Here is a 1,051,251-nt window from a genome sequence, read left to right as displayed (position 1 = left end):
GTTAATTACTGTAAATAAAGTTGATATTTATATGAGGCAAACAACTGTATGATCACAATTTGCAGTGGGCACACTAAGATATGAGTACACTGGAGGTCAATGAAGTTTTGTTCAAGATTGAATTCCTACTTACCTTGTAAACTGACAGTGTCTGTGTTTTAATTTGTCAGTAAAGTAGACCCTGTAACTGCTCATCAAAAACTGTGGAAGTGATTCAATCAGGTGATTGTGTGAGTTCTGTATAGGGTTATAATATGTATTTGGATAAACACACAGATGTCATACACCTTTCCTCGCAGAATTGGACTGTTGTGTATCTATATAACAATATCATCATTGGTCTACATTTGCCTTTCATCCCTGTGTAATAAGTAATGATTTTGTCCCACCACACTACTACTGACCAGACAGGGATCATCTCGTGCATTAACACTTTTAAGCAAGAACCATTCAGTACATGGAGCAAACAGCTCTTTCACAAACTTTAAACACTGTTTGCTTTGGATGCTCTCAGCATGTCATTGCTCACAGTCTGTTGTTATTTTGGTCATTAGCCCCATGGTTGGTTTGATGACGGTTGCATATCAGAGAATTGTGTGTACAATGGAAAGATGATGTGGTAGTGTCTTGTCTTTCACATTTTAATACTGAAGCTGTTAAAAATTGTACAGATCACTCCTGCATGTAGCAACACAGTTGCCATAGCAGTCTCTTCCACTTCTGCTGACTGTGACTTCTGGAAGTTCTGCTGCCCTCTTCCAGGATGAAGCATGTTCACAGTCCAGTTCCCCTTAATCTCTTCACTGCAAGCAGCTTGTGAATACTATGCAGACTTAGTACTCACTGTTAGACACACCACAAACTGCACTGATCAGTCTATATATGTGTCAATTCTCAGACATCACAATCTACTGTAATAAATACGTCCTATTGTGGATGTGAACCCGAAGTTTCACAGTATGATGGAAAAATAACGACAAAACAAATGCTTATATTAAAAATCTGGCAGGGGGGGGGGGCAGTCAGAACCCTTAAGGCAGTGCTCCCCCTTTTCCTAACTGTGGCAAGAAAACTGGCTGAAACTTTCAGTTAAAAGGGCAGCTTGCAATTTAATGTGAAATTCAAACACATCTATCTGAAAGTTTAGCATCTTACATTGAAGAGTGTAACGAGACAGTGGCTGGCTGATATAGTTTCACAGATTTGGCTTCACCTACTTGAATGAGAGAGAACTTTTATCAGAATTTTACAAGTTACTGTGAAATTCAAAGTCAGCCTCAGGATTTTATACCATGCGAGTTTAGTGAATGACAGGAAGATGTATCATGTGAAACATTAAATAAATGGCAGTTGGATTCCGGCCTGGTACAAGTTCAGTCTTGCTGCTTGTTTACTCACATGGCTTCTCATCTGCAAAACTAGGTGTTGGTCACTGATAATTATGTTTAGGCTTGGTTTCCTTGGATCTGTAGCCATATCAGAGCTCACAGAGCAACATATGTGCTTTTAATGGAAGGTAACAATTTGAAGCTGTGGGACAGCATTGGTTTTAGAGCCTGATGATTGTTCATTGCCCCACTCAACAAGGGCTAGCTGACCATTTTTGTGAGTAACTAGAAAGTAGCCAGAACGGGCTAGCTGACCATTTTTGTGAGTAACTAGAAAGTAGCCAGAACTTATTACCTGTGATCTGTTGTTCGCTTGCTGACATCTAAACTACTGTCCTAAAAAATAACAGACTATTGTTTCAAGAAAAATGAAAAGGACATGCACTTCAATCTGCATTCAGGTGACAAAATTCTTCATTTGGATTAACAAGACAACTCCTCCTTGTCCTATGAACTATATACCGAATCGAAATTTCACAGATTTAGGCAAGTCATTTTACATATTTTTAAAGTTGGCAACTTGCTCCTCTTGGAAAAGAAAAGCTATGAAACTTCCTCAGTATCATACAATGAATTAAAATCTCCACAGGTAAATTCAAAATAAGCTTTCTTGCCAGAAAATGAAAAAATTCTAGTAAAATTCCAGTTGCTACATAGTATGTTATTCAGGTTGCACACAATAAACATGCAAAGTTCCCACAATCTAAGATGCAGTTACTTGAAATTCACTTTACAGTTCCATACCATTATTACTCTCAAAATTCCAGTTACTAAATCCTTTTGAGATAATAGAGGTTCTTCCCATGATACAACACATTACTCTTACAGTTATCCGAACGATACAGAATTGTGTACATACTGACAGTCGCGAACACAGACTGTTTCACTGAGACTCCCTAGTGGAGACTGATGTGCCTTCCTGCAGCCATCCTATAGATATGCCTGCAGGGTTCGTACATTTCTTAAAAGTGCTTAAAAGTACTTAATTTTTATACTGTGGTATAAAGATCTTTATAGGTGCTTATTTTATCTTTTTTAAATTGTGGTCCTAATAACTCCTTATTTTTGTCTTGGCAATTGTATTCAAATTTAAAAAATTGATTAACTTGTCAAAGTTAAAAACATGAAAAAAAGACTGCACGTGTAGGTTATGAGGGTTGCTCAGCTGCATGACATGTAGGGCAAGAGGGGTAAGGCTATCCCTCCCTCAGGCATGTAGAATAGTATAAGGAGGTTTGTTTGTACTGTTGCCCCGATGATGATTACACGAATATTTTGTCAGAATTTGTAAGCGGTGGGTCCTTGAGGTACGGCAATATGCAAACATGAGAAGTAAGTTTAAACAGGTTCATTAACAAAGGCTGATTGTAAAACACACTCACTACGTGTACCCATCATCACTGTGTCTGACATCCAAATTACAGTCATATCGAAAGGCTCCACGGTAAGCTAAGAAAAGAGACATATTTGTGCCCGAGGCCGCGCTAGTTAATACTGCAAGCTGCGGACGGCGGGCAGTGGCGTACTCTGCACCGCAGTGCAGCCAGACGCACGTCTGCTGACCAAGCAAATTGGCAGCATTCCAGATGGGTCGGCTGGCGAGCACATGTTACGTACAGTACGGTTGCACGCAATCCGTAGACCCGTACATCACTCTCCCCAGAGAAAAAGAGCAACCATAAATGGCTCAAAACGACCTCCTGGGTGTTATGAATCGATTTTGCCATTTGTGGCATCAGAAGGCACAGCAATTTCATCTTTCGTTTGTTTTTTTTTTTTTTTTTCCTACAGAAGTCATGAAGATACTGAGAAAACACGCTCATATATGCAAATAACAACGAATCACACACAAAAAATTTAACTTTCACGAATCACAGTCTCAGAATGTGTTACAAACACTAAGAGGATAAAAATTTATACCCATCAGGGCGTGAACTGACGACCTCTAGCATGGTAGTTCCTTGCCTTAGCCATTTGGCCACAACAAATGATGCATAACACGTGCTCTATTTCTGTTTAGTTTAATGCAGAGGGACGCAGGCTGACTTTGTTGCAGAATGATGTGAGCGTAAGCCATAACTGCATGAAATTCTGGAAGGTTTCCACTGTCAGGCTTCACAAAATACCTTACTTAAAAATTGTAAACGCGTTTCGATAATTAATAACTAAACCATCTACAGGAAAAAGTACGCAAAGTCACCAGTAATTTCAGCTAACATTTATGTAATAGACGTAAGCAGAGCTGATGTCTTGAAATTTAATGATTTTTAGACTCTTAATTTACATAAAAACAACAGGTTTTTTCTGAGAATATTGACCGAAAATGTTTTTTTGGATGTTATAATCATTCACAGTAACAATAATACAAACCGTATTTATAACAAATGAAAACGATTTATTATGAACTCATTTTACACTCGAGTGCAACCCAGTGTCTCTTCAGTAGAAAGTAGTCACTAAATCCAAAACTAAAACCACTCAACTGAACGAGTGGCCATACCGGAACCTAGCTACCTCTCGGTATAGTTTTAAATCCACAGGCAGACAGATTGGTAATAGGCCGCAGAAGCTTACAGAATGGCAGCTTTGACTAACGAACCAAAAACGACATCATTACCGAGGCTAACCTACTGCACCAAGTGGAATGGACGATACAGAATGGTGCTCCAGCATCGTGTCTCTGGGCTACCTCAGCCCACCGCACTCTGCATCCTGCGTCACAGCGCGGGCAACGGTAGGTGGACATACTGGAGAAACATATTGCGCATGTCACTAACTAGAGAAGGGTTCAAAGTTTTATGTTTGGGTGGACTCTGTACTATACACTCAACATGAGCACCATGCTTTCGAGAAACATCGAAACGCTAGTCCACCTCTGATTATTGAATTGACAGCTCCAACAATTTCATTTCTCAGCTCTTGAAGAGTAGCTGCCATAGGTTGGACAAAGACTCTGTCATCTATGTACACCCACAGAAAAAAAATCGCAAGGTGTGAGGTCTGATGACCTGCGACACCAAAAGCAATGAACATCTTATTGTACACCTCTTCCAGTGCAACATTTTGGGATGGTGGTGTTAAGATCACGCCACTCCTCGAGATTAAAGTTATATGGGGCACCGCCATGCATAAAAATGAAATCATTGGAATCTTCGTGAAGTTGAGGAAACAATCAGTTTTACAGCATGTCCAAGTATGACATTCCTGTCACAGTTTTCTCCACAAAAAAGAAAGTTCCATAAACTTATGAATAGGAACAGCACAAAACACACTCAGTTTCGGTGATTTTATTTCGTGGTCGACGACGATGCCACGAGTTTGTGACCCCCAGATTCTTACATCATGACGATTTACTTTACCAGACAGATGAAACGTCAGTTCGTCTGAAAAGATGAGCCGTTCGGAAAACGTGTCCTCTGCCATGGCCTGGAGAACTGAAATGCGAAATTCATATCTTCCGTTATGGTCGCCAGGACGCAATTGCTGTAGTAATGACGACTTGTAAGGTTCCATATACAGGTGCCATTTTAGAATATCGTTTCAGAAGACGCCATACCATTGTTTGAGGAAGTTAAAGTTCCTGGCATGCCCATCTTCCGAGGACTCCGTGTGAACGTACCTCGGTTACGCTCGACATTTTCATTAGACGGGCCTGTCTGATTAGTGCTCTTCCCTTTGCATGTACAAACAACTTCCTATGCGAGTCATAAACATGGTTGTGTAGAAGCGGCTTCTTGCTGAATCTGTGGCAGATATAAGCTGCAGTTAACAATGCATTGACTTCGCGCAAACTCCAATGCACGGAATGATTTCTCTTGTAGTGCAGTCACCAAGTTGCTACAAACAACCAACAGCGTACCTGTACCAAACATGCACAATGTGTTTCTATGTTTTATAGTTTATCTCTAATAAACAAGTGAAGTCTGTTCTTTCTTTTTGAGTTATATAGGGTGACAATTATTGAACTATATGAAAAAAACGTAAATTAGTTACAAACTACGGCGTGCACACGCTTTATTCAACATGTAAACGTTACTACAGATATTCAGATTTAGGTTATGACATGTACGATGTACCTGCTATCATTCGTGATGATGTGGCGCAGACGAATAGCGAAATTCTGCATGAGCTCTCGATGCCCTCCTGAATGGCTGCTTTCAACTCGGCAATGGTTTTGGGGTTATTGCTGTACACTTTGTCTTTAATATAACCTCACAAAAAGGAGTCGTATGCGTTCAGAGCCTGAGAATATGGCGGCCAATCGAGGCCCATGCCAGTGGCCTTTGGGTACCCCACAGCGAGAAAGCGGTCCTCAGAGTGTTCCTCCAGGACATCAAACACACTCCTGCTTCGATGTGGTCGAGATCCATCTTGCATGAACCACATCTTGTCCATCAGGATCACTCTGGATAATTGGGATGAAATCATCTTTCAAAACCTCCACGTACCGTTCGGTACTCACCATGCCATCAAGGAATATCGCACTGATTATTCCGTGACTGGACATCGCACATCACACAGTCACCTCAACGGGTGAAAAGGCTTCTCGATCGCGAAATGCGGATTCTCAGTCCCCTAAATGTGCCAACTTTGCTTATTGACGAACCCATCCAAATGAATGTGGGCCGACAACAACAACGCGTGTGCGCATGTGCATACTGTTCCCCATCATGCCTCGCGGCCAATCTTGCAGTTTGAACTTCCTAATGCAAACCGTTCAGAAGTTGTCACGATTTTATTTCATATAGTTCAATAATCATCACCCTACGTGTACGTATAAAAATAAGGAACAAATGGAAAGAAACACAAAATAAGAACAGCTTTCGCTTGGATACAATGAGGACGATAATTTTGTAACTTCTACATTTACAACAGACACCTTTACAAAAGAAGAGTAGCCTAGCAGAGAGACGTGCAGCACTGCCCCCCCCCCCTCCCCCCTGCCATCTCTCTCTCCCTAAATGGTTCAAATGGCTCTAAGCACTATGACACTTAACATCTGAGGTCATCAGTCCCCTAGACCTAGAACTACTTAAACCTAACAAACCTAAGGACATCACACACATCCATGCCCAAGGCAGCAGGATTCGAACCTGCGACCGTAGCAGCAGCGCGGTTCCGGACTGAAGTGCCTAGAACCGCTCGGTCACAGCGGCCGGTTCTCTCATATATACAGGGTGGTCCATTGATCGTGACCGGGCCAAGTATCTCACGAAATAAGCGTCAAACGAAAAAACTACAAAGAACGAAACTTGTCTAGCTTGAAGGGGGAAACCAGATGGCGATATGGTTTGCCCGCTAGATGGCGTTTTTTTAAAATAGGAACCCCATTTTTATTACATATTCGTGTAGTACAAAAAGAAATATAAATGTTTTAGTTGGACCACTTTTTTCGCTTTGTGATAGACGGCGCTGTAATAGTCACAAACATATGGCTCACAACGTTAGACGAACAGTTGGTAACAGGTAGGTTTTTTAAATTAAAATACAGAACGTAGGTACGTTTGAACATTTTATTTCGGTTGTTCCAGTGTGATACATGTACCTTTGTGAACTTATCATTTCTGAGAACACATGCTGTTACAGCGTGATTACCTGTGAATACCACATTAAAGCAATAATTGCTCAAAATGATGTCCGTCAACCTCAATGCATTTGGCAATACGTGTAACGACATTCCTCTCAACAGCGAGTAGTTCGCCTTCCGTAATGTTCGCACATGATTGACAATGCAATGACGCATGTTGTCAGGCGTTGTCGGTGGATCACGATAGCAAATATCCTTTTACTTTCCCCACAGAAAGAAATCCGGAGACGTCAGATCCGGTGAACGTGCGGGCCATGGTATGGTGCTTCGACGACCAATCCACCTGTCATGAAATATGCTATTCAATACCGCTTCAACCGCACGCGAGCTATGTGCCGTGCCGGACATCCATCATGTTGGAAGTACATCGCCATTCTGTCATGCACTGAAACATCTTGTAGTAACATCGGTAGAACATTACGTAGGAAATCAGCATACATTGCACCATTTAGATTGCCATCGATAAAATGAGGGCCAATTATCCTTCCTCCCATAATGCCGCGCCATACATTAACCCGCCAAGGTCGCTGATGTTCCACTTGTCGCAGCCATCGTGGATTTTCCGTTGCCCAATAGTGCATATTATGCCGGTCTACGTTACCGCTGTTGGTGAATGACGCTTCGTCGCTAAATAGAACGCGTGCAAAAAATCTGTCATCATCCCGTAATTTCTCTTGTGCCCAATGGCAGAACTGTACACGACGTTCAAAGTCGTTGCCATGCAATTCCTGGTGCATATTAAATATGGTACGGGCGCAATCGATGTTGATGTAGCATTCTCAACAATGACGTTTTTGAGATTCCCGATTCTCGCGCAGTTTGTCTGCTACTGATGTGCGGATTAGCCGCGACAGCAGCTAAAACACCTACTTGGGCATCATCGTTTGTTGCAGGTCGTGGTTGACGTTTCACATGTGACTGAACACTTCCGGTTCCCTTAAATAACGTAACTATCCGGCGAACGGTCCGGACACTTGGATGATGTCGTCCAGGATACCGAGCAGCATACATAGCACACGCTCGTTGGCCATTTTGATCACAATTGTCATACATCAACACGATATCGACTATTCCGCAATTAGTAATCGGTCCATTTTAACATGGGTAACGCATCACGAAGCAAATACTGTCCGCACTGGCGCAATGTTACGTGATAGCACCGCTTATACGTTTGACTATTACAGCGCCATCTATCACAAAGCGAAAAAAGTGGTCCAACTAAAACATTCATATTTCTTTACTTACTGCACAAATATGTAATAAAAATAGGGGTTCCTATTTAAAAAAAACCGCAATTGATATCCGTTTGACCTATGGCAGCGCCATCTATTGGGCCAATCACAGCGCCATCTGGTTTCCCTTTTCAATCTAGATGAGTTTGGTTCTTTGTAGTTTTTTTTCGTTTTATGCTTATTTCGTGAGATATTTGGCCCGGTCACTATCAATGGCCCACCCTGACATCATCAATTAAGAGTGCAGTGGGCACGAGACCATCAATGGAAACGAGTCGGCTCTTCGGATGAATCACATTTTTGCTACACTAAGTAGATGGCCGTCTCCACAAACGCAGTCATCGAGGTAAACGGCGGCTGGAAACGTGCAGCGCGCCACGGACGCAGGCTGGTGGGAGCAGGGGTATACGACTCGGACAACCGGGAGATCTGGGAAAAACCCGGGAATTTTTTAGAATTTCGGGAATTTTTCGTTGTTTTAGTTTTCAGTTAAATGTTTGTAATTTTGACTGGTAAGAACCGATACTCTAACAAAGGATAATACTGTATCCCGCTACTGCAGAATAATACTGCGGCATTAAAACATGAACGAGAGAAAAAAACGAAAATAAAACTCAAATTGCAATAGAAATGCGCCATATAAAATAACACAGTGCAAGCACAAGCGTCTGCCAACAGCAAAATGTGTCAAAGGCTTCATAACAACAAATTGCCTCCGATGAGCGTGACGTCACACCTGTTAACATTAGATTCATTTAAGCAGTTACGAGCGGGCTCATTCATGCGCTCAGTTGAGTCGCGTATGAGTAATACCTTCTCCCGCTTCTGGCTACAGAAATGTGGCTGTTGGCTGTTTAAGCAGCAACCAACCACATGGCGTACCCGGAAAAATGTTACTGGCGCGCCCAAGCTACTGGGTTCACACGTGCGTAGCAGGCTCGGATCTACTACGGGGTGGAGGGGGGGTGGAGGGGGGGGGGGCTGCAAACCGGGGTACCCGAAACGGGTGGCAGTTTCGGGAGGAGGGGACAAATTTATATTCTTGAGGATAAAAACCTTGTTTGACAAAGCACCTAGCATCCAGCGCAAGTCGGTCTATTGATTACTCATATGATTCTGAAACGCACACCTGCTGGTTTCTGGACACTTTTGAACACATTCTAAGTTGATTTCTGAATGAATTATAAGTTGATTTTTGAGTGCGTGCATAGTGTACGTGATGTCTCTGTCTGGGGAATCCTCGTCGCATCTAGAAATAAACTTTCCTGCAGGCAAAACGGGAAGGGGCTATACGAGCTGAGCAGAATAAGGCAGAACCGGTGAATGCCAACTGCTGCTTATTGGTTGAATCGGTTTGCAAATGTTCAGCGCTGTTATAATTACTTGCAAAATCCATAGATTCAGACTTCCAGAGTGGAAATAACGACTAACAGGAATAACAGGTAAGAAAGATTATGTATTATCTTCTTGGTGTAGGCCTCGTTCATGAGAAACTGGAGCGTATGAATGAAATGTGAAACTATTTCCTAACATAAAGCTTTTTGATTGTAGTAGGTCAAATAGGTATTTCGTATTGGTACTTCGTGAATTATATTGTCGTACTATAAAAATGATCATTGTTGCCAAAACAGTCTCACTTATTTTGTGTATGTTACAACTGCTGCAATATCAGAAAGGCCTAATTTTGTTTTATACAGCACACAGTGACAAAATAGACGTAATCAGATCGAGAAATAACTATTTTTCACGTAGTAAAACTTTTGACGAACTTTGATGAGGTAATAGTTCTTTCACAGAAAGAAAAGCACACCATGTAAAGCTGCAGCAAGATTAGAGAGAAAAATCGCCAGGATCTAAGGATTGAAGAAATGTGTACTGTCTTGCCTGCCTCTCGTCTTTAATGGTTTCAGGTATCGTATATTTAATTTTATGTCACACAGAAGAGCAAGTTTTTAGTTAATAGGCAATAAAAAGTCCAGATTTTCTGAAGAGTTCTTGTTCTCCCGGTTACAAATAATCCCATCCACTATTAATTACGTTTATTTTTATTTTTTTATGTTTTAGAGGGTCAGGATGTCAAACCGGCTGACTGGGAGCAGGGGAGGCACTACAGGACATTTTAATTTCCACTCTCCTGAATATAGTTTGATGGCATGCATTGCAAAATATACACGTTTGAGTTCCACAGAGCGAAATAGAGTGACGTGGGGTATAAGAATGTTGTTTGAAGAGGCGTAGCACTGCACTTCGGCACACTTAAAACCAAATGACATGTCTTACGTTTCCTCGAAGTATGTATCAGACTCTTCAGAAAGATGTGAGCTACAAAATGAATTTATTTTTGAAAAGTCTTTTTTTTTTCATTTTTGACGTGCGCAGAGCAGTGTGAGTGATAGTGGGGTGGGGGTGGGGGTAGTCTCCACGTGACCCGTGTTTATATTTAGTGGTTTTTCTGTTTCCTCTTCGTTTACTGCTCTCACGTCAAATGAAAAGAAGACGGATTTCTGTGGCTGGGAGCTATCAAGTGAATTAAAATACATTCACATAATTACGGAAGGCTAAAATATGTTAATAGTTTCAGATTTTATTTTATTTCCACCTTTCTGACAGCCAAGCATTAATCGCCTTGCAGAACAATAAAGTTATTTTCGTCGGTTTGCTAAAGAAATTTGGCCTTTATTAAGCTTTCCTGCTGAGGCAGTAAATTTATTTGAAACGAAGTGTTTAATTCCACACTATTGGCTAGTTTCAACTGTTCGCTACATTTCAAGTGCACATTTTCATCTTCTAGCACGCATGGCATTATGCCATAATAAAGAACAAAACATGAGATAATACAGTACTACTACTCCAAGAAAATTTACGTCTCGAAAACCATACCGAAAAGCTTAATATCAGGTAGAGGCCTACATCATTGGGAATCTGGACATACGAATGTGCGCTTTAAGGCGAACTATGCATTTTAGTATGGTTCACGAAATTCCGACGCTCTTGGAGTATCCTCTGATGTCTTGTTTCTCACTCGCATTCGGGAGGACGACGGTTCAATCCCGTCTCCGGCCATCCTGATTTAGGTTTTCCGTGATTTCCCTAAATCGCTTCAGGCAGATGCCGGGATGGATCCTTTGAAAGGGCACGGCCGATTTCCTTCCCCATCCTTCCCTAACCCGAACTTGCGCTCCGTCTCTAATGACCTCGTTGTCGACGGGACGTTAAACACTAAATCTCCTCCTCCTCTTGTTTCTCTTATGACATAATGTAAGTAAGATCTTTTAATGTTTTACACTTTCGAACATACTGGCTTCCTACGTCACCGTAGCTGCGCAAGCGCGCTGACGCCTCTTATCTGGCGCTGTCTGGCAACTGCTGAAATGAATATTTCTAACAGGTCGCGGGAAAATATTGCGAATTGTGGTTCGAAAAGCGTTATTTTCAAAGTAAATTTTCTTTTACGCAAGGTGAACTATGTGCGAGAATGTACGATGAATTTCTTAAATCTGAGATCGTTTGCTCTCATTTAAAAATCAACTCTTTGATGACGAGCCACTTAGAAGAATTTGGAGCCCAGAAGATCGGAGATTTATGTCGGTATTAAAAATTTTACTGTCGTATTTGTATGATGCATCTTAAAGTGTAACATGCGCTAAACAGATCAACATTATATGTGAAAGCTTAGCTTCTTTTGTAGCTAATTAATCTTAGAGACAAATATAATATGCGAAAACTTTGCTTTTCGCGTTGCAACACTATGTATAGTAACTTAAACCATTAACTTTTCCTCTTGGTGGAATTCGAATTTATACTTCCGTAATACTAAAATTTGCGGCGAACATGTTGCTGCATATCAAAGATCTTTCCAAAATGTGTTTTTTCCCCCTGAGTTTTGTTTTCTATAGTGCCGAGAAATTCTACGCTGCTGTATAAAACCATATCCATTCAAAGGATTGATAAGTTTTACAGTTCCGACTGAGAGTATAGTGTCGCTTAACACGCAAAAGTGTATTTTCACCCGGGAGAAAATTTATTTTTAACCGGGAGATCCGGGAAAAATCCGGGATTTTTTTTTTCGTTGTCCGCGTATACATCCTGTATTACGCTATGGGAGACATTCTTCTGCGCTTACATGGGACCTGTGGTAGTAACCGAAGATACGCTAACAGCTACGAACCACGTGCATCCCTTCATGCTTGATGTCTTTCCCGACGGCGACGTCATCTTTCAACAGTATAACTGTCCGTGTCTCGGATGCAGAACCGTGTAACAATGGTTTGAGAAGCACTGTAGTGTCCTCACAACTATCCGGCGAACGGTTCTGACACTTGGATGATGTCATCCAGGATACTGAGCAGCATACATAGCGCACTCCCGTTGGGCATTTTGAACACAAAAGCCATACATCAACACGATATCGACCTTGTCTGCAATTGGTAAACGGTCCATTTTAACACGGGTAATGTATCACGAAGCAAATACCGTCCGCACTGGCGAAATGTTACGTGATACCACGTACTTATACGTTTCTGACTATTACAGCGTCATCTATCACAATGCGAAAAAAGTGGTCCAACTAAAATATTCATATTTCTTTACGTACTACATGAATATGTAATAAAAAATGGGGGTTCCTATTTTAAAAAAAACGCAGTTGATATCCTTTGACCTATGGCAGCATCATCTAGCGGGCCAACCATAGCCCCATCTGGTTCCCCCCTTCAAGCTAGACGAGTTTCGTTCTTCGTAATTTTTTCGTTTGATGCTCATTTCGTGAGATATTTGGCCCGGTCACTATCAATGGACCACCCTGTATATTGTCACATAGAAGAAAGTGTAATGAGATGAATGACGAACACTAACTTCACTTAACGAAGGTTTATTTAGCACTTGCACATACAAGAGCGCGGAGTGAACTGCCTCTGGCCAAAACACATACGGTTTATATACAGTTACCGAACATTCCAGTACAATCATTCTTGACATTTGTGGATGCTTCTAGAATGTACTCGAACCGAATATAGAAATTAAAATTTTACAGATTAGGTGAGTTTATATATATATACAGGGCTATAACAAATGATTGAAGCGATTTCATAAATTCACTGTAGCTCCATTCATTGACAAATGGTCACGACACACTACAGATACGTAGAAAAACTCATAAAGTTTTGTTCGGCTGTAGCCGCACTTCAGGTTTCTGCCGTCAGAGCACTCGAGAGCGCAGTGAGACAAAATGGCGACAGGAGCCGAGAAAGCGTATGTCGTGCTTGAAATGCACTCACATCAGTCAGTCATAACAATGCAACGACACTTCAGAACGAAGTTCAACAAAGATCCACCAACTGCTAACTCCATTCGGCGATGGTATGCGCAGTTTAAAGCTTCTGGATGCCTCTGTAAGGGGAAATCAACGGGTCGGCCTGCAGTGAGCGAAGAAACGGTTGAACGCGTGCGGGCAAGTTTCACGCGTAGCCCGCGGAAAATTGGCTCATGCCACAACTGGAGACCGACAGCGCCGACTTCATCTTTCAACAGGATGGTGCTCCACCGCACTTCCATCATGATGTTCGGCATTTCTTAAACAGGAGATTGGAAAACCGATGGATCGGTCGTGGTGGAGATCATGATCAGCAATTCATGTCATGGTCTCCACGCTCTCCCGACTTAACCCCATGCGATTTCTTTCTGTGGGGTTATGTGAAAGATTCAGTGTTTAAACCTCCTCTACCAAGAAACGTGCCAGAACTGCGAGCTCGCATCAACGATGCTTTCGAACTCATTGATGGGGACATGCTGCGCCGAGTGTGGGAGGAAGTTGATTATCGGCTTGATGTCTGCCGAATCACTAAAGGGGCACATATCGAACATTTGTGAATGCCTAAAAAAACTTTTTGAGTTTTTGTATGTGTGTGCAAAGCATTATGAAAATATCTCAAATAATAAAGTTATTGTAGAGCTGTGAAATCGCTTCAATCATTTGTAATAACCCTGTATATCTCATTTTGTTCTATACTGTTCGTTGAATTTGTTCGTGGCGGACGTCAGATGACACTCGTTCAGGTTGCTCGTTGATTCGTTCATTCAGTTTTTTATTACAGAGGATAGCTAAACCCTCTGACCGAACACGCTGAGCTACCGTGCCGGCATTTTTGAACTCACGAGCCTCAACGTAACAGTCTAGTCTTATAGCCACTACACCACGCTTTCTGGGACATCGCTGTCACCTTAAGAGAACAGGGTCTGGGTGTTACGCCCTCCTAGTCCGGAAACGAGTTATCGGTCCTGCATACTCTGACTCCCGATGACTGATGTGTCCCCCGGCGGTGATGTTCTTAGAAACTTCCTTTGCCGCTACGCTCTTCGTCACCATTCCGCTTTTTACCTGTCACTGGAGCTTCGAATTTACCCTAGGTTGCAGGATCCTTATAGGGCTTCATTCGAAGGATGTGGACCGTTTCTCTGATCTTTCGTCGTCTTGTGTCAGGGGCGAAATCTTCAACTTCATCAGTAACATCAGACAATCGTCCTACAACCTTATAAGGTCCGAAGTAGCGCCTGAGGAGCTTCTCAGAGAGACCAACCTCCCGTACAGGAGTGAAGATCCAGTCGGGGTCACCATGCTGGTAGACAACAGGGCGGTGGCTCTCGTCATACCTACGGCGATCGTTTCCTTGAGCCTGCAGCATGCGGAGTCGAGCTAACTGCCGAGCTTCCTCAGCTCTGGTTAACACCTGGCCGATGTAGTCGTCGTCCACGTCATCAGAATGTAACTGAAACACAGTGTCCATCGTCGTAGTCGCCTCACGCCCAGGCACCAGGAAAAACGGTGTAAATCCTGTGGTGTCTTCTTTGGCGGTGTTGTAGGCAAACGTCACGAAAGGTAGCACCTCATCCCAGTTGCCCTGCTCAGCATTGACGAAAATTGATAGCATGTCGGCCAAAGTCTTATTAAGGCGTTCAGTAAACCCATTAGTTTGCGGATGGTAGGCAGTCGTCATGTGATAAATAATGTTACACCGACGGTTTATCTCTGTCACAAGATTCGACTGAAAAACTTTCTCTCGATCCTTAATTAACGACCTTGGGGCACCGTGTTTTAATACAATCTCTTCCACGATGAATTTGGCTACCTCGAATGCTTCGGCTGTTTTCGCGGATTTTGTAATGGCATAGCGTGTCAGATAATCAGTGCAAACAATAATCCATCTATTGCTATTGGCAGACGTGGGAAATAGTCCGAGGAGGTCAATCCCAACACGCCGGAAAGGCGTTTCGGCTGGTGGAATTGGTATGAGTCAGCCAGGTGGTTTCTGAGGTACTGCCTTTCTCCTCTGGCACTCTCAACAGTGCGACACATAGTGACAGACACTCTTAAATAAACCTGGCTAGAAAAATCTCTTGCGGATCCTATAGTATGTCTTAATAAATCCTAAATGTCCGGCCTCATGTGTGTCTTGGAATTTCTGTAGAACATCTAAGGGCACGTGTTTAGGAATCACTGGTAGCCACCTCCTTCCAAACGGATCAAAGTTTTTCTGGCAAAGTAATCCATTAACTACCTTAAATTATCCTTTCACATCTTCTGACCGATTTAAGGCAAGCATAATTTGAGATATCTTGGTGTCCTCCTCCTGCTCAGCAGAGAGATCCTGGAGTGCAGCGAGACAGTCACTATCTTCATCAGAGTCTTGATGGTCTTGCACAGGGTTTCTTGAGACACAGTCGGCATCTTGATGTTTTCTTCCACTTTTGTTCACTATGGTAATGTCATACTCTTGAAGACGTAGTGCCCACCTGGTGAGTTGTCCTGTTGGATCCTTACGACCTGTCAACCAACAAAGTGAATGGTGGTCTGTAACCACTGTGAATGACCTTCCATAGAGATACTGTCGAAATCTGCACATGGCTCAGATCATGGCGATTTCATAAATTCACTGTAGCCCCATTCATTGACATATGGTAATGACACACTACAGATACGTAGAAAAACTCATAAAGTTTTGTTCGGCTGAAGCCGCACTTCAGGTTTCTGCCGCCAGAGCGCTCGAGAGCGCAGTGAGACAAAATGGCGACAGGAGCCGAGAAAGCGTATGTCGTGCTTGAAATGCACTCACATCAGTCAGTCATAACAGTGCAACGACACTACAGGACGAAGTTCAACAAAGATCCACCAACTGCTAACTCCATTCGGAGATGGTATGCGCAGTTTAAAGCTTCTGGATGCCTCTGTAAGGGGAAATCAACGGGTCGGCCTGCAGTGAGCGAAGAAACGGTTGAATGCGTGCGGGCAAGTTTCACGCGTAGCCCGCGGAAGTCGACGAATAAAGCAAGCAGGGAGCTAAACGTACCACAGCCGACGGTTTGGAAAATCTTACGGAAAAGGCTAAAGCAGAAGCCTTACCGTTTACAATTGCTACAAGCCCTGACACCCGATGACAAAGTCAAACGCTTTGAATTTTCGGCGCGGTTGCAACAGCTCATGGAAGAGGATGCGTTCAGTGCGAAACTTGTTTTCAGTGATGAAGCAACATTTTTTCTTAATGGTGAAGTGAACAGACACAATGTGCGAATCTGGGCGGTAGAGAATCCTCACGCATTCGTGCAGCAAATTCGCAATTCACCAAAAGTTAATGTGTTTTGTGCAATCTCACGGTTTAAAGTTCACGGCCCCTTTTTCTTCTGCGAAAAAAACGTTACAGGACACGTGTATCTGGACATGCTGGAAAATTGGCTCATGCCACAACTGGAGACCGACAGCGCCGACTTCATCTTTCAACAGGATGGTGCTCCACCGCACTTCCATCATGATGTTCGGCGTTTCTTAAACAGGAGATTGGAAAACCGATGGATCGGTCGTGGTGGAGATCATGATCAGCAATTCATGTCATGGCCTCCACGCTCTTCCGACTTAACCCCATGCGATTTCTTTCTGTGGGGTTATGTGAAAGATTCAGTGTTTAAACCTCCTCTACCAAGAAACGTGCCAGAACTGCGAGCTCGCATCAACGATGCTTTCGAACTCATTGATGGAGACATGCTGCGCCGAGTGTGGGAGGAACTTGATTATCGGCTTGATGTCTGCCGAATCACTAAAGGGGCACATATCGAACATTTGTGAATGCCTAAAAATCTTTTTGAGTTTTTGTATGTGTGTGCAAAGCATTGTGAAAATATCTCAAATAATAAAGTTATTGTAGAGCTGTGAAATCGCTTCAGTCATTTGTAATAACCCTGTATTACATGACACTCAATAACTTTTTTTTGTGGAGGTTGGGAAATTACCCAGTTACTATATCCAAAAATTCATCTAATGAGTAGAAAGAGTTGCCATTAAGAAATTCTTTTAATTTCCTTTTAAATGCTATATGGCTATCTGTCAGACTTTTGATGCCATTAAGTAAGTGACCAAAGACTTTTGTGGCAGCATAATTTACCCCTTCTGAGCCAAAGTTAGATTTAACCTTGAGTAGTGAAGATCATTCTTTCTCCTAGTGTTGTAGCCATGTACACTGCTATTACTTCTGAATTCGTTTGTATTGTTAATAACAAATTTCATAAGTGAATATATATATTGTGAGGCTACAGTGAAGATTTATAGCTCTTTAAATAAGTGTCTGCAGGATGATCTTGGATGAGCTCCAGCTATTATTCTGATTACACGCTTTTGTGCAATAAACACTCTTTTACTCAAGGATGAGTTACCCCAGAATATGATGCCATACAAAAGCAGAGAATGAAAATAGGCGTGGTAAGCTAATTTACTCAGATGTATATCGCCAAAATTTGCAATGACCCTTGTGTTTTTCCAGTTCAACCCCTCATCAAGCATACACCTAGAAATTTTGAATATTCTACCTTAGCTACCGATTTCTGATCGAAGTCTATATTTATTAATGGGGTCATTCCATTTACTGTGTCGAACTGTATATACTGTGTGTTGCCAATGTTTAATGAGAGCCCATTTGCAGAGAACCACTTAATGATTTTCTGAAAAAATGGTTCAAATGGCCCTGAGCACTATGGGACTTAACTTCTGAGGTCATCAGTCCCCTAGAACTTAGATCTACTGAAACCTAACTAACCTAACGACATCACACACATCCATGCCCGAGGCAGGATTCGAACCTGCGACCGTAGCGGTCGCGCGGTTCCAGACTGAAACGCCTAGAGCCGCTCGGCCACACCGGCCGGCTTTTCTGAAAAACATCGTTTACAATTTCACCAGTTAATTCTTGTCTGTCGGGTGTGATAGCTATACTTGAATCATCGGCAAAAAGTACCAGCTTTTCATCTTCGTGAATATAGAATGGCAAGCCATTAATATATATTAAGAACAGCAGAGGACCCAAGACCGAACCTTGTGGCACCCCAGTCTTGATTGTTCCCCAGTTTGAGAAATCACCAGTTTTTTGCATATTATGTAAACTGTTTATTTCAACTTTCTGCACTCTTCCAGTTAGGTATGATTTAAACCATTTGAGCACTGTCCCATTCATACCACAGAACTTGAGCTTATCTAGAAGTATTCCATGATTTACACAATCAAAAGCCTTTGATAGATCACAAAGAATCCCAACGGGTGACTTCCGGTTACTCAGAGCATTTAATATTTCATTAGTGAAAGTATATATAGCATTTGCCGTTGAAAAACCCTTCTGGAAACCAAACTGACATTTTGTTAAAACTTTATTTTTACAAAAGTGTGAAGCTACTCTACAATACATTAGTTTTTAAAGAATTTTGGATAACGCAGTCAGAAGAGAGATTGGGCGGTATTTGTTGACATCAGACGTATCCCCTTCTTTATGCAGTAGTATAACAATGGCATAATTCAGACTATCTGGTAAAATACCCTGTTTCAGAGAGCTATTACATATGTGGCTAAGAATCCCACTTATTTCTTGGGAACAAGCTTTTATTATCCTGCTGGAAATGCCATCAATCCCATGTGAGCTTTTATTCTTGAGAGGGTTTATTATCTTCCCAATTTCAGATGGAGAGGTGGGTGGAATTTCAGTTGTATCAAATGGTGTGGGTAAGGCCTCTTCCATTAACTGCCTTGCTTCTTCTGATGAACATTTAGATCCTATTTTCTCTACAACATTTAAAAAATGATTATTCAAAATGTTTTCGACTTCCGGCTTGTTTATCAAGTTTCCATTCACTTTGATGGTGATACCGTCATCCTGTACTCTTGGTTGCCCTGTCTCCCTTGTAATAGTATTCCAAATTGTTTTGATTTTGTTATCATATCAGAGGTATTAATCTCAGACATGATGCACATGCTTCTGGACTTTTTAATAACCTTTCTTAATGTAGCACAGTAGTTTTTATAATATTTGGCTGTTTCTGGGTCATTGCTCTTTCTCGTTGTTAGATATAAGTGCGGGAGGGGGAGGGGAGGGGTTCAGGCGGCGACAGCCAGGGCGCTGGCTAGTGATTGGGACGGCGCGAGTTGGGGAGAGGCAGGGAGGTAACACCAGTGCCAGGTGTTTCAAGTGAGTCCACCGCCGCACGTGTGACTCTCGTTGACGGGTTCACCTGATTCTGACAGGTGGAGCGCACGTGTTTACAGCTTTGCGTTATCACTGAGAGGGCCGGCCAGTGTGGCCGAGCGGTTCTAGGCGCTTCAGTCTGGAACCGCGCGCGACCGCCACGGACGCAGGTTCGAATCCTGCCTCGAGCATGTATGTGTGTGATGTCCTTAGGTTAGTTAGGTTTAAGTAGTTCTCTAAGTTCTAGGAGACTGATGACCTCAGATGTTAAGTCCCATAGAACTCAGAGCCATTTGAACCATACCACCGAGAGACTGTACTTAACTCCTGAGTTAACCTGAAAAAGAACAGGTATTCGTGATGGACGGTGGAGGGAATTTAGAATGTCACTGTTGTGTATAGGCCGCGCATCCTTGGAAAAAGAATAATTATTGAGTTATCTAACATTGCTTTTGGGGTCAAAGCAACAAGTTATGTATCTTCATTAGGAGCAAATTAATAGTTACACACAGTTAGTACTGTGTGTTATTAATTATCACTTTGGGTGTTCAAACAGGAAAATTACTTATTGAAATATGGCGCCATTTCAGGGAGAAAGTCTTTGGAATGAAAAGGTAGAGACTTAATGCATTCATTACTTCATACAATATCCTGATACTGATCCATAACTTCTCCATATGATACTTTTATTTAGAATTAAATGTATTGGTATTGAAAATAGAGCTGTTGTCTGACCACTAGGCGTATCATGGGAGCATAATAAAAATACTGGTTAAAACTAGGGATGAACTAGGCTAGGCCAGCACTGCAGAACAGGCTGGACGGGTAAAGCTCTGATAACCTCTTTCAGAGAGGGAGGCTAGGGTGACATCTTAGTTATCATAGCATGGGAGCATAAAATACATATTGTATAGGTAGAATGTTCATTTGCAAATAAAGTAACAAGGTGGTTGCTTAAGCCTTGCTCCCCCTGTTTTTGTTGATATAACTGGGAATCTCCTAAGTAAGAAGCAGTACATTGGTGTTTAGTTCCTGGGTCTAAGGGCATATGGGTGTTTAGATCTCAGATCGTATCTAGGGCGAACTGGGGGTGGTAGAACTTCTCTTTCATTCCACTTCACAGGAGGGGCAGAACCTGCTAATGGTCCAGCGCTTGTCTCAGAAGGCGATGGGAGAGGTATAGTTCCTGAATAAGGTTTTAGTCTATCAAAATGGACGACCGCCTTGCAGTCAGGCAGTTGTAATTCTGCACTGACAGGGGAAGAGAGCCGAATGATTGAATATGATCCGTCATACAGAGGGGTAAGTTTCTTCACTCTTCCTTTTTTATACTAGGGTATTTTAGCAAAACCAAATCACCAGGTTTATAGGGGGCGGGGGAGGATGGCGTTTTTGTTACATCTATCCATTTGTTTCCTGGTTGCTTTGCGGTTGTTCCCTTGCACCTTCTTCCAAATGGCCTTAAGGTGTGTGATCGATTCCCAGAGGTAATTTATCGATCTCAAAGGGAGATTCCATAGGGCGGCCAAACACTATCTCATAAGGGGTATGTTCAGTGGCTTCGTGGAAGCGGCTATTGTACGCATTTGCCATGTACGGAATGTATCTTTGCCAGTCACTGTGGGCTGAGTTGATGTAATAGGAAAGCATTCTTTTCACAGTGCGATGGTCACGCTCAATGCAGCCATTTTCCTGTAGGTGAAAAGTGGTGGTGCTCCATTTTCTAATTCACAGCAATTTGCAATCTTGGACAAATAAGGATGACATAAAATTGGTTCCTTGATCTGTTATAATGGCTTCAGGGCTTCCGAAAGGTAGTACAAGATGATCCACAAAAGCTTGTGCTACTGTTTCAGCTGTGTCAGCGATGGGTACCAAAATAAGGTATCGGTAAAAGTGGTCAATAATGGATAGAATATGTTTACTTCCTTGTGTACTTACGGGAAGTGACCTGACTATGTCCAAAGCCACAAACTGAAAGGTTTTTGATTCGTGGGGGTGGTACTCTTTGGGCACATGTTAGGCAGTTTTTTTTATATACTTAGCAACATCTCGCTATCTTTTGTCCCACCAATATTTCGTGGCAATGCGGGCGTTTGTGGCTCTTTGTCCACTATGGCAGGCTTGAATGCTGTCATGGCACTGGGCAATAATTGTGGATTGTAGGTCTTTAGATATTACTATACGTTTACCCAGGAGGGTCTTGCGGTATAGAATTCCATCTTCTTAACAAAATCCGGATGGGAGCAATACTGGCAACATTTTGTGTCATTCTCCTGTGTGTCTTTTAATTCGTCAATCAACACATTGTCTGTCTGAGCTACTCTCACTTTTCTGCTATGGGCGTCAGCTTTCTGGTGCAATTTTCCAGCTTTGTGTTGCACTTGGTAATCATACTCACTCAACTTCTGGGCCCAGCAGGTGAGACGGCTGCTAGGATCCTTTAAACTTAATAGCCACTGAGTGCTGCATGATCTGTTACTACTGTAAACTTTCTCCCATAAAGATAGCATTTAAAATAGTTGACTCCAAACATTAATGCCAGTAATTCTTTCTCCGTAGTACTGTAATTAATTTCCGCCTGATTCTGTCTATGGGATGAGTAACGAATTGGTCTTTCCTCACCATAAATAATTTGACTCAGAATATTCCCAATGCAGAAGGGGAAACTAGTTAGAACATCTCTGATATGCTGCACAGCAGTTTCACACTCGGGGGGCCATTGATAGGGTGCATTTTTTTCAAGAGGTGGGAAGTGGTTTAGCTACCGTGGCATAGTCCTTTACAAAACGCATGTAATAATTGCTGAGTCCCATAAAGCTTTGCAATTCTTTTACATTTTTAGGGGAAGGGAATGTTCTATCTGCTTCATTTAGGTGGGATTTGGCTTTACTCCATCAGCACTAATAATATGCTCTAGATACTGTACTTGACTCTCAGCAAAGGAACATTTTTCTATTTTCAGGCTTAACTTGGTAACATGTTCATCTATGGTTCTGGAAAAGTCAGTGATATCATCTAGATAAACTAGGCACATTGTAGGTTTCAGTCCTCTTAAAAGTAAGTCAGCAAAGCGTTGGAAGATGGCTGGCGCATTGTGCATCCCGAATGGCATTCTCAAAAATTCATATAGACCAGGGGGAACTACAAACGGCTGTCCTGTGGTGCAATCGGTATTTGGTGGTACCCACTCTTCATATCAAGGGTATTTGCAATTTTCTAGCCTGTCCAGTGTTTCGTCAATACGTGGGAGAGGGTAAGTGTCAGGAGTGGTTACCTTATTTCTGTTCTCATATCGATGCAAAGACGGTAGGTCTTCTCTCCATTGATTGACTTCTTTGGGACGACGACGATTGGAGACGACCAGGGGCTGGCTGGCAGAGGGTTGTATTATCCCTGCCTCTAGCTGCTGTTGGATAGTTTCCCCCACAACAGGCTGGAGGTGATACGGTAGTCTATATGGTTTCTGCGCAATGGGCCTTGCATCTCCGGTGGGAATTTCATGGTAAACAAGGTCAGTAGCGGGCAAATAACGCCTTTCCTCGAATAACCAGGAGTGTTCATCCAAGACAGAGTACAATTTGTTTGGGTCAGCCACAGACAGATGAGTTAACTTATCTTTAAATTTGTCCCTGAGCACAGGAGCAATACAACATATGCTGCCTCCTGGAAACCGTTGTTTTCGGCTAGGTTTTAACTTTTCTTGTGCAGGGTGGTTTTCTTCAATCTCGTGGCCGCTAGCTATAATGGTGCCACTAGGAATTTCTACCTCTTTCGTTCCAAAATTGTCCAAACAGACAGGAACATAAAATTTCTTTCCCTGTACTTCTGCTGTCGCTAAGCGACGTTTAAAATGTACCTGTAATCTGTCGAGGACATCGTTTTGATGGAGAGGGTCCACCAATAGTTTTTCTCAGCAGTTCATGGGATTTGACCCCAAGCCAGAGAATGCGTCCCACGCCACCGCTGATTCTAACAGAGGTAGTTGTATGTAGAGGTAGTTCCACGATTGCGTGGAAGGAACTTGAAGCAGCCTTGTTTCACAAGCACCTTGCGGCGGAATGGTGTGGAGGCCGCCGAAACGGTGGGATTCCTCACCGAGACGTACAGTTTGCGTCCTTTAATCTACTACACACTGAGAGTGGTGGAGGAAATCATTCCCCAGGATGACGTAAAAATCTCGCCTTTGTTTTCGTATTACGTCCATGTTAAAAGGGTAGTGGCTGGCTCAGATTTTCAATTTAACTAGGTAATACACAGCGGGTGCGATTATTTCTTTGCTCAGACTGTTAATGTGGTAACGGGGTGGTTTTAACACTCGTCTATCCCCATGTCCTACGAGTAGTACGCTAGTTTGCGCTCCAGTGTCGATAAGCACTCTTACATTTTTTCCTCGAACTTTTCCATTGAGGGGGCTATTCGCTGCCTCATTTACGACACCGTGGCTAGAGTCCTGCATGACCGAGTAAGCGAGCACAAAATACGAGGTGGGGCGAGCACACCCTAACTGGATAGGCTACCCGCACTAGTTCTTGTGACCAAGCATAGAAGCCGTGACCGAATACGTAGCAAATAACTTCAAACACATTACACGTGTTATTATCCGTGTGAACCTGCAGCCAGTATGGGCTTCTTATTTGTGGTGTGTCTCTCTCTGTAATCATGCAGCGCGAGGAAGCCAGTGTAGTAAGACGTAAGATTGAAACCAATGTTTACACATTAAAGAAATGGGAAGGTCTAAAAAGCCAAGTATGGAGTACATTTCTGTTGGTTGTAGATGAAAACATTGCGTCTGCTGGGTATGTATCGTGCATAAACTGCTCCACTTTATTGTTTTTCCAGTCGGGAACCACTCATTTAAAGAAACACAGTTGCAAGAAACCTCACAAAGATCGTTTCTTTGGACGTCCTTCCGTTATCTTAATATGCTTGAAATAAGTGAAAAGCAGGAAATTCTTAACAATGTGCGACAAATGTGTGCTACGTACGCAGGTACAACATTCAATCATTAACATAATCGGTTTTGCACAGTTAGCGGAAAGTGTATTATTTAGAAACGGGAATGTTGTGACTCGTATAATATTTCATTAACGTAAAACATCTCGTTTTTATGGGAACGGGGGTCGGGTTGTTTGGGGGGAGAGACCAAACAGCGAGGTCATCGGTCTCTTACGGGAATGTTTCGATGATTTCCATATCAGTTCTGTATTACTTGTCTCTTATTATCATAGATCCTTCAAGTACTGTGTCATCACCACCCAGAAAGAGAGCTCGTTTCAAGGAATGGAGGAACAACAGATCATCCGCAGCAGATGAAGTAGATCTGTACCTTTTAATGCACCCCGGAGATGATGATAACATCTTAAAGTGGTGGAGCAGACATGAAACAGATCTGCCAGGTTTGGCTGCAGTTGCAAGACGTATTTTATGTATCCCAGCAACAAGCGCACCTAGTGAAAGGTGCTTTAGTAAAGCCGGCATGTTAGTAACAAATTGCCGCAGCCAATTAAATCCGGAACGCGTTAGTGATTTCCTGCTGATCAACAATAACTATAATTTTGTTTATGTTGCAAACAATTGAAACGTATGACAAGTTACGTCTGTAAATGTTTAACGTTCTTTGTATGCTTTCTTTATGAAGATGGTTGTCTTCTAGATTACAGGGAAAGCACTTATTTAATGTTTCCTATAAATGAAAGGAAAAATATCTCTTTTGTTTGGAAATGAGACTCGTCTTCTATCCGCGATGGTATTGAAATATCATTTTACTTTCCAGGTGCTTTATGAATTTAGCTGTGTCACGTACCCGTTCTTGGAAATGTTACTTTTGTATTAAAAGAGAGCGAGAGAGAGAGACAGAGAGAGAGAGAGAGAGAGAAAGAGAGGCGTTGAATTTGTACAGTAAAGTACAGAGCAGCGAGCCGGGGCGGGGCGAGGCGAGACGTCAGCGGTGACCGGTCATGCTCGGTTATCCGCGTGTCCGGAATCCGGACAACAGACATGGCGCGAGTACGTGACCGAGCCGAGTCGTATGGGGCCGGACATGAGCGGCTCGGTCCCCACGTCAACAGGCGAGCCGTGACCGGTCAAACATGGAGCGTTGCAGCACTCTAACCGTGGCGGACTGGGTGCGTGAATTTTCCAGGGGATCGCAGTCGGGTAGCGTGACTTGCCCTCGACCATTTCCCAACTGATTTTGATGTTGTGGTGAATTGTTGGTGACTTGTTCCCTCTGCTGATTGTGCGAGGGGCCCCTGTTTCCTGGGTTCTGCAGGCAGTTTCTACTCATATGTCCTATGGTTCCACACCAAGAACAATAAGGTGCACGGCACTGCGCGGCAGCATGGCCTGCCTTTCGGCAGCATTGGCATGCCTGCTCATGTTTAAAAACTGGACACGGTTGTTCATTTGGACGCACCGAACTGGCAATAAAATGCCCTCGCCTCATCGCGAGTCGTGTGGCATCATGTAATGAGGTGGGTGATGCTATTTTTACCTCTCCTCCAACGTACGGGTCGATTCCATGTATAAATACGTCAATCGAGCGGGCTTCCGCTTGCTCAATTAACACCTCATTATGGGCGGAATCTGAATGCAGCATGTAAGTGCGGCAAGCCACAATGCAGATTCAGTCAGCAAATGTCTCTACGTCCTCCTCTTGCTTCTGGTGGAAGGTGGACAACTTGTCCCTGTAATAGCTGCCGCCATGCCTGTCGGAATACCTCTCTTTCAACCCAGCCTCTAACGTGGCAAAAGAGGTTGCGTCCCTAAGGGTGTGAACTGATTCGATATATGTACGGGTGTCACCTGACAATTTAAGGTAGAGTAAATTTAATAGGAAATCGTTTGGCCAAGCGATAGCACAGCCTACACCTCGGACAGATTGTAGAAAGGGATTTATTTGTTCATTAGGTTTCCTGGAAAACGTCGGAATGAAATTGACTGCAGAGAAATTGTTAGCCAAAGTTATAATGGATGGCTGGGGTACTGTCCTACTCAAGGTGCTTGCAGCCGTCATTTGCGACGCAGCAGGGTGTGTTTCTGACGCACTTAGATCGGCAGACTGGGTTTGAGCCAATTTTTGGCTTTCTTCTATCAATTCTATCTTTCGCAACATTAACTTATCGACTTCTACTTGAAGGGCAGCTACTGGGTCTGGTTTTTCGGTAGGTGGGGAGTTCCCTTCGCCAGTAGCGGTACTACAGGTTTGAGGCACGGTTACAATATTAGGACACCTAGTGCTCGCTGAAAACTTTACAATAAGAACACAAAAAAGGGCCTACTCTCGACAAGATGACGGCATAGCTGGCAGGAAGGAGGCGGAGGCGAAGAAAAATTGATCGATGAACTTACAGAAGCTGTAGTTGGAGCAGTGGTGGGTCGTTGACAGCCGCATCCTATTGGATGACGGCGGCAGGAAACGCGAAGATGCTGTTGGCAGTGTCGATGGCATGCAGCGTGCCTCAGCTAGTCGGTCAGAACATGCTCGTTTCCTGCATGGTGGCACACGACCGGAACATGCCACCGTGCTGCATCGGAGCAGCGTGGAAGACGGCTACCTGTGGTGTGGCATACCATCGGACTGGCTGGGAATGGCAGCGGCGGTGGCTGGCTGTGTGGCGCGGGGCCACCGAGCGGCCTGGTGGCTGTTAGGAGAGAACGCCGAAACGATGGAAGGCGGCGTGGCGAACCACGAATGCATGCTCTTGTTATTGAGTGTTGCATCTGGCGCATCAAGTGCGAAGTACTACTGGCAGCTTCAGTGGTTATGGCAGTTCGAACTTCAAGTAGGTCAATAAGACAGGCCTAACAGTGAGCGATCCCACTTCTGACACCAGATGTTAATGTGTCAGGACTGGTGAGGAAGGGAAAGCAGTAGGCACCTGTTGAGGTGATGAAGTTGAACATTTTATGATAGACATGATGATTTATTTCAGTAAAAAGTGGTTGAAGGCAGGCCTAGAGAAGCCACTGAAACTGAATGGGCTGCTTCCCAAGAGAGCAAGAAAGACCGTCTGACCAGGTTGGAAGCTGCCAGCAGAAGAGAACGGACGGCGTGTCCACTCTTGGCGGCTGGCCGCGGCTCCACCGCCGTGTGAACACTTCCAAATTGAAGACGCGCAGTTCGGTAGCGTTACCTCATCAGTAACACGTGAATTTAGCTGCTGATGGTTCAACACGTCAGTTTCGATGTGGTTCTGTCCGGTATAATGTAACATGACTTACGAGCTGAAACTAGCCACCAGGCAGAAGGCACTGGCGAACATCAATTGAAATATAAAACATTATTTTTTTTTATAATATTACATCCATTTAGTAATGGCTCACACTGTACAACTGACATGAAGGTTCCTATATCTGAGTAACAGCGCTTCACACTTAGTGTGACGGGATCTATATAGTCAAACTTAAATTGAGTCACTTTACTAAAATGAATGGGATCTACATATACATCTACATTTATACTCCGCAAGCCACCCAACGGTGTGTGGCGGAGGGCACTTTACGTGCCACTGTCATTACCTCCCTTTCCTGTGCCAGTCGCGTATGGTTCGCGGGAAGAACGACTGTCTGAAAGCCTCCGTGCGCGCTCTAATCTCTCTAATTTTACATTCGTGATCTCCTCGGGAGGTATAAGTAGGGGGAAGCAATATATTCGATACCTCATCCAGAAACGCACCCTCTCGAAACCTGGCGAGCAAGCTACACCGCGATGCAGACCGCCTCTCTTGCAGAGTCTGCCACTTGAGTTTGTTAAACATCTCCGTAACGCTATCACGGTTACCAAATAACCCTGTGACGAAACGCGCCGCTCTTCTTTGGATCTTCTCTATCTCCTCCGTCAACCCGATCTGGTACGGATCCCACACTGATGAGCAATACTCAAGTATAGGTCGAACGAGTGTTTTGTAAGCCACCTCCTTTGTTGATGGACTACATTTTCTAAGGACTCTCCCAATGAATCTCAACCTGGTACCCGCCTTACCAACAATTAATTTTATATGATCATTCCACTTCAAATCGTTCCGCACGCATACTCCCAGATATTTTACAGAAGTAACTGCTACCAGTGTTTGTTCCGCTATCATATAATCATACAATCATACAATAAAGGATCCTTCTTTCTATGTATTCGCAATACATTACATTTGTCTATGTTAAGCGTCAGTTGCCACTCCCTGCACCAAGTGCCTATCCGCTGCAGATCTTCCTGCATTTCGCTACAATTTTCTAATGCTGAAACTTCTCTGTATACTACAGCATCATCCGCGAAAAGCCGCATGGAACTTCCGACACTATCTACTAGGTCATTTATATATATTGTGAAAAGCAATGGTCCCATAACACACCCCTGTGGCACGCCAGAGGTTACTTTAACGTCTGTAGACGTCTCTCCATTGATAACAACATACTGTGGTCTGTTTGCTAAAAACTCTTCAATCCAGCCACACAGCTGGTCTGATATTCCGTAGGCTCTTACTTTGTTTATCAGGCGACAGTGCGGAACTGTATCGAACGCCTTCCGGAAGTCAAGAAAAATAGCATCTACCTGGGAGCCTGTATCTAATATTTTCTGGGTCTCATGAACAAATAAAGCGAGTTGGGTCTCACACGATCGCTGTTTCCGGAATCCATGTTGATTCCTACATAGTAGATTCTGAGTTTCCAAAAACGACATGATACTCGAGCAAAAAACATGTTCTAAAATTCTACAACAGATCGACGTCAGAGATATAGGTCTATAGTTTTGCGCATCTGCTCGACGACCCTTCTTGAAGACTGGGACTACCAGTGCTCTTTTCCAATCATTTGGATCCTTCCGTTCCTCTAGAGACTTGCGGTACACGGCTGTTAGAAGGGGGGCAAGTTCTTTCGCGTACTCTGTGTAGAATCGAATTGGTATCCCGCCAGGTCCAGTGGACTTTCCTCTGTTGAGTGATTCCAGTTGCTTTTGTATTCCTTGGACACTTATTTCGATGTCAGCCATTTTTTCGTTTGTGCGAGGATTTAGAGAAGGAACTGCAGTGCGGTCTTCCTCTGTGAAACAGCTTTGGAAAAAGGTGTTTAGTATTTCAGCTTTACGCTTGTCATCCTCTGTTTCAATGCCATCATCATCCCAGAGTGTCTGGACATGCTGTTTCGAGCCACTTACTGATTTAACGTAAGACCAGAACTTCCTAGGATTTTCTGTCAAGTCGTTACCTAGTATTTTACTTTCGAATTCACTGAACGCTTCACGCATAGCCCTCCTTACGCTAACTTTGACATCGTTTAGCTTCTGTTTGCCTCAGAGGTTTTGGCTGCGTTTAAACTTGGAGTGAAGCTCTCTTTGCTTTCGCAGTAGTTTCCTAACTTTGTTGTTGTACCACGGTGGGTTTTCCCCTCCCTCACAGTTTTACTCGGCACGTACCTGTCTAAAACGCATTTTACGATTGCCTTGAACTTTTTCCATGAACACTCAACATTGTCAGTGTCGGGACAGAAATTTTCGTTTTGATCTGTTACGTAGTCTGAAATCTGCCGTCTATTACTCTTGCTAAACAGATAAACCTTCCTCCCTTTTTTTATATTCCTATTAACTTCCATATTCAGGGATGCTGCAACGGCCTTATGAACACTGATTCCCTGTTCTGCACTTACAGAGCCGAAAAGTTCGGGTCTGTTTGTTATCAGTAGGTCCAAGATGTTATCTCCACGAGTCGGTTCTCTGTTTAATTGCTCGAGGTAATTTTCGGATAGTGCACGCAGTATAATGTCACTCGATGCTCTGTCCCTACCACCCGTCCTAAACATCTGAGTGTCCCAGACTATATCTGGTAAATTGAAATCTCCACCTAAGACTATAACATGCTGAGAAAATTTATGTGAAATGTATTCCAAATTTTCTCTCAGTTGTTCTGCCACTAATGCTGTTGAGTCGGGGGTCGGTAAAAGGAGCCAATTATTAACCTAGCTCGGTTGTTGAGTGTAACCATAATAATTCACAGGAACTATCCACTTCTACTTCACTACAGGATAAACTACTACTAATAGCGACGAACACTCCACCACCGGTTGCATGCAATCTATCCTTTCTAAACACCGTCTGTACCTTTATAAAAATTTCGGCAGAATTTATCTCTGGCTTCAGCCAGCTTGCTGTACCTATAACGATTTCAGCTTCGGTGCTTTCTATCAGCGCTTGAAGTTCCGGTACTTTACCAACGCAGCTTCAACAGTTTACAGTTACAATACCGATTGCTGCTTGGTCCCCGAATGTCCTGACTTTGCCCCGCACCCGTTGAGGCTGTTGCCCTTTCTGTACTTGACCGAGGCCATCTAACCTAAAAAACCGCCCAGCCCACGCCACACAACCCCTGCTACCCGTGTAGCCGCTTGTTGCGTATAGTGGACTCCTGACCTATCCAGTGGAACCCGAAACCCCACCACCCTATGGCGCAAGTCGAGGAATCTGCAGCCCACGCGGTCGCAGAACCGTCTCAGCCTCTGATTCAGACCCTCCACTCGGCTCTGTACCAAAGGTCCGCAGTCAGTCCTGTCGACGATGCTGCAGATGGTGAGCTCTGCTCTCATCCCGCTAGCGAGACTGGCAGTCTTCACCAAATCAGATAGCCGCCGGAAGCCAGAGAGGATTTCCTCCAATCCATAGCGACACACATCATTGGTGCCGACATGAGCGACCACCTGCAGATGGGTGCACCCTGTACCCTTCATGGCATCCGGAAGGACCCTTTCCACATCTGGAATGACTCCCCCCGGTATTCACACGGTGTGCACTTTGGTTTTCTTCCCCTCCCTTGCTGCCATATCCCTAAGGGGCCCCATTACGCGCCTGACGTTGGAGCTCCCAACTACCAGTAAGCCCACCCTCTAATACCGCCCAGATCTTGCAGACTGAGGGGCAACCTCTGGAACAGGACAAGCAGCCATGTCAAGCCGAAGATCAGTATCAGCCTGAGACAGAGCCTGAAACCGGTTCGTCAGACAAACTGGAGAGGCCTTCCGTTCAGCCCTCCAGAATGTCTTTCGCCCCCTGCCACACCTTGAGACGACCTCCCACTCTACCACAGGTGAGGGATCAGCCTCAATGCGGGCAGTATCCCGGGCAACCACAGTCGTAGTCCGATCGGGGGATGCGTGGGACGAGCTGGCCGTCCCCGACAAACCCCCATCCGGACCCCCACAGTGATGCCCATTGGCCTCAAGCTGTGTGACCAAAGCCAACACTTCCTGAAGCTGGGAGCGAAGGGATGCCAACTCAGCCTGCATCCGAACACAGCAGTTGCAGTCCCTATCCATGCTAAAAACTGTTGTGCAAAGAACGTCTGAACTAATCTACAGAGAGCGCAAAGAAATCGACACAAAATTTAAACGGTTATTAAAATACAAGATTACCTAGTAAATGCAGTAATGCTGCCACTTGTGCGCTGCTGACACACTGCTCGGCGGCGGAAGAAGACTACGCGATTTTACACTATTCAGGTACTAAAACGCGATGCTACAACTCTCAAATACTATAATACGCCCGAAATTTATGAATTAAACAATGCAAGTACCAAAAACACGCAAAGAAATTAAGAATTAAACTATGTAACAAATGAATGAGCTAGGAGTATACGACTTGCTGCTGCAGCTGCTTATCCAACGGCGGCAGGGAGCACACTGACTGTGACCAACCGACACTGGCCGTTCAAAACAAAAACAGAAGACAGACGACTACGCGAATTTACACTATTCAGGTACTAAAACGCGATGCTACAACTCTCAAATACTATAATACGCCAGAAATTTATGAATTAAACAATGCAAGTACCAAAAACACGCAAAGAAATTAAGAATTAAACTATGTAACAAATGAGTGAGCTAGGAGTATACGACTTGTTGCTGCAGCTGCTTATCCAACGGCGGCAGGGAGCACCCTATCCAGATCTCCAGATCTGGATAGAGTAGGTATCGAGATTAATGGCTTCAGATCGCCCAAGATTCTGAAGTCTTGTCTGTGCATTTTTGTCACAATGAAATTTTTTGGACTAGCAGATTTCAATACTTCTGCCCATTCATCTGGCATGTATATTACTGGACGTCTGTTTCTCGCATAAATTTCAATGCAACCCAAATCGTGATTGCAAGGAAGTCTAGTATGACCTACCATGGGGAAATAATGCTGCACAGATTCAAATCTTTCAGTGGCAACGATAGTCCTTTCCAGGACAATAAGATACCAATTCTTTGCCTGGCCCTTACAGTTATCTGTGAATATGTGGAGATTTTTGGCTCGAGTGTTCGTTATCTACATGTATTTTAATAAACAGCTCCCAACTTCATCTAAACCTCTACCTCTGTCCTCATTCCACAGAAAAACGTATCCCTTATTTGACCTACAATCATGGATACCGTAGTTATACATCCACATTTTTCTCTTGTAGAATTCTGGGCCAATTTTTAGTTTTGGCGTGGGAAACGTTTGTTGCATATCCATTGCTATTATGTGGTGCTCTTCCACATTCTCTTTAGCCAGAGAAGTTAAAGACATGACCATATTTGGCATCACATGTTGAACAGGTGACGCTTTCAGTAGTTTGAAGCCTATCTTAAATTCGATCACAAAAAATGCCCTGAATTTGTTTTGTGATACAGTAGGGATACCCTTTTCCTTGGAGTATTCAGAGTTATTTGTCCCGAAATAAGGACTCAATTGTGAGATCACATCCAAAATATACTTTGTTGCGGTTCTGCTACCTGCTGCAGTGGCTGTTATATTTTGGTATAGCATTGAGGAAGTCTCTGACACGTTGCACTGCTTCAACTTGAAATTTATGTGGGTGACTGCCATGATTGCCTGAAAGAAAAGAGCACATGAGTTGATACATTACTTCATGTTATTATTATACTTCAACATTATTTTATTTGGTTAAAATGGATACATTATAGTAAAATGTAATATACAAACCTCTTCCATCTTCTTTTGGAACTGCGCAACCCAACTTCATTCTCTGTTGCAAATTTCTCACTCTTCTTGTGTGGTTCTGTAAACCAATAACGCTGAGGAAAGCTTGCTTGCAAATCATGACTTCCATTCCATTTACTTTCACATTGTATGAAAATGTCACAGCTCTAGATGAAATTTGCCGTGTAGTCTTTTTTGCATAGCTGTGAAAGAAAGAAATGTGAAGCAGAACAAGGTAAACTAAATTTGTGACAATTGGTCCATTCATGTTTTAAAAAAGTGGAACGAACCTTCGCTCTTTTGGTACCATTTTCATGCAACACATTAGGTACGTATTCTGTGCATTAAAGTTACATATGTACCAAAACGAGTGGAAAATATTTTCTTCTTCTCCGAGTAGTTTCGTATTGCACTTATTTGAACAACTACAGGAACTTCCCAAAGATGCTGCCTGAACAGTCTTGTTGGTTTTAGAAGACACATACTGCTGACCCGCGTTATGTCGACGTTTGGCCTTAATTTTTTTCCACTGATCAATACGTCGCTTTCTTTTTCTTGAAGAGGTTGTCTTCTGGGGTGATACTTCATTTGCTCTACTTACTTCAAGCTGTAATATGCATAGAAAAATAGTCACAGAACTTTCGTGAGATATAGTCACAAGCCACACAAATCATTATATGCTGCTGAAATGGCATTGATAATAAAAATATTCTTACAAGTTTGTGGCCATACAAACTATATTATTACCGCAATCAGCGGTCATTAAAATTAGGCTCTAAAAGTTTCTCATTAACACAAAACACGACGATCAGCGGTGACAGCGATGTTGCGAGAAACAAAATTACAAGCCATTGAACAATGATCACCAATGAAAAATATTTTTGTATACTTACTTTTGTATACATCTTCTGAGCTACTACTGTTGCTAGATGGACACCAAGACTCATCATCATCACTGTCAAAAGGAACAGAATTCTCATTTACGCTACTGTCGCTGCCATATACGCCTAGAATGTGCGAAGCACCTCCAGATGTACGCGAGTGTGGCTTGTAGCTACTTATTTTCTGAAAGAGACACCACATGGGAGAGTATAGAACTACACTACGTCATCACCTGCCACCCGCATATTCCAAAACAGCAGAAATGGTGAGCAAGAGAGAACCACCCACTGAAAACTGAATTTTTTAAAAATAAATAATATACCCTCTGTTATGTAATTGAATTTCCTGTCATGTGATCCTTCCTCTCTACTCAGAGTCGCCAGTTTCCAGGTAGGGGAGGGGGGTTGTGGGATTTGCCAGAGGGGAAGGGGTAAATTGATTGATCAATTTAATTAAGTCGTCAAAAAATTGATAAGAGTGAGAGGGGGCTATTAGAATAACTCAGGCCTGAAAGTGTACCTGTATCAGTGAGGGGGAGGGGGGAGGGTTGGAGGTTTCCTGAGGACTTGGGAGAATGAGTGGGGGGTGGGGGGTGGTTGGAGAGCAATAGATTAAGGACATGTTAATCAAAAGGATTGATTATCCCCAGGGGGTCATTACCCTTTCAATCAAAACAGAACAGTAGGTTTGCCCCCGAGTGCATACTTGCCCTGATGCAGGCAACCCACAGTAACATAACACGCTGATGTCCTCATTGCCATACTACTACCGTGAGAAGAAAAATTGGTTCTTCCATCATCATGATATTGATTCTTTCATTTTAAGCTATTTGTCCCTTCTCAGATAGCTCTTTGCATACAGGCAAATATTGGCTTCATACTAGTCCTAGCACTTTCAGCGGAGTATACCAGTGGGTATCATTGGATTTTTTCAGTGATCTATCAAGAGCATTAAGAAAACCACTTTTCTTTGCATAAGTGGCGAATTCTTTCGGCGCAGTCAAAAGACCATGAAGTTGTGGACAGTTGATGCACATATACTCTCCATTAAAAGCATTATGTAGCACTGTATTTAGGTAGGATTTGTTATAATAAAAAATAATGCATATGAATGGAAAAAAATTAATTTAAAGTATATTACATTTGCTCATAGGAATTTTGGTTAATCGGACTTCCTCTCTTACATTTCAATTGTAGATGCTGGCAGCAGACTTCAAGGACACCAGTGCACGTCAAAAATAAGAAAATGCTCCTTACTTGGTTCCACTTCACTTCAACAAAAAATACTTAATACTGATATCAAATCTTCTCTTATTTCGCAACATATATGATACAAAACACTCGTAGCCCGTCATACTCTGAGCCGCACATCTTAACAGAAATTTCTACATATGAGACACTGAAAAAACAAAATCATGTACAAGGAAAAATGAATGACGTTTCTTTTTTCAGTTGTCTGTGCCTTACCGCACATTCACAATTAATGTCTTTGCCAATGCTTATGGTCGATCAGTGTTTTATTTTTTGTTTTTGATAATTTAACCTTACGATATCCTGGGGCTCTGTCACCATGTACCTACACAAGGAACAACTCAATCTTAATAATAGACAGTCGGGGGGCAAAGTGGGCATCAGGGCATTTTGTGAGTGCAGTCAGGGGAAAACCTATAGTTCTCTTTTAATTGACAGGTCCTTAACCTACTGTTGTTCTGCTAAGTGGATTATGACCCCCTGGGATAATGTGTCCTTCTGAGAAATCTCCCCCACCTGTCCTCCTCCTTCTCCTCTTCCCAACTCCTCAGGACACCTCGAACCCTCCCCCTCCCCCTCACTGATACACATACACTTTCTGGCCTGAGTTATTCGAATAGCCCCCTCGTACTCTATCTGTTTGATTGACTACTTAATTAAATTGATCAATTGATTAACCCCTCCCCCTCTGGTAAATCCCCCATCACCCCCTTCCCTCCCTCCCCTGTCTGCCTGGAAGTTGACTGCTCTGTGTTGCAGAGGAAGGATCTCATGATAGGAAATTCAATTACATAGCACAGAATACCACCCGTGCAGACTGCCAGGAGTCAGGGTGCTCTTGGGGCCCCACAAAACAACGTGTTCGTCAGCAGCCATGCCATGCACCTGTGTCCAAGACGTGTCCACTCGGGCCCAACGACTGACTGACCAGATGTCACGTTAATCCCTGAACAGGAGCATCAGGTGGCAACAACCATTTGATAATTGGTACCCAAGAAATTCCAGTCAAAACACGTACTCTCTCTCTCTCTCGCTCTCTCTCTCTCTCTCTCTCTCTCTCTCTCTCTCTCTCTCTCACTCACTCACTCTCTCCCTCTCTCTCTATCTCTCTGTCTGTCTCGTCCGTAGTGCCCTACTGCCAGGCTTGCACAGACCACGGGTTTTGGTGGGACCGAACCATAAGCAGCATTAACTGGTAAACTCTTGCAGAATACTGACACATGCAAGAATTCCTTTCAAGGCAAATGCCTAACTCAGAATTGATCTAGAAATACAGCTGAAGTCAATAATAATTAATTTCTGGTCAGGTGATCGTGATGTAGGGGATATAAGGCGGACGGGAGAGCTCACCACCCCTAGTCGCATTCAGTCTCTGGAAGAAGAAGAACCACGAAGCATCACCAACAGTCGAGACTCTCATCTGTTTCTCGATTGCAGAAGAAGCGTAGAAGTAAGTGCTCATTACATGTCATTGCTGCTACTACTGCATGTAGCAGTTCCTTCTCCTCCTCCTCCTCCTCCTCCTCCTCCTCCCTTTCTTCTTCTTTGTCAAGTTTTCTTTCTTTGTTCAACTACATTTTTTTTCTGTGGATTCTTATTGTTTCTTCTTCTTCTTTGTTCGGCGGCCTCTGGGGTGTCCGAACCATCAGCAGCCACCATCAGCTCATTTATTTATTTATTTATCCTGTGAACTCTGACCTGTCAGGATCAGCAGCAGTAGCAGCACCATGGGATTCTGTGGCGCACCTGACCAGCATGCTGGAAAGGATAACGAGCTGCTATTATCCATCTCGCTCATTTATTTAGACACCCAGGAAGTCCCCGACTCTCAGAAGAACTGTGCTGGAGCCCTAAACCACACAGTGCGGGGCAGTACTGGTCTCCAACATATGCACCATCCAAGAACATTCTGGAGCTTCTGTTAGGACAGTGTGTTGATGTGGTGGATGGGAAGCTACCAGTCCCACCCAGTGCTCTACTGCTTTTCACTTCAACTTATAATTTATTAGCTAGTGGTTCAAAGCACTTAATTATCGATATAGAAGCATCAATGGCCATTGACTGGCGTGTTGTGATGTCGTCGTCGTCGTGGTCTTCAGTCCTGAGACTGGTTTGATGCAGCTCTCCATGCTACTCTATCCTGTGCAAGCTTCTTCATCTCCCAGTACTTACTGCAGCCTTCATCCTTCTGAATCTGCTTAGTGTATTCATCTCTTGGTCTCCCTCTACGATTTTTACCCTCCACGCTGCCGTCCAGTACTAAATTGGTGATCCCTTGATGCCTCGGAACATGTCCTACCAACCGATCCCTTCTTCTAGTCAAGTTGTGCCACAAACTCCTCTTCACCCCAAATTCTATTCAATGCCTCCTCATTAGTTATGTGATCTACCCATCTAATCTTCAGCATTCTTCTGTAGCACCACATCTCGAAAGCTTCTATTCTCTTCTTGTCTAAGCTATTTATCGTCCATGTTTCACTTCCATACATGGCTACACCCCATACAGATACTTTCAGAAATGACTTCCTGACACTTAAATTTATACTCGATGTTAGCAAATTTCTCTTCTTCAGAAACGCTTTCCTTGCCATTGCCAGTCTACATTTCATATCTTCTCTACGTCGACCATCATCAGTTATTTTGCTCCCCAAATAGCAAAACTCCCTTACTCCTTTAAGTGTCTCATTTCCTAATCTAATTCCCTCAGCATCACCCGACTTAATTCGACTACATTCCATTATCCTCGTTTTGCTTTTGTTGATGTTCATCTTATATCCTCCTTTCAAGACACTGTCCATTCCGTTCAACTGCTCTTCCAAGTCGAAACGTAGGTTTGCCTTTCCTTAATCTTCCTTCTAAGATAAGTCGTAAGGTGAGTATTGCCTCACGTGTTCCAACATTTCTACGGAATCCAAACTGATCTTCCATGAGGTCGGCTTCTACCTGTTTTTCCATTCGTCTGTAAATAATTCGCGTTAGTATTTTGCAGCTGTGACTTATTAAACTGATAGTTCGGTAATTTTCACATCTGTCAACACCTGCTTTCTTTGGGATTGGAATTATTATATTCTTCTTGAAGTCTGAGGGTATTTCGCCTGTCTCGTACATCTTGCTCACCAGATGGTAGAGTTTTGTCAGGACTGGCTCTCCCAATGGTGTCAGTAGTTCTAATGGAATGTTGTCTACTCCCGGGGCCTTGTTTCGACTCAGGTCTTTCAGTGCTCTGTCAAACTCTTCACGCAGTATCGTATCTCCCATTTCATCTTCATCTACATCCTCTTCCATTTCCATAATATTGTCCTCAAGTACATCGCCCTTGTATAGACCCTCTATATACTCCTTCCACCTTTCCGCTTTCCCCTCTTTGCTTAGAATTGGGTTTCCATCTGAAAACTTGATATTCATACAAGTGGCTCTCTTTTCTCCAAAGGTCTCTTTAATTTTCCTGTAGGCTGTATCTATCTTACCCCTAGTGAGATAAGCCTCTACATCCTTACATTTGTCCTCTAGCCATGCCTGCTTAGCCATTTTGCACTTCCTGTCGATCTCATTTTTGAGACGTTTGTATTCCTTTTTGCCTGCTTCATTTACTGCATTTTTATATTTTCTCCTTTCATAAATTAAATTCAATATTTCTTCTGTTATCCAAGGATTTCTCCTAGCCCTCGGCTTTTTACCTACTTGATCCTCTGCTGCCTTCACTACTTCATCCCTCAGAGCTACCCATTCTTTTTCTACTGTATTTCTTTCCCCCATTCCTGTCAATTGTTCCCTTATGCTCTCCCTGAAACTGTACAACCTCTGGTTCTTTCAGTTTATCCAGGTCCCATCTCCTTAAATTCCCACCTTTTTGCAATTTCTTCAGTTTTAATCTACAGTTCATAACCAATAGATTGTGGTCAGAGTCCAAAACTGCCCCTGGGAATGTCTTACAATTTAAAACCTGGTTCCTAAATCTCTGTCTTACCGTTATATAATCTATCTGAAACCTTCTAGTATCTCCAGGGTTCTTCCATGTATACAACCTTCTTTCCTGATTCTTGAACCAAGTGTCAGCTATGTTTAAGTTATGCTCTGTGCATAATTTTACCAGGCGGCTTCCTCTTTCATTTCTTAGCCCCAATCCATATTCACCTACTACGTTTCCTTCTCTTCCTTTTCCTACTGTCGAATTCCAGTCAGCCATGACTATTAAATTTTCGTCTCCCTTCATTACCTGACTAATTTCTTTTATCTCATCATACATTTCATCAATTTCTTCATCATCTACAGAGCTAGTTGGCATATAAACGTGTACTACTGTAGGACGCGTGGGCTTTGTGTCTATCTTGGCCACAATAATGCGTTCACTACGGTGTTTGTAGTAGCTTACCCGCACTCCTATTTTTTTATTCATTATGAAACCTACTCCTGCATTACCCCTATTTGATTTTGTATTGATAACCCTGTATTCTCCTGACCAAATGTCTTGTTCCTCCTGCCACCGAACTTCACTAATTCCCACTATATCTAACTTTAACCTATTCATTTCCCTTTTTAAATTTTCTAACCTACCTGCCAGATTAAGGGATCTGACATTCCACGCTCCGATCCGTAGAACGCCAGTTTTCTTTCTCCTGATAACGACATCCTCTTGAGTAGTCCCCGCCCGGAGATCCGAATGGGGGCCTATTTTACCTCCGAAATATTTTACCCAAGAGGACGCAATCATCATTTAATCATAGAGTAAAGCTGCATGTCCTCGGGAAAAATTGCGGCTGTAGTTTCCCCTTGCTTTCAGCCGTTCGCAGTACCACAACAGCAAGGCCGTTTTGGTTAGTGTTACAGGGCCAGATCAGTCAATCATCCAGACTGTTGTTCCTGCAACTACTGAAAAGGTTGCTGCCCCTCTTCAGGAACCACACGTTTGTCTGGCCTCTCAACAGATACCCCTCCGTTGTGGTTGCACCTACGGTACTGCTATCTGTGTCGTTGAGGCACGCAAGCCTCCCCACCAACGGCAAGGTCCAAGGTTCATGGGGGAAGCCTATGTGTCATTGCTTAAATGTAAATAAAATGGATATAATTGCAAATCTTTCTTGTTTTTCTTATTTAACTACCCCATCAGTATATACTGTAAGGTGTAGCCATTGTAGCTCACTCAGTAAGATGATTGTGCTCTAGTGGCTACACATATTATTATTATTACAACTGTTCATTTTTTTCTGTAAAAGCCCGTTGCACACCAAAACCTGATGTAGTCAGTATCATGGCTGGGTGGGTGAAGAGTCAGGACTTTGTTGTAAGTGACTGGTACTGTGATGGTGCAGAATAAGACTGGAAGAAAAAGAAGAAGAAGAAGAAAAATAGAATACTCCTCCCAGATAACGTAAGAGCATTTACTGTAGATCCATCCAACTGCAGCAAGACAAATGTTCTCATGTCACTACTAACACACTTGGATGAAGTCCGTTTTGAGCATGCCCGTGCATTTTCAGAAATTCTGTTTCAACCCAGGTTCCAGCTACTGCAAAAGATACTGCAGAGTGCCGATGGTGCGACGTACACAACGTTCAGTCAAAGCAGTCAAATTCCTTCACCAGAAAATGTAAAGCCAAACACAGTGTTCATATTTGATTATGTTGCTGTGGAAAACCAAGATCAAATTCTACGATATTTTTGTTTTGGCCATCATATGGGTATTGACGTATTTTATTTGAGTCAGACATATTCCAGAATCCTAAAACAGTTTGTGAGGAATAATGCAAATCTCATTATAGCCTTCAGACAAGACAATCTGAATCTAAAACACATTCGCCAGGCATATATAGAAACTGACATGTCATTCAGTAATTTTGTAAAGATGTGTGCAGATTGTGGCGAAACAAGTGCCGTATCGTTTGAGGGATGCAGAGGCGAGCGAGTGTGGTGGGACTCGCGCCAGTTCACTGCTAGTAGCGCCACGCCACCATAACGCGTCTGTGCGTAGCATGCAAGTATTTCACCATAATTAACAATGAAATTAAAAGTTTAAGTTGCTTTTTCAAATTTTGTCAACATATGCTTTAGTGTAATATTGTTTAAACTGTCAAGTATCAGATTGATTAGGTCAATGTTTTTACCTAAATACGTCGTTTCAAGAAAAAAAAGTGGTGCTAAATAATAACGCTAGGAAGCCATAAATTGGTCATAATATGCAGATGTATGCCAAAATTAACTGGTACAAGTCTCAATGTGATTAAAGCAATATTTTGATCAGAATCGACGTTCTTAAGAAAAATGGAAGGCGCTAAATATTAGACTTAGAAATGTGAAAATTTGTATGAAGCTTCAGCTCAACTTAAAAATAATAACTACGTGACCCCATTAAGCTACCTCTAATAGTTTTCGAGTAATTTAATGAAAACTAAATGTTGACCAAAAACTTCCTTACATGTAGTAAATTAATTATCTGTTATATTACTGTTAGAATGTTTTGGTTACAGCACGTGATGAACCATATTAAATAATACAGCTATAGCAAGTTTTAGGACACTGATGTTAATAACAGTAGTAGTAGTAATATCCGCTTTATTCATCTGTAGATCTCTTGTTACAAGGATATAGGACATGTCAAAGTATTTACAAATTTAGATCAATTTAAAATAAGCTAGTTCGCATACACATATATTTACAGACTTCTAGTTAGAGACAATTATTAGATTTACTCCTGGTATACAATACTTTTTTTACAAATAACTTATTAAATAATGTAATGCCACACTCACTGTTCACTCATATCTCACCATCAGTCACTGCACACACTATACACACATTGTTTCATAACGCTTCACTCACTACACACACACACAACACACACGCGCGCACACACACACACACACACACACACACACACACACACACACACATACACACACCGGAGATCTCTGGGCCATATCTGTGCCATCCTAAAAAACTGAGTCAGCATCCCTCCATAATGAGTGAGATGTTGAGTTCAGAAAGAGGAAGAGGTGTTAGTATTGTGCTATACATAGCTTGGGGGTAAGTATTTCTAGAAAGCAAAAAAGAATGAAAAAAACATAAAGTGAAGGTATTACACTACTGGCCATTAAAAGTGCTACACCAAGAAGAAATGCAGATGATAAACGGGTATTCATTGGACAAATATATTATACTAGAAATGACATGTGATTACATTTTCACGCAATTTGGGTGTAAAGATCCTGAGAAATCAGTACCCAGAACAACCATCTCTGGCCGTAATAACGGCCTTGATACGCCTGGGCATTGAGTCAAACAGAGCTTGGATGACGTGTATGGGTGCAGCTGCCCATGCAGCTTCAACACGATACCACAGTTCATCAAGAGTAGTGACTGGCGTATTGTGACGAGCCAGTTGCTCGGCCACCATTGACCAGTTGGTGAGAGATCTGGAGAATGTGCTGGCCAGGGCAATAGTCGAACATTTTCTATATCCAGAAAGGCCCGTACAGGACTTGCAACATGCGGTCGTGCATTATCCTGCTGAAATGTACGGTTTCGCAGGGATAGAATGAAGGGTAGAGCCACGGGTCGTAACACATCTGAAATGAAACGACCACTGTTCAAAGTGCCGTCAATGCGAACAAGAGGTGACCGACACGTGTAACCAATGGCACCCCATACTATCACGCTGGGTGATACGCCAGTATGGCGATGACGAATACACGCTTCCAATGTGCGTTCACCGCGATGTCGCCAAACACGGATGCGACCATCATGATGCTGTAAACGGAACCTGGATTCATCCGAAAAAATGACGTTTTTGCCATTCGTGCACCCAGGTTCGTCGTTGAGTACACCATCACAGGCGCTCCTGTCTGTGATGCAGCGTCAAGGATAACCGTAGCCGTGGTCTCCGAGCTGATAGTCCACGCTGCTGCAAACGTCGTCGAACTGTTCGTGCAGATGGATGCTATCTTGCAAACGTCCCCCTCTGTTGCCTCAAGGGTCGAGACGTGGCTGCACGATCCGTTACAGACATGCGAATAAGATGTCTGTCATTTCGACTGCTAGTGTTACGAGGCCGTTGGGATCCAGCACGGCGTTCCGTATTACCCTCCTGAACCTACTGATTCCATATTCTGCTAACAGTCATTGGATCTCGCCCAACGCGGGCAGCAATGTCACTATACGGTAAACCGCAATCGCGAAAAGCTACAATCCGACAATCCGACCTTTATCAAAGTCGGAAACGTGATGGTACGCATTTCTGCTCCTTGCACGAGGCATCACAACAACTTTTCACCAGGCAACGCCGGTCAACTGCTGTTTGTGTATGAGAAATCGGTTGGGAACTTTCCTCATGTCAGCACGTTGTAGGTGTCGCCACCGGCGCCAACCTTGTGTGAATGCTCTGAAAAGCTAATCATTTGCATATCACAGCATCTTCTTCCTGTCGGTTAAATTTCGCGTCTGTAGCACGTCACCTTCGTGGTGTAGCAATTTTAACGGACAGCAGTGTACTTTGAAAGGTAGCTTACTTTAAAAGCATGAGTCAATCAGCCTCTCATACAATTTTCTTGGTTATGCCTTAGTTAACAAGTTCGGCAGAGTATCTTTTCTCTGCCTACATTTGATAATATCTACCATTTTCATATTTTCCGTACCAGGCAGGAACATCACGCTGGGAACCTGAATTTTTGTGTATTTATTCTCACATTAATTAGAGCTGACTGTCAGTGCAACATACATCTATTACCACCTGTTCGAAACATGGATGCTCATTCATTTTGAATGAATGTGCGTATAACAACAACTGTATGCCACTAGACAAATTCAAGTGGAGGCTATAGGCTTAGCTTTGTAATAGCAGCTTGGGAACGCAGCTGAACATTGTTTTCCAGTAGCGTCAAGTCGTTGCGACTGCATCTCGCCAGACGCTGCCGCGCGTCCCGTAAGCTCCGTGCGCCACCGCCGCTGGCCCGAAAAGTTTCGAACGCAACATTCCTCCAGTACCTGTCTCTGGGCGTTGTCCTACAGCGTCTGCAATTTTCTCTCCGACACAGTATGGCGACAAATTTTAAGTTGACAAAACAACTACCTTGTATACCAAAGAAGAGATTGATTCTTTGTAACGAGACATTTCTGTGTGTCCCTAGTTCACAATACCACTCGTAACTGTCCTACTACTGCTGCTGGAAAATTTTTTTGGGAAAGTGAACTGACAAATACCCTACAGCTCTAGTGTTTCAAACACACACAGATCATGGTTCAGTACACTCCAGCACAACTAACGGAAAATGCCTCACTGCTCTAATTACGCACCAAAGTTGTAGTTAAAAAACCACCACTCGTAAACAACCGATCGTGATGAAACACACACACATCAGAATCACATATACATTTTGCAAATCAAGTAATTAAATTTCTTCCACGAATAGATCGTAGCGTTAAACGTATCCGTATCTTGTATGCACCGACATTTGAGAGCTGAAGCACCCTCCTCCACGCACTGTCCATAACCTTGCACCGCTGACATAAGCACTGGCTGTACGTTTCTGTTACTTCTCTATAAGAGCCGCCCAGAGTGCGTCACCTGGTCAGCCAGAAGCCCCAGGGCGGTAACTCCCTTTTATCTCACAGCCCAGCGACCGCGGACCAGAAGTAGATGTCCTTTGATATTCGATACCCACGAAACGACCTCTGCTCTCTCTCAAATGGCTGCTACCTATTGTTAACACGTGAACCACAAACCGGTAGACCACGGTGTTCCCCCCCAGCCCTCCCCTCCTCCACTTCCCCTCCCCTCCCCCACTTATGAACTGCCGGGGAAAAGACTCAGTCTGTGCTGAGCTACTGGAGAGGGAGGATGTAACGTATTTATTTACTTTATTTATTTTTGAGGGTGTTATCCTCCTGGATTCACTCCCGCTCAGGCTGCGGAGGTGAGCTGATCGCTACACGTTAAGCGCTGGCTCCCCAGGATGTATGGACGACGCGGAAAGGGAGGAAAAGCTGCCGCCCTGCTGCAATTGCTGGGCCTCGTGCTCGGCGCATCAGAAGGCGGGGGATGCAAGAAGACGGCGGAGAGGAAGGAGCAGTGCTATCGCTGCCAAAAACTTGGCCATGTTGCCAAGTATTGTCGGAATCCAGTGGCGTGCCTTCTGTGTGCGCAAACACACGATTCGCGCCACTACACGAAGAAGGACGCCACACGCTGCTGCGCCAATTGTGGCGGCCCTCAAGTGGGGAATTACCGCGACTGCCGCTACATCGAGAACTGGAGTCGCGGTGATAAAGCTAGACGGAGACACAAGACCACCACAGCCGAGGCCGTTGCGTCCTCGCCACCCCCCGCCTCTGGCGGATCCGTGGTGGCCGATGACGCGGCTGTCCCACCGGACGCAGTCAGCGAGGCGTGCGCCAGGGTCCGCGCCGCCGCCGACGAAGAAATTGCTGCCCTCAAAGCTGCAATGGCGAAATAGAGGGCAACACTCCGAGCCGAACTAGCCGAGGCTCAGCAGCTAGTGCACAGTCTCCTTGGTGCACTGGCCAGCCAGCCCCACCCAGCACAGAAGCAGGATGCTGACACGCAGACTGCCGCTCCCGTGGAATCTGTAGTAATACAGGAAGCCACGAGGGTGGAAACACAAGACGCAGCCGCACAGACAACCGTAGCAGCGGAGAACAAGGCAACCCAGGTCATCACGGAGGAGGCCCCTTGCCCCCTCTCCAAGACGCAGCTGCAGAAGATAGTGTCCATCCACTTGGACACTCTCAGGTCCCACAACGCCCGCCCTCCTCTCAAGCCGAGAACGCAATCAAAGAACAAGGGGCGAGGACCGCCGAAGCCGCCAGCTGGGAGGATGTGACAGATCCTGAAGTGTCACAAGCTGACACATACAAGAAGAAGAAGAAGAAGGACAAGAAGAAGCACCCAGACGCCAGGAGGACTTAGAAGACTCTCCTCCTTACCGCGCCCGGCATCCGTCATCATCACTGCCATCATCAACCACTCGCCCTGTCAGTCGCTGACTGGCAGTCCCAGGCGTCAACAGGGCCAGTCGAGTAAAGGCCCATAGCCGACGACGTGACCTACCGCCTGTCCCTGACCGGCAATCATTAGTACCTACTACGCACTACTGTCTCAGTTATTCCCAAACGTCCCAGCACACTTCAACCCATAATAAGTGGAGTAAATGTCTAACGACAACAGACTCCTTACCTTCCTCAAGAAGAGGAATTCAAGTGCGAAGCAGCAGCAGCAGCCTGCCGGATTGTCCTACAGCCGCCCCCACACTCTGCACCTCCTCGCCACCACTTTCCACTGCCCCTGCCCCCTACTTTTTCCGACTGCGCATGCTTGAGTATATGTTCACCTTCCTGTGCGCCTTAGTCTACAATTCCGCTCGAAATTGACAGGAAACCGTCTACAGCCACCTCCACTTTTTTCGATGACCGAGTCTGCAGCTGTGGCGGTTCTCAGACAGGTACGAGGGCAGTTCAATAAGTAATGCAACACATTTTTTTTCTGAAACAGGGGTTGTTTTATTCAGCATTGAAACACACCAGGTTATTCCCCAATATTTTAGCTACACAACACTATTTTTCAACGTAATCTCCATTCAATGCTACGGCCTTACGCCACCTTGAAATGAGGGCCTGTATGCCTGCACGGTACCATTCCACTGGTCGATGTCGGAGCCAACGTCGTACTGCATCAATAACTTCTTCATCATCCGCGTAGTGCCTCCCACGGATTGCGTCCTTCATTGGGCCAAACATATGGAAATCCGACGGTGTGAGATCGGGGCTGTAGGGTGCATGAGGAAGAACAGTCCACTGAAGTTTTGTGAGCTCCTCTCGGGTGCGAAGACTTGTGTGAGGTCTTGCGTTGTCATGAATAAGGAGAAGTTCGTTCAGATTTTTGTGCCTACGAACACGCTGAAGTCGTTTCTTCAATTTCTGAAGAGTAGCACGAGTGTGTTCGCACGCTCCGCCATTGCAGGAGTCACAGCTGTGCACGGCCGGCCCGCACGCGGCAGATCAGACAGTCTTGCTTGACCTTGCGGCGATGATGACACACCCTTTGCCCAACGGCTCACCGTGCTTTTGTCCACTGCCAGATCACCGTAGACATTCTGCAAGCGCCTATGAATATCTGAGATGCCCTGGTTTTCCGCCAAAAGAAACTCGATCACTGCCCGTTGTTTGCAACGCACATCCGTTACAGACGCCATTTTAACAGCTCCGTACAGCGCTGCCACCTGTCGGAAGTCAATGAAACTATACGAGACGAAGCGGGAATGTTTGAAAATATTCCACAAGAAATTTCCGGTTTTTTCAACCAAAATTGGCCGAGAAAAAAAAAGTGTTGCTTTACTTATTGAACTGCCCTCGTATGTGCTTGTAGGACAAAGATTCACAATGTGGGTGGTCCACTGCCGACATTTGATCGACGATAACGATGTATGGGAAGCTCACACAACACCTGATGCCCCTTCTGCAGCTTGCCCCAGAGTGCTCACCTTGGTGAATGGGGCTCAACTGACCTAGTTCGCAGAGGGCGTTCGGAATTCGTGGGAACGCAGCATTCCACATTCACTCACCTGTACTGACTGGTCTGCGAGCAGATCAGGTGGTCTCTTTATTTATTATCCTACAGCAGCCCCCTCCAGCATCTGACATACGTTCATCTTGCAAGTTTCTCGCTCACACATTTTGACGACAAACTTTAAGGTGATAAAATAACTACCTTGTACACCAAAGAAAACACTGATTCTTTGTAACACCACCAGGAAAGTGGCATTGCTTTATGCCCTACACAACAATACCACTCGACAAACACACAACTTTCGAGGGTGTTATCTTACAGCTGCCTTCACACACCACCGCCTGCACCCACGCCCACCCCCGTGCGCCACCTCTCCCGCCATACACGTGTTAACCTTCCACACACCTGTTGTCCTTGTCTATCGTGTGTGAAGCCGATAACACACAGAAAACTTCCACTATGCTGACATGACAACTACAGAATGTCATTTCGGGTCAAATTTTAAGCTCTGAAACATCTGTGTTATAAGCTGTTGTGTGACAGAAACTTTCAGTGTAACAGTCGCACCTAATGTCAACCTACCTCTTATACGCTATCGGCTTTATATAAAACAGAATCGTGATGATAATGAAGCAGTGATGGTTCCGCGAGAACAGATACAACGATTTCTGTCAGTCTGACGGACAAATTGACGTATTTTGAGAGCGTTCAAAATTAATGTCTGTGGAAGTATTGTCATGCATGTAGGTATTACATGCACATCAGACACATGACTCATCAATACGGAACAGTGTCTTTCGTGCATGTCGAAAAAGAGAAAAAACAAAAAAAAAGAACAGCCATTTTTACATTCGACAGTAAGCTAAAATGCATCTCACTCTCTCCTCGTTATTCTGTAACATCCAACAGAGTAAAACTATGAACTACATTAGCAGTAATCTGTCCTGTATTTCTTCGCTGAAACTATCTCCTAAGGATACTGAGAAAAATCCTAGACATTCTCTCTCCATGGCCATCCTTCCCTGCAATATTGTCTCTGATTTAATTTGGAAGTGACCAGAAGTAGGAGGGCTAACCGCTACATTCGACGTCTCGTGATTTAACAGAGTGAGCTGACTTCAACGTAATCAATATTTTGCGCTCGAAAAGAGCATAGCACGTGTTTTAAAACTTGCACAATCGACCGACGCTAGTGGTATAGACTGCTATTCTCATTTCAATACAGGAACTACTGTTCTGCAAAGACAGTTCCGTACTAGTCTCACTCACTGCACCCATCCAAGTACACACGATGTCTAGATGTGTGCACGCTGAGGAAGTTAGCAGTCCCTACTGGTATATGGTAGATATGAGACTGAGACATTTGAGAGCGTTGCGGTGATACAAAAGACGGTTAAGAAGGAGATGAAGAAGAAGAAACATATGATTTACGCATGGTGGAGCTCTAGACAGGAGTTTGAAAAAATGGTTCAAATGGCTCTGAGCACTATGGGACTTAACTTCTGAGGTCATCAGTCCCCTAGATGGTAGAACTACTTAACCCTAACTAACTTAAGGACATCACACACATCCATGCCCGAGACAGGATTCGAATCTGCGACCGTAGCGCCGGCCGAAGTGGCCGTGCGGTTAAAGGCGCTGCAGCTTGGAACCGCAAGACCGCTACGGTCGCAAGTTCGAATCCTGCCTCGGGCATGGATGTTTGTGATGTCCTTAGGTTAGTTAGGTTTAACTAGTTCTAAGTTCTAGGGGACTAATGACCTCAGCAGTTGAGTCCCATAGTGCTCAGAACCATTTGAACCATTTTTGCGACCGTAGCTGTCTCGCGGTTCCAGACTGTAGCGCCTAGAACCGCTCGGCCACCCCAGCCGACCAGGAGTTTGAAATATTTTACGTAAATCACTTGTGATATGAATCCTAAAGTATTGTTCTACTGTTTGTAATCCATACTAAGTAGAGAGGAATGATCATAGAACTTAAACACAGAACAAAATCCTACGCACCATGTTGCACTAACTCCATGAACAGAACACAGCCTGCTCCTCCACACACACACACACACACACACACACACACACACACACACACACACACACACACACACACACACACAACCCCCCCTCTCCCCCCCCCCCCCCACACACACATACACACACATACCGTCAAGGAAATGTACACAGTAGACTTGGCCACTGTTTCTATGTTTCGATACAGTGTATCGATACGTGGAACTGTTTCAGTGTTTCGGAACGGCTGTGATTCACTGTTTCCAAACAGTGGTGTTTCATTCCGCCCCTGTCTCGGATAACCGGACCAGATTCGATCTCGAGCCAGACACAGAATCTGTATCGTTGTTTCAAAATAAGGCTGTTTCAGTCCACCTGTGCTTGGAACGGACTAATTGTATCGAAACAGTGATGTTTCATTCCGCTCTGTGTCGGACGAGATTCGGGCTCGGCACAGGTACTGAAACACAACATACCACTTCGTGAAACACTTTCAAGAGCGTCGAAATCTTTTTGACAACCAATAGCATGAAGCTTAAGATATCCGAAAATAAAGCTTCGTTTCTAGCTGACTGTCCTATCCCGAAATGGCGTAACATCTGCTTTATAAACACTAACCAAACAATAAAACAACGCATACTATTCACATTCAAAATAATAAATATGTGAAAATCATTCAGTTAAATTACACTTTTTTATAACATACGCTTCTCTGTTCATGTACAGTAATCATATTAAGAAACGCAAGTAAGCCTACAACAATGTGAATAAAAAAAGGCATAGAGTGACACTTATTAGACATATATACAAATTTGTTGTAGGTATAATTGCAAGCAATCTGTTTGACATATCACTGATAGTGTAATGGTGAACGGAAAGGGCTGGGAAGCATGGTGAATTTATAATAACGGTTCGAAACACCTTGAAAGACAAAATTTTTTCTGTTATATTTTGTTATTTATTCGCATTATTTGGCATTATTTGTGAGACTATAGTCACTGTGCCTATTATCCACAATGATTCCCTTTGTGTGCATGGAAATTAGCAGGATGGGTATATTACCCATACTAACGGAATGTGGGAATCCCAGTAGCATATCCGTTGTTTCTGCAGTTTGCTCCCACCTCCAGTTCCGTTCGTGGTGGTTCTTCTGTCTTCAGCTATGGCTGTCCTCAGCCAATTGAAAAGTATGAAAGTCACACGACATGAAAGCAGCGCATTTGCTGCATGAAATACGAAACTGCCACGACGCCTAAGTGATAATTTCATACTTTCTGCGATACGATTAGCGTTCTCGAACCTCATTCGTGTTTATATGGATATACTTATACAGTAGACATTCAAGATGATAAAATGTGTAGGGTTATTAAATTACAAAACACAAACTGTGTCACTGTTTCGAAACAGTGTATCGAAACATTACATTGTACTGTTTCATTTGCTTCGAAACAGTTACGTGTTTCAGTTTGCCCATCTCTAGTACACAGGGTTTGCAGTACCTCCACAAACCCCTGTCACTGACTTATAATCACTGCATTATGAAACTGAAGACTCGATTCATGGACAGAGCACTTTGTAGATCAAACCATTCTGTAATTGTTATGCCTGAATGTCGGTGACGGCGGGAACACATTCGTGGCTCAACAGGACCCTCGCACACAGCGTGACCAGTTCGGGAGGCTCAGAGGCGGCCCGTTCTTAATCCGGAAGTATCCACTCATCTGCTAGGGCCCAAGTCCGCCGGCTGCACTACGCAACGCCACACCGCAAGTCGTGACCGACGAGCAGGAAACTTTACCTCGCTATATCGACTCTACTTTCTCTCTGTCATCATGTTTAATGCATGTGTCGATAACTATAATTCCACATTCGCCATCCATCGTTCCACGTTGACCGTCATTCAACCACCCGGACGTCACACTTTGAACGATTGTTCAGATCTCATATTATTATTACGATTCCAAATTCGCATACGATGTTCGATGCTATCAAAAAAATGGTTCAAATGGCTCGGAGCACTATGGGACTTAACTTCTGAGGTCATCAGTCCCCTAGAACTTAGAACTACTTAAACCTAACTAACCTAAGGACATCACACACATCCATGCCTGAGGCAGGATTCGAACCTGCGACCGGAGCGGTCGCGCGTTTCCAGACTGCAGCGCCTATAACCGCTCGGCCACCCCGGCCGGCTTCGATGCTATCAACACGTCTCATAATCTCAGTGGCTGATTCTAGCTGTAAGTCCAAACAAAAACCTGATGAACAGTATTACGTTTCTTATTGGCCGACGTAGTAGGAAGTGTCTCGCAAACTCAGTAACACAACAGTACCGCCTTTAACGTCGCGAAATGATCTGACAGGACAATATGGAACAAGTGTCAGTATAGTTCTATGTGAGAAATTAAATTTACACGTAAACCTCTATGAATATAAACCATTACCATTAAAACTATACTCAGAAGCTATGCATTTAATAGTCATCTAATCTTACATAAGGTATAGAGGCATGACACGAATATCTGTCTCGGCCTAACCACATCACCTTACGTGTGGTGGTATTACAATTTGGAGCGATATGTAAGTGCTGGGAGAGAGTACAAATAAGTATCAATAGAGGGTGAGTCAAAAAGCACTTTACAACTTTGGAATGATATAGAAATATATCGAGACAACTTACAGAATCGGTAGATGTGTCTTTTTGCGACAAAGAAGATCAAGTTTCACATTAAAGTGTCAAGTGTCATTACGGTTAGATGTGACTACCATTTGTGATGTGACAAACATCTCTCCCGTAGTCAATTTCTTCCCACACTCGTTGCAGCATATCGGGCGTAACTTCTGCGACGGCTGCGTAGATTCGATTTATGGTGTCGGCTACATTGTTTGGCAAGGGGAAGAATATAGACACGGTCTTTAATGCAGCCACAGGGAAAGAAATACAGCGCTGTCGAGTCTGGGGAGTGAGGTGGCTGTGCGATTAGTCAATCCACCGACCTGGGAAGCGATTATACAGGAAACGTCGAACTTCTGTGGGGAAATGGGATACTGATGCACTACGTGAATCAAACTTGAGGTTATTTGCTACAAAATGGCACATCTACTGATTCTGTAAGTTATCTCAATAAATTTCTATATCATTCAAAAGTTGTAAAGTCCTTCCGCGCGGTCTCCGCGCCTTGTCACGGTCCGCGCGGCTACCCCCGTCGGAGGTTCAAGTCCTCCTTCGGGCATGAGTGTGAGTGTTGCCCTGAGCGTAAGTTAGTTTAAGTTAGATTAAGTAGTGCGTAAGCTTAGGGGCCGATGACCTCAGCAGTTTGGTCCCATAAGACCATACCACAAATTTCCAATTTGTAAATCCTTTTTGACTCACCCTATACAATCCCTATAACGCGAGACCAAACCGCTCCATTACTGCGCTGTAAGAAGCCACAGGAGGCCACAAGTCACTGATATCAAACACACTCAAAAAACATACCTGAAAGGGCACGGCCGACTTCCTTCCCCATCCTTCCCTAATCCGACGGGGCCGATGACTTTCCCCAAATAAACCAACCAACATACCTTGTAAGTAGGCTGTTTAGGTTTTTATGTTGGCAACGCCATGTAGATGAAAAATCACTGACTGTGCTGTGTGCAGTCTGTGGCTGCTTTGCGTGGTTGGGATTTGCTATTGTAGTGTTGGGCAGTTGGTTGTTCACAGCGCGTAGCGTTGCGCAGTTGGAGGTGAGCCGCTAACAGTGGTGGATGTGGGGAGAGAGAAGGCGGAGTTTTGAGAGCGGATGATCTGGACGTGTGTCCATCAGAGAGAGTAAATTTGTAAGACTGGATATCATGAACTGATATATATATATATATATATATATATAAGAATCAGCACCATCACAGTGAAATCAGCCAATAAATCCTACACAATAATCAACGCACATGCACCAACTAATGACTACAACAGGAAAAACCCGGACGATATTGATGACTTCTGGACGACAATGGAAGAAACTATCAGAAAAATTCCTGCACATAGAGTCAAAATAATACTGGGAGACTTCAACGCCAAACTCGGAAAAGAAAAGATATACAGACATATCACAGGAAAACATACTCCACACAAGGACACCAACAAAAACGGAAAACATCTGATAGACTTTTGCAAAAGCCACGACCTCGCCATTATGTCAACAAAATTCAAGAAACCAACACGAAAACTTACCACATGGAAATTCCCCAGCGGAAAGCAAGTACTACAAATCGACCATGTAATAGTGCAGAAAGACTCACAAAAAGAAATTTTGAACATAGACACCCGTAAAGGCTACTTCGACTCAGACCACCACCTACTACAGATCAGGATTCGTCTTTTGCCCAAGAAAAAGCTCCAGAAGAACAAAATTGTTAGACCAGATCCAGAATACGTTACTTTAAACCAGACACAAATATTACACAAAATTAAAATGGAGAAAACGACAGACTGGACACAACTTTCACGAAGAATCCGAGAGGCCATGAAACTAGCACAAGCACCACGAACACGGAAACACCGTTGGTGGAACCACACATGTGACCAAGCTATTGACCAACGAATCAGTGCATGGAAAAAATTTAGTTGCCATAAATCCCAAGAGAATTGGATGAACTTCTTGAAAACACAGAAGCAATCAAGCAAAATCATTCGCAGTGAAAAACGACAGTATGACAAACGGCGACTGACAGAGATCGAATCGGACTTCATGAAGAACAATACAAGAAACTTCTACAGAACGTTCAGAGAAAATATGACTGGATATCAACCACCCAACTTGTGCTTCAGAAGACCGGATGGAACCCTAGAAACCAATACCAAAAACAATTGTGACATTCTGGCAAAGTACTTAGAAAAACTGCTCAACACGGACCCCCCCATGGAAGAAATGATGACAGAAACGAGCACATACAATCCAGATAGTGAACCTCCAACTCTAGAAGAAGTTAAAGAAATAATAAAGTCACTCAAGAATCGTAGAGCACCAGGAGAAGATGGCATCATCGCGGAAATCTGGAAGTTACAAGACCCAGAACTCACCAAAGACATCCACAGGATCTTGGAAGACATCTGGAAAACCATGAAAATTCCTGACGAATGGAAAACTGCCCTGATACACCCACTACACAAAAAAGGTGACAAGACTAACCCGAACAACTACAGAGGAATATCCCTACTACCGGTCACATACAAGATCCTCTCTAAAGATTTACTGAACAGACTAGAATGCCAAACCGACCACTTGATTGGGGAATACCAAGCAGGCTTCCGTAAAGGGCGGTCTTGTGCGGAACAAATTTGGAACCTGAAAATGATTTTACAACACAAACAGAACCTGATCATTACCTTTGTTGACTTCAAAAAGGCGTACGACTCTATCGACCGGAAAACTCTCTTCAAAATTCTAGCAGAATACAAAGTACACAACAAAACACGACCTATCATAGAGCAAACTTTAACCAACACGACCTCCAAAGTAAAGTTCTGTGGGGAACTATCAGAGCCCTTCGAAATTCGCACAGGTGTCCGACAAGGCGATGACCTCTCACCTCTCCTTTTCAATCTGGTGTTAGATAAGGTCATAAAAGAATGGGAAACATCACAACAGGGGATAACCTTAGGAAACCTACAGATTAAATGCCTGGCTTTTGCAGATGATTTGGCGATTGTCACGAAAGGTATAAAGGAAACAAAAGACGCTATTGAAAAACTGCACGAAATCGCGTCCAAAACTGGACTACAGATCTCTTACGAAAAGACACAGTTTATGAGCACAAAGAAACTCTCATCTCTGAACACAAAGTATGGCACGATTTACAAAACAGCAAACTTCAAATACCTCGGTGAGACACTACAAATGAGTGGACATAACAGAGACTCAAATGAAGAAAGATAGACTAAACTGGACAAGGCATACAAAGTAGTGTGGAATCATTACAACAAGAAATCTATCTCACAAAAAGCCAAATTACGCCATTACGACACGGTGGTGCTCCCCGAGGCACTATATGCAGCAGAGACCACACTAATCCGAGGGCCTACACGTATCAGACAATTAGAAAAAGTAGAACGGAAAATACTTAGGAAAATATTTGGCGCAACTAACAACAATGGAATATGGATCAAGAAACCTACAGAGGAACTGTACAAACATACGGAGACAATCACAGAAAAGATTAGAAAACGCAGATTACAATTCTATGGACACCTATACAGAATGCCATCACACAGGCTGACCAAACAGATCTTTGACTGGGTAACCACTAGAAACAACAAATGGGTGGCAGAGGTAGAAAACGACCTGAACCAGCTCAACATAACAGCAGACACAATAAACGACAGAATAAAGTTCAGAAACATCATTAAGAAAAGTAAACTACATGAGATACAATGCGACAAACGAACAGGCATAAAATGGACCGAAGAACGAAAGCAAGATCACAGCCAGAAGATGAAAGAAATATGGGCAACCAAAAAGGCAATCAAGATGAAGCCGAAGACACGAAGCCGACAAGAAGCATGGACAGAGGACCGGAAACAAACACAGCGAGCGAATGCGGGAAGTTTGAGCAGCAAGGAAGGCAGCAAAAGGAACTGGCCATGTAGTTTAGTCCAAATGCGCTCTTTAAGGGCAAAACACCAATAATATATATATATATATATATATATATATATATATATATATATATATATATATATATATATATATGATGACTTAGCAACATTATTAAGGTAAATACATTGTTTGTTCTCTATCAAAATCTTGCATTTGCTGGCTATGCAGTAGTTAGAATCTTTTATTTAGCTGGCAGTATTGGCGATCGCTGTATTGCAGTAGTTCGGGTAACGAAGACTTTTGTGAGGTAAGTGATTCATGAAAGTTATAGGTTATTGTTAGTCAGGGCCATTCTTTTGTAGGGATTTTTGAAAGTCAGATTGCGTCGCGCTAAAAATATTGTGTGTCAGTTTAAGCACAGTCATTTATAATTTTTCTAAGGAGACGTTTCAACCTGAACAGCCTCCGAAATATTATCGGTGGAGTTTTGGTTCACTATGTATAATCGAAGTTAAAAAGACTTCTTTACGGCCTCTAGATGCGCGATTTTCTCTCTAGCGGACATTGCACAGAATCATGTGAGAAAAACGAGCAGCGGCCGTTCTGTTGTCAGCTGCACAATGTCTAATCCATCACTTTTTGGTAAAATATTGTCATTCTTTTTTAAGAAGACCCAGACGGATCTTTACAAAAAGATTTTTCGTGTGTCCTTTAATGTAATAAACATACTCGAATCCGTCATTTTCGGCAAGTAATCCAAATTATAACCACCTACTAATATTAATAGTAAATGATTATTTCCTGTATTCCTCAGTTGAGCGTAGGCTTCTCCATACACTGCGTTTAAAGCAACATGTAAAGCTTGCTTGTACATCTGCAATAGCTTCTTCTTTTTCCAATTGCGGTTTTATACTCCTCCTTTATGGCAGTTGTTTTCACTAAATACTCAAGTTTTCGTTTCTTGACATCGATCTCATCCATTTCCTCTTTTCTTTTGCGTGCGCTTAAAGGGGAAGCAATTCGTTTAATGGAGAATGGTTTAAGTCCGCTCGACACATTGCTTCTTTTTCTGAAGAGTTTCGGTATAACACTGTTTGTGGGTGCTAGCCCTAATTCGGCAACATCTACATTAAACGGTATTGTGGAGAACAATGTCCTAGAATAAGAAAATATCTTTCTCCTGAAAGCAACGCTTATATCGTCTTTGTTGGAGCGAGTGTTAAGAATCTCCTAGTTGTTTACAGGTAAAAGGTTAAAACTGTGCGCAGACAGAACCAAGTTTATAAGCTTTTCTGACTGTGGTGATGATTTAACAAATTGCGCAGATATCATTACTTGTAACCACCGCATCTAGAAAGGGTAACTGCTGGCCCTCTACTATTTCCATAGCAAATTTTTAAGCAGGTGTCATAGGAGGTGGCGGAGTTGTTCGACACTATGAAAGTATCGCTTATAAAGCATCTCTAACGAAGTACTTTCTAAGACGGAAAGCTAACGTTCTGTCTCTTAGGAAATTGGTTGATTATATACGTCTTTTAATTCGGAAATGTACGCACTATCAGTTACATTTCCCGAGTCGATCGTGCTTAGTAATAGTAGTAGTAGTAGTAACGCTGGTTTCGACGAATCCCACCCTGATCCACTATTAAATAGAACAATGGAAAACGATAGTGCAATAACACTCATATTAGCGATCAGAGATCGGCTGGGAAGATATTAAAGCAGTTTGGCTACATTATAGATGAGTGGTAGCTGGGTGCAAGACCTCAGTACAAGTGTCCATCGGCTCTTTTTCTTTTCTTTTCACTTACTATACGCGGTAAACGATCTTGCTGGGTGGAGGATTTTGTCTGTTGGCTTCTGTCTCGAGTTTTTCGCCGACAAGGCTCACGACCGAGGCTAGTAGCTTGCCATTGCCACCAAGGGTTCATCCCCACCATCCCCGATACAAGCAGGAACTTAAACGTTGGCAAAATTTACAATAGCTCTTGTAGTGTTTTTCCAGACTATGTCAACCAATGACAGCGTCTTCTGAGGAGCGATGTTCCCCACTAGATTCAAATAGTCCAGTTGAATTGTAGTGGCTCCCAAACATGCAATGGAGGAGATACTGTAAGTCTCTCAGTAATTATTCACCTAATAACAATAGCAACACCTATACATACCTATATAGTTTGATGAAACTGACTGTGTTTCGTTATCTTCTTGTTCAGTACCGGTGCAAACCAACCATTATTTAATCATGTGGTGGTTTGGTTATGTGGGAGTTTGGTGAGTGGGGCACACCCTCTCAAATGCGGACACTGAGGAATTTCCATTCATCCATGGTATGTGTGGTATATTAATAGCAGCTTCCATTTATAGATATAATTGTAATTTTGAGGTTTATTGTAATATGGAGTTTCGCTATTATCTGCAAACTTTGAAGCAATTTTTGCATCTCTCTTCTGGCAAATATTATCCTCAAAATCCCTATCCCTCGCAAGAAGCACAAGCAAGCACTTGGGAAACCACACAGCATGTTCAGCCCATTGGCTATTCGTTTCGTCCGAATATTTCAACCCACCACCACGATAGAAACACACGATTTCATCTCCGTCACTGATATAAAAGAATCCAGCTTCACTTAGTTTGTCAGAACGCTGCTTAATAGCTAAAGACCAGCCTTTGACAGATACCAGCCTCGCATCGTATATTCTACATTTAGGGTGAGCTAACCAAATCTCCTGCACATCATACGTTGAACTGCATAACAATGCTGATTCTAGAGATGGATGTGTTAGTATCTCCATTCTTCAAATGTTACAAGTATTGTACAAAACAAACAGGTTGACCAATTGATATACCTTCCTAACACCCTCAGACATCCAATATGTTAAGAGAGACCTGCTTTCAAAGCTTACCTTATATATAGACTACTCTAAAGGTCCGAGATACTGACACTTCTGCTCACATGATGATGACGTCACTTTTGGTCACGTATTCGAAATTTGCTTTTAAATGTATTAGAGCTGTAAACACCTAGCACAACTACGCTATTCTTCTGTATGCGTGCCTATCGGTTTCATGTGGGGGGTCTCCAGATCCTACTCCAGACCTACCGTTGGTGAATCCACCTTCAGACGCCGTCTCGGATGTATCGTGGGTGGTTTAACCTTCGAAACGTACCTTGGCCCTAACGCGTGGTGTATTCACTTTCGAACCCTACCCCACTGTATCGTGTGGTGGCTCCACTTTTGAACCCTACCCCGGTCGTAATGCGTGGTAGATCCATCTCCAAACTCTATCCTGGATGTAACACGTGGTGGATCCACCTACGAGTTCTACTGAAATCCTGTACCAAACCCATGTTGTACTGTGCGTGCCACCGCACTTGAAACCGATAGACACATACAGAAAAATAACACAGTTGCGTTAGGTGTTCTCTCCATGGCGATCCGTATTGAGTTGACAGACCATGCAGGTTCGTGACACTTGGACGCTTTAAATATACACTTTGCGTCAGGTCTTGAGATGTTAACTTCACTGTATCACCCCCAAAACATGTCGACAATGGATACACTGTTGCTGCCGAACACATTGATGTCTCGAGGGAATGGACTGTTCTTGATTGTCATGCAGTCATCGATGCATTTGAGTTTGCTGCACAGATGATGCTACCAGGGCTGGATTGACTATGTCGGGACCCTAGACAATGCACGTTTCGAGGCCCCTGTACCTATTTCTAACTTACTAAAACATATTTTTCTACCGCAAAGCAGTTTTATTCATAACCACGCTGTTTTAGTATATTACGAAGGTATGCCAACACGCTATTCAATTAAAATATTAAACAAATTTAAGTAAAATATGCGAATTTTTTAGGAAATCGTTTCGTAAATTACAGTACTGTCAAACAGGGCGAGAATGAGCCTAGGTGCGTGTGAATGTGTCAATGACAGATTTGATTCTTGCGCGCCATGCAGCGGTTTTGCTGTAGAAGTAGGGGATTCAAAGTTCCTTAGTGCCGTCAATGGTGGTGTTGGACTAGCTGCCTTGTTTATCTCACTTCATCACTGCTATCAACCTATATTCAGATTTATGATTGTTTCATCAGTTTTATTAATAACTGGAGTACAGTCTTGTTTGTACACTGTAGTGTAATTTAAATCATGGGAAGTTAAGTTAGTACAGAATGACTATAATTAAACTTTCAAAACGCTGTAGAAATAACACCACTTGTCAGAATGATGGCCTATTGCAACGGAATGTTATGGGAGAAGGGGAAAACGTATGGCAGAAAAAAGTAGTGTGAAAATTGATCAACAGATGGCGCTGTATGTGTCAGAATACGTAAATGAATCACTTGTCATACGCACGACCCATTGAAGTTGACACGGGTACACGGCTTTTCCTGCTTTCGCGTCTGCGACGTTCACCATGACTGTCTTAATGCAGTATCGCGCTGCTTGTAAAGCTGTATTACAAGAATGATTATTGTGCGCACGTCGCTCTCCACAAGTTCCGGACACTGAAGTGTTTGAAAAAAGGCATTGGTCCTATGACTGCTGTGGGTCTGGAGAAAATGTTTCGGAAATTTGAAAAGATGGGTTCTTTTGTTGTGCAATTTGGTAGAGGAAGGAAACGAATTGATTCGACATCAGTGGAAGCAGTGGCCACAGCAGTGCAGGAGGAGATGAGTGGTGGTGTGCAAACGTGTAATGCACAGAGAATTGCCCGAACATTAGACATACCTGTGAGCACAGTGCGTAAAATCCTACGAAACATCCTTCTTTGCTATCCATTCAAAGTTACCCATGTACACGAGTTGCTTCCTGTTGACCTGCCAGCAAGAGAGACCTTTGCTTTAGAATTTCTTGCCCACACGGAAGTGGACAATGATTGGCCGTGGAAGATTTTGTGGATAGACGAAGCCTACTTCCATCGGACAGGATATGTCACTGCACAAAACTGTCGCTTATGGGCAACGGAAAATCAACTCGCAAATCAACCAGTACCACTTCATCCTGAAGAGGTCACTGCGTGGTGCGGGTTTACGGCATCATTTATCATAGGACCATATTTTTTCGAAGAGACAGGTGCTTCCGGTCCTGTTATCTGTACCGTCGTTGGTAAGCGCTATGAGTGTCTTCTACGCAATCACGTAATTCTGGCTCTCCAACAGCGTGGATGTGTGGTTGAGATCATTTTTCTGCAAGATGGCGCACCTCCGCACATTGCAAATCCAGTTAAGCAGCTGCTGAAGCGCCATTTCGGAAATGCTAGAATTATCAGCCGCCATTTCCCTACAGTCTGGCCATCACCTGATCTTAATCCGTGTGACTTCTGGCTGTGGGGCTATCTGAAAGATGTTGTGTACAGTGTTCCGATTGCAAACGTAGCTGCATTGAAGGCACGCATTGCGCAACACATTCTGAACATGACCCCAGAAACACTTCAATCCAGTTGTGGAACATGCTGTTTCTCGATTTCAACTTGTTGCAGAAAACGGTGGAAAGCATATTGAACATGTTTTGCTACAGTGACACGGAAATTAATAATCCGTTTGTTTTTGATTGATGCTTTTTATGCAGTTTTTGGCCTCAGGAAAATTAAAAACCGATGTGATTGATGCTTTTTATGTGGTTTTTAGCCTCAGGGCAATTAAAAACCGATTTTTCCCATCCGATGTGATATGACCTTGCCGAGGTGGATGGACTTACGTAACTAACAGTACCACACGTGTACACCCGTACACATAAAGCATACACTTTAGGTATTATTGTATGATTCATTTGTCATTTGTTGTCGACTACTATTAAATTACGATGCTTACAGCGCCATCTATTGCTACATTTTGTATCTATTTATTTTTCTTCTGCCACACGTTTCCCCCCTTCTCCAATAATATTCTGTTGCAATTTGACATCATTCTGACCAGCGGCGTTATTTCCACAGCGGTTTGAAAGTTTAACTTTAATTATAATCACCCTGTACATCAGTGCTACAACTATTGTGGAAGATAATTGGGTAGGGACGTTTCTATAAATTGAATATTTCTGCATAACACACGAAGTTCTGAGAAGTCAGCACTTATATGGGTGAGTGTGTGCCACAAATTTTTTGCCCATCGTTCCTTTGTTATTTATAGTTATGGGTCATACATATACGAAAAATGTCGGAGGACGGTGGTATCGTAGTTGGACATATAAACAGCTACGCCAAACTGTTCTGGCGTAACCACAAGCGCCAGAACGAAGATGCGGAACCCAAGAGCAGAGAAGGCGGTGAGGAAGCGGCGGCCAATGGTGCGCGGATCTGGACCGCACCACGCCTAGAGCGACATCTGGAAGAAGCGAATGTAAGCGACGATCCTGCAAGCCTCGGCCGCTCAGATCGCGGACGCTAGTTATGAGTGACGTGTGTCAACTTGCCTCAACAGCTCACATATCAAGGACTCTAAATTACATTGATTGTCGCCCGTTGTTGCGACTATTACTTTTAAATCTCCAAAGTACTGTCAATTTGCTTTCTAGAAATAAAACTGCTAATGTTATTTGTTTGAATTGTTGTATAGCATTCTGAGAACGCTGCATCCCTTAGGCATCCTATTAGCCACTAGTGGGCTAGACCCCACAACTGGCGACGAGTCATCAACCGAACTACGTGCCAATGGGCACGCCCATAATTTTGCAGGCGCCTTAATTCTCTCTTGCCTATTTCGCAGGGGCGCTCGCTTTGCTATAACAGTTTGTTGTCGTTTTTGCTAATCAGTGTTTTCAGGTGGGCGTTGCAGAACATTTCTTTGATTTTGTCGTTGTTTAGAATTCTTGCCTCGAATATTTTTTGCTTGGTGTCTTCCAGTATGATTCCCATCACCTGTCCCGCCTCCTGCTCAGGCGCCACAGCCGCAAGCGTTAGATACAACACAGCCAGTGCAGATGTTTAAGATGACCCAGATTTCTGCCCTTCTAAACACGGTGCAGCAGCTACTAACCAACGCTGCGCGCCCGACAGAACAAGCACCGCCTACCACAGCTGCTATGCCACCTTTTCGGCAATTTAGTGAATAAGACGAAGAATGGCTCAAGTGGGTAGAACAGTTGGAGGCACATTTGCTTGCCCACAATATTAACGCCACTCCGAGTTGAGGCGTAGCGCCGTATAACGATCCTGCCTTGGAGGCGATTAAGTGGGAGATGTGTCTCAGAGCTGAATAGTGACAGATGGTGACGCGAGACTGGACGCGCACGTAGTTTATGTATCAGTCGATCATCATCATCATCATCAGTTATCTGCTATATTAGCAGGTCCTTTACCTCTTCATTTTCTGCGATCCATTGCTTCCTTCTTAAGGCTGCTGTATGTTGCACCGTCCATCATGTCATCCAGTATCTGGAATCTCTTCCTTCCTCGCTTCCTTTTCCCTTCTACATAACCTTCTAAAACTGTTTTTATCAGTTCGTCATTCTTTCTTAATATATGCCCAATCCAATTTCTTTTTCTTCTCTTTATTACATCTAGTAACTGTCTTTTCTCTCCCACTCTTCTCAGTACCTCTTCATTTTTTACTCTGTCCATCCAACTTATTCTTTCCATCTTCCGCCATGTCCAGATCTCAAAAGCCTCCAGCCTTTCTCTGTCTTTTTTCCTCATAGTCCATGTTTCAGCGCCATATAGAAGAACACTCCATACAAGAGATTTTATGAGTCTCTTTCTGAGTTCTCTGTCCAGACCGCTGCAGAAGATTCTCCTTTTCTTATAAAACGCCTCTTTTGCCATTGCTATCCTTGTTTTAATTTCTGTGGTGCACTTCCAGTCGGTGTCTATCCTGCTTCCAAGATACTTAAAATTTTGCACCTGTTCTAGTGTTTCTCCATTCAGCACAATTTTTATTTCCTTATTTCCTCCTATTGCCAATACTTTTGTTTTATTTGTGTTAATTTTCATTCCATATTTTTTCCGTTCGTTGCAATGGTGTCCACCAAATCCTGTAATTCTTTTTCCCCTGTGGCTAGAAGGACCATGTCATCAGCAAATCTCAAGCACCCTACTCTTCTTCCTCCAATTTCTACTCCTTTGTCATCTAATGAGCATTGGTCAATCAGTCGATAGAGGACAATATTGGATAGGGGACTGATTTAGTTTAGATTGTGCCCACTACAGTGCTCTAAAGTAATAGAATGTTTCTCATAAACTGTTCTAGTATTTTCATAAAGTGTTACTATGTCTTTTTGTGTAGATAAAATGTTATAAATGTGTTTTAGCAGTATGAATGATGCGTGAGTGTGGTTTAAGGTTAATATGAAGATAATCAATTGTTTAATGAGTTATGTAGTGGGATTTAGTGTGGGAACATTTCGAAGAAGTATGGATATGGACAAATGGGATTTTTGTAGAATAGATTTGTAACGTAAGTTTATGGTAAAGGGAAAGTTAATTCAGGTATAAATAACAATAGTAAATAACTTTATGCAGAAGCAGAACTTCAGCATATTAGATAATTAAGTCGGTAAAAAGTGCAGTCGTTAGGTTTACTATTTTGCGATTGGTTATTGATGAAAAGCGCGGACTGACGCGGGAAAGTGTTGTTTTGCTATTGGTTGTTGAGTAAACTGACCAATGGTAAAGCAATATTCTTCGCGCGCTTTTCTCTGCTGGTAGAGAAGATTTAGAGTATTCTAGAGAAGTGTCGGAGCGTAGCCATGAAACAGTTCGGACGTGTGTAGTAGTAGTTCCGATAGAAACGATAAGTTGCCGGATCTAGCAGTGTTACATACATCAAAAGTGTGGTAAAGTGACGGCATAATTATTCCGATGGGCGTGTAGAAATTTCGGAATTTTTAAGTGAATTTTGTGACGAGAAAAGACATATATTTTGCGTGGCGTATTGAGCAGGTCGGTGGCTAAAAACTGTGACTGTATTTGGTACCGACAGACTTAATATTTGGTTAGCATTCTCAATCAAAAACAATCAGTATTTTTGTAGCTATTACGTTTTCGGGAAATGCAACACCATAAACTTGCTAACGTGAGTGAAAGGGATTGTGAGTGACAGTGTTAAGGCTAGCACAGGCTTGGCAGTGATACTTGTTCACCTAAGTTTCAGAATATATTAATTGAGGACTAAATTTCCAACCTTTCATTTCGTGAGAAAACTTTCTCCCGAAACGTAGATTAGTGACTTTGTAACGCCGGAAATGCATATCCTCCTATTTCCATCTATTGACCTGTAATTCTTTTCCTTGTTTTGTTACCTCAAGATATGACATTCTTTGTCTTTATAATATATTGTAATTGTTTTACTATTTGTATATATATATTTATGCATTTATGTCGATGTATAATTGATTGTTTAGTAAATATTATTTGTATTTTTACGCTGGGTCTTGCCTAGGGAAAACTATGCTATCGAACGAATTCATCGATAGGTCGTGTGGAGAACCTAAGTGTTTAGGATCTTTGGTAGTGTTAACTCTGCCGCATGGAGCGCCGGCTGAGCAGAGAGAGTCTGGCTGGGGTGGTGCAGTGGAGCAGGTGTGTTGTGTGAAGTTCCCGCGAGTTGCCGCGCTTTCGGGGTTTGGCAGAATGTAATTGCGCTCGACTTGCGATGATAGTTTCTGACATGGTGTCGTGGACGGTAAGCATTGGCTGGCGCACATCAAGAGCCCGTTTCGTCTGGTGACCATGTTGAGAAGAAGGCGCGCCAACATCCAGCTTCAGCAACAGCGACGGCCAACAATGAGTGACTGTCGCCACCTCCTCGATCGACGGCTTCAAACCTTCAATCAGCCAACAAGGAAGACTGGAAGCACGTAAAGTTTTAGAACTGTATGGCAAACCTCAGCTTTTCAAACTTTTAAAATTGTTGCATCACAAAATTACAGCAACTTAGCACGAACGTTTGTTGCTCATTGTCCCAATTGCATTACCAAGCAGGGTCCCTTCCTTTTCCGGAATGAACCCGAGTGTCGTTGAATTCAAACGCCAGCATCATTCGGTTTCACTGCTTTAATTTCAAAGTTCAGTTAAGGTATTCATAGCTGGCTACAATATTCAGATTACACAAGCACAAATTAAGAGTGCGAGTTTTGTTACCGTATTTTAGCTTACCTGTGACTGCAGCTCAGCTTGGTACGTACTAAATTTTACTACTGTTAATTGTTCAGAATCATTTGATTCAAGTTCAAAGCTGAATCCCTTATTCCTAAATTGCGTAGATTCAAGTAGCTTTTGAAATGATTGTTGAGGTAGTCCAAGACTAAACGTATTTTACTGAATTTCGATGTGCTTCAGAAAGAAAGCTCACTATTAACTTCAGTCACTAAATTAAATTTCGATTTTCCTGTTTTATTAATTCTTTTACTAAATTAAGTCAGAGTGTAGCGAAATTTATTACTTCTGACAAACTTTCAGTTTTCACACTGCACGTGTCAACCTTCAGTTGCCACGCTTCTAGTGCTAATTATATGTGTAATAACCTTTCTTTTTCAGTTACTATAGTAATTGTCCTTAGGACTGGCGACCGTAATTTCCCCCAAATCTCAAATATCTAATTACTGCTAGTTAATTGTTAATGTAACGGCTGCACATTTACTTTCTTTATTAACATTACCCCTTTTCAAAATTAAATTCCACCTATTTCATTAGCATTTTTCCTTTCGTTTAGATGTAACCCTTTCCTCCCTCTTTACCGACAGATTAACTTCGGTGACGATTGTTTTCCCAAATTTCCATTAGGTACACGCGGTTTAATTTTTCACTGTCATTAAGGTCGATAAGTGAGGGGGAGGTTACACGTGGCGACCTGGTGACAGACCAATCTTCAAATTTGAGGTTGTTCTGGACATGAATTTTGCATTGTGCAAATCTCGTAACAAAGTACTGGTTACGAAATGGTCGATACGTCAGCGAGAATATTAGTGTGAGGTATCCTAATTAGGTTTGAGATTTGGCATTTATATTGAAAATTATTAAAATGAGTGAAGGCAACAATTACCAAAATTTGGTAGACTTGGATAAGGAACAATCGGTCGAACAGTGGGAAACGCGCACCGCGGTACGCATTGTTGAGGGGCAGGCAGCTAGCATGAAAGACGCGACCGCCGAAACGCAACAAAGAGCAGAAATGGAATTCCAAACTTTAGAAAATGTTTCGGAATCGGAAGTGAAAATCAAATCTGAATCCCTTGATGACGAATACGGGGGGACAATTAAAGAGGAAGCCGCTACGGAAGTAAAACCGGTAGTTTCCGGGAATTTAACTGATTTATTCAATGTTTTGATTAATGAAATCAAGAGTCAATCGGCAGAAATTAAAGCTTAGGCTGCCAAGCAAGAGGCTCAGGCTGAAAAAATTGAACGGAAGCTAGACAATCAGAACAAAGCTATTAATGTTGTTAACAACAATGTTGGAGTTTTTAACACAAAAGTTGATCAAATCAAAGAAGATATTGTTGTGATTAATACCGAAATCGGTAATCTTAAACAGGAAATGATAAGCGTTCAGGCGGAAATTGCGAGCATAAATACTCGTTTTGATTCCGAAATTAGCAGAATCGAGAAAAGTGTAGGAGAAGCAGTTGCTCCGATCATCGAGAATAAGGTGACGGAACAAATTCAATTAATGAAAAAAGAGGATCAACAGAAGGTGGAAACTTTAAAGGCTTTAGTGTCCGAAGTAGATACTAAAGTGAGGAAGCAGGCTAATACCTGCGAAGAGAAAAAGAGGGAAGTGGAAACGCTTGCGACAACCACTTGCCAAGTAATTACGAGAGTGTCGGAATTAGAAAAGAAACTTTAAGAAAAACAGAGCTATGTGCTGATCTGTGCCCATAGTTCGGAATTGTTGACGAAAGAGGAACGGTTCGACCCCTTGAAAAAAGGCGGTATACACGCGACGGATTTCATTAAAAATTGTGAAAGAGTTTTACCCAGATCATGGACTAATGAGAGGAAAATTAATGCGCTTATTGACGTGTTGGCTGGTGATGCCAAGCGTTGGGGCTTAAACCTCAACATTACGAACCTGACTTTTGACGAGTTTAAAAATTTGTTTCTGGCTGAATACTGGTCAGAGCAAAAACAACAAAGTGTCTGGCGCGAATTTGTCGTATCGAGGCCTTTCGATGCGAATTCGCGTGGCTCGATGAAGGAGTTTTGTGAGGGCTGGATCCGCAAGTTGGAATATTTGCGTGATCGCCGCACGGAATCCGAAATAGTCTGGGAACTCTACAAGAAGCTTCCAGATGATACAAAACGATACATAGGAAGCAATTACAAGACAATCAATGATTTCCTGGAAAGAGTTGAGGACGAGGACAATTGGCGCAATAATTGCGACAGTGGTAGAGGCCGTGGTAACAACAACAGGTACCACAGCAACCACAACAACGATAACCATGGGAATAACGCATACCGCAACTTTGGCAGCAATAACAATAGTGGTTCGGACCGTAATAACAATCGGTACAATGCAAATAATAACAGGAATGACGGAAACCAGTATCATACTAACGTGATACGGGCTTCACAGTATAGTAATAACGCCAGAGGGTGCGATAAACCGCCTCAGCAGCATTCGGGGAGCAGATCTGCTGGGACGAGACAGGGAAACCATTAGCCGCGCCGGTGAGGGGCCGACCGGGCGTGGAGAAATTTTGGCGGCGCAATAACAGGAGAAAACCCAGGTGTCGACGTTATGAAAATTCCGTGTGGAATAATCAACGGCAGGAGAGTGTGCCACTATTAGGAGAAAGGAGTGCGCCCACAAGTAGTAGATCAGCTGTAGACACGGCAGTAGAAAATACATTCACTTTCAGTGAGAACAATGCAAGTAGTGTTCCGGAAATAGATTATAAAGTGGCAGCTGTAACACCCACAGCAGAACTGGAGATTGAGTTTAAGAATGATTCGCAATTGTTGAGTGAAGATCAGATGTCGGATAACACGTCCGTCATCGAGCGAGGGGATGCAGAGAGGGATGAGGTCTGGTTAAGGCAGTTCGGTCGCTTATACGACGAACTAAGAGATTATAGGGGCCTGTACGGGAGACGTGTTTATGGGGAGCGCGGGCAGGATTTGCCGCGTCTCGTCCCGCAGGAAGGCGGTGTTTGTGAGGTGATAGAAAGTTCTGGCCCTAACCGGCAAACTTTACCAGAAATAATTGATGTTAATGGGGAGCACGAGCCAGATTCGTCGTGTTTCGTCCCGCAAGAGTTGGATGTTGAAGTAGTAACGGAACGTTCTGGCCCTGACCGGCAGACTTTACCGAAAGTTATAGTGGGAGAAGTGGCCGACCCATCCGACGCAAAACTCCAGTTTAAACATTTCGAAAGTATTAAGGAGAAAGATTACGAGAATTTTAGTGGCAGCCGGACACGATTGGTAGAAAAGCACGTAGATTACAGCGTGTATGAGGTTAGGGCTGACGTTATACGGTCGGACGATAGCAGGTGTGGGTTGCGCAGATCCAGAGGAAGTAATTGCAGATACTACGCGGCACATTCCTCCAGGTAGATTGGCAGATGAGATGAATCTGGCCAAATATGAATCAACGAAGGTGACAATTAGTAAATTGATAGGAAAGCAACACTCACTAGTTGACGAGTTATAGGAAAAGGTTTCGGTATTGGAGGCGAAGCTACAGACTAAGCCTCAGCACAAACGTGTTGAAATTAAAACTGTATGTGAACAGAGGCTGAAAAAGCCGCCAGATAAGCCGGATTTAGGATCAAAGCCAGGTGGGTTTTTCTGGAGTGACCTGGATGTAGACGAGGATTTACTGTGGGAAAATAAAGAAACAGTCGAGGACAAGTGTAGACAGATAGTAGTGTCTGTTAATATGCACGACCTACAACTAAACATGTTGATTGACACCAATGCAGAATTGAGTGCTGTATCTGGGAAAATATTTGCGTTACTGAAAGACAGAGCTGGCAGCGTAGTTATGCCAGTAACAGGAGTGAAAATTATCGGTGCTACTGGGAAGGCCAGTAAACCGATCACAAAACAGATTTTTGTCAACTTCGAGATATGTGGGGCACGATTTGAACAAGAGTTTGTCGTCGTGCCAGACTTGACTACGGAAGTAATTATCGGGTTAGATTGGCTATTAAAGTACCGTGCAGTGATCAATTGCGAAAGCAAAACTTTGACATGTACGTCACAAGATAAAACAATAGTAGTTAGTTTTGACGAGGCAGGAGACGGTGTGCATAGGCAATACCAGCCTATACACATTGTTAACTGGCCGGATGCTATTGATGTAGGTATGAATTTGAACTACTGTAATGTGAGAAATCTCGGCATTGACAAAAGTGTAGAAAGTGAATTGGAAGAGATAATCAAATACCCTCCATGGATTGACATTAGTATTGGTGTGAAAAAAGATCGTTTGCGAGAAGTAATGAAGCTAAAAGCCGATGCTCGCATACGTCGTCATGATGCTAAAGCGCGTTTTGCTAAGTTTGCAATCGGAGACTTAGTACTTGTAAAAGCTCATGAGAAATCGAGCGAGATAGACAGTGAAATCTCTAAATTTAAGTTTGTTTATAATGGACCATATAAAGTCATTGGTATACCTCACACAAATGCTTATTGCTTAGAGTATCCAAGCTCTGGAAAACTATTAGGTATACGGAACATTGTAGACTTGAAATTGTACCAACCTAAGATTGATTAATACCACAGAATGGGTAATTTGTACAGTATGTAAATATAGAGTGTAAGATTTAGACGATTTGCTAGATTGCCATGCTTTTGCCTGACCAAGAGGACATTAAAGAAGTTGTAATTAATAAGTAATTAATTTTACTAAATGATTTAAGAGAGAGTGATTATTTGTTAGTAGAAAAATCCAAGCTGCTAGTTTAAGTTTTCAGCTGAGTCACAGTAGATGAAGCAATGTAAATATGATTTTGTAACTAGCTGTAAGATTTCATGAATGTGTGTTTCACTAGTCATTGCCGATGTACTTAGACGCTGTTTTAAGTTTCAGGCTTGTACATGTGTGATGATGGACAGTGTTGAGCTATCGACTGTGATAGTGTTAATGGACTCCTTGAGATTACTCGGGAGTGAGTTTTTCCGAAAGAATTCAGTGAAACGGACGTTCTGAAAATGCCGTTACACAGGCGAGTGAGATCAAACGTGCCGCACTGGCGGGCGCAACAATACTGGCGAGGCGGAGCCGCTGTCGGCTTATGTGCCGCTGTCGGCATTCTTTGCACTTGCGAGTACGGGAGGCAGAATTGTTTTTCTTCCCGGACAGCTGATGTGAAAGAATTCTGTTGTCAATATTTATGTTTTCGTCGATCTGCTGTATACTATTTTCCTGTTTACCGTTGAGTGGACTCTCACGATGAGAATATTAATTATGAACAGTATATAAAATACATATTCTATGTAATTAATTATTAATTTGCGTATTTTGATATACCTGTTTTTTATGACCATGTACTCTGATTAATTTTGTAAATAGTAGTACATTTCTTGATACTATTAAGAATTATGATTTTTTGAATGGCTAAACCATTTTCAATGTTTTCTATAAATTTTAATATGTTGTCAACCTGTTTTATTTTGTGCCAGCTGAGAGAGTGGAATAAGATTAGGAGTGTCTCCACTCAATTATTATGGTCTAAAAATTGATTTATGGTTAATTAGACGAATGCTAAATTTTGTTCATGTTTTGAGCATATGCATTTCCACTGTTTCTTTTTTGGGTGTTTTCTGAGTCTGTTTACGTTACACGAACATCCTCAGACAATGTGGGGCATGTGTAACGCCGGAAATGCATATCCTCCTATTTTCATCTATTGAACTGTAATTCTTTTCCTTGTTTTGTTACCTCAAGATATGACATTTCTTTGTCTTTATAATATATTGTAATTGTTTTACTATTTGTATATATATATTTATGCATTTATGTCGATGTATAATTGATTGTTTTGCCAATATTTGTATTTTTACACTGGGTCTTGCCTAGGGAAAACTATGCTATTGAACGAATACATCGATAGGTCGTGTGGAGAACCTAAGTGTTTAGGATCTTTGGTAGTGTTAACTCTGCCACGTGGAGTGCGGGCTGAGCAAGAGAGAGTCTGGCTGGGGTGGTGCAGTGGAGCAGGTGTGTTGTGTGAAGCTCCCGCGAGTTGCCGCGCTTTCGGGGTTTGGCAGAATGTAATTGCGCTTGACTTGCGATAATAGTTTCTGACATGGTGTCGCGGACGGGAAACATTGGCTGGCGCACATCAAGAGCTCGTTTTGTCTGGTGACCGTGTCGAGAAGAAGGCGCGCCAACATCCAGCTTCAGCAACAGCGACGGCCGACAATGAGTGACTGTCGCCACCTCCTCGATCGACGGCTTCAAACCTTCAATCAGCCAACAAGGAAGACTGGAAGCACGTAAAGTTTTAGAGCTGTATGGCAAACCTCAGCTTTTCAAACTTTTAAAATTGTTGCATCACAAAATTACAGCAACTTAGCACGAACGTTTGTTGCTCATTGTCCCAATTGCATTACCAAGCAGGGTCCCTTCCTTTTCCGGAATGAACCCGAGTGTCGTTGAATTCAAACGCCAGCATCATTCGGTTTCACTGCTTTAATTTCAAAGTTCAGTTAAGGTATTCATAGCTGGCTACAATATTCAGATTACACAAGCACAAATTAAGAGTGCGAGTTTTGTTACCGTATTTTAGCTTACCTGTGACTGCAGCTCAGCTTGGTACGTACTAAATTTTACTACTGTTAATTGTTCAGAATCATTTGATTCAAGTTCAAAGCTGAATCCCTTATTCCTAAACTGCGTAGATTCAAGTAGCTTTCGAAATGATTGTTGAGGTAGTCCAAGACTAACCGTATTTTACTGAATTTCGATGTGCTTCAGAAAGAAAGCTCACTATTAACTTCAGTCACTAAATTAAATTTCGATTTTCCTGTTTTATTAATTCTTTTACTAAATTAAGTCAGAGTGTAGCGAAATTTATTACTTCTGACAAACTTTCAGTTTTCACACTGCACGTGTCAACCTTCAGTTGCCACGCTTCTAGTGCTAATTATATGTGTAATAACCTTTCTTTTTCAGTTACTATAGTAATTGTTTCCCCCAAATCTCAAATATCTAATTACCGCTAGTTAATTGTTAATGTAACGGCCGCATATTTACTTTCTTTATAAACATTAGCCCTTTTCAAAATTAATTTCCACCTGTTTCATTAGCATTTTTCCTTTCGTTTAGATGTAACCCTTTCCTCCCTCTTTACCGACAGATTAACTTCGGTGACGATTGCTTTTCCCAAATTTCCATTAGGTACACGCGGTTTAATTTTTCGCTGTCATTAAGGTCGATAAGTGAGGGGGAGGTTACAACTTCAATTGCAGCCTGGTTCACGTCGAAGTACGGTATGTTTCGCTCGGTTGTCCTACTGATGATCTGCTTAGACAATGTTCACAGGTAGCGGCAGGTTCGTCGTAAAGGGACAGAAAGAACCGCACCGCCGCAGAGTGAACTGTCGTACGACCAAATAGTGACATCACTAACAAACTGTTATGCTCAACAGGTGAATGTGGTAGCAGCTAGGTAGCAATTCTTTAACTGCAAGAAACGGCCAGAACAAACTAATCGCGAGTGGGTAAGAGATTTGCAAGGTATGACAAGAAAATGCAAATTCAAAAGTACTTGCGGTGTTCTATATTCAGATGTAATGTTGCGTGATGCGATCGTGTACAATGCGCTGGATGTCAAAATCAGAGACAAATTTAGAAACAGTCCGATCCATCATTTCAGCAAGTAGTGCAAATTCTAGATCGATACGATTCCGGTGCCTTGTCGGCTCATACATTTGAGCAGCCAGCCATTGTCGCGTTGAGTCCCTTCGTTTTTATCGCTCCATTTCGCACCGGCGGCTTGCGCTAGCTAACCTTCAACGCTGCGTGCGCAGTTCGCTAACAGGCGAACAGAATTAAGTCTTGTCCTCGCTGCTATACACGGCACAAACGCCAAGACTGCCCCTCCCGAGAACGCTCAGTGTTACGCTTGTGGGAGGAAAGGACATGTGCAATCCGTATGTTTACAACGGAACAAAATAGGAATTCAGCCCACTCACAAAGCTCTCGTCGCAAGGCCCACGTCATTAATGCAGTATATCCAATACTGCCACTAGCAAGCGTGCCGTTTTGTCAGTGATACGTCAGTCAAACAAACTTTTTGTTCAGTTACTTATTTCTAGGAAACGTGTGAAATTTCAATTGGACACGGGTGCCTCTGTCACGTTGCTGTCGTCACGCCGGCCGTGGTGCCCAAGCGGTTCTAGGCGCTTCAGTCTGGAACCGGTCACGCTGTGTGCGAGGGTCCTGTTGACCCACGAATGTGTTCCCGCCGTCACCGACATTCAGACATAACAATTACAGAATGGTTTGATCTACAAAGTGCTCTGTCCATGAATCGAGTCTTCAGTTTCATAATGCAGTGATTATAAGTCAGTGACAGGGGTTTTTGAGGTACTGCAAACCCTGTGTACATATTTCCTTGACGGTATGTGTGTGTATGTGTGTGTGTGGGGGGGGGGGGGGGGTTGTGTGTGTGTGTGTGTGTGTGTGTGTGTGTGTGTGGAGGAGCAGCCTGTGTTCTGTTCATGGAGTTAGTGCAACATGGTGCGTAGGATTGTGTGTTTAAGTTCTATGATCATTCCTCTCTACTTAGTATGGACTCCAAACAGTAGAACAATACTTTAGGATTCATATCACAAGTGATTTACGTAAAATATTTCAAACTCCCGGCCGGCTGGGGTGGCCGAGCGGTTCCAGGCGCTACAGTCTGGAACCGCGAGACAGCTACGGTCGCAGGTTCGAATCCTGCCTCGGGCATGGATGTGTGTGATGTCCTTAGGTTAGTTAGGTTTAAGTAGTTCTAAGTTCTAGGGGACTGATGACCTCAGATGTTAAGTCCCATAGTGCTCAGAGCCATTTCAGTCGTCACACACATGAACTGTTAGGTTCCCCACACTTGTCTCAACTAGCACGCAACTGACGGCTTATAATGGACAAAACATTCCCGTTCTCGGAACATGTACTTTGCCTGCTATATATCGCTCACATACGCGAACAGTGACTTTTACAGTGCTACATTCACGTGAATGTGAGAACATATTTGGACTTGATTCTCTTGACTTGCTTGGTTTTAAGATTCAGGACAATGTGTTGTCAGTGTCTGCATTCAATGCAAAAGACAGTGTAGCTGGCTTGCTAAAAGAATTCCTGGAACTCTTTTCTGCAGGTCTGCGCAAAACTAACAATTTTGTTGCATATGTTACGCTGAAAAACAATGCCCAGCCGAAATTTTGCGGGCCAGACTCGTTCCCTTTGCGTTACGGGACAAAGTCGCTGCTGAACTTAAAGAAGTGCACGATAGCGGAGTTATTGCGCCCATACCAGCTAGTCAATGGGCAAGTCGCGCAATTACAAACACAATCTCGTCCGGTAGAGCGCCATCGAGAGCATCAGAGAAGCGAAGAAAAAGTTTTGCGACACTCCGAACCCCTGTATGAGGACACACACCCTGCACATGTGCGAATGCAGCAGGAATATGCTCGTGCCGCGGCGGAACGCGTAATAGAAAATGCTCCGACGGCAACACGCAGCATGTCAGAGACCGAGCCCAAAAACAATTGTACACGTCTACGGAGAACAGAAACGTTATTACGTGAATCTGACAACACGAGGGCACACCATAACAGTGCACGAGGATCGTTTGGGCACGGATACATGGAATCAAGCACTGCAGACGAGAGAGAAAATTCGTACAGTGGATACGTCGAACCTTTCGACCATAAACGTTTCTTGACCATCCAGAATTTTCAAGTCTAAGAGGAGGCAAATAACACATTACATCCAAAGACCGGGATGGCACAGTACGATCACGCGCTACCAGAATCTTGGCCACTGAAGTACAAGCTCCAGTTTATCTGTGGTTTCTTAGAAGGGTCGATTGCCGAACATATGCGCTGAGTTGCGGAGAGTTGTAGCTCCTACCAAGAATTGAAGAACGCATTCCTTAGCACATATTGGTCACAAGACACACAGGAGAGGATAAAACAGGAGATCATGTTAGGAAAGGACTCAGAAGCGTCAGGGCTCCGCAGTCCTGTCAAATTCTCCGAATCCCTGGTCAAGAAGAACCGATTCTTGGATCAACCGTACAGTCCCAAGGCAATTATAAGGCACTGCTACATTAAATTACCTTTACATCACCAGCAACTGCTCATCGGTAGATGCAGCGATTCAGTCGAAGCTTTCAAGAGTGCGCTGTGCGAACTCCAGTACAGGAATGAAATTCACAACTCGCTGTAAAGAAGTACAAAAAATGACCGTAACTGGCCAGATTTGCAAGAGAGGAATGACGATGGACGAAATGGGGGAAAAGACCGATCGAATCGAAACCAAAATTCAAACTTCAGTGGGAATAACTAGCCATCATGGGAAAATAAAAGACGACGAGGAAATTATAATCATAACAACAACAATTACCGACGAAACGGAAACTGGAGAGAACAACAGAATTCGAACCAGGATCAACAGGATTCTTGGTTCAAAAAATGGTTCAAATGGCTCTGAGCACTATGGGACGTAATTTCTGAGGTCATCAGTCGCCTATAACTTAGAACCACTTAAACCTAACTAACCTAAGGACATCACACACATCCATGCCCGAGGCAGGATTCGAACCTGCGACCGTAGCGGTCGCGAAGTTCCAGACTGTAGAGCCTAGAACCGCTCGGCCACCTCGGCCGGCCAGGATTCTAGGAACCAATAGAAAAGCAATAGCAGGACATACAACGTTCAAGGTCAATGCAATGACCAACGAAGCGAATATGTGGAATTGAGGCCGCCTAATCCATCGCAGGGGTCACGCAGAGAAAATTCAAGCAGGCATTGATACACACCTGCTGCGGCCTCGGCTCAAAACAATGCGGCAGAAACTATCGGAACGAGCGATATCAACCTATTAGAGTACTAAAATACAAGAGAACTGCAACGGGAAGAGAAGGTGCAGTATGTAAATAGTCTCCATGTATGAACTGTTTAACGTAATTTAATGTTGGTATTGCGTTTCTACATCTACATCTACATGATTACTCTGCAATTCACATTTAAGTGCTTGGCAGAGGGTTCATCGAACCACCATCATACTATCTCTCTACCATTCCACTCCCGAACAGCGCGCGGGAAAAACGAACACCTAAACCTTTCTGTTCGAGCTCTGATTTATCTTATTTTATTTTGATGATCATTCCTACCTATGTAGGTTGGGCTCAACAAAATATTTTCGCATTCGGAAGAGAAAGTTGGTGACTGAAATTTCGTAAATAGATCTCGCCGCGACGAAAAACATCTTTGCTTTAATGACTTCCATCCCAACTCACGTAATTTTCCATTTGTTCTATTTCGGTGTCACCTTGTTTGTTTGTCATTTCCATTAGTTTTCAGCATGAGTCCTTGTTGAACGTGGTCAAATGGATTGCGTATTTGTGACATCTTCACGCCAACATCCACTGGCAGGTGGCAGATTGAATTAAAATTCCGTTGCAAGTTATATGTCATCAACAATTGTCATTTTTTGTGGCATACCAAACCAGGCATCTTGCAACACTGAGTACTCCAAACAACTGAGTACTGCTATTATTTCTTTGGACCTCACAATTGTCCGATTTCCGCAATTGAGCATCATACTCTGTCATAGCGTCCTCGTAGAAGAGCCTTCACAATTATCACCATGGTCGATGAAATTGTTTCTGTTTACTTTTTCGAGGTTTCTTGTACACTGCCCAAGGGACGAATGTATGTCACTTTATGTTATTCATGGTGTCAAGACGGTAAATCGTGCCTTAGAGCATGTGCATCTCGACTTTCAGATGTGTTTCATATGGTGTTAGCGGTCCACGATTTGGGCGCGTGTCGACTGTAAGACTCAGTGAGTTATGAGCATGTGTGTCTCGATCTTCGGATGTGTTTCGTATGGTGTTAGCGGTCCACACTTTGGCGCGTGCTGACGCTAAGACTCGGTGTGATATGCCTGCCTTGTGGTGGAATTTTGCCAGTGCCATGCGAGCGCCGTCGGCGAAATATTGTGCATGGGGAATTAACACGGACAAGTGCTAGTCACGGTAGAGTGGCGAACCCAAGACTCCGAAATAGGAAGCAGAAACGAAATGATGGACCATGGACGAGACTTAAATTATAAATATATATATATATATAATGCATAATGCTTTTGTTTCATTTCTGCAGCAGCGATCCTGACAGAGGAGACAAGAGGCATCCTTGTACTATATAAAATTACGTGTACACAGTAATAAAATACCACTTCAAAGATTTCTGCTGGACATCGAAAAATAAAAGAGGAGTATACAAGGAATAAAATGCATGAAATTTCGCACCGGTAGTATTAGCAAAGGCATAGGGTAGTACAATAAGTTAGCATGTAGAATTGGGAGAAGTCTGCACGTTTGGTGGAGGTATAGAGGTAGTGCCAGCGTAAAATTAGAGTGCATGATAGGAGTAGAACTAACCAAAAATTAACAAAAAACACATGCACACACAAAGACACGTCACACCACATAATTTACGTCCATACAATGTTAACAGGGCCCTGCAATCATTAAATTTATTTTTAGATTTGCGTACTTAGTAATAAAATAAATATACAAATAAATATATTAAGTAAAAAAATTTTGTATTCATAATTATTTTATTTTCTGTAAATTGATTATATCAATGTAATGACATTGTGAGAGAAAATGGCACTTGACCACACTTCAGGATTGTACAGACTCCTTAACCAACATGGTAGACTGGACGTCACGACCCACGCCAGACAGCGAAAGGAGAACAGAGTGGGCAGCTTTAATGACTCAGCGGTAGCGGCCCAGGTGTGGGACCCCCTACCCCTGCCAGCTGACGTGCCTACGTCACTCAGCCCCAGTGGAGGCGACATGTCACAAGACAGCGCAGACAATGGGATGCCACCCTACGCCAGCAGCAACCCCCTAGTGGCCAGGCCGCAAATCAAGGGACAAGCAAGTCACGTGACACCACAGTCAATGTGCACACCGAGCCTAACTGACCCAGTCGGGTGCCAAGAGTGATGTGTCCCGTCAACAAAAGGCGAGCTAACCCAATGTCCCATGCTGGCTGACGCGCTTTCTGATGCAGAGGTGAATGAGAAGAGCAGGCCTGCCCCACCTTCCACTAATGGTGAATGGATTTCTACGCTGGGGGGAGTGGGGGGAGTCGCATGTCAAATGCAACACTGTCACCTGACTGTAGTCCTGAGCAGGAAGACACCAAGGGTCCAGCTGCAGTCCGTAAGCTGCCCAAGATGCTGGTTGCTGCCCAGACACCACAGGTGGTGTCTCGAGACAAGAGGGAATGCCAGAGATGTTTGCCGACACTTCTGCCACATCATGAGCTAAGTGAGAGGCCATTCCACTCTGGCACAAATTACTGTTCTTCAGTCCTACCCGTCACAGTTTGTGTGTGTGCATGAGTGCCATGTTTTTCATTCATGTGCCATTTTCGATTGTCTCCCCAGGAACCCTTGTGGAGGGAGCAATAGGATACCTCTCTGTAATATCATCATGTAATATCTTTTTGTGTTTTTGTATGTATCAATTGAACTGCTTTGATTCTGATATATGTTTTTTTTCTGCACACTTATTAACGCTATGATTATGTGCCTGTGTTCGTTTTCATGTCATAGAAAATAATACGCAAATTTACACAACTTAGGTAATAAGTGAAACCGATTATACATATAATTTCCTTGTTCACTGAGAATTTGAGAATGTATGTGTTTGATGATTGAGACCAAATGAGTGATAGAGCAGGGGTAAATCAATGAGCAGAGAACAGTTCATACTCCAGGACATCGTAAATGACTAGGGACATTAGACACCTCTGACCTCAGGATATGGTGTGAATGGGTATAATTATTAGCTGCAGGGCCTTCTGACTGCATATCAAATGTTTATTGGAAGTCTGTGTGTAGCAATGACCCCTTGGTCTAACAGAATTCATACTACTCACAGCAATGTTTTCATATACTCTTGTTGGCTTGCAGCTTCATGTGAGTGAATGATACCTGGAATGAATAAGGTCAAGCTAGGCTTTATTTAGCCATGGGGAATCCTGATTGGCAAAGTTACCTTTTTCACATACATATTTGTTATAAGGATGAGATTCTCCTACTGTTTTCCATTATTTCCTCTGGTTCGTATCACACTAAGCAATATTGATGTGAGACACTACCCATGCAGATCTCAATGGCAGATAGAGGGCAGTGAGACAGGACAAGCTACTCTCTCACCTATTTTTCATATACAGAAAATTGTATTTTTTTACAACCTTATGTACCTTGCGCGAGACTCTAGAAAGTTGACAGACTGAGCAGGTGTTGATGGAGCCTGTGAGGGTGCTAGAAGCATGAGGTATTTTTATGGTTCTTAGCTCGTAAAAACGGCATGTTGGGTGTTAAAAGCAATTAGCGGCGAGCCCATCCCTCAGTTAATCTTGCCAGACAGGCCCACAGCCATACAAGGCAGACAAGGCAGTCCCTCCTCGAGACAGGTCTCCAGCAGAACAATGCTGAGCTACCTGCAGTGGGGCAAGCAGAAGGCTGGGCTGGAGGCGACAGTCAGAAGGAACATGTCTAGACAGTGGAGTTGTAAACCAGGCATTGTGTGCAGAGCCACACATAACAAAAATTCACAAGTTTTCGTGTTCGCCGATACTGCAAATAGGTCTGTGAATCACTTCCATAGCTGTCTTGGTTTTTCTTTTCTTTTTAGTTACGTGTTCCATTGATCAATAACACAAAAAACCGTTATGATGTGGAATGTGTCAAATGCACAAGAAATGTGCACAGGAAACAAGCGTTTTTTTACTTTATAGTGTTATACCTAAATATTTCTATTATCTATCCCATTCCCTTAAATGGCACAAAATGCATATATTATATCTCCAGATTTATTTACTCATATTCAAGAATTCATCTATGGTATAGAAGGAGTTATCAAGGAAGTATGATTTCATTTTGTTTTTGTAACTATTACTGCTGTCTGTCAGACATTTTATTTCATCTGGTAATTTACGAAAAAGTTTTATAGCAGCATATTTTACCCCTTTCTGTGCCAAAGATAGGTTAAGTAAAGGAAAGTATAGGTCTTTCTTTTCTGGTATTGTAATCATAAATGCCGCTGTTGATTTTAAACTGGTCCATGTTGTTGAGAAAAAATTTCATTACTGAGTAAATGTACTGTGAAGCATTTGTAAGAATTCCTGGCCTTTTAGACAGATGCCTAGAAGATGTGTGACTATGAACCCCACACATTATTCTAGCTACTTTCTTTTGAGCAGTGAATACCTTTTGCCTAAGTGTTGAGTTGCCAAAGAATATTATTCTCTATGACATCAAATAGTCTAAGTATGCAAAGTATGTTAGCTTACTAATTTCTACAACCTCAAAATTGGCAATTATTCTGATTGCAAAAGTTGCTAAACCTAGTCGCTTTAGGTGATCCAAAATATGAATTTTTCGATTAAGATTCTCATCTATATGTACACTCAAAAACTTAGTATGCATTACCCTGGCTACTAACTTTTTTGATATGTTATGTTTATTGAAGGAATTATACTTTTTGGAGCTGAAAATTGGATGTACTGTGTTTTTTCAATGTTCAGAGCAATTCCATTTGCAGAACACCAATTAATAACTTTTCCAAAGACCTTATTTGTATCATTTTCTATCAGACTTTCTTTTACTGGATTAATAATTATGCTCATATCACCAGCAAACAGTGTCAGTTCAGCATCTTGTTTCACATAAGAAGGGAGGTCATTCACATATATCAAGAACAGGAGGGGACCCATGATCGAACCTTGTGGAACACCTAATGTAATTTCACCCCAATTAGATGAAGTGGCAAACTCCTTTCAATCACTTTAAGCATATAAAAAGACTTTTTCCTTCCTGTCCTGTAGATATGACTTAAACCACTCATATGCTGATCCATTTATACCATAGAGTTGTAATTTCTCTAACATAATGTCATGGTTCACACAATCAAATGCTTTGGATAAGTCACAGAATATTCCTACTGGTGACATTTTACTATTTAAAGACCCTATTATGTGGACAGTGAAATTGTATATTGCTGTCTCAGTGGAACAGCATTTCTGAAATCTAAACTGTGATTTACTAAGTATCCCATTACTGTTGAGATGGCTAACCACTCTTGAGTACATTACTTTCTCAAAGATTTTTGAAAATGATGTGAGCAAGGATACTGGCCAGCAATTATTGACATCTGTGGTTTCCCCCTTTTTGTAGAGAGGCTTGACAATGGCATAATTTAACCTGCCTGGAAAAATACCCTGAATCAGTGATGCATTACATATGTGACTCAAAACATCAGCTGTAATTGCTCCACATTGTTTTAATAACTTGTTAGAGATGTCATCTACTCCAACAGAACATTTATTTTTCAAAAATTTAATAATTTTCCTAATTTCACAAGAGGTTGGTAGATAAAACTTTTTCAAAACTGACACTTCCATGTACTGCCTGGCTTTTTCTTTTGAACTATTCTCACCAATTCGTTCTCCTACACTTAAGAAGTGATTGTTAAATACATTGGCTACCTGTGTAGTGCTGATTAAGATGGTCTCATTCTCCTTAACGTTAATACTACCTACCCCAGTGGTTACTTTTCCTGTCTCCCTTCTAACAACATTCTATACTGATTTTATTTTATTGCTGGAGTTGTTAATTTCTTCTCTAACATACATATTCCTTGATTTGCTTACAGCTTTTCTCAGTGTGTTACAATAATTTTTATAATGTAAAACTAGTCCTGGATCTTTACTAGTTCTTGCTGTCTCATACAGTTTTCTTTTACTTTCGGAAGACACTTTAATACCTGTAGTAAACCAAGGTTTGTCATGTTACATTTATTAATTTTTTTTTTTGGAAAACAGTGTTAAAAAGGGATATAAATTTATCTAGAAATATGCTGCATTTATCATTAGCATTTGGCTTGTTATATACATCTTCCCAGTTTACATTTCCTAAACATTCTCTGAAGTGATCTATAGATACCGGGTTGACCACCCTCACACTTTTACTTAATGGTTTCTGAAGTGTACACCCTGTGAGGTTTTGTAAGTTAATCAGTTGTCCATCATGGTCAGATAATTCATTTACCACAGGGAAAGCATGTGTTTGTTCTATATCCTCTTGCTGTACAAATACATTATCTGTTAGAGTACTACTGTCCTGAGCTATACGTGTAGGGAAATTGGTCACTGATTCTAAGTTATATATTGTTGACAACACTTCTAGTTCACTTTTCCTATCAGAATTGCTTATAAAGTTAACATTGAAATCACCACAGATTAATAACTTCTTCTTTTTGCCTGGCAGGAAGCATAATAGGGAGTCAAACTTTTTTATGAATAGCTCCCAATCTCCTAGTGGAAATCTGTACACTGTTGCTAATATCAACACAACATTATCTAGCTGAAGTTCACATACACATACCTCAAAGTGTTGATCAACTCAAAATTTGCTTACATCAACAGTTCTGTATTTATACCCTTGTTTTATGAAAATGGCAACTCCTCCTTTATCCATACTAGATCTACAAGTGTAAGATGCTAAATTATACCCATTTATACTGACATTTTCCATCTCCACAGTTACATGGTGCTCAGACAGGCAAAGTATGTCAATCTCATTCTTATTTTTGAGATCATCTATACACATTACCAACCCATCTACTTTATTTTTTATCCCCCTGATATTTTGGGGAAGTAAGTTGATACCACCATTAGCTTTATCCCTATTTGCTGTGCATGAAGTTTCTTTTCTTCTATTTTCCTTGGTTGTTGTCTGTCTGGAATTTGGTTTTAACCCAAAAAACCTGTCTGCCTGGTCCCAATTACCACAGGGATCACCCCTTGTGTGACTGTGGCCCCCCTTACAGTATCTAATAATAGAGAAGCTAACTTATCTTTCCCCTTCCTATTGAGGTGCAGGCCATGTGTAGTGTAACCCCACCTACCAATAGCATCAACTGGAACAACACTCATGTGAGACTTTTCCGGTGTCTGGAGCATCCCATTCAGCTCAGTGTTAACACGCCTTACAGCAGTGTTTATCCAGGGCTGATCATGGCGCTGAAAGACCTTCACAAACCCCACATTCGTGTGACCAGTTTCTGCTCCTATTTTATCCAGGTCACTCCTAATACTATATCTTAGATCCACAGCCAGGCTGTTTCCTGCTCCCCCAACTATAAATACCTGATCTTCCTTCTCAAAGTCCTTGCATAGCTGACCTAAGTTTACTGTCACTTGGCTAAGGCTAGCATTTGGTTTCACAAAACTTGTGACCTGGTACTGTGGCCCTAATTTCTCCTGAAGCTGTTGGCCACACCCCTCCCATGACTGCTACCTATAAGCAGAATTCTTCTTTTCCTATTCTGGTTTGATCCCGACCTGTCTTTTTTCTTTAAGCGAGTATTCTGCTTCAACCGACATTCAACTACATCTGAATGAGGCCCTTCCTCCACTACTTCAGATAGCAAGCCAAACTGATTTGCTAACTTAATTTCAGACGTTTTATCAATTGTTTCCCTTTTTCGCCCTTTTCTTTGTTACCTTTTCCCAGCCCCCAAGAGTCCTTTTCCTCCCTTAGCTTACATAATTCCAAATTCGCGATTTCTAATTCAGCCTTAAGGGTACAAAACTTTGCCTCCTGTTCCGCGATTTTTCTGTCCTTTCTACATAACCTACACTGCCATGGAAGAGCCTCATTATCTACCCTCATTTACTCTCCGCTGCACTTGTCCCAATGAAACCTCGACCTACAGTCTATACAGAACACCCCCTCTTTCAAATTTCTACGGCAACCACCACGCTTGTCACACATGGTTTGATAGTAAAACGTAACAAAAAAGCAGAAAATAATTTCAACAACACAATAGTTTCGTGACCTGTACTAATATGTAACTAAACATTAATTAAACAGACTTATAAACTTGCTTCAGAAACTTTTAATTAACCACACAAATTCTGGATGAGAGACACGAATTAATTTAACTTTGAAGCGCTAAGTGTAGTCAACAACAAATATCTACGCTCGTACGAAATTTACGCCTAAGTATGTAAACAAACTCGCGACTGCCGGCCTTTACGAAATACTTCCTTTTCGATGTAATTACGTTTAGAGAAGCGAAACCTTCAATAGATAGATTAGATAATAAGTAAATTCACTAGTCTAAAACGTAATATTAACTAAATTAGCTCTTATTTCAAAATTAATCGCTTAACTTAGTGAGAGTTTCCTACACTCGCGTCCGCCTGGCTGCAGGGCTGCCAACCGGTTGTATAAGAAACTCCGGCGAATGAGAAACGTTTAGAGAAAAAATCTTTATTACACTTCATAGCTAGGACTAACAAGCTCCAAGTCACAGGTGACTTAGATAAAGATCTTTAAGATTGTATCTGTTCACTCGTTGATGGGGGAAGCATCAAGAATCAAGAGTAAATCATCTTCCCCCTCCGTGAAAACATAAAAAAGCCAGTAATTGGTGGTTTCTTTTTTTTTTTACAGAGACGCAGGTTTCTTAACGCTTGCCCTGGTTCGACATGAGTTTATGCTGTTGTGTGGAAGGGGAGATTTAGGCCCTCCAGAGCCCTGTGATTGGTTCAAGACGGTGTGATGGCGGTGTCGTTTGTGCACTTTGCAGGTAAACGGATTTTTTTTTCTGGTGAGGTGCCAGGCACTTGGGTGCTGGACTTTGGTCTGGTAAGACACTTCTGGTCGATGCTCTGGCATATGTGGTTAGGTACTTGGAACCTGTCCTAAGACTGACTACACTTGCGAGTAGTTTAGACTGGGGAGCCTGTGGTCGAGTTCTTGCTGTACCGACATTGTAACTTCAAACATCTCGGACTAATCGTTTGCCTTGGGCACACTTATTCGTTTTTGGTTTACCAGTCCTGACGTTTGGTATTCTTGTGCGCTCTGTCGTATAGGTTGGTTGGTTGGTTTGGGGAAGGAGACCAGACAGCATGGTCATCGGTCTCATCGGATTAGGGAAGGATTGGCAAGGAAGTTGGCTGTGCCCTTTCAGAGGAACCATCCCAGCATTTGCCTGGAGTGATTTAGGAAAATCACGGAAAACCTAAATCAGGATGGCAGGACGCGGGATTGAGCCGTCGTCCTCCCGAATGCGAGTCCAGTGTCTAACCACTGCGCCACCCCGCTCAGTGCTCTGTCGTATAAGTGAGCCAAATTGGTCCTTGGTACGACCAGCGAATGGGTGTGTCACTCACTCAAAACTAATGTGATTCCAGGGTTCTGGTAGAAAGTAAATTGCGATCCGTCTGCCTGATCGCTAGACCGTGAGATTTTTCCATTTCTTTTGTGGCCGCGATAGAGTCACAGGTGCCGCCTCACATCTCGCCTCCTCCGCACACATCTCTCCAGCTACAAGTTACATCGGTGCACAAAGCAAACAGGGTAATGTACTGCTGCTCTGGCACTGTCAGGGTGTACAGATATCAATCGCCACTTGCTCTCAGCTGCACCTATATAGAGAAACTTCTGTATATTTTATCAATCAAAGATTGCTCAGCGTCAGATCAATTCAGAATGCGTTATCCACATTTTTAGGGCCAGAATACTTGATTCACTTCTGCTTCCCAGGATCCTTGTCCACTGTACGGTTAAACCACCTTTTACTTGTTTACGATATTCAGTCAGTAACTTTAGCATCATTTATATCTGTTTTTTCTTTTGAAAAGTAGATGTTATGATTACTAAAAAACTTCAGCCAACATTCTCAATCACTTAAACAGTCCCAACAGGGTTACCTTTCATAATCTGTTTTCAAATGCAGTATCAACTAGATAATCTCTAACTGTTCTTCTGTCTCTTGGTTATTATGGTTATCTTTATATGAAGGATTTTTGTAAGAGCAACCTAATTTTTTGTAATCTCTTGACAAGCTTTTCATTTCTCTGCGACTGTATCAGTTTTTTGTTTATCCTCATTTTCCATTGACAATAATATTTTCGAATGTTCTTCACTTGAAACTCATTGTAAATGATTTTTATAATAAAACTTAGAAATATTTTTTCCACATACACAAGGATTATTGCTGCAGTTTTTGTATGATATTGATTTACACATGACCGCACATTGTTCTGTATCCACGTTTTGTACATTATAGTGAATTAAAATTATCAGTTGACATCTTGTATTACAATACTTATAAAATTTGGATTTGACTGGTTACTGTACCTGCTCCATTTATATAGAAAGAAATTTATTAGATTTGTGAAAAAGTAAAATTCTCTATTTTTTTCTATTGTACCTTTGAATACATTTATTACATTGTGCAATAATGTTGTACATTTAATACCAAATAAAGGTAAATCAACTGTACGAGCTTCAAGTACTTGTTTTGTAAATTCATAATATTCATAAAAAGTATCATCCTTGAAAAAATATAACAACCCATAACGTATCTGAATGCAAAATTCATCCTAGTAGGTAACCTTGGAAATTCTGTAATTATAACTCCTCACGATTTATATGTAAAATTACGCTTATCTAATTCCATACAGAAAACTTAATTAACGTATAGAAATGTTCTACCTGAATAATTGTTGACTACCATATGTAATAAAATGTTTTTACGCAATCCTGTACTAGATATTGACTTTCGATGTCCCGGAATTAATTGTAATGTTTGTAAATTTGCCATATATATCATATTGTCAACAAGATAATACAACTTCACGACTTGGTCTTTGATATACTCCATCTTTTTTCTGTAAATCTTGAGGTAAGAATTTTAACCAATTATTTATTGACTGTGAATTCATAGCGTTACCTATCCATACCCGCTTCTGAAAAAAAATACAGAACTCATTAACAATTAATAAGTGATCAAATTTATTAATTTCACATAGTGTTTTAACTGATTCATTTAAATTAACTGTTGGTACAACTGGTATAGATATTAGTACAGTCATTTGTATATGTGCGGAAAGAGTCAAAGAATATTATAACAGACTCTAATACAAATATAGAAGTAAAATTTAAGTATTAACATAAGTAACTTACATCTGTTTTCATGAACAATACAATTTACTTCCCCATTGAGATTGTATAAAAATATTCACATTTTCATCAGTTAACTGATTTATGAATGTATAAACTACATCTTCATCAGGATAACATACAGATAGATAAAATTAAAGTGCTAACTTCCTCGTTCATACTGCTTGGTACATTTATACAGACAATTTTTTATACCTTCAAATTTAGGTAGTTGATGAAAATGCATAGAACAAAGGTCCTCGAACATGAAAATTACTTGTGTCTCAAGAAGAGTAAATTTAAAAAATTACATTAGTTTTATTTACCCAACTGTTGTATGAATTGTCAAATCCTAACCACTTAACGTGAACTTGGTCAACTTTCTTTCTCAAAACTTTTTCAACAAGATATACATCAGGATATTTACTTTTTTGTAGCTATTGTTCTTGAAATTATGTCCTTTTTCAAAAGTTCTTTGAGTTTACTGATTCTAACTTTATCTAGTCTTTGTCTAACTTTATCTCTTCAACAACATTTGGTTTATAATTGTTTTCATTAACCTCTGTTGGCTTAATTTTTAAAGTTGAATGTTTTGTGTTATTATACCTGTCAACAAATTTCGAAACTCGTTCAACCCATTTATAATTTCCTTGAAGAGCAAATTTTTTCCACATCTTTTCTTTAACTGTTATGTCCAATCATTAACCAACAGATTGTTGGATAATGATTAATATTATATTTTTGAAAATTTTTATTATAAAATCCTTTTCCATTATATGTTCGTAAATTTTTGGATTGTGGCATTCTCTAACTATTTTTTCAAAAGTTTCAACTACATTCTTAAGTGTTTTATCGATAACTCGAAGAGCCCAAACAGATTTTGAAAGAACATCATAACAATTAATATATATTTAAATCCCTTAATTATTTTTAAATTACCTCCAGATTACCTGTGTCCATTTCAGCTAAATCAGCTTGCCATAAATCATCTATGCCAAAAGAAATAACATTTTTCCTTTTTAATTTTTTATGTAAATAATTAGTAATTTCTTCACAAATACTTAATCCATAGCCAACAAAATTTTTAACGAATTTACTGTTTTTAGTTTTACAATGACTCTGAGCACTATGTGACTTAACTTCTGAGGTTATCAGTCGCCTAGAACTTAGAACTACTTAAACCTAACTATCCTAAGGACATCACACACATACATGCCCAAGGCAGGATTCGAACCTGCGACTGTAGTTAGTTTTACATACTCTACACAGAATAAGAACTACAAAAAAGAAATATTTTGTTTTTCTAGTATTTATCTAGGTGGAAGGGTTCAAGTACAGGGAACGAAAGGCTATTTACAAATTGTACTGAAACCAGATGGCAGTTATAAGCATCAAGGGGCATCAAAGGGAAGCAGTAGTTGGGAAGGGAGTTGAGACAGTTTTGTAGACTATACCTGATGTTATTCAGTCTGTATATTGAGCAAGCAGTAAAGGAAACAAAAGAAAAATTCAGAGTAGATATTAAAATCCATGGAGAAGAAATAAAAAGTGTGAGGTTCGCCGATGACATTGTAATTCTGTCAGAGACAGCAAGGATTTGGAAGAGCAATTGAATAGAATGGACAGCGTCTTGAAATGAGGATACAAGATGAACATCAAGAAAAACAAAACGACGTTAATGGAATGTAGTCTAATTAAATTGGGTGATGCTGAGGGAATTAGATTAGGAAATGAGACACTTAAAGTAGTAGATGAGGTTTCCTATTTGGGCAACAAAATGACTGATGATGGTCAAAGTAGAGTGGATATAAAATGTACACTCCTGGAATAAGGACACCGTGAATTCATTGTCCCAGGAAGGGGAAACTTTATTGACACATTCCTGGGGTCAGATACATCACATGATCACACTGACAGAACCACAGGCACATAGACACAGGCAACAGAGCATGCACAATGTCGGCAGTAGTACAGTGTATACCCACCTTTTGCAGCAATGCAGGCTGCTATTCTCCCATGGAGACGATCGTAGAGATGCTGGATGTAGTCCTGTGGAACGGCTTGCCATGCCATTTCCACCTGGCGCCTCAGTTGGACCAGCGTTCGTGCTGGACGTGCAGACCGCGTGAGACGACGCTTCATCCAGTCCCAAACATGCTCAATGGGGGACAGGTCCGGAGATCTTGATGGCCAGGGTAGTTGACTTACACCTTCTAGAGCACGTTGGGTAGCACGGGAGACATGCGGACGTGCATTGTCCTGTTGGAACAGCAAGTTCCCTTGCCGGTCTAGGAATGGTAGAACGATGGGTTCGATGACGGTTTGGATGTACCGCGCACTATTCAGTGTCCCCTCGACGATCACCAGTGGTGTACGGCCAGTGTAGGAGATCGCTCCCCACACCATGATGCCGGGTGTTGGCCCTGTGTGCCTCGGTCGTATGCAGTCCTGATTGTGGCGCTCACCTGCACGGCGCCAAACACGCATACGACCATCATTGGCACCAAGGCAGAAGCGACTCTCATCGCTGAAGACGACACGTCTCCATTCGTCCCTCCATTCACGCCTGTCGCGACACCACTGGAGGCGGGCTGCACGATTTTGGGGCGGGAGCGGAAGACGGCCTAACGGTGTGCGGGACCGTAGCCCAGCTTCATGGAGACGGTTGCGAATGGTCCTCGCCGATACCCCAGGAGCAACAATGTCCCTAATTTGCTGGGAAGTGGCGGTGCAGTCCCCTACGGCACTGCGTAGGATCCTACGGTCTTGGCGTGCATCCGTGCGTCGCTGCGGTCCGGTCCCAGGTCGAGGGGCACGTGCACCTTCCGCGGACCACTGGCGACCACATCGATGTACTGTGGAGACCTCACGCCCCACGTGTTGAGCAATTCGGCGGTACGTCCACCCGGCCTCCCGCATGCCCACTATACGCCCTCGCTCAAAGTCCGTCAACTGCACATACGGTTCACGTCCATGCTGTCGCGGCATGCTACCAGTGTTAAAGACTGCGATGGAGCTCCGTATGCCACGGAAAACTGGCTGACACTGACGGCGGCGGTGCACAAATGCTGCGCAGCTAGCGCCATTCGACGGCCAACACCGCGGTTCCTGGTGTGTCCGCTGTGCCATGCGTGTGATCATTGCTTGTACAGCCCTCTCGCAGTGTCCGGAGCAAGTATGGTGGGTCTGACACACCGGTGTCAATGTGTTCTTTTTTCCATTTCCAGGAGCGTATAATGGCACTGGCAAGGAAAGCGTTTCTGAAGAAGAGAAATTTGTTAACATCGACTACACACAGAATATAGATTTAAGTGTCAGGAAGTCTTTTCTGAAAGTATTTGTATGGAGTGTACCCATCCATGGAAGTGAAAAATGGACGATAAATTGTTTGGACAAGAACCAAACAGAAGCTTTCGAAATGTGCTACAGAAGAATGCTGAAGATTAGATGAATTGATTATGTAACTAATGTGGAGGTGCTGAATGGAATAGGGGAGAAGAGGAATTTGTGGCACAACTTGCCTAGGAGAAGTGATCGGTTGGTAGGACACAATTTGAGACATCATCAGACCATCAGTTTAGTATTGGAGGGAAGCTTGAAGGGTAAAAATCATAGAGGGAGGACAAGAGATGAATACACTAAGAAGATTCAGAAGGGTGTAGGATGCAGTAGGTTCTTTGAGATGAAGAAGCTTTCACAAGATGGGGTAGCATAGAGAACTGCATCAAACCAGTCTCTGGACTGAAAGCCGCAACGACAACAACATTATTTGTAACAGGATAATCTTCATGGATTTTCAAAACAATTTTTATTAGTTCCTCTCTAGTCAGATCATCTAACACAATTTTGTCAGTTATCTTCTTGTTTACTTCAGTTATGAGTTCTTGAGAAGTTTTTAATGGTTGTATTTGTTGAGGTGGCAATATATTGCTCAATAGTTTATATCTGACTTCATAATCATTTAGTTTTAGTTCATTCAACAACATGTCACTCTCTTCTATGAACAAAACTATCTAATTAATATTTTATGTCACCAAAGTACATGTTGCACAATTCTTTACCATCTTCTTTTCTATGTGCTATAGAAGCTGATTTAAACATTTCTTCAATAATATGATAATTTATGTATTCTCTTAAATAGTAGTATTCAGATTTATTATCTGCCTGTTCACCAGCAATGTATGTAGATAATATACTTCTTCCTCTTCTCCTCAGTGATCGCAGACACTGTAGACCACATGCTGCATCAACTGTCTGCTTCCACCACCTTCTATCTCTTGCAGCCTCTAGATTTTTTTAATTTGATTGTTCTTCCACTAACTTTATAGAAATGATCTATTTGTTACTGTTTTGTAGTCACTAGAGAGATTATATCATTCTTTACTGTTTTCAACATTTTTCTATTTATTTGTTTTAACTTAATATTTTTAGAAGGTTTTTTTGTTCTTCTTCTATTTTTAATTTAATTTTGAAATTTATAGCAAGTTGTTTAGGTTCATCTTTTTCAACAGACGCTGTACATGTTAGATAATCAAATAATAATGTTTCTAAAATCATATAATAGTGTCTCATCTCATTACCCACTTTAGTGTTTAAAGAAATTATTACCAACAGATAATAATATCCAGATTTTTTATGTAAATTGTTTGATGTTATATTTTTCGTTTCATTTTGAATATATTCATATTCTGAAGCAAGAGGATCGCTATTTTTAGTTTCATTTTTTTGAGATTTTAATCACTTAAAGATTTTTCCTAAATTTCATTTAATAATGGAGTAATTTTCAAACAATGTTACCACATTGGCTGCAATTCTATACTGAATAAATATATTGTTTGTAAAAAATGCATTTTTTGTTTCAAATAAAGAAAACCAAATACCTTTATTTTGTGTTAGCAGAAGAGCCAACACCGTGTTACGAGTGGAGGCCGAAATGCACGCGTTGTAGCTCATGCAGGCTGACGTGAGGAGGGAAGAACTATACTGATGTGAGGTCTGGAACATGACAAGGAATGAGAATTCAGAAAGTGGACGTAATTAGTTTGATACTTAACTTTAATCCATTAATGATGAACTTCACTCTTGACGGTGCATGATTCACAATATTATCTGTTCAGAATAGACTCTTGAAGATAGTAATTACAGTAACTGAATATGGCGCCTTGCTAGGTCATAGCAAATGCCATAGCTGAGAGCAACGCTAAACAGTAGTCTCTGCAAATGAGAGTGTATGTGGACAGTGAACCATCACTAGCACAGTCGGCTGTATAACTGGGGCGAGTGCTAGGGAGTCTCTCTAGACTAGACCTGCCATGTGGCGGTGCTCGATCTGCAATCACTGATAGTGGCGACACGCGGGTCCGACGTATACTAACGGACCGTGGCTGATTTAAAGGCTACCACCTAACAAGTGTGGTGTCTGGCGGTGACACCACACTTTAAACCAACTTCCTAAATTTAATTGATACTCTTTCTTTTGAATAAATTCAAATATCTACAACATAGAAGAACCTGAATTATAACTATTTGGAATAGCTGCCATTTATTAAATATAATTTTTATTAACTTTCGAATTTTTTCAATAAAATTATGCGTTTTAATATTCTTATTTCTGTGATCATCATGTTTCATCTCTAGTACATTAAAAATCATAATTTTTTAAAAATTGTATAAAATGAGTTTTTGAATCCTCTAATTTTCCAAAGAGTGGGACACCACATGCTGAAATTCCATAATGAATAAAGTTCGGAATATCATTTCTAATTAATACATTTTGTGTTACAGACTTAAAATATTATAAGATTAACGGATTCTAAAACATCATCATCATTATCAACATAAGGATCATCATTCAATATAACACCTTAATGATACTGATTTCTAATGTTTTAAAAACACCTCTCTGCATTGGACATTGAATTTGTTCTTTCAACCTTCCATATTTATACACTCTTTATGAAAAATTTAGTTACAGCTTGTTTTAATAAATTTACGATTTTCATTATTTAAGCATGTAGGACATTCATATTTTGTAGTTTTTTCCATCAGTATTTCATAAGGCTTAATTATAATTTCTAAAAATTCTTTCGATAGATTGTTAGTTCTCAAAATTATTTCCCACTTAACTTCTTCTTTAAATTATATAAAAATTCTTCAGAAAATATTTTTTCACCTGAATGCCAGCCAATTTATTTTACTTTGAAATGCTCTCATAAAGTTTTCAGATATTTCTTGTGCATATAATGAATTCTCAGACTGTAATTTATAATAAAATCCCATAAAATCTTCGTACAATACTTGTTCATTTGCTATATCATCCCAACTTACTTAATCCTGAAATTCTTTAATAATATTCTATGGCAATTTTTGATTTATGGATATATAATTTCAGTTCAATTTATATAGAAATTAACTAATAAATTATTCGTTTATGTTTAATCTTCAAATAATATAATAATATAGTATATGTAATATAATAAATATAATCAACAGCTACTGAATCTATATTTCATTTGTCACGTACAATTCATATAACTGTTGAAGATTCAATTTTATACACATACGATAATCGATCTGAATAAGTTATTGTTGTTTAGTTTTTAATTCACTCACTTCTTCATAGCACTGGCAAAAACTCACACTTGAATCATTAATATTACTATTCACTTCTGCATTAATAAGATCAATAAGTTGCTGTTTTCCTAATCCTTTTGCTCTAACCTCAGTTTGTTGACTTTCAGATTATTTAGACTCCCCGTTTATCAGCAATAATTTTTATTAGATTTGTAAAAAAATTAAAATACAAAAAGTGCAACTTTCCTTTCAAAAAATTAATCCATTCTCTTCACAAAGAACTGCGTTCATTTTCACTTTTCTGTATGGAATTCCAGAGGGGAAAAATTTCCTCACTGGAAATTTAAACAGAAGAACATTAATTATGGTTAATTTTTTTAAAAAAAGAGGTGTACCCCAGTTCGGTTCTCCCAAAAAAATTCTACTTTTTTAATAAAACTATGTTAGTCAGTTATTCACTGCCCTCACAAAAATTCAGCAATTTAATAAAAAATAAAAGGGGCATTTTTCGATATACACATAAAAATTCAACTGTTAATAAAAATTTATTAATGTAAATGGGCAATAATATAAGTGAATTAGCAGTAGTTACTACAAAACTTTTTATTAAATGGTGTAGTCAACACTTATTCAGGTAGAACATATTTATACACTAATGAATTTTTCTATGTGGAATTAGATCTGCATAATTTTACATACAGATCATGAGGAGTTATAACTATAGAATTTCCAAGGTAACCTATCAGAATGAATTTTGCATTCAGATGCATTGTGGATTGTTGTATTTTTTCTAGGATTATACTTTTTATGAATATTACGAATTAACAAAACAAGTACTTCGAGCTGGTACAGTTGATTTACCTTTATTTGGTATTAAATGTACATTATTGTTGCACAATGTAATAAATTTATCCAAAGGTACAATAGAAAAATTAGAGAATTTTACTTTTTCACAAATCTAATAAATTTCTTTCTATATAAATGAAGCAGGTACAGTAACCTGTCAAATCCAAATTTGTAATACTGAGAAGCCAACTGACAATTTTAGTCCATCGAAATGTACAAAACGTGGATGCAGAACGATGTTAGAGAACATGTAAATGAATTTCATGCAAAAAATTACAACAATATTTCTAAATATTATTATAAAAATCATTTACAATGAATTGTGAGTGAAGAACATTTGAAACTATTGCTGTGAACGGAAAATGAAGAAAAACAATAAACTGATACAGCGGCAAAGAAATGTAAAGCTTGTCAAGAGATAATAAAAATATTTAGATTGCTTTTACAAGAACCCTTCTCGTAAAAATAACTGTATTAATCAATGTAAAAAAATGTGATTTACAATATGTAAAAATAAGAGATGACAATCATTCCCTACTTAATTTTAAATGTCTATTATATAAGAATTCCCACTGATTGAATTTTGAAAAATTAATTTTTATAAATCTAATGAATTTTACTTACTATAAACAGTAAGGGCAAAAGGTGCAAATCACAGTTGTTCGACTTCTCGGTTATTGCAACAGTAAAATTTAGGAGGATGTATTCAATTAAATAAAGCCAATCTAGTACATGTATTAAAAGATATCAAGTCACAAATTTAAATTGGAAACAATCACATAATCGCAAAATTAAAAATGATGATCTTCTTTTCAACACTAAAGATGATAAAGAATTGGAAAAGTTATTTCCATTTTCTAACAATGTGTTGGCGAAACGAAAAACTAGAGCTAATAAAGAAACATTATTTCCCTTTTATTCTAATTTAGTTGAGAAACCAAGAGACAAACGAATAGTTAATACTGCATTTGAAAACGAATTACAAACTACAAATTTATAAAATATTGTAAACTCAATTGACCCTAATCATTTCTAACTGTGGGAAAACTGAAAATCATGAAAATTGTGAAAGGTATTCTAAGAATACATTGTGGGTTGAAAATAACTTTAGGACATTTTAGTGAGTACCAAATGAAGAAAAGCAGGAATGTCATGCAATTTCAGAGTCCTCAAAGATCAAAAATGAAAGAGAGATAATTAAAAAATTTAAAATTAGTAAACAAAATATTTGGTCAAGAATGGTTGATTTTAAAGGACGTGGAGCAGAATGGACATTAAACAGAATTATTGTTTTACAACTAGGAGTTAACAGATACATTCCATTGAGAGGATTATCATTAATCGAAATGCCAGATAAAATAAAAACTAAAGAAGCAGCTATTAATGTGAAGAATAAAGATCAAAAGTGTTTACTGTGGGCTATAAAATCTTCTATATATCCTGTAGATAAAAATTCAGAAATAGTTGCGACATAGAAGTTTTGGTCTTGATCTTGATCAGAAACTTGAAAATTTTTAATTTCCCATAGTGGTTAATCATATTCCAAAAACTGAAAATAAAAGTAATGTATGTATCAATGTTTAATCATCTGATGAAAACTATCGAGAGTATCCATTAAAATTGTGAAAAGTAAGAAAGAGGAACATGTAAATCGCTTTTATTTCAAGTAAGGAAATAGTTCACACTATTGTTGTATAAAAAATTACCTAGGCTTGTTTTGAGTCACATTAATAAAGACGAAGATGGGAAATTTATTTGTGATATGTGTTTACTCCATTTCACTAGTAAGGAAAAATTAGATAATCACACATCAAGCTCTTTAGTTAACAAACAATTAAAAGTAGATATGCCAGAGAAATGTTCCTATGTAAGTTTTAAAAATTATCAGCATACACATAAATTTCCATTTGTTATTTATGCTGATTTTGAAGTTTGGTATTGAAGATGGACAACTGTCAAACGAATCCAGAAAATTCTTATACCAAAAACATCAAACAAGTGGCCCTGTTATTATAATAAATATGTAAGTGGACCCTGTAAAGATGCTGTTATTTATTGAGGACCAAACTGTCATAAAAATTTATTGAATGTAAAAAAAGGAGTTGAGGAACTTGGAAGAATATATTCTTATGTTGCAGAAATGAGACGATCAACTACTGAAGAACAATGAAGATATGCAAGATCGAAGAAATGTACAGTGTGTTTCTGTCATTATTCACCAAAAGCATAAAAAGGTTCATCATCATGTTCACTTGACTGAAATATATGTAAATTCATTATGTAATAAATGTCATTTACAGTTAAGACATCTGAGTTTTGTACCACTTTATATACATCATTTACCAGGATATGATTCACATATGTTTGTGAAAGAACTTCATTATGATGGGAAGGAAAAAGATTTAATACCAAACAACGAAGATAGATGTATTAGTTTTGGTAAGATAACAGAATGTCTGAAAATGAGATTTATTGACACATTTAAATTTACGGCTATTTCACTTGATAAACTTTCATGAAATCCGAAGAAACATCGAATGAAGAACATTAGAAAATTTTTCCCATAAGAGTTATTTAACTTAGTGATCAGAAAAGTTATATATCCATATGTTTACATGGATTCTCTGAAAAAAATTGAACAAACACTATTACCAGCAAAAGAGGAATTCTATAATGGACTGTATGACTGTGAAATAATTGATGAAGATTATAAACTTGCAAAAATAGTTTGGAAAAAAATTTAATATTAAAAATCCAGGTGAATTTCATGATCAATATCTCAAAACTGATTTGTTGTTATTGTCCAATGCATTTGAAAATTTTAGAAAAACTTGTATAAAAGCATATGATTTAGACCCATCTTGGTATTTTACTGCATCAGGATTATCTTGGGATGCATTGAAAGTGACTAAACAGCCACTTAATTTATTATATGATTATAAACTCATTTTAATATTTGAAAAGTCAATAAGATGAGGAATATCATAGTGTTGTAAAAGATATGATAAAGCAACAATAAATATTTGAAAGATTTTGATAGTAAAAAGATATCAAATTATCTAGCTTATTTGGATACGAATAATTTATATGGACGTGCTATGAGTCAGTATTTATTTATGGAGAAGTTAATGGGATAATCCAGATTCGTAGTACAAAAACAAGTGGAATTTCAGATACTGATAAAACTGAATATATTTTTGAATTAGATTTAGAATATCCAAGAGAAGTAAATGATTTACATAAAGGTTTTTGGTTCTCTCTTAGAAATAAAATTGTACCAGGAACTAAAGAAAGCAAATTGTTCACTACTCTGAACAATAAAAATAAATATGTTGAACAGTATAGATAACTTAAGCCATATTTATCATTGAAAACGAAATTAACATAAACTCATGAAAGTTTTAAAATTTAAACAATTGAATGGGTTGAGAATTAATACTGATTTAAGTATGGAGATGAGAACCATACCCAAATATGATTTTGAAAAAGATTCCTATATACTTATGAATAATTCAGTCTCTGGCAAGACAATGGAAAATATTGGAAATAGAGTTGATATAAAATTAGTGTCAGATGGGTAAAAATGTTATAAATTTATAGAAAAGCCAAACTCTAAAGCCAGGACTATATTTAGCGAAAATCTTGCTGCTATTCACATGAATAAGACAAAAATGACATTTAATAAACACATCTATGTTGGAATGTGTATATTTCATTTATCTAAAGAACTGATGTATGATTTTCACTATAAAATAATGGAACGGGAATGTGGAGAAAATATTGAGTTGTTTTATCAAGATATGGACAGTTACATCCATAATTCACAAACGTAAGATTTTTATGGAGATATGAAATCGATGTTTGGTAAATTTGATACTAGTGACTACCCCAAAAATAGTATTTATGGCATTTCACAACTAAACAAGAAAGCTGGAGGAAAAATGAAAGATGAATGTAATGGAAAGATAATGGAAGAACGTTGTGGTTTGATAAATGTATTGTAAAAAATAGAAAAAGCTTAGAAGATTATAAAAATTCTTTGTTTATCATTGCACAACAGTACAGAAGAATTAATGTGATTCGAAGAGAAAAACAAAAACCATACACAGTTGAAATAAAGTAGAAAGCATTGAGTCATCACAATGAAAAAATATATTTTTGGATATTAAATAGATACATTTTGATATCGACATTACAAGTTATAAACAACATAATAAATAATTTTCTGTGTAAGTGGAGACTCTAATCAAGAAGCTCAAAAATGTAAGTGTCTTGAAAGGGATTAAAGAATTAAGTGAGTTATAGATAATTGTTTTACATAATGTTACTGGATGTGAATATTTAAATATTAGATATGGGGAAAATTGTATTGAGCTTAATAATGCGTTTAAGATCATTTTACCAGATAGATTTGCAGTTAATTTAAAATCAACTATTGGCAATTAAATAGAAACGAAAGAAGAAACTACACTGAAATTTAAGATAAATAAAATATATGACTGCTCAAGAACAAAGAATTAGGATAATTTTGGGCAAGGATTAGATATCTTACATTTACCATCATGCATTTTATTTATTTTATTACGTAAAAATATTAAATTGTATTTTCTTACATTCACCTAGACCTGAAAAGTGGAATATTGTAGGTGGAAAGTGTTGGTTTTTGTGAACTAACGAGTGAAACAAGTGAATGAGCTAAAAAATGGAAAATGAGCCACAACCTACACTTTTCATTTACTTGCAATCAATTCTGAAGGATTGTTCTGGTCTTTGATGTCCATACCAATTACATACGGGAATGAGAGAAATGATCATGGAATATAAACACAAGCATTCATAATGCTACATGATTCTGCGCTTAAAACACGCTATAATGCTAGAGTGGTGTGGCACTAGAGTAGTGTGGCTTCCGACCTATTAGTTTTGTGGAATGCAACACTGTTAATATTCCAATGTAAGAAAAATATCCCAAGCAATGACACACATTCTCCATGCAAGTTTATCTGTGATAAACCATGGTGACAAACTGAAAAGTGATAAAGTTACTACCTTGCACACCAAAGAAAACATCGATTCCTTGTAACACAAACTTTGCATAGGTTTCCAGAGGTGTATGACACGTGCTGTTTACGAAGCTGATGCCCCATTATGGTTTGCAAATTACGATATGTTCACAACAGCCCTATAAAATGGGCGTCAACAGTCGAAAATGCATAGAAAGAAACAGTGACAACTTACAAGGAAATAGGCTCAATAATCAGTAACCAGGGGAGATGTAACAGTCTTACCGCAGTTTACCACTGCCCTGGTAAACTTCCTCTTGCACACAGAAATCATGGTCTGATATCAGGCTGTATTGCTCATGTGCAGGATAATAATTGACGTCACATCTCTAGAATGTCTAATCTCTCCACTCTTAAGGTGGTGCTCTCCTCCTCCAAAACATTTCATTGATTTTGCTCAGTACTGTTTTCATGGTATTTGTCTATGAATTTGTGTATGATCTGTCAATTTCCGTAATTTTTCTAGGTTTTCGCCATTTTACATGCTTCATGGTATTTTCCTCAATTTTTACATATTTCAGATCAATTTTTTATTATACTAGGATTTCCTCGAATTTTACCGATTTTATGTCATCTTCCATATTTTTTCCAGAGCCGTGTTGCTGACATGCCCATGTACTGTTTGACTTTCTATGAGTATGTCTGCACTTCTTATACACCACCCTACTAAAATGTTCTAATACTTGCCCTTTCCCCGATGATCCACTTGTACACATTTAGGGTAAGACGAATATTAAAAGTATAGTAACAGTAGTTTCATACCTATATTAAACTAAAGACTTGATTTACGTCCAAAATTTGGCCGAGAAATGGGTTACCAAAACAGGTTTTCCGTCGATGGACATGTTTCAGCACACATGACTTGGAAGTTCTCTGATGACTGTGGTTTTTAGAGTGGTTTGCTGTTAATGATCGCATGTAGATAGAGCTCTAAGTCACATGCAGAGCACAATTGTATACAAGTCGATCGCAGGTTATACAATGCAATTGATGTACCCTGAGAGAACAACGGAAAGGAATGGTTAAACGAATTATAATTAACCAGCAGCTCCAGTTCCCTCTCTCCTTCTCAATCTGCCACTCCATTTACTTCCTGTCATCCTTTAGTGCAGATCCATGTAAGTTTAGAGGCAGATGGTTCTCTATTCCATGAAAACATCAAAGATAGTGGATGGTCTATGTTGGATTCCTTTCATGTTAATTTCTTAATTCTGTTGTCATTTACGGCATACATTCCACTTCTGAATTTACTGTGGTGTTTCTGACTCCATCTGGGAGGAGACTGAGCAGTGGAACGTGTTACTTTTACACATAATCAAGAACGATCTGTCACAGTGGTACACTTTAAAACACAGTTTATATCTAATTCATATCACACAGTCTCATATGGAACCTACATCTGCTTTCTTTTATATAGTGTATGTGATAAGATACTGTCATCCCCCTTCCCTTCTGTGTGAAAGGATGAATGAGCAAATGTATTTCTAGTTGCATGCTCGATGGTAGCAGACAAGCCGGTCTGCTAGAGAACAGTAGGACCAACGTCAGAACAGGTAGCTACGCTTCCTAAAAGCAAAGAGGTTTCTATTCTTAGTATGGTGTAATGTTGTTGCATTAATTTGTTATGAAAGCGGTGCTGATAGACAATAAAAGCGGGTTAAAAGCTGTGAGCTGTCTGGGGAAGTTAACCTTGCATTACTGAGCAACTGTTTCACCAGGTATCCAGTCTAGCTTACCAAATTCCCAACCAGACTAACATTAATTATAATCTTTTAATCATCATACGACAACCGGTGATATATATATGTATGTATATATATATATATATATATATATATATATATATATATATATATATATATATATATATATATATAAAAGGGAATTTAAATAAAAAGAAATAAATCAGTTTATATTTGGACATTTATTTCAACATTGATCAGTGTTCCGTTAAAATTTCAGCATATCAAACTTGATTCATAACTAAACTGGTGCCTTATTTAGGATTGTGTAAATGTGAGTTTGTAATCTTACGAAACACATAAAACAGGGAGCCAAGATTGGGAGACTACATACAACACTGCATTCATAAAATAACACACGAAGAACGTTGAAATATATACAAGAGGAAATTAACCACAACCAATCGATTCAATGTTCACCCAAAGAAATTACGTTCGTAGCGCAATCCTGTCCGTCATGAAATTACCATACACTGGTATAGTAAATTCATACTAACTCTCTGTGAAATCTTCCTGAAAGGAATAGCCGAGGGCTACATTGATGCTTATACCACAAGCTTCACGTGGTCAACTTGGTTTACACAAAGAGTGTAACTCCACAATAATTTTGATAATTAAAATAAATTACATCAAAATGCAATTTACAAAAGAGAAACCTCAAACTGGTTACTATCGTCTTACTATTAACCTGATGGATCAAACAATTGTATAAGCACGTGGTACTGGTCTCACAAAGTACAACTCCACGTGGGGTTGAACATAAAGAAAAGTTGCTATATTGAAAAATATTGTCAAGACGAGATGTTATAATCTCACGCACATTCGCATTTAAGATTGATGATCTTAGTTAGAGTTACTGATCAACACGTGGTTCCACTTTACTCACAAAGTAGTGACAAAGCAACTACTGGAAGATATTCTGAACTTCACACTCGAAATATACTGCATTGCAGTTTAAGATAACATTAAATATTTTAGATCTAAACCTGAAATAAAGGTGATTAAATTTTCAGTTAGGCTGAACTTAAGAAATCCATTGTCCTACGGATTTAGCAGACACGCGCTTAGCCGGAGATCTTACCACTTCAGATGCTCGCCGCGAACAGACTGACCTGCCTACCGAGCATGCTTCACAAATACAAACGGAAGTGACCAGAGAGGCAGCTCCCTATACCAACATCACAAGGGACGGACAGGACTATACTAAGAATAGAAACCTCTCTGCTTTTAGAAAGCATAGCTACCTGTTCCGACGTTGGTCCTACTGTTCTCTAGCAGACAGGCTTGTCTGCTACCCACAAGCATGCAACTAGAAATACATTTGCTCATTCATCCTCTCACACAGAAGGGAAGGGGGACGACAGTATCTTATCATATACAATATATAAAAATATACATGAATTACATATAAATACATATAAACTGTGTTTTAAAGTGTATTAGTGTGACAGATCGTTCTTGTTTATGTGTAAAAGTAACACGTTCCACTGCTCAGTCTCTTCCCAGATAGTCAGAAACACCACAGTAAATTTAGAAGAGGAATTTATGCCGTAAATGACAACAGATTTAAGAAATTAACATGAAAGGAATCCAACAGAGACCTTCCATAACCCAAACGCTCCGGGAAAATACTGTGCAGGGAATTTTCTGGCCATGCTAGGACATTCCCAAGGAGGCTTCTCACACCCAACTTAAACAAAAAATGTAAAGAAAAGGCAAAAGGTTACCAGCTACTTCCTAAAACACAATGATTTCAACACATCTTTAGAATCTACCAATTTCAAATAGAAAAAAATAATCTGTGACACCTATTTAAAAGATAGTGTAGACCTAATTCGGTCAGCAAGTAAAAACAATGGTTCCTGTGTCATTAATATGAAAACAATTTCTGGTTCTTACCCTTATGGAGTTCACCAGTATTTGCTCATTGCAAGAGTTAACTGATCACAGGAAAATTTATGACTGTTTGTTAACAAGTAAAATTTATGAAAATAGCAACGGTGCCACAGCAACTAAAAAAAACACGAAAATAACATCACTTTTATAAAGCAGAACATTACAAAGCACAATCCGCAAAGGCAAAAAAAAAGATAAGAGGAAAAACATGTTTTACAAAGTGGTTATCGCAAAAAAATTCTATATCTTATAAAACTAATAATTTGTGGAATTAAAATAACATTGTGGCATTAATTTAATCACTCTACTATATTTCAGATGATTAGCAAACAATGATCACTGTGTCATTATACTGAAACTACATTTAATTATGTGATTGTTGCCCTTAATGGGGTTCCTTGCTATAAATATGCCCCATGCAAAGGCTAATCGATCACAGTCCAATGAGAATGAATAGCTATCTGACTGATAAACGAAGCAATGTCATAGGAATGAATTTACGAAACAAAATATCACAAATCTAATACATCACACAAGAACAAACACTGATCAATAAAACAGCTCTGAAAGTACAATAGTCAACGTCTAAAAAGAACACCAATAAATAAAACACCTGCAAAATACAAGAGTCAAAGTCCAAAAAAAACAATGAATAGAACACGTGCAAAATACAAGAGTCAGTCTAATAAACACCAATAAATCGAACCCCTGCAAAACACACGAGTCAAAGTTTCTCTGACAGAAACACACGTATATGCATTGGACTAAGAACTGTATAATCACTGTTCACTGACACACTCAGTAGTTCCACTGTTCCGAGGCACAATATCCCGTCGTCTCTGCCCTCTCATGAAGTTTCTCTTGGTGGCCCATGTCACGTACATCTCGATTTGGTTCCATGTTTGTGTTGTTAAATTCATGCGGTATCCTCGTTTGACATGCCAGGTTGATATTCCTGGGCAAGGATGACACTTAATGGCTCTTCTTTGTGCCACCCTTAGCTACTAGAGAACATCGAACTATGATTTACTGTCGCTTGACAGTGGGCATCCATCAGGAAATGTTGATAGGCGTCGTCGAAGTCTGCCAGTTTCTCTGGACAGTATGTGTCAAAAGGCTCCACGCCCCTTGTGTTGTTACATTCTTGAGTTATACTCAATTGGCTCGCCGGTTTGATATTCCTGGCCAAGGATGACGCTTAATGGCTCTTCTTTGTGCCACCCTTAGCGACCAGAGAACATAGAACCATGATTTACTGTCGCTTGACAGTGGGCATCCGTCATGAAATGTTGATAGGCGTCGTTGAAGTCTGCCATTTTCTCTGGACAGTACCTGTCAAAATGCTCCACGCCCCTTTATCCCCTGTCTTCTGTCATTTCACCGCGCCCGTCTCGCCACGGCCGTGTGCGTGTGGTGCGTTTCCAGCAGATGGATTTCCGCGTGGTGGACCGCTCGCCCATCTCAGGTCATCGCCTCCACGAAGGGTCGCACTGGTGCGGCCGCCCATTAACTCCAGGTGCAAGGGAAAGTGTTTGCCACGTACCCTTCTTTTGTTGTCGACCGCACTCCCGAAGTGGCCTGGTTGACAGTGTGTCCTGCTGGGAAACCCGCCTGTTTACAACTAGTCCCCCTCCTCGCTGCTCCCGCTGTCTCGTAAGAGTTTAGCCGGTTCGCTTTCACGTTCTCAACTGCATTCACAGAAATTGTTCATCATAGTTATGTGATTACGAAATGTCATACATAATACCACTTAGTATTGTCTTTCACAATTTTAAGAACAAAAGTGAGACTTAATTTTTTTTAAATGAAAAAGTTAGATGAATCGACAATATAAAAATAAAAGTTAAATGACTTGACAATATAAAAAATAAAAGTGAAATGACTTGACAGTATAAAAATAAAAATTAAATGAACTGACAATATAATATCTAAATCCACATCACTAATGTGGTTCACTTGCGTTTTAATAAATCAAATGCTACTTATAATTCACTAAAATGAATAGGATTATGCCTTGTGCAAGTATAGGTCAGGACAGCATAAGGTTCACATGTTATTTACACACACACATGCACACCTGTTGTCTATACTACAAACTAACTACCCATAAACATGTATTACTCAAAATTCTACTTCAATCCACTACTAGTTAACCCAACAGGCTACTTCAATGCTACTTAAACACCGTGTTTATACCACTACAACATTGTTCTAATTCGGCCTCTTCTTGACGCTCGCGGCGTATGTCTTGTCACATGATAAATATGGAGAAACTTTCCTTAAACATACATAGTAAAAAGAACAATGGTTATTTACACGCCAAAACATTTATACCAGTTGACACACCTGATAAGAGACTCGCAATTATACATTTATCATACTCATATATTCACACATAAAACAGTAAGACAATTTCATCTAAAATTGCGTTATCACAAGAATTAATCACACAGATGACTCTGTGAAGGGTAAAAATATTTTCATTATACAGATTATACTACATTTTCTTACCCATTTTGCTCCAATTTCGTTCCTTCTTTAAGTTACCTTTCGCTTTCAAATAAGTTATTTCGCCTGTGGTGGTTAATCCGGATTCATTTCTCATGAATGGCAAAATTGTGGTCTCCTCTATTCTGTAAAACAGTTTCATCTTAACATATTTAACTTACAACACACACAAAAGATCCGAATCCTCCTGTAGTTTAAATGACAAATGTTTTGCTTCATCCTTATTACATTAAACCAAGCTTTCCTTCGGTCCCATAATCAAAATTATTTAATCTTCCTCTACCTTCAAGAGGGACATTTCTTCAGTTCAACTCATATACGCTGCAGTGCATCCCGCACCAGCGAAAACAGTAAGCTGTAATGCTCACAGCATCAGCAAAACACATAAACGTCAATTTTCTATGACAAGTATTAAAGCAGAATAAGTTTTCAGGCTCTGGCTCAACATCAGTCAAGACTACAAAAAGGATCCATATTTCCGTTCCATTCTCCATTTGCTGGAAAACTGCTCGTCATTTGACTGCCATAATACTATTCCAGGGCCACGTAAATTACACAAACCACAACTCTTCTATCACCTTGAAGGGAATCAATCTACTTATGAAATCCACAGACAGCACTTTATGTGCTCAGCTATAAAGAACAAAAAAGACATATATCATCAATATTAACGTACTAGCGTATACTGGGAAGCCATTGGTTAAACAATCGTATTATCGCATTTTGTTATCAAGATTCCAAACTTCCTCATTCCTTTCTCAGAGTTCTTCTATCTTAAAATATTCATACAGCACGCATACTATAGTAAGAGGTCCTCATTTATACTGACAGATATAGAATAGTAATAGATAGATAGTAGCACTGAAAGCAGAAAATCGGAAACAAGGCTACTAACAGCTGGGGACTTGGGTTTGCCAGACCCATAATACCCACAGATCGAATGTTCCCCTGAGTTTTGCATTAATTCAACACAGATCTTGCTTCTCTCAGGAGCAAATCTTTTCAATTTACACAAAAAAACCACAAACAGCATTTCACTTGTTCACAAAGAAACCTTTTATCTTCACATTTGGACCAACCTAAATCCTAATTGCACAAGGAAAGAAAAAAAAACAAGAACATCACTTCAATCAATCACGTAGAAACATCTTTATCATTATTTTTACCAACATATTATTCAAAATGCAGATGTCACAAATGTAAACTAATCAATTCTTTCTCCTCACCATCCTCTCTATATACCCTATGTACTCATTTGCCATGTCGCTCATTTGTTCCAACTGGGCGCCTTCTGCACTGATCGTTTGTCATTGCCGGTTTTGTTCATTTCCATTTGCTGGATTATGTCTAGGGTTAGCCGGCCGAATTTCAACATCATGTGGTGCTCCGCCTACAATCCTATTCCCACCATGTTCATCGTAGTACCGATTCTGGTTGCCGTACCTGTTGCGTTCACTATCTTGTCCACGTCCTCGATCATTTCAGTTGTTCCATCTGGGTTCGCGACTGTTACCCCAGTTTCTAAACGGCCGGTCCCAATTACTGTTCCGTTCGCGTCGAGACGACCAGTCACACCATTGATTAGTACTACGGCCACGACTGCGATCGAGCTGCTGTGCCCCGTAATAACTTTGTGCCTGATTAGGCGGGCATTCTCCTGTATTGTATTCCAACTCTTGGAGAATTTATGCTGTAAATGACAACAGACTTAAGAAATTAACATGAAAGGAATCCAACAGAGACCTTTCAATGGTCCTGTCCGTCCCTTGTCATGTTGGTGTAGGAAGCTGCCTCTCTGGTCACTTCAGTTTGTATCTGTGAAGCACCCTCGGTAGGAGCCCATGCCAGTCTGTCCGCGCCGAGCGTCTGAAGTGGTAAGATCTCCGGCTAAGCGCGTGTCTGCTAAGTCCATAGGACAATGGATTTCTTACGTTCAGCCTAACTGAAAATTTAATCACCTTTATTTCAGGTTTTGGTCTAAAATATCTTATGTTACCTTAAATTGCAACGCAGTGTAATTCGAGTGTAAAGTTCAGAATATCTTCCAGTAGTTCCTTTGTCACTACTTTGTGAGTAAAGTGGAACCACGTGTTGATCAGTAACTCTAACTAAGATCATCAATCTTAAATGCGAATGTGCGTGAGATTATAACATCTCGACTTGACAATATTTTTCAATATAGCAACTTTTCTTTATGTTCAACCCCACGTGGGTTGTACTTTGTGAGACCAGTACCACGTGCTTATACAATTGTTTGACCCATCAGGTTAATAGTAAGACGATAGTAACCAGTTTGAGGTTTTTCTTTCGTAAATTGCGTTTCAATGTAATTTATTTTAATTATCAAAATTATTGTGGAGTTACACTCTTTGTGTAAACCAAGCTGACCACGTGAAACATGTGGTGTAAGCATCAAAGTAGCCCTCAGCTATTCTTTTTGGGAAGATTTCACAGAGAGTTAGTATGAATTTACTATACCATTGTGTGATAATTTCATGACGGACAGGATTGCGCTACGAACGTAATTTCTTTGGGTGAAAATTGAATTGGTTGGTTGTGGTTAATTTCCTCTTGCATATGTTTCAACGATCTTCGTGTGTTATTTTATGAATGCTTTGCTGTATGCAGTCTCCCAATCTTGGCTCCATTTTTGATCTGTTCTGTAAGATTACAAACTCACATTTTCACAGTCCCAAATAAGGCACCTGTTTAGTTATGAATCAAGTTTAATATGTTGAAAGTTTTAACGGTACAATGATCTATGTTAAAATAAATCTCTGAATATAAACTGATTTATTTCTTTTCATTTAAATTCTATTTTTATATACAGGGTGTTACAAAAAGGTATGGCCAAACTTTCAGGAAACATTCCTCACACACGAAGAAAGAAAATATGATATGTGGAAATGTGTCCAGAAACGCTTACTTTCCATGTTAGAGCTCGTTTTATTACTTCTGATCAAATCACATTAATCATGGAATGGAAACACACAGCAACAGAACGTACCAGCGTGATTTCAAACACTTTGTTACAGTAAATGTTTAAAATGTCCTCCGTTAGCGAGGATACATGCATCCACCCTCCGTCGCATGGAATCCCTGATGCGCTTATGCAGCCCTGGAGAATGGTGTATTGTATCACAGCCGTTCACAATACGAGCATGAAGAGTCTCTACATTTGGTACCGGGGTTGCGTAGACAAGAGCTTTCAAATACCCCCATAAATGAAAGTCAAGAGGGTTGAGGTCAGGAGAGCGTGGACGCCATGGAATTGGCCTGCCTCTACCAATCCATTGGTCACCGAATCTGTTGTTGAGAAGCGTACGAACACTTCGACTGAAATGTGCAGGAGCTCCATCGTGCATGAACCACATGTTGTGTCATACTTGTAAAGGTACATGTTCTAGCAGCACAGGTAGAGTATCCCGTATGAAATCATGATAACGTGCTCCATTGAGCGTAGGTGGCAGAACATGGGGCCCAATCAAGACATCACCAACAATGCCTGCCCAAACGTTCACAGAAAATCTGTGTTGATGACGTGATTGCACAATTGCGTGCGGATTCTCGTCAGCCCACACATGTTGATTGTGAAAATTTACAATTTGATCACGTTGAAATGAAGCCTCATCCGTAAAGAGAACATTTGCACTGAAATGAGGATTGACACATTGTTGGATGAACCATTCGCAGAAGTGTACCCGTGGAGGCCAATCAGCTGCTAATAGTGCCTGCACACGCTGTACAAGGTATGGAAACAACTGGTTCTACCGTAGCACTCTCCATACAGTGACGTGGTCAACGTTACCTTGTACAGCAGTAACCTCTCTGACGCTGACATTAGGGTTATCGTCAACTGCTGAAGAATTGCCTCGTCCATTGCAGGTGTCCTCGTCGTTCTAGGTCTTCCCCAGTCGCGAGTCATAGGCTGGAATGTTCCGTGCTCCCTAAGGCGCCGATCAATTGCTTCGAACGTCTTCCTGTCGGGACGCCTTCGTTCTGGAAATCTGTCTCGGTACAAACGTACCGCGCCACGGCTATTGCCCCGTGCTAATCCATACATCAAATGGGCATCTGCCAACTTCGCATTTGTAAACATTGCACTGACTGCAAAACCACGTTCGTGATGAACACTAACTTGATGATGCTACGTAATGATGTGCTCGATGCTAGTACTGTAGAGCAATGAGTTGTATGTCAACACAAACACTGAAGTCAACATTACCTTCCTTCAATTGTGCCAACTGGCGGTGAATCGAGGAAGTACAGTACATACTGACGAAACTAAAATGAGCTCTAACATGGAAATTAAGCGTTTCCGGACACATGTCCACATAACATATTTTCTTAATTTGTGTGTGAGGAATGTTTCCTGAAAGTTTGGCCATACCTTTTTGTAACACCCTGTATATATATATATATATATATATATATATATATATATATATATATATATATATATATATATATATATATATATCACCGGTTGCCATATGATGACTATTAAAAAAATTAATGTTAATCTGGTTGGGAATTTGGTAAGCTAGACTGGATACGTGGTGAAACAGTTGCTCAGTAATGCAAGGTTAACTTCCCCAGATAGCTCACAGCTTTTAACCCGCTTTTATTGTCTTGAATATCAGCACCGCTTTCAGAACAACTTAATGTATCAACGTTACACATGGCGACCCTGTTCTGCGATTCAGCTAGACTCTGGAATCTCTGAAACGTTAGATTGCGAGCGTTGTATAATCTTATTGTAAACAATAGGCCACACTCAGTTCCTCATACCTGTATGTCTTATCCACATCATGTTCATATGCTGAGATAAGGCCAGTTCACACTGGCTATCATGTCACATCGTGTCTCGCACATTCTGCAGTATACACTCCTGGAAATTGAAATAAGAACACCGTGAATTCATTGTCCCAGGAAGGGGAAACTTTATTGACACATTCCTGGGGTCAGATACATCACATGATCACACTGACAGAACCACAGGCACATAGACACAGGCAACAGAGCATGCACAATCTCGGCACTAGTACAGTGTATATCCACCTTTCGCAGCAATGCAGGCTGCTATTCTCCCATGGAGACGATCGTAGAGATGCTGGATGTAGTCCTGTGGAACGGCTTGCCATGCCATTTCCACCTGGCGCCTCAGTTGGACCAGCGTTCGTGCTGGACGTGCAGACCGCGTGAGACGACGCTTCATCCAGACCCAAACATGCTCAATGGGGGACAGATCCGGAGATCTTGCTGGCCAGGGTAGTTGACTTACACCTTCTAGAGCACGTTGGGTGGCACGGGATAAATGCGGACGTGCATTGTCCTGTTGGAACAGCAAGTTCCCTTGCCGGTCTAGGAATGGTAGAACGATGGGTTCGATGACGGTTTGGATGTACCGTGCACTATTCAGTGTCCCCTCGACGATCACCAGTGGTGTACGGCCAGTGTAGGAGATCGCTCCCCACACCATGATGCCGGGTGTTGGCCCTGTGTGCCTCGGTCGTATGCAATCCTGATTGTGGCGCTCACCTGCACGGCGCCAAACACGCATACGACCATCATTGGCACCAAGGCAGAAGCGACTCGCATCGCTGAAGACGACACGTCTCCATTCGTCCCTCCATTCACGCCTGTCGCGACACCTCTGGAGGCGGGCTGCACGATGTTGGGGCGTGAGCGGAAGACGGCCTAACGGTGTGCGGGACCGTAGCCCAGCTTCATGGAGACGGTTGCGAATGGTCCTCGCCGATACCCCAGGAGCAACAGTGTCCCTAATTTGCTGGGAAGTGGCGGTGCGGTCCCCTACGGCACTGCGTAGGATCCTACGGTCTTGGCGTGCATCCGTGCGTCGCTGCGGTCCGGTCCCAGGTCGACGGGCACGTGCACCTTCCGCCGACCACTGGCGACAACATCGATGTACTGTGGAGACCTCACGCCCCACGTGTTGAGCAATTCGGCGGTACGTCCACCCGGCCTCCCGCATGCCCACTATACGCCCTCGCTCAAAGTCCGTCAACTGCACATACGGTTCACGTCCACGCTGTCGCGGCATGCTACCAGTGTTAAAGACTGCGATGGAGCTCCGTATGCCACGGCAAACTGGCTGACACTGACGGCGGCGGTGCCCAAATGCTGCGCAGCTAGCGCCATTCGACGGCCAACACCGCGGTTCCTGGTGTGTCCGCTGTGGCGTGCGTGTGATCATTGCTTGTACAGCCCTCTCGCAGTGTCCGGAGCAAGTATGGTGGGTCTGACACACCGGTGTCAATGTGTTCTTTTTTCCATTTCCAGGAGTGTATTTCAAATGATGGTATCCACATTGGCCATCTGATCCCATCATGTCATGTGATGGTACTGTCAAGGTTTCTTGGGAAGAAAGTTTTGGTGGTCGATGTCATCTGTCCATTATTAGTCACATGACCCCAAGCACATTTCTTGCCAACACATCGTCACGCGCACGTCTCAGTATTTCGTGGCGTCGTGGTTTTCATTGCTGAAATCAGTTGGCTAATGATTCTTTATTTGCTATAAATTGTTTCGTTTCGTTATTTCTTTCATTAAAATTTATAAGAAATGATGAAAGATTAGTTGAAACAGTCAGGTAGCACTCTGAACTGTACGACGTGAGCATACTAAATTACTTGCCCTCTGTTACATTTATAAATTGGATTTTTATACATACTGGTACCATATTTAATATTTTACACTGAAATAGATAGTAGTGTGGCTGGAACTTGAAGTGAAAAGAGTACTTTTTGTAGAATCAGACTGATTAACAGGTGGAATTTATTTTAACGTTGTCGTATATTTGTAGTGTTTCATGGAGAAATATACTGAAACCTTTAGACATTGCCTGTTTTTTGTTAAAATATGTGTTTGTGTCAGGATTATTTATTCTTAAGTAGCTCTCTGGATTGTGTGTGAAACAGTTTTGTAAGCATTAGTTGCCAATATTTCTGTGGTTTCACTAGCTAACCCCTGCACAAATAACACACTGGAACTATTAAAAAAACTAGATACAAGTGGTAAACAAAACCTTTAAATCTTGAAAGGAAGCTTTAAATCTTGAAGGGAAAGGTAATGCTAAGAAGCATCTAAGCTTAACTTTAAACAAACTGATTGCAGCTCGTAACTCTGGGTTCCTTTCAGTAATTCTGGGTGCAGTTTAATGTAGCAATTGAAAAAGCTGTTGCTTCGAAATTCTAAAATATAAAATGCACATTCCTCTTTCTTGAGCTCCTTGTATAGTGCGTAAAATTCCCTTTCTGTGCCATGTGGTTACGTTTTTCAGACCCACACTCTTTTTTACACTGTTTTGCGCTTCTATCTTCCTTCTCTAATACACAAGCTAGCTGTGCAACTTGCAAACCATTTGAGTCGAATAATATCATTTTCGTACAAATATGCACTCCACCATCCATGGGTATAAGCAACTGTGCTGCGTATATGCACTTTGCTTGTAAAAACAGTTGAAAATCGTCTTGCAAAGACCGCAATTCCAGCAAAAAGAAATAGTTGAGGAAAGCCATTAGAGCTGATATCACGTGACTCGAATTGACTTGAAGGGCCATAATGTAATGGACTGTGTGAATACACCCTCATGTGACGGTGCTGTGATGTGACAGTATCGTGACGGCCAGTGCGAATTGGCCTATATCATTTTCTGCTTCCATTTGTTTGCCATTTTTGGTTTGCTAGATTGACTGTTCATTTATCAAACGTTTATTGAGCTCACTGGGTTCATTTGAGCAGCTTACAGAAAGCTACTTTCAAGCACAAGAAAACAGGCGTTACTGCTCATGTAGAGTTTAGGAAAGCCTTGCTCAGTGTTTGGGCTGCTCAAGCACGTCTTGTGCCACTTCTGCTTGGAATTTCTTTGTTTGGTCGTCTGTGGCGCTAGTTGAAACCCCAATTTAATTTTTATGCCATGATGGATTCTATAATTTCAAAATCAAGATGCCATGTTTGACATTTTTTGTATGCAATTTGCATATTAAGAAAATGCTATACTTAAATACATTAATACTTTAAATATCTGTCTAAAGGACGTCGTTTTTTGTGTGACTTAAAGTATTTAAAATCAGGAAATGCGACGTTAGTGTATAATCGTATTACTTTCAATCTATGTTTGTTTACAGTTAAGAAACAAGCTACTTCTTTATCCTAGTACATCGTGGTTAACTTCATGATCTGAGGACACTGGTTGCAAATGCTACTCTGAGATGAAAAGGTCGGGCATGCTGTGTCTAACCAGCTAAAAGACTGATGACAAAAAAAATCATGAATCCTATGCTTCCACTTATATAATAGTCACCAAACACACCCTCAGAGTGTGGAAAAATGTTGCCTGTACTTTTTGTGTTGGCGAGTTTTATTACTGAATTCCTTGATGCAGCAGGAAACACAAATTAAGAAATAACATGAAGCCTAGAGAAGGTACCAGACAGGTGTCGAAACGCCTCTTGTGATCGAAAAACATTCTGTGTTACTGAAGGAAAATGACTGAAAGAAACCATTTATTTTGCTAAAGCTGTCAATATATTACAAACAAATTATTTTATTCCATAGACCATACTACTGACCAAATTCACCTGTTTAGTCATCTTAAAGCGAACTTTTAAGTATGTTTCTATGTTGGTATTAACCAGTCTTAACACTGTATCAAAGAAACAAGGCTTCAGAGAATACTAAAGGGACACTGGAATTTCGTAAACCACAGTAGAAAGTGTAATTTGGTTTAAGTGCATACACACATGTCTATATTCACGATGAAGTACATGATCTTAAGTCTTTCGGTTTGATTTTCAGGATGCCAGCTCTCTTGGAGTATTAGCTCATGTTGGTTTTTCATTATGACATAACATCTAATCTGTTACTGCTGTATACACACAGAAATGAAAATGAGCACCTGAAACTGAGTGAACAGTTGAAACTAGATAATAGCATTCAATAAAACAGTTCATTTTAGTTGATTAATAAAAGCCAAATTATAGCTACAGAAGAAAAACATTAACGATGTGCTAGCAGACGGCATTTCCCAATGTAATTGAGAAATCAAGCTAAAATCTTCGTAAGTACAAACTAAAGTATTATTAACGAACTGTTTTCCGATCTTAAAGAAAATCTAAATGAAAATAACTTAATTACAGACCACTGATGATGCTTTACCTCAATAAAGGAAAATGCGTCTAGTGAAAAAAAATAACATGCACTTTTGTAGTTGACAGAACAAAAAGACCTTCTTTATAAACGATATTGAAGTCAGTGAAAAGGTACTAATAACACTGGATGCTACTTCCTGGCAGATTAAAACTGTGTGCCCGAAAGAGACTCGAACTTAGGACCTTCGAGTCTCGGTCGGGCACACAGTTTTAATCTTCCAGGAAGTTTAATATCAGCGCACACTCCGCTGCAGAGTGAAAATCTCATTCTGAATACGGTATGCTGATGACATGACATTAGTAAATGTAGAAAAATATGTGGAAATAATTGAAAAAAGCACATTTATTTCAACAAATAAGACACTGCAGTGGTTCATACAGAATATTTTAATTATATGTCTTAAACCTCAATGCAGACAATATTCAGACAATATTTGCACCTTTCATATTAGGCCAACAAACAACTTCTGTGTACAGTGTAGTGTGAATTTTTAGGCATGCTTTCTTCATAGAATTGCTGTTTGTGGAAACTGCAGCAGAAATAATACAAAACGAATTTTTGTACTGTTAAAAAGGTCACTAGGACCATCCTAAATAAAACACAAATTGACTCATGCTGAACTGCCTTCCATATCTAACGATGTTGACATTTCCATCTATGTACATGGACAGAAAATTATTTCATCAATAAATGGCAATATATTATTAGAAAAATATGCAGATGTTATTGATACAACATAAGATAATAAGGCCAACTGTGAGATGTAGTAAAAGGTCCTTGATACACAGGTGTACAACCGCTAAAATATTTTCTTAAGAGTCTATTGGACACAGTGATAGGTCAGTAGAGTGAAAAGATATCCTAGAAACTTCTTAAGGATCATTTAGGGCAAAAGGTATTTTATTGTGTAGAAAAATGTGTATGTGAATACCGTGGAAAATATTGTTTACTTTAAAATATGTACTGAAATCACCTGTGTGAAAGAGTGTATGAAAGTAATATTAACCCTGCAGTTGTCGTATGTATTAAATATATAATCCACTTGCAGAAAAAGTTGTGCAGTGACTATGCTTCAAGCCTCTTTGTAATTTAAGACAGAATGTTGGACAGGCCTTTTAGTTTTATGTGGGCACTGGTTGTGCGTGGTGAGCCTCAGGTACTGCTCTTGTAGTCCACATGACCAATTATGTTAGTATTTTTGAAATACAGTTTCTTGTCTTTGTGCCTTTTTCCACTTTGTTTGCTAGAATGTGTTTATTATATTGACTAATCATTATTTTGTAATCCATAAATATGGGAATTAATTTGTAATTTCATTACATTTTAGCAATGCCAGGATCAGAAGTGAAAAACTTGAATTCTGGTACGATTGGAGAGAAGCTGAGAACAAAGAAGATATTCGTGACTCGAGTTCTAGCAAAGAAGATTATATTCTGGAAGAGCATTCTGACATTCCTATGATGGAAAGACAACCATCAAATTGCAAATGTCACAGGGGATTTCTCAGGGTCACTACTGTGACTATGGAAGAACACAAAATAGAATTGCTTGAAGACTGTGTAATAAATTCGTTTGCCTCAATCATTCCAAGGTCATCTGTATGTATTGCTCTGTAAACCATGACTAGAATAGTACTTATCATAATATATACATTTTTTAAAACTCAATCATATGAAAGGTGTCATTCTCGTTAAAATTATGACCTATTATTGAAAATTTGTTGCTCATTCAAATGTGAGGAAATGTGTTCACTTTCTACCTTTCCAAATTCAAACACTTTTTTATAGTTGGGAAAATGGCACCCATATGTAATCCATGCGACCGTTTGAAAAATATCAGACATAGTGTTATCATATTTACATTTTTTTAAATTGTAATATGTAGGCTAAATATTTTAAGACATCAGTTTAAACTGACTTGTCCTATGTTACATGTACACATTCTACACACAATGTAATTAAATTAGACCAAATAAAAATCAGTCAAGAAACTAGACAATGTTTAAATTGTGTCGAGATACCCAACAATTTACTGGTTTTCTGTTACAGTGTCTAACATTCCTAGGTGCACAGTTAGTGACTGTATGTGGAAGTAATGTCTCACCTAGAGATGGAAGTGTTATCTACAAAAGGAAATGCACTAAGCAAAATACTGAACACTTAAAACATATGCTAAGCGCCCACTCAGTGTAGAAAATCTATAACAGTTATAATATACAGGGTGACCCAGCTATCTTGTCCACCCAAATATCTCTGCAACAATAACAGCTATTGGAAAACGACTTTCACTGGTATCAGTGTAGGGCTGGGGACCATGAATGTACATATTTGTAAACATTCTGAAACGAAAGCATATGTGTATTTTAACACAAACTTATGTTTTTTTAAATGGACCTCCTATATTTTTTCTTCAGCAATCCATAGCATGACAAAGCACATACACAATGGCGTTGATTGCATCGCAATATTCCCATTACATCCCGAGATATTGAGACGCGAATTTGACGCTTGAAACATCCGACATGCGCTGCTAGCGCACGTCCTGAGGCTCAGGCGTGAATCCCATGCTGCCCGTAATCGCGATGTGATTGGCATGTGTAATCACACCTCCATACTTATCAAGAGGTCCGAAACGAATAATACGGTCTGCTGCCATCAACTCTCATAAGCACATAATGGTTTCCCTCTTGCACATTTTACGTATCTACGTACACAATATGAACCAGTACCGATCGGTGTACACCCACCAGGTTGTCTTATTTATCCTGCACACCCAAAATAAGGTTTATCTAATGCGTTATATGACCCATTGTGCCTGTCGCGCAGGCCCTGACTCTACCTAGTAAAGTGTCCAACGTAGTTCCCACTACTGCCACAGTTACCACTTCGCCTTGTTTATGATTTGCGACCCATGCAAACTCCTGCACTCCACCACCCTCCGAGCATCCCATTTGTTGTTGCTTTGGCGTGCAGTACACCGCTTGCCAGTGTAGTCACGCATCAGAGTAATCTAGTGACGGCACGGAGGTAGTACACATTGTGAATAAACGTTGTGTTGTGGAACTTATACTGTACAGTATAATGTACACACATGAAGATATGGTAGAAATGCTGCTGATCTATGGAGAATGTACGTTGACGGGAAATACGTTATGAGATTGCTTGTTTGTTGATAGTACTGTTAGCGAATATTATAATTATGAAGTTAATATGTCTGTTTTCTACCCTACTCTACATACCTGTACTGTACCCTGTTGTAGGTGGACGAAATGCTGTTCAGGCAGAACGACTGTACAGAAGACGATTCCCCGAAAAGCCATCGCCTTCACGCTGGATGTTTGGTCGTCTCACATCTCGTCTACGTGAAACAGGAAGCTTAAATCGAAGACCTCGACACCGTCCTAGAACACGCACAGATAAACGTGCTGAAGTTGCTGTGCTCGCTACCATAGCTGTGAATCCTCAAATCAGCACACGTAAAATTGAACGTGAAGTTGGTGTGTTGAAATCAAGTGCACAGCGTATTCTTAAACGTCATAAATTTCATCCTTACCATGTTCATTTACGCCAGGATCTTCATGGAAATGACTTCCGCAATAGGGTAACATTTTGTCGGTGGGCTCAGCAAAAACTTCTGACTAATCCAAATTTTTTTTGCAGATGTTCTCTGTACCGACGAGGCATCATTCTCCGACAAAGGAATTGTCAATATGAGGAATATGCATTATTGGTCCGCAGACAATCCAAAATGGCTCCGTCAGGTAGAGCATCAACGTCCGTGGAAAGTTAATGTTTGGTGTGGGATTATTGGAGATACCATTATCGGACCTTTTTTTATAAATGGCATCCAAAATTTCAGACAATACTCCAGATTTATACGACACAATCTTCCTGTTCTCTTGGACACCGTACCTCTGCACCGGAGAATGGTCATGTGGTATCAGCATGACGGATGCCCTGCACATAACGCCTTACGAGCACGACGACTTCTGAACCGTAAGTTCCCTGGTAAGTGGATTGGACGAGGTGGCCCAGTTAGGTGGCCTGCCCGATGTCCGAACCTTACGCCCCTTGATTATTTTCTTTGGGGATCAGTGAAGGATGCTGTTTACCAACATGAACCAACAATACCAGAGGACATGAAGCAACGCATTATTGATGCTTGTACAGCCATCAAAGAGGAAACAATAGCACGAAGTAGGGCATCCTTCATTCGCAGAGTGACCCTATGTATGCAAGCCAATAAGCATCACTTTGAGCATGAGATGTGAACGCTATGTTTAGTATGTAGTGCTGGTATCACAGTGGAAGTTTCTACAAAGGGCCATTTTACCCAGTGATGTTAAGAAACATTTGCCTGCAACAATTTGTCATTTAATGCATTAGATAAACATAACATTGATAATTATGTGATAATAAAACTAATTGGTTAAACATGTTTACATTCATCTTCTATGTCCTACCTGAACTTCCCAAATCAAAACATTTTTACCTAAACAACGGTAAAACTTTTAGTCCACTTCTCGTTTCACTAAAACCATCAACATGAATGTTACTATTACGAGTGAATGATTAACTGTCACTTGCGCTAGATCTACAGTAAAGTAAAGTTTTAACGTTGAACGGCATTACCTTTTTAGTAACGGATTAACGATAAGCGAAGTTAACTTTGTGACTAACGTTGCGGTACACAGATATGATACAGAACCGCATCACCCCTAGCCTATTGAATAAATACCTGCTGGAATGTACGACGTTAATGCAGGATGGCAGCAGACCGTATGATTCGTTTCGGACCTCTTGATAAGTATGGAAGTGTGATTACGCATGTCAATCACATCGCGATTACGGGCAGCATGGGGTTCACGCCTGAGCCTCAGGTCGTGCGCTAGCAGCGCATGTCAGGTGTTTCAAGTGTCAACTTCGCGTCTTAATATCTCGGGATGTAATAGGAATTTTGCGATGCAATCAACGGCATTGTGTATGTGCTTTGTGATGCTATGGATTGCTTAAGAAAAAATATAGGAGGTCCATTTAAAAAAAACATAAGTTTGTGTTAAAATACACATATGCTTTCGTTTTAGAATGTTTCCAAATATGTACGTTCATGGGCTCCAGCCCTACATTGATACCGGTGAAAGGCGTTTTCCAATAGCTGTTATTGTTCCAGAGATATTTGGGTGGACAAGATAGCTGGGACACCCTGTAGATAAAAAAACTGGATAACTTCCTGGAAATTTTCAGGCATTGTTTTGAAGTGACATTTTCAAAGAATAAAATAATTTTTAAGGGTTTCAGCAGATCCAAAACATGGATCACATCACGAATCAAAGTATCAATTAATAGAAAACGAAAACGTTATGCACAATCAAAACAGAGAGCAGCACTTAATTTGCTAATTACTTCAAAAAATACAAGTTAATTCTGAGTCATGTCATAAAGAAGGCAATATTAAGAGAAAACGACAAACTGAGTCGTCAAACAAAACTACAACTACATCGAACACAGTACAGAGACTTACTGGGAAAGTGACAACACACAAATATGAAACTTCCTGGCAGATTAAAACTGTGTGCCCGAGCGAGACTCGAACTCGGGACCTTTGCCGTTCACGGGCAAGCGCTCCACCATCTGAGCTACCGAAGCACGACTCACGCCCGGTCCTCACAGCTTTACTTCTGCCAGTATCTCGTCTCCTACCTTCCAAACTTTACAGAAGCTCTCCTGCGAACCTTGCGGAACTAGCACTCCTGAAAGAAAGGATATTGCGGAGACATGGCTTAGCCACAGCCTGGGGGATGTTTCCAGAATGAGATTTTCACTCTGCAGCGGAGTGTGCGCTGATATGAAACTTCCTGGCAGATTAAAACTGTGTGCCCGACCGAGACTCGAACTCGGGACCTTTGCCTTTCACGGGCAAGCGCTCCACCATCTGAGCTACCGAAGCACGGTCCTCACAGCTTTACTTCTGCCAGTATCTCATCTCCTACCTTCTAAACTTTACAGAAGCTCTCCTGCGAACCTTGCAGAACTAGCACTCCTGAAAGAAAGGATATTGCGGAGACATGGCTTAGCCACAGCCTGGGGGATGTTTCCAGAATGAGATTTTCACTCTGCAGCGGAGTGTGCGCTGATATGAAACTTCCTGGCAGATTTAAACTGTGTGCCCGACCGAGACTCGAACTCGGGACCTTTGCCTTTCACGGGCAAGCGCTCCACCATCTGAGCTACCGAAGCACGACTCACGCTCGGTCCTCACAGCTTTACTTCTGCCAGTATCTCGTCTCCTACCTTCCAAACTTTACAGAAGCTCTCCTGCGAACCTTGCAGAACTAGCACTCCTGAAAGAAAGGATATTGCGGAGACATGGCTTTCTTTCAGGAGTGCTAGTTCTGCAAGGTTCGCAGGAGAGCTTCTGTAAAGTTTGGAAGGTAGGAGACGAGATACTGGCAGAAGTAAAGCTGTGAGGACCGAGCGTGAGTCGTGCTTCGGTAGCTCAGATGGTGGAGCGCTTGCCCGTGAAAGGCAAAGGTCCCGAGTTCGAGTCTCGGTCGGGCACACAGTTTTAATCTGCCAGGAAGTTTCATATCAGCGCACACTCCGCTGCAGAGTGAAAATCTCATCCTGGAAACACAAATATATTGAACTGTTTCAGGCTGGCCAAGAGATCACTGATCCAAAATTAGTTGCTTACCATTTCAATACTTACTATGCTAAAATTGATGGTGAACTAGTGAAGGAACAAATGGGAGAAACATCAAACAAAATGTTAGAGGAACTTTCAGAAATAGGTGTAAAAAATGCACCTTGTTCCTTCTACCAGTAAGCAGGGAAGAACTGTTACACGCCATTAAATGACTAAAAAATAAATATTCAGCCAAGGTTGATGATGTACCACACTATATTATGAAGATATCGGCAGACAGATACTCATGCCCCTACTATATATCTCCAATCCTGCGCTGTCTAGTGGTATCTTCTTGCTGCAGCTGAAAATTTCGAAAGTTGTACCCCTTTACAAAAAGGGTGATCGGCAGCAAATGGCCTACTATAGACCTGTGTCACTCCTGTGAGACTTTTTGGAAAATCATCAAAAAATTACTTCTGTCGCAATTAACTGACTTTTTTAACAAAAACAATATTATCTCAGGACTTCAGCATGGCTGCAGGCTACAGCGCAGTACTGAAACAGCCACATTCACCCTCATAAATCGTATTTTAAATACAGTGGATAATCGCAGAAATGTTGCAGGGATTTTCCTAAATTTAACTAAAGCCTTTGATCTAATAGATCATGAAGTTCCTCGAAGAAAGAGTGCTATGGTGTAAGAAGACCTGCCAAGCGAGTGAAATCATACTTTGGAAACCTCTCTCAGACAACAGAGCTGAAACATGTGGAAAAAACGAACTCCAAGCTCATCACTCAACACCTTCCACATTAACCCATGTCCACCACAAGGCCGAATTTTAAGTTGCTTTCTCTTTTTAGTTTTCATAAATGACTTCCCAAACATGTTCAACTCTCCAAACCAGTCCCATTTGTAGACTACACCAGTGTATCGATTAAAGGTGAAAATGAAAAAGCTCTTGGTCTGTAAGCTAAAGTCCCAAATGATAAAATTTCAGAATGGTTTGTGAGGAATAAGCTACAAATAAACCCTCAAAAAACAGTCGCCATACACTTCCACACACAGCAAAACAGAAATCCATTAAAACCAAATATATTTATGGAAAATAAAAAAATTAACATTTTCACTGAAACAACTTTTGGGCCATTTGCTTACAATACAATCTTAAATGGAAGTCCCACAGCACATCCTTAAATTCTAAACTATCCTAAGTGACCTGTGCAATGACCATTATTTGGAACAACACAAGTAATGAAACAGTTGGCGCGATGTATTACGCTCACATACATTCGCTGTTGAGATGTGGCATCATATTCTGGGGAAATTACATCACAGAGTAACAGCTTTCTAGGAACAAATAAAATTGTGATGATAATGGAAAATGCAAACAGCTGAAAATCATGTAAACCATTCTTTAAAGACCCTATGATCCTACTTCTATCATGTATCTATATACATGGTATGTATGGAAAAAAAGAGCTTGCTGCAAAAGGAAAATGTATTTAATAAAAATAAAACTGTACATGAATACCATACATGGTCAGGTAGTGACATGCACAGAAATCATTGTTATACCACCCTGTGCAAGAAAGATATACATCACTCATGATCACAGTTGTTTAATAGGCTGTTAAGCCACTTAAAGGCCGTTAACAAAATACATATCTTTAAAGAAATCTGTAACTTTATATCTTCTAAAAGACTGTTTTTACTCAGTATCACAGTATCTTGGAAACTGAATTTGTAAATTTACTGCACATCTGATGCCAAGAAGCTCTCTCATGGAATATGTCTACATATAAGTATTGTAAAATGAGAGCGTGAAAGTGCCAAAGTGCATTAAGTATATTTATTGCATTGCATTGTATAATATGTTAAGCATATAATACTTAACAAAAGAAAATTATGTAAAATGCCCGTGTTAATAATTTCTGTTGTAAAATCTGTAACTCTATATCTTCTGGAAAACTGTTTTTACTCGGTATCACAGTATCTCGCAAAATAAATTATGCAAATATGTTGCACATCTGATGCCAAGAAGCTCTCTCCTGGGAATATGTATATACAAGCATTGTAAAAATGGGAGCAAAAGTGCCAAATTGCATTAAGTGTTTTGTATTGCATTGCATTGTATTAAACGTTCAATGTATCCCACTGAACCAAACAAAATTATGTATAATGCCCATGTAGATTTTTTTCTGTTGTAAAGTATGCTTGTGGAAACATCATAAAAATTACCCTAGCAAATTATATTCGATGTAACAATGTTTAAATTAATGAAAGTTTGTCCAACATCTAGGATATAATATATGTACTTCAAAGATTTCAAGACGTAAAATGAAAAAATAAATAAAAACGCCGCATATTAAGTACGGTAATTAAAAAAAAAATACTTTCTATAGCATGCATCATTGTCTTCGTGAAAACACTTAAAACAACTGCTGAAATTCGAAACCAATTTTGGAATTTTTATTTCCATCGGCAGTAAAAGTTTTGATCACAACTTTTTTTCCTTACACATATTTATGTGCTTTGCTGCAGCGATGCCGACTATATAACAGTAGTAGCGAGTGTGACATTGACATTGTATTGATTGGAGTTTTGTTTTGCATGGAGGTTGCGAGGAGGGAATTTACGAAACAGTTTGTGATACATCCACTAGTTTGACATTCATTTTACTAACACAGAAAGTATTATTACGGATAAAGTCGTAAGGGAGCCGTTATGGGAGACAACAACAAAGGCGCGAAAGGTATATGACATTTCATTCGATTTTAGTTTGTAGGGAGAGGAGAGCGTTGTTTACAGAAAAAAAATACCGAAGAAGTTTCTTAAACAGGAATTATAGTCTATTAAAAGGCCGTAGCGGTATCGTTCAAATAGCGATGGTAGCAACAGCGATCAATAAATGCAAATTATTTAATCGTTTCATGCAACAATATAACTACAATTTTCTGCACAATTATTTAGTTGTCAGCAGTATTCTAACATTTCTTTTTTGCAGCGTTCATACATTGTAAATATCACTTGACTTAAATTTTGCAGTTGACATACATTGTCAGCATATTGGCCATTTAGGAAATAAAATCATGCGTTTACGTATAAGAGAATAACTTTCTAGTGTCTTATGTCGGTTGTGTAAATCGGCAAGATAATCCAGTGAAACTAATTCATATTCTTTTTTATGTAATCAGCATGGTAGATTTTATCCTCTGTTTTGAATGAAACTGAAAGTATATTATTTATTTATTACCCCACGAATCATCTTGCTATGGTCGTCAAAATACAATGAAAATAAATAGCTCAAAATATACCGAATATGTAATTATGCTTTTAAGAGGGAATGAAAAGTGGTTAGCCTTGGACTTGACAAAGGACCTGCCCCAACAGTTAGCAAAAAATGTTAGGGAAATCTGAGTCAGAATGACCGGACAGAGCAAACTCCATTCTTCTGAGTATGACGCCAGTGTCTTAACGTCTGGACTGTCTTACTAATTTGGTCCCTATTGTACGATGTTCCTTTCTTTCATTTGTTTAGCATCCATGTATCTCATAAATATAAAATGATGTAGGATTTGTTGTAGATGATCTTTCCTAGATAATAGGACATGGAACAATTTACAGTTCTATCTTAGTTGATAAAATATTCTTATGCATAACATGAAACCGTACACGTCATAATATACAGAATTAGTTATAAATGAATATAACTTTTTTTTCTTCAAATGAGCGCTTCAGGCCACTATGATGAATAAAATAATCTGCACTGTTTTGCATGCTGATGATTAAAGTATTCCTTGACACTATAAAAACTCTTACTTATTAGCATTTATTTGCGTGGGTCTTTATTTTTTTCCCCTTAGTATGTGAAATTTTGATACTGTTTTAATTTCCTTTGGTAATTCACTAAAAATTTTTGGCTCATAAAGATCCCATTTTTGAGACATGGCTTTTGTGTAAATTAGACTGGTATTCCCCCAAAATATGATGCCATGTCTTAACATCCTGTGTATGAGTGCAAAGTACGGACTAGTGCTGTATCATTACTACAGGAATTTTTCAGCAGTATAAGAACATAACAATACTGACTCAATTTTTTGTTTAATCTTTCTGAGTTTTTCTCCCACATTACAGTTTCATCTAGCCTCACTCAATAAAGTTTAGTATGGGTGGTTTGCTCTATCTTAAACTCCCCAAACACTACTGTTCAGTTGGTTCCTAGTTTGTTTGATGTATGTCTTAAGTTTATTGAAACTGTTTTGTTATCCCTAAGTCATATTTTTGCTTTTTCTGCAGCTACTGTGACACACTCCTGTGGATCAGCTTCATTCATTGCTTTAACAAACATGCTAGTGTCATCAGCAAGCAGTACCGTATCTGCAGCTGATATATGGCTTGGCATGTCATGTATAAATATTAAGGACAGCAATGGTCTGTGGCACCCCATACCTCATTGTTTGGTCTGCTGATGAGTAAACTTTGCACAGGTGTATTTCTACAGTTTGATACCTGTTACATAGATAGGATCTGAACAAATTGTATGCTACTCCACAAATCCCATAGCATTATACACTATGTGACCAAAAGTATCCGGACACCCACAAAACATAAGTTTTTCATGTTAGGTGCATTATGCTGCCAGGTACGCCATATCAGTGACCTCAGTATTTATTAGAGACCGTGAGAGAGCAGAATGGGGCAGTCCGTGGAACTCGCAGATTTTGAACATGGTCAGATGATTGGGTGTCGCTTGTCATATGTCTGTACGTGAGATTTCCACACTCCTACACATCCCTTGGTCCACTGTTTCATGAAGGGACATGTACACCACAAAAGTGTAAAGGCAGACATCTGTCCAGACCATCACATAGGAAGTCCATACTGAATCAGGATCCACTGCAAGTACTATGACAGGCAGGAGGGGAGAAAACTTGGATTTCATGTTCGAGCAGCTGCACATAAGCCAAACAACGCCTCACTTGGTGCAAGGAGCATAAACGTTGGGCGATTGAACAGTGGAAAAACATTGTGTGGTGTGACGAATCACCGTTCACAATGTGGTGATCCGATGGTAGGGTGTGGGTGTGGCGAATGCTTGGTGAACGTCATATGCCAGCATGTGTAATGCCAACAGTAACTTTCAGAGGCAGTGGTGCTATGGTGTGGTCGTGTTTTTCATGGAAGAGGCTTGCACCGCTTGCTGTTTTTCGTGGCACTACCCCACCACAGGCCTACATTGATATTTTAAGCACCTTCTTGCTTCCCACTGTTGAAGAGCAATTCGGGGATGGCAATTGCATCTTTCAACATGATTGAGCACCTGTTCATAATGTACGGTCTGCGGTTGAGTGGTTACACGACAATAACATCCCAGTAATGGACTGGCCTGCACAGAGGCCTGACCTGAATCCCATAGAACACTGTTGGGATGTTTCGGAACGCCGACTTGTGCAAGGCCTCACCGACCGACATTGATCCCTCTCCTCAGTGCAGCACTCCATGAAGAATGGGCTGCCATTCCCCAAGAAACCTTCCAGCACCTGATTGAACATTTGCCTGTGAGAGTGGAAGCGGTCATCAAGGCTAAGGGTGGGCCAACACCATATTGAAATCCAGCAGTACTGATGGAGGGTGCCACTAACTTGTGCGTCATTTTCAGCCAGGTGTCTGGATACTTTTGATCACATAGTGTAGTTTCCCGAGTAATGAATTATAGTCAGTGACATCGACCACCTTAGATAGACCCAAAAACAGGCCACAGTTTAATCCATTTTTGTCTATGGAAGCTATGATCAGTTTTAAAGTTATAGATTGCTGTTTCAGTTGATCTCTTTTTCCTAAAACTGTTGTTTCCATTAAATAATATTAGATTTTTATTAAGGAAATGAGTCTTTCATGCATTACTCTTTCAATTACTTTTGAAAATACAGATAACAGTGACGTAGGTTGGTAATTGACAACACCAGACTGATCATCTTATTTGTATACTGGCTTGATCTATGTTTTAGTTTGTCTGGGAAGACGTCTGTGCTAATGGTATAGTAATGATGTCAGCAAGTTAGCAATCTGTGTATCTTGCACTGTGCTGTATTACTTTGTCTGGAATACCATCATGAAAATATAATTTTTAACATATTTATAGCGTTTCATACCTCTAATGTAGTAACAGGATATAGAATCATAGTTTCATCATTCATGTCGAGTAGACCTCTGAAGTTGACAATAAACAGCCCACTGTTCCCCACGAATGTCATCCTGTCCTCGTCTCACTCCACTGGAAAGAAAAGAAACTGAGTCAGGATTCTCCACCCCTCCCATGAGTAGTGAGATGTCAGACTCGGGAGAATGACAAGACATTATTATCGTGCACTATACACTGATATGCCACAACATTATTATCTGTGCCCACTGCAATGTTCAATGCTGCCTAGTGGTATTGCGAGCACATGACACGGTAACAAAAACATGTAAGCAGAGCAGACACAGATGGGAGATCACCCTAGTGAAGATATGGCTGCTAATGGGGAAATCCATTGAAATAAGTGACTTTGACAAAGGACAGATTATTATTACACAGAGCTTGTGAACAAATATCTTGAAAACAGTGAAGCTGGTCGAATGTTCACGTGCTACTGTTGTGAACATCTACGGAAAGAGGTAGGATAGTGAAACTACTACTAGGCATTACATGGTTGGATGTCCATCATGACTCTCCACAGAACATGGGGTTTGGAGGCTTATCTGGTCTTTAAAGGAGGATAGATAGTGATCTGTTGCTTTTCTGCCAAAAAGAGCACAATGGTGGTGCATGCACAAATGCTTTGGAGCACACTGTTCATCGTACATTGTTGAACATGAAGCTTCACAGTAGACCACCACTTACATGTTCACATGTTTACCCAGTGACATCAGTTAAGGTAGCAGTGGGCATGGGACCGTCAGGATTGGACTGTCAACCAAGGGAAATATGTCAGCTATGTGGGTGAATCACATTTTTACTACACTAGGCTGGTGATTGTCTCCACAAATGCCGTCATTGAGGTGAACAGGGACTCAAAATATGCAGCACGCCACAGGCACGGGCTGGTGGGAGCAGTTTATGCTGTGGGAGACATTCTCTTGTGCTTGTGTGAGACCTCTCATAGTAATCAAAGTCACCCCGACAGTTGCAAACCATCTGCAGCACTTCATGCTTGATGTCTTCACTGACGGACGTGTCATCTTTCATCAGTACAATTGTCTGTATCTCAGATCCAGAACTGTGCTACAGTGATTTGATGAGCATTGTAGTAAACTCATATCGATGTTCAGTGACCAAATTCGCCTGATGTAAATCCTATGGAACCCATCTTGGTCAATACCGGGCACCATCATACCGTGTACCCGAATCAGGAGCCTGCTATTTATGTGAATTACATGACCTATGCATAGAAATCTAATGCTACATACCTCCACAAAAATACTGCCAGATTCCTGATAAGCAGTGATGTATATCATTCCAAAAACAGACAAGTAAGCTATTAAGAAGGTGGTCATAATGTTTTGGCTGGTTAGTGTAGATCTTGGCATGAGTCATTCCATGTCAAATCAACACACTTTAAATAAAAATTTTACCTCACCCTCTTAGATTTTGCTGAAAGTTGGTATACTTATGGTGGGTGCTGAAACTAAGAAAAATACCAAATTTCAATGTTTTACCTCAAACCATTCCTGAAATATGGTCATGTAAACTTTTCAAAAACTGGCCAAAAATGTGTGAATGGACTTTTTTCAAATTGCCCTAGGAGCTGCCCTAATTGAGCTAGAGAACTGGGAAAGGTGTCATTTTGCAGAATTTTTCATGCTCTTTCCAGTGATAGACAAAAAAACATAGCTTATAATTAATAACCTTTTTCAAAATGGTAATTAATATTTTGATTTAATTTTTTTACAAAAAGCACATAATTGAAAATTTTCAAAATATTTCCATAAATACTACATACTGTTGTAAATCACATGGCAAAATATAAATGTGTGATGATGATGGGTTCATTGTTAAAAAAAAAACATTATTCCGGACTCTTGTTTTTTCACTAGCGGCCCTTGTTTGACCAAACTGACCTTTAAGGTAGCACGTCAGTAGAGGACCGTATACATAGGGCTTGATGTCAGTACAATAATTCAGAGACTGGAGCCATTGTTGAGATGATGTAGTCTGCATTGTTACCTGCTAAGGCTTTGTGTGCCTGCAGCATTATTGTGCACTGTGGTTTTAGTGCAAATCAATTGTTACCTCTGTGTTGACCAGTCTGTATCTATTATATTTATTAGTTCGTGTTCAAGTAAATCTATACATGGAAGGGCAGTTTAGAAGTGGTTTTTTTATAAATATGGAACCAAGTAAAAAGTGCAGTGCTGTAAGAGTTCAGTGTTGTAATCCATTGAAGAGGTCAAATCATTTTATTAGAGACAGAAAAAAAAACTGAGAAATGTCGCAACATGGATGCCAAATTATTTCCTCAAATACCAAGTGGTACCAAGATTTGTGATAAATGTAGGAAAGATGTAACCAAATTGAAAAATACACCAGAGCCCATCAGTGATGAAAGTGTTCAAGAAGAATCTTCTGGATCAGAGATAATCATCCGAGACCAAGACCCTGACTTCACGCCAACTTCAGTAGCTGTTAAAACATTTAACACAGCACTTCAAGAACTAGGTGAGTCCCCAACTGACAAGAGAAAACTAACATCTAGGCATTACACCAAATCAAAAGTGAAGAAAATCTCATCAATGACATGTAAACTTTTTGTTGTTCCTGAAACTTCTTCATCAGATACTGATAAATCCATTCTTGAAAATCGGAAAAGAAACTTTAAAAATTCTATAAGTAGAGCAAAAAAACTAATGATTCTTACAAGTTTACCTGAAAAGTGGAGTGTCAGGAAAATAATGAGGGAATTTAATGCACCTAATTACATTGTTCGGCAGTGCAAAAAAATTTTGAAAGAGAAAGGATTCATGGAAGGGCCAAACCCAAAACCAGGGAAGTGTTTCTGTTGGTAAACTGTCAAAACTGTACATTCATTTTATGAAAATGATGAAGTTAACAGGGCAATGCCAGGTATTAAAGATTGTGTGACAATTACAGAAACAAGTGGAAATAAAACAAAAATATCAAGAAGACTTATTTTGTGTGACCTTAAAGAAGCTTACAAGCATTTTAAAGACGAGTTTCCGAACATAAAAATAGGTTTCTTTAAATTTGCTGAGTTGAGACCAAAACGTTGTGTATTAGCTGGCCAGAGTGGCGCACACACACTGTCTGCGTGTGCACAACTCACCAAAAATGCCAAACTAAATACAGTAACAAACAGGAGCTTAAACAATTATAAGCAGTGCATTGCAAAAATGCTTTGCAACCCATCATCAGTTGATTGCAACATGGGAAACTGTGAATACTGCCCAGGAGAAACTGTCGTACGTAAAATTTTAAAAGACTCTTTTCACGAAAACTTAATTGAAAAAGTTCAGTTCCGACAGTGGATGTCAGTTGACCGATGTAATCTGGAAATTGTTCAGAAAACTTCTGAAGAATTCATAGATTTATTTTGTAGTAAGATGTAGACTTTAATTCGGCATGACTTCATTGCCAAGCAACAACGAACATTCCTTAACTCCACAAGAGAAAACCTTATGGAATCTGAATTTGTTGTCATATGTGATTTTTCAGAAAATTATAGTATAGTTCTACAGGATGAAGCTCAGAGTTTCCACTGGACAAGACAACAGTTTACCATTCATCCTTTTGTTATATATTACAAACAGGAAGACAAAATTGAGCATATGAGCTTTCATTGTTTTTGATTGCCTGGAGCACAATACAGCTGTGGTTTACACCTTTCAAAAGAAGCTAATATCATATCTAACAAATAAATTTAAAAAGATTCAAAAAAAGCTATACAATTATTCTGGCGGTTCTGCCGCTCAGTATAAAAATAAGGAAAGTTACCTGAACCTTTGCCTTCATGAGGAAGACTTCAACATAAAAGCTGAGTGGCACTTTTCAGCCACAGCACATGGGAAAGGGCCTTGTGATGGAGTAGGGGGTACAGTAAAGAGACTGGCAGCTCGTGCAAGTTTGCATGAGATCTGTTTGAGTGAGCAGTAGATAATATCACAAATATTGATTTTGCATATTCCACTCAAGAAGACTACACTGCTTCAGAAATATTCTTAAAAAGCCGACTTGAAGAGGCATTGACAATCAAAGGAACACAGCAATTTCACGCTTTCATTCCTAACACTACATCAAAATTAATAGTCAAATACTTCTCAGGTGATAGCAGAGTTTGGAGAGGGAAGTAACTACATCACCAAACAAACTGAAGTTACAAGGCGTATCAGGCTATGTCACCACTGTATATGGCATGATGAAGTGAAAATAACTTTTCTTCATCCATGTAGACCAGCTAAGTCATTCTCTTATCATGCACATGCAGATGTCCTGTGGGTGTCAGTTGTGGATGTTCTCACAAAAGTGAATCCATTTACTCAGACAGGGAGAACATACATTCTTAATAAAAGTGATGTAAACCAAACCCAGTCAGCTTTATTAAAATGTAATATGTGAAGTTCCAAGACAATTTATTGGGAAACTGCTTTCAACTCAAAACTTAATTTTTGTCTCAGGTTAGTGTTAATGTATATTTTATAGAAATTTGTTTCAAAATTATTGTTAGTACCTATTGTGTTAAATTTAGCTATGTACACATACCTGTTACTCAAAAAGAAGCATTAAGTATTTAATTTGTTTAATAGTTCCATTTCAAACATCATGGAGCAGAACTATTATGTAAATACTTGTACCTATTCATACTTTATTTCAGTTTGTAGTTAAATGCTCAATTTCTTGTTTTTGTTATATCAGTTAATAGTGAAGTTGTATGCAATTAAAATAAGCAATCAACTGAATTATAAAATATGCTGATTAGTTTTGGTTTAATAAGGTGATGTTTTGATATTTCTAATACTTTTTTTACTTACTTTTCAGTATATTTTAAAGAAATCCTGTTTGTTAAAGGTCAGTTTGGTTAAATAATTTTTTTTTAACAATGAACCCATCATCATCCCAGATTTATATTTTGCCATGTGATTTACAATAGTATGAAGTAGTTATGGAAATATTTTGAAAATTTTCAGTTATGTACTTTTTGTAAAAAAAAAATTAAAATTAAATCAAAATATTAATTAGTATTTTGAAAAAGGTTATTAATTAGAAGCTACGTTTTGTTGTATATCCCTGGAAAGAGCATGCAAAATGACACCTTTCCCAGTTCTCTAGCTCAATTAGGGCAGCTCCTAGGACAATTTAAAAAGAGCCCGTTCACACATTTTTGGCTGGTTTTTGAAAAGTTTACATAGCCATATTTCAGGAATGGTTAGAGATAAAAAATTGAAATTTGTTATTTTTCTTAGTCTCAGTGCCCACTATAAGTATACCAACTATCAGCAAAATATAAGAGGGTGAGGTAAAATAGGTGTGTTGATTTGACATGGAATGACTCGCATGTGATTTTTTGAAAGCATTGGAATTTGACATGGTGGTGTGGTTATCCCCTTTCATTTTTGACTACTACGCTAGAGTCTTCTAAGTAATATTTTATTATGTATTCTGCATTTCTTATGAATATTTTAGTAGCCTTTTTAAGAAAATGTATTTCTGTAATCATTTTCACCTCCGTGTGGAATTATAAAATTTTATTTCCAGATATAAAATGCTGTTTTGAGTTTTTTTGTTGGTACATATAAGTCCAAACTGGCTCGTGTCCCATGATTATGCACAGAACTATTGGTGAAATACTTACTAATGTTTTCCCTGATATGCACATTAAGTTGGTAGGTGTACTCACTTGCTGCAGCAAGACTACTAAGTTTTTAAAATAGTTCTTTATAGTGAGTGTTGATTATTACTTCTAGTTGATATACTTATGGCACTTTTCTGCACTTGAACAGTTGTACTCATGTTTTGTGCCTATGCTCCTCAGAAAAGAATACCATAGCTAACAACTGAGTATATGTATGAATAGTATGTTGCCTTGAAACATTGACTGTTACAAACTAATGGCAGAGCCCTAAGAACAAAGCTTGCTGATAACTTTTTGACAGCATCTTTTTGTGTTCATTCCTTGTTGATTGACAGTCAATATTCATAACTGAAAACTTTGTATTTTTTTCCACAATCTGTGCTTAATGTGACTTAGTTGTTTTCCCTCTTTATGATGAAGTACATACTGTTTATCTTTATTTTCAGTGTTAATTTATGGCAAGCTGCCCAGTCTCATCATTGAGAGTTTCATTTGCTTTCAGAACCATATTGGACCCAATACGCTACCCTGAAGAACACCTGATGTTATATGCTTCTTGAAAGACAGTTGTTTTATGTAAAATTTATCTTTGACAGATGTGTGAGCTATTTCTAACTTTTGCAGTGTTTTTCGCAAATAAGACTGAAACCACTTACTTGCTATTCCCATTACATTGGGTGCTTCTGGCTTGTTCAGTAGTATTTTATAGTCACCAGTGTCAATTGATATCACACTTCTCACACTTCAGAAACCAAATAGTGCTTCATGAAAAAGGTGGTACATATTCATGTAACTTGTTAGTCTGTCTTTCACCATTTACTCTACTATTTTTGAGAATGTATAGACAGTGGTGAAACTTGCCTGTAGTTTTCAGTACTCCCAGCATTACCTTTCTTTTAGTAATGGTGCAGCTTGTGTGTGCCGTAGGTACTCTCAAAAAATATCTGTACGAAAGGACTCCTTTTGTCATGTTTCTTAAAGGGCATTCCTACAGAGTAGAGACTGGAACTGCAGCCATGTGTGCCTCATTTCTTGTAGTTAAATTTCGGAATTTTCTTCCTGACTTCAATCTCTGTCATGGAGAAACATTGTCATTTTGCTTGCTTCGTAACTTGTTGTTCATGCTTTTTGCCTTTTTAGAAACATTTTGTTACAACTTCTTCATAAAACAAGTGACATGGTAATTTACAAAATTTGCCAATTCCTTAAGATTTTCAATTATTGTAATGCTTTCTAAGATTTGTATGTTAGACTTCTCTCTTACTTTTTTCAGTTTGTAGTTTTATGACTTCCCACACTGCGGTACCCTCCTCTATATTTTTTTTTATACCAGTGAATGTAATCCAGGAACTGTGGATTAGTGTAGTCGTATTTGTGAAAAAGAAAAAAAAAACTGGAAAAACTGAAAATTTTGTGCCTCTGGAAGGACTTTATAATATCTGCAGTTTTCCTTCCATTTTCCTTCACTGCTGATGCTATTGCAGATGCTGCTACTTTCGGAAATGTCTCCTCAAACATTAAACAGTGTGCATAATTGAGAGAACTTAGCATCTGCATTGTTTTCCATGTACACTTCATCTGCGGTTTGATTTGGCAATGCTGTAGAATAAAGAACATATTTTACCTTCAGAGAAGATACTTTTGATGGCCTACAATTTTTCTAGTTTTTACCAAGCATTTTACTAGCTTTATTTTCTGATAGTAATGATCAGAAATGCAGATCTCTTGTAAATACTTCACGGCATTCCCTGTTGATATCTGTATATACATAGTCTAAGATTGATGCCAAACTTTCTGACACCCTAATAGCAGTGTTTTAATGTTTGTGCCATATGAAAAGTGTGCAAAATGTTTAGGAAGTTTATTATTAATCTCACCCTCCAAACATGTATAAATATTCATGTCTTAACATATTAAGATGTTAGTTTGTAGGGACTGAGGCGCTTCTCTGGACTTCGGTTAATTTGTTGCACAAAGTGTTCACATTATCACTTGGTCATCAGCACTCACACAGAATGAATATCTTCTTATTGATTGCAATCTTTGTTATCTCAATGGCTGCCAGTTCACAATGTTTATCTACACTAATTGTGAGCAGTTTCCTCTAGCTTTAAAATTGTCACCTCTCATATAAATACATGATCTACCTTCCTTTTAAGGTAGTTCTCTTGCATAGTCATATGATGACAGCTCTGTATGCTGCATTTTATTCTGTCTACACCAGTGCTCTGTAATGCTTACTACCATGCTGTTCAAAGACTGTAATTCAACTTAATTTGATGTACTTTTATTTTTAATAGACTGTGCATTATGATGAAGAATAGATAATTCCAAGCAAATTTCTGTGGTGTTTGTGCACTCTGGTGTAGTATGTTCTACCTTGTGTGAACACATGGAAGAAATCTCGTAACTGGTTGAGATACTTTTAAAGTAGGAGAGCCTGTTGTCATGATTTATCCTAAAAAATGTGTAGTCCTCCTACCCATGACACCAAGTATTTGACTGTGTTTGGCCCCACACCCACATGGCTATAGTCTCACTAACTGCACCTGCCTCCCTTTCCCAGTCCTGTTGATGTACTGACCTTGCCTAGTGCAGTTCCATCTTCCAGTAGTTCTGACCAGTACCAGTGCATTGTGTCTGGTCAGTAATCAACGCCATCTCCAGCTCCACATTGACTCGCCATACAGCATTGTTAAGGCAAGGCAGTTTCACGCCACTGGAACAGCTCAGACATGCTCACATTGGTGCCATCTGTTAGGGAAACTCTTGCTCAGATCAACATATGCATTGTAGACTCTGTCCCTATCCAAGCTAGGGAAACTTGCTCAGATCACCATATGCGTCGTAGACTCTGTCTGTATCCAAGCTGTTTCTTGACTCCTGCCCTTATCCTTCCTATTCATGGGCAGACTCTGTTGCACATTTCCTACTCCTATACAACCATGAGTCTCCTAACCCCTCAACCCCCTGCGGGTCTGGGGGTTAGAATAGGCCTGAGGTATTCCTGCCTGTCGTAAGAGGCGACTAAAAGGAGTCTTACACATTTCGGCCTTTATATGACGGTCCCCTGTCAGATTTGACCTCCATCTTTCTAAATTTTCTTGAAGAGCGAGCCAATTGCGGAAGGCGTCTTACATGGTGCATTGTGTTTGTGGTGCATTGAGATCTTTAGCCCACTTTCTCATCGTTGCATTGCAGTCCTGCTCATTCTCCATCTCCTGGCCAATGACACCTTCCTGGGTGCATTTTCCACCATGCAATATGCAGTGTTGCTTTCTGCACCGACGATGGCCGTGGACTTCTTAGCGCCTCATATCCAGTGCAGTAGCCAGTCAGTTGTGGTGGGGCCACCATGTACCCTGTTGGTTTTAGCCCCCTGACAACACAGGGATCGCTCTGCTGATGACTGCTCCGTTAACTCTCAACGTATGCCACAGAGTAGATGCCGCACTGCTTGGGGCATCGGGACTCCCGGCAATGGCCATCCTGCCAGGTGGCCCTTGCTGAGGCTGGGTGGCGCCCTTGAGAAGGGCCCCTGATCAGAGAGTGTGGCATGAGGGCGTATGACACACCATGAAGCATAGTAGGTCATCTCTTGGTGGTGGTCACCGCCAGTAGTCTCTAAGTGGGCAAAGTATAACTTCAGTGTTAAGAAATATGACCCCAAATTGTTCCCCTCCTTGGCCCCACCATGAGAGGAATGCCAGGCTAAGGGTGGCAGTGAAGTTTATTTGCCCCGGTACATCATATGTACGAGAGTTGATGGGGAATCTTTCATGTCCATGAAGCCTTAGTTTTTTGTGGAGTATTTGGAGGACAAGTTTGGGGAGGTGGAGGGCTTGTCCAAAATGTGCTCTGGGTCATTCTTGATAAAAACAGCACCCTCTCCCCAGTCATGGGCAATACTCAGTTGTGACAAGTTGAGGGAGGTTTCTGTTACCATCATGCCCCATAAGAGCTTAAATATGGTCCAGTTCCACAGGGACCTTCTTTTGCAGTTTCACGATGAGCTGCACACCAATTTAGAATGACAAGGTGTTCATTTCCTCTGGCGCGTCCATCAGGTTCCAAGGGCTAATCAGATTGCCACTGGTGCCTTTATCTAGGCCTTCAAGGACGACACATTGCCCGAGAAGGTCAAGGTGATGGTCTACTGCTGTGACGTTAAGCCATATATCCCTCCCCCGATGCGGTGCTCTAAGTGCTGGAAGTACAGCCATATGTCTTCCTGCTGTACCTCCAGTGTCACATGTCGAGATTGTGGACATCCATCACATCCCAATGCTCCATGTGTCCCGCCTCCCACATGTGTCAACTGCAAAGAGCATCATTCACCTTGAAACTTCCTGGCAGATTAAAGATTGGGAGGTAGGAGATGAGGTACCGGCAGAAGTAAAGCTTTGAGGACGGGGCGTGAGTAGTGCTTGGATAGCTCAGATGGTAGAGCACTTGCCCGCAAAAGGCAAAGGTCCCGAGTTAGAGTCTCAGTCCAGCACACAGTTTTATTCTGCCAAGAAGTTTCATATCAGCGCACACTCCGTTGCAGAGTGGAAATGTCATTCTGGGATCATTCACCTTGTTCGCCAGGCTGCAGGATTTTACAGAAAGAGAGGAAAATCACAGAATATAAGACCCTGGACCGAATGACCTACACTGAGGCTACGAGGAAATTTGAGCACCTACATCCTGTGGCAAATACCTCCTCTTACGCCGCCGCTATGAGAACAGTTGTCGCCCTATCAGTTCCTCGCATTCCTGTCACCTCTCAGAACCGGAAAACTACACCTGCCCTTTGATGGTGGGGGGCACTTCCCTCCCCATTGCTCCCACACCACCTACTTCAGGAGCAACACCCGCACAACCATCAGGGATATCAGTCCCCACCTCTGACACGGAGGAGCATAAGTCTTATTCGGCTCCTCTCGCTAGGAAGGGGTCCCTTGGGTCCCTCCCTTCCCAGGTTTCTGCTAGTGGGAAAGAAGACACCGACCAGTGGCTGAAGAGCCCAAAAGCAGCTGGTTGTAGGGCTTCACGCTCATTCTCAGTCCCAGAGACTCAATCAGTGAAGTCCTCCCAGTCAGGGAAACCTATGGAGCAGTGAGAGAAATCCAAAAAGAAGGTCCCCAAGAGCCGGGGAATTGGGGTAGCACCCATAACACTGCTACCTACAAGCTCTGCATCTGCGGATGAGGTGGAGAGTGACCCTGAGGCGTAAACTGCCTCATTGAATATTCCACACCTTCTCAGTCTCGTGGTGATGTGGAATTGGGGCAGTTTTTTCAACCGCCTGTCTGAGCTACGGCAACTTGTTAAGCTTTACACCTGCTTTCTGCATTCCCTCCAGGAAACCTGGTTCCGAGCAATGCGGACCCCTGCCCTCCGCGGCTATAAGGGATACTACAGGAATTGTACAAACTATAATAAAGTGTCAGTTGGAGTTTGCGTTTATGTCCTAAACTCAGTCTGTAGTGAACCTGTGCCCCCTTCAAACCCCTCTTGAAGCTGTGGCTGTCAGAATAAGGATGACACAGGAAATAACTGCCTGCAGTGTATATGTTCCTCCAGATGGTGCAGTATCCACGAGTGTATTAACTGCACTGATTGACAAACTCCCTAAATCTTTCCTACATTTGGGAGATTTTAATGCCCATAACCCCTTGTGGGGTGACACCGTGCTTACTGGCAGAGGCAGAGATGTCGGAACTTTACTGTCTCAGTTTGACCTCTGCCTCTTAAGTCCTTGAGCCGCCACACATTTCAGTGTGGCTCAGTGTAATTGCTCGGCCATTGATTTATCAATATGCAGCCCAGGACTTCTCCCATCTGTCCACTGGAGAGCACATATGACGACCTGTGTGGCAGTGACCACTTCCCCATCTTCCTGTCACTACCACTTCCCCATCTTCCTGTCACTGCCTCGGCATCAGGCCCATGGATACCTGCCCAGATGGGCTTTAAACAAGGAGGACTGGGAAACTCTCACCTCTGATGTCACCGTTGACTCTTCCACACCTGGTAACATGGTGTGATGGTTGAGCAGGTGACTATTGCAATCATTTCTGTGGCAGAAAACGCGATCCCTCACTCATTAGGGTGCCCCCCTCCCCCTGTGAAACTGGTCCCTTGGTGGTCGCTGGAAGTCACTGAGGCAGTTACAGAGCGTCGGCGAGCTTTATAGTGACATAAGCGGCACCCTTCACTAGAGCATCTGATAGCATTTAAGCAGCTCTATGCCCGTGTATGCCAGCTTATAAAAAGATGGAAACAGGAGTGTTGGGAGAGGTATGTGTTCACCATTGGGTGCTGTACATCACCTTCCCAAGTCTAGATGAAGATTAGATGTCTCTTTGGGTACCAGACCCCAACAGCTGTCCCTGGCATTACCATCAATGGCGTGCTATGTACTGATGCATACGCAATTGCGGAGCACTTTGCTGAGCAGTATGCTACAGCCTCTGCGACGGAGAACTACCCCCCAGCCTTTTACACCCTCAAACAGCGGATGGAAAGGGAAGCCCTCTCGTTCACTACATGCCACAGTCAGCCCTATAACGCCCCATTTATGGAGTGGGAGTTCCTTAGCGCACTTGTACATTGCCCTGACACAGCTCCTATGCCGGATTGGATCCACAGTCAGATGATTAAACATCTCTCATCTAACTAAAACTGCCATCTCCTCGTCATCTTCAACCAGATCTGGTGTGATGGCATCTTCCCATCAGAGTGGTGGGAAAGCACCATCATTCTGGTGCTGAAACCCATTAAAACCCGCTTCATGCGGATAGCTATCTGCCCATCAGCCTCACCTACGTTCGTTATAAGTTGCTGGAACGTATGGTGTGTTGGTGGTTGGGTTGGGTCCTGGAGTCACGTGGCTTACTGGCTCCATGTCAGGGCGGCTTCTGACAGGGGCTCTCTACCACTGATAATCTTGTGTCCCTCGAGTCTGCCATCCGAACAGCTGTTTTCCAGATGCTAACAGTTGGTTGTCGTCTTTTTTGATGTACGCAAAGCGTATGACACCACCTGGCGACATCTTATCCTTGCCACATTATACAGGTGGGGTCTCAAAGGCCCGGTCCCAATTATTATCCAAAATTTCGTGTCACTCCACACTTTACGTGTTCAAGTTGGTGCCTCCCATAGTTCCCCCCCCCCATATCCAGGAGAATGGTTTCCTGCAGGGCTCTGTATTGAGTGTATCACTATTTTTAGTGGCCATTAATGGTCTGGCAGCAGCTGTGGGGCTGTCCGTCTCACCTTCTCTGTATGCAGACAACTTCTGCATTTTGTACTGCTCCATCAGTACTGGTGCTGCTGAATAGCGCCTATAATGAACCATCCAGTAGGCGCAGTCGTGGGCTCTAGCCCCCGGTTACCAGTTTTCGGCCACAAAGTCGTGTGTTATGCACTTCTGTCGGCTTTGTGCCATTCATCCAGAACCAGAACTTTACCGTAATGATGATCCACGCACTGTAGTGGAGACGTACTGATTCTTAGGACTGGTTTTTGACACCGTATTGACTTGGCTTCCCCACCTTCGTCTGCTTAAGCGGAAGTGCTGGCAGCACCTCAGTGCCCTCCGCAGCCTGGTCAACACCAACTGGGTCTACTCTGCTGCAGCTCTAGAGAGCCCTTGCTGAATCCCACTTGGACTGTGGGAGTCTGGTTTATAGTTCGGCAGTGCCCTCAGCGTTGCGATTACTCGACCCATTGCACGACTGTGGCATTCACCTAGCAACAAGAGCTTTTAGGACAAGTCCGGTGACCAGGGTCCTTGTGGAGGCCGGAGTCCCTCCATTGCAGGTTAGGTGTGCGCAACAGCTGGCCAGTTATGTTGCACACATTCATAGTTCTCCTGAGCACCCGAATCACCACCTCCTTTTCCCACCCATGGCAGTTCATCTCCCGCATCGGCAACTCAGATCAGGGCTTCAAATTGCAGTTCGTGTCCGATCCCTTTTTTCCGAACTGGAGTCCTTGCCTTTACCACCTATACTTGAGGTCCATTCATGTACGCCTCCATGTGTTACACATAAGCTGCAGCTTCATCTGGACCTTTCACATGGCCCTAAGGACTCAGTTAACCCTGCGGCTCTCCGCTGCTCCTTCTTCTTCATTCTTGACATGTACAGAGACCAAGAAGTGGTTTACACCAACAGCTCGATGGCTGGTGGTCACGCCGACTTCGTGTATGTCGATATAGGACATATTGAACAGCATTCCTTGCCCAATGGCTGCAGTGTTTTCACTGCCGAGCTGGTGGCTATATCTCGTGCTCTTGAGCACATCCATTTATGCCCTGGGGAGTCGTTTCTTCTGTGTACTGACTCCTTGAGCAGCCTACAAGCTATCGACCAATGCTACCCTCATCATCCTTTGGTAGCGACCATCCAGGAGTCCATCTTAACCCTGGAATGGTCCAGTTGTTCAGTGGTGTTTAACTGGACCCTAGGTCACATTGGAATCCCAGGCAATGAACTTGCCAACAGGCTGGCCAAACAGACTATGTGGAAACTGCTTATGGAGATCAGCTTCTCTACAACTGACCTGCATTCAGTGTTGTGCCACAAGGTTTTGCAGCTTTGGGGGACGAAATGGCATTACCTCCGCATGCCCAACAAACTGCTTGCCATTAAGGAGACTACGAATGTGTGACAGTCCTCCATGCGGGCCTCTCGCAGGGACTCTGTGGTTCTCTGCCAGCTCCGCATTGGCCACACTTGGGTGACACACGGCTACCTCCTGTGCTGTGATGACCCACCTGTGTGTGTGCGGCGCCCAGCTGACAGTGGCCAATATATTGGTGAGCTGCCCTCCTTTGGCTGCCCTGCGATGGACTGTTCAGTTACCGGGCTCGTTGCCATTAATTTTAGCTGACAATGCCTCATCAGCTAATTTAGTTTTAAGTTTTATCCATGGCAGTGGGTTTTATCATTCTATACAAGTTTTAGTGCATTTCCTTTGTCCCTGTGTGTTCACCATTATAATGCTTTTAGGGTGGATGTTTTAATGTGTTGCAGAGTGGCTGACTTTTCCTTTTTATTCTCGTGGTCAGCCAGTCATGGTCATCTGCTCTCTTGTTTTTACCCCTTCTACCTGTTTCTTGCTTCTCTCTGTGGTTTTCTTTTCCTGTTTTGTCCATAGTAGTGTTGGTTGTCCTGTCGTTCATATGGTTCTACCTTTCACCTGTTATTGTTCTACATCTCCTTTCTTTTCTTCTTTCCCTTGTGAAATTATTTTACCGGGAACAAGGGATAAGGGACCGATGACATTGCAATTTGTTTGGTCCCTTCTCACCCCCCCCCCCCCCTTTAAACCACCCAACTGGCCAACATAACCTCTCAACTGTGGCAGCTGGAACCTGTTGCTAAAAGGCAAACAAGGCTGTCAGACTATGTCCACTACCTGCTATCTTTCCTACCAACTGCCATTTCCCAACCATAGTCCTCATTACTGCCTTCCTTCACCTTCACTTGTGTAGTTATATCAAAGGCTGGTCCCAAACCACTCAATTTTTTTAAATTTTTGTTCTCCACATCTTGTGTGTTCTCTTGAAGTAATAGAAAATTTCCAGGAAACGAGCACTGGAGACTATGCAATATCCTTTACAATATGAAGGAAGAGCACTTTTATAAATTTGGTTGGGGGACATGTTGAGTATGATTCACCTTAGTGACTAGCTATGCAGAAATACCTTCAGGTAGTATTAGCAAAAGATGGCTGTTGAATTAACTTTAGTTTTATGTGCTGCAATACTGTTTAAATATGTAGCAGTGTATAATGTTAAGCTATGACCATTACTGGTAGTTAAGTCAGGTACTACAAGACTTTAGCAGAGGCTTCTGCTTGAAATTTTGAGGCACTGGCTTGGCAATGGGTAGGTGGTTATGTGTCTCCTTAATGATGGACGCATAGGATCCTGACGAAATACGTTTTGAATTCTGTGGTTCCATGTCGCAGTCCACTACAGTCCCCAATATTTTACATGTAATCATTTTTCCATTTTTCTATATATTATCGGAAACAAATCTGACTGCAGGAGTCTGTTGGTTTATAGATTCTGATATCTGTCAGTAATACGGAAGCAATCCTGATCTTAGCTTTATACCAGACACAAATAGTTGTAAACATTGTAAGCATTTGACTGCTGAATACCAGTGACCTTTGATACACCATTATACAAAATTTTGTGTCTGTGTGGTGTGACACATTATGTGGGTTAGTATCTTTGTAATATCTGAGGAATTTCTAGTTCTTATTGCACTGTATTGATTTATAATGTCTTATTACAAAGATGTTAAATGTAGGACTTGTCAATCCATTTACATAGATAATAGAATTTATATTTAGTCATTTCGCTGCACAACCTATAGATGTAACAGTATACTTATGATTAATCAAAATTTGAAAAATACAGTGGTAAAGGATTTTCCACTATTTTCATAATAGAAACAAAATTAACATAAAGCGTAAAAGATGCAAATGCATACAGCAAGTGAGAAATACTCACAGCTAAAATATAAATGACATATATAAAACATGCATGTTATACTTCTCATAACAGAAATAAATATTGTGTGACTGTAGTTATCAGGCTGCACTACAGACCAACCTGTTACACAATCTTTATTTCATATACACATTACCATCGTCAGTGTTTCACTCCAGTTACCTGGGTGTGGTTTTTGAGTGCCCCCCACTTCAGTCTGTCCTGGTGCCATTCTTCTTTCAGGACAGTATCTTAGCAGATTCCTCTTGTTTCTGTATCCTCCTCTACTTGGTCTAGCCACCTCTCCGTTGGTCATCCTACCACTCTTCTACCAATCACATTTGTGTGTAGCCACTGTTTTGCTATCCTTTCTGTGTAACTTTGTTTGACATGGCAAAACCATCTCAAATGGGCCCTTGTCAGGGATGTGCACATGCACACTCCTTCCCTTAATTTTTTTCATTTCTTAGCCTATTCTTCTTATTTTTCTGGACCATAGTTCATAAATATTTCTCTGGCTTGCAGTTTATTGTTGATCCGTATGTTTGCAGTGCGGCTTTCTAAGCTGTGCAATATTATGGTGATAAAGTATGACAAAAGAGAATCTGTTTTGTTCTCGAGGGGACTTGGTCATTCCAGAGTAGATTTCAAACTCAGATGGTTGAACTGAACTGTTTTCCATGTTTGGTTATTTATCTCGTGCTGTATCTTGTTATCACTTGAAGTGATGCACCCAAGATATTTGTACTTTTATCCTTTTTCCAGCTGTGTATGTTCCAGCCTTATTTATCCTTTCTTGTTCAGCCTGTTGATTGACATTGCAACCAATTTTGATTTATATATTGTTAATCCATGTGTTTTTAGTTGCCTATTATAGATGTGTGCCACCACCACCACCACACCCTCCTCGCCAGGACTTGTTTTGTTGTATTGCCGCAAATTACTATATCATCTGCAAATCCAGATGTGTTGATGTCCTTATTATTGTTCTGCTTTGTTCCTTTCATAAATTCCTCCCGGACAATAATAAAAGGTAGTGGGGAAGTTGTACTCCTTTAGTTTGAACCAATCAAATTTATCTGTATGCAACTGTAGCTGCCTTAGTAAAGCAATTTAACTTTCTGAATTAGCCTTGAGGGTACAGTTTTCTTTCTTAGGCTGTCCCAGATGCTCTTCCTTGGGTTATCAGATACTTTCTCAAGATCTAAAAATACAAGTGTTAAGTCTGTTTTCTTAGTGCTTTTCTAGTTACATTGTGAGTGCAGTTTATAAGGTCTGTAGTTGCACCGTACTTTCTGAAACTATATTGCTCTTCCTGTACTCATGTAGTAATGTGATTACTGTATAATTGCTTTCTTTCAGCTTCCATTTTTTAAGACAAAAAAATTTAAATGTGTTTTACAATTGTCTGGAATTTCCCCATTATTCCATATTGCACCTGGTACTCTATGAAGTGACTATATTCTTAGTGGGTCAGTTGCTTTGATCATGTCTACACTAACTCCATCAGATTCTGATGATTTTTCTTTGGATTTACTATAAGGGGAAGTCAAATGAAAATGAGATATTGCAAAAAGTAAGTAAACTGTGTATTATTTCAAAAGTAATCACCATAACTATTAATACATTTATACCACTCTAACCAAGACAGTCAAAACATTCATGGAAAAATGTTTACAATTGTCTATGGAACCGTGATAGCACCCAGCCATGCACTAATTTGTCCAAGGAAAATTGATGGCCACAGATGTCTTTCTGCAGGTCTTCAAAAGTATGGAAACCACATGGGAAGAGATTGGAACTGTATGGAGGATGTGCAATGGCTTTCCATCATACCATCTGCACTGTAATTGAAACAGCCTTGGCAATGTGTGGGTACAATCTTGGCTCCATAGGCAGTTACAAACTGTTTTCTGTGAAGGCATTGACTGTCTTGTCTTACAGTGAGGTAAATGTGTTAACAGGTATAGTGATTACTTTTGAAATAATAAACAGTTTACCTACATTTCCCCCATCTGTCTCATTTTCATTTGACTGCTCCTTATATTAAGGACTACATCAACTTCTTTAAATGTTGGTGGGTTCACTTGATAAAGCTCATCATTAGTTGAACTCTGCTATACTGCTTTGCCAACTGATAACCAAATTGTAACCTAGACATTGGCCCTCTATAGATCAGTCTGTCCCCACAACAAAGATTTTGGAGCATGGGCTGGAGGAGGAGGAGGAGGGGGGGGGGGGGGCGGCTGTGGAGTGTTAAAGTTTAACACACATATTGAGCCCAGAGGAATGGAAAGTATTAATAAAAACTGACAAAGCGCACAGAAGACAATTCTTTTTTTAGATAATTAATTTTTAAGCCAATGAATTTGTCAAGCATTTTTCCACTGAGTTGATTCTATCCCTGACATTAGACTGTGGAATCATAATCTCATAGTTAGGCTATAAACATTTTCGAACTACAAATTTCTGTAGGCATGGACATGTGTGGAAACCAGTGGGGTGCCAAATGGAGTGAATAGGCTTAGGAAACTTTGTAGAAAGATGCATAATTCTGATGAATGATTGTTTCTGTTTGCAGTCCATGCTGCTTCTCCTTTTTCATTATTCATTTACTTCACAGGACTTTCACAGTAATTACCAGTTTTTCTTTTACACTGTTCAGTGAAATCAATAATAAACACCTGTTTTATATCCTAGAAAACACTGCCCTTACCTTTTTGGAAATAAGGATGCTTCTCTTGCTGCAAGGCTATGGGCTTCCAACCACTGCTTTGACCTTTGATGTGGTTCTAGTCTCAATATTGTTTTTATCACACAGAATTTGATTCATTTGTTTTGAAATGGCGCACGCACACACATTGCTAGTGTTGTTAATACAGGGTTACACAGAGTAATGGGAATGTTTGAAATGAGTAGTGGCAGCCATGGGCAGGTGGCAGCACTGCAGGTCCATGACAGTTAGCAGGCAGTCAGTCAGTCATTTCAGTAATTGTGGATCAGTGGAACGAACAACACCACGCGATAGCCATAGAAATGTTTTATAAAAACTGATAGATTGGTAGCAGTGCAGAGGGAGTTTAGACATTTTTATAATTTAGGATGTCGTGATGCCGTACCGTCGAAACACACCATAACATGTTAGATTAATAACTTCGAAGAGACTGGATGTGCCTTCAAGAAGAAACCAACAGGACGACCAAGAAGTGCGTGTTCTTGTGCAAACTTTGATTTTGAAAGCGAGTCTGTATTATGGAACCGATGATGTTCAATTCGTAAGAAAGCAGCAATGGTTAGAATGTCCTGGGAGTGTTCGCAGAATTCTTCATCTTGATTTAAAATTTCATCCATACAAACTACAGTTGGTGCTACAATTGAAGGACAATGATTACCATTTATGATTAGGGTTCTGTCAACAAATGATAACAGAAACAAAAAATGATGATGAATTTGTAAAAAAAATTGTGGATGTCAGATGAGGCACATTTTCATCTCGCAGGTGAATAAACAAAACTACCATTACTGGGCAAACACAAATCCTAATGACTTTCATGAGCGCCCTTTACATGCTAGTAAAGTGACAGTATGGTGTGGTGTTTCATCACATCGGATTATCGGGCCGTATTTTTTTGCAAATGAGCAGGGAAATACAATAACTCTCAATGCTGATCATTACATGGAGATGTTACAAACTTTCATTACAGCTGCATTGAACAACTTTCCAAATGTTCAAGAAGCCTGGTTTCAGCAGGGCAGAGTGACATCACACTCTGCACAGCAGTCAGTTGCATATGTGTGAGAATTGTTTGCCAACCATGTGATATCACAATTCGGTAACATCCCCTGGCCCCCTAGATCACCCTAGATTATCTGTTAGTGATTTTAGTGATTTCCCCCCCCCCCTCCCCCCCCCCCCCCTCCTTGTGAGGGTACCTCAAGAGCAACTCAACCAAGAACCCTGGATGAGTTAAAACAGAGAATTTGGGGTGCAATTCACAGTATCCCAGCTGAGATGTTGCAGTGGTCAATGAGGAATCTCAACAGCAGATTTCACGAATGTATTTGTACAGGAGTTTATGCCCCCAATGTTTCATAAATGGCAAAGTTGTAAGGTTCCAATTACTATGAATGCAATTTCTTTCCTTCATCAATCCTAGTTTTATTGGATTCTGGAAATGTTCCCGTTTTTCTGTGTCACCCTGTATTTCGATAAATTCTTTTTCCATTAAATGATGATTAATTGAAATCCTCAGCTGCCGACAGGTGTTGTTGAGATACCTCGATGGCGACAGCTGAAAATATGTGCCCTGACCGTGACTCGAACCCGCAGATCTCCTGCTTACATGGCAGACGCTCTATCCATCTGAGCCACCGAGGACACAGATGAATAGTGCGACTGCAGGGACTTACCCCTTGCACGCTTCCTGTGAGACCCACATTCCCAACTGTCCACAATCTATATACGTGATGTACCTAATAGGTATTAGGATAAGTTCCTGCAGTCACACTATTCATTTGTGTCCTTGGTGGCTCAGATGTATAGAGCATCTGCCATGTAAGCAGGAGATCCCAGAATCTTTGCCAGGTCACACTGCATATTGTACCCAGGATCTCTGTCAATACTATTGCCCGGCCCACACAGAATAACCACGGTGTCTTCCTTGGTAAAATCTTTACAGAGTGAACCTAAATCTTCTGTCACCTGACTCAGACACAGGCCAGCACTTGGTTTAAAAAAATTCGTGACCTGGTATTCTGATCCTAACTGGTCCTGCAAAAGTTGGCCTACACCTCTGGCAAGTGAACTGCCTAACAACAAAACTTTCTTTCTCTTTGCTGACTTCCCTACATTCTTATTCAATTTTCTACTGAAAGTTTGTTGTGCCCTCTCTACACCTACCTCTGTCTGAGGCTCATCAGCTTCTAACTGAAGCAACAGGTCAAACTTATTCTTCACATTCACCACAAAGCTGTCTGGTGTACTTAAGTTGACAAAATAATTTTTTGTGCATGATGCCTTTGGTGTACCATCTTGATATTTACCATATTTATAGTAACATACTGGAGCAATTAAATATTTTTTTTTTTCAAAAAATTGAAGATGGGATGTTTTGAGTTATTCAAGGTCAAGGACCTTTAGTATGAAAATTCTTAGAAACCTGCCATGTGGCATATCAGTGTAAAGTTCTATTAGTCAGCTTTCCAGTGGTACCATTTTCATTGCTGTAACTGAATTAGAACCAGAATTACAGTAATTTATGTTGTGACATACACATCTAAATTTAGCACAAATTCCAAACTTTCCAGACCTGTAACTTTCTTCACAGGTGTAATACACATTTGCAATTTTTTTTTCTTTTTTTTTCTTTCTGGGTAATTGAATGCCCAAAATTTGAAAGAAATCAGAGGGCTCAGGTTGAGATGTGCATTGAATTGACATGGAATGACCCGATGGATACTTGACTACCAAGTAGTGTAATATATAGTGAACTGTCACTTCAGTGGTTTGAGTCCTGGAACTGTGATCTGGACCTGTTTTGAAGGAAATGTCGCGTGGAGAAATAAGAAAAGCTAGACTGATACTTCCAGTGAACAGATTTGAGGTTTTGACCTCTGCTAATAATGAGGTGAAGCCAGCGAGACAAACTTCTCATGCTTGAGCAGCAGATTCACCTTTCTTAAGTTTGAGACAGCTACAGAGAGAGGTGAGAAGGTTGCTGTTTGTTGGAGTTTCAATATTGGACACCTGTTTGCCCTCTTTGGAAATAGTGTCACTATGGGTGAGCTGGAATACAAGATGGCGATAGAGCATGGTGACCAGGGCATATTGGGACGGGCTCTGTGTCATCAGAAGCAGAGTTCTAGAATACTGGCACTGTGACATGAGAGACAAAGGATGTTTGTGTGGGGCCAGGCCTGTGTGATGACCTACTAGACTCGTTTTCCCCAGCTACTATTCTGTGGGGGCATATGGTCACTGCTTCTCCTGACCTCAAGTTAGAGTCTCTCCACATGCATCTTTAGTTAAACAAAAATTGGGAGGGACAGACCTTACAGACATGATCTCCCCCCTCTCCCCCCCACCCCACCCCACGACTTATCCCCAGTAACTTAAAGCCCAGACTGACACTGTTTAAGAAGAATACGAGTATTTATTTAAGCAAGTAACTTTTCAGGGTTAACTCTCTTTCCGCTGTTGAGAAGCCCATCTCCACCCCATCTGCAGAGAAGCCCACCTCCACCCCGTCTGCAGTATGCCCACTAAGAGAAAAGTCATCTGGGATTCGTGCTGTCGTGCACTGGTGACAGCTCCAATCTGAAGGGGGGGGGGGGGGACCCACATACATAATATCAATTCAATAACCTAATGCGAAATAGACTATAGAAGTTCAGATTCTCAACCTTAGTATGCTGTGTGACAAAACTGCAGGAACCACATTTGTACTTTAACCCGATTGACAACGAATCTAAATGCACAGAATTTTAAATAACCTATAACCCACACGTACATACGTTCTCATGGAATTAAAAAAAATCTAGAGATGCACCTTGTCCTCTTGGTGGTGGACACTGGTGCAGTGGTCCTGGAGCCAAAAACAATAATTTGAGGTACTATGTTTGTAGTGTGTGTGTGTGTGTGTGTGTGTGTGTGTGTGTGTGTGTGTGTGTGGCAGCAACATTTGAGAATGAAACATGTGTACGTTTGTAGCCATCAAAACATGGCAAATGCAAATGATGGGAAAGTAAGATACTTTCTATAGGAATAGAGTTGGAGCCTAAAATTCTGCACCACACTTAAAGCCAAAAAACTGATCTACTTCACACCAGAGTGCAAGACCAACTACTGACAGAAGACTGTAGCTATGCCAGTGAAACAGCGCAGACCCCTACCTCCCTCTGGTGAAAGGAAAATGAATGCTACACCATGAGAGTGCAAACAAAGACCTAACAGGGTATTGTGCAGCTATGTCTAGCACGGGACAAATCTGCATGAAGTGACACGTCACCATAAGTGCTTGATTCACACAGCTCGCAGATTACTGGGCTGCTGCAGTTCCACATGGAAACATTGACAGCTCACTGCCAACAACTCACATTGTACGCCAACAACAGCAGGCTGCGGTTACAGTACAGAACAGCACCCCACTTCACAACAGTTAGGAAGACATTAAAACAGAATTACAACCATCAAAAGTGTGGTAAATATAAATGTGGAAAAAAATACATGACACAAGAATAATGACCCAAACCCCTCTTATCTGCAGCATTTCAATACAAAAAAACTGTCACCAATAACATATGCTAGACCACAACACATCCTGTTGACATGATCCTGAGATTACAGGCGAATAGAACATTTACTCTTCCATGCAATGGTCAAGCATGACATTACAGGCATTGTGGTGCTACAAATTGTGAGGTACAGTGGGAATCGTGGACAATTGGTGTCCTTCGAAGTTGGCACTGCCGGGAGCACATGCACTAGCTCCTTATACGACTGCCAGCTAGCAGCAGTTTACAGTGTACTCCATATGACAGCAAGAAAGCATCTAGAAGACCCATGAACAAACACTGTAAGTTGGGGTTGGTCGACATTAAAATTGTTGGTCTTAATGGACAGTTGTCTGTAATATCTCAGTAATTCTTCAGTGTACAAGATCAGCTGTAAGTTTGTATTACCCATCGTCAATTCAACCATCTCACTCTTAAACTTACATTCCAATATGTTCTTCTACATGTTGTTTTATTACCATTCTTTTTCCCATAACCTATGCCTATTGTCTTAGAATTTCAAATATATCTTCACCACCTCATCAGAAATCTACCTTTCTGACAGCTGAATGTGTCACAGGCTCTTCCCACTGCTGTAGGAATGTGAAAAGAAGGTACATAATAATGGTCAAATGTTGGAAGAAACTGTGAGAAGCTGTACCATAAAATACAACTCTTAGACCTTTCAGGGTAAAAATCTCATATAATGTAAAATGTGCTGAGTCTCTTTGACATAGCAGCAGCAACTGGACTATAATATCTCTCTCTGACATAGCAGATGTATAAACTACTAAGGCCCTCTCTCCAACATCTGAAATATTAAGTCTGATGGATTGCGTGTATGATGAAATAGAACATTATGCAACTTGTAAAATTATTATATAATATATACAACTTTTATATGTTGTTAATATATGTTTTGTACTTTGTGAAGAGTGGAAAATAAATAAGCATGATTAAAAAACATAGTTTATTCTTTTTTTTTTTCTACATCAACCCTACTCGTTACTCTGCAACACTTTCCAAATAACAGTTTTTATATTATTTAAATGCAGCATGTTTTTACGCAAACAAACAGGAGCACTAATAGAATTAGAAAGACTGTCTGTGAACTCTGCTTGTATGGATTTTGTGTTTATAGGAGTAACACTACCAGACTTAGGTACAGTGCACATCTACACACACCTAGCTCCTCATTCTCATCGTGCACTTCATGTTATGATAGGGACTTGACTGTATCACCAAAGAACAGTTTAACGTACCTTCGCCATAGACTGAATCTCTCCCTGGATATCCACATGCTAGAAATAAATAGCAGACTCATTCTTGATCGGTAGTAAGCCTGGACCTTACAGGTGAGTGATCTTAGTTGTCCTATGTTTTATTGTCAAACCCTTATAATTTATCAGAATGACGAGGTACTGGCGGAAGCCAAGCTGTGAGGACAAGGAGTGAGTCGTGCTTGGGTAGTTCAGATGGTAGAGCACTTGCCTGTGAAAGGCAGAGGTCCTGAGTTTGAGTCTCAGTCTGGCACACAGTTTTAATCTGCCAGGAGGTTACTTATATTTTATGTGAGAAATCACTTAAAAGTGCAATGCCATCCTGGACATTAGATTACATTCTGTTTATAGGAAGGATGGTTTGAGTGTAACATTTTGTCTACATCGATGTTAAATTTCAATCGCACCGTGATGTCTCGACAACAAAAACAGTGTTAAGTTAAAAAGTTATACTGCCACCCATCAAAAGAATGTGAAAGTCACTGTGGTACAGCTTGCAGAAAGTCCTACAGTTTGTTGGGAACCCATTGCAATCTGATTTCGCCATGGAGCCTTCTGTTCAAATCTCTTGAATCAACTGCCAACACCACCACCACCACCATGACTACTGCTGCTGCTGCTGCTGCTGCCACCACCACCACCACCACCACTACTACTAATTGTTGAAACACAGCTAGGGTTCCTGATTTCTGGCCTGTGTTAAATACAGGGGGCACTGTCATCTAACATATGGCAGTGGTGACTCTTTTGTGTTGGAATGTCAGGGATAAGAAGGGAACAGATTAATTACTCTTGTAAGTCGTCTCTGTTTCAGCACATAAATTTACCATTGCTGACAATCATTTTGTATGGGATGATATGAACCAGGTGTGGGGTGCCCATAGTGTGTGTGTGTGTGTGTGTGTGTGTGTGTGTGTGTAGAGAGAAGAGATTTTTCACCATACTGTATATTACATCAGCACTGAAACTCTGCTCAGTTCGTGCGCACTCTTACATGTAGAAGCAAGTTAGTTTTGTGGTGGTTTTTTTTTTTTTTTTGTATTCTCCGGAGTTTATTCTTTCTGCTTGACGTTAATGTGGATGTGTGTGAGAACTATAATCAGAAGACTAAAGGGAGTAGTATTGCCTATCAGAAGTTTCCCAAAGGTCCTGAAATATGTGCCCGGTGGGTTCAGCTTTGTAGAAGTGATACTATTAACATTAAAAATGCTACTACCTGTAGTGTACATTTTAATGAAAATGATTCTTTGTGGGATCTCCAAGTAAAGTTAATGAAATTTCAGTCAAAGATCTTAGATGACTGCAGTTCTTACCTTTCATCTTACTGAAGCTGTTGCTGCTGCTTCATTTTCTATCCAACAAAGAAATGACTGAAGGAAAGATCATGAAACATGTAAACATGCAGTTAACTTCACTGGCACACCGAAGGAAAAAAGTGGATCAAAGTGCAGAAACAGAAAAACACCATATCGATGATGAAATGAAAAGAAAAAAAATCGGTGTTTAGTAGCTGAAAAAGTACACTGAGAACGAATAATAAATTTCTGGCTCGTGCATTAAGCAGACAAAGGAAGCAATGCCAAAGTCTTCAGTATCTACAAAGTGCTAAAGTGATGATGAAAGTAAAAGTTTTAGAAAAACTATTTGCACACACACAAAACTAAATGTCACATGTAACTGTAGAAGAGTACCCATTGAAGTCAGGAAGATATAAGCGAAGCCTCACTTCTGTGCGCTCTGTCCAGAAAAGCTTATGTCTATTTGAAAAACGTAATGAGTATCCCATTATTGGGATTTTCTACATAAAAAATGGATATCTAATTATTTTCTCTGTGTTCCTGGATTTTGACTGATGGGTTGTGATTGAGTCAGCAAGCAACAAGCTTAAGTGAAGCAGAGAGACTGTGTGTTAAGCTTTGCTGAAGTGAATGTGGACAGTTGCAAATGCTATGGCCAAGAAAGAGAGACCATATTTGGACCACATAGCCTAGTACAGGTTCTTCCACATGACTTATTTGGAACATGGAAGCAGCCTATATGTTATAGTTTTAATACCTCGATGAATTGGGATTTGTTGGTCAGTATCATCAAAGAGATTCAGAAAGTGGGATTTGTTGTTGTTAGTATTGTATCAGATTGGGGGGGGGGGGGGAGGGTAAAATGGGAAAATGTGGAAGGAATTGCACATGTGCTTCAACAACTCGGCGATGAAATGAAACATGTTTGGGTATTTGCGAAAGTACCTTAAATGGTGAAGCTTTTGATCCAGAATGAAATTTGCACCCTGCAGCAGTGTGTGCACTGTTATGAAACTTCCTGGCAGATATTAAAATTGTGTACCAGACTGATGCTCAAACTCAGGACCTTTGTCTTTCGCGGGCAGTAGAGCACTTGCCTCAATGTTTGAGTCTCGCTCCAGCACACAGTTTTAATCGCCCAGGAAGTTTCAGATCAGTGCACACACTGCTGCAGAGTGAAAATGTCAGTCTGGAAATATTCCCCAGTCTCCGCCGAAGCCATGCCTGTGCAATACCTTTTCTTCCACAGGTGCTAGTCCTGCAAGTTTGGTAGGAGAGCGTCTGTGAAGTTTGAAAGTAAAGATTTTGGATGATGGTTTTTCATTAAATGGCGAAAAGCAATGACTAAACACGCAGTAAAATGATGTTTGTTGAAAAATAATGGAGAAATAAACCTGCCCCTAAATGTATTGCTCATCATCTGAGAGTTTCCGGAAGAGATCAACAGCATGTTCATCTTGCTTGCCAACTCTTTTCTATTTTGTGTTTTGCTTAAAGGGTGTTTAGCTGTGGGAGTTTAGTAAACAGTTTGTGGTACATCCCTCTCTGACATTCATTTTAGTAACATGCAAAGTATTATTTCAATCGAAGTCATAAGTGAGCCATTATGGGAGACATCATCATAGATATGATAGGTATATAAGATTTCATTCGATTTTAGCTTGTAGAGAGAGGAGAGAATTGTATACAAAAATATTGAATAACTTCCTTAAATAGGAATTTTAATCTTTTGAGTGAGTGTAGTGTTATCATTCAAATAGGGATTCTAGCAACAGTGTTCAATAAATGATTAATATTTAATCGTTGCATGCAACTGTCTAATCAAACTTTTTTCACTATTGTTCACTTGTTGATAGTATTCTAACAGACTATTTTCCTTTTCAATTCTGTGTTTTTTTATTCACAAATAAATCAGTCAAATGAAAATGTGTCATTCATAACTTGCAGTGGTGTGAGATAGCTTAACGTTTACAGTCGACATACATTGTTAGTGTACTGGCCAGTTAAAAAAAAAACTGTTGTATCAGAGGCAATGTCTTTTGTAATGCCTGAAGAAAAAGACTGCAGAATTCTTAAAGTTGGTAAACAATATTTATTTTATTTACCCGTCAAGTTCCATAGGACCAAATTGATGAGCAAATCTCAAAGATCATGAAACGTGTCTGTACATGAAATTACGACATAAAAGTAATAACAGATAAAAATAAAATGTTTATGAACCTGAAGAAAGTCAATCTATAAGTTTAAGTAAACACAATCAACAACACAACTAGAATCAGCTTAATTTTTCAAGGAACTCCTCGATAAAATAGGAGTGACCCATGAGGAAACTCTTCAGTTTCGATTTCAAAGGGCGTGGATTACTGCTAAGATTTTTGAATTTGAGTGGTAGCTTATTGAAAATGAATACAGCAGTATACTGCACACCTTTCTGCACAAGAGTTAAGGAAGTCCGATCCAAAAGCAGGTTTGATTTCTGCTTAGTATTAACTGAGCAAAAGCTGCTTATTCTTGGAAATAAGCTAATTATCGTGTCAAATGATCACTCACTTCAAATACCATTCGAATAGTAAAAATGGCAACATTGAGTCTTTGAACAAGATCCTGAACATAGACTTTCCACGACAATTTACTATCTAACTGAACACCTAGAAATTTGAACTGTTCAGTTTCACTAATGATATGCCCATTCTGTGAAATTAAAACTTCAGGTTTTGTTGAATTGTGTGTTAGAAACTGAGTCATACTGTGATTTAGCGTTAGTTCATTTTCTACACGCCATGGACATGGGTCATGAACTGCACTATATATCACAGCCATTCTCAACATTGTGAATAATGACCTTATACTGTCTGTTACTAAAGTAAGAGGTGAACCAGTTGTGAGCTACTCCCTGTATTTTGTAATGGTCCAACTTCTGGAGCAGTATTTTAAGATCAACACAGTGAAACACCTTAGTTAAATCAAAAAATATGCCTAGCATTCAAAACCCTTTTTTCAACCCATCCAGTACCTCACAGAGAGAAGAGAATATAGCATTTTCAGTTGTTAAGACTTCTAAAGCCGAACTGTACATTTTATACCAAATCGTGTGACATAAAATGATAAATTATCCTTACATACACAGCATTTTCAATAACTTTAGCAAATACTGATGGCAGAGACATAAGTCTAAAAGTATCTACATTATCCCTTTCTCCCTTTTTATGAAGCAGCTTTACTACTGAATACTTTAATCATTCAGGAAACTGACTATTCCTAAAGGAAAAATTAGAGATATGGCTAAATACAGGGCTAACATGTGCAGCACAGTACTTTAATATTCTGCTAGGCACTCCATCATAACCATGAGAGTCTTCAGCGATTTAATTATTGACTCAATCTCCCCCTTGTCTGTATCACAGAGGAGTATTTCAGACATCAACCTCAGAAAGCCAAGAAAGTTATATGATTCTCTGTAGAAACTAAATTTTTATTTAATTCACCAGCAATGCTCTGAAAATGATTGTTAAATACTGTACATATATGTTCTTTATCAATAACAGAAATATTTTTACTGTGAACTGACTTTATATTGTCGACTTTGTGCTGTTGACCAGACACTTCCTTCATATCTGACCATATGATTTTAATTTTACCCTGTGAATTAGCTATTCTATTTGCATTCCACATACTCTGTCTTCCTAATAACATTTTTGAGTACCTTACAGTACTGTTTGTAATGGGCCACTGCAGCTTGATTGTGACTACTTCTGACATTTTGATATAATTCCCACTTTGTTCTACATGATATCCTTATCCCACTAGTCAGCTACCCAGGCTGCCTATTACTGCTAGTTTAGAACATTCTAATGCAAAGCAATTCTCTAAGAGCAGGAGAAATGCAGGAAAGCATTATATTTGTCATCTATGTCATCAGCACTATAAACATCCTGCCACTCTTGTTCCTTGACAAGGTTTAAAATACTCTCTATTGCTATTGGACTAACTTTCCTACATAGTTTGTTATTATATGTGACATTTGAGTACAAAAGCCTTTTAGTGTTAAAATTTGTGCATCATGGTCTGAAAGGCCATTCACCCTTTTACAAACAGAATGCCCATTTAGTAATGAAGAATGAATAAAAATATTGTCTATGGCTGTGCTGCTGTTTCCCTGCACCCTAGTTTTGATATTATGAATTCGAGAGTACCTGTTGGCAAACAACCAGTTTAAAGTGCTTTTGGATTGTGTATGGAGATAAGAGGAAGTTCTTTGCAGATTCTACTCAGTCTGCGAAAAAATGAGAGTAGGATGTCATAAAACTTTACTTCCTTTCCAAAAGGATTACTCACCTTGATGCAGTCACTAGTGGTTTTTTTTTTTATTTGAAAAATGCTTACAATTTGAAGTATGTATTAACCTCAAGGCTCAATTTAAACTGCCTTGAAAACCTACTTTCCCAGATAACAGCAACTGGCAAGGCCTATGAACATCCTTTACCAGTGGAATTCAAAAACTGTTTGCGTATCTTAGTTATGAACAAAAGTATTGCTGACTTTGTTATGCAGTTGTTCACCAGTCACAGCTGCACCTGATACAACCTATCTGACTTCCAGGTTTAAAGTATGGTGTGGGCTGTTGAGGAAGCGTTGTCACTGCTGGAAGGTGAGCAACAAATGAGGGGATATTACACTAGATAACTTGATTGTTTCACCTTTGATACAGGATTCAGTGTGTTCTCTGGAAGGTCTCTGCTACATAGCTGAATATATTGCTTCCGGATGTGCCTCCATAGTCACTTGGCAAGCCTAATGGTAAGATAATAGAAGTGTCAAAAATCGTACAAGTTCTGGCTGGACTGAGAAAGTGTCTCATGGTGGTTTAATCGTCCCATCAGAGGAGTGGTTTGAAGTTGTTAAGTAGTTAGAGGCGTTTTTTTTTTTTTTTTTTTTGTAAAATGTCATGGCAACAATTTGTGGTTCAAATGGCCCTGAGCACTATGGGACTTAACATCTGAGGTCATCAGCCCTCTAGAACTTAGAACTACTTAAACCTAACTAACCTAAGGACATCATACACATCCATGCCCGAGGCAGGATTCGAACCTGCGACTGTAGCGGTCGCGCGGTTCCAGACTGAAGCGCCTAGAACCGCTCAGTCACTACGGCCGGCGCAGCAATCTGTGTAAAGACGCCAGTGTGGTTAGAAACGTGATGACACACTTTAACTGGGGAGTTTCCAACTATTTCTCAAGAGATCATCACAATGTACGCTAAAACCAGAACCTTCACCTGGACAAGGCACTTCAACACATCAGCAAATGCACTGAATCAATGTGTTTAAATTATCAAATTTAAATTATTCTTAAAATTGTTGACAGTGAGGTGATTAAGCCTCTAGACATTGTATAATCATGTGTAGTAATTTTTCAAGTAACTGGACTTAAAGCGTCTCCTTGCTATTTAATACGCGCAGGAATAAGACATTACACGCTACTGCCGAGTGTGATGCACAAAATCTCTTTACTAAATCTAAAAGCTCTTGTGATTGTTGCTTTTCCAGTGCTGTTGAAAATTGTATAACATTTTACAACTGACTGAAAGATACCAGTTTGTGGCTTATGTATCAGAAAAAATTGAATAGTGCAATATAAATTCAGCTGGAGCCATAAATCTATAGTCTTATTTTTGCCAATAACAGAAAGAAAATATGAGTTTCCTAGTCGCAGTAACTGGTAGCATGAAGTCGCTGTACAGATAAGCTTCTATCGAACCGTTATATTTTCGTAAATTAAATGTTGGCTTATTAAGCGGAATAGTGCCATACGAAAAAGGTGAGAATACGTCTTGCGCAGCTAACGTTTCACGACAGTGACGTCACACAAAAGTGCCTTGATCGTTGCCGAACGCATTGGCCCAACCTACTTAGTAATCTTGAGTATGTACATACTATTAATTCCGAACCGTAATGTGACTTGGAATACTGGGACAGCCTCAATGACGTCTGAAACCGCAACATGGAAGTGTGCACCAGCAGAACTATGACATCAGAAACCAAGGATTCTGACGTGGAATGCAAGATGGCGATTGAATATGGTGACTGGAGCGTACTGGCACAACATTATGTTATCACAATTCAGCTCAGACCTGTCGGACTATTTTATGACAGTGTGGAAGTCTAGCATACTGGTCCACACTTAAGATACTAATGGTGTGGCTCTATTATGGCGTCACAACCCAAGATGGGTGAGCTGGATTACAAGATGGCGATCGAACATGGTGACCAGGGCATACTCGGATAGGCTCTCTGTCGTCAGAATCTGAGTTATGGAATACTGGCACTATGGCGTCAGAGACAAAAGATGTTTGTGTAGGGCCAGGCTTATCTGCTGACCTGCTCAACATGTTTCCACTAGCTGCTATTCGCTCAGAGACGTATGGTCACTGTTTCTCCTAATTATAAGCTTGAGTCTCTCCACCTGCATCTTTCACTAAGCAAACACCAGGAGGGCCAAACCTTCCAGACACGACTCGCTTCGACTTATTCCCCATACGTTAAAGGCCAAACTGTACACCATTTAGTAGGAACACTTAAGTCTATATTTAAGCAAGTAACTCTTCAGGGATAGCTCCCTTTCCTTGGTTAAGAAGTCCACCTCAACCCCGTCTGCGATATACCTGGCATGAGCCAAGTCGCCCTGGAGTCGTGCTGCCATGCACCAGTGACAGCACCATTCAGAGAGCAACCACACACATACTACTAATTCAATAACTTAACGTGAAATAGACTATAGAAGTTCTGATTCCTAATACGAGTATGCTGTTTGACAACACTGCAGCTGCATTTCTCGTGATGACATGTCAGGAAACACGAAAAATACAGAAACCATAGCTGTACTTTAAGCTGAATGACAGGATGTCAAAATGCACATAAGCTGAAATAATGTATAGCCCACTTATGCATACATTCTGCACGTAAATTAAAAAATCTAGAGATGCACATCCGTCGGCCTTGTGGTGGACACTTGTGCAGTGGTCCTGAACCCAAAGACAATAATTTGAGGTACAATGCTTGTAAAATTCATGACAAAAAATATGGGGGGAGGGGGGAATGGATTTTGGCTATTTACCAAAATGAACATAACCAGCCATCACACAACCGTCAAACATGCGAACTTATATGCACTACAGCAGCCGCCACGAAAATAGGCACCTCAAGGTCATCTCGCCAACTTATGCATTGCCAGCCAGTTGTAATTTCTAATGTTAGTAAAACTTCAGAAAAAACATTAGTACCTCTATTTTTAATATAGAATATGATGGAGTTCTTTTCAAACGAAAATTCTTTCCGACTGTTACGAAAAAAAGTAAAAACTAACAATACATGAAATTTTGAACAAAAATAAGTTTTTACTTCAACCTGTTGATAAAACATTACCGCTAGCATATTTGCACCGAAAGAGTACATGAAAATTGTAAAAGTTGATTGTTGCATGTGACATATTTTATGAGAGAAGCATAAAAGTATTCGGCAATAAAAGTAAACTACGCTAACATGTGAGATTGTTCCGTCTGAGTAATGAAAACTGTCATCGCTGGTAAATGTGTGTTCTGTTGGACCTTGAAAAAAACTTCCAGCCAGAAAGTTGCTAAGAACACTATAAAATTAATCATTATTGTACCGTGTCAATTTGAGCGCATTTTATTTGCGAGAGACTCCGCACGCTACAGCGCGAAGTACCAGTGTGCCGCAGCAAGTATTTTTTTGTTCCCACGACTCGCCTTATGAAGTCCGAGAATATTACCTGCATCTCCAAAAGTTTCTTTTTGCAGCTTTTACTCACCCTTCACCGCTGCACCCATCTCCCACAACGCCGTTATACGCTATACCAAAGTACCTGTAGGTAGTTTGAGGCCACTACTTCTGTTGAAGTCGAGAAGAACAGGTTTTGTGATACCCAAATTTTATCTAACAAGGGAACCTGCCCATCGCACCACCCTCAGATTTAGTTATAATTTGGCACAGTGGATAGGCCTTGAAAAACTGAACACAGATCAATCGAGAAAACAGGAAGAAGTTGTGTGGAACTATGAAAAAAATAAGCAAAATATACAAACTGAGTAGTCCATGTACAACATAGGCAACACCAATGGTAGTGTGAGCTCAGGAGCGCTGTGGTCTCGTGGTTAGCGTGAGCGGCTGCGGAACGAGTGGTCCTTGGTTCAAGTCTTCCCCCGAGTGAAAAGTTTACGTTCTTTATTTTCGCAAAGTTATGATCGGCCCGTTCGTTCATTGACGTCTCTGTTCACTGTAATAAGTTTAGTGTCTGTGTTTTGCGACCGCACCGCAAAACTGTGCGATTAGTAGACGAAAGGACGTGCCTCTCCAATGGGAACCGAAAAAAATTGATCGCAAGGTCATAGGTCAACCGATTCCTCCTCAGGAAAACACGTCTGATATATTCTATGACACTGGTGACTGCATGTGCGTCACGTGACAGGAATATGTTGTCGACCCACCTAACTTGTACACTTGGCAAATGGGTAAAAAGATTCTTCTACCTTGCCCGATTTAGGTTTTCTTGTGGATGTGTAATCACTCCCAAAAAGTGATGAAAACATAGGAGTTTGTCACATAAACTGCAATAAATGAATGCAACAGTTTCACAGTCGCACAGTTTTCCCTGTGCTCTGTCAAAACATATGTTTTTAACGTTTTCAAATTTTTCCGTGTGTAGACCGTCAAATCCTGCATATTTCCAAGCAAATCTGAACATGTCCTGGAATTTTGGTGAGCGAAGTTGATTATGTGTGAGTGCCTGGACTTTGATAATTGTCTGAAAATAAAAAATTAAACTTTTCACTCGAGGGAAGATTTGAACCAAGGACCTCTCGTTCCGCAGCTGCTCACGCTAACCACGGGACCACGGCGCTCCTGAGCTTATGTTATGTTTGATGTTGCATATCTTTCGCATGGACTGCTCAGTTTGTATATTTTGCTTATTTTTTCATAGTTCCACACAACTTCTTCCTGTTTTCTCGATTGATCTGTGTTCAGTTCTTCAAGGCCTATCCACTGTGCCAACTTATAACTAAATCTGAGGGGGTGCAATGGGGAGGTTCCCTTGTAAGTATACTACAAGACTATTGTCATCAGCACGCAATAAGTGCACTGTACACAAAATGGCGTTCTTGCTGCTGCAATGTTTCTGTATTCCATTGAAAAGTTCCGTCCAGCATTACACTTTCTGAATAAATACCAGGTGAGCGGAGTAGACAAAGAACGGAGATCTATGAGCCACAATAATTAATTTTTTCACTGGGATCACCCTGCATTTTTCGAGCCTTTGGATACTCTACTCTGTTGTACTATCTGAACACACTTCTACGCACTGACTTTCCGTAACATCGTCAGTTTCAGTAGATTTCAGTTTTCATTTACATTCCTTTCTTGGAGAATACAATAGATTCCGAAATGCCACAAGGTTTGTCGTTTTTATGAACTTATGCATAATTTATATTATTCTTGGTTTCTTCCGCGTTGGACAGGTAAAAAACTTTAGTAAATGTCTATACGATGATTCTATATTGTTTTCGAATGCCTTTTTCGCCCTTTACGCACAACGACTGGAGTAAGACTACACGTACGCCCTTGCTTCTGTATTCCGCTCACTATCAAACACATGTCAAAGCAACATCCCATGGAAGACTGGAACCGCACATGAACACACTAAACCGCATGGGAACAATGAACATTGAACATTCAGTTGGCGCCGACCTACTGTACTGTTCTAACGGTGGGGCAACGAAGTTATGAGGCGGGCGAATCACAGTGCTCTGCGCCTGTGGACTGCAAGCGGCGTGTGTGGCCTCGAGGTGTCTATTTTCGTGACCGCCACTCAAGGCATGTAGCAGCAATATTTCACAATGAAACATGCATGCACTTATTTACAAATCGAATCGTAGCCATCAGCATTATGCCAGGAACGTAAGTGTGACCGAAACCATACTTCTACACCACACTTCAAGACTAAAAACTGAACTACTTTCACAACAGAGTGCAGCGCCAACTGATGGCAGATGACTGTAGCTACGCCAACGACACAACACAGAAAGCTACCTCCCCTTGATGAAAGGTGGTTCGTTTGAGCAGTTGGCAGAAAGCGCCAGAACATAGGAGTTACTGTGCATGCACAGCTAAGATGACGCCGGAAGACCGTGCTTGTTGTCTGCTCTACTCCTACGCTTTTCTATTTGGAATTTCGTGCGTGGTGGGGCAACACGTGGCCATATGCAGCACTGCGGCATGTTGAGAGGACGCGTACGGAGTAGTACTTGGAGCAACTGTTTTGTAATATCCTACCCAGATAAGAACTGCGTATAAGAAAGCAGTCCTTGGCATAATATTCATTTCAAAACTAGACTCTACAGCTCAAAGTACCCTAACATTCTACTATGTGGTGGCTTTCACAGTTTTTTTTATTGATTTATTCGTACTCTGCAATATTGTTATGTTGCAGGTTTAAATCTACACAGTACTGCAAAAACCTACTACGAAGGAATACATTTTTCTTGTAAAAATAAAAAGTTTGTGTAGTTTACACCAGAACAACGGACAAATTATTCAATGACTATTTCAAACTGTATAAAAAATGAACAAGTTATCTGTGAGGCCAAGAAGCAGAACAACTGGCAGTTTATATTCTACTGTACGAATAAATATAAAGCCATGTGGAGAGTTAAAACGAGAAAACAGTGTGCTGTCAGTCTACAATTTACCATAGAATGGCATTTCATGAATTTACAATGTAAACAACACAAATTAACAAATAACGTCAAGCCTTGAGGGAGTACTAGACAAGTGTGTTATGATCGAATAACATTGTGTTTCACAGAAGGCAGATTTGTAAAATCCTGCTAAAGCTGTCAATATATTTGAAATACAATATTTAATTCGATACTACTGACCAAATTTGCCTGCTTCGTCAGATTCAAGTGAATATTTACATATTTTCATACGTATATAGGATTAAGAGATCTTACAATGTCGTAAAAGAAAAAAGCATCGGAATCTCGTAAACAATACTAAAATGCTTAATTCGGCTTCAAGTGCACATTCGTATGTCCAGATTCACACTGAACTACCTGGCACTCAGCTTTTCTGTGCTGTTTTCGGGATGCCAATTTTCTTGGAGTACCAGTGCTGTACTATCTCATGTTTGGTTCTTTATTATGGTGTAATGCCATACGTGCCAGAAAATGAAAATGAGCACTTGAAATTGAACGAACAGTTGAAACTAGCCAATAGTGTGGAATGAAACATTTCGTTTCAAATAAATAGACTGCCTCGGCCGACAAGATTAATAGAAGCAAAGTTCTCTAGCAAATCGACAAAAACAACTTCTTTAGTCTGCAAGATAATTAATGGTTGATCGCTAATAACGTGGAAATAATATAAAATCAGAAAACAAACTACTAACTTATTTTAGCCGTTGATTATGGGGATGTATATTAATTCACTTGATGGCTTCTGGTCACAGAAATTATTTTTTCATTTGTCGTGGGAGCTGTAAATGAAGAGTGAACAGCAATATCACGAAAGATATACATGGGTCACGTGGAGAATGATCGTCCGCTACAATTCACACTGCACTCCGCATGCGCGAATCTGGCAGCTTGGGCGCGCCAGAAAAATTTTTCCGGGTAGCATCTGGCTACTTGTTACTACTGCTCGTATGGCTAACAGCCACACTTCAAGTAGCCAGAAGTGGCAAAAGCACTGCTCATACGCGAATTCAACTCTGCGCGTGCACATGAGCCCGTTGGCAACTGCGCAAACGAACCTAGGAATATGAACGCTACACCCCGAGAGCGCTAACAGAGATCTAACTGGGTATCGCGCAGCTAAGTCCAGCATAGGAGAAACCGGCACGAAGCGACACGCCACCATAAACACGTGCGAGGCCAACGAAACACGTGATTCCCGGCGCTCAGCTGCAGTACCACCTGGACCGTTGACACTTCAGAAATCGCGTCCCAACCACACCAGACTGCGGTAACAATACAGAACAGTGCCCCACTTCACTCCAGTTAGGAAGACATCGAAACAATCATAATCGTCACTTACGAGAGTAATTGCCTTTACCCTTCTTATCTGCGGCATTTCAATACAAAAAACTGTTGCCAGTATCAGACGCAAGGCCGCATAATGGTTCAAATGGCTCTGAGCACAATGGGACTCAACTGCTGTGGTCATAAGTCCCCTAGAACTTAGAACTACTTAAACCTAACTAACCTAAGGACATCACACACATCCACGCCCGAGGCAGGATTCGAACCTGCGACCGTAGCGGTCGTGCGGTTCCAGACTGTAGCGCCTTTAACCGCTCGGCCACTTCGGCCGGCTCGCCGCATAATGTCCTCTCGAAATGGTGTAGAGACTAGAGGCCAATAAAACCCTCACTCATCTGTGTAACGGACGAACATGATGCTACTGGTATAGCTGTGAATCACGAGGTAGGGTATGGAGTGAGGCCGGTTGGTGCCCTTCGAAGTTTGTGCTGCCGGGAGATCGCGCGCGTGCTTCTTACGCAACTGCCAGTCAGCGGCAGTTTATGCACTGCATAAGGACTTGCAGAGTATAATGACATCAGACGTTCCCACAGGCTCTATAAGTCGGACGACGAAATACCGAGAGCTAAGTGGTATCGTTTGTATGTACCGGGTGATCAAAAAGTCAGTATAAATATGAAAACTGAATAAATCACGGAATAATGTAGATAGAGAGCTACAAATTGACACACATGCTTGGAATGACATGGGGTTTTATTAGAACAAAAAAAATTATACAAAAGTTAAAAAATAGTCCGACAGATGGCGCTTCATCTGATCAGAATAGCAATAATTAGCATAACAAAGTAAGACAAAGCAAAGATAATGTTCTTTACAGGAAATGCTCAATATGTCCACCATCATTCCTCAACAATAGCTGTAGTTGAGGAATAATGTTGTGAACAGCACTGTAAAGCATGTCCGGAGTTATGGTGAGGCATTGGCGTCGGCTGTTGTCTTTCAGCATCCCTAGAGATGTCGGTCGATCACGATACACTTGCGACTTCAGGTAACCCCAAAGCCAATAATCGCACGGACTGAGGCCTGGGGACCTGGGAGGCCAAGCATGACGAAAGTGGCGGCTGAGCACACGATCACCACCACCAACGACGCGCGCAAGAGATCTTTCACGCGTCTAGCAATACTTTTTTTCCCCCTAATAAAACCCCATGTCATTGCAAGCATGTGTGTCAATTTTTACCTCTCTATCTACATTATTCCGTGGTTTATTAAGTTTTCAAATTTATACTGACTTTTTGATCACCCGGTACATCAGAAAGTCATTGAATTTTCTCATCAGTTTCACAACACTGAATTTTGCTGTGTTTGTCCGCCTCTTTTCAGTGTCTCAGTTCCGTGTTACATGGATTTAACAAGCTCTTGATAGGATGAAAGGGAAGGCATACAAGTAGTAGTTTGTATATCAGACATCTCCACTGGATTTCTAAGTCGGATGTCGAAATATCGAGAGCAAAGCGGTATCGTTCCTACATAAATCACAAAACAGACGAGATTTACTGTCAGACATGACTATGACAGAGAGAGCACAGCGAGCACATCTACATCTACATCCATACTCCGCAAGCCACCTGACGGTGACACTGAAATAAAATTAATGCATTGATGAGGATGAAATCAGTGAAGATGAAGATGCTGTACCAACTGTTATGATGGGCTGAACCTGCCATTTAATAAGTATACATCATGATGATTGAAAGTTGTTTGTGTCCTCCTTTAAAAATTCTTCTCTTGAGCCAACCAGTTTCCCCCTTTTACTATTGAGATGTAGGCTATGACTTATAGACAACTGCTTTCAGTGGCATTGACAGGAACTAAAGCGGTTTGATCCAATTCATGATAGAAGTGGTTAATGGACTGCTTCAGAATTATTAAACTGGGGTCAGGTATAATGCCTCAATTAGTAACAGACTGAATAAGTATAGTGTTTTTGCAGAAGCTATATTTGCCACTTCTGTGCATGTTATTGTTGTTTCCTTCACTATGTATTCTCATATTATAACCCTCCTCTTAAAAGTCCTTGCACATAGATGCTAGGTCCTATACCACTTGGCTAACCCACGAATGTGCCTCGGAGAAGTTTGTTACCTGGTTTTAGTTACCTAATTCTTCCTATAACAGCTAACCTGCATCTCTTGTATTACAGATACCAAATATCTGGGCTTCTTCATCTTTGGTGTTTTCTCTGAAACAGTTGGTCTCCCACTGATAGCTAGTTGAGCCTTGGCTACGCATACATCTAACTGAGACACTTCAATATCTCAGTAGCAAAACTCTTTTTTTGTGTCACTGACAAAATGGGCCGGTATTGTTCTGTTTCTGTGGGTCCAATTATGTGCGTAGTGTTTTACTACTTTAAACTGTTGCCTCTCCCTTGATTTTTCCAGTTTTTTTACCTTACACTGTCCATATCAGCCATAACGTAACTAATTTTTACTTAATATTTACCTATTTCATTGTTTTATGCAGAGACCCTATAATTTCATGTAGTGTGTCACTTAATTCACAATTTGCCATGCCATTACATTCTGCATGATTAAACCGTGTTCCTAACCCATGTACCTAAACTGTAGTATAGCACAAAGCAAGTGAAAAAGTTCTTAAAGTATCTGTGTTCCCTATGTTCTACCTTTTGGACTCTTTCTGGCACCCTCGCACTAAACTTGGTTGTGATAGATGGTTTAAGTTTTGAGAATGTAGTGACATAGGAAATTGTCAATTATATGTCTCTCCTTTTGGTATTATATTACCTGTCCGTGATGCAGAGAAATAAACAAACAGTAAGGAGAAATTAGTGACTCACTAGTTGAGCTGAACAGGGCTGTGTAAAAACAAGAAAGATTAAGATGAGAGACAGTGGTATAGAAAAGTCAGAACTGGTTGCACATAACAGGGGCTACAGGAAAAGAAGAATATCTCAATTTTGTCAGTGACACAAAAAAGAGTTTCGCTAGTGAGATATGGAAGTGTCTCAGGTGTGTCCAAGGCTCAACTAGATATCAATAGGACACGAACTGTTTCAGAGAAAGCACCAAAGAGGAAGAAAGCCCAGGATGTTAAGTGACAGTTCTGGAAGAGGTGTAGGCTAGCTGTTGCAGGAAGAATTAGGTAACTAGTATCAGATCACAAATGACTTCCGCGATTTCGCCAAGTGGTTGAGAACCTACCATCTTTGTGTGAGGACTTCCTAAAAGTTATGTTGTGATAGCATGTGATGGAGGAAGCAGTACTGACAAACGTAGAAATTTCAAAGATAATTTTGGCAAGAAGAAATACAATTACTGAGTTTGTTTCTGTTTTAGGCATTACAATCAGCATCAGTTGAATGACTCTGAATCAGGTCAACGTAATTGATCAACTCCATATATCAGGTAGTGGACCAAACTGATTTAGTGTCTGTCAGTGCAATTAGCAAGAGGGATTTTATGAGATGTGGTCTACATTTTGACAGAAAGGGGAAAGCTGGCTGACTTGCAGGTTCAACATATGAGAACAGTTGGCCCTGATACAATACCATGTCACTACATCTTTACTGATTTTGTACTAATCAGTCAATTCATTTTATTTTGATGCATGTTTTATTTCAGTTTTGTGTGTATCCCTTGTGGCATTCTCCGCCTAGTCTGTCTCCCCATCGGGTTTTTTTTCCAAATAACAACACTGTCCACAGTGCTCGTTATTACTGGCACTCAATTGAAGAGTGGTGTTCAAACAATGCTGCATAATACAAAGTGCTATCAAGGTATTTAGGAGTTTAGAGGTGTTCCAGTGTTGTTCTTTCCTAAAATGGGTTCAAGTTGAGTTTAAGTTCCCCTGTGCTCCTCTTATTCCTAAGAGGGAACATACACATTTGTTTTTGCAGTGTGTTTGGTTTGTATTGGTTACTTTTATAGTATGTAGAGAGGATGTACAGGACTGTCAACATTGCTACTACCTCTACAGTCTCACATATCTCATATTGTTTGACATTAGCTGTCAGCATAGACAAAATTTAGAGTCCTGAGGCTGAGGTTCATACTTTGGATAGATATTTAACCCTCCAGAACTCTCAATCTGAAAATTACTTGGATACACGCAAAGATCCGACATGCCTTTTGTGCAGTTTATCCCATTGGAATATTTTATTGATATTTGGGGTTCAATAAAATTTGTGGAAATTACAGAATTTGAAGTGTCAGCTCTTCCCAATTATTGGCCACATATATTGTTCTTGCCGATTAGATCCTGTTGTAGCTTCATCAGGGCTCGGATTTACTTCTAGGTCACCTACATATTCTCTTATTATAGCCTCAGTATATTCTGTGGCTTGGTTTCTAGCGAATATATCTGCAAATTCTTTGGTTTTACAACTGGTCTTTGAGTTGCTTGGAGTACATTCAGCTGTAATTATTGGTGATGTCAATCTCTGCACCTTGACTTTGTTATTGTTTCATTTGCCATTTTTATAGAGAGACATCTTTTTTGGCTGAAGGGGAAAAGGAATACCCCTTCAATTCACTGCACGTCTATGTAGCTGATCTTTCACCAACTTCTCACCAAGTTTCTTAAAATAACATTGCCTTCTCTTAAGTTTTATGTTATTTCTAGTGAGAATGAGCTGTGCATTGACTCAAGCCATATTTAGCATAGAATAAAAAGCAACCATTGGCAGTCTTCTGGTACTCCTGTGAACACTAAATGTTTCACACTACTGGTCATTAGTGTCAACTCCACCTTTGTGTTTGTTGAAGTGTGTAATAATTTCGGGTTTTTTGTTTTCACCCATTCAGTATTAATAGCTTCATCATTATGCATGGTAGAAATGAGTACCACTTTTTTTCGATTTTCATGATATAAGAAACCAAAGCTTTAGTGCAAAAACCAAAAATGCTCGATTGTACATCGTGGTCTGTGAGTCTTGAAAGCTACAGGAATTTGTACTTTTTTTTTTTTCCCTCCTTCAGGTTTGCGACAGTACTGACATTTTTAAACACCATTTGTCCTGCCTATGTCTCAGCTGATGGGCCAATTGTTCATCATTATGATGTGACCTGTGATGTGCAGAGGCAAATAACATCTTCTGACAATGTCAGCAGGTGAGTTGCTGACATCAAATGGTGATCCTTCTGGTCGTTTGCCAGCATAGAAAATGGTCACTGTCAAACAATGCCTAAATTTTTATTCCATACTTCCAAGGTTTCAATGGTATACATTTCACAAAGGGACATCTTCCCTGGAAACCTTCTAGTTTTTCATCAATTGTTACGTCAGCTCCTGGAGAGTAACTTTTCTGACCGTTTCTGCTGAAATTTTGGAAACGTTCATGAATGCAGCAAACAGTTGTGTTTCTGTCAGTTCCCTCTTGTCAATCTGTAATCAAAACATAAACATGTGAGCAGAAACAGGAATCACTTCCTGCTCATCACCAAACTGAAAATTTCAGCACCATGGCGTTTGGTATCTCATAAATCTAATGTGTAATGTGTTGAGATGGTGTGCTTGAAGTCTTCCACTCAGATATAACAGCCCGATTAAAGCCTTGATCTCTGTCACCTTTGTAAAATGAGCATCTTTTTCTTGCTGGTATTTTGCCCATCAGTATTGTTCAGAGAACTGATGTGTGTATTTCACAATAACCTGCATCATTGAAACATCAAAAAATTGCTCCCACACCTGTAAAGGAATTCTTGCTTTATGAGCAGAGCCTGCGGCAGCCCGTATTGTACCACTCAATGTGTTTTGTTTTCCATTTTTCTGTCGCTGTGGGGTTTTCTGCCATTGCCACTTGTCAATAATTTTATCCCACTTTTTCTTGAAAGTGATGAAACAATTGTTGTCTCCACCATGTGGATGATTCAGCTTCAAATCCTCTTGACCATTTGAATCCTCAGTCTGGTCTGTTTCTAAATCTACTTCTCGTCCTCAATGATTTCTTCTCGACCTTCATCTTCATTACTCAGAATTAGATCAGGATCATCTTCTGTTTCCTCTAACAGAAGACGACAAACTTCTTCAACATGATTGGAATCTGTGAGTGCAGGCTTTCTTGGTGAATTTCATATATGAAGTCTTCACCGGCCGCTCCAGGCGCATCAGACGATCCCGCGGGCCGGTGGTGGGAAGTGGAGAGTGGTCCAGTAGAGATATCAGCCCGCGACCGATGATAGCCCGACACTTCGCCTGAAGATGATGGAGACGCATTCCGTCGAAACGTTGCTATGCAACGACGATGCTACTTGGCTGACAACCCATGAAGACTTCATATATGATTGGAATCATTCAAATTGTACAGTTTTCACTGTGCCATTTTTACCTGTAGAAGACATCACAGCTATGGAACTCACTTTGACCCCACAGAACTTGAAATTTTTTACATTATTATAAGTTTTGGTACCTCAAATGAACAGTCACTGAGGAAAAATATATTATCTCACACATGTATCACATCAGCTCTGACAGGAAAAGAGTATAGAGAGAAGAGATAGTAGTGGAATTACCTGGGAACCCGCTTCAGAGGTGAAAGGTCTTTGTGGCAGTGACCTGTCGATTAAGCACTGAATGCTGAAAGGACAGTCATTACACAACCTGCAGAAGATATCAGCAGACTTCTCCCCCTCCTGTGGCTTTTGTAGCAACAGACAACAATCGAAAAGAAACAAAGGAGACCTCACAGGCTGCACATTCCCATGGGTTAAATAGAAACATAGGTAGCTCTAATGTACTCTCTTGAGACCGCATTTTCGTGTTTCTCCCATCTGCTCCCTATCTTAAGAATTCCATGAAGAATCTACAGTTGTGAAAAATGTTTCTGACAGCAGTTGTCAAGAAATAATCTTTTTTGAAATTACAGGCTTTTGTTATAGATGATGGTGATTTACAGTATTGAAATGCGCTGTGAGATGTATTAAATCAACCATGGTAATCTGTTTTCTTTAATAATTGTTTTCAGTATAGTGGATCAGATTGAGTGGAGGTATGCCATTCTTCCCTAGCATAAAAATCAACTTGTTCTGGAATCACAAATGACTCAATCTTTTCCTTGACTATTTGTAAGATTTGTCTTCAAAAAGTGATGTTACATAGAAAATTTGGATTTTTTTGAATATTGCCAGCCTTGAATGCGGCTATAACCACAATTTTTTGCCAAATTTTTGGAAATTTAAGTGTTGTCTTTTGTGCAACTCAGTATTTAGTCATTAAGAAGTATTAACACCTTTTTTGTCATCTCCAGGTTCTCATACGAAACTGCAGTTGTTTGATTACAGGTTTTTACTCATTAAATTAATTGTTTTTATTTTTTATTTTTTGTTTATTTCAGAGAGAGTAGCAGAGGAATCTTCGGCTGACTTGAGAGGCATTAAGAGATGCATAGAATGGGAAGAGTATCAGGTGAGCATATGTATGATAACTGTGTTTAAGTAAACCGTGAGCAATGAAAATTTCATTTCCATGTTAGCAATGTATTATTTTGGATACCGAATAAAGGTTGACTGTGTCCATGAAGTGTCTGAAGTTTGGGTTTTCTAAAAGTGTTCCAGTAGTGGAAAGTAAAAGAACTGGAAATAGTAATATTCAAAAACTGTAACAGCATTGCTTACAGGATGTATGTTTGACAGCACAGAATTAACTGCTGGCTAAGGTACTGAGGAGCCAATGAAATTGCAAGATGTACAGTAATGCTTGTAAAAAGGTAACTAATTGATAATTGTGTGTTGATGTTTTTAACACTTTGCACAAAGTATTGAAACGATGAAAACTTACAAGAAAGTATTGGGTGTCTTATTCATGGGACTGTAGAACTGCAAAAGTTGCTTGTCAACATGCGGAGCACTTGAGTCGAGAAGAAGAAATATCAAGAGTTTGCTGTGCCAACTTGGTTAGTGAATAGGTCAAACTTTGAGTGAAAACAGCACCAGTATATTTAAATTACAATGTTTAAACTTTTCTTACTACTTGACAAATTTATATGTCCTGAAGGGAATTTGGAGTGTGAGACATCATACTTATTATTAAGATAACTTCAGGCCTAAAAATGGAAGTGCATGAGGTTTCTTCAGCACATAATAATTTGTTTACATTATGTTAGGAAGAGAATCTAGACTCTCAGTTAAAAACACTGTGGCAAATATTTTATCCATTGAGTAGACTCCATCTCTGATATTCAGTTCTCAAAGGTATGCAAAAATATCCATCTGTACCTTTGATAACCTCTTTATAAAACTCAAAACATTTGCCAAGCCACAATTTCTTTAAATACTGGAGTCCTTTGAAATTGGAACATAACAGTTAAAAGAAATGATAATTAAATCAAGACCCTACACTCTCGACAGGCGTCGATATACATCAACGGGGACAGTTAAAAATGTGTGCCTCATCCGGGACTCGAACCCGTGATTTCCTGCTTACATGGCAGATGCTCTATCCATCTGAGCCACCGAGGGCACAGAGGATAGTGCGACTGCTGGGATTTATCCCGTGCACGCTCCCCGTGAGGCCCACATTCTCAACTTAATGTCCACACACTACATTCGTAGTGCCCCTGTCCACTACACTCATTACTCATGGCAGACAATCTGACCAAGTCCCATAAGAGTTCAGGCAATGCGTGTGCATTCGCACAGAAGGAGGAGGTCAATGGCCGGTTGGTCTTAACTATATATGGAGGTGGTATTTGTTCTTTCGGACAAGTCCGAAAGAACAGATACTATCTCCATATATACCAGCTAAAATCTGTTTTATCATTTTCAGAAATAGGCTTGATGAGCAAGGATTATTCTATTGCAATCCAGGCTTGGGAGGTGGATGCACACAGAAGAAGACGAAACAACACAAAAAGGCCACTGGTGGTGCTGAGAGACTTAGACCATTTCCTGAAAGAAGTCAGTTTCCTCAATGAGGCTGTTTCTCATTTGAAATAAACATTTTTTACTTTTGCAATTAATTAATTAATTAATTAATTTCACAAATGAAATAGTGTTTTCAATAAGAAACTGACTTTTGCAGTAAAATGGTTTCTTCAAGAAATTTTTTACACTTGTAGGCTGAAGCCTGAAGGAAACTATTAACTCACACCGGTCAAACAATTTAATGATAGGACACTACAGACAATGGTGAAAATTAACGAAGTCCAGATATGGCACAAGACACAAAGGATATAGTTGCTTTGTAGCAGGTTATGAAAATTTAAATACACTGTACCTCCCAAAACACCTGACACAGCTGAAAAAGTCCAAATCACCAAGAATGACAGGGGATCTTTACATGTATTTGGTCTGTTGATCCTCATTTGCTGATAAAGTTCATTTATGAGTTTTAAGTTAAGTTTTTGAAACTCAGGGGTTGTCAACCTTTTTTACTTACCACCCACTTTTCTTCCTCTACTAGAAGTAAAATTTTCTAACCACCCACCGCTTCCACAATAATGGTGGTTAATAAAGTAGGGAAGTATCTTTACTTTGTAAATTTTATAAAGAAAGCATGTAGCAATAATTACTTACCATATTCTTTGTCAAAATTTTATGAAAACAAAATGAAAAGGTTTTTAAAACCCCTATCGCATATCGCCCAACATGAAAGCTGCAACACACACTAGCGGGCGGCAGAGACAAGGTTGACTAACAGTGGTGTAGTTGAAATGAATGCAATGTGTATTTTGCCTTACAAGCTTCATCTCAGTCATTAAGAACGTTTTTGTGGCATGAAATATACACATCAATTTCCATCTACGCAGTCTTGTATTGCATTATTTACCAAGACAAAGTGGTAATCCAGGTATAGCAGGAAATAACTTGGTCATGTGCCTAGTTACAGACGCATTCCAATTCAAAGTAGTGCACATTCTTAGTTCACAGTATGAGCATGAAAAGTGATGACAAAAGCTGTTGTGGAATATGCCTTCGTGGGAAGTCATGATAACTTTCTGTTAACGTAATTTTATTGATAATGGAATGAAGTCTTCCAATTTCGTAACAGTAAATGTTAATTTAACAGCAGATAAAATAAAACTGACCTCCAGGTCTTATGGTTAGCATTTTTGGCTAGTAATGCTGAGGTCATGAGTTCGATTCCTAACAATTGAAAAGCTACTGGAACATAAAAGCAGCAAAATTGAAGTACAAGTCATCAAAGAAGTGTTATGTTGAAAGGCTTTTACCAGGCAAGGTGACACACTGTTTACTTATTAGCAACAAAAGCATCAGCAGAGTGGAGCAAGATTGAAGTATCTGCCCCAAAACAGAACAAGTAAAATACACCCATTGAATATTACATTGATGATACAGATAAATGTATTGTTAGACCAAATTTCTGCAGTTTATACTCTCATGTAGAAATACAGAGGAAAAAATTAAAAACATGTAGAGACAAGGAAAGCCAAACTTCAGGCATTAATTATGGATCAACAACTTACTCCTCTTTATCCCACTGACAAAATTTTGCAAGAAAATGGTTCCCTGCCTACTTGAACCATACCATCTAAACCTAAATCCTATATAACTGGTCTGGAATCTTGCAAAGAACAAGCATCATGCTCGCTAACCTGAAAAAGTAAAGGCAGATGCTTTTGCTGCTAATAAATACATGTCGTGTGCCATGCTGCCTGATGCAAGCCTTTTGATATAATTCTACTTGAATGACTTGTGGGTCAGTTTGGCTGTTTTTATATTCAAGTATCTTTCCTGTTGCCCTCGTAAGGCTGAGTGAACTTCCTTCCAGACCTTTTCACCAAAATAAATTAGAAGTGGTTACCAGAAATTGAACTCGAGACCATTGCAGTACTACCTAAAAGTGCTAGCCACTTTGGTTGCTCTGCTTTTATTGTAACTTTTACTGTTGTGATGTTAGAAGACTAGAAAATTGTCTATTATCTGAAAAAAGTGTCTGGTGATTACTGCAGGGGAGATACTTTGACAGATGAGGAAACTGAAATTATAATCAAATCAATTAGTATAGATGAGAACATTATCATTCATGACAAATGGCAGACAACAAACTGATGTGGCTGTGAAAATAGCAACAACACCAGGGGAGGTAGTTTTATGGATTAGCAACAAAGTAGAAATATACTGTATGTGCTGTTTCCATTCTTATTCTAAATGTGCCCTTCATTCAGTGGCATGTAAAGACAAATATTGTGTGACAGTGATCCTCTTGTAAGAGTAGTGGAGTGTATGCTATTGCTACCTTCCCCTCCTTGCTTCTGGGGTGTAAACATGATGGAGTTCCCACCATGGCCACGTTACCAGTTTGTTTTGCCGAGTAGTACAGTTGGGGTACGAACGATTCTACTATTGTCTTCTTCTGACTTTATATTTGTTTTATTACTTACACTATGTGTAAGTAAGAAAGGAGGTGGAGAGGGAGGTTTGAAGGTAAGGTTGGCTGACAGTTGGAAGGAAGATGCAGCAAATGTACAGGGTAAGACTGTGGCACCGATGAGCTCATTCAGGTGCAGGAAGGGGGAATTGTATGCGGCACATAATGACATGGAAAAGGAATTACAGTTTATGGAGACAAAATTAAAACTTTGAGGTTTGCCAGTGAAAATGTAATTCTGTCAGAGACAGCAAAGGACTTTGCAGTTGAACAGAATGAACACTGTCTTGAAAGGAGGATATAAGATGAACACTAACAAAACATTAGTAATGGAATGTAGTTGAATTAAATCAGGTGAGACTGAGGGAATTAGATTAGGAAAAGCTTTAAAGGTGGTAGGTGAGTTTAGCTTCTTGGGCAACAAAAGAACTGATGGCTGAAGTAGAGTAGATATAAAATGTATACTGGTATTGGGAAGAAATGTGTTTCTGAAGAGGAGAAATTTGTTAACATCAGATATAGATTTAAGGGTTAGGAGCTCTTTTCTGAAGATACCCTTGTATGAGTGTTTGGACTGAAAACCATGACAGTGACAAAACGTCAGTACTTTCTGAGTGAGGTCAAGGTGTCACCATCTAAGTGTCTGTTCTAGATCTAAGATTTTCTCAGGTTTCAGCCTTCAGACTTTTTGGTACATGATTTTGTAAGTAGGTCACATGGTTCCTTAGAGTTCGTCAGTATGTTTTCTGTTCTGAAAGTGCAGTCTGCCAGTTTCTTGTGGCACAGGATAACACATAACAGAACATACTAACAATGTGGAAAAGTATGGATATTGTTTCTGTGTTGTGCTGACAAGTGTTTATAATGCTGGGAGCGAACTAACACCTTCACCAGCAGAAGAACAAGCAAGCACAAATTTAGTGGACGTGGAGGGGGAGGTAAAAAAGTAGTAGTGGGAGACTACAGAGAGGAGAGTGTGAACATACTCCATAGGCCTTTTTTCATTTTAGGTGTTTCAGTGTTCTGTGCTCGTCGAAGTTTTAACCAACCAGTGCTTACAATGGGGGACTGTATTTTACATTTTCAAGACACTATGCACTTTTTTGAGTTTATTATTTGACTCTAAACTAACATGGCTCCCACACCTGAAAGACCTATGAACAAAGGGCTTCTGGTCGTTGAACATTTTGAAATGCCTTGGCGGCAAAACATGGGGAGCGGACAGGTCCCACCTCCTGCAGTTTTATAGGGCATTTGTTTGATCACACTTAGACTATGGCTGCGTGGTCTATGGACTGGCCTGTCCTTCCTACCTCCAGATGTTAGATGCTGTCCACCATGAGGGCATTCGGATATCGACTGGATCCTTTCGGACCAGCCCAGTTCAGAGTCTGTGTGTAGAGGCTGGTGAACCACCACTCTGGATGCGGCGATGTATCCTTTTGGCTCGACAGGCACTGAAAATCTCTGTGTCACCTCAGTCATTGGTATTTAGTTCAGTGATCCAACTCACCTTCGAACGACTGTTCAGGAATTGCCACCAAGCCATTTGGTATGTGTGCTACAGACTTTCTCAAAGATCTGGATCTCTTGGGCATGAAAATACACACCCAGGGATGGAACGCACTGCCACCTTGGTGTCTTCAGAGGCCCAAAGTGATTTTAAGCTTGACACAGCACAAGAAAAGTTGTACTCCAGATTTGGTTTTTACGACTTTGTTTTCATCTATTTTAAGTACATACCATCGTTTTATCATTATTTATACAGATGGATCCCAGCAGGAGAATGCTCATGGTTGTTTTACTGTTTTCCCTTATAGGGTTTTTAAAGTTTGTCTTCCAGAACAATTTACAAATTATGATGCAGAGTTATAGGGAATTCTGATGCCACTGCAGAGGGTTCACAGACATCACCGTATGGGTTTTCTTGTCTGTTCCGACTCTCTTAGTGCACTGCAAGCACTTCGCCAAATGTATCCAGTAGACCGGCTGATTTGGCTCATCCATGACTCCTTACAGCGGCTCCAACACCGTGGCAAGGAGGCGATATTTTGCTGGGTACATGGCCACATGGGGATACAAGGTAATGACATGGCTGACAAAGCTGCTAAGGAAGCATGTTGGGATAGTGCAGTCCATCAATGTCCCATCCCGTTGCACGCCATTATCTCATTTTCTGATAGATGCATCATGCATCAGTGGGAGGCTCAATGGTTGCATGTGACAGACAACAAATTGCGGTCACTCAAACCAACCACAAAAGCTTGGTGGACTTTGTCAGCCACACCGCTGGTAGGAGGTTTTGCTTACCAGACTACACACCGGGCATAGCCCTTTCACACATGGCTTCCTCCTCTGGTGGGAGGATCTACCATTCTGTGAAGTTTGTGGTGTGCTGCTTCCAGTTAAGCATATTGTGGCTACATGTGTCCTGTATACTGATATTAGGGCAGCCCTTGGTCTTACTGGAGATCTGCCTGCCATCCTTGCAGATACCAATACGAGTGTTAAAAGAGAGGTGTAATTTTGTGAACTGTCAGGCCTCATCCCTAAATTGGTGGGGAAGGGCGGCAGATTTTAATACGTTATAAAGTGTTCTGCATGTGGGGACAGCCTTCGTCCCCACCCATTAGATTTGCATGTTGACTTTTTGTCAGGGCGCTGATGAACATGATGTTGAGTGCCTCCTCAACCATAATAATAATATCATCATCATCATCATCATTCCATCAAATTTTTCTCATAGTATCAGTTCTCATCTTCATCTATGCTCTCTTCATTTTCTGTATTATTGCCTTCAAGTTCATTTCCCTTGTATGGCACCTCTTTTTGCTGAAATGTTACACATGAACAAAATGCCTGTGAAGATATTATAGCAAAATGCAACCCAAAATACAGTAATGAATTGTTCATGGTGGAATATAAGTAATCAAAGGAGTAAAGAAAACAACTTGCTGTATAGTTGAGTCTTTGAGTTATCAACAGACACATAAATGAGACAGTGTGTCAGTCAGCTACAAGTGTGCACATGTGTGTGTGCGTGCCGCCCCCCCCCCCCCCCCCCCACACACACACACAAGTGACTTAATGACTGGATTGTCCAGTTGAGTACTGCAGCTTGGCTGAGGTGAAAGCATTATGTAGGGTTCTGGTGAGGGCAGAAAGGAGGTGGAGAGTGAGGGGAGGGTTGAAGGTACAGCTGGATGATAGTTGCTAGGGAGATGCAGCAAAAGTACAGGGTAAGACTGTGACACCGATGAATTCATTCTGGTGCAGGAAGGGGAATTGTGTTTGGCACATAATGACTTGGAGTTGTGGACTTGGAGAGGGAGATATAAAAGAATTAGTGGGATCCTGCAAAGAGGAGAGTGTGAACAGAGAATGAGTGAAGTGGTGATTATGGAGGCAGGAGTGAAGACTGGCGTGGGACAGGATCTAACAGAGGCTAAGGCCAGGAGAATTACAAGACTTGTACTTGTATTTTATTCATCTCATAACATACATATACAGATCATCCGATCATGCTGTACAGGAGACACATCAGTTTTAGCATTATGATATACATAAGACTGAAGAATGTTCGACGATGGATAGTTCCCATTGCATAACTTAGAGAAACTGGTGTTCAATGAAAGGATGTAGATTGCATGGGTTGTGGTACAGCCATTGAAGTAGAGAATGTTGTGCTCAGCAGCATGTGCCACCACTTGTAACCTCCACGTGACACAGTACTCGTTAAAGCCTGTGCTAAGGTAAGTAAGCGGGGTTTACCTTATAAAAAAGGATTTTCGTATAGATATCGACCGCGTGTACCTGAATGGTGGCAAATCAGACTTACATCCGCTCTGTAATAACAATGATACGTCAAGTAAGTTCGAAATGCAATTACACGTCAGGATGGACCGAAAGCAACTCTGAAGATGCTACCGATTTGTTAATAATACGCTCGCCAGCCTCATTAGGCATTAACTGAGTTTCTTCTCTGTACAAGTTGGTATATATTCATACAAAACAACAAGTAGTAACAATGCATAATATAGTAGAATTTTAGAACCAGAAAATCTATTGAACTGATAGTTTCACGTTCTGTACTGATATGGAAAAAACCATGAATACATAACACTACACTATAACATATACTACAAAACTTTATACTGTCTATTAATCTGATTAAAATTGGGCATAGGTTACCCTAGAAATATCACTTTCGTGCCACACACAAAATGTCAATTTTGATAAAGATAAAACACTGATAAATTTTGACTTTAACTTTTGCTGGTCAAACCAATTTAGAACACTTCAGAATTCAAATGGAAAAAAAGTGGGGGGGGGGGGGGGGGGGGGGACTCTGAAACTGTTATGATCACTGTATTAAAAAAAATGATTACTGAATTTATTATGCGTTCAAGATTTCCAGTATATAAGTTACTACTCTTTTCATCTTATTTACTGCTCATTTAAATACCTTTATATCTGTCTCGAAATAATTGAACTTCATTACTATATCAATATTAAAGTTATCTTTCAACTTCATTAGACTTTAATTATTCATTTACTGGTTCATTAACGAAACATTTCTTCAAACACCATTCTAACATAGCTAGGTCTGCAAATAATTATTATTAACACAAATTTTAGACTTTCATTTCGGGACACTGGGATTGCACAAGATTTGGAAAGGACCCTGTCTAGGTTAGTTGTGAGGATAATTAAATGATGGGAAAGTTCTGGTAAAATTTAGGTTATTATTGCACAGTTCACTTTCTGATCCATACGAATACAGTACCCAAAGTTTCAACCTGCTAGTATCGATGTGGTGGTTGGCGGGCGGCGAGATGGCGAGGCACAGAGCACACATATGATCGATCACAGCTATGGCGCTTGACGTATCGGCACTTTAATTCTTCTTAGCGTCACAATACTTTTCCATTTAGTGCCTATGGAATTTTGCCATACTGTGTGGGCATTGGAACGGCATACCCGGGCTCAGTGAAACTACGTCTTCCAGGAGAGCTTCCTCGCTCCAGAAGGTGTTGCTCAAACCAATGCCAAACTCCAACTACTACTGCTGAGCCCGTTGTGCCGTGCAGTGCGCGCGTGCATTTTCCCGCGCTCGCCTGCCATCCACCTTTTACTGCTCCCTGACAGGCCTGGTATTCACCTGAGGTTTTGCATTCTACGTATCCTAACACATTGCCTACGTATGGACCAGACACACAGTTACAATTTTAAACATCTTACAACAGTTTCAACATTTGTTAAGTTCAATTCTATTACAATATTGCTTGACATTTGGCATAAACATTAATATTCACATTGAAACTTATTTACAGTTTTCTTAACATAATGACATGAAACGAAAAAAAAATGAAATGAGAACATCAATTACACAAGTTTATCGAAAAATCAGAAGAAAAAATATTATATGTACAATAGGACAGAGTTGTTGTTGTTACACACTGGGTAGTCAACTCTGCTCTTGACTGATTTAGGAATGGCCATTTGTTTGGATGGACAGCTAGCTGGTGGCCAAGTCCTTACAAAATGCTGTGCAGTAGCTACAACAGAGATGGTGTATGGTATGACTGCTTTCAAACTTGGTCCTGCTGCTGATAAGATAGGATATGTGTTTGACATTAATAGAAAAGGACATCCTGGGTAAGTGCATCGAGCAGGTCTTGCATCTGTGGCATAAGAATGGACTACGATATTTCATAGATTGAGTACGTGGGAAGGTTAGTGAATAGGATGTTCCTCAGTTCTGGAAATGTTGGTAAGTAGTTCAAGCCCTGGCGAAGGACAGGAGTAAAATGTTTCAGTCCAGAATGATACTGTGCGATTAGGATGGCAGGGGGTGGAGGTGCCTTTTTGCAGCTCGTTCATTAGTGTGATCGAAGGAGTAGGCTTGTGTGGATATGGCAAGGGAAATATATTTGTGACCTAAGTTAGGGGGAATGCCTGTTTGTGAATGCCGCCGTAAGACCTCCAGCATGCTGGGCTAAGGATTGTTCTTCACTACAGATGCGCGTTCCAACATATGGCCAGACGTTATGCCAGAGACTTTTTACTGCTGGAGGGATGACAACTATCAAAATGCATGTTCTACTGTTTATTAGTGAACTTGGTATGGACAGAGATTTTTAAGTAGCCATCAGAAATCAGGAAGTCAACATCCAGGAAGGTGGCAAACTGGACTGAAAGAGGGTAGGTGGGAGAGAAGGTGTTGAGTCTATGGATGAATGAGGGTGTGTGTTGGCCCTGAGTCCATATCATGAAGATATCACAGAGAACCTGAACCATAAAGTGTGTTTTGCTAGACACCCAACATCATAAGTAAGGTTTGTTTGTATCCACATGATTCCACCCAGGGCCAAGAGACCCTAACCCTATCCTGACGACTACCTCAGCACCTTCTGGAGGGGGGGGGGGGGGGGGGGGGAGATGGAGTAATGTTTGCTGCACCATTGACATTCAGCAAACCACACCCTCCTGCCAAATGGTGAGCTCCTCAGTCTTTGATGGCTATGTTCGGTGAACCAGGGGTTTGTGAACTGTAGACTGTTGAGTGCTGTCAATTGTCTGTCTGTAACTGTAAGCCCTGTGCATGCATTAGTGACCACTATGTGGTGTGGTAGCGGAACTTCTTGAGAACCTACTGTGCCAGATTGTATAAGACTTGCCCAAGCAAGCAGGGTTTTGTCTGCATTAGCCATTACTTACCTGCCTACTTGCTGCTTGCTCCTGGGATGCCCATGGGGTGTATTACTTCTAAAAAAAAAACATTCCTAGTAGATTATACAGACCACTGATCAGTATTCATGCCCAACCATCAAGGAGAACTCGGGTAACTAGCCTGACAGAACATAGTGAGTTAAATTAAATATTTGAAGAGTAACAGATCACATTTGCTGCAAAATATACTTTTGGTAATAAAAAGAGAGGAAGGTACATTTGAGAAGCTGTCCTCATCTTACATTCAGAAAGCATTAGAGGCAGTAACAACAGACTCAGTCTTCTTGCAGACTCAGAAATGGCACTCACCTCATCAAAATGTCAACTTGCTGGTGGGCAATATGTTTTCTTAAGTATGAGAAGCTTGGGGAATATGCTGCTATTGTTGAAAAGCACACTGTGCAGAAATGTAGTGTCATTCCATGAAATGAAATGTCAACTGATGTAAGTGAACTACAAAAGGAATGGTGATAAAGCAGGAGTGGTGTTTACTAGGGTTAGGGACAAGCTGAAGTGGGTAAAATGCTGAGCTGGAAAAAATTTAAATATTTTTTTTTTTGTGATTTTGATTAACCATTGTGTGTGTGTGTGTGTGTGTGTGTGTGTGTGTGTGTGTGTGTAGGTGGGTTTCTTGTGTCTTAAAGTGTGGCCATTTATTCCAAATCCCATGTATGGCAATAAATATCAACACCATAGACATACGACCATGCTATGTAAAGGTGAAATAGTATGTGGTAGATGTGGTGCAGCAGCCAATCATGACTGAATCAAGTGCTCACTGCTCTGTATGTGTGAATTGCTCAGGAAATCATGCGGCCTGGAGCTGCAAAAGCTCCATGTTCCAGGAAGAAAAAAATGCGAGAAATGAAGGTAATAAAATGGATGGGCTATACAGAAGCAAAAAAGTATGCAAGATGCTTATGCCTTCCTTTTGCAAAATCCTTCACTTCAGGGTTAAAGAAAACAGCACCAAAAGTTGGCATCTCCATTCAAACTAAAACAAGTAATAGTAGTACCTATGCTGCTTGCAAGTATACCTGCAAAGCCACACTTACACAACAGCAAACAAATTTAAATATAATGGTCCAGTATATAGAAAGTACTAACATCCAACCTGAAAATTCAACAAAGATTGCTACTGGTATTACACCATGCCAACATCACAGTTGAGAGCCAAACAGAGAAGAAGAAAAAATCAAAAGTTTAGAAAGGTAGCTCCAATGCTGTCAGACTACTTCATACTCATTTTGCCAGAAGAGTCTGATGATGACTCACCTACTGAAGTGATGGAATTGGATGTCTGTCTGAGGGAATCAAAATGTATCTCGGTAACCTGCTGATTGTTCCAAATCTCCAGATGAAGTTAAAGGAAAACAGGGAGGTGTAGACAGACCTCACTGATGAAATGACTCCATTTTACAGTGACACACACACACACACACACACACACACACACACACACACACACACACACACACAGAAACTGAGAATGGTATCACAGGGAAATGCATGTCTTCAGGAAACCCATTCAAAACAGAACAATGTGCAGGCATGCACCCCTACAACAGTTTAAAAGGCCAACAGGCTGCAGAGAACTTTGTGGCCTTTCAGGTAGTGTGGGCGAAATGGCACTGAATAATTAAGGTGAACAAAAAGAGATCATAGCAAGAATTCCTTCATTCTGTAAATCAATCCACAAAGTCTACCTTAGTAGGGCAGACCACCAGGAGTATTTTTGAGAGTGGTGGGAGGTGGCTAATAACTGCTATAATGTGTAATGGTTTTCTCCTGACCATCCCTGAAAACAGCTCATGCAGTGTTGCAATACTTCGCAAAGTGATGGCTACAACCATCCAGGATCTGTTGTCATAGGATTATTTCTGAGAGAGATAAGTGGGACTTTCGACTGAGGAAGCTTACAACCGATGTTCTCCATGTACGAGCTGGGTGCACTATTGTTTGTGGCTCGTGACACAGCATTGGGTCACAATAAACTGCACAATGCCATGTTGCAACAACTCCCAGTGAATGCAAAATAAATCATCCTTGCACTCTTCAAATGCATGTGGGAAATGGGAGACTTCTCCAACTTGTGGAGCAATACATTGCTAATTCTCCTTCTGAAACTGGATATCTCACAAATTGCATAGGAAAGACATTGGAGTATGTGGTGAATCACCATCTTATCTCAGTTCTCGAATCTAAGTAGATCCTTAGTCACTTCCATTGTGAGTTCTTAACTTGTCAAAATCTTTCTTGATCTTTGGAAGGCCTGAAACACCACTTGGAAGCATTGTTAGACAGCTCCATCAAAGGTGCTTCAGGGGACAGCTACACATCTTCCTACAGTTCTTCCTTTTACAAGGGTATTTCACATCCTCAGTTCGAGAATTGGTATTGGACTAGTTTGAGCAGGGGAAGGATGTTTACAAGGATGTGTGCTGAGTCTCTGAAGGTGCCAGTGCAGTGCTCTTTATTAGTGAACAATGTTACTGTATTTTTCCAATCATCCAACCTAGTAACAGCAACATGTAAGTTGTCACTTACACTAAAGAGAATGGACTGGACTACTGGCACAAGTTTTGAGTTCTCAGCTGAGAATACAGTGTACGTGGACTTCCATTGTTCACAACGATTATGTAGCCATCCTGCATTGATAGTGAGGGATGCCATTGTGAGTGAGAGAGATTTGAAGATGTTTTTGGGCATTGTTTTTAATTAAAAAGAAATCTTAAAAAATCTCTTTCTACTGTACCTGAGAGACCTGAAAGTATGACCTCTCAACGTGCTTAATATTTTGAAGTGCCACAACCAAAGTATGCTCCTACCCCAGTTCTATACGTTTTTGTGTGATCTACACTGATGCTCGTAAATTAAGGATTATTGCAGAATGTGGTGCCACACACGTGGCACTAGACAAAACTGGCGCTAAAAGCATAGGCACATAGGGAACACACATGACACAGATCTGTAAGTCCATGGTATTGGTGATAAGTTGAGAAAACCGTCCCAAAACACACATGCTGCAAAATTTGTTGCGCATCTACCCCAACATCAACATGGGATATGATCACCATGCACACGTACACAGGCTGTACAGTGGGTTGGCATACTCTGAAACAGGTGGTCGAGCAGCTGCTGGGATATAGCCTCCCATTCTTCCACTAGTGCCTGTCTGAGCGCCTGAAGTGTTGTAGGGGTTTGAAGACTTGCAGCGATACATTGACTGAGAGCATCCCAGACATGCTCGATGGGGTTTAGCTCTGGAGAACAGGCAGGCCACTCCATTCACCTGATATCTTCTATTTCAAGGTACTCCTCCACGATGGCAGCAGGTGGGGCCATGCGTTATCATCCATCAGTAGGAAGGTGGGGCCCACTGCACCCATGAAAAGGCGGACATACTGGTGCAAAATGACGTCCCGATACACCTGACCTGTTACAGTTCCTCTGTCAAAGACATGCAGGGGTACGTGCACCAATCATAATCCCACCCAACACCATCAAACCACGACCTCCATACAGGTACCTTTCAAGTAAGGGGTTGGCATCTGGTTCCTGGTTCACGCCAGATGAAAACCCGGTGAGAATCACTGTTCAGACTATACCTGGACTTGTCCATGAACATAACCTGGGACCACTGTTCCAATGACCTTGTACTGTGTTCTTGACACCATGCTTTACAGGCTCTCCGGGGTCAGTAGAATGCGCCTTGCAGGTCTCTGGGTGAATAAACCATGTCTGTTTAGTCATCTGTAGAATGTGTGTCTGCAGACAACTGTTCCAGTGGCTGCAGTAAGATCCCAAGAAAGGCTACGTGCAGTACTCCATGGCTGTCTGTGGGTGCTGATGGCGAGATATCACTCTTCTTGTGGTGTTGTACACTATGGACGTCCCGTACTGTAGCACCTGAACATGTTTCCTGTCTACTGGAATCATTGCCATAATCTTGAGATCACACTTTGTGGCACACGGAGGGCCTGTGCTACGACCTGCTGTGTTTGACCAGCCTACAGTCACCCTAGTATTCTACCCCTCAAAACGTCATCAATATGTGTTCTTTGATCCATTTTCAACACACAGTCACCATTAGCACGTCTGAAAATGTCTGCACACTTACTCGCTGCACCATACTCTGACATGCACCAACACACCTCTGTGTATGTGGACTGCTGCCAACGCCACCTTGCGATGACTGCAGGTCAGATGGCCAACATGGTCATACCCCAAGGTGATTTAAACCAACAAACTGCCCATCAGAGTGTTGTTTCACCATGCATCAGCATTTCCTTTATTTATGAGCATGAGTGTAGTTTGGATTGTGGCTGCCAGTTGTATGGATCAGTGAGGCATTCGTGCTTAAAGGTCTTAGATGCCATCCCCTGTGAGGGGATAAAACTGGCCACAGATTCTTACAGACCACCCTGTGTACTGGAGCGACTGAGCTTGAATTATCCATCCAGCAGTAACTCCTCATGCATCATAAGGCATATAAGTTCTTGGCTGCTCTACAATCAGCAGTATTTTTCCTGGCCGAGTGACTGTCCATGCAACTGATTTTTGAAAATACATATGAGCAATGAAGCCATTTACAATCCAGGTGAAAACAGAGCTCACAACTGTTGATGGTGTTAGGACAGCAACCAGCCACAAATTTACTTTCAGTTCCTTTATTCAAAGGGCACCATTACCGGTTTCGAATCGTTGTGATTCATCCTCAGACGCTTCACCCGCTTTCTTTATGACATGTTGTGTGTTTTTTACAGATTAATTTCCTAAAATACAAATAATACATAATTATAAACACGCCACACACAGATGGTTGCGTTATAGATTTTCGTTGCATGTGACTTACGTGAAATGTCCGGTTTGGAGTGTTTGTTTCCATAACATTCATCCAACAGATGTAAATGCATTTCCACTGCATTCTTATTGTTGCACACACAAATTGTTCTCACTAAACACGTTAGATTTTTCACTGAGAAGATTTTTACCATGCACCACATGTTTTGATACATACAAAGAGCTTACAAACATATGAGTATCACAGATGCTATGATATATCGTAACATTTGACGATGATGTCCTATGTTTGCCTTTTACACTAGTACAGAGACATTGAATTTTTTAGTTGATATTTTTAAATTAATTATAAAGTTTTTTATATAGAACGGTATAGGTAAAATAGTATATTATTTAATTACATTTAGCATCATGAGAATTATAGTAACATATAAATTTGCTACTTGATCTACAGATAGGTGTACTAATATTATTTGCTTTTGAGGCTGGAAAGCAATTTTTGGAAATTTTTCAGGAAAGGGGTGTTAGCTAACTCTGTTTGTTTGTTAAGGATATAGTCTGGGGTACTGTTTTTGTGTGTGTGTATTTCTAATTTTTCTAATATATTCATAGAGGTTCCTTTTTGTGCTAGATGCAAAATTTTTAAGTTGTCCTCAATGCTTCCCACTGAATGGTTTTCTTCAGCAATATGAGCTGCAAATGCTGATTTGTTCAAGTTACCAAGTCTTAAAGCATCAATATGTTCTTTGTATCTAATTCCAAAACTTCTGCCTGTCTGTCCGATGTAGAATTTTGGGCATGTATCACATTTGAGTTTGTATATTCCTGATTTAACGTAGGGACTCTTGGAGGTATTTACATCATGGATTACTTTTTGTTGTAATTTATTGTTTGTGGAAAAGCTGATTGTGATATTTTTCTTCTTTTTAAATAAGTTTGCTATTTGGTATGAAAGTGGGCCTATGTATGGGCGAGTAGCATATTTAGGTTTGGCTTCAGTGGCACACTGATTTGGCTTGAAGTGACTGCTGTGAAGTGGATCTGTGGTTTTTGTCTACATTTTGTTGTGGAGTTTTTCTATCATTGTGGGTTTATATCCATTATTATGAGCAACTGTTTTAATTATATCGATTTCATTTTGTTGGTCTGTGTCACTCATTGGTACTTATTTTATTTGGTGTAGCATCGTTCTGAAATATGCCATTTTTTGTTGGCGGGGGTGGCAAGATGAGTTGCCAATACTGGAAAAGAACTTTATAATTAATTTAAAAATATCAACTCAAAAATTCAATGTCTCTGTACTAGTGTAAAAGGCATTACAGTTGCGTAAATGAATATATGATCATTTCCAAACATAGGGCATCATCGTCAAATGTTACGATATATCATAGCATCTGTGATACTCATATGTTTGTAAGCTCTTTGTATGTATCAAAACATGTGTTGCATGGTAGAAATCTTATCAGTGAAAAATCTAAAGTGTTTAGTGAGAACAATTTGTGTGTGCAACAATAAGAATGCAGTGGAAATGCATTTACATCTGTTGGACGAATGTTATGGAAACAAACACTCCAAACCGACATTTCAAGTAAGTCACATGCAACGAAAATGTATAACGCAACCACCTGTGTGTGGCGTGTTTATAATCATGTATTATTTATATTTTAGGAAATTAATCTGTAAAAAACACATAACATGTCATAAAGGAAGCGTGTAAACCATCTGAGGATGAATGACAACTATTCGAAACCGGTAACAGTGCCCTTTGAATAAAGGAACTGAAAGTAAATTTGTGGCTGGTTGCTGTCCTAACACCATCAACATTTGTCTTCAAACAACAGCCACGGTCTCCATCATGTCATCATATGACAAAATTACAAAGAGCTCACAACACTTGGGGGTAAGTGGAGTATCAGTCTTTCCCCAGGGTTGGAGTCATCACCCACTATGGCTGTCTTAGAGGCATTCATTCTTGCTTTGCTGAATAGTAGGATACAGCTGATATATATGTAGAAATATCAAAAACACCATCAGCTGTACATTCACCTCCAATTTTTTTATAGGCTACTGGTTTTGGCAATATAATACACCATCATCAAGCACTCTATACTAAATAGATGCTGGATGTTCCAATGACTCACATATGTGTATCATATGTGAATATAACAAGTATTTGCACCTGCCCATGTATATGTAACTTTAGCACACACCACCACCTTCAAACACATATCAGAGGCAACAGTCTGGATGATTGATTTGGCTATGTAGCATCAGTAAATTTGACCTAGCAGTGTTGGTACTGTGAATGCCTGAAATGAAGCAGAAACTAACTTCACTGTATTTCTAGAGAACATGGAGCTTTATGTGGTTTAATGGTGATGTGATGGTATCCTTGTGTATAAAGTATGTTGGTTCGAGGTGTTGTCATGTGCTAATGTCATGCATGTATAAGCTGGTACAAAGACTGGTTATTTTCAAATATGACATACATATATTTGTCATTGGAAAATGCAGCTACTGTCTAATGGAGAAGGCCGTATGAAAGTGTATTATACTGCTGAAGCTGTTAGCCTATAAGGTAAATTGGAGATGAACTTACAGCTGACAGCGTTTTTGATATTTTTTACACCCTGGCTGTTGTTGAGTCTCTGTATTATTTCACAATCAGCAGACTACAAGAGAGACAGACAATAATCCAGATTAAATTTTTAAAACTAAATTTTATAAAATTTTAAAACAGCAGTACAAATATAGGCTAGTGTACAATGATAGGTCTAAGGAGGAGGAAGATGTGGTCTGCTCTGTGTTTTACCCCATTTTGTCCTCAAGGTATGCTTACCAAATGAATTTATTGTGTACAATGCAACTGTACGAGCAATGTTGAAGGCATTAAAGTAGATGAGGCATACTCGAGCTACAAAATTTCACCTCTTCTCTGACTCCCTGAGTGCAGTGCCAGCTATCTAGTGCAGCCTGTTCCATTGCTGCCCTGTGGGGTGAGGGCACCCGTGCTGCCCCTCAGCACACAGATGGGCAGTGGCAGATAGTGTAGGCTACCTGCCAGATTGCCCAATTGAAAATTTTCCATGCATGCACAAGCTGCTTGGCCACCCCTGACCAAAGCATGTGGCCAGTGGAGTATGCTCATGTATGTTACAACACAGCTGCAGGACTGCCTACATGTTAGCCCCTTTCCCATCCCTGCCCAACTGTGCGCGTGCCTGCCCAACTGTGTGACCTGGAACAGCCTAATCCAGTGCACGTACCCAGTAAAGAAAGCACTTCAGCACATCAAAGATACCCTGCTTTCAACTAAAAAAGAAAGGAAGGAGGTGATATTCTACTGGTTACCAGGGCGTATGAGAATTCAGGGCATGAATTGTTGGATACAGCAGCCAAGAAGGCCTGCACAGTATTTGCAGCAGTTCAGTGCAGCACTACACACGGTGACCTTGCTGCTAAGGAAATGGATCCTGTATTGTGGGAAGAAAGGTGTCTCAAAGTGACAGATAATAATTTACCTTACTAAGGCTGTCACCTGCTTGTGGGTAGTTGGTACTGGTTTCCTGCTGAAGTATCCTTGAAAGTGATTTCTTGCTTAATGTTGGACATGACTGTGGTAAAGATATGATGGTATGCACTTTACAATGAAATTATAATTTTTGAAACTGATGGTGCTATAAAAAAAATCAAAGTAGCTGTTGGAATGGAAGAAGTTTCCAAATTTCAGCTGTGGACCCAACCCTCACCCTGTTGGAGATGGAGAAAAACAATCGCTTACCTTGTAAGTATGGGTCCATTGTAAAAATAACTAGGATTTGCCTGTCAGATCATGATTCGCAGTTATTAACACTGGAAGTAATAATTGCAGAATATATTCTAAGATGCCAAAAAAAAACATTCAGAGATAGAGGTTCTCTTATAATACAGACATTTAAAACCACTTTTGGGTAGTATACTTGATAATAACCCTGAATGCCTTCATAAATCTCCTTGATAGTCCTTCTTGTTTAAAAAATTCAGGGAGAAATGTAATACTAGTAGGCAGTCAATTTATGTATGTACTGATGTTAGGATATTATGTAGGATATAATGAGAGTTTTCTTACATTAGGTGACTAATACAAACAATCAATGCATATTGTGCTATGATTGGGTGACTTGCGTGTTTCAAAGATACAAGTAGCTGTACTGTAGGTGCAACCACATTAGAGTGTTGAAGGGGTATCAGCAGAGAGGCCAGACTAACTAATTATTCCTGGAGAGGGGTAACAGCCATTTCAGTGGTTGCAGGGACAACAGTCTGGATGATTTGGCCATGTACCACAAGTAAATTTAATCTAGTTATATTGGTAATGTAAATGCCTGAAATGAATCAGAAACTACCTCTGTTGTATTTCTTCAGAACGTGTAGCTCTGTATGGTTTGGTCATGATGGTACCTTTGTGGGTAAAATGTTCCAGATGTCAAATAACCCCCATTAGGATCTCTAGCTGGGAACTACTCAGGATGATTTATCAGGAAAACAAAACTGGCATTGTATGGGTCAAAATGTGGAATATTAGATCCCTTAATTGGGTAGGCAAGTTAGGTAATTTCGAACAAGAAGTGGATAGGGAGAAGTTACATGTAGTGGGAATTAGTGAAATGTGGTGGTCAGGCAAGTGTAGGGTTATCAGCACAAAATTAATCGGGGAGAACACAAAAGTTGCTCTAATAATGAATAAAAAATATGAGAATGCAGGTAAGCTGTTGAAAACAACATAGTAACCGGATTGCCATAGCCAAAACAAGCAAAAAGCTAATATATATCAAAGTAGTATAAATTTGTGTGTCTACTAATTCCACAAATACGAACAGTTTGAAAGAAATTATGATAAGCTAAAATAAATTATTCAGCTAGTTAAGGAACACAAAAATTAAATTGTGATGAGGAACTGGGATTTGATAGTAGATACAGGAGGATAGAGAAAAATAGTAGGAGAAAATGGTCTGGGGGAGTACTGCCAGGTAGAATTTTGCACAGAGCACAGTTTAATCATTGCCAACATTGGTTTTAGTAAGAATCATGAAAGAGGGCTATATATGTGGAAGAGACCTGAAGATACCATAAAGTTTCAGAAAGATTGCATAATGATAAGACAAAGATATCAGAAACTAGATTTCAAACTGAAAAACATTTTCAGGGGCAGTATCAAGTATGGTGCTACAGAAAATTTCATTTTAGATTTGGGGCTATCTGACCATTCAGTCCTTTTTGTCTCAGTGCCAAATTTAGATAAAAGCACACAGTGTAAAGAGTCAGGAACTTTAATCAACAAAATGTGAATATATTTGTCATGAAACTGAATGAAATTACTTGGTAATTCAGCAACCAGTGTTAACACTAACACTAACTATTATGCATTTGTATCAGAATTCATGATTATATTCAATGTATGTTTCCCCTTTATAATAGTATCTGACAAATCCAGTAATACACATTCATGGGTAGCTAAACACACCAAGTTTTCTAGCATTAGAAGGTGGAAACTGTGCTTGGAAGGAAATAACAACTGTGATTGGGAATTTCTCATGTATGTAAGCAAATGCCAATGAATATGTGGCAGTCGTTAAATGAAACAACTGGCAAACGGTAAATTCATCTCATATGCCATAAATAAATCAAAAAGTGTATGTAAGATAGTCAGTAGTGAAATAAGTTCTGAGAAAACTACTCACTTTAACCCTAAATTAGTTGGGGAAACCTTTAACATCTCCAAACAGATCTGTGAAGAATTCAACGGGTACTTTGTAACTTCAAATGAATTGAACGAGTTCTCTCATTGCCACATATATCCCAACATAATGCAGCACATATCTGGAGAATTTAAATTCATATGCTTCCTGTCACTGAGTGTCTAGCGTTATTAAATCCCTAAAAAATCTTAAATCTTTGGGCTGGAATGAGATTGCAACAAAAATAATTAAGGCAGGTTATCATGATATTCCACCCCAGTTCTGCCATGTAATAAATCATCCCCTGACATGCTGAAGTTAAATGAATCCATAAAAGGGGCAGACACGATGAGACAATAAATGTCTAACTGGTATCAATAGTAAGGATGTTTTTCAAAAATATAGGAGTCAACAGCCTGTAACAAATTAGGAAAGTGTAACATAATTCATAACATTATTTTGAATAACCAGTATTGGTTTAGGAATGGGTGAAGTACTGTGCACCATATTAATGAACAAATCACTAAAATAAGCAAATGCCTTGGTAACAAACTATGTGTACCCAGTATCTTTGTGACTTAACTAAAGCACTTGACACTGTAAACAATCAACTACTGCTTTACAAATTGGCTGCAAGTATACATCAGAAAGTTGAGAGCATCTGTTCCAGTAGGAAGGAGATAAAAGCAGGTGTAACCCGGGAAGCGATACTATGCTCATTGTTGTTCCTGTATTATGCAAATGACATGCCATCGAAGATAAAGTCAGAAACAGTTCTATACATAGTGATAATTTGCCATATAAAGAATGTAGAACTGGCATTGAATACCTTGTAAACTCTTCACGAATGTGGACAAATAATAACACTATGAAACTGAACCTTGCAAAAACACAGATAGTGCATTTCAGGATGAAATAAACTGCTGAATATATATTGTAGTTAAATTATGAGGCAAAGAGCTGATCACCGCATACTCTATTAAATTTCTTTGAGTTAACATGTCCAAAGACTTGTCATTGACAAATCATGTGGATTGTTTAGTTAACAATTAAATAGTTTTGTGTATGCAATGAAAGTTCTAAATAATGTAACTGGCTCAGCTGTTAAGAAAACTGTTGATCATGTGTATTTTATATCAGTTGTTAGATGTTGCATAACTTTTGTGATTGTGAAAAAGCAGACCACCTCAGTGTGTTCAAGCTACAGGAAACATTGCAACTTACCTCATGCAAGTCAACATTTGCAGTATTAGGAATGTATTATCAGCGTTGAAACATTTTTGTAAGATAAAAAAAAAAAAAAAAAAAAAAGTGATATATCGTGCATCTCAGAACAGTGTCTTACACAAAATGCAGTAGATTTTTTTCATTTTTAATGAGTACATTTTGGCATCTGTAATGTGGAGAAATGGGGGGAAAATGTGAGGGGGGTGCCTTGCAATATTTATTAAACAAAACATAAAATTTTCTAAAACAGATGTAGGCTCATGCTCCTCTGAGAATTAAATGGAGAATTTATTTATATAAGACTGATTGAACAGAATATCATAATTTTTAGTTTGTGTAGATCTCCAAATTGTGATGCTAATTTATGTTTTGAGAAATTTGAACAAATGATGAGAAAAATTGTAAAGCTCAATACTAATGTTGCAGTATGTGGTGATTTCAACAGTGAGTGTACTAACAATAGTCCAACACTTGGAATGCGTGTTTGGACATACTATAGTTAATTTCTCAAGAGACCTGTACACTGTTAGCATAGCAGATGAATATTTTGCAGCTCGTGATCCACTACTCATCACATACCACTCTGCACAGCCAGATAATGATAATGTGACTACAAATAAGTAGCCAAGTGTGACACGTGGTCAGAAAGAGGAATGTATTAAGTTATTCACAGACTGCCTTAGAGACACAATTTAGGACTTTGTTTATGAATGTGATGTACATAAATCAACTGTGAAAACTCTCTCTAATAATTTCTTGAAGACATATAGTGATTACTGTTACTCTAGCTCACTACCAAAAAGAAACAGTTCCAAACCAAACAAAAAGGGTAAAAAGCTTAAATTGTACACTGATGACGTGGTTAGTTTCAGGGGAAAAGTACTTTAACTGTACAAGATCTATAAAATTAATTGCAAACGTTGCACAGAGCAGTATGACATTTTTTAAAGTTTACCCGAAATGTAAGAAAAACATTCTAAAGCCGAAGTTAAACTTGCCAAACAAGTTGCCTATGAAAATGAAATAGGAGGAACTTCGAACGAATGTAAAGCTGCCTGGGATATAACACAAGAATCCACTTGTACACAAACTAAAGACATTCTGCTTGAACCAGTAGAGCTCATTAATTACTTTACTACTATCATAGAGGAATTAAGATCTAAAATTAACCAGTCAGACACATCAGCAATGGATGTACTTGCTGATGAGCTTCCTAGAGCACATGAATTCTATTGGGATCTTGTCACACCCATAGATACTGTTTCAAAATTTGCTAACTCGAAAAGCATGGACTGGTACTGGCTATCTAACTACACAACAAAAAGGGCAATACACCTTATTTGCAAACCACTTCCTTTTATTTGAATAAATGCCTTGAATTAGGAGTTATCTGTGACAAGCCCCAAATTTCAAAAGCTATACTTACATACCCCCCCTCCCCCCCAAGAACCATGGACCTTGCCGTTGGTGGGGAGGCTTGCGTGCCTCAACGATACAGATAGCCGTACCGTAGGTGCAACCACAACGGAGGGGTATCTGTTGAGAGGCCAGACAAACTTGTGGTTCCTGAAGAGGGGCAGCAGCCTTTTCAGTAGTTGCAGGGGCAACAGTCTGGATGATTGACTGATCTGACCTTGTAACACTAACCAAAACGGCCTTGCTGTTGTGGTACTGCGAATGGCTGAAAGCAAGGGGAAACTACAGCCGTAATTTTTCCCGAGAGCATGCAGCTTTACTGTATGGTTAAATGATGATGGCGTCCTCTTGGGTAAAATATTCCGGAGGTAAAATAGTCCCCCATTCGGATCTCCGGGCGGGGACTACTCAGGAGGACGTCGTTATCAGGAGAAAGAAAACTGGCATTCTACGGATCGGAGCGTGTAATGTCAGATCCCTTAATCGGGCAGGTAGGTTAGAAAATTTAAAAAGGGAAATGGACAGGTTAAAGTTAGATATAATGGGAATTAGTGAGGTTCGGTGGCAGGAGGAACAAGACTTCTGGTCAGGTGAATATAGGGTTATAAATACAAAATCAAATAGGGGTAATGCAGGAGTAGGTTTAATAATGAATAAAAAAATGGGAGTATGGGTAAGCTACTACAAACAGCATAGTGAACGTATTATAGTGGTCAAGATAGACACGAAGCCCATGCCTACTACAGTAGTACAAGTTTATATGCCAACTAGCTCTGCAGATGACGAAGAAATTGATGAAATGTATGATGAGATAAAAGAAATTATTCAGGTAGTGAAGGGAGACGAAAATTTAATAGTCATGGGTGACTGGAATTCGACAGTAGGAAAAGGGAGAGAAGGAAACATAGTAGGTGAATATGGATTGTAGCTAAGAAATGAAAGAGGAAGCAGTCTGATAGAATTTTGCACAGAGCACAACTTAATCATAGCTAACACTTGGTTCAAGAATCATAAAAGAAGGTTGTATACATGGAAGAATCCTGGAGATACTAAAAGGTATCAGGTAGATTATATAATGGTAAGACAGAGATTTAGGAACCAGGTTTTAAATTGTAGGACATTTACAGGGGCAGATGTGGACTCTGAACATAATCTATTGGTTATGAACTGTAGATTAAAACTGAAGAAATTGCAAAAAGGTGGGAATTTAAGGAGATGGGACCTGGATAAACTGAAAGAACCAGAGGTTGTACAGAGTTTCAGGGAGAGCATAAGGGAACAATTGACAGGAATGGGGGAAAGAAATACAGTAGAAGACGAGTAGGTAGCTTTGAGGGATGAAGTAGTGAAGGCAGCAGAGGATCAAGTAGGTAAAAAGACGAGGGCTAGTAGAAATCCTTGGGTAACAGAAGAAATATTGAATTTAATTTATGAAAGGAGAAAATATAAAAATGCAGTAAATGAAGCAGGCAAAAAGGAATACAAACGTCTCAAAAATGAGATCGACAGGAAGTGCAAAATGGTTAAGCAGGGATGGCTAGAGGACAAATGTAAGGATGTAGAGGATTATCTCACTAGGGGTAAGATAGATACAGCCTACAGGAAAATTAAAGAGACCTTTGGAGAAAAGAGAGCCACTTGTATGAATATCAAGAACTCAAATGGAAACCCAATTCTAAGCAAAGAGGGGAAAGCAGAAAGGTGGAAGGAGTATATAGAGGGTCTATACAAGGGCGATGTACTTGAGGACAATATTATGGAAATGGAAGAGGATGTAGATGAAGATAAAATGGGAGATACGATACTGCGTGAAGAGTTTGACAGAGCACTGAAAGACCTGAATCAAAACAAGGCCCCGGGAGTAGACAACATTCCATTAGAACTACTGACACCCTTGGGAGAGCCAGTCCTGACAAAACTACCACCTGGTGAGCAAGATGCACGAGACAGGCGAAATACCCTCAGACTTCAAGAAGAATATAATAATTCCAATCCCAAAGAAAGCAGGTGTTGACAGATGTGAAAATTACCGAACTATCAGTTTAATAAGTCACAGCTGCAAAATACTAACGCGAATTATTTACAGACGAATGGAAAAACTGGTAGAAGCCGACCTCAGGGAAGATCAGTTTGTATTCCGTAGAAATGTTGGAACACGTGAGGCAATACTGACCTTACGGCCTATCTTAGAAGGAAGATTAAGGAAAGGCAAACCTACATTTCTAGCATTTGTAGAATTAGAGAAAGCTTTTGACAATGTTGATTGGAATACTCTCTTTCAAATTCTGAAGGTGGCAGGGGTAAAATACAGGGAGCGAAAGGCTATTTACAACTTGTACAGAAACCAGATGGCAATTACAAGAGTCGAGGGACATGAAAGGGAAGCAGTGGTTGGGAAGGGAGTGAGACAAGGTTGTAGCCTTTCCCCGATGTTATTCAATCTGTATATTGAGCAAGCAGTAAAGGAAACAAAAGAAAAATTCAGAGTAGGTATTAAAATCCAAGGAGAAGAAATACACTCCTGGAAATTGAAATAAGAACACCGTGAATTCATTGTCCCAGGAAGGGGAAACTTTATTGACACATTCCTGGGGTCAGATACATCACATGATCACACTGACAGAACCACAGGCACATAGACACAGGCAACAGAGCATGCACAATGTCGGCACTAGTACAGTGTATATCCACCTTTCGCAGCAATGCAGGCTGCTATTCTCCCATGGAGACGATCGTAGAGATGCTGGATGTAGTCCTGTGGAACGGCTTGCCATGCCATTTCCACCTGGCGCCTCAGTTGGACCAGCGTTCGTGCTGGACGTGCAGACCGCGTGAGACGACGCTTCATCCAGTCCCAAACATGCTCAATGGGGGACAGATCTGGAGATCTTGCTGGCCAGGTTAGTTGACTTACACCTTCTAGAGCACGTTGGGTGGCACGGGATACATGCGGACATGCATTGTCCTGTTGGAACAGCAAGTTCCCTAGCCGGTCTAGGAATGGTAGAACGATGGGTTCGATGACGGTTTGGATGTACCGTGCACTATTCAGTGTCCCCTCGACGATCACCAGTGGTGTACGGCCAGTGTAGGAGATCGCTCCCCACACCATGATGCCGGGTGTTGGCCCTGTGTGCCTCGGTCGTATGCAGTCCTGATTGTGGCGCTCACCTGCACGGCGCCAAACACGCATACGACCATCATTGGCACCAAGGCAGAAGCGACTCTCATCGCTGAAGACGACACGTCTCCATTCGTCCCTCCATTCACGCCTGTCGTGACACCACTGGAGGCGGGCTGCACGATGTTGGGGCATGAGCGGAAGACAGCCTAACGGTGTGCGGGACCGTAGCCCAGCTTCATGGAGACGGTTGCGAATGGTCCTCGCCGATACCCCAGGAGCAACAGTGTCCCTAATTTGCTGGGAAGTGGCGGTGCGGTACCCTACGGCACTGCGTAGGATCCTACGGTCTTGGCGTGCATCCGTGCGTTGCTGCGGTCCGGTCCCAGGTCGACGGGCACGTGCACCTTCCGCCGACCACTGGCGACAACATCGATGTACTGTGGAGACCTCACGTCCCACGTGTTGAGCAATTCGGCGGTACGTCCACCCGGCCTCCCGCATGCCCACTATACGCCCTCGCTCAAAGTCCGTCAACTGCACATACGGTTCACGTCCACGCTGTCGCGGCATGCTACCAGTGTTAAAGACTGCGATGGAGCTCCGTATGCCACGGCAAACTGGCTGACACTGACGGCGGCGTTGCACAAATGCTGCGCAGCTAGCGCCATTCGACGGCCAACACCGCGGTTCCTGGTGTGTCCGCTGTGCCGTGCGTGTGATCATTGCTTGTACAGCCCTCTCGCAGTGTCCGGAGCAAGTATGGTGGGTCTGACACACCGGTGTCAATGTGTTCTTTTTTCCATTTCCAGGAGTGTAAAAACTTTGAGGTTCACCAATGACATTGTAATTCTGTCAGAGACAGCAAAGGACTTGGAAGAGCAGCTGAATGGAATGGACAGTGTCTGGAAAGGAGGGTATAAGATGAACATCAACAAAAGCAGAACAAGGATAATGGAATGTAGTCGAATTAAATCGGGTGATGCTGCGGGGATTAGATTATGAAAAGAGACACTTAAAGTAGTAAAGGAGATTTGCTATTTGGAGAGCAAAATAACTGATGCTCGAAGTAGAGAGGATATAAAATGTAGACTGGCAATGGCAAGGAAAGCGTTTCTGAAGAAGAGAAATTTGTTAACATCCAGTATAGATTTAAGTGTCAAGAAGTCGTTTCTGAAAGTATTAGTATGGAGTGTAGCCTTGTATGGAAGTGAAATATGGACGGTAAATAGTTTGGACAAGAAGAGAATAGAAGCTTTCGAAATGTGGTGCTACAGAAGAATGTTGAAGATTAGGTGGGTAGATCACGTAACTAATGAGGAGGTATTGAATAGGATTGGGGAGAAGAGAAGTTCGTGGCACTACTTGACTAGAAGAAGGGATCGGTTGGTAGGACATGTCCTGAGGCATCAAGGGATCACAAATTTAGCATTGGAGGGTAGTGTGGAGGGCAAAGATCATAGAGGGAGACCAAGAGATGAATACACTAAGCAGATTCAGAAGGATGTAGGTTGCAGTAGGTACTGGGAGATGAAGGAGCTTGCACAGGATAGATTAGCATGGAGAGCTGCATCAAACCAGTCTCAGGACTGAAGACCACAACAACAACATACTTACATACAAAAAAAGGGGAAAAGCGTTTCCCTGAGAACTACAGGCCAGTGTATTTACTACAATCTATTCCAAAATATTTGAAGCAACTTTTCACATACAGCTTGCTAACTACTTCCAAAAATAGAATCTTCTTTGTAGCAGTCAGCATAGTTTTCAGCGAGGAAAAAAATGACTTCTGCAGTCCTTGAAATTGTTTATCAGACATTAGCTGCTTTTGAAAATAAGAATATGGTCTCTTTGAGCTATGCAACTTCAGTAAAGCTGTTGACTGTGTCCTCTATGACATCTTACTAGCCAAACTACTGTATAATGGTATAAATAATACAGCACTAGAAATAACTAATTCTTATCTAAATAATAGGAGGCAATTTGTGTCAATTCTTCCCTGAAGAAAGTAACATCTGGTGTGCCTCAGGGTTCTGTCCTTGAACTGTTCTTCTTCATTGTTGCAATTAATGATCTGCCACATTATGTAGGGCTTCAGTCTGTTATCTGCTATGTGGATGACACAACTTTAATCACCACATATCGAGATAGGCTAAGATTGTGACGGAAATCACAGGACACACTCTCCTTAACACTAAACTAGTTCACATATAATAAACTACTGTGCAATTGAGAGAAAACTCAACACCTGCTGCTGGGACTAGGTAAAGACATAGAAGCAAAATCTGTAAAACTGCTTGGAATACATGTGGAGGCCAAACGAAACTGGCAACCCATGTTAATCATGTCAGTAGGAAGATATCGAGGATGTCCTATCTCAAATGGAAATTATCTGATATAGTGAGAAATGAACATCTTTAGATAGCTTACTTCAGACTTTTTCAATCTAACATATCCCATGGGCTGTTGTTATGGGATCATTCATGTCACGTCAATGGTGTATTATTGATTCAAAAAGAGGTGCTAAGAACAATGTGTAAGGTTGGTCCAAGGCAACACTGCCACCCTTTATTCACTAAGACCAAAATAATCACAGTGATAAAGCTTTATACGTATGCATCATTGATATGTGGAAAAGACAACATAGCAGAGTTTGACACCAGAAAGAATGTACACAGTCATGACACCAGAAATAAGATGGGTATTGACAATCCTAGACATAGTCTGACAAAAGCAGGCAACTCTCACAAAGTGAACTGTTTGAAATTTTTTAATAAATTTCTGTATTCTGCAATGAATACACTTTTCAATATATTTAAAAGTAAGTTGTATAAATGGTTAATAAACAATCCATTGTACAACTGATGAGAATTCTCTGATATTAGTAGTGTAGAAATTGAGTTTCAGGACTAGGATTACAGTTCTGTACAACAGGTTAATATAGAATAAATTATTTATACATGCAATGTGAACAGTAATTAATATAGTGATTGCTATTGTATATCAATGTATAGCCCACTTCACTAAATGTGGTGAGCAGCTAATAAAGAATCTGAATCTCAATGGTTCATATATAAAATACTAAACAGTGGAAAGACCATGTTGGAATATCAACAATTTTGAAAAGGACAGATTGTTACTCACCAAAAAGATGACACACTGAGTTGCATGCAGGCACAACAAAGAGACCGTTACATGCTAAGCTTTCAACCAAAGCCTTCTTTAGAAAAGAAAGGAAAACACACACACACACACACACACACACACACACACACACACACACACATATATATATATATTCACATTTATCATACAGGCAGCCACACCTCATGCACTCATGACTGCTGTCTCTGGCTGCTGTAGGTGGACTGCAACTGTTACGTTGAATGAAAGCAGCAATTGAGAGTGGGATAGGAAAAGCAGAGAGAGAGCAGAGTAGGGGTGGGGGGAGAAAAGAGCACTATCTGGCAGAATATGCAGGGACTGGAAAGTGGCAGGACAAGGTTGCCAGGGGCAGTGTCAGGATGCTGTGTGTGCATGTGAGGGGGAGGGGAGGGAGAGCAAATGGGAAGCGGAAACAGAAACGGAAAAGGAGAGGAGATGAGAGGGGAAAAGACTGGTAGGTGCGTTGGCAGAGACCATGTACAATGATGTGTACAGGGGACTTGAATTGGGAGGAGGTTATAGGACAGAGGGGGCAGAAAGTGTTGGCCGGAGGGTGTGGGGACAGTAGGTTTATCGTAGAATGAAGCCAGGATAATTTTGAGAGTGGAGGATATCTCCTGTCTGCACAGTTCAGAAAACCTAGTGGTGAAGGGGAGGATCCAGATGGTGTGGCTTGTGAAGCAGCCATTAAAATCAAGCATGTTATGTTCTGCTGCATGTTGGGCTACAGGGTGATCCAGTATGCTCTTGGCCATACACAGACACAAGCAGACATTTCTGTCTGTGTATATGCGGATGGATATGTGTGTGTGTGCGCGAGTGTATACCTGTCCTTTTTTCCCCCCTAAGGTAAGTCTTTCCGCTCCCGGGATTGGAATGACTCCTTACCCTCTCCCTTAAAACTCACATCCTTTCGTCTTTCCCTCTCCTTCCCTCTTTCCTGACGAAGCAACCGTTTGTTGCGAAAGCTTGAATTTTGTGTGTATATTTGTGTTTGTTTGTGTGTCTATCGACCTGCCAGCACTTTTGTTTGGTAAGTCTCATCTTCTAGCAGAGCTGGTATATGACATGCTGCTTTCACGGGAGACCAGGCCTCTGATGGGGTAGGAAATAGCCTCTTACAGGCCTGGAATAGGAAGAGCTGGGTGTGTGGATTGCACAGGTCTCGCAACTGGGGATTGTGAGTGTCATAAGGATGACTAGGATATTGTGGAGGTTGGGTGAGAGAGGCAACACCACTTTAGTAGGGATGGGAAGGATATTCGGTAAGATGTCCCTTATTTCAGGGCATGATGATAGATAACCAAAGCCCAGGTGAAGGATGTAGTTCAGTTGTTCCAGTCTGGGGTGGTACTGGATGACAAAGGGGGCGGGAGGGTTGGCGGTGTATAGGGATATGGCACAGGAAATCTATTTGCAGACTAGATCATGGGAATAGTGCCTGTTTGTGAAGTGTGAAAGATTTTAAGAAGAATATTTTTAGCACCAATTTAGATTTTTATGTTGTAATCTATCTCTCTCTCTCTCTCTCTCTCTCTCTCTCTCTCTCTCTCTCTCTCTCTCTCTCTGTGTGTGTGTGTGTGTGTGTGTGTGTGTGTGTGTGTGTACGCGGGCGCGCGTGCACATTCTTTTAATATATATGCTTCTTTTTGTATGTAGCTGTGTACAGCTGTGCTCTTTGGTAAATTACCAATGTTCTGATGAAATGATTATACCTGGCATTTCATGTGACAATGATGATTCTGTTTTATTCTATTCTAGTCTATTCTGTTGTATTCTGATGTCCACATAGTGCTTGGAAAAAACACTGGCTGAAGTTAGAACTGCATAACAATATTTTTTTTACAGTTTGGATTTTATATTGCAGATATGAACTGCACATCAGTGGCACAGGGGTGTCTATACCAGTAAATAATTCAGCAATATCTAATGGGGGTTTGAACAGATTCTGAATAGGAAATAATTTGGATGAAGTACTAAAGTTGGGTCAGACATGATAATTATTCTGTCCTACTCTGTGTAGGTAGAACACAATTTATCATCACTTACACTGGTGATTATTTTTTTATTTTATCTATCTTTCAGCATTAACATGCAATCGATGTCATCAGAAGAATTACAGCTATTTGTACATTATGTTTTACATAACAAAATATTACTTGGTAAAAATATAACAATGTTCTACCCTATTAGTGTATAACTGCCTCTATACCCATATCTATATATAGCAGTAAGCCTTAATTTATCAGCATTAACGTGCAATCGATGTTGTCAGAAGAATTACAGCTATTTGTACATTATGTTTCATATAACAAAATATTACATGGTAAATAATATAGCAGTGTTGTACCCTATTAGCTCTGCACCAATATCTATACATAACAGTAAGCCTTAATTTTTCAATATATTAGGTCATCTTTACAACGATTCTGAAATTCTTCTATACTATAGAAAGTATTTTCCGTTGTCCACACTTTGGTTTCAGTTTTGAAAATATCCAGTGAAACCATTTGAGCCTGTACGAGTAAAGTGTTGAATAATTTTATGCCTATGTATTCATTGCTAGACTGGGTTTTCTTCAGCTTGGTTGTGAGTATATAAATCATATTTTTTGTCAAGTATTGTGTTGATGAACAGATTTCCTTATAGTGTAGTGGTTTAAGTTTTCTTTTATGTTTTATAGGCAACAATATATGTAACGAGATGGGACTGTGAGAATTTTTAAGTCATTAAAATAAGGTCTACATGAAGTCTTGTTGTCAGTGATTCCATAAAGACATCTAATTGCTTTTTTCTCATCTAATTGCTTTTTTCTGCCAAGTGAAAACTTTTCTGGCTCCTCGGGAATTACCCCATAAAAAATGCCATATTGCAGATAGCAGTGAAAGAAGGCATAGTATGAATGAAGTAAAAATCTTGTGTAACACATGTGTGTAATTTGGCTAGTAGGTAGATAACTCGTGATAACTTTCAACATACTTAATCTGTATTTATGTCTCACATTAATTTCGAGTCAGTGTTTATTCCTAGTAGTTTAACAGATGATAACTCAGTGTTACTGTTTGAGAGACTGAAGATTATCTTGACAGTTTTTTCATGGTTCATAGTTAACTCATTAGCTTTAAACCAGATATTAGATATTTTGAGACACTCTTCACTTCCTCCTTCAATTTGTTTACATCCTTTCCGGAATTAGCTAATGTTGTGTCATCAGCGTAGAGGATAGATTTATAGGGTAAATTACTCGGAAAGTAATTTTCAAATAATATAAATAGTAGAGAGTCAACACTGAGCCCTGAGGAACACCTCGTTTTGTACTTACAGTCTGTGACTTTTGGCCATTATGCTTTACAATCGTTTTCTATTGCTGAGGTATGATTCAATTAATGAGAGTTCCAAGTGTTTGATTCCATAGCAACACAGTTTATCTAATAATAATTTGTGGTTAACTGAGTCAAAAGTGTTACTCAAGTCAATTTAAATGGATTCAGCAGATAATTCTGACTCAAATGAGCGTAGTACGAAAGAGATAAGGTTTTCAACTGCTTTGACTGTTGATAAGTTTGACCTAAATCCATACTGAGAATCATTTGATATATTATTGTCTGGTAGGTGTATGCATATTTGCTGCAGTATCCAATATTCCATTATTTTTGAGAGAATAGGCACAAGTGAAATTGGTCTATAATTATTGATGCAGGACTTTTCACCCTTTTCGTAAAATGGTATGACAACTGTATTTTTTGAGACATTCTGGCAAGTGTCCACTAGAGAGCATCCAGTTTATCAGTATGCACAGAGGATATGATATGAGATCTACAATTTTTTTAATTACAGAGTTTGACAAGTCATAAACATCTTCAGATCTGGAGTATCCTAATTTAGAGGTTACTTTAATTATATCAATTACTTGTACTTCTCTCCATTTACAAGCTGACACTATGTTTGTAATGTTTTGTTGAAAGTTTCTGCCAGATGTGGGGTGAGAAATAGGTGTATGTGTAGAATTGGAATTCTGGTTGCCCTGAGTTGAAGGGCTAAGTTTGGCAAAGTTGACAAAAAAATGACTGAAGTCATCAGCAATGATGTTAGCAGCATTTGTGTTGTCTTTATAGTTTATATCCATACCTAGCTCTGCTATTATTACTTTCCATGCAGCCTTACATTTATTATGTGATTTTTTTAAATGAAATCACGATTTGCCTTAAACTTGACTCTTTTAATTTCAGATCTGTATTTTCTTTCCCCCCCCCCCCCCCCCCCCCCCCCCATGAACCATGGACCTTGCCTTTGGTGGGGAGGCTTGCGTGCCTCAGCGATACAGATAGCCGTACCGTAGGTACAACCACAACGGAGGTGTATCTGTTGAGAGGCCAGACAAACGTGTGGTTCCTGAACAGGGGCAGCAGCCTTTTCAGTAGTTGCAAGGGCAACAGTCTGGATGATTGACTGATCTGGCCTTGTAACAATAACCAAAACGGCCTTGCTGTGCTGGTACTGCGAACGGCTGAAAGCAAGGGGAAACTACGGCCGTAATTTTTCCCGAGGGCATGCAGCTTTACTGTATGATTAAATGATGATGGCGCCCTCTTGGGTAAAATATTCCGGAGGTAAAATAGTCCCCCCATTCGGATCTCCGGGTGAGGACTACTCAAGAGGGTGTCGTTATCAGGAGAAAGAAAACTGGCGTTCTACGAATCGGAGCGTGGAATGTCAGATCCCTTAATCAGGCAGGTAGGTTAGAAAATTCAAAAAGGGAAATGGATAGGTTAAAGTTAGATATAGTGGGAATTAGTGACGTTCGGTGGCAGGAGGAACAAGACTTCTGGTCAGGCGAATACAGGGTTATAAATACAAACTCAAATAGGGGTAATGCAGGAGTAGGTTTAATAATGAATAGGAAAATAGGAATGTGGGTAAGCTACTACAAACAGAATAGTGAACACATTATTGTGGCCAAGATAGATACGAAGCCTACACCTACTACAGTAGTACAAGTTTATATGCCAACTAGCTCTGCAGATGACGAAGAAATTAAAGAAATGTATGATGAAATAAAAGAAATTATTCAGATAGTGAAGAGAGACGAAAATTTAATAGTCATGGGTGACTGGAATTCGAGTGTAGGAAAAGGGAGAGAAGGAAATGTAGTAGGTGAATATGGATTGGGGCTAAGAAATGAAATAGGAAGTCGCCTGGTAGAATTTTGCACAGAGCACAACTTAATCATAGCTAACACTTGGTTTAAGAATCATGATAGAAGGTTGTATACATGGAAGAACCCTGGAGATACTAAAAGGTATCAGATAGATTATATAATGGTAAGACAGAGATTTAGGAACCAGGTTTTAAATTGTAAGCCATTTCCAGGGGCAGATGTGGACTCTGACCACAATCTATTGGTTACGAGCTGTAGATTAAAACTCAAGAAACTGCAAAAAGGTGGGTATTTAATGAGATGGGACCTGGATAAACTGAAAGAACCAGAGGTTGTACAGAGTTTTAGGGAGAGCATAATGGAACAATTGACAGGAATGGGGGAAAGAAATACAGTAGAAGAAGAATGGGTAGCTTTGAGGGATGAAGTAGTGAAGGCAGCAGAGGATCAAGTAGGTAAAAAGACGAGGGCTAGTAGAAATCCTTGGGTAACAGAAGAAATATTGAATTTAATTGATGAAAGGAGAAAATATAAAAATGCAGTAAATGAAGCAGGCAAAAAGGAATACAAATGTCTCAAAAATGAGATCGACAGGAAGTGCAAAATGGCTAAGCAGGGATGGCTAGAGGACAAATGTAAGGATGTAGAGGATTATCTCACTAGGGGTAAGATAGATACTGCTTACAAGAAAATTAAAGAGACCTTTGGAGATAAGAGCCCACTTGTATGAACATCAAGAGCTCAGATGGAAAGCCAGTTCTAAGCAAAGAAGGGAAAGCAGAAAGGTGGAAGGAGTATATAGAGGGCCTATACAAGGGCGATGTACTTGAGGACAATATTATGGAAATGGAAGAGGATGTAGATGAAGATAAAATGGGAGATACGATACTGCGTGAAGAGTTTGACAGAGCACTGAAAGACCTGAGTCGAAACAAGGCCCCGGGAGTAGACAACATTCCATTGGAACTACTGACGGCCTTGGGAGAGCCAGTCCTGACAAAACTCTACCATCTGGTGAGCAAGATGTATGAAACAGGCGAAATACCCTCAGACTTCAAGAAGAATATAATAATTCCAATCCCAAAGAAAGCAGGTGCTGACAGATGTGAAAATTACCGAACAATCAGTTTAATAAGCCACAGCTGCAAAATACTAACACGAATTCTTTACAGACGAATGGAAAAACTAGTAGAAGCCAACCTCGGGGAAGATCAGTTTGGATTCCGTAGAAATACTGGAACACGTGAGGCAATACTGACCTTACGACTTATCTTAGAAGAAAGATTAAGGAAAGGAAAACCTATGTTTCTAGTATTTGTAGACTTAGAGAAAGCTTTTGACAATGTTGACTGGAATACTCTCTTTCAAATTCTAAAGGTGGCAGGGGTAAAATACAGGGAGCGAAAGGCTATTTATAATTTGTACAGAAACCAGGTGGCAGTTATAAGAGTCGAGGGACATGAAAGGGAAGCAGCGGTTGGGAAGGGTGTAAGACAGTGTTGTAGCCTATCCCCGATGTTATTCAATCTGTATATTGAACAAGCAGTAAAGGAAACAAAAGAAAAATTCAGAGTAGGTATTAAAATCCATGGAGAAGAAATAAAAACTTTGAGGTTCGCCGATGACATTGTAATTCTGTCAGAGACAGCAAAGGACTTGGAAGAGCAGTTGAATGGAATGGATGGTGTCTTGAAGGGAGGATATAAGATGAACATCAACAAAAGCAAAACGAGGATAATGGAATGTAGTCGAATTAAGTCGGGTGATGTTGAGGGTAATAGATTAGGAAATGAGACACTTAAAGTAGTAAAGGAGATTTGCTATTTGGGGAGCAAAATAACTGATGATAGTCGAAGTAGAGAGGATATAAAATGTAGACTGGCAATGGCAAGGAAAGCGTTTCTGAAGAAGAGGAATTTGTTAACATCGAGTATAGGTTTAAGTGTCAGGAAGTCATTTCTGAAAGTATTTGTATGGAGTGTAGCCATGTATGGAAGTGAAACCTGGACGGTAAATAGTTTGGACAAGAAGAGAATAGAAGCTTTCGAAATGTGGTGCTACAGAAGAATGCTGAAGATTAGATGTGTAGATCACATAACTAATGAGGAAGTATTGAATAGGATTGGGGAGAAGAGAAGTTTGTGGCACAACTTGACCAGAAGAAGGGATCAGTTGGTAGGACATGTTCTGAGGCATCAAGGGATCACCAATTTAGTATTGGAGGGCAGCGCGGAGGGTAAAAATCATAGGGGGAGACCAAGAGATGAATACACTAAGCAGATTCAGAAGGATGTAGGTTGCAGTAGGTACTGGGAGATGAAGATGCTTGCACAGGACAGAGTAGCATGGAGAGCTGCATCAAACCAGTCTCAGGACTTAAGACCACAACAACAACAACAACAACAACAACATTTTCTTTTCAGGTTTTTGTAAATTTCTTTATCTACTGCTCCCTTTTTGACCTTATCATGACAAGAAATTACCAATAGTCTCAGTTTTTGTAAATGAGGTGAAAACCACTTCTGTAAAATTGAGTGGCTAGGTTTCCTGACTTTTTTGTTTTTTAACCAGTGGACAGCATGTATGGAAGATTTCAGAAATGATTTTGAGGAATGTGCTGAAGGCTTCAACAATATTTCTGGAGGAATGTATAACAGTATTCCAATCTGTAGACTTACGGCAGAGACCTGTGGAACAAACAAGCAGTTCCTGAGTTTATTGACAGTGGAGTTCATGAAGTGAAATGGCTACCCAAAAACAAAGTTGAGAGCATAGCAAAGTCTTCGTCTGTGCACACAGTCAAGGGATCAATTTGAATCAAAACATAATACAGGCAAGGTCAAACCACTACTAATCAATGGCTCATATCTAAGGCTTCAATGAACTAACAAGTCTAACTGGAAAGTGTCTGGATGTGGTATTTCTAGGTACTTTTTGTCAGTGCATGACACCACATGACACACTTGGGGTTGTGGCAGCACCTCACAGGGGAACAAGCTGTGGCCGTAGTATGTAAATCATATTGATACTCGAGTGAGGCAGTAATCTGAATGACTGTCAGATACTGAACCCCTCCCCCCTTTTAACTGGCATGTAGGGCTTAACGGCTTGGTCTGTGCCAGCGTTGTTGGGGGAATGGGGAAAAAGATGCCAGAATTCCCGCCAAAGACTCCTGTGGTAGTTACTCGGTGCGATTGGCTTGTTGGATGCCAAAGCAAATAATAGGATTTCTGGCTGATTGATGGATTCTGGGGCACAGATGAGTCCTGCCTAAAGGGGAGTGGCTGCCAGCCACATTGGAGATATGAATAACAGGGAGAGGATTAGAGGGTGAAAGTGGTTCCACCTCCATTGGCTTCAGTCGTAAGTCATTGTCGACCCCCTGGCAACACCTAACATGAGGATGGAACTTGTAATGGGAGCAGCCAGGCTGTTGGCCAAGCTCGTCCTGGGAATTGCAAGTTTACACCTCAGGGCAAGGGGGGGGGGGGGGGGAGGGGGGTGTGTTTAGCTGCTGTGGTGGTGGTGGTGGTGGTGGTGGTGGTGGTGGTAACCGGATGTGCCATGTTTGGAAAGTTAGAGAGGGTGTCAACAACTAGCAACCACATTGCACCCCACAATGTTCTGGCAAAATCAACATGTACTCTTTGCCAGAGGGGATTAGGACCTAGTCAAGGGTTTGAACATTGTTGTTGATAATTCTTCCGGGTTATATGGTGTGGTCCATGGAATACTTCTATTCCTAATGTTTCGTCCAATACTACGTTGGACATCCTCAGAGGTATGGTTGGTCCTGTTGAGTCCTGCCGACTGACGAGTCGAACGTCGGAGAGTGGCCTAAATACAGAGGAAAGTGGGCGTGGTCTAGCTTGCACATAGTAGCAGAGAGAAAACTAGTCAAAGATAAAATGTAACTATCGATAATAGTTCGTCATTGATAAAAATGACTTATCGATTCTGTAACGCCACTGTTCGCTTAATTTCAAGGCCTCTTCTTTTCTATTAAAATTATCTTCATTTTTATAAATTTTGATAGGCTCCCTATACAGTCATGGATAATAGTTTGTGGTAGCACTTAAAACTGTAGTTTCAGAAAAATAGCCAAACTAGCCAAATTAATGGACAGTGGCCTTGCTTATGCCATGAGGTGTATTGGGAAGGGGAGAAAAGCATCCTATATATTCTGTGTTATGTTAAATCTCCCACTGCCACCTGTCAAATTTTAGATGTATTATAAATTTTTGCATAATGTTCTAATGGAAGTTGGTGAAATATCTATGCAGATATTGTTGCTGCATTGGACAGTTCCTAGCAGGAAAGAGCCCGTACATCACTGAATGGAGTTGTCACTGTTGCTTCTGTAGCTACAGGAAAGGTGCTGGACCAGAAATGTGAACAAAACACTGCCAAGGCTGTGCCAATGTAAATGAACACAAATGTGACAAAAACTTCAATGGTTTCAGTGGTGGTATGGAAAGCAAGGCAGCAGTCTAGTTTTAGTAGGTCAGTTGCTAGACATGGTGTGCAGTACACTCACCACCTTAGTGATGGTGACTCTAAAGGCTTCAATAGTGTTGTGGCTGCTAAATCATATGGTGAAACTGAAATTTAGAAAATCGAATCTATAGGACTGAGCAGAAGAGAATAGGGGCAAGACTTCGGAAACTTTGCAAGCTCATGACAGGAGAAAAAAAAAAAAAAAAAACTCTGTGATGACAAAGCAATTGGTGGACAACACACTCGCCAAATCAGAAATAGAAAACCTTACAGATATTATGGCTTAGCCATCAGGAGAAACCGTGAAAATATAAGTGAGATGAGAAAAACAATTTGGGCAGCTTTGTTTCACAGGGTATCCACTGATGAGCATCCACAGTATGGTCTGTACCCAAAAGGAAACATTTCATGGTGCAAGTGTAATAGGTATGAAGCAAATGGACAAGAACATATACATGCACACCCCATGTCAGAAAATGTTGTGGCAGAACTAGAGCCAAAATGTAGAGACCTTAGAGATTCTAAATGTATGGGAAAATTTTTACATGGCAAAACACGGAATCTGAATGAAAGCTTCAGTATTTGCAATTGGGAACACTCATCAAAAACTGTTTTTGTTGGCTTGTCAGCTTCTCAGGTTGGTGTGATTGATGCCATAACATGTTTTACTAGTGGAGTGGCAAGCAGATTCAAACAACGAGCAGACTAGGTATAAAAACTGGAGACAACATGAAAAGAGGGTTGCTACAAGTGGAGAGACAATGAGTTGCTGCAGCCGAAAAAGCTGCTGAAAGCATGACTAAGGAGACCAGGCTAACAAAGAAAAGAAAAAATCTACAGAAGATGAAAAAGACACTCAGAATCAACAAGATTATGGAGCTGGAATGTTTTTACATGTTATCATTAAGAAGAAAATGACATGCAAATCTTAATTTTCAGTTTCCCGTAATAAATTTTTTTGCATACATAAGAATCATTATCTCATCCACTATGAAAGCTACAAAAACAAAATTGTGCATGAATAGTAATATAGTGCTTGCTTACTCAGTGAACCACATTATTCAACAATGGATTTAATGTTTTAAGCTGGAGCACATCATACATACTTAAATTATTAGGAGAAAAAAAATTAACTTCTAAAAAACAAGAAATTGGTAAATATTCCTGGTTTACTGTTTCAACAAGTTAATAATTTAAAGAATAAAATTTGTTTGTACCTAAAATAAATCTCCCTGCAGGTTCAGGGGCTAGAAAACCCCAACCTATTCCTGCCTGTCATAAGAGGTGACTAAAAGAAGTTTCCTACTCCTCAGCCTACTAAGTGATGGTCCCCTTCCAGTGTTTGACCCCCACATTCAAAATTTTTCAGAAGTGCAAACCATTTGGGGAAGGGTACCTTATGTGGTGGATCACATATCCATTGTGTGCTGAGACCTTCTGCACTTACTACTGTCATGGCTCTGCAATTCCACCATAATCCAGGGATTTGGGATGGGCGCGTTATGGAGTGCATCATCTACATCCATTGCCCGTTGCCCTCTTTCACCCTGTGACAATACAGGACTGCTTTGCACCCAATATCCAACACAGTAGCCTGTCCGTTGTGGAGGGGCCATCATACACCCACTCGTTTGCAACCTCCTAACAACACATAGATCACACTGCTGATGTCTGAGCTGATAACTGCCCACACATGCCAAGGAGTTGATGTCCGTCTACCTGGGGCATCAGAACTCCTGGCAATGGCCATCCTGCCATGTGGCTTTTGCTGAGGCTGGGTGGCACCTATCGGGAGAGTCCCTAGTCAGAGCAGGTGGCATCAGGACAGATGACTCACAATGAAGCATACAAAATCGTCTTTTGCTGGTAACTGAATGGCCCCAACAGTGTCTAGAAAGGGAAAGGTGGACTACAATGCAGAGATGTATGATCCCAAGTTGTTTCCTTACTTAGCTACACCATGGGAGGAACAGGACTATGGAAAAAGAGTGCTATTTGCTTTGGTATTTTATCTGCAGCAGAACAGATGGAGACCCCTTTATGGTTACAAAGCCTCTATTTTATGGTGAAAACCTGGAGGACAAGTTTTGGGAACTGGCTGCACTGTCCGAAATGAGAAATGGGTCAGTTCTGATTCAGACAGCATTCCCAGCCCAGTCATGGACATTACTCGGCTGTTACAAGCTGGGCCATATTTCCTTTTGTGGGCTTTGATATTATAAAATGAAATGTGATGTAGTGGCCCACAACTACGTACCCTCCAACTCAGAGTTGAAATATTAAAAGTTTTGGCTGGTTTCCTTGTCTAGGGGCTGGGATACATAGTTGCTGCATTACAAGCCAAATACTGCTGAATCTATAGCATACAATATGAATATGCATATAAATCGAGTGGTCGAAGGTTCCTATCACTCGGCAATTGTGAATTTAACATTTATAAATGAAAGATTATAATTAAATTAAATCTGCAGGTACTATTTTTAACGACTTTAAATGATGAGTACGATAACAGAAGTACCTTTAAGAATGCTGTTTATTACTGCAAACACTTATTGGTATTGATGGTCCAGCAATTAAATAAATATAAGTTGAATAACAGGGAAACAATACATTCCTACTTCACATAATTAATTATGAACAACAACATAGCTTGTAAGATATTCACTTCCAAACGTATACTACGTCTTCACTGCAGAAGCGACGGAAATCACACAAGAGCACAAGTCGGCACTCAGAAATATTTCTATCTCCCATGACCACGCGCAGACTGCTCCACTGTCCAAGTCTTTCCTGCGTCCGTTGTGCCGTACTGTCCAGGACTCTGCTGTCCTCTCACGTACTGTCCAGAACTCCCCTGTCCTCTCTCGAAACAATCGCTGTGATTGGCTAGAGCACTCCCGCCCTGTCTCCAAGCCAACGCACGCTCACAAACATAGTGAAGCACATTCAAAATACTGGATTCACATTTAAATAACTTGAAATCAAATAAATATTCCTACGGCTGGACCATAAACACGCTCTAACACACATTATTAAATACATAAACAAATTAAACATATATCAAAGGAATAGAACAGAGGTAAGCTAGTAGCCTAATGTCTCTGTGCTTTCTAAAACACAGTAATTTCTTCATGAATAGTATATATAAGATATAAACAAATACATAGATGAATAAATATATTTATAAGCATGCTGCTATCGTTTTTTCGTGCAACTGTGGAGTACTTATGGCCTGACGCGATCGACAGTAATAGGCCACTTTGACCTTCAATAACACATGTACTATTCAAGTTACATTCCTGTAATTTATACCAGTTTAGGTTTACACTAATAGCTCTCTAAAGACATGTCGATCGACAAAATCAGCTGAACCGTTTAGATTTTGGAAATTCATTGCTGGGTATTACCTGTGTAATTTATTGTCAGATACCAAACTTTAAACTAATAAAGATATTGAAAATCCGATTACACCATCAGAATCATCGGGCAAATAACGGTAATGTACATGTTTCTTTTTGAAGTATCATAATTCATCTGGCTACTATTAATTTCTATACGAACTGTGAAATGTCTGCCATTAAGGTTTCATGAAGTCCGCCGTCTTTGGCACTCCCGGCATGTCTCCTTCATTGACACAGCATCACCATGGAATTTCCAGCCATGCGGTCGGCCTGGACCCCAGCTAACATTCGGCACCGCGCGGCCGCCGAAAAGCCACCGCCCACCGTGAGGCCCCAGCCAACTCTGAACCTAGAATATTTTCAGGGCGCCACAACTCGCCCATTGCCTCACACTTTTCAGTCACCCTCTATAAAACCCTCAACGTGGTACAGGGCATTATTCTCCATCAAGACCTGTTGCAGTCCGACGATGAGCTATGTGCCAACTTTGTGAGTGATAGTGTGTTCATTTCATCCAGCACATCTATATAGAGGACCAAAAGATAATATAGTTGACATCTGTGCCTTTGTCTTGGCCTTTGCAGGTGATTCGTTACCTGAAAAGATCAAGGTGATGGTCTACCGATGTGATGTAAAACCATACATCCCTCCCTCTATGTGGTGATATAAGTGCTGGAAATTCGGGCACATGTATTCCCAGCGCAATTCCAGCGCCACATGTAGAGACAGCGAACGTCTACTGCATGTGAATACTCTATGTGCCCTCCACCTACCTGTATCAGCTGTGGAGAACACCACTCCCCCAGCTCACTGGACTACGCGGTACTCCAAAAGGAGAGGAAAATTATGGGTTACAAGACCCTGGACAGGAAAACTTACCAAGAGGATAAACAGAAATATTGCCGCAGAGGAAGCTGAGTAGCACAGTCGCCTTAGTATAGTGGTTATGATACTAACAAGGGAACCTCCCCATCGCACCCCCCTCAGATTTAGTTATAAGTTGGCACATTCGATAGGCCTTGAAAAACTAAACACAGATCAATCGAGAAAGCAGGAAGAAATTGTGTGGAACTATGAAAAAATAAGCAAAATATACAAACTGAGTAGTCCATGTGTAACATAGGCAACATCAAGGACAATCTAAGCCCAAGAGCGCCGTGGTCTCGTGGTTAGCGTGAGCAGCTGCGGAAGGAAAGGTCCATGGTTCAAGTCCTCCCTCGTGTAAACATTTTACTTTCTTTATTTTCGCAAAGTTATGATCTGTCCGTTCGTTCATTCACGTCTCTGTTCACTGTAATAAGTTTAGTATCTGTGTTTTGCGACCGCACCGCAAAACCGTGTGATTAGTAGACGAAAGGACGTGCCTCTCCAATGGGAACCGAAAACATTTGATCGCAAGGTCATAGGTCAACCGATTCCTCCACAGGAAAACACGTCTGATATATTCTATACGACACTGGTGACGGCATGTGCGTCACATGACAGGAATATGTTGTCGACTCACCTAACTTGTACATTTGGCGAATGGGTAAGAAGGTTCTTCTACCTTGCCCGATTTAGGTTTTTCTTGTGGATGTAACAATCACTCCTAAAAAAGTGATGAAAACATAAGCGTATGTCACATAAACTGAAAATAAAATGTTAAAACTTTCACCCAAGGGAAGGCTTGAACCATGGACCTCTGGTTCCGCAACTGCGCACGCTAACCACGGGACCACGGCTACCATGTGCATACTGATTCCTTGTTGTTGCCTATCTCCCCCATGGACTACTCAGTTTGTATATTTTGCTTATTTTTTTCACAGTTCCACACAACTTCTTCCTGTTTTCTCGATTGATCTGTGTTCAGTTTTTCAAGGCCTATCCACTATGCCAACTTATAACTAAATCTGAAGGGGGTGCGATGGGGAGGTTCCCTTGTAAGCTGTTGCATGGAGGGTCGTGAGTTCAAAACTCACGTGAACTGTGAAATTTTAATTTCTATATTCGATTCGAGTACATTCTAGAAGTATCCAAAAATGACAAGAATCATTGTACTGGAATGTTCTGTAGCTATATATTTACCGTATGTGTTCTGACCGGAGGCAGTTCGCTCCGCGGTCTTGTATGTGCAATGCTGAATAAACCTTCGTTAAGTGAAGTTTGTGTTCGTCATTCATCTAATTACACTGCCTTCTATGTGACATTATTCTGGTGGAGACGCTGGGTATTGGAACTTGTGATAGCGCGCATTATTGACGAGACAGTGGCTCCCATCAGGCCACGACAGAGCCGCCGTTTACGTGGCAAGAAACCCGAGTTCGAGCCGAATTCAACAGATCCCAACCTATCGGAGACAGAAGAAGATGAGGATGTTACGATGACAGCAACTGTGTGCCACCTCATGAGACATCCTTCCGGGTTCTCTGGTGACGATGGCCAAGATCCAAAAAAGTGGCTGAAGGCATATTAGCGTATAGCCAAATTTAACAAATGGGATGAAACTGTGTGTTTGGCTAACGTATTTTTCTACTTGGAGTGCACTGCCAAGCAATGGTATGAGAACAACAAGGAGTAGTTCACATGCTGGGAATGATTCCAGTTCAGGGCACAGCATCCAGGAGAAACGACAGCATCCTACATTCAAGACGTTCTGGAGCTGTGTAAAATAGTCGATCCAAGAATGAAGGAGGAAGATACAGTTGCACATCTCATGATGGGTGTTGCTGAGGACATGTATCAAGCCCTAATCCTGAAGGAGGTTTCGACAGCAGATGACTTTATTAAAATGGTGCCAGTATATCGAGACAATGCATCAAAAAAGAATTACATGCAATAGGTTTGAATGGCTTCCAAACATTGTATCGAAGTCTGTGTTGGAGGAAGAAACTGATTCCACAAGTGTTCGTCAGATAGTGAGAGGGGAAGATCGGAAGGCACTTGGATTGCAAGGCGAGCAAGAAACTGAGACGCTTCAAGAGGTTATAAGGGAGGAAGTGGAACAAACATTGAACCCAATCTCTCGTTCTTCATTTCCCTTTAAAATGGTAAAAAATTCGAGACCCAATGCTGCATGAGGAACCTGTTTGGGCACCAAGGAAGACTGACGTCTGGAGGATCCAGGATAACCAACCAGTACATTTCCACTGCGGACGACCAGGACATGTGGTGCACTATTGTTGAGAAAGGCGGCGGATATTTGATGACCATGCCAGAAGACAACAGACCGATCTTTGGCTACACCAACTCCAGGATGAGGAAGATGAAAAAGAATATTTGGGTGCAGGATGACGTAGGTCACCGTCGCCGCAAGCTAGCCGCTGGAGAGAACACTCCCCAACATACCGATCAAGGTCTCCATCGCCGTTTAGAAGGTCCAGCCGATCACCTAGCCGCCGCAACCTGGAAAACTAAAGGGTGTGACCTTCCTTGGAGATGAGGCCACCGAAGAGAAAAATCCTCCGCCATCGATCACTACAAAAATGATAGGAAACTACGTTGATATCCTCATGGATGGCCGACCAGCCCAAGCTCTTGTGGACTCAGGAGCATAATATTCAGTAATTTCGGAGAAGTACCGTCGCCGGTTGCAGAAAACCGTATTTGTCAACAACAAAACATGTCTGCTGAAGGTGGCTAATGGGAAATATGTAAAACCTACAGGAAGATGTGCCAATCATGTGGGTATAAGTAGCCATACACAGCCCTTAGAATTCATTGTCGTACAAGAGTGTAGTCTTGACGTTATTCTCGGATGGGACTATCTGAAAGCTTCTCAGGCAATTATAGATTGCGGTCGCTTGAAGATTATGCTAGAGGAGATGACATACTGTGGCCAGGAAGATGCGCATCTGAGTGTGTGGAAACTGTGTGTGCCGGATGAAGTGATCATTCCTGCTGTCAGCACTAGAAAGGTAACTGTCACGTGTCATGCCATACATCAACCCATGGATCTTGTAGTGGAATGTAAGAGAAGCATACCATTGAAGAATAAGTTGGTCATCACAGGCTCTATCGTCTTGTTTAAGAACGGATTCGGTGAATTTTGGATAGTTAACTGTCGCCGATAACCGCAGATCTTTCCTAGACACGTGTGCGTAGCAAACACTGAGCCGTTAATTGCCGAACAGCTGAGCGTCATAGAAACCTTCCATGCAGATTCTGTGGGCGAAATTAGCGCTACCACTATGAGACAAAATCTTCTAGCTCGACTATCACCAGATCTCACTAAGGAACAACAGAAGAAGCTACTTGCCATTCTTCAAGAGTTCTCTGAATGCTTCAGTGCACAGGTGAAGAGCAAATTAGATAAATCGACGGCGAAGAACAGGATTAGCACTGGAGACCATCAATCAATAAGCCAGAGAGCATACCGTGTGTCAGCAACGGAAAGTCGACTAATTCGCGATGAGATAGAGAAAATGATGAAGAATGACATCATTCAGCCTTTGCAGAGCCCATGATCGTCACCTGTGGTTCTCGTCAGAAAGAAGGATTGCAGTTGGCGCTTTTGTGTTGATTACAGGAAGCTTAAGATAACTAAAAAAGACGTTTACAAATTGGCGATACACTAATTGTCGGAAGGGGGCTAAGTTTTTCTCAACCATGGACATGTACTCGGGGTACTGGCAAATCGAAGTAGATGAGGCTGATCGTGAGAAAACTGCATTCATCGCCCCCTGAGGGCCTGTGTGAGTTTAAGGTAATGCCGTTTGGTATGTGTAATGCACCAGAAACTTTTGAACGGATGATGGATAATCTTCTAATTCACCTGAAGTGGACGATGTGTCTTTGTTATTTAGATGACATTATAGTGTTTCCAGAGACATTTGATGAACATATAAAAAGACTGAGGACTGTCCTTAACTGTCTCCAACATGGCGGACAGAGAGTTAATCCAAGAAAGTGTCTCTATGGAGTAAAATACTAGGGCACCTTGTGTCAAACGAAGGTGTGCGGCCAGACACATAAAAGGTGAGATCTATAACGGAATTTCCTATTCCTAAGAGTATTAGAGATGCGAGGAGCTTCCTCGGATTGTGTTCTTATTACTGTCGTTTTATCAAAGACTTTTGTATCAAAGCCAGGCCACTCCAAGAGTTGTTAAAAGCCGATGCTAAATTTACCTGGGGTGGTGCTCAGAAAGATTCTTTCGATGTGATGCAAAAAGCTCTGAGGACTGACCCTGTACTTGGTCTGTATGATGAGAGAGCACCTACAACTACACACAGATGCCAGTGGGTATGGGATTGGTGCTGTTCTGGTGCAAATTTCGTATGGAAAAGATAAGGTTATAGCGTATGCTTCTAGGCCCCTTACAGAACCCGCGAGAAACTACTCAACTACAGAAAGAGAATGTCTTGCTGTGATTTGGACCATGTGCAGATTTCGACAGTATCTCTATGGAAGGCCGGCAACTCACAGTTGTTACAGACCATCATTCACTTTGTTGGTTGACAGGTCTTAAGGATCCAACAGGACGACTCGCCAGGTGGGCACTACGTCTTCAAGAGTATGACTTTACCATAGTGTACAAAAGTGGAAGAAAACACCTAGATGCCGACTGTCTCTCAACAAATCCTGTACAAGACCATCAAGACTTTGATGAAGATAGTGACTGTCTCACTGCACTCCAGGATCTCTCTGCTGAGCAGGAGGGGAACGCCAAGATATCTCAAGTTATGCTTGCCTTAAATTAGTCAGAGGATGTGAAAGGACAATTTAAGGTAGTTAATGGATTACTTTGCAAGAAAAACTTTGGAAAGAGCTGGCTACCAGTGATTCCTAAACACATGCGCTTAGACGTTCTACAGAAATTCCATGACACACCTGAGGCTGGACATTTAGGATTTATTAAGACATATGATAGGATCCGCTAGAGATTTTTCTGGCCCGGTTTATTTAGGAGTGTCTGTCACTATGTGTCGCACTGTTGAGAGTGCCAGAGGAGAAAGGCACTTCCTCAGAAACCATCTGGCCAACTCATACCAATTCCAACAGCTGAAACGCCTTTCCAGCAAGTTGGGATTGACCTCCTCAGACGGTTTCCAACATCTGCTTGTGGCAATAGATGGATTATTGTTTGCACTGATTATCTGGCATGCTACACCATTACAAAAGCCGTGAAAACAGCGGAAGCATTCGAGGTAGCCAAATTCATCGTAGAAGACATTGAATTAAAACATGGTGCCCCAAGGTCATTAATTACAGTTTAAGGGAAAGTTTTTCAATCGAATCTTATGACAGAGAGAAACCGTCAGTGCAACATTACTCAACACATGATGACTGCCTATCATCCGCAAACTAATGGGCGTACTGAACGCCATAATAAGACCTTGGCCGACATGCTATCAATGTTCGTCAATGTTCAGCAGAGCAACCGGGATGAGGTGCTACCTTTCGTGACGTTTGACTACAACACCGCCAAACAAGACACCACAGTATTTACACCACTTTTCATGGGGCATGAGGTGACGACGATGATGGACATTGTGTCTTTGTTACATCCTGATGATGTGGACGACGACTACATAGGCCACGTGTTAACCAGAGCTGAGGAAGCTCGGCAGTTAGCTCGACTCCGCATGCTGCAGGCTGAAGAAAATGATCGCCAAAGGTATGACGCAAGCCACCGTCCTGTTGTCTACCAGTATGGTGACCTCGTCTGGATCTTCCCCCCTGTTCAGAAGATTGGTCTCTCTGAGAAGCTCCTCTGGCGCAACTTTGGACCTTATAAGGTTGTAAGACAGTTGTCTGATGTTACTTATGAAGTTGAAGATTTTGACCCCAAGACAAGACGATGAAAGATCAGAGATACAGTCCACATCCTTCGAATGCAGCCCTATAAGGATCCTGCAACCCAGGGTAAATTCGAAGCTCCAGCGATAGGCAACAAGCGGAAAGGTGATGAAGAGCGTAGCGGCAAAGGAAGTTCTAAGAAGATCACCACCAGGGCGAACATAATTCATCGGGAGTCGGAGTATGCAGGACCAATGACTCTTTCCCGACTAGGATGACGTAACACCAAGACGCTATTCTCTTAAGGAGGGAGCAATGTCACAGAAGAAGCTGAGTAGCACAGTCACCGTAGTGTACTGATTATGATACTAGATTGTTGCATGGAGGGTCGTGAGTTCAAAACTCACCTGAACTGTGAAATTTTAATTTCTATACTCACTTTGAGTACATTCTAGAAGTATCCACAAATGGCAAGAATCATTTTACTGGAATGTTCTCTAGCTGTATATATACCGTATGTGTTTTGGCCGGAGGCAGTTCGCTCCGCTCTCTTGTATGTGCAAGTGCTGAATAAACCTTCATAAAGTGAATTTGGTGTTCATCATTCATCTACTCACACCTTCTTCTACGTGACAATATGAAATGTTGAACCCTGTTCGGATGGTTTCATCTTACGCTGCAATTACAACGATGTCACCCTTACTGGCGACAGTAGTCCCATTAGCTAAGCCTTCTACAGTAGCAACTTAGGGCTGCCTGACTACACCCCCCCCCTCCCCCCTCTCCTCTTTGGTGGTTGGGAGCACCTGATCTTCCATTGCTCCCAAAACATCTACTTTGGGAGCAATACCCCACAAAAGCCGGGGACATCAGTCCCCTCCCCCCAGCTGTAGAAGCAACAACCTTCTCTAACTCCTCTCGCATGGAAGGGGTTCCTTGAGACTCTATCTTCCAAGGTCTCCCCCCTCCCTTCCCCCCCCCCCCCCTTCCCCATGCGAAAGTTGACACCAGCCTGTGATTGAAAGAGCCACAAGCTTTGTGCTCTTCATCTGTGCCTGAAGCTACTTCAGCAAGTCATTAAAGTCATTAAAGAGCAGTGAGAGGGCAGACAGTCCAATAATAAGACCGTTAAGAAACGTGAGATGCTGGGGCCCCCACACCACCACTGCCTGCCAGATCCATGTCTGAGGATGAGGTGATAATTTTAGTATCCCCAAGGACCTTGATCTTACCGATGACTCAGCCACAATGGAAATAGATACAAGTATTCACCCAGTGGTAGCAGGTGACCCTGAGATGTTAACTGCCTCCTTGATCCTTTTGTGCCTTCCCAGACCACAGAAAGTGTTATCCTCCACACCAGCTTTCTGCGTTGCCCTTCATGAAATCTGGTTTCCAGAAATGTGGGTCATCACCTTTCATGGCTATTGGGAGTCTTACAAAAATTTTAATGACTATAACAGGGTGTCAGTTGGAGTATGTATGTATATCCTTACCTCTGTATATTTCAAACCTGTGCCCCTTCAAACACCATTAGAAACTGTGGCTGTCAGGATGAGGACAACGCAGGAAATTACCATCTGTAATGTCTGCCTTCCTCCAGATGGTGACCACAAACAACATGTACTGGTTGCACTAATTTCTCAACTCCCCCCACCATTCCTGCTTTTGGGTGGTCTCATTGCCCATAACCCTTTGTGGTGTGGAACCAAGATTACTGGGCGTGGTAATTTTGCCGAGAATCCACTAACTCATCTCAACCTGTGCCTCCTAAATACAGGTGCTCCCACTCATTTCACTGTGGCACATGGCACATACTCAGCCATTGATCTCTCCATTTGCAGTTCTGGCCTTCTACCTTCTATCCACTGGACAGCTCACTATGACTTGTGTAGTAGTAACCACTTCCCACTCTTCCTATCCCTCTCCTGGCGTCACTTGCCCCGGACACTTGCCCTGGATGGGCTCTTACCAATGCTGACTGGGACGCTTTCACCTTTCATATGGCAACATTGCTGTGGGGATTCACAATATTACTACTACCATTGTTTCTGCTGCTGACTTAGCTGTCCCTTGTTCCTCAGGATGCCCCCGGCAGGAGACATTGTCTTGGTGGTTTGCTGGAAATTACAGCGGCCATTAGAGACTGTAGACAGGCCTTCTGACGTCATAAGCAGCACTCACCCATGGAGCACCTCATTGCCTTCAAATGACTCCATGCCCAGGTCCATCAATTAATCAAACTACAGAAGGAGGAATGTTGGTAATGATATGTCTCCACCACTGGAACATAAACCTCTCCTTTCCAGGTCTGGACTAAGATCAGGCATCTTTATGGATATCAGATCTGTGCAGGTATACCTGGGAGTTCCACAAATGGACGCAATCACTGAGCATTTTGCTGGGCATTATTCTTGAACATCTGCATCTACATCTACATCCATACTCCGCAAGCCACCTGATGGGGTGTGGCATCTGTGAATTATCACCATGTGTTTCGTACCCGAAAACAGTGGGTAGAACGACACATATGCTTTACTGCATGCCACCCTGAGCCATATAATGCTCCATTCAGTGAGTGGAAATTTCTCAGTGCCCTGAACCAGACCGCATCCGTCCCCAAATGCTTAAACATCTATCACTGGATTACCAGAACCACGTCCTTGCCGTCTTAACCGCATCTGGAGTGATGGCAAATTTCTGTCACAATGGCGAGAAAGTATCTCATTCCAGTTCTAAAACCTGGCAAGTATCTGTTTGATATGGATAGGTATCATCCTATTAGCCTCACAAACATTTTGTTCAAGCTGCTCAACACATGGTGAGCTGGCAGTTACATTGGCTTCTTGAGTCTTGGGGCCTTCAGGCTCCATCCCAGGATGGCTTTTGCCAAGGTTGCTCCACCAAGGGCAACTTGGTACACCCGGTATCTGCCATCCAAATGGCTCTCTTTTCCCCACTGCCATCAGCTTATTGCCATCTTTTTTGATCTGATGAAAGCCTGTCACACCACTTGGCGACATCACATCCTCACTACATGACACAAGTGGGGTCTCGAGGGCCCATTCCCAATTTTTATACAGAACTTCATTCCACACCGTCAGAGTTAGTCAGTGCTTCACACAGTTCCCCCCATATCCAGGAGAATGGGGTCCCGCAGGGCTTTGTGCTGAGCATTCCACTCTTTTTAATGGCCATTAATGGTATCACAGCAGCTGTGGGGTCCTCAGTATCACCCTTCTTATGTGCTGATGACTTTTGCATTTCCTTTTGCTGATGTACTATTGATGTGGTTGAATATCAACTGTAGGGAATCATACAAAATGGGCAGTCATGGGCCCTCACACATGGCTTTCAGCTTTTAGTTGCCAAGATTTGTGTCATACACTTCTTTCGTCATTGTACAGTTCACCAACATGCACAATTTCCTGATAACCATCCCCTTTATGTAGTGGACTCTTATCACTTTGTAGGACTTTACACTGGGCTCAAAGAAACCACATTAGCCAAGGCAAGAATGCAGACCATGAGCTTGGAAGTGTGCAGGCATCATCTGTAGATCGTGCATGTGCTGCCCCTATGTGACACAAGTTATTAACAAGTCATATAAATAAGTGACACAGCTAGGAATACCTTTGATTAGTTGCCCGAGGTATCTCTGAAATATCACAGGAGTGCTTGTGACCCCAAATGGCAATCTATTAAAATGATGCATGCCAGATGGCATATTAATCATTAAAACTGTTTCTTCTGATCAGCTACAGACAACTGAAAGTAGACATTAGAGAGAAATGTCTTTTGAAAAGTAATAGCCCCCAGACAATTTTGCCAACAATTCCTCTGGCCTATGAATTGGATACAGATGGAAATTTGCATGAGCGTTAATGGTAGATGTAGTCACCACAAATCGTAAGTGATCATTTTGACTTCTTAACTATGACCATGGGTGTTGCTCAATGGCTAGACAATACTGGATATATTACTCCCATACTTTCCAATCTAGCTAGTTCTGCTTTAACTTGATCAGTCATGGCAAAAGATACTGGACATGCTCTATGAAACTTGGGTACTGTTAACTGCTTTAAATATAGGTGGGCTTCACTACCTGTAGCACAAACAGGTGCAAACCGTTGCTTAAACATGATGACCACCTAACTGCTTAAAAACTTGTTTGTCCTTCTTTGGAATGAAATACATCACTGATTCTGCATATCAAGGATCTGGTAGTTTGTTGCTAGGTTTGTGGAGGCATGTGGCATTAGATAGCTACGCACAGGTCATGTAATCTGCATAAATAACAGGCTGCTGATTTGCGTATTCGGTGATGACACCTAATAGTGACGCAGGTGGATTCCATAGGGTTTACATCAGGTGAATGTGTTCACCGAGACATCAACATGAGTTTTCTATAATGCTCCACAATCCACTGTAGTATGGTTCTGGCTCCAAGACTTCGAAAATTACACTGCTGAAAGGTATCGCCATCGGGGAAGACATCAAACATGAAGGGATCCAGTTGGTTCGCAGCTGTCAACATGTCTTCAATTATTAGCACAGGTCCCATGCAAGTGCAGGAGAATGTCTTCCACAGCATAACACTGCTCCCACTAGCCTGTGTCTATGGCATGCTGCATGTTTCGAGCCACCATTCACCTCAACAACAGCGTTTATGGAGATGACCAGCAGCATAGTGTAGCAGAAGTGTAATTCACCCAAAGAGCCAACACATTTCCATTGACTGACAGTTGAATCCTGATGGTCCTGTGCCCATTGCAGCCATAATTGATGATGTTGTTGGGTCAACATGTGAACACATTGGGGTGGTCTGTTGCGGAACTCCATGTTCAAAAATCCCCCCAGGGGTCCACAACTCTTTTGTGGATACGTGCTTAGCGAGCACGGGACCCCGAGCTAATGTGGCCCTCCTTCCTTTCCGAGCTGCATACCTTCCTTTTCCGCATCCTTCCCTATCCCCCATCTTCGCCCCCCCCCCTCCCCTCACCTCTGTCTCTTTCCTTCCCTTTCTTCCCCTCTGGGAGTATGGTTTGTGCCTACGTCCGGAGACGGACGCTCGTAAATGTAAGCCATTCTTCGCCTTCTCTGCTTGCATGTCTTCATCCTTCCTTTGTCCTTCTCTTTTCCTTACCTCTTCTCTTTACCCTTTTCTCCGCTGCGGCGTTTGAGACATCTCTTCTCTCCTTTTCCTTTCTTTGTTTTTCCCGTTCCCTTTCTCTTTCTTCCTCCCTGTGCGTGTCTGAAGGCCGACCCACGGATTTCCATGCGTAGCCGGTGACGGGGTAACGCGTAATTCCCCGCCCAGGGTAGGCAGGTAGGACACGTACGTACCCCCTGGTAATGGCCAGGCCCAGGGAGGGGTGATTACCCGAGCTGATACCTTCCGAAAGTGCCGATTGGTCCCTCCGTCCGTTTCTTGGGAGGTGTGACCTGAGGTGTGAACAATAACCTAAGGCGGGAGTGCCCTCAGAGAGGGCCCCCACAAGGGAGGAGCGCGCCATTGGAGACGCCGGTAATCATGGAGAATTCTTCCGCAATGGTTTCCTCATCTTCCACTATGTCTGCTCACAAGCATAAGTTCACTGAGTCTCAGCCACAGACAGTTCTTCCATCGTTGCCACAGTTCCTTGTTGTTTCTCGGTCTGACGAAGGTCATGACTTCTCCACAGTCAACCCTTTCATTATTCAGAAAGGTGTTGACGCAATTGCAGGTCCTGTAAAGTCTTGTTCCAGATTACGGAATGGCACCTTGTTGTTAGAAACAGTCAGTGCCCTCCAGGCACAAAAATTGCTGCGTACTTCACTGCTCCACACCTTCCCTGTCCAGGTGGAAGCGCACCACACCTTAAAATTCCTCACGTGGAGTCGTTTATACTCGTTCCCTCGACGGATTGTCCGACGAGGAAATTCAACACTACCTGTCTGACCAGGGCGTAACGGCTGTTCATAGAGTCATGAAAAGGGTTGACACAAACATCATTCCAACCCGTACTGTCTTCTTGACATTTGACAAAGTTCAACTCCCATCGAAAATCAAAGCGGGCTATGAGATAATTTCCGTTCGCCCTTACGTCCCAAACCCTACGCGTTGCTATCAGTGTCAGCGGTTCAATCACACCAGCCAGTCCTGTTCCAATCCGGCCAAATGTGTTACGTGTGGCAAGGGTGCCCATGAGGATGCTTGTCCACCTCCATCCCCTCGTTGCATCAACTGTATGGGTGACCACGCTGCTTCCTCTCGAGATTGCCCCATTTTTAAAGACGAAAAGCTCATTCAGGAAATCAGAGTGAAGGAAAAGGTGTCGACCTTTGCTTCTCGAAAATTATTCGCCAGTCGAAAACCCACTGTGCCTCAGACAGGAAAATACAGCACTGTCCTTGCCTCTCCTCGGCCAACAAAGGAGGCGGCCATGCAGACTTGTGATCTCACCTTTAGTGACACGGTCGTCAGATCAGCCAGCACAGAGATCGCCCGTTCAACCTCCCCACTTTTGCCTGCACCATCTATGGCTCACTCTTCATCGGGTTCTGCTAAATCTCGATCCCAAAAATCAGACATCCGGACTTCCAAAAAGGAGCATACACGTGAAGATTTTTTACGTACCCCAACTTCACAACCATCTGTTCCTCCTTCATCTGAACATCATGTTTCCAAGAAGGCTAATAAGAAACCCAGTTCCTCTCCTTCTCCACCTCGGCGTGTCTCATCTACAGCACCACCTGGCGGTAACTGCCCTCGGCTATCTTCTGTGTCGCCGAGGCGCACTGCTGGCGGCCGATCAACCGGCCGATCGCTGGTGGCCAGAGCTGCTCCTGAACAACCTATGGATCAGGATCTTCTGCCTTCGGCTGAGTGCCGTTCCACACTGTCGGTCGCAAGCTCTGAGCAGTCGTTGAGTTGACGGCAACCTTGGTCACATTCTTCCATTTTCTGTCCACCCTATGTCCATTATCCATTGGAGTATCCGCGGAATTCGAGCCATTCGGGATGAATTGACGATCCTCTTACGATCCTACTCGCCGGTCATCTTCTGTCTTCAGGAAACAAAGCTGCGTCCCCACAACTGCTTTGTCTTCCCCCATTTTCAGTCAGTCCGATTTGATCTCCCCTCTGTTGAAGGTTCATGGAGGACTCATGATTCTTCTCCATAATACTCTCCATTATCACCCAATCCCCTTAAACACTTCCTTCCAAGCAGTCGCTGTCAGTCTTTCCCTTTCTGGATACACCTTCTCTCTTTGTACTGTATACATTCCATCGTCCACATCAATGGCACCAGCTGATCTCCTTCATCTTCTTGGTCATCTTCCACCCCCCTATTTGCTGGTTGGGGACTTCAATGCTCACCACCCGCTTTGGGGATCTCCACATCCTTGTCCGCGTGGCTCACTATTGCTAGACGTCTTCCACCAAGCGGATCTTGTTTGCCTCAACACTGGGGACCCTACATTTTGGTCTGCCTCCACGACAAATTTCTCACATTTGGACCTTTCGGTCGGTACTGTTCCGCTAGCTCGGCGCTTCGAATGGTTCGCCCTAGCTGATACACACTGGAGTGACCACTTTCCACGTGTCCTTCGATTGCAGCCACAACTGCCATATATGCGCCCGAGACGCTGGAAGTTTGCCCAAGCCGATTGGACACTTTTTTCGTCTCTAGCGACATTCGATGACCGTCACTTTCCTAGCGTCGACGATGAGGTCACTCATATTACAGACGTTATTCTTACAGCTGCGGAACGTTCAATACCTCGCACCTCCGAATTGCCCAGGCGCCCCCCAGTTCCTTGCTGGAACATGGCATGCCGTGACGCAATACGCGAGCGGCGACGTGCTCTTCGCGTTTTCAGACACCATCCTACATTGGCCAACTGTATCCGCTATACGCAGTTCCGTGCGCGGTGTCGTCGCGTCATCCGCGATAGCAAGAAGGCAAGCTGGGACTTCTTTACTGGCTTATTTAACACCTTCACTCCCTCCTCGGAAGTTTGGAGTCGGATTCGACGGTTATCAGGCGCGCCTAGTTTCTCCCCGGTCTCTGGGCTCACTGTCGCGCATGATACATTAGTGGACCCCGTCGCAATTTCTAACGCATTGGGTCAACACTTTGCTGAGATTTCGAGCTCTTCAAATTACCCGCCAGCGTTTCTCCCGAACAAACGTGCAGGGGAAGTGCGACCTCTTGCTTTCTCCTCTCAAAATCGCGAAAGCTACAATACTGTTTTCTCCATGCGGGAACCCCAACATGCACTCTCCTCTTCTCGCTCCTCCGCCCCAAGACCGGATGGTATCCACATCCAAATGTTGCTGCAGTTATCATACCATAGTCTGCGTTACCTCCTTCGCCTTTATAATCGAATTTGGATCGACAGTACTTTTCCCAGACGATGGCGGGAAGCTATCGTCGTTCCTGTTCCGAAACCTGGCAAGGACAAACATCTCCCCTCTAGCTATCGCCCCATTTCTCTCACGAGTAGTGTATATAAGGTTTTGGAGCGTATGGTGAATTGCCATTTAGCTTGGTGGCTGGAGTCCCGCAGTGTTTTAGCACCTGCCCAATGCGGTTTCCGAAAGCATCGTTCTGCAGTTGAACATCTTGTTGCTCTCTCCACTTATATCATGAACAATTTTCTCCGGAAACGCCAAACAGTAACAATATTTTTTGATCTGGAGAGAGCATACGATACCTGTTGGAGGATATGCATCCTCTGCACACTGTTCTCTTGGGGCTTTCGCGGTCGGTTGCCCCTTTTTCTTCGCGAATTTATGGCAGAGCGCACATTTAAGGTGCGGGTGAACACTACTCTCTCCCGTACTTTCTCCCAAGAAAACGGGGTACCCCAGGGCTCCGTGCTAAGTGTTGTACTGTTTGCCATTGCCATAAATCCAATTATGGATTGTCTCCTTCCTGATGTCTCGGGCTCCTTCTTTGTGGACGATTTTGCGATCTACTACAGCTCTCAACGGACCAGCCTTCTTGAACGACGTCTTCAAGGCCGTCTCGATCGCCTCCAACTCTTGGAGCATCGCAACAGGCTTCCGCTTTTCTCCCAGTAAGACCGTTTGTGTTAATTTTTGGCGTCGCACGGAGTTTCTTCCACCTTCCTTACATCTAGGACCTGTCAATCTTCCGTTTTCGGACGTCGCTAAATTCTTGGGTCTTATGTTTGACAGAAAACTGTGCTGGTCCTCCCACGTTTCCTATCTTTCGGCTCGCTGTCTGCGATCCCTCAACACCCTCCGTGTCCTGAATGGTACCTCCTGGGGAGCGGACCGAGTGGTCCTTCTTCGCCTCTATCGCGCCTTAGTGCGCTCGAAATTGGACTATGGAAGCATAGTTTACTCCTCTATTCTTCGGCGTCTCGACTCTATCCACCACCGTGGATTACGTTTAGTGTCTGGAGCTTTTTACACCAGCCCTGTGGAAAGCCTTTATGCTGAGACTGCTTAACCTCCGCTGTCCTAAGTCGTTATGCTAGCCATTTGTCTTCCATGCCTGCTAATCCGGCCCATGACATTTTTTTCGTCGCCTCCTTGGATTTAGGATATGCAGGCCGCACTTCCTCCCTACTACCACCGGGAGTCCGCTTCCGTCGACTGCTTCACTCTCTTTCCTTCCGCTTTCCTAAAACTTTCTGGACAACTTAGGGTACAGCACCGCCTTGGCTCCGTCCCCAGACCTGCCTGCTCCGTGACCCTTGTCAGTTTCCCAAGGATGGTACCCCTTCACTTGTTTATCGTCGGGCATTTTCTGCTCTATGTGCACAAATGAAGGAAACCACATTTATTTACACTGATGGCTCAAAAACATCGTTTGGTGTAGGGAGTGCCTATATTGTTGGCGACACCCCAAATCGATTTCGGCTTCCCGACCAGTGTTCAGTTTATACTGCGGAGCTTTACGCTGTTCTCCAGGCTGTCCAATACTTCCGTCGCCATCAGCGGATACAGTATGTTATCGTTTCAGATTCTCTCAGCTCTCTCCTCAGTCTCCAAGCTCTCTACCCTGTCCACCCCCTTGTCCATCGGATTCAGGACTGCCTCCACTTGCTCCACTTGGGGGGCGTCTCGGTGACGTTCCTCTGGATCCCAGGACACGTTGGTATCTGTGGAAATGAGGCGGCCGATATAGCGGCCAAGGCTGCAGTCTCTCTTCTTCAGCCAACTATTCGCACGATTCCCTTCGCCGATCTACGGAGTGTTTTATGTCTTCGTGTTGTTCTTTTATGGCATACACATTGGTCGACACTTCCCCATAATATATTGCGGGACGTGAAAGCTCTTCCCTGTGCTTGGACCTCTTCCTCCCGAACGCGTCGTCGGGAGGAGGTAATTTTAACTAGACTCCGGATAGGGCACTGTCTTTTTAGCCATCGACATCTTTTCGGCGGCGATCCTCCCCCACTCTGTCCCCACTGCTCTCAGCTGTGGACGGTAAGACACCTTTTACTTGAGTGCCCCTATCTTACTCCGTTACGCGCCTGTCTACAGCTGTCGCCTGAAATATCGTCCATTTTAGCAGATGACACGCGCTCAGCCGATCGCCTTCTCGAGTTTATCAGTGCCAGTGAGATGACGTCAGTCATTTGAAGCTCTTTTTGGGGACAACCAACCCCTTTCTGTAGTGGTTTTTTAAGCTTTCCATCTGCTTTTAGTTTCTCCAATTTTTTGAGTTTCGTTCCCATTGCTGCTGGTTTCCATTTTCGTTTTTTACGTTTTCATAAGTCACAGACCAGGCGCTAATGACCATAGCAGTTTTGTGCCCTAAAACAAGAAAAAAGTTCAAAAATGTCCAATGAACAGTGTGCTCTGATACTCTTTCAACATTTTCCACAGATTACCTCACAGAACAGACAAACCTCTGAACCCCATGTTCTGTGAAGAGTGATGAATGTCCAACCATTTAGTGCCTATTGGTAGTTTCACTGTTCTCCTACCTCTTTCCAGAGATGCTCGTGACAGTAGGATGTGAACATTTGACCAGCTTCACTGTTTTTGAGATGCTCATTCACAGGCTCTGCATAATAATAAACTGCCCTTTGTCAAAGTCATGTATCTCGGTGGTTTCCCCATTTACAGCCCACACCGTCACTAGGGTGATTCGCCGTCTTTGCCTGCTCCACTTACATACTTTCGTTACCATTCACATGCCCGCAATGCCAGCAGGTGGCATCCAACATCGCAGTGGGTGGTGGTCATGTTTTGACTGATCAGTGTATTGCACACATAAAAAAGAAAGGTATCAAGTTCTGTGAGTAATATCGTAGTTGAAACTAGATTCACTTGGTCTTGAAGTTGGAAACCAAAAATCACACAATTGTCTAAGCCAGAAATGTTAATTTTCACCAAAAAGTGGACTGCTAGCAGGATTAGCTGCCAAGCTACACATTTTTATACATTGCTTGGACTGTAATCTGACCACGCAATGGGATCAACTGGTCATTGTATCTTACCATTCTGTGCTGAGGATACTGCAGCTGTAGGGAGCCAATGTCATGGTATGTGTCCACATTAAACATAGACATGGCCACTTCTATGTCAAAATTGAGCCCTGCCACTGCTCCATTAATTTCCAGTTACATGAGCTTCTGCATCCTGTCTGATGTTCCTATGGGCACTGGCAAGATAGCATGCAGCGTGCTGGCAGGTGCTGTTGTTTTTGTACACTAGCTGTAACAGACATCGGTAGATGCCTTCGTTTGTGGCATGCAAAACAGGTGATGTCATGGAAAGGACAGTGATACTGTTAATGCCATGGGCTGCAATCTGAACCTGTTTTGATGGCATGAACTTTTCTGGGACCCTTTGATGATGATGGGAAAAAAACTGCTGCATGAACCTCTGCTCACTTTGGGACATGCCACTTGCAAACAAAGCAGTTACATTTTTGTGCATCTATCAACAGTAAGGGTGCGGGTTCACTGCCTACCATGCTAATTACTGATTCCCGTGTCTCCAGTCTACTGTAAACTGGATGATTGACAGGATGTTATCAGCTGATCATAGAACACAATTGCAGCTTCTACTACTATGATTACTAAGAAAGTCAAATTGAGAAGTATTGTCAAACATTGTTTGTGCTGATGCCATTCCTTCATCAGGTGTGGCAAATTTTAGCACATTACCCTGTGTTGGATTAGGTGACTCTAAAGCCTTCACACTAACTTCTGTAGTAGGAGTGAGATGTATAACAGCATCATGAATTAATGATTCCACATATGACGTGCCATGCTATTTACAGGCAAAATCACTCCTGCATGCTAAGCCTTGCAAGTCTGCAGCCCATCCTGCATAAGATTGCTTATGTTACTTAATACATTGATTAAATTTGAGCCTAGTTACAACTATGTGAATTTTGTGACAGTAATAGTTGGTCAGCAGACCACAAACACCAGCAAATCTTAAATACTCAGGTCAGAGAGCAGGCATATCTTTCCCACCACTTTGTACAGTTCACTGCTAGAAGACAGTAAGAGTACATTCTAACATTTTGGGTCAGTTATTTGACTTGCCTTCTAGTGAAAAACTAAAGAAATTAAAGAGACCTCCCAACTCCCGTTTGCCTCATCAAAACGAAGGAATGGCTGAGGGGACAGCTGCAGACTTGTTGGTTTTGCAGACGTTGTAACAGCAATTTCTGCTGTTGCTGGTAGAATTACCACCACTATTTATGCTGCTGCTGTTTGAATACTCACTGCTTTTTCTTACTGTTGATGCAGTTGTTGTTTCTGTTACAATTACAACTACTACTGCTACAACTTTAAAAACTCTGGATTTGTGCTTCACTGGAATAGTTACACAGTGAGAAGGTCCTCACCACCACTATACTGCCATACTCTGTGTACGCCGAAGACTGTTTACAACTTCTCGCACTGTTGATAACACTGAGACCAGTGGAACAAGAGTACTGTTCCTGATATTGATGGCGGCAAGTTCATGAACTGAAATGGCTAGCCCAAAACAAGGTTGAGAGTGTAGCAAAGTCATTGTAAGTATGCACATACAGTTGAGAGAGCAGTGTGAATCAGAATTTAATACAATCAAGGTTAAAACACTCTCCTAATGAATGGTGCATATGAGACTTCAGTGAACTACCAAGACTGACTGGAAAGCGTGTGGCCACAGTATTTACAGGTAGTCTCACATCAGCGCATAGCACCAGTGTTACGCATGCAGCTGCAGTGGCACCTCATACAGGAGCAAGCATGTGGCTGGAGTATGTAGTCTAAGCATCTTTGGCCTGTATTCCATATCTCCATATCGATACATGGGCTGGGCGGGAAACGTGAATCACTGTTGGATACTGAAGTAATCAGTTTCTTTTATACACTCCCTGACTTAGGGGATGTAGTGACAGAACATTTCAAGGAATATTTATACAGGTCACATGTAAATTTCCTAATCCTGCAGTAGTACTAGAGGGGAGATTTCGGTATACCAGCTATGGAATAGTAGATAGAAATGATTAAGGCAGGTGGTAAGGAAGGAGGTACCTTTACTCAGCAAGATTAGAAACACAATTCAGATTACCGGGCAATCGACGTTTTTCTTAGACCTCAAACATTGAGTACAAATAAGCACAATTTAAGGTTAATGTGCAGTATGCCTTGGCCAAGTGTGTGTTGATCAGAGTTATGAGGGATGACAAAGACCCACTGTAGTTCAACAGTCGTGGTAGGCTGTAGCTACGAAAGCAGAGACACATTCACTACATATAGGTGGTGTTTAAAAGAAAAGGTACGAAACAACACTGTGGGTATAATTCAAGTCTTTATTCAAAAGTAATCACCAGAGGCTTGAGCACAACTATCCGACTTTTTCATAAACCAAAGAATTCCCTGTTTTCAGAATTCCTGTGGCTGTGGCAGCAGCCAGACCTCCACTATGTCCTTCAGTTCATCATCTGAGTTGAAATGCTTCTCTTTGAGATGTTTTTCTAGCAGATTGAATACATGGAAGTCACAGAGTGACAAGCCTGGGCTGCAGGGCTGTTGCTCAAGCTCTTCTCACTTGAACTTGGCCATTACACTTCGTGTGGCCTTGGAGACATGTGGACATGCATTATTGTGGAGCAAAATCACTCTCCTCCCCACGAGGCTCACCACACTTTGGCAACTTCGTGCTTGGCTACCATGGGGCCCCAGCCTTTGCAGCATCTTTTCCCTTCCATGCTGCATGTCTATCCTCTTGCTATTATTTTTCCACTCCCTTGGCGAATATGTCTGGGATATTTTTGGTAACGTGTTCTGCATTTTCAGTAGCCTGACATCAGAACACTCCCTCCACTGTCTTTTTGTTCCTTGTTTCTTTCTTCATTCCCCTTCTTCTATCCTTCCTCTGCTTTGGCATTTAAGGTTCCTCTCTTTCTTCCTCCTCCCAGTGCACTCCTGAAGGCCAGCACACACATCTGACATGTAACATGTGTTTGGGTAACGCGTAATTCGTAGCCCTGGTTTGACGGGTGGGGTTCGCATGTACCCCTGGTACAGGCCAGGCCCAGAGAGGGGTGATTGCTTGAGCTGTTGCTAATTGCTAATTGGTCCCTCTGTCAGAAGTGTGGGAGGTGTAACCTGAGATGTTGAACAGTCACTTAAAGTGGGTGAGTCCCCCTCTGAGGGGGGGCTCCCAGCTGGAAGGAGTGCACCATGGGAGATGCTGGCACTCATGAAGATTTTCTCGTAATGAGCCAAACATCCTCTTCACAGATTATGCCTACTAAACGTTAATGGAATGAGGCTAACGATTCAAAGACCCTCCTAGTTGCACTTTGGTTCCTCATGGTTTCACATACTAAAGACGATCAGTCCTTTGCTGCAGTTAATCTATTTATTATTCAGAAATGTGTTGGTGCAATTCCAGGCCCTGTGAAGTCGTGCTTTCATTCACACAATGGCACTTTGCTTTTGGAGACTACTTGTGAATCTCAAGCACAACAACTGCTTACAGCTTCCCTCCTCCATGGCTATCCTGTTCACGTTGAGGCACATTGGACAATTCTACATGTGCTGTTATTTACACCAGGCTGCTCAATAGCCTGACTGAGGCAGAAATCGAAAGTTACCTCTCTGATCAGGGTGTCATTGCAGTTCAGCAGGTGATGAAAAAGGTAGATGGATCCTCAGTGCCTGCATGCGCTCTTTTTCTCACAGTTGATAGAGTAGTGCTTCCATAAAAGATTAAACAAGCTATGAAGTGATCAAAGGCTGATTATACGTTCTGAACATCATGCATTGGTACCAGTGTTATCATTACAACCACATTCGAATGTCCTATCGACACCCAGCCAAAAGTGTAATGTGTGGTAGGGATGCTCATGACGGCGATTGTCCACCTCCTCCCGGATGTATCAATTGCAATGGCAACCATGTAGCCTCCTCCCGAGATTGTCCCATGTACCTCAATGAGTGGACCATCTAGGAGATCTGGGTGAAGGGACAAGTACCTTACCATGCCACTCAGAATTTGTTGGCTGTTTGGAAACCCTGCATTTTACCATCTGGCACTTACAGTACAATTCTTGCTACATCTCGCTCCACAAGGGACGTGGTCATGCAGACATGCGACCTCAAATTCAGCACTGCAGTTGTAAAATCATGCAGTGTCATGGTAGAATCCCCGTCTCCATCTCCTCCTCCAGATCTGCAACAAGCCACCAAATTTTTGCCTTATGCGGTGAAATCACCTGACGCACAACCAGAGGCCATAAAGGACAGAAGGAATACTCCCACAAAGACTTTCTACATCCCTCCAGCCAGCAAACATCTGAATTGTCCTCTGCCAACGACAAAGACTCCAAGAAACCCAACAGAGGCAAACAGTGTCAGGGCGTATACGACCCGGGACAACTGGGAGATCCTGGAAAAATATGATTGTTTTAGTCTCCAGTTAAATTTTTGTAATTTTGACTGGTAAGAACCGATACTCTAACAAAGGATATTACTGTGTCCAGCTACTGCAGAATAGTACTGCAGCATTAAAACATGAACGAGAGAAAAAAAACGAAAATAAAACTTAAATTGCAAAGGAAATGCGCCATATAAAAAATGCAGTGCTCGTACAAGCGTCTGCGAACAGAAAAATGTGTCAAAGGCTTTCGGAAGGCTATGCAATGCTTGATAACAACAAATTGCCTCCGATGAGCGTGACGTCACAACTGTTTACATTAGACTCATTTAATCAGTTACGAGTGGGCTCATGCAGACGCGCACTTCAGTTGCGTATGAGTAGTTCCTTCTCCTGCTTCTGGCTACAGAAATGTGGCTGTTGACTGTGTAAGCAGCAGTAGCAGCAACCAGCCACACGCTACTCGGAAAAATTTTACTGGCGCGCCCAAGTTGCCAGATTCACGCGAGCGCAGCAGGACCGGATCAAGTGGGGGGTGGGGGCAAACTGGGGTATCTGACCCAGGTGGCAATTTCGGGTGTATCCAAGAAAGTGAAAGTTCGAAAGAAAATTTTTGGCCAGATCGCTACACTAGACAGGGCCTATTGTAGTCCCTGGCTGGCAGCCGCTTAAGGTCCATTCTGGGAGTAGCACGGAAAACGCATTGTATGAACACGTAATAACGGCTAACCGGAGAATAATCGCTGGATAACTAAACCGGTGATTGTGGCAGGGTTACTAAAGTTAACCAGAGAATGAGTTTTGACAGATGTAGGAATAGTTACAGAATTAGTGATGACAAGACTGTTTGTTAGAACAAGGAAGGAGAAGAAACGGGGACATAACACAAATTATGGAAGAATATGACGATTCCAAATTTATACAAAAATTTAGTTCTTCTACTTTTCGGTATCATCCATGAGAAACTGGAGCATATGAATGGAATGTGAAACTATTTCCTAACGTAAAGCTTTCTGCTTGTAGTAGGCCAAATAGGTATTTCGTATTGGTACTTCGTGAATTATATTCTGTCGTATTAAAACAATTATCATTATTGCCAAAAGAGTCTCACTTATTTGGTGTGTGTTACAGTGGCTACAGTATTAGAAAGGCCTAATTTGTTTTATCCAGCACACAGTGACAAAATAGACGTAATCAGATCGAGAAACCACACCAGTCTGGGTACTATTTGTATTAACAGCTTTTTCAGTATTAGACAACGACATTTGAATTTTTCATGTAGCAAAACGTTTGACGAACTTTGATAAGATAATAGTTCTTTCGCAGAAAGGAAAGCACGCCATGTAAAGCTGTAGTAAGTTTAGAGAGAAAAAAAATGCTAGGAGCTAAGGTTTGAAGAAATGTGTACTGTCTTGCCCGTCTCTTGTCTTTACTGGTTTCAGGTATCCTATACTTAATTTTATGTTACACAGAAGATCAAGTTTTTAGCTAATAGGCAATAAAGAGTCCAGATTTTCTGAGGAGTTCTTGTTCTGGTTACAAATAATCTTATCCAGTATTAATTGCGAGGTTCTTTTTTTTAATAAAAAAAGAAGAGGCAGGATGCCAAACCTGCACACTGGGAGCAAGAGAGGCACTACAGGACATTTTACTTTCTACTGTACTGAAATAGTTTGATGGCATCAATTACAAAATATACACGTTTGCAGAGGCGCCGACTTGAAATTTTTTTTTTTTTTTGGGGGGGGGGGGGGGAGAGTCAAGAATCATTTTATTAGGTACTACATTTGACAGATAACTTTGCGTTTCCGTCTACAGGGTGGCGCACGAAATGTGTTACCAATTGTTTCTTTCACAATTTACGACGTATATTAGATATCCCCCTGGGGTCTCTACAGCAGTACCAGCAGAGCTTGTAAAAACAAATGAGTTACGAAATGGCGTGTAATTCACGATACTGCCGCTAGGAGACTAAAGTGCGCGTCATTTATGTTGGCGGCCGAGTTTAGGTTCGTTCTGCGCATCTGACGTCACAAAACACAGTCAGCCAATGAACAGAGAACGACGTTGACACATCTCGACTGCAGTGCAGAGCATCGACGAGTGTCTTCAGTTTTAGAAACGTTCAGTCATAAATAAAGTAATAGAACAAAAGCAATGTCTTGATGGCAGACATTCTTTTATAGAAAGTTTGGAAAAAGCATTCTTTATACCAATTGCTTCATATTCTGTTAATTAATTAAACCAAACAAGCTATAAGTCTCCTAATTCAGGCGATAGCAAGGAAAGGTGTTTGTATCACTCTCACGAACCGCTTTTTCGCAATAAAGAACAGCGGTAATTGTTTATTTCCTATTGTACTTCGACGAAGCGTGAGTAATTCATAGTCATACCAACAGTGTTTGTCAGTATTTTGCGTGACGTGTTATAGGCCTCATGGCGTCGTGTAGTCAGACGAGGTGTGTTAGCGTAACGGTAAAGGTGTTGGGTTGCTACGTGTAAGGTTATGAGTTCAAACCTTGTGCGGTGCTTAATATTTTCATTATTTAAAAACAATATCGAAGTGCCTTACCTCACGAATTATATTCGTTTGAATGCAATTTTTTGAAATTTCTAGTGCTTTGTCTCTTCATTAACCCTTTCGCTGCTGCAGACACGTGCTCCCTGCATTCCGCGCTGTGCGCGATTTTGTCATCACTGCACTGCTCAACTGTGCAGACACATGGTGTTCCCACTGCTTTGACACACTTATCATTCGATTTCACAAAAACTATTTGGCCCAAAAATTTGATTTTTACACGCCTTCTTGACTGATACCTTCCCCTCATAAATGACTTAATTTTGTTTCGATGTTCAACGCAGTTATTATGCAGCATTAAATGTAGTAAACCATTGCACGAAATTTTGAAGAGTTTGCAGAGGTAGAAGTCCATAGCATATACTTTCCGTATGGTCGATTTTAGTTGCCACAATGTTGAGAATGAAATGTGGACAAGATACCTAAATTTCATATAAAATTTACTGTATAACAATATCTCATTTAATTTAAGTACGACATAGGTGTCGTATGTAATATTGAGAAATATTCCATCTTTCGCGACAGTAATAAAAGTATTATTTACACCGGACGCGTTTGGCTTTATTTTAAAGCACTTCAATCAAGGAAAGGTATGGCACATACGCAATGGTACACATCTTCTCTTTCTTGTTTTTGTTCCGCAGTCGCAGTTTTACCAATGGTACTGAAATACATTCCTCTTCTGCAACTGTAATAAGGGACTTATTTAGACCAGACACGTCTCTCTCTTTTGAAGCATTTTCAGTGGACAGTATTTTGTCTCCTCCATTGCCAAGTCACCTTTCGTAGTTTTGTGTTGCGGTAACACAATATTCAACGTTTGTGTTGGCAGATCAGTGTTTTAGCAAATAAATGATGTGTGCGTGTGCCACACACAAAAATTATATTTGACATAGCTCAGAGCACTTCACTGATAGACGGTATATTCAAGTCCTAATATTTTTGTAAGTCCACAGTTTTGTTTAATGTATTTTGTGTACTTCCTTTTGATTGATTGAAGTGCTTTAAAATAAAGCCAAACGTGCTCAGTGTAAATAAAACTTTTGTTACAGTCGCGAAAGACGGAATATTTCTCAATATTACATACGACACCTATGTGGTACTTAAATGAGCTATTGTTATACAGTAAATTTTATATGAAATTTAGGTATCTTGTCCGCATTTCATTCTCAACATTGTGGCAACTAAAATCGACCATACGGAAAGTATACTCTATGGACTTTTACCTCTGCAAACTCTTCAAAATTTCGTGCAATGGTTTACTATATTTAATGCTGCATAATAACTGCGTTGAACATCGAAACAAAATTAAGTCATTTATGGGGGAAACTACGGCCGTAATTTTTCCCGAGGGCATGCAGCTTTACTGTATGGTTAAATGATGATGGCGTCCTCTTGGGTAAAATATTCCGGAGGTAAAATAGTCCCCCATTCGGATCTCCGGGCGGGGACTACTCAAGAGGATGTCGTTATCAGGAGAAAGAAAACTGGCGTTCTACGGATCGGAGCGTGGAATGTCAGATCCCTTAATCGAGCATGTAGGTTAGAAAATTTGAAAAGGGAAATGGATAGGTTAAAGTTAGATATAGTGGGAATTAGTGAAGTTCGGTGGCAGGAGGAACAAGACTTCTGGTCAGGTGACTACAGGGTTATAAACACAAAGTCAAATAGGGGTAATGCAGGAGTAGGTTTAATAATGAATAGGAAAATAGGAACGCGGGTAAGCTACTACAAACAGCATAGTGAACGCATTATTGTGGCCAAGATAGATACGAAGCCCACACGTACTACAGTAGTGCAAGTTTATATGCCAACTAGCTCTGCAGATGACGAAGAAATTGAAGAAATGTATGATGAAATAAAAGAAATTATTCAGATAGTGAAGGGAGACGAAAATTTAATAGTCATGGGTGACTGGAATTCGAGTGTAGGAAAAGGGAGAGAAGGAAACGTAGTAGGTGAATATGGATTGGGGCTAAGAAATGAAAGAGGAAGCCGCCAGGTAGAATTTTGCACAGAGCACAACTTAATCATAGCTAACACTTGGTTTAAGAATCATGATAGAAGGTTGTATACATGGAAGAACCCTGGAGATACTAAAAGGTATCAGATAGATTATATAATGGTAAGACAGAGATTTAGGAACCAGGTTTTAAATTGTAAGACATTTAAAGGGGCAGATGTGGACTCTGACCACAATATATTGGTTATGACCTGTAGATTAAAACTGAAGAAACTGCAAAAAGATGGGAATTTAAGGAGATGGGACCTAGATAAACTGAAAGAACCAGAGGTTGTACAGAGTTTCAGGGAGAGCATAAGGGAACAATTGACAGGAATGGGGGAAAGAAATACAGTAGAAGAAGAATGGGTAGCTTTGAGGGATGAAGTAGTGAAGGCAGCAGAGGATCAAGTAGGTAAAAAGACGAGGGCTAGTAGAAATCCTTGGGTAACAGAAGAAATACTGAATTTAATTGATGAAAGGAGAAAATACAAAAATGCAGTAAATGAAGCAGGCAAAAAGGAATACAAACGTCTCAAAAATGAGATCGACAGGAAGTGCAAAATGGCTAAACAGGGATGGCTAGAGGACAAATGTAAGGATGCAGAGGCTTATCTCACTAGGGGTAAGATAGATACTGCCTACAGGAAAATTAAAGAGACCTTTGGAGATAAGAGAACCACTTGTATGAACATCAAGAGCTCAGATGGAAACCCAGTTCTAAGCAAAGAAGGGAAAGCAGAAAGGTGGAAGGAGTATATAGAGGGTCTATACAAGGGCGATGTACTTGAGGACAATATTATGGAAATGGAAGAGGATGTAGATGAAGATGAAATGGGAGATACGATACTGTGTGAAGAGTTTGACAGAGCACTGAAAGACCTGAGTCGAAACAAGGCCCCCGGAGTAGACAACATTCCATTGGAACTACTGACGGCCTTGGGAGAGCCAGTCCTGACAAAACTCTACCATCTGGTGAGCAAGATGTATGAGACAGGCGAAATACCCTCAGACTTCAAGAAGAATATAATAATTCCAATCCCAAAGAAGGCAGGTGTTGACAGATGTGAGAATTACCGAACAATCAGTTTAATAAGCCACAGCTGCAAAATACTAACACGAATTCTTTACAGACGAATGGAAAAACTAGTAGAAGCCGCCCTCGGGGAACATCAGTTTGGATTCCGTAGAAATACTGGAACACGTGAGGCAATACTGACCTTACGACTTATCTTAGAAGAAAGATTAAGGAAAGGCAAACCTACGTTTCTAGCATTTGTAGACTTAGAGAAAGCTTTTGACAATGTTGACTGGAATACTCTCTTTCAAATTCTAAAGGTAGCAGGGGTAAAATACAGGGAGCGAAAGGCTATTTACAATTTGTACAGAAAGCAGATGGCAGTTATAAGAGTCGAGGGACATGAAAGGGAAGCAGTGGTTGGGAAGGGAGTAAGACAGGGTTGTAGCCTCTCCCCGATGTTATTCAATCTGTATATTGAGCAAGCAGTAAAGGAAACAAAAGAAAAATTCGGAGTAGGTATTAAAATCCATGGAGAAGAAATAAAAACTTTGAGGTTCGCCGATGACATTGTAATTCTGTCAGAGACAGCAAACGACTTGGAAGAGCAGTTGAACGGAATGGATGGTGTCTTGAAAGGAGGATATAAGATGAACATCAACAAAAGCAAAACGAGGATAATGGAATGTAGTCGAATTAAGTCGGGTGATGTTGAGGGTATTAGATTAGGAAATGAGACACTTAAAGGAGTAAGGGAGTTTTGCTATTTGGGGAGCAAAATAACTGATGATGGTCGAAGTAGAGAGGATATAAAATGTAGACTGGCAAAGGCAAGGAAAGCGTTTCTGAAGAAGAGAAATTTGTTAACATCGAGTATAGATTTAAGTGTCAGGAAGTCATTTCTGAAAGTATTTGTATGGAGTGTATCTATGTATGAAATAGGATTGGGGAGAAGAGGAGTTTGTGGCACAACTTGACCAGAAGAAGGGATCGTTTGGTAGGACATGTTCTGAGACATCAAGGGATCACCAATTTAGTATTGGAGGGCAGCGTGGAGGGTAAAAATCGTAGGGGGAGACCAAGAGATGAATACACTAAGCAGATTCAGAAGGATGTAGGTTGCAGTAGGTACTGGGAGATGAAGAAGCTTGCACAGGATAGAGTAGCATGGAGAGCTGCATCAAACCAGTCTCAGGACTTGAAGACCACAACAACAACAACAACATGGGGGAAAGGTATCAGTCAAGAAGATGTGTAAAAATCTAAGTTTTGGGCCAAATAGTTTTTGTGGAATCGAATGATAAGAGTGTCAAAGCAGTCGGAACACGATGTGTCTGCACAGGCGAGCAGTGCAGTGACAAAATCGCGCACAGCACGGAATGCAGGGAGCACGTCTTTGTAGCAGCGAGTGCAGCTGGCAACGCAGCAATCTGCCGCGTCTGGGCGGGCATGTGCGAGCCGCCAAGATAAAAGAATTGAACTATAGTAAGCAGCAATGGCTGACAATGAAGACTGACGACACAGCAACGATCGGCAATTGTGTTACTGTTTCATGAAACGAAAAGTAGGCCATCCACAGGTTGTACGATAAATTTGTACAGGAAGGAACAGTATTGGAAGCGACGCGACCTCGGCCTAAGCCTATTTGTTCGCCGGAGAATATTGAAGCGGTCCGAGTTCAAAAATGGTTCAAATGGCTCTGAGCACTATGGGACTCAACTGCTGTGGTCATAAGTCCCCTAGAACTTAGAACTACTTAAACCTAACTAACCTAAGGACATCACACACATCCATGCCCGAGGCAGGATTCGAACCTGCGACCGTAGCGGTCGTGCGTTTCCAGACTGTAGCGCCTTTAACCGCTCGGTCACTCCGGCCGGCTGCGGTACGAGTTGCTGTACATAGAAGTCCCGGGAAATCGTGTAGAAAGGCAGCAGGGCAACTGGGAATATCCAGACGCTCCGTTCAACTCATTCTTAAAAGTGACCTCTATATGTACCCATACAAATGACCTGTGCACAGCTCACTGAAGAACACAAGCAGCAGAGACTACTGTTTGCTCAGTGGGCGGAGGATAGGGAAGAAACTCTCAACAACGTTTGGTTTTCAGACGAGGCGCATTTTCATTTAGACGGTGTGGTGAACAAACAAAATGTACACTTTTGAGCCACTGAAAACCCACAAGTGCTTCATGAACGACAACATTATGCTCCGAGGATTACAGCGTGGGCAGCAATTTCCAGTCACGGACTTATTTGACCATTTTTCTTTGAAGAAACTGTGAACAGCGAGCGTTATTTGAGCATGATTCGCAATAGCTTCATTCCACAGCTTCTTGCTACTGCCTTGCCCTTCAACACACATTGGTTCATGCAAGATGAAGCAAGGCCACATACTGCAAACACTGTGTTGGAGTTTTTACACGAGCATTTCGACATGCGGATCACTTCACTCAGCTTTCCAGGTCACTTCAACGACGGACAAAATTGGCCCCCCAATAGTCCAGACCTCAATCCATGTGACTTTCTTCTTTGGGGGTACCTAAAGGAAAAAAATTTCCCGAAACGTCCACGTTATTTAATGGAGCTCAGAAGAGTTATTCTTCAAGCTTGCAGTGAACTTAGGGAAGACATGTGCCGTAGGGTAATAACTAACTTCAGTGTTCGTTTGAAGGAAGTTAGGAAACGAAATGGTGGACATATTGAGCATGTGCTGAGTTAGAACAAATCTCCCTGGAAGCCTCTTCATTGTAGTATATGTTCCTTTCAGATTGTATTGACAATAAAGTTTATATTCAAAAATAAAATGGTAACACATTTCGTGCGCCACCCTGTACGTGTTCGACACTCCAAACCAGTCCTATTTCCAGATGGCACCAGTTTATTGATTGAAAGTGGAAATAGAAAGTCTCTTAGGCTGTATGCTGAAGTCACAAATGAAAAGATTTCAGAGTGGTTTGTGAGGAATAAGCTACTGATTAACCATTAAAAAAAGAAAAAAGAAAAAGAAAAAAATCCGCCACTGTACAATTCCACACACAGCAAAATTAAAAATCCATTAAAACCAAATATTTCTTTGGGAAGCCAAAAAATTGTCACTGAAACAAAATTGCTTTGTTTATTTACAAGACAATCTGAAATGGAATTCCCACATAACATTCTTAAATTCTAAGCTGTCTAAAATGACCTATGCAATGAGAATTATATGGAACAACACAAGTGCTGAAGGAGAGAGGTGTATTATGCACACAAACTTTCCCTTTTGAGTTATGACATCATATTCTTGGGAAATTCCCCTCACAGCATAACAACTTTCAAAACACAAAAAAGATTGTGAGGATAATGAAAAATGCAAACAGCTGAAAATCATGCAAACTTCGATTGGCTGGCGACTAGCCCCCACCCCTCGACTCGCTGAAACGTCAATCAGAATGTCATTTCAGTCGGAGTATAGATCAGTAGTGGTACAAAACAAATACATAAATAAAGTTGAAGAAACATACCTTAACTTTTGATGGCAAATGTACTCCTCCTCAGATCATTCCTGCATATGAACTCGTCATATATGGCGTCAAGGTCGAGTTTCATCGATTCATTTCTATGGGCGTTGAGAAGGGCGATGGCATTAAGACGATCCTGCATCATTATAGAGCGAAGATACGTTTTCACCCTCCGCAGACAAGAAAACGATCGCTCAGCAATGCAGGACGTTACCGGAATCGTCAGCACTACACGTATGAATTTCACTAGTTCAGGCAAGAGGTCAAACAGGTGGTTTTCCTGTTTTAGGTATTTCACTATGTCATCCATCGAACTAATATTCGCAGAATCACTACTTTGGATAATCTCATGAAACATGCTCCGGTGGAGAAGGAAGCGTTGTTCGTCTATATCTAATTCGTAGAAAGATAAAATATCGAATGAGTGTTATCACCAAGAAAAAATTGTCTAATTTGATTTACAAACATGAATGATTGAGTTTTGAACCGTGATTCCAGTAAGTTGATTCATGTATTTATTGTTTCATAATACAATCTTCTATATTTGTCACATACTGCAGTGAATGTGTCTACGCATGAATTGATGGAGTCATCGTATTTCTTAGGGACTTTTCTTCTGCGGGGTAATTTTGGGGAATCAACATCCATATCTTGACATTTTGAAGTTACTTCAACCCAGAATGATTCAAAATTGTTTCTCATAAATTTAATAGAAGTTACAAGAGTGTAAATCATCTTATTGGCCTCCTCTAAGTGTAGGGATTTCCTCTGTAGTGCTATGTCTAGGGTATCAATGTGACCAATCAGTTTTACTAAAAGTGGTAACATGAGAAAGAAATCATATGTCTGCATATTAGTCAAAAAGCCGTTTGCTTTTGCTCCAATGTCTGAATTGTCATTTCTTGAAACATTTACAAAAAAATTCCTTAAGTTCTGTATAGTTGGCCAATACTGAAGACATTGCCAAGTATCTTACGGCCCACCTTGTGGGACAGAGTGGTTTTATATTTGTAGAGGCATCTGCCTTCAGGTGACCAAAAAGATCTAATCTCTTAGGTGAATATCTCACAAAATGTATTAAGTCCTTCATAACATTCAATGCATTTCGACATTCTGGAACTGCTTTCACAGTGTCCTGTAGTGGTACATTTAAACAGTGTGCAAGGCAGTGCACAAACATAGCTATCTTCTCCATTTCCATAAACTTTGCCTTGACACCATTATATAATCCGGCCTGTTAGCTGAACCGTCAAAGCATTGGCCCCTACAATTAGATGTAGGCAAATCAAATCGTCTTAAAATGTCGATAATACTATCAAACAGAGCCTTAGCTGTGGTACTTTGTATTGAGTATAGCCGTAAAAAATATTCTTATATCTCTAGCGAAGCATCTATAAATCTTATACAGATACTAAATTGCTCTTTGGTGGCTATGTCTCTTGTTTCGTCTGATATTATTGCAAAATACTCTGCGCTCTTGATATCCTCCAATAATTTTCTGAGAAGTGTATGACATAAAATGGACAAAATTTCGTTTTGCACATCATGGGATGTCCATTTGTAAGTTTCGTGCTGTAGCCATATTAAAAGTAGCTCGTTATCTTCACATCGAAGGCGTAATAAAGTATCAAAGTTACTTGTTTCATCAGTATGCCCACGTGTTGCATGCCCGTGCACTGCTAAATAACGGAGGGAAGACATGATTCTTAGTAAACAAGCTAGGTTTTCTTTCATTTGTGTCAGTTTTTGTTTGGAAATCTGTCTAAATACATTGACATTCGATTTTAAGGATTTGAATTTCAGTACAGTTTCTCTGTGGCAGCCCGATGCTTCATGCGAGAGGGGGTGGGAGGGGCGAACCGTGCCATCGCTCGGGGCGGAAGATTTTTGGGGGCGGCAAATCCATCTTGCGTAAATGAACAGGGTGTATACGATCCGGGAAAACCCGGGCATTTTTTCATCCGGGAGAAAACCAGGAAAACCCGTTATAGTTTTAGAATTCCGGGAATTTTTCATTGTTTTAGTTTTCAGTTAAATTTTTTAAATTCTGACTGGTAAGAACCGATACTCTAAAAAAAGATATTACTGTATCCCGCTACTTCAACAATAAAGCATAAACGAGAGGGAAAAAAACGAAAATAACTTAAATTGCGAAGGAAATGCGTCGTATACAACAACGACACACACTGCTCATGCAAGCGTCTGCCAATTGAAAATGTGTCAAAGGAAGACTATGCAGTGCTTCATAACAACAAATTGCCTCCAATGTGCGTGAAGTCGCAACTGTTTACATTCGATTTCTTTTAGCAGTTACGCGCGGGCTCAGGCCTATGTGCAGTTGGGTCACGTTTGAGTAGTAAAAATGGTTCAAATGGCTCTGAGCACTGTGGGACTTAACATCTTAGGTCATCTGTCCCCTAGAACTTAGAACTACTTAAACCTAACTAACCTAAGGACATTACACACATCCATGCCCGAGGCAGGATTGGAACCTGCGACCGTAGCAGTGGCGCGGTTCCGGACTGCAGCGCCTAGAACCGCACGGCCTCCGAAGGCCGGCTTTTGCGTAGTAGATTCTCCCGCTTCTGGCTACAGGAATGTGGCTGTTGGCTGTGGAAGCAGTCGCAGCAAGCAGTTAGATGCTACCGGGAAAAGGGGGCGCCAAATTCATATTCTTGAGGGAAAAAAGCTTGTTTCACAAAGCGCCTAGCATCCAGCGCACGTTTGTCTATCGATTATTCAGATGATTTTGAAACCCTTCCCAGTTGGTTTTGGAACATTTTTGAATACATTTAAAGTTGATTTCTGAATGAATCATAAGTTGACTTTTGAATGCACGCATAGTGTACGTGATGTCTCTGTCAGGAGAATACTCGTCGCATCTAGAAATAAACTTTACGCAGACAAAAGAGGACGGGGCTATACGAGCTGAGGGAGTAAAGCCGAACGGATGAATGCCAATCACTGTCTGATTATGTGGTTGATTGGGTTTGCGAATGATCAGCATTGTTATAATTACTAGCGAAATCCATAGATTCAGAATATCAGAATGGAAATAAACGACTGACAGGAATAACAGGTAAGAAATATTACGTATTATCTTCTCGGTGTATCCAAGAAACTGAAATTTTGACGGAAAATTTTTGGCCAGATTGCTACACTAGTAATCAGCAGTAGTACAGTCCCGGTCTAGCAGCCGCGTAAGTTCTATTCTGGGAGTAACGCGGAAAACGTGTTGTTCGAACACGTAAATAACGCCTAACCGGAAAATAATCGTGGGATAACTAAGCCTGTGATTCTGGCAGGACTAGTGAAGTTAATCGGCGAACAGATTTTGACAGTGGCAGGAATAGCTACAGAATTGGTGATGACAAGATTGATTGTTAGAACGGGGAAGGAGAAGAAATGGGGACTTCACACAAATTATGGAAGAATAAGACGTCTCCAAATTTATATAAAAATTTCGGAATACTACTTTTCGATCTCATGCTTGAGAAGCTGGTGCGTATGAATGAAATGTGAAACTATTTCCTAACATAAATCTTTTTGCTTGTATGTAGAGGGCCTAATAGGCATTTGATATTGGTACTTCGTGGATTATATTCTGTCGTGTTATAAAAATGGCCATATGTGCCAAAAGTCTCGTTTATTTGGTGTGTTACAAAATTGCTGTCATATTAGAAAGGCCTATTTTGTTTTATCTAGCAGACAGTGACAAAATAGACGTAATCAGATCGAGAAACCACACAGTCTTGGGTATTATTGTATTAACAGCTTTTTGAGTATTAGATAGCGACATTTAGATTTTTCATGTAGCAAAACGTTTGACTAACATTGATCAGGTAATAGATTCTTTCGCAGAAAGGGAAGCACACCATGTAAAGCTGTAGCAAGATTAGTGAGAAAAAAATGCTAGGAGCTAAGGTTTGAAGAAATGTGTAATTTCTTGCTTATCTCTTGTCAGTATTGGTTTTATATATCCTATATTTAATTTTATGTCACACAGAACAGCAAGTTATTAACTAATAGGCAATAAAGAGTTCAGATTTTCTGAAGAGTTCTTGTTCTTTCGATTACAAATAATCCCATCCGCTGTTAAATGCGAGATTTTTTTTTTAAGGGGCAGGCTGTCAAACCGGCCGATGGGAGCAGGAGAGGCACCACAGGACATTTCAATTTCCACTCTCCTGAATATAGTTTGGTCGTGCGGCAGAAAAATGCTTTATGAAGAGGCGTGGCACTGCACTTTGACATACTTAGACCAAATAATATGTCTTACATTTCCTCGATTACATATGTTTTATGTTTCAGACTTTTCATCTACATCCATACTCCGCAAGCCACCTGACGGTGTGTGGCGGAGGGTACCTTGAGTACCTCTATCGGTTCTCCCTTCTACTCCAGTCTCGTATTGTTCGTGGGAAGAAGGATTGTAGGTATGCCTCTGTGTGGGCTCTAATCTCTCTGATTTTATCCTCATGGTCTCTTCGCGAGATATACGTAGGAGGGAGCAATATACTGCTTGACTCTTCGGTGAAGGTATGTTCTCGAAACTTTGACAAAAGCCCGTACCGAGCTACTGAGCGTCTCTCCTGCAGAGTCTTCCACTGGAGTTTATCTATCATCTCCGTAACGCTTTCGCGATTACTAAATGATCCTGTAACTAAGCGCGCTGCTCTCCGTTGGATCTTCTCTATATCTTCTATCTACCCTATCTGGTACGGATCCCACACTGCTGAGCAGTATTCAAGCAATGGGCGAACAAGCGTACTGTAACCTACTTCCTTTGTTTTCGGATTGCATTTCCTTAGGATTCTTCCAATGAATCTCAGTCTGGCATCTGCTTTACCGACGATCAACATTATATGATCATTCCATTTTAAATCACTCCTAATGCGTACTCCCAGATAATTTATGGTATTAACTGCTTCCAGTTGCTGACCTGCTATTTTGTAGCTAAATGATAAAGGATCTATCTTTCTGTGTATTCGCAGCACATTACACTTGTCTACATTGAGATTCAATTGCCATTCCCTGCACCATGCGTCCATTCGCTGCAGATCCTCCTGCATTTCAGTACAATTTTCCATTGTTACAACCTCTCGATACACCACAGCATCATCTGCAAAAAGCCTCAGTGAACTTCCGATGTCATCCACCAGGTCATTTCAGAAAGATGTGCGCTACAAGATGAACATATTTTGAAAATTCCATTTTTTTTTTTTTTTTTTTTGTATTGACCCGGTTCGCAAATGTCGTAGATCCGGGGCTGATGCGCAGAGCAGTCTGAGTTATAGTGGGTAGTCTCCATGTGACCCGTGTTCACATTTAGTGATTTTGCTGTTTCCCCTTCGTTTACTCTCACGTCAAATGAAAACAAAACGGATATCTGTGGCCGGGAGCTATCAAGTCAATTAAAACACATTCACATAATTACAGAAGGCTGAAATATGTCATTAGTTTCAGAATTGATTTTATTTCCACCTTTCTGACCGTCAAGCATTAATCGCCTTGCGGAACAATGAAGTTATTCTTGTCTGTTTGCTAAAGAAATTTGACTTGTATTAACCTTTTCCGCAGAGGCAGTCAATGTATTTGAAACGAAATGTTTAATTCCACAGTACTGGCTAGTTTCAACTGTTCGGTGCATTTCAAGTGCACGTTTTCATTTTCTAGCAAGTATTGCATTTTGCCTTAATAAAGAACCAAACATGATATACTACAGCACTGATGCTCCAAGAAAATTTACACCCCGAAAACCACACTGAAAAACTTAATATCAGGCCGAGGTCTAATTCATTGGGAATATGGACATACGAATGTGGCCTTTAAGTATGCACTTTAAATGTGCACATTTTAGTATGGTTCACAAAATTCCGTTGCTCTTGCAGTATCCTCTGATGTCTTGTTTCTTTTATGACATAATGTATGATCTTTCAATATTTTACACGTACGTACATACGGGCTCCCTACGTCATGATAGCTACCCAAGCGTGGTGTCGCCTGTTATCTGCGCTCTCTGGGAACTGCTGAAACGAACCTATTTGTAACAGTTCGCGGGAAAATATTGTGAATAGTGGTTTGAAAAGCGTTACTTTCAAAGTAAATATCCTTTTACGTAGGTTGAACTTTGTGAAAGAATGTACCATGAATTTATTAAATCACAGAGCGTTTGACTCTCATTTAAAAATCAACTCTTTGATAACGAGCCATTTAGATTTAAAAATCAACACTTTGATGACGAGCCATTTAGAAGAATTTCGAGCCCTGAAGATCAGACATTTATGTCATTATTAAAAATTTTACTGGCACGTTTGTGTGATAATATCTTCAAGTGTAACAAGCGCAAAAAAGATCAACAGTATATACGAAAGCTTAGCTTCTCTTGCAGCTTGAGACCAATATTATATGTGAAAGCTTTGCTTTTCTTGTAGCGACACTATGTATATTAATTTAAACTGTTAACTTTTCCTGTTTGTGTGTTCGTGCTACTTAACAGTGATGTTGCTGTTGGCTGACTACATCACGTGTCTTATGCTCTTAATATCTGCTGTCATCGGCTGGCGAGATCATGTGACATGAGCTACGAACGGCTTACAAAAGCGCGTCGAAATCTCGATTTTAATTATTCGGAAAGTAACATGCGGTGTTGTGGTGGAATTCCAGTGTATATTTTCGCAATACGAAAATACGCAGCGTACATGTTGCTGCACATCAAAGATATTTCCAAAACGTGTCTTTTTCCCTGAGTTTCGTTTTCTAAAGTGCCGGGAAATTGTACGCCCGTGTATAAAACCATAACCATTCAAAGGATTGATAAGGGAAAGTATACTGTCAGCCGGGAGAAAAAGTATTTTTAACCGGGAAATCCGGGAAAAGTCAGGGAATTTTTTTCCTTGTCCACGTATACCCCCTGATGAAGGAATGTGAGAATAAATTGGAAATACAAATTATTCATAAAATCAAGGGTTTTATTGAAAATTGTCTATGGTACAGAAACAGGGTGCTCCGATTTACGAAAGAGACGAATGACTGTGATATGTGAAAATAAGGTGTCATGTATGAAATATATTATGGGGAAAGCTGACTATGTCGAAAAAGGGGGTGGGGCGGGGGGGGGGGGGGCACTTGACATGTTCGCACCGGGCGGCAAAATCCCGAGGCTTAAGTCATTGGGAATCTGGACATACGAATGTGCACCGTAAGGCGAACTATGCATTTTAATATGGTTCACGAAATTCCGACGCTTTTGGAGTATCCTCTCATGTCTTGTTTCTTTTATGACATAATGTAAGATCTTTTAATGTTTTACACTTACGAACATACGGGCTTCCTACGTCACCGTAGCTGCCCAAGAGCGGTGACGCCTCTTATCTGGCGCTCTCTGGCAACTGCTGAAATGAATCTATTTCTAACAAGTCGCGGAAAATATTGTGAACTGATGTCCGAAAAGAGTTATTTTCAAAGTAAATTTCCTTTTACACCAGATTAACTATGTGGGAGAATGTACGATGAATTTCTTAAATCACAGAGCGTTTGCTCTCCTTTTAAAAATCAATTCTTTGATGACGAGCCATTTAGAAGAATTTCGAGCCCAGAAGATCTGAGATTTATGTCGGTATTAAAAATTTTTGTAGCGTATTTGTATGATGTATCTTAAAGTGTAACATGCGCTAAACAGATCAACATTATATGTGAAAGTTTAGCTTCTCTTGTAGCTTATGAGACAAATATTATATGCGAAAGCTTTGCTTTTCTTCAAGCAGCACTGTGCATATTAATTTAAACCATTAACTTTTACTGTTGGTGGAATTCGAATTTATACTTTCGTAGTACGAAAGTATGCAGCATATATCAAAGATCTTTCCAAAACGTGTTTTTTCCCCACTGAGTTTCGTTTCTAAGGTGCCGGGAAGCTCTACACTGCTGTATAAAACCATACCAAAGGATAATTTTTCCAGTTCCGAGGGACAGTATACTGTCACTTGACACGGAAAAAGTGTATTTTCACCCGGGAGATCCGGGAAAAATACGGGAATTTTTTTTTTTTCTCTCTTCCGCGTATACACCCTGAGTGAGTGTTCTCCGTCACCGACTTAGAGATCCTCTTCAATGGTGTCGCCACTTGATACCCTCAATCGGCCGACCTCCGTGTTACCAGTGCACCCCGCCAACCATTTTTCTGCCCTGGACTCTGCAGACCAACTGAGAGAGAATGCCGACACCTCTGTGGATCTCATGGAGCAGAATCCTCCAGGCTCTGCGCCCTGTAGCAGTGTGTCTTTGAAGGCTGGCACTTGGCAGCAGCTGATGTGACATCCCTCCCATTTTCCCATCCTTCCCTTTTCCTGTTATGACTCTCCACCAACGGAATGTTCGCAGCATTAGTTCCAACAAGGAGGCATTACGGCTGCTCTTGGAATCACAGCATCCATTTGGCCTCTGCCTCCAGGAAACAAAAATCATATCCTAACAACCACTTTGACTTCTCGCATTTCTTTCCGGTCTGCTTTGACCTTCGCCCTGAGGATGGCATTCCATCTCATGGGGGAGATGTTCATAGTCAAACCATCTCCCTGAACAGCTGACTGCGAGCTGTTGCCATCCGCATTTTCCTTCCTCTGTTCACCTTTTCCCTTTGTACTGTTTACATCCTCCGTCATTCGGTGTCACCAGGGCAGACTTCCTCCAGCTTTTGGGTAACTCTCGCACTCCTTTTTCCTGCTCGGTAACTCTAATGTGCACCAGCCCCTTTGGTGCCCTCTTGGCCGACCTTCTCAATCAACCAACGTTGTCTGCCTTAACTCTGGTGCACCCAAGTTCCTTTCAGACTCCATGCACACCTATTCCCATTTGGACCTCTCGTTCTGCACTGCCCAGCTTTCCTGTCATCTCGAGTGGTCCGTTTTATCTGACATGTACTCAAGCGACCATATTCTGTGTGCTACCCGTTGCTGACTCCTATGCCACCTATGTGCAAACCCAAATGGCAGTTTACTCAAGCTGACTGGTGGCTTTAGTCTATCCTGGCAACCTTCAACGAACAACTTCTTTCAAGTTGTGATTGACCATGTGGAATACCTTAAAAACATTACCCTTACTGCTGCAGAATGTTCCATTTCTTGACCTGTGCCACTCTATGCCCAATTCCCTTGGTGAACTGAGGCATGCCTCGACGCAATTTGCGTGCGGAGACATGCTTTCCGCAGTTTTAACCATAATCCTAAGATGGCAAACTGTATTCGTTATCAATAGTTGCATGCACATTGTCGTTGCATTCTTCAAGATAGCTGAAAAGCTAACTAGATTTCATCTACTACTCCTTTAAATAGTTCCACACCCTCTTCCATCATGTGGGCCAAACTCTGACAGCTTTCTGGGACCAAGGCCAATTCCCCAATTTCTGGCCTGACTGTAGCAGATGATGTCATAGTGGACCCTATTGCAATTTCAAACACCTTGTGCCACCATTTGGTGGAAATTTTGAGCTCGTCCCACTATCACCCCGACTTCCTCCATCAGAAATGAGTGGAGTAGGTTCAGGTGTCGGGTGCGCCTTCGTCATTGGCACCGACGCTTACCATAACGGCTTCCGGAACGTTGCCCAGTATTTACAGTGGAGCTCTTCGTGCTGTATCGGGCCATGCAATACATCTGGTGCCACAGTCTTTTCAATTGTGACATTTACTCCTGCTGTCTCAGCGTGCTCAGAGCCTCTGTGTGCTGTACACGATCCATCATTTAGTGCAATGGGTCCAGGAAAACTTTCACTTGCTCACTCTTGATGAAACCACTGTGATGTTTATGTGGATCCCTGGTCATGTCGGTTTGACAGGAGACAAGTCTCATGCCACTGCTGACAAGGCTACAGTCCCCATACCTCAGCCCAGTAACTCTTCCGTCCCCTCCAATGATCTCTGTTTTGCCATCTGTCAGCAGATGGTGTCACTTTGGCATCACCACTGGTCTTTCCTTCAATAGAACAAGCTCTGGCGAATTAAACATCTCCCAGTGGCTTGGCCAATCTCCTCTCAGATATCTCACTGTGAGGAGATAATTTTACCTGGCTTGTGTATTGGGCACTGTCATTTTAGTGATTGCCACTAGTTAAGTGGTGATGCCCCACCACCACTTTGTTCTCATTGCCATCAACATTTGACAGTTCTGCATTTCTTGATAGAATACCCTTTTTTTAAAACCAAGTGCGATCTAATTTAGATTTGCTGCGTGAGTTATCAGCTGTTTTAGCAAACGACTCTCTTCCTGTCAACTGCGTTTTACTTTTTGTGAGTTGTAGCCATATGATGGACATTTAATCCTTAGTTCAGGACATCTGTTGTCTCTATGGTGTATTTTATGGACCTTTCTCCAAGAGAAAGTCCCTGTTTTTGGCTGTTTTTCTTTCAGTCAATTGGGCTTAACATGTAGTCGCTTTTGACTCCTTTTTTGTCTTCGTATTCTATGCTTCTGACGTGTGCGCATTTGACGTTGGTTGTTTTTGTACCCTAAAACAAAACAGAATCATTCTCTCTGTGGGCAGTCCAGGCCGTTTGCTCATGATGGACTTGCATAGACTGTGAAGTGTCTCACAGTACATGTCATCGTTAATTGTTTTTCTATGGTCAAGGGATTCGATAAGTATCAGACATTGGACATTGAAAAAGATGGTGAGCGTCACATTGTCTGGTGAGGGCACAGCTTTGAGTTTTTTAGGGTGAGATGACTACACTACATTCACATCCCTAGATGTCTCACCACATTTCCCAAAGAGGAATAAGCAAATTTCAACCAGTTTGGTTGGTACAACATTTCATACCTTTTCGTTTGAACACTCCTTATATTTTAGAGTAGACAAAGCCATGATGACAAGCAAAAGCTGAAAAAAGCTAAAATAAGCACTAGGAAAGCCTTGTGTGAACTGTTCAACAAGTTCGAAAGTGAAACTATCTATCAGTTATGACAAAAAAGTCTAAGAAATTTTGTTCTTGTACGTATGAAAGCCACATATACGCTAACTCAGTGACCGTACTAGCATAGAAATAAACAGTGGCAGAGAGAAGTCTAAAATACTAAATTCCTTTTTCCAAAATCAGCTCACACAGGAAGATTGTCCTGGAGTCCCTTATTTCATTTGTCACATAAATACCAAAAGGACATATCAAGATAAGTAACCTCAGGATAGAATCACTCAACTAAACAAAGGTGGCTTGATCTGATGAGATATCTATAAGGAACTTGCTCTTCTTCTAGCTACAGTCATATATATCATAGGTTGTTGCAGGATTAGACCATTCCAAATGACTGGAAAAGTTCGGAGGTCATGCATACAACTATAGTATTATATTGATGACGATAGTCTGTTGTAGAATTTTGCAAGAGATTTTATGCTTAAATATCACGATATTGCTTTTGACCGATAATCATCTCTTCTTTAGGAATCAACATGAATTCTGTAAACAATGCTCTTTATGAAACCCAGCTTGTTCTAATAAAATCTTCTTGGGCTTGTTCTGTTCATCCACAAGACCCAGGAATCACTTGCTACCAATGCCCAGACTGATGGATTTCCAGAAGGTATTCAGTACATTTTTGTACTGTCGTCTAATGAACATCAATCTGCATTTGACACTTAAGTGCATGGCAGAGGGTTCATCAAACCAGTTTCACACTATTTCTGTACCATTCGACTCTCGAACATTGTACAGGAAAAATGAACACTTAAATATTTCCATCCAATGATTTCTCTTATTTTATTACGAATATTATTTCTCTGCGTGTACGTGATCACCAACAAAATATTTTCGTATTCAGAGGAGAAAGTTGGTGATTGAAATGTCTTGAAAAGATCTCACCACAATGAAGAAAACCTTTGTTTTAATAAGTAACCCCAACTCACATATAATATCCACGATACTCTTTCCCCTGCTTCACAATAATACAAACTGGGCTGCCCGTCTTTGAACTTTTTAAAAAGTCCTCCGTCAATCTTGTATGGTAAGGATCCCATGCTGCGCAACAGTACTTGTAGGCAGTCTCTTTCTTGCATCTTCTAAGTGTTCTTCTAGTGAAACACAGTCTCTTGTTTGTTTTCCCCAGAAGATTAGTTACGTGAGTGTTCCAGATTTAGTTGTTCATAATTGTGATCCTAAGGTATTTAGTTGAATTGACAGCCTTGTGTGATTTATTCTGTCACTGAAACTTAACAGATTCCTTTTAGTACCCATGCTCACACCTGTCCTAAAATATGAGCATATGGAATGTCTGACCAGCTTTGTGAGTGGTTTGCGGAATTATAGCAAATAAAACACATCATGTGTTAGATTACATAATTGGTGAACAATCCCTGATAAAGTTCACATCCATTAAATATCTGGTAGTGTGCATATGGTGAGATTTAAAGTGAAATGATCACATAAACTAACTGTAGGAGAGGCAGATGCAGACAGATTCATTGGAAGAGTCCCCAGGAAGAGTTGTCCACCCATGACTGTGGTAGTTTTCCTACGGTACTAGAGTACCACTCTTCGGTCAGGGACCCTTACGAGGTAGGACTGATGGTGGAAACAGACGATCAAAAGTAAAACAGCATGTTTCATCATAGGTTGTGCGAAACCGAGGAGTGCTCATTCAACTGTAGTGGCAAATGCTAAACGTGGAAGATGTTGTGCATGACTATGTGGTTTATTGTTAAAATTTGGAGGGGATCTTCGTAGAAGAAGAATAAACTAGCATATTACTTCCTCCTGCATACATTTTGTAGAAAGACCAGAAGGTAAAATTACAGAGATTTGAAATCACACAGAGGCTTATCAAAAATCATTCTTCCTTCACACCACTTGTTACTGGCACAGGAAAGGGTGAAGCGACAGTACCTCCACCATGCCCATAAGGTGGCTTGTGGCAAATAGGCATATATGTTCCTGATTTTTTGCTGTAGTTTTTAATGACCAAATTCCAGTAGGACATACCAGTGGGATTAGAGATACAATAAAAAGAAAATACATTTTTCTAGCATGACATTGCAAGCATACTGGAGAAGAGTCTTGAAGTAGTAGTACCAGAGAGCCTTCAAGATTCTGAAAGAACATTCATGAAAGAAGCAGAAAAACATTCTCAACTACATTTTCCTTACACACAATTTTATCAGCAACCTCATTGCTTCATCATGAAAACTGTGATTGTGGGTTAATGTAATATGAGTGTTATAACGTCAAGTTGAACACATATATTTCAAAACGACACAACACATGCAAGTCACCGAGCAAGTTGACAAAGCAAGCCATGTGAACACGTTAACATTCAAATGAGCACTGAGTCCAAGTCTAGCGGCCGCTGGCTGGCTGGCTGGCTGGCGAGAGGGCTGCGTTGTGAGTAATGAGAGATGCCAAGATCCCGAGTGTCAGGTAGAGCCGAAGGTGGTGTAGCGGCATTCGGAACAGGCGTTGCCGGCACACGAGACCGAAGCTGGTCCGAATGACGCACTGCAACACCCGTGTCCGTCTGGATTTCATACAGGATTCGGCCACGGTGTCGTAAGATGCGTCCTGGACTCCATTTTGGCCGCCTGCCATATCCCCGTACCCATACGAGGTGGTCGGCGGTGAACCGGCCAAGCGAAGGCACCCGCGGCCGTAAGGTGGAAGGCCGCAGAAGATGAAGTAGCGTGCGGGGCTGTCGGCCATGTAAGAGCACAGCCGGGCTGTGGTCGCCCATGGGGGGTGACACGGTAAGAAGCCAGAAATTGGAGAAGCGCATCATCAGCAGCAGGAGGAGTTTCCTCATCTGAGCCTTAAATGTGCGGACCAGTCGTTCGCCTCACCGTTTGATTCTGAATAGAACGGAGGGGCCGTGACATGCATGACGCCGATGATGATGATGATGTTTGGTTTGTGGGGCACTCAACTGCGTGGTTATCAGCGCCCGTACAATTATCCAATCTTTGCTCAGTCCAATTTCGCCACTTTCCTGGATGATGATGAAATGATGAGGACAACACAAACACCCAGTCATCTCGAGGCAGGTGAAAATCCCTGATCCCGCCGGGAATCGAACCCGGGACCCCGTGCTCGGGAAGCGAGAACGCTACCGCGAGACCACGAGCGGCGGACATGTATGACGCCGTGACGAGCACAAAAATCCGCAAATTCGGAAGAGGCAAATTGCGGACCATTAATTATCAGTAACAAGAGTAGAGGGAAGGCCTTCAAAAGAAAAAATGCGGGCGAGAGCATTTGTGGTTGCCGCGGTGGTAGGCGACGTGCAACGGACAATGAAAGGAAAGTTAGAGTAGGCGTCAATAACGAGAAGCCAATAAGTACCTAAAAAAGGTCCCGCGAAGTCAGCATGAATGCGCTCCCAGGGCGTCTCAGGCGAAGGCCACGGTGACAAAGATGACTTCGGGGCGGCGGCCTGTGACGCACAAGGGCCGCAGGCAGCGACCATGTGTGCGATTTCAGAGTCGAGACACCCCAGTGCCCTTGGTGAAGGAGGCGCAAGACCGAAGCACGCAAAGACGCAGGTACCACAACACGCGGCGAAGCATTGTCGGTGGAAAGGAGGATAACACCATCCCTAGCCGTGAGGCGGTAGCGCAAAGCGTAGTAGTTCCGCAACGGATGAGAAGTCTTAGCGGACGGACGATCTGGCCAACCCTTCTGAATACAGCGTAAAACCCGGGAGAGGGTAGGGTCAGAACCCGTACCAGCCGCCAGCCGGTCTCCGGTGATGGGGAAGCCGTCCACAACCCGCTGCTCGGCAACATCCAGGTGGAAACACAAAAGTTCGTCCCTATCGAATGCCAGATCAGGACCCATGGGAAGGCGAGACAGTGCATCAGCATTCGCATGTTGAGCCGTCGGCCGGAAATGAATCTCATAATTGAAACGAGACAAGTAAAGATCCCAACGCTGTAGGTGGTGTGCAGCCTCGTCGGGAAGTGACGATGGATGAAACAAGGAAACAAATGGTTTGTGATCCGTAACAAGATGAAATTTGGATCCATAGAGAAAAATACCAAACTTATGAAGGGCATAAATAATGGCCAGAGCTTGTTTTTCAATTTCAATTTGAGAATACTTTTGTTGGGCATCCGTGAGCGTTTTGGAGGCATAAGCAATGGGTTGTTCACAACCGTCACAAAAACGGTGCGCAAGGACTGCACCGACCCCATATTGAGAGGCGTCCGTTGCAAGAACAAGATGTTGGTCAGGTCGATAAGTAGCCAGGCAAGGGGCCTGTTTCAGCATAGTCTTCAATTTCTGGAAAGCCGCATCGCATGACGCGGACCAGTGAAAAGGCACGTTTTTATGCAACAGGCGATGCAACGGCTGAGCCACCGAAGCAGCAGACGGTAAATAGTATGCTATTTTCCCCAAGAAGGCCTGCAGCTCCTTAACAGATGTAGGGCGAGGAAGGGCATCGATCGCAGCGACAGTTTGCTGAAGCGGACGAATACCATCCCGAGAGATTTAAAACCACAAGTACGTGATAGATGCCTGAAAAAAATGTGATTTCTGAAGATTACACTTAAGACCGGCAGTCTGTAAGACATGAAAAAGTGTGCGGAGGTTCTGAAGATGTTCTTTAGTGGTGGAGTCAGTGACAACAATGTCGTCCATGTAATTGATACACCCAGAGTCAGGGAGCAATAATTGTTCCAAGAATCGCAGAAAGAGAGCAGGGGCGCTGGCAACCCCGAATGGCAGTCGTTGGTATTGATAGAGACCGAAGGGCGTGTTAAGGACCAGAAACTGCCGGAAAGCAGCGTCGAGAGGAAGTTGATAAGCTTCTGACAGGTCAATTTTAGAAAAATACTGGCCACCCGCAAATTTAGTGAACACTTCTTCAGGTCGGGGCATAGGGTAAGTGTCGATGAGGCACTGTGCATTTACAGTGGCTTTAAAATCGCCACAGATACGAATAGCACCATTGGGCTTAGCAACAACAACGACAGGGGAGGACCACTCACTGGAAGTGACAGGAAGCAAGACCCCTGAAGTAGTGAGACGATCCAGCTCCCGTTTTACCCGATCACGAAGGGCCACAGGAATGGGCCGAGCCCGTAAAAAACTTAGGCCGAGCAGTGGGTTTGAGCGTGATATGAGCTTCAAAGTCGTTTGCACGGCCTAACCCAGGAGAAAAAAGGGACGAAAATTTCGTCGACAAGGAATCCAATTGAGCATAAGGAATAGCATCAGAGAGAGGATATTGACAGAGTCATCTACGGAGAACCCAAAAACGCGAAAGGCATCGAAACCAAAAAGATTTTCTGCGTTACTCTGGTCGACCACGAATATGGGAACAGTGCGAACGACGGATTTGTAAGATACCTCAGGATTAAATTGTTCCAAGAGATAAATCTTCTATTTATTGTACGTCCGTAATTGCCGAGTGACAGGTGATAGGAGTGGAGAACCCAACTGAAGATACGTCTGAGAATTAATTATAGTGGCAGCAGAACCAGTATCCACCAGCATGCGAACATTCCGACCAAGGATTTGGACTGTGAGGAATAACTTCCCTGAAAGGGAAGAAGTACAATTGACAGACAACGCAGAAGCAGAATCAGCGTCACGGTCGTGAACATCATGTATGCGGTCGGATTTGCAAACGGAAGACACATTACCCTTCTTTTTGCAATTGTGACACACTGCCCATCGTTGGGGACAATCTTCGCGTGAATGTTTCGTAAAACACCGCGGACATGAAGAAAGTTGCCGGGGGTTTTGCTGCAGTTTCTGAGAGGGTTGTTTACGGTTAGGCCGAGGCTGCGCGTGGGAGCGTACGGCGGCCACGTCGGCCGGCGAGGACACGCCGCACGCGTCGTCAACAGCGCACAGAGGTTGTGTGTCCCCGACGTCACCCCACGCCTCTATTTGCGCTCCAGCGGCGCGAGAAATTTCAAAAGACTGCGCGATGGAGAGGACTTCATCTAGAGTCGGATTTGCCAACTGAAGGGCACGTTGACTCACTTCTTTGTCGGGCGCCGACCGGATAATAGCATCCCGTACCATGGAATCTGAGTAGGATTCTTTGTGAACGTCAGTAACAAATTGACGCTTTCGACTGAGGCCGTGAAGCACAGCCGTCCAAGCGCGATAGGATTGATTCGGTTGTTTTTTACAACGATAAAAGGCAGCACGAGAGGCTACCACATGCGTTTGCTTATGAAAATATACTGACAGAAGTGAGCACATTTCAGCAAAGGACAAAGACGCAGGATCTTTCAAAGGAGCCAATTGCGACAACAATCGATACATTTTAGGTGAAATCCATGAAAGGAACAGAGACTTACATGTTTGTTCATCCGCGACATGAAATGCCAAGAAGTGCTGTCGAAGACGTTTTTCGTAATCAGACCAGTCTACTGCTGTCTCGTCGTAAGAATGAAAAGGAGGTATAGACAACGACGAGAAACGGCCCGCATTGGATGCCGCGACGAAATCGCGAATTGCCGTTTGCTGTTCAATGAGACCTTGCAATAGTTGCTCTAAAGTAGCCATGGAAACCTGTGGGTCAACGATGAAAAGGAAAAATCCCATCCTCGTAGCCAATTGTTATAACGTCAAGTTGAACACATATATTTCAAAACGACACAACACATGTAAGTCACCGAGCAAGTTGACAAAGCAAGACATGTGAACACGTTAACATTCAAATGAGCACTGAGTCGAAGTATAGCGGCCGCTGGCTGGCTGGCCGCTTAGGTAGCGCGGTTGCTGCATGACTGGCAGACAGCGCCACATGTAGAGGACGCGCGTAATTACGCGGCGGCAGTTTGAATGATCGGCGAGTCACAACAATGAGTTAAATCAAAAATTTATACAACATGTTAAAATTTTGTCGAAGTAATAAATCTGAAGACATGTATGTAAAGTTATTTCCTTTTTCTATTTCACAGACTTATTAAGTACCTTACTACAATTAATAATTTGAAGCAAACGTGACCCAGCAGGACTGCAGACATGAGATTAGTCTAATTATAGTTGACAGACATATATTTAAGTAATAATTATTCCCTTGCTCTATAAGAGAATGGAATGGGAAGGAGTAAGTGGTACATTAAGAACCATCATTTGTCAGCTACCAAACAGTGTTCTCCAGACTATATATGTAGATGTAGATATTGTGTTTCTAGCTTAATTTTTAGGTTAGGGCTCAACCGCACTTGGGGTTACTTTCAGTTATTTTGTCATATTATGAGTAATCTGTGGTTTTATGTTACAGCAACAAACAAAATTTCTTGATAATGATTTTTTGATATGTTTGTTCTCCAAAATGTACAGTTCACAGTATTCAAGTATCTTCACTGGAAGCAGTGTAGTCACATATCCTTCTGTTAACGTTTTATGTTAACATATCTTTAATTTTTTTACTGAAGTCTCTTTTTTTGCTCTTAAGAGATGATGCACACAGTGTAACTGTTTCTCGCCCGTGCTGTGGACCAATTGGGCACCATAGTACTGAAAGTGAGCGAGAGAGAGAGAGAGAGAGAGAGAGAGAGAGAGAGAATTTTCGACTGCTGTGACTTACTTTGTCATTTTTCACTTTTTAACACTGTTTTATTGTGTCACTTGATCATTTATTTCCACAGGCTCATTCAAAGAAGCTCAGGACTGATACACATGTTAAAGGAGAAAAAATTTATACAAATGAAAGGGTGTTCAAAAAACGTGAAGAAGAAATATCTGTAAAGAAAAATGGGTCAGCTGAGTGCAGTTCATCAATCCAGTATATTAGAAATGAGATTGCCATTAAGAGAGTGTATAAGGAACCTAGCAGCGAGAGCAGAAGCACAGAGAGTACTGAGACGGAAGAATGTGATCTACAGCCTGCTCCATCAGTTGGTCGTAGACTGAAGTCTTTGGTAAATATGATGAAATACACCTAATTGTGGAACTTCATTATATTCTGTTTGTCTATGCTCCACTTTTATTTTGAATTCACTTTTTTAATGTTTAAAATTATGATATGAAAGTTCACTATACAGAACTAATTAAAAATCTGTATGTTCTATAACAAACATACGGGGTGGAATCCAAAATTTTCGGGACTGGCGCTGCCATCTGGAAAGTAGGAGTAGTATATATTTGCACTGCTAGGTGGCGAGAGCTGCATATCTGATGAGTCAGTGTGCGGAGTGGCATTCAGCTGGGAGGATGTGTTGTGTGTCCACAGTGATTTCCGTAATACTCTGTGTTTGATGTGTGGCAATTTTAGGATGGATCCACGAACAGAACAACGCGTGTGTATCAAATTCTTTGTGAATCTCTGGAAAAGTACTACGGAGACCCTTGCAATGATTCAACAAGAGTTTGTGGGACAGAGCATGAGCCGTATGCGTGTGTCTGAGTGGCATGCTTGGTTCAGGGCCGGCCGTACAGATGTTGAAGATGATGCTCACACTGGAAGGCCCGTTAGCCACACAACGCCAGACATTGTTGCCAAACTTCAACAATTGGTTCGTGTGGATTGATGTTGAACCGTTCAAGACCTTGCGGATGAAGTAGGTACTGGTTATGGGACATGTCAACGAATGTTGCCTGATGAATTGAGTGTGCATCGTGTCACTGCAAAATTTGTGCCAAGGATCAAGACTGCCGATCAGAAGGCACAGCATGTTGAAGTGTGCACAGACCTTCATCAGACCGCATCTGATGATCCGACCTTCTTGTCGTGGGTTATCACTGGCGACGAGAGCTGGATTTACGCTTATGACCGAGAGACAAAGCAACAATAGTCCCAGTGGAAGAGCTCGGGCTCTCCCAGACCCAAAAAAGTGAGACAGGTGAAGAGCAAAGTGAAAAGCATGATCATCATTTTATTTGATACCGAGGGAATTGTGCACAAAGAATTCGTCCCACCCAACCGAACAATGAATTCCGTGTACTACTGTGACATTTTGTGACGGCTCCGTGAAATCATGTGGTGACGATGGCCCGTACTTTGGCTTCAAGGGAACTGGCTGCTGCACCATGACAACGTGCCCTGTCACACATTCTTGCTCACCAGGAAATTTTTGGCAAAAAACAACATGGTGGTTGTAACCCACACACCGTACTTGCCAGATTTGGCACCTTGCGACTTCGTGCTATTCCCAAAACTGAAACTCAAGTTGAAAGGCTGTCGGTTTGACACTCTAGAGAGGGTTGAAGAAGCATTACTGGTGGTGATAAACACCCTCAAAGAACATGACTCCCAGAAAATGTTTGAGCAGTGGCAGAAGTGCTGGGACCGGTGCGTACGTGCGGATGGGAACTACTTTGAGTGTGATGGTGAACATTAGTCCAAAGGTAAAGTTTTCAACAGATGGCAGCACCAGTCCCGAAAATTTTGGATGGCACCTCTTACAGATTAACATAGATTTAGACTTAGTAAGCAATTGAAATAGATGAAATTCAAATTGTTCATGTACACTGGACTTTTAAAGAGGAGGATACACGAAATGAGTACACTCCAGTAAAGACAGGAAAATACTTGTACTTCCCAGCATAACAGATGTAGACATGAACATGTGGAGCCAGATTTGGGAACTAGAGTCAATGTTTCATCTAGATGACACACTAAGCACAATGTGATACGAGGGATTAAGTAATAAAATTATCAGTGAGCTTGACTCAAATAAGATGCAATAAGATAGGATGAGAAAGTAACTTACAAGGGAAGTAACAGCAACAGATGATATTTAAAACATGAAGTTAGAAGAGTTAGGTGGGGTGGGGGAAAGTTCAAGGACAAGGGAAAGATACACTGAAAATCAGGTCAAAGATGAGACAAAGAAAGGCAGTTGTAGAAAAGAAAGTTGATGTTTTAGTGGAGAAGAACTCAAAGGAAAAAGGAGACAGCAAGAAAAGTTGCAAAATATAAAAGGGCAAATAACCAAAGGTGTTCACACTTAATATGGTTTAGAAAGTTCTGGTAGAATGTAAATAATTTAAGAGTAAAAGTAACAACTCATTGAATAGTGGAAGCATTGAGTCCGTGACAGCACACACACACAAAACAGACAAACGAACTTTGATAGCTTTTGGATTAACCATTTTTTGAGATAGAATACACATATGCATGCGTAACCCACCCCCAACCCTCCACACACACACACACACACACACACACACACACACACACACACACACACACTTAAAACTACATTGTGCTGGTTAAATACACCATTCTGGGACTACAGTTCAGTAGGTAACTGACATGAAGGGTTGTGCCAGGTGGAGTGGATGAGGGAGAAAAGAGGCTGATAGTGAGAGGAAGGGTTGGGGAGGGAGTCTGACGATCTGGAGGGAGGCAGCATGTGTGCAACATAGTATGGAAGTGAGAGGCAGCAGGTTGATTAGATAGAAATGCAACACAAGGGCACCAGATCTACTGAGTTCACGCAGTGCATGATGACTGACTGATTGATTGATTGATTGATTGATTGATGATAAAAGTGGGTTGGGAGGGGGTGACAGATCAGAGGAGGGAGACTGTGGGGAAGAGGGAGTAGGTGCAAAGGGTTAGTGAAGATAGAGGCCGGGATGATTACAGAAATGAAAACTGTGTTGGAATAATAACTCCCTTCTATGTAGTTCAGAAAAGCTGGGGCTGGGGGAAAGATCTAGATGGTGTAGGTTTTGAAGTAGCCATTCAGGTCAAGCATGCTGTGCTTAGCAGCATGTTCTGTTACCGGGTGGTCAACTTTGCTTTTGGATACAGTTTGGCAGTGGCCATTAATTCACATTGACAGGTGGTTGGTGATTATGCTCACATAAAATGCTGTACAGAAATCACAGCTGGTATATGATATGACTGATTTCACACCTGCTCCTACAGAAACAAACATCCATGGCATAGGCATCCCTGGACCACCCCTACTCCCTACACAACATGCTGTTACTATGCAGGCCTAATCATCTACACCATATCTCCCAAATCAAAACCCATACTCTCCAAGATCTGGAAGAGCACTCCAGACACCACCTCCAAAAATTATGAAATTTATTGATATCCTAATCTCTACAGGGAGCACCATTACTCGTCAACGCCTATTCTACCCCCAGTGAACCCCCTGTCAATCCCTCATAGCATCCAGACCCTGCCTTTCTAACCTTTTCCATATGTAACATCCTTCAAAACTCCCTCCAGACATAGCCAATCATACACCAACTAAACAAACCAAAAATACTGTTGAAACTTCCTGGCAGATTAAAACTGTGTGCCGGACCGAGACTCGAACTCGGGACCTTTGCCTTTCGCGGGCAAGTGCTCTACCAACTGAGCTATCCAAGCACGACTCACGTCCCATCCTCACAGCTTCACTTCTGCCAGTATCTCATCTCCTACCTTCAAAACTTTATAGACGCTCTCCTGCGAACCCTGCAGAACTAGCACTCCTGAAAGAAAGGATATTGCGGAGACATGGCTTAGCCACAGCCTGGGGGATGTTTCCAGAATGAGATTTTCACTCTACAGTGGATAGTGATGAATCCTGACAGAAGGCATCTACCAACTATCTGACTCCTGCTCCTACAAGACCTGCTGTAGGGATCCCAACCCGGAAGTCCAGCATAACCTCCAATACCTACTCAAATCCTTAAACTGTCATCACATGTGATGAGAAAGTGTTCATGAGCAAGGAGCTGGTCAAGCATTCCATAGTGTGAAAGACTGAATAAGAAGACAGATTCTTCATGGAGAGGAATGCAGCCAACGAAATGGAAGACTGCATTCTACACCACAAGCAGAACGTGGGAGATACCATATTGTATTTTTTCATTATCAGTTGAATTCCATATATGGTGTGTTATATATTATAACTTAGTTGTAAGAAAATGTGCTGTTTCAAAGCACCAGTACATTGAGGACCTCTTTAAAACAAGTCATTACTGGTACAGTTTTTTGGAAGAAAATGACAGAAAATATCATACTGGTGATGAAATAATTTTCACATTTGGTTGTTTTTGTATTATAACTTGCATTTTGTGAAAGTATGGCATTAACACCTGGGTGCTTACTCATCACTGTTGATGCCACCTCCCTCTACATCACCCCATGCCTGTGGATTTGTTACTATCAAACACTTCCTATCCCAATGTCTTTCAGACTCCAAACTTACCACCTTAACTCCCTGTACATCTAACCAATTACATCCTCACACACACTTACTTCTCCTTTGAGGGAAAGAGAGACAAACAAATCTGTAGCACAGCCATGAACACCCGTATAGCACTCCTGGTCCTTTGGTGGACTGAGATGTGTTTGCAACACAATTCGTGAATGGAGACGTGCTCTCTGCATTTTTAACTGTCATCCTATGATGGCAAACTGCATTCATTATAAACAGGTGCATGCCCATTGTCCTTGCTTTCTTTGGGATAGCAAAAAGCTAGCTGGATTTCATTCGCTAATTCTTGTAACATTCCTCTCCCTCTTCCGTCGTGTGGGCCAGCTTACAACAGCTCTCTGGGACCAAGAACTATTTCCCAGTTTCCGGCCTGACAGTAGCAGATGATGTCATTGTGGACCCTATTGCTATCTCCAACACCTTGGGCCACCATTTTGTGGAAATTTCAAGCTCCTTCCACTATCACTCTGCCTTTCTCCTTTGTAAACAAGCAGGAGAGTCTCCGGCAATACTCTACTCTTCTCAGAATTGTGAATGTTACAATGTCACCTCACTTCGTGCCAATCCTCTGCCCCGGGGCCAGAAGCTGTTAACATTCAGATGTTGCAGCACCTTTCTCTTACGGGCAAGCACTTTCTGCTTAATGTGTACAACCGCATCTGGGCAGAGGGCACATTTCACAGAAGCTGGTGTGAAGCCACTGTCATACCCATACCTAAGCCAGGTAAGGACCAATACCTTCCTTCTAGCCACTGCCCCATCTCTCTCACCATCTGTGTTTGCGAGGTGATTCATGCCCGGCTGGTATGGTGGCTTGAGTCTCGCAGTTGACTAACCACTGCACAGTGTGGATTCCTGACGCACTATTCTGCAATTAACCATCTCGTCACTTTGTCCACCCATGTCAAATAATTTTCTGCAGAAATCCCATATTGTAGCCATGTTTTTTGATTTGGAGAAAGCCTATGACACCGGCTGGAAGACTGGTATCCTCCGTACTCTCTGCACATGGTGCTTCCATGGCAACATGCACTGTTTTCTTCAGGAATTTTTTGAAAGACAGAGTTTTCAAGGTACATATGGGTTCTGCCTTGTCAGACACCTTTATCTGCGAAAATGGTGTGCCTCAGGGTTCCCTCCTGAGCTACTGCCATTAACCCAGTCTCCCATTGGACATCTCTGGCTCTCTTTTTGTTGACAATTTCTGCATCTATTGCAGCTCTCCACAGACCTGTCTCATTGAGTGGCATTCTCAGCAATGTCTCGATCATCTTTATTCATGGAGCATCGGCATTGGCTTTCATTTTTCCACTGAGAAAACCGTTTGAATGAATTTCTGGTAGCACAAGTGGTTTCTCCTAACATCTTTACATCTTGGGCCTTTTTCTCTTCTGTTTATGCAAACTACGAAATTCCTGGGGCTCATGATCTATAGGAAACTTGCATGGTCCTCCCATGTCTCTTACCTGGCAGCCCACTGCACGCAGTCACTCAGTGTCCTAGGTGTTCTCAATGGCACTTCCTGGGGTGCAGATAGAACCACCCTCCTTCGGTTGTACCAGTCCCTTGTCCATTCAAAATTAGACTATGGGTGTTACGTATATGCATCTGCACATCCATTCCTCTTGCACTGTCTCAATACTATCCACCATCATGGCACCCATTTGGCCAGTGGCACCTTTTACATTAATGCAGTTGAGAGTCTGTATGCAGAAGCTGCCGAACCACTGCTGTCCTACTGCCATGACTTTTTCCTCAGCAGATATGCATGCCATTTGTGTGCCATGTGTGGCCACCTCCTTTGATGACTCCTTTGATTGCCAGTATGAGGCACATCCCTCTTTCCTCTTACCTCCTGGAGTTCGCTTTCGACTCATGCTCCGAAAGATTAACTTAATGCTCCTTGCATCTTTCCCAGTGGCTGTGAATCCTTCACCACCTTGGCTTCGTGTGGCAGCCCATGTTCAACTTGACCTTCATTCGCTTACTGAGGACAATACACCAGCCTTGCTCTATCCCCTTCACATGGAACTTTGTGATAGTACTTTTGTGTACACTGATGGCTCTTGGACTGACCTTGATGTTGGGTGTGCCTTCATCGCTGGTGCCAACATTTTTCAGCATCGGCTTCTGGCACACTGCTCATTATTTACAGCATAGCTCTTCGCCCTATATCAGACCACGGAGTACATTCGTTGACACAGGCTTTCCAATTTTGTCATCCGCTTAGACTCTCTCAGCACCCTTCAAAGCCTCTGTGTGCTGTACACCGTCCATCCCTTAGTGCAACAAGTCCAGGAAAACTGTCACTTGCTCACTCTTTATGGAGCCACTGTGATGTTTATGTGGGTTCCTGGTCATGTCAGTCTGACAGGGAATGAGGCTGCTGGTGCTGCTGCCAAGGCTGCAGTCCTCGTACCTCAGCCCACTAGTTCGTATATTCCGTCTGATGGTCTCTGTGTAGCCATCTGTCTGGAAAGGGTCTCACTTTGCCATCGCTGCTGGTCCTCCCTTCATGAGAATAAGCTCAGGGTTATTAAGCCTCTCCCAGTGGCTTGGACAAACTTGTCTTGCCCCCCCCCCCCCCTCCTCCTGCCACGAGGTGGGCATTTTAACTAGGTTGTGTATTGGGCACTGCGTTTTTGCCATTACTATTTGTTAAGTGGTGCTCCCCCACCACTTTGTGCACATTGTGCCCAACTTTTAACTGTTTGCCATTTCCTGATGGAATGCTTGTTTTTTAACCGTTTACATTCCTGTTTGGCTTTGCTGTCTGAGTTTTCGGCCATTTTAGTGAACGATGCATAGGCTGTCAACCACATTTTACATTTTATCTGTTGTAGCAATATGGCAAAGACAATTTAATTTTTAGTTCTGGACCTCCGTTTCTCTGTGGCGTATTTTATGGTCCTTCCTCCACATCCCTATTTTTAGCTGTCCTATCTTTCATTGATTGGGATTGACTTATAGTCAATTTTAACTCCTCTCTTTGTCATTGTGTTTCACAGTTCTGCTGTGGGTGCATATGACACTAGTTGTTTTTGCGCCCTAAAACAAAACAAAATGCATGGCACTCTCTTATGCCTATCTGATTATGAGTCATCCAGAGGAAACCTTACTAGTCTCTCAAAACCCCAAATCCCTTGTCTAGTTCAGGTTCATTGATGATAGCTTCACAGTCTGGACTGAGGGACCAAGACATCCTATCCTCATTCCTCCACAGCCTTAACACCTTCTCCCCCATGTGGAGGTGTGGCAGCAGCATGTGCTCATGTGCTGTTATATGGGTGCTCTAGCCTGAAAAAGGATTCATCCGAAAGCTAGCAAATGTTATATTCTTTTTTGTGAGCTTGTTAACTTCTGAATGCCTCCACTATTCAGTAACTTGTTATTTTCACTCTTAAATTATGAACACTGTGTACAGAATTGTATGATGAAATACATCCATTCACTGTCTGTGGCAGCTTTTTACTATACACATGCGTAGACATTCTTTTGATTTCTTTAACAACTCATTTTTACGTGTTTGTTTGATAGCCTTGTCAGTACTCTTTCAGAAATTTTTAGTAAGGAGTTGTTTCACAAACAACATAGATTTAGTCCTGTATGAACAAATTAAAAACCACAAATAGATACTGCCCAAATGTGGTGTGCGTACTGTAAGACCTTCGGTACACACACCATCAGATTATTTGACTTGTTGCTCTAATGAAGTAGGCGAGTGTCAGCAATATGTCTCGTGGTCTTATCGTGGTGTGTTTATCTTCTGCCGTTAGGTCAGACGATAGAAATGCCACTTGCACGCTTAGAGTAGCAGATTGACGGTGACCAACTTGAAACAGAACTTGATTAATTTTCACACACATTTATTAAAATAGTAACAAGCATAAACCTTACGTAACTTGATTCTGGATGCTATTTACAATTGACAATCTGAAGTTCCTTTGGTCTTGGTACGTTAATCTTATTCTCACATATCTCTGATACTTGACAAAAGTGTCTATACATTTATCTTCATGGCTATGTACAGGAATATGGTAATCTTATTAGGCGCAGACTGAAACTTGACTATAGACTGGTACAGACAAATGCAGACTGGTACAGACTAGTGCAGACAAATGCAGACTTGTACAGACTGGTGCAGACTAATGCAGACTGACTAATCGGAGGTCTGTACACTCGTTATAATACCTCGCACATTCAGGTATTACTGCATGAGTGTGATCCGCGAGGAGAAAAGGTTCTCCGTTAGCAGCAATCTCTTTGGCTGCATTATATATTAATACATGGATCGGCGGAAGCAGAATTTGGTCTGTATCTAAGACAGCGCCATCTCGTAGTGCGGAGATGGACGAGTGCTGCTCCTACGCTGTTGTGCTTAGTGGGGCGTGCTCTAGTGGGAAAGTTGTGTACGCGCTGACTATGCGGAACTATGTACACAACATCCTTCCCTTCCAGGGGAAGAAAAAAAGCTTTTGAAGTTTGCTTGAAAAGCCTTTTTTTTCTGATTCTGTGCTTTCCGGCGTGCGTATGTCTGTGGGTGCACACATGTTGCTCCCCGTGGCACTCGCCCACGGTCCGCTAGAAAAACCCACTCAAAACCTACAGAACAGGGAACCGGAGAAGCAAAAATTTTGTTACATAATTGCATTTCAACGTCGGTACATTGGTCATAGCTTAACTCTTAATTTTTCTTCGATGTCCATCTTCTTTGCGGATGTCGGCTGTGGACGGCTGGTGTAGTTGGCTGCCCCTGAAGGTGTGGCGTCGGTGGCAGTGTCTGCATTGGCTGCGGCAGCGGCGGTGGCAGCGGCTGCTGGTGACGGCGTCTGGAATTCTGCAAGCTGCTCGGGGTTGACCTCCGCTTCTGGGTCTGCAAAATGAAACAGCTTAGGAGTTCTGCCTATATGTGACTGCTGTCTTTGCTGCCGTAATTGATTAGTATGGCGAATAACTATGCCGCTTTGCATTCTTATTCTATACATGACATTTCCAATGCGTTGTACAATGATTCCTTGTGACCAAGTACATTTTCCTCGACTGTAGACAGTTACGAGGACTTTGTCGTTTACGTGGAATCGTCGTCCTTTCGACATTCGTTGATCATTTCCTGGATGCATTGTAGGTTTTAGGAGAGACATCAAAGCCCTGTGTTGTCGCCCATGCAGTTTTTCTGCTGGTGACTGTGCCTCGTGCGGAGTAGCTCTGTATTGTGACAGAAAAATTAAAAGGAATTCTCTTTGTTGTACTGTTGCACCAACTTTGTCATGTGTGCCTTGAATGTTCATACGAATCGTTCGGCGAGTCCATTAGCTTCAGGGTGAAATGGTGCCGTCCTGTAATGTGCAATTCTGTTCATCTGACAGAATGTCTGGAATTCTTGCGACGTAAATTGTATGCCGTTATCAGTCACTATGGTTTGAGGCAATCCTTCAATGGAAAAGATCTTTGACAACGCTTGAATTGTTGTCGCTGAAGAAGTTGTATGCATTTTTAGTACAAAAGGGAATTTGGAAAATGCATCAATGACAATTAACCAAGAAGTTCCAAGAAAAGGACCTGCATAATCAATATGCAATCTTGACCAAGGTTCTGTTACTTGTGGCCACAGAAAATATTGTCTTGGTGGAGCTGATTGATGTGTCTGACATAATTTACAGTTAGAAAGAATTGTTTCAATATCTTTATCAATGTTCTTCCAATAGCAATGTTCTCTGGCCATGTGTTTCGTGCGTACTATGCCCCAATGACATTGGTGTAACATTGTTAGCACTTTAGTCCTGAGAGCTTTGGGTATAACTACTCTTGTTTTTCCCGTTTCATTGTGAACTAATATGACGCCTTTGTGCACTGTGAGAGCATGTCTCATGTTCTAATAAGATTTCACGTCTGGCTGAGCTAACAGGTTCTTATCAGTTGGCCATTCCGTAAGAATATACTGCTTTATCTTTGATAACACTGGATCTTTGGTCACTAACTTAGCTATTAAGGTGGCATTGATGGGGAAATTTTTCACTACGTCCTCACTGATTACGTCTATCCAAAAACATACGTCCTCTGATTGGTCAAAATGTTCATCTTGACCCGCCGGTAGACGTGAAAGTAATCGACGTTGGCATGTTGTGCCGTTGATCTATATAAGATGTCGTAGTTGTAATTAGACAGTAGCAATGCCCAATGTCGTAAACGCTGTGCTGTCTTAGTGGATACACTATTATGTGGCCCGAATATTGTCACCAATGGCTTATGGTCTGTGAGCAGAATAAATTTTCTTCCGTATATGTAGTCATGAAACTTCTTCACGGCAAAGATAATTGCTAGTGCCTCTTTTTCTACTTGGTTATAGTTTCGTTGACTTGAGTTTAAAGTTTTTGACGCGTATGCAATCGGTCGTTTAATTCCTTGATGTTTATGGGACATGACTGCACCGATCCCTTAATCTGATGAGTCCACTGCAATAGTGATCAACTTTTACGGGTCATATGTCGTAAGACATTTTGCACCTACTAAACTTTGTTTCAGTTTGTCGAATGCGTGCTGGCATTCTTGGGACCAATTCCACGCGACTCCTTTGCAAAGCAATCTGTGCAATGGTTCAGGAATTTCAGCTGCTTTCGGTATGAATTTCCGGTAATAATTAATTTGGCCTAATAAAGCTCTTAGCTGCTTTAAGTCTTTTGCAGCTGGCAATTTCTGTATTGCTTCTATATGCTGTGGTGTTGGACTGATTCTGTTATTTGACAATATATGTCCTAAATACTGAATTTTCTTGACAAAAACTATACATTTGTCCTTGTTGCTTTCTGAGAACGTTGAACAGTTCTTCCAGGTTATCTAGTAAATCTTGTGGAGATTTTCCTGAGACGATTATGTCATCGAGATAGTTAACTGCGTTAGGACAGTTTCTAATTAATTGTTCCAAGCAACATTGAAAGAGGCGTGGTGCGCTAGCGATACCAAATGGTAAGCGCTTGTATCTGTACAATCCAAATGGAGTACTTATGACCATAAACTTTTGTGTATCTTTGTCTAAAGGGATCTGCAGATATGCTTCCTTTAAATCCAGTTTGGCGAAATACACACCCCCTGCTAGTTGATACATCAGTTCTTCCGGTTTCAGAATCGGGTATGTATCTATAATGCACTGTGAATTGACAGTAGTCTTGAAATCTCCACAGATACATAATGATCCATTTGGCTTTTCTATTACAACGATTGGTGTTGCCCAGGCGCTACATGTGACTGGTTCGATAATACCATTGCCTTCTAAACGGTCAAGTTCTTGTTTTACGCATTCTTTCATTGCGCAAAGGACAGTTCTAGCTTTGCAAAACTTCGGCACTGCATTCGGTGTCAGTGTAATGTGTGCCTGGTAATCAGTTACACTGCCTGTCGTAGAGGAAAAAATATCTTCGTACTTCTGCAACATTGTTTGTAATTTTCCTTTTGGAACTTCATGTGTGACCTGTTTTGCTTCATGGATTGTGAAGCCTAATTCATTAGAGAGATCCAGACCCAGCAAATTTGATGCCTTATGGGTGTTAGCTACTGCTAAAGTAGCTGTCTTGGTAAACTGTTTGTAAGTTACTTCCGTCGTCAGTGCACCTTTGACTGGAATTTGTTCATTACTGTAGCTGTACAATGAGCTGTCAAAATGCTGCAATTTAGGAGAACCTAGTCATTTATGCGTGTGCAGATTTATGATAGAGATTGACGATCCTGTGTCAATCTGGAATTTGATAGGTATTTTGTTCATCAGTAATGTGACATACAAAGACTTGTTCCTGTTTTGTACAATAGCATTAACTTTATGTTTAACTTTTGAAACCTGAGTATAGTCTTGCCTATTCATATCGTCACATGCATTGGAGGTATACTTCTTAAAATGAAGCACTTTCTTATTGCTAAACTTATTTCTAGACTGTACACTTTTCTTACTACACACTTCTGATTTGTGCCCTTTAGATTTGCAAAAGTCACAATGTGCATTACGATAGTAACAATTGTCCCTGTGATGATTGATTTCACATTTAAGACATGATTTCAACTTTAGTCATTGAGTTTGGGTGTGTGATCTGTTCTTAGATCGCGTGAGCCTAGCCTTGCTGTTCTGTTTACGGCCTGGGGTACATGGGCCACGTTGCCCTGTGGCGCTTGCCTGTGTCACGAACACGTCACAGCTGTCGTCTTGTGCCACACTCACAGAAGCTTGGCTTTGTTCGTGTGCTTGAATGATTGGCAAACAATCTTGCAAGGATGCATTGATTAAACTAAGGAGCTCTTTCCTTAATTTCTCGTCTGGTGAATGCATTAGGAGCATATCACGTATTAAAGAATCTGCATAGGATTTTTTACACTTTTCATTTTTGCAAATAAATTTGCAGTTCCTAGTTAATCCTTGCAACTGTGTAATCCATTCCGTGTACGTCTACTGTGCCTTTTTCTTGCATAAGTAAAATTTATGCCTTGCAGCAGCGACATGCGTTTGCTTGTCGAAGTATTTTTTGAGCAAGTCTTTAATAGCTGGGAATGACAAATTTGTCGGTTCACAAGTCGGACTCAGTTTTAAGAGAAGGTTGTAGATAGCTGCGCCGCAATTTGCCAAAAAATAAGATCTTTTTTCTACATCACCTGATATCTGGTGTGTAAGGAAGTGCTGTTCCAGGCATGCTGCATAGTCCGGTCATGCTTCTTCCTTGCTGTTGTAAACTGCGAAAGGTGGTGGCGGAAGTTTAATTTGTAGCGGAGACATTACGGCAGGCTGCGACTCCAAACGTTCCACTCTTGTAAGCATTACCTGTTGTGTCTGTTGTATTTGTGCCATGAGATTGATGATCTGTGCCGTGAGGTCCATGGTTATCTGAAAAATCCAAGTGCGACTAGATTACTGCAATAATGATATTTTAGCTGCAAGAGAGCGGGTTAGCAGTCAAGTATGTATCTTCCAGAAGTACACTGTAATTCCATCTTATTTTAAGCTCACACGTGGTCATCCGTAATTGTGCTGAAATAATCTGGTTCCTTAGTACCTCGTCGCCAATGTGGTGTGCGTACTGTAAGACCTTCGGTACACACACCATCAGATTATTTGACTTGTCGCTCTAACGAAGTAGGCGAGTGTCAGCAATATGTCTCGTGTTCTTATCGTGGCGTGTTTATCTTCTGCCGTTAGGCCAGACGATAGAAATGCTACTTGCATGCTTAGAGTAGCAGATTGACGGTGACCAACTTTAAACAGAACTTGATTAATTTTCACACGCATTTATTAAAATAATAACAAGCATAAACCTTACATAACTTGATTCTGGATGCTATTTACAATTGACAATCTGAAGTTCCTTTGGTCTTAGTACGTTAATCTTATTCTCACATATCTCTGATACTTGACAAAAGTGTCTATACATTTATCTTCATGGCTATGTACAGGAATATGGTAATCTTATTAGGCGCAGACTGAAACTTGACTATAGACTGGTACAGACAAATGCAGACTTGTACAGACTGGTGCAGACTAATGCTGACTGACTAATCGGAGGTCTGTACACTCGTTATAATACCTCGCGCGTTCAGGTATTATTGCACGAGTGTGATCCATGAGGAGAAAAGGTTCTCCGTTAGCAGCAATCTCATTGGCTGCGTTACATATTAATACGCGGATTGGCGGAAGCAGAATTTGGTCCGTCTCTAAGGCAGCGCCATCTCGTAGTGCGGAGACGGACGAGCGCTGCGCCTGCACTGTTGTGCTTAGCGGGGTGCGCTCTAGTGGGAAAGTTGTGTACGCGCTGACTATGCGGAACTATGTACACAACGCCAAAAATATTTCCAGTTGCTGTGCTGTTAATTGCAAAGATAAGAACAGTTTGGTTTACTTTTTCATGATATACTACTTTTCTGTATTACTCGTCATAGGTAGAATACAGTTTATAATCACTCACACTAGTTGCTATGTGTGTGGAGATGTCTTCTCCCTGAGTCCAATTAAATGCGAAGAAATCTGAACAAATCTTGAACAGCTGGTCCTTTGATGATGCTTTGAAATTCTGCTTCAATGCCTCCTATGCTTCATGAGCCGTTTATTTGTCCCTGATCTTCTGATACACAGTGTCTGTAACTGCACTTGTAATCATCAACTTGGCATAACTGTATCCTTTATGATAAAAATCTGACTTGGTTTTATGATACTTTATTGCTGCATCATTAGCATCTTCAGACAGTGGCTCAGGTTTTACTGACTTGCCATCAATTACATCTAAAGCTTCTTCATGATAGTCAATTAGATCTCGTATTTTTCTCTTCCACATTGGCCAATCAGTTTCACTATTCAACAGCTTGATATGTTTTACCAGTTCCATTTCAACTCTAAAACCAAAAACACACTCTCAAATACGAGTTCAAAGAAAACTGTATCTGTCACTTTTTGCACAAGGAAAAAAAACTTATGTATTCTCAATAAAGATCAGGTGCCGACAAAAAGTGGTGACTTTGGTTTCCAAATACTTAAATTTATTTCTGAATCTTAAGGCACTGTTTACACAAGAAGTCACTTGACCAAGAAGCTTCTAAAAACACCTATGAGTAAAAGTTCGAGTGTTGTGACTCAAAATAAAAAAAAACAGAGATAAACAAATCATTATGCTCATATATGATGTTGATTAATAATTTAACACAAAACTTCTTTTTAAATACATTAATAAAAATAATTTACTTTAACACAAATAATACATGTCATGTGGGCTCCAGTATCGTACTTGAAATATTCCAGTGAGTGACTGCTCATGGAATTTCAATGAAGTTCACCATCTGCACCATTGTCCCCAGAACTGTTCATGGCCATATGGTTCTGTGTTGATTCTGTGTTGCATGGAAGGCGTGAACTTGGAGATTTTGATTCTGTGATAAACTAGGCTGTGACTTCTTAGACTTACGCCACAGGGTGGAGAAATACAGAATACCCCTAAATGGTTCAGGGGTGTAATACACATAAGAGAAGAATGTCCAGGTACTTGACAGTATGTTGGGTGCACACAAGGGTATATAAGATTAGTTGCCTCTCCATCTGCTTCAGATAATGATATCTATTTATAGCTGTTTTACATGTAAAAACTGAAGCAGATGGGCAGTTTTTTTTTTGTTGTGTATAATTATTGTTACTCTCTAGTTTCATTTGGTAATTATTTTAAAGTGAGAATAATTTTCCATTACTTCATTAATTACTAAGATCATGGCACTAATGAACTAAATTTGTTAACATAGTGAATACTTACTTATTACTAATTAAGATCTTGGTCCTTCCATAACTGCATTCACTTCAGTGACAGATACTGTCAGGTTTATGGCCTCCAGCACTAGCAACAGTGTTTCTGGGCCCCCAAAGGTCATGCATGACCAGGCCGAATAGTTTAAATCCAGCAACTTCTACAGCTCTTAAAAGTTTCCACTGAAATGTGTTCCACCTCGTGCTGCTATTGACTTCATATGTTCTCTGGCTCTGAATTTGCCTCCATGACTACACTAAGGTCAATCTTCTGGCTTATTTGGTCACTGTACAGCTGCATGCCATGGATGCTTGCTATGGAGTGCATAGAAGTAACTCTGGGCGCTCCCCACATGTATCACCATGCCACATCATAATCTTCTCTTATATTTACTACTTTTGTGTTATTCCTATCTTGTCTTTGAAGATTAATCCCCAGCTCTCTCCTGGATACCTTTTTGGCTATTTTGTTTAACTTAATTCATCCTGTATGATGATATGTACTGTTTCATTCCATTTCAGCTCTTTTGTACTGGGCAATTTCTCTAAAATGGCTACAGTACTGAACAGGATGGTCTGGTGTTCGAATTTCTCCAGTCACAATCACCATTAAGTTGACATCCTATTGTGTTCAGATATGTTGGGTAAGACCCTTGTCCTGCAAGAAAATTTATCATACCCCTTTAACATAGAAGGTTCTTCATTTGAATAGTTTGGAAAAAATCTCATAGCTATGTCATCCAGTTGTTCCTACCTCCCAGTCTTTCAACCATTCTTGTGTTGTGCTCAAAGTGATATCCTGCTTAGTGTTTGCTCATTAAACCTACATCCCTGCCATTTTTTCTCTGATGTATCTTTATAACCAGTATTGGGTTCTGTTCTTGCTGATTACTAGGCCCAAAGAGCAAATTCTTAATATTATCAGAAGGGATTCCATAGAAATTGTCCTGTAAATCTCAGTAATATGCTCCTCTCCACTCTACATAGAGCTAGTTTAGATTAGCTTGTCTTGTCTTACACACACACACACACACACACACACACACACAGTTGCAGTGTAACCCACAATAGAAGCAAGTTTATCTTTGTGATACACTCTGGTGATGTCTAGAGGTAGACAGAACTTGTGTGGCCAATCATAAGGAAACATCACCAACTTGTCCCCATATTGTAAGGAGAGTAAAAAGCACACTTGCAAGATATGAGCTCTAGCTATTGATCCCATATGAAAATATGGGCTATATTTCTGATAGTATCCAGTTATGACCTTCTAAAAAACAGCGTTTAAACTTTTTCATGCACCAGTTGTTTGTCATAAGCTCCACCCCACTGCAGCTTTGCCACCTAATGCCCAAATGCGAAGTACTGTACAACAGAGTGACTACTGGAGTCCTCCTGTTTGCAAGGTGCTGAATGCAAAAGAAGGTGAGGGGGGAGGTGGACACGTCTCCCCAACATTTTGAAACGTTGTTTGAGACACATAATTCAGTGCAAAAAATAGTAAGTAATATCAGTGTGTAACATGTCAGTCTCACACATACATACACTCAGAATTAATTTAACAATATTCTCATATCCATACACTGCAGCAATATATATACCTCAAAATCAAAATGAGAATATCTAAGCACCTGAAGAATTATTATGAAATTTGTTTTACAAAATCATGCTAGTCACATTGAAGATAATCAAACAGCGTTACACTATTTCTTGAACCCCTTAACATATTGATCTTTTTTTTTTTTCAAATTATGTTTCAAAAATATTTTTTTACTAGTGAAAAACATTCCACAACAAATGACATTATATATATAATAGAGGGAAACATTCCACGTGGGAAAAATATATCTAAAAACAAAGATGATGTGACTTACCAAACTAAAGTGCTGGCAGGTCGATAGACACACAAACAAACACAAACATACACACAAAATTCTGCTTTCGCAACCAATGATTGCTTCATCAGGAAAGAGGGAAGGAGAGGGAAAGACGAAGGATGTGGGTTTTAAGGGAGAGGGTAAGGAGTCATTCCAATCCCGGGAGCGGAAAGACTTACCTTAGGGGGAAAAAAGGACAGGTATACATTCGCACACACACCCATATCCAACTGCACATACACGGACACAAGCAGACATTTTGTGTGTATGTTTGTGTTTGTTTGTGTGTCTATCGACCTGCCATATATATATATAGTTATAATAGAAGGAAACATTCCACGAAGGAAAAATATACCTAAAAACAAAGATGATGTGACTTACCAAATGAAAGTGCTGGCAGGTCGACAGACACACAAACGAACACAAACATACACACAAAATTCAAGCTTTCACAACAAACTGTTGCCTCATCAGGAAAGAGGGACGGAGAGGGAAAGACGAAAGGATGTGGGTTTTAAGGGAGAGGGTAAGAAGTCATTCCAGTCCCAGGAGCGGAAAGACTTACCTTAGGGGGAAAAAAGGATGGGTATACACTCGCGCACACACACACACACACACACACACACACACACACACACACACACATATCCATCCACACATATACAGACACAAGCTTGTGTCTGTATATGTGTGGATGGATATGTGTATGTGTGCGAGTGTATACCCGTCCTTTTTTCCCCCTAAGGTAAGTCTTTCCACTCCCGGGACTGGAATGACTCCTTACCCTCTCCCTTAAAACCCACATCCTTTCGTCTTTCCCTCTCCTTCCCTCTTTCCTGATGAGGCAACAGTTTGTTGCGACAGCTTGAATTTTGTGTGTATGTTTGTGTTCGTTTGTGTGTCTGTCGACCTGCCAGCACTTTCATTTGGTAAGTCACATCATCTTTGTTTTTAGGTATATATATATATATATATATATATATATATATATATATATAAAAAGATGTTGAGACTTACCAAACAAAAGCGCTGGCAGGTCGATAGACACACAAACAAACACAAACATGCACACAAAATTCTAGCTTTCGCAACCAACGGTTGCCTCGTCAGGAAAGAGGGAAGGAGAAGGAAAGACAAAAGGATATGGGTTTTAAGGGAGAGGATGGATATGTGTGTGTGTGCAAGTGTATACCTGTCCTTTTTTGCCCCTAAGGTAAGTCTTTCCGCTCCCGGGATTGGAATGACTCCTTACCCTCTCCCTCTCGATTCCAAGTATACTCATGTACTGGACTTTGACTAAAATATCCTGACAGTTGAAATCCTTTTTTAGTTTCTGTGTAACTATGTAATACAATCATGTACAGGGCGATTATAATTAAACTTTCAACATGCTGTAGAAATAACACCACTGGTCAGGATGACATCAAATTCCTGTGGAATATTATCAGAGAAGAGGGAAAACATATAGCATAAGAAAAAAATAGTGTGAAAATTGATCAATAGATGGCGCTGTATGTGTCAAAATATGTAAACAAAAACACCTGTCATGTGCACGACCCATTGAAGTTGGTATAAACATGCCGGGTACACGGCTTTTCCTCCTTTCGTGTCTGCTCCATTCGCCATAGCTGTCTCAATGCAGGATCATGTTCTGCTTGTAAAGCTGTATTAAGAGAATGATGACTGTGCACACATCACTCTGCAGAAGTTCCAGACACTGAAGGATTTGAAAAACAGGTGTTGGTCCGGTGACTGCCATTGGGCTGGAGAAAATGATTCGGGAATTCGAAAAGGTGGGTTCTTTTTGTGTGCAACGTGGTAGAGGGAGGAAACAAATTGTTTCAACTCAGTGGAAACAGTGGCCACAGCAAAGTAGGAGGAGATGATTGGTGGTGTGCAAACATGTAGTGCACGGAGAATTGCCCGAACATTGGACATACCCATGAGCATGGTGCGTAAAATCCTACGAAATGTCCTTCTGTGCTATACATTCAAAATTACCCATGTGCACGAGTTGCTAGCTGTTGACCTGACAGCAAGAGAGGCCTTTGCTTTAGAATTTCTTGCTCACGTGGAAGTGGACAATGATTGGCCATGGAAGATTTTGTGGACAGACAAAGTCCACTTCCGTCTGGCAGGATATGTCAATACACAGAATTGTTGAACATAGGCTATGGAAAACACACACATAAGTCAACCAGTACCTCCTCATCCTGAAAAGGTCACAGTGTGGTGCAGATTTACCCCATCATTTATCATAAGGCTATATTTTTTCGAAGAGACAGGTGCTTCCAGTCCTGTTCCGTGCACCATCACTGGTAAGCGCTATAAGTGTCTTTTGCACAACCACGTCATTCTAGCTCTCCAACAGCGTGGATTAAAAACCGATGTGATTGATGCTCTTTATGCAGTTTTTGGCCTCAGGACAATTAAAAACTGATGTGTGTGATGCTTTATATATGGTTTTCGGCCTCAGTACAATTAAAAACCAATTTTTCCCATCCAATGTGTTATTACCTTGTCGTGGTGTTTGGGCTTACGTAACCAACAGTGTCACAGCTGTACACTCATGTGTACTGAGTAGTACAGTTTGTTTAATGTCAAATGTACACCTTAGGCATTGTTGTATGATTCATTTGTCATTTGTAGTCAACCACTATTAAATTATGATGCATACAGCACCATCTATTGATACATTTTGTAACTATTTATTTTTCTTCTGCCGTATGATTTTCCCCTTCTCCGATAATATTCTGTTGCAATTTGATGCCATTTTGACCAGTGGTGTTATTTCTAAGCAGTTTGAAAGTTTAACTTGAATTATAATCACCCTGTATTTCGCAACGGTTTCCTGTGCACATAAATCTTGGAGGAGCTGGGTGGAGCACAGTGGATGTATTTATCTTGTACCTCTGGCGAGCACACATCGCTCAGCTGACTAACTACTGTCATTTTCAGTCTCTAGTAGCAGTAGTTGTAGTAGTATTAGTAGTAGTAGTAGCAGCTTTATTCATCCGTAGATCTCTTTTCACAAGGATATAGGGCATGTCAAAGTATTTACAAATTTAGATCAATTTAAAATAAGCTAATTCGTATACATATTTATTTACAGACTTCTAGCTACAGACAATCATTAGATTTACTCCTGGTATACAATACTTTTTTTTTTACAAATAACTTATTTAATAATGTAATGCCACACTGTTCACTCATATCTCACTAGCAGTCACTGCACACACTATACACACAGTGTTTCATAACACTTCACTCACTAAACACACACACACACACACACACACACACACACACACACACACACACACTGGTGATTGCTGGGCCATTTCCTGTACTGCAACATCTCATTTGCTATCCTGAAGCACTGAGTCAGCAACCCTCAATAATGAGTGAGATGTTGAACTCAGAAAGAGGAAGAGGTGTTAGTATTGTGCTACGCATAGCTTGGGGGTAAGTATTTCTAGAAAGGAGAAAAAGGAGGGAAAAAAACATTAAGTGAAGGTGTTATGTGAACTGTTGGATATTTTATAATCATTATTATTTATTTGTATAACATTTTTTTATCAAACCCCTTCTCTGTTTTCGCTAAGTAATCCTTCAATGTGTAAAATGTATTGCATAACAGGTACTTTTTAGCTGTATTTTTGCAATTTCTTTGATCTCTTTTAGTAATTTATTGTACAGTTTTATTCCTTGGTAGAAAATGCTGTTTTGAGTTTTATGTTTTTTTTTTTTTTTGGTAAATGTAAGTTGAGTCTATCTCTTGTTGCATGGTCAGGGACAGAGCTGTTTGTGCAGTAATTACCAATGTTATTTTTGATGTGTACAACTGACTGATAAATGTGTTCACATGAAGCAGTTAAAATCTCCAGTGTTTTGAACAGATCTTTACAATGAGCTCGACTAGTCCTGAGTTCGAGTCTCGGTCGGGCACACAGTTTTAATCTGCCAGGAAGTTTCGTATCAGCGCACACTATGCTGCAGAGTGAAAATCTCATTCTGGAAACATCCCCCAGGCTGTGGCTAAGCCATGTCTCCGCAGTATCCTTTCTTTCAGGAGTTCTAGTTCTGCAAGGTTCGCAGGAGAGCTTCTGTAAAGTTTGGAAGGTAGGAGACGAGATAGTGGCAGAAGTAAAGCTGTGAGGACCGGGTGTGAGTCGTGCTTTGGTAGCTCAGATGGTAGAGCGCTTGCCCGCGAAAGGCAAAGGTCCCGAGTTTGAGTCTTGGTCGGGCACACAGTTTTAATCTGCCAGGAAGTTTCAGTATTTTTGGTTAGTATTCTTATGGATCTTTTCTGGAGTTTGAAAATTGTGTTCATATTTTGTGTGTTTGTTCCCCAGAAAAGAATGCCATAGCTAAGAATTGAGTGTCCATATGAATAATATGTAAATAAAAGACACTGCATGTTACACACTGATGATAGGATTCTAAGGTCACAACATGCTAATGACATTCCATTTGCAAATACCTTTTTGTGTTCACACCACTTCAACTGAGAATCAATATTCATTCCTAGAAATTTTGTATTTGTTACACAGTCTATAGACATGCCATCTACATTTAATTTAACATTCATCCTCTTCAAACTGAAATTTGTGGGTTAGTTTTCTTTATGTTCAATGTCACTTTATTGCTTATTGACCAATCATAAACTTCCTTGAGACTTTCATTTGCTTTCCCGGCAAGGAGTTCTCTTGTTTTCTCAGTGACTATAATATTGTTGTCATTAGTGAAGAGAATTTTTTCACCATGAGTAACACTACTGGGAAAGTCATCGGTGTATATCAGGAACAGTATTGGTCCTAATATGCTACCTTGCAGTACCCCTATATTAATTTATTTTGATTCTGATAAGAGTTTTACTAAATGTTTAGATCTATTTGAAGTATGTGTTATCTCTACTCTTTGTACCCTATCTGTTAGGTATGACCGAAACCAGTCATTAGCTACCACTCTTATTCCTAATGCTTCTAATTTATTTAATAGAATCTTGTGGTTGACTGTATCAAATGCCTTAGAAAGATCCAAAAAATATGCCTGTGACACACTCATCTTTATCAAGAGCATCAAGTACAACTTTTGTGAATTCTACTATGGCTGAATCCGTATTTTTGCCACTTTGGAAAACAACCTCTGATTCGCTTAAAAGATTGTATTTATTCAGGTAATTCATTAATCTGTCTTTCATAATTGCTTCTATTATTTTTGAGAATGCTGCCAGCAGGGAAATGGACTGGTAATTTTCTATGTCTTCTGCACTACCTTTCTTAAGCAAAGGTACAACTGTTACCTGTTTTAACTGCTATGGAAATGTCCCTGATGTGAAGGATTCATTTATTATATTTGTTAAGGGACCTTGTATAGTCTCTATGCGTTGTTTCAGTACACACATTGGTACTTCATCTAAGCCTACTGACTTTTTATTTTTTAGCTTTTGAATTGTTTTACTGACTTCATTATCTGTGGTTCGAAGTAACATCATTGTATTTAGTGCAACTTTATTTACTGGTGTTATATTTGTTTTGGGGAATTTTTGCTGTAACTTCTCTGCAATACTTGAAAAATACTGGTTTATATAATTTTCTAAGTGATGTGGATCATTTATTACCTTATCCCCCTCCCTTAGCAGTATGTTATTCTGTGATTGTTTGCCTCTCCCCATTTCCCTTTTTGTAACATCCCAGACAGCTTTGATTTTATTCTCTGTATTACATACTATTTTGTCATTAAATGACATTTTTGCAGCAATCAGCACCTTCCTATAGATCTTTTTGTATCTATGATAGATATTTAAGAATTTTGGATCATTGCAAGTCTTCTTCGTGGAACTGAGGTGTTTAAGTGTTTCGGAGGACTTCTTAATACCTGCTGTTATCCACCTGTTTTTGTGAGATGTTGATACAGACATGCATACTTTGGAAATGCCTTTTCAATGTTTAATCTAAACAATGTGGAAAATTTAGAGAATTTCATATTCACAATGGTTTCCTTATACACTTTATCCCAGCTTTGTTTTTCAAGTTCATTTGAAAAATCTTTTATTTTGATTTCTGATAGATGTCGTTTGTAGGCTTGTAGTTTAGGGAATGATTCGATGCCTGACTTCACTGTTGTTATTTGACAGAGATGGTCTGATAGTCTCAAATATTTTACAGCTACATCACATTTTTCCCTGTCCATATTTGTGGCCACATGGTCAATTACTGATGAAGTCGTTGTGGTAACCCTTGTTGAGCTATTGACCAATAGGGACATGCCAAAAGTTTGAAGGATGTTTATGAAGGCGCTGCTGCATTCATTTATGATGTTTGTGTTGATGCTAATGTCCCCATGCAGAATTATGTTGACCTTTATACTTGAGAATTTATCTAGAACTTCTGTTAACTTATTGAAAAAAGTGTCCGCACTACGACTGGGAGATCTATACACACACACAAAATGATTAATTTTTTGGTGATATCAAGCCCTGTTAATTAAATAGCTGATATTTCATAGTGTTTCTCTTCAGTTATGGTACTGGGGTCATGTCTTGATTTGAACTGTGTTCCTTTTCTGATATAAATGCATGAACCTCCACCCCTTGAAGTAGTTCTACAGTAAGAGTTTGCCTTTTCATACAATGATAATACTACATGTTGGATTTCTGTGTCTCTACACCAGTGCTCAGTAATACAAACTACTGTGCAGTTTAAAGATTGGAGCTCAACTTCTAATAGTTGTATTTTATTTTTTATTGATTGCATGTTTTGATGGATGATTTTAAAGTCTGTGAAATGCCACATGTTACTCTTTCCAATGATTTGTTTTAGTTTGTGACATCTGGTATATGCGATATTTGAGGTGTTAAAAATCTGTGATTGTTTCAGTATTTTTTAAAGTGCTGGAGATACTCTTTAGGCAGGGGAACCTGTTGTGTGGATTCATTCTAAAATAGACCTATTTTTCCTACCTATGACAACAGGTATTTGACCATGTGTGGCCTGAGATCCACCCCTGTACTTTCATGAATCAGCTTTCATGAAGTAACATGACAGTTTCTTCACTGTCTGATCCTCCAATTCAGTGTCGAAGTCAGAAGATGCTGAACACAGGTGTTTTTTAGTATCCAAAGCTGCACACAGTAAAGACGATGTCTAGGTCCAACTACCCCAACCAAAACACTACAGCCAGGCTACAAATGTAGGGGCAGATGCTTTCTGGTGACAGAATATATGACTATCACTGTTGAAGTGGATATAAGTGGGGTTTTATTTTTCGAAGGTCTGTTCTTATTGTACCTGAGTATACTCAGGATTTTAAGGGGACCACACCTTCGTTCAGGTCGAAAAAAATTGAGTTTCAGTTTTCATCATATTTCGATAGATTAAGGTTTTATTGAAGTACTCTGAAAAGGATTTTGCTGAAATTTTTTTTTGTCCATTTAAAGAGCATTCTCCTACCACGTGTGTTTATGTGCCACGCCCACTTTTCTGTCACCCACTTTTCTGCATATATTTTAGATCTTTATATCCCCTACATTGCACGTTACGGATATTTATTTATTTATTTATTTATTTTTTTTTACTCCCGAGTGTGTTGGCTATCCTTGGAATGCAATGGTCAGTATTCTTTTGTTTCTGCTGTTTGTAAACAACACTCTTTCAAACATGTGGTTAGTTTGTGTGATTGCAAGTAGTTGTTATACTTAAGTTTGTAGTGCTTGTTTACATGTGTTTTGTTGTGTTTATTGAAGATGACGAAATGTAAAGGCATTTTCAAGAAATGACAATTTAGAGGAAACAAGTTTAGAAAGCTTTGTGTACAAGAGGTTATGTCGCCTGGCAACGATGTTTCTAATTGTAATTCTTCAACAAGTACATCATCAAAGAAGCTCTCACCATTTCAAGAGAGTTAACAATGAATTTACTGTAAGTGATAAGGGGTGCAGTAACATTATTATAAATTTGAGAATATTATCAGATGTAAATTCTAAATTTGTACAATGTAGACAGTGTGGTGAGTCACAGTGTGTGAAAATTTGTGAGTATGCCAGTGGGAGAAAAGGCCTGGCAATTGCTGTGGATTTAATTTGCACTGAATGCTCAGCTGTTATTTCATTTATGAGTTCTTCAAAACCAGATGCAAGTGGCCCTTATAAAATCAATACTAGATTAGTTTATGCCTTACAATCCATTGGCAAGGGCATGGCTGCATGGAGAACATTTTGTTCAGTGATGAACGTACATCAACCACCAAATAAATTTGAAAAACTGACTGCAATATTAGAGAAAGCTGTATATGAGGTCAGCAAGGAAAGCATGAAACTAGCTGCTAGGGAAGCAGTGGAAGAAAATGATGGATGTTCGGATATTACAGTTGCACTTGATGGAAGCTGGAATAAAAGAGGACATACTTCTCTGAATGGAGTAGTGACTGCCACAAGTGTAGACACCGGTAAAGTGTTAGATGTGGAGATAATGTCTAAATATTGCAAATGTTGTAAAGTCAATGAACATAAAGAACACAACTGTGCGGCTAATTTTAGAGAAACAAGTGGTGGTATGGAAGGTCATGGAGTGCAACAAATATTTCATCGCTCTGTAGAAACAAGAGGCGTACGGTACACGAAATATTTGGGTGATGGTGACAGTAAGGCATACAACAATGTGGTGAACTCTAAGCCATATGGAGATGCCATTGTTAGCAAAATAGAATTTGTAGGTCATGTTCAAAAACATTTGGAAACAAGGCTGAGAAAACTAACTGTTGATATGAGAGGAAAAAATTAGAAGATGGAAAATTGTTGACCGGACAAGGTTGGTTAACTAAAACTGAAATAGAAAATTTGCAGGTATACTATGGGCAGGCAATTAGGAAAAATAAAGAAAATCTGGAGGCAATAAAGAGAGATGTTTGGATCATATTCTTCCATAAGTCCTCTACTGATGATAAGCCATGTCATGGATTGTGTCCATCAGGAAAAAATTAGTGGTGCAAATACAATAGGGCTCAGGCAACTGGAGAATCTTATTCTCACTAGCATTCTCTTCCTGCAGCTGTTATTACAGCAATTAAACCTATTTTCAGAGACTTGGCTCATCCTGACATTCTAAGCAAATGTCTGCATGGGCAGACACAGAACCCAAATGAATGTTTCAACAGCATATTTTGGAACCGCCCTCCTAAAGCTGTATTTTTAGGCATGCATACAATGAAACTAGGAGTTCATGATGCTGTTATTACATTCAGTTGTGGTAATATTGGAAAGTGTTGGGTACTGAAAAAGTTGGGAATTAATCGTGGTGAAAATATCATCTCTGGGCTGCAACATTGCAATAAAATGAGGATAGCCGATGCAGACGGGTCTGCATCTAATATGGCCAAGAAAGCAAGACAAACATCCAGGAAGGTGAAAAAGAAACTGGAAGACCTGCTAGAGGCCAAAGAAGGGCCATCATATGCAGCAGGACAGTTTTAATTAACTGTAAGTAACAAATTTCAAAAGTTTTTTCTTTAAAGCCAATTTCCCACAAACTAAAATTTTCAGTACATATGTCCCATTATATCAGAAACTATCATAGATAAATGAATGAAATTTTCAGAGACTCTGAATTACATAAAAAGCCACCTCTGGTGCTACATTCATTAATATTCCCTCACTAGGGGGAAGTATTTCTTAAAAACTATAAAATGGATAAAGTAGATTTTAGTACAATTGACTCTATTAGCATCATGTAACATACAGTAAAAATATTAAGGTCCTGCATCAAATAGTTTTTTCGGAAATGGGTCACATACTTGCCTAAATTAACATGGGTTAGATAGGCATGGTGTGGTCCCCTTAAGTCTGAGGCAAAATAATAAAAATGAGATAATTCGGGTCATACAATGTAAGCTTTCATGGCTGGTATTGTCTTCACTTAAAACTTCCGGGCTGATAGGCCGTGGTTGAAGTATAAAACTCTCTCCTGATGTTTCGTCTCCGACTGCAGGAGACATCCTCAGAGGTAAAGTGGCGAACTGCGAAGAGAACTCAAGGAAGCGCTGATTATATAGGCAGTACAGAGGGCGCCACTGTTGACCACGTGGCGTCGGCTATGAGATTGTCTCTGGTAATGCCAACATTCTCGATTGAAAGTAATCAATCGTCACGCGGTGCAATGCTGACATCCAATTTTTATCCAGTTTAACGCCTTCTTCTTTCCTGTTAAAATTATTACTATGTTTATCAATCTCGATAGCCTCTCTATACAAGCGTGCATAATAATGCGAGGGATTTGATATAATGCTCGTCTCGCTGAATTTTATTTCATGATCACCTTCCTGGTCAACATGTTCCACTATGGCCAATTTATCCGTGTGACCCAGGCGGCAATTCCTCTTATGTTCAACAAGACGGGTGTTCACACTTCTCTTTGTGGTACTGATGTAAACCTGTCCACAACTACAAGGAATTTTATATACCCCCAGTGTAACCAAAGGGTGTCGTGCATCTTTTGCTGACCTTAAAAATTCTTTTATTTTCCTAGTGGGTCTGAAAATAGTTTCCACCCCATATTTGCCTAAAACTTTCCCAATGCGATCTGTGACCTTACTAACGAACGGAAGAAAAACTTTGCACTTGGGCGACTGTTGTTTGTCGTTAGTCCTGATTCTCTGCCTAGAGCGAAGTGCTCGATCTATATCCTTGCTAGAATAGCCATTCTTCAGGAAAGTTGACCGTACATGTTCAATTTCATCTTTTAAATAAACAGGTTCACAAAATTTGTATGCCCTGTCTACCAAAGTTTTCATTACACCTCTTTTTTGTCTAGGTTGGTGGTTTGAATCTTTATGTAGATAACGATCAGTATGTGTGGGCTTTCTATACACATTATGGCCCAACATTCCGTCCAGTCATTTAATCACAGACACATCCAGGAAATTCAATTGCCCATTCCTTTCCGTCTCCATAGTGAATTGGATTTTTGGATTAATGCTGTTTAAATGTGTCAGGAAGGCATCCAACTCCTCTGCTCCATGTGTTCATACTACGAACGTGTCATCGACATAGCGATACCATCTGGCTGGTCTCTTACTGGCAGTCTGCAATGCCCATTGTTCAAAAGTCTCCATAAATAAGTTAGCCACAGCAGGACTGAGAGGACTGCCCATAGCCATCCCGTCAATCTGTTCATAAAAGTTATTATCGTATTGAAAGTAGGTTCTGGTGAGGCAGTGTCAGAATAATGCCACAATATTGGTAGGAAAAATATCCGCCATGCATAAGATAGCTTCGTTTACCGGAATCCTGCTAAATAACGACACAACATCAAAACTGACAAGGCTATCATCCGGGCCCATGCTCATTTCCTTTAACTTGTCAATGAAATGAGCTGAATTTTTAATATGACTATCCATCCTACCAACATAAGGCTGCAACATTGAGGCAAGTTAAAGGGGGGAGGCACTGTCATGAGTGATGAAATACTAGTGGTTATAGGGTTCAGTAAAGACCCTTTTTTAGGGTAGGGAGGACAGAAAGAAACCAAATTCTAAGCGAGGTTAGGACTGAGACAAACCTTCACTTTGAGAAAGAAATCAGAGAACATAATTCCAGCTTATTGCATCAGCATAAACAGTTATTGGTTAAGAATTTTCAACAATCAGCAGGTATTTCAACTCTACTCGATGTGAAATGTCAGCTATCTTTATTGCATCAAAAAATTCGAGGACTGAGAAATAAAATTAATGAATTTATTATCTGCATAGATGAATTAGAGTCCTCAAACCCAGCTGATATAATCTGCCTCTCTGAACATCATGTGACAAGAAAATCCCAACCCCGTGGGGCATTGGGACTCCGGAAATGGCCATCCTGCCAAGTGTCCTTTGCTGCGGCTGGGCGGTGCCCGTGTGGAGGGCCCCCTGGTGAGAGTGGGTGGCATCAGGGTGGATGACACGCCGTGAAGTGTAGTCCATCATCTCTTGCTGGTGGTGAAACACCAGCAGACTAAGGGATCACGAGCGCAATTCAACGCACAGAAGCACGACCCCAAATCATTCCCCTCCCTGGCCACACCATGGGAGGAATGTCAGGCTAAGGATGGCAGCAGAACTTATTTGCCCCGATACCTTCTATGTTCGAGAGCTGATGGGGAATCTTTCATGACGATGAAGCCTCAGTTTCTTGTTGAGCATATACAGGACAAGTTCAGGGAGGTGGAGGGCTTGTCCAAAAGATATCTTCATCAGTCTTAATCAAAACAGCATCCTCTGCCCAGTCACAGGTGTTAGTCACTTGTGACAAGCTGGGGGATGTTTCTGTAACCATTACGCCCCATAAGAGCTTAAATATGGTCCAGGGTATCATATTTCACAGAGACCTTCTTTTGCAGTCCGACGATAAGCTGCGCGCCAATTTAGAGCAGCAAGGTGTACATTTCATCTGACGTGTCCAACGGGGTCTTAAGGATAATCAGGTTGCCACCGGTGCCTTCATCTTGGCCTTTGAGGGTGATGGTCTACCGGTGTGATGTAAAGCCCTATATCCCTCCCCCGATGCGGTGCCTTAAGTGCTATAAGTTTGGCCATATGTATACCTGCTGTATGTCACATGCTGTGATTGTGGATGCCCATCACATCCCAATACTCCATGTGCCCCGCCTCCCATCTGTGTCAACTGTGGAGAGCACCATTCGCCTTGCTCGCCTGATTGCAGGATTCTCCAGAAAGAAAGGAAAATCATGGTGTGCAATACCCTGGACAGGCTGATCTACACTGAAGCTAAGAGAAAATTTGAACAATGTGAACACCTACTTCCTGTGCATATGACATCGTCTTACGCCGCCACTACAACAGTTCTGGCACCATCAGCTCCGCCAACCCAGATCACTTCTCAGAGCCGGAAGATTACACCTGCCCCCTTGATGGTGGGGGAATTTCCCTCCCTGTTGCTCCTGCACCACCTACTTCAGGAGAAACACCCCTTAAAACCATCGGGGACATCAGTCCCCACCTCTAAGCCAGAGAAGCGTAAGTCTTCTTCGGCTTCTCTCGCTAGGAAGGGATCACTTGGGTCACTCCCTTCCCTGGTTTCTTCTAGTGGGAAAGAAGACATCCGCCAGTGGCTGAAGAGCCCCAAAACAGTTTGTCGTACAGCTTCATGCTCATCCCCAGTCCCGGAGACTGAGCCAGTGAAGTCCTCCCAGCTAGGGAAACCCAAAGAGCAGCGAGAGAAATCCAAAAGGAAAACCCCTAAGACCAAGGAAATTGCGGTGGCACCCACACCACCGCTACCTACAAGCCTGCGGCTGAGGATGGGGTGGAGATTTTGGTGTCTGTTGGGGACCTAGATCTCGCCAGACCCTCAGACACAATGGATGTAGACTGCTCAGGCAATAAATCGGTGGCTGCAGGTGACTCTGAGGTGTTAACATCCTCTTTGAATGTTCCATGCCTTCCCAGTCTCACGATGTCATTCTCCAGTGGAATTGCGTCAGTTTTTTCCACCGCCTGGCTGAGCTACAGCAACTGTTAAGCTTTACACCTACTATCTGCATTGCCCTCCAGGAAACCTGGTTCCCAGAAATGCGGAACCCTGCCCTCGGTGGCTATAAGGGATATTACAAGAACTGTAGTGACTATAGTCGAGTGTCAGGTGGAGTTTGCGTTTATGTCCTAAAGTCGGTCGGTAGTGAACATGTGCCACTTCGAACCCATCTTGAAGCGGTGCATGTCAGAATAAGGACGACGCAGGAAATAACGTTCTTCAATGTATATCTTCCTCCAGATGGTGCAGTACCCTGAATGTATTAGCTGCACTGATTGGTCAACTCCATAAACCTTTGCTACTTCTGGGAGATTTTATTGCCCATAACCCCTTGTTGGATGGTACCATGCTTACTGTCTGAGCCGGAGATGTCAAAACTTTACTGACACAATTCGACCTCTGCCTCTTAAATACTGGGGCCACCACACATTTGATTGTGGCTCATGGTAGTTACTCGGCCATTGATTTATCAATTTGCAGCCCAGGACTTCTCCCATCTATCCACTGGAGAGCACATGACGACCTATGTGGTGGTGACCACTTCCCCATCTTCCTGTCACTGACACAGCGTCAGGCACACAGACACCTGCCCAGATATGCTTTGAACAAGGCAGACTGGGGAACATGCACGTCTGCTGTCACCGCTGAATCTCCCCCACACGGTAACATCGATGTGATGGCTGAGCAGGTGACTAGCACAATTGTTTCTGTGACAGAAGACAGGATCCCTCGCTCTTTAGGGTGCCCAAGGCATAAGGCAGTCCCTTGGTGGTCGCTGGAAGTCGCTGAAGCAATTAAGGAGCGTCGGTGAGCTCTGCAGCGGCATAAGTGGCACCCTTCCCTGGAGCACCTCATAGTTTTTAAACGGCTCTGTGCCGTGTTCACTATCTTATCAAACAACAGAAGAAGGAGTGTTGGGAGAGAGACATCTCCACCATTGGGTGCCATATGTCACCTACCCAAGTCTGGGCAAGGTCAAACATCTTTTCAGGTATCAGGCCCCGACAGCTGTCCCCGGTGTTACTATAAATGGCAAGTTATGTACTGATGCCGACGTGACTGCTGAGCACTTTGCTCGAGCCTGTGTGTCGGCGAATTACCCCCCAGCTTTTAGCACACTCAAACGGCAGCTGGAATGGAACATCCTCTCATTCACTACATGCTGCAGTGAATCCTATAATGCCCCATTTACAGAGTGGATGCTCCTCAGTGCCCTTGCACATTGCCCCAACACAGCTCCTGGGTCTGATCGCTTCCACAGCCAGATGATTAAACATCTCTCATCTTACTACAAGCGACGTCTTCTCATCATATTCCACCAGATCTGGTGTGATGGCATCTTTCCATCGAAATGGCGGGAGAGCACCATCAATCCGGTGCTCAAACCCAGTAAAAACCCACTTAATGTGGATAGCTATCGGCCCATCAGCCTCACCAACGTTCTTTGTAAGCTGCTGGAACATATGGTATGTTGGTGGTTGGGTTGGGTCCTGGAGTCACGTGGTTTGCTGGATTCATGTTAGGGCGGCTTCCACCAGGGTCGCTCTACCACTCATAATCTTGTGTCCATCGAGTCTGCCATCCAAACAGCCTTTTCCAGATGGCGAAACCTGATTGCTGTCTTTTTTGACTTACATATAGCATACAACACGACTTGGCTACATCATATCCTTGCCACATTGTATGAGTGGGGTCTCCAGGGTCCACTCCTGATTTTTATCCAAAACTTCCTGTCTCTCTGTACTTTCCGTGTCCAAGTTGGTGACTCCCATAGTTCCATCCATACCTAGGAGAATGGAGTCCTGCAGGGCTCTGTATTTAGTGCCCATTAATGGTCTAGCAGTGGCTGTCGGGCTCTCCTTCTCACCTTCTCTGTATGCAGATGACTTATGCCAGTTGGCTGCAGTGTTTTCACTGCAGAGCTGGCGGCGGCCATATCTCATACTCTTGAGTACATCCGCTCTTGCCCTGGCGAGTCATTTCTCCTTTGTACTGACTCATTGAGCAACCTACAAGCTATCGAGCAGTGCTATCCTCGCCACCCTCTGGTAGGATACATTCAAGAGTCCATCTATGCCCTGGAACAGTCCCGCCTTTCCGCGGCATTTGTGTGGACCCCAGGACACGTCAGAATCCCCAGCAACGAACCTGCCGACAGGCTGGCCAAACCGGCGACGTGGAAACCGCTTCTGGAGATAGGCATCTCTGAAGCTGGCTGTCTTACACCGCTTTGGGAGATGGAATGGCATAACAGCAGGCACAACAAACTGCATGTCATTAAGGAGACTATGAATGTGTGGAAGTCTTCCATGCAGGCCTCTTGCTGGGAATCAGTTGTCCTCTGCCAGTTCCGCATTGGCCATACGTGGCTAATGCTTGGTTACTTACTCCGTCACAAGGACCCACCTCACTGTCGCTGTGGCTCCCAAATGACAGTCGTCCACATCTTGCTGGACTACCCACTTTTAGCCACTCTGTGGCAGACTTTTAACTTTCCAAGCACCCTGCCTTCTTTGTTGGGCAACAATGCATCCACAGCAACTTTAGTTTTACGTTTTATCTGTGAGAGTGGGTCTTATACTTCTATGTAGGTTTTAGCGCATGTCCTTTGTCCCTCTGTGTCCTCCACCTACTGCTTTTAGGGTGGAGGTTTTAATGTGTTGTAGAGTGGCTTGGTTTCTCTTTTTATTCTTCTGGTTGGCCAGCCACTGCAAACTGCTTTCATGTTTTACTCCTTCCTGTTTCTAGCATCTCTCTGTTGTTTTCTTGTCCTCTTTTGTTCCTTTTAGTATTTGTTGCCTTCCCTTCATTCTTGTGGCTTTTGGCCGCTGGTGGCCGAGCGTTTCTAGGTGCTACAGTCTGGAACCACGCGACCGCTACGGTCGCAGGTTCAAATCCTGCTTCGGGCATGGATGTGTGTGTTGTCCTTAGGTTAGTTGGGTTTGGGTAGTTCTAAGTTCTAGGGGACTTATGACCTGAGCAGTTGAGTCCCATAGTGCTCAGAGCCATTTGAACCATCTTGTGGCTTTTCCTTTCTTTATGTTTTGTGTTATATGTTTCGTCCATTTTATTCTCACCCTTGTGGCATTGTTTTATTAGGAACAAGGGACTGATGACCTCATAGTTTGGTCCCTTCTCTCTCTTTAAACCAACCAACAATAGGGTGGTGGGCTTTTGGGTTCCACTAAATGGGTCAGGTGTCCACTACACACAGGAGGCACCTAGACAGGTAGCAGGGGCTGTGTGGCATGGACTGGGCGGTTTTTTAGGTTAGACAGTCTTGGGAAAGATCAAAATGGGCTCCAGTCTCAAAAGGTACAGGGCAAAGAAACGATGAGAATCGACCAAGCGACAGTCATTATTGTAGTTGTAAATTGTCATAGCTGTTTTGGAAAAGTACCAGAGCTTCAAGTGCTGATAGAAAGCACTGAAGCTGAAATCATTATAGGAAGAGAAAGCTGGCTAAAGCCGGAGATAAATTCTGCCGAAATTTTTACAGAGATGCAAACCCTGTTCAGAAAGCATAGATTAAATAAAGTAGGTGGTGGTGTGTTTGTGTCTGTTGGTAGTAGTTTAACTTGTAGTGAAGTTGAAATAGATAGTTCCTGCGAACTACTATGGGTAGAGGCTATACTCAACAGCCGTACTAAAATAATAATTGGCTCCTTCTACTGACCCCCCAACTCAGATGATATAATAACTGAACGCTTCAAATAAAACTTGAATCTCATTACAAATAAGTCCCCCACTCATACAGTTATAATTGATGGAGACTTCAGTCAACCCCCATTTTTTTGGCGAAAATACATGTTCAAAGCTGGTAGTAAACAGAAAATATCTTCCAAAATTGTACTAAATGCATTTTCTGAGAATTACTTTGAATAATTAATTCATGAGCCCACACAAATTGTAAATAGTTGCAAAAACACACTTGACCTCTTAGCCACAAATAATCCTGATCTAATAGAGAGCGTCATGATGGATACAGGGATTAGTGAACACAAGGCCATTGTAGAGAGGCTCAAAACCATATCAACCAATACCATTAAATATAAATGCAAAATATATCTTTTTAAAACAGCAGATAAATATTCGCTTGATGCCTTCCTAAGAGAGAGTCTCCATTCCTTCCAAGCTAATTATGTAAGTGTAGACCAGATATGGCTGAAATTCAAAGATACAGTATCGACAGCAATAGATAGAGTCATACCACATAAGTTAATAAGAGACGGGACTGATCCACCATGGTACACAAAACACGTCAGAACACTGTTGCACAAGCAATGAAAAAAGCATGTAAATTCAGAAGAATGCAAAATCCCCAAGACTGGCTAAGTTTCACAGAAGCTCAAAATTTAGTGCAGACGTCAATGCGAGATGCTTTTAATAGTTTTCACAATGAAATATTGTCTCAAAATATGGTAGAAAACCCAAGGAGATTCTGGTTGTATGTAAAGTACACCAGTGGCAAAAAAACAGTCAATGCCGTCACTGCGGGATAGCCATGGAAATGTTACCAATGATGGTGCCACTTAAGCGGAGTTACTAAATACAGTTTTCCGTAATTCCTTCATGAAAGAAGACGAACTAAATATTCCAGAATTTGAAACCAGAAGAGCTGTTAGCATGAGTGACATAAAAGCAGATATCTTCGGTATTGCGAAACAACTCAAATCACTTAAGAAAGGCAAGTCTTCCAGTCTAGATGGTATACCAATCAGGTTCCTTTCAGAGTATGCAGACACAATAGTGCCTTCATTAGCAATCATATACATCCGCTCACTTGACGAAAGGTCTGTTCCTAAAGACTGGAAAGTAGCACAGGTCACAGCAATATTCAAGAAAGAAAATAGGAGTAACCCACTGAATTACAGACCCATATCACTGAGCTCAATTTGCAGTAGGATTTTGAAGCATATACTGTACTCGAACATTATGAATCACTTGAAGAAAATGACTTACTGGTCTATAACCAACACAGATTCCCATGAAGTAATGAGTGCTGTCGACAAGAGATCTCAGATTGATTCCATATTCCTAGATTTCCAGAAGGTTTTTGATATCGTTCCTCACAAGCAACTACTAATCAAATTCCGTTAATATGGAGTATCGTCTCAGTTGCGTGACTGGATTCGTGATTTCCTCTCAGAGAGATCACAGTTCGTAGTGATAGATGGTAAATCATTGAGTTGAACAGAAGTGATATCTGGCGCTCTGCAAGGTAGTGTCTAGGCCCTCTGCTGTTCCTGATTTATATAAATGATCTAGGTGATAATCTGAGCAGCCCCCTTAGTTTGTTCGCAGATGGCGCTGAATTTACTGCCTAGTAAAATCATCAGATGATCAATTCCAATTACAAAATGATCTAGAGAGAATTTCTGTATGGTGCGAAAAATGGCAATTAGTACTAAACAAAGAAAAATGCAAGGTCATCCACGTGGGTACTAAAAGAAATCCGATAAATTTTGGGTATGTGATAAATGACACAAATCTAAGGGCTGTCAATTTGACTAAATACCTAGGAATTACAATTATGAGCAACTTAAATTGGAAAGTCCACATAGATAATATTGTGGGGAAGGCAAAACAAAGACTGCGCTTTGTCGGCAGAACACTTAGAAGATGCGACAAACCCACTAGAGAGACAGCCTACATTACGCTTGTCTGTCCTCTGCTGGAATATTGCTATGTGGTGTGGGATTCTTACCAGGTAGGATTGATGGAGGACATCAAAAAAGTGCAAATAAGTGCAGCTCGTTTTGTGTTATCACACAATAGGGGTGAGAGTGTTATTGATATGATACGCGAGTTGGGGTGGCAGTCACTGAAACAAAGGCGGTCTTCTTTGCGGCAAGATATATTTACGAAATTTCAATCATCAACTTTCTCTTCCGAATGGGAAAATATTTTGTTGACACCCACCTACGTAGGGAGAAATGATCATCATAATAAAATAAGAGAAATCGGAGCTCGAACAGAAAGATTTAGGTGTTCCTTTTTCCCACGCACCATTTGAGAGTCGAATGGTAGAGAAGTAGTATGAAAATGGTTCGATGAACCCTCTGCCAGGCACTTAAGTGTGAATTGCAGAGTAACCATGTAGATGTAGATGTAGATGTAGACCCTTCTTACCTTGTTAGCTAGTGGAGTACATTATCAAAAAAAATATCTCTACTGCAGGGGACAGGCTCCCTAACCCTTAAGACTCTAACATGTTTCATTGTTTTATTATTTCATTATTATCATTAACTAATAAATAAACACCTGCTCTACTTATCCAATGCAAAATTGATTCAACTGAAGAAATATTCTACAGTAATAGATCCTTATGCTAAGGCACACTTAACTCTCCTCAGTGATCAGACAAAATTATCACTTAGAAAAACTATTATTTCACTGTGTTCCATTAAATTGCTTGAGATTCTAGCCTGAAGGGTGATATAGATACAGATTTTGCTTATTCTTTCCACACGTTACTCCAGTCACCTATGGTTAAAGTTGTAATTCCTTGATGTTATAAAAGGCTGTACCATGACACAGTTATATAGGTAGATAGTTATCTCCATATACTGATGGAATTGGACACAAACACTTCTATTATACCACAATTAATATTGATACCTAATAGTCAAGATGGTTTTTACTGCATATTGCCTCTGCTGTTATACTCATGAGCTGATTACATCAGATGTTTACTATCCCCCACATATGTGGACACCTTTCATTTTCTGTTTACCTTTCCTTATTGGTTGACATAAATTCTTTAACCATGGTACCAGTTTACTTTCTTCCATCCTCTTACTCCCTTACTTATAACTAACACAATATTATGTATATAACACTAGAGAAACCTAGTTGGTGTGGCTGTGAAATATCGCTTGATCTCAACAATCAAGTCTGCAATCATTGTGGTCTTTTTCGAAGATCACTGCAACTAAACTCAACTTGAAGTGATCATGATGGAACAAAAGGAAATGAATCCACTACCCCAGGCCCTAGTCAATGCACTGGATTTTCCTGGTCATCAGATTCTGGGGGGACCAGGAACATCATGAGGAAAAGAATCAGAGCTTTTCAAGATCTCTTTGCAAACACTACATTGGCACTCTCAAGACAAACACACTCTTCAAACTTGGAAAACTAAAACAACTCACAGACATACTAGAAAATTTTCATATCCAAATTCTCACCATTCAAGAGACGCGCTTCAGAGATGAAAACCATTTCAAAACAGAAAATTACAGGATCTACAAAGGGAAACCTGCTGTCAGAACAGACATGTCATCATTGTTTAGTACAGGATTTGCTGTACATAAATCAGTCATGGATAACATCATAGGCTTCAGTTACATATCAGAATATATTTCCACACTCTGCTTCAAATCAGGTAATAAAGCATACACAGTTATCAATGCTCATGCACCAACAAATGACCATAATAGAAAAAAGCCACAAGAAGTTGAAAACTTCTGGGAAGACATGGAAGAAGTAACCAAGAACATTCCAGAAAGACATGAGAAAATTTAATGGGGGATTTCAATGCGCAATTAGGTAAAGAAAGAAAGTACAAACAAATCACAGGTCCGCACTCGGCACACATTCGTACAAACAAAAATGGAGAACACCTCATAAAATATTGTCAAAATTTCAACCTCAAAGTTATGTCAACGCAATTTCAAAAGCCAAGATGAAAACTTACAACGTGTAAAGCACCCAACACCATGTGGGGAGACTTCCAGATTGATCATGTGGCCATTTCCACCAAATGTACGCGGGAAATTCTAAATGTCAGAAGACGTAAGGGATTTTTCGAGTCTGATCATTATTTATGACAAGTTGAGATAATCCCAAGAGAGAGAAAAACAGCATGAAACAAAATAGTCAAACCTGATCCGGAATACTTGAAGATAAACAGGGACAAAGTTGTTGAAGAGATTAATAGGCATTCAACAGACACTTGGACAGACTTTGCGAAAACAGTTCAGAAGGCAGTGTGATGAAGGTAACCTCCTAGGAAATGAAAACATAGATGGTGGAATGCGAATTGTGATCTAGCCATTGAAAGAAGAACACAGACATGGAAGAAATTCAGCAGTAACAGAACATCAGAAACATGGAAGGAATTTCACGAGATTCAGAAACAATCAACAAAGGAAATCAGAATAGAAAAACGGGCATATGACAACAACAGGTTGAAAGAAATTGACAAAGATTTCAAGAGAAATAACACTAGAAGTTTTTATAGAACATTCAAAGAAAACATGAAGGGTTATCAACCTCCTAGCCTCTGCTTCCGAAGAACAGATGGCTCCCTCGAAACAAACACGAAAAAAAATTGCAAAATCCTCAAACAATAATTTGATGAACTTCAGAATTTGCAAGAAACCCATAGAAAAATTAACCTTCCAAAAGGCCCAGCCAACTCAGATTCTAATCCACCCACAATAGAAGAGATATAGAGAATCATCAAACAAATCAAAAATAACAGAGCAGCAGGAGAAGATGGCATTATTGCCGAGATCTTGAAGCTCCAAGATGAAAACATCACCAGGCAAATTTCTAAGATTGTCTCAGAAATTTGGGTCACAGAGAAGTTGCCAGAGGAATGGAAATGTGCTTTGATCCATCCCCTACACAAAAAGAGTGATAAGTCAGATCCAAATAATTACAGAGGTATTTCTCTAGTACCAGTCACATACAAAATTCTCTCAAAGGTGTTATTAAACAGCCTAGAACCACAAGCAGATCCACAAATAACAGAATAGCAGGCAGGCTTCAGCAGAGGGAGATCAGCCACAGAATATATCTGGAACTTGAGAACACTTTTGAAAGTCAGATAGACAAGAAACACTGTAGTTCCCTTTGTTGACTTTAAAAAACCATACGACTCCATAGACCGACAAATGCTCTTTGACATACTGTGAGAATATGGCTTTGACAGAAAAACCAGAGAAATTATACAATAGATGCTCACAGACACCACCTCAAAGATTAAGTTCATGGGAGAAATTTCGGAACCCTTCCAGATACACACAGGTGTCCGACAAGGAGATGGGTTTTCACCACTCTTGTTTAACTAGTCTTAGACAAAATTGTCAAACAATGGGAAGAACAAGTTAAAGGAATACAGCTAGGAAGAACACATGAAACAAGAACAATCATAAAATGTCTGTCATTTGCTGATGACATAGCCATACTTAGTAATAACACACAGGAGGCAAAGGAAGCACTGGGACACCTACATGAAATAGCTGCCAAAACAGGTCTACAGATATCGTATGAGAAGACTCAATACATGGAATGACAAAATGCAAAAAATGTATGGATCCGTAAAAAGAGTCGAAAAATTTAAATATTTAGGGGAATACATACAAATAGGAGGATCAAACAAGGCATCCAACATAGAACAAACAGAAATACTCCAGAAAGCATACAAACTCACATGGTTACATTATGATAAGAAAAGTATATCAAGACAGGCCAAAATTAGACACTACAAAACAGTTGTATTATCGGAAGCACTATATGCATCAGAAACAACCACAATTGGAGCATCAGGCATTATAGAGACAGAAAAAATTGAACACAAAATTCTCAGGAAAATATTCAGACCAATACACAAAGGTGGAATATGGATGAAAAAACCTACCAATGAGTTATACCAACACACTGATAGACTCACAGACATGATCAGAAAACGCAGACTAAATTTATACAGACACATACAGAGAATGGACAACAGCAGACGTACAAAGAGAATCTTTGATGTAGTAAAACATTCAAGCCCTAAAACAAATTGGTATCGTGAAATAGAGGAAGACATAAGGCAGCTGGGGATCAACAAACATATGAGAAAAGACAGAAAGGAATTCAGGAACAAAATTAGGAACATAAAATTTATGGTAAATGAGAAGAGGAAGATGGGAGCATTATGGATGGAACAAAGGAAACAAGAGCACAGTCAAAGGATGAAGAGAATTTGGGAAGAGAAAAGGAAGAGAGAAAAGAAGTGAAAATTGTGTCATCATGAGATATTTGAGTTCAAACACTGCCCATAAGGGCAAAAATGATAATGAATGAATGAATGAATGAAAATGGAAATGGAAATGAGCGTTTGGCATCATTGGCTGGGAGGCCCCTTGTGGGGCAGGCCCGGCTGCCTCGGTACAGGTCTTATTGCATTTGACGCCACATTGGGTGGCCTACATACAAAATGGGAATAAAATGATGATGAAGACAACACAACTCCCAGTCCCTGAGTGGAGAAAACCCCGACCCAGCCGGGAATCGAACCCGGGCCCCTTAGGACGGCAGCCCATCACGCTGACCATTCAGCTATGGGGGCGGACTATGAATGAATGAAAACACTAGAGAAATCTTTTCTAAAATATTGCTATACTAAAGTATGCTGCTATACCAAATCACGTGACAGTCAAAGAAGGAATGTTTCTGATTCACTTATAAACTACAGATAGGATAAGAGAAGAGTTTGACTGCCTCAGGAAACACGAAAAATGAGACAGACAGCTGGGGTAAGCATTATCGCCACATAATGAATCCAACACAGAATGTTGAAACCCCTACTTGCTTGTAGGTCTTATTTCTGGTTCAATGCACACTCCATTTTCCTAACAAAATCAATACTACTCAAGCTCAGAAACGTTTTAAACTGTCGTGGATCGATATTCATACATCTAATTAGTGATACATATGGTTTCAGGTCAATAATATTCTTTAATACAAAACTCCTGTTAGTCTTTGTGTAAACCAATTCATAAGAGTTGTCACATGCAATGTGTACTACTCTGAAAGAACCATGATACACATGCAAAAATTTCTTTATCTCATCATTTACTTTGCTAGATTTTTCTTCGAGTTTTAACGAGGACAAGGTCACATATTCTGAAACTAGTTGGCTTCACTCCTTTGTCATGCCTTCTCTTCCTTCCTGCTACTTTCTTTTTCATCACCTTTTTTGCCAATCTGACATTTTCATCCTGGGCTACTTCACCTACCTGAGGGAAATCCACTTCTTTTCTGATGATGTTCCCCCCTGCGGGTCCGGGGGTAAGAATAGGCATGCGGCATTCCTGCCTGTCATAAGAGGCGACTAAAAGGAGTCTCAAATGTTTCGGTCTTATGTGATGGTCCCCTCTTGGGTTTGACCTCCATCTTTCTAAATTCATCTGAAGAGTGAGCCAATTGGGGAAGGGCGCCTTACATAGTGCACTGTATCCGTCGTGCAATGAGACCTTTAGCCGGCTTTCTCGCTGTCGCAATGCTGTCCCACTCATTTTCCAGCTCTTGGGGGAGGATACGTTCCTGGGTGCGATTACAACTATGCACTGTGCAGTGTTGCTTTTTGCTGAGACGGCAACCTTGGACATTCTAGCACCTAAGATCCAACACAGTAGCCAGTCTATTGTGGTTGGGCCGCCATGTACTCTGTTGATTGTAGCCCCCTGACAACACAGGGATCGATCTGCTGATGCCTGCACCGTTAACTCCCCACGTATGCGAAGGAGTAGATGCCTATCCTCCTGGGGTATTGGGACTCCCGGCAATGGCTATCCTACCAGGTGGCCCTTGCTGAGGCTGGGTGGCGCCCGTGGGGAGGGCCCTTGGTCAGAGTAGGTGGCATCAGGGCGGATGACCCGCAATGAAGCATGGTACATCATCTCTTGCTGGTGGACAGCCGCCAGGAGTCTCTAAGCGTTCTCGGGCTCAATTTAATGCTCAGAAGTACGATCCAAAAACGTTCCCTTCCCTGGCCACATCGTGGGAGGAGCATAAGTCTCAGGATGGCAGTAACAGTTATTTGCCCCTATTCTTAGTTTGTACGAGAGCTGATGGGGAGTCTTTTATATCCACAAAGCCTCAGTTCTTTGTCGAGCATTTAGAGGACAAGTTTAGGGAGGTGGAGGGCTTGTCCAAAATGCGCTCTGGGTCAGTACTGATACAAACGGCATCTTCTGCCCAGTCACTATGGTTACTTGCTTGTGACAAGTTGGGGATGTTGCCATTATGATCACACCCCATAAGAGTTTAAATATGGTCCAGGGAGTTATTTACCATAGGGACCTTCTTTTGCAGTCTGATGACGAGCTGCATGCCAATTTAGAGCGCCGAGGTGTACATTTCATCTGGCGCGTTCATTGGGGTCCGAAGGATAATCAGATTGCTACTGGTGCCTTCATCTTGACCTTCGAAGGTGATACATTACCGGAGAAGGTCAAGGTGATGGTCTACCGATGTGACGTCAAGCCCTATATCCCTCCCCCGATGCGGTGCTTTAAGTGCTGGAAGTTCTGCCATATGTCTTCACGCTGCACTTCCAGCCTCACATGTCAAGATTGGGGACGCCCATCACATCCTGATACTCCATGTGCCCCGCCTCCCATCTGTGTCAACTGCGGAGAGCATTATTCACCTTGCTCGCCAGACTGCAGGATCTTCCAGAAAGAGTGCAAAATCATGGAATATAAGACCCTGGACCGACTGACATGTACTGAGGCCAAAAGGAAATATGACCAACTACATGCTGTGAGAATGACCTCTTCCTACGCCGCTGCTGCAACAACTGTGCTAGCCCCATCAGTTCCGAAGTGCGTGTAGCCCAAGGTTCAGCGAGGGAAGTTCAAGAGAAAGGCCTCTAAAGCCAAAGAACTTGCGGTGGCACCGACCCCACCGCATCCTTTGAGCTATGCGTCTGAGGATGAGGTTGAGATCCTGGCATCCTCTGAGGACCTTGATCTCGCCGGTCCCTCAGACACCATGGATAGCACTTGCACAGGTACTCAATCGGTGGCAGCAGGTGACCCAGCGGCGTAATCTGCCTCCCCTGTCCCTTCACGCCTTTGTCAGCCATGGCCAATATCATCCTCCAGTGGAACTGCAGTGGTTTCTTCAACCATCTTGCTGAGCTGTGACAACTTATCAGCCTTCACCCTTTCGTCTGTATTGCTCTACAAGAATCTTGGTTTTCGGCAATGCGAATCCCCGCCCTCTGTGGCTATCGGGGTTATTATAGGAACCGGGCAGCTTATGAAAGGGTATCTGGTGGCGTCTGCATCTATGTCCTTCACTCCCTTCACAGCGAGTCAGTCCCTCTGCAAACACCTTCAGAGGCTGTCACTGTTCGGGTGTGGACGCCACTGGCTGTTACCGTCAGCAGTCTTTATATTCCACTGGATGGTGATGTCCCACAGCATGTCCTGGCTGCGCCGATAGCCCAATTGCCACCACCTTTCCTGTTATTAGGCGACTTCAACACCCATAACCCTCTGTGGGGTGGGTCAGTGGCAACAGGTCGAGGCACCACCATTGAGAATGTATTGACACAGCTCGACCTTCCCATTTTAAATGATGGTGCCTTCACACGTTTCAGTGTGGCTCACGGCACATACTCCACCATTGACCTTCGATCTGCAGCCCTAGCCTCTTACCGTCTGTCCAATGGAGTGTGCATGACAACCTGTGTGGTAGTGATCACTTTCCGATCTTTCTGTCACTGCCACAGCGTCACTCTTCTGGGCACCCTAGCAGATGGGCTATGGATAAGGCTGACTGGGACTTGTTCTCCTCCATTGCCGCTATTGAGCCTCTTTCTAATGATGCCACTGATGCGGTGGTTCACTCGGTCACCACTGGCATCGTTACTGCCGCAGAATATGCCATTCCCCGTTCTTCTGGGTCCCCTCGGTGGAGGACTGTGCCTTGGTGATCGCCTGAGATTGCTGAGGTGATTAAAGATTGCCGGTGGGCACTCCAGCGTCACAAGCGACATCCCTCCATAGAACACCTCATCGCCTTCAAACGGCTGCGTGCACGGGCCCACCACCTTATCCACCAAAGCAAGCAGGAGTGCTGGGAACGGTATGTTACCACCATTGGCCTCCATGTCTCTCCATCGCAGGTCTGGGCCAAGATTAGATGCCTCTATGGCTATCGGACCCCTGTCAGCGTCCCTGCGCTCTCACTGAATGGAGCAGTTTGTACTGACTCCGACGTAATTACAAACCGCTTGGCAGAGCATTTTGCTCTGAGTTCAGCTTCTGGCTTTCTGCTCCATTAAAGAGCAGATGGAACGTTGGAGCCTTTCATTTCACACCCCCCGTCCTGAATCCTACAATGTACCATTCAGTGAGTGGGAATTTCACAGTGCCCTAGCCGCTTGCCCTGGGCCAGATCGCATCCACTGTCAGATGCTGAAACATCTTTCAGTGGACTGCCAGCAATGCCTCCTTGACCTTTACAACTGTGTCTGGGTCAAGGGTGAGTTTCTGTCACAATGGTGGGAAAGTATTGTTATCCCTGTTTTGAAACCTGGCAAGAACCCACTGGAGGTGGACAGCTACCGCCCCATTAGCCATTAGCCTCACCAACATTCTGTGCAAGTTGCTCGAACGCATGGTGAGCCGGCGGTAGAGTTGGGTACTCGAGTCTCGGGGCCTTCTAGCTCCGTCTATTCTGTCTAGTTCCGTAAAGGCCGCTCTGCCGCCGACGATATGGTGAGCCTGGAGTCAGCCATCAGTACGGCCTTTGCCTGCCGTCGGCACCTCGTCGCTGTCTTTTTTGACATGCAGAAGGCGTATGATACGACATGGCACCAGCACATCCTCTCTATGCTTCATGGTTGGGGTCTTTGGGGTCCACTGCCGATTTTCATCCGAAATTTTCTGTCGCATCGAACCTTCCGCGTGCAAGTTGCGGCCTCCCATAGTTCCTCCGGTGTTCAGGAGAACGGGGTGCCACAGGGATCTGTTTTAAGTGTCTGCCTGTTTTTAATTGTAATTAATGGGCTTGCCGCGGTGGTGGGAACGTTTGTCTCAGCGTCCTTGTATGCTGACAATTTCTGCCTCTACTATAGCTCCATTGGCATTGCAGCTGCAGAACGTCAGCTGCAGGGCACTATCCGTGAGGTGCAGTCTTGGGCTGTCGGGCGTGGCTTCCAGTTTTTTGGCTGCCAAGACCTGCGTTATGCATTTCTGCTGGCGACAAACAGTTCACCCTGAGCCGCAGCTTTATCTTGCCGGCGAACTTCTTGCTGTGGTGAAGACACGTTGCTTTTTGGGTGTGGTTTTTGATGCCCGGTTGACTTGGCTCCCACATATTTGGCAGCTTAAGCAGATGTGTTGGCCGCATCTTAATGCTCTGCGATGTTTGAGCCACACTACTTGGGGCGCCGACCGCTCTACCCTCTTACAGCTCTACCAGGCATTAATCCAGTCCTGTCTGGATTATGGGAGCCTGACTTATGGTTCAGCATCCCCATCTGCGTTGCGTGTGCTGGACCCAATATTTCACAGCAGGATCTGACTTGCCACTGGTTCTTTCCGGACCAGCCCTGTGGACAGCATACTTGTGGAGGCAGGTGTCCCTCCACTGCGGCTACGGTGCCAACGTTTACTGGCTGCTTATGCTACGCATGTTTGTAGCTTGCCCGGGCATCCTAAGTATTGTCTTCTGTTCCCACAATCGGTCGTCCATCTCCCAGAACGTCGGCCCCGGTCAGGTTGTACGATCGCATTCCACGTCAGAGAGCTTCTCTCCGGGCTTGGGGTTTCTCCTCTTCCACCTCCTTTCTGGGCCCCTCTGCGTACACCCCCGTGGTGTGTGTCCCGCCATAGCCTTTGGCTCGAATTGGCACAGGGCCCGAAGGGCTCAGTCCCTCTGGAGGCCTTCCGCTGCTGCTTTTATTCCATCCTAGCCACGTATCAGGGCTCTGGCGTGTTTTACACTGATGGTTCGATGGTTGCTGGTCGTGTCGATTATGCTCTAACTCTAGGGGACCATTACAAACAATGCTCCTTGCCGGCTGGCTGCAGCGTTTTCACTGCTGAGCTGGTCGCCATCTTTCATGCCCTAGAGTATATCCGCTCCTGCTCAGGTGAGTCCTTCGTTATCTGTAGCGACTCCCTGAGCAGTTTACGGGCTATCGACCAGTGTTTCCTTCACTCTCGTCTGGTGATGGCTGTCCAGGACTCCCTCCATGTTCTTGCCCATTGCGGCCACTCTGTGGTATTTGTGTGGACCCCAGGCCATGTTGGGATACCCGACAATGAACATGTAGACCGCCTGGCGAAAGAGGCCACCAGTAAACCATCTCTGGACATTGGCCTCCCGGCGACTGATTTACGGGCAATCTTATGCCACAAAATTTTCGAACTACGGGATGCTGAATGGCGCGATCTGACCACACCCAATAAACTCCATGCTATCAAGGAGACGACAACTGTGTGGTGGTCATCCATACGGGTCTCTCGGAAGGACTCTGTTGTCCTCTGCCGGCTGCGCATTGGGCACACTCGGCTGACACACAGCCACTTATTGCACCGTGAGGACCCGCCTCTAAGTCGCTGCGGATCCGTTTTGTCTGTGGTCCACATTTTGTTGGAGTGTCGCCTTTTAGCTGTGCTTAGCCAGACGTTCGTGCTGCCTGACACGCTCCCTGCCCTTTTAACTGATGACTTTGCTATGGCAGGCTTGGTTTTGTGTTTTATTCAGGCAGGGGGCTTTTATCACTTAATCTAAGTGTTTGTTATGTCCTATTTGTTTTGAGTCTGGCCTTTGGCCTACAATTTTAGACTGTGTTTTAGTGTGTTTCTCGGTGGTTGGCTTTTCCTTTTTTATCTCTATGGTCGGCCAACCACTGTCACATTCTGTGTGATTTTAATTCGTTTTGTCTGATCTCTGTCTGTGTCTTTCTTGTCCTGTGTCGTATCTACATAGACCACGATTTCATTGGTTAATAACTTGCCTAGCACCTTGTCAGTAGCTCTGGTAAAAAAAAAAGAAAAAAAAATAACCCACACACACACACACACACACACACACACACACACACACACACACACAAGTTCAGACCAAATGGCACCACTCAGTATTGGTAATACTTACTTCAAGTATAAATGCTGTACATGGCCTAGATTCCTTGGCCAAACTGATACTCCAGTAGCGACAAGTCACATCAAAAGAAGTCAGAAATTTACATCCATGGAACTTTTGTAAAATTTCATCTGTGTTAGCTGGTCTGTCACTCTCCCCTATTACAATTTCATTCAACTTTCTGGCATCCAGAACCATCCTGACACCACCATTCTTCTTCTTTACAACCACAAGTGGGTTATTGTACCTGCTAGTTGACCTTTCAATAATCCCCTGTGAGACCATCTTTTGAATTTCTTTTCTCACTGCCTCCTGTTTTGAAAATGGAATAATATAAGGTTTCTTGAAATATGGTTGGTCATTCTTAAACTTTAATTTGCACTCAAAATCTTTTACCAAACCTGGCCTGTCTGAAAATGCCTTACAGTTGATCAGGAGAATACCTTTTAATTCTTCCCTTTGACTATTTGTAATACATTCAATATCCTCAACACTCTGTATTTCTTCCAGCCTTATTCTCTCCTCCTCTTCTTTCTCAGTAATCTCCTTAGTAATAAAAACTCTTAATGGCAAACCTAATTCAGTTTCCATACTTTCCAGGACTGATACTTCATTCCTACTTCTGTTGCACTTAAAACTAAACTTACCACTAGCAAAATCAATATTTACACACCATTTGCAGAAGAAATTAGTCCCAAATATTACATCAATGCTGAGATTTTGAATTACCAAGAAATTGCACTCCAACAGCTGTCCTGCCAATTTCACAGTTAGTAGTACCTCTTGTTTCACACTCTTTGATAGCTTACCAGTAGCACCAATAATTTTTATTCCAGAAACATGCATCACTACTATACCCTCTGTGTTCTTAATAGATTCAAAAAGTGCCTGTGAAATGCCATTCAAATTACTACCACTGTCCAGTAAACACTTAACATGTATCCCTTGTACACTTGCTGTTATTACAGGACGCCACACTTCCTTTTTACTTACCACGTGATCTTCTTGATACAACAAATCCTCATTAATCCTTTCCCTGGAAAAACTATCACCCTGCTTACCAAAATAATTATCAGACACAGTCAAATGACAGATAGCGTGGTCTTCTTCCTCATTACTACTCTCAAGCTCTAATTCTTCATTAGGCCTAATGTTATCTTCCTTTATTCTTTCTTTACTTAACACATTACCATCATTATCAATTATAAATTAAAATACTTCATCCTCATCACTACTGGATTCGTCACTGCTATCATAATTACCACTACTGCCAGAATTAGACCCACTGTCACTTTCAATGTCCTCAAATACTTGGCTAATTAGTTGATCCTTGTTTCCAGCATTAGACCACAAAGCAAAACACCTGAATTCCTTATGTTCTATTAAAAATTTACCATCCATTTTGACACTGTGGACATCCTGAACAACAACAACACACTTATTCAACATCTCACTAGAATTAGAAATTACACTCGTCTTAATACTATCATTTACATTACTCTTACCTGTGATTACAGCACATTTATATACACATTGCTCTTCATCACTACTTGCTGTAGCGTGAGCCAAACCTGGAGCATTATCTAGTTTAAATGGCTTGATCCAGAATCAAAATCATCTCCTCCATTTCTTTTACTTCAATTTCGCCTACCATTTCTGTGCCCATTCTGGCTAACCTCCACCCAACCATTCCTTGGATTTCTACTATAATTGGTCCTGTTCATCCCATTTACCTGAAATTCTCTCCCCATTGATTGTCATAAAAAATCCTCCTACGATCTTGCACTGATGGCTTCACCCTCTCCACTTTATCAACATAATTCAAGAACTCAGTAATATTACCCCTACGGGCAGGTACAAGCAATTCTCAAACTTTCTGAGACAACTTGGTTTCTAAACACAATTACTGGTTCACTGCCTAGCTCTTTGTCCAAATATTCCAGTTTGTTTACCCAGAGCTGACAGAAGCCTTTCACAGTACCCTTCCTAGAGTCAAATCTATCTCCTACTCAAAATTCACTCACCCTCTGCGGGTCCAGGTGTTAGAATTGGCCTGAGGTATTCCTGCCTATCATAAGAGGTGACTATAAGGAGTCTCACACGTTTCGGCCTTTACGTGACGGTCCCCTGTAGGGTTTGAGATCCATTCTTCTAAATTTTCCCGAAGAGTGCGCCAATTGGGGAAGGGCGGCTTACATGGTGCATCATGTGCTGAGACCTCTCACATTCTTTGTCGATGTGGATTTGCCCTTCCACTCATTTCCAGCTATTGGGTGAGGTCACCCTCCTGGGTGTGTTTCCCTCCATCCACTGTGCAGTATTGCTTTCTGCGCTGATGACGATAATGGACTTCTTTGCTTGTTTGCACCTGATGTCCAGCATGGTAAACAGTCCATTGTGGTGGGGCCACCATGTACCCTGTTGGTTGTAGCCCTCCGTCTACACATGGATTGCTCTGCTGATGCCTGCACCATTAACTCCCCATGTATGCCAAGGAGTAGATGTCTGTCACCTTGGGGCGTCCGGACTACCAGCAATAGCCATCCTGCCATGTGGCCTTTGCTGCGGCTGGGTGGTGCTCATGGGGAGGGCCCCTGGTCAGAGTGGGTGACATCAGGACAGATGACATGTCATGAAGCATAGTACGTCATCTCTTGCTGGTGGTCCACCACCAGCAGTCTGTAAGCAATTGAGGTCTAACTTAAGTGCAAAGAAATACGATCCCAAATCGTTCCCCTCCCTGGCCACACCATGGGAGGAATGCCAGTCTAAGGATGGCACTGAAGCTTATTCACCCTGGTACCTTGTATGTACAAGAGTTGATGGGGAATCTTTCATGTCCATGAAGCCTAAGTTTTTTGTGGAGCATTTAGAGGACAAGTTTTGGGTGGTTCAGGGCTTGTCCAAAATGTGCTGTGGGTCAGTCTTGATAAAAACAGCATCCTCTGCCCAGTCATGGGCATTACTCGCCTGTGAGAAGCTGGGGGATGTTTCTGTTTCCATCACACCCATAAGAGCTTAAATATGGTCCAGGGTATTATCGTCCACAGGGACCTTCTTTTACAGTCTGATGATGACTGGGCAATGAGGTGTTCATTTTGTCCAGTGCATTCCGAGGGATAATCATGCTGCCACTGGTGCCTTCATCTTGGCCTTTGAGGGTGACACATTACCCAAAAAGGTCACAGTGATGGTTTACCACTATGATGTGGTGCTTTAAGTGCTGGAAGTTCAGGCATATGTCCTCCCGCTATACTTCCAGCATCACTTGCTGAGATTGTGGACGTCCATCACATCCCACTACTCCATGTGCCCTGCCTCCCATCTGTGTCAATTGTGAAGAGCACTATTTGCCTTGCTCGCCAGACTGCAGGATTTTATGGAAGGAAAGGAAAATATTCGAATATGAGACCCTGGACTGACTGACCTTAACTGAGGCTAAGAGAAAATATGACACGCTACATCCTGTTCATATGACATCCACCTACACCACTGCTACAACAATGGTTCCAGCTCCTTCTGTTCTGCCTACTCCAGTCAGGTCTCAGAGCTGCAAGACAACACCTGCCCCCTTGATGGTGGGGGGCACTTTCCTCCCTGTTGCTCTTGCACCACCTACCTCGGGAGCACTGCCACTTCTCAGCTGGAGAAGCGCAAGTCTCCTTTGGCTCCTCTCACTACGAAGTAGTCCCTTGGGTCCCTCCCTTCCTAGTTTTCTACTAGTGGGAAAGATGATACCCGCCAGTGGCTGAAGTGCCCAAAAGGAGCTGGTCATATGGCTTCACGATCCACCTCAGTCCTGGAGACTGAATCAGTGAAGCCCTCCCAGCCAGCAAAACCCAAGTATCAGCAAGAGAAATTCAAAAAGAAGACCTCCAAGACCAAGGAAACTGCGGTGGCACCCACACCACCGCTACCTACAAGCTCTGCATCTGAGGATGATGTGGAGATTCTGGAGTCCAATGAGGACCTAGATCTTACCCGATCCTCAGACACAATGGATATAGACTGCTCAGGAACTAAGTCTGTGGCAGCAGGTGACCCTGAGGCATAAACTGCCTCACTGAATGTTCCATACCTTCCCAGCCTGATGATCATGTCCAGTGAAATTGCGGTGGCTTTTTCCACCACCTGGCTGAGCTATGGCAGCTGTTAAACATTACACCTGCTTTCTGCATTGTGCTCCAGGAAACCTGGTTCCTAGCAATGCAGATCCCTGCCCTCCACAGCTATAAGGGATATTAAAGGAACCATAGTGACTATAATCGAGTGTCAGGTGGAGTTTGTGCCTATGTCCTGAACTCAGTATGTGGTGAAACTGTGCCCCTCCAAACCCCTCTTGAAACTCTGGCTGTCAGGATAAGGATGACATAGGAAATAACTGTCTGCAATGTAGATCTTCATCCAGATGGTCAGTACCCCTGAACGTATTGGCTGCAATGATTGATCAACTCCCTAAACCTTTCCTACTTTTGGGAGATTTTAACGCTCATAACCTGTTGTGGGGTGGCACTGTGATTACTGGCCGAGGTAGAGATGTTGAAACTTAGCTGTCTCAATTCAACCTCTGCCTCTTAAATACTGGGGTCCTCACACATTTCATTGTGGCTCATGGTAGTTACTCAGCCATTGATTTATCACTTTGCAGCTCAGGCCTTCTCCCATCTGTCCACTAGAGAGCCCACAATGACTTATGTGGTAGTGACCACTTCCCCATCTTCCTGTCACTGCCCCAGCATCATGTCCACGGATGTCTACCCAGATGGGCTTTATACAAGGCTAACTGGGAAGCTTTCACCTTGGTGGTCACCGTTGAATCTCCGCCACACAGTAACATCAACCTGATGGTTGAGTGTGTCACCAGGACAATTGTTTCTGTAGCAGAAATTGTGATTCCTTGTTCCTTAGGATGTCCCTATTGGAAGACAGTACATTGGTGGTCGCCAGAAATTGGTGAGGCCATTAAAGAGTGTAGGCAGGCTCTATAGCGACATAAGTGGCACCCTTCTCTAGAGCACCTAATAGCCTTTAAACAGCACCATGCCTGTGTTTGCCAGCTTATAAAAAGACTGAAACAGGAGTGTTGGCAGAGGTACGTCCTATCCATTGGGTGCCAATGTCACCTTCCCAAGTCTGGATGAACATCAGACGTGTTTTTGGGTACCAGACCCCAACAGATGTCCCTGGCGTTAATGTTGATGGCGTGTTATCTACCGACACAAACACGATTGCCGAGGACTTTGCTGAGCGCTATGCTCGCACCTCTGTTTCGGAAAATTACCCCATAACCTTCCACACCCCGCAAATGGCGGAGGGAAGGGAAAGTCCTCTCTTTCGCCTTACACCAAAATGAATCCTATAACGCCCCATTTACAGAGTGGGAGCTCCTCAACGCCTTTGCACACTGCCCTGTCACAGCTCCTGGACCAGATTGAATCCACAGTCAGATGATTAAACATCTCTCGTCCGAATAAAAGCGACATCTCCTCATTACCTTCAACTGGATCTGGTACAGTGGCATCTTTCCATCGCAATGGCGGGAGAGTACCATTATTCCCGTGCTCAAACCAGGTAAAAACCCACTTGATGTGGATAGCTATCAGCCCATCAGCCTCACCAGTGTTCTTTGTAAGCTGCTAGAATGTATGGTGAGCTGACATTTGTGTTGGGTTCTGGAGTCACGTGGTCTACTGGCTCCATGCCAGGGCGGTTTCCACCAGGTTTGTTCTACCACTGATAATCTTGTGTCCCTTGAATCTGCCATCCAAACAGCCTTTTCCAGTCGCCAACAACTGGTAGCCAACTTTTTTGATCTACGAAAAGCTTATGACACGACCTGGCGACATCATATCCTTGCCACATTGTGTGAGTGGGGTCTCCAGGGCCCGCTCTCAATTTTTATCAAAAATTGCCTGTCACTCCATAATTTCTGTGTCCAAGTTGGTGCCTCCCATAGTTTACGGTCTAGAAGCAGCTGTAGGGCCGTCTGTCTCACCTCCTCTGTATGCAGATGACTTCTGCATTTTGTACTGCTCCTCCAGTACTGTTGTTGCTGAGCAGTGCCTACAGGGAGCCATCGACAAAGTGCAGTAATGGGCTCTAGCCCACAGCTTCCAGAAATCGTGAGTTGTGCACTTCTGTCAGCGTCATACTGTTCATACGTAACCAGAACTTCAGCTTTTACCTTAATGATGATCCACTCACTGTTGTGGATACATATTGATTCTTAAGACTGGTTTTTGATGCTCAATTGACTTGGCTTCCTCATCTTTGTCAGCTTAAGCGGAAGTGCTGGCAGCACCTCAATGCCCTCTGCTGCCTGAGCAATACCAACTGTGGTGCTGATCGCTTCATGCTGCTGCAGCTCTACAGAGCCCTTGTTCAATCCCGCCTTGACTATGGGAGTGTGATTTATGGTTTGGGGCACCCTCAGTGTTGCATTTACTCAACCCAGTGCTCCACTGCAGCATTAGACTAGTGACAGAAGCTCTTAGGACGAGTCTGGTGACCAGCGTACTGGTGGCGGCTGGAGTCCCTCAATTGAAGATCAGACATGCACAGCTGCTCACCAGTTATATTGCACACATTCATAGCTCTCCTGAGCATCCTGATTACCATCTCCTTGTCCCAACACTGGCAGTTCATCTCCTGCATCGACGGTCCTCCGGTTGCATTTGGTTCCTTTTGTCTGAACTGGAGTCCTTCCCTTTACCACCTCTACTTGAGGTCCATTCACGTACACCCTCCATTGTGTAACCCTATGCTGAAGCTTTGCCTTGGACTTTCAAATGCCCATAAGGACTCAGTTAACCCTGTGACTCCAGGCTGTCATTTCCTCTTGATTCTTGACATGTACTGGGGGCATGAAGTGGTTTACACTGATGGCTCGATGGCTGATGGTCACATTGGTTTGCATATGTTCACGGAGGCCATATTGAACAGTACTCCTTTCCAGATGGCTGCAGGAGGCCCTCTATGCTCTGGAATGCTTTAGTTGTTCAGTGGTGTTTGTCTGGACCTCAGGTCACATCGGAATTCCAAGAAATGAACATACTGACAGGCTGGCCAAACAGGTTACACGGCAACCGCTTCTGGAGGTTGGTGTCCTTATAACTGACCTGCGTTTGTTATTACGCCACAAGGTTTTTCAGCTTTGGGAGACAGAATCACATAGTCTCAGTACACACAACAAACTGTGTGTCATTAAGGAGACTAAGACTGTGTGGAAGTCCTCGATGAAGGCCTCTCGCAGGGAATCTGTGGTTCTCTGCTGGCTCTACATTGGCCGTGCTTGGGCAACCCACAGCTACCTCCTGCACCTTGAAGACCTGCCTCAGTGTCGGTGTGACACCTGCTTGGTAGTGGCCCATATCCTGGTACACTGTCCTACTTTGACTGCCCTGTGACGAAATCTTTGTTTACCGGACTTGTTGCCACTAATTGTATCTGACAATGCCTCATAAGCTGATTTAGTTTTATCTTTTATTCATGAAGGTGGGTTTTATCATTTGATCTAAGTTTAACGTATGTCTGTTGTCCCTCTGTGTCCTCCACCCTAGTGCTTTTAGATCGAGGTTTTAATGTGTTGCAAAGTGGCTGGTTTCTCCTTTTTATTCTCACAATCAGCCAGCGAGCGATGGTAAACTGCTTTCTCATTTTAATCTCTTCTACCTGTTTGTTGCGTCCCTCTGTGGTTTTCTTGTCCTCTTTTGTTCCTTGAAGTTTTTGTTGCCTTTCTGTCATTTTTCCTTTATTTTGGTATTGTGCTCTGTGTGTCGTTTGTTATATTATTTCCCTTGTATGATTGTTTTCACAGGAAGAAGGGACCGATGACCAAGCAGTTTGGTCCTCCCCCCTTCCCCCCCTCCTTTCCTTTTTAAACCAACCAATCAAAATTTACTCAAAATTCTCTGCTGCTTGTCTTTGGACCAATATTCATCTAAAAATGCTTTCTCAAAGCTTTGCCATGAAGTACAGCTGTCAGCTACCTGAGCTGCCCATCCGTGAGCATCCCCTTTCAAAAAAAAACTCTCAAAAATGACATTCTCTCTCTGTCATTCCATGTTTCAGGCAAATCATTAATTTTTCTAATGAAATCCGGTGGATGCACTTCCCCATATGGCACAAAATTATTAAATTTCTTAAACTAACAAATAAAAGAACTGTTTGGGACACTACATACTCTATGACTTTGATTTTGTACCACTTCCATCTTTTTCTCTACTTCAGCCAATTTTAATTTACTTTTACCAGATTTTCCTCTACCAGTACTGCACACTTTGTTTCTACCTCCTTTTTAAATCTTTTTAATCTGATCGATTTGGTTCTCAAGTTTAACCCTGTTTTCAGCACAAAATTTCCTGGCAGCTTTGACTTGATCTTTACACTGTTTTTTTGTAAGCCTCCACCCTCTACTCTAGTCATCACAAAGTTTCTTTCTCTCTTCTACACATTTACTGCTCATTATTGTTAATTTCTCATTAGTATTGTGTACTACTTTCCTTATCTTTTCATCACAATCTCTCCCTACTGCCTCAACCTTCTTATTTAATTCTGAAAGACTAGACCTACCTACCTTAATTTCCTTTATAATTTCTTTCTTTAGTTCATCTTTTAAGCTAGTCATGTCAGTTTCAATACTATTAATGTCTACTTTCATATCGCTAATGTCTTCTTTCGTACACATACTACTCGTAATTTGCCTTAACATTGCTTCCACATTTCCATCGGCCATAAACTTTTGCCTTTGCTGCCTTTCTCTACTTGATTTCTCCTCCTTAACCTTAACTATCTCATCCACTTATGTACTGTTTTCTTCCGTTTCGCTTACCTCAACGATACAATGTATATGATGCTTTTATCATTCCATCTACAATAAGACTTTCGTCCCCATAATTCAAAGTTACATTCATGTCTGATTTATAACTATTATCATCTATAGAACCAGTCCCCATTAAGTCTTTATGTTCATGTAAAAACTTAACCTCCACATCTTTGTTATCAAAAGTCACTTCCCTGTTGTCCATTGTCCTCCATCACCCTGCCTTGTTCATTAAGGCCACTCATTATGTATCACTTAATACAAAACAGCATTTGCTATTAAATTACCTTATTTTAAATCACTCGTCTCCTGCTGCTGCTGCTGTCATCTTGACTTGTCATCTGCACGGCTGTTGTAATTTGTAATTGTCTTGGCGAGGTGTCTTGTTTATCCCGGTCAGCTGTGTCCACCTGCTTGCTGCTTGGGTGCTCCTGTACTCAATGGCTGCTTCTATAGAACCTGCTCGCTGGTTTGCTGCTGTCTTACTGTGGCCATAAAACCGAAGTGCTGATTGGCTGTTGCACCACTGCACTGTAAACCGCTCTTGAGTTCACTGTTCAAAGTTCGCGAGTCCTAGTTTATTGTGCCCACATACAATAGTCCTCACCTGGGGCACCATATGTGATGTTCACCTGCCTTATTTCATCTACCATTGGCCTCAGTGTCGACATACTGCGTTGCTACACTGACTAAAAATTGGATGGTAGAAGTTCAACACTGACTACTTTAAATCATGTAGCCGACAGACGAACATTTGCATTTCACAGTTCTTTACTTTCACTGTTCACAACGCTCCAATAATACACAGTTATATGGCCAGTGCACTTTGGTTTAACTTTTGATAAGTCTCATTAATAGGTTGCAAGCAAATGTCAACATACTGCTACAATAGTTTACTGTTGAACATCTATGAGCAGTGAAAGACTAACCGCACATTTCACAGTCTTTCAGATAAATTGAACAGACACTGTCATTGTTTTAACACACGACCTAATTGTGTTACACTTATTTCACAGTTAAGTTGAATCATTGTTGTTGATCTAACCATTACAGGTTTCTCGTCTGAAACTTGGCCGTGGACTGACTGTCTTGGGACCAAAAATTGATTAGGGAAGTTTTTGCAGAATGTAAATACTTTTGGACTAAATTAGACAACTCACCAGAAAGCAGATGCATCGATCTATTGATAGGTACACATAAATGAAGGAAAGCTTTCAGAGTTATCCTTTGATGAGCTAGAGTTAAACCACACACACACACACACACACACACACACACACACACACACACACACACACACACAACCCTACCTGGAGTCAGCTAGACTGACAGTACTAATGCTGTTCTGCAGCAGGTGGACTGGTTGGGGGCAGGGGGGGGGGGTGCAGTGTCAGGTGGGGTGGGTAGTGGGACAGGGTGGTGGGAGGCAGGGAGATGGACTGGGGGTGGGTGGCTAGTAGTTCGGACGAGGTGGCTGGTTTACTGGCTAGGAACATGGGAGAGAGGGGTTGTGGGTATATGAACTGGTATGACTAGTGGCCTGTAGGAAGCAGCACACATTGAAGGTGACGTGAATTGGGAGAGGGTGACAGGACAGAGGAAGGGGAAACTGTTACGTGAAGGCTGTGGGAACAATGGGTTACGTGAGATTGGGGCCAGGCCAATTACATGAGCAGAGGATGTGTTGTAAGGATAACTCCCATCTGTGAAGTTGAGAGAAGCTGCTGGTGGAGGAAAGGATTCAGATGGCTCAGGTCATGAAGCAGCCACTGAAATTGAGCATGTTGTGTTCAGATACATGTTGTGCCATTGGGTGCTCAACTTTGTTCTTGACAACAGCTTATCAGTGGTCATTCATCCTGGTAGACAGCTGGTTGGTAGTCATACCAACATTAAAGGATGTACAGTGTTTGCAACAGAGTTAGTATATGACATGGGTGCTTCCACAGGTGGTCCATCCTCTGATGGGGTAAGATAAGCCTGTGACAGGATTGGAGTAGGAGTGCTGAGGAGTGGATAGGGCAGCTCTTCTTGCATCTTGGTCTGCCACAGGGATATATCCCTGTGGCAAGGAGTTGAGAGTTGGAGTGATATAGGAATGGACTAGGATGTTGTGTAGGTTGTGTGGGCAATGGAACATCATTTTAGAAAAGGTGGGTAGGATCTTGGGTAGGATGTCCCTCATTTCAGGACAGGATGAGAGGTGATCAGAATCTCCCACATTAAAGATGCTTACCACTTCCTTCATCAACTTTCCACCATCCTCACCCTTTTATCTCCTGGATCCCTATTCGTCACTGTTGATGCCGCCTGCCCATACACCAACATCCATTATGACAATGGCCTTGCTGTATCAAACACCTAACAATAAACACATTGGAGGGAACTGGCTATGACATCATTATTAGCATGATTTTAATCCTTTATTTAAAAATACTTATACTTATTACTCAGTTATGTAGTTTCCAGTTTCTTAGGCCATTGTCAGGTTACAGCTGAATGCTGCAAACACAGATACATTGACATGGGATGTACACAGAAATTACTCATACAGATATCTCTATGGGTAATATCCTTGTGAGCTACATGTCATTTTATCTGTATTTGTGATATTCAGTTTTAATATGACAGTTCCCTAAGAAGCTGAAAGCTGGATTATGACCACGTAAATAATAATTTACAGGCTATCAGGAAAGTGTTCCCTGTTTCATGTTCAGCTGAACACCGACAGATTGTTAGTTAATTTATTTCTCATTGTAGGTGTTGGCTCCTGTTCCAAGGGGAGATGGTTTACTTAACAAGCCAGAACAAGTTTCAACGCTTTGTGAGTATACTGTTTCACTAGATATTAAAAGTACCTCATATGTATGTATGCCTTTTCATTTTCAGTTGTATTATTTTTAAAAAAAACTAGCTTTATGTGACATGACAATTGTTTTAGTGAAAGACAGTTACATTACTTTCTCTATCACAGTTTGCTCTGTATCCACAACTGCCAGATAAAATGTAGTGACACGAAAAAATCAACAGAAAAGTGTGAGTTTTATGATTCAGTTTCTTAATTTGTTTGTGGAATATTGGGTTTTTATCTAAGTCAACATGCACAGTATACATTTAGCATGCCATCTGTGTATCCTCCCTAGTGTATAATGCATACATGAAATACTTGGTGCAGAGGGAGCAATGTTCACTGTACAGGGGGAACATTAATAAAACTGACAAACTGCAGTGATGAATTCCTGATTGTAAATGGAGGAAAAAAGGTCCTATGAACATGTGACAAATGACAGTGCCTCTAACCATGTGTCATGTGTACCTTGTGTGTTGCAGGCTATGTGCCTGACTCAGCATATGGTAAAGAGGACTAATGACAGAATCCCATAACTGTGATGGTCTGATGCAAAAACCATTGACAGAATCCTTCCCATAGAGGGAAATTCACTGCCGAGAGTCCTTGCCATCATTGCAGGTGATAGGGATAGTAGCAGTTGTCATGCAGGATGCACATAATAATACTTTGGCTTACACACTGTTGGCAGGCAACTTGCCTGGAGCTTGTACTAGGGTTCATTTCAAAGTCCTGTTGAACCCTGTCCTCCAAATCTGGCATACGCACAGTCAACTGCAACCCTGCATGTTTGTCTGTCTGAAAGGACCCATGATCACACAAACACCCAAAATGGGCTTAAAATGTTGTGTTATTTGGTTGGCGCTTGTGAGGGTACTTGTTTCAGAGTAGCCATGCTGCTTCTTGACTGTTTCCATCTGCTTGACCATACACAAACACCATCTTGGCGTGTTCTCAACATGAATACCAGAACGTTCTGCTGCTTACAATATGCTGTGTCAATTACACTGATTGCAATACATAAGAAACACACGGCATATCGTCAGAGGAACTGTCATCCGTCAGTGCCATCTAACGTGGCAACAATGTATTTTTGGACACATGTTCAAAGGACCTTTCTTCCTCCATTTCCAGTCAAGTATCCATTCCTACAGTTGGTCAATTTTATTAATGTTCATCCTTTTTATTTCAGGTTGTGAAATCTAGGGAAAAAAGGTGTCTCGACACCAACAAAGTCTCAGGTCTATATCCTTCATGTGCTTCTGAATTCTGAATCAGAGGTTCTTTACTACTTTTGGAAAAGTTAGGTAGACACACACATTTAGCTCTCAAATAATATTGTTCATTTCCACACTTTCTTCGCATGATGTCTAGGACAGGACTATACTTGGTTTTAACATGATGCCAACCTGTCTGTGTTGATTCAGCAGTGTGTGACTTCACCTTCTGAATCCCTTGCTATGCTCTGTGTCAAGTTTTCCAGATTCCACCCTTATGTATTTACATGAAAGTGATGATTATTTCATCAAATTAATTGCTGCTATCCTGCAAATACTTGGCAAAGAGATCTCCATTACTTCAGCTAATAAATTTAGTGTAAGTTTTGTATAAAGTATGATATTTTGCTGTAAAAATTAATAGATATCAGGCTTGAATTTGAAAGACAACGTTGGAGGACAGGCTTATGCCCAGGGTCAACCTATTAAAGTCTCTAACCATGTACTTACCTATACATTCCATATTGAAACTCTTACTATATCTGTGTCTAAAATTCCTCACCAAAAGACTAAAATAATGGAAAGGATTGCTTCAAATTGTAACACAGTTTAAATCAACTCTGAATTATTGTTTGTTAGGTTCAAGTAAAATGTTCCTACTTTCTCCAGTTACAATCTCACATATTTCACAGTTTCTTCTAAGTTGACCATTGATATTCAGTTTAGTACAGTCACCATCTATTAAATATCTTATCATTAAATATGAAATTAATCTCAGTAATTAATTAATTAATACACTTACCCTCTGCTAATTGTTTCCAAAATACAAGAAAAAATGAGGTTTTTTTGGGAAAAACAAGTGCCCATAATTTATGAAAACCCCAAAATTTTGATAAAAAAAGATTAAAAGTCCTACAATTCTGAAAGGAGGTCCCAGGAATTTTAAATAAAACGGAAATGACACCCTCTTAATTTAAATTAATACCCAGAAAATACTGATATTACAAAACACACTCACAGTGATGCATTCATTCTCTATGACAGAAAACTTACAATAATTATTATTACAGTTGTTTCATTATGACACAAAAATTATTTAAGAAGAAAAGATAACTTTCAAAAATTCACAAGTGTCAGTTAACTTTTTCAAATTAATCAGTCCTTAAAAAAACTAGCACGATACTGATAGAAAAGTCAGACATCAAAAGATTTATCAAAAATTAATATTAACAAACTTTCTATGAAGATTTTTCATATTATTTTTGTAATGTTATACAGAAATTTGTATTTGTGCCATATGCTATTGTGTCTGTTGCTTCAGAGGTAGCCTTATTACTTGATTCAACATATGTGTGAAAAAACAAACAATACAAGGTTCTGAAAACTCAGTCTGCTGTGGTACACTGTTGCAAGACTTACAAATTGAATGACTGCACTGGCCACCAGTGTCTGGTTCATGAAATGTCATAACTCATTTTTTCATATGATTTTGAAGGTAATTTGGATTGCATGATTAACTGTTATGTCATTATGTGGGACCCATAAAAGTAATTTCACTTTTTGAGCTGTGTAACATAATTTCCAACAACTTCATATTGAAGTACTCACTAATATTATGTCCATTCATAGGAATATGTATTGTCAGTTTGTTTGATTTCAATTAGGACTTTTCATGTACAAACAACCGAGTAACAAGAGAGATACCAAATATACTATAATTATGTTTGAAACCTGTAACAGTTCTGTTTATCATACTGTTAGCTTGCTGTGCTATTTGCCAACACAACATCTAACTACCTTGTAATTACTGTAATTCATAAAACAAAACCTTATTATCAATGTGAACAAAGATTTTATTTGGGCTGCTGTATTATATACTGAAATTCTGTTCACACTAAAAAATAATGTACTTGTATTTTAAACAGGAAACACGGTAGTAGCCCAGGATAAATGCAGTTTCAGTCTAATTGACATAAATGTAATTAGCATAATTTGTTCTTATCAGTTTACTTATTTTTCATGAAAACAAGAGATATGTAATTGTCTTTGTATAACATTCCATGCGTTTCAATTGTAATCACCAGATGATAACATTTTTTTTGTAATCGTCAACAACTTTCGTAATTATAATTAGCAAATTTACACACAACCAGGGTACATAAGCACTACAAGAAATCATGGGAGGCCCAGTATGATGTAAGATCGTAAGCAGCACTTTGTGACAGTAATAAACTGTATGCCTGAAACAGTAACTGACTTTTCATGTTTTTTGAGAACCGTTGTGTTCTCTGGCCCATTTCCACTTAAGAAACTTGCAGGAAACGTCAACTGCAGTGAAGAAATGAAATGACAATAAGTCCTGGTCAACATTTATTATTTTGAACAAGCTGAGTTACATCCACTTAATTTCAGGAACATTTATTTCAGCTACAATGTAAAAAAATCATATTTTATAAAGACCTTTACCTTGAATTACTTTTTGTTGACAACATTTATACCCAACAAGGTAGTTACACCATACTCACCACCTGCTGCCTCAACTGATTGGTGGTCATTTCTGATGGTTACCTATATAACAAATAAGTGTTAACATTTTATTCATCATGCTCCTCTGACAGTTGTAGCCCTTTTGCATAACATTTCTTTACATTCTCGCTATTGTATCGCCTTCAATATCAGTATACTTTCAGCTCATATTTGAATTCTTTATTTAATTCCACTATCTTAAATGGTTCTTTATATATGGTGAGACTTCTTGATCTCGTATCACCCTGCTTTCATTGCATATGTGATCTGACCAAGTCCCCTACCTTGTACACTATGGACTGGACAAGTCTGTCATACTGTCTCTTTCCTCTGCCTCTTCATGGGGTCAGGGATTTTCACTTGCCTTGAGATGACTGGGTGTCTGTGTTGTCCTCATCGTTTCATCATCATTCATGAAAGTGGCGAGGTTGGGCTGAGCACAGTTTGGGAATTTGTACGGGCACTGATAACCGCACAGTTGAGTGCCCCACAAACCAACCACATCATCATCATCATCATCATTATCATTATCATCATCATCATCATCATCCACCTCGTGAACTAACATTTGTCGTCCTTGCTCAGTCTTTTCATTCCATGTGATGTCATCTTTTAGTACTTTCTGCATTGTATCCCTGATCAGGCTGTCGAGTGTTCTTTGTAAAAATATTTACACTTGAGCATAACCTGTTGAGTCATGTTGAACATTGTTGATAATGTCTTCAAATGTACAAATTTACATACCCAATCTGCTGTGTCTTTTACGACAATATACTCAACGTAGTCTGGTTATTTATTTCATGACCTGTTCAGGACCATTATATGCAGGATGATGTTGGGAAACCTTCACAGGCTTCACACTTTATTTCTCCAACATCTCTATCCACTCTTTGCTTGTGAACGGAGTGTCACTATCGCTAATAGCACATTTAGGTGCACACACATTGATGAATTGTTCTTTTGCCATCTTCTCAGTGATCTTATCCCTGTAACAGATCTTATCCTTGTAACAGATACAAGCATCTGAAACAAAAGAAAAGTTTCTTAGTTACTAAGACTTGTCACACCTGCATGGGGTTTAGTATCACTCCTTGAAAAGCAACAGCCATTCTTTCTTTTCATTCTGTACATAATACTGTGTGCTTAAAACTTTATTCTTAACTTTTTTTCATGGCATACCCCACAGCTTTCAAGTAAATTCTTTATCTATATCGCCATTTTGAAAAACCAGCAACTGTGTTAGATTTTTTCTGTGTATTTCTTTGGGCTGAGATGTCCACAAGTAAGGTGTGTTTACCACACTAGCATCTCTACACCTGGATCTGGAATTTGCTCTCTCTACTCTGCTTAACTCAAATTTGTTGTGCAATATAAAACACCATTATCTAGAAGATAAAATTCTCAAATTTTCTCCTGGCTCATACAACTATATATTCATTTAATTACTACCAGTATGCTGCCCTTGTTTTGTTCTCTTCTTATGTTTCTTGCCATTCTTCTCATTGTTCTGCTAGGCAGCAGATTTGACAGTGCATCATGGTACCAGCTGTTGTATGCCTGACACATAGGGTACCTTGAAATCAAAGTCTTGCAATGCAAGTGTCCTCCTAGTCAATCCTCCATGACAGTTTACAAGTGAACATGAATGAAAGAGCCTTATGGTCTATTACAACAATTGATGTGTGTTCTGCAAGATAATATTGGAACTTTGCAAAGGAAACAGTGCAGTTAACAGCTTGTTTTGGTTACTGGATGTTTTTGTTCATACTATGTCAACATGCGACTACCAAAGGCTGCTGTTATGATTACTCCATGCTGGTCTTCTTTTTGGTACAGCTGATGATAATCCAGTGTTTCTCAGCCTAGATAAAATATTTTAGCCATATCAGGGTGCGACAGTATTGATGCAGTATACAATTTGTCTTTAATTCTTGTGATACCTTCCATAAATTTCACCATCAAAGGCCATGCATTGTTCTTTTTCAACAGTCTGTGTATGCCTTGCTGTTAAATATTTTATCACCCAGGCAAAGCAATGTTAGCATCCTCAGGGACCGAAGTATCTCTTCAACTGTTTCCTGTTTATCAGTACAGGGAATTTCCTTATTGCTTCCAGCCTGTCTGGATTATGTTTAAGTTCTTCTGGTTCAATAATATAAATATGCCCCAAAAAGTTTCTCTTTTGATGCCCAAATTCTGACATTTAGAAAACTAAGCATCACTCTGCCAAGTTCACAACTCTCTTTAAAAGTTTTTCCCAAGTTTCACTTGTTACAAGAATGTCATTTATGCTTAATGGGATCTCCTTCAACAAATTTTCACCGAATACTTGGTCAGGTATCCTGATGAAACCTGATGCATGCACATTCATTCTAAATGACAACATTCTATGCTGCTATCAGTGGCTTTTGTACAAAAACAAAAATGCAGTGTATTGTCTAGGTTCTAGACATAAATTTAAACAGTTGGGTCCTGTCACAGTCACCACTTGTAAGCCTTTCGCAGTTCTGTTTATATAAAGTTTGGTATTTTACTGTCGGAATTAATAGGCATTGGACTTGAATTCTGAGAATCTAACTGGAGGACAGGCTTATGCCCAAGGTACATACATCAGATTATTAAAGTTTCTAACCATGCATCTACTGACACATGCCCCATTGAAACTAAAATGAGGGAAAGTCTCTCTTCAAATTACACAAAGTTTAAATGAACATTGAATTTATTGCTCTTTAGGCTCAAGTAAACTGTCCCTATGTTTAATTAAAAAAATAAAAAATAAAAATAAATAAAAATAAAAAACACAAAAAATGAAAAAGTTGTTATATTAACTTAAGTATGTTGTTAAATTAACTTAATTTGACTCGTTACACATCATTACAAAATATCGTATTCATGATCCATGGAACTAGTATTAATCTAATCTAATCTAATCTAATCTAGTCACTATTCACACTGCAGTTACAATCTCAAATATTTCACAGTTCCGTCTGAGTGAGCCATTGCTGTTCAGTTTGATACGGTTGCCTGCCAGGCACTTTATTGTGAATAGCAGAGTAATCATGTAGATGTAGATGATGTAGATTATCATCAAATATGGAATTAAGCTCACTTTTTTAATTAATGCACTTCCATACACGATCACAGCCAGTGCATGCACCTGAGGCTTGGCGTGCAGAATTGCTTAAACTGAATTTCTCCCTTTCAGTCAGGATCTGAGATTAAAAATAGCATTAATTGCCATTTACTCTGTCAGTTAAAGCTTTCATGTGTGTCTGTTACATCTTTAAAATAAAGAAGCAGTTTGTTTCTCAAAACCAGTGGGCAAGATAAAAGCACAGAAGAGAATATTGTAATGATTACTCCCATAATTGTCCAAAATTGAAACTTGGTGGCCAGTAAAAAGTAATATTCAAATGTTTTGATGAAAGCAAAGAAATGAGTTTTCTAAATCTATTCTCAAAATTTATTTTACATTTTAGATTGCGTTTTAGCTTTTTCTATCTCTTTATTTTGATATCGTCACAACACGTGACTTGCCCTTGCAGCTTTACCTCCACCATTACCTCTCTCATACCTTTTACACATCAGGTTTCATTTTCAGTTTCATATGCTACACTTGTTTTAAATTGGTTTCCTATACTGATTTTCCCTGATAAGTTCTGTTCTTTATTAGGGCTGTTTACTTCACTCCAAGCCAAAACACTGCTGTGTTGTACTGTGTCATTCATTGTTGTTCACATGGACCAGTGTACAGGATGGCATCTTCATCTTACATTGATCACAGTGAAAGAGAAATTTCAATGGTAAATGAGTCATCGAATATAGAGACTATAAAGATCACAGTTTCAATGACATAAACAGTGATATAAATGATAGTGAAGCTTCCAGTACTTGTTCATTCTGATAATGTGTGCTTACATGATAATTTGTATTCATTTGTTCCACCCATTCCTGGAGGAAAATAAAATCAATAATCAATTGGCTCCAAAAAGAAGGAAGCACAAAAGATATTAGCGTTCAAAGTGGTATGTTAGTTTGTGTACTATTATTAGTTTTCAAAAGTAATCATACATTGAAGAAATTCTAAGTAATTGCTTTTTGTGAAACTGTTACAAGTAAATATATGAGATTTATATTTAGACAGCCATGAGTCTAAATGCTTATTTCTGACTTGAAGAGAGAAGAAGAAAAAAGAAAAAATCGACTGTTTGAATGTCTGTTTCTGTCACCATTTTCTCAATGCCACAATGAAAGGGTTAATGAAACTTCCAGTTTTACACACAGAAATCGGAGTAAAACAGCTGAATTCAACAGTTAATTCCTTGGCGAATAGTTAAACAGTATGGATGCTGACACTGGAAAATGGCAAAAAAGATAAGGCACAGTGAGAAATAGCCTGTTTGAAAATTTAGAATCCAGCAGAATTGTCTGGTGACTACTTTCACTATAATTAGACCTAGTTACTGAGTGGTTTGTCTTTCATACTTGCACCATTAACAGGACAGGTCAGTGACAAATTTTCTAAACATACCATAAATTATTAAAAAAAATAAAACATCAGCAAACATTAATTTTCCTTTGTATTTTACCACATTACCATGTGAACCACCAGCAAATTGGTACAGTTCTTCATATGAGCCAGTGTGCTCATCTGTTGTCTGTGATAGCACATTTCACAAACAGTCTTGCATACCATCACAATATGGTTTTCTATTGAAGTTTTGTGAGAAGAAACACCACCCATTTGTTCTATACAAGGTTACATCTTGATCAGTTCCTGATTCAGTCAAGTTGTTGTATGTGTTATTAACTGCATTATATTGCTATCTTTCCTTATCACCAGTTACTTCATCCAGTGATAAGCAGTATGTTCTCTTTGCATTCTCTGCAACACTTTACCCAAAACATTCCTGCTATCTCCCTGTTAGCTTATTCAGTTATTGATGTTTTCTTGTACTTCTATGTATGACTTAAATGCTGGTTCAAGAATTGTAGAAATCATAAAGGTGGCAGACATGCACATGCCTTTTATATACAAGTGTTTCAATTTACTTTGTACAACCCAATTTTTGGAAAAAAAAAGGGAGGGTGCAGTGGTCTTCAGTATTTAATGGCAATTGAATTTCGAAACTCCCTCCACCTGCCTGAACCAACTGGCAGCTCACATGTTCTGTCTTCTCTAAAGTGTTTGTGCAAGACTGATAGTGCATGCGTGCAATCATTGATTCATTCATCCATTCACAAATGATGTTCTGTAAATCCCCTCATGCAGGAGTGCCTTCAGGGATGTGAAACAGGTCAAGTTATACATTAGCAGGCAGAGGCAACCACTGCTGAGCGCAAACCGAATAATGTGCCCCAGCTACCAAGAAGTAAATGGACTTCATTTTATACTCAAACTGGGGAAGAAAAAAAAATGCTGCTTAATACCAATCCACCGATAGTCACTGACGTAGCACTAGGAGACTTCTTATGCAGGTGATGTTGGTGCATCCACATTGGTGGATAGCGGTAGAGCTTGAAGGTTGTCCAGGAGGGAGGTCCTGGTGAGGCAGAAGCTTGTGACCACTCAAGATGAACATCAATGCCTCAGACAGATGGCTCCCTCAGACGGACTGATGACACAGCAAGTGGATGAAGGAGTGACAGTGGGTTGCATGCAGACAGGCCATGGGTGCAGCTGATTGTGAGCCCAGTATAGAGGACTCTGAAGAGATGCAGAGCGATGGCTTGGACATAGTGTGGAATGGAGGCATCAGCAGCCAGTATAGAGATCAAGGCTCAGACCAAAGACATCAGCAGCCAATACGGGAAACTCGGACAGGACATTGAGTGAAGATAGCCTTTAAAGTCCCCCAACAAAAGAATACTTCCGTGATGATCAGCGAGCACATGCTCTGTGGAAGAGAACCAGTGACCGTGATTGCAACACAAATTTCAGTGACTCTAGCACCTTCAGTGGGGAGGCTGGTGGTTCTCAGAGATGGGGCTGACAACCAACATGGTTTGCTAATATTTGTGGTTATACAATTTACCCTGCATCTGTGTGGTGATGTTTCCAGTGACCTGGAGAGGTGGCTGTGTGCAGCAAGTCTGTGATCCATACAGGTGGATCACAGGTGGGTACTATATATACTAACAAAAAATTATGTCTATCCCTAATTACTCAAACTGATAATTATGGTAATTTTCTAGATTAATTTCTGTATGTATGTAAGAAGAAAAACAGCTACTTCAGATAAGTTCACTCCTTCCCTCCCCTCCCCCCCTCCTCCCCCCATACTACTAAGGACCTTTTACTATGTAATATTTCAAACAAAGCAGGTATATAACTTTACACAGCTGTCTGCATACTAGCAATATCAAGATCTCTCTGATACAGTTATTAGAGCTTTGAATTACATTCTTGAGTCCGAGTATTCTGTTAAGTTTTAGGTGTAGTGATTAATGTGGCATTCTTTTACTTCATTTGCACCAGAATACAAAACTTCATTTTGAACCTTTGAACCCTAGAAATGGATGACATAGTTTCCTTCAAGGTCATACAAGACAGAAAATGATTCAGGGAAGAAGTAGGCTGTACAGTCTTAGAATGTAGCTGAAAAACATTCAAATGTGAGAAGCATATGAATGATGATATATAGCTAGGAATTGCTGTCAAGGAGGCTTACTCACCTGTTGATGATTCCTCCAGTATGTATGTTGAGAACAAGGCACTGCAGAATTAAATGGTTGGACCTAGTATTTGTCAAAAGATGAGGAGGAAATGGACACAGGAAGGCTTCTAAGTAACAAAGCATCTATAACCTTCCCAACTTGTACACTATTTTATCTTCAGGAAAGCCACATATGCTCTGATGCATATTTGTAATTGTGATAATGCACTTGGCAGTACTTAACAGAATAGGAATGTTGTTGTTGTTGCTGTTTTTTATGATGATGGTGGTGATGATTTTAGGGTTCATAATCATAATGTACGTAAATTTCAACAGGTATTGTTCAGTTCTGCCATTCACAAAGGCTATGATATTTGTTTGTTTACAAAATTAAAAAAGAATGTTGTTGATAGTTGATAGCTGCATAGTTACATTGACCAATGTTGTTTTTTCTAACAGGTGAACCATGTGCTGAACCATCTAAACAGAAGGAATATGTTGAACCCGACAGGTGGCCCACAGATCACAGTGAATTGGGTACATATTCAGTACATCTATGTTGTAGTCATGATTTGCAATTAGTTTTTCACTTATGTGATTTTTTTCTCAAATTCAGTTACATATTATTTGTCTTTCTTAGTGGGATCATTTGATTCTTTTTTTAAAACTGTCAGGAAAAAAATGAATGTGAAATTTGGGAGCCAGCATTAATTCTATACATACAAAGTTTATGTTTGAAAGTCCCTTGTTATTTAGATGATTGTATTTCAAATTATCCAGATTTCCATGCAAATGAATGTTGCATGAATTTTTGTATATGTGGCCATTTGGAGTTTAAAGGCATATTTTGAAGATTACATGGATAGACATTTATAATGAATCTTTGAGAGCATTTCTCATGGAGAAAAACGGTTTTTCTTAGTTCTTTAAGATGAACTTAAACAGTCTCAACCACAAGAACCCTTTATTTTTGTGGCAAACAGTTTTGGTCAGTTATTGAGCATCTTCAGACTTCATACATCTGCTCTGTTTGCTGAAACTGCCTACCAACATGGTATGGTGTCTGAAGATGTTCAGTAACTAACCAAAACTATTAACCACAAAAATAAAGGTTTCTTGTTGTCGGGACTCTTTATGTTCATTAATGTTTATAATGCATATTACATTGCTTTTGTGGCCTTTGTTTATATTTTGCAATAACATATTGATAACCTGTTTCATTGATTTATTTGTATGAATTACACCTAAAGTGCAGAACATGAGTAATTTTGTGAATTTGTTACAATCTGTGAACTTAATAGTGAGCTCAAGTGCCATAGTTCAACACTGTAGACATTGGTAAAAGTCAGTGTACTTCATGCCAATAAATTTAAATCGAAAAAATATCCTGTTGTTGTTATACAATGCTGTTGCCCCATGTGTGACAGACACCAGGAAAGCATTTAAAATATTTTATCCTGGTCTAAACCACATTACATGTTTTGCCCATGTACTTCGTGTAGCTGAAATGATAGTCTAAAATTTGGCAGTGTGAATATGCTAATAAAAACAGGGTAAATGGGTGCACAAAATACAGACATTTGATACTACTGACAGCATTAATTAAGTAATATGCTGACTTTTTTTCCCAATTGAAGGTATTCTTAAAAGCACCTGTCCATGTTGCTGCATTTAGAAATATACTCCCAGGTTTAGCTTTGACACCAAACCTATTTTACATGATAATTTTGATTAATTTGTCAGTGAGAAACCATGAAGTGCCACAGATCTATGATACTGAAATCTCTATTGTATATTCCATTGAGAAACCATAAAGTTACTGCAACCTAGATCTTTTCTTTCCCTCTCCATTTTTTGGGTTGTAGATACTTTAGAATCCACCAGTGCAGCTTGTGTTAAAGATGCAGAACTAACATTTAAGAAAACAGGTTCAGAAATCAATATTTGTGCATTTTCTTTTGACAATAATGAAGTTGTAATCTGCAGGAGGAATCGCACACAGTTATGAAGAGGTTGAAAAATCTTTGCGGTCATACTGTGGAGAAGTGTGTGTTGCAGCTTTTAAGATAAACAAAGTTGTCACATCAAATTCTGGTTTTGATTTTATGAAGTTATAGGAAAATATTTTGTGGAAGAATTGTAAAAGACTGTCAACTTGATCTGATTTCATCCAAAATTTCTTCACTTAAGTATGCACTTCTCACTACTTATGACAAAGAAAGGCTATTTTCTGTGGACAAAAATGTACTGTGTGGTAAACACATGAGCCTAAGTGAAGAAAAGTGGGAGGATTGTTTATTGTGCACTAATTTAGAAGAAAGTAGAAATAAATGTAGAACTGAATACTGCATATTTTTATTTATTTTGTTGCCTTGTGCATTTTAATGATATGGTAGTGGATGAATGCAGGCATGCAATACAATTTAATAGTGCATGAAAAATTTGGTTCTAGTAATAACATTATGACTAATTTAAGGAGTAAAGGTATTAACCCACTAAACAGCAGAGGTGCTAGGTTGTTGATAGATACATAAAAAAAGACAGCGAACCTTGTTAGCTTTCCAACGAAGTCTGGCACACAGTTTAATCTACAAGTAAGTTTCAAAACCCCGTGCGCTCTCCTGCAGAGTGAATAACAGATTCTGAATGCAAAATTTAAAAATTGTGTTCCTTACTCTTAATTATATATATATTTACATATGTAGTTGAAGGTAAACCTAGCATTTAACTATTTCCCTGCTTCACCCATGTATATACGAGTGGCAATTGCTATGCATTGGGTGGTACACCTGTAAATCTTTGTTTCATGTGCTATAATTGTCTTAAAGTGGTTTCTGATATTGGCTTGCCCTTATAAGTACTGTTTGATGCTAGGTCTTTTTACTTCAATCTAAGGGGGGGGAAAATTGAAGAAGAAGAGAGAGAGAAAAGCAAAGAAAAAACTGCTTTGTTTTACTGTGTCGTTCATTGTTGTTCAAGTGATTCAGTGTACAGAATGCCTTCTTTGTCTTATGTTGGGCATATTGAAAGAGAAGTTCTGCATTAAATGAGTTACTTAACACACTAGAAAGTGAAGATGAAGATCATAGTTTCAATGATGTAGACAGTGGTATAAGTGCAAATGAAGTTTGAGCACTTTTTTGTTCTGATAATGCCTGTTTATATTCATCTGTTCCACCAATACCTAGTGGGAAATAAAAGCATCAAAGTATTGCTATGGGCTTTTTAATACTCAGTTGGTGCAAAAAAAGGGAAGAATACAAGATATTGGTCCTCAGAGTGCAATATCTGTTTTTGTGTATTATTAATTGTTTCCAAAAGCAATCATACATCCAAGAAATTGTAAGTAATTGTTTTGTAAAACTGAAAATAAATATGTGTGCGTGATATTCAGCTGCCCATGAATTTAATTGCTCATTTCTGAATTAAAGAGAGAAAAAGAAAAAATTGACTCTTAGAAAGTCTGTTTGCTTTCCCAGTGTTGGAGGGAAAGGATTAATGCAACTTCAAGTTTTAAATAAAGAAATTAGTGCAAAATGCCCGAATTCAACAGTTAATTCAGTGGTGATCAATGAAGCAATACAGATTTAAATGACCATGTTGAAAGAATGTTCTGATTATGGTTGCATTGACTATATTGTTTCATAGGCTATCACTGGACAAAGGCGCATAAGATTTTTAAATTCAGGACCCAGCAGAATTGTCTGGCAACCTTTTGCAGAAAAAGCAGTTGGGAGATATCAGACAGGCTTTAGATCAGGTAAATCAACTGTTGACCATTTACCCACCCTGAGGCAGATATTAGAAAGAACGAGGGAAAACAGTATAGAAACATATCATATATTTGTCGCTTTTAAAGCAACATATGACACCATTAAAAGAAATTAGCTTATTGAAGCCATGAATGAACTGAGCATACCACAACATTTTAGATGCCTAAGTTTGACTATGAAAAAAAAAATGTAAAGTATGGATGCAAGAAAGTTAACACCAAGTTGTGAAACTAACTCGACTGAGGCAAGGGGATTCACTCTCATGTATCGTTTTTAACAGAGCACTAGAGAAGGTAATAAGGACAGCTCAAATCAACACAATAGGCGCAATATACAATAGAGTGGTGCAGCCTCTGGCCTATTCAGATGATGTGAATAGTATTGCAAGATAGCTGATAAAGAAACATACATGGCATTGGTGGTAACAGCAATAGAAATGGGACTGGAAGTGAACATCAATAAAACCAAATACATGCAAATAAATAGAATCTGTTAGTGAATTTGTCTATCTGGGAACATTGGGAACATCACAGAATGATATTAGCATGAAAATAAAGTGGTGAATCCACCTAGCTATTATGGGATGGCCCCATGACGTAAGTCCAGAAATTTGTCCAGAAGAGCAAAGTGTTAGCTGTATAAGACTTTCATACGTCCATTATTAATATACAGCTCAGAAACCTGGACACAGACACAATAATGTGAAAAGCTAATGGCATATTTTGAACGAAAGGTGTTATGCAAAATCTATGGGGCAATTAATGAAGGTGGAGCATGGCACAGATGTTATAATTTTGTACTTTACAGATTATAGAAAGGTCTTGAAATCGTAAAGTTCATTAAAATAAACTGCCTGAAATGAATCAGTCTTGTTTTTCACATAGAACATGAGGATCCAACAAAAATAGCACTGCTTGCAAAACCCAGTGGGACGAAGAAGCAGGGAAGACAAAGACTTTGATGCTTGGATGACATAAAAGATGATTTAAAAATTGTCAGAGGATGGAGATGCAAGATGCTGGACAAGGAGGAGTGGAATTATGTCCTAGAGCAGGCCAAGGCCTATTAAGGGTTGTAGAGCCAGGAAAGAAAGGGTGGGGGGGGGGGGGGGGGGGGAAGCCGTCAGAATTATCTGGCAACTACTTTCAATATAGTTAGACCTAGTTACTGGTGCTTTCTGCACTATCAGGATAACAGGATGATGACAAATTTCCTAAATATACCATGAATTATAAAAAAAGCAAATTACCAACAAATATTAGTTTTCATTTGTATTTTACCACATTATCCTGTGAAGCACCAGCAAATTTCATTTGAACCAGTGTGCTCGTCTGCAGCTTGTGATAGTGTATTTCACAAATAGTCTTGTGTGCTATCACAGTATGCTTTTCGTTGGTTGTTTACTGAGAAGAAACACCACCCATTTGTTCTATACAAGGTTAAACCTTGACCAGTTTGTGCTTGAGTCCAGCTGATGTATCCTTTAATAACAGCATTATACTACTGTCTTCCTTTTTGCTAGTAAGTGCATCCAGTGGCAAGCCATACATTCTATACCTTGGGTTCTCCGCAACTCTCAATCCAAACTACTCTTGCTACCTTTCTGCTAGCTTCTTGAGTTATTGGCTCTTTCATATACTTTCAAGAATAACTGAAAGACATTATAGAAATCATAAAGACAACAGACATGCTAATTTCTTTTATATATAGTGCTTCAATTTACTTTGTACAACACCCATGTGGGTCTGGGGGTTAGAATAGGCCCAAGGTATTCCTACCCATTGTATGAGGTGACTGAAAGGAGTTTCACACATTTCAGCCTTTATGTGATGGTTCCCTGTAGGGTTTGACCTCCAGTCTTCAAAATTTTCCTGAAGAGCAAGCCAATTGGGGAAGGGTGCCTTACAAGGGACATCGTGTCCATCATCCACTGAGATCTTTATCCCACTTTCTCATCGTCGCATTGCAGTCCTGCCCATTCTCAATCTCTTGGATGAGGACACCTTCCTGGGTGCGTTTTCCACCATGCACTATGTAGTGTCAATTTCTGCGTTGACGATGACCGTGGACTTCTTTGCACTTGATATCTAGCACAGTAGCCAGTACGTTGTGGTGGGGTCGCCGTGCACCCTGTCGGTTGTAGCCCCCTGACCACACAGGGATTGCTCTGCTGATACCTGCGCCATTAACTCCCCACGTTTGCCAAGGGGTAGATGCCCATTTCTGTTAGGCATCGGGACTCCCGGAAACGGCCATCCTGCCAGGTGACCTTTGGTGCGGCTGGGTGGCGCCCATGGGGAGGGCTCCTGGTCGGCGTGGGTGGCATCAGGGCAGATAACACACAATGAAGCGTAGTCCAACATCTCTTGCTAGTGGTGAAACACCAGCAGTCTCTAAGCGAACATGAGCTCAATTCAACGCACACAAGTACGACCCCAAATTGTTCCCCTCCCTGGCCACATCATGGGAGAAATGTCAGGCTAAGGATGGCAGCGGATCTTATTTGCCCCAGTAACTTGTATTTTTGAGAGCTGATTCCGAATCTTTCATGATGATGAAGCCTCAGTTTTGTGTTGAGCATTTAGAGGACAAGGTAGGGAAGGTGGAGGGCTTGTCCAAAGTGAGATCTGGGTCAGTCTTAATCAAAACAGCATCCTCTGCCCAGTCTCAGACATTAGTCACTTCTGACAAGCTTGGGGATGTTTCTGTAACCATCATGCCCCATAAGAGCTTAAATATGGTCCAGGGTATCATATTTCTCAGAGACCTTCTTTTGCAGTCCGACAGTGAACTGCCCACCAATTTAGAGCAGTGAGGTGTACACCAGTGCCTTCATCTTGGCCTTTTAGGGTGATACATTGCCCGAGAAGGTCAACGTGATGGTCTACTGGTGTGATGTAATGCCCTATATCCCTCCCCCAATGTGGTGCTTTAAGTGCTGGAAGTTCAGCCATATGTCTTCCTGCTGCACTTCCAGCGCCACATGCCGAGATTGTGGACGTAAATCACATCCCAATACTCCATGTGCCCCACCTCCCATCTGTGTCAACTCTAGAGAGCACCATTTGCCTTGCTCACCTGACTGTAGGATTCTCAAGAAAGAAAGGAAAATCATGGAGTACAAGACCCAGGACAGACTGACCTACACTGAGGCTAAGAGAAAATTTGAACGCCTGCATCTTGTGCATATGACATCATCTTACGCCGCCGCTACAACAGTTCTGGCACCATTAGCTCCGCCAAACCAGGTCACCTCTCAGATCCGGAAGACTAGACCTGCCCCCTTGGTGGGGGGGCATTTTCCTCCCTGTTGCTCCTGCACCACCTACTTTGGGAGCAACACCCCACCCCACCCAACTGTCAGGGACATCCGTCCCCACTTCTAAGCTGAAGAAGTGTAAGTCTTCTTTGGCTTCTCTTGCTAGGAAGGGGTCCCTTGGGTTTGTTCTAGTGGGGAAGACGAGACCCGCCAGTGGCTGAAGAGCTCAAAAGCAGCTGGTCATAGGGCTTCACGCTCATCCTCAGTCCCAGAGACTGAGCCAGTGAAGTCCTCCCAGCCAGGGAAACCCAAGGACCAGCGAGAGAAATGGAAAAAGGAAACCCCTAAGACCAAAGAAAATGTGGTGGCACCCACACCACCGCTACCTACAAGCTCTGCGGCTGAGGATGGGGTGGATATTTTGGCATCCACTGAGGACCTAGATCTTGCCAGACCCTCAGACACAATGGATATAGACTGCTCAGGCAATAAATCAGTGTCAGCAGGTGATTCTGAGGTGTATACTGCCTCACTGAATGTTCCATGACTTCCCAGTCTCACGATGTCATCCTCCAGTGAAATTGCAGTGGTTTTTTCCACCGCCTGGCTGAGTTACAGCAACTGTTATGCTTTACTCCTGCTGTCTGCATTGCCCTCCAGGAAACCTGTTTCCCAGCAATGCATACCCCTGCCCTCCACGACTATAAGGAATATTACAAGAATCGTAGCGACTATAATCAAGTGTCAGGTGGAGTTTGCATTTATGTCCTAAAGTCGGTCTGTAGTGAACATGTGCCCCTTAAAACCCCTCTTGAAGCTGTGGATGTCAGAATAAGGATGACACCGGAAATAACTGTCTGCAATGTATATCTTCCTCCAGATGTTGGACTACCCCTGAATGTATTAGCTACACTGATTGATGAACTCCCTAATCCTTTCCTACTTCTGGGAGGTTTTAATGCCCATAACCACTTGTGGGATGGTACCATGATTACTGGCTGAGGCAGAGATGTCAAAACTCTACTGTCGCAATTCGGCCTCTGCCTCCTAAATACTGGGGCTGATGGTAGTTACCTGGCCATTGATTTATCAATTTGCTGCCCAGGACTTCTCCCATCTATCCACTGGAGAGCACATGACGACTTGTGTCGTAGTGACCACTACCCCATCTTCCTGTCACTGACCCAGCATCAATTACGTGGATGCCTGCACAGATATGATTCAAATAAGGCAGACTGGGGAACTTGCACCTCTGCTGTCACTGCTGAATCTCCCCCACATGGTAACATTGATGTGATGGTTGAGCAGGTGACTAGCACAATTGTTTCTGTGACAGAAAACGCGATCCCTCGCTCTTTAGGGTGCCCGAGGCATAAGGCAGTCCCTTGGTGGTCGCCGAAAGTTGCTGAAGCAATTAAGGAGCATCGGCGAGCTCTACAGTGGAATAATCGGCACCCTTCCCTGGAGCACCTCATAGCTTTTAAATGCCTCCTTGCTCATGTTTGCTACCTTATCAAACAACGGAAAAAGTAGTGTTGGGAGAGATACGTCTCCACCATTGGGTGTCACACCACATGTCACATTCCCAAGTCTGGGCAAAGTTCGAACGTCTTTTCAGGTACCAGGCCCCAACATCTGTCCCTGGTGTTACCGTAAATGCCGTATTATGTACCAACACAAACGCGATTGCTGACCACTTTGCTCGAGCCTGTGCATCGGAGAATTACGCCCCAGCCTTTAGCACACTCAAACGGCAGCTGGAAGGGAACGTCCTCTCATTCACTACATGCTGCAGTGAATCCTATAACACTCCATTTACAGAGTGGGGGCTCCTTAGTGCCCTTGCAAATTGTCCTGACACAACTCCTGGGCCTGATCACATCCACAGCCAGATGATTAAACATCTCTCATCTGACTACAAGCGACATCTTCTCGTCATCTTCAACTGGTGCAAAGGCGTCTTTCCATTGCAATGGCAGGAGAGCACCATCATTCCAATGCTCAAACCCAGTAAAAACCCACTTGATGTGGATAACTATCAGCCCATCAGCCTCACCAACGTTCTTTGTGAGCTGCTGGAATGTATAGTATGTCAGCTGCTGGATTGGGTCCTGGAGTCACACAACTTGCTGGTTCCATGTCAGGGCGGCTTCCGCAAGGGTCGTTCTACCACTGCTAATCTTGTGTCCATCAAGTCTGCCATCCGAGCCGCCTTTTCCAGATGGCAACATCTGATTACCATCTTTTTTGACTTATGTAAAGCATATGACATGACTTGGCAACTTCATATCCTTGCCACATTGTATGAGTGGGGTCTCTGGGGACCACTCCTGATTTTTAACCAAAACTTCCTGTCGCTCCATACTTTCCATGTCCAAGTTGGTGACTCCCATAGTTCCCTCCATATCCAGTAGAATGGAGTCCTGCATGGCTCTGTATTGAGTGTCTCTCTACTTTTAGTGGCCATTAATGGTCTAGCAGCAGCTGTCGGGCCCTCTGTCTCACCTTCACTGTATGCAGCCAACTTACGCATTTTGTACTGCTGCTCCAGTATTGTTGTTGCTGAGTGGTGCCTCCAGGGAGCCATCCACGAGGCGCAATCATGGGCTCTATCCCACGGCACCCAGGTTTCAGCCACAAAGTCATGTGTTGTGCACTTCTGTCGGCATCATACCATTCATCTGGAACCCACTCTGGGACCCACACTTTATCTTAATGACCATCCACTCACTATAGTGGAGACATATCAATTCCTAGAACTGGTTTTCGATGCTCGAGTGACTTGGCTCCCTCATCTTCGTGAGCTTAAGCAGTAGTGGTGGCAGCACCTCAATGCCCTCCATTGCTTGAGCAACACCAATTGGTGTGCAGATCACTGTACACTGCTGCAGCTCTACAGAGCCATTGTTCAATCCTGAATTGACTATGGGAATGCGGTTTATGTTTAGGCAGTGCTTTCAGCATTGCATTTACTCGACCCTGTGCATCATTGTGGGGTTCGATTAGCGACAGGAGCTTTTAGGACGAGTCCAGTGACCAGCGTACTGGGGGAGCCTGGTCTCCCTTCACTGCAGATTAGAAGTGCACAACTACACGCCAGTTACCCAGCACACATTCACAGTTCCCCTGGGCATCCAAATCACCATCTGCTTTTCCCGGCTGCGGCAGTCCATCTCCTGCATTGGCGGCCCAGATTGGGGCTAATGATTGCGGTTCATGTGTGGTCCCTTCTCTCCAAACTGGAGTCCTTCCCTTTACCACTTCTACTTGCGGTCCGTCCACATATGCCTCCATGATTTTGGCCTCGGCTGAAGCTTCGTCTGGACCTTTAGCATGGTCCTAAGGACTCCGTTAACCCTGCCACTCTCTGCTGTCACTTCCTCTCAATTATTGATGTGTTCCGGGGCTCTGAAGCACTTTACACCAACGGCTAAATGGCTGATGGTCATGTAGGTTTAGCACATGTTCATGGAGGACATATTGAGCAGCACTCCTTGCCAGTTGGCTGCAGTGTTTTTACTGCAGAGCTGCCAGCCATATCTCATGCTCTTGAGTACATCCGCTCATGCCCTGGTGAGACATTTCTCCTGTGTACTGACTCATTGATCAGCCTAGAAGCTATCGACCAGTGCTACCATCTATGCCCTGGAACAGTCCCGCCGTTGCGTGGTGTTTTTGTGGACTCCAGGAGACATCAGAATCTCTGGCAACGAATATGCCGACAGGCTGGTCAAACAGGCAATGTGGAAACTGCTTCTGGAGATAGGCAACTCTGAAGCTGACCTGCATTCTGTCTTACACCACAGGGTTTTCCAGCTTTGGCAGACGGAATGGCGTAACAGCATGCACAACAAACTGCATGTCATTAAGGAGACATTACATGTGTGGAAGTCTTCTATTCAGGCCTCTCGCTGGGAATCAGTTGTCCACTGCCGGCTCCGCATTGGCCATGCATGGCTAACACATGGTTACCTACTCCATTACAAGGACCCACCTCAGTGTTGCTGTGGCTCCCAAATGACAGTTGTCCACCTCTTGCTGGACTGCCCACTTTTAGCCACTCTGTGGCAGACTTTTAACTTTCCCAGCACCCTGCCTTCTTTGTTGGGCAACAATGCATCCACAGCAACTTTAGTTTTACGTTTTATCTGTGAGAGTGGGTCTTATACTTCTATGTAGGTTTTAGCGCATGTCCTTTGTCCCTCTGTGTCCTCCACGTACTGCTTTTAGGGTGGAGGTTTTAATGTGTTGTAGAGTGGCTGGGTTTCTCTTTTTATTCTTCTGGTTGGCCAGCCACTGTAATCTGCTTTCATGTTTTACTCTCTTCTGTTTCTAGCATCTCTCTGTTGTTTTCTTGTCCTCTTTTGTTCCTTTTAGTATTCATTGCCTTTCCTTCATTCTTGTGGCTTTTCCTTTCTTTCCGTTTTGTGTTATATCATTCGTTCATTTTATTCTCACACTTGTGGCATTGTTTTATTAGGAACAAGGGACCAATGACCTTGTAGTTTGGTCCCTTCTCCCACCTTTAAACCAACCAACTAACCTTACTTTGTACAATCCAGTTAAAAAAAGGAATCATCACTATTTAATGTCAACTAAATTTCAAAACGCCTGCAACTTGCCTCAACCAGTCAGCAGCTGGCACGTTCTGTCTTCCCTAAAGTGTTGATGCAGGTACGTGCATACAGAATAGGCTCCCGGATATGTGGCTGGCTCGAAGACTTCTTAAGTAATAGAACCCAGTATGTTGTCCTCGATGGCGAGTGTTTGTCAGAGATGGGGGTAATATCAGGAGTGCCCCAGGGAAGTGTGATAGGACCACTGATATATTATATATACATAAATTATCTGGCAGACAGGGTGTTCAGCAATCTGTAGTTGTTCTCTGATGATGCTGTGGTGTACAGAAAGGTGTCAAAGATAAGTGACTGTAGGTTGATGCAAGATGACGTAAACAAAATTTCGTGTGATGATTGGCAACTGGCTCATAATGTAGAAAAATGTAAGTTAGTGTGGATGAGTAGGAAAAACAATTGAAATTTTTGGATGCAGCATTAGTAGTGTCCTGCTTGACACAGTCACATCATTTAAATATCTGGGTGCAATGTTGCAAAGCGATATGAAATGGAATGAGCATGTGAGGACTGTGGTAGTGAAGGTGAATGGTCAACTTTGATTTATTGGGATTAGTTTAGGAAAGTGTAGTTCATCCTTGAAGGAGATTGCATATAGGACACCAATGTGACCTGTTCTTGAGTACTGCTCTAGTGTTTGGGATCAGCACCAAGTTGGATTGAAAGAAGACATTGAAGCAATTCAGAGGCGAGTTGCTAGATTTGTTACTAGTAGGTTCGATCAGCATGCAAGTGCTACAGATATGCTTCCAGAGCTCAAGTGGGAATCCCTGGAGGGAAGAAGACATTCATTTTGAAGAACACTTCAGAGAAAATTTAGAGAACCAGCATTTGAAGCTGACTGCGGAATAATCATACTGCTGCCTACATACATTTTACGTTGGGATGATGAAGATAAGATATGAGAAACTAGGGACCATACAGTGGCATATGGACAGTAGTTTTTTCCCTTGCTCTATCTGCAAGTGGAACAGGAAAGGAAACAACTAGTTGTGGAACAGGGTACCCTCCACCATGCACTGTACCCTGGCTTGCGGGGTATGTATGTAGGTGTAGATGGAGATGTAGATGCAAGCCTGACAGTGCATCTATTCAATCATTCATTCACATATCATGTTCTGTAAATCCCATCATGCAGGAGAGCCTTCAGGGATGTGAGAAGAATCAACTTATACATTAACAGGCACAAGCAACCACTGCTAACGACAAACCAAATAATGTGCCCCAGCTAGCAAGAAATAAAAATGAACTTTATTTTATACTCAAACTGAATATAACAAACAAAACAATCATTCAGACTTAAATACATGCTATTTGGTATCCACTCACAGTCACTTACTTTGTACTAACAAGGGAACCTCCCCATCGCACCCCTCTCGGATTTAGTTATAAGTTGGCACAGGGATAGGCCTTGAAAAACTGAACACTGATCAATCGAGAAAACAGGAAGAAGTTATGTGGAACTATGAAAAAAATAAGCAAAATATACAAACTGAGTAGTCCATGTGCAAGGTAAGCAACATCAAGGAAAATGTAAGCGTAGGAGCGCCGTGGTCCCGTGGTTAGCGTGAGCAGCTGCGGAACGAGAGGTCCTTGGTTCAAGTATTCTCTTGAGTGAAAATTTTAATTTTTTATTTTCAGACAATTATCAAAGTTCAGGCACTCACACATGATCAACTTCACTCTCCAAAATTCCAGGACATGTTCACATTTGCTTGGACATATGCAGGATTTGACGGTCTACACACGGAAACATTTGAAAACGTAAAAAACATATGTTCTGACAGAGCACAGGGAAAACTGTGCGACTGTGAAACTGTTGCATTCATTTGTTGCAGTTTATGTGAGAAACTATTACGTTTTCATCACTTTTTTGGGAGTGATTATCACATCCACAAGAAAACCTAAATCGGGGAAGGTAGAAGAATCTTTTTACCCATTCGCCAAGTGTACAAGTTAGGTGGGTCGACAACATATTCCTGTCATGCGACGCACATGCCGTCACCAGTGTCATGTAGAATATATCAGACGTGTCTTCCTGTGGAGGAATCGGTTGACCTATGACTTTGCGATAAAATGTTTTCGGTTCCTATTGGAGAGGCACGTCCTTTCATCTACTAATCGCACGGTTTTGGAGTGCGGTCGCAAAACACAGACACTAAACAGACACTAAACTTATCACAGTGAACAGACACATCAATGAATGAGCAGACAGATCGTAATGTTGCAAAAATAAAGAAAGTAAAATTTTCACTCGAGGGAAGACTCGAACCAAGGACCTCTCGTACCGCAGCTGTTCACTCTAACCACGAGACCACGGCGCTCGTCAGCTCAGATTGTCCTTAATGTTGCCTATCTTGTGCATGGACTACACAGTCTGTATATTTTGCTTATTTTTTCATAGTTCCACACAACTTCTTCCTGTTTTCTCGATTGATCTGTGTTCAGTTTTTCAAGGCCTATCCACTGTCTCAATTTATAACTAAATCTGAGGGGGTTGGTTGGTTTGGGGAAGGAGACCAGACAGCGTGGTCATCGGTCTCATCGGATTAGGGAATGATTGGGAAGGAAGTCGGCCGTGCCCTTTCAGAGGAACCATCCCGGCATTTGCCTGGAGTGATTTAGGGAAATCACGGAAAACCTAAATCAGGATGTCCGGACGCGGGATTGAACCGTCGTCCTCCCGAATGCGAGTCCAGTGTCTAACCACTGCGCCACCCCGCTCGGTAAAATCTGAGGGGGGTGCGATGGGGAGGTTCCCTTGTAAGAAACTTCTTACAAAGGTGACATTGATGCAGCCATATTGGTGGAGAGTAGTGAGATTGAAGAGGGTCCAGGAGGGGGCCCCAATGAGGTAGAAGCTCATAGCTGGTTGAAGGTAGATGTGGCTGTCTCAGAGACATGGCTCCCTGAAGTGGTAGGCGGGCCATAGGTGCATTTGGTGGAGGGCCAATTATGGTGAACTTGGACGAGATGCAGAGCGACAGCTAGGACAGGATGCAAAGTAAAGGTTTGGAGCAAAGACTTCAGCAACCAATATGGGGAACTCAGACAGGATATGGAGTGAAGATTCTTACATGAGTCCAAGTGTATGACAGCACTGGGCAGAGGGAGCACTGATTGAAGGACTGGAAATAACAGTTGGCTCTGTGACCTGGAATAACTCCCAGTGCAGACTGACTCTGGTGGCTGAGCAATGTCCTTAAAAGCTGCTCAGCTCAGCAGAAGAATACCTCCATGATGGTCAGCATGCAAGATCTGTAGAAGAGAACCAGTGCCCATGATTGCAGCACTAGATGCAGTGCCCCTCACGCCACTAGTGGCGAGGCTCTTGCCATATATTACTGTGGCAGATATCTGAGATGGGGCTGATGACAAACATGGTTTGCTTATATTTGATGTTGCCCTGCATATATGTGATTGTGTTGCCAGCAGCCTGGAGAGGTGGCAGCTTGCAGTACATGTCTGTTTTTTATGATAATGTATTTGGCAGTACTTATCAGAACAGCGTTGTTGTTGTTATTGTTGTTGTTGATGATGATGATTGTTATTATTATTGTTTTGATGATTTGGGTTTTATTATCCTAATTTACATAAGCTGCCCCTGATAATGTTCATTTCTGCAATTCACATGGCTATGATATTTCATTCTCTTCATTTCCTTTGTTTACAAAAGTAAAAGAATGTTTTTGATAATTGCATAGTTACATTGACCAGTGTTGTATTCTCTAACAGATGAACCACATGCAGAATCACCTAAGGAGAAGAAATTTTTTAAACCCAGCAGGTGGCCCATGGATCACAATGAATCAGGTATATATTCAATACACCTATGCTGTAATCATGGTTGCAGTTAGTTTTTCATGTATGTGATTTCTGTAAATATTGACAGGATAATGCTGTGGACTTTGCTTTGTATACCATGGAGCTAACATTTTTCTCAGATTCAGTGAAATATTATTTATCCTTGTTTGTAGGATCATTTGCATTTTTTTCCATAATGGAAATGTTTGGAAGAAATGAATGTAAAGTTTGTGAGCCAGCATAAATTAATTCTATAACTACAAAGTGCATGTTTGAAAGTCTCTTGTTATTTAGATGATTTTTCACCAGTATGTGTGAATTTTTCACTTTCTGAAGTGGGAATGTAATAACTAGAGTCTAGATTTCCATGCAAATCCATGTTGCATGAATATTTGCATGTTGTGGACTTTTGGGGGGTAAATGCATATTTTGAAGATAGTGTGAACTGAGACATTTACGCTGATCAGCCACCACACTATGACCACTGACCTACTATCGATATAAACCCATCCAGGCGATAGTATTGCCACTTGGCGAGGCATGAATATTAGTCAGACACATGCAAAGTGCATGCAGTATCAGTGAGCACGCTGTCTTGGTGTAGAATGGGGAAGGCATGCAGTGCAACTGAGTTTGACCAAGGGGAGAATGTGATGACCTGGAGGCTTGGCCCAAGCATTTTAGACACTGCATGCCTTGTCGGGTGTTCGAGGAGCCAAGGTGAAATCACTTTCAGACGTCTTGGGATTGGGCAGCCAGCCCTCATTACAGATGTAGGCTGGGCAGACCAGGTAAATCAGCACAGGCGGAGTACTGTGACTGAACTAACATCAGAGTTTAATGCTGGACAGAGTACAAGTGTGTCTGAATACACAGTGAACTGAACACTCCTAATGACAAGTTCCGAAACAGACAACTCACCATGTGCCAATGTTAACATCATGACATCAGCAACTATGACCAAAATGGGTACAAGACCTTTAGCACTGTACATTGGTGCAGTGGCAGAGCATGGCATGGTCTGATGAATCCCAATACCTTCTCCATCACACCAATGGGAGGGTGCGAATCCGTCTTCTTCCAAGGGACCAGCTGTTTGACACTTGTACTGTGGGACAGAGGCAAGCTGGCGGTGGCTCCATTATTCTCTGGGGAACGTAAGTCCAGTGGATCTTCTGCAAGGCACCAAGATGGCCAAGGAGTATCGTACACTGATTGCAGACCAAGTACACTCCTTCATGATGATCGTGTTTCATTATGGCAGTGACATTTTTTGACAAGATAATGCGCTGTGTCACAAGGCCAGGAGTGTAATAGAGTGGTTCTACGAATCCAGTGGCAAGTTCCAGTTGATGTGTTGGCCCCCCAACTCTACAGATCTGAGCCTGATTGAACATATCTGAGATGTGATTGAACATGACATCTGAGCTCATTGCCCCTTCCCCTGGAATTTATGGGAAGTAGGTGACTTGGGTGTGCAGATGTGGTGCCAATGCCCTTCAGGGACCTACCAAGGCCTCTTGCTTCCATGCCATGATGTGTAGCCACTGTTATCCATGAGAAAGGTGGACAAATTGGCTATTAAATAGGTGGTCAGTATATTTCTGGCTGATCAGTGTATAACATATATTGTATCGCTTTCATGGCCTGAGTGTATATTTTGCAATAACATGCATGACAGCATCTTTCATTGAATTTTTTTATATGAATTACACTAAAAGTGCAGAACATGAGTAACTTTGTGGATATGTTACAGTCTGTAAACTTCATAGTGAGTTCAAGTGCCCAAGTTCAACTCAGTAGATGTCAGTAAATGTCAGTATACTTTGTGCCAATAAATTTAAATAGAAAAAGGATCCTATTGTTGTTATGTGATGCTGCCCCATATGTGATGAAGCCCAGGAAAGCAATTAAAATATTTTGTCCTAACCTAAAGCACATTACATGTTTGGTCCATGTGCTACATTGTGTAGTTGAAATAGTAGCCTAAAATATGACAGTGTGGATACGCTGATATGCTCCACAAACAAAGTAAATGATGCACAAAATGCAAAGGTTTGATAATGCTGACAGCATTAACTCAGACATATGTTGACTTTTTTTCTGACTGAAGGTGTTCTTGAAAGCACCTGTCCATGTTGGTGCATTTAGATATGCAGGGTGGTCCATTCATAGTGACTGGGCCAAATATCTCACAAAATAAGCATCAAATGAAAAAACTTCAAAGAACGAAACTCATCTTGCTTGAAGGGGAAAACCAGATGGCGCTATGGTTGGCCCAATAGATGGTGCTGCCATAGGTCAAACGGATATGAACTGTGTTTTTTAAAATAGGAACCCCTATTTTTTATTACATATTCGTGTAGTATGTAAAGAAATATGAATGTTTTAGTTGGACCACTTTTTTCGCTTTGTGATAGTCGGTACTGTAATAGTCACAAACGTATAAGTACATGGTATCATGTAACATTCCGCCAGTGCAGACGGTATTTGTTTCATGATACATTACTCGTGTTAAAATGGACTGTTTACCAATTGCGGAAAAGGTTGTTATCATGTTGATGTATGGCTATTGTGATCAAAATGCCCAACGGGCGTATGCTATGTATGCTGCTCGGTATCCTGGACAACAGCATCCAAGTGTCCAGTGTTTAGCCACATGTGAAATGTCAACCACGACCTGCAACAAATGATGATGCTCAGGTAGGTGTTTCAGCTGCTGTCGCGGCTAGTCCGCACATCAGTAGCAGACAAATTGTGCGAAAATCGAGAATCTCAAAAACGTCGGTGTTGAGAATGATACATCAACATCGATTGCACCTGTACCATATTTCTATGCACCAGCAATTGCATGGCGACAACTTTGAACGTTGTGTACAGTTCTGCCACTGGGCACAAGAGAAATTACTGGATGATGACAGATTTTCTGCATGCATTCTATTTAGCAATGAAGCGTCATTCACCAACAGCGGTAACGTAAACTGGCATAATATGCACTATTGGGCAATGGAAAATCCACAGTGGCTGCGACAAGTGGAACATCAGCAACCTTGGTGGGTTAATGTATGGTGCGGCATTATGGGAGGAAGGATAATTGGCCCCCATTTTATCAATGGCAATCTAAATGGTGCAATGTATGCTGATTTCCTATGTAATGTTCTACCGATGTTACTACAAGTTGTTTCACTGCATGACAGAATGGCGATGTACTTCCAACATGATGGATGTCCAGCACATAGCTTGCGTGCAGTTGAAGTGGTATTGAATAGCATATTTCATGACAAGTGGATTGGTCGTCGAAGCACCATACCACAGCCCATGCGTTCACCGGATCTCACGTCCCTGGATTTGTTTCTGTGGGGAAAGTTGAAGGATATTTGCTATAGTGATCCATAAATAATGCCTGACAACATGCGTCAGCGCATTGTAAATGCATGTGTGAACATTATGGAAGGTGAACTACTCGCTGTTAAGAGGAATGTCGTTACACGTATTGTCAAATGCATTGAGATTGACGGACATCATTTTGAGCACTTATTGCATTAATGCGGTATTTACAGATAATCACACTGTAACAGCATGCATTCTCAGAAATGATAAGTTCACAAAGGTACATGTATCACATTGGAACAACTGAAATAAAATGTTCAAACGTACCTGTGTTCTGTATTTTAATTTAAGAAACCTACCTGTTACCAACTGTTCATCTAAAATTGTGAGCCATATGTTTGTGACTATTACAGCGCCATCTATCATAAAGCGCAAAAAGTGGTCCGACTAATGCATTCATATTTTTTTACATACTACACGAATATGTAATAAAAAATAGGGGTTCCTATTTAAAAAACATAGTTGATATCTGTTTGACCAATGGCAGTGCCATCTGGTTTCCCCCTTCAAGCTAGACAAGTTCCATTCTTTGTAGTTTTTTTGTTTGCCGCTTATTTCATGAGATATTTGGCATGGTCACGATCAATGGAACACCTGGTATAGTGCTAGATTTAACTTTGTCACAAAAACCTATTTTATCGAGATAGTGTACCTGGATAAATGCTGTCATCTTTTACTGTTGTAATTTTTATTAATTTGTCAGCAAGAGATCATGAATTCCCACAGATCTATTGAAGTTTACATCTCCTTGCTTCATTTGATTGAAAATTCTTAAGTTACTGCGACTTACGTCTTTTTTTTTATCATCCATTTTTGGGTTGTAGTCACTTTTGAAGCCACTAATGCAACTTGCATTAAAGACGCAGAAGTAGTATTCAAGAAAACAGATTAGAAGCAAGACCAGACTTACATCAAGCCAACTTTTGCATAGTTTCCTTCAGCAATAACAAAGTTGTAAGCTGCATGTGGAATCTTGGACAATTAATGAAGATGGAATTACATTTTCATTGAGACATATGAGTCTGAACTTATCTTCGAAAATGGTAGAAGCTGTAGAAATGAATTAAAATTTTTGCCATGGCTGCAACTCAAACTTTTTTAAAATTTCTTTGTATTTGTATTTTATGTTTTAGTTTTTTTTTAAATCATAAAACTTTATTCTTTTTAGTATATACATGCAAACAGCACACATTATTGAGAAATGTTACATAATATATTGTTTCAATTTTTCACAGTTTTTCCTTTTAAAACTTTCCTCTTACATACATATGCATGCTTTTGTGGTGATATCCATCAATAAAATGTTTTTGGGTTTCAAGCTGTGTCAAGTGGTTAACTGCCCACGAGCTTTCAGCAGAGACTTTCTCTGCCATTGAAAGTGGATGGCTGTCTTGTGAATGCTGCTGTTGTGCTTATATAGCTATGCCACTGCCAGTAACATCACTGGTGTCCAGTCTTGCACCATATATGGCAATGTTTTGGTTACGTGACTGTTGTGCCCTCATCTTCTCCCCAATCACAGGGTCTGAGGTCGTACTCAGCTGCAATCCATCATCTTTATTGAGGACATTGTCTGATATTTTGATCTCTATTGCTTCATTTATTACACTATCCCAGAAGCCATTGGTCTGTTTAATAACAGAAGAATCATCAAATGCAATTCAGTGTCTGTTTTCCAGTGCAGCTGATGCTTTGGGATGGCGTAGGTGGAAACACCTTTCATATTGTGTGTGGCACTGTTCAATAGTGTGGACAGTCTGGCCCACATAAAACTGCCCACATCCACCCAATATAACAGGGGAGATTAACTGGCTCCTGAAAAAGCATAAAACTGACACAGTCTTTAGGCTCCCGGCACCTCAGAACACCTGGAATATGCAAAATACCACGTGGGTGAGGGCAGTTTTATGTCAGTCAGGCTTTTTGTGCTATTGAACAGTGCTGCACAGAACATGAAAGGTGTTTCCACCTACGCTATCCCAAAAAATCTACTGTAGCAGAGCGTGCACTGGCAAATGGACACTGAATTGTGTTCGATGATATTTCTTTTACTAAAGAGACCAACGACTTCTGGGATAGTGTAATAAATGAAGCAATAGAGATCAAAATATCGGACAGTGTCCTCAATAAAGACAGTGGGTTGCAGCTGAGTACGGCCTTGAGACCCTGTGGTTGGGAAGTTAAAGGGGTGTGACAGCCACACAACCAAAACATTGCCATATATGGTGCAAGACTGGGCACAAGTGATGTCACTGGCAGTGGCACAGCTATATAAGTATAGCAGTGGCATTCACGAGACAGTCAACCACTTGACAATGGCAGACAACATCTGTGTTGAATGTTCATGTGCAGTTAACCACTTGACATGGCTTGAAATCCAAGAACATTTTATGAACTTTCCTCTTTTATTATATTTCTTTGAATATCTTTTCAGTGTTGAGAGTTCATTTTGGTTTTGGACTTAGGATATTTTTCCTTTTGTCTGTTTTTGGAATGGTTACAGTCTTTTTCTGAAGTTTTCCAGTTAGGGTAGTTGACTTCTCTCCTCAGTATGTACGAGTTTTTATGTGGTGATTACTGTCAACAAATCAATAATTTTATGTTCCTCGCGTACAACTTTTTATAGGATGCAAATTTATGAGAGTAGGTTGATGTCTGCACTGTTGCTGTTAGTTTGCAGTGGAGTTTAGGATATATTAATCTTTCACGGACATCACTTCATAGTTTGGGGGTCCATATTTTATGTGGAGAAGGTGACACGAACATTTACCATTGGGGCAATGCAAGTAAAAACACTTTATGGGCATAATATGGCTTACAATTTTAACGTTAAGAGTACCGTATTTACTCGAATCTAAGCCGCACTTTTTTTCCAGTTTTTGTAATCCAAAAAACCACCTGCGGCTTAGAATCAAGTGCAAACTAAGCGGAAGTTCTGAAAAATGTTGGTAGGTGCCCACCACAACTAACTTCAGCCTTCGAATATATGTAGCGCTACACAGGCATGCTTTGCAGACACAAAGATAAATATTGGCGCCAAAACCTCTGAGTCAGTAAATAAATTTAAAAAAAAAAAAAAATGGTGGAAGACGAACTTTTTTCTCTGCTCCGAGTTTCGACCACTGCATTTTCATACATTATTCAACGAATTAAATACAAATTCCGTATTGTTCATCTTCGAATGTAGCAGCATTTCGATGTACTATGAAAATCCGACTGGCAAGACTGTTTGGGATGTTTGTCAATATGCCCAACTCTACGTTCTGAATTTTTTCCTATCTGTGAGAAGAGATGGTTGCTAATAGGAACTTTTATGAATTGTGAATCACATGCAGTATTCTCTTCACCATAAGAATAATACAAATATAAACATTTTGCCATGTATTCTTTCGTGTTTGCTGCTATCTCATTTAAATCCTGTCTGCCTAATAAACTACGAAACTAGTGTGAGACAACAGCAAACGTGGAAGAATATACATATCATATCATGTTTATATTCATATTATTCTTATGCCTAATAGCGATACCATCAGAAATGAAGCACGGCAATTGACTAGATTTTTAAATCTAAGATGACTAATATCTGTGCCGAATGTAATGAACAAAAGAGGTGAATGCAAAGATTATCAAACGGCGACAAATTTTAGCTAAACTCTCGTTCAGAACATCTTCTATCATACGCAGTCTATTATTTGGTTCTTGTTGATCATTATCAAAGAAAGCAGCAGTGTAAGTAACAACAAATAGCAGTCTCTACCATTGTTTCACTAATGCGACAATTCCCCTCTCTTTTTATCGTAAGTGGTGGTAGCGCGCACAAAAGCAAGCCATGCCGCGAGGAGCGACAGGTCGTAAATCAGAATGTGACAAACAATGCATGACACAGTACAGTAATGCATTTTCAGCTTAGAGTGACATAAACACCTATAACAAATAGAATGGCACTTATCAGATCAAAGAAAAATAAGCAATCAATTTAAACCAGATGAAGCACATGAAAAAGGAAGGGTTCCTGTATAAATACAGATGGAGCGCCTGACGCATAGCAATGGCTACCTGGTAAAGCTTAACTGCTAAGCTTACATCTCAAACCAAACTACTGTAGCTGTATCATCATTCATTCAACCTAAATTGTGTCTCATATTACAATGGACCAACTTTGTTTCGATTTGGAGGTGCGGCCTAAAACTTTTCTCTCCCTTGAATTTCGAGCCTCAAATTTCAGGTGCAGCTTAGATTCGGGAAAATTTTTTTTCCCTTGATTTCGAATCTCATTTTTCAGGTGTGGCTTAGATTTGAGTGCGGCTTAGATTTGAGTAAATACGGTAGATAGGGAGACTATGAGGCATAGTAATACCTAAATAAAGGGAATGTTTAGCATGATTAGGCATGAGGTTTCTCAGTAGAATTTAGTTTTTTTGTATGGGTGCATTTTGAAATAGCAATATTTATTAACACAGTTTTCATTTATACATGTGGAAATTAATAAAGCACATAACTTTTCGGTGAAAATATGAGACTTTTTTGGCAGTGAGGGAATAGTAATTTCTCATTTTGTTTTCTCCCATCTCTGCTATTCACTATTCATTGGCACTGGCAACAACAATGGATGGCACTAACACAAAAACAAACTTCACGTTACACTGAATCACTGCATTCTAGACATTTTGTAGGAGAGGGCGCTGTGCAAGTGGGGCGTGGCTGGGGGCTGGCGTGACGGTGGCGGCCACGGGCTGCGACCTTCCTCTCTTCAGCTGGTCTCCCGTCTGCGAGTGGTTGGGGAGGCAGCAACGTCATGCAGGCTGAGTGGCTTTCTTGAAGGCTGCATCGAGGGCTATTTTCAGAAAGTTCATGAATTCTGATCTGTATCTTTTGGAGACCATGGCTTTTTTATTTTCCTCCCATAAGTATCACAGGTATTCTATGTTCACTGTGTGCTTTAATTCGATTATTGAATATACAGTCTGGCCTAAAAGCCATATAGTGCTTAGCTTTTTTTTTTGTTTGGGGAAAGATTTTGTCTGGTGCGGTTAGTAGCTCTAAGTTTACATTTGCTGGAGTGGTTCTGCTGATGAGCGCAATCATTTCTTTGCATGCGTGCCATATTATTGCTGTGTTCCTGCATTGGAAGGGATGTACTAAGGTCTCACTGGAGTCACAATTAATGCATTTTCAAGTTGGTCTAAGGTTGATTGCTGCCAGTTTTACATTTGTACTAATGCTGTTAGTTTTTTACCTTATACCAGGTGGCTTTTACTTTGGTATTTAAAGGCAATTTCATCCAAGTTTTGCCACACTTTTTTCCATTTAAAGTTTGGTTTTTTATTTCAGTTTTGTTGCATCATGCTACTCCTCTCAGATCTGCATACAGTAATACCTAAGTAAAGGGAATATGGGGAAACACAAATTGAAGGGTAGTTTAAATCAATCACTTCATGTTTAGCATGATGATAAGGCATGAGATTTTAGAGTAGAATTTAGTATTTTGTTCAGATGCATTTTAGCATAGTAATATTTTTAACACAGGTTTAATTTATTCGTGTATATTTGTTGTTCTTATGCATGTGTTATCATCTGTTTCTAGTATGTATCCCTTTAGAAAGTAAATTCCTTTAAGTATTTTAGTTTGAAGGGAATCTTTGTTAGGTTTACTGGCTCTTTCTCTGGCTCTGGCCAATATGCATTTAACAAAGCAGCTGTCAAGCAGTTTGAAATTTTTCTGCTGTGACACTCAAACAGTGGATCAGAAGCACTGCATATTTCCTTTGTAGGTCGATAAGGCCCACTCCTCCTTCACGTACATCCAGTGTGCATGTGGTGCGCTGCACTTGAAAGATTTCATGACACTATAGGAGGGAGTTATTGCCCTGTTAAAGTGTCAGGATTGGCGAGGAAGGGAAAGCAGAGGGCACCCATTGAGGTGAAGCAGTCAAACATGTTTTAAGAGCATGGTTAATTAATGCATTAAGAAAGAAAGGTAGGCCTAGAGAAGCCGCTGAAACCGAATGGGCGACTGCCCAAGAGAGCAGGAGAGAAGAGCGGCTGGTTGGGTCGGTAGCTGCCAGCAGAAGAGAGTGGACGGCGTGTCTGTTCTTGGCGGCTGGCTGCGGTTCCACTCCCACGTTACCACCTCCAACCCTCCCTATTGGACAGCCAAATTGTAGACGCGCAGTTCGGAAATGTTACTTTTGTCAGCAACACATGAGTTTAGCTGCTGATGGTTCAACAAGTGAGTTTCAAAGTGATTCTGCCTGGTTTTGTGCAACGTAACTGATACACTGCAACTAGCTGCCAGGCGGAAGGCACTGACAAACATCAAATGAAAAATAAAATCAAATTTTTATACTATTAAATCCATTCAGTAATGCCCCCCTCTGTACACCCTTCTCCCCTCCATAGGAGTGAACCATAGAGAGGGGGGAGGAGGGGGGGCAAATTGACAGTTACTATGGGGCTTCTGCGGAGGACACCCTTACATAATTTTGACACAACATATTTTATTTGTTTTAATTTGCATTGAAAGAATGACAATAATTTGGTAATGAGATCTTGCATGACACAATTTGGATGACAGCGGATGGTGCAGTGGTAGTGTGAGGCGCTGCGAATGGCAACGTGAGGTGTGGTGATCAACTGTTGGTGCTGGCAGTGGCAAAGATCACTGGCTGCAGCAGGCAGTGGTGTGCTGTGGCGTACTGCAACTTTCGCCGGAGTGTATAAGTTGGGGGTTCCTAGGGGGCGATGCACAGATCACAAGGGTGGAAGGGGGTTTCCTCAGGGACAGCAGGAACGGGTGACCAAAGTCATGCAAAAAGTCCTTTTCTAAAAGCTACCCATGGCCATAAACCAATGAGGATAATTAGTAAAGGAGTACATACAGAACTGGGAATAACTATACGAGTGAGTTACTGGTGGTTGTCCCAATCCATTATATGCGCAGTGGCACGGTCTAGCGTAATCTGCCCTGACTCTTTGTTTACCAGGTTGGTTAAAGATTGGACCAGCTGGGAATGTGAGTGATTGGGGGGAGATGGCCAATTGTCAGGCGACGGTAGTACCATCGGTTGCTCTCGTAAATACAACAGGAGAGGAGGAAGTCGCACATCATGGGTGTGAGACAAATATGCAAACACCTCTCGGTGTGGGGGTAGTGATATCACAGTGAGAGATATTAAATAGTAAACCACTACCATTGAGTAGCACATGGTAGGGCTGGATTGCTTGAAGGTACTCGTAACACACGTTAGTGGCTGTTACTGGGTGGGGTATGGTGTATAAAATACTGTTGCCTATAGCAACGAAATAATCTGGTTAGCTTCAGCTGGTAGTTATGTTAGGAAAGCAAAGTATTACAGTGGATGAAGAAGTAGTAAGTAATTACCTGAGGTTGTAATGGTGGGTGAAAAGTCAATGGTTGACAGACTCGTGGGCACTGTATCACTGGGCAATCTAAACTGGCAATTCCAAAGAACTGCGGGGGTATAAGTTAGTAGCAATGGGGTAGTGAGGGCAGGAGGGGGTATGGTCATGCTGAAAAGAGGCTTACTCGTCATCCTGATAAGCAGGAGCGCAAAAATGTGGGATTGCATTAATAAATGCCTGCAATTGACATGTAGGAAGAATTCGCGATAATTAGTGGTTTCGTAAGTGATTTGCTGAATCGGAAACTTTAGTAATGGATGTTGTGGCTTAGAAGGAAAAGGGATTTATCCAATGAGAAAATTATGTTGCGATCGCAATGCCAGGATAGCCTGACATATTGGCCATTTATGCCAAGCGACCCACTTGCGACGAACTGGAAAGGTGCTCATGTTAAAGAATAAGGAATTGGGTATAATCAGGAACAAGTTCAGGTAACAGGTTTCAGAATAAGATTGATTCAGTGGTGATACGAGGTGCATTTAAGTTCTAAGGCCTCCGATTTTTTTTCTCCGGACTGGAAAGAGATAGAAACATGCGCATTGTTTTAAAATGAGGCCGCATTCATTGTCAATACGTCCCAGAGATGGCAGCACCATACAGCAGATGGAATTTTACTGCCAGCGGCGAGAATGAGAACTGTTTTAAATACTTAAAATGGCGACGTTTTCCTTACTTGAACAGCGTGCAATCATTCGTTTTCTGAATTTGCGTGGTGTGAAACCAATGGAAATTCATCGACAGTTCAAGGAGACATGTGGTGATGGAGTTATGGATGTGTCGAAAGTGCGTTTGTGGGTGCAACAGTTTAATGAAGGCAGAACATCGTGTGACAACAAACCGAAACAACCTCGGGCTCACACAAGCCGGTCTGACGACATGATCGAGAAAGTGGAGAGAATTGTTTTGGGGGATCGCCGAATGACTGTTGAACAGATCGCCTCCAGAATTGGCATTTCTGTGGGTTATGTGCACACAATCCTGCATGACGACCTGAAAATGCGAAAAGTGTCATCCAGGTGGGTGCCACGAATGCTGACGGACGACCACATGGCTGCCCGTGTGGCATGTTGCCAAGCAATGTTGATGCACAATGACAGCATGAATGGGACTTTCTTTTCGTCGGTTGTGACAATGGGTGAGACGTGGATGCCATTTTTCAATCCAGAAACAAAGCGCCAGTCAGCTCAATGGAAGCACACAGATTCACCGCCACCAAAAAAATTTCGGGTATCTGCCAGTGCTGAAAAAATGATGGTGTCCATGTTCTGGGACAGCGAGGGCATAATCCTTACCCATTGCGTTCCAAAGGGCACTACGGTAACAGGTGCATCCTACAAAAATGTTTTGAAGAACAAATTCCTTCCTGCACTGCAACAAAAACGTCCGGGAAGGGCTGTGCGTGTGCTGTTTCACCAAGACAACGCACCCGCACATTGAGCTAACGTTACGCAACAGTTTCTTCATGATAACAACTTTGAAGTGATTCCTCATGCTCCCTACTCACCTGACCTGGCTCCTAGTGACTTTTGGCTTTTTCCAACAATGAAAGACACTCTCCATGGCTGCACATTCACCAGCCGTGCTGCTATTGCCTCAGCGATTTTCCAGTGGTCAAAACAGACTCCTAAAGAAGCCTTCGCCGCTGCCATGGAATCATGGCGTCAGCGTTGTGAAAAATGTGTACGTCTGCAGGGCAATTACGTCGAGAAGTAACACCAGTTTCATCAATTTCAGGTGAGTAGTTAATTAGAAAAAAAATTGGAGGCCTTAGAACTTGAATGCACCTCGTATATCCACTAGTCGCAGGGTTTTTTCATCCCCCTCCCACTGGGGGGAGGCAATATGTCTTGAGTAGCATTGGCTGCCGACCAGGGTGCAGACGAAGGTGAGCCTCGTTGTGATGTGTCAGTGATGCGTAGATGAAAAAGATAGGAAGGCGATCAATTTATGAAAGTGAAAAGTGGAAGAATAAACCGATCAGCTGGGCACTCTGCGGGTGCTAACCACAATGTGTGAGGTACACAGCCCTGGAGGAGGGAGGTACAAAGTAATGGTTGAGGTTGGAACGAATAGATGAGCGACCACTTCTGACACCAGTGTACTGTATATGGTCAGGGAAGGGGGGAAAAGGTTGTTACATATGCTTCGTGATGACAGTGTGCAGGAGTTCAAGCAGTCAGGACTTGAGAGTGGGCATCCAGGGCTGCCATTAAATGACAGAACAGGAAATTAAGTACAATAAGGAGAATATTTTTCAGTGCATGCCGTACAAGGGGCGCACCTAGGATTGGAAGTTACCAGGTTTAGGCCAGTCTAGGTGGTCGAACAATTAATTGTAATGGGCAACGGAAGGAGAAGCGGTTCATGTTAACTTATGTTGGTGGCCAGTCATTAAAAGCAGAACCAGAGGCTCTGCCTTCTGAAAAGATATCTGTTCTGCTCGAGGTCTGGGTTACAAGAGAGAGAGGGAACTGTGTTTTGCACTGCAGAACACTCCAGCGTAAATACACGTGACCTGTATCCCACCCACGCTGTTGACTAAAACCAATGGCATGAATTCACTAGCAGTTTCAGCAGAGGTCTCAGGGCATCTCTTGTCAGCAGCTTTAACTGGACAGAACTGCCTCAGTTTTGAAAGTCAGGCAAGTTGTGTCACATAGGCGCAGCATAAGTTGCTCTAGGAGTAAACTTGTAAAGATTTGACTGGGCCTTTGAAATAAATTTTTTTAAACCAATTCCCTACAATATTCCTTGTCTGGCTGCCACCATGTACATTCCTTACCCCTTCCAGAGAAGTAGTGACAAACATTGTCTACAAAATGGCGTCAGTCACTCCCCAGGAAGATGGTTTGCCCTTAATACTATGGGAGGGATCTATTACAATATTTCATTTGGTGTGTATGTAAGTGGGAGGGGACTTACATGCAGTCAAGTTTATCAAATTTCATGAGTTAAGAAAATAATAAAATATTAATTGTTTAAATTTTGTGCAGAAATACAATGTCTTCTGTAATAACTGTAATCATTAGTATAACAGAATACAATGGAAAATCCACGATTATAACAAAATATTTAATTCTATGGTAATAAAAGTATTTGAGTAAGAAATATCATAAATTGACTTACTGCAGAGCATTAACACCTGGCTTGGTTAGAATTGGATTAAGTACATTTGAAGAAGAGTAATAACCTTAGTAAAATCTTGCTATGTCATCTGACTATTTTTGAGGGTAGTAGTTGCACAAAGTTACTCAGGCTATGGAATATTAAACATTTCAGTAAAATGGAGGATTCACATACAAAGTCCAAGATATGGAGTACCATAAAACACATATGAAACAAGCCTTATCTATATTAACCCATATCAGCGCACACTCCGCTGCAGAGTGAAAATCTCATTCTGGATATATTAACCCATGTTAAAATGAAGAGTACAAAGCTTTTTCTTATACTGACAAAACACTCAAATTAAGAATGAAATCAGGAGATAGCGAAGGCTACACATTTAAATTACCTCATGGGATAATATTCCTTATGTACATCACTTAATTTGTCATGTAAATTAATTAGTTAAAAGTGGGGCAAATGAAAATTACCAAGGTTGAAATGTGACAAAGTTGTGGTCTGAATGGTTGAGAACTTGTCAGTCGTCATACAGTTTCAATATTTTTCCTAGTAGTATCACTCATCCACAATGTTTTACAAACCTGTTACAGTAATTATTAACAAACTGTTCTCTATAGTAAAATTACAACTAGAAAAACAGAAGAAAAGACCGGAACAGCCCTTGTTTGATGAAATGAGGACTGGTTACAACCTTATTTTTTCCTCTAAGACGGCGAAGTTCAAGAAAAATATATGTCCCATCAACTGTTCTTAGAGTTTACAGTTTTCAGATTATTAGGAAACTGTCATATGACATAAAATAAGCTTGTAAAAAACAGTTATAGGCATGGAGAAACACACAGGCAAAACTCTAGAAAAGATAATTAAAATGTGTGTCCACGGTGACAAAACAGCTAAAAATATCCTCGTCCTATTCATAAAACTTCAGATAAAAAAGGGAAAGAATGCAGTGAGTTTATAATCAGTTCATTAAGTATGAAAAGATTCACATCTAGAATGTGGTTCTGTGTGACAGAAGTGCATGCACTGTTTGTAAACAAACCTTGATTGATGGTAGAAGAGCAGATGGCTTGTCCAGTGGGGAAGGAGAGATATGCTTATGTGACATCAACGAACTTTAATGGAACTTCTCTCTAGTAGGGTGATGGAGGCGGTATTATCTATGGCGTAACGTACATCTTGCGGGAGGGGAAAGAGCGCAGAGGTGAGTGCAAGGGATGAGAAAGGGCGAGAGGGGCAAAGGGGAAGTGGCAGTGGCACTTTCAGCACTTGGCTCAGCACAGGTGTATGTGCTAAGGCAATCTTGAAGCAAACATGCTTCGAAGCTCAGCTGGCGGCGCGTACTGGTGGTATAATGCAAAGTATGCATAAAAACAGAGAAAGACAATGCTGGCTAACAGACGGTCAAACACCAGTAATGATCCACACAGAGCAACACCAAATTTGTACATGAAGAGATCCTAATGGTTATAGGGCAAAACCAATGCATTGGGGCATAGTAAATAATGTTTAAGAAGGCTCAGTTAAGATTGTTAGTACAATATGTTCATTAATTCTTAAACAGATATTGGACGACAGAGTGCATCTCTGTGTTGATTTTCAGCAAACTCAAAATTCATAAAACGCTGGCCATCTGTTTAGGAATTTGTTGTCTGCATAAAGACTTCAACAGAGTCACGTCAAGACGACAAAAATTCTGACTTGTAATGGTCAGAGCATATGACAGAGTACTGCAGGACTTAATATACCATGCACAAAACGTAGGTAACAAAAAAGTAAATGTTAATTTCATTGGACACAGGTCAGGAAAGTTTTGTAAAGAGAGACTGAAGGGAAACAATCAATTTGGCAGACATGAGAGTTAAACTCGCGTAATCATTTTTAACTCTTAGTGTCAGCTTGAAGGAAAAGAGGGAAATAATCACTTCTGAACCAAAAATGAACATCGTTCATCTGCAAAGCAGTGGAACATTAGTTCCAAAAGTTAGATGAAACTTTTAAGTATCAGAATCCATTGAACAATAAAAGACAAATAGAATAGACACTGCAAGTAGGAGCTCCACATTCTAGTTTTGACAACAAAACAAAACGTTCAACGACGTACGCTTGTAAAAAGTAGCATTGTAGAAAAACTTTAGTAAAGTAAATTTGATGCATTCTTTCAAACGGCAAAACAAAATCCTTGTCAATAAAATTAGATCTACAAGTGAAATATAGTACAAAACCAAAACACTGCAACAAAGCTGAATAATGCAAGTAGCTTAATTCACCACATCACAAAGACCTATACAGTAGTTGAGAGAGGGTATTTTTAAACACCACAAATTCTTCAAAATACCTGAACTTCCCACATAATACAAATACTGTAGATGTGCACCTGGCTCATCCTTCTCATACAAAATAGTAACTGTTACTTATAACCACTTAATATTTATACTCTATATAATACTCTCCGTACATTGTCACTCAAAACTTATACAATAAATGACTTATAAATCACATGAAAATTAGACTTAATTATGTCAAACAAGACGAAGCATAGGGAGAGAAGTGGTAGCATTTGGGGCCATGACTGGCTTATTGCAAGGCAACAGCTGTGCCAATCCAACATAACATGCAATTTAAACTACTCCAAAGCTTTGTATCAACTGGAAACTCGCTGCATGGTAAACTGAATCATGGCTAATAGTTCTGCTCTGACCTCTGGGGTGGTAGCATAAAACAGACCATTTAACATCACCTACAACAACACACACTGGAACTCTTGCCTGTACATAATCATCTTCAACCACATGACCACAGGACCTCATGCCTGCTCACAAATAACCTCAATAAAACAACGTATTACATATCTTCATATCAGCAAAACTTCGCTGCCCTTGGGGATAACAGCGGAAGTCATCTATCCTCTCTTATCAACTTACAGGGGTAGAACAGATCAATTCTCTTTCATCATTGTAACTCATATTACGGTACATCACATAATACATCATAGCTTTGTGCATTAAGTTAACCAATCAAGGAACTACCACTTATGAAAACCAGAAGGCATGAACAGAAAAAGAATAAATGGTTGGGAAAGAGGATGCAGAGAGACGAGAAAGAAAAGAAAGAGAAGGTAGGAAAAGTTCATTCCTTTAGTTTCGCAATCCGGCATGTCACACAACATCCTGTCAGTTTCGGCAACACAAGTGGTAATTGTGTAATTAAGACTGTGCATGCACTTGGGGCCTAAAGTCTCCTACTACCAGTAGTAAACAATGGACGCCACCAGTACTGTCAGAATCCAATGGTTTGTCACTTTTCTTACAAGGCGTAAATGGTGATCTTGCATCTGTGTCTGGTCTTGCAATAAAAACAAACCCCCATCGAGGTAAAAAGATTTAGTGCATCAATGATTTCGGAAACATTGCAGACGTGGTATGACGGCACATAGCCCTTAAAGCGCTCACATCTGTGGAGCAAGGAGAAGGAATCTACTTTCATCATAGGATGGAGAAATGATGCTTATAGGAAAGATGAAAGAAAAAAAAAGAGTTGGTTATGACACAAAAACAAAATGGAAGAAAATGCCAGGAACAGCTGGGGGACCCTGTGTTTGCCTAACACATTGTGCAAGCTGCACATCCCTGGAGATTAACCGAAAGCTCTCAAAACAAATTCTTAAAAAAACTTTTTAACTATCCAACCAACAAACAGGTGAAGTGCTTATCTATGAACAAATACACATTCAACATACCTCATAGTAATCAGACTCACAAAAAGTCAAAGTTCAAATCGTCCTAGGTAAAGACACCTCCAAAAACAGGCAATAACTGCATAAGATGTAAAATTTAGCTGTTTTCTATAATTTACCAATCTCTTCTCTGAAGAAATGGCCGTAAATGCCTCACTACATGCAACACTCACAGTACAGTCATTGCGTTGTGATGTGCAGAAGCGGCGGCGCTGGTGGGGTGGCAGCTAAGTATTGTATGCATGCGGTACCCACGTGGCAGCAGTGTGGGACAGCTGGTTTAATGGTGCTAAAAGCACGTACCTCGGGTGTTGAGGCCAGGACCCAAACACAGATGGTGGCAGGGAGCTGACCGGCAGCCAACGTGGGGTGGCAGGTGGGTGGCAGCAGCGGCAGGGAAGCTGTGCCGACCATGGAAAGTGTGCCCATGTGCTCATCGAGCCACAGCACCAGCGAGGACATATCGTGCGTTTTCCTTTTGTGCTTCCGCACCCAGCTCAGAGTTAGCTGGTGGTGACTGAGAAGCTGGGCCAGTTGGACCATCAACTGAGGCTGGAGTGCACAAACTAAGCACATGTGCTGTGAGGCACAGCTCGCTGTACTCAGTGCACATGTGTTGGTGCGGCGTAATGCAAGAGGCAGGCAGTAGACTTTGCCCTGGGTGCTGGGATGTGTGGATGCAGCATTTGGAGTGGCACCGTAGCTGATGCACTGCAACATCCAGGCTTCGCTCACAGTGGAATAACAGTGGCGAATACTGACCGATCACACAACGTCAAACATGAACCAAAAGTAAACTGCCACCCCATGGACCGAACGGTGGAACAAATTGTGATTCTGACATCAATTTTAAAGTGTCAGGATTGGTGAGGAAGGGAAAGCAATGGGCACCCATTGAAATAAAGAAGTCAAACATGTTTTAAGAGCATGGTTATTTAACGCATGAAGAAAGAAAGGCACGCCTAGAGAAGCCGCCGAAACTGAATGGGCAACTGCCCAAGAGAGCAGGAGAGGAGAGTGTCTGGTCGGGTCGGAAGGTGCCAGCAGAAGAGAGGGAGCAGCGTGTCCACTCCTGGCGGCTGGCCGCTTCTCCACCCCCACGTTACCACCTCCAACCCTCTCTATTGGACAGCCAATTGTAGATGCACAGTTCGGTAGCATTACTTTGTTGGTAACACGTGAGTTTAGCTGCTGATGGTTCAACATGTGAGTTTCAAAGTGGTTCTGTCCGGTATTGTGCAATGTGACTGATACACTGCAACTAGCTGCCAGGCAGAAGGCACTGACAAACATCAAGTGAAAAATAAAATAAAATTTTTATACTATTAAATCCATTCAGTAACAGCCCCCACTGTACAGCCCCTTCTATGGCTCTCACTATGTGTTTTGGCGGGCTTGACACTTGGGCCAGAAACCACACTTTTGATAGTAGTTGCTTGTTGATGAGACTTACTTTCTGTAATAAGTACAGCTCTCTAATTCCATTTGCTGTTGAATGTCCTCTTAATTTTTGTAGAACTGAATGCCAGTTTTGGGCTGTCATTTTCATTGGACTTGAGTATAGCTGTAGCCCCAAGCATGTGTGCGTTTCAACTATTGAGTACCACGTGCTACCTTCATTAATCTTCTCATTTCCAATGGGTATGAGTGCAGCCTTTTTCTGATTTATTTTTGCCACTGCTGCTTGTTCAGAATTTTGGAGGATTTCTTGTATTTTTTGGAGGTCTGCCTTGTCTTTTATGAAGAATCCTACATCATCAGTGTAGACTTTACATTTAACTGTAGTGCCATGCAGTATGATTGTGGAAATGGTACTGTTGATTTTCCACAGCAGGGGATCCAGAGCTATGGCAAAGAGTGCCATAGAGAGAAAACAGCCTTGTCTTTCCGCCCTTTGAACTGGTATCGGTTTTGTGTTACGGTGGTTTATTGATGCACTGGAGGTGGTGCTGTTCAGTATATTCGTTATTATTCAGATGAAAGTATCTGAGGCCAAGTTTTTCTAGAATCTTGTATAGATAGTCGTGACTCTCTCTGTCAAAGGCCTTATTGAAGTCCACCGACACGATGGCAGCCTCGGATTTATTCACTTCTGTAATGTCTATGAGTTTGCTACATTTGGCTATGACATCATAGATGGTCCTTCTGGGCATGGCATATGTCTTGTGAGGGCTTATAATTTTCTTCATTACTGTTTCTAGCTTGTCTGCCTTGCATCACACTGCTATTTTGTAGCAAGTGTTTACAATGTGATAGATCTGTAATCCTCTGTTTTTTGTGTTGTGCCTCTCTTGAGCATTAAGATTGTGTGTCCTTTTTTGATGGCTGATCATGTCATTCATGACTTCAGTGAAGGTGTCCCCAATAATATCCCAATACGTATGGTAGAATTCAGAGGGGATCCCATGTGATTTGGGTGATTATCCAGCTGTGCTGGATTTAATGATATCATGGACGTCTTCTTTTTCCATGCTTTCTTCCAGGTTTGATATGTCTTTGTTCATCATAAAATCAGGTGTTGAGGACATCTGTTGTGGTGTCATTCAATTTCTCACTCTTGAAAAGTATATATTCCTTATCCATTTGGCTGTCTTTTTACATTTCCATAGGCAGATGTGCTAACCATTACAGCACCATATCAGTATGGATAACACAGCTGCACAGGCTACAGTAGTAAATAATTGAAAATGTTGAAAAATGTTTGCAATCATCCTGTATAGAAGTGAATGTTGTAGCTTTTAAGGTAAAGAAAGTCATTAGGTCAAATCCTGATTTTATGTTTATGACATTGATAAAAAAAGATAGTTTGTGACAAAAGTGTAAAAAACTCTCAACTTCATTTGAACTCTGTCCTTCACTTAGTTATGCACATGTCACTTCTTGTGACATAGAAAGGTCATATTCTGTAAACAAAAATGTTCTGTCTGGTAAATGCATGAGCCTAAGTGAAGAAAAGTGGCAGAAATTGGTTCTTGTATACTGTTTTACAAGAAAGTAGAAATAAATATAGAACTGAATACTGCATATTTTTATTGTTTTACTGACTTACTTTGCATGTTTAATGATATAGTACTGCATGAATGTATGCATGTTTTATGGTTTGATGGTGCCTGAAAATCTAGGCTCTAGTAATAATGTTGTGAGGAATTTAATAAGTGAAGATGTAGTCGAGGTTCTGAGTCATAGATAGACACACAAAGACAGAGAACCCTGTCACCTTTCAGATGAAGTCTTGGCACACAGTTTAATCTTCTAGGAAGTTTTAAAACTGTGCACACACCCCTGAAAAATAGATTCTGAAGGCAAAATTTAATAATTGTGTAGGTGGCAATTTGTAAACTGATTTTCTACATTGCTTTGCCCTTACAAGTACTGTTCTCTCTTATGTATGTTTACTTCACTCAAATGTTATATTTAGACACTCATGGGTTTAATTGTTTCTTTCTGACTTAAAGAGAGAAAGAGAAAAAAGAAAAAAAATGACTGCAGGAAAGTCTGTTTCTGGCAAAAGTTCCTCAACACCGCAGTGAAAGGATTAATGCAACTTCAAGTTTTCAACAAAGAAATTGGTGTAAAACACATGAGTTCAGCAGTTAATTCCATGGTGGATTGTTAAACAGTATGGATTTAAATGACCATTCTACAAAAATGTTTGTATTTGGTTGCAGTGGCTGTGTTGCCTCATGTGCTATCACTGGATTAAAGCAAATAAGAATGGGGGCAGTGATAAACAGTTTTTTGTTTTAAATTGGGGATCCAACAGAATTGTCTGGCAACTACTTTTACTGTAATTAGACCTAGTCACTGAGTAGGTTGGTTTCATACTTGCACTGTTAGCATGACAGGTCAATGACAAATTTTCTAAGCAGATTGTATATTATAAAAACAAAACAACAACAAATATTAATTTGCATTTGTATTTTACCACATTAGTCTGTGAGTCAACAACCAATTGGTAATGTTCTTAATTTGAGCCAGTGTGCTCCTCTGCTGTCTGTGATAGTGCATTTCACAAATGGTCTTGCACACCATCGCATTATGGTTTCCTTTGGAAGTTTGCTGAGAAGAAACACCACCCATTTGTTCTATAAACGTTCTATCTCGTACAGTTCATGACTGAGTCCAGATGTTGTATCCTTTAATAACAGCATTATACTGCTGTTTTCCCTTTTCACTAGTAACTGTATCCAGTGACAAGTCATACGTATTGTAGCTTGGGGTCTCTGATGTTCTTGATCTGAATCACTCCTCCTACCTTCCTATTGGCTTACTCAGTTATTAGTGTTTTCATATACTTTCAAGTAAAAAGAGAGGCTGGTTCAAGACATTACAAAAACCATAAAGACGACAGACATGCAAGTTTCTGTTTATGTATAGTGTTTCAATTTACTTTCCAGGATTCAGTTAAAAGGTAAAAGAGCTGCCTTCAATATTAAATGTTGATTGAATTTCAAAACTCCCTTCACTTGCCTCGACCAGTCGTCAGCTAGTATGATCTGCCTTCTCTGAAGTATTGATGCCAGCGTGACAGCGCATACATTCATTCACACATCATTTTCTGTAAATTCCATCGTGCAGGAAAGCCATCAGGAATGTGAAACAAGTCTAGTTATATAATAACAGGCAGAAGCAACCACTGCTAATTACAAGCCAAATGACCTTAATTCATATACACTCTTAATACAACAAAACAACCTTTCGAATTTGAATACATGTTACTTTGTAGCAATCCACTGATATTCACTTATGTTGCACTAGGGGACTTCGTACAAAAGTGATGTTGATTCAGCCATTTCTGTGGAGATTGGTAGTGTTTGAAGATGGTCCATGAGAGTCCCTGGTGAGACATAAGCTTGTAGCTGGTTGGAGATAGAGATGACCACCTCTGAGAGATGCCCCCTCACACAGACCAATGACACATTCGACGAAGGAAGGGGTGATGGTAGATTGCCCACAGATGAGTCACAGGTGCAGCCAATGACAGGTCCAGTATGGAGACTTGGATGAGATGCAGAGTGACATCTCAGATGCAATGCAGACTGAAGGTATCAGCAACCAGTATGGAGAATGTGAGACACGACTTGGAGCAAAAATGCTGCCAGCCAATACAGCAAACTTGGATGGAACATGGAATGAAGTGTATGACTTGAAGCATATGACATGACTAGGCAATGAAAACTCCAATTTAGGGATGATAATCACAGTAGACTCTATGGCTGGAGCAACTTGCTGTGTGAACTGACTCTGGTAGGCTGGCCACTGTCCTTTATAGCTGCCCAACAAAGGAATACTTCCACGGTGATCAGTGAGAACTAGTGCATGCTATTGCATCACTAATTGTGGTGCCTTTTGCACTTCCAATGGTGCAACTGGCACCACTTATTAATGTGGAGGCTGTCAGAGATGCAGTTACCAACAAACACAGTTTCAATGTGTGTGGTTATACCGTTTACCCTGCATCTCTGCGGTGGTGTCACCAGTAGCCTGGAGAGGTGGCAGCCTGCAGTACCTTTCTGTGTTCCAAACCATTAGATCCCAGGGGTTACTATGTATACAACCACCAAATTATGACTATCCTTAGTCTACTCAAATTGTTAATTATGGTAATTACTTCTAGATTACTTTCTGTATATTCGTAAGGGGGAAAACAGCTACTTCAGAAAAGGCCACCACTACTGCTCCCCATACTACTAAGGGCCTGTTACTATGTAATACTTCAAACTAAGCATTTATGTAAATTTGCACAGATCATTGTTAGCTGTCTACATACAAAGTCAAGAGCTGTCTCATACAGTTGTTTGAACTATGCGGAATTACATTCCTGAGCCCGGGTATTCTGTTAAGTTGTAGGGGGAGTGGTTAATGCAGCCTTCTTTTACTTTGTTCTTAATTAACTGGGAATATCCAATTTCGTACCTTATATCTGCTGTCAACCAGTTACAGACATTTGCAACTGAACATGAAACTACATTCTGAATCTTTGAACCATAGAGATGGTTGGCATAGTTTCCTTCAAGGTCATACAAGACAGAAAATGGTTCAGAGGGAGAGAAACTGTACAAAATTTGAATGAAGCTGATAAACATTCAAAGGTGAGAGGCATCAATACTTCTAGTACGAGTATTGATCCACAGCTAGATCTTGCCATCAAGAAGGCTTACTCACATTTTGATGATTGTCCTGGTATGCACATTGAGAATGTGGCACTGTAGAATTAAAAGTTTGGTTGTATTATTTGTCAAAACATGAGGAGGAAATGGACATAGGGAGGCTTCTAAGTAACAAAGCATCTTTGATCTCTCCAAATTTTACACTGCTATATATTCAAGAATACCACAAACAGTGTTAGCTGTTCAGACACACATTTGTTATTGAGATAATGCTCTTGGTAGTACTTACCAAAATAGAACTGTTGTTGGTGTTGTTGTTGAAGGAGGAGGAGGAGGAGGAGGAGGTGGTGGTGGTGGTGGTGGTGAGTATTTTCATGATTTGAGGTTCATAATCCTAATGTATATAAAAATGAGCAGGTAATGCTCATTTCTGTCATTCACAAAATTGACATAAATTTCACCAGATATTGTTCATTTCTGCCTTTCACAGAGACTGTGATAGTTCATTCTGTGCACTTTCTTTGTTTACAAAAGTGAAAGAATGATTTTCATAGTTGCACAGTTATGTTGAACAATGTTTTTCTAACAAGTGAACCATATGCTTAATCATCTAAGAAGAATTTTTTGAAAACCAGCTGGTGGTCCACAGAGCACAGGGAATCAGGTATATATTTACTACACTTATACTGCAGTCATGGTTGCAATTAGTTTTTCACTTATATGATTTTTGTAAATATTGACAGGGTACTGCAGTGAACTTTGATTTTTATGGCAAATTCAGTTAAGTATTACTTACACTCCTTAGTGGGCTCATCTGATTTTTTTTCATAATGGAAATGTTAGGAAGATACAAATGTGAAGTTTGGGAGCCAGCATTAATTAATTGTTTAACTACAAAGTTCGTGTCTGGAAGCCCCTTGTTACTTAGATTATTTTATTTCAAATTACTACCAGTCTGAGAGATGTGTTCACTCTCTGGGTAGATATGTAATAACTACAGTGCAGATTTCCATGCAAATGAATTTTGCATAAATATTTACATGTTGTGACCATTTGGGATAAATGCATATTTCAAAGAGGTCATAAATTTAGACCTTTATAATGTATATTATATCACTTTTGTGGCATCGTTGTATATTTTACATACATGTTGTTGTCTTTTGTTGAGTGTTTCCATATGAAATGCATGAAAAGTGCAGAACACGAGTAAATTTAATAATTTGTTATTCTCTATAAACTTCATAGTGCGTTCAAGTGCCCTACTTCACTCGGCAGATGTTGGTAGGAGTCAGTACTCTTTGTTGTTATGCAGTGCTGCTCCATATGTAAAGAAGGCTGGGAAAGCAATCAAAATATTTAATCTTAACCTAAAGCGGACTAATGTTTGGCCAGTGCATTACATCGTGTGTCTGAAACACCAGTCTAAAACTTGACAAAGTTAAAAATGCTGATAGAAACAAGGTAAATGGGTGCAAAAAATACAAAGATTTGAGAATGCTAACTGTATTAATAAAGCCATATGTTCACTTTTTTCTGATTGAAGATATTCTTGAAAGCACCTGTCCATGTTGCTAAATTTAGAGATATTCTACCAGATTAGCTTTGCCGCCAAAACCTATTTTATCCTGATCAGTTACCTGGATAAATGCTGCCATATTTTACTGTGATAGTTTTGATTAATTTGTCGATAAGAGACCATGAATTTCCACACAAATTTATTGAAGTTAACATATCTTTGCTTCAATCTATTGTCCCCTCAGGGGGATTGCAGTTCTTTTGTGAGTTTGTGCATAGTACACATGGGGCGTGGAGCTAATGGTGTTCTTTCTTCCTTCCCAGGCTGTATTACTTTCCCCATGCCACTTCATCCCTGTCCTTGCTCCTTTGCTTCTGCCCCCTCGTTTCCTGCTCTTGGTGCCATTATATCCTGTTTTTTTCCTCCTGTATTTTGTTCCTCTGGCTTTTTCATTTCCCCTTCCCTTTTCAGCATTTTTACCCACTTTGGGGTTTGACTTTTCCTTCTATATGTTACCATTCTGTTTTGAGGTCCCAAACAACACAGGGATCACATTTATGATACTTGAGCTTATACCTCCCGCATATGCACGGCAGTGACTGCTTGTCAGTCTGGAGCATCGGAACTGCTGGCAATGACTGCCATGCTGGCTGGATCTAGCTGTGTCTGGGTGGCGTTGACAGGGAGAGCACTGATTGGAGGGGGTGGTATCAGGGCAGATGCTTTATGAATGAAATGCATTAAGCTTCAGGCTGGCTTTTCCTCTATGGCTGTCTCTTTAATTGGCAATGGATCTTTTAATATTGATTCTTATAGCCCTGTGACCTTCTCTTCCCTGTCTACACCCAGAATGGAGTGCCAGGCTCACTGACTTGAGGTGAAACCCATTCTCTGCTATCTGGTATGCACCAGGACTGATGGGGACACTTTCACCACCACCAAGCCTGTATTTTTCATGGAAACTATTGGAAACAAATTAGACAAAGTGACTCTTTGAGTGTAAGATGCAATTGGGTTGGCTGTCAGTCAAAACTTCCTCTGCCCCCAAGTTGTGGCTCTTCATGTCTGTGATCATCTTGGCGACATCCTGGTCTCCACTACTACTCACCAACCTTTGAATATGGTGCAGGAAGTTATTTTTCATAAGGACTTCATCCTTGAAACTGATGAGGAACTCCAGGCCAATCTGGAACGGCAGGGTGTTACTTTTGTTTGGCATGTGCAGAAAAGCCATAGTACTATTACACTGATTCCAGCACCTTTATTCAGGCATCTGAGGGGATACCATCTCAGAGATGGGCAAGGTTATGTGTTATCAGTGTGATGTGAAGCCATACACCTCACACACCACGAGGTGTTTTCATTGTTTCCATTTTGGGCACATGTGTTCCTGTTGTACAGCAGACACACTATATGGTGAATGTGGACGACCACTCCGTGAGGGGAGGCCATGTGTTCCATCATCTGTATGTATTAGTTATCATGGCTGGCACTCTTCGTGCTTACTGGACAGTTTAGTTTATAAGAAGAAAATGAAGGTACAGAAGTATAAGTCCCATGATTGCCTATCCTACAGTAAGACTCATCAGAAATATGACCATCTTCACCCTGTGTCCGTGACATCTAACTATGTCTGTGTTATGTCCTTTTCTCCTCCTCCTTACCCCAGTCCCATACCTCTCTCCTCTCCCACATCCCTTGTGGCCCCCACTCCCTGCTGTCCAGGTGCCACACCCCTGCCTGGCCAGAGTAGTGTCCCCATTCTTTTGTGCCTCCGAGTGATGGGTACCTCTCCCAGGTCCCCTCCCCTGACATTTCCCAGACCAAATTCATGTTACCACGAGTTGTTCACAGGACCCACAATCCATGTGCTCCAAGGTTGCCCACTCTCTCTCAGTTCCATATCTCACTGAAACCTGCCCTGCCTCTGGGCCCTGCCCTCCTCGACCAGTGAAAGACAAGAAGAAACATATGTTATGGGACAAGGCTCTCTGGTGCCCCTGGAGGAGCCTACTTCCCTCACAACCTCTGTCAGACCACTTTTTTATGAATGTCATCCCAGTTTGGTTCATGAGAGGGGATGACCCAGTGGCATGCCCAGTTTCAGTGTGTTCACCTCCCATGTAGATGCCCATTCCATGCTTATTCAACTGAATTGTAATGGATACTACTGTCACCTTATGAAGCTGCAATCCCTTATTTCATTTTACTCTGCAGCTTGTGTCATTTTCCAGGAATCTCATTTTACTGATGCTCACTCAATGACCCTTTGTGGGTTTTGTGCTTTGTTGGAACTGGTTGGGTCCTTTGAGGGCTTCTAGTGGTATCTGCACGTTGATCCATATGGACATTTTTAGTACACGGATCCCCGTTCGTACCAAATTGGAAGCCATTGCCGTCTGGGTCCATTTGGTCAATTTCTATCACCCTCCTGACAGGCTACCTACACGCACTGCCCTAACACCCCTCAATCAGAATCCATCCTCTCCCTCCCTCCTCCTTGGGGATTTTAATGGCCATCACCCCTTGTGGGCAATGCATCTTTGTCTAGTTGGGATCTCCTCATAGACCAGTTTCCTGCAGACCATGACCTGTGTCTTGTTAATGATGGTTCCCATACCTCTGTGATAGTGATCACTTTGTGTTGATTCTCTCATTCCCTCCACACCTCCAAATGGCCCGATAATTCATTGGGCTTTCCATCGTGCTGATTTGCTTCTATATACCTCCCAGGTTGTGTTTACTCCTTCTTTATGTGGTTGTGTTGATGAAGTTATCTGTGACATGCTCAATACAATTATTCGTGCTGCTTTCACTGCCATCCCCTGCTCAGTATGCCCCTCTCACTGCCAGCCAACCCTGTGGTGGAGCATAGCCATTGTTATTGCCATTGCCATCTGTGACCACTGTCACGCCTTGCAGTGCCTTAGCAGCACCCATCCTCTGAGGGTTTTATTACCTTTAAATGTCTTTGCACCAAACCCTGTTACTTAATCAAACAGCAAATGGTTGTGTTGGGAACACTTTGACGTCTTCTGTGATTCATCTGTCCCTTTGTCATGGGTGTGGACTATGCTCTACATCCTCCAAGGTAGCCAATGGCAGTCTTCCATCCCAGGCCTCACCCTTCTGGGCGGCCTTTATATGTATCCATCAGTTCTCACGGAACAGCTTGCGACACATTTCCTGACAGCATTGGCGTCAGCCTCCTATCCACTACCTTCCTCCTCCAGGAACAATTTTCTGAAGCTTCTCACTCATGTTTTGCACCATGTCAGGTGGAATCCTGCAGTGAACGTTTTACTGAATGGGAACATATTCTGGTCCTGTCCTCTTCCTGATTCAGCTCCTGGCCTTTATTTCATCCAACCCAATTTCTTCAACACCTCAATCCTCCACAACAATGCTACCTTCACTGGGTGCCCAACCCAGTTTGTTTTCAAGGTGATTTCTCCTCTCAGTGGAGCGATGTTATTGTGGTTCCAGTCCTTAATTTTTGAACCTTAGAGATGGGTGGTGTAGTTTCCTTCAAGGTCATACAAGGCAGAAAATGATTTGGGGGAGAAGTAGGCAGTACAGTCTCAGAATGTAACTGAAAAATATTCAAAAGTGAGAAGAATCAATACTTCTAATATGAATGATGACACACAGCTAGGAGTTGCTGTCAAGAATGCTTACTCACCTGTTGATGAATCCTCTAGTATGGACATTGAGAACGTGGCAGTGTAGAATTAAAAGGTTGGTTGTAGTATTTGTCAAAACATGAGGAGGAAGTGGACACAGGTGGGCTTCTAAGTAACAAAGCATCTATAACCTCCCCAACTTGTACACTACTATATTTTCAGAAAAACCACAAATAGTGTTAGCTGTGCAGGGGCATATTTGTAATTGAGATAATGCACTTGGTAGTACTTAACAAATTAGAACTGTTGTTGATGTTGTTTTTGTTTCTGTTGATGTCGATGCTGTTGTTGATGATGATTTTGATATTTGGGGTTATAATCCTTATTTACATAAATTTCATGAGGTGGTGTTCATTTCTGCTATGCACAGGCTGTGATTTTTCATTCTCTTCATTTCCTGTGTTTACATAAGTAAAATAATGTTGTTGATAGTTGCATAGTTACAGTGGCCAATGTTTTTCTAACAGGTGAACCATATACTAAATCATCTAAACAGAAGAAAATTTTTAGGCCCACAGAGTGCAATGAATCAGGTACATATTCGCTACACCTACGCTTTAGTAATGCTTGCAATTAGTTTTTTACTTATGTTGTGATTTCTGTAAATATTGGCAGGGTAATGCTGTGAACTTTGCTTTGTATAGCAAATTCAGTCAAATATTACTTGTACTTCTTAGTGGGATCATTTGATTTTTTCATAATGGAAATGTTAGGATGAAATGAAAGTGAAAGTTGGGAGACAGCATTAATTGATTGTATAACTACAAAGTTCATGTCTGGAAGTTCCTTGTTACTTACATGATTTTATTTGAAATTATCACCAGTCTGAGAGATGTATTCACTGTCTGGGTATTTCCATGCAAATGCATGTTGCATAAATATTTGTACGTTGTGGCCATTTGGGGGGTAAATGCATATTTTAAAGATGGCATGAATTGAGACATTTGTAACGCATATTACTTTGCTTTTACAGCCTTATTTTATATGTCACATTCATGATGTCTTCCTTTGTTGAGTTTTTTCATATGAAATACATGAAAAGTGCAGAATGTGAGTATTTTCCAAACTTGTTGCAGTCTGTAAACTTCGTAGTGAGCCTCAAGTGCCTTAGTTCTCTCGGTAAATGTTGATAGAAGTCAGTACACTTTGTGGTGATAAATTCAAAAATGAAAAGGATCCTATTGTTTGTATGCAATGCTTCTCCATGTGTAAAGAAGGCTGGGAAAGTGATCAAAATATTTTATCCTAAACTAAAGCGGGTTACGTATTTGGCCCAGCACTACATCGCGTAGTTGAAACTGAAATCTAAAATATGACAATGTTAAAAGGCTGATACAAACAAGGTAGATGGTTTTACAAAATACAAAGGTTTGATAATGCTGACATCATGAATTAAGTCATATGCTGACATTTTTTATGATTCAAGGTATTCTTGAAAGCACCTCTCCTTGTTGCTGGATTTAGAGACATACTGCCAGATTAGCTGTGCTACCAAAATCTATTTTAACCCAATCGTTTACCTGGATTAATGCTGCCATATTTTACTGGGATAATTTTGATTAAACTATCAGTAAGAGACAATGAATTCCCACATATTTATTGAAGTTGACATCTCTCTACTTCATTCTATTGACTCCTCAGGGGGATCACTGCTCTTTTGTGAGTCTGTGTGTGGCGCACGTGGGGCCCCGAGCTATTGTGACCCTTTCTTCCTTACCAGCCTGCATTCTCTTTCCCATACCACTTCCTTCCTGTCATTGCTCCTTTGCTTCTGCCCCCTCGTTTCCCTCTCTTGGTGCCATTGCTTATGTGGGCAGAGCTATCATCCTGCATTGGGATATTTCTTCTTGATTTTGTTCCTCTTGCACTTTCATTTCCCCTTTCCTTTTCCAGTTTTTTTACCAGTGTCCACTACTCCTCACCAGTCTCTGAATATGGTACAGGAGGTCATCCTGAAGGTGAACTCCTGGCCAGTCTTGAATGGTAGGGCATTTGTTTCGTTTGGCATGTGCAGAAAGGACATAGGGACAATTACATTGATACTGGCATCTGTACCTTTGAATTTGAGAGGGCTACCCTCCAGAGATGGTCAAGGTTATGTGTTATTGGTGCGGCATGAAACTGTAACCCCGCACACCATGAGGTGCTTTCAGCGTTTGCATTTCAGTCACATGATTTCCCATTGTACAGCGGATGCTCTATGTGGTGAATGTGGACAACCATTCCTTGAGGGGAGGCCATGTGTTCTGTCATCTGTGTGTATTAATTGTCATCACTGCCACTCATCATACTCACCAGACTGTTACTTCTATAAAAAGAAAACAAAGATACAGGAATATAAATCGTATGACTGTATATTCTACACTGAGGCTCATCAGAAATGTGACCATCTTCGCCCTCTGCCTGTGAAATCTAACTATGTCTCTGTTATGTCCTTCCTGCCTCTTGCCTTCTCCTTACCCCATTCCTGCTCCTCTCCCCTTTCGCTGTGTCTCCTACTCCCACCCTTCTGGGTGCCACTCCTCCTATATGGCCATAATAGTGTCCCCCTTCTTTGACACCTGCCAGTGATGGGGCCCCCTCCCAAGCCACCGCCCAGGTCCCCTCCCCTGGCATTCTCCAGACTGGATGCATGCTACCACTAGTCGGCCACAGGACCCACAGTCCATGTGCTCCAAGGTTGCCCACTCTCTCTTGGTTCCAGATACTGCAGTCTGGCCTCTCTCTGGGTCCTGCCATCCTCAATCTATGAAAGAGAAGAAGAAGGAACATAAGTGATGGAACAAGGCCCACCAGTGCCCCTCAGAACCTGTGTCAGACCTCTTTTTTTTTTATGGATCTCATGCCAGTCTTGTTGGTGAGGGATGGCGACACAGTGGCATGTATAGTTTTGGTGTGCTCACCTCCCATGTAGATGCCCATTCCATGTTATTCAATTGAATTGTAAATGATACTACTGCCACCTTCTGGAGCTGGAATACCTGATTTCCTTTTACTTCGCATCTTGTGTTATTTTCCAAGAATCTCATTTTACCGATGCTCACTCATTGACACTTTGTGGGTTCCATGCTTTGTCAGAACTGTTTGAGGGCTTCTGGTGTTGTCTGTATGTTGGTCTTTATGGAAGTTTTTAGTACATGGATCACCATTTCTACTGAATTGGGAGCTGTTGCCGGTGTGAGCCCATATGGTCCACTTCTATCAACCTCCTGACAGGCCACCTTCAGCCGCTGCCCTAATTTCCCTCATTCAGCAACTACCTCCTCCTTCCCTCCTTGGTGACTTTAATGCCCATCACCCCTTGTGGGCCAGTGCATCTTCATCTGTTGAAGGTCTCCTTATAGACCAGTTTCTTGCAGAACACGACCTGTGTATTCTTAATGATGGTTCCCATTTCAGTGCTGCTTATGGCACTTTCTCTGCCATAGTTATTTCACTCACTTCCCCTACCCTTCTCCCTTCATTGCTCTGGTCACCACATAATAACCTCTGCGGTAGGGCTGAATTCCTGTTGATTCTCTCATTCCTTTCCCACCTTCCGATGGACATATTACCTCGTAGGGCTTTCCATCACACTGATTTTGCTTCTATATATCTCCCAGGTCATGTTTATCCCTACTTTGTCAGGTTGTGTTCATGAATTCGTCCATGACATGCCGGATACAATTATTCTTGCTGCTGGCACTGCCATCCCCCACTCAGTAGGCCCCTTTGGCCACCGGCCAGTGCCATGATGGAGCACCATTGACATTGCCATCCGGAATCACTGTCAGGCCTTGCAACCCCTTAAGCAGCACCCATTCTCTGAGGGTCTTATTGCCTTTAAATCTCTTTGCACCAAACCCTGTTACTTAATCAAATAGCAAGTGAGTGTGTTGGGAACACTCTGACTTCTCCCATGATTCATCTGTCCCTTCTTAAAGGCTGTGGACTATGCTCTGCACCCTCCAAGGTTGCCAGTGTCAGTCTTCTGTCCCGAGACTTGGCCTTCCGGGTGGCCTTTATATGGGTTCATCGGTTCTCGCGGAATAACTTGTGACCCATTTTGTGACAGCATCAGCATTAGCCTCCTATCTAGCCACCTTCCTCCTCTAGAAACAGTGGGCTGAAGCTTCCCACTTATGTTTTACCTGTTGTCAGGCGGAATCTTACAATCAACGTTTTATTGAATGGGAACATCTTCGGGTCCTCTTCTCTTCCAATGATACAGCCCCTGGCCCTGATTCCATCCAGAACCAATTGCTTCATGACCTCAGTCCTCCACAACAGTATCTCCTCTGAGTGCCTAACCCTATTTGGCTCCATGGTGTTTTCACCTCTCAGTCAAGGGACAGTATTGTGTTTCCTGTCCTGAAGCCTGGTTAGAATTTGTCGTCCTTGGATAGTTATCAGCCGATCAGTATGATCAAAGTGCCCTGCAGGTTAATGGAACACAATGTGACTTGTTGGCTCAGTTAGGTCCTCCAATCTTGGGACTTTTCATCTTCTTACCAGTGTGGCTTTCAGGAGCGATGGTCTCCAGTCAATCGTATGCTTGAAATCGAAACCCTTTCTCAGTGCCATGATCTTTTTGCAGTTTTCTTTGATTTTCATAAGGCCTACGACATGACTTGGAGCCATCACATCTTACTTTCGTTGCATGAGTGGGGTCTTCGGGGAGGACCCCCTCTCAATTTTTATTCACCAGTGCCTGTCCCACCAGTCGTTCTGAGATTAGGTTTGACAATATTCTCAGCTCTCCATAGACCCAGGAGAATGGTGTTACACTGGGCTCCATATTATTAGGTGTCCTTCATTTTCTTATTGCTATTAACAGACTTGCAGCCTGAATCGGACCATTTGTCACCAATGCTCTGTATTTGAATAATTTCTGTATGTGGGCTAATTCCCACTCAGTGGCATCTGCAGAGTGACAGCTCCAGGGTACCATTCAGTGCACTTCTACATGCACACACGTAGACAGTTTTCAATTCTCCCCCTTTAAATCGTGGGTAGTGCATTTCTGTTGCCATACTGTGGTCCATCCTCATCAGGAGCTATATCTCGGTGCCCAATGCATGACTGTGTTCCTCAGTTCTGTTTCTTGGGTCTTCTTTTAACAACAAGCTTACTTCATTGCCCCATATCCACCATCTGAAGATTGGTTGTCTCCATAAACTTACTGTCCTTCACTTTCTTGTTGCCCCCTTTTGGGGCCAGTATCGTGCGACTCTTCTCCACCTTTATCTGGCCTTAGTTATGTCACATCTGGACTATGGCTGTCGAGTTTAAGGCTCAGCTGACCATTCCATGCTGCTCCTCTTGGACCTGATCCATAATTGTGGTATCTGTTTGGCCACTGGCGCCTTTTGCACTTGCCCTGTTGATAGTGTCCTAGTTGACATTGGGATAACCCCCCCCCCCCCCCCTCAAGTCCCTTTTGGTTTGTGGTCCCAGCTCCTGGTTTCCAAAGCCATCACTGTCTATTATTTCTCTGCTCACATCCTTCTATTCTATACTTTCCATGGCCTTGGGATGTTGGCCACCTGCTGGGTTTACCAGTTGGGCTCTTCTCTCCGCCACAATTTCCATCTTCCGTGTTTCTTCCGTTATCCAAATTCTCTTGCGAACACCATCTTTGTTTAGTTACTCAGCCCCTGCTATGGGTGGATCTCATCAGTCTCCGTCACTCTTGTGGTGTTTCATTGTTTGTTCCACCCGCTGTTGTGGGAATTCAGTTATACTATTGTTTTTTACATTGATGGCTCTAAATCTGCCCATCACATGGGCTATGACTTCATGTCTTCTGATGGCACAGAACACCATCTCTTGCCTGCCATGTGTGGGGAATTCACAGCAGAACTTATGGCCATCTATCAGGCACTCAGTTTTATTAAACGGTCATCTGTCAATTGTGTTTTGTTATGTAATAACTCAATGACTGGCCTTCAGGCTGTCACACTGTGTTTTTCCCACCACCCATTGGTGTCTGCCATCCATGACGTTGTTGCCGATATTGACCTTGCTGCCTGTTCGGTTTATTTCCTTTGGGTTCCCAGCTAGGGTAATAAGCTTGCCAGTCGTCTTGCTGGTTGGAGGAAGGGGGTCAGCGATCTATCACCATTCTCTGTGACTCCTGCAGGGATGAATTTGGGGCTTCACATTAAAATCCCTTTTTGCTCAGTGATGGGTTGACTCTTGTGCCCCTCCCCCCCCCCCCCCCCCTTCCCGCCGTCTAATAGACTACATGTGATCAAGTGTCTAGTGTCTCCCATCTCATGGAATTCTTCCTTTCGCCTCTCCCAGTGAAAATCTATCATCCTGTGCCATCTTTATATTGGCCATACCAGGTTGACACATGTTTTTTTTACTCTGTAGTGAGCCATAACCCTTCGCACATGGCATGCCCTCACACATTTCTTGTCCCAGTTGTTTGCAGATTACCCTCACATGACCATGTCCCTTCTCAGTTTTCATCATGAAAATGGTTTGTGCTTGTAGATTTGGGCACCTGAGTTTAATTTTGGAGTTGGAGTTCCTCAGTTGGCATTGATTTGGGAGACCTTTGGCCTTGCCTCCACACTGTCCAGGTTTTTCCCTACATTTTATCTGGTCTTTTGTGACTTTCTTTCCACCTTTCTTGTGTCTTCTTCCCTGATTTTGTCCCTGTTGTGTTGGGACCATGGTATGTGTGGTGATACGGATAGGTCGGCAGTGGTGCTGGTGCGCTGTCATGTGTAGTGCCCCTGAGGTGCCCTCTGCTCTCATTCTCCCACCCCTCCTCTAATCCCTCCTCTCATTCTTTACTCTTCCTGCCATCCCGATGTTCCTCTTGCCCTTTATTTGTCCATTTTCGTTTCCCATCAACTGGACTATGCTGTTTGTGTTGTGCCTCCCTTAGTTTCTGTTGCTTCAGATCATGTGTGTGGGACCAATGACCTCGCTGTTTTGTCCCCTCCCCCTCCACCATTCGATTGACCAACCAACCAACAAACCATCATTCTATTGAAAAACCATAAGCTGGTGCAACTTAGGTTTCCATTTCTCTCCAGTTTTGGGTTGTAGTCACTTTTGAGGCCACTATTGCAGCTTACATTAAAGATACAGATGTGGCATGCAAGAGAACAGATTTGAAGCAAGACCTGATTTACATACACTACTGGCCATTAAAATTGTTACACCAAGAAGAAATTCAGATGAAAAACGGGTATTCATTGGACAAATATGTTATACTAGAACTGACATGTGATTACATTTTCATGCAATTTGGGTGCATAGATCCTGAGAAATCAGTACCCAGAACAACCACCTCTGGCCATAATAACGGCCTTGATACACCTGGGCATTGAGTCAAACAGAGCTTGCATGGCGTGTTCAGGTACAGCTGCCCACGCAGCTTCAACACGATACCACAGTTCATCAGCAGTAGTGACTGGCGTATTGTGATGAGCCTGTTGCTCGGCCACCATTGACCAGATGTTTCCAATTGGTGAGAGATCTGGAGAAAGTGCTGGCCAGGGCAGCAGTCAAGCATTTTCTGTATCCAGAAAGGCCCGTGCAGGACCTGCATCATGTGGTCATGCATTATCCTGCTGAAATGTAGGGTTTCACAGGGATCGAATGAAGGTTAGAGCCACGGGTCATAACACATCTGAAATGTAACGTCCACTGTTCAAAATGCCGTCAGTGTGAACAAAAGGTGACAGAGACGTGTAACCAATGGCACCCCATACCATTACGCCGGGTGATATGCCAGTATGGTGATGACGAATACATGCTTCCAATGTGCAGTTACCACGATGTTGCCAAACATGGATGTGACCATCATGATCCTGTAAACAGAACCTGGATTCATCCGAAAAAATGACGTTTTGCCATTCGTGTACTCAGATTCGTCATTGAGTACACCATCGCAGGGGCTCCTGTCTGTGATGCAGCATCAAGGGTAACCGCAGCTGTGGTCTCCAAGCTGATAGTCCATTCTGCTGATGGTTGTTGTCTTGAAAATGTTCCCAACTGTTGACTCAGGGATCGAGATGTGGCTGCAAGATCTGTTACAGCCATGTGGATAAGATGCCTGTCATCTCGACTGCTAGTGATACGAGGCCATTGGGATCCAGCACAGCATTCCGTATTACCCTCCTGAACCCACCGATTCCATATTCTGCTAACAGTCATTGGATCTGGACCAATGCAAGCAGCAATGTCACGATACGATAAACTGCAATCGTGATAGGCTACAATCCGACCTTTATAAAAGTCGGAAATGTGATGGTACACATTTCTCCTCCTTACACGAGGCATCACAACAACGTTTCACCAGGCAATGCCGGTCAACTGCTTTTTGCCTATTAGAAATTGGTTGGAAACTTTCCTCATGTCAGCATGTTGTAGATATCGCCACCGGTGACAACCTTGTGTGAATGCTTTGAAACACTAATCATTTGCATATCACAGCATCTTCTTTCTGTCGGTTAAATTTCGCGTCTGTAGCACGTCATCTTCATCGTGTAGCAATTTTAATGGGCAGCAGTGTAAAATCAAATTTTATGCATTTTCCTTTAGCTAAAAGAAAGTTGCAAGCCACATGTACAATCCCTGACAGTTATTGAAGAGGTTGAAGGATCTTTGCAATCATCCTGTGTAGCAGGAGGTGTTACAGCTTTAGAGATAAACAAAGTTTTCACATCAAATCCTGATTTTGAATTTATGAAGTTGACAAAAAATATTTTTTAACAAAAGTGTAAAAGACTATTGACTTGATCTGACATCATCCAAAATTTCTTCACATAAGTATGCACCTGTCACTTCTTGTGATATAGAAAGGTCATTTTGTCATTTTCTGTGTACAAAAATGTTCTGTCTGGTAAACACGTGAGCCTAATTGAAGAAAAGTGGGAGAAACTGGTTATTGTGTACTGTTTTAGAAGAAAGTAGAAGTTAATATAGAACTGAATACCACATACTTTTACTTGTTTGCTGTCTTACTGTGCACGTTTAATGGTATGGTACTGTATGAATGCGTGCATGTTTTATGATTTGATAGTACATGAAAATCAGGCCACTAGTTATAACATTATGATTAATTTAGTGAGAAAAGTTATTAACTCACTAAATATTTGAAGTATTGAGTTTCTGATAGATACATAAAGAAGATAGAGAATTGTGATAGCTTTCATATGTATTCTGACATGTAAAGAGAGAAATAGAAACAGAAAAAAGGTTTCTCTACATCTACAATCACATCTACATCCATCCTCCACAAGACACCTGATGGTGTGTGGGGGAGAGTACTTTGAGTGCCTCTATCGATTCTCCCTTCTATTCCAGTCTCGTATTGTTCATGGAAAGAAAGATTGTCGGTATGCCTCTGTGTGGGCTATAATCTCTCTGATTTTATCCTCATAGTCTCTTTGCGAGATATACGTATGAGGGAGCAATATACTGCTTGACTCCTTGGTGAAGGTATGTTCTCGAAACTTCAATAAAAGCCCGTACAGAGCTACTGAGCATCTCTCTTGCAGAGTCTTCCACTGGAGTTTATCTATCATCTCCATAATGCTTTCGCGATTACTAAATGATCCTGTAACGAAGCGCCTGCTCTCCGTTGGATCTTCTCTATCTCTTCTATCAACGCTATCTGGTACGGATCCCACACCGGTGAGAAGTATTCAAGCAATGGCCGAACAAGTGTACTGTAACCTACTTCCTTTGTTTTCAGATTGTATTTCCTTAGGATTTTTCCAATGAATCTCACTTTGGCATCTGCTTTACCGACGATCAACATTATATGATCATTCCATTTTAAATCACTCCTAATGCGTACTCCCAGATAATTTATGGTATTAACTGCTTCCAGTTGCTGATCTGCTATATTGTACCTAAATGATAAAGGATCTTTCTTTCTATGTATTCGCAGCACATTACACTTGTCCACATTGAGATTCAATTGCCATTGCCTGCACTATGCGTCAGTTCGTTGCAGATCCTCCTGCATTTCAGTACAATTTTCCATTGTCACAACCTCTCGATATACTACAGCATCATCCACAAAAAGCCTCAGTGAACTTCCAATGTTATCCACAAGGTCATTTATATATATTGTGAATAGCAACGGTCCTACGACACTCCCCTGCGGCACACCTGAAATCACTCTTTCTTCAGAAGACTTCTCTCCATTGAGAATGACATGCTGCATTCTGTTATCTAGGAACTCTTCAATTCAGTCACACAATTGGTCTGATAGTCCGTATGCTCTTACTTTGTTCATTAAACGACTGTGGGGAACCGTATGAAATGTATTGCGGAAGTCAAGAAAGACAGCATCTACCTGTGAACCCATGTCTATGGCCCTCTGAGTCTTGTGGACGAATAGTGTGAGCTGGGTTTCACACGATCGTCTTTTTCGAAACCCATGCTGATTCCTACAGAGTAGATTTCTAGTCTCCAGAAAAGTCATTATACTCGAACATAATATGTGTTCCAAAATTCTACAACTGATCGACATTAGAGATATAGGTCTATAGTACTGCACATCTGTTCGACATCCCTTCTTGAAAACGGGGATGACCTGTGCCCTTTTCCAATCCTTTGGAACATTACGCTCTTCTAGAGACTGACGGTACACCACTGCAAGAAGGGGGGCAAGTTCCTTCGCGTACTCTGTGTAAAATCGAACTGGTATCCCATCAGGTCTAGCGGCCTTTCCCCTTTTGAGCATTTTTCGTTGTTTTTCTGTCCCTCTGTCATCTATTTCGATATCTACCATTTTGTCATCTGTGCGATAATCTAGAGAAGGAAGTACAATGCAGTCTTCCTCGGTGAAACAGCTTTGGAAAAAGACATTTCATATTTCGGCCTTTAGTCTGTCATCTTCTGTTTCAGTACCATTTTGGTCACAGAGTGTCTGGACATTTTGTTTTGATCCACCTACCGCTTTGACATAAGACCCAAATTTTTTAGGATTTTCTGCCAAGTAAATATATAGAACTTTACTTTCGAATTCATTGAATGCTTCTCACATAGCCCTTCTCACACTACATTTCACTTCGTGTAATTTTTATTTGACTGCAAAGCTTTGGCTATGTTTATGTTTGCTTCCATAGCAGTTTTCTAACTCAGTTGTTGTACCAAGGTGGCTCTTTTCCATCTCTTACGATCTTGCTTGGCACATAACTTATCTAATGCATATTGTACAATGGTTTTGAACTTTGTCCACTGATCCTCAACACTATCTGTACTTGAGACAAAACTTTAGTGTTGAGCCATCAAGTACTCTGAAATCTGCTTTTTGTCACTTTTGCTAAACAGAAAAATCTTCCTACCTTTTTTAATATTTCTATTTATGGCTGAAATCATTGATGCAGTAACCGCTTTATGATCTCTGATTCCCTGTTCTGCGTTAACTGTTTCAAATAGTTTGGGTCTGTTTGTCACCAGAAGGTCTAATATGTAATCGCCACGAGTCAGTTCTCTGTTTAACTGCTCAAGGTAGTTTTCAGATAATGCACTTAAAAAAATTTCACTGGATTCTTTGGCCCTGCCACCCATTATAAATGTTTGAGTCTCCCTGTCTGTATCTGGTAAATTAAAATCTCCACCCAGAACTATAACATGGTTGGGAAATCTACTCAAAATATTTTCCAAATTTTCCTTCAGGTGTTCTTCCACAACAGCTGCTGAGCCAGGGAGCCTATAGAGACATCCAATTACCATGTTTGAACCTGCTTTAACTGTGACCTTCACCCAAATTATTTCACATTTCGGATCTCCGTCAATTTCATTCGATACTATTGCACTTTTTATCACTATAAACACGCCTCCCCCTTCACTGTCCAACCTGTCTCTGCGGTATACATTCCAATCTGACTTTACAATTTCATTACTGTTTACATCTGGTTTCAGCCAACTTTCCATCCCTAGTACTATGTGGGCATGGTGACCGTTTATTAATGAGAGCAGCTCTGGGACCTTTGTATAGAAGCTCCTGCAGTTTACTATTACCACATTAATATTGTTACTCCCTGTTGTGTTTTGCCTGCTACTACCTTGTCGCGTCTGAGGAGGCGTCTTGTTGGGCCTAGGGAGGGAATTCTCTAACATAAAACACACATGTGCACTCCACATATACTCCGCTGCCCTTGTAGCCATTTCCTGCGTGTAGTGCTCGCCTGACCTATTCAGGTGGACCCTACATTTCTCCACCCGATAGCGGAGGTCGAGAAATTTGCACCCCAGATCTCTGCAGAATCGTCTGGGCCTCTGGTTTAAGGCTTCCACTCAGCTCCAAACCAGAGGACCACGATCGGTTCTGGGAACGATACTAAAAATAGTTAGCTCAGATTCCACCCCATGAGCAAGGCTTTCTGCCTTCACCAACTCCGCCAACTGCCTGTATGAACTGAGGATGACCTCTGAACCCAGATGGCAGGAGTCATTGGTGCTGACATGAGCAACAATTTGCAGTTGTGTGCACCCAGTGCTCTCTCTCACTGCTGGCAGGACCTTGTCAACATCTCGGTTGAGAACCCTCCCCCCCCCTCCCCCCTCGGCAAACAGACAGAGTGAACACTGGCCTTCTTCCCCAACCCTTCCACTGTTTCCCTAAGGGGCTCCATCACCCGCATAACATTGGAGCTCCCAATCACTAATAAACCCCTCCCCCCTTGTGCCTGCTCGGACCTTGCTGAAGGAGCGGCCACATGTCCACTCACAGGCTGAGCAGACGATGCCACACGGCTAGCCTCCACATTGACCCTCCGCCTCGTGCATCACGAATGCTGCTGAACCCACCACTCCCCTTGGGGAGAGGGTGGTCCAACCATGTCCAGTACCCGCGAAGATGGCTCGACAGCAGGGACCGTGGGTGAAGCATGTAACACCTGGGGTGTACCGTGCGACACACCAGACTCCTCACTGCAGCTACACTCCGAGGCAACAGCCTAAAGACAGCTGACCGCGGCCATCAGCATGTTCAGCTGTTCGCAAACAGTGGCCAGCTCCTCCTGTGTCCGTACACAGCAGTCACATGTCCTATCCATCCTAAGGAATCAACAATTTACTGTAGAGAGTTGATCAACTTTTAACTAGACTGCTAATTCACTAAAGGTGGCTGATAGCTGACTAAACTGTGGCCACTAGACACTTCTTGTTGAAAACAATGAAAATAAGCACTACCTGTCTCTGGACTGTATTCAAAACGAACACAAAATCTATGGAACACTATTACTAGTACTCGAAAATTAAAGCTTCCTAAAAGCTAAAACACACGGAAAAGGAAGTGACAAGTAAGAAAAACACAGTTAATACTTAAATTTACGTAACAAAGCACCTATGAGAACCTTAACCTGTGCACTATGTTATCTTCAGGAAAGGGACAAACAATGTTAGCTACACTGATGCATATTTTTAATTGTGGTAATGCACTTCATAGTACTTCACAGAATACAGCTGTTGTTGTTGGGTTTGGTGTTGTTGTTGTTGTTGATTATTATTATTATTATTATTATTATTATTATTATTATTATTATTTTGATGATTTTGGGTTCATAATCCTTATTTATGTAAATTTCACCAGGTAGTGTTCATTTCTGCCATTCACATGGCTATGGTACTTCATTCTCTCCATTTACGTTGTTTACAAAAGTAAACGAATGTGTTGGTAGTTGCGTAGTTACACTGACCAATGTTGCATTTTCTAACAGGTGAGCTGTATGCTAAATCATATAAACAGAAGAAATATTTTAAACCCAGCTGGTGGCCCATGGACCACGATGAATCAGGTATATATTCGCTACACCTTTGTTGTAGTCATGGTTGCAATAAGTTTTTCACTTACGTGATTTCTGTAAATATTGACCGGGTAATGCTGTGAACTCTGCTTTGTATAGCCTCCAGCTAACATTTTTTTCAAATTCAGTCAGATGTTACTTATACTTCTTAGTGGGATCATTTGACTTTTTTCATAAGGGGCTGTTAGCAAGAAATGAATGTGAAGTTTGGGAGCCAGCATTAATTGAGTCTTTAACTACAAAGTTCACATCTGAAAGTCCCTTATTATTTAAACAATGAAAACTCCAAGTAGGAATATCAACAATGTAGGAAAAGGCAAATTGCTACTTACCGTAAAGAATTCATGTCAAGTTGCAGATGGGCACAATTAAAAGATGCTCACATATAGCTTTTGTTCACAGTCTTCATCAGTAAAAGAAAGACACACACAAGCAAGCATACCTCATGCACACGTGATTGCCGCAGGTGCTGGAGTTGGCGGTTGTGTGTGAGTGAGGTGTGCTTGCTTGTGTGTGTGTGTGTGTGTGTGTGTGTGTGTGTGTGTGTGTGTGAGAGTGTGTGTTTCTTTTTCTTTTACTGATGAAGGCTGTGGATGTGAGTTTCTTTTAATTGTGCCTGTCTCCAACTTGATGAATCATCTTTACAGTGAGTAGCAGTCTGTCTTTTCTACATTGTTGATATTCCCTTGTTATTTAGATGATTTTATTTCAAATTATCACCAGTCTGCAAGCATTAATGACTTTTGGGGTAGATACATAATAACTAGAGTGGAGATTTCCATGCAAATGAATGTTGCATGAATATTTGCATGCTGTGACCTCTTTTTTTTTTTTTTTGGGGGGGGGGGGAGGTTAAATGCATATTTTAAAGACTGCACAAATTGAGACATTTATAATGCATATTATACCATTTGTGTGGCCTTATTGTATATATTACATGCATGATATCTTTTTTTTTATTGAGGTATTTCATATGAAATATGCGGAACATGAGTAATTATGCATTTTTATTATGTCTGTAAACTTGATAGTGAGTTCAAGTGCTGCAGTTCAGCTTGGTAGATGTCTGTATACATGTTTGGCCCATTCACTATGTTGTGTAGTTGAAATGGCAGTCTGCATTTTGATGGTGTGGATGCACTGATACAAACTAGGTAAATGGACACACAAAATACATTGGTTTGATAATGTTGACTGTGTTAATTAAGTCATATGTTGACTTTTTTCTGATTGAAAGTATTCTTGAAAGCTTCTGTCCATGTTGCTGCATTTAGAGGTATACTGCCAGATTAGCTTTGCACAAAAACCTATTTTAACCAAATGGGGCACCTGGATAAATATTGCCATATCTTACTGAGATAATTTTAATTAATTTGTGAATAAGGGATTACGAATTTCCTACATTTGTTGCAGTTGACATATCTTTGCTTCATTGTATTCACCCCTTAGGGGGATCATGGCTCTCTTTTGAGTCTGTACGTCATGCCCTGAGCTATTGTGGCCCTTTCTTCCTTCCCAGGCTGCATTCCCTTCCCCATGCCCTCCCTCCCTGCCCTTGCTCTTATCTCTCTGCCCCCTCTTCCCTTCTCTTTGCCATTGCTTGCTTCAGCCTGGCTGTCATCCTCATTTCTGGTATTACTTCTGGATTTTCTTCCTCCTGCTTTTTCATTTCCCCTTTTCTTCTAAGCATTTTTGATCCTCCTTTGTGGTTTGACCTGTGCTTCTAAATGTTGTCTCCATAGTGTGGGCCAAATGGTAGAGAACATCTTATTTAGCATCTTTGGTGTGTGACCTTATCACTTCCTCCATCTTTTCCTCCATGCCATTGTCCTTGAACTCTAGATAGCAAGCACATTGGTCAGTCCATCTGTTGGGGTCATTATGTACCCTTTTGGTTGAGCTCCCTGACAACACAGGGATCACACTTCTGATACCTGAGATAATACCTCCCCATGTGTGACTAGGAGAGGTTGCTTGTCAATTTGGAATATTGGAACTCCCAGCAATGGCGGCCATGCCTGATGAACCTTGCTGTGTCTGGGTGACGCCCACGGGGAAGCCTCTGATTAGAGTGGGCGGTATCAGGGCAGATGCTTTATGTATGAAATGCATTAGGCTTCAGGCTGGGTTTTCTGCTATGGTTGTCTCTTTAGTTGGTAATGGATCTTTTAATACTGCTTCTTATAACGCTCTGACCTTCCTTTCCCTGGCTGCACTGGCTTGAGTTGAAACCTGTTTCCTGCTACCTGGTCTGCACCAGGCACTAGGCACTTATTTTTCATTGTATCTATCAAAGACAAGTTTGGTGAAGTGTACTCACTGAGTAAGATGTGATTTTTGCACCCTTCATGCCTGTGACAATCTTGGCAACATCTCAGTGTCCACTACTCTTCGTCATTCTGTGAATATGGTTCAGGGAGTCATTTTTCATACAGACCTCATTCTCAAACTGATGAGGAATTCTTGGTCAATCTGGAACAGTGGGGTGTTCATTTTGTTTGGCATGTGCTGAAAGGCTGCAACGACAATTACATTGATACCGGCAACTTTATTCTGGCATTTGAGTTTGATACCCTCCCAGAGATGGTCAGATTATGTGTTATCAGTGTGACGTGATGCTGTCCACCCCACACCCCATAAGATGCTTTCGGTGTTTGCATTTTGGGTACATATCTTCCCATTGTACAGTGGACCCTCTTATGGCAAGTGAAAGGGAGAGAGATATAGATAGTGAGAGGGATTTATTTGTTTATGATAAATCGCATTGCTCAAAAATTTCCCTTCTTCATACCTCCCTTTGAACCACAGATGACATGTCACTGATCCCATTTGTACTAAGATTGCAGTACACGTGACGTGCCTGGTTGCTTCCATCACCGTAAGTGGAATGCCCAAGTTCTGAAGAATATTTGCCAATCTGCAGTCTTCTTTGGTTGTTGACTACTGCACAGAAAACAGTACATTGGTTGTGTATCCATTATCTTGAGGCTGTAATAAGCTGTTAGTGAGGAACTGTTATTGTATAAACAATTAAATATTGAACTGATTTATTTAAATGGAATGGCACTCACTTTTCATTAGCAGAATACGAGAAACTGCACAATTATTGTCCACTTTATGAATTACAAATAATTTCTATTCTTCATACTTTTATATAAAATTAAAAAAATGAACTGAGTAGTAGTGTAATTACTATCAAACTATTCACAGTTACGTGTCCAAATAATTGGAGATTGGTAATTAAGTTCTTAACTGATACCGACCAAGGTAGACAACATGTCTGTCCACCAAGACTGCTGAACCAGCTCTGAGCTTATAGCCAAACCACTTCATCCATCATCCAAATTAGGCATAATCCAAAGATCTCCAAAGTTCCTCATTTGCCTTTTTGTTTAGCTATTGTTTATTATTCTGTTGGTAATTAACACTTTTGAAGTAATAGAATGATAGCCTATTACTGAGAGATGGTTGTATATGAAATGCAAATAACTGCTTAGTTTTTCTAATATTAATAACGGAAGTTTATCAGTTTGGCATGCTACTTCTGAATGCAGCAGCCAGTCATAGAGGAGGACCACAATTTAGGTGGTCTTTCTCGTGATACCCATACCAAATCAACCATTTGTCACTGGTACCTCACACTACATTATGTCGTTTTCCCACTGCTGCCTTCTCTTCTGCTCTAAGAAGCTTCTTGTAGCTGAATATTACACATCCCCTTCCTTCTGAGATTTCCAAAAATTGAGATGTTCTTGCAGACAACAAACAATTTTGTATATAACCAAATTTTTACTCAGTTTTTTATAAATTTTTCAGTTATCTTTCAAGTGCCATACCATTCCACTATACTTGTAATTTGTTATTATTTTTCAAAACTTGAAGCTGCTTTTTATTTTTTCAGTCTGAATTTATTAATTAATTTATATAATCGTAGACTGAATAGTTTTGTGATTAGAAAAATCTAATTGTTACTGTCAATAAATTTATGTATAACATATCTAAAAAGAAAGATGATGAGACTTACCAAACAAAAGCGCTGGCAGGTCGATAGACACACAAAAAAACAAACATAAACACAAAATTCTAGCTTTCGCAACCAACGGTTGCCTCGTCAGGAAAGAGGGAAGGAAAGGGAAAGACAAAAGGATTTGGGTTTTAAGGGAGAGGGTAAGGAGTCATTCCAATCCCGGGAGCGGAAAGACTTACCTTAGGGGGAAAAAAGGACAGGTATACACTCGCACACACACACATATCTATCCGCATATACACAGACACAAGCAGACATTTGTAAAGGCAAAGAGTTTGGGCAAACTCCTTCGAAGACTGAGAGGCGGTCTCATAGAACAAAATAATTACGAAGAGGGTCCGAGGCCTGTCCTGGAGTACGGGACGACCACCCCTGCTGAACGAGGCGAACTACTTGCCGGAGAACCGGGTCAGCTGCCATTTCCCTGGTGACTCTAGAACTAGTGATCGGGAAGCCATAAACCACTTGGTGGGATGCCACATCCAAATGAAAAGGAAAGAGTGTTGGCGTTGGCATGCTGTCCGGCAGGGCAAAAATGAATGTCATAATGGTACTTAAAGAGGAACAGGGCCCAGCGCTGCAGTCTGTGGGCCGCCCTGTCCGGAATCTGAGAGGCGGGGCCAAATAATGATATTAATGGCTTATGGTCAGTGATTAACTGAAACTTTGTGCCATACAAGAAAGGGTGAAACTTGGTAACAGCATAGAGAATGGCCAAAGCCTCTTTTTCCACCTGGGAGTAATGGGCCTGCACGGGACTAAGAGTTTCAGACGCAAACGCCAGTGGCTGCTCATAGCCATCTGCATTGCAATGGGCCAGGACCGCCCCCACCCCATACTGCGAAGCATCTGTAGCCAGGACCAATGGCTTATTGGGGTCAAAAGTAACCAAACAAGGAGCTGACGTGAGGAGGCCCATCAACGAGGTGAACGCTTGCTTGAATGCAGGCGACCAATCAAAAGGAACACCCTTGCACAGAAGGCAGTACAGGGGGCGGGCTATGGTGGAAGCCCTGGGAATGAACCGGTGGTAATAGGCAATCTTGCCTAAAACAGCTTGTAGCTCCTTCAGCGAAGTGGGCCGTGGAAGGTCGACAATAGCTTGGACCAAACTTCCTAGCGGCTGGACGCCATGCTGAGAGATGGTGTAGCCCACATACTCAATGGACGGTTGGAAGAAGTTCGACTTACGCAGGTTGCAACGCAGGCCCATGGACCTGAATTTGGGAAAGAGGGTTCGAAGGTTGTGCAAGTGTCCCTGCGTGCTGTGGCCTGTGACAATTATGTCGCCCAGGTAATTAATACAATGAGGGATTGTCAACGTGATGTGCTCAAGATAACGCTGAAATATCGCCGGGGCACTCGATATTCCGAAGGCCAACCGCTGGTATTGGTAAAGACCAAACAGGGTGTTGACGACCACCAGCCTTTTGGAGTCCTCATCAAGTGGTATCTGATGATAAGCCTCCGAAAGATCGATTTTGGAAAAATTGTGGCCTCCTGCCACTGCCGAGAACAATTCATCAGAACGAGGCAAAAGATAGGTGTCCACCACCAATTGGGAATTAATGGTGGCCTTTAAATCGCCACAAAGACGTAATTTTCCTGAGGGTTTCCTGACAATAACGAGGGGCGAAGCCCACTCACTAGAAGAAATGGGAAGAACGACCCCGAGGGCTGTCAGCCGGTCTAGCTCTTCTTTTACCTGAAGGCGGAGAGCCAAGGGGATCTGCCTCACACGTAGAAAACGTGGTCGAGCCATGCCTTCAACGTTAAGTGAGCTTCAAAGTCTGAAACATGCTCCAGGCCCTCCTCAAAGATATCCTTAAAGTCAGAGATCAAAGATTTCAATGATTGATAGGGAACGTCTTCAGGGACCAACTGTATGGTGTCTGCGATTGAAATACTGAAAGCTGGAAAGGCATCCAATCCAAAAAGTTTAGCGGATCTCGCATCACTGACAACAATAAAAGTAAGAGGCCAAGTGACTGATTTTTAAGTAACGTCGGTAGTGAATTGATCCAGGAGGGGAGTGAACTGTTTACCATAACCGCGTAGACACTGGTAAACTGGTGCCAATGGGGGTGACCCAAGCTCGGAGTAAGTTTGTGCAGTCAACAAGGAAACTGCTGCGCCCGTATCTACTTGCAGTTGTAATCGGCGCGACCGAACCGACACCTCAATAAAGAGTTTGTGTGCTGATGTGTCAGGACCGTGGCCTGATGAAACTTCCTCAATGTCAACGTCCATGTCCATGTCCTCTGTACCTGCTTCCTTCGATCTTTTGAGGCTGGGAGGTAAACTTTAGTAATGTGTCCTTTTTTTCATTACATTTGCGACAAACGGCCCAACGCTGGGGACACTCTGACCGATCATGACGGATATAGTACGACGCACAGGACGGTAACAGGGGCCGGCGGCCGGAATCCTGTTTATGTGCTGTGCGGGAGCGGCCGTAACGGCCGGATTGTACCGCTCGCACATCACCCACCCCGGATGCAGTGGACACGGCCGTGCCCCCCTGAACCGCCGCGAAGTTGCACCACGCTTCCAACTGTTGACATGCGGCGTGAGAGACTTCATACGATTGAGCAATGGACAGGACTTCCTCAAGGGAAGGGTCTTCCAACTGCAGGGTCCGTTGCCAGACCTCCCTATTAGGGGCCGAACGAACAATGACATCGTGCACCATAATGTGGGCATAAGACTCTCGCGACTGCTCCGTGACAAAATGACACTTGCGACTAAGACCGTGCAGGGTAGCGGCCTATGCCCGGTAAGACTGATGGGGCTGTTTCTTGCATTGATAGAACTCAACGCGAACCGCCACAAGATCCATGCGGCAGTGATAATATGATGACAGCAATGAACATAATGCATCAAAAGACAAGGATGAGGGTTCCTGAAACAGCGCTAGCTGCCGCAAAACTTGATACAGCAATGGAGATATCCAAGACAAGAAAAGAGCATGACATACCTCAGCATCGGCAACATGAAACGCCTGGAAATGCTGCCGAAGGTGATGTTCATATGCGTCCCAATCCTCCACTATCTCGTCATACGGGGGAAAGAAAGGAGGGAATGGCGCTGGAGGAGACTGCGTGGAGAGCAACGCCGGAAGCACTTGTTTCATGGTTGCCGTGAGCTCCGTCTGCTGCTCAACCAAAACCCGCACTAAATCCTCCATACCGTGGATAAGCTGCGAAACCGGAACACTGATGCAACACGTGAAAGAACGACCCTACATGTTGCCAATTGTGTAATAACACGGTTCACGTTTTCCGTCGCACTTCACATAGCGTGGACCGGGAACTGTCTGCTAGGCATGCCCGATGTGAACTGACTGGGCACGGCCCGTGCTGCCTGAGTTGTTGTTGTTCTGCCGGCCAAGGGTGTGGCCGAATTCTCGTGTGCCCTCTGGTGGACGGGATTTTCCTTGCGGCAACTACTGTCTGTGACACGCCGTGCCGATGTGTGCCTCCCGCGATGTTTCTGGTGGCTACTGCACAGGCAGAAAATTTACACTACTTTTCTTCCTTGACATACTGTTGCTGATTCATTTCTCACAGCAGTTGGCTGCACCCCTAGCTGCAATTCCACTGTTGTTGTGTGCTGCAACAGACACTACAGATGTGCCCTATTTTGCTAACTGCACTCATCACTATCTGCTGTCACTGCACTTTTTGTCCATGGATGTCTCAATCTACTCTGCACGCTGCGCCATCCTGTAGCATGAAGAATCTTTAAGTGACGGTTTACAGTGTAATCCCATTGACCATGCACACAACGTTAACTTTTATTCTCGTAGCACTTCAGCACTTCCTATTCCTGATTTACACTAACATTACTTTCATAGCAACAAAAAATTTGATTTAGTTTCATCCGTTATTATAGTTCAACAAAAGCTCAAAAACAATTCAAACATAGTTTATAGCCTATTTATCACAGTTCTTATGCAGTTCTCTAGCCATTTACGTTTCACTTGTACATGGTCCCTCCTTAGCTCACTGATCGGTTACAGTTCACATTTCTTCTTAATAAAGTCTAGCCTCATCAATCCAAAGCACTTTGACTTCAAAGATATTTCCCGCAAGGGTTGCCATGTAGGTGGGGGTGTGGGTGGTGGTGGTGGGGGGGGGGGGGGGGGGGAGAGAGAGAGAGAGAGAGAGAGAGAGAGAGAGAGAGAGAGAGAGAGAGAATGAATTTACGTGTGCATGATAAATCCCTTTCCTCAAAAATTTCCTTCCTTTATACCTCCCTCCTCCTCTGTGTTACCACAGATGATGTCACTGATCTCATTTGTACTAAAATTGCAGTACACTCGAGGTGCCTAGTTTCTTCCACTGCCCTGTGTGGAATGCATAAGTTCTGAATAATGTCCACCAACCTGCAGTTTTCTGTAGTTGTTGTCCCTGCACAGAAAACAGCATGTGTGCCATGAGTCTGTTATCTTGAGGCTGTAATAAGCTGTTAGCAAGGAACTGGTATTGTATAAATAATTAAATTTTGAACTGGTTTCTCTAAACAGGATGCAAGAACAGATTTAAATCGCATCAAATTTTACACATATTCCTGTGCAATAACAATGTTGCAAGACATTGTGAACTCTTGGACAGTTATTGAAGAGGTTGAAAAATCTGTGTCATCATTCTGTGGAGAAGTGGGAGTGGCTGCTTTTAAGATTGACAAATTTATTAGATCAGATCTTGGTTTTGAGTTTATGAAGCTGACAAAAAAATATTTTGTGACAAAAGTGTAAAAAACTATCAACTTGACCAGGCTTCGCCCCAAGTTTCTTCATTTAAGTATGCCCCTGTTACTTCTTGTGACATAGAAAGTTCATTTTCTGTGTACAAAAATAATCTCTGTCTTGTAAATGCATGAATGTAAATGAAGAAAAGTGGGAGAAATTGGTTACTGTGTACTGTTTCAGAAGAAAGTAGAAATAAATATAGAACTGAATACCACATTTTTTCTGCCTTATTGTGCACATTTAATGATATGGTACTGCATGAATGCATGCATGTTTTACGATTTGATAGTGCATGAAAATATTGGCTCTAGTAATAACATTATGACTAATTTTATGAGTAAAGGTATTAACCCACTAAATAGTTGAGGTGCTGAGTCGTTGATAGATACATACATAAAAAATGCAGAGAACCTTGCTAGGTTTCCAACAAAGTCTTGCACACAGTTTAATCTGCTAGGAAGTTTGAAAACCATGCATACTTCCCTGGAGACTGAAAAACAGATTCTGAAGGCAAAATTTAATAATTGTGTTGATTGGTCTTGATGGCTACATTTTTTACATATGTAGTTGAAGGTAAACCATCCATTTAACCAATTCACTGCTACACTCATGTACAGGGCTATTACAAATGATTGAAGCAATTTCATAAATTCACTGCAGCTCCATTCATTGACATATGGTCACGACACATTACAGATACGTAGAAAAACTCATAAAGTTTTGTTCGGCTGAAGCCGCACTTCAGGTTTCTGCCGTCAGAGCGGTCGAGAGCGCAGTGAGACAAAATGGCGACAGGAGCCGAGAAAGCGTATGTCGTGCTTGATATGCACTCACATCAGTCAGTCATAACAGTGCAACGACACTTCAGGACGAAGTTCAACAAAGATCCACCAACTGCTAACTCCATTCGGCGATGGTATGCGCAGTTTAAAGCTTCTGGATGCCTCTGTAAGGGGAAATCAACGGGTCGGCCTGCAGTGAGCAAAGAAACGGTTGAACGCGTGCGGGCAAGTTTCACGCGTAGCCCGCGGAAAATTGGCTCATGCCACAACTGGAGACCGACAGTGCCGACTTCATCTTTCAACAGGATGGTGCTCCACCGCACTTCCATCATGATGTTCGGCATTTCTGAAACAGGAGATTGGAAAACCGATGGATCGCTCGTGGTGGAGATTATGATCAGCAATTCATGTCATGGCCTCCATGCTCTCCCGACTTAACCCCATGCGATTTGTTTCTGTGGGGTGATGTGAAAGATTCAGTGTTTAAACCTCCTCTACCAAGAAACGTGCCAGAACTGCGAGCTCCAATCAATGATGCTTTCGAACTCATTGATGTGGACATGCTGCGCCGAGTGTGGGAGGAACTTGATTATCGGCTTGATGTCTGCCGAATCACTAAAGGGGCACATATCGAACATTTGTGAATGCCTAAAAAAACTTTTTGAGTTTTTGTATGTGTGTGCAAAGCATTGTGAAAATATCTCAAATAATAAAGTTATTGTAGAGCTGTGAAATCGCTTCAATCATTTGTAATAACCCTATATATACAGGTGGCAGATGCTACCTGTCAGGTGATATGCCCATATATATACAGTTTCACTTTTCAGTTTTGTATGCTACACTTGTTTTAAACTGGTTTCTTATGTTGCTTAGCCCTGATAAGTACTGTTCTGTGTTAGGCCTGTTTACTTCACTCCAAGCCAAAAAACTACTTTGTACTATTGTGTTATTCATTCTTGTTCATGAGGTTCAGTGTACAGAATGGCATCTTCTTCTTACATTTTTCGCAGTAAAAGAGTTGTTTCAGCATTAAACTAATTATTTAGCACATTGAAAAGTGTAGATGAAGATCATAGTTTCCATGATGCCGACCGTGATATAACTTATAATAAAGCTTCAGTACTTTTCCATTCTGATAATGGGTGCTTAGATGACAATTCATATTAATTTGTTTCACCAGCACCTGGAGGAAAATAAATGCATCAAATATACTCATTTGGCTCCAAAACGAAGGAAGGATGCAATATATCAGTGTTAAAGTTGCAATGTCAGGTTTGTGTATTACTAATAGTTTCCAAAAGTAATCATACATAAAAAAATGTAAGTTATTGTTTTTGTAAAACTGCAAAAATAAATGTGTGTGAGCTGTATTTAGATGCCCAAGAGTTTAATTGTTTATTTTTGACATAAAGAGACACACAGAAAAAAGAAAAAAGTTGACTGCTGAAAGTCTGTTTCTGGCATGCTTTCGTGACACTGCAGTGACAGGGTTAATGTAACTTCAAGTTTTAAACAAAACAATTGGTGTAAAACATGAGTTCAGCAGTTAATTCCATGGTGAATAGTTGAACAGTACAGATTTAAATGACCATGCTACCAGAATGTCTGGATTTGGTTGTGCTGGCTATATTGCTTCATATGCTATCACTGGACAAAGGCAGATGAGATTGAGCACAGTAATAAACAGTTTTATCTTTTTATTTCAATTCAGGATCCAGCAGAATTATCTGGCAACTACTTTCACTATAATTAGATCTAGTTACTGAGTGGTTTTGGCTTTCATACTTGCACCATCAGCATAAAAGGTACATGACAAATTCTCTAAACCTATCATAAATTATAAAAAACAAAACATAGCCAGATATTAAATTTCATTTGTATTGCACCACATTAGCCTGTGAAGCACCAGGAAATTGGTACAGTTCTTCATTTGAGCCATTGTGCTTGTCTACTGTCTGTGATAATGCATTTCACAAATGGTATTCCATGGTATCACAGTATGGGTTTCTTTTGATGTTTCCTGAGAACAAAACACCACCCATTTGCTTTATGCAAGGTTACATTGTGACCGGTTCGTGACTGAATCAAGTTGTTCTAGCCTATAAGAACTGCATTGCATTGCTATCTTTCTTTTTGACAGTAACTGAATCCAGTGGGAAGCCATACATTCTGCACCCTGGTTTCTCTGAAACACTTAATCCAAAACACTCTTGCTACCTTTCTGCTGGCTTCTTGAGTTACTGGCTCTTTCATATGGTTTCAAGTATAACTGAAAGGTTGCTTCAAGACATTGTAGAAATAATAAAGACAGCAGACATGCTACTTTCTTTTATATATAGTATTTCAATTAACTTTGTACAATCTAATTTAAAAAATGGAATTGTCAGTATTAAATGTCAACCAAATTTCAAAACTCCCACCACTTGCCTCAACCAGTTGGCAGCTGGTTTGTTCTTTCTTCCCTAATGTGTTGACACATGAGTGATAGTGCGTTCATCCATTCATTCACCCATCATGTTCTGTAAATCCCAACATAAAATAGAGCCTTCAGGGATGTGAAATGGGCCTAGTTATACATTCGCAGGCAGCAGCAACAACTGCTGACTACAAGCCAAACAATGTGCTCCAGATAGGAAGAAAGAAATAAACTTTATTTATGTTCAAACTGAATACAACAAAACAGTCATTCAGGCTTGAATATACACTACTCGGTACCAGTCCACTGACAGTCACTTCCATTGCAGTAGAAGACTTTGTACAAAGGTGACATCGATGTGGTCCTATCGGTGGAGAGTGGTAGAGCTCGAAGATGGTCCAGAAGGGAGGTCCCATTAAGGCAGAAGCTCATAGCCAGTTGGAGATACACATGGCCACCTCCGAGAGATGTCTTCCTCACATGGGCAGATGACACAGCCAGAGGAGGGAGCAACAATAAGTTGCACACAGATGGGCTGCAGGTGTGGCTGATGATGGGGCCAGCATGGAGAACTGGGATGAAACATCGAGCAATGGCTAGGCTGCAATGCAATGTGAAGCCATTAGTGGACAGTATAGACAACTCAGCACACGGCTTGCAGCAAAGACATCGGCAGCCAAAATGGTGAACATGGACAGCACTAGGAGTGAGAACATGTACACAATTCTACATGTACGACAGCACTGGGCAGTGAGAGCCCTGATTAAAGGAGTGGCAATCACACTCAAAGCTATGGCCCGAAAAGCACTAATTGCACTGCCTCTTGCACCTCCAATGGCAAGACTGGTGCCACGTATGACTGTGGCAGCTGTCAGAAATGTGGTTGACAACAAATACAGTTTGATGATGTTTGTGTTTAAACAGTTTACCTTGCATATCTGCAAATTTGTTGCCAGCTGCCTGGAAAGGTGGCAGTCTGCAGTACACATCTGTGTTTCGTACCCGTGGATCCCATGCTGGTATCATGTATACTAACATGAAACTATGACTCAGCCTAATCTACTCAGATTTGTAGCTGTGGTAATTACTTCAGAAAAGTTCACCCTTGCTCCCCCCCCCCCCCTCCCCCCCTATCCTACTAAGGACCTGTTACTAGATAATACTTCAAACAAAGCATTTATCTAACTTCTCACAAACCCTTGTCAGCTTTCTATATACTGACAAAGTCAAGATCTGTCTTACACAATTATTTGAGTTATGCAGAATTACATTCTTGAGGGAAAGTATTTTGATAAGTAGTAAAAATAGTGGTTAATGTAGCGTTCTTTTACTTTGACCTGAATAACTTAGAATCATCAGTTTCCTGCCTGATATCCCCTGACAATGTTTTATAGACTTTTGCACCAAAATATGAAACTTTATTCTGAAACCTTGCACCCTAGAGACAGATGGCATAGTCCTTTTCAGGATTATACAAGACAGTCTTTGGTTGTAGCTGAAAAACATTCAAAAGTGAAAGGCATCCATACCTCTAGTATGAGTGATGCTCCACAGCCAGGTGTTGCTGTCAAGGAGGCTTAGTGAACTGTTGATGATTCCCCGAGTATGCATGTGGATAAGATGGCACTGTAGAATTAAATGGTTGGTTGTAATATTTGTCATAACATGAGGAGGAAATGGACAAAGGGAAGTTTCTAAATAACAAAGAATCTATAACCTCACCAACTTGTGTGCTATTTTATTTGTAGGAAAGCCACAAACAGTGTTGCCTACTCACCTGTGTATTTTTAATTGTGATGTTGAACTTGATAGTACTTAACTGAATACAACTGTAGTAGTAGTAGTAGTAGTAGTAGTAGTAGTAGGTGGTGGTGGTGGTGGTGGTGGTGGTGGTCATCATTTGATGTTCATAATCCTAATTTAGATAAATTGTACCAGGTAGTGTTCATTTCTGCGTCACATGGCTATGATGTTTCATTTTTTCCCTTTCCTTTGTTTATAAAAGTTACAGAATGTTCTTGATAGCTGCTTAGTTACATTGACCAGTGTTGTATTTTCTAACAGGTGAACCATATGCTGAATCACCTAGACAGAAGAAATATTTTAAACCCAGCTGGAGGCCCAGAGACCACAATGAATCAGGTATATATTCACTATATCTATGCTGTAGTCATGGTCACAATTAGTTTTTCACTTGTGTGATTTCTGTAAATATTGACAGGGTAACGCTGTGAACTGTGCTTTGTATAGTGTGCAGCTATCATTTTTCTCAAATTCAGTCAAATATTATTTATACCTCATGATGGGATTGTTTGATTTTTGTCATAATGGAATTGTTAGCAATGAGGGGAACCTATTGCGAGCTACTTCCCGTATTCCATAATGGTTCAACTTCTGGAGCAATATTTTGTGATCAACACAATCAAACCCCTTAGTTAAATAAAAAAAAGATGCCTAGATTTTGAAACTTTTTGTTTAGTCCATCCAGTACCTCACAGAGAAAAGAGAATATAGCATTTTCAATTGTGAATCAGTTATAAAGCCAAACTGTACATTTAATAGCAAATTATGTGATGTAAAATGATAAATTATCCTTACATACACAACCTTTTCAATAACCTAAGCAAACACTGATGGCATAGAAATAGGTTCAAAATTGTTTACATTATCCGTTTCTCCCTTTTTATAAAGCGACTTTACTACTGAAAACTGCAGTCATTCAGGAAACTGACCATTCTTAAAGGAAAAATTACAAATATGGGGAAGTACAGGGCTAACATGTGCAGCACAGTACTTTAATATTCTGCTAGGCATTCTATCATATCCATGAAAGTCCTTAGTCATTGGTGATTTAATTATTGACCTAATCTCCTCCTTGTCAGTATCACAGGACAGTATTTCAGACATAAGTCTCGGAAAGGCATTTTCTTCCCTGTAGATGTTATGTTTTTATTTAATTCACCAGCAGTGGTCAGAAAATTATTGCTAAACACTGTACATATATCTGACTTACCAGTAACAGAAATATTTTTACTATGAACTGACCTTATGCTGTCAACCTTGTGCTGCTGACCAGACACTTCCTTCACAACTGACCGTATGGTTTTAATTTTATCCTGTGAATTAGCTATTCTATTTGCATGCCACATACTCTTTGCCTTCCTAACATTTTAAGCACTTTACAGTACTGTTTGTAATAAGCTACTGTTGCTCGATTGTGACTATTTCTAACATTTTGATATAATTCCCACTTTATTCTACATGATATCCTTATCCCTCTAGTCAGCTATCCAGGCTGCTAATACCCCATTTAGAACACACTAATGGAAAGCAGCTCTCAAAGAGCACGCAAAATGAGTTAAGGAAAGTGTTACATATGTCATCTATGTTGCGGCATTACATCTACATCTGCATCTACATCTACATGGTTACTCTGCATCTCACATTTAAGTGCTTGGCAGAGGGTTCATCGAACCACAATCTCTCTACCATTCCACTCCCGAACAGTGCATGGGAAAAACGAACACCTAAACCTTTCTGTTCAAGCTCTGATTTCTCTTATTTTATTTTGATGATCATTCCTACCTATGTATGTTGGGCTCAATAAAATATTTTTGCATTCAGAAGAGAAAGTTGGTGACTGAAATTTCGTAAATAGATCTCGCCGCGACGAAAAACGTCTTTGCTTTAATGACTTCCATCCCAACTCACGTATCATATCTGCCACACTCTCTCCCCTATTACGTGATAATACAAAACATGCTGCCCTTTTCTGCACCCTTTCGATGTCCTCCGTCAATCCCACCTGGCAGGGATCTCACACCGCGCAGCAATATTCTAACAGAGGACGAATGAGTGTAGTGTAAGCTGTCTCTTTAGTAGACTTGTTGCATCTTTAAGTGTCCTGCCAGTGAAACGCAACCTTTGGCTCCCCTTCCCCACAATATTATTTATGTGGTCTTTCCGACTGAAGTTGTTCATAATTTTAACACCCAGGTACTTAGTTGAATTGACAGCCTTGAGAATTATACTATTTATCAAGTACTATTAGAAACACCCTGCCACTCTTGTTCCGTAACGAGGTTTGAAAAACACTCTTTTACCATTGGAGTATCTTTCCTACATAGTTTGTAATTATATGTAATGTTTGTTTGAATGCAAAAGCCTTTTAGTGTCATAATTTGTGCATCATGGTCTGAAAGGCCATTCACCCTTTTACTAACAGATTGCCGATCTAGTAAAGAAAAATGAATAAAAATATTGTGTATGGCTGTGCTACTGTTCCCCTGCATCCTGGTTGGGAAGACCACAGTCTTCATCATATCATATGAATTTATGAGATCTACCAACATCCTTTTTCTCGCACCATCATATACAAAATTAATATTGAAGTCACCACATATAACTAATTTTTGGTACTTTGTATAAAGTGAATCAAGAACCGTCTGTAGCTTGAGCACAAATTCTCAGAAGTCAGAGTTAGCAGACCTATAAACAACAACAATTACAAGTTACGTTTGTCTGAGTTTAACTGCCCCTGCACAAAATTCAAATACCTGTTCAGTGCAGTGCCCTGATACATCTACGGATTCAAATGGAATACTGTTTTATACGTACATAGCCACTCCCCCACCCCACAAGGAACTCCTTGAAAAACAGGCAGCGAATCTGTATCCTGGTAAAGGAAGCCTCAGATTTGTCAAATTATTTTAGTGGTGCTCCAACATACCAATAATTTCAGAGTCAACATATATAAGCAGTTCACTAACTTTAATACCTCTTATATTTTGATGAAAAATGCTAATTCTTCTCTACTTGGATACCTGAGATTCTCTGAAGGTGATTCCTTTGCTAGAGGGACTTCCTTTAGGCAGGTATACCTATGAGCTGACTTCAATCTAAAAAAGGTGCAGCTCTAACACCAACTACTACAGGAATTTTTCCATGAGTGATCCTGCCACCACCCACTACACTGTCACCTATAAGCTTTGCCAGCCTCCCCTTCCCATACCTATTGAGGTGCAGGTCATGTCTAGTGAAACCCGATCTGCTGTTAGACTCAATTGGTACCACTGCAAGGTGACAACCACTTAATATTTATACTCTATATAATACTCTCAGCACATTGTCACTGAAAAGCTATGCAGTTTGTTACTTATAAATCATAAGAAAATATGAAAATTAGACTTAATTATGACAGACAAGATGAAGAAGGGTGAGAAAAGTGGTAGCTTGCTGGGATGTGGCTGGCTTATCACAAGGTGACAGCTGTGGCAGTCCATGGGTTTGCACCATGTGGTCTCTGCTTTAGTAAGCCTTCACTGGTAACATAGCCTTCAATTTAAACAACTCCGAAAAGATTATCTCAACTGGAAGGTCACTGCATGGTAAAATGAATCATGGTTAACGGTTCTGCTCTGACCTGTAGGTGTGGCAGCATAAAATAGACAATTTAACATCACTGAATAATCTTCAGTCATACATTTAGCAACATAATTAGCATTTATTGTATCCTCCTCAGTTACCTCAACAAAACATTATCTGTACAACAGAAATAACATCACTTGAAACAGCTGGTAGAAGAACTCTTCCCTGTACATAATCGCCTTCAACCACATGAATGACAGGAAATCTTGTCTGCTCACAAGTAACCTAAATAAAACAATGTCTTACATCTCATCATATCAACAAAAATTCATTACCCTCTGGGAGATAACAGCCACAAGCTATCATATCCTTTCTTATCAACTTACAGGTGTACAACAGATCAATTCTTCATCATCATTCATTAGAACTCTTGTTACGATACATAACTTAATACAGTTTTGCTTCGTGCATTGAGTTAACCAGACAAGCAGCTACTACTTACGAAAAACAGAAGGCATGGACAGAAAAAGAATAAAAGGTCAGCAAAGAGAAAGTAGAGATGTATAAGAAATTTACTACAGTAAACAGGTTCAATGGAAGCAACAATCAAATGGGGCCGCCATGCTCACAGCATGTACTTGTGCAATGAGATGCATCTCAGTGTAGTCAGTGCGCACATGTTGGAGCAGTGCACTGCGACAAGGTGGAAGTAGACTTCGCCCCAGATGCTGGGATGTGCAGATGCAGTATCTGGTGTGGCATTGTATACGATGCACTGCAGCACCCAGATTCGGCTCACAGCAGAATAACAGCCATGAGTCCTGACTGACCACACAATATCGAACATTAAAAAAAAGTAAACTGCTGTCCTGTAGACTGATTGGTGGGAACTAATCATGTTTCTGATACCAATGTACATGGGGAGGGAGTGGGAAGAAGGCTGTTACATACAGTTTACGACTACAATGTGCAGCAGGTTGAATGATCAGGTCTTTCAAGTGGGCGTCCAGGGCTGCTGTTAAATGACAGAACAGGAAATTAGGTAACTAAATAGCATATATTCAAATGTATAGTATACAAAGAGCATGCCTAGGGAGGAGGTTACCAAGTGTAGGCCAGTCTAAGAGGACGAACAACCAAATAAATGGGCAACGGATGAGGAGGCGTTTAATGTTAAGTTATGTTGGTGGCCGGTTATGAAATGCAGAACCAGAGGATTGCCTGCCATGAGAGATGTGTGTTCTGCTCAAGGTCTGTATCACAACAGACTAAGGCAACTGATTTGTGCATGGCAGAATGCTTCAGCATCCATACACATGGCCTGTATCCCATGCATGCTATTGGCTAAAACTGATGGCGTGAATTCACTTGCAGTTTCAGCAGAGTGCTGAGGGTGTCTCTTGTCAGCAGCTTTAAGTGGACAGACTGCGTTTGATCTGAAAGGCAAGCAACTTGACACGTAGGCACAGCAGAAGTTGCTGTGGGAAAAACTTGTACAGATTTGACTGGGGACTTCTAAATAAGTTTTTTTAAATCAATTTCCTAAAATATTCCTTGACTGGCTGCCACTCTGTACAGATGTTTATTATGCTTGGATAATTTGTTTTTGCATTCAGTACAAATAAGTATTCTCGTCTTAACTATAATAGTGAAGAATGTTAAAGGGAACAGATATTGTTCTGAATGAAAGAAGGGGAAGAAATAACAGCAGGAAACAGTCAGTTAATTTGGACACCTGGTAACCATTAATTACGTAACAATACAAAGAATTTCATTGCCCACTGTGGTGTAGTAGTCATAATATTTTGTCATGTCATTGATTGATATTTCATGTAAAACTTTTTGTGGTGGTATCCCTGTGATGGAATGAGGTGCTTGATTCACAACTTTCTCAAAACCAACCACCTGATCTACCCCCATATGATGCTTCTTAGAGGTGAACTGATAACTTCGTCTCCCATGGCCGAATGCAGTATACTTTTGACCATTTTTTGCTAGCAGTCTCTGACAGAAAGTGACTATCATGTCTGTGTTTATTGGTATCTTGATGCCATTGAACTTCAGTATGGGATCTTAGTACTAGCAGTAGTAGAAGAAGTAGTAGCAGCAGTAGCTTTATTCATTTGTAGATCTCTACATAAAGTGATGTTTTATGTGAAATGCTGCATGTATTATTATTATTATTATTATTATTATTATTATTATTATTTATTTGTATAATTTTTTTTATGAAACCTCTACTGTTTTCTCTAAGTAAACCTTCAATGTATAAAATGTATTGCATAACAGGCACTTTTTAGCTGCCTTCTTAAATAAGTGAATTTTTTCAATTTCTTTAATCCCTTTTAATAATTTATTGTGTAGTTTTAATACTGTTTTGAGTTTTATGTTTATTTTTTCTTCTAAATGTAAGTTGAGTCTGTCTCTTGTTGCATGGTCATGGGCAGAGCTGTTTGTGCAGTAATTACCAATGTTATTTTTGATGTGTACAACTTACTGATAAATGTATTCATGTGTAACAGTTAAAATTCCCCATGGTTTTGAACAGATCTCTACAATGAGCTCAAGTAGTAGTTTTGGTTATTATCCCTATGGCTCATTTCTCGAGTTTGAAAATTTTGTTCATATTTTGTACATTTGTTCCCCAAAAACACAATGCCGTAGCTAAGAATTGAGTGTACATATGAATAATATGTAAGTAAAAGACACTGCATGTTACACACCGATTATAGGATTGTAAGGGCATAACACACTGATAACATTCTGTTTGCAAGTACCTTTGTGTGTTCACACCACTTCAACTGAGAATCAATATTCAATCGTAGAAATTTTGCATTTGTTACTCAGTCTATTGAGGTGCCATCTACATTTAATTTAACATTGTCATTTTTCCTCTTCAAACTGAAATTCATGGCATTAGTTTTCTTTATGTTCAATGACACTTTATTGCTTATTGACTAATCATAAACTTCCTTGAGAGTTTCATTTGCTTTCTCAGCAAGGAGTTCTCTTGTTTTCTCAGTGACTGTAATATTGCTGTCATTAGTGAAGAGAATTTGTTCAACATCAGTACCACTACTGGGAAAGTCATCGATGAATATCAGGAACAGTATTGATCCTAATATGCTACCTTGTGGAACCCCTAAATTAATGTATTTTGATTCTGATAAATGTTTTACCAAATATTTAGATCTATTTGAAGTGTTATCTCTACTCTTTGTACCCTGTCTGTTACGTATGACCTAAACCAGTCATTAGGTACCCCTCTTATTCCTATTGCTTCTAATTTATTTAATAGGATCTTGTGGTCGACTGTATCAAACACCTTAGAAAGATCCAAAAATATTCCTGTGACACACTCATCTTTATCAAGAGCATCAAGTACACCTTTTGTGAAAACAAACTGTGATTTGCTTAAAAGATTGTATTTATTCAGGTAATTTATTAATCTGTCTTTCATAATTGCTTCTATTATTTTTGAGAATGATGACAGCAGGGAAATGCGCTGGTAATTTTCTATGTATTCTGCATTACGTTTCTTAAGCAGAGGTACAACTCTTGCATGTTTTAACTGCTCTGGAAATGCCCCTGATGTAAAGAGATTCATTTATCATATTTGTTGAGGGATTTTGTTTAGTCACTATGCATTGTTTCAGTACACACATTGGTACTTCATCTAAGCCTACTGAGCTTTTTCTTTTTGTTGGACAGTTTTATTGACTTCATTATCTGTGGTTCAAAGTAACAACATTGTATTTAGTGCAACACTATTTACTGGTGTTATATTTGTTTTAGAGAATTTTTGCTGAAACCTACTTTTCTACCTGTGACAACAGGTATTTGACCATGTGTGGCCCGAGATCTACCCCCTATACTTTCATGAATCAGCTGTACCAATTATCCCTTCCCAGCCCTAGTACCTTACTCCTATTAATTTGTAGCATAATGACTTTTTCACCATGAAAGCTTTTTTCTGCAACTACATCACCTCTCACTCTGTTTCGTGTGCTGCAAGACCAGTGTTTATTCAATTACACTTCAACAAATTCTTTATATGATTTACATGTGTTGCTGACCCCTGTTCTCCATGATTTTGCTTCTCCTTCGAACCTACTCGTCACGAGTTTGATTTTTTATTGTTCTGCTGTGTTTTCATTCATGATGCCCTCAAGCTGTCTAATGAAGGCTACTGGGTGTATAGTTCCCTTACGAGAGAAATGATGCAATTTATATACATTGGGATGATTTTCTATGTCACATGCATGAGCAATATGTATTTTTATTTGTTGTTCACACCAAATTTGGACTTTTGTTTACTTTTGATTTCTGTTTTGTATTGCATCTCAGGAAGTGCTTTTTGCTCTATTTTTCTCAGTTTTCACTGAATCACACTTGTGTTGCCTTTACAAGAAGATTCTGCATGTGAAATATTACGACTAAGTATTTCATGGTCATTATTGATACTTTATAAATTATTACAGTATATTCTACATTTATCATTACATGCTTTGATAGTTTTGCTTTGCCCTTGCTTTATGTTATTAATGTCATTAATTGTTGTTTTATGTAACTCCATTTTGATTCTGCAAATCCTTGATTTCATTGTCAATCTACTTATTAATTTCTGACTTACAAACTTCTAATTTCTTACCCCATTCTTATTATTCATTCTCTAGTTTCTTGCAGCATCCTTCAGTTTTCACTTCAAGGTTTATAACTGTTTGTTCCAGTGCAACAAACTTAGTATTAAGTTGTGCTGTTCCCACATTAATTTCCTTTAATCCATTATTTGTTTTCTTTTGTGCTACTGTTTGTTCTTGCAAAATTAATTTTCGCATAGACGTCATATAGTGATCATCATACTGAATTGATGAGGCGTCAGCTGATGCTGTATGCTAACTTAATGTATGTAACTCATCTGTTTGCTCATTAGTAATGTTAAAGTCAGAGTCATTTTATCTGATATCGTCATTCCAATCAATCACTTCATTCTGACTGGGTACTACACATCCTGGGTTTACATTAGCATTGTTTGCCACTAAATCTACATTTTTACTGTCTTCAGTATTAATTAATTCTACATTACGATTGAAATCATTCGTGGCTACTTCAAAATTCTCAGTGAGATTATTGGTTTTTTAATTCTCTATTTCAGATTTAACACCAAAGTCTGAATGTATGTTTTTACTAAAATTATTTTTGACTGAATTTGACATAAAATTAAACCCCTATTTGATTTCACTACCATTTATTTGTATCTGACCCACCGTCTCGTCCCTACTGCTGTGTGACTGAATTCCTTTTCTACTGCCAAGAGCACATCTCAATTCTTTTTTCCAGACATTTTACTATTACTGATGTTCCAATTACAAATCTTAAGACTACTATGTGCAAGCATGAAACTTAATCTACTTTTCTTCCTTGACATATTAATTTCTGATTCTCAAATCCCATCAGCCATGCACACAACATTAACTTATATTCTCATAGCACATCAGCCCTTCCTATTCCTGGTTTACACTAACATCACTTTCATAGCAACAAAAAATTTGATTTAGTGTCATCGATTATTATAGTTTAACAGAAGCTCAACAACAATTCAAACACAGTTCATTATCAATTTATCACAGTTCTTTTGCAGTTCTCTAGCCATTTACAGTTCACATGTACACAGTCCTTCCACAGTTCGCTAATTGGGTACAGTTCACAGTTCTTGTTAATAAAAGCATAAAAGCTAGCCTCCTCATTTGAAAGCACTTCAACTTCAGCAATATTCCGCGCAAGAGTTGCCATGTATGGCGAGAGAGAGAAAAAAGAGAGAGAGAGAGATAGAGAGAGAGAGAGAGAGAGAGAGAGGGAAAAGGGGTGGGTTACATTTCTATGATAAATACCTTTCCTCAGAAATATCCGATCAGCAGCTACTGTGGTGAACACGGGCAGCACTCAGAGTGAAGACTAGTTCACAAGTACAGTTTTCTTATGGTTGTGGTTAAACAGTTTACCTTGCATATCTGTGATGTTGTTGCCAGCATCTTTGAAAGGTGGCAGCCTACAAGTTCACGTCTGTGTGTCATACTGGTGGATCCCATGCTGATAGTTATATATACTGACAGCAGACTATGACTAGACCTATCTATTCACATGTACAGTTATGGTAATTACTTCTAGATTTGTTCACACACTCCCACCCTCCCCCTTCCACCTCTACCCCTAGTACTACTAAGGACCCGTTACTATTTAATAAATCAAACAAAGCATGTATCTAACTTTACACAGACCCTTGTCAGCTTTCCTTATACTAACAACATCAAGATCTATCTAACGCAATTATTTGAGTTATACAGAATCACATTCTTGAGGCCAAGTGTTCTGGTAAGTTGTAGGAATAGTGGTTAACAAAGCATTCTTATACTTTGTTCATAAATAACTGAGAATGTTCAGTTTCCTGCCAGATATCCACTGACAATGTTTTATAGACTTTTTCACCAGGATATGAAACATTGTCCTGAATCCTCGTACCCTAGAGACAGATGGCATAGTGCGGAGAAGATGGCGCTGTTGAATTAAATGGTTGTTGTAGTATTTGTTGAAACGCACAGTAATGGACAAAGGGAAGTTTCTCAGAAACAAAGACTCTGTAGCCTCCTCAACTTGTGCACTACTTCATCTTTATGAAAAGCACAGTGTTACCTACTTCACTGGGTATTTGTAATTGTGATGATGCACTTGATCATACTTAACCGAATAGAACTGTAGTAGTAGTACAGGATTGTTGTAATTAAATTTAAACTTTCATACTGCTGCAGAAATGTTGCTACTGGTCAGAACGCCATCAAATTGCAACAGAATATTATTGAAGAGAGGGGAAAACATATGGCAGAAGAAAAATAAATAGTACAAAATGTAGCAATAGATGGCACTGTAAGCTTCATAATTTAATGATGCTCTACTACAAATGACAAATGAATCACACAACAATGCCTAAGATGTATGTTTGACATTGAACAAACTGTACTACTCAATGTGCATGGGCCTACAGGTGTGATACTCTTAGTTACGTAAGCCCATCCAACATGGCAAGGTCATATCACATCAGATGGGAAAAATCGGGTTTTAACTGTCCTGAGGCAAAAACTACATAGAAAGCATGAATCAAAATCAAATTGGATTATTAATTTCTGTGTGACTGGTACATATCATGTTCAAAATGCTGTCCACTGTTTTCTGCAACAAGTTGAAACTGAGAAACAGCATGTTCCACAACTGATGGAAGTGTTTCCAGTGTCACGTTCAGGATGTGTTCCACAAGGCATGCCTTCATTGCAGCTAAGTTGGCAATCGGAACACTGAACACAACATCTTTCAGATAGCCCACAGCCAAAAGTCATACAGATTAAAATCAGGTGATCGGGACGGCCAGGCTGTAGGGAAATGAAGGCTGATAATTCTAGCATTTCTGAAATAGCGCTTCAGCAGCTGGTTAACTGGATTTTCAATGTGTGGAGGGGTGCCATCTTGCATAAACATGATCCCATTCACACATCCACGCTGTTGGAGAGCTGGAATGACATCATTGCACAAAAGACACTCACAGCACTTACCAGTGATGGTACAGGGAACAGGACCTGATGCTCCTGTCACTTCGAAAAAATTTTCGCTATGGTAAATGAAATGATGCTGTAAACCCTCACCACACACACAGTGACCGTTTCAAGATGAAGTGGTACTGGTTGATTTGTGTGTGGATTTTCCGTTGCCCATATTTGACAATTCTGTGTATTCACATATCTTGTCAGATGGAAGTGGGTTTCATCTGTGCATAAAATCTTCCACAGCCAATCATTGTCCACTTCCATGTGAGCAAGAAATTCTAAAGCAAAGTTCTCTCTTTGTGGCAGGTCAACAGGAAGCAAGTTGTGGACGTGAATAATTTCCAATGGATAACAAAGAAGGATGTGTCATAAGATTTCACGCACCATGCTCATTTGTATGTCCAGTGTTTGGGGAATTCTCCATGCACTATACGTTTGTACACCACTAATTGTCTCCTCCTGCATTGCTGTGACCACTGCTTCCTCTGATGTCTAATCAATTCATTTCCGCCCTCTACCAAGTTGCACACCAAAAGAATCCTTCTTTTCTAATTTCTGAATCATTTTCGCCAGACCCACTGCAGTCATCAGATCAATGCCCTTTTTCAACCCCTTCAGGGTTTGGAACTTCTGCAGAGCGATGTGTGCACAGTCATCATTCATGTAATACAGTTATAGAAGCAGAGCGCAATCCTGCATTGAGACAGTCATGGCGAACGTTGCACATGCGAAAGGAGGAATTTCCATATACCCGTCGTGTTTATACCAACTTCAGTGGGTCGTGCACATGACAGTTGTTTTCATTGACGTATTGTGCCATTCAGCACCATCTATTGATCAATTTTCACACTATTTTTTTTCTTCTGCTATATGTTTTCCCTCTTCTCCGATAATATTCCATAGCAATTTGATGTCATTCTGACCAGTGGTGTAATTTCTACAGTGTTTTGAAAGCTTAACTTGTAGTAGATGATGATGATGATGATGGTGGTAATGATTTGGTGTTCATAATCTTAATTTATATAAATTGCACCAGGTAGTGTTCATTTATGCCAGTCACATGGCTATGATATTGCATTCTTTTCCTTTCCTTTGTTTACAAAAGTTACAAAATGTTCTTGATAGCTGCTTAGTTACATTGACCAGTGTTGTATTTTCTAACAGGTGAACCATATGCTGAATCACCTAGACAGAAGAAATATTTTACACCTAGCAGGTGGCACAGAGACCACAATGAATCAGGTATATATTCACTATACCTATGCTGTAGTCATGTTCACAATTAGTTTTTCACTTATGTGATTTCTATAAATATTGAGAGGGTAATGCTGTGAACTGTGCTTTGTATACTGTGCAGATATAATTTTTCTCAGGTCCAGTCAAAAATTAGTTATACTTCTCAATGGGATTGTTTGATATTTGTCATAATGGAATTGTTAGGAAGAAATGAATGTGAAGTTTGGGAGTCAGCATTAATTAATTCTATAACTATAAAGTATGCGCGTGAATGTTCCTGCTTATTCAGATGATTGTATTTCAAATTATTTTGAGTCTGTGAGAGTTATTCACTTTCCAAGCCAGGTGTATAATAACTAGAGTCGAGATTTCAGTGTAAACACAAGTTGCATGAATTTTTGCATGTGTGGCCATTTGCTGGTTAAATGTATATTTTGAAGATGGTATGATTTGGGACACTTGTAATGCATGTTATATCACATTTTTGACCTTTTTTTTGCAATAACGTGCATGGCACCATCTTTTATAGATTTATTCATATGAAGTATGCCAAGGTGCAGAACATAAGCAATTCTGTGAATTTGTTGCAGTTTGTAAACTTCATAGTGAGCTCAAGTGCCCTACTTCAACTCGGTAGAAGTCAATATTACTTTGGGCCAATAAAATTAAATTAAAAAAAGGGTATTATTATTGTTATTATTGTTGTTGCACAATGCTGCTCCATATGTGATGAATTTTGGGAAAGCTGTTAAAATTTTTTATCATAACTTCAAGTGTCAGACATGCGCTACATCATGTAACTGAAATGACACTCTAAAATTTGATTGTGTGAATACACTGTTACAAACAATGATACAAACAAGGAAAATTGAATCACAAAATACAGTGGTTTGAAACTGCTGACAGCATTAAGTCATATGCTGCCCTTTTTTCCAATTGAAGGTACTCTTAAAAGCACTTGTCCATATTGCTGGATTTGGAGATATTCTTCCAGATTTAGCTGTGCCCCCACAACCTTTTTTAACCAGGTGGGGTACCTGGATTAATGCTGTCATATTTTGCTGTGGTAATTTTGGTTACATTGTCAGTAAGAGACATTGAATTCCTACAGATCTACTGAAATTGACATCTGTTTCCTTCATTCCTCTGAAAAGCCTTAAGGTACTGCAATGTAGGATTTTTGCTTCATTTTTGAGCTTTGGGTTTTTGAGGTCACTAATACAATCTGCAGTAAAGACACGGTAGTGATATTCAAGGAAAAGATATGAAGCAAGACCATATTTACATCAAATCAAATTTTGTACATTTTCCTTTGGAAATACCAAAGTTGCAAATCACACGTGGAGTCCTGAACAGTTATTGTAAAGGTTAAAAATCTTTGCAATCATTCTGTGGAGAAGTGGGTGTTGCTGTTTTTAAGATAACAAAGTTATCAGATCACATCCTGATTCTGAGTTTTCAAAGGAGACAAAAAATATTTTGTTGCAAAAGTGTAAAAGAACTATCAACTTGATCATACTTTGTCCAAAATATCTTCACCTAAATATGCATCTGTCACTCCTTGTGACATAGAAACATCATTTTCTGCCACATATTGTAATTCTTTATCTGCCTTATTATGCGTATTTAATGATATTACTTTGCATGCATGTTTTACGATTTGACAGTGCATGAAAATCTGGGCTCTAGTAAGAACATTATGAGTAATTTAATAAGTAAAGACATTAACGCACCAAATAATTTAGGTGCTGAGTCACTGATAGACACATAAAGAACACACAAGATGCATGCTAGCTTACACATGAAGTCTGGCATGTTGTTTAATCAGCTAGGAAGTTTCAGTACTACACACACTCCTATGCGGAGTGAAAAATATGGTATATACTCGAGTATAAGACAACACTGAATATAAGATGAGCCTCCCCCCCCCCCCCCCCCCCCCTTTTATGAGTTGTTTCTTGGGAAAAACACACTATGACTAATCAAATTTACAAACTCTTATTCATGAAAGGGATATGTCTAAATAGTTAACATTATGCCTCTTCTGTATTTATGCAATTTATTTATTGTTGACGTTTTGATACGATATGGGGAAATTAAATAAACAAAAGGAAATTTTTGTAATTATACTCTGCATTCTCTTGCTGGTGTATCTGTAATCCTATACTTTGTATTTTCTTGCCTGTCCACATATGTTCCATCAAATGTCTGTTTTGTTTTTCACCTGTGCTCTGCAGATATGTACATGGGCAGGGGGAGGGGGAAAGGTTGTTACATATGGCTTATGATGACAACATGCAGCTGGTCATTTGGTCAGGGCTTGTAAGTGGACATGTATTGCTGCTGTTAAATAACAGAACAGGAAAATGGATAAAATGAAGAGAATATATTCAAATTTAGAGTATACAAGGAGCACGCCTAGGGTTGGAAGTTACCAGGTTTAGGCCAGTTTCAGAGATTGAGCTTCTAATTGAAATGGGCAGCAGAAGGGGAGGTGTTTCATGTTAACTTACGTTGATGGCCAATCATGAAACGTAGAACTGGTGGCTTTGCCTGCCATGAAAGATGTCAGTTCTGTTTGAGGTCTGGATCACAAGATAGTGAGGCAACTGTGTTCCGCACTGCAGAATACTCCAGCATACATACATGTGACCTGTATCCCACCCACGCTGTTTGCCAAAACCAATGGTGTGAATTTGCTAGCAGTTTCAGCAGAGGGGTGAGGGCATCTCTTGTCAGCAGCGTGAACTGGACGGAACTGCGTTGGTTCTGAAAGGCAGGCAACTTGTGTCATCTATGCACTACGGAATTTGCTTTGGGAGTAAACTTGTAAAGATTTGACTGGGGTCTTTTAAATAAAATTTCTTAAACCAGTTGCTTAAAATATCCCTTGACTTGCTGCCATCCTGTACATTGCATACCCCTTTCTTTCAGGAGTGATAGTTTTGCAAGGTCGCAGGAGAGCTTCTGTAAAGTTTGGAAGGTAGGAGATGAGATACTGGCAGAAGTAAAGCTGTGAGTAACGGGTTTGAGACCTGCTTTGGTAGCTCAGATGGTAGAGCACTTGCCCGTGAAAGGCAAAGGTCCTGAGTTCGAGTCTCGGTCAGGCACACAGTTTTAATCTGCCAGGAAGTTTCATATCAGCGCACACTCCACTGCAGAGTGAAAATCCCATTCTGGAAACATCCCCCAGGCTGTGGCTAAGCCATGTCACTGCAGTATCCTTTCTTTCAGTAGTGCTAGTTCTGCAAGGTCGCAGGAGAGCTTCTGTAAAGTTTGGAAGGTAGGAGACGAGATACTGGCAGAAGTAAAGCCGTGAGTACTGGACATAAGTCGTGCTTCGGTAGCTCAGATGGCAGAGCACTTGCCCGCGAAAGGCAAAGGCCCCGAGTTCGAGTCTCGGTCGGGCACACAGTTTTAATCTGCCAGGACTTTTCATATCAGTGCACACTCCGCTGCAGAGTGAAAATCTCATTCTGGAAACATCCCCCAGGCTGTGGCTAAGCCATGTCTCAGCAGTATACTTTCTTTCAAGAGTGCTAGTTCTGCAAAGTCACAGGAGAGCTTCTGTAAAGTTTGGAAGGTAGGAGACGAGATACTGGCAGAAGTAAAGCTGTGAGTAGCGGGCGTGAGTCGTGCTTCAGTAGCTCAGTTGGTAGAGCACTTGCCCATGAAAGGCAAAGGTCCCAAGTTCGAGACTCGGTCGGTCACACAGTTTTAATCTGCCAGGAAGTTTTTATTCCTTGACTTGCTGCCACCCTGTACATTGCTTACCCCTTCCAGAGGAGTGGTGACTCACATTTTTTGCAAAAGGATGTCAGTCACTGCTGGAAAGACGGTTTGCCCTAGTGGGAGCCTTAATGCTGTGGGAGGGTCCAGTTACAATTGTTTTCATTTAGTGTAAGTGGCAGGGGACTTAGATGTAGTCAAGTTTATCGAATTTCATGAGTTAAGAAAACAGTAAAATATTAACTGTTCAGATTTTGTGCGGCAAAGCAATAGCTCCTGTAATAACTGAAATCATCATCGTCCAGACTATCAGTTCTTAAAATATATGAAGTTAAAATCATTCCAGAAAGCTTCACAAAGGAGGAATGGACTATCATGGTTTCTGTTAGGTTGAGGAGAAAAATATCTATTATTAATTTAGTGTTTCAATAGTAAACTCATTGTCATAGAAAGCATATGCTGCCCAAACTGCATCAGTGCTGATCTTTTATTGGTTTACAGGCAACCCCCCCCCCCCCCCCCCCCTCAAAATGTGTAGTTGTTTGTATTGTCTGGAAAATATTAATCTGCTTTCTACATAGTTGATCTAATACCAAAATATTAAATGCAACAACAACATGACAGAATACTTAATTCTGTAATAATCAAAGTATTTGGGTAAAAAACATAATAAATCAGCTTACTGCAGAACATTAAAAGTATTGTGTGTTAGAACTGGACTAAGAGCATTTGAAAAAGGGTAATAACCTAAGTATAAACTTGCTATGTCGTCTGCCTATGTTTGCGGCTAGTAGTTGCACAAAGTTTCTCAGAGTACAAAATATTAACCATTTCAGTAAAATGGAGGTGTCACTTACTCAGTCGTAGAGGTGGGGTACCAGAAAGCTTGTATAACCCTAACCGTATCTATATTAACCCATGTTATAATAGAGAAGTACAAAGCCTTTTTCCATACTGACAGAATCCTGGAGTTATGGGTGAAATCTGTTATAACTTCAAGTTGAACAAATGTATTTCAAGGACGACGCAATACATGAAAGTCACAGATCAAGTAAACAGAGTTAGACGTGTGTCACTTTAACAGTCAAATCATATTTGAATCTGAGTCTAGCGGCCACTGGCTGGCTGGCCGCTGAGGTGACGCTGCTGCTGCTTGGCTGGCAGACAGCACCGCATGTAGAGGACGTGCATAACTGTGTGGCAGCACTTTGAAAGATCGGTGAGTCACAACACTTTTCCCCCCTTTGAAGTTTTTGTACAGGTCTTGATGGAGGTGGCCTGTAGATTGCTAATGTCCATAGGTGTTGTTTGACTGGCTGTAAAGTCTCGAGGAGGAGGCTTCCTGTACGGACGGAAGTGTCCCCGATGATGATGGATCGAAATGACAGGAGACGTGGGGGTCGAATCTGCTGGGGCCCCGTGCACCAATCTACCCATTGCGGCAAGTCCGGTTGTTATAATAGGAGACATGGGTGAAGTGTCCATGTCCGTAGGAGAAGGAGGCGAGTAGATTTACGCCGACAGATGATGGTCATCTGGTTCCTGCATGGGCACGTCTCCTGTTGGTGTTAGTGCTTGTGCTGGCACCGATATGATGGTGAGAGGCCTGCGTTGTGTATAATGAGAGATTCCAGGATCCTAAGTGTCAGGTAGAGCCGAAGGTGGTGTAGCGGCATCCGGAACAGGCGTTGCCAGCACACGAGGCTGAAGCTGGTCTGAATGAGGCACTGCAACACCCGTGTCCATATGGATTTCATACAGGTGTCAGCCATGGTGTCATAAGATGCGGCCAGGACTCCATTTTGGCTGCTTGCCATATCCCCGTACCCATACAAGGTTGCTGGTGGTGAACCGGCCAAGCGAAGGCACCCAGGGCCATGACGTGGGTGAAACGGTAAGAAGCCAGAAATTGGAGAAGAGCATCATCAGCAGCAGAAGAAGTCAGGAGTTTCCTCATCTGAGCCTTAAATGTGCGGACCAGTCGTTCAGCCTCACTGTTTGACTGTGGATGGAACGGAAGGGCCGTGATATGTATGACGCAAAATTGGAAGAGGCGAATTGTGGACCATTATCAGTGACAAGGGTAGAGGGAAGGCCTTCCAAAGAGAAAATGCGAGCTAGAGCATTGGTAGTTGCCGCGATGGTAGGCAACGTGCAATGGACAATGAAAGGAAAGTTAGAGTAGGCATCAATAACGAGAAGCCAATAAGTACCTAAAAAAGGTCCTGCGAATTCAGCATGAATACGCTCCCAGGGCTTCTCAGGCGAAGGCCACGGTGACAAAGATGACTTCGGGGTGGCGGCCTGTGACGCACAAGGGCCTCAGGCAGCGACCATGTGTGCGATTTCAGAGTCGATGCCGGGCCAGTACATATTACGGCATGCCAGAGATTTTGTGCTAGAGACACCCCAGTGCCCTAGGTGAAGGAGGCGCAAGACCGAAGCACGCAAAGACGCAGGTACCACAACATGTGGCAAAGCATTTTCGGTGGAAAGGAGGATAACACCATCCCTAGCCGTGAGGCTGTAATGCAAAGTGTAGTGGTTCCGCAGCGGATCAGAAGTCTTAGCGGATGGACAATTTGGCCAACCCTTCTGAATACAGCATAAAACCCGGGAGAGGGTAGGGTCAGAACCCGTAGCAGCCGCCAGCCTGTCCCCAGTGATGGGGAACCCGTCCACAACCCGCTGCTCGGCAACATCCAAGTGGAAACACAAAAGTTCGTCCCTATGGAATGCCTGATCAGGACCCATGGGGAGGCGAGACAGAGCATCAGCATTCGCATGTTGAGCCTTTGGCCGGAAATGAATCCTATAATTGAAACGAGACAAGTAAAGAGCCCAATGCTGGAGGCGGTGTGCAGCCTTGTCGGGAAGTGACGTTGATGGATGAAACAAGGAAACAAATGGTTTGTGATCTGTAACAAGATGAAATTTGGATCCATAGAGAAAAACACCAAACTTATGAAGAGCATAAATAATGGCCAAAGCTTCTTTTTCAATTTGAGAATACTTTTGTTGGGCATCCGTGAGCGTTTTGGAGGCATAAACAATGGGTTGTTCAGAACCGTCAGAAAAACAGTGCGCTCATGGCAAGAACAAGATGCTGGCCAGGTCAATAAGTAGCCTGGCACGGGGCCGATTTCAGCATAGTCTTCAATTTCTGGAAAGCCGCATCGCATGACGCGGACCAGTGAAAAGGCACGTTTTTATGCAACAGGCGATGCAACGACTGAGCTACCGAAGCAGCAGATGGTAAAAACTTGTGATAGTATGCTATTTTCCCCAAGAAGGCCTGCAGTTTCTTAACAGATGCAGGGCAAGGAAGGGCATCGATCACAGCCACAGTTTGCTGAAGCGGACGAATACCATCCTGAGAGAGTTGAAAACCCAAGTACGTGATAGATGCATGAAAAAATTTTGATTTCTGAAGATTACACTTAAGACCAGCAGTCTGTAAGACATGAAAAAGTGTGCAGAGTTTCTGAAGATGTTCTTCAGTGGTGCAGCCAGTGACAACAATGTCGTCCATGTAATTTATACACCCAGGGACAGTGAGCTATAATTGTTCCAAGAATCGCTGAAAGAGAGCAGGGGCGCTGGCAACACCGAATGGCAATCGTTGGTATTGATAGAGGCCGAAAGGCGTGTTAAGGATCAGAAACTGTGAGGAAGCAGCATCGAGAGGAAGTTGATGATAAGCTTCTGACAAGTCAAGTTTAGAAAAATATTGGCCTCCAGCAAGTTTAGTGAACAATTCTTCAGGTCGAGGCATAGGGAAGTGTCGATGAGTCATTGAGCTTTTATAGTGGCTTTGAAATCGCGACAGAGATGAATATCAACATTTGGCTTAGCAACGACAACGACAGGAGAGGACCACTCACTGGAAGTGACAGGAAGCAAGACCCCTGAAGCAGTGAGACGATCCAGCTCCCGTTTGACCTGATCACAAAGGGCCACAGGAATGGGCCCAGTCCGAAAAAACTTAGGCCGAGCAGTGGGTTTGAGCATGATATGAGCTTCAAAGTCATTTGCACGGCCTAACCCAGGAGAAAAAAGGGACGAAAATGTCATCAACAAGGAATCCAATTGAGCATAAGGAATAGCATCAGAGACGATATTGACAGAGTCATCTATGGAAAACCCAAAAACGCGAAAGGCATCGAAACCAAAAAGGTTCTTCGCGTTACTATGGTCGACCACAAATATGGGAACAGTGCGAACAACAGATTTGTAAGATACTTCAGCATCAAATTGTCCCAAGAGATAAATCTTCTGTTTATTGTAAGTCCATAATTGCCTAGTGACAAGTGACAGGATTGGAGAACCCAACTGAAGATACGTCTGGGAATTGATGATAGTGGCAGCAGAACCAGTATCCACCTGCATGTGAACATCCCGAGCAGGTATTTGGACAGTGAGGAATAACTTCCCTGAAAGGGAAGAAGTACAACTGACAGACAACACAGAATCAGAATCAGTGCCATGTTCATGAATATCATGTATGGGGTTGGAGTTGCAAACGGATGACATATGACCTTTTTTTTGCATTTGTGTCACACGGCCCAACGTTGTGGACAATCCTCTTGTGAATGTTTCGTAAAAAACCACGGACATGAAGGAAGTTGCCATGTGTTTTGCTGCAGTATTTTAGAGGATTGTTTACAGTTAGGCCGAGGCTGCACTTGGGTGCGTACTGCGGCCATGTCAGCCAGCGGGGACACACCACATGCTTCGTCAACAGCGCACAGAGGTTGTATTTCCTCGATGTCACCCCATGTTTCTATTTACGCTCCAGACGTGCGAGAAATTTCAAAATACTGAGCGATGGATAGGACTTCATCTAGAGTCGGATTTGCCAACTGAAGAGCACATTGCCTAACTTCTTTGTCGGGTGCCGACTGGATAATAGCATCCCGTACCATGGAATCGGCGTAGGATTCTTTGTGAACTTCAGTAACAAATTGACACTTTCTACTGAGGCCATGAAGATCAGCAGCCCAAGCGCAATAGGATTGACTCAGTTGTTTTTGACAATGATAAAAGGCAACACGAGAGGCTACCACATGCGTGTGCTTTTGAAAATAGATGGACAGAAGTGAGCACATTTCAGCAAAGGACAAAGATGCAGGATCTATCAAAGGAGCCAATTGCGACAACAACCGATACATTTGAGGTGAAATCCATGAAAGGAACAGAGACTTACATGTTTGGTCATCCGCGACATGAAATGTCGAGAACTGCTGTCAAAGACATTTTTCGTAATCAGACCATTCTTCCGCCATCTCATTGTAAGGAGGAGAAGGAGGTAGAGACTACGACGAGAGACGCCCCGCATTTGATGCCGCGATGAAATCACGAATTCCATTTGTGAGAAGCATTTGCTGTTCTATTAGACCTTCCAAGAGTTGCTCTAAAGTAGCCATGGAAACTCGTGGGTCAACGATGAAAAAGAAAAATTCATTACCTCGTTGCCAACTGTTATAACTACAAGTTGAACAAAGATACACTCCTGCAAATGGAAAAAAGAACACATTGACACCGGTGTGTCAGACCCACCATACTTGCTCCGGACACTGCAAGAGGGCTGTACAAGCAATGATCACACGCACGGCACAGCGGACACACCAGGAACCGCGGTGTTGGCCGTCGAATGGCGCTAGCTGCGCAGCATTTGTGCACCGCCGCTGTCAGTGTCAGCCAGTTTGCCATGGCATACGGAGCTCCATCGCAGTCTTTAACACTGGTAGCATGCCGCGACAGCGTGGACGTGAACCGTATGTGCAGTTGACGGACTTTGAGCGAGGGCGTATAGTGGGCATGCGGGAGGCCGGGTGGACGTACCGCCGAATTGCTCAACATGTGGGACGTGAGGTCTCCACAGTACATCGATGTTGTCGCCAGTGGTCGGCGGAAGGTGCACGTGCCCGTCGACCTGGGACCGGACCGCAGTGACGCACGGATGCACGCCAAGACCGTAGGATCCTTCGCAGTGCCGTAGGGGACCGCACCGCCACTTCCCAGCAAATTAGGGACACTGTTGCTCCTGGGGTATCGGCGAGGACCATTCGCAACCGTCTCCATGAAGCTGGGCTACGGTCCCGCACACCGTTATGCCGTCTTCCGCTCACGCCCCAACATCGTGCAGCCTGCCTCCAGTGGTGTCGCGACAGGCGTGAATGGAGGGATGAATGGAGACGTGTCATCTTCAGCAATGAGAGTCACTTCTGCCTTGGTGCCAATGATGGTCGTATGCGTGTTTGGCGCCGTGCAGGTGAGCGCCACAATCAGGACTGCATACGACTGAGGCACACAGGGCCAACACCCGGCATCATGGTGTGGGGAGCGATCTCCTACACTGGCCGTACACCACTGGTGATCGTCGAGGGGACACTGAATAGTGTACGGTACATCCAAACCGTCATCGAACCCATCATTCTACCATTCCTAGACCGGCAAGGGAACTTGCTGTTCCAACAGGACAATGCACGTCCGCATGTATCCCGTGCCACCCAATGTGCTCTAGAAGGTGTAAGTCAACTACCCTGGCCAGCAAGATCTCCGGATCTGTCCCCCATTGAGCATGTTTGGGACTGGATGAAGCGTTGTCTCACACGGTCTGCACGTCCAGCACGAACGCTGGTCCAACTGAGGCGCCAGGTGGAAATGGCATGGCAAGCCATTCCACAGGACTACATCCAGCACCTCTACGATCGTCTCCATGGGAGAATAGCAGCCTGCATTGCTGCGAAAGGTGGATATACACTGTACTAGTGCCGACATTGTGCATGCTCTGTTGCCTGTGTCTATGTGCCTGTGGTTCTGTCAGTGTGATCATGTGATGTATCTGACCCCAGGAATGTGTCAATAAAGTTTCCCCTTCCTGGGACAATGAATTCACGGTGTTCTTATTTCAATTTCCAGGAGTGTATTTCAATACATGAAAGTCACAGATCAAGTAAACAGAGTAAGACGTGTGTCACACTAACAGTCAAATCATAACTGAGTCCAAGTCTAGCGGCTGCTGGCTGGCTGACTGCTTAGGTGGCACTGCTGCTGAATGGCTGGCAGACAGCGCCACATGTAGAGGATGTGTGTAACTGTGCGGCGGCACTTTGGAAGGTCGGCGAGTCACAACAATATCAGGGGATAGCAAAAGCTGCACATCAAAACCCATGAATTTATAATATTAACATTCTACCTACTCAGTTTACATTACCTTATATCACCTCATAGAGTAACAGTCCTTCAAAACATAATGCACTATGGCATACTTAGGCATACAGAGAGAGAGAGAGAGAGAGAGAGAGAGATAGAAGTGTTACACCTAGATCAGAATTCCACAGTAGTTTCGGAGATAGACAGATAGATAGATAGAAGTGTTACACCTAGATTAGAATCCCACAGTAGTTTCGGCTGAAAAAAAAAAGTAGCATAAACTAGCCAGAGCATCTAATGAGTCACCACTACGTTAACATGTATACATCATTGGAAATGGCAAATGCAGCCACATCATAGTGAAAATTTTAGAAAAGCAAAAGGAAAGATATACCTATTCATTTAAAAATCATTCTAAATTACCTCATGGGATAGTAGTGTGTACGTATATTACCTAGTTTTACATGTAAATTAATTAGTTAAAACCGAGACAAATGATAGTTAACAAGGTTGAAATGTGACCAAGTAGTGGTCTGAAGGGTGACTTGTCTGACTAATAATAAAGGTCTCAAAATGGGTAGCTATAATTAATATTTCTCATAAGTTAGTGCTCAACATAGAACACAATATTGTCTAGCTGCCAAATGGGGATCTGGTATGACCTTAAATATTTGTGGGATGAGTGCACTTTATGTAAGGGTTTCGTAGTCATAACACAGTTTTGACTTACACTCATTAATTGTAGAAACCACATAGTGCTTTAAATGCTTATCTAATTAACAGAAGCACAAAATAAAATCATCAATTTGTGTCACATCAGTACATTACATTTATAAAAAGAACATAAGGCAAAAGTAGTGAGGGGCCAGATATGTGATAAATTGTTAATATCCATTAGAATTACATAAAAATACTGTTCATTTACTCATGAAAACCATGGTTTGACCCTAAATCCCTTTAGCAGCAAACCACAGGAAAAGTTTTTAATTGACATTAAGTTAAGGAGATAAAATATGAAAATTCACCAAGAAAGTACAAGATATAATGCTCAGAGCAAACATAGATTTAATATTTTTCCCATTAGTGTCACTCAACTGCAGTGTTTTACAAACAACAATTATCAACAAACTGTTCTCCATAATTAAAATTACACCTAGAGAAACTGAATTAAAAGACCAGAACAGCACTTGTTTGATTGTCAATTGAAAATGAGGATTGGTTACAACCATATTTTTCCTCTAAAATGACAAAGTTGTGGAAAAACTATCTGTCTTGTCCACTGATCTTAGAGTTTACTGTTTTCAAATTATCATGGGACTGTCACATGGCATAAAATAAGCTAGTAAAACAACTTTGTGGGCATGGAGAAACAAAAGGCAAACTCTAATAAAAATAATTTCCTATCCTCATCCATCTGAACACTTCACATGACGAAGGGAATGACTGCAGTGAGTTTATAATGAGTTAATAAAATATGAAAAGGTTCACTGCTAGAATGTGGTTCTGTGTGACAGAATCACACGCATTGTTCCTAAACAAACTTCTGACTGATAGGAGAGGAATATGTGGGTTATCCAGCAGGGGAGAGCTATGAGTGTGTGTGACTTTGACAAAATTTAATGGCACTTCTCTTTATTAGGGTGATGGAGTGTGGTATTATCTGCTGTGCAATGCATGTCTTGTGGGAGGGGAAACAGGAGAGAGGTAGACGGAAAAGAGGAGGAAGAGTGAAGGGTGAGGGGGAGATGGCGATCTAGAAGCAATCATTTTTTGAAGCACAGCTGGTGGTGTGTACCAGCAGTATAACACTAAGTATGCACAAAAATAGAGAAAGACAGTGCTGGCTAACAGACAATCAAACTCTGGTAATAATCCACACAGAGCGACACCAGATTTGTACTGAAGAGATTTTAATTTTTGTATGATGATAAATATAGCAGGTTAATTCAGATTATTAGTACAGTACTTGTTTTAAATTTAAATCAGCAATATGGGGCAGTGTGTGTCTCTGTGTTGAATTTCAGCAAACACAAAATTCAGGAGACACTGGCCAGTGGTTTTAGGAGTTAGTTGTCTGCATAAAATGTACAATAGAGTCACCTCAAGCGAACATAAATTTTGATACGTAGTTGTTGGAGCATGTGAAAGAGTACTGCAGGACTTTATATGCTGGGTAAAAAGCAAAAAGTAAATGTTGATTTGTGTGGACACAGGACAGGAAAGTTTTGTAAAGAGAGACTGAAGGAAAACAGTCAATTCAATGGATATAAGAATTAAAAAGTCTAATGATTTTCAGTTCTTAGTGACACTTTGAAAGAAAACAGGGAAATAGATGCTTTGAAACCGACAGTGGACTTAGCTCATCTGCAGAGCAATGGAATATCAGTTACACTAATCAGATGAAGATTTGAAGTATAATTGTCCTTTGAACAATAAAAAATAAGTATAATAGACACCGCAAAGAGGGGCCCCACATTCTAGATTTGACAACAAAACGTAACATTCAGTGAAGCAGACTTGTAATAAGTAGGATTTTGGAAAAATTTTAGTAAGGTAAACTTGATACATTCATTTGAAAGAAAAAACAAAAATCTTGTCAATAAAAGAGATCTACAAGTAAAATATAGTATAATAACAAAATTCTACAACAAAGCTGAACAACAAAAGTAGTTAAATTCATCACATGACAAAGATCTATACAGTAGATTTCAGACTACCTAACAGATCAAAACGAAAATTTCTGTTCCGACACTTACAATGTTGAGAGTTTATGGAAAAAGTTCAAGGCAATCGTAAAATGTGTTTTAGACAGGTATGTGCCGAGTAAAACTGTGAGGGGCGGGAAAAACCCACCATGGTACAACAACAAAGTTAGGAAACTACTGCGAAAGCAAAGACAGCTTCACTCCAAGTTTAAACGCAGCCAAAACCTCTCAGACAAACAGAAGCTAAATGATGTCAAAGTTAGCATAAGGAGGGCTATGCGTGAAGTGTTCAGTGAATTCGAAAGTAAAATTCTATGTACCGACTTGACAGAAAATCCTAGGAAGTTCTGGTCTTACGTTAAATCAGTAAGTGGCTCGAAACAGCATATCCAGACACTCCGGGATGATGAAGGCATTGAAACAGAGGATGACACGCGTAAAGCTGAAATACTAAACACCTTTTTCCAAAGCTGTTTCACAGAGGAAGACCGCACTGCAGTTCCTTCTCTAAATCCCCGCACAAACAAAAAAATGGCTGACATTGAAATAAGTGTCCAAGGAATAGAAAAGCAACTGGAATCACTCAACAGAGGAAACTCCACTGGACCTGACGGGATACCAATTCGATTCTACACAGAGTACGCGAAAGAACTTGCCCCCCTTCTAACAGCCGTGTACCGGAAGTCTCTAGAGGAACAGAAGGTTCCAAATGATTGGAAAAGAGCACAGGTAGTCCCAGTCTTCAAGAAGGGTCGTCGAGCAGATGCGCAAAACTATAGACCTATATCTCTGACGTCGATCTGTTGTAGAATTTTAGAACATGTTTTTTGCTCGAGTATCATGTCGTTTTTGGAAACCCAGAATCTACTATGTAGGAATCAACATGGATTCCAGAAACAGCGATCGTGTGAGACCCAACTCGCATTATTTGTTCATGAGACTCAAAAAAATATTAGATACAGGCACCCAGGTAGATGCTATTTTTCTTGACTTCCGGAAGGCGTTTGATACGGTTCCGCACTGTCGCCTGATAAACAAAGTAAGAGCCTACGGAATATCAGACCAGCTGTGTGGCTGGATTGAAGAGTTTTTAGCAAACAGAACACAGCATGTTGTTATCAATGGAGAGATGTCTACAGACGTTAAAGTAACCCCTGGCATGCCACAGGGGAGTGTTATGGGACCATTGTTTTTCAAAATATATATAAATGACCTAGCAGATAGTGTCGGAAGTTCAATGCGGCTTTTCGTGGATGATGCTGTAGTATACAGAGAAGTTGGAGCATTAGAAAATTGTAGCGAAATGCAGGAAGATCTGCAGCGGATAGGCACTTGGTGCAGGGAGTGGCAACTGACCCTTAACATAGACAAATGTAATGTATTGCGAATACATAGAAAGAAGGATCCTTAATTGTATGATTATATGATAGCGGAACAAACACTGGTAGCAGTTACTTCTGTAAAATATCTGGGAGTATGCATGCAGAACGATTTGAAGTGGAATGATCATATAAAATTAATTGTTGGTAAGGCGGGTACCAGGTTAAGATTCATTGGGAGAGTCCTTAGAAAATGTAGTCCATCAACAAAGGAGGTGGCTTACAAAACACTCGTTCGAGTATTGCTCATCAGTGTGGGATCCATACCAGATCGGGTTGACGGAGGAGATAGAGAAGATCCAAAGAAGAGCGGCGCGTTTCGTCACAGGGTTATTTGGTAACAGTGATAGCATTATGGAGATGTTTAACAAACTCAAGTGGCAGACTCTGCAAGAGAGGCGCTCTGTATCGCGGTGTAGCTTGCTCGCCAGGTTTCGAGAGGGTGCGTTTCTGGATGAGGTATCGAATATATTGCTTCCCCCTACTTATACCTCCCGAGGAGATCACGAATGTAAAATTAGAGAGATTAGAGCACGCACGGAGGCTTTCAGACAGTCGTTCTTCCCACGAACCATACACGACTGGAACAGGAAAGGGAGGTAATGACAGTGGCACATAAAGTGCCCTCCACCACACACCGTTGCGTGGCTTGCGGAGTGTAAATGTGGATGTAGATGTAGATGTAGATGATATAGGGCACCTTTAAACACCTCAAACTCTTCAGAAATACATAAACTTCCTACATAATACAAATAGGAGTGCACCTGGGACATCCTCAAAAATTATTAATGGTCACTTATTTATTTATTTACACATCTAGTTCTGTAGGACCAAATTGAGGAGCAAATCTCCAAGGTCATGTAATGTGTCAGTACATTAGATTACAACATAAAAGTAATAACAGATGAAATAAAATCTTTATGAAGCCAAAATGTCAAGTCATAAGTTTGAGTAAATGCAATCAGCAATTTAAAATAGGAACCAGTTTAATTTTTCAAGCAACTTCTTGACAGAATAGAAGGTGTGACCCATGACAAAACTCATCATTTTCGATTCGAATGGGTGTGGATTACTGCTAAGATTTTTGAATTCTTGTGGTAGCTTATTGAAAATGGATGCAGCAGTATCACAAAAGTTAAGGAAGTGCAATCCAAATGCAGATTGTATTTCTTCCTAGTATTAACTGAGTGAAAGCTGCTAATTCTTGGGAATAAGCTGACAGCAATAAAGCAAACTGTTTGGCTTTACGTATGTCTGCCTGTGTATGTATATGTGTGGATGGATATATGTGTGTGTGCGAGTGTATACCTGTCCCTTTTCCCCCTACGGTAAGTCTTTCCACTCCCGGGACTGGAATGACTCCTTACCCGCTCCCTTAAAACCCACATCCCTTTGTCTTTCCCTCTCCTTCCCTCTTTCCTGATGAAGCAACACTGGGTTGCGAAAGCTTGAAATTTGTGTGTGTTTGTCTATATAGGGATACATTCCACATGGGAAAAATATATCTAAAAACAAACATGATGTAACTTACCAAACGAAAGCTTTGGCATGTGTGGTGTGTGTACTGTAAGACCTTCGGTACACACACCATCAGATTATTTGACTTGTCGCTCTGACGAAGTAGGCGAGTGTCAGCAATATGTCGCGTGGTGTTATCATGGCGTGTTTATCTTCTGCCGTTAGGTCAGGTGATACAAATGCCACTTGCACGCATAGAGTAGCAGATTGACGGTGACCAAAATTGACAATCTGAAGATCGTTTGGTCTTGGTACATTAATCTTATTCTCACATATCTCTGATACTTGTCAATGTGTCTATACATTTCTCTTCATTGCTATGTACAGGAATATGATAATCTTAATAGGTGCAGACTGAAACTTAACTATAGACTGGTACAGACTAATGTAGACTGGTACAGACTGGTTCAGACAAAAGCAGATTGACTAATCGGAGGTCTGTACACTCGTTATAATACCTCACGCGTTCAGGTATCACTGCGCGAGTGTGATCCATGAGGAGAAAAGGTTCTACGTAAGCAGCAATCTCATTGGCTGCGTCACATATTAATATGCGGATTGGCGGAAGCAGAATTTGGTCCATCTCTAAGGCAGCGCCATCTCGTAGTACGGAGACGGAGGAGCGCTGCGCCTGCACTGTTGTGCTTAGCAGGGCGCGCTCTAGTGGGAAAGTTGTATACGTGCTGACTACGTGGAACTATGTACACAACAGTATGCTGATAGAGACACAAACAAACGCAAACACACACACAAAATTCAAGCTTTCGCAACCCACGGTTACTTCATCAGGAAAGAGAGAAGGAGAGGGAAAGACAAAAAGATGTGGGTTTTAAGGGAGAGTGTAAGGAGTCATTCAAATCCCGGGAACGGAAAGACTTACCTTAGGGAGAAAATAGGACAGGTATACACTCGCATATCCATCCGCACATATACAGACAAGCAGACATATGTAAAGGCCTTTACATATGTCTGCTTGTGTCTGTATATGTGTGGATGGATATGTGTGTGTGTGTGCGCGAGTGTATACCAGTCCTTTTTTCCCCCTAAGGTAAGTCTTTCCGCTCCCGGGATTGGAATGACTCCTTACCCTCTCCCTTAAAACTCACACCCTTTCGTTTTTCCATCTCCTTCTCTCTTTCCTGATGAAGCAACCATGTGTTGCGAAAGCTTGAATTTTGCCCAAACTATCCATTTCTGAGCCAAAAATATCCTTTGAGAATGGGAAGAGTTACCACAAAATATAATACCATATGACATCACTGAATGAAATTTTCATGTTGAATGATCCTTATTTGAGATATTCTTCAAACAGTAAAAATGGCAGAATCAATCAAGCCTTCAAAAAAGATCATGAACATGGGCTTTCCATAACTGTTTACTATGTATCTGAACACTTAGCAATTTGAACTGTTCAATTTCACTAATCATATGCCCATTATATGAAATTAAAACGTTAGCCTTTGTTGGATTGTGTGTTAGAAACTGTAAAAACTGAGTCTTACTGTGATTTAGGGTTACTTTATTTTCTACAAACCATGAACTGATGTCATGAACTGCACTATTTGAAATCGAGCCATTGTTGGACACAGAATCCTTTACTACGAAGCTAGTGACATCAGCAAACAGAAATATTTTAGAATTCCCTGTAATACTAAAGGGCATATTATTTGTGTAAATAAGGAACAGAAGTGGCCCCAACACTGCTCCCTGGGGCAACCACCATTTGACCATGCCCCACATCACAGCCATTCTCAACACTGTGAATAAAGACCTTTTGCTGTCTGTTGGTAAAGCAAGAGGTGAACCAATTGTGAGCTACTCGCCGTATTCTGTAATGGTCCAACTTCTGGAACAATATTTTGTGATCAACACAACCAAATGCCTTAGTTAAATAAAAAAAGATGCCTAGCTTTTGAAACCTTTTGTTTAATCCATCCAGTACCTCACAGAGAAAAGAGAATATAGCATTTTCTATTGTGAATCAGTTATAAAGCCAAACTGTACATTTAGTAGCAAATTATGTGATATAAAATGATAAATTATCCTTACATACACAACCTTTTCAATAACCTAAGCAAACACTGGTGGCATAGAAATAGGTCTAAAATTTTATACATTATCCCTTTCTACCTTTTTTTAAAGTGGCTTTACTACTGAGAACTGCAGTCATTCAGGAAACTGACCACTCTTAAAGGAAAAATTACAAATATGGGGAAGTACAGGGCTAACATGTGCAGCCCAGTACTTTAATATTCTGCTAGGCATTCCATCATATCCATGAAAGTCCTTAGTCTTTGGAGATTTAATTATTGACCTAATCTCCTCCTTGTCAGTATCACAGGACAGTATTTCAGACATTAGTATGGCATTAGAATGGCATTTTCCAAGAGAGTAATATGATTCCCTGTAGAAGTTAAGTTTTTATTTATTTCACCAGAAGTGGCCAGAAAATGATTGTTAAACATTTTACATATATCTGACTTACCAGTAACAGAAATATTTTTACTGCGAACTGACCTTATACTGTCAATCTTGTGCTGCTGACTAGACACTTCCTTCATAACTGACCATATGGTTTTAATTTTATCTTGCGAGTTAGCTATTCTATTTGCATACCACATAGTCTTTGCCTTCCTAGTAACATTTTAAGCACCTTGCAATACTGTTTGTAATGAGCTACTGTTGCTTGATTGTGACTACTTATATAATTCCCACTTTATTCTACATGAGATCCTTATCTCACTAGTCAGCTACCCAGGCTGCCTTTTACTTCTAATACGATGTTTAGAAAACACTACTTGAAAGCAGCTCTCAAAGAGCATGAGAAATGTGTTAAGGAAAGTATTACATTTGTCATCTATGTTATTGGCATTAGGAACACACCGCCACTCTTGTTCCTTAATGTGGTTTGAAAAACACTCTTTTACCATTGGAGTATCTTTCCTACATAGTTTGTAATTATATGTAACATTTGTTTGAGTGTAAAAGCCTTTTAGTCTCATAATTTGTGCATCATGGTCTGTAAGGCCATTCACCGTTTCACTAACAGAATGCCCATCTAGTAATGAAAAATGAATAAAAATACTGTGTATGGCTGTGGTACTGTTCCCCTGCAGCCTGGTTGGGAAAACCACAGTCTGCATCAGATCATATGTATTTATGAGATCTACCAACATCCGTTTTCTCACACCATCATATACAAAATTAATATTGAAGTCACCACATATAACTAATATCTGGTACTCCATATAAAGTGAATCAAGAACCGTCTGTAGCTTGACGAGAAATTCTCAGAATTCAGAGTTAGCAGACCTATAAACAACAACAATTAGAAGTTACGTTTTACTGAGTTCAACTGCCCCTGCACAACATTCAAATACCTGTCCAGTGCAGTGCCATTATACATCTACGAATTCGAATGGAATACTGTTTTTTACGTACATTGCCACTGCACCACCCCACAAGGAACTCCTTGAATAACAGCCAGCGAATCTGCATCCTGGTAAAGGATGCCTCAGAATTGTCAAATTATTCAAGTGGTGCTCCAACATATCAATAATTTCAGAGTAAACATGTATAAGCATTTCACTAACTTTATCTTTAATACCTCTTATATTTTGATGAAATATCGTAATTCTTCTCTACTTGGCTCCTGAGATTCTCTGAAGGTGATTCCTTTGCTAGAGGGACTTCCTTTAAGCAGGTATACCTATGAGCAGACCTAAATCTAAAAAAGGTGCAGCTCTAACACCAACTACTACAGGAATTTTTCCATAAGTGATCCTGCCACCACCCACTACACTGTCACCTATAAGCTTTGCCAGCCTCCCCTTCCCATACCTATTGAGGTGCAGGTCATGTCTAGTAAAACTCGATCTGCTGTTAGACTCAACTGGTACCATTCCAATGTGACAACCACTCAATGTTTATACTGTATATAGTAGTCTCAGTACATTGTCACTGAAAACCTATGCAGTTCGTTACTTATAAATTGTACAAAAATATGAAAATTAGACTTAATTATGACAGACAAGATGAAGAAGGGTGAGAAAAGTGGTAGTGTGCTGGGATGTGGCTGGCTTATCACAAGGCGACAGCAGTGGCAGTCCATGGGTTTGCACCAAGTGGTCTCTGCTTTAGTAAGCATTCACTGGTAACATAACCTGCAATTTAAATGACTCTGAATAAAGTATCTCAACTGGAAGGTCACTGCATGGTAAAATGAATCATGGTTAACGGTTCTGCTCTGACCTGTAGGTGTGGCAGCATAAAATAGACAATTTAACATCACTGAATCATCTTAAGTCATACATTTAGCAACATAATTAGCATTTATTGTATCCTCCTCAGCTTCCAGAACAAAACATTATCTGTACAACAGAAATAACATCACTTGAAACAGCTGGCAGAAGAACTCGTACCTCTACATAACTGCCTTCAACCACATGAATGACAGGACTTCTTGTCTGCTCACAAGTAACCTAAATAAAACAATGTCTTACATCTCCTCATATCAACAAAAGTTCATTACCCTCTGGGAGATAACAGTCACAAGTTATCATATCCTCTCTTATCAACTTACAGGAGTACAACAGATCAATTCTTCATCATCATTCATTAGCACTCTTGTTATGGTACATACTTTATACATTTTTGCTTCGTGCATTGAGTTAACCAGACAAGCAGCTACCACTTACGAAAAACAGAAGGCATGGATAGAAAAAGAATAAAAGATCAGCAAAGAGAAAGTAGAGAGATGCAGAAACAAGAGAAAGAGAAGACGGAAGAAGTTCATTCCTTTCGTTCTGGAATCCAACATGTCACACTGCATCCTGTCGGCTTTGGCAACACAAGTGCTCATTGTATAATTATGACTGTGTGTGCATTTGGGCCTCAAGTCGCCTAATACCAATAGTAAACTGATAGACAATACCAGGATCATTAGACTCTATGGTTTGTCACATTTCTTACAAAGCGTAGATGCTGATTTCACGTCTGTCCATGGTCTTTCAATAAAAACTAATCCTCATCAAGGTAAAAAGTTTCAGTGCGCCAACGATTTCAGAAACCTTGCAGGTGCAGTTTGGAGGCATAGGGTCTATAGAGCCCTTAAGGTCCTCGCATCTGCGGAGCAAGGAATAGGAGCCTACTTTCATCAGATAGCCCAGAAATGCGGCTACAGAACAGAAGGAGGGGGAGGGGGGGGGGGGGGAAGGAAAAAAAAAAAAGGTTCATGGTGTGAAAATGAAATGGAAAAAAGTGTCATGAACAGCTGTGGACTCTGTGGTTACCAAACACGATGTGTGATCTGCACATCCCAGGAGATTAATCGAAAACTCTCAAAAATATATCTTAAGAAACTTCTCATCACTAGAACTAAGCATGAAATACTTCAACAACAACAACGACACAGTTTAAAACACGTGTAAGAAATTTACTACAGTAAACAGGTTCAATGGAAGCTACAATCAAATGGGGCAGCCATACTCACAGCATGTACTTGTGCAATGAGAAGCAGCTCTGTTTAGTCTGTGCGCACATGTTGGAGCTGTGCGCTGCGACAAGGTGGAAGTAGACTTTGCCCCAGATGCTGGGATGTGCAGATGCAGTATCTGGTGTGACATTGTATCCGATGCACTGCAGCACCCAGACTCGGCTCACAGCAGAATAACAGCCATGAGTCCTGACTGACCACACAATATGAAACATTAAAAAAAAGTAAACTGCTGTCCTGTAGACCAATTGGTGGGAACTAATCATGTTTCTGATACCAATGTACATGGGGAGGGAGTGGGAAGAAGGCTGTTACATACAGCTTATGACTACAATGTGCAGCAGGTTGAATGATCAGGTCTTTCAAGTGGGAATCCTGGGCTGCTGTTAAATGACAGAATAGGAAATTAGGTAACTAAATAGAATATATTCAAATGTGTAGCATACAAAGAACATGCCTAGGGAGGAAGTTACCAGGTTTAGACCAGTCTAAGAGGACCAGCAACTAAATAAATGGGCAACGGATGTGGAGGCACTTAATGTTAAGTTATGTTGGTGGGCGGTTATGAAACGCAGAGCCAGAGGCTTGCCTACCAAGAAAGATTTCTGTTCTGTTCAAGGTCTGAATCTCAACAGACTGAGGCAACTGATTTCTGCACTGCAGAATGCCCCAGCATCCATACACATGGCCTGTATCCCATGCATGCTATTAGCTAAAACTGATGGAGTGAATTCACTAGCAGTTTCAGCAGAGTGCTGAGGGTGTCTCTTGTCAGCAGCTTTAAGTGGACAGACTGCCTTTGTTTTGAAAGCTAAGCAACTTGGCACGTAGGCACAGCAGAAGTTGCTGTGGGAGAAAACTTGTACAGATTTGACTGGGGACTTCTAAATAATATTTTTTAAATCCATTCCCTAAAATATTCCAGGACTGGCTGCCACACTGTACAGATGTTTAATCTTCTTGGATAATTTGTTTTTGCATTCAGTACAAAAAAATATTCTCATCTTAACCATAATAATGATGAATGGTAAAGAGGACAGATATAGTTCTGAATGAATGAAGGGGAAGAACTAACAGCAGGAAACAGTCAGTTAACTTGGATACCTTGTAACTATCAAAGACGTAACAATACAAAGAACTTCATTGCCCACTGAGGTGTAGTAGTCATAATATTTTGTCATGTCATTGATTGATATTTCATCTAAATTTTTTTGTGGTGGTATTCCTGTGATGGAATGAGGTGCTTCATTCACAACTTTTTCAAATGCAACCACCTAATCTACCCCCATTAGAAGTGAACTTATAACTTCGTCTCCCATAGCCGAATGCAGTATGCTTTTGACCATTTTTTGCTAGCGGTCTCTCACAGAAACTGACTATCACGTCTGTGTTTATTGATATCTTGATGCCATTGAACTTCAGTATGGGATCTTAGTAGTAGTAGTAGTAGTAGTAGTAGTAGTAGTAGCAGCAGCAGCAGCAGCAGCAGCAGTAACTTCATTCGTTTGTATATCTCTTATTACAAGGATATAGGACATGTCAAAGTATTTACAAGTTTAGATGAATTTAAAGTAAGCTAATTCATATACACATACATTTACAGACTTCTAGTAAGAGCCAATTATTGGATTTGTTCCTGGTATGCAATACACATTTTTTTAACAAATAACTTATTTAATAATGTAATGCCACATTGTTTACTCATATGTCACTATCAGTCACTGCACACACTATACACACATTGTTTCATAACACTGCACTCACAACACACACACACACACACACACACTGGTGATCTCTGGGCCATTTTCTGCACCACAACTTCCCATTTGCTATCCTGGAAAGCTGAGTCAGCATCCCTCCATAATGAGATGTTGAGTTCAGAAAAGGAAGAGGTGTTAGGATTGTGCTATGCGTAGCTTGGGGGTAAATATTTTTAGAAAGGAAAAAAGAAAAGAAAAAAAATAAAGTGAAGGTGTTATGTGGAATGTTGGATGTTTTATAATCATTGTTATTATTATTAATACTATTATTATTTATTTGTATAACATTTTTTAATAAAATCCTACTCTGCTTTATCTCAGTAAACCTTCAATGTATAAAATGTATTGCATAAAAGTTACTTTTTAGGTGAATATTTAAATAAGTGTATTTTTCCATTTTCTTTAATCCCTGTTAGTAATTTATTGTGTAGTATTATTCCTTGCTAGAAAATGCTGTTTTGAGTTTTATGTTTATTTTTTCTTCTAAATGTAAGTTTAGTCTGTCTCTTGTTGCATGGTCATGGGCAGAGCTGTTTGTGCAGTAATTACCAATGTTATTTTTGATGTGTACAACTGATTAATGTATTCACGTGTAACAGTTAAAATCCCCAGTGTTTTGAACAGATCTCTACATTGAGCTCAAGTAGTAGTTTTGGTTATTATCCTTATGGCTCATTTCTGAAGTTTGAAAATTTTGTTCATATTTTGTACATTTGTTCCCCAAAAACAGAATGCTGTAGCTAAGAATTGAGTGTACATATGAATAATAAGTAAGTAAAAGACACTGCATGTTACACACCGATTATAGGATAGTAAGGGCATAACACGCTGATAACATTCTGTTTGCAAGTACCTTTGTGTGTTCACACCACTTCAACTGAGAATCAGTATTCAATCCTAGAAATTTTGCATTAGTTACACAGTCTATAGAGGTGCCATCTACATTAAATTAACATTGTCATTTTTGCTCTTCAAACTGAAATTCGTGGCATTAGTTTTCTTTATGTTCAATGACACTTTATTGCTTATTGACTAATCATAAATTTCCTTGAGAGTTTCATTCTCTTTCTCGGCAAGGAGTTCTCTTGTTTTCTCAGTAACTGTAATATTGCTGTCGTTAGTGAAGAGAATTTTTTCAATATGAGTACCACTACTGGGAATCTCATTGATGTATATCAGGTACAGTATTGGTCCTAATATGCTACCTTGCGCAACCCCTATATTAATGTATTTTGATTCTGATAAGAGTTTTACTAAATGTTTAGATCTATTTGAAGTATGTGTTATCTCTACTCTTTGTACCCTATCTGTTAGGTATGACCGAAACCAGTCATTAGCTACCCCTCTTATTCCTAATGCTTTTAATTTATTTAATAGAATCTTGTGGTCAACTATATCAAACACCTTAGAAAGATCCAAAAATATGCCTCTGACACACTCATCTTTATCAAGAGCATCAAGTACAACTTTTGTAAATTCTACTATGGCTGAATCCGTATTTTTGTCACTTTGGAAACAAAACTGTGATTTGCTTAAAAGGTTGTATTTATTCAGGTAATTCATTTATCTGTCTTTCATAATTGCTTCTATTTTTTTGAGAATGCTGACAGCAGGGAAATGGGCTGGTAATTTTCTATGAATTCTGCATTACCTTTCTTAGGCAGAGGTACAACTCTTGCATGTTTTAACTGCTCTTGAAATGTCCCTTATGTAAAGGGATTCATTTATTATACACTACTGGCCAGTAAAATTGTTACACCAAGAAGAAATGCAGATGTTAAATGGGTATTCATTGGATCAATATATTATACTAGAACTGACATGTTTACATTTTCACATAGTTTGAGTGCATAGGTCCTGAGAAATAAGTACCTTGAACAACCTCCTCTGGGCATAACAACGGCCTTGATACGCCTGGGCATTGAGTCAACTCGGGTAACAGAGTACTTGTGGTGTGCACATGGGGATTTTTTAGGCTAGGCAGTAGTGCGAGGTGTCCTGAACACTCACCAGTCGACATGCAGGCAGGGAAATCAGGACACGCTCAGTGTAAAGACACTTCAGCTATCAAGATATTAGCATTAAATTTCAGAGTGTTCAGAATAAAGTTCCTGAATTTACTGCCCTCCAGGAAGCATGTGGCGTGCAAATTATTCTCGGGACTGAGACCTGGCTGAACCCTGAGATAGGAAGTTCTGAAATATTTAGTGAGGGTTGGAACGTGTATCGGAAAGACAGATTAGACACCGTGGGAGGTAGTGTCTTCATTGCAGTTGACAAAAATATTGTGTCTACTGAGGTCGAAGTAGAGTGTGATTGTGAAGTTATCTGGACACGTTTAACAGGGCTAGGAGAAATAAAGTTAATCATTGGGTGTTATTACCAGCCACCAGTTTCCACCGTGACAGTTCTAGAATCATTCAAAGGGAATCTACACTTTGTATTGCAGAAGTACCCGGGTCATGCTATATTAGTCGGAGGTGACTTCAACCTACCTAGTATAGACTGGGATGTCTATGGATTCATTACAGGTGGTACAGACAAGCCGTCATGTGAATTACTTTTTACACATTATCCGAAAACTGTCTTGAGCAGCTAAATCGACAGCCAACACGTAATGGAAATATTTTAGATCTGGTAGCCACAAACAGACCAGACCTCTTTGACAGTGTCAGTGTTGATACAGGGATTAGTGATCATGATGTTGTCATTATGACTATGGTTACATGGTTAAAAAGTCGGTGAAGAAGGCTAGGAGAGTATTCTTACTAGAAAGAGCAGATAATCAGTTGTTAGCATCCCAATTAGTAAATAATCGACTTCATTTACTTCCAGTACGATGGACATGGAAGAATTATGGGCAGATTTTAAACACATTGTAAATCACGCATTGGACAAGTATGTGCCGAAAAAGTGGGTTACGGATGGAAAAGACGCACCATGGTTCAACAGAGCTATTCGGAGAATGCTCAGGAAGCAAAGACAGTTGCACTCGCGGTACATGAAAGATCGGGAGAATGAGGACAGGCAAAGGTTAGTAGAAATTCATGCTACTGTAAAAACAACGATGTGTGAAGCATACAACCACTACTACCGTCATACCTTTGGAAAAGATCTTGCTGAAAACCGAAGAAAATTCTAGTCTTACATAAAATCGGTAAGCGGGTCAAAGTCCTCCATCCAGTCACTCACTGATGAGTCTGGCCTGGCAATGGAAGACAGCAAAACGAAAGCTGAAATTTTAAATTTAGCATTTGAGAAATCTTTCATGCAGGAGGATCATACAAACATACCACCGTTTGAGTCTAGTACAGATTCCCATATGGAGGACATAGTGATAGACATCCCTGGGGATGTGAAGCAGCTGCATGGGTTGAAAATAAAAAAAATCACCAGGTCCTGATGGGATTCCAATTCAGTTTTACAGAGAGTACTCTACTGCATTGGCTCCTTACTTAGCATGCATTTATCGCGATTCTCTTGCCCAACATAAAGTCCTGAGCAACTGGAAAAAAGCGCAGGTGATGCCTGTATATAAGAAGAGTAGAAGGATGGATTCTCAAAATTACAGACCAATATCCTTAACATTGGTTTGTTGCAGGATTCTAGAACATATTTTCAGTTTGAATATAATGAATTTCCTTGAGACAGAAAAACTGCTGTCCATGCCTCAGCATGGCTTCAGAAAGCATCGCTCCTGCGAAACGCAACTCGCCCTTTTTTTCACATGGTATCTTGCGAACCATGGATGAAGGGTATCAGACGGATGCCATATTCCTTGACTTCCGTAAAGCGTTTGACTCTGTGCCCCACTGCAAACTCCTAACTAAGGTACGAGCATATGGGATTGGTTCCCAAATATGTGAGTGGCTCGAAGACTTCTTAAGTAATAGAACCCAGTACATTGTTCTCGATGGTGAGTGTTCATCGGTGGTGAGGGTATCATCTGGAGTGCCCCAGGGAAGTGTGGTAGGTCCACTGTTGTTTTCTATCTACATAAATGATGATGTTTTGGATAGGGTGGATAGCAATGTGCGGCAGTTTGCTGATGATGTTGTGGTGTATGGGAAGGTGTCGTCATTGAGTGACTGTAGGAGGATACAAGATGACTTGGACAGGATTTGTGATTGGTGTAAAGAATGGCAGCTAACTCTAAATATAGATAAATGTAAATTACTGCAGATGAATAGGAAAAAGGATCCCATAATGTTTGAATACTCCACTAGTAGTGTAGCACTTGACACAGTCACGTCGCTTAAATATTTGGGCGTAACATTGCAGAGCGATATGAAATGGGACAAGCATGTAATGGCAGTTGTGGGGAAGGCAGATAGTCATCTTCGGTTCATTGGTAGAATTTTGGGAAGATGTGGTTCATCTGTAAAGGAGACTGCTTATAATACACTAATATGACCTATTCTTGAATACTGCTCGAGTGTTTGGGATCCCTATCAGGTCGGATTGAGGGAGGACATAGAAGCAATTCAGAGGCAGGCTGCTAGATTTGTTACTGGTAGGTTTGATCATCATGCGAGTGTTACAGAAATGCTTCAGGAACTCGAGTGGGAGGCTCTAGAGGAAAGGAGGCATTCTTTTCATGAATTGCTACTGAGGAAATTTAGAGAACCAGCATTTGAGGCTGACGCAATACAATTTTACTGCTGCCAACTTATATTTCACGGAAAGACCACAAAGATAAGATAAGAGAGATTAGGGCTCATACAGAGGCATATAGGCAGTCATTTTTCCCTCGTTCTGTTTGGGAGTGGAATAGGGAGAGAAGCTGCTAGTTGTGGTATGAGGAACCCTCCGCCACGCACCGTATGGTGGATTGCAGAGTATGTATGTAGATGTAGATGTAGAAACAGAGCTTGGATGGTGTGTACAGGTACAGCTGCCCATGCAGCTTCAACATGATATCACAGTTCATCAAGAGTAGTGACTGGCGTATTGTGACGAGCCAATTGCTCGGCCACCATTGACCAGACGTTTTTGATTGGTGAGAGATCTCGAGAATGTGCTGGCCAGGGCTACAGTCGAACATTTTCTGTATCCAGAAAGGCCTGTACAGGGACTGCAACATGCGATCGTGCATTAACCTGCTGAAATGAAGGGTTTCGCAGCAATCGAATGAAGGGTTGAACCACGGGTCGTAACACATATGAAATATTACGTACACTGATCAAAGTGCCGTCAATGCAAACAAGAGGTGACAGAGACGTGTAGCCAATGGCACCCCATACTATCAACCCGGTTGATACGCCAATATGGCGATGATGAAAATACACTTCGAATGTGCGTTCACCACGATGTTGCCAAACACAGATGCGACCATCGTGATGCTGTAAGCAGGACCTGGAGTCATCCGAAAAAATGATGTTTTGCCATTCGTGCATCCAGGTTTGTTGTTAAGTACACTATCACAGGCGCTCCTGTCTGTGATGCAGCATCAAGGGTAATCGCAGCCATGGTCTCCGAGTTGATAGTCGATGCTGCTGCAAACGTTGTCAAACTGTTCGTGCAGATGGTTATTGTCTTGCAAACGTCCCCACCTGTTGACTCAAGGATCGAGACATGGCTGCACGATCCGTTACAACCATGTGTATAAGATGCCTGTCATCTCGGCCGCTAGTGGTACAAGGCCGTTGGGATCCAGGTCGGTGTTCTGTATTACCCTCCTGAACCCATCGATTCCATATTCTGCTAATAGTCATTGGATGTTGAGCAACATGAGCAGCAATGCCGCCATACGATAAACCGCAATCGTGATAGGCTACAATCCGACCTTCATCAAAGTTGGAAACATGATGGTAGGCATTTCTCCTCCTTACACGAGGCATCACAACAACGTTTCACGAGGCAACGCCGGTCGACTGCTGTTTGTGTAAGAGAAATCGGTTGGAAACATTCCTCATGTCAGCACATTGTAGGTGTCGCCACCGGCGCCAACCTTGTGTGAAGGCTCTGAAAGGCTAATCATTTGCATATCACAGCATCTTCTTCCTGTTGGTTAAATTTTATGTCTGTAGCACGTCGTCTTCATGGTGTAGCAATTTTAATGTCCAGTAGTGTATTTGTTAAGGGGCCTTGTATAGTCCCTATGCATTGTTTCAGTACACACATTGGTACTTCATTTATGCCTAATGACTTATTATTTTTATTTTTGGAACAGATTTATTGACTTCATTATCTGTGGTTCGAAGTATCAACATTTAATTTAGTGCAACACTATTTACTGGTGTTATATTTGTTTAAGGTAATTTTTGCTGTAACTTCTCTGTAATACTTGAAAAATGCTCGTTTACATAACTTGCTAAGTGTTGTGGATCATTTATTATCTTATCCCCCTCCCTTAACAGTACATTATTCTACATCTACATCCATACTCCGCAAGCCACCTGACGGTGTGTGGCGGAGGTTACCTTGAGTACCTCTATCAATTCTCCCTTCTATTCCAGTCTCGTATTGTTCTTGGAAAGAAAGATTGTTGGTATGCTTCTGTGTGGGCTCTAATCTCTCTGATTTTATCCTCATGGTCTCTTCACGAGATATATGTAGGAGGGAGCAATATATTGCTTGACTCTTCGGTGAAGGTATGTTCTCGAAACTTCAACAAAAGCCCGTACCGAGCTACTGAGCATCTCTCCTGCAGAGTCTTCCACTGGAGTTTATCTATCAGCTCCATAACGCTTTTGCGATTACTAAATGATCCTGTAACGAAGTGCTGATCTCCGTTGGATCTTCTCTATCTCTTCTATCAACCCTATCTGGTACAGATCCCACACTGCTGAGCAGTATTCAAGCACTGGGCGAACAAGCGTACTGGAACCTACTTCCTTTGTTTTTGGATTGCATTTCCTTAGGATTCTTCCAATGAATCTCAGTCTGGCATCTGCTTTACCGATGATCAACTTTATATGATCATTCCATTTTAAATCACTCCTAATGCGTACTCCCAGATAATTTTTGGAATTAACTGCTTCCAGTTGCTGACCTGCTATTTTGTAGCTAAATGGTAAAGGATCTGTCTTTCTATGTATTTGCAGCACATTACACTTGTCTACATTGAGATTCAATTGCCATTCCCTGCATCATGCGTCAATTCGCTGCAGATCCTCCTGCATTTCAGTACAATTTTCCGTTGTTACAACCTCTCGATACACCACAGCATCATCTGCAAAAAGCCTCAGTGAACTTCTGATGTCATCCACTAGGTCATTTATGTATATTGTGAATAGCAACGGTCCTATGACACTCCCCTGCGGCACACCTGAAATCACTCTTACTTCCGAAGACTTCTCTCCATTGAGAATGACATGCTGCGTTCCATTATCTAGGAACTCTTCAATTCAATCACACAATTAGGCTGATAGTCCATATGCTCTTACTTTGTTCATTATACGACTGTGGGGAACTGTATCGAACGCCTTGCAGAAGTCAAGAAACACGGCATCTACCTGTGAACCCGTGTCTGTGGCCCTCTGAGTCTCGTGGACGAATAGTGCGAGCTGGGTTTCACACGACCGTCTTTTTTAAAACCCGTGCTGATTCCTACAGAGTAGATTTCTTGTCTCCAGAAAAGTCATTATACTCAAACATAATACGTGTTCCAAAATTCTACAACTGATCGACATTAGAGATATAGGTCTATAGTTCTGGACATCTGTTCAACGTCCCTTCTCTTGAAAATGGGGATGACCTGTGCCCTTTTCCAATCCTTTGGAATGCTACGCTACACTCTTCTGTGATTATTTGCTTCCCCCCGTTTCCTTTTTTATAACATCCCAGACTGGTTTGCTTTTATTCTCTGCATTGTATACTATTTTGTCATTAAATGACTTTTTTGCAGCAATCAGCACCTTCCTATAGATCTTTTTGTGTCTGTGATAGAAATTTAAGAATTCTGGAACATTGTGAATCTTTTTCATGGAACTGAAATGTTTAAGTGTTTGGGAGGACTTCTCAATACCTGCTTTTGTGAGATGTTGATACAGACATGCATAATTTTGGAAATGCATTTTCAAAATTCAATTTAAGCAATGTGGAGAATTTAGAGAATTTCATATCCACATTGGTTTCCTTATAAACTTCATCCCAGCTTTGTATTTCTAGTTCTTTTAAAAATCTTTTATTTTGATTTCTGATAAATGTTGTTTGTAAGCTTGTAGTTTGGGGAATGATTCAATGGCTGATTTTACTGTTATTATTTGACAGAGATGGTCTGATAGTCTGAAATATTTTACAGCTACATCACAATTTTCCCTGTCCATATTTGTGCCTACATGGTCAGTTACTGATGAAGCCATCATAGTAACCCTTGTTGCACTATTGACCAACAGGGACATGCCAAAATTTTGAAGGATGTTTAGGAAGGTGCAGCTGGATTCATTTATGGTATTAGTGTTGATGTTAATGTCCCGACATAGAATTAGGTTGACCTTTGTACTTGAGACTTTGTCTAGAACTTCTGTTAACTTATTGAAAAAAGTGTCCACACTATGACTGGGAGATCTATACACACACAAAATGATTAATTTTTTGGTGATATCAACTTCTAATAGTGTTATTTTATGTTTTATTGATTGCATGTTTTTATGGAGGATTGTTAAGTCTGTGAAATGCCCCATGTTACTCTTTCCTATGGTTTGTTTTTCTTTGTGACATCTTTTGTATGTGATATTGGAGGTGTTAAAATCTGTCTTGTGAGTGATAGTTTCAGAATTTTTTAAAGTGCTGGAGATACTTTATAGGCAGGGGAACCTGTTGTCTGGATTTATCCTACAAAAGACCTACTTTTGCTACCTATTACAACAGGTATTTGACCATGTGTGGCCGGAGATCCACCCCGTATACTTTCATGAATCAGCTGTACCAATTTTCCCTTCCCAGCCCTAGTACCTTAATCCTATTAATTTGTGGTATAATGACTTTTTCACCATGTAACCTTTTTTGTGCAACAACTTCACCTCTCACTCTGTTTTGTGTGCTGCAAGACCAGTATTTATTCAATAATGCTTCAACAAATTCTTTATATGATTTACATATGTTGCTGAATCCTGTTCCCCATGATTTTACTTCTCCTTTGAACCTACTCATCACAAGTTTGATTTTTTGTTGTTCTCCTGTGTTTTCAGGCAAGATGCCCTCAAACTGTCTAATGAAGGCTAGTGAGTGTGTAGTTCTCTTATGAGAGAAATGATGCAATTTATACACATTGGCATGATTTTCTATGTCACATACATGAACAATACGTTTTTTTTTTTATTTCTTGTTCAAACCAAATTTGGACTTTTGTTTCCCTTCATTTTCTGTTTTGTATTGCATCTCAGGAAGTGCTTTTTGCTCTATTTTACTCAGTTTTCACTGAATCACACTTGTGTTGCCTTTACAACAAGATTCTGCATGTGAAATATTATGACTAATTATTTCATGGTCATTATTGATACTTTATTATTAGAGTATAGTCTATGTTTCTCATTACATGCTTTGGTAGATTTGCTTTGCTTTTGCTTTATGTTACTATTGTCATTAATTGTTGTTTGTGTTACTCCTTTTTGATCATGCAAATATTTCATTTTGTAGTCAATCTACATATTAATTTCTGACTTAATTTCTTACCCCATTCTTGTTTTTCATAATCTAGTTTCTTGTAGCATCCTTCAGTTTTCACTTCAAGGTTTATAACCTTTTTGTTCAGTGCATCAAACTTAGTATTAAGTTGCGCTGTTCCCACATTAATTTCCTTTAATCTATTATCTGTTTTCTTTTGTACTCCTTTTTGTTCTTGAAAATTAATTTTTGCGTAGACATCATACACTGATCATCATACTGAATTGATGAGGTGTCAGCTGATGCTATATGCTAACTTAATGTATGTAACTCATCTGTTGGCTCATTAGTAATGTTAACATCAGAGTCATTTTCTCTGATATCATCATTCCAATCAATCACTTTATTCTGATGAGGTACTACACATCCTGGGTTTACATTATCATTTTTTGCTACTAAATCTACATTTTTATTGTCTTCAGTATTAATTAATTCTACATTACCATTGAAATCATTTGAGGCTGCTTCAAAATTCTCAGTGAGATCATTGGTTTTTTAATTCTCTATTTCAGATTTAACACCAATGTCTGAATCTATGTTTTTACTAAAATTATTTTTGACTGAATTTGACATAAAATTAAACCCATATCTGATTTCACTATCATTTATTTGTATCTGACCCACAGTCTCATCCCTACTGCTGTGCGACTGAATTGCTTTTCTACTGCCAAGAGCACATCTCAATTGTTTTATCCAGACATTTTACTATTACTGATGTTACAATTACAAATCTTAGACTGCTATGTGCAAGCATAAAACTTAATCTATTTTTCTTCCTTGACGTATTATTGCTGATTCTCACAGCTGTTGGCTGCACCCCTAGCTGCAATTCCGCTGTTGTTGTGTGCTGAAACAGACACATAAGATGTGCCCCATTCTGCTAACTGCACTCACCACTATGTGCTGTCACTGTACATGTTGTCCATGGATGTCTTGTGCTGCTATTGATGCTGCGCCATCTTGTAGCATGACGAATCTTTAAGTGATGATTTACAATGCAATGCGATAAGCCATGCACACAACATTAACTTTTATTCTCGTAACACTTCAGGACCTCCTATTCCTGATTTACACTAATATTTCTTTCATAGCAACAAAAAAATTGATTTAGTGTCATCAGTTATTATAGTTCAACAAAAGCTAAACAACAATTCAAACACAGTTCATAGCCTATTTATCACACTTCTTTTGCAGTTCTCTAGCCATTAAGTTCACATGTACACAGTCCTTCCTTCCACAGTTTGCAAATTGGGTACAGTTCACATTTCTTGTTAATAAAAGCATAAAAGCTAGCCTCCTCATTTGAAAGCACTTCAACTTCAGCAATAATTGAGAAACAGCATGCTCCAATACTGATGGAAGTGTGTCCGGTGTCACGTTCAGGATGTGTTCCAGAATGCGTGCATTCAATGCAGTGAAATTGGCAGTCGGAACACTGAACACAACATCTTTCAGATAGCCCCACCGCCAGAAGTCATACAGATTAAAATCAGGTGATCAGGACGGCCAGGCTGTAGGGAAATGGTTGCTGATAATTCTGGCATTTCTGTAATAGTGCTTCAGCTGCTGGTTAACTGGAGTTTCAGTGTGCGGAGGGGTGCCATCTTGCATAAACACGATCCCGTCCACACATCCACGCTGTTGGAGAGCTGGAATGACATCATTGCTCAAAAGACACTCACAGCGCTTACCAGTGATGGTACAGGGAACAGGACCTGAAGCTCCTGTCACTTCAAAAAACTTTGGCACTATGGTAAATGATGCTGTAACCCCTCACCACACAGTGAACGTTTCAGGATGAAAAGATACTGGTTGACTTGCATGAGGATTTTCCGTTGCTGATATTTGACAATTCTGTGTATTCATATATCTTGTGAAGTGGGCTTCATATGTCCATAAAATGTTCCTCTGCCAATCATTGTCCACTTCCATGTGAGCAAGAAATTCTAAAGCAAAAGTCTCTTGTGGTGATGGGTCAACAGGAAGCAACTTGTGGACAAGGATAATCTCTAATAGATAGCAAAGAAGGATTTTTCATAAGATTTTACGCACCATGCTCATTTGTATGTCCAGTTTTTGGGCAATTCTCCATGCACTACACATTTGTCCAGCACCAAATGTCTCCTCCTCCATTGCTGTGACCACTACTTCCACTGACGTTGAATCAATTCATTTCCTCCCTCTACCACGTTGCACACCAAAAGAATCCTTTTCGAATTTCTGAATCATTTTCACATGACTTACGGCAATCATCAGATGAATGCCTTTCTTCAAACCGTTCGGGGTCCGGAGCTTCTGCAGGATGATGTGTGCACAGTCATCATTCTTGTAATACAGATATAGAAGCAGAGCGCAATCCTGCATTGAGACAGTCATGGCAAACGTCGCACATGTGAAAGGAGGAAAAACCATGTACCTATCGTGTTTATACCAACTTCAGTGGGTCGTGCACATGACAGGTGTTTTCATTGATGTATTGCGACATACAGTGCCATCCATTGATCAATTTTCACACTTTTTTTTTCTACTGCTATATGTTTTCGCTCTTCTCTGATAATATTCCATTGCGATTTGATGTCATTCTGACCACTGTGGGAATTTCTACAGTGTTTTGAAAGCTTAACTCTAATTATAATCACCCTGTAGTAGATGATGATGATGATGATGGTCATGATTTGGTGTTCATAATCCTAATTTATATAAATTGTACCAGGTAGTGTTCGTTTCTGCCAGTCACATGGCTATGATATTGCGTTCTTTTCCTTTCCTTTGTTTACAAAAGTTACAAAATGTTCTTGATATCTGCTTAGTTACATTGACCAGTGTTGTATTTTCTAACAGGTGAACCATATGCTGAGTCAGCTAGACAGAAGAAATATTTTAAACCCAGCTGGTGGCACAGAGACCACAATGAATCAGGTATATATTCACTATACCTATGCTGTAGTCATGTTCGCAGTTAGTATTTCGTTTGTGTGATTTCTATAAATATTGACGGGGTAATGCCGTCAACTGTGCTTTGTATAGTGTGCAGATATAATTTTTCTGAGATCTAGTCAAAAATTGGTTATACTTCTCAATGGGATTGTTTGATATTTGTCATAATGGAATTGTTAGGAAGAAATGAATGTGAATTTTGTTAGTCAGCATTAATTAACTATAAAGTATGCATGTGAAAGTTCCTACTTGTTCAGATGATTTTACTTCAGATTATTATGAGTCTGTGAGAGTTATTCACTTTCCAAGGCAGGTGTATAATAACTAGAGTCCAGATTTCTGTGTAAACACAAATTGCATGAAGTTTTGCATGTGCGGCCATTTGCTGGATAAATGTATATTGAGAAGATGGTATGAATTGGGACACTTGTAATGCATGTTATATCACATTTTTGACCTTTTTTTGCAATAACGTGTGTGGCACCATCTTTTATTGAGTTATTCATATGAGCTACACCAAAGTGCAGAAACATAAGCAATTGTGCGAATTTGTTGTAGTTTGTGAACTTCATAGTGAGCTCAAGTGCCCTACTTCAGCTCGGTAGTTATCGGTAGAAGTCAATATACTTTGTGCCAATAAAACAAAATTAAAAAAGGGTATTATTATTATTGTTGCACAATGCTGCTCCATATGTCATGAAGGCTGGGAAAACTATTAAAATTTTTTTTCATAACTTGAAAGTGTCTATTATTGCTGGCACATGCACTACATCATGTAACTGAAATGGTAGTCTAGAATTTGAACATGTGAATACACTGTTACAAACAATGATACAAACAAGGAAAATTGAATCACAAAATTCAAAGGTATGAAGCTGCTGCCCTTTTTTTTCCAATTGAAGGTACTCTTAAAAACACTTGTCCATGTTGCTGGATTTAGAGATATTCTTCCAGATTTAGCTGTGCCCCCACAACCTTTTTTAACCAGGTGGTTGTACCTGGATTAATGCTGCCATATTTTACTGTGGTAATTTTGATTATGTTGTCAGAAAGAGACATTGAATTCCTACAGATCTTTAGAAGTTGTCATCTCTTTGCTTCATTCTACTGAAAGGCCTTAAGGTATTGCAGTGTAGGTTTTTTGCTTCATTTTTGGGCTGTAGGTTTTTGAGGTCACTAACGCAGTTTGCATTAAAGATGTGGTAGTGATATTCAAGGAAAAAGATATGAGGCAAGACCACATTTACGTCAAATCAAATTTTGTTAATTTTCTGTGGAAATACCAAAGTCACAAATCACACGTGGAGTCCCAGACAGTTGTTGTAAAGGTAAAAAATCTTTGCAATCATTCTGTGGAGAAGTGGGTTTTGTTGTTTTTAAGATAACAATGTTATCATATCATATCCTGATTTTGAGTTTTCAAAGAAGAGAAAAATATTTTGTAGCGAAAGTGTAAAACAACTATCAACTTGATCACACTTTGTCCAAAATAACTTCACTTAAATATGCATCTGTCACTCCTTGTGACATAGAAACATCATTTTCTGTCACATATTTTAATTATTTATCTGCCTTATTATTTGTATTTAATGATATGACATTGCATGGATGTATGCATGTTTTACGATTTGATAGTGCATGAAAATCTGGGCTCTAGTAAGAACATTATGAGTAATTTAATAAGTAAAGATATTAACTCACCAAATAATTTAGGTGCTGAGTCACTGATAGACACATAAAGAAGACAAGAGATGCCTGCTAGCTTTCAGATGAAGTCTGGCACATTGTTTAATAAGCTAAGAAGTTTCAATACTACACACACCCTCATGCAGAGTGAAAAATATGGTATATACTCGAGTATAATACAACCCTGAATATAAGATGAGCCTCCCCCCTTTTTATGAGTGGTTTCTTGGGAAAAACACACTTTGACTAATCAAATTTACAAACTCTTATTCATGATAGGCATATGTCTAAATAGTTAACATTATGCCTATTCTGTATTTATGCAATTTATTTATTGTTGACATTTTGATACGATATGGGGAAATTAAATAAACAAAAGGAAATTTTTGTAATTATACTCTGCATTCTCTTGCTGGTGTATATGTGATCTTATACTTTGTATTTTCTTGCCTGTCCACATATGTCCCATCAAATGTCTGTTTTTCAGCTGTGCTCTGCAGATATGTACATGGGCAGGGGGAGGGGAAAAGGTTGTTACATATGGCATAAGACGGCAACATACAGCTGGTCATTTGGTCAGGGCTTGTAAGTGGAAATCTATTGCTGCCGTTAAATAACAGAACAGGAAATTAGGTAAAATAAAGAGAATTTAGAGCGTACAAGGGGCACGCCTAGGGTTGGAAGTTACCAGGTTTAGGCCAGTTTAGGAGATTGAACTTCTAATTGAAATGGGCAGCAGAAGGGGAGGTGGTTCATGTTAACTTACGTTGGTGGCCAATCATGAAACGTAGAACTGGAGGCTTTGCCTGCTATTAAAGATGTCAGTTCTGTTTGAGGTCTGGATCACAAGAGAGTGAGGCAACTGTGTTCTGCACTGCAGAATGCTCCAACGTCGTCATATGTGACCTGTATCCCACCCACACCTTTCTGCACAAAAGTTACGGAAGTGCAGTACAAATGCAGATAGTATTTTTTCCTAGTATTAAATGAGTGAAGGCTGCTCTTTCATGGGAATAAGTTGACAACAACAAAGAATATACATATTGAGAGGCCTATGTCAGTATTGCCAGATTAGTGAACAGGGATCAACAAGTGGTTCACAAACTTACACCATTTATTGCCCGAGATACCTGTTTCTGAGCCAAAAATATCCTTTCAGAATGAGAAGAGTCACCACAAAATATAATACCATATGACATCACCGAATGAAAATAATCAAAGTAGACTAATTTCCATGTAGAATGATCCTTATTTCAGATACCGTTCAAAAAGTAAAAATGGCAGCATGTAGCCTTCCAACAATATCGTGAACATGAGTTTTCATGACAGTTTACTATCTATCTGAACACCTAGCAATTTGAACTGTTCAATTTCACTCATCGTATGCCCATCATGTGAAATTAAAACTTTATTTTTTTTGGATTGTGTGTTAGAAACTGTATAAACTGATTCTTACTGTGATTTAGGGTTAGTTTATTTTCTACAAGCCATGAACTTATGTCATGAACTGCACTATTTGAAATCGAGCCAGTGTTGGACACGGCATCCTTTACTACGAATCTAGTGTCCTCAGCAAACAGAAATATTTTAGAATTCCCTGTAATACTAAAGGGCATATTATTTATATAAATAAGGAACAGATATGGCCCCAACACTGATCTCTGGGGCACCCACCATTTGACCATGCCCCACACCACAGACATTCTCAACAATCTGAATAAAGGCCTTTTGCTGTCTGTTGCTAAAGCAAGAGGTGAACCAATTGTGAGCTACTCCCCTTATTCCGTAATGGTCCAACTTCTGGAGCAATATTTTGTGATCAACATGATCAAATGCCTTAGTTAAATCAAAAAAGATGCCTAGCTTTTGTAACCTTTTGTTTAATCCATCCAGTTCCTCACAGAGAAAAGATAATATAGCATTTTCAATTGTGAATCAGCTATGAAGCCAAACTGTACATTGAATAGCAAATTATGTAATATAAAATGATAAATTATCCTTACATACACAACCTTTTCAATAACCTAAGCAAACACTGATCGAATAGAAATAGGTCTAAAATTGTTTACATTATCCCTTTCTCCCTTTTTATAAAGTGACTATACTACTGAGAACTACAGTCATTCAGGAAACTGACCATTTTTAAAGGAAAAATTACAAATATGGGGAAGTACAGGGGTAACATGTGCAGCACAGTACTTTAATATTCTGCTAGGCATTCCATCATATCCATGAAAGTCCTTAGTCTTTGGAGATTTAATTATTGACCTAATCTCCTCCTTGTCAGTATCACAGGACAGTATTTCAGACATTAGTATGGCATTAGAATGGCATTTTCCAAGAGAGTAATATGATTCCCTGTAGAAGTTAAGTTTTTATTTATTTCACCAGAAGTGGCCAGAAAATGATTGTTAAACATTTTACATATATCTGACTTACCAGTAACAGAAATATTTTTACTGCGAACTGACCTTATACTGTCAATCTTGTGCTGCTGACTAGACACTTCCTTCATAACTGACCATATGGTTTTAATTTTATCTTGCGAGTTAGCTATTCTATTTGCATACCACATAGTCTTTGCCATCCTAATAGCATTTTAAGCACCTTAAAATACTGTTTGTAATGAACTACTGTTGCTTGATTGTGACTACTTCTAACATTTTGATATAAAACCCACTATGTTCTACATGATATCCTATGCTGCCTTTTACTTCTAATACCATGTTTAGAACACACTAATTGAAAGCAGCTCTCAAATAGCATGAGAGATGTGTTTAGGAAAGTGTTAGATTTGTCATCTATGTTATCGGCATTAGAAACACCCTGCCACTCTTGTTCCTTAACGAGATGTGAGAAACACTCTTTTACCATTGGAGTATCTTTCCTACATAGTTTGAAATTATATGTAACATTTGTTTAAGTGCAAAAGCGTTTTAGTGTCATAATTTGTGCATCATGGTCTGAAATGACATTCACCCTTATACTAACAGAATGCCCATCTAGTAAAGAAGAATGAATAAAAATAAATTGTATGGCTGTGCTACTGTTCCCCCTAATTTTTGGTACTTTGTATAAAGTGAATCAAGAACCGTCTGTAGCTTGAGCAAAAATTCTCAGAAGTCAGAGTTAGCAGACCTATAAACAACAACAATTACAAGTTACGTTTTACTGAGTTCAACTGCCCCTGCACAACATTCAAATACCTGTCCAGTGCAGTGCCGTTATACATCTACGAATTGAAATGGAATACTGTTTTTTATGTAAATAGCCACTGCCCCAACCCACAAGGAACTCCTTGAAAAACAGCCAGCAAATCTGTATCCTGGTAAAGGAAGCCTCAGATTTGTCAAATTATTTTAGTGGTGCTCCAACATACCAATAATTTCACAGTCAACATATGTAAGCAGTTCACTAACTTTAATACCTCTTATATTTTGATGAAATATGCTAATTCTTCTCTACTTGGATACATGAGATTCTCTGAAGGTGATTCCTTTGCTAGAGGGACTTCCTTTAGGCAGGTATACCTATGAGCTGACCTAAAACTAAAAGTGGTGCAGCTCAAACACCAACTACTACAGGAATTTTTCCATGAGTGATCCTGCCATCACCCACTACACTCTCACCTATAAGCTTTGCCAGCCTCCCCTTCCTTCACCTATTGAGGTGCAGGTCATGTCTAGTGAAACCCAATCTGCTGTTAGACTCAACTGGTACCACTGCAATGTGACAACCACTTAATATTTATACTCTATATAATACTCTCAGTACATTGTCACTGAAAAGCTATGCAGTTTGTTACTTATAAATCGTACAAAAATATGAAAATTAGAATTAATTATGACAGATAAGATGGAGAAGGGTAAGAAAAGTGGTAGCGCATGCTGTGATGTAGGTGGCTTATCACTAGGCGACAGCTTTGGCAGTCCATGGGTTTGCACCATGTGGTCTCTGCTTTAGTAAGCGTTCACTGGTAACATAACCTGCAATTTAAATGGCTCTGAAAACATTATCTCAACTGGAAGCTGACTGCATGGTAAAATGAATCATGGTTAACGGTTCAGCTCTGACCTGTAGGCGTGGCAGCATAAAATAGACAATTTAGCATCACTGAATCATCTTCTGTCATACAATTAGCAACATAATAATCATTTATTGTATCCTCCTCAGCTTCCAGAACAAAACATTATCTGTACAACAGAAAGAACATTGCATGAAACAACTGGGAGAAGAACTCTTCCCTGTACATAACTGCCTTCAACCGCATGAATGACAGGACCTCTTGTCTGGTCACAAGTACCCTAAATAAAACAATGTCTTACATCTCATCATATCAACAAAAGTTCATTACTCTCTGGGAGATAACAGCCACAAGTTATCATATCCTCTCTTATCAACTTACAGCAGTACAACAGATCAATTCTTGAATGAGATTTTCACTCTGCAGCATAGTGTGCGCTGATATGAAACTTCCTGGCAGATTAAAACTGTGTGCTGGACCGAGACTCGAAATCGGAACCTTTGCCTTTCACGGGCAAGTGCTCTACCAACTGAGCTAGCCAAGCACAACTCACACCCCATCCTCACAGCTTTACTTCTGCCAGTATCTTGTCTCCTACCTTCCAAACTTTATAGAAGCTCTCCTGTGAACCTTGCCGTACTAGCACTCCTGAAAGAAAGGATATTGTGGAGACATGGCTTAGCCACAGCCTGGGGGATGTTTCCAGAATGAGATTTTCTCTCTGCAGCTGAGTGTGCATTGATATGAAACTTCATGGCAGATTGAAACTGTGTGCCGGGCCAAGACTCGAACTTGGGACCTTTGCCTTTTGCAGGCAAGTGCTCCCGAGTTCGAGTCTCGGTCCGGCACTCAGTTTTAATCAGCTAGGAAGTTTCAGATCAATTCTTCATCATCATTCATTAGAACTCTTGTTACAGTACATAACTTAATACATTTTTGCTTCGTACATTGAGTTAACCACACAAGCAGCTACCGCTTACGAAAAACAGAAGGCATGGACAGAAAAAGAATAAAAGGTCAGCAAAGAGAAAGTAGAGAGATGCAGAAACAAGAGAAAGAGAAATCAGAAAAAGTTCATTCCTTTCGTTCTGCAACCCAGCATGTCACACTGCATCCTATCGGCTTTGGCAACATAAGTGCTCATTGTATAATTAAGACTGTGTGTGCATTTGGGTCTCAAGTCACCTAATACCAATAGTAAACTGATAGACAATACCAGGATTATTAGACTCTATGGTTTTTCACATTTCTTACAAGGCCTAGATGCTGATTTCACATCTGTCCCTGGTCTTTCAATAAAAACAAATCCCCATCAAGGTAAAAAGATTTAGTGTGCCAACGATTCCGGAAACCTTGCAGGTGCAGTTTGGAGGCATAGGGTCTATAGAGCCCTTAAGGTGCTCACATCTGTGGAGCAAGGAATAGGAGCCTACTTTCATCAGAGAGCACAGAAAAGATGCTAACATAATAGAAGAAGAAAAAAAAATAGAATAGATCATGACATGAAAATGAAATGGAAAAAAGTATCATGAACAGCTGGGGACTCTGTGGTTATCAAACACAATGTGCTATCTGCACATCCCTGGAGATTAATCGAAAACTCTCAAAAATATATCTTAAGAAACTTCTTATCACTGGAACTAAGCATGAAATACTTCAACAACAGCAACAACAAGAACAGCAACAACAGAATTTAAAACATGTATAAGAAATTTACTGCAGTAAACAGGTTCAATGGAAGTGACAGTCAAATAGGGCCGCCATGCTCACAGCATGTACTTGTGGAATGAGAAGCAGCTGAGTTTAGTAAGTGCGCACATGTTGGGGTGGTGCGCTGTGACAGGGCGGCAGTACACATTGCCCCAGACACTGGTATGTGCAGATGCAGTATCTGGTGTGGCATTGTATCCTATGCACTGTGCAGCACCCAGGCTCGGCCCACAGCAGAATAACAGCCGTAAGTTCTGACTGACCAAACATTATCAAAAGTGAACAAAAACTAAACAGCCGCCCTATAGACCAGATGGTGGGAACGAATGATGTTTCTTATACCAGTGTACATGGGGAGGGAGATGGAAGAAGGTTGTTACATACAGCTTATGACTACAATGTACAGCAGGTTGAATGATCTGATCTTTCAAGTAGGAATCCAGGGCTGCTGTTAAATGACAGAACAGGAAATTAGGTAACTAAATAGAATATATTCAAATGTGTAGTATACAAAGAGTATGCCTTGGGAGGAAGTTACCAGGTTTAGGCCAGTCTAAGTGGACCAACAACAAAATAAATGGGCAACAGATGAGGATGCGATTCATGATAAGTTATGTGGTGGCCGAGCAGAGCCAGAGGCTTGCCTACCAAGAAAGATGTCTGTTTTTCTCAAGATCTGGATCACAACAGACTGAGGCAACTGATTGCTGCACTGCAGAATGCTCCAGCATCCATACACATGGCATGTATCCCATGCATGCTATTAGCTAAAACTGATGGAGTGAATTCACTAGCAGTTTCAGCAGAGTGCTGAGGGTGTCTCTTGTCAGCAGCTTTAAGTGGACAGACTGCCTTTGTTCTGAAAGGCAAGCAACTTGGCACGTAGGCACAGCAGAAGTTGCTGTGGGAGACAACTTGTACAGATTTGACTCGGGACCTCTAAATAAAATTTTTTAAATCCAGTCCCTAAAATATTTCTGGACTGGCTGCCACACTGTACAGATGTTTAATCTTCTTGGATAATTTGTTTTCACATTCAGTACAAAAAAATATTCTCATCTTAACCAGGGCCTCGCTGCGATGGAGCACTTCCTTTCACGCCGATCACCTGCCACCCTACCTAAAACCTCTTTCCTCATTACCTTAGCCAGCTTCATCCTGACCCACAACTTCTTCACTTTTGAAGACCAGACATACCAACAATTAAAGGGAACAGCCATGGGTACCAGGATGGCCCCTTCGTACGCCAACCTATTCATGGGTCGCTTAGAGGAAGCCTTCTTGGTTACCCAGGCCTGCCAACCCAAAGTTTGGTACAGATTTATTGATGACATCTTCATGATCTGGACTCACAGTGAAGAAGAACTCCAGAATTTCCTCTCCAACCTCAACTCCTTTGGTTCCATCAGATTCACCTGGTCCTACTCCAAATCCCATGCCACTTTCCTTGATGTTGACCTTCACCTGTCCAATGGCCAGCTTCACACGTCCGTCCACATCAAACGCACCAACAAGCAACAGTACCTCCATTACGACAGCTGCCACCCATTCCACATAAAACGGTCCCTTCCCTACAGCCTAGGTCTTCGTGGCAAACGAATCTGCTCCAGTCCGGAATCCCTGAACCATTACACCAACAACCTGAAAACAGCTTTCGCATCCCGCTACTACCCTCCCGACCTGGTACAGAAGCAAATAACCAGAGCCACTTCCTCATCCCCTCAAACCCAGAACCTCCCACAGAAGAACCCCAAAAGTGCCCCACTTGTGACAGGATACTTTCTGGGACTGGATCAGACTCTGAATGTGCCTCTCCAGCAGGGATGAGACTTCCTCAAATATTGCCCTGAAATGAGATCCATCCTTCATGAAATCCTCCCCACTCCACCAAGAGTGTCTTTCCGCCGTCCACCTAACCTTTGTAAACTCTTAGTTCATCCCTATGAAATTCCCTAACCACCTTCCCTACCCTCTGGCTCCTACCCTTGTAACTGCCCCCAGTGTAAAACCTGTCCCATGCACCCTCCCACCACCACCTACTCCAGTCCTGTAACCCAGAAGGTGTACACGATCAAAGGCAGAGCCACGTGTGAAAGCACCCACGTGATCTACCAACTGACCTGCCTACACTGTGATGCATTCTATGTGGGAATGACCAGCAACAAACTGTCCATTTGCATGAATGGACACAGGCAGACAGTGTTTGTTGGTAATGAGGATCACCCTGTGGCTAAACATGCCTTGGTGCATGGCCAGCACATCTTGGTGCAGTTTTACACCGTCCGGGTTATCTGGATACTTCCCACCAACACCAACCTATCCGAACTCCGGAGATGGGAACTTGCTCTTCAATATATCCTCTCTTCCCGTTATCCACCAGGCCTCAATCTCCGCTAATTTCAAGTTGCCGCCACTCATACCTCACCTGTCATTCAACAACATCTTTGCCTCTGCACTTCTGCCTCGACTGACATCTCTGCCCAAACTCTTTGTCTTTAAATATGTCTGCTTGTGTCTGTATATGTGTGGATGGATATGTGTGTGTGTGCGAGTGTATACCCATCCCTTTTTCCCCCTAAGGTAAGTCTTTCCGCTCCCGGGACTGGAATGACTCCTTACCCTCTCCCTTAAAACCCACATCCTTTCGTCTTTCCCTCTCCTTCCCTCTTTCCTGATGAGGCAACAGTTTGTTGCGAAAGCTTGAATTTTGTGTGTATGTTTGTGTTCATTTGTGTGTCTGTCGACCTGCCCGCACTTTCATTTGGTAAGTCACATCATCTTGGTTTTTAGGTATATTTACAAGTTTAGATCAATTTAAAATAAGCTAATTCATATACACATATATTTACAGACTTCTAATTAGAGACAATCATTAGACTTTTTCCTGGTATACAATACTTTTTTTAAAAAAATAAGTTATTTAATAATGTAATGCCACACTGTTCACTCATATCTCACTATCAGTCACTGCACACACTGTACACGCATTGTTTCATAACAGTTAACTCACTAGACGCACACACACACACACACACACACACACACACACACACACACACACACACACACACACACTGGTGATCTCTAGGCCATTTGATGTACCACAACCTCCCATTTGCTATCCTGAAAAACTGGGTCAGCATCTGTCCATAATGAGTTTGATGTTGAGTTCAGAAAGAGGAAGAGTTGTTAGTATTTCGCTATGCATAGGTTGGGGGTAAGTATTTATAGAAAGGAAAAAGTTGGGAAAAAACATAAAGTGAAGGTTTTATGTGGAATGTTGCAAGTATTATTATTATTAATTTGTATAACCTCTTTTTTTGATAAGACCCTTACTCTGTTTTATCGAAGTAAACCTTCTATGTATAAAATGTATTGCATAACAGGTACATTTTAGCAGCCTTTTTTAAATAAGTGTGTGTTTGCAATTTCTTTATTCTCTTTTAGTAATTTATTGTACAGTTCTATTCCTTGGTAGAAAATTCTGTTTTGAGTTTTATGTTAATTTTTTTTTTTTTTTAGTAAAGGTAAGTTGAGTCTATCTCTTGTTGTGTGGTCATGGACAGACCTGTTTGTGTAGTTATTACCAATGTTATTTTTGACGTATATAACTGACTGGTAAACATAATCACATGGAGCAGTTAAAATGCCCAGTGTTTTCTACATATCATTACAATGAGCTCAACTAGTAGTTTTGGTTATTATCCTTATGGCTTGTTTCTGGATTTTGAAAATTGTGTTCATATTTTGTGCATTTGTTCCCAAAAAACAGAATGCCATAGCTAAGAATTGAGTGTACATATGAATAATAAGTAAGTAAAAGACACTGCATGTTATGCAGTGTCGATAGGATTCTAAGGGCATAACACGCTGATAACATTCTGTTTGCAAGTATCTTTGTGTGTTTACACCACTTCAACTGAGAATCAATATTCATTCCTAGAAATTTTGCGTTTATTAGACTGTCTATAGAGGTGCCATCTACATTTAATTTAACATTCTCATTTTTCCTCTTCAAACTGAAATTCATGGCATTAGTTTTCTTTATTTGCAATGCACTTTATTGCTTATTGACCAATCATAAACTTCCTTGCGACCTTCATTTGCTTTCTTGGCAAGGATTTCTCTTGTTTTCTCACTGACTATAATATTGCTGTCATTAGTGAAGAGAATTTTTTCAACATGAGTACCACTACTGGTAATGTCATTGATGTATATCAGGAACAGTATTGGTCCTGATATGCTACCTTGCGGAACCCCTATATTAATTTATTGTGATTCTGATAAATGTTTTACTAGCTGTTTAGGTCTATTTGAAGTATGTGTTATCTCTACTCTTTGTATCCTATGTGTTTGGCATGACCGAAACCAGTCATTAGCTACCCCTCTTATTACTAATGCTTGTAATTTATGTAATAGAATCTTGTGGTCGACTGTATCAAACACCTTAGAAAGATCCAAAAATATGCCTGTGACACACTCATGTTTATGAAGAGCATCAAGTACAACTTTTGTGTAAACAAACTATGATTTGCTTAAAAGATTGTATTTATTCAGGTAATTCATTAATCTGTCTTTCATAATTGCTTCTATTATTTTTGATAATGCTGACAGCAGGAAAATGGGCCGGCAGTTTTCTATGTATTCTGCGTTACCTTTCTTAAGCAGAGGTAAAACTCTTGCGTGTTTTAACTGCTCTGAAAATGTCCCTGATGTAAAGGCATTCATTTATTATATTTGTTATGGGGCCTTGTATAGTCCCTATGCATTGTTTCAGTACACACATTGGTACTTCATCTAAGCCTATTAGTTTTTATTTTTTATTTTTTGAACAGTTTTTTTGTCTTCATTATCTGTGGTTCGAAGTAATATCATTGTATGTAGTGCAACATTATTTACTCGTGTTATATTTGTTTTAGGCAATTTTTGCTGTAATCTACTTTTCCTACCTGTGACAGCAGGTATTTGACCATGTGTGGTCATAGATCCACCCCCTATACTCTGATGAATCAGCTGTACCAATTGTCCCTTCCCAGCCCTAGTGCCTTACTCCTATTAATTTGTGGTATAATGGCTTTTTCACCACATAACCTTTTTGTGCAACTACTTCACCTCTCACTCTGTTTTGTGTGCTGCAAGACCAGTATTTATTCATTTATGCTTCAACAAATTCTTTATATGATTTACATGTGTTGCTGACCACTGTTCCCCATGATTTTGCTTTTCCTTCGAACCTACTCGTCACGAGTTTGATTTTTGTTGTTCTGCTGTGTTTTCAGGTAAGATGCACTCAAACTGTCTAATGAAAGCTACTGGGTGTATAGTTCCCTTACAAGAGAAATGATGCAATTTATATACATTGGCGTGATTTTCTATGTCACTTACATGAACAATATGTTTTTTTATTTCTTGTTCAAACCAAATTTGGACTTTTGTTTACTTTTAATTTCTGTTTTGTATTGCATCTCAGGAAGTGCTTTTTGCTCTATTTTTCTCAGTTTTCCCTGAATTACACTTGTGGTGCCTTTACAAGAAGATTCTGCTTGTGAAATATTACGACTAAGTATTTCATGGTCATTGATACTTTATAAATTATTACAGTATATTCTACGTTTCTCATTACATGCTTTGGTAGATTTGCTCCAGTCTTATTTTTCATATTCTAGTTTTTTGCAGCATCCTTCAGTTTTCACTTCAAGGTTTATTATCTTTTGTTCCAGTGCATCAAACTTAGTATTAAGTTGTGCTGTCCCACATTAATTTCCTTTAATCCATTATCTGTTTTCTTTTGTGCTACTTTTTGTTGCTGCAATATTAATTTTTGCATGGACATCATATACTGATCATCATGCTGAATTGAAGAGGTGCCAGCTGATGCTGTATGATAACTTAATGTATGTAACTCATCTGTTGGCTCATTAGTAATGTTAACATCAGAGTCATTTTCTCTGATATCGTCATTCCTATCAATCACTTCATTTTACATCTACATCTACATCTACATCTACATACTCCGCAATCCACCATACAGTGTGTGGCGGAGGGTACCTTGTACCACAACTAGTATCTTCTCTCCCTGTTCCACTACCAAACAGAACAAGGGAAAAATGACTGCCTATATGCCTGTGTACAAGCCCTAATCTGTATTACCTTATCCTTGTGGTCTTTCTGCTAAATAAAAGTGGGCGGCTGTAAAATTGTACTGCAGTCAACCTCAAATGCTGGTTCTCTAAATTTCCTCAGTAGCAATTCATGAAAAGAATGCCTCCTTTCCTCCAGAGACTCCCACCTGAGTTCCTGAATCATTTCCGTAACACTCATGTGATGATCAAACAAACCAGTAACAAATCTAGCAGCCCGCCTCTTAGTTGCTTCTGTATCCTCCCTCAATCTGACCTGATAGGGATCCCAAACGCTCAAGCAATATTCAAGAATAGGACATATTAGTGTTTTATAAGTGGTCTCCATTACAGATGAACCACATCTTCCCAAAATTCTACCAATGAACTGAAGACGACTATCCGCCTTCCCCACAACTGCCATTACGTGCTTGTCCCACTTCATATCGCTCTGCAATGTTACGCCAAAATATTTAATCGACATGACTGTGACATGCACTACACTACTAGTGGAGTAATCAAACATTATGGGACTCTTTTCCCTATTCATCTGCATCAATTTACATTTATCTATATTTAGAGTTAGCTGCCATTCTTTACACCAATCACAAATCCTGTCCAAGTCATCTTGTATCCTCCTACAGTCACTCAATGTCGACACGTTCTCATACATCACAGCATCATCAGCAAACAGCTGCACATTGCTATCCACCCTATCCAAAAGATCATTTATGTAGATAGAAAACGACAGCGGACCTACCACACTTCCCTGGGGCACTCCAGGTGATACCCTCACCTCCGATGAACACTCACCATCGAGGACAATGTACTGGGTTCTATTACTTAAGAAGTCTTCGAGCCACTCACATATTTGGGAACCAATCCCATTTGCTCGTACCTTAGTTAGGAGTCTGCAGTGGGTCACCGAGTCAGACCCTTTCCGGAAGTCGAGGAATATGGCATCCGTCTGATACACTTCATCCATGGTTCACAAGATATCATGTGAAAAAAGTGTGAGTTGCATTTCACATTAGCGATGCTTTCTAAAGCCATGCTGATGCATGGACAGCAACTTCTCTGTCTCAAGGAAATTCATTACATTTGAACTGAGAATATGTTCGAGAATCCTGCAAGAAACCGACTAGGTACTACACATCCTGGGTTTACATTGTCATTGTTTGCCACTAAATGTACATTTTTATTGTCTTCAGTATTAATTAATTCTACATTACCACTGAAATTATTTGTGCCTGCTTCAAAATTCTCAGTGAGATCATTGGTTTTTTAATCTCTATTTCAGATTTAACACCAAAGTCTGGAACTATGATTTTACTAAAATGTTTTTGGGCTGAATGTGACAAAAAATTAAACCCATATCTGATTTCACTACCATTTATTTGTATCTGACCCACTGAATCGTCCCTACTGCTGTGCAACTGAATTCCTTTTCTACTGCCAAGAGCACATCTCAATTGTTTTATCCAGACATTTTACTATTACTGATGTTCCAATTACAAATCTTAAGACTGTTATGTGCAAGCATAAAACTTACTCTACTTTTCTTCCTTGACGTATTATTGCTGATTCTCACAGCTGTTGGCTGCACACCTAGCTGCAATTCCACTGTTGTTGTGTGCTGGAACAGACACTTCAGATGTACCCTATACTGCTAACTGCACTCACCACTATGTGCGGTCACTGTACATGTTGTCCAGAGGTGTCTCGTGCTGCTATGGACGCTGCGCCATCTTGTAGCATGACGAATCTCTGAGTGATGATTTGCAATGTAATCCCATCAGCCATGCACACAACATTAACTTATATTCTTTTAGCACATCAGCCCTTCCTATTCATGGTTTACACTAACATCACTTTGATAGCAACAAAAAATTTGATTTAGTGTCATCGATTATTATAGTTCTACAAAAGCGCAACAACAATTCAAACACAGTTCATAACCTATTTATCACACTTCTTTTGCAGTTCTCCAGCCATTTACAGTTCAAATGTACACAGTGCTTCCACAGTTCGCTAATTGGGTACAGTTCACAGTTCTTGCTAAAAAAAAAAGCATAAAAGCTAGCCTCCTCATTTGAAAGCACTTCAACTTCATTCAACTTCAGCAATATTCCCCGCAAAGTTCTTGTTAATAAAAGCCTGAAAGCTAGCCTCCTCATTTGAAAGCACTTCAACTTCAGCAATATTCCCCGCAAGGGTTGCCATGTATGCCAAGAATCCCTCAGAAATATTCCATCAGCAGCTACTGTGGTGAACACGGACAGCAGTCAGAGTGAAGACTTGTACACAAGTGTGTGTGTATGACAGCACTGGGCAATGAGAGCCATGATTGAGGGAGTGGCAATCACCCTCAGTGCTATGGCCCGAAGAGCAGTAATTGCAGTGCCTCTTGGTCCTCCAGTGGCAAGACTGGTGACATGTATGACTATGGCAGCTGTCAGAGATGTGATAGACAACAAATACAGTTTGCTAATTGTTGTAGTTAAACAGTTTACCTTGCATATCTGTGATTTTGTTGCCAGCAGACTGGAAAGGTGGCAGCCTAGAAGTACACATCTGTGTTTCATACTGGTGGGTTCCATGCTGATAGTTATATATACTGATAGCAAACTATGACTAGACCTAATCTATTCACATGTACAGTTATGGTATAGATTAGTTCACCCCCCACCCTCTCATCACCTGTCCATCTGTACTCCTAATAGTACTAAGGACCTGTTACTATTTAATAATTCAAACAAAGCATTTATCTAACTTTACACAGACACTTGTCAGCTTTCTTTATACTGTCAACATCAAGATCTGTCTAACGCAATTATTTGAGTTATACAGAATCACATTCTTGAGGCCAAGTGTTCTGGTAAGTTGTAGGAATAGTGGTTAACAAAGCATTCTTATACTTTGTTCATAAATAACTGAGAATGTTCAGTTTCCTGCCTGATATCCACTGACAATGTTTTATAGACTTTTTCACCAGGGTATGAAACATTGTCCTGAATCCTTGTACCCTAGAGACAGATGGCATAGTGCGGAGAAGATGGCACTGTACAATTAAATAGTTGTTGTAGTATTTGTTGAAACGTGCAGTAATGGACAAAGGGAAGTTTCTCACTAACAAAGAGTCTATAGCCTCACCAACTTGTGCACTACTTCATCTTTATGAAAACCACAGTGTTACGTACTTCACTGGGTATTTGTAATTGTGATGATGCATTAGATGACACTTAACTGAGTAGAAATGTAGTAGTAGTAGTACACGATTTTTCTAATTAAATTTAAACATTCAATCTGCTGCAGAAATAACACCACTTGTCAAAATGCCATCAAATTGCAACAGAATATTATTGGAGAGAGGAGAAACATATGGCAGAAGAAAAATAAACAGTTACAAAATGTAGCAATTGATGGCGCTTTAAGCATCAAAATTTAATGATCCTCTACTACAAATGACAAATGAATCATACAACAATGCCTAAGGTGTACGTTTGACATTAAAGAAACTGTACTACTCAGTGTGCATGGGCCTACAGGTGTGATACTGTTAGTTACATAAGCCCATCCAGCATGGCAAGGTCAGATCACGTCAGATGGGAAAAATTGGTTTTTAACTGTCCTGAGGCCAAAAACTTCATGGAAATCATCAATCAAAATCAAATTGTATTATTAATTTCTGTGTGTCTGGTACAAAACGTGTTCAAAATGCTGTCCACCGTTTTCTGCAACAAGTTGAAATTGAGAAACAGCATGGTCCACAACTGATAGAAGTGTTTCTGGTGTCACGTTCAGGGTGTGTTCCACAATGCGTGCCTTCATTGCAGCGAAGTTGGCAATCGGAACACTGAACATAACATCTTTCAGATAGCCACACAGCCAGAAGTCATACAGATTAAAATCAAGTGTTCAGGATGACCAGGCTGTAGGGAAATGGTGGCTGATAATTCTAGCATTTCTGTAATAGTCCCTCAGCTGCTGGTTAACTGGATTTGCAATGTGCGGAGGGGAGCCATCTAGCATAAACGTGATCCCATCCACACATCCACGCTGTTGGAGAGCTGTAATGACATCATTGCACAAAAGACACTCACAGCGCTTACGAGTGATGGTACAGGGAACAGGACCTGAAGCTCCTGTCACTTCAAAAAAATTTGGAGCTATGGTAAATGATGCTGCAAACCCTCACCACACAGTGAATGTATCAGGATGAAGTGGTACTGGTTGATTTGCATGTGGATTGTCCGTTGCTCATATTTGACAATTCTATGTATTCATATATCTTGTGAAGTGGGCTTCATCTGCCCATAAAATGTTCCTCTGCCAATCATCGTCCACTTCCATGTTAGCAAGAAATTCTAAAGCAAAGGTCTCTCTTGCTGGTGTGTTAACAGGAAGCAACTTGTGGACATGGATAATTTCTAATGGATAGCAAAGAAGGATTTTTCATAAGATTTTACGCACCATGCTCATTTTTATGTCCAGTTTTTGGGCAATTCTCCATGCACTGCATGTTTGTACACCACCAATTCTCTCTTCCTCCATTGCTGTGACCACTGCTTCCACGGACGTAGAATCAATTCATTTCCTCCCTCTATCACGTTGCACACAAAAAGGACCCATCTTTTCAAATTTCTGAATCATTTTTCCAGACCAACAGAACTCATCAGACCAATGCCTTTGTTCAAACTCTTCAGAGTCCGGAACTTCTGCGAAACAGTCATGGTGAACGTCGCACATGTGGAAGGAGGAAAAACCATGTACCCGTCGAGTTTATACCAACTCCAGAGGTTCGCACACATGACAGGTGTTTTTATTGATGTATTGTTACATACAGCACCATCTATTGATCAAGTTTCATACTATTTTTTCTTCTTCTGCTATATGTTTTCCCTCTTCTCTGATAATGTTCAATTGCAATTTGATGTTATTCTGACCAGTGGTGTATTTTCTACAGCGTTTTGCAAGCTTAACTCTAATTATAATCACCCTGTAGTAGATGATGATGATCCTGATTTTGTGTTCATAATCCTAATTTATAAAAATTGCACCAGGTAGTGTTCATTTCTGCCAGTCACATGGCTATGATATTGCATTCTTTTCCTTTCCTTTGTTTACAAAAGTTAGAAAATGTTCTTGATAGCTGCTTAGTTACATTGACCAGTGTTGTATTTTCTAACAGGTGAACCATATGCTGAGTCAGCTAGACAGAAGAAATATTTTAAACCCAGCTGGTGGCACAGAGACCACAATGAATCAGGTATATATTCACTATACCTATGCTGTAGTCGTGGTCGCAATTAGTTTTTCACTTAAGTGATTTCTATAAATATGGACAGGGTAACGCTGTGAACTGTGCTTTGTATAGTGTGCAGCTATAATTTTCATCAGATTTAGTCAAAAATTAGTTATACTTCTTAATGGGATTGTTTGATATTTGTCATAATGGAATTGTTAGGAAGAAATGAATGTGAAGTTTGGGAGTCAGCATTAATTAATTCTATAATTACAAAGCACGTGTGTGAAAGTTCCTGGTTATTGAGATGATTTTATTTGAAACTATTATGAGTCTGTGAGAGTTATTCACTTTCTGAGGCAGGTGTATAACTAGAGTCCAGATTACCGTGTAAACACAAGTTGCATGTATTTTAGCATGTGTGGCTATTTGCTGGGTAAATGTATATTTTGAAGATGGTATGATTTGGGACACTTGTATTGCATGTTATATTACATTTTTTGACCTTTGTGTATGTTTTGCAATAACGTTTATGACACCATCTTTTATAGATTTATTCATATGAACTACACCAAGGTGCAGAACATAAGCTATTCTGCGAATTTGTTGCAGTTTGTGAACTTCATAGTAAGCTCAAGTGCCCTACTTCAACTCGGTAGTTGTCGGTAGAAGTCAGTATACTTTGTGCTAATAAAATTAAATTAAATTTGGGTATTATTTTTGTTGTTTTTGTTGTTGTTGATGCTGCACAATGCTGCTCCATATTTGATGAAGGCTGGAAAAGCTATTAAATTTTTTTTATCTTAACTTGAAGTGTCAAACATTTCTGTCCCATGACTACATCATGTAACTGAAACGGTAGTCTAAAATTTGATTGTGTGAATACACTGTCACAAACAGTGATACAAACAAGGACAACTGATTCACAAAATACAAAGGTTTGAAACTGCTGACAGAAATAAGTCACACGCTGCCCCTTTTTTTCCAATTGAAGGTACTCTTAAAAGCACTTGTCCGTGTTGCTGGATTTAGAGATATTTTTCCAGATTTAGCTGTGCCCCAACAACCTTTTTTAAGCAGGTGGTTGTACCTGGATTAATGCTGCCATATTTTACTGTGGTGATTTTGATTACGTTGTCATTAAGAGGCATTGAATTCCTACAGATCTATTGAAGGTGACATCTCTTTGCTTCATTCTAGTGAAAAGCCTTAAGGTACTGCAGTGTAGGTTTTTTTGCTTCATTTTTGGGCTGTAGGTTTTTGAGAACAGTCTTGATGAATTTATGCATGTTTTACAATTTGATGGTGCATGAAAATCTGGGCTCTAGTAAGAACATTATGAGTAATTTAATAAGTAAAGATATTAACTCACCAAATAATTTAGGTGCTGAGTCACTGATAGACACATAAAGAAGACAAGAGATGCCTGCTAGCTTTCAGATGAAGTCTGGCACATTGTTTAATCAGCTAGGAAGTTTCAATACTACACACACTCCCATGCAGAGTGAAAAATATTGTATTTACTCGTGTATAAGACAACCCTGAATATAAGATGAGCCTCCCCCTTTTTATGAGTGGTTTCTTGGGAAAAACACACTCTGACTAATCAAATTTACAAACTCTTATTCATGATAGGCATATGTCTAAATAGTTAACATTATGCCTATTCTGTATTTATGCAATTTATTTATTGTTGACATTTTGATACGATATGGGGAAATTAGATAAACAAAAGGAAATTTTTGTAATTATAGTCTGCATTCTCTTGCTGGTGTATCTGTAATCCTGTACTTTGTATTTTCTTGCCTGTCCACATATGTCCCATCAAATGTCTGTTTTTCACCTGTGCTCTGCAGATATGGACATGGGCAGGGGGAGAGGAAAAGGTTGTTATATATGGCCTACGACGACAACATACAGCAGGTCATTTGGTCAGGGCTTGTAAGTGGACATCTATTGCTGCCGTTAAATGACAGAACAGGATATTAGGTAAAATAAAGAGAATATATTAAAATTTACAGTATACAAGGGGCACACCTAGCGTTGGAAGTTACCAGGTTTAGGCCAGTTTAGGAAATTGAACTTCTAATTGAAATGGGCAGCATAAGGGGAGGTGGTTCATGTTAACTTACGTTGATGGCCAATCATGAAACGTAGAACTGGAGGCTTTGCCTGCCGTGAAAGATGTCAGTTCTGTTTGAGGTCTGGATCACAAGAGAGTGAGGCAACTGTGTTCTGCACTGCAGAATGCTCCAGCATCCACACATGTGACCTGTATCCTACCAGCGCACAAAAGATGTCAGCTCTGTTTGAAGTCTGGATCACAAGAGAGTGAGGCAAATGTGTTCTGCACTGCAGAATGCTCCAGGATCCACACATGTTACTTGTATCCTACCTACGCTGTTTGCCAAAACCAATGGTCTGAATTCACTAGCAGTTTCAGCAGAGGGCTGAGGGCATCTCTTGTCAGTAGTGTGAACTGGACGGAACTGCATTGGTTCTGAAAGGCAGGCAACTTGTGTCATGTATGCACTATGGAAATTGCTCTGGGAGCAAACTTGAAAAGATTTGACTGGGGTCTTCTAAATAAAATGTTTTAAACCAGTTGCTTAAAATATACCTTGACTTGCTGCCTCCCTGTACATTGCTTACCCCTTCCAGAGGAGTGGTGACTCACATTGTTTACAAAAGGAAGTCAGTCACTGCTGGAAAGACGGTTTGCTCTAGTGGGAGCCTTAATGATGTGGGAGGGTCCTGTTACAATTGTTTTCATTTAGTGTAAGTGGCAGGGGACTTATATGTAGTCAAGTTTATCAAATTTCATGAGTTTAGAAGACAGTAAAATATTAACTGCTCAGATTTTGAGCCGCAATGAACAGTTCCTGTAATAAATGAAATCATCATCGTCCAGATTATCATTTCTTAAAATATACGAAGTTAAAACCATTAAAGAAAGCTTCACAAAGGAGGAATGAACTATTGTGGTTTCTGTTAGGTTGAGGAGAAAGAAATCTATTATTATTTTACTGTTTCAGTAGTAAACTCATAGTTATAGAAAGCAGATGCTGCCCAAACTGGATCGGCACAGATCTTTAAATGGTTTACAGCCCCCCCCCTCCCCCCCCCCCCCAAAAAATGTGTTGTTGTTTGTATTTTCTGGAAAATATTAATCCCATTTCTACATAGCTGAACTAATACCAAAATATTAAATGCAACAACAACATGACAGAATACTTCGTCCTGTAGTAATCAAAGTATTTGTGTAAAAAACAGAATAAATCAGCTTACTGCAGAACATCAACATGTGGTGTGGGTTAGAACTGGACCAGGTGCATTTGAAAAAGGGTAATAACCTAAGTAAAAACTTCTTAGGTCATCTGACTATTTTTGCAGCTAGTAGTTGCACAAAGTTGCTCAGGCTACAAAACATTAACACATTTCAGTAAATGGAGACATCACTTACTAAGTCATAGAGATAGTGTACCATAAAACATGTATAACCCAAACTTTATCTATATTAACTCATGTTAAAATAGGGAAGTACAAAGCCTTTTTTTATACTGACAAAATCCTGGAGTAATGGATGAAACTAAGGGATAGCAAAGGCTGTGCATCAAAACCAATAAATTTCTAATTTTAACATTCTACCTACTCAATTTACGTTACCTTACATCACTGCATAGAGTAACAGTCCTTCAAAATATTTTGCACTATGGCATACTTAGGTAGGGTGAGAGAGAGAGAGAGAGAGAGAGAGAGAGAGAGAGAGAGAGAGAAGTATTACACCCAGATTAGAATTCCACAGTAGTTTCGAGTGGAAAAAAATTGTAGCATAAACTAGCCAGACCATCTAATGAGTTATCACTGCCTTAACTTGGATACATCATTGGAAATGGCCAATGCAGCTGCATCACATTGAAAATCTCAGAAAAGCAAAAGGAAATATATACCTATTCATTTAAAAACCATTTTAAATTACCTCATGGGATACTAGTGTGTATGTATATCACTTAGTTTTACACGTGAATTCATTAGTAAAAACTGAGACAAATGATAATTAACAAGGTAGAAATGTGACCAAGTAGTGGTCTGAAGGGTGGCTTGTCTGACTAATAATATAGGTCTGAAAATGGGTGGCTATAATTAATAATTCTCATAAGTTAGTGCTCAACATAGAACACAATATTGTCCAGCTGCCAAATGAGGATCTGGTATGATCTTAAATATTTGTGGGGTGAGTGCACTTTGTGTAAGGTTTTCGTAGTCATAACACAGTTTTGACTTACACTCATTAATTGTTTGACTTACACTTATTAATTGTAAAACCCACATATTGCTTTAAATGCTTATCTAATTACCAGAAGCACAAAACAAAATCATCAATGTGTGTCAAATCATTACATCACATTTATAAAAAGAACATAAGGCAAAAGTACTTGAGGGACCAGATCTGTCATAAATTGTTAATATCCGTTAGAAGTACGTAAAAATACTGCTCATTAACTCATCAAAACCATGGTATGACCCTAAATCCCTTTAGCAGAGGAACACAGGAAAAGTTATTAATTGATGTTAATTTAAGGAGAAAAATATGAAAATACACCAAGAAAGTACTAGATCTAATGCTTGGAGTAACACATATTTAATATTTTTCCCAGTTGCGTCACTCAACTGCAGTGTTTTACAAACAACAATTATCAATAAACTGTTGTCTATAATTGAAATAAGACCAGAACAGCAATTGTTTGACTGTCAATTGAAAATGAGGATTGGTTACAACCGTATTTTTTCCTCTAAAATGACAAAGTTGTGGAAAAACTTACTGTCTTGTCCACTGATCTTAGAGTTTACTGTTTTCAGATTATCATGGGACTGTCACATGGCATAAAATAAGCTTGTAAAACAATGTTGTAGGCATGGAGGAACACAAGGCAAACTCTAATAAAAATAATTCCCTGTCCTCATCCATCCGTAACACTTCACATGAAGAAGGGAAAGACTGCAGTGAGTTTATAATCAGTTAGTAAAATATGAAAAGGTTCACAGCTAGAATATGTTTCTGTGTGACAGAATCACACGCATTGTTCCTAAACAAACGTCCGACTGATGGGAGAGGTATGTGTGGGTTATCTGGGAGGGGAGAGCTATGTGTGCGTGGCTTTGACAAAATTTAGTGGCACTTCTCTCTATTAGGGAGTTGGAGAGGGGTATGTCTTGTGGGAGGGGAAAGAGCAGAGAGGTAGGCGCAAAGGAGGAGGAAGAGTGAGAAGGGTGAGGGGTAGGTGGCGATCTAGAAGCAAACATTCTTTGAAGCACAGCTGGTGGTGTGTACCAGCAGTATAACACTAAGTATGCATAAAAATACAGGAAGACAATGCTGGCTAACAGACAATCAAACTCCGGTAATAATCCACACAGAGCGAGACCATATTTGTACTGAAAAGATTTTAATTTTTGTATGATGATAAATATAGCAGATTAATTCAGATTATTAGTAGGGTACTTGCTGTAAATTTAAAACAGAAATATGGGGACACAGTGAATCTCTGTATTGAATTTGAGTGAACACAAAATTCAGAAAATACAGGCCAGTTGTTTTAGGAATTAGTTGTCAGCATAAAGTGTGCAATAGAGTCAACTCAAGCTAACAGAAATTTTGATACGTAATTGTTGGAGCACGTGATAGAGTACTGCAGGACTTTATATGCTGGGTAAAACACGTAGGTAAGGAAAAAGTAAATGTAGATTTTTGTGGACACAGGACAGGAAAGTTTTGTAAAGAGAGACTGAAGGAAAACAGTCAATTCAATGGATACAAGAATTGAAAAGTGCAATTATTTTCAATTCTTAGTGACACCTTGAAAGAAAACAGGGAAAATGCATTTAAACTGACAGTGGACTTAGCTCATCTGCAGAGCAATGGAATATCAGTTGCAAAAATCAAATGAAGATTTGAAGTATAATTGTCCTTTGAACAATAAAAAATAACCGTGAAGAGGGGCTCCACATTCTAGATTTGACAACAAAACAAAACATTTAATGAAGCAGACTTGTAATAAGTAGCATTTTAGAAAAACTTTAGTAAGGTAAACTTGACACATTCATTTGAAAGAAAAAATAAAAATCGTGTTAATAAAAGAGAACTACAAGTGGAATATAGTTTAACACCAAAATTCTACAACAAAGGTGAACAACAAAAGTAGTTAAATTCATCACATGACAAAGATCTATACAGTAGATGATAGAGGTTACCTTTAAACACCTCAAACTCTTCAGAAATACATTAACTTCCTACATAATACAAATAGGAGTGCACCTGGGCCATCCTCAAAAATTATTAATGGTGATTTATTTATTTATACGTCTCCACACTGTTGGAGAGCTGGAATGACATTATTGCACAAAAGACGCTCATAACGCCTACCAGTGATGGTATGGGGAACAGGACCTGAAACTCCTGTCACTTCGAAAAAATTTGCCGCTATGGTAAATGATGCTGTAATCTATCACTACATAGTGACTGCTTCAGGCTGAAGAGGTACTGGTTGATTTGCATGTGGATTTTCCATTGCCCATATTCTATAATTCTGTATATTCACATATTAAGTGAAGTGGGCTTCATCTGTCTATAAAATCTTCCACAGCCAATCATTGTCCACATCCATGTGAACAAGAAATTCTAAAGCAAAGGTCTCCCTTGCTGGCAGGTCAACTGGAAGCAACTCGTGCACATGCGTTATTTCCAATGGATAGCAAAGAAGAATGTTTCATAAGATTTTACGTACCATGCTCAGTTGTATGTCCAGTGTTTGGGCAATTCTCCATGCAGTACACTTTTGTACACCACCAATTGTCTCCTCCTGCACTTCTGTGACCACTGCTTCCACGCACATCGAATCATTTCATTTCCAGCCTCTACCATGTTGCACACCATAAGAACCCGTCTTTTTGAATTTCTGAATTATTTTCTCCAGACCCATGACAGTCATCAGACCAATGCCTTTTTTCAAACCCTTCAGAGTCCGGATTGTCTGCAGAGCAATGTGTGCACAGTCATCATTCTTGTAATACAGCTATAGAAGCAGAGTGCAATCCTGCATTGAGACAGTCATGGCAAATGTTGTACATGTGAAAGGTGGAAAAACCATGTACCTGTCGTGTTTATACCAACTCCAGAGGTTCGCACACATGACAGGTGTTTTTATTGATGTATTGTTACATACAGCACCATCTATTGATCAAGTTTCATACTATTTCTTCTTCTTCTGCTATATGTTTTCCCTCTTCTCTGATAATGTTCAATTGCAATTTGATGTCATTCTGACCAGTGGTGTATTTTCTACAGCGTTTTGCAAGCTTAACTCTAATTATAATCACCCTGTAGTAGATGATGATGATCCTGATTTTGTGTTCATAATCCTAATTTATAAAAATTGCACCAGGTAGTGTTCATTTCTGCCAGTCACATGGCTATGATATTGCATTCATTTCCTTTCCTTTGTTTACAAAAGTTAGAAAATGTTCTTGATAGCTGCTTAGTTACATTGACCAGTGTTGTATTTTCTAACAGGTGAACCATATGCTGAGTCAGCTAGACAGAAGAAATATTTTAAACCCAGCTGGTGGCACAGAGACCACAATGAATCAGGTATATATTCATTATACCTATGCTGTAGTCATGGTCGCAGTTAGTTTTTCGCTTATGTGATTTCTATAAATATTGACAGGGTAATGCTGTCAACTGTGTTTTGTATAGTGTGAACCTATAATTTGTCTCAGATTCGGGAAAATATTAGTTATACTTCCTAATGAGATTGTTTGATATTTGTCATAATGGATTTGTTAGGAAGAAATGAATGTGAAGTTTGGGAGTCAGCCTTAATTAATTCTATAACCACAATGCATGCGTTTGAAAGTTCCTGGTTATTGAGATAATTTTATTTCAAATTATTATGAGTCTGTGAGAGTTATTCACTTTCCGAGGCAGGTGTATAATAACTAGAGTCCACATTTCTGTGTAAACACAAGTTGCATGAATTTTTGCATGTGTGGCCATTTGCTGGGTAAATGTATATTTTGAAGATGGTATGTATTGGGACACTTGTAATGCATGTTAAATCACATTTATGACCTTTTTTTTGCAATAAAGTTTGTGACACCATCTTTTATTGATTTATCCATATGAACTACACCAAGATGCAGAACATAAGCAATTGTGCGAATTTGTTGTAGTTTGTGAACTTCATAGTGAGCTCAGTTGCCCTAGTTCAGCTCTTTAGTTGTCGGTAGAAGTCAATATACTTCGCACCAGTAAAATTAAATTAAAAAAGGGTATTATTATTATTGTTGTTGTTGCACAATGCTGCTCCATATGTGATGGAGGCTGGGAAAGCTACTACATTTTTTTTTTTGTCATAACTTGAAGTGTCAAATATTCCTGGCCCATGCGCTACATCATGTAACTGAAATGGTTCAGAATGGTTCAGATGGCTCTGAGCACTATGGGACTTAACATCTGTGGTCATCAGTCCCCTAGAACGTAGAACTACTTAAACCTAACTAACCTAAGGACATCACACACATCCATGCCCGAGGCAGTATTTGAACCTGCGACCGTAGCGGTCACACGGTTCCAGACTGAAGCGCCTAGAACCGCACGGCCACACTGGCCGGCAAACTGAAATGGCACTCTAAAATTTGATTCTGTGAATGCTCTGTTACAATGATACAAACAAGGAAAATTGATTCACAAAATCCAAGGTATGAAACTGCTGACAACAATAAGTCATATGCTGGCTTTTTTTTTTTTTCAATTGAAGGTACTCTTAAAAGCACTTGTCCATGTTGTTGGATTTAGAGATATTCTTCCAGATTTAGGTGTGCCCCCACAACCTTTTTAACCAGGTGCAGTACCTGGATTAATGCTGCCGCTTTTTACTGTGGTAGTTCTGATTATGTTGTCAGTAAGAGACATTGAATTCCTACAGATCTATTGAAGATGACGTCTCTCTGCTTCATTCTTCTGAAAAGCCTTAAGGTACTGCAATGTAGTTTTTTGCTTCATTTTTCCACTGTAGGTTTTTGAGGTCACTAATGCAGTTTGCATTAAAGACATGGTAGTGATATTCAAGGAAACAGATATGAGGCAAGACAACATTTACATCATATCAAATTTTGTGCGTTTTCCTTTGGAAATACCAAAGTTGCGACCACAGCCAGAACTCCAGACACTTATTGAAAATGTTAAAAATCTTTGCACTCATCCTGTGGATAAGTGGGTGTTGCTGATTTTAAGATAACGAAGTTATCAGATCATATCCTGATTATGAGTTTACAAAGAAGACAAATAATATTTTCTAGCAAAAGTGTAAAAAAACTATCAACTTGACCATACTTTGTCAAACATTTCTTCACCTAAGTATGCATCTGTCACTTCTTGTGACATAGAAACATCATTTTCTGTCATATATTTTAATTCTTTATCTGCCCTTATTAATTGTGTTTAATGATATGACATTGCGTGAACATGTGCACTTTTTACGATTTGATAGTGCGTGAAAATCTGGCCTCTAGGAATAACATTATGAGTAATTTAATACGTAAAGATATTAGCTCAGCAAATAATTTAGGTGATGAGTCACTGATAGAGACATAAAGAAGACAAGATGTGCTTGCAAGCTTTCAGATAAAGTCTGGCACATTGTTTAATCAGCTAGGAAGTTTCAATACTACACACACTCCCATGCAGAGTGAAAAATATTGTATATATAGTCAAGTATAAGACAATAAGACAACCCTGAATTTAACATGAGCTCCCCCCCCCCCCCCCCCCCCCCCCCTTTTATGAGTGGTTTCTTGGGAAAAACGCACTCTGACTAATCAAATTTACAAACTCGTATTCATGAAAGGGATATGTCTAAATAGTTAACATTATGCCTATTCTGTATTTATCCAATTTATTTAATGTTGACATTTTGATACGATATGGGGAAATTAAATAAAGAAGAGGAATTTATTGTAATTATACTCTGCATTCTCTTGCTATTGTATCTGTAATCCTATACTTCGTGTTTTTCAGCAGGTCAGTTGGTCAGGTCTTGTAAGTGGGCATCCATTGCTGCAGTTAAATAGCAGAACAGGAAATTAGGTAAAATAAAGAGAATATATTCAAATTTACAGTATACAAGGGGCATGCCTAGGGTTGGAATTTATCAGGTTTAGGCCAGTTTAGGAGGTTGAACAACTAATTGAAATGGGCAGTAGAAGGGGACGTGGTTCATGTGAACTTAATTTACTTTTATGGCCAGTCATGAAACGTTGAACTTCAGGCTTTGCCTGCCATGAAAGATGTCAGTTTTGCTTGAGGTCTGGACCACAAGAGAGTGAGGCAACCATGTTCTGCAATGCACAATGCTCCAGCATCCACACATGTGACCTGTATCCCACGCACGCTGTTTGCCCAAACCAATGGTGTGAATTCACTAGCAGTTTCAGCAGAGGGCTGAGGGCATCTCTTGTCAGCAGTGTGAACTGGATGGAACTGCGTTGGTTCTGAAAGGCTGGCAATTTTTGTCATGTATGTACTATGGAAGTTGCTATGGGAGCAAACTTGTAAAGATTTGGCTGGGGTCTTCTAAATAAAATTTTTTAAACCAGTTGCTTAAAATATTGCTTGACTTGCTGCCCCTTCCCGAGGAATGGTGACTCACATTGTTTACAAAAGGATGTCAGTCACTGCCGGAAAGACGTTTTGCCCCAGTGGGAGCCTTAATGCTGTGGGAGGCTACTGTTACAATTTTATTCATTTAGTGTAAGTGGCAGGGGACTTAGATGTAGTCAAGTTTATCGTATTTCATGAATTAAGAAAACAGTAAAATATTAAATGTTAAGATTTTGTGCGGCAATGCAATAGCTTCTGTAATAAATGAAATCATCATCGTCCAGATTATCAGTTCTTAAAATATATGAAGTTCAAATCATTCCAGAAAGATTCGCAAAGGAGGAATGAACTATTGTGGTTTATGTTAGGTTGAGGAGAAAAAAATCTATTATTAATTTACTGTTTCAGTAGTAAACTCACTGTCATAGAAAGCAAATGCTGCCCAAACTGGATCAGCACTGATCTTTTAATGGTTTACAGGCCCCTCCTAAAATGTGTAGTTGTTTGTATTGTCTGGAAAATATTAATCTCCTTTCTACATAGTTGATCTAATACCAAAATATTAAATGCAACAACAGCATGACAGAATACTTAATTCTGTAACAATTAAAGTATTTCGGTAAAAAACATAATAAATCAGCTTACTGCAGAACATTAACACGTGGTGTGGGTTATAACTGGACTAAGTGCATTTGGAAAAGGGTATTAACCTAAGTAAAAACTTGCTATGTCATCTGACTATTTTTGCAGCTAGTAGCTGCACAAAGTTTCTCAGAGTACAAAATATTAACACAATTCAGTAAAATGGAGGTGTCACTTACTAAGTTGTAGAGATGGGGTACCATAAACCTCGTATAACCCAACCCTTATCTATATTAACTCAAGTTAAAATAGAGAAGTACAAAGCCCTTTTTTATACCGACAAATTCCTGCAGTTACGGGTGAAATCAGGGGATAGCAAAGGCTGCACATAAAAACCCATGGATTTATAATATTATCATTCTACCTACTCAATTTACATTATCTTATATCACATCATAGAGTAACAGTCCTTCAAAACATTGTCCACTATGGGATACTTAGGCATACAGAGAGAGAGAGAGAGAGAGAGAGAGAGAGAGAGAGAGAGAGAGAGAAGTATTACACCTAGATCGGAATTCCACAGTAGTTTCGACAGGAAAAAAATTGTAGCATGAACTAGCCAGACCAGCTAATGAGTTATCACTGCCTTAACTTGGATACATCATTGGAAATGGCCAATGCAGCTGCATCACAGTGAAAATCTCAGAAAAGCAAAAGGAAATATATACCTATTCATTTAAAAACCATTTTAAATTACCTCATGGGATACTAGTGTGTATGTATATCGCTTAGTTTTACACGTGAATTCATTAGTAAAAACTGAGACAAATGATAATTAACAAGGTAGAAATGTGACCAAGTAGTGGTCTGAAGGGTGACTTGTCTGACTAATAATAAAGGTCTCAAAATGGGTAGCTATAATTAATATTTCTCATAAGTTAGTGCTCAACATAGAACACAATATTGTCCAGCTGCCAAATGAGGATCTCGTATGACCTTAAATATTTGTGGGATGAGTGCACTTTGTGTAAGGGTTTTGTAGTCATAACACAGTTTTGACTTACACTCATTAATTGTGGAAACCACATAGTGCTTTAAATGCTTATCTAATTAACAGAAGCACAAAATAAAATCATCAGTTTGTGTCACATCAGTACATTACATTTATAAAAAGAACGTAAGGCAAAAGTACTTGAGGGGCCAGATATGTAATAAATTGTTAATATCTATTAGAATTACATAAAAATACTGTTCATTAACTCATGAAAACCATGGTTTGACCCTAAATCCCTTTAGCAGCAAACCACAGGAAAAGTTTTTAATTGACATTAATTTAAGGAGATAAAATATGAAAATTCACCAAGAAAGTACAAGATATAATGCTCAGAGCAAACATAGATTTAATATTTTTCCAATTAGTGTCACTCAACTGCAGTGTTTTACAAACAACAATTATCAACAAACTGTTCTCCATAATTAAAATTACAACCTGAAAAAATGAAGGAAAAGTCCAGAACAGCTCATGTTTGATTGTCAATCGAAAATGAGGATAGGTTACAACCATTTTTTTTCCTCTAAAATGACAAAGTTCTGGAGAAACTATCTCTCTTGTCCACTGATCTTAGAGTTTACTGTTTTCAGATTATCATAGGACTGTCACATGGCATAAAAGAAGCTTGTAAAACAACATTGTAGGCATGGAGAAACACAAGCCAAACTCTAATAAAAATAATTCCCTATCCTCATCCATCCGTAACACTTCACATGAGGAAAATCATGTTAATAAAAGAGATCTACAAGTGAAATATAGTATAACACCAAAATTCTACAGAGAAGCTGAACAACAAAAGGAGTTAAATTCATCACATGACAAAGATCTATACAGTAGATGATAGAGGGTACCTTTAAACACCTCAAACTCTTCAGAATACATAAATTCGTACATAATACAAATAGGAGTGCACCTGGGCCATCCTCAAAAATTATTAATGGTCACTTCTTTATTTATTTACACATCTAGTTCTGTAGGACCAAATTGAGGAGCAAATCTCCAAGATCATGTAATGTGTCAGTACATTAGATTTGTGGGTTTTTATGGCTATAGTGACGGTCCACACACCAAAAAATACCAACTTATTACGTTAAGGCACTTTTATTACGGTTCGTTTATTCCAGAGACACAAGAAAAACAATGCACAATTTCACTACATGTGTACACCCTCCAGACGCAGACAGGAATGACCCAAAGAACTTCAAGTCCCCAAAGATCTTTTACTCTGCTCTTCGCCGGTGAAGTTACTGGCAGTCGACTGTCGCCACAGAGCCCCCCCCCCCCCCCCCCCCCCCCCAGGAGTGCGGAGCACTGGTGGACGGACGTGGGTGTCTTCCTGTGTAGTGGCGTTGTGGGATGCGCTAAGTGTCCATACTGTCTGTGCAGGGTGGACTAGCGCTCGTGTAGTCCGCCATCCAGTGGGGGGGGTCGGACTGGTCGACCTGTGCGCGTGAACTGGACGGGCACAGGAGATGTTGTTGCAGTACCGGCGGAGAGAGGGATGCGAATCTTGAGCACCCCGTCGGTGCTGAACGTTGCGGTTATGGCAGCCGTATCCACCCCATTTGGGATAGGGACTGTGCGCAGGATGGTGATGTGTGACGTGGGTGTGGACCCACGTGAGGTGTCCCCTATGCGGAGGACGAAGATGGATCCCTCATGGAGCTGCAAGGAAAGCTCGTCGCGTTGGCACTCAGAGGCATTGATTGCGATGCAAATTTCGTCGGCAGTGGATGTAGGGTGCACTAGGGTGGGTGGGGGCGAAAAGTAATGTAGTTCAGGAGAAACCTTGGAACACTCTGTGGAGGTATTGGGTATCAACACTTGGGACGGTGTAATGTCACACGCAACATGAGGTTGAGCCTGAGGTTGTGGATTGTCACACGCATTGCCTGTTTGGAACGAGGGTAGCATATCATCGTACGCAACCGCTGAGTTGCCCTCGGGTGTAGGCTCGGTGCCATTACGATTGTGGTGGGACGCAGGGGGGTGAGTGGTCTGTGTGGGGTCGGGGTCGTCACCATCTGATGAAAGAACACTAGACTCGGGGGGAGGTGTTACAGATTCTTCGATCGTCCAGGCTGGTTTCACGCGTTGGAGGGAAACTGTCTGCTGGCGACCACTGACAAGAATGTCCATAGTATTGTCCCTGCGAGACACTACTCGATGTGGGCCAGAGTAGGGTGGTTGTAATGCCGGTTTGACCGTGTCATCCCGTAACATAACGAACTCACAAGAGTCCAGTGCCACATGCCTGAACACGCGAGGGCGGGTATGTGGCCGTGGAGGAGGCGTGCGGATCGCGGCTATGTGTGTCCGGACCCGTTCAACTAGCATGGGGAGGTCGGACAGGTCGGTGATTGCTTCGTCGTTGACGAACTCTGCAGGGAGGACTAGGGTCTCGCCATACAGTAACTCTGCGAGTGAAGCCTGGAGGTCTGTCTTGTAAGCCGTGCGTATTCCTAGCATAACCCAGGGAAGGGCATCGCACCACTCACCACCATGGCACATGAGTGCCGCTTTCAGCGTTCTGTGCCACCGCTCGACCAGTCCATTGCTCTGTGGGTGGTAAGCCATAGTGCGGAATCTATCCACCCCACAGAGGACACAGAGTTTGTTAAACAGCAGGGATTCAAACTGTCTTCCCTGGTCGGTGGTGATGGATGTAGGACAGCCAAATCGGGCTATCCAGGAGGATACAAATGCGCGTGCTACGGAATCTGCTGTGATGTCCTGCAGGGGGATTGCCTCCACCCAACGTGTAACGCGATCAATGCCGGACAGGATGTACCTGAAACCATCCGACATGGGTAATGGTCCCACGAGATCCACATGTACATGACGGAAGCGGCCTTTCGGGATGTCGAATTTACCTAGACTGGGTTGTGTGTGCCCGCCAACTTTGCTGCGCTGGCACTGTAAACAAGCACGGGCCCAAGTACGACAATCCCTCTTCACACCTGGCCACACAAAGCGTTCTGTAAACAGGCGCGTAGTAGCCTTAGCACCAGGGTGTGCCAGGTTATGTAAACTACTGAACACTTGGCGACGTAGCGCAGGGGAAACAATAGGCCGAGAGGTGCCCGTGGAAGTATCACACCACAGTGGCTTCGCCGAGCCCGGTAGGTTGCACGAAACGATCTGAAGGGAAGTATCTGGGTCCTGTCGGAGGTTGTGCAATTCGGTGTCACTGTCCTGTAAGTGGGCCAATTCATCGAAATTAATGGGGGATGAAATTGCAGTGATACGTGATAGGTAATCAGCCACCACATTTTCTGACCCTCGAATGTAACGGATGTCTGTTGTGTATTGGCAAATTAAGTCCATTTGCCGGAACCTACTTGGGGGAAGGTCAGTAGCGGGGTTACGGATAGCCTCCGCGAGGGGGCGGTGGTCCGTGAAGATTGTTATATTCCTTCCTTCAATGTCTGTGCAGAAATATTTTACAGCTTCGTAAACTGCGAGCAATTCTCTGTTGAATGCTGACCATTTACGTTGAGCTGTAGATAATTTTTTGGAAAAAAAACGGAGCAGTTGAGTCTTGTCATTGACATGCTGTTGTAGGACTGCACCGATTGCGAAATCACTTGCATCCGCTGTAATGGAGATGCAGGCATCTGGCAAACGATGGGCGAGAGTGACACCATGTGCTAACGCTGATTTAAGGTCTTCAAAAGCTCTCACCATGCTGTCAGACCACGGTACTCGGCGACTGCCTGAGGTTTGTTTTCCGGCCAATGCGTCAGTCAAAGGGGCTTGAATTGCTGCCGCCATCGGCAGGTTACGACGGTAGAAATTGACAGTTCCTAAAAACCGGCATAATTCGCGAAATGACACTGGGAGAGGTAGCTTACGAATGCAGTCAACCCGCTCCTGCGGAGGGCATATACCATCCGCGGAGACTGTGTACCCCAGAAAAGTGACAGCGGTGCAGCGGAGTTGTGGCTTGTCATTATTGATCTCGACTCCGTTACGTGTCAATAAGTCCTGTATTGTGGCCAGGTGGAGTTCATGTTCTCTGTCAGAGGGGGAGAAAATTAGTATGTCATCGAGGTATGCATAGCAATACGTGCAGTTAAAAAGAAGTGAGTCTATAAAACGCTGCCAAGTTTGGGCCGCGTTTTTGAGACCATAAGGCATGTAACAAAATTCGTACAGGCCAAAAGGTGTGATTACTGCTGTCTTTGGAATGTCACTCTGTTCCATTGGTATCTGTAAATATGCCTTGCGGCAGTCCAAGACACTGAAGATGCATGCTCCGCTAAGTACTTGTGCAAAGTCTTGTATGTGAGGTATCGGGTAATTGTCTAATACCGTCCGTGCGTTGAGGCGACGATAGTCGCCGCACAGGCGCACAGTGCCGTCCTTTTTGGGAACTAACTGTATGGGGGAGGACCAGTTACTGTCCGATGGGCGGACAATGCCTGTCCTTAGAAGTTCCTCCACTGCGGCTTTAGCAAGGCGTAGTTTATGTGGTGGCAGTCGGCGCGCTTTATGGCGTACTGGAGGCCCATCTGTCGTGACAATTTTGTGAGTCGTGCCATTCGTAATAGCGTTCAGCTTGGCTGGCAGACTCATTTGGGGGCCGTCATGAACGGGGATCGGTAGCACACGAGAGTCACTAACCTGATGTGCCAGGGAAGCAGTCTGCTTCGGTGTCGACAAGGTTCCACGAGGTGCATCTCCGGTGTCAGGTGGTGGCGGCGTTGGCAGGCGTTGTATGAGGCGTCGTGCCTCGGTGAGGGCTTGCGTAGCCGATGATCTGGCACGGTTCCGTTCGACGTTGTGAGGACGGAGATCGTCGACTGCAGGGCGTTCAGGTTGGGGATGGGCGGTAGAAATCGTGAGGCTGTCTGCCGATGAGGAGCACTTGATGGGAGCTGTGCCCAGGTCGTCGGGCAGCCGAGGGGGAGGGGGGGCCGAAGAGGCGACTGAACATGCAATTTGCGTGGACGAGGCGTGGTGCAATAATGCAGCTGACTGAAGATCTGGAGACAGTCCGAAGTGAAAAAGAAAGTCGATGTCTAATACTGGATCTTCGACATCAGCCACGTAGAAGGACCAAGTGAACTGTTTACCAGGTATGAGTTCAATAGGTAGCTTTGCCAGGCCCTCGACTCGAAGTGTCGACTTATTTGCTGCTTGAAGGGACAGTTTGGTTGATGTCATGTCCTTTACAGAAAATGTGGGAGATATGACACTAACGTCTGCTCCGGTATCGACGAGAAAATACCAGCGGGAACCTACATCCAAGGCGTACAACGTCCTCGTGGGGTGGGGGATCTGACAGAATGCAATGTCTGTGGGCGCCCCTGCCTGTATCCGCGGGCCGTAGCGCCTACAGCGGCCCGCGTGCGGCGTTTGGGAACGCGCAGGGCGGACGGCAGTTGCGAGCGGCGTCCCTGAAAGTGGTGTGAAACCAGCATATGCGTTATCTGCTAAACTTGTCCCGCCAGCCGAAGCGTCAGGTGGGGGGAAGGCAGGGCGGGCAGGCGCTAGCCCTGTTGGGGTGGGGAGCAGCTGTTGCCGACCCGCTGGCGGTTCCCGGTCTTGGCCGCTAGGTGACTGCTGTTCCGTGCGCTGTCCGCGATACGCACGCGCCCGGCCTCTACAGCCCGACGGTGGAAGTATACACACAGGGTTACCAACCTCGGCGGTGTTAGACACTGTGCTGTGTCGAATAATAGCGTATGCCTGATCCGCCAGCCGTAGTTTATCCTCGAGTGACGCTGCGGTATGTGGGAGCAAATGTAACTGTAGTTCTTGTGGTAGCTTCACCAACCACAATGCCCAGAGCGCTAAGTTCGGCAGAATCTCAGTACCGACCTGTGCACGCAAGCGTCGCCACAGCTGTGAGGGTGTTCTGTCGCCTAAAGTCTCGTCGTAAATTATATTGTGAATAGTATCGGCCGGCGGACGAGAGAGACGTTCGATAAGTAATGCGCGAGCAGAGGCATATTTGTTGCTCTTAGGAGGATTCAGCAATAAGTCACTGATGAGATCAGGGTGGTCGTGCAGATGGTTCACTAAACACACGAAACGTGTGCTGTCATCCGCAATACCGTGTATGTCCAACATATTGTCCACCAAGGTAAACCACGTCACTGGGTTGTCCGGTTGTAACGGCGGCAGCTTCGGAAAACGGCCGGGGGTCAGTGTTTGCGGGGCTGTAGGAGGGGCACGAAACGCACGGGGATTCTGCACGGTGTTCACTGTGTTGCGTTGAACGTCCGTTAACTGTGTAGGCGAGACGTGGTATCCAGTCCATGTAGGCACGGAATCTGTGCGCCCAAACGACAAGCACGGCACGGCAGGCGCGGGCGGAATCTCGAGCAGAGGCGCGAGATCGCGATTGAGCGCCGAGTGACGGGGCGGAACCACAGCAGGTGCGTCGCCCGAGGTGTGCGCGGGGCGGCTGGACGGGTAGGCGTATTAATGGTCCGGCGCGGTTGGCGCGAGTGTCCCTTCGACCGGCGCGAAGGGAGGCACGTTAAACGGCAGCCGTGCATGTGGACCCAGAAACTGGCCGGCCGCGTGGTCCATGCTGTGCGGTAGAAACTCGGGGTTTCCGTGGTCCTGTGCTGGTGGGGCATTCTGTTGAGCGTAGAATGCCGTAGAAGGTGTCTGCGACGATGTGGTATGCCGGCCGAGGTTAGAGTCGTCCGGCCAGGCGAGGCAAACACGGGAGATACGAACATTCCCGGTGTATTAGTGGCACACGGGGTGAAGCATTGCGCTTCACAGTCGAATGTCCATTCTGTGGTCGCGGCGTCGTGCACTGCCGTAAAAACTGAAGGCTGCGACATTGTCTATTGGCGCGAAACCGGTGATACACAGTGAGCGACTGCAACGTATTTTCGCGACTCAGGGTCACCAATGTGGGTTTTTATGGCTATAGTGACGGTCCACGCACCAAAAAATACCAACTTATTACGTTAAGGCACTTTTATTACGGTTCGTTTATTCCAGAAACACAAGAAAAACAATGCACAATTTCACTACATGTGTACACCCTCCAGACGCAGACAGGAATGACCCAAAGAACTTCGAGTCCCCAAAGACCTTTTACTCTGCGCTTCGCTGGTGAAGTTACTGGCAGTCGACTGTCGCCACAGATTACAACATAAGAGTAATAACAGATGAAATAAAATCTTTATGAAGCCAAAATGTCAAGTCATAAGTTTGAGTAAATGCAATCAGCAATTTAAAATAGGAACCAGTTTAATTTTTCAAGCAACTTCTTGACAGAATAGAAGGTGTGACCCATGACAAAACTCATCAGTTTCGATTTGAATGGGTGTGGATTACTGCTAAGATTTTTGAATTCTTGTGGTAGCTTATTGAAAATGGATGCAGCAGTATCACAAAAGTTAAGGAAGTGCAATCCAAATGCAGATTGTATTTATTCCTAGTATTAACTGAGTGAAAGCTGCTAATTCTTGGGAATAAGCTGACAACAGTAAAGAATATATATATTGAGACCCCAATGTCAGAATTGCCAGACTTGTGAACAGGGGTCAACACGAGATTCGCAAACTTACACCACTTATTGCCCAAAATATCCATTTCTGAGACAAAAATATCTTTTGAGAATGAGAAGAGTTACCACAAAATATAATATCATATGACATCAGCAAATGAAAATAATCAAAGTAGACTAATTTTCAGGTTGAATGATCCTTATTTCAGATACTGTTCAAAAAGTAAAAATGGCAACATTTAGCCTTCGAACAAGATCGTGAACATAGGCTTTCCACGACAGTTCAATATCTATCTGAACACCTAGAAATTTGAACTGTTCAATTTGACTAATCATATGCCCATTATGTGAAATTAAAACGTTAGTTTTTGTTGGACTGTGAGTTAGAAACTGTAAAAACTGAGTTTTACTGTAATTTAGGGTTAGTTTATTTTCTCATGGCTATGAACGTATGTCATGAACCGCACTATTTGAAATGAAGCCAGTGTTGCACACAGCATCCTTTACTACGAATCTAGTGTCATGAGCAAACAGAAATATTTTAGAATTCCCTGTAATACTAAAGGGCATATTATTTATATAAATAAGGAACAGAAGTGGCCCCAACACTGCTCCCTGGGGCACCCACTGTTTGACCATGCCCCACATCACAGCCATTCTCAACACTCTGAATAAAGGCCTTTTGCTGTCTGTTGCTAAAGCAAGAGGTGAACCAATTGTGAGCTACTCCCTGTATTCCGTAATAGTCCAACTTCTGGAGCAATATTTTGTGATAAACACAATCTCATGCTTTAGTTAAATCTATTTGATGCCTACCGTATTTACTCAAATCTAAGCCGCACTCTTTTTCCAATTTTTGTAATCTAAAAAACCGCCTGCAGCTAAGAATTGAGTGCAAAGTAAGCGGAAGTTCTGAAAAATGTTAGTAGGTGCTGCCACAGCTAACTTCTGCCGTCGAATATACGTAGCGCTACACAGGCATGTTTTGTAGGCACAATGAGAATACTGGTGCCAAAACCTCTGAGTCAATAAATAAATTAAAAAAAAAAAGGTGGAAGACGAGCTTTTTTCTCCGCCCCGAGTTTCGACCACTGCATTCTAAAGTGAGACAACAACAAACACGGAAGAATACACATATTGTGTCGTGTTTATATCTGTATTGATCTTATGCCTAATAGTGATACAGTCAGATATGAAGCACGGCAATTGACTAGAGTTTTAATTCTAAGATGACCCTAATTTATGTCCAGAATGTAATGTGCTAAAGAGGCGTCTACAAAGATTTTCAAACGGAGAAAAATTTTCGCTTAACTCTCGTTCAGAACATCTATCATACACAGTCTATTATTTAGCTCTTGTTGATCATTATCAAAGAAAGCAGCAGTGTAAGTAACAACAAATAGCAGTCTCTTGCCATTGTTTCACTAACGAGATGATTTCTCTCTCTCTCTCTCTCTCTCTTTTTTTTTTTTTTTTCTTTTTTTTAAAAAAAAAGCGGCAGTAGCGCGCACAAAAGCAAGTCATGCCGCAAGCGGCGACAGGTGATAAACACTCATTATCAGAATGTGACAAACAATGCATGACACAGCACAGTAATGCATTTTCAGCTTAGTAAACACCTGTAACAAAAAGAACGGCACTTATCAGGCAAAAAAAAAAAAAAAAAAAAAAAAAAAAAAAAAAAAAAAAAAAAAGGCAATCAATTCAAACCAGACATAGCTCGTGAAAAAGGAAGGGTACCCATATAAATACGATGGAGCACCTGACGCATAGCACTGGCTACCTGGTAAAGCTTAACTGCTAAGCTTATGACTCAAACCAAACTACTGTAGCTGTATCGTCATACATTCGACCTAAATTGTTTCTCATATTACAACGGACCAACTTTGTTTTGATTTGGAGGTGCGGCCTAAAACTTTTCTCTCCCCTTCAATTTCGAGTCTCAAATTTCAGGTGCGGCTTAGATTCGGAAATTTTTTTCCCTTGATTTCGAGTCTCATTTTTCATGTGCGGCTTAGATTCGAATGCGGCTTAAATTCGAGTAAATACGGTAGCTTTTTAAACCTTTTGTTTAATCTATCCAGTACCTCACAGTGAAAAGGGAATATAGCATTTTAAATTGTGAATCGGTTATAAAGCCAAACTGTACATTTAATAGCAAATTATGTGATGTAAAATGATAAATTATCTTTACATACACAACCTTTTCAATAACCTAAGCAAACACTGATGGCATAGAAATAGGTCTAAAATTGTTTACATTATCCCTTTCTCCCTTTTTATAATGTGGCTTTACTACTGAGAACTGCAGTCATTCAGGAAACTGACCATTCTTAAAGGAAAAATTACAAATATGCCTAAGTACAGGGCTAACATGTGCAGCTCAGTACTTTAATATTCTGCTAGGCATTCCATCATATCCATGAAAGTCCTTAGTCTTTGGAGATTTAATTATTGACCTAATCTTCTCCTTGTCAGTATCACAGGACAGTATTTCAGACATTAGTCTCAGAAAGGCATTTTCCAAGAGAGTAATATGATTCCCTGTAGATGTTATGTTTGTATTTAATTCACCATCAGTAGTCAGAAAATGATTGTTAAACACTGTACATATATCTGATTTACCAGTAACAGAAATATGTTTACTAAAAACTGAGTTTATACTGTCAGCCTTGTGCTGCTGACCAGACACTTCCTTCACAACTGACCATATGGTTTTAATTTTATCTTGCGAGTTAGCTATTCTATTTGCATACCACATAGTCTTTGCCTTCCTAGTAACATTTTAAGCACCTTGCAATACTGTTTGTAATGAGCTACTGTTGCTTGATTGTGACTACTTCTAACATTTTGATATAATTCCCACTTTGTTCTACATGATATCCTTATCCCGCTGGTCAGCTATCCAGGCTACCCACTGCTAATACCCCATTTAGAACACACTAATGGAAAGCAGCTCTCAAAGAGCATGCGAAATGAGTTAAGAAAAGCGTTACATATGTCATCTATGTTATCGGCATTAGAAACACCCTGTCACTCTTGTTCCTTAACGAGGTTTGAGAAACACTCTTTCACCACTGGAGTATCTTTCCTACATAGTTTGTAATTATATGTAATGTTTGTTTGAGTGCAAAAGCGTTTTAGTTTCATAATTTGTGCATCATGGTCTGTAAGGCCATTCACCCTTTTACTAACAGAATGCCCATCCAGTAATGAAGAATGAATAAAAATATTGTGTATGGCTGTGGTACTGTTCCCCTGCAGCCTGGTTGGGAAAACCACAGTCTACATCAGATCATATGAATTTATGAGATCTACCAACATCCTTTTTCCCGCACCATGATATACAAAATTAATGTTGAAGTCACCACATATAACTAATTTCTGGTACTTAGTATAAAGTGAATCAAGAATCATCTGTAGCTTGACCAAAAATTCTCAGAAGTCAGTGATAGCATACCTATAAACAAAAACAATTATAAGTTACGTTTTACTGAGTTCAACTCTCCTGCACAACATTCAAATACCTGTCCAGTGCAGTGCCGTTATACATCTACGAAATCAAATGGAATACTGTTTTTTACGTACATAGCCAATGCCCCACGACACAAGGAATTCTTTGAAAAACAGCCAGTGAATCTGTATCCAGATAAAGGAAGCCTCAGAATTGTCAAATTATTTAAGTGATGCTCCAACATACCAATAATTTCAGAGTCAACATTTATAAGCAGTTCACTAACTTTAATACCTCTTATATTTTGATGAAATATGCTAATTCTTCTCTACTTGGATACCTGAGATTCTCTGAAGGTGATTCCTTTGCTAGAGGGGCTTCCTTTAAGCAGTATAGCTATAAACTGACTTAAATCTAAAAAAGGTGCAGCTCTAACACCAACTACAACACGAATTTTTCCATGAGTGATCCTGCCACTACCCACTACACTGTCACCTATAAGCTTTGCCAGCCTCCCCTTCCCATACCTATTGAGGTGCAGGTCATGTCTAGTGAAACCCGATCTGCTGTTAGACTCAACTAGTACCACTGCAGTGTGACAACCACTTAATATTTATACTCTATATAATACCCTCAGTACATTGTCACTGTAAATCTTTGCAGTTCGTTACTTATAAATCATACAAAAATATGAAAATTAGACTTAATTATGACAGACAAGATGAATAAGGGTAAGAAAAGTGCTAGCGCGTGCTGGGATGTGGCTGGTTTATCGCTAGACGACAGCTGTGGCAGTCCATGGGTTTTCAGCATGTGGTCTCTGCGTTAGTAAGCTTTCACTGGTAACATAACCTGCAATTTAAGTGACTCCAAAAACATTATCTTAACTGGAAGCTGACTGCATGGTAAAATGAATCATGGTTAATGGTTCTGCTCTGACCTGTTGGTGTGGCAGCGTAAAATAGACAATTTAACATCACTGAATCATCTTCTGTCATAAATTTTGCAACATAATTATCATTTATTGTATCCTCCTCAGCTTCCACAACAAAACATTATCTGTACAACAGAAAGAACATCACTTGAAATAGCTGGCAGAAGAACTCTTCCCTGTACGTAATTGCCTTCAACAACATGAATGGCAGCACCTCTTGTCTGCTCACAAGTAACCTAAATAAAACAATGTCTTACATCTCATCATATCAACAAAAGTTCATTACCCTTTGGGAGATAACAGCCACAAGTTATCATATCCTCTCTTATCAACTTACAGGGGTACAACAGATCAATTCTTCAGCATCATTCATTAGAACTCTTGTTATGGTACATACTTAATACATATTTGCTTCATGCATTGAGTTAACCAGACAAAAACAGAAGGCATGGGCAGAAAAAGAAAAAAAATGTCAGCAAAGAGAAAGTAGAGAGATGCAGAAACAAGAGAAAGAGAAGGCGGAAAAAGTTCATTCCTTTCGTTCAGGAATCCAGCATGTCACACTGCATCCTATCGGCTTTGGCAAGACAAGTGCTCATTGTATAATTATGACTGTGTGTGAATTTGGAGCCTCGAGTCACCTAATACCAATAGTAAACTGATAGACAATACCAGGATCATTAGACTCTATGGTTTGTCACATTTCTTACAAGGTCTAGACACTGATTTCATGTCTGTGCCAAGTCTTTCAATAAAAACAAATCCCCATCAAAGTAAAAAGATTTAGTGTGCGAATGATTACGGATACCTTGCAGGTGCAGTTTGGAGGCATAGCATCTATAGAGCCCTTAAGGTGCTCACATCTGTGGAGCAAGGAATAGGAGCCTACTTTCATCAGAGAGCACAGAAATGATGCTCACAGAAAAGAAGAAGGAAAAAAAAAAAAAATAGAATGGATCATGACATGAAACTGAAATGGAAAAAAGTGTCATGAACAGCTGTGGACTCTGTGGTTACCAAACACAATGTGTTATCTGCACATCCCTGGAGATTAATAGAAAACAATATATCTTCTCATCACTAGAACCAAGTGTGAAATTCTTCAACAACACCACCAACAATAACAGAGTTTAAACAGGTTCAATGGAAGTGATGGTCAAATGGGGCTGCCATGCTCACAGCATGTACTTGTGCAATGAGAAGCAGCTGAGTTTAGTAAGTGCGCACATGTTGGGGCGGTGCGCTGTGACAGGGTGGCAGTAAACATTGCCCCAGATGCTGGTATGTGCAGATGCAGTATCTGGTGAGGCATTGTATCCGATGCACTGCAGCACGCAGACTCGGATCACAGCGGAATAACAGCCATGAGTTCTGACTGATCACACAATATCAAATGTGAACTAAAAGTAAACAGCTGCCCTATAGACCAGATGATGGGACCGAATCATGTTTCTGATACCAGTGTACATATGGATGGAGATGGAAGAAGGTTGTTATATACAGCTTATGAGTACAATGTACAACAGGTTAAATGATCAGGTCATTCAAGTGGGCATGCAGGGCTGCTGTTAAATGACAGAATAAGAAATTAGGTATCTTAATAGCATATATTCAAATGTATAGTATACCTAAGAGCATGCCTAGGGAGGAAGTTACCAAGTGTAGGCCAGTCTAAGAGGATGAACAACTAAATAAATGGGCAACGGATGAGGAGGCATTTAATGTTAAGTTATGTTGGTGGCCGGTTATGAAATGCAGAGCCAGAGGCTTGCCTGCCGTGAAAGATGTCTGTTCTGCTCAAGGTCTGGATCACAACAGACTGAGGCAACTGATTTATGCACTACAGAATGCTCCAGCATCCATACACATTGCCTGTATCCCATGCTTGCTAGTGGCTAACACTGATGGCGTGAATTCACTAGCAGTTTCAGCAGAGTGCTGAGGGTGTCTCTTGTCAGCAGCTTTAGGTGGACAGACTGCCTTTGTTCTGAAAGGCAGGCAACTTGGCACGTAGGCACAGGAGAAGTTGCTGTGGGAGAAAACTTGTACAGATTTGACTGGGGAATTCTAAATAAAAATTTTTAAATCAATTCCCTAAAATATTCCTTGACTGGCTGCCACCCTGTACAGATGTTTACTTTGCTTGGTTAATTTGTTTTCACATTCAGTACAAAGAAATATTCTCATCTTAACCATAATAGTGAAGAATGGTAAAGAGGACAGATATAGTTCCGAATGAATGAAGGGGAAGAACTAACAGCAGGAAACAGTCAGTTATCTTGGACACCTTGTAACCATCAATTACCTACCAATACAAACAACGTTATTGCCCCCTGAGGGTTAGTAGTCACAATATTTTGTCATGTCTTTGATTGATATTTCATCTGTGATGGAATGAGGTGCTTCATTCACAACTTTCTCAAAAGCAACCACCTAATCTACCTGTTAGAATTTCAAGTTTAACACATATATTTTGGAACGACACAACAACCCGTATAAGTCACAGAGTAAGTTGACAAGTAAGACATGTGTACATTTTAGCATTCGAATGAGCACTGAATCCCTGTCTAGCGGCCGCTGCTCGGCTGGCCACTTAGGTGGCGCAGCTGCTGCATGGCTGGCAGACAGCGCCGCACATAGAGGACGTGCGTTATTGCGCGGCGGCACTTTGAATGATTGGCGAGTCACAACACTTTTCCCCCATTTGAAATTGTTGCACTGGTCTTGATGGAGGTGTCCTGGAGATGGCTAACGTCCATAGGCATTGTTTGACTCGCCATAAAGTCTCGAGGAGGAGGCTTCCCATACGGACAGAAGTGTACCCGATGATAATGGGTTGAGATGACAGGAGATGTAGGGGTCGAATCTGCTGTGGCACCATGCACCAATCTGCCCAATGCGGCAAGTCCAGTTGATATGACAGGAGACATGGGTGATGTGTTGGCGTCCGTAGGAGGAGGAGGCGAGTAGACTTGCTCTGACAGAGGATGGTCCTCCGGTTCCTGCATGGGCACGTCTCCTGGTGGCGTCCGTTCTGGTGCTGGCATCACGATGACGGTGAGAGGGCTGCGTTATGAGTATTGAGAGATGCCAAGATCCCGAGCGTCAGGTAGAGCCAAAGGTGGTGTGGCAGCATTCGGAACAGGCGTTGCTGGCACCCGAGGCCGAAGCTTGTCCGAATGACGCATTGCAACACCCGTGTCCGTCTGGATTTCATACAGGTGTCTGCCACGGTGTCTTAAGATGCGGCCTGAGCTCCATTTTTGCCGCCTGCCATATCACCGTACCCAGACAAGGTCGTCGTCGGTGAACCAGCCAAGTGAAGGTACCCGCGGCCGTGAGGTGGGAGGCCGCAGAAGATGAAGTAGTGTGCGGGGCTGTCGGCCATGTAAGAGCTCAGCCAGGCTGTGGTCGCCCATGGGGGTGAAACAGTAAGACTGGAGAAGCGCATCATCAGCAGCAGAAGAAGTCAGAAGTTTCCGCATCTGACCCTTAAATGTGCGGACCAGTCGTTCAGCCTCACTGTTTGATTGTGGATGGAATGGTGGGGCCGTGACATGCGTAACGCCACAACGAGCACAAAAATCCACAAATTCGGAAGAGGCAAATTGCGGACCATTATCAGTAACAAGAGTAGAGGGGAGGCCTTCCAAAGAAAAAATGCGGGCGAGAGCACTGGTGGTTGCCGCGATGGTAGGTGACGTGCAACGGACAATGAAAGGAAAGTTAGAGTAGGTGTCAATTACAAGGAGCCAATAAGTACCTAAGAAGGGTCCCGCAAAGTCAGCATGAGTGCGCTCCCAGGGCTTCTCAGGCGAAGGTCTGTGACGCACAAGGGCCGCAGGCAGCGACCATGTGTGCGATTTCAGAGTCGATGCCAGGCCAGTACACATGACGGCGTGCCAGAGATTTTGTGCGAGACACACCCCAGTGCCCTTGGTGAAGGAGGTGCAAGATCAAAGCACGCAAAGACACAGATACCACAACACGCAGTGAAGCATTGTCAGTGGAGAGGAGGGTAACACCATCCCTAGCCGTGAGGCGGTAGCGCAAAGTGTAGTAGTTCCGCAACGGATCAGAAGTCTTAGCGGATGGGCGATCTGGCCAACCCTTCTGAATACAGCGTAAAACCCAGGAGAGGGTAGGGTCAGAACCCGTAGCAGCCGCCAGCCTGTCCCCAGTGATGGGGAACCCGTCCACAACTCGCTGCTCGGCAGCATCCAGGTAGAAACACAAAAGTTCGTCCCTATGGAATGCCTGATCAGGACCCATGGGGAGGCAAGACAGAGCATCAGCATTCGCATGTTGAGCCGTTGGCCGGAAATGAATCTCATAATTGAAACGGGACAACTAAAGAGCCCAACACTGGAGGCGGTGTGCAGCCTTGTCGGGAAGTATTGTTGCTGGATGAAACAAGGAAACAAGTGGTTTGTGAGCCGTAACAAGATGAAATTTTGAGCCATAGAGAAAAACACCAAACTTATGAAGAGCATAAATGATGGCCAAAGCTTCTTTCTCAATTTGAGAATACTTTTGTTGGGCATCCGTGAGCGTTTTGGAGGCATAAGCAATGGGTTGTTCCGAACCGTCAGAAAAACAGTGCGCAAGGACTGCACCAACCCCGTATTGAGAGGCGTCTGTGGCAAGAACAAGATGTTGGCCAGGTCGATTAGTAGCCAGGCACGGGGCCTGTTTCAGAATAGTCTTCAACTTCTGGAAAGCCGCTTCACATGATGCGGACCAGTGAAAAGGCACGTTTTTATGCAACAGGCGATGCAACGGCTGAGCCACTTAAGCCGCAGACGGTAAAAACTTGTGATAGTATGCTATTTTCCCCAAGAAGACCTGCAGTTCCTTAACAGATGTAGGGTGAGGAAGGGCATTGATCGCAGCAACAGTTTGTTGAAGCGGACGAATACCATCCCGAGAGAGTTGGAACCCAAAGTACATGATAGATGCCTGAAAAAATTGTGATTTCTGAAGATTACACTTAAGACCGGCAGTCTGTAAGACATGAAAAAGTGTGCGGAGATTTTGAAGATGTTCTTCAGTGGTGGAGCCAGTGACAACAATATCGTCCATGTAATTGATACACCCAGGGACAGGGAGCAATAATTGTTCCAAGAATCGCTGAAAGAGAGCGGGTCGCTAGCAACCCCGAATGGCAAGCGTTGGTATTGATAGAGACCGAAAGGCGTGTTAAGGACCAGAAACTGCCAGGAAGCAGCATCGAGAGGAAGTTGATGATAAGCTTCTGACAGGTCAATTTTAGAAAAATACTGGCCCACAGCAAGTTTAGTGAACAGTTCGTCAGGACGGGGCATAGGGTAAGTGTCGATGAGGCATTGAGCATTTACAGTGGCTTTGAAATCGCCACAGAGTCGAATATCACCATTTGGCTTAGCAACTACAATGACAGGAGAGGACCACTCACTGGAAGTGACAGGAAGCAAGACCCCTGAAGCAGTGAAACAATCCAACTCCCATTTTACCTGATCATGAAGGGCCACAGGAATGGGCCGAGCCCGAAAAAACTTAGGCCGAGCAGTGGGTTTGAGCATGATATGAGCTTCAAAGTCGTTTGCATGGCATAACCCAGGAGAAAAAAGGGACAAAAATGTCATCGACAAGGAATCCAGTTGAGCATAAGGAATAGCATCAGAGACAATATTGACAGGGTCATCTATGGAGAACCCAAAAACGCGAAAAGCATTGAAAGCAAAAAGATTTTCTGCATTGCTCTGGTCGACCACAAATATGGGAACAGTGCGAACGATGGATTTGTAAGATACCTCAGCATTAAACTGTCCCAAGAGAGAAATCTTCTGTTTATTGTACATCCGTAATTGCCGAGTGACAGGGGACAGGAGTGGAGAACCCAGCTGAAGATACATCTGAGCATTAATTATAGTGGCAGCAAAACCGGTATCCACTTGCATGCGAACATCTTGACCAAGGATTTGGACAGTGAGGAATAACTTCCCTGAAAGGGAAGAAGTGCAATTGACAGACAACACGGAATCAGAATCAGCATCATGTTCATGTACATCATGTATGCGGTCGGATTTGCAAACGGAAGACACACCTTTCTTTTTGCAGTTGTGACACACAGGCCAACGTTGGGGACAATCCTCGCGTGAATGTTTCATAAAACACTGTGGACATGAAGGAAGATGCCGGGGGTTTTGCTGCAGTTTCTTAGCGGGTTGTTTACGGCTAGGCCGAGGCTGCGTGTGGGAGCGCACTGCGGCCACGTCGGCCGGCGGGGACGCGCCACATGCGTCATCAACAGCGCACAGAGGTTGTATTTCCCCGACATCACCCCACGCCTCTATTTGCGCCCCAGCGGCGCAAGAAATTTCAAAAGACTGTGCAATGGAGAGAACTTCATCTAGAGTCGGATTCACCAACTGAAGGGCATGTTGCTGAACTTCTTTTTTGGGCGCCGACCGGATAATAGCATCCCATACCATGGAATCGGCATAGGATTCTTTGTGAACATCAGTAACAAATTGACACTTTCGACTGAGGCCATGAAGTTCAGCAGCCCAAGCGCGATAGGATTGATTTGGTTGTTTTTGACAACAATAAAAGGCAACACAAGACGCTACCACATGCGTTTGCTTTTGAAAATAGACAGACAGAAGTGAGCACATTTCAGCAAAGGACAAAGACGCAGGATCCTTCAAAGGAGCCAATTGCGACAACAACCGATACATTTGAGGTGAAATCCAGGAAAGGAACAGAGACATGGTTGTTCGTCCGTGACATGAAATGCCAAGAAGTGCTGTCGAAGATGTTTTTCATAATCAGACCAGTCTTATGCCATCTCGTCGTAAGGAGGAAAAGGAGTTATAGCCAACAACGAGAAACGCCTCGCATTTGACACCGCAACGAAATCGCGAATCGCCGCTGGTAGAAGCATTTGCTGTTCAAGGAGATTTTGCAATAGTTGCTCAACAGTAGCCATGGAACCCTGTGAGTCAACGGTGAAAAGGAAAAATCCCATCCTCATCGCCAATTGTTAGAACTTCAAGTTTAACACATATATTTCGGAACGACACAGCAACACATATACGTCACAGAGTAAGTTGACAAGTAAGACATGTGTACACATTAGCTTTCGAATGAGCACTGAATCCCAGTCTAGTGGCCGCTGCTCGGCTGGCCGCTTAGGTGGTGCAGCTGCTGCATGGCTGGCAGACAGCACCGCACGTAGAGGACGCGCGTAATTGCGCGGCGGCACTTTGAATGATTGGCGAGTCACAACACTACCCCCATAAGATGCTTCTTAGAAGTGAACAGATAACTTCATCTCCCATAGCCGAAAGCAGTATACTTTTGACCATTTATTGCTAGCAATCGCTCACAGAAACTGACTATCAAGTCTGTGTTTATTGATATCTTGATGCCATTGAACTTCAGTATGGGATCTTAGTAGTAGTAGTAGTAGTAGTAGTAGTAGTAGTATTAGTATCAGTATCAGCTTTATTCATCTGTAGATCTCTTGTTACAAGGATATAAGACATGTCAAAGTATTTACAAGTTTAGATCAATTTAAAATAAGCTAATACGTATATACATATATTTACAGACTTCTAATTAGAGACAATCATTAGATTTGCTCCTGGTATACAATATTTTTTTTTTACAAATAACATAAATAATGTAATGCCACACTGCTCACTCATATATCATTATCAGTCACTGCACACACTACACAAACATTGTTTCATAACACTTCACACACTACACACACACACACACACACACACACACACACACACACTGGTGATCTCTGGGCTATTTTCTGTACCACAACCTCCCATTTGCTATCCTGGAAAGTTTTCTCAGCATCCATCCATAATGAGTGAGATGATAAGTTCAGAAGGAGGAAGAGGTGTTAGTATTGTGCTATGCATAGTTTGGGGGTAAGTATTTTTAGAAAGGAAGAAGTTGGGGAAAAAAATATAAAGTGAAGGTTTTATGTGGAATGTTGCATGTATTATTATTATTATTATTATTATTATTATTATTATTACTTATTTATTTGTATAACAATTTTTTATAAGACTCCTACTCTGTTTTATTGAAGTAAACCCTCAATGTATAAAATGTATTGAGTAACAGGTAGTTTTTAGCTGTCCTTTTAAATAAGTGTGTTTTTGCAATTTCTTTAATCTCTTTTAGTTATTTATTAAACAGTTTTATTCCTTGGTAGAAAATTCTGTTTTGAGGTTTATGATAAATTTTTTTGTGTGAATGCTCTGAAAAGCTAATCATTTGCATATCACAGCATCTTCTTCCTGTCGGTTAAATTTCGCCTCTGTAGCACGTCATGTTCGTATTGTAGCAATTTTAATGACCAGTAGTGTATTAGTTAAGGAGCCTTGTATAGCCCATATGTGTTGTTTCAGTACACACATTGGTACTTTATCTACGTCTAATGACTTTTTATTTTTATTTTTTGAACAGTTTTATTGACTTCATTATCTGTGGTTCGAAGTAACAACATTTAATTTAGTGCAACATTATTTACTGGTGTTGTATTTGTTTTAGGTAATTTTGCTGTAACTTCTCTGCAATACTTCAAAAATGCTCATTTACATAATTTGCTAAGTATTGTGGATCATTTATTACCTTATCCCCCTCCCTTAACCGTAAATTACTCTGTGATTGTTTGCCTCTCTCCGTTTCCTTTTTTATAACATCCCAGACTGGTTTGCTTTTATTCTCTGCATTGTATACTATTTTGTCATTAAATGACTTTTTTGCAGCAATCAGCACCTTCCTATAGATCTTTTTGTATCTGTGATAGAAATTTAAGAATTCTGGATTATTGTGAACCTTTTTCATGGAACTGAAATGTTTAAGTGTTTAGGAGGACTTCCGAATACCTGCTTTTGTGAGATGTTGATACAGACATGCATAATTTTGGAAATGCATTTTCAAAATTCAATTTAAGCAATGTGGAGAATTTAGAGAATTTCATATTCACATTGGTTTCCTTATACACTTCACCCCAGCTTTGTTTTTCTAATTCTTTTAAAAATCCTTTATTTTGATTTCTGATAGGTGTCATTTGTATGTTTGTAGTTTGGTGAATGATTCGATGGCTGATTTTACTGTTGTTATTTGACAGAGATGGTCTGATAGTCTGAAATATTTTACAGCTACATCACATTTTTCCCTGTCCATATTTGTGCCCACATGGACATTTACTGATGAAGCCGTCATAGTAACCCTTGTTGCACTATTGACCAACAGGGACATGCCAAAAGTTTGAAGGATGTTTATGAAGGTGCTGCTGGATTCATTTATGGTATTAGTGTTGATATTAATGTCCCCACACAGAATTAAGTTGACCTTTGTACTTGCGATTTTGTCTAGAACTTCTGTTAACTTATTGAAAAAAGTGTCCACACTACCACCGGGACATCTATACACACACAAAATGTTTAATTTTTTTGTGATATCAACTTCTAATAGTTTTATTTTATGTTTTATTGATTGCATGTTTTGATGGAGGATTGTAAAGTTTCTGAAATGCTCCATGTTACTCTTTCCAATGGTTTGTTTTTCTTTGTGACATCTTTTGTATGTGATATTGGAGGTGTTAAAATCTGTATTGTGAGTGATAGTTTCAGCATTTTTTAGACAGGGGAACCTGTTTTCTGGATTTATCCTACAAAAGACCTACTTTTCCTACCTATTACAACACAATGTGTGACCGGAGATCCACCCCGTATACTTTCATGAATCAGCTGTACCAATTTTCCCTTCCCACTCCTAGTACCTTACTCCTATTACTTTGTCGTATAATGACTTTTTCACCATGTAACCTTTTTTGTGCAACTACTTCACCTCTCACTCTGTTTAGTGTGCAGGAAGACCAGTATTTATTCAGTAATGCTTCAACAAATTCTTTATATGATTTACATATCTTGCTGAATCCTGTTCCCCATGATTTTGCTTCTCCTTCGAACCTACTCATCACGAGTTTGATTTTTTGTTGTTCTGCTGTGTTTTCAGGCAAGATGCCCTCAAACTGTCTAATGAAAGCTACTGAGTGTACAGTTCTCTTATGAGAGAAATGATGCAATTTATACACATTGGTGTGATTTTCTATGTCACATACATGAACAATACTTTTTTTATTTCTTGTTCACACCAAATTTGGACTTTTTTTTCCCCTTCATTTTCTGTTCTGTATTGCATCTCAGGAAGTGCTTTTTGCTCAATTTTTCTCAGTTTTCCCTGAATCACACTTATGTTGCTTTTACAAGAAGATTCTGCATGTGAAATATTACGACTAAGTATTTCATGGTCATTATTGATACTTTATAAATTATTACAGTATATTCTATGTTTCTCATTACATGCTTTGGTAGATTTGCTTTGCTCTTGCTTTATGTTACTAATGTCATTAATTGTTTTTTATATTACTCCTTTTTGATCATGCAAATACTTGATTTCGTAGTCAATCTACATATTAATTTCTGACTTAATTTCTTACCCCATTCTTGTTTTTCATAATCTAGTTTCTTGCAGCATCCTTCAGTTTTTACTTCAATTTACTTTAATTTAAGTATTAACTGTATTTTTCTTACTTGTCACTTCTTCTTCCATGTGTTTTTGCTTTTAGGAAGCTTTAATTGTCGAGTGCTATTAATACACTCCTGGAAATTGAAATAAGAACACCGTGAATTCATTGTCCCAGGAAGGGGAAACTTTATTGACACATTCCTGGGGTCAGATACATCACATGATCACACTGACAGAACCACAGGCACATAGCCACAGGCAACAGAGCATGCACAATGTCGGCACTAGTACAGTGTATATCCACCTTTCGCAGCAATGCAGGCTGCTATTCTCCCATGGAGACGATCGTAGAGATGCTGGATGTAGTCCTGTGGAATGGCTTGCCATGTCATTTCCACCTGGCGCCTCAGTTGGACCAGCGTTCGTGCTGGACGTGCAGACCGCGTGAGACGACGCTTCATCCAGTCCCAAACATGCTCAATGGGGGACAGATCCGGAGATCTTGCTGGCCAGGGTAGTTGACTTACACCTTCTAGAGCACGTTGGGTGGCACGGGATACATGCGGACGTGCATTGTCCTGTTGGAACAGCAAGTTCCCTTGCCGGTCTAGGAATGGTAGAACGATGGGTTCGATGACGGTTTGGATGTACCGTGCGCTATTCAGTGTCCCCTCGACGATCACCAGTGGTGTACAGCCAGTGTAGGAGATCGCTCCCCACACCATGATGGCGGGTGTTGGCCCTGTGTGCCTCGGTCGTATGCAGTCCTGATTGTGGCGCTCACCTGCACGGCGCCAAACACGCATACGACCATCATTGGCACCAAGGCAGAATCGACTCTCATCGCTGAAGACGACACGTCTCCATTCGTCCCTCCATTCACGCCTGTCGCGACACCACTGGAGGCGGGCTGCACGATGTTGGGGCGTGAGCGGAAGATGGCCTAACGATGTGCGGGACCGTAGCCCAGCTTCATGGAGATGGTTGCGAATGGTCCTCGCCGATACCCCAGGAGCAACAGTGTCCCTAATTTGCTGGGAAGTGGCGGTGCGGTCCCCTACGGCACTGCGTAGGATCCTACGGTCTTGGCATGCATCCGTGCGTCGCTGCGGTCCGGTTCCAGGTCGACGGGCACGTGCACCTTCCGCCGACCACTGGCGACAACATCAATGTACTGTGGAGACCTCACGCCCCACGTGTTGAGCAATTCGGCGGTACGTCCACCCGGCCTCCCGCATGCCCACTATACGCCCTCGCTCAAAGTCCGTCAACTGCACATACGGTTCACGTCCACACTGTCGTGGCATGCTACCAGTGTTAAAGACTGCGATGTAGCTCCGTATGCCACGGCAAACTGGCTGACACTGACGGCGGCGGTGCACAAATGCTGCGCAGCTAGCGCCATTCGACGGCCAACACCGCGGTTCCTGGTGTGTCCGCTGTGCTGTGCGTGTGATCATTGCTTGTACAGCCCTCTCGCAGTGTCCGGAGGAAGTATGGTGGGTCTGACACACCGGTGTCAATGTGTTCTTTTTTCCATTTCCAGGAGTGTAGTTCCATATATTTCGTGTTTGTTTTGAATACAGTCAGAGTGAATCCCTTTAGTCAACCATAGTGCCAGTAGTGCTAGTGTTTGTTTTCAATACAGTCCAGAGACAGGTAGTGCTATTTTCATTGTTTTCTACAAGAAGTGGCTACCAACCACAGTTTAGTGAATAAACAGCCACCTTTAGTGAATTAGCAGTCTAGTTAAAGGTTGATTAACTCTCTTCAGTAAATTGATTCCTTAGGATGGATAGGATGTGTGACTGCTGTGTATGGACGCAGGAGGAGCTGGCCACTGTTCGCGAACAGCTGAGCGTGTTGATGGCCGCAGTCAGCCGTCTTCAGGCTGCTGCCTCGGAGTGTAGCGGCAGTGGGGAGTCTGGTGCATCGCAAGGTACACCCCAGGTGTTACATGCTTCACCCACTGTCCCTGCTGTCGAGACATCTTCGCGGGTACTGGGCGCAGTTGGGCCACCCTCTCCCCAAGGGGAGTGGTGGGTTCAGCGGCGTTCGCGGCGCACGAGGCGCACGAGGCGGAGGGTCAATGTGGAGGCTGGCCTTGTGGCATCGCCCGCTCTGCCTGTGAGTGGACATGTGGCTGCTCCTTCAGCAAGGTCCGAGCAGGCACAAGGGGGGAGGGGTTTATTAGTGATTGGGAGCTCCAATGTTATGCGGGTGATGGAGCCCCTTAGGGTTGGGGAAGAAGGCCAGTGTTCACTCTGTCTGTTTGCCTAGGGAGGGGGTGGGGGGGGTGGGGGTTCTCATCCGAGATCTTGACAAGGTCCTGCCGGCAGTGACAGAGAGCACTGGGTGCACACAACTGCAAATTGTTGCTCATGTCAGCACCAATGACTCCTGCCGTCTGGGTTCAGAGGTCATCCTCAGTTCATACAGGCAGTTGGCGGAGTTGGTGAAGGCAGAAAGCCTTGCTTGTGGGGTGGAATCTGAGCTAACTATTTTTAGTATCGTTCCCAGAACCGATCGTGGTCCTCTGGTTTGGAGGTGAGTGGAAGCCTTAAACCAGAGGCTCAGACAATTCTGCAGAGATCTGGGGTGCAAATTTCTCGACCTCCGCTATCGGGTGGAGAAATGTAGGGGGCACCTGAATAGGTCAGACGTGCACTACACGCAGGAAATGGCTACAAGGGCAGCGGAGTATGTGTGGAGTGCACATGTGTGTTTTATGTTAGAGAATTCCCTCCCTAGGCCCAACAAGACGCCTCCTCAGACGCGACAAGGTAGTAGCAGGCAAAACACAACAGGGAGTAACAATATTAATGTGGTAATAGTAAACTGCAGTAGCTTCTATAGAAAGGTCGCAGAACTGCTCTCATTAATAAACGGTCACAATGCCCACATAGTACTAGGGATGGAAAGTTGGCTGAACCAGATGTAAACAGTAATTAAATCCTAAACTCAGATTGGAATGTATACCGCAGAGACAGGTTGGACAGTGAAGGGGGAGGCGTGTTTATAGCGATAAAAAGTGCAATAGTATCGAAGGAAATTGACAGAGATCCGAAATGTGAAATAATTTGGGTGAAGGTCACAGTTAAAGCAGGTTCAAACATGGTAATTGGATGTCATTATAGGCTCCTTGGCTCAGCAGCTGTTGTGGAAGAACACCTGAAGGAAAATTTGGAAATTATTTCGAGTAGATTTCCCAACCATGTTATAGTTCTGGGTGGAGATTTTAATTTACCAGATATAGACAGGGAAACTCAAACATTTATAATGGGTGGCAGGGCCAAAGAATCCAGTGAAATTTTTTTAAGTGCATTATCTGAAAACTACCTTGAGCAGTTAAACAGAGAACTGACTTGTGGCGATTACATATTAGACCTTCTGGTGACAAACAGACCCGAACTATTTGAAACAGTTAACGCAGAACAGGGAATCAGAGATCATATAGCGGTTACTGCATCAATGATTTCAGCCATAAATAGGTATATTAAAAAAGGTAGGAAGATTTTTCTGTTTAGCAAAAGTGACAAAAAGCAGATTTCAGAGTACTTGATGGCTCAACACTAAAGTTTTGTCTCAAGTACAGATAGTGTTGAGGATCAGTGGACAAAGTTCAAAACCATTGTAAAATATGCGTTAGATAAGTTATGTGACAAGTAAGATCGTAAGAGATGGAAAAGAGCCACCGTGGTACAACAACTGAGTTAGAAAACTGCTATGGAAACAAACATAAACATAGCCAAAGCTTTGCAGTCAAATAAAAATTACACGAAGTGAAATGTAGTGTGAGGAGGGCTATGTGAGAAGCGTTCAATGAATTCGAAAGTAAAGTTCTATATATTGACTTGGCAGAAAATCCTAAAAAATTTAGGTCTTATGTCAAAGCGGTAGGTGGATCAAAACAAAATGTCCAGACACTCTGTGACCAAAATGGTACTGAAACAGAAGATGACAGACTAAAGGCCGAAATACGAAATGTCTTTTTCCAAAGCTCTTTCACCGAGGAAGACTGCATTGTACTTCCTTCTCTAGATTATCGCACAGATGACAAAATGGTAGATATCGAAATAGATGACAGAGGGACAGAAAAACAACAAAAAATGCTCAAAAGGGGAAAGGCCGCTAGACCTGATGGGATACCAGTTCGATTTTACACAGAGTATGTGAAGGAACTTGCCCCCCTTCTTGCAGCGGTGTACCGTCAGTCTCTAGAAGAGCGTAACGTTCCAAAGGATTGGAAAAGGGCACAGGTCATTCCCGTTTTCAAGAAGGGATGTCGAACAGATGTGCAGCACTATAGACCTATATCTCTATATTAGTTATTGGGAGCTCCAACGTTAGGCGGGTGATGGAGTCCCTTAGGCAAATAGCGGGAAGGTCGGGGAAGAAGGCCAGTGTTCACTCTGTCTGCTTGCCGGGGGGTCTCTTCCGAGATGTGGAGGTGGCCCTACCGGCGGTGATAGAGAGCACTGGGTGCACCCGACTGCAAATTGTTGCTCATGTCGGCACCAATGACTCCTGCCGTCTGGGTTCAGAGCTCATCCTCAGTTCGTACAGGCGGTTGGCGGAATTGGTGAAGGCAGAAAGCCTCGCTCGCAGGATGAAATCAGAGCTAACTATTTGTAGTATTGTTCCCAGAACCGATCGCGGTCCTCTGGTTTGGAGCCGAGTGGAAGGCTTAAACCAGAGGCTCAGATGATTCTGTGGAGATCTGGGGTGCAAATTTCTCGACCTCCGCTATCGGGTGGAGAAATGTAGGGTCCCCCTGAATAGGTCAGGCGTGCACTACACGCCGGAAGCGGCTACAAGGGTAGCGGAGTACGTGTGGAGTGCACATGGGGGTTTTTTAGGTTAGAGAATCCCCTCCCTAGGCCCAACAAGACGCCTCCTGGGACGCTGCAAGGTAGGAGCAGGCAAATTGCAACAGGGAATAACAATATTAATGTGCTAATAGTAAACTGCAGGAGCGTCTACAGAAAGGTCCCAGAACTGCTCTCATTAATAAACGGTCACAACGCCCATATAGTACTAGGGACAGAAAGTTGGCTGAAACCAGACGTAAACAGTAATGAAATCGTAAACTCAGATTGGAATGTATACCGCAGAGACAGGCTGGACAGTGAAGGGGGAGGCGTGTTTATAGTGATAAGAAGTGCAATAGTATCAAAGGAAATTGACGGAGATCCGAAATGTGAAATGATTTGGGTGAAGGTCACGGTTAAAGCAGGCTCAGACATGGTAATTGGATGTCTCTATAGGCCCCCTGGCTCAGCAGCTGTTGTGGCTGAGCACCTGAAGGATAATTTGAAAATATTTTGAGTAGATTTCCCCACCATGTTATAGTTCTGGGTGGAGATTTTAATTTGACGGATATAGACTGGGAGACTCAGACATTCATAACGGGTGGCAGGGACAAAGAATCCAGTGAAATTTTTTTAAGTGCTTTATCTGAAAACTACCTTGAGCAGTTAAACAGAGAACCGACTCGTGGCAATATCATATTAGACCTTCTGGTGACAAAAAGACCCGAACTATTTGGAAAAGTTAACGCAGAACAGGGAATGAGCGATCATAAAGCGGTTACGGCATCGATGATTTCAGCCGTAAATAGGTATATTAAAAAAGGTAGGAAGATTTTTATGTTTAGAAAAAGTGACAAAAAGCAGATTTCAGAGTACCTGTTGGCTCAACACAAAAGTTTTGTCTCAAGTACAGATAGTGTTGAGGATCAGTGGACAAAGTTCAAAACCGTCGTACATAATGCGTTAGATGAGTATGTGCCAAGCAAGATCGTAAGAGATGGAAAAGAGCCACCGTGGTACAACAACAGAGTTAGAAAACTGCTGCGGAAGCAAAGGGAACTTCACAGCAAACATAAACATAGATAAAACCCTGCAGACAAACAAAAATTACGCGAAGCGAAATGTAGTGTGAGGAGGGCTATGCGAGAGGCGTTCAATTAATTCGAAAGTAAAGTTCTATGTACTGACTTGGCAGAAAATCCTAAGAAATTTTGGTCTTATGTCAAAGTGTTAGGTGGATCAAAACAAAATGTCCAGACACTCTGTGACCAAAATGGTACTGAAACTGAGGATGACAGACTAAAGGCCGAAATACTAAATGTCGTTTTCCAAAATTGTTTCACAGAGGAAGATTGCACTGTAGTTCCTTCTCTAGATTGTCGCACAGATGACAAAATGGTAGATATCAAAATAGACGACAGAGGGATAGAGAAACAATTAAAATCGCTCAAAAGAGGAAAGGCCTCTGGACCTGATGGGATACCAGTACGATTTTACACAGAGTACGCGAAGGAACTTGCCCCCCTTCTTGCAGCGGTGTACCGTAGGTCTCTAGAAGAGCGTAGTGTTCCAAAGGATTGGAAAAGGGCACAGGTCATCCCCGTTTTCAAGAAGGGACGTCGAACAGATGTGCAGAACTATAGACCTATATCTCTAATGTCGATCAGTTGTAGAATTTTGGAACACGTATTGTGTTCGAGTATAATGACTTTTCTGGAGACTAGAAATCTACTCTGTAGGAATAAGCATGGGTTTCGAAAAAGACGGTCATGTGAAACCCAGCTCGCGCTATTCGTCCACGAGACTCAGAGGGCCATAGACACGGGTGCACAGGTAGATGCCGTGTTTCTTGACTTCCGCAAGGCGTTCGATACAGTTCCCCATAGTCGTTTAATGAACAAAGTAAGAGCATATGGACTATCAGACCAATTGTGTGATTGGATTGAGGGGTTCCTAGATAACAGGGCGCAGCATGTCATTCTCAATGGAGAGAAGTCCTCTGAAGTAAGAGTGATTTCAGGTGTGCCGCAGGGGAGTGTCATAGGACCGTTGCTATTCACAATATACATAAATGACCTGGTGGATGACATCGGAAGTTCACTGTGGCTTTTTGCAGATGATGCTGTGGTGTATCGAGAGGTTGTAACAATGGAAAATTATACTGAAATGCAGGAGGATCTGTAGCGAATTGACGCATGGTGCAGGGAATGGCAATTGAATCTCAATGTAGACAAGTGTAATGTGCTGCAAATACACAGAAAGATACATCCTTTATCATTTAGCTACAAAATAGCAGGTCAGCAACTGGAAGCAGTTAATACCATAAATTATCTGGGAGTACGCATTAGGAGTGATTTAAAATGGAATGATCATATAATGTTGATCGTCGGTAAAGCAGATGCCAGACTGAGATTCATTGGAAGAATCCTAAGGAAATGCAATCCGAAAACAAAGGAAGTAGGTTACAGTACGCTTGTTCGCCCACTGCTTGAATACTGCTCAGCAGTGTGGGATCCGTACCAGATAGGGTTGATAGAAGAGATAGAGAAGATCCAACGGTGAGCAGCGCGCTTCGTTACAGGATCATTTAGTAATTGCGAAAGTGTTACGGAGATGATAGATAAACTCCAGTGGAAGACTCTGCAGGAGAGACGCTCAGTAGCTCGGTATGGGCTTTTGTCAAAGTTTCGAGAACATACCTTCAACGAAGAGTCAAGCAGTTTATTGCTCCCTCATATGTATATCTCGCGAAGAGACCATGAGGATAAAATCAGAGAGATTAGAGCCCACACAGAGGCATACCGACAATACTTCTTTCCACGAACAATACGAGACTGGAATAGAAGGGCGAACCGATAGAGGTACTCAAGATACCCTCCGCTACACACCGTCAGGTGGCTTGCGGAGTATGGATGTAGATGTAGATGTAGATGTAGAACGTTCATAACCTTTTGTTCAGTGCATCAAACTTAGTATTAAGTTGTGCTGTTCCCACATTAATTTCCTTTAATCTATTATCTGTTTTCTTTTGTGCTACTTTTTGTTCTTGAAAATTAATTTTCACATAGACATCATATAGTGATCATCATACTGAATTGATGAGGCGTCAGCTGATGCTGTATGCTAACTTAATGTATGTAACTCATCTGTTTGCTCATTAGTGATGTTAAAGTCAGAGTCATTTTATCTGATATCGTCATTGCAATCAATCACTTCATTCTGACTAGGTACTACACATCCTGGGTTTACATTATCATTGTTTGCCACTAAATCTACATTTTTACTGTCTTCAGTATTAATTAATTCTACATTACCATTGAAATCATTTGTGGCTACTTCAAAATTCTCAGTGAGATCTGTGGTTTTTTAATTCTCTATTTCAGACTTAACACCAAAGTCTGAATCTATGATTTTACTAAAATTATTTTTGACTGAATTGGACATAAAATTAAACCCATATCTGATTTCACTACCATTTATTTATATCTGACCCACCGAATCATCCCTACTGCTGTGTGACTGAATTCGTTTTCTACTGCCAAGAGCACATCTCAATTCTTTTATCCAGACATTTTACTATTACTGATGTTCCATATGCAAATCTTAAGACTGCTATGTGCAAGCATAAAATTGTCTCTACTTTTCTTTCTTGACGTACTATTGTTGATTCTCACAGCTTTTGGTTGCACCCCTAGCTGCAATTCCGCTGTCGATGTATGCTGAAACAGACACATCAGTTGTGCCCTATTCTGCTAACTGCACTCACCACTATGTGCTCCCACTGCACATGTTGTCCATGGATGTCTCATGCTGCTATGGACACTGCACCATCTTGTAGCATGACAAATCTTTAAGTGATGATTTACAATGTAATCCCATCGGACCTGCACACAACATTAACTTTTATTCTCGTAGCACTTCAGCACTTCCTATTCCTGATTTACACTAATATTACTTTCATAGCAACAAAAAATTTGATTTAGTGTCATCAATTATTATAGTTAAACAAAAGCTCAACAACAATTCAAACACAGTTCTTAGCCTATTTATCACAGTTCTTTTGCAGTTGTCTAGCCATTTACAGTTCACATCTACACAGTCCTTCCTTCCGCAGTTTGCTAATTGGGTACAGTTCAGTTCTTGTTAATAAAAGCCTAAAATCTAGCCTCCTCATTTGAAAGCACTTCAACTTCAGCAATATTCCCCGCAAGGGTTGCCATGTATGCCACGAGAGAGAGAGAGAGAGAGAGAGAGAGAGAGAGAGAGAGAGAGAGAGAGAGTGAGAGAGTGAGAGAGTGAGAGAGAGAGAGAGAGGGGGGGGGGTTACATTTGTATGATAAATACCTTCCCTCAGAAATATCCCATCAGCAGCTACTATGGTGAACACAGACAGCAGTCAGAGTGAAGACTTGTACACAAGTCTGTGTGTATGACGGCACTGGGCAATGAGAGCCGTGATTGAGGGAGTGACAATCCCACTCAGCGCTTTGGCCCGAAGAGCACTAATTGCAGTGCCGCTTGTACCTCCAGTGGCAAGACTGATGACATGTATGACTATGGCAGCTGTCAGAGATGTGGTTGACGACAAATACAGTTTGCTAATGGTAGTGGTTAAACAGTTTACCTTGCATATCTGTGATTTTGTCGCCAGTAGCCTGGGAAGGTGGGTCTAACTGTACACATCTGTGTTTCATACTGGTGGAGCCCATGCTGATAGTGATATATACTGACATCAAACTATGATTAGACCTAATCTATTCACATGTACAGTTATGGTATAGATTAGTTCACCCCCCACCCCCTCATCACCCTTCCATCTCTACCCCTAATAACACTAAGGACCCGTTACTATTTAATAATTCAAACAAAGCATTAATCTAACTTTACACAGACCCTTGTCAGCTTTCTTTATACTGTCAACATGAAGATCTGTCTAACGCAATTATTTGAGTTATACAGAATCACATTCTTGAGGCCAAGTGTTCTGGTAAGTTGTAGGAATAGTGGTTAACAAAGCATTCTTATACTTTGTTCATAAATAACTGAGAATGTTCAGTTTCCTTCCTGATATCCACTGACAATGTTTTATAGACTTTTTCACCAGAATACAAAACATTGTCCTGAACCCTTGTACCCTAGAGACAGATGGCATAGTGCGGAGAAGATGGCGCTGTACAATTAAATAGTTGTTGTAGTATTTGTTGAATCGTGCAGTAATGGACAAAGGGAAGTTTCTCACTAACAAAGAGTCTATAGCCTCACCAACTTGTGCACTACTTCATCTTTATGAAAACCACAGTGTTACGTACTTCACTGGGTATTTGTAATTGTGATGATGCATTAGATCACACTTAACTGAGTAGAAATGTAGTAGTAGTAGTACACGATTTTTCTAATTAAATTTAAACATTCAATCTGCTGCAGAAATAACACCACTTGTCAGAATGCCATCAAATTGCAACAGAATATTATTGGAGAGAGGGGAAAACATATGGCAGAAGAAAAATAAACAGTTACAAAATATTGCAATAGATGGGACTGTAAGCTTCATAATTTAATGATTCTCTACTACAAATGAGAAATGAATCATACAACAACGCCTAAGGTGCACATTTGACGTTAAACAAACTGTACTACTCAATGTGCATGGCCCTACAGGTGTGATACTCTTAGTTACGTAAGCCCATCCACCATGGCAAGGTCATATCACATCAGATGGGAAAAATTGATTTTTTAACTGTCCTGAGGCAAAAACTGCATGGAAAGCATCAATCAAAATCAAATTGGATTATTAATTTCTGTGTGACTGGTACAAACCATGTTCAAATTGCTCTCCACCGTTTTATGCAACAAGTTGAAATTGAGAAACAGCATGTTCCACAACTGATGGAAGTGTTTCCGGTGTGACGTTCAGGATGTGTTCCACAATGTATGCCTTCATTGCAGCGAAGTTGGCAGTCGGAGCACTGAACACATTATCTTTCAGATAGCCTCACAGCCAGAAGTCATACAGATTAAAATCAGGTGATCGGGACGGCCAGGCTGTAGGGAAATGGTGGCTGATAATTCTAGTATTTCTGTAATAGTACTTCAGCTGCTGGTTAACTGGATTTGCAGTGTGCAGAGGGGTGCCATCTTGCATAAACATGATCTCATCTACACACCCACGCTGTTTGAGTGCTGGAATGACATGATTGCACAAAAGATACTCACAGCGCTTATCAGTGATGGTACAGGGAACAGGCCCTGAAGCTCCTGTCACTTCAAAAAAATATGTAGCTATGGTAAATGGTGCTGTAGACCCTCACCACACAGTGAACGTTTCAGGATGAGGTGGTACTGGTTGATTTGCATGTGGATTTTTCGTTGCCCAAATTTGACAATTCTGTGTATTCACATATCTTGTGAAGTGAGCTTCATCTGTCCATATAAAACTTGCACAACAAATCATTGTCCCCTTCCATGTGAGCAAGAAAATCTAAAGCAAAAGTCTCTCTTGGTGGCGGTTCAAGAGGAAGCAACTTGTGAACATGGATAATTTCCAATGAACAGCAAAGAAGGATGTTTCATAAGGATGCTCAAGTGTATGACCAGTGTTTGGGCAATTCCCCATACACTATACGTTTGTACACCACCAATTTTCTCCTCTTACATTGCGGTGACCACTGCTTCCACTGACGTTGAATCAATTCATTTCCTCCTTCTACCACGTTGCACATCAAAATCACCCGTCTTTTTGACTTTCTGAATCATTTTCTCCATTTCCACGGCAGTCATCAGACAAATGCCTTTTTTCAAACCCTTCAGGGCCGAAACTTCTGCAGAGCGATGTGTGCATAGTCATCATCATTCTTGTAATGCAGCTATACAAGCTGAGCACAATACTGCATTCAGAGAGTCATGGCGAACGTCGCACATGTGAAAGGAGGAAAAACCATGTACCCGTCGTGTTTATATCAACTTCAGTGGTTCATGCTCATGATAGGTGTTTTCATTGACGTATTGTGACATACAGTGCCATCTGTTGATCAATTTTCACACATTTTTTTTCCTCTGCTATACGTTTTCCCTCTTCTCCGATAGTATTCCATTGCGATTTGATGTGTTTCTGACCAGTGGTGTAATTTCTACAGTGTTTTGAAAGCTTAACTTATAGTAAATGATGATGATGATGATGATGATCATGATTTTGTGTTCATAATCCTAATTTATATAAATTGCACCAGATAGTGTTCATTTCTGCCAGTCACATGGTTATGATATTGCGTTCTTTTCCTTTCCTTTGTTTACAAAAGTTACAAATTGTTCTTGATATCTGCTTAGTTGCATTGACCAGTGTTGTATTTTCTAACAGGTGAACCATATGCTGAATCAGCTAGACAGAGGAAATATTTTAAACCTAGCTGGTGGCACAGAGACCACAATGAATCTGGTATATATTCACTATACTTATGCTGTAGTCATGTTCGCAATAAGTTTTTTGCTTATGTGATTTCTATAAATATTGACAGGGTAATGCTCTGAACTGTGCTTTGTGTACTTTGCAGATATAATTTTTCTCAGATCCAGTCAAATATAGTTATACTTCTCAGTGGGATTGTTTGATATTTGTGATAATGGAATTTTTAGGAAGAAATGAATGTGAAGTTTGGGAGTCAGCATTAATTAATTCTATAACTATAAAGTATGCGTGTGAAAGTTCCTGGTTATTCAGATGATTTTATTTCAAATTATTATGAGTCTGTGAGAGTTATTCACTTTCCGAGGCAGGTGTATAATAAATGGAGTCCAGATTTCTGTGTAAACACAAGTTGCATGAATTTTTGCATGTGTCGCCATTTGCTGGGTAAATGTATATTTTGAAGATGGTATGTATTGGGACACTTGTAATGCGTGTTATATCACATTTTTGACCTTTTTTTGCAATAATGTGTGTGACACCATCTTTTACTGATTTATTCATATGAACTGCGCCAAGATGCAGTACAGAAGTAATTCTGCAACTATGTTGTAGTTTGTGAACTTCATAGTGAGCTCAAGTGCTATACTTCAGCTCAGTAGTTGTCGGTAAATGTCAATATATTCTGTGGCAATAAATTAAATTAAAAAAGGGTATTATTATTGTTGTTGGTGTTGTTGTTGTTGTGCAATGCTGCTCCATATGTTATGAAGGCTGGGAAAGCTATTAAATATTTTTATCATAACTTGAAGTGTCTAGCATTGCTGGCCCATGCGCAACATCATGTAACTGTAAAGGTGCTCCAAAATTTATTTGTGTGAATACACTGTTACAAACAATGATACAAACAAGGAAAATTGATGCTCAAAATAGAAAGGTTTGAAACTGCTGATAGCAATATGTCATATGCTGCCCTTTTTTTCCAACTGAAGTTACTCTTAAAAACACTTGTCCATGTTGCTGGATTTAGAGATATTCTTCCAGATTTAGCTGTGCCCCTACAACCTTTTTTAACCAGGTGGGGTACCAGGATTAATGCTGCCATCTTTTACTGTGGTAATTTTGGTTACGTTGTCAGTAAGACACATTGAATTCCTACAGATCTTTTGAAGTTGGTATCTCTTTGCTTCATTCTACTGAAAAGCCTTAAGGTACTGCAGTGTAGGTTTTTTGCTTCATTTTTGGGCTGTAGGTTTTTGACATCACTAACGCAGTTTGCATTAAAGATGTGATAGTGATATTCAAGGAAACAGATATGAGGCAAGACCACATTTACTTCAAATCAAATTCTGTTCATTTCCTTTGAAAATACCAAAGTTGCAAGTAACAGGTGGAGTCCCGGACAGTTGTTGTAAAGGGTTAAAGATCTATGCAATCATTCTGTGGAGAAGTAGTTATTGTTGTTTTTAAGATAACAAAGTTATCATATCATATCCTGATTTTGAGTTTTCAAAGAAGCCAAAAATATTTTGTTTCAAAAGTGTGAAACAACTATCAACTTGATCAGTCTTTATCCAAAATTTCTTCACCGAAATATGTATGTGTCACTCCTTGTGACATAGAAACATCATTTTCTGTCACATATTTTAATTATTTATCTGCCTTATTATGCATATTTAATGATATGATGTTGTGTGGATGTGAGCATTGTTTACGATTTGATAGTGCATGAAAATCTGGGCTCTAGTAATAACATTATGAATAATTTAATAAGTAAAGGTAATAACTCACCAAATAATTTAGGTGCTGAGTCACTGATAGACACATAAAAAAGACAAGAGATGCCCGCTAGCTTTCAGATGAAGTCTGGCACATTGTTTAATCAGCTAGGAAGTTTCTATACTACACACACTCCCATGCAGAGTGGAAAATATGGTATATACTTGAGTATAAGACAACCCTGAATATAATATGAGACTCCCCCCTTTTTATGAGTAGTTCCTTGGGAAAAACACACTCTGACTAATCGAATTTACAAACTATTATTCATGAATGGGATATGTCTAAATGGTTAACATTATGCCTATTCTGTATTTATGCAATTTATTTGTTGTTGACATTTTGATACAATATGGGGAAATTAAATAAACAAAAGGAAATTTTTGTAATTACACTCTGCATTCTCTTGCTGGTGTACCTGTAATCCTATACTTTGTATTTTCTTGCGTGTCTGCATATGTTCCATCAAATGTCTGTTTTTCACCTGTGCTCTGCAGATATGTACATGGGCACTGGGAGTGGAAAAGGCTGTTACATATGGCTTACAACGACAACATACAGCAGGTCATTTGGTTAGGGCTTGTAAGTGGACATTCATTGCTGCCGTTAAATGACAGAACAGGATATTAGGTGAAATAAAGAGAATATATTCAAATTTAGAGTATACAAGGGGCACACCTAGGGTTGGAAGTTACCAGGTTTAGGCCAGTTTAGGAGATTGAACTTCTAATTGAAATGGGCAGCATAAGGGGAGGTGGTTCATGTTAACTTACGTTGGTGGCCAATCATGAAACGTAGAACTGGAGGCTTTGCCTGCTATTAAAGATGTCAGTTCTGTTTGAGGTCTGGATCACAAGAGAGTGAGGCAACTGTGTTCTGCACTGCAGAATGCTCCAGCCTCCTCACATGTGACCTGTATCCCACCCACGCTGTTTGCCAAAACCAGTGGTGTGAATTCGCTACCAGTTTCAGCAGAGGGCTGTGGGCATCTCTTGTCAGCAGCGTGAACTGGACGGAACTGCATTGGTTCTGAAAGGCAGGCAACTTGTGTCATGTATGCACTATGGAAGTTGCTCTGGCAGCAAACTTGTAAAGATTTGACTGGGGTCTTCTAAATAAAATTTTTTAAACCAGTTGCTTAAAATATACCTTGACTTGCTGCCTCCCTGTACATTGCTTACCCCTTCCAGAGGAGTTTTGACTCACATTGTTTACAAAAGGATGTCAGTCACTGCTGGAAAGATGGTTTGCCCTAGTGGGAGCCTTAATGGTGTGGGGGGGGTCCTGTTACAATTGTTTTCATTTAGTGTAGGTGGCAGGGGACTTAGATGTAGTCAAGTTTATCAAATTTCATGAGTTTAGAAAACAGTAAAATATTAAATATTAAGATTTTGTGCGGCAATGCAATAGCTCCTGTGATAACTGAAATCATCATCGTCCAGATTATCAGTTCCTAAAATATATGAAGTTAAAATCATTCCAGAAAGCTTCACAAAGGAGGAATGAACTATTGTGGTTTCTTTTAGGTTGGGGAGAAAAAAATCTATTATTAATTTACTGTTTCAGCAGTAAACTCATTGTCATAGAAAGCAGATGCTGCCGAAACTGGATCAGCACTGATCTTTAAATGGTTTACAGCCTGCCCCCCCCCCCCCCCCCCCCGCCCCCTAAAATGTGCAGTTGTTTGTATTTTCTGGAAAATATTAGTCTCGTTTTTACATAGTTGAACTAATACCAAACTGAGACAAATGTTAGTTAACAAGGTTGAAATGTGACCAAGTAGTGGTCTGTAGGGTGACTTGTCTGACTAATAATAAAGGTCTCAAAATGGGTAGCTATAATTAATATTTCTCATAAGTTAGTGCTCAACATAGAATACAATGTTATCCAGCTGCCAAATGAGGATCTGGTATGACCTTAAATATTTGTGGGATCAGTGCACTTTGTGTAAGGGTTTTGTAGTCATAACACAGTTTTGACTTACACTCATTAATTGTAGAAACCACATAGCGCTTTTAATGCTTGTCTAATTAACAGAAGCACAAAATAAAATCGTCAATGTGTGTCACATCATTACATCACATTTATAAAAAGAACATAAGGAAAAAGTACTTGAGGGACCAGATCTGTGATAAATCATTAATATCCATTAGAATTATGAAAAAATACTGCTCATTAACTCATTAAAACCATGGTACGACCCTAAATCCCTTTAGCAGAAAAACACAGGAAAAGTTATTAATTGACATTAATTTAAGGAGATAAAATATGAAAATACACCAAGAAAGTACAAGATATAATGCTTAGAGTAACACATAGATTTCATATTTTTCCCAGTAGTGTCACTCAACTGCAGTGTTTTACATACAACAATTATCAACAAACTGTTCTTTATAATTAAAATTACAACTAGAAAAATTGAAGGAAAAGACCAGAACAGCACTTGTTTGATTCTAAAATGAAAATGAGGATCGGTTACAATCGTACTTTTTCCTCTAAAATGACAAAGTTGTGGAAAAACTATCTGTCTTGTCCACTGATCTTAGAGTTTACTGTTTTCAGAATATCATGGGACTGTCTTGTGGCATAAAATAAGCATGTGAAACAAAGTTGTAGCATGGAGAAACACAAGGCAAACTGTAATAAAGGTATTTAAAATGTTTGTGCACAGTGATGTAACAGCTAACAGTATCCTCATCCATCTGTAACACTTCACATGAAGAAGGGAAAGACTGCAGTGAGTTTATAATCAGTTAAAAAAAGTTATGAAAAGATTCTCAGCTAGAATGTGGTTCTGTGTGACAGAAGCTAATGCATTGTTCCTAATCAAAATTCTGACTGATGGGAGAGGAATATGTGGGTTACCCGGCAGGGGAGAGCTATGTGTGTGTGTGGCTTTGACAAAATTTAATGGCACTTCTTGCTATTTGGGTGATGGAGTGGGGTATTATCTGCTGTGTAATGCACGTCTTGCAGGAGGGCAAAGAGCAGAGAGGTAGGTGCAAAGGACAAAGGAGGAGGAAGAGTGAGAAGGGTGAAGGGGAGGTGACGATCTAGAAGAAACGCTTTTTGAAGCACAGCTGGTGGTGAGTACCAGTGGTATAACACTAAATATGCAGAAAAATAGAGATACAAAATTCTGGCTAACAGACTATCAAACTCTGGTAATAATCCTTACAGAGAGACACCAGATTTGTACTGAAGAGATCTTAATTTTTTGTATGATGATAAATATAGCAGGTTAATTAAGATTATTAGTACAGTACTTGTTTTAAATTTAAATCAGCAGTATGAGGCAGTGTGTGTCTCTGTGTTGAATTTCAGAAAACACAAAATTCAGGAAACATTGGCCAGTGGTTTTAGGAGTTAGTTGTCTGCATAAAATGTACAATAGAGTCACCTCAAGCGAACATAAATTTTGATACGTAGTTGTTGGAGCATGTGAAAGAGTACTGCAGGACTTTATATGCTGGGTAAAACACATAGGTAAGCAAAAAGTAAATGTTGATTTGTGTGGACACAGGACAGGAAAGTTTTGTAAAGAGAGACTGAAGGAAAACAGTCAATTCAATGGATATAAGAATTAAAAAGTCTAATTATTTTCAGTTCTTAGTGACACTTTGAAAGAAAACAGGGAAATAGATGCTTTGAAACCGACAGTGGACTTAGCTCATCTGCAGAGCAATGGAATATCAGTTACACTAATCAGATGAAGATTTGAAGTATAATTGTCCTTTGAACAATAAAAAATAAGTGTAATAGACACTGCAAAGAGGGGCCCCACATTCTAGATTTGACAACAAAATGTAACATTCAATGAAGCAGACTTGAAATAAGTAGCATTTTGGAAAAATTTTAGTAAGGTAAACTTGATACATTCATTTGAAGGAAAAAACAAAAATCTTGTCAATAAAAGAGATCTACAAGTAAAATATAGTATAATAACAAAATTCTACAACAAAGCTGAACAACAAAAGTAGTTAAATTCATCACATGACAAAGATCTATACAGTAGATGATATAGGGTACCTTTAAACACCTCAAACTCTTCAGAAATACATAATCTTCCTACATAATACAAATAGGAGTGCACCTGGACCATCCTCAAAAATTATTAATGGTCATTTATTTATTTATTTACACATCTAGTTCTGTAGGACCAAATTGAGGAGCAAATCTCCAAGGTCATGTAATGTGTCAGTACATTAAATTACAACAGAAAAGTAATAACAGATGAAATAAAATACTTATGAACCCAAAAAGTCAAGCCATAAGTTCGAGTAAACGCAGTCAACAATTTAAAATTGGAACCAGTTTTATTTTTCAAGCAACTTCTTGACAGAATAGAGGGAGTGACCCATTACACAACTCATCAGTTTCAATTTGAAAGGGTGTGGAGTACTGCTAAGATTTTTGAATTCTTGTGGTAGCGTATTGAAAGTGGATGCAGCAGTATACTGCACACCTTTCTGCACAAAAGTTAAGGAAGTGCAATCCAAATGCAGATTGTATTTCTTCCTAGTATTAAATGAGTGAAGTTTGCTAATTCGGTGGAATATGGTCACAACAATAAAGAATATATATATTGAGAGGCCAATGTCAGAATTGCCAGACGAGCGAACAGGGGTCAACAAGAGATTCGTGAACTTACACCACTTATTTCCTGAGCTATCCATTCTGAGCCAAAAATATCCTTTGAGAATGAGAAGAGTTACCACATTGGAGGCATAAGGTCTATAGAGCCCTTAAGGTGCTCACATCTGTGGAGCAGGGAATAGTAGTCTACTTTCATCAGAAGGCACAGAAGTGGTGCTCACAGGAGAGAAGAAGGAAAATAGAATGGATCATGACATTACAATGAAATGAAAGAAAGTGTCATGATCATCTGGGGACTCTGTGGTTACCAATCACAATGTGCTATCTGCACATCCGTGGAGATTAATCGAAAACTCTCAAAAATATATCTTAAGAAACCTCTCATCACAACAACGAAGCATGAAATACTTCAACAACAACAACAGAGTTTAAAACATGTATAAGAAACTTACTACAGTAAATAGGTTCAATGGAAGTGACAGTCAAATGAGCCCCCTGTGCTCACAGCATGTACTTGTGCAATGAGATGCAGCTCAGTGTACTCAGCACTCACATGGTTGAGTGGTGAACTGCGACAGGTTGGCATTAGACCTTGCCCTGAGACTGGTATGTGCAGATGCAGTATCTGGTGTGGTATTGTATCCTATGCACTGTAGCACCCAGTCTCAGCTCACAGAGGAATAACAGCCATGAGTTCTGACTGACCACACAATGTAAAACATGAGCAAAAAGTAAACAGCTGTCCTATAGACCAGACGGTGGGAACAGATCATGTTTCTGATACCATTGTACATGGCGAGGGAGAGGGAAGAAGGTTGTTACATAAAACTTATGCAAACAATGTACAGCAGGTTGAAGTCTGTGTTTATTGATATCTTGATGCCATTGAACTTTAGTGTGGGATCTTAGTAGTAGTAGTAGCAGTAGTAGTAGTAGTAGTAGTAGTATTAGTATTAGCTTTATTCATCTGTAGATCTCTTGTTACAAAGATATAGGACATGTCAAAGTATTTACAAGTTTAGATCAATTTAAAATAAGCTAATTCGTATACACATATATTTACAGACTTCTAGTTAGAGACAATCATTAGGTTTGCTCCTGTTATAAAATACTTTTTTTACAAATAACTTATTTAATAATGTAATGCCACACTGTTCACTCATATCTCACTATCAGTCACTGCACACACTATACACGCGTTGTTTCATAACACTTAACTCACTACACACACACACACACACACACACACACACACACACACACACACGCGCGCGCGCACACTGGTGATCTCTGGGCCGTTTTCTGTACCACTACTTCCCATTTGCTACCCTGGAAAACTGATTCAGCGTCTCTCCATAATGAGTGAGATGTTGAGTTTAGAAAGAGGAAGAGTTGTTAGTATTTTGCTATGCGTAGCTTGGGGGTAAGTATTTCTAGAAAGGAAAAAGTTGGGAAAAAACATTAAGTTAAAGTTTTATGTGGAATGTTGCATATATTATTATTGTTATTATTATTTATTTCTATAACTTTTTTTATAAGGCCCCTACTCTGTCTTATAGAATTAAACCTTCAATTTATAAAATGTATTGCATAACAGGTACATTTTAGCTGCCTTTTTAAATAAGTGTGTTTTTGCAATTTCTTTAATCTCTTTTAGTAATTTATTGTACAGTTTTATTCCTTGGTAGAAAATTCTGTTTTGAGTTTTCTGTTATTTTTTTTTGGTAAATGTAAGTTGAGTCTATCTCGTGTTGCATGGTCATCTACAGAGCGGTTTGTGCAGTAATTACCAATGTTGTTTTTGACATGTACAACTGACTGATAAATGTATTCACATGGAGCAGTTAAAATTCCCAGTGTTTTGAACAGATCTTCACAATGAGGTCGAATAGTATTTTTGGTTATTATCCTTATGGCTCGTTTCTGGAGTTTGATAATTGTGTACTTATTTTGTGCATTTGTTCCCCAAAAAAAGAATGCCATAGCTAAGAATTGAGTGTACATATGGATAATATGTAAGTAAAAGACACTGCATGTTACACACCGATTATAGGATTGTGAGGGCATAACACGCTGATAACATTCTGTTTGCGAGTACCTTTGTGTTTTCACACCACTTCAACTGAGAATCAATATTCAATCCTAGACATTTTGCGTTTGTTACACAGTCTATAGAAGTGCCATCTACATTTAATTTAACATTGTCATTTTTCCTCTTCAAACTGAAATTCATGGCATTAGTTTTCTTTATGTTCATTGTCACTTTATTGCTTCTTGACCAATCATTTGCTCTATTTTTCTCAGTTTTTCCTGACTCACACTTGTGTTGCCTTAACAAGAAGATTCTGCATATGAAATATTATGACTAAGTACACTCCTGGAAATGGAAAAAAGAACACATTGACACCGGTGTGTCAGACCCACCATACTTGCTCCGGACACTGCGAGAGGGCTGTACAAGCAATGATCACACGCACGCCACAGCGGACACACCAGGAACCGCGGTGTTGGCCGTCGAATGGCGCTAGCTGCGCAGCATTTGTGCACCGCCGCCGTCAGTGTCAGCCAGTTTGCCGTGGCATACGGAGCTCCATCACAGTCTTTAACACTGGTAGCATGCCGCGACAGCATGGACGTGAACCGTATGTGCAGTTGACGGACTTTGAGCGAGGGCGTATAGTGGGCATGCGGGAGGCCGGGTGGACGTACCGCCAAATTGCTCAACACGTGGGGCGTGAGGTCTCCACAGTACATCGATGTTGTTGCCAGTGGTCGGCGGAAGGTGCATGTGCCCGTCGACCTGGGACCGGACCGAAGCGATGCACGGATGCACGCCAAGACCGTAGGATCCTACGCAGTGCCGTAGGGGACCGCACCGCCACTTCCCAGCAAATTAGGGACACTGTTGCTCCTGGGGTATCGGCGAGGACCATTCGCAACCATCTCCATGAAGCTGGGCTACGGTCCCGCACACCGTTAGGCCGTCTTCCGCTCACGCCCCAACATCGTGCAGCCCGCCTCCAGTGGTGTTGCGACAGGCGTGAATGGAGGGACGAATGGAGACGTGTCGTCTTCAGCGATGAGAGTCGCTTCTGCCTTGGTGCCAATGATGGTCGTATGCGTGTTTGGCGCCGTGCAGGTGAGCGCCACAATCAGGACTGCATACGACCGAGGCACACAGGGCCAACACCAGGCATCATGGTGTGGGGAGCGATCTCCTACACTGGCCGTACACCACTGGTGATCGTCGAGGGGACACTGAATAGTGCACGGTACATCCAAACCGTCATCGAACCCATCGTTCTACCATTCCTAGACCGGCAAGGGAACTTGCTGTTCCAACAGGACAATGCACGTCTGCATGTATCCCGTGCCACCCAACGTGCTCTAGAAGATGTAAGTCAACTACCCTGGCCAGCAAGATCTCCGGATCTGTCCCCCATTGAGCATGTTTGGGACTGGATGAAGCGTCGTCTCACGCGGTCTGCACGTCCAGCACGAACGCTGGTCCAACTGAGGTGCCAGGTGGAAATGGCATGGCAAGCCGTTCCACAGGACTACATCCAGCATCTCTACGATTGTCTCCATGGGAGAATAGCAGCCTGCATTGCTGCGAAAGGTGGATATACACTGTACTAGTGTCGACATTGTGCATGCTCTGTTGCCTGTGTCTATGTGCCTGTGGTTCTGTCAGTGTGATCATGTGATGTATCTGACCCCAGGAATGTGTCAATAAAGTTTCCCCTTCCTGGGACAATGAATTCACGGTGTTCTTATTTCCATTTCCAGGAGTGTATTTAGTGGTCATTATTGATTCTTTATAAATTATTCCAGTACATTCTATATTTCTCATTACATGCTCTGATAGATTTGCTTTGCTCTTGCTTTATGTTACTAATGTTCTTAATTGTTGCTTGTGTTACTCCATTTTGATCCTGAAAATCCATGATTTTATGGTCAGTGTAGTTATTAATTTCTGACTTACAAACTTCTAATTTCTTACCCCACTCTTGTGTTTCATAATCTAGTTTCTTGCAGCATCCTTCAGATTTCACTTCAACGTTTATAACCGTTTGTTCCAGTGCATCAAAATTAGTATTAAGTTGTGCTGTTCCCACATTAGTTTCCTTTCATCCATTATTTGTTTTCTTTTGTGCTACTTTTTGTTCTTGCAAAATTAATTTTATCATAGACCTCATATACTGATCATCATACTGAATTGATAAGCTGTCAGCTGATCCTGTATGATAACTTAATGTATGTAACTCATCTGTTGGCTCATTAGTAATGTTAACGTCAGAGTCATTTTCTCTGATATCACATTCCAATCAATCACTTCATTCTGACTAGATACTACACATCCTGGGTATACTTTATAATTGTTTGCCTCTAAATCTATATTTTAACTGTCTTTACTATTAATTAATTCATCATTATCATTGAAATCATTTGTGGCTACTTAAATTCTCAGTGAGATCATTGGTTTATTAATTCCGCTGTTGTTGTGTGCTGAAACAGTCACATTAGATGTGCCCTATGCTGCTAACTACACTACATTCCATGCAAGGGTTGCCATGTATGGCAAATGAGAGAGAGAGAGAGAGAGAGAGAGAGAGAGAGAGAGAAGGGGTGGGTTACATTTGTGTAATAAATACCTTCCCTCAGAAATATCCCATCAGCAGCTACTGTGGTGAACACGGGCAGCACTCAGAGTGAAGACTAGTTCACAAGTCTGTGTGTATGACAGCACTGGGCAATGAGAGCCGTGATTGAGGGAGTTGGAATCCCACTCAGCGCTTTGGCCCGAAGAGCCCTAATTGCAGTGCCGCTTGCACCTCCAGTGGCAAGACTGATTACATGTATGAATTCGGCAGCTGTCAGAGATGTGATTGACAGAAAATACAGTTTACTAATGTTTGTGGTTACACAGTTTACCTTGTATATCTGTGATTTTGTCAGCATCAGCCTGGAAGCGTTGCAGCCTACAAGTACACATCTGTGTTTCATACTGGTGGATCCCATGCTGATAGTTATATATACTGACAGCAAACAATGACTAGGCCTAATCTGTTCACATGTACAGTTACTGTTATTACTTCTAGATTAGATCACACCCCCCCCCCCCCTCCTTTTCCATTCCTACCCCCAATTGTACTAAGGACCCATTACTATTTAATAATTCAAACAAAGCATTTATCTAACTTTACACAACCCTTGTCAGATTTCTTTATACTGACAACTTCAAGATATATCTAACACAATTGTTTGAGTTATACAGAATCACATTTTTGGGGCCAAGTGTTCTGGCAAGTTGTAGGAATGGTGGTTAATCCAGTATTATTTTACTTTGTTCTGAAATAACTGAGAATGTTCAGTTTCTTGCCTGATATCCACTGACAATGTTTGATAGACTTTTTCACTAGAATACAAAACTTTGTCCTGAGACCTTGTACCCTAGAGACAGATGGCATAGTGCAGAGAAGATAGCATTGTAGAATTAAACGGTTGTTGTAAGATTTGTCGAAGCAAGCAGAAATGGACAAAGGGAAATTTCTCAGAAACAAAGAGTCTATAGCCTCATCAACTTGTGCACTACTTCACCTCTATGAAAACCACAGTGTAGGTAACTTCACTGGGTATTTGTAATTGTGATGATGCACTTGATCATACTTAACTGAATAGAACTGTAGTAGCAGTACAGGATTGTTGTAATTAAAGTTAAACGTTCAAACTGCTGCAGAAATACCACTACTGGTCAGAACGCCATCAAATTGCAACAGAATATTATTGGAGAGAGGGGAAAACATATGGCAGAAGAAAAATAAACAGTTACAAAATGTAGCAATAGATGGCACTGTAAGAATCATAATTTAATGATGCTCTACTACAAATGACAAATGAATAACACAACAATGCCTAAGGTGTATGTTTGACATAAAACAAACTGTACTACTCAGTGTGCATGGGCCTATGTAAGCCCATCCACCATGGCAAGGTCATATCACGTCAGATGAGAAGAATCGGTTTTTAACTGCTCTGAGGCAAAAACTGCAAAGAAAACATGAATTAAAATCAAATTGGATTATTAATTTATGTGTGACTGGTACAAAAATGTTCAAAATGCTGTCCACTGTCTTCTGCAAGAAGTTGAAATCGAGAAACAGCATATTCCGCAACTGATGAAAGTTTTCTGGTGTCACGTTCAGGATGTGTTCCACAATGCATGCTTTCAATGCAGCTAAGTTGGCAATCGGAACAATGAATACAATATCTTTCAGATAGCCCCACAGCCAGAAGTCATACAGATTATAATTAGTTGATAGGAATGGCCAGGCTGTAGGGAAATTATGACTCATAATTCTATCATTTCTAGCATCTCTACATCCGCGCTGTTGGAGAGATGGAATGACATCATTGCACAAAAGACACTCACAGTGCTTACCAGTGATGGTACAGGGTACAGGACCTGAAGCTCCTGTCGCTTCAAAAAAATATGTAGCTATGGTAAATGATGCTGTAGACCCTCACCACACAGTGACCGTTTCAGGATGAAGTGGTACTGGTTGATTTGCATGTGGATTTTCTGTTGCCCATATTCGACAATAGTGTGTATTCACATATCTTGTGAAGTGAGCTTCATCTGTCCATAAAATCTTCCACAGCCAATCATTGTCCACTTCCATGTGAGCAAGAAAATCTAAAGCAAAGGTCTCTCCTGGTGGTGGGTCGATAGGAAGCAACTTTTGAACATGGATAATTTCCAATGGATAGCAAAGAAGGATGTTTCATAAGATTTTACGCACCATGCTCATTTGTAGGTCCAGTGTTTGGGGAATTCTCCATGCACTACATGTTTGTACACCACCAATTGTCTCCTCCTGCATTGGAGTGACCACTGCTTCCACTGACGTTGAATCAATTCATTGCCTCCCTCTACCATGCTGCACACCAAAATAACCCATCTTTTTGAATTTCTGAATCATTTTCTCCATTTCCACAGCAGTCATCACACCAATTCTTTTTTTCAAACCCTTCAGTGTCCGGAACTTCTGCAGAGCGATGTGTGCACAGTCATCATTCTTATAATACAGCTATAGAAGCAGAGCGCGATCCTGCATTGAGACAGTTACGGTAAATGTCGCACATGTGAAAGGAGAAAAAACCATGTACCCATCATGTTTATACCAACTTCAGTGGGTTGTGCACATGACAGGTGTTTTCATTGCCGTATTGTGACATACAGCACCATCTATTGATCAATTTTCACACATTTTTCTTCTTCTGCTATACGTTTTCCCTCTTCTCCGATAATATTCCATTGCGATTTAATGTCATTCTGACCAGTGGTGTAATGTCTACAGCGTTTTGAAAGTTTAACTCTAATTATAATCACCCTGTAGTAGATGATGATGATGATGATGATGATAATGGTCATGATTTGGTGTTCATAATCCTAATTTATAGAAATTGCACCAGGTAGTGTTCATTTCTGCCAGTCACATGGCTATGATATTGCGTTCTTTTCCTTTCCTTTGTTTACAAAAGTTACAAAATGTTCTTGATAGCTGCTTGGTTACATTGACCAGTGTTGTATTTTCTCACAGGTGAACTATATGCTGAATCACCTAGACAGAAGAAATATTTTAAACCTAGCTGGTGGCACAGAGACCACAATGAATCAGGTATATATTCACTGCACCTATGCTGTAGTCATGTTCACAATTAGTTTTTCGCTTATGTGATTTCTATAAATATTGACAGGGTAATGCTGTGAACTGTGGTTTGTATACTGTGCAGATATAATTTTTCTCAGATCCAATCAAAAATTAGTTATACTTCATAATGGGATTGTTTGATATTTGTGATAATGGAATTGTTAGGAAGAAATGAATGTGACAGTAATTAAAACTTCCGGGCTAAGTGGCCGTGGTCCAATAGTAGAAATACTTCTCCCTGATGTTTCGTTGCCAGCTGAGGGCAACGAAACGTCAGGGAGAATTATTTCTACTATTGGACCACGGCCTTTTAGCCCGGAAGTTTTAATTACTGAAGACGCCGGCGTGAAAGTCTACACGCTATGAAAAGTATGTGCCGTTTGGGAGTTAGCATTAATTACTTCTATAACTACAAAGCACGCATGTGACAGTTGCTGGTTATTGAGATGATTTTATCTCAAATTAGTATGAGACTGTGAGAGTTATTCACTTTCCAAGGCAGGTGTATAATAATTACAGTCCAGATTTCCGTATAAACACAAGTTGCATGAATTTTTGCATTTAAGGTACTCTTAAAAGCACTTGTCCATGTTGCTTGATTTAGCTATATTCTTCCAGTTTTAGCCGTGCCCCCCCCCCCCCCCCCCCAATCCTTTTTTAACCTGGTGGGGTACCTGGATTAATGCTGTCATCTTTTACTGTGGTAATTATGATTACGTTGTCAGTAAGAGACACTGAATTCCTACAGATGTACAGAAGTTGACAGCTGTTTGCTTCATTCTACTGAAAGGCCTTAAGGTACTGCAATGTAAGATTTTTGCATCATGTTTGGACTGTAGGCTTTTGAGGTCATAATGCAATTTGCATTAAAGATGCAGTAGTGATATCGTAGGAAACAGATGTGAAGCAAGACCATATTTACATCAAAACAAATTGTGTGCATTTTCATTTGGAAATACCAAAGTTAGAAGCCACAGGTGGAGTCCCAGACAGTTATTGTACAGGTTAAAAATCTTTGCAGTCATTGTGTGGAGAATTGGGTGTTGCTGTTTTTAGGATAACAAAGTTATCAGATCATATTCTGATTTTGAGTTTACAATGAAGACCAAAAAATATGTTGCAGCAAAATTGTAACAAAAACTATCAAATTGATCAGACGTTGTCCAAAATATCTTCACCTACGTATGCATATGTCACTTATTGTGACATAGAAACATCATTTTCTGTAACATATTTCAATTCTATTTCTGCCTTATTATGCGTATATAAGGATGTGACATTACATGAATGGATGTGATTGATAGTGCATGAAAATCTGGGCTCTAGTAATAATATTATTAGTAATTTAATAAGTAAAGATATTAGCTCACCAAATAATTTAGGTGTTGTGTCACTAATAGACACACAAAGAGACAAGAGATGCCTGTGAGCTTTCAGATGAAGTCTGGCACATTGTTTAATCAGCTAGGAAGTTTCAGTACTACACACACTCCCATGCAGAGTGAAAAACATGGTATATACTCGAGTATAAGACAATCCTGAATATTAGATGAGCCACCCCCCCCCCTTCCCCCCCGCCCCTGCCCCCACCCACCTTTTATGAGTGGTTTCTTGGGAAAAGCACACTCTGACTAATCAAATTTAAAAACTATTATTCATGAAAGGGATATGTCTAAATGGTTAACATTATGCCTATTCTGTATTTATGCAATTTATTTATTGCTGACATTTTGATACGATATGGGGAAATTAAATAAACAAAAGGAAGTTTTTGTAATTATACTCTGCATTCTCTTCTTGGTGTATCTGTAATCCTATACTTTGTATTTTCTTGCCTGTCCACATATGTTCCATCAGATGTCTGTTTTGTTTTTCACCTGTGTTCTGCAGATATGTACATGGGCAGGGGGAGGGGAAAAGGTTGTTACATATGGCTTACGACGACAACATACAGCAGATCATTTGGTCAGTTCTTGTAAGTGGACATCCATTGCTGCAGTTAAATGACAGAACAGCATATTAGGTAAAATAAAGAGAATATATTCAAATTTACAGTATACAAGGGGCATGCCTAGGGTTGGGAGTTATCAGGTTTAGGCCAATTTAGGAGGGTGAACTACTAATTGAAATGGGCAGCAGAAGGGGAGCTGGTTCATGTTAACTTACATTGATGGCCAATCATGAAACGTAGAACTGGAGGCTTTGCCTGTCATGAAAGACGTTTGTTCTGCTTGAGGTCTGGTTCACAAGAGAGCGAGGCAACTGTGTTCTGCACTGCAATATGCTCCAGCATCCACACATGTGACGTGTATCCCATGCACACTGTTTGCCAAAACCAATGGTGTGAATTCATTAGCAGTTTCAGCAGAAGGCTAAGGGCATCTCTTGTCAGCAGCCTGAACTGGACGGAACTGCATTGGTTCTGAAACGCAGGCAACTTGTGTCATGTGTGCACTATGGAAGTTGCTCTGGGAGTACACTTGTAAAGATTCGGCTGGGGTTTCTAAATAAAATTTTTTAAACCAGTTCCTTAAAATATTCATGAACTTGCTGCCACCCTGTCTGTACATTGCTTACCCCTTCCAGAGGAGTGGTGACCCACATTGTTTACAAAAGGAAATATGGTTTGCCCTAGTGGGAGCCTTAATGCTGTGGGATACTCCTGTTACAGTTGTATTCATTTAGTGTAAGTGGCAGGGGACTTAGATGTAGTCAAGTTTACCAAATTTCATGAGTTAAAAAACAGTAAAATATTAACTGTTCAGATTCTGAGTGGCAATGCAATACCTCCTGTAATAACTGAGATCATCATTGTCCAGATTATCAGTTCTTAAAATATATTAAGTTAAAAATCATTCCAGAAAGCTTCACATAGGAGGATTGAACTATTGTGGTTGCTGTTAGGTTGAGGAGAAAAAAAAATCTATTATTAATTTAGTGTTTCAGTAGTAAACTAATTGTCATAGTAAGCAGATGCTGTCCAAACTGAATCAGCACTGCTCTTTTAATGGTTTACAGGCCCCCATCACATGTGTAGTTGCTTGTGCTGTCTGGAAAATATTAATCTCGTTTCCACATAGCTGAACTAAAATAAAGATATTAAATGCAACAACAACATGACAGAAGACTTAATTCTGTAATAATCAAAGTATTTGGTTTAAAAAACATAATAAATCAGCTTACTGCAGAACATTAACATGTGGTGTGGGTTAGAACTGGACTAAGTACCTTTGAAAAAGCATAATAACCTAAGTAAAAACTTGCTATGTCGTCTGACTATTTTTGTGGCTAGTAGTTGCACAAAGTTTTTCAGAGTACAAAATATTAACACATTTCAGTAAAATGGAGGTGTCACTTACTAAGTCGTAGAGATAGTGTACCATAAAACTTGTATAACCCAAACCTTATCTATATTAATTCATATTAATATATCTAAAAAGAAAGATGATGTGACTTACCAAACGAAAGCGCTGGCAGGTTGATAGACACACAAACAAACAGAAACATACACATAAAATTCAAGCTTTCGCAACCTGAGAGGGAAGGAGAGAGAAAGACAAAAGGATGTGGGTTTTAAGGGAGAGGGTAAGGAGTCATTCCAATCTGTTGTGGGTTGGCAGGAGAGCTAACACTGTGATATTAGAGGAAGCTGAAAGGCACGCGTTTTAGCTCACGCAGGCTGGCGTGAGGTCTGGAACAGGTCAAGGAAATTAGACTTTAGCAAAAAACGGACATAGCTGGTGGAATACTTAAGTTTAATCCATTAATGATGAGCATCGCTCTTGATGGTACATGATTACAGTATCAATAGTAACTGGTAATGGCGCCTTGCTAGGTCGTAGCAAATGACGTAGCTGAAGGCTATGCTAACTATCGTCACGGCAAATGAGAGCGTATTTTGTCAGTGAACCATCGCTAGCAAAGTCGGTTGTACAACTGGAGCGAGTGCTAGGAAGTCTCTCTAGACCTGCTGTGTGGCGGCGCTCAGTCTGCAATCACTGATAGTGGTGACATGCGGGTCCGATGTATACTAACGGACTGCGGCCGATTTAAAGGCTACCACCTAGTAAGTGTGGTGTCTGGTGGTCACACCACACAATCCCAGGAGCGGAAAGACTTACCTTAGGGGGGGAAAAGGACAGGTATACACTTGCACACACACGCATATCCATCTGCACATACACAGACACAAGCAGACATTTGTAAAGGCAAAGAGTTTGGGCAGAGATGTCAGTCGAGGCGGAAGTACAGAGGCAAAGATGTTGTTGAAAGACAGGTGAGGTATGAGCGGCGGCAACTTGAAATTAGCGGAGGTTGAGGCCTGGCGGATAACGAGAAGAGAGGATATACTGAAGGGAAAGTTCCCATCTCCGGAGTTCTGACAGGTTGGTGTTAGTGGGAAGTATCCAGATAACCCGGATGGTGTAACACTGTGCCAAGATGTGCTGGCCGTGCACCAAGGCATGTTTAGGCACAGGGTGATCCTCATTACCAACAAACACTGTCTGCCTGTGTCCATTCATGTGAATGGACAGTTTGTTGCTGGTCATTCCCACATAGAATGCATCACAGTGTAGGCAGGTCAGTTGGTAGATCACGTGGGTGCTTTCACACGTGGCTCTGCCTTTGATCGTGTACACCTTCTGGGTTACAGGACTGGAGTAGGTGGTGGTGGGAGGGTGCATGGGACAGGTTTTACACTGGGGGCAGTTACAAGGGTAGGAGCCAGAGGGTAGGGAAGGTGGTTAGGGAATTTCATAGGGATGAACTAAGAGTTTACAAAGGTTAGGTGGACGGCGGAAAGACACTCTTGGTGGAGTGGGGAGGATTTCATGAAGGATGGATCTCATTTCAGGGCAATATTTGAGGAAGTCTCATCCCTGCTGGAGAGGCACATTCAGAGTCTGATCCAGTCCCAGAAAGTATCCTGTCACAAGTGGGGCACTTTTGGGGTTCTTCTGTGGGAGGTTCTGGGTTTGAGGGGATGAGGAAGTGGCTCTGGTTATTTGCTTCTGTACCAGGTCGGGAGGGTAGTAGCGGGATGCGAAAGCTGTTTTCAGGTTGTTGGTGTAATGGTTCAGGGATTCCAGACTGGAGCAGATTCGTTTGCCACGAAGACCTAGGCTGTAGGGAAGGGACTGTTTGATATGGAATGGGTGGCAGCTGTCATAATGGAGGTACTGTTGCTTGTTGGTGGGTTTGATGTGGATGGATGTGTGAAGCTGGCCATTGGACAGATGGAGGTCAATGTCAAGGAAAGTGACTTGGGATCTGGAGTAGGATCAGGTGAATCTGATGGAACCAAAGAAGTTGAGGTTTGAGAGGAAATTCTGGAATTCTTCTTCACTGAGAGTCCAGATCATGAAGATGTCATCAATAAATCTGTACCAAACTTTGGGTTGGCAGGCCTGGGTAACCAAGAAGGCTTCCTCTAAGCAACCCATAAAAAGGTTGGCGTACGAGGGGGCCATCCTAGTACCCATGGCTGTTCCCTTTAATTGTTGGTATGTCTGGCCTTCGAAAGTGAAGAAGTTGTCAGGATGAAGCTGGCTAAGGTAATGAGGAATGAGGTTTTAGGTAGGGTGGCAGGTGATCGGCGTGAAAGAAAGTGCTCCATTGCAGCGAGGCCCTGGACGTGTGGAATATTTGTGTATAAGGAAGTGGCATCAATGGTTACAAGGATGGTTTCCAGGAGTAACAGATTGGGTAAGGATTCCAGACGTTCGAGAAAGTAGTTGGTGTCTTTGATGAAGGATGGGAGACTGCATGTAATGGGTTGAAGGTGTTGATCTACGTAGGCAGAGATACGTTCTGTGGGGGCGTGGTAACCAGCTACAATGGGGCGGCCAGGATGATTGAGTTTGTGAATTTTAGGAAGAAAGTAGAAGGTAGGGGTGCAGGCTGTCTGTGGGGTCAGGAGGTTGATGGAGTCAGGTGAAAGGTTTTGTAGGGGGCCTAAGGTTCTGAGGATTCCTTGAAGCTCCGGCTGGACATCAGGAATGGGATTATCTAGGCAAACTTTGTATGTAGTGTTGTCTGAAAGCTGACGCAGTCCCTCAGACACATACTCCCGACGATCAAGTACCACGGTCGTGGAACCCATGTCCGCCGGAAGAATGACGATCGATCAGTCAGCCTTCAGATCATGGATAGCCTGGGCTTCAGCAGTGGTGATGTTGGGAGTAGGATTAAAGTTTTTTAAGAAGGATTGAGAGGCAAGGCTGGAAGTCAGAAATTCCTGGAAGGTTTGGAGAGGGTGATTTTGAGGAAGAGAATTTGGGTCCCGCTGTGACGGAGGACGGAACTGTTCCAGGCAGGGTACAATTTGGATAGTGTCTTGAGAGTTGGATCATTAGGAGTAGGATTAGGATCATTTTTCTTCGTGGCAAACTGATATAAACTCATGTTAAAGTAGAGAAGTACAAAGCCTTTTTTGTACCGACAAAATCCTGGCATAAACTAGCCAGAGCACCTAATGAGTTATCACTGCCTTAAATTGGATACATAATTGGAAATGGCCAATGTAGCCACATCATATTGAAAATCTCAGAAAAGCAAAAGGAAAGATATACCTGTTCATTTAAAAACCATTTTAAATTACCTCATGGGATGGTAGTGTGTAAATATTTCACATAGTGTTACACATGAAGTAATTAGTTAAAACTGAGACAAATAATAATTAAAAAGGTTGAAGTGGGACCAAGTAGTCTTCTGAAGGGTGACATGTTTGTCTGACTAATAATATAGATCTCAAAATGGGTAGCTATAATTAATATTTCTCATAAGTAAGTGCTCAACATAGAACGCAATATTGTCCAGTGGACTTAGCTCATCTGCAGAGCAATGTAATATCAGTTACAAAAATCAGATGAAGGTTTGCAGTATAATTGTCCTTTGAACAATAAAAAATAAGTATAATAGACACTGCAAAGAGGGGCTCCACATTCTAGATTTGACAACAAAACAAAACATTCAATGAAGCAGACTTGTAATAAGTAGCATTTTGTAAAAACTTAAGTAAGGTAAACTTGATATATCCATTTGAAAGAAAAAACAAAAATATTGTCAATAAAAGAGATCTACAAGTGAAATATAGTATAATACCAAAATTCTACAACAAAGCTGAACAACAAAAGTAGTTAAAATCACCACATGACAAAGATATATACAGTAGATGATAGAGGGTACCTTTAAACACATCAAACTCTTCAGAAATACATAAACTTCCTACATAATACAAATAGGAGTGCACCTGGGTCATCCTCAAAAATTAATAATTGTCACTTATTTGTGTATTTAGACATTTAGCTCTGTAGGACCAAATTGAGGAGCAAATCTCCAAGGTCATGGAATGTGTCAGTACATTAAATTACAATACAAAAGTAATAACAGATAAAATAAAATATCTATGAACCCAAAAAGTCAAGGCATAAGTTTATGTAAACACAGTCATAAATAAAAAATAGGAAACAGTTTAATTTTTGAAGCAACTTCTTGACAGAATAGAAGGAGTGACCCATGACATAACTCATCAGTTTCAATTTGAAAGGGTGTGGATTACAGCAAAGATTTTTGAATTCTTGTGGTAGCTTATTGAAAATGGATGCAGTAGTATCACAAAAGTTAAGGAAGTGCAATGCAAATGCAGATTGTATTTCATCCTAGTATTAAATGAGAGAAAGCTGCTAATTCTTGGGAATAAGCTGATGACAATAAAGAATATATATATATATATATATATATATATATTGAGAGGCCAATGTCAGAATTGCCAGAGTAGTGAACAGGGGTCAATAAGAGATTCGCGAACTTACACCACTTATTGCCTGAACTATCCATTTCTGACCAGAAAATATCCTTTGAGAATGGGAAGAGTTACCACAAAATATAATACGATATGACATCAGTGAATGGAAATAACCAAAGTAGACTAATTTTCATGTTGAACAATCCTGATTTCAGATACCGTTCAAAAAGTAAAAATGGCTGCATTTAGCCTTCAAACGAGATCTTGAACATGGGCTTCCCATGACAGTTTACTACCCATCTGAACACCTAGATATTTGAACTGTTCAATTTCACTAATGATATGTACATTATGTGAAAATAAAACGTAAGTTTTTGTTGGTCTGTGTGTTAGAAACTGTAAAAACTGAGTCTTACTGTGATTTAGGGTTAGTTTATTTTCTAATGGCTATGAACTTGTGTCACGAACTCCACTATTTAAATCAAACCAGTGTTGCACACAGCATACTTTACTATGAAGCTAGTGTCATCAGCAAACAGAAATACACTCCTGGAAATTGAAATAAGAATGCCATGAATTCATTGTCCCAGGAAGGGGAAACTTTATTGACACATTCCTGGGGTCAGATACATCACATGTTCACACTGACAGAACCACAGGCACATAGACACAGGCAACAGAGCATGCACAATGTTGGCACTAGTACAGTGTATATCCACCTTTCGCAGCAATGCAGGCTGCTATTCTCCCATGGAGACGATCGTAGAGATGCTGGATGTAGTCCTGTGGAATGGCTTGCCATGCCATTTCCACCTGGCACCTCAGTTGGACCAGCGTTCGTGCTGGACGTGCAGACCGCGTGAGACGACGCTTCATCCAGTCCCAAACATGCTCAATGGGGGACATATCCGGAGATCTTGCTGGCCAGGGTAGTTGACTTACACCTTCTAGAGCACGTTGGGTGGCACGGGATACATGCGGACGTGCATTGTCCTGTTGGAACAGCAAGTTCCCTTGCCGGTCTAGGAATGGTAGAACGATGGGTTCGATGACAGTTTGGATGTACCGTGCACTATTCAGTGTCCCCTCGACGATCACCAGTGGTGTACGGCAAGTGTAGGAGATCGCTCCCCACACCATGATGCCGGGTGTTGGCCCTGTGTGCCTCGGTCGTATGCAGTCCTGATTGTGGCGCTCACCTGCACGGCGCCAAACATGCATCGACCATCATTGGCACCAAGGCAGAAGTGACTCTCATCGCTGAAGATGACACGTCTCCATTCGTCCCTCCATTCACGCCTGTCGCGACACCACTGGAGGCGGGCTGCACGATGTTGGGGCGTGAGCGGAAGATGGCCTAACGGTGTGCGGGACCGTAGCCCAGCTTCATGGAGACGGTTGCGAATGGTCCTCGCCGATACCCCAGGAGCAACAGTGTCCCTAATTTGCTGGGAAGTGGCGGTGCGGTCCCCTACGGCACTGCGTAGGATCCTACGGTCTTGGCGTGCATCCGTGCGTCGCTGCGGTCCGGTCCCAGGTCGACGGGCACGTGCACCTTCCGCCGACCACTGGCGACAACATCGATGTACTGTGGAGACCTCACGCCCCACGTGTTGAGCAATTTGGCGGTACGTCCACCCGGCCTCCCGCAAGCCCACTATACGCCCTCGCTCAAAGTCCGTCAACTGCACATACGGTTCACGTCCACGCTGTCGCGGCATGCTACCAGTGTTAAAGACTGCGATGGAGCTCCGTATACCATGGCAAACTGGCTGACACTGACGGCAGCGGTGCACAAATGCTGCGCAGCTATCGCCATTCGACAGCCAACACCGCGGTTCCTGGTGTGTCCGCTGTGCCGTGCGTGTGATAATTGCTTGTACAGCCCTCTCGCAGTGTCCGGAGCAAGTATGGTGGGTCTGACACACCGGTGTCAATGTGTTCTTTTTTCCATTTCCAGGAGTGTATTTTAGAATTGCCTGTAATACTAAAGGGCATATTATTTATATAAATAAGGAATAGAAGTGGCCCCAACACTGATCCCTGGGGCACCCACCATTTGACCATGCCCCACATCACAGCCATTCTCAACATTCTGAATAAAGGAATTTTACTGTCTGTTGCTAAAGCAAGAGGTGAACCAATTGTGACCTACTCCCCGTATTCCGTAATGGTCCAACTTCTGGAACAAGATTTTGTGATCAACACAATCAAATGCCTCGGTTAAATAAAAAAAGATGCCTAGCTTTTGAAACCTTTTGTTTAATCTATCCAGTACCTCGCAGTGAAGAGGAAATATAGCATTTTAAATTGTGAATCCCTTATAAAGCCAAACTGTACATTTAATAGCAAATTATGTGATATAAAATGATAAATTATCCTTACATACACAACCTTTTCAAAAACTTAAGCAAACACTGATGGCATAGAAATAGGTCTAAAATTGTTTACATTATCCCTTTCTCCCTTTTTTATAATGTGGCTTTACTACTGAGAACAGCAGTCATTCAGGAAACTGACCATTCTTAAAGGAAAAATTACAAATATGCGTAAGTACAGGGCTAACATGTGCAGCTCAGTACTTTAATATTCTGCTAGGCATTCCATCATATCATGAAAGTCCTTAGTCTTTGGAGATTTAATTATTGACCTAATCTCCTCCTTGTCAGTATCACAGGACAGTATTTCAGACATTAGTCTCAGAAAGGCATTTTCCAAGAGAATAATATGATTCCCTGTAGATGTTATGTTTTTATTTAATTCACCAGCAGTGGTCAGAAAATGATTGTTAAACACTGTACATATACCTGACTTACCAGTAACAAAAATATGTTTACTACAAACTGACTTTATACTGTCAACCTTGTGCTGCTGACCAGACACTTCCTTCACAACTGACCATATGGTTTTAATTTTATCCTGTGAATTAGCTATTATATTTGCATACCTAATACTCTTTGCACTCTTAATAACATTTTAAGCACCTTACAATACTGTTTGTAATGAGCTACTGTTACTTGATTGTGACTACTTCTGACATTTTGATATAATTCCCACTTTATTCTACATGATATCCTTATCCCACTAGTCAGCTACCCAGACTGCCTTTTACTGCTAATACCCTGCTTAGAGCACACTAATGGAAAGCAGCTCTCAAAGAGCATGAAAAATGTGTTAAGGAAAGCGTTACATTTGTCACCTATGTTATCGGCATAAGAAAAACCCTGCCACTCTTGTTCCTTAAGGAGGTTTGAGGAACAGTCTTTTACCATTGGAGTATCTTTCCAACATAGTGTGTAATTACATGTAACATTTGTTTGAATGGAAAAGCCTTTTAGTGTCATAATTCGTGCATCATGGTCTGAAAGGCCATTCTCCCTTTTACTAACAGAATTCCCATCTAGTAAAGAAAAATGAATAAAAATATTGTGTATGGCTGTGGTACTGTTCCCCTGCACCCTGATTGGGAAAACCTCAGTCTGCATCAGATCATAGGAATTTATGACATCTAACAACATCCTTTTCTCACACCCTCATATACAAAATTAATATTGAAGTCACCACATATAACTAATTTCTGGTACTTAGTATAAAGTGAATCAAGAACCGCCTGTAGCTTGAGCAGAAATTCTCAGAAGTCAGAGTTAGCATACCTATAAACAACAACTATTAGAAGTTATGTTTTACTTAGTTCAACTGCCCCTGCACAACATTCAAATACGTGTTCAGTGCACTGCCATGATAGGTCTATAATTTCAAATGGAATACTGTTTTTTATGTTCATAGCCTCTACCCCACCCCACAAGGAACTCTTTGAAAAACAGCCAGCTAATCTGTATCCTGGTAAAGGAAGCCTCAGAATTGTCAAATTATTTAAGTGGTGCTCCAACATACCAATAATTTCAGAGTCAACATTTATAAGCAGTTCACTAACTTTATCTGTAATACCTCCTATATTTTGACAGAATATGCTAATTCTTCTCTACTTGGATACCTGAGATTCTCTGAAGGTGATTCCTTTGTTAGAGAGACTTCCTTTTAGCTGGTGTACCTATGAGCTGACTTAAATCAGAAAAAGGTGCAGCTTTAACACCAACAACTACAGGAATTCTTCCATGAGTGATCCTGCCACCACCCACTACACTGTCACCTATAAGCTTTGCCAACTTCCCCTTCCCATAGCTGTTGAGGTGCAGGTCATGTCTACTGAAACCCAATCTGCTGTTAGACTCAACTGGTACCACTGCAACGTGACAACCTCTTAATATTTATACTCTATATAATACTCTCAGTACATTGTCACTGAGAAGCTATGCAGTTTGTTACTTATAAATCGTACCATAATATGAAAATTAGACTTAATTATGACAGACAAGATGAAGAAGGATAAGAAAAGTGGTAGCGTGCTGGGATGTAGCTGGCATATCACAAGGCGACAGCTGCGGCAGTCCATGTCTTTGATCCATGTGGTCTCTGCTTTAGTAAGCGTTCACTGGTAACATAGCCTGCAATTTAAATGACTCTGAAAACATTATCTCAATTGGAAGCTGACTGCATGGTAAAATGAATCATGGTTAACGGTTCTGCTTTGACCTGTTGGTGTGTTGGCAGAAAATAGACAATTTAACATCACTGAATCATGTTCTGTCTTACAATTAGCGACGTAATTAGCCTTTATTGTATCTCCTTAGCTTCCACAACAAAACATTATCTGTACAACAGAAATAAAATCACTTGAAATAGCTGTCAGAAGAACCTTCCCCTGTTCATAATTGCCTTTGATCACATGAATGACAAGACCTCTTGTCCGCTCACAAGTAACCTAAATAAAACAATGTCTTACATCTCATCATATCAACAATAGTTAGCTGCCCTCTGGGAGATAACAGCCAGAAGTCGTCATATCCTTCGTGCATTGGGTTAACCAGATCAACTACCACTTACGAAAAACAGAAGGCATGGACAGAAAAAGGAATAAAAGGTCAGTAAAGACAATGTAGAGAGATGCATAAAGAAGAGAAAGAGAAGGGAGAATAAGTTCACTTCTTTCATTCTGCAATCCAACATGTCACACTGCATCCTAGCGTGTCACACTGCATCCTAGCGGATTTGGCAACACAAGTGCTCATTGTATAATTATGACTGTGTGTGAATTTGGGGCCTCGAGTCAGCTAATACCAATAGTAAACTGATAGACAATACCAGGATCATTAGACTCTATGGTTTGTCACATTTCTTACAAGGCCTAGACACTGATTTCATGTCTGTGCCTGGTCTTTCAATAAAAAAATCCCCATCAAGGTAAAAAGATGTAGTGCGGCAACGATTACGGAAACCTTGCATGTGCAGTTTGGCAGCATAGGGTCTATAGAACCCTTAAGGTGCTCACATCTGCGGAGCAAGGAATAGGAGCCTACTTTCATCAGAGAGCACAGAATTGATGCTTACAGGAAAGAAGAAAGAAAATAGAATGGATCATGACATGAAAATGAAATGAAACAAAGTGTCATGAACAGCTTGGGATTCTGTGGTTACGAAACACAATGTGCGATCTACACATCCCTGGAGATCAATTGAAAACTCTCAAAAATATATCTTAAGAAACTTCTCATCACTACAACTAAACATGAAGTACTTGAAGAACAACAACAACGACAACAACAACAATAACAACATCAACAACAGAGTTTAAAACATGTATAAGAAATTTAATACAGTAAACAGGTTCAATGGAAGCGACAGTCAAATGGGGCCGCTATGCTCAAAGCATGTACTTGCACAATGAGACGCAGCTCATTGTACTCAGCATGCACATGGTTGAGTGGTGAGCTACGACAGGTTGGCAGCAGACTTTGCCCCAGACGCTGGTATGTGCAGATGCAGTATCTCCTGTGGCATTGTATCCTATGCACTGCAGCGCCCAGGCTCGGCTCACAGCGGAATAACAGCCGCAAGTTCTGACTGACCACACAATATCAAACGTGAACAAAAAGTAAACAACCGCCCTATAGACGAAGCAGTGGGAACGAATAAAGTTTCTGATACCATTGTACATGGAGTGGGGGAGGGAAGAAGGTAACTAAATAGAATATATTCAAATATTTATTATACAAAGAGTATGCCTTGGGAGGAAGTTACCAGGCTTAGGTCAGTCTAAGAGGATGAACAACTAAATAAATAAGCAACGGGTAAGGAGGTGGTTCATGTTACGTTACGTTGGTGGCCGGTCTTGAAATGCAGGGCCAGAGGCTCTGCCTGCCATGAAAGATGTCTGTTCAGCTCAAGGTCTGTATCATAACAGTCTGAGGCAACTGATTTCTGCACTGTAGAATGCTCCAGCATTGATACACGTGGCCTGTATCCCATGCATGCTAGTGGCTAACACTGATGGCGTGAATTCACTAGCAGTTTCAGCAGAGGGCTGAGGGTGTCTCTTGTTAGCAGCTTTAAGTGGACAGACTGCCTTTGTTCTGAAGGTTGGCAACTTGACACATAGGCACAGCAGAAGTTGCTGTGGGAGAAAACTTGTACAGATTTGACTGGGGACTTCTTAATAAAATTTTTAAAATCAATTCCCTAAAATATTCCCTGACTGGTTGCCACCCTGTACAGATGTTTATTTTGCTTGGTTAATTTGTTTTTGCATTCAGCACAAAGAAATATTCTCATCTTAACCATAATAGTGAAGAATGTTAAAGAGGACAGACATAGTTCTGAATGAAAGAAGGGGAAGAACTAACAGCAGGAAACAGTCAGTTAACTTGGACACCTGGTAACCATCAACTACGTAACAATACAAAGAACTTCATTGCCCCCTTAAGGTGTAGTAGCCATAATTTTTTTTTATGTCATTGATTGTTATTTCATCTAAAACTTTTTGTTGTGGTATTCCTGTGATGGAATGAGGTGCTTCATTCACAACTTTCTCAAAAGCAACCACATAATCTACCCCCATAAGATGCTTCTTAGAAGTGAACAGATAACTTCGTCTCCCATAGCCGAATGCAGTATACTTTTGACCATTTCTTGCTAGCAGTCTCTGAGAGAAAGTGACTATCAAGTCTGTGTTTATTGGTATCTTGATGATATTGAACATTAGTACAGGATCTTAGTAGTAGTAGAAGTAGAAGTAGTGGTAGTATTAGCTTTATTCCTCTGTAGATCTCTTTTTACAAGGATGTAGGACATGTCAAAATATTTAAAGTTTAGATCAATTTAAAATAAGCTAATTCGTATGCACATATATTTACAGACTTCTAGTTAGAGGCAATCATTAGATTTACTCCTGGTATACAATACAATATTGAATAATATAATGCCACACTGTTCACTCATATCTCAATATCAGTCCCTGCACACACTGTACACGCATTGTTTCATAACAGTTAAACCACTACACGCGCGCGTGCGCGCACACACACACACACACACACACACACACACACTGGTGATCTCTGGGCCATTTTCTTTACCACAACTTCCCATTTGCTATCCTGGAAAACTGAGTCAGCATCCCTCCATAATGAGTGGGATGTTGAGTTCAGTAAGAGGAAGAGGTGTTAGTATTGTGCTCTGCATAGGTTGGGGGTAAGTATTTCTAGAATGGAAAAAGTTGGGAAAAAACATAAAGTGAAGGTTTTATGTGGAATGTTGCATGTATTATTATTTATTTGTAAAACATTTTTTTTAAGACCCCTACTGTGTTTTATTGAAGTAAACCTTAAACGTATTGCATAACAGGTACTTTTTAGCTCCCTTTTTAAATAAGTGTGTTTTTGCAATTTATTTAATCTCTCTTAGTAATTTATTGTACAGTTTTATTCCTTGGTAGAAAATTCTGTTTTGAGTTTTATGATAATTTTTTTTGGTAAATGTAAGTTGAGTCTATCTCGTGTTGCATGGTCATCTACAGAGCGGTTTGTGCAGTAATTACCAATGTTGTTTTTGACATGTACAACTGACTGATAAATGTATTCACATGGAGCAGTTAAAATTCTCAGTGTTTGGAACAGATCTTTACAATGAGCTCGACTAGTACTTTTGGTTATTAACCCTTTGGCTTGTTTCTTGAGTTTGAAAAATGTGTACTTATTTTGTGCGTTTGTTCCCCAAAAACAGAATGCCATAGCTAAGAACTTAGTGTGCATGTGAATAATATGTATGTAAAAGACACTGCATGTTACACACTGATAACAGGATTCTAAGGGAATAACACTCTGATAACATTCTGTTTGCAAGTGCCTTTGTGTTTTCACACCACTTCAACTGAAAATCAATACTCAATCCTAAAAATTTTGCATTTGTTACACAGTCCATAGAGGTGCCATCTACATTTAATTTAACATTGTCATTTTTACCTGTCATCAGCGAAGAGAATTTTTTCACCATGAGTAACACTACTGGGAAAGTCATTGGTGTATATCAGGAACAGTATTGGTCCTGATATGCTACCTCTGGTACCCCTATATTAATTTATTTTGATTGTGATAAGTGTTTTACTACATGTTTACATCTATTTGAAGTATGTGTTACCTCTACTCTTTGTGCCCTATCTGTTAATTATGACTGAAACCAGCATTAGCTACCACTCTTATTACTAATGCTCATAATTTATTTAATAGAATCATGTGGTTGATTGTATCAAATGCCTTAGAAAGAACCAAAAATATGCCTGTGACACACTCATCTTTATCAAGACCATCAAGTACAACTTTTGTGAAAACAAACTACACTCCTGGAAATTGAAATAAGAACACCGTGAATTCATTGTCCCAGGAAGGGGAAACTTTATTGACACATTCCTGGGGTCAGATACATCACATGATCACACTGACAGAACCACAGGCACATAGACACAGGCAACAGAGCATGCACAATATTGGCACTAGTACAGTGTATATCCACCTTTCGCAGCAATGCAGTCTGCTATTCTCCCATGGAGACGATCGTAGAGATGCTGGATGTAGTCCTGTGGAATGGCTTGCCATGCCATTTCCACCTGGCGCCTCAGTTGGACCAGCATTCGTGCTGGACGTGCAGACTGAGTGAGACGACGCTTCATCCAGTCCCAAACATGCTCAATGGGGGACAGATCCGGAGATCTTGCTGGCCAGGGTAGTTGACTTACACCTTCTAGAGCACGTTGGGTGGCACGGGATACATGCGGACGTGCATTGTCCTGTTGGAACAGCAAGTTCCCTTGCCGATCTAGGAATGGTAGAACGATGGGTTCGATGACGGTTTGGATGTACCGTGCACTATTCAGTGTCCCCTCGACGATCACCAGTGGTGTACAGCCAGTGTAGGAGATCGCTCCCCACACCATGATGCCGGGTGTTGGCCTTGTGTGCCTCGGTCGTATGCAGTCCTGATTGTGGCGCTCACCTGCACGGCGCCAAACACGCATACGACCATCATTGGCACCAAGGCAGAAGCGACTCTCATCGCTGGAGATGACACGTCTCCATTCGTCCCTCCATTCACGCCTGTCGCGACACCGCTGGAGGCGGTCTGCACGATGTTGGGGCGTGAGCGGAAGACGGCCTAACAGTGTGCGGGACCGTAGCCCAGCTTCATGGAGACGGTTGCGAATGGTCCTCGCCGATACCCCAGGAGTAACAGTGTCCCTAATTTGCTGGGAAGTGGCGGTGCGGTCCCCCACGGCACTGCGTAGGATCCTACGGTCTTGGCGTGCATCCGTGCGTCGCTGCGGTCTGGTCCTAGGTCGACGGGCACGTGCACCTTCCGCGACCACTGGCGACAACATCGATGTACTGTGGAGACCTCACGCCCCACGTGTTGAGCAATTCGGCGGTACGTCCACCCGGCCTCCCGCATGCCCACTATACGCCCTCGCTCAAAGTCCGTCAACTGCACATACGGTTCACGTCCACGCTGTCGCGGCATGCTACCAGTGTTAAAGACTGCGATGGAGCTCCGTATGCCACGGCAAACTGGCTGACACTGACGGCGGCGGTGCACAAATGCTGCGCAGCTAGCGCCATTCGACGGCCAACACCGCGGTTCCTGGTGTGTCCGCTGTGGCGTGCGTGTGATCATTGCTTGTACAGCCCTCTCGCAGTGTCCGGAGCAAGTATGGTGGGTCTGACACACCGGTGTCAATGTGTTCTTTTTTCCATTTCCAGGAGTGTATGATTTGCTTAAAAGATTGTATTATTCATGTAATTAATTAATATGTCTTTCATAATTGCTTCTATTATTTTTGAGAATGATGAGAGCAGAGAAATGAGCTGGTAATTTTCTATGTATTCTGCATTACCTTTCTTAAGCAGAGGTACAGCTCTTGTGTGTTTTAACTGCTCTGACAATGCCCCTGATGTGAAGGATTCATTTATTATATTTGTTAAGGGGCCTTATATAGTCCCTATGCATTGTTTCAGTACACACATTGGTACTTCATCTAAGCCTACTGAGGGTGTTTTTTTTTTTTGCACTATTTTGTTGACATCATTATCTGTGGTTCGAAGTAACAACATAGTATTTAGTGCAATATTATTTACTGGTGCTATATTTGTTTTGGGGAATTTTTGCTGTAACTTCTCTGCAATACTTGAAAAATGCTTGTTTACATTATTTGCTAAGTGGATCATTTACTATCTTATCCCCCTCCCTTAACAGTACGTTATTCTGCGATTGTTTTCCTCCCCCCCCCCCCCCCCCCCCCCAGTTCCCTTTTTTATAACATCCCAGACTGGTTTGCTTTTATTCTCAGCATTGTATACTATTTTTACAGCAATCAGCACCTTCCTATACGTCTTTTTGTAAATGTGGTAGAAATTTAAGAATTCTAGATCATTGTGAATCTTTTTCATGGAACTGAGGTGTTTAAGTGTTTGGGAGGACTTCTTAATACCTGCTTTTGTGAGATGTTGATACTTATGCATACTTTTGGAACTACCTTGTCAAAGTCCAATTTAAACAATGTGTAGAATTTAGAGAATTTCATATTCACATTGGTTTCCTTATACACTTGGTCCCAGCTTTGATTTATAGTTCTTTTAAAAAATCTTCTAATTTGATTTCTGATGGATGTCATTGTAACCCTTGTTTCACTATTGACAATAGGGACATGCCAAAAGTTTGAAGGATGTTTATGAAGGTGCTGCTGGATTCATTTATGGTATTAGTGTTGATGTTAATGTCCCTACACAGAATTATATTAACCTTTGTACTTGAGACTTTATCTAGAACTTCTGTTAACTTATTGAAAAAAGTGTCCACACTACGACTTGGAGATCTATACACTCACAAAATGATTAATTTTTTGGTGATATCAACTTCTAATAGTTTTTATTTTATGTTTTATTGATTGCATGTTTTTATGGATGATTGTTAAGTCTTTGAAATGCCCCATGTTACTCATTCCAATGGTTTGTTTTTCTTTGTGACATCTTTTGTATATGATATTGGAGGTGTTAGAATCTGTCTTGTGTGTGATTGTTTAAGTATTTTTTGAAGTGCTGAAGATAGTCTGTAGCAGGGGAACCTGTTGTCTGGATTTATCCTAAAAAGACCTACTATTCGTACCTATGACAACAGGTATTTGACCATGTGTGGCCGGAGATCCACCCCGTATACTTTCATGAATCAGCTGTACCAATTTTCGGTTCCCAGCCCTAGTACCTTACTCCTATTAATTTGTGGTATAATGACTTTTTCACCACGTAACCTTTTTTGTGAAACTTCTTTACCTCTCACTCTGTTTTGTGTGCTGCAAGACCAGTATTTATTCAATAATGCCTCAACAAATTATTTATATGATTTACATGAGTTGCTGAATCCTGTTCCCCATGATTTTGCTTCTCCTTCGAACCTACTCATCACGAGTTTGATTTTTTGTTGTTCTGCTGTGTTTTCAGGCAAGATGCCCTCAAACTGTCTAATGAAAGCTACTGGGTGTATAGTTACCTTACGAGAGAAGTGATGCAATTTATACTCATTAGCGTGATTTTCTATGTCACATACATGAACTATACGTTTTTTTATTTCTTGTTCACACTAAATTTGGACTTTTGTTTCACTTCATTTTCTGTTTCATATTGCATCTCAGGAAGTGCTTTTTGCTCCATTTTTCTCAGTTTTTCATGAATCACACTTGTGTTGCCTTAACAAGAAGATTCTGCATGTGAAATATTACAACTAAGTATTTAATGGTCATTATTGATACTTTATAAATTATTACGGTATATTCTATGTTTCTCATTACATGCTTTGGTAGATTTGCTTTGCTCTTGCTTTATGTTACTAATGTCATTAATTGTTTTTTATATTACTCCATTTTGATCCTGCAAATCATTGATTTCATGGTCAATATACATATTAATTTCTGACTTACAAACTTCTAATTTCTTACCCCATTCTTGTTTTTCATACTCTAGTTTCTTGCAGCATCCTTCAGATTTCACTTCAAGGTTTATAACCTTTTGTTCCAGTGCATCAAACTTAGTATTAAGTTGTGCTGTTCCCACATTAATTTCCTTTAATCCATTATCTTTTTATCTTTTGTACTACTTTTTGTTCTTGCAAAATTAATTTTCGCATAGACATCATATACTGATGATCATATTTATTTATTTATTTGTTGTTCTGTGGGACCAATTGAAGGAAAAGTCTGCATGGTCTTGGAACGTGTCAGTACATGAAATTATAACACGATATTAGAAATGGATAAAATGAAACATATTCAGGTGACATGTCATAAGTTTAAATAAAGAAAATCAACAATGTAACACTGGGATTTGCTTAATTTTTCAGCTCTTCCTGGAGGTCCTCGACAAAATACTTTAGACTTAAAAGTGTTTGGGCTACTGCTAAGATTTTTGAGTTCTTGTGGTAACTTATTGAAAATGGATGCAGCAGAATACTGCACTTCATTCTGCACAAGAGTCAAGGAAGTGCATTCCACATGCAGATTTGATTTCTGCCTAGTATTAACTGATTGAAAGCTGCTAACTCTTGGGAATAAGCTAACATTGCTAACAACAAATGACATAAAAGAAAATATATACTGTGAGGGCTATGTCAGCATTCGCAGACTATTGAATAGGGGTCGACAAGAGGTTCTCGAACTTACACCACATATATCTTGAACAGCGTGTTTTTGAGTCAAAAATACCTTTTTTGAATCAGAAGAATTACCCCAAAAACTAATACCATATTACGTAAGCCTATGAAAATATCCAAAGTAGACTACTTTTCGTGTTGAACGGTCACTTATTTCAGATACTGTTCTAATGGTAAATAATGCAGCATTTAGTTTCTGAACAAGATCCTGAACATGGGCTTACTATCTATCCGAACGCCTAGGAACTTGAACTGTTCAGTCTCGCTTATAATATGCCCATTCTGTCTGATCAAAATATCGGTTCTTGTTGAATTGTGAGTTAGAAACTGTAAAAACTGAGTCTTACTGTGATTTAGCATCAAATTATTTTCCACAAGCCATGAACTTATTTCATGAACTACATTATTTGATACTGTTTCAATATTACTCACAAGATCCTTCACTACCAAGCTGGTGTCATCAGCAAACAGAAATATTTTTGAATCACCTGTAATACTAGAAGGCATATCATTTATATAAATAAGAAACAGCAGTGGCCCCAGCACTGACCCTTGGGAAACACCCCACTTAACAGTGCCCCATTGGGACTGAGCATCACTACCACTCTCAATATTGCAGAGAATTACCTTCTGCTTTCTGTTCTTAAGGTAGAGGCGAACCAATTGTAAGCTACTCCCCTTACTCCATAATGGTCCAACTTCTGCAGTAATAGTTTGTGGTCAACACAGTCAAAAGCCTTCATTAAATCAAAGAAAACACCTAGCGTTCACAACCTTTTGTTTAATCCATCCAACACCTCACAGAGAAAAGAGAATATAGCATTTTCAGTTGTTAAACCATTTCTAAAACCAAACTGTACATTTGACAGCAAATTATGTGAATTTAAATGCTCCAGTAACCTTGTATATACAACCTTCTCGATAACTTTAGCAAACACCGATAGGTCTAAAATTGTCACCATTATCCCTGTCTCCCTTTTTATAAAGTTGGTTCACTCCCAAGTACTTTAATCGGTCAGGAAACTGACCACTCCTAAAGGAAAAGTTACAGATATGGATAAGTACTGGGCTAACATACATAGAACAATACTTCAGTATTCCGCTAGATACCCCGTCATGTCCATGAGAGTTCTTGGTCTTTAGTGATTTAATTATTAACTCAATCTCCCTCTTGTCAGTATCATGGAGGAGCATTTCAGGTAACAGTCTTGGAACACTTTTTTCTAAGAGCGCTATATGATTCCCTGTTGCGACTATGTTTCTATTTAGTTCACCTGCTATATTCAGAAAGTGATTATTAAATACTGTACATATATGCGACTTATCAGTAACACGGACATTCCCACTATGCACTGATTCTATATCCTCAACCTGTCTCTGCAGACCAGCCACTTCCTTTACGACTGACCATATGGTTTTAATTTTATCTTGAGACTTAGCTATTATATCTGCATACCACATACTTTTTGCCTTCCTAATAACATTTTTAAGCACCTTATACAATACTCTTTGTAATGGGCTGCTGCATTTAGATTTTGACTGATTCTAACGTTTTAATACAATTTCCACTTTGTTCTACAAGATATTCTTATACCTCTAGTCAGCCACCCAGGCTGCCTGTTTGTGCTAGTACCCTGTTTTGAACGTTCTAACGGAAAGCAACTTTCAAAGAGCACAAGAAAAGTCTTGAGGAAAGCATTATATTTATTGTCTACTGTATCAGCACTGTAAACATCTTGCCACTCTTGTTCCTCGATAAGGTTTACAACTGGATCAGCTTTCCTAAACAGTTGATAACTACATTTAACATGTGTTGCAGCACAAAAATCTTTTAAAGTTAAAATTCGTGCATCATGATCTGAAACACCATTCCCCTTTTTGCTAACAGAATGCCCTTCTAGTAATGAGGAATGAACAAAAATGTTGTCTATGGTTGTTCTACTGTTCCCTTGCACTCTCGTTGGAAAGAATATGGTTTGCATAAGATTATATGAATTAAGGAGGTCTACCAGCATCCTTTTCCTTGCACAATCACTTATACAATTAATATTGAAATCACCACATATAATTAACTTTTTGTATTTCCTATAAAGTGAACCAAAAACCTCTTCTAGCTTTAGCAAAAATGTTGTGAAATCGGAGTCTGGGGATCTATAAATTAAAACAGTTAGAAGTTTAACTCCACTAAATTTAACCACACCTGCACAACATTCAAACACATTTTCAGTGCATTACTTTGAAACATCAATTGACTCAAATGGGAAGCCGTTTTTCACTTACATGGCTACTCCCCCGCACTGCAAAGAGCTCCTAGAAAAGCTGCCAGCCAACCTGTATCCTGGTAAAGGAAGCCTCTGAATTGTCTCCTTATTTAAGAAGTGTTCAGATATACCAATAATTTCAGAGTCAACATCTATAAGCAGTTCACTAACTTTATCTCTAATACCTTGTATATTTTGATGAAATATACTAATTCCCTCATTACTCACATACCTAAGCTTTGTTGAAAGTGGTTCCTTTGTTAGAGAGACTTCCCTTAAACAGGAATACCTATCAGCTGACTTCAATCTAAAAAAGGTGCAGCTCTAACACCCACTACTGCAGGAATTTTCCCATGAGTGATCCTACTGCCCCCACCTATGCTGTCACCTATAAGCTTTGCCACCTTCCCCTTCCCATACCTGTTGAGGTGCAGGCCATGTCTAGTGAAACCCTTCCTGTTGATAGACTCCACCGACACCACTGAAATGTGACCCATGCCTTCTGTCATCAGCGCACCCACAAGTCTGATGTTATTACGCCTGATAGCTGTATTAAGATGAGGCCGATCGTGACGCTGAAACAGTTCCACGAAATGCACATTCATGTTGCCAGTCTGAGTGGCTATCTTTTCCATGTCACCATCTATGTCATACTTCCCATCCCTATCAATACTATTACCAGCCCCACCCACAATCGCTACCTGATCCACTTTAGTAAAATCACTACATAACCCCCCTATGTTAACAGTCACCTGAGCCAATCCTGCACTAGGCTTCACAATGCTGGTGACCTGGTACTCACTCCCCAACACTTCCTGCAACTGCTGGCCTACACCTCTGCCATTAGAACTACCTAAAACAGAACCTTCTTCTTTCTCTTCGGCTTTGCAACTGTCCTAGCCACTGTAACTGCTGAGGTCTGCTGCATACTTCCTACATCTACAGCCACTAGAGATTGCTCTCCACTAGACTCTGACAGTTGGTCATATCTATTGCAAACACCAATAGTAAAACTACCTGTAAATCTCCTTCTCCTAGCAGATCTCTTGCCAACAGCCAGCTCCCATTCCCCAACCCCTTCTCCCTCCACATCCTATCTAGCTCCTCCTGTGCATTTTTCAACTGCACCTGAAGGGCACAGATCTTATGCTCCTGCTCCTCTATCAACTTACTCTTGATGCATACCCTGCAGTTCCAGGAGAGGATGTCACCAGAATGCCCACTGGCTTCCCCACTGCATTGCCCCCCAGTGAAAATACTTTGAACAAGTCTCACGCCACAATCCACTACTCATGAACCTATGGCAAAGCCCACACTTCTCGCTCATGGTAAAATTTTACCATTATTGCAACAAGAAAAGTACTTTATCTAAGTTCCGCTACTACAATAAGTAGATGTTAAAAAACTGACTGCAATAATCACAGACTTACACTACAAGGGAAGTAACTACTATTATTAACAGTATAATCAACAACAAATGGGAATATAATTGAGTAACACAGAAAGAAAATCAAACGTCTAATGACACAGTAACGAACCTGAAAACAGTTCTCAAAAAGTTCTTCTGAAATTATTTCACCAGAAAACACCAAGAACACCGGTTGAAGACTACTACAGTTCCTAGATAAACCACTATACACAAACAATTAATTAGTACTTAGCTTTCATTGTGCAGCTACAGCTGCAACTGGTCAGCACAGAATGTAAACACAGGTAAGAGGTTATGTTGCTCGATACGAAACACTCACAAATATCAGGTCACAACATAAGAAAGGCAGAGGTGAATGAAGAAACCACCAATAAGTCACTTATAAAGTAAATATTATCACAAAAACCGTTAAAATATGTATCTGAAACCTAAAAATATAAAAAAGCTTGGACAGCGAACTCACATGCAGTCATGCGCTTATGACGTCATACCGAAGAATCTCTACTGAATTGATAGGGTGTCACCTGATGCTGTGTGATAACTTAATGCATGTAACTCATCTGTTGGCTCATTAGTAATGTTGACGTACGAGTCATTTTCTCTGATATCGTCATTCCAAACAATCACTTCATTCTGACTAGGTACTACACATCCTGGGTTTCCATTATCATTGTTTGCCACTAAATCTACATTTTTACTGTCTTCAGAATTAATTAATTCTACATTACCATTGAAATCATTTGTGCCTGCTTCAAAATTCTCAGTGAGATCATTGGTTTTTTCAATTCTCTATTTCAGATTTAACACCAAAGTGTGAATCTATGTTTTTACTTGAATTACTTTTGACTCAATTTAACATAAAATTAAACCCATATCTGATTTCATTACCATTTATTTGTATCTGACCCACCGAATCGTCCCTAATGCTGAGCGACTGAATTCGTTTTCTACTGCCAAGAGCACATCTCAAATCTTTTACCCAGACATCTTACTATTACTGATGTTCCAATTACAAATCTTAAGACTGCTATGTGCAAGCATAAAATTTACTCTACTTTTCTTTCTTGACATATTATTGATGATTCTCACAGCTGTTGGCTGCACCCCTAGCTGCAATTCCGCTGTTATTGTGTGCTGAAATAGCCACATCAGATGTGCCCTATAATGCTCACTGCACTCACCACTATGTGCTGTGACTGCACATGTTGTCCACGATGCACATGTTGTCCACGAATGTCTCATGCTACTATGCACACTGCATCTTTTTTAGCATGGCGAATGTTTAAGTGATGATTTACAATATAATCCCATTGACCATGCACACAACATTAACTTTTATTCTCATAGCACTTCAGCACTTCCTATTTCTGATTTACACTAACATTACTTTCATAGCAACAAAAAATTTGATTTAGTGTCATCAATTATTATAGTTCAACAAAACCTCAAAAACAATTCAAACACAGTTCATTATCTATTTATCACAGTTCTTATGCAGTTCTCTAGCCATTTACAGTTCACGTGTACACAGTCCTTCCACAGTTTGCTAATTGGGTACAGTTCTTGTTAATAAAAGCATAAAAGTTAGCCTCCTCATTTGAAAGCACTTCAACTTCAGAAATATTCCCCGCAAGGGTTGCCATGTATGGCAAAAGAGAGAGAGAGAGAGAGAGAGAGAGAGAGAGAGAGAGAGAGAGAGAGAGAGAGAGAGAGAGATAGGGAAAGGGGGTGGGTTACATTTGTATGATAAATACATTCCCTCAAAAGTATCCCATCAGCAGAGACTGTGGTGAACACGGACAGCACTCAGAGTGAAGACTTGTACACAAGTCCGTGTGTATGACAGCACTGGGAAATGAGAGCCGTGATTGAGGGAATGGCAATCACCCTCAGTGCTATGGCCCGAAGAGCACTAATTGCAGTGTCTCTTGCACCCCCAGTGGCAAGACTGGTGACATGTATGACTGTGGCAGCTGTCAGAGATGTGGTTGACAACAAATACAGTTTGCTAATGGTTGTCATTAAACAGTTTACCTTGCATATCTGTGATTTTATCTCGCCAGCAGCCTGGGAAGGTGGCAGCCTACAAGTACACATCTCTGTTTCATACTGGTGGATCCCATGCTAATAGTTATACATCCTGACAGCAGACTATGACTAGACCTAATCTATTCACATGTACAGTTATGGTAATTACTTCTGGATTTGTTCACCGCCCCGCGACCTCGACCCCCTTCTGTCTCTACCCCTGATAGTACTAAGGACCCGTTACTATTTAATAATTCAAACAAAGCATTTATCTAACTTTACACAGACCCTTGTCAGCTTTCTTTATACTGACAACTTCAAGATATATCTAACACAATTGTTTGAGTTACACAGAATCACATTTTTGGGGCCAAGTGTTCTGGTAAGTTGTAGGAATGGTGGTTAATCCAGTAATCTTTTACTTTGTTCTCAAAAAACTGAGAATGTTCAGTTTCTTGCCTGATATCCACTGACAATGTTTTATAGACTTTTTCACTAGAATACAAAACTTTGTCCTGAGCCCTTGTACCCTAGAGACAGATGGCATAGTGCAGAGAAGATGAAGCTGTAGAATTAAATGGTTGTTGTAATATTTGTCGAAACATGCAGAAATGGACAAAGGGAAGTTTCTCAGAAACAAAGAGTCTATAGCCTCATCAACTTGTGCACTACTTCACCTCTATGAAAACCACAGTGTAGGTAACTTCACTGGGTATTTGTAATTGTGATGATGCACTTGATCATACTTAACTGAATAGAACTGTAGTAGTAGTACAGGATTGTTGTAATTAAACTTTCAAACTGCTGCAGAAATACCACTACTGGTCAGAACGCCATCAAATTGCAACAGAATATTATTGGAGAGAGGGGAAAACATATGGCAGAAGAAAATAAATGGTTACAAAATGTAGCAATAGATGGCACTGTAAGCATCAAAATTTAATGATGCTCTGCTCTACTACAAATGACAAATGAATTTTTTTTTAGAGAACTAGCACCTAAAATTACATGCAGGGCAATCAATACGAGGCCACACACCGACAGTGCTTCTATGACAGTATTACTAATTGTTTTAGAGGAAAGGATAGTTTATTCACCCCCTCGTTCTCGAGAACTAAATCATTTATCTTTTGGGAATGTTTATAGATAAGGTATAAGCAAAATATCACCAGACACTCAAATAGTTACAACGCAGAATTCGACCAGTCATTATCCAAATTTCGGTAGCAGTGTGTTTGGTAGAGGCTGCTCTAGCCGCGGAGGGACATAATTCTGAGAACGTGCTGTAAATAAAGGTAAGCTTAATGTAGTCAGATGAGATCACTATTCACGCTCTTAATTCAGGGCCAAATGCATGGGGTCGACAGTCAGCAAATGTATCATGCGAACTGCGAGCTTCCCTAGGTGTTATAAAAGCAGTTACGCTGTTTGAAAGCTTACATCCTCTTGACGTGGGCTCTGTGGCAACTTTTGCAAGTAAAATGATCATTGACAGATGACCTGACGTGATCTGATCATATTTGACAGTTCTGAGAATTGCTCCAAGTAAGATAATCATTTCTGTTTCCTCCCATGAAACCGTGTTTTTCCGTTTTACTCTGCTGTAGCGTACAGTAAGGTATCTGGCGATTCCTGATCTATGGTACATTCACATAAATGATGCCACCCACTTCCTGAGCTATTGTTATTTACTTTTTTCTCTCAATCTTAGGTTCCTTTCAGATTACGCTGATACAATAGCTCCCTACTTAGCACTCATATACAACCGCTCACTCACCAATAGATGTGTTCCTACAGATTGGAAAATTGCGCAGGTCGTACCAGTGTTTAAGAAGGGTAGTAGGAGTAATCCATCTAACTACAGACCTATATCATTGACGTCAGTTTGCAGTAGGGTTTTGGAGCATATACTGTATTCAAACATTATGAATCACCTTGAAGGGAATGATCTATTGATACGTAATCAGCATGGTTTCAGAAAACATCGTTCTTGTGCAACGCAGCTAGCTCTTTATTCGAACAAAGTAATGGCCGCTATCGACAGGGGATCTCAATTTGATTCCGTGTTTCTGGATATCCGGAAGGCTTTTGACACCGTTCCTCACAAGCGACTTCTAATCAAGCTGTGGGCCAATGGGGTATCATCTCAGTTGTGCGACTGGATTCGTGGTTTCTTGTCAGGAAGGTCGCAGTTCATAGTAATAGACGGCAAATCATTGAGTAAAACTGAAGTGATATCAGGTGTTCCCCAGGGAAGCGTCCTGGGACCTCTGCTGTTCCTGATCTATATAAATGACCTGGGTGGCAATCTGAGCAGTTCTCTTAGGTTGTTCGCAGATGATGCTGTAATTTACTGTCTAGTAAGGTCATCCGAAAACCAGTATCAGTTGCTAAGCGATTTAGAAAAGATTGCTGTATGGTGTGGCAGGTGGCAGTTCACGCTAAATAACGAAAAGTGTGAGGTGATCCACATGAGTTCCAAAAGAAATCCGTTGGAATTTGATTACTTGATAAATAGTACAATTCTCAAGGCTGTCAATTCAACTAAGTACCTGGGTGTTAAAATTACGAACAACTTCAGTTGGAAGGACCACATAGATAATATTGTGGGGAAGGCAAGCCAAAGGTTGCGTTTCATTGGCAGGACACTTAGAAGGTGCAACAAGTCCACTAAAGAGACAGCTTACACTACACTTGTTCGTCCTCTGTTAGAATATTGCTGCGCGGTGTGGGATCGTTACCAGGTGGGATTGACGGAGGACATCGAAAGGGTGCAAAAAAGGGCAGCTCGTTTTGTGTTGTCACGTAGTGGGGGAGAGAGTGTGTCAGATGTGATACGCGAATTGGGATGGAGGTCATTACAGCAAAGACGTTTTTTGTCGCGGCGAGGTCTGTTTACGAAGTTTCAGTCACCAACTTTCTCTTCCGAATGCGAAGGTGTTTTGTTGAGGCCAACCTACGTAGGTAGGAATGATCATCAAAATAAAATAAATCAGAGCTTGAACGGAAAGGTTTAGGTGTTCGTTTTTCCCGCACGCTGCTCGGGAGTGGAATGGTAGAAAGATAGTATGATTGTGGTTCGACGAACCCTCTGCCAAGCACTCGAATGTGAATTGCAGAGTAGTCATGTAGATGTAGATGTAGATGAAGCATCATAATTTAATGATGCTCTACTACAAATGGCAAATGAATCACACAACAATGCCTAAGGTGTACGTTTGACATGAAACAAAATGTACTACTCAGGGTGCATGGGCCTACGTAAGCCCATCCACCATGGCAAGGTCACATAAGATGAGAAGAATCGGTTTTTAACTGTTCTGAGGCAAAAACTGCAAAGAAAGCATGAATCAAAATCAAATTGGGTTATTAATTTCTGTGTCACTGGTACAAAACATGTTCAAAATGCTGTCCACCGTCTTCTGCAAGAAGTTTAAATTGAGAAACAGCATGTTCCACAATTGATGGAAGTTTTCCTGTGTCACATTCAGGATGTGTTCCACAATGCGTGCCTTCAATGCAGCTAAGTTTGCAATCAGAACACTGAACACAACATCTTTCTGATTCCCCCACAGCCAGAAGTCATACAGATTAAAAACAAGTGATTGGGACGGCCAGGCTGTTAGGAACTGGCGGCTGATAATTCTAGCATTTCTGAAATAGTGCTTCAGCAGCTGCTTAGCTGGATTTGCAATGTGCTGAGGTGTGCCATCTTGCATAAATATGATCCCATCCACACATCCACGCTGTTGGAGAGCTGGAATGACATCATTGCACAAAAGACACTCGCAGCGCTTACCAGTGATGGTACAGGGAACAGGACCTGAAGCTCCTGTCACTTCGAACAAATTTAGCGCTATTGTAAAAGATGCTGTAAACCCCTCACCACACAGTGACCGTTTCAGGATGAGGAGGTACTGGTTGATTTGCATGTGGATGTTCCGTTGCCCATATTCGACAATTCTGTGTATTCACGTATCTAGTCAGATGGAAGTGGGATTCGTCTGTCCATAAAATCTTCCACAGCCAATCATTGTCCACTTCCATGTGAGCAAGAAATTCTAAAGCAAAGGTCTTTCTTGCTGGCAGGTCAACAGGAAGAAACTCATGCACATGATCAATTTCTGATGGATAGCAAAGTAGGATGTTTCATAAGATTTTATGCACCGTGCTCATTTGTATGTCTAGTGTTTGGGCAATTCTCCGTGCACTACATGTTTGTACACCACCAATCATCTACTTCTGCATTGCTGTTACCACTGCTTCCACTGACATTGAATCAGTTCATTGCATTGAGACAGTCATGGTGAACATCACACATAGAAAAGGAGGAAAAACCATGTACCCGTCATCTTCATAGAAACTTCACTGGGTCGTGCAGCCAGGTGTGGCCGAGCAGTTTTAGGCACTTCAGTTTGGAACTGCGCAACCACTACAGTCACAGGTTCGAATCCTGCCTCGTGCATGGATGTGAGTGATGTCCTTAGGTTAGTTTGTTTCAGTAGTTCTAAGTCTAGGGGACTGATGGCCTCAGATGCTAAGTCCCATAGTGGTCAGACCCATTTAAACCATCAGAGGGTCGTGCACATGACAGGTGTTTTCATTGACGTATTCTGACATACGGTGCTATCTATTGATAAGTTTACACACTATTTTTTTCTTCTGCTATATGTTTTCCCTCTTCTCCGATAATATTCCATTGCAATTTGACATCATTCTGACCAGTGGTGTAATTTCTACAGTGTTTTTAAACCTTAAATTGTAGTAGATGATGATGATGATGATGATAATGGTCATGATTTGGTATTCATAGTCCTAATTTATATAAATTAAACAAGGTAGTGTTCATTTCTGCCAGTCACATGGCTATGATATTGCATTATTTTCCTTTCCTTTGTTTACAAAAGTTACAAAATGTTCTTGATAGTTGCTTAGTTACATTGACCAGTGTTGTATTTTCTAACAGGTGAACCATATGGTGAATCAGCTAGACAGAAGAAATATTTTAAACCCAGCTGGTGGCACAGAGACCACAATGAATCAGGTATATTCACTATACCTATGCTGTAGTCATGGTTGCAATTAGTTTTTCCTTTATGTGTTTTCTGTGAATATTGACAGGGTAATGTTTTGAACTGTGCTTTGTATAGTGTGCAGCTATAATTTTTCTGAGATCCAGTCAAATATTAGTTATACTTCTTAATGGGATTGTTTGACTGTCCTGTTACAATTGTTTTCATTTAGTGTAAGTGGCAGGGGACTTAGATGTAGTTAAGTTTATCAAATTTCATGAGTTAAGTAAACAGTAAAATATTAACAGTTTAGATTTTGTGCGGCAATGCAATAGCTCCTGTAATAAGTGAAATCATCATCGTCCAAATCATCAGTTCTTAAAATATACAAAGTTAAAATCATTCTAGAAAGCTTTACCAAAGAGGAATGAACTATCATGGTTTCTGTCAGGCTGAGGAGAAAAAAATCTATTACTAATTTACTCTTTTCAGTAGTAAACTCATTGTTACAGAAAGCAGATGCTGCCCAAACTGGATCAGCACTGATCTTTTAATGGTTTACAGGCCCCCCTAAAATGTGTAATTGTTTGTATTGTCTGGAAAATATTAATCTCGTTTCCACATAACTGAACTAAATCCAGAATATTAAATGCAACAACAACATGACAGAATACTTAATTCTGTTATAATCAAAGTATTTGGTTAAAAAAAAAAAAAACATAATAAATCAGCTTACTGCAGAACATTAACATGTGGTGTGGGTTATAACTGGACTAGTGCATTTGAAAAAGGTTAATAACCTAAGTAAAAGCTTGCTATGTCGTCTGACTATTTTTGCGGCTAGTAGTTGCACAAAGTTTCTCAGAGTACAAAATATTAACCATTTCATTAAAATGGAGGTGTCACTTACTAAGTCATAGAGGTGGGGTACAATAAAGCTTGTATAACCCAAACTTTATCTATATTAACTCATGTTAAAATAGAGAAGTACAAAGCCTTTTTCTATACTGACGAAATCCTGGAATTGTGGGTGAAATCAGGGGATAGCAAAAGCTGCACATCAATACCCCTGAATTTCTAATATTAACATTCTACCTACTCAATTTAAATTATCTTGTATCACCTCATAGAGTAACAGTCTTTCAAAACTTTGTGAGTAGTGTCGACTGGAAAAAAATTGTAGCATAAACTAGCCAGAGCATCTAATGAGTTATCACTGCCTTAACTTGGATACATCATTGGAAATGGCCAATGCAGCCACATCATAGTGAAAATATCAGAAAAGCAAAATGAAAGATATACCTATTCATTTAAAAACGATTTTAAATTACCTCATGCGATAGTAGTGTGTACGTATATCACTTAGTTTTACATGTGAATTAATTAGTTAAAACTGAGACAAATGATAATTAACCAGGTTGAAATGTGACCAAGTAGTGGTCTGAAGGGTGACTTGTTTGTCTGAGGGATAATATAGGTCTCAAAATGGGTAGCTATAATCAAAATTTCTCATAAGTTAGTGCTCAACATAGAACAAAATATTGTCCAGCTGCCAAATGAGGATCTGGTATGACCTTAAATATTTGTGGGGTGAGTGCACTTTGTGTAAGGGTTTCATAGTCATAACACAGTTTTGACTTACACTCATTAATTGTGGAAACCACATAGTGCTTTAAATGCTAATATAATTAGCAGAAGCACAAAATAAAATCACCAATGTGTGTCACATCATTACATCACATTTATAAAAAGAACATAAGGCAAAAGTACTTGAGGGACCAGATCTGTGATAAATCATTAATATCCATTAGAATTACTTAAAAATACTGCTCAATAACTCATGAAAACCATGGTATGACCCTAAATCCCTTTAGCAGAGGAACACAGGGAAAGCTATTAATTGATGTCAATTTAAGGAGAAAAATATGAAAATACACCAAGAAAGTACTAGATCTAATGCTTGGAGTAACACATAGATTTAATGTTTTTCCCAGTAGCATCACTCAACTGCATTGTTTTACAAACAACAATTATCAACAAACTGTTCTGTATAATTAAAATACAACCAGAAAAACTGAAGGAATAGACCAGAACAGAACTTGTTTGATTGTCATTCGAAAATGAGGATCGGTTACAACTTCAATTTTTCCTCTAAAATGACAAAGTTGTGGAAAAACTATCTGTCTTGTCCACTGATCTTAGAGTTTACTGTTTTCAGAATATCATGGGACTGTCATGTGGCATAAAATAAACATGTAAAACAAAGTTCTAGGCATGGAGAAACACAAGGCAAACTACAATAGAGATAATTATAATGTTTGTGCACAGTAATGAAACAGCTAACAGTATCCTCATACATCCATAACACTTCACATGAAGACTGCAGTGAGTTTATAATCAGTTAATAAAGTATGAAAAGATTCTCAGCTAGAATGTAGCTCTGTTTGACAGAAGCACACGTATTGTTTGTAAACAAACTTCTGACTAATGGGAGAAGAGCATGTGGGTTATCCGGCAGGGAAGGAGAGCTATGTGTGTGTGGCATTCACAAAATTTAATAGTACTTCTCTCTATTAGGGTGATGGAGTGGAATATTATCTGCTGTGTAACGTATGTCTTATGGGAGGGGAAACAGCAGAGAGGAAGGTGCAAAGGAGGAGGATGAGTGAGAAGGGTGAGGGGGATGTGACGCTCTAGAAGCAAACGCTTTTTGAAGCACAGCTGGTGGTGTGTACCAGTGGTATAACACTAAGTATGCATAAAAATAGAGAAAGAAAATGCTGGCTAACAGACACTCTAACTCCGGTAATAATCCACACAGAGCGACAACAGATTTGTACTGAAGAGATCTTAATTTTTGTATGATGATAAATATAGCGGGTTAATTCAGATTATTAGTACAGTACTTGTTATAAATTTAAATCAGCAATATGGGGCAGAGCGCATCTCTGTGTTGAATTTCAGCAAACACAAAATTCAGGAAACATTGGCCAGTGGTTTTAGGAGTTAGTTGTCTGCATAAAATGTACAACAGAGTCACCTCAAGCGAACAGAAATTTTGATACGTAATTGTTGGAGCATGTGATAGAGTACTGCAGGCTTAATATGCTGGGAAAAACACATAGGTAAGGAAAAAGTAACGGTTGATTTCTGTCGACACAGGACAACAAAGATTTGTAAAGAGAGACTGAAGGAAAACAGTCAATTCAATGGATATAAGAATTAAAAAGTGCAATTATTTTCAGTTTTTAGTGACACCTTGAAAGAAAACAGGGAAATAAATGCTTTTGAACCGACAGTGGACTTAGCTCATCTGCAGAGCAATGGAAATCAGTTGCAAAAATCAGATGAAGATTTGAAGTACAATTGTCCACTGAACAATAAAAAATAATCGTGAAGAGGGGCTCCACATTCTAGATTTGACAACAAAACAAAACATTTAATGAAGCAGACTTGTAATAAGTAGCATTTTAGAAAAAATTTAGTAAGGTAAAATTGATACTTTCATTTGAAAGAAAAAACTAAAATCTTGTCAATAAAAGAGATCTACAAGTGAAATATAGTATAACACCAAAATTCTACAACAAAGGTGAACAACAAAAGTAGTTAAATTCACCACATGACAAAGATCTATACAGTAGATGATAGAGGGTACCTTTAAACACCTCAAACTCTTCAGAAATACATAAACTTCCTATATAATACAAATAGAAGTGCACCTGGGCCATCCTCAAAAAAATATTAATGGCCACTTATTTATTTATTTGTCTAGCAAATCTCCAAGGTCATGGAATGTGTCAGTACATTAAATTACAACAGAAAAGTAATAACAGATGAAATAAAATACTTATGAACCCAAAAAGTCAAGCCATAAGTTTGAGTAAACGCAGTCAACAATTTAAAATAGGAACCAGTTTTATTTTTCAAGCAACTTCTTGACAGAATAGAGGGAGTGACCCATTACAAAACTCATCAGTTTTAATTTGAAAGGGTGTGGAGTACTGCTAAGATTTTTGAATTCTTGTGGTAGCTTATTGAAAGTGGATGCAGCAGTATACTGCACACCTTTCTGCACAAAAGTTAAGGAAGTGCAATCCAAATGCAGATTGTATTTCTTCCTAGTATTAACTGAGTGAAAGCTGCTATTTCTTATGAATAAACTGACAGCAGTAAAGAATATATATATTGAGACACCAATGTCAGAATTGCCAGACTAGTGAACAGGGGTCAACAAGAGATTCACGAACTTGCCCCACTTATTGCCCAAACTATCCATTTCTGAGACAAAAATATCCTTCGAGAATGGCATGAGTTACCACAAAATATAATATCATATGACATCAGCGAATGAAAATAATCAAAGTAGACTAATTTTCAGGTTGAATTATCCTTATTTCAAATTCTGTTCAAAAAGCAAAATTCGCAGCATTTAGCCTTTGAACAAGATTGTGAACATGGGCTTTCCATGACAGTTCACTATCTGTCTGAACACCTAGATATTTGAACTGTTAATCATATGCCCAATATGTGAAATTAAAACATTAGTTTTTGTTGGACTGTGTGTTAGAAACTGTAAAAACTGAGTCTTACCGTGATTTAGGGTTAGTTTATTTTCTAATGGCTATGAACTTATGTCATGAACTGCACTATTTGAAGTCAAGCCAGTGTTGCACACAGCATCCTTTAGTACAAAGCTAGTGTCATCAGCAAACCGAATAATTTTAGAATTCCCTGTAATAATAAAGGGCATATTATTTATATAAATAGGGAACAGAAGTGGCCCGCAACACTGATCCCTGGGGCACCCACCATTTGCGCATGCCGCACATCACAGCCATTCTCAACACTCTGAATAAAGGCCTTTTGCTGTCTGTTGCTAAAGCAAGAGGTGAACCAATTGTGACCTACTCCCCGTATTCTGTAATGGTCCAACTTCTGCAGCAATATTTTGTGATCAACACAATCAAATGCCTTAGTTAAATCAAAAAAGATGCCTAGCTTTTGAAACCTTTTGTTTAATCTATCCAGTACCTTGCAGCTAAAAGGGAATATAGAATTTTCAATTGTGAATCTCTTATAAAGCCAAACTGTACGTTTAATAGCAAATTATGTGATATAAAATGATAAATTATCCTTCCATATACAACCTTTTCAATAACCTAAGCAAACACTGATGGCATAGAAATAGGTCTAAAATTGTGTACATGATCCCTTTCTCCCTTTTTATAAAGCGGCTTTACTACCGAGAACTGCAGTCATTCAGGAAACTGACCATTCTAAAAGGAAAAATTACAAATATGGCTAAGTGCAGAGCTAACATGTGCAGCAGAGCACTTTAATATTCTGATAGGCATTCCATCATATCCATGAATGTCCTTAGTCTTTGGTGATTTAATTATTGACCTAATCTCCTCCTTGTCAAAATCACAGAACAGTATTTCAGACATTAGTCTCAGAAAGGCATTTTCTGAGAGTGTAATATGATTCCCTGTAGATGTTATGTTTTTTTTTAAATTCACCAGCAGTGGTCAGAAAATGATTATTAAACACTGTACATATATCTGACTTACCAGTAACAAAAATATGTTTACTAAAAACTGAGCAACCTTGTGCTGCTGACCAGACACTTCCTTCACAACTGACGATATGCTTTTAATTTTATCCTGTGAATTAGCTATTCTATTTGCATACCACATAGTCTTTGCCTTTCTAATAACATTTTAAGCACCTACATTACTGTTTGTAATGAGCTACTGTTGCTTGATTATGACTACTTCTAACATTTTGATATAATTCCCACTTTGTTCTACATGATATCGTTATCCCGCTAGTCAGCTATCCAGGCTACCTTTTATGGCTAATACGCCATTTAGAACACACTAATGGTAAGCAGGTCTCAAGGAGCATGTGAAATGAGTTAAGAAAAGCATTACATTTGTCATCTATGTTATCGGCATTAGAAACACCCTGCCACTCTTGTTTCTTAACGAGGTTTGAGAAACACACACACACACACATATATATATATATATAAAAAACCACCAAACAAAAGCGCTGGCAGGTCGATAGACACACAAACACACACACAAAACTCTAGCCCTAGCCCTCGCAACCAATGGCTGCCTTGTCAGGAAAGAGGGAAGGAGAAGGAAAGACAAAAGGATTTGGGTTTTAAGGGAGAGGGTAAGGAGTCATTCCAATCCCGGGAGCGGATTTCTTTTTAGATATATTTTTCCCACGTGGAATGTATCCCTCTATTATATTCATATATATATATATATATATATATAATTTCTGGTACTTCATATAAAGTGAATCAGGAACCAACTGTAGCTTGACCAGAAATTCTCAGAAGTCCGAGTTAGCAGACATATGAACATATAATTAGAAGTTACGTTTTACTGTGTTCAACTGCCTGTGCACAACATTCATATACCTGTTCAGTGCAGTGCCATGATACATCTACGAATTCAAATGGAATACTGTTTTTTACGTACATAGCCACTGCCTCACCCCACAAGGAACTCCTTGAAAAACAGCCAGCGAATCTGTAACCTGGTAAAGGAAGCCTCAGAATTGTCAAATTATTTATGTGGTGCTCCAACATACCAATAATTTCAGGGTCAACATATATAAGCAGTTCACTAACTTTGTCTTTAATACATCTTATATTTTGATGTAATACCCTAATTCTTCTCTACTTGGCTACCTGAGATTCTCTGAAGGTGATTCCTTTGCTAGAGGGACTTCCTTTAAGCAGGTATACCTATGAGCTGACTTAAATCTAAAAAAGGTGCAGCTCCAACACCAAATACTACAGGAATTTTTCTATGAGTGATCCTGCCACCACCCACTACACTGTCACCTATAAGCTTTGCTAGCCTCCCCTTCCCATACCTATTGAGGTGCAGGTCATGTCTAGTGAAACCTGATCTGCTGTTAGACTCAACTGGTACCACTGCAATGTGATAACCACTTAACATTTATACTCTATATAGTACTCTCAGTACATTGTCATAGAACACCTATGCAGTTCGTTACTTACAAATCGTACAAAAATATGAAAATTAGACTTAATTATGACAGACAATATGAAGAAGGGTAAGAAATGTGGTAGCGCATGGTGGGATGTGGCTGGCTTATCGCTAGGTGACAGCTGTGCCCATCTGTGGGTTTGCACCATGTGGTCTCTGCTTTAGTAAGCGTTCACTGGTTACATAACCTGCAATTTAATGCTCTGAAAACATTATCTCACCTGGAAGCTGACTGCATGGTAAAATGAATCGTGGATAATGGTTCTGCTCTGATCTGTTGGTGTGGCAGTGTAAAATAAACAATTTAACATCACTGAATCATCTTCTGTCATACATTTAGCAACATAATTAGCATTTATTTTATCCTCCTCAGCTTCCACAACAAAACATTATCTGTACAACAGAAATAACATCACTTGAAACAGCTGTCAGAAGAACTCTTCTCTGTACATAATTGCCTTCAACCACATGAATGACAGGACCTTTTGACTGCTCACAAGTAACCTAAATAAAACAATGTCTTACATGTCATCACATCAACAAAAATTCATTACCCTCTAGGAGATAACAGCCACAAGTTATCATATCCTCTCTTATCAACTTACAGGGGTAAAACAGATCAATTCTTCATTATCATTCATTAGAACTCTTGTTACGGTACATACTTATTACATTTTTGCTTCATGCATTGAGATAACCAGACAAGCAGCTACCACTTATGAAAAACAGAAGGTATGGACAGAGAAGGAATAAAAGTTCAGCAAAGAGAAAGTAGAGAGATGCAATAACAAGAGAAAGAGAAGGCGGAAAAAGTTCATTCCTTTCGTTCTGCAATCCAGCATGACACACTGCATCCTATCGGCTATGGCAACACAAGTGCTCATTGTATAATTAAGACTGTGTGTGCATTTGGAGACTCAAGTCGCCTAATACCAATAGTAAACTGATAGACAGTACAAGGATCATTAGACTCTATGGTTTGTCACATTTCTTACAAGCCCTAGACACTGATTTCATCTCTGTGCCAAGTCTTTCAATGAAAAAAAATCCCCATCAAAGTAAAAAGATTTAGTGCGCCAACGATTTCGGACATCTTGCAGGTGCAGTTTGGAGGCATAGGGTCTATAGAGCCCTCACAGTGCTCACATCTGTGGAGCAAGGAGTAGGAGCCTACTTTCATCAGAGAGCACAGGAATGATGCTCACAGAAAAGAAGAACAAGAAAAAAAAATAGAATTGATAATGACATGAAAATGAAATGGAAAAAAGTGTCATGAACAGTTGGGGACTCTGTGGTTACCAATCTCAGTGTACTATCTGCACATCCCTCAATATTAATAGAAAACTCTCAAAAATATATCTTAAGAAACTTCTTATAACTAGAACTAAGTGTGAAATACTTCAACAACAACAACAACAACGGAGTTTAAAACATGTATAAGAAATTTACTACAGTAAACAGGTTCAATGGAAGTGAAAGACAAATGGGGCGGTCATGCTCACAGCATGTACTTGTGCAATGAGACGCAGCTCAGTGCAGTCAGTGCGCACATTTTGGAGCGGTGTGCTGTGACAGGGTGGCAGTACACATTGCTCCAGACGCTGGTATGTGCAGATGCAGTATTTGGTGTGGCATTGTATCTGATGCACTGCAGCACACAGGCTCAGCTCAAAGCAGAATAACTGCCATGAGTTCTGACTGACCACACAGTATCAAATATGAACAAAAACCACGCAATATCTAACATGAACAAAAAGAAAACAGCTGACCTATGGATAGATTGGTGGGAACGAATCGTGTTTCTGATACCAAAGTACATGAGGAGGGAGAGGGAAGTAATTTGTTACATACAGCTTATGACTATGATGTACAGCAGGTTGAATGATCAGGTCTTTCAAGTGGACATCCAGGGCTGCTGTTAAATGACAGAATAGGAAATTAGGTAACTAAATAGAATATATTCAAATGTATAGTATACAAAGGGCATGCCTAGGGAGGAGGTTACCAGGTTTAGGCCAGTCTAAGAAGATGAACAACTAAATAAATTGGCAACAGATGAGGAGGCGGTTCATGTTAAGTTATGATGGTGGCCGGTTATGAAACGCAGAGCCAGAGGCTTGCCTACCAAGAAAGATGTCGGTTTTGCTCACGAACTGGGTCACAACAGACTGAGACAACTGATTTCTGCACTGCAGAATGCTCCAGCATCCATACACTTGGCCTGTATCCTATGCTTGCTATTGGCTAAATTTGATGGCGTGAATTCACTAGCAGTTTCAGCAGAGTGTGAGGATGCCTCTTGTTAGCAGCTTTTAGTGGACAGACTGCCTTTGTTCTGAAAGGCAGGAAACATGGCACATAGGCACAGCAGAAGTTGCTGTGAGACAAAACTTGTACAGATTTGACTGGGGACTTCTAAATAAAATTTTTAAAATCAATTCCCTAAAATATTCCTTGACTGGCTGCCACCCTGTACAGATGTTTACTCTGCTTGGTTAATTTGTTTTCGCATTCAGTACAAAGAAATATTCTCATCTTAGCCATAATATTGAAGAATGTTAAAGAGGACAAATATAGTTCTGAATGAAGGAAGGGGAAGAACTAACAGCAGGAAACAGTCAGTTAACTTGGACACCTGGTAACCATCAATTACCTATCAATACAAAGAACTTTATTGCCCCATGAGGGTTAGTAGTCATAATATTTTGCATATCATTGATTGATATTTCATCTAAAAATTTTTGTTGTGGTATTCCTGTGATGGAATGAGGTGCTTCATTCACAACTTTCTCAAAAGCAACCGCCTAATCTAAGCCCATAAGATGCTTCTTAGAAGTGAACAGATAACTTCATCTCCCATAGCCGAATGCAGTATACTTTGACCATTTCTTGCTAGCGGTCTCTGAGAGAAAGTGACTATCAAGTCTGTGTTTATTGGTATCGTGATGATATTGAACATTAGTACAGGATCTTAGTAGTAGTAGAAGTAGAAGTAGTGGTAGTATCAGCTTTATTCCTCTGTAGATCTCTTTTTACAAGGATGTAGGACATGTCAAAGTATTTAAAGTTTAGATCAATTTAAAATAAGCTAATTCGTATGCACATATATTTACAGACTTCTAGTTAGAGGCAATCATTAGATTTACTCCTGGTATACAATACAATATTTAATAATGTAATGCCACACTGTTCACTCATATCTCACTATCAGTCACTGCCCACACTATACACACATTATTTCATAACACTTCACTCACTTCACACACACACACACACACACACACACATATGTGATCTCTGGGCCATTTTCTGTACCACAACTTCCCATTTGCTATCCTGGAAAACTGAGTCAGCATTCCTCCATAATGAGTGGGATGTTGAGTTCAGAAAGAGGAAGAGGTGTTAGTATTGTGCTCTGCATAGGTTGGGGGTAAGTATTTCTAGAAAGGAAAAAGATGGGAAAAAGTCATAAAGTGAAGGTTTTATGTGGAATGTTGCATGTATTATTATTATTATTATTATTATTATTATTACTACTACTTATTTATTTGTATAACAATTTTTGGTAAGATCCCTACCCTGGTCTTTTGAAGTAAACCTTTAATGTATAAAATGTATTGCATAACAGGTACTTTTTAGCTGCCTTTTTAAATAAGTGTGTTTTTGCAGTTTCTTTAATCTCTTTTAGTAATTTATTGTACAGTTTTATTCCTTGGTAGAAAATTCTGTTTTGAGTTTTTTTTTTAAATGTAAGTTGAGTGTATCTCTTGGTGCATGGTCATCGACAGACCTGTTTATGCAGTAATTACCAATGTTATTTTTGACTTATAGAACTGACTGATAAATATATTCACATGCAGCAGTTAAAATACCCAGTGTTTTGAACAGATCTTTACAGTGAGCTCAACTAGTAGTTTTGGTTATTGTCCTTATGGCTCATTTCTGGAGTTTGAAAATTGTGTTCATATTTTGTGCATTTGTTCCCCAAAAACAGAATACCGTAGCTAATAATTGGGTGTACATATGAATAATATTTAAGTTAAAGACACTGCATGTTACACACTGATGATGGCGTTCTAAGGGCATAACACGCTGATAAAATTCAGTTTGCAAGTTCCTTTGTGTGTTCACACCGTTTCAACTGAGAATCAATATTCAATCCTAGAACTTTTGGGTTTGTTACACAGTCTATAGAGGTGCCATCTACATTGAATTTAACATTGTCTTTTATCTGTGGTTCATGGTGTGGGTTTCTGTAGTCATGTCCTAGTTCATGAACCACGGGCAACGTATGAGTGGCCAAGTAAGTGGTCCCAACAGTCGGGATACCAGTTACTTTGGAATAAGGCTGGGCATCTTGGACATATTCTGAGTCGTGGTCACCTTTGTGCTCATACAGCAAAGACTACCAAATCCACTGGTTAGTCCCTCAACCTTTAGGGGTAAAACCCAATGGGACTCGGGGCAAGTAAGGCTAGCAACCTGCTTCCCTGGTACTTTAAATATAATGCTGGCAACAATCATAGCAAAATGCCTCGGACCTTTGGAGGTGACGGAGTCCCACCTATAACTGACAAACCAGGGACTCCTAAGATACGACGTGGCAAACAAATGGTAATGAGATGGGGAGCTATTAATATCAATGGGGGCTACTCTGGGAATAAGGTAGAGCTGGCAGAGGCTGCAAGTAAGATGGGGCTGGACGTTTTAGCTGTTAGTGACATTCGGGTAAGGCGTGAGAAAGAAGAGGAAGTGGGAGAATACAATGTCTACCTGTCAGGAGTCAAAGCAGGAATAGCACAATGGGGTGTAGGGCTTTACATCAGGAAAGAAATGGAACCCAGCGCAGTTGCAATAAGGTATGTAAACGAACGACTGATGTGGATAGATTTGACAGTGTCTAGCAAGAAAATTAGGATTGTGTCAGTATATTTGCATTGTGAAGGGACAGATCAAGATAAGATGGATAGTTTTTATGAGGCACTCAGTGATGTAGTTGTTAGAGTAAAGGACAAGGACAGTGTTCTGCTCATGGGTGATTTTAACGCCAGGATTGGAAATCAATCAGAAGGGTATGAAAAGGTTATGGGTAAATTTGGAGAGGATATGGAGGCCAACAGGAATGGGAAACAACTCTTGGATTTCTGTGCCAGTATGGGCTTAGTAATCACAAACTCCTTTTTTAAATGTAAGAACATTCACCGGTATACTTGGGAAGGCAGGGGAACCAGATCTGTCATTGACTATATAATAATAGATCAGGAATTCAGGAAGGTTGTGAGGGACACATGTGTGTTCAGGGGATTCTTTGATGACACTGATCATTATTTAATCTGCAGTGAAATTGGGATTGTGAGGCCGAATGTGCAGGAGGTCAGGTCCATATGTGGGAGGATAAGAGTGGAGAAACTTCAGGATAAGGAAATCAGGCACAAGTACATAACAGCGATCTCAGAAAGCTACCAGTTAGTTGAATGTAGTCAATTACAATCATTGGAAAAGGAATGGACAAGGTACAGGGACACAGTACTAGAAGTGGCTAAAGAATGTCTTGGAACAGTAGTGTGTAAAAGTAGGATGAAGCAAACAGCTTGGTGGAATGATACAGTCAAGGCAGCCTGTAAAAGGAAAAAGAAGGCGTATCAAAAATGGCTACATACCAGAACCCAGGTAGACAGAGAAAGTTATGTTGAAGAAAGAAACAAAGCCAAACAGATAATTGCAGCATCCAAGAAGAAATTGTGGGAAGACTTTGGAAACAGGTTGGAGACTATGGGTCAAGCTGCTGGAAAACCATTCTGGAGTGTAATTAGCAGTCTTCGAAAGGGAGGTAGGAAGGAAATGACAAGTATTTTGGACAGGTCAGGAAAACAGCTGATGAATCCTGTGGATGCCTTGGGCAGATGGAGGAAATATTTTGAAGAGTTGCTCAATGTAGGTGAAAATACGAACAGTAATGTTTCAGATTTCGAGGTAGAATGGGATAGGAATGATGATGGAAATAGGATCACATTTGAGGAAGTGGAGAAAATGGTCAATAGATTGCAGTGCAGTGCAGTGCAATCAGAGTTGTGGGTAAAATCTTCTCAGGTATTGTTGAAAGGAAAGTGCGAGTATTAGTTGAGGACCAATTGGATGAAAATCAGTGTGGTTTTAGGCCTCTTAGAGATTGTCAGGACCAGATCTTTAGCTTACGGCAAATAATGGAGAAGTGTTACGAGTGGAACAGGGAATTGTACTATGCTTTATAGATCTAGAAAAGGCATATGACCAGGTTCCTAGGAGGAAGTTATTGTCTGTTCTATGAGATTATGGAATAAGAGGCAAACTTTTGCAAGCAATTAAAGCTCTTTACATGGATAGTCAGGCAGCAGTTAGAGTTGACAGTAAGTTGAGTTCATGGTTTAGAGTAGTTTCAGGGGTAAGACAAGGCTGCAACCTGTCTCCACTGTTGTTCATATTATTTATGGATCATATGTTGAAAACAATAGACTGGCTGGGTGAGATTAAGATATGTGAACTTAAAATAAGCAGTCTTGCATATGCGGCTGACTTAGTTGTGATGGCAGATTTGATTGAAAGTTTGCAAAGTAATATTTCAGAGCTAGATCAGAAATGTAAGGACTATGGTATGAAGATTAGCATCTCCAAAACGAAAGTAATGTCAGTGGGAAAGAAATATAAACGGATTGAGTGCCAAATAGGAGGAACAAAGTTAGAACAGGTGTACGGTTTCAAGTACTTAGGATGCATATTCTCACAGGATGGCAACATAATGAAAGAACTGGAAGTGAGGTGTAGCAAAGCTAATGCAGTGAGCGCTCAGCTACGATCTACTCTCTTCTGCAAGAAGGAAGTCAGTACCAAGACTAAGTTATCTGTGCACCGTTCAATCTTTCGACCAACTTTGTTGTATGGGAGCGAAAGCTGGGTGGATTCAGGTTACCTTATCAACAAGGTTGAGGTTATGGATATGAAAGTAGCTAGGATGATTGCAGGTACTAGTAGATGAGAACAATGGCAGGAGGGTGTCCACAATGAGGAAATCAAAGAAAAACTGGGAATGAACTCCATAGATGTAGCAGTCAGGGCGAACAGGCTTAGATGGTGGGGTCATGTTACACACATGGGAGAAGCAAGGTTACCCAAGAGACTCATGGTTTCAGCAGTAGAGGGTAGGAGGAGTCGGAGCAGACCAAGGAGAAGGTACCTGGATTCAGTTAAGAATGATTTTGAAGTAATAGGTTTAACATCAGAAGAGGCACCAATGTTAGCACTTAATAGGGGATCATGGAGGGATTTTATAAGGGGGCTATGCTCCAGACTGAACGCTGAAAGGCATAATCAGACTTAAATGATGATGATGATGATGATTTTATCCTCTTCAAACTAAATTTCATGGCATTATTTCTCTTAATGTTCAATGTCACTTTATTGCTTATTGACCAATCATAAACTTCCTTGAGAGTTTCATTTGCTTTCTCGGCAAGGAGTTCTCTTGTTTTCTCAGTGACTACAATATTTCTGTCATTAGTGAAGAGAATTTTTTCAAGATGAGTGCCACTACTGGGAATGTCATTGATGTATATCAGGAACAGTATTGGTCCTAATATGCTACCTTGCGGAACCTCTATATTAATGTATTTTGATTCTGATAAGTGTTTTATAAATGTTTCGATCCATTTGAAGTATGTGTTATCTCTACTCTTTGTAGCCTATCTGTTAGTTATGACCGAAACCAGCATTAGCTACCACTCTTATTCCTAATGATTCTAATTTATTTAATAGAGTCTTGTGATTGACTGTATCAAATGCCTTAGAAAGGTTCAAAATTATGCCTGTGACACACTCATCTTTATCAAGAGCATCAAGTACAACTTTTGTTGTTATGGCTGAATTCGTATTTTTGTCACTTTGGAAAACAAATTGTGATTTGCTTAAAAGGTTGTATTTATTTAGCTAATTTATTAATCTGTCTTTCGTAATTGCTTCTATTATTTTAGAGAACGCTGACAACAGGGAAATGGGCCAGTAATTTTCTATGAATTCTGCAGTACCTTTCTTAAGCAGAGGTACAACTCTTGCATGTTATAACTGCTCTGGAAATGTCCCTGATGTGAAGGGATTCATTTATTAAACACTACTGTCCATTAAAATTGCTACACCAAGAAGAAATGCAGATGATAAACGGGTACTCATTGGACAAATATATTATACTAGAGCTGACATGTGATTACATTTTCACGCAATTTGGGTGCATAGATCCTGAGAAATCAGTACCTTGAACAACCTCCTCTGGCCATAATAACGGCCTTGAAACGCCTGGGCATTGAGTCAACTCGGGTAGCAGAGTACTTGTGGCATGCACATGGTTTTTTTTTAGGCTAGGCAGTAGTGCAAGGTGTCCTGATGAACACTCACCAGTCGACGTGCAGGCAGGGAAATCAGGATGCGCTCAGTGTAAAGACACTTCAGCTATCAAGGTATTAGCAGTAAATTTCAGAGTGTTCAGAATAAAGTTCCTGAATCTACTGCCCTCCAGGAAGCTGTGGCATGCAAATTATTCTCGGGGCTGAGACCTTGCTGAACCCTGAGATAGGAAGTTCTGAAATATTTAGTGAGGGTTGGGACATGTAACAGGGATAGGAGAAATAAAGTTAATCGTTGGATGTTATTACTGGCCAACAGTTTCCACCGTGACAGTTCTAGAATCATTCAAAGGGAGTCTACACTTTGTATTGCAGAAGTACCCGGAACATGCTATATTAGTCGGAGGTGACTTCAACCTACCTAGTATAGACTGGAATGTCTATGGATTCATTACAGGTGGCACAGACAAGCCGTCGTGTGAATTACTTTTTACACATTATCCGAAAACTGTCTTGAGCAGCTAAATCGACAGCCAACGCGTAATGGAAATATTTTAGATCTGGTAGCCACAAACACACCAGACCTCATCGACGGTGTCAGTGTTGAGACAGGGATTATTGATCATGATGTTTTCATTACGACTATGGTTACAAAAGTTAAAAAGTCGATCAAGAAGGCAAGGTGAGTATTCCTACTAGAAAGAGAAGGTAATCAGTTGTTAGCATCCCATTTAGTAAATGAGTCGACTTCATTTGCTTCCAGTACTATGGACGTGGAAGAATTATGGGCAAATTTTAAACACATTGTAAATCACGCATTGGACAAGTACGTGCCGAAAAAGTGGGTTATGGAAGGAAAAGACCCACCATGGTTCAACAGAGCAATTCGGAGAATGCTCAGGAAGCAAAGACAGTTGCACTCGCGGTACATGAGAGATTGGGAGAATGAGGACAGGCAAAAAGTAGTAGAGATTCGTGCTACTGTAAAAACAGCAATGTGTGAAGCATACAACCACTACCACCATCATACCTTAGTTAAAGGTCTTGCTGAAAACCCAAGAAAATTCTGGTCTTACATAAAATCGGTAAGCGGGTCGAAGGCCTCCATCCAGTCACTCAGTGATCAGTCTGGCTTAGCAATGGAAGACAGCAAAACGAAAGCTGAAATTTTAAATTTAGCATTTGAGTAATCTTTCACGCAGGAGGACCATACAAACATACCACCGTTTGAGTCTCATACAGATTCCCGTATGGAGGACATAGTGATAGCCATCCCTGGGGTTGTGAAGCAGCTGAATGGGTTGAAAATAAATAAATCACCAGGTCCTGATGGGATTCCAATTCGGTTTTACAGAGAGTAATCTACTGCATTGGCTTGTTACTTACCTTGCACTTATCGCGAATCTCTTGCCCAACAAAAAGTCCTGAGCAACTGGAAAACAGTGCAGGTGACGCCTGTATATAAGAAGGGTAGCAGGACGGATCCTCAAAATTACAGACCAATATCCTTAACGTTGGTTTGTTGCAGGATTCTAGAACATATTCTCCGTTCGAATTTAATGAATTTCCGTGAGACAGAAAAGTTGTTGTCCATGCATCAGCATTGCTTTAGAAAGCATCGCTCCTCCAAAATGCAACTCGCCCTTTTTTTCACACGATATCTTGCGAACCATGGAGGAAGGGTGTCGGACGGATGCCATATATCTTGACTTCCAGAAAGTGTTGGACTCGGTGCCCCACTGCAGACTCCTAACTAAGGTATGAGCATATGGGATTGGTTCCCAAATATGTGAGTGGCTCGAAGACTTCTTAAGTAATAGAACCCAATACATTGTCCTCGATGGTGAGTGTTCATCGGAGGTGAGGGTATCATCTGGAGTGCCCCAGGGAAGTGTGGTAGGTCCGCTGTTGTTTTCTATCTACATAAATGATCTTTTGGATAGAGTGGATAGCAATGTGTGGCTGTTTGCTGATGATGCTGTGGTGTACGGGAAGGTATGGTCTTTGGGTGACTGTAGGAGGATACAAGATGACTTGGACAGGATTTGTGAGTGGTGTGAAGAATGGCAGCTAACTCTAAATATAGATAAATGTAAATTAAAGCAGATGAATAGGAAAAAGAATCCCATAATGTTTGAATACTCCACTAGTAGTGTAGCACTTGACACAGTCACGTCGCTTAAATATTTGGGCGTAACATTGCAGAGCGATATGAAATGGGCAAGCATGTAATGGCAGTTGTGGGGAAGGCGGATAGTCGTCTTCGGTTCATTGGTAGAATTTTGGGAAGATGTGGTTCATCTGTAAAGGAGACCGCTTATAATACACTAATACGACCTATTCTTGAGTACTGCTTGAGTGTTTGGGATCCCTATCAGCTCAGATTGAGGGAGGACATAGAAGCAGTTCAGATTTGTTACTGGTAGGTTTGATCATCATGTGAGTGTTACGGAAATGATTCAGGAACTCGAGTGGGAGGCTCTAGAGGAAAGGAGGCGTTCTTTTTGTGAATCACTACTGAGGAAATTTAGAGAACCAGCATTTGAGGCTGACACAGTACAATTTTACTGCCGCCAACTTATATTTTGCGGAAAGACCACAAGGATAAGATAAGAGAGATTAGGGCTCATACAGAGGCATCTAGACCGTCATTTTTCTCTCGTTCTGTTTGGGAGTTGAATAGGGAGAGAAGATGCTAGTTGTGGTACAAGGTACCTTCCGCCACGCACCTTATAGTGGATTGTGGAGTATGTATGTAGATGTAGATGTAGAAACAGAGCTTGGATGGCACGTACAGGTAGAGCTGCCCATGCAGCTTCAACACGATACCACAGTTCATCAAGAGTAGTGACTGGCTTATTGTGACGAGCCAATTGCCCGGCCACCATTTACCAGACGTTTTCAATTGGTGAGAGATCTGGAGAATGTGCTGGCCAGGGCAGCAGTTGAACATTTTCTGTATCCAGAAAGGCCCGTACAGAACCTGCAACATGCGGTCATGCATTAACCTGCTGAAATGTAGGGTTTCACAGCAATCAAATGATGGGTAGAGCCACAGGTTGTAACACATTTGAAATATATCATACACTGTTCAAAGTGCTGTCAATGCGAACAAGAGGTTACAGAGACGTGTAACCAATGTCACCCCATACCATCACACCGGGTAATACGCCAGTAAGGCGATGACGAATACACGCTTCCAGTGTGCGTTTAGCACGATGTCGCCAACAAGAATGCAACCATCATTATGCTGTAAACAGAACCTGGATTCATCCGAAAGAATGATGTTTTGCATTTGTGCACTGCGGTTTGGCATTGAGTACACCATCTCAGGCGCTCCTTTCTGTGATGCAGCATCAAGGCTAATCACAGCCATGGCCTCTGAGCAGATAGTCGATGCTGCTGCATCGTCGTCGAACTGTTCGTGCAGATGTTTATTGTCTTGTAAACATCCCCATCTGTTGACTCAAGGATCGAAATGTGGCACGAACCATTACAACCATTTGGATAAGATACCTGTCATCTCGGCTGGTAGTGATACGAGGCCATTGGGATCCAGCACAGCGTTCCATATTACCCTCCTGAACCCATTGATTCCATATTCTGCTAATAGTCATTGGATCTCAACCAACCCGAGCAGCAATATCGCAATACGATAAACCGCAATCACGATAGGCTACAATCCGACCTTCATCATAGTCGGAAACATGATGTTAGGAATTTCTCCTCCTTACACGAGGCATGTCAACAATGTTTCACCAGGCAAACGTGGTCAACAGCTGTTTGTGTATGAGAAATCGGTTGGAAACATTCCTCACGTCAGCTCGTTGTAGATGTTGCCACCGGCTGCAAAGCTAATCATTTGCATATCACAGCATCTTCTTCCTGTCGGTTAAATTTCGCCTCTGTAGCACGTCATCTTCATGGTGTAGCAATTTTATTGGCCAGTAGTGTATTTGTTAAGGAGCGTTGTATAGCCCCTATGCATTGTTTCAGTACACACATTGGTACTTCGTCTATGCCTAATGACTTTTTATTTTTATTTTTTGAACAGTTTCATTGACTTCATTATCTGTGGTTCGAAGTAACAACATTTAATTTAGTGCAAGATTATTTACTGGTGTTATATTTGTTTAAGGTAATTTTTGCTGTAACTTCTCTGCAATACTTGAAAAATGCTTGTTTACATAATTTTCCAAGTGTTGTGGATCATTTATTACCTTATCCCCCTCCCTTAACAGTACATTATTCTGTGATTGTTTGCCTCTCGCCGTTTCCTTTTTTATAACATCCCAGACCGGTTTGATTTTATTCTCTGCATTGTGTACTATTTTGTCTTTAAATGACTTTTTTGCAGCAATCTGCACCTTCCTATAGATCTTTTTGTATCTGTGATAGAAATTTAAGAATTCTGGGTCATTGTGAATCTTTTTCATGGAACTGAGGTGTTTAAGTGTTTAAGTGTTTGGGAGAACTTCTTAATACCTGCTTTTGTGAGATGTCGATACAGACATGCATAATTTTGGAAATGCATTTTCAAAATTAAATTTAAACAATGTGGAGAATTTAAAGAATTTCATATTCACATTGGTTTCCTTATACACTTCACCCCAGCTTTGTTTTTCTAATTCTTTTAAAAATCCTTATTTTGATTTCTGATAGGTGTCGTTTGTAAGCTTGTAATTTGGGGAATGATTCGATGGCTGATTTTACTGTTGTTATTTGACAGAGATGGTCTGATAGTCTGAAATATTTTACAGTTACATCACATTTTTCCCTGTCCATATTTGTGCCCACATGGTCAGTTACTGATGAAGCCGTCATAGTAACCCTTGTTGCACTATTGACCAACAGGGACATGCCAAAAGTTTGAAGGATGTTTAGGAAGGTACTGCTGGATTCATTTATGGTGTTAGTGTTGATATTAATGTCCCCACATAGAATTAAGTTGACCTTTGTACTTGAGACTTTGTCTAGAACTTCTGTTAACTTATTGAAAAAAGTGTCCACACTACCACCGGAAGATCTATACACACACAAAATGATTAAGTTTTTGGTGATATCAACTTCTGATAGTTTTATTTTATGTTTTATTGATTGCATGTTTTGATGGGAGATTGTAAAGTCTGTGAAATGCCCCATGTTACTCTTTCCAATGGTTTGTTTTTCTTTGTGACATCTTTTGTATGTGATATTGGAGGTGTTAAAACCTGTCTTGTGAGTGATAGTTTCAGCATTTTTTAAAGTGCTGGAGATACTTTTTAGAAAGGGGAACCTGTTGTCTGGATTTATCCTACAAAACACCTACATTTCCTACCAGTTTCAACAGGTATTTGACCGTGTCACCAGAGATCCACCCCCTATACTTTCATGAATCAGCTGTACCAATTTTCCCTTACCAGCCCTAGTACCTTACTCCTATTAATTTGTAGTATAATGACTTTTTCACCATGTAACCATTTTTGTGCAACTTCTTCAGCTCTCACTCTGTTTAGTGTGCTGCAAGACTAGAATTTATTCAATAATGCTTCAACGAATTCTTTATATGATTTACATATGTTGCTGAATTCTGTTCCCCATGATATTGCTTCTCCTTCGAACCTACTCAACACGAGTTTGATTTTTTGTTGTTCTGCTGTGTTTTTAGGCAAGATGTCCTCAAACTGTCCAATGAAGGCTAGTTCTCTTATGAGAGAAATGATGCAATTTATACACATTGGCATGATTTTCTATGTCACATACATGAACTATACGTTTTTTTATTTCTTGTTCAAACAAAATTTGGACTTTTGTTTACCTTCATTTTCTGTTTTGTATTGCATCTCTGGAAATGCTTTTTGCTCTATTTTTCTCAGTATTCACTGAATCACACTTGTGTTGCCTTTACAAGAAGATTCTGTATGTGAAATATTATGACTAATTGTTTCATGGTCATTATTGATACTTTATTATTATGTTTTATTATATATATTATATATATATTTATTATTATGTTTCTCATTACATGCTTTGGTAGATTTGCTTTGCTCTTGCTTTATGTTACTAATGTCATTAATTGTTGTTTGTGTTATCCCATTTTGATCCTGCAAATCCTTGATTTCATGGTCAGTGTACTTATTAATTTATGACTTATAAACTTCTAATTTCTTACCCCATTCTTGTTTTTCATAATCTAGTTTCTTGCAGCATCATTCAGTTTTCACTTCAAGGTTTATAACCTTTTGTTCCAGTGCATCAAACTTAGTATTAAGTTGTGCTGTTCCCACATTAATTTCCTTTAATCCATTATGGTTTTTTTCTTTTGTGCTACATTTTGTTCTTGCAAAATTAATTTTCACATAGACATTATATACTGATCATCATACTGCATTGATTTTGTATGCTAACTTAATGTATGTAACTCAGCTGTTGGTTCATTAACAATGTTGACAACAGAGTCATTTTATCTGATATTGTCATTCCAATCAATCACCTCATTCTGACTAGGTACTACACATCCTGGGTTTACATTATCATTCTTTGCCACTAAATCTACATTTTTACTGTTTTCAGTATTAATTAATTCTACATTACCATTTAAATCATTTATGGCTACTTCAAAATTCTCAGTGAGATCATTGGTTTTTTAATTCTCTATTTCAGATTTAATCTGTGAATCTGTTTTTACATGAATTATTTTTGACTGAATTGGACATAAAATTAAACCCATATCTGATTTCACTCCCATTTATTTGTATCTGAACCACTGAATCGTCTCTACTGCTGTGCAACTGAATTCGTTTTCTACTTCCAAGAGCACATCTCAATTCTTTTATCCAGACATTTTACTATTACTGATGCTCCAATTACAAATCTTAAGACTGCTATGTGCAAGCATAAAATTTACTCTACTTTTCTTCCTTGAAGTATTATTGTTGATTTTCACAGCTGTTGTCTGCACCCCTAGCTGCAATTCCGCTGTCGTCGTGTGCTGAAACAGACACATGAGATGTGCCCTATTCTGCTAACTGCACTCCCCACTATGTGCTGCCACTGCATATGTTGTCCATGGATGTCTCATGCTGCTATTTACACTGCGCCTTCTTGTAGCATGACAAATGTTTAAGGAATGGTTTACAATGTAATCCCATCAGCCATGTACACAACATTAACTTTTATTCTCGTAGCACTTCAGCACTTCCTATTCCTAATTTACACTAATATTACTTTCATAGCAACGAAAAATTTGATTTAGTGTCATCAATTATTATAGTCCAACAAAAGTTCAAGAACAATTCAAACACAGTTCATAGCCTATTTATCATAGTTCTTTTGCAGTTCTCCAGCCATTTACAGTTCACATGTACACAGTCCTTCCACAGTTCGCTAATTGGGTACAGTTCACAGTTCTTGTTAATAAAAGCATAAAATTTAGCCTCTTCATTTGAAAGCACTTCAACTTCAGAAATATTCCCCGCAAGGGTTGCCATGTATGGCAAGAGAGAGAAGAGAGAGAGAGAGAGAGAGAGAGAGAGAAAGGGGGTGGGTTACATTTGTATGATAAATACCTTCCCTCAGAAATATTCCATCAGCAACTACTGTGGTGATCACGGACAGCACTCAGAGTGAAGACTTGTACACAAGTCTGTGTGTATGACAGCACTGGGCAATGAGAGCCGTGATTGAGGGAGTGGCAATCACCCTCAGTGCTATGGCCCGAAGAGCACTAATTGCAGTGCCTCTTGGTCCTCCAGTGGCAAGACTAGTGATATACACTCCTGGAAATGGAAAAAAGAACACATTGACACCGGTGTGTCAGACCCACCATACTTGCTCCGGACACTGCGAGAGGGCTGTACAAGCAATGATCACACGCACGGCACAGCGGACACACCAGGAACCGCGGTGTTGGCCGTCGAATGGCGCTAGCTGCGCAGCATTTGTGCACCGCCGCCGTCAGTGTCAGCCAGTTTGCCGTGGCATACGGAGCTCCATCGCAGTCTTTAACACTGATAGCATGCCGCGACAGCGTGGACGTGAACCGTATGTGCAGTTGACGGACTTTGAGCGAGGGCGTATACTGGGCATGCGGGAGGCCGGGTGGACGTACCGCCGAATTGCTCAACACGTGGGGCGTGAGGTCTCCACAGTACATCGATGTTGTCGCCAGTGGTCGGCGGAAGGTGCACGTGCCCGTCGACCTGGGACCAGACTGCAGCGACGCACGGATGCACGCCAAGATCGTAGGATCCTACGCAGTGCCGTAGGGGACCGCACCGCCACTTCCCAGCAAATTAGGGACACTGTTGCTCCTGGGGTATCGGCGAGGACCATTCGCAACCGTCTCCGTGAAGCTGGGCTACGGTCCCGCACACCGTTAGGCCGTCTTCCGCTCACGCCCCAACATCGTGCAGCCCGCCTCCAGTGGTGTCGCGACAGGCGTGAATGGAGGGACGAATGGAGACGTGTCGTCTTCAGCGATGAGAGTCGCTTCTGCCTTGGTGCCAATGATGGTCGTATGCGTGTTTGGCGCCGTGCAGGTGAGCGCCACAATCAGGACTGCATACGACCGAGGCACACAGGGCCAACACCCGGCATCATGGTGTGGGGAGCGATCTCCTACACTGGCCGTACACCACTGGTGATCGTCGAGGGGACACTGAATAGTGCACGGTACATCCAAACCGTCATCGAACCCATCGTTCTACCATTCCTAGACCGGCAAGGGAACTTGCTGTTCCAACAGGACAATGCACGTCCGCATGTATCCCGTGCCACCCAACGTGCTCTAGAAGGTGTAAGGCAACTACCCTGGCCAGCAAGATCTCCGGATCTGTCCCCCATTGAGCATGCTTGGGACTGGATGAAGCGTCGTCTCACGCGGTCTGCACGTCCAGCACGAACGCTGGTCCAACTGAGGCGCCAGGTGGAAATGGCATGGCAAGCCGTTCCACAGGACTACATCCAGCATCTCTACGATCGTCTCCATGAGAGAATAGCAGCCTGCATTGCTGCGAAAGGTGGATATACACTGTACTAGAGCCGACATTGTGCATGCTCTGTTGCCTGTGTCCATGTGCCTGTGGTTCTGTCAGTGTGATCATGTGATGTATCTGACCCCAGGAATGTGTCAATAAAGTTTCCCCTTCCTGGGACAATGAATTCACGGTGTTCTTATTTCAATTTCCAGGAGTGTATATGACTATGGCAGCTGCCAGAGATGTGGTTGACAACAAATACAGTTTGCTAATGGTTGTGGTTAAACAGTTTACCTTGCATATCTGTGATTTTGTCGCTAGCAGTCTGGAAAGGTGGCAGCCTACAAGTACACATGTGTGTTTCATACTGATGGATCCAATGCTGGTAGTTACATATACTGACAGCAAACTATGACTAGACCTAATCTATTCACATGTACAGTTAGCGTAATTACTTCTAGATTAGTTCACCACCACCCTCCCCCCTCCCTCGTCACCCTTCTGTCTCTACCCCTAATAGTACTAAGGACCTGTTACTATTTAATAATTCAAACAAAGCATTTATCTAACTTTACACAGACCCTTTTCAGCTTTCTTTATACTGTCAACATCAAGATCTGTCTAACGCAATTATTTGAGTTATACAGAATCACATTCTTGAAGCCAAGTGTTCTGTTAAGTTGTAGGAATAGTGGTTAACAAAGCATTCTTATACTTTGTTCGTAAATAACTGAGAATGTTCAGTTTCCTTCCTGATATCCACTGACAATGTTTTATAGACTTTTTCACCAGAATACGAAACATTGTCCTAAACCCTTGTACCCTAGAGGCAGATGGCATAGTGCAGAGAAGATGGCGCTGTACAATTAAATAGTTGTTGTAGTATTTGTTGAATCGTGCAGTAATGGACAAAGGGAAGTTTCTCACTAACAAAGAGTCTATAGCCTCACCAACTTGTGCACTACTTCATCTTTATGAAAACCACAGTGTTACGTACTTCACTGGGTATTTGTAATTGTGATGATGCATTAGATCACACTTAACTGAGTAGAAATGTAGTAGTAGTAGTACACGATTTTTCTAATTAAATTTAAACATTCAATCTGCTGCAGAAATAACACCACTTGTCAGAATGCCATCAAATTGCAACAGAATATTATTGGAGAGAGGGGAAAACATATGGCAGAAGAAAAATAAACAGTTACAAAATGCTGCAATAGATGGGACTGTAAGCTTCATAATTTAATGATTCTCTACTACAAATGAGAAATGAATCATACAGCAATGCCTAAGGTGCACGTTTGACGTTAAACAAACTGTACTACTCAATGTGCATGGCCCTACAGGTGTGATACTCTTAGTTACGTAAGCCCATCCACCATGGCAAGGTCATATCACATCAGATGGGAAAAATTGATTTTTTAACTGTCCTGAGGCAAAAACTGCATAGAAAGCATGAATCAAAATCAAATTGGATTATTAATTTCTGTGTGACTGGTATAAAATATGTTCAAAATGCTGTCCACCATTTTCTGCAAGAATTGACAAACAGCATTTTCCACAACTGATGGAACTCTTTCCGGTGTCATGTTCAGGATGTGTTCTACAATGTGTGCCTTCAGTGCAGCGAAGTTGGCAGTCGGAACACTGTACATGTCATGTTTCTGATAGCCCCACAGCCAGAAGTCATACACATTAAAATCAGGTGATTGGGACGGCCAGGGTGTAGGGAAATGGTGACTGATAATTCTAGTATTTCTGTAATAGTGCTTCAGCTGCTGGTTAGCTGGATTTGCAGTGTGCAGAGGGGTGCCATGTTGCATAAACATGATCCCATCCACACATCCACGCTGTTGGAGAGCTGGAATGACATCCTTGCACAAAAGACACTTGCAGCGCTTACTAGTGATGGTGCAGGGTACAGGACCTGAAGCTCCTGTAATTTCGAACAAATTTGGCGCTATGGTAAATGATGCTGTAAACCCCTCACTACACAGTGACCGTTTCAGGATGAGGTGGTACTGGTTGACTTGCATGTGGATTTTCCGTTGCCCATTTTTGACCATTCTGTGTATTCACATATCTTGTCATATGGAAGTGGGATTCATCCGTCCATAAAATCTTCCACAGCCAATCATTGTCCACTTCCATGTGAGCAAGAAATTCTAAAGCAAAACTCTCTTGTTGGCGGGTCAACAAGAAGCAACTTGTGGACATGGATAATTACCAATGGATAGCAAAGAAGGATGTTTCATAAGATTTTACGCTCCATTCTCATTTGTATGTCCAGTTTTTGGGCAATTCTCCATGCACTACATGTTTGTACACCACCAATTGTCTCCTCCTGCATTGCTGTGACCGCTGCTTCCACTGACGTCGAATCAATTCATTTCCTCCCTCTACCATGTTGCACACAAAAAGAACCCATCTTTCCGAATTTCTGAATCATTTTCACCAGACTCACGATAATCATCAGACCAATGCCTTTTTTCAAACCCTTCACAGTCTGAAACTTCTACAGAGCTATGTGTGCACAGTCATCATTCTTGTAATGCAGCTATAGAAGCTGAGCACAATCCTGCATTGAGACAGTCATGGTGGACGTCGCACATGTGAAAGGAGGAATAACCATGTACCCGTCGCGTTTATACCAACTACAGTGGGTTGTGCACATGACAGATGTTTTCATTGACGTATTGTGACATACAGCGCTATCCACTGATCAATTTTCACACTTTTTTTTCTTCTGCTATACGTTTTCCCTCTTCTCCGATAATATTCCATTGCAATTTAATGTCATTCTGACCAGTGGTGTAATTTCTACAGTGCTTTGAAAGCTTAACTCTAATTATAATCACCCTGTAGTAGATGATGATGATGATGATGATGATGATGATGGTCATGATTTGGTGTTCATAATCCTAATTTATATAAATTGCACCAGGTAGTGTTCATTTCTGCCAGTCACATGTCTATGATATTGCATTCTTTTCCTTTCCTTTGTTTACAAAATATACAAAATGTTCTTGATAGCTGCTTAGTTTCATTGACCAATATTGTAATTTCTAACAGGTGAACCATATGCTGAATCAGCTAGACAGAAGAAATATTTTAAACCTAGCTGGTGGCACAGAGACCACAATGAATCAGGTATATATTCACTATACTTATCCTGTAGTCATGTCCGCAATTAGTTTTTTGCTTATGTGATTTCTATAAAATTGACAGGGTAATGCTGTGAACTGTGCTTTGTATAGTGTGCAGCTATAATTTTTCTGAGATCCAGTCAAATATTAGTTATACTTCTCAGTGGGATTGTTTGATGTTTGTGATAATGGAATTGTTAGGAAGAAATGAATGTGAAGTTTGGGAGTCACATTAATTAATTCTACAACTATAAAGTATGTGTGTGAAAGTTCCTGGTTATTCAGATGATTTTATTTCAACTTATTATGAGTCTGTAAGAGTTATTCACTTTCTGAGGCAGGTGTATAATAACTAGAGTCCAGAGTTCTGTGTAAACCCAGGTTGCATGAATTTTTGCATGTGTGGCCATTTGCTGGGTAAATGTATATTTTGAAGATGGTATGAATTGGGACACTTGTAATGCATGTTATATCACATTTTCGACCTTTTTCTTCGCAATAACGTGTGTGACACCATCTTTTATTGAATTATTTATATGAACTGCGCCAAGATGCAGTACATAAGCAATTCTGCAAATATGTTGTAGATTGTGAACTTCATAGTGAACTCAAGTGCCCTACTTCAGCTCGGTAGTTGTCGGTAGAAGTCAATATACTTTGTGCCAATAAAATTAAATTAAAAACAGTATTATTATTATTATTATTATTATTGTTGTTGTTTCTGCGCAATGCTGCTCCATATGTGATGAAGGCTGGGAAAGCTATTAAATTTTTTTACCATAACTTGAAGTGTCTAACATGGCTGACCCATGCGCTACATCATGTAACTGAAATGGTAGTCTAAAATTTGATTGTGTCAATACACTGTTACAAACAATGATACGAACATGGGAAATTGATTCACAAAATACTAATGTTTGAAACTGCTGACATCAATAAGTCATATGCTGCCCTTTTTTCCCAATTGAAGGTACTCTTCAAAGCACTTGTCCATGTTGCTGGATTTAGAGATATTCTTCCAGATTTAGCTGTGCACCTACAACCTTTTTCAACCAGGTGGGGTACGTGGATTAAAGCTTCCATCTTTTACTGTGGTAATTTTGATTACGTTGTCAGTAAGACATATTGAATTCCTACAGATCTTTTGAAGTTGGCATCTCTTTGCTTCATTGTACTGAAAAGCCTTAAGTTACTGCAGTGTACGTTTTTTGCTTCATTTTTGGACTGTTGGTTTTTGAGGTCACTAACACAGTTTGCATTAAAGACGTGATAGTGAAATTCAAGGAAACAGATATGAGGCAAGACCGCGTTTACATCAAATCAAATTTTGTTCATTTTCTTTGAAAATACCGAAGTTGCAAGTCACACGTGGAGTCCCGGGCAGTTATTGTAAAGGTAAAAGATCTTTGCAATCATTCTGTGGAGAAGTAGGTGTTGTTGTTTTTAAGATAACAAAGTTATCTTATCAAATTCTGATTTTGAGTTTTCAAAGAAGAGACAAATATTTTCTAGCAAAAGTGTAAAACAACTATCAACTTGATCAGTCTTTGTCCAAATTTTCTTCACCGGAATATGCATCTGTCACTTCTTGTGACATAGAAACATAATTTTCTGTGACATATTTTAATTAATAATAATAAATGAAAAGCACCAGTTTGATTTTGTTCTACAATATTATTTTTATTGCTAACCGGTTTTCGGCGTACAAGGCCATCTTCAGACATTTACTGAGTACTATCACCAATTTTAGCAATAAAAATAATATTGTAGAACAAAAGCGAACTGGTGCATTTCATTTATTATTATAATGTTGTTCTACCAAGAACCGATGGAAGATTCTGTTAATATCATATTTTAATTCTTTATCTGCCTTATTACGTGTATTTAATGATATGACATTGCATGAATGTGTGCATGTTTTTCGATTTGATAGTGCCTGAAAATCTGGCTCTAGTAATAACATTATGAGTAATTTAATAAGTAAAGGAATTAACTCACCAAATAATTTAGGTGCTGAGTCACCGATAGGCACATAAAGAAGACAAGAGATGCCTGCTAGCTTTCAGACGAAGTCTGGCACATTGTTTAATCAGCTAGGAAGTTTTAATACTACACACACTCCCATGCAGAGTGAAAAATATGGTATTTACTCGTGAATAAGACAAGCCTGAATATAAGAAGTGCTCCCCCCCCCCCTTTTTATGAGTGGTTTCTTGGGTTAAACACACTCTGACTAGTCAAATTTACAAACTCTTATTCATGAAAGGGATATGTCTAAATAGTTAACATTATGCCTCTTCTGTATTTATGCAATTTAGTTATTGTTGACATTATGATACAATATGGGGAAAATAATAAGCAAAAGGAAATTTTTGTAATTATACTCTGCATTATCTTGCTGGTGTATCTGTAATCCTATACTTTGTATTTTCTTGCGTGTCCACATGTGTTCCATCAAATGTCTGTTTTTCACCTGTGCTCTGCAGGTATGTACATGGGCAGGGGGAGGGGAAAAGGTTGTTACATATGGCTTACGTCGACAACATACAGCAGATCATTTGGTCAGGTCTTGTAAGTAGACATCCATTGCTGCCATTAAATGACAGAACAGGATATTAGGTAAAATAAAGAGAATATATTAAAATTTACAGTATACAAGGGGTACGCGTAGGGTTGGAAGTTACCAGGTTTAGGCCAGTTTAGGAGATTCTAATTGAAATGGGCAGCAGAAGGGGAGGTGGTTCATGTTAACTTACGTTGATGGCCAATCATGAAACGTAGAACTGGAGGCTTTGCCTGCCATGAAAGACATATGTTCTGCTTGAGGTCTGGATCACAAGAGAGTGAGGCAACTGTGTTCTCCGTTGCAGAATGCTTCAGCATCCACACATGTCACCTGTATCCCACCCACGCTGTTTGATAAAACCAATGATGTGAATTCGCTAGCAGTTTCAGCAGAGGGCTGAGGGCATCTCTTGTCAGCAGTGTGAACTTTACGGAACTGCATTGGTTCTGAAACGCAGGCAACTTGTGTCATGTGTGCACTATGGAAGTTGCTCTGGGAGCAAACTTGTAAGGATTTGACTGGGGTCTTCTAAATAAAATTTTTTAAACCAGTTGCTTAAAATATTCCTTGACTTGCTGCCACCCTGTACATTGCTTAGCCCTTCCAGAGGAGTGGTGACTCACATTGTTTACAAAAGGATGTTAGTCACTGCTGGAAAGACGGTTTGCCCTAGTGGGAGCCTTAATGGTGTGGGAGGGACCTGTTACAATTGTTTTCATTTAGTGTAAGTGGCAGGGGACTTAGATGTAGTCAAGTTTATCGAATTTCATGAGTTAAGAAAACTGTAAAATATTAAATGTTAAGATTTCGTGCAGCAATGCAATAGCTCCTGTAATAACTGAAATCAGCATTGTCCAGATTATCAGTTCTTAAAATATATGAAATATATAAAATATATGAAGTTAAAAGCTTCACAAAGGAGGAATGAACTATTGTGGTTTCTGTTAGCTTGAGGAGAAAAAAATCTATTATTAATTTACTGTTTCAGTAAACTCATTGTCATAGAAAGCAGAAGCTGTCCAAACTGGATCAGCACTGATCTTTTAATGGTTTACAGCCTCCCCCTCCCTCCCCCCCTGCTAAAATGTGTAGTTGTTTGTATTGCCTTTAAAATATTAATTCCGTTTCTACATAGTTGAACTAATACCAAAATATTAAATGCAACAACAACATGACAGAATATTTAATTCTGTTATAATCAAAGTATTTGGGTAAAGAACATAATAAATCAACTTACTGCAGAACATTAACATGTGGTGTGGGTTGGAACTGGTCTAATTGCATTTGAAAAATTTGAACTTAATTCAATCTTGCTATGTCGTCAAACTATTTTTGCGGCTAGGAGTTGCACAAAGTTGCTCAGGCTACGAAACATTAACATATTTCAGTAAAATGTAGGTGTCACTTACTAAGGCATAGAGATATAGTACCATTAAACTTGTATAACCCAAACCTTATCTATATTAACTCATGTTAAAATAGAGAAGAACAAAGCCTTTTTCTATACTGACGAAATCCTGGAATTATGGGTGAAATCAGGGAAACCCATGAATTTCTAATATTAACATTCTACCTACTCAATTTACATTACCTTGTATCACATCATAGAGTAACATTCCTTCAAAAGATTGTCCGCTATGGCGTACTTAGGCATAGAGAGAGAGAGAGAGAGAGAGAGAGAGAGAGAGAGAGAGAGAGAGAGAGAGAGACAGAGACAGAGAGAGATAAGTATTACACCCAGATCAGAATTCTGGAGTAGTTTTGACTGGAAAAAAAATTATAGCATAAACTAGCCAGAGCATCTAATGAGTTATCACTGCCTTAACTTGGATACATCATTGGAAATGGCCAATGCAGCCACATCATAGTGAAAATCTCAGAAGAGCAAAACAAAAGATATACCTATTCATTTAAAAACCATTTTAAATTAACTCATGGGATAGTAGTGTGTACGTATATCACTTAGTTTTACATGTGAATTAATTAGTTAAAACTGAGACAAATGATAACTAACCAGGTTGAAATGTGACCAAGTAGTGGTCTGAAAGGTGACTTGTTTGTCTGAGTGATAATATAGGTCTCAAAATGGGTAGCTATAATCAAAATTTCTCGTAAGTTAGTGCTCAACATAGAACAAAATATTGTCCAGCTGCCAGATGAGGATCTGGTATGACCTTAAATATTTAAAGATGTGGTTAAATCATTAATATTCATTAGAATTATGTAAAAATACTGCTCATTAACTCATCAAAACCATGGTACAGCCCTAAATCCCTTTAGCAGAAAAACACAGGAAAAGTTATTAATTGACATTAATTTAACGAGATTAAATATGAAAATATACCAAGAAAGTGCAAGATCTAATGCTTAGAGTAACACATAGATTTAATATTTTTACCAGTAGCGTCACTTAACTGCAGTTTTTTACAAAGAACAATTATCAACAAACTGTTCTCTATAATTAAAATTACAACTAGAAAAACTGAAGGAAAAGACCAGCACAGCACTTGTTTGATTGTCAATTGAAAATGAGGATTCATTACAACCTTATTTTTTCCTCTAAAGTGGCCAAGTAAGTGGTCCCGACAGTCGGGATACCAGTTACTTTGGAATAAGGCTGGGCATCTTGGACATATTCTGAGTCATGGTCACCTTTGTGCTCATACGGCAAGGACTACCAAATCCACTGGTTAGTCCCTCAGCCGTTAGGGGTAAAACCCAATGGGACTCGGGGCAAGTAAGGCTAGCAACCTGCTTCCCTGGTACTTTAAGTATGATGCTGGCAACAATCAGAGCAAAATGCCTCAGACCTTTGGAGGTGACTGAGTCCCACCTCTAACTGACAAACCAGGGACTCCTAAGATAAGACTTGGCAAACAAATGGTAATGAGATGGGCAGCTATTAATATCAATGGGGGCTACTCTGGGAAGAAGGTAGAGCTGGCAGAGGCTGCAAGTAAGATGGGGCTGGACGTTTTAGCTGTTAGTGACATTCGGGTAAGGGGTGAGAAAGAAGAGGAAGTGGGAGAATACAAGGTCTACCTGTCAGGAGGCAAAGCAGGAATAGCACAATGGGGTGTAGGGCTTTACATCAGGAAAGAAATGGAACCCAGCGTAGTTGCAATAAGGTATGTAAACGAACGACTGATGTGGATAGATTTGTCAGTGTCTAGCAAGAAAATTAGGATTGTGTCAGTATATTTGCATTGTGAAGGGACAGATCAAGATAAGATGGATAGTTTTTATGAGGCACTCAGTGATGTAGTTGTTAGAGTAAAGGACAAGGACAGTGTTCTGCTCATGGGTGATTTTAATGCCAGGATTGGAAATCGAACAGAAGGGTATGAAAAGGTTATGGGTAAATTTGGAGAGGATATGGAGGCCAACAGGAACGGGAAACAACTCTTGGATTTCTGTGCCAGTATGGGCTTAGTAATCACAAACTCCTTTTTTAAATGTAAGAACATTCACCGGTATACTTGGGAAGGCAGGGGAACCAGATTTGTCATTGACTATATAATAATAGATCAGGAATTCAGGAAGGCTGTGAGGGACACACGTGTATTCAGGGGATTCTTTGATGACACTGATCATTATTTAATCTGCAGTGAAATTGGGATTGTGAGGCCGAAAGTGCAGGAGGTCAGGTCCATATGTGGGAGGATAAGAGTGGAGAAACTTCAGGATATGGAAATCAGGCACAAGTACATAACAGCGATCTCAGAAAGCTACCAGTTAGTTGAATGTAGTCAATTACAATCATTGGAAAAGGAATGGACAAGGTACAGGGACACAGTACTAGAAGTGGCTAAAGAATGTCTTGGAACAGTAGTGTGTAAAAGTAGGATGAAGCAAACAGCTTGGTGGAATGATACAGTCAAGGCAGCCTGTAAAAGGAAAAAGAAGGCGTATCAAAAATGGCTACATACCAGAACCCAGGTAGACAGAGAAAGTTATGTTGAAGAAAGAAACAAAGCCAAACAGATAATTGCAGCATCCAAGAAGAAATTGTGGGAAGACTTTGGAAACAGGTTGGAGACTATGGGTCAAGCTGCTGGAAAACCATTCTGGAGTGTAATTAGCAGTCTTCGAAAGGGAGGTAGGAAGGAAATGACAAGTATTTTGGACAGGTCAGGAAAACAGCTGATGAATCCTGTGGATGCCTTGGGCAGATGGAGGAAATATTTTGAAGAGTTGCTCAATGTAGGTGAAAATACGAACAGTAATGTTTCAGATTTCGAGGTAGAATGGGATAGGAATGATGATGGAAATAGGATCACATTTGAGGAAGTGGAGAAAATGGTCAATAGATTGCAGTGCAATAAAGTGGCTGGGGTGGATGAAATTAAGTCGGAACTCATCAAATACAGTGGAATGCCAGGTCTTAAATGGCTACACAGGATAATTGAAATGGCCTGGGAGTTGGGACAGGTTCCATCAGACTGGACAAAAGCAGTAATCACACCAATCTTTAAACATGGAAACAGAAAAGATTGTAACAACTACAGAGGTATCTCTTTAATCAGTGTTGTGGGTAAAATCTTCTCAGGTATTGTTGAAAGGAAAGTGCGAGTATTAGTTGAGGACCAACTGGATGAAAATCAGTGTGGGTTTAAGCCTCTTAGAGGTTGTCAGGACGAGATCTTTAGCTTACGGCAAATAATGGAGAAGTGTTATGAGTGGAACAGGGAATTGTATCTATGCTTTATAGATCTAGAAAAGGCATATGACCAGGTTCCTAGGAGGAAGTTATTGTCTGTTCTACAAGATTATGGAATAGGAGGCAAACTTTTGCAAGCAATTAAAGCTCTTTACATGGATAGTCAGGCAGCAGTTAGAGTTGATGGTAAATTGAGTTCATGGTTCAGATTAGTTTCAGGGGTAAGACAAGGCTACAACCTGTCTCCACTGTTGTTCATATTATTTATGGATCATATGCTGAAAACAATAGACTGGCTGGGTGAGATTAAGATATGTGAACACAAAATAAGCAGTCTTGCATATGCGGATGACTTAGTTGTGATGGCAGATTCGATTGAAAGTTTGCAAAGTAATATTTCAGAGCTAGATCAGAAATGTAAGGACTATGGTATGAAGATTAGCATCTCCAAAACGATAGTAATGTCAGTGGGAAAGAAATATAAACGGATTGAGTGCCAAATAGGAGGAACAAAGTTAGAACAGGTGGACAGTTTCAAGTACTTAGGATGCATATTCTCACAGGATGGCAACATAGTGAAAGAACTGGAAGCGAGATGTAGCAAAGCTAATGCAGTGAGCACTCAGCTACGATCTACTCTCTTCTTCAAGAAGGAAGTCAGTACCAAGACTAAGTTATCTATGCACCGTTCAATCTTTCGACCAACTTTGTTGTATGGGAGCGAAAGCTGGGTGGATTCAGGTTACCTTATCAACAAGGTTGAGGTTACGGATATGAAAGTAGCTAGGATGATTGCAGGTACTAGTAGATGGGAACAATCGCAGGAGGGTGTCCACAATGAGGAAATCAAAGAAAAACTGGGAATGAACTCTATAGATGTAGCAGTCAGGGCGAACAGGCTTAGATGGTGGGGTCATGTTACACACATGGGAGAAGCAAGGTTACCCAAGAGACTCATGGATTCAGCAGTAGAGGGTAGGAGGAGTCGGGGCAGACCGAGGAGAAGGTACCTGGATTCGGTTAAGAATGATTTTGAAGTAATAGGTTTAACATCAGAAGAGGCACCAATGTTAGCACTGAATAGGGGATCATGGAGGAACTGTATAAGGGGGGCTGTGCTCCAGACTGAACGCTGAAAGGCATAATCAGTCTTAAATGATGATGATGATGATGATGATGATGACAAAGTTGTGGAAAAACTATCTGTCTTCTCCACTGATCTTAGAGTTTACTGTTATCAGAATATCATGGGACTGTCATGTGGCATAAAATAAGCATGTAAAACAAAGTTCTAGGCATGGAGAAACACAAGGCAAACTACAATAGAGATAATTATAATGTTTGTGCACAGTGATGAAACAGCTAACAGTATCCTCATACATCCGTAACACTTCACATGAAGACTGCAGTGAGTTTATAATCAGTTAATAAAGTATGAAAAGATTCTCAGCTAGAATGTGGTTCTGTGTGACAGAAACACATGCATTGTTCCTAAACAAACTTCCGACTGATGGGAGAAGAGCATGTGGGTTATCAGGCAGGGAAGGAGAGCTATACGTGTGTGGCATTGACAAAATTTAATGGCACTTCTCTCTATTAGGGTGATGGAGTGGGGTATTATCTGCTGTGTAACGCATGTCTTGCAGGAGGGGAAACAGCAGAGAGGTAGGCGCAAAGGAGGAGGATGAGTGAGAAGGGTGAAGGGAAGGTGATGATCTAGAAGCAAACGCTTTTTGAAGCACAGCTGGTGGTGTGTACCATTGGTATAACACTAAGTATGCATAAAAATAGAGAAAGAAAATGCTGGCTAACAGACAATCAAACTCTGGTAATAATCCTTACAGAGCGACAACAGATTTGTAATGAAGAGATCTTAATTTGTGTATGATGTTAAATATAGTGGGTTAATTCAGATTATTAGTACAGTACTTGTTTTAAATTTAAATCAGCAGTATGGGGCAAAGTGCATCTCTGTGTTGAATTTCAGCAAACACAAAATTCAGGAAACACTGGCCAGTGGTTTTGGGAGTTAGTTGTCTGCATAAATGTACAATAGAGTCACCTCAAGCGAACAGAAATTTTGATACGTAATTGCTGGAGCATGTGATAGAGTACTGCAGGACTTTATATGCTGGGTAAAACACATAGGTAAGGAAAAAGTAAATGTTGACTTCTGTGGACACAGGACAGGAAAGATCTGGAAAAAAAAAAAGATCTACAAGTGAAATGTAGTATATCACTGAAATTCTACAACAAAGGTGAATGACAAAAGTAGTTAAATTCACCACATGACAAAGATCTATACAGTAGATGATAGAAGGTACTTTTCAACACCTAAAACTCTACACAAATACATAAAGTTCCTACATAATACAAATAGGAGTGCACCTGGGCCATCCTCAAAAAATATTAATGGTCACTTATTTATTTATTTACACATCTAGTTCTGTAGGACCAAATTGAGGAGCAAATCTCCAAGGTCATGTAATGTGTCAGTACATTAAATTACAACAGAAAAGTAATAAAAGATAAAATGAAATATTTATGAACCAAAAAGACAAGCCATAAGTTTGAGTAAACACAGTCAATAATTTAAAATAGGAAACATTTTAATTTTGCAAGCAACTTCTTGACAGAATAGGAGGAGTGACCCATGACAAACCTCATCAATTTCGATTTGAAAGGGTGTGGTTTACTGCTAAGAATTTTGAATTCTTGTTGTAGCTTATTGAAAATGGATGTAGCAATATACTGCACACCTTTCTGCATGAAAGTGCAATCAAAATGCAGATTGTATTTCTTCCTAGTATTAAATGAGTGAAGGCTGCTATGTCTTGGGAATAAGCTGACAACAACAAAGAATATATACATTGAGAGGCTAATGTCAGTAATCCCAGACTAGTGAACAGGGGTCAACAAGAGGTTCACAAACTTACATCATTTATTGCCTGAAATACCCATTTCTGAGCCAAAAATATCCCTCGAGAATGAGAAGAGTTATCACAAAATGTTATACCACATCACATCACCGAATGAAAATAAGCAAAGTAGACTGATTTTCATGTTGAATGATCCTTATTTCAGATACCATTCAAAAAGTAAAAATGGCAGCATTTAGCCTTCGAATAAGATCATGTAAATGGGCTTTCCACGACAGTTTACTATCTATCTGAACACCTAGCAATTTGAACTGCTCAACTTCACTAGTAGTATGCCCATTATGTGAAATTAAAACTTTCGTTTTTGTTGGATTGTGTGTTAGAAACTGTAAAACCTGAGTCTTACTGTGATTTAGGGTTTATTTTCTACAAGCCATGAACATATGTCATGAACTGCACTATTTGATATCAAGCCAGGGTTGGACACAGCATCCTTTACTACAAAGCTAGTGTCATGAGCAAACGGAAATATTTTAGAATTCCCTAAAGGGCATATTATTTGTGTAAATAAGGATCAAAAGTGGCCCCAACACTGATCCCTGGGGCACCCACCGTTTGACCATGCCCCACATCACAGCCATTCTCAACACTGTGAATAAAGACATTTTGCTGTCTGTTGCTAAAGCAAGAGGTGAACCAATTGTGAGCTGCTCCCCGTATTCCGTAATGGTCAAACTTCGGGAGCAATATTTTGTGATCAACACAATCAAATACCTTAGTTAAATCAAAAAAGATGCCTAGCTTTTGATCCATCCATTACCTCACAGACAAAAGAGAATATAGCATTTTCAATTGTGAATCAGTTATAAAGCCAAACTGTACATTTAATAGCAAATTATGTGATATAAAATGATAAATTATCATTACATACACAACCTTTTTAAGAACCTAAGCAAACACTGATGGCATAGAAATAGGTCCAAAATTGTTTACCTTATCCCTTTCTCCCTTTTTATAAAGTGACTATACTACTGAGAACTGCAGTTATTGAGGAAACTGATCATTCTTAAAGGAAAAATTACAAATATGGCTAAGTACAGGGCTAACATTTACTACAAACTGACTTCATACTGTCAACCTTGTGCTGCTGACCAGACACTTCCTTCACAACTGACCGTATGGTTTTAATTTTATCCTGTGAATTAGCTATTCTATTTGCATACCACATAGTCTTTGCCTTCTTAATAACATTTTAAGCATCTTACAATACTGTTTGTAATGAGCTACTGTTGCTTGATTGTGACTACTACTAACATTTTGGTAAAAACCCACTTTGTTCTACATGATATCCTTATCCAACTAGTCAGCTACCCAGGCTGTCTTTTACTTCCTTCTAATACCATGTTTAGAACACACTAATTGAAAGCAATTCTCAAATAGCATGAGAAATGTGTTAAGGAAAGTGTTACGGTTGTCATCTATGTAATCGGCATTAGAAACACTCTGCCACTCTTGTTCCTTAACGAGGTTTGAGAAACACTCTTTTACCGTTGGAGTATCTTTCCTACTTAGTTTGTAATTATATCTAATGTTTGTTTGAGTGCAAAAGCCTTTTAGTGTCATAATTTGTGCATCATGGTCTGAAAGGCCATTCACCCTTTTACTAGCAGAATGCCCATCTAGTAAAGAAAAATGAATAAAAATTTTGTGTATGGCTGTGCTACTATTCCCCTGCACCCTGGTTGAGAAAACCACAGTCTGCATCAGATCATATGAATTTATGAGATCTACCAACATCCTTTTTCTCGCAACATTACATACAAAATTCATGTTGAAGTCACCACATATAACTAATTTCTGGTACGTAGTATAAAGTGAATCAAGAACCGTCTGTAGCTTGACCAGAAATTTTCAGAATTCAGAGTTAGCAGACCTATAAACAACAAGAATTAGAAGTTTCCTTTTTTGAGTTTAACTGCCCTTGCACGACATTCATATACCTGTTCAGTGCAGTGCCATGATACATCTACGAATTTAAATGGAATACTGTTTTTTACGTACATAGCCTTTGCCCCACCCCACAAGGAACTCCTTGAAAAACAGCCAGCGAATCTGTACCCTGGTAAAGGAAGCCTCAGAATTGTCAAATTATATAAGTGGTGCTCCAACATACCAATAATTTCACAGTCAACATATATAAGCAGTTCACTAACTTTATCTTTAATACCTCTTATGTTTTGATGAAATATGCTAATTCTTCTCTACTTGGATATCTGAGATTCTCTGAAGATGATTCCTTTGCTAGAGGGACTTCCTTTAAGCAGGTATACCTATGAGCTGACTTCAATCTAAAAAAGCTGTAGCTCTAACACCAAATACTACAGGAATTTTTCCATGAGTGATCCTACCACCACCCACTACACTGTCACCTATAAGCTATGCCAGCCTCCCGTTCCCATATCTATTTAGGTGCAGGTCATGTCTAGTGTAACCCGATCTGCTGTTAGACTCAACTGGTACCACTGCAGTGTGACAACCACATAATATTTAGACTCTATATAATACTCTCAGTACATTGTCACTGAAAACCTAGTCAGTTCATTACTTATGAATTGTACAAAAATATGAAAATTAGACTTAATTATGACAGACAAGATGAAGAGGGGTGAGAAAAGTGGTAGCGTGCTGGGATGTGGCTTGCTTATCACAAAGCGACAGCTGTGGCAGTCCATGGGTTTGCACCATGTGGTCTCTGTTTAGTAAGCATTCACTGGTAACATAACCTGCAATTTAAATGACTCCGAAAACATTATCTCAACCGGAAGCTGATTGCATGGTAAAATGAATCATGGTTAACGGTACTGCTCTGACCTGTTGGTGTGGCAGCATAAAATAAACAATTTAACATCACTGAATCATCTTCTGTCATACAATTAGCAACATAATTAGCATTTATTTTATCCTCCTCAGCTTCCACAACAAAACATTATCTGTACAACAGAAATAACATCACTTGAAACAGCTGGCAGAAGAACTCTTCCCTGTACATAATTGCCTTCAACAACATGAATGACAGGACCTCTTGACTGCTCACAAGTCACCTAAATAAAACAATGTTTTACATCTCATCATATCAACAAAAGTTCATTACCCTCTGGAAGATAACAGCCACAACTTATCATCTCCTCTCTTATCAACTTACAGCGGTAAAACAGATCAATTCTTCATCATCAATTATTAGAACTCTCGTTACGGTACATAACTGGATACATTTTTGCTTCGTGCATTGAGTTAACCAGACAAGCAGCTACCACATACGAAAAACAGAAGGTATGGACAGAAAAAGAATAAAAGGTCAGCAAAGAGAAAGTAGTGAAATGCAGAAACAAGGGAAAAAGAAGGCAGAAAAAGTTCATTCCTTTCATTCCACAATCCAGCATGTCACACTGTATCCTATCGGCTTTGGCAACACAAGTGCTCATTGTATAATTATGACTATGTGTGCATTTGGGGTCTCAAGTCACTTAATACCAATAGTAAAGTGATAGACAATACTAGGATCATGAGACACTATGGTTTGTCACATTTCTTACAGGGCGTAGATACTGATTTCACATCTGTCCCTGGTCTTTCAATAAAAATAAATCCCCAGCAAGGTAAAAAAGATTTAGTAAGCCAACGATTTCGGAAACCTTGCAGGTGCAGATTGGAGGCACAGGGTCTATAGAGGCCTTAAGGTGCTCACATCCGTGGAGCAAGGAATAGGAGCCTACTTTCATCAGAAAGCACAGAAATGATGCTCACAGAAAAGAAGAAGAAGAAAAAAAAATAGAATTGATCATGAAAAATAGAATTGATCATGACATGAAAATGAAATGGAAAAAAGTGTGATGAACAGCTGGGGACTCTGTGGTTACCAAACACAATGTGCTATCTGCAGATCCCTGGAGATTAATAGAAAACTCTCAAAAATATATCTTAAGAAACTTCTCATCACTAGACCTAAGTATGAAATACTTCAACAACCACAACAACAACAGCAACAACAACAACAACAGAGTTTAAAACATGTATAAGAAATTTACTACAGTAAACAGGTTCAATGGAAGTGAAATACAAATGGGGCCACCATGCTCACAGCATGTACTTGTGCAATGAGATGCAGGTCAGTGTAGTCAGTGCACACATGTTAGAGCAGTGCGCTGCTACAGGTTGGCAGTACACATTGCCCCAGATGCTGGTATGTGCAGATGCAGTATCTGGTGTGGCATTGTATCCGATGCACTGCAGTGCCCAGGCTTGACTCACAGCAGAATAACAGCCGTGAGTTCTGACTGACCACACACTATCTAACATGAAGAAAAAGTAAACAGCTGCCCTATAGACCAGACGGTGGGAATGAATCATATTTCTGATACCAGTGTACATGGTGAGGGAGAGGGAAGAAGGTTATTACATACAGCTTATGTCTACAAAGTGCAGCAGGTTGAATGATCTGGTCTTTCAAGTGGGCATCCAGGACTGCTGTTAAATGACAGAACAGGAAATTAGGTAACTAAATAGAATATATTCTAATGGATAGTATACAAAGAGCATGCCTAGGGAGGAAGTTACCGGGTTTAGGCCAGTCTAAGAGGACGAACAACGAAATAAATGGGCAAAAGATGAGGAGGCGGTTCATGTAAAGTTATGTTGGTGGCCGTTTATGAAACGCAGAGCCAGAGGCTTGCCTACCGAGAAAGAGGTCTGTTTTGCTGAATATCTGGATCACAACAGACTGAGACAACTGATTTCTGCACTGCAGAATGCTCCAGCATCCATACACATGGCCTGTATCCCATGCATGCTATTGGCTAAAACTAATGGTGTGAATTCACCAGCAGTTTCAGCAGAGTGTGAGGATGCCTATTATCAGCAGCTTTAAGTGGACAGACTGCTTTTGTTCTGGAAGGCAGGCAACTTGGCACGTAGGCACAGCAGAAGTTGCTGTGGGAGACAACTTGTACAGATTTGACTGGGGACTTCTAAATAAATTTTTTTATATCAATTCCCTAAAATATTCCTTGACTGGCTGCCACTCTGTACAGATGTTTACTCTGCTTGGATAATTTGTTTTCACACTCAGTGCAAAGAAATATTCTCATCTTAACCATAATAGTGAAGAATGTTAAAGTGGACAGATATAGTTCTGAATGAAAGAAGGGGAAGAACTAACAGCAGGAAACAGTCAGTTAACTTGGACACCTGGTAATCCATCAATTATGTAACAAAACAAAGAACTTTATTACCCCCTGAGGTGTAGTAGTCATAATAATTTGTCATGTCATTGATTGATATTTCATCTAAAACTTTTTGTTGTGGTATTCCTGTGATGGAATGAGGTGCTTCATTCACAACTTTCTCAAAAGCAGCCACCTAATCTAACCCCATATGATACTTATTAGAAGTGAAGTGATAACTTCGTCTCCCATAGCTGAATGCAGTATGCTTTTTACCATTTTTTGCTAGCAGACTCTCACAGTAACTGACTATGAAGTCTGTGTTTATTGATATCTTGGTGGCATTGAACTTCAGTATGGGATCTTAGTACTAGTAGTAGTAGTAGTAGTAGTAGCAGCAGCAGCAGCAGCTTTATTCATCTGTATATCTCTTATTACAAGGATATAGGACATGTCAAAGTATTTACAAGTTTAGATCAATTTAAAATAAGCTAATTCATGTACACATATATTTTCAGACTTCTAGTTAGAGACAATCATTAGATTTGGTCGTGATATGCAATACTTTTTTTACAAATAACTTATTTAATAATGCAATGCCACACTGTTCACTCATATCTCACTATCAGTCGCTGCACACACTATACACGCATTGTTTCATAACACTTCACTCACTACACACACACACACACACACACACACACACACACACACTGGTGATCTCTGGGCCATTTTCTGTATCACAACCTCCCATTTGCTGTCTTGGAAAACTGGGTCAGCATCCTTCCATAATAAGTGAGATGATGATGTTCAGAAAGAGGAAGAGTTGTTAGTAGTATGCTATGCATAGCTTGGGGTAAGTATTTCTAGAAAGGAAAAAGTTTGGAAAAAAACAGAAAGTGATGGTTTTATGTGGAATGTTGCATGTATTATTATTATTATTATTATTTATTTGTATAACATTTTTTTTAAACCCCTACTCTGTTTTATCGAAGTAAACCTTCAATGTGTAAAATGTATTGCATAACAGGTACATTTTAGCTGCCTTTTTAAATAAGTGTGTTTTTGCAATTTCTTTAATCTCTTTTAGGAATTTATTGCACAGTTTTATTCCTTGGTAGAAAATTCTGTTTTGAGTTTTATGTTAATTTTTTTTTTTTTTGGTGAAGGTGAGTTGAGTCTATCTGTTGTTGCGTGGTCATGGACAGACCTGTATCTGCAGTTATTACCAATGTTATTTTTGTCGTATACAACTGACTGATAAATATATTCACATGGAGAAGTTAAAATCCCCATTGTTTTGAACAGATGTTTACAATGAGCTCACCTAGTAGTTTTGGTTATTGTCCTTATGGCTCATTTCTGGAGTTTGAAAATTGTGTTCATATTTTGTGCATTTGTTCCCCAAAAAACAGAATGCCATAGCTAAGAATTGAGTGTACATATGAATAATATGTAAGTAAAAGACACTGCATGTTACACACTGATGATGGGATTTTAAGTACATAACACGCTGATCCCCCCCCATGAACCATGGACCTTGCCGTTGGTGGGGAGGCTTGCGTGCCTCAGCGATACAGATAGCCGTACCGTAGGTACAACCACAACGGAGGGGTATCTGTTGAGAGGCCAGACAAACGTGTGGTTCCTGAAGAGGGGCAGCAGCCTTTTCAGTAGTTTCAAGGGCAACAGTCTGGATGATTGACTGATCTGGCCTTGCAACAATAACCAAAACGGCCTTGCTGTGCTGGTACTGTGAACGGCTGAAAGCAAGGGGAAACTACGGCCGTAATTTTTCCCGAGGGCATGCAGCTTTACTGTATGATTAAATGATGATGGCGTCCTCTTGGGTAAAATATTCCGGAGGTAAAATAGTCCCCCATTCGGATCTCCGGGCGGGGACTACTCAAGAGGATGTCGTTATCAGGAGAAAGAAAACTGGCGTTCTACGGATCGGAGCGTGGAATGTCAGATCCCTTAATCGGGCAGGTAGGTTAGAAAATTTAAAAAGGGAAATGGATAGGTTAAAGTTAGATATAGTGGGAATTAGTGAAGTTCGGTGGCAGGAGGAACAAGACTTCTGGTCAGGTGACTACAGGGTTATAAACACAAAGTCAAATAGGGGTAATGCAGGAGTAGGTTTAATAATGAATAGGAAAATAGGAATGCGGGTAAGCTACTACAAACAGCATAGTGAACGCATTATTGTGGCCAAGATAGATACGAAGCCCACACCTACTACAGTAGTACAAGTTTATATGCCAACTAGCTCTGCAGATGACGAAGAAATTGAAGAAATATATGATGATATAAAAGAAATTATTCAGATAGTGAAGGGAGACGAAAATTTAATAGTCATGGGTGACTGGAATTCGAGTGTAGGAAAAGGGAGAGAAGGAAACGTAGTAGGTGAATATGGATTGGGGCTAAGAAATGAAAGAGGAAGCCGCCTGGTAGAATTTTGCACAGAGCACAACTTAATCATAGCTAACACTTGGTTTAAGAATTATGATAGAAGGTTGTATACATGGAAGAACCCTGGAGATACTAAAAGGTATCAGATAGATTATATAATGGTAACACAGAGATTTAGGAACCAGGTTTTAAATTGTAAGACATTTCCAGGGGCAGATGTGGACTCTGACCACAATCTATTGGTTATGACCTGTAGATTAAAACTGAAGAAACTGCAAAAAGGTGGGAATTTAAGGAGATGGGACCTGGATAAACTGAAAGAACCAGAGGTTGTAGAGAGTTTCAGGGAGAGCATAAGTGAACAATTGACAGGAATGGGGGAAAGAAATACAGTAGAAGAAGAATGGGTAGCTTTGAGGGATGAAGTAGTGAAGGCAGCAGAGGATCAAGTAGGTAAAAAGACGAGGGCTAGTAGAAATCCTTGGGTAACAGAAGAAATATTGAATTTAATTGATGAAAGGAGAAAATATAAAAATGCAGTAAATGAAGCAGACAAAAAGGAATACAAACGTCTCAAAAATGATATCGACAGGAAGTGCAGATTGGCTAAGCAGGGATGGCTAGAGGACAAATGTAAGGATGTAGAGGCTTATCTCACTAGGGGTAAGATAGATACTGCCTACAGGAAAATTAAAGAGACCTTTGGAGATAAGAGAACCACTTGTATGAACATCAAGAGCTCAGATGGAAATCCAGTTCTAAGCAAAGAAGGGAAAGCAGAAAGGTGGAAGGAGTATATAGAGGGTCTATACAAGGGCGATGTACTTGAGGACAATATTATGGAAATGGAAGAGGATGTAGATGAAGATGAAATGGGAGATACGATACTGCGTGAAGAGTTTGACAGAGCACTGAAAGACCTGAGTCGAAACAAGGCCCCCGGAGTAGACAACATTCCAGTAGAACTACTGACGGCCTTGGGAGAGCCAGTCCTGACAAAACTCTACCATCTGGTGAGCAAGATGTATGAGACTGGCGAAGTACCCTCAGACTTCAAGAAGAATATAATAATTCCAATCCCAAAGAAAGCAGGTGTTGACAGATGTGAAAATTACCGAACTATCAGTTTAATAAGTCACAGCTGCAAAATACTAACGCGAATTCTTTACAGACGAATGGAAAAACTGGTAGAAGCCGACCTCGGGGAAGATCAGTTTGGATTCCATAGAAATGTTGGAACACGTGAGGCAATACTGACCTTACGACTTATCTTAGAAGAAAGATTAAGAAAAGGCAAACCTACGTTTCTAGCATTTGTAGACTTAGAGAAAGCTTTTGACAATGTTAACTGGAATACTCTCTTTCAAATTCTGAAGGTGGCAGGGGTAAAATACAGGGAGCAAAAGGCTATTTACAATTTGTACAGAAACCAGATGGCAGTTATAAGAGTCGAGGGGTATGAAAGGGAAGCAGTGGTTGGGAAGGGAGTAAGACAGGGTTGTAGCCTCTCCCCGATGTTATTCAATCTCTATATTGAGCAAGCAGTAAAGGAAACAAAAGAAAAATTCGGAGTAGGTATTAAAATTCATGGAGAAGAAGTAAAAACTTTGAGGTTCGCCGATGACATTGTAATTCTGTCAGAGACAGCAAATGACTTGGAAGAGCAGTTGAACGGAATGGACAGTGTCTTGAAAGGAGGATATAAGATGAACATCAACAAAAGTAAAACGAGGATAATGGAATGTAGTCAAATTAATTCGGGTGATGCTGAGGGAATTAGATTAGGAAATGAGACACTTAAAGTAGTAAAGGAGTTTTGCTATTTAGGGAGTAAAATAACCGATGATGGTCGAAGTAGAGAGGATATAAAATGTAGACTGGCAATGGCAAGGAAAGCGTTTCTCAAGAAGAGGAATTTGTTAACATCGAGTATAGATTTAAGTGTCAGGAAGTCGTTTGTGAAAGTATTTGTATGGAGTGTAGCCATGTATGGAAGTGAAACATGGACGATAACTAGTTTGGACAAGAAGAGAATAGAAGCATTCGAAATGTGGTGCTACAGAAGAATGCTGAAGATAAGGTGGGTAGATCACGTAACTAATGAGGAGGTATTGAATAGGATTGGGGAGAAGAGAAGTTTATGGCACAACTTGACTAGAAGAAGGGATCGGTTGGTAGGACATGTTTTGAGGCATCAAGGGATCACAAATTTAGCACTGGAGGGCAGTGTGGAGGGTAAAAATCGTAGAGGGAGGCCAAGAGATGAATACACTAAGCAGATTCAGAAGGATGTAGGTTGCAGTAGTTACTGGGAGATGAAGAAGCTTGCACAGGATAGAGTATCATGGAGAGCTGCATCAAACCAGTCTCAAGACTGAAGACCACAACAACAACAACACGCTGATAACATTATGTTTGCAAGTACCTTTCTGTGTTCACACCCCTTCAACTGAGAATCAATATTCAATCCTAGAAATTTTGCGTTTCTTACACAGCCTATGGAGGTGCCATCTACATTTAATTTAACGTTGTCATTTTTCCTCTTCAAACTGAAGTTCATGGCATTAGTTTTCTTTATGTTCAATGTCACTTAATATCTTCTTGACCAATCACAAACTTCCTTGGGAGTTTCATTTTCTTTCTCGGCAAGGAGTTCTCTTGTTTTCTCTGTGACTGTAATATTGCTGTAATTAGTGAATGAGTACCACTACTGGAAATGTCATTGATGTACACTACTGGCCATTAAAATTGCTACACCATGAAGATGGCGTGCTAAAGAAGTGAAATTTAACCGACAGCAAGGAGATGCTGTGATTTGCAAATGATTAGCTTTTCAGAGCATTCACATAAGGCTGGCGCCAGTGGCGACACCTACAACGTGCTGACATGAGGAAAGTTTCCAACTGATTTCTCATACACAAACAGCAGTTGACAGGCGTTGCCTGGTGAAACATTGTCATGCCTTGTGTGAGGAGGAGAAAAGCATACCATCATGTTTCCAACTTTGACACCGGTCGGATTGTAGCCTATCGCGATTGCGGTTTATCGTATCGCGACATTGCTGCTTGCGTTGGTCGAGATCCCATGCCTTTTAGCATAACATGGAATCGGTGGGTTCAGGAGGGTAATACAGAACACCGTGCTGGATCCCAACGGCCTCGTATCACTAGAAGCCGAGATGACAGGTGTCTTACCTGCATGGCTGTAATGGATCGAGCAGCCACGTCTCGATCCCCGAGTAAACAGATGGGGACGTTTGCAAGACAATAACCATCTGCACGAACAGTTCAACGACGTTTGCAGCAGCATGGACCATCAGCTCAGAGACCATGGCTGCGGTTACCCTTGACGTTGCATCACAGACAGGAGCGCCTGCGGTGGTGTACTCAACGACGAACCTGGGTGCACAAATGGCAAAACGTCTTTTTTTCGGATGAATCCAGGTTCTGTTTACAGCATCACGATGGTCGCATCCGTGTTTGGCAACACTGCGGTGAACGCACAATGGGAGCGTGTATTCGTCATCGTCATACTGGCGTATCACCCGGCGTGATGGTATGGGGTGCCACTGGTTACACGTCTCGGTCACCTCTTGTTTGCATTAACAGCACTTTGAAAAGTGGATGTTACATTTCAGATGTACCCTTCATTCGATCCCTGCGAAACCCTACATTTCAGCAGGATAATCCACGACTGCAAGTTGTAGGTCCTGTACGGGCCTTTCTGGATAAAGAAAGTGTTCGACTGCTACCATGGCCAGTACATTCTCCAGATATCTTACCAACTGAAAACGTCTGGTCAATGGTGGCCGAGCAACTGGCTCATCACAATACGCCAGTCACTACTCTTGATGAACTCTGGTATCGTGTTGTAGCTGCATGGGCATCTGTTCTTGAAAACGCCATCCAAGCTCTGTTTGACTCAATGCCCAGTCGTATCAATGCCATTATTACGGCAAGAGGTGGGTGTTCTGGGTACTGATTTCTCAGGATCTATGCACCCAAATTGCGTGAAAATGTACTCACATGTCAGTTCTAGTATAATATATTTGTCCATTGAATACCCGTTTATCGTCTGCATTTCTTCTTGGTGTAGCAATTTTAATGGCCAGTAGTGTATATCATAAACAGTATTGGTCCTGATATGCTACCTTGTGGAACCCCTATATTAATGTATTTTGATTCCTGTAAGAGTTTTACTAACTGTTTAGATCTATTTGAAGTATGAGTTATCTATACTCTTTGTATCCTATCTGGTAGGTATAACCGAAACCAGTAATTTTTCATTAGCTACCCCTCTTATTCCTAATGCTTCTAATTTATATAATAGAATCTTGTGGCCGACTGTATCAAATGCCTTAGAAAGATCCAAAAATATACCTGTGACACACTCATCTTTATCAAGAGCATCAAGTACACCTTTTGTGAAAACAAACTGTGATTTGCTTAAAAGATTGTATTTATTCAGGTAATTTATTAATCTGTCTTTCATAATTGCTTCTATTATTTTTGAAAATGATGACAGCAGGGAAATGCGCTGGTAATTTTCTATGTATTCTGCATTACCTTTCTTAAGCAGAGGTACAACTCTTGCATTTTTTAACTGCTCTGGAAATTCCCCTGATGTAAAGAGATTCGTTTATTATATTTGTTGAGGGATTTTGTTTAGTCACTATGCATTGTTTCAGTACACACATTGGTACTTCATCTAAGCCTGCTGAGTTTTTATTTTATATTTTTTGAACAGTTTTTTTGACTTCATTATCTGTGGTTCGAAGTAATAACATTGTATGTAGTGCAACATTATATACTGATGTTACATTTGTTTTAGGGAATTTTTGCTGTAACCTACTTTTCCTACCTGTGACAACAGCTATTTGACCATGTGTGGCCGGAGATCCACCCTCTATACTTTCATGAATCAACTGTACCAATTTTCCCTTCCCAGCCTTAGTACCTTACTCATATTAATTTGTGGTATAATGACTTTTTCACCACGTAACCCTTTTTGCGCAACTACTTCACCTCTCACTCTGTTTTGTGTGCTGCAAAACCAGTATTTATTCAATAATGCTTCAACAAATACCTTATATGATTTACATGTGTTGCTGACCCCTGTTCCCCATGATTTTGCTTCTCCTGCAAACCTACTTGTCACAAGTTTCATTTTTGTTGTTCTGCTGTGTTTTCAGGTAAGATGCACTCAAACTGTCTAATGAAAGCTACTGGGTGTATAGTTCCCTTACAAGAGAAATGATGCAATTTATATACATTGGTGTGATTTTCTATGTCACATACATGAACAATATGTTTTTTTATTTCTTGTTCATACCAAATGTGGACTTTCGTTTACCTTCATTTTCTGTTTTGTATTGCATCTCAGGAAGTGCTGTTTGCTCTATTTTTCTCAGTTTTCCCTGAATCACACTTGTGTTGCCTTTACAAGAAGATTCTGCATGTGAAATATTACGACTAATTATTTCATGGTCATTGTTGATACTTTATTATTACCATATATTCTATGTTTCTCATTACATGCTTTGATGGATTCGCTTTGCTCTTGCTTTATGTTACTAATGTCATTAATTGTTGTTTGTGTTACTCCATTTCGATCCTGCAAATCCTTGATTTCATGGTCAATCTACATATTAATTTCTGACTTACAAACTTCTAATTTCTTACCCCGTTCTTGTGTTTCATAATCTAGTTTTTTGCAGCATCCTTCAGTTTTCACATCAAGGTTTCTAACCTTTTGTTCCACTGCATCAGACTTAGAATTAAGTTGTGCTGTTCCCAAATTAATTTCCTTTAATCCACTATCAGTTTTCTTTTGTTCTACTTTTTGTTCTTGCAAAATTAATTTTAGTGTAGACTTCGTATACTGATAATCATACTGAACTGATAAGGTGTCAGCTGATGCTGTATGATAACTTAATGTATGTAACTCATCTGTTGGCTCAGTAGTAATGTTGACGTCAGAGTCATTTTCTCTTATATCGTCATTCCAATCAATCACTTCATATTACATCTACATCTACATCTACATACATATTCCGCAATCCAACATACAGTGCGTGGCGGAGGGTGCCTCACACCACAACTAGCATCTTCTCTCCGCGCTCCACTCCCAAACAGAATGAGGGAAAAATGACTCCATATATGCCTCTGTATGAGCCCTAATCTCTCTTATCTTATCTTTGTGGTCTTTCCGCTAAATATAAGTTGGCAGCAGCAGAATTGTACTGAAATCAACCTTAAATGCTGGTTCTCTAAATTTCCTCTGTAGTGATTTAGATAAAGAATGCCTCCTTTCCTCCAGAGACTCCCACCCGAGTTTCTGAATCATTTCCATAACACTCGTGTGATGATCAAACCCACCAGTAGCAAATCTAGCAGCCCGCCTCTGAATTGCTTCTATATCCTCCCTCAATCCAACCTGATAGCGATCCCAAATGCTCAAGTAGTACTCAAGAATAGGTTGTATTAGTGTTTTATAAGCGGTCTCCTTTACAGATGAACCACATCTTCCCAAAATTCTACCAATTAACCGAAGACGACTATCCTCCTTCCCCACAACTGCCATTACATGCTTGTCCCACTTCATATCGCTCTGCAATGTTACGCCCAAATATTTAATCAACGTGACTGTGTCAAGTGCTAGACTACCAGTGGAGTATTCAAACATCACGGGATTCTTTTTCCTATTCATCTGCTTTAATTTACATTTATCTATATTTAGAGTTAGCTGCCATTCTTCACACCACTCACAAATCCTGTCCAAGTAATCTTGTATCCTCCTACAGTCACTCAAAGACGACACCTTCCCGTACACTACAGCATCATCAGCAAACAGCCGCACATTGCTATCCACCCTATCCAAAAGATCATTTATGTAGATAGAAAATAACAGCGGACCTACCACACTTCCCTGGGGCACTCCAGATGATACCCTCACCTCCAATGAACACTCACCATCGAGGACAATGTACTGGGTTCTATTACTTAAGAAGTCTTCAAGCCACTCATATATTTGGGAACCAATCCCATATGCTCCTACCTTAGTTAGGAGTCTGCAGTGGGGCACCGAGTCAAACGCTTTCTGAAAGTCAAGGAATATGGCATCCGTCTGACACCCTTCCTCCATGGTTTGTAAGATATCATGTGAAAAAATGGTGAGTTGCATTTCGCAGTAGCGATGCTTTCTAAAGCAATGCTGATGCATGGACAGCAACTTCTCTGTCTCAAGGAAATTCATTATATTTGAACTGAGAGTATGTTTGAGAATCCTGCAACAAACCGACTAGGTACTACACATTCTGAGTTTAAATTATCATTGTTTGCCACCAACTCTAAATTTTTATTGTCTTCTGTATTAATTAATTCTACATTACCATTGAAATCATTCGTGGCTACTACAAAATTCTCGGTGAGATCATTGGTTTTTTAATTCTCTATTTCATATTTAACAGCAAAGGCTGAATCTATGCATTTACTAAAATTATTTTTGACTGAGACATAAAATTAAACCCATATCTTATTTCACCACCATTTATTTGTATCTGACACACCGAATCATCCCTACTGCTGTGTGACTGAATTCCTTTTCTACTGCCAGAAGCACGTCTCAATTCTTTTATCCAGACATTTTACTATTACTGATGTTCCAATTACAAATCTTAGACTGCTATGTGCAAGCATAAAACTTACTCTACTTTTCTTCCTTGACGTATTATTGCTGATTCTCACAGCTGTTGGCTGCACGCCTAGCTGCAATTCCACTGTTGTTGTGTGCTGAAACAGACACTTCAGATGTACCCTATACTGCTAACTGCACTCACCACTATGTGCTGTCACTGTACATGTTGTCCATGGATGTCGCATGCCGCTATGGATGCTGTGCCATCTTGTAGCATGACGAATGTTTAAGTGATGATTTACAATATAATCCCATTTACCATGCTTACAACACTAACTTTTATTGTCGTAGCACCTCAGGACTTCCTATTCATGGTTTACACTAACATCACTTTCATAGCAACAAAAAATTTGATTTAGTGTCATAAATTATTATAGCTCAATAACAATTCAAACACAGTTCATAGCCTATTTATCACAGTTCTTATGCAGTTCTCTGGCCATTTACAGGTCACGTGTACACAGTCCTTCAATCCACAGTTCGCTAATTGGGTACAGTTATTGTTAAAAAAAGCATAAAATGTAGCCTCCTCATTTGATAGCACTTCAACTTCAGCAATATTCCCCGAAAAGGTTGCCATGTATGACAAGAGAGAGAGAGAGAGAGAGAGAGAGAGAGAGAGAGAGAGAGAGAGAGGTAAGGCTAGGGAAAAGGGGTGGGTTACAGTTGTATGATAAATACCTTCCCTCAAAAGTATCCCATCAGCAGAGACTGTGGTGAACACGGGCAGTACTCAGAGTGAAGACTTGTACACAAGTGTGTGTGTATGACAGCACTGGGCAATGAGAGCCGTGATTGAAGGAGTGGCAATCACTCTCAGCACTATGGCCCAAAGAGCACTAATTGCAGTGCCTCTTGCACCTCCATTGGCAAGACTGGTGACATTTATGACTATGGCAGCTGTCAGAGATGGGGTTGACAACAAATACAGTTTGCTAATGGTTGTGGTTAAACAGTTTACCTTGCATATCTCCGATTTTGTTGCCCGGAGCCTGGAAAGGTGGCAGCCTACAACTACACATCTCTGTTTCATGCTGGTGGATCCCATGCTGATAAGTTATATATATACTGATAGCAAATTATGACTAGACCTAATCTATTCACATGTACAGTTATGGTAATTACTTCTAGATTAGTTCACAGCCCCCACCCCCCGCCCTCGTCCCCCTTCCATCTCTACCCCTACCCGTTACTATTTAATAATTGAAACACGGCCCTTGTCAGCTTTCTTTATACTGACAACATCAAGATCTATCTAATGCAATTATTTGAGTTGTACAGTATCACATTCTTGAGGCAAAAGTGTTCCGGTAAGTTGTAGGAATAGTGGTTAATCAAGCATTCTTTTACTTTGTTCTGAAATAATTGAGAATGTTCAGTTTCCTGCCTGATATCCACTGACAATGTTTTATAGACTTTTTCACAAGAATACAAAACTTTGTCCTGAACCCTTATACCCTAGAGACACATGGCATAGTGCGGAGAAGATGGCGCTGTACAATTAAACGGTGGTTGTAGTATTTGTTGAAACATGCAGTAATGGACAAAGGGAAGTTTCTCAGTAACAAAAGAGTCTATAGCCTCACCAACTTGTGCAATACTTCATCTTTAGGAAAGCCACAGTGTAGGTAACTTCACTGGGTATTTGCAATTGTGATGATGCACTAGACCACACTTAACTGAATAGAAATGTAGTAGTAGTACAGGATTGTTCTAATTTAATTTAAACTTTCAAACTGCTGCAGAAATAACACCAGTGGTCAGAATGCCATCAAATTCTAACAGAATGTTATTGGAGAAGCAGGAAAACATATGGCAGAAGAAAAATAAATAGTACAAAATGTAGCAATAGATGGCACTGTAAGCTTCATAATTTAATGATTCTCTACTACAAATGACAAATGAATCACACAACAATGCCTAAGGTGTACGTTTGACATAAAACAAACTGTACTACTCCGTGTGCATGGGCCTACGTAAGCCCGTCCATCATGGCAAGGTCATATCACATCAGATGGGAAATATCGGTTTTTAACTGTCCTGAGGCAAACAACTGCATGGAAAGCATCAATCAAAATCAAATTGGATTATTAACTTCTGTGTGTCTGGTACAAAATATGTTCAAAATGCTGTCCACCGTTTTCTGCAAGAAGCTGAAATTGAGAAACAGCATGTTCCACAACTAATGGAAGTGTTTCTGGTGTCACGTTCATAATGTGTTCCACAATGCCTGCCATCAATGCAGCAAAGTTGGCAGTCAGAACACTGAACACAACATCTAGCAGATAGCCCCACAGCCAGAAGTCATACAGATTAAAATCAAGTGATTGGGACGGCCAGGCTGTAGGGAAATTTTTGTGATGGCTCCCAAACCCAAGTTTCTCGGTGGTAGTTTTGGGGCAGCCATCACAAATTGTATAAAGCGTGGGTAGTGACGGGGATGTAGCTATGTCTGTTGGCCGAAAAATATTTAATGACAAGAATTGCGCCAACTAGAATGAAGAGATAACTTGTCTTTATTTCTGACAAAACGTGTACCAGCAATACAAGTCCAAGTAATATCCAAGAGTAATCTGTGTCCTGAGCCTTTTCAAATACAATAGCAAATATCACACTGCAGTGGCTCCGCTATAAACTCCACGAAAGGCTAGCATTAGACAATCGACAATAGACTGTCCGTCTCGGGGCCAGTGCTCCTCCTTATATGCAAAAGGCAGAGGGTGCTGTGGACCCCAGCTCAGCCATGGCGCAACCTCTTCCATCGGCGGTAATGCCCTGAGCCACCGACGTCCGTGACAGGAACTGTGGCCAGCTATGTCACGGTCAGGGCACGTGTGTGTGAGTTGGTTGGTTGGGTGGTTGGTTCTGTGGATACAACAGAAATAGTGGCTGATAATTCAAGCATTTCTGTAATAGTGCTTTAGCAACTGGTTAACTGGATTTGCAATGTGCAGAGGTTTGCCATCTAGCATAAACGTGATCCCATCCACACAGCCACGCTGTTGGAGAGCTGGAATGACATCATTGCACAAAAGACACTCACAGCGCTTACCAGTGATGGTACAGGGAATGGGACCTGAAGCTCCTGTCACTTCACAAAAAATGTGGCACTATGGTAAATGATGCTGTAAACCCTAACCACACAGTGACCGTTTCAGGATGAAGTGGTACTGGTTTATTTGCGTGTGTATTTTCCGTTGCCCATATTGGACAATTCTGTGTATTCACATATTTTGTAAAGTGGGCTTCATCTTTCCATAAAATATTGCTCTGCAAATCATTGTCCACTTCCATGTGAGCAAGAAATTCTAAAGCAAAGGTCTCTCTTGCTGGTGGGTCAACAGGAAGCAACTTGTGAACATGGATAATTACCAATGGATAGCAAAGAAGGATGTTTCATAAGAATTTGATTACTCGATAAATAGTACAATTCTCAAGGTTGTCAATTCAACTAAGTACCTGGGTGTTAAAATTACGAACAACTTCAGTTGGAAAGACCACATAGATAATATTGTGGGGAAGGCGAGCCAAAGGTTGCGTTTCATTGGCAGGACACTTAGAAGATGCAACAAGTCCACTAAAGAGACAGCTTACACTACACTCATTCATCCTCTGTTAGAATAATGCTGCACGGTGTGGGATCCTTACCAGGTGGGATTGACGGAGGACATCGAAAGGTTGCAAAAAAGGGCAGCTTGTTTTGTGTTATCACATAATAGGGGAGAGAGTGTGGCAGATATCATACACGAGTTGGAATGGAAGTCATTAAAGCAAAGATGTTTTTCGTCACGGCGAGATCTATTTACGAAATTTCAGTCACCAACTTTCTCTTCCGAATGCGAAAATATTTTGTTGAGCCCAACCTACATAGGTAGGAATGATCATCAAAATATAGTAAGAGAAATCAGAGCTCGAACAGAAAGGTTTAAGTGTTCGTTTTTCCCGCGTGCTGTTCGGGAATGGAATTGTAGAGAGATAGTATGATTGTGGTTTGATGAACCCTCTGCCAAGCTATTAAATGTGAATTGCAGAGTAGTCATGTAGATGTAGATGTAGATTTTACGCACCATGCTCATTTGTATGTCCAGTTTTTGGGCAATTCTCCATGCACTACATGTTTGTACACCACCAATTGTCTCCTCCTGCATTGCTGTGACCGTTGCTTCCACTGACGTCGAATCAATTCATTTCCTCCCTCTACCATATTGCACACAAAAAGAACCCGTCTTTTCGAATTTCTGAATCATTTTCTCCACACCCATGGCAGTCATCAGACCAATGCCTTTGTTCAAACCCTCCAGGGTCCGGAACTTCTGCAGAGCAATGTATGCACAGTCATCATTGTTGTAATGCAGCTATAGAAACAGAACGCGATCCTGCATTGAGACAGTCATGTTGAACGTCGCACATGTGAAAGGAGGAAAAACCACGTACCGTCATGTTCGTACCAACTTCAGTGGGTCATGCACATGACAGGTGTTTTCATTGACGTATTGTGACATACAGTGCCATCTATTGATCAATTTTCACACTATTTTTTTTTCTTCTGATATACGTTTTCCCTCTTCTCCGATAATATTCCATTGCAATTTGATTCATTCATACCAGTGGTGCAATTTCTACAGCGTTTTGCAAGCTTAACTCTAATTATAATCACCCTGTAGTAGATGATGATGATGATGATGATGATGGTCATGATTTGGTGTTCATAATCCTAATTTATATAAATTGCACCATGTAGTGTTCATTTATGCCAGTCACATGACTCTGATATTGCATTTTTTTCCTTTCGTTTGTTTACAAAAGTTACAAAATGTTCCTGATAGCTGCTTAGTTACATTGACCAGTGTTGTATTTTGTAACAGGTGAACCATATGCTGAATCAGCTAGACAGAAGAAATATTTTAAACCCAGCTGGTGGCACCGAGACCACAATGAATCAGGTATATAGTCACTATACCTATGCTGTAGTCATGGTCGCAGTTAGTTTTTCACTTAAGTGATTTCTATAAATATTGACAGGGTAATGATGTGAACTGTGCTTTGTATAGTGTGCAGCTATAATTTTTCTCAGATTCAGTCAAATATTAGTTATACTTCTTAATGGGATTGTTTGATTTTTGTCATAATGGAATTGTTAGGAAGAAATGAATGTGAAGTTCGGGAATCAGCATTAATTAATTCTATAACTACAAAGCACGCGTGTGACAGTTCCTGGTTATTGAAATGATTTTATTTCAAACTATTATGAGTCTGTGAGAGTTATTCACTTTCCGAGGCAGGTGTATAACTAGAGTCCAGATTACCGTGTAAACACAAGTTGCATAAATTTTTGCATGTGTGGCCATTTGCTGGGTAAATGTATATTTTGAAGGTGGTATGAATTGGGGCACTTGTAATGCATTTTTGACCTTTTTTTGAAATAATGTGCATGACACCATCTTTTATTGATTTATTCATATGAATTACACCAAGATGCAGAACATAGGCAATTCTGCAAATTTGTTGCAGTTTGTGAACTTCATAGGATTAATGCTGCCATCTTTTACTGTGCTAATTTTGATTACGTTGTTAGTGTGAGACATTGAATTCCTACAGATCTATTGAAGTTGACATCTCTTTGCTTCATTCTACTGAAAAGCCTTAAGGGGCTCCGGAAAGGCTCAAAATCATGAAAAGTTCAATTTTTACTTTTTTACTTTTTTGCGTTTTCTGAATCTGCAGACTATTACCTTTTAATAGATATATAATTTATTCAATTCCGAAGACTACAACTATTTTTAAATTTTTTTTGAAATGTGTTCTACATGGGCGTGACCCACTGTGGCGCTGTTAAACTGCTGTCAAATGGTGTTATTATTAACGTCCGTGTTCATCAAGTACATTTTAGTGATGTGAGATAAAGTATGTGTTGTGGCTAACCTGTGATGGTTCAATATATATCGCTGGTGTGATTGTCGATTGTTTCATGTTTATTTACTCTGTCGTTATCTCGAAAATATTCGTAATTAATTCTGTTTCTTGAGTCTCTGTTTTGATGAAGTATAATAATGAGTAAAAGTAAAGTTATTAGAAATCCTCTGAAGGCTTTTAAGAAAAGGAGAAATGTTGGAAAGCCAAAGGTATGTGTTATTACTGTAAATAATAACATTCTAACATGCTTGCTTTAGACAAGGAATGCCTTCTGGCTGCAGACAGGGCTGTAAAGAGTCTAGAAATACAAGCAAGAGTAAACAGGAGGAGGAACAAGAGGAAGCTGGAGGAGGAGTTTTCAGAGGATGAAGATAATCCATCCTATGGACCTGGAATGCACTAAAAAGTTAATCCAATCTTTGTCGCTCGATTCCCAAAACTTTTATTTTCTCATACTAATTACATGTTTTCTAAGGATCTTCCAAACATATTTGTTTCAAACTTTCAGTAAATGTTACACAGTACCTGCTGCATAATTTAACACAGCCTTTTTCCAAAAAACTGTATATTTTTGAATATATAAATAAAAAATTGCAAAAAAATGTTGTGAATTTTCATTACAATTGAAAAAAAATTATCTTTAATAACTGAACTAAAATTTTGTAAAATCCCTGTGTTAAGTTGTAGCCCATATTCCAATAAATAATCTGTAAAAAGTTCAACTTCCTACCTCAAATACTTTGTGAGGAAAGATGTAATTTATAAGCGTTATTTTAACATTGCAAGTATAGGGCGTTCCGGAGCCCCTTAAGGTACTGCAGTGTAGGTTTTTTGCTTCATTTTTGGGCTGTAGGTTTTTGAGGTCACTAACGCAGTATGCATTAGAGACACGATAGTGATATTCAAGGAAACAGATATGAGGCAAGACCACATATACATGAAATCAAATTTTGTGCATTTTCCTTTGGAAATACCAATGTTGCGAGCCAGAGGCGGAATCCGAGACCCTTGTTGAAAAGGTTAAAAATCTTTGCAATCATCCTGTGGATAAGTGCGTTTTGCTGATTTTAAGATTGCAAAGTTATCAGATCATATCCTGATTCTGAGTTTACAAAGAAGACAAATAATATTTTGTAGCAAAAGTGTAAAAAAAACTAACAACTTGATCAGACTTTGTCCAAAATATCTTCACCTAACTATGCATCTGTCACTCCTTGTGACTTAGAAACATTATTTTCTGTGACATATTTTAATTCTTTATCTTTATTATGCATATTTAATGATATGACATTGCATGAATGTATGCATGTTTTACGATTTGATAGTGCATGAAAATATGAGCTCTAGTAATAACATTATGAATAATTTAATAAGTAAAGGAATTAACTCACCAAATAATTTACGTGCTGAGTCACTGATAGGCACATAAAAAAGACAAGAGATGCCTGCTAGCTGTACATTGCTTACCCCTTCCAGAGGAGTGGTGACTCACATTGTTTACAAAAGGATGTCAGTCACTGCTGGAAAGACGGTTTGCTCTAGTGGGAGCCTTAATGCTGTGAGAGGGTCCTGTTACAATTGTTTTCATTTAGTGTAAGTGGCAGGGGAATTAGATGTAGTCAAGTTTATCGAATTTAGTGAATTAAGAAAACAGTAAAATATTAACTGTTCATATTTTGAGCAGCAATTCAATATCTCCTGTAAGAAATGAAATCATCATCGTCCAGATTATCAGTTCTTAAAATATACGAAGTTAAAATCATTCCAGAAAGCTTAACAAAGGAGGAATGAACTATCATGGTTTCTGTAAGGTTGAAGAGAAAAAAAATCTACTATTAATTTAGTGTTTCAGTAGTAAACTCATCATGATAGAAAGCAGATGCTGCCCAAACTGGATCAGCACTGATCTGTTAATGGTTCACAGTCCCCTCCCCCCCTCCAGATTGTGTAGTTGTTTGTATTGTCTGGAAAATATTAATCTCATCTCTACATAGTTGAACTAATTCCAAAATATTAAATGCAACAATAATATGACAGAATACTTAATTCTGTTATAATCAAAGTATTTGGGTAAAAAACATAATAAATCAGCTTACTGCAGAACATTAACATGTGGTATGGGTTAGAACTGGACTAAGTGCATCTGAAAAAGGGTAATAACCTAAGTAAAAACTTGTTATGTCGTCTGACTATTTTTATGGCTAGTAGTTGCACAAAGTTGCTCAGGCTACAAAACATTAACACATTTCAGTAAATGGAGGTGTCACTTACTAAGTCATAGAGATAGTGTACCATAAAACTTGTATAACCCAAACCATATCTATATTAACTCATGTTACAATAGAGAAGTACAAAGCCTTGTTTTATACCAACAAAATCCTGGAGATATGGGTGAAATTAGGTGATAGCAAAGGCTGCACATCAAAACGAATGAATTTCTAATAACATTCTACCTACTCAATTTACATTACCTTATATCACCTCATAGAGTAACAGTTCTTCAGAAGATTGTGAACTGTGGCATACTTAGGCATACAGGGAGAGAGAGAGAGAGAGAGAGAGAGAGAGAGAGAGAGAGAGAGAGAGAGAGAGATTTGAAAACTGAATAAATCATGGAATAATATAGATAGAGAGGTACAAATTGACACACATGCTTGGAATGACATGGGGGTTTTATTAGAAAAAAAAAAGTTCACAAAATGTCCCACAGATGGAAATGCGTTGAGTCTGGTTTTGTAACTGCTACCGTGACGAGTGAGGGGTATGCCGATATGTTACAGAATCGCATCATGTACAGTCTGGCTGATAAACACCTGCTGGAATGTACAATGTTTATGCAGGATGGCGCTCCACCCCATATTGCTAGACGCGTGAAAGATTTCTTGCGTGCATCATGTGGTGATGATCGTGTGCTTAGTCGACACTTTCGACATGCTTGGCCTCCCAGGTACCCAGACCTCAGTCTGTGGGATCATTGGCTTTGGGGTTACCTGAAGTTGCAAGTGTATGGAGATCGACCGACATCTCTAGGAATGCTGAAAGACAGCATCCGATGCCAATGCCTCACCATAACTGCGGACATGCTTTACAGTGCTGTTCACAACATTATTCCTTGACTGCAGCAATTGTTGAGGAATGATGGTGGACATATTGAGCATTTCCTGTAAGGAACATCATCTTTGCTTTGTCTTACTTTGTTATTCTAATTATTGCTATTGTGATCAGATGAAGCGCCGTCTGTCGGACATTTTTTGAACATGCATATTTTTTTGGTTCTAATAAAGCCCCATGTCATTCCAAGCATGTGTGTCAATTTGTACCTCTCTATCTACATTATTCTGTGATTTATTCAGTTTTCAAATTTATACTGACTTTTTGATCACCCAGTATTACACCTAGATTAGAATTCCACAGTAGTTTCGATTGGAAAAAATTGTAGCATAAACTACCCAGACCATCTAAGGAGTTATGACTGCCTTAACTTGGATACATGATAGGAAATGGCTAAAGCAGCCACATCATAGTGAAAATCTCAGAAAAGCAAAAGGAAATATATATACCTATTCATTTAAAAACCATTTAAAAGTACCTCATGGAATAGTAGTGTGTACGTATATCACTTAGTTTTACAATTGAATTAATTAGTTAAAACTGAGACAAATGATAATTAACAAGGTTGAAATGTGACCAAGTAGTCTTCTGAAGGGTGACTTGTTTGTCTGACTAATAATATAGGTCTCAAAATGGGTAGCTATAATAAAAATTTCTCATAAGTTAGTGCTCAACATAGAACACACTATTGTCCAGCTGCCAAATGAGGATCTGGTATGACCTTAAATATTTGTGGGGTGAGTGAACATTGTCTAAGGGTTTCGTAGTCATAACACAGTTTTGACTTACACTCATTAATTGTAGAAACCACATAGTGTTTTAAATACTTATCTAATTACAAGAAGCACAAAACAATATCATCAATGTGTGTCAAATCATTCATAACATTTATAAAAAGAACATACGGCAAAAGTACTTGAGGGACCAGATCTTTCATAAATCGTTAATATCCATTAGAAGTGCATAAAAATACAAAATACAAAGGAGAGTACAAGATATAATGCTCAGAGTAACACATAGGTTTAATATTTTTCCCAGTAGTGTCACTCAACTGCAGTGTTTTACAAACAACAATTATCAACAAACTGTTCTCTGTAATTAAAATTACAACTAGAAAAACTGAAGGAAAGGACCAGAACAGCACTTGTTTGATTGTCAGTAGAAAATGAGGATTGGTTACAACCATATTTTTTCCTCTGAAATGACAAAGTTGTGGAAAAACTATCTGTCTTGTCCACTGATCTTAGAGTTTACTGTTTTCAGATTATCATGGGACTGTCAGATGGCATAAAATAAGCTAGTAAAACAACTTTATGGGCATGGAGAAACAAAAGGCAAACTCTAATAAAAATAATTCCCTATCCTCATCCATCTGTAACACTTCACATGAGGAAGGGAATGACTGCAGTGAGTTTATAATCAGTTAATAAAATATGAAAAGGTTCACAGCTAGAATGTGGTTCTGTGTGACAGAATCACACGCATTGTTCCTAAACAAACTTCTGACTGATAGGAGAGGAATATGTTGGTTATCCGGCAGGTGAGAGCTATGTGTGTGTGTGTGTGTGTGTGTGTGGCTTTGACAAAATTTAATGGCACTTCTCTCTATTAGGGTGATGGAGTGGGGTATTGTCTGCTGTGCAACGCATGTCTTGTGGGAGGGGAAACAGCAGAGAGGAAGGTGCAAAGGAGCAGGAAGAGTGAGAAGGGTGAGGGGGAGGTGGCTATCTAGAAGCAAATGTTCTTTGAAGTATAGCTGGTGGTGTGTACCAGCAGTATAACACTAAGTATGCATAAAAATAGAGAAAGACAGTGCTCGCTAACAGAAAATCAAACTCCGGTAATAATCCACACAGAGAGACACCAGATTTGTACTGAAGTGATCTAAATGTTTGTATGATAAAAAATATAGCGGGTTATTTCAGATTATTAGTACTGTACTTGTTTTAAATTTAAAACAGAAATATGGGGCAGAGTGCATCTCTGTGTTGAATTTCAGCAAACACAAAATTCAGAAAACACTGGCCAGTGGTTTTAGGAATTAGTTGTCTGCATAAAATGTACAACAGAGTCACCTCAAGCCAACAGAAATTTTAATACGTAATTGTTGGAGATTGTGATAGAGTACTGCAGGACTTTATATGCTGGGTAAAACACATAGGTAAGGAAAAAGTAAATGTTGATTTCTGTGGACACAGGACAGGAAAGATTTGTAAAGAGAGACTGAAGGAAAACAGTCAGTTCAATGGATGTAAGAATTAAAAAGTGAAATTGTTTTCAATTCTTTGTGACATCTGGAAAGAACACAGGGAAATAAATGCTTTTGAACTGACAGTGGACTAAGGTCATCTGCAGAGCAATGGAATATCAGTTGAAGATTTGAAGTATAATTGTCCTTTGAACAATAAAAAATAAGTAAAATAGACACTGCAAAGAGGGTCTCCACATTCTAGATTTGATAACAAAACGAAACATTCAATGAAGCATACTTGTAATAAGTAGCATTTTAGAAAAACTGTAGTATGGTAAACTTGATACATTCATTTAAAAGAAAAAACAAAAATCTTGTCAATAAAAGAGATCTACAAGTGAAATATAGTATAATACCAAAATTCTACAACAAAGGTGAACAACAAAAGTAGTTAAATTCTCCACATGACAAAGATCTATACAGTAGATGATAGACAGTACCTTTAAACACCTAACACTCTTTAGAAATACATAAACTTCCTACATAATACAAATAGGAGTACACCTGGGCCATCCTCAAAAATTATTAATGGTCTCTTGTTTATTTATTTATACATCTAGTTCCATAGGACCAAATTGAGGAGCAAATCTCCAAGGTCATGGAATGTGTCAGTACATTAAATTACAACAGAAAAGTAATAACAGATGAAATAAAATACTTATGAACCCAAAAAGTCAAGCCATAAGTTTGAGTAAACGCAGTCAACAATTTAAAATAGGAACCAGTTTAATTTTTCAAGCAACTTCTTGACAGAATAGAAGGAGTGACCCATGGAAAAACTCATCAATTTCGATTTGAAAGGGTGTGGATTACTACCAAGATTTTTGAATTCTTGTGGTAGCTTATTGAAAATGGATGCAGCAGTATACTGCACACCTTTCTGCGCAAGCTAAGGAAGTGCAATCCAAATGCAGATTGTATTTCTTCCTAGTATTAAATGATTGAAAGCTGCTATTTCTTGGGAGTAACCTGACAGCAATCAGACGCCAATGTCAGAAGTGCCAGACTAGTGAACATGGGTCAACAAGAGTTTCGCGAACTTACACCACTTATTGACCAAACTATTCATTTCTGAGCCAAAAATATCCTTTGAGAATGGGAAGAGTTACCACAAAATATAATACCATATGACACCAACAAATGAAAATTATCAAACTAGACTAATTTTCATGTTGAATGATCCTTATTTCAGATACCGCTCAGAAAGTAAAAATGGCATCATTAAGCCTTGGAAAAAGATCGTGAAAATGGGATTTCCATGACAGTTTACTATGTATCTGAACACCTAGCAATCTGAACTGTTCAATTTCACTAATCATATGCCCAGTATGTGAAATTAAAACGTTAGTTTTTGTTGGATTGTGTGTTAGAAGCTGTAAAAATTGAGTCTTACTGTGATTTAGGGTTACTTTATTTTCTACAAACCATGAACTGATGTCATGAACTGCACTATTTGAAATCGAGCCATTGTTGGACACAGCATCCTTTACTACAAAGCTAGTGTCATCAGCAAACAGAAATATTTTAGAATTCCCTGTAATACTAAAGGGCATATTATTTGTGTAAATAAGGATCAGAAGTGGCCCCAACACTGATCCCTGGGGCACCCACCATTTTACTATGCCCCACATCACAGCCATTTTCAACACTGTGAATAAAGGCATTTTTCTCTCTGTTACTAAAGCAAGATGTGAACCAATTGTGAGCTACTCTCCGTATTCCGTAATGGTCCCACTTCTGGAGCAATATGTTGCAATCAACACAATCAACCGCCTTAGTTAAATAAAAAAATATGCCTAGCTTTTGAAATCTTTTGTTTAATCTGTCCAGTACCTCACAGAGAAAAGAGAATACAGCATTTTCAATTGTGAATCACTTATAAAGCCAAACTGTACATTTAATAGCAAATTATGTGGTATAAAATGATAAATTATAGTTACATACACAACCTTTTCAATAACCTAAGCAAACACTGATGGCATAGAAATAGGTCTAAAATTGTTTACATTATCCCTTTCTCCCTTTTTATAAAGCGGCTTTACTACCGAGAACTGCAGTCATTCAGGAAACTGACCATTCTTAAAGGAAAAATTACAAATATGGCTAAGTGCAGGGCTAACATGTGCAGCACAGCACTTTAATATTCTGCCAGGCATTCTATCATATCCATGAATGTCCTTAGTCTTTGGTGATTTAATTATTGACCTAATCTCCTCCTTATCAAAATCACAGAACAGTATTTCAGACATTAGTCTCAGAAAGGCATTTTCTGAGAGTGTAATATGATTCCCTGTAGATGTTTTTTTTTTTTTTTTTTTTAAATTCACCAGCAGTGGTCAGAAAATGATTGTTAAACACTGTACATATATCTGACTTACCAGTAACAAAAATATGTTTACAAAAAACTGAGTTTAAACTGTCAATCTTGTACTGCTGACCAGACACTTCCTTCCCAACTGACCATATGGTTTTAATTTTATCCTGTGAATTAGCCATTCTGTTTGCATACCACATAGTCTTTGTCTTCCTAATAACATTTTAAACACCTTACAATACTGTTTGTAATGAGCTACTGTTGCTTGATTGTGACTACTACTAACATTTTGGTAAAAACCCACTTTGTTCTACATGATATCCTTATCCAACTAGTCAGCTACCCAGGCTGTCTTTTACTTCCTTCTAATACCATGTTTAGAACACACTAATTGAAAGCAGCTCTTAAATAGCATGAGAAATGTGTTAAGGAAAGTGTTAAATTTGTCATCAATGTAATAGGCATTAGAAACACCCTGCCACTCTTGTTCCTCAACGAGGTTTGAGAAACACTCTTTTACCATTGGAGTATCTTTCCTTCATGGTTTGTAATTATATGTAATGTTTGCCCATGTAGTAAAGAAAAATGAATAAAAATAATGTGTATGCCTGTGGTACTGTTCCCCTGCACCCTGGTTGGGAAGACCACAGTCTGCATCAGATCATATGAATTTATGAGATCTACAGACATCCTTTTTCTTGCACCATCATATACAAAATTCATATTGAAGTCACCACATATAACTAATTTCTGGTACTTCATATAAAGTGAATCAAAAACCACCTGAAGCTTGACCAGAAATTCTCAGAAGTCAGAGTTATCAGACCTATAAAAAACAACAATTAGAAGTTACGTTTTACTGAGTTCAACTGCCCCTGCACAACATTCAAATACCTGTTCAGTGCAGTGCCATGATACATCTACGGATTCAAATGGAATACTGTTTTTTACGTACATAGTTACTGCCCCATCCCACAAGGAACTCCTTGAAGAACAGCCAGCGAATCTTTATCCTGGTAAAGGAAGCCTCAGAATTGTCAAATTATTTAAGTTTTGCTCCAACAAATCAATAATTTCAGAGTCAACATATATAAGCAGTTCACTAACTTTATCTTTAATACCTCTTATATTGTGATGAAATATGCTAATTCTTCTCTACTTGGATACCTGAGATTCTCTGAAGATGATTCCTTTGTTAGAGGGACTTCCTTTTAGCAGGTATACCTATGAGCTGACTTAAATCAGAAAAAGGTGCAGCTCTAACACCAACAACTACAGGCATTCTTCCATGAGTAATCCTGCCACCATCCACTACACTGTCACCTATAAGCTTTGCCAACTTCCCCTTTCCATAGCTCTTGAGGTGCAGGTCATGTCTAGTGAAACCCAATCTGTTGTTAGACTCAACTGGTACCACTGCTATGTGACAACCTATTAATATTTATACTCTATATAATACTCTCAGTACATTGTCACTCAAAAGCTATGCAGTTTGTTACTTATAAACCGTACCATAATATGAAAATTAGACTTAATTATGACAGACAAGATGAAGAAGGGTAAGAAAAGTGGTAGTGTGCTGGGACGTGGCTGGCTTATCACTAGGCGACAGCTGTGGCAGTCCATGGGTTTGCACCATGTGGTCTCTGTTTGGTAAGCCTTCACTGGTAACATAACCTGCAATTTAAACAACTCTGAAAACATTATCTCAACTGGAAGCTGACTGCATGGTAAAATGAATCATGGTTAGTGGTTCTGCTCTGAGCTGTTGGTGTGGCATCATAAAAGAGACAATTTAACATCACTGAATCATCTTCTGTCATAAAATTAGTAACATAATTAGCATTTATTTTATTCTCCTCTGCTTCCACAACAAAACATTATCTGTACAACAGAAATAACATCACTTGAAACAGCTGGCAGAAGAACTCTTCTCTATACATAATTGCCTTTGATCTCATGAATGACAGAACCCCTTGTCCACTCACAAGTAACCTAAATAAAACAATGTCTTACATCTCCTCATATCAACAAAAATTCATTACCCTCTGGGAGATAACAGCCACAAGTTATCATATCTTCTCTTATCAACTTACAGGGGTACAACAGATCAATTCTTCATCATCATTCATTAGAACTCTTGTTACGGTACATAACTTAATACATTTTTGCTCCATGCATTGAGTTAACCAGACAAGAAACTACCACTTATGAAAAACAGAAGGCATGGACAGAAAAGGAATAAAAGGTCAGCAAAGAGAAAGTAGAGAGATGCAGAAACAAGAGAAAGAGAAGGCAGAAAAAGTTCAATCCTTTCGTTCCGCAATTCAGCATGTCACACTGCATCCTATCAGCTTTGGCAACACAAGTGCTCATTGTATAATTGTGACTGTGTGTGCATTTGGGGTCTCAAGTCGCCTAATAGCAATAGTAAACTGATAGACAATACCAGGATCATTAGACGCTATGGTTTGTCACATTTTTTACGAGGTGTAGACGCTGATTTTACATCTGTGCCTGGTCTTTCAATAAAAACAAATGCCCATCAATGTAAAAAGATTTAGTGTGCCAACGATTTCAGAAACCTTGCAGGTGCAGTTTGGAGGCATAGGGTCTATAGAGCCCTTAAGGTGCTCACATCTGTGGAGCAAGGAATAGGAGCCTGCTTTCATCAGAGAGCACAGAAATGATGCTTACAGAGAGAGAGAGAGAGAGAGAGAGAGAGAAAGAATGGATCATGACATGAAAATGGAATGGAAAAAAGTGTCATGAACAGCTGGGGACTCTGTGGTTATCAAACACAATGTGCTATCTGCACATCCCTGGAGATTAATAGAAAACTCTCAAAAATATATCTTAAGAAACTTCTCATCACTTGAACGAAACATGAAATGCTTCAACAACAACAACAGAGTTTAAAATCATGTATAAGAAATTTACTACAGTAAACAAGTTCAATGGAAGCGACAGTCAAATGGGGCCGCCATTCTCACAACATGTACTTGTGCATCGAGACGCAGCTCAGTGTAGTCAGTGTGCACATTTTGGAGCGGTGTGCTGCGACAGGGTGGCAGTACACATTGCTCCAGACACTGGTATGTGCAGATGCAGTATCTGGTGTGGCATTGTATCCGATGCACTGCAGCACCCAGGCTCAGCTCACAGCAGAATAACAGCCATGAGTTCTGACTGACCACACAATATCAAATATGAACAAAGTCCACACAATATCTAACATGAACAAAAAGTAAACAGCTGACCTATGGACCGATTGGTGGGAACGAATCATGTTTCTGATACCAAAGTACATGAGGAGGGAGAGGGAAGTAATTTGTTACATACAGCTTATGACTATGATGTACAGGAGGTTGAATGATCAGGTCTTTCAAGTGGGCATCCAGGGCCACTGTTAAACGACAGAACAGGAATTTAGGTAACTAAATAGAATATATTCAAATGTGTAGTATACAAAGAGTATGCCTTGGGAGGAAGTTACCAGGTTTCGGCCAGTCTATGAAGACGAACAACTAAATAAATGGGCAGTGGATGAGGAGGCGGTTCATGTTAAGTTATGTTGGTGGCCGGTTATCAAACGCAGAGCCGGAGGCTTGCCTACCAAGAAAGATGTCGGTTTTTCTCACGAACTGGGTCACAACAGACTGAGACAACTGATTTCTGCACTGCAGAATGCTCCAGCATCCTTACACTTGGCCTGTATCCCATGCATGCTATTGGCTGAAACTGATGGTGTGAATTCACTAGCAGTTTCAGCAGAGTGTGAGGATGCCTCGTATCAGCAGCTTTTAGTGGACAGACTGTCTTTGTTCTGAAAAGCAGGCAACTTGGCACGTAGGCACAGCAGAAGTTGCTGTGGGAGAAAACTTGTACAGATTTGACTGGGGACTTCTAAATAAAATTTTTAAAATCAATTCCCTAAAATATTCCTTGACTGGTTGCCACCCTGTACAGATGTTTATTCTGCTTGGTTAATTTGTTTTCGCATTCAGTACAAAGAAATATTCTCATCTTAACCATAATAGTGAAGAATGAGGACAGATGTACACTCCTGGAAATGGAAAAAAGAACACATTGACACCGGTGTGTCAGACCCACCATACTTGCTCCGGACACTGCGAGAGGGCTGTACAAGCAATGATCACACGCACGGCACAGCGGACACACCAGGAACCGTGGTGTTGGCCGTCGAATGGCGCTAGCTGCGCAGCATTTGTGCACCGCCGCCGTCAGTGTCAGCCAGTTTGCCGTGGCATACGGAGCTCCATCGCAGTCTTTAACACTGGTAGCATGCCGCGACAGCGTGGACGTGAACCGTATGTGCAGTTGACGGACTTTGAGCGAGGGCGTATAGTGGGCATGCGGGAGGCCGGGTGGACGTACCGCCGAATTGCTCAACACGTGGGGCGTGAGGTCTCCACAGTACATCGATGTTGTCTCCAGTGGTCGGCGGAAGGTGCACGTGCCCGTCGACCTGGGACCGGACCGTAGCGACGCACGGATGCACGCCAAGACCGTAGGATCCTACGCAGTGCCGTAGGGGACTGCACCGCCACTTCCCAGCAAATTAGGGACACTGTTGCTCCTGGGGTATCGGCAAGGACCATTCGCAACCGTCTCCATGAAGCTGGGCTACGGTCCCGCACACCGTTAGGCCGTCTTCTGCTCACGCCCCAACATCGTGCAGCCCGCCTCCAGTGGTGTCGCGACAGGCGTGAATGGAGGGACGAATGGAGACGTGTCATCTTCAGCGATGAGAGTCGCTTCTGCCTTGGTGCCAATGATGGTCGTATGCGTGTTTGGCGCCGTGCAGGTGAGCGCCACAATCAGGACTGCATACGACCGAGGCACACAGGGCCAACACCCGGCATCATGGTGTGGGGAGCGATCTCCTACACTGGCCGTAAACCACTGGTGATCGTCGAGGGGACACTGAATAGTGTACGGTACATCCAAACCGTCATTGAACCCATCGTTCTACCATTCCTAGACCGGCAAGGGAACTTGCTGTTCCAACAGGACAATGCACGTCTGCATGTATCCCGTGCCACCCAACGTGCTCTAGAAGGTGTAAGTCAACTACCCTGGCCAGCAAGATCTCCGGATCTGTCCCCCATTGAGCATGTTTGGGACTGGATGAAGCGTCGTCTCACGCGGTCTGCACGTCCAGCACGAACGCTGGTCCAACTGAGGCGCCAGGTGGAAATGGCATGGCAAGCCGTTCCACAGGACTGCATCCAGCATCTCTACGATCGTCTCCATGGGAGAATAGCAGCCTGCATTGCTGCGAAAGGTGGATATACACTGTACTAGTGCCGACATTGTGCATGCTCTGTTGCCTGTGTCTATGTGCCTGTGGTTCTGTCAGTGTGATCATGTGATGTATCTGACCCCAGGAATGTGTCAATAAAGTTTCCCCTTCCTGGGACAATGAATTTATGGTGTTCTTATTTCAATTTCCAGGAGTGTAGTTCTGAATGAAAGAAGGGGAAGAACTAACAGCAGGAAAGAGACAGTTAACTTGGACACCTTGTAACCATCAATTACCTATCAATACAAAGAACTTTATTGCCCCCTTAGGGTTAGCAGTCATAATACACTCCTGGAAATGGAAAAAAGAACACATTGACACCAGTGTGTCAGACCCACCATACTTGCTCCGGACACTGCGAGAGGGCTGTACAAGCAATGATCACACGCACGGCACAGCGGACACACCAGGAACCGCGGGGTTGGCCGTCGAATGGCGCTAGCTGCGCAGCATTTGTGCACCGCCGCCGTCAGTGTCAGCCAGTTTGCCATGGCATACAGAGCTTCATCGCAGTCTTTAACACTGGTAGCATGCCGCGACAGCGTGGACGTGAACCGTATGTGCAGTTGACGGACTTTGAGCGAGGGCGTATAGTGGGCATGCGGGAGGCTGGGTGGACGTACCGCCGAATTGCTCAACACGTGGGTCGTGAGGTCTCCACAGTACATCGATGTTGTCGCCAGTGGTCGGCGGAAGGTGCACGTGCCCGTCGACCTGGGACCGGACCGCAGCGACGCACGGATGCACGCCAAGACCGTAGGATCCTACGCAGTGCCGTAGGGGACCGCACCGCCACTTCCCAGCAAATTAGGGACACTGTTGCTCCTGAGGTATCGGCGAGGACCATTCGCAACCGTCTCCATGAAGCTGGGCTACGGTCCCGCACACCGTTAGGCCATCTTCCGCTCACGCCCCAGCATCGTGCAGCCCGCCTCCAGTGGTGTCGCGACAGGCGTGAATGGAGGGACGAATGGAGACGTGTCATCTTCAGCGATGAGAGTCGCTTCTGCCTTGGTGCCAATGATGGTCGTATGCGTGTTTGGCGCCGTGCAGGTGAGCGCCACAATCAGGACTGCATACGACCGAGGCACACAGGGCCAACACCCGGCATCACGGTGTGGGGAGCGATCTCCTACACTGGCCGTACACCACTGGTGATCGTCGAGGGGACACTGAATAGTGCACGGTACAGCCAAACCGTCATCAAACCCATCGTTCTACCATTCCTAGACCGGCAAGGGAACTTGCTGTTCCAACAGGACAATGCACGTCCGCATGTATCCCGTGCCACCCGACATGCTCTAGAAGGTGTAAGTCAACTACCCTGGCCAGCAAGATCTCCGGAACTGTCCTCCATTGAGCATGTTTGGGACTGGATGAAGCGTCGTCTCACGCGGCCTGCACGTCCAGCACGAACGCTGGTCCAACTGAGGCGCCAGGTGGAAATGGCATGGCAAGCCGTTCCACAGGACTACATCCAGCATCTCTACGATCGTCTCCATGGGAGAATAGCAGCCTGCATTGCTGCGAAAGGTGGATATACACTGTACTAGTGCCGACATTGTGCATGCTCTGTTGCCTGTGTCTATGTGCCTGTGGTTCTGTCAGTGTGATCATGTGATGTATCTGACCCCAGGAATGTGTCAATAAAGTTTCCCCTTCCTGGGACAATGAATTCACGGTGTTCTTATTTCAATTTCCAGGAGTGTATTATGTCATGTCATTGATTGATATTTCATCTAAAAAATTTTGTGGTGGTTTTTCTGTGATGGAATGAGGTGCTTCATTCACAACTTTCTCAAAAGCAGCCACCTAATCTACCCCCATAAGATGCTTCTTAGAAGTGAACAGGTAACTTCGTCTCCCATAGCCGAATGCAGTATACTTTTGACCATTTCTTGATAGCAGTCTCTGAGAGAAAGTGACTATCAAGTCTGTGTTTATTGGTATCTTGATGATATTGAACATTAGTACGGGATCTTATTAGTAGTAGTAGTAGTAGTAGTAGTAGAAGTAGAAGTAGTGGTAGTATCAGTTTTATTCCTCTGTAGATCTCTTTTTACAAGGGTGTAGGACATGTCAAAGTATTTAAAGTTTAGATCAATTTAAAATAAGCTAATTCATATGCACATTTATTTACAGACTTCTAGTTAGAGGCAATCATTAGATTTACTTCTGGTATATAATACAATATTTAATAATGTAATGCCACACTGTTCACTCATATTTCACTATCAGTCACAGCACACACTATACACACATTGTTTCATAACACTTCACTCGCTACACACACACACACACACCGGGTGTCTCTGGGCCATTTTCTGTAGCACAACTTCCCATTTGCTATCCTGGATGTCTGATTCAACATCTCTCCATAATGAGTGAGATGTTGAGTTCAGACAGAGGAAGAGGTTTAAGGATTGTGCTATGCATAGCTTGGGGGTTAGGATTTGTAGAAAGGAAAAGGTTTGGAAAAAAACATAAAGTGAATGTGTTATGTGGAATGTTGCATGTTTTATAATCATTATACTACTACTACTGCTACTACTACTACTACTACTACTACTAATAATAATAATAATAATAATTATTATTATTATTAATTATTATTATTATTTGTATTGTTTATTTGTATAACTTTTTTTTATAAGACCCCTGCTCATTTTTATCTAAGTAAACCTTCAATATATAAAATGAATTGCATAACTGGTACTTTTTAGCTGCCTTTTTAAATAAGTGAATTTTTGCAATTTCTTTAATCTCTTTCAGTAATTTATTGTACAGTGTTGTTCCTTGGTATAAAATGCTGTTTTGAGTTTAATGTTTATTTTTTCTTCTAAATGTATGTTGAGTCTATCTCTTGTTGCAAGGCCATAGACAGAGCTGTTTATGCAGTAATTACCAATGTTATTTTTGATGTGTACAGCTGACTGATAAATTTATTGACATGGAGCACTTAAAATACCCAGTGTTTTGAAGAGATCTTTACAATGAGCTTGACAAGTAATTTTGGTTATTATCCTTATGGTTCGTTTCTGGAGTTGGAAAATTGTGTTCATATTTTGTGCATTTGTTCCTTAAAAAACAGAATGCCGTAGCTAAGAACTGAATGTACATATGTATATTATGTAAGTAAAAGACACTGCATGTTACACACTGATGATAGGATTCTAAGGGTATAAAAAGCTGATAACATTCTGTCTGCAAGTACCTTTGTGTGTTCACACCACTTCAACTGAGAATCAGTATGCATTGCTAGAAATTTTGCATTTGTTACACAGTCTATAGAGGTGCCATCTACATTTAATTTAACATTGTCATTTTTCCTCTTCAAACTGAAGTTCATGGCATTAGTTTTCTTTATGTTCAATGACACTTTATTGCTTCTTGACCAATCATAAACTTCCTTGAGAGTTTCATTTGCTTTCTCGGCAAGGAGTTCTCTTGTTTTCTCAGTGACTATAATATTGCTGTCATCAGTGAAGAGAATTTTTTCACCATGAGTAACACTACTGGAAAAGTCATTGATGTATATCAGGAACAGAATTGGTTCTAATATGCTACCTTTCGGAACCTCTGTATTAATGTATTTTGATTCTGATAAGAGTTTCAGTAACTGTTTAGATCTATTTGAAGTATGTGTTACCTCTACTCTTTGTACCCTATCTGTTAGGTATGACTGAAACCAGTCATTAGCTACCCCTCTTACTTCTAATGCTTCTAATTTATTTAATACAATCTTGTGGTCGACTGTATTAAACACATTAGAAAGATCCAAAAATATGCCTGTGACACACTCATCTTTATCAAGAGCATCAAGTACAACTTTTGTGAATTCCACTATGGCTGACTGTATTTTTGACACTTTGGAATCCAAACTGTGATTTGCTTAAAAGATTGTTTTTATTCAGGTAATTCATTTATCTGTCTTTCATAATTGCTTCTATTATTTTTGAGAATGCTGGCAGCAGGGAAATGGGCCAGTAATTAAGCAGAGGTACAACTCTTGCGTGTTTTAACGGCTCTGGAAATGTCGCTGATGTGAAGGGATTCATTTATTATTTTTGTTAAGGGGCCTTTTATAGTTCCAATGTATTGTTTCAGTACACACATTGGTACTTCATCTAAGACTACTGACTTTTCATTTTTTATTTTTTGAACAATTTTATTGACTTCATTATCTGTGGTTTAAAGTAACATCATTGTATATAGTGCAACATTATTTACTGGTGTTTTATTTGTTTTGGGGAAGTTTTGCTGTAACTTCTCTGCAATACTTGAACAATGCTTGTTTACATATTTTGCTAAGAGTTGTGGATCATTTATTACCTTACCCCCCTCCCTTAACAGTATGTTATTCTGCGATTGTTTGCCTCTCCCCGTTCACTTTTTTATAACATCCCAGACTGGTTTGCTTTTATTCTCTGCACTGTACATTATTTTGTCATTAAATGACTTTTTTACAGCAATCAGCATATTCCTATAGGTATTTTTGTATCTATGTTAGAAATTTAAGAATTCTGCATCATTGTGAATCTTTTTCATGGAACTGAGGTGCTTAAGTGTTTGGAAGGACTTCTTAATACCTGCTTTTGTGAGATGCTGATACAGACATGCATACTTTTGGAAATGCCTTTTCAAAGTTGAATTTGAATAATGTGGAGAATATAGAGAATTTCATCCCAGCTTTGTTTTTCTAGTTCTTTTGAAAGATCTTTTATTTTGATTTCTGATGGATGTCGTTTGTAGGTTTGTAGTTTAGGGAATGATTTGATGCCTGATTTTACTGTTGTTATTTGACTGAGATGATCTAATAGTCAGAGATCTTTTACAGCTACATCACATTTTTCCCTTTCCATATTTGTGGCCACATAGTCAATTACTGTTTAAGTTGTCGTCGTAACCCGTGTTGCACTATTGACCAATAGGGAGAAGCTAAAACTTTCAAGCATGTTTATGAAGGTGCTTTTGGATTCATTTATGGTATTAGTGTTGATGTTGATGTCCCCGCATAGAATTATGTTGACCTTTATACTTGAGAATTTATCTAGAACTTCTGTTAACTTATTGAAAAAAGTGTCCACACTACCACTGGGAGTTCTATATACACACAAAATGATCAATGTTTTGGTGATATCAAGCCCTGTTAATTCAATAGCTGATATTTCAAAGAGTTTGTCTTACACTACTGTACTGAGGTCATGTCTTGATTTGAACTGTGTTTCTTTACTGATAGAAATGCATCTCCTTCACCCCTTGAGATAGTTCTGCATTAAGAATTTGCCTTTTCATACAGTGATAATACTACATGTTGGATTTCTGTGTCTCTACACCAGTGCTCCACAATACAAATTACTGTGCAGTTTAGAGATTGGAGCTCAACTTCTACTAGTTGTATTTCATTTTTTATTGATTGCTTGTTTTGATGGAGGATTGTAAAGTCTGTGAAATGCCCCATGTTACTCTTTCCAATGGTTTGTTTTTCTTTGTGACATCTTTTGTATATGAAATTTGAGGTGTTAAAATCTGTCTTGTGAGTGATAGTTTCAGCATTTTTTTAAAGTCCTGGAGATACTTTACAGGCAGGGGAACCTGTTGTCTGGATTTATCCTACAAAAGACCTACTTTTCCTACCTATGACAACAGGTATTTGACCATGTGTGGCCTGAGATCCACCCCGTATACTTTGATGAATCAGCTGTACCAATTTTCCCTTCCCAGCCGAAGTACCTTACTCCTTTTTCACCACATAACCTTTTTTGTGCAACTACTTCACCCCTCACTCTGTTTAGTGTGCTGCAAGACCAGTATTTATTCAAGAATGCTTCAACAAATTCTTTATATGATTTACATATTGCTGACCCCTGTTCCCCATGATTTTGCTTCTCCTTCAAACCTACTCACCACAAGTTTGATTTTTTTGTTGCTCTGCTGTGTTTTCTGGCAAGGTACCCTCAAACTGTCTAATGAAGGCTACTGAGTGTATAGTTCTCTTACGAGAGAAATGATGCAATTTATACACACTGGCGTGATTTTCTATGTCACATACATGAACAATATGTTTTTTTTAATTTCTTGTTCACACCAAATTTGGACTTTTGTTTACCTTCATTTTCTGTTTTGTATTGCATCTCAGAAAGTGCTTTTTGCTGTATTATTCCCTGTTTTCCCTGAATCATACTTGTGTTGCCTTTACAAGAAGATTCTGCCTGTGAAATATTACAACTAAGTATTTCATGGTCAATTTTGATACTTTATAAATTATTACTGTATAGTCTATGTTTCTCACTACATGCTTTGATGGATTTGCTTTGCTCTTGCTTTATGTTACTAACGTCATTAATTGTTGTTTGTGTTACTCCATTTTGATCCTGCAAATCCTTGATTTCGTGGTCAATCTACATATTAATTTCTGACTAACAAACTTCTAATTTCTTACCCCATTTTTGTGTTTCATAATCTAGGTTCTTGCAGCATCCTACAGTTTTCACTTCAAGGTTTATAACTTTTTGTTCCAGTGAATCAAACTTAGTATTGAGTTGTGCTGTTCCCACATTAATTTCCTTTAATCCATTATCTGTTTTCTTTTGTTCTATTTTTTGTTCTTGCAAAATTAATTTTAGTGTAGACTTCATATACTGATAATCATACTGAACTGATAAGGTGTCAGCTGATGCTGTATGATAACTTAATGTGTGTAAATCATCTGTTGGCTCATTAGTAATGTTGATGTCAGAGTCATTTTCTCTGATACCCTCATTCCAATCAATCACCTCATTCTGACTAGGTACTACACATCCTGGGTTTACATTGTCATTGTTTGCCATTAAATCTACATTTTTATTGTCTTCAGGATTAATTAATTCTACATTACCATTGAAATTCTCAGTGAGATCATTGGTTTTTTTTAATTCTCTATTTTAGATTTAACACCAAAGTCTAAATCTATGTTTTTACTAAAATTATTTTTGACTGAATTTGACATAAAATTAAACCCATATCTGATTTCACTTCCATTTATTTGTATCTGACCCGCCAAATCGTCCATACTGCTGTGCGAATGAATTCTTTTTGTACTGCCAAGTTTACATTTCACTTCTTTTACCCAGATATTTTACTAATACTGGTGTTCCAATTACAAATCTTACAATGCTATGTGCAAGCATAAAATTTACTCTACTTTTCTTCCTTGACATATTATTGCTGATTCTCACAGCTGTTGGCTGCACCCCTAGCTGCAATTCCACCATTGTTGTGTGCTGAAACCCACATCAGATGTGCCCTATACTGTTAACTGCACTCACCACTATGTGTTGTCACTGCACATGTTGTCCATGGATGTCTCATGCTGCTATGCACGCTGCACCATTTTGTAGTATGATGAATCTTTAAGTGATGATTTACTATGTAATCCCATTGACCATGCACACAACATTAACTTTTATTCTCATAGCACTTCAGCACTTCCTATTCACGGTTTACACTAACATCACTTTCATAGCAACAAAAAATTTTATTTAGTGTCATCAATTATTATAGTTCAACAAAACCTCAATAACTATTCAAACACAGTTCGTTATCTATTTATCACAGTTCTCATGCAGCTCTCTAGCCATTTACAGTTCACATGTACACAGTCCTTCCACAGTTCGCTAATTGGGTATAGTTCACAGTTCTTGTTAATAAAAGCATAAAATTTAGCCTCTTCATTTGAAAGCACTTCAACTTCAGAAATATTCCTCGCAAGGGTTGCCATGTATGGCAAGAGAGAGAAGAGAGGGAGAGAGAGAGAGAGAGTGAGAGAGAGAGAGAGAAAGGGGGTTTGTTAAATACCTTCCCTCAGAAATATTCCATCAGCAGGTAGTGTGGTGAACACGGACAGCACTCAGAGTGAAGACTTGTACACAAGTCTGTGTGTATGACAGCACTGGGCAATGAGAGCCGTGATTGAGGGAGTGGCAATCACCCCCTGCACTATGGCCCGAAGAGCACTAATTGCAGTGCCTCTTGGTCCTCCAGTGGCAAGACTGGTGGCATGTATGACTGTGGCAGCTGTCATAGATGTGGTTGACAGCAAATACAGTTTGCTAATGGTTGTAGTTAAACAGTTTACCTTGCATATCTGTGATTTTGTCGCCAGCAGTCTGGAAAGGTGGCAGCCTACAAGTACACATGTGTGTTTCATACTGATGGATCCAATGCTGGTAGTTACATATACTGACAGCAGACTATGACTAGACCTAATCTATTCACATGTACAGTTATGGAGTTATGGTAATTACTTCTGGATTAGTTCACCCCCCATGCCCTCGTCCCCCTTCTTTCTCTACCCCTAACAGTACTAAGGACCCGTTACTATTTAATAATTCAAACAAAGCATTTATCTAATTTTACACAGACCCTTGTCCGCTTTCCTTATACTGACAACATCAAGATCAATCTAACACAATTATTTGAGTTGTACAGATCACATTCTTGAGGGCAAGTGTTATGATAAGTTGTAGTAATAGTGGTTAATCCAACATTCTTTTACTTTAGTTTCCTGCCTGATATCCACTGATAATGTTTTATAGACTTTTTCACCAGAATACGAAACTTTGTCCTGAACCCTTGTACCCTAGAGACAGATGGCATGGTGTGTAGAGGATGGCGCTGTAGAATTAAATGGTTGTTGTAGTCTTTGTCAGTGCATGAAGAAATGGACAAAAGGCAGTTTCTCACTAACAAGGAGTCTATAGCCTCATCAACCTGTGCACTACTTCATCTTAATGAATACCACAGTGTTACCTACTTCACTGGGTATTTGTAATTGTGATGATGCAGGATTATTATAATCAAACTGCTGCAGAAATAACACCACTGGTCAGAATGCCATCAAATTGCAACAGAATATTATTGGAGAAGGGGGAAAATATATGGCAGAAGAAAAATAAATAGTTACAAAATGTAGCAATAGATGGCACTGTAAGCATCATAATTTAATGATGCTCTACTACAAATGACAAATTAATCATACAAAAATGCCTAAGGTGTGTGTTTTATGTTAAACAAACTGTACTACTCAGTGTGCATGGGCTTACAGGTGTGATACTGTTAGTTATGTAAGACCATCAACCATGGCAAGGTCATATCATATAAGATGGGGAAAATCGGTTTTTAATTGTCCTGAGGCCAAAAACTGCATGGAAAGCATCAATCAAAATCAAATTGGATTATTAATTTCTGTGTGTCTGGTACAAAACATGTTCAAAATGCTGTCCACCGTTTCCTGCAACAAGTTCAAATTGAGAAACAGCATGTTCCACAACTGATGGAAGTGTTCCTGGGGATCACATTCCGGATGTAATCCACAATGCATGCCTTCAGTGTGGCTAAGTTTGCAATCAGAACACTGAACTCATCATCTTTCAGATAGCACCACAGCTAGATGTCACATGGATGAAAATCAGATGATCGGGATGGACAGGCTGTAGGGCAATGGTAACTGATAATTCTAGCATTTCTGTAATAGTGCTTCAGTTGCTGGTTAACTGGATTTGCAATATGCAGAGGTGTGCCATAAAGCACAAAAATGATCCCATCCACACATCAACACTTTTGGAGAGCTGGAATGGCATCATTGCACAATAGACACTCATAGCACTTACCAGTGATGGTTCAGGGAACAGGACACGAAGCTCTTGTCACTTCAAAAAAATATGACTCTATGGTAAATCATGCCATAAACCCTCACCACACAGTAACCTTTTCACAATGAAGTGGTACTAGTTGATTTGCGTGTGGATTTTCCGTTGCCCATATTTGACAATTCTGTGTATTCACATATCCTGTCGGATGGAAGTGGGCTTTGTCTGTCCATAAAATCGTCCACAGCCTATCATTGTCCATTTCCATGTGATCAAGAAATTCTACAGCAAAGGTCTCTCTTGCTGGCTGGTCAACAGGAAGCAACTCGTGCACATGGATAATTTCTAATGAATAGCACAGAAGGTTGTTTCATAAGATATTACGCACCGTGCTCATTTGTATGTCCAGTGTTTGGGCAATTCTCCTTTCACTGCACGTTTGTACACCACCAATCATCTCCACCTGCACTGCTGTAACTACTGCTTCCACTGACATCGAATCAATTCATTTCCTCCCTCTACCATGTTGGACTCCACCAGATCCACGGCAGTCATCGGACCAATGCATTTTTTCAAACCCTTCAGAATCTGGAACGTTTCCAGAGCAATGTGTGCCATGATCCTACATTGAGACAGTCAAGGCGAACATCGCACATGCGAAAGGAGGAAAAACCATGTACCCGTCGTGTTTGTACCAACTACCAACTTCAGTGGGCCATACATACGACAGGTGTTTTCATTGACGTATTGTAGCATACAGTGCCATCTATTGCTCAATTTTCACACTATTTTTTTCTTTTGCTATATGTTTTTCCTCTTCTCCAATAATATTCCATAGCAATTTGATGTCATTCTGACCAGTGGTGTAATTTCTGCAGCATTTTGAAAGCTTAACTTTAATTATAATCACCCTGTAGTAAACAATGATGATGATGATGATGATGATGATGATGATGGTCATGATTTGGTGTTCATAATTCTAATTTATTTAAATTGCACCAGGTACTGTTCATTTCTGCCAAACCATGGCTATGATATTGCATTGTTTTCCTTTCCTTTGTTTACACAAGTTACAAAATGTTGCTGATAGCTGCTTAGTTACATTGACCAGTGTTGTATTTTCTAACAGGTGAGCCATATGCTGAATCAGCTAGGCAGAAGAAATATTTTAAACCCAGGTGGTGGCACAGAGACCACAACGAATCAGGTATATATTCACTATACCTATGCTGTAGTCATGGTCGCAATCAGTTTTTCGCTTATGAGATTTCTGTAAATATTGACTAGGTAATGCTGTGAACTGTGCTTTGTATAGTGTGCAGCTATAATTTTTCTCAGATTCAGTCAAATATTAGTTATACTTCTTAATGGGATTGTTTGATTCTTGTAATAATGAAATTGTTAGGAAGAAATGAATGTGAAGTTTGGGAGTCAGCATTAATTAATTCTATAGCTACAAAGCATGCATGTGAAAGAGTTCCTGGTTATTCAGATGATTTTATTTCAAATTATTATGAGTCTGTGAGAGTTATTCACTTTCCAAGGCAGGTATATAATAACTAGAGTCCAGAGTTCTGTGTAAACACAAGTTGCATGAATTTTTGCATGTGTGGCCATTTGCTGGGTAAATGTATATTTTGAAGATGGTATGAATTGGGGCACTTGTAATGCATGTTATATCACATTTTTGACCTTTGTGTATGTTTTTAAGTAACGTGCATGACACCATCTTTTATAGATTTATTCATATGAACTACGCCAAGGTGTAGAACATAAGCAATTCTGCAGAATTGTTGCAGTTTGTGAACTTCATACTGAGCTCAAGTCCCCTACTTTAGCTCGGTAGTTGTCACTAGAAGTCGGTATACTTTGTGCCAATATAATGAAATAGGGTATTATTATTATTATTGTCATTGCACAATGCTGCTCCATATGTGATGAAGGCTGGGAAAGCTATTAAATATTTTTATCATAACTAGAAGTGTCTAACGTATCTGGCCCACGTGTGACATCATGTAGCTGAAATGGTAGTCTAAAATTTGATTGTGTGAACACACTATTACAAACAATGATACAAACAAGGAAAATTGATGCACAAAATACAATGGTTTGAAACTGCTGACAGCATTAAGTTATATGCTGCCCCTTTTTCCAATCGAAGGTACTCTAGAAAGCACTTGTCCACATTGCTGGTTTAGAGATCTTCTTCCAGATTTAACTGTGCCCCTACAACTTTTTTAACCAGGTGGGTTACCTGGATTAATGCTGCCATCTTTTACTGTGGTAATTTTGATTACATTGTCAGTAAGAGACATTGAATTCTTACATATCTATTGAAGTTGACATCTCTTTGCTTCATTCTACTGTAAAGCCTTAAGGTACTGCAGTGTAGGTTTTTTGCTTCATTTTTGGGCTGTAGACTTTTGAGGTGACTAATGCAGTTTGCATTAAAGACACGATAGTGATATTCAAGGAAACAGATATGAGGCAAGACCATATTTACATCAAATCAAATTGTGTGCATTTTAATTTGGAAATACCAAAGTGGCAAGCCACAGGTGGGGTCCCGGACAGTTATTGTAAACAGAATGAGATTTTCACTCTGCAGTGGAGTGTGCACTGATATGAAACTTCCTGGCAGATTAAAACTGTGTGTCGGCCCGAGACTCGAACTCGGGACCTTTGCTTTTCGCTGGCAACTGCTCTACCAACTGAGCTACCCAAGCACGACTCACGCCCTGTCCTCACAGCTTTACTTCTTCCAGTACCTCATCTGGAAGGTAGGAGATGAGGTTCAGTCGTGCTTGGGTAGCTCAGTTGGTAGAGCACTTGCCCGCGAAAGGCAAAGTTCCCGAGTTCGAGTCTCGGTCCGGCACACAGTTTTAATCTGCCAGGAAGTTTCAGCTATTGTAAAGGTTAAAAATATTTGCAGTTATCCTGTGGAGAAGTGGGTGTTGCTGTTTTTAGGATACAAAGTTATCAGATCTTATCCTGATTTCGAGTTTACAAAGAAGACAAAAAAATATTTTGCAGCAAAATTGTAACAAAACTATCAAATTGATCAGACATTGTCCAAAATTTCTTCACACTAGTATGCATCTGTCACTTCTTGTGATATAGAAACAGCATTTTCTGTCACATATTTTAATTCTTTATCTGCCTTATTATGCGTATTTAATGATGTGACATTGCATGAATGTATGCATGTTTTACCATTTGATAGTGCATGAAAATCTGGGCTCTAGTAATAACATTATGAGTAATTTAATAAGTAAAGATATTAACTCACCAAATAATTTAGGTGTTGAGTCACTGATAGATACATAAAGAATACAAGAGGTGCCTGTTAGCTTTCAGAGGAAATCTAGCACATTGTTTAATCAGCTAGGAAGTCTCAGTACTACACATACTCCCATGCAGAGTGAAAAATATGGTGTTTACTCGTGTATAAGACAACCCTGAATATAAGATGAGGCCCCCCCCCCTCCACCCTTATGAGTGGTTTCTTGGAAAAAATTTGCTTTTTAACTCACTCTGACTAATCAAATTTACAAACTCCTATTCATGAAAGGGATATGTCTAAAAAGTTAACATTATGCCTTTTCTGTATTTATCCAATTTATTTTTTCGTGACATTTTGATATGACATGTAGAAATTAAATAAACAAAAGTAAATTTTTGTAATTATACTCTGCATTCTCTTGCTGGTCTATCTGGAATCCTATACTTTGTATTTTCTTCCCTGTCCACATAAGTTCCGTCAAATGTCTGTTTTTCACGCGTGCTCTGCAGATGTGTACATGGTCAGGAGGGGGGGGGGGGGGGGGGGAGGCAGGTTGGTAAATATGGCTTACGATGACACCATACAGCAGGTCAATTGGTCAGGACTTGTAAGTGGACATCCAGGGCTGCTGTTACATGTAGAAACAGGAAATTAGGCAAAATAAAGAGAATATATTCAAATTTACAGTATATAAGTAGCACACCCACAGTCAGAAGTTATCAGGTTTAGGCCAGTGTAGGAGGTTCTTGCTTCATTTTTGGGCTGTAGACTTTTGAGGTGACTAATGCAGTTTGCATTAAAGACACAAAAGTGATATTAAAGAAAACAGATTTGGAGCAAGACGAAATTTACGTCAAATCAAATTTTGTGCATTTTCTATTGGCAATAACAAAGTTACAAACCATAGGCCGAATTCCGGACAGTTATTGAAAGGGTTAAAAATATTTGCAATCATCCTGTGTTGAAGTGGTTGTTGCCGTTTTTAAGATAACAAAGTTATCAGATCATATCCTGATTTTTAGTTCATGAAGTTGAAAAAAAAAAGAAGTGTAAAAAAGTATCAGCTTGATCTGACTTGTTCCAGAATTATTTCACCTAAATATGCATTTGTCACTTCTTGTGAAATGGAAATGTCATTTTCCGTGTCAAAAATGTTCTGTCTGGTAAATGCATGAAGGTAAGCAAGGAAAAGTGGGAGAAATTGGTTACTGTTTACTGTTTTAGAAGAAATAAGAAGTAAATATAGAAGTGAATACTGCATATTTTTGTTGTTTTGCTGCTGTATTGTGCATGTTTAATGATATATATTGTGTGAATACATGCATGTTTCACAGTTTGATGGGGTGTGAAAATCTGGGGTCTAGTAATAGAAATATGAGTAATTTAATAAGTAAAGTTATTAACTCATTAAATAATTGGGATGCTGTGTCATTGATAGGCACATAGAGAAGACAGAGAACCCTCCTTTCCTTCACTCAAAGTGTGGCACATGGTTTAATCTGATAGGCACTTTCAAAACCACACACACTCCTCTGCAGAGTGAAAAATATTGTATTTAGCTTAGTGTAAGACAACCCTGAACACATTCCAACTAACGAAGATTACAGACTTTTATTCTTTTATTCTGTGTAAAAAGTTAACAGTACACATATTCTATATTTATACCATTATTTATTGTTGATATTTTGATAACACATGTAGAAATAATAATAATAATAATAATAATAACACACTACACATACATTGATTACCAAAAAGCTTTTGATAGTGTACCCCACTCATGGTTACTACAAATATTGGAAATATACAAAGTAGATCGTAAATTGATACAGTTCCTAAACATAGTGATGAATAATTGGGAAACCACATTTAATATCCAAATAAATTCAAATAATATTACATCACAGCCAATACAGATTAAGCATGGAATATACCAAGGAGACTCATTAAGTCATTTCTGGTTCTGCCTTGCTCTGAACCCACTATCCAACATGCTAAATAATACAAATTATGGATGTAATATTAGTGGAACATACCAACACAAAATCACACATTTGCTATACATGGATGATCTAAAACTACTGGCACCAACAAATCAACAACTCAACCAATTACTAAAGATAACAGAAGTATTCAGCAATGATATAAATATGGCTTTTGGAACAGACAAATGCAAGAAAAATGGCATATTCAAGGGAAAACACACTAAACAAGAAGATTACAAAGTGGATAACCACAGCGACTGCATAGAAGTGATGGAAAAAACAGATGCCTATAAATATCTAGGATACAGACAAAAAATAGGAATAGATAATACAAATATTAAAGAAGAACTAAAAGAAAAATAGAGACAAAGACTAACAAAAATACTGAAAACAGAATTGACAGCAAGAAAGAAGACAAAAGCTATAAATACTTATACTATACCAATATTGACCTACTCATTTGGAATAGTGAAATGGAGTAACACAGACCTAGAAGCACTCAATACACTTACACGATCACAATGCCACAAATATTGAATACATCACATACGTTCAGCAACAGAAAGATTCACATTAAGCAGAATGGAAGGAGGAAGGGGATTTATTGACATAAAAAACCTACATTTTGGACAGGTAGACAATTTAAGAAAATTCTTTATAGAACGAGCAGAAACTAGCAAAATACACAAAGCAATCACTCATATAAATACATCAGCTACACCATTGCAATTTCATAACCACTTCTACAACCCTTTAGATCACATAAGATCAACAGATACAAAGAAAGTAAATTGGAAAAAGAAAACACTACATGGCAAGCACCCGTATCACCTAACACAGCTACATATCGATCAAGACGCATCCAACACATGGCTAAGAAAAGGCAATATATACAGTGAGACGGAAGGATTCATGATTGCAATACAGGATCAAACAATAAACACCAGATATTACAGCAAGCATATTATTAAAGATCCCAATACCACAACAGATGAATGCAGACTTTGCAAACAACAAATAGAAACAGTAGATCACATCACAAGCAGATGTACAATACTAGCAAATACAGAATACACCAGAAGACATGACAATGTAGCAAAAATAATACATCAACAACTTGCCATTCAACATAAACTAATAAAACAACACTTTCCCACATACAAGTATGCACCACAAAATGTACTGGAGAATGATGAATACAAATTATACTGGAACAGAACCATTATAACAGATAAAACAACACCACATAACAAACCTGACATCATACTCACCAATAAAAAAAAAAATTAACCCAACTAATCGAAATATCCATACCCAATACAACAAATATACAGAAGATAACAGGAGAAAAAATTGAAAAATACATCCAACTCGCTGAGGAAGTTAAGGACATGTGACATCACGATAAAGTTGACATTATAACAATTATACTATCAACTACAGGAGTCATACCACACAATATCCACCAGTACATCAACGCAATGAGAATAGAAGCTTTCGAAATGCGGTGCTACAGAAGAATGTTGAAGATTAGGTGGGTAGATCATGTAACTAATGAGGAGGTACTGAATAGGATTGGGGAGAAGAGAAGTTTGTGGCACAACTTGACTAGAAGAAGGGATCGATTGGTAGGACATGTCCTGAGGCATCAAGGGATCACAAATTTAGCATTGGAGGGCAGTGTGGAGGGTAAAAATTGTAGAGGGAGACCAAGAGATGAATACACTAAGCAGATTCAGAAGGATGTAGGTTGTAGTAGGAACTGGGAGATGAAGGAGTTTGCACAGGATAGATTAGCATGGAGAGCTGCATCAAACCAGTCTCAGGACTGAAGACCACAACAACAACAACAACAGCAACGCAATTCAGCTACATCCAAACGTATACATACAACTGCAGAAATCTGTAATTATTGATACATGTTCAATTACCCGAAAGTTCCTAAGTACAATGTAACATATACCGTACAGTTAAAAGGAAATCTTGCTTGATCAAGGTCCGCGTCCCTTTCCGTTTTTAACCAGACATAACGTCTGAGAAAGGAAAGAAATAATAATAATAATAATAATAATAACTGTCATCATCCTAACAGGACAGGTGTGAATCTTATATCTCCACTGTTACAAATATTTGGCTGTTTCTTCCAAATATGTTCTGATATCAGAGGTGGTGGTTACAGTGGGATTCTAGAACACAGCTTTTCTTTTTTTCCCTGAACACACATAGCATTTTGTTTCTATCCTGACACGAAAATGTTACAATGACACTTGCTTCCAAACGTATCATCTGCCCACCACTCTCTGATTGACTGTGTAGAATTGGCAGCTGACACACCCCCAATCATTCCCATCACACCTCATGGTGAGCATTGACAACATTGCTGCATGAAACACGTAAGTGTGTCACTGGTCCCCATCGAGACTTTTCATCTCCTGCAAAAATGTATGTTATCGTTGAGTATTTCTTCAGTTTTAAAGTCAATTCAGTTGCGAATGCAAATGGATTCAGGCAAGCTGCAGTTTATAAAAGTAGTAGATGTTTGCATGGCACAATTTCTGTCTCCTCAACACTCCTCTCTACACACTCATCATAGTCCTCAGGTGCGCCGTGTTCTGCTCATCCTCCAACTTTCCATATTGCTTTACTTGAGCAACAGATAAACATTGATGGAAATATCTTGTAGGATACAGATCATATGGAAAGTAGCAACTAATACACAAATAAAAGACTGTAATCACTAGTCAGTCCAATTGTAGAATTTTCACTCATCCTGCAATCTAGTGGTGTCTGTTCTTACTATCTCCACAGTCGGTCTTTTTGCTGTAATGTGTTCTCATGATAACAGTTAATGACTGTTTAATATGATTTATTTCATTTGTTAAACATTTCATTGTGAGTTAATTTTCCTTCTTGTTTCATGTGAATGTCATAATCTTGTTCATAACCTGATCAAAAAGCTGATGATGATTTTCTACTATAGTCTAATACGTGTACGGAGACCGAATTGCTCATTTTGCAACCACTTGGTAACTTTCTCATAGCTAAATAAAATATCAACTCAAGTTCAGGATCAAGTAACAGTTTTTGAGGGATAAGATTTTTGCCTTTGAATATTACCTCTACTTAAAAAACAGCATTAATGTGTGTGTTCCCGGTATCCATACATGTATGAGAACTTTTATTACACATATGTTCAAATACAACAAAAGTTTGTAAGTTGATTGAATTTAATGTTATTTCCTCCTGTGTTTCACAAAATTGCCAGTTTTTAAGCAGATCATTAGATTGTTGTAGTGGCTAGTTCATAATTCCTCACCTATCCCTTGCACCAGCACTGCGATTCAAACATCACATGATTCTTCAAGCTAGGTCGATACTGCATCAAGCGCAACAGTGTATAGGGAAATTTTGAGCCTATTCAAATGCAAGTATTGTCTGATATGCCCCACCCTTTGAGACTGCTCAAAATAAATTTTTACAAAACCTCAATAGCCAAATCTTTACCTGTAAATGTAAGATGAGTCCCATATAAATCTATTCAACAATGTAAAAATGTTGGCCTCAGCAGAAATAATTTAATCTCTGAATGTAATATGATGAATTGCAGAAAAACACCTTGTCTTATAATCAGGTAAATACGTAGAGTCTGAAAGTAAAATTTAGAAATTGTGTTACATTTTATACATTTATAGTTGAAGGTAAACAGGTCTGCTTACATCAATCCAAGCCAAAGAACTGCTTTGTACTACTGTGTTATTCATTGTTGTTCATGTCTTTCAGTTGTCCAGAATGGCATCTGTCTTATGTTGGCCATAGTGAAAGAGAAGTTTCCACATTAATCAAGTTATTTAGCTCACTGAAAAGTGAACATGAAGGTCATAGTTTCAATAATGTATGCAGAGATATAAGTGATAATGAGGCCCCAGTACTTTTTCATTCTGGTCATGAGTGCTAATATGACATTTCATATTAATTTGTTCCACCTATACCTAGAGGAAAATAAAAGCATCAAAGATATTGCTGCATGTGTTTCAATAAACCAGTTGGCTCCAAAATGAAGGAAAGATGCAAAATAATCAATGTTCAGAGTGCAATGTCAGTTTGTATATTTTAACTGTTTCCAAAAGCACCTGTACATAGACAAAATTATAAGTAATTGTTTTGGTCAAACTTTAAAAATAAATATGTGTGAGCTATATTCATATGGCCATGTGTTTAATTGCTTATTAACGACTTAAAGAGAGAAAAGGAAAAAAGAAAAAATTTGACCCTGAGAAAGTCTGTTTCTGGAACCACTTTCTCCACACCACAGTGAAAGGGTTAATGCAACCTCAAGTTTTAAACAAAGAAATTGGTGTAAAAAGCAAGAACTCAACAGTTAATTCCATGGTGAATAGTTGAAAAGTACAGATTTAACTGACCATGCTACCAGAATGTTTGGATTTGGTTGTGATGAATATGTTGCTATCACTGGACAAAGGCAAATAAGATTGGGCATAGTGATAAATATATATATTATTTCCCCCCCCCCCCCCCCTCTCTCTCCAGGATCCAGTGGAAATGACTGGAAACTGCTTTCACTATAATTATGTCTAATTACTGAGTGGTTTTGGCTTTCATAGTTGCACCATCAGCATAAGAGGTCAATGACAGATTCTCTAAACATATCATAAATTATAAAAAAACTAAACTCCAAAAAATATTAATTTCCATTTGTATTTCACTACATCAGCCTGTGTACCACCAGGAAATTGGTACAGTTCTTCATTTGAGTCAGTATGCTCGTATGCTGTCTGTGAAAGTGCACTTCACAAATAGTCTTGCATACCATCACAGTATTGTTTTCTTTTGATGTTTGCTGAGAAGAAACACCACTCATTTGTTCTATGCAAGGTTATGTCTTCACCAGTTCCTGATTGAGTCAAGCTGTTGTAACCTCTAATAACTGATTTTTACTGCTATCTTTCTTTTTGACATTAACTGCATCCAGTTGCAAGCCATACATTCTGTATCTTGGATTCTCTGAAGCTCTTGATCCAAAATACTTTTGCTACCTTTGTGCTGGCTTCTTCAGTTGCTGGCTCTTTCATATGCTTTCAAGTATAACTGAAAGGTTGCTTCAGGACATGACAGAGATCATAAAGACAGCAGACATACTAATTTCTTTCATACAAAGTGCTTCAATTTACTTTGTATAATCCAAGTTTTATTAAAAGCAGTCATTAGTATTTAATGTCAAATGAATTTCAAATCTCCCTCCACCTGCCTTGAGCAGTCAGCCAACAGCTGGCATGTCGTCTTTAAAGTGCTGATGATACATGAGTGACAGTTCATGCATTCATTCATTCACATATCATATTCTGTAAATCCCAACATGAAGGAGATACATCAGGGATGGGAAATGGGTCTAGTTATACATAAACAGGCAAAAGCAACCACTGGTGACTACAAACCAAATAATGTGTCCCAGTCAGCAAGAAATAAATGAACTTTATTTATACTCAAACTGAATAAAACAAAACAGTCATTTGGACTTTAATACACATTAATTTGTACCAGTTCACTGACATTGCAATGGGGGACTTCATATGATGGCGACGTTGATGTCGCGGTATTGGTGGACAGCAATAAAGCTTGAAGATGGTCCAGGAGGGATGTCCCATTGAGGCGAAGCTCATAGCTTGTTGCGGATAGACATAGCTACCTTGCAGAGCGGGCTCCCCCACATGACACAATAACGCAGCCAGCAGAGGAGTAAGTGATAGTGCGTTGTACACAGATGGGATGCAGTTGTGGGTGATAGTGGGCACAGTATGGAGAACTCGGATGAGACATGGGGCAATGCCTCATCACGATGCAGAGTAAAGAAATCGCTGTACAATATATAGAACTTGGGACATGGCTCAGGGCATATATGTCAGCAGCCACTGTGGTGAGCACTGACGGAACATGGAGTGAAGACTCATACACAAGTCTGTGTGTATGACAGAACTGGACAATGAGAACCCTTATTGAGGAACTCCCAGTCACTATCAGCCCTATGGCTAGTCCCGTAAACTATTTCCTCCATACTACTAAGGACCTGTTACTATGTAATGATTCAGTCAAAGCATTTATATAATTTTACACAGACCATTTGTCACCTGCATATAATCTGGCAAAGTCAAGATCTGTCTGATACAATTATTTGAGTTATGTGGCATTACGTTCATGAGTCTGAGTATTCTGATAAGGTGTAGGATTAGTCATTAATGTGGCACTCTTTTACTTTGTTCTTAAGTAACTGGGAATGTTTAATTACTTGCCCAATAACCACTGATAATGTTTATAGACTTTTTCATCAAACATGAAAATTGTTCTGAAGTCTCCTTCAAGATCATACAAGTCAGAAAATGAACCAGAGGGAGAGAGAGAGAGAGAGAGAGAGAGAGAGACTAGAATTTTGGATGCAGCTGAAAACCATTCAAAGTTGAAAGGCTTCAGTAACTCAAGTGTGAGAGGTGCTTCACAGCTAGAAGTTTCTGTAAAGAAGGCTTACTCACCTATTGATGATTCCCCCAGCATGCAAGTGGAGAATGTAGCACTGTAGAATTAATTGGTTGATTCTAGTATTTGTCAAAACATAGGGAGGAAATAAACACAGGGAGGCTTTTGCGTAACAAAACTTCTATAACCCATTGAACTTTTACACTATTTTATCTTAAGGAAAGCCACAAACAGTGTTACTACCCTGATGCATATTTGTAATTGTGATGATGCACTTGGAAATACATAACAGAATAGAACTGTTGTTGTTTTTTCTCCTTTATGATGATGATGGTGGTGGTGGTGGTGGTGGTGGTGGTGGTGGTAGTGGGTGGTGATGATTATGATGATGATGATTTGCCATTTATAATCCTTCTTTACATAAATTTCACAAGGTGATGTACATTTCTGCTATTCACATGGCTATGATACTTCATTTTATTCATGTCCTTTGTTCGCAAAAGGAAAAGAATGTTTTTGATAGTTGCATAGTTACATTGACTAATGTTGTATTTTCTAACAGGTGAACCATATCCTGAATCATCTAAACAGAAGAAATTTTTTAAACCCAGCAGGTGGCCCACAGACCACGATGTATCAGGTATTTATTCCCTACACCTATGCTGTAAACATGGTTGCAATTAGTTTTTTCAGTTATGCGATTTCTTTAAATATTGATGGGGTAATGATGTAAATCTTGCCTTGTATGACAAATTGAGATAAATCCTTCTTAGTGTGATCATTTGATTTTTTTTCATAATGGAAATGTTAGGAAGAAATGAGTGTGATGGTTGGGAGCCAGCATTAATTAATTCTATAGCTACAAAGCATATGTGTGAAAGTCCATTGTTATTTAGATGATTTCATTTGAAATTATCTCCAGTCTGTGAATGTTACTCACATTCTGGGGTAGATATGTAATAACTAATGTGCAAATTACCATGCAAATGAATGTTGCATGGAGATTTGCATGTTGTTGCCAATTGGGAGGTAAATGCATATTTTAAGATGGTATGAAAAGGCATATTGTATTGATTTTGTGGCTTTAGTGTATATTTTGCAATAATATGTGTGATAGCATCATTTATTGATATGTTTATGTGAATTATGCGAAAAGTGCGGAACACAAGTAATTTTGCAAATTTGTTCAGTCTGTGAACTTGATAGTTAGCTCAAGAGCCGTACTTCACCTCAGTAGATGTTGATAGAAGACAATATACTTTGTGGCAATAAATTTAAATTGAAAAAATATCCTATTGGTGTTATACGATGTTGCAGCATACGTGTTGAGGACTGGGAAAGCAATTAAAATATTTTATCCTACCCAAAGGGTGTTTTGCCCTTGCTTTACATTGTGTGTCTGAAAATATAGTATAAAACTTCACATTGTTAATATGCTGATACAAAGTATGGGCACAGTATGAGGAATTCAGATGAGACATGCAGTAACGGCTCAGTGCGATGAAGAGTGAACGCTTCAGTGGATAGTATGGAGAACTCGGAACATGGCTCAAGTCAAAGATGTCAGCAGCCAGTGTGGCAAACACAGACACGATATGATGTGAAGATTCCTAATTCAGGAACTTTCAATCACTATCAGCGCTATGCCTGGTCTCATAAACTAACATACGGCCAGAAAGCAGTGTACTGACCACATGCCCCTCCATATCCACATCCAGTAACATGTGTGTGCTGAGGGTGACATGTCAGTCGGTTGGTACCATTCGGCCTTCATGGCCTGTTAGGAGGAATTAAGTTTTATTATCACTATGCCCCGGAGCACTAGTTGCGGTACCTCTTGCACTTCCATTGGCAAGACTTGTGCCATGTATTACTGTGGCAGCTATCAGAGATGTGGTTGACAACAAATATGGTTTGATACAGTTTGTTTGCTACACAGTTTACCCTGCATATCTGCGATTGTGCTGCCAATGGCCAGGAGAGGCTGCAGCTTGCAGTACATATCTTTCTTCATACTGGTGGCTCCCAGGGGGATACTATATATGCTAACAACAAACTATGACTAGCCATAATCTACTGAAACTGATAATTATGGTAATTACTTCTACATTAGTTCCTATGTGTATGTTAGAGGGAAAACAGATACTTCAGAAAAGGCCACTGCAGCCCCCCCCCATACTATTAACGGCTTGTTACCATGTAATACTTCAGTCAAAGCGTTTGTATAACATTACACAGACCATTGTCAGCAGTCTATATACTGGCAAAGTCAAGACCTGTCTAATACAATTATTTGAGTTTTGCAGAATTACCTTCTTGAGTCTGAGTATTCTGATAAGTTGTAGGATTAGTGATTAATGCGGCATTCTTTTACTTTGGTCTTAAATAATTGGGAATGTTCAATTTCTTGCCGCATATCCACTGACAACCTTTTATACACTTTTGTACCAGAATATGAAACTTTGTTCTGTACCCTTGAAATGGATGGCATAGTTCCCTTCAAGGTCATACAAGACAGAAAATCATTCAGAGGTAGAGAGACCATACAATGGTTGAATGTCACTGAGAAACATTCAGAGGAGAAAGACATCAGTATCTCTAGCATCAGACATGCTCCACTGCTAGAAGTTGCTGTCAAGATGGCTTAATCACCTGTTGATGATTCCCCAGGGTGCATGTGGAGAACATGGTGCTGTAGAATGAAATTGTTGGTTGTAATATTTTTCAAAACATAAGGAGAAAATGGACAAAGAGAGGTTTCTATGTAGCAAAGCATCTGTAACTGCCCCAACTTGTGCACTTCCTTATCTTCAGAGAAGTCACAAACAGTGTTAGCTACTACAATGCGTGTTTGTAATAGTGATAATGCCTTTGGTAGTACTTAACTGAATAGAACTGTAGTAGTAGTAGTAGTAGTAGTAGTAGTTGTTGTTGTTATGATGATGATTGGCAAGACTTGGTGTTCGTAATCCTAATTGAAGCAAATTGCACCATGTGGTGTTCAATGCTGTCAATCGCATGGCTATGATATTTCATTCTTTCCATTTCCTTTGTTTGCAAAAGTAAAAGAATGTTTCTGATAGTTGCATAGTTACATTGACCAGAGATGTATTTTCTAACAGATGAACCGTATGCTGAATCATCTAAACAGAAGAAATTTTACAAATCCAGCTGGTGGCCCATGGATCACGATGAATCAGGTATATATTCACTACAGCTATGCTGTAGTCATGGTTACAATTAGTTTTTGGCTTATGTGATGTCTGTAAGTATTGACAGAGTAATGCTATGAACTTTGCTTTGTATAGCCTTCAGGTAACATTTTTCTCAGATTCAGTCAAATATTATTTATACATCTGAGTGGTATTTTTTGAATGTTTTCATAATGTACATGTTAGAAAGAAATGAATGTGTAACCTAAAAAGTGGCAACTATTTATTCACAACCGATACAAAAGAGTTACATGTTTGCACCTGTTACTGTCCTTCAAAGTAGTCACCAGCATTGTGTAGAACCCATTGCCAGCGATGTGGAAGGCATAGTATACCATTAGCAGAGCCTGTTCTGTTGATGGTGCGAATAGAGCAGTCTACTGCCTGTTGAATCTCTAGAACAGTTCTGAAGCAAATGCCACAAAGTGGTTCCTTCATCTTCAGAATCAAATCAGGGTCACAAGTACTTAAGTCTGGGGAGTATGGTGGATGGTACAGTACTTCCCAGTCCCATCGAACGAACAGAGCAGCCTCAGCTTGCGCTGTATGTACCCACACATTGTCGTGCAAAATGACGGGTGGGTTGCACAGAAAATGTTGCCACATCTTTTGCAAAGCTGGTCGAAGGTGATGCTCCAAAAATGAACAGTAATACTGTGCATTGATGGTCTGACATGGAGGAATGTAATGCGTTAGGATAACACCATCACAGTTGTACACGAGAATCACCATAACTTTAGACTGCTCCATTCATATCATCAACAGATTAGGCTCTGCTAGTGGTATACTATGCCTTCCACATAACTGGCAATGGGTTCTACACAATGCTGGTGACTACTATGAAGGATAGTAACAGGTGCAAACATGTAACTCCTTTGTATTGGTTGTGAATAAATAGTTGCCACTATTTAAGTTCCAACCCCCGTATAGGGAGTCTGGATTTGCATGCAAGTGCATGTTTCATGAGTTTCTGCATGTCTGGTGATTTGGGGAGGGGAGGGGGGTAAATGAATATTTTGAATATTGCATGAATTGAGACATTTATAATGTGTATTATATCACTTTTGTGACCTATGTGTATATTTGGCAGTATCATGCATGATAGCATCTTTGATTGTTTTATTCATATGAAGTATGTCAAAAGTGCAGAACTTGAGTACTCATGCAAATGTGTTACAGTCTGTTAGTTATAGTAAGCTTAAGTACACTACTTCAGCTCAGTAGATGATGGTAGAAGTCAATATACTTCATGCCAATAAATTTAGATTGAAAAAATCCTATTTTTGTAATACGATGCAGCCTTGTATGTAATGAAGCCCAGGAAAACAATTAAAATGTTTTATCCTAACCTAAAGTGCATTACATGTTAGCCCATGCACTACATCATGTAGCTGAAATGGTAGTCTGAAATTTGATAGTGTGAATACGCAGATACAAATAAGGTAAATAGATGTCCAAAATACACAAATTGGAAAATGCTGACATTATTAAGTCATAAGCTGTCTTTTTTTCCATTTGAAGGTATTGTTAAAGACACATGTTCATGTTGCTGGATTTAGAGATATGCTGCTAGATTTATCTTGGCCCCTGAAATCTATTTTAACCAGATGGGGTACCTGGATAAATGCTGCTATCTTTCAATGTGGTAATTTTGATTAAGTTGTCAGTAAGATACCATGATTCCTAGAGATATATTGAAGTTGATAAAGCCTTACTTTCTTCTGTTGAAAAGCCTTATGTTGCAGCCTATGTTTTTTCCTTCATTTTTGTTCTGTATATTTTTGAAGTCACTAATGAAGCTTGCATTAAAGATGGGAAAGCGATATTCAAGTAAACTGATTTGAAGCAAGACCAGATTTACGTCAAATGAAATTTTGTGCATTTGCCTTTGACAGTAACAAAGTTGCAAGCCACAGGTGGCATCTCGGACAGTTATTGAAGAGGTTAAAAATCCTGTGGACAAGTAGGTGTTGCGGCTTGTAAGATAACAAATTTATTAGATAAAATTCTAATTTTGGGTTTATGAAGCTGCCAAAAAATATTTTGTGGCAAAAGTGTAAAAAAGCGAAAAAAATTTCTTCATTTATGTACGCACCTGATACTTCTTGTGACATAGAAAGTTCTTTTTCTGTGTACTGAAATGTTCTTTCTGGTAAATGCATGAGTCTCAGGAAAATTTGGAGAAATTGGTTATTGTGTACTGTTTTAGAAAAAATTAGAAATAAATATAGAACTGAATACCACATATTTTTATTGTTTTGCTACCTTATTGTTCATGTTTAATGATATGATACTGCATGAATGCATGCATGTCTTATAACTTGATAGTTAATGGAAATCCGGGCTCTATTAATAACATTATAACTAACCTAATGAGTAAAGGTGGTATCTCACTAAATAGTTCAGGTGCTGAGTGATTGATAGATACATTAAGAAGATAGATAACCCTGGTAGCTTTCAGACAAAGTCTGCCACACATTTTAATCAACTAGGAAGTTTCAAACCTGTGCACGCTCCTCTTGAGAGTGAAAAATAGATTCTGAAAGCAAAATTTTTTAACTGTGTTCATTGGTCCTAATTGTTAATATTTTTATGTATGTAATTGAAGGCAAACCTAGCATTTAACCATTTCACTGCTACACCTGTGTATGTATGAGTGGCAACAGCTGCACGTCAGGTAGTATGCCCATATATATATATATGTGTGTGCGAGTGTATACCCGTCCTTTTTTCCCCCTAAGGTAAGTCTTTCCGCTCCCGGGACTGGAATGACTCCTTACCCTCTCCCTTAAAACCCACATCCTTTCGTCTTTCCCTCTCCTTCCCTCTTTCCTGATGAGGCAACAGTTTGTTGCGAAAGCTTGAATTTTGTGTGTATGTTTGTGTTCGTTTGTGTGTCTGTCGACCTGCCAGCACTTTCATTTGGTAAGTCACATCACCTTTGTTTTTAGGTATATTTTTCCTTCGTGGAATGTTTCCTTCTATTATATATATATATATTTTTTTCAGTTTCATATGCTACACTTGTTTCAAAGGTCATCCAAGACAGAAGTTGAATCAGAAGAAGAGAGCCAGTACAATTTAGAATGTAGCTGAAAAACATTTAAAGGTGAAAGCCATCAGTACTTCAAGTGTGAGATATGCTCCACAGCTAGAAGTTTCTTTCAAGAAGGCTCACTCACCTGTTAATGGTTTCTCCAATATGCATGTGGAGAACATGGCACTGTAGCATTAAATGGTTGGATACAGTATTGGTCAACACATAGGGAGTAAACAAACACAGGGAGGCTTCTGAGTAACAAAACATTTATAATCTCCAAACCGTTTACACTATTTTCTCTTCAGGAAAGTTGCAACAGTATTAGCTACTCCAATACTCATTTGTAATTGTGGTAATGCACTAGGTCAGGGGCGGGCAAACGTTGCACGCGGCTCATGAGTGCACAGCGTTGCACATGTGCTGCTCGCGTGCAGGAGTCGACTGGGGCTGTGGCGACAGCCGGCAGGTTGCGGCAATGTAGTGCCAGGCTAAGCTGCGGACGTTGATGCGAAGTGAGCATTATGTAGTGAACATTGTATTTCAAGAAACGGAGAAGTGGAGATTTGCTATCTTTTAAAAAGTAATGGGAGAATCATTTTTTCTTTGTGCAAAAACGTGAAAATTCGAAATGTTTAATATGTGGCAGTATTCTCGCTGGTCAACGGAAGTTTAGTATTGAAGGCCATTATAATAAATTTCACAAGGACGAGTACAATTTATTGTCAGATTCTGAGCGGATGGGGAATTGACTGAGCTTAAGAAGGGTGATCTGACGATACCAGATGAATCTGTCGTAGTTGGCCGGCCGGAGTGGCCGAGCGGTTCTAGGCACTACAGTCTGGAACCGCGTGACCGCTATGGTCGCAGGTTCGAATCCTGCCTTGGGCATGGATGTGTGTGATGTCCTTAGGTTAGTTAGGTTTAAGTAGTTCTAAGTTATAGGGTACTGATGACCACAGCAGTTAAGTCCCATAGTGCTCAGAGCCATTTGAATTTGTCGTAGTTGCTGTTGTCACGAGAGATCTGCGTCTTTCTCTCGTCATGTCTCTCATCTAACTGATTTAACATTTTACGGAGCGCTGTTTTCAAGTTTTCAGGACGACAACAATAATAGCCCAGCGGTATGTGCAAGTTATAAGACTGCGCTTAATATAGCGAGAGCTGGAAAACCATTTGCTGAATTAATAAGTCTCGGTTAAGAGCAAACATCAGTGATGAAAATTGACGTTAACTGTTTGTGTTTGTCTGTATGTAGAAATTTTGATCCAGATATTAAACTTATTGTAAACGCCACCTGTGATAATTAAATAAAACGTATCGTAGGTAATAGGTACTCTTTCAAACCATGATTTCTTTCAAGCACTCCTACTAACCTTATTCATTCACTCAATAAAGCAAGCTAGGAAACAAATCGCATTACAGAGGAAGGAGCGGATAGAAGGTATGGTGGGGATGGGAGATAAGCGGGTGGCCAGCTTGCCCCTGTGTGCACGCGGAACACCTGTTAACTGCACGCGTGCAAGTGCACCGCACACGTGCAGGATTCCTGCCCGCCCCTGCACTAGGTAGTACATAACTTAATAGAACTGTTGTTGTTGTTGTTGTTGATGATGATGATGATTATGATTTTGATGAAGATTTTGATGATTTGGCTTTTATAATCCTTAGTAACAAAAATTTCACCAGGTATATTCATTTCTGCAATTCACATGGCTATGATATTTCATTCTCCTGATTTCTTTTGTTTACAAAAATAAAAGAATGCTTTTGATAGCTGCATAATTACAATGACTAATGTTGTATTGTCTAACGCAGGTGATCCATATGCTAAATCATCTACGCAGAAGAAATTTTTTAAACCCAGCAGGTGGCCCATGGACTACAATGTATCAGGTATTTATTCACTACACCTATGCTGTAAACATGGTTGGAATTAATTTTTTGCTTATGTGATTTCTGTAAATATTGACAGAGTAATGCTGTGAACTTTACGTAGTATAGCCTGGAGTTATCATTTTTCTCAAATTCAGTCAAATATTATTTATACGTCTCAGAGGGATCTTTTTTTTTCATAATGGAAATGTTATGAATAAATGAATATGAAGTTTTGGAGCCAGCATTAATTAATTCTGTAACTACAAAGTCCTTGCGTGAAATTCCCTTGTTATGTAGATGATTTTATTTCAAATTATCACCAGTCTGTACTTATTATTCTCTTTTCGGGGTATATTCACAATAACTGGAGTGCAGATTTCCTTGCAAATGAATGTTTCATGAATATTGGAATGTTGTGCTCATTTGGGGGGTTATGCATATTTTAAAGATGGCATGAATTGAGACTCTTATACAGCATAATATATCACTTTTAGGCTTTAGTGTATATTTTGTGACAATGTGTATGGTAGCATCGTTTATTGATTTGTTCATATGACTTACACCAAAAGCACAAAACATGAGTAATTTTGTGAATGTTTTAGTCTGTAAACTTGATAGTGAGCTGACTAGTTCTACTTCAGCTTGGTAAATGTCAATAGAAGTCGATGTACTTTGTGCCAATAAATTTAAATTGAAACAGGATCCTGTTATTGATATACAATATTGCCGTGTATGTGATGAAGGCCAGAAAACAATTAAAATATTTTATCATAACCTAAAGTGCATTATGCGTTTGGTCCATGTGGTACATCCTGTACCTCCAGAATGTTTTGATTTGGTTGTGATGAATATATTGCTATCACTGGACAAAGGCAAATAAGATTGGGCATAGTGATAAACAGGTTTTTTTTTTTGTTCTAATAAAACCCCATGTCATTGCAAGCATGTGTGGCAATTTTTACCCCTCTATCTACATTATTCTGTGGTTTATTAAGTTTTCAAATTTATACTGACTTTTTGATCACCCAGTACATAAACACACTCAGTTGTGTTCATTTCTGAAACTCACATGGCTATGATAATTCATTCTCTTCATTTCCATTCTTTTACAAGAGTAAAAGATAGTTGCACAATTACATTGATCAATGTTGTATTTTGTAACAGGTGAACCATACGCTGAATCATTTAAACGCAAGAAATTTTTTAGACCTGGCAGGTGGCCCACGGATCACGAAGAATCTGGTATATGTTCAATACATCTATTCTGTAGTCTTGGTAGCAATTAGTTTTCCTTCTATAAATATTGACAGGGTAGTGCTTGAACTTTGCTTCATATAACCACCAGTTATCATTTTTCTCAAATTCAGTCAAATATTATCTATACTTCCTCGTGGGATCATTTGATTTCTTTTTGTAATAAATGTGAAGTTTGGTCACCAGCATTAATTCATTCTATCAATACAAATCATATGTTTGAAAGCCCATTTTTCTTTAGTTGATTTTATTTCAAATTGTCAGTTGTCTGTGAGACTTATTCACTTTCTGAGGCAGATCTATGATAACTAATAGTCCAGATTTGCATGCAAATGCATGTTGCATGTGTGGCAATTTGAGCAGTAAATGCATATTTTGAAGACTGCTTGAATTGAAACATTTATATTGCATATTATATCACTTTCATTACCTTTGTGTTTATTTTCCAGTAACATGCATGATAGCATCTTTTATTGATTTACTCATATGAACTAAGCCAAAAGTGCAGAACATGATTAATTGTGCAAATTTGTTACAGTATCTGTGAACTTCATAGTGAGCTTAAGTACCCTACTTCAGCTCAGTAGATGTTTGTAGAAGTCAGTATTCTTTGTGTCAATAAATTCAAATTGAAAAAGGACCTTATTATTGTTATACAGTATTTGTGCATATGTGATATATGGTGTAAAATCAATTAAAATACCAGGTGGCTATAATTAAACTTTCCCCACTGAACACATAACAAGGATACTAATTAGCATATGAGTACCAAACTTGGTAGCATTAATGTCAAGGACATGGGGAAGAGAAATAATGCAGAATCAATTCAGTTGAAACACTTTTGATGTGCTGCTATGGTACATCATACCATTACATTCCGGTACCATTACTGCTACAAAAGGGGCTCTATATGGCGTCCATCAGTGTCCAGAAGAGTCTGAAAGCACAGGATTGCATTATGCACAGCAGAACGAAACATGTCTGTAGGTATGCTCGCGACCTCTCCTGATATACTACGCTTCAGATTAGCATATGTGTGAATGTTCCTGTGGTAAACTCTGTCCTTCAGGTAGCCCCACAACCAGAAATCACAGAATGAGAGATCAAGTGATTGTGACAGCCGATCATTTGGAAACATTCGGTCAATAATTTGATCATTTCCAGATGTGTTTTGGAGAAGCAGGTGAACAACATGAGTGATGTGTGATGGGGCCCCATCTTGCATGAAAAGTGTTGAGTTCAATGCATCTCTCTCCTGTAGGGCAGGTATGACATGCTGGCAAAGCATCACAGTAACACTGACCTGTCACACTGCTTGTCTTTGGTCCTTGAGTGCCAACCTGTTCAAAAAAGAATGGGCCAATGATGAACGTAGCAATGAAGCCACACCATACGGTGACATATTCGCCATACAGAAAAACTTCATGCACAGCGACTGGAGGTGAAGATCCTAACACTCAGCAATTCTGTGTGTTCACCTCACCTGTTAGATAAAAATGAGCTTCATCTGTCCGTAGGATGGTCCAGGGCAAGCCCTCGTTAACGTCGAGAAAGGGGAGAGCGAAGTCAACATATTGTTCTGCTCCTGTGATGCAAGCTGCTGCATGATATGGATCTTGTACGGATACCATTTGAGAATGGTTCGAAGCACCTTCCATATAGTGGACCACAGAATGTTCAACATTCGAGACACAGCACACACACTGCCTGCCAATTGGGAATTGCACACAGTGTTGTCTGCCATAGGAACAGGATTTCATCAACCACATATAGTCCTCCCAGAGTTTTCGCCAATCTTCGGCGGGTTCGTGCTTGGCTACCACAGGGCCACAGCCTTTGCAGCATCTTTTCCCTTCCATGCTGCATCTCTATTCTCTTGCTAATCTTTTTCCCCTCCCTTGGGGAACACATCTGGGGTGTTACTGGGAATGTTCTGCTATCCCTGAGATAAGAACAGTCTCACCACTGTTTTTCATTCCCTTTTCATTTCTTTGTTTCCCTTCTCCTCTCGTTCCTCCACTTTGGCACTTGAGGTTCTTCTTCTTCTTCTTCTTCTTCTTCTTCTTCTTCTTCTTCTTCCCTGTGCACTCCTGATGGCTGGCCCATGCATTGTGACATGTAACAGATGACTTGGTAATGCGCAATTCCCAGCTCCGGGTCTACAGGTAGGGTTTGCACATACCCCCTATTACAGGCCAGGCCCAGGGAGGAGTGATTGCCTTAGCTGCTACATTCCCAAATTGCTGATTGGTCCCTCAGTCAGGTGTTTGGGAGGTGTGACCTGAGATGTGAATAATCACCTAAGGCAGGTGCGCCTTCTTGTGAAGGGTCCCCCAAATGGAAGGAGCACACTATCGTAGATGCTGGCAATTGTGGGGGATTTTCTCACAATGAGCCGATCATCTTCACAGTTGGTGTCTATGAAATGTAAACAGAATAAGGCTGATGATTCAAAGACCCTTCCAGTTGCACCACGGTTCTTTGTGGTTTCATGTACTGAAGATGGTCACTCATTCCGTTTTTTGTTAAGAAAGGTGTTGATGCCATTGCCAGCCCTGTGAAATCCTGTTCTCATTTATCAGATGGCACTTTGCTTTTGGAGACTGCTTCTAATTCTCAAGCACAACAACTGCTTGCCATCTCACTTCTCCACGACTATCCTGTTCATGTCAAGGCCCATAGAACTCTGAATTCTTCCCGTGCTGTTATGTGCACTAGGCTGCTCGATGGTCTGACCAAGGTTGAAATCCAATCTTACCTCTCTGACCAGGGTGTCGCTGCGTCCATTGGGTGATGAAAAAGGTAGATTCCTCCTTAGTGCCCACCTGCACTCTTCTTCTCACCTTTGATAGAGTCGTGATTCCATCCCCAGACCAAAGCAGGCTATGAAATTATCACAGTCCGACCGTACATTGCGAACCCGATGCACTGCTACCAGTGTCATCATTTCAACCACACTAGAACATCGACACCCAGCCAAATGTGTAACCTGTGGAAGGCCTGCCTCCTTCTCCCCACTGTATCAACTGCACTGGCGACCATGCCACCTCCTCTTGCGATTGTCCTGTGTATCTTGATGAGCAGGCTGTCCAGGAGATCCAGGTAAAGGAAAAAGTGCCTTACCAGTCACTCGTAAATTATTGGCTAGTCCCAAACCCTGCATCTCCCCATCTGGCACTTACAGTTCTGTTCTTGTTACCTCTCGCTCCATCAAGAACATGGACACACAGATATGTGACCTCAAATTCAGCTCTGAGGTTGTGAAGTTGCCCAGTGTCGAGGTAGCATCGCCATCCCCCCATTCAGCTGTGCAACAAGCCATCAAACTCTTCCCTCTAGGGGCAAAGCCACCAGCTACACAACCAGTAGGCTGGAAAGGACATTAGGGGTACTCCCATGAAGACTTCCTACGTCTATCGAGCCAAACAACACCTGAGTCAGCGTCTGCTAACTGCAAAGGCTCGAAGAAGTTGAACAAAGGAAAACGGTCTTCTTCTTCGCTGACTTGGAGATCCTTTTTGACAGTGTTGCCACGTGATATTTTTAGCCCGGCTCGCCTCCGTGTTGCCGGTGCACACCTCCAGCCATTTTTCAGTGCTGGACTCCACAGACCGACAGCATAAGCTGAGCAAGCCCATGCTTCTGTGGACTTCATGGAGCAGGAGCCTCCTGCTTCTATGCCCTGTAGCAGTGAGCCTTTGCAGGCTGTCACTCAGCAGTCACCAAGGTGACACCTGTTCATTTCTTCCTCATCATGACTCTTCTCCAATGGAATGTTCATGGTCTTCAGTCCCACAAAGAGGATTTATGGCTGTGTTTAGCCTTGCAGCATCCTTTTGTACTCTGCCTTCAGGAAACCAAATTGTGTCCTCATGACCACATTGAGCTTTCATGTTTCTTCCCAGTTCATTTTGACCTTCTCCCTGAGGATGGAATTCCATCTCTGGGGGTGTCATGCTGCTCATATGGGCTTATGTTCATAGTTAACCCATCTCCCTGACTACCCATCTTCAAGCTGTTGCAGTTCGCCTTTTCCTTCCTCACCTGACTTTCTCCCTCTGTACCATTTATGTCCCTTTGTCATTCAGTGTCACCAGGGCAGACTTCCTTCAGCTTATTGGGCAGCTACCTCTCCCATTTCTGCTACTCAGTAACTTTAATGCGCATCATCCCCTTTGGGGTTCTCCTAGAACCTGTCAGAGTGGTGCCCTCTTGACTGAGTTTCTTAATCAACTCAACCTCTTCTGCCTTAACAATGGAGCACACACTTGCTTCAACAGCTTAACTTCCACACTACCTGCAACTTTCCCAGTAGCTGTGAACCCTTCACCACCTTGGATTTATGCAATGTCCCATGTTCACCTAGGCCTTCATTTGCTTCCTGAGGACACTATTCCAGCCTCGCTCTATTGTCTTCAGTTTCATGACCTTCACATGGAACTTCATGATAGTACCTTTTTTGTACACTGATGGCTCTCACACTGACCTTGGTGTCAGGTGTGCCTTCGTCATTGGTGCCCACATCTTTCGATAATGACTCCTGGCACACTACTCAGTATTTACAGCTGAGCTCTTTGCCCTCTATCAGGCCACGTAGTACATCCTCTGCTCAGAAACTCTCAGCACCCTTCAAAGTTTGTGTGTGTTGTACATCACCCATCCCTTAGTGCTACAGGTCCAGGAAAACTGTCACTTGCTCACTCCTGATGGAGCCACTGTGATGTTTATGTGGGTTCCTGGTCACATCAGTCTGCTAGGAAATGAGGCTGCTGATGCTGCTGCCAAACCTGCAATCCTCGTACATCAGCCCACTGGTTCTTATATTCCCTCTGATAATACCTCAGTTGCCGTCTGTCAGGAGGAGGTGTCCCTTTCGCATTGCCATTGGTTCTCCCTTCATTGGAATAAGCTCCTGATAATTAACCTCTGCCAGTGGTTTGGATGACTTTCTCTCAACCCTCAGGAGGAGGTCATTTTAAACTAGGTTGCATATTGGGCACTGCCTTTTTAGCCATCATCATTTGATAAGTGGCACTCCGCCACCACTTTGTACACATTGCACCCAACTTTTAACTGTCTGCCACTTCCTGATGGAATGCCCATTTTTTAACTGTTTATGTTTCCGCTTGGGTTTGCTGTCTGAATTATCGGCCGTTTTAGCAAATGACATGCAGGCTGTCGACTTTGTCGTACTTTTTATCCATCAAAGCAATATGGTGAAGGCCATTTAATTTTTAGTTTTGGGCCTCCGTTTCTGTATGGTGTCTTTTGTAGCCCTTTCTCTTCATCCCTCTTTTTAGCTGTCTTCTTGTATGTCAATTGGGATTGACATATAGTCGTTTTTGAACTCTTCTTTATCTTCATGTTCTAAAGTTGGGTGTGTATGACCCCATTTGTTTTTACACCCTAAAACAAAACAAACAAACAAACAACTGTAGTGCAACCCATTGTTGGCCTCTTCCCAGAGCAACACCCAGTTCTCCAGTTGATTCAAACTACATCATCATAGCAGGTAGAGAAAGAGGACACTTCCATAATGCTTTCAGCGATATTCTCAAAGTACAGCTGTAGCATTACTGCTGTTTTGGTAATAGAGATTCACCAATAATTCCCTGCTCCATTTGTCAAAGCTCAAGTCAACAAGTGCACTGTGACTGGTTAGGTGTGTGAAACTATGAGACACGATTACTGATCACGGCACCAGTTGGCCATAGTTGGATCCGGATGGTGGCACTGTGACAAATGGAAGTTATGCACCCCACACTCTGGACATTAACGCTACCAAGTTTGGTACTCGTATGGTAATTAGCTTCCATTCTATAACATGTTAAACAGGGAAAATTTAATTATAACCTCCCGGTATTGCTGCCACCTTTTACTGTGATAATTTTGATTAAGCTTTCAGTAAGGGAGCATGAATTCCTACAGATAGTGTCGGAAGGTCCATGCGGCTTTTCGCGGATGATGCTGTAGTATACAGAGCAGTTGCAGCATTAGAAAATTGCAGTGAAATGGAGGAAGATCTGCAGCGGATAGGCACTTCGTGCAGGGAGTGGCAACTGACCCTTAACATAGACAAATGTAATGTATTGAGAATAGATAGAAATAAGGATGCTTTATTGTATGATTATATGATAGCAGAACAAACACTGGTAGCAGTTACTTCTGTAAAATATCTGGGAGTATGCGTACGGAATGATTTGAAGTGGAATAATCATATAAAATTAATTGTTGGTAAGGCGGGTGCCAGGTTGAGATTCATTGGGAGAGTCCTTAGAAAATGTGGTCCACCAACAAAGGAAGTGGCTTAGAAAACACTCATTCGACCTATACTTGAGTACTGCTCATCAGTGTGGCATCCGTACCAGGTCGAGTTGACGGAGGAGATAGAGAAGATCCAAACAAGAGCGGCATGTTTCATCACAGGGTTATTTGGTAACCGTGATAGCGTTACGGAGATGTTTAGCAAACTCAAGTGGCAGACTCTGCAAGAGAGGCACTCTGCATCGTGGTGTAGCTCTCTGTCTAGGTTTTGAGAGGGTGCATTTCTGTATGAGGTATCGAATATATTGCTTCCCCCTACTTATAACTCCCAAGGAGATCACGAATGTAAAATTAGAGAGATTCGAGCGTGCACGGAAGCTTTCTGGCAGTCGTTCTTCCCGCGAACCATACACGACTGGAACAGGAAAGGGAGGTAATGACAGTGGCACGTAAAGTGTCCTCCACCACACACCATTGGGTGGCTCGGGGAGTATAAATGTAGATGTAGATGTAGATCTATCGAAGTTGACATCTATCTGCTTCATTCTATTGAAAAGTCTTAAGTTACTGCGTCCTAGGTTTTTTCCTTCTTATTTGGACTGTAGACTTTTGAAGCCACTATTGCAGTTTGCATTAAAGACGTGGAAGGGGTATTCAGGAAAACAGATGTGAAGCAAGACAAGCTTTACATCAAATCAAATTTTATGCATTTCCCTTCAGCAATAACAAAGTTCTTAGCCACAGGAGGAATCTGCCATTATCCTGTGAAGAAGTGGGTGTTGCAGCTTTTAAGGCGACAAAGATCAAATCCTGATTTTGAGCTTTGAAGGTGACAAAAATAGTTTGTGGTAGAAATGTAAAAAAGCTCTCAAATTAATCATACTTCATTCATAATTTCTTCACTTAGGCATACACTTGTCACTTCTTGTAACACAGAAAGGTCATTTTATGTGTAACTAAATGTTCTGTTGATAAACACTTGAGTGTAAGAGAAGAAAAGTGGGAGAAATTGGTGATTGTGTACTGTTTCAGATGAAAGTAGAAATAAATATAGAACTTATACTGCATACTTTTATTGTTTGGCTGCATTATTATGCATGTTTAATGATATGATATTGTATGAATGCATACAAGTTTTATGATGTAATAGTGCATGAAAATCTGGTCTCTAGTAATAACGTTGTCAAAATGAATAACTAAAGGTATTAACTCACTAAATAGTTCAGGTGCTGAGTCATTGATAGATACATAAAGGAGGCAGGGAACCCTGCTAGGTTTCAGATGGAGTCTAACACACAGTTCAGTCTGCGAGGAAGTTTCAAAACTATGCACAATCACCTGCAGAGTGAAAAACAGATTCTGAAGGCAAAATTTAATAATGCTGTTGATTGATCTAAATTGTTGCAGTTTTTACATATTTTGCTGAAGCCTAACATAGTAGAATTTGCAAAAATGTAAGGAGGAAATGGACAAAGTTTCAAAGTAACACATCATCTATAACCTCCCTGAACGGTGAACTACTTTATCTTCAGAAAAGTAACAAACAGTTTTAGCTACTTCGATGCATATTTGCAATTGTGATAATGCACTTGGTAATACTTCACTGAGTAGAACTATTGTTGTTGTTGTTGTTGTTTTTTTATGATGATGATGGTGGTGTTGATGGTGGTAATTTTGACTTTGGGTTCATAATCCTGATTTACATAAAAATCACCAGGTAGTGCTTATTTCTGTAACTTGCATGGCTATGATATTTCATTGTCTTCATTTTCTTTGACTTCAAAAGAAAAGAATGTGTTCATAGTTGTGCAGTTACTCTGACCAATGTTGTGTTTTTTAACAGCTGAGCCATATGCTGAATCATCTAGACAGAAGAAATTTTTTAAAGCTAGTAGATGTCCCAGATATCACAATGAATCAGGTATGTGTTCACTACACCTATGCTTTAGTCATGGTTGCAATTAGTATTTCAGTAAGTGATTTCTGTAAATATTGACAGGGTATTGCTGTAAGCTTTAATTTGTCTACATTGTAGCTACAGTTTTGTTAAAATGCAGTGAAATACAGTAAAACCCCATATTAATGGATCTGCTTTTAAGGAAATCCCACTTTTAAGGAATACTTTTGTTGGTCCTGGCAATAATGCCATAAAAACAGTGTTCCTGAAATTCGGTTTTAATGAATTGCACTTTCTTTTAAATACTGCTTTTAAGGAATAAGTGTGTTACAATTCTCAAATTAAAATACGGTCTGCAGCTGCACTTCTTATTTTCGGACATTAAATCGTCACTTTAGGCTTTGATCATATGTATTCTTAAAATCAATGTCTGTGTTAGCGTTCAGATATTGGTCTCGTGTCAATAGTTGTGAAGTTATCGAGATTGGTGAATGTTAAACTGGTCATTTGAAAACACAATTCTTCCGCACTACCGCACTCCAGCTGTCATGTCTGACGCTATAAAGTGACACATTAAGTGTATACTGTAGTTGTGTAGTCTACTTACAATAGTGTTTTTGTACGTGTAATATGGCCAGCAAACGAAGAAAAGTTGATGGTGACAGTGGTGGTGACGATGATGGTGGTGATGATGATGATGTTGATGATGATGATGATGATGAAGATGATGTGGACTCACAAACACCAAGTTTTCCTGCAGCTGTGGGAGGACTTGGGACTGTTAGAAGGTATTTCTCATCCTTCGTTGTGGATGAGTCAGTTCTTAACAATATTAACCAGCTGGAACAACTTCTAGGAGTATGCTGTGCTGGAAGGAAGCAGCAGACTACTCTTCTAGATTTTTTTCAGAAATAAAGACAGTATAGCAGTTTTATTCATTATTGTGAAATCTAATTCATTGAGTGCCATTAGCTAAATAAAATTTTCTCCTTTTAAATCAAGATACTAGTTGATGACTTTTGATGTGACCTAACATCCAAAATATCTTGAAATTTAAAAAAAGGTATTATAAATATATCGAGTAGTTTTAAATTTGCCAAGAAACATTTTCATGTTCACTGTATTTTTGTATACAGCACAAGGTGAGTTTGTGATTATGGAGTATTTATATGGCCTAAATAGCCTAGGTTCCAATTTTGATTCTGGAACACTTATTTAGTGCATTTTGACCTAAACCCTTATTTAAGGAAAACTCTCTTTTAAGGAACAAATTTTTTGGTGCCCTGAGATTCGTTAAAAAGGGGTTTTACCGTATTATTTATACTTCTTACATGGGAACTTCATCAACTTGACACTATTTTCTTGAGTAAAAGTGCGTGAGCTGGGTACCTGCCCTAGCAGCTGATCTCGTGCGAAACTTTTGCCCATTTTGCAGATACTATGCAGGCACGGCCGTCTCAACATGCAGCTTTTAAACATTCATGTGCATAGGTTGTTTGTCATGCACCCAGCTTCACTGTGGTCATGTAATGCCCTAACGTGAGATACTGTGCACCTAGTTTAGGAAGATGTTTGTGTTCACCATCTTGGTGAACCTACGGGCTGTCATGCAACCCTTCTGAGCAGTATGGAATGACAACTAAACTGCAATGATTAAATGTCAAGGAACTAGAACTCTTGAAAGTCATGACCGGTAAGCATCAACATTTGTTGTTATTGGATGAAATGAGCACATGGTTCTTTCTTTATGCTTTTCCTTATATCTTGAAACGTTGTTGCAAATATCGTAGACAACTGCACAGATGAAGATGTGCTAGATATTCAAGAAAATATTGGATTGATGTGCAGTGGACGCATACAAGAGGATCACGATGGTGATAATAAAGCTTCCATTTCACCGCCGTCACATTTGTCGAACATTTTCATTGCCTGAACAGGGCTGCAGCATGCAATCAAGGACTTCAATTATGGTGGAGGCTGCTTTGGCAATGTAAAGTCATTGAATATCAGTTTCACCTTCTCCATAACAGAGGAATATATGTTACTTTTTGGAAAGGTGGAAATAAGGGGAATCCATCTTCCTAGACCATCAAGAAGAGTTTTAAATTATTAAAACAGAAAAGGAATCTGTTTGGAATAAATACATTGAAAACCATGGTACTCATCACTAGAAGCTTGCAAAAGTAAATACTACTTACAGCAGTAGGGTGTTCAAGACGCAGTGGAGATTGGTGTAAGTGATTCCAAGGCATCTCCTGCATAGGTTTTCACCCTCAAAAGAAATAGAATATTGTGTCATGAAAGGTAAACTATGTTACGATGACAAAAAGCTATGCAACAAGGCAGCCATAATAATTAGCTATGAAAAATGTGTCACTGACTCCAGATCTGTTGTGGAAGTGGTCAGTAAACAGAATGTTTACGATATGGATCAGAGTATATTTAATTTAGAAATGATGTCTGGTCAAACTCTTGCGAGAAAAGGAACAGAAGATGATGTCACAGCTGTGCAGTCTGCCAGTAACATGACTCGTAGCTACAAAATAATGCCAACTCATAGCTACACAATAATGCCAAAAATATCTGCAGATTGACCATTGCAGTCACCTCTGTTTATTGTTATAAGAGCGGACTGAATCCTCTGGACCACTTATCAAACAAAAGTTGTTTCACATGGACTATTTTGTCACTATTGCCTCATCTTTTAGGAAAGTGGACAAGGAACACTTACAGAAGTGGCAAGAAGAAGTGTTTTGTAAAATCATTTGAGAGGATAATGGATCCCTTTTAATAACGGATTCATTTTCTGGTCACAAGTGTTGGTCAGTGCTTGGAGTAGAAGATACTGCCATTTCTGTGTTGACAGTACCACCATTTGGCACGAGGTATTGCCAACTGCTAGACATACTTGGCTTCTGGGTGTTCCAGGGGTTTGTCTAGAGCTTTACCACCTCAGTACGACTTCTGGGTGCCGATGTAAACTTTTGTGAGGGGAACACCATCCTTTGAATGCAGCTGCATCTTCACAGGCAGTTATGCTCACCAGTGGTTAGGTCAATCTTCCAGTATGTGTAGTATCAAAGTGGTTACCCCAGTGACCATCAGAATACAGTGAACATCCACTGAAATACTTTTTCAAGCCTGGTCAAGTGCTACGTTCATTGTGTCAAAGTGTGCAATTTGTAACTTGTAGCCAGTGTCAAAGATCCCTTCGTTTTTAACCTTTTTATATAGTGATTTATAATTGCAGTGGAAACAAATGAGACAGTTTTTCAACATGTAGTGTAGCATAATTTAATTTTGAATATCATTGATGCATGTTACTTTATTTTATATGTAAAGCTGATAATATTAAAGTGGAATACACTTGTAAGAGTTACACTATATGGGTTGCATTTCATAGTATTATTCCCTCCTTCACTTCGCTTGCTATTCACATTTCACATTTTGGGGAACTTGGCATTGTCACTTCATTGTGCAGTACATTGCATTTTGGCATTACACAACCACAGTGAAGCGGGACGCATGACAAACAACGTGAGCACACAAATGTTTAAAAGCTGTACATTGAGAGGACCATACCTGCATAGTATCTGCATAATGGCTGAATTTACACATGAGTTTGATTGCTGGGGTTGATATCTAGCTCCTGTGTGTGTGTGTGTGTGTGTGTGTGTGTGTGTGTGTTTTTCCCCCCTCAAGAAAATATGAGCTAGAGTTGATGAAGTTCCTATGCTGGTAGGATCATTTTGATTTTTTGTCATGATGGTAATGTTAGGAAGAAATGAATGTGAAGCTTGGCAGGCAGCATTAATTAATTCTATAGCTACAAAGTTTGTGTTTGAAAGTCCCATGTTATTTAGATGATTTTATTTCAAATTATCACCAGCCTGTGACAGTATTTCAGTTTCCAGCATATATATGTAATTACTAGAGTCTAGTTTTCCATGCAGATACATGTTGCATGAATTTTTTCATGTTTAGCCATTTTGGGGAGGGTGTAAATGTATCCTTTGAAGGTTGCATGAATTGAGACACTATAATGCTTATTATATCCTATCATGGTTTTGCAATTACATACATGATATCTTCTTTTATTGTTTTTTTTTTTTAATATGAAAACCAAAAGTGCAGAACATCAAGGGATCACCAATTTAGTATTGGAGGGCAGCTTGGAGGGTAAAAATCGTAGGGGGAGTCCAAGAGATGAATATACTAAGCAGATTCAGAAGAATGTAGATTGCAGTAGGTACTGGGAGATGAAGAAGCTTGCACAGGATAGAGTAGCATGGAGAGCTGCATCAAACCAGTCTCAGGACTGAAGACCACAACAACTACAACATCTTATTTTATTGATTTTTATTCATATGAAAATCAAAAGTGTAGTATATGAGTAATTTTGCAAATTTGTTACAGTCTGTAAACTTCATAATGAGATCAGTTGCCCTAGTTATGCTTGGTAGATGTTGGCAGAAGTCAATATACTTTGTGGCAATAAATTTAAATTGAAAAAAGATCCTATTGTTGTTATATGTTGCTGCCCCCTGTGTGATGAATGATGGGAAAGCAATTAAAATATTTTGTCCTAACCTAAGGTGTGTTATATGCTTAGCCCATGCTCTACGTCTTATAGCTAAAATGGTAGTCTAAAATTTCACTGTGTGAATACAGTGATACAAACTGTGTAAATGGATGCCCAAAACACAGAGGGTCAATATTGCTGACAGCATTAATTAAGTCATATGCTCATTGTTTTTCCAATTAAAGGTATTCTGAAACACCTGTTCATGTTGCTGGATTTAGAGATATACTGCCAGATATAGCTTTGCCACCAAAACCTGTTTTAACCAGGTGGGGTACCTGGATAAATGCTGCAATATAGTATTGTGGTAATTTTGATTAAATTGTCAGTAAGAGACCAAGAATCCCTAAAGATCTATTGAAGTTGACATCTCCTTGTTTCATTGTATTGAAAAGCCTTAAGGGACTGCTTCCAAGGTGTTTTTCTTCATTTTCGGGCTGTACACTTTCGAAGCCCTTACTTCAGCTTGCATTAAAGATTTGCAAGTGGTGTTCAAGAAAAAAGCTTTGAAGCAAGACCAGATTTACATCAAGCCAAATTTAGAAGTTTTCCTTTGACAATAACAAAGTTGTAAGCTGTAGGTGGAGTCTCAGACAGTTACTGAGAAGGTTAAAAATCCGTGCAATCATTGTGTGGAGATGTCGGTGTTGCAGCTTTAAAGATAAAAAAGTTTTCAGACCAAATTCTGATTTTGAGTTTACGAAGCTGACAAAAAATATTTTGTGGCAAAAGTGTAAAAAACTATCACCTTGATCAGACTTTCTCCAAAATTTTTTCACATAAATATGCTCCTGTCATATCTTGTGACACAGAAAAGTCATTTTCTGTGTAAAAAAAATCTTCTGTCTGGTAAACACATGGAGGTAAGTGCAGAAAAGTGGGAGAAATTGGTTACTGTGTACTGTTTTAGAAGAAAGTAGAAATAAATATTGAATTGAATATTTTATTGTTTTGCTACCTTATTGTGCATGTTTAATGATATGATATTGTGTGAATACATGCATTTTTCACAGTTTGATAGGGCATGAAAATCTGGGGTCTAGTAATAACATTATGAGTAATTTAAAGAGTAAAGGTATTAACTCACTAAATAGTTCAGGTGTTGAGTAGTTGATAGACACATAAAGAAGATAGAGAAACCTTGTTGCTTATAGGCAGTGTGGCACACAGTTTAATTTGCTAGGAAGTTTCCAACCCATGCACACTTACCTGCAGAGTGAAAAATAGATTGCAGAGGCAAAATTTAATAATTGTATTGATTGATAGTGATGGTTACATTTTTTACATATGTAGTTGAAGGTAAATCATGCATTTAACCATTTCACTTCTACACTCTTGTATATACAGGTGGCAGTTGCTACACTTTTCAGTTTCATATGCTACACTTGTCTTACATTGGTTTCTTATATATCTTTGCCCTGATGAGTACTGTTCTGCATTAGGTGTGTTTATCTCACTCCATGCCAAAAACTGCTTTGTAGTACTGTGTTATTCATGGTTGTTCATGTGCTTCAGGGTACACATTGGCATCTTTGCCTTACATTGTTATTAGTGAAAGAGAGGTTTCAGCATTAAATGAGCTATCTAGCATATTGGGGAGTGAAGGTGAAGATCATATTTTTAACAATGTAGACAGTGATATAAGTAATAATGAAGCTCCAGTACTTTTTTATTCTGGTAATGCATGCATATATGAGAATTCATATTAATTTGTTCCATCCATACCTGGAGGAAAATAAAAGCATCAAAGATATTTCTGCATTTTTTTAAGAAACCAGTTGGCTTCAAAATGAAGGAAGGATGCAAGATATCAATTTTCAGAATGTAATGTCTCTTTATATATTTTAATTGTTTCCAGAAGTAGCCCTATGTAGATGAAACTATAAGTAACTGTTCTTGTAAAACATAAAAATAAATATGTGTGAGTTAGATTTATATGCCCATGAGTTTAATTGCTTATTCATGACCTAAACAGAGAATAAGGGAAAGGGGGGGGGGGGGGGGGAAGTCTGCGAGAAAGTCTGTTTCTGGCACTGCCTTCTTGGCGCTGTGTGAAAGGATTAAAGCAACTTCAAGCTTTAAACCTAGAAATTGGTGTACAAAGCATGAGTTCAGCAGTTAACACCATGGTGGATAGTGGAAATAGTTCAGCATTACAGATTTAAGTGATCTGATACAAGAATGTATGGATATTGTTGTGTCGGGTATATTGCTTCATACGCTATAACAGGACACAATGCACTGTAATAAACAGTGTGGAAAGTCCTGTGACAGAAGCTGTCTCTGAAACAATTCAAATTGGAGGTAGTACAGAAGCTCAGTGATGATGACAAAGACAAGCATTTTGAGTTTTGTTTGCAGTTGCAACAATTGAATGAGGATGGGTTTGGTATTGTTGATCACTTAATTTTTAGCAACAAAGCCACTTTACACACCAGTGGGAAAGTGAACAGGCATAATTTTCAAAATTTGGATACAAAGCATCCACAATACACACAAATGCACTGAATTTGAGTGTGATTCCCCAAAGGTAAATGTTTTTTGTGCCTTGTCACGTCGAAAACTACGGGCCATTCTTCTTCGCTGAGAGAACTGTCTCTGGATATTCCTACTTGGACATGTTGCTGGTATGGCTGATGCCTCAAATGCAATCAGACTCTCTGTCAATCTTTCAGCAGGATGGGGCTCCACCCATTTTTCATTGTGAAGTTCGTGGGTACCTGAAGACAGAGTTGCCGCATTGATGGATTGGCTGTTCTACAGAAGGGGACAGCTATTTTATGAAATGGCCTCCCCAATCACCAGATCTCACTCCGTGCGACTTTTTTCTGTGGGGACACATTAAAGATTGGGTGTATGTACTGTCTCTACCATGTAATGTAGCAGAGCTCCAGGAGAGAACATGGGAAGTGACTGCAACAGTCGACAATGCCATGCTGGGACAGGTATGGCAAGAATTTGATTACAGTATTGACGTCTGCCAGGTCACTCATGGTTCGCATATCAAATGTTGGTAAAAAAACTTTCAGAGTATCTCTTCAAAATGCAATATGTATGGCATCTGTACAATGTTTAGTTCTTGTGCAATAAATAATTGAAAGTGTTCCCGGACTTAATGTACACCCTGTAGTGCTTCAATTTACTTTGTACAATCCAGTTTTTAAAAAAAGCAATCATTAATACTTAATGTCAAATGAATTTCAAATCTCCCTCCACCTGCCTTGAGCAGTCAGCCAGCAGCTGGCACGTCATCTTTAAAGTGCTGATGATGCAAGAGTGACATATCATGTTCTGTAAATCCCAATATGGAGGAGAGCCTTCAGGGGTGTGAAATGGGTCTAGTTATACATTAACAGGCAAAAGCAACCTCTGATGACTACAAACCAAATAATGTGTCCCAGTCAACACGCAATAAATGAGCTTTATTTATACTCAAACTGAACACAACAAAATAGTCATTTGGACTTGAATACACACCACTTTGTTCCAATCCACTGACATTGCACTGGAGGACTTCATACAATGGTGATGTTGATGTGGCAGTATTGGTGGAGACTGTTGGAGACTGTTAGAGCTTGAAGATGGTCCAGGAGTGATGTCCCATTGAGGCAGAAGCTCATAGACAGTAGGAGATAGACATGTCTGTGTAGGTGAGATGGATCCCTTACATTGGCCAATAACACAGCCAGCAGAGTAGGGAGTGACAGTGAGTTGCACACCACAGATGGGCCGCAGGTGGGCACAGTATAGAGAACTGGGACGAGATGCCAAGTAATATCTTGGCTGCAGTGTGGAGTAAAGGCATCAGTGGCCATTATGGAGAATTCAGGGCATGGCTCAGAGCAAAGGCATCAGCAGCCAGTATTATGAACACTCACAGGACACAGAGTGAAGACCCATTCGCATGTCTGCACATATGACAGCACTGGGCAACAAGGGCCCTGATTGAGGGATGGGCAATAACAATTGGCACTATGGCCTGGAGAGCACTAATTGCGGTGTCCCTTGCACCTCCAGTGGTGAGACTTGCACCATGTATTACTGTGTCAGTTGTCAAAGATGTGGCTGACAACAAACACACTTTGATCATGTTTGGTATTATAGGGTTTACACTGCATATCTACGATTGTGTTGCCAGTGGTCTGGATAGATGGCAGCTTGCAGTACATGTCTGTTTTTCATTCTAGTGTATCCCAGGGGGATACTATATATACCAACTAACAAAGTATGACTAGCTGTAATCTACTCAAACTGACAATTATGGTAATTCTGTAAAATTAATTCCTATATTGATGTTAGAAGAGAAGCAGCTACTCAGAAAAGGTCACCACCCCATTCTAGTAGGGACCTGTTACTGTGTAATACATCAAACAAAGCATTTGTGTAACTTTACACTAAAGATTGTCAGCTGTCTGTATACTGGCAATGTGAAGATCTGTCTAATACAATTATTTGAGTTATGTAGAATTACATTCTTGAGTCCAAGTTTTCTGATAAATTGTTGGAATAGTCATTAATGCAGCATTCTTTTACTTTGTTCTTAAATAACTGGGAATGTTCAGTTTTTTGCCTGATAACAATTGACAACCTTTTCTACACTTTTGCATGAGAATATGAAACTTACTTCTGAAGACTTAAACCTTAGAATTGGATGGCATAGTCCCCTTTAAGGTCATACAAGACAGAAGGTCATTCAGAGGTAGAGAGACAGTACAGTCTTTAAATGTACTTAAAAACATTCAAAAACGAAAGGCATCGGTACCTCTAGTTAGAGAGATGCTCCACAGCTAGAAGTTTCTATCAAGGCACTATGGCCTGTTGATGATTCCCCCAGTATGCATGTGGAGAACATGGCACTGCAGAATAAAATGGTTGGTTATAATATTTGTCAAAACATAAGGAGAAAATTAACAAAGGGAGGTTTCTAAATAACAAAACATCCATAACCTTGTGCACTATTTTATCTTCATGAAACCCACAAACAGTGTTGGCTACTTTGATGCATATTTGTGATTGTGATAATGTGCTTGGAAGTTCTTAACAGGATACATCTGTTGTTGTTATTACTCTTGATTATTATTATTATTATTATTATTATTATTATTATTATTATTCTTTCTTTTCTCAGACATTATGTCTGGTCAAAAATGGAAAGTGATGCGGACCTTGATCAAGCATGACTTCCTTTTAACTGTACGGTATATGTTACATTGCATTTAGGAACTTTCGGGTAATTGAACATGTATCAATAATTACAGATTTCTGTAGTTGTATATATAAGTTTGGATGTAGCTGTATTGCGTTGATGTACTGGTAGATATTTTGTGGTATGACTCCTGTAGTTGATAGTATAATTGGTATGATGTCAACTTTATCCTGATGCCACATGTCCTTGACTTCCTCAGCCAGTTGGATATATTTTTCAATTTTTTCTCCTGTTTTATTCTGTATATTTGTTGTATAGGGTATGGATATTTCGATTAGTTGTGTTAATTTCTTCTTTTTATTGGTGCATATGATGTCCGGTTTGTTATTTGGTGTTGTTTTACCTGTTATAATGGTTCTGTTCCAGTATTATTATTATTATTATTATTATTATTATTATTATTATTATTATTACTACTACTACTATTTGGGGTCCATAATCCTAATTTACATAAATTGCTTCTGGTAGTGCTCATTTCTGCCATTCACATGGCTATGATATTTCATTTTATTCATTTGATTGTTTATAAAAGTAATAGAATGTTTTTGATATTTGCATAGTTACATTGACCAATATTGTATTTTGTAACAGGTGAACCATATGCTGAATCATCTAAACAGGAAAAATTTTTTAAACCTGGCAGGTGGCCCACAGAACACAATGCATCAGGTATATTTTCACTACATCTACGCTGTAGTCACGGTTGAAGTTAGTAAATACAGATGGAGTAATGCTGTGAACTTTGCTTTGTATAGCCTTCAGTCTACATTTTTCTCAAATTCAGTCAAATATTATTTGTACTTCATAGCTGCTTTATTTGCTTTTTTCATAATGAGAATATTACAAACAAAAGAATGTAAAGTTTGGTCACCATCATCAATTAATTCTTTAACTTCAAAGTCCATGTGTGAAAGTCCCTTGTTATTTAGATGATTTTATTTCAGATCATCCCCAATCTGTGAGAGTTATTCACTTTCGGAGGCAGATTTCTAATAACTAGAGTCCAGATTTACAAGCAAATGCGTGTTGTATGAATTTTTGCATGTGTGGCCATTTGGGAGATAAATGCATATCTTGAAGATTGCCATGAAATGAGACATTTATAATGTTTATTATATCACTTTTGTGAGCTTTGTGTATATTTTCTAATAACATGCATGATAGAATCTTTTATTGATTTATTCATATGTGGCAAAAGTGCAGAACATGAGTAATTGTGCGAGTATGTTACAGTCTGTGAACTTCACAGTCAGCTTAAGTGCCCTACTTCAGCTCGGTAGATGTTGGTAGAAGTCAGAGTACTCTGTGCCAATAAATTGAGAACAAATCCTGTATTTGTTATGTGATGCTGCCCCATATGTGATGAAGGCTGGGAAAGCAATGAAAATATTTTATCCTAACCTAAAGTACATTACGTGTTGGGTTCATGCACTACATAATGTAGCTGAAATGGTAGACTAAAATTTCACATTGTGAATATGCTGATACAAACAAGATAAATAGGTGCACAAATTAAAAAGGTTGGCATTGCTGACAGTATTAATTAAGGCATATCCTGCCTTATTTCCAATTGAAGGTATTCTTAAAATCACCTGTCCATGTTGCTGCATTTAGTGATGTGTTCTCAGATTTAGCTTTGCTATTGCAACCTACTTTAATGAGATAAGGTACCAGGATAAATGCTGCCATCTTTTAGTGTGGTAATTTTGATTAAGTTGGCAGTAAGAGACATTGAATTCCTACAGATCTATTGGAGTTGACATCTCTTTGCTTCATTCTGTTGAAAATCCTTAATTTACTGCAACCTAGGTTTTTTCCTTCTTATTTGGACTGTAGACTTTTGAAGCCACCCATTGCAGTTTGCATTAAAGACGTGGAAGGGGTATTCAGGAAAACAGATGTGAAGCAAGACAAGCTTTACATCAAATCAAATTTTATGCATTTCCCTTCAGCAATAACAAAGTTCTTAGCCACAGGTGGAATCTGCCATTATCCTATGAAGCAGTGGGTGTTGCAGCTTTTAAGAAGACACAAAGATATTAGATCAAATCCTGATTTTGAGCTTAGAAGATGACAAAAAATAGTTTGTGGCAGAAATGTAAAAAAGCTCTCAACTTAATCATACTTCATTCATAATTTCTTCCTGTCACTTCTTGTAACACAGAAAGGTCATTTTATGTGTAACTAAATGTTCTGTTGGTAAACACTTGAGTGTAAGAGAAGAATGGTGGGAGAAATTGGTGATTGTGTACTGTTTCAGAAGAAAGTAGAAATAAATATAGAACTGACACTGCATACTTTTATTGTTTTGCTGTGTTATTGTGCATGTTTACTAATATGGTATTTTATGAATGCATGTAAGTTTTATGATGTAATAGTGCATGAAAATCTGGGCCTTGGTAATAACATTGTCAGCAAATTAATAACTATAGGTATTAACTCACTAAATAGTTCAGGTGCTGAGTCATTGATAGACACACAAAGGAGGCAGGAAACCCTGCTAGCCTTCAGACGGAGTCTTACACACAGTTAAGTCTGCTAGGAAGTTTCAAAACTATGCACAATCACCTGCAGAGTGGAAAGTTTAAATAAGCTGTTTACATAATATGCAAAAAAACTGGTGATTTCTCAAACTGGGGAACAATCAAGAATGGGGTGCTGCAAGGTTCGGTCTTGGGTCCTCTGCTGTTCTTAATATACAGGGTGTTACAAAAAAGTATGGCCAAACTTTCAGGAAACATTCCTCACACACAAATAAAGAAAAGATGTTATGTGGACATGTGTCCGGAAACGCTTAATTTCCATGTTAGAGCTTATTTTAGTTTTGTCAGTACGTACTGTACTTCCTCGATTCACCACCAGTTGGCCCAATTGAAGGAAGGTAATGTTGACTTCAGTGCTTGTGTTGACATGCGACTCATTGCTCTACAGTACTAGCATCAAGCACATCAATACATAGCATCAACAGGTTAGTGTTCATCACGAACGTCGTTTTGCAGTCAGTGCAATGTTTACAAATGCGGAGTTGGCAGATGCCCATTTGATGTATGGATTAGCACGGGGCAATAGCTGTGGTGCGGTATGTTTATATCGAGACAGATTTCCAGAACGAAGGTGTCCCGACAGGAAGACATTCGAAGCAATTGATCGGCATCTTAGGGAGCGCGGAACACTCCAGGCAATGATACGCGACTGGGGAAGACCTAGAATGAAGAAGACACCTGCTATGGACGAGACAATTCTTCGTGCAATTGACAATAACCCTAATGTCAGTGTCAGAGAAGTTGCTGCTGTACAAGGTAACATTGACCACGTCACTGTATGTAGAGTGCTACGGAAGAACCAGTTGTTTCCGTACCATGTACAACGTGTGCAGGCACTATCAGCAGCTGATTGGCCTCCATGGGTACACTTCTGCGAATGATTCATCCAACAATGTGTCAATCCTCATTTCAGTGCAGATGTTCTCTTTATGGATGAGGCTTCATTCCAACATGATCAAATTGTAAATTTTCACAGTCAACATGTGTGGGCTGACGAGAATCCGCCCGCAATTGTGCAATCACGTCATCAACACAGATTTTCTGTGAACGATTGGGCAGGCATTTTTGTTGATGTCTTGATCGGGCCCCATGTTCTTCCACCTATGCTCAATGGAGCACGTTATCATGATTTCATACGGGATACTCTACCTGTGCTGCTAGAACATGTGCCTTTACAAGTACGACACAACATGTGGTTCATGCACGATGGAGCTCCTGTACATTTCAGTCGAAGTGTTCGTACGATTCTCAACAACACATTTGGTGACCGATGGATTGGTAGAGGCAGACCAATTCCATGGCCTCCACACTCTCCTGACCTCAACCCTCTTTACTTTCATTTATGGGGGCATTTGAAAGCTCTTGTCTACGCAAACTCGGTACCAAATATAGAGACTCTTCGTGCTCGTATTGTGGACAGCTGTGATACAATACATCATTCTCCAGGACTGCATCAGCGCATCAGGGATTCCATGCGACGGAGGGTGGATGCATGTATCCTCACTAACGGAGGTCATTTTGTACATTTCCTGTAACAAAGTGTTTGAAGTCACGCTGGTACATTCTGTTGCTGTGTGTTTCCATTCCATGATTAATGTGATTTGAAGAGAAGTAATAAAATGAGCTCTAACATGGAAAGTAAGCGTTTCCGGACACATGTCCACATAAAATATTTTCTTTCTTTCTGTGTGAGTAATGTTTCCTGAAAGTTTGGCCGTACCTTTTTGTAACACCCTGTATATTAATGACTTGCCATTCTATATTCATGAAGATGCAAAGCTGGTACTTTTTGCCGATGGTACAAGTATAGTTATCACACCCAACAGACAAGAATTAACTGGTGAAATTGTAAACAATGTTTTTCAGAAAATCATTTAGTGGTTCTCTGCAAATGGGCTCTCATTAAACTTTGACATAACACAGTAGATACAGTTCCATGCAGTAAATGGAATGACACCATTAATAAATATAGACTTCGATCAGAAATCTTTAGCTAAGGTAGAATATTCAAAAGTTCTAGGTGTATGCACTGATTAAGGGTTGAACTGGAAAAAACACACTGAAGATCTGCTGAAACGGTTGAGTTCAGCTACTTATGCTATTAGGGTCATTGCAAATTTTGGCGATATACATCTCAGCAAATTAGCTTACCACACCCATTTCAATTCTCTGCTTTCGTATGGCGTCATATTCTGGGGTAACTCATCATTGAGTAAAAGAGTGTTCATTGCACAAAAGCAAGTAATCAGAATAATTGCTGGAGCTCAGCCAAGATCATTCTGTAGACACTTATTTAAAGAACTAGAGGTCTGTAGCCTCACAAAATATATATATTCACTTATGAAATTTGTTATTAACAATCCAAACGAATTCAGAAGTAATAGCAGTGTACATGGCTACAACACTCAGAGAAAGGATGATCTTCACTACACAAGGCTAAAACTAACTTTGACTCAGAAGGGAGTAAATTATGCTGCGACAAAATTCTTTGGTCACTCACCTAATAGCATCAAAAGTCTGACAGATAGCCATATAGCATTTAAAAGGAAATTAAAAGAATTTCTTAATGGCAACTCCTTCTACTCATTAGATGAATTTTTTGATATAGTTAGTGGGTAATTTCCCCAACCCCCATAAAAAAAGTGTCATGTACTATATTGTGTAGTGTAATATATTGTATAGACATCTTTTATTAACCTGACATGTTCCACATCATTATGAAGTGTCGTATTTATGATCTATGGAACAAGCACTAATCTAATCTAATCTCTAATCTAAATGTGACCATACTATTTTGTTGGCTTGTTGAGTTACTGACTTTCAAGGTTAACTGAAAGTTGGTTTAACACTTTATAGAAATCATAAAGAGAGCAGACATACAAATTTCTTTTCTATATAGTGTTTCAATTTACTTTGTAAAACCCATTTCTTTTTTTTAAAAGAAGGGAATAGTCAGTATTCAATGTAAACTGGATTTCAAAACTCTCTTCATCTGCTTTGACCAGTTATCAGCTGGCATGCTCTGTCTTCCCTAAAGTGTTGTTGCAATAGTGACAGCACATTAATTCATTCATCATATTCTGTAAAACCCAACATGAAGGAGAGCCTTCAGGGATGTGAAGCAGGTCAAGTTATAAATTAACAGGCAGAAGCAACCACTGCTGACTACAATCCAAATATTGCAACCCTGCTACCAAAAAGTAAATGAACTTTAAATATAAATAAACTGAATGCAACACAATAGTCATTTGGACTTGAATACATGCTACATGCTACTTGGTACCAGTCCACTGATAGTCACTGACATTGCACTTAGAGACTTCTTACAAAGGTGATGCTGATGTAATCGCATCAGTGGAGAGTGGTAGAGCTGAAATAAGAGGTTGTGGAAAGAGGACCTGGTGAAGTAGAAACTCATAGCATGTTGGAGATAGACATGGCCATCTCACAGAAATGGCTCCATCAGACTGACTGATGACACGTAAGATGGGAAAGGGTGCGACATTGGGTTATGCATAGACAAGCCATGGTTGTAGCCAACAGTGGTCCCAGTATGCAGGACTCAGAAAAGTTGTGGAGTAATGGTTCAGACGTGAGGTGGAGTGAAGGAATTAGGAGCCAGTATGGAGAACTTAGAATGCAGCTTGGAGTAAAGAAGTCTGCAGTCAGTACGGCAAACTTGAACAGGACATGGAGTGAAGCCTCATACATTACTCCGAGCATATGACAGCACAGAGCACCGGAATATTTGATTCAGGGGCTGGTGATCATAGTCGGCACCATGGCTTGGAGCAACTCCCAGTGCTAACTAGTTCTGGTCAATTGGGTGGCACTCTTTATAGCCACCCAGCAGAAGCTTTCTTGATGAACAGTGAGTACATGATGTATGGAAGAGAATGAACACCCACAGTTGCAGCACTAATTGCGGTGCCTCTCACAATGCTGACAGTGAGACTGTGGCACCACATATTACTGTGGTAGTTGTCGGAGATGCAGTTGACAACAAACACGATTTGAATGTTTTTGATTATATAGTTTACCCGGCATCTCTTTCGTGGTGTCGCCAGTGGCCTGGAGAGGTAGCAGCCTGCAGTACCCATGTGTGTTTCATACCACTGGATCCCATGGGGATATTGTTGTGACTCGCCGATCATTCAAAGTGCCGCCGCGCAATTATGTGCATCCTCTACATGTGTCTCTGTCTGCCAGCCATGCAGCAGCTGCACCACCTAAGCGGCCAGCCAGCCAGCGGCCGCTAGACTTGGACTCGGTGTTCGTTCGAATGTTACAGTGCTCACATGTCTTGCTTTGTCAAATTGCTCAGCGAATTATATGTGTTGTGTCGTTTGAAATACATGTGTTCAACTTGACGTTATAACAATTGGCACGAGGTAGTGGATTTTTCCTTTTCATCGTTGACCCACAGGTTTCCATGGCTACTGTCGAGCAGCTATTGCAAGGTCTCATTGAACAGCAAACGCTTCTAACATCAGCGATTCGCGATTTCTTCGCGGCGTCAAATGCGGGGCGTTTCTCATCGTTGTCTATACCTCCTTTCCCTCCCTATGATGAGACGGCGGAAGACTGGTCTGATTATGAAAAACATCTTCAACAGCACTTCTTGGCATTTCATGTCACGGATGAACAAACATGTAAGTCTCTGTTCCTTTCCTGGATTTCACCTCAGATGTATCAGTTGTTGTCGCAATTGGCTCCTTTGAAAGATTCTGCATCTTTGTCCTTTGCTGAAATGTGCTCACTTCTGTCCGTCTATTTTCAAAAGCATACGCATATGGTAGCCTCTCGTGTTGCCTTTTATCGTTGTCAAAAACAACCGAATCAATCCTATCGCGGTTGGACTGCTGAACTTCACGGCCTCAGTTGGAAGTGTTAATTTGTTACTGACGTTCACAAAGAATCCTATGCTGATTCCATGGTATGGGATGCTATTATCCGGTCGGCACCCAACAAAGAAGTTTGGCAACGTGCACTTCAGTTGGCAAATCCGACTCTAGATGAAGTCCATCACGCAGTCTTTTGAAATTTCTCGCGCCGCTGGGGCACAAATAGAGGCATGGGGTGACGTCGGGGAAATACAACATCTGTGCGCTGTTGACAATGCGTGCGGTGCGTCACTGCCGGCCAACGTGGCGGCAGTACGCTCCCACGCGCAGCCTCGCCTAACTGTAAACAACCCTCTAAGAAACTGCAGCAAAACCCCCAGCAACTTCCTTCATGTCCGAGGTGTTTTACGAAACATTCATGCAAGGATTGTCCCTAACATTGGGTAGTGTGTCACAATTGCAAAAAGAAAGGTCATGTGTCTTCCATTTGCAAATCCGCTGCATACATGATGTTCATGAACATGACGCTGATTCTGATTCTGTGTTGTCTGTCAATTGCACTTCTTCCCTTTCAGGGAAGTTATTCCTCACTGTCCAAATCCTTGGTCAGGATGTTCGCATGCAGGTGGATACTGGTTCTGCTGCCACTATAATTAATTCTCAGACGTATCTTCAGTTGGGTTCTCCACTCCTATCACCTGTCACTCCGCAATTACATACATACAATAAATAGAAAATTTCTCTCTTGGGACAATTTAATGCTGAGGTATCTTACAAATCCATCGTTTGCATGGTTCCCATATTTGTGGTCAACCAGAGTAATGCAGAGAATCTTTTTGGTTTCGATGCCTTTCGCGTTTTTGGGTTCTCCATAGACGACCCTGTCAATATCGTCTCTGATCCTATTCCTTACGCTCAACTGGATTCCTTGTCGACGACATTTTCGTCCCTTTTCTCTGCTGGGTTAGGCCGTACAAACGACTTTGAAGCTCATATCACGCTAAAACCCACTGCTCGGCCTAAGTTTTTTCGGGCTTGGCCCATTCCTGTGGCCCTTCATGATAGGGTAAAACGGGAGCTGGATCATCTCACTACTTCAGGGGTCTTGCTTCCTGTCACTTCCAGTGAGTGGTTCTCTCCTGTCATTGTTGTTGCTAAGCCCAATGGTGACATTTGTCTCTGTGGCGATTTTAAAGCCACTGTAAATTCGCAATGCCCCATCGACACTTACCCTATGCCCCGACCTGAAGAATTGTTCACTAAACTTGTGGGAGGCCAATATTTTTCTAAAATTGACCCATCAGAAGCTTATCATCAACTTCCTCTCGCCGCTGCTTCCCAGCAGTTTCTGGTCCTTAACACGCCTTTCGGCCTCCATCGATATCAACACAACACAAAAGTTTTGTCTCAAGTACTGATAGGGTTGAGGATCAGTGGACAAAGTTCAAAACCATCGTACAATATGCGTTAGATGAGTATGTGCCAAGCAAGATCGTAAGAGATGGAAAAGAGCCACCGTGGTTCAACAACCGAGTTAGAAAACTGCTGCGGAAGCAAAGGGAACTTCACAGCAAACATAAACATAGCCAAAGCCTTGCAGACAAACAAAAATTACGCGAAGCGAAATGTAGTGTGAAGAGAGCTATGCGAGAGGCGTTCAATGAATTCGAAAGTAAAGTTCTATGTACTGACTTGGCAGAAAATCCTAAGAAATTTTGGTCTTATGTCAAAGCGGTAGGTGGATCAAAACAAAATGTCCAGACACTCTGTGACCAAAATGGTACTGAAACAGAGGATGACAGACTAAAGGCCGAAATACTAAATGTCTTTTTCCAAAGTTGTTTCACAGAGGAAGATTGCACTGTAGTTCCTTCTCTAGATTGTCGCACAGATGACAAAATGGTAGATATCGAAATAGACGACAGAGGGATAGAGAAACAATTAAAATCGCTCAAAAGAGGAAAGGCCTCTGGACCTGATGGGATACCAGTTCAATTTTACACAGAGTACGCGAGGGAACTTGCCCCCCTTCTTGCAGCGGTGTACCGTAGGTCTCTAGAAGAGTGTAGCGTTCCAAAGGATTGGAAAAGGGCACAGGTCATCCCCGTTTTCAAGAAGGGACGTCGAACAGATGTGCAGAACTATAGACCTATATCTCTAACGTCGATCAGTTGTAGAATTTTGGAACACGTATTGTGTTCGAGTATAATGACTTTTCTGGAGACTAGAAATCTACTCTGTAGGAATCAGCATGGGTTTCGAAAAAGACGGTCATGTGAAACCCAGCTCGCGCTATTCGTCCACGAGACTCAGAGGGCCATAGACACGGGTTCACAGGTAGATGCCGTGTTTCTTGACTTCCGCAAGGCGTTCGATACAGTTCCCCACAGTCGTTTATTGAACAAAGTAAGATCATATGGACTATCAGACCAATTGTGTGATTGGATTGAGGAGTTCCTAGATAACAGGACGCAGCATGTTATTCTCAATGGAGAGAAGTCTTCCGAAGTAAGAGTAATTTCAGGTGTGCCGCAGGGGAGTGTCATAGGACCGTTGCTATTCACAATATACATAAATGACCTGATGGATGACGTCGGAAGTTCACTGAGGCTTTTTGCAGATGATGCTGTGGTGTATCGAGAGGTTGTAACAATGGAAAATTGTACTGAAATGCAGGAGGATCTGCAGCGAATTGACGCATGGTGCAGGGAATGGCAACTGAATCTCAATGTAGACAAGTGTAATGTGCTGCGAATACACAGAAAGATAGATCCTTTATCATTTAGCTACAAAATAGCAGGTCAGCAACTGGAAGCAGTTAATACCATAAATTATCTGGGAGTACGCATTAGGAGTGATTTAAAATGGAATGATCATATAATGTTGATGGTCGGTAAAGCAGATGCCAGACTGAGATTCATTGGAAGAATCCTAAGGAAATGCAATCCGAAAACAAAGGAAGTAGGTACAGTACGCTTGTTCGCCCACTGCTTGAATACTGCTCAGCAGTGTGGGATCCGTACCAGATAGGGTTGATACAAGACATAGAGAAGATCCAACGGAGAGCAGCGCGCTTCATTACAGGATCATTTAGTAATCGCGAAAGCGTTACGGAGATGATAGATAAACTCCAGTGGAAGACTCTGCAGGAGAGACGTTCAGTAGCTCGGTACGGGCTTTTGTCAAAGTTTCGAGAACATACCTTCACCGAAGAGTCAAGCAGTATATTGCTCCCTCCTACGTATATCTCGCGATGAGACCATGAGGATAAAATCAGAGAGATTAGAGCCCACACAGAGGCATACCGACAATCCTTCTTTCCACGAACAATATGAGACTGGAATAGAAGGGAGAACCGATAGAGGTACTGAAGGTACCCTCCGCCACACACCGTCAGGTGGCTTGCGGAGTATGGATGTAGATGTAGATGTAGATTGCCATTCGGGATTGCCAGTGCCCCTGCTCTCTTTCAGCGATTCTTGTAACAATTATTGCTCCCTGTCCCTGGGTGTATCAATTACATGGACGACATTGTTGTCACTGGCTCAACCACTGAAGAACATCTTCAGAACCTCCACACACTTTTTCATGTCTTACAGACTGCTGGTCTTAAGTGTAATCTTCAGAAATCACAATTTTTTCAGGCATCTATCACGTACTTGGGGTTTCAACTCTCTCGGGATGGTATTCGTCCGCTTCAGCAAACTGTCGCTGCGATCGATGCCCTTCCTCGCCTTACATCTGTTAAGAAACTGCAGGCCTTCTTGGGGAAAATAGCATACTATCACAAGTTCTTACCGTCTGCTGCTTCGGTGGCTCAGCCGTTGCATCGCCTGTTGCATAAAAACGTGCCTTTTCACTGGTCCGCGTCGTGTGATGTGGCTTTCCAGAAATTGAAGACAATGCTGAATCAGGGCCCGTGCCTGGCTACTTATCGACCTGGCCAACATCTTGTTCTTGCCACGGACATCTCTCAATACAGGGTCGGTGCAGTCCTTGCGCACCGTTTTTCAGACAGCTCTGAACAACCCATTGCTTATGCCTCGAAAACGCTCACGGACGCCCAACAAAAGTATTCTCAAATTGAAAAAGAAGCTTTGGCCATTATTTATGCTCTTCATAAGTTTGGTGTTTTTCTCTATGGATCCAAATTTCATCTTGTTACGGATCACAAGCCACTTGTTTCCTTGTTTCATCCATCATCGTCACTTGCCGACAAGGCTGCACTCCACCTCCAGCATTGGGCTCTTTACTTGTCTCGTTTCAATTATGAGATTCATTTACAGTCGACGGCTCAACATGTGAATGCTGATGCACTGTCTTGCCTTCCCATGGGTACTGATCTGGCATTCGATAAGGACGAACTTTTGTGTTTCCATCTGGATGTTGCCGAGCAGCGGGTTGTGGACGGATTCCCTATCACAGGGGACCGGCTGGCGGCGGCTACAGGTTGTGATTCTACCCTCCCCCGGGTTTTACGCTGTATTCAGAAGGGTTGGCCAGATCGTCGGTCCGCTAAGACTTCTGACCCATTGCGGAACTACTAAGCTTTGCGCTACCGCCTCACAGCTAGGGATGGTGTTATCCTCCTTTCCACCGACAATGCTTCGCCGCGTGTTGTGGTACCTGCGTCTTTGCGTGCTTCGGTCTTGCACCTCCTTCACCAAGGGCACTGGGGTGTGTCTCGCACAAAATCTCTGGCGCACCGTCATGTGTACTGGCCTGGCATCGACTCTGAAATAGCACACATGGTCGCTGCCTGCCACCCTTGTGCGTTACAGGCCGCCGCCCCGAAGTCATCTTTGTCACCGTGGCCTTTGCCTGAGATGCCCTGGGAGCGCATTCATGCTGACTTCGCGGGACCTTTTTTAGGTACTTATTGGCTCCTCATAATTGATGCCTACTCTAACTTTCCCTTCTTTGTCCACTGAACATCGCCTACCACCACGGCAACCACAAGTGCTCTCGCTTGCATTTTTTCTTTGGAAGGTCTTCCCTCTACTCTTGTTACTGATAATGCCTCTTCCGAATTTGCACATTTTTGTGCTCGTCACGGCCCCTCTGTTCCATCCACAATCAAACAGTGAGGCTGAATGACTGGTCCGCACCTTTAAGGCTCAGATGCGGAAACTCCTGACTTCTTCTGCTGCTGATGATGTGCTTCTCCAGTTTCTGGCTTCTTACCGTTTCACCCCCATGGGCGACCACAGCCAGGCTGAGCTCCTACATGGCCGACAGCCCCGCACGCTACTTCATCTTCTGCGGCCTTCCACCTCACGGCCGTGGGTGCCTTCGCTGGGCCGGTTCGCTGCCGACGACCTTGTCTGGGTATGGGGATATGGTAGGCGGCCAAAATGGAGTCCGGGCCACATCTTACGACACCGTGGCCGATGCCTGTATGAAATCCAGATGGACACGGGTGTTGCAGTGCGTCATTCGGACCAGCTTCGGCCTCGTGTGCCGGCAATGCCTGTTCCGAATGCCGCTACACCACCTTCAGCTCTACCGGATGCTCAGGATTTTGGCATCTCTCATTACTCACAACGCAGCCCTCTCACCGTCATCTCGGTGCCAGTACAAGAACGGACGCCACCATGAGACGTGCCCATGCAGGAACTGGATGACCATCATCTGTCGGAGCAAATCTACTTACCTCCTCCTACGGACGCCGACACATCGCCCATGTCTCCTGTTATATCAACAGGACTTGCCGCATCGGGCAGATTGGCGCATGGGGCTTTAGCAGATTCGACCACTACGTCTCCTGTCATCTCGACCCGTTATCATCGGGGACACTTCCGTCACTACAGGAAGCCCCCCCTCCTTGAGGCGGCATTGTCTGCCAGCCATGTAGCAGCTGCGCCACCTAAGCAGCCAGCCTGCCAGCGGCCGCTAGACTTGGACTCAGTGCTCATTCGAATGTTACAGTGCTCACATGTCTTGCTTTGTCAAATTGCTCAGTGACTTATATGTGTTGTGTCGTTTGAAATATATGTGTTCAACTTGACGTTATAACAGATAATACATACACTAATAACAAATTATAGTGGCCGGCCGAAGTGGCCGTGCGGTTAAAGGCGCTGCAGTCTGGAACCGCAAGACCGCTATGGTCGCAAATTCGAATCCTGCCTCGGGCATGGATGTTTGTGATGTCCTTAGGTTAGTTAGGTTTAACTAGTTCTAAGTTCTAGGGGACTAATGACCTCAGAAGTTGAGTCCCATAGTGCTCAGAGCCATTTGAACAAATTATAGTTAACCCTAATCTACTCAAATTGATAATTATGGTAATTACTGCTAGATTAGTTTCTGTGGGTATGTCAGAAGAGAGACAGCTACTGCTCCTCTCTCTGTACTACTCAGCTGCTGTTAGTATGTAATACTTTAAACAAATCATTTATGTAACTTTACACAACCAATTGTCATGTGCCCATATACTGACAAAGTCAAGATCTGTGTAATACAATAATCTGAGTTATTCAGAATTACATTCTTGAGTCCGAGTATTCTGATAAGTTTTAGGAGGAGTGGTCAATGTAGCATTCTTTTACTTTGTTCTTAAATAACTGGGAATGTTTAATTTTTATGCCTAATACCTACTGACAGTCTTTTGTAGACTTTTGCACCAGAATAGGAAACTTCGTTCTGAACCCTTGAACCCTAGAACAGGGGTCATAGTATGCCTCAAGGTCATAAAAGACAGTAAATGAATCAGAGGGAGAGAGACAGTACAATTTTTGAATGCAACTGAAACACTTCAAAGTTGAGAGGCATCAGTACCTCTAGTATGATCATTCACAGGTAGGAGTTGCTGTCAATAAAGCTGGCCTGTGGAGAAGATGGCACTGTACAATTAAATGTTTGATTGTAGTATTTGTGAAAACATAAGGAGGAAATGAACACAGGGAGTAATAAAACATCTATAACCTCCAGAACATGTACAATATTTTATCTTCAGGAAAGCCACAAACAGTGTTAGCTACTCTGATGCATATTTGTAGTTGTGATAATGCACTTGGTAGTACTTAACAAAATAGAACTGTTGATGTTGTTGTCATGATGATGTTGATGATGATGATTTTGATTTTGGTGATTTGGGTTTCATAATCCTAATTTACATAAATTTTTCCAGGTAATGTTCATGTCTGCCATTCACATGGCTGTGACATTTCATTCTATCCATTTCCTTTGTTTACAAAAGTAAAAGAATGTTTTCGATAGGTGCATAGTTACATTGAAAAATATTGTATTTTCTAACAGGTGAACCATATGGTAAATCGTTTAAACAGAAGAAATTTCTTAAACCCAGCAGGTGGCCCACAGATCACCATGAATCAGGTACATTTTCACTACACCTATGCTGTAGCCATGGTTTGAAATTAGTATTTCACTTATGTGATTTCTGTAAATACTGACAGAATAATACATGAAATTGGGCTTGTATAGCCTACAGCTAACATTTTTCTCAAATTCAGTCAAATACAAGGTGGAATTCAAAATTTTCAGGACTGGCACTGCCATCTGGAAAGTAGGAGTAGTAGATCTTTGCACTGCTATAGTTCAATTCTTTTATCTTGGCGTCTCGCGCATGCCCGCCCAGACACGGGAGATTGCTGTGTTGCCAGTTGCACACGATGCACGCGCCAATAGAAGCAGCACCATAGTATAGCGTAGTTCGCAAGCTTACATTTAGGGGGGAGCACGCAGTTCATGAAGTAAAGCCACCATGGCCGCATTAACCCTTTCGCTGCTACAAAGACGTGCTCCCTGCATTCCGCGCTGTGCGTGATTTTGTCACTGCACTGCTCGCCTGTGCAGACACATTGTGTTCCGACTGCTTTGACATGCTTATCATTCGATTCCACAAAAACTATTTGGCCCAAAAATTAGATTTTTACATGTCTTCTTGACTGATACCTTCCCCCCATAAATGACTTACTTTGTTTCAATGTTCAACACAATTATTATGCAGCATTAAATATTGTAAACCATTGCACAAAATTTTGAAGAGTTTGCAGAGGTAAAAGTCCATAGAGTATACTTTCCGTATGGTCGATTTTAGTTGCCACAATGTTGAGAATGAAATGTGGACAAGATATAAAATTTACTGTATAACAATATCTCATTTAAGTACCACATAGGTGTCGTATGTAATATTGAGAAATATTCCGTCTTTCGCGACTGTAACAAAAGTTTTATTTACATTGAGCACGTTTGGCTTTATTTTAAAGCACTTCAATCAATCAAAAGGAAATAGACAAAATACATTAAACAAAACTGTGGACTTACAAAAACATTAGGACTTGAATATACCGTCTATCAGTGAAGTGCTCTGAGCTATGTCAAATATAATTTTTGTGTGTGGCACACACAAACATCATTTATTTGCTAAAACACTGATCAGCCAACACAAACGTTGAATATTGTGTTACCGCAGCACAAAGCTACGAAAGGTGACTTGGCAATAGAGGAGACAAAATACTGTCCACTGAAGATGCTTCAAAAGAGAGAAACGCGTCTGGTCTAAATAAGTTGCTTATTACAGTTGCAGAAGAGGAATATATTTCAGTACCATTGGTAAAACTGCGACTGTGGAACAAAAACAAGAAAGAGAATATGAGTACCATTGTGTATGTGCCATACCTTTCATTGATTGAAGTGCTTTAAAATAAAGCCAAACGCGTCCGGTGTAAATAAAACTTTTCTTACAGTCGCGAAAGATGGAATATTTCTCAATATTACATACGACACCTATGTGGTACTTAAATTACATGAGATATTGTTATACAGTAAATTTTATATGAAATTTAGGTATCTTGTCCACATTTCATTCTCAACATTGTGGCAACTAAAATCGACCATACGGAAAGTATACACTATGGACTTCTACCTCTGCAAACTCTTCAAAATTTCGTGCAATGGTTTACTACATTTAATGCTGCTTAATAACTGCGTTGAGCATCGAAACAAAATTAAGTCATTTATTGGGGGAAGGTACCAGTCAAAAAGACGTGTAAAAATCAAATTTGTGGGCCAAATAGTTTTTGTGAAATCGAATGATAAGCGTGTCAAAGCAGTCGGAACACCATGTGTCTGCACAGGCGAGCAGTGCAGTGATGACAAAATCGCGCACAGCGCGGAATGCAGGCAGCACGTGTCTGCAGCAGTGAAAGGGTTAATGAAGAGACAAAGCAGTAGAAATTTCAAAAAACTGCATTCAAACGAATATAATTCGTGAAGTAAGGCACTTTGATATTGTTTTTAAATAATGAAAATATTAAGCACCGCACATGGTTTGAACTCATAACCTCTGGCGTAGAAGCCCAACACCTTAACCATTACGCTAACGCAGCTCGTCTGCCTACAGAACGCCATGAGGACTCTAACACGTCATGCAAAATACCGACAAACACTGTTGGTATGACTATGAATTACTCACGCTTTGTCGAAGTACAATAGGAAATAAACAATTACCGCTGTTCTTTATTGTGAAAAAGCGGTTTGTGAGATTGATACAAACACCTTTCCTTGCTATCGCCTGAATTAGGAGTCTTATTGCTTGTTTGGTTTCATTAATTAATAGAATATGAAGCAATTGGTATAAAGAATGCTTTTTCCAAACTTTCTATAAAAGAAAGTCTGCTATCAAGACATTGCTTTTGTTCTATTACTTTATTTATGACTGAACGTTTCTAAAACTGAAGACACTCGTCCATTCTCTGCACTGCAGTCGTGATCTGGCAACGTCGTTCTCTGTTCATTGGCTGACTGTGTTTTGTGATGTCAGATGCGCAGAACGAACCTAAACTCGGCTACCAACATAAATGACATGCACTTTAGGTGGTGAGAGCTGTAGATCTGATGAGTCAGTGTGCGGAGTGACATTCAGCTGGGAGGATGTGTTGTGTGTCCACAGTGATTTCTGTAATACTCTGTGTTTGGTGCGTGGTGATTTTACGATGGATCCACAACACACAGAACAGCATGTATGTATCAAATTCTGTTTGAATCTCGGGAAAAGTGCTATGGAGATCCATGCAGTGATTCAACTGGATTTACAGTTGACCCAGAGAGAAAGCAACAATCGTCCCAGTGGAAGAGCCCGGGCTCTCCAAGACACAAAAGAAGCGATACAGGTGGAGAGCAAAGTGAAGAGCATGATCATCGTTTTCTTTTATACCAAAGAAATTGTCCACAAAGAATTCATCCCACCCAACCAAACAGTGAATTCCGCATACTACTGTGACGTTTTGCGATGACTCTGTCAAAACGTGCGGCAATGACGGCCCAAACTTTGGCATCAAGGGAACTGGCTGCTGCATCACGACAATGCGCCCTGTCACACATCCCTGCTCACCAGGACCTTTTTGGCAAAAAACAAAATGGCGGTTGTACCCCACCCACCGTACGCGCTATTCCCAAAACTGAAAGTCAAGTTGTAAGGCTATCGGTTTGACACTCTAGAGAGGTTTCAAGAAGCATCACTGGCAGTAATAAACACCCTCAAAGAACAGGACTTCTAGAAAATGTTTTACCAGTGGCAGAAGCGCTGGGACTGGTGTGTACGTGCGGATGCGCTGGGACCAGTGTGTATGTGCAGATGGGAACTACTTCAAGGGTGATGGTGACCATTTGTCCAAAGATGAGGTTTTCAACAGATGGCCCCACCAGTCTCGAAAATTTTGGATAGCACCTGATATTATTTATGCTTGTTAGTTGGATCATTTGATTCTTTTCGTAATGGAAATGTTAGGACAAAATAAATGTTAAACTTGGAAGCCTGCATTAATTAATTCTACAACTACAAAGTTCATGTGTGAAAGTCCCTTGTTATTTTGATGATTTTATTTCAAATTATCACCAGTCTGTGAGAGTTTCTCACTTTTTGAGATAAATATGTAATAACTAGTTTCCAGATTTCCATGCAAATACATGTTTGTGCAGATACTGTGAACTGCATGACCATGGCATTTTGCTGTATGCACTTTATTATTGAAACTCAGAAATAACATGATAGAAATAACTTTCTAAAGAAGGGCACTAAGTGTCTGAAGCCAGTAAAGAAATTAGATTTCTTATACGCAACTGGTTGTTTATTATTTCATTACATACAACTACAATTGCTGCAGATGGATAAAATACTAATCCTACAATTATTCTTCTTGTTTGTATCTTTTATGTAAAAATTGTTTACCCACAACTTTTTATGTTTATTAAGGTATTGTTTTATTGACAGAAACTTGCTGCACGCCAAAGACGCCAAAAAGACAGTATAAATCTCATAGCTGGTCTGATGAAGATGAAATATTTGGTAAATAGCACTCACCGTTTAAGCTGTCTTCTTTGCTTGTGATATATTTAATCAGCTAGTAAATAGATCAGAAACACTAATGGAAAATTATTACATGGTTCACAGGTGCAGAGTACACAAAACCAGTTCATCTGGAGCATGACCGTAGATCTCTTGGCTGGTTTGATGGTGATGAAATTTCAGGTAACTCCTTCTGTTAGATGATTGTAAGTAGTTCACAATTTAATCAGTGAGTGGAGAAACAGTACAGCACCGAAATTGTCAGTTTTTAATTGAGATAGCCAAAATCACATTCGGGTCTTCCTGGTGAGTTGAAGCAAAGTATAACTAATATATTGTGTGTGCATTTATGAGGCTGTATGTTATTGGATGGAAGAATGATACAACTCTGGGAGTTACAATTTTCTTCTACCCAATATCGTATGTTGTTCTTGCCACTAGAGTTTGGCATGCACAGACATACCTGTAAACCTGCAACCTTGTTGGAGGTTATCAGTGGTGTTTGTTCAGTTGAAAGAGGCAACGGTAGTTACCCTTAAAGCGTGTACCTGTATAATAATCAAATACCTACATAATGTCTAGTAGTAAGTGTTCAGATGATAGTGAAGATAAAGAGAGAAATGCAAATACATGAAAACATGAAATTATCCTGAAGCATGGGAGAAAACTGCAAGAAAGCAAACTCGCCTTCATGGAGAACAGTATGTCACTGAAAGGGGAAAGGTGGGAAGAAAGCTGCTGGGTCAGATTGAACTTAAGTTCTTTCTTTATATCATTAAATGATGTAAAATGTTAACAAAGAAAATTAGTAAGTTAAATGTCTATTTTTTCCTTTTTGTGCGGTGCAAGAAGAAGGGCATGTTCAATATAAATCGAGCAGAAAAGATATCAATTTTGACTAATTTGTGTCAAGGAGGTTCTAAAGACCAGCAAGATATGTTTTTGATTGGCCTAATGGAATGTTGCAAAGTAGCTAGACATCATCTAAAAGGAGAAGCCAAGCAAAAAAATAGGACCACAACATTCTCGTATTTTACACACTTCAACAAAAGTTTTGCATCACCTCAGTTCTGAGAGTTCCGGAACCAGTACAGAAAATTGGAATAGAGATAACATAAACATCCCCCCACTCCTGCAGGTCCAGGGGTTTGAATAGGCCCATGGTATTCCTGCCTGTCAGAAGAGGCAACTAAATGAAGTTTCACACATTTTGGCCGTTATGTGATGGTCCCCTGTAGGGTTTGACATCCATTCTTCAAAATTTTCCTGAAGAGTGAGCCAGTTGGGGAAGGGCGCCTTACATGGTGCATTGTATCCATTGTGCATAGAGACCTTTAGCCCACTTTCTCGCCGTCGCATCGCAGTCCCGACCATTTTCCATCTCTTGGGCGAGGACACCTTCCTGGGCGCGTTTTCTACCATGCACTATGCAGTGTCACTTTCTGCATCGATGGTGACCATGGACTTCTTTGCACCTGATAGTCAGCATGGTAGCCAGTCCCTTGTGGTGGGGCTGCGACGTACCGTGTCGGTTGTAGCCTCCCTGACCACACAGGGATAGCTCTGCTGATGCCTGCGCCATCAAATTCCCACGTATGCCAAGAAGAAGATGCCCATCCCCCTGGGGCATCAGGACTCCCAGCAATGGCCATACTGCCAGGTGGCCTTTGCTGCAGCTGGGTGGCACCTGTGGGGAGGGCCCCTGGTCGGAGTGGGTGGCATCAGGGTAGATGACATGCGATGAAGCGTAGTCCATCATCTCTTGCTGGTGGTGAAACACCAGCAGTATCTAAGCGTTCAGAAGCTCAATTCAACGCACAGAAGTATGACCCCAAATCATTCCCCTTCCTGGCCACACAATGGGAGGAACATCAGGCTAAGGATGGCAGCAGATCTTATTCACCCTGGTACCTTGTATGTTCGAGAGCTGATGGGGAATCTTTCATGACGATGAAGCCTCAGTTTTTTGTTGAGCATTTAGAGGACAAGTTTGGGGAGGTGGAGGGCTTGTCCAAAATGAGATCCGGGTCAGTCTTAATCAAGACAGCATCCTCTGCCCAGTCACATGCATTACTCGCCTGTGACAAAGTGGGGGACATTTCTGTAACCGTGACGCCCCATAAGAGCTAAAATATGGTCCAAGGTATCATATTTCACAGGGACCCTCTTTTGCTGTCTGACGATTAGTTGTGCATCTATTCAGAGTGACAAGGTAGACATTTTGTCTGGCGTGTCCACCAGGGTCCGAGGGATAATCAGGTTGTGGAACAATGCCTTCATCTTGTCCTTCAAGTGTGATACATTGCCCGAGAAGGTCAAGGTGATGGTCTGCCACTGTGATGTAAAGCCCTATGTCCATCCCCCAATGTGGTGCTTTAAGTGCTGGAAGTTTGGTCATATGTCTTCTCTCTGTACTTCCAGCATCACATGTCGAGATTGCAGACACCCATCACATCTCAATACTCCATTGCCCCACCTCCCATCTGTGTCAGCTGTGGAGAGCACCATTCGCCTTGCTCACCAGACTGCAGGATTCTCCAGAAAGAAAGAACAGTTATAGGGTAAAAGACGCTGGACCGACTGACCTACACTGAGGCTAAGAGAAAATTTGAACGCCTGCATCCTGTGCATATGACATCATCTTACGCCACCCCTGCAACAGTTCTGGCACCATCAGCTCTGCCAACTCCAGTCACCTCTCAGAGCTGGAAGACTACATCTGCCCCCTTGATGGTGGGGGGGCATTTCCCTCCCTGTTGCTCCTGCACCACATACTTCGGGAGCAACACCCCTCTAACCATCAGGTACGTCTGTCCCCATTTCTAAGCTAAAGAAGCGTAAGTCTTTTTTGGCTTCTCTCACTAGGAAGGGGTCCCTTGGGTCACTCCCTTCCCAGGTTTCTGCTAGTGGAAAAAATGACACCCACCAGTGGCTGAAGAGCCAAAAAGCAGCTGGTTGTAGGGCTTCATGCCCATCCTGAGTCCTGGAGACTGAGCCAGTGAAGTCCTCCCAGCTAGGGAAACCCAAGGAGCAGCGAGAGAAATCCAAAAAGAAAACCCCTAAGACCAAGGAAATTGTGGTGGCACCCACACCACCACTACCTACAAGCTCTGTGTCTTGAGGATGTGTTGGAGATTTTGCCGTCCGCTGAGGACCTAGATCTCGCCAGACCCTCAGACACAATGGTTATAGACTGCTCAGGCCATAAGTTGGTGGCTGCATGTTACTCTGAGGCATTAACTACCTCATTGAATGTTCCTTGCCTTCCCAGTCTCAAGGTGACGTCATCCTCCAGCGGAATTGCAGTGGTTTTTCCCACCACTGGCTGAGCTACAGCAACTGTTTAGCTTTACACTTGCTGTCTGCATTGCCCTCCAGGAAACCTGGTTCCCAGCAAGGGGGACCCCTGATCCCTGCAGATATAAGGTATATTACAGTAACTGTGGTGACTATAATCGAGTGTCAGGTGGAGTTTTCATTTATGTCCTAAGCTGCAGCTGTCAGAATAAGGACAATGCAGGAAATAACTGTCTGCAGTGTATATCTTCCTCCAGATGGTGCAGTACCCCTGAGTGTATTAGCTGCGCTGATTGATCAACTCGTTAAACCTTTCCTCATTTTGGGAGATTTTAATGCCCATAACCCCTTTTGGGGTGACACCGTGCTTACTGGTCGAGGCAGAGATGTCAAAACTTTACTGTCTCAGTTCGACCTCTGCCTCTTAAATACTGGGGCCGCCACACATTTCAGTGTGGCTCATGGTAGTTACTCGGCCATTGATTTATCAATTTGCAGCCCAGGACTTCTCCCATCTATCCACTAGAGAGCACATGACGACCTGTGTGGTAGTGACCACTTCCCCATCTTCCTGTCACAGCCTCAGTGTCTGGCACACGGATGCCTGCCCAGATGATCTTTGAACAAGGCGGACTGGGGAACTTTCACCTCTGCTGTCACCACTGAATTCCCCCACATGGTAACATCAGTGTGATGGTTGAACAGGTGACTAGCACAATTGTTTCTGCACCAGAAAACGTGATCCCTCACTCTTTAGGGTGCCCGAGGCGTAAGGCAGTCCGTAGGTGGTCGCTGGAAGTCGCTGAAGCTAATAAGGAGCATCAGTGAGCTCTACAGTGGCATAAGTGGCACCCTTCCCTGGAGCACCTCATAGCCTCTAAATGGCTCCATGCCTGCATTCGCCAACTTATCAAACGATGGAAGCAGGAGTGTTGAGAGAGATACGTCTTGACCATTGGATGCCATATGTCACCTTCCCAAGTCTGAGCAAAGATCAAATGTTTTTTCAGCTACCAGACCCCAACAGGTGTTACCATAAATGATGTGTTATCTACCAACGCAAACGCGATTGCTGAGCACTATGCTCAAGCCTCTGCATTGGAGAATTACCTCCCAGCCTTTTGCACTCTCAAACAGCGACTGAAAGGGAACGTCCTCTCATTCACTACATGCCACGGTGAATTCTATAACGCCCCAGAGTGGGAGCTCCTCAGTGCCCTTGCGCATTGCTCCCACACAGCTCCTGGGCCTGGTTGGATCCATAGCCAGATGATTAAACACCTTTCATCTGACTACAGGCAACATCTCCTCGTCATCTTCAACTGGAACTGGTGCAATGGCATCTTTCCATTGCAGTGGTGGGAGAGCACCATTATCCCGGTGGTCAAACCTGGTAAAAACCCGCTTTATGTGGATAGTATTGGCCCATCAGCCTCACCAACATTCTTTGTAGGTTGCTGGAATGTATGGTATGTTGGCGGTTGGGTTGGGTCCCTGGAGTCACGTGGCCTACTGGCTCCATGTCAGGGCAGCTTCCACCAGGAATGCTCTGCCAGTGATAATCTTGTGTCCCTCGATTCTGCCATCCAAACAGCCTTTTCCAGATGCCAACACCTGGTTGCTGTCTTTTTTGATTTACGAAAAGTGTATGACACGACCTGGCGACATCATATCCTTTCCACATTATATGAGTGGTGTCTCCGGGGCCTTCTCCTGATTTTTATCAAAAACTTCCTGTTGGCCGCACGGGATTAGCCGAGTGGTCTAAGGTGCTGCAGTCACGGAATGTGCGGCTGGTCTCGGCGGAGGTTCAAGTCCTCCTTCGGGCATGAGTGTGTGTGTTTGTCCTTAGGATAATTAAGGTGAAGTAGTGTGTAAGCTTAGGAACTGATGAACTTAGCAGTTAAGTCCCATAAGATTTCACACACACACACTTCCTGTTGCTCCATACTTTCCATGTCCAAGTTAGTGCCTCCCATAGTTCCATCCAAATCCAGGAGAATGGAGCATCACAGGGCTCTGTATTGAGTGTCTCTCTATTTTTAGTGGCCATTAATGATCTAGCAGCAGCAGTTGGGCCCTCCGTCTCACCTTCTCTGTATGCAGATGACTTCTGCTTTCTGTACTGCTGCTCCAGTACTGGTGTTGCTGATCGTCACCTACAGGGAGCCATTCACAAGGCACAGTCATGTGCTCTAGCCCACAGCTTCCAGTTTTCAGCCACAAAGTCGTGTGTCATGGACTTTTGTTGGCATCGTAACATTCATCCGCACCCAGAACTTTATGTTCATGATGGTCCACTCACTGTAGTGGAGACATATCGATTCTTAGGACTGGTTTTTGATGTTTGATTGACTTGCTTTCCTCATCTTTGTCAGCTTAAGCAGAAGTGCTGGCAGCACCTCAGTGCCCTCCGTTGCCTGAGCAACACTAATTGGGGTGCAGATCGTTCTACACTGCTGCGGCTCTACAGAGCCCTTGTCCAATCCTGAATTGACTATGGGAGTGTGGTTTATGGTTTGGCAGCACCCTCAGCATTGCATTTACTCGACCCTGTGTACCACTGTGGTGTTCAACTAGCAACAGGAGCTTTCAGGACGAGTCCGGTGACCAGCGACTGGTGGAGACTAGGGTCCCTCCATTGCAAATCAGACATGCACAACTGCTCACCATTTACATAGCACACATTCGTAGTTCTCCTGAGCAACCAAATTACCATCTCCTTTTCCTGCCCACAGCAGTCCATCTCCCATATCGGCGGCACAGGTTGGCGCTAACGATTGTGGTTTGTGTGCGATCGCTTCTGTCTGAACTGGAGTCCTTACCTGTACCACCTCTCCTCAAGGTCCATTCACGTACACCTCCATGGTGTACACCTCGGACGCAGCTTTGTCTATACCTTTCACATAGCCCTAAGGACTCTGTTAACCCTGCAGCTCTCTGCTGTCACTTCCTCTTGATTCTTGACGTGTTCCAGGGCTCTGAAGTGGTTTACTCTGATGGCTCGATGGCTGATGGTCACGTTGGCTTTGCCTACGTTCATGGTGGCCATATTGGACAGCATTCCTTACCCGATGGCTGCAGTGTATTCACTGCAGAGCTGGTGACCATTTCTCGTGCACTTCAATATCTCTGTTCATGCCCTGGGGAGTCTTTTCTTTTATGTACTGACTCCTCCTTTGGTAGTGTCCATCCAGGAGTCCATCTATGCTCTGGAATGGTCCAGTCATTCAGTGGTGTTTGTCTGGATCCCTGGTCATGTTGGAATCCCAGGAAATGAACTTGTTGACTGGCTGGCCAAACAGGCTACACGGAAACCACTTCTGTAGATGGGCATCCCCGCAACTGACCTGCATTCATTATTACGCCACAAGGTTTTTCAGCTTTGGGAGATGGAATTGCAAAATCTTAGTACGCACAACAAACTGCGAGCCATTAAGGGGTTCATGAATGTGTGGAAGACCACGATGAAGGCCTCTCACAGGGACTCCGTGGTTCTCTGCCAGCTCCACATTGGCCATACCTGGGCAACCCATTACAACGTTTTGCGCTGTGAAGATCCACCTCGATTTGGTGCCCTGTTGACAGTGGCCCATATTCTTCTGCTCTGTCCATCTTCAGCTGCCCTGCTACTTCATATACGGTTGCCAGACTCATTATCATTGATTTTAGTGGACAACGGCACATCAGCTGATTTGGTTTTACGTTTCATCCGTGAGGGTGAGTTTTATCATTTAATCTGAGTTTTAGTGTATGCCCTTTGTCCGTCTGTGTTCTCCACCCTAGTGCTTTTAGGGTGGAGGTTTTAATATGTTGCAGAGTGGCTGGCTTTCACTTTCGGCCAGCCACTGTAATATGCTTCCTTGTTTTACTCTCTTCTTATTGTTTCTTGCATCTCCCTGTTGTTCTCTTGTCCTCTTTTGTTCCTTTTAGTGTTAGTTGCCTTTCCTTTGTTCTTGTGGTCTTCCTTTCTTTGTGTTTAGTGTTATATGTCTCGTCTGTTTTATTCTCAGACTTGTGGCATTGTTTTATTAGGAATAAGGGACCTATTATCTCGTAATTTGTTCCCTTCCCTTCCCCCCTCTTTTAAACTAACCAACCAACATAAACATCATTTCCACACTTTTTATTGCTCATGTAAACCACACATTGCACATTGTATCATCATACAGTGAGACCTTCAGAGGTGGTGGTCCAGATTGCTGTACATACTGGTACCTCTAATACTCAGTAGCACATCCTCTTGCATTGATGCATGCCTGCATTTTTCATGGCATACTATCCACAGGTTCATTAAGGCCTGTTGGTCCAGATTGTCCCACTCCTCAATGGCAATTCAGCATAGATCTCTCAGAGTAGGTGGTGGGTCACATTGTCCATAAACAGCCCTTTTCAATCTATTCCAGGCATGTTTGATAGGTTTCATGTCTGGAGAACATGCTGGCCACTCTAGTTGAGAGATGTCATTATCCTGAAGGAAGTCATTCACAAGATGTGCATGAAGGGGGCGAGAATTGTCATCCATGAAGACAAATGCCTCGCCAATATGCTGCAGATATGGTTGCACTATTGGTCGGAGGATGGCATTCATGTATCGTACAGCCATTACCGCGTCTTCCATGACCACCAGTGGTGTATGTTGGCTGTACATATTGCCACCCCAAAACATCAGGAAACCTCCACCTTGCTGCACTCGCTGGACGTTATGTCTAAGGCATTCAACCTGACCAAGTTGCCTCCAAACACGTCTCCAACAATTGTCCAGTTGAAGGCATATGCAACACTCATCAGTGAAGAAAACGTGATGCCAGTCCTGAGTGGTCCATTTAGCATATTGTTGGGCCCATCTGTACCCCGCTGCATGGTGTCGTGGTTGCAAAGATGAACCTCACTATGGACATTGGGAGTGAAGTTGCACATCATGCAGCCTATTGCGCCCAGTTTGAGTCATAACATGACATCCTGTGGCTGCACAAAAAGCATTATTTAACATGGTGGCGTTGCTGTCAGGGTTCCTCTGAGCCATAATCCATAGGTAATAGTCATCCACTGCAGTAGTATCGCTTGGGCGGCCTGAGCGAGGCATGTCATCAATAATTCCTGTTTCTCTGTATCTCCTCCGTGTCTGAACAACATCACTTTGGTTCACTCCAAGATGACACTTCTCTTGTTGAGAGCCCTTTCTGGCACAAAGTAATAATGCAGGCATGATAGAAACACGGTATTGGCCATCTAGGCTTGGTTGAACTACAAACAACATGAGCTGTGTATCTCCTTCCTGGTGGAATGACTGGAACTGATCAGCTGTCGGACCCCCTCCATCTAATAGTTGCTGCTCATGCATGATTGTTTACATATTTGGGTGGGTTTAGTGACATCTCTGAACAGTCAAAGGGACTGTGTCTGTGATACAATATCTACAGGCAACATCTATCTTCAGGAGTTCTGGGAACCGGGGTGATGCAAAACTGTTTTTGATGTGTGTATATGAAATGGCTGAGAAGGACTTTCTGTTTGTAAGACTGATTTCTTAAATCTACATTTCAATAACTAATTCACATCTTCAGTGAATGAATCAATTATTGATTTCTGGACAGTATCCTTAATATCTGCATGCCAAGCATAGCAGTAGGTGACAATACATGTCACCTGACATAATTGCCAAAATAAAAAGTCACATAGAATTATTCCCCACAAAGAATTCTCATTATAGTTCCAAAGGAATATACTACCTTGATACCTCTCTAAATGTGAAGATTGTGTATCACCTTTTCACAAAGATATATGGAGAAGAAAGGAAGAAAGATAAGTATGAATTCTATTTGAAGTTTTTCAAAGAAAATTTTACTTTGAGTTTCAGCAGGCCACAGATTGATGTTGGAGGTGAATGCAAACAACTCAGTACAAAACTAAAGATCACAGTCTCAATGATAATGCAAAGTGAGTTGCTGCAGTAGAAATGATGATACACAAATGAAAAGCTTATAAGTTTTGTGCCAAACTCAAAAGAAATTAAAACTTTAAGCCTTATGCCAAGAAGAAGAAGAAGAAGAAGAAGAAGAAGCTGTTTGTGCGATAGTTTTTTATCACATTCAGAATATGCCACTTCTGGTGATACCTGAGCAGGAAATGTTTTACTACCAACAGTTATGGCTCTACAGATTTGAGACAGATGATGTGAAAAGTGATACTCGACATTTTTATGCATGTCATGAAGGACAAGCTTTGAAAGATCCTAATGAAGTTTGTTGCTTTATTTATAATTACATCAAAACAAGCCTCCTGAGATACAGGAACTTCATGTTTTTTTTCCGGATGGTTGTCTGGGGCAGAATCGTAGTCATACAGTTTTGAGAGTTCTCTTATGTCATTTACAAAGCAAGTGTTTTTGCACAATTTTTCAGTGTTTCTCTGTCCATGGATACTCCTTCGTATAATGGGACAGGGGATTTGGAAATGTCAAATGAGTCATAAGAAGACATGATTAAATTTATCTACCAGAAGATTATCAGCACCTGATTATAAGCAGTCACAAATTAAAGGCATTTACAATATCAGTAACCAAATATACAGTTGTGATGGACTTCAAAAGCTGGTGACAAAACTGTCATAAAGAAACTTGCCAATCAACTGTTCAAGGAAATAATGAGACAGTCTCAGTTTCAACCTATAATCAGTTAATCTATGACAGTTCTACACCAACTTATATTTCTGCTAGTTGTTTTGCTCAAGCCTCACATCACTCCAACTTTTCCAACTGAATCAGTCTACAAGATACCATCGAAAAGTGGGCTCACAACCCAAGCGTAGACATGAATCACGAGAGAAATGCTATCAGTACCCTAGTGGCAACCAATGCACCAGTGCCCACTGTAAGCTAGGCTGTCAAATTCTGTGGAGTTTGGCCTACCACGAAACATAGGGAGTGGGAGACCTGTGGCTAACGGAGACCTGTAGCTAACTTTTCACAAAAGTATAGATATGCATAGGAATGCTGAAAATCAGTATGCTAATCAGAGCAGGAAAGTACATTAATTAGGAAAGATGCTGCACAAGGAAAAAATTCTGATATTGAGAATCAAAGAATCCACATAACGGTTGACAACACTATAGACTTTGGTGCCTAGAGATTAATCAGGATCAAAACAGATAGGAAAACAGGCAAAGGATCTCTGCTCTTGGGAACGGTCTTTGCAGTCAACAAGGTGTACTCCAAATAATAACATCAGATTGATGACAGTGGGCCTCAAATTTGCTAATGAGTCTTACACAATAATCAGTGCATATGCACCAATAAACCAAGATAATGAGAGACAAAGGAGTAGTCGGTAAGCACTGGGATGAACTAGAGAAAACCCTGAGCAAAATTGCTAAAGGAGGTGTTAAAATTTTAGTGATTTATTTAAATTCTCAATTAGACAAAAGATAGAAAGAGGGATGATAGGACAATATCCAAGTCATACATTCACTAACAAGAATGGCCAGAGACTGGTTGAGTTATATTACAAACACAATATGAGGATAATGACAACTCACTTCAAGAAACAGATTCAAAACAAATGTCTGTTTGCGCAAACATTTTATGAATGAGACTTTAATTTCCATGTGTCTGGTCACACCTTATATACTCATGTGATTTAGTTACACTAAGCACATGCATTTGCTCTTGGTTAAAAAGAAAGAAAACACACACACACACACACACACACACACACACACACACACACACACACTTGCGTACATTATTATCACGATTCCTAGATACTGTAGTTATTGATTTATAATAAACCTTTTTTTAAATGACTTTGGATTTAAGAAATGTTTAACATTGACCTAAGAGAGATTGGATCACTATAAAGGCAGTAGTTGTATTCCAAAGTGTTTAACAGATGCGTGGTTGGTTGTTCCATTTCCCCACTCACAGACAAAGAGTACTTGTTACTTTACTCTATTCAGATCTGCTAAACTACAGTGCTTGAATTGAAAACTGGTATGTAATCAATAAAACCATACTATGTGCCCTTTTCAGCCGAAAGAAGCATAATACTGGCTAAATAATTTGAGCACATGTTCTGAAGGGTAAAATTGAAAACTGTTTTTGTATCTGCACTCAAAATAACTAACAGATTTTTTTCTTGAAAATTTTCAACTTGACTTTAGTGAGAAAATGCCACAAGCAAGCACAAATTCGTTTGTATAATGTTGCAACAAACATTAGTGAACTTATTCAAAGAAAAATGATATCAGTTCTTAATTTTGTCAATTTATGTTAATCTCACAAAATCTTAATACTTAAATTAACCATTGATTCCAGTAAATATATAAAACTGTGATTTATCTTTAAGCGCTAGAGTTTTTCAGTTACATTTCAGAATCCAGATAAGAGGAGGCTGCAATTATAGATTAAGTAATCACCTTTTTCTGTACACAAAATACATTTAATTAATAGGTTTGTTAAGTCACATTATCAATACTACATGAACATTTATACAGCATACAATAATTCTTAAATTAACAATATGACTCTGGAAAATTACCTGGGATAAAGAAAATAATATTCTTTCAAGTATGTCGTGACCTAACACAGGGTAGAGGTAAGACAAGGGGTTTGAGGTCCATCTGCAATTTTAAGTGGTGAGAAGCAAATGCAGAAAGATAAATTCCCAGTGAAGGCAGCTGATGACCCTGATCAGGGCCAAACAGTGTCACAGGGCACCTATGAGGGGTGCAGATTTTTGGACTTGATTGGATGCTTGCAACAGGAGACTTGTGGCACTCAGGGGTCTGACTAACGCTATTTGTTAGTGATCACACTAACTACTACACTAAAGGTTAATTCTAAACACTAGAAAAAAGCAAAGAAGGTTGTTTGGTTGGTTTAAAAGGGGGTGGGGGGTGGGGGTGGGAGTACCAAACTGCTTGATCATTAGTTCACAAAGAAGGCAAAAGTCAGTGTCTGAATCCACAGGGGTGAGCGCTAATAGAAATAGCAAACAGTAGCAGCATGCTACTTGGTAGCAACAGTATTCAGCTGAAAGCTAAACAGCACTGCCACTCCTATTATGGCCAGCAGCAACAGTGTTTTATGTCACTTGGCTCTGCCCTCACACCTTTTGTGAGTGGGGACTGCTGTAGTAGCACTCTAACATGTGTAATCCCTCTTATGTTGCAGTTCTCAGGAGCAATTATCAGGCTTGCTGCCTCTTCTAAGATGTGCCTTTTCATGGACATCTGCTACTGTGACACCTTAGAACAGCATCTAGGCAGTGGTGGAGTTACCAGTTAATTCTCTGAAGTGAAACTTCTGCCCTGGGACAGTTGCGCAGAGCCTCTGCAATTTGCACGGCTCTAGTGTTACTACTTAGCTCCAGTAAACTAAATGCCACCACTTCACTTTTGCCTGCTCTCTGCATTGTGTCTCTGATTTCCCATCTTGGAGCGCCCATGATGTCTCCCAACAGCCTTAAATGTAACCATGTATAAGTTATTATGTTGTCAATATACAACATGTCCCCTAACGGGAAAAATTTGTTGATAATTATTTGACCATAAATTTGTAATCTGGCTTCTGTTGTAGTTAAAAACAACTTAGCTTTAAAAATGACATTATAGACATTCTTGGTTAATGACTCTAGTTCTCTTTACATTTTGCATTTTGTAAAGTTTGTATTTCACTTCGATTTTCGACACACGTGAACCCCAACATGAAACACTGTTTCATTTTTCACTGCACTTGTATTCCCCTGGATACATACACATAGAAGAATCATGGTTAAAAGATCAGTTCATTTTTCATGAAGATATACACCACATAGAACATAAATTTAAATCATTGGGTAATTAACTTTTCCCTTTTTTACATTACAGATACAAATAAACAATAAAAACAAAATATTTTCTCTCTTTTTTTATGTTACATACACACATCCAAATTTATGTTTATTTTTCGTCACACCACTTATACATAAACATATCAATACATCACATTACATATTATCATTACAATAATAAATATGAAAGAGAACACACAATCTTACAAAATTGTTATTTACATTTTACTTAGGTGATTCACAACAGTAATTTCTTACTCACTAAGGGAGTTTTGCAGTGCCTTGCACTATCTTTGATCTCTGCATGGAGGTGGCATAGGTAATGTGGCTCTTTCCTCATTGCATTCAAATGTAACAGAGCCATCATTACTCTTCATTATTTCCTCTGCTTAACCAAAGAGGCCATTTACTATGAATGTGTGTCATTTTTGACACTTCACATGTGTTTACTATGGTCATCCTCCCACACACTCTGCCACAACAATCATCATCTGTGCCTTTCCTCGTGTACTTAAAGCAAGCAGTATGTGCACAAACAACATATAAACATAATACTAAGTACTACAACTCCTAGAAAATACCAGAACAAATAATGATACCAAGGTATTTCTGAGATGCTATGCAGCCTTTGGAATGTCTCTTCTTGCTTGATGCCCCATTCATACTTAACACCTTTTTTTCAACAACTTATGTGGTGGTTTTGCCACTTCACTAAAGTCACATAGGAAGAATCTGTAGTACCTGACTAACCCGCGGAAACTCTTTAATGCTTTTGTTGTACTGAGCAAAATACTGACATGAATTCTTTACAGAAGAATGGAAAAACTGGTAGAAGCAGGCCTCAGGGAAGATCAGCTTGGATTCTGGAGAAATGTAGGAAAATACGAGGCAATACTTACCCTATGACATCTTTTTGAGGATAGGCTAATGAAAAACAAACCTAAGTTTATTGCATTTGTTCACCTGGAGAAAGATTTTAACACTGTTGATGGTAATAGACACTCTGAAATTCTGGAGGTAGCAGGGGTAAAATACAGGTAGTGAAAGGCTATTTACAACTTGTACAGAAACCATACAGCAGTTATGAGGGTCAAGGGGTACGACAGAGAAGCAGCAGTTGCGAAGGGAGGATAGAGAAGCTTCTAGCCTATCCCTGATGTTGTTCAGTCTGTGCATTCAGCAAGCCATAAAGGGAATCAAAGAAAAATTTGGAGAAGGAATTAAAGGTCATGGAGATGAAATGAAAACTTTGAGGTTTGCCAATGACATTGTAATTCTTTCAGAGACAGCAAAGGATTTGGAAGAGCAGTTGAACAGAATGGACATAGTTTTGAAAGGGGGATATAAGATGAATGCTAACAAAAGCAAAACATGAGTAATGGAATGCCGTCGAATTAAATTAGATGATGCTGAGGGAATTAGACTAGGTAAAGGCACTAAAAATAGTAGATGAGTTTAGCTACCTGGGCAGCAAAAGAACTGATGGCAATGGAGACTGGCAATTGCTGCAAGAAAAGCGTTTTTGAAGAAAAGACATTTGTTAACATTGAATTTAGATTTAAGAGTTAGGAAGTTTTTTCTGAAAATATTTGTATAGTGTCTAACCATGTAGTACAAAAGAATGCTGAAGTTTGGATGGGGAGATCATGTGGCTAATGAGGAGATACTGAGTGGAGTTGGTGAGAAAACAAATTTGTGGCAGAACCTGACTAAAAGGAGGGACACATTCTGACAATTTACAGCTGGAGGGAAGTGTGGGGGTAAACATGATAGAGGGAGACCATGAGATGAGTACAGTAGGCAGATTCAGAAGAATGTAGGTTGCAGTAATTATTTGAAGGTGAAGAGGCTTACACATGATAGAATAGCATGGAGAGCTTCGGACTGAAGACCACAATAACAAACACAAATGTAGGAGGAAGTAATATGTTGTACAACTCTAACCAAAGAGTGCTCACTCAAAATTTCAATAATAAACCACTCCATGATGCACAACATCTCTCTTGTAACCTCTGCCAGTGAAGTTTGTCGAGCATTTCTGTAGTGCTCTTTTGTCGACTAATTGATCCAATGATGAAATACGCTGCTCTTCATTGGACCTTTCCTATATCTTCTATCATTCCTACCTAGTGAAGATCCCAGATAAATGAACATTGCTCAAGATTCAGTCTAACAAGTGCCATTTTCAATGTGGATCAATTATATTTCCATAAGATTCTTGCTATGAATCTGTGTGACATCTGCTTTTCCTACTATTTGCTTTACATGGTCATTCCACTTAAGGTCACTATGGGTAGTTATTCCTAGATATTTTTCAGTGGATACAGTTTCAAGTAATTTGTCATCAATAGTGTAGTTGTGCAGTAGTGAATTCCATTTACTATGTATGTTAATATGTTCCATTTATTTATATTCAGGGTCAACTGCTAAAGCTGCACCATTCATCACTCCTCTGCAGATCATTCTGCAAATTGGTACTGTCTTCTGGCATTGCTACTTTCTTATAGACAACCATATCATCAGCAAACAATCTTGAAGAGCTTCTGACCCTTTCTACTAGATCACTTGTGCACACTGTAAACAGGAATGGTCCTAAGGTTTATAATTTATAAAAAACAGCTACCAGCCACATGTATGGTTTAAAAAGGTTTATTATCTTCAGACCATGACCGGTTTCGGATTTTTCTTTACAAATCCATCTTCAGATGGCAGTTACAAGCATTCTAAGTTGGACCTAGTTTTGTTTGTTGTTATTCGTTTGCTGCACTGGGAAAGAAAAGAAATATTTTTGTTGTCATATCGGTAATGGTATTTATAAAAGATTTACTTCTTTTACAAAATCTAATTGCTCATGAGATAGTTTTCTGTTTTAAACTTAGTAAACGTGCAGGTTATTTTACTTACGAGCTATGTAGTTCTGCCTGACGAAATATTCGTGCGTTTATGTTTTCGAGCGCAAGCTTAATACACTTTTCAATATGCACTATGTGAGTGCAATTCCAGTCAATGGACGTCACTTTCAACCTCATCATCTTAATTACACATGCAGCACACACGAATAATGTTTACAAAACATGGCCCAGCTTCATATTACAAACGAGAACAATATTTGCAAAGAGCTTACATTCATAACGATGTTAACTTACAGTTGCTGTATAGTCGATATAGGTACAGTAAAATATCTCTTTGCTATTGTATGAGATTAATTTAAAACAGAATAAATAAAATTACATACAAATAAGATTACAAACATTATATGTAGTACAGAAATACTGTGTGATACTAATTAGTTGTTACAAGTTAGGAGATAAATTCTAATATATGACATGATAAGCAATGCACATGTTTACATTATGCAATGTTTCAATGACATATAAGCAGTTTTTGGGGGCCTATATACTGAATGTTTTTAATGGAATATTAGGCTTAAGTTATTTTAAAAAAGTGAAAGCTTCTTCAAAGTTGTTTAGGAAGGGGGTGTTAACTTGACTCTGTCTGTTCATTCAGAAAGAGATCAGGGAACCTGTTTTTATCTATATGAATCTCAATCTCCTCTAAGAGATTCAATGTGAAACCCTTGTCTTTGAGGTGTAATATCTGCAGGTTGTTTTCTATATTCTCGACTGTATGATTGTCTTCTGCAAGATGGGTGGCAAAAGCAGATTTGCTTAGGTTTTTCAGACGCAGGGCATCAAGGTGTTCCTTGAATCTTGTTTCAAAAGCTCTACCTGTTTGGCCAATGTAGAATTTAGGACAGTTGTTACACTTAAGTTTGTAAATTCCAGATCTTTTATGGGGTATGCTATTGTGTGGGAGTGAGTGTATGACTCTTTGTTGGAGTTTGTTATTGGTAGAGAAACTGATTTTAACATTCTTCTTCTTGAATAGGTTGGAATAGGAAGAATAGGAAGAAGAATGTCAAAATCAGTTTCTCTACCAATAACAAACTCCAACAAAGAGTCATGCATTGACTGCATACTCTTGGCTGATACTATTGCACCAGCTGTCCCAAAATCTCGTTATTATCCTGTGCTCCCCATTCTGCATAATATTTTCAAATTTCTTGTCCACCATGTGGAGCATGTTGATGCAGGTTTCACAACTGTAGTGTCAACTTTGAATAAAATGCCTGGTCATGGTTTTTAAAATAAAATTTAAAGTGCAGCTTGTGCTGCCATTTTATTCAAAATATTATTTTCAGTTACTGAATTAACTTCCAGTTTTTTTTCATTTACCACAATTTTCTGCTTGTGTTTCCCACTTTATAATTTAACAGGTCTTTCAAATTTTTATTGTTTTATAATTAACTACATTATTACAAGTTTGCACCAAGGGACCTATCACCAGATGAAATGTATAATACTCACTCTTCTGCAACACTATGTAAGCCATGCAAGCTGTTATTTTACTAAGTGTTTGACTGTGATTGTGTAACTAATCGTTAGTTTAGGCAGTCAGGCTCCAATTTAGTTATTCTCCTGTGAAACATAGTGTACTCATTGTACAAAAATGTGTATCAAATCATTTCTGTTAGGTCACACAAAACTGTAATTAAAAGTTGTATCAAGGCAAAATTATGGTTGCAGTCCAATTTGGACATACTTCTGGATGCGTAAAGAAATGGCAATCATTGAACTCAAAATTTCAATGACTAATTAACTGTGGGCATTAAATTTGATGAGAAAACTGTTGAACCATCTTTTACATGTAACACTGATTATATATTTTACTACAAGGCACTAATGAATCAGAAAATCAGCCTCTCACATTAACAGTTACAAAAATATTCTTATACAAACACAATATCAGAATTCTCAGCAACAAATTTTTATTCCCTCCACTTTCACATGAAAGGCTACACCAAGACACTGAATGAAGTAGGAATCAGTACAGTGTTCACTCTGTCTGCTTGCCGGGGGGTCTCATTCGAGATGTGGAGGAGGCCCTGCCATCGGCGATAGAGAGCACTGGGTGCACCCGACTGCAAATTGTTGCTCATGTCGGCACCAATGACTCCTGCCATCTGGGTTCAGAGATCATCCTCAGTTCGTACAGGCGGTTGGCGGAATTGGTGAAGGTGGAAAGCCTTGCTCGCGGGGTGGAATCAGAGCTAACTACTTGTAGTATCGTTCCCAGAACCGATCGTGGTCCTCTGGTTTGAAGCTGAGTGGAAGGCTTAAACAAGAGGCTCAGACGATTCTGCGGAGATCTGGGGTGCAAATTTCTTGACCTCCGCTATCGGGTGGAGAAATGTAGGGTCCCCCTGAATATGTCAGGCGTGCACTACATGCCGGAAGCAGCTACAAGGGTAGCGGAGTACGTGTGGAGTGCACATGGGGGTTTTTTAGGTTAGAGAATTCCCTCCCTAGGCCCGACAAGACGCCTCCTGAGACGCGGCAAAGTAGGAGTAGGCAAAATGCAACAGGGAATAAAAATATTAATGTGCTAATAGTAAACTGCAGGAGCGTCTATAGAAAGGTCCCAGAACTGCTCTCAATCTATAAACAATGCCCATATAGTTATAGGGACAGAAAGTTGGCTGAAACCAGATGTAAACAGTAATGAAATCCTAAACTCAGATTGGAATGTATACCGCAGAGACAGGCTGGACAGTGAAGGGGGAGGCGTGTTTATAGCGATAAGAAGTGCAATAGTATGGAAGGAAATTGACGGAGATCCGAAATGTGAAATAATTTGGGTGAAGGTCACGGTTAAAGCAGGCTCAGGCATGGTAATTGGATGTCTTTATAGGCCCCATGGCTCACCAGCTGTTGTGGCTGAGCACCTGAAGGATAATTTGGATAATATTTTGAGTAGATTTCCCCACCATGTTATAGTTCTGGGTGGAGATTTTAATTTGCTGGATATACACTCTTGGAAATGGAAAAAAGAACACATTGACACCGGTGTGTCAGACCCACCATACTTGCTCCGGACACTGTGAGAGGGCTGTACAAGCAATGATCACATGCACGGCACAGTGGACACACCAGGAACCGCGGTGTTGGCCGTCGAATGGCGCTAGCTGCGCAGCATTTGTGCACCGCCGCCGTCAGTGTCAGCCTGTTTGCCGTGGCATATGGAGCTCCATCGCAGTCTTTAACACTGGTAGCATGCCGCGACAGCGTGGACGTCAACCGTATGTGCAGTTGACGGACTTTGAGCGAGGGCGTATAGTGGGCATGCGGGAGGCCGGGTGGACGTACCGCCGAATTGCTCAACACGTGGGGCGTGAGGTCTCCACAGTACATCGATGTTGTCGCCAGTGGTCGGCGGAAGGTGCACATGCCCGTCGACCTGGGACCGGACCGCAGCGACGCACGGATGCACGCCAAGACCGTAGGATCCTACGCAGTGCCGTAGGGGACCGCACCGCCACTTCCCAGCAAATTAGGGACACTGTTGCTCCTGGGGTATCGGCGAGGACCATTCGCAACCATCTCCATGAAGCTGGGCTACGGTCCCGCACACCGTTAGGCCGTCTTCAGCTCACGCCCCAACATCGTGCAGCCCGCCTCCAGTGGTGTCGCGACAGGCGTGAATGGAGGGACGAATGGAGACGTGTCGTCTTCAGCGATGAGAGTTGCTTCTGCCTTGGTGCCAATGATGGTCGTATGCGTGTTTGGCGCCGTGCAGGTGAGCGCCACAATCAGGACTGCATACGACCGAGGCACACAGGGCCAACACCCGGCATCATGGTGTGGGGAGCGATCTCCTACACTGGCCGTACACCACTGGCGATCGTCGAGGGGACACTGAATAGTGCACGGTACATCCAAACCGTCATCGAACCCATCGTTCTACCATTCCTAGACCGGCAAGGGAACGTGCTGTTCCAACAGGACAATGCATGTCCGCATGTATCCCGTGCCACCCAACGTGCTCTAGAAGGTGTAAGTCAACTACCCTGGCCAGCAAGATCTCCGGATCTGTCCCCCATTGAGCATGTTTGGGACTGGATGAAGCGTCGTCTCACGCGGTCTGCACGTCCAGCACGAATGCTGGTCCAACTGAGGTGCCAGGTGGAAATGGCATGGCAAGCCGTTCCACAGGACTACATCCAGCATCTCTACGATCGTCTCCATGGGAGAATAGCAGCCTGCATTGCTGCGAAAGGTGGATATACACTGTACTAGTGCCGACATTGTGCATGCTCTGTTGCCTGTGTCTATGTGCCTGTGGTTCTGTCAGTGTGATCATGTGATGTATCTGACCCCAGGAATGTGTCAATAAAGTTTCCCCTTCCTGGGACAATGAATTCACGGTGTTCTTATTTCAATTTCCAGGAGTGTAGACTGGGAGACTCAAATGTTCATAACGGGTGGCAGGGACAAAGAATCCAGTGAAGTTTTTTTAAGTGCTTTATCTGAAAACTACCTTGAGCAGTTAAACAGAGAACTGACTCATGGCGATAACATATTAGACCTTCTGGTGACAAACAGACCTGAACTATTTGAAACATTTAACGCAGAACAGGGAATCAGCGATCGTAAAGCGGTTACTGCATCGATGATTTCAGCCGTTAATAGAAATATTAAAAAAGTTAGGAGGATTTTTCTGTTTAGCAAAAGTGACAAAAAGCAGATTACAGAGTACCTGATGGCTCAACACAAAAGTTTTGTCTCAAGTACAGATAGTGTTGAGGATCAGTGGACAAAGTTCAAAACCATCGTACAATATGCGTTAGATGAGTATGTGCCAAGCAAGATCGTAATAGATGGGAAAGAGCCACTGTGGTACAACAACCGAGTTAGGAAACTGCTGTGGAAGGAAAGGGAACTTCACAGCAAACACAAATATAGCCAAACCCTTCAGACAAACAAAAATTACGCGAAGCGAAATGTAGTGTGAGGAGGGCTATGCGAGAGGCATCCAATGAATTTGAAAGTAAAGTTCTATGTACTGACTTGGCAGAAAATCCTTAGAAATTTTGGTCTTATGTCAAAGCGGTAGGTGGATCAAAACAAAATGTCCAGACACACTGTGACCAAAATGGTACTAAAACAAAGGGTGACAGACTAAAGGCCGAAATACTAAATGTCTTTCTCCAAAGCTGTTTCACAGAGTAAGACTGCACTGTAGTTCCTTCTCTAGATTGTTGCACAGATGACAAAATGGTAGATATCGAAATAGACAACAGAGGGATAGAAAAACAATTAAAATCGCTCAAAAGAGGAAAGGCCACTGGACCTGATGGGACATCAGTTCGATTTTACACAGAGTACGTGAAGGAACTTGCCCCTCTCCTTGCAGCGGTGTACCATAGGTCTCTAGAAGAGCGTAGCGTTCCAAAGGATTGGAAAAGGGCACAGGTCATCCCCGTTTTCAAGAAGGGACATCAAACAGATGTGCAGAACTATAGACCTATATCTCTAACGTCAATCAGTTGTAAAATTTTGGAACACGTATTATGTTCGAATATAATGACTTTTCTGGAGACTAGAAATATACTCTGTAGGATTCAGCATGGGTTTAGAAAAAGACGGTCTTGTGAAACCCAGCTCGCGCTATTCGTCCACGAGACTCAGAGGGCCATAGACACGAGTTCACAGGTAGATGCCGTGTTTCTTGACTTCCGCAAGGCGTTCGATACAGTTCCCCACAGTCATTTAATGAACAAAGTAAGAGCATATGGACTATCAGACCAATTGTGTGATTGGATTGAAGAGCTTCTAGATAACAGAACGCAGCATGTCATTCTCAATGGAGAGAAGTCTTCCGAAGTAAGAGTGATTTCAGGTGTGCTGCAGGGGAGTGTCATAGGACTGTTGCTATTCACAATATACATAAATGACCTTGTGGATGACATCGGAAGTTCACTGACGCTTTTTGCAGATGATGCTGTGGTGTATCGAGAGGTTGTAACAATGGAAAATTGTACTGAAATTCAGGAGGATCTGCAGCAAATTGACGCATGGCGCAGGGAATGGCAATTTAATCTCAATGTAGACAAGTGTAATGTCCTGCGAATACATAGAAAGATAGTTCCCTTATCATTTAGCTACTATATAGCAGGTCAGCAACTGGAAGCAGTTAGTTCCATAAATTATCTGGGAGTATGCATTAGGAGTGATTTAAAATGGAATGATCATATAAAGTTGATTGTCCGTAAAGCAGATGCCAGACTGAGATTCATTGGAAGAATCCTAAGGAAATGCAATCCGAAAACAAAGGAAGTAGGTTACAGTACGCTTGTTCGCCCACTGCTTGAATACTGCTCAACAGTGTGGGATCCGTACCAGATAGGGTTGATAGAAGAGATAGAGAAGATCCATCGGAGAGCAGCGCACTTCGTTACAGGATCATTTAGTAATCGCGAAAGCGTTATGGAGATGATAGATAAACTCCAGTGGAAGACTCTGCAGGAGAGACGCTCAGTAGCTCGGTACGGGCTTTTATTAAAGTTTCGAGAACATACCTTCACCGAAGAGTCAAGCAGTATATTGCTCCCTCCTACGTATATCTCCCGAAGAGACCATGAGGATAAAATCAGAGACATTAGAGCCCACACAGAAGCATACCGACAATCCTTCTTTCCACAAACAATACGAGACTGAAATAGAAGGGAGAACTGATAGAGGTACTCAGGTACCCTCCGCCACACACCGTCAGGTGGCTTACAGAGTATGGATGTAGATGTAGACCATAGAATACATTAAGGCACAGTCTAATAATTGAGCATACAATCCTCATGTAAACATTAGTCTGTCCAAGGGCCCAACACTGGCTTATAGAGGGTGCTACAAAAAGGTACGGCCAAACTTTCAGGAAACATTCCTCACACACAAATAAAGAAAAGATGTTATGTGGACATGTGTCCTGAAACACTTAATTTCCATGTTAGAGCTCATTTTAGTTTTGTCAGTATGTACTGTACTTCCTCGATTCACCGCCAGTTGGCCCAATTGAAGGAAGGTAATGTTGACTTCAGTGCTTGTGTTGACGTGTGACTCATTGCTATACAGTACTAGCATCAAGCACATCAGTACGTAGCATCAACAGGTTAGTGTTCATCACAAACATGGTTTTGCAGTCAGTGCAATGTTTACAAATGCGGAGTTGGCAAATTCCCATTTGATGTATGGGTTAGCACGGGGCAATAGCTGTGCCGCAGTACGTTTGTATCGAGACAGATTTCCAGAACGAAGGTGTCCTGATAGGAAGACGTTCGAAGCCATTGATCGATGTCTTAGGGAGCACAGAACATTCCAGCCTATGACTCGCGACTGGGGAAGACCTAGAACGATGAGGACACCTGCAATGGATGAGGAAATTCTTCGTGCAGTTGACGATAACCCTAATGTCAGCGTCAGAGAAGTTGCTGCTGTAAAAGGTAACGCTGACCACGTCACTGTATGGAGACTGCTATGGGAGAACCAGCTGTTTCCGTACTATGTACAGCATGTGCAGGCACTATCAGCAGCTGATTGGCCTCCACGGGTACACTTCGCGAATGGTTCGACCAACAATGTGTCAATCCTCATTTCAGTGCAAATGTTCTCTTTACGGATGAGGCTTCATTCCAACATGATCAAATTGTAAATTTTCACAATCAACATGTGTGGGCTGACGAGAATCCGCACGCAATTGTGCAATCACGTCGTCAACACAGATTTTCTGTGAATGTTTGGGCAGTCATTGTTGGTGATGTCTTGATTGGGCCCCATGTTCTTCCACCTATGCTCAATGGAGCACGTTATCATGATTTCATATGGGATACTCTACCTGTGCTGCTAGAACATGTGCCTTTACAAGTACGACACAACATGTACTTCATGCACGATGGAGCTCCTACACATTTCAGTCGAAGTGTTCGTACGCTTCTCAACAACAGATTCGGTGATCGATGGATTGGTAGAGGCAGACCAATTCCATGGCCTCCACGCTCTCCTGACCTCAACCCTCTTTACTTTCATTTATGGGGGCATTTGAAAGCTCTTGTCTACGCAACCCCGGTACCAAATGAAGAGACTCTTCGTGCTCGTATTGTGGACGGCTGTGATACAATACGCCATTCTCCAGGGCTGCATCAGCGCATCAGGGATTCCATGCGACGGAGGGTGGATGCATGTATCCTCACTAACGGAGGACATTTTGAACATTTCCTGTAACAAAGTGTTTGAAGTCACACTGGTACATTCTGTTGCTGTGTGTTTCCATTCCATGATTAATGTGATTTGAAGAGAAGTAATAAAACGAGCTCTAACATGGAAAATAAGCGTTTCCGGACACATGTCCACATAACATATTTTCTTTCTTTGTGTGTGAGGAATGTTTCCTGAAAATTTGGCCATACCTTTTTGTATCACCCTGTATAAGGCTGTGTTACACAGGTTGCAGTGCTTGCCGTGCTCTCTGTGCCAATACAAGGTGACCTCTTTATACCGGCCATGGAGGCACGCGTTGTTTGATTACACTCTCTCAATCTCTAGCATCACAACACTCCTTCCCCCTTGGGGAAAAGTGTTCGCTGTGGAGATGCCTATGTCTTCATTGGAAGGGATGACCGCAGGAGCCTGGTGGGGCTGCACCCAGAACAAAGACAGTGCAGGAGCTGGAGGGGGTGTGGGCCAAGCCATGGGGACTGGCACACACAACGGTGGCGGGGGGAAGGGGGGGAGGGGGGAGAGGATGGCTCTCTGGCACGGGATCGGTCGCTCGTGGGTGGAGCTGATCATAGTGTCGTAACAACAAGGCATTGGAGGTGCGCACAACGCAGAGGCCTTGGCCTCATCAGTGATGAATGACATCTGGTATCCACTTAGTGTGATAGCCAAATACTCAGGCCCAGATAGCGGAGCTTGGATGGAATCACTATTTGGTGAGTGCCAGAAGGTGGCTGGGTGTCAGCCAGAGCAGATGGAACAGTGTACAGGGCTGGCAGCCATGAAACAGCTCTGCTGGGCTATGGTAGCTGTCTGGAGTGAATCAATATGAACTTAAGAACCTGTCAAGGGCTTCCTCATGAGATTGAGTGATATATTTCCTCATCTGGGGTTTGAATTTATGGGCCAGCAGCTTCTTGCCATTGAACTGAGGAAGAAAGGGTGGGGCCATAACATGCTGGATACCACTCTTTGTACAAAAATTTTCAAATTCTTTCCTTCCAAGAAAAAAATCTTTGAGAGTGCTGTGACCATAGCTGCTGTGTATGTGGACAGAGAATAAACCACATATGGAAATTTTAAGAATGCATCAATTACTAAAAACCAAAAGGAGTTAAGAATGGACCCGCAAAATCAGCATGAATATGCACCCATGGGTGGGGGGGGGGGGTCTACATGGGAAAAGAGATGCCAGTGGTGCCACTTGATGTGTGGCACACTGCATGCAGGCTGACACAACATGTGTGATCTCCTTGTCAACGTCCAGGCAAAACACATGGTGACAAGTCAGCAATTCTGTATGAGCAACACCCCAATGGTCCAGGCAGTGAAGGCAACTGTTGTCCCACTGCATTGTGGTCGGGATCACAACCCTGGACGCCAACTTCTCAGTAGCCAGCAGTAACACACCATCAAGTACTGAGAGGTGGTGGCAGAGAGCATAATATGTACACAAGGGATCTGCTGCTTGGCCTGGCGGTTTAGGTGGCCAATGTTGGTGGACAAGTTAAAAAACCTGACATTAAGACAAGATCGGCCATGAAAGCCACCAAAATCTGTATCTGCATTTGTGTGCTGTGCAGTGAGTCAGTGAGCCATTGTGGCTGCATCGGGAAGATATTTATGGTAGCACAGAATCTTTCCGAGAAAGGCCTGCAACTCTTTGACATTGGTAGGATGTGGCAAATCCTTAATGGCATCAACATGCTGGCATAAAGGGTTGACACCTGCATGCAAGACTTAAAATCCAAGATAGACAATAGTTGGCTGAAAAAATTGCGAATTGTACAAGTTACACTTTAACCCAGCGGTGTGCAGCATCATGAACAAAGCCCAAAGGTCCTGCAAGTGTTCATCTGTTGAGGAACCTGAGACGATAATATCATCCACCCATCATGCTCTTCAGCACGGAGGCCGTGAGTTCCAAAGTGACAGGAGTGTTAGTCATGCTGAATGGATACCAATGGTATCAGTATAACCTGAAGGGGTATTTACTAAAAGGGTACATTTGGGATCATTATTCAGAGGAAGTTACAGGTAGGCTTCTGACAAGCCTATTTTGAAAAGAATATTGGCCCACAGAAAACCCTACTAAGAGTTTTTCCTGCCAGACTATAGCATAGGTATCAACTAGAGAGTGTCAATTTACATACTTCCTAAAATCACTACAGAGCCAAAGGTTGCTGTTAGGTTTTACAGCAGTTACCAATGAAGTAGACCATTCACTAGAAGAGACAAATGTGGTAACACCCAAAGACTTCAGTCAATCTAGTTCTAATTTGACTTGCTCCCATAAAGCTATGGGATTTGGGGGGGAATGAAAAAAAATGGGAACATGCCATCAGTTTCAATGTGATGTGAACCCTGAAATCGGAAGCGCACCCTAAACCTTCTGAAAACAAGAAGAAATATTCCAGGCAGAGAGCATGCTGTTGTTGGTATGGAACTTGAACTGATAACACGTGCACTTCATCAATAATAGAGAATCCAAAAATTTTGAAGGCATCTAACCCAAATAACTTTTCAGTTTTGGCTTTATCGACTACTAGAAAGGTCAAAGGCCAAACTACTGCTTTATAAACTATGGGAGTAGAAAATTGTCCCAATGTGGGTATTTATTGTTTGTTGTTACTCACCAACTGATGAGAGACAGAGGACAACGCTGGTGATCCGAGATCCACCTAGGTTTGAGAATTTAACAAAGTCACTGCTGCACCTATGTCCACTTGCATTTTTAACGTCTTGTCCACAACACATACTTCTATATAGAGTTTGTTTGGGGCTACCATTATTTGGGAACCACTATTCACATCCATGTTGAAATCTGATGAAGGAGGTTGAGAGTTACACACAGATCCAATATGTACCCTTTTCTTCCAATGGTTGCACATCGCCCAGTGCTTCGGGCACGTGGCCCACTCATGTTGAATAAAACAATGAGGACACAGTGGGAGAGGAGCACATGGCCACTGCTGTGACACAGACTGCTATTGCTGCTTAGCATTGTGCTGCCCCATGCAGCACGGAGACCAAGGTTGCATGGCTGTGACATCATTTTCCCTGCATAAGCTAACTAATGGCAGTTGAGAAGGAGAAGAAGCAATGACAGCTGCTTCACACCAAACTTCTATCTGACTTCCTGCTGCCCTAGATACTTAGAGTATTGGGCAATGTTCAAAACCTCTGTGAGACAGGGATTTTCACATTTTAAAGCATGTTCACAAAGTTTCCCATCAGGGGCCAGGTGTAGTATTATAGCAACATGAACCACCGAATCAGCATATGAGTCCTGGTGAGTTTCAGTAACAAACTGACAGTGACTGCTAAGCCCATGAAGTTCCGCTGCCCAAGCTCTGTACAACTATTGTGGCCACTTTTGAGAATGGTAGAACTTAACTCGAACAACAATAGCATGAGTACATTTGCAGTGATATGAAGAGAGCAACTGACTCATTTCATCAAAAGAGAGACTGGCAGGTTCCTGGCAAGTAGCTAGATGAAACAAAAGGTGATAAAAATGGGGATAAGCATATGACAGAAAGAAATCTGTAGACATGTTGGGTTCAGCGATTCCACAATCTTAAAATGTTGCTCAAGGTGTATATCATATGCATCTCAGTCTTCTGCAGAATCATCATACGGAGAAAATGGTGGGGGTTGCATCAAAGGTGGTGAGCCCTGGTGCATCAACTATGTTGCCAAATTATATAGTGCCACAAAAAGAGTCCACTGCTGCTTGGTGAGAGCTCATTGCTGTTCAACAAGAGATTGAAGAATTTATTCCACTGACATATTGGCACACTCATTGCCAAAATATTCTAACGTTGTAGAAACACAGTTTCAGAATTCCCACCAACGAACTGTTATTCCACTTCCGTTTGAAAGGATACACAAATACACTGAATGCGACAGGAATCAGAACAATCACTATATAATACATTAAAGCACAGTCTAATAGTTGTGCATACAATAGCCATGTAAACATTAGTTTGGCTGAGGGCCCAGTGTGCCGGCTTATATAAGTCAGTTTTGTACATGGCACAGTGCTTGCTGCACCATCTGTGCCGATGTGAGGCGACTTTAGGCTGTCTGTGAAGGCACACTGTGTTTGATTATGTGTGCTCTATAAGATTTCAACACTATGGTGCTCAGCAGAGTAACGAAGGAAGTTAACCTCCAGCCATACTTTCTTTATATAGGTGCACCATAAACACAAGTACATAAAATGAAAACATATTTGCACACTTTGTAAACAATGAAATGCTAAAGAAAAAAATTAATAATTTACTTGAATGTTTGTTGAATAACACTGTCAGAATAAAGTTACTTTGATTATTGATTGAATTTTCATGAGGATCTGATTCTCTTAGTGTAGTATGAAACAGAAAAATTTAGATATCTTTTAACTTGAATAAATTAGTAAATGGTTTTTCAAGATAAAACTAATTTCTGGCAGTCTTTGTTAAGAAAATGAAACAGTTTTCTCTTTATAATTATTATGCTAAGATCATTTTTAGGGTTGAGACCAGGAACCTATACACTGTAAATTACAGGTGATGACTGAAAAGTAATGCCTCCACGTGGCTTTGTAACTCTTCAACAGTTCGCAGCATTGGTATGCGGCAGGTACTTGCCTGTTCTGTAGCCTCTTCTCTACAGATAGGTCAATGCGACTTAAGCAACATGCAGTCATTGAATTCTTGACAGCAGGTGTCGCCCCAAAGGAGATTCATCAGAGAGTGGAAGCAGTTTGTGGTGATTGTGTTGATGTAAGTACTTTGCGTCATTGGGCGAGTAAGTTTAAAAATGTTGAGATGGAAACATCTGACCTGTGTGACAAACAAAGAGGATGATCATCGTATCACTGAGAGAGAAACTGCAATCACAATCGGCATTTCACAAGAACATGTGGGTCACATTATTGCTTTGCTTGGCTATTGGAAGACGTGTGCATGATGGGTACCCCAGATGCTGACTCCTGAAATGAAAGCGCACAGACTTGAATTTTTCCAGGAACTCCCCTTGCGTTATGAGAATGAAGGTGACGCCTTCCTCCTTTCAGTTGTGGCAGGAGACAAAATGTGGGTGCACCATTACAACCCGGAGATGAAATGTCTGTCTACGGAATATCGACACAAAGACTCGCCCCAGAAGAAGAGATTGAAGACGCAGCCCTCAGCTGGAAAAATCATAGCCACAGTGTTCTGGGATGCTGATGGTGTTATCCATATCTATTTCCTTGATCGTGGAACAACAACAAATTCAGAGCATTACATCACAATGCTGTGAACTCTGAAACTACGGCTAACAAGGTTCCGAAAGGAAAAGGGAAATGTTTTCCTGCAGCATGGCAATGCCAAACCACACACTTCATGTGCCACCACAGCAGAACTTCAGAGACTGAATCTCACCACAGTACGGAATCTTCGATACAGTCCAGTTTTAGCACTGTCTGAGTTCCATCTGTTCCTGATAATGAAAGGTGATCTTCAGGGACATCATTATGCTTCTGACAAAGACATTGAGAGAACTGTGAGACTGTGGTTGTGGAAACAGAGTGTTGACTTCTTCTGTGGTGGTTTCAGAAAACTTGTTCATTGTTGGCAGAAATATATCCAGTTGGCTGGTGAGTATGTGGAAAAGTGAATACTGGTAACTAAGGATCACATTCTAAGGATTATTTCTGCATTTGATTTATTAAAATATTCCCATCCAAACCCAATTAATGCAGGTGGAGACATTACTTTTCATTCAACCCTCGTACCACATGAAATCTCTGTAAGACAACTAGTCCTCTATTCACTAAATAATATGTCCATTCTTATATGTTAAGTATCCTGTCTGTTACTAACATGGTGCATCTACACATAGTCATTGTTTACTTTAGGTAGCTGAGGTCTTTGCTTGCAGGAAAATGAATGATATCTTTGCTTAACAGATTATGTTTGGATTATAAACAGAAAAATTGTGTGTGAAGCACATGCAGCAACTGACCTGGATAAGTTCATGATGTGTTTCTGTGCCACAGTTATGTGGGTGGTATACATAGTGTAATTAAAAAAATGAAGCACCCAGAAGGGAAGAAGAAAATGAAATGAAACTTCAAAGGTTGAGAGAGTATGTGACATTATTGTAGTGATTACAAAATCAAGTCAAATTTAGAAAGAACTCAGCAGTATGAGCCCAGTTATCAAAATGATTTCACACCCCCTCTGGCCTGGATGAATGCAGTGATTCATTTGGTAACTGTGTCATAAAACCATTGTATCCTCTCCTGAGGATCAAATGCCCATAACTGTTTCATTATGCACTGACCATCCATAACATTATGAGCACTGACTTACTATTGATATAAACTCATCTAGGTGATAGCAGTGTCATCTGGCGAGGAATGACTGCTAGTGTCTCACACACACACACACACACACACACACACACACACACACACACACACACACACATGGTGTGTGTAATATCAGTGAGCATGCTATCTGTGTGTAGAATGGGGAAGGCATGCAGTCTATCTGAGTTTGACCGAGGGCAGATGGTGATGGCCCAGCACCACAGCATGAGCATTTCAGAAACTGCACGACTTGTTGGTTTTTTTAGGAGTGCTGTAGTGAGTGTCTTCAACACATAGCGAAACAGAGGCGACGCCTCATCCAGACATCGTGGGGTTGGGCGACCACCCCTCATTACAGATGTCAGACATTGTAGGCTGGGCAGACTGGTAAAACAGGACAGGCGGTGAGCTGTGCCGGAAATAACATCATACTTTAATGCTGGGCAGAGTACATGTGTGTCTGAACACACAGTGCACCGAACACTCCTAACGATGGGCCTCCACAGCCAGTGACCCATGCATGTGACAATGTTAACACCATGACATTGGATACTATGACGTAAATCGGAACATAACCGTCAACACTGGATGTTGGCACAGTGAAAATGTGTTGCATGGTCTAATGAATCCCAATACTGTCTTCATCATACTGATGGGAGGGTGCAAATCCATCATCCTCTAGGGGAACAGCTCCTTGACAGGATAGAGCCAAGGTAGCAGTGGCTCCATTATGCTTTGGGGAACAATGACATGGGCATCCATGGGTTCAGTGGAGCTCGTGCAATGCACCATGATGACCTAGGACTATCATACACTGGTTGCAGACCGTGTAGATCCTTTCATGATCATCATGTTTCTCGATGCCAGTGGTATTTTTCAGCAAAATAATGTGCCAAAGGCCAGGAGTGTTATGGAGTGATTTGAGGGACACAATGATGAGCTGCAATTGACGTGCTGCCCCCCCCCCCCCCCCAAACTTGCCACATCTGAACCCGATTGAACATTTCTGTGATGTAAATGAACATGGCATCAGAGCTCGTCGCCCCCTGCCTGGAATTTGTGGGAATTAGGTGGCTTGTGTGTGTGCAGATGTGGTGCCAACTCCCTCCAGTGACCTACCAAGGCCTCATTGCTTCCATGCCATGATGCATTGCCACTGTTATCTGTGCCAATGTTGATGATGATGTTTGGTTTGTGGGGCGCTCAACTGCGTGGTTATCAGCGCCCGTACAATTTCCCAACCTTTGCTCAGTCCAATTTCGCCACTTTCCTGGATGATGATGAAATGATGAGGACAACACAAACACCCAGTCATCTCGAGGCAGGTGAAAATCCCTGACCCCGCCGGGAATCGAACCCGGGACCCCGTGCTCGGGAAGCGAGAACGCTACCGCGAGACCACGAGCGGCGGACTGTGTGTGCCAATGTTGGACATACTGGCTATTATGTAGGTGATCATAATGTTCTGCCTGATCAGTGTAACTGGTCCTTGATATCCTGGATACTGGCACTGGAATGGAGTTGAGATCTGAGCTGATCCTCCTCGCGTTCTATAGAGATCAGATCTTGGGATCTTGCTGGCCACAAGAGTACCTCAACATCATGCAGACAAATGACACAGACATGTGCCATGTGTGGATGAGCATTGTTCAGTTGAAAAATGGCACCACAATACTGTTGCATGAGGGATAACATGTGAGGAAGCGGGATGACTGTGATGAACCACTGTGCTGTCAGTTCCATCAACCACTACCAGTCACGACCTGAAGCTGTACCTGATGGATTCCCACACCATGATGTCAGAAGTAACATAGTTGTCCCTCTCCAAAACATTGGAAAAATGCGAGCTCTCTCCGAGTAGCTGCCACACTCACCTTTCGTGGTCATCATGGGCAGTGCAGAACTCTGAGTCATCACTGAACACAATGCAATGCCTTTCATCTGTGCTTCCTGGTCACGGCACCAGTCCAGACACCACCATTTGTGTTTTGTGGTCTTGACAGCAACCTGCAGCTGTTAGGGGCATGAAAGTTAGTCTCCAGTGACTCATGGATGAGACTGGAACTGTTCAGAATAGCAAAGCAAAAGCAGAAATCCTTAAATCTGTTTTCAAATTTTTCTTTACAAAGGAAAACCCAGGAGTATTGCCCCAATTAAAGTCTGGCACCCCTGAAAAGGTGAGTGAAATAGTGTCAGTGGCACTGAGAAACAGCTGAAATTGTTAAAATTGAACAAAGCCCCAGGGCCCGGTGGAATCTCTATTAGATTCTGTACCCAATCCGCACCCAAGATAGCACCTCTGTTAACTATAATCTACTGTAGATATCTTTGTTGTAGAATCTTAAAACATATTCTGATCTCAAACATAATGAGGTCCATGCCAACCAGCACAGGTTTCAAAAACACAGATCACGTGAAATCCAACTCGCACTTTTCTCATGTGAGATTCTGAGAGCCATTGATCAGTGCAGTCAGGTACATGCAGTATTTCTTGATTTTTGAAAAGCATTTGACTCAGTACCACACCTGTGCTTATTATCAGTCACACATGCTATCATATGGGGTATCAGATGAAATTTGTGATGGGATTGAGGATTTCTTGGAAGGGAGGACACAACATGTTATCTTGGATGCAGAGTCTTCTACAGATGTAGAAGTAACTTCAGGTGTACTCCAGGGAAGTGTGTTGTGTCCCTTGCTGTTCATGTTGTATATTAATGATCTTGTGGACAATATTAATAATAATCTCAGAATTTCCACAAATTATGCACTTATCTACAATTAAGTACAGAGTGAGCAAAGCTGTACATATATTCAGTCAGATATTGGTAAGACTTCAAAATGGTGCAGTGATTGGCAGCTTGCTTTAAATTTCAAAAATGTAAAATTGTACACTTCACAAAATGAAAAAAAAGACACATAGTATCCTATGAATATAGTATTAGTGAGTCACAGTTGGAATCTGTAAACTCGTACAACATGAAGTGAAATGATCACATAGGCTCAGACGTGGGTAAAGCAGATCGCAGACTTCAGATTATTGGTAGAATACTAGGTAAATGCAATTAGTCTACAAAGGAGATTGCGTGCAAATTACTCATGCAGCCCATCCTAGTATATAGCTCAAGTGTTTGGGACACATACCAAATGACACTAGTGGGGATATTAAATGTATACAGAGAAGGGCAGCATGAATGGTCACAGGTTTGTTTGTCCCATGGTAAAGTGTCACTGTGATGCTGAAAAAAGTGAACTCACAAACTCTTGTCCTGAGAAAGTATGCTAACAAAGTTTTAAGTACCAGTTTTAAATGACGACTCTAGAAATGTACTACAATCCTCTGCATATTACTCCCAAAGGGGTCTTGAGGCCAGTATTAAATTAATTAAGAAATGCACAGAGACATTTAAACAATCATTTTTCTCATGCTCCATACATGAGTGGAATGGGAGAAATCCCTGGGACATACCCTCTGCAACGTACTTCACAGTGGTTTGCAGAATACAGATGTAGATGTTGACGTAATTCCCCAGTCCAAATATCATTAGTATCCAACCAATGCTGTGGGATGAGGGAGAATGTTACAGGGAGTCAATGGCAATCCTCCCTTGTGGTCATCAGATGTGGTTGAATAGACCTCTGACAATGAGTATACTTTCCATCACATTCCCATGCAGTCCAATCCACTGTCACATCTGAATGCCCCAAAAATCTGGATATTGCACAGTTCGACCAGCCAGCCGAATGGAGACTCACAATGAGGCTCCTTACAAGCACTGTCTAGTGCTGGAAATTTTGTCTCACATGAATATACAGGATCTCTGTATTTACACAGTGATCATTCAACATCCAATGCTGTTCATGCTCCATATCTAGAATGTCAGTCCTAGTAGCAACACTAAACCTTAACAACAGTAATACACTCTAGTAGATGTTCTACTTGTCACAGAGAACTGGAAACCTAATCATGTACATGCCTACTGATGGTGTGTACATGTACAAATCTACATTTAAATCTGACCATTTATATTGAGTGCTTCAGTTTTTGGTTAGCCAGTGAATATGTGAATCCTCCCAGGGATGCAAAAGAAGGAAAAGATTGACAAAATGATGATCAGCATAACAAATAGAAGTGTATACAACTCTTTCACTTTTTTATGTTATCAGTTGTTAAACATTAGAATATTTTTCTACAGTATTAAAGTCATCCACACAGTGTATAAAGTAGCACTAATTTCAGAAATATTCTTACATAGTTCAGGAGTGGAGGCATGCTACTGATGAATATAATACTATACTAAAACAAATGTAGCCATCTGATGATGGGCATGAGGGCCCAAAACTGGTAATGACCATAAAATAATACCTTTTTAAAAGTGTTTCTGGCTTCTAGGATTCTTCATCAATGACCACTCATCAAATAACAACCATAGAGTTCAACAAGTTCCATCATTGATAAAACAACAGTGCTTGATGCTATTTTTAATATCATAAAACTAATATGACACTGTTGTTATGTGATGATAATGTATGCCAGTGACTTCTGAATGAAGGAGCCATATTGTCAGTGCTTGTGGTCTAACCAGTATGATATTATTACATTATAATTTTTATTTCTGTGCTGTCAGTGAGTAATTAGTTGTAATTAATATTTCTTTCTTGTCCAGAAGATGAGTGGGCAGTTGAGAAAAGTAGGAGAAGCAACGCAGAGGAACATATTAACGTCACTGAAGACGACATATTGGAAGAGGAGTTTCAGGAGGAATTAAATAATAGTGACGAGTGTATTGAGGAAGACTTGAGTAATTATGAATTGAACTCTTCAAGCTCTGATGCAGAATCACACTCAAATTCAGGGAAGAGACCAGCAAAAAAGCACATCAAGGAATTGAGAGGTGCAAAACATGCAGGTTTGTATAATGAAATGGTTATTATATATGTTTGTATTGAAATTAGAGAACATTTGCAGCCGTCTTCCATATTTAATATACACATCTCTGAAAAAAATTACATTTGTTTTTATAATAGAGTGCATATCCATGTGAGAGTAAGTTGTCTGAGGTCAGTGCACCTATAATTTGTGGTAGATCACTTGAACATTTATCTTCATTTTTTCATGATTCTATGATCACTGTGCAACTTTTTTCCTCAGTTTCAAATAAAAACTTGGAAATTAGAAAACAGAGAAAGTGAAGACAGCAGCTCAATAAATGAGCAAAAGTTTCTGTGTTGTCATGTTTAAACATGTAGGTTATATGTTTTGAAGATAACAGAGCAAACCGAAGAAAGAAGACATTTTAGAAACTTAGTAAATATGCCAAAGAGTCTCTCAGGACCACAGGTTGAAAGAGATGTAATGAATTAGCATTAAATATACACTAAAACTTTATAATAACAGACTAGATTTGAAAGCCAGAGGTGCAGGAGCATTGCTGTGCTGAGACAGTAGGCACTGTATTACAGTTATGGGGAAGAGAAATTCTGAAAAGTAGTACCAGAAGAAGCAGTAATAGATACAGCACGGGTTATGGGTTCAGGTATTAAAAAACAAATGAAAATTAAATATGACACAAACAATGAAAAGTGATAAACATGAAAAGGTGGAAGAGATTACAGGGTAGACATCTGAAAAGTACTGTACAAAAGCTGTAGAAGAGTTGGTGGAAACAAGAAGAAGGAATTGAGAAAGTAGTTGGTGATAACTAGTAGATACCTCATCTGTTAATACTCTAAGGAAATATCACTTGCTCTGATGTGATTATCTTATTTCCTTCTGTTGATTGATTCTTCCATAACTTCATGTCAGAGAAACTTCTTAATTATTGTAATGTAATCGACCGTTGGAGATATGGTTTATCTGAAGTGAAAAGTACAATGCCAACAGTAAAGTGTAAGGTAATTTCATTATGTTGCCAGAAAACGTGTTTTATTTATTTAATTATGAATATGTTCTTTTATGATAAATAATGAACTTGTTTAAGATGTTAAATGCTAAAACACACACACGCGCGTGCGCGCGCGCGCACACACACACACACACACACACACACACACACACACACACACACACACCTCATCTTGTTTAAGATGTTAAATCTTAAACAAGTCCATTATTTATCATAAAAGAACATTTTCATAATTAAATAAATAAAACACATTTTCTGGCAACATAATGAAATTACCTTACTCTTTACTGTTGGCATCATACTTTTCGATTATTTTATTACATATTCGTGTAGTATATAAAGAATTATGAATGTTTTAGTTGGACCACTTTTACCGCTTTTTGATAGATGGCTCTATAATAGTCTCAAATGTATAAGTACGTGGTATCACATAACATTCCGCCAGTGCAGATGGTATTTGCTTCATGATACATTACCCATGTTAAAATAGACTGTTTACCAGTTGTGGAAAAGGTCGATATCATGTTGATGTATGGCTATTGTGATCAAAATGCTCAATGGGTGTGTGCTATTTATGCTGCTCGGTATCCTGGATGACATCATCCCAAGTGTCCGGACCGTTCGTCGGATAGTTCCGTTATTTTAGGAAACAGGAAGTGTTCAGCCACATGTGAAATGTCAACCATGACCTGCAATAGATGATGATGCCCAAGTGGGTGTTTTAGCTGCTGTTGCGCTTAGGTAATCCACACATCAGTAGCAGACAAATTGCAAGAGATTCGGGAATCTCAAAAATGTCGGTGTTGAGAATGCTACATCAACATCGATTGCACCCGTACCATATTTCTATACACCAGGAATTGCATGGCAATGACTTTGAATGTCGTGTACAGTTCTGCCACTGGGCACAAGGGAAATTGTGGGATGATGACAGATTTTTTTGCACGCATTCTATTTAGCGACGAAGCGTCATTCAACAGCGGTAATGTAAACCATCATAATATGCACTATTGGGCAATGGAAAATCCACCATGGCCTCGACAAGTGGATCATCAGCGACCTTGGCGTGTTAATGTATGGTGCAGCATTATGGGAGGAAGGATAATTGGCCCCCATTTTATCGATGGCAATCTAAATTGTGCAATGTATGCTGATTTCCTACGTAATTTTCTACAAATGTTACTACAAGATGTTTCACTGCATGACGGAATGATGATGTACTTCCAACATGATGGATGCCTGGCACATAGCTCACATGTGGTTGAAGTGGTATTGAATAGCATATTTCATGACAGGTGGATTGGTCGTCGAAGCACCATACCATGGCCCACACGTTCACCGGATCTGACATCCCCGAATTTCTTTCTTGGGGAAAGTTGAAGGATATTTGCTATCGTGATCCACCAACAACGCCTGACAACATGTGTCAGCGCATTGTCAATGCATGTGCGAACATTACGGAAGGTGAACTACTCGGTATTACACTATGGGAGACATTCTCCTGCACTTGCGTGGGACCTGTGGTAGTAATTGAAGATATGCTGATATCTGCGAGTCACTTGCATCGCTTCATGCTTGATGTCTTCCCTGACAACGATGTCAGCTTTCAGTGGTAAAATTTGCTTGATATAAATTGTATGGAACCCATATGTGTCACTATTGGGCACCATTACAGTATACCCTAATCAACAGTCCATTATTTACATGAATCTCGTGACCTGTACATAGACACCTAATGCTACATACCTCCACAAACCTACCAATAAACTGTTGGATTGCTGATACATGGGATCAGTGGTGTATTTCATTCCAAAGATGGACAAACAAACTATTAAGCAGGTGGTCATGATGTTTTGGCTCATCGGTGTATGTTCATGGATTTCCAGAAGGCATTTGACATGGTGCCCCACTGCAGATAGATAATGAAGGTCTAAACGTACACATGGGGTTCCCAAACATGTGAATGGCTTCTTAAGTAACAGAACTAGTACACTGTCCTTTATGGTCAGTGTTCATCATTGAAAAATTTATTGTCAGGAGTATCCAGGTAAGTGTGCTAGAGCCACTCTTATCCTCTATGTATCTAAATGTGGTGATGACCCTGTGGTGTACAGAATGATGATGTCATTGAGTGACTGCAGGAGGATACGAGGTGACTTGTACAAAATTTCTAGAGGAGGTTGGGGGGGGGGGGGGGGGGATGGCATCTTGCCCTCAATGTAGAAAAATTTAAGTTAATACAGATGAGTAGGAAAAACAATCTGATTATGTTTGAATGCAACGTTGGTAGTGTGCTGCTTGACAAATTCACATTTACTAAATATCAAGGTGTAACATTGCAAAGTGACATGAAATAGAATGAGCACTCGAGGGTGGTAGTAGGGAAGTCAATGGTTGACTTCGGTTCATTGGTAGAAGTTTAGGGAAGTGTGGCTCATCTGTAAAGGAGACTGCGTGTAGAACACTCACGTGACCCATACTTGAGTACTGCTCGAGTGTTTGGGATCTCCAGCAGGTTAGATTAAAGGAAGACACTGAAGCAATTCAGAGGAAACCTGCCAGACTTGTTACTGGCAGATTATATCAACACACAAGTATTACATAGATGCTTTGTGAACTCAAATTGGAATCCATAGAATGAAGACAATGTTTTTGTGAAACACTTTTGAGAAATATGAAATAAAGAAGTAAAAACTCCAACACGCAAGATTGCTGATTGTAATTTTATAAAAAAAAAAATAACAAAATTATAATTAGCAATCTTTGCTTTTAAAGTTGGTACTTCTGTATTTCATATTACTTTAGATCACCCCCATACTCGCATGATGTCGACCATATATGAACCATTTACTGCAGAAAGGCAACATGTACACATTTCCTACTTTTACAGTACAGACAAAACACTGAATAAAACCAGTTTGATTCAGATTGTCTCCTGGCATGTATTTCTTGTTTCTTGATGGGGATATACTTGCTTATTATATACATGTAAAAGCCAAGTATGACATAAGGCGAAAGAGGAGAATGACTTTGTTGGTGTTGGACAAATTCCCTTTCTGCAGTACATGGGATTTTAAAATTAATTTTAGGATTCAGTTAATTGTTTTAAAATAGAATTTACATAGCCAGACCCATGTTATTGTGCAAATAGATTTCCTTTTTGTGGTAAAAAATGCATTGAATTTCTCAGAACCAAAATCAAGAAAAAACAGAAATTTATAAATTTTGGATTAGTTATCTTTCTGCAGTAAGGATTCATATACTATTGAAAAAGATGAGAGAACCTGCTTTTGAAGCTGACTGCAGAACAATTCTACTGCCCCTGATGTATGTTCTGCCTAAGGGCCATGAAGATAACATAAGATAAATTAGGACTTATGTGGAGGCATACAGACATTCGTTATTTCCTCACACTGTTTGCAAGTGGAAAAGGAAAGGAAAGGACTAGTAGTGGTACAAGGTACAGTCCAACATGCACCATATGGTGACTTGTGAATTATTTATGTAGGTGTAGACAGATTCTTATTTCCCTCATTCCCTAGGAACTAACTCCAAGAAGTAATGAAAGTGCCTCAATTTCAGACATACGTCTGTGATGTGTAGTGGTCAGGCAGCTTGCAAGGAGTTGAATGGTTACTGTTTTCACAGCTCATCTGAGTATCAATATGAGCAAAGCAAGCAATATCAGTGTTGTGTTTTGAGGATAAGTAACACTTTCAATCTCAACACAACAATGAGTGAATTTTCCCTTGTGTTTAGCTCCATGGACAGTAGGAGATCGTTGGCAGAGTCATTGGAAAGTGGTGATAGTGAATGATTGTATGGGTTGGTCATAACAATTTGACTTTGAAAAGAAAGGAAGAAGAGATCTATGAGGTGGCAAGCAAAGAGGGTATAATGGAATTACATTAAAACTTGCATAATGGTGCTCTTGCTGAAGTAAAAAAGTGCACTGCCTCTTGACTTTGTGCTAACTGCTCTGGAAGACACTCGCTGTGGAGCAGGTAATGCTGTATCTTATTGGAAGAAGGAAAGAAGGATTAGGTTTAACCTCCCATTGACAATGATGTCATTAGAGACTGAGCACAATCTCAGATTAGGCAATCAAGGGGCAGGAAATTTGTTGTGCCCTTTCAAAGGAACCATCCTGGCATTTGCCTTAAGCGATTTAGAGAAATCATGGAAAACCTAAATCTGGATGGCTGCACAGTGATGTAGAGCATAGCCCTCCTGAATGCAAGTCCAATGTGCTAACCGCTGTGCCACTTTGCTTGATTAGTGGAAGAGAAGAAAATCCAGGAACTGAAGGTGACTAAATCTGTGCTGTACACTGAGTCAAAGCAGGCAGAAGTATCTTCAGCTCCTTATGTTTAGAGCATCTCTTGCAGTGGTACTCAAGAAAAACACAGAATTAACAACTGCACCATTTCAGACATAAACTGCACTGCAATTGCACTTGTGAAATAACAGATGTAAATGAGACTTTTACTGACACTGAAGCAGAAAAAAAGTGAATTTTTGAGGGTAGTGTAGGCGTTCCTCATATCATTTTTCGTAAATTCTCAATGTATTTATGTTATTGAATATGCTTATTTGGAAAGTTAAAAGATAATTTTTGGTGTTTGTTTGGTCTTCCTGAGCAGATTTTATTGACTTTTTGTTAAGTTTTTCAATGTTCTTTTATAGTGACAGTGTAGTTTTTTCATTCTCATTTACTAGGAGCAATGCATCATTTACATAACACATATAATATTTAGGAAAAGACTTCTGGCTCATAATATATACTTGCATAATGTAAATGATCTACTGAATAGGATGGTTGGTAATACCAGCATGTTTCTTCCAGAGAACAGATTAGTCCTTCCAGATTGAATTTTCACTCTGGAGCAGAATGTGTGCCAATTTGAAATTTTCTGGCAGGCTAAAACTGTTTGCAGGACTGGGGCATGACCCTGGGACCCATGCCTTGTGTGGGCAAGTGCTCTACCTACCAAGGTATCCAAGTGTGACTTGTGACCTGCCTTGACAGTTTTGCTTCCACTAGTACCTCTTCTCCTACCTTCCAAACTTCACAGAAGTTCTCCTGCATAGCTTGTAGGAAGGAAAGATACTGCAGAGAAATGGCATAGCTACAGCCTCGAGGAAACTTTTATTCTGGTAGGAAGTTTCAAATTGGTGCACACTTCACTGGAAACAGTTGTCTAGACTGTGATAAGCCATTTCCCTACAATATCCTTTCTTGCAGGAGTGCTACTCCCACAAATTAGACAGGAGAACTTCTGTGGAGTTTGGAAGGTAGGAAACAAGGTGTTGGCAGAAGTAAAGTTGTGAATGCAGGTTATGAATAATTCTTAGATAGCTCAGTCAGCAGAGCACTCGCCTGCAAAAGGCAAACTTCCTAGGTTTGCATCCTGGTCTTGCACGCAGTTTTATTCTACCAGGAAGTTTCAAATTACTGCTTAACTCCAACAACATGCTATGAATACATTTTCTGACATGGAACTCATATAAAAACAAATGTTTATTGTTGTAAGGTAGCTAGTCAGTGAATTTGACCATTTTAAATTCTTGGGACTACAGGTAAGCCAAAAGCTTTCCAGGAAGTATCACATTCAAGAACTTATGCCAAAACTGAGTTGCTCCGATCTTCACTATAAGAATGACCTCCACTGTCTCTGACTCTGAAATGTGAGGGCTCGTTTATTTTGCTTACTTTCACTGTATTACCTCATACGGTTTTATATTGTCACATCACTACCACAATCATGTCTAAATCTAAAAGCAGGGTCTTCAGTGAAGTAGAACACACAGCACTGAAAGCGTGTTTATTGTCAACACAAACATACAGACAGAATAGAACTGTCTTCTGGATGGAGAGTAGTGCTATTTATACATACATTGTATATTCCAGAATTTGCAAACATTACAAACATAAGAAATTTAGAGAATGTTTTAGAACTGATGTATAGTAAATAACAATTTTTTGTCAATGATCAGATACAAACTATTGCCACGCAACACATCAGCCAGCGATGCCAGCCACTATTCCACATTGCATGCAGCACAGATATCAGCACCTTTCCCTCTTCTCACTGTTTCAGACATTCTCCATGGAGCTGACTACAATCTCCTAGATCTACACTCCTGGAAATTGAAATAAGAACACCGTGAATTCATTGTCCCAAGAAGGGGAAACTTTATTGACACATTCCTGGGGTCAGATACATCACACTGACAGAACCACAGGCACATAGACACAGGCAACAGAGCATGCACAATGTCGGCACTAGTACAGTGTATATCCACCTTTCGCAGCAATGCAGGCTGCTATTCTCCCATGGAGACGATCGTAGAGATGCTGGATGTAGTCCTGTGGAATGGCTTGCCATGCCATTTCCACCTGGCGCCTCAGTTGGACCAGCGTTCGTGCTGGACGTGCAGACCGCGTGAGACGACGCTTCATCCAGTCCCAAACATGCTCAATGGGGGACAGATCCGGAGATCTTGCTGGCCAGGGTAGTTGACTTACACCTTCTAGAGCACGTTGGGTGGCACGGGATACATGCGGACGTGCATTGTCCTGTTGGAACAGCAAGTTCCCTTGCAATGGTAGAACGATGGGTTCGATGACGGTTTGGATGTACCGTGCACTATTCAGTGTCCCCTCGACGATCACCAGTGGTGTATGGCCATTGTAGGAGATCGCTCCCCACACCATGATGCCGGGTGTTGGCCCTGTGTGCCTCGGTCGTATGCAGTCCTGATTGTGGCGCTCACCTGCACGGCGCCAAACACGCATACGACCATCATTGGCACCAAGGCAGAAGCGACTCTCATCGCTGAAGACGACACGTCTCCATTCGTCCCTCCATTCACGCCTGTCGCGACACCACTGGAGGCAGGCTGCACGATGTTGGGGCGTGAGCGGAAGACGGCCTAACGGTGTGCAGGACCGTAGCCCAGCTTCATGGAGACGGTTGCGAATGGTCCTCGCCGATACCCCAGGAGCAACAGTGTCCCTAATTTGCTGGGAAGTGGCGGTGCGGTCCCCTACGGCACTGCGTAGGATCCTACGGTCTTGGCGTGCATCCGTGCGTCGCTGCGGTCCGGTCCCAGGTCGACGGGCACGTGCACCTTCCGCCGACCACTGGCGACAACATCGATGTACTGTGGAGACCTCACGCCCCACGTGTTGAGCAATTCGGCAGTACGTCCACCCGGCCTTCCGCATGCCCACTATACGCCCTCGCTCAAAGTCCGTCAACTGCACATACGGTTCACGTCCACGCTGTCGCGGCATGCTACCAGTGTTAAAGACTGCGATGGAGCTCCGTATGCCACGGCAAACTGGCTGACACTGACGGCGGCGGTGCACAAATGCTGCGCAGCTAGCGCCATTCGACGGCCAACAGCGCGGTTCCTGGTGTGTCCGCTGTGCCGTGCGTGTGATCATTGCTTGTACAGCCCTCTCGCAGTGTCCGGAGCAAGTATGGTGGGTCTGACACACCGGTGTCAATGTGTTCTTTTTTCCATTTCCAGGAGTGTAGATCTTGTCAGTAGTCCTCTGTATGGCAGTGTTGGGAGATCCTCACATTCAGATCATATTGTCACACCCTCTACACAATGGTAAGCATTGAAAGTAGCCTCTCATATCGAAGCATCAAGATCATCAAACAGTGTCTGTGGACTGTAGTACATCTATATTTACATCTACATCTAAATCTACATGACTACTCTGCACTTCGCATTTAAGTGTCTGGCAGAGTATTCATCAAACCACTTTTGCGCTATTTGTCTGCTGTTCCATCCTTGAACAGTCCATGGGAGAAACAAACAATTAAATCTTTCTGTGAGCTCTGATACTCTTATTTTATTTCAGTGATCGTTACTACTCCCTATGTAGCTCAACATTAACAGAATATTTTCACATGCAAAGGAGAAAGTTGATGATTGAACTCTTGTTAAAAGAGCTGACTATAATGAATAATGCCTTTTTTTAATGATTGCCACCCCAACTTGTGTATCATATCCATAACACTTGCTCCTCAATTTTGTGGTAATATAGAATGAGCTGGTCTTCTTTTGACTTTTCCGATTTCCTCCATCAATCCTATCTGGTAAGGACCCCATTCTGCCCAGCAACATGCTAGCAGAGGACAGACAAGTGTAATATGGGCACTCTCTTTAGTTGATGTTATACATCTTCTAAGTGTTTTGCCAATAAAATTCAGTCTTTGGCTTGCCTTACCCTCAGCATTATCTGTGTGATCATTACAATGCAAGTTGTTTGTAATTCTAATCTCCAGGTATTTGACAACCCTTAGGTTTGTGTGTGTCATAGTGTAACTGTCATGTAATGGAATCCTTTTACTACTCATGTTGATGACCTCACACTTTTCATTATTTGGGATCAACTGCCACTTTTCACACCATAAAGATATCTAGTCTAAAATATTTTGCAATTGTTTTGATCTTATGATGCCTTTAGTAGATGAAAACTGACAGTACCATCTGAAAAAAATCTAAGAGGGCTGCTAAGATGGCCTCCAAAATCATTTATGTGGCTGAGGAGCAGCAAAGGGGCTTTAACACTTCTTTGGGGAATGCTAGGTGTCCCTTCTGTTTTTCTCTAACTTTCCATCAGTTACTACCAACTTTGACATTTCTGATAGAAAATAATGAAACCAGTTGTACAGCTGAGATGATACTCCATAGGCCTGCAATTTGATTAGAAGCTGCTTGTAAGGGACAATATCAAAAGCCTTCAGAAAATCTAGAAATATGGAAAAAATTTCATTACGTGAAGCAGTTGGCAAAAGATAAGGAAGCATGGTGGTGGAATGAAGAGGTGCAGAAGGTTGTCAAGGAAAAGAAAGACACTAAGAGGAAGTGGGATATGTCTGGAAGTGCGGAGGATGGGCAATCATACAAAAGTGCAAAGAAGGAGGCAAAACAAGCCGTGGCTAAAGCTGAATCAGTAAGGGAGGCATACGAACAACTACAGAAAAATCAGGATATGAGACAACTGATACAGATAGGCAAATCAAGAGATAAAGCTTCTAAGGATGTAACAGCAATAAAACAAATGAAAGATGAAACAGGAATAATTCTGCATGACCATGGAAAAATAATCCAAAGGTGGTTGAATTATTTTGAGAAATTGCTGAATGAAGAAAATGTAAGAGTGTAAATAGAGGAAGGAGGGGCAAATGAAGGATTAATGATGGATATAAGTAGAGATGAAGTCGAACGGGCAGTTAAAAAGATGAAAAATGGGAAGGCAGTTGGCCCAGACCAGATCCCCATTGAGGTATGGAAGTGTCTCGGTGAAAAGGGAATTGAGCTCCTTTGGGATTTAATGAAGATTTGGTGACAGGAGGAGATGCCAGATGAGTGGAGAACTAGTGTACTGATCCCAATATTTAAGGGGAAAGGTGATGTGCAGGACTGCAGTAACTATAGAGGTATTAAACTGATGGCACACACAATGAAAATTTGGGAAAGAGTTACAGAAGCAAGACTACGCAAGGAGACTGTGGTGTGTGAAGAACAGTTTGGGTTCGTGCCTGGAAGAGGAATGACTGATTCAATGCATGCTTTAAGGCGGATAGTGGAGAGACACGGGGAGCTACAAGCCGATCTACATATGGCTTTCATTGATTTGGAGAAAGCATATGACAGAGTCCCAAGGGACGAAATATGGAGAAGCATGAGAGAACAGTGCATGCCAGAGAAGTATGTGAGGTTAGTGATGGAAATGTACAGAGGAGCAGTGACACAGGTGAGAAGTAGTGTGGGCATGACAAAGGAGTTTCCAGTAAAAGTAGGTTTACATCAAGGGTCTGCACTTAGTCCATACCTCTTTGACCTGATTATGGATGTGCTGGTGAAAGATGTGTAGAAGGAAGCGCCGTGGAGTACGATTTTTGCAGACGATGCGGTTCTTTGTGAACAGAGCATTGACAGACTTGAGGAAAAGCTGGAGGATTGGAGGAAGGCACTAGAAGAAAGAGGGATGAAAATTTGCAGGACAAAGTCATAATATTTAGCACTGAAGGATGTGCAGATGAGGTCTTGCAAGATCCAGGATGATAAGCTGAAATCGGTCTGCAAATTTAAATACCTGGGGCTGTACATACAGAGGGACAGAGGACTAGAAAGCGAGATACAACTCTGAATAAATTGCGGTTGGAAAATGAGTGGAGTGTTGTGTGACAAGAAGGTGAGCATTGGGTTGAAAGGGACAGTGTACAAGTCGGTGGTAAGGCCTGCTATGATATATGGGTCAGAGACATGGCCAATCACAGTAGCCCAGGAAAGGAACATGGAAGTGGTGGAAATGAGGATGCTGAGGTGGATGTGTGGGGTAACAAGGAAGGAAAGGATTAGAAATGAATTTGTTAGAGGAGCTGTGAAAGTGGGACCCATGGGGAAAAATATACAAGAGGCATACTAAGGTGGTACGGACACGTACAGAGAAAAGGGGAAGAGTATATCGGAAACAGAGATGAACATATAAAGATTGAAGGAGCGAGAAGGAGAGGAAGGCTGAAGATGAGGTGGAAGGATAAGATATCCGAGGACCTAAGGGAGAAAGGATGGAAGAAGGAAGAGGTAATGGATAGAGTACTATGGAGGAGAAGGATCCAGAAGAGCAACGCCGACCCTACGTGACGTGGGACAAGGCGACGATGAAGAAGAAGAAGAAGAAGAAGAAGAAAAAGCAGAAGGGTTTCATATAGAGGACATGGACAACATCTCTCCACTTTTATCTTTTGGTGTAGGGACATAATCCTCAATTACATCTACATCTACATCTACATATATACTCTGCTAGCCACCAAGCGGTGTGTGGCGGAGGGCACAATTCACGCCAAAGTCATATATCCCCTATCTGTTCCACTCATGGACCACGCGAGGGAAAAACGACTGTCTGAACGCCTCAGTACGAGTTCTAATTTCCCTTATCTTTGAATGATGATCATTGCGCAATTTGAAAGTTGGTGGTAATAATATATTCTCTACATCCTCAGCAAAGATCGGGTTTTGGAATTTAGTGAGCAGCCCCTTCCGTTTAGTGCACCGTCTATCTGCAAGCGTGTCCCACTTCAAACTTTCTATGAGATTTGTAACGCTCTTGCAATGGACGTTCTCAATCTCTTGAATCATACCCAACTGGTAAGGGTCCCATACAGACGAACAATACACCAAGACTGGACAGACTACCATATTGTAAGCTATTTCCTTTGTTGAAGGACTGCATCACTTCAGGATTCTACCAATAAACTACAATCTAGAGTTTGCCATACCAGTAACTTGTGTAATCAGATCATTCCATTTGAGATCATTTTGAATGGTCACACCCAGATACTTGATGGATGTTACTGCATCCAAAGTCTGGGCATTTATTTTGTACTCTTACATTAATGGGGATTTTCGACTTGTTATACACAGTAGGTTACACTTACTAATATTGAGAGATAACTGCCAGTCATTACACAATGCCTTTATTTTCTGTAAATCCTCATTGATTTGTTCACAACTTTCATGTGATGCTACTTTCCTGTAGACTATAGCATCATTGGAAAACAATCTAATGCCAGTGTCAGTGCCATCAACCAGATTGTTTATGTAAATTGTAAAAAGCAGCAGACCTATTATGCTACCCTGGGGCACACCTGAAGTTACGCTTGCTACTGTTGAAGTCACCCTGTTCAGGATAACATACTGCTCCCTGTCTGTTAGAAAACTTTCTATCCAACTGCATACGTCATTGGATAGACCATAAGCGTGCACTTTTTGGAGCAAGCGACAGTGCAGAACTGAGTCGAACGCCTTTCGAAAGTCGAGAAATATGGCATCAACCTGGGAGCCAGTATCTGGAGACTGTTGTATATCATGCACAAAGAGGGCCAGCTGTGTCTCGCACGACCGCTGTTTCCTAAAACCATGCTGGTTTCTGCAGATGAGCTTCTCAGAGTCTAGAAAGGTCATTATGTCTGAACACAAAATATGTTCCATGATTCTACGACAAATCGATGTCAGTGAAATTGGCCGGTAATTATGCGCATCCAATTTTCTACCCTTTTTATAGATTGCTATGACCTGGGCCTTCTTACAGTCCCATGGAACTTTCCACTGTTCCAATGATCTCTGGTCGATGATGGATAAGAATGGTGCTATAATTGTAGCATAGTCAACATACAATCTTACGGGGATACCGCCTGGGCCAGATCTAAGGATCTTAACTGTTTTACAATCCCAGATACACTAAACACTATGTCAGCCAGACTTGCATTTGTCCGATAATTGAAAGGGGGATGGTGCTGCAGTCCTCTACCATAAATGAGTTTTTGAAAGCTAGATTTAGAATTTTGTCCTTCTGTTTATCATCATCCATTACATTACCCATACTGTCAGCAAAAGAAGGTATTGAATTATTTGTAGCTTTCATAGATTGCACGTATGACAATTTTTTTTTTTTTTTTTTTTTTTTTTTTTTTTAAATCTGCAGATAAAATATTGCTTTCAAATTCATTAAAAGAATCTCTCATTGTCCGTCTGACAGCTGCTTTCATTACACGTAATTTCTGTTTGTCAGTGGGGCACTGACTACATTTAAAACAACTGTGCAAAATTCTCTGCTTTCTCAGCAACTTTCTAATATGTTTGTTGTACCAAGGTGGATCCTTTCCCTCCCTTATATTTTTGCTAGGCACATACTTCTCTAGCACACAGTGGACAATACCTTTAAGTTCTGACCAAAGATGCTCAATATCTTTGTGTCCTGTGGTGAATGCTTGGAGCTGACTATGAAGATGTTCATTAATGACACTTTTATTTTCTCAAACAAGAAAACTCTACACTGTTTCTTCGACTTCCTCAAAAAGATCAGGTCTGTTTGTCGCCTAGATATCTAATATGTTCCCATCATGAGTTGGTTTTCTAACCAATTGCTCAAGGTTGTATGTTGAGAGCACTCCTAGAATAACTAGCCTCTGGTTTAGATTCTCCACTCGACTCCAAACCAGAGGACCCCAGTCCACCCTGGGTACGATGCTACAGATCGTCAGCTTGGTTTCCACTCCTCGAGAGATGGAGGCCACCTTTGCCAGCTGTCGAAAGGACCCAAGGATTTCATCAGAACCCTGACAACAGGCATCGCTGGTGCCGACATGTGCAACAATCTGCAGCTGGCTGCACCCCGCACACTCAATAGCCACCAGAATAGCCTCTTCCACATCCTGGACAAGGCCCCCCGGCAAGCACACCGAGTGAACATTGGACTTCTTCCCTGCCCTAGGCACTATGTTCCTGAGGGGCTCCATGACCCACCTAACATTGGAGCTCCCAATAACTAACAAATTTCTACCCCCACATGCCTGTCTGGACCTTGCTGAAGGAGCAGCCACTATCCTGGCAGAAGGCACATTCTGAACTGGCTCAGCCTCCCCCCAGCATCAGATAGAACACTGAATAGCCCAAAGTAGTATTTGAGTAACTGTTCCAATACTCCCACTTTCCACCCAGGCATAAAAATCGGTACCATGTCTCCCATTCTATACCTCACTGGTATAGGCCCTCAATCATCCTGCTGGGCATCTGTATGCAAGCCAACTGTCTTGCTTCTTCAGTCCTGGGAATGAGGTGTTTTACATAATCATCCTGAGTATCATCCAGCATCCAGTTGAAACTAGAACAGTGTATCCATTGTTGTTTCAGCCTTGGGGTTGTGGAGCAGAAAGACCAGAGTGAAGCCTGTAGCATCTTGCTTCACTGTATTATGTGCAAATGTCATGGCAGGCAATGTTGTTTCCAAATCTCTCTTCTCAACAGCAGCGTACATTGAGAACATATTTGCCAATGTCTTATTAAAGTATTCAGTGACACCATTCACCTGTGTGTTGAAGGCAGTTTTCATCCTGTGGATGATGTTGCAATGTGAAGTTATCTCTGATGCTTGTCTCAATTAAAAACTTTTTTATGATTAAGAGATCATCATATGGTGTTCTCTGTGCTTCAAAATGTGGTGTTCTACAACAAACCTTTGCAATTTTTGGAGCTGCACAGCTTTGTTGACAGGATAGGGGTTGAGATAATCAGTGCAGATTAGTATCCATTGATTCCCATTTATCAACTTCAGAAACATAATTGAGTGAAATGGCACAGCTGCCAGGAGAATTGGTGTCAGATGCCCCAGAGCTCATTATACCACATGATCCCATCACTGGCATTCCTTACAGTGCCTCGCAAGTGTCTAAACAATCAATATGGACCTGACTAATGATACCTGCATTTCATTCTGTCCAGGGTCTTATTCAATCTCACATTTTTAGATGATGTAGTGTTGTGGAAATTTTTCAGGGTGGCTGGCTTTGTATGATGTAGTATGATGATCAACTCTTTCTGCCCCATTGGATCATAGTTTCTCTCACACATTGTTTCACCTGTTAATTAGAAGTTTCCTATTGTCGGTTTATTCTCCTTCAAGACTTTTATGGTATTCAGGAGTGCATTTAATGCAGTGATTGCTGAGGTTTCATCCACACTGTTGTATTCTGCTAAAGGATTTTTTGAAAGGCAGTTGGCATCCAGGTGTTCGTGTCCACTTATATATCCCACCATGACTTCATTCTAATGAAGTCTCACAGTCTATTTACCAGCCAACATGACGGATCCTTCTGGTTAGTCAGCCAACATAAAGAACAGTGGTCTTTCACAGTGTTGAATGGTTTGCCAAATAAGTATGGGCAAATCTTGTTAATGTCTTAAACAACTGCAAGGCACTACTTCTCAATTGTAGGGGAGTTCATCTCTAACTTAGAAAGTACCCGGGAAGCACGGGCTATATCACCTTTTCAGCACCTTCCTGAATTTGTAAGAACTGCACTTATCTCATAACTGCTCTCACTTGTGTGTTCTGTTTTTGCAATCTTGTCATACAATGCTTGGACTGGAGAATATATTTGTATCTTGTGTTGTTAACAGCCAGTTATTGACAAAATGTCCTCATATCATAGACATGGCTCTTTATATTCTGGTATGTACTGTTGTATAATTTTCTTAAAATATTTTGTATACACCATTAATGTTGAATGCAATTCCCGTCTTGTAACCTTCCATTTCAGTGTCTTTCAGATCTGAAGATGACTGGAAACTAGTTATTGATGTTCGCATATGCAGTCTTGGCTAATAAAGATTTTAAAAAAATTAACATTTATGTTTCACAATTTCTTTGCGGTTTCATAGTTAAATTCCAAAATTCCTTGTGTGTTTTGTGTTTAAGAGGTAAAAATGTTAATGAGCGATGGCTTCATTGGCCGGGAGTCCTCATCTGGGGAAGTTCTGCCATCAAGTGAAAGTCTTATTTCAGTCAATGCCACATTGGGCAACTTGCCTGCCAATGATGAGGATGAAATGATGATGAGGACAACACAACACCCAGTCCCTGAGCTGAGAAAATCTCCAACGTAGCCGGGAATTGAACCCGGGCCTGCTGGCATGGGAGCCTTACATTTTAGTAACTTCCGACTGTAGATTCGTGTAGCCCATTCTGCAGATGTCATTTGTTTGTTTTGAACAGACAGTGACTGTTAATGAGGTTAGATTAGATTACATGTACTCTTCATTCCAATGGAACCATAGTGAGGGGATCCTCCAGGATGTAGAATACAGGGTTATTCTAAAAGATGGAGCCGTTTTCAAAAATTTGCATGTATTCAAGTACAAATCCAAAATGAACAAGCTTTATACCAATGAAAAGAGGAAGTTTCAAAGTTTTTGGTAGGTGGTGGGTGGACAGTGATTGTTTCAGAAATGGCTGGTAGAGATTGCGCTTCAATATGGCCTTCGTTCCGTTCACTGTCAGTTGTGAGTGAGAGGGCAACTGTGGTCAACAAGGTTTTCTGCATTCTTGAGTTCATGAAAAGTGAGTTGCAAATTGCAAAGCAGTGGGCATTTTGTACCAAATTTGGTATTCAACCACCAACTCGCAAAAGCATTAGCCATTGGTTTAAGCAATTTAAACAAACTGGGAGTGTGTGCAAAGGAAAAAGCACAGGCCGACTGCATGTGTCAGAGGATGATGTCCGATGAATTTAAGAAAGTTTGGTGCACTGTCCCAGTAAGTTTACCAACAGAGCCAGTCGAGAACTTGGAATACCCCAACAAACTGTGTGTAAAGTTCTGAGATAGTGTTTACTGTACAAGCCCTAACAATTACAACTTGTACAGGCTCTCAACCTCAATGACAAAGAGAAGTGTCTTGCATTTTTTGATTATGTGCTAGCAAAGATGGAGGATGACGCATTTCTACAGTGTGCAATTTTTAGCAATGAAGCGACATTCCATCTTAGTGGAGAAGTCAACAGGCACAACATTCATATATAGGGTTTGAGAAATCCAAATTCACCAATGCAACACAGAAGAGGCTCACTGAGAATCAACGGTTTCTGTGTCGTATCCCATACAAAGGTTTATGGACCATTTTTCTTTGCTGAAAGAACAGTAACGCAAATCACGTACCAGGACATATTGAAACAATGGCTGTTCCAAAAGTTATGGAAGATTCCCAGGACTTCATTTTCCAACATGATGGCGCCCTGCACCTTGTTGTACAAGGCTTTTTGAGTGACTACCTTCCTCAGCACTGGATCGGCTGCAGGGGACTTGAGGACCTGGCTCTCCACTTCTGGCCGCCGAGATCTCCTGCTCTCACACCCACCAGCTATTTATTATGGGGTTATATGAAGGAAGCTGTTTATGTCCCACTTCAGCAAACCACTCTGAATGATCTGTGGAACCAGAACACCACTGCCGTGGACTCAGTAACAGCAGATATGGTTTCGCTTGTGTGGGATGAGTTTAGCTACCGCATCGATGTTTGCTATGCAACCAGTGGTGACCACATTGAACATTTATAAAATTTATCACATTTCTAATTATTAAATAATGTTTAAAAACTAATTAATTACAAATTATTAAATTGATATCAAACATTGTGAAAAAGCTTTGAAACTTCCTCTGTTCATTGGTATAAAGCTTGTTCATTTTGGATTTGTACTTGAATAAATACGAAGATTTGAAAATGGGTCCATGATTTAATAACCCTGTATATCAGAAAAACAAGAATACACAATAAATATTTACAAAGGAAATTGAATATGCTAATGTACTTCCCATAGATCTCAAATGAAATATACCTCATCGGTGTGGAATAAATTTTAAAAAATCTTAAACATAATTTCATTTAAAAGGTAATAAACAACTTGTCACAAAATGTTCTATACATAGAGGTGATTATGATAATTCTTAGGTTATTGTACCCATGCATCATCAAAATAAGAGAAAAATCATTTTACATCACTTGTCTGCAGTGATCACATTACTGCACTATATTTGTACAGAAGTCAGATTGTACTAATAGTTAAACTATTTATGGCAGTGGAAAGTTATTGAAAATGTGTGTTCCTGAATAATGGACACCCCCTTCTTGACCAAAGTAAGTAACTTTAAATCTCTGTGAAGATTATTCTTATTGCTAGTATTGACTCCATAAAATGGACTGTTGGTTAGAAAAAGAGACATATCTTATGCCAAATTTCATTACGGAATAAATATATCAGGAAGGAGTAGTAAGTATCCTTACCTGTCTAAACAGGCCTCAGCAGGGTGCTATTAAGTTCACACCACAAATAATTTATATTACACACTTTTAGACTCAAAACTACTTTTGCTTGCCTAGATGAGTCGGCCCAAAAAATGATCCTGTGTGACATTATTGGAAGAAAATAAGCAAAGTATGCTAGCTTTTTTGTTTTTATATCACACACCTCTGACAACAGCAACATTGCAAATACAGATTTGTTAAGGTGCTTCAGCAGTTCTGTGGTATGCTCCTCTCTTGAATTTAATATCAAGCTGTAATTGCAAAAATTTAAGACTGTCAACATCATATATCTGCTTGTCATCATGTTTTCTCCCACTGTGTGTGTGTGTGTGTGTGTGTGTGTGTGTGTGTGTGTGTGTGCTATTTATTGCAATGTTTGTATCATCTTCAAACAACACAAACTTGGCATTTGGTAATGTTACTAATGAAAGGTGATTGATATGCACAAGAAAAAGTAGGAGCCCTCACCTGTAATTTGTTTCCACTTGAATGATGCCTGATATCTTAATGCTGGACTCTTTTTTTTTCTATTGACGCACTTTGCTTCCTATCAGAGAAATATGATTTGAAGCAGTTTGCTTCATTTCCTGTTAATCTGTATTATTGCAGTTTAGTGGAAAGGATGTTGTGATTTACAGAGTCGAATGCCTTTGACAGATTGCAAATTATATCAATAGTCTGTAATTTATTGCCTAGTGAATTAAGTACATTCTTGCTGTATGTGTAGACAGCCTTCTCATTATCAGAACCCATTAGAAATCTGAACTGAGATTTTGATAATATATGTTTTGCTGTCAGATGATTAAGAAACTGATTGTTTATTACATTTTCCAGAATTTTCCAGGTTGCTGATAAGTTAGTACCTTACTAAACTGATTAATCAACTTTGTTGATATTTTATCATAACCACTAGAATTTTTTGATTGTAAACATTTTATGGAGGACATTACATCTACTGGTGTATTAAGGGTTATATTCATATTACTTAAGTTATTTGTAATGACTGTTCTGAGAGATATTCAGTGGTAGTATCTACTGAACCTGACAACCCCATCTTTTCAATAGCAGTTAAGAAATAACTCCGCTGCAGAGTGAAAATCTCATTCTGAGTATCTGTTAAACATGTTTGCTTGCAACACTGCTTGCATATCTGTTACAATGTATAATTTACTGTTAATGCCATCTACTCCTCTTCATGTCTGGTTCTACGAGTCTCCTCCATCACTGTATTCCAGATAGTATTATATTTTGTTATCTGATGTGATTACCACTTTCTCAAAATACTTTTCTTTTAGTCTTATGTTACTATCTGTAATATGATGCAGTAACTCTTATAATGAGCTATAACATCAACAACAGAATTGTTTCTGAATTATGGGTATAGTTTCCTCTTTGTTTTACAAGATACCTTTATTCCTTGAATAATCCATGGATTCTTGGACTAATATGGGTTAGCTTTGGTGGAAAAATGGTACTCAAATAAGGAAAGGATGTTATTAATAGTGTTACATCTTTCATTCATAGCATAACATTTCCACAATGTCATATGGTATTATTTTTGGGGTAACTCATCTAGCCAAGCTGAAATTTTCTGGGACCAGAAACATGTAATGAGAATTATTTATGGTATGGACTAAAGAGCATCCTTTAGAGGCCTGGTTAGTGAACTAAAGATAATAACTACTGCTTCCCAGTACATTTATTCATACATTAAATTTGTCATTAATAATATACATCTTTTCCAAACCAACAGCTCATTTCATGGAATCAATACTGGGATTTAGATTAGATTAGATTTACTTTCATTCCAACTGATCCGTAGGGAGGAGGTCCTCCAGGATGTAGAACATGTCAGAAGAACAATAATAGATCACAAATATTTCCAACTCTAACAAATAAGCTAATGTACCATTCCACAGGTCCCAAGTGGAATGATCGTCATTTTTTTAGTGAACACTATATGAAAGAATCATTTTACAAACACTGATGCACTGAATTTAAAATAAAGAAAAGTTTTTTTTCTATTTATAAGGTAATAAACATGCAATAGAACTACTATAATTACAATGAACACATTACTGCACTGATATATATATATATTAGAAAGAAACATTCCACATGGGAAAAATATATTTAAAAAACAAAGATTCTGTGACTTACCGATCGAGAAATCACTGGTAGATAGACACAATAAAAAACACACACACAAATTTCAAGCTTTCGCAACCCACAGTTGCTTCATCAGGAAAGAGGGAAGGAGAGGGAAAGACGAAAGGATGTGGGTTTTAAGAGAGAGGGTAAGGAGTCATTCCAATCCCGGGAGCGGAAAGACTTACCTTAGGGGGAAAAAGGGACAGGTATACACTGGCGCGCGCGCCACACACACACACACACACACACACACACACACACACACACACACAGATATATATCCATCCACACATATACAGACACAGGCAGACAGTCACATGACATGAGTATAAGATTGAGAACGTTTTAGATTGGTAGTCACCACGTGGACATTTTGCGGTGAGGTGGCAGTCACTCTGGGCTGTTAAGCTGCGTTAAATGCGTGTGTCATGTCGCACTAGGACCAATGCACCCTATACTACTCTGTCATCAACAGTAAATATAAATTATGTCCGGAGATGTCTCCCATATGGGGGATGCACCTTGGAGTTCTGTGATGTCAGTATAACAGTGGCTGTATACTCGAAAATAGATGCAACTTTCACCTGGGTCCGGCAGTAGCTCGTGACTGTGACAGTGCACACGTCCCTGCCCGATCACGTCAGCACTGGTGTCTAGGTGAACAGGTACTGCAATAGGTATTTCTCTGGTGTCTAGTACGATAGGTATGTCACCACCTCATGTCTGACGGCACCTGTGTGTAGTTTGATAGCTGACGCCTGCAGCGTGGACTGTGCTTGTACGTGTCTTTGTTGTAGTATTTTGCGATCAGGTCTGTAAGCTGCACTGTGCGTTTCTTGGACAGTTTACAAGTTGATTTCGTGTCTGCACATCTGTGTATTGCATTATTTAGGAGGAGTCTACATGTCTGTGCTGAAATTATTTCGGAAGATTAGGAGTTGTATGCATGTCTGCATTCTGTGTATTGTGACCCCAAGCACATCAGGATGAGTGTTTTGTGTCAGTGTGATAAATATACTACATCCTTAAATAAAATGTTCCAAAATAAATAGAGTGCACTCCTTCCTTACTCTCCCCAGCAACCCAGCGCAGCTTGAGTCATTTTCATGCCATTTTCATCCTACAGACCACCACTGGCATTAGGTCACAGAAGGGATGACAGTACCCTCTGGTAGCAGTAATGTGTACTAGGTCAGTTGGAATCTAGATTTCGTGGTGGAGACACTGCTTGCAAAATAAAAACTTATGTCCATCATAGGCAGAGTCGTATTTTCCCACTATTTCCGCTCAACATCTTTCATTACGTCATGCACTGTACAAATTGGTACACATTAGCCCAACAACATGGGCTGGTAAGGGGACGTGGCTGTTTGTTGAGGAACATGGTGGAGACTTTAACTATTTCCTTCCATGTTCAGGTGGGTGTGGCATTCGCGAAAATTCATTCCAAGTCCACAGTAGCACTCTCTGGTGTTGTCAATATGTACTAGGCCTCGTGGTGAACACAATGTATGTCGCCATCTTGAATAATGTTTGTCGCATCATCAGATGATGTCACAGACAACAGCGCCCTCTGGTGCCGGTGCTGTGTAATAAGTCAGTTGGAGTCTGGAGCTCTTGGTGAACATAGTGTATGCCGCCATCTTGGATTATGTCAGAGATGAGAGCGCCCTCTGGTGGTGGCGCTGTGTACTAAGACAGTTGAAGGCCAGACTTTGAACACACTGGATAGCTGTACTGCATGGAATTGTTTAAATAAAGACTTATGACCAAGTCCTTTTGCCACAAATCCTTAGGAGGAGGTGGTGGTTGGGTGACTGAGGTTAGTCCAAGTGTCCTTTCTTTCACTCCATTTTCTTAGTTTAGCAGAGATATGCGAATTGAAGTTTGTTTACCGCCAAATTCAAACGTGGTCCCAGTTCATAGGAAGAAGTGGCAGTCGGGTGACTTAGGTTAGTGGAGGTAGACCAAGTGAGCTATCTTCCCACGATTTTCTTAGCTTAGTAGACATAACAGTGGTGTGATGCAGTATCCTGTTGGAATTTGAACTTCCCACCATTTTTCTGGGGTAGTGGAGTAGAGGGGACATGGAACCTTCCCCCCAAAATTCAAACTTCCCGTCAAAATCCGCCATTTTGAATGACGTCATGACCATCATCCTGGATGACCTCATGCGCTGTTGCCAAGTCTACGCACCGCAATCTTGGATGACGTCATCGCCGCTATCTTGGATACATCTGGAAACAATGCAGAGTGCGGTGGTACATACTTTGTCCCAATACTACCCACATGACATAGGGCGAACTCGTGCACACACCAATGTCCTCTGCACACAGTATTGCTTGAAAGACAGAAACGTAGGTTTCAGAAGAAGAGGAAAGGGGTGTGGTTCATTTCCTGACAGCATAAAGAGTCTGAGAAACGGAAATTCACCGAAGAGTGGCACAAATGAATAAACAGTACTGAATATCTGTTACACTCCAATGTTCAGCCTGACCTCTGGGTTAGTGGCTGCCACCATAACTCGCTGCCATTCAATAGTAACTGCATTCACATTCTGGACAACGGTATCAGTAATGCAGCATTGCGTTCCAGATTGTGCATCATCGACCGATGTCATTCATACTGCTTTGAATCACTTATGCCACTCCTTGATCTTTGCAACGGACATGCAATGCATTTCGTACACTTGTGCCATTCTTCAATGAATTTCCATTCCCTGCATTCCTCCGCTAACTTTAAGGAAGCGGACTAAACTCCTTTGCTTTTCTTTTGAAGCCTCCATTTATCTGTTTTCAGCACTGAGTGCTGTGGATGGTCGAAGTGTGCACATCACGTGGGTGTGCGTCCATGATCCTCCAACGGCGAGTTTGGGACCTCAGCGCCTTGTAGGGATCACACATTCTCACGTAGGAAATGTCATTATGATCCCTTGAGCTGTTTTCACTATACAGCCCCTGACTTATTTGTTTCTGAATAACGTTAATATATATCTCATTTATCCTTCTTCTTCTTCTTCTTCTTCTTCTTCTTCTTCTAACTGTCGCTTGGGCCTTGGACACCATTCACGTTCTCTACAGTCATCTTCCAGTGGTATCTGTTCCTGGCTTTTGTAGTCCATTCTCCTTTGCTCAGGCCCATTGCCACAGCATCCTCGTCGATGTCACCCTTCCATCTGATTCGTGGCGTTCCTCGCTTCGTTCTGCCCCCTATGGATCCGGAATATGCTACTTTAGGTAGTTGTTCCCCCTCCATCCTAATTAGATGTCCACCCACATCACTCTCCTCCTCTTCATCCTTTGACCAATATCAGCCTGTTGATATAGCTCCTTCAGTCCATCGTTTTTAAGTAGTCTCCACTCCTGTATATCTGTGTCTCTCTTGGATCCAAAAATTTTCCTTAATATTTTCCTTTCAGAAAGTAATAATTTTTGTTCATCTGCTTTTCTAAATGTGAAGCTTTCTAGCCCATATACAGCTACTGCCAGAATTACAATCTAATATAGCCTAAGTTTGAAGCTTCTGGAAACAGCTCTATTGGATAACACATCTCGTAGGCCAAAATAAGCTTTATTCGCTGCTACTATCCTCGCTTTAATTTCAATTTTCATTTTATTCTGTTGATTGGATGATGCTTCCCAAATATTTGAAGGTGTCTACTCTTTTAAAAGCGAGGTCATCAACTGTCAGTGGACTACCATCATTGGGTACCTTGCTCACGACCATGTACTCTCATTAATTTCTAATCCTGCTTTCCTTGCAATGTTTCTGTAGGAACATGTCATGAATTGCAGTTCTTCTTTGTTTCCACTGATTAGGACAATATCGTCCGCATAAGCAAGATGATGTATTTTATTCCTACCCATCTTGACTCCTACTGGGTTTACTTTTTGGTGTTCTCTATCTGTCTTTTCTAAAACCAGATTGAAAAGTATTGGCGATAAAGCATGTCCTTGTCTAAGGCATGTTCTGACTTCAATCTCCTTTGACACTCCTGTGTTGGTCTTTACTTTGCAATAGGTTTTCTCCAAGCACATCTGTACTAGGCATATTAACTTTCCAGGAAATTTAAACTCTTTTAGAACCCTGGTTATTGTGCTCCTGTGTATGCTGTCGTAAGCTGTTTTGAAGTCAACAAATATATCTACATCCATTCTCCGCAAGCCACCTGACGGTGTGTGGCGGAGGGTACCGTGAGTACCTCCATCGGTTCTCCTTTCTGTTCCAGTCTCGTATTGTTCGTGGAAAGAAAGATTGTCGGTATGCTTCTGTGTGGGCTCTAATCTGTCTGATTTTATCCTCATGGTCTCTTCGCGAGATATACGTAGGAGGGAGCAATTTACTGCTTGACTCCTCGGTGAAGGTAAGTTCTCGAAACTTCAACAAAAGCCCGTACCGAGCTATTGAACGTCTCTCTTGCAGAGTCTTCCACTGGAGTTTATCTATCATCTCCGTGCCGCTTTCGTGATTACTAAATGATCCTGTAACGAAGTGTGCTGCTGTCCATTGGATCTTCTCTATCTCTTCTATCAACCCTATCTGGTATGGATCCCACACTGGTGAGCAGTATTCAAGCAGTGGGCGAACAAGTGTACTGTAACCTACTTCCTTTGTTTTCGGATTACTTTTCCTTAGGATTCTTCCAATGAATCTCAGTCTGGCATCTGCTTTACGTCCGCATCTCGTGGTCGTGCGGTAGCGTTCTCGCTTCCCACGCCCGGGTTCGATTCCCGGCGGGGTCAGGGATTTTCTCTGCCTCGTGATGACTGGGTGTTGTGTTCTGTCCTTAGGTTAGTTAGGTTTAAGTAGTTCTAAGTTCTAGGGGACTGATGACCGTAGATGTTAAGTCCCATAGTGCTCAGAGCCATTTTTTGCATCTACTTTACCGACGATTAATTTTATATGGTCATTCCATTTTAAATCACTCCTAATGCCTACTCCCAGATAATTTATAGAACTAACTGCTTCCAGTTGCTGACCTGCTATATTGTAGCTAAATGATAAGGGATCTTTCTTTCTATGTATTCGCAGCACATTACACTTGTCTACATTGAGATTCAGTTGCCATTCCCTGCACCATGCGTCAATTCGTTGCAGATCCTCCTGCATTGCAGTACAATTTTCCATTGTTACAACCTCTCGATATACTACAGCATCAGCGGTAAAAAGCCTCGGTGAACTTCCGATGTTATCCACAAGATCATTTATATATATTGTGAATAGCAATGGTCCTACGACACTCCCCTGCGGCACACCTGAAATCACTCTTACTTCGGAAAACTTCTCTCCATTGAGAATGACATGCTGCGTTCTGTTGTCTAGGAACTCTTCAATCTAGTCACACAATTGGTCTGATAGTCCATATGCTCTTACTTTGTTCATTAAATGACTGTGGGGAACTGTATCATACGCCTTGCGGAAGTCAAGAAACACGGCATCTACCTAGGAATCCGTGTCTGTGGCCCTCTGAGTTTCGAGGACGAACAGCGCGAGCTGGGTTTCACACGATCGTCTTTTTCGAAACCCATGCTGATTCCCACAGAGTAGATTTCTAGTCTCCAGAATGTCATTTTACTCGAACATAATACATGTTCCAAAATTCTACAACTGATCGACGTTAAAGATATAGGTCTATAGTTCTGCACATCTGTTCGACGTCCCTTCTTGAAAACGGCAATGACCTGTGTCCTTTTCCAATCTTTTGGAACGCTACGTTCTTCTAGAGACCTACAGTACACCGCTGCAAGAAGGGGGGCAAGTTCCTTCGCGTACTCTGTAAAATCGAGCTGGTATACCGTCAGGTCCAGCGGCCTTTCCTCTTTTGAGCGAATTTAATTGTTTTTATATCCCTCTGTCATCTGTTTCGATATCTACCATTTTGTCACCTGTTCGACAATCTAGAGAAGGAACTACAGTGCAGTCTTCCTCTGTGAAACAGCTTTGGAAAAAGACATTTAGTATTTCGGCCTTTAGTCTGTCAACCTCTGTTTCAGTACCATTTTGGTCACAGAGTGTCTGGACATTTTGTTTTGATCCACCTACCGCTTTGACATAAGACCAGAATTTCGTAGGATTTTCTGCCAGGTCAGTACATAGAACTTTACTTTCGAATTCATTGAACGCCTCTCACGCAGCCCTCCTCACACTACATTTCGCTTCGTGTAATTTTTGTTTGTCTGCAAGGGTTTGGCTATGTTTATGTTTGCTGTGAAGTTCCCTTTGCTTCTGTTGCAGGGTTCTAACTCGGTTATTGTACCACGGTGGGTCTTTTCCATCTCTTACGACCTTGCTCGGCACATACTCATCTAATGCATATTGTACGATGGTTTTGAACTTTGTCCACTGATCCTCAACACTATACTTGAAATAAAACTTTTGTGTTGAGCCGTCATGTGGATGTCAGCGTTATGTTCTCATGCTTTCTCAGTTATCTGTCGGAGTGTGAAGAGGTGATCACTAGTTGACCTGTCTCTCCTAAAACCACACTAATATTTTTCACTAACGCTTAATATTTATTGAACTTTACTTACAAGTTACAGAATTTCATAAATCTATGTAGAATAAATTGCAGAATGGTAGTTTTCTGCCCAATGCTTAGCCATAAAGGAGGACCACGCCTGGAAATCACTATCTTCCAGAATGCCTGTAAGTATGATAATCACCCCACGGCTGCTGCTCGAGCACTGCTGGTTTTGTCGATTTAATTCGCTTACCATATCCTTGGTTACAGATGGTCCATATAACTACTATAAGGATAAATAGAGTTCATGGAACAGATACGACACTGGGGATAACCACTCTTGCAGGTATGCTTGCGTATTCCACTGAGCGATGTGCGCGGTGGCACGATCAAGGATAATTTGGCCCAGATCCCAAGCTAACAACTTATCAGTGGATTGAAGAAGTTGAGCCTTCTGAGTTACTTGGTAGTATAGGCAAGCTGTCAGATTGTGGAAGCACGAAAGGTATTTCTACACCTACATCTTTATTTACATGATTACTCTGCAATTCACAATTAAGTGCCTGGCAGAGGTTTAGTCGAACCACCTTCAAACTGTTTCTCTACCGTTCCAATCTCTAATAGCGTGCAGGAAAAACGAACAGTTAAATATTTCAGTGCAAGCTCTGATTTCTCTTATTTTGTTACGATGATCATTCCGCCCTATGAAGGTGGGCGCCAACAAAATATTTTCACACTCAGAGGAGCAAGTTGGTGATTGAAATTTCATGAGAGGAACCTGCCGCAACGAAAAACGCCTTTGTTTGAATTATAGTAACCCAATTCATGTATCATATCCGTGGCGCTCTCTTCCCTATTTCGCAACAGTACAAAACTAACTGCTCTTTTTTGAACTTTCGCGATGTCCTCTGTTGATCCTATCTGATACAGATCCCACGCCGTACACAATACTCCAGAAGAGGACGTACAAGCGTAGTGCAGGCAGTCTCTTTAGTAGCCTTTTGCACTTTTGCATTTTTAAGTGTTCTGCCAATAAATCGTAGTCTTTGGTTTACTGTCCCCACAACATTATCATCCCAGCTTAAGTTATTCGTAATTGTAATCCCTAAGTATTTAGTTGAATTTACAGCCTTTATATTTGTGTGATTTATCGTGTAATTGAAATATAGCGGATTCCTTTTGGCACTCATGTCCATGATCTCACACTTTTCATTATTTAAAGACAATTGCCACTCTTGCCACCATAAAGACAGCTTACCTAAAACGTACTGCAATCTGTTTTGATCATCGGATGACTTTATAAGACGGTGAAAGACAGTACCATCTGTAAACAATATAAGAGTGCTACTCAGATTGTCTCCTAAATCGTTCATGTAGAACAGGAACAGCAGAGGGTCTCTAACACTTCAGTGGGGAACGCCAGATATTATTTCTGTTTTATTCGATGACTTGCCGTCAGTTAGTACAAACTATGATCTTTCTGACAGGAAACAACGAACCCAGTCGCACAACTGAGACGATAGTCCATATGTAAGCAATTTGATTGGAAGTCGCTTATGAGGTACGGTGTCAAAAGTCTTATGGAAATCTAAAATCAGTTTGACATCCTCTGTCAATAGCACTCATTACTTCATGAGTATAAAGAGCTAGTTGTGTATCACAAGAACGATATTTTCTGAATTCGTGTTGGCTGTTTGTCAAGAAATTTGTTTTCTTCGATATAACTCATAATATTCGATCACAGTACATGTTCCAAAATCCTACTGCAAATCAACGTTGGCAATATGAGTCTGTAATTTAGCGGATTACTTTTATTTCCTTTCTTGGGTATTGGTGTGACTTGTGCAACTTTCCAGCCTTTAGGTACGGATCTTTCAATGGGTGTATATGATTGCCAAATATGGAGCTATTGTATCAGCATACTGTGAGAGGAGCCTGACTGCTATTCAATGAGGACCGGAGGCCGTGCCTTTATTTAGTGATTTAAGCTGCTTTGTTGCACCGAGGGTATCTACTTTCAAGTTACTCATGTTGGCAGCTGTTCTTGGTTCGAATTCTGGAATATCTACTTCGTCTTCTTTGGTACAGGAATTACAGAAAACTGTATTTAGTACGTCTGCCATAGTAGCACTGTCATCAAAAGCATCACCATTCTTACAGCACAGTGGAGGTATTGGGTGTGTCTATCGGCTAGTATACTTTACATACGACCAGAATCTCTCTGAATTTCGCGTCAGATTTCGAGACAGAGTTTCGTTATGGAAAGTATTAAAAGCATCTCGCATTGAAGTTCGCGATACATTTAGAGCTTCTGTAAAACTTCACCAATCGTGAGGGTTTTGCGTTCTCTGGATTTTGACGTGCTTTCTTCGTTGCTTCTGCTAGAGTGTTGTTACCTGTTTAGTGCACCATGGGGGCTAAGTACCATCTCTTATTAATTTATTTGATATGTGTCTCTCAATAGCTGTCGATACTGTTTCTTAGAATTTAAACCAAATCTGGTCTACGCTTACATATTCAGGTGGGAAGGAATGGAGACTGTCTCTTAGGAAGGCCTCAAGCGAATTGTTACCTGCTTTTTTTAATAGATGTATTTTGCGTTTATTTTTGGTGGGTTTAGATGTAACATTATTCAGTCTCACTACAACAACCTTGTGGTCACTAATCCCTGTATCCGTCATCATGCTTCGTACCTGCTCAGGATTGTTTGCTGCTAAGAGGATTTAAAAATCAAGGTGAAGGGATATCAGTGGTTAGATTCGTTGATGCCATTGCTATCCTCAGTGAAAGTCCGCCGCATTAGCTGAACGGTCAGCGCGTTGGAATGCCACGCACGGGGGCTCGGATTCGATTCCCGGCTGGAATGGGAGATTTTCTCCCCTCAGGGACTGGGTGTTGCGCTGTCCTCATCATTTCATCCCCATTGTCGCCCAATATGGCGTCGCACTCAGTAAGACGCACTTGGCGGCCGAACCTCCCACCTGGGAACCTCCAGCAACTAACGCCATACGATCATTTTGTCAATCCTCAGTGAAAGTGAAGAATAATTATAGAGTCTGGTGGACGGAATGAATAGTCTAAAGAGCACAGAATATGGATTGGGAGTAAATCGAAGAAAGACGAAAGTAACGAGAAGTAGCAGAAATGAGAACAGCACGAAACTTAACATCGGCATTGGTGAGCACAAAGTAAATGAAGTTAAGGAATTCTGCTACATAGGCAGCAAAATAATCCTTGACAGAACATCAAGGAGGACACCAAAAGCAGATTAGCAGTGGCAGAAGGGCATTCCTGGCCAAGAGAAGTCTACTAGTATCAAACATAAGCTTTAATTTGAGGAGGAAATTTCTGAAAATGTACGTTTGGAGCACAGTATTGTGTGATAGTGAAATATGGACTATGGGAAAACCGGAACAGAAGAGAATGGAAGCATTTGATATGTGGTATTACAGAAGAACGTTGAAAATAAGGTGCATAGTGAAGGTAAGGAATGAGGGGGTTATCCGAAGAATTGTCGAGGAGAGGAATATATGGATAACACCGACCAGAAGAAGGGACAGGATTGTAGGACATGTGTTAAGATATCATGGAATAACTTCCATGGTACTGGAGGGAGAAATTGTAGAGGAAAACAGAAATTGGAATAAATCCAGCAAATAATTGAGGACGTAGATTGCAAGTGCTACTCCGAGATGAAGAGGTTGGCTCAGGAAAGGAATACATGGTGGGCCGCATCAGAACAGTCACAAGACTGATGACTCAAAAGAAAAATAACGGTCAAGTATGTTTTCGCAACCATTTGCATTCGAGTGGGCTCCTGAACTAATTGTTCAAAATCATTTTCTGAGAATGCATGCAGAAAAGTTTCGAACGACATTATATGCCCACCTCCAACTTTAAACATGTGTTTTCGATAACATATCAAGGGTAGATTGAAGTCACCATCTACTATAACTGTAAGAGTGGGGTACCTATTTGACATTAGACTCAAGTTTTCTTTGAACTGTTCAGCAACTGTATCATTTCAGTCGGAGGGTCAGTAAAAGAAGGCAGTTATTAATTTATTCCGGTTGTCAAGTATAACCTCCGCCGATATTAACTCATAGGAACATCTACTTCGATTTCACCACAAGGTGAACTACTTGCGACAGCAGTAAACACTCCACCACAAACTGTATTTAATCTATACTTTCTGAACACGGTTAGGTCCTTTGTAAAAATTCCGGTTGACCTTATTTCCAGCTTTAGCCAGGTTTTTGTACCCATAACGATTTGACCTTCAGTGCTTCCTATTAGCGCTTGGAGTTCTGGTTCTTTTCCAACACAGCTATAACAATTTACAACTATAATACCGTGTGAGACCTTAACTTTTCCCGGCGAATCGAATGTTCAAATAACTTACGGGTTTGCTGCCGGGTGACGTCGTCGGACACCGCCGATATTTCGACAGGAGCACACCCTGCCATTCTCAAGGCACAAATGCAAGGAAGAAAAAATGTGCAAGCAAATTTAATACCTCGGTTCATAGAGGAGAAACAAGGAAGAAACCACACACAGAACATGTCAACATAACCAAAGATATCCAACGTCAGAAATATCGGTGGTTACTATTAATCAACAGGTGAGGTAGCACTAATTTTGTCCCTCTGTTTTTTGAGGAGAGACAGAGCCGGATTCCAAGCAGCATTTAAACAAAATCCACCATCTCTGTTAATAAGGTTGCTTGATAGTCTGATTTCAACAGCTTCCTTAATAACACTATCCCAATAGTTTGACGTGCAAGCCAGAATCTCCGTGTTGTTGTATTCCATAGGATGACCGGTGTCAAGGCAATGTTCTGCAATAGCGGATTTGCTCGGCTGCTGTAAGCGTGTGTGACGCTTATGTTCAATACAGCGGTCTTCCACAGTCCTGATTGTCTGAGCAATATATGACTTGCCACAACTGCAAGGAATACGATAGACCCCAGCCTTACGCAAACCAAGATCATCTTTTACGGACGCCAACAGGGCCTTAATCTTGGAAGGTGGTCGAAAAACACATTTCACATCATATTTCTGTAAAATACGGCCACTCCTGTTGGAAATGCTTCCTGTGTAAGGCAAAAAGGCCGTAGACTTAGGTGCCACTTCGTTGCTATCGTCACTCACCCGTTGCACAGAAGGCTGATGGCGCAACGCACGTTTGATCTGCCTCTCACTATAACCATTCTGAATGTAATCGTGCTTGTTCAACAAAACGGTGGCGTTACCCTTGTCCGCAGGTAAAATAACAATATCAGGATCCAAAGCCAACACCGCGTGGAGCTGTGCACGAAGCGTCACCAACTCAGCTCATGTCTGAAGTCACAGTCTCTATCCATAGCAAAGACGGCTGAACTGTACACAATACAGTTATTAGAATGCTCTACTGTGCCTCGTAAGCACACAGCCATACAAGAAATTAAGAGAGTAAACTAGTATCCACACAGATAACTGAAAATAAGATGCTCCTGTCTGAAGCTGGTAAATATAATTCACAAACAAACGATATACTCGACTTATCCTCAGCAGCAACAGAAGGCGTACTTTCTCGCTGAAGGTCCAACCGAGACTGACTGACATGTTTCAGCCACATAGAGCAGAAAAGATTTAAGAGTACTTTTTGTGTGCAAGTTAAATGAGCAGATAATCTAACAGTGAGTGTGATTACACTGTTGAATAAAAGTCCACTGTACTGCAGTTAGCCAGGGTACTGAATACAGGAAGCTGTTCCTGACAGATGTGAACCATGGTTCGCGCATCACGACGCCAGTGCGAAAGCAGAGGGATGCCGCAGTTTCCTCTCAAACAATACAATTTCACAATCCACAGCACTAGTGCGTAGTGACGTAGTGGATCACATTGATTAGCTTATTTGAGTGCAAAACTGAGAGTCACCAGAATCTCCTTCAACTAAAATGTGTCTCGGACAGTATGGTAATATGATCCAGAAGAGGCATCTGATAGTAGATAAAACATGAAATTTAAGATTTTCCCGGCGAAAATGTTCGAAGAGATTTCGGGATTGCAGCTGGTCGTCGTAAACTTCATTCCAAGATATTTCACCTGGACACCTACCTTCGATGGCTCACCTGAAGATGATTGACAGGTGTCCAGTTGAAATATCGTGGAACAAAGTTAACGACGAGACGACTGCCTGCAATCCCGAAATCTCTTAGAACAGTAGATAAAATGTTGGTAGTTACCTGTGGGTTGTTGCGGCGAACAAGTAAAGTGATTCATGACAGTCTATTGAATTGGCTCCACACTCAAATAATCAACTGGATATTTACAGATCGAACAATGTCCGAAATATAATGAAGGAGAATGAAGTCAGTATACAAACAAGGACTGGATAGAGATATTATCTTGTCGTTTTTGCTTGCAAGTCACGGTAGTCAGCACCCAGGTGGAAGCGAGTGTAACAGAATACTGAGATTTTATTGAGTTGAGGTCGAACTGATCGATTAACAGAATATTGGCAGGAACTAATAATTCCTAACGTAAGCATTCTGTTCACACAGGTTCATAAGTTTGTTGTTCAGTTATGAAAAGGATGGCGACGATTAGTAATGAATACATTGTTTAAGTGTATGAAACATGTTACTACTAGATTCATATTGGAATATATAGAAGGGTGCATAAAGATATAATATAAGCTAGGAAGGTAATTGTGATCAGCTGTCCAAACTCATAACGTCCTAAGCAGACCAGCCCATTGTGCACCACACCGGGTAGCCCACTATGTGACAAACTGGATACAGGTTTTCACAATAGAGATGAGATGTGCGTCGTTATGATGGGTTAGTCACAGAATTTTTTTGAAAAGTAATCTAGTCTTGCAACTACTCGGGGACCTTATTAGTCCACGCCAGTACTAATTAAATCAGATGAAAAGAACAGCTGGCAAAACATGACAATATTAGTTCAAAAAATAGAAGTGCAAAAATAGAAAAAGGAGATGTAATGTATCGCAGTTACTATGTGGCGTATATTTAACCACACAGAGGAACAAAAGGGATCACATGAGCGTGTTTCGAGATGAATGTTACGTCTCTCATCATCTCATCATTGTATCAAGGCGTAATGAAGCCTAAAATGGTAAGAGTCCAAGTGGGTGTGTGGCTACAAGAAATTTTATCCAACAGTCGATTGCTCATCGATATACTGAAGCGTTCTGCTTGAAACTAACATTGACTCCTTGCTTAACTAATCACTTGAGGTGAAATTCATAATTCGCGATAAATCTTCAGAGGATAGTTAAAAGGGGATACAGTGCAATGGGAGGGGCAATACCTTGCGTAACTAATCACTTTAGATGAAGTTCATAATTCACGATAAATCTTCGGAGGATGGTTAAAAGGGGACACAGTGCAATGGGAGGTGCAATACCTCAGTAGTAATGGCTGGAAAAGTAACATAGAACTGGTACTGTTGCAGTGACGTAGTCGAGATTAGCCCAGACTAGTCTCCCCTCAAAAGAAGAAGAAAAACAGAATAGGTTCCATGACACAGTAGTAGAGTAAAAAATGACGGAGGGAGCTAAAAAAATAACTGCAACGACGTTCGACTACGATAGCACCGGGGTCACACTGGTAATACAGGCGACTGTATTTGGTTCCTTGTCAATTGCTTAAGAAACCATGTCATTGAGAAGTTGTCCCCGTTCGTCCCTGTTCCTTTGGGTAAGAACTACGCAAACTAGCTAGCCGGTAACCAGGTCAAAAGTGGCTAACGCAGTCCCCATTTTCACGTGCTAGCACCATAAGATGGCCTGACAGCAAAACGGTGCATCCATGGACCCACTCGTATGTTTATTCATAGCTCCGGGGTAGTATCAACATAATGGCTACTCAAACATTAGATTTTTTTTAAATATGAGTAACTACTGCCAGGCTTTGATCTGATTAGCATAACTACAGCTGAGAAAACAGGACAATGTTACTCGACCATAGTACATGTAGTCTAGTTCACGGTACCAAAACACGATGGAAAGATAACATGTATCATTTTAATACACAACATAAATTTTCCCAAGGGATATTAAATCACAGTCATCGGGTTATCCATAAAAGAAAGAACTAAAAGGAGTGTTAGAAAGAATATTAACACATCAAAGTATTTTAAGTGTAAATTCCCCGCTGTTACAATTAAACACATAAGAAATGGTGTACAGTGTTTATACATCATACCAGATAACTAGTCCTTAATCATCAATATGACTCTATATACAGTACTGGTCATTAAATTTGCTACACCACGAAGATGACGTGCTACAGACGCGAAATTTAACCGACAGGAAGAAGATGCTGTGATATGCAAATGATTAGCATTTCAGAGCATTCACACAAGGTACGCGAAGGTGGTGACATCTACAACGTGCTGACATGAGGAAAGTTTCCAACCGATTTCTCATACACAAACAGCAGTTGACCGGCGTTGCTGGGGGAACGTTGTTGTGATGCCTCGTGTAAGGAGGAGAAATGCGTACCATCACGTTTCCGACTTTGATAAAGGTCGGATTGTAGCCTATCGCGATTGCGGTTTATCGTATCGCGACATTGCTGCTCGCGTTGGTCGAGATCCAATGACTTTTGGCAGAATATGGAATCTGTGGGTTCAGGAGGGTAATGCGGAACGCCGTGCTGGATCCCAACGGCCTCGTATCACTAGCAGTCGAGATGATAGGCATCTTATCCGCATGGCTGTAACGGATCGTGCAGCCACGTCTCGATCCCTGAGTCAACAGATGGGGACGTTTGCAAGACAACAACCATCTGCACGAACAGTTCGACGACGTTTGCAGCAGCATGGACTATCAGCTCTGAGACCATGGCTGCGGTTACCCTTGACGCTGCATCACAGACAGGAGCGCCTGCGATGGTTTACTCAGCGACGAACCTGGGTGCACGAATGGCAAAACGTCATTTTTTCGGATGAATCCAGGTTCTGCTTACAGCATCATGATGGTCGCATCTGTGTTTGGCGACATCGCTGTGAACACACATTGGAAGCGTGTATTCATCATCGCCATACTGGCGTATCACCCGGCGTGATGGTATGGGTGCCATTGGTTACACGTCTCGGTCACCTCTTGTTCGCATTGACGTTACATTTCAAATGTGTTATGACCTATGGCTCTACCCTTCATTCGATCCCTACGAAACTCTACATTTCAGCAGGATAATGCACGACCGCATGTTGCAGGTCCTGTACGGGCCTTTCTGGATACAGAAAATGTTCGACTGCTGCCCTGGCCAGCACTTTCTCCAGATCTCTCACCAATTGGAAACGTCTGGTCAATGGTGGCCGAGCAACTGGCTTGTCACAATACGCCAGTCACTACTCTAGATGAACTGTGGTATCGTGTTGAAGCTGCATGAGCAGCTGTACCTGTACACGCCATCCAATCTCTGCTTGACTAAATTCCCAGGCGTATCAAGGCCGTTATTACGGCCAGAGGTGGTTGTTCTGGGTACTGATTTCTCAGGATCGATGCACCCAAATTGCGTGAAAATGTAATCACATGTCAGTTCTACGAGTAGTATAATATCTTTGTCCAATGAGTACCGGTTTATCATCTGCATTCCTTCTTGGTGTAGCAATTTAAATGACCAGTAGTGTAACACATACCAATACCATGAACTTCCTAACAGTATATGTAATAGTTTCTATAAACTCCAAACTTAAACGTAGAATTTCATTTAAAGTACTTTCGCAATATTCCTAGAGAACTAGTCTTGGCTAGCCTCAGTAGAAAGGGAGTCATAACCTTATTTCTATTGTGTGGCAAAATGTAGAATAATACAGTGATGAGCCAAAACATTATGACCACCCGCTGAATAGCTTGTTTGTCTGTCTTTGGAAAGAAATACACCACTGATTCTGCACATCAGGGACCTGGCAATTTGTTGGTAGGTTTGTGGAGGTATGTGGCATTAGTTATCTATGCACAGGTCATGTAATTTGCATAAATTACGGGCTGCTATTTGTATATGTGGTGACTGTTGTGGCGTAGCAAGACAGCCACGCCACTCGGAAGTAGCCGAAAGGCACGCGTTAAGCTCACGCAGATAGGCGTGAGGTCTGAAACAGGATACGTAATGAATGCTATAAAGAAAAGTACGTAGCTTCTGGAATACTTAACTTTAATCCATCATTTGTATACAGCATTCTTGATGATAAAAGTGAGACTCTCTCTAGAAATGGTTAATGGCGCCTTGCTAGGTCGTAGCCATGGACTTAGCTGAAGGCTATTCTAACTATCTCTCGGCAAATGAGAGAAAGGCTTCGTCAGTGTAGTCGCTAGCAAAGTCGTCGTACAACTGGGGACGAGTCCTGGTACGTCTCTCTAGACCTGCCGTGTGGTGGCGCTCGGTCTGCATTTACTAACAGTGGCGACACGCGGATCCGACATGTACTAATGGACCGCGGCCGATTTAAAGCTACCACCTAGCAAGTGTGGTGTCTGGCGGTGAAACCACAGTGACGTTGCCCAATAATGACCCAGATGGAATTACATCAGGCGAATTTTGGCGCCAGGACATCAACGTGAGTTCACTGTAATGCTCCTCAAACCACTGTAGCACCGTTCAGGTTCCGAGACATGGAGAATTATACTGCTGAAAGATGACATCGGCATCGGGGAAGACATCAAGCATAAAGGGATGCAGGTAGTTCGCAGTTGTCTGCGTGTCTTCGATTACTATCACAGGTCCCATGCAAGTGCAGACGAATGTCTCCCGTAGCATAGTACTGCTCCCATCAGCCTGCATCGATGGTGTGCTACACATTTTGAGCCACTGTTAGTAGGGGGACAAGGACGGTACCGTCCATATTGCGGGTTCCTATGTCAGGGGCAAGTATACATTCAGGGGTAAACCTGTTGTTCTCTTGATTGGCAAGTCCGTAATATATTGTTCGGTTAAGTGGTTTTCCATGTCACCTTTCCCCCTACCCTGCCAATCCTTCTCCTCCTCCTCCTCCTCCTCCTCCTCCTCCTCCTCCCACACCTTTCTGGGGACTCCCCTCGTCGTTACAAGCACACTTTTGATATCAGTTTGATTGAAAATGGTTCAAATGGCTCTGAGCACTATGGGACTCAACATCTTAGGTCATAAGTCCCCTAGAACTTAGAACTACTTAAACCTAACTAACCTAAGGACATCACACACACCCATGCCCGAGGCAGGATTCGAACCTGCGACCGTAGCAGTCCCGCGGTTCCGGACTGCAGCGCCAGAACCGCTAGACCACCGCGGCCGGCTCAGTTTGATTGACTAATTAATTAAATCCATTAATTAATTAACCCCTACCCCTCTGGGAAACCCCCACTATCCCCCTCCCCTCCCCCCCCCCCCCCGAGAAATTGGTGGGAAACAGACTCAGTTGATTGGAGATTTGGCGGGAAACCGATTGCAGCGTATGGAATATTGTTTATTTAAACAAAATATGGGATACAAGACTGGTTATGAAAATAGCTTGTTTAGTGAATGGAATATTGTTTAAGCAAGTCAGACAATGTGTCGAATATTGTTTATTTAAACAATAGGTGATATATGAAATATTTAAACAATGGCGACGGTTTTTCATTCCGATCATGTAAGGAAACGTGTTTACACTGTTACAGCTCCCTCTGTATTGCTGTGTGCGGGATAATATTGCTGTTTCGTGTTGACGTCGTGTCTCTTTCCACTATTAAGGTGTGTATATGTAGCATCAGTACCCTTCTCCTCCAGAGCACGCAGTTTTATTGATTTTTCGCAGTACTCTTTTCATGGTATTTGTCTCTATTCCGTAATTTTACTAGGTCTTCGCGATTTTACGTATTTCATGGACTTTACGTCAACTTTTACTTATCTCACATCAATTTTTCGTGATTATACCACGTTTTCGTCGAATTTTACCGATTTTATATCACCTTCTATATTTTTTCCACAGTTTTCCATATTTATATGGTCATGTTGCTGACACACCTAAGTGCTGTTTGATTTTCTGCGAGAATATCTGCGCTTCTTATACACCCATCTACCAGAAAGTCCTAAGACTTGCCCTCTCCCCAATGATTCACTTGAATGCATTTAGGATAGGACGAATAAGAGAAGTATAGGAACAGTTGTTTAGTACCTATATGAAACTGAAGACTCGATTTACGTCCAAGATGTGGCAGAGAAATGACCTACTTTGCGTATATCTTCGTTCGTCTCCAGGAGGGTACCGAAACAGGTTTCCCATCGATGGACATGTTTCATCACACACGAACTGGAAGTCCTCTGGTGATTTTGGTTTGTAGAGGTTTGCTGTTTACGATCACATGTAGATAGTGCTCTAAGTATCACACAGAACCAGCAGTTGTATACAAGTCTATCGCAGGTTATAACATACAACTGCTGCACACCGATAGAACAACGGAAAAAAATGGTTAAGTGCGTGATAAATGACATGCAGCAACATTTTTCTCTCTCCCTCTCAGTTGATCACTCCCTCTACTTCCTATCGTCCTTTAACAGAGATCCATTTAACGTTAGATGTAGATGGCTCTCTTTCCCAGGAAAGCACCAAAGACAGCAGTAATCTTGCATGTATGACGATTACCTCAATAGACATGCTATAGAATGTTGCCATTCAGCAACTGTTTGTTAGCTGACACCGCAAGGTTGTAACTGATAGAGGGTACAGAGAAGCACATTGTAAATACTGTTTGCCCGGGTTACAAACACCTAAACCGTCCTGTGCAGGATCAAACAAGCGACCCATTCTGTAGTTGTATACTGCAGTCACACCAGCAGGTAATACAACGCTCTGTAGCTAAGGACACTTTATAAAAATCTATAAGGTGTTCGCCAATAACTTTTGAGTAACATGTGGGCTTGTGATCCGATATCTGCAAATAAATTTTTTACTCTACATTTGGTGGTCATCCACGTTAAACATTCTATTCCAACCGTCTTGTAGCTGTCGACGAAAAATGACGTCGAAATTTGAAATTCCAACTATCATTTCATATAACACCACTTCCAATCGTGACGTCGGATAATAATAGGTTTGAATTATTTAATAAAATTTGTAGTCAAAAACATAACGCCGTTGTTTATGCATTCAAACTAATGTGCATCGTTGATATTTTTTCTTCCGAGTAATTTTAAACTGTGTGAAGCAAAGTATTTAACCGCTATATTAACGACTTAATTACTATTTCCCTTGGCATATCATCTGAAGCAACATTTGTGACATCTTCAAGATGTGATACTCAGCACCAGATTTAATAACTCCTGAAGCAGTCGTTTAATGCAGCATACGAAAGTGCGCCAGGAAGGCTGGGGCAGCTTAGAGCCCACGGTGGAATGAAATATCCCATGCTAGTTCCTAAGTCATCTGCAAGACAAACTACAGCTCTCTCTCTCTCTCTCTCTCTCTATGCAGCGATCTTTTTAAAAGTGTATTTCGAGTCAGCCTGCTACAAGCTTCATGACGTAGTCAATTTGTGTGTGTGAAGTAGCTACTGTATTCGCATTATATCCCCTACAATCAGAATCATGTGACTGGAAATTAATTATTAGCTTCAGCAGTATTTCAGGATCGATTCCCAACCAAGTATTTGATTTGGATGGAAGGCCTTTGCGCAAGTATCAGACAGGTTGGTTTATGCATACAGACCACTTGAGATGGTGCGGTCAGGTGCGGAGGGGGGCGGGCAGTGATGGCGTGTCAGGAGTTTCTCAGATAACAATAGCAAATGGTTACCGCCAGTGCCACCAGCGCGCGTGGCGAGATGCGAGAAGTTTCTCAGATACACTACTGGCCATTAAAATTACTACACCAAGAAGAAATGCATTAGACAAATATATTATACTAGAACTGACATGTGATTACATTTGGGTGCATCGATCCTGAGAAATCAGTACCCAGAACAACCACCTCTGGCCGTAATAACGGCCTTGATACGCCTGTGAATTGAGTAAAACAGAGCTCGGATGGCGTGTACAGGTACAGCTGCCCATGCAGCTTCAACACGACACCACAGTTCATCAAGAGTAGTTACTGGTGTATTGTGATGAGCCAGTTGTTCGGCCACCATTGGCCAGACGTTTTCAATTGGTGAGAGATCTGGAGAATGTGCTGCCCAGGGCAGCAGTTGAACATTTTCTGTATCCAGAAAGGCCCGTACAGGACCTGCAACATGCGGTCGTGCATTATCCTGCTGAAATGTAGGGTTTCGCAGGGATCGACTGAAGGATAGAGCCACGGGTCGTAACACATCTGAAATGTAACGTCCACTGTTCAAAGTGCCGTCAATGCGAACAAGAGGTGACCGAGACGTGTAACCAATGGCACCCATACCATCACGCCAGGTGGTACGCCAGTATGGCGATGATGAATACACGCTTGCAATGTGCATTTACCGCGTTGTCGCCAAACACAGATGCGACCATCATGATGCTGTAAACAGAACCTGGATTCATCCGAAGAAATGACGTTTTGCCATTCGTGCACCCAGGTTCGTCGTTGAGTACACCATCGCAGGCGCTCCTGTCTGTGATGCAGCGTCAAGGGTAACCGCAGCCATGGTCTCAGAGCTGATAGTCCATGCTGCTGCAATCGTCGTCGAACTGTTCGTGCAGATAGTTGCTGTCTCGCAAACGTCCCCATCTGTTGACTCAGGAATCGAGACGTGGCTGCACAATCCGTTACAGCTATGCGGATAAGATGCCCGTCATCTCGACTGCTAGTGATACGAGGCCGTTGGGATCCAGCACGGCGTTCCGTATTACCCTCCGAAGCCACCGAACCATATTCTGCTAACAGTCATTGGATATCGACCAACGCGAGCAGTAATGTCGCGATACGATAAACCGCAATCGCGATAGGCTACAATCCGACCTTTATCAAAGTCGGAAACGTGATGGTACGCATTTCTCCTCCTTACTCGAGGCATCACAACAACGTTTCACCAGGCAACGCCGGTCAACTGCTGTTTGTGTATGAGAAATCGGTTGGAAACTTTCCTCATGTCAGCACGTTGTAGGTGTCACCACCGGCGCGAACCTTGTGTGAATGCTCTGAAATGCTAATCATTTGCATATCACAGAATCTTCTTCCTGTCGGTTAAATTTCGCGTCCGTAGCACGTCATCTTCGTGGTGTAGCAATTTTAATGGCCAGTAGTGTATTTTTAAGTGGTCTGTGACAGTGGAAATATGTGTTTCCCTATGTAATCTGAATTACTGAATTAAAAAGCATATTGTTTACATAAACAATATTTTGTACATTGTGTAAAGTGGTTAAACAATATTCCATATGCTGAAATCGATTTCCCGCCAAATTCTTTATATAAATCTTCGTGGTGTAGCAATTTTAATGGCCAGTAGTGTATTTTTAAGTGGTCTGTGACAGTGGAAATATGTGTTTCCCTATGTAATCTGAATTACTGAATTAAAAAGCATCGCAGTTGTTTAAATATTCCATATATCACCTTCTATCCGTAAATTGTTTACATAAACAATATTTTGTACATTGTGTAAAGTGGTTAAACAATATTCCATATGCTGAAATCGATTTCCCGCCAAATTCTTTATATAAATAAATAAACTATATTCCATACACGGTCTCATATCCCATCAATTGTTTATTTAAACAATATTCCACACATTGCGTAAATTGTTTGAATACTATTCCATACACTGCAATTTGTTTCACATCAAATCATGACCCAACTGAGTCTTTTTTCCAGCAATCTCCAGTTGGGGGAGGGGAGGGGAGGGGAAGAGAAGACTGGGGTTTCCCAGAGTGGTGGGGTTAATTAATTGATCCATTTAATTAATTAGCCAATCAAAGTGATATCAAAAGTGGGAGAGGGCGACAGGGGGTTCCCAGAGAGATGTGCAAGGTGGTGGGGGAGAGGTGACTTGGAAAACCACTTAAGTGAACAATAGGTTAACGACCTGTGAATTAAAAGGACAGATTGTCCCCAGGGGGACATAAACCTTTAGTACAACAATAGGTTAAGGACCTGTCAATCTAAAGAGAACAATATGTTTGCCCCTGAATGTATACTTGTCCCTGATATAGGTGAGCTGCAATGTGGGGTGATGCCACCCTTGTCGCCCTACTGCCATTCACCTCGATGATGCCGCTTTTGGAGAAGACCAGCGACCTACTGTAGCAAAAATTTAATTCATCCGAAGAGCTGGAATGTTTCCATCGATCGACGATCGAATACTGATGGTCCCGTGCCTACTGCAATCGTAATTGACGCCGTCGTCGGGTCAGCATGTGAATACGTTAGGGTGGTCTGCTGCAGAGCTGCATGTTCACCATATACGATGAACTGTGTGCTCTGAAAGACTTGTACGTGCACTTTTGGCAGAGTTGCCAGATATCATCATCTATTCTACTTTACATAACAGACAAGCCTCTGCACCCCACGTTCTGTGAAGAGTCGTGAATGTCTAACCATTTAGCTCCTAGTGGTAGTTGCACTGTCCTTCTACCTCTTTCTGTAGATGCTTATGACAGTAGCACATGAACATTCGACCAGCTTCGCCACTTTCGAGATACTCGTTTCTCAGGCTCTGCATAATAATAACAATAATCTGCCCTTTGTCAAAGTCGCTTATCTCAATTGATTCCTCTTTTTCAGTCCACATCTCCGTTAGGGTGATGCTCTGTCCGCGTATGCTTTGCTTGCATACTTTTGTTAGCACATCACGTGTCCGCAACGGCACCAGGTAGCATCTAACATTGCGGTGGGCAGTGGTCATAATGTTTTGGCTCACCAGTGTAACTCAAAATAGTAAAGCAGAGGCTCATACCATTTTAAAATGACACAAATTAAATATATAAGCATATCACGCATTGCAAAGTAATCGGAGCAGGGACATGAGCAGTTAGCTCGTCATTGTACAATTACACTGTCCAGTCACATTAATATGACCATCTGTCAAAAGCCGAAATAAGCACCTTTTGCAGCGCAGACCGCTGCGAGATGTGTGGGAAAAGATTCAGTGAGATTCTGGAAGATACCGAGAGTGATGTGGAGCCATGCCAGCTCCAGTGCTGCGGCCAGATGCGCTAGATTTCTCGGCTGAAGATTCGTGGTGCAAACAGCCCAATGAGGTGGTTCCACAGATTCTCGATTGGGTTTTAAATCCGGAGAGTTTGGTGGCGAGGAGAGTACGTTAAACTCTTCCTGGTGCTGTTTGAGCTACGTGTGTACACTGTGAGCAATGTGACATATTGCATTATCGTGACGGTAGATGCCATCGTTCTGAGGAAAAACAAGCTGCATGTAAAGGTGGACATGGCCGCCAAGGATAGGTGCATACCTGCATTGATCCACTGTGCCTTCCAGAATGACGAGATCACCCAAGGAATGCCACGAAAACACTTCCCAGACCATAATGCTCACTCCTCCTGCCTGGACCCTTCCGCCTATTGTTGCAGTGTGTTTACCATCTGCCCGATGGAGCATAAAAGGGCATATCATAGCGTCTGGCTTCGCTGACATATGGATCTCTGCTATTTACTCCTGTCGTAAATGGCAGAAAACACCCTGAATCTAACGGAAATTGTCGAACATTTAGGGCCCTAACTGCAATTGGCAGTCATTTTCGCAACTAGAGTAAAGGAATCCACTGCCCATACTCTAGGCACACATTAGTTGATCTCAAATTGTTTATCGAAGTTTTAAATTTAGCAATGAGTTTTCTGTGTTGTACACAGAAAATGAGGATTGGTGACCACATTCAACGCTGAACAACCCAATGAAAAGCGAGCAAAGCAATCCCAACAACAGTAAATTTCTAATACAGATTACAGTGTTGATAATGACAGGGGGCTGTAGTATATCCAGGGGTTTATTCTAGGATAATTAGTTTTACAGGGTAGCTCACAGTTCGAGCGAGTCTCATTTTGTGTCATCTCGGTAATGGATTACTATTGATCTTCATTCCTCGGCAGTCGGAAGCGACACGTGGGTTTGGCAGTGGACGGAGCTAGCGGTAGCACACGCTATCTCCAGCTGATATCTTGTGACTGGCTAAGGTGGCCAGTGGCCACGCCCTGCCAGAATTGTTGTGGGGCGGGCCACGTGAGACGCCGAGGGCTGTCAGCACGGGTCACAGCTGTTTGTTTGTCAAAGGCCTTTAGTCACAACTCGCAATTTCCCATAAAACTTCCAATTAATTGTTATGCTGCCATTATACAACAGAATAACACTAATGTCCTGTACATGTGACCCCAGGTGTGTTACTTGTTGAGTAGCTCGTTTCAGTAGGTGAATCTTATGAAACACGGTACTCTACGCCTCATATCATGAAGACCAGACTTACCTTTTGTGGTATTCTCTTTTGCGTACAGAAAGCAGAATTATCTAACGAGCACAGTTGTTGGCAAACCATAACGGTTGCTGCATCTTATATGTGTGTCTGCTTGACTACTACCAAATTGTTTTAGTGTGAGTTGTTCATTGTTTACAAAAGTTTAACACAACTCCCAGATACTGTTGTTCTATAAATTATCATTTTCCACTGGTGTATACTACGAAAATCTTGGGCAACTTCAAATAATTGTGAATTGTAGATGCTGTGGGAATGTGGCAAGTATGTGATCTCTATGTATTACACATTGTATGAATTAGTTTTAGGGTTCCATACCTCAATCAATAAAAAACGGAACACTTTTAGGCTCACTTTGTTGTCCGTCTGTCCGACTACTAAAAACCCATTTTCTGGGGAACGGGTATACATAGCCAGGATTTTGTAAAAACGGGGGGGGAGGGGGGATCCGATTTATTAAAGAGGACCTTAGAACGGCTCATGTTCTTCATTTATTCTCAAAACACATTTATTTACTTTTTTTTCATTTTGTGTGTATATCTTGCTTTCAGGTGATCTTCACACAAATAGCATTTCGTCTATAAAATTAAGGGCCGCGCGGGATTAGCCGAGCGGTCTTAGGCGCTGCAGTCATGGACTGTGCGGCTGGTCCCGGCGGAGGTTCGAGTCCTCTCTCTGGCATGGGTGTGTGTGTTTGTCCTTAGGATAAGTTAGGTTAAGTAGTGTGTAAGCTTAGGGACTTACGACCTTAGCAGTTAAGTGCCATAAATTTCACACACATTTGAACATTTTTTTTTTTATAAAATTAAGAAAGAAAAGCTTTTCTTCAAAAGTATATATGAGAAATTTCCAAAGGCACAGTTAAGTATTTCTTTATTTGGCAATATCGTAACTTCACTTTATTTCCAAATGAATTAAAATTCTAATATAATGAACCTCTTGCCTAACAAAACACAGCTCACTCTTTTAATATGATGATCGCTATCGCAGAGCAGAAGAATCTTATTGTTGGACTGAATAACTTATAAAGTTAAACGGGAGTAGTAGGGAGTTGGTGGCACAGGTGCAATTTTGATATCAGATTGATAACCAAATAAATTAAATTGATCAACTATATACTCCCGCACCCGACCACCCCCGCCCCTACCACGCCCAACCCAACCCCCGGATGACATCACGTGTTTTCCTCAGCCTGCACGTAGGCCCCAGCCACCTACCCCCCTCCACACCCTCCTCATCCCTCAATCTACCATTGTTGTTGTTGTTGTTATTGTTGTGGTCTTCAGTCCAGAGACTGGTTTGATGCAGCTCCCCATGCTACTCCATCCTGTGCAAGCTTCTTCATTCCCAGTACCTACTACAACCTACATCCTTCTGAACCTGTTTAGTGTATTAATCTCTTGGCCCCCCTCTACGATTTTTACTCTCCACGCTGCCCTCCAATACTAAATTGGGGATCCCTTGATGCCTCAGAATATGCCCTACCAATCGATCCCTTCCTCTAGTCAAGTTGTGCCACAAATTTCTCTTCCCCCAATTCTGTTCAATACCACCTCATTAGTTATGTGATCTACCCATCTAATCTTCAGCATTCTTCTGTAGCACCACATTTCGAAAGCTATTCTCTTCTTGTCTAAACTATTTATCGTCCACGTTTCACTTCCATACGTGGCTACACTCCATACAAATACTTGCAGAAACGACTTCCTGACACTTAAATCTATACTCGATGTTAACAAATTTCTCTTCTTCAGAAACGCTTTCCTTGCCATTGCCAGTCTACATTTATATCCTCCCTACTTCGACCATCATCAGTTATTTTATAACAAAACTCCTTTACTACTCTAGGTGTCTCATTTCCTAATCTAATTCCCGCAGCATCACCCGATTTAATTCGACTACATTCCATTATCCTCGTTTTGATTTTGTTGATGTTCATATTATATTCTTCTTTCTAGACACTGTTCATCCCGTTCAACTGTTCTTCCAGGTCCTTTGCTGTCTCTGACAGAATTACGATGTCATCAGCGAACCTCAAAGTTTTTATTTCTTCTCCATGGATTTTAATTCCAACTCCGAATTTTTATATTCGGGGTTAGGCTACAACCCTGTCTCACTCCCTCCCAACCACTGCTGCCCTTTCATGCCCCTCGACTCTTATAACTGCCATCCGATTTCTGTACAAATTGTAAATAGCCTTTCACTCCCTTTATTTCACCCCTGCCACCTTCAGAATTTGAAAGAGAGTATTGGCTCTGAGCACTATGCGACTTAACTTCTATGGGCATCAGTCCCCTAGAACTTAGAACTACTTAAACCTAACTAACATAAAGACGTCTCACACATCCATGCCCGAGGCAGGATTCGAACCTGCGACCATAGCAGTCGGGCGGTTCCAGACTGTAGCGCCTAGAACCGCTCGGCCACTTCGGCCGGCAAAGAGAGTATTCCAGTCAATATTGTGAAAAGCTTTTCTAAGTCTATAAATGCTAGAAACGTAGGTATACCGTTCTGTAATCTATTTTCTAAGATAAGTCGTTGGGTCAATCAACCTGCCATATCGATGGGAATTTTGGCGGGAATTTCTTTGGCCCAGGGTTGTGTTGATGTCCCAACCTACCCGGCAATTGACGGGAAATTAAAATTGGCCGTGTCCTTACAGAGACTTGATCCTTGATCCGCCTAGGTGGAAAGCCCAAGTGCATCCCCAACACACTGAAACTGTCCAGATACAGGAGAGGAAGGTTAGGTTAGTGTACATTATTTATTTTAGTCGGGAAACTCAAGTAAAGATTGGTCCTAATTATGTAATTAATCATAAATTGACGATACCATACAACTGGTGTTATCCTGCTGGGACAAAATTTCGCAATACCATTCGAAACTAACGACAGACATACTCAAACTTTGCCCTACACCTACAAGCTGGTGGGAAAAAAGACTGGGATGTAAGGTACTATAAGAATTTTTAGCATATTGCAGCCCCGTCAGCAACTGTGATAGACTAATATATTGAAAAATCCTCCTCAGTTGCGAAAATTTTCTGGTCTTTACCTATGTTTCGGCTAGAATAATATAGCCTTCTTCAGAAGCATAAAATTACTATTATATGCCAGAGTAAGGCACAGTCAACATTAAAAATTAAAACCTGTAGTGCCGCGGTACCATGTCGAATTAAAGCTATTTAACTGAAGTCCAGTCCCAGTATCACTTCACCATGCGGTCGATTGGCAACGAAAAAAAAAGAAAAGAAAAATAAACCCTTGTCAAGAATCATTCCGTGGCGCCCTAACCTGAGAGTCAATGTGCATGGCGAGTATTTTCTTTTCTTTTTTTTCAGTAGTCGGATTACACTCGCCAACTACGACAGCTGGAAATCCATCGAGGGAACACGATGTTCTTTTAAGGGAACACTATTACTAACGGGCTCAAACCTCTTTTGACAATTAGCTATCATTCTCCAACTACAAACTTGCATTTAAATTTTCGACCTATCTGAAACCAAGTCACAATTCTTTCAGCACATGAAAGCATCCTAAGTTCCTCAATTCAGTCTCTGATTTTATCAAAGTATCTTTAATATCCTTAAAATTCTTCAGTTTCCTTAATTGATCAGGCACTTTTATAAAAATGATCATTTTAAATGATTATTTCAACAGTCAGCTTGAACTTATGGTAACCAACTGGCGATCAGACCCTGAAGAACACGCGATAGTCGACCGACAGCAGTGTCATTCGCAGTCGTTCATCATCGGATGCGGAATGCACGGGCATGGGGTGAGCACACCACACTCCTGGCCGTTGTCACCGTTCCGATCTTGGAGGCGCTACCTCTCAGTCGGGTAGCTCAATTGTGAAATAGCAAAATATTGCAATCCATAAGTTCTACCAGTCCCCAGATAACAACTTTAGTGCTAAAATTACACTGCTGTATATAGGGAAATAGGCCGTTCACACTGAGGTGACAAAAGTAATGGGCTACCTCTTAATATAATGTCGGGCCTCTTTTTCCCAGCATAGTGGAGCAACTCGGCATAGCATGGACTCAGTAAGTCGATGGAAGTCCCCTTCTGAAATGTGGAGCCATAACTGTGAAAGAGTCACCAGTGCAGGATGTTGTGCACGAACTGACCTCTCTATGATGTCCCATAAATGTTCGAGTGGGATACTTGTCGGACGATCTGAGTGGCCTAATCATTCCCTCGAATTATCCAGAATGTCTTTCAAGCTGACCGCAAACGACTGTGGCCCAGTGACACAGCACACTGTTACCCTTGAAAATTCCATCCTTGATCCTTGTTTGGGAACATGAAGTCCATGAATTGCTGCAGATTGTCCCCAAAACACGGAACATAACTATTTACAGTCAGTGATCGGTTCAGTTGGACCAGAGGATCCAGTCTATTCCATGTGAACACAGCCTAAACCTTTATCGAGCCACCACCACCACCTTGCACAGTGCCTTGTTGACAACCTGGATCCATAGCTTCGTGGTGTCTTTGTCACACTGGAATCCCAGCTTCTCCTCTTACCAATTGAAATCGGAGTTCATCTGGCCAGGCCACGGTTTTCCAATCGTTTAGGTTCCAACAGATATGGTCATGAGCCCAAGAGAGGCACTGCAGATGTTGTGTTGCTGTTAGCAAAGGCACTCATATCGGTTGTCTGCTGCCATAGCCATTAAGGCAAAATTTCGCAGTACTGCCCTAACAATACATTTGGTGTACATCCTACACTGATGTCTGTGGTTATTTCACACTGTGTTGTTTATCTCTTAGCAATGACAACTCTAAGCAAATGCCATTGCTCTTGGTTGTTAAGCCAAGGCTGTCAAGCACTGCATTGTCCATGGTCAGAGTTATGCCTGAAATTTGGTATTCTCAGCACACTCTTGACACTGTGAATCTTGTAATATTGAATTCCCTAACGTTTTCCGGCATGGAATGTCCCATGCGTCTAGGTCCAACTAAAATACCACTTTCAAAGTCTATTAATTCCCGTCGTGCGCAAATAACCACGTCGGAAACCTTTTCACGTGCATCAAAAGATGGCTCTGGCAGTGCACCACCCTTTTATACCTTGTGACGCAAAACTGTCACTATCTGTATACGTGTATATCAGTATCGGAACAGCCTGCATACCACCCCACCAAGGACCATTATCCGAGATGGCGGCGATGACGTCATCCAAGATGGCGGCGATGATGTCATCTAAGATGGCGCCTGTGATGTCATTCAAGATGGCGGATCTTGGCGGGAACTTTGAATTTTCGCGGGAAAGTGAACGACCCCCTCGCCCAGAAAAATGGCGGGAAGTTCAAATTCCAACAGAATAATGCGTCACACCAAGAAAATGACGGGAAAAATGGACCTGTCTTTATTATTTAACCAATTTCAAGCATGTGTTCTCCACGAGCTCTAGAGCCCAACTGGCCTAGTTGATATTGTCGCCACCAGAGAGGGCCACCGTGATGTCATCCAAGATGGCAACTGTGACGTCAATCAAGATGGGTCGCCCAGTGTATCCAGCATGTGGTGTAAGATTGGACACTTGGTCTACGTCCACTAACCTAACCCCCTCCCCAATAAAAATCGCGCTAAGTTCAAATTCCAACATGATAATGCGGCACAACTACGATAATGGCGGTAAAAACGGACTTGTCTTTATTATTTAACCAATTTCAAGCAGATGTGTTCTCCACTGGGTCTGGACTCCAACTGGCTTAGTTCATATCGGTGCTGCCAGAGGGAGCTCTCCTCACATCAGATAATGACTCAAGTACCGTTATTCAAGATGGGTGCACTTGATGCATCCAACACGAGCTCCAGAGATCTAATGGCTTAGTTCATATCATGACACCAGAGGACGCTACCATGACGTCGCGTGATGACACAAGATCTTCTGCTCTCTCTCGTGCGCGCTTTATAACCGGACACGCGCCGTGCCACCGTCTCGCTGGCGTCTGACTGCCTACGTCACACACCCTCGGCTGCCCCTCCATACACGCGCTGGACATAGTCTTCTGTAAATATGCTAACACTCACATTGTGCATCTAACCTATCAAGTAGCTAACTAATTAATTGAATTACAATTTTAATCACATTCAATAATTCAATTTACAATTTCAATCTTCAATGATGAAATTAAATGTTCCACATTTTCCCACTATCAGCGCGGCGTTCAGTCATGACCTAGCACTCCAGCGGCCGGAGTGGCCGAGTGGTTCTAGGCGCTACAGTCTGGAACCGAGCGACCGCTACAGTTGCAGGTTCGAATCCTGCCTCGGGCATGGATGTGTATGATGTCCTTAGGTTAGTTAGGTTTAATTAGTTCTGAGTTCTAGGTGACTGATGACCTCAGAAGTTAAATCGCATAATGCTCAGACGCATTTGAACCTAGCACTCCCCCAGCCCTAGAATGCTGCAGCAGTACTCATGTGACTCTGCGTAAGAAACTTGTGGGAAAGAAAGGACACTTGTACTAGCCTCAGTCACCCAACCACCACCTCCTTCTAGGAACTGGTGCCAAGTTTGAATTCTGGTAGTAAAGAAAGGTCACTTGTGCTTTCACTACCAACATAAGAAAATTGTTGCAAACGAAGCTCACCACCACCACTAACCTAAATCACCAGGCCGCCACCTCTTCCTAGGGTCAGGTGGAGAAGGACTCAGCCTCCACTAGGCCGATGGAGAGAGGAAGGAGTGTACTTTATTTACTTGGGAGCAATTTATTTACAGATGGATTGTATCTATCAACGAACACAAGCTCTGACATGCCCCACATCATACAGATATGCAAACTACTCCTACATAACACACTCTTGCTAATTGTAAACTATACATTTACATCCAGATAGCCAAACAACTCCTAAATTGTCATAGCTAAGGAAATGGGTTCATTACGATTTCAATTACCTAGTTTCAACTACTTTTCAAGGACCAGACCGCCACCTCTTCCTAGGAACCGGCGCCGAGTTTGAATTCTGGCACTAAAGAAAGGTCACTTGCACTTTCGCTACCAACATAAGAAAATTTTTGCAAACGAGGCTCACCACCATCACTAACCTAAGTCACCAGGCCGCCACCTCTTCCTAGGGGTGGGTGGAAAAGGACTCAGCCCACACTAGGCTGATAGAGAGATGGGAGTGTACTTTATTTACTTGGGAGCAATTACTTTAGGTATGGATTATATCTATCACAGAATACACGCTCTGACATGCCCCACAGCATACAGACCTACAAACTGCTCCTACACACACTCTTGCTAATTGTAAACCGTCAAAAATAACAGAATGCATAGCCTACAGACATGCAAACCACTTCTAAGCAATGCAGGGCATCTATGGACAGATAGACAAACAACTCCTAAATTGTCAAAATAATAATCCATGTAAAAGACTCTGCTTGCTAATCTTCAACTGTCGAAATCATACACCAGCCTTTATTTAAACAATTAGAGGCAGCACCACCACCAAGTGTATTCGCCACTGAGTCCATAACCCAAGTGAATTATTTCATATCGATGCCACTAGTGGACGCTGTAGTGACGCAAGTACCGTAATCTAAGGTGGTGCCACGTAGTGGGTTCACCACAAGCTCCAGACCCCAAGTGACTTAGTACATTTCCTCGCCGTCACAGGACGCCACAGTGACACCAACTGATGCGCAAGTACAGTTATTCATGATGGCGGCAAACAGTGTGCTCTCCACGACGTCTAATAGTACCACCAGCAGGGGAAGCTGTCGTCCATTTCCTGATGGAAACCAAGATGGTGAGGGAAAACGACTCAGCCTGCCCTGTGCTGCTGGGGAGAGCAACGAATGACTGCACTCTATTTATTTTCGAACAACTATAGTTAACTGGGGTCATGTTGCACAGCCCACAGACGCGCAAACAACTCCTAATTTCAGTACACTACAGCAAACTGCTCCTAAATAATGCAGTACACATATCTGCAAACACGCTCAGTACACGTAAACTGTCCAAATAACGCATAGAACAGACTAAAGGGCCGATCGCAAAATAACGCAACAGACGCGCGCAAGCACCCTCCACCACACCCTGTCCCACGCGAAGTCAGCTGTCAAACCGCGCACAGGTCCCTGCTCGGCTTCCGTAAACAGGAGGTGGCGACAGCCGCATTCATACTTCACGCCCGTGACATTCCTATCCAAATACGTGTTCACCTAGACGCCTACGATGATGCGAGTGAAGCTGGTATGCGCGAGCCCCAGACCTCGCGAAGTGAGGCGGCCGTAGCTCGGGCCCTGGGTCGCCATCGTCGAACACCGGTGAAAAATGCATTCCAAGCAGCGCTCTCGCCATTCTCATATGCCAGGCATCTCCAGGTGCCACTTGTCTCTGCCATTGAAGGCAGGGCGTGTTGACACACACACGTTTAACCATAATTAACTACCCAGCACGGCTCTCGCCTCGCCGCGAAATGTCTGGTGTCTGCGTGACGACACACCATCTAAAACGTTCTCAACCTTATTCTTACGTCACATGGCACTGTAAAAAAATAACACACAAGTCAACCTCTCTGAAATTGTATATTGTCCCAGAAATAGTTAACGCTCGCTTTCTAGATGTCTCAGGTTGTGTGCACGGAAATTCTTCCCATAACAGAACCTGTTTACGAAAATAACATCGAATCCACTCTTCCCAATGCTCCTAATGTGGTACCCTTCCAGCTCTCAACATACACAAACGTTCCCTCCTATAACCCACCACAATCAATTGAGCATTCTGATTCGCTCTTATAGAATTTACCCGCAAAATTAGTGATGCTGCCAGTATCGAAGCACGATCCACTTTTTCTTTCTGAGGGTTTCTGTTTTATTTTGTACAGATTGCTAAATTGCACTGACAGTTAAATACTCAAAACTGCCTACACATTATCAAATACATACCAGATTAACAAGAATGTTGGAAGAGAGGAAGACAATTACCAGTGTAACTAAAATTAAATATTACCATTTCTTCTACATTCTGACACCGGACAATGTACAGTTAATGTCTCCGCTTGACGACTGCGCCTCACTAACTATAGCGCATATAATTTCCCAAGTAAAAAATCGCTCACTGTTATCCATGTACTCAGTCTATATGACCCTCACGATAGGACACACAGTCATTCTCTCTCTAGTCATCCCATAACATAAACAATAGTAACTTTACAATGCAATATATGCACAGTTCACATAGTGTAAGCCACACTAACTTTAAAATACAATATATGCACATTCTACACAAACAGCGCAGTTATCTTTTATATCTTTACAGCACGCGAAAAATTTATCTTATGCCCACACTCAGACTGCCTATATGTCACAATGCTCCCCCAGTCCTAGGGAAGCACTGTCATTCTGTTCTTCCTTTCTACAGACGCTACACTCAACAGTAATAAACTATTTTACACGTTTTGCACTGACAACTAAACATCGCAATGTTGTCTACAGGTCATCAAATGCATACCAGACTCGTAGGAATATTGGAACGTCAAACCGATCTCCAACCAAGGAATATATCACCGAGTATTGTCTCGATCTAGTAAACATGCAGTTCATATCCCTCACCATACCAAATCATCCCCTTTACGTCAGCGAACCGAAGTCACTCTCAGAACTGATGTGCAGGGAGAGGGGCGTCTCCCTGTGGCACAAACGCGTTACGGTTTCCAGTTTCTTGCTCGCATTTCTACAGACATCTCCAGACTCGTCGATTACAAGAACACTCATAATTTTGCTATAATATTATACCATTTTAGCTGTTCTTCTCGATATCGAGCACCAGGCAGCATCCTACCGATCACTAATGCAACACAATTCTGAGCATATATACTGGGAATTTTTCTTTACAAACACGAAACTTTAGCTAAGTGGAGCCTGCTCGAGACAGCTCAATAACTAGAAACAAACAGGCAATCCAACCTCACGATAAAATCGGTCAATTTTCAAAGTCATTAAGATAAGGAATGCGGTATGTGACCAGTATTTGCAACTCCCTCACACCGCTAGATATTTATCCAGTAACTGTAAGGTATTGTGTCTAGATACCATGCCAGAGGCTCCATTATATATCCACTGAGTTAAAGGCGATGACTTATTGACAAGGATCACAAACAGTAGTTGCTTGGAATGCAACTTTCACCGGTGTTCGACGATGGCCACTCAGGGGCAAAGCTGCGACCACCTCACTTCGTGATGGTTGGGGCGCACGCATACCAGCTTCGCTCGCGTCATCGTAGGCGTCTAGGTGAACTCGTATTTGGATAGGAATGTCACGGGCGTGGAGTATGAATGCAGCTGTCGCCACCTCATGTTTGTGGAAACCGAGCAGGGACCTGTGCGCGGTTTGACAGCTGACTTCGCGGAGAACAGGTGTGGTGGAGGGTGTTTGTACTCGTCTGTTGTGTTATTTTGCGATTGGCCCTGTAGTCTGTCCTATGAATTATTTGGACAGTTTACGTGTACTGAGCGTGTTTGCAGTTATGTGTACTGCATTATTTAGGAGCAGTTTGCTGTAGTGTACTCAAATTAGGAGGTGTTTGCGTGTCTGTGGCCTGTGCAACATGACCCCAGGCACATCTGGATGGGTGTTTTGTGATAAATATAATCCACGCTTCAATAAATTGTTCTACAATAAATAGAGTGCAGTCATTCGTTGCTCTCCCCAGCAGCACAGGGCAGGCTGAGTCGTTTTCCCTCACCATCTTGGTTTACATCAGGAAATGGATGACAGCGTCCTCTGCTGGTGGTACTATCAGACCTCAAGGAGAACACACTGTTTGCTGTCATCATGAATAACTGTACTTGTGTCATCAGTTGGTGTCACTGTGGCGTCCTCTGATGGCGAGGAAGTGTACTAATTCACTTTGGACCTGGAGCTTGTGGTGAACCCACTAGGTGACGCCATCTTTGATTATGGTACTTGCTTCACTACAGCGCCCCCTAGTGGTATCGATATGAAATAATTCACTTGGGTTATGGACTCAGTGGCGAATACACTTGGTGGTGGTGCTGCCTCTAATTCTTTAAATAAAGGCTGGTGTATGATTTCGACAACTGAGGATTAACAAGCAGAGTCTTTTACATGGATATTATTTTGACAATTTAGTAGTTGTTTGTCTATCTGTCCATAGATGCTCTGCATTGCTTATGAGTGGTTTGCATGTCTGTAGGCTGTGCAATGTGTTATTTTTGACGGTTTACAATTAGCAAGAGTGTGTGTAGGAGCAGTTTGTAGGTCTGTACGCTGTGGGGCATGTCAAAGCGTGTGTTCTGTGATACATATACTCTATCCGTAAATAAATTGCTCCCAAATAAATAACGTAGATTCCTTCCTCTCTCCATCAGCCTAGTGCAAGTGACCTTTCTTTAGTGCCAGAATTCAAACTCGGCGCTGGTTCCTAGGAAGAGGTGGCGGTCTGGTCCTCGAAAAGTAGTTGAAACTAGGTAGTTGAAAGCGTAGCGAACCCATTTTCTTAGCTATATGACTATATGACAATTTAGGAGTTGTTTGGCTATCTGGACATAAATGTATTGCATTGTTTATGAGTGGTTCACGTGTCTGTACGTTGTGCAATGTGTTATTTTTGACGTTTTAAATGGCTCTGAGCACTATGCGATTTAACTTCTGAGGTCATCAGTCACCTAGAACTTAGAACTAATTAAACCTAACTAACCTAAGGACATCACACACGTCCATGCCCGAGGCAAGATTCGAACCTGCGACCGGAGCGGTCGCTCGGTTCCAGACTGTAGTGCCTAGAACCGCACGGCCACTCCGGCCAGCTTTGACGGTTTACAATTATCAAGAGTGTGCTATGTAGGAGTAGTTTGCATATCTGTATGATGTGGGGCATGTCAGAGCATGTGTTCGTTGATAGATATAATCCGTCTGTAAATAAATTGCTCCCAAGTAAATAAAGTACACTCCTTCCTCTCTCCATCAGCCTAGTGCGGGCTGAGTCCTTTTACCCCCCCCCCCCAGGTGGATGTGGCAGCCTGGTGACTTAGGTTAGTGGTGGTGGTGAGCTTCGTTTGCAACAATTTTCTTATGTTGGTAGTGAAAGTACAAGTGACCTTTCTTTACTACCAGAATTCAAACTCGGCACCGGTTCCTAGGAGGAGGTGGTGGTTGGGCGACTGAGGTTAGTACAAGTGTCCTTTCTTTCCCACAAGTTTCTTACGCAGAGTCACATGACTACTGGTGCAGCATTCTAGGACTGGGGGAGTGCTAGGTTCAAATGGGTCTGAGCATTGTGCGACTTAACTTCTGAGGTCATCGATCGCCTAGAACTCAGAACTAATTAAACCTAAGGACATCATACACATCCATGCCCGAGGCAGGATTCGAACCTGCGACCGTAGCGGTCGCTCGGTTCCAGACTGTAGCGCCTAGAACCACACGGCCACTCCGGCCGGTGGAGTGCTAGGTCATGACTGAATGCCGCGCTGATAGTGGGAAAATGTGGAACATTTAATTTCATCATTGAAGATGGCTTTATCTAAAATTCTTGAAATAGTAATGTATTCAAGAATAGCATCACAAATTTGTAAAAATGAATTACTAACAAAATGTCAATTTGGTTTTCAGAAAGGCTTTTCAACAGAAAATGCTATATATGCTTTCACTGATCAAGTATTAAATATAATGAATAACTGAACATCACCCATTGGGATATTTTGTGATCTCTCAAAGGGTTTTGATTGTGTGAATCATGAAATTATTCTAGATAAGCTTAAGTATTGTGGTATGAGTGGGACAGTGCACAAAAGGTTTAATTCATACTTAACTGGAAGAATGTAGAAGGTTGAAATTAACAGTACAGATAGTCTACAAAAACGAGCAGAGTCCTCTAACTGGGGAGGTATCGAGAATGGTGTCCCATAGGGTTCAGTCTTGCGTCCCTTATTGTTCTTAATATATATTAACGACTTGCAACTCCGTATTCATGAAGATGCAAAGTTAGTTCTTTTAGCTGATGATACAAGTATAGTAATCACACCCAAGAAGTAAGAATCAGCTGAGGAAATTGCAAATAATGAATGTCAGAAAATTATTAAGTGGTTCTCTGTAAATGGACTGTCACTAAATTTTGAGAAAACAGTTTATACAATTCTGTACTGTAAATGGCATAACACCATTGATAAAAATAGACTATGAACGGAAGTCTGTTGCTAAGGTAGAATACTCAAAATTTCTGGGTGTGTGCATTGATGAGAAATTAAATTGGAAGAAACACATCGATGATCTGCTGAAACGATTAGGTTCAGCTACTTATGCTGTTAGAGTTATTGCAAATTTTGGTGATAAACTGTATCAGTAAATTAGCCTACTATGCCCATTTTCATTCACTGCTTTCATATGGCGTCATATTTTGGGGCAATCCGTCCTTAAGAGAGAAAGTATTCATTACACAAATGCGTGTAATCAGAATAATAGCTGGAGCCCACCCAAGATCACCTTGCAGAAATTTATTTAAGGAACTCGGGATATTCACAGTACCTTCGCAATACATATATTCACTTATGTAATTTGTCATTAATAACCCATCCCAGTTCAAAAATAACAGCGAAGTGCATAGCAACAACACTAGAAGAAAGGATGATATTCACTATTCTGGATTAAATCTCACTTTGGCACAGAAAGCGGTGAATTATGCTGCCACAAAAATCTTTGGTCATTTGCCAAATAGTATTAAAGGCTGACAGATAGCCAACCAACATTTGAAAGCAAATTAAAAGAATTTCTGAATGACAACTCCTTCTGTTCAATAGATGAATTCTTAGATATGAAGTAGTTAAAAAAAATTAATTAATTATTTTCTGTAAAGAAAACTTATGTTAAAGTGACACGTTCCACATCATTACGAAGTGTTGTATTCATGATCTATGGAACAAGGATTAATGTGTATGTATGTATGCTGCGGGACAAGCCCGCCGCCGACAAACGAGCGGCCGTGGGCACGCGGCGCGTTTTATGCACGGCTCACATTGTTGGCCGCTCACGCTTTTAGCGCTCCAGAACACCGGCAAGTGGCGAGTTAAATGAAAGTGGTGGATGGTTTTCAGTTACCTAATTACTTCCCCGACTTTAATCACAATTCTACGCAGTTTCCGTAAACAAAACACCGCTACGCCAGACAAGTAGATAACTAATGCTACCCGTGCGAAGCTGAGGAGGGTCACGGGCCGCACGAAAACATTATTTATTTTTATTTATTTATTGAGTCCTTCAATCATATGTAGTACAGTGTACAGGATGATATTGGACTTATTTCTAAGTTCAAAGTGATACATATTTAAATAATCATTTTTCAACATGCTACCAATTTCAATAGTTGTAGCTCTTACAATGATACAGTGTTACAAATTACAGTAGCTTTAGTTCTTAACAGTTATTCTGGTCCAAGTATTCCTTTACTGAGTAGAAACAGTGGTACTGTAGATATTCTCTGACAGATCTTTCAAAAGCATTAACATTTTGTAAGCATTTTATACTATTTGATAGTCTATTATAGAGTTTAATACCCAGATAGCATGTACCTTTCTGATACAAACTGGTACTGGCTGGGGGTACATGCAAGTTATATTTTATTCGAGTATTATAATCATGTATATTTTTAGTATTATGATCATTTCCAATCATATACTTTTTTACATACATTAGTGTGTCATTATGATCATTTCCAATCATATACTTTTTTACATACATTAGTGTGTCAACAATATACTACCTCTACCGTGTATGTTTATTCAGTGCTTTAAATATTTGTTTGCATGACTGTTGAGCACCACTCTGTGTCATAATCCTAACGGCTCTTTTTTGTATTCTGAAAGTCCCTTGAGCTGCTGGGGAATTTAATATGAGTCCATACTTGAGATGTGCATTGACGTACGCATAATAGGCACACAATAGTGCCTGTTCATTTATGCATCGTTTGAGAACCCTAAGAAGATAACAGCCCGTGCTCAGCCTGGCATTAATTTGGTCTATGTGTTTGTCCCATTTTAAGTCTCTTTTTATCCAGATGCCGAGAAATTTTGTAGCCTCATCATTTGCAATAGGGTGTTGATTGATTTTTATTTCTGGATATATCAATGTGGTGTTTTGGTGGTTATGGAAATTTAAGGTTACTGTTTTGTTGTAGTTTATTATCAGCTGATTTTCTGCTGTCCAATTACTTAGCTGTTTTGTAACTGTGTTTACTTCTTCTAGCATATCTTCATTTTTTGCTGCTTTTACCAGTATTGTTGTGTCGTCAGCAAACAGTATTACTTTGTGGGAATCAATATGTATATCCAAATCATTGATATATAACAAGAAAAGTAGGGGTCCTATTACCGACCCTTGCGGTACCCCGTAAGTGATTGGGCTTTCTGATGATACATATTCTGTGATTAATCGTGCTTTATCATCTATATGTCTGATGGATACTTTTTGTTTACAGTCGCTGAGAAATGAACTAATCCAATCATTTGCCAACCCCCTAATTCCACAGTGCTCTAGCTTCTTCAATAGGGTTTTGTGGTTTACCATATCAAAGGCTTTGGTTAGGTCCAAAAATATACCCGTTGTTTGTTTTTCATCTATTGTTTTTAATACAGTGGATATGCATTCATAGATTGCAGTCTCCATTGATTTCTTGCTTCTAAAGCCATGTTGAATATTAGATAGCACACTATTTTTGTTTACAAACTTTAACAACTTACTACACATAATTTTTTCTATTACTTTTGAGAAACAGGATGATAATGTAATGGGGCGATTGTTTATTACTTCATATTTGTCACCAACTTTGAAAATAGGGATGACTTTTGATGTTTTTAGTTGATCTGGAAAGATGCCTGACTCTAAGGAACAGTTGTATAAGTGAGTAAGGGGGTCAATTATATTTTGGATACAGAGTTTTAAGATTCTGTTCGGTATACCATCAATTCCTGCTGAGTATGTTGTCTTTAGTTCTCTGACAGCCTTCAATGTCTCCTCCCTACTTACTTGGCCCACAAACATTGAAAATTTATTACTGTTGCACTTGTTTACCACTTGATGCTGAGTTGAACTAAAGTTAGTTTTTATTAAATTTTCAGCTATCCCAGTGAAGTATTTGTTGAATATGTTTGCTGTTTCTCTAGGCTGTAAAATCTTTTTATTGTTGTGTATCAAGACACAGTTTAACAACCACTGACCTAGAACGATGACATTTGGAAAGAAGCAGGGTTTCAGAAACAAGCAAAGGAAAAAATCCGAAAATTGTTAGTTTGTAGTTATATCACACGAAAAAAGTATTTTGTATCATCTGTCATCTGACTGTCTGTCTGGGCATCAGTTAAGACCCCTTTTTCTCTGGAATGGGTAGACGTATATCTTGCCTGTATCGATATCAATAACAGGTAAAAAACGAGATTCGCGGTTCCCGGTATGGATCTACCTTTAATTAAGTTTATACGAAACCCTCTTTGCACGAGTCCTACTCACACGCGTCCGAATTTTTTTTTGTGTTAACAGCAAATATATGATCTAATGTCTCACTGGTTGTCGGAAATTTGGTTCTCGACCATTAAATGAACGAGTTCAGTTATAGGTCATACAGAGCAGTGAAATAGGTAGGCCCTAACAGCAGAACTTCATCAAGCAGCATTGTTGTTGTTGTTGTTGTTGCGGTCTTCAGTCCTGAGACTTGGTGATGCCTCGATGTCTCAGAACATGTCCTACCAACCAATACCTTCTTCTAGTCAAGTTGTGCCACAAGCTCCTCTTCTCCCCAATTCTATTCAATACCTCCTCATTAGTTACATGATCTTCCCATCTAATCTTCAGCATTCTTCTGTAGCAACACATTTCGAAAGCTTCTATTCTCTTCTTGTCTAAACTATTTATCGTCCACATTTCACTTCCATAAATGGCTACACTCCATACAAATACTTTCAGAAACAACTTCCTGACATTTAAATCTATACTCGATGATAACAAATTTTTCTTCTTCAGAAACGCTTTCCTTGCCATTGCCAGTCTACATTTTATATCCTCTCTACTTCGACCATCATCAGTATTTTGCCCCCAAATAGCAAAACTCCTTTACTACTTTAAGTGCCTCATTTCCTAATCTAATTCCCTCAGCATCACCCGACTTAATTCGACTACATTCCATTATCTTTGTTTTGCTTTTGTTGATGTTCATCTTATACCCTCCTTTCAAGACACTGTCCATTCCATTCAGCTGCTCTTCCAAGTCCTTTGCTGTCTCCGACAGAATTACAATGTCATCGGCGAACCTCAAAGTTTTTATTTCTTCTCCATGGATTTTAATACCTACTCCGAACTTTTCTTTTGTTTCCTTTATTGCTTTCTCAATATACAGATTGAACAACATCGGGGATAGGCTACAACCCTGTCTCACTCCCTTCTCAACCACTGCTTCCCTTTCATGCCCCTCGACTCTTATAACTGCCATCTGCTTTCTGTACAAATTGTAAATAGCCTTTCGCTCCCTGTATTTTACCCCTGCCACCTTCAGAATTTGAAAGAGAGTATTCCAATCAACATTGTCAAAAGCTTTCTCTAAGTCTACAAATGCTAGAAACGTAGGTTTGCCTTTCCTTAATCTTTCTTCTAAGATAAGTCGTTAGGTCAGTATTGCCTCGCGTGTTCCAACATTTCTACGGAATCCAAACTGATCTTCTCCGAGGTCGGCTTCTATCAGTTTTTCCATTCGTCTGTAAAGAATTCGTGTTAGTATTTTGCAGCTGTGACTTATTAAAGTGATAGTTCAGTAATTTTCACATCTGTCAACACCTGCTTTCTTTGGGATTGGATTTATTATATTCTTCTTGAAGTCTGAGGGTATTTCGCCTGTCTCATACATCTTGCTCACTAGAAGGTAGAGTTTTGTCAGGACTGGCTCTCCCAAGGCTGTCAGTAGTTCTAATGGAATGTTGTCTACTCCGGGGTCCTTATTTTGACTCAGGTCTTTCAGTGCTCTGTCAAGCTCTTTACGCAGTATCATATCTCCCATTTCATCTTCATCTATATCCTCTTCCATTTCTATAATATTGTCCTCAAGTACTTCGCCCTTGTATAGACCCTCTATATACTCCTTCCACCTTTCAGCTTTCCCTTCTTTGCTTAGAACTGGGTTTCCATCTGAGCTCTTTATATTCATACAAGTGGTTCTCCTTTCTCCAAAGGTCTCTTTAATTTTCCTGTAAGCAGTATCTATTTTACCCCTAGTGAGATAAGCCTCTACATCCTTCCTTTTGTCCTCTAGCCATCCCTGCTTAGCCATTTTTCACTTCCTGTCGATCTCATTTTTGAGACGTTTGTATTCCTTTTTGCCTGCTTCATTTACTGCATTTTTATATTTTCTCCTTTCATCAATTAAATTCAATATTTCTTCTGTTACCCAAGGGTTTCTACTAGCCCTAGTCTTTTTACCTATTTGATCCTCTGCTGCCTTCACTATTTCATCCCTCAAAGCTACCCATTCTTCTTCTACTGTATTTCTTTCCCCCATTTCTGTCAATTGTTCCCTTATGCTCTCCCTGAAACTCTGTACAACCTCTGGTTCTTTCAATTTATCCAGGTCCCATCTCCTTAAATTCCCACCTTTTTGCAGTTTCTTCAGTTTTAATCTACAGTTCATAACCAATAGATTGTGGTCAGAGTCCACATCTGCCCCTGGAAATGTCTTACAATTTAAAACCTGATTCCTAAATCTCTGTCTTACCATTATATAGTCTATCTGATACCTTTTAGTATCTCCAGGGTTCTTCCATGTATACAACCTTCTTTCATGATTCTTGAACCAAGTGTTAGCTATGATTAAGTTATGCTCTGCGCAAAATTCTACCAGACGGCTTCCTCTTTCATTTCTTAGCCCCAGTCCGTATTCACCTACTATGTTTCCTTCTCTCCCTTTTCCTACTGATGAATTCCAGTCACCCATGACTATTATTAAATTTTTGTCTCCCTTCACTACCTGAATAATTTTTTTTATCTCATCATACATTTCATCAATTTCTTCGTCACCTGCAGAGCTAGTTGGCATATAAACTTGTACTACTGTAGTAGGCGTGGGCTTTGTATCTATCTTGGCCACAATAATGTGTTCACTATGCTGTTTGTAGTAGCTTACCCGCACTGCTATTTTTTTATTCATTATTAAACCTACTCCTGCATTACCCCTATTTGCTTTTGTATTTATAACCCTGTATTCACCTGACCAAAACTCTTGTTCCTCCTGCCACCGAACTTCACTAATTCCCACTATATCTAACTTTAACCTATCCATTTCCCTTTTTAAATTTTCTAACCTACCTGCACGATTAAGGGATCTGACATTCCACGCTCCGATCCATAGAACACCAGTTTTCTTTCTCCTGATAACGACGTCCTCTTGAGTAGTCCCCGCCCGGAGATCCGAATGGGGGACTATTTTACCTCTGGAATATTTTACCCAAGAGGATGCCATCATCATTTATCCATATAGTAAAGCTGCATGCCCTCGGGAAAATTACGGCCGTAGTTCCCCCTTGCTTTCAGCCGTTCGTAGTACCAGCCCAGCAAGGCCGTTTTTGTTAGTGTTACATGGCCATATCAGTCAATCATTCAGACTGTTGCCCCTGCAACTACTGAAAAGGCTGCTGCCCCTCTTCAGGAACCACACGTTTGTCTGGCCTCTCAACAGATACCCCTCCATTGTGGTTGCACCTACGGTACAGCTATCTCTATCGTTGAGGCATGCAAGCCTCCCCGCCAATGGCAAGGTCCATGGTTCTTGGGGGGAGGCAAGCAGCATTAGATTATTAGAATGTAAGTCTTACACTTGATTAAGTAAACCTGATTACTGGTAGCAGATGATTGAAACAGTGTGTTAGGTAACACCTTCATCACTGGGTGAGTGCTTAATAGGCATGAAATCTTAATCTCTTATCTCCAAAGTAGTTATGTATTTAAATAAGTACTTTGCTTGCTCATATATTCAATAACTTACTAGAACATATCAAAGGTCTTGTAAGTGATAAAGATCAGTTTCAGAGTGAATTAAAGATCTTCCTGTTTGCCAACTCCTTCTACTCCATCGATGAATATCTTCACAAGAATTATAGCTCATAACTCTGTCTACATTAGAATTGTACAATATCCATGTATCTGAGTAAAAAAAAAAAAAAACCAACCTTTGACTCTTTCCACATCCCAGAGACTCCTCTCCAAGGCATCCATGGAAAACGATAAATGTAATGCAATTGCAGACGAGAAAACAGTGAAATCTGACAGTAAAATTTGATAGTAAAATGATGTTTGATGGTCAGTTCAAATACAACTCTTATGGGTATGTATTTATCCAAATGAAGCTCGATCAAAGAAGATATTTAGTGATGTAAGAAAACTCTCATAACTGGTTGGTACCTGAAACACACCTTCTTACTTTAACTACGCCTACTGTCTGGTTAACATCAATATTGCATATGAATTGGTACAGTAAAAGTTCCTCTACCTCAAAACTTTAATTCTTATCTTCCAACAGCCAAGTTTTGATTAAATCTCGTTTGCTATTGTGTGAATGTGTTAATGAAAACTCCATCTAACATTGTGTAAAAATCTTCGCCGAATGAAACTCAAAATTAATTATTATTTTGTATACCACCACAGTGTTTTTCTCACTTCAAAGAACGTCCATATCAACATGTTAAAAAACTTGAGTTGGTGCTGAATAGTAGCACCCTCACATTCCTGTTAAGTGATATATTTTTACTATGAGACACTGAAATGATTTCACATTAACTGTTGTCCACTATATCAGCAATTACCTTCAGTAATCAATTTAAACATTTATATTCTCACTTTGTCACAGCTCTCGTCACTTTGCTCTTAATATACCATAACGTATAGTACAGCATTGTGCAATTCATGCAGCTTTCTACACAGCAAAACCACAAATGGAGAACCGCAACTTAACTTTAACTGAAAACTGGTGCTGACAACCTAGCACAGTTTCATCATACTAAAATTCAAAACACAAAATGACTGACCAAACCACAAAATTATTGTCCTTAACATCAATAAATCACTTTACCTTCTAAAATGAAATCCATTTCTACACAATAAAATACTGCATAAAATTCTTCGACAATACGTAAGGGTGCTTGTTTCTCAAGGCCTATCGAAGACTTCCTGGGGCAGGTTCAAATGGTTCAAATGGCTCTGAGTTCTATGTGACTTAACTTCTGAGGTAATCAGTCGCCTAGAACTTAGAACTAATTAAACCTAACTAACCTAAGGCCATCACACACATCCATGCCCGAGGCAGGATTCGAACCTGCGACCGTAGCGGTCACTCGGCTCCAGACTGTAGGGCCTAGAACCACACGGCCACTCCGGCCGGCCCTGGGGCAGGAACCTGTCCTTTTTCTTCCTTTCCCCATAACAGTAGCTCTGTGTTGCAGTGAACTATTTTGAGGTGGACTGGGTGACACTGCTGGGGGTGCCGGAGCTTCACTGTGATGTGGCTTTATCCGGTCAAAATGTACTACCACATTACAGTCAGAATTTCTGCGTTTACAGGATGGATTACTTGCCTGGTGGATAAGGGCCTTCATATTGAGACATGAATTTCTTGGTCCTTCGCTTCTTAACCACAGGGTTATGAAACTAGGTCTCTGGGTCCATATGGGGGAGCACAGCCCATCTGTTCATCTGTTACTTCATTGATTCTGTTTCTGAGGGGCTTACGAATTTTTTTGCTTTACCTAATTCGAGATAGCCATGAGACAGCGTGTCAGACCCATGCTAGGCAGAAATTTGTCAAGTTCGAATGGGAAGTTCATAGGCCATCCATATACCCAGCTTATTCATGTCTACAACTATTGTATGCAGAAGCTACGTCAACAATATACATGTACAAGTCACTGTGCGAGTGATTTACGCAGTAAGACAACATTCAAACTATTGTTCGGTGGGCTAATTCAATGCAACCATTTGCCCTAGAATGAAAAGGTGTTGGTCTCCATTTTTTGATTTACAACAATCTGCACATTTGCACAAACAGGGCGGACAAGAAATTAGTCCACTGATTGGCGAAAACAGCGTCAGAACTTCGGAAAGGTAAAACTAAATGTTTGACAAAAGCACAGCCACTGTTTCTGCAGTAATATCTGCAAGTGATGCTAGAATTATGTAGCTAGAAAAGTCATGTATGACCTAAAGAAACTGGTACACCTGTCTAATATCGTGTAGGTCCCTCGTGGGCACGAACTGCTGCAACATGACCTGACATGGACTTGACTAATGATTGAAGTAGTGCTGGAGGGAATTGACACCAAGAATCCTGCAGGACTGTCCATAAATCCATAAGAGTACAAGGGGGTGGAGATCTCTTCTGAACAGCACGCTGAATGGCATTCCAGATATGCGCAATAATTTTCACATCTAGGAAGTTTGGTGGCCAGCGGAAGTGTTTAAACTAGAAGAATGTTTCTGGAGCCACTCTCAACATTGGAATCTCGAGTAATTTGTGGAAGGGTTGCACTTCTCTCACATTGAATGATTCTCTTCAGTCGTCGTTGGCCCCGTTCTTGCAGGATCCTTTTTTCGGCCGCAACGATGTCGGCGATTTGATGTTTTACTGGATTCCTGATATTCACGGTACACTCGTGAAATTGTCATATGGGAAAATCCTCACATCATCGTTATCTTGGAGATGCTGTGTGCCATAGCACATGCGCCGACTGTAACACCACTCTCAGACTCACTTAAATCTTCATAACCTGCCATTGCAGCAGCAGTAACTGATCTAACAACTGCGCCGGACACTTGTTGGCTTATATAGGCGTTGCCGACCTCATCGCCGTATTCTGCCTGTTTACGTATCTCTGTATTTGAATCAGCATGCATACACCAGTTTCTTTGGCGCTTCAGTGTACTGCAAATTTAAAAAAAAAAAATGTTTTCCTGTGGGTACCATTACTTCTTCCTCTAATACACTAATGTTGTAGTGCGATGGCTTAAGCGTGCGATTATTACAATGAGAAACAAGTAATACACTAATTTGAGACCCTGTATCTACTAATAATTTGACAGTCCTTCCTCTGATTCTGCCTTCAAAAATTATATTAGCCACCTCATTTACATTTTCGCATTGGGCAGTTTTAATTACTCATGTTGGGGGTGAGGGTTGGTGAAGGAGCCTGCCCTATAACCTTTTCCCCACCCTGTATTCGTATTTTGTCTATTATTTTGCAGAGAATTCGCTGTTGAGAATTCTGTCTCCAATTTTGTGGGCAGCCATTAATTGCGTGTCGCATCATATGGCATTTGGTACAGCACAGTGTGCGACAGCACTTAGGGGTGTGATTTGGTGACGGAACGGAAGCTATTTGTGCAGCCTCCTCGCGTCACAGTTCTAATCTTACTATCTCACTTAGTAAAGAACATGAGGCCACCTTGACTTCACTACCTGCAATCAGATTTATTCTACATATGAAGACATCGACTGCTCTGGCTTCAGCTTCCTCAATTGACACGTCATTACATGTAGCATCCCGTCCTCACGTGTATGTGTGGCACGACACAGCTTGTATTCTATTGCCGAAAGCTTCGAAATCTTCATTCGGTTTTTGCTGTAGCGTGGATAAACGGTCTCCGTAGTAGATGATGCCTCTTTTGTCTGAATAGTGCTCTGATACTCTGTAAGCCAGGGCCTCAGATATTTCTGCGTCTTGTAACAAATCAGAGCAGATTCCACATACATATGTACATCACCTGTCAACTTTAGTCCTGCTATTTAGCAAAAATCCCTCTGGCCAGGCCCAAGTGTGCCCTATGTCATGTTTATTATGTAGAAAAGTGTTAAAATTTGCCTTTAGCTTTACCGAAAAAGTAGGTATAAAGCAGGAGTGCCCAAGATTTCGGTTCATGGGCCGTGCGTGGACGGGAGTGCGAAAGTGCTCAACCGCGATTCCCATTCTCCCCACCGCCATGCACACTGTCTGATCGTGAGGGAAAAGGGGAGAACTGGGAACGCGCTGCATTTAAATGAGTGTGTAGTCCCACTGCATTCTACTTGGTTTTATATTTAACATTTATCAACAACATAGGTCACAAACAAAACAAATTTTTAGTATTATTTAATTATTTTTGGCGCACTGAAAAAATAACATAATTTTAATCTGGCACAGTCTGTTGGCATATGGACAGATGCTGATAATTTCACAGAACTTTGCACTCAAGTTGCCATGTACTATGACAAAAAAAAGAGTGTCAGAATACGCCAGGGAAAATTAGGTGCTAGTTTTTTACATGAAAAGCAGCAGTGGTGATGACAAGCCATTAACAGTAGGGATGATGATGACGACGCTCGAAACTGTGGGTGCTCCACAGTAGGCAGTGTCGGCGCAGGCGGCAGCTCGAACTCTGATTGAATGTGGGTGTATCAGCGATGGCAATGAGTGGCCTTGAGCACCCATGGCGGTGTGGCAGCGGGTCGATCTAGAGAATGAGTACACACAGCAAAGGGTCCATCTGTGGTGGGAATGCAGTGGTCTTGTGCCATGCTCATTTTTCACACAGCTCGGCATATATGGACACATCCGAATGCCAAGAAATGTTACCTCACAGCACAGTCTGGCCCAGGTTTGCCACATATCTTAAGACAATGTAACAATGCTGTGGGCTAACACCATTCAGGCAACTCCCTATCATTGACTTAATAATGCGGAATCCATCCACAAAACACAGCATTTATATGCCAGACAAATCGGTGTGTTCTGCTCCTCCAGTTGACACCAGCTGTTAAAGACTGGACGAGGGCAAAGCAGCTGCGGGGTGTGTGCATCCCATCTGGGAGTGGATAAATTTCAGTGAATGTTAAAGTAGAACAACTGAATGAGTTTCAAAAACTGGCTGGTGTGCAAGGTTTATTCCAGAAGTCTACCTCTAAAGGATACAAGTGGCACCTGGGAGGCCGCCAACAGACTAAGTGGCATATTGCCCAAGAGGGGGATGCAGAAGGCACGTCTGATTGGGTTGAAAGCTGGCTGCCAAGAGAACATCAGCTCGGTTCTAGCGTGCTCTCGTCAGCCATCTGTGTGGTCCCCATACACCATTCACAGCCCTCTGATTGGTTGGTAGAGATACGTTCGAAGCATATCCTCATCAGCAACACTTGTCCTAAGTGTCATCTTGTCACCATTACTCACTGTGCGAATGGTATGCACATTAACAAGGTGTGTGTTGGCAATGCTATCCAGTGATAACCAGGCCTGAACCTGCCCATGCGAAGCCACAGCTCTGCAGTGAAACACAGTTCAGCAATATAAAGAATGAAACTCTGAAAAATTATACATTTTGATTAAAATAAAACTTTTCCCACTCAGTTTGTCAGTCCACCAGTCACACATCAGAACAAAGCAATCATAGTGCCTGCCCATGTTAAAGATAGGGGAAATATGCTTCATACCATTATTAAAATGTGGAACTATGCCTGATAAATACGTACACACATATGAAATTTAAGAGTTTAATCTAAAGAGCACACAGGGAACTCAAAATAAGTCACTTTCTATTAGAAGCAGCAGGGACAGAAGTTACCACTTGACTTGAATCCCAATGAAAATGTGTGGGCCAAAATGAAGTTTCACACAAACTTACATTGGCCTCCTAGATGGATACATGGGAGAGTTTTGCAGATGATGAGATGTATTTCCAGAGGCTGACTACCTCAATGCATCATTGTGTGTGATGATGATGTTTGGTTTGTGGGGCGCTCAACTGCGTGGTTATCAGCGCCCGTACAATTACCCAATCTTTGCTCAGTCCAATTTCGCCACTTTCCTGGATGATGATGAAATGATGAGGACAACACAAACACCCAGTCATCTCGAGGCAGGTGAAAATCCCTGACCCCGCCGGGAATCGAACCCGGGACCCCGTGCTCGGGAAGCGAGAACGCTACCGCGAGACCACGAGCGGCGGACAATGTGCATCATTGTGTGAGACAGGTAATAGATGCCAGTGGTTGGTGAACCTCATAGTAACCTCATCCCTGATGTGAAACATTCCTCAGCTCGCATTACTTCACATTATATTACAACATTTTTATAACTGTATGTTTGTTAATTTGAAACCTACATGAAAGAAGAATATAATAATTCCAATCCCAAAGAAAGCAGTTGTTGACAGATGTGAAAATTACCGAACTATCAGTTTAATAAGTCACAGCTGCAAAATACTAACGCGAATTCATTACAGACAAATGGAAAAACTGGTAGAAGCCGACCTCAGAGAAGATCAGTTTGGATTCCATAGAAATGTTGGAACACGTAATGCAATACTGACCTACGACTTATCTTAGAAAAAAGATTAAGGAAAGGCAAACCTACATTTCTAGCATTTGTAGATTTAGAGAAAGCTTTTGACAATGTTGACTGGAATACTCTCTTTCAAATTCTGAAGGTGGCAGTGGTAAAATACAGGGAGCGAAAGGCTATTTACAATTTTTACAATTTGTACAGAAAGCAGATCACAGTTATAAGAGTCGAGGGGCATGAAAGGGAAGCAATGGTTGGGAAGGGAGTTAGACAGGGTTGTAGCCTCTCCCTGATGCTATTCAATCTGTATATTGAGCAAGCAGTAAAGGAAACAAAAGAAAAATTCAGAGTAGGTATTAAAATCCATGGAGAAGAAATAAAAACTTTGTGGTTTGCCGATGACATTGTAATTCTGTCAGAGACAGCAAAGGACTTGGAGGAGCAGTTGAATGGAATGGACAGTGTCTTGAAAGGAGGGTATAAGATGAACATCAACAAAAGCAAAACAAGGATAATGGAATGTAGTCAAATTAAGTCAGGTGATGCTGAGGGAATTAGATTAGGAAATGAGACACTTAAAGTAGTAAAGGAGTTTTGCTATTTGGGGGCAAAATAACTGATGATGGTCGAAGTAGAGAGGATATAAAATGTAGACTGGCGATGGCAAGGAAAGCGTTTCTGAAAAATAGAAATTTGTTAACATTGAGTATTGATTTAAGTGTCAGGAAGTCATTTCTGAAAGTAATCGTATGGAGTTTGGCCATGTATGGAAGTGAAACATGGACGATAAATAGTTTATACAAGAAGAGAATGGAAGCCTTCAAAATGTGGTGCTACAGAAGAATGCTGAAGATTAGATGGGTAGATCACATAACTAATGAGGAGGTATTGAATAGAATTGGGGAGAAGAGGAGTTTGTGGCACAACTTGACCAGAAGAAGGGATTGGTTTGTAGGACATGTTCTGAGGCATCGAGGGATCACCAATTTAGTACTGGAGGGCAGCATGGAGGGTAAAAATCGTAGAGGGAGATCAAGAGATGAATACACTAAGCAGATTCAGAAGGATGTAGGCTGCAATAGGTACTGGGAGATGAAGAAGCTTGCACAGGATAGAGTAGCATGGAGAGCTGCATCAAACCAGTCTCAGGACTGAAGACCACAACAAAAACATGAAATCATTGCACTTCAAATTGTATTTATTGAATTCATGCTACCCAGCACATAATACATCCAAATTTGAAATAAGCTCAACAAGTCAATTTGAATAGCATTAGAAATGGTGTCCTAATGTCAGACAGTCAGAGAAAGCACTTAAATTGACCAGTATGAGAAGAGGTAAACTATAAGAGGGTAATATTCTCTTTCTTATTGCCTCCCCAACGTTTTCTGCATTTATTGTGCAAAAGAAATGCTGTTAGGGTGTACAAAAGCTGTTTTTCAAGACAACATTCTTTGGGAGACCAAGGATAGCATTCCATGGCCCTGTGCCTATTTGTCTATGTTAATATTCAGAGAAACAACCACAGCAGAATAGTGACTGAGTGTCTTCTTCTTCGGATTTTTCATCTGAAGCATTGTCCTCAATTAAATTTGTAGCCGACTACAAATGACTGGAAGACTGTTTCCTGCTTTTACCTCTTTTTCCTTGTCAAGAAGAAATCTTGCTTCTGCCTCCTATGATTCCTCTACAGGTCAGAATCTGCTCATTTTACTGGATAAGGTGGCTCCTTGAGGTAACTTCATTTTGGGAGCTGGCCAGATACCAGTTGGACTCACATTTACTCTATTGTTTGAATCTAGTATGTCCAGTTTTCCAGAAGTCATTTATAGCATTTTCCATTGTTTCTGCTTTCAAGTAGGGCACTTCAAGTAACTTCATAATAAAAGATGCGATGGATACTTGACTTGGGTTATTTGCCCACCAGGCTTCTATTTCTTGGAGATAATGTGTTTTAAATGCTCACATGAGTTCCACACAAGGGACTGTATTTTACATGTGGAATGGGGTAATAATCACACAATGTGAACAGTTTTCCCTTGATTTGTGTGTCACGAAGATGAGAAATGATTCCCATTGAGTATTAGCACAACAGGATCATCTTCAGATGGCTTCACAAAATTGTCAACTCATTTAGTGAAAGCATCAGTCTGAATCTAGCTATTAGGGTGGCAAGATGAAATTACCCTAATATGAGATAGAATGTACTAGGGTGGCAACATGAAATTATCCTAATATGAGATACAGTGTTAGTGTCACATATTAGGATACCCACGGTATCGCATGTTAGGAATAAGCCATCTTATGCTAGAAACCTAGCCACATTGTTATGCTGCTGGGTTTGAAGTACAGTTCATTATAGCGAATGAAAGAGTGCAGTGTGAAGAATGTAAACTTATGGATATTGTTGCAACAGCTACTCAACTTCAGACATTAAAATTCTACAAGTACACATACTCAAAACACTTGAGAAACACAACACTTTTAAAATCAAGGACTCTTTACAAAATCCTGCTCCATAATTGTCTTATTGTGACTGCTGTACATCTTGGACATTGTGAACACAAAGTTCTGATACCTCCCAACAGAGCTGAGTGCTTACTTTAGTCAGGTTCTAGCTTCATCACAATATTGAACCCTCCCATAATGAGCAACTTTCCTCTATATTCAAAGTCATTTTTAGTAATGATAGTATCTTGTGGGTAAATTAAAAATAATCTCAAACTGGAACATAAATGGTCATTTTCTCAAATTAAATTCTCATTGCAGTAAGGCAAAAAGCAGTGCATTGCATATATGGCATCTGTAGTTGCATTCTTTTCTCGTTTTTTCCTCATAGTGTAGTTCTTAAATTTCATATGTATTTTTCTGTTTAAGAGATATAAGCTTGCATGTTGTAAGTGTAAGTTCAGGCAGTCTGTCACACCGTTTTTATTTCTTATGAAAAGCCAGCTATATTGGTCATCAAGGCATATGCATCCATTGGTGACACATCAGGAGGGCAGCAAGTTGCATATCTAGGATTCTGTTTGCTTTTAAAGTTTCAGTTACTCTTGCTAGGATGGGTAGGATGTGTGCATACTGTGTGCAGATGCAGGAGAAACTGGCTGCAGTTCACGAACAGCTGAATGCACTTTTGGCTATGATCAGTCACCTCCAGTCTGCTACCTCAGGGTGTAGAAGTGTCAGGGAATCTGACACATTGCATGGGACACCTCATGTGTTGCTTGTCCTTTGGTTTGGAGCTGAGTGGAGGATCTCAGTCAAAGGATTTGTCAACTCTGTGGTGGTCTTGGCTGCAGATTTCTAGACCTGCATTATTGGTTGGGGATTTGTAGAACTCCCCTTGATAGGTCAGGGTGCACTACACACTCGGGTAGTGGAATGTTTCTGGAGTGCACAAGAGGATTCTTTAGGCTAGGTGGTAGTTTCAGATACTGTGATGAACACTCACCAGTCAATATGCAGCAAGGGAAGTCAGTCGATATTCAGAATAAAGACATTTAGAGTGCCAAAATTTTATCAGTAAATTGTCAAAGTATTCATTACTAAGTTCCTGAATTTACTGCCCTCCAGGAAAGTTTCCACACTCAAATTATTCTCTGGACCAAGAGCTGTCTCAAACCTGAAGTGGAAATGTCTTAGATATTTAGCGAGTCATTTAATGTATATTGGAAAGACAGCTCTGAGGCCATAGCAGCTGACAAAAATATTCTCTCCACTGATGTCAAAGTTGAGTGTGACAGTGAAGTTATCTGGTCATGTATAACAGATTTAGGTGAAACCAAGTTATTGGTTGGATGTTTTTACCAGCCACTCAATTCTGCTGTTACAATTCTGGTGTCATTTAAAGAAAGTCTATGGTCAGTAGCGATTAATACCCAGATCATGCAATACTACTTGGAGACGACTTAAACCTACTAGGCATAGACTGGGATGTCTATGGACTCATTGCAGGGGATATAGACGGATGGCCATGTGAAGTACCTTTGGACATGTTTTCTGAAAACTGTCTTGAGCAGCTAGTTCGGCAGCCCACACACAATGGAAATATCTTAGACCTTGTAGCTACGGACCTGGACCTTATCAATAACTTCAGTGTAGAAACAAGGATTAGTGGTCACGATGTCATTATAGCAACTATGATTATAAAAGTTAATAAATCAGTTAAGAAGGCTAGGAGAGTGGTTTTACTAAAAAGAGCAGGTAAGCGCTTATTAGCATCTCAGTTAGACACTCAACTGACACCACTTAGTTGCAGTGAGGTGGACATAGAGGAATTAGAGGCAAAATTTCAGCAGACTGTAAATCATGGTCTGGAGAATTATGTGCATAGTAAGTGGATTGAGGATGGGAAAGGCCTACCATGGTTTAATAATCAGATTAGGTTCAAAAATGGTACACATTGCTCTGAGCACTATGGGACTTAACTGCTGAGGTCATCAGTCCCCTAGAACTTAGAACTACTTAAACCCAACTAACCTAAGGACACCACACACATCCATGCCCGCGGCAGAATTCAAACTCGTGGCCGTAGTGGTCACGCGGTTCCAAACTGTAGCGCCTAGAACTGCTAGGCCACACCGGCCGGCATGAGATTAGGAAAATGTCGGGGAAGCAGAGGCTGTTAGACTCTCGGTTCATAAGAGAATGCACAAATGATGACAAGCAAAGGTTAGTAGAGATCTCTGCATCTGTGAAAAGATCTGCATGCAAAGCATACAGCTACTACCACTGTCATACCTTAGCAAAAGATCTGGCAGAGTACCTAAGAAAATTCAAGTCTTACGTAAAATTGCTAAGTCAGTCTAAGGCCTCCATCCATACACTTGTTGACCAGTATGGTGTGGCAGTTGAAGATAAGAAAACAAATGCTGAAGTTTTAAATTTCACGTTTAAGAAATTATTCATGCAGGAAAATCATACAAATAAACCAGACATTTGACCTTTGAACAGACTACCTTATGGACGGCCTAGTAATAAGCATCCTTGGTGTAGAGAAACAACTGAAAGAGTTGAAAACAAATAAGTCACTAGTACTGGATGGAATCTCAATTCAGTTTCTCAAAGAGTACTCTACAACAGCAGACACTTATCTAGCTTGCATTTATCATGAATCTCTCGCCCAGTGTAAAGTCCCAAGTGGATGCAAAAAAAGCACAAGTGACTCCTGCATATAAGAAGGGCAAAAGAATGGCCCCACAGAATTACAGACCACTATCACTAACATCTATTTGCTGCAGAATCCTTGAACACATTCTCAGTTTGAATATAAGAAATTTTCCTGAGACCAAGAATCTTATATCCGCAGATCAGCATGGTCTTAAACCATAACTCATGTGAAACTCAGCCTGCCCTTTTCTCGCATGATGTACTGCAAACTAAGGATGAAGGGCAACATGCAGATTCCATATTTCTTGATTTCTGGAAAGCATTTAAATGGTGCCCACTGCAGGCTATTAAAGAAAGTATGAGCATATGGAATAGGTTTACAGATATGTGAGTGGCTTGAATACTTCGTAAGTTATATAACCCGGTATTTTTGTTTTTGACAGGGAGTATTCGTCAAAGACAAGGATATCGCCAGGAGTGCTCCAGGGAAGTGTGATAGGTCTGCTATTATTCTCTACATACGTAAATGGTTTGTCAAACCAGGTGGGCAGCACCTTGTGGATCTTTGCTGATGAAACTGTAATGTATGGCAAGGTATCAGAGTTGAGAGACTGTAAGAGGATATAAGATGACTTAGAAAAACTTCTAGTTGGTGTGATGAATGGCAGCTTGCTCTAATGTAGGAAAATGTAAGTTAATGGAGATGAATAGGAAAAACAAACATGTAATGTTTGGAGACAGGAGTAGTGGTGTCTGCTTGACACAATTACATCATTCAAATATCTGTGTGTAACATTGCAAAGCAACATGAAATGGAACAAGCATGCGAGGATTGTGATAGGGAAGGTGAGTGGCTGACTTCGGTTTATTGGGAGATTTTTAGCAAAGTGCGGTTAATTTGTAAAGGAGACTGCATATAGGATGCTAGTGTGACCAATTAGTGAGTACTGCTTGAGTGTTTGGGATCTGCACCAGGTTGGGTTAAAGGGAGACACTGTAGCAGTTTGGGGACAGGCTGCTTGATTTGTTACCAGTACATGCGAACAATACATAAGTGTTATGGAGATGCTTTGGTAATTCAAATAGGAATCCCTGGATGGAAGGCAATATTTTTTTCAAGGAACACTATTGAGAAAATTTAGAGAACCAGCCTTTGAAGCTGACTACAGAATGATTTTTCTGCCACCTACACATATTTCGTGTACAGACCATGAAGATACAAGAAATTGGGGCTAGTACAGAGGCATATAGGTAACCATTTTCCTTCACTCTATTTGTGAGTGGAACAGGAAAGGAAATGACTAGTATTGGTACAGAGTACCCTCCGCAATGCGCCGTATGATAGACTGCGGAGTTTCTATGTAAATGTAGATGTAGATGTACCGGGTGATTATAATTAAAGTTAAACTTTCAAAACACTGTAGAAATAACACCACTGGCCAGAATGACATCAAATTGCAATGGAATACTATCGGAGAAGGGGGAAAACCTATTGCAGAAGAAAAAAAATAGTGTGAAAATTGATCAATAGATGGTGCCATATGTGTCAGAACATGTAAATGAAAACACCTGTCATGTGCACGCCCCATTGAAGTTGGTATAAACATGCTGCGTTCATGGCTTTTCCTCCTTTCGCATCTGCAACGTTCACCACGACTGTCTCAATGCAGGATCATGCTCTGCTTGTAAAGCTGTATTACAAGAATGATGACTGTGCACACGTCGCTCTGCAGAAATTTTGGACACTGAAGGGTTTGTAAAAAGGCATTGGTCTGATGACTGCCATGGGTCTGAAGAAAATGATTCAGAAATTCGAAAAGATCGGTTCTTTTGTTGTGCAACCTGGTAGAGGGAGGAAACAAATTGATTCGGGGTCAGTGCAAGCAGTGGCCACAGCAATGCAGGAGGAGACGAGTGGTGGTGTGTAAATGTGTAGTGCACAGAGATCTGCCCGAACATTGGACATACCCATGAGCATGGTGCGTAAAATCCTATGAAATATCCTTCTTTAGTATCCATTCAAAATTACCCATGTGCATGAGTTGCTTCCTGTTGACCTGCCAGCAAGAGAGACCTTTGCTATAGAAGTTCTTGCTCATATGGAAGTGGAAAATGATTGGCTGTGAAAGATTTTGTGGACAGACAAAGCCCACTTCAATCTGACAGGATGTGTTAGTACACAGGATTGTCAAATATGGGAAACAGAAAATCCACACACAAATCAGCCAGTGACACTCATCCTGAAAAGGTCACTGTGTGGTGCAGGCTTATGACATCATTTATCATAGGGCCATATTTTTTCCGAAGAGACAGGTGCTTCTGGTCCTGTTACCCTTACCATCACTGGTAAGTGCTATGAGTGTCTTCTGCGCAACCACGTCATTCCAGCTCTCCAACAACATGTATGTGTGACTGGTATCATTTTTATGGAAGATGGCGCTCCTCCACACATCGCAAATCCAGTTAAGCAGTTGCTGAAGCAGAAATGATGGAATTATCAATCACCATTTCCCTACCGCCTGGCCATCCCAATCATCTGATCTTAATCTATGTGACTTCTGGCTGTGGGGCTATCTGAAAGATGTTGTGTTCGGTGTTCCGATTGCAAACTTAGCTGCATTGAAGGCACCACTGCACAACACATTCTGAACATGACCCTCTAAACACTTTGATCAGTTGTGGAACATGCTGTTTCTCAATTTCAACTTTTTGCAGAAAATGGTGGACTGCATATTGAACATGTTTTGTGCCAGTCACATGGAAATTAGTAATCTGATTTGATTCGGAGTGATGCTTTTTATGCATTTTTTGGCCTCAGGACAGTTAAAAACTGATGTAACTGATGCTTCTTATGCAGTTTTTGGCTTCAGGACAATGAAAAACTGATGTTAGTGATGCTTTTTACGCAGTTTTTAGCCACAGGACAATTAAAAACCACAGTTTGTTTAGTGTGAAAAGTACACCTTAGGCATTGCTGTATGATTCATTTGTCATTTGTAGTTGACCACTATTAAATTATTATGCTTACAGCACCATCTATTGCTACATTTATTAACTATTTTGTAACTGCAATAGCTTTCTGTTACTGCAGTTATGTCACAGAATTAGATCTCTCTCTCTCTCTCTCTCTCTCTCTCTCTCTCTCTCTCTCTCTCTCCCTCCCCCCCCTCCTCCTCCCCCTCTCTCCCCTCCCCTCCCCTCCCTCTCTCCAGAATCATGTGGAAATAAAACATGTATTGTATTATGGAAAGTGCATGTTCAGAGTAGCTGGTGTCTTTGTTTCAAAGTGTGGAAAAAAGCACATAGTGGAAGTGAGGTCTGAGAGTTTATTGAATTACTTTTATTTCAGGCATTACAGCCATGAAGCCATATGTAGTCAACTGGATACAAGTATAATCTCCTTTATAAATTTTTATGGAATAATATTAACATAACAGAAACCTCAGACTGCATTCTGTGTTTCCTTGAATTCAAGCTGAACCTGAACTCCACCAACAAAATTTCTGAAGTTGTTCAAGGATATTATCTGAGTATTTTGTTATAAGGGACTGGTGGCTTCCAAGGCTCTTTGCAGAGTACTAAATTATTATACAAGATACTTATGATTTATTCATTTAGTTATCCCAATTACCTTTTTTTCTGTGAAAATCTGTTGACAGCAGAGAAATAGCTTGTAATATGCAATTTCCAAAATGTACAACAAAAAACACAGTAAAGTGCAACAACACTCAGACAGATACAAATGTACTATGAAGTAGTGGCTGTTGCTGAGGGAAGAGCTCAGCATAGTATTGTCATGCTGCTCTTTCACTGCATTCAGTGAACCCGTATACGAGGTGCATGTTGGCAAACTCTTCATCAGTAGATCTATTCATACTGCTGTGTATCAGAATTAATATGCAGCTAACACTGGTAGAAAAACACAGCTGAGGCAGAACTGATCAGTACTGAATTGAAGCTTGAGGGAAAAGGCTGAACTGGGTATTATTGTTGTCACAGTACTTTGAGTGATTGAAACACATTTGTGTCCAAACAAGACACACACTCTGTGCCACTGACATTTGCACTGTTGAATGGATGTCTTCAATGCAGCACAGATGGAAAGCTAAATGGGAATAACAAACAAAATTGCAATTAGTCTTTAATGAGCCATCAGAAATCACAGATTCCTCATACCAAATTATCCCTGACCAACCTCCAAAATTATTTTGATGGAGTTCCGGTTCACACTGTATAAGCATCTCTCTCTCTTAATATTCAAATATTGTGTAATAGTTACAGAATTGTTGGGACTTTTCTCTCATTCATTTGATTTATCTTATGATTTTAGACCCACAGTTCATGCATTCGAGATCAAGAAAGTCAAAATATTATGGTAAGTATGCATTCAGTTTTCAGTCTTAATACATGACCAGTTTTCAATTTTAATGCATGACTATCTCAGTCTGTTAACCTTTTAACCTTGTTGAAGAATGCAGTTACTGTGAACATTATGTCAATATTTCTACAGCTTACTGTGTTTGACTATATTCCATCTACAATGTTTGAAATGAAAGACATGAAACTAGTAAGTCACTGAATAAGTTGTCTATTAGTTGAAATTTTATACTTTTGGTGATGTTCATACTCTGTTGACTACTTGTGTATGCTGCATACTGTGTGCTGGACTATGAGTCAAATCTAGGCTCCTATCTTTCAAATTCCATTTGAGGCATCTGCCATTCTTCATTGACCAATTCACTGATTCAGCTTATCACTACTTCTTGAGATCTTTGTCAAGCGCATCTGCTTAATCTGTAAGGGTAGAGGTTACTTTGAAGAGGCTGACTCTTCAAAAGCCTCAGGGCTGTTAATATACTAAAATCTTATACTCCTGGCAAATTGTTAGATATTGTTAAACTTCCTTCTAATCTGAGAACCAAACAGTAGCTTCCCACGGAGGTGCTCTTCCATTTAAGTCACTTGGGCGCAACTGAAGAATAGATTCACAGCTTTGACCTGCAAGGATCTTTTTCTTTTCATTCTGAACTTCACTGCGGCCTTTCAGAATTAAAAGACGTGAATCTGTAAACAGCCCCAAAAATGTGTGTAATCTAGTATCTTCACAGAGGTACTTTAAATGCTGGCTTATCAACAGAATGTTTACAGTGTTTGGAAGTGAAGGATAGCTGTAGTGTCAAGTTAAGGAATGAGCCAGTAAGAGAGTTGCTCCCAGATGGCTTGATTGGAGATTCCCAACTGCTATCCATTTTAACCTACCATGACTACTTAATATATAGGCTTTGTTTAAAGGTCTGAGGATAACTATTTATGATATTTCAATGAAAAAATTACTGAGAAAAAATCTCATTTGACATACATGAAACCCCCCCTTTCCACACAAACATACATAGACATGTTCAATGGGGGACAGATCTGGAGATCTTGCTGGCCAGGGTAGTTGACTTACACCTTCTAGAGCACATTGGGTGGCACGGGATACATGCGGACGTGCATTGTCCTGTTGGAACAGCAAGTTCCCTTGCCGGTCTAGGAATGGTAGAACGATGGGTTCGATGACGGTTTGGATGTACCGTGCACTATTCAGTGTCCCCTCGACGATCACCAGTGGTGTACGGCCAGTGTAGGAGATCGCTCCCCACACCATGATGCCGGGTGTTGGCCCTGTGTGCCTCGGTCGTATGCAGTCCTGATTGTGGCGCTCACCTGCACAGCGCCAAACACGCATACGACCATCATTGGCACCAAGGCAGAAGCGACTCTCATCGCTGAAGACGACACGTCTCCATTCGTCCCTCCATTCACGCCTGTCGCGACACCACTGGAGGCGGGCTGCACGATGTTGGGGTGTGAGCAGAAGACGGCCTAACGGTGTGCGGGACCGTAGCCCAGCTTCATGGAGACGGTTGCGAATGGTCCTCGCCGATACCCCAAGAGCAACAGTGTGCCTAATATGCTCGGAAGTGGTGGTGCGGTCCCCTACGGCACTGCGTAGGATCCTACGGTCTTGGCGTGCATCCGGGCATCGCTGCGGTCCGGTCCCAGGTCGACGGGCACGTGCACCTTCCGCCGACCACTGGCGACAACATCGATGTACTGTGGAGACCTCACGCTCCACGTGTTGAGCAATTCGGCGGTACGTCCACCCGGCCTCCCGCATGCCCACTATACGCCCTCGCTCAAAGTCCGTCAACTGCACATACGGTTCATCGCGGCATGCTACCAGTGTTAAAGACTGTGATGGAGCTCCGTATGCCATGGCAAACTGGCTGACACTGACGGCAGCGGTGCAAAATGCTGCGCAGCTAGCGCCATTCGACGGCCAACACCGTGGTTCCTGGTGTGTCCGCTGTGCCGTGCGTGTGATCATTGCTTATACAGCCCTCTCGCAGTGTCCGGAGCAAGTATGGTGGGTCTGACACACCGGTGTCAATGTGTTCTTTTTTCCATTTCCAGGATGTATATATTGTGTTGATATTCTCATTTTCAGATTTTGAAAAAACAACTAATTAGTTTGTAAACTACAGTTGTCTAAGTTAGGACCTAAGGAAATCATACACTCTGGTAATGTGTTTGTAATGTGCACTTTTCAACTTTGATGTGAATCAAAATATTTGATCAAGTGCATATCCACAGCTGAGAAAGATATTTATAGAATAAAAAACTGCTGCAATTGCCAGTAATTTCTTAATTTTTTCCGTGATTGCCTTCTGCCTAGTCACTTCCATGTCATGCTGTCTAGGTGGGTGCAACAGTTTTTGAAAGAATTCCTTTCCTCAGCTGAGATTTTTTAATGATGGCAGTAGTTTTCTCGACAATTTTGATGCAATATCTGCTGTGTAACACATTTTAAAATAACAACTGAAGGATAGCTTGTTTATTTTGTAATTGCTATCTCTGTATTGTAATTAAGATAGTACCTTAGGTTATTTTTCTGTTCTAGATGACTACATGAGGAAATTGAATTACCTTTTACATGATGCAAGATTTTTTGTTATGAAGAGCAGCTGTGTTGAAAATATAACATTATCAAAAGCAAAGGGAGTGTGGTCAACTTTACCACAAAATGAAGTCAAATTGAATGAAGCCTTCCAGGAAAATTCTAATGTGTTTCTTATATTTTCAATTAAGGGGAGTGGAAGGTTTGCAGGTAATAATAAGTTCTATAGTTTTGTTTGTATTTTTGTTGCATTGAAGATGTTTGTCTTTTTAAATCCATGATATAAGTACATTCAGCTTTGATTGTTGGAATTTATTTGATGCCAGGATACTTTAAAATGAGAGATATTACATTTTTTTGCATGTATAGCTTTGGGCAATATCAAACTAAATGAAACTTGAAATGCTAAGGAAGTGACAGTGTGACTGGAACTAGTGCAAACTGATTGCAAGGAAATATGGCACCATTTTCAATCAAAGTTATTTGTTTAGCAGCTTAATCTTGTGTATTGGTATGTATGGATTTCTACAGGGTGATTGGAAATGGTCAGAAAAGCTTGCTAGGGTGTTACAAGATAGGTTGTTCTGAGAAATAACTGTTAAGAAAAAATTGTGATACATTGCATCATTTCTGAGTTGATTAGCATTGAAGATAGCCATTCAGCACATGTAAATTCAAGGAGCTCATCAAAGACAGTGTCAAATCGAAAGACTTGCACCCGGTGAATGGTCTACCCAACAGGAGGCCCTAGTCACATGACATTTTTTTTATCAGATCACCAAATGTGTTCTTTGTTTGGTTTCCCAAAACCAAATGAGAGTAATACAAAAATGGGACATGGGGTGGTAGTAAGGACTGAACCCAAGCTAAAGGCTGAGCAGTCTCCTGTGCTATCATCTATGCTATACGAACAACTGACACTAAATGTATCTGGCAGACCGCTTGAATTTGTGCACACAATGGCCTGATTGCCTAAATTCAATGCTAACTAACTCAGAAACTGTGAAATGTATCAATTTTTTTCTTAATGATTATTTCTCAGCACAACCTATCTTGCAACACCCTTACAAGGTTTTCAAACTGTTTCTGACCACCCTGTATACATAGGAATGTATCAAATGTAAATTTACACAAATTGCCCATCAAGATGTGAGACAGAGTTGTGATGCGCACTTAAGGTATGATTAAGACTGTATTCAGGGATTTGCAGTGGAGCAATATAATAAAGGAAAAACTTCTAAATTTCGGTACCAATTGGATTCTGTTCAAGGTGGCTTGTTAGTTAAGTTTCAGAGTACTCATTCAAAGGTAGACGGTTTGATCAAAAATGGTTCTTTTTGTGTCACATAACAACATCCATGTGTCACATTTAATTCATGCAAAGCAGAATGGGATATAAGTATTGCTGTAGAATCTCAGCTTATCTGTTTGATGGGTCACTTGTTAGATGAGTAAAGATCCCACTTTTCAAATGATTTACAAAACTACTAAGAAACACTATGTATGTGGTACACACCACCTTGTTTTTTACTTATATTGGCATGCATATGAGTTACTGGTTGCTTGTAGAGTTGCTGTCGCCTTCAGTTCTGGGGCTAGGACACTATGGTGGGTAGTGTCTCAAGGTCAGAAGGTCGGTGGTTGACCACCAAAGTACATAAACCACAGTGAATTTTTGGAGGGTGGATACCTGTCTGGTACACAAAGGCATTATGAAAGCAGTATAACAAGTTAAAGCATTTATTGTACTCAAAATATAGCAGTTGAGATATCAACTTTCACACAGCTTTCATGGAGAGGGCCGGTAGCAGCATTCCGCCATGGGATATGCCAATGAGCACTCAGCACACAGTTGGGTGGTGCATTGTCTCAGCTACCATGATATCACAAGGCTGGTGACCTCATTCGCTTTGGCATGCAGCTTTGTCCACACCAAGTGGGGCTGCACACAGTTTCCAGGAGATGATGGACAGGGCACCCATGACCCTGTCATAGACAGCACACAGGTTAGGTCTGTACCAGCTCTGCTCAGGGTACATGAGGTCACACAGAGAAGTGATTTTGCCTCCTGATAGGAGTGAGAATGGCAGTATCGAAGTCTGCCACAGGAATGAAGGCGGGCGGTAGCAGCAGCACACTCGTGCGATGACAGATGACAGTCTGCTCCAATACCCTGTTAGTTAGGCCTCCAGGAAGCTTTCCAGATAGTGGCAGCCACAGCTATCAGAACAGAAGTAATATTTATGCAGGACAGGCTGATGTGCTCTGCTACAGTGTGGTAGCAATGACATTATTTGTCCTGCTTTTCTCATCTGGTCAGCTCTTCAGCTCTCTTCTTTGCTTCACGATTTCACAACTTCACCTTTCAGACACTCTCTCTGCAATGTCAGTATACTAAATAGTTACTCTTGCATTTAACTAAGCTTTCTTGCAAGACTTTATGCAGTCATGATTATGAAAATATCTGTCTGCCCCTATGAGGTCATTTTGCTATGTTGCTGGCTTGAGTGCCCAGCTGATTCAGGGTGTCACAACAGCTTCTGTATTCACTGCTGTGTTGGCAGTCCTTTCTTGCTGGAATTCTGCATGGCTATTGATCCACTTTCCTCTGCTTCTTGGTTACAAAGGTAGGTCTTTGAAATATTTCTAGATGCACCAAGTATACTATTCTGCTGTGGAACATTCCACCAGCCTTTAAGAAGTCTGCCTCAGATTTCTCTCAGGAGCCTATGAAACAGTCGTGACATCCATGCACAGAGTACAATTTATACAATGTTACTGGTTTAGTTCCTCCCTCATTCTGTCTAGTTTGAACCACATGGTTCCTCAGTTATGCTCTTAATTCTGAAACCTTATTTTCTTAAACTCACTTCAGGGAACTCATATTCTTAAGAAAACACTTTTATCCAAAATTACCATTTATACACAAATACAATCATTTTTCACGTACCACACACAAACATACAATTCACAAACTCATGCACTCATCCCCATTTAACAAGTAATTCATGACTCTAATTATTTATTAACTACTTCAGTAAATCAGTCAACTTCTCTTGTTTCCACACATAGTTATTACTCTATTAAATAGTCATGTAAAGAACTAGCACAATAAAATTACAAAACTCTTTCTCCTCAGCAAATTTTTCCTTTAGAGGTTCCTTATGTTCAGCGTCTTCCTTCATCTGTCAGGTGATTGGTCAAACCACTATCTTGGTACATCATCTGGAACTTTGTCTTTGAAATAAAAGTTTTCCTTTGCTTTCTTAAAACAACCATCTTTAAAACTATGCTTAGACAAAAACTGCTTACAGCATTACCAGATAAAATACGCTGGTCAGTAGTTCCAACTATTTCCTTTACAACTAGTTACAGATTGTTGTACATTTCCTTCAACAGTAAACTTTCTTGTGCTCCTCGGCAATTTACCATCTGCACTGAATCTTAGTATTACCATACCCAGTTTATATGGTTCTGCTTTTGGGATAATAGATTCTTGTGAAAGTGTAAAACTTATGATTGTCTCCTTTGGCTAAAACAATTTCTCTCTGAGTTTGACTGTGCTTTTAAGAGTGAATACATGATGTTTCTTCTTACCCTCATTACCTATAATACTGCTCCCCAGGCAAACATTCATGATAGGATTCAGTCTTATGGGCTCGATCTTTTACCTTAGAAGCATTGTTCTCCTCCTCTTCCTCCCTCCCCCATTTAAAGAAGGCAGTGCCGCCACAAGTGGCAACAAATCTGTGACCTACAGAAATAAAAGTGTCTGTACTTTTTACTCATCTGCAACAGAACTGACATCATCAATAGCTTCCATTGCATTCTCCATAGTTCTCGTTGTTGTGGTCTTCAGTCCTGAGACTGGTTTGATGCAGCTCCCCATGCTACTCTATCCTGTGCAAGTTTCTTCATCTCCCAGTACCTACTGCAACCTACATCCTTCTGAATCTGCTGAGTGTATTCATCTCTTGGTCTCCTTCTACGATTTTTACCCTCCATGCTGCCCTCCAGTACTAAATTGGTGATCCCTCGATGCCTCAGAACATGTCCTACAAACCAATCCCTTCTTCTGGTCAAGTTGTACCACAAACTCCTCTTCTCCCCAATTCTATTCAATACCTCCTCATTAGTTATGTGATCTACCCATCTAATCTTCAGCATTCTTCTGTAGCACCATGTTTCGAAAGCTTCTATTCTCTTCTTGTCCAAACTACTTATCGTCCATGTTTCACTTCCATACATGGCTACACTCCATACAAATACTTTCAGAAACGACTTCCTGACACTTAAATCTATACTCGATGTTAACAAATTTCTCTTCTTCAGAAACGCTTTCCTTGCCACTGCCAGTCTACATTTTATATCCTCTCTACTTTGACCATCATCAGTTATTTTGCTCCCCCCAAATAGCAAAACTACTTTACTACTTTAAGTGTCTCATTTCCTAATCTAATTCCCTCAGCATCACCTGACTGAATTCGACTACATTCCATTATCCTTGTTTTCCTTTTGTTGATGTTCATCTTATATCCTCCTTTCAAGACACTGTCCATTCCGTGCTCCATTGTACGAGGGCTATCCACAAAGTACATTACGTTTTGGAATTAAAAATAAATAAAGTATTGGAATTTTTTTAAAATTATATACAGATGAAAGCCACACTTAAATACTACTTTTCTACATAGTTGCCATTTAAATTAAGGCACTTATCGTAGCGATGGACGAGCTTGGAAATTCCTTCGTCGTAAAATTCGGCTGCCTGGTGGATTTCCTGGAAAGAGGCACTACAATAAACTCTCAAAAGTATTGCCAAACTCTGCACAACCTCAGAAGAGCAATACAAAACAAGCGCAGGGGAAAGTTGGGCTCAAAGATCTTGCTGATTCAGGACAACGCCCGGGCCCACACGGCAAATGCCACACGTGAAGTTCTCGAATCTTTTAAGTGTGAGTTGTTTCCTCATCCGCCGTACAATCCCGACCTGGCACCAAGCGACTTCCACTTATTCCCAGCAATGAAGAAGTGGTTGGCTACGCAGTGTTTTGATGACGACGCACAGCTTCAAGAAGAGGTAACCACGTGGTTGAAGGCACAGGCAGCCGAATTTTACGATGAAGGAATTTCCAAGCTCGTCCGTCGCTACGATAAGTGCCTTAATTTAAATGGCAACTATGTAGAAAAGTAGTATTGAAGTGGGGCTTTCATCTGTATATAATAAAAAAATTTTCCAATACTTTATTTATTTTTAATTCCAAAACGTAATGTACTTTGTGGATAGCCCTCGTATCTACAATAAAATCACTGTCTGCAGCTTTCCTCTGCATGACACTAAAGTCAATGGCACATGTGCTTCCCTCTACATCTGCTCCAAGCTCCACGACCTCAAAACAATAACAATTATCACCCAGTGGTGTATAGACTACTACTGCATGTAAATCACTATCATGCTTGGTGCTAATCACACACTTATTTACTTCATTACAGCACACATTCACTCCATCTGGTAGTACAGCCACTTCAGACTCTACAGTTGCACAATATATTGAAACTGATACTTTTACATTACTTTCTGTAACTTCCACAATGCCAGTACTCTGTGTGTCAAGTAAACTTACTGAAACTTCCACAACTTTCGATTCCTGACACATGTTCGGACTGTCTACTCCCACAGAAGCACCTTTTAGCCATACTCCTCCTGCTTCTTAATAGTCCTAGCATTCTTTACTGCTGAACAGATATAATCAGTATTTTCCTCAAACCTAGCATTCAGATTTTTCCTCCTATCTCTTCTCCACTCCCTCTGGAATGGCAGAATGCCAATCTCACTTCCTCTCCTTTCCTACTCTAAAGCTGCTACGTCTGTATTCTTAGCCTGTACTTGCTTAAACATATTTGCATTGTTCACCTGTAAATTTGATACTTCAACTGATTAAATTGCAGTGTTTCCTTTTGGCTAGCCCCCTGTGGAATTGGCAGTGATACAGTTGATACTCTAACAGTCACTCAACAAAACAGAAAAAACCAAACCAACATTGCAGGCATTTAAATACTCTGTTATAAAATCTTATTACAGCCTAACATTCTGCCCAAATGGCTAGTCATGAACATCACTAATCCATACTGCAATACAATGAGCCCGATATTCAAACAAAAATGCTTCACCCGTTCCTCATGGTACAGATTGACACACACTATCTTTGAACAGCATCTGTGTCCATGTCCTTCATCTTGTGTGTACATGTGCAACTAGACATCTGGTGAAAAACCCATTGACCTATCATTACCCTTGTGGTCAAACAGAAACATGTGCATGCACCCCCACCCCTCCCCTCTGCCCAACACCCCCCCCCCCCCTCCCACACACACACACACACACACACACACACACACACACACACACACACTCACCAAACTGTAGTGCTGGACTGCTAGGCGATGCTGCAGTGGAAATCCTGGAGCTGAACACACCTCTGACATTTAATGCCATTGTATGCCAACAGTTCTGATGCCTGAAGGCATTATTGAAAGAGTATTACAACATAAAACATTTATTATCCCCAAAATGCAACAATTGAGATATCAACATTAAGGCACCAGTGCTGGTAGGACAAGTGGAGGTGTCCTGCTGTGCAGTATGCTGGTCAGCACAAGGCTTGCATGTCGATTCAACTATCATAACAGCTAGGAGCCAGTGACCTCACCTGATTTAGTGTGAAGTCGTGCCCACACCAAGTGAGGCTGCACACAGCTTCCAGGAGATGATGGACATGACATCCACTACCCTGTTGTACACAGCATGCAGAGTAAGTTTTTAGCAGCTCTGCTTGGAATACATGAAGTTGTGTAGAGAAGTGCTGTTTCCTTCCAATAAGAGTGAGATTAGCAGCATCGAGGTCTGCTACGGGAACAAAGATGGACAGCAGCAGGAGAACACTCTCGCGATGATGGATGATGAACTGCTCCCAGGCCCTACTAGTTATGCCTCCAGGAAACCTACCAACTGGTGATGGCAACAACTCCCCATCAGTCTGGACTTGGTAGTCAGTGCTGCAGGTCAAATCACCTAAGTCCTCCCAGATAGGTTTTGCTGCTTCATAGAAGATCAAAGGTGACTAGACGAGCAGAGGGCTGACCACCATTGGCTTCCCCTCTTTACAGGACAGCTGAAAACTGAATAGAACGGTGTGAGAACAGAAGTAATGTTTACACTGGACAGGCTTGTGCAGTTTCATATGTTGAGGCAACAACAACATCTTTTTGCGAATTATCAACATGAGTAAGGTATTCATAGTAGAATTTTCTGATCTGATGGGTTCATGTGAAAGTCTCCAGCCATAAGGCATGCTCACATGGCTCACTAGTGTTACATGGTTGTTTACTCAATGCCTGATCTGCCCCCTTTTGTTCCTTGTTAATGGTTACTCTCTCTCTCTCTCTCTCTCTCTCTCTCTCTATTTATTTATGTCAAGTTCCATAGGACCAAATTGAGGAGCAAATCTCCAAGGTCATGGAATGTGTCAGTACATGAAATTACAACATAAAAGTACTAACAGATAAAAATAAAATGTTTATGAACCCGAAAAAGGTCAATCAATAAGTTTCAGTAAACGCAATCAACAATGCAACAAGAATCAGCTTAATTTTTCAAAGAACTCCTCAACAAAATAGAAGGAGTGACCCATGAGGAAACTCCTCAGTTTTGATTTGAAAGCACGTGGATTACTGCCAATAAATAAATTTGAATGGTAGCTTATTGGAAATGGATATAGCAGTATACTGCACACCTTTCTCCACAAGAGTTAAGGATGTCTGATCCAAATGCGGGTTTGATTTCTGCCGAGTTTTAACTTAGTGAAAGCTGCTTATTCTTGGAAATAAGCTAATATTGTTAGCAAAAATGACAGTAAGGAATATATTATATATTGAGAGGCCAATGTCAAAATACCCAGACTCGTGAACAGGGGTTGACAAGAGGTTCATGAACTTACACCATTTATTGCCCAAACCGCCTGTTTCTGAGCCAAAAATATCTTTTAGAATGGGAAGTGTTACTACAAAATATATTACCATACATCATAAGTGAATGAAAATAAGCAAAGTAGACTAATTTTTGTGTCAAATGATCACTCACTTCAGATACCGTTCGAATAGTGAAAATGGCAGCATTACGTCTTTGAACAAAATCCTGAACGTGGGCTTTCCACGACAGTTCGCTGTGTATCTGAATACATAGAAATTTGAACTGTTCAGTTTTACTAATCATATGCCCATTCTGTGAAATTAAAATGTCGGGTTTTGTTGAATTGTGTTAGAAACTGTAAAAATTGAGTCTTACTGTGATTTAGCATTAGTTTATTTTTTACAAGCCATGAACTTAGTTCATAAACTGCACTATTTGAAACCGAGCCAGTGTTGCACACAACATTCTTTATTACCAAGCTAGTGTCATCAACAAACAGAAATATTTTTGAGCTACCTGTAATATTAGAGAGCATGTCATTTCTATAAATAAGGAACAGGAGTGGCCCCAGCACTGATCCCTGGGGCACCCCCACTTGACCATACCCCACTCAGACCCTACATCGCAGCTATTCTCAACATCTTGAATAATGACCTTTTGCTGTCTGTTGCTAAAGTAAGAGGTGAACCAATTGTGAGCTACTCCCTGCATTCCATAATGGTCCAACTTCTGGAGCAATATTTTGGGATCAACATAATCAAACACCTTAGTTAAATAATAAAAAAAAAAATGCCTAGTGTTCAAACCTTTTGTTTAACCCATCCAGTATCTCACGGAGAAAAGAGAATATAGCATTTTCAGTTGCGGAATGAATTCTATAGCCAAATTGTACATTTGAAAGCAAATCGTGTGATATTAAATGATCAATTATCCTTACAGACACAGCCTTTTCAATAACTTTAGCAAAAACTTATGGCATAGAAATAGGTCTAAAATTGTCTACATTATTCCTTTCTCACTTTGTATAAAGCAGCTTTACTGCTGAGTGCTTTAATCATTCAGGAAACTGACCATTCCTAAAGGAAAAATTACAAATATGGCTAAATACGGGGCTAACATGTGCAGCACAGCACTTTAATATTCTGCTAGGCACTCCATCATTACCATGAGAGTCCTTAGTCTTCAGTGATTTAATTATTGACTCAATCTCCCCTTGTCTCTATCACAGGGGCATATTTCAGACATCAATCTCAGAAAGGCATTTGCCAGGAAAGTTAGATGATTTCCTGCAGAAACTAAATTTTTATTTAATTCACCAGCAACGCTCAGAAATGGTTGTTAAATACTGTACATATATCTGATTTATCAGTAAAAGAAATGTTTTTACTATGAACTGACTTTATATCGTCGACCTCGTGCTGCTGATCAGACACTTCCTTCACAACTGACCATATGGTTTTAATTGTATCCTGTGGGTTAGCTATTATATTTGTATACCACGTACTCTTTGCCTTCCTAGAACCCATTTAGAAGGTTCTAATGGAAATAAACTCTCAAAGAGCACAAGAAATGTGTTAAGGAAAGCATTATATTTATCATCTCTGTTATCAGCACTGTAAATATCCTGCCACTCTTGTTCCTTGACAAGGTGTAAAACACTCTCTATTGCTATTGGATTAACTTTCCTACATAGTTTGCAATTGTATGTGACATTTGTTTGAGTACAAAAGCCTTTTAGTGTTAAAATTTGTGCATCATGGCCTGAAAGGCCATTTACCCTTTTACTAACAGAATGCCCATCTAGTAATGAAAAACGAATAAAAATATTGTCTATGGCTGTGTTACTGTTACCCTGCACCCTAGTTGGAAAAAACACAGTCTGCATCAGATCACATGAATTTAGGAGATCTACCAACCTCCTTTTTCTTGCACCATATATACAATATTGAAGTCACCACATACAAATAATTTCTGGTACTTCCTATAAAGTGAATCCAGAACACACTCTAGCTTGAGCAGAAATGCTATGAAGTCAGAGTTAGGGGACCTGTAAACAACAACAATTAGAAGTTTAGTTTCACTAATTTCAACTGATCCTGCACAACGTTCAAATATCTGTTCAGTGCAGTGCCATGATACATTTATGGACTCAAATGGAATACTGTTTTTGCGTACGTGGCCACTCCCCCACCCGACAAGGAACTCCTTGAAAAACATCCAGCCAATCTGTATCCTGGTAAAGGAAGCCTCTGAATAGTCAAATTATTTAAGTGGTGCTACGACATACCAATAATTTCAGAATCAACATCTATGAGCAGTTCACTAACTTTATCTCTAATACCTATTATATTTTGATGAAATATGCTAATTCATTGTCTGCGTGGAAACATGACATCCTCTGAAGGTGAGCCCTTAGTTAGAGGGACTTCCTTTAAGCAGGTACATGTATCAACTGACTTCAATCTAAAAAGGGTGCAACTCTAACACCAACGACTACAGGAATTTTTCCATGAGGGATCCCACCACCACCCACCACACTGTCACCTATAAGCTTTGCCAGCCTCCCCTTCCCATACCTACTGAGGTGCAGGCCATACCTAATGAAACGCGATCTACTGATAGACCCAACTGGCACCACTGAAACATGACCCATGCCCTCTGCCATCAGTGCCCTCTCCAGCCTCGTGTTAATGCTCCCAACAGTCATATCAAGATGAGGTTGATCATGACACTGAAACAGTTGCATGACATGCACATTAGTGCCGCCAGTTTGAGTAGCTATCTTTACCAGGTCACCACCTACATCATATTCCCCGTCCCTATAAGACTCTTCCCTGCTTCACCCACTGTCACTACCTGATACTCCATAAAATTCCTACATAACTCACCCAAACCAACCCTGCACTAGGCTTCACAATATTGGTGACCTGATGCTCACTCCCCAACACTTCCTGCAACTGCTGGCCCACACCTCTACTAACACTTCCTGCAAGTGCTGGCCCACACCTCTACTGTGCGAACTACCTAGCAGCAGAACCTTCTTTTTTCTGTTAGACTTTGCAACTGACCTAGGCCTCCTAACTACTAAGGACTGCTGCATGTTCCCTATATCTGCAGCTACAAGAGGCTCCTTTCCATTCAACTCTGACAGTGGTCAAATCTGTTGCATATACACAAAGTATAACTGTCTGAATACCTCCTCCTTCTTGCCAACTACTACAGGAATTTTTCCGTGAGTGATCCCACCACCACCACCCACTACACTGTCACCTATAAGCTTTGCCAGCCTCTCTCTCTCTCTCTCTCTGTCCCTCTTTCTCACTCTCCCTCTCTCCCTCCTCCCTCTCTCCCTACCCCCTCTCTCCCTCCCTCCTCTCTCCCTCTCTCCCTCTCCCTCTCCCTCTCCCTCTCCCTCTCCCTCTCCCTCTCCCTCTCCCTCTCCCTCTCCCTCTCCCTCTCCCTCTCCCTCTCCCTCTCCCTCTCCCTCTCCCTCTCCCTCTCCCTCTCCCTCTCCCTCTCCCTCTCCCTCTCCCTCTCCCTCGTTTCTCCTCCCTCTACCTCTCCCACTTCCTTTCTCCCCTCCCTTCTTTTGCTATATATCCCCACTTTCCCTTTTATTTATCCCCTCTCCCCTTTCCTTCAACCCCCCTCTCTAGGAAGGCTCATGACTTTCAATGAGTAAGTGCGTAAGTGTGCATGTACCAATGACACTTTCTACCCAGGCTCTTCTTTGGCTCTGTTATGTTACCCCTTATACCCCTTCTTGTTGCTCTTTACCCAGTTTCATATATTTCTTTGCCTTTTTCCGCACCAGTGCGTGAGCTTCATTTCCTTCAAAATCTTCTGAAGTGCTGGGAAGCCACACTGGTTTTGACAAATCACCCATTACATCTGGAGCCCAAACCACTAGCCAGTCAGTTATGAAGGGTGTCACCATGTGCTTTCACAATTGTAATCCTCTGATTACAAAGAGAGTGCACCAATGGCATCTGAGTTGAGTACTCTGTACATAAGCCATGGAATATGTGCTTTTCCTACTGGCGTCCCTGAAGTCCCACAGTCTCCTTGGATAGGCATGCTAATTATGACACTGACCATTGCAACACAATGGCATTCTTCCATTAGAGGAGGGACAGCATTGAAATAGAGTCTTCACAATACTTAGTATGTTCCAGAATGGAAGGCAATACCTTCCTAACAAGTAAACTGTAGTTCTTCATGGAACACATTAGGGACAGGATTGTAGAGATGGCTGCATTGGAAAAGAAGCAAAAGTGGCTCTCTCCTGAATTATGCAGTAGAGTCCATTCAGTGACATACTTAGTGCCCTATACCTCACTAGGTAGTAAGGTGGTATTCCAGTTATTACCCCCCCCCCCTTTTTATACACATACGCACAAAAGTCTTAACATGATTCTGGCTATTATTTTGCACCATGATTCTAACCTGCAATCAGGTGAGGAATTATGTACCAACCTTGAGTGGGAGGGAGGATGACACTGTTTGACTACCAATGCAGAAAGGGCCAAAAGTCACCCAAGTAGACACACAGACACAGGAGTTTACATCACAGAATTTTACGGAACCAAAGTCCTAGAGAAAGTGAACATTATGGTCTATCATTGTCATGTAAACCCTTATGTACCACTACCTATGCAGTGACTTACGTACTTTCACTGAGGCCGCATGTTGACTCAATACAATCGAGGACCCACCTGTGGCAAGTGTGATTGCCTCCTACACAATGCAGCACCATGTGAACGTACTATGAACTGTGTTAAATACTCCTTCTGCTAGCCTATGTGCTGTATTTATACAAAGGAGAGGAAAATACAGGAATATAAGACTCTTGATCAGTTACCGTACTCTTGTCCCTAAGAAGAAATGTGTATGCCATCACTAAGGAGCAGCAATGTCAACATCTACTTTTTATCTTCACACATACAATCCACAATCAAATGATTACACACATGGCTATTGATCATACACACTACATATTCCATAGTTTTTAATTGTATCTGGCATAGAAGACTTCCCTAAGAAGTGACAAGACTGTCCCATCTTCACAATTTCTAAGCCACACAAGAAACTACTTTCCTTTGACAGTTATAGATCAATCAGTTGCACTAACATACTATGGAGATTGCTCAAGAGCATGTTGGCCCATCATTTGTACTGTGCCATTGAAACACAAGACCTTCAGCCCACCTACACTACTGGCCATTAAAATTGCTACACCATGAAGATGATGTGCTATATATGCGAAATTTAACCGATAGGAAGAAGATGCTGTGATATGCAAATGATTAGCTTTTCAGAGCATTCACACAAGGTTGGCGCTGGTGGCGACACCTACAATGTGCAGACGTAAGGAAAGTTTCCAACCAATTTCTCATACACAAACAGCAGTTGACCGGCGTTGCCTGGTGAAATGTTGTTGTGATGCCTCGTGTAAGGAGGAGAAATGCGTACCATCACATTTCTGACTTTGATAAAGGTCGGATTGTAGCCTATCGTGATTGCGGTTTATCGTATCGCGACATTACTGCTCGCGTTGGTCGAGATCCAATGACTGTTAGCAGAATATGGTTCGGTGGCTTCGGAGGGTAATACGGAACGCCGTGCTGGATCCCAATGGCCTCGTATCACTAGCAGTCGAGATGACGGGCATCTTATCCGCATGGCTGTAACGGATTGTGCAATCACGTCTCGATCCCTGAGTCAACAGATGGGGACATTCACAAGACAACAACCATCTGCACAAACAGTTCAACGACATTTGCAGCAGCATGGACTATCAGCTCTGAGACCATGGCTGCAGTTACCCTTGACGCTGCATCACAGACAGGAGTGCCTGCGATAGTGTACTCAATGACGCACCTGGGTGCACGAATGGCAAAACATCAGTTTTTTGGATGAATTCAGGTTCTGTTTACAGCATTGTGATGGTTGCATCTGTGTTTGGCAACATCGCGGTGAACACACATTGGAAGCGTGTATTCGTCATCGCCATACTGGCATATCACCCGGTGTGATGGTATGCGGTGCCATTAGTTACACGTCTCGGCTACCTCTTGTTCGCATTGACGGCACTTTGAACAGTGGACATTACATTTCGGATGTGTTATGACCCGTGGCTCTACCCTACATTTGATCCCTGCGAAACCCTAGATTTCAGCAGGATAATGCATGACCGCATGTTGCAGGTCCTCTACGGGCCTTTCTGGATACAGTAAATGTTCGACTGCTGCCCTGGCCAGCACATTCTCCAGATCTCTCACCAACTGAAAATGTCTGGTCAATGGTGGCCGAGCAACTGGCTCATCACAATACGCCAGGCACTACTCTTGATGAACTGTGGTATCAAGTTGAAGCTGCATAGCGAGCTGTACCTGTACACGCCATCCAAGCTCTGTTTGACTCAATACCCAGGCGTATCAAGGCCGTAATTACGGCCAGAGGTGGTTGTTCTGGGTACTGATTTCTCAGGATCTATGCACCCAAGTTGTGTGAAAATGTAATCACATGTCAGTTCTAGTATAATATATTTGTCCAATGAATACCTGTTTATCATCTGCATTTCTTCTTGGTGTAGCCGTTTTAATGGCCAGTAGCGTATAACTGTGGCTTCTGAGAGGGATGGTCACTGCTCACCACCTGGTCTGATTGGAAACCACAATCTGGCAGCCTCTTACCAAGCACCAACACCTTATCACAGTTCATTTTAATTAGCATAAAACATACGATATTGCCTGGCTTTACACACATCTCTCATATCTTCACGGGTCCAAGATAAGTGTCACTCAGGGCCCAGTGTTGATCGTTACCCTTTTTCTTGTAGCCCTAGCCACCGTGCATTGTTGGAGGCTACAATAGAGCCACAGTAACTTCTGCCTGTCATAAGAGGCTTTCACATTGATGGCTCATCTGTCAGCAGGACAATGGTCAGTAGTAGCTTACATTATAACCTCTCTCTCAACCCTCTTTTCCTGATTAATAATGATCCCTTTTCAGGGTATGACCTCCACTTGTCTAAATTTTACAGAAGTGTGAGCCATGTGGGGAATGGCATATTGTGCATAATCTATCCACATACATTGTGATCCCGTGTGCCTACTATTAACTGGATTTATGTTTGAATTCAAAATCCAACATGGTAATGTGGTAGCCAATACATTCAAACACCCTCGCAGTTGTAGTCCCCTGACAATAGAGGAATTGCACTGCTGATGCCCAAGTTGAAAACTTCCCACATGTGCTTAGAGTAGGTGCCTGTCTGGTCTGCAGCACCAGGACTTCGAAGAACGGCTACTACACAAGGTATCCTCTTCTGTGGTGGGGTGGCACGCATGCGAAGGGCCAGCAATCTGAGTGATTGACCTTAGGTCAGAAGATCCACAATGAAATGGACCCATACATGGGTCTTTGCCAACACAGCCATCTCATCAGACAGGAAACAAGATTTCAATGCAGATACTTAAAACCCTAAGGCATTTGCATCTTTGGCCACACCATGGGATGAGACCAGGCAAGAAAACATGGGAGTCATTTTTGTTGTTGAAAATGTTAAGGATAGGTTTGGAGTAGTAGCTGCTATAGACAAAAAGAGAAGTGGATTTCTGTGTATCAAAACTTCAAATGCTAATCAATCACAGGCACTTCAGGTTTGTGACATGCTTGGGAATATACCAGTTACAATCCCACATCCTAACAAACTCAACAATATTCTGGGTTTCATCTTCTACTGGAAACAAATGTTACAAACAGACGAAAAACTGTGTGCTAAAGTAGAGTGACACAAGTGAATTTTATCATCATGTTTAGCAAATACCTACAGGTTGGTTTGATTTAAGCAGGGAAACAAAACAACAGTGGTTTTAGCCCCCCTGTTGACCACATCAAAATGAAGCTTATTGTACAGTTTCTCTCCCTGTTGTAGTAAAGTGAGCTCGTAGCCTTGAATAATAGTAGGAGACCATTCGCTAGGTCTTTGTTAGACACAATTATTTTGTCTCTTTTGGTCTACAATGCTTCACACTAGAAGATTAAATGTGATATAGTTTCATCCCCCCCACACCGTATGGTTTTCACTTAGGGCTTCTTTATGTAGATTCTCTGTGTGCAGATCTTTCCAGTCATTAGCCCTACCATTAGTATAAGAGGCAATCAAAAAGTTTTCGTTTGTGGGTGTTGTTGCAATGTATATGCAACCCATCAGGACTCCAGTGTGAGTGTATAAGCACCGACATGTAGGCAAGGGATTAGTGTGGCATTTGTGTCTTTCTGAAATGCATGTGGAAAATTTGTAAATGGGAACTATGGTGATGTTATTATCAAATGCATCCAAAAAGGACCAACATACTGTTATCCTTTTCTTGGTTGCAGAAGGGTAAACACTGGTAAATATCAATCAGAGAGTGAAGAATGTGAATGGGGCAGCATGTCTATTGAAAACCACTGTTGTGGAATGGTGCACTGATTTCCGTGCTGGTCACAATTTGACACAAGAAGCCAGTCAATTTGGGAGGCCAGTTTCATCCAATACAGACAGCAAGCAGGCGGTTGGTGATGCGATAAGGGCAGACTAGTGAACAACTATTTGTGCACTAGCAATGGATCTTGACATCAGCTTTGATAGTGTGCAACATGTTACCTGAAAGGAGTTTGGCTGCTGTAAATTTGCAGCCAGTGTATACCCACATGTTGAACAATGAACAAAAAGCAAATTGAATGGCTGTTTGCCTGAAGCATCTGATGCATTTTGATGTTGAAGGCAACACATTCCTTGAGCGCATTGTTGCAGGTGAAGAAAATTGGTGCCAGTAGTGGGAATTGGAGTTGAAAGCATTGACAGTGCAGTGACATTGTCCATTGTTTATTCATCCCAAGAAGTTTAAGAGCTAGTCATCTGCTGGGAAGGTGATACCATGATCTGTGTTTACCAGGGTCCATTGATTATTGATTTCAAGGAACCTAGGTCTCCTCTTTGGGGAATGGTATTGCACAATGCTAGAGAAAGTACAGTGTGCAATTAAGATGTAACATTGGGGAAAACTATGACAAGGAGTGCAGCTGCTTCATTATAACACACACCCCATATCACAAATGTCGTAATACAGAAGTTATGCCATCTCAAATGGGAGACACTCGAACATCTGCCATGTAGTCTTGATCTCTCCACATATGATTATCACACCCTTGTTCCCTTAGAAAAGACCTTGAAGGATCAATGATTCCTGTCAGACAAGGATGTGCAGTGGGCAGTTACAGACTTTTTCACGTAACAGGACATGGTGTCTTACCAAATGGGTATCTTCTACCTGGTGCATCAGTGGGATAATTTCCACAATAACCACACTGATTTTGTCTAATTGGCACACTGGTTCTGGACTGTATGACCTTCAACCAGAAACTTTTTGATCCCCCCAGATATAATCTGCCTTCTCTTCAAATTCAATATAGCACAACTACTTTTAAAGCATGGTTTAAGCATGATTAGCTTCCCATGATTTTGTTTGCGGATTTTATTCCAATATTTATTGTGCTGCCTCCTCATCTAGCTATGTAGTTTAGATTTTACCATCACCGTAGTGATGGTTAAGACAGATTATGATCCAAAAAATTGAGTCACCACCCCTGCAACAGCCAGCCTATCTGCTTATTCATTGATAATTATTCCTGAGTGACCAGGGACCCACAGGAGGTTGCTTTCCCATAGCCTCACAATGAATTCATGATATTTTGCAACAATTTTTGATCTCCTTGTAGGAGCTGACAGGGATTTCATAGCTGTTTAGATGTCTGAATGAATGAAGATCCTACAATTCTTGTAGGACCTAAGTAGTTCTATAGTCAGTCAGCATTTCCACAACTATTGCTATATTTACTGTATTCATTATATTAGCGTAGGGTTCCGGGTATGCTAAAGGTTTCCAGTTTTCAAACTGCATGTCTCTGCCACTGCCTCTATTGTAACTGAAAGATATGATGGATGCATCTCCAGCATTGTATCCATCTGAGCAGTTGATGTGCTTCTAATTATGCCTGTTATAGTTACGCAAACAAGTCTCTGCACCTTCCGAAGCTTCTCTGTGGTCAACTTGTATTTTCCTTTATTGTACTATAGTGTAACCCTGTAAATTGCCACATGTCTTATTACAGAGATTGTGCACATGAGAGCACCCTTTGCCTTTTAACATATATTCTTTATGTTAAGGGCCTGTGTTAGTTTTTCATCCACGGTTACCACTAGGTCTTTCACTACTCCCTCTATTGGTAGAATTTTGTGAAAGAGCTGCTGGGCGTGGCTGGCACTTGGATGGGTCACCATCCAGGCTGCCATGTGCTGTTGCCTGGATATACTTTCTCATGAACAATACCACAACAGTTTTCCTGCACACAGTTTTGCACAATGTTCAGAGCACATTGCGCCATTATTGTAAGGATACTTGCAAATTTGTCAAGTGTTACTATGACTAAGTCATCTTTGTATCCTTGGTAAAGGTAACCTCTAGCATTTAACTCCTTGATGAGCTCATTCATCACTAAATTTCACAGTAGTGGGGACTAAAACTGATCTTGTGGAGACAGAGAAGATTCCACCACAATGAAAAACACCTTTGTTTTAATGATGTCCACCCCAAATCCTGTATCATGTCAGTGACACTCTCTCCCCTATTTCCCGGTAGTACAAAACATGCTGCTCTTAGAATGAAATTTTCACCCTACAGCGGAGTGTGCACTGATATGAAACTTTCTGGCAGATTAAACCTGTGTGCCGGACCGAGACTCGAACTCGGGACCTTTGCCTTTCGCAGGCAAGTGCTCTACCGACTGAGCTACCCGAGCACGACTCATGCCCCGTCCTCACAGCTTTGGAAGGTAGGAGACGAGGTACTGGCAGAATTAAAGCTGTGAGGACAGGGCACGAGTCGTGCTTGGGTAGCTCAGTCGGTAGAGCACTTGCCCGCAATAGGCAAAGGTCCCGAGTTCGAGTCTCGTTCCGGCACACAGTTTTAATCTGCCAGGAAGTTTCATGCTGCTCTTCTTTGAACTGTCTCAATGCACTCTGTTAATTGTATCTGGTAAGGATCCCAGACTACACAGCAGTACTCCAAAAGAGGATGGACAAGCATAGTGTAGGCAGTCTCTTTAGTAGATCTGTTACATTTTCTAAGTGTTCTGCCAATGAAATGCAGTCTTCCCCAGAACATTTTCTATGCTTACGTTCCAATTTAAGTTGTTCATAAATGTAATTCCTAGGTATTTAGTTGAAATTGCATCCTTTAGATTTGGCTGATTTATCATTTAACTCAAGTTAAAAGGATTCCTTGTAGCACTTGTGTGGTTGATATCACACTTTTCATTATTTAGGGTCCATTGTCAATTTTTGCACCAGACATATATCTTTTCTAAATTGTTTTGCAATTTGTTTTGATCTTCTAATGATGAATTTACTAGATGATAAACGACAGCATCATCTGCAAAGAAATAAGATGGCTGCTCAGATTGTCTCCTGAATCATTTTTATAGATAAGGAACAGCAGAGGGCCTATAACACTACCTTGTGGAACACCAGAAAGCTTTCTGAAAATCTAGAAATATGAAATTAATTTTAAATCCCTTATCAATAGTACTCAGCACTTAGTACGATTAAAGAGCTAGCTGTATTCCTCAAGAACGATTTTTTTTCTAAATCCACGTTGACTGTGTGTCAGTAGACCATTCTTAACAAAAAGTCACATTCTAGGTGTTTTTAGATTTGTTGTGTAAATAAGTTTATCTCTACTTCCTCCGAGGCCCCATTGAATATAAATAGGGCTCCTGGATTAGGGCCATTTCCACCTCCTATCTTCTCAGAAGGTGACTTGATGTGGCAGTTGCCCCCTTAATGTTTTGCAAGATAATCTGGAACACTTCCATCCACCAGCTTGTCACTATGTTGCTTCTGATCCTTAATCACCTTGATAGTAAGATGCTTACAACTCTAAATACTACTCTATGTCCTACCTTGCATTGCCTTCAGGGATTTTTCATAGATTTCCACCACAAAGGTTTGGCCATTAGATACAATCTTCTGGTTATTTATCTTCCAATCACATGTTGAGACTTTCTGTTTCTGCATCCATACTTTCTCAAACAGGGTCCTTGGATAACACATTTAAGTAGCTTAGGTATCCGGATTGATATCTTCATGGTCTTGAAGAGTTCCTCTAGTGTATTGACCAGCAGCTTCACATCCTTCCATGGAGTTATCTTGTGGATGATCTCCTTCAGCCACTCTATTGTTGACATGCCCTCATAAACAAGAATTATACACCTCTATCCAGGTAGACTCTCTTGATTTTGGGGCTTGACTTGCTTGCATCTTCCCCAATCTTTTCAAAGAGGGCTATTTGAACTAGCTTCTCCTGCTATAAGGAGATGTTAACAAGCAAATATCCATGTTAGATTACAACCATCCTAAAAACTGAGACTGCAATACTATGAGTCTGTTTCTCTGTTTCCTGCCTTGACTTTTTCTGGGTCTGGCTATTCATGGAAAAGAGAATAACAGACTCCTCCCTCATTCTCTTATTCCCTGTCTTGAAATGGGAGAGATCTGTTTAGCCCCTTCACTCTGAGACACTCTTTTCTTGGAAGTCTTAAATATCTTTTAATTCTCTTAACTTGTCCTTAGGAAGCCATTCTTTCCCTTTCTTTTATCTTTCTTTTAGATGTTTCCACCTCCATGCCCCAGACAAGGGTCTGATCTTGATCTTGTCCAACTTCTCAGTGACTTTTTCCACCTCTTGGACTGGCCTGTATCCCGGTACATTTGCAGAAACATTTTCAGTCAGTTCCACACCCAATGTCTGACTATTTGAGGTATCATCAAGTTCCACAGTTTTTAAAATTTGTGTCTGTGTTCTCTGTTTTGGTCTCATTATATTTGTTGATAATCAGGTCAACACCAGCAGGGCCCTACACTAAGGCTAATTACTCTGGGAGGTCACCCAGTATCCCTTAGGCTCTGCTTATGACACATCTTCCTGTGTGTCACACATCCCTCATTGCAGATTTCATCACACCTCGGTTTGGGGAAAGGGCTATGGGAAGCAATGGATCAGTGTGGGACACGCTTCATCAGGTTCATCCAGTGAGACCTGTCCAGCTTGGGAGACCCCGCCAGTAGCTGCACTACCACCATCATAGCCCTCAGTTGAATAAGAACATGCAAACCACTCTGCATGCATGGTCCATGGTGCTATAAGGCAGTGTCCCTTGGGGAGGACCTATTTGTGATAGGAAGGACTTTAGAACCATTAGCCTAGCCAGCGATGGAAATGGTTTGCCCGAGAAAGTAAAGGTCATGGTTTATAGGTGTGATCTAAAAAGCTATTTTCTTCAGCCTAAGGGATACTTGTAGGTGCCTAAGATTTGGATCGGTATCTTCCCACTGAGGCAACGGCCTTGCCGCAGTGGATACACTGGTTCCCATGAGATCGCTGAAGTTAAGAGCTGTCGGGCGTGGCCGGCACTTGGATGGGTCACCATCCAGGCCGCCATGTGCTGTTGCCATTTTTCAGGGTGCATTCAGCCTCGTGATGGCAATTGAGAAGCTACTGTACCAAATAGTAGCGGCTTCAGTCAAGAATGCTATCATACAACTGGGAGGGCGGTGTGCTGACCCCACGCCCCTCCTATCTGCATCCTCCGCCGAGGATGACACGGCGGTCGGATGGACCCGGTAGGCCACTCGTGGCCTGAAGACCGAGTGTGATCTTTCCACTGAACTAATGAACCTATCTATGGGATGTGTGGAAAGACAACACATGAGGGCAGACTTTCTGAACAACCCCCTACATGCATAAACTTTATTCACCAAAATGTCCAGTTTTTAAGAGGGAGAAGAAATCAGTGAGTGTAAAACTCCTGACTGCCTGTCATAACAAGATGTTGTGAAAAAGTTTGAATGAATCCATCCATTCGATATGATGTCAAACTTTACAAACATTGTGACAAAAACCCCACCTAGAACAATTATGATGGGTCTCAAACACTAGTACCTGGTTCTAAACACATCCATTCGATATGATGTCAAACTTTACAAACATTGTGACAAAAACCCCACCTAGAACAATTATGATGGGTCTCAAACACTAGTACCTGGTTCTAAACACATGTAGAAAGCCATTTTTTCAGTTGAGGGAGAGGACATCAACTCCCTAGAGACCCCAAAAACCACAGCACCAATGGTAACCACAACATCTTATTTTCCTCCAGCACACCAGGGAAGAAGGCACCTTCCAAAGTGCCCTCACCCAGAACAAAATAGACAAACAGTCCAACCACAACCACTGACTGAAAGAGCCATAGGCTGCAGGTCATAGAAAAGAGCTATCACTTTCATCCCAGATGTTAATACTGGAAAATCCTTGCAGATTGAAAAAGGGAAAATCAAAAGTGCAACCAGTTTATGCTGTTCTGGACCATTGCACACCTCCCCTCCTAACACCCCCCTTCACCCACCCACCCTCCCTCGAGGTCGAGCCTATGAATACAGACGTAGAAACACACATTCAGGTGGAGCATGAATCAACAGCAAAGTAATCCGTACTCCCATTTCCCCTTTGCTGCCTTTCCAGATCCCAATCTGACGTATCTCCAATGAAACTGGAAGGAAGATTGGGTTTTATGTCCTGTTGACATCAAGGTCATTAGAGATGGAGCACAAGCTCAGGTTGTGTCAAGTATGGGGAAGGAAATTGGCCGTGCCCTTTCAAAGGAACTATCCCAGCATTTGCTTGGAGGGATTCAGGAAAATCACAGGAAACCTAAATCTGGTTGGCCAGATGCAGGTTTGGACCATCGCCCTCCCGAATGTGAGTCTAGTGAGCTAGCCAGTGCACCACTTTGCTCAGTCCTTCAATGAAGTTGTAATAGGTGCCTTTACTCCTCGCCAAACTCCATCACCTGTTGACTACTTACCCTGCAGTTATCATGGCAGTTACAGAGATATGGTTCCGAGAAACTCAACTCCCTAACATTAAAATTACAAATGCTACTCTAAAGAACATCACATTATTACTGAGAGGGCATCCAGAGGAGTGTGCACGCTCATATCTGTGGACAGTTTCAGTGAACACATGTCTCTTGACACTGCAGTAGAAACTGTGGCAGTCCATGTCCACTTGTGGGTTAGATATACACCAGTACCCCATACTAGTACCTCCGATAAAAAAACAAATCAGAACTGCAGATTTTGAGATGTGATATAAGAGAACATTTGCTGTGATTGAAGCAAAAACCATTGTATTCACACTTTTAAAATGCTCAGAAAACCATTAAAATAATGTTTTAAGATGTTTGTGGTATTGGAACCTTTTTACAATCAAACAATGAGTTAGGTTAACAGTATGTAATATCTGTCTACCCTAGACAGATACACACCATATCTTGAGCTGCTGGAGCTAGCGAAACTGCCACATCCACCCTCTCGCCTACAGGAGGGTTTTAATGCTCACAGTCCTCTTTGGGACAGCAAAAATCCCTCTAGCAGGTAGAAGTAACAGAACAGTTAATTTCAGGACTCAGAGTAAGCCTACTTAGCTCCATAACTGCAACACATTTCAGTATGACCCAGAGAATGGGCTCTCCATATTACATTCTGCAACCTGAGCATTTCACCCTTGATACAGTGGAATGTCAGTGGTGACTTCTGTGACAGTGACCACTTTCCTATCACTTTCTCTTTCTAAAACCACCAACCAGTGGAACAGAAACCACATTGGTCACTTTGGAAAGCCAGCTGGCAAGCTGTCACATCCAAAGCAACTTTTAAAGCCAATCAAGAGAAGAATATCAAAGTAGTAGTACAAGATACTGTTAATATGACTATACACATTGCAGAAGCAACAGTACCCTATTATTTGGGCCCTTCCTGACAGGAAACCGTGCCAAGGTGCTGAGAACAAAGAGCTGCAGCTATCAGAGAGTGTAGAAGTGCAGTTTAAAAAAAAACAAAAACCGTCCTTCTACAGAACATTTAATAGCATTTAAGAGACTTTGATTTAAGGCATAGGTTTTGATAACAAAGTAGGAGTGTTGGGAACAGTATGTGCCATCTGTGAGAGTCCACACCTGATTGTCTCAAGTATGGACTAAACCCTGCTGCATTTGTGTCCACCAACTGTCCATAGTAGTTCCTGGTAGATCACTGTATATGCATGGGGAAGATGAGTGAGCAGCAGTCATTCCCCATCACTAAATATTCATGCTGCACAGCTTCTCTTGCTTTCAGCAAGCAAGTACTTGCTGAGTGCGACCAAACAGGCATATGGCCCCTTCCATGTGGCTAAGTAAGCATGGTGGTTAGCTGTATCACAACACAGAAGAGTACTGAGCCTGCATAGACTGGAACTTTGCAGCCTACTAGCATCCATGTGTTATCTACATGCTATGCAAGCCATGCGAGCGGGTATGTCATTAGGACAGGTTGTGTCTGTTATCGTCATCAACTTCTGCCAAGCTGTGCAGAATGTATTTGCTGTCTTTCTTGCATGCTACAGCGAATTGAACTCCTCACAGCAAGGGCATGCACTTGTGGTATTCTAGTTCGTGGCATCTCTTTTAGTTTTTACTGATCCCTCAGTCATTACTGAATGTTTTGCACATTTTGACCAAGTGTACGCATGTAGTAACTACAATCCAAATTTCCTCACTGATAAATGCTTGATGGAGTGAAACTACTTACCCAGATGCCAGACCTCGAATCATAAACTGTGGCATTTATTGAATGGGATCTGTGTGGCACTATAGCAGAGTGTCGAGAAACAGCCCATGGACCCAATAAAGCCACAACAAAAAATGCTTAAAGTTTTAGCACTGACAGTGTAAAACAAATCCTCAGGTTCTTTAATCATATTTGCTGAGAAGGGGAATTTTCCTACTGATGGCAGATGAGTATTAACATTCATATCCTGAAACCAGGAAATACCCACAAATTTTGATTAATTAACAACTAATCTGTTTACTGAATGGATTGTGTAACTTTTTTGAGAGAGTGGTCTGTAGCCTGGAGGCCAGAGGACATTTATCACAATTTCAAAGTGGCATTCTGGCACTCTGATCTACTACAGACCATTTTGTACATCTGGACTCTGCAGTGCACAATGTTTTCACACATTGCCAAAGCCAGATCACCACCTTCTTTTACCTGCGGGGTTTGTACAACATCACCTGGCCCTATCACAGCCCATATTCACTGCACAAATTGTGTATCTAGGGTTGCTTACCCATTTATGTACAGAATTTCCTACTGATTCAATTGTTCTGGACCTAGATAGTTTCAGCCTTCAGCAACCAATATAACAAGAAAATGGAGTCCCTTTGGGATTAGTTTTGAGCATTACCCTCTTTGCCATTGCAATCAATGCTGTTGTGCCAATCAGAGTGGGTCCTGGCCAGGACAGAAGAAGATTTAGGCATCTGAAGGGAGTTCTTATAAATAAAATAATTAAATCTTAAACCAGATCAATATCTTATTTGATCCAGAATACATTTTGGCATGCTCGATGTCGTCTGTGAGGCTGTTAGTCAGTCAAGGTGGTCATGATAATACTTAGTTTTGCTGTCAGAACAAAGTCTGAAAAATAAGGAGAAAGAGGAGATGGTTCACTTCATAGCTAGCTGAAAGTGAGAACAAGAAAGAATGTCCTGTCGTAGTATGATGTTCTAGCAATGGCAGGTACCCAACACAATTTCACTTCCTCACTCTCTAGTGGCCATTGAAAGTGGTACATAACAGCTTGTTGCTCAGCAAGTTTTCTAGGAATGAACAACCTCTGCTGAAGTGGCGATACTGCCCGGCATGTAAGCCACAGTGAATTTTACTCAATTTACTTTATGTTACAGTATAAAATTTAAGTGAGAAAAATTTAGAAATAACAATAAAAATTCATAATATCCCCTAGACTAGCTAGGTGATCTGTGCATTCCTTCCCATTTCTGTAAGTCCAGGTGTAGTTGCAGGTGATGACCCATTTTGGGGGCTTGTAGCATGGGGTAACAAGCCTTATTAGGTAAATTTGCCAGCTAGGTTTGCTACAAAAATTGTTTCCAACAATATTTGTTTTTCTATTTGACTGACCTGAACAATGACCAGAGGATGCTCTGGTGGTTGCTGGACACATGAAGTAATGGGTGTCAGACATGCACAGCAGTTGAGTAACATGTGCAACAGGTACAGTTAGTCACCTGCAACAGTTGTGTAGTTACCATCAGAGAGAGTATTGGGGAAAACATTACAAATCAGTATGGACATTGGGTAATGAGGCAAAACTTAACAAGTAATATATTGTTTAAATTCTGTCAGTTAATTTTACTTATAAATTTAAACATTTAATGCCATACAAAAGAGAGTCAAGATACTAGCATAAAACTGCACTAACAGTGCCAATCAATTGCCTATATCATAAGTATTATGAAACATTATAACTACCATAACATAAACATTCAATTAAATGACTATAAAATGCAAAAAAGAAAATGTCAGTCTATTTACTCATAACCATAGCATAAAACGGAGCATTCAGATCAATGTGGTCAATTCCTAAAAACTCATTACAGCTAAATCCAGTATTAAGAATGAGGTTAACACAAGTGAGCACACTTACTATATAAAAGTTTAATGAAAATGATTTTATGATATAAAAATTCAGTGTGGAACAGTAAGCAGAAATTAAACTGATAAGTTGCAAGTAAAGATCTAATTGAGGTGGGAAAATCCTTTTTTAAAGTTATTAAAGCTTGAGTTACAGAAGACAGCCAATTAATCCCATTAGTTACTAAAAGTGTGATCATAGTGAGATCTAAGGCCTCTGTTGAACTGGTGCAAATTGTCTAAATGGCATGCGTATTAAGGACAATCAACAAGATTGTTTAAAAATAGCATGTTGAAATTACAAATTTAGGTTTAAATAAACATACACAACAAGATTTGGCTGGGAACCAACCAAAATTAAACTTTAACAAAGCTAAACTGAAGTTCCCTGAGGCAAAATAATCATAAAACATAAAAATGCAATGTAATTGGGGTTGGGAATCATAATTGCTTCAGAGTGAGTGTTCAAATTACACATAAATGTAACAGTATTATGAAAAGGATAGTTGCTACTCACCATATAGTGGAGGTGCTGAGGTGCAGATAGACAGTGAGCTTTCAGCCAACAAGGCCTTCATCAAAAATATCCAACACGCACACACATACACACACACACACACAAATGCAACTCACACACATATGACCACAGTCTCTGGTAACTGAAGCCAGACTGCGTGCAGAAGCACAAAATGCAACTCACACACACATGACCACAGTCTCTGGTAACTGAAGCCAGACTGCGTGCAGCAGCACATGATGGAAGAGGCAGCTGGGCGGTGGGGGTAAGGATCATGCTGGGGCAGGGAGTGGGAGGGATAGCAGGGTAGGGACGGGGGACAGTAAAGTACTGCTTGTGGGAACATACAGTTATGAGGTGGAGAGAGGGTAGGGCAGCTAGGTGCAATCGGGAGGTTAGAAGAAGAGGGAGAGGGGCAGAAAAAGGAGAGAAGTAAAAGGACTGAGGGTGCATTGGTGGAATAGAGAGCTGTGTGGTGCTGGAATGGGAACAGGGAAGGGGCTAGATGAGTAAGGACAATGAGTAATGAAGGTTGAGGCCTGGAGCATTACCGGAATTTAGGATATATTGCAGGGAGATTTCCCACCTGCACAACTCAGAAAAACTGGAAGGATCCAGAAGGCACAGTCTGTGAAGCAGTCATTGAAATAAAGAATGTCATGTTGGGCAGCGTGCCCAGCTATTGGCCGGCCCAGCTGTTTCTTGGCCACAGTTTGTCAGTGGCCATTCATGTGGGCAGACAGCTTGTTGGTCGTCATGCCCACATAGAATGCAGCATAGTAGTTGCAGCTTAGCTTGTAGGTCGCATGATTGGGTGCCCATAGCTGTACCCTGGATTTGTTTGCAGGTAATCCTTTGAAAGGAGAAGTTATTGTGGGTGCGGTTATGGTTGATCATGGTGACTATGGAGGAGGTTGTTGGTTTGGATTCCGTTGGGAGTTGGGAAAGGTAGTGTTCAGAAGTGGGAAGGCCATGGGCATTAATGATGGTAATATAAAAGGAGGTGGCGTCAAAAGTGACAAGCAGGGCACCATGTGGTAAAGGAACAGGAAATGTGGAGAGTTGGTGGAGGAAATGATTTGTATCTTTTATATAGAAGGGTAGGTTGCATGTAATAGGCTGAAGGTGTTGGTCTATGAGAGCAGAGAGTCTCACAGTGGGGGCACAGTAACTGGACACAGTGGGGTGTCCTGAGTGATAATATTGCAGTGCCTCTGTTGTTCAGAAGTACAATGAACTGTTCCTCCAGACATGCATACTTGCATGATTTTCTTTTAAAATGTCTTCCCTGTACCAGAATAAACACAATGAGTGTATGTTTGCAGGTTGTAGACACATGGTTGATGACATATGGGAGTTTGGGTTTGGATGTGAGTCATACTCGGATAACCTAATGGTAAGGTGTCTACTAGCGATAAGCAGGAAATTCGAGTTCGAATCCCAGTCCAGTACAAATTTTCATTGTCATCATTCCATTGCACAGTAGATGGGTGTCCATATTTGCAACTGCAGACACATTTAATGTATTTTATAATGGCTGTAGTCACCACTGTGCCTGTTCCTTCAGACATGTAGCAGTTAGCGTAGTGGACTCTGATTCATGAGGACAATGGTTCAAACCCATGTCTGACCATCCTGATTTAGGTTTTCCTTGATTTCTCGAAATTGCTTCAGGCAAATGCTGAGATGGTTCCTTTGAAAGGGCACGGCAAACTTCCTTCCCCATCCTTTGGTAATCCGATGGGACTGACGACCTTGCTGTTTGGTTCCCTCCCCCAAACCAACCAACCAATCCTTTGGATATGCATGCATCTCCAAAGGAATATTGCATCATACTTCTGAACAACACAGGCAGTGCAGTATGATATTGTCTTTAATTTTAGGTTCAGGTTAGCTATTTGTAAATACAACAGAATGATTTGTAACTATTTTACATGTTCCTTAATTGACCAAGAGAAGATGAATTGCTGGAAAGTATCAGGTGCATTTCTTAGTCCGGAAGGCATTCTGAGGGATTCGTATAGCCCAGAAGGGTCTCTTCTGAGGAGCGGTGGGTACTTGATGGTAACCTGACCGTGTATCTTGTGTGGTATAATGCTTGCAATTTCCCAAGTATTAGTGTTTCATTGACATGGGGTAGTGGACATGTGTCCAGTATCATGTGCATTTTACTGCTCATGTCTCAGTACAGAGTTGGTAATGTGAGACATCAGTTTCTTGCAGCATATGCAATGCTCCGGTAACTTGCAGAGTTGCAGGTAAGGGATGTTGTCAACATCCACCCCTGATATTTCAGCAGGAGCACACCCTGCCATTTTAAAGACAAAACTGCAGCAAGAAAGCACTGTGCAAAGTAATTTAAAACCTCAGTTTGCAGAGAATCTCCAGAAAGATAACACACAGGATTCCTGCTATTTCACTATCAATAACTCCTGACATCGGTCATCTTTTTTTTTGTAATGATACAAGTGTTTACAGAGAGAGGGGGAGAAAGAAAGAGAGAGAGGGGGAGGGGGATGGAGGGGAGAGAGAGAAAGAGAGAGAAAGAGAGAGAGAGAGAGAGAGAGAGAGAGAGAGAGAGAGAGAGAGAGAGTTTTTAAATTCTATCCACAGCACTTTCTCACTGCAGTTTTGCCTTGAAAATGGCTATTGAAATATCGGTGATTATCAATGATGTCACCTGGCTGCATTAATGTAAGTATTTTTCTCCAGTGATATTTTTCGTGGTTACTGTGACAATGGGCAGTGCCCACAGGCTAGAAGAATGTTGAATAATTCCCAGTCTGACTACTGTTGAATACTTTCTTTTATGACTTGACTGTAAATGATAGGGAATATGGTAAGGTTTATGAGCTATCAGTTGCTACACATCCCCAGGTGGAATTTCATGCTGTGTTATATCTGTGGCCAGCAAATACTGTCTTCCCTCAAACAACCATGCAAATTCTTACAACACCACATATGACAAGTTCCTGTCCATCTCTGGCAAATGCATTAACTTCGCTCTCAGTGTTTTTTTTTTTTTTTAAATAGTTGGAATGTTGTATACATCTTCTGTTCAGCAGCCTTTTCTGATTCTTCACAGACTGCTCTCTGTGTCTTCTAACACAATTGTGAGTCATTGAAATTTCCTGGATACTATTTCTTCCATCTGATACTGTTCATTAGTTACTGTTGCAATTTTTGTAGCCTGGCCAGTCCTGTATTTTTGGAATTATTACCTAAGGACATGAGAACACAAATTTCCTCTTTAACCTTCCAACTGCAGATGATTGTCCAATTTTTCTGTATAAAGTTATGGGCCAGGTATATTCAATAATTAGTATAGATATAAGAACTGCATTAAGATTCAATGGGAAAATAATGAACTCTCATGCCCAAATAGCCCAGAAATTATGTCCAACATCATTACAGTGTGCTATGTGAAATTGTATGGAAATAGCTGAATGCATACATGTGCATCACCCATTGCTGGAGGGTTAATACTTTTGGCTCAGCAAATTCTCTCTCTCTCTCTCTCTCTCTCTTTCTTGCCATGTACTTGGAGGTGATCTAGTAGTGAGCTGGTTGAACAGGGAGATCAGTTGTCATCCAGAGACCTCTCCCGGTTGCACCAAGGCTAATTTCAGAAGTGTATACTTCCTACACTAAGGTATGCAGTTTGGCATAAAATTCAGGAATAGGACTTTTTCTGAGGCCTACTTGTGCTTTTACTGTGTCGTCACTACCAAATCAGTACACTAATTACTGTGTTAGAAAGCTTGTGACTGAAAGTGTACAATTACCATAAAATGGTGCAGGAAATGAAATCCTGTTCTCTTTTTCAAAGTACTTCCATATCAAATTTATGCTTCCTTTCACTGATCACCATTTTGACATGGCATGACCCCAGTGGACTAATATAGTTTCTGTAACCAGTCAACTGATGCAACAGGAAGACAGCTGTAATACTTCCTTATTGCCAAAGGCTACTATTAAAATGTTTACTGGTTTTCATTCTATGTTGTCTTTGACAATCACATTTGCCACCTCAGTTAACTCTGGAGACTAACAGGATTAACAGACAGTGCTCCTCCTTCCCAGGAAGTTAGGAGACTGATAAACAACTGCTTGCAGCTAAATGAACAGCCCTGTTTGGCTGTGATGCCAGTGCCCACAACCTGGTGTGGGGAAGCAGCGACACCAACAGCATAGGTGAGTACCTACTTGAATACTTATTGGAGAGCAATATAGAGATACTGAATAGGGATAAGGAACCTACCTTCAGGAATAGAAGAAGGGAAGAAGTAGTTTACACAACTTTTGGGTCCATCTTAATGGGCAGTAATGCCAACAATAGCATGTGGCAATGGAGTCACCCTTATCCGACCACATGTATATTAAATTGGGGCTCAAATGGGTGCTAAACAGACCATGGTCTGCAGGAATCCTTGGCAAACAGACTAGGACTCATACAGGAAAGACCTAAACTCACACTTATAAGAAATTAAAACACTGCTAAGAAATCTAGCAGATTTAGAGGAAATGGCAGATGAAGTGACTTCTGCCATATAGGCCTCATGCTTAGAAAATTATCCAGTCACCAAGAAATGCACAAACAGGAGTATACCTCATTGTAACAATAATTTTTGAGTTGCAAAATAAGTAATCAAGAAGACTGTTCAACTCGGAAAGAACAATGGGTAAAAATATTAGGAGGCCCTTGTGAAATACAATTTTGCTATTAACACATTCCAGTCAGGCCACAGTGACTGCTGTAGTCCCCCAGCAGTTGTAAACTTTTTCAGCTTTTTTGTTTGGCTCCTGCTTTTAAGATGAAGGAGCAAAGGAGAGTACCATCTGTTTCAGAAAAACTGACATCGATTTCAAAACCATCATTGTCAATTTCAGAACCAGATTCTTCAAGCAGTTTCATCAGTAAAACTGTTCCCCATTTTATGACAAATTTTTGCGATCAAAACACCTATGGAAGAACACTGTGGCAACAATTGTGCGGGAACTGGTCACACCTGTAATATGTTTATCAAGTCCCATAGCACATGTTAAAGCAGAAAAATTCATCTAGCAGCTCTCCAAAGTTCTAAAAGAGCAAACGACTGACTTCAAGCTATCACTGTTCAGAAATAATGCATCGTGAGGTTACAATCTGAAAAGCCACACTCAGAGATACTTCAAACACTGACATTTAGGGCAATCACAATGTGCCCATAATTTTTATGGGCAGTGATCAGAATGTATTAAGTAAGTGAAAGGGCACTGATCAGAACATGTTGAGTGAGTGAAACAAGCATTGTGGTAGGTATTCTGTGAGGAGTGGATGGTACAGCTGTCAGGGCAAGACTTCACAAAATCCTCCCAAGAATACCATCAAATCCAGGAAGTATGCAAAGGAAGGAAGAAGGTGGATACACAAGGACAGCGCAAGAGACGGTGGCCCTGCTCCTCAAGTCTGACTTCCCTCAATGCACTCTGGCAGATGGTACAGACCAAGATTCAGTCCCTGTGAGGTATTGGTTTACAGGTAACCAATGGGAGAACTGTGAATCTGCCAGATCTTGACTCAAAGAAAATACATTGGCCAGTGGGAATGCTTTAACTGTTCAAGCAACCAGACCTAGAAGGAATTTTTGTGGCTGAAATGCATCAAGAAGGATAGAGATTAAATTCCTGGCTGAATTGCATCAAGAAGGATAGAGATTAATCATACTCCTGTGTGGTCTGTTTGGAGTTAGTCTAGCAACAGGAGTCATTCCTAAAGCATAGAGGTTAGCAAAGATTGTTCTCATTCTGAAACCATGAAGGACTGATAATATCGATGCTAAGGATATTAGAGCAGTTTGTCTGTTCTTCTTTCTTTTAAAGATCTTAGAAAAACTGGTTAATGTGCATGTTAGTGAAAGGAGGCTAACTGAGGTTCCTCTGCATGATTTAAGACAACTGTATGCAGGTGGTTTAAAGCTATTCTGAGCAGACAAAAGGTAGAAGCCACGATGATGGATATGTAAACTGTGATCAACAGTACCAGAGGGTGTTCGAAAGGAGCGGTTTTGTCTCCACTACTGTGTAACCTACCGGTTATGAGCTCATTAAGGAGTTAAATGCTAGAGATTACTATATCCAAGGGTACACAAATGTCATGATAATACTTAGAAAATTTGCAAGTTCTGCTAGAGAATAGCACAATGTGCTATGAACATTGAAATTCTACCAGTAGAGATGATAATGAAGTAACTAGGAGTAACCCTGGATGTGAAACTAACATGGATCCCTCACATAAAAAAGACAAGTTCCAAGGAAATGTGTTCTCATGGGCATTAGAAGGGCCCATAGCAAATACTGGGATCCAAGCTGCAGGAGCTATACTGTATGTACAACTCTGTAATAAGACCTATGATAATTTGTGCAGTTACAGTATGGTGGAATAAAGTAGAACAAACGGTGGCTGCTAAGAAAAGTGCAGAGATTAGCCTGACACACACAATGCTGGTCTGGAGACCATGGTGGACATGTCTCCAGTACACTGTTGGATTACAATGGAGGCTGTGGCAGTGTCATACAGGTTAAACATGGGAAAAAAACTGGAAACCTTTAGCACTCCAGACTCCCACACTAATATAATAAATGTGATCAATGTAGGAATGGTTGGAGTAATACCGGCTAACTGTACAAAATCTTCCAGCTGCTTCAACAAACCTTTCAAAGTAACTGTTGAAAGTAGGGAACAGTAGAAGACTGAACCACGATACCCTTCATGAGGACCTTGTTTACTGATGGGTAAAGAACAGACAAAGATGCTCAGGCTGGGGTATACTGCATACAGCACAGACTAGAGAGTGCAGTATGTGTAGGGAAGCTGGTTGCCATATTCCAGGAGGAGATATGCAATCTCAGAGTGTGCGCAGAGGAGAATCTATAGCAGTGCTATTAGGATAATAGGATCTGCATTCATTGAGACAGCCAGGTAGCTCTGAAATCTTTATCAGACCCAGCTACAAGATCAACTGTCAAAGTCTCTCAGGAACTGGTGGGAGTGAACAAGGAGATAGGCTGGCTGGGGACTGGAACCTGTCTTAACCATCACTAGGGCGATGGTAAAATGTCAACAACATAGCTGATGAGGAGGAAGCACATATAATATCAGACTAAAATCCAGAAACAAAAATATGGCAAGCTGATGGGATTGAAACTATGTTTTAAACAAGTTCTGCAATCTTGGGCTGGAACAAAAAGCAAATTAAACTCATTGTAGGTCTGATGACTGGCCATGGGTATTTCAGAAACACCTGCACACAGTGTGTTGTGGGGAATGAAACCATACCACATTTAACATTGTAATGCGATGAACTGAAGGCCACATGACACACAATATTTGGGTCACTAATTCCTCAAGAGACTGTGTCTAACAAAGACCTAGTAAAGGGTCTCATATTTCTCTTCAAGGGTACTGTCTGGCTTCACTAGAATGATATGGAGAGAAACTGCACAATAAACTTAGTTTGGTGTGGGCAACAGGAGGCTAAGGCCATTACTGTATTGTCTCCTTAATTAAATCAAATCAGATGGGATTAACAAATTTTAATGACAGCTTGGAGAGTGAGCTGTGCTAACTCCTTTCCCATATCTTGATCCAATCAAAATCCTCTGTGGCCTCTGTTTCCCCTATTCTGTAAGTGGTTGCAATTGGCACTTATGTGATCAGTCTCTCTATAGTGAAAACAGCAAGGAGTACACCAACTATTGACTGTGTGAGTGCAGTGATTACAATGCCTAAAACTGGTCTCTGCTTTCAGTACACAATGGGAATCATTATTGTGAGAGTAGTGCGTAGTGCACAGCATTTTGTAAAGACAAAAGTGACAATACTTTATTTCTCTACCAATTTGTGAATTTATCTCGTAAATGAACATGTCCACAGCTTTCCTCCTTCAATAAGCACATTATTACTCCTTTTGTCCAATTCCAGGACGTAAATATGACTGGATGTGTTTGGCTCAAAACCTTCTGTGGGCCACTGACAAACAGTGGGCAATTTGTCATGGCAAAATCTCATACCCTTTTTATTGACAAAATTGTCAGAAAACCTCTTGGTCAATGCATCTAAGCTACTGGAGTTCCATAGTGATTCTACTGATTCCACATAGGATATTGCATCTCCAGCCAACTTTAGACATGCAGTATTCAGCTGAAACGTATCAGGACAAGAACACAAGTGGCCAACATCACACACATTTTCCAAAAATGTGATTATATTTGTAGATGTCTTCCTCAAGAATGGAAGTATGAAATTAACAGTGAGAAAACTATTTATCACAACAGGTTGTGATACAAGGGAATGAGTTTCATCATGGGTAATGGACACGCCTAGATTTGCCTGAAGGCCTAAGTGTACTTTTTGATCAGATGTTGGTGGTTGTTTTGCTTGCAGCTGATCCCACAGTTCCATGAACTTAAGAGCAGAAGGGAAAAAAATGGGCATAGATGAAGATGAGACGGGAGATATGATACTGTGGGAGAAATTTGACAGACCTCTGAAAGATCTAAGTCAAAACAAGGACCCAGGAGTAGATGATATTCCATCAGAACTACTGATAGCCCTGGGAGAGCTAGCCATGATAAAACTCTTCCATCTGGTGTGTGAGATGTATGAGACAGGTGAAATACTGTCAGACTTCAAGAAGAATGTAATAATTCCAATTCCAAAGAAAGCTGTTGCTGACAAGTATGAAAATTAATAAGTCACGGTTGCAGAATATTAACATAAATTCTGTACAGAAGAATGCAAAAACTGGTAGAAGCTACCTCGGGGAAGATCAGTTTTGAGTCTGGAGAAATGTAGGAACATGCAAGGCAATACTGACCCTACAACTTATCTTAGAAGCGTTTTTAAAGAAAGACAATCCCACATTTATGCATTTGTAGATATAGAGAAAGCTGTTGAAAATGTTGACTGGAATACTGTCTTCAAAATTCTGAAGTAGCAGGGGTAAAAAGGCCATTTAGAACGTGCACAGAAACCAGACATTAGTTATAAGAGTCCAGGGGCATGAAAGGGAAGCAGTAGTTGGGAGTGAGACAGGGCTGTAGCCTGTGCCTGCTGTTATTCACTCTGTACATTGAACAAGCAGTAAATAAAACCAAAGAAAAATTTGGAGTAGGCATTAAAGTTCAGGGAAAAGAAATCAAAACTTTAAAGTTTGCCAATGATGTTGTAATTCTGTCGGATACAGCAAAGGACTTGGAAGAGTAATTGAAGAGAATGGTTATTGTCTTGAAAGGAAGATTTGACATGAACATCAACAAAAGCAAAACAAGAATAATGGAATGTAATCAAATTAAATCAGGTGATACTGAGGGAATTAGATTATGAAACGAGACACTTAAAGTAGTAGTAGCTATTTGAGCAGCAAAAATGGTGATGGCTGAAATAGAGAGGATATAAAATGTAGACTGGTGATGGTAAGGAAAACATTTCTGAAGAAGAGAAATTCAACATCGAATATAGATTTAAATATTAGGAAGTCTTTCCTGAAAGTATTAGTGTGAAGTGTAGCTATGTGTAGAAGTGAAAGATGGGTGATAAACAGTTTAGACAAGATGGGAATAGAAGCTTTTGAAATGTGGTGCTACAGAAGAATGTTGAAGATTAGATTGGCAGATCATGTAACTAATGAGGACGTACTGAACAGAATTGGGGAGACAAGAAATTTGTGGCACAACTTGACCAAAAGAAGGAATCAGTTGCTAGGTCACATTCTGAGGCATCGAGGGATCACCAGTTTAGCATTGGAGGGAAGTGTGGTGGGTCAAAGTTGTAGAGGGAGACCAAGAGATGAATACAGTAAGTGGATTCAGAAGAATGTAGGTTGCAATAGTTATTTGCAGATGAAGAGACTTGCACAGGATAGAGTAGTGTGGAGAGCTGCATCAAACCAGTCGTCACATTGAGGACAACAACAGCTGCAGCAGCAGCAGACAACATCACAATAGAAATACTGATATCCTTGGGAGAGTCATCTTTGCAAAACTATTCATCCTGGTATGAAATATATATGAGGAAGGGGAAATACCCTCAAAATTCAAGATAAACATAATAATTCCGGTTCCAGAGAAAGCAGGTGCTGACAGTTATATTACTGAACTATCAGTTTAATAAGATGCGATTCAAAATATTGACATGTAATTTTTACAGAAGACTGGAAAAATGGGCAGAAGCTGACCTTGGGAAAGATCAGTTTGGATTCTGGAGAAATGTGGGAACATGCAAGACAACAGTACTGATAGTACAACTTACTTTAGTCATAGGTTAAATGAAAGGCAAACCTATGTTTATAGCATTTGTAGACTTAAAACATTTTTACAATGTTGATTGGAATACACTCTTTGAAATTGTGAAGGTAGCAGGGGTAAAACACAAAGAGCAAAAGGTTATGCACTGAGGTGACAAACATCATGGGATAGAAATATGCACATATACTGATTGTGGTAATATGAAATACAATAGGTATAAAAGTGCTGTGTATTGGCAGAGCTGTCATGTCTACTCAAGTGATTCATATGAAAAGATTTCCAATGTGATTATGGCCACATGATGGGAATTAACAGACTTTGAATGCAGAATAATAGTTGGAGCTAGACATGTGGGACATTCCACTTTGGAAATTGTTAGGGAATTCAATATTCTGAAGTCCACTATGTCAAGAGTGTGCTGAGAATACCAAATTTTGGGTGTTTCCTCTCACCATGGGCAATACAATGGCCAACAACCACTTAATGACTGAGAGCAGTGTCATCTGCATAGTGTTATCAGTGCTGACAGATAAGCAAAACTGCTTGAAATAACCACAGAAATTAATGTGGAATGTACAGCAAACATGTACGGTAGGATAGTGCAGCGAAATTTAGCATTAGTGGGCTATGGCAGTGAACAGCTGATGTGAATGCCTTTGCTAACAGCATGATATTGCCTGCAGCACCTCTTGTGGGCTTGTGTCCATATTAGTTGGACCCTAGATGACTGGAAAACAATGGCTTGGTCAGGTGAGTCCCAATTTCAGTTGGTAAGAGTGATGGTAGGGTTCGAGTGTGGTGCAGATCCCATGAAATTATGGACACTAGCTGTCAAGGCACTGTGCAAGTTGATGGTGGCTACATAATGATCATTGACTGGAAGTGATCATATTCTGTTACTTGGAGACCGTTTTTAGCAATTTCGGGACTTCATGTTCCCAAACAATGATGGAATTTTTATGGATGACAGTGCACCATGTCACTGATCCACAATTGTTTGTGATTGGTTTGAAAAACATTCTTGACAATTTGAGTGAATGATTTGGCCAATGTGATCATCCAACATGAATCCCATTGAACACTTATGGGATATAATCAAGAGGTAGTTCATACACAAAATTCTGCACCAGTAACATGTAGAGGCAGCACGGCTCAATATTTCTGCAGTGGACTTCCAGTGACTTGTTGAGTCAATACCACATTGAGTTTCTGCACTATGCCAGGCAAAAGGAGGTCCAACACAATATTAGGGGTATACCATGACTTTTGCCACCTTGGTGTATATAAATTGTATAGAAACCAGATGCCAATTATGTGAGCTGAGGGGCATGAAAGGGAAGTAGAGATTGAGAAGGAGTGAGCCAGGATTGTAGCCTATCCCAGATGAAGAGGAAAGGAAACCAGAAAAAAACTTTGAAGAAAGAATTACAGAGAGAAGAAATAAAAACTTGTATGTTTACTGATGACATTTTAATTTTGGCAGAGGCAGAAAAGGATTTGGAAGAGCACTTGAGTGGAATGGATGGTGTTTTGAAAGGAGGATGTAAGATGAAGATCAATAAAAGTGAAAGAAGGGTAATGAGAAGTTCATGAACTAAATCGGAGTATTCTGAGGGAATTAGATTAGGAAATGAGACCTTAAAAGTAATAGATGATTTTTGCTATTTATGCAGTAAAAAAGTGGTGATTTCCAAAGTAGAGAGGATATAAAATGTAGACTGGGAAATGGAATGGAAAGAATTTCTGATGAGAAATTTGTCAACATCAAATATAGATTTAAGTGTTAGAAAGTCTCTTCTGAAGGTATTTTTCTGGAGTATAACCTTTTATCGAATTGAAACATGGATGATAAGCAGTTCAGACGAAAAGAGAACAGAAGCCTCGAGTGTGGCTCTGTAGAAGTAGGCCGAAGATTAAATGTGCGGATCATGTGACTAATCAGGAACTACTAAACAGAATTTAGGAGAAAAGAAATTTGTTGCATAACTTGATTAAAAGAAGGGATCAGTTGATAAGGCACATTCTGAGACATCAAAACGCATACAGGGATTAGTGAACACAGGGTTGTTTAGTGAGGCTGAATATTGTAACTCCCAAATCCTCCAAAAATAAATGAAAAATATACCTATTCAAAGAAGCAGTTAAATATGCACTTGATGTCTTCCTTAGAGACAATCTTAACTCCTTCCAAATTAACAATATAAGTGTAGACCAGATGTGGCTTGAATTCAAAGAGATAGTATCAGCAGCAATTAAGATATTTATACCAAATAAACTAACAAACGATGGAGCTAATCCTCCATGGCACACAAAATGGTTCAGAATACTGTTGTAGAAATAACGAAACAAACATGCCTAATTTAAACATACTCAAAATCCCCAAGATTGTCGACCTTTTACAGAAGCTCGAAATTTATCGTGGACTTCATTGTGAGATGCTTACAATAGTTTCCACAACGAAACTTTATCTCAAAACCAGGCAGAAAATCCAAAGATATTGTGGACATATGTAAAGTATGCTAGCGGCAAGACACAATGAATGCCTTCTCTGCATGATAGCAGTAGAGATATTATCAAATACAGTGCTGCCAAAGCAGAGTTACTAAACATAGCCTTCCAAAACACCTTCACAAAAGACGATGAAGAAAATATTCCAGAATTCAAATCAATAACAGCTGCCAACATGAGTAACGTTGAAGTAAATATCCTTGGAGTAGTGAAGCAAATTAAATAAGTTAATAAGAGACGGGACTGATCCACCATAGTACACAAAACACGTCGGAACACTGATGCAGAAGCAACAAAAAAAGCATGCCAAATTCAGAAGAGCACAAATTCCCTAAGAGTGGCTAAATTTCATGGAACCTCAAAATTTAGTGCAGACGTCAATGCAAAATGCTTTTAATAGTTTCCACAATGAAACATTATCTCAAAATATGGTAGAAAATCCAAAGAGATTCTGGTCGTATGTAAAGTACACCAGTGGCAAAACACAATCAATACTCTCACTGCGTGATAGCAATGGAAATGTTACCGATGATGGTGCCACTAAAGCAGAGTTACGAAATATAGTTTTCCGTAATTCCTTCACAAAAGAAGACAAAGTAAATATTCCAGAATTTGAAACCAGAACAGCTGTTAGCATGAGTGACATAAAATTAGATATCTTAGGTGTTGCAAAACAACTCAAATCACTTAAGAAAGGCAAGTCTTCTGGCCCAGATGGTATACCAATCAGGTTCCTTTCAGAGTATGCAGACACAATAGCGCCTTTCTTAGTAATCATATACAACTGCTCACTTGATGAAGGGTCTGTTCCTAAAGACTGAAAAGTAGCACAGGTCACACCAATATTCAAGAAAGGAAATAGGAGTAACCCATTGAATTACAGACCCATATCACTGATTTCAATTTGCAGTAGTAGGATTTTGGAGCATATTCTGTACTCGAACATTATGAATCACCTTGAAGAAAATGACTTATTGATACTTAACCAACATGGATTCAGAAAATATCATTCTTGTGCAACACAGCTAGCTCTTTATTCCCATGAAGTAATGAGTGTTGTTGACAAGGGATCTCAGATCGATTCCATATTCCTAGATTTCCAGAAGGCTTTTGATACCATTCCTCACAAGTGACTATTAATCAAATTGTGTGCATATGGAGTATCGTCTCAGTTGTGTGACTGGATTCGTGATTTCCTCTCAGAGAGGTCACAGTTCATAGTGATAGACGGTAAATCATCAAGTAGAACAGAAGTGATATCTGGTGTTCCGCAAGCTAGTGTCATAGGCCCTCTGCTGTTCCTGATTTACATAAATGATCTAAGTGATAATCTGAGCAGCCCCATTAGATTGTTTGCAGATGATGCTGTAATTTACTGACTAGTAAAATCATCAGATGATCAATTCCAATTACAAAATTATCTAGAGAAAATTTCTGTATGGTGTGAAAAGTGGTAATTGCCACTTAACAAAGAAAAGTGTGATGTCATCCACATGGGTACTAAAAGAAATCTGATAAATTTTGGGTATACGATAAATTACACAAATCTAATGGCTGTCAATTCGACTAAATACCTAGGAATTACAATTACGAGCAACTTAAATTGGAAAGACCACATAGATAATATTGTGGGGAAGGTAAAACAAAGGCTGCGCTTTGTTGGCTGAACACTTAGAAGATGCAACAAATCCAGTAAAGAGACAGCCTACATTACACTTGTCCATCCTCTGCTGGAATATTGCTGCATGGTGTGGGATCCTTACCAGGTAGGTAATGAGGGCAGCTCATCTCGTGTTATCGCACAATAGGGGTGAGAGTGTCACTGATATGGCATGCAAGTTGGGGTGGCAGTCACTGAAACAAAGGCGGTTTTCTTTGTGGCTAGGTCTATCTATGAAATTTCAATCACCAACTTTCTCTTCCAAATGCGAAAATATTTTGTTGACACGTATGGAGAAATTATCATCATAATGAAATAAGGTCTGCAGCTCGTGGTCTTGCAGTAGCGTTTTTGCTTCCTGCGCACGAGGTCCCAGGTTTGATTCCTTGTGTGGTCAGGGATTTTTCCTGCCTCGAGATGACTGGGTGTTGTTGTGTCATCTTCATCATCATCATCCATCATCATCATCATCATCATCCATCCCCATTATGGTCGGAGGAAGGCAATGGCAAACCACCTCCACTAGGACCTTGCCTAGTACGGCGCTGCAGATCTCCCGCATCGTCCACAATGCTTCTCGGAGTATGGGACATCATCAATAAAATAAGAGAAATCAGAGCTCAAATGGAAAGATTTAGGTGTTCGTTTTTCCCCACATGCCATTCGAGAGTGGAGTGGTAGAGAAGTAGTATGAAAATGGTTCGAAGAACCTTCTGCCAGGCACTTAGGTATGAATTGCAGAGTGACCATGTAGATGTAGATGTACATAAAAGCAAGTCTTGTGGTTCAGATGGTATACCAATTAGGTTCCTTTCAGAGTATGCTGATGCAATAGCTCCATACTTAACAATCATATACAACTGTTTGCTTGACGAAAGAGTCATACAAAAAGACTGGAAAATTGCACAGTTCACACCAATATTCCAGAAAGTCAGTAGGTTAAATCCAGTAAATTACAGGACCATATCATTAATGTCGGTCTGCAGCATGGTTTTGGAACATATATTGTGTTCAAACATTATGAATTACCTCGAACAAAATGGTCTATTGACACACTGTCAACATGGATTTAGAAAACATTGTTCTTGTGAAACACAACTAGCTCTTTACTCACATGAAGTGTTGAGTGCTATTGACAAGGGATTTCAGATTGTTTCCATATTTATGGATTTCTGAAGGTTTTTGACACTATACCACACAAGCAGCTTGTACTGAAATTGTGTGCTTATGGAATATCATCTCAATTATGTGACTGGATTCATGATTTCCTGTCAGAGAGGTCACAGTTCATAGTAACTGATAGAAAGTCATCAAGTAAAACAGAAGTGACTTCTGGTGTTCCCCAATGTAGTATTATAGGGCTTTTCCTATTCCTTATCTGTATAAATAATTTGGGAGACAATCTGAGCAGCCCTCTTAGGTTGTTTGCAGATGACACTGTCATTTATCGACTGATAAATTGCAAAACAATTTAGAAAAGATATCTGTATGCTGAAAAAATTGGCAGTTGGCTCTAAATAACAATAAGTGTGAGGTCATCCACATGAGTGCTAAAAGGAATCCGTTAAATTTCAGTTAGACGATAAATCAGTCAAATCTAAAGACCATAAATCAACTAAATACCTAGGAATTACAATTATGAACAATTTAAATTGGAAGGAACACACACAAAACGTTGTGGGGAAGGCTAACCAAAGACTGTGTTTTATTGGCAGGACACATAGAAAATGTAACAGATCTACTAAGAACATTACCTACAAACGCTCGTCTGTCCTCTTTTAGAATACTGCTGCATGGTGTAGGATCCATACCATATAGGATTGATGGAGTACGTCGAAAAATTTCAAAGAAGGGCAGCACATTTTGTATTATCGCGAAATAGGGGAGAAAGTGTCACTGAAATGATACAGGATTTGTGTTGAACATCATTAAAACAAAGGTACTAAAATGTAGACTTTCACAGCCAGAAATATCATGTCCATTATAATTATCTGGGCTGTTATGCCGTGGTCGGTTGATGAATTCTATGGTGATTCCCAACGTTTCGTCTCTGACTGTGGGAGACATCTTCAAGGGGATCCGTAGCTCGATGGAAGGTCCAACAAACACACTGGCTCGCTACTGACTGCCGCTAAATTCCGTGTCCGCGCGCCCCCGCGCCGCGGCGTGACGTCACGTGTTTTGAAAACGTCAGTGTAATTGGAAGAGCACAAGGGAAATTGTAGAAGAGGAGAAACAGAACGATCAGCTGTTGCGGAGCATGCTTTCCAGCCAGGGAACCACAATATTCGTTTCAAGGAGATGCAAGTACTAGCGGCCACGAGCGGATATTACGAAAGGCTCTACAGGGAGGCAATTGAAATTGCTAAACACCCAAATAATTTCAACCGAAAGGAGGAGGGCATCAAATTAAATGGTATATGGATGCCGGTGTTAAAGAAGATGTGTACCACTCGTCCACTACTGGGTGATGGCAACGGCGATCGACGGCGACGGACAGTGGCCAATTCAGTGCCAACTTCAGGCAGCCTGGTCCCTGAAGCATGGGTATCAGTTTTCTCCCCCAAAAACTCATGTCATACAGTTTTGTTGACTCAGGACTGTGTATACTCATACAGAACATAACCTAGGTAACTAGTTGCTTAAAGTTGATGAAAATTTCAAATTTTTGGTCCTTTTATTCAACAGTATGTTTTTTTTTTAATTGTTACCACAGTCATAGTAGCTAAAGGCAAATTACATGAGGAAACTTAGTACCCAAAGATATATGAGCAGTGCCTCCTGGAGAGCAGACCATACAGTTCTTCTGCATTTCTACAAAGCTTTGATCTTATCCCCCCCCCCCTCCCCCTGCCTCCCATGGACTATGGATGTGTTGCTGACAGACTGGCAGCACAGACAGTACTGAATTTGTTAGATTTTGCCCACCACAGTGTTGTATGTCTGGAAATTGGAGCCTACCATACAAGTGTCATAGACAGTTTCCTCATGGAACCTGGTATCCCAAAGCGAGAGAAAGACACCAGAAACTCTTGGTGTCCTTTATTGTCACAATTCGTCAGATGCCCACCCAGCCATGTTACTTCAGCCTGTTTCACAACCAGCAGTTCATATTGCTAGCAAATCACCCAAAAATTGGTAGCCAGATGGGGTACCATTGGAAGCTCTGTGCAAGGACGTCCAATTTTCCCCTCCTGTCTGTGTACAAGGAGGTTGCTTGTGGCACTCCCCGTGGGGTTTGCCCAGTCCTGTGATTGGGATGCACCTCTTCTGAGACCCCTGATGAAAATGAAGACTCAGCCATTCTTGTATACTTACACTGTTCAGTTCTCCACCACTACTCAAATTCAAGATGCATCTACATAGGTGAATTGAAAGTCAGTGACACAGTTGGTTAGGTCTGTGCTTACACAGGGTGGCACGAAAAGCATTCTCTGCTGAGTGCCTTCAGTATATTCACTGCAGAGTTGATAGCTAAATCTTGGGCTTTCCAATAGATTAAAACTCTCTCTACAAAGGACCACCTCACTTATAACAAATTCATCAGCTGCTTACAAGGAATATATCAGTGCTACCACACAGATGTTTTGGTCACTAACATCTGAGACATATTAATTGACCTCCACAGCTTAGGAATCACCCTAACATTCATATGGACACCTAGACATGTGGGCATACCTGGAATAGAACTCGCTGGCAAAACAGCTATATAAGTAACCACAGGAGAAAAAGCTGAACTTGGAGTACCAGTCACAGACCTACGATTGCAACTGAGACACAAAATTTTGAAAACCTTGGATATGGAATACCAGGCTACCACATCTGCAAACAAGCTGGGGTGGTTAAAGAGAGCACCAAGGCATGGCATACTTCTCTCCGAGTCTCCCAGGAAGATGGATTTTTGCTGTGCCAACCATGTATCAGCCACACAAGACCTACCCATGAGTTCCTAGTACACTGAGAGGACTCGCCCCAATGCAGCTGTCGTATCCTTTAACAATAGCCTATATTCTCACAATGTGTACTCTGCTGCCTATTCTGAGATGACCAATGAAGCTGTCTACCTCCCTACCCCAGATACTTGTGGAAGATGGGAAGGGAGCTTAGAAAGTCATACATTTCCAGAGAAAGCAGGTATCATAGGAAAATTTAATGCACTTCAATGTTTGACGTCTTGGGCAGATGTGGAGGGAGTGCCTATCACTGTGATGTGTACCCCGAGAGGCCTCCAGCTGCTATCTTCTCCTGCTTTGACATGCACCATTAAATATTTATATCGATATTGTATTTATCACCAGTGTCACCCAATAAGATCTGTAGTGCATACAAGTCTTCATTTTCTTGCTCCATTTTAGTCCCAGTGAATCTGATGGTCCATCTTGATGTACACTTTAGCAATGTCAGCATGGGATGGATACAGATGATGTATTTCCTGCCACAGATATCTGCCATGGGTAGCTTTTAAGGTGCTGCTTCTGCATGCAATCCCTGCACAAGGGTTGGAACTTTAATAGTGGCAACTGTTTATTAACAGCTCATACAAAATAGATACATATTTCAAAGTTTTACTGACCTTCAGAGTAGTCACCAGCATTGTGTATAACCTGTTGCCATTGATGTGGAAGTCATAGGATACTCTTATCAGAGCCAGTTGTGTTGACAGTTGGAGCAGTGCAGTCTATTGCCTGACAAATTTGCAGCAGTTCTGAAGCGAATGCCTTGAAGTGTTTCCTTCAGTTTAGAAATCAAGTTGAACTCATGAGGGCTTAAGTCAGGGGAGTGCAGTAGGTGGTATAGCACTTAGCAGCCCCATCAGTGATACAAATCAGTAACATCTTGCACTTTACATGCTTGAGCATTATCCTGCAAAATGATGGTCAGGTCCTGCAGAAAGTGTCATCACTTCTGTCTCTGTGCTGCTCGTTTTTGGAACACAACTTACGACCATAATGGAAACAGCTAGTTTTCCATAAAAGTCCGGGAATGTTTTAAATTTGATTGTTTGCATGCATGAAATTGAGGTATGGTATGAAATGTTAATAGATCTATGAATATCGTATTAAGACCTCTACAAATATCATATTAAGCCCCAGTCTGGCATACTTTTCTAAACTTGTAAATATTAAATTTTAATCATTTTTTCCTTTGGGTGTGTTATCAAAATGTTAACAAAGGAAACCATTTTCAATGAAGAGTAATTAGATTCTGAAACAAACCCTTAATTTATTAGTTAAGGAAAGGACCAACCAATATACAAGGTTACTGTGACAAAAGGAAAATATCTTTTGATTTATCCAACATGGAATGTGATTTGTAATATATCATACTAAAGGAGTAGCTCATATGATTTTCCTTAACAGAGGATCAACCTTCTGTTAAAAACTTTTTTCTGTAAATCTACAAATTTCCCAAGAGAAAGAGGAAATGTTACTAGTAACAGCAAACTAGAAATCCACCCACACAGTCAATTACAAGCAAGTACTGATGTTTCAAACAAACTGTAGATAGTCAGTGTGTTAATGACAAAAACCTGCCCAGCAGTCAGTTGAATCATGTTTTATGAGGGGTGATGTTACAAAAACTGAAGCAATATGGACTTTGAGATTTTCATGAAATTCGTGTTCAGATGTTGGCAAGGCATCCAAACTGATGTTTCCAAACAGTGTAGTTGCTATTGAATTCACAGTGGGTGCAACAAAGTGCAAATATATTGTAAACTATTGTCACACACTCAATTTCCCTGATGATCTTAAAAATAAGCTGTGTCATTGTGATTGTTTTATGGTTTGAAGAGCCATGAAGTTTCTTGATGTTAGTAGAAGCAGAGTTCATACAGAGTAGTTGAACAGTGTGGTTTTAGGTGGAGCTACTGCACAAGATTTACATTGAAGTTATATTGTATGAATCTGACCATTAGATAAGGAAAAAAATAATTATTCTGCTTTTTTTGGACTGACCTAATGTGAGTCTTAAGTCTTTTGAGTAGGTTAGAGGAGACCATGATGGAAGAGAATACTGATGGAAAAAAGCTCATTAACATTGGAGTTTGTGGGCTACATATTGTGAATGAAGCAAGAAAGTCTGGTCTGCAAACTGCAGAGTGGGATGGGGATGATTTTTTTCCAAAATGTGTATTGTATTGTAAGTGACTTTCCTACCTGCCACATGAAACATAATTAAATGGGAAAACAAGGTTTCTTTTAAAACACTGTACTACTTGATTGTTGGAAATTTGTCATTTGTTGATAGTTTTGCCAATTGTGAATGACATTATGTCATTGATTGATTCAAGAAAAAGTCTTTGTTACCAAACCATTAAGAAATATTTTACCACAAACATAAGAAATTTAGATTAAATGTAAACCATAATCTTCCAATACTATTCCTTAAGAACATGAATCAGTTTTAAGATAGTTTCAAACTTCTGACCCATGTGTTCCCTATTTATTTTCAGATTTACAAATTCTTCTTAAAAATAAACCAAAATACAAACTTACATGATGTAAAATATATAGATATTGATTTTCAAATGAAAAGGTTTCTTGAAGAAGTAAAGGGAAATTATTCTCATATTCAAATGAATGGAGTGTCAAAGCATCCTGAAAAGTTATTAGAAAAATACCCAATCAATTACAGATCTGCACAGTGTTTATCATTATTAAAGCCTAATAGAATTTTTAAACGAACAGACGAAAGATAATTGAGCATTAACATTGTACTAGAATGATTTTACGCAGCTAATAGAATCTGTGACAGCATTGTTGAAAAATCCAAAATCCAGAATAGTTGTGGAATTACAGTGAAGCCTATACTGGACTAAATTTGAAAACTTATTTGGGAAAATGCAAATTTGTCTTCAAGACTAGATGACTTTTATTCACGTTTCATGTGCTAAAAATACCAGGAGCTTTGGCAAGCTATGAAACTGAGTTTAGTCTTTTCACATGGGAATGCAAGAGTTGGGAGCTGTTTTTTTCTATAAATAAAAATGTAGTTGTTGAAAACTAACGTGAACAACATTTAGTTATCCATAGGACAGTAGGAAATGTAATAAGATTCCATCAGAGCATTCACAATATACATTACCCAAGCACTGTTGAGAATGTTTAGAGCTGCCCACAGAAGATATGGAGAAAACCTCCAAGAACCAAGAAAATCTGAAAAAGAAGAGGAAAAGAAAAAGTTATCATTAGAAGTAAAGAAACTACAGAAGATGAGGAAAGTGAACAAACTTAAAGCTTTAACAAAAGAAGAAAACATAAAATCAAAAATTAAAATTCTGGAGGAGAAAAATCAACAATAATGAATTTTTGTGGGTGCAGTAATGTTTGCATGTTTCAGTCTTGTTTGTTGTTAAAGATGCTGAAATTTATGTTATTACTGTTAGTAATTTAGTTCTATATATGTGATATAAAACTGATGTACTTCTTACTGTTAGTTCTGTGTTTGAGTTCTGTAGGCTACAGTTTCAAATAAACTATATGAAAAATGTAACTCCCCAAGAAATTATAGAAAGGAGGGTGTCAGATGGCTGTGGGGATTGTGGAGGCTGATAAATAAAAGTTTAAAAAAAAGTCCTTAGAAAATGACTGAATATGTGTGTATTGAGAGTTGAAGGTTAGGGAAAGTTTATTTATTTATTTATTTATTTAGTCATGAAAAGTCCAGGAAATCAATACCGAAATAAAAGTATGAACTATGTTAAGGCTGCTTTAAACAGTGTACCCCATCATAGCCTTTAAGTGTTTGATCTTCTTAGTAGAGGTACAAAAAGAAAATATTCTGTATGTTTGTTTCATCTGTTTTAATTCAGGATTTGCAAGACTCAAATGTGAATCTCAGTGGGATATTCTGCCTGTATCCTGGATGCTACCTCCACAAATACCAGCAGAATCACTTGGAGGTGTGTTCAAAATCGACTGGCTGTGCAGGTGAGTGATATACAATACTCCTAAATTTGTATATGCATTTGTCTGTGTGCATATGCGTGTGTGTGTGTGTGTGTGTGTGTGTGTGTGTGTGTGTGAGAGAGAGAGAGAGAGAGAGAGAGAAACAATGCCAACAGTCTGGTGCAAGTTTTTTAGTGAGATGCCAATTTGTTAATTTGTTTGTTCATGAGCCAGTGACATCTGGCATGCCCTGCCATCAAGTACGAATAAGGCACAATGTTGTTTAAATTAGGTGATTGGGTGAAAACCAGTGTTTCCAATTCAGCAAGACCATTGGCAGACAGAATGCCACATACACACATGTGCTGGCTTTGTCATTATTAGCTGTAGTGTCCCCCCCTCCCCCTCCCACACACACACACACACACACACACACACATTTATTTATTTTTCGTTTTTTAATGGTATTGCCTAACTCAATGAACTGCATCAGCCTCTAAGTGACTAGACTGTTGATGGTGTTGTAAATATTAAACCTTCTAAAACATATGGTAATTTGGCAGGTAGATATCATGAGTTCCAACAAACTAAATAAGTATTTTAATAAGAAGAACGTTACGTGGTTAAACAACACCAACTGGGGCAAAAGTGGTGACTAGAAGAAAAGAAGATAAATGTTTGATGTACAATCCATATCATGGAAAGCAGGTTCCTTCTTAATGAGATCCAAAACTTCCATGTTGGAGTCAAAAATTAAACGACTAGTGTTGTGGAATAAGTAATGTCTCTTTTGCCATGATGAATATGTAGCTCTGAGAGTTAGATTAAAATGGTGTGCATCAGAAAGGAGTGTATTTTACCCATCTAATTATGTACCTGCGTGTATCTGAAAAGTGATCTTTCAAAGCAGTTGTGACCAATATACACCACTTCCTTCTTCACTTCATTATTATATGTGCAGAAGTCTGTCTGTGATGTCCACAATGATTTTTTAGTACGATATATCATATATACAGGGTGGTCCATTGATCATTACCAGGCCAAATATCTCATGAAATAAGCATCAAATGAAAAAACTACAAAGAACGAAACTTGTCTAGCTTGAAGGGAGAAACCAGATGGCGCTATGGTTGGCCCGCTAGATGGCGCTGCCATAGGTCAAGTGCATATTAACTGCATTTTTTAAAATAGGAACCCCCATTTTTATTACATATTCATGTAGTACGTAAAGAAATATGAATGTTTTAGTTGGACCACTTTTTTCGCTTTGTGATAGATTGTGCTATAATAGTCACAAAAATATGGCTCACAATTTTAGACGAACAGTTGGTAACAGGTAGGTTTTTTATATTAAAATACAGAACATAGGTACATTTGAACATTTTATTTCAGTTGTTCCAATGTGATACATGTACTTTTTTCAACTTATCATATCTGAGAACGCATGCTGTTACAGTGTGATTACCTGTAAATACCACGTTAATGCAATAATGCTCAAAATGATGTCTGGCAACCTCAATGCATTTGGCAATACATATAATGACATTCCTCTCAACAGCGAGTAGTTCACCTTCCGTAATGTTCGCACATGCATTGACAATGCGCTGACGCATGTTGTCAGGCGTTGTTGGTGGGTCACGATAGCAAATATCTTTCAACTTTCCCCACTGAAAAAAATCCGGGGACGTCAGATCTGATGAACGTGCGGGCAATGGTATGGTGCTTCGACGACCAATCCACTTGTCATGAAATATGCTATTCAATACCGCTTCAACCTCATGTGAGCTATGTGCCGGACATCCATCATGTTGGAAGTACATCGCCATTCTGTCATGCAGCGAAACATCTTGTAGTAACATTGGTAGAACATTACATAGGAAATCAGCATACATTGCATCATTTAGATTGACATTGATAAAAAGGGAGCCAATTATCCTTCCTCCCATAATGCACACCATACATTAACCTGCCAAGGTCGCTGATGTTCCACTTGTCGCAGCCATCGTGGATTTTCCATTGCCCAATAGTGTATATTATGCCAGTTTACATTACCGCTGTTGGCGAATGACGCTTCGTTGCTAAATAGAACGTGTGCAAAGAATCTGTCATCGTCCCGTAATTTCCCTTGTGCCCAGTGGCAGAACTGTACACAACATTCAAAGTCGTCTCCATGCAATTCCTGCTGCATAGAAATATGGTACAGGTGCAATTGATGTTGCTGTAGCATTCTCAACACCGACGTTTTTGAGATTCCCTATTTTCACAGAATTTTGTCTGCTACTGATAAGCGAATTAGCCATGACAGCAGCTAAAACACCTACTTGGGCATCATCATTTGTTGCAGGTCATGGTTGACATTTCACATGTGGCTAAACACTTCCTGTTTCTTTAAATAATGTAACTATCCGGTGAACGGTCCGTACACTTGGATGATGTCATCCAGTATACTGAGCAGCATACATAGCACATGTCTGTTGGGCATTTTGGTCTCAATAGCCGTACATCAACACATTATCGGCCTTTTCCGCAATTGGTAAACAGTCCATTTTAACATGGGTAATGTATCATGAAGCAAATACCGTCCACACTGGCGGAGTGTTACGTGGTACCACATACTTATATGTTTGTGACTATTACAGCGCCATTTATCACAAAGCGAAAAAAGTGGTCCAACTAAAACATTCATATTTCTTTACATACTACACGAATATGTAATAAAAAATGGGTTTTCCTATTTTAAAAACGCAGTTGATATCCGTTTGACCTATGGCAGCACCATATAGTGGGCCAACCATAGCGCCATCTGGTTTCCCCCTTCAAGCTAGATGAGTTTCATTCTTTGAAGTTTTTTCATTTGATGCTTATTTTGTGAGATATTTGGCTCGGTCACTATCAATAGACCACCCTGTATGCTGGAAGAAAGATGTGTGTTAACAGCTAAATCATCAGAAAACTGTTAACATGGAAAATAAGTGAATTCTCTAGTAGTTCCTGAAATCATTCTATACAGAAATGGCAACCAACTAGTTTTCATCTGACACAAATAACTACTGCCAAACTGTCAATGAGTGTAAAACAACTTATTTAGTCGTAGTGTGTACATAGCCTGTTTTACATTTTCTGTATTCCTTTTTTAAGAGTTATTTCTTTATTAGCCTTGGTCCCATTTTGCTAGTACATTTAGCTGGTTTCTTCTTTTATAACCACACTTTTCATTCTGCATTATCATCATCATCATCATCATCATCATCATCATCATCATCATCCCCCCCTCCACTCTTTCTGCTTGTTATCTTTCCCTGCTCAGTCTAGACCATTGGTCACATCTGTTGTACTGCTTGTGTTCTAAAGAAGAATGGATGTCTGAAAGTTCAGCATTAATCTTCCACTAGGCTTCTAACCCAAAGGGTGCATGGTAGTCTTTCCACTCAGTCCTTACTCTGAATGAAGTCATATTCAGAATGAAATTGTTACTGTAAGGTGTCTAAAATTAGTGACAATAAAGACAGTTTGATGCCCAGTTATTGGTTTCCCCTCAATATGGACAGTATTGTGATTGTGCTTTTAAAAAAAATAGAAGTTCTATAGTACTGTTACTGTTCACTTGTTTTGGACGGCTTAGTGAAGCAACCTATGAAAAAACTGAAAAATTCTTTTTGAGAAATTGGCTTTTGGAATTAATTGCTGTTAAATCACTTATTATTTTAAAATTGTTATTTTACTGCCAGTTATGCCCTTCTTAAGTAGTGAAACGAGAATGTTCCCATTTACATTTGCTAATTAAAACTGTGGTATCAAATTATGTAAGAGACAAGGATATTGATCTTGAAATGTCAAAGATTAAAAGTAAAGCTTCCCTCAACCTTAATGCTGGTTTGAAAAACACTCTGCTTTATTAGGCATGGGCCTGTTGCACATAATATGCCCTTTCTTTGCTTGAACTGACATACTCAGCCAATTATAACACCTTTGAATGTTGTCTCCTGCAAGTCAAAGTACTATAAGTGACATTTTTTGTGAAAATCAGTTATGGCATATACGATGAATCACTGGATATTGAGCATTGATTGATAAAAGTTTCAACAGCCTAGATCTTGATTTTCCTACTACTACTGGTTTGAACTTGAACTGTCATCTCCACCATCATGTTAGATAAGAACTGTAAACACCCAGTAAAAATGTCATATGTGCCTTGACAGTAACGTGGAATATCATAACTAACTGAGCTACTATATCATAACCACCACAAATGTACCAGAAATATTGGATCATTGACAGTCTGAATTGAGGTGGCACTCTTGGTACTCTATTTTTGCCAAATTTAAATTTGTAAGTTGTTGGGATTGCGTAATAGTCAGTCAGTCAACATGTCTAGAGCATTAGAGATGTTAAAAAGGGGTGGTGTGAAAGTCAAGTAGACCCATCGTAAGTAGTGCAAAGTCTCTATTCCAAGTGAAGCCGAACCCAAGTGTGCTGGCCGTCTGCTCTTGAAGAACTGCCGAAAGTCGATAGGTGCTCGTAGAGCTCCACAGCATCGGCTAGAGGGCACTGTGGTCAGTGAAAATCTTCCACTCTCATCATGCCAACCTATGCTGTGGCATCAGAACTATCAATACCACATCCCTCCACCCCTGAAATGGCACACCGTCATGGAATAGGGCTTCCGATGGCGGGTGGAGGGACCCAGGTGAAGCACAACTGAGGGGGTGGACAGCAGATCTGCCGGGGCATGCTGCCCACCCGTATCCTCAAATTGCTTGCGAGGGGGCAAGGAAAACACCCAGTTGAAAACCTCCCAGGGATGCGCACCGCCACTGGGTATGGTCGAATGAGGAGGCGCAGCAACAACTTCCATGGGTGGCGGCGGCAGTGGCATGACTACAGCCTCAGTGTCCATCAGTACTGGCACCACGAAGGAACACGGCAATGGCGGTGGCTGGGTGTGGGGCCATGATGGTAGTGAGAGGCACTCGCCCAGCGCAGGAGACTGGTCCGACAGAGGCATGAGTGCTCGCGACAGCAGCAGGAGCACCCACGGCGGAGGCGCAAGCGGCGCGAGAGGCGGAGGCGCGAGCGGTGGTGGAGCTGTGGGCTGAGGCAGTGGAAGCTGCAAAGCCTCCAATTCTGCCGGAAAAGAACCAGTGGCAGAAAATGAGGGCGGCACAAACGGATCTGGTTCCACTGTCACTTGACAGTGCTGGAGGGACCAGAAATTAAAAACAAGGTGCGGCCAAGCTGGCGAAGAATGCACCCCTGCTCCCAGTGCTGCCTGGCAGAGAAAACGTGATAGAACACCAAATTTTCCGGCGCCAAGCCAGAACGAGGCAAAGCAGTGAAAGTGTGCAGCGGCGGGTGAAATAGCTGCAGGAGTGACCGATGGGCATGGCCATGTACCAATTCTGCTGGGGAAAGGGTGCTGCATGGCTGGGATTGATAGGAAGCAAGGAAAATCCATAGCACGTGCTAGTGAGAGTGCATGGGGTTCAACTTGCTCATCTGCAATGTAAGCGTTTGCACAAAGCATTCAACCTCACCATTCAACTGGGTGTGGAACGGGGCTGAGGTCAGATAGCGAATGCCATTAGCAGCACAGAATGCTTCAAACTCAGAGGACACAAATTGGGGGCCATTGTTGGAGATAATAACTTCAGGAAGTACCTCAATGTAAAAAAATAGACACCAAAGCCTCAATAGTATGGGCAGATGTAGTAGAAGACATAGGCACAACAAAACGTAAGTTGCTGTATGCATCAATAACTATGAACCAGCGGATGTCCCAGAAAGGACCCTCAAAATCAATATGAAAGTGCTGCCAAGGTGCAGTAGTAGTCGGCCGCACAAAGAAGCACTGGTGGGGAGCAGATTCGTGCTCCACACAAGAGCAACAATTAGCAAGCAAATTCTCAATCTGTTTATCGATGTCAACCCAAGTGCAGTGACGACACACTAATTGCATCATCCGCACTATACCCCAATGACCAGCGTGCAGTAATCAGACTGTTTCCGACTGCAACGAATGAGATACAACCACACGAGATTGATCATTGTCAGTTCATAACAAAATAACATCGTGGTGTATGGACAAGTTGTGACATTGTCCAAAGTAACGTTGAACAAGGGGAACCCTAATCTGCATTGCAGATGGAGGCAACTGAGTACGAATATACTGCAAAAGACTCTGCAAAGAAGCATCGGCAGCTGTCGCAGAAGCAATGCGACGAAAATCCACTGGAAAACCATCAGCTAATTCCTTATCTTGTGAGTCAATAAACATGCATGACAATTCGGAAGAATCAAACACTTTGTCAGGACCGGTAGGTAGACTAGGCAAAGCATCGGCATTACCAAAACTTCATAATTGTAGTTAAACAAAAACAAAGACAGACATTGCAACTTTTCAACTTTTGTGCTGTACGGGCTGGAACTAGCTTCGATGGGTGAAACAACGACATCAAAGTCTTATGGTCGGTGACCAAATAGAACTTGTGACTGTACAAAAAAATCATGAAACTTGGCCACTCCATAGACAATAGCTAAAGCTTCTTTCTCAATTTGAGAATAGTTTTGCAGGGTAGAATTGAGCAACTTAGATGCAAAAGCAATTGGGCAATTGATAGAATTAATGCGGTGCATGAGAATCGCCCCGATGCCATGAGAAGATGCATTGACAGCCAAAACAACTGGTTTGGAGGGATTGAAAGGAATCAAACAACAATCACTCAACAAAGCAGATTTGAGCTTGTGAAAAGCAGCGTCACATTCTGAAGACCAAACAAAAGGAACGTTCTTATGTCTAAGGCGATGCAAAGGTGCTGCAAGGTGTGCTGCATTTGGTATAAACTGAATATAACATGTAATTTTGCCCTACACAGACTGTAGTTCATTCAAGTTCCTGGGTGCTGGCAAGCCTCTAATCGCACTGAGATGTGGCGGCGAGGGGTGGATACCCTGTCTGTTAATCATATGTCCTAAATACTGAATCTCAGTTTGAAAAAATCTGCACTTGTCTCTGTCACACTTGAGTCCTGCCAGCAAAAGTACAGTAAATAAGGCACACAAATTCTGCAAATGTTTGTCAGGGGTGTGATCTGATACAACTATATTGTCCAGATGATTGGAACAACCAGGGACAGTGGCACACAATTGCTGCAAGTAAGACTGAAAAATAGCAGGAGCTGAAGTACAGCCAAACGGAAGGTGGCGAAACTTGAACAATCCAAGTTGGGTGTTGATCACAAAATAGTGCTGCGACTGTTTGTCGAGCGGAATTTGAAAGTATGCATCCTGCAAGTCAGTCATGGAAAAGAATTTTCCTACACCAACCATTTGGTTTTTTCACACACACTATAGGCGAAGCCCATTGTGAAGCAGAAACAGGTTCAATGACACCACTGTCTTGCAAATGCTTAAGTTCAGTTGCTATGGTGTCGCGTAGTGTGTGCGGTACTGGGCGTGTGCTCCGGAAAATAAGCATGGCATTGTCTTTAACTACAACATGTGCTGCAAAGTCTGTGGCATAACCCAGGCCATCAGAAAAGGGTTCAGCAAAATCATCGCATAGTGGGGCAACACTGTCGGCATGGTCACTAGCGTTGATGCAAAGTATATTGTCCTTAATTGCGAGGCCAAAAAGTCCAAATGTGTCCATGCCAAAAATGTTCATAGCATCACTAGAGTGGTGCACATGGAAAGACACTGTACATGTCAATGCACCATACGTGGCTTGCAAACTACACACGCCGAGCACAGAGATTTCCTGTCTAGTAAATGCAGTTAGTGTGGAATATGAACGACAAAGCAGGAGCAAACCAAGCAAGTCATATGTTGATCTGTTCAGTAAAGAAACAGACACACCAGTGCAAACAGAACGTCCAAAAATGTTCAAAGTCACAGAAAGTTTCCTCACATTGTGCTGAATGCGAGAGGAAGTGTCTGGCAAAACTTGTTTATTCACACGATGAGCTGTAGAAGCACATGAAGCCGAAGGCTTAGTATAAGTGGCATTAACGCACATAGGCTGATGTGAATCATGATCACAGTGGTTCCCCTTTGTGGTGACACCCACCCGAGTCACGCGAATGGGAGACAGGCTGGGAAGGAGAGTTTCTCTTGCTACACACAGCTTGCACATGTCCTTTCTTATTACAAAAATAACACTGCACTTGATGGGATGGGAAACTGTCCTGTGGGTGGGCACAAAAACAGTTCGGACATGATTTCAGTTTCTTAGTGGGTGCCAGGCTTGAAACTTGTTTACTTGCATGTGAGCGGCGTGGCGTGGCCTGCTGTGCCGGGCCAGGGCGGGAGGGCACGTGTTGCACCTCACTAACAGTACACACTCCCGGGGTCACGTCGAACACAGAAGTAGCCATGTCTAATGTATCTTGTCTGTCTAGCAAGTCCACTACTTTCTGCAAAGACGGGTTTTTAAACTGTAAGATTTGCTTGTGGATGCAGTGGTCTGCCACATTCTGCGCAATAGTGTCTCTAATAATGATATCCGCATATGAGCACCACAGGAACAATTAAAGTCGCAATTGGGTGTTAGTCCCTGAAGGTCACCTAACCATGATTTATTTGACTGAGTAGGACCACACTGGAGACGAAAGAATTTGTAGCATGCAGCTACCACATTTACACTGTCATGGAAGTGGGAGTTCAAAGCATCAATCACTTCTGTGTAAGTTTTAGTCTCTGGGCAGGTGGTGGGAAACAATTTTACGAGCACACGGTATAACACAACACCTGTGTTGGCAATGAAAAAGGCAAGCTGCTCTGTACCTGGTATGTTGTATGCTGTGAAGTGTGCCTTGAGCTGGGTGATGTATTCTGGCCGGCGCTCTACGTCAGGTTTGAAGGCACAAAATGGCGGCATTGGAGGCGTCATCGGCGATAGAGGCGGTGGCATCAGAGGTGCCATAGTAGCTGCAGTTTGTAGTGTAACCAATCCATTTACAGCAGCGAGCAGCTGCATCGTTTGCTGAGCCTGAAACCGTGCAAGATCAGACAGTGAAGCCTGTTCCTGTGGTGTAGCCATCATTGATACAACTAAAAGTCTTATAGTGAAAGGTGGAAACACACATACACACAGTCACACTGGGAAATGGACAAAGCTAAAGCAGTACTGAAGAGGTGGGGGGACAGATAAGACGTGAGAAAAAAATTTTTTTTGAATCCTCGTCAGCAATACTCATCACCAATATTTTTGTATCCCACCTGGAAGGGGGCACGTGGGTCTGAAATCTTAAAGGTTGGCCGAATGAAGGAGCAAGTAGGAGCAGGTAAGGTAAAACATGTCGGTACTGCAGGTAAAGTAGAAGAGTTTTTTTATATATAAAATAGAGGGAAACATTCCACGTGGGAAAAATGTATCTAAAAACAAAGATGATGTGACTTACCAAAAGAAAGCGATGGCTGGTCGATAGACACACAAACAAACACAAACATACACACAAAATTCTAGCTTTCGCAACCAACGGCTGCTTCATCAGGAAAGAAGGAAGGAGAGGGAAAGACGAAAGGATGTGGGTTTTAAGGGAGAGGGTAAGGAGTCATTCCAATCCTGGGAGCGGAAAGACTTGTGTCTGTATATGTGTGAATGGATTTGTGTGTGTGTGCGAGTGTATACCCGTCCTTTTTTCCCCCTAAGGTAAGTCTTTCCGCTCCCGGGATTGGAATGACTCCTTACCCTCTCCCTTAAAACCCACATCCTTTCGTCTTTCCCTCTCCTTCCCTCTTTCCTGATGAAGCAGCCGTTGGTTGCGAAAGCTAGAATTTTGTGTGTATGTTTGTGTTTGTTTGTGTGTCTATCGACGTGCCAGCACTATCTTTAGAGAGAGAGAGAGAGAGAGAGAGAGAGAGAGAGAGAGAGAGAGAGAGAGATAGATAACTTTGTACAGATGAGCATGAAGCTGTGAAGCCTTATACACGTCGTAAGTAGTGCAAAGTCTCTATTCCAAGCGAAGCTGAAGTGAAGTGTCCAGGCCGTCTGCACATGACGAACTGTCGAAAGTCGAGCGGAGCTTGTAGAGCTCCACAGTGTTGGCTAGAGGGCACTGTGGTTGGCGAAGATCTTCCACTCTCTTAGTGACAACCTACCCTGTGGCATCAGAACTAATGATACCACATTCTGAAAGTAAACCGTGTTCAGAGAGTAAGAATGCACATAATGAAAGTATTAGTGCAAGTGGAAACAGCTGTGATGATAAAAATTTAGAATAGAATGTATCTTTCATTTTGATGCCATATAATGAATTGCTGAATATTATATTAAGTACCATGGTTGTCAATGGGAAACCAGAAACAGTTGGTAGTTGAACACTGAAGCTGTCTAGTAGTGAGGGAAAAAAAGAAAACAATGGTGGTACTCAAATTACAACACTTGAGCCTTTGTGTAAGAAGTACAAGGCAATCAACACATTCCAGCTGTTGCATCAGTAATTTTGGGCAATAGAGAAGAAGATACAAGTGCTTCAGAGTATGGTATTGATGATCCTACCTGTAAACCATTGAGTGATGATGGAGAAGAAAACTGTGGCATACAAACAGTATTACAACCCAGCTATAAAGAAATACAGATTAGATTAGATTAGAGATTAGATTAGATTAGTACTTGTTCCATAGATCATGGATACGACACTTCGTAATGATGTGGAACGTGTCAGGTTAATAAAAGGTGTCTATACAAGATATTACATTACACAAAATATTACATGACACTTAATATTTTTAAATTTTTTTGGGTTGGGGGTTGGGGAAATTACCCACTTACTATATCCAAAAATTCATCTAATGAGTAGAAGGAGTTGCCATTAAGAAATTCTTTTAATTTCCTTTTAAATGCTATATGGCTATCTGTCAGACTTTTGATGCTGTTAGGTAAGTGATAGCTATACTTGTATAATCGGCAAAAAGTACCAGCTTTGCATCTTCGTGAATATAGAATGGCAAGTCATTAATATATATTAAGAACAGCAGTGGACCCAAGACCGAACCTTGCGGCACCTTAGTCTTGATTGTTCCCCAGTTTGAGAAATCACCAGTTTTTTGCATAGTATGTGAACTGCTTATTTCAACTTTCTGCACTCTTCCAGTTAGGTATGATTTAAACCATTTGAGCACTGTCCCATTCATACCACAGTACTTGAGATTATCTAGAAGTATTCAAAGATTTACACAATCAAAAGCCTTTGATAGATCACAAAAAATCCCAACAGGTGACTTCCAGTTACTCAGAGCATTTAATATTTCATTAGTGAAAGTATATATAGCATTTTCCATTGAAAAACCCTTCTGGAAACCAAACTGACATTTTGTTAAAACTTTATTTTTACAAAGGTGTGAAGCTACTCTACAATACATTACTTTTTCAAGAATTTTGGATAAGGCAGTCAGAAGAGAGATTGGGCGGTAGTTGTTGACATCAGACGTATCCCCTTTTTTATGCAGTGGTTTAACAATGGCATACTTCAGTCTATCTGGGAAAATACCCTGCTTCAGACAGCTATTACATATGTGGCTAAGAATCCCACTTATTTCTTGGAAAAAAGCTTTTATTATCCTGCTGGAAATGCCATAAATTCCATGTCAGCTTTTATTCTTGAGCAAGTTTATTATCTTCCTAATTTCAGAAGGAGAGGTGGGTGGAATTTCAATTGTATCAAATGGTGTGGGTAAGGCCTCTTCCATTAACTGCCTTGCTTCTCCTAATGAACATTTAGATCCTATTTTCTCTACAACATTTAAAAAATGATTATTCAAAATGTTTTCGGCTTCCGGATTGTTGTTTATCAAGTTTACTTGAGAATCAACATATCATAGTCTCTCCAGCAACAAATTTGTGAGAATGTGAAGAAGCGGAAGGTAGAGGTAAGCAAGACATTGTTAATAATATGGGTAAGTCCAAAATTAAAAAAAAAAGAATCTAAACAAAGGACAGGTAAAAAAAGAAACGTACAATGGGGAAAGGAAAACCAATGAAACCAGATCCTTGCTATGGAAAAAGATGTCAAAATGATTGCTTCTCAGTTAGTGATGATGAGCAATTATTGTTGTTTAGTGAGTACTATAAATTTAAATCTTATAAATTAAAGAAAAAATTGGCTGTTAAATTGCATGACATAGGGAAAAATTAGAAGATAGAGAACAAAAACTGCAGTGCCTTGAAGAAGTAATAGAATAGGATATGAAGTTAATAGTGCATGGGACAGAAGAAAGGGTGTGTCAGGAGTTTTTGTTGAAAACTTTAAACATTAAACAGATTACTTTAAGGCATACTTTTAAAAATGCTGTGAGTACTCACAACGTAAAACCAAAAATTTGGGGTTGGCATACATATAAAAATAAGATCCTGCAAGATATGCCACAAATTGAAACTATTTCTCTTTATTGTGACAACTGCACTGTTCAGAACTAAAACAAGCAGTTCCTTGTCATGTTAAAAGTATTTCTGAAAACATCTAAATATATAAAACAAATTGACCTAAAGTATCTCATTGTTGGTCATACGTACATGACTACAGATTCCATTCACTCTTCAGTTGATTCATTTATCTCTAAGAAGATAATTTAAGCACCATCTCAATGGCTAATGGATATCTTCCTGACAAGGTATGAACCTGAACCATACAAGGTCCCCTTTGTCTTACTTATTTTGATGACTGGGCTTCATCTGAAACAGAATCTAAATGTGTATCAAACTCCTCAGTACCTCTGCCTATAGAAGAAGATATGTCTGTTTCTGAACAAACAACTGTAATCGAAACCACGAAAGGAAAAGTCATTGCCTAAATGAAATTTAAATGTACTGGGACACCATTGCATATTTGAACCATTAATTCAACCTCAGTGAACAAAAGCTGTATATCAGTGTTTATGAAAAACAGTTACGTAAATGGTCAGTGGAATGTATTTTTGGATGGTGTAAAAGTAGTAAGAGTGAAGAAAAGTTACTCTTCAAGAATTCCAATTTCCCCTTGTCCCACGACATTTACATTTACAATGCTCCCTCTGATATTGATGAATGGACACTTAGGAAAAATAACATAGTGCCTTACGGTATTCATACTCCTCATTAGAAATCAGTTAGAATAAGTAATGACTCCATGACAAATATTTTTAAGAGTAGTTTACAAGAGATAACCCAGGATGAAATCTGTAATTAAACAAATGCTAACTTAAAATTTTATCTGTTATATGATAAATTCAGATCATTATATGAAAATAGCTTTCAGCGTAAGGTAATCGGAAAGGACATTAAACAACCATGTTTAAAAAAGAAAGAAGGATCACTGGAGGGATGAAAGTATCTTGTGAAATGAAATGAAAATATATCAGTTGGCAAGAACAAGTAGAGATTCTGCAGTAGTTGCACACTATAAAAATTACTCAAAATTACTAAGAAATGTTATTAAAAATCAAGGAACATGCACATAATTGAGAAATTCTGACAATACGCTTAAGGCTATATGGAATGTTGGAATGTAGTGAAATGAAAGACAGGATAAGCAGCCACAGAACAGGATAGCCACAGAACAGGATAACAAACAGAAGGGCTATAATGATGAGTCACAGGTAGCAAATATATTTGATAATCATTTCGTAATATGAAAAGTATAAGGAAAAACAGTTCAAGACAAAAATGGCAGGAGTGTGTTGAAACAGCAACTCTTATAAAATTCTGTCATATGGATGTATCACCAACTTCTCCTTCTGAAATTAAGAAAATTATATATTCTCTCAAGAATAAAAGCTCATCTGGATTTGATGGTGTTTCCAATATATTAATAAAGATTTGTTCCCACATAGTAAGACCCGCCTTGTCTGAAATATGTACTGCATCTCCAACTTAAGCCATTTTTCGAGGGAGAGTGAAATACACCACTGTCAGACCTTTCTTTAAGAAAGGTGATACGAGAGATGTCTATAACTACTGACATGTTTCATTACTGACTTCATTTTCTGAAATATCTGAGAAGGTGATGTATTGTAGAATAGTATCTCACCTTAGCAACAGTAACATCGTCAGCAAATGACAATTTTGCTTTCTGAGGCCATTTACATGTTCACTCATCAAATTTTACAAGCCGTAAATAATGAAATAGTGTCAGTTGGTACTTTCTGTGACCTATTTGAGGCATTTGAATGTTTAAATTACAACATTCTGCTAGATAAACTGACGTTTTATGAGAGTGACGGTATAGTTAACCAATGAATAATGACATATTTAACCAAAAGACTGCAGAAACCAATGTAGTCTGAGGACATTATTCTGACTGGGGAGAAATCACATATGAGATTCCCAAAGGCTCAATCATAGGTCCACCATTGTTTCTCATATATGCAAATGATCTTCTGTCTAACATACAAGAAGCTGAATTAATTCTTTTTTCAGGTGACACTAGTATTGTAATCAATCTAAGACTACACACAGTAACAGAAGAAATGGCAAACAAGGCTCTTAAAAGTGACATTGACTGGTTTTCTGCAAATGGACTCACCCTCAATTTTTAAAAGAGAGAACATATTCAGTTCTGCACATCTAGGGGTACTACACCAATTATAAGTGTAACACACAGTAAGAAATAATAAATGGGGTTGAAACTTCAAAATTCTTAGGTGTCCATACTAATGAGAATTTAAAATGGAAAAAACACATTTTGGAACTTCTAATAACTTAGTTTAGCCACATCTGCACTTAGAATCATTTAAAATCTTGGGAGACACAAATCAGTAAGTTGATATCTTTTGCATAATTTTCTTTCAGTAATGTCATTTGAAATTTATGTGGTGCTCTCTCACAATCATCTTGTACATGTCTGTTTAAGGATTCCCTGCCACTAGGAACATTCAGAAGGAGTGTAGCACACGACCTGAGAGAACACCCATTGTACTCCATTGGTGAATTCTTTTAATAGCGACCAAAGTGAATGGACAAACAAATATCGTTTCTATTAAGTATAAACGTCTTAATTTTGTTAATATTTTTCTAAATGTATATATGTAATTGATCTTGATTCAGTGTGTCCAGTCATGGCTGGTAAATGATACAGATCTAGTAATTGGGGCATAATGAGTACTGCTTCACAGTAGACTTATTCCCTCATGAAGTTTGTAGTAAATAATCCAGTGCAGTTCAGGACGAACAATGATGTACGTAATTACAATACCAGAAGGAAAAATTACATTGAGTACTCCACATTAAGCTTGCCTTTAGCACTGAAAGGCATGTACAGTGCTACAACAAAAATTTTGGATCACTTACCCAGTGATATAAAATGTCTGACAGACAGCAAAGTAAAATTTGAAAACAAACTGAAAAAGTTTCTCCTCGACTACTCCTTTTATTCCGCAGAAGAATTTCCATTGGTGTAATGTGTAAAAGGTGGTTAGTAGGAACTACTAACTCACATATGCGTTTTTAATAATAATAATAATATAAATAATATAATTAGTATTATTAATATAATTAATATTAAAAAACTCTTATTAATGATCAGCATGTAGCCATATTTATAAATTAAGTTCTGATATGAACATAAAATGACTCATTCCACATCTTTACGATTTATAATGCAAATCATCTATGGAACATGAAACTAACTAACTAACTAGTCTCCAGTAAAGCATACATTAAGCATCATTGGCTATTGATTCCAGTGTTATCTAATAAAATTGTAAGCACCATTTATTTCAGCAGTTTTAGTGAATTTAGTCTTTTACATCAAATGATTTGTTCAGTTACTTCAAATATGTCATTGTGGATATTAGAAAAGAGCATCAGTAATTATTTGTTGACCTTGAGACATATTCAGTTTTTACTGTCTTCCCTAAAGTTGGGATAATGGTGCTTACACTACTTTGCCTTATATGCATTGATATGTGTAGTATGACACTGTCACATTTTTGAAAAGTTATTATACATAATCAGAGTGATTACTTCCAGGTATTAAGTTTATTAGCTTAACTGTATATTACAGTTGGTGACAATGATACAGTTATTACTATGTTAGTAAAATATTAAATATTGTTGTATCATTCTTGCTGAGGGTTATACTGATGTGCATAGAAAAGATGTTTAAAATTTATCAGGGAAGTCTAGTCACACAGTAGTGATGAGAGACAGCTATTTCGCATACATAGTTTATTTGTAGCAACTGTTTCATTACAATAACTCTTTGCTATATATAACTGGGACACAAATAGTGTATTTATGTGAATATTTAAAGGTGAAACTATCTGTAACCTGCAATGCTGTACTAGGTAATCAACATACCCAGTTATCTGAACCTACAGTTAAATACGGTCCCTGAAAAACAATACAACTTGGTATTTTCACAGGTACAAATCATTGCCAAAGGTAAATAATCCAGTAAATGACTTGTCAACTGAAACATTTTTGATCTTCATGTGACATAATTTCACTAGCCATCTTCATTGGTCCTAATTGCAGTTTCCTGTGAGAACAGAAGCTGAAGAGACAGGCACTTTCTGAAACAATGTAGATGTTTAATAGTATACAGCTTGCAGGAAAATAAAATTTTACGGTTGATGTAAATCAATGGTCCTGTAACCCTATTTATATGTTTCTTCTCTTTTTTGTAGGAAAAGCCTTCTGTTCGTAGAAACAAACCATTTATGCAACCCATGGAATGAAGATAAACCTGTTAGAATAAGCAGAGATGGGCAGGTTTGTAAACTATTTTCAAATTTTTTGTGTTAACGTGTTGCATTTCAACCTTCTTAAGATTTCTGTTTGTTTCAGGAAATTGAACCCCATGTTGGGAAGAAGCTGTGCAGATTATTTCCCATAGATGAAGGAGTTGACCTAACAGCAATCCTACATAAGTCAAAGATTCCAAGAAGAAGGCACAGAAGTAGCCATTCCAGGCACCGGTATATAGAACAAGAAGAAAGAGAATTCGATACCTATGGGCACAGCCACTCATTTGGGAGGTATGAAGTACTCTGTAGTTGTTGTATGGGTCTGAATCAAACTGGGGCTCTATTTCCTCTTGAACAGTTAATAATCATCATCATCATCATCATCATCATCGACATCATTTAAGACTGATTATGCCTTTCAGCGTTCAGTCTGGAGCATAGCCCCCCTTATACAATTCCTCCATGATCCCCTATTCAGTGCTAACATTGGTGCCTCTTCTGATGTTAAACCTATTACTTCAAAATCATTCTTAACCGAATCCAGGTACCTTCTCCTTGGTCTGCCCCGACTCCTCCTACCCTCTACTGCTGAATCCATGAGTCTCTTGGGTAACCTTACTTCTCTCATGCGTGTAACATGACCCCACCATCTAAGCCTGTTTGCCCTGACTGCTACATCTATAGAGTTCATTCCCAGTTTTTCTTTGATTTCCTCATTGTGGACACCCTCCTGCCATTGTTCCCATCTACTAGTACCTGCACTCATCCTAGCTACTTTCATATCCGTAACCTCAACCTTGTTGATAAGGTAACCTGAATCCACCCAGTTTTCGCTCCCATACAACAAAGTTGGTCGAAAGATTGAACGGTGCACAGATAACTTAGTCTTGGTACTGACTTCCTTCTTGCAGAAGAGAGTAGATCGTAGCTGAGCGCTCACTGCATTAGCTTTGCTACACCTCGCTTCCAGTTCTTTCACTATGTTGCCATCCTGTGAGAATATGCATCCTAAGTACTTGAAACCGTCCACCTGTTCTAACTTTGTTCCTCCTATTTGGCACTCAATCCGTTTATATTTCTTTCCCACTGACATTACTTTCGTTTTGGAGATGCTAATCTTCATACCATAGTCCTTAAATTTCTGATCTAGCTCTGAAATATTACTTTGCAAACTTTCAATCGAATCTGCCATCACAACTAAGTCATCCGCATATGCAAGACTGCTTATTTTGTGTTCACATATCATAATCTCACCCAGCCAGTCTATTGTTTTCAACATATGATCCATAAATAATATGAACAACAGTGGAGACAGGTTGCAGCCTTGTCTTACCCCTGAAACTACTCTGAACCATGAACTCAACTTACCGTCAACTCTAACTGCTGCCTGACTATCCATGTAAAGAACTTTAATTGCTTGCAAAAGTTTGCCTCCTATTCCATAATCTTGTAGAACAGACAATAACTTCCTCCTAGGAACCCGGTCATATACCTTTTCTAGATCTATAAAGCATAGATACAATTCCCTGTTCCACTCATAACACTTCTCCATTATTTGCCGTAAGCTAAAGATCTGGTCCTGACAACCTCTAAGAGGCCTAAACCCACACTGATTTTCATCCAATTGGTCCTCAACTAATACTCACACTTTCCTTTCAACAATACCTGAGAAGATTTTACCCACAATGCTGATTAAAGAGATACCTCTGTAGTTGTTACAATCTTTCCTGTTTCCATGTTTAAAGATTGGTGTGATTACTGCTTTTGTCCAGTCTGATGGAACCTGTCCCGACTCCCAGGCCATTTCAATTACCCTGTGTAGCCATTTAAGACCTGACATTCCACTGTATTTGATGAGTTCCGACTTAATTTCATCCACCCCAGCTGCTTTATTGCTCTGCAATCTATTGACCATTTTCTCCACTTCCTCAAATGTGATCCTATTTCCATCATCATTCCTATCCCATTCTACCTCGAAATCTGAAACATTACTGATCGCATTTTCACCTACATTGAGCAACTCTTCAAAATATTCCCTCCATCTGCCCAAGGCATCCACAGGATTCACCAGCAGTTTTCCTGACCTGTCCAAAATACTTGTCATTTCCTTCTTACCTCCCTTTCGAAGACTGCTAATTACACTCCAGAATGGTTTTCCAGCAGCTTGACCCATAGTCTCCAACCTGTTTCCAAAGTCTTCCCAAGATTTCTTCTTGGATGCTGCAATTATCTGTTTGGCTTTGTTTCTTTCTTCAACATAACTTTCTCTGTCTACCAGGGTTCTAGTATGTAGCCATTTTTGATACGCCTTCTTTTTGCTTATATATACAGTTATATATATACATATCTAAAAAGAAAGATGATGAGACTTACCAAACAAAAGCGCTGGCAGGTCGATAGACACACAAACAAACACAAACATACACACAAAATTCAAGCTTTCGCAACAAATGGTTGCTTCGTCAGGAAAGAGGGAAGGAGAGGGAAAGACGAAAGGATGTGGGTTTTAAGGGAGAGGGTAAGGAGTCATTCCAATCCCGGGAGCGGAAAGACTTACCTTAGGGGGAAAAAAGGACAGGTATACACTCGCGCACACACACACATATCCATCTGCATATACACAGACACAAGCAGACATTTGTAAAAGCAAAGAGTTTGGGCAGAGATGTCAGTCGAGGCGGAAGTACAGAGGCAAAGATGTTGTTGAAAGACAGGTGAGGTATGAGCGGCAGCAAATTGAAATTAGAAATTAGCGGAGATTGAGGCCTGGCGGATAGCAAGAAGAGAGGATATGCTGAAGGGCAAGTTCCCATCTCCGGAGTTCTGACAGGTTGGTGTTAGTGGGAAGTATCCAGATAACCCGGACGGTGTAACACTGTGCCAAGATGTGTGGCCGTGCACCAAGGCATGTTTAGCCACAGGGTGATCCTCATTACCAACAAACACTGTCTGCCTGTGTCCATTCATGCGAATGGACAGTTTGTTGCTGGTCATTCCCACATAGAAGTCTTCACAGTGTAGGCAGGTCAGTTGGTAAATCACGTGGGTGCTTTCACACGTGGCTCTGCCTTTGATCGTGTACACCTTCCGGGTTACAGGACTGGAGTAGGTGGTGGTGGGAGGGTGCATGGGACAGGTTTTACACCGGGGGCGGTTACAAGGGTAGGAGCCAGAGGGTAGGGAAGGTGGTTTGGGGATTTCATAGGGATGAACTAAGAGGTTACGAAGGTTAGGTGGATGGCGGAAAGACACTCTAGGTGGAGTGGGGAGGATTTCATGAAGGATGGATCTCATTTCAGGGCAGGATTTGAGGAAGTCGTATCCCTGCTGGAGAGCCACATTCAGAATCTGATCCAGTCCCGGAAAGTATCCTGTCACAAGTGGGGCACTTTTGGGGTTCTTCTGTAGGAGGTTCCGAGTTTGAGGAGATGAGGAAGTGGCTCTGGTTATTTGCTTCTGTACCAGGTCGGGAGGGTAGTTACCCGTACTTCCACCTCGACTGATATCTCTGCCCAAACTCTTTGCCTTTACAAATGTCTGCTTGTGTCTGTGTATATGCAGATGGATATATGTGTGTGGGTGCGAGTGTATACCTGTCCTTTTTTCCCCCTAAGGTAAGTCTTTCCGCTCCCGGGATTGGAATGACTCCTTACCCTCTCCCTTAAAACTCACATTCTTTCGTCTTTCCCTCTCCTTCCCTCTTTCCTGACAAAGCAACCGTTTGTTGCGAAAGCTTGAATTTTGTGTGTATGTTTGTGTTTGTTTGTGTGTCTATCGACCTGCCAGCGCTTTTGTTTGGTAAGTCTCATCATCTTTCTTTTTAGATATATTTTTCCCACGTGGAATGTTTCCCTCTATTATAGTTATATATATACAGTTATATATACAGTTATATACAGTTAATGACAGTTAATGACAGTTATATACAGTTATATATACAGTTATATACAGTTAATAAGTGAATCGAAAATTTCTTTAGTCTAAATTTAGTGTGTGAGATTCCACATTCAAAGGTCTGCTTAGTCGCTTCTCACAACTTGATGTAGTACGAATGTAGCATTTGAGATTCCACATTCAGTGGTCTGCTTAGCCCCTTCTCACAACTTGATTTAATTGTGATCCAGATGAAATGTGACATATTATTATTTCTCCCTCTCTGCATATACTGTGGCCACAAAGAAGTAAGAAGATGACTACATCCTGTATCAGTCGTATTACTTGTTTGAAGCCGGAAAGATCCAGTTTGTTTACTAATTTTATTCAGCAGAAGGGTCCTCTAGATGTAGAAATGAGGTGCAGGGGTGCTAGATGAGTGTGCACAGCAACACTGGTGCCATAAGCCCTGAGTGAGTGTCCGTTAGTAAAATCTGAAATAAGCCTGCTTAGGTAAACTGTCTGTAGCTTCTAATCTGGAATAATGGGACTGCAGAGCTAAAATTTGCCTTACATGAGAGAGCAATATGGTGCCATCCCATTGAGGGAATAAAAGCAGAAAATAAGAGCAACCGAGTGAGGCGGCACAGTTGTTAGCACACTGGACCTGCATTCAGGAGGATCACAGTTCAAACCTATATCTGGCAATCCTGATTTGTTTTCCATGATTTCCCTAGATCACTTTAGGAAACTGCCAGGATGGTTCCTTTGAAAGGGCACAGCTGATTTCCTTCCCCATTGTACCCTAATCTGCACTTCTGATCTGCCTCTAATGATATCATGAAGCTTCACCATAATATCAGTTTTACAATTGAGCGAGAATCCGATACTAGGTCCTTAAATTTTTTGGACTGCACTTTAAATGCAGTTGACAACTGCATTGAATTTAATGTTTTTCAGAAAAACACGTTTTCCGACAATATTATACCTGCAGACTCAGCCCATCCGTACGCCCATAAGATGCCTTTTTTCATTCTAATATTCATCGAGTTACGGCTATCCCTCTTGCACCAGATGCAGTAGAAACTGAACTGGTCACACTTGAGAATATTGTTATAAATAATGGCTATAGGCCTCAGTTGGTAAGACAGATGTATAACAAAAAAATAAATAAAAATAATATTATGTCTTCCACCCTAGGGATGCGTTAGATGACAAACAGGTGGCAATGATATCTATCCCTTACATAGGCAATATAAGTTACAAATTGGGGCGTTTACTCAGAGCCCATAATTTCAGAGTCACATATTCTACTAATAATAGTTTACATAGGAATTTAATTCATGCCTTGCAGAGTAAGAGCGATAAACTTTCCCAATCAGGAGTATATAAAATTACATGCGGGGATTGTCCAAATTTTACATCGGACAAACGGGGCGAGCTCTGGGTCTCAGGTATAAAGAGCATATTCCTACTAGAAGCAGTGACGGTACTAAGGGCTCTACTTATGTGGAACACCTTGTGAAAATGGCTCATGCACTGAGCCCTCCAGTTAATATCAAGTTACTTCATGCCGAGGTTAAGTGCTTAAAACTGGATGTTTTGGAAGAAATGCAGATCTTTAAGCATCTGCAACATGTTAAAGACAATATCCTCAATGACCAACTACTACTAAGAAATAGAAAATTGTTTGAAGGTCTTGCACCTTTACTTTGTTCTTCATACTTGCAAATCTGATGATCTGGTGATTATCACATGCGCGCACTGATTGGTGAGTGCTGTTGGTCAAGCTGTTCATCTTCTTTCTTTTTATCCTCATTTTCCTTTTACAATGAAGGTGATTTTATCCCATTGAACACCTCACGTTTTATCCCTATATCTTTATTACCATGACGTCTTTAGATTACGTCCCCTCAGCCTCCCCCCCCCCCCCTCCCTCCTCCCCAGGCTAAGTACTGGCTTTAGGTATAGTTTTTAAGAGTTCCTCCTTTTGTCATAGGTAGCTTCATATATAAGTTTCTTTACTAGCATAAGCAACCGTGTGCGGTTATTTTTAGGTTTCATTTCCTATTTAGCTCGTCTCTTGTTCTACCCATTTCATTTTTTGATATACGTTGATCCACGGTTGGGAATACATGGGTTATTTAGCCCCGACCCATGTATAAACTTTCTCGTATTCGTATGCACATGCACATTCAAGTAACTTCCCTAGTCTTGCGCATGTGCATAGATAGTGGGTCAGGCTTGTAAGCAAGCGACCGTTTGTAGCTGCAGTTTATGGCGAGTCATGGCCCATCAAACATAGGCTGGTGTGAGGTGGAGCGAACACCATTAAGTTAAGTAGAGGTTTTGACTTTGTACATATGTACTGTTTGTGTTTTCCCTTTCTTTTTCGTTTATAAATGTATAGCTATGGTGTTCTTTTAATCATTGACAAAGGTCTTCTTAGGCACTTGTGGGTTTTATTGTTGTACTGAAGAAGGTGTAGTTATCTATGCTGAAACCTGGGTCAACACTTAACACTAGACGCTTTTTTCGCAATCGAGGCGGGTTTTTAGTTTTTTAATATATTAACCAACTATTGATGACATGCTGCGATGTTAAAGGTACTATAAACATATGTTTGCCTTCCCTTAATCTATCCTCTAAATAAGTTGTGGAGTCAGTATCACTTTGTGTGTTGCTACATTTCTCCAAAATCCAACTGATCTTCCCCAAGGTTGGCTTCTATCAGTTTTTTCATTCTTCTGTAAAGAGTTCGTGTTAGTATTTTGCAGTCATGAGTTATTAAACTGATAGTTCAGTAATTTTCACACCTGTTAGAACCTGTTGTCTTTGAATTTGCAATTATTACATTCTTCTAGAAATCTCATGGTATTTCACCTGTCTCATACATCTTGCACACCAGGTGGCTTTGTTTGAACTTAGGTCTTTCAGTGGTCTGTCAAATTCTCCTCGCTCTTCCCTTTATATAATGTCGCTTTCAAGTTCATTTCCAATATATAGAGCCTCTATATACTTCTCCCACCTTTCAGCTTTCCCTTCTTTGGTTAGGACTGGTTTTCCATATGAACCCTGATATTCATACCACTGCTTCTCTTTTCTCCAAAGGCCTCTTTAATTTCCCTGTAGACAGTATCTAACTTTCCTCTAGTGAAATATTCTTCTAAGTCCTTATATTATTCCGCTAGTCATTCCTGCATAGCCGTTTAACACTTCCTGTCAACCTCATTTTTTAGACATTTGTATTCCCTTTCACCTACTTAATTTGCTGCATTCTTAAATTTTCTTCTTTCATCAATAAAAATTCAATATCTCCTCTGTTATCCAAGGATTTCTACATGACCTAGTCTTTTTACGTATTTGATCCTCTGCTGCCTTTACTATTTCATATCTTAAAGCTACCCATTCATCTTCTAGTTTTCCTTTCCCCTGTTCCAGTCATCTGTTGCCTAGTACTCCCTCTGAAACTTTCAACAACTGTAGTTCTGTCAATTTATGTAGGTCCCATCTCCTTAATTTCCTACCTTTTTCATTTTTTTTCAGATGTAATCTATAGTTCATAACCAATAAATTGTGGTCATAGTCCACATCTGCCCCTGGAAATGTCTCACAATTTAAAATCTGTTTCTGAAATCTCTCGTCTTACCATTATGTATTCAATCTGAAACCTTCTGGTGTCTCAAGATCTCTTCCAGGTATATAACATTCTGTCATGATTCTTAAACCAAGTGTTTGTGATGATTAAATTATGTTCTGTGTAAAATTCTATCAGGTGGCTTCCTCTTTCATTCCTTTCCCCCCGTCCATCTCTCCATATTCACCTACTATTTTTGCTTCTCTTTCTTTTCCTACTATTGAATTACACCGCCCCCCCCCCCCCCCCCCATTACAATTAAATTTTTGTCTCCTTACCTATCTGAAAAATTCCTTTTATTTCATGATACATTTCTTCAGTCTCTTCATCATCTGCAAAGGTAGTTGGCATATAAACTTATATTACTGTCATTGGTGTTGGTTTTTTGTCTGACTTCGCTTGCAATTATTCTTCAATCCCTGAAAGCACTCAACATGTTGATAAAACCATTGAAGAATCAAAATTCAACAGGTGACAGTCTTAGAGGCACATTGAGACCAATTATGCCATCCACTGTGCTGTTCGTAGTAACTTACCACCATTCCTATTTTGTTATTCATTATTAAATCTACTCCTGCATTCCACATAATTGATTTTGTATGTATAACCCTGTATTCACGTGACCAGTAATCCTGTTCCTCTTGCCACCAAACTAATTCCCACTATATCTAACTTCAACCTATCCATTTCCCTTTTTAAGTTTTCTAACTTACTTGCATGATTAAGGGACATAATACTCCACGTTTTGATCCGTAGAGTGCCAGTTTTGTTTCTCCTGATGACAACATCCTTCTCAGTAGTCCCCTCCTGGAGATCTGAATGGAGGACTATTCTACTTACGAAATATTTTACCCAAGAGCAACCCATCATCATTTAACCATACAGTAGAGCTGCACGGCCTCGGGAAAAATTATGACTGTAGTTTCTCCGTGCTTTCAGCCATTTGCAGCACCAGCACAGCAAGGTAATTTTGGCTAATGTTACAATGCCAGATCAGTGTGTGTGTGTGTGTGTGTGTGTGTGAAGTGCTTCTGTTTGTGGGGGGCTAGTACAGGCAGAATGCATCAGTGTTGAATAGAGGCTAGGTATCATACAGAGCAGTGTAACCATGATTGACAAAATCTGGCTTTCAGTCAGTTCATGATTACTGTGTGTTGTTATTTTTCCATCTTTGCCAAAACTAGTCACGTTCTGTACTTGATGATGTCAGTACAGTGCACAAAATTATATCTATTTGTCCTGATAAGCAGTGTGGAATGTTCATCAGACTTAACCCAAAGGGCAGTTTAGCTTACATGGGCACTAACTAATTTCTGACAAGGGTGAACAGGGGTTATATTCAATTTTAATTGTGATCCAAGTTTGTGATGATTAGTCAAGCTTCAAAAAGGTATTACATGAGATGGCGAAGTAACAGTTCGCAATTATACTTCAAGCTCAGAAAACACTCAACATGTTGATAAAACTGTTGAATAGTCGGACTTCAACAGTCTTAGGGTCACATTGAGATCAATTGTGCCATTCACTAAACTTTAGGTTTTGAATTTTGTATTTCTGATGTCTGGTGTAGGAAGTGGAGAAAATCATTCTTGCCTACAATGTTTGACAATGTCCCCAGATTAACCAACAGTGCTGAAATATTCAACAGAGTACAAAGTTCTTACCAAAATTTTTATCACATAAGACTGATTCAGTGAAAAACTAGGTAGGGATTAGCATTTCATGTGCTGTATGATAGATAGGTGAAATGTCTATCAAGATTGCACATGGGCTCAGTATGCATGCAAACACGTATGTCTGTGGACATGGGTAGGGGCATGGGCATGGGTGGGTTTGTGGGTTTTTTTCAAGAGGTGGAGCCCCTCCACGCCCACACCGGCATGATGGCCAACACAAAAGGTCTACTGCCATCTCTGCATAAGGGTTAGTATTCACTAAAGTGAGGTGTCGCAGGATGTGGGTACTGCGATGTTTGCGTACGTCTGGTTAGGATTAACCATTAATACGCGCTCATCTGGAGATAGATTGGTCGAAATCTGACGAAGGGTAGCGGTTTGAAGGGCAGAGGAAAAAAAGTGCCAAGGCAAGAGCCAAGGGAAAAAAAACCTCTGCGAAAGTTAGGTCGGGCGGCAAGAGCAGTAGCGGTTATCTTGCTGCCTGCGATAGGTTGTGCAAGGATAGGCTTTGTGGGTGCGCAGGCATGTGCACATAGTATGCCTCTCTGGAATGGTGGGTGATGGGATGGCATGGCTCTCACATAAGATGTAAATGAGTGCGTATGCAAGGTACTTCCTGGGTGGGATTCACTACAAATAATTTGAACTAAATGACATATGAAAAATCTGTCCAATTCTTAAAAAATTTACCTGGTAGATTTGAGCATCAATATTTTATAGTCAGATGTTATTTGTGAAAGATTACGTAAATTGTAAGTATTTTGCGGGAAAAGCACAATGTAACTGAAATAGCTGAAAACTGAGTTGATGTGTTTGTCATTGTGCAAGGAACAATTAGTCATGCTGAAATGGAAACTGAGTTTCTATACAGAATTTTGAGGGTAAAATGTTGTGTAATTCATCCTCCATTTTGAGTGCTTCAGTTACGAGGTGCATTCAAGTTCTAAGGCCTCCGATTTTTTTTCTAATTAACTACTCACCCAAAATCGATGAAACTGGTGTTACTTCTCGATGTAATTGCCCTGCAGACGTACACATTTTTCACAATGCTGACACCATGATTCCATGGCAGCGGCGAAGGCTTCTTTAGGAGTCTGTTTTGACCACTGGAAAATTGCTGAGGCAATAGCAGCACGGCTGGCGAATGTGTGGCCACGGAGAGTGTCTTTCATTGTTGGAAAAAGCCAAAAGTCACTAGGAGCCAGGTCAGGTGAGTAGGGAGCATGAGGAATCACTTCAAAGTTGTTGTCACAAAGAAACTGTTAGCTCGATGTGCGGGTGCGTTATTTTGGTGAAACAGCACACGCGCAGCCCTTCCCGGACGTTTTCGTTGCAGTGCAGGAAGGAATTTGTTCTTCAAAACATTTTCGTAGGCTGCACCTGTTACCGTAGTGCCCTTTGGAACGCAATGGGTAAGGATTATGCCCTCTCTGTCCCAGAACATGGATACCATCATTTTTTCAGCACTGGCGGTTACCCGAAATTTTTTTGGTGGCGGTGAATCTGTGTGCTTCCATTGATCTGACTGGCGCTTTGTTTCTGGATTGAAAAATGGCATCCACGTCTCATCCATTGTCACAACCGATGAAAAGAAAGTCCCATTCATGCTGTCGTTGTGCTTCAACATTGCTTGGCAAGATGCCACATGGGCAGCCATGTGGTCGTCCGTCAGCATTCGTGGCACCCACCTGGATGACACTTTTCGCAATTTCAGGTCGTCATGCATGATTGTGTGCACAGAACCCACAGAAATGCCAACTCTGGAGGTGATCTGTTCAACAGTCATTCAGTGATCCCCCAAAACAATTCTCTCCACTTTCTCGATCATGTCGTCAGACCGACTTGTGCGAGCCCGAGGTTGTTTTGGTTTGTTGTCACACGATGTTCTGCCTTCATTAAACTGTCGCACCCACGAATGCACTTTCGACCCATCCATAACTCCATCACCACATGTCTCCTTCAACTGTCGATGAATTTCAATTGGTTTCACACCACGCAAATTCAGAAAACGAATGATTGCATGCTGTTCAAGTAAGGAAAACGTCGCCATTTTAAGTATTTAAAACAGTTCTCATTCTCGCCGCTGGCGGTAAAATTCTATCTGCTGTATGGTGCTGCCATCTCTGGGACGTATTGACAATTAACGCGGCCTCATTTTAAAACAATGCGCATGTTTCTATCTCTTTCCAGTCTGGAGAAAAAAAATCGGAGGCCTTAGAACTTGAATGCACCTCGTATAGTTGCAAAAGTGAATATCTTGTTTTTTCATGAGATTGTGATCATCTATGACACACTAATCACTGATTTAGTGTCTGGTGAGACATAATATGTGCCATATCCTCTCATATTCTCAGTACCTCTTCACCGACATATCAACCAGCCACAAGGAAACACTATCATTAATATGCAGCACCATCACAGGCTGCAGCTACTGTAACAAATAATGTTGCAAATGTTACAATGTACTTGTTCAAGACAGCATTATCTACATTGGTTGCAATTAAACCAAAATTTTCTCATGATTAAACTTTTCGTATGAACTAAGAGCAATCTTTTGTGTGGTCCCACCACGTTTTGACAAACTCTGTTCTGAGAAACTGATGTTTCTATTTTGTTAAGTTTGAATATTTTTGTAATAAAATAATTGTATTTAAAATGGTTCTGCATTGTTTTATCTTGCTATAAGAATGGAATTCAGAATAGAACACTTGTAATATTGTTTTTATTTTTTCTCTTAACCATAAAACTGTTGGTACACAATTCCAGTTTCATGGAATAGTGCAAAATGTATGGCAAATATCTAAAAACAAAATTTTAAAAATTCCAATGGAAAAGCTTTTATTCTGAAATACCAGTAAATCCATTATCTCCAATTCTGAGAACACTTTTATTCCAATTATGAGTAAAATTGGAAAGGAAATATGAAGGGTTTGGCTACAATTTTGGAGCCATTACCCTGCATGTGTGCCACACATAAATATAATATTGCACTGTCATCAATTTAAACTGAAATTCTATTTGCATGTCTGTCAGATAGCATGCTGTAGACTGTAGAGTGAATAATGATTCAAAACTGTGAGCCACATACCCACACTTGCAAACATATTAAGTTCAGAAAGTTTTGAATCAGAATATATTAAGAAACAAAAGCAAAGGAGAGATTTGTAGCAACTTTCAATCAAATAAAAATGAGGGGTTGGGGGGGGGGGGGTGTTGAGACAGTTCTAGAAATGCCCTATGTGACTGAGGTCAAGAGGTTGAGTTGGCCACTTCATTTGCTGAATTGATTGCTCTTAGAGATATCTGTGCACAGGACAAGTCCATTGTAATGGAAAAATGTCATCTTATTTTGTGAAATCACCATGTACTGTAACAACTGAAATACTTGTATGAGCATGAAGGTTGTTCATAGAAGTCTGCCAGTCTTCATGGTCATTATCAATATGAGTAAAATCTCTGATGTTGTTAGGACACATTATTTTCTTCTTCTCCATCATGAGCTCGATGTTTAGTTCCACTGTTGGGATTTTCCTTGCAATTTATCACACAGATGTATATTGCCAAATGGCAGAGCACATATGCTTGCAGTAAATGCTTTCACACTAAGTTCCTGGAGCAAGAACAAACTTTATCCGTTCACTGAAACACTAATGTGAACAATCCTCTAGAAGATAAGAATTGACCACTGCATGCTTCTTAGTTCAGTGACTGGTGTGAAATGGCATCCAAATAGCAATTTGTTTTAGCAGCCTTTTTGTAGATACACTCCTGGAAATGAAAAAAAGAACACATTGACACCGGTGTGTCAGACCCACCATACTTGCTCCGGACACTGCGAGAGGGCTGTACAAGCAATGATCACACGCACGGCAGTTGACGGACTTTGAGTGAGGGCGTATAGTGGGCATGCGGGAGGCCGGGTGGACGTACCGCCGAATTGCTCAACACGTGGGGCGTGAGGTCTCCACAGTACATCGATGTTGTCGCCAGTGGTCGGCGGAAGGTGCACGTGCCCGTCGACCTGGGACCGGACCGCAGCGACGCACCGATGCACGCCAAGACCGTAGGATCCTACGCAGTGCCGTAGGGGACCACACCGCCACTTCCCAGCAAATTAGGGACACTGTTGCTCCTGGGGTATCGGCGAGGACCATTCGCAACCGTCTCCATGAAGCTGGGCTACGGTCCCGCACACCGTTAGGCCGTCTTCCGCTCACGCCCCAACATCGTGCAGCCCGCCTCCAGTGGTGTCGCGACAGGCGTGAATGGAGGGACGAATGGAGACGTGTCGTCTTCAGCGATGAGAGTCGCTTCTGTCTTGGTGCCAATGATGGTCGTATGCGTGTTTGGCACCGTGCAGGTGAGCGCCACAATCAGGACTGCATACGACCGAGGCACACAGGGCCAACACCCGGCATCATGGTGTGGGGAGCGATCGCCCACACTGGCCGTACACCACTGGTGATCGTCGAGGGGACACTGAATAGTGCACGGTACATCCAAACCGTCATCGAACCCATCGTTCTACCATTCCTAGACCGGCAAGGAAACTTGCTGTTCCAACAGGACAATGCACGTCCGCATGTATCCCGTGCCACCCAACGTGCTCTAGAAGGTGTAAGTCAACTACCCTGGCCAGCAAGATCTCCGGATCTGTCCCCCATTGAGCATGTTTGGGACTGGATGAAGGGTCGTCTCACGCGGTCTGCACGTCCAGCACGAACGCTGGTCCAAATGAGGCGCCAGGTGGAAATGGCATGGCAAGCCGTTCCACAGGACTACATCCAGCATCTCTACGATCGTCTCCATGGGAGAATAGCAGCCTGCATTGCTGCGAAAGGTGGATATACACTGTACTAGTGCCGACATTGTGCATGCTCTGTTGCCTGTGTCTATGTGCCTGTGGTTCTGTCAGTGTGATCATGTGATGTATCTGACCCCAGGAATGTGTCAATAAAGTTTCCACTTCCTGGGACAATGAATTCACGGTGTTCTTATTTCAATTTCCAGGAGTGTATATTCCTGGAGTCATGTAAGCTCTTCAACATGAGGGTTAATGCCTCTGAATTTTTTATGTAAAAACTCTTTAAGCTTTTTAAATAAAATGAATGTTATTAACCTTCTACCCCTTTATTCCTCATGTCTACATATTTGCAGACTTCTGCCACTAGAGGGCTCTGAGTTCTAGCATGTAAAATGGTGTTCTGTAACTTCACTACATTATTGCCTGAGAAACAGTGTGCTACAATCAAGTTTTGAATTTGAAGAGTTTGTCCACACCTCAAGCACCATCTTCTTCAGCATGACAATGCCAGACCACACATGAGCACTGCAACATCTGCAACAATCAGACACCATAGGTTCACTGTCATCCCTCATCCTCCATCCATCATGACTTGGCCCCATACAATTTTCATATGTTTCCAAAACTTAAAGAACACCTTTGAGAACTTCACTTTGATAGTTGTGAAGTGGTGCAAACAGAGATGAGGTTTTGGCTCTGTCAACAAAGTCACACTCAAATATTCTACTGTGATGACATCAACAAACTGCTCTCTTGTCGAGAGAACTCTGTTCATTGTTAGGGTGACTGTGTTGAGAAATAAATATGTAGGCATGAAGAATAAAGATGTAGAATGTTAATAACATTTGTTTTATTAAAAAAGTCTTAAGAATTTTCACATAAAAAATTCCTAGGTGCTACTGTCCAGCAATCCCTCATAGATAAATATCTCAAAAAATGATGTTTGGAATTTAAGTGAATGTCAGCATGTTTTTTTCAGGTAGGTGATGGTTTTGTCCATCAGTGCTATCAGTGTTTCCACATATGTACATTACATGTACATACTCAGTATTAACTGCATGGTAAATGATGGAGGGAATCACGTACTAGTTTTTACTGCACCCTCTGCCTCTTTTCATACCATCCATGGATGCTGCACAGGAATGATGACTATATCCTACATGTATATGCCCCACCATCTCGAGTTTTATCATTATTGACTCTATATTATTATGTATGACTGTGGGAGGGAGACTATGAGCAGCATTTTTGTTGAAATATTCTACCAAAACAGGTCCTGCCACAGGTTACTCACAACTCACTTGTAAGTATGTGCATGTTGAACATGGGGTCCTGAGTTATTGCAGCACTTGTTTCTTTCCTGTGCTATAATGTTACTTTCTGACTATATCTTTTCTCAGGTTTGGTCTGTAGCACAGATTCCTTGGTGACAACCTAACTTGTATATAGTACTTTGATTACTGTTTATTTTGAAACACACATTTATGTTAGCTCATATTTGGTCCCCACATCTGGGTTTGAGCTCTGTTTAATCATGACCTACCATTGTGATGTGGTATTGTATTTCTCCTCTGCAACATATTGCTTTAAATGCCAGCACTTCAGGTGTACATCTACCCATCATGTGAACAATCAAATTTGTGGATTCCCCATTACTCTTCTGAATCCCCAAAGTGTGTTATCTTAATTAAGGAATATAAAGTCCACTAACTTAAGGTCTCTCTAACACATATTTTGAAGCCCTGACAAAGTATGAGCACTTATAGCCATTTCTAATGTTATGGATCTTTGCTGCTATTGTGGCCAGGTCATTGACAGTTACTTGAGTATTTACTTTCTCATTTCCCTCATCATCAACTTCTGGTGTCATGCAAGTAAATTAGTCCATGGGTGAGATACGCCCTGGCCTCATGTGATTCCTGGAGCACCATCTTTTAGGTATGGGACTCCTTGCACCCGACAGGAGGAACAGCAACTTCCTCTGGCAGTTAGTGGTGGGAGATAGGGAACCCTCTCACTGGATATCTATCGACCAGCTACCTGATACCTGCACATGGCTAAAGGAGCCACAAATTGCAGCCCCCCCCCCCCCCCTGCCTACTTCCCTGGCTGTCCACATCTTATCAACTCCTACCCTCACAATGCATTTGCACTTACAAGAGTCCTGTTCTTCTGTATTAGTTAAGAAAAAGGAGAAATCTTGGGAGAGAGGCTATTCCAGTGACTGGCGACACCAGATTCCCCCATTGTCAACAGATTCAGAACCTATGTTCATCAGTATTGTTAGAACATGTACTGTGTTTTTAAAAATCAGTGTATTGACACATTCAGAAAATATCATTCTTGTGAAACAAAACCATCTCTTTATTCACATGAAGTAATGAGTGCTACTGACAGGGGATCTTGAGTAGGTTTGATATTTATAAATTTACAGAAGGCTTTTCACAGTATTCCTCACAAGCAGCTTCTAATAAATGATGTGCCTATTGAGTATAATCTCAGTTGTGACTGGGTTTGTGATTCCCTGTCCAAAAGATCACAGTTTGTAGTAATTGATGAGAAGTCATCTAATTGAACAGAAGTGATTCTGGGGTGCCCCAAGGAGGTGTTAAAGGCAGGCCCCTCTGCTGCACCTAATCTATATAAGCATCTTAGAGGTAAACTGAACAACCCTCTTACAGTGTTTGCAGATGATGCCATCAATTAACTTCCAGTAAAGTCATAAAACTAATTGCAACATGATTTACACATAATATTTGCATTGGCAAAAAGTGGCAATTGATCCTTAACAGTAAAGTGTATGACAGCCTCCACAAGAATGCAGGTGTTGTATCTACGAAGTTTTTCCATGTGCCCATGAATTTTCTTTTTGGGCAGTCATACAAAATGTGTTTCAGTGTTGGTTCCGATGCTCTGCAGTTGCATTGGTCATAATTGATTATTCCTGACTTGTGTTGCGTTGCTTTGGTCATGTCGTAACCTGTTATGATATGGTTGAGGGAGCTCCATATTGTTCTTGCTTGGTTCATACTCAGGAGTTGGATGGTCAGGTCTATGTTGCCCAACTTCTTATGACTATGGAAGGACATCCACTGATTTCTCCACTCACTTCTTAGATTATAGCTCTCGTGGGTGAGTTGGCCAGTGTTAATCCAAATTAATTCTCTAGATTTTAATTGAATGTGTGGTAAGTTTTTTTATGTTTTATGAATTAGTAAGTCTCTGGATCTTTTGAGTTCCATTCATTCATGCATTGCTGCTTGTTGTTGTTGGAGATTTGGAGGGGCAATATTGGTGAGTACTGACATTCTTGGAGTTGGTGTGACTCAAGAGTTCCTTTCATGATCATCATCACATAATTCAGATGGGTATCTATTGTTGACTTGGCTACTTCTACTCCAAAGAGGAGAACAGTATTCAGTGACAGGATACACAAGTGCTTGTGCTGAAATTCTTCAGATGTTTGCATTAGATGACATATTGTCATGTGACATTATACGAATGTTTAAATTTTCAAAATATTTGTTATGACAGTCTCAGTTGCAAAGATTCACAGTTGATAACCAGTTTCAGTCACAATGAATGGTCATCTTCAGATTTGATTAATCATGAGTTGAGAAAACTCAAAATTCTTTAAAAGGAAAATAGACAAAGCTGTAAAATAAAGGGAACAGTACTGTAGTATACATTCTGTGTCATATTTTTTTACAGCTTTAAATATTTTCCTTTTGAAGAATTTTGATTTTTCACAACTGTTGAGTAATCAGATATGGAGATGATTGTTAAACATGACTGAAACTAGTGAAAGTGTGGCTGTTTGCAACTGAGTCTGTTATAATAAATGTTTTCAAAAATTTTAATAAATATCTAGGGATTGCAACTATGAACAATTTAAACTGTAACCATCACATAAAAAAATGTTGTGGACAAAATGAGCCAAAGACTGTACTGTATTTGAAAAAATGTTTAGAAGATGCAACTAATCTACTATCTGTCCTTTTCTGGGGTATTGTTGTATGGATTGAGATCTCTGTCATATAGCATTAACAGAGGACATTGAAAAAGTCCAAAGAAGAACAGTTCATTGTGTATTACTACAAAATAGAGAGGAGAGTGTTATGGATATGCAAGTTGGGGTGACAGTCATTAAAACAATGGCTTTTTTGTTGTGGTGAGATCTTTTCACGGAATTCCAGTCACAAACTTTGACCTCCAAATATAGAAAATATTTTGTTGACTCCCACCTGCACAGGGGGGAATGATCATAATAATAAAATAAGAGAATTGCACAGTAAGATTTAGGTGTTTATTTTTCCCATGTGCTACTAGAGTGTGGAATAGTTGAGAAATAGGCTGAAAGTGGTTCCATGAACCCTCTGCCAAACACTGAAGTATGAACTGCAGTGTAATCATGTAGGTGTAGATATTCCACCCCAAAGGTGACAGATGGTCATCCTGGAGTGTGTCCAGTCCTTTTGGTCCTTCTTGGTTAACCAGGATGACCACCAGGATGACCTTAACATGGTAATTCAGTGAAACTGCAAGGGATATGTTACGTACTGTAAATGGAGTATCTAATGTCCTGTTCCATGATACCTGTCTCAATGATGGTACCATTACCCACTTAAGTGCTGTTCACAAACCTTTTGCAGCTATTAATTTTATGATATCTTCCCCTAGGCTTGTGACTTTGCAACAGTGGTTGCTATACCATGGTCTTTGTGACAGCAATCACTTTCCCCTCATTCTGTCACTTCCTTGTTACCATCTAATGGACCAATTGTCATGTTGGTGGATCTCTGATAGCCAACTGGCTGTGTTATACCTCTGCTGTCACCTTTGTGTCACTTGTGTAAATGAAATTGTTCGGGACATCTCCACTGCAATCACCTGCTCCATTGGAACTGCCATCCTCCTTTATGGAGCCCTCCCCCAATCTGCCAACAACTACTCAGTCTCAAATGACATTTTTCACAGACCACTCTCATCTGTTTTAAGAGGCTCCTTGTAATGGCTTGCTAACTGATTAAACACAGTAAGAAGGAATGCTGGAACACTATGTCTCCTCTTCCAGAACGTATGCCTCTTCATCTCAGATGTGGGTTAAGCTGCATGATCTATTGGGCCACAACAGGGCAACAAATTTTTCAGGTTTGCTTCATCATTGTGGTTCTACCCATGTCTTGGTTTTTGCTGAACACCTCATGACACACATTGCTATAAAGTTGGTGCCCTTTTCGTACCCGGTTACCTTTCAAACATACACTCCTGGAAATTGAAATAAGAACACCGTGAATTCATTGTCCCAGGAAGGGGAAACTTTATTGACACATTCCTGGGGTCAGATACATCACATGATCACACTGACAGAACCACAGGCACATAGACACAGGCAACAGAGCATGCACAATGTCAGCACTAGTACAGTGTATATGCACCTTTCGCAGCAATGCAGGCTGCTATTCTCCCATGGAGACGATCGTAGAGATGCTGGATGTAGTCCTGTGGAACAGCTTGCCATGCCATTTCCACCTGGCGCCTCAGTTGGACCAGCGTTCGTGCTGGACGTGCAGACCGCGTGAGACGACGCTTCATCCAGTCCCAAACATGCTCAATGGGGGACAGATCTGGAGGTCTTGCTGGCCAGGGCAGTTGACTTACACCTTCTAGAGCACATTGGGTGGCACGGGATACATGCGGACGTGCATTGTCCTGTTGGAACAGCAAGTTCCCTTGCCGGTCTAGGAATGGTAGAACGATGGGTTCGATGACGGTTTGGATGTACCGTGCACTATTCAGTGTCCCCTCGATGATCACCAGTGGTGTACGGCCAGTGTAGGAGATCACTCCCCACACCATGATGCCAGGTGTTGGCCCTGTGTGCCTCGGTCGTATGCAGTCCTGATTGTGGCGCTCACCTGCATGGCGCCAAACACGCATACGACCATCATTGGCACCAAGGCAGAAGTGACTCTCATCACTGAAGACGACACGTCTCCATTCGTCCCTCCATTCACGCCTGTCGCGACACCACTAGAGGCGGGCTGCACGATGTTGGGGTGTGAGCGGAAGATGGCCTAACGGTGTGCGGGACCGTAGCCCAGCTTCATGGAGATGGTTGCGAATGGTCCTCGCCGATACCCCAGGAGCAACAGTGTCCCTAATTTGCTGGGAAGTGGCGGTGCGGTCCCCTACGGCACTGCGTAGGATCCTACGGTCTTGGCGTGCATCCGTGCATCGCTGCGGTCCAGTCCCAGGTCGACGGGCACGTGCACCTTCCACCGACCACTGGTGACAACATCGATGTACTGTGGAGACCTCACGCCCCACGTGTTGAGCAATTCGGCGGTACGTCCACCCGGCCTCCCGCATGCCCACTATACGCCCTCGCTCAAAGTCCGTCAACTGCACATACGGTTCACGTCCATGCTGTCGTGGCATGCTACCAGTGTTAAAGACTGCGATGGAGCTCTGTATGCCACGGCAAACTGGCTGACACTGACGGCGGCGGTGCACAAATGCTACGCAGCTAGCGCCATTCGACGGCCAACACCGCGGTTCCTGGTGTGTCCGCTGTGCCGTGCGTGTGATCATTGCTTGTACAGCCCTCTCGCAGTGTCCGGAGCAAGTATGGTGGGTCTGACACACCGGTGTCAATGTGTTCTTTTTTCCATTTCCAGGAGTGTATAAAAGACAAACTGACTACGCTGTCTGCCCTGTACCCTCCATTACTCTGAATTATATAAGGAATGTTTCACTGACTCATCTCATGATAAAACCACAATCCCTGATTCAATTCATAATCAGATGTTTCAACATCTGAATGTGAATCACAGGGTCTTTTTTCCCCCTATCAGTGTACTTTCTGGGAGACATGATACATAACTGATCATCTAGTTATGTTGGGAACAGCAATTTGACAGGTTTTTTGTAAACACCAACATGTCATTGGAGTCTTTCTTGACCTACATTAGAAATACAACACCACTTGGCACCATTACATGCCTTACATACCATGACTGGGGCTTTTGTGGTTCCCTGTCAGTTTTTATTTGTTGGCTTTTATCCCTCTAATCATTCAGATTTAGAGTTGATGAATTTGATATATTCCTCTTATCACCGTGGCTACAAGAAAAAGACATCTGTCAGGGCTCCATGATGAGTGTTACATCCTCGCTTTTGATGACGGATGTGCTAGTGACCTCTTTCGGTCCAGTGATTACCCTGTGCTGTAAGTTGATGTCTGTTGTATTTGATTTAACTCCCAGACTGTAGCTTTGGCTGAATGGCATGTTCAATGGGCCTCTACTCCTGCTCTTTACCATGGTTTCATAACCCAGCCTCTACCTGGGTACTTAGCTCTAAGATATTGTGCAGTTCTGATTTTTGAGGCTCTTCTTTGATAAAAGCTGACATGACTGCTTCATTTTTATGAACTTAAAGACTAGGTGTATATGACAGTTGAATGTTCTCTGCTCCCTCACTCATACTTCTTGGAGTGTGCTTCATGCTACTCTACTCCATATTTACCCGGCCCTAGTCCCATCACAACTGAACTGTGGTTGCCAGGTCTACTTCTGTGTGGCAGCTTCAGCCTTGAAATTATTGATCATCATTATTACCTCCTTGCCAAAGTGAGGAACTTACCATACCAACCCTTGCTTTCTTATGCTATTACCACACAATAATTTCTTGATTATCCAACTTATTGATTTCATTTTCATACAGTGGGTGACAACCCCTTGTGGTGACATCTGCCTACCAACCTCTCCTCCACCTCTCTTGGAGAATATTCTTATGCACTCCTCTTTAGTTGGTATCCAGACCATGACTTAGGACCGATCTATTTCAAGGAGCTAAAGTTTAAGTTACCACCACGATATGTTCTTCTCAGTTCTTCTGGAGTATCGGGGTGCTACTGTCATTTACACTGACTACCCTAAAATCATGAAAAGGATGCTTTTACTTCTCATGCTGCTCAGGAACAACATTCTTTGCTGGGGACATGTGGTGTTTTTATGGTGGAGCTGAGCTGATAGCTGTTAATATAGTGTGATGTTTTATTAAACAGATCTCCCTCAACTGCATTTTAATTTGTATTGACACAATGAGTAGTGTCCTGGCCGTTGTTCGATGTTACTCTTCTCACCTGGTGATCTGCTGTTCTCCTCCCTGACCTTAGTCATACCACCTGACCTCTCTGCATCTCAAGTCATGTGCATATCCTGGGTAATGCATTGGCTGACCATTGGCTAGAGAAGAAATTACTCACCCAGCATTCACTGTGATGACCTCAGCCACAGATTTGCGGGCGCAGATAAAATCTCTACTAACTAGGAGATGGAACAACATCTGGCAAGCTACGGTGCCCTCTAATAAACTCTGCACTGTCAAGGAGATTGGCTCCATCACATTCTTCCTTCCTTCTTCCAAGGAGAAATCCACTGGCCTATCTCAACTTCACAATGTTCATACCAGATTACCCCATAGTTTGATCTTCTTTAATGAGCCACTCCCATTGAAATATTATTTTAAAAAAGAAAGTTTTTTCTTTTGTGTGTCGCTCTTTAGTGGTAATTGAAAAATAAATTTTTGATAAGAGATAATTAACTGGAGTGTCATTAATTAAAAGAAGCAGCCAAGTTTAAATTATCACACAGAACAGATAAATTTACCACTAATAGAGGGAAAATTAATAATTCAAGATTTTATCTAACCTGCTTTGATATCATGGAGTGGACTGACCATGCACATCGTTTGTTGGCCATATGCTGATCATTAATATTATGGGTTATGCACAGAAGTGCTGCCTCCGAACTGCATTTACAGACAGGCTCAACAGATCTCAGGTATGTCCAAGTGGCCACTACAAATTCGAACATGAGTGATGTTCTGCAGCAGCCAACAAATGATATGTCGGCAATCTTGCAATTCACCTAACTGAAACATTGAAAAGTTGGCAGACAAAGTTAATGTTGTTGAAATGAAACATTGGTAGACAATAACAATTATTCATATACTGAATATCTAACTATTTACAAAATATATGCATATTAAACTTGTTTACATTGAAACCATGTCTGCATAGAAATATCGTGTTGCTATAGAATTTACTCCATTGGTCTGTTTTAACATTGCTACTGAGTGGCTCATATGTGCAAGATCATTGTCAACAAATATATGAGGCCATGACTATTCCATGCTGCCTAGTACAGGTGAAATTCCTATTCACGGCAAAGGAAAAATGACTGCAGAGAACAAAACATGAGAGATTCCCAAAAAAAGGTAAGCTAAATCTGAAGTTCATGTTTGCAAAATTAAACATTCTCAAAAACCACATATGTCAAGCCTGTGTTTCGTCTAGCATAAATGGTTCATCTCGTGGTCTGACAAAATTATGCTTACAGCAAGGCACATAAATGGCAGTTAATAATCCTTTACTACAGTGTTATCTGTGTCGTGAATTGTATTCACAGAAAAATAAATTTAGATATATGTAATAAACAAACATCAGTAAAAACAAAAATGTGCCAAAATTAATTAAATGTTTACTAACTATGAGTTCAAAAACTTAGAGCTAATATTTACATAGATCTATGCATGTTATTATTTCTGTTGCACATTTCTGGTGGCAAATATAAGAATATTCTATTCGTGAAGCAAATATATCAATAAGAAACCTTATAATAAAACATTCGTTAAATAACTCAGCAAAGGTTCTTTAATCCTAGTAAAATGAAACATTAATAGGAGTCAGTAACATGACTGTATCGTCATAGAGCTGTTTTGACAGTTTATTTTACTGGCAACATTTCTCAGTTCATTTCAGTTCACATTTATTTTCTGTAAGCACTGAAGATGCTGTCTTTGTTCAGTTCATTCGTGACAGTGTCTGAATGACACTTATTAATGCAGGAATAAGTATAAAATATACAAACAAAGAGAAAACATAGAAATACGTATCTGCATTAGACTAATGTGTACATTGTATGCACTACTGTGCTTTCTCATTAATTAGTCAAATCTGGTTCTTTTGTTTATGTACAACTTTATAGTCTCTGTTTGTTCCTTTTATATTCCATATTCTGTCTATCTTAATAAAGATATTAATACAAAATCCATAAGATAGCATAGATAATAATAATAATAAGAAGAAGAAGAAGGAAAATAATGCAAAATGCTGCATGCCCTTGTTTACATAGATAAATATGAATTCTGTTCATCATTGTACATATTTTTTGAGATCATTTTGATGATATAAGCTGTTGATTTTCCTAAATTCTAGGTAGGCAAGCAAATAACTGCCTTCATGAGGAATGCATACTTCTGCCATAGATGTAAAGAAGATTTTGGATGTGATCTCAGGAGGATACGATCTCTGATTTATACTCTTGCACTTTGCCAAGCTTCCTGTCACAAGTACGCTTCCTAGTCTGTGCCGCAGCATTAATAGCAATGTGCTCGACTGATTCATTACCCTCTGGATAATTCAGCAGCAGAATATTTTGGCAGAGGATTGACCCATTCATTCCTCTTTTTAGTATAGAATATAATACCTGCTGGCATACATTGTGTCATCATGTGGGGAAGATTGTTTACCACCTGCTCGAATGGTGAAACAAATCCCACCCATTTGGTTTATTCATTCGGTCTGTATGTTCAAATGAACCTATTGAATTCCTGAAAAATCCTTTCATTCTTAATGGAAATTGATTATTAATATCTGGCAGAGACCATTTTCCTTTAAGAAGTTTCTCCATCTCTTGCCATTGAAATCTGGTGCATTATTGGATAGAATAGCATCTGGCTTCCCGAACCTGGGAAAGAAATCTTCCTGGATTTGTTTAATGATGGGCACTGCTGTTGCTGACTTAGTGGCATACAAACATATATATTTTGAGAAGAGGTCATACAAGGCGACAATGTATTTGAAACCTCCCCTCACCTGGGGGTTGGGACCGGAGATAACAATGGCCACCACCTCTCCTGGTTTATTAGTGATAATTGGATGCATTGCTATTTTATTGGAAAGATTAGAAGGCTTACTTTTCTGACAACCTCTACAGGCGTGAAGTAATTTATGCACACACCAGTGCAGATTTGATATGTAACAGTACTGCTGAATTTTTCTCTTACACTTCTCCATCCCAAAGTGCTGCCATGTGATATGGGTCTACCATATCACATGTTCCTTATACCTGTCCGGTATGCACACACACCATGACTCTGGCTGCTTGTGTTGATGGTGGAAAAGCACGTTATTATGGACCGTAAAGTATTGTGACAATTTGTGGTGCGGCTGCGTGGCAAGCGTACGCTTCACTTGGGCCTACCTGTCATCTGTACCCTGTAAATTAGCCATGTTCCTACACATTTCTAAATAGTACTGGTGGTGTAAAGATTCTTCCATCAACATAATTTTGAAATTGGACATTTGTTCCACTAAGTCTGAATACTCAGGTAAACCTTGTGGTAAACAAGAGAGCACCTCTGCTACAATGTTCTCTCCACCACTTATATGCACAATCTCGTAATCATATTCTTGGAGTAGCAGCCACCACTGTGCTGGTCACTGATACAACAATTTGCATGTTCAGAGAAAACTAAGTGCCTGGTGGTGCAATGACTGATAGTGAGATATGAGTGAACAGTGTGGCATTACATTATTTAATAAGTTATTTATAAAAAAAAGTATTGTATACCATGAGTAAATCTAATGATTGTCTCCTACTAGAAGTGTGGAAAAGTATGTGTATAGGAATTAGCATATTTTATATTGTTCTAAACTTTTAAATACTTTGACATGTCCTATATCCTTATAAAAAGAGATCTATGGATGAATAAAGCTACTACTACTACTACTACTACTACTACTTCCTTCTGCTACGGCTTGCACAGCAGCCTGTACAAATTCACAATTCTGTTCAGAAGTCATTCCATTGTTTGTAAACAACTCCTGCCTCATGACCTGGTCATCATTGTACTGGAGAGCATACGCACATACTCTAGTACATTTCTGTCCCCAGTCTGTCTTGCAGCTGTTATCAGGGAGCACAGCTCAGCCGCACTTAGTTTGTCTATGGCATCGTAGTTGAGGTTGGCACCTCTGCCATCTCAACTGTGCGCACTTCTTGTCTGTCAGCTCAGTCATCATTTTGATTCTGGGCATGCGTGTTCGATGTGGTACATTGCCCTGATAATTATGGTTCGGTTGTTGTTTCTATAACCATTTCCCTTATTCCCGTTATTGTACTCAGGGTGGTGTCTGTTGTTATTCTTGCACGATCTTTACACATATGATTGTTTCTGTGCTGCAATGCGATGCACAACCATTATGTTGTGAACCACTGGTGTTATGGCGATTGTTGCCATGTCCATTATGCCTGTCATTCCATGTTTCTTGGTGCTGGTTGCTACTTCTTGCATCCTCTGGTATCAAATCAATATTGTCCAGGACCAAAAGGAAATGTTCTAAATCCTCATCTGGAACAATAATTAATTATTGTAACTTTGCCTTTAACAGCTGGAGCACATCTCCTGCTGCCCACAAGGGGAATCATGTTCCTAAATGACTGGGTAAATACAACTGGGTGCACTGGATTCTTATCTGGTATGAATATTTGAAACTGCTGGTATTTTAATAGACTCTCATTCAGTAAAATACCCATCAAATCATTGTTGCCCCCATCACCCTAGGTGATTGTTGTATGTGGGGGTGCTCTCTCTGATACTCTTCATAAACTGATCCTGCACTTTCCGAATCAGATTCATACCCTTCACACATGTGTACGTCAGGCTGTGGTACACTATGTGATTGTTGTGGTAATTTTTCCCCAACATGATGAACTTTCTGCATTTGTATCGCGGTTTCTTTGTGCCACTTTGGTATTTTGTCAGTCGAACCTGCTTAAGCTGCTCTATCCTCGTGGCTATTATTTTCATAGTCTTATTTAATTCTGCAACTTCTTCACTGCTAGCACTGGCTATCATGCCCTTTACAATGGATTTAATCAGATCGCCTATCAATTTGCCTTTTTCTCTCAACCAGTCATGGAATTCTTTATTTGTTGTTGTTGTGGTCTTCAGTCTAGAGACTGGTTTGATGCAGCTTTCCATGCTACTCTATCCTGTGCAAGCTTATTCATCTTCAAGTAACTATTGCAACTTATATCCTTCTGAATCTGCTTAGAGTATTCATCTCTTTGTCTCCCTACATGATTTTTACCCTCCACACTGCCTTCCAATACCAAATTCATGATTGCCTGATGCCTCAGAACATGTGCTACCAACCGATCCCTTCTTTTAGTCCATTTGTGACACAAATTCCTCTTCTCCCCAATCCTATGCAGTACCTCCTCATTACTTACGTGATCTACCCATTTAATCTTCAGCATTCTTCTGTAGTACCACATTTCGAAAGCTTCTATTCTCTTCTTGTCTAAACTATTTATCGTCCATGTTTCACTTCCATACATGGCTACACTCCATACACATACTTTCAGAAAAGACTTCCTGACACTTAAATCTATACTCAATGTTAAGAAACTTCTCTTCTTTAGAAACGCTTTCCTTGCCGTTGCCAGTGGAAACTTTATATCCTCTCTACTTTGACCATCATCAGTTATTTTGCTCCCCAAATAACAAAACCCATCTACAACTTTAAGTGTCTCATTTCCTGATCTAATTCCCTCAGCATCACCTGATTTAATTAGACTACATTGCATATCCTCATTTTGCTTTTGTTGACATTCATTTTATATCATCCTTTCAAGACTCTATCCATTCCATTCAACTGCTCTTCCAGGTCCTTTGATGTCTCTGACAGAATTACAATGGCATTGGCAAATCTCAAATAACACTGAAGATAGGCTACAATCCTGTCTCACTCCCTTCCCAACCACTGCTTTCCCTTGATGCCCCTCGGCTCTTATAACTGCCATCTGTTTTCTGTACAAATTGTAAATAGCCTTTCGCTCCCTGTATTTGACCCCTTCCACCTTCAGAATTTGAAACAGAGTATTCCAGTCAACATTGTCAAAAGCTTTCTCCAAGTCTACAAATACTAGAAACATAGGTTTGCCTTTCCTTAGTCTAAGCCATAGGGTCAGTATTGCCTCACATGTTCCAACATTTCTATGGAATCCAGACTGATCTTCCCCGAGGTTGGCTTCTACCAGTTCTTCCATTTCTCTGTAAGGAATTTGTGTTAGTGTTTTGCAGCTGTGACTTTTTAAACTGATGTCAACATCTGCTTTCTTTGGGATTGGAATTATTACATTCTTCTTGAAGTCTGAGAGTATTTTACCTGTCTCATACATCTTGCTCACCAGATGATAGAATTTTGTCAGGGCTGGCTCTCCCAATGCTATCAGTAGTTCTAATGGAACGTTGTCTACTCCGGGGACCTTGTTTTGACATTGGTCTTTCAGTACTCTATCAAATTCTTCACGCAGTGTCATACCTCCCATTTCATCTTCATCTATGTCCTCTTCCTTTTTTATAATATACATACATTGCCCTTGTATAGACCCTTTATATACTTCTTCCACCTTTCTGATTTCCCTTCTTTGCTTAAACCTGGTTTTCCATCTGAGCTCTTGATATTCATGCAAGAGGTTCTCTTTTCTCTACAGGTCTCTTTAATTTTCCTGTAGGCAGTATCTATCTTACCACTAGTGATATATACCTCTAAATCTTTACATTTGTCCTCTAGCCATCCCTGCTTAGACATTTTACACTTCTGGTCAATCTCATTTTTTAGACATTTGTATTCTTCATTTATATTCTCACTTTGCTTAGTTATTTTAGCAATAGCTGCTTGATCTGGTTTGAGAGATAAACTATTTACTAACTGTGCTAATTGTGTAATGGACTCTTCCATCTTCTTTGCACCATTTGCACTGATTCAATCGTCTCTTTAGTGGTTTTCCGTGCAGTTTGCACAGCACTGACATCACCCATTAATTTAGTTACTGTTTCAGCCAGGTCTTCAGTGACATTTTGCATTGCTGAGACTTCTTTCATAATACTTTTGAAGCCAGCATTCAATTTCACTGCTAGTGCTTCATGGCATTCTTTCTCTTGCAGATTCCATTTCATTGTGTTCTCTTTCTTTCGCCGCTCGCATTTAATCGCATTCCCTGTTTTGTTCTGTGGTTTGCTTAATGAGTGCTTTATCGTGTTCTCTTTCCCTAGCAGCTTGTGCTTTCTCACATCCTCTTTATTTTCCAGCTTGCACTTCATCATGTTTGTTCATCAAGTGCCTGGTTTGGCACCCCCTGCAGATTGAGACTGCTCAGTCATACCAACTGCTGTATTATCTGGCTCAGTTTCAATTATTACTGTGTCAGATGCAACATTGCTAACATCAGCAACATTTTCATTAGTAGTTTCTTGTACAGGGTCCATGTTTGCGAATTTACTAATTTTGGTCATTTCACAAACAACTGTGGCTAGAAATTGAACCCTCCTTTTATCTAACTTGAATAACAAAACAAAACTGTATAGACACAACAATGAAATTACCTAACTGGCAGAATAACAAGATAACTTTAACATAACACATGAAAATTTGCTTGCAGCTGGTGCCCAGCTTAGCTAGCGATAGCTCTAATTCTATGGTGCAGCGCAACAATAGCTACAGTATTCAATGCTGAAAGCAGAATAAAATGATTCTACTGACCACAGAATGATGTGACTATGCACGGCAAAACTATTGCAATATACTGTGATGGCAACATGTAGGCGACCGTACCTTTTATGCACAACTGCAGCATGGAGTGGAGGTGAAACACATAATCTACTACAGGAATCTATTTTCCACTTCAACGTCTATTTCCACTGGTGCAGTTGATTCATGAAAAATGAAATAAAAACAAAAGATTAGTACATTCATGAATTTTAGTTCTGGCCCTGGGTGCCAGTTGAATTATTATTTTAAGAAAGAAATTTTTCTCTATTTTGTGTGGCACATGTTAGTGGTAACTGAAAAATAAATTTTGATGGGAGGAAATTAACTGGAGTGCCACTAATTAACAGAAGCAGCCAAGTTTTAATTATCACATGGCACAGATAAATTTACCACTAAGACAGAGAAAATTAATAATTCAAGATTTTGTCTAACCTGCTTTGATACTGTGGAGTAGACTGACCATGCACATCATTTGTTGCCTGTATGCTGATTGTTAATATTATGCGTTATGCACAGAAGTGCTGCCCAGAAACATCAATGATGTTCAGCATCGGCCAGCAAATGGTAAGTTGGCACTTTTGCAGTTCTCATAGCTGAAATGTAGAAAAGTTGGCAGGCAAGGTTAATATTGTTGACATGAAACATTGGTAAACAGTACCAGTTATTCATATATTGGCAATACTTTTACATAGATAAATACTTTACACCCCTTGAAAATATCTTTCGAGTACAACTGCCTGTTACAAAATCATTTGAGAGAGCAATCAATAAGAGAAAGCGATCAACAAGAGCGAAGACACCAATAGAGAGCATGCCTCAGGAGAGAGAGAGATATCGAGAGAGAGCAAGCCAGATGCCGCATGTGGTTATATAGGAGTAGAAAACTGAAGGCAACATTACTGTCATTTTTCCTCAATCTCTTCCTGTTCTGGAAGCCTCTTGTGTGGAACAATGTTTGAGAGACTTCACTGCACATCTTTCCAGTGTGGCTGATTGCATAAAACGTGATTGTTGTTGCCGCTTGCACTATGTCTGATGCATTATTTGCTGATTAAAAAATACAGTTGCTCTCTTTCACTAATTTTAACATCTGTATGCTCTCTCACATTTAAGAAGTAATTATCGTTTTACATTATAAGACAATTTAAAGACAATACATGGAATTAATACAAAAATACATGGTTTCTTACATTGTTTTACATAAATTACTTTAGTTTTGGGGCTTAAATTTATTTACACATAAAAAGAAATGTTTCACCATGTTGTAGACATGGATCCTTACAGACAGCAGCTCACATTGTGGTGGAAAGCTCTGCTTTCTGGCTCTGCTGCCAACCTAATGAACCCTACAATGTTTCTCTAAGAAATGCTTTCTCATAGAATCAGATCATTTCCTGGAAAAACCATTCACCTTCCACATAGTAGAATGAAGGTGAATGGGTAGTTTGTTCTCATGTACTTCTGAAAAATTTGATATTGCATCTTGTTGTCAAGTACTATCAGAGCTATTATGATCTTCACGGATGTTGGATTTTTTCAGAGAAATATCAAGTGACATTTCCCAGTACATATATCAGATTGTGAATGTGTCATAGAAGTGATAATAGCATTAGATGTGTGCAAGGCAAGCATAATAAGACCATTGATGTTCACATTGGTTCATTGTATAGGGTCAGCAGCTACTCATAACGTTCTCCTCTTTAAATGTGGGGAAATACAAGATGATTCTCATGATAATGTGAAAGACCCCAGTGTTACTCAATTACAAAATAAACTGAGCCAGGTGCTCAGTGTTTAAAACACCAGTCTCACATTCAGGAGGACTTTGGTTCATCCCATTTTAAGTGTTCTGTAGTTTAACAGAACCACTTAAGGGAAATGCCGGGATGATTCCTTTGAAAGGATGTAGGTGGTTTTCTTCCCCAGCCACATGCTTCCCAAGCTTGAGGTGCATCCGTAATAATGTTGTTGTCAGTGGGATGTTAAAGCCTAATATTCTTCAAGTACAAGACAAGAGAGATGGACTGGCATGAACATTTGAAACTGATATTAGGATAGTGAATCAAAGAATCTGATTTATTGGGAAGATTCTGTGAATGTGAGGTTCATGTGTAAAAGAAGTTCCATATGAGATTCTGGTGTGACCTATTCTAGTGTACATCTCGAACATTTAGGATTGTCATCATTTAGGCATGATAGAAATCAAATGAATTCAAAGATGCACTACTAGGGATGTGACAGCTCAGGTTCGCTCATAAAAAGATGTAACAGAAATACTCAGTAAGCTACAGAAGGAGGGCAATGTTATTTTTCCAAAACCATTTACAAAACGTGTTCATGAAAGACTGCAACAATTCTGCTGCATCCACTGCATATCCCATAGGGAGAGCGCAAGTGAAAAATAAATTGTATCAGGGTGACTCATTCTTCCATCCCTCTGTGAGTGTAATGGCACAGAAAATTAATAAGACTGGCATGAAATATTGTGTACAATGCACTGCACACTCACTGATTGAGTATATGTTCTGATGAACCTAAATATTATGACCACCTACTTAATAGAGTGTTGATCCATCTTTGGATCATAATACAGCAGTGACTCTACATGGTGCTGATTTGACAACTCCTTAATAGGTTGCCAGAGGCATGTGGTGTCAGATGTCTATGCACAGGTCATGCAGTTCCCATAATCTATGGGCTGTTTGTTAGGGGGTGCTGACATGGTATGCTGTAGTGCACCAGATGTGTTCCACCAGTTTCAGATGAGGTGAATGTGGTGGCCAAGACATTAGTGCAAGTTCACTATCATGCACATCAATTCAATGTAACACGATTTTGGCCTTGCAATGAAGACACTTACCTGCTGTGGTGTCGTTCATATTTTGGGCAGCTGTTTGTCTGGAAGACAGTATATCTGGACAGATCATTGACATGTTGTAACAACAAATGTGATTCATCTGACTAGATGGCTTGTTTCAATTTATCCATAGTCCAGTGTCAATGATTCCATGCCTACTAAAATTGTAATTGATAATGTTGTCGGATCAACATGGGAATACATAGGGGCTGTAGAGCCCTACGTTCAACAGTGTGCACTGAACTGTGTGCTCTGCAGCATTTGTACTCTATATTGTACCCAACTGTCAGGCTTACCACAGACCACTCTCTATCCTCCTTCTTGGAGTGGTCAAGCCTCTGACCTCGGCACTTTTTGATGAGGCATGGACGTCCAACACCTTGTTGCCTACTTGTGATTCCAGTGTCCTACAACCACTGTCCACAGGTGCTCACTATACCAACATGCAAACAGCCAACCAGCTTCTCCAATTCTGAGATTCTCAGTACCTGGTTCTGGGCTGTACCAGTCTGTCCCTCCTCAAAGTCAGTGGTTTTCTCTATTTTCAGCCTGCTTCATTGCTTTCCTTCTTAGCATTCTGGATATCAGATAATGGATATTTTTTAATATCCAATAACTGGACACTTGCTAAATTTTATTCATATTTTTATATGTTGGGTCCTTTTGATATCCAAGTTCGTTGTTGTGTGTGGTACTATCTAGACGTTAACTATTACCTTCAAACATCTTCACTGATGTGTGGATCTCATGTGTTACTGTTTCTGTTGTTGACACTCAACTACTTCTCACTTAAATTAGGGATGTCAGTCTGGAGGTATGTATTTTCTAGTTTGTGACAGCATATTCATTTAAAAAAGGCAAAAATGCTGATATGGATGAATGATGATGCCAATTGTATGCTTATTGAATGTATTTTTACAGAGACAGTAGTTTTGGAAGACAGTTAAGTTTTGTTCCCACCCCATAAAAATGCGTAATCCATAAAGAAAGCCAAATTTGAGAGCATAATACTGAATGAAAGCAAATAACAAGAACAAGAAAGTCCAGGCACAGTACAGGATCAAAATCCAATAAGCAGAATCATGTGATTGATAGCACCTCATGCGCCTGACTGTATTAGACTTAGTTGTTGCTCCCTGATTAGCCCCGTTACTAGAGTGTCTTCATCCATGTGCCATACTTCGCACAACTCTGGTGGTGATCATCAGTTGCAATTTGCAGTGCTTCTGAGCTGCGATCATTATCGGCTGTCGTAGGGAATATTAAATCCTTCTCTCTTGAAGTAGGCTCTCTGGGCTGATACTAATTCTGGCAGAAAGAGGTGATGGGGAGGGGGGAGTGGCAGAACACCCAGCCAATGGATCCAGAACCATGGATTGGGGGCCAGTCACCCCGTGCAGCCTGAGTGATGAGGACTGCAGAGGCTGCAGTATGCCTTGGGCAGCAGACTTTGTAGGCATAACATGGATGAGAAAAGGTCAGGGCAGGTGGAGGGAGCAGTTCCACCACTCTAAGCACCCACACCATGACTCCTCACCGACATTCTGACCAGTGGTAGTGCAGGAGCAGAGGTCATATTGGGGTGCTGGGTGAGGGTGAGAAGCACAGCTGGGGGCAACTCTAGTGTTCAACCTGGGCATTGGTGGCAACACATGGGACAGCGGCAACAACTGCGACTACTGTGGTCATGGCCAAAGTTGATGACACTGGCGGGTCAGACAGGTGTGCCTGGCCATGATGTCAGACAACTGTCACCCCTTGTGCAAACCTGTACTGAAGCTGGGCACATTGCATGGAGTGCAGGAGTTCTAACAGGGTGTGATGCCGGAACTCGTGCAGTATTTTGGCTGGACTGACCCTACTAACGGAGGTGGATCAATATGTACAGAGAAAGTTGTGCTGAGCTTCCTCAGTGGACAACATCTGCAAGGCCTACCACATCTATGTTTTGAACCTACAGATCACATGCTCCAGCTCTGTGTTGGAGGCAGGGTTAAAGGGGTTAGTGGTCAGGTGTTTGATGTTGTTATGGTTACAGAAGGACTGGAACTGTAGTGATGTAAATTTGGGCCCATTATCCAACAGAAGGGTGCATGTCACTCCTTCTACGGTGAATATCATTGAGAGAGCATGGATGGTCGCAGGGCTGGTAGTGGATGGCATCTGTGCTACACAACAGAAGTTTGAGAGGGTGCCCACTGTCATCAGCCACATAGCACCCAGAAATGGCTTGTAAAAATCAATATGGACCCTCTCCCAAGGATGATAAAGGCAGGACCATGGTGAGAAACACTGTGTGGGGGCTGCCTGATTGAGATAGCAGGCACGATAGGAACAGCACATGCATTCAATGTTGGTATCAACATCGGGCTAGTGGGCATACAGCTAGGCCACACCTTCATGTGTGCCATCTCCCAGTGTGAAGATAGAGGATGCTGGAGGGCACTCTGTGGCCAGTGTAAGGGTGCCCTTCATTCTGGTGAGTGCAATATGAAATAATTATGAAAGACTGTTTTGGCCTAGCTGGGAACATACTCTGGCTGTCCCTTCTCTGCTGCAGACAAAACTTTCCATGGTGTTGTATTGTGGAATTAAAAAGTGGGAATTCATTAAGGACTTTTTTAAGTGTTGGTCCAAGAGAAAACAAACAGTTTCCTTGTAACAGAATTCCTCATTGGGGCCAAGAAGTCTGTGTCAGTGTGTTAGGCAGAGGGACAGAGTGTTTTTCATACTGGTACCTGCTTAAAACAGCACCTAATGCTGCATACACTGTGCTGGCTTGTGAGGGAGCACAGAATGATGCCTGAACAACAAAATAAAGGGCTCTGGCCTTTCAACAGGTGGAGTTTGCTGCCATACAGATACACATGAAATTATTTGCTCATACATATTATCACTGAAGCTGCCTCCTCAATTTGTCATTAGTTGAGCTGCATCACAGTCAATGTTTTGGAAGTGAAGACAATTGGCCATTCAGAACCATCTTTCAACTTGATACAAAAAAGTATACTGAAGTGGAACTGGTATAGGCATGTGTATTCAAATACAGAGATATGTAAGCAGGCAGAATACGGCACTGCAATTGGCAATGCCTACATAAGACAACAAGTGTTTGGCACAGTGGTTAGATCAATTACTGCCACTACAATGACAGATTATCAAGATTTTAATGAGTTTGTATGTGGTGTTATAGTCAGTGCATGAGCATCTCCGAGGTAGCGATGAAGTGGGGATTCACCCATGTGACCATTTCATGTATGTACCGTGAACACCGGGAATCTGGTAAAACATCAAATCTCCAACTTCACTGTGACTGGAAAAAGATCCTGCAAGAACGGGCCTGTCAACACTGACATTGGACTGTTGATGACTGGAAACATGTTCCCTGGTCGGACGAGTCTCATTTCAAATTGTATCGAGCAGATGGACATGTACGGGTATGGAGACAACCTCATGAATTTGTGGATCCTGCATGTCAGCAGGGGACTGTTCAAGTTGGTGGAGGCTCTGTAGTGATGTGAGGCTTGTGCGATTGGAGTGAAATGGGGCAGCTGGTACACCTAGATATGACTCTGATAGGTGATACATAATTAAGCATCCTGTCTGATCACCTGCAAATATGACTCTGACAGGTGATACCTACATAAGCATCCTGTCTGTTCACCTGCGTTTATTGATGTCCATTGTGTGTTCTGATGGACTTGGGCAATTCCAACAGGACAGTGCAACACCCCACACATCCAGAACTGCTATGGAGTGGCTACAGGAACACCCTTCTGAGTTTAAACGCTTCTGCTGGCCATCAAACTCCCCAGACATGAACATTATTGCGCATGTATGGGATGCCTTGGAATTTGCTGTTCAGAAGAAATCTCCACCCCCTAGTACACTTATGGATTTATGGACAGCCCTGCAGGATTCATGGTGTCAATTCCCTCCAGCACTACTTCAGACATTAGTTGAATCCATGCCACATTGCATTGTGTCACTTCAGTGTACTTGCAGGGGCCCTACACAATATAGGCAGGTGTACCAGTTTCTTTGGCACATCAGTGTACCAAAATTCTGTACTGGGACATGCCTGTTGTGAGCGTCAATGGCAGTCCTGGTGTGTATGGCATCAGACATGGCCCTGCCTTGAGACCATCCTAAGGTGCTGAAAGACCAAGTTGAGAGGCAGGTGACCACACAGATTTGATGTCCTTCCTACGTAGCTGATTTAGGGGGGCTGTGATTTGCACTGCTTCAGGAATACACTTGGCATAGTATGTGATTTTATCCAGGAACAATTACGACCTTTTAAGGTTAGTAGGGGTTGGCATATTAGTGGTTATGTTGGAATGGTCACACATGGGTGTGCCCCAGCTAATTGATGCTGGCAGCAAAGAAACTGCACTTTTCCAGCTGAAAACTTAAGCCCTGTTCCTGGACCCATTTGAAAAGCAATCTGAGGTTTCTGCTGCATTCCACGTGTACTGACACCATAAAAAGGATATCATCAAAATAATTAACACAGCTTGGATTACCTTGAATCACTATTCTATATGTTTTTGGAAAAAAGTGGGCGCACTAGCAACTCCAAACAGTAAGTGCTGGTACCTAATTGTACATTTAAGACTAGCAGCTGACTTGATGCATCATCAGCAGTAACTGTTGATACACTTCCTCTAGATCTGTCTTTGAAAAGTTGTGTTTTTTGGCCAGTTTAATTAACACATCTTCCAGATGAGGAATAGAATAGAGATTATTGTTAGACTAGGCATTTATGGTGGACTTAAAATTGTCACAAATGCACAAAGGCCTATTAGGTTCTTAAGGCAACCCTAGGCATCACCCATTGGCTGGTTGAAGCTGGGTGTATGATGCCTTGGTCCAGAAGCCATGCGAGTTCTGCTTGAGCAGCCTCTTTAACCAAAAACAGTACCATGTGAGTTCTACAAAATTTTATCTCAGTTAATGACTTCATAGAGACGTGAGCAGTAAAATTAGATCCTCACCTGAGTGTTGGTTCAAAAGTCTCCTTATATGAATCACAGGGAGTGTCAAGTTCAGAATAAAGCACCATTTCAGACACTAAATTGACTTGGTCTGCTACTTTGAAGCTAAAACTGGTAAAGGAAGAAGGGTGTTTCTGACCTACCCAGTTAACATTGAAAAAAAGAGTCACTTGACACTGAGAGAGGGAGCAGAATGATCAATTTATTTAAGTCTCTTGTGAGACACTGGCAACCCAGATGACTATGGACTTAGATGCAAAATGAGGTAATTAGATGATGATGAATTAGAATCATCAGCTAGCCTTTGTTTGCAATGGCAACTAACTACTTTTGAAACATGAATTTCATTTGTGAAACCTGCGATTTCTGCCCCTCTAAAGATTTAACAATGTCAAGCACTTCACAAAGACTCTGGTCAGATGTGACAAAAGCTTTTGCTGTGATCTCCCTGGAGACATAGTGCACAATCCCATTCAGAATCAGTGATTCCACATACTAAACCTCACACTTCTGACATGTGAAATACACTTGAGTGCAAGGCCTTGCAAGTCAGCAGCCCATGCAGTATAAGACTATCCATATTGTTTATGACACTGACTAAACTTTAGCCGAGCCTGTACTGGTTGTTACCTATCTCGTTTCTTAGATAACTGAAAAATTGTGGAATCTTACATGGTATATTGTGGTAGGACCACACTCTCACCACGTGTTTTTGTATGAGAATAATACAAGTAGTTCCAGCACAATTTCAGCAAGACTTATTTATAAGTAGCTGCTGAAAGATTACACACTGCAGATCTCGTTTGTCTAGGGGTTCTCAAAGTTTTGTCTGCAAAATAATCATTACAACAAGCATGGCCTGGGTTTTCTTCCTGTTTGAAATAAACACTACTGGATCTGAAATACTTTCTGCTAAAAATTATATTTATTCGTACTTTTTGTTAGTAACTACACCATTTTCACTATGAACATTGATCCTCTAAATGCATTATACGGCACTTGTCACATAAACATGTCCATCTCCCTCCAATACCAACAAAGAACTGCACCTCTTGATATAAACAACTACTAGAAGTAGAGACCACAGTACTTTGATTCTTCAAGACATTCTGTAAGCAAAACAGTATGGTTCAAAATGACAGAATTAAGCTTCCCAGTTCTCTGAATATGCATGAAAAGTCAGCTGAGACAGGAGCTGCATGAGAACAACATGCTCTTCTTGATGTTCCTGGCATTGTTCTGGGTACTGATGATGTTACAGTGACAGCTGTTGCTGGTACCATTCCTCATGAGCTGCAGATTGTTGCTGTTGTTGGTAGAGCTGTTTCTGCCCAAGTTCCAGAAACTTGGGATCAATAATATTGGCACCAGGTGTGAACATGTTACCAAAAGCACAATAAAGTAAGATCTATCACCACTTTTCTGTCTGCTGCCTGTGTGAAAGGATAATCCATAAACAAGCCATATTTATCAAGAGCAGAAGACTAAATAGAAGCCAATAACAAGAACAAGAAAGTTGAGGCACAATGCGGGACTGAAATCAAATAAGCAGAATGGTGTGATTGATAGTAGCTCATGCAACAGACTGTACTCGTTACATATTCCTGACATTGTCAGTTTGGGGGTGATCTGCAATGTATGATAACTGAAGAAAACTTCACAAACCAAGATTACCAAAACAAAGCATTTCGTTGGATGCCCACTTTCAATAGATCTATGCTGACATTGTTGTTTCTTATGCTTTACATTTTTTTTACAACATATTGTCCATCAGTATTGCAAGTTGAGATGCCAGTTTGTAGTGATCTTCACGGTAGTGGGAAGTACATATGCAGTGTGAAGTGCCTTGCAAAACTGATGGACAGTATGTTGTAAAAATGTTAAAGCATAATATTTGATGATGATAGCATAGCTCTGTGGAAGATAACTGCTCTTTTTAGCAATCTTGGCTTGTGAAGTTTCCTTCACTTATGAGACTGTACCAGACTGAATCATAGTCATTTGGCCTATGTGGCATGTTGTGCATGCCCCTGGTGGCCATCATCTACATCTACATCTACATCCATACTCCGCAAGCCACCTGATGGTGTGTAGAAAATCATCAATGCTATGTCTAGTGCCTCTGAGCTGTGATTGGTGTTGCTCATTCATTGGAACATTAAATAGTGATGGGAATTACCTGTATTCAACCACACTAAACTTTGCATTTCAGTATTGAATTCTGAGACAGAAATTAGCTGATATCTTTGTGTAATAGAGTTTGACATTTTTTTCTATTTATTATACCTTGCTTGTGTAATTTGCATTAGGCGCGGATGTAATGCAAATAACTATGCCTATAGACCACATGTGAAATGAAAATTTTGAAACTGATCAGAATATACGAGTAGAAAACTATCTACTGATAACCTAATTATATTACTTCATGTTAAATAGTATTGACTGGGGGAGGGGGTGGGGCAAGCATGTTACTATAAAGGGGGCACTGTAGACTTTTGAACTTTCTTGTTTCTGACACTCGCAGCATCCCAGCCCATCTCTCTCTCTCTCTCTCTCTCTCTCTCTCTCTCTCTCTCTCTCCCTCTCTCTCTCTCTCTCTCTCTCTCTCTCTCTCTCACACACACACACACACACACACACACACACACAGAGAAAAACAACAGTCACAACTCAGAGGCACTAGACATAGCACTGATGATCACTGCCAGGGGCGTGCACAGCATGTCACATGGGCCAAGACACTATGATTCAGTCTAGTACTGTCTCATAACCAAAGGAAACTTCACAAGACAGGATTACCAAAAAAAAAAAAAAAACATTTCACTTTGACAGAGCTATGCTGTCATCATCAAATCTTATGCTTTAAAAATTTTACAACATATTGTCCATCAGTGTTGCAAGTTGCTTCACACTGCATATGTACTTCCTACTACCATCACAAGTGAATGGATTTAAATGTTTGGCCAGATCATGTGTCACATTATCTGAGCTGTAGTGTTTGTTGTAATAATTAGTGTGTTGCCCTCTGGGAAAACTACTAAAATTTCCCTAGTATTTACATACATGGTTTATTTTATGAAGTAACTAGTGTATTAGATTCTTAGTTGTCGAAGTGTGAATCTTGGGCATGCTTAGTGTTCTAATATTACCACTGTAATAGTTGTATGTCTAAGGGTGGCATATTTTAGGGGTTTTTCCAGACGGTGACAGACCAATTATTACAGCAAACACTACAGCTCAGATAATGTGGCACATGATCTGGCCAAACGTCTAAATCAGTTCAGCTGTGATGAACAAGTTTCTTAATATTTTGTGTAGAAAGATTCTTGCCTATTGTAGGTAGTTCACTAACATTTGTGAAAGTTTCAGCATAAACTAAGAATGGCCCAGTTCATATTAAAACTGGTTATAGAACAGTGTGCCAGCATTGCTTTTCCTTTTGTGACAGAAAATCGCCTGTGTTACACCAAACTTATTATATACAGAGCCACCAAATGAAGAGTAAACAAGAAGGCAAGTGCCAGTATGGCTTGTCAACATGAAAGGGCTAAGTCATGTGAATAGAGTTCTTAGTTGAGGAAAGGATCCTGTTGCAAGGAAAACAGTTTATTCCACATAAACAAAGTTTATTTGTAAGTTTTTAAAAAATTGTACTCTGCAACAGTGGACTAGTTATGTCTTGTATTTTATTCTATATACAGGAACAAAAGCAGAAATCTGGTTCAGTAATACCGGGAAAAGTGGCCATGCATCAATAATGATAAACTACTGTTTTGTGTTGACAACCGATACTGAAGTGCTGAATTATTTCTTTAACTTCACACACACTGAAATTTGTAGGATCATGCCAAAATTGCAGGAGAAGCTGAAGGGAGGTGGGATTCAGTTTATGTCAACAGATTGTGTGATGAGAGAAGTGTGGACGTTGATCCCCATTAACACTAGAGAAATGCTGCCAGAAAGACTGATGGGAGGCCATTGAATACCTCAATAAATTGTAATGTGTGGGAGCAGTTGACGTATCAGAGATGCTACTGGATTTTACTGTGTCTGCTGATACAACTGTGAAATGCCACAGGAAGCTCAGTTTTCATGTTCTTGAGCTATGCATTTCAATTTCTGATATTCTGCATAAGGTGGTGACAAGGCTACCATCTCGACATCTGGGGTAGTTTCCATCAGCTCGGACACCGGCAGTTCACAGAGTTCAATTTGAGATAAGCCATCAAGTCTACAGCTACATCTACATACATACTCCACAAGCCACCATATGGCATATTGTGGACGGTACCTTATACTGCTACTACTATTGTCTAACTGTCCTTATGGGAAATGTACACTGGCAGCAGCAGAACTGTTCCGCAGTCAGCCACATATTCCAGTTCTTTAAATTTTCTCTATAGTGTTTCTCAAAAAGAACCATCTCTTTCCCTTTAGGAATTCCCATCTTAGTTCACAAACCATTATACTTGCATGTCGATTGAGCCTATCAGAACAAATTTAGTGATACAGCTCTGAACTGCTTCCTTTAATCTAACCTGGTGGGGATCACACACACTCAAGCAGTTTCAAGACTGAACCCACTTTCCTAGAATTCTCCCAATAAACTAAAGTCAACCATTGACCTTCCCCACTAGCGACCTTACCTGCTTATGAATTTCCTATCGCTTTGCAACACAGATAATCAATTGAAATAACTGCGTCAAGTAGCACATCACCAATGCTGTATTTCATCATTACAGGATTGTTTTTTCTACTCATCTGCATTAAGTTACATTTTTTCTACATTTAGAGCAAGCTACCAATCATCAAACAAAGCAGAAATTCTGCCTAAGTCACCCTGTATCCTACAATCACTTAACAACACTTTTCTATTCATTACTGCATCATCAGAAAACAGCTGCAAATTACTGCTCATCCTATCGGCCAGGTCATTTATGCACTGAGAGAACAAGAGCAGTCCGATCACGTCTCTGTCACACTTCTGACGATATCCTCATCTCTGATGAACAGTTCCCATGAAGCACAATGTACTGGGTTCTAATGGCTGAGAATAGTGTTTCATGGGGCTGCTCTGGTTGGGCTCTACTGGTAGACAGTGGAAACCTTTTGAGACCCAAAAACTAAAGAGGACTGAATCATTTGGTCCTCATGGCCTGATATAAGTAGGGAGCACTTTGCTTGCAATTGTTCAGGGTAGCCACTTGTGGCTATGGGTTGTATAGTTTTCTCTTAGGACATTGAGTGCTTGGATCTTCTTGGTGCAGCATGTGTGTGCAGTGGAGAGCTTCATGTGATAGAAGGTACTAAGGGTAAACTGTCAACTACATAGGCAGTTGGTTATGATGGTGGGTGACCCAACCACCTGTTGTTTTGACCTCCACCCTGTTCCAACTGCAAAGAGCAACACAGTTGCACAGGTCTAACCTGCTTGACACCAGATTGTGTACATCAAGACATGAGTGTTTAGATGGTAGAAACCAGGGTGTCAAGTAGTGGCTGTCTGCAGCTGTAGATGCAGGATGTGCAGAAGCATCCCATGGTACTAGACAGGGAGTTTTCATACGGACTACCCACATTGACTGGCACTGCCCAATAGTGTTAAGAAATAGTGTCAGTTCTGCCAGATGACCCCTCACACATGGCGTTCATATGAATGTTGAAATTGTGAGCATTTCCTCAGCCTCTACACTTAACTGTAAGTGGATCAACAGGCTAAGGAAGTGCTGGGTACCGTTATTTCTGCTGGATTCTTTGAAATTACTAAATCTGAATTGTGATCTGTTGTCTGTGGTGATGACTCTTAGAAGTGCTTAATGTTGAGTACTTCACTTCAGTATTGAATGAGCATTGGAATTATTTTGCACCCTTGTTTAGATGTTAATATACATTCATATGTGCTGTTGCACAAATCATCTACACTGCTGGCCATTAAAATTGCAACACCAGGAAATATAGCAAATAACAAAATTTTATAAGTTTCCTTTAATTTACGTCTATGGCCACAATCTTTTCTGTTTAACAGATTACCGGTTTCAGTCTTTAATGACCATCATCAGATCTGCAGCAAAAATCGGAAGAAAAATAAATACACTCGCAAACTGTATACAGCTTAAGAACAATACATAGAGCATATTGAAAAGCAGTACTGACAAAATTTACATTTGTGCGCTTTAAATATGAAGAGGCATACCTGTCTCATAAGAACAAAGTCCTAATGTACTGCAGCCATAGTGGCATCGTCAAATGTTAAATGTGGAATCCGCACCAGCATCATCAAATACATATAAATCACATCAAATGCACGAGTCATGTTGTCAGTAAAACTACTGTTTAAAACAAGCGACTATACAGTAGCCATAAGATGTTTGTGTAGTAAGTTGACCAGATGTCGCTAATGTTGGCATACACTAGTTTTCAATAATTAATTGAAACAGCGAAAATTTTTGCTGCAGATCTGATGATGGTCATAAAAGACCGAAACTGCTAATCTGTTAAACAGAAAAGATTGTGACCATAGACGTAAATTAAAGGAAACTTATTACATATACGGGTCACTGTGTTTTTTCGCGACAATGTCACAGCTTGTGAAACTAGTGCCATGTCTGGCTTACGACAGACCCCCCCCCCCCCCCCCTCTTATTTTCGCTGTTCCAATTAATTATTGAAAACTAGTGTATGCTGACGTTAGTGACATTTGGTCAACTTACTGCACAAACATCTTGTGGCTACTGTACGGCAGCTTGTTTTAAACAGTAGTTTTACCGACAACATGACTCGTGCATTTCATGTGATTTATATGTATTTGACGATGCTGGTGCGGATTCCGCATTTAACATTTGACGATGCCACTATGGCTGCAGTACATTAGGACTTTGTTTTTATGAGACAGGTATGCCTCTTCATATTTAAAGCGCACAAATGTAAATTTTGTCAGTACTACTTTTCAATATGATCTATGTATTGTTCTTAAGCTGTATACAGTTTACGAGTGTATTTATATTTTTTTTCCATTTTTGCTGCAGATCTGATGATGGTCATTAAAGACCGAAACCGGTAATCTGTTAAACAGAAAAGATTGTGACCATAGACGTAAATTAAAGGAAACTTATTACATATACGGGTTACTGTGTTTTTTTGCGATGCTCTCACAGCTTGTGAAACAAAATTTTATTTATTGCACATATCCAGTATAGTTGGGAAAATACATGATTAAATTTGTAGGTGATTTGGAGGTGTGCAGGATGTGAAATTTGGTACACAGAGCTGCAACATCTGGCATCAACAATACCTCTATCCAGGCTGGACATTGAATCAAACTACTCTAGGATGGCAGATATGAGTACATCATTTTGTGCTGCTTCAACTCCAGTCCAGACTTTAATCAATCTAACGCAGTGACTGAAAAGCGGTGCTCTGCCAGTCTGACATCTTGTGACCAGCCATTTTCAATGGGTGAATGATCTGGAGAATATACTGGCCAAGACAGCTGTTGAACCCCCTCTGCATTGAGACAGGTGATGATAGCACCATCAAAATGTGGTATTGCATTATCTTGTTGAAAACAGAGACATCAAGGATAAGACACAGCTGCTTTACAAATTACCAGCTGTGCAATCCAGATGTGATTATATTGTGTACCCAATGGCACCTCATGCCACTAATGAGGGATGCTATCTGACAGTGTTCACTCTCAATCAAGCTTCCACACGTGATGCTGTACACAAAGCAGGAATTAGTTTGAAAGTATGATGTATTCCCATTCCTGTTGGGCATACCACTTTCAGCACCCCTCTCTCTGTTACTGTGTCAGGGAAAGTGTTATCAGTGGTCACTGGGCTTGCAGTGAGCGGTGCCCCAGGCATTGTAGGGAGCCTCATACAGATACTAGTCATGCTGCAAATGAACCCATTTCCTGACTCAGTGTATGAGACCTGGCTGCACCATCCTGCATGGCGGAATAAACATTGTCTGCCCTCTCAGGCATTAGCAGTGTGCAGCCACTGAGAGGCTGAATGGTGTTGACTATGGCCCTCCTGAACCCAAAGATTCCATATTTGCATGACAGTCATGGAATCACAAGCAACAATATTGTGAAACATCAAACTACAGTCTCAACAGGCCATAATCTTGCTGCTGTTGAATTATGACATGTGCTGGCGGACATTTCGCCTCCCTACTTGAGGCGTAACATGATCTTCTCACAAATGACAGATATTTGAATGCAGTTTCTTAATAAGAGAGTGACGCATAATCTTTCCTTGTACACAAAATGTAAATGATGTTTGTCCTACCTAATTTGTGTGGTTGCACTGAAAAGGTAAACATTTGCATATCCAATCATGTAGTATACTTCATGATAATTTAATATTCATTGCATGCTGTCTTCATGGTGTTACAATTTTAATGGCAACCTGTCTATTTCATGAATGGGCATTGTATTGATTAATTCTTCCTGTGATACTTGTCCTAGGGGTGGGAAACTGCCCCTAAAGGTAGAAGAATCAGCAATGATCAACGGCATGGGGATGCAGAAGGCAGTGGAAACCACTGCATTAAAGACACATAATGTGTATCTGCAGGACATGTGGCCTGTAACTGAAGAAGTGTCATAATGATCTCTCCATTTGGATTCTGGAATAGGCCCCCATTTGGATCTCCAGGAGGGGACTGCTAAGGGGGAGGTTACCATGAGAAAAAGATTGAATAATCAATGGACAGATAACATTCTAAGAGTGGGGGTGTCTAATGCTAGAAGCTTGAACATGGTAGGGAAACTAGAAAATCTGAAAAGGGAAATGCAAGGGCTCAATCTAGATATAGTTGGGGTCAGTGAAGTGAAGTGGAAAGAAGACAAGGATTTCTGGTCAGATGAGTATAGGGTAATATCAACAGCAGCAGAAAATGATATAATGGGAGTAGGATTCATTATGAATAGGAAGGTAGGGCAGAGAGTGTGTTACTGTGAACAGTTCAGTGATGGGGTTGTTCTTATCAGAATTGGCAGCAAACCAACACCGACAACAGTAGTTCAGGTACACATGCCGATGTCACAAGCTGAAGATGAAGAGATAGAGAAAGTGTATGAGGATATTGAAAGGGTAATACAGTACGTAAGGGTATATGAAAATCTAATAGTCATGGGAGACTGGAATGCAGTTGTAGGGGAAGGAGTAGAAGAAAAGGGTACAGGAGAATGTGGGCTTGGGATGAGGAATGAGAGAGGAGAAAGACTAGTTGAGTTCTTTAACAAGTTTCAGCTACTAACAGTGAATACTCTGTTCAAGAATCACAAGAGGAGGAGGTATACTTGGAAAAGGCTGGGTGATATGGGAAGATTTCAGTTAGATTACATCATGGTCAGACAGAGATTCCAAAATCAGATATTGGGTTATAAGGCATACCCAGGAGCAGACATAGACTCAGATCACAATATGCTAGTGATGAAGAGTAGGCTGAAGTTTAAGACATTAGTCAGGAAGAATCAATACACAAAGAAGTGGGATATGGCAGTACTAAGGAATGACGAGATATGGTTGAGGTTCTCTAAGGCTATAGATACAGCAATAAGGAATAGCTCGGTAGGCAGTGTAGTTGAAGAGGAATGGACATCTCTAAAAAGGGCCATCACAGAAGTTGGGAAGGAAAACATTGGTACAAAGAAGGTAACTGTGAAGAAACCATGGGTAACAGAAGAAATACTTCAATTGATCGACAAAAGGAGGAAGTACAAAAACTTTCTGGAAAACTCAGGAATAGAGAAATACAAGTCGCCGAGGAAGGAAATAAATTGGAACTACAGGGAAGCTAAGATGAAATGGCTGTAGGAAAAAAGTGAAGACATCGAAAAAGAAATGATTGTAGGAAGGACAGACTCAACGTACAGGAAAGTCACAACAACCTTCAGTGATATTGAAAGCAAGGGTGATAACACTAAGAGTGCAATGGGAATTCCACTGTTAAATGCAGAGGAGAGAGTGGTTAGGTGGAAAAAATACATTGAAAGCCTCTGTGAGGGGGAAGATTTGTCTGATATGATAGAAGAAGAAACACAACTCGATTTAGAAGAGATAGGAGATCCAGTTTTAGAATCAGAATTTAAAAGAGCTTTGGAGGACTGAAGATCAGAATTTCTAAAATCATTGGGGGAAGTGGCAACAAAATGGCTGTTCACATTCGTGTGTAGAATGTATGAGTCTGGCTTTTGGAAAAGCATCATCCACACAATTCTGAAGACAGCAAGAGCTGACAAGTGCAAGAATTACCGCACAATCAACTTAACAGCTTGTGCATCGAAATTGTTTCAAGAGTAATATACAGAAGAATGGGAAAGAAAATTGATCATATGCTAGATGATGATCAGTTTGGCTTTAGGAAAGGTAAAGGCATGAGAGAGGCAATTTTGACATTGCTGTTAATAATGGAAGCAAGACTAAAGAAAAACCGAGACACGTTCACAGGATTTGTTGACCTGGAAAAAGTGTTTGATAATGTAAAATGGTTCAAGATGTTCGGAATTCTGAGAAAAATAGGGGTAAGCTACAGGGTGAGACAGGTCATATACAATATTTACAACAGCCAAGAGGGAATAATAAGAGTGGATGACCAAGAACAAAGTGCTCATATTAAAAAGGGTGTAAGACAAGGACGTCGCCTTTTGTGCCTACTGTTCAATTTGTACATCAAGGAAGCAATGATGGAAATAAAAGAAAGGTTCAGGAGTGGAATTAAAATTCTAGGGGAAAGGATATCAGTGGCACAATTTGCTGATGACATTGCTATCCTGAGCGAAACTGAAGAAGAATCACATGATCTGCTGAATGGAATGGACAGTGTAATGAGTACAGATTATGGACTGAGAGTAGATTGAAGAAAGATGAAGGTAATGAGAAGTAGCAGGAAAGAGAACAGCGAGAAGCTTAACATCAGGACTGATGGTCACGAAGTAGATGAAGTTAAGGAATTCTGCTACCTAGGCAGTAAAATAACCAATGGTGAACGGAGCAAAGAGGACATCAAAAGCAGACTAGCAATGGCAAAAAGGGCATTCCTGGCCAAGGGAAGTCTACTAATATCAGATATCATTTGCAATTTGTAATTTGTAATTTATTTTCGTGAAACATGTAATTACATGCATAGCAATTGGTAGTACAATACAACAGTATACAATATAATTTTAAAGTTTCATGTCAGTGCACACTCCACTGCAGAGTGAAAATCTCATTCTGGAAACATCCCCCAGGCTGTGGCTAAGCCATGTCTCCGCAGTATCCTTTCTTTCAGGAGTGCTAGTTCTGCAAGGTTCGCAGGAGAGCTTCTGTAAAGTTTGGAAGGTAGGAGACGAGGTACTGGCAGAAGTAAAGCTGTGAGGACCAGGTGTGAGTCGTGCTTCAGTAGCTCAGATGGTAGAGCACTTGCCCGCGAAAGGCGAAGGTCCCGAATTCGAGTCTCGGTCGGGCACACAGTTTTAATCTGCCAGGAAGTTTCATGTCAGCGCACACTCCACTGCAGAGTGAAAATCTCATGCTGGAATCTAATTTTACTTCATAATAGGAACTTAAGAATGTAGTCTAAATTTTTGACATAATAGTACTTTAGATTTTAGTTTCTACAGTAGGCTATAGAAGCAGTGCTCAATGAGTCACAATTTAGATGTTTTTTGAATGTCTCTCCAGTTATTACCTTCGGTTCATTTGCCAGTGGATTGAAGTATTTTGCTCCATTAATATATGGACTCTTGCACATACATTGTCAATTTGTTGTGTCCATAGTAGTTTGCTATCTATGCATGTACCTAGGAATTTACACTCACTGCAGATTTTCCCTAAAATATTACTAACTTGAGAATCAATACAAGTTTGCAAATCACCAACATTGAAGGGGATTATATCTGTTTTTTGTAACTTGACTTTTAGATTGTCATTTTCAAACTTTTCCTTTGGAATATCTATAATTTTTTTTTACCTCTATGCCAAGATTAAGAATATCATTTCCCCAACAAAGGCCTGAAGTGTCATCTGCATACATTGTAATGAAGGTATCATTTTTTACTATCTTTGGGAAGTCATTAACATAACATATAAAAAGGAAGGGACCAATTATCGATCCATGAGGCACACCATATTTAATATTCCTGACCCTTGATGTATAACTTTTTAATGTTTCTCCATTATTGTGTGAGATTGAGGTACACTGTCTTCTGTTTTTTTTAAAATTTGATGTGATGAGGAGTTTTCCACTTATGCCACCTCTGGTCAGTTTTGTCAGAAGTACCTTATGATCAACCCTATCACAAGCCTTTGATAGGTCTAGGAAAACTTCAGCTACTTGCATGTCTTCATCAATTTTGTCAAGAGCTTTCAGCGTAAATTGAAGTGTTGCAGTCATGGTGTTATGACCACTTCTGAAACCATGCTGAAAATCTCCCAGGATGTTGTGCTTATTATAATGCTCTAACATATATTTCAGAATTATTTTTTCAATTAACTTGCTAAAAACGGAAGTTAAGGCAAGTGGTCTGTAATTTTCTACTAGTTGTTTATCACCTTTTTTGTAGAAAGGTTTAACAATGGCTAATTTTAGTATGTCAGCAAACACTCCTTCTTTTAAGACACTATTTATTAGATTGTTTTCACACTGTTTAAGTAAAAATGGAGAAATTTCATCCCAGCCAGTGGATTTTTTGTTTTCACATTCTCTGATGAGCTACAAAATATCCTTGATTACAAGTTCATGGAGTTGATTAGCTTCAGAATTGCCCTCAGCAAGACTTCCAACAGGTACTTTATCTGTGTTACAAAAGTCAGATTCTATGAGATCTATGAAATCGTCATTAAAAATGTTACTGATCTCTTGAGGATTGGTGACATCAATATTGTTATTAGATATCTGTATGTTGATATTACCTTTTAGTTTTGTTTTATTGTCTCTTATTTCATTTACTATTGACCAGAAGGTCTTGGAGATATAATCTGAATTTTGTATTTTCAAGTTAATCTGTTCAGCCTTCAATCTTTTGACTTGCTTGCACAACTGGTACTTGTATAGTTTGTATTTATCCCTGTGCTCATTGTTTTTGGTCTCCCTTTGTATCATATACATTTCTTCCATGTTTTCTTTCTGCTCTTTGGTAGAATTATCAAATTCAATGGGCCTTGACTGTCTTGCCTTATTCTTATTAATATTTATCTTTCAGATGGGAACAGTATTATTTAGATGATAAGATAATGTATCTATAAAGGCATCCCATTTATTATTCACTCCTTCGGCTTGAAATACTAGATGCCAAGATTCATGACCAAGGCTCTCTCTCAGTTTGGCAATGTTGATAACAGAGAGATTTCTTCTGTATTCATAAATTTTCTTTGGTTTTATACAAGGATCTCCCTTTAGCACTAATAGTTGGCCTAGATGGTCAGAGATGTGACCATTTACAACAGCAGCTGTGGCAATATTTTCACAAGTAGTAATAACATGGTCTATAGAGCTTATACTAGCTGGAGTGATTCTAGTGGGTATGTCTCCCAACAGATCTTTTGCGCCATAAGAATAGATGCAGTCTTTGAAGCATTTACTTTCTTGGGAATCTTGTAACGTGTTGACATTTATATCCCCTAATAATACAACAATTATATGTTCTTGCTTGGACATAATTTACATATACTGTATCAAGGGGATTAAGAAATAATTCAAAATTTCCATTTGGTGATCTATGCAATGCTAAGATAAAGTATACAACAGACAAGAATTTTAACTTAATTGCTACAATTTCACAGTGCAAATCAGTGGAATACTCTTTTACCCAAGCAATATTTTCATAAGATTCTACTAAGTTATTTGTTCTCAGGTAGATAGCCACTCCTCCACCTTTATGGTTAGAATGACAGTAAAAATCAGCCTTAATTTGAGGAAGAAATTTCTGAGAATGGTGAAAAATGGATTGTGGGAAAACTGGAACAGAAGAGAATAGAAGGATTTGAGATGTGGTGCTACAGACAAATGTTCAAAATTAGGTGGACAGATAAGGTAAGGAATGAGGAGGTTCTGCGCAGAATCAGAGAGGAAAGGAATATGTGGAAAATACTGGTAAGGTGAAGGGTCAGGATGATAGGACATCTGTTACGACATCAGGGAATGACTTCCATTGTACTAGAGGGAGCTGTAGAGGGCAAAAACTGTAGAGGAAGACAGAGATTGTAATACATCCAGCAAATAATTGAGGATGTAGGCTGCAAGTGCTACTCTGAGATAAAGAGGTTAGCACAGAAAAGGAATTCGTAGCAGGCCGCATCAACCCTGTCAGGAGATTGATGACAAAAAAAAAAAATATTTGCGTGTGAAATTCTTCTTGTCAGTATAAAATATGTGGCTAATTATCGGTGAATTGGTTACTGTGGTAGTGAACTTAATTTTTAAAAAAGTAACCAAATTTGTAAGAGTGATGGATTTTCCAGTTCTCCAGAGTCAACTTGGAATGTAACTTCCTGCTTCATTATAAATTACATCTTGGTGTAGTGAGCTTAACCCTACAGAAAATTCACTTTATGTAGATTCATGATGCTGAGGATAATATCATGACAATAACTTTTCACACATTATCTTAATGTCAGTCCTAATAGATCTGTAAAAAATTTCATGTGCAGCCCATCAGAAAATGGAAGAACGTTGTTGTTGTCCAGTACCTGAAATGCTGTGAACAGTCATTGCAGCACATGCAGCTACAATTCCCATCCTTCCTATGAGTCAGAGCAAGGTGGAAATGCAGGCAGCAGTGCTGGACTTGCTGTTTTGTACAGCCTTTCCACTGATTGGAATTATTGGTGGTGCTCATTTTTGTGGCACTCCAGTTTTTCTCTATCAAAGCTGTCTGCTCCTTGTTGCACAGTTTTCCTGTTGCTGGCAGAATTTAAGCAGGTCAGCATCAAAGGTACACAAGTTTTGTAGAATGTTTTCTTGTTGCCTTGTGTGTCTATTTCTAAGAGGGAGTTGTTAAACCACAGTTTATACACACACATATTACAGCCACAAAAGTCAAACATACTGACAATTACAAATTGTCATTGTTGGCAGAGAATAATTGAGCCTAAAATTGTGTTGACACTCATGTGTCCAGTGACACAGCACATGGTTGTCATAACAGAAAACCAAATCTGTCCAAGAAAGTGAATCATACAAGTTCAAGGAATAAATAAGCAGAGTTGTTTGGTTTCATATAGTGAGGCAATTCTTAGACAACTGTGAGGTCACTGAGGTACAGATGAAGTGTTGGCTTTTGGCTGTGTCAGTGACTGTGAGCTACAGTGCTGACCACAAAGTTGGCCAACCTTAACAGAACCATGGGCTCATCTCCATGTCACACACCATCTGTAGAATTCTCAACTCCATGCTTTCCAGCAGGCTGTTGAACTCACTGTTAGGACAGGATGTTAGAACAGTAACCCTATGAAAATTTTTACTGGGGTCATTACTCTAATACAGGTTTCTTGTTTTTCAAGAGCAGTTGCATTTAGTGTTAGTCTAGCTGAACATACATCCAACACTAATTCTAATTTTCACTTTTTTTTTTTCTCCCAATTCCTGAAAGCATACACACAGAGGTTCACCCAACATGGAAAGAGCGTCATTATAAGGAAGGGTGTTAACATGCTATATTTCTAAATAATTTTTAGACCTACTGTATTTATTGATTCTTGATAGTGCCAAAATCTAGAGCAACTGGTAGTGTGTTCAGTGTCACAAAAATATGAGCATAGGGCAAATCAGGCTGCAATACACCATGCAGTCAGCAGCTAAAATGCTAGATATTCAGAACAGGTACAAAGCAAGTCTACAACAAGCAGAGAGTTAATGGTAAACAAGAGCACCATAAGTCCATAACTTTTTAGGACATTATCAAAAACAGTCATGACAACATTTTTCCTAGTTTTACTGTCACAACCAAAGATTCACCTTCAGTTGTCAAACATAAAAGTATTCATTCAAGAGAAAATGAGGCAAAAGGAAATGGAGTCACTGTTAGTATAACCCCCTAAATTGTGGCACCCAGTTATTTTTCACTAAGAAGGAATGTGTTCTCACAGGACATTCTTTCATCCACTGTGTAAATGCGTTCTATGTGTGATGTCTATATTTTGATGTTGTATGCCTGTGTTTGATATATTGTGTTGATGTTAAAACTCTATAATTTTAATAGTATCAAGTCAGCACAGGAGTTATGCACTGTTTTGTGTGCAACTTTGTAGCCATAATAAATACTTTCTTTTAATGATTTAATAATTTTGATATCATCTTCAGTGGTCCCGTCACTGAAACCACTGGGTATTAGTGTTACATATAGTGTCCACTTTAGTAAATTTAATTCATGTACATTTGTTTCTTTATAGTCCCTTACACTTTCTGAAGGAATAAGTCATAAAATGTATTGACCAGTGCATGTGGTTTATCATAATGTGTCTGCTTGCTATTTTCTGTTTAGTCATATGCATGTGTTTTTGGTTTATTGTGGGTGCTTTACATTGTTTTATTCATGATGTGAGATTTTTCTCACACTTGGCAGAATGGAAGATATTGCAGTACTGCTTTTAATGTAGCCTCTGTTTCTGGTTACAGACAATTTTCTGAATTGGCTGAAACTTCTTTATCTTGACACATGATACTTAGAGCTAAGATGTGAGCAAACACTTGTTACTCTCCCCCATTTTCTGTTGGCATTTATACTCCTCTGTTCTTGGAGAAACTATATTTAGAGTACGAACATATTTAAGAAGGTACCACATATCTCATCTACAATGTGTTATTTGTAGTTCTCCTCCCCTGAGTGCAGTGTTGGATACAGAGAAACCTCAAGAAGGGGTAGCTAAAGATATCTTGAGCTACCTTTACTTTTACGATAATAAAAAATAATCAAGTCACATACAAAGTTTAAGAAAGTTTTATTTAAACTGATATACACATATACAAGACAATGCCATCTTACACTATAAAAAAGTTACAATTGTGGTTCTCTTATGATGAGTTCTATGCACCCTTCAGTCTCCATATTTCTGCTTCTGAATGTAAACTAGCTTCCTATTCGGCGAATAGTCTGTATTTATAATGCCACATATCGAAGGTTCTCTGTACAAGAAAACAGTAGACTATTCACAACTTTTCTTGAACAAATTCCAGACAGAATAATGTATCGAGATCACAAGAATGGCCATGACTTTTCTCGTAGTTATGTGTTAGCTAACTATGTGCCTGACAGAAATGTATAAAATAGAATGACGTGGATGTGCGTGCTGCATAGGAAAGTACAACTACTAGATAACTCAATTCAGTTGAGTCAGCTGATGAAAGAAATGAATGAATAGTATGTGGGCTGACTGGCGGGGGTGGTGCGGGTGGCAATGTGGGTGGCCCCGCAAGGGGGGGCCACGCATTCCATGTGCCCTGTGCTCTTCAACCCCTCCCCCCCCCCCCCTTATGTTTCTGCTACTGCCTGAGTGCATATCATGCAAATTCTTGCAAATATTGTGACTGAACTACTATGTGTAATTATTTCCTCCAGAACCTATCTTTCAATAGCTAAACTCAGCTGGTATGTTTTGTTGTTGTCATTTGACCATCACAATCAGACAAACAGTTTATTGCATATTCTAATGTGCTTAAAACAGTTGGATGTAAAAACAAGTTTGCTGTGGGTGCTGCACTATGTAACTATACTCATCTACTGTAGATATTATTATTTTTGTGAAAAACCCTAACCTCGGTATCAGTTGCAGTATGTAAGTTTTGTCAGCATTATCTTTGCCAAAATAACACCAGTTAATGAATAGTGGAGAAGATTTTGTTCAATGTATCATAACTGTTGTTTATAGCTTGTGGTCAGTCATTTGTCATAAACATCTTAAAGGGAACAAGACTATACTATGACACTGTGTCTCTCTCCGTCTGGCTGCTTAAACGATTTTCTACAAGACATATTGCAGTGGGCACTGTATACATTTATCTCATATTTCTGTTCCATGCATGTAAATGTAGATTGTTGAAAAGCATCAGTCTGTGGGGCAATAATGAGCGAGAGTGTACAAAGAAGGTACTGAAATTGTGACTTTTCTTCCATTTAGTAGCAATAATAACCAGAAAGTATAAAAACATTGAACATAGGCATTTAAGATTGTCCATGCTGTGCAAGCTCTAGTACATATTGTCAATCAAGATGATGCAGTAGTTAGCACACTAGACTCGTGTTCAATAAGAGTGGGGTTCAAATTCCTGTCTGATTAGCCAGATTTAAGTTTTCATGAATTGATTAAGGTGAGTGGGATGATTCAGTCAGAAAGAGTACAGCCTACTTCCTCCCCATCCTTGTCTTATCCAAGCTTGTACCCAATCTGTAATCATCTTGTCATCAATGGGATGTTTAAGTCAAATATTTCTCCCTTTTCTTCAAATAAATAAAATACTGACTTGATGTACAGAGTTGATCTATGACATACTGTCTAAATTAACTGACAGTGTATTTGTAGAGCATTACATAAAATTGTTTTATCAGATTTTTTCATCACCCCCAGTCTACCATTAATGTGTTACTGCTAGGGGATTTTGGTGTAAAGCTTACATTACCAGATAAAAGAAATTTTTGGTGGGTGTGGGTTGGGGAGGGGGGGGGGGGGGCATTTAAAGGTAACTTTGTAATGTTTTTCTTGAATAACTTGAATATTGCAAACAAGACAATTAAACTACATTACATTAAATTTTCTAGAAAACAGGTCCTATTCATATTTTTCCTTAGCACTAAAAGATTGATTGTGACTTGTGGTTGTTGTACAGACATAACTAAATAGTATTTTAATGCTATAAAATTAATCTTTACTGTGAAATGAAGTGGATTAAGAATGAATATTAAATGTTTGATGTTTGCACCACATCTATGTGCAGTAGAGCTGTAGACATGAGGGGAAGTGAGTCACCAGATTGTGGTCAGGCACTGTCCTCCTTCATAGGTCTGCAGACTGAAGAGTGAGCAGATGAGTCCCCACTCTTATCTACCCCTTCACACCACAAGAAACAACTACAGAGTGTTTCAGAAAGTTATACAAGTTATACCAACCCTTGACAGTGCACCTTATGAATTTCTGGAAACACAATGCTACATACATGGCCAGAGGTACTTATTTCCCACTAAGTGAAGGGAATGGCTCATTGTCTGTGTAGCACCATATACACAGGACACATCTCTGTTATTGCAGAGTCCCCATTTTAACATGGTGGTTTCAGTTCGGCCAATTCCAACATGAAGACCATTAAATGAACAGCTGAACGTGTTGATGGCCGCAGTCAGCCGTCTTCAGACTGCTGCCTTGGAGTGTAGTGGCAGTGGGGAGTCTGGTGCATCACAAGGTACACCCCAGGTGTTACATGCTTCACCCACTGTCCCTGCTGTCGAGACATCTTCGCGGGTACCGGGCACGGTTGGGCCACCCTCTCCCCAAGGGGAGTGGCGGGTTCAGCGGCATTCGCGGTGCACGAGGCGGAGGGTAAATGTGGAGGCTGGCCGTGTGGCATCGCCCGCTCTGCCTGTGAGTGGACATGTGGCTGCTCCTTCAGCAAGGTCCGAGCAGGCACACGGGGGGAGGGGTTTATTAGTTATTGGGAGCTCCAACGTTAGGCGGGTGATGGAGCCCCTTAGGGAAATGGCGGGAAGGTTGGGGAAGAAGGCCAGTGTTCACTCTGTCTGCTTGCCGGGGGATCTCATCCGAGATGTGGAGGAGGCCCTACCGGCGGCGATAGAGAGCACTGGGTGCACCCTACTGCAAATTGTTGCTCATGTCGGCACCAATGACTCCTGCCGTCTGGGTTCAGAGGTCATCCTCAGTTCGTACAGGCTGTTGGCAGAATTGGTGAAGGCGGAAAGCCTCGCTCGCGGGGTGGAATCAGAGCTAACTATTTGTAGTATCGTTCCTAGAACCGATCGTGGTCCTCTGGTTTGGAGCCGAGTGGAAGGCTTAAACCAGAGGGTCAGATGATTCTGCGGAGATCTGGAGTGCAAATTTCTCGACCTCCGCTATCAGGTGGAGAAATGTAGGGTCCCCCTCAATAGGTCAGGCATGCACTACACGCTGGAAGTGGCTACAATGGTACCGAAGTACATGTGGAGTGCACATGGGGTTTTTTTAGGTTAGAGAATTCCCTCCCTAGGCCCGACAAGATGCCTCCTGAGACGCGGCAAGGTAGGAGTAGGCAAAATGCAACAGGGAATAACAATATTAATGTGCTAATAGTAAACTGCAGGAGCATCTATAGAAAGGTCCCAGAACTGCTCACATTAATAAACGGTCACAACGCCTATATAGTACTAGGGACAGAAAGTTGGCTGAAACCAGACGTAAACAGTAATGAAATCCTAAACTCAGCTTGGAATGTATACCACAGAGACAGGCTGGACAGTGAAGGGGGAGGCGTGTTTATTGTGATAAGAAGTGCAATAGTATCAAAGGAAATTGACGGAGACCCGAAATGTGAAATGATTTGGGTGAAGGTCACGGTTAAAGCAGGCTCAGACATGATAATTGGATGTCTCTACAGGCCCCCGGGCTCAGCAGCTGTTATGGCTGAGCACCTGAAGGATAATTTGGAAAATATTTCGAGTAGATTTCGCCACCATGTTATAGTTCTGGGTGGAGATTTTAATTTGCCGGATATAGACTGGGAGACTCAAACGTTCATAACGGGTGGCAGGGACAAAGAATCCAGTGAAATTTTTTTAAGTGCTTTATCTGAAAACTACCTTGAGCAGTTAAACAGAGAACTGACTCATGGTGATAACATATTAGACCTTCTGGTGACAAACAGACCCAAACTATTTGAAACAGTTAACGCAGAACAGGGAATCAGCGATCATAAAGTGGTTACGGGATCGATAATTTCAGCCGTAAATAGAAATATTAAAAAAGGTAGGAAGATTTTTCTGTTTAGCAAAAGTGACAAAAAGCAGATTACAGAGTACCTGATGGCTCAACACAAAAGTTTAGTCTCAAGTACAGATAGTGTTGAGGATCAGTGGACAAAGTTCAAAACCATCGTACAATATGCGTTAGATGAGTATGTGCCAAGCAAGATCATAAGAGATGGAAAAGAGACACCGTGGTACAACAACCGAGTTAGAAAACTGCTGCGGAAGCAAAGGGAACTTCACAGCAAACATAAACATAGCCAAAACCTTGCAGACAAACAAAAATTACGCGAAGCGAAATGTAGTGTGAGGAGGGCTATGCGAGAGGCATTCAATGAATTCGAAAGTAAAGTTCTATGTACTGACTTGGCAGAAAATCCTAAGAAATTTTCGTCTTATGTCAAAGTGGTAGGTGGATCAAAACAAAATGTCCAGACACTCTGTGACCAAAATGGTACTGAAACAGAGGATGACAGACTAAAGGCCAAAATACTAAATGTCTTTTTCCAAAGCTGTTTCACAGAGGAAGACTGCACTGTAGTTCCTTCTCTAGATTGTCGCACAGATGACAAAATGGTAGATATCGAAATAGACAACAGAGCAATAGAGAAACAATTAAAATCGCTCAAAAGAGGAAATGCTGCTGGACCTGATGGGATACCAGTTTAATTTTACACAGAGTACGTGAAGGAACTTGCCTCCCTTCTTGCAACGGTGTACCATAGGTCTCTAGAAGAGTGTAGCGTTCTAAAGGATTGGAAAAGGGCACAGGTCATCCCCGTTTTCAAGAAGGGACGTCGAACAGATGTGCAGAACTATAGACCTATATCCCTAACGCCAATCAGTTGTAGAATTTTGGAACACGTATTATGTTCGATTATAATGACTTTTCTGGAGACTAGAAATCTACTCTGTAGGAATCAGCATAGGTTTCGAAAAAGACGGTCGTGTGAAACCCAGCTCACGCTATTCGTCCACGAGACTCAGAGGGCCATAGACACGGGTTCACAGGTAGATGCCGTGTTTCTTGACTTCCGCAAGGCATTCGATACAGTTCCCCACAGTCATTTAATGGACAAAGTAAGAGCATATGGACTATCAGACCAATTGTGTGATTGGATTGATGAGTTCCTAGATAACAGAACACAGCATGTCATTCTCAATGGAGAGAAGTCTTCCGAAGTAAGAGTGATTTCAGGTGTGCCGCAGGGGAGTGTCATAGGACCGTTGCTATTCACAATATACATAAATGACCTGGTGGATGACATCGGAAGTTCACTGAGGCTTTTTGCAGATGATGCTGTGGTGTATCGAGAGGTTGTAACAATGGAAAATTGTACTGAAATGCAGGAGGATCTGCAGCGAATTGACGCGTGGTGCAGGGAATGGCAATTGAATCTCAATGTAGACAAGTGTAATGTGCTGCGAATACATAGAAAGATAGATCCCTTATCATTTAGCTACAAAATAGCAGGTTAGCAACTGGAAGCAGTTAATTCCATAAATTATCTGGGAGTACGCATTAAGAGTGATTTAAAATGGAATGATCATATAAAGTTGATCGTCAGTAAAGCAGATGCCAGACTGAGATTTATTGGAAGAATCCTAAGGAAATGCGATCCGAAAACAAACGAAGTAGGTTACAGTACACTTGTTCGCCCACTGCTTGAATACTGCTCAGCAGTGTGGGATCCATACCAGATAGGGTTGATAGAAGAGATAGAGAAGATCCAACGGAGAGCAGCGTGCTTCGTTACAGCATCATTTAGTAATTGCGAAAGCGTTACGGAGATGATAGATAAACTCCAGTGGAAGACTCTGCAGGAGAGATGCTCAGTAGCTCGGTACGGGCTTTTGTTAAAGTTTCGAGAACATACCTTCACCGAAGAGTCAAGCAGTATATTGCTCCCTCCTACGTAAATCTTGTGAAGAGACCATGAGGATAAAATCAGAGAGATTAGAGCCCACACAGAGGCATACCGACAATCCTTCTTTCCACGAACAATTTGAGACTGGAATAGAAGGGAGAACCGATAGAGGTACTCAGGGTACCCTCCGCCACACACCGTCAGGTGGCTTGCGGAGTATGGATGTAGATGTAGATGTAGATGATGGCCACAGTACGTTGTCTCCTGGAGGTGGCTCCTCTTTTGGCAGTATCCAACCATGTTAAGCCCTGTCCTGCCTGCATGGAAATATCTCTTCTGTCATTACCTTCACTAAGGGTCAGTACTTCCGATACCTGCTGTGAGCAACAGGTGAGTGGCTGTGAAGAGAGTATCTGTCATTTGTATTGACTTTGCTCCTCTCGGATTTGCCTGTTACTGTGCGTCTGATGTCAGATGGTGCTATAGTGGTCAGAATTTGGATCTTCTCGATTGGAATTGGTGTTGAGCATCTTGTCACCTGGTGGCAAGTTTTATGAAGAGCAACATCGAGCTGTCTAGCACTGGAAGATTCATACCTCACAGGGGAAGCATGTTCTCCTGACAAGTAGCACAATCTTAGAGCCGACATCTGAAGCATATGTGAGCTTGCTCCTCAACTTGTGCCTTTTGCATTTTCCTACGATATAGTTTCTCGCTGTGATCTTCATTTTGACACTGCCACATTTCACCGTGAATTTCAGACTCCTATCGAGAATAACCCTTAGGTATTTAGTGGTAGAGTTATAACTTCCCAGCAATAAGACTTCAAATTGTAATTGGCACATTTGTTGTGGAGGGGGAAAGCAATGACTGCGGTTTCACTAGGATTTGGCTTCAGGCTGTGGGCTTCGTAATACTCTCCCAGGTTGTCAAGAGCAGAGGAAAGTTGTCTTTTGATGCCTTCAAATGCCTTGTATTGGATCAAGAGGGCCAGGTCATTGATATAAATAAATGTGGTGCAAGCCTTGTTACACAGTTGGTGATTTGTGTAAAAGTAAAATAGTACGGGGGTGAGGATGCTTCCTTGGGGAAGACCATTTATTTTGTTTGCTGACACTAACTTTTCGTCTTATGAAAGCTAACATACAACTTCTGTTGCTGACCAGCTCTGGAATGATCTTCATAAAGCTGTAATCTTTTGTAGCTCTTTACACCTTTGGGAGAGGTCTTCTGATCTTTACTGTGCTGTAGGCCGCACTCAGCTCAACAAAGGCAACACCAGTTAAGTGGCCTGTTTTGGAGCCACCCTTCATCTGCTGGATAAGATACAAAACCTGCACTGTGCAAGACTGTCCATGTCAGAAGCTGGATTGTCCTCTAATGAACTTACATTCGATGAGTGGAGTGAGGTGGGCCAAAAGAATTCATTAAAATAGCTTGAATGAGTGGTAGAAAACTTTTTGGGTCTGGTAATTTTCCAGGCTTAATCAGAGCAATAAAATGAGCTTGTCTCTGGGGATTCAAAATGTTGAACATTTGCATGCAGTTGTTAAACATTTGGAGCAGCCAATCAGTACCTCTTTTCTGAAGATGTATTAGCAACTCTCGGCCGTGAAAAAAGATTCACCCGCCATTCCCTACTAACAGTGCTATTGGGCTGGCCAAACCTCTTGCCATGATGGCAACCTAACATTTACTACCAGGTTAATAAATGGAAATGAAATTGTAGAATTATTTGAAATGAAACTATCAGAGCATGTTTTTTTCTTAATCGCCTTATTGCCAACTTCTGCCTCTCACTTCTCCACCCTATCTCTCTATTAACTCTCCATCTGTTGTCTAGCATTCTCTAGCTGTGACTGTAGGGCACATGTTGTCATTTCCTGCTCCACTACAAGTTTATTTCTGCTATATATCCTGTAGGTGGAGGAGAGCACTTTGCTCAGTTTCTCACTAGTGTCTTCACAATGCACCCAACAATTAGCTTATCACAATTAATACGCTTCTCGCTCATGATCAGATTTAACAACAGCTTCAAACACAATGAAATAACAGGAATTGTATCATAAAAAAACATGCTATAAACTACTATGTAGCACATCTTATTAAAAACACAAAAGTTTTATATGGGTATATAACTTTCCCTTCTTCAGTTACAGGTTGGCAAATAAAAACTTTAAATACACTTTACAATGTTCGAGTGTGGGAGAGATCTACCGTAATGTGAAATATGGAAGTAAAAATACTCAACAGCCAAGATTGATAATAATAACTGTATTTTTGATGACTGGTTTCAGCAAATCTAAGCTGCCATCATCAGATCTTTAAAAGCATTGTTGTTGTTGTTGTGGTCTTCAGTCCTGAGACTGGTTTGATGCAGCTCTCCATGCTACCCTATGCTGTGCAAGCTTCTTCATCTCCCAGTACCTACTGCACCCTACATCCTTTTGAATCTGCTTAGTGTATTCATCTCTTGGTCTCCCTCTATGATTTTTACTGTCCACGCTGCCCTCCAGTACCAAATTGGTGATCCCTTGATGCCTCAGAACATGTCCTACCAACCAATCGCTTCTTCTAGTTAAGTTGTGCCACAAACTCCTCTTCTCCCCAATCCTATTCAATACCTCTTCATTAGTTATGTGATCTACCCATCTAATCTTCAGCATTCTTCTGTAGCACCACATTTTGAAAGCTTCTATTCTCTTCTTGTCCAAATTATTTATCGTCCATGTTTCAGTTCCATACATGGCTACTCTCCATACAAATACTTTCAGAAACGATTTCCTGACACTTAAATCTATACTTGATGTTAACAAATTTCTCTTCTTCAGAAAAACTTTCCTTGCCATTGCCAGTCTACATTTTATATCCTCTCTACTTCAACCATCATCAGTTATTTTGCTCCCCAAATAGCAAAACTCATTTACTACTTTAAGCATCTCATTTCCTAATCTAAGTCCTGCAGCATCACCAGACTTGATTCGACTACATTCCGTTATCCTCGTATTGCTTTTTTCTGTTCAACTGCTCTCCCAAGTCCTTTGCTGTCTCTGAGAGAATTACAATGTCATCGGCGAACCTCAAAGTTTTTATTTCTTCTCCATGGATTTTAATACCTACTCTGAATTTTTCCTTTGTTTCCTTTACTCCTTGCTCAATATACAAATTGAATAACATCGGGGAGAGGCTACCACCCTGTCTCACCCCCTTCCAAACCACTGCTTCCCTTTCGTGCCCCTTGACTCTTATAACTGCTATCTGATTCCTGTACAAATTATAAATAGCCTTTCGCTGCCTGTATTTTACCCCTGCCACCTTTAGAATTTGGAAGAGAGTATTCCAGTCAACATTGTCAAAAGGTTTCTCTAGGTCTACAAATGTTATAAACGTAGGTTTGCCTTTCCTTAATCTTTCTTCTAAGATAAGTCGTAAGATCAGTATTGCCTCACGTGTTCCAACATTTCTATGGAATCCAAACTGATCTTCCCTAAGGTTGGCTTCTACCAGTTTTTCCATTCGTCTGTAAAGAATTTGCATTAGTATTTTGCAGCTGTGACTTATTAAATTAATAGTTTGCTAATTTTCACATCTGTCAACACCTGCTTGCTTTGGGATTGTAATTATTATATTCTTCTTGAAGTCTGAGGGTATTTTACCTGTCTCATACATCTTGCTCACCAGATGGAAGAGTTTTGTCAGGACTGGCTCTCCCAAGGCTGTCAGTAGTTCTAATGGAGTGTTGTCTACTCCAGGGGCCTTGTTTCAACTCAGGTCTTTCAGTGCTCTGTCAAACTCTTCACGCAGTATCATATCTCCCATTTCATCTTCATATACATCCTCTTCCATTTCCATAATATTCTCTTTAGAAGCATATAGATATATTTATATATCTTTAAAAGCATATAGATTGCAAATTACAATCATAATAAAGTCATATTGGATACATACAATGTACCTCATGCAAATACACCTCAGTACACCTCCATCTCATGTACAATACATCATGTCAAGTTGCGACACATCAGTCCATTGAACATGCAGAAAATAATGCATCATCATGTCAATTATAAAACAAGATTTACATAAAATATCACACATATTGCACCGCCTGCACAAGCTCATGTTAACACAACAGATGAAAGCAGACTGGGGACAAGACAAAGCAGAGATGCTATGAACTACCAGCAGGTGGCACTGTAGAAATAGACATACAGAAATACAATCCTAAATTATAAAGCGTAAAGAAGAAGCTACATCTAAGGAGTTGGCAAAAGAATGCAATATGTACATTTTAGTTTGTAATTATTAGACACAAGTAATTCAAACTATAGTATACTGGAATAACAAAATTACTTAAAAAATTACATTTCTTATAAAATTAGAAAATAACTTGTATATCAGTTGTACTACCTACTGCCTATACAGTCAAATCATTATAAGGCAAGTACAAGGAGTGGAAAATATATTGCCATTGACTAAGGTTACAGAAGATCACTTGAAGCATAAATGATAAGAGTACAGGCAAAGTGCATGAATACATGTCATAATGTATGTAGGTAGTGAGGGTGACAACTCAAATATTGCATTCTTAAAATACTACATACAAATCACATGTAAATGGAGAGGGAAAAAAGTCTACTCACCAAGCGGTGGCAGGAGAAAACACACACACACACACCCACACACACACACACACACACACACACACACACACACACACATAAAGTTAAAGGAAATTTGCAAACTTTTGTAACCTGTGGCTCCTTCTTCTGGCATAAGTGTATACAAATAATTTGCAATCTAGTGAAGTAAGTACAATATCAAAGTAACTGTGATAACATTCTGTATAGATGCTAAACACCATACAAGGCCATGGGAGCTCAAGGTCTGAGTGCCATTAGCACAGGGAAGGACACCATTGTGATAGCATGTACAGCACTACAGTGTTCATTTGATTTAGTACCAGGAAAGAGGAATACATAATATGTAAGAAAAGTATATAGTATGGCACAAAATGTCAGTGCTAATGTAACATGGTGCTCAAAGTCTAAGTTAAGGAATTTTTTTGTAGTTAAAATTCATACAATATTATAAAAGAATGTGTTGTATATTAATTGTATTATGTATTGCCTACATAGTCATGATAATTATAATGCAATTGATACACAACACATTCTTTTAAAATTTTATAAGAATTTTAATTTTTAAAAAAGTCCTTAACTTTGACTTTGGGCACCATGTTATGTCAGCACTGACACCTTGTGTCATAATATATATTTTCTCGCATATTATGTTTTCCCCTTACTGGTAATATGACAACTGAACATTGTAGTGCTGTACATGTTATCAGTATACTTCACATTACTGGTGCCCTGCCTCGTGCTAATGGCACCTAGACCTTGATGTTGTATGGTATTTCAAAACAACAGCATAGAGTGTAATCACAGTTACTTTGATATTGTACTTATATCACTATATTGTAAATTTATACCGTAACAACAACAACTCAGGCAGCACAGGCCGTGCCCAGTCAGTCAACATCGGGCCTGCCTATGACTCAGTCCCGGTCTATGCTAAGTGAAGTGCTACGTAAACGTGAACCGTGTTACTACACAATTGGCGACGAGTAGGGTCGTTCTTTTGCGTGTTGCGTCGTTGTTCCGGTTACGCGGCTTATCCGCGGCATGGAGGATTTAGTGTGGGTTTTGGCTGAGCAGCAGACGGAGCTCATGGCCACCATGAAACAGGTGCTTCCGGCGTTCCTCTCCACGCCGTCTGCTCCAGCGCCATTCCCTCCTCCCTTTCCCGCGTATGACGACATGGCGGAGGATTGGGACACGTATGAACATCGCCTTCAGCAGCATTTCCAGGCGTTTCATGTTGACGATGCGGAGGTATGTCGTGCTCTTTTCTTGTCTTGGATATCTCCCTCGCTGTATCAAGTTTTGCGGCAGCTAGCACCGTTGCAGGAACCCTCGTCCTTGTCTTTTGACGCATTGTGTTCATTACTGTCTTCATATTATCGCCGCCGCATGCAAGTTGTGGCGGCTAGGGTCAAGTTCTATCAATGCAAGAAACAGCCCCATCAGTCTTATCGGGCGTGGGCCACTACCCTGCACGGTCTTAGTTGCAAGTGTCATTTTGTCATGGAGCAGTCGCGAGAGTCGTATGCCCACGTTATGGTGCGCGACGTCATTGTTCGTTCGGCCCCTGATAGGGAGGTCTGGCAACGGGCCCTGCAGTTAGAAGACCCTTCCCTCGAGGAAGTCCTGTTCATTGCTCAATCGTATGAAGTCTCTCACGCCGCCGGTTAACAGTTGGAAGCGTGGTGCGGCGTCGCGGCGGTTCAGGGCGGTACGGCCGCATCCACTGCGTCCGGGGTGGACGACGTGCGAGCCGTACAATCCGGCCGTTACAGCCACTACCGCACGGCGCGTAAACAGAGTTCTGGCCGCCGGCCCCTGTTACCGTCCTGTGCATTGTGCTATATAAATCACGATCAGTCAGAATGCCCCCAGCGTTGGGCCGTTTGTCGCAAATATACTAAAAAAGGACACATTGGTAAAGTTTGCCACTCAGAATCGGAGGAAGCAGTTCCAGAGGACATGGACATTGACATTCAGGAAGTTTCATCGGGCCAGGCTCCCGACGCATCGGCCCACAAACTCTTTATCGAGGTGTCGGTCCGGTAGCGCCGATTACAACTGCAAGTAGATACGGGCACGGCGGTTTCTTTGTTGAAAGCACAAACTTACTCCGACCTTGGGTCACCCCCATTGGCGCCCAGCATCTACGCGGTTATGGTCAACAGTTCATTCCCCTACTGGGTCAATTCACTACCGATGTGACTTACAAATCAGTCACTCGGCCTATTACTTTTATTGTTGTCAGTGATGCGAGCTCCGCTAACCTTTTTGGCTTGGATGCTATTCAAGCTTTCGGGTTTTCTATCACTGACACCATACAGTTAGTCTACGAAGACGTTCCCTATCAATCATTAGAATCTTTGATCTCTGACTTTCCAGATATCTTTGAGGAGGGCCTGGGGCGTGTTTCAGACTTTGAAGCTCACTTAACGTTGAAGGCGTCGGCTCGCCCGCATTTTCTACGTGCGAGGCAGATCCCCTTGGCTCTCTGCCCTCAGGTAAAAGAAGAGCTAGACCAGCTGACAGCCCTAGGGGTTGTTCTTCCCATTTCTTCTAGTGAGTGGGCTTCGCACCTCGTTATTGTCAGGAAACCCTCGGGAAAATTACGTCTTTGTGGCGATTTCAAGGTCAACATTAATTCCCAATTGGTGGTGGACACCTATCTTTTGCCTCCTGCTGATGAATTGTTCTCCGCCATAGCAGGAGGCCAATATTTTTCGAAAATCGATCTTTCGGAGGCTTATCATCAGATACCACTTGATGAGGACTCCCAACGGCTGGCAGTTGTCAACACCCCATTTGGCCTTTACCAATACCAGCGGTTGGCCTTCGGAATCTCCAGTGCCCTGGTGATATTCCAGCGTTATCTTGAGCGCGTCATGTCGACAATCCCTCATTGTATTAATTACCTGGACAACATAATTGTCACGGGCCGCAGCACGAAGGAACACTTGCACAACCTTCACACCCTCTTTCTCAAATTCAGGTCTGTGGGCTTGCGTTGCAACCTGCGTAAGTCAAACTTCTTCCAACCATCCATTGAGTATGTGGGCTACACAATCTCTCGGCACAGCGTCCAGCCGCTAGGAAGTTTGGTCCAAGGTATCGTCGAACTTCCGCGGCCTGCTTCGCTGAAGGAGTTACAAGCTTTTTAAGGCAAGATTGCATATTACCACCGGTTTATTCCCAGGGCTTCCACCATCGCCCGCCCCCCTGTACTGCCTTCTGCGCAAGGGTGTTCCTTTTGGTTGGTCGCCTGCATGCGAGCGAGCGTTCACCTCGTTGAAAGGCCTCCTCACGTCAGCACCGTGTTTGGCTACTTTTGACCCCCATAAGCCATTGTTCCTGGCTACAGATGCTTCGCAGTATGGGGTAGGGGCGGTCCTGGCCCATCACAACTCATATGGTTCCGAGCAGCCACTGGTGTTTGCGTCTAAAACTCATAGTCCCGCACAGGCCCATTACTCCCAGGTGGAAAAAGAGGCTTTGGCCATTGTCTACGCTGTTACCAAGTTTCACCCTTTCTTGTATGTCACGAAGTTTCAGTTAATCACTGACCATAAGCCATTAATATCATTATTTGGCCCCGCCTCTCAGATTCCGGATAGGGCGGCCCACAGACTACAGCACTGGGCCTTGTTCCTCTCTAAGTACCATTATGACACTCACTTTCGCCCTACCGGACAGCATGCCAATGCAGCCGCTCTTTCCCGTCTTCCAGTGGGCCTGGATCCTAAGTTCGATCGAGAGGAGATTATGTGTTTTCATTTGGATGTGGCGTCCCGCCAAGCGGTTGATGGCTTCCCGATCACTAGTTCTAGAGTCGCCAGGGAAACAGCAGCTGACCTGGTTCTCCGGCAAGTAGTTCACCTCGTTCAGCAGGGGTGGTCGTCCCGTCCTCCAGGACAGGCCTCAGACCCTCTTCGTAATTATTTTGTTCTATGAGACCGCCTCTCAGTCTTCGAAGGAGTTCTCCTTCTGGCTACCGATGATACAGCTCCTCGTGTGGTTGTTCCTGCAAGTTTGCGAAGGGAGGTCCTCACGTTATTGATTGAGGGGCACTGGGGTGTTCCCCGTACTAAAACCTTGGCTCGCAGACATATGTACTGGCCCGGTATTGACAGAGAAATTGAGCACTTGGTGGTTCGCCTCATTCAGCAGGGGTGGTCATCCCGACCTCCAGGCTGGGCCTCGGACCCTCTTTGTAATTATTTTGTTCTACGAGACCGCCTCTCCATCTTGGAAGGAGTTCTCCTTCTGGCTACCGATGATATAGCTCCTCGCGTGGTTGTTCCTGCAAGTTTGCGACGGGAAGTCCTCACGTTATTACATGAGGGTCACTGGGGTGTTTCCCATACTAAAACCTTTGCTCGCCGACATGTGTACTGGCCCAGTATTGACAGAGAAATTGAGCACTTGGTGGCCACCTGTTCCCAGTGTGCGAGCCAACAGGCATCTCCCAGGTCAGCGTTCTCTTCCTGGCTGCCTGCAACCCAGGCATGGGAACGTGTTCACATTGATTTTGTGGGCCCGTTTCTCAATGGCTTTTGGTTCATTGTTATTGACGCTTATTCCCGATGTCCATATGTGGTTTGCTGCTCGTCAACCACTTCAGAGGTTGTAATCCAGGCACTAGCAAAAATCTTTTCTTTGGAAGGTCTGCCAGTCACCCTGGTCTCAGACAATGGACCTCCGTTTATGTCGCAGACCTTCCAGGATTTTTGTAGGCGCTTCGGTATTCGGCATGTTTGCTCTCCCCCCTTTCATCCACAATCGAATGGGGAAGCCGAGTGCATGGTGCACATGTTTAAGACACAGATGAAAAAGTATGTGCACGAATTTCCTGCGGAGGAGGTGTTGACGTTTTTCCTGACGGCATACCGGCCTCTGGGAGAACGCAGCCCCGCAGAGCTCCTCCACGAGTGCCAACCTAGGACTCTGCTGCACCTCCTTTGGGCCGGTCCTCGCCAGTCTTCGCCAGTCTTTGCAAAACGGAGTACCCGGCTTTCCACCGGGTATGTCGGTCTGGGCACGTGGGTTTGGTCGCAGTCCACATTGGATACCGGCAGTGGTCCTGCGCCGAAATGGCCGCCGGCTCTATACCTTGCAGATGGGGGATTGGGAGGTACGTCGTCACCAAAATCAGCTTTGTCCACGTTTGGGCCCCCACCCTCCGACCCCTCGGGCACCGGCTTCCCCATTGCCAGTACCTGTGTTGGTTTCTCAGGGGACGCTACCACCCCTCCCCCCTGTGAGTCCGCCGCACCGCGATGGCTTTCAGCCTTGGCAGCCTCCAGTCGCTCCAGCACTGGCATCACCATCATTAGCGATGCCCCAGCGAGAGCCTGTCCCCCTCGCTGGCCCGGTTGTTCAGCAGGCTGGTTCACCTGTGGTCGTCCCTTCCCCATTGTCCCCACCACTGGGTCTTGCCCCTCCTGGGGTGGACCAGCATCCAGAGTTCGATGGCCTGTCTCCCATTCTGTCCCGGGTTCTGATGGTGGGACGACGGGGGCCTCTTCGTGTGGGTCACTTCCAGCCGTATTCGAAGGTTCCGGCTCGAGGGTTGGCAGATCCCCTCAACTCCAGCCTTCCGATGGACGTGGAGGTCGTCACTCCTGCACGACGCTCCACCTTCCGACGCAGTGGATCACAGTGGCTTCACCCCCCGAAGGAAGAGGAGTGCAGTAGCCACCAGAAATATCGTGGGAGGCACACATCGGCACGGCGCGTCACGGACGGTAGTTGCCGCAAGTAGAGTCCCATCCACCAGAGGGCACGCAAGAATTCGGACGCGACCTTTGCCGGCGTAACAACAACAACAACTCAGGCAGCACAGGCCATGCCCAGTCAGTCAACATCGGGCCTGCCTATGACTCAGTCCCGGTCTATGCTAAGTGAAGTGCTACGTAAACGTAAACCGTGTTACTACACCAAGACTTCGAACACCATGTTACATTAGCACCTAGAGCGTATGATGGTCCATAATATTGTGATTTGTATATGATATGTTAAGAATGCAGTATTTTAGTGGTTCTCCTTTGGTATCTGCATACATTATGTCATACACTTCATGCATTGTTTCTGTATTCTTATCACTTAGACTTCAAATGATCTTCTGTAAGCTTATTCATTGGTGATATATTTTCCACATTAAACTTGCCTAATGACTATTGTGACTATATAGGAAATAATTAGTACAACTGGCATACAATACATTTTTTTTTATAATTTTATAATAATTTTAATTTTAAAGAAACTTTAAATAAAAAGAAAATTTAAAAAAGGAATTTTGTTATTCCAATATACCCTGATATTATGTCAATCAGACACTGTATTGCTGTAAATGTTATTGATATACTTCATATTACTGAAATCCTTCCTTGTGCTAATGACTCTATATAAACAGTTCACACCTAGACCTCAAGCTACCATGAGCTATTATGGTTGTTGTTGTAACGTCTGTATTAAATTAATCACAGTTACTTTTATATTGTACTTATAGCAATATATTTCAAATTATTTGTCTATACTTATTCAGTACTTAATTCTGGTCTTATACTAGAGGCTTATCACACCAAGACTTTGAGCACCTAGACGTTGTGTTGTACGGGTGCAGGTCTATAATACTGCAGTTTATGTATGGTATTTTGAGAATGTGGTATTTGAGTTTTCCCACTTGATACCTACATGTATTATGACATGTCCTTTGTGCATTGTGTCTAAATCACTTAGATTTAGAGCAGCTGTTGGTAAGCTTAGTTGATGGTGATATATTTTCCTAATTGTACTTGCCTCATAATTATTTGACTATATAGGCTGTAGGTAGTGAATGGTAAGGGATTCAATATTTTGCAATAAATGTCCAACTGACATCTTTTACAGTGAGGCAGTGTTTCACTCAGTGATAAACAAAACTGGTCCATATTGTCACAAATTCCAAATTTTTGAAATTTCTAGTGCTTTGTCTCTTCATTATAATTACAATAAGTTTTCAGTTTTTCTAATTTGGTCCTCCAATATTTCTTTTCACAGGAATTAAAAACAATGAAAAGGCACACATACAATATTCATGTTAGCTGTTTTGTTTGTATATCTTCTCTTCCGCAGTCGCTGTTTTACTATTCATATTGAGATATATTCTTTTGCGACAGTATTAAAAGTATTATTTAGAGCAGAATTTTGGCTCATACGTTGCCGAGCTACTTGATTGTCTGATGCGATTCTTTGTGTAATTGTCTAGGCAACATCATATTCAATGTTTTCGTCTACCTATGTTTTGGCAAGTATTTTCTCTCCGTTGTGACAAACACAAATTGTTTGTGCACTGTACCTCACTGACAATATGTTTTATTACGTCCACAATTCAGTTTTATGCACTTCACCAATTTTGTTTTAATCAGAACATTGTAGAGAAAAGCGAAATGACTCTGGTATAAATAAAAGTTTTATTACAGTTGCGAAAGATGGAATATTTCTCAATATTACATACGACACCTATCTGGTACTTAAATTAAATGAGATATTGTTATACAGTAAATTTTATATGAAACTTAGGTATCTTCTCCACATTTAATTCTCAACATTGCGGCAAGTAAAATCGACCATACGGAAAGGATACGCTATGGAGTTTTACCTCTGCAAATTCCTCAAAATTTCGTGCAATCGTTTACTACATTTAATGCTGCACTATCACTGCGCCGAACATCGAAACAAAATTAAGTCATTTATGGGGGGAAGGTAGCAGTCCCCCCCCCCCCCCTCCCCCCACTGCACCCTATGAACCATGGACCTTGGCGTTGGTGGGGAGGCTTGCGCGCCTCAGCGATACGATACAGATAGCCGTACCGTAGGTACAACCACAATGAAAGGGTATCTGTTGAGAGGCCAGACAAACATGTGGTTCCTGAAGAGGGCAGCAGCCTTTTCAGTAGTTGCAGGGGCAACAGTCTGGATGATTGACTGATCTGGCCCTGTCACCCTAACCAAAACGGCATTGCTGTTGTGGTACTGCGAACAGCTGAAAGCAAGGGGAAACTACAGCCATAATTTTTCCCGAGGGCATGCTGCTTTACTGTATGATTAAATGATGATGGCATCCTCTTGGGTAACATCATCCGGAGGTAAAATAGTCCCCCATTTGGATCTCCGGGTGGGGACTACTCAAGAGGATGTTATTATCGGGAGAAAGAAAACTGGCGTTCTACGGGTCAGAGCATGGAATGTCAGATCCCTTAATCGGGCAGGTAGGTTAGAAAATTTAAAAAGGGAAATGGATAGGTTAAAGTTAGATATAATGGGAATTAGTGAAGTTCGGTGGCAGGAGGAACAAGACTTTTGGTCAGGTGAACATAGGGTTATAAATACAAAATCAAATAGGGGTAATGCAGGAGTAGGTTTAATAATGAATAGTAAAATAGGAGTGCGGGTAAACTACTACAAACAGCACAGCAAACACATTGTTGTGGCCAAGATAGACACGAAGTCCAAACCTACTACAGTAGTACAAGTTTATATGCCAACTAGCTCTGCAGATGATGAAGAAATTGATGAAATGTATGATGAGATAAAAGAAATTATTCAGGTAGTGAAGGGGGACAAAAATTTAATAGTCATGGGTGACTGGAATTCGACAGTAGGAAAAGGAAGAGAAAGAAATGTAGTAGGTGAATATGGATTGGGGCTAAGAAATGAAAGAGGAAGCCGCCTGGTAGACTTTTGCACAGAGCATAACTTAATCATAGCTAACACTTGGTTCAAGAATCATGAAAGAAGGTTGTATAAATGGAAGAACCCTGGAGATACTAAAAGGTTTCAGATAGATTATATAATGGTTAGACAGAGATTTAGGAACCAGATTTTAAATTGTAAGACATTTCCAGGGGCAGATGTGGACTCTGACCACAATCTATTGGTTATGAACTGTAGATTAAAACTGAAGAAACTGCAAAAAGGTGGGAATTTAAGGAGATTGGACCTGGATAGACTGAAAGAACTAGAGGATGTACAGAGTTTCAGGGAGAGAAAAAGGGAACAATTGACAGGAATGGGGGAAAGAAATACAGTAGAAGAAGAATGGCTAGCTTTGAGGAATGGAATAGTGAAGGCAGCAGAGGATCAAGTAGGTAAAAAGACGAGGGCTAGTAGAAATCCTTGGGTAACATTAGAGGTACTGAATTTAATTGATGAAAGGAGAGAATACAAAAATGCGGCAAGTGAAGCAGGCAAAAAGGAATACAAACGTCTGAAAAATGAGATCGACAGGAAGTGTGAAATTGCTAAGCAGGGATGGCTAGAGGACAAGAGTAAGGATGTAGAGGCTTATCTCACGAGAGGTAAGATAGATACTGCCTACAGGAAAATTAAAGAGACCTTTGAAGAAAAGAGAACCACTTGCATGAATATCAAGAGCTCAGATGGAAACCCAGTTCTAAGCAAAGAAGGGAAATCAGAAAGGTGGAAGGAGTATATAGAGGGTCTATACAGGGGTGATGTTCTTGAGGACAATATTATGGAAATGGAAGAGGAGGTAGATGAAGATGAAATGGGAGATATGATACTGCGTGAAGAGTTTGACAGAGCAATGAAAGACCTAAGTTGAAACAAGGCCCCTGGAGTAGACAACACTCCATTAGTACTACTGACAGCCTTGGGAGAGCCAGTCCTGACAAAAATCTACCATCTGGTGAGCAAGATGTATGAGACAGGCAAAATTCCCTCAGACTTCAAGAAGAATGTAATAATTCCAATCACAAAGAAAGCAGGTGTTGACAGATGTGAAAATTACTGAACTATCAGTTTAATAAGTCACAGCTGCAAAATACTAACGTGAATTCTTTACAGACGAATGGAAAAACTGGTAGAAGCCGACCTCAGGGTAGATTAGTTTGGATTCCGTAGAAATGTTGGAACACATGGGGCAATACTGACCCTACAACTCTTCTTAGATGAAAGATTAAGGAAAGGCAAACCTACATTTCTAGCATTTGTAGACCTAGAGAAACCTTTTGACAATGTTGACTGGAATACTCTCTTTCAAATTCTAAAGGTGGCAGGGGTAAAATACTGGGAGCAAAAGGCTATTTACAATTTGTACAGAAATCAGATGGCAGTTATAAGAGTCGAGGAACATGAAAGGGAAGCAGTGGTTTGGAAGGTGGTGAGACAGGGTTGTAGCCTCTCCCCGATGTTGTTCAATCTGTATATTGAGCAAGGAGTAAAGGAAACAAAAGAAAATTTTGGAGTAAGTATTAAAATCCATGGAGAAGAAATAAAAACTTTGAGGTTCGCCAATGACATTGTAATTCTGTCAGAGACAGCAAAGGACTTGGAAGAGCAGTTGAACAGAATGGACACTGTCTTGAAAGGAGGGTATAAGATGAACATCAACATAAGCAAAACGAGGATAATGGAATGTAGTTGAATTAAGTCGGGTGATGCTGAGGGAATTAGATTAGGAAATGAGACACTTAAAGTAGTAAATGAATTTTGCTATTTGGGGAGCAAAATAAGTGATGATGGTCGAAGTAGAGAGGATATAAAATGTAGACTGGCAATGGCAAGGAAAGCGTTTCTGAAGAAGAGAAATTTATTAACATCGAGAATTGATTTAAGTGTGAGGAAGTCGTTTCTGAAAGTATTTGTATGGAGTGTAGCCATGTATTGAACTGAAACATGGACAATAAATAGTCTGGACAAGAAGAGAATAGAAGCTTTCAAAATGTGGTGCTATAGAAGAATGCTGAAGATTAGATGGGTAGATCACATAACTAATGATGAGGTATTGAATAGAATTTGGGAGAAGAGGAGTTGGTGGCACAACTTGACTAGAAGAAGGGATTGGTTGGTAGGACATGTTCTGAGGCATCAAGGGATCACCAATTTGGTACTGGAGGGCAGCGTGGAGTGTAAAAATCATAGAGGGAGACCAAGAGATGAATACACTGAGCAGATTCAGAAGGATGTATACTGCAGTAGGTACTGGGAGATGAAGAAGCTTGTGCAGGATAGAGTAGCATGGAGAGCTGCATCAAAACCAGTCTCAGGACTGAAGACCACAACAACAACAACAGGTATGAGTCAAGAAGATGTGTAAAAATCAAATTTGTGGGCCAAATGGTTTTTGAGAAATCGAATGATAAGTGTGTCAAAGCAGTCGGATGGCGCTGCTTCTCTTGGCGCATGCGTCGTTTGCAACTGGCAACACAGCAATCTCTCGTGTCTGGGTAAGCATGCACGAGCCGCCAAGATAAAAGAATTGAACTATAGTACAGTCCTGAAAATGCACTATAAATACACTGTTAGTATTTTGTATGTAATGAAGTATTCTCAACCGACTGACATTTACTAATATTTGCTATTATCCTATCTTTTCTGGGCTATAAAAGCGCTATCCATGTTCACCACTGGTGCACCAGCCCAAATCTCAATACCATATTGTAGGTGGGTGTGTATGATTTGAAAATAGAGATGTCTTAGGAGAGGTGGTGTTATTATGCTAGAAAGGCATTTAAGCAGGTGGGTTTTACAGGAGATTTTTGTACATATATAACTGATGTGCTCCTTCCATGTAAGATGTTCATCTACTATAACACTCAGGATTTTATGTTTATCAATTGTTTCAACTGATAGCTCTGGCTCAGCATCCACGTGTCTTGAATTATAATTTAGCAGAAACTCCATCAGAATTGTCTAGCCCTTATTTAGTCCACTTTTTTGGTGAGATATTCTGTGATGAGGCTAATGTTCTTTGTATTATTTTGCACTGCCAAGTGTTTTGTAAAGCCACAGCTTATGAAAGAGATATCGTCAGCATAATGTACTAGGTTTGAATTTCCTCAGCAGTTAAGTTCCATAGTGCTCAGAGGCATTTGAACCAATTTAGGTTTGAATTTTGTCGAATTATTATATTATACTATCATTGATGTACACAAGTTAAGATGACTTGGTGTGCATGACTACCTGTGACACATTTCAAAGTTTTTTTTTTTTTCCCCTTGCTTGATCGTCAGGAGCATGACATCCAATGTATATTAATAGCCAGAGAAACTCATCAGGAATACAGTGCATGAAAATGTCTGTCCACAAGCTGTTGACTCATTGTTTAATCAGTAGATAATCTTCTGATAGTAAGAAAGTGACCTAAAGTGATGCACAACAAACTGCAGTCATTGAGACCAACTGTCCATTCTCAGTGCACCTCTTTCCATTCACATTGATTGGACAAAATGTGACTGATCAATCTTCCTGCTGGACATTGCCCTTTGACCCATGGTTTTCATCTTTTGAGAGGATGTACCTTTTTATGTTGCCTGTAATAAGTCTATTTCAGTTTTATGTCATGTGTGTTTTGTATTCTGGCTAAAGGGCAGTGTCAAATGACTCTGTCCTTCATTCTCGACATTTTTATCTACTAAGGATTAATTATCGTGATTCCATTTCATATTACATCTTCATAAGTATGTCATTGTTATATGCCTTTTTGTTATTTAAATGCTAAAGTTTCATTCAAAGATAATTAATTAATATTTGTTGTCACCAGGGGAAAATGGGGACATGTCGAACCAGATTCCAGGAAGCATGCCAAGAAAGCAAGAGGTATGTTATTACTCGTGTACAAGGTGGTGATTTCAAGTTAAGTTAATAAGCAGTTGATCCAAAAACTTTTGTAAGAATCTCTTTCTACTGTTACACATCATTGAGAATTATCTGTTGGAAAATTAATGTGGTAGTACACACTATTTACATACTTACTTACTAAATTACTTTCATACTTCCTTCTGTACATCGGGTTATAGTTGCTACAGACAATCAGTTGAAAATGGCTCAGTAGGATGAAGTGTTGTTGAAGATTATTTTTGAAATAATAATTCTTCATAAGTTGTGAGACATTTTTTTTAAGTTTCTGGTTTGCTAAAGGAACTCAACTTTTAGAGTGGTATGTCTCACATTAGTGAATCCCTTACTTCACATTTTCAGAAATGTGGCTGTCGCATGGTGAAGTAGTCCTCAGCCACAACCTTTGATTGCAACCCACATTTCATTAGTTTTAGAATGTGTAGGGAGATCTAACTATGAGTAAAGATAATACCATACAACAACATTATAATACACATTGATTTGAACTTGTATCACTGTATGAGTTTTGTGTGTTTCATGTTCCTAGGAAAGGTATTCTTGGTTATTATTTTGTAAAGAATGAGGAAGGGACAAGTGTGTGATTTCATTTTTGTTAGAATTCTAGAGCCTTCTGTGCAAAGGGGAAAGAAAGTCTTGTATTTTAGGTTTGTACATGTTGCAACACATGAAGATGCTACTTTTAAGCTTTAAACTTTCAGCAACACATTTTGCTGTCTGGCAATTTTTTATTTGTTTACTCCCAGTATTACATGTGCATCTGTACTTCACATGCCAACATTTGATGTGTTGGGGTGGGTAATTCGGGTACCATTATGATTTTTAGCTCTTTTCTTGTTCCAGTTACAAATAATATCAGAAGAACAAATATCGGTAAGCCTCCATATGAGTTTGAATTTCTATGTTTTGCCTTATTAGTGACTACATTGATTTTCATAAATACATTTTGAATTTAGTATGTAATAGCTATTGATTGTGCCTGTTGCTGATGAATACAATAAAAAGTGGGAAATGTTATTTTTTGTAGGGTTATCTCCTGGCAGGTCCAAGAAGAAAGAGAGACATGATCGGCATCCACAGCATTACCAACAGGAAAATGAAGAAGTAAGCAAGACTTATAATACAATAACATATAATATAAAACCAAAGCAGGCTATAATTAATAGTATGATACGTGCAACCATGCTTAATTTGTACATAAACTCTTTTACATCCTCTTCAGTGTATTCTTTCAATTGCTTTATAAGTTGTTTTGATAAAAGTGGTTTGTTTGTAATTCATGTGGCTGTATATACGTGGCTGCATTGTTTTTATATTTCCTTACCTTGTCTCCCTAAGGAAGGAACAAACAGTTCTAAAAGCTATGAATAGTTTTCTGTTCTTCTAAATGTGTATATTAGCAATAATGAATTTTCCCTTCTGATGGTAAGCTCTGGGCAGCCATTCCATTTTCATGAGTACTTGATGTCAGAAGTTATTTCATACTGGTGTCATTTACATTCTTTTTCAGTCCCATTACAGTCAGGTTACAACAATTTATCTGTTCATTCTAGACTTGCCCCAATTTGTATCTGATGATATCATTGTGTTAATTCACTGAAGCTTACTACTGTGGATGCAGAACAGAATAACTATTACTGAAGACAGACAGTTTAAGTTTGCCAGTGGTTTTCATATGTAGGAAGATGCCCTTATCTGTGTTAGTTCCCTCAGTCATTTATTCTTCCTTTCATTGCTGTATTACAGTCTAGTTCCTGGAAAATGTTGATAGACTATGATGGTTCCAGTTTTGAATTATATAATGACAATATTACATTTACAGTAATGGGTTTGTTACATTCTGAATTTTAACATAAATTTACTGTATTTTTCATATTAAATGTATTGTAATTCTTTACTTGTGCAATTACGTAGCTAACATTTTATTTATTACCTTCATGCTAACTGATGTGCTGTTTTCTATGACTTCATTTTCTGATCCACTGTCAGGTGTCATTTTTGAGAAAAAGAGCAGTAGATTTTCGTAGGTTGTAGGTGTTTTACATTTAGTTTTGTCACCCTTCTGTTGTTTGTTCCATCATTTGATTAATGAATATCTCCACCACCACCACCACCACCACCCCTACTAGTACTAATACTTAGGCTACTAATACTATATTCCTATTCAGTGGTGGCTCATAGCTAAAATAAATGGGGGTGTTTTCCCAGAAAATTATTTTTACCTTTTTTGTTTATAATTGTGCGAAAAGAAACATGTATAAAAACTAAATTTACTCAGAAACTTGATAAAATCCTAGAATAACAAAAAGAAAATAACATAATCTAAATTTTTGTAGTCAAAGCTTAATCTATTCATTTCAAAATGAAATCCATTCTTCTTTATTTAATTTGCATGACAAGATCAGTATTTTTTCCCTTGACCTTTGGATGACAGTGCCCATTGAAAGTCTATTTAGTCTTTCAGAATCCACTGGGCTTCTCAGAAAAAGTCTTTACTCTTTTCAGTGTTATATAATGGGTCAGGAAGGTTGAGTGGGTGGCAAATACAAAGAACCAGTTCCTTGGCCATTGTGGAATCATAAGTGTAGTGGTAACAGCACCATATTTATTCAGCAGAGTTTATACAGTTGAAGCAGATAATTTCTCAGTGGTGTGCAATGACCCCAGGCAGTGGTGCTTGTCCAGCTTAGTGCACAGCAGCAGGAGATGGTCACCAGTGAAGGAGCAGTGCAAGTGCCTCAGTGGGCATATGGCTACGTCAGACCTGCAGACATCAGGTGCAGAGCAGCAGCACTCTCATAAGCAGACCAGCCACACTGTTAGGCATGAATGCAACAGTCAGCTAGAAGCTCTCAGTTTGTTGGGTGCAGGAGGCATCACAGCATGGGTAGAGAACCAAAGACACCTTGTAAGAGCCGAGAAGTCGGTTGATGCCCACCTGTACCAGGTCCCAGCTGGAAGGTAAAAGTTCAGACCCCAGTGACATTATTTCTAGGTGTGGCCCATAATACTAGTGGCAGCTAGTTTTAGGTGAGACTGGATGACCCACATTGTGTCTACTGCTGACATGGTGACATTCCTGGTGTAAGTAGCAATAGACAATAGATACTGCATGGCTGCAGTGACCATTATTTATACAGGCATGCCCTGGTGTTGTTATGAAAAAGCACCACTTCTTTTCACATATGGAGATCAGGCAGCAAAGGCCTGGTATGTGGTAAACACACACACTATAGTGCCAGAGCCAAGGCTTTCACCATGCCAGCTCAGTGTTTTTGTGCTCCACACATCAGAACTGAATAGGCAGCAAGCTAGCCTGTCTACCCACAGACTGAGAGGTCACTAGGAAGATGTTGGCATAACAGTTGAGAAGCAGCATTCTGCCTCAGATCTAGTCATGTTAACTGTCAAGAGGATTTTTATCAGTTTCATAACCTCACACAGAACATCATTTAGATTATTTTTGAAGATAAATTTCAGCAGCTCAATAAATTTGCAATATTCATGAATATCAACCATACACTAGAATACTTTTAGTTCAGTTTCAAGCTTTTCAGTGTCAATCATGGGCTGCACTTCAGTGGCCAGCACACTCTCTTTTGTATGATGTTAATTCTTAAAACTAATGAAGCTTTTATTGTAGAACAATTTAGCCGGTACTAAGTGTTTAGCGAAATAATATCTGCCCATTACCTCAACATAGGGTTTGTGCAAAAGATGGGAACAACACAAACGCAACACATTACCATGCCTCATTCAGTGAAGGAAACTTGTTGGCATTCAAAACATCTTCCAGTCACCTCAGAATGTGTAAATACAGGTCCTGTATGGTTTTTAGTGACAAGTTTGTGTAAATGTTCTCCAGACAGATACTCATCACACACCCTTCTCTCCAAAGTAGATCTCGAAGGCTCAATAATGTTGTGATCTGGCAACTGTAGTGGCCAGGGGAGATGTGACAATTTATGCTCATACTCTCAAAACCAGTCCTGGATGATACAAGCTGTGTGGGTGGGAACCCTGTCATTTTGAAACACAGTATCACTACTGGGGACCAAACTTGGGTCTGATCACTCAAAATGGTTACATAATCCTTGACAGTAATGTGACCTTGCAGAATACCCATGGAGCCCATTGAATATCATGATATGGCTGTCCGAATCATCACAGAGCCCACGCCATGTTTCACTCTTGGGACATAAACTTGGTTGGGCATTACAGTGTAACAAGACTCATCCAACCAAATGACATTCTTCCATTGCTTACTAGTCCAGGTTTTACGGCTTTGCCATCATATTTTACTATTATGGCATTTTCATCACTGATTTTGAAATTCCAACTTGCCCTACAAATCCCAGCTTGTGGAGCTCCCTTCATGTTTTTTTAATGCTAACAGGGTTCGCAAGTGTGACATTCAGTTCTGCAGTGAATTTTGCAGCTGTCATCATCTTATTTTTTGTCACAACCATCTTCAGTGACTGCCCATCATGACACCCAACACACACTTTCATTCATGTTGTGACTTTGCAGCTGATGTTATTCCAGTTTCCCACAATGCCCCTCTCCATACCTGCATCTAGTGATACCTGTGGGCCGGGGATGAAATGGTGGCCAGTCGGTACCATTGGACCTTCATGGCCTGTTTGGGCAGAGTTTAATTTTCACTATGTGGTATAGATATTCTGGCACAGTGCCTCTTGAAACACCAAAAATTTTTGCTAACTTGGTTATGTAAGCACCCGCCATACAAGTAACAACTATTTTCCCACATTCAAATCACTTAGCTCTAACATAATGCACTCAAAATTACACAGAACAGTGTTTTGACGACAACTGACACTTTAAACATGTTAAGGAGTTTGTGCAGGTGTCATTGATGGTCAAATACAACAGTGCAGCCTGCAGGCTTGGCTAACATCATCATTTATGTTCAAGCATGCAATTCTCATAGTGTTTCCATATTTTTGTTCAACTTCTGAACAATCACACTGTTCCTTAGCTACTGCCATCCATGGCTTTGAAGGATTCTCAAAGTACCTTGAATTTTGTAATTCAGAAATAGCTGTTTTGAAATTTGTTATATATTCAGTAACTGAGGCACCTAGTAACAAACTGGCCAAGTCACAAAATTTTGAAAATGAGCTAAAGTTATCAGTTTAATGCAGAAGTGTCTCACTGTCAACTGAAAAAAGAATATGCTTAAAAATCGGCCATGTCTTCATATTACAGAGTGTTGAATTCCTGGTTAAGCAACAGAATGGGCCAAGTCTTAGAGGCAGTGAATGCATAACCCGTCAGTCGAGGAACAAGCAACGAGCTTCGTGTCATAGGATTTTTGTCTATAATTTTGTGTTGTTATATTATGCAAGAATGTGACCATTTCAGTAGGCAAAACAAATCCTTCTTTTCTATATTCTTTGAAGTCATAATATTTCATTTGTTTGTTGGGTAACACCAATCTTTCGCACTAATTACTGTGTTCACGGTCTTCTGCTGATATATTGAAGCCTCCTTCTCAATGGCATTTTCCATTAGCTGTGACCAAAATAATTATTAAGAAGAAAACAGAGAAGGCACAAAATTCTGTCCATGTAAAATGTGAGGTATTTTACAGTAATGATATTGGGAAGAACCAAAGTCTGTGTAAAAAATGAAAACCGCTGGCTCAAATGGCACCTCATATGGTGATCAAAGGCATTACTCATTCTGTCTCTAAAACAAAAGATGTAAAAAATCTCCTGCAAGAAATGTTTTGGTCCAATCTGGGAAGATCTTGTCATTGCAGTTTTATAAAAGTCATCAGCAAGTGGAATAGCTTGCACTAGTTATGAGAGTTTCAGAAAAGTCTCTGAAATTTTCATTAGTGGTTCATGTGAAATGCCTTGTATTGTAACCTAAATGAGAGCAAACTGAGGATAACAATATAACTCAGTAAGTGTGAAGAGGTCTGTCATAATAATAGTTCTGTTAACATACTTGGTTATGTGCAGATCATTTTCTTTTTATTGTATTCAAGATCTAAGTGAACTACAAACTTTTAGTGAGAGAAATCCTGTTTCATATTCCCCTCAGTTTTCTGATAATCTCCCCGATATGTTATTATCCAATTTAAAAACTTTTTTTATTGCTATAAACAAGAGTAATTACAATGTCACTTTATTTTTATTTAACTGCTTTTTTCACAAGATTAAAAAGAATACATTTTTATAAAAAAGACAGGCATTACGTAAAATTGCAACAAATATGGCCAAGTCAAAACTTTTAATTTAACCAAAAAATGGGTTACTTATGAAGTAGATTTAAAAAAAAAAATGTTTGTGATCCTCATTGTGTTGTCTCTAGAGGATTTTCATGAGAAATATGCCTACAGTGTCCTGGCCAGTTTTGATGCTAGATGACTCAGATTTAAATGCAGTAATTTCTCAAGATTGCATTTGGTTGTAAATTATTTCAGTATGAGATATAATCTGTGGAATATGCCCTAACCATATCTTGAAATTATCATCATTCAGGTGTTTTAAAATTCTTGTTGCTTCTGCAATGGTATGACCTGCCTTTGATGTTCACTGAATTTCAATTAGACAGTTTTTTAAATGTTGCAAATTTTCATGAACACCCTTTTAAAATTAATATTTTATTAAATAAAATGTGTACAAGGATTTATTAGTTAACTAAAATTATCAACATTCGCATAGTGAAATGGTGACAAAGTTCTTTGTTTACTCTCAATGATGTGATATGTATTGCAATATCTTCTGTGTCTGGTGCACTGTCAACTATCAGTGGGGTTATGATATGCTTTGGATGTACAGGTGGTACAGCTGGAAGTTGACTTCCTTCCATTCACTGTTTATCATTGCTGGGGAGTTGAGGAGTCCATGATGTGTATCTCTTGTTTTTTGCCTCATGTCTTCCAGTCGTCTGGTGCTTCCTGAGGTTGATATCTGGTTATGAGCCACCATCAGGTCTTCAGTGAAGTAGACTGTGTCTGTCAAGATGTAGGTTACTCTGTTCTGAGTGTATTTTGAGACACATAGTATTCTTTTCAGGTATGCTGACTTGAGTTTCTTTATAGCCGTTCAATATTTCATTACGTGAGGTGTCTTTGTATAAGCTGCATGGCCATATGATGCATTCAACACAACCTTTCTGTAGAATAATCTCACCGCCGTTCTTACAGGTAGTGGACTCAATAGTTGCCTTTGTTGCTCTTACTACTCTGCTTCAGTGTACTTGGAAAATGAATGATCTGTCATCCACAGTGCAATTCCTAGCTTTTGTCTATTTCCAGATCTTGTTCACAACATGTGAATTTGCCTTTGTTCGCCAGGCCTCCACCTTTCCTGAATTTCATTCATTTTATCTAATCTTTATTTATAACCAGGTCACTCTCTTGGGACAATTTTTCCAGATTGTTAGTGTCTTCTTGCAGGAACTCTCTTCTTTCTGATGACATAACCATATCAACAGCATACAGCCACCTTCTCACTTCTTCTGACTGTATCCTTGAGATCACTTCATGTAGTAGGACTGGTAGGGTCTCCCTGCAGTACTACATTTGTTCACTGGATTCCTTGGGCCTGAATTAATCCATCTGAATTGTGACTCTGTTTTCTTGGGGGAGGCTTGCTATGAACTCGAGTATCTGACTTTCTGCACATAGTATTGTTTCTAATTTTTTCAATACTCTACTCCTGTTTATCCCATAAAAAGCTTGTTTACACACAACGAAAACTGCATCTACACATCCTTTCAGACGGGGCTTCAACTATGAACTGGAGAACATGTCCACTGCTTGGGTGGTTGACCTTCCAGGAATGAAGCTGTGCTGTTCCCAGGGTGTTGCAGTCATTGTGTTGTGATGGATCTTTTCAAGTTTGCTGTCTATATCTTGAGTGATGCATATTCAGAGGCAATCTGTCTACATCAGGGAGTTTCAAAGTGGTGGATATCAACCCCTTGGGGTCGATATCGGTTTCCTAGGGGTCGACATAAACGAAAACTGATTTTGGGGGTCGACGAGGTCTAAAAACCGACCCCTATTAAATTAACATGAGAGTTGATTACCGTCAGCACAGACAAAGAGCTTAAGCAGAAGTTCAACCGATGCTATCAGAAGTTGTGGTTGCAATGCAACATTGAAACACAGTATCCTACATTGTGGAACATTGCTGAAAAATACCTTATTGCTTTTCCATCATCATACCTACTTGAAAAAAGCTTCAGTGTGGTAACAAACATTTTGACGAAACAAAGAAACCATTTGAAAATCAACAAATGTGGAGATTTAAGGCTGCAACTCACCAATATTGAACCAGGTTCATCCATCACACTGAATGTTTTATTTTCTCTTTGAGAATTAATACTTGTTTATATATAATTTCCTACCTACTTAAGATTCTTTAAGTACTTAATTTGTAATAATCATTATAAATTAAACTTGATATTTACTGAATTGCATTTCTTTTTATTTTGTTAAATTTTGATGAGAAAATGAAGTCAACTTTACTCACTTAACCGAGTGCAAAGTTTTCCAATTGGTACCTTAGTACCTAGGTATTTTGTATCAGTAGGAAAAAACTAAAGATAGGCCCCCTTATTCATAATAGTCTGCTAACTTAAAGCGTTGCTAATTCTCACTCTGTCTTCTTCCATTGACCTAAGTCAGAATGAAAAATAACACTCTGTAGCAGCTGTTTTAAGTTAGCGGACCATTATGAATAAGGGGGTTGATCTTAAAAGTAGGTAATTTGGCCATGAGGGTCTGAGGTAACAGTTCATTTTGGAAAAGGGGTCACTTGTCCAAAATAGTTTGGGGATCCCTGGTCTACACGAATCTGGTGAGTTCTGTTATCCTTTTCCTTTGTACATAACTTTAACTGTTAATTCTCTCCACGTTTTAGGGATGTCCACGATTTCTAGGCTCTTGTCGAATAGCGCTGTCCAGAGTTTCACAGCATATAGCATTGTTCCTTTCATTAGCTCATACACGTTATTGTTTGAACTGACTACATTTTTGGGTTTGCTTCTTTCAGTTACTCATCAGACTTCAGCTTCTGTTGTTATTTTGTTTTCAGGTAAAGACTGTTTCCCTCAAGCTGATAATGCGAGCTCTGCTTCTGGAGTAGGTTTATGAAGTATTGTCATGAAGATGCTTGGAGTCATCTTTGGCTTCCCTGGTTCCAGGGCTTTGCTTCTGCTTCCTGTAGTAATTCTTCTTTCATCAGGGTATATTGTTGTTTCTTTTCTTTCAGCAGTGAGCTATATCTTGTTCTTGTAAGTATATAGCTTCATCACAGATTTTTGTTGCTCATGTTTTTCTTTCTCAGCTTATTCAGTTTTTCCAAGACTGCATCAGGGATTCAGTTAATCTCTGCAGTGCATCATTAGTGTTGCGTCTTTCTATTGTGGTTACTATTTTTCCGTCACTTATGTTCTGTGCTAGTAGGTTGGGGGTGATTTTTCTTGGAGCCCACTGCTGTTCATTTTGTCTCTCTCTCTTTGTTGTCATGATCTGAAATTATGTCCTTACTAGGAGGTGTTTCCTTATATGCATGCTTGGAGAATCTGTGATGGTTGTTTAGCTTTGGGGCATTATATCATTTCCTCAGTAAAATATAAGATTCATGGCACTGGAAGCATTTTGTGAGGTGTAGGTTTTATTCTGTGCTCCATTTGATGTGGGTAAAACCTTCCTCTTCTGTGAGCTCCATAAGGACCTTTGTTTTGTTGTTCGACCTGTCTGTTCAGCAGTTTGGTTCTCTTGCCAGTAGGTTGGGGTCTCTTGAGCCATTCTGGTCCAATGATTTCTACCACTTCATGTGCTGAACATTGGGGTCTTATATAGATTCCTATGATTTGGGGTTGTTCAACTGTATTATGATAGTCTTTTATCTCTGCATGCTTTGCTTGACCTAAGGCTGGGTTTTAGTCACTCCTACTGATGGTCTCCCTTCCATCTCAGCTTTAGCCAGTGCATTTGCGATATAGAAACTGTTTGTATTCCATGTTTCTTGGAGAAAGGTTTTGCAGAAAATAGGAATATCACTGCTCAACATCAATTTGTCTGGTAAAATACTGAGTATGGATTTTCAGGCTTTTACATTCCATAGCGGTTTCAACATCATTATCTGTTTAACAGTCAGTTGCAAAATGGGAAGGGACAGAAGATTACTCCTTCTGGCCATAATTTCTGTCTCTCAGTTTTGTTTTGAGTGTCTTCACTGACTACCAGTTTTGAACATTTGTTTCTTCCTCTGGTGCTTAATTCCAGGCATTCTTGTGTATCTGTGATGCCTCTCTTCTTTTGCTGTTTCATGATGCCTGTTCATCTGGTCAGCCTGAAAATAGCCAATACAGTTTTGTTGCAGATTTCATCTTGCTGGTCTTTCCCCTCCTCCTACTTTTGATAATGGAGGGGGCATTCTGCTGTCAGCTTGTAGGTTCCCCCCTTGACTTTTTGGTGTGCATGTGTTTTTTGGTAATCTGTTCCCACATGCTCCCAGATCTCTACCTCCATGTGATTTTTGTTTATTAGTGTTCTGGTAAGATTCTAGGTTGTCTTTACCACACTTTGTGTTATTACCTTCCAGTTGAGTGGTGTTTTCAAGTGATATTATGTCCTTTTGATACAATTAATTCCATCATGCATCACTGAGCTGTGTCCAGGTTTTGAACTGTTCTCACATTGAAAGTCTAGGTCTGACTGCCATTAGTTAAAACTGGGAATTCACACTAATTGAAAATTTTCATCCATGTAGTCGCTGTATTAAGCTGCTCTAGACACAAGAAGTCATTGCCTGTGTTTTGTTATATGTTGCTTTGCAGGCCTACTTCAGAACTTGCTCTGTTTAATTCTTCCATTCATTTTTGAAATTTATTTCCACTAATAGCTACCAAGAAAACTAAACTGAAGTGCCTGGGCATGGCAACAGCACAATTATATTTATGCTTGAGAAACAGATGAGGGAGGTATTAATAGAGTTCACTCCAATATTCTTACCAGTGGAATGCTGTCATGCACATCAAGTCTGTATGCCAATTTCCTTCTTAGCACAATAATTACTCCTCAGACACTATCACCTACCCATTACTCATTCAGTGTAATACATAAAAATACACATTTTGTCTAAATAAACCACTGGATGCTTTAATTTAAATGTTTTCATAAAAATCTAATGTAGAATGCCTTTTTTGAAACTGTTTCAGCTTGTTTCCACAGTTTGTTTATTCTGGCACTTTTTGAAACAAGATCTCATAGACAACAATTTTTCTCAGAGATCCTTTGCAACTCAAAGTCCACTTCTGCGTGACAAATGCTATGACGTTTTCACAGAGTTGGTATTTCCATGTAATATTCATAACATAGCTGAAATTGCTGCCAAATTACAGATTTAACTATATCAATGAGATATTTCTTGTGTGCAGTTTGCTTCTTCTTTAGGGTTGATACTTACCACTCTGCTCAGCATATTACCCTTCCGATAGCAATTTGCATTTATCAGCTTACTCCACTGTAAAATTTTCCCTGCATTACATGTTATTCACTTTTTTCATCCTTCTCACCATTAATAAATGTAACGGCTGTAACAGCGAGACCCCACGACTGTCCACAGAGACGTTCCCCTGCAACCACTTTCTGTGCTCCACTGTGAGGTAATGACACACACTACTTTGAACTGGGATGTGGCTGTACTTAGGCAAGTGATGGAGTCATTTCCCACTATGCCTAGGACTATGACTCTCTTTGTCAAGTAACGGTAATGTAGCTTGAATTGATGCCTTAGTTCACAAAATGCTGATAGTACAGATTTTGTTGAAACTGAGCCAAAAGCGTTCTCATAATCTATGAATCCCATGCAGAATGGGAATTCACACTCATTGCTCTGTTCTATAATTTTGTTCATATCTTGAGCAAGCCCTCATGCTATATCTACGTCTATACACAATTTGTTCTCTTGCTTTATTAGAATTCAATTGTTTTTTTCTGTATGGTAGTTGTAAGTCTAGAGAATGTCTCATATGCTATGAAGGGGCTATTGTTTTTCAGGTTTGGTGTATCTCTTATTTCATGTGAAGTAGAACAATTAAAACATCGGTAGCAGATGAGATACTGGCAGAAGTAAAGTTCTGAGGGTTGGTTGTGAGTTGTGCTTGGGTAGCTCAGTTGTTAGAGCTCTTGTCCACAAAAGAGAAAGGTCCAAAGTTCTCGTCTCAGTTCCACACACAGTTTTAATCTGCCAGGAAGTTTCAGTTAGAGCGTTGTTAAAATTTTGGGGAATTAACTTCCTCTGAAGGCATAGTGTAAAGTTATTTTCCAGGTTCCTTTTGTATTGTTTTTTCTTGTGGATTTAATTATTTCTATTGAAATACCATTTTCTGTTGGCATTTTTCCTTCCTTTGTACATAGAATACATTGCATGCTACATCTGGCATAGCTTCTTGTATGTCATTATTTTCATCATTACTATATTTTTTTCAAATCTATCTCTTGAACTAATCCAGTGTCTATAGAAATCTTTGAATGTTTGTACAATTTTTATTCCTGATACTAGTTACTGTGTAATCTGCAATGTTAATTGTTAAAATGAGATGTATATGCAAGATAAGCATGTGATTGACCAGTATTGTTTGCATTTTTTCTCTCAACTAATTTTTGTTGTACCTTCTTACTTCTTGTCAAAGATTTTTTTCAAATTGTTTTGCTTATTTCAGTGAACTCTAACATGGCCTATTATCATTTGCTTGGAATGCTCAGGTTCTCCTTAACTGTTGTTTTGTTCCATTTGAAAGTTCATTTTCTTTTGACTTCTCTAAAACTTGGGCATATTTTGCTGTTTACGTGTCTATCTTTTTAAGTAACTGACCCTTTTGTATATGCCTAGAAGGCAGCAATGAATTGGAGCATTCACAGTCGCCCATCATTAACCAGCCACACACAATATTAATTCTCTGCTAAGAACTGGAAATCTCAAGAACTGTACCATTGAATTTGATGAACCAAAATATTTTTTGTAGCGGGGCTTCAGAAGATGAGAATTATCACAGAGGAGCCATTCAAATTTTGAGGATACAGTGTTTCACAGGGAACCTGGACAAATGCTTGTGATGCAAAACACCCAGTTTCAAATGGAGTTTACTATGAATGTAAAAATAATACATTCTATAATTGACTTCCAAGCCTTTCCATCAGGAATTTCACCCTTAAACTTAAAATCTACAAACAAAATTTGTAACAATGAAAACAATCAATTATTGACAAAATTATTTAATTGGATAGATAAAAAATCTACTCACCAAGTGGCGGCAGAACATATGCATAAAAGACTATTGTAATTGGCAAGCTTTCGGAGTCAGTCGCTCCTTCTTCAGGCAGACGGGTTGAAGGGGAATGAAGAAGGGTGAAGCAAAAGGGCTGGAGAGGTCTAGGAACTACAGGTCAGGGGAGACTTACCATACGGGATGAGAAAGAAAGACTGACTGTTGGGGACTGCACTGGGTAAGATTTGAAACCTGAGAGCTTAAAGGTAGAAGACAGGGTAATATGCAGATGGAGATTACTGCTTGAACATCATGCATGAGTCAATAAGAGTGAAAAGCTAAGTGCATTGTACATAACAGAGGTGGGAGGGGGGAAGTGAAAAATAGATGGGAAAGACAATGAAAGATGTAGAAAACTAAAACAGAGCGAAGCAAAGAGTAGTTACACTAAAGAAATGCTGATACAGAAGAAATTAATGTAAATTAAGGCCAGGTGGGTGGCTAAAACCAAGGACATGTTGTAGTGCTAGTTCCCACCTGTGGAGTTCTGAAAAACTGATGTCTGGGGGAAGAATCCAGATGGTGCATATGTGGTGAAACAGGTGATGAAGTCACAGATGTCATGCTGTAGAGCATGCTTTGCAACACAGTATTGTGTGTTGTTAGTATACACCCTCTGCCTATGCCCATTGTTCCTAATTGATAATTTGGTGGTAGTCATTCCAATATAGCAGGCTGTACAATGTTTACATAATAGAGGGCATATGACGTGTCATTTCGCAGGTGGCTCTCCCTTTGGTAGTACATGTTTTGCCAGTTCTAGGGCTATTATAGGTGGTTGTAGGAGGGTGCATAGGGCAATTATTGCAGTGGGGATTGGGATGGTCACAGGGGTAGGGGCCATAGGGTAGGGAGATGGGTGCAGAAGGAGCATAGGGCCTGACAAGAATATTGCAGAGATTGGGAGGGTGATGGAAAGCTATTCTAGGTGTGGTGGTCAAAATTTCCAACAGAATGGATCTCATTTCAGAGCATGATTTTATTAAGTCATGGCTCTGCCGATGTAGGTAATTAACACATTCCAGACCAGGATAATATTGAGTCACCAATGGCATGCTTCGAAGCTATTTTGTGCTGGGATCAGCACTACCAGGATTGGATATGATAGCCCGAAAAATCTGCCTTTTAACTAGTTTGGTGGGGTCATTGCATGCAGTGAAGGCTGAGGTGAGAATGGTGGTGTATCGCTGTAAGGAGTCTGCATCCGAGCAAATAAGATTTGCCTCAGATGCCAAGATTGTATTGGAGGGAACATGAAAGGATGGCAACTGTCAAAATGTAAGTACTGTTGTTTGTTGGTAGTAGTACAAAGACTCCTCTCCTACATCAAAGATACCAACCATTTCCTAGATCATCCGAAATCTGTGCCCGTCTCACTCCCACCACACACCTTGCATGTCACCATTGATGCCATCTGCCTCTAAACCAATATCTCCCATGTACATGGTCTGTCTGCTGCTGAACATTTCCTCGGTAAGTGCTCACCTGATTCCAAACCTATGACATCCTTCCTACTTACCTTAATCAACTTTGCACTTACCAACAACTACTTCACCTTTGAGGGGCAGACATACAAACAGATCAGGTGCACGGTCATGGGGACAGGATGGCTCCTTTCTATGCCAACCTTTTCATGGGTCACTTGGAGGGGGCTTTCCTGGGGTCCATAAGTCTTCAGCCCTTAGTTTGGTTTAGATACATTGATGACATCTTTACCATATGGACTCATGGTGAGGCTGACCTGTTAAAATTCCTGGAATCTCTGAATACTTTCTCCCAATTAAATTTCACATGGTCCTATTCTGAATCCTGTGCCACTTTCCTTGATGTTATATTGTCCTCACCAAAGGCCAGCTACATGCTTCCATCCACGTTAAACCTACCAACAAACAACAGTACTTACATTTTGACAGTTGCCATTCTTTCTGTGTCAGACGTTCCCTCCCATACAGTCTGGGCATCTGAGACAAACATATTTGTTCGGATGCAGACTCTTTACAGCAATATACCACCATTCTCACCTCAGCCTTCACTGCACACTGTGACCCCACAAACCTAGTTAAAAAGCACATTTCCTGGGCTATCACATCCAATCCTGGTAGTACTGATCCCACCACAAAACAGTTTCAGAGGATGCCATTGGTGACTCACTATTATCCTGGTCTGGAATGTGTTAATCACCTACTTTGACAGGGCCATGACTTCCTAAAATCATGCCCTGAAATTAAATCCATTCTGTTGGAACTTTTCCTCACCACACCTAGAATAGCTTTCCGTCACCTTCCCAATCTCCGCAATATTCTTGTCAGGCCCTATGCTCCTTCTGCACTCATCTCCCTACCCTATGGCTCCTACCCCTGTGATGGTCCCTGGTGCAAGACTTGCCATATGCACTCTCCTACTACTGCCTATAATAGCCCTGTAAATGGCAAAACATATTCTATCAAAGGGAGAGCTGCTGGCAAAACGACACATCTCATATACCAGCTGTTATGTTAACACTGTACAGCATGCTACATCGGAATGGCTACCATCAAATTATCAGTTAGGATCAATGGGCATAGGCAGAGGGTGTATACTGGCAACTCACAATATCCTATTGTAAAGCATGCTCTACAGCATGACATTTGTGACCTCGGCACCTGTTTTACCACATGCACCATCTGGATTCTTCCCTCAGACTTCAGTTTCTCAGAACTCCGCAGGTGGGAACTAGCACTACAGTATGTCCTTGGTTTTAGCCACCCACCTGGCCTTAATTTACATTACTTCTTCTGTATAAGCATTTCTTCACTGTAACTACCCTTTGCTTCTCTCCATTTTAGTATTCTACATCTTTCATTGTCTTTTCCATCTATTTTCACTGCCCCCCTCCCACCTCTTTATGTACAATGCACTTAGCTATTCACTCTTATTGGCTCATGCATGATGTTTAAGCAGTAATCTCTGTCTGCATATTACCCTGTCTTCTACCTTTAAGCTCTCAGGTTTTCAAATCTCATCCGATGCAGTCCCCGACAGTCAGTCTTTTCTTCTCATCCCATACAGTAAGTCTCCCCTCACCTGCAGTTCTGGGTGACTTTCCCAAAATCTGCCACTTTTTCTAGACCTCTCCAGTCCTTTTCCTTCACCCTTCTTGCTTCCCCTTCAACCTTTCTGCCTGAAGAAGGAGTGACTGGCTCCAAAAACTTGCCAATTACAACAGTGTTTTATTTATGTGCTCTGCCACCACTTGGTGAGTAAACAAAATTTGTAACATCATGAATGCCCATGCCTGAGGTAAAGAGAGAAATTTTCTAACAAAAACCATGAAAGAAGTAGAAAAGTTGTGAGATCTACTGAAGCACACAATATCTCTTTAAATAAAACATGGTTAAGTTACTATTAGAGGATTTCAGTATGCAACTCCAGGAAGAAAACACAAGACATTGAGATATAATCTGGAAATAGGCTCCTCAGAAATACAGCAGCAGGAATGCCCAGAGACTTGTTGAACTCTGTAGACAGCATTATCTCATCTCCAAACCCAAATAATTCAAAGGAGACCAAACAAACATAAAACTTTGAAACGTCCTGACCAGATAAAAGGAAGATGACAAGTGGAGCAAATATAGATGGACACATCCTTTCACAGAAAAATCTATAATGTCAAGATCAAAATTAGTTTCGCACCTATAAAGAAGGAAAAACTGAAAACCAAAGAAGATGAGAGGAATTATGATCACACCAATTAATCAGAAATAATAGTTGTTGGGAAATTACACAAACCATAAAATTAATGGACAGTTTAAAAGAACTTTACCAATTATGAAACAAGTTGAAAATTTAATCTCCGTAGACTCATGTTAAGTACTTGCCTGATAGACCTCAGAAAGAGACAAAATTCATGAAGAAAGTCACCAGGAGTGGCAACCTCAAAACTGCCTGAAAAATTTCACCCAAATTATTAGGTGAATCAAGAGAGAATATCAAAAATAGGTGATCAAGTTAATAGTGGAAACTAATAAAAACCCTTTGAAAGATAAATACAAAAATAAAGTCCCTGCATCAATGCTACAAAGTGAGGACAAAAAATGTCATACAGTAATAAGAAAAATGCTGCAATCATGACAAAAGCATTCAATAAACTTTTGAACTGCGAAGAACACCGGGAATTTTTTAAAATTTGTGTATTAACATTAACATGCTAATAAAGGCCAACCATGAAAACATAAACTCCCTCCCCCTCCACGCCCCCCCCCTCCCCAAAAAAAAAAGAGAAAGAAAGAAATCCCAAGGAGTGGAAGCAGCAGTTAAGGAGCTGAAAACTTAGTGCTACAGTTTGGACACCCCTAGACATGGCTGTACAAAAAATTGAATAACTATCCTTTTCATAATATTGTAACAGAAACAGTCCATATATATATCATCATGGCTGTAATCCACCCTACTCCACAAAAAAAGGAGATGAAGAGAAATATAGGTAATTACTAAGGTATAACTCCCTTACATGTATAATTTTTTCTGAGTTTGATATTACAGAGTAAAACAGCTGTTACAGCCGGAAGTAGGTGCCTGCCAGGGGAGAGGGATGGGGGGACTTCAGACTATTGAGAAGCTGAGCAGAAAAGATTACCACCTTAAAATTAGTGACAGCATATCACAAGAAACAAAACAAGCCTTTCACAATAACCATTGTAACTTTTAAGATGGCTTGACTGTGTCCATGAAAATCTTAAGAAATTTTCGACTTCACCTTAAATTAATCAAATTAATAAAATTTATTTTAAACAAGACAAAATTGAAAGCCAAGTTAAGAGAAGAATTTTTGGAGTTACACTCCATAAAGGCAGTTGTAAGACAGGGAGGCTGCTTGTCACCACTTCTGTTTAACTGTATATTGTGATACATGATGGGAGAATGGTACAAGGTTAACCAGAAGAACATCAAAGCTGGAATGTCTAAAGATAAGATTAAATTTAACTGCCTGACTATACAGATGTCCAACAACACTTATGAATCATAGCAAAAAGTTAAATCACCACAGGAAATAGTGAAGAAAATGAGGTTCAGTATATCCTTTGAAAAAACTGTCATTTTTTTAGCCGAGTCATCCATCACAAAAAAGGACACAAGAAATCAAAATCATATGGAAAGTATATATTTAGGAGAAATCATGACATATAGCACCAACAAACATGCTGTGAGGCATTCAAGAATAAACAAATAGTTGTAGCCACAATGTATCACCAAAATTACAAACAACAAAAGAGGCCTCACAGTAACATCAAAACATTTATTTGCTGGTTTATCAGGCTTCAGTATAGCTATGGATTTTGTTCTTTTTAAGACTCTTGGTATTGTACCCAATAGCATAGTATTGGTGAAGAAGCCCATACGTCTTTTATGTGTCTTGTTTCCACAACTGATGATCTAATCTGGATGCATCCCATCCAATCCTGGAGCTTTACCTTTTCTCATTTCTGTGTGTGCTGATTTGACCTCTTATAAGGGGAAGTTTCTGGGTTATTCTGATTTATTGTGTGCCATATTGCTTCAGATTGATAAGCTCTTTCATAACAATTCATGTATGTGTCTTATATTAGGGTGCTGTGGAGAGTGAAGTTATTCTATTTGAAATCTGGTCTGGTGTTGCTTCAGAAACTTCACAGGTAGGCTATCGACTTTCTACTAGTTTTCTTCAGGTGCCTTTCTGCTTGACCTTTGAAAATCCATATTCTCTGTTTCTTTCCCCCACTATTTTTATGAGCTCCACCAAGATGTTTTAACAATTCCTTAACAGTGTCACAATCATTGATCATTAAATAGGGCCTATATAGGGCTTTTATGCAGATCCACCTTGGTCTAGGGTTTGATCTAATTACAGGTATTTGAACTCCTACAGCAAGAATTGCAGAACAGTGTTGGCTATTTGGAATGCCCCCAAGGACCATCCTTAATGTATTGAGAGGTTGTCGCTGGGAATTATGACTTACAAAACATAGATCAGGTTTGGAATACTTCTTCCAAGCTGCAGATTTAAATGTCCCCTTGCCCTTTGAGTCAAAAACTAGGTTAAGGTTGTTATGTTTAGCTCAGTTTACAAGGTCCTTACCATTTTCATCTTTATCATTGTAGTTCCAATCACTCTGATGAGTACTGAAATTACCAAAATACCCTGTAGCACAAAAGAAACTGGTATGACATGCAAACTCAAATACAGAGATATGTAAACTTTCAGAATATGGCACTGTGGTCGGCAACACCTGTATAAGACAACAAGTGTCTGGTTTAGTTGTTAGATTGGTTACTGTGCTCTAATGGCAGGTTATCAAGATTTAAGTGAGTTTGAACGTGGTGTTATAGTTAGTGCACGAGTGATGGGACACAGCACAGCATCTCTGAGGTAGCAATAAACTGGAGGTTTTCCCATATGACCATTTCACAAGTCTACCATGAATATCAGGAACCCAGTAAAACATCAGGTCTCTGACATTGCTGTGGCTGGAAAAAGATCCTGCAAGAATGGGACCAATGTTGACTGAAGAGAAATGTTTAATGTGACAGGATTGCAACCCTCCAGCAAATTGCTGCAGATTTCAATGTGGATCTATCAACAAGTGTCAGTTTGTGAACCATTCAATGAAACATCATTGACATGGGCTTTTGGAGCTGAAGGCCCATTCGTGTATTCCCGATGACTGCACGACTTTAAGCTTTACACCTTTCCTCGCCTGGGCCCGTCAACACTGACATTGGACTGTTGACGACTGGAAACATGTTGCCTGGTTGGACAAGTCTACTTTCAAATTATATCAAGTGGATGTATGTGTACGGGTATGGAGACAACCTCATGAATCCATGGACCCTGCATGTCAGCGGGGGATTGTTCAAGCTGGTGGAGGCTCTGTAATGGTGTGGGGTGTGTGCAGTTGGAGTGATATGTGACTCCTGATACATCTAGATTTGACTCTGACAGTTGGCACATACATAAGCATCCTGTCTGATCATTTGTATCCATTTATGTCCATTTTACATTCCAAAGCACTTGGGCTATTCTAGCAGGACAAAGGGACACCCCACACATACAGATTTGCTACAGAGTGCCTGCAGGAACACTCTTCTGATTTTAAACATTTCCATGACCACCAAACTTCCCAGATATTAACATTATCGAGCATATGTGGAATACCTTGCAACGTACTGTTCAGAAGAGATCTATACTCCCTTGTACTCTTCACAGGTTTATGGACAGTGGTGCAGAATTCTTGGTGTCAGTTCCCTCTGGCACTACTTCAGACATTAGTCGAGTCCTTGCCACATTGTGATGCGGCACTTCTGCATGCTCGTGAGGGCCCTAGACAATATGAGCTAGGTGTACCAGTTTCTTTGGCTCTTCAGTGTGTATTTTTGGATGCCAGGAAAAGAGGAAGAACCTGAGCTGTCCAGTTATCTGCTGGATGCTTATAGACATTTGTTATACCAGCACCTTCAACTTCAACTGAGATATTCTCAATATTTTGCACACAGTTCACATATATCAGGTGCATATTTTCAATATTGGCACATAAATAAGTAGCACAACCATAGATATGATGATACGTAGCTCCCAGGAATTTGTAACTAGCTATATGTCCTCTCAATTATAGGCTATCCTCAGCACCTATGTGTGTCTCTCGAATCACCGCCACATCCACATTGTTTTCAAGCAGCGTACTAGAAAGGTGTTGGGATTTGGAACGGCTATGTCCTTTAACATAAACTCTAAAATCTGAATGTTATGACCCAACTGTCTGATTGATTGGTCCTGAGAATAACAATCATGATGTAGTTGTGCATTTATGATTAAGCCAGGAGATCTTTATATATCTATCCTATCTAGGTCTGGCTGCCAGCTTTGATATTCATCTAGCCATAAAATGTATGCACTGTATCAAAAATGCCTGTAAAAAGTTATTTTTATTAATTATAGGTTTGCTACCTCTTCAGTAAGAGCCAGGTGTCCTTCTAAAATTGAACAGTAGTGACACGATTAACATCATTTCTTCTGTCAAGGCTCACACTACCTGACGTGTAGGTCATACTTTCTTTTCAACAGCAGGCACTGCTCTAATAGCCTCTGCCAAAAATAAATAAATAAATAAATAAATAAAAATAAAACCAATGCACATGATGAAAACGAAACTTCCTGGCAGATTAAAACTGCGTGCTGGATCGAGACTCAAACTCGGGAGAGCAAGTGCTCTACCAACTGAGCTACCCAAGCACGACTCACGACCCATCCTCACAGCTTTAATTCCACCAGTACCTTGTCTCCTACCTTCCAAATTTCACAGAAGCTCTTCTGCAAACCATGCAGAACTAGCACTCCTGGAAGAAAGGATATTGCGGAGACATGGCTTAGCCACAGCCTAGGGGGTTGTTTCCACAATGAGATTTTCACTCTGCAGCGGAGTGTGTGCTGATATGAAACTGTCTGGCAGATTAAAACTGTGTGCCAGACCAAGACTCGAACTCGGCACCTTTGCCTTTCGTGGGTAAGTGCTCTACCAACTGAACTACCCAAGCACGACTCACCACCCATCCTCACAGCAAGTTTGGAAGGTAGGAGACGAGGTACTGGCAGAATTAACCACACCACATCCATATATAACAATGCTGACCCTGCACCAATGTGGGACAAAGGCAGAAGAAAAAGAAGAAGCAATTAAATATGATAAAAATAAAAGAAGTGAAGTTTCCAAAAAACAGTACCTGTATTGACAAAGAATAACAGGTTCTACATGTGCCATGTCATTGAAACCCTCTCTGAATGTTTTAATACAACAGAAAAAAGTATATAGTTTCATTAAAAAATAAAGGAAGTTTTTGTCATAATTTCGCAGTTATAAATGTTAAAAATTACTTCTATATGTCAGGGAATTCCTAACATTGCCCACTACAACTAAGTTGAACTGTACCTCAATATATTTACTCATTATGAATACATTTATAGTGGATTCTCTCAGCTGCCTCACCATGCATACCTGTACTGTTGTGGTGAATATTGTCCTTCTGTCTGTCTTTCTTATGATAATGAGTTTGCTGTGCTGTTTATAACAGCTTGTCTGTGTTTCCTATTTACATGTTAGTAAGTTAGTCAGTGAGTTACATGTTCCATAGCTCGTTTGAACAATTATTTTAATCAAAATTTTGTGGTATGAGTCAATTTACAGTATATGTATACATGATAAGTGTAAGCATTAATGAAAATATTATTTTCAGCCCTACTCATGCAAATACACTTAAAATTATTTTTTTGAGTTAATTTTTATACAGGCTGTCAGTTTTAGATAAAAATTCACCTGTGGAATAGAATGAGTTGTCAACAAGGAATGGTTTTAAGCTAGGTTTAAAACTTGCTTTTCTGCCTGTTAAGACATTTTATGTTATTGGAAAAATGATCAAAAATTTTTGTAAATGCATATTGAACACCTTACTGAGTTACTGACAGTTTTAATCATGAATAATAAATGTCATATTTCTTCTAGTGTTGCAGATACGGACCTCACCATCCTATTCAAATTATTTTCTTTTTGGTTGGGCCCATAGTATACATCATAATGTGACATTTCATAATGAATTTTTCCAGGCAAGCTGCATATAGTTTAATTAGTAGTGCTTCTTCCATACTACAAACTCGTTTCAGCTATAGTGCCATTCTCAAGTAAGCCCGTAGATGTTACAGTTGGTGGGTCAACTTACGTTTATAAAAGTTGTACATAAGGCTCAGCTTATGTATATACTTACAAATATCAGAATAGATGCCCATGTTGCATCAGTGAGGAAACTGTTGACTGTCTGTTTGTTGCTAGACTGTTATAAGTCTTGTAATTTCTATTTGCATAGAATTTTTTTGACAGCTAGATTGACAATTTGTTCCCATTGATGCTTTATGTTTACTGTATAATTTTTGCCAGTCAGTGATGAAGGTTGTATTTCATTGGTATTATAATTTTGTTATGATTTGTATCTATGGCTATCTTTCATTTTTGTTTACTGTGTGTTTATATCTGGTCTCATTTTCCAAAATATCAATAAAATTTTGTAAATAATTTTTATGTTTAAGATCAGTTTGTTCATTGAGAATGTCATTTGGATGATTTTTCACGTGAGTATTTGAGGGGTGTTTGAAAAGTCCATGCAAAGTCCAAGAGATGGCACCACTGGTGTGTACTGAGGTCATGCCTAGTTAGTAGCATCTTTGGAAAGAACACACACCAAGTTTCAGCCATAATGGTCTATTTCTTTGTGTTTGGCATTTGTGTGAATCAAGGAAGTCAAATGATTGTCCAAAAAGAATTTCGTGTGGTGATTAAACATTACTTTATGAAAGGCAAAATGCCTTAGGAGACTTAAGAGATGCTTGATAAACATTACGGTGACTCTGCACCTCTGATTAGAACAGTTTATAAGTGGTTTCAACGTTTTTGGAGCGCCCATATGGCCACAAGTGATGCTGAACGTTCTGGACGCCCTGTGGAGATCACGACTCCAGAAATCATTAATAAAATCCATGATATGGTGATGGATGATAGAAGAGTTAAGGTGCATGAGATTGCTAGTGCTGTGAGCATCTCGAGTGAATTGGTACATAATATTTTGTATAAACATTTGGACATGAGAAAGCTATCCGCAAGATGGGTTCCATGATTGCTGACGCTTGACCAAAAATGGAATTATGTGAAGTGTTGCAAGAATCATTTGCAGCTGTTCAGGAGAAGTCCACAGGATGTTAAGCATTGTTTTGTCACAGTGGATGAAACATGGATACATTACTATACTCCTGAGACCAAACAACAATCTAAACAATGGGTTACCAAGGGAGAATCTGCAACAAAAAAGGCAAAAACATTCCTTCGGCTGGAAAGGTTATGGCAACTGTCTTTTGGGATTTGCAAGGGGTAATCCTCATCGACTACCTGGAAAAGGGTAAAACTACTACAGGTGAATATTATTAATCATTATTGGATCATTTGACAACCGAACTTCAAGAAAAACACCGGCGATTGGACCACAAAAATATCATTTTCCATCACGACAATGAACCAGCACACACCTCAGCAGTGGTGGTCACAAAATTAATGGAAATAGGATTCCAACTCATTTCACATCCCCCCTATTCTCCAGACTTGGCTCCCTTAGACTACTATTTGTTTCCCAATTTGAAGAAATGGCTGATGATTGCAGCAACTAATAGCTATTTTGGAGACGTGGACAATTCCTATTATTCAGAAGGGATCAACAAATTAGAACAGCATTGGATGAAATGTATAAGTTTAGAACGAGACTATGTTGAAAAATAAAAAAGGTTTACCCCAAACACATAAGTAGTTTTTATTTTTGCACAGAATTTCCAAACACCCCTAGTATATACCTCTAATTCTTCCAGAATGTTCATAGCATGTCCTTTTGGTACTTTGTGTAGAGCTTGTAATGCATTTTTGATATGCTTTACTTTGTTGTGTTGATTTTTCAGATGTAGATAAAAGATTGATTGCTATCACATTTTTTTGTGTTTTCTTTAAAGAAGTTCCCTATAGAAGTCTCAGACATTGAGTTTCAATGATTTTTTCACTTTAGCATTATGAACTTCAATGATTTTTTTCTGTATTTTAAATTTTTCCTTTTAGTGAATATTAAATATGAATAATCTGATCAAGGATTAACTAAGTTGTGTCACTCAAGTTGTAGATAATGTCACCTCTGTAACTGTATCATCTTATGTGAAGCAGGATGTTGAACAACTTTTTGCTGAAATGGCAGTTCATATGCATCATCTTTTACCATAGGTTGATGATTCTGTGGAGCCTCAGTATCCACGCTATTATGATGGAGCACCTCTACCAGAATATTATCCTAGTATGAGAACCCACAACAGACATAAGTATTTGGTGAGTATGTTGTGATGTTGACCATGTAAGACTTTTGTGTAGTGTACTTTATCTTTTCATAACTGACAAGTAGTGTCTCACATAATAGGCCATCAGTACATAAAACCATTTTCATGACTTGGCTCTTCTGTGTATCTTCGATATGTATTCTGATATATACTGAGGTGACAAAAGTCATGGGATACCTCCTACTACCATATTGGGCCTCTTTTTATCCAGAATAGTGCAGCAACTCGACATGGCATGGACTCAACTATTTGTTGAAGTCCCCTCCAGAAATACTGAGTCATGCTGCCTTTATAGGGTAATTGAGGTGTTGAGTTCAAAAGGGGGACATGTCACTAACAATAGTTTTGAGATATGTTGAAAAAACTGTATAATGTTGAATAGTATTAATCCCTAGTGTTATAGTTATTCCCACATGTTCCTCAGGAAGAATACAATCTTGTACCAAAACCTGTAATCACAGAATAAAGGCAAATAATAGAAAACAGTAATATAATTGACTGACTTACCCCCTTTTTTATAGAAAAAAGATTGTTTTGTTGTAAATACTGTGTAACTAAAAAAAGGCATATTTTTAAGCAAAATATTTTTTATCATCTGAACATGTTCATACACACTCTTATATTTGTATAAACAGTCAAAATTGAACAATATATCTCAAAATAGACAATATAATGGATGTTAGCATCCTTGTTACCACCCTTGCTTGTAATACAGAAGAGTTAATTCCACAGTTTTTACTTATTAAACAATCCTGTATATTTTGACAGACACATATGTTCATAAACTTGTCACTCTTTACCATTGTACCAAATGTCACTTCCAGATTCATCGTCTTCCTCTCCACCAGCTCAGAACTGCAAAGGGATAATATCAATCACGCGTGAAACATCTTGTAGTTTCTCAGGTTTCGGAGGAGTGATGTACTTTCAGCACATTATGAAAATGAGGGACTATCCCAGTCTTAACCAGAATACTTCACTATTCCACCGCTACTGGGTGAAAGAGAGATGTGTTTTGACTGAACAGTGTACTAAAATGTTTTGTATTGTGTAACAGTCCATTTTTCTCCTTTCACAGTTACAGACTTCTTAAAAAATGAATCTATACATTTCTGATATTCAAGAAATGCAACTTGTGTGCACAGTTCAACATGCATATGTTTCCTTTCTTTCTGTAGTACTATGAATCAATGGTGGGGAATATACACTATGTCCTGTTTCCTTTTTAGTAATTCCTGTCACAAGCAATAGTATGAATGTCCCTGGGTTGAGAACATGTGGAAAACACTTGAAAATCTACCACTATGAACTAAAGTGTACCAAAATTGAGCCATTGTGCAACTCCTGTTCTTTCCTGTACAGGCATCTGAAAATGCATGCAGGGTTTTCCCACTAGTGGCCAAATCTTTCGTTATGAAATCCATAAAGAGAGAAACAACTGTATTAGGATCCTTCTTTGCAGTTACTTCATTGTATGTATAGAAGAAAGCTATGTTGTCAGAAAATCTATGAATTCCACATATAAATAACAATGGCTGCCACAAATAAAACACATCAGTTACTGCTATGTGTGTCTTCCTCCTAAATTCATGTAAATCATCTCTGGACTCAACTAATGGTTCCATCGCTGAAGTCATTTTGAAAACTCAGAGCTGTTTACAGCATCACACGATAGTGCTGCCATCATGTCTCAAGTTCTTTCATCCAATATAGGGACTTGTCTCTGTGGCAAGTCCTCTTTCTGCATGAAACAAAATTTCAACACTGGTTTAGAACCAACAAATGTAGAATTGTGTGAAAATAACAACTGCAGTAATAAATCATACACCCCAAAAATGGTGACAAGTCCCATTTTTTTATTTCAGTGCCTCAATTGCAAAAGTGATGCCAGTGCAGTATTATGTGTGTGAACCGACCTTTCAATTATGTCCCATAAATGTTTGATGCAATTTATGATGGATGATCTGGGTGGTCAAATCATTCGCTTGAATTGTCCAGAATGTTCTTCAAGCCAATCATGAAAAATTGTGTCCAGTTGATGTGATGCATCATTGTCTGGGAACATGAAGTACGTGAATGACTGCAAAGGGTCTCCAGTTATCTGGACATAGCCATTTCCAGTCAATCATTGGTTCAATTGGACCAGAGGACCCAGTCCATTCATTGGAAAAACAGCCCATACCATTATGGAACCACTACCAACTTGTGTAGTGCCTTGTTGACAACCTGAGTCCATGGCTACAACTAATTTGGTCCCACTATACTCTCATAGCTTAAGCCCACTCTACAAACTTGAATGTGAGTGACAGTGAGTTAGTCCATGAGAGACTGGATTGATTGACCTAGTGACTGCACTAGTTACTGAATGAGGCCCTCTGGTCAGTGGCAGCAGCCTAAATACTTGTGGTGTTGGGAGGGCATTGGCGGCATGTTGCTTGTGAGTCTGTCTCTGGCCTCTCTTGTGAAAGGCGTGATTGATCAAGCGCCTACTTCATGCTATATCTTTGCAAAGTGGTGTGTAGGTGACAGCTTACACCAGCACAGAATTCTCTAATGATTTATAAAATGGAATGTCCCATACATCTAGCTCGAATTTCCATTCTGTTTTCAAAGCCCGTTAATTCCTGTCATGTGGCCATAATCACATCAGAAACATTTTCACATGAATCGGTTGAGTACAAGTACAGCTCTGCCAATGCCTTGCCCTTTTGTACCTTGTGTATGTGATACTACTGTGACCTAGATATGTGCATATTGCTATCCCAGATTTTTGTCACCTCATTCTAAAGAATTTGTGTGGGTGTGGTGTCGGGGGGGGGGGGGGGGGGGGGAAGAGAGAGAGAGAGAGAGAGAGAGAGAGAGATGTGCTTCTGGTTCTGTTTAGTGAACTTTGTAATTTTGTGTGATGCTCAGTAACATTAAAAATGTCAAATTACATTGTATGGTTGTGTGGTGTAATGGGTTCAATAGATGCAATAATTTTTTTATTTTTAAATCTTTATCAAAATGACTCTGATCATTATTTTTGTACAGTTAATTAGTAAAATGTAATTTTTTATTTCTATTCCTTTGCACATTGTTTTAAACACAATATGAACTTTTTTAATTTTTTAAATGTTTTCTTTATATCATTCTTTCTCTAACTGGAATAATTGTGAATATGTATTTAATTATAATTATCTCCTATAATATTAAATTATTTGAACATTCTGATCCATCAGTTAAAAAACAAATCCAAATAATCTATTTATGTTGGCTGTGCGGTGGTGAGAAAAATGTATTTTTCATTACCAGATGTACCATTTTTATGCATTGTTATCATCATACAAACATTTAAAACATAACGTAAATAGCTATTGCACTGTGGACAAAGTAACACAGATGAAGATTTAAATAAAAGAATGATTTGTAAGTAACGAAATTCAAACTAAATGAGAAATAGATATAATGAATGGAATAAAGCAGGATGTTAAAACAAAAATGAATACACAAAATTAAATAAAAACAAATGAATAAATTTTTCAAGCAGAAAAAGAATGATAAGAAGAAAAATGAGAGCAAATGAAGAAGCTATATTATGAGTCAAATGATGTGACAAAGGAATAGAAATAAAAAAATTACATTTAAATCTGTTAAGTGAATACAAATGATGATCAAAGGCATTTGATAAAGATTTAAAAATAAAAAAAAAATACTGTATGTAGTGAGATTCAAACCAAAAGACTCATGTGAAGCTACTATTCTTACCATTCACCATGAACCACACTACACAATTTATCTCTTCAATGCTATTGAGTGTTAGACAAAATTCTGATTTTTTTTCTCAATTACTCACAAATAAGGGCCCATCAGGGTGTACAGCTGGGGTGTGTGATACCTGGGATCTTAACCTACATGACTGTACAGACAGTTTCAGAAAGTTGATCCCACTACTGGGTATCTCTCCTTGTTAGTAAGTGTCCACAACTGTCCACTGTTGAAGTGAATGATGTGTCATAAGCTGATGTCACAGATACCAAGCTTCATCACCAGTTCTTAGTAGACTTGTACTTGTATGAACTGCATGTTTTTTGTTTTGTCTACATCTGATTGACTAAGTCCAGTAGCTGAATAGTATCTAGGAATCTTTTTAAATGTGTCTGCCATTCAACAACCTCCTCTACACGGTGAATACCTATTTATCCTTTCCATATTTTTGTAGTTCTTAAACCTCTACCTTCCCAACTTGATCCACATATATAATGCTCCTCAAACTAGTTGTATACATCTTAAATTTATTCTTTTAAAACTTATGTCACTTTAGAAATGCGAGAAACAACACAGCAGTAATTGTGTAACTATAACAGGGGTAATTCGAAGTACATATTGCAAAAAACTGTTGAAAGAACTGGATATAATAACTACTGCTTCTCTGTATATGTATGGCATTTGGTTTAAATGTCTAATTTTTCAACCGGCTCAAAGGCACTTACTTTGGTTCAAAAATGTATCCATAATCCAGAAACATGCATTTTCAATAACTTCCCAACAACCATAAAAACTTCAATTCTCCATAAAACAGATTAAGAAGAGTCTGTAAGATTTATTGGTGGCCAAATTCTCCTACTCTACTGATGAGCTCTCTAATAATATCACATAACATTACTGCTTTGTACTATAAGAGTTCTGCACAACTTCAGGACAGTAATAAGGCAAACATATAGCCCACTTTTCCTCCAGTTTGGTATTGTTTGGCTACAGTAGTTAAGGTTATTTTAAGTAGTATTCTTTCTGATATCATCTATATTCATGAGGACCTCTCTTATGAAACAAGTAATCTAATCTGAGTATGCCATGTAGCTTTCTGTTTCATATCCACATTCTTCTTTTCAGATCTGAATATTTGCCATTGCATGTTGAGATAGTTTCTAATCATTTTTGCCATCTGTTTTAAGTAGAGGTATCTTCTTTGATTTCTTAACTTTTTATTCTACACAAGTGATGTGCACTACAATAATAGCATTATAGTCACTGACTGCTGTATTTACAGTCACAGAACTGTGCACTGCAATAATAGCATTATAGTCACTGACTGCTGTATTTACAGTCACAGAATCTAATAGTCTAGCTATAGCAGTTGCCCTTCCTTATGAGTTGTATAAGCAATTGCTCAATGTAATTTAAAGGATATATGTTTAGTACAATGTTACAAGAATTTTTATCCTGACAACTGGTTCTATGTGCAAGTATTTTCTAGTCTATAGATGAGAGATTGAAATCTCTGTTTATCACTATGACATGATCAGTGAATTTATATGCAATGTTTCTCAGATTTTCTGTGAAGCATTGTACCACTATAACACTTATGCTAGGCAGATGACAGAAATGTGATTTCTGTTTTCAACCTAACTTTGACATTTGATCTTCATCCTGATTATCCCACTTTCTGATGCTGTATTTATCTCATAAGATATTACTGAGTTCTTAAAGGTATTAAATATGCCACCACCATTTGTATATAACCTATATATCCTGTTTATTCTACTCTGAACTTCAGGTTTTTCCAGTTGTGGTTTCCTGTACCAAGTGTCACACAAAATGTTTCTACCATTTTTATCTTTGTGCAATTCTGAGATGTACACTGATTGCTTTATATTAATTTTCATTATGGCAAGGAATAGTCTTTAACAGAAATAGCAAAGGTAACAACTCACTGTACACTTGAGGAGTTGTGTGCTTAATTGCCACATAGAGAGACCAAAAACTTTGTTGAGCTTTCAGTCAGATCCTCCTTCAGAGCTAACAGAATCAACATATATACACATGTATATACTGCACGGATACAAGGCCCTGGTTAACTTCATGACACTTACACTGTAGCTCTGCTGGGTGAGCAGTTGTACAAGGTAGGATGAGTGAGTGGGTAAGAGGTTTGGGAGGAGGGGGAAGAGCTAGAGGAAAGGGTAGCTGACAGGTGGGAGTGAGAGGCAGCAAACACATAAGGTAAAAATTTGCCACCTGTCACCTTGCTCTGGTGTTGTTGCACACAGTGATGTTGAGGAGTGGACTGGGAGAGTGAAACAGAACAGAGGAAGGGAGAGAGAGACTGTGTAGGAGAGAATATGAGTGTAGAATAATCCAAATGTGCAGTGGGAGGGTGTGGGGGAGGGACAGAGCTGGATCTGGGACCAGGTCTAGCAGAGATTGAGTCTGAGAGGGTTAATGGAATGGGGGATGTGTTCAAAGAACAGTTGCCAGTTCAGAGAAACTGGTATTGGAAGGGAGGATCCAGATGGACAGCCATTGAAATAGAGCACCACTGAGTAGTCAGCTCTGCTCTTGGCCACAATTTGGCAGAAGCCATTTGTTCGGGTCAGTGGTAGGTTAGTGGTATTCACATATACACTGAAGTGCCAAAGGAACTGGTATGTGCATGCATATTCAAATACATAGGCATGTAAACAGGCAGAATATGACACTGTGGTCAGCAATGCCCATATAGGACAACAAGTGTCTGGCACTGTTGGTAGATCAGTTACTGCTGCTACAATGGCAGGTTATCAAGACATAAGAGAGTTTGAACTTGTTGTTATAGTCTGCACACAAGTGATGGGACACAGCATCTCTGAGGTAGCAATGAAGTGGGGATTTTCCCATAAGACTATTTCACAAGTGTACTGTGAAATCTCTGACATTGCTGTAGCTGGAAAAATATGCTGCAAAAATGGGACCAATGATGACTGAAGAGATTTGTTCGACATGACAGAAGTGTAACCCTTCCACAAATTGCTTGGAAAAATATGCTGCAAAAATGGGACCAATGATGACTGAAGAGATTTGTTCGACATGACAGAAGTGTAACCCTTCCACAAATTGCTGCAGATTTCAATGCTGGCCCATCAACAAGTGTCAGTATGTGAACCATTCAACGAAACATAATCGATATGGGCTTTCGGAGCTGAAGGCCCACTCGTGTACCCTTGATGACTGCACAACACAAAGCTTTACACCTCACTTGGGTCCATCAACTCTGACATTGGACTATCGATGACTGGATACATGTTGCCTGGTTGGATGAGTCTTGTTTCACATTGTATCGAGCGGATGGATATGTACGGGTATGGAGACAACTTCATGTGTCCCTGGACCCTGCGTGTCAGTAGCGGACTGTTAAAGCTGATGGAGGCTCTGTAATGGTGTGTGGCACATTCAGTTGGAGTGATATATGACCCCTGATACGTCTGGACATGACTCTGACAGGTGATACATACATAAGCATCCTGCCTGATCACCTGCATTCATTCATGTCCATTGTGCATTCCGACGGACTTGGGCAGTTCCAGCAGGACAATGTGACACCCCACACATTCAGAATTGCTACAGAGTGGCTGCAGGTACACTATTCTGAGTTTAAACACTTCTTCTGGCCACCAGACTCCCCAGACATAAACATTATTGAGCATATCTTGGATGCCTTGCAACATGTTGTTCAGAAGAGATCTTCGCCCACTCGTACTCTTACGGATTTATGGACAGCGGTGCAGGATTCATGATGTCAGTTCCTTCTAGCATTACTTCATACATTAGTCAAGTCCATGCCACATCGTGTTGTGGCACTTCTGCATGTTTGCAGGGGCTCTAGACGATGTTAGGCAGGTGTACCAGTTTCTTGGTTCTTCAGTGTAAAAGGCTGTGCAGAAGTCACAACAAAGCTGATATACAATATGACTACTTTCACAAGTGGCTTTGTCTCTGATAGGATAGGATATACGTGTGATGGGACTGGAATTTAATATGCTGGTTACTTGCGTGGGGAAAGTCTTGTACCTGGTCCTTCCAAAGGGGTATGGCAAGATGTTGGGAGCAGGTATGCCATAAGGATGGACCAGGATATTTTTTTATATTGGATGCATTAGACATAAGTGTGGATATGGTATGGGAAATCTGTTTGCAGGCTGTATTGGTAGGGTAAAACCTATAGGTGACAGCTTTAGTAATCACTACAGATGCACCATCCACAGGTGGCCAGACACTATGGGATGGACTTTTTAATGTTGAAGGGATGGCAGGTATCAAAATGGAAATACTGGTTGATGGTTAATGCACATGATAATGTTAGATGTTTCTACAGAGCCCACAGAGAGCTGGAAGTCAGTGTCAAGGAAGGTGGTACATTGGGCTGAGAAGTACCAGGTGAATTGGATTTGAGGGAAGGTTATTTTGAGACTGTGGATGAGTGACGATAGTGTCTTGCCCCTCAGTCAAGGTCATGAAGATATTATCAGCGAACCTTAACCACACACATTGTTCCCATATTTATTTCATGTGATATGGGTGAAGAAATAAGGAAAATAATTTTCCTCTCTTTCTAGTTGGCACATTCCCTCACCGACACCTTCCTCACTTTCTAGTGGCCACATTCCCTTACCCACACCCACCTCCATCCCTCCCACATCACTCATTCTCCCAATCCCCCATTCTCCCTTATCCTCTGTACAATCACTCCTGCACTTCATTGTGTGCCATACACAAATTCCTGACCTGCACCAGGGCAAGATCACATGTGTATGTTCCTGTCCTGTACTCATGATGCCTCCCTATGTCAGCCATCCTTCTCTCCACTCCTGCCTTCCCCTGCTTGCCTCCTTTTCACCAACTCCACTCAGCACAATTCCTCACCCAGGTTCAGTGTGTGTGTGTGTGTGTGTGTGGGGGGGGGGGGGGTAGGGGGGGAGTTCAATGGTATACTGAATTGTTTCCTTTATTGCTTCCATTATTATTTTTACTTTCTTCAGTTACAGTGCAAATACTCCATAGATTAGTATGTGTGAGCAAACTGCTTGCATGTGGAACAAGACAGTAAGAATATAAATAGAAATTGCTTATCCTAACCATTTCATACAATTTCCTTTTCCTTGTGCATTGTATACTAATCCCTTGTGTATACCTCTATTTCTTTTTTGATGTCTTATTGGAGCCATATTTTACTGTTTCCTGAGGAATGCAGCTGTTAAAGATTGATAGGTATCCATGTAGAAATACAGTAAACATAGAATTGAGATCTTTTACATTATACACAACATTCTAGTCTGCTTTCGTTGAGGTTGCCTTGAAACTGCATTTATTCACTCTAGCTGCATTGTCCATAGTGAAGTCGTGTTCAGCATATTATGGTACAATCTCATTTCTCTTGTGCATGGTGTTTTAATGTCCTTAGTCACTCAAACTGGTTGCTTACAAATACTCCATTTCTATTTGCAATGTTTTAATGGAAAAGAAATATCATTAAAAGTTATGGTTTGTACAAATCAGTTATTTTTGTCATTCTATTTTTCTGCATCATACATTTCTTGCCAATTGTGTCTTTTGATACACCGCTTTTTCATAGGCACCTTTAGTGCCAGGTGGGACGATTTGTGTGCCTCAGTGACACTGAGGGCTGTGCCGGTGTAGCATAACTACTTGCAGGGTCTTCCAAGCTGGATGGGCCTCAGTGGAGGAGTCTGATGAAGAGTGTCCCATAACTTTGGAAATAGGAGGCTGTGTTTTTCCCAGGGAGATCTGCCAGCAATGGTTGGGTAAGGGTATAGTGATCCCAGGTGTCCCAAATTTGGGCCTGACCAGTGCTGCCAGATGTCCTCTACGATAAACTCTGAGCATACTTCAAGGATCATTGCTAGGCACAGCGGTGGAACATTGTATGTTCCAGTGAATGGGGGCTTTGGCTTCATCACCTGGACTGTGAAGAAGGTACATACCTTTTTTTTAAAAAAAAAAAAAAAGAAAAAAAAAATCTCTTAACCTCAAAGTGTGCTAAATGCTGATGAGGTGAATGGCTGTTGAGATAAACCAATATCCAACAGGCAACCTGTTGGCACCTGCCAACCCTTGGTTGTATAAGGCTTTCTCAGGAATGGGGGGCTCTCTCTGAGTGACATTTGTTTCCCTGGCAGCTCATGGAATCACTATGGAGCAACTTAAATTAATACCTATTCCTGATGGGACAGGTGTAGCCACCTAACAAAGAGAGCTCATTTGGTCAGTCAACCCAAGAAGTGTCAGATTTATAGTAACAGGGCACTAGTCTGCCAAAACCTTTTCATTGCAATCAAGAGGGCAAATGGATTGTTTGATAAGGTCTCCTCTTTCTATATTCACAAGGCATTGGAGGGCCCTTAAAATGTGTTACATGACTTTGTAATGGAACACTTCTAGTTGAAACTGCTCCTAGGTAACTATCGTCCTGTGGCTGAATTGCACAACACCCATAACTTCTGTAAAGGTGTGGTTACCTGCTATGATATAATGGAGATGGACCCTGAGGAGTTATGTGAAGAATGGAAAAATAGGGATGCCTTGGAAGTACAACACTATATGAGGAGGGTCAATGGAACTTGGAAAAAACTGCAACATTTATTCTAGCATTCAACACTCCAGAATTACCTGAACATATTCTTTCTGGCCATATCCATCTCAAAGTTTGACCATTTGTTCCCAACCCAATGCAATACTTCAAATGTCAGAGATTGGGTCATGCCACTGTGACATGTAATGGGAGGGCTACATGTGGAAATTGTGGAAGCTCAGCTCACAAGTAAGGCTATTCTTTTACACTTCCTCCAAAATGTATAAGCCGCTCTGTGTTTTGCCCATTATGGAGCAGGAAGTGTGGGGTTTATAACAAGGCGTGAAAAAGTCAGGATTTGAAAGTTATGAGACACATACCCCATGGTGATGCTAAAAATGCTTTCAAAGCTATGCCACCTGCGGTGTTTGCTACTTCTTTTGCATTGGCCCTTAAGATGCCAGTTGCCAAGTGTGATGCCTCCACATACACCCAAACCACAAATTGAAGTATGAGCACATGTATTTGTCAGTATACCTGTGAGGAACAAGCCATACGGGAACCCGAAATCATTCGGAAGTGATGGAAGATGGACTTGGAACCTCAGCCATATACCACTGCACTCCATCAGAAACCCAGTGAGCCATTCTCTCTACCCATGCAAGCAACTCCTCCCATCAGTTAGGAAAATGTCACAAAAATAGTCATTTGAAATCAAAGAAACTGGCTGCTACACCTTCAGTTTTGTGAGCGCTCTTCCTTTTCATAGTGATTTTACTATTGAGGATATCAATATCCATGTGGAGGAACCAGAGAGCTGAGAGCTGTCTATTGTTCTCTCTGACCTCTTGGTTAAATCGCCACCACTGAGGGAGAAGGACAAGGACAAGGACCACCACTGCTAACAATTGGCTCCCACAGGGATTTCTGTCTCACAGTGGAACTTAAACATATGCCAGTCACATTTGCAAAATTACAGCTCATGGCCCAGGACAGACCATTCTGCATCTGCTTACAAGAACTCATTTTAAACTCACTGACACACCTGTATTAAGGGGCTACGAGCCCTACAGGAGGCACGATGTTACTGGAGACAGCACTATGGGTGGAGTAGCTGTTTTCGACAAGAACAGATTAGTAGACACCACTCCTGTCCCACTTACCGTGGTCATACTAGCAGTTGCAGTGAAAGTTCTCAGACCAGTTAAAATCACTCTCTGTTCTTGGTATCTTCCACATCATGATCCACTAAAAGCAGATGCACTGACAGAAATCTTCTTGGCACTGCCCCGCTCATTTCTCCTCGTGGAAGACTTCAGTGCACACAGTGTGATGTGGTGCTCAGCTATGACTTGCTCCATGTGTCGAACTAACGAGTGCCTTGTCCAGTCGGAGAATATGTGCCTTTTGAACTGTGGTCAGATGACAGACTTTTCTACAGCTACAGGGTCATTTCAGCCATTGACGTTTGTTTTTGCTCCACAGCTTTTCCAGACTCAGTTAAGTGGGAAGTGGCCACAGATTTGCATTCCAGTGACGACTTGCCAGTGTGGATTTGTCTGCTGACTCAGATGGTGGTCAACAAGAGACTGCGAAGATGGTTGGTTCAAAGAGCACATTGGTTGTGGTACAGCCAGCAGGCCATCTTTCAATAACAGAACTATGTCCAGGAGATGGTGGACCATATCACCTGTGAGGTCTAATGAGCGGCCGCAGATTCCGGTCCTCATTCTAGTAACCACTTCAGATGACAGCCTGTCCCTTGGTGGAGTGATGCTTGCCATCTCATAGATCTCTTCTTTCTTTCTTGTTCTAAAGCAGAACGTGGTATGAATAGTGAAACTGATTTGATTGTCGTATATGACATTTCTGATGGTAATAACCATTTATTGTTACTGTTAACTTTCTCCACTAGGAGCAAACTTCGCAGTAGACCACATACCACTGCTTTCTACTGAGCTGTCTGATTAGCAATTTAATTGAACCGTGAACCAATTCATTCTGCAAACTTTCTTATGATCCACAGATGAATCATTTCAAACTCAAATTGTCATGATCAAGCCATACAGTCATTCACTATCACCACTTTCCAATGACTCTACCAATGATCTTCTACTGCCCATGGTGCTAAACATGGGGGGAAATTCTCCCATTGTTGTGGTGAGATTTACAGTGTTACTTGGTCTCAAAACTCAACACTGCTATTGCTTGCTTTGCTCATTTTGATACTCAGATGAGCTGTGAAAACAGTAACCATTCAACTTCCTGCAAGCTGCCTGACCTACACATCACAGACATATGTCTGAAATTTAGGCACTTTCATTACTTCTTGGAGTTAGTTCCTAATGAGGGAAATAAGAATCTGTCTACACCTTCATAAATAGTTCACAAGTCACCATATGGTGCATGGTGGAGTGTACTTTGTACCACTGCTAGTCATTTCCTTTCCTGTTCCACTTGCAAACAGTGTGAGGGAAAAATGAATGTTTGTATGCCTCCATACAAGTCCTAATTTATCTTATGTTATCTTCATGGCCCTTAGGCAGAACATACATTGGGAGCACTAGAATTGTTCTGCAGTCAGCTTCAAATGCAGGTTCTCTCATCTTTTTAAATAGTACATGAATCATTACTGCAGAAAGATAACTAGTCCAAAATTTATAAATTTCTGTTTTTTCTTGATTTTGGTTCTGAGTCATTCAATGCATTGTTTACCACAAAAAGGAAATATATTTGAACAATAACATGTGTCTGGCTATGTACAATTCTATTTTAAAACAAGTAACTGAATCCTAAAATTAATTTGAAAATCCAATGTACTGCAGAAAGGGAATTAGCCCAACACCAACAAAGCCATCCCCTCTTTTGCCTTGTGTCATGCTTGACTTTTACACATATATAATAAGAAAGTATATCTCCATCAAGAAACAAGAAATACATGCCAGGAGACAAACTGAATCAAACAGGTTTTATTCAGTTTTTTGTTTGTACTGTAAAAGTAGGAAATGTGTACATGTTGCCTTTCTGCAGTAAGTGGTTCATATACGGTCAACATCATGTGAGTATATGGGTGATCTAAAGTAATATGAAGTACAGAAGTACCAACTTCAACAGCAAAGATTGCTAATTATAATTTTATTAATTTTTTTAAAAATAAAATTACAATTATTGATCTGGACTGTTGGAGTTTTTACTTCTGTATTTCATATTTCTCAATAGTGTTCTACAAAAAGAACATTGTCTTCATTCTATGCATTCAGTTCACAAAGCATCTATGTAATATTTGTGTGTAGATCTAATCTACCAGTAACAAGTCTGGTGGGCTTCCTCGGAATTGCTTCAATGTCTGCCTTTAATCTGACCTACTGGAAATCCCAAACACTCAAGCAGTACTCAAGTATGGGTCACATGATTGTTCTATATGCAGTCTCCTTTAAAGATGAGCCACACTTCCCTAAACTTCTACGAATGAACCAAAGTCAACCATTCACTTCCCTACTATCACCCTCAAGTGCTCGTTCCATTTCATGTCACTTTGCAATGTTACATATTGATATTTAGTAAATGTGAATTTGTCAAGCAGCACACTACCAATGCTGCATTCAAACATCATCAGATTCTTTTTCCTACTCATCTGTGTTAACTTAAACTTATCTAGATTTAGAGCAAGTTTCCATTTCCTGCCAACTAGAAATTTTGTCCAGGTCACCTCGTATCCTCCTGCAGTCACTCAATGACAACACCATCCTGTACACCACAGTGTCATCAGCAAACAGCCTCAGATTGATGCTGACACTGTTCACCAGATCATTTATATATGTGGAGGATAAGAGTGGCTCTGTCACACTTCCCTGGATACTCTTCACAATATACTTTTCAATGATGAACACTGACCATAAAGGACAGTATACTGGGTTCTGTTACTTAAGAAGCTATTCTCATGTTTGGGAACCCCATGTGTATGCTTTGACCTTCATTATCCATCTGCAGTGGGGCACCATGTCAAATGCCTTCTGGAAACCATGAGCATGAGCATACATTGATGAGCCAAAGCATCATGACCACCTGCTTAATAGTTTATTTGACCATCTTTGGGATGAAATACAACACTGATTATGTGTATCAGCAATCCAACAGTTTGTTGGTAGGTTTGTGGAGGTATGTATCATTAGATGTCTATGTACAGGTCATGAAATTTGTGTAAATAATGGACTGCTGATTTGGGTGTACTGCAAAGGTCCCAGATAGTGACACAGATGGGTTCCATAGGATTTACATCAAGCAGATTTGGTCACCAAGACATCATCTTGAGTTCAGTATAATTCTCCTCAAACCACTGTAGCATGGTTCTCACTCTGAGACATGGACAATTAGACTGCTGAAAGATGACATCACTGTCGGGGAAGACGTCAAGCATGAAGGGATGCAAGTGGCCCGCAGCTATCAGCATGTCTTCAATTACTACCACAGGTCCCATGCAAGTGCAGGAGAATGTCTCCCATAGTGTAATACTGCTCGCATCAGCTTTCACTCATGGCATACTGCACATTTTAAGCCACCATTCGCCTCAGTGACGGCTTTTGTGCAAATGACCATCGACGTAGTGTACCAAAAAAGGTATTCACCCATACAGCCGACACATCTCCATCGAGCTACAGGCAAATCCTGATGGTCCTGTGCCCATTGCAGTCTTAATTGGTGATGGCTTTGGATCAACATGTGAACACATGGGTATGGTCTGCTGCGGAGCTCCATGTTCAACAATGTACGATGAATGGTGTGCTCCGAAACACTTGTGCATGCACCAGCAGTGTGCTCTTTCAACAGAGATGCCACAGATCACCATCTGTACTACTTTACAGAGCAGACAAGCCTCTGAACCCCATGTTCTGTGAGGATTCATGGACACTCAACGATTTAGAGCCTAGTGATAGTTTTGCTGTTGACCAACTTTTGCCATTTTTCAGATAATCATTCACAGGCTCTGCATAATAATAATCTGCCCTTTGTCAAAGTTGCTTATGTCAAGGATTTCTCCTTTTTCAGGCCATACCTTCTCTAGTGTGATCCCCCATCCATGTCTGCTCTGCTTGCATACCTTTGTTACCATGTTGTGCCCACAACATCACCAGGTGACATCCAATGTTGCAGTGGGTAGGGGTCATAATGTACTGGCTGATAAATGTAGATTCCACCTGTTGCTCTTCATTAATGAGTTGCAGCATATCATGTGAGGAAAGGCCAGGGATCTGCATCAGCTGCACAGTGGCAATGCAACTGAGATGGAGCAGGTGATCCAAAGTAACTCTGTAATAACTCAAACCTAAACAACCCTCTCTCAAAATTAATATTTTTCCAAATAGCAGTTTTAACACTCCTAATTGTCTGGCCATTCCCTGTGAAATGCAATGTTCCATAATGTAAAGATCCCTGAGCCATACCTACAGCTTATAAGTTACTGAAGTCTGGCAGCACTCACCACCTCGGGTCCCCAAGGTTTGCCAAACCCACACCCGACTCCAAGGAAAGCTGACCTATATCTCATGTTTTGTGCTTCACCACAATTAGACTATTAACAAAGCTGTCGTGCATATGGTATCAGAGGAATTGCAAACAATTGGATTGCTACATTCCTAACCAATCGGATGCAGAGAGTCAGCATGAAATACACTAATAGACAAAGCAACTCAATAACCGAAATACTATCAAGTAATAAAACTGTAAAACAAGGTGTTCCACAGGGTTCAGTATTGGGACCCCTACTTTTCTTCATGTACACTCCTGGAAATTGAAATAAGAACACCGTGAATTCATTGTCCCAGGAAGGGGAAACTTTATTGACACATTCCTGGGGTCAGATACATCACATGATCACACTGACAGAACCACAGGCACATAGACACAGGCAACAGAGCATGCACAATGTCGGCACTAGTACAGTGTATATCCACCTTTCGCAGCAATGCAGGCTGCTATTCTCCCATGGAGACGATCGTAGAGATGCTGGATGTAGTCCTGTGGAATGGCTTGCCATGCCATTTCCACCTGGCGCCTCAGTTGGATCAGCGTTCGTACTGGACGTGCAGACCGCGTGAGACGACGCTTCATCCAGTCCCAAACATGCTTAATGGGGGACAGATCCGGTGATATTGCTGGCCAGGGTAGTTGACTTACACCTTCTAGAGCACGTTGGGTGGCACGGGATACATGCGGACGTGCATTGTCCTGTTGGAACAGCAAGTTCCCTTGCCGGTCTAGGAATGGTAGAACGATGGGTTCGATGACGGTTTGGATGTACCGTGCACTATTCAGTGTCCCCTCAACGATCACCAGTGGTGTACGGCAAGTGTAGGAGATCGCTCCCCACACCATGATGCCAGGTGTTGGTCCTGTGTGCCTCGGTCGTATGCAGTCCTGATTGTGGCGCTCACCTGCACGGCACCAAACACGCATACGACCATCATTGGCACCAAGGCAGAAGCGACTCTCATCGCTGAAGACGACACGTCTCCATTCGTCCCTCCATTCACGCCTGGAGGCGGGCTGCACGATGTTGGGGCGTGAGCAGAAGATGGCCTAACGGTGTGCGGGACCGTAGCCCAGCTTCATGGAGATGGTTGCGAATGGTCCTCGCCGATACCCCAGGAGCAACAGTGTCCCTAATTTGCTGGGAAGTGGCGGTGCGGTCCCCTATGGCACTGCGTAGGATCCTTCGGTCTTGGCGTGCATCCGTGCGTCGCTGCGGTCCGGTCCCAGGTCGACGGGCATGTGCACCTTCCGCCGACCACTGGCGACAACATCGATGTACTGTGGAGACCTCACGCCCCACGTGTTGAGCAATTTGGCGGTACGTCCACCCGGCCTCCCGCATGCCCACTATACGCCCTCGCTCAAAGTCCGTCAACTGCACATACGGTTCATGTCCACGCTGTCGCGGCATGCTACCAGTGTTAAAGACTGCGATGGAGCTCCGTATGCCACGGCAAACTGGCTGACACTGACGGCGGCGGTGCACAAATGCTGTGCAGCTAGCGCCATTTGACGGCCAACACCGCGGTTCCTGGTGTGTCCGCTGTGCCGTGCGTGTGATCATTGCTTGTGCAGCCCTCTCGCAGTGTCCGGAGCAAGTCTGGTGGGTCTGACACACCGGTGTCAATGTGTTCTTTTTTCCATTTCCAGGAGTGTATATTAATGACTTGAGCCTGACTGTTGATGCACACAAAATAATGATATTTGCTGATGACACAACTGTACTCCTCAAAGAGGAGAATACAGATGCTGTGCAAAAAGCTGTGAACTTGGCCACTGAACAACTCAGCAACTGGGATAAAATCAACAGATTAACTATCAACACCAAAAAGACAGCTTCCATGAACTTTTACACAACACAAAATGCAAATTTCTCTCAGCCATTTGTCACTGTAAATAACCAGCCAATAGATACTGACACTGTTTTCAAATTCCTGGGTCTGTGGGTTCAAGATAACCTGAAATGGAATACACATACAGGAAAGGTAAGTGCCAGGATTTGTATTGGCTGTTATGCATTGAGTGTACTGAAATGATGTGCTAGTCTGAAAACATTAACCAGCGATTACTACACTTAAATACAAGCCCACCTAAAATATGGTGTAATATTCTGGGGGAAATTCTCAAACTGCTCTGAGCACATTCAGAATCCAGAAGATAGCAATGAGGATTATTACTGGGAGCAAACCCAGAGACTCCTGCAAACCCATCTTCAGAAAGTTGGAAATCTTTACACTACCTTGCCTCTACATTCTTGAGACTCAAAAATTTTTCAGAAACCACATAGTGCCAACTGACACCAGAGTCATAAAAAATAATGAAATACATGAACACAACAGCAGGAAAATGCAAATCTGCATGTTATATGCACAAACACTCAACTGTGTAAAAAGGGAGCTTTACACATGGGCCTCCAACTGTTCAACAATCTTCCCACTAGTATTAAGTCCATTGAAGACAACATAAAATTTAGCAAAGCTGTGAAGTCATATTTGTTGTGTCACTGTTTTTACTCTGTAAATGAATACTTAGAACAGTAATCTTGCTATTTGTGTTAAATTAAAACATTGAGCAATATAATACATTAGGATACTATAGGCCTATGTTAATATATGTTAACAATGTTAACTGATATTTTCCAACATCTGCAACACACTGTGTATCATCAGATCACATGGAATAAATAAATAAATAAATACCTGTGGGAAAACACAATTAAACTCAAGTTCAATGAAAGCTTTTGGTGGCCAGTCTTCTGACATTCAAGATCAACTACTTAATTCGGTACGTGTAATCACACTTTATGACAAAACAGGCAATCTCAGGAAAATAACATTATTCAACATTAGTTTAAATGTGTCATGCATGTTTAAAAAAAACCTCATTCTAAAATTTGTTAAATAACTAATTTGCTAGTATGTTCAGAAGATACAAATCCCAGTACACTTTGTGGCGGTACTGACTTGCATTTCATAGTCACTTGAAGTAGCACCAATCTTGATCACCTCAAAGCTGAAAGTTTAAATGAGTGTCAGATGGTGTTTGCATAACAATGTACACAACACCGTATTTTAGATAACCTCACCACACACATTTTATGCTTTTCAAAGTTCAGTCATTAATTTTGGTCATCTGTTTTATATTACAAAAAAATATTCGCACAACTATCCGAAAACAGGGCCCACAATTACAATGGTGAAGTTACTTGTTCTATTGTGGTACAAAATAAACAGTTCACTTTTGTGCAAAACCATCAAAGGTCACAATTAACACTATCTTGCATGGGTTTATAGAAGAAGATCACATGGTAGTAGTTCAATTACGTCGGTCACTAATTAGATTCACCATTCTCAATGGTCACACAACCTGTTGACAATTACATTACAGAGTACTTGTTGATTCAACACATTTCAATGAAATTATTAATTCATTCAAATTACAAAATTCACTTAAAAGTAATTAAAAATTACAGTTTTTGAGTTCTGCATTGACCGGTATGCAAATCTTCATGTACAGAATGGATATGTATGTGGCATGAGCCAACACTGAAAGCACACATGATCATAGACATTACTCGTGTACTTCCAAACCATGGACTGGCAGTTTTGGTTGACATCTGACTACTTATAGAATGGTGTAAGAACAAACTTATTTTGAAAACTGCATTATGCTTTAAAATTTGTCAATATTGGATTTTACTGTTTATGATGAACTACAAGAAGTAATGTGATTTTAATTTATAGAAAATGTTGTTGGTCAAAAATTTAGAAACATATACGGTCACACAGTGTGAACCCCTCTGTTTATATGAATGAGAGCCATAATGAAAATTAGAATGAATTACATGAAATTATTAATTGTTGTTTTTATTGTTGTTGTTGTTGTTGTGGCCTTCAGTCCAGGGACTGATTTGACGCAGCTCTCCAAGCTACTCTATACTGTGCAAGCTTCTTCATCTCTGAGTAACTTCTGCAAACTACATCCTTCTGAATCTGTTTAGTGTATTCATCTCTTGATCTCCCTTTATGATTTTTACCCTTCATGCTTCCCTCCAATACTAAATTGATGATCCCTTGATGCCTCAGAACATGTCCTACCAGCCGATCCCATCTTATAGTCAATTTGTGCCACAAATTCCTCTTCTCCCCAATTCTATGCAGTACCTCCTTATTAGTTACATGATCTACCCATTTAATCTTCAGCATTCTTCTGTAGTACCACATTTTGAAAGCTTCTATTCTCTTCTTGTCTAAACTATTTATTGTCCACGTTTCACTTCCATACATGGCTACACTCCATACACATGCTTTCAGAAAAGACTTCCTGACACTTAAATCTATAGTCAATGTTAACAAATTTCTCTTCTTCAGAAACACTTTCCTTGCCATTGCCAGTCTACATTTTATATCCTCTCTACTTCGACCATCATCAGTTATTTTGCTCCCCAAAAAGCAAAACTCATCTACTACTTTAAGTGTCTCATTTTCTAATATAATTCCCTCAGCATCACCTGATTTAATTTGACTACATTCCATTATCCTCGTTTTGCTTTTGTTGATGTTCATCTTATATTCTTCTATAAAGACACTGTCAATTCTGTTCAACCGCTCTTCCAGGTCCTTCGCTGTCTCTGACAGAATTACAATGTCATCAGCAAACCTCGAAGTTTTTATTTCTTTTCCATGGATTTTAATTTGTACTTCAAATTTTTTTTTGGTTTCCTTTACTGCTTGCTCACTATGTAGATTGAATAACATTGGAGATAGGCTACAACCCTATCTCACTACCTTCCCAACCACTGCTTCCCTTTCATGCCCCTTGACTCTTATAACTGCCATCTGGTTTCTGTACAAATTGTAAAAAGCCTTTCGCTCCCTGTCTTTGGCCCGAGTATTCCAGTCAACATTATCAAAAGCTTTCTCTAAGTCTACAAATGCAAGAAATCTAGGTTTGCTTTTCTGTAATCTACCTTCTAAGATAACTCATAGTGCCAGTATTGCCTCATGTGTTTCTACATTTCTACTGAATCCAATCTGATCTTCCCGAAGGTCAGCTTCTACCAGTTTTTCCATTCATCTGTAAAGAATTCTTGTTAGTATTTTGCAGCCATGACTTACTAAACTGATAGTTCAGTATTTTTCACACCTGCTTTCTTTGAGATTAGAATTATTATATTCTTTTTGAAGTGTGAGGTGTTTTTTTCCTGTCTCATACATCTTGCCAACTATGCATAATTTCCTGTTTAACTGACCTATCAGTGTATTTGTTATATTACTGATATCTTAGCAGTATATTTTGCAGCAGATTTAATGGAACTTTAAAATATTGTGTACCTCTGTGTGAATATTTACTGAAATTTGGAAATAGTTATTCCGATTTTAAGTATGCACTATACCATTTAGAATGTTTTTAAAAATTTTGATTATCTGTGAACTGAAATGATAACACATGGAAAGTTCTGGTTGAGAATTATGAATTATTTAAGAATGAAGGAGACAGCCCACCGAAGCCAGAAGCACTGCATCATCAAAAGGTACACAAACAAAAGGTACAGAGCTTTGCTAGCTTTTGGAATGAACTACCTTTTTCAAGCTTGAAGGAAAAACATGCACATGAACACACACACTCGCTCACATGCACATGCCTGTCTCTCTAAATTGTGCTCAGTTGACTCCCAGCTCTTGCCTGTCTCACAGTGAGTGTACTGTGATGAGCTGGGGGTGTGGGGTAGGGTGAGGTGAGAGATGGAGAGAGGTGGGAGGCAGAGAAGGGTTTGGGGGGAAGCTGGTGTGAGAGTGGGGAGCCATTGCGGCACAGCTGGGGTGCAGATAGAGGGGGCAGGTGGCTGACGGATAGGCACACAGTTACAGTCTAGGGCATGAGATAGCAGCATGCGACTACCTGACACGAATTGGGTGGGGTTGCTGGTGCAGGGGATGGTGTACACACACACACACAGATAAAAAAACCTGGTGGTGGTGGGGGACATCTAAATGGCAGAGGTTGTGAAGAAGCCATTGAGATCTCACATTCTGTGCTCTGCTGCATGTTGTGCCACTGTGTCCACCTTGCTTATTGTGACAATTTGGCAGTGGGCATTCATTCTAGTTGACAGCTGATTGGTTGTCATACCAATGTAGAACACTGTACAGTGGTTGCAGCAGAGCTGTTATACACTCCTGGAAATGGAAAAAAGAGCACATTGACACCGGTGTGTCAGACCCACCATACTTGCTCCGGACACTGCGAGAGGGCTGTACAAGCAATGATCACACGCACGGCACAGCGGACACACCAGGAACCGCGGTGTTGGCCATCGAATGGCGCTAGCTGCGTAGCATTTGTACACTGCGGCCGTCAGTGTCAGCCAGTTTGCCATGGCATACGGAGCTCCATCGCAGTCTTTAACACTGGTAGCATGCCGCGACAGCGTGGACGTGAACCGTACGTGCAGTTGACGGACTTTGAGCGAGGGCGTATAGTGGGCATGCGGAAGGCCGGGTGGACGTACCGCCGAATTGCTCAACACGTGGGGCGTGAGGTCTCCACAGTACATCGGTGTTGTCGCCAGTGGTCGGCGGAAGGTGCACGTGCCCGTCGACCTGGGACCGGACCGCAGCGACGCACGGATGCACGCCAAGACCGTAGGATCCTACGCAGTGCCGTAGGGGACCGCACCGCCACTTCCCAGCAAATTAGGGACACTGTTGCTCCTGGGGTATCGGCGAGGACCATTCGCAACCGTCTCCATGAAGCTGGGCTACGGTCCCGCACACTGTTAGGCCGTCTTCCGCTCACGCCCCAACATCGTGCAGCCCGCCTCCAGTGGTGTCGCGACAGGCATGAATGGAGGGATGAATGGAGACGTGTCGTCTTCAGTGATGAGAGTCGCTTCTGTGTTGGTGCCAATGATGGTCGTATGCGTGTTTGGCGCCGTGCAGGTAAGCACCACAATCAGGACTGCATACGACCGAGGCACATAGGGCCAACACCCGGCATCATGGTGTGGGGAGCGATCTCCTACACTGGCCGTACACCACTGGTGATCGTCGAGGGGACACTGAATAGTGCACGGTACATCCAAACCGTCATCGAACCCATCATTCTACCATTCCTAGACCGGCAAGGGAACTTGCTGTTCCAACAGGACAATGCACGTCCGCATGTATCCTGTGCCACCCAACGTGCTCTAGAAGGTGTAAGTCAACTACCCTGGCCAGCAAGATCTCCGGATCTGTCCCCCATTGAGCATGTTTGGGACTGGATGAAGCGTCGTCTCACGCGGTCTGCACGTCCAGCACGAACGCTGATCCAACTGAGGCGCCAGGTGGAAATGGCATGGCAAGCCGTTCCACAGGACTACATCCAGCATCTCTACGATCGTCTCCATGGGAGAATAGCAGCCTGCATTGCTGCGAAAGGTGGATATTCACTGTACTAGTGCCGACATTGTGCATGCTCTGTTGCCTGTGTCTATGTGCCTGTGGTTCTGTCAGTGTGATCATGTGATGTATCTGACCCCAGGAATGTGTCAATAAAGTTTCCCCTTCCTGGGACAATGAATTCACGGTGTTCTTATTTCAATTTCCAGGAGTGTATAACATAGCTGCTTTCACACGTGGCCTGGCCTCTGACAGGGTTAGGATACGCCTGTGACAGAACTGGAGTAGGTGGTCTGAGTGTGTGGTTTGGGCAGGTCCTGCATCTGGGTGTAGGATCCCTGTGGCAGGGGACGGGGGGTGTAAGTGGTGTAGGGATGGACTAGGATGTTGTGGAAGTTGGGTGGGTGGCGGAACTCCACTTTTGGAGGGGATGTAAGTTTCTTGGTAGTTTCGGGCATGATGATAGATAATCAAAGGCCTGACCAGGAGATGGTCAGTTGTTCCAGTCCCAGTTGGTATTGGGTAACAAGAAGGTTACTTCTTTGTGGTTGGTTCTTGGGATGGATATGAGAATCAGGTGTGTGGGAGGGATATGGTGTGGGAGAACTGTTTATGAATTAGGTCTGGAGGATATTGCCTATCTGCAAAGGCCTTTGTGAGGCCTTCAGCATACTGGGCGAGGGAGCTCTCATCACTGCAGGGCATTGGGAGAGAGAGTGTTTAATCGCTGCAAGGCCATGGGCATGAAGGATTTGGTATATAAGGAGGCTGCATCAACAGTGACGAGTAGGGACCTGGGATGTAAGAGTGTGGGGATGGTGGAGAACCAGTGCTGGTATCTTTCATGTGGGAGGCTAGGGTTTGGGCAATCAGTTGCAGATGTTGGTCAACAAGGGGTGAGATTCTTTCAGTGGGAGCACTGTAACCTGCCACAATGGGGCACCCAGGATTGTTAGATTTGTGAATTTTGGGGAGCGTGTAGGGGGGTGTGTGGTCTGTTATTGAGGTGAGTACGGAGATGGTTTCTGAGGAGAGGTTGTGGGAAAGGCCTAAGGATTTCAGAACTGATTGGAGGTTATATTGGACTTCTGGGATGGGGTCACTCTGGCAGAGTTTGTAGGTGGACATGTCGGACAACTGGCAGAGGCCCTCTGCCAGGTAGTTACTCTGGTTCATGACAACAGTGGTGAAATCTTTGTCTGCTGGGAGGATAATCAGGTCAGGATCCATTTTTAAGTTGTGTAGGGCAGTCCTTTCTTCTGCTGAAAGGTTGCTGTTCTTAGGGAGGAACCTGGGCAAGGATGGTGAGGTCAACTTGGAAGTTACGAATTCCTGGAAGGTGAATAGGGGATTGTTAGTCAGGCATATTGGAGGGTCACAGTTGGATGTGTTATGAAGTGGGGCAGTCAGGGTTCAATGTTGGGATTGAACTGGCTTTCACTGGATTGGTTTGTGGAAAAGAAGTGTTTCCACTGTAGGGAGCGGGAGAAGGAGAGTAGGTCTTTCACAAGTTCAACATGGTTAAAACTGGGAGTAAGGCTGACTGTGAAGCCTTTGGATAGGACTGAAACTTCTGTGAAGTGAGGATTTTGGTGGAGAGGTTAACAACAGTGTTCTCAGATTGTTTTGGCTCTGAATTTTGTGGAGTGTTAGTAGGGGTTTTGGAGGATGTGGGAGGTTGAAAAGGTCAGCCGGGCAGGGTCTAGGTGCTATGAAGGGTTGATGAGGAGGAATACTGTGGGCAGGTTTGGGGTTGAATAGTGGTGCCCCAAGGTGGGAGCAGGATGTCAGCAGGATGGATAAATTGTGGAGGGGTGTTTGGAATGTTCTTCTAGGTGTTAAAGTGTAAGGATTTCAATTTGGGTGATGAGGTGTATATGGTTGGGATTGCATAGTACCAGTATTTTGCTGAGGAAATAGAGGTGGCTCAGTTATGCCTGTGCCACAGAGACATGTTTTTGTAGAACCACGTTTATGAGGGAAAGGGGCTGACGGAATCTGCAAAGGTGAAGGTTATTGTGGAAGGAGGGGTGGGATCCAGAAATAGAGATTTTTATGGTTAGGCCATTGGGGTGGGGGGTGGGAGATTCCATGGCTTAGGCAGCATTTAAGGAACAGGGTGTGGGACAGGGTTTTGGCTACAGATAGAGAAATTTTTCTGACTGATGCAGATAAATAGAGCAGGTTTCCATTGTGGAGGAGGGGGGGGGGGGTTAACTGGGGAAAGAAGTTGGCAGTGGAAATGGCTAATAAAGGTGTCAGGTGATTGCAGGGGGAGTTGAATCACGTTGACGGGTGTAAGGAGTGAAAGGAATTGTGATGGGGTCAGAGGGTAGTATTGTGACTGAAGTATATCTTATTGTGCTTGATATATCATCATGCACACACAATAAATTTGATTGCCCATGATTTATCATCACACATAAGAGATAAAAAGGAAACAAGGACAGGCAAATTGGGAGCAATATGTGAAGGAGGGAAGAAATTTGTGTTGCTATAAATGTGTTATGCTGTTATCGGGAGTCACATTGCACATGGAGTGGCCATTATGGAGTGTGTCATAAAGGTGAGAGGGCAGAAACATAAGAGAAAGAAAGGGACAGACAATAGAGTGGTAGCTAGATTAAGGAGACAGTAACAAAGGATGGACAACATGAGGTTTGGATTGAGGAGAGCCACTAGGCAGTATAATAATGTATGGAAAGTTCTGGTTGAGAATTACGAGCTATTTAGGAATAAAGGAGATGACTCACTGAAGGGCAGAAGTGCTGCATCATCAATAGGTACACAAACAGAAGCTATAGAGCTTTGCTAGCTTTCAGAATGAGTGCTTTTGTCTCATGCCCTAGTCTGTGAAATCACGTGCCTAGCCAACTGGCACATGCCCCCTCTACCTGCACTCCCAGCTAGCCCACAGATGGATTCCCACCCTCCTACAAACCGTTAGACACTTCCCCCCAACCTCTTCCCTCTCCCCTCTCCCCCCAACTTCTAACCATCCCTTGCCCCACCCCACACTGCACCCCCACCTAACCCCACCCTGCACCCACACCTCACCAGAGTACACCCACCATGGGCCAGGCAAGAGCTAGCAGGCGACTGAGCACAATATAGGGAGACAGGCATGTGCATGAGAGTGAGTGTGTGTATGTGTTTGACTGCATGTTTTTCCTTCAAGCTCGAAAAAGGCAGTTCATTCCAAAAGCTAGCAAAGCTCTGTACCTTTTGTTTGCATACTTATCGATGATGCAGTGCTTCTACCTTTCAGTGAGACGTCTCCTTCATTCATTAATAATCTGTGAATCACAATAGATTTGTAAGAGTATACATTTCCACAATATTCATTAAACAAAATGTTTAGATTTCATCATTGAATAAAACATATTTATCTCTTGCCCCGTCCAATTTGCATTATACCTCAAGCTTTCAGTATTGTCCTGAATTGACTTCCATGTATTGTGGTAATTTAAATATTATATGGTGAGGAATGCTGTGTGAACATGCCAAAAAGACCAGAGACAAGGTCAGTGCCACAAGTATATGGTTACTTGAAGCTCAACACCATCACATCAGAACATAAACCATCAAATATATGCATCTGTGATTTCTCCGGCTGTGACAGCATTATACCATATGCTTGCCAATTGTTGGTTGACCCCTATGAAAGGAAAATCCCAGGGAATTACTGCCTCTCAGTTACTTGCTCATGATAAAAGTGGTACATGCAGACTTGAAAGCAAGACTTTTTTTTACACTGTTCTACATGAGAAGAAGTAAAAAACATTGAAGCCAAGGACGTCATCACCGAAGACTAGCCATAAGTCTATTTGGCTCATTCTTGTTACCACTAATATTTCTTTAATACTACTGAGAAAACACCTCAGCAGACTGTTAGATCTAGGTATCAGTTCAGACTATCCAGTGTGTCATCGTTTTCTCCTTCTGTATAAGTGGAAGTCAAATGAAAACAAAAAAGATGGAAACAAGTAAGTAACATGTTTATTATTTCAAAAGTAATCACAATAACTTTTAATGCATTTATCCTATTGTGAGGTAAGATGGTCAATGCCTTCATGGAAAAATGTTTGCAGTTGCCTACGGAACCATGATTGTACCCAGGTGTGCACCGCTTCGTCTGAAGTTGACAGCCATGAATGTCCATCTTCAAGGCTCCAAAAATATGAAGTTGCATGGTGAGGTATTGCATCTGTATGGAGGCTATGTAAAGGCTCCCCAGTGAAACTTCTGCAGTGTAATCCAAACAACTTTGGTAGCTTAAGGGCTACACACATGTTGTAAAGGTTATTTCAGTTATGCTGCAGAAGTTTCTCTGGGAAGTCCTTACACATCCTCCATACAGCTGTGATCTCTCATCATGAAATTTCCATATTTTTGGAGCCCTAAAGATAGGTTTCTATGGCCATCGCTTTACTTCAGATGAAGTGTTGCCCACCTATACATGCTCATGGTTCTGTAGGCAATCGCAAACATTTTTACATGAAGGCATTGACCATCTTGCCTCACTATGGGATAAATGTATTAACAGTTATTACTTTTCAAATAATAAACAGTTTACTTACCTTTTTCCCTCTGCCTCATTTTCATTTGACTGCCCCCCATAAGTGTAGTCACGGCAACTTCTGCATTTTTCTTCTTCTAATTAATAAGTAAACTGAAACTTCCTGGCAGATTAAAACTGTGTGCCTGACCGAGACTTGAACTCGGGACCTTTGCCTTTCGCGGGCAAGTGCTCTACCATCTGAGCTACCGAAGCACGACTCACGCCCGTTCCTCACAGCTTTACTTCTGCCAGTATCTCGTCTCCTACCGTCCTAACTTTACAGAAGCTCTCCTGCGAAGCAAGGACCGAGCATGAGTTGTGCTTCAGTAGCTCAGATGGTAGAGCATGTGCCCGCAAAAGGCAAAGGTCCCGAGTTCGAGTCTCGGTCGGCCACACAGTTTTAATCTGCCAGGAAGTTTCTTATCAGTGCATGCTCCACTGCAGAGTGAAAATCTCATTCTGGAATAAGTAAAATGTATTGTACTAGGTTGTTAAGAGCTTCAAAGTATGTCCAGGATCTGCTAAGTTCAACATTCTGCATTTGAAAAATGTCAGTGAATAAACTGTATGTAGCATACGAAGAGCATGGCAGTTGTTTCAAAACTATATATGTATGTAATGATTTTTTCACTGTTTTTGCAGATTCAAGCATATATTTATAACACTAATTTTAGTGTAACAATGTGTAACTGTATGGTGGCTTTCATTGAAGCTGGTAGCAGTTACACTTTTTTTTTGTGTTGGAACATGTATAGTGTTCTCTGCAATATTGTTATTTGAATCGTGGAATCAAAATATGTGAGCTCGAATTTTTACTTACTATCTGTGCATGCATAATATTTTACCCATAGAAGTATTCTGTAATCCTGCAGTTCAATGCACAGATAACTTCATTTTGCTGTGATTAACTTTAGAACAAAACTTGTACTAATGATTTTCAAGTTTATGTATAATCTTTAACATGTGCCTGCATAAGATGCAAATTTGGAGCTAAGTTTCTGTATTTAATCCCATTTCCTGATATTATTTTTACCAGTTGACTATTGTATGTCGGTATGTTCTCTTTTAAGTAGCAGCAATATTTTTGTGTCTTCTACATTAATTGCAGTTTTTTATCCCCAGTGTGACAAACTGACAGAAGATTCCCCAAGTAAAACAGCAGAAGGAAAACATATGAGCGATGAAGATCACCACAAAAAGAAATCCACTGATTAAGTCATAGTGTCTATGAATATCTTATTGTGTTTTTTAAAATTCTAAATGTTGTGTCAGTGTGCTTTTCCTTAATCTAAATTTGAAGATTACTGAAATTTTGTTGAGTCTGAGTGAAACTGTCAATTGTTAGGAAACCTGCTTAACCATTATACAACATTCCTTATTAGTTTGCAGCCACTGTGTACCATAAATATAGTTTATATTACTTGATGTATTGGGTGCTATATGTGTAAAATGAGTGTTATATGTGTTGACTGACTGTTCTACAAGTGAAAATGCATTGTTGGTGAATGGAGGGTGCTGACACATCCATGTTTAATGTATTGTCCACATCGTTAGTATTATCAAGAAGTGTTAGATATCTATGTGAAGTGGTTCATTGTGATCTGCTGTTGGCTCATTGCCAGAGAACTTTAGTAACAAGTGTAATGGGTAAGTCAATGAGACCCATTTCTGTTTAATAAATGATGTGGTCATCTTGAGCAGATATTACCATGTGGAAGAGGGATGGACAATTTGATTGTAATACCTTGAGTTAGAGCTATTTTATCCTCAAGATTTTATAGTGGTGCGAGACAAGACAAGTGTGTTCAATATCCATAAGTTGGCATTTTATATATTAACGTGGTACTTATGGAAAGAAGGGAGATACTAGTCTGTTACAACTTACGTGGCTCACTTAAAAGAAAAACTGAAGATTTGCAGCTGAAGCAGTGGCTTTGCTGATGGATTAAATACTTCATCTTTGATATGTACCTAAAACAAAGTGTTCTTTTCCTGTTATTTATTTTGAAACACATTTTGATATTGAAGAGATTGTAAATTCCAATACTACTTTATTGTGACTAACATCAAAGTAACATAACTGCCTCAGTGTATTTAGTTACTATTTGTAATGACAACATTGAAAATGGAAAATGTTGCACCTGTTTCATTGGGAATATTTGGTACTGTTACTCTCACAAATATTGAATTTCATTGCTATCACAAACATTTGGTGTTGTTGCTCTTTTGCTTCCTTGTTTGCCCATTTACCATTGGTACACAAAAACAAGTACTGTAATAATTTTCATACCTGTCAGAAAACTTAAATTGTAATTTGCTTGTTCAAATATCAAGCTCAGGTAATTTCATAGGGATTGTATTGCACTAAATCTCTGTGAGACAGTATATCTAATGCCATAATACAAAATTTATGGACTGCAACTTCCATTGACTTCTGCAGTGCTCACTTTCATACAAGTGTCTTATGTATTATGTAAATAGCAGGATATGGCTAGTTGGGGATTTGAAGAAAAAGGTGAAAGAGGGTGACAGCTGAATGTTTGCTTTCATTGTGCCCATTCATTTTTATACTTGTAGTTGAAAGTTGGCTTGTACCCTACAAGAGATTTATTTCAATTAATTTCCTAAGAGACTAGTTCTCAAAGACTTTGTAAGTTTAATTTAAAAACTTAAGACTCATTAAAACTGGAAGCAGCTGCATGGGTACACAGTGTGCTTTGCCCAATAGAATTTTGTAATGTCAGACTCCCTACAACACTTGACACACAGTTTTTGAGGTTCACTTGCACCCTGTGCACTGGTTGCTTTGTTGCAGACATGAGAAACTATTCTTGTGATTACAGACATGTGCCATTATAATCACAATTATGTGTACAGTGTACAATTCCAAATCATATCTGTCTCACATCATTGTCTTTTTTTTTCTCATATTTGTATTTGTCATGAGGCTGATCACTCATGAACATATGTTCCAAGCCAAAATCAGGTAAAGTCTAAGTTTCTTCAGAAATTTTCTATACTTTCCAGCTGTATTGTGTTCAGAAATTAGGTGGAGATCTGCTATGGTAGTGAGGGAGTAATTACACTCTGTCTCCAGTACATTAAAAGAATTTATTTTTATTCAGTACAGGAAATTTGGATGAGCTTCTAATTTAATTTTGTGGTGATAGGAAAAAAAACTTCTAGTGTATTGATAGTTATTACTGTTGATCTATGTCTGGAGAGAGTGGGTAACACAGATTGGGTTAAGTGATTGTATGACACTGTAATGGTGATGTGATAACACTTTCAACAGGCTCACAGTTGAAACATATTGTGTCCTTGTGTACAGAATTTGTGGGTTTATTGGTTCTTCAATCCATTTCAAAACCTCCACTTCAAATTATCTTAGTGCATAGTACATCTAAACTGAGTGAAACCTGAACAAGTTTTTAGTTTTGCAAGCTTGGCATCAAATTGCATTCCGTTGAGCTGTAGATACGTTTGTCACATAGCTGTTAATGTTGATCAGCAGTCTGCACATAATATTTCATTAGAAAATGATGTTATGTGAGATACAAATTTCTCTGTCCAAATTCCAGTAAAATGAAGATGAAGTTTTGATTTTGTTACATTATCATTCACTCATTTCTTCAAACATTTATTCAGAACTAATAATTGTATGGCTGGGGAAGTTATAGGTTAATTCAAAACTGGAAATGATATTATTTCAAATCACATTTCACAGTAACAGCTCTTATGTCAAACATTTCTAATGTACAAAGAAGTGTCACAAAATTAACATCTTTAGCTGAAATGTAACTGTTCCCACAGTACCTTCGCTATTGTGCCAAAGACTCCATGCAGTATTTACTTCAAGCCTCTCTCCATGTCTTGTGGAACATTACATATGTTCATGTTTTATTGACTGTGAGAATAATAGCTGATTTTAATTTCTAAGTACTCAGGAGATGCCAAAAATGTGCTCATATTTAAATGAGATTGATGTTTTGTGTGACCTGTAGTATCAAAATAATGTGCTCATATTTAAATGTGATTGATGTTCTGTGTCACCTGCAGTATCAAAATGTATGAAATATGTTCATTATCTCATGTAGTATATTCTTAAGTTTATTTTATGTATGTTTTAGTAGACCTAGAATTCATTTCATACAGACATTTATTCAGGTCTGAGAAGTATCAAAAGAAGACTGTATTTTTCACTTATAAATTATGAAATTATGGAAATCAAGAATTGCATGAATATTACATGTGTTATTTGTGTCATTAATTTTGTATGTAAATGTTTATAAATTTTGGATGTTGTATAATGATGTATTAAAGGATTTTCATAATGAAATACATGTATTTAATATCTGAATCAAAAATTGCTTTCTTTAAAGGGTTCCTTCCAAATTAGACAGGTGCTGTGAACAATAATGACAGTGTCTGCTAAAATCATTGTTCAAGATTCAAAAATCATTTTTTCTGTGGTTCTCAGCAAGATGTACCCAATTTACATACATAACATTTATAAGTTGCTCTATTGATAACTGTTGAATGACCATTTTAATTTACAAGTGCTTTTTTTTCCTTATGAAGTTTTCACTTACAAAAATGAAATTTAGCAAATAATGTTTAGTAAGTGAGAGAAATGGCAGAGAAGAGCAATGGAGTAATGGAAGAGTGTTGGACAGTAAAAGAAAAATGGATGGAGAGAAATAACAACTCAGTATGTAGTCATAGGAACAGAAGGAATTTTAGGAAAGTTGATGGGGCTTGGGATGGTTGCAATCAAACTGGAGAGAAGGTCTGTTGAAACTGCGTAAATAATGAAAAATTACAAGACAGTTGAGGGTTAAGCAGTTTCAGCCATAGTCTTCAAAGGAAATAAGTTATGCTGAACAGCAACTGAATTTGAGGTAGCTAATATCAAGGTGCCACTGATGTTGGCAAGTGGTACACCATGTGATAAATAGATGGAAGCTGTGGATAGCTGGAGTGGGAAATGGTTTGTGTCAACACTGCCAATGATAGCACTCATGTGTGCATGAGGTGTGCTTACTTGTGTGAATATGTGTGTTTCTTCTGTTGAAGAAAGCCTTGGCCAAAAGCTATAATGTGTAACTGTCTTTCAGTTGTGCCTGTCTGCATCTCAGCAGATCATCTTTGTGGTGAATAACAGTCTATCCTTTTCCTAATATTGTTGATATTCCAACCAGGAGTTTCAACAGTAGAAAATAGTTGCATGAAACATGTGTGGATAACACAAATATTTCCACACTCAAAAATGGAAAACATGCATGCTGTCTTATTGAACACCAAAAGTTTGGCATTACGTCAGTGTCACTTGTTTGCTCATTGTTACCTATTCATCCATAAGACAGCTGCTAATATTCCTTCTGATTGTTAGTTCTCCCAAGTGTTTTACATAATGCCTATCCTTGTACAAAATTTTACTATGTCCTGACTTCAGCAGTCATTAGTATTGCAAAGATGAAGCTCACGTTACAGATTAGTTCATTCTTTCATGCCATTTAATCAACTTTTTTATTAACTGATGGCCTTTGGCTACATAATTGGACATTAAGCAGTTTCAATCCCAGTCGATGACTTATGCTGAACTCCAACTGAAGCAGACGTAGCGAACATGAGGGTGCCACTGACTTCAGCAAGTGGTACACCTGTGATAAACAAACAGGTTTGTGTCTTTGATCAAGGAGGGTAGGCTGCAAGTTAGGTGTTCGTCTACAAGCACAAAGATACTTTTAGTGTGAACACAGCTCAGACACACACACACACACACACACACACAGAGAGAGAGAGAGAGAGAGAGAGAGAGAGAGAGAGAGAGAGAGAGTGTGCATGCATGCCATATCTATATTCTTGTTTGCCTAATTCAGCTCCTCTTGTATCTTGTACTTGATGAGCAACAAAATAAAGAATACATATTTTATATTTTAATTACTGTGCTTATTACTGCATCGATTTAACAGGTCATAAGTCAAGTGGTCCTCAAGGAAGTGGAACAAATAAAAAAATCTGAAACTCATTTCAGTTTATCAATGAAAATGATAATGTTATAAACTTTTAAAAGTGTGCATTTTATTTATTTTATTTGGAGCCATATCCATACAAGAACCCATAGCAGTAATCCTCAATAGTTTATTGGAAAAAGTACCATAGACCCCCATATTCTGATTGCCAGATTTACTGAATTTGTCTACCTTATCCTAAATAATAACTACTTCACTTTTATTTTTAACACTTATAATAATTTAATGACCTAGCGATGGAATCCTGCATATTTGATACTACAGCTGCTATCTACATTTGTCAAATGGAACAGAAATTATTCAGCTATGTAGAGGTAGCTGAACAAAACTGTATACTACAGAAGATATATAGATGATACATTTCTGCTAATTAAGGAAGATGAAGAAAGGTATAAGGCTTCAAAAGTTTACACATTGGGGCATGATCAAAACAAAAATAATACCTTGACTTGCTGTAATATAAATAATTTAAGAAGTAAAGATAACAAACCACCAAATGGTTGAGGAATTGTGTTATTGATGGGCAAATGAACAAGACAGAAAATGTTACTAACTTATGGACAAATCCTCCACCAAAACAGTAGAGTATACATGCACAAACTTCCACTTGCATAGCTACAGTGCCCTTGCTGACTTCATTGTGTCAGCACTGCAACTTGACTGATGAGCCTAATGTAGTCAGCCAGGATGACATAGCTGTACAGGTGTACATGTACTCAATAGCTTTGAAGAAAGATTCATTCATTGTTTATATTCCTGCAAGTCGAGATAAGGGTGCTCATGCTCTATTAAGAATATTATTTTACTGAGTAAACTTTTGAAGCATTATATCTCTAGTACCTTCTTTAATAGGCAGTACTGTGTATTTTCTGTGATTTACAGTTTTAGCAGTTTTCATGATTTCTATGTTTTGTCAAAATGTACCTTTATATTATTGTGCATTCATAGCCACTTGCCAACTTATGAACCAATTTTAAACTTCTTAATAGTTGCTGGATATAATGCTTCCTTTTTTGATAACACTTTGCAATGGATAACAAAATCTTCAGAATGTCTGAAATTACACCTATACTATCGATCAAGTGATTTGTATAAAACAGGGACACTAGTAGTCCTTCAAAACTAGACATGATTGTCTTATTGGGATTGCCATGATCGTCCTTTAAATAAATATATGGCATTTCAGTCTTTGATCACAATTTTTTATTTTCAATGACGAGTTTCAGGCTAGCTGCCCATCTTCAGATCATGTATTGAAGTTACAGAGTAACCTGTCAGTACAGAACTATTGGTTCGCTGTCATAACTGAGTTACGAACCAATATTTCTGTACTGACAGGTTACTCTGGTACTGCAATACATGATCTGAAGATGGGCAGCTTGCCTGAGACCAGTCATTGAAAATAAAAATAAAAAGCGATCAAAGACTGAAATGCCATAGTAGTAGTTCTATTGTAGCAAACAAATCAAACAAATTGAGAAAAACAACAAATCATGAAGCAGAATTGCTATTCGGTACTTACCATCAAGATGTGAAATGCGTAGCATTGCCAGTAAGCACATATACAAGTTAGTGGCACACTATTCTAGCTTTTGGATCTAATATTTCCTACCTTAGGGATGAGAGAGTGATAGGGCAAGGAAGGTTAAACAGGAGGGACAGGTCACTCAGAACCCAGGATAAGAGAGACCCACCTATCGTAAGGACATAGGTAGAAATTTTACTGCAGTACAGTAGATCTGTGACTCTACTGTATGACTTATTACAGAGGCACCTACTCTGATTTCCTAAAACATTACGACCATTGTCTCACCACGGGACCGAATGTCACCTATTGGCATTGCAGGCATGTGACGTGGAAAGGAAAATAGATAAGCAGAGCAGAGATGAATGGCAGCTCATTGTAGTAATGATGACCTGACAAAGGGCAGATTGTTATGTCCAGGCAAAGGGGAATGAGTATCCTTAAAGCAGCAAAGCTGGTCAGCTGTTTGCATACTACTGCTTTGAGCATCAATCAAATGTCCACAAAGGACTGTGTAAATGACAAAGTGATGGCCGTCTGTGCCTTGCAATGAATGTGGAGATCAGAGGCTTGCCTTCTCTATAAAGCAGGATAGGTTGTGATGACCTGTAACAGACCTGAGGACAGAGTGCAATACTGGTATAGGTACGAGTTTCAGAACACACCATTGAGCCCACACTGTCGGACATGGGACTCTGCTGCAGAAAATCCCTGTGTGATCCTGTGTCAAACCAATGACATCAATAATTATGATTTATCGAGATTGTAATGTCAATCAGTGGAATTGTGTAGCCTGATTGGATGAATCAGTTTACTCGTTATGCAGGGTTGTGTGTTGGTACACTGTCTGTGAATGAATAACTATTCAAAATGTGCCACTGTGCCATGGACACATGCCGGTGGGAGAAGTATTATGCTATAGGGGCATTCAGCTGGATTTCCATTGGAGCTGTGGTAGAAAATATGGACACCATGAAAACTGCAGACTATGTGAACATTATTGTGAAGCACCTTCCCCCCTTCATGGTCAATGTTTTCCCGATGGTGATAACATTACTCAACAGGATAACTATTCATATCACATGTTACAGTGATTTGAAGGACATGACAGTAGGTTCATGTTGAGTGTTAGCCACCAGATTCACTTGATTTAAACCCAGTGGAAAACATCTAGTCTACTATTGGACAGCAGCTCTGGGTCCACAAATGACTGGCCTGTGATTTACAGGAATCGTGTGCTGTTTAGATAGACATCTGGTGCCACACAGCTCTGTAAACCTACCCAGAAGTTGACAGATCCATGTCACAATGAATCACTGCTGTATTGCTTTTGGAAGGTGCATCAACACACTATTAAGATGGCTGTAATAATGTTTTGGCTCATGAGTGTATTTGTAAGGATGAAATGGCTGTACAATTAGAGATTACTTTTTAATCAATATTCTTATAAATGGACAGTACTTTTGTATATACCAATCTTCCTGCAAATAAGATTGTATCATATACAGTTTATAAAGGGGGCTGATGAAAGGGCCTCTATGAAACCAGCATACAATTTCAGTATTTTGAAAAGGACAGATTGTGACTCACCATACAGAGGAGACACTGAGTCGCGGTCACGATGTCTGTGACGTTGAGCCTGTCTACAAATTAACAGCTTCTCTATACGGTGAATAGCAATCCGTCCTTTCCATAACACTATTGTTTAACTTCAGTGTTTTGTTAAATACACACTGACAGAAAAAAATCACAAAAAATTAATGTAGAGTGGTGAAATTTCAGGAATACACACATCTAGGTAACATATTTAAGTGATTAAAATTACCAGATCACACATTAATGTAAGTGCGATATAAGCCACAGCAAATGTGAAATGCTGGTTCAATTGATTTAACTGCCAAAATGTTGAATTTGAGCATGCAAATGTGCATACATTGTGTTATACAATTGCCATATGTCAGTTTGTGCACTGGAGTTCCACGTCTGTCGCACCTGGTCAATCGATACAGTGATGGTTAATGCTGTTTGTGGATGATGCTAGAGTCATTGTTCGATGTTGTCCCACATGTGCTCAATTGAAGACAGATACAGTGATTGAACAGGCCAAGGCAACATGTCGACACTCTGTAAAGCGTGCTGTGTTACAACAGCAGTATGTGGGAAAGCATTATCCTTTTGGAAAATACTCCTTGGAATACTGTTCATGAATGGCAGCATAACAGGTTGAATCACCAGACTGATGTACAATTTTGCACTCAGGATGTGTGGCGTAACCACAAGTGAGCTCTTGCTGTCGTATGAAATCGCATCCCGTACCATAATTCCAGGTGTAGGTCCAGTGTCTCGAGCATGCAGACAGGTTCGGTGCAGGTTCTAAACTGTCCTCCTCCTAACCAACACACATCCATCACTGGCACCAAGGCAGAACCAGTTTTCATCAGAAAACACAACAGACCTCCATCTGGCCCTCTAATGAGCTCTTGCTTGACACCACTGAAGCCCCAAATGGTGGTGGTTTGGAGTCAGCAGAAAGAACACTACAGGGCATCTGACGTAGAGCTGTCCTTGAAGTAACCAATTTATAACAGTTTGTTGTGTCACTGTGTTGCCTACTGATGCTCAAATTGATGCTGCAGATGCAGTATGTTGCAACAGAGTCATACTTCAAACATGACGGTCTTTTCACTCAGTAGTGCCATGTGGCCATCCAGAGCCCAGTCTTCTTGTCACCATACATTCTTGTGACCACCACTGCCCGCAGTTATGTGCAGTGGCTACATTCCTGCCAAGTCTTTCTACAGTATTGCAGAAAGAACATCCAGCTTCTTGTAGCTGTATCACATGACCTTGTTCAAACTCAGTGAGGTGTTGATAATGGCATTTTTGTTGCCTTAACCCTTAACTGCTATGGTCATTCACAGGAACACAATTGGAGGGATCTCACGGCTGCATTTTTATATTTTATATATCAAACCAGAATTTTGCAGAATATATATAGTTTCTTCACTTCCTGTCATTCATTACACTTCTTAGAGGTGGCCTTTGTACAAAGTTGATTTTTTTTTAAACAATGCAGTATTTTAAACACTCCGACAATTAAAACAAAGTGAAATCTGGAGTATATTTTTATTTTATGAGTTACTAAAATAACAGCAAATAGTTAGCTCTCTACTCACACACAGATTTTCATCAGAGGGATTATATTACAAATTGGTAATATAACTAGGTGGAAAAATCCAACTTAACATACGATAAATTGTGTGCAAAGTCAGCTTTCAGTTTATGACGTTGTAGAGCGAATATTTCAGTCCAAAAGTCTATGAATGGAGAAACTGTCACATTTTACTTCTAAAATTACAAGTAAAAACTAAATACTTTTTCTCATGTGGCACTGAATCATACTTTAGTCAATTTCCACCTGCAAACACTTCACTCAGACCTTCCTGGAACACTCCAAACAAATCAGAACACCACACTGTTGACATGGATACCTTGTTTTCCTCTTCAGATGAGAAGGGCAAAAGACACGCGTTTTTCGATCTTCAAATTCTTCTTTCGGTGTCTGAGGCTCATCTTGTAAGTGAAGTATTCTTCTGATGGTGTTACTCAGCTATCGTGGCAAGTGTCCAATAGAAATTCTGCGCTTTATAATTATGAGGCTCAACTAGGTCTATTGCTAGAGTCTTCATGAAGCCCAATCTCGTCATTACCTCTGCCTTTGGATAAGATTGATGTACCACATAACAATTTACACCGCAAGCAAACATCCACTAATTTGAAGGAAATGGCCAAAGGCCATCATCTTGTCCAGCAACTTGATGAATAAGCTGCACACCTTTGGTCGAGAGAGTCCACACCATCTTTTGTTGTGTTATACAACAGGATGATCTCAGGTTTTCATCATTCAGGATCATTGTTTACTGAATGGTGCATAGAAGATATCAGTATTGCAGCTTTGGACTTCTTGGGCACGAAGGAAACCAGAGTCATGTCTTCTGTAAAACCATAAACAGATGTCTTCACACCACATTTCTTATTAGGTAAGAAGTTCTGTGAGATCTCCTTTTTGTTCTTTTTCAGCGTACCAATGTATGTGAGACTTTTTTTTTGAAAGTTTATTGACTAGTTCTACTGATGAGTACCAGTTGTCACCTGTAACATTTCTCCTTGTGTTTTCAATGGGTTTCATCAATCAAAGAACAGCCTGTGTGGGAACACTGTGACCTTTCTCATGGCTGGGAAGGGTGTGACTGTCTCTGCCTTTTCCAGAATAAATGTATGCATTGTACAAGTAATTTGTACGAGCATCAGTCAAAAACTGAACTTTCAAGCCATACTTTGCTGGTTTGTTTGGCATGTACATTCTAAACCCACACCTTCCACAAAAAGGAACAAGCATTTCATCTACATACACTGTTGCACCTACAGAGTAGCAAAGTTGACTGTTTTCAATGAAACGCAGAAAGATTTGAGTAATTGCTGCTGATTTGTCTACTTTCTTTCTTTCCACCCAATCATCTGGATTGTCAAATGGTAATGCAGACAATAAAAACAGAAATCTTTCTTTGCTACCAGTGCATCTGAAAGCATCTCTGACTGTTCCATCATTTGCAAACAAGCTGTGAACAGACTCGTTCCCCAACTTGAAAATGGCTGAATACACTAACAGACCAATTAGAGCCTTCAATTCAATGACATCAACATCTTGTAGACAGGATAAGCAATCATTAGCATATTGTGCTCTAAGCTTAGTTATTTTCAGATTTGTCCATCGAATGATTTCGTCTAGAATGTCTGGTGTAAAGAACAGTTTCCATACCTCCAAAACAGCAGGGATTTCTCCAAGATGTTGTGCCATCTGTCACAGTTCAGGAAGCTGCAAGACAGCGTTGTGTTGCCTTGTTCTTATGTTAGCTGGTGGCTGCTTTTTTCTCCATCAAAAACGTCTGTTCTTACCAAAAATGTAAGCTCCATCGTCATCAGCTGTCACACCATCATCACTTTCAGTTTCCTGCTCTGAATTAGTGTTGTGATCACTAAATATCACAAAATTAGGGTCATTATTGCTGTCATCAAAGTCTTCATCCAAAGATTCAATGGGGCGATCTTGAACATCCAAATGTGTCTCATATAACACACGTCACATGGAAGGCCCAGCTTTCCCCGCCATGGAGAAACAGTAGCATGCAACAAAAATTCGGCATGCAAACACTATGGTACATCTGTGAGACCTCTCAAAGCTAATAATTTCGAAACAGAGAGCAGCAACAATGCAAGAATGCTGGCACGTGTAGCTTGACAGCCAGTAGGAAGGTACACAGAAGAGTCCATTTGGCTTTGCAGGGGTGTGAGAAATATCTTGACACAAAAATTTGTAGCGGTCTGAGAGACGGTCCATAGTAGTTAAGGGTTAAAGGCATTCTTGACTAACATCCAACTCACCATGTCCAATCTCAAAGATAACTAATGCTCACAATCATTACTGCATGTATTCAAATCAAAGCTGATTTGCATACTCATTGTTGTGCTACTAGCAAAATTTGAACAGACATCATCTTCTAGTTGTAGAAACGTGCCTAACAACCATCATTTATGTCGCACAACTCATTCTTGGTGTTGCAAATTTATTTATCCATCAGTGTACTGCTGTGTGAAGAAAGGGTGCTCCTTTTCAATGTTGCAATGAATTTTAGTGGTCTACTTTGTCTTATTTCCTTGTAACTATGTAATCCTATTCTCTTGTAACCAACATTTTAAAGAATGGTACTTACAGGGAAAATATCATTAACACTTTAGTAAATCTAATGCATTTAAAACTGTTTGTTTAATGTTGTATGCTTTCTTCAGTGAATGGGAAGTGTGTATTTACTAATTTATTTAAAATACGACTTAACATTCCTTCATAAACATACAGAATTACTTTTCAGAAAGATTATACACTCCTGGAAATGGAAAAAAGAGCACATTGACACCGGTGTGTCAGACCCACCATACTTGCTCCGGACACTGCGAGAGGGCTGTACAAGCAATGATCACACGCACGGCACAGCGGACACACCAGGAACCGCGGTGTTGGCCGTCGAATGGCGCTAGCTGCGCAGCATTTGTGCACCGCCGCCGTCAGTGTCAGCCAGTTTGCCATGGCATACAGAGCTCCATCGCAGTCTTTAACACTGGTAGCATGCCACGACAGTGTGGACGTGAACCGTATGTGCAGTTGACGGACTTTGAGCGAGGGCGTATAGTGGGCATGCGGGAGGCCGGGTGGACGTACCGCCGAATTGCTCAACACGTGGGGCGTGAGGTCTCCACAGTACATCGATGTTGTCGCCAGTGGTCGGCGGAAGGTGCACGTGCCCGTCGACCAGGGACCGGACCGCAGTGATGCACGGATGCACGCCAAGACCGTAGGATCCTACGCAGTGCCGTAGGGGACCGCACCGCCACTTCCCAGCAAATTAGGGACACTGTTGCTCCTGGGGTATCGGCGAGGACCATTCGCAACCGTCTCCATGAAGCTGGGCTACGGTCCCGCACACTGTTAGGCCGTCTTCCGCTCACGCCCCAACATCGTGCAGCCCGCCTCCAGTGGTGTCGCGACAGGCGTGAATGGAGGGACGAATGGAGACGTGTCGTCTTTAGCGATGAGAGTCGCTTCTGCCTTGGTGCCAATGATGGTCGTATGCGTGTTTGGCGCCGTGCAGGTGAGCACCACAATCAGGACTGCATACGACCGATGCACACAGGGCCAACAACCGGCATCATGGTGTGGGGAGCGATCTCCTACACTGGCCGTACACCACTGGTGATCGTCGAGGGGACACTGAATAGTGCACGGTACATCCAAACCGTCATCGAACCCATCGTTCTACCATTCCTAGACCGGCAAGGGAACTTGCTGTTCCAACAGGACAATGCACGTCCGCATGTATCCTATGCCACCCAACGTGCTCTAGAAGGTGTAAGTCAACTACCCTGGCCAGCAAGATCTCCGGATCTGTCCCCCATTGAGCATGTTTGGGACTGGATGAAGCGTCGTCTCACGCGGTCTGCACGTCCAGCACGAACGCTGGTCCAACTGAGGCGCCAGGTGGAAATGGCATGGCAAGCCGTTCCACAGGACTACATCCAGCATCTCTACGATTGTCTCCATGGGAGAATAGCAGCCTGCATTGCTGCGAAAGGTGGATATACACTGTACTAGTGCCGACATTGTGCATGCTCTGTTACCTGTGTCTATGTGCCTGTGGTTCTGTCAGTGTGATCATGTGGTGTATCTGACCCCAGGAATGTGTCAATAAAGTTTCCCCTTCCTGGGACAATGAATTCACGGTGTTCTTATTTCAATTTCCAGGAGTGTATTTTGCTTCTATAAAATTACTATGGACAAACATCAAAGTTTCTAATATCTTCAACAGAGTCCTCTATGACCACTTGGAACTTCTCTATGTTACCAGGAAATGCTTAAATTTTTTTCTTGTTCTGCCAAGTTCACATTGTCAATCGGTGATACAGTTCTGTTGTTTATTTTTAAGGAGTGGTCACTTTGATGCTTTTTGTAGGATATGTGAAAGTTCATAGCTACAGTATTTTCAATGTTTATTATTTGTGGTGTTGCATTGGAGTCTTCAGTCTGTAGACTCGTTAAATGCAGGTCCCACACTAGTCTATCCTGTGGAAGTCTCTTCATTTCTGTGTAACTACGCCAACCGACAACTGCTTGCAACTGTTTACCATATTTGAGCCTTGGTCTCTTCACACCACCGTGGATAAATGCAGAGCTTGATGTTTCACTCAGAGGGGAGGAGGATTCACACACAGTTGTGACTGATGCATTGTCCCTCACTTGTTCAAATCATAAGAGCTGTTGTTAATCATACAAGCTATTGTATGCATCTGATGACGATGATTATCATTGGTTTGTGAGGTGTTCAACTGCGCGGTCATCAGTGTGGGTACAAAGTCCAAATTTTTTCACACTCCAATGTTCTACGCAATCCAATTGAGCCATTATCACAAATGATGATGATGATGATGAAATGATGAGGACAACACAAACACCCAGTCCCTGGGCAGAGAAAATCTCCAACTTGGCGAGGAATCGAATCTGGGACTCCGTGATCCAGAGGCAGCAACACTAGCCACTAGACCACGAGCTGCAGACAGATGCATCTGAACACTTCTACTAAGAGACTGTTTGTACAAATGATTACCAGAGACATCATATCTGACCAAAGTAATATCAGTGCTATAACAGTAATTTCAACTGCAGTTGGTTAAATGTAACCACAATTAGAAAAGGTACTATCCAGTTAAACATCGTCTAAGCAGTGAACATGTGGAGCTGAAAGAACATGCATTTGTTTTCTTCCACCAAGATATAAGAACTCTCATAAATATATGATAGATTAACATGTAATATAAATAAAGGAACATAAAACTGCAAATGGAGTAATTTATTTTAGTTATTTGCACATTCTGTGGCCTCACTAGAATGTGGAAAGTATCATTATATTTACAAAATCATACATTTTCTCCCCCCCCCCCCCCCCCCCCCCCCCCCCCCCCCCCATGAACAATGGACCTTGCCATTGGTGGGGAGGCTTGCACGCCCTCAGCGATACAGATAGCCGTACCATAGGTGCAACCACAACGGATGGGTATCTGTTGAGAGGCCAGACAAACGTGTGGTTCCTGAAGAGGGGCAGTAGCCTTTTCAGTACTTGCAGGGATGATTGACTGATCTGGCCTTCTAACACTAACCAAAATGGCCTTGCTGGGCTGGTACTGCAAACGGCTGAAAGCAAGGGGGAACTATGGCCGTAATTTTTCCCGAGGGCATGCAGCTTTACTATATGGATAAATGATGATGGCGTCTTCTTGGGTAAAATATTCCAGAGGTAAAATAGTCCCCCAATCGGATCTCCGGGCGGGGACTACTCAAGAGGATGTCGTTATCAGGAGAAAGAAAACTGGCGTTCTATGGATCAGAGCGTGGAATGTCAGATACCTTGATTGGACAGGTACGTTAGAAAATTTAAAAAGGGAAATGGATAGGTTAAAGTAAGATATAGTGGGAATTAGTGAAGTTCGGTGGCAGGAGCAACAAGACTTTTGGTTAGGCGAATACAGGATTATAAATACAAAATCAAATAGGGGTAATGCAGGAGTAGGTTTAATAATGAATAGTAAAATAGGAGTGCGGGTAAACTACTACAAACAGCACAGCAAACACATTGTTGTGGCCAAGATAGACACGAAGTCCAAACCTACTACAGTAGTACAAGTTTATATGCCAACCAGCTCTGCAGATGATGAAGAAATTGATGAAATGTATGATGAGTTAAAAGAAATTATTCAGGTAGTGAAGGGGGACAAAAATTTAATAGTCATGGGTGACTGGAATTCGACAGTAGGAAAAGGAAGAGAAAGAAATGTAGTAGGTGAATATGGATTGGGGCTAAGAAATGAAAGAGGAAGCCACCTGGTAAAATTTTGCACAGAGCACAACTTAATCATAGCTAAGACTTGGTTCAAGAATCATAAAAGAAGGCTGTATACATGGAAGAAGCCTGGAGATACTGACAGGTTTCAGATAGATTATATAATGGTAAGACAGAGGTTTAGGAACCAGGTTTTAAATTGTAAGACATTTCCAGGGGCAGATGTGGACCAATCTATTGGTTATGCACTGTAGACTAAAACTGAAGAAACTGCAAAAAGGTGGGAATTTAAGGAGATGGGGCCTGAATAAACTGACTAAACCAGAGGTTGTAACAGAGTTTCAGGGAGAGCATAAGGGAAAAATCGACAGGAATGGGGTAAAGAAATACAGTAGAAGAAGAATGGGTAGCTTTGAGAGATGAAGTAGTGAAGGCAGCAGAGGATCAAGTAGGTAAAAAGACGAGGGCTAGTAGAACTCCTTGGGTAACAGAAGAAATACTGAATTTAACTGATGAAAGGAGAAAATATAAAAATGCGGTAAATGAAGCAGGCAAAAAGTAATACAAACGTCTCAAAAATGAGATCGACAGGAAGTGCAAAATGGCTAAGCAGGGATGGCTAGAGGACAAATGTAAGGATGTAGAGGCTTATCTCACTAGTGGTAAGATAGTTACTGCCTACAGGAAAATTAAACAGACCTTTGGAGAAAACAGAACCACTTCTATGAATATCAAGGGCTCAGATGGAAACCCAGTTCTATGCAAAGAAGGGAAAGGAGAAAGGTGGAAGGAGTATATAGCTAGGGTCTATACAAGGGCAATGTACTTGAGGACAATATTATGGAAATAGAAGACAATGTATATGAAGATGAAATGGGAGATATGATACTGCGTGAAGAGTTTGACAGCGCACTGAAAGACCTGAGTTGAAACAAGGCCCCGGGTGTAGACAACATTCCATTAGAACTACTGACAGCCTTGGGAGAGACAGTCCTGACAAAACTCTACCATCTGGTGAGCAAGATGTATGAGACAGGCGAAATACCCTCAGACTTCAAGAAGAATATAATAATTCCAATCCCAAAGAAAGCAGGTGTTGACAGATGTGAAAATTACCAAACAATCAGTTTAATATGCCACAGCTGCAAAATACTAACGCGAATTCTTTACAGATGAATGGAAAAATTAGTAGAAGCTGACATCAGGGAAGATCAGTTTGGATTCCGTAGAAATACTGGAACACGTGAGGCAATACTGACCCTACGACTTATTTTAGAAGCTAGATTAAGGAAATGCAAACCTACGTTTCTAGCATTTGTAGACTTAGAGAAAGTTTTTGACAATGATGACTGGAATACTCTCTTTCAAATTCTGAAGGTGGCAGGGGTAAAATACAGGGAGCGAAAGGCTATTTACAAGACGTACAGAAACCAGATGGCAGGTATAAGAGTCGAGGGAAATGAAAGGGAAGCGGTGGTTGGGAAGGGAGTAAGACAGGGTTGTAGCCTTTCCCCGATGTTATTCAATCTGTATATTGAGCAAGCAATGAAGGAAACAAAAGAAAAATTCAGAGTAGGTATTAAAATCCATGGAGAAGAAATAAAAACTTTGAGGTTCGCCGATGACATTGTAATTCTGTCAGAGACAGCAAAGGACTTGGAAGAGCAGTTGAATGGAATGGATAGTGTCTTGAAAGGATTATATAAGATGAACAGCAACAAAAGCAAAACGAGGATAATGGAATGTAGTCGAATTAAATTGGGTGATGCTGCAGGAATTAGATTCAGAAATGAGCCATTTAAAGTAGTAAATGAATTTTGCTATTTGGGGAGCAAAATAAGTGATGATGGTCAAAGTAGAGAGGATATAAAATGTAGACTGGCAATGCCAAGGAAAGCGTTTCTGAAGAAGAGAAATTTGTTAGCATCGAGTATAGATTTAAGCATCAGGAAGTCATTTCTGAAAGTATTTGTATGGAAGTGAAACATGGACAATAAATAGTTTGGACAAGAAGAAAATAGAAGCTTTCGAAATGTGGTGCTACAGAAGAATGCTGAAGATTAGATGGGTAGATCACATAGCTAATGAGGAGGTATTGAATAGGATTGGGGAGATGAGAAGTTTGTGGCACAACTTGACTAGAAGAAGGGATTGGTTGGTAGGACATGCTCTGAGGCATCAAGGGATCACCAATTTAGTATTGGCGGGCAGTGTGGAGGGTAAAAATCGTAGAGGGAGACCAAGAGATGAATACACTAAGCAGATTCAGAAGGATGTAGGTTGCGGTAGGTACTAGGAGATGAAGGAGCTTGCACAGGATAGAGTAGCATGTAGAGTTGCATCAAACCAGTCTCAGTACTGAAGACCACAACAACAACAACACATTTTCTCAGTGAAAGTGTGACTAGATGCTGATCTTTTTTGAAATTGGACTTTTATGTTAATCTTAACATATCATAAGATTTGATAAATATGAGTCAAACATACACAGATCTTACCTGTTCAGAGATTCATGTATGGACTAGGAAGAGTTATAAGTAAAAATTATTTAAATGTGTTTGAAATCTGTTTGAATTTCCTGCCAGCATCTATTTTTCACAAGGTAGTTGGGCAAAACATGTTGTGGCTACATACTTTGCTCCTTTCTGCATGAACATAAGGCTGCATAGTGGACAGTAGATGCTATTTAAATGCTAGTGTTATTTTTCAGATTTTGAGTATGTCTTCACAATAAACTTACTAAGTGGATATGTGTTGTAGAACTGTTGTTAGTTTGCTTTGTTTGTTAAACATTTACTTACATGAAGTTCAAATTTGGACACCACGTACTATATTTGCAACACATTTCTGTGAAAATTCAACAAAATATGTAGGTATTATAGTTATAAATACCTTAAATTGGAACAATCACATCGATAATGTTGTGGAGAAAGCAAATTGAAGACCATGTTTTATTGGCAGAACACTTAGAAGATGTAACAGATCTACTAAACAGACATCCTACACTGCACTTGTCCATCCTTTTCTGGAGTATTGCTGTGCAGTATGAGATCCATATCAGGTAAAATTGATGGAGGAAATCAAAAAAGTTCAAACAGAGGCAGCATGTTTTTGTTTAGACAATATCAACAACATTCTCCTCTGAGTGTGAAAATACATTGATGTAAAGAAAAACACAACACTAAAAAGGAATTAATGTAGAGTAATGAAATTTCAGGAATATATTTGTGCAGGTATCATATTTAAGTGATTAACGTTGTGTGAGATAAGCCATTGCAAAAATGAAATGCTGGTACTTTAATAACCAGTATAACAGCCAGAATGTTGAATACAAGAATAAATGTGCATGCATTGTGTTGTACAGGTGCTGGATGTCAGTTCGTGGGATGGAGTTCCATGCTTGTTGTGCTTAGTCGGTCAATACTGGGGCAGTTAATGCTGTTTGTGGAGGATGCTGTAGATAGCATTCAATGATGTTCTATATGTGCTCAATTGGAGCAGGCAAAAACAATACGTTGACAGTCTGTAGAGCATGTTGGGTTACTACAGTGGTATGTGACAAGAGCCCCAGCAATGCTGCTCGGGTTGAATCACCAGGCTACTGTACAAATTTGCAGTCAGGGTACATTGCATGGGATAATGATAAGAATGGTCTTGCTGTCATATGAAATCACACCCCAGACCACAACTCCAGGTGTAGGTCCTGTGTATCCAGCAAGCAGACAAGTTTGAGAGTGGATAAGTAAAGAAACAGTCTAAAGGTGAATCGTCCTCCTCGTAGTCACCACACAGCCATCACTGGCTTCAAGGCAGAACCATCAGAAAACAGATCAGATCTCCACCCCACTCTCCAATGAGCTCTCACTTGACACCACTGAAATTGCAAATGGTGGTGGTTTGAGGTCAGTGGAATGCATGCTACAGTGTCTGGTTTGGAGATTTCCTTGAAGTAACCAATTTTTAATAATTCATGTTGTTACAGTGGTGCCAACTGCTGCTCAGATTGCTGCTGCAGGTGCAATACAATGTGACAGAGTCGTATTCCGAACACAACAGTGTTTCTACTTGGTACTGCCATGTTGCCATCCAGAGCCCAAACTTCTTGTGACCATACGTTCTTGTGTCACCACTGCCAACAGCCATGTACAATGACTAAATTCCTGTCAAGTCTTTCTGCAATATTGCAGAAGGAACATCCAGCTTCTTGTAGACCTATTACATGACCTTGTTCAAACTCAGTGAGGTGCTGATAATGGCAGCTTCATGGCATTAAAGGCATTCTTGACTAACATCAGCTCACCACATCCCATCTCAAAGGTAACTAATACTGATGATCATTACAGCGTGTATTTAAAGCAAACCTGAATTGCACCCTTATAGTGGTACTGCTAGCGCCACTCTTACAGGACTTGAGCGAAATTAAAAAAGACACCATCTTTCTTTTATGTCGCACAACTCCTTCCTGGTGTTGCAATTTTTTTTTCCATCAATGTGTCTTGTTGGCACCCTTCTACACTGGGAGAAATGATAATAATAATATAATAAGAGTAATCACGACTCACCTGGAAAGATTTAAGTGTTAATTTTTCATACATGCTGTTTGAGCATGGATAAGTAAAGAAATAGTCTGAAGATGGTTCGATGAAGTCTGTGGCAAGCACTTAACCCTTGCAATACCAAATGGTGGTTGTGGTGGGATTTGGGGGGGGGGGGGGGTACTTTATGCCCACCATTTGAAAATATTGGAATCTAGTCAGTTACTTCACACAAGGTGGGGCAAATAAAATTGGCCTGGAGAACAGAGTTTCAGGGTACAAACAAACACAGCAGAGGAAAGGAAATACATTATGAACCTGACTATAGCAGATGTTTAACGTTACCACCATTCAGCTCTTGGCACTTCTGGGACCTGATCAGCAAGTTGTTGAGGGCTGATAGAAGCTGGAGTGCTGGAATTGCTACAGTCTCATCAAAAATCTTCTGCTGCAGTTCATAAAGACTATGAGGATTGTTGTGATACACCCCTGACTTGCGGGCTCCTCACAGAAAGTAATAGCACACTGACAGGTCAGGTGACCTGGGTGGCCAGCTAGGACTGCAACCAAACTGATCTCTGTTAACAACTCTGTCATGTGTGAAGAATGTATAAATGTGGTCCACGGTTCAGCCAGCTGTATTGGCAATTGCTCCAGCCTGTTGGATGTGACTTTAGGTCTTTCCCTCCTCCATTAATGCTGCCATAAATGGTATCAAAATATTGGCAATGTAAAGCACCCAAGTCAACCTCTGATGAAAGAAGATGGGACCAATAATACAGCATGCAGACATTGCATACCAAACGCCAACCTTCTGATCATGCAGTAGTCTTTCGTGGAAGTTATGCAGAGTCTCTGCTGCCCAGAACCTGTGATTCTGTGAGCTGACATAATCACGCACATGAAACCAGGCTTCATCAGATATGAGGAATAGACACATGTCCAAGCCATTCATTGTTATCTCAGTAAACAGCCACTCACAAAACTGGAGGCACTGAGAAGCATCTGCTGGCTTTAATGCATGAACAACAGACTCTCTGTAGGGATGTATGTGCAGGTCCAGGTGAAGAATTCGTCCGCATGATTAATGTGATATGTTGGCATCTTGCACCAGGCATCGGGTCTCTGAAGCATTTTCTGGTGAACTGAAGCCACATTTCCTGCTGTGTGGGCACCCTTTGCTGGTGCCTTGACACCTTTAAACTTCTCAGCAAACAACAGACCCCACTATTTCTATGACTTTGTTGTCACATATCGTTTCATAACGAACACCTGCTGGTCCACTGCGAGTACCATCATTCCCTTTTCTCCACTCACACTGACACTGCCCACACTATGCTCTGAAATGGTGTGGATCACATGGTGGGTGCAGAAGTGCTGTGCGCATCTTGGGGTGTGGTTATATGCATATATTTACATCCGCTTTTATACACTATGTGATCAAAAGTATCTGGACACCTGGCTGAAAGTGACTTACAAGTTCGTGGCACCCTCCATCAGTAATGCTGGAATTCAATATGGTGTTGGCTGACCCTTAGCCTTGATGATAGCTTCCACTCTCGCAGGCATATGTTCAGTCAGGTGCTGGAAGATTTCTTGGGGAATGACAGCCCATTCTTCATGGAGTGCTGCACTGAGGAGAGGTATCGATGTCAGTCAGTGAAGCCTGGCACGAAGTCAGTGTTCCAAAACATCCCAAAGGTGTTCTGTAGGATACAGGTCAGAACTCTACACAGGCCAGTCCATTACAGGAATGTTATTGTCATGTAACCACCCCGCCACAGGCCGTGCATTATGAACAGGTGCTCGATCGTGTTGGAAGATGCAATCGCCATCCCTGAATTGCTCTTCAACAGTGGGAAGCAAGAAGGTGCTTAAAACATCACTGTAGGCCTGCGCTGTGATAGTGCCATGTAAAACAACAAGGGGTGCAAGCCCCCTCCATGAAAAACCCAACCACACCATAACACCACCGCCTCAGAATTTTACTGTTGGCACTACACACACTGGCAGATGACTTTCACTGGGCATTCGCCATACCTACATCCCAGCAGTAGATTGCCACATTGTGTACCATGATTCATCATTCCATCCAACGTTTTTCCACTGTTCAATTGTCCAATGTTTACGCTCCTTACACCAAGCGAGGTGTCGTTTGGCATTTACTGGCTTTATGTGTGGCTTATGAGCAGCTGCTTGATCATGAAATACAAGTTCTCTCACCTCTCACTTAACTCTCATAGTACTTGTATTGGATCTGGATGCAGTTTGGAATTCCTGTGTGATGGTCTAGATAGATGTCTGCCTATTACACATTACGACCCTCTTCAACTGTCGGCGGTCTCTGTCAGTCAACAGACGAGGTTGGCCTGTACGCTCTTGTGCTGTATGTGCCCCTTCATTTTTCCACTTCACTATCGCATCAGAAACAGTGGACCTAGGGATGCTTAGGAGTGTGGAAATCTCACGTACTGACATATGACACAAGTGACAACCAATCACCTGATGATTTTCGAAGTTTGTGAGTTCCGCGGAGCGACCCATTCTGCTCTCTCACGACGTCTAATGACTACTAAGGTCGCTGATATGGAGTACCTCCCAGTAGGTGGCAGCACAATGCACCTAATATGAAAAACATAGGTTTTTGGGGGTGTCCAGATACTTTTTATCACATAGTATACACTTGTCTGGGCCACTTTTATTTGCCCCACTCTTTATTTTAAAATTCTGAAGAAATAGTATTTTTTTTAAATGAATTTTTCTACCTGATGTTTTAAACTTTTCAGTTAAACTTGATACAAAAATTTATGTGTTATTAGATGTCACTTTCCCCAGTGAGTGTCATTATCAATATTTTCAGGTTCAGGACCTAACTTACACATTAGTAGCTCTCTAAAAAGTGTGTTGTGAGCAAAAATCAGCATCAAATAACAAAATCTGCATTTTAAAAAATTATTTTTTAGGGTGAACATTAACTAACCCCCTCCCCCCCCCCCCCCCCACTCATCCCCCATAACATACATTGTTGAGAGTGTGTTGATATTGGTACAAGTGAGCCAAAAGATGCTTTCATGCCTTGGTATTGCTAGAGTTAATTGTGAATTGCAGAGTAGTCATGTAGATGTACAACTAATACTTTGTTTCTAATAGTGGATTTTCCCCAGAAAGTTTTTCTATATTAATAAATGGAAGTACACAAAGTAAGCCAACTTTCTGGTTCTTTTTTTCAACAAGATTATCAGTACTTGCACAGCAAATTGACTACATTCAATGAGTTTCAGGAAACTGTGTGAAAAGTATGTGACCTCCAATTCAAATTCTTATCATTATGCACACCTAAGAATTTTGAACATTCAGTGGAAAATCACTCAGATCGCAGAATTAGTGGGACCATCTGTTTTGAGGAAGTGGGGTGAAAAATATCTTTGTTGACTCTCCAAGCTCTGTAGGAGCACCCACATGACATATGAT

The 1,051,251-nt window shown here is 40.8% G+C and overlaps 1 protein-coding gene and 1 non-coding gene across 2 annotated transcripts; one reads left to right on the top strand and one right to left on the bottom strand.

Annotated features, from left to right (window-relative positions):
- Positions 1-126,028: 126,028 nt before the first annotated feature.
- Positions 126,029-1,030,535, top strand: LOC126185053 (uncharacterized). Its single transcript, XM_049927811.1, has 37 exons — positions 126,029-126,202; positions 175,050-175,120; positions 268,547-268,819; positions 328,192-328,255; positions 339,138-339,215; positions 354,080-354,157; positions 396,814-396,891; positions 410,943-411,020; positions 423,002-423,079; positions 459,270-459,347; positions 478,096-478,173; positions 485,720-485,797; positions 525,021-525,098; positions 539,045-539,122; positions 570,670-570,747; positions 598,148-598,225; positions 628,521-628,598; positions 653,329-653,406; positions 664,516-664,593; positions 667,076-667,153; positions 672,021-672,098; positions 673,245-673,322; positions 681,442-681,519; positions 691,875-691,952; positions 705,928-706,005; positions 709,904-709,978; positions 710,084-710,161; positions 745,221-745,463; positions 826,848-826,892; positions 829,461-829,667; positions 878,852-878,969; positions 895,530-895,614; positions 895,690-895,880; positions 973,112-973,167; positions 974,234-974,310; positions 998,337-998,438; positions 1,027,365-1,030,535. Exons 1-37 carry the CDS (start codon positions 126,175-126,177, stop codon positions 1,027,455-1,027,457), a joined length of 3,444 nt encoding a protein of 1,147 aa, XP_049783768.1. The 5' UTR covers positions 126,029-126,174; the 3' UTR covers positions 1,027,458-1,030,535.
- On the bottom strand, positions 272,159-272,233 carry Trnas-cga (transfer RNA serine (anticodon CGA)). The gene has a single exon. It is a non-coding gene; the product is annotated as a tRNA-Ser (tRNA).
- Positions 1,030,536-1,051,251: the final 20,716 nt, after the last annotated feature.

Source organism: Schistocerca cancellata, chromosome 4, assembly GCF_023864275.1.
Source record: "Schistocerca cancellata isolate TAMUIC-IGC-003103 chromosome 4, iqSchCanc2.1, whole genome shotgun sequence".
In the NCBI taxonomy this organism is placed as follows: domain Eukaryota; kingdom Metazoa; phylum Arthropoda; class Insecta; order Orthoptera; family Acrididae; genus Schistocerca; species Schistocerca cancellata.
This window is presented reverse-complemented; position numbering and strand designations above follow the sequence as displayed.

Coding starts and splice junctions, on each gene's coding strand:
- LOC126185053 (XM_049927811.1), top strand. CDS start 126,175: ATGGGAGACAACAACAAAGGCGCGAAAG. Junction 354,158..396,813: donor CATGGATCACAATGAATCAG/GTATATATTCAA, acceptor ATTTTCTAACAG/GTGAGCTGTATGCTAAATCA. Junction 525,099..539,044: donor CAGAGACCACAATGAATCTG/GTATATATTCAC, acceptor ATTTTCTCACAG/GTGAACTATATGCTGAATCA.